A 1,153,433-nucleotide genomic window follows, 5' to 3' on the forward strand; every position below is an offset into this window, starting at 1 on the left:
TGCTGACTCTGTAATATTTCCATGTACAGTATTTTTGATCCAGGGTTCAAGTCCTAACAATATAAGTGGGGGGGGGGACTCATCAACAAATGCAATGGGATGTGACGTCGCCAGAAATTAGAATATCACAATGAAATATGTAGATTTCATTAAATTGGCTTTGCATAACCACCCAAATTGCACAGGACGAATGGCATTTACCTTTCATAAAACCAACACACACACAAAACCAAGAGAGGATACTTTCTTCTAATAGTGTTTTTGAAAACGTTAAAAGGTGTGCATGTTTTAAACTCCAAGAACCAATACAAATGTTTTCCCTGGAACATGCAGTACCGAAATGGGACATTTCACCTTTAGTTGTTAGTTATTTTTTATCATGTTATATAGTGCATTGGTGAAGTGTCCGGCCTGTAAACCAGACGACTGTGGTTCGATCCAGGCTTTAATTCAAAGAGGACATTCACAGGGCGATTCATGGAATTAATGTGCGCTGAAAAATCCCGCGCAAGCGTGCGAAACCGTGCGAATCGCAGTGCAAGTGTGAAAATCGCAGCAAAACCTGCGCACACCGATTCATAGAAGTCCGTGCACGAGTAAAATCCGGGATGCGCGCTGAAAATCTGTGTGGCGCACGCCGGTGCACAGGTCATCTAACGGCGTGCGCTACGGCCACAGCGAAAGCGCACATAGCGCGGCGCACATAACAAAAGTAGGCGTAACACGGGGCGTGACACGCGGAATGGGGAACAATGCGTGAAAATGTGGGCATCACAGGGGAAGTAAGTGCGCAGAACGCCCACACGCTCGCCTACAACATGTATTCATGGAATCGAATAGGGCAAACCAGCGCACCAGCGAAGACGCGCACAGGCCTAAACACGTACGCCACACAAAGGCAGGCGGTAGCGTCCCTGCGCATTAATAAAAATGTGCGCTAACAAAAAGCACGTATATACAGCCCTGATGATTGTCCCATACTGTGGCCCTCTAGGACAAATGACGTGCAAAGGGGTACGCGACAAACACGAACACCCGCTGTGTCAAAAATAACGTGTGCGTCTATTTTGGGGGTGCGCGGGAAGTTTCACACGCGATTGGCCTTGGGCGAGCGGGGTGCGTGTAAATCTGGGGTTGCGGGAAGTTTCACACGCGATAGGCCCTGTGCGAGTGGGGTGCGTGTATTCCTGGGGTTCGCGTGAAGTTTCAAACACGATTGGCCTGGGTACATGTAAATCTGGGGTGCACGGGAAGTTTCACACGCGATTGGCCTTGGGCGAGCGGGGTACGTGTATTTCGGGGGTGCACGGGAAGTTTCACAAGCGAAAGGCCCTGTGCGAGTGGGGTACGTGTATATCTGGGGTGCAGGGGAGTCCTACACGTGACTTGGCAGTGTGGGTCCTCCCAGGTGTTCCCTCTACACCCTCCACGGCCCCTGCAGGCAGCCCACACCACAGGGGACTACCCTGCACCCCTGGTCATGTCCCGCAGGCAGCCCATCCACCATGGGCATGCACCCCAGCCAAGCCACATGTCACCTTGCACTACTGATCACCAACACATGACCCCCTCCACCCCCACCCCCCAGCAGTGCAGGGCACCTGCCGGCAGGCCCCCACTCATGTCCCACTCATGTCCCCTTGCACCCCCACCCCCCAGCAGTGCAGGGCACCTGCCAGCAGCCCCCCACTCATGTCCCACTCATGTCCCCTTGCACCCCCACCCCCCAGCAGTGCAGGGCACCTGCAAGCAGGCCCCCACTCCTGTCCCACTCATGTCCCCTTGCACCCCCACCCCCCAGCAGTGCAGGGCACCTGCCAGCAGGCCCCCACTCATGTCCCCTTGCACCCTCACCCCCCAGTGCAGGGCATCTGCAGGCAGGCCCCCACTCATGTCCCACTCATGTCGCCTTGCACCCCCACCCCGCAGTACTGAAGGGCACCTGCCAGCAGGCCCCCACTCATGTCCCCTTGCACTCCCACCCCCCAGCAGTGCAGGGCACCTGCCAGCAGGCCCCCACCCATGTCCCATTCATGTCCCCTTGCACCCCTACCCCCCAGCACTGAGGGGCACCTGCCAGCAGGCCCCCACTCATGTCCCACTCATGTCCCCTTGCACCCCCACCCCCCAGCACTGAGGGGCACCTGCCAGCAGGCCCCCACTCATGTCCCCTTGCACCCCCCCCCCAAGCAGTGCAGGGCACCTGCCAGCAGGCCCCCACATGTCCCCCAGCAGTCAGGGGCACCTGCCAACAGGCCCTCACTCATGTCCCATTCATGTCCCCTTGCACCCCTACTCCCCAGCACTGAGGGGCACCTGCCAGCAGGCCCCCACTCATGTGCCCTTGCACCCCCACCCCCAGCAGTGCAGGGCACCTGCCAGCAGGCCGCCACTCATGTCCCCTTGTACACCCACCCCCCAAGCACTGAGGGGCACCTGCCAGCAGGCCCCCACTCATGTCCCCTTGCACCCCCACCCCCCAGCAGTGCAGGGCACCTGCCAGCAGGCCCCCACTCATGTCCCACTCATGTCCCCTTGCACCCCCACCCCTGAGGGGCACCTGCCAGCAGGCCCCCACTCATGTCCCCCCCACCCCCACCCCCAGCAGTCAGGGCCACCTGCCAGCATGCCCCCACTCATGTCCCCTTGCACCCCCACCCCCATCACTGAGGGGCACCTGCCAGCAGGCCCCCACTCATGTCCCACTCATGTCCCCTTGCACCCCCACCACCCAGCACTGAGGGGCACCTGCCAGCAGGCCCCCACTCATGTCCCCTTGCACCCCCCCAAGCAGAGCTGGGCACCTGCCAGCAGGCCCCCACTCATGTCCCCCAGCACCCCCACCAGTCAGGGGCACCTGCCAACAGGCCCTCACTCATGTCCCATTCATGTCCCTTTGCATCCCTACTCCCCAGCACTGAGGGGCACCTGCCAGCAGGCCCCCACTCATGTCCCCTTGCACCCCCACCCGTGCAGGGCACCTGCCAGCAGGCCCCCACTCATGTCCCCTTGCACACCCACCCCCCAGCACTGAGGGGCACCTGCCAGCAGGCCCCCACTCATGTCCCCTTGCACCCCCACCAGTGCAGGGCACCTGCCAGCAGGCCCCCACTCATGTCCCACTCATGTCCCCTTGCACCCCCACCCCCAGCACTGAGGGGCACCTGCCAGCAGGCCCCCACTCATGTCCCCTTGCACCACCACCCCCTAGCAGTGCAGGGCACCTGCCAGCAGGCCCCCACTCATGTCCCCTTGCACCCCCAGCAGTGCAGGGCAACTGCCAGCAGGCTCCCACTCATGTCCCACTCAGGTCCCCTTGCACCCCCACCCCCCAGCAGTGCAGGGCACCTGCCAGCAGGCCCCCACTCATGTCCCACGCATGTCCTCTTGCACCCCCAAGCAGTGCAAGGCACATGCCAGCAGGCCCCCACTCATGTCCCCTTGCACACCCACCCCCCCAGCACTGAGGGGCACCTGCCAGCAGGCCCCCACTCATGTCCCCTTGCACCCCCACCCCCCAGCAGTGCAGGGCACCTGCCAGCAGGCCCCCACTCATGTCCCCTTGCACACCCACCCCCCAGCACTGAGGGGCACCTGCCAGCAGGCCCCCACTCATGTCCCCTTGCACACCCACCCCCCAGCACTGAGGGGTACCTGCCAGCAGGCCCCCACTCATGTCCCCTTGCACCCCCACCCCCCAGCAGTGCAGGGCACCTGCCAGCAGGCCCCACTCATGTCCCCTTGCACCCCCACCCCCCCAGCACTGAGGGACACCTGCCAGCAGGCCCCCACTCATGTCCCCTTGCACCCCCACCCCCCAGCAGTGCATGGCACCTGCCAGCAGGCCCCCACTCATGTCCCACTCATGTTCCCTTGCACCCCCACCCCCCAGCAGTGCAGGGCACCTGCCAGCAGGCCCCCACTCATGTCCCCTTGCACCCCCAGCAGTGCAGGGCACCTGCCAGCAGGCCTCTACTCATGTCCCCTTGCACACCCACCCCCCAGCACTGAGGGGCACCTGCCAGCAGGCCCCCACTCATGTCCCCTTGCACCCCCACCCCCCAGCAGTGCCCTAGTGCTTTAACAAGGCTTTCTGTGACCCCTGGGGGAAGATGATGGGTCACGCAACGCACAGGCAGCCCAAAAACAAAAATAAACGTGCACGCAACCCCTCGTAGACCACGTGTGTGGAAAAATGAACCCGCACTACGCTGTGGCACCCAGAAACACAAAAATAAGCAGACGCGTAATACATGCAGCCTACAATGACCTCTGAAGGGGTACGCGACACAGAGGGCAAGCACAGTTGCTAAGTACGTGCGGAACTCACCATCTGCCTGGAAAAAGAACGTGAAAAATACGCACGTGTGCGCGTTGGCAACACCCCCGCCAAAAGAAGAATTGCACGCTGTCTGAGGAGACAGGACAAAAGGAGAAGTGAACACTGTTTGAGGAAACAGGCCCAAAAAAAGTAGAAAAATGAAAGCTGTCAGAGGTAACAGGGAGTACAAACTTAAAAAACGCTGTGAAGTAATCGTGTGTGAACCGACAAGATGTACAGAATCCACCCACTCGCTCTCCACAAAAAGCAGGTACAAGGAAATTGCGTCCTACACGTACCTTTTAAACCGGCCCACACGTACACGTCACTTACGCGTGTACACGCCCTTTCCTCCAACTACACGTGCTGACACTCGGACGTGCAGCTTTTCCACGTGTGCTCTGTCATCACGTGCTATGAGGGAAACACCCGCGCGCGTCACGTCACAGACGCGCTTACACGCTAAGGGCCTTTGGTCCAATGAAATCGCGTACGTGCGCTGACGCGCTTACGCGCTAAGGGCCTTTCCTCGATTTACACGCTGACGTGCAAGATTTTCACGTGCCAAATCACTCCGCATCAAGCTGGCCACGCGTTCACACACGGAAGACCACGCTTCTGCCCAGAAGGCCGAATTACTGCCCCCCCATAGCCCCGAGCACGCTCCCACCTGCCATCTGCTGCTGCCTGATTGCCTGCTGCCCACGTGCCCTGCCATTTGCTGCCTGCACGTCAGCCAGGGGTGCTGTTGCTGTGACCACCCCTGCTGGAACCGAAGACTCCCGACTGGGATTCCATTGCTCCACAGCCCAGCCCCAGGAACCAGTTGCCCACCCACTCCTGCCTCTGGGGTTGCCATGTCCAGCACTACACCATCTGGCGGCACTGGCAACCCCCAGCCAGAGAGGCAGAGGGCCACCAGCTTCACTGCCACCGAAGTTGGTGTCCTGGTGGAGCAAGTCCTGGGGCAGTATTATGCCCTCTTCGGAAGGTTGCGCGCCGACAAGGAAGGACGGACCAGGATCTGGACGGACATCGTGACTGCCATCAACGCGGAGGGGGTGGCAGTCCGCGAATTCCATCATGTCAAGAAGCGCTGGGGGGACTTCAGGTCCAGGACCCTCAACAAGGCCCGGCACCTCTTGAAGGCAGCGGATGCTAAGGGGCGCTGGGGCCACCTGTCGGAAGACCAAATGAGGGTCCTGGAACGCGTATGCCCAGCGCTCCACGTCCAGGTTCTTGAGAGGCAGACCCGTCTGGAGTCGAGCGGTAAGTGTACATGCATACTGATTGGAAGCTGTGCGTGTGGTGGTGTGCCAGTAGTGTGCAGGTTGCACATGTGGTTTTGTAGGGCCATGTATGGATGTGTATGTACAAGGCCGTGAGGCTGACACATGCGAGTCCTTTCATGTGTGAGACACATGGATGGTGTATTTGTGGGTAAGCATGCAGGCCAAATGCAGATGTGTGAGCACACATGTTTGAATGACTGTGTATGTCAGTTGTCAAGGTTGTGGTGTCACACATGGATGTTGGTTCCAGCTGCATGTATCTGCACTGTGTACATGTGCATGTATGTGTATCTGACAAGTGTGCAACTGTCATGCAACATGGATGCATGTGAGACTGATATGTAGAAGACTGATTGCCAGATGTGACATGGATGCCGATCTCATCACTGCAACACTTGGTGGAGGTGTACACATGCATGTAAGTGTGGTGGCGTGTGTGCATGTCTAGTGCACTCCCTCTGTCACATGTGATGTCTGGCTCACCTTTGCCTGCTCATGCTGTTGTATGTGTATGGATGATGCTGGCTGTTGCGATATGGCTGTGGAATAGCTCATGTGTGTGATTTGAAATGACATGTGTGTTGGGGATTGTGATGCCATGTCTGAAGTTTGACAATGACACTCGTGTGCAACTGTCATGTGTGTATGAGTCCATTGTACAGTGCCCTGATGCCTGTGTCCTATCTCTCCCTGTCTGCAGCGTCGACTGATGAAGAGGGCGGAGAGGGTGCTGTGGTGCACAGCAGCAGGGATCGCACCGCCAGCCGGAGACGCAAGGCCCGGCTCCCCTCCCAGGTTGTCATCTCGTTGGGGAGTGAGGAGTCCGGTGCCACGTCCCAGGTTGCAGCTGCCGAGGGGAGGTCCAAGAGGCGGAGGTTGGAGTTGGACTCCTCGGCAGCCGAAGGGGCAGCTGAGACCCCACAGGGCCCGACGGAGGAAGATGTCACAGAGTCATCCAGGTTGGTGGGGGGTTTGGTGGAGGAGGAGGCCGTGCAAGGGACAGACAGGGTCTGGTGGTGGGGATTCCACTGGTGCTAGTGGTGCAGGGGCAGGGACAGGAGGCAGCACAGGCCGCCGCGGAGGTGCCTGTGTGTAATCCTGTCCCCGATCCTGTGACTGCATCATCTTGCACCAGCAGGGATACCTATGTCCAGACCCGTTCTCAGGGAGGGGATCGGCTTACACCAACTGGCCTTCCTCTCCCTGCAGATGTGGCTATCCGGCACTGGGTTGAGCCTGTCCTGGGTGGGGTGGCGTTGCGTCAACGTGCCATGCAAGCTGACCTGCAGTCTTTTCATGAGGAGACTGCACGTCTTCTCGCATGGCTCGTTGACCGCGTTGACCCACTGGGACAGCTCACCAGGGCCGGATTCCTCCATTTTCTGGACCTTGTTCCGACCCCCTCCTCAACTGAACCCCCTAATCGCCAGTCGTCCTCCGTGCCATCTTCCCACCCATGTGTCACCTGGGTGCCCTGTGGAGCTGCCTCTGACCCTGCGGCCAGGCTGATGGAGGACACATCCCTGCCACAGTCGGGAGTCGGACGTCCAGCAGGGGTGGCCACATCAACAACTGCACCTCAGCCGGAGGAGGATGTGCAGGCAGCAGGAGCCAGGGCACAGGCAGAGGCACAGCAGCAGCAGCAACAAGGTGGGAGCCAGGATGGCTCGGGGCCTTCAACATCGGAGGGGCAGGCATCGGCCAGAGGGCAGGAGGACCCAGGACGGGAAGTGTCTTCCGTGTGGCAGCGGTTGGGCCATGCTATAGATGCGGAGCGGAAGCGGGCGGAAGAGGCACGGCTCACGATATTCAGGGCGGAGAACTCCATGCGTAGGGCCCTGAGGCGGGCCGAGTGCCTCGAGGCCATTCGCAGGGACCTGGAGATCCAGATGTCATCGTCCCTGCGAATCCTCGGGGCCATGGAAGAGGACCGCCTCAAGTGAGCCGTTGGACTTGCCCGCTGCCCTTGTAAATAGTTAGTTAGTATTAGGTTTCCTTTCTTTTTTTTCTTTATTTTGGACCGCTTGGACAATGCACCACATTTTTGTATATAGTGTTTTTATTAGGTAGTAGTTTCTGGTAGGTTTCATTTCTTAAATTGGGCTCATGGACCCTGGATTCTTCAATTGTACATAATTCTACATTGGATTCATCTTTTTTAATATTTTTTTTTTGTGACCATGAGCAATGGTTTTTACTTTTTATTTTCCCTTGGATTTGCTTTTTTGGACTGTGACTTTGGACAGCATTTCTTTTTGGATTTCTTTTGCTAATGTTTTCTTGATTTTCATTATTTATCGGACATGGACCATTTCTTTTGTTATTCCCATTGTTGTGTGTTTAATTTGATTTACGTTCATGTTATCTTTAATATATTTTTTTTATACTTGCATTTGTGGTATTATCTCATTGGTTTCATGCATGTCATGATATGGGTTTTGACATTCACTTGCACCCATATTGTGTGTGTGGCGGACATGTGTTCATTTACATACTTGCCATTGGGGTTGTATCATGTAATTGGCATTTCTATGTGGGTGGATGCAATACTTGGGTGGGTCTTTGGCCTGTGGAGGCTGGCCATAAGGGCCAGGGATCTAGATTGTGATGACGTGTTGGCTGGGGGACATGTGTCGGGGCCTGCTGGCAGGTGCCCTGCACTGCTTGGGGGTGGGGGTGCAGGGGACATGTGTGGGGGCCTGCTGGCAGGTGCCCTGCACTGCTGGGGGGTGGGGGTGCAAGGGGACATGCGTGGGGTCCTGCCGGCAGGTGCCCTGCACTGCTTGGGGGTGGGGGTGCAGGGGGACATGAGTGGGGGCCTGCTGGCAGGTACCCCTCAGTGCTGGTGGGTGGGGGTGCTGGGGTACATGAGTGGGGACCTGCTGGCAGGTGCCCCTGACTACTGGGGGTGGGGGTGCAAGGGGACATGAGTGGGGGCCTGCTGGCAGGTGCCCCTCAGTGCTGGGGGGTGGGGTACTGGGGGACATTAGTGGGGGCCTGCTGGCAGGTGCCCTGCACTGCTTGGGGGTGGGTGTGCAAGGGGACATGAGTGGGGGCCTGCTGGCAGGTGCCCTGCACTGCTGGGGGGTGGGGGTGCAAGGGGACATGAGTGGGGGCCTGCTGGCAGGTGCCCTGCACTGTTGGGGGTTGGAGGTGCAAGGGGACATGAGTCGGGGCCTGCTGGCAGGTGCCCCTCAGTGCAGGGGGGTGGGGGTGCAAGGGGACATGAGTGGGGGCCTGCTGGCAGGTGCCCCTGACTGCTGGGGGTGGGGGTGCTGGGGGACATGAGTAATGCGTTGGTGATCACTAGTGCAAGGTGACATGTGGCTTGGCTGGGGGGGGGGGCATGCCCATGGTGGATGGGCTGCCTGCGGGACATGACCAGGGGTGCAGGGTAGTCCACTATGGTGTGGGCTGCCTGCAGGGGCCGTGGAGGGTGTAGAGGGAACACCTGGGAGGACCCACACTGGCAATTCACGTGTAGGACTCCCCTGCACCCCCGAAATACAAGTACCCCACTCGCACAGGGCCTATCGCGTGTGGAACTTCCCACGCACCCCAGTAATACACGTACCCTGCTGAAATTGCGTGTTGAACTTCCCCGCACCCCAGAAATACACGTACCCTGCTGAAATCGCGTGTGGAACTTCCCGCGCACCCCAGTAATACACGTACCCTGCTGAAATCGCGTGTGGAACTTTCCGCGCACCCCAGTAATACACGTTCCCCGCTTGGCGTTTGCTGTTTGGCAGCCCTGTATACTGGTCCAGGGTTAGCACAGCCCTTTGCGCTGAATTGGGAATTTTGATGGCTTTTCCTTGCGCGAGCGCGTTCTTGGGGGCGTAACTGGCGCTGCTGCAGGGTCGCTGCGCCACTCTGCGCCACGGCTGGTTTTGGAGGCTAAAATTCATGAATACGCTGTGCGCGGAAATCGATTTTAGCGCACGCGGCTGGCGCAGACATTCGCACGCGCTCACTGTGTGCCACTTTCGGGCGAAATTCTATGAATTACCCTGTCAATGTTTCTCATTTTAGCTGGGGCTTGGGGGGGCAACCGAGTCCACCCTCTGAAAAAAGTGGGTGGACTGCGTCCACCTGGCGTGTACCCTCGACGTGAGCCCTGCTTTGATCACACCTTTTGTACCTGCATTTATTTCCTGAAACTCCACTGTAGGGGTGGGAGATGTGCTCCTGGCAACAGTACCAGTCAGTTTGTAACACAGTGCCAATAACAAATTATTGTCTATGGGCCTCATTACGAGTCCGGCGGTAGCTGTGCCGGAAAAACCAGCAAGCTGCCGCCGGACCCGTAATACCCTTCCGCCTCCGTGATTGCCGGAATCACCAGGGCATTACAACCCCAGTGACCCGGTAATTCTGGAGGCGGAATTCTGTAAAGCCCCATTCCCATGGAGTCCAATAGGACTCCATAGGGATGGGGACCATGGAAACACCAGTAACGTCTATGACAGAGCCGGAATTTCCATGTCTGCCTGCAGGTGGGTGGTGTTAATCCCGCCAGGTCAGACCTGGCAGGAGTGACACCTCCCGCCTGCAGGACTCTGAATCAGCCGGTTTTACCGCTACCGTTCTTTCCAGACCAGCAGGATCGTAATGAGGCCTTATGTTTCCATAGTCCATGTTTGAAAAATCCAATGGCACTCTGTTATTACCAGCAGCCTCCTTCAGCTCCACGGATTTAGTCTGAGTGTCTGCCAGCTGCTAATAGGCAGTGATTTTGCCTACATCTGCCATGCTGTTTTGTACTTCTCTATTGACTGCTGCCGCAGATCGGGTATGCAGACAAGCCATGTCGGCACTTTTCGCCTCTCCTTGGGGGTCACTTCCCATAAAGCTTACCATTTCTTGGTTTCTGCATCCATGGTTTTGTTGATGCTTTGCCCGGCATTGTTTTTAATCTTTCGCTTTAAATAAGCACAGTCGATATATAATTCACCAGACAGCAAATAACCAGACACCAAGGCATCCCAAGCCCTACTCATCTAGCACCTTCGTGGGGTATTTCGTAGCTGTTCAAAACCTCTTGTCCACCGTCTGCAGTCCACAGAAACACTGTGACACACTAACAACTCGCTCTGTAAGGAGGTGGGCGTTTAGTAGCCTCAGGGTCTCCAATCCGTTGCAATGGAAATGGGCAAAAGACAGCAGCAGGTCCCACACAGTAACTCACAAAACATTACACTCCACATGTAGGGGGACGCTTGGGGGTATCAGGGTGCCAGCCTGGCTGGGCTGCGTTACAGCTTTTCCCTCCAGGGAGGGATGGTAACCCTGTCGGGGCTCCCTGAGACTGCCGCTGGATTTGGGGACAGTCAACCAGAGACAGGCGCTCATTGCCCGGACATCATCCCCGAACTGTCCTGGAGCTGTGGCCATGCTGCGTTACAGCTTTTGTCTCTGGGGAGGGATTGGCACACTGCCGGTGCTCCCTGGTGGGGAACAGCTCTAAGGCAGGCCAGCCAGAACTCCAGAATGGTCGAGGTGCGGCCTCCAGGCTTGGGAACCTGTCTCCCTTTTTCGGCGACCATCTCCAAGTCCAGCGGCAGTCCCAGTGAGTGCTGGCAGGGTACCCATCCCTTCTGAGAGGGAAACGATGCAACACAGGCCAGCCAGAGGTCCAGGAAGTTCGGGCGGGATGTCCCGGTCTTGGGCACCTGTTTCCCTTGTTGGTTGACCGTCCCCAAGTATAGCAGCAGTCCCAGGAAGCCCCGGCAAGGTGCCCATCCCTTCCCAGAAGGAAAAGCTGTAATGTTTATAGTGCTCATTTGAATAATAAGGAGGGTCATCAGGAAGTTTGAAAAAGAGCTCCGTGTCGTCTGCGTAACACTGGAAGTTGGAGAAAGAGGAGATGAGGCGTGCAAGCAGAGCAAGGTAGATGTTCAAGAGGCAACGGCAGAGGATGGAACCCTGGGGGACGCCACAGGTGGAGAAGGAAATCGGAGAGGAGAAGGTGCCCAGGATGACTTGGGAAGAGCGGTCAGTAAGGAAGGATGTCAGCCAGTCCAGTGCCCGTTCCGAGATACCAATGGTATCTCGGAGCCTTTTTATGAGGATGGAATGGTTGACTGTGTCAAAGGCAGAGGAGAGATCGGGAAGGATGAGGACAGCAGGAGAGTTGGAGTCCAGAGATGCAAGTAGTTCTTCACAGGTGTTCAGAAGAGCAGTTTCCATGCCTCTGGATGCTCAGAATCCAGATTGATGATCATGGAGACCACCAACAAGTTCAGTGTGTCAGTTGAGTTGGGGTAATGCCAGCTTCCCCAGGAAGGGGATGATGGAATGTTTCAGTAATGGGGGCACAACGGAGTGCTTAAGGGAGGAGGGGAAAGATCCAGTGTCAAAAGAGTGATTGCAGAAATCAGCGAGTGAAGGGGTAAGAGAGAGACGATATTATCCTTAATGGTCCTGGATGAGCAAGGGGAAACCTGTTTACAAGAGACCTTCATGGAGCCGACAACTCTGATAACTTCTTCAGCTGTGACAGGTGAGAAAGAGGAAGGAGGAGGGTGTGGGGCCAAGGGAGGTAAGGGACCGCAAGTTTGTATTATGTTTAGAGGCATGTTTTAAGCAGATCCTCATGACTGGGGCAAGAATGTCAAGAGTATTGGTGATGGAAAGGTGGAGGTTGCTTAGGGCAGTGTCAGAGTTAGAATCAGAGGTAGGGGGTGAAGGGGGATGAAGGTGGAAGAGAAGGCAGCTGACACTCGTTTAATCGGGTGGATTTTAGCAAACAAGGTTGGCGGGGCTTTGGGGGGGGGGGGTGTCAGGTGGCCAAAGGGTCCCAGGTGGGAGGAGAGAATGGTCTGACCAGGAGAGGGGGGTGACTAGTGGAGTAAGGGGGAGAGAGGTCAGAGTGTATGAGGGTGTCGAGTGTGTCCAGCTCAGTGGGTTGACCCAGAAGGGAGAATGGAGAGGGAAAGCGAGGTCCAGAGGTCAGTGAAGAGAATGGATGCAGAGCCAGGGGAGTCCAGTTGGATGTTGAAATCACCCAGGAGGAGAAGGGTGGGGCTGGATGAAATTAAGGAAGAGCAGAAATCAGCCCATTCAGAGGGGAACAGGGTGGTGGCGCCTGGAGGCTGGTAAATGGTACCAATGGTCATGGTGGAAATGGGAGAGATGACCTACTTGCAAACCAGGCTTTCAAAGGAAGAGTAGAGATGGTTGGGTAAGATGGAAGCAGGAACCCACTCAGGGAAGATTAAGGCAACCCCTATACCCCTGCCAGTGGGTTGAGGTCAAGGATTGGAGATTATCTTGAAGCCATCAGGGAGGAGGGAGTCAAAAGCAGTGACTGAGCTGGCATTGAACCATGTTTCGGTAAGCGCGAGAATGTCAAGGGCAATGTCTTCAAGAAGGAGGCATATGTCAGTGGAGCGTTTGTTGGCTGAGCAGACATTATGAGTCGCCAGGTGGAGGAGGTCTGTGCCTTTAAAGGTTTTCTGGGGTGGTCTACAGGGGCATGGTACACCAGTCAGAGGAGGGGGAGAGAGGGTAGAAAGCGGAGATCTAGGAGAAGGAAGGAAGTTAATGAGCGATGGCAGGATCCGGCCAAAGAGAAGGGGGGTGGGTTGTTGGCCCTGAACCAGGATAGTGCCTGTGTGATAGATATTAATGAAGCAACATGAGGATGAGAAGCCGGCTAAGAGGACGTCCTACATGGTGCCACCATTAATGGTAGAGGATGTGGAAGGCGAGAGAGCGTGGAGATGAGATGGGGGTCGATAGATCTTGAGAGGGGACCAAGAAGAGGATATCAGTGAAAACTCTCTAGGGGAAGCACTGCGATGGGAAGTCCAGGGTTTGCACTCAAGAGGTCTTTTGTTGGGCTTTTTCCTACCGGACTCTTCGTCAGAGAGGGGGGGATAAGTGATAGTGCAGCAGTTAGAGAAAATAGGAGAGATGGAGAGAGCTATAGGGGTGGCAGAGGTTAGTTGAGAAATGAAAGAAGAGTGGCTGACTGCATAGCACAGTTCTAGCTAAACTCACCGGGTGGCCTAGTAGAGGTAGTCACAAAGGCATGATTGCAAACCAGAAAGGAGTAGAATTTCACCAGACAAAAAGGTTCACAAATGAGAAAAGTAAACCCACCTAAAATCATTTCTTTTTTAAAGGAGACACAAATGCAATGCAGGAGGTTCACAATGGAAAAAGTAAACACACTTAAAATCATTTTTTTTTTTAAAAAAGGAGGCACAAGTGCAGTGAGCAAAGATGTAGGTTAGTTGCAGCAAGGAAGGCACTGTAAAGCGTTCAGCAGAGGTTAATGGAGGAGTTCAGCCATACCTCATTTGCAGGGGGCATAGATGTCCAAGAATGCAATAACATGGGGAAGCAGTAGTTAGTCTGGAGACAGAATCATACTTTGAGGAGGGGTAGGGCGCCCTCCAGGCCCTCCTCTACCCGGACAGGCACAAGCAGGAGCTGTTAGGGAGAATTATCATAAATGGTTGATTTCCCTTACCTACTGAGTCCCTCAGCAGCTTTGCTGGATTTCTAGGATTTATTTTTTCACCTGGTAAGAGTGTGAGCCTTTTTTTTCCCACTCTTGCATGTGTTTTGCTATGTGTGTTTCTACTTTTTGTGTGATCTTGGGCACTGGAGCCTCACCTACTACAGGGCACCATATTTTTCATGTGTGTTACACAGCACCTTCAGTGCAGTGACACAGGGTTGTCTTTTAGACTTCCCACCAACTCCATTTTCTGGGGTTGACTACAGTCCCCCATAAAAGGTTAAAGTTGCCATTAACTTTACCTTAGTCACTTTAAGCCACAGACCCAGTACACCCCATCTTCCATGGAGTATTGAAAAGGGTTAATTCTTATCCCTTTTTGTCTGTGCCTCTTGGAGTATTGTTTCGCTCCCTTTACATTAAGACTTGGCTGGTGGCAATGGTATCTACCCTAACTTTTCTACCGCGATTATCTTATATAAACGTGGTAATGTTTTTAGCTATCATATTAGCCTCAAACATAAACCCGCTTGACCAAACACATTTTATTTTGCATCCGGCCGGGTTTATTCGCCATTTATTTTTGTTAAAGTCTTTGTCGTGTTTTACTCTGCGCGCCAAAACGGGTTTGGTCCCTTTGTTCATCGCTTTTTCACGGGCTTCCACACAGAAGCCTCCTTTAGGCGCCTGAGAGTCTGGGTAGGCAGGATGTGAGGGAGGGGTTTTAGGACCCCTGCCATGGGTTCCCTTGGTAACCCAAGTCGCACTCCTGTCTGATTGGCTAAGGGGACTGGCCTTGCCAGACCAGCCACCCTGCTTTGTGATTGACAGCCTGGCTGTATGAATGGGGGGAAACTGCATAAAAAGCCGGTCTCTGGGACTGGAAGAGCAGAGTCGCCACTGGAATGAAAGAACCATCGAGGAACTGGAAGAAGAGGACCCCTACAACGACTGAACCGCCCGGTGAAGCCCTGCTGCAGGTCCGAATCTCCAGAATCCGACGACAGAGAAGATCCTCCAGGAAACATCTTCCCTTGAGCTGATGGGACCAACCAGTTCACCCAAACTGCAAGCCAGGACCCCTCCTCTGGTCGAATTCGCTGTACAGAGCTACAGTGGGCCGGATAGCCAGGAAGGTCGGACCCTGCTTGGGTTTTAAGGAGCGCACCTTTTATTTGTTGCTTTGCTCTGCTGCTGCTTTCTTCCCTGGGTAGTGCAGGACCCTCCGGTCTTCCTACTTCTGATCAGTCAGACAGTCGCTTCAGGAACCGTGAGCCTGCAGGAACTACCAGGAACTTCTGCCTCAGCTACAGCTCCCTCTCCGTTTTAAAGTACTGTGCAAATCCGGTTGTGCGTTTCATTCAGCCGCGGTGAAAGTGTTTGAAATCTTTAAACTTAGTTCATAAATGAATGTAGGCGTATGAAGGCCTTTGGGCAGACCTAATACCTGCTTCCAGATATAACTTTCCAGTCTATTGACCATAAGAGCGGTTTTGCCTCAATTCCATATAATAGTACGGGAATTACTTTAGCGACATAAAGCTTTATCATTGGCATGATAGAACATTTTCCATACAAGCTAGAGATTTCTTCATTTGGGCTGTCAATTGTGTACATTTAGCCAATAGTTCCCCATACTGTGTCTCTACTGTGGGGGCTGCATGCAAAGTGCATTCCTCAGTTGGATCACTCGATCAGCTGTCATCAAGTGCTTTTTGGGAAAGAATGATTTCTGGTCACAAAATCAAATTGACTCTAAATGTAATAAGAGTATTGCAGCATACAGGTTTTATTCCACAAAAATATTGGTAAACTAGTTAGCTTAATGGACAGGAGAAACGTTGTATGACTACTTTACTCCTGATTGCTATTGTGTAATTTTAATTCATCATTTATTTTTAACTATGTGAGAATTGCATGAATGTGATGAATAGGTTGTAATGGAAACTGAGCTACTGCCATTGTATTTTGTTTATGTGTAAAAAACCCAAATGCGGTTACATCACAATAAAATTTTTTTAAAAAAAAGATTGAAATCTTTCTCCAATCCGAGGGCTTGTCCTTCTCTTCTCTTTGAACTAACTTTTCTACCAACCAATCTCGTCTGGAAACCGTGCCACGAACTTTACCGCAAACTACCCTGAACTGTATTATCTTGAGCAAAAGACTTTTGAACCATTGACTTTGGCCCTAAGCCTTTTCAATCTGATTTTGTCATTGTAGTCTCTCTTGTTCGCTTGCCCTGAGTACTTACCTGTTGGTGTGGATCCATTTCTGTTAACTTTTGCCTTTCCCTCCCTTTTAAATTGCTGGAGTGCCATTTTGCTCCCACTTCATTTTGTGAGCTTAACTTGTCTGGAATTCAAGGGAAGTGGTGTGGTGTATTAAGAGTGCTTTTTAGACTGTTTTTAATAGTGTAATGTTATACAACTGAAGAGTGAAATAAATGTATATTCTTTTACTTGAAAACCTTGAGTCAGTGTTTGCCTGAATCATAGTAATTGCTGTCCTTTGTGTAACTATTTGATACTGCTCACTTACTTTTGAGAGAAGTCTGGCTGCTCCGCTACTGCTACCACTATAACTGTATAGTACAGCTTGTACCAAAGATGTAATTGTACTGTCACTTGTAGTCTTAATTGTGTGTGGTGTTCCCAAAGAGTACTGCATATAATTCTGCCTAACAGGAGCCTTAGAACCGGGCCTTGGGAGGCGGGCCGGCTTCACTTACTGGCTCGCCTCATTGGGCCTTTGATGGAAGAGGGGCCCAATCACAACAGGGCTTTCCACCCCAAGGCAGGCACTACAGTCCCTACAAATCCAACAGCGGCCATGATGGAGAGGAGGGTCCTTAACTCTAGCCAATGGATGGTAGAATGCACATAGGTACACTGTAGCAGTGCAACGCTGCAAGCGTTGCTCTTTTAATTTAAAGACTTGCAAAATATAATGATTACATTTTTCTGATATTTAGGCAAAAAAACATGTGCGCCCAGAGCGCCAGTGGTTATGGCTGCACAAAAGCCCAACAGGGCTTACTTTTCATCTGGGTGGTCAGGGGACTCCTCCAAGACCTGTGGTGAGGAGAGAGTCATCTAATCTCAGCAAGTACGAAATTGCTAAGTCAGTATGTTAAAATATATAGGATTCTTGTCATCCATACTTACACATTTGTTTCAATGTTTTCAATTCCTGCCAAAAAGCATTGTTCTTGAATGTATAAGGATGCCAGTTTAGATCTCCATATTTCTAATTGATAAGAGGTCCAAGCTAGCGATTAAAAGTTTGAGATCTGGATAGCTATATGCTTTAGGAAGGCTCAGATATTAGACTTACTTCAGTTTAGTCGATGACAGAACATCTGACCGTAATCAGCAGTTTCGGTCATACCACATGCATATTGCAGAGCCATTTTGAAACTCATATATATATACATATATATAGTCCATAACGTCATCACGTCTAAAGTGCAACATCATTTTTCAACAAAGAAAAGTTAATCGCGAGACATAGATTTGTTTCTGAGACTGTAGGAATTAGCTGTTTGGTAGTTCTCTGTTCCTAGAATGTATATGTCTACTGTGGGTATAATTCACTTTCAATATCCATTTCTGAATAACAATGATTCAAATCATGTGCACAGCATATATTATTCAATTAAACCAGCAGCATTCTAATGGTGAATGTCACATTTAGTCCTATGTATATGAGCATAGCGATATGGCATTGGTATACACCATTATTAACTGTAATATCATTTACACAAATATATACAAGGTTTTGAATTTAACATTAATTGCAGCTGGTCTTTGTTACAATAACAAACATTGTATACTGTGCGATGAATCCGAGGCGATCATCCCAAAGAACCTGGCCTGGACCCCTTCTCATGTGGCCAGGGAAAGGTAGATGCTACCTGATCCTGACCCTGTGGGTGGTGTTCTGCAGGAGGATCACATGGAAGGGGACTCGGGTCAGGAGGAATGAGCGATCCCTTTGAATAATTTCCAAAATGATCCCACAGTCTTTATGGCTTATTGTAAACTTCAAGACTTTGATGTTAAAACCACTAACAATATGGAGTTCAAGTCCCACAATGCTGTTAGTACTGAGACGAGGAAGACTACAGAGTTTCTAAACGATCATGAGCAATCTAGCCATTGTAATGACCCACACCTGAGCGGGACTTTTAAACACTTCAAGGCCTTTCAGGTGCGGGGCATTAGAGAGCAGGAGAAGCAGCAGAATCAGTAGGATGCAGAAATTGGTGTTGCCGCTTTGCTGTGAGCGGGACACCGTACTACAACTGTGGCAGAGGTCGGAATCCTGAGAAAATGCAGAGTATGCGCAGTGGGAAGTGGTGAATAACCCAGTGGTCTTGAGGGAGAGAGAAGCTCTTTGTGTCCTGCATATCGCAACAGTGTAAGCCTTTCACTGGATTGCGTGCAGAACAGAGTACGCACCATTGACAGACCACATGTACAGCAGGAAGCTGACCAGGGCGGTCAAACTAAAAGGAAGTTCTGACGAGTCCAGAAGCAGCGAGTCAGAAGGAGACGCCAGCAAAGACCGGTGAGTTTGCCTGAGCTAGGTAACCCTGGGGTGCTCCGAAGTAGATTGCTGTGTGAGAATGTACATATTTTTTTTTTTATAACACTTTTTATTAATTTTAACAAGTGCATGAAACATACAGGTGAGGTAGGGAAGAATCAGTGGACTTAGTAATACATACAACCAAGTTGGTTGCAGCCATAATTACGCCGTATAGAAACAGAGGGTATCCTCGGTTGGCAGGGACGGAGGGGAAAGAGCGGAGAGAGAAGGACCACCGGGAAGGGGGGGGGGGCTTAAGAAAGGAAGAGGGAGGGAGCTAATGAAAAAAAGAAAAAAAAAAGGAAAGGGGGAGAGTGGGTCATCAGGGACTAAGTCTCATAGATCATCCATCCATCTCCCCCAGACCTTCTGGAACTTGCGTGGGCATCCTCTTGCAGTGTAAGCTCGGTTCTCCAAGGAAGCGCACCTGGTCACTGCATTAGTCCATCGAGTCATGCTCAATGCAGCATCAGACCCCCAATTAGCTGCAATCAATATTTATCCCACCCCCAATGCAACAGCCACAAACATTTTTTCATATTTGGTGAGGTCCAGTTCTCCCCAAATCCCGAGCAGAATCACCTTTGGGTCCAGCAGAATCTGGGTTCCCACCCTACTCGAGACTGTGCGCAAGCAACCCCCCCAGATAGACTGCACCACATGACACTCCCAAATTATATGGAAAAAGGACCCCCTTTCATGCTTGCATCGGAGGCAGGTCTCCCCAACTGTCCCACTCCATTTAGCCATCGTGATTCGGGAATAGTAGGGTCTGTGTAATACCCTGAGCTGGATCAAGCGTAATTTCGCATCTATGCCTATTTCTCTAGGAAACATCAGCGCTTCCGTCCATTCTTCCTATTCCAACCTGTCCACATCCCCCTCCCATTTCTCCTTCAGCCTAGTGAGTTCTTGGGTGCCGAAGGAGTTAAGCACCTGAGTAGAAGTGACTCTAGAAAGGATGCACTCCGCGAGGACATTGGCTTCCAGGGGGGAGCAAGGCAGGATTTCTCCCAAGACCGAAAACTGGGCATCCATAGCGTGGGCAAGCTGTATATATCTAAAGCTGTCTACTGGTCGCAGGTCGAAGCGTTCCTTGAGGACATCGAATTCAACGAGGTGCCCTCCCTTAACCACTTGTTCCAGTGTATGTATCCCAAGCCCCTCCCAGTTCCCCAGAGGGCCCCATCCTTCAGATTTCGGGGAGGTGCGGGTTGCACCATAAGGGTTGTACCAAGGTGGGCCTGGCTCCCCAGCCAATATTTTTGTGTGCTTCCTTCCATGACTGCCGGGTATGAAGTGACATACAGAGGATTTTAACCAAATCGCCCCTGAGAGCGTATAGAACCTGAAGAGGGGTGCATGGCTGATGGCTCTAGACAGATGTGGGGAAGCTCCCCACTCCCGTGAAACCAGTCATTGACCACCCCTGTCTGCGCCGCTAGATAGTATGTACGGATGCAGGGAATGCTGTAATGTTTTAAGGGCGATCCTTGTTTCCCCCTCCATAAGAGTGTCCGTATAAGCCCGTCTATTGACGGAAAGATGCCCAAGGGGATGGGCAATGGGCCGTTTTGCAAAACATATAACAACCTCGGGAGTGACATCATCTTAAATAATGCAGCCCTACCCATAAAGGACAGAGGTAGTAGTTTCCAGTGGGAGATGTCTGTGGCCATCTTCTCTATGACCAGCTGGAGGTTCATTTGGAGGAATTCCTCTAGTGAGGGACTAATTTGTATGCCTAAATACCTGAAACCCACGGATGGAGACACGATAAGGGGAGAAAGTACATTTTGAATAACAAACTTTTAAAGCAAATTGGGCACAAATCTTCTAGTAAGAAAGGTGGAATAAGAGAATATTGTAACCAACAATAGCCAAGCCAAAAGGGGGCAATAATTAAGCAAAGTCAATTTTATTTCCCTAATGAGAAATGCCGTAGAGGAAAATATTGCAACCCACACATTAGCAAAGCCAACAAAAGGGATACAAGTTTCCTAAAGAAGGTTGGGGGACATTATCATCTGCATTGTCAAAGCCAAAGACTATCAAGGCTATTTGAAAGTAACAATCCCAACATAGGACAAAACGTGGGAGAAAGCTGTAAACTATATTGCCAACAGCCAATAGGTTTGGTAAAATGGAATCAGAGATTGCAGGAGAAAAGTGTGGATATGGAAAGTGGCAAGGCCGTGCTCATGTCAAAGCAAGATTAATCCCGCAGGGCCCTGGAGACAAGAGGGGTGATGGTGTGCGGTTAGGCATTGTTGCGGAACCTTGTTTCTTTTATATCATGCATCAAGTGTTATGAGAAGAGGGCAAGGGTAGAGGGCGGTGAAGGCTTGACACAGCAGATACACATGAATCGTGGACCACAGAAGAGAATTCCCCGAAGTGAACCGCCTAGGGCGTGGGTGAAGCTTGGTGTTTGTGACGCTGCAGGTTTATCTGTTCACTACAGGAATGAGTTTACAAGAAGCTCTTCGCATGAAGAAGAGATTTGGGGGTACTACATGACAAACTGCTAAACGCCTATGCAAATTCCTTCCTGTGTGCGTGCCAGCTATTGAAAACAATGTTGTCTGAAATGTATATAAAGTGCGTAAATTCAATGCTTGTGAGCTCACTCTCCCGTTCTCATTTGAGGACGCTGAGAGTCCAGCCCTTTCACGAAAGATTAATGAATACATTGTCTGACTTGACCATCCGTCTGAGTCTTTGATTTGGGGTCACTTGACTGGAGTGGGGCGAGCGAAAGTGTACCCTAATTTCTGGTGACCACGTAGGGGTGGCAGCCCTTCACTGGGTGAGGCCTTCCAGGGCGAGGCTGGAGGGGTAATGGTTTCTGGGCCCCAACAAATGGCGATGCACCATTGACTGTGAAAAACGCGCTACCCTTCCTCCGCCAGTCCTGCCAGACGATAGGACAGCAAGCTGCCACTCTTCGGGTCCAGCGAACTTTGGGCCAAAAGCCCATAGGAGGGGAGTGAATTAGGAACACGGTTGGTAAAACCGTTGACAAGGAGTATCGATTAATTGGTACTTATCAGTTTGAGACTGTGTTCAATGACCTTGGCCGTGAAGCCAGCGGTGCGGGCTGCACTCCTATAGCCACTAGTAAGTGGAGTCTTTAAAGTTCAGGTACGTAATCTTTCAAAAAGACAAACAACAACAATCTCTTTTTAAGTGTGGCTGTATTTTATTCTTAACTCTCACGAGATCTTAGGTCTCTTATTCCTGCAGATGCCTATACGGGTGGCCAATGCATTTCGGAATAAATTCCTTCATCAGGGCCTGGTAAAAATCAATGCAACACCCATTTAAGTTGAAAAATCACCAAAGAGTTAAAGAGAACCCCCATTTTAGACCCAATGTTGTGTATCCGTTATGCACCAGATTGAAAAGAACCCCATATATTTCACATATAAGAGCACAGTGCAGAAACGCGCGTGTGTATATATATCATTAGATAAAGCATTCCATAGACATTACATTATATCAGCATGTAAGTACAAAAGAAAAGTACATACGGTTAACGATGGAAGTGTGTAAAGACAGCCCAGCGATTTGGAAACAATAAGCAAGATCAGAAAAAACAAAACGAAAGGAAATCAAGAGTTAGCAATCACTCTTTACATTAAACGCTATCTGTGTTTATCTTCCGTTCTAGCACAAGGAAAATTAAAACTAGACAGTTGTGGGAATATATGGAAGTAATAATGACAGAGATATGTCGAGGGGAACAACGACAGGAGCACCAAGCGGAAGACAACAAAAGAAAACAAGTCGAACGACGAGGGAGGCTGGAGGAAGTTCGGACAATAGGTAAGGATTTGGCAGAAAAGGCAAAAGAGCAAGCAGTCAGGGAGTCCGTCGCCAAAGCAGTAGAAGGAATAATGACTCATAATTGGGCAGAACAACTAACGTGGCGATACCCAAGATTTGATTAATTCGGAAGGCCAAAATGAAAACTATGATCTGGTAGGGACAGAAAACTTCTTAGGAACTGAGGTAGGTTTGGATGTAGACATGAATGGAAAGACACAGCAAAATAAAAGGAAGGGGAATTAAAAAAGGTTTTGACAACAGACGTACGAATACTACCTAAAGGTGCCATAGAAAATGGAACCGGAGAGGGAGGATATTATCCGCTTCCGGAATGTCAGCCAGAATGTAGATCCAGCAGGGTTTTACAAAGAAATGAGAAATCTATTCAGGCCAGGCCAATACACATTACAAGATGTGGACAACATTATGTTATCACTGGTGCCCGAAGAGATATGGCTGCCCTTTAGAAAAAGGGACGATTTGGGGGTAACCTGGGTAGACATAGAGAAGGAAAATGAAGAAAGGAAGCTCCGAGAGCCTCCCTCCGTCCACCTAAAGGGACACTGCCTACTGGTATTAAGAAGCCCTAGAAAAGTTGTTGAAGCCACAAGATGTGAACATAGAAAAGTTAGCAGCAGTTACACAGGGCCCTAATGAGGATGTTGCAGCCTATTTTTCAAAATTCGAGGCAGCATTCATAGCGCACAGTGGACTAGATCTGGTGTCCCAAACAGGCCTTTTCGCACTAGTTCGTGGAAGGATTACACACGCTGATCCAGAAAAGTCTAAGGAGCGCTGAAAGAACATGGCAGTCGAGATCCCCGAAAGACCTACTAGAGATGGCGCAATCCTATGAGCGCATTGAACAAACAAAAATCCAGACAAAGGCGCGAGCGGAAAAGGAACTTAAAAATAAAGTACTTCTGCAACAGTTATATCAGGGTCCGCAGCAGTTTAGGGAACCAGCAGAAGAAAGGTAGACCTTGGGGAAACCAGAAGACTGGCACTGGCCAGGTAAATACATATTCACGCCTGACGGCCTGGCTCAGAATGTTTGCGCTTTCTGCAAGAAGCCAGGACATTTGAAAGCCAAGTGTCCGGAGAGCGCTGGTCGAGGAAGGAGAGTCCCACGAGGTGGGCCAAAACAGGCAATGCCGCAACAAGGAATAATGCCTGGACCTAGAGCAAATTCTTTGCCACCAGGTCCAATCATATTTGACCAAGGACCCAGACAAATGATGCAATTTGAACAATGTGAAGGCGAAGACTGTGTTTTGTTTGGGTATGACACAGGAAGATTCCAGGGCCCGACTAGTGATTTAATGTGAGGTGTCTGAGTTGGAACTGGGGGAGCGGTTGTCTGTGCCTGTCAACCAAAGGGTCCGCAATTATCTGTGCGACTGGTACAGCATCCCGCAGTGAAATGTTTGGTGGATACAGGAGCTGGAAACAGTTCTGTAGACGTCAAGACCGTCCCCTCAGTGCCACTATTGGGAGTAAGCAAGACATCTGTGGGGTTTGGCGGGGAACCCATATTAACCCCAGTAAGTAAAAATATGGAAGCAGAAATAGAAGTGGTAAAATGGAACAACGGGTGGCTGTTAACAGACAAATGTCCAGAGAATTTACTGGGGATTGACTCATTGAAGGCATTATATGCAACTATTTATTGTTCCACGAACGGGGTGTGCATGACCATAAATGACCTAAGTAATCACATTATAATGGCACTCAGTAGACCCCTACCAGTGGAATTACAGGATTTACTAGAACACTTATGGGCGGCACATAGTAATGATGTGGGAACTCTGTTAATTGATCCAATAGTGATAAAAACTGAAGGAGAACGCAAGACTCCCCAGAGTGAAACAGTATAAGATATCAGTTGAGGTGGAGGAGACTCTAATCAGGATTGTGGGAGATGTGGTGAACATAGGGGTGGTAGAAGAATGCAACTCCCCGGTGCTTCCGGTGCATAAAAAAGGAGATGAGACACTGCCCTAGAGGTTTATTATTGATTTGAGAGAAATTAATCAAATAGTGGGATCCCCGTAGTGCCTAGTATTGCTAGTGTTTTGACCTTAATACCAAGTATGACTGAATGGTTCAGTGTGATTGATTTGAAAAAAGAGTTTTTTTAGTCTGCCCATTGCCCCAGAGTCGAAATATTTGTTCAGTTTCAATTTGGGGCAACAGCAGTATCGATTCACGAGAGCTTCACAAGGTTACACGGAAAGCCCGGCCATTTTTAGTCTAGCATTGAAAGCTCAGTTAGACTAGCTCATGCTACCAACAGGGACATCCTTGGTCCAGTATGTGGATGACATATTGATCAGTGCAGAGTCAGAGGAAGGATGCAGAGAAGCAACTGTCTTGGTATGATTTCATTTGGCAAAACATAATCACAAAGTGTCCCTGGCAAAGATGCAGTATGTACAACAGAAGGTTGACTACTTGGGATATGTTTTGTCAAAAGAAAGAAGGGCACTGTCAGTCAACTGCATAGCACTGGTGCAATCCATGCCCTGTCCCAGAACACAAAGAGCTACGAAAAGTGTTAGGGGTATTGAAATATTGTAGACATTGGATACCCGAGTTTTCTGTAACAGCAAAACCATTGTTAGTGGCACTAAAAAGGGAAAGGGACGGTGAAGCCTTCCTCTGGACGGAAGAGATGAACAGGGCGTATGTGTCAGGATTAGTCAGGCGAGTACAAAGGCAGCGAATATGGCAAGGGAAATGTGCACCCAGGAACCAAGACTCATGTATACTAAACCCAGGATTGCAAATAGAGTGTGACAACAAAACTAATATGTGAAAAGGGATGTGGGGTAAGCACCTGACCGCGAGGAAAGTCGGCAAGCGCCTTACCCCCAATTGCTGTTACAGGTACTGACAGCGCTAAACCCACGTGGAGGGCAAGCAATGACAGGATCTGTGGACTAACACTCTTGAAGGTATATAATAAGGAAACTAAAGAACTGTACTCACGAGGATGAAATAAACCTCTCGAATGTCAGCTAGCCCACGAATCCTGTTGATGAAACTGGGACCCAGAAAGGCAATAACAGCAATGGAAGGAAAACTAAATGCCTAAGTTGGAATAATGATTACAAATTAGAGAGGAAAACCTAAGCATTCACACAGGAGCTAGCTACAACCACACACCACACCTAATAATCAAATGGGAAATAAATGCAGAAGTGCAATGGAAAACATGGAATGGATCACAATAGAAAGTAAGGATCAGGAGCAGGGAAAACGAAATAACCAAGGCAAACCTCCCCCACTCCTCCAAGCAAAAGATAGAAAGCTAATCTAAAAGGAAGGCTAAGGCATAAAGGTTTACAGCAGCAAAGGACAAAGTCAAAGAAATATAGAACACAGACAAACTGGGCTGCTTCTAAAAGGGGAAAGCACTGAGAAATGCTGCCTGCAAACAGAGGAAGACAAAAAGGGGATCAAGGGAGCAGAAATCAATTAGCGCATGAATCAGAGATTCAGGGCGGAGGAACAAGAAAACAGGAACTAGGTACAATGGCAAGGAACAAGGAACCAGGGACTAGTCAAAACAGGAACACTGCAAACGATGACCAGCGCTGGACTGAAGTGAGACTGAGGCTTTTAAAGCTGTTTAACGAGCACACGCCTCAGGTGTGCTGACTGCTGCACCTGCAGCCACAGGTGTTGCCTATCCTCCACCCAACCTTGTCCTGCAAGGGTGGAGGTGGAGCAGTGGGCCAGGCATTCTGGGAAGCACAGTCATTTGGTTAAAGAAGCATGCTGGCTGCCAAAAACCTGGAATGGATCCGGAAGGGAAGTAGTTTGGAAAATAGGGATTTAGCGCTCCCAATTCATTACAGCACTGTGGCATTAGGTTCGGAGGAAATGTCCAGCAAGGAATAAGCCCCAAAACATGCCCCCAAGTGGCGGGAACGGGAGCGAAGGGAGCGAGTCGTGACAGTATGATACATTGAAAAGTGCCTTGTGTAACGCACCAGCTCTGGGGACACCCATTTATGGGAAAATGTTTTATTTATTTGTGGATGAGGTAGATGGGTGTTCTGTGTCTGTATTAACTCAAGAACAAGGTGGGAGGCAAAGGCCTTGTGCCTATTTCCCGACTTGATTGGATGCAGTTGCCCGAGGATTGCCGCCATGTATGAGGGCGGTGGCAGCGGCAGCCCTAGCTCTGAAGCAAAGCGCAGAAATAATTCTAGGGAACGATGTAACAGTAAGAGTACCACACGCCGTGGATGTGCTATTAAACAGAACCCAGACTCAGCACATCACGGCAGCCAAATTGACACAATATGAAATGCACCTATTCAGTAGAAATGTTAAAATCGAATGATGCAATGTGTTGAATCCAGCTTCTTTGCTACCGGTGCAAACAAATGAGAATGTAGTGATGCATGACTGTGTGATTAGAACGGAAGAAAGTACCAAGGGAAGAATTGATTTACAGGACAGGCCTCTAGAGGAAGGGGACGGTGTGTTATTCTGTGATGGGTCTTGCTATAAATTGGATTCAGGAGAAATGGTAGCAGGGTATGCGGTAACAACAGGAGAAACCATAGTCGACATGGGGAGGGTACCAGAACAATCTGCTCAAGCAGCAGAACTGCATGCTGTGATAAAGGCATTAAAACATGGTGAGGGAAAATGCATAACGGTGTATACTGATTCAGCATATGCACATGGGGTGGTGACTAACTTTGGGAGACTTTGGGCTAAAAGGGGATTTTTGACATCACAAGGTACAAAGGTAAAACACGCAGCAATGATATGTGAACTCCTAAATGCTTTGATGTTACCTACAAGGGTAGCAGTGGTAAAATGTGCAGCCCACGGCAAGGTACTTGACTATGTATCCCAGCGTAACAATTTAGCAGACATGGTTGCAAAATATGGCACAGAAAATTGCACAAACAATGAACTAGGACAATATATGTGTGAAATGGTAGAGGTGGAGTTGGATGTGGGAGAACAGGTGGTGAGGATCCAAGAGGATGCAACGGAGGAAGAAAGGTAAACCTGGCATTCAGATGAAAACTTAAGACAATTGGGGATCAGGGCATGGGCAAATGAGATCACAAAGAAATGGATGTTACCAGACGCATATGTTCCTATTGTAGTAAGCGTGGCACATGGGCCGACACACGTGAATGGGAGAACAATGGAGTGTGTGTTAAGGACTGTTTGGGAAAATAAGAACATTGGTCCATATTGCAGGCAATGGGCAAAGCAGTGTGAGATTTGCGTGATGCATAATGTTGGAAAGGGCGTGCCGGCCCCAGCAAGCTGCCCACAAAGCCCTTTGAAGTGGTGTACATGGATTTTATACAATTGGAACCTGTAAACAGGTTTGCTTATTGTTTGGTGATGAAATGTGGTTACTCGGGGTGGGTGGAAGCCTTCCCCCTCCGAGATAGCAGCACTACCTCAACTGCTAAGTGTCTGCTGAAACATTGGGTACCCGTGTACACGGTCCCTACCTATCTGTAGTCAGATAATGTCTCACATTTCACGGGTGAAGTAGTGGAACAGGTATGCAAAGCAATGGGTATCGATCAAAGGTTCCATGCCGTATTTCACCCCCAGTCGGAAGGAATTATTGAAGGCACTAATAAGGTGCTGAAAAGCAAACTGGCAAAAGCCTGTGCAGAGACAGCTCTGAAGTGGCCCGACGCCTTGCCATTGGCATTACTGAGCATGAGAACGGTTCCCAAACACACACATGGACTATCACCATTTGAGATTGTAATGGGCCGGCCGCCTAGCATTAGTACCCCTGCAGATCCCAAGAAACTGTCTGAACAACCATGGCCAGCATTGCAACAATATTGTAATGCGTTGACTAACAGGCTCCTTTCTATACATGCACAGGTAAAGGACGCAGCCCCAGTACCACCAATTCGGCCAGGGCACGATCTGAAACCCAGGTATGGGTGGTCATCAAGGCATTCGATCGAACCAGTGGACTACAGCCTTGCTGGAAAGGACCCTATCAAGTGTTGTTGACAATGCAAACAGCACTGAAGGTGGACGGCAAGCCACACTGGTATCACGCAAACCATGTGAAGAGAGCTGCTAAGGTTGCGAGAAGTATATGTGCCAGGCAACAAGTAAGGGCTGTGAATTGAACTTTGATTGTTAGAGAGACACAAACTCTTTTGTCGGTCAGAGCAGTACACAGCCTTGCCGAAGACGGCGAGCAAAATATTTAGCAATGCATATAATATAGGATTTAATGACTCACCCTGAGTGGTAATATTGCTTGTTTGTCCAATTAATGGTAATAAGTATGTGTAGTATCCTGTTCTCTCCCTTTAGCAACTAAGAATACCTGAACATCAGGCTATAATTGGAAAATAATTCTCAAAAAAAGGAAAACAGGATACTACTCATACTTATTACCATACTTATTACCATTTATTGGACAAACAAGCATTATTACCACTAAGTGTGAGTCCTTAAATCCTATATTATATGCATTGCTAAATATTTTGATTATAAGAACAAAGCCTTAAATGTAGGTATTTCTGTTTGTACATTAGACAAAGGAAACAATACTCAGTCCGTTTTTTCTTTCTGTTCTTTATTTGATAGAAAAAGTTCCATCTCCTGAAGAACCATTGTAAACCAAAGTGGGGAAACGCGTGTTGAGTTAGGAACTGTGAGTTAGGAACTATATGGAATCTCAAATCAAAATTGTAACACAAGTCAATTTACTGGAATCTAAGTACAAAAAATACACTGCAACTAAAGCACAGTAAGGATTTATATGTTAAAAGGTGTGAAACTAACACTGGTTGAACATGATTTGTTTATTTGAACTGAAGAATATATACAAGGTGTAAAGTCAACTCTAAATGTGTTTGTTTAAAGTATTGAATTAAAGTTGGAAAATAAAGAAGATTTGTAAAATACAATCCAGGACTCAGACTCACCTGTGAACATTTCATCAAAGAGGTTGGCGCATTTTAGTAAGCTTTTCCCAATTGTTTATTTTTGTTCATAGTGAATCTGTGTAGCAGCCACATAGTCATTGGAATTCACTCATGCTGACAACAGTCATTTAACAAATAGTCAACTATTCAGAAACCTTCAAAAGTTGTCGCCAAGGGTGTGTTTTGTTGGCTGTAATCTTTTTTTGTTCAAACATTGACTGGCCGCACGCAAACAACAAACAAACTCAGACGCTAAGATGAACATACCGTTCCTTGCAGCAGTGGTCGTGGGATACCGCAGGAGGAGGAGGAGGAGGATAGTCAGGCCCAGAATTTTTACACCCAGAACCAGCCTTTTTGGGATGCCTGATGACCAGGTGTATGGGAGGTACAGGTTTCCACCTCACATAATACTCGACCTGGTGAGTGAGTGGGAGGATGACCTCACATCACCCACCCTGTGCTCTCAAGCACTGAGCCCCCTGGAAAAGGTGCATAATGTACTACACTTCTTGGCCACTGGATCATTTCAGCGGACAAGTGCTATAGTGGGGGGGGGTGTCACAGGCCACGCAGTCGCGCTGCCTACACCAGGTATTGGCCATCATGACTGCACGCCCATCAGTCCGCAGGCACGTATACCTGCCCAGAACACCCGCAGAAAGGCAGGCTGCCGTCCAGGATTTCTATGGGGTGGCACAATTCCCCAGAATGCTAGGTGCCATTGAATGCACCCATGTGGCTCTACGTCCCCCCCAGGGCAACGGAGCACATCTATAGAAACCGCAAGAACTGGCATTCCATCAATGTGCAGGTAGTATGTGATGCCAAGGGAATCATCATCTCAGTATATGCCAACTATCCAGGGACCACCCATGACAGTTTCATTTACAGAATGTCAACCCTAAACCGGGACCTAGAAGCTGGGCGGCATGGTGATACATGGCTGCTTGGTGAGTATAAATGCCACTGCACATGCATGCATGTCAGATACTGAGTAACGTCACAACCCCACTAATGATACCCATCACCACCTCCCCAGGGGACAGTGCCTACCCTCTGAGCACCCACATGATGACGCCAATTCGGAACCCCACCACACCACCCGAGGTAAGATACAACACATCCCATATTGCAACCCGGGGCATAGTGGAGCGCACATTCGGAGTGCTGAAGTCACGCTTTCGCTCCCTTGACCGCTCTGGTGGGCAGCTGCTATACGCTCCTCCAGTAGTGTGCAGGATCATAGTGGCAGTATGTGTCCTGCACAACGTTGCAACACGCTGGGGCCTGCTGGTGGACATGGTGGTGCCCCCACATCCCCAACCACATGCATGGCCGCTGTGCATGGGAGGGGAAAGGGCATGTGGTGAGGCAGCTGGTACGCAGCTGGTGGCTAATTACTTCACCTAAAATCACACCCCTGTGGAGTGCACACAGCTCTGGCACATACCAGCTGACAATCAATGATGATGACATAAGGGACAGTCAACTGTCACAACCATACCAGCCTGAGATTGGTCACCTGGAAATGTTACATTGTGTGCATCCCTACCTACCGAAACACCACCAATGCTGTGTCATTATAAGACATACATCTATGGTGCTAAATTGATTACCCCCTTGCAAAAAACAACATGAAAACAGCACCATGTCACCCAACCCCTCCCCAGCTCCGCCACCCAACACACCATGGCATGTCATGCAATGTGAAAGCAAACAAAGCAATGCGCAAGACCTGACACAAGTGTCACAAAGTGCACTGTCCCAAATGGAAACTGCCCACAGACAATATGCTCCCAGTAATCAATAACAAACAGCACACATGAACAAATACCACCAACACAATACAGCAACACACCATGAAACATTGCAAAAACATGACAGTGCTAAATCAAAGTAGTGGTAGTCTTACAACCTGAATAAGCCAGCACATCGACCCCTTCCAACTGTAGAGTGTTGCTGCCACGTAAATGTGTCAGTGTACTGCATACAACATGAACTCCATCTGCAAAGGAGACGGCCTTGTGAAGACATGAGGAAGACTGGTCTGCTTGAACTTGAGGCTTCCCAAAATGTTAGGGCAGAACAGCAGCTGGAGCAGCTCACACGTTCGCTCTCAGCTGGAGATCTGGGCATCACGCGAGGCCATGCGTGCAGAAGTGCAGGCAACCCGTGAGGTGCTGCATGGGGATCTCCGCACTTTAATCCTCCAGAATCAGATCTTCCAGACCCGCATGCTTGCTGCCATGGAGGACCATACCAGGGCTTTGCGTGGGCTGCCTCCTATAGTGCCACCACCTCCTGATGCAGCAGCAGAGGATGAAGAGAGCGACAGCAGTTCTCCCACAATGGCATAGCCGTGCAGGCCATGAGCCCATGGAGGTATTTTTTTTTCACAACATCCACGCAGGTGGGCGTTGGTGTGCACCCTGTCCAGGTAGGTCTCCCACGCCTTGGATCTGTTCCTCTGTGACGAAGGTCCCAGCAACAGACTCATGTTCATTGAGTTTGTTGTCCTCTGGTGGAGACCTACCGCCAGTCACCAGAGTAGCGGCATGATTTGAGGCCAGCTTCTTCTTTGCTCTGCGTTTCAGGTCATTCCACCGCTTGTAGCAATCATCAGCTGTGCGCCTCACAAATCCAAGGGCACTTATGTGGTCCGCGATGGTCTGCCAGTGTGCCCTACGTTGACCAGGTGTGGTCTTGCACCCTGTAGTCACCAGCATTTCACAGCTATGTGCCGACACATAGGCCACAAGTGCATCAAGTTCGGCATCATTAAAGCTAGGCTTCCTTGACATGCCGGAGTGTGTAGCCGTGTCTGGGGTCTCAGCCTGTAGAGCCAGAGCACTCTTCTTCCTCTTTTTCAAAGGTGGAGCAGAGCCTCAGTGGCTTACACCACTCTGGTCAGTAGGGGCAGAAGCGGCGGTGGACTGGGTACTAGGAGTGTGCAAATGCACAATGACCATAGGTCTTGGTGCAGGCATTGGCTGAAGTGTGATGTTGGCAGGGGCAACGTCGGTTTGATGGACCTGGACCGACACTGTCCCAGGTGGGAGACTCAGAGCTGGGGTGGCTAGAGCTGCAGCTGCCCCTGCAGCCTCCCCACCCTCCCTACTTGGGGCAGCAGATGACATCGCTGCCCCAGATCCACGTGGCCTGGTGACACCAACTTGCACCACCACACGTGGCTTAGACTTGCTGACCTGGAAGTCATCCTGTGCCGGTTCAGGTGCCACAATGGGTTGGTCCAACAAGGGCTGAGCTGGGATGATGTCAGCTACGTTTCCCACAACCATGGGGGGAGGGCATGGTGTCCCTGATTGGTCCTCCACACATGTGGGTCTAGGGGCACCCTGCAAATCCTGGCCACGTCCCCTACCACGCCCACCACACCCACCTTTTGGAGATCGGCCAACTTTGCCTCCCTTACCGCTTGGTCGCCTCCCAACCATGGCACTGATGTTGTTGTGCCTATGGGAGTAGCAGTAAACGATTGTCCTGGGCAATTGGGGGTGAAAGGGGTAGGGTACTAGTTGGAAATCGTACCCTAGTGCTCTAGCAAGGCTGTCTGTGACCCCTGGGGGAAGATGACGGGTCATGCAACGCACATGTACCCCGAAAACAAAAAATAACGTGCACGCAACCCCTCGTAGATCACGTGCGTGGAAAAATGAAACCGCACTACGCTGTGGCATCCAGGAACACAAAAATAAGCGTACGCATGTTACACACAGCCTACAATGACCTCTGAAGGGGTACGCGACACACGGGACAAGCACTGTTGACTCACCGTCTCCCTGGAAAAAGAACGTGAAAAAGACACGCAACACCCCCACCAAAAGAAGAATTGTACGCTGTCTGAGGAGACAGGACAAAAGAAGAAGTGAACACTGTTTGACGAAACAGGCCCAACAAAAAAAATGAACGCTGTCAGAGGTAACAGCGAGTACGAACTTGAAACGCTGTGAAGTAATTGCGTGTTAACCGACAAGAAGTACCGAATTCACCCACTCGCTCTCCACAAAAAGCACGTACAAGGAAATGGGGTCCTACACGTACCTTTTACAGCGGCCCACACGTACAACGTCACTTACGCGTGTACGCGCAAAGGCCCTTTCCTCCAATTACACAAGCTGGCACTCGGAGGTGCAGTTTTTGGACGTGTACGATGAACATGCACCCGTGTTGAGGGAAACGCCCGCGCGCGCCACGTCACATACGCGTAGGCCCTTTCCTCGGATTACACGCATTCACACGCAGACGTGCATATTTTTCACGCACCCTGAGCCACTATGCCCACGTCACGAGAGAAACGCCCGCGCGCGTAACGTCACAGACACGCTAAGGGCCTTTCCTCAAATTACACGCAGACGTGCAAGATTTTGACGTGCCAAATCACTCCGTATCAAGCTGGCCATGCAACAACACACGGAAGACCACGCTCCTGTCCAGAAGGCCGAATTACTGCCCCCCAGAGCCCGAGCATGCTCCCACCTGCATCTGCTGCTTCCTGCCTGCCTGCTGCTCACGTGCCCTGCTATTTGCTGCCTGCACATCATCCATCTGCAGGGGTGCAGTTGTTGTGACCACCCCTGCTGGAACTGAAGACTCCCGACTGGGATACCATCACTCCACAGCCTAGCCCCAGGACCCGGTTGCCCACCCACACCTGCCTCTGGGGTTGCCATGTCGGGCACACCACCATCTGGCACCACTGGCAACCCCCAGCCAGAGAGGCAGAGGGCCACCAACTACAGTGCCAGGGAAGTTGGTGTCCTGGTGGAGCAAGTCCTGGGGCAGTATGATGCCCTCTTTGGAAGTTCTCGCGCCGACTATGAAGGACGGACCAGGATCTGGATGGACATCGTGACTGCCATCAACGAGGAGGGGGTGGCAGTCTGCGACATCAAACATGTCAAGAAGTGCTGGGAGGACTTCAGGTCCAGGACCCTCGACAAGGCCCGGCGCCTATTGAAGGCAGCAGATGCCAAGGTGCGCCGGGGCCACCTGTCCGACAACCAAATGAGGGTCCTGGAACGCATATGCCCAGCGCTCCATGTCCAGGTCCTTGAGAGGCAGACCCGTCTGGAATCGAGCGGTAAGTGTACATGCATACTGATTGGATGCTGTGCGTGTCGTGGTGTGCCAGTAGTGTGCAGGTTGCACATGTGTTTTTGTAGGGCCATGTATGGATGTGTATGTACAGGGGCGTGAAGCTGACACATGCGAGTCCCCTCATGTGTGAGACACATGGACGGTGTATGTGTGGGTAAGCATGCAGGCCAAATGCAGATGTGGGATCACACATGTTTGAATTACTGTGTATGTACGTTGGCATGGTTGTGGTGTCACACATGGATGTTGGTTCCAGCTGCATGTATCTGCACTGTGTACATGTGAATGTGTGTGTATTTGACAAGTGTGCAACTGTGATGCAAAATGGATGCATGTGGCACTGACATGTAGAAGGCTGAATGCTAGATGTGACATGAATGGCAATCTCATCACCCTGACAGTTGGTGGACATGCACACATGCATGCAAGTGTGTTGGTGTGTGTGCATGTGTTGTGTACTCCCCGTGTTTAATGTGACGTCAGGCTCACCTTCCGATGCTGATGCTGTTGTATGTGGTATGTGTATGAATGGTGCTGCCTGGTGCAATGTTGCTGTGGAATTGCTCATGTGTGTGAGTAGAAATGACATGTGTGTTAGGGAGTGTGATGCCATGTCTGAAGTTTGACACTGCCACTCATGTACAACTGTCATGTGTGTATCAGTCCATTGTACAGTGCCCTGATGCCTGTGTTCTATCTCTCCCTGTCTGCAGCGTCAACTGATGAAGAGGGCGGAGAGGGTGCTGTGGAGCAAAGCGGCAGGGATCGCACCACTAGCCGGAGACGCAAGGCCCGGCTCCCCTCCCAGATTGTCAACTCTTCGGGGAGTGAGGAGACTGGTGCCGCATCCCAGGCCGCAGCTGCGAGGGTAGGTCCAAGAGGCAGAGGTTGGAGATGGACTCCTCGGCAGCAGAAGGGGCAGCTGAGACCCCACAGGGTCCGACGGAGGAAGATGGCATGGAGTCATCCAGGTTGGTGGGGGGTTTGGAGGAGGAGGCGGCTGTGGAAGGGACACACACGGAGTCTGGCGGTGGGGATTCCACTGGTGGCAGTGGTGCAGTGCAGGGGCAGGGACAGGAGGCAGCACAGGCCGCCGCAGAGGTGCCTGTGTGTAATCCTGTCCCTGATCCTGTGACTGCATCATCTGGCACCAGCAGGGATGCCTACGTCCATACCCGTTTTCAGGGAGGGGATGGGTGCACAACAACTGGCCTTCCTCTCCCTGCGGACGTGGCTATCCGGGACTGTGTTGAGCCTGTCCTGGCTGGGATAGCGTTGCGTCAACGGGGCATGCGAGTTGACCTGCAGTGTTTTTCGTGAAGACACTGCACGTCATCTCGGATGCCTCTTTGACCGCGCTGACCCACTGGGACGGATCACCAGTGCTGGATTCCTCCGTGTGCTGGACCTTCTTGCGACCCCCTCCTCACCTGAACCCCTACGTGCCAGTCGTCCTCCATGCCATCTTTCCACCCATGTATCACCTGGGTACCCTGTGGAGCTGCCTCTGACCCAGCGGCCAGGCTGGTGGAGGACACATCCCTGCCACAGTCGGGAGTCGGACGTCCAGCAGGGGTGGCCACCACGACAACTGCACCCAAGCCGGAGGAGGACGTGCAGGCAGCAAGAGCCAGGGTGGAGGCACAGCAGCAGCAGCAACATGGTGGGAGCAATGCTGGCTCGGAGCCTTCAACATCGGAGGGGCAGGCATCGGCCAGAGGGCAGGAGGACCCAGGATTGCAAGTGTCTTCCGTGTGGCAGCGGTTGGGCCACGCCATAGATGCGGAGCGGCAGCGGGCGGAAGAGGCACAGCTCACAATGTTCATGCGGAGAACTCCATGCGGAGGGCACTGAGGCGGGCCGAGTGCCTCGAGGCAATTCGCAGGGAGTTGGAGGCCAACATGTCATCATCCCTGCAAACCCTTGGGGCCATGAAAGAGGATCGCCTCCAGGACATTGGGCGGGAGTTCGATGATGCCCTGGCCCGGGACATCCAAAAGTGAGCCGTCGGACTAGCCCGCTGCCATTATAAATAGTTAGTTAGTGTTAGGTTTCATTTTGGTTTTCATTTTTTTTTGGGGCGCTTGGACAATACCCCACATTTTTGTATATAGTTCTTCATTAGTTAGTGTATTTTTGTAGGTTTCATTTGGACAGTTGGGCTCATGGACCCAGGATTTCATCCTTGTTAAAAGTTGGAGTGTGGATTTGTCGGCATTTTCTTTTTTGATTTTTCCATGGAGCAATGGATTTTACCTTTTCATTTTTGTTTGGATTTGCTTTGTTGGAAGGAGACTTTGGAGACATTTTTGATTTCATATATTTTGGATTCTGATTTCCTTTTTTTATCATTATGTGACATTCTGCATTGTTTTCCTTATGTCCATTGTGTGATATTTGATTTTCTTTCACCACATTTTTTGTTCAATACATATGTTTCCGTACTTCAATGTGTGGTATTCCCTCATTGGTTTCATGCATGTCACGCTGTGGGTTTTCACATTCACTGGCACCCATTGTGTGTGTGTGTGTGTGTGTGTGTGACGGACATGTGTTGATGTACATACATGCCATTTGGGTTGTTTCATGTAATGTGCATTTCAATGTGGGGTGTATGTTATTCTTGGTTGGTTATTTGGGCAGGGGTGGTGTGCCGTGGGATTTTGGTGGCCATGAGGGCCATGATTGTGGGTCATGTTGACATGTTGGGGGGGGAATGAGTGGGGGGCCTGCTGGCAGGTGCCCCTCACTGCTGGGGGGTGTGGGTGCAGTGGGACATGAGTGGGGGCCTGCTGGCAGGTGCCCCTCACTGCTGGGGGGTGGGGGTGCAGGGGGATATGAGTGGGGGCCTGCTGGCAGGTGCCCCTCACTGCTGGGGGTGGGGGTGCAGGGGGACATGAGTGGGGCCTGCTGGCAGGTGTCCCTCACTGCTGGGGGGTGGGGGCGCAGGGGGACATGAGTGGGGGCCTGCTGGCAGGTGCCCCTCACTGCTGGGGTGTGGGGGTGCAGGGGGACATGAGTTGGTGATCATATTGCAAGGTGACGTGTGGCTTGGCTAGGGGGCATGCCCATGGTGGATGGGCTGCCTGCAGGACATGAACAGGGGTGCAGGGTAGTCCCCTGTGGTGTGGGCTGCCTGCAGGGGCCGTGGAGGGGGTAGAGGGGACACCTGGGAGGACCCACACTGCCAATTCACGTGCAGGACTCCCCGCGCACCACACTAGATACACGTACCCCGCTCTGACAGCAAAATCGCATGTGAAACTTCACGCGTACCCCCAAAATACACATACCCCGCTCGCACAGGGCCAATCGTGTGTGACACTTCCCACGAACCCCAGTAATACATGTACCCCACTCGCACAGGGACAATCACGTGTGAAACTTTCAGCGAACCCCAGTAATACATGTACCCCACTAGCACAGGGCCAATCGCGTGTGACACTTCCCGCGAACCCCAGTAATACATGTACCCCGCTCACACAGGGCCAATCGCATGTGACACTTCCCGTAAACCCCAGTAATACACGTACCCTGCTCGCACAGAGCCTATCGCGTGTGAAAGTTCCCGCGAACCCCAGTAATACACGTACCCCGCTCGCACAGGAACAATCGCGTGTGAAACTTCCTGTGAACCCCAGTAATACATGTAACCCGCTCGCAGAGGGACAATCGCGTGTGAGGCTACCCGCGCAGCGGGATAAGTGTATTCGGTGGGGTGTTTTACAGGCGTTTGAGGTTGTGAGCCGGTGCGCTAGGTATGGGATTTGTGTGCTGTACATGGCGCACATGGAGGGGTTGGGGGTATAACTGGCGCTGCTGCAGGGTCGATGTGCCACTCAGTGCCACGGCTGGTTTTGGATGTTAAAATCCATGAATACGCTGTGCACGGAAATGGATTTTAGCGCATGCGGCTGGCGCAGAAAGTGCACACTGTGTGCCAGCCGGGTACGCCACTTGTGCGATGAATTCTATGAATTACCCCCTTAATGTTACCTGTTTCTCCAATTCATGTGCAAATATCACAATCTAAACTAACAGACTTAAGCTTCAACACAATTGACAGAGGAATTGGCTAAAGATCTCGACTTCAGTTTGCCTAGTTTGGGGGATTTGTCCAGCACAGTCGAGTCACAAAACACATTCATGCCGGACGATTGGCTATTAAAGGACCAAAAATACATTGTATTCAACAGCTGCCTGCTAGAGATTGCAGAGATGCTGAAATGTGTCCATACATTGAGAGGGAACATATGCAGGGAGCCATTGGTGAATGTGGCTCGTGTAATACAAGGCACTAACATGAAAATCCATGCCAGCTGTGTACACCTCCATAATAAATGTTCATGGTCTCTCAACCGATGCTGGGCAAAGTGCCTGCCGGAACTCTACTATGTCCAGCAGCTTTAGTTTTCTGCTTGTCGACTTTTGGGAAGATTTCCAGTTTCTGTCAGTTTGTGGGTATTGAGTTCCTTGCGAAAACCCAGTACTGCAAATTTCAAAGGGAATTCTTATTCCCTGCTATTAGTGAAGCCTGGAAAATCGAACAGATGTCAATGGAAAGTAAATTCTATGTCAAACGCTTCAGGCTAGCTGGCGATGGACAGTGTCAAAGTCCCGGATTTACCGCAAAGCTGCTGCACATACCACTTTGAAGTCAAGGAAAGTAAAATCATTTTGAGTTCGGTGATCGTGCAGGTGTCTGAATGTACATCTTCTGTGGCCATAGAGAAACATGGTTTCATCAAATCCATCGAACATCTTAAATCCAGGGGAATGCAAATAGACCCTATAGCCACTGACAGGCACGTTTCAATAGCCAAGGCGATGCGAGAGCAGTTTCCACACATTCAGCATAACTTTGATGTATGGCACGTTGTCAAATCATTCAATACAAAAATTACAGCTGCTGGTAAAAAATAAAAAAGTTTTGGAAAACAGTCTATCAGAAACCATCTTTGGTGGAGCTCAAAAACTTGTGATGGATCTGTAGAAATTCTACTTGAAAAATGGCGTTAATTGATGCACCATTGTTCCAACATACACTCATGGACAGAAGACCAACATTTCCACGAATGTGCACATGGACTTTTATCGAAGGAGCAGGAACACAAGAAGAAGTGGTTGGTGCCATATTCCCCTCCACACAAAGCACTTGAGAAGATAGTGTACGATAAAACGCTTTCAAGAGACCTGAAGGGACTCACAGAATTCTGTCATAACGGAGATTTGGAGGTGTTTCATAATATGTGCCTAAAGTACAGCCCCAAAAGGTTGTATTTCGGCATAGACGGTATGAAGGCCAGGACAAGACTAGCTGTACTTGCACATAATGAGAAAGTTGGGAGGGAACAAGCGAAAACTGCAGGAACCTTTGGGATGCTTCCTATGTTACCTCATGGCCTGTACAAAACGAGGCAAACAATGGGTGACCAAGTGTTACGCTCACCTGGCTCCCACAGAGGCGTCGATCTGCACTGGACTGCTGCGGTCTCCACCAATGTGACGCGTAGGGCCGAGATGACAGACTGGACTGGCCCACCTAGCTTTGTTTGCTTGGCCCGTAGGAATATTCTTCTGCAAATGGAGAAAGGGAATTAACCACCCGTGGAGTTGAGCATAAATCCCCCCACCCCGCTGTTCTCCCCACTGATCACCTTGGATGTCCCCTCTTATAGTATCACCCGATGATTTGAAAAGATGAGCTCTCCATCCTGCATTGACCGCAGGGGCGCGTAGATAACCAGTTGCTTCACTGGCTCGAAGGAATTGGTGAGTTTCAGGGCAATATTGACTCCGATATTCCCAGCAAGACGCCGTAAGTATGTAGTTCGTAAGAGTTCAAATGCCTGACTTTCACTCTTGTCCGATTCCTTGCAGGTTGCAGCTTGACCCTTCTGAAGAGTTCCTTGTGGCAACCGGTAATGTTCTGGTAAGGATTTGTATTATCCAACACAGTTCGATAAAATAATGTCCATATGTAACCTGTTGCTTTCTCCCTTATTCAGGAGCTGAGAGAAAGTATGAAGTCTCGGGGAATAATGCCTCCGGCGATAAAATCAGGTTAAGTCTTTTGTGGTGAGGAGGGTTCCCCTTGTTAGTCCCTTGTTTCACCTTGCTGTCCTTTTGTTTCCCCTTAGGAGCCGGGGTTCGGCTAGGATGCAGTGGAAGCTGCGCCGACCCATGAAGAAGAATAGTACCCCCGGTGGTATAATCAGGTAAGTCTATGGGGGGTATTCCTCTGTATATTCCCTTGGCTCACCTTGCTGTTCTTGTCTTCTCCTTAGGTGCCGGAGTGCGGCGACAACATGCAGGAGGATGCGCTGAAATATGAAGATGCTGCGAAGGCCGGTGAGTTCAGCGCGGCGCTGCAGAAGGCGAGGCGACGGGCATAAAATAACTTCTTTCCTCCAGCTCGAAGGCGCGATGGATCGGGAATTCAGGTAAGGATAAAAGGTATTGCTCTTGTTCTAACCTTTTCTCCTTCTTTCTCCCTTTTTCTAGGAGCTCCAAACTCGAGGCGGGCATGGCAGAAGACTGGATGCAGACTTGCAGGCACGGTGAGCGGATGCTGCTGGATGCAGAATAACGCAAAGCGTGTGCTGCTCTTCGGGCGTGGTTTAAATAGCCTCCAAAGTAGTCCCAGGTAAGTATTCCTCCCCAGCCCCACCCGAGTAAAAAAAATAGTCCCTAGGTAAAATAGTCCCTTCCAAGCCTCGTTTGGCTTGGAGCTCTTGCAGCATGGTCTGCATCATGTAGGTTTTAATCTATGAGCCTGGCGCCTATGGCGCTAGGACTGACTCTCCATATGAGCCTGGCACCATAGGCGCCAGGACTGCACCCAAATAGCCCCTTAGTGGGGGTTGTTTGGCTTGCTTGGGGTAACTTGATGCCTGCTTCCGGGGTTGCTGGACTCCCTGCTGGGTCCCCGGGGGTAGGCATCATGACACCAAGCCAATATACCAGGAAATGGAATTCGAATTTGTGAAAGATTTGACATTACTCATAATAATAATAATAATTTGATAATACTCATGGAATCAATCCTGATTTTGTTCCTAGGACACATACATTGCCACAAAACTTTACAAACTAGCCCTGTCCACCTAAAGCAGAACTTGTTGAAAGGTTGACTCCCAGATTTAAATGATTTGTAGCTTTCTTCATAATCTGCTCACAATAACATTTTCGATATGTTCCCAAATGTTTGGACATTGTACATAAACAATTGAACGCTATTACACTCTCAATTTCAATGCTATAAAAAGTATTTAACTATGCAGATTTAATCGGGTGTATGATTCATTCATGTATATCTTTTACCATTCTTTCATTTATATTACTGGTCATCGATGGATCGATAATACACATGTCTGTGGTTGCTATTGGTAATATATTTCAGAAGAGAATTGCCCTAGCACATCGGTGCTGCACTGCCCATTTGGATGGCAGAAATACTGATATGCAAATGGTTATTTGCCATCAGTCAAAGGTAAACTGAGGCTTGGTGTCTGACAAACCCTCTGCTAGACCCAAACCACATCCACACATGCAGTGCATGGCACTGGTGTTTATGGCCTATGGTGGGTAAGAATTTCATAGTAATGTTAAATCGCCGGACCTGGGTCAACCCCATCACTTCCAGAATGTTTTGCTTTACTGGTGTATTATTTTTACTTACACCTCGATGAGTGGGTACCTTTTTACACACTCACAGAGTATTTAGTCTTTTGATAGGTGTGATTTCTTGGGCTCTCCATAGCGTCCATATTGTCTATTCAAATGGATCCTCTTTGGCAACATTTTGGCAATAAGCACCTGTTGTTGCTAGGTTGCCCTAGGTGCATCACTTTTAACTTTCGATGGCTAACCTTGAGAGAACTACAGTTTGCGAAGGGTAGAAAGTATCCTTCGATCCCTTTTGGTGATAGTTAGTATCCCTTTTCTCATTTTAAATAAACATAAACATTTAAGTTACACGGACAAACTTACTATTAATCGCAGGTGGGAGTCATTTTTTGAATAATTCAAATGATGTGAAAGGCCCACCAAGACTTCACTAGAGGATTACAACTGTCCTCACATCACAAGAAATCATGCTCCCACCTTTCTGCTAAGTATATGCAAGTTTAGTTTAGTTACCTTTGAAATGTTAACCTATTCTCGAAAGTATATATTCAGTTATTTTGCTCGCCTTTGAATTGGTTGTGCCTCTTCCACAAAAGTAATGTTGTTGGTTTGAGTTTATTATTCCTGTAAAAATAATTGTATAACTGGGTTTTGCTTCCCCGGACATGCTCTTAGCCTGTGCAGATAAAACCTGCCTTAGGTTTAGCCGACATAACTTTGGGTCATTCATACAGTGAAAGGCAGGTGTTAGATTACACCTGCCTTTCAGTAGCTTGCAGTATCGGTTTTACAAAACTAAGTTGAAGTAATTGCTTCTCCTAGTCTGTCAACCGAAAAGCAACTGTAATTGAATATTACAATCCAAGGTCAAACTCCCCTAGAATGACTGTTATCCAGATTAAAAGTTATAGGTTTATACCATCCCTATTATACGAGTATCACTAGAGCAGAAAAATGTATTGTCCAGTTCATTAAACTATATGATTTCTTGCTGAGCGTCACGATACAACGGATAGGGTCCAATAAGCATGGTATTAATGCAATTATAAGATAAAGGCAGGGAGGCTGTTACAGAGGGAGGCATCAGCCGAAGAAAGATCAGCTACCAACTCTTTGCTTGGAGAAGCGACTGATCCTGAGGGAGTTGTGGGTGGAGGAGCCAAGAGCTTGAGTAAGTTAAAAAAAACTGTCCTAACAGCCTCCTTGTAGCAGACGCAATAAGTCATTAAAATAAGGTCTCTGTTTTATATATGTACGAGGTGGCGGTGAGTCCCGTCGACAATAAGTTTGATGAAAGGGTAATTGAAAGGGGTAAAAAGCATGTCCTTGCAGACATAAAATCTAGCCCATGGCTCCATTTGGCTACATGTATCAAGACCTTGCTTCACTTGACGGTTTCGGACCGGCACAACCGATACCTTTGATACACGGATATCCCATAAAGGAATTTGATGTTGGCTGGGTTAGCCTGCGCTCCCCAGTAATTCTCACTTTTTGGAAACTGATCTGCCACCAAGGGCACATACTACTCGAATAGTGGGAACCAATTCTTGATCACTTCAGGCCGCTTCCTGACTTGCTATGGCCCTCCCAAGAAGAACCGCTTTTTGCTTCACTGGCGCGATTGGGCGCTTTCATGCACTACTGCAATGTTGAGCACAAGGCTACCCACTTCTCAAGGATGCACTAGAAAGTTAGGGAACGACTCTGAAAAATTGTCTAATGCTCATCCTTGCTTACCCTATGCACTTGCACGGCCAATTGGTACAAGGCCTAGTCGGAACATGAATGCAACTTACTTGGCATGGGCACGCATTGTCACCTGTCTCGCATGAACGTAGACAGGACTGCCTCAGGTGCAATAGATAGTCTGAACGGACATGCATGAATTATAGTAGGAAGCGTGAATGTCCCCTGTTATGCTCACAATTGAATGAATACCACCCTCTCAGGGAAAAAGCCAAGAGATAGCTTGCAGGGTTTAACACGGTTTAATTGTACCGTATTAAAAAAATATCAGCAAAAGTGTCTGCTGTTCGAGAACGTTGAGACTCCAGAATGAATATTTTTGCCTTTTGGAGAGGCCACAGCATCAGTAATGACATCACATATAGGGTCATACCGCTCATTAGTGATCGGTAAGACAGTATTCATGATTGTGCTCCATTGGTGGATGCCAGCCTATAATTGGTTTATTTTTCAGGCATATTTTGAATTCCACGTGGGTCAGCTGGGCTCATCTCTCCATGGAGTGAAGGTCAGGTCGTGGGCTGATGCTTGTGTGAATGAAAAAAATTAAGCAAGTCACACTGATGTGTCTTGTCCAGTCTGTTTTATTATTGTGGCATAATTTCACAAAATGTAAAACTACCAGTCTTTGACTTCAATCACTGAAAACAATCTTCTATTGTTATTTGGCCTTGAGTGAAAGTCAGCAACCGCTAGGCTAGAAGGACACAAGGAGTTGAATACCCTAAAAAATGATAACATTTACTATCTTGAAAGTGGACATTGGAACATTTAGTTTCAATTTCTGCAATCTGTTGTTCGGAGCGGACACTCTGCGTTTCACCAAGAGACTGCAACTTCCCAACACTATGCAAGTTCAACTATACATAATATTTTTGTGATTAAAAACGTCATTTGTGCTGTATGCATATTGAATAATTCAGTGAGGTGTGAATGTGCGATCTGACGAAAATAATGGACACAATAAGTTATGTTGAATTATATTTATACTGCACCATATTTAAAAAACCAAGTGCGTAACTCACACTTGGTGTGTGTGTTTGTATATATATATTATATATAGTAATAATTGTTATTTGTGTATAGTTTAAAGAGGAGTGAATAGAGGTTTGATTTTTTGGGCGGTATTGATTACTGACATTGTTATGGGTTGTTAGCTGGAGCATATTGTGATAATTATTCATCGACGAACCGCGACCACAACCTGTATGCAGGCTAGTGATATCTAAACCACTTTGTCCCGTGGAATATCCGAGTGCGCCATCAACGTTATGTTATTGTGCACCATAAAGTAGGTGTGGGGTGGAAGTGCCAGGGGCTGAACATTTTCCAAGGGAACTTGCTTTGCTTTTCGATCAATAATATTCCCAGTTCCGTTATAATGCCATCTGTCTGTGGTTCCCTATATCAGTCAGGTTCCTCATCCCATTGGGAGCTATACCTACTTCACAGCGCTAACCTTTCAGACACATTGTCGTCTCAAATACTCCATGTTGTCATGTGTGTGTTCATTATGTGTGGTTTGTGTTCATGATTAGGTTTTATCCATTTAAGAATTACAGGGTAAATTAATACATTCGATTAAAGAACGGCTACTAAAATATATTTTTTGTCATGATGCCCGCTCCCGGGGAGCCGGTTCAAGCCCTGCGTCCCCGAAAGCGGACATCCAGTCCCCAAGGAAGGACCCAGCAACCCCATATAGGGGCCCTTTGGACAGTGTCCTGGTGCCTATGGTGCCAGGCTCATAAAAGACATCAGGCCAGGCTCATTATGGGAGTGCTTGGGTGCACTTACCTGATGCAGACCATGCTGCAGGATCCCGGCCTCCTTGAGGCCTGAAGGGAACTACTTTACCTGTGGGACTAATTTACCATCCGGGCATGGTCGGGGAAGGATACATACCTGATTGGAGGAAGGATACATACCTGGAACTTCTTCCAAGGCTATTTAAACCCCACCCGAACAGCCACAAGTGCTTCGCGTTGTTCTGCATCTAGCAGCTGGACGCTCACCGTGTCTACTCCTGCATCCTGACTTCTGCCACGCCTGCCAGCATCCTGGATCACCTGCAAAGGAAGAGAAGAAGAGAGCAGAAGAAGGAAAAGTCCTTACCTGCTAAATCCGCATCCCGGAGACATCTCGCCGACAATCCTGAAAAGGAAGACTTATTTAAAAGCTCATCGCGTCGATCACTGCAGCGCCGCATTCCACTCACCTTTACAGGGCGCCTCCATGTTCAGCAGCGATCATCCGGATTTGCAGTCACGCCCCAGCGCCTAGGGAGAAAAAGACCAGAACAAAAGGTGAGAGAGAGAAGGGAATAAGGAAAGCTAAATCTCCATGTTAAGACTTACCTGTTGATTAATTCCCTCTTCATTTCGGGTCCGCGCCGCATCCTGGCATTTCCGGACCCCGGCCCCTAAGGGGAAAAAGCGACATCAGCGTTAATGAGCGAATGAAAAGACATTACCAAAAAAGGCTCATTAAAGACTTACCTGATTTCTACAAGGATTTCACCTCTCATCTCGGGTCGGTGCCTGTTCCCCGGCATTCCGTACCCCGGCCCATATGGGGAAAAAGACACTAGCATTAGTACATTAATGCATGGACACAAGGGGAACCTCTTATCAAAAAACTTACCTGGAAGCCAAGCAAGTTTGGTTCTCACCAATCCGAAAATCCAGTGAAGTAACTGGATACCAACACGCCCCTGCATCAGAAGCAGGATGGAGAGCTCGTCCTTCCAGACCCTAAGGTGAGACGCTACGAGGAATCACAGAAGGGTTTCGAGGAGGGTGAGAGGGGAAGTGGGAGGCCGATTGCATTACCCCGCAGACAGTTAATCCCCTATTTTCGCCTACAGAAGGATACTTCGGCGAGCCAGACAAGCCAGATTTGGGGGCCCGGTCCAGTCCGTCTTCCGAACCCTGCGCATCACCTTAGAAGAGGTCACAGCAGCGCGAACCAGGCCAGCGCCTCTGTGGGAGTCAGGTGAACGTAACATTTTTATTCTGTTATCTACACAGATATATTGTACCGTACTGCGAATGCCATAGTTTCCAGCTACCGTCGGCTGGATTCTTCATTCAACAACAGCAGTACCGTCATGTGGGACGACAGACAGGGTCTGATCTGACCTTTGGCGGTACCAGTAACAAGGAGCAACCTGTCGCCGTTTCCGGTGTAGCAAGATGCTGATGCGATAGCATTGCCATTGAAAGTGCATCAAAACCCTTCCTTCTCACGAAAGGAACACCATGTGCATCATTAGAATGCTTTGCTGGTGTAACATAAGGACACACAACAATTGGTCATTGATCTCAATCAGCGGATCATGAGGATGTTACAAACATTCGAAGCATGCAATGTTCGCTAGCTATAACTTGTATGGCAAAAAAATATAGTTCATTTTGTGGACTGAATGTGGTTTTGGGAGCGTTCTTTGATAAATCAAATAAATAAAAGCACTTGCTACATTGCAGACTAATGATGTTTTCTTTAAAAATATTGTTTTCCTATCCGATTTGGGACGTGCTGTGAGAGGATGTGTGCGTTTATCTTCCTGGTTCTGCGTTAACTGATATTATGGCGTGGGTGATGACTGGGTGCGCTTGGAACGTCATGACAATAGGTGGAGCATATAGTTTGGAATAGTAATGTCAGCTTCAGGGGTGGGCGATCTGTATTCTTGCTGCGAGCGCCCTTGAAGTTAATGCGATGCCTCAACGGATAAGATTAGCACAAGATGGATGTACCCAACCCGTTGTTTTCGCATGTGTAAAAGTGTGGAAAACTAAGGTAAGATGCATAGGAAAACTTTTAAAATCAATTACAGTATGCTTAAAAATACATGCCCGAACGATCAGGACAATAACATTTCTGAGCGCACTTCCCCTTTAAGGAGAGGAGCGGCAAAGAGCAAGTGTGCATCGGCTCAAAGGGAGCCGCCATGAGATAAGTCAACACCAGATTAAGACCCCAAATCTGGGACAACAAAGGGAGTTGGCAGAAACGTATTTACAAGTCCCATTAGGAATTGTGCCATCACTGAGATCGTAAAATAGGAACCTTGATCCGGGGACCTCTTAAACACAGACATGGCCGCCACACATCCTTTGACCTGAAGGCTTGCTGAGGCCAATGACAGAAGGAACTCCATCACTGTAGTGGTGGAGCAAGAGATCGGGTCAATCTTGCGTTCCCTGCACCACGCCTCAAATCTTCTCCACCTTCAAGCATGCAACGATGGTCTGAGTGCAGCCAGCAACACCTCTAGAATCTCCCCTGTGAGGTCCCAGTCATCATAAATCATCATCTTAACAGCCACGCATGTAGGTTGAGGTGACACAACCGGACTTCATACTGGGTCAGGAGATCCGGCCGCTGTTAGGGAGAATTCTCTGTTTAGGATGAATTTCCTAACCTAGTGAGTCCCCCAGCAGCTTTGCTGGGTTTTTGGGGTTTATTTTTTTCTCCTGCCAAGAGTGAGACTCTTTTACCCTCACTCTTGGGCATGAGAGTGTGTTTCTTTGAATCTAGATGTGTTTAATGGCTATGGGGTCTTTTACTCCATAGGGCTTCATGTGTTTTTGTGATGTGTGTTACACAGCACCCTCAGTGCAGTGACACAGAGGTGTCATAGTGACCCCCCAGTATAGACTCCATACCGTGGGACTGACTACTGTCTCCCAGGGCATGTAAAGTCACCATTGACTTTACTCGTCTTAAATTCTGAACAGAACCAGTACAAACCATCATATTGTGGACGTACTGGCTGGGGCAATTCAATTGCCCCGGGGTCTGTTAGTCGAGGGGGCACGTCTCCGTCCCCCCTGATCTAGTTTTGGCTGGTGGCAGTGGATACTACTTTTTATATTCAGCCGCAAATATTTTCCTATGAGATTTCCCATTGTTTTAGGCTACTACCTTTATTTAATTATTTAGGGTAGCCTCGAACATACCGCCGGTTTATTTAATTAATATTAATTCTCCGGTTGGTGTTTTTTGCCAAAACTTGATTCTAAAATGGCGTTTGTGTTCTCTTCTGTGACTCCAACCCAAGTCGAGCCCTTTGTTCCACTTTTTGGCGGGCTTCTCCACAGAAGCCCTCCAAAGTGGTGCCACTCTGTCTGGGGTACTTAGGAGGGGTGGAGGGGAATTTAGGCACTCTGGACTGAGTTGCCTAGGCAACTCAAGTCGCACTCCATCCTGATTGGCCCAAGTGGTGAGCCGGCCGGCTCACCACTTAGCATGTTTGAGTGACAGCTAGGCTGAGTGAATGGGGGTTTGCTGCATAAAAGCAGGGCTTTGGGGACTGGAACTTCAGATGTCGCCACAGGACCTAAGAATCCGACGAGGGAGAAGCTGAGCTGACCTGCCACAACACCACCACTGGTGGAGCCCTGCTGGACTGCCTCACCACTTTTCCCAACGACAGAGGAGATCTCCCGCCGGAGAGTCATCTTCCTTTGACTGGTGGGGATAACCAGTCTCACCGTCTTTTCGCTTTACAGATTTACCTCGTGGCTGCCTTGCCCGTGCCAAGCACCCCGGCAACCGGGTTACCATTTTTTACCACGACCGCGAAACAAAGGTACCACCTTTAACCGGAAAACTCAGCGGCTGGTTTCTTCCTCCAAGTCAAGATCTTCTCTTCCCCTGGACGACGACACAACTTGCACCCACTACTAGGAACAACTGCCACTGCTGGAGGATCCTTCCCACTTAAGGTACCGTGTCCCGCCTGGCTTCCCTTGCTACCGACTGTACGGGGTAGATTTAGCCCCCGGCTTTCGAACCTATGTTAGTCTGGGACACCCTGGCTAAACTTTCTTAAAGCCTCTCTAAACCCTTTTTGAACCCTCTGCAAGACTTTCTAAGCATAGTGTAACTGTGTGATCTTGGGCGCATTTGTGCTCTGCTCTCTCTAAGAGTGGGCCCAGCCTTTGGACTTTGGCTCACCAGTGACTTGTTGCTCTTCTGCCTTGCTAACAGTGTTCCTGAATCTAGTGGTGTACCTTTTCATATTCTGTCTTTTTCCCTCCCTTTCTCACAAACTTATTGGAGTGCAATCTAGCTAAGCGCTCACCTCTGTATGAAAATAAGTGGTGTTTTAGTGTGACTTATCTGATAAGGAAAAAGGGGTGTATATATTACAATAGTAACTATGTTTAGAATATTTTACAACAAGAGTGCTGGAGTGTTTCAAACTGTGTGTTTTTAAATAAATAATTATATACTTTGATTCCAAAGCTCTGGTCAGTGTTTGCTTGTGTTACTGTATCTGAGTGCCTATTGTGTATACTTTGCATACTGCCCAACTCTTCTTGAGGGAAGTCTGACTGCTCAGCCAGAGCTACCAGGTAAATCTGGGTGGTACAGACTGCTACCAAGTGGGTTTACTGCCAACACCTGTAGTCTTAAATCTTTTGCAGTGGTCCCTAAGGGAACTGCACAGGTTTCTGCCTAACAGCCGCTGAGGCAACCCAACAGGTGGGCAAATGGCCAGAACCAGAAGGTCCAAGTACCAGATCTTTCTCGACCAGTCCAGTGCGATTCGGATCATGGATGCTCTGTACCTCTTGAGCCTCCTGAGAACTCAAGGAATGATGGGAATCAGAAAGAAGGCGTAGTGGAGAGGGAAGGCCCAGTCAACCAGAGACACATCCCCTAGCGCACAGTTTCCTGGAAATTCCCTCAAGCAAAACTGTCTGCACATCCTGTTGGATTCTGTGGCAAACAGGTCCACCATTGGGGTACCCCAGCGCGAGAAGACCTCCTCTAGGACTTCCTGGCATACTTCCCACTTGTGCGAGACCGTTCTCTGCCTGCTCAGAGCATCTGCCAAACTGTGTCTGTCCCTGCCAGATGAACTGTCGAGAGTGAGACCCGGTTCTTCAATAGCCAGAACCATAGCTGCATCGCGTCTCTGCCGAGGGAGAGGGAGGGACTGCACGCCACCTTGTTGTCCATCCGTTTCCCCTCTAGAGACAGAGCAAACACCTTCAGGGCTAACCTAATGGCTCGCAGCCTGTTGATGTGCCACTTGGCTTCCGTTGCTGACCAAAGGCCGCTCACCTGCAAGTCCTCACAGTGAGCACCCCATCCTTTCAGAGATGCATTTGTGACCACTGGGGCCTGAGGCCAGAAGGGTTCCCCTGCTATGAGATGGCTGCGGTCTGTCCACCAGATGACCACATATCTGTATACCTTGAGGGGATCCCAGAGAGCTCCTTACTCCTGTGACCACTGACCCCTTAGAAGCCAATGTAGGAATCTCATGTGCAGCCTGGCCTCTGGCACTAGCAAAATACAGGAGGCCATGAGACCTAAGAGGCGGAGGAAAGAAGCCACTAGTAGAGTGGTGTGGTTCCGGAACAAGTCGACCATCTATTGTGCAGTAGCAAATGGGTTTCCCCCAGGTGGGGCAAAACCTGCCCCTCTGACGGCCCTCGGATCAGCCAGTCGTCTAGGTACAGGAATACTTGGACCCCAGATCTCCTGAGGTGAGTCGCGACTACCGCGATGAGCTTGGTGAAGACCCTTGGAACGGAGGTCAGACCAAATGGGAGTACCTTGAACTAATAGTGCTTGTCCCCTTTGATAAAGGTGAGGCACCCTGCCCAACAGGGGACTCATGCCAGTCCTTTACAGGTGTCCAGTCAATGTTTCGAAACATTTGTTTCGAATGTGAAAAGTTCCGACACAAAAGTGTCGAAAAAAAGTTTCTAATTTATTTAATATTAAAGGGTTTATTTTAATTTAGTATAGGTAAATAAGTGTTTGAAAAAAGAAAAAAAACAGGAGTTTGTGGGGGGGATCCCCCAAAACCCCCCCCCCAAAAAAAATAATTCAAAACTTTTTTTTTTTCAACACTTTTGTGTCGGAACTTTTGGCATTAGAAACTTTGACTGTTGAAACAGTCATCGGAACCTCATTTACAACCTCTCATGCACAAATGGGAACCAACCTCATGCAGGGTGACATGGGGGCGCTAGAGAGCCAGACCAAGATGGCCACAGGCCCGTGAGCTCCTATACACCTGTTGTGAGGCCTCCGGCCTACAAATTACGCAGCGACACGGGTGTGCATCTTTACAACTCCTTTATTAAAACAGTAACTGCCGACCCCTTGACTTTCCCGCTTTCACTTCCCCTTGCCCCGCCCCCTTTCCCTCTGTCCCTCTCCTTTTCTTAAAGGGCCCGTGTCCCTTTTCTCTGCACAACACCCCCCCCCCCCTTACTTATCGTCGAAGTCCGTCTTTACATTTCTTCAATGAGCCGAGTGGGCCGTCTGGCTAGCCGGTGGGGTCGCTCGGCTCGCTCTTCCCTTTCATCCTCCTGGCCTGCCGGTAGCGGCGCCTCGGGCGGATCGGGAGGGGTCTCTGGGTCCATAGGGTCTTCTTCCTCAAGAGGCATGTCTTCATGTCCATCTTCTTGGAACATTCGTCTGAAGTATGACGCGTTGCAGGCTATTTCACCCTGGTCTCCCAGGGGGGTGATCATGGGTCCTTTCACTTCCGTCACTATCATGGACTCGGGCCGATGTCTCGAGTCTGTTTTCCGGCGTTGGGCCTGCCTGACCAGCACTGTTTCTCCTACGGGGATCAGGGGTTCCTTGGCCTTCCGCTTCCGGTCAGTCCATTCTTTGGCTTTTTGTCTTTTCTCCGCTCCTCGTTGTCGTATCTCGTCGTCCTCCTCCGGTGTGTAGTCCTCGAGTTGGGGAAGCCTGGACCTTGGTTTGTATTTGATCATAAGTTCGGCTGGGGTGTACCCAGTTGCCTCGTGGGGGGTATGCCGGTAGCATTTGTGAGATTGCTTGTGGCATCGAGGCTTGGTCTGTTGCTGCTTTTTGGCGTGTGCACTTAATGTTCGCCATAAATCGCTCCACCATCCCGTTGGCCTGGGGCCATAGTGGTGTGATCTTCTGGTGGTGGAATCCGAGGTGCGCCGCAAATTTCCTAAACTCTTGTCCTTGGAATGGGGATCCATTGTCCGTTTTCACTACGTTGGGGATGCCCCATTCGCTAAATACTTCGTCTATTGGGCCTACCACGTGGTGGAAGGCTGTCGATTGTACGTGCTTTATCAGTGGGAATCGGGAGTACTCATCTATGGCCACCAGCAGGTGACCCCCCTCTTCGAGTGGGCCGTAGAAGTCGAGTGCTACTCGCTGCCAAGGTCCATCAGAGAGCGGAACTATGCGCAGGGGGCAGGGTGGTGAGCCAGCCGCATTTACTTGGCAAGGGTTGCAGTGTCTTAGTATGTCATCTACAATGGTGTCCATGTGGGGGAACCACACCTGGTTTCTCAGTATCTTTTTTGTGTTCGCCGCACCTCGATGACCTTCGTGAGCGATCATGACTAGTGGTTTCCTAAGACTTTTGGGTGCTACCAGGCGGTTCCCTCTGAGCAGTGTGCCTTGGCTTGTTGTGGCCAGTTCGTTGTTTATTTTTTCCATTCTGGCCAAATCTCTTCTGGCTACTTCCCCCCCCTCTCCCGACTCGAAGTGTTGGTTGGCCGCCTGTCGCCACTTGTTGGTGTTGGTGAGATGGACGGCTGCCTTGATGGTGGGGTCGGGTCAGCTCTGCTCTTTTCCGCAAATAGTTCGGCAGTGATGGCCGGGGGAAGGGCATTGTGTGATAGGTATGCGATGTATCCATCGGCTTCTCCTTGCATTGCGGTGTCTGGTGCTTCTTCCGGGTGTAGTGATAGATAGTCTGCTGGGTTTGCGTCGCCCCCAGGCTTGTGAATGATGGTATAGTCATATTCCTGGAGGCGGATGCCCCATCGTTCGATGCGTGGAGGCATCTTTATTCTCGGGTTGCCAAATAGGGCCAGCAAGGCCTGGTGGTCCGTAACGAGGGTGAACGTTTGTCCGATGACAAAATGACGACATTTTTCGCACGCCCATACTGCCGCCAGGCTCTCCCGCTCTGCTTGTGAGTATGCTTGTTCGGTGGAGTTGAGTGCGCGGCTGGCGTATGCCACGATATGGGTTTTGGAGTTCTCTTGTGGATCCGTTTGAGCTAGGATGGCACCAAGCCCCACTGGGCTAGCATCCGCAATGATTTCTGTTTGCCATCTCGGATTGAAGTATGCCAGTTGGCGATTGGCAGCTAGCTCTTGTTTTATTGTGGCGAAGGCCTGTTGGCATTGGTCCGTCCACTGGAAGGGTTGGTCTTTTTTTGTAGCTGCCGCAGTGGGCATGTTAGTGAGGCGTATTGTGGAAGGTAGCGGGCGCAGTATCCCGCCATGCCGAGGAATGAGCGGAGTTCGGAGGCGTCCTGTGGGCTGGGCAAGTTGGTAATGGCGCGGATCTTGTCCGGGTCTGCTTTGATTCCTTGGTCCGAGAAGATGTGTCCGAAGAAGCATAGGGTGCGTGTGTTGATTTTGCATTTCTGGCTGTTAAGTGTCAGTCCGGCGTCCTGTAGAATGCTGCACACTTGGTGTAGGGTTGTGTCATGCTGATCCTGCGCGACACCAAAGATGAGGATGTCATCACTGTAATTGAATGCGTTAGGGACGGAGCAAATCAGTCTGTGGATCGTTTCCTGAAATATCTCGGCAGCGGACGAGATTCCAAAGTTAAGTCGTTTGTAACGGAACAGGCCCTCGTGGGTGGTAAATGTCGTGATGGGCCATGATGCGGGGTCAATCACTAGCTGGTGGTACCCCTGGTTGAGATCCAATTTTGAGAATTTTGTGGCTTGGTTGAGCCTGATCAGCATGTCCTCTATGTTTGGGCCGGGGTGCCTTTCCCGTTGGATGGCGGTATTGGGGATCCTCATGTCCACACAGAGGCGGAGACGTCCATCTGCTTTGGGGACAACTACAAGTGGGGAAACCCACGGCATGGGTCCTATTGCCCTTTCTATGATGTCATTGTCCAGTAGCGTCTGCAACTCATGAGATACTTTCGCCTGCAGGTGGAACCCTACTCTCCTGGGGTGCTGTGGTACTGGCTGTATCTTCGGATCGATGTGTAGCTTGATGACGTTGTCCTTCAGTTTGCCCACACCTTCGAATAGGGCCGGGTAGGCTGATTTCAGGTTTTCTATGTTTGGGGCACTGTGGTGGATGGCCTGTATGAAGTGGGAGTTGGGCGGGACGCCTTGGATCACCTCCGATGCGTCGTAGTGGATGTCGATGAGGCATAGGGCTGTGGCAGTCTTGTGGCTCAGCAGGCATCTGCCGATTGCCGGGCTGTGAATGACATGGGTCATGGGCAAGAGAGCGGTCGGTGCTCTCTTGCCCCTGTGTATGAGGTCACATGTGAACTGTCCCTTTGAGATTGGAATATGTGGGCGTAAGATGGTTGTAGGGGAAACTTGTTTGCTAGATGCTCGTATGCCAGGTGACTCATGACATTTACGGTTGCGCCCGTGTCCACCAGGAATGGTGTGTCTATTCCTCCCAGGTGTACCGTCACTCTGGGTGCCGTGCTGTCGTCGGAGGCCTCCGAGATAAGTCGGACATATTCCCTGCTGTATCGGTCGTATTCCGCATAGGGTAGGTATTCTGTTGGGTGTTCTTCGACTGGTGGGTTTTCGTATGGGTCCCTGGTGTTATCTTCCCTTCGGGGTTCCTCTTCAGGGTACGTTTGCATGTGATATATTTGTTCTTGGTTGGCGTACGGAGCATCGGTTTGGTCCACCTGTAGGTTTTCGACCACCCTGATGAACCCAGGATTGTTTGGTGTTCTGGGGTTGCCAGCGGGCTTGGCGTATTCTCGTTCTGAGTATGGTCTTGGGTTCAGAGGTCTCAGTGGCTCGGGCCGCGGCTCGAATTTCCTTGTGGTCGGTTGCTGGTTGTGTGGTCTATACGCTGATAGCGGGGGCGTCTTCTCCCGGCACATGCTCTGAAAGTGGTTCTCTTGTCCGCACCTCATGCACATTTGGCCAATCGCGGTGCACTGGCCTCTGTGGGGGAATTCAAACCCGCACCGGTAACATTGTCTTTCGGGTGGTGGGCGTCTTGCGTTGTTCCATTGGTCCTGTCTGTATGTGTTGTTGTGTTGGCGGCCCATTTGGTTGGTGGTGACGGCTGCGACGGAGTCTATCTTTCTCGGGTTCTCCATGTGTGCAGCTTGAGCATCCACTCTTTCATATACTCTGGCGAGTTCAGCTATTTCTTTCAGAGGGAGTGGTTTTTTCAGAAGATGTTTGCGGAATATCGATGACAGGCATCCCTCTATCACTCTTAGACGGATGGCCTCGTCGTCGTTGAAGTTGGCGAAATCACAGTACGCTATTTTCCTTTGTAGGCGCAATATGAATTGGCCGATTGTCTCTTGGGGTAGCTGGGTGCACTGATTAAAGATGTAGCGCTCGTAGTCTCTGTTCGGGACTATTATCAATCGACCGTTGATGGCTTCAATGAGTCTTTGGTATGTATTCCTTTCTGTTGCAGGGATGGTCTTGATGACACTTTTTATGTCTTTCCCAACTAAGTTTGTGAACATGTCTAGTTTGTTCGGGGCATCTTGGTTTCCTACTGCCCTCATGAATTCCTCAAACTCGTCCATCCATTCTTGCCACCTTTGCCCTTGGTTTTCTTGCGGTTCTAGCGAAAAGGGGTTTGGGCGGCGTAGAAAGGAGACTGGATTGGTGGGAGTCACACCAGGCGTGGCAGGTGCCGTGGTGTCTACTGCTGCGCTTCCACCACTCCCTGGTTGTGACATGATCACTGAAATCGGGTGTCCCTTGGTGTGTGGCTGGCGCCGGCGTGTGCCAGTGACTCCTCGGTTTCAAGTGGCTTATTGCTGGTGCTCGCGTGTGTTTCACTTCCCTCACTCTCAGGTGGGCCGTTCCACGCTGTCGCGCCTTTCTCTTGCTAGCGCTCGCACGTGCATGACGTTCCTCGCTTTCAAGTGGCTCGTTAAAGCACTCGCACGTGCATATAGTTCCTCGCTTTCAAGTGGCTCATTAAAGCATTCGTATGTGCATAAAGTTCCTCGCTTTCAAGTGGCTCATCAAGCATTCGCATAAGCATAAAGTTCCTTGCTTTCAAGTGGCTCGTTATATGTTGTTGTGCCTTTCGCTCCCTCCCCTAGGCCTGTGGGGTCTGTTCGGTACCTGCGTGTGCGCCTGGCACCTCTCGAACTCCAGGGCGCTGCTCAGTGACCCGCTGGGCTCTTCCTAGCTTTCGGCGGTGTGTGTCTCCTTTCCTTTCCTCCACGGGCTGCAGGGCTCCTCCTCGGCTCCTGTGCAACACCGGCTGCTCTCTTCGTGTGCGTAGGCTCCTCCACACCTCGCGTTCAGTCCTCGGCGTCGGGTCCTTCCGCTACTCCGGATGCCTTCTTCGGGCGCGTTGGCTCCTCCTTGCCTCGCGTTCTCTCTGCCTGGCAGTCTTCTTCGTGTGCGTGGTCCGTCTGTCTTCGTCGCCAGTTGTTGTGAGGCCTCCGGCCTACAAATTACGCAGCGACACGGGTGTGCATCTTTACAACTCCTTTATTAAAACAGTAACTGCCGACCCCTTGACTTTCCCGCTTTCACTTCCCCTTGCCCCGCCCCCTTTCCCTCTGTCCCTCTCCTTTTCTTAAAGGGCCCGTGTCCCTTTTCTCTGCACAACAACACCTCATTAAAATCCGGTCGGTCATCCTGCATAATCCCCGTTTGAACCTTTTTCTGTGCGGTGATACTGTGGAGGGGGAAGCCGCTGTGCAGACGGAGAGCAATCCCAGGAAAAATCGGTGGTGCTAGCAGACCATTGTGAGGCCTGGAAACATCGTGTGTGCAGGGAGGAGGAGCCCCGGTACGGGACTGGGATCCCCCTGGCCAAAAGCGAACAGATCTACCGAAGCAGAGTCTGGGGCTACAGCTGTAGGGGGAGAAGGTGCCCCTGGAGCATTTTGCACCAGCACCATGGACCAGCCAAGCCGGGAGAGCGAAGCGTGGTGAAAGACTGGAGCACCCTGCGCAGACACCGAACCTGTGGGAACAAATCGGCCCGACCCTCGGAGGACTGGCAAGGCTTCTTGGGGGCGGGCTAACTCCCGGACCAATACCGGAAGACCCGCGGAGCGCACTACAAAGCTAATCAAATCGAGTGGGGCTCTGCACTAAGGCACTGGCGGGTAGAGGGCAACACTAACCCCGTGCCACATAGAGGCTCAGACTGCCGTGACTCCGGAGGCAGAGAGGAGGTACTGAACAGAGACTTGGGGCGCTGGCTCTGTTGGGAATCACGAAGAAGCCCCTGGGCATGGACCGACCCTTCATCTGCACGAGGGCCACACGAGGGTGTGGGGGTGCAGCCCATGCCAGCCGGGAGGCCACGTTGAAACACTGCAGAACCTAGACCGGTTGCAACGTTGCCCGCCAACCTATGCCACCTCGGTGACACAGATACGCAGGGTGCTTGAGTATGTGCCTGTTCCAATGGTATTCATGGATGGATACTGAATGTGGGCATAGGAGGGGTGAAGCGTGGCCTCATTGTCAACAGTGACGCACTGGAGCTTCTCACTTAACGCAGCCCTGGGGCCCATGGCGCGGTTCGCTCCGCATCCACCCTGCATACCATCGGATGACACGTTGCAGAGAAAGTACAGTGGGGAGCCTGACAGTGCGGCGACCCTATTCAGGGGACACAGCTGGGAGGCCTAAACGGCAACCAGAAGCAAGTCAAAGGACCCAAGGCTAACACGATAAATGTGGGAAATCACAGTCCATCCCGATCTTGGATCAGATTCACCACAGACTATTTCAGTCTGGTGTGCCGGGGGACGCTGAGGTCACCTCCAGTACATGACAGGCCCTGAGGGGAACCATCCAGTAACGCTCATTGGCACACAGAACGCCGCATAACAAGGGCCTGGCTCTGAGATCGGTACAGGAGGGGGGGGGGAAACAAGCGACCTGACTCGAACCCCTCCCCAGTGCAGCACGAGTAACATGGGTGAGTGGCACTGTCAGATCCCCCTGGGAAACACAGGATGAGACAAAGGCAGCCCGGAGGTTGATTTTGCATGCACGGTGCATATCAGCTGCTTGGCCCAATAGGATGCCCTAGATGCAAGGCCATAGCCTGGAAAGACTGGCCTCAACTGTGCGTGACTCTAGCTGGGGCGAGAAGGACCTTGTGGACAAGGACCCAGTGAGGGGATACTCCACTTCCCAACCATTGAACCAGATCACCGGCGATGTCCAAATCAGGGAAGGGAAACAAGCATCAGGCGAAATTACACTGAGTCACGAGCACCATCTAAAACCAGCAAAACGATGGAAACCGCAGTGGAGGCGCACCCTCAAGCGTCATGACAGGACCCGGCGGGAGCATTTAAGGATGTTAAAGAGATGTTCACACAGCTGCAGTCCAGCATTCAAACCCTGGACGGCAAATAGGACTCACTCACATGCAAGATGGACCACATGCAGGTTCATCCTCGAAAAAAGCGGGCAACGGCTGGACGAAACAGAAAGAAGGGTCTAAGGGTCTCGGAACTGGAAGACACATCCTCCTCCACAACCAGAAAAATGTCAGGGGTGAAAAGGGCTCTGAAAGAACTCATCGACAAGCAGGATGATTTGGGGTCCAAATCCAGGAGGAATACCCTCAGAATTATTGGACTCCTGGAAATGATTGACTGGAAAGACATGGAAACCCTGGTGTTAGGAAAGATTTCATAATTGTATGTAATTTTCCGTACATGTGGCAACCCCCAAATATTTTGCTGCTTTACACCCTGACCTAGACTTTGCCAGAGAAGCGCAGCCTTCCGCCGCACTCCTCTGGGCTTTCGCTCAATTCTTATGGGGAAACTGACATGCCCTTAAGACAGTCAGTACTGGGAGACTTCATTTCCCATAGTCCTTTTCTCATGTTACAGCTTTTGTGCAACATAACACAAGAGGGCACTGTAACCTAAGTTACCGCACTCTTGGGTCTTTAGTCATTCCAAAGGCCCTAGAAACCTCTCACTGGACTTATTATGAACTGCGCAAGTGTGTCACGGACAGGACTGGTGGCAGCTATCGTTTCTTTCATGTTTTGAACCCTTTTTACCATGTTATCCACGCTTACAGCGTTTGGCACGAGTAAGTGGCCTGGCTCCAAAATGGCCATGCCACGAGGTTCTTTGTCCTGTCCGCTGACCGTCTTGCCCCTTCACCTTCCCCCAGGTCGAGCCGACCCAGGGCAGTCCTTATTTGTCATGCACTTTCTCACGAAACAACGCTTTCGCAGGCTTCTGCATGCCTTGTGTGTGCCTCCAGGATGTGGGCTGGGATGTCTGCTCCCAATACACATCCCGGTTGCCAGAGAGTCTGGAGTGTCCTGAATGCCTGGGACCTACGTGGTCCGTGATAGGTCCACGTATGGTGTGAGTGTTTGTGAGCAGATCTCCCATTGGGTCCTCTCCGTTTTGGCGCGAAGGGAACTTTGGATAAGAGGAGGCTGGAAACACCACTATCATGTCGATCTCTTGAGTACACACCGAAAAAGGGATAAGGAGCCAAGTATCCTGCAACAAGAAGCTGAGTCGAGGAACCGCTGGTGACCCGCTGAAGGTTTGGCACCCTGAGCCGCTGTCGTTCTGCGAGGCCCCTCTGCATCTGATCGTCCTAGAAGGTCTGCGAAAGCGCTTCGACCCATTGGAATAGTGGGATCAACTATTCCCGACACCTTCATCAAACCCTGCAAGTAAGCCTTTTCGGAAGTGTCCCTGGGACAACCAGTGGGCTGACCAGCTTACGCAGGACGCTTTGCTACGTCACCGCCGCCGTTTCGGGGAATCCCTCGAAACTTGGTCTACTGCTTGCTCTGCGTCCACGGCACCCTCACACTGAATTTCGTACACTTTTCATTCCCAGGTCTGAAGTGAGACGAGTGCGCCCGGACCAGAGTAAACGTGGTTGCCGTGTTGCCCTGCTGGGGTAACAACCTGTGCACGTCCGCTGCATTGGGACACCCTCAACCCTGCATCCTGTTCCACAGAAGCTACATGGTGTTGAGACGTCCTGATCATCGCAGCTGAACCTGCCAGCAACGAGAACTGAACTGGAGAAGTCTGGGTCTGCCTGTGTCGGGGACCGGTGAGTAGTCCATACCCCAACCGGTGGCCCCTCGCGCAGGAGCCCGTTTCTTTTCTACCGCTGTTGCGAAATAGCAACTCTATCCTGCACTCTCACCCTGCCTCTGCCCACAAGTGGAGGCCTTGCTTGAGTAGTGGGTACTTGCTCTGCATCGCTTCATTCACCTTCCTGAACTGACTGATATCCTTGAAGAGGCCCTCTTTTGTCCATTGGCACCAGCGTGTGCAGGTACCTTTGAGCATAAGGCTCCTCTCTTCGTAGGGCTCGAACTTCCTCCTAGTTAGGTGTATTTCAGATGTCGAACTGGGTCTAATGATTACTTGCACTGCCTGTTTTCCTCCCCATCTAGGTGGTCTACATATTACGTGCTCCTAACTCCTTAGACCCCTCGGTCTTGTATATATATATTGTATTGATGTGTTGGTTTACTTTAGTATTATTGTGATTCTTTGCTATGGTCAATGTTACAAAGGCCTTGTAATAAATGTGTCTATATTTTTAATATAACACCTGTCTGGAGTAATTTGTAAGTGTCCTTGCTTTGTGTGCTCATTGCGGTCTTTCAGTCACCCTCACCCCTCTTGAGATTTAGTTTTGACTGCCGCCATTGCTACCCCGATTGGTCTGGGTTGTCCAGAGGTTACCCTGTTCCAAGAAACTAGGCTGGCCTTCTGAACCTCTGCCCTTCCAGGTCCGAGTTCAGAAATCCATCTTAACACCTGGTGGAAGAAATACCACGGGAATCCCTGGGTCCCGACGGGTTCTCCGAACTATGCATAGTTGAAAGAGTGCACTGCATACCGAGTGGAAGGAAACATGTTCCGGGAGCGCCACCATGCCCGGTCATTGCACACTTGTTGAACTATCGGGACGTGGTGCTGCGCAAGGAGAGGGAGTAAGGGACAGTCCAGTACAAAGACAGACGATTAAACTGTTTCCGGACCTCTCGGACAAGGTGCAGGCATCAAGGAGGACGTTTCTGAAAGTCGAGAAACAACTAAGAGACCGAGTATTGAAATACGCAATGATGTTCTAGGCTAGACTGCGGGTTGGGCACGATGGCCGGGTGCTCTTCAACACCATGGAGGAAGCTACAACATTTCTAGAGATGCTTCCAAGGAACCCCTGTCCGAGGGGGAACAATAACGGCTGAGACACTGCAAGAATATATCCTTTCATTGTAACAAGCTGCGACGAAAAGCGGCTACACACCCTTGCAACATTAGGGGGGCTTGACATATTTCCGAAGGTGACCAGGGAGTTTGGGCTCGTAGTGGCCCCTCGAGTGGAAGATCCAGAGGGTATATGTACAGGGTTGGGAGGCAGCTGACTTGCCTCGGCACTCAGCGTAGGGGGAGGGGAGAAGTTCAAGTTGTAAGGGTGAGAATATTGTCTGGGAGGCAGAGGGGAGGTGAACCACATTTCACTGACGAGTTGGGGTTGGCCGTGGGGCACACATGGTACACCTACCACAACACCTATGTCTAAATGAAAGACATGGCCATGCTCAAAGTTTGTACCTGGAATATTAGGGTGTTGAAATGCCCCACTAAATGCCGGAAAATATTACTGTACATGTAGCGACATCGGGTGGGTATAGCATTTCTGCAGAAGACCCATTTCAAATGAGATATGGAATCCAAGTTTGGGAGAACCTGGGGGTGCCACAACTACTTTTCCTCGTACTCGTCGTATGCAAGGGGGGTGGGCACCCTAATACACAGCAATGTGGGGTTCCATCAAACCAAGGTGGTCAAGAATGGGGAGGGCAGGGGCCTCATTGTTCAGGGCACCGCCCAGGGGGAACTTTACTCACTCATTAATTACTATGGCCCGAATCAGGACACAGTGGATACACTGAAGTGGGTGGATCGGCAGATTGGGGAGCTGCCACCTGGTATGATCATCTGGGCTGGCGATTTTATTGCGCTGATGCAACCAGTAGTTGACCGGTCATGGGGAAACCCTGGGATACAGGAGCAGAGGCACAGACTGGCTACAAGGTATGACTCTTTCTTGGGATATCGCAGATGTGTGGAGGGTACGTAACCAAACGGAGAGACAATACACGTCACTCGAGCCCTCACAACTCAGCATCAAGGAAAGACTTCTTCCTGATCACACACTCATTAATGGAGAGGGTGGTGGGGTTATACGTCCGAACCCTCTCCGACCATGCCCCTGTAATGTTGGAAATACGACTATATAGGGTAGGGTGGAGGGGAGACCCCCTTGGCGATTTAAGAGTGAGGTCCTTACAGACGCAGTCTTTCGAGAAAACAGAACAGCAGCCATAGACCATTTCTTTAAAGAGAATTTGGGATTAGTGCAATTAGCAGGAACCTTGTGGGAAAGCTTCAAATGTTTATTGAGGGGAGAATGTATTTCCAAAGAAACAGGGATTCTTAGACAGATAAGACGAGAACTAGAGCTTAAGGAGAACAACATACGAGCATTGCAGGCTGCATCCCCGAATCCTGCGAATCGGGAACAAGCCGAGATACGATCCCAGTTACAAGAATTCCAGGAGCTTGCACTCCAGGAAGTGAAGTATATCAACAATCCAACTAACATTTGCCAATATGGAGAAGGGCATAAACCCGGCCGAACACTAGCAGGGGCAACCAAGTTGGACGGGTTGAGGGGCAGGACTCAGTCTATTGCTGACTAGTAGGGTAGGGACTGATTCGAGGATGTCGAAATAGTCCGGCAGTTCTTCAAATTTTACAGTCATCTATACTCATCTCAGATACAGGTCTCTCAAGCGGACATAGAGGAGTACCTGGAACAAGTAGCCCTACACTGGTGCACTGAGGAACAGAGGGAGATGCTGTGCGGTCCCCCGACTCTGCCCGAAGTGCTGAACGCTATCAAGTCTCTACCGAATGGGAAATAACTGGGACCCGATGGGTTCACAGCAGAATTCTATAAACATTACGCCGACATACTAGGCCCCAGTCAACAGAGCCTTCAGGGTGGATCCCTGCCAGACACTCTGAGGGAGGCAGTGGTTGTGCTACTGTAAAGCCGGACAAACCCAGCAACGACTGCTCCTTCTACCGCTCTCTCTCATTAATTAATATAGACAATACAATTCTGGCAGAGATCTTGGCTTCTCGGCTTTCGCCATGGATGCCAATAATGGTACAGGCGGAACAGGCAGGCTTTATCATGGGTCGGTCCACCTCATATGGTCTCTGGAGGATATTTGGATGATGGCGGCTGTGTCACCCAAGGACCCGATAGAAGCAGGATTGTTGGATGCCACTAAAGCATTCGACTCAGTCGAATGGCCGTTTCGGTTTACTGTAATAAAACGGATGGGAATGGGTGAAAACTATATAGCCATGGTCAAACTGCTGTACACATGGCCAGTGGCCAAGGTGAGGGTAAATGGCCAGATGACACCGCTGATAGCCCTCGAGCGGGGAACCCGATAGCGATGCCCGCCATCACCACTGCTTTTCGCGTTGGCGATTGAAACGTTCGCTGAACGGATAGGAGTACTGCATATGCACCGCGGGGTGAAGTTACACAGCAATAGGATAGTAATTTTGCTATACGCGGCTGACATGGTGCTGTTCGTCAGGGACCCCAAAGTCAACCTAGACCCAATAATGAGGGACGTTCAGATCTTTGGTGAGATATCTGGCTGAAAGTGAATGCCTCCAAATCGGTTCTTTTCCCACTGATGGAAACAGTTGAACAATATCAGGACGGCTGGGGATTTCAGTGGCACATGATTGAGACTCGCTATTTGGGAATGAATATTGCCAGGGTCGACACTGTAGTGTACCATAATAATTACCCGAGGGTCCTGGATCAGGCCAAGGCAGCAATGTCGCGTTGGAAAAATCAACCCCTTAATCTGTATGGCCAAACCCTCATTAAAATGGCACTACTCCCTAGATTCCTGTATGTATTTCTGAATGCTTCCTCTGGGTGGGAAAACATGCCAGAGTGTCATGAGCTAAATTAGTGGCGCTGATTCCCGAAGGGGGGCTAGCGCTTCCCGACCTTGAAGTATACTACAATGTGGCACAGGCCGGATATCTCAAACATTGGTATGAAACACAAGGAGACAGGAGGCATGTGGAATTAGCAAGAGCAGTAGCTGCTCCGAACCTCCTAAGGTCAGTAATACTAACAGCACCCGACAGAGCACACTCAGCACGAAATCTAGTAGAGGTGGCCTGCAGGGCATGGTCGCGCCTAGAACATAAACAAAAAGGGGAGGTCCTATATTCACCCAGACTCCCTGTGGTGCATGTACCGGGAATTCCGATCACAGCGGAATCAGGCTTTGTGGCCTGGATGAAGAGGCTAAGGATGGCCAATTTTGGGGACCTCTTCCCAGAAGGGAAATGTATAACTCTGGAGGAAATGAAAGGGAAGGGAACAATAACAGCTTTGGACATATTTACATACTTTCGCCTGCAGGTGAGTCTGCACCAAATATTCACCACATTCCTGGAACAACCCCAGATATCCCACTTGCTGGACAAACTACTACAGGGCATGGTAGGCAACAAGGTGACATCCGGATTATATAATATGTACATACACACTGGGAACAGGGACTGAACCTCACCAAGGGCGAAATGGGAAAAATCCCTTGGGAGAGACATCTCGGAAGAGGTGTGGACATACTGCTGTACAGGGATCAGAAAGGGAGCCATCAATGCAAGATATTCACTAATTAATTTCAAATACATTCACCAGTTTCACCACAATACTTCCCAGACACAACAGGGAGAGGTAAAGTGCAACACAGAACAGGCCGACTTCATTCATATATCTTGGACCTGCCAGGACATCAAACAATATTGGGAAGAGGTATTCCACACGATTAGCATTGTGAAGGGTCAATCGATAATCCCAGACCCATTAATAGGATTATTGGGATACACCAAGGAGGTCCTCAAACATGCAAGGAAATTGGTTAGTTTGCTACTCATACTGGCCAAACGACAAATGGCAATACAGTGGGGGAGAAAGAGAAGCCTGAGGTACTCCCAATGGAAGTTAGACATAATGTATTGTTTCGACATGGAGAATGGTTGGGTTTCTCTGCATCATAACCAGGGCAATGTAGGCACCACGTGGGATGCATATATGCATCAATTGATCTGACAAGCGGAAGTCATGGAGGATGTGCATACCCCGCCTGATGCTGAATGTTAAAACCAAATAAGCACGGTATAGTGCTATGAGAGTAGGACCAGAGCTGTGGAAGAACAATCTTGTTGATGCCACCATTTGAGCAAAAGACTGATGCAACTCAAAGCGCAAATGATTGGCCAGTTAAATAATATGGACAGTAACTATCCTGGGGAAGGTGGGGGTGTACCGGGGAAGGGGGGAGAGAGGGAGAGTGACGAGGTTTGATGGCACACAGTGCTCACTGTTTTTCTTTTTTTGTGTTACTAAATGCCAATAAAGAAAGTAAAAAAAAAGAAATTTAAAAAAAGAACAGGGTGACATGAGGCAGTTAGACTTACCCAGGCCTAGTCCAGCTGATCAGTCCCTGTCTGATAATGATTAGTGTTAATCTCTACCACACAGAAGGGAAAGTGACAAGACAAGCGTGTACTGGGAAGTAAGGAATAATGGTTCCATGTGATAATTCCGCCGCAAAAATATTGCGATGCAAAAATATCGCCATATTTTAGCGGCAAAATTCACACATGGACCCTGCGGGAGACACCCCCGCAACCCCTGTATCATTTTTTAATGTGCGGGGGACACGCCCGCAACCCCCGCTCCCACATAATATCCCCAACAAAAATATCGCCTATGGAGAACCAAACGGCCATATATATACTGCGATATTTTTGTTGGGGATATTATTACCCGAAACCGGAATAATATGGTAAGTACTTCAGACCATGAACAACTCTTATGAAGAGAAAGTCAGAGAGTTAGATTGGCTGAAGATGCTAATACAAAGAGACCACCTAATCCACTTTGCTGAAGAAGAAAAGCCAGACCCTAAGCCTAGGAAGGGTATTCTAAAAACCTCAGCATATTCAGGGGAAGGGGGGTGGGAAGGGCTCCCTAGAATCCCGATAGGAGGAATGGGGAAACTGTGTTCTATCCTGGGCCTGAAAGGAGCTCCAGGGAGAGTGACCCTCAGAGTTCACTTTGGTCCAGGCGAGAGGAGTCCAGACTCTGTGGTTCTGGGAGATATTCCCAGTCACAGAGATAGGGAGCGCCTAGAAGACAGGGAAGGGAGTACCGGTAGCAGTTCTGCGTCAGAAGGTGAATGGATTTAGGTGCATAAGAATAAAGACCGCGAAGCAGAGTAAGGGTTTTGTCAGACCCAATAAGACAAATCAAAGCCATAAAGAGCTTCCTGACCCCATACCACAAGAATGCCAAGGATATCGGTATCGGAGCACCTGGAACTTTATGGGCAGATGATGGCATCACTTCAGATCAGGAATTATGTGAATCGCCTGACTACTCCAGTTTCTTTTCAGGACTGGAGGACCAGGATCATCATAAATAAGAAAACACTTCACACTACCTACGTCACCATCCAAGCATGGATGGCTGCCAACGGGCTTTGCCTAAACAGCGGAAAAAACTGAAATCCTCTTAGTCAGACCAATGGAAACCCTCAACAAACTCAACAATCAATACAGCTCTTTCACCATAGACAACACACAGATCCCGGTCTCACCTTCCATTAAGACACTGGGGGTTTAGCTGGATGCCACACTCTCCATGTCACGCCAAGTTAGCGCCATTGCCTCCTCAGCCTCATACACTACGAAGCTGATCAATGCAGTTAAACCGTACTTATCTACCCAGAACTGTCTCTCAAAAGCCAGAGCTACTATAGGTGCAAAACTAGACTAGTGCAATATTCTCTTTGCGGGCACCTCTGGAAAAAATGTAAACAGACTGCAAATAATTCAAAATAATGCTCTCCGCGCAGCCCTTAACATACCCAAGAGGGACCACATCTCCAATGCTAGGCGCTATGCACACTGGCTCCCCGTCAAAGAATGCATCCTCTTCAAGACCCTTGCCATCAGCCACAAGTGCCTTGCCCACACAGCCCTCTCCTATCTCCCAGATAAACTAGTTTGAGCCGGCTCCTCCAGGTCTACGAGATCACACTACTCCAACCAACTGAACATCCCTACTGTCAAACGTGCCAAAGCTAGCAGCACCAGCTTCCCTTTCATAGCCTCAAGACAATGGAATGTCCTCCCACCTACCCTAAGGAATGAGACCTCACACCTTGCCTTCCGCAAAGCCCTTAAAACTAGGCTCTTCAACTAGTCCACACACCACCCTTAGGTTCCCCTTCGGTACCTTTGTTCACGAATTTAAGAGTTGTAGCTGGTTCACCTGTAACCCTCTGAAAGGTAGAGGCTACCTATCCTCTGCAACAGTATACTTTGTACCACTATCTGTCTTGCACTAGGTTCTCTGTAGCCCACGAACCACAGACAGGCAGTCATTCATGTGTAACTAAGCAAGCCTCCTTGTAATAGCGCACGATGTCCAAGGGCTGCTTTGTGCGCTTTCTAAATGTAAAAATTAAAATAAATAAACCTCAGGAACTTCCTATGCGTTCGATGTATCAGCACATGGAAATAAACGTCCTGCAGATCTATTGACACCAGCTACTCCTGTAGCTCGAGAGCGTGGCGAATTTCTCTCAACGTCACCATCCTGAATTTGTCTTTCCTCAGGAACTTGTTCAAGGCCCTGTGGTCCAGAATGGGACGGAGAACTCCTCCCTTCTTGAGTACCAGGAAATACCAGAAATACCAACCCAATCCTCTGTTCGGGAAGTACCTCTTCCATGGCACTCTTCAACAGGGCTCGCAGTTCTTCCTGGAGCTGCTGTCTCAGCTGGATCAGAGGTGGTGGGGGTCTGTCCAGTGGTTTTCTTAAGAAGGGCAGACAATATCCCCACCAAACAAGTTGCAGAGCCCAGGCATCAGAAGTAATTCCCTGCCACTGGAGCCAGTGCTCCTTCACCCATCCGCCAACCGGTAAATTGTGGGAGGGGAAACCAAAGCAGCTTAGGAGGCTGGTCGCCCCAACCACTGTCGCTGCTTGCTGGCCCTTAAAAGCCCCCCTGCCCCTTCCGGCGCACAAGAAATGCTTCTGCCCTTGCTTTGCCGGTGGGAGCTGTGCTTTCCTGCCATAAGGCGTACATGGCCTGTAGCCCCTTGCCCTAGAGGCAAAGCTGAAGGCAGGCTTGGCGGGCTGCGCAGCCTGGCCCAGCAATCTAGCAGCGATTTTAGATTCCTTACATTTGTCTAAAGATTCATCAGCTTTGTTGACCGAAAAGGAAAATCGGCCTCGAAGGGCATGTACAGTAATTTGCTCTGGACATTAGGCGAAAAGCCTGAACATTTTAAGTAGGCCTGCCGCCTGAGCGTTATAGCAGACGCCATAGATAGACCCATGCAGTCGACAAAGTCCAAGCTCGTTCGCAGCAACTGCCAGGCCACCTCCTTCCCATCCTCCACCAGCTGTAGGAAGCCCTTGTGCATTTCCCCCTCAGGGATGTACTTCACAGCATTCTCCACTGCTTTACAAAGACAAATTGAATATTTTGCAAAGCCACCAGCCATATTCGTAGAATTAACGGCCATACTGCCCAATGTGAAAGCCTTTTTGGCCAAGGCATCAACCTTCATCGCTTCCCTGTCGGGTGGAAGAGTGGAAGTTGAAGAAGCCGTTCTGGAGGAGACTGTAGCAGCTTGCATGTGAGCGCTTCCAGTGAAGAGTGAGAGGAGAGGAATGGTGGGTCCCCTCTGGCAGGCCTATACTTCCCAGATAAGGTGGAACGGACCGCTGGAAATAGAACAAGGATACTGCCACACAAAGGTCAGAGGTTCAGAAATTGCAGGGTTTAGGGGCATGTTGCGGTCCGTAACCGGGCCTTCATCTACAATATCAGTCATGTCATACCCCTGTACTGGCATTGCGGAGGACTGCAAACCTAAAGTGTCAATGACCCTTTCTACTAACGCCCTGAACTTGTCACAGTTATGTTTATAGGGCTGTCTTTGCTGGAATTGCAGGTCTGGCTAGGTATACAAACCGCTGGCCTCATGTATGCCCCGGCTAGCTCCAGCAGCTGGCTATGGTCTTCAAAATAGTCGACACCACCTGTGCATATGAAAACGGAGTCAATGTCCACTTGATCTCCCATATCATGGGTGCTGAAAATGCTCGACAATGCCAAAAAAATAAAATAGTTATCAGAGAGGGAGAGCGGGGTGTAGGATTTATCAACAAGTGTTAGTGCAGACAGCGTGGCTGTATATGTCGACCGAGATTGTGACATCCAAGCACTGGCACCTTGAAAAACGCAGGACAGACCCGGCAGTGAGGGCCTTGACGCCTCCTTCGACGTTAAAGGATTTATAAACGTCGATGGCGTGGGCACTGAGGCATGTGAGGGGCCGATCGTTGCTCTTGCTTACGAGGCCTGCTGTGTGGGTGGTGGGCAGGGGTGATACCCACACCTGAAGTAGCATGGTTCTTTAACATTTCGAGCATGGAGGTTTTGAAATACTCACACTCCTGGCGAGTGGTAAGCCCTGCTGAGGACTTACCTATTTCAGATGACAATTCAGAGTCCCAACGATGGCGGTGATGCCTCTTCTTACAGAACGAGGAAGAATGGCTCCTCGAGTGGGACTGTTTCTTCTTTCACCGATTTTCTTTCTCGGGGGTATGCCCCATGGTTTTAGTCTCCGAGGACTGAACCGTCGACAGAGATTTTGATGGCAGCTGACTAAACGGGAGCTTAGAAGCCCGATCACGCAAGGATTTCGGCTGCATTTTGGCACACAACACACACCCTTCCGTCATGCGGGTCAGTGATTGACATCTTGTTGTGACAATCGGTACAGTGCTTGAAACCTGAAACCCGGGCGACAGAGATCTTGCGCTGAGGACTAAGAAAAGAAATATAAGATTTCTGATGAAAACGTCTAATAAGTCGAAGACTCGGCTCTGTTCGCAAGCAGTGTGACAAGCGTGTGTAAAAAAGGAACTGGGGTGTGAGGCGTAGTGACAGTTTATATACGATGCCTAACGTCACGTCTGGAGCCAACGATAGAGTACCGGGCAAGACGGATAGACGTCCCAGTCGAGGTCCACTACACCCTCTGTCGAAATTATTTCCGAAGCTGCAAAGCTGGATGGGATATCTATCGGATGAGGAATCTGCGAGAGAAAAACAATCCATTGAAGTTACCATTAATCTACCCTCATATACAGTTAGTCAAGACCTGAGTGGTTGAATGAATAAAGAGGACCCAGATGTACAATCCTCTCATTAAAAAAAGCAGTACATTGCAGTACCAGATTAAAAAGGGATTCCAACGGTGCCTGCCCACACAAGCGAAATCCGCAGAGTTCCTTCGGTAAGTCCACTTTAAGACCAATCACCTCTAGAGTTGGTAAACAACTGAAACAAAATGCAAGATGACGTTCCCTACATTTCTGAGAAGGAAATTTGCTTAAGTACGTTCTTGGTTTGTCAACAGCAAGCAAAAATTCATATTTTCTTTAAACATTAATCTCCCCAGATCCTCAAAATCCATACGCATGTCCCAACGTTTTATTTTCTTCTTCCGTACATAATCTGAATCTAAAAGGTCAAGATCAATCATTTTACAAAAAGGTCAAACATCTATGAAATTGAGTTAAAAAAAAAAAGGAGGCTTGACTTTGTTAACAATAACTCAAAGGTAAAAAGCCAATGTTGGTTTGCAGAGTGCACATTTAAATGAGACGCCTCGATTAGCATACTGGGCCCACCATGAAGCTAGTCCAAATTCTGATCCACTTACACTGATCGGGACGGAGTTTGAAAAAGCCATGGTGGATGTCCAGATTTTGCCTTCCAGGCGATCCAGAAATGTCTCCATTTTTGAATTCTAACCAGTTCACTGCCATACATAACGATTGTAGTAACTTTCAGTTGGTAGAACTCTATTAGAGGCAGTAAATAATAAGTACATCATTTGCATTTCACCACCTTCAGCAGTGAAATATAGGGACACGTCTTTTCCTCCATTCGATCTTTAAGATTTTTAGATTGTGTTTACCCTCATAATTGAACTGTTATTCAGTTTCCTAACATATGATTGCATTTTTTGTTTGGTGTTACAGATCATCAAATGGGATTTTGCCAGATTAATAATCAGATCATTGTGAATAAGATAGCTTCTATGCCATCTAAGAGACGTTGTAAACCTGCTGGAGTACAATCCAGCAGTATCAGATCGTCAGCGTTCGCTATAATGTTCACTGTGCGATCTGACCATTTTGGGGCAAATCACCCCCCCCCCCCCCCAACATCTTACTCACCTTCCACAAATCGGCTAGATGGAGATTAAAAAGAGTGGGGGCTAAAATGCAACCCTGATGTTTGAGGAAGAGTCAATAAGAGAGATAGGACGATAGCTCAATGGGTTCTCTCTCAATCCATTCTTAAAGATTGGTACGAACAGCGGTTCTTGCCAAGAGCTGGGACATTGCCTGCCCTCGGCAATATGTGAAAAAGATTGAATAAAATATCTGCCCAAAGAGGAGGATCATCCTTATACATTTTATTTACTTCCCCATCAGGATCACTGGCCCTAGAATTTGTTAGCCTACCAATCACTGTTTCGATGTCAAATTTGTCAAAAGAAAAGGACCAACTAGGGCCAGTCTGAACATTAAACAACGATCTCAAGCGGCGTTCTTTATTAGCTCTAAATTTATTAGAGTAATACTCAACCCAGCTTCTTCTGAAACACAACATTGCTTCTTAGATTGTGAATCACTACTAAAATTTAAAATATGCCAGATCGAACAAGTATCTTTCCTTACCAACATTTTAATCAAGACCTGGTTTTTACAAATATATTGTTGAATTCTGTGGAATTTGAGCCACTTATGTTAAGATTGCCTCTTTTTTTATTGCAATTTCAATTCCGCCCCAAACAGTCCCAATACCTTTATTTATTAGTTTTATAGATCTTCGCAGTTAATTTTCTTTCTTTTTTGTGTCATTATCAAAATAATTTCTAGGCCTCAATAGACACCGACCATTAGCAGGGTAGGTTTGTTCAATTCACCTTCCACAACCTAGATAATAAAGACGGACATTCCGAGGGGAGAGAAGAAGTGATTTTTTACTCAACCAAGAGCTTATCCAACCATATCCATAGACTACCATTCACATTCTTACAGTTCCCAAACTGTGTTACTCTGTTCTGCTGTCCATTAACAACAAGATGCTGGAGCCCAGGGAATCCAAGTCACTTTTGCCTTTCACTATTACAGTTAAATGCAACATTGCATGGTCGCTCACCAACATTTTTACTATATCTAAAGACACCAGTTCCCCAACATCTATGTTTTTCGTGAACAGAAAGTCAATGGTCAATGATGCTGCAGCGTTAGACCAAGCCGGTACATGCTTCCATTTATAGACAAACACAAATTAATTTGTAGAAAGACCCACCTGGAGAGAAAGGATGACCATAGTCTACCATACAAGTACTCCTCTTCCTTCCAGCGGGCGTCCCAGGTACAGCCATGACTATCCTCTTCACATAAATCAAATTCAACATCCACAATATCACAGCTCAAATCTCCCCCAATAATAATAGGACAGCCTGGGTGACTGGTCTCCCAAGTCATCAATGTGTTTTCAATTTCATCTAATAACACATCTATGTCTGAACGAACGGAGTTCAAATTATATTGACAGAGGTAATATAAGAGTCAATCAGCTCAGTGACAAACAGAGCATCCAAAGAAAATGTCCAATTTAGTAGTGAGTGATGTTTGCTACTCTTAATAGAAGTTATCTTCCACATGGACCTTTCTTTGCTAACTTTAGATGAAATATAAAACCATCACTGGAGGGTCTGCCAGCTAAGTCTCTTGTAGCTAAATATAATCATAACAGACCAAAGACTTAATCAAGTTATCATGTAAAAAGTTATATATTCTCGAGTTCCAACTCAGGATAGTCGTTTTAATGTTACTTAAATTCTGGTCTTGTGACTGTAGTTGATGGAAGGGCGATGGTAAGCCACCCCAACCTACAAAAATTCTTCAACTTGAAGAATTCTGGTCTCGCTTGACATGCCTACGTTGATCGTCGTCGAAATGGCACATCACGGTCAAGTTCCTTCGGGGAGACTCTGCCACTAGCTTCAGTGTATATATATATATTTTTTAATCTTTGTTTTTATTGTAGTTTTCATACATCAAAAACATCAACAATGGGAATACGACTGGTGTAGAACAAAACTCCCCCCCCACTCCAAAGTCGCAACCTTATCCTATACAAAGTTTCTCCCTTCCCCCCTGTACCCCTCACCACCCATTGAACAGTGTCTTCTCCTACAAAACACAACATTTGCATCGCCAGATCTTTTGGTTGTGGTGTGTGGCTAGTCTTTCCTCCTGTTGGTAGCTAATGTCTTTGGCCGCCTCTACAGAGGATTTCTCCCAAATGCGATAATATCCATCTGGGGTAGACCTTACAGTAGGTGAGGCTGGTCCCTTTTGTGGTGTGTTTGTCCATTTAGTACACACCCTTTACCTACATATTTTACATTGCGTTCTTTTACTGGTTATCCAAATATCTAGTCATAAATTCATCCCATAACATTTTGTGCAGTGCCGCTTTCCCATGCAGCGCTGTGGTTATCCTCTTATGGCGACATTGATACACTCTTTCTTTCCTGGTATCTTGGTACCTTTCCATTGCATAACAAGGCAGGCGCTCGCTGGACGGAAGTGGGCTGCTGCCACGCCCGTCAGCCTTCTGAATTCCCCATCAATTTCCTCCATCCCAAATAGTATCAGAAACAGTGTATTAGTATGGTGGATCCCATCTAGATCATTAACCCAGCCCAACACCTCGTATCAAAACACCTGAAAACGGGGACATCCCCACCAAATGTGCCAATAATCGGCCCTCTCCCCAAAACAGACACCAGCACATGGGGCTAGCCGACTGGAACGTCTTTGAAAGCCAGACCAGGTCATATTGCCATCTATGAAGAAGCTTAATGGCGTGCAATTTGTACTGACTAGCAATCGAGATCGGTGAGGCCCCCTTACATATTCTCCCCCAAAGTTCAGGGTCTATGTCCGTCCCCACATCCCTTTCCCACCTTAGCCTCAGATTCTATATTGACCCCTTTCCAGCATTCACCAGTGCACTGTACATGGCTGAGACCAAGCCCTTCATTTCCCTCCTTTTGTCTAGAAGCTCCTCAAAGGGGGTGAGGTCTCTCTGAATCTTCTCCCTCCATTTTTTGCCCGTAAGGACTCCCTTTAGCTGAAGGTAGGAAAAGACAGAGCGGACCTATGCCCAATGCCTCCTCCAGGTCTGTGATTGTAATAAAGGTGCCTGCTTTCCAGAGTTGGCCCACCCTCTCTAGGCCTGCCTCAAACCAAGCTTGGAATCTTTCAGGATTTGGGATCACCTCCCGGACCCCAGGTGCCCAGATATGACTCTGGGGAGATGGCCATGTAGTAATTCCTTGCGTGTCGACCTGCTCCAGCCAAACCTCCCATATGGTACCCAGAATTGGGTGGTCCCTGACCCTATGCAGAAGCTTACCTCTCAGTGCCCACAGCCATTCTGCCACCGTAGCAGGGGCTAAATTGTTATCATCTAGGTCAACCCACTGGAGTTCCTTCTGCCTTCTTAGATGGGGTATGAGGTCCCTCAGCTGTCCCGCTTCATAGTGTTTCGTCAGATTCGGATGTTGGCCCTGTTAATCTTGAAGCCGGATAGTGCACCATACTGTTCAATCAATTGGACCGCTCTAGGTACACAGGCCAGGGGGTTCCTTATGTGCAAGAGCAAGTTATCCGCGTATAGGGCCACCTTGTACTCTACCCCTCCGACCGCGAGACCTTCCACTTGGGGGTGTCTTCTAATTCTCTCTGCCAGGGGTTCTAGGGAGAGGGTGAATAAAATCAGCGAGAGGGGGCAGCCCTGCCTCATGCCCCTACTTAAGTTGAACCATCAGGAGTAGTCGCTGTTAACCGCCACCGATGCCCTGGGCGAGGTGTACACCTCCATTATCCCCCTCATGAGCCTAGATCGCAACCCCACCTTGCTCAGGACCAGAAAGCCCCATTTAACCATATCTAATGCTTTTTCAGCATCCACTGAGAGAAGGGCCGATCTCCCCTCATATTCCTTGACTCATGAATCAAATGCAGAGTTTTCCGCATCCTGTCCGCTCCCTGTCGTCCCATTATAAAGCAGACTTAATCCGAGTGTAGCAGGTGGGGCATATATGATTCCAGTCTCACCGCCAGTACCCTTGTGTAAATCTTGGCATCGATGTTCAGAAGCGATATGGGACAGTAAGACAAACACCTTCTGGGGTCTCTACCTTCCTTATGAATCACCGTAATTAACGCCCGTGAGAATGATTCAGAGGCTTCCCCGTCTCAAGAATATCATTAAAGAATTCCACCATAAAGGGGAGGAGGGAGTAGATAAATGACTTATAGAAGCCAGCCTGCCGTGTACCCATCTTCCCCAGCGACAATCGCAACACTGCCCTTTTGATTTCCTCTGCCGTAATTGAGGCATCCAAAGAGTCAGCCTCCTCTCGAGAGAGTCTCTGCATCTGCGTAGCGGCTAAATATGACCCTATTTCTGTCCTCCCCAGATTGGCCTCTGATTTGTACAGGGTCTCATAAAATGTCACAAATGCTTCTGGGATCCCTTCCGTATCCAGGTCTCGCACCCCTCCCCAGTGTCTATGGCCGTCACCCACCCGTCAGATCGCTGTCCACGTAATCTGGCAGCCAGCAGTGCGTCCGTCTTATCTCCCTTTTCATAACATTTTTTTTTCAGGAATTGTACTTTCCTAACTATTTGGCCTTCCTCGAGGAGACTAAGCTCTTCCCTTTTCTGTCTGGCCTCGAGGACCCTTATCTCCCTCTCTTCGGCAGCATCCCTTGCCAATCTGTCAAGGTGGACAATCTCCTCCCTCTGGATTAGGGCCCGCTCCCTATTCTTCTTGGCTCCCTCCTTAATCAGGATCTGTCTCCATGTAGCTTTCCCCGCTTTCCACACCGTCTTCCTTGGGACCCCTGTGTTATTTATTTCGAAGTATTCCCCAATTTCTTCAGACATCTCCACTCGAAACACTGGGTCCTTCCACAGTGACTCATTGCATCTCCACTTTGACCCTTTATGCAGTAGACCCGATCAGTCTAAATCCACTGTTACCATGTCATGGTCCGACCATGCGACCAGGGAGATCTCAGAGCCCCGCGCCACACCCTATAGCCCTCCCGAGACATACAAGTAATCAATTCTAGTGAAAGTATTGTGGGGTGCTGAATAAAAGGTGTAACTTTTCTCATTCGGGTGATAGCTCTGCCATGCACCCCTGAGCCCATAAACCGCCAACAACTCCATGACCCCAGCGCACCCCCTCCCCATTGGATCTTGTGCTCCGAGACCTCCCATTTGCCTATCCAACTTAATATCAGCCCATAGGTTGAAATCACCACCCAAGATTATATGGTCTGAAGCCTCAAGCATCATTTTCGGGAGTGTCTTCAGCAGGAACCGCGGATGACTCGTGGTGGGGCAGTACACCGTCGCCAGCGTAAAACATTCTGTACAGTGCCCACAACCATCAGGGCCCTACCTTCTACATCTGCCCACACATTGGTCACCTCCCTTTTCAGCATTTTCCTGATGAGAATACCCACCCCCGCCTTCCTCGAGGGTCCGGAGCCCCAGTATTCCCGTCCCAATCCACCACCCAGGAACCTCCGTTCATCCCCTTTGGCATATTTGGTCCCCTGAAGGAACATCACGTTGAGGCCCGCTCTACAAGAAGGCCTGAGAGCCTGAATCTACCGCCATTCTCACATTTCCATGACCGTATCACCTCCATCTTCCCCAGGCGGCCAAGCCCAAAACTCCACCTCGACACTGCCGCTTACATTCAGCTTAAAGAAGACCCCGTTCCTACTACCACCCCCCCAACCCCCTCCTCCCCCTTAGAGGCGTCCGACACCACCCGGTTAACATCACCAGGCCGAACTCGGACCACCAGCGGGTCCGTTCACCTCCCAGGCCCTCAGTTGCACAACATCGAAATAATTGAGCCCCCTTTCCAAACTAGGTCATGTCGCTACAGATCCCCATTGTGTCCCTTAAATCCCATAACATACCATCTAGTACATTATTAGAACACACACACCACAGAACTTTCACAGGACCCCCGCAGCTAAATGTAAACCTCTCTACAGCCACTTCCTTCACACTCAACACCATTACAGTGTACCCGGTGTGTTTCAAGTGTCCACCACAGGCGAAACGTTCATCCTCCTGTACTTTCTGGAGCCCGGTAAGCACCTCCATTTCGGCCCTTGAATGCCCCACTGTGTTGTGTCATTGTCCGCTCTTTCGCCCTGGTTCTGCTCACTCTCTGATTCGCCCAACAACTCGTACATGCATATGCGGATGTCTCTCTCCATCCTCAACCTCTGTTTGTGCCCATCCAGTTCAAATGTGAGGGAGAACGGAAAGTCCCATCTATAGCACACTCCCTTATCATGTTACCACATTGTCAAGGGCATGCACATCCTTCTCCTTGCCATGGTCAGTGAGGATAGATCTTGGAAAATCGTCACTTTCGCCGAGCCGTAGGTGATTGGTCCTTTCTGCTTCATTTTCTCTAAGATTTTTGTTTTGTCACTATAGTTATGGAACCGGGCGAGGACAGACCTAGGGCATCTGGCAGCCGCCCCCCGCTCTGTGTATCCTTGATCTTTGCCTTGTCAATGGAGTCATCCTCAAATACCATCATCCTCAAATACCAGCTTCATAACTTCATGAAGCGCTCTTTTCAAATCTTGCTCTGACTCGCCTTCTTTGTCCGGGATGCCAAACAGTCTCAGGTTGTTCCGCCTTTCACGATTTTCCAAATCGTCCATCTTCAAACAAAAGTCATCATCCCGACTCTCCATTTCCGTCATCCGTTGGTCCATTTGTGAGTTTAAGGTATTCAATGAGGTCTGGGTGCTTTCGACTTCCTCTAGACGCGCCTTCATCTTGTCTATCCTCTGAGTAATCTCGTCGGTCCTGCTTCCGATGTCAGCCCTCATGTTCCTTTTTTCCTCCAGCAGGCCGTCGCGTCCTTTTTGGTTGCTGCTGATTCCTCCGCTGATGCCACCATTTTGGGCTGATTCGGGGGTCTCCGGCCCAGGACGTTGTGGGTTATATTTGTAGGTGACCAACTTCTGCTGTACTTTTATGCACCTCATTCCGTTGACCTGTGTGTGCCCCCCCCCAATTCACCCTGCCCGCCTATGCTCCCCTATGGGTGGTAGCTGCCAACTCCTTCAGTGGCCCGTTCTCCTAAGTCGTGGCTCGTCCACCGCAGCCCCTGTGGCGGGCACACGCACCTGGGTCGGGGGCCCACACCACAGAGGTACAGATTAGGATGGGAGGTAACCAGACTGCTCCCCCTCAAAGCAGTTTGTCTCCTCACAACCCAGTCGGTGCCAGACTGCTGCCTCTCTTTGGGACCTCCTCCGGTACCGAAAGCCTATCGTGGCCGATGCACTTCCTCTGCCATCTACGGTCAGCAGTTTCAGGCTGGCGGGCACACCCTTTGTCTGGAGCTCAGGAGGGCACATGCCCCAGAATTGGGAATACTGTTCTCTTCTGTTTAGTCTGCTGCAGGTATGTGCCCAGGCCTACAGCTTGTACTGATTCAGATGGATGGCGGGTTTCTTGCACCTGAACGTTACAGGCATTCAGCAATTGGTGAATCTGGTACAGCCACTAAGTAATTGGGTGGTGGAGCACGCCCTTCGCAGCCCTCCTCTGCAGCCTGGAGCCGACCGTAGCCTAGTTGGGCTCCACTCTGCATGTGTCGCCAAGGCACTATGTGTGAGAGGAGCAAGTCAGAAGCCCGCTGGGCCTCTGGGTGGATCGCAGAGTGTTGCGCTCCCCTATCGGTGGTCTTTGAGTGTTACCTCAGGTGGGCTCATTCCCTCGGAGCAGGTGTGTAGTCTGGTGTAAACAGTGTTCTAGCGCTCACCTGGGCCTCTGCTCCTCCTCTCCAGTGCTGCCATGGTCTTTGCTCCATCCCTTCCTGCCCACCTAGCACAGCGTCTGCCAAACACCACATGTGTAGAGGGCCCCACAGCGGGTGGGTCTGCTCTCTCGCCCACCGTAATCCATCTCCCTTAGCCCTTTGATGTGAACAGAGATGATGTATTGCTATGGGCGAAGGACCTCTGTGCGGTCCTCCCAGCACTTCTCTACGCTGGGGGGCGGGAGGGATACGCTAACTCAGCCAAATGGTCCCTGAGGGCGCCTCACCTCCGGAGCAGCTGGGAGGGACGGTGCGCCCTCGTGATGCTGGTGTCCCCGGTTGTGAAAGCCTCCGCTGATTCTCCACTGGTCCAGTCCGCCAGCTCCCTCCTTTTCTTGCGATACACCGCTGGTGAGAGCGCTTCTGCTCCAGGCGCTCAGCCAGGGTCCTGCAAGCAACCACGTCGAGGGGGAGAGTTTGGGCCACCAAAACTTCTCCCCCACCCCCTGCACTGGCCCCACGGATCACCTCACGGACTCAGGCTGGTGCTCACAGCGCAATTACTTCTCGCCACGCAGCTCTTCTGCCGGCAGGGATTTCACTTTCGTTTTCGCCGCTGTATACCGCAGCTGTTTCCCAGCAATTCCGGAGTCAATTTTATCCACTCTTTGGACAGCTGATGCAGACGAGGTTCCCACACCTCACTGTCCACTCTATGTTGGGGTGGGGGGATTCAAAGTGGGGGCTCAGACCACTTTTAGGGCTGTGGGGCTGGAGGATTACGCAGAGGCAGCCTGCATCTGCACGCCCCCTGGTGATCTCCTCTGCTTCAGTGCCTTTTAAGTAGTAGCTTTCAAAACCTTGCAACAGAATGTCTTCTTGATGGACATTTACTAATTTCTGTATTAGTTTTGAACAAAAATGTACAGCATATCTCCCTTTTCAAGATTTATTTAAAAAATGAACACATTTTAGGTCAGAGGAACCACTCAATTCTGGAAATTAAGACAACATTGCCAGAATTCTTGGTCGATTTAAAGGAACACGACTTTCCTCCCCAAAAACTGACTAAAAAATGATTGGCTGTGAAAGTTCAGAGTTCTTTGCAACAGAACGATCACCATTCCTGTTTGCCATAGTAAAACCAACCAAAAAAGTCCTATTATATGCGTTATTAGGTACATCCATCATATAGGGAGACTTACTCTTGTTAATAAAATCAGCGTCAATATCGAGTGAGACATTTACTTGAGTATTGCTGGCTCTTAGCCCCTGCTGACTCCTATCACTGCCATAAGTACTGTTTACCCGAGTGGACAAGGAGTCCAAATAACAGGATTCTTTCGGGGAGGTTACTGCCCTTCTATTGGCTTTCATAGATTTCCTCATTTTCTTTTTTTTTACCTAACCATGCATTGCGTAAACTGTTGGCAACATTCTTAGGTAGCTGCTGTGAAAGTTTTAGAGAGGAAGGCTCAATATCCAGGATTACTCCAGCAGACACCACTCTGCCTGGACTATCAGTAATAGTAATGGTATTTGGTGCCAAGACCTCAATTTCACTTTCCTTTGACACGCTGTGGTTAGCAGACTGTAAAATAATTCTTAATAACTTTCGGGAGCCTCAAGTATTCAACCTAGAGACATTTAATGTTTTTAGATTTCTTCGTATTAATACCCGTAGATAGCAGCTTCATACCACAGACTGGCAAGTCTTTTACTGCAGATACATTGTGCTCAGCTGAAGCAATCAAACTAGAATCCGTATTCGTCGAGATCTGCCCTTTCCCTTGCTTCAGCATACCACTGCGTGCCTCCATCCCAGAATTGACCAATTTTTACAATTGTTACAGATGGATTACTTGACACCAATAATAAGTGAATTTCATTCAGTAACGTAGAGTTCGCCCCAACTTCGAGCGCTATGGTATCGTACAAGCGAATGAAAGATTGCAGCACAATATTCAGAGCTTCTAACATGCTCATTCCTGAGTACGAGGTGTCCTTGCAGGACGAGTCGTCACCTTGAAAGGGTAGGGAAGATCTAGCTCCCCTAGCTGACGCGTTCAAGCGAGTATCTGAATTTATAGTATCTGCGATGGTATCCACGTCTTGAGTGTTAAATATACTAAGTGGCTCAGTATCTCTTTAGCTCTTTCAAATGCTTCAATTTCAGTTTCCAGGCTAACACAATCTGCAAAAAGGGCTGTGTAGATTCCTTATTTTACTTCACTGTGCACTGGATCCGAAATGTCCATCTCGCAATCGGCCACAGCCCCTGCCGTTGAACAATCCAGAAGTAGGCAAGCCGATTAAAACATCTGGCTATACATATTATTGTCTTTTTGCAGTAAAAAGGTTGCGATTTTCCCTCAATCCAGAGACCTTAGGCTCTTTGCATTTCCCCCCAAATTTCATCTCCTCATCAAAGGGAGTTACGGCCTTGCTTCTCAGATTGTACCTCTAGGCTCTGCGTTTCATGTTTTACAGCCAGAGAGTAAGAAACACAGAGGGGGCAGCCCACAACAAACACCACAGGGCCCAGCGATAACAAAAGTAACTAATCGCAGGCCTGTAAGTTTTCCAAGTGATGTAGTGGTTGCGGACAAGCAAGGTTTAAACCTCAAAGGGCTCACTGGACCAGTTTCGACTGTGAGCCTCAATAATATGGACAGTATAAAATGTACAATAGAGGCAGCTGGAAGACGGTCTAACAGGTATCCACAGATAGGCAGCTTTAGCTTGACAGTACTACCTTACCTACTTGCCACGAGATCGAGCTTCTTAGCTCGGTTGACTCTCGGCTCAGCCTCTATGTGCAGGCTAACTGCTGCTGTGAACTGCTGGAACCGGAAGCCAGAGGCAGTGTTTTAGGAAGAAAAGACGCTCTCACCAGCAGATTCAATGCAGATCAGAACCACTCCTGCTGCAACCACATGCCAGTGGCTGCCACGCCCGACCCGGCCGCAAGCGGGCATCAAGCCGCTCTCCACCTCCCAGCCAAAAGCCGAAAAGATAAGAGGAAAGGATCCCTGAAAGCTCCGGACACGTCAACAGTCGTGTCAAGCCGCACCTCAGGCAACAGCACCAGAGACCACTTCTACTTTTGTTCTTGTTCTCCATATTCTTGTGTATGTCTTTGAAAACTGCTTTGTAGAAGGTATGTATAGTGCTCTCTTGTGTCAATGCCAGTGCAAATCTAGACTTAGTTTTAAGCTTGAGTTCATCAGAGTATCCGAGTAGATGGCAAGGTCCTGGATAATTTGTGTTCCTGAAGTACAAGTCTCCTCAGCCAATGATAGCAATAGTTGTGTGTCTTCTATATCTCTAATGGTGAAGGAGTTATTTTGGGCTAAATTATACCAACATTACACGCACAAATGCTACGAACAGAGGACCACCACATTGGCTAATTTCTACAATCTCAGAAGTAAATCAAATGTCCCGGGACTAACGTGTCTTTGTTGATAGACGACATCACACTTTAAATGTGATGTCATCAACGACCATATACACACACACACACACACACACACGTTTCAAAATGGACCGCAATATGCCAGAAATTGCAGATCAAGGACGGAAGTACTGTCATCTCCTAAACTGAAGTCTAATATCTGAACCTTCCTAGAGCATATAGATATCCGGATCTCGAATTTTCAACTAAATTAGAAATGTAGATCTAAATTGACACATTATAAATTCAAGGGCACAGATTTCTGGCAGGAATGGAACTACACAAACAAATATGCAAGCACAGAGGAAAAGAACCCTATATATTTTAACATAACAAACTGACTTAGTCTTCTCATCATTGAGCAAAATTCTGTATAGACAATAGGCATTTCTACAATATTGTTGGAAAATGACGAATTGGCACAATAGATCTCATATTAAATATGTACACATTTGAAGATTTAGAATACCAGCACAGGATAAAAAGCTAATTGACAGGCGAGCACCAATCTGTTAAATCTAATCTTGATATAACAATTACTCAAATCAGAACTAAAAACCTGTATAAATAAACACTATTTCTTTTCTTCCTTGTTCATTTCCTCCCCACCCCCATTTCCATAACTTATGTTTATATGATTATTTTCTTATTTTTTAACTTAGATTTCTATTGGCATTTGTATACAGCAATGCAATCATGTTCAATGAATAAAAGACATCAACAATTTTCCTTATCACACCTCTCACATGTACTACCAAAGCCGGTCACCCAACGGGGCGTTGAAGCAAGCAATCCTATCAATGAGTTCAGACGTTAGTAGCGGCAAGGGTTCTGCGTATAGTTCCCCGGCACATTAATGTTTCTGTTCAACATAGGACTACTGAAAGCAGTACAACCCCCCCAGTTTCAATCCATCTCAGAGGTTTAGGTTTCCATCCCCACCCCAACATAAAAATTCCCCACTCAATCAAAAAGCTTTCCATCGTGTCATTTACCACTGCAGCCAAATTGTAATACGTAAATATGTCCCACAGCTTGATTGCTAGTTCGCTCTTAGCTGGGATGGCTTCGTCTTTCCACTTCTGGGCCACCGCCACTCTCCCTGCTCTTAACATGGCTTCAACAATTTTCAGGAACCTGAGAGTGTCAATGTAATGCTCGGGGATGCTCAGCAACACCAGGAGGGGGCTCAGGCCGGAGGCTACTCCGACCAAGTCTTTAATCCACCTGAGGACTTTGTCCCAATATACCTGCACCTTAGGACATGTGATACCATGAGCCCGGCTGTCCACACTCCCTTGGGCAGAGTGGGGAGGACACAGCAAACATCTTAGACAATTTCAGGGGGGCGACAAGTGCCAACAGTGTAGGATTTTAAAATTGTGCTCCACTACCGAGGTATACAGGTTGCCGGAGAACATTAAAAGATTTCCCCCCAAAAGTCATCTGGTATCTCCCCCAGGCTTTTACTTCCCAAAACTGCTAAAACTTCTGCCTTCCCTCCAACTCTGCCTTGATCAGTATCTTGTACATTCTAGACAGCGTTCCTTTCCTCGAAGTGGACTCACTAAGAATTTTCTCGAAGTGCGTGGGATTTTAGGATGCCACCTGGGGTCGGTCATAATGCCCTTCAGACACAGGTATTCAAAGACATTCAGTAACTTCGCACCCAGGACCACCGACAGAGCCTCATATTCGATAAAGAGGTTCCCTCTGAACAATTGGCCTACTCTATCTAGACCCCTGTCTGACCACAATTGCATGTGCCGGAAGCCCTCGTTTCCCATATCTAATGGGTCCTCCATATGGAGCTCAGAGGCCATGGCCAGGAGGAGAGAGGGGATTTCCTTTTACCCTTTTTCCATAGGCCCCATAGAAGAGAGGTTTGGGTGGGTCTTGATTTGGTTGGGAATTGCTGTACTTGGAGCCCACAACAGGTCTCTGACTTTTTTAGGATGGGTCTGCACATACTCAATATACATCCAATAGGTGCCCAGATCGTCTCGTAGGTGTTCCAACATGACTCGCAGCTGCACTACCTTATGGTACTGCCTGAAGTCAGAAGGCCAAATCAGCCAAAGCCTCTGGGGAGGGTTACTGTTGTGTGTTTAATCCTGGGCCTCATTGTCATGATGCCAACCCCAGGGGACCCAGACTAGGTCCAGCAACCCCGGAAGCAGGCATCAAGTTATTTTGGGCAAGCCCAAAAACCCCTGCTAGGGGCTGTTTGGGTGCAGTCCTGGCGCCTATGGTGCCATGCTCACATGGAGTGTCAGTCCTGGCACCATAGGCGCCAGGCTCATGGAGCAGAACTTACCTGATGCAGACCATGCTGCAAGCTTACCTGATGCAGACCATGCTGCAAGAGCTCCACGCCAAATGAGGCTTGGAAGGGACTATTTTTTTACTCGGGCGGGCCTGGGGAGGAATACTTACCTGGGACTACTTTGGAGGCTATTTAAACCACTACCGAAGAGCAGCACACGCTTCGTGTTATTCTGCATCCAACAGCGTAATGCTCACCGTGCCTGCAAGTCTGCATCCAGTCTTCTGCCACGCCCGCCTCGAGTTTGGAGCTCCTAGAATAAGGGAGCAAGAAGGAGAAAAGGTTAGAACAAGAGCAATACCTTTGATCCTTACTGGAATTCCCAATCCATCGCGCCTTCGAGCTGTAAGAAAGAAGTTATTTTATGCGCGTCGCCTCACCTGCTGCAGCGCCGCACTGAACTCACCGGCCTTCGCAGCATCTTCACATTCCACCGCATCATCCTACATGTTCCCACCGCATTCCGGCACCTAAGGAGTAGACAAGAACGGCAAGGTGAGCCAAGGGAATACACAGAGGAATATTAGTAACCCCCCCATACACTTACCTGATTTTACCACCGGGGGTACTATTCCTCTTCACAGGTCGGCGCAGCTTCCACTGCATCTTCGCCGAACCTAGGCCCCTAAGGGGAAACAAAAGGACGGCAAGGTGAAACAAAGGGGCTATCAAGGGTACCCTCCATACCACATTAGACTTACCTGATTTTACCGCCGGAGATATTATTCCCCGAGACTTCATACTTTCTCTCAGTGCCTGAATAAGGGAGAAAGCAACAGGTTACATATTGACATTATTTATCGAACTGTGTTGGAAATACAAATCCTTACCAGAATATTACCAGTTGCCATGAGGAACTCTTCACTAGGGTCAAGCTGCAATCTGCAAGGAATCGGACAAGAGTGAAAGTCAGGCATTTGAACTCTTAGGAACTACATACTTTTCGGAGTCAATATTGTTCTGGAACTCACCAATTCCTTCGAGCCAGTGAAGCAACTGGTTATCAACGCGCACCTACGCTCAATGCAGGATGGAGAGCTCATCTTTTCAAACCATCAGGTGAGACTATAAGAGGGGACATCAAAGGTGATCCGTGGGGAGAACAGCGGGGGTGGGGGGATTTACACTCAACTCCACGGGTGGTTAATTCCCTTTCTCCATTTGCAGAAGTATATTCCTACGGGCCAAGCAAACAAAGCTAGGTGGGCCAGTCCAGTCCGTCATCTCGGCCCTATGCGTCACATTGGTGGAGACCGCAGCTGTCCAGTTCAGATCGACGCCTCTGTGGGAGCCAGGTGAGCGTTAACACTCATTCCCTTCCATATGAACTGGTTCACCAGGGATTCTAGTTTGGTATACAAAGTGTCTGTGAAGGGCAAGGGGAGGGACGTAAACAAATATAGAAGGCAGGGGAGAACTTTCATTTTTACTGTCACCATACGCCCAAACCAGGAGAGGGTGAGTGGAGCCCAGCGCCTGAGGTCCACTCTTATTTTTTCCAGAATGGGAGTAAAGTTGAGATCTACCAGATTTGTCAGGTCTCTGGGTAGGTGGATGCACAGGTACGAGGCAGACGTGAGCTCGATTCTCATACCACCTACAGTTTTCCTACCTCTGATCGCCAAGTCATCTAATCCGATGGGCATCACTTCCGACTTGGGGAGGTTAATTTTCAGGCCAGTGAACCAGCCAAATAGATTTATATGGGCAAGGAGTTTCGGGAGGGATTTCGCTAAATTCGTAACGTAGCAAAAGATGTCATCAGCAAACAGGGAGAGTTTAAATTCAACGATCGCACACTAGATTCCTGTGATACCTTGATTTTCCCTCATTGCGTTTGCAAGGGGCTCCATGGTCCGGGCATACAGGAGGGGGGAGACTGGGCAACCTTGCCTCATTCCTCTGGCGAGATGGAAGGGAGATTAAGTTGTGCCATTTACTGCCAATTTTGCCGTCGGGCCGTTATACAGGGCCGAGATCCACTGCCTAAAGCTCCTACCAAACCCCATCTTCTGTAAGACCTTTCCCCATGTACTCCCACTCAACTCGATCAAAGGCCTTCTCTGAATCTATGGAAATCAAATACACCTCCAGGCCCTTGCATTTTGATTCATGTATAAGGTCTATTGATTTCCGTATATTGTCAACTCCCTGTCGGCCCGGAAAAAAACCCACTTGGTCTCCACGCACCAGGGAGGTCATCTGGTGACTGAGTCTATGGGCCAGCACTTTTGCCATGATTTTAACATCCGTGTTTAGCAGGGAGATGGGTCGATAGCTTTGGCACTGGTCCTTCCCTTCCTTTGAGATGACTACTATCAAGGCTGAGAGCATGGAGTTTAAGAGGGAACCCATTTCCACGGCATTGTTGAACAGCTTGGTCATGAATGGGGCTAGGGCAGAGCGAAACCTTTTTAATAAAATAGTTGAAGCGGTCTTCTCCCGGCGTCTTATCCACCTTCATACCACTAATAGTGTCTATCACTTCCTGCTCGTGATGGGAGCCTTTAGGGGTTCAGCTTCTTTCGGGGGAAGACTCGTGATCAGGAGGGAGTTCAGGAACTGGTCTACATCGGCCCTATCCCCCCCTGTATTCAGAGGTATAAAGGTTTTCGTAGTATATTCAAAACTCCTCGACTTTCGGAGGGTCCTCAATGAGCTTTTCCACTTTCTGGTGGGTGGATTGCCACCACCCTTCTACTGTTTCTCTGGTCTCTTAACCTCCATGCCAGTATTATATCAGCCCGCTCCCCTTTTCCCATACATTTCTGTTTTAGAAATGCCAGCTTTCTTTCAGTTGGGCCAATCATGAGGGCTCTCAGTTTTGCTTTGTATCCCTGGAGCTTAGCCCATTTTCCTGGAAACATCTGGGATTTCAGTTTCCCTCCCGGCTGCAAGGACTCAATCTTCCCCCTCAGGAAAGTTTCCTCCGCTGCCCTTTCCCTCTTTCTCTTGGCCCCCATACCTATCAAGACTCCCCGAATCGTGGCCTTAAAGGCTTCCCAGATCCCCGGTATCCCTACTTCCCATTGTCATTAAACTAAAGAATTCTCTGATCGCCTTCAACATCGTCAGAGCCAAGTCTTTATCTCGCAGCAACTGGTCGTTGCATGTCCAACTGAATTCGTGGTTCGCTACGGGCAGTACTCCAATTCAAACTCTCACCAGCTCATGATCCTACCACGGGATCACCTCTGTGGTGGATTCCCTCACCCTTTACAGTAGTGGGTATTCAACAAGGATGTAATCTATACTTGAAAACTTATCATGGACTTTTTAGTAGTACGTGAAAGGGGGGTCTCTGCCCTGTTCCCAAACAGAACAGTCCACTACCCCCATTTCCATTTTAACCCTCTGAAAATTGCAAGGACAGCCTTTGTTGTGACTGGGTTGCTGTTTGGGGACCCATTCTTTTCCACTCAGGCTCGGGGTGCAGAACCATGTTAAAATCGCCCCCAATTATCTAGATGCCTTCTGCAAAGGCTTGAATTTTAATCTTAATACTGGTCCTGTGCCGCGTTCGGGCAGTAGAGAGACCACCATGAACGTGAGCCCTTTAACCTCCCCCTTAATCATCACAAAGCGGCCCTGTGGGCACTTCATTTGCACCTTCAAGGCAAAGTGGAGCCTACTAGCAACTATGAGAGCTATCCCATTTCTTTTGGTTAAACAGGAAGCATGGAAAACTTCCCCTATTGATTTGGCTCTCAAGGATAGATCCCTCCCCCCTCTGCCAGTGGGTTTCCAGCAAGAACATAACGTCTAATTTCAGCCGGTTGAACTCTCGTACAGTTAATGACCTCTTGTGCAGGGAATTCAACCCTCTTATGTTTAAAGAACCCAATGCCATCGTGTTCGTTGTGCTAGCCATTCGGGGGGTCTTGCTAGTATCATGTGATCCTTGATTTTAGCACTATGCCTTGCACTGCCCCGAGGCTGAGCGCCCCTACTTCTGAACGTAAGTTGTGTTAACTTCCCGCTGAGTGTTCCCGGTATTTGGTAATTTACATAGCTTGAACCTCCCTTCCGATACCAACAAAACCCCCAACTTCCCCCCCTCCAACCTCTAAAATCCACCCTCCCCCAGTGGCACCTGGACTACCTGCGACATCCAACATGTCAATGAGCCAGACCACCTCCAACTGCCCCATCTTTTTGCCTGATAAACACACTTAGGTACCTCGGAGCCCTCCATTTCGGCCGCAACCCCCCCCAATTCAACTTGAGATTTATCCTCCCCCTGATTTAATTGGTCAACATCTTAGATTACTATCTTGGGGATCCTGGAAACTCTCAGCCTGTTAGCTAGAAATTGCGAGTCCCTGTACCCCCGTCAACCCCACACTTCCCTTTGATAGCAGAATCAATCAATTGGCACCTTCCTTAGGATTACGAAGGCAACACCGGGATCAGTTTCTTAAATTTACGATGACCTCGGATACAACACCTGTCCCCAAAACCATTGGCCTTCGGGGGATCGCTCTGTGCTCCTTCACCTGCCTCCAGGGTAGACATCGGGGCGAGGCCCCACAGGAGCTCTCGTGACACTCTTTGTAGGTCATCCTCTGTCACTAGGCTGTACTTGTAGCCCTCGAATTCAAAAGCGAGGGAGGAGGGAACCACCCACCCCATCTTTATCGGATTTCTTTGGAGCGGAGCCATTTTGTCAGTGGTGCGCAGAGCCTCCTCTTGGTCAGGGTAAATGCCGACAGGTCCTGGAACACTAATTTGCGACTTACCCAGTTCCACCGGGCCCATTTTCCTTGCCATGTGAAAAATCCTAGCTTTCTCTGCAAAGTAGAGGAATCTTGCCAACATGGATCTTGGTTCTCTAGAGCTACCTGCGTGCTCTCTCGATAGTGGGTTCCCTGCTGTTCCCCTCGTTGAAGAGCTTCCTGACAACCTAATTTATGGCTTTGATGATGTCACTCTGGGTTTCTCCATCCGGCTCCGGGAAGCCAAAAAATCGTTGCAGCGCTCACGGTTTTCGAAATTGTCCATCTTTAAAGCACACTTCTCTTCCCGGTGAAGGATTGCCCCCCTTGTGGCGATTCCGCCCTCCGGGATTCACCCAGTGCTCTGCAGGGTAGTTAAGAGGCATGGGAGTGGGAGAGGCTTACAAACAGCAATGGCCGTTCGTGGTCTCTGCAGTGGGCCGTACCCCTGAATGAAGCTCGGCGTTCGGGGACGGGCACGAGAGCACAAGACGGCCCTCACGTTGATCCACTTCCCAAGGGGGCGGGTCGCCACTTTACTACCCCCAGGTCGTGCCCCCTGGTTTCGGGGTCCGCTTCCTCCTCAGCTATGGGGGTTTGATGGGGGCCAGCAGTCACGCCTCAGAGGTCCAAGCTTCCAGGCCATCACCCATCCCTGCACTGCTTTGCTCACTCTGGTCCTCGGAGGTGGAGCAGGAGCGGGTCTCGTAAAATTGATATCTGCTACTTTCCTGCTTTAGCTCCTCAGGAGCGAGGTTCTTGCCTATGAACCACTTGGCGTCCTATATTGTGTTAATTGGATTGGCATCTGCCGGCTCCTATGCATCGTGTCCTACATATACGTCTCCTTTGGTGAATGACACTATGCTTGGAGTACTCTAGTGCCCGCTTTCATCTGGGATGATCTTCACGTCACCCCTGCCAGGGTGGAGTACCCTGACTGAACTACACGTTGTTTGAGGGTCAATTCCAATAACGCTTGGTGTGGATAGCGGTAAGTACTGCTATGCCAAATATCCAGCCAGCGGGAGAGCCAAAACGGCAGATCCTGTTAATGGACCTCAGCGTTCCAGGACAGGCCTGAGAGAGTGAAGCTGCCCTCACGTTGATCCGCTTCCCAGTGGGGGCGGGTCGCCACTCCACTTCCCCCCTGGTCGTGCCCCCTGGGGTTCAGGGGTCCGCTCCCAACTCAGCTCTGGGGGTTTAATGGGGCTGGCAATCACGCCTCAGGGCTCCGTGCCTCCAGGCCGTCACCCGTCCCTGGGCTGCTGTGCTCGCTCTCTGGTCCTCAGGAGGCGGAGCGGGTCTCGTTGCCACTTACGACGTGGCTATCTCTGGCCCTCCCGGGGCTTGGATACCAAAATATCTCCCACTGGGGCACTGGCACACCTGCCACCCGGAGGGTGGTCGGGGTGGCCGGTTCCTCACTTGGGGGATATTAGGGGGACAGAGGGGCCTCTGGTCCCTTTTCGGCCCTTCGTGAGGAGCTGTGCGCAGGGAGATCTACATCCCTGGTGGCCAGTCCCCATTATATTCTTTTAACTACAACACAATTATGTTATCATATTACTTGGATAATGTAACTGTCCAATTTTAGGAGAAGAATAATAAAGTATAATGCATAAACTAAATGTTAAATATATATTTTGAATAGTGAAATGAAGCACTTGCCTTGAAAAAAAAACAGGGCGAAACATATGGCCATAATGTCAGCTAATTAGATACAATGTACATTAGGAATGAGTGATTATTCAACCAATCTGATGTACTGAATATTCAACAATTCGTAATACTATATTATGTTGGAAACATTGTGAATTAACAAGGGTGATAGTCCTTTGATTAAACACTATGTCATTTAGATAAAAGACACAACAGTATACTTTTTATTTTTGAGTGTTTTAGGGAGCTTGGATAGAGAGCAAATAGTGTATTCTCAAATTCATTAGAAAAGCAGCACTTCACAATGGCACTGTACGTTTCAATGTATTATAAAATACATTCTCCTAAGAAATGTATCTAATTATTTGGAAAACACAATTAAATTGATGGGGAAATGCAACAAAAAGATAAACAGCAAACTGGGCGAGGAAATGTAACAAACAAAATTAAAAGGCAGGAAATACATATGAGGCATTGGAAGAAAGACAAGGACAAATACGGTGAACTGTAGCAAGTAGGTAGAGATAACGAACTAAGAGGTGATATAACAAACAGGATGGCGGCACGTGACAAAAGAGGGAAAACAGGAAGAGCAAATATGACGGGCAGTAAGACAAAGGAGTGAGCAGGACAAAATGGTCCGATACAGCATGCACAACAGGATGTAGACTTGACACTGTTCATAGGAGTTGAAACAAAGCTGGGCTGCCAAACCCATCACTGAAATCCTACTGGATGCTAATAATTGTCACTAATAAAATGGCAATTGGCATAAATGACCACACAAGGCAACAAAATATTAACAAGCTTTAATCATACACTTCCAGAATTCAATCAAATAGAACATGGTCTTACTGCCACACATTGTCATCGTGCAGAATGGCTTACTAGTACACTATGTTGATCTGCTAATGACATGTAGTGCACTGTTCTGGTGCTTACCCAGAGGAAATACTAAACCGGTCATAATTTAGTAATTGTACATAAAAATGAGAAACATACTTATGTTGGGGTCTTCCCGAAATGCACCAATCAATGCCATGTTGTAACATCACTATATACACGATCTAACATGAATGTATTGTTGCCTCTCTTACGCCCTTCAGCACAACCACAAGAACAGAAAATTCCCTTTGCATGGCTAAGCGAGAAAACCCATTTGGCATGGCCAAGACCCATTATTACAGAACAATAACCACCTGCTGCAAGAAACTATTATTTCTCCAGCCTGGTGGAAAGGTACATTCACGCTGGGATTACAGAAAGCAATACCTTTGGAGTAGGCAGGAAAGAACTGGCACAGGATTCACTTTCAGCCCACTTGGCCATCTAGTGGACAGCTCTGTGGAAATGTCGAAGTCAGTCAAGAAGGGGAATCCAAGGTCCTAAAACACCTTAGGGAGTGGACACTGCGTCCCTTGGACTGCCTCTACGTACTTTAGGTCTCTGAAGGAGGGAATATCTAAATCTGGTGTTCCTATTGCCTGGCAATGCAACCATGATCATTCTGCTCGACTCTGATGTGAAACTCAGTTTGCATGTCCTGTTATATTGAATCAGATTGTACTCCTAGGCATATTTATACTTTCCTCCAAATTATTAAAACCTAACAAATCATGGGCATTTTGGAAGCAGAAGTGCACACAAGGCAGCAGGCTTGACAGAGAGTGGACTAAATTAGGGCACTCTGTGGCCACTTTGGGGACATCGGACAAGATCCAGGAGTAGCAATTAAGACAAAAGAACCCCATGCAAGTGCTAACAAGACTATAATACTGAGGTCTGCCGCTTAAATTTCACTACACTTTGCAATATGAAATGCACGTGTTAATGACACATTTGCCCTTTTGGGATTCCTCACAACCTGTTATATTTGTCACTTTTCATTCCCCTTTACATCACCATCAACCTCGTTCCGCAAAGTGCTCGGAAACATATGGCGGCCAGCAGGAGGGACATCCCCAACAGTGCTTGGACAAGTGAGACTGAAGACAAGCAGCAGGCCATGCCCGCTCCACCCTTGGGTTTTTGGCACACATAGCCAAATGGAAAAAGGATAAAAATGACCCTGTGTTGGTTCCTTGCTTAGAATTACTGCTACGTGCATGTTATATTGACTAGGGACTTCTCCTGAATTATGGGCACTTATTTCTGTCCACAGCATAATTTACTTTTGAAAGAACGTAGCCTTCCTTTGCTTTTCCCGATAACAATATCTGCATCAAGTGAATGACTAAAAGACATCCTATTTTCAACACAGATTCTGTGCAACAGGATGATCCAGAAATGCCACCTCTCGATTAGGATTTTCAGCCAAAGACGGGGGGAGTCACAACTCTGGGATCCCAGGTTGGGCGGTTGATCATACCTCAGGTGGTATAGAAAGTCCAGCCTAGGTACAGTGGGACCACAGAACAGACACCACCCATCCAACACTCTGTTTCTGCAAAGCTCCACATACAAATGGACAGGGAGGACGGTACACACCAATAGTCCCTGGGTAACTCCTGATAAACACCTCTCCTGATAAACACCTGGGATCAGGAGATGAGGCCATCTGGAGCACTGTGTTAGTGCCTCGTTGGTTGGTGTGCCCAAGGGGAATGCACACAGCAGGCGGTTCCTGTTGCACAAATGAATGGCAACCCAGGAGGAACTGCAGGCAACCATGGACAAGTTGTGTGAAATGCAAAAATGGGCAACACTGCAGGGCACGGAGGCAGGTAAGCCTCCATTTGAAAGACCATGGCAAGACAATGGCTGCAGCACACAGAACTGCATTAGCTATAAGGGGATATCGGGCCCTAATAATCACAGGCTCCAAATGCTTATGCTGCGATAATTTACTTATTCTCCAGTGGCGAATAAGTAAATTATCGCAGCATAAGCATTCTACTGCCTTTCCCACATGTTCATCCACACCATCTGCCCAAACAAAGAAGCAAGCACCATGTGCATAAGCAAAATCATGTTGTAGAACTTATTTAATACTTGGTTTGTGTGTGCGTTTCAAGGACTTGGACATCACATCATGTTTTCCAATTCAAAATCTTTGATGTTCAGACCTATGTATATTTCTGCAGCAGTGTGGTACGTCTCATTCATTATGTGGTTACTCTGCACAGGGGAAAGGGACTTACCCTGATGATGTCAGAAATGGTGCCATGTAAGTGGGTGTAGGAGTATGGTGGGATTAGGCAGTTGTACTTAATGTTTTGCCAACGATGTCCCTCATTGGGTAATTACTTGCTTCACCCATGGAAGGTGGTGTAATAATTGGTGTACTTACATTGCTCCGACCATTCTATTTCCAGATGTCCTCAATCTGAACAGGAGCTGGGATGGCCTTTGATATGTATTGGTATCACACCTCATAGGCCACTTGGATGTCCGATACAGTCACTGGCCGGACCGTAGATGCACACAACATTATATATCCTGAGCAGCATGCATGCCTGCTCACATGAAATATCTCCCAAACAGGTTGTCGTGTAACCCAGATGCTGCATCCCTCTACTCATATCAAGTAACTAGACTGGATCCCAATTTGTAAGTCACGTCTGAGTGTTTTATCATGTAGCACTGTACAGGCATCTATTATGTTGTAGAGGGTCAGGGGATTGTAAAGTAGCACTTTTTCCCCACCTCCACCGAGTGGACCAGGCAACTGAAACATGAGTGGAGTATGCCAAATGTATGCTCTGCTCTATGGCATTCCAGGTGCATGTGTGTGCTGCATTATAGCGTTGTTGGCCTGGAGTCACTGAATTCCTGTAAGGGGTCAGTGTCTTTTTCAGGGGGTACCCACTGTCGCCTGTCCATGAGAGAAGCACCATGTGATGTCTATTTCAATGTGTTCAGATGGATGTGTATAGAGTGTTGTGTGTCAGGACTACCAAGTAACAAGGTCTCTCTGAAATTCCCTGCTTCAAATTGATGTGCTAAGCAGTGCCACGAGATCTAGCAGTCTTGTGTTGATCCAGGAAAGTTGGCATTCGCATTCAGGTTGATGTTAGCTCATCGCACACCATCTGCACATTCACAAAATGCCAGTGTTTCCTGTTCCTTTACAGGTCTTCCATGTCCGCTAAGGGTGTGAGTGCCAAAATCGGTGAAATCAATGGATTGCACACCCTAGAAATCAGTGTTGGGTTGTAAAATCCCCTCGCAACACCTGCCCTTGCACGTGCATTGTGAGGCACAGCTATGTGCTACTTAGCAGAACTAAGAATCACTGAGTATCTGGTGTAGCGCCTTTGGCTGTGATGTATGGGTGAGGCCACTGGTCCTCTGAAATGAGCCGATGTTCAGAAATACAAGGCAGGTAGAACCTTTGCTAGAGGTGATATGGCATTAAATGGGTGGGAAACAGTACCTCTGGCTGACCTCTTCATCTGCCAGTTGAAATAGGGGCCTCCTCCTGTTGACTCTCCCCAGCTTCTGCTGCCTCTTCCTCATCAGACGTCCCAGCGCCACAATGCCAGGTTCATACGCCATTTTGGAACTTTCTGACCTTTATTCTGTGGTGTGTGCTGTGACTAGAGTAGCCATGGTTACTTGTTAAGGTGGGCGAATTTTTTGAGACACTTGCTCCACTTTGATTGGGCAAAAGTGAAAGGAACATGTTTGGTTGACAAGCATACTGACATGCTATGTTTTTACACTGGGCTGCTAAATAACCTCTCTGTTCTAAGGTCTAATCTATTGTACGTACAAAAGTACTTCGGACAAAACCCTTGGTGAGAGCGTGGACAAGGATTCACAGTCCTTCTAGGTCACATGGAGAAACCATTCATAAAAGGAGATCCATAATAATAATAATACCTCTTATGTAGTGCGTGTAACTTGCACCAAAAGCCAATACAGCGGGCTACACAGAGTCATTAAGGTTAATTCAGACAGTAGAAGTGCACTACATTTCAAAGCCAGTTTCTTCTGTCATGAAGGGTTTGTGATATGCAAATGAGATACATAACCAATTTACTGACCGCCTTTGTACACCAAAGGGCCAGAATATCTCCAATCTGGCAGAGTGAGATTTAAGGCACTAGCTTTAATACTTTGTTCTCGATCAGAGAATATCATACAATATTGGGGCGATATTGGCGTTTATTGGAGTAAAAACACGCTCTCTAACCACTAACTTGATACAGGGCAAATGCCATCATAGACCTTGTTCTCTCAGGTCAAGTGCCTAGAGGCAATCTGGACTGTCAAGGAAAATGGTCGATCAGGGTCAATTATGAAGCAAGCAACAATATGCCAATGGCCTACTTAAATTCAGTCAGGCTAAAATAGAACTAGCTTCACAGGCATTTGAAACACCAGCTGCTTGCAAACGATCAAATACTCCTAACAACCCAATCTGCCTTTGAGCGAGTGATTACAAACGGTCATTGCAACACAGGATGAAAAACCAGATATTCGGGAAGGCCTTCACCCATCCCGATGATTAAGCAGATTTGAACAAAGGTGGTGGCTAGAATGTATTTTCCCAGCTTGGATCCTATCCACCAGTTCAAAGGCACCAAACCAGCCTGTTGAGAAAACCACAAGGTTTTCCAGATTGGCCCTTCCTCCTCAAGCAGGCGAGTTTTTATTCAGCTATATATTACTATACCATATTATTTGCACACTCTGTTCTGTGTTTATAGTCTGTAAATAAAAACATTATATTCACTACAGCTATAAAATACAGTTGTGATATCTGAAAGTCTATCAAAAATGTTCAGAATAAGGAGGTCAACTTCAGCTACTATAGGAACAACTATACCCATTAAGAAGTTGGGGTATGTGGTAATTACTGCATATTTTAAATATTAGCCACATTTATTAAAAAGGCTATGTGGGCAAAAATATGCACTAATAAATAATTTAGTGCACGTTTTGCAATATAGTCAAAAACACAGAGGTCCTCAGAGGGACATTAGTTTGTAAATCCTGCATTCCATGCTCACATAATGTACACCCAAGTTGTAAAAACAGTCAGGTTACAGATCTTAAACATTCAAGACTCCCTCTGATGACAGAGCCCATGTGGCGTCTGCCCTTGATAGCAAAAGGCAGAGCTATCCCCATCATAAAGTTCTTATAGGCGCTCTCCTAAAACAAATGAAAGCACTCTGAAAATAGAAGATATAGGCAAAATCTTTTTAATGTTTCCAGTTGAATAAAAAAAAGTTGACTATCGCTGATCTCTACTCGATCATGGACAGTTTAGACTAATATTACTCCGAGATTTTTCACTAGTGTGTAGGTTTTGGGGGCCTGCCCGTTCCCACAACCAGGTCTGAAATCCAAGTCTCGGGAACTCAACTATCCGTTTCACTTTCCTCTCTCAACTCAGAGTGAAGTGAATTTCACACATTTATGAACCAATCACCTGCTTAAAATCGGCAACCTGGTGGGATGGCGTGTCAGATTGCGGCAATGTTTCAGCGCAACCGGAGTAGCATCTACATAGTTTATAGAGTAAAACAATACACGTGGACAACCCAATCAGAAGGTAGAGCTGAAATAAAAGTGGGGACAGGGTTGATCCCCAGGGGACACTGCTCCCCACAATTTGCAGATGTGTCTAAGAGATAGAGGAATGTCCACAAGCCGACTTCTCCAGTAAGAAGGTAGAGAGGTCAAGCAAAATCAGTGTGCTCGCCCCAACACTATTAACTTGCATACTCAGGTCTTCTAATACAGGAAATAACAGCACCAATGTTGCACTTCTGCCAGTGCAGACGTCATATATTTCAAGAGTTTTGTGAATTTTCACAAAGAGTTGGAGATTGGCTGAAGACAAAGCAGTTCGATAGTAGAGCAATTTGGCAACATGTGTGTCTTCGCTGTCCTTTTCCAACAATGGGGTTTAATGAAGGTGACAAAGGCTTCAGCGGGCTGCCAGTTGAGGTATTGTACAGGTATTCATGCATGAGAAAGAAAGGAGATCAGGCAAGTAGAAATGCTGGGAAAAACCTCTCAACATTAGGTTCAGAGCACAAATGAAGACTAACCTGCAAATTCCTACACATCATATGTACAAGACCTTGTTCCTATGATTCCCCTACAGGGCCACCTCCTTCATCAGGGGGGGAACTGGACAGGGTTATCATCAGTCTCTGGTCCTACGGTTTCACTGTCAAACCACAGGAAAGGTTCTGCAGGGTTAATGCCTAATGCCCACTCAACTACAAGTCCATGTGCCCATATGGCATCCGCACCTGGTACTGGAAGACGATTCAATGACAATGAAGTCTGCATCTTAAAACCACATGCATTATAATGACCCTACACCACCACCCTATTCCCTTAAAATTAATATTTACAGGCCACCAAGGTCCCCAGTAAACAATAAAGGAGGTTACAACATTTCAAATCAGATGTCCATTAGGTTAAAATGGTGTGGTCATAGGACCACCCAGTTAGCTCTGCCTGCCATGTTGATTGAAGGTGCTCCCACCAGGGGGTTGGATCTGCACAGAGTCCAGCAGCGGCCGCAGGGCCTGTCCAAATGGCCTGTTATGGAGAAAGATAAGAGTGGGTGAGAGTAAAAATACATCCTGGTTCGCAATTCCAAAGAAAACAGGCATGAGGAGTGGGATATTTCTGCAGAGGAACACACAAATGTTTCCTCCACATTTGAAGGTGCATGGATTACTATTCCTATCTCCTAAAAGTTATATCACCAGAGAAACCATAAACAAGACCAGCAGTGAAGGACATGACCATGCTAGTTATCTCCATTGTCCCCAGAACGTTCCCAAACCCGTTTCAACCGGGATTAGTCTATGTAAGCATGTCGTAAAGCTAGATTCCACAGCCATAAAAAACAGCCAGGACTTCTGGAGAGCTACTGTGGCTGTTTCACAATGTTCCCAAAAAACGCTCATACTAGATTTAAAATTGCCATGGCAGTGTTGCCAGAGATAATAACATGGTCATGCTGGTTTTGAGCTTGCCACCAGAATACTGTAATACCAATTTCAACATGGGCATGTCAGTTTTGCCCCAATTAAGATCTTTGTCAGGATATGGAACAAGGTACTTACCTGAAACTATTGTTCTCCAGCATGGGTCTGGTATGGATTCACATGCTCATGAATATTTCCCGTCGTCAGACTGGGAAATCCTCGGTAAAAGAAAAAACAGTTCACTTTCACTTATAAACTGAATTTCTCCTTTAAACCAATCACTGTCATCTGGGTCATACTGCCCCATAAAATGACAGTCCTCTCCCTAAGCCCCTCCTCTGGCAGCCATATTCAGATTTAGGAAGCACGTAGTGGCAGTATGACCAAGAAGAGCAGCAGAGGGGTTGGAGGGAGGGTTTGATTGTGAATCCATGCCAGACCCATGCTGAATAACAATAGTCAGAGGTAGGTAACTTGCTCCGTCTCCAGCATGGGGTCCGACATGGATTTACATGCTCATGAATAACAAATACATAGCAGTTCAACATTACACAACCACAGCAGGTGGCAGGGCTCAACAGAAACAATTAACTCTTACCTCCGGAACAAACTCACCTCAAGCTAACAGGTTGCGCAGCACTGCCTGGCCAACTCTGGACTCCTCCCTGGAATCCCAGTTGACGCAGTAGAAATTTGTGATGGTGTGCGTGGACCTCCACGTAGCAGCCCTGCAGATGTCAAGCAGGGGCACACCATTCAGGTACGCTGTCGACGCATCGATCGCTTTGGTGGAGTGAGCTCTCGGACGGCCGGGCAGCTGTTGGTTCGCCAACCGATGACAGTGCATGATGTAGCCAGAGAGCCACCTGAGATGGAAGCCTTGGACAAGGCCTTCCCATGGTTCACAGGACCAAAGTTCACAAACAGCTGTGAAGTCTTCTGAAAACTCTTTGTGGTGCGTGCCACGTAGAACTTCAGGGCACAAGCAACATCCAGCAAGAGCAAGGCCCTTTCAGCCGGTGACGAAGGCATCGGGGGGAAAAAAACAGGTAACTTCAAAGGCTTGTTGAGGTGGAATTCTGACAAAAACTTCAGCATGAAAGAGGGGTGCGTCCGCAGAACCATTCTCGATTTATGGAAAGTCAGGTATGGCTGGTTGCAGGATAAGGCCTGGATCTCACCTACCCTCTTGGCAGAGGTGATGGTCACAAGGAGAGATGTTTTCCACGAGAGGAACTTGAGACGGGCCTGATGCATAGGCTCGAAGGGCACCCCTTGCGCCCCCATAACCACATTGAGTTCCCACGCCGGGGCAGGCGCCTTCACTGGCGGGAAAGATCGAAAAAGTCCTTTGAGGAACTCCTTGATAAGTCAGTGAGACCACAGTGTAAATCTTCCTGGTGTAGCGGGAAATAGCCGCCAGATGCACCTTGATAGAAGCGTGTGCCAGGCCGGCCTTGGCCAAAGAAACCAAATATTTGCATTTGTATTTATTAGTCTTATATAGCGCTTTACACCAAAGCACTGCACATTTACAACAACAGGGTACATTTAACATAACAAAAAACAGTAACAACAGAAGCAAATTACAATCTTGAATCAGTCACCAAAAAACAGTATGTAGAGCAATTAGACAGAGGGGGAAGGGGGAGAGCTAGGTGGAAGAGGGAGGGAGGGTAGGAGGAGGAGGGAAAGGAAGGGGTGGGGTGAGAAGGGTGGGGGAAAGTGAGGGGAGAGGCTAAGGGGGGGGAGAAGGGGAGTGAGAGGAGGGGGGTGTCAAGGCGGGGAATGAAGAAGGAGGGATTTAAGGGACATGCAGAAGGAGGAAAAGGTATGAGTAGAGCGGATAGAAAGAGGTAAGGAGTTCCAGTGGAGGGGGGCCAGGAGTTGGAAGCAGCGGTAACGTGAGGAGGCACAAGGGGAGGGAGGAACAGTGAGGAAGAAGTGGTCAGCAGAACGAAGGGGACGAGAGGGAGTATAGAAAGAGAGAAGGGAAGAGAGAAGGGGGAGCAAGATCGTGGAGAGATTTGAAGACCAGGCAGAGAAAGTGAAATTTAAGTTGAGAGTGAAATGGGAGCCAGCCAAAGGAGGATAGGGAAGCAGAGATGGAGTCTCGGGGGGAGAGGAGACAGAGGGTACCGATGGCAGAGTGGTAGATAGATTTGAGGGGGGCAAGATGTGAAGTGTGAAGACCAAAAAGTAAGGAGGAGCAGTAGAAGAGGCGAGAAAAGATAAGGGAGTAGATTAAGAGTTTAGTAGCATGGAAAGTAAGGGAGGGGCGAACTGTGAATATTGTAGAGGTGGTAGTGACAGGCACGAGAGGTGAGGGAGATATGGGGGGAAAAAGTGAGAGAAGAGTCGAAGTGAAAGCCTAGGTTACGAGCATGGGGGAGAAAGTAAGATTAGAGGGAGGAAAATGAATGAAAGGGGGAAGGGAGTTGGAAGGGAAGAAAACTACTTCAGTTTTCTCAGAGTTAAGGGAAAGAAAGCGAGAAGCCATCCAGTTTTTAATAGCAGTAAGACAGGAGGAGAGTTTAAGGTGGAGGTCAGGAGAGAAGGAAGAGAAGGAAAGAAAGAGCTGCATGTCGTCGGCATAGAAATGGTGAGAGATGCCAAAAGGAGATCACAGGGGCAAGGAGGGAGGTGTAGAGTGAGAATAGGAAAGGACCAAGCATCGAGCCTTGGGGAAATCCGTATTCAAGAGGGTGGGTGGGAGAGAAGCGGCCTCCCCAGGAAACAGTAAAAGAACGGGAGGAGAGGTAAGAGGATAGCCAGTTGAGTACAGAGCCTTTGAAACCAAAGGAGGAGAGAGTGTTGAGAAGAAGGGGGTGATCGACAGTGTCAAAAGCAGTCGAGAGATCAAGAAGAATAAGGACAGAGGATTGCTTAGAGTGTTGGGCAGAGAGGAGGGAGTTAAGGATGTAAGTGAGGGCTGTTTCAGGAGAGTGCTTGGGGCGAAATCCAGATTGAGAGGAGGGAAGGAGAGAGAGATTAATGACAAAGGATGAGAGCTGCGAGTAGGCAAGGCGCTCAAGAATTTTAGAGAGGAAAGGGAAAAGTGAGATAGGGCGGAAGTTAGAGGTGAGCAGGGGATCAGCAGTAGGTTTCTTCAGAATCGGAACGATAGTGGCATGCTTGAAAGCAGAGGGGAAGGAGGCCGAGGAAAGGCAGATATTGAAGAAGGAGGTAAGGTAGGGAATAAGAAGAGGGAAGATCTTAGGAATAAGAAGGGAGGGGACAGGGTCAGATGGGGCAGACGAGGGATGGGCTTTGGAGAGGAGGATAGAAACGTCAGAAGGGGAGACTGGGGAGAATACAGTCATGCAAGTAGAGGGTGAGGAGGGAGAAGAAGGACGGGGGAGAGTGAAGAGGAATAGATTTTTTGTTGAAGGGCCACAATCTTGGAGGATAAGAAGTTTGCGAAGTCAGAGATAGAGAGGGTGGAGGAGGTTGAGGGATCAGGGTTTGGGGGAGAGAGAAGGCGAGAGAGAGAGTTTGGAAGATACGGCAGGGGTGGGAAGTTTGGGAATGAAGGAGGTTTGAGTAGTAGGAGCGTTTTGCTGAGGTGAGACAGGAGACATAGAGGGAGTGATAAGAGAAGTAGGAGGATTGGTTGGGAAGTGATGGAGATTTGAGCCAGGGTCTCTCAAGACGTCGGAGGAGACGTCGCATGGAGAGGAGTTGAGGGGAGAGCCAAGGTTGAGAGGGTTTCCGGGTGTGACGGAAGAAGGAAATCGGGGGGAAGGGGATCAAGAGAGGAGGAGATAGAAGAGGAGAGAGTAGAGAGTGCATCATTGGCCGATAGAGAAGAGAAGTCGCGGGGAGAGAAGAGCAAGTTTCAAGAAAGAGGGAGGGATCAAAGTTACGAAGGTCACGACGTGAGAAAATAGAAGGGGAAGGTTTAGGGGAAGAAGGAAGAGGAAGGGGGTAAGGGAGAAGGAGAGTAAAGCATGATCATAGACATGGAGAGGAAGAGTAGAGACAGAAGAAGAGGGGTAGAAAGAGTTAGGTCAGGAGTGGAGCCAGAGGAGTGAGTAGGAGAGGAAGGAAGAGGGGAAAGGAGGTAGGAATCGAGGATGGACGAAAGGGGAGAGGAGTGAGGGGGAGAATGGAAGTGAAGATTAAAGTTGCCAAGAACAGTAAGGGGGGAGGGAGAGGGAGAAATGAGAGAAAGGAGGTGATCAAGGTCATCGTAGAAGGTAGACATAGGGCCAGGTGGGCGATATATAATTAGAAAGGAGATGGTGTGAGGAGAGGAGAGGAGAAGGATTTGTAAAAAAATTCGAACGAGGGGAAAGAAGGAAGGGAAGGAGAGGAGGTAGAGGAAAGGTATTTGGGGTTGAAGAGGAGGCCAATACCTCCACCATGACCAGTGGCGCGAGAGATGTGAGAGAAGGAGGATGAAGAGGTGGTTAGGGAGGCAGGACTGAGGTGTTGTGAGGAGGGATCCAGGTTTCAGTGAGGCAGAGGAATTGAAGGTTGGGACAGAGGAACATGTTAAGAACTGCTGCAGTCTTGTTGCAGAGGGATCTAGCGTTCCAGAGAGCAATGTTAATGAGGGAGGAGGGTTGGATAGTGCGGGGGTAGAGAAGGTTAGGGCAGTGGGAGAGGGAGGGCATAGTAAAGGAAGGGTGAGGGGGTTAAAGAGGGGAATGGATAAGAGGAGGAGGGAGAAGTAGAATAAGAGAGGACTGGGGAGGCGGAGAGGGGGAGGAGAGTGGGGAGGGGGTAAAAAGGACAGAGGGGGGAGATTTGGACAAGCACATAACCGAGGGGGGGGAGAGGAAGGGGAGGGATAAAGAGGTGGTAGGAGAGGAGGTAGATAGGGGGGCAGGGGATAGGAAGGGGTTGAACAGTGAGGATAGAGCTAGTGGTTGAGGCTGGAAGGTAAGAGGTATGGAGGGCGCACTAGGAGGCAGAGTAGGGTTAGCTGAAGGGGGCACTCAGAGGTAGGGGGGGAGACCTTAAGGTTCAGTGAGCAGGTAGCAGAGAGGGCCTCAGTAGGAAGGACGCCCTGGTTGTGAGGGGAAGGAGGGCAAGGACGCAGAAGTTGGAGAGCTGGTTGAGAAGAAGGCTTAGGGGGTTGGAGGTGAGGGGCTACCTAGGGCTCGTAGTGGAAAGAACGCTGCGGCACGAGGAGGGGGGGCGGGCAGTGAATCTGAGGGTAGGGGAGAGTTTATGAGGAGAGTTGGTGGGGACTGAAGACCAAAGTGCTAGCGCAGGAACAGAGCTCAAGTCCAAAGTGCAAACGTGGGAGAAGCGCAGGAGGAGGCTCAGATGAGCTCTAGAGACCAGAGTGCTAGCGCCAGGACAGCACGGGGAGGGGGGACCTCTGGGCACAGTACTAGAGTGCCAGCACAGGAACAGCGTAGGAAAAGGGTATGATGGGTGTTGCAGTTCAAGGTGCCAGTTCTGGATCAGCACAGGGAGAGGCTCAATTGGGCACAGAAGACCAGAGTGCCGGCGCTTGAGAAGCATAGAAAGAGGCTCTGATGAGCCCTGGAGACGAGAGTCACAGTACAGGAACAGGTAGGAAGAGGATCCGACAGGAACTAAAGTACAGAATGACTGCGCAGGAACTGTGTAGGAAGAGGCTGTGATTGGGTCAATTGGGATTCAGCCGAAGAGAGGCCCCACAATAGTAAGGTTTGCACAGTCGTGAAGAGGGGGGACAGTGATGCCAAAGACGGGGAATCACAGGAGGCTCTGAGGACCGGAGTGCCCGGAGCAGGGTTGAGGGGGGTGAGAGGTCGCGGCAGGGATCAGCTGGGGTTATCCGAAGAGGGGCCTTTGAGGAGAAAAACTGATGGTTGCTCACTGCAAAAAATCGACAGAGCTGGAAGTAAGAGGCGGCATTGCACGCAGGAGCCTCAGTCTGGGCAAGATGGACTGCACACACCGCAATACGCCGGAAGCACAAGCTCCAGTCCAGGGTGGAAGGAGGCCTGGTAAGCGATGGTCCCAGGGGACAGAGGAGGCTGCAGTGGGGACCGAGCAGGAACCACAGCATCACGAAACAGGCTGGTGGTTTCTCGGCAGCAGATCCAAATCAGGACTGCTGAAGACATTGGGATACAGGTCTGTGGAAGGCAGCCGCACCCGCAGCCGTACGGAAGGAGACCTTATCCAAAGCAAAGGACACGCCGCCAACGCTGCAGAAAGGAGAAATGATGAAGGAAATCAGACTGCGTAGCCAAGCTGGGAGCAGCTGATGAGGAGCCTGAAATTGAAAGGAGGCGGGCTGCGGGGGCTCGGGGCAAGTTGCAGCACCATGAGCAAGGGCACTGGAGGCGCGGGCCGATCTGGGATCTGATGAGGAGGAGCCCGCAATACGATGGAGGCGGGGGGGGGGGGGGGTGGGGGGGCAGCGAAGCAGAGAGGGCCCGGGACCAGATGCAGTACCTCACACCGAGGTCACTGGAGGCGCGGGCCGAGCCGGGATCCGCTGAGGAGGAGCCCGCAACAGGATGGAGGCGGGCGGCAGCTTCACACAGAGTGCCCCTGGCCAGATCGAGCACCTCACACCGAGGCCACTGGAGGCGCGGGCCCAGCAGGGCTCTGATGAAAAAGGGGCCGCAGTAGGATGGAGTCGGGCGGCGGCAAAGCAGTGAGGGCCCGGGGCCAGATGGAGCACTTCACAGCGAGGCCACTGGAGGCACGGGCCAGGCTGGGATCTGTTGAAATGGAGCCCGCAATAGGATGGAGGCGGGCGGCGGCGGGCAAAGCCGTGAGGGCTCGGGGCCAGATGGACCGCCAAACACCAAAGTCACTGGAGGCGCGGGCGGAAGATGGCCGTCGGGATGTCCCCGAGACTGGAGCTATGGAGGCCGCACCAAGGATCCGAGCCCGGACTGGGCAAAGGAGAGTCCGAATCAGGAAGAGATCAACGTCGGAGGATCCCCCAGGCTCAAGGACCAGGAACGTAGGTAAGATGGATGAGATAGTTGCAGTATATATTGTTTTAAAATCGACTGAAACAGCCTGGGTTGAGGAGGCGCCGGTTCAGGCGACCGAGCTTCTGCGCCCCTTAGTGGTAATATGGAAGATATTTGCGGGTCCGTGACCCTCAGCGGGTTAATCTTCTGCGACCGGCACCATGTAGCGAAGCGCTTCCACTTGTGATGCTAGCACTTCAAAATTGACGATACCCTGGCCTTGGCGGGGACCTCTCTGTAGTCCACAGGCAACTTGTATCCACCAAACTCTAGGGCTGCAGGAACCAAGCCCTCCGGTTCAGCGATCCTAGATCATGATGCAGGATAGCGCCTCCGTCTGAAGATCCGGAACTACTGGCAGCTTGACCGGAGGTGACGCCGACAGACTGAGACGGTCCAGATACCAAATCGGCCCCAGCCATGCCCGGGCGATAAGTATCATCTTGCACGGACACAGTATGAGTGTGCTGATGACTCGTAGCAGGAGAGGGAACAGAGGAAATGCGCACAGGAGCAGTCCTTCCCATGGAACACTGGAGGCCAGCTTCAAGCCGAAAGGTAGGGCCTTGAACTGGTAGTGCTGTCCCTGTGAATGGGGACGTGGAATTAGGCGTCCTCCAGGTCCAGCGACATCAAGAAGTCTCCTTTTTCCAGTTGGCGGAACACGTGTTGCAGCGTGACCATCCTGAATCTTTGGGAATTGAGGTATTTGATCAGACATCGTAGGTCTAGATTGGGCCGCCAGCCCTCTTCTTTCTGACCAGAAAGTATCTGGAATAGACTCCGGAGCCCCAGAGTCATTGGAGAACTAGCTCTATTGCCCGTACCTCTTCCAGGAGCTGAGGGATATGCTGCTCCCGACGTGCCACCAGAGGGATCCGGGAACACCTGTCCTGAAATTCCAGGTTATGTCATTGGGCGAGAGTGTCCAGCACCCATTTGTCGGTGGTGATCTTTACCACTCGCTGACGAACCTAGTCAGCCGGCCTCCCACCATTCACACGGGTGGGAGCCCGACATCCTAGTTGGTTCAGGCTCGCTTCAACGCGGTCCTCCGCTACTGTAGGCCTGGGAACGGCCTCTGTATGCTTCCTGAGTAGTGGATCTGGAAGGCTGATGGTATGCGGAGAAACCTTTGGAAGACCCGCTCGACTTTCCTCTTGAGGAGTGAAAAGAAGAGCGGTGCTGCTGGAGGGTGCCCAGGGAACGGGCAGTCTCCATATCCGCCCTGATGGCCTAGAGCGACTAGTCGACAACCTTCCCAAATAGGTAATCTCTGTCGAAGGGCATGTCCAGTACCTTCGCTTGGACCTCCTAGCGGAAATTAGTGGCCTTCATCCAGCCTAGGCGATGAAGGCAGACACTGTTCCCCATGTGCCGGAACCCCATGTCGGTGACGTTCAACGCCACTGTGATGGCGTGATCAGACGCTACCTCTGCTTCCTGGAAGAGAGCGATTGCCTCCATCTTCTTAACGTCTGGGAGGAACTCCAAAATCGGAGCCAGCTTGTACCCCAGCTCCCTGTTGTACCTGGCTAGGATCGCCAATGCGTTCGCCGCCATTATGTTATCTCAAAGCGCTTGTGGGTTGAACACCCTTGGGGACCGTAGTCCAGGTCAGTCGAGAGAGTAGGGTAGAATACTGTGCTTGGGTGCACTCAATATGTGTGTACCCAGTGTGATTTGAGTGATTGTTGCTGCATCCTAACACTAGGTGCGGTGGTAGTGGGAGATCAGTCAAATGTGTGCAGTCAGGTTGTTGGTCACCGAGACTGCATACTGGCAGCAGTAGACCTGTGTAGGACATTTGTGTGTGCAGCTATGCTGATTGTTTCGTGGGGTATAGCTGTGTTCTAACAGGTTATTGAGGTGTTCATGTAGAATTGTTTAAATGTGTGCAGCTCGGCCGAAATTGATCGAGGGGTACAGCTGCGCTCTATTGTTTGTTGGTGTAAAGTGGAGAGTGAGCATAGTGGTAGGAGAGGTGAGTGTCTGGAGCGGATGATTTACTCTTAGGAGTCCACTGTTCCGGTTACTTTCTGGGTCTGGATGAGCTGACAGTGATCGACCTCATGTTTCGCGGTAGCAGTACTCTGAGGTAGATTCAAAGGTTGGACCGGAGTAAATTATGATTTACACGGCCAGAGGGTCATTATTGTTAGGCTCGGCACTATGTGTCAAGGAGCCCATTTTCCGGGTCCCTGGTTGTGGTGGGTTACATGGACGGTCTTGGCAGGATACTGGTTATAGGCCAGGATATATTTCACAGCAACAATCCTACCGAGGCAGAGGTGCTAAAGGACCAGCTGGACAGAGGCATTGTAGAGCCTAGTTGTTTTAGTGCCTTCAGTGGGTTGGTATTTTAGGTAAGTAGTCGGGCAAGGTAGGGAGTGAATGGGTATGATCAACTTGATGGCACGAGAGGCTGCTAGGCCTGTGTAGTAGAAAATCGGGACGCAGATAGTCAGCAGATGCATATATGCTAGAGCCTGCAAGACATTAAGGCTGCCAACTGTGGCTCACAGTTCCTAATTTCGCCTTGAGGTCTTATTGGTCAGTTACTGTGGTCCCTTCCCTCGGTATCCGTAGGAACACTTGTTGGCCAGAATTCTGGTGGGTTTCGGCGCCCCTAGGCAGTCCTAATCATGGTCCACAGAAAAAGCTAGGTTTTTAGAGCTTTATGGAAGACCATGTAGTCTTGGGTGTGTCGAATGTGAGGAGGGAGTGAGTTCCACAGAGTTGAAGCCAAGGTCGAGTAGGCAGACCCTCCAAACCTGGTTGAATTGGAGGATGGAATCTCTAGTAAGAGCTTGACCTTTGGGTGCGTGATGGGTGGTAGGGTGTAATCCTCTCTTGGAGGTATGCTGGGCCCGTCTTGTGCACTGCTCGGTGGGTACTGCATAGGATTTTGAAAAGTGGCCCTTCGTCCAACAGGGAGTTCGTGGAGGGTGCGGAGAGCAGGCGAGATGTGTTCTCTGTGTCCTAACGCAAGAAGGAGACTGGCAGCAGTGTTTTGGGCTCTTTGGAGTTTGTTAAGTTGGTATGCCAGTGTACCCAGATATAAGGAGTTGGCATAGTCCAGTCTCAACATAACAATGCACATAATAGCAGCGAGTCTGTTGGGGTAGGTGAGGTAAGGGAAAATGCGTCTTACGAGCTTGAGGAGGCAGTGACAGGATTTTGATACATTATTGATCTGATGGGAGAGGGTTGAGCCGAGTCCATAGTGCAGCCAAGGTTTTTGACTATTTCAGAGGTAGGAGGGGGGGTGCCAAGGGAGGGGGGGCATGGGAGTGGTTGCAGGAGAAGAGCAGTGTTACCGCACACCATGATGTGGTTTCTTGTCATCCATCGGTCAATGTCTCCGAGTCAAGTTTCAAGGTCGGGTAGTGGGTTGACGCCCGTTTCAGGAATTCTGTTTTAGGAATTCTCCGGATAATTTGGGCATCGTCAGCATAGTTGTAGCAGGTGAGCTTGTGCATGCGGATGATCCCTGGTAGAGTGGTCAGATAGATGTGGACGCCGTAGTAAAAGATCACCTTTCTTCACATGGCATCCATCCTCGATGTCTGGAGGGACTGAAGACAACTAGGACGGGTTGGCCGACCGTTTCCTCGCGGCCACCGATACCACTGATTCAGGCCCTTGGGTGCGTAGTCTAGTACCCAATACTTCTTTTCCAGCCTATCCCTTTTGGCTGGAGCCGTGCAAGGGTACTTAATGAGGGTCAGGCCCTCTTCCGAAACATAGTCCAGAAGGGGTACCGCCATGACAGTCTTTCTCTTGGCCTCACGCCTCTGGTACACGAAGCCCTCCTTCTTAGTTTCCTCGGGCACTGGAATAGCTCTGATGCTCTTGAAATCATGGAGTGGAAAGATCCCACTTCATCAGGCAGAGACACCCTATGGGGACATCCAAATGTGGGGATTCGCCGTCCTCTGCGACGATATCCTCATCATCATCCTCAGTCGTTGTGGCCCTATCCGTCCCTGTACCAGAGGCTGGGCCTGCTGGGGGAGCAGGAACCAGACGTGGAGGCAGAGGTTGGAACGTGGGCGTTCTGATCACTCTTCCTCTTCTTCGTTGGCGGCATATCTGGGACCTGGGGAACCACAGGTACCAGAGGCATCCTCAACTGATCTCAGACACCAAGGTGTGTAAAGTCGACAGAATATCCAAGGACATGTCCCTTGGCTGAGATGGCAGAACAGGAAAACTAGGCCCTGCGCCTTAGTCCTCCTCCTCCTCCTCCTCCTCTTCCTCTTCCACGTCCCAAGGACTCCTGGTCTTCATCGTCCCTGGACCAGACCTCCATGGCTTGGGCGACAGCCTGGGAGTGCTGTTTCTGGGCCTCCTTGTCCCCCCTCTTTCCCTCCCTGAAGGTCTTTAACCGGAGCCTGAACCGGTTCCCCCCCCCCCGGTGCCAGCAGACTTTGCCAAAAGTCACTGGGGTGGTGTCGCGCCTTGGGGATAGAGACACTTGAGCTGCGGGGGTTACCTTCACAAGGTCAGCACCCTTAGCTACAGCAGTCTCGAATTCCACTGTCAACGAGGTCTTAGCCTGAGCCGATGGGGCCTGCTTAGGCTGCTCGGCCTTCTTTTCCTCTGTCCGCAGTTTCTCTGATTTCTCAGAAAGTTTAGCCGGGGTACATGACTTCCTCTCCGAGGAGGAGCTTGCTTGCTGGCTAACAATGGAGGCAGATGGTGAAGTCTATTGCGCCCTAGCCACCTTGGAATACGTTTCCGCTGCGAACCCGGTGGACTCTGTTCTTGGCCTTATCTTGGGCTCCCATGGATGAGGTACCCTCATAGGACTTAAAAGAGCGTTCCTCCGACTGGCCGGTCCTGGGTGAGGCATGACCCTGCTTGTCGCACGGAGCAGCGGCCTTGGTGTTGAGCCACGCCGCTAGTCTACTGTGCCTGTCTTTCGTCGTCTTCTTGGAGAAACCGAGGCACATTTTGCATTCCACCTACTTGTGGTCCGGGTGCAAGCAGTAGAGGAATTGCAGGTGCTTATCCTGCACAAACATGTTCCGTAGTCCGCATTTGGTGCAGGGATTGAAGAGGGACCTTCCCTCCTTCTCTTCCGTCATGGTTGGAGGGCGCAAAGTAGGCCTGATGGCCTTCTACAATCTTCGATGATCTTCACCCTTGAGGGATGCAGAAATTCACAGACAACGGATCCTCACTGTCGGCAGATGAAGAAAAGAGCACACAGGCTGTTTTGAAACCAAGGAGGACTTTTTCTGTTGAAAAAACATACAAATAACTGAGAGCAAACTAGACGACTACCAACACTGAAACGAGCTGTAAAAATCTGAAGATGGCTGCCAGAGGAGGTTATTAGGTAGAGGACAGCTATTGAATGGGGGCAGTATAACCCAGAGGACAGTGATTGCCTTAAAGGAGAAATACATTTTGTAAGTGAAAGTTAAAATTCTTCTTTTACCGAGGACTCCCAGTCGGACAACAGGGAATATTCATGAGCATGTGAATCCATGTCAGACCCCAAGCTGGGGAACATCTAATCTGCCTCAAGACAATGCAAAGGCCACTTTCAAAATGGGCATAACAATGTTTCTCAGTTAAACACATCAACATGCTCATGTTTAACACAATGCCCCCAGAACCTGCCACAGAACCAATTCCTGGTATGTATTGGGAGTGGATACCTTATTATCACCCACCACATGGCGAGTAGTGCGCACACACACAAACATAGTGTACTCTATTACTTTAACAGGTGGTAGACAATGTTACTCCCAACTCCTGTGGCACATGCAGAAGAAAGGAAGCAGGGAGATCGGCTGTCAATCACCCCACTGCTTGGTCCTAATTCAGATTCGCCTGATTCACGCTGCCATGCATATGCTGATATTGCACAAGGGTTGTGACACATTGGTGCACCTCATGGCTCCTAAGAACTGGGAAGTCAAGTGCCATGCAGTTTCAACACATAAAACACAAAGCTCAGGGCTATATGCAGGCTGGCCACGATTGAACCCTGCCTTACAGGGCTTAAGGCTATCTACATACCTGTGTATACTGTGACTGAGCCCCATGCCAGAGCTTGGGGATAGATAGTGGGGTGGTCAAAGGGGCTGGGGGCCACCCTGAGCTAGTGGTTGCCGGACCTGGAGGCATTTAGGGAACCCAGAGATCACCCTAACTGGGTCACTGTCTTAAGGCAGCGAGCAGCCCAAGATTATTCACCTCCTACCAACCCCACAGAGAGGCTGGGAACCCAAGGGGGCAGTAACTTGGACATGAGCAACCTCAACCCTCCTACCCATGTGAATCACAACCACAGAGTAGGAATGTATGAACAGGGACGCATATACCCTACTGTTCATTTGAATATTGAGGTCCATGAAAGAATGTTTCAGGATCTCCCACACAAGCCCTAGCCCCATTATGTACTACTGGGAGAGGGGGAGGAGGGTAAAGGCCCTAGCCCTTAAAGAGACTCCCTCCCCAACAGAGGAACCCAGTGGAGAGCCACTCAAGCTCCTTAGCCAGACCCAAACATTTAAAATAGGGAATGGAGCCTCTCACCTTAAGAATACAATGTTGCACTACTTCAGTGATCCTGACAAACGAGGAAATACATTTTTCCCCTCGGCACTCATGCAAGGCAAACCCTCAGATATTGCGTTTCACATGCACATAACCGTGTAAGTGCCACAAATACAAAGTCATACCTTTCACAAGGAAGCAATGATCTGCATGCAACCAAACAATCCCCATTCACCAGGGGCGGCTTGCCCATGGGGGCAGTATGTTCGGTGCCCCACCCACAAAATGTGTTATTAATGAGCGAAAGACTCACTCATTAATAACAGAGCTTAAACGTTTCATTTTTATGCAACTTCCATCAATGAAAATGAAATATGTGCAGCAGGCAGCAGCTCGGCACGAGTCAGTGCCCAAGCCGTGGCTGCTTGATTGATTTGTCAGGCCACAGCGGTGCAGTGAGGAGAACACTTACAAGAGCCATCCCCTAGACATGCTCAGTGTAGTTTGAGCCCAGGGAGATCTCAATGGATCTCCAAGGTGGGCTCAAATGGAGGCCAGGGAGCATGAAGGTGGCGAAAAAAAAGCAAATGGAGGAGACACCCCGATAACCCGGGCAAGGATAGCAGGAAGCACGCTAAAGCGATTGGAAAGCCCGCAAAGGGCAACAAAGGAAGGGGGCTTGCCAAGCCCCATTTACGCGGCGGGCATCCTGTGCAGGAAGCATCCAGCCCCCAGCAGAAGGACACCCGCCGCAGCAGAAGAGGATTTTCATTTTCCACCCACCCTGCATAAGGGACAGCTACGGCAAGGCCTGGCCGTTGACGTCACAGGACGCCGAGGCAGTGTTTTGCCGACCAGTGACAAGAGACGGATTCCAAATGAGCCATGGGAAAGCCGGAAGGGTCTTTGCTCTTCTTGGACCAGCGCCTCTTGGGAGCCTAAGCAGCGGGGGCGTCTGGTGGTAGCAATGAGGGCTCAGCTTCCCCCCGAATAAACTGCGCTCTCCCAGCCCAGGAACACCTGCAGGGGCAGGCGGGTCTCAGACACGAAGGGTTGGGGGAGTTGTGCCTACTGTGGACTTTGTTGGGAAAAGGGGGAAGCAGGTTTTGGACACGGAGCAGTCGCTGCACCTTCTGAATTATTTTTACAATTGTTTGCAGTGTTTATTATGTGTGAAAATAAATCTGCAGCCTTTTTATGCCAAAAAGAAGACATGTCTCATTCTGCACCTTACTGGTTGGGAAAAGAAAGTGGCCAAGAGGAATGAGCAAGGGTGATGTATGTTGGGATAGTACTGGACAAATGCCAAGGTTATTTAAATTGAAGCGCCCCAAAAGGAATAACTTGCACACTTCACTCTGCCTCCTATTCTGTCCGTCAGAAATGCTATGGCAGTGAAAGGATAGAAGGTGGGGTCAAATGATGCTGGGGAATGTCGCAAGCGGAGGGTGGCACTACGCAGGACCTTGTCGACGCCTCCATTTCCTCAGCTTGTGACGTGTGCTGTGCCGTTTGAAGCAGGCAGGCTCGTTCATGGAGGAAAAAAAGCCCCTCCCTGCCCAATACACGTGGTGCCAGGCCAGCAGCAGAAGTGGGAAGTCAAGGACGTTTCTGAAGAGGACTGATTGTGAGTTGAGGAGGATTCGTTTTACTGGCTCAAAAGTTCAAATTATGTGTCTGCAGTGCGAGTAACCCACAATTTGAACTTTTTGACTTGGGCCATCCCATAAATCTACTGCACCTCACAGTGCCAGTGATATATTTTGACGTTTTAAAACCAGCACCCCCAGTTTGGGATGTTTTTCTTGAGTCAAGAAAATCCTCCCACACCTGTGCTGCTTTTAAAATGTCAAATGTGCCTCAAGATCTGAGGTGCCTTGTACAATTCATTTATACCTCATACGTCAACACATAAGTTGTACTTTAGTGAGTCAGTCAACTGGCTGCTTAATAAAAGTTGAATTATGTGACGGCGTGCAAGTGTGATATATAAATGCACTACACACTATGTCCTTCACTTGCATAATAATTTAGAACCTTACTTTTTAGCAGTGGCAATCACAGTACACTAGGGGCCTCGTTACGACCTTGGCGTTAACCATGGCGCTATTAGCGCCATGGTTGACGCCGGTATTTTACCAACTCCCCCATGGTGAATGGCGGAATTACCGCCCCATTCCAAGGTTGGCGGTGCGGTAATTCCCCATTGGCCCCTTCCCCATTCCCATTTTTGCCCCCATAGGGCTCAATGGGAATGGGGAAGGCAATAATTACGGTACCGCAAATTGTGGTACCGTAATTACCTCGAAAGTCCCTTTGCAGGTTCCTTCCTTAACGGCTGGTAAAACCAGCCGTTAAGGTCGGGACCCGCAAAGGGGCCTCGAAATTAGGCGGTAAGGGTTTAACGGCGCCGACACCTTTTACGGTGCCGTTAACCCCTTACCGCCTGGGTCGTAATGAGGCCCTAGGTGTTATTTTAACCCTACTCATCGTTAAAGCATGCATGTAATGAATGTGCACAGCATTCTGAATGGCTAATGTTTCTGCCCTGCACATGTGTTCCGAGTTCAGGTGTGTTTGTGATCTCTGTGGGTCACTCTGGGGGACACTCTCCTTAATGCCGGTCCAGGGGAAAAGTTGTCAGAGCTCGCCGGGGGTCCATTTCAATATGTTTGCCCCCCCTTAAATACAGTTCAGGAAACACTCTGAGGCACCTGTTGGTGACTTGAAAATAATGGATACAAAGGAATGCAGCAAGGATATTAATGAATTGCTGCAAATTAACACATGACAGGCAGCCAGTAGGGGAGGTGAAACACTACCTGTCCACTGAAAAGCTATTTATTGCATTTTGTCAGCAAGGTGTTAATGCAGGTGAAACCACAATAAAAAGGCAACAAGGTGATAAAACTGCTGAATGCTTGGCGCCAGCAAAGGTAACCTGTAACGTCTGTGTGTGTGGCAAAGCGCATATTTATTGTCATGAATCAAATAAATATATGTTGCTGTATAGACTGCCAACATGGGAGCAGCTGCTAGGGACCCCTCTGAGGCTTGGGCCCATTTGAACTGCAAAGGTGGAAAGGCCCTGACACTGTTCCTGCCTTATGTACGTTTTGAGCAGAACAGGCTAACACACAGGGCTGAGCAGATACCAGCGAGGGCATCCGGCTCGCAGAGATCACCCCAGAGGGTTAATAAATAGATACGCCGACACAGCCTAGTGCATGACTGAGACTCCCAACGTGGAACCCTAGGGCATCATTGCAGCGTTCTGGGAATATATCAATTACTGCCTGCTGAAGGACAGGGTGCACAAGGTGGATGCCTCCCAAGCCAGCTAAAATGAAGGCGAGCCAACCGACGCTGGATGCCTATGCCAAGACCACAAAACAAGATAGTAGGGGAAGCACGGAACCCACGCTGGAAAAAGGGGGGATGCCTTGGAACTGCATAATCAAGTGAAGCTGTCAAAATAGATGTGGGACTGTTACATGATGTTCGGAAACTGGCGGAGCGCACTACTACTCTCGAAACCCAGGTTAAGGAAAACACAGAGACACTTCAGGAGACACACACCAATGTACATGTCCTGCAATAGAAGCTAAGCCCAATGGAAAACAGGGTGGAAGAGGCGGAAGGGCGTGCATGCAGAAATAATATTCACATAGTGGGCCTGCCGGAAGGAGAAGGCGGCGTGGACCACACCACTTATATAGAAAACATGCTACTTCAAGAAATAGGGCCCGGAAATTTCACACAAGGCTTTGCAATTGAGAGACTGCACATGGCACTAACTAGGAGCCCCCCTGGTGCGCCTCCCAGTCTGATACATGCGAAAGCAGGCAAAAAAATACTTACCTTTTCCAGACAAGGCGGGGAAATAAAGAGCCTCGGCAGTCTATCCCGATTACACCTTCCATGTACAGAAGTCCCGGGCACAATTTTCAGCGGCCAAAGCTGATCTACCCAGCATGACAAAGTCATACTAGGCCTTCGCTTGAATCTTCGATTGATGGCATTGCTTGGTCCAACTTTTATGCACAGAAATACTTGCTCCCACCAAGATTCTCATCTGTAGACATTATGGACTTAGTTACCCATATTCCAATGATATGCCCATGGACTATTTTTTTTTTATTAAACTTTGTTTTATTAGCATTTTTAATAATACAACACACAGGCTCAAAAAGTTGAATCAAAAGAAAATACAGATTGCTGGAAAGTACCCAGTTTATTGTTCATCATCGCCGTCAGTTTGTCCATTAGAAACATGTGCTTGACCTTTTTCAACCAGACCTCCTTCGTTGGGGTCTCTGGGCTCTTCCACTTTTGTGCCAGGGCCACCCTCCCCGCCCTCAGCATGGTTTCCCACATCCTTGGGTATCTAAGTATCTCTGTATTCTCCGGGGGGAGGCCCAGCAGCATTGTCAAAGGGTTCTGGGGGAGCATGTCCTCAGTGATTTCCGCGATCCAGCCTCGTACCTCCGCCCAATATGCCTGGACTTTCGGGCAGTGCCACCACATGTGAGCTCTCGTGCCAACCTGATCACACCCTCTCGGGCACGCGGGGGACACTCCCGTGAACATTTTCGCTAGTTTCGCAGGGTCTCTATGCCATCCCTGCAGGATCTTAAAGTTATGCTCCATGTCCGCCGTGAATAAATTCCCATGGAAAGCAATCTTGAATATCCTTGCCCAGGCGTCCTCCGAAATCTCCTCCCCCGCCAAATCATCCCAGAAAATACGAAACCTCCTCCTCTCCCCTAGGTTGACAGTGTTTAGTATTTTGTACATCCCTGATACCGCCCCCTTCCTAGAGGTTGCTGTATCCACAAATTTTTCGAAGGGAGTCAGCTGCCCATGGACTATTGAAGACATTCTGTTTGCCATTTCTAAACTTAAATCCTCAAAATGTGCAGGTCCCGACGGCCTCCCTCCCTGTGTAATCAAAGACGACCCACTGTTTTGGGCTAATACTTTTTTGAAGATTTTTCAATCTATCTTTATCCAAAAACATCTTCCGACCTCGTGGGTTTGCTCTATTATCATTCCATTACATAAAAAAGGACCTACAAATGACCCCCTCAATTTTAGGCCTATTGCACTTTTGGATGTGGCATCTAAAATCTTTTCCCTCCTCCTTTTGAAGGAGGTTGAAGCACATATTTCTGAGAATCATATTCTAAACAAAGCACAGACTGGTTTTCGAAAGAACATGGGCACACAATTAAATGCCACAATCCTAGCACACTTAAAAGCTGCAGTACTTTGTCCTAACCATGGTCCAATCTTTATAGCATCTCTGGACTTATCCTCTGCATTTGACTGCGTTATTCGCAGTAGGCTCTGGAACAAAATGCTCCGATTGCAATTCCCTCCCTACTTGGTTGCACTAATCGCATTGTTACATGACAAAACATCTTTTAGAGTACGCATTTCGAGTCAGGGCAATTTGACTGCCCCCATTTCTACTGCAATTGGGGTTAAGCAAGGATGTAATCTTGCAGCAGTACTATTTAATCTTTACTTATCTGACATTGAAAAGCTATGGGACCCGGCTTTCTCTAATACAATTCGTCTTGGCAAACTTCAGCTGTCTTGGCTTGCGTATGCCGACGATGTGCTTCTTTTTGATAGTACCCAATCAGGTTTGCAAAACAAACTGAATATTTTTCAGCATTATTGTAGCGATAACAACTTGACGATAAATTCTACAAAATCGAACATTCTTGTGCTTTCCTCAAAAATAAAAACTCGTAAATTTCGTTGGCACCTGAATTCTTGTAATATTCTAATTGTTAAACAGACTATTTATCTGGGCTACAACTTGGCAAATAATTCTTCTGCTATTTTTTGGCAAATCACACTTGCAGATAAAACACGATCTTTGCAAAACCAAATGAAAATGATTTTTCATAGGTACTGTAAATTTTCTCTACTTCCGTTGTTTGAATTTTATTCTAAGAAGATTGAAGCAATAATTTTGTACAGTTTAGATCTATGCCTCTTAGACCTATCAGTCTTTCTAAATAAACTTCAGGCAAAATTGTGGAAGGCAACATTAGGTCTTCCGCATTATCTTCCTAATTCAATATTACTTCATGAATTAGGGCTGAATTCTTTAGCAGTGCGCCATGACTGGCGCACTTTAAAGAACTTTGCAAAAATGTGCACTCCGATTGAAAATTCTATTTATGAGGATTTTAAAATCATGTTGCAGGAAGCCTATCCTATATCGATTAGAACTTTTTACAAGCGTATGCTTTCTATTTTAGCGAGTATAAACATTTCTGCTGAAGCCTTTCCATCTAAACTATTTAAAGCACATAAACGACTGTTCGAGAATGATTGGGCGGCTATCTGTTCGCAAATCTCGGTCTACAAATCGTTCACCGAATATGCAAAATTCCGTCACAAGCAATCGACAAGACTACCATACCATACTTGACACTCTGCCCTTGTGCAGAAACTAGAGCCCTTTACATGCGATTCCGTCTAGATCTATTACACACGAAAGTAAGAACGAAACACTGGGAGAGGACTGCTAATAATACTAACAGTATCAGCTGCAGATTTTGTAATAAATTGGAAGTAATCGAAACTTTAAAACATCTCTTTCTAGCATGTCCATTCTTTGAAACCGAAAGAGTGAAATCGATTACATCTTTCAGTTCGACAGACTCGAGTCTGACAAGAGAATTAGTTTGGTCACGTTGTATGTGGGGCTCCTCAAATGCTATCATTCTAGCGACAGTACGCCTGGTAAAAATCATTGAGGAGGCACTATCATCGAGCTCAGAGACTGCTCTCCATCGAGTCACAACTTTTGGTGTCTAGGTCAAGACTATTTACATGCATGCATATGCGTATATATTTATGTGTATGTGCATATGCATGTATGTGTGTGGTTATTACCAAGTTTTCTTGTATATGTTTACTTTCCTTGTCATACATCATGTCTTGTAAAAATCAAAAGGGGGAAAAAAAAAAAAAAAACTATTTTTTGTGCTTTCTCTTTCCTTTTCATTTAGGTAAAGTATTACATGATTTTTTATATATGATGTTTGTAATTTGACGATCTGTTTTTGGTCCTTTTTAAATTCTGTTTTAATTCTGTAAATTGATAAAAATTATGATATTGCTGTTTATGTAATTTTGGGAATGAACTGAATGGACTAAATATCAAAAATGTAAAGTTGTTTATTGGATGTAACTTTTATGTACAATGCTATAATTTTGTAAAGATGCGTAAGCATCAAAAACAAAATTTTCATCAATAAACTTTTTTTTAAAAAGTCATACATAAAAGCAAATCTTTGTTCTTCGACCTATCAGAAGAATCACAAGCATGGATGGATAGAGAGAAAATACATTCTGGCGAGGAAGAGGAAGCAGAGTTCCTTGAGAGGCATAAGGGAAGATCAACATAATCTGCTACCATGCATTAATGGGGAATCAGTTTACTGTTAGTTTTGAACCACCTGGGTTGCAACAGTAATATGGAAGCACTGAAGGGTGCCCCTAAACCGATGGGCCCTTGCCGGCTGAATGGTTGGCACGAATTGGTCATCAGAGCGAATACAACTTTCAACTGGATGGGAGTCACTGCTCATCATCAATATAGACTACACAGGAGAGGACCGGACTCACGCTGTGATCACCACGTCCTCCGAGTTATATTGCTTGGGGCACTTGTTTGTGTGCCCTGCCGCTGTGCACTAGCCTCAGGTATGTACACCTGGGGCGAGTGTGGGAAGCGGATACGTTGAGCACGAGTTACGACGCTGGGCAGTTCTTTTTAAAGGGGCAGTTGGGGTGGTTAATGGGGGGGAGGAGGGGTAATAGCTTTGCCTGCACCAGTGTCAACAAGAAAGAGCTACATATTCTTCTGGACTGGACCACCGTATTATGAACGGAAAGCGCACCTTGCGAAAATGGAGCAGTACGGGCGAGTGAAACGGGGCATTGAATTATGGCTGGATCTGTAAATGTACTTACCTGGAATGTAAGAGGGCTGAATTCCTATGTAAAGAGTAACACAGTGTACTCATACTTAAGGAGATGTAAAATAGACATTGCCTGGTTACAGGAAACTCACTTAACTGCTGAGAAAATAGCATTGTTAGCAGGTAAATGGAAGGGAAGAGTGATTGGTTCCCTGTACTCCACCTATGCCCGGGGTGGGGGGGGGGGGGTAGCACCATGGATAGCACCCTCAATGCCATGCAACGTCAACCATATCAAAACAGACAATGAGGGCAGAATGGTGTTCGTGCAGGGACTCCTTGAACAGGTAGATACTAGTTTTGTTAACACGTATGCCCCTGACCACAGCACTGCAGTGTATTTCCAAACAATGTACCCAAGACTTGCCCCCTTTAGGAACAGCAATATCATATGGGTAGGAGACATTAACGGCACATTTAACCCAGTCCTGGATAGGTCAGGTGCCAAGTACATTACATACGCTCCTTGAATCATTTGACCTTATTGATATTTGGAGAGCACGTCACCCAGACAGTGGATATTACTCCCATGAGGTACACACTAGGATAGATTATTTTCTTGTGGGCCAGGAGTTGGCGCATCTCATCATGTGCGCTCAGTATAAAAGTTGGGGTCCTGTCGGACCATGCCCCGCTTATTTTGCGGTGGCAGTACGTGTCACCTAGAGCACAGATACCTGCGTGGCAGCTTAGAGGCAAGTCTCCGGAAGGTTGCCACTTTACATGATTTCATCAGGAAGCACATCCTTGACTACGTCAAGAATAATGCAGGCAGCGTATCTAGTGTAGGAACATTTTGGGAAGCGCTCAAGGTGTGGGCTCTAACAGCATCCAAGCAATTATTCACAAGGAGTGGTCCACTGCTGAGGAACGGTTAAGGAAATTGGAGCAACACTGCGAAACAAAAGGGCAAAAGGGAGGAAGCTGCAAAACTAAAAAGAATATGCATAGAAGGCCGGGAGAGACAGGGCAAACATAATTTTTCCAAATACATGGAGAGGCAGCATAAAGGGGGGGGGGGGGACACTAGCTTGGCCGATTACTGGCATGGCTTCACAAAAAGGAAAAAAATAGAGGTTCTATCTATTCGATATGTACACGGTGTGGGGACCTGTGCCACACCTAAAATGGCATTAATGAGGCCTTCCAAGAATTCTATAGATCCCTTTATCAAGATGAACATCAGACACCTAGGTCCCACTTGCAGGACGTGTTAAACGAGATGGGGCTTCCTAGCCTGAACCCAGAGGAGCGGGATAGCCTAGAAGCACCTATTACCCTGGAAGAAAATTCAAATAAATAAAAAGCTTTGCCCACGAGAAAGACTCCAGCTTTAGATGGGCTTCCTAGTAAATTTGATAAAGAATGCGCTCAGGAACTGGCTTTGCATTCGCTCGACACTTTCACTGACTCATATGAAGCTGGTATGCTTCCGCGAAGCCAGAGGGAATCTATCATCATACCACTCCTCAAACCTCATAAATCCCAGATGGAGTGTAGCTCATATAGACCCCCGTCACTGCTTAACTGAGATATCAAGATACGGACGTCCATATTGGTGGGTAGGTTGAAAAAGGGGATAAATACTCTAGTCCAACCAGATCAAACAGGCTATTTGCCAGGCTGAAGCACATCTTGGAATTTAAGGAGATTATACCATGGTGTTAGCCAGCACGGCATCCTGGGAAGCACTGTGTGCTATAGCCACGCTAGACGCTGTGAAATTGTTTGATTCAGTGAAATGGGAATGGCTATACGCAACGTTGCACAGGTTCGGGCAAGCAAACATTAAATTAGTCCGGCTAGTATACACCAGCCCGATAGCTAGGGTGAAAACAGGGTGATGCATATCAGAAGCACGGGAACTAGAAAGAGGAACTAGACAGAGCTGCCCGCTGTCCCCACTGCTCTAGGTCCTCGCCATGGAACAGAGAGCAATATCTCAGGGTAGAATATATGGAGGCGGGTATAGAAAATAACAGCGTTAGACACTTGATCTCGGTGTACGCTTGTTAGGGAGAATTCTCTTATAAGGCTAATTTCCCAAACCTAGTGAGTCCCCCAGCAGCTTTGCTGGATTTCTGGGGTTTGTTTTTTTCTCCTGCTAAGAGTGAGACTCTTTTACTCCCTGTCTTTGGCTTGGTATGTGCTTATGGGCTTTCTTTTTACTCCATAGGGTATCATCTATTTTTCTGTATGTGTGGTACACAGCACCCTCAGTGCAGTACCACGGGGGTGTCACAGTGACCCCCAAACATAGACTCCATACCCTGGGACTGACTACTGTCTACCAGGGCATGTAAAGTCACCGTTGGCTTTACAAGTCCAAAATTGTGAACAGAACCAGTATATTGTGGAAGTACTGGTAAGGGGTAATTCGATTGCCCCTGTTGCCCCTGTGTCTGTTTTCGAGGGGGCACTGTCCCGTTCCCCCTCGTCAAGTTTCTGGCTGGTGGCAGTGATTACCACGCGAAATATTCCACCAGAATATTCTCCATGGGATTTTCACATTAATTTTAAACGCATCACTTTTTGGTGCAATGTTAAAGATACCGCCGGTTTATTTATTTAATATTAAATCACCGGTTAGGTCTTTTTGCCAGAACTCGATTTTAAAATGGCGTTTGTGTCCATCTCTGTAACTCTGACCAAGGTCGAGCCCTTTGTTCCACTATTTTGGCGGGCTTCTCCACAGAAGCCCTCCAAGTGGTGCCACACTCTGTCTGGGTTCCACAGGAAGGGTGGAGGGGGGAATTGGCACCATGGACTGCGTTGCCTTAGCAACCCAAGTCGCACTCTACTCTGATTGGCCCAGTGGTGAGCCGCCCGGCTCACCACTTAGCATGTGTGATTGACAGCTAGACTGATGAATGGGTGTTTTTCTGCATAAAAGCAGGGCCTTTGTGACTGGAACTTCAGAAGTCGTCACAGGACCCAAGAATCCGAAGAGGGACGGAGCTGAGCCATCTGCAACGACGACACCACCGGTGAAGCCCTGCTGCAGCTACCTCACCACTTTCCCGACGATAAGAGAAGATCTTCTGCTGGACGAGTCTTCTTCCTCTGAGCTGGTGGGACCAACCAGTTCACCCTTTTCACCTTCCCAAGACGGCCCTTGGTCGAATCGCCCGTACCAAGCACCCCGGCGGCCGGATAGCCAAGCTCACCACTTTTGACCGCGAATAAAAGGACTGCACCTTTTAATCGGGAACTCCGCGGCTGGTTTCATCCGTGTGCAGTCCAACGGCTCCAAGTTTCCTCCTCGACAAGATCCTCTCTTCCCCTGGTAGGAACGACGAACTGCCACCACTGCCAGGAACAACTGCCCCCGCTGGAGCTTCCTTTCTCTTTAAGGTACTGTGTCCTGCCTGGCCTCCCTTTCTACAGATTGCTAAAGGTGACCCTTACATCCTTGGCTTCTATACTGGGTTGTCCCCAGACCTCTAACTATATCTTTTGAATCACCCCCAACCTCTTTTGAACACTCTGCAAAGACTTTCAGTGCACTTTAAACCGTGTGATCCTGGGCACATTTTGCTTCCTCCATTTAAAGTGGGCCTGGCCTATGAACTTTGGCTCTACAGTATAACCTGCCTTTCTCTCCTTGCTCTGAACTCAAAAGTGTTGGGAACTGTTTTATTTTATGCTCTGCCTTTTCTCTCCCTCTTTAACCTAAACTATTGGAGTGCCATCTAGGTTAAGCGCTCACTTCTGTCTTAACAAATAGTTGTGCTTTAACCCTGACTTGTCTGATAGTTATCAAGGGAGGTGTATATACTTACCCGACTGTGTTTTAGATTACTTTTCAATGAAAAGTGTGTTTTAAATAAATAACTATATACTTTTTATACAAAGCTCTGGTCAGTGTTTGTTTGCTCTACTGTGTTTTGGCCCTAGTGTGTATACTCCGCATACTGCCCTACACTTCTTGAGAGAAGTCTGACTGCTCAGCCACAGCTACCAGGTAAATCTGGGTGGTGCAGACTGCTACCAATTGGGTTTACTGCTGCTCCTGTAGTGTTCCCCAAGGGAACTGCACAGAATTCTGTCTAACAACGCTGATGATACATTGTTATATATCCAGAACCCGGAAGATAATCTAGAACTACTGCTGGAGGCATTAGCACTGTTCGCGAAACTGTCAGGGATCACGATCAGTACTGATAAGTCAGCCTTGTTCCCCATAGCTGGATTGCAGAAGATAAAACAAGAGGCACTGCCAGTCCTTGTGCTGCAATGGACAAAACCTAACCTTTAGATATCTAGGAGTCAATATATACCAGGCTCCTGAGATAGAACACGCAAATAACATGCTGAAAGCACTGGGGGGTATCAACAACTCCATGAAGTTCTGGGCTAAATTGCCTCTTTCGCTAAGGGGAAGAGCAGCATTGTTGTTGCATTTGTTCGTGAATGTCCCGTTTTATGTACCTAAATAATTTTTTAGGGCATTAGATGGTATTTGCAGGGGTTTTATGTGGCAAAACTGTAGGAATAGAGCAGCGCTATCCACATTACAAAGACCATATGAAGGAGGTATCAGGGCCCCAAATGTTGAGCTATACTACAAATCAGGACAACTACAATTTGTGGTGGATTGGCTCACCGATGACCCAACTCCAGACACACTAATGCTGCAACCTACTGGCACAATATTACCTGAAGGAATTGGTGTGTAATAAAAGAAAAACACGGGTGGGTCATGGATCGTACCTAGTGACCTTTGGGTTCAGAATATGGGATAGGGTGCTTGCAGCGATAGGTCTTGTAGATCCGTTTTCGACAAGTCCCTTTAGTCTCGGTAGTAGCACCCATGGCACAAGTTAGACTGGGGATACAACAAATTGGGAATCACATGGGGTGACCACAATTGAATATCTGCTGCAAGACACCTCAATTGTACCCTGTTTGGAGCTTTCTGAGCACACAGGTTTACACGGCGGACAATTTCTACTTCACTGCACTATTAGAGATCATCTGCAAATGGCCTGCGCATAGGGAGATGAAAGAAAAACATTCTGTAGTGGATACTCTATATGACATAGCAGAGGGAGGGCACACTATATCACGACTATATGATTTTCTACTTACTAACAGACCCACCACCCCCTCGGTTACGAGGAATAAACAGGAAGCAGATTTAGGGGCCCCTCTTACCAACACACGCTGGGTGAAGATACTGGGCTACCATAAAAGGGTGTCGCAGAATGCTAGACTGCAATTGATAGAACTGTTGATAAAAAAACATAGGGCACACATGAACCCCCTCATCCCCCAAGGGATTTCTAAGTTTCGGGGTGCTGCGCCACAGGTATGTCCTAGGTGCAAGGAAGCAGATGCTGGGATATTGCATATGTTTTGGGCATGCCCGGTGGTGGGGCAATACGGCAGGAGTGACGAGCAGAATGGATAAGGGAAGAGTGGCACTGGATATACTTTTTCCGAGTGCATGCTTGCTGGGCCATTTTCCACATCCCAAAAGAGCTAAGCATAGTAGCAAGATGCGGGACCTGGCGTATATACTGGCCAAAAGCAGAATCGCTAAGGCATGCAAGTCCCCGAAAGGCCCCGACATAGCAGAATGGTGGAGGGACCTGAGGAAATGGGCGTTGGCAGAAACAATGGCTTGGAAGGGGGCGGTGCAGGTTAGTCATGAGGACACCAATGCGGGAATCATGGAGTGGAAGGTCCTACTGGAAGCATGGTTTGCCACTGGGGCTGAGGAAAAGGACAAATCGGATGCATCCCACCGTAATGAAAGGGAGGTCCAGACGGAAGGTTAAGTGATGTATTGCTTGTACACTAGTGCTTTGGACAAGGTAGGCGGTTGGGGGGTTGTTGGGGACTGTACACATGTTGTGTTATATTGAAGCGATGGCAGCCTCTGCATATGGCAGTGCAGTGAAATGTTCCAGGACGATGGGAGAGACGGCAGTGCAATGCAGTGATGTCCTTTCAGGAGGGTGGGTGCAGGCGGTGGTATGTTGCAGTTGCATTTGGGGGAGAGGCAGGGATTGAGGCTTTGCGCTCTATGGATGAGGGTATTTCTCATGAGCTTTATTACCATTACTCTGCCAACAGTTCTTTAAGAAGCCAGAGGCTTTGCTCCCATGTTTGGTCTACCTCTGCCCAATTAATAGTGAATTCTTTTTGTTGCTTTTGGTGGACTAGAGGACAGATTTTTAGAAGCTGAGCTATATCTTCTCTCAGTGGTGATAGGACTGTTTGATTTCTGTCAGAAGCATGCATTTGGAGTGCCTTTGCTTGCGCCTCGCAGCCTATGACCTATTATGCACCATTTATTTATTACATATGAGATTTCTCATTGATGCATTTTTACCTATTACTTTTTGCCTGACTTCTTCTCCCAAAAGTGTCCCAGGACTTAATTTACCAGAAGTACCTTTGCTCACGAGGAACTAATGCAAGGTAGTTGGAACCGGGTTAATGTGTAACCACCTGCACTTTTGCAGTTGTTCTAAGTTGGTGTGCAGTGATGCAATTGTCCAGGCAGAATCGGACAATGATGGGAAGGGATACTACTTTTACATGGAACTGTTTTTTTTCCCCAAAACTGCACTTTGATCACAAAATAATCACGAGATCGAGAACACCTTATCTAGTTTGGTTGACTATCATTATTACCACATAGTTCTAGAACATGAACACAATTCTTTTAAAAGTGGGGTACTTTGAACGTTGCTCTAAATCTGAGACACCAATTACTCCCAGACATAATCCATGTCCCTCTTCCTCGTCCGAGTACTTGCTCTATATGCCAGTACTGTGACAAGCAAAAGAACTGGGAGGAATTAAGATTAACAGTTAGTAATCAAAGCATTAATTGAGCAGGGAAGACGTGAAAGACATTCCTTTTCCTTATATCCCAAATCAGAATCCAAGCTGGGGCCACAGGATGCCTAAAGAACCTCGCTTTGTCCCTTCTTTACACTTGGTATTGGATAATATGAAAAAAGTGCTTTGACGAGGGAGCAATCTGGCATAAAACTCTATACGAAGCTCAACATTCATTATTACACAATTCTTTCTGGAATTAAAGAAACAGACCCAACTAGACTGTATATTTGGTGACCCTATTTGTTGCAGGACTTGGAGTCAGGGTGCTGTTAGAAATCACAAATGATCACTGCTATGAAACTAAAGAGAAGACCTAGGTTATTCTCTTGCCAAGAGAGATTTACCCTTTACGCCTAGAGCACATTCTACTTAAGGCACAGGAGCTACTAAAGACTTTATTGCAAATGTTCCTCTTAATTCTATTTGCAAAGCAGATACCAGGAGTTCTAGTCACACTTCACTCAACATTACTGCTTAAACACACATTCTAAGTCGGATTCTCAGGTGGGACAAGCGGTGCTAAGACATCTCTTTACTACTGTTCCTTCACACATCCCACCACCATCTCCTGGTACTGCTTGCTAGTCTATGCACAGCATGCCATTCTAAGCAGATTCACAAGCATCAGAAGACACACATTTCTCACTGTAATTGTATTTATGATATGTTTAGATTCATATGCGCCCACCCTTCCTCCCCTCTTGGGGTATTATTAGCAATACCATTGCTGAATGCAGCCGAGGTGGTGATACGTTGACCAAGAGCATAAAGCTTCTTACAGTCCTTGACTGGAGGTGACCTGGGCGAGGACAGTGGTAACCCTGCACGCTTTCTGGTGGTTGCTACGACCAGGGAGTCTGGGACAGCATGTCCTCTGATTTATAAAGGATCCAAGGGTGCTGGATGAAATCTTCTCAACTCTAGGGTTGACGCCCCGAGTGAATGGGGGGTGCGAGTAAGGAGGGGGCATGGTGCTTCTTTTGCTGAGGGCAGTAGAAGAATTGCCTTACTTACTGGGACTTTTTCTTTGAGGATATCCTCAACAAAATCAGTGTCTGGTAGTGGCTCCTGGATTATGATCTTGAAATGGTCCGCAGCCTGACTGACGCGGGTGTTGAATAACCTTTGATCGTTAATAGGCAAAGAGTCCCGGGGTTGAGTGTCGGGAGGAGCATCAAAGAAAATATTGTTCAGGTCAGGTTTGTGGGCAGAGGTAGTAGGCAAAGTACCCTGGTCATCAACAGAGACCCAGTTATCTGGATCTTGACAGATGGGTCCTGTGAGATTTGATCTGGGACATAATTGATGTCATCTTCTGGAATATATTCACAGGAGTCTTGGGTAGACGTACTCTATGCGGGATGAAAACTATGCACCTGGAGAGTGGTGCCTTGGGGACTTGCAAGGAATAGGGCAACTATCTATAGGCTGATGCCTCTTGGGAACGTCAACAAATTTGTCTAAAAAGTTGATAAAGTCAGACATCCTCTCCAAACAGGCCTTTAATTTCTCCCTATTCCACACAGACAAAGAGGTTTCATCAGGGGTGGGGTAGAGGGATGGAGCAGCTGGAACAGGATCCTGCTACAGGGCCAGAGACAGAGGGGGAGAGGCTGTTGAATACCCCTCAGGCAGAGGAGAGACCTTCTCTTAGGGTCAGAGCTCTGAGAATGGGTCTTACAAAGCTTCTTGTGAAGCGTTTTGGAAAGGGTGGCTGGCCCTTTTTGGCACGTCTTTCGACGCTGCTGCACCGAGGGATGATCATTTAAGGGAGGCGCCCAGTAAGGTTTAAGTCTTAAGGCCTTGGGCAGGTCACGATGGTGTGTGCGCAGTGGGCTCTTGTGCCCACGACTGAGGCCTAGGAACACAGGATCTGCAGAGCTGCACAGGAACAGAAGCCAGCGAAAGCCCTTTTCTTCTAACCAAAGGGGTACTGTAAAGTCTAAGAGAACTTAGCTCTTGTTGTGTAACCTCGCTTATTCTCAGTGAAGACTTGTCTTGGTTGCTCCTGTAGAGCTGCTAACAGCTTCTTTAGCTCACAAGCCTAATCAGCCTGTGGCCCTACTTTGATTTCTTCTTTTCTACACAGACTTCTAAAACATTGTGCAAGACTTTTACCTACTTGCAAGAATTGCTTCAGCTCACCTTGACATTTGTCCAATTGACTTTGGCCTGGCCTGGCCCCCTGTATAACTCTTCTTCCCTCTGACTCTGTGTTTAGCCCTCCTTCCAGGAAGGGGTTAACTTGCTTTGCATTGGGGGTTACCAAAAGTACTTACCTGCTTCAGAAGATTTGTGAGATCTCCTGTTTTATTCTGTCTTTACTCCTAAGTACTGCCCTAAATGCAACAGTCATATGTTAATGTCCACAGTGTCCTAACTATTGAAGTCACCCAAGGGTGTAGGAAGTGTCCGTGTGCCATTCCAAATGGGTGTTTACTGATTTAGGAGAACTCAGAGTGTGTATTTTGGAGTGCATGTGTGTGTTACTATTACATTGCCCCTTCTGAAGAAGGCTTACTCAAACTGACTGTTAAACAAATTAATAATTGTTTAATCAAGAAACCTTGTGTGTAAGAGTTTCATGACCAAAGGGCCTTCATTGATATCTAAATAAAACCCAGCTAATTTCTGGTGTATGGATGAGGCGTTCTTACACAGCAGACGGGGAGCAAGGAAAACTGGCAGACATTCCGAAGTGGAACCCGAAAGGGAAGCATTGTGAATTCTCTTCAATGCAACTCTATAACAACGAGCACTGACAAAACGAATATGCTTGGCTTTGCAAATGTAGAGAGTCTTATTTCGTCCATGTGGGATTGAAAACATCATTTTACTCGCTACGTTTACAAAGCCAGGCCTACTGGCTTTCTCAGTAATATCTACACAATTGACGAGTGTGTGCAGATAAGTACTCAGCCCAATCTTTTTAAAATCATTTATCAGAGGAGCAGACCGAAATGAGACTACACTGCCATCCAGTGGAGGATCTCAGCAGCGCAATGGCATTCAATCGCGAAATCAATTTCCCCAATACCTTTGAGGAGGTTTTGGGGAATTTGGAAGAGTCAATCACATGTTAGGCAGACATTGGTGTACTATTCAAATCAACCACCTGTCATGCAACTATCATGGAGCCCCCGTCCCCTGCAGCTCCATCAGTCTTTTCGCAGGCATGGGCCTATCACACTGTGGCACTTACGTAGACAGAATTTCAGATGGTAAATCTGTGATGTAGGAGGGAATCTTCTTTCCCGTCAGGAACTGAGCAACTTCATTGCTGAACGTGTTGCAGTTGTGATCGAACAGGTTGTAGCTGGAACTGCTGCAGACAACAAAAAAAAAGACAAGGAGCCGTTAATAGGAAAGCGCGGGAACCAGAAGACACAGGTTTGGAAAGTTTGATGTGAATAGGCAGGAGTACAGAAGCTCAAGAGTCTAGAAACCATGATTAGGAGGCATAGGAACTAAGAGAGCCTGATTATTAAAACTTGGGAGGCAACAGACCATGGGGGAGCTGGGAGTGAGAATTTTTGGGAAATTTGAAAGGAAAACTTGGAGCCAAAGACCTGTGAATGGAGAATCCTGGACACGCACAGCCATACGTGGTGACACAGGGAGCCAAGAGCTGCCCCTGTGGGAGTGTGCTTGGGAGTCGAGAGTCGTGACTGTACAAACCTGGTAGCAGGAACCTTCATTCTGCAGACTTCTTAGGAGACATAATAATAGTGTGTTTTGGAACATAGGAGCTCTGGGGAGGAGGGGTGGAGCTTGTCAGAGGGGAGGAAGCTTAATAGTCCGAATCTGTGATTGGAGATGTTTAGGTGCAAAGTATCTAGTCAAATTGGAAAACATGGATCTGGAGAGCACACAGGTAGAGAACGTGCACATCTTGACTTTGCTCCATGGGTTTGGGTGGGAGAGGTGGCGACTCAAAGGCATTTGCGTCTTTAAGCACTTGCCTTCTTTGGTTCTCCTTCAAGATACTGGACTGGTTCCTAAACAATTTAAATGTCTACCATACCCCTCAATTCTTCTTCTTCTTCTTCAGTCTTCTCGTGAATGGGGATTTAAACCCCAAATCGTCTTGGACCAGTGGTTGAAGTGGGTGGCAGCGGAGCTCCTCTACTTTTTTTTTTTTTTTTTAAGTGTCACTGTTCCGATACTTTAAAAAACATTTTTTAAAAGAAACCGTTCGGAACGCTTTCATTTTTAAATAAAGTGTAAGAAGAAGTTAGAAATTGCACTTCAGTGCACTCCATCAGGGATAGGTGGGAGGGGTGGCTTTAATCTTTAGCATGCCCCTTCAGGGGTGTGAATGGTGGGTGATTATAAAGGGGAGGATGTGTAATGCTGCATGCTGTGGGGGCAAAGAATAAAGTTAATGAGGTCATTTAAAATGAACTTTGCATTTTGTTTTGCTGCGTTTCTTTCCGCCTTTACACAGTGGTGAGGGTAGAATTGAGGAAAGGCGGGACCCAACTGTGGGGTTTGTATTGGGTGTGGGAGGGGGTGTGGGGATGGGGTTTGTGTGGGGCGGGCCAGCAGGGAACATAGTTCCACTGCTTCTTTTCGTACACTTCGACCACTGTCTTGGACAATAGCCGCTGTATGGTCTTCCATTAATACCCCAGATGATGAACCCAAACTCCTGAAGAGGCCTTCATGATGGCATACAACTCTGAAAACGGTCTTTCTAGTGACCTGTACAGTTCTAATACAGGTCCCATGTGTTTTTACCTCCGATGTTTTCATGCAAAATGTTTCATTTTGGAGTGTTCACAGATTTTCAACTCAATGCAGCAGTAAAATGCAGGGTGCAGGGGAGGGCACAGTTCTCCATTAGCCGCCAACCCCAACCTCACATAAAAATGACTCCTTGCCGCAAACTTACTACCTGTATATTGGTGTCAATTATATATGGGGGTTCATTTTTTTCAGATGAATACTCCGCAGTAAAGAATGTGTGCGCTAAGTATACTGTAATTGAATCACTGGATACCCTATATTTCGCTGCTGGTTCCATGTGTTTTTACAGAGCAATTTTTCACTGCAGATTTTTTTCCTGTACATTTTTTAACGCTGCTTTCCTGTACAATGCAGGAGGAAGACCCCCACACCACAACCACTTCACCCTACCTTTTCCCATAAAATACTGCCTTACTCAAACAAACCATGTGCATTCCGATGGAAAGATACAGTAAAATAAAGTGTGGCAAAAAATCTGCAGTGAAAAATCCGTGGTGAAAATACTGGAATCAAAGATACCAACATGCAACTCTGGTTGTGCACACCGAGGTCTGTTAAGATGTTCAAACCTATGAAAAACAACTCTTGTAACAAGAGACATAAAAGGTTATAGATGCGAGAAAGTTCAAATGATTGAGAAAAAGTGTTACATACCTACAATAACAGTTCTACGTCATTCCAAGCTTACGACTATTTATAAACATATGGATTCCTTCCCAGAGCATGGAGGGAAGGGGATTCCCAGCCCCTGCCCAAACGTTACAGATGGTACAAATTAGGCAATGTTTTGTCAAACCTCACCAACTACAAAATCCAGAAAACCTCTCCAGCATTTTGTTTAAGTCTGTCTTAGTTCTAAGTTACAAGATTGGGTGTGGATCAACAGTTGCTGGATGGTGTAAGCTTTGATTACTTGCAAAGCCTGGACATTTATGTAATTCTCCTCTTGGGTACAGATCTGCTGAACGTGTGCACCATGTATTTAAGAGGTTTTCTACCGCCTATTGGTGTACTTATTTAAATTTGATGCATTTTATTTTCATTTCTTGAGATCTCTAAGTCTGGCAAGAAAGAGTTACTTTCCTTAAGAAGGATGAATTTTCCAATGTGGGATGTAAACTCTCCACCAGCCATACGCCTTTAAACGGTTCATCATGCACAAAGGTTATACCCCAGTTGCAATCTACAGTAGGTGCAGACCCCACCTTGTTCTCAATATGGTAGTGTGAGGGCCCCGGCACGCGCTCCACCCTCCCACCGCCCTCTTGTCTCACAGCTAGTTTGTGGGTCTAGACTCCCTTCTCGGATGCAGCAGGGATGGTTGCTTTACAGCCACCTCAATAGGGCTGCATTGCCCCGCAATCTTTAGAGTGGAGCTACTACAGCTGATGCAATAGGTTTTGGCCATCACCGGCTTCAAAGGAGACTTTGAATTTCATGATTCCTGTACAGTAACCTCCCCCACCTTACTAAGTTCAAGGGCAGTCCTGCAAAGTGAGTAGTTAAACCTGTATTCTTGGGGCACTTGCTGCTTAATCAAATTCTTCCAGTGCAGTGTTTCACTTGTTCAGATTGAAATGAGATTAGACTAAATGGTCATCCTATTCAATGGTTGTTATATGCTGATCTGGTCCTTTTGGAGCAGACTTCGGTTGGACTGCAAAGACAACTTTTGGCGCAAGAATCTTATACAGATGATAATGGCTTTAAAAATCAATGTAGCCCAATCCAACACTTTAAAGTTTCAACCATATAGCATCTGTTAGGCAAGGTTTGTATCAGTACCCTCTGGGAACACTACAAACAACTCTGACTACAGGTATAGGAAACCCAACCTTTGGTATAAGCTTGTACTACACCGTTTTGGTAGCGTGTTGAGCAGCCAGGCTCATCTCAAGAGGGTTCAATGTGAGCTGTAGCTGTAGTGGAGGTAGGCAGATATTTGCAGTTACAAGTATTCAAATAAACTAGCACTCAAGGTTTCTTGAATAAACCATTATTAATTTATTTATCAGTCAGTTAGAATAAGCCTTCTTCAGAAGGGAGCAAGGTAATAGTAACACTCAAATATACTTCATGAAATACACATTAATCTCTCTAAATCAGTAGATACCCTTTTGGGATGGCCTACAGACACCACCTACACCCTTAGGTGACTTCAATTGCTAGGGTGCTGGGGACATTAATAAATCACTGTTGCATTTAGAATATAGTAATAAATCAAGGACAAATGTTATTTAGAACATACAAGAGTTCACAAATAATCTTAAGCAGGCAAATACTTTTGGATCCCCCCCAGAAAGAGTCATCCAGTACATTAGGCTAGGCCAATGTCAATGGGCAAAAATCTTATATAGGATGCAGCACTTCGGGTAGGTAAGTAGAAAAAGTATTTGCACAATGGTCTTTGAAGAAAAGAAGAATCAAATGTAGGGTCACAAGCCGATTAGACTTGTGAGTAGTAGAAGATGCAAGCAACTCTACAGTAAGAGGTACATTCTCTCAAACTTTGTACAGTACCGTTACAATGAAGAAAAGATGGAGCAGATGACTCCTGTTCCTGTGCTGCTCTGCAGAACCCACTGTTCCTAGGCCTCAGTCATGGGGACAAGAGGGAGGACGTTAGGGGACTCCTGCACTGTACTGGGACGGTCAAAACTTGCAACTGGCAAACTTCACTTTCAGTGGCTGTTCAGTGTTTCAGCTCCTCGCGTCTACCGCAAATAGCAACACCGCAGTTCCTGGCTGTCGAGATGGGCTCTCCTTGCTTCTGGGGTCCCGCACTCTGTTGAGGAGGCTCAGGCTCGGTCAGTCCTGCTTCCTGGGAGTCCAGAGGACCTTCCTGGAGCTCTTGGCTAGCTTAAAAGTAACACACACAATCTGATGTTCCTCTCCCTGGCTCTACTGTTCCCAGCAGCAACTATGTGGAAATTCAACCAGCTCCGAGATGGATGTCCAGGTGGCTTACTTTGGAGTTGATTGATCCCACCAACTCAAGGGGAGAAGTCAACCTTGCAGGGGCTTCTCTGTCGATGCGAACTTGGCGTTTCAGCACAGCAGCAGGGCTTCACCGGGCAAACCAACGGTCCAGGAGTTGCAGCAGGCGTCCTCTTCCAGCTCGTCTTCAGTTCTTTCGTTCCAGTGGTCGACTCTGCCTTCCAGTCCAGGAGACTTGCCTTTTAAACCGTTTTCTCCCATTCATTCCAGCCTAGCTGTCACTCACCCAGCAGGGTGGCTGTCCTTGCTGGAGAGTCAGCCAGCCAATCACGCCAGAGTGCATTTGGGTCTCTTAGGAGACTAAGCACAGGGAGTTTCGGCCACCTACCTCACTTCCTGTCTACCCCAGACACCCTGGAGCCAGAGGTGGGCTTCACTCGTGAATCCCGCCGAAGGCAAAGCAAACAATTGGACCAATCCGGGTTTGGCGCGCAGAGTAAATCTCAAGAAGGACCTTTCCACAAAAAATATGGCGAAAAAAGAAGACCGGGGCCATTTTGACAAAAATGGCACCCTTGGGTGCTTTACTGCAGCTGCGAACGCAGCCCGCAGTACATGCACACCACGGTAGTTAAAACGAAACCACTGCCACCAGCCATTCAGTGAGGAAAGGGTAACAAAAAATGTTACATGAGAAGCTAGACAAAAGGGATACAAGGTAACCCCTCCAGCACCCTATTGTAAGATCGTGTGTGCTGGGTCTAGAAAGTTACAGATGTAGGTAAAGTCAATTTCACATTACGGCTCTTGGAAACAGTAGTTTAACCAAGAGAAGGTATTCAAACCTTTGGGAAATCTGAAAGACTTCCATGTGCCACTGCAGGGAAGGTGCTGTGCGGCACAATGTAAAAGATGATGCCTATAGTGTTTGTCAGACTCCACACCAAAAGAAACAGTGTTCAAAAATCACATAAAAATACATGAGAGTGGGAAAAAGGGTCTCACTCTCTCCAGGTTGAAATAATTATGTCCTCAAAATCCAGCAAAGTTGCTGGGAGTCTCTAAGGTGGAAGGAATTAGCACATTTCTGAGAATTCTCTCAAGCAGCATCTGCAAAAAGATGACTTTTAAATGGCATATCTAGAACACCTCCATAGCGGTTGTGAATGATTGTAGGTTTCCCGGGGTTTGTGTAAATAATAATTTTAGGGATATGCCTAATGTACTCCATCTTTGTCAGAAGGTGTATATGGCAGCTGCACAAGGTCTGATTATTCTTCGCAGATACAGACAATATTCTCTTAGTCCAGTGTTAACCTTTTTCAAACAGAAAGTGATGCCGATATTAACCTATGTGGTGGAATGCAAGTTAGAGCTTTGTGGACGGCTCACAAAGGCATGTTTTGGAAAAAGAGTTTGCTGCATCCCCAGAGTGTCCCTATTCAATTGATGCATTATGAGTTGGGCCTTTAATCCTCGTCTATTATGATCAAATGGAAGGTGTTGGCCTTTTTGAGGAAAGGTTTTTTGGCACAGCAGAATTCATCATATCCACTGCTCAAAGAAATGATTAAGATGAAGTCAAACGTCACTTTATCCTTATGGGTTAGCGGTGGATTTGAGTGTATGAAGTCGGCAGATATTGATCTAGGCCTGCTGCTTAATAACCTGACAAAAGCCGGAGGAAAGCTGTGACTTATATTGGATTGACACATATTCACAATGTACAAAATATACATCTTTTTCAAATTTTAAGGATGAAGTCAAGGCACTTAATACACTCCCAAAATACCTGTGGAAATTCCAGTCTCCGGAAAATAGAGGTAACTTTCTTAGATTACAACTGAACTTCTCACCTACCAGAGATGTTTTGGGCACGGGCCAGAAATGGTAGATGGAAGACAGGAGTTGTCGCTTTTGCAATACTAAAAACAGCCATAATTTTGTCCATCGTTGGTTGAGGCGTGTGACCTATTCTTGGGAAAACATTTTAAGCAGTTTAGGTTATTAATGGCAGAAAATAGGTGGGCCATGCTGTTGAGTGGACAGTATGTAAACATTAATTTGGATGACGTTAGATTATCAAAGCATATTGATCTTCTACACTATAGACATTTTGCCTTTCTATTGTATTCATATGATATTTATTAAGAAAACAAAATGGTATGCTTTTAACATTTAAATGTGTTTTTCAGGATTCAAAATTGGAAATCTTAATTATATGCAATCGAATATTTTGGAACCTTTTCTTATGAACTGATTGTATGCACGGGTAGTATAGCTCAGTGGCAACGTGCTGGTCTTGGAAGCAAGACGACACAGAGCAACAGGTTTGAATCCCGGGTCTATGCTTAGAAACCTCTTCGGTATTAAGTGTGTTATAAATAACCAACTATAAATGATATACATGCTTGTTTTATTTTGTCTTTATTCAATTTTAAAGCGTTATTTGCTGTATTGCAAATGTTGAACTGTGTTTAACTGTATAATCTTAATTATTATTATTTTTTTTACTTATTATTTTCACCGTAATATATATAAATGAACTGTAAACCAACACAAACAACCCCATCTCCTCCCTCTCCGCAGCCTCCTCAGGACCCCCCCTCACCCTCCCGTCAGTCCTTTTCCCACCCCTTAACCATATATATGCAGCAGCTTGAGTCTTTGAGGACACCATTGTTCCCTAAATTCCCCTCTCAAATAGGCCAGAGTCTCTCCCCACTCAGTTGAGAAGTTCTCCAACTTGTTGTTGACTCCATACGTAGCCCATTCCATCGAGACAATGTCCCACATTTTCTTCAGCCAATCTTGTTCTGTCGGGATCGAGGGAGACTTCCACCTCTGTGCGATGAGAGCCTTCACCGTCGAAGTAGAGATCACTCTCGCTTTGGGATGACCTTGCCTCCCCCCGACCACCCCTACCCAAAAGTACCTCCCGGGGATCATATCGGTCGCCCTTCCCCAGATACTGGATGTGGGCCCGTGCGAGATCGCTCCAGAAAGGCTGGAGCATTGGACAATCCCAACATATGTGTGCCGCAGTACCCTCTCCCCCACACCTTCTCCAGCACTCCCCTGATGTAGCCGGATAGATCCTGTGCAGGCGGGCCGGGGTATAATGCCAACTGTATATATACTTATACCATGCCTCTTGTAGTTGCACCGCTTTTGCCAGTTTCGGGATCTGTCTCCACAACCTCTCCCAACCCTCAAGCCCTAAACGGACTCCTTATTGTTGTTCCCAGTTCCTCATATACGCCCAGGAAGGGTGCGAGCCGGTAAGCACTAGCTGCTTATAGAGGTCGGTTATTAACCCCCTAGGTCCATCGTGAGTAAGAAGGAATCTTTCAAATTGAGTCAAATCCCAGGTCGCAGCCTTTCTTACCTCTGCAGACATTACCCAGTGCCTGATCTGGAAATATCAGTGTCTCTCCCGCTCTCCTATCCCGAATTCCCACTTACATTCCTCGCACGTTTTAACTCCTGTCCCGCTGAACATGTCCCTCAGGGTACTACAACCCCCAGTCTCCCATTTCCAAAACGCCCCTTCCTCTAGTCCTGGGGTAAAGTCGCCATTTTTAAAGATAGGGGTAAACGGAGAGGGGAGGGTCGTGATTCCTTTCCTAACCACTGCCCTATCCCAGTTATCCACCACTCCCTTCGTGATTGCGCTTAAGTAAAGGTGGGGTGGTCTCAATCTCTGTGGGAGCCACAACACTTCTCCCAAATGGCGCTGAGCAACAGCTCTGTCCATTTTTGCCCAGTGTTTGAGATATTCCGCCGAGAACCATTCGCTGTTCACTCTGAGCTGCGCGGCCTCGTAATAGCGGCGAAAATCGGGGAAAGCCAGCCCCCCCTCCCTCTAGAGGCAGTTAGTAAGTGTTTGGACAGGCGTGGCCTCTTGCCCTCCCAGACAAAGTCCTTGATCGCCCAATCTAATTTTTTAAAGAAGGTTTCTGGGACCGGTAAAAGAATAGCCTGAAACAAATATAATAGACGGGGAAGAGTACCCATTTTTAGAACGGGCCCCCTCCCCAGCCAGGAAATCTTCTGGGCCCCCCATTTCCTCAAATCCTTTTTGATTGCCCCTAATATGGGCTCATAGTTTGCCCCAACCCAGTCCGGTAGCGAGGGCGTTATACTGACCCCCAAATAACGAAGCCCAGCCGGACTCCACTTAAACGGAGAGAGCGCCCTTGTCTCTTCCGCTTCCCCCTCCCCCAAAGACAGGTTCAATAGTTCGGACTTCTGTAGGTTGACACGCAGCCCAGGCACCTCCCCAAATTTGGCAAGTAGTTCTATGCTGGCCTTAATGGACTCCTTTGGATTTGTTAGCGAGAGTAACATATGGTCTGCAAACGCTGCTACCTTATGCTGGCCCCCCCCCCCCGAACGGTATCCCCCTAATGTCGTCCACCTCTCTTATTGCCTGAAGAAGCGGTTCCAGGTATATTGCGTAAAGCAACGGAGAGAGGGGACACCACTGTTTTGTCCCTCAACGTAACCAAAATGGCCTAGACATCTCTCCGTTCACCAAGATACGCGAGGAGGGATTTTTATAGTTGGCAGCGACCAAATTTATGAACCCCGAACCTAGGCCCATTTTTGCCATCACCTGAAATAGAACGACCACTCCACCCGATCGAACGCTTTTTCTGCGTCAAGCGCCAACAGGATCGCCGGAGTGTTCGTTTTACGGGATTTCTCCACCAGGTGGGCCACCTTCCTGGTGTTATCGGAAGTTTGCCTTCCCAGCACAAATCCTGCCTGGTCCTGGTGAATAAGGGAAGGCAAATGCTTTTCCAGGCACCTCGCTAATATCTTAGTGAAAATGTTTGCCTCGGTGTTGATAAGAGCGATCGGGCGGTAGGAGGTGCAGTCCTCCGGGTCTTTCCCCACTTTATGGATAAGGGAGATTTTGGACTCCTCCATTGTAGGGGTGATCCCGCCTTTGCCGCGAACGTGTTGAATAGTTCTGTTAAATGCGGAACCAGCTGGTGAGAATACATTTTATAGGAGGAGGCCGGGAAGCCATCAGGCCCGGAGGCCTTATTGAGTGGAAGAGACGCGATAACGGACCGCACTTCGTCCTCGGAAATGGGACGACCCAGCTCTTCACCCTCCTCCTCAGATAGGCGTGGGAGGAGCATGTTCTCCAGGAACTCTTTCTGCGGCTGAGCATGCGGGGCCTGCAAAGAGTACAACGCCTCATAAAACTCCACTAGCCTCTCCCGTATCTCCTCAGCCCTCGTAAGCCTCCTACCTTCAACATCTTTGATTGCCGATATAACCTTCTGCTCCTTCTGCCCCCTCAGAAGGCGGGCCAAAAGGGAGCCCGCTTTAATAGCCTCGGCGTAGAATCCTTGCCGCACCCTCAACATAGCGTCTTCCACTTTTTTAGTCCTTAGGATCCCCAACTGTCTCTCCACCAGTCTATACTCCCTATAGGTCTTTCTCGTGGGGTTCTCTTGTACCTGTGCTCTGGCCGCCTCAACCTCCCTTTCCAATTGAGACTCCAACCCCCTCAACTGCCTGTTTCTCTCCGCCTTCATACCGATGAGTTCCCCCTTAAGGTCGCCTTGAAGGCGTCCCACCTTGTACTCTGACTGGTATCCGAGCCATTGTTTCTCACAAAGAAATCCTGGATCCTGCCCCTGATCTCCTCCCTCAACACGTTATCCCTCAAGAGTTCCCCCGGAAACTTCCAACTCCAGACCCCAGGCCACCGCCCCCCGAGATGCATGGTCATCAGCACTACCTTGTGGTCAGCTATCCCCAATGGGCCCACCTCCACGGCCTCCACTTTTCCCAACAAACCGGCAGATACCCAAATGTAATCAATACATGACTGGGTTTTGTGGACATCAGACAAGAAGGCAAACCCCTCCTCTTCCCCCCTGAGAGCTCGCCAAACATCTCTTAACCCCGCCTCCTCCCATCTCTCCTTTAATTGGGGAGACGCCACCGCGCCACCTCCCACATTTTCCCGCCGCGATCTGTCCCGCCCTCTATCCGAGGCAAGGTTGAAGTCTCGCATCTATATCACTTGCCCTCTCGCGAAGTCCTCCAGGGTACTCAGAGTTTCCCGCAGGAACTGATCCTGACCTGCATTGGGGCCGTACACTGAAGCGATGATATAGCACACGCCTTGTATCTCCCCCCTAACCATAATATACCTCCCGTCCCTGTCCCTAAGGATATCCTGGGGTCTAAAGTTAATCCCTCTCCCGCCCGAAGGCCAGGGCTACCCCCCCTTTTTTTGTTGGGCCTGATGCAAACAATAATTGCGGGAAGCCTTTCAAACGCAGGCGGCCTAGGTCCTGTCGGCGCAGGTGGGTCTCCTGTAGTGCCAGCACATCTGGCTTATGGGATCTAGTAAATTGCTCCAGTTTTTTCCATTTAAGGGGGGAGTTCAGCCCCCTCACGTTATGTGTTAGCCACCTGAAGGCCCAAAGAGGTCTCTGGCCTCTTCCTCCGCTCAACACTCGCCTTACCCGGAAAACGGCCATCAGCACTCATCCCCACTTCTCCCGCATTGGGCACAGGAGACTGCCCTCTCCTTCTCCCCTCCTCATCATTGCCCTGTCATTCTCCCAGGCTCGTCCCTTCTCAATGAACGCTGTGGTTCCCTCCCCACCTCCCTCCCCACCCTGCAACCCCAACTTAGGGTGAGTCCGTCCCCTCCCCCATCCATTTCCTCCCCAACCCCCACGGACAATTCTGCCCTTATTCGTCCCAAGATGGTCTGATCACCACTAATCGCCTCTCCCCCCCCCTCCCTTTCCATTGAACCCTTACGAGGCCCACCACCCCTATCACACCTGGCGTTCAGGACCCCCCCTGCGCGTCCAACTCCACTTCCCCGGTCATCCCTGAGAGACGTAACTGAGCTCCCTTCTGAGGCCGTTTTCTTTTTTCCTCCACTGTAGACCATTTCCAAGGCCTCGACCTAGGCCTAGGCTCGTTTGCATGAGGGGAGCCCCGGTCGGGGATATCCTCCAGGTCGACCTGCAGAAGATCGGCTCCTTCCTGTACCGTTGTAATGCGCTTTAACATTCCCTCCCATTCAAACACAAGGCCGAACGGAAAGGTCCAATTGTATCTAATGCCTTTATCACTGAGTACCTTCAGGATGGGCCCCATTAGTTTCCTTTTTACTAATGTGCTGCTCGCCAAATCCTGATAAAGCGCTATCTGCCGGCCCTGGTATGTTATCGGTTCTCTCTGGCGCGCCTTCCGAAGGACTGCCTCTTTCTAAGGGTACCTGGCAAAGGCCGCCACCACATCCCTTGGCCTTGGCGCTGCTCCTTTCGGAGCCCACCCTACCCTGTCGACCCGGTCCAGCTCGACCTGTTCCGGGGAGTCCATACCCAGAATGTCTGCAAAGATAGCCTCATCACTCCTTTTAGGTCCTTATCGGTAACCGATTCCGGCAACAGCTTCACCCTGATATTAATCCTACGAGACCCATTTTCCGAATCTTCAACCTGTGCCTCCAGATTCCGAGTGGCGACATCTAGTCTTTCGATAGCTTCACTGTTGGCGGTAGCATCTTTATCAACATCCTGTAGACCTTTCTCCAGCAAATCGGTTCTTTCACCCAACTGTCATTTCTTGCCGGATCTCTCCTAGAGCCTCATTCAAATCCACTCTCATGAGCTGAAATTGGTCCTGGAATGTACTAGCGAGGTTGGTCTGCAAATTGTGTACATCGCCCAAGAAGTCCTGTTTTGACATCAAAGCAGACGTCCGCTCAGCCTCCGATGGAGTTGGGACCGCTGCCCCTTCTTGGTCATTTTTCGTTCCTGCTCCAGTGTCCTGCGGGGCCCATAAAGAACGGAGGGTGCCGGACATATCGCTCGTGTTCTGGGGGGCACGTCCACCTTTACCCTTGGCTTTTGTAGTCATGGCCCCCTGCACCCTCTATTCTGTCTCCTTGGCCCCTGTCCCAGGATGCGCTTAAGGAAGGCCCCCACCATAGGGGCCAGGCCTTCGGTTTTCCCGCGGTTCCTTTTGCCGCTGGGGTAACCTTCTAGACTCCACTGCCCCCCGGGGTCCACTGCCCGAGTGCTTCCACTCCAGGTCTGGCCTCTCAGGTGGTAAAAAAAAAAAAAAACTGCCTGCTTCCAGTATTCCAAGTGCCCCTGTGCCTCTACGCAGCTTACTGCTTGAATTCTGAGGGTCTCTCCCCCTACAGAGCCAGCCCAGCACTCGGGCCCACCAGACCACCCCCGAGGTCGACTCTCTCCCTGGCGTGACAGTGGCCGCCAGATTTTCACCTCCTCCCCCGGGGGAGCCGCAAATGACCTCACTCACCGCCCTCCGCCGGATTCTTCTTTCCCCTCTCCGGCGCTTTCTGATCTGGGGACAGTTCGTTCCCAGGCGGCCTGGGCCCCAACTCCACCAAATTCTCACCGGGGTCCCCTAAGGCCCCGCAGGGAACGGCACGCGGGACCGATAGCCCCCCTCGCCAGCAGGGCCGGCCCGCGGGATCCGCTCCGCCGTCTCCCGAGGTCCCGGCCAGGGACAGCGCAATGACGCAGCTCCAGCTCCTCCACGGCCTCTCTGTGGCTCCCGCGTTCATGCTCCTCGGCCGAAGCTAACCCCACTGGGCTTGCCGCTTCCTCAGGGGCAGCCCCCCGCAAGTCTCCCACTGGGGAGTGGGTCCCCTCCGACAGCTCCTCCTCTGCTACAGGGGATCGGATTCCGGGAGTCTGCTTCTCTCCCGAGGATCGGGCTCGGGGAGGCAAGAGCACCAGCGACCGCCGGCCGCCTCTCTTCGAGCTTCTGATGGCAGCTCGCCGGCACTCGCCACCTCCAGCTCTCCCAATCACTCACACGGGGAGCACTTTTAGTGTGACTTATCCCACTGCCGGGGTGGTGGGCGCCTCTTTGCCTTCGGGGTACAGGGAGCTCGGTCAGCGCGGTCACTCTTAGCCGGCGGCCATCTTGGAAGTCCATTATTATTATTTTTAAGTAGATTGAATGTTCGGCCTCCTGACCTTAACCTTATAAGGTTTCTGGTATAATCTTTGGCCCATCTGTGGGTTCTTGGACTTTGGCAGTGTTGTTTTGGATCCCTTTGGATCTTTGAGACTCCTGTAACTTTTGCACACCTTTTAGTGCCTCTGGGATATTGGACATGTTAAGAGTAAAATGGTGTTTTCTGTTCGCCCACGTCAGTGCAGTGTGGAGTTTTTCCATCAAGTCTCCATCGACAGACTTGGTAGTAGCAGCAGGAATAGGGTGAGTCAATGTTTGTACCTCCTGATGTCCTTTATTCCAACCATTCTGCCACTCAAGCAGTTACTGATTTCTTTCTGACCATGTATGGCTTCTCTTGTTAACCGGTTTGTGTGTATTCCTTTGCAACTTGAGGCATGCCCGTTAGGGAGACGTTACCAAGGTCCTCTGTTGTGGGCTTGGGAAGATCAACCAGTCAGTGGTAGGAAAGGTTTCTCTTAGATATTCCTGACTCTCTTCTTGTTGGGTTCTGGAAGAGTAATCAAACATTCAGTCTCAGAAGGAGAGAGGGTTAGTAGTACAGTATACAAATTTAAAAAAAGCCTACATAGCATACTGAAAGTTTATATAAAGTTGTGCATAAAAGCAGTTTTAAAATGTTTTCCCATATAACACCCTGGGACAAAGTCAATATGCAGCCCCCAGTTACAGTATACACCAGTCAACTTTGGAGAAGAGATGCAAAGGAGGCAACCTACAGCCCAGTGTCCATGAGTGACTTCACCAGAGGTGATAAAGACCCAGTGTCAACAAAGAAAAGGCCCTTGAATGAAGATAAGAGTCACAGTTCAGGCAGATCCCCTAAAATGAAAACAGTGACTGATTAGGAGCCAGAAGATCCAACGTGTAAACACGGCTGCCAGTGTATGAAGAAGTCCTGTGTGTGTTCGAATGTCAGGTTTTTCACAGGTCGTGATATTGTTTCGGGCCAGCGATGCAGATAAGGTCATATGAACCACAGCAGATGACCTTCACGATGTTAGACCATAGGAAAGAAGCAGCAGAAAGTTTACCCAATATTGATCCAGTCCGGACTTGGCACTGAAGGAAGTGGACAGGCCAATGGAGGCTCCCTCATAGGAAGATGAGTAGAATGGTCTGAGACTAAGCACTGCTGAGACAATGTTGTCCAGCAAACACTTTGCTCCAATGTCTGGGACAGTAAATCACATACGAAGGAGCTTCAGGGCCCACACAACTGCTGCAGAGGGAAACTGATCAAACTATGCTAGTTGGATCAAGGGGAGGGATCGCCTAGAGCTGGTTCCCACTGGTCGGAAAGGAGCAGAGCATCACCCCAAGTAGAATCCAGAGTACAGTACAAAGATTTCAACAGGATCCTCAGCAAGGTATGTACCCACGTACACCACCCCCCTAAAGACAATGGGCCTCATTACAATGCTGCCGGTCCGGAAAAAGGGTGCCAGTAAGCTCACTGGCACCCTTGGTTACGGACCGGCAAATTACGTGTTTGCCTGCCGTAGATGCAGCGGTCTCGGTAGGGAAACCATTCACGGAAGCAACTCTGCCAGTGCTTCTGTGTCCCCACTCCCATAGAGTCCAGTAGGACTCTATGGGAATCGGGACTTACAATTTACTGGTGCCCGAATTCCCGGGCTGCCGGACTCGTAATTAGCCAGTGGCACCGGGAAGTCAGGCGCCGGTAAATTATTACGAGTCCGGCGGCAAACCCGCCGGTAGCACCGACAGGGTTACCACCGGACCCGTAATGAGGCCCAATGACTTCTTTACTGCTCAGAGAGCAAATAGCTAACATTGCAGTAAAAGCAGCCTCTAAAACATTTTTTTTTAAAAAAGGTTGCCTCCAGTCTTTAACACGGACACACTGTGTGGATGAAAAACTAAGCCAGCGCTTAGAGACGCCGAGGAGGCCCGGCCCACGCAACAGCCTCCGAGGAGCAGAGAGGTGCCTGAACCTTGTGCAGCCCGATAATAAGCAATTGCACAAGTGGCGAAGACTAGCAGCAAAACCCGCCCCCCAGGCCGGGACACGCGCACAGCGTCGCTAAACAAGTATTTACCAGTGTGCTAGTGAGACGCTCCTCGAACTCGGCACCAACCCCGAACAGCATATCAATCAGCATATGCCTTCGCCATCTTGGCGCAGCGGGCAGCGGGCGCGTCCGCTGCTTAGTGGGTGCAGCGCACTGATAACCAAGCGACATAACACAGGCTCTCCACGCTAACCCATTGCAGCGCAACACGAGTTAGTGAACACGCCACGTAGAGGTAGAGGCTGCACTATCCTTGAAAAAAGCTCAGTAATGATGGCAGACCGCAGGGGTCAAGGACAAGGGGCCCAAGGAATGCCCTGAAACAGAGGTTTTTGAGCAACGGCCCAGGTTAAGTTACAGTCTGGCCTGGGTTTACAACCGTGGGTGGCAATACCCAGACCAAATCCAGTGGTGCATATGATCTCCTCTGCGCTCTCTCCAGGGGGTTGCATCCCGCGATTCCCACCTGCAAGCTACACACGGACAACTATAGCACAGCCCGTATTAACAGCGGCAACGCACCAAGAGTATTTCAGGTAGGCGTTTGTCTCGCTTAAGTGGGCCGGAGCACTGAAATTGGGCGGAGGCTCCCAGACGTTTCAGAGTCCACAGTCCGTCACCAAGGCAAGTGAGACCTCCACCCCCCCACTCCTCAGCGGCTGCTTGCATAGAGGACAGGCACACACATAGGGCCTCATTACAACCTGCCAGTCCGGGACCGTGCAAAATCCGTGACGGCGGTAAAAACGTTTCCGTGTCCGCAAGGTTGCGGAAAAACCGTCCGATTACACGCTGTCGGTCGCGCGCACCACACGGACTCGGAAACGTTGTTACCGCCGTCACGGAAAACCCCACGGAAATGGAAATAACGAAGCCACAAGTGGCGCTAAACCCGTTTCCGCCTCCGCCACCACGGACACGGAACCGGAAATACCATGATCGCCAAAACAGGAAACAGAGAGGCGGCCATCATATAAAAGCACAATCCATTGCCATCCAGAGCCAGCACAAGCACAATCCTAACACTGAGAAGCCAAAAGGGACCACCAGCATGTCTGCCAGGATTCCTGCTCAGAGGCAGCGCAAACAGCGCTTCAGCGAGGCGGAGCTAACCGTCTTGGTGGAGCACATTGTGGACAATGCTGAGATGCTGTTCAGCGCCGACCAACGGCGTGCCACACAGCAGCGGAGGAAGGAGGTGTCGGCCGAAGCTGCACGCAAGTGCACCGCCGTGGGCGTGGCAGTGAGGAGCGTGAAGGACTGCCACAAGCGTTGGGACGACCTGAGGCTGAGGGTACGCAACCTTATTTCCACGCACTGCCAACGCAGCAGTGGGACAGGCGGAGGACCCCCTTCCCCACTGAGGCTGCAAGCATGGGAGGAGCGTTGCAGCAGCGTCCTCCACCTAGAGGGAATACATGGGATCGGGCAGGCTGAGGCAGGAGTGAGCCCACCTGCAGATGCCGGTAAGTGCCCAAACATGAATGCCACATGTAAATATGCAGTTGTGAGTACTGGGCCAAAGGACCCATGAACAACCTCCCCCCACCCCCCAGGCAGTGCATCTGTGGGCCAAAGGACCCATGAACAACCCCCCCCCCCCCAGGCAGTGCATGTGTGGGCCAAAGGACCCATCATGATCCGTATGGCAACCAATATCACTGAATGCAGACACCAGCAATCAGATGCATGTGACTAACACTATTCAATGTACAATCTTAATGACGCATGTGATGCACCCATCTGCCACCACAACAACACTAATTGCATGCCCTTTGTGTCCCCACAGCCGTTTCAAGTGACAGTGATACTGCACAACAGGCCAGCCAATCTGCATCGGCAAGTACACTAGCCACCGCCACCACACAGGAGGATGCTGCCGGCAGTTCTGCACCTCTGGCCACATTACCAGCCACTACAGATGTGCGGCACACCACCACCACCGACATCCCCACCGTCTCCACACTGGCTGAGTCTACACAGGTGCCATGGGAACCTATCATGGACATCCAACACAACACCGAAGGCAGCAGCACTGCAGAGGGGGCGGCCTGCAGTGATAACAGTGCCCCGCAAGAGTACTCGGAAACGGGGCCACAGGGGGAGATGCCCACATTGGAAGACCTGGGCTCCTTCCATGAGCTGGGGTTCAGCCCCACTTCACTGGGGAGTCCCATGAGGTCGCCCACCCCATCCATGGCCGAACTGAATGCCCGCATGCAGCGGATGGAGGACCAGCAGGCTACCCTCACCCAGCTGGTGGAGAGGCAGCTAGAGGAATCCAGGCTGCAGAGGGAGAGCTACAGCGCCTCAGTTCGTCGCCTGTCGAGGTCCATTGGACGCTTTGCGAGCACCATAGTGACCCTTGCACGCCATGTGCGGGAGGGCAACGACCACACCTCCAGGCTTGTAGAGGCCATGTTGGTTGGCCAACAGGCAAATCTGGCACGGATGCCCTCAATCCCAGATTCTGGGCCATCAAACACTACCACCCCATCCAGCTCCACTAATGCCAGTCCAAGGAGGCGCTCGAGTAGGCTAACGGGTCCTTGGGGCAAGGTTGCACAGGCACAGAAGCGCACGCGGAAGTGATGGCATGTGTGTGGGGCAGTGCAGGACACATGTGGACTACAAGGGTGTGAGAGGGGTGGGCACGTTTGGGTGATAGGGTAGGTAGTTTTGGGGGTTTGGACAATGGGCTCTGGGTGGGGGTGGGCACGTTTGGGTGGTGGGTGGCCCCGGGTGTACAGCTTCCCTAACCAATGCACCTTCTTCCCTGTTGTTATCACATCAATACATCACCATTTCAAATCAAGACATACATGTGTGGACATTGATCATTTATTTTGCAGTGCAACTATTAATTCATTGTCGTCACCATGTTTGTGCATTTCTGTGAATGTGCTGTGACTCAAAAGTAAATGCCAATCTGGCCATCATGTGGACCCCCAGGGGGAGGCGGTGCCATCCCATCCCCATCTCCATCCCCATCCCCATCTTCCTCATCTGCGTCTGGTGGCATTGGGATGTTCCTGCGCAGGCATATATTGTGCAGCATGGCACATACGAGCGTGATTTTGCCCGTCTTCACTGGGCTGTACAGCAGTGATCCGCCAGATCTGCTCAGACAGCGGAAACGGGCCTTCAGCAGTCCAAATGTCCTCTCAATCATTCCACGTATGCGGATATGTGCCCTATTGTATGCCTCTTCATGCCTGTTCCTTGGTCTCCGTACAGGTGTCATCATCCATGGCGTGAGTGCATATCCCTCATCACCTACATGGGATGTAGATGGGGGAACATGTCAGTGTTTGTGGCATCATGTCCTCATCTGCTGCTGTGCATTCTTGTATCATCATTCATTCATGCATATGTACCATGCAGTGTCTGGAGGTATGTTTCGGCCATCACGAGGTATGTCGCTGACTGCATATGGGCCTACACATTAACTTGCATGTTTACTGTGCCCTGCGGGTGAAATTTGATTGTGTGCATGTCATGGTGCAGTGCTGTCCACACATGGCAGAGTGACTCCACTGTACGGAAGTAGTAAATACACGTGGTCTCATTTACACGCCTCCCGTGCTTTTTGGGGCAGTGTTTCAATTGAGGGTGGGTGTCTGCAGTGGCACAGGGTTAATGGGACAGTGACGGGATTGGCTGTGGCAGCGTGTGCACGGGCACATTGTGGTGCCCTGTCATGTCTTCCTTCATGATGTTTGGCATCCGCTGTGTATTTGGTAGATGGAAGGGGGGTGATGCATGTGCGGTCACAGCGGCACACTCACAATGCTCATTGGCATGGACACACACACACCACTCCGACAGGGTTGTAGCATCGTCAGCTGTACTCACCCAATAGCCACGTGCTTTGTCCGGCATAGCGTTCCATGTACCGTGGCAACGTGGAATTCCGCAGTACCATTGAGTCATGTGATGAGCCTGGGAAACGTGCACAGCAGTGTGTAATCAGTTGCATGGCATCACAAACCATCTGGACATTCAAAGAGTGAAACTGTTTCCTATTGCGGAACACCGCCTCAATTGCATGTGGTACTGTCAGCTCGACGTGGGTGCAGTCAACTGCACCTATGCAATTTGGCATGCCTGCTCTGGCATGGAAGGCCAACTTGGTGGCAATGACCTCGGGGAGGGTGCGGGGTAGGGCTATGTGTTCCGACACATGGCGCAACAGGGCATCCAGTACCTGTACCAGGATTTTTGAGAAACACGGTTGTGATATGCCGTGCAGCTCACCAACCGTGTGTTGATAGGTGCCAGTGCCAAGGAAATGCAGAACTGAGACAACCTTCAAGAGGGGGGGGGGGGGATGGCGGTGGGGGTGTCAATTAGGCTGCTGATGTTGTCCTCAATCATGGCGGTGATGTGCAGGATTGTTGCACGGTCCAGCCGGTATAGGGTGTGGATCTGTCCTGGGGTGAGGTTCCAGGGTGAGGCCCTGATGCGTGGTATTGGTGGCTGGCGGCGGGGTCGGGCTGGCTGGGCAATGGGGTTTGCCATAGCTGCAGGGTTGGCTGGTTGCCGCCTGCGCCTCCTCCGCCTACGCCTCCTCCTCCTCTGCGCCATTACTGCCACCATGTGCAGTACTGCCTGTTGGTTGAGTAGGCCCAGTCCCAGTGCTACTAGACCTGATGCCTGCATGGTTCTGTGTTGTGTTGGGCTGGGTGTGGCCCTTTTGTATGCTCCCAGTGGCCTGCTAGGTCCAGCTGGGCTGATTTGGTGCACCTGTGCCCTGATTCAGTTCAGCAGGCAGTGTATAACGCCATGTTCGCGGTGGCGGCGGTTCCGCCACCGTGATCACGGTATTTCCGCCATTTTTTTCCCGGTATTTCCGTGTCCGCGCTAGTTGTGATGCTCACGGTGTTTAGTGTTGCCGGTAACGGAGGGGTTTCCGTGCAGACGGACTTAAGGGGAACCCTATTTCCGCGGGGGCGGTTTAGGGTGGTGCTAATACCGGGGCTGCGGGTCATGATTGCGCGGACATGGAAACGGTGCCGGTATGGTTTTACCGGCAGTGTTAATTCCGGACCGGAGTACTTGTAATGAGGCCCATAGTTTGACAGAGTCTGTTCCTACGCACCTGCATTCAAACTGGAATTGCATATCATAGCCAGATTGCAAAGCTTCCACCTTACACTTGTTGCGATAGAGCAGGAACAAGCAGCCCCCCCCAACCCCCAACAGTCATTCCAAGCGCTGATCACAACAGTTCAACCAAAGCGGATATTCGCTTGCTGCTTGAAGAAATTATATCAATTAAATCCAGCATTACGGCGAAATTGACAGATCTGCAAGCTAGTATGGTCAAAGAAGAGGACAAGGCAGCAGCACTCGAGAACTATCGGTTGTCAGGCGACCTCAATGCGATGAAAACAAAAAACCGCTTTCTGGACTTGGAACAGAGAAAAATTCACCCGCTTTAAAAATTGATGACCTGGAAAATCCCGAGAGGTGGACTAACATTCATTATTGCAACTGAAAGAGCCTGGCGAGATCTCGTCTGCCCTGGAAAAACAAGTGAAGGCATTCATTGGCTCACCCCGACACTCCGACTGCAGACATTGAATTTGATAGAATCCTTAGGGGCAGCAGACCGCTGAATGGCCTGAGGTCAGTCCTGGCCAAGTGCCATTTCTTTCAGCAGAAAATGGACATAATTCAGAGGGCGAGAAAAGGAGCCTTTTGAATTCCATGGGTCACGAATTAAAATATTTCAAGATCTGTCAGCGATGACTCAAAACGGAAAAGCTGCTGCACACTCACGATCTGGCCGCAGGATCAAGGAATCCGATATAGGTGGGGGTTTCCCTTTTCACTTAACTTTGAACACCAAGGAGAGGTCTACCGGATAACCTCGGAGGAAGAAGTCAACAGAGTCTTGCAGAACCTACAGTTGGAGTCCGGCGGCAACAACGTGGCTGAATCGCATGTTCCTCGAGGTCCCACGAGCAGTCTGAAAACCTCTGTGCCACGTAGAGGCCACTCTCATGGCTCCAGAAAATTCAAACGTTTTAACACTCCATGAAAGATACCTCCGGTCGATATTATTTCTCTTTTTCTAGTTCAGCGATAACAGTGTGCTACGCACCGTAAGACACGCTCCAAGAAGTTTGGGAGAGGTTTTGTTCGACATTGATTTCCGTTGTGGATATAAGATACTCCGTCATAAATGCTCCTCCACTTACCTGCCTTAATATTAGTGGGTTTGTAACTGCATCTGGGGGGCGAGGACTACTTACGTAAAACAAATTTGAAGCATGTTTGCATAAGCATGTTAGAGAAGTCTTGGCGAGGAGCCCCACTATTGTGGTCCAATCGATTTTTTAGGGCGTCTCCATTATTGGAAAAGTGAGGTTGTCCACACTTCTTGGGAGGGTGGGTTGGGTACTAGGGGAGAGGGGCTCACGTCAACATCAGGTTACAGCTCTGCACACTGTTTGCTTAGAAAGGAACAAGCTACTTATCTGTAACTGTTGTTCTCCAGCATGGGTCTGGAATGGATTCACATGCTAATGAATATTCCCCGTCGTCAGGCCGGGAATCCTCGGTATAGAAATAAATCGGTATCAGTTTCGTTTCTGATCTGTCTTTCTCAGTAGTAACCAATCACTGGTCTCTGGGTCATACTGCCCCCAGCCAATGACTGCCCTCTCCCTAAGCCCCGCCCCTGGCAGCCATCCTCAGATTTGGTAGCACATGAAGTGGCAGTATGACCAAGTGAAGAGCCGCAGAGGGGTAGGCGGGAGGGTTCGCATGCGAATCCATGCCAGACCCATGCTGGAGATCAACAGTTACAGGTAAGTAACTTGTTCCTTCTCCAGCATGGGGTCTGGCATGGATTCACATGCTCATGAATATAAGAATACATATCATTATATGCATGCACAACCAAGGGAGGTGGCAAAAGGCTCAATATCAAGCAATACAACAACTCAACATTAAGCAACTCTTACCTCCTCATCAGGCTCACCTTAGGCGAACAGGTTGCGCAGCACTGCCTGGCCGACTCTGGACTCCTCCCTGGAATCCCGGTCGACGCAGTAGAATCTCGTGAAGGTGTGCGTAGACCTCCACGTAGCAGCCCTGCAGATGTCGAGCAGGGGCACACCAGACAGGAACGCCGTAGTAGCAGCGATCGCTCTGGCCGAATGGGCCCTCGGACGGCCTGGCAACGGTCGGTTTGCTAACCGTTGACAGTGCATGATGCAGCCGGAGAGCCACCTGGAAATGGGAAATGGAAGTCTTCGAAGAGCCTTCCCTTGATTCACAGGTCCAAAGTTCACAAACAGTTGTGATGTCTTCCGAAAACTCTTCGTGCGGTCCACATAGAACTTCAGCGCTCTAGCTACATCCAGCGAGTGCAGAGTCCTCTCAGCCGGCGACGAAGGTGACAAAGGCGACGGGAAGAAAACTGGCAACACCAAGGGCTCGTTGAGGTGGAAGTCCGACGGCACCTTGGGCATGAAGGAGGGGTGCGTCCTCAGCACCACCCTCGTGTTGTGAAAAGTCAAGTATGGAGGCTTGCAAGACAGGGCCTGGATCTCTCTCACTCGTCGTGCAGAGGTGATGGCCACGGGGAATGCTGTCTTCCATGACAGAAACTTCAACGGCACTGAATGAATAGGCTCGAATGGGGGACCCCATGAGCCTAGTCAGCACCACGTTGAGCTCCCATGCCGGGGCAGGGGCCTTCACCGGCGGGAATGATCGGAACAGTCCTTTCATAAATTCCTTCACCAGTCGATGAGACCACAAGGACGCCCGTCCTGTAGTTCTGGTGTAACGTGAGACGGCAGCCAGATATACCCTGATGGAAGCGTGAGATAGGCCAGCCTTGGCCAAGGACAATAGGTACGCCAATACTTGAGGGGCTGTAATCCGCAGAGGGTTAATCTTCTGTGCACGGCACCAGACAGAGAACCTCTTCCATTTGTGTCCGTAGCACTTGAGAGTTGAGGATGCCCTGGCCTTCGCGAGAACCTCTCTGCAGTCGGCCGGGATGTCGTATCCTCCAAACTCTAGTGCTGCAGGAGCCAGGCCTGCAAGTTCAGCGACTCTGGTTCGTGATGAAGAATGGCGCCTCCTTCTCTGGAGAGAAGATCCGCGTCTGTCGGCAGCTTGACTGGTGTGGACGCTGACAAGTCCAGAAGGTCCGGGAACCAGATCTGCCTCGGCCACGCCGGTGCGACGAGGATCATCCTGCACCGGGACCTCTTTAGCTGGTTGACGAGCCGGAGTAGCAATGGCAACGGCGGGAATGCATAAAGGAACAGGCCGTCCCAGGGGAACGAGAAAGTATCGCCATTGCTCCTCGGTTGGGAAAACCTGCTGGCGAACCTCCGGCACTTGGAGTTCGCCACCGTCGCGAAGAGATCGATCTGGGGTTTGCCCCATCGTCGGAAGAGTCGGTCCACTTGATCCTGGCGCAGTTCCCACTCGTGGCACGAGCGCAGCTCTCTGCTGAGTAAGTCGGCGATGGTGTTTTTTATCCCCGCCAGATGAAAGATACCAGAAACATCCCTTGGGCGACGACCCAATGCCACAGATCCTGGGCTTCCGTGGATAGGGCAGGGGATCTGGTTCCACCCTGCTTCCGAATGTAAAACATCGTGGTGGTGTTGTCGGTGAAGAGTCTCACCACCTTGCCCTTAAGGGACGGAAGGAAGGACCTGAGGGCCCAGAACACTGCACAGAGCTCCAAGATGTTGATGTGGAGAGTCTTCTCCTCCGGGAGCCAAAGGCCTCTCACGTGGAGACCCCTGGTGTGCGCTCCCCAACCTTCCAGGGAGGCATCCGTCGTCACCGTCACCTGGTGGGCCGGGGCTAGGAAACCTGTTCCCGCCGTCAGATGAGAGCGGACACCCCACCATCGTATCGCCTGACGGAACGCTTCGTCGAGCGGGATCCTGTCCTCGAAGCTGCCCGTCGTCTGGATCCAGTGGGCGTCGAGGAATTCTTGCAAGGGCCGCATCCGAAGTCTGCAGTGGCGCACCAGATAAATGCAGGAGGACATCATTCCGAGGAGGGACTTGATAGACCTCACTCTGGCCACGTCCGTGGCCAGCAAACGTTGCATCTTTCCTAGGATGGTCCTTATCCTTTCCTCCGACGGTGAGGCCCGCCGCGCTACTGTGTCGAGCTGTGCTCCCAGAAACAGGGCGACTTGCGACGGGACCAGGTGGGATCTTGGAAAGTTGATGGAGAACCCCAGGTCCGTGAGCAGCTGGACGGTCTTCGCAGTGTGTTCCACTGCGAGCTCTCTTGTCCCTGTCCGTATGAGCCAGTCGTCCAGGTAGGGGTAGACGTGGATCCCCTGCAGGTGCAGCCGCGCCGCCACCGGTGCTACGCACTTGGTGAACACCCTCGGCGCCAATTTTAATCCGAACGGGAGGGCCTTGAACTGGTAGTGCCGCCCTTTGACCACGAACCTGAGGAACTTTTGGTGTCTCTTTAGAATAGGGATGTGGAAGTATGCATCCTCCAAGTCCAACGACGACAGGAAATCGCCCTCCTCCAGCTGTCCCAGCACGTGCTGGAGGGTGACCATCCGGAACTTCTGTGCCTTGATGTATTTGTTTAGTCGTCGCAGGTCCAGGATGGGACGCCATCCTCCTGTCTTCTTTACGAGGAAGTATCTTGAGTAAACTCCGGAGCCCCGAAGCCTCTTTGGGACGAGCTCGATGCCACCTTTCCTGAGCATCGCCCTTACTTCCAACAGCAGCTGAGGGACGCGATTTTCCTTTCTGGCCATGGGAGGAATGCGGGGCACCTCTTCTGGAACTCGAGGGCGTGCCCCAGGGCCAGGGCGTCCAGCACCCAACGGTCGGTGGAGATGGACTCCCACACAGGCCGACGAACTTCGTCAGCCGGCCTCCCACTGGGGTGCTTCGGCGGGGGCCTGATCCGACGGTCGGTTCAATCTTGCTTGGAGGTCGCTTTGCCTCCTTGACCACCTTGGCGAGGACGGCGGGATCCACCTGACTTGCCGCGTCCCCTGTAGGCCTCCTGTGACGAAGATCTTGCCGCTTGACGGTACGTAGAGGAGCTGCTGCCGGCCCCTTGGAGGCACCCTGTCTGCCTCCGGAGCTCCGAAAGGACAGCCGTCGCTGTTGGAGCACACCCAGTGCACGGGCCGTCTCCGTGTCCGTCTTGATCGCCTGAAGGGACTCATCAACCGCCTTGCCAAAAAGGTTGTTCCCATCGAAAGGCATGTCCAAAACCTTGGTCTGTACGTCCTGGGGGAAATCCGTCGCCTTGAGCCATCCTCGTCGTCTCAGGCAAACGCTGCTGCCCATCTGACGGAAACCGGTGTCGGCGATGTCCGTAGCCACCGTAATGGCGTGGTCCGAGGCAATCTCACCTTCCTTTAAGATTTCCCCCGCTTTCTTCTTGGCCGCCGCCGAAACGACCGAATCCGGGTTAGGTTGCGCCCTAAGGCACAAGGGGGCAGCGTCGGGGACCCGATACTTCTTCTCGTACCGGTCCCTCTTCGCAGGAGCCGTGGCAGGGTTCTTGAGGAGGATGAGCCCCTCATCCCAGATGTCATCAAGAAGCGGTACGGCAAGGACCGTCTTCCTTTTAGCCTCGCGCCGTTGGTAAAGGAACCCTTCCTTCTTCTTTTCTTCGGGGCAGAGCTGGAAGAGCTCGGATACCCTGGAAATCATAGCATGGAAGGGTCCAATCTCGTTGGGTGGGGACGCCCGGGCTGGGGGCGACGAGGGACACGTCCCGTCGTCATCCGTACCCGTCGTAGTCATGTCCATGCCTGTATCATCCCCGTGAGTAGTGGACCGGGGGAAGGCAGAGAAGGCCGCAGAGGAGGCCTAGGATGCGTCGTCCTCCTCTTAAGTGGTGGGCTCTCCGAAGGTCCTGGCTCCGTTTCCCCCGTCGGGTCTGGCTCAGGTACCTCCGTCGGGGGAAGGGGAAACCCTAGTCCTTATCTCCGAGCATAAGGAGTGAATGGCTGACAAAATGGCCACCGAGGTGTCCTGCGGCGCCCGAAACGACGGAGCGAGGGCTCTTGAGGAGCCTCGTCTGCGACACCGTCGCCCTCGTCGGGATCCCTCCCGATGGGCTGGGCCTCCTCCACGACTTGGATGAGCTCCTCTTCAGAGGTCATATCCGTATCCACGAGGGCCACCAGCCCCTCCCCCATCTTTTCCAACAAGGATTTTGTGGGGGTCTTCTCGATGGGCCTGAAAGACGACTCCCTCCGTGGTGGCAGGGAGACTCTGGTACTTGAGGGCGCCTCCACTGGTGTAGCCTCCACAGGCTGAGCCAGGTCCGTGGTGACTTCCTCAATCGAGGTCCTAGCAGGGTGAATTAAGGCCAACGTCACCTTCTGTACGCCTGGGGCCTTCACCTTTGGGGGAGGGTCTGAGCCTCGCTCCCCCTCTGCCGGAATCTTCGAGATCGACCGGGGCCTCTCCAGAAGCTTCGCCGGGTTCTCGGACTTCCTCTTACCCGAGCCAGAGCGTTGGCTCGTGGGTGATGGTGCCGGGGAGGATGCGCCCTGCCTGGCAGCCAAGGAGCCCGACCGTTCGGCACTCCCGGTGCCCGCGGACTCGCGGTGCTTAGCCTTTTGTTGGGCCCCCGTTGCCGGGGCACCCTCACAGGACTTAGAAGACCGCTCAGACTTCTTTTTCTTCTTCTCGCCTGGCGGGCTCTTACCTTCCAGCCAGTTGGCGAGACGGAGGTGGCGATCATTCATGGTCCGCTCCGACATGTTCCCACAAAACGTGCAGTCCTTTTCCTTGTGCGACCTCATGGAGACAATAGAGGCATAAAGAATGCTCGTCCTACTTGAAAACGTTCTGAACAGCTTCCCGGGCGTCGAGCTCCCTTTCTCCTGGGCCATGTCCGGGTAGGCCTTGGAACTTCTGGAATCCTCCAAAAGCGTAACTCGACGAAATCTTCACCCTTGAGGGGCGTAGAAACTCCGAAACGGATCCCCGTTGGTCGGATGTAGAAACAGTGGAGCTTGAGGCTCTATTTAACCGAAAAAATGAGAAAATCTCCTGAAAGAAGCGCGAAAAATGCAGCAAAAGCTCGAGAGCTACAGCACGAGGACTCCCAACACTTTAACGTGCGGTAAAAATCTGAGGATGCCTGCCAGGGGCGGGGCTTAGGGAGAGGGCAGTCATTGGCTGGGGGCAGTATGACCCAGAGACCAGTGACAGATCAGAAACGAAACTGATACTGATTTTTTTTATACCGAGGATTCCCGGCCTGACGACGGGGAATATTCATGAGCATGTGAATCCATGCCAGACCCCATGCTGGAGAAGTATATGTTTCAAATCACAGGCCTTGTGGTGTCTCCACAACACCATAGAAAGAATAGGTCTACCATTCAGTGACATACTGAAGCCAGTGGTGAGTTATCATGATGCAGGCTGAGGCTATACGATTTGGGTCACTGAACGTCAACGGCTTAAATTTGCCACATACACGTTCTATGTTACTGTTGGAATTTCATCTATCCAGATTAGATGTTCTGTTTGTCCAGGAATCAAAGTTCAAGAAAGGCACAGAATTTAAGCTGGGAAAAAGGGGACTGGGGAGGTGCGATCTGGCCAACACAAGTAGGGGGAGTGGGCACCTGATACAGGGCATCCTTGGGACTGCAAATTACGCACACACAAGGCAGGTTCGTGGTGGTCAAGGGTTCTATCCGATCGCAGGCAGTTACCATTTGTTCTGCCTATGCCCCCAATAAGAACCAGCTTTTCTTTGGCGAAGATCTTTTCGCCTTTTTAGGATCTGGAAGACGGGCATTTTAGTATTTGGGGGCAACTAATCTTATTTCAGACCCCGCCCTAGACTGGGATTCTATAAAACAGAATATGATCCCACCAGTGCTCAGTAGACGATCATTTTTCCACTTTTGACAGCACATTACCTACACAGACACGTGGAGAGCCTCACACCTACAAGGTTGCGCGTTCACCTTTTACTCCTCCCCACACTTAACTTAAACCCGGATCTATTACATCCTATTAGATGCAGCACAGGAACATGCAATTCTGAAGGCAGTGATCAATATCGTGGGGTGGTCTGACCAGGAAATGTGTTTGTTAGAGCTGGACATGGGCTCACCACCCTCGATAGATCGCAAATGGGTTTGCAATGACTCTCTATAAAGAAGCACTGTTCAAAGGGGTCCTTAATGAGTAGATAAATAGCTTTTTGTACTTAATGATACGGGGAACTCTACCTAATTATGGTCTGTGAAGTTGCAAATGCCATGATTCGAGGGGTGTTGATAGAGGATGGATGCAGTCTTAGGAGTGACAACATTCTTTTCCATATCTCAATGACATAAAAACAGCTTTTGAACCGTTTCCTGGATGAATGGCTCCTAGATCGTACACAATGTAAATGTCAGGCCCAAATTCCCCCAGTGAACGTAAACCAGTTTCTCATGTACCAAGCTCTGAAGCTGAGCAATGGATGGGAGAGGCAAGCGGTCAACCCTTTCACTAAAGTTTTTCTCTGAGCTACCCATAAGGAAGGATCTTCTGACCAAGTAGATTGTAGTACAAAACTGGCGTACAAATGCCGAACGACCAGAATCCTTGTAGAGCTCATGCTGCATTTCATCTTCCTTACTGCTCTTGAATCAAAGGGGTTCGGTCTTGTAGCAGATCAGTCCATCCAAGGGAGACAAAACTGCAGAAAAATGTAAACATCTTGGTTGGGTTAGCAGGTGCGAGAGGAATGGCAAAGACAATGCTGCCCGTCTACCTGCATATTGATTACTATAAAGACTTTGCTCACAATTGCAAAGCGCTACAGCTGGAGTGCCATCAGGCCCAGTGAAGGGGTGCCACCTCCCAGCTGGTTTAAGTATAAAACATTGCAGTGGTGTTATCAGAGTGAACCTCAAACACTTCTGGCCATCTGCAACCCCCCCTCCCTCAACCCCCCAGAATGGGAAGAAAGCTTTTACGACCAAAAATACGGTCAATTCCAACACATTTATGTGCTTGCTGCCTTTTCTTTTGTGTCGATCACAAGCCATGAACTTGTAGAGTGCCACAATATCCCTCCCACCACCCCCTCAACACTTTCCGGACTGTGAAGCATTCATTTTTAGTCAAATCTAAGAGGAAGGACTCTGAAAAGCAACTCCTGTAGTCTGCATTCTTCCAGTCCACCAAAGAAGAGCTTGTGACAGCTGCTACTGTCCTACAGCTTGAAATTACAATCTCGCTCCCATTGTCTGGACAGTGGGCGCCTACCCTCCAGGCCTTGCAGAAGGCACCACAGAATGCAAGTGGAGAATAGGAGTCCCAGAACTTTCTGAAGCCAGATAACTTGAATAGCGGAATTGTTGATAAAATGTGACAGTTTGTTGGAAAAACATGGATGTGTGGGTAGGGGAAGGAATAGCAGCCATCACTAGAAAATTGTCCCAAAAAGAGAATTTTATCAACTGAGGAGAGATTGGATTTCTTGTGGTTTATAGAAAAAGCAGGGTTGAACAGATAGTTGCACTTAGGAAAGATTTCTCCAAATGCAACTGTCCTTCCATATTTATGAACCCGCCCAAACGTTTTGCATTTTTACAGTATCCAGACCTGACTTTTTACAGTGCTGCACAGCCTTCAGCTGCACTCCGCTGGGATATCGGTTATTGTTAAGGGGTAATCGACACATCCTTCAGACAATCAGTACTGAGAAACTTTGTTTCTCTTAGTTTTTCCACTTTGTTGACCCTTTTTGGTAACATTTTATCTTCGCGCAAAGTACATACTGTACCGTGCAATTGGGTCTTTGCGTTTTCTAGACCTAGTCACCCCCCAAGGATTTTATTTTGGTGACGGTGTGCCTAGGAAAAGACTGGTGGCAGCAGAAGCTTTCCTTTGTATTTTTACAGCTTTATACCGAATGCTACCATGCTTACCACATTTGGCTCACGACTGTGGCTGGTGTCAGTCATAGCCGTGCCACGAGGTACTTTGTCTGTTCGTTTGGCCATTTTGCACTGTGGGCTTCGCCCTGGTCTTCCTGACCCCGGACTTCCTTATTTGGGTATGCAAATGCCTGTGAAAGCAACTTATTCCATAGGATGCTGCAGGTCACATTTGTGGGTACCCACAAAGTGGCCTTGTACCGTCTGTCCCAATCCTCACTACTGGTGCCAGAATGTCTGGTGTGCACCAGAACATGAAAACTCCAGAAATCCCTGATTGGACAACTGCTGGTGTGCATGCAAGGGGCAGATCTTCTCTAACTGGCTGGCCAGGTGTGAGTACTCGCCGGACTTTGGATATAAGGAGGGGTCCTGAGTGCAGACCAGTAGATAAGCAACAGGTCAGAACCGACCTGGAGATGGAGTCAAGTATGCTGAAGAGCCAAGCAGAACAAAGGAATATCTTGAGACATGCAAACGAAGGTTGGCACCCAAAGGCCATTGTCCTGGCAGAGCCCTGCTTTGCGCTCGAACTCAGAAGACCTGCAAAGGTGCTTCAAACCTTTGAAGTGGTGGGACTAATCACTCTCGACGCCTCCTGGTTGACCTGTAGACCAGCTTATTCAGGAGTGTCCCAGGGCCATCCAGAGGACTGTCCAGCTCAAACCTTAGTTACCTTGCAGGAGTGTCGCCATGTCAAGGTTTGACTCGAAACTTGGGGAACCCTAGCTTCCTTTGTAAAGCACCCGCCCACTGTGGATTCTGCAGAAAAATCCCCATGTACAGCCTACAGGTCACTATGAAGCATTTGAAGTGTCCCAGAGTCCCAATGTCTCAGACAGGAATTTCATTTGGCACATTGGTTGGATTTTCTAAACTATCCCAAACCATTTTGGTTCTTTGGGAGTGGCTAAACCGAATGCATGGCTCTTGGTGACGTCTTACACCTGGAATGACAGTCCAGGTGTTTTTCAGCCAGCAAGTCAAGAAACATGCAAGGAGATAGAAGATCCAGCAGTAGGTCAGATTCTGACACAGAATAGCTCCCCCCCCCCACCTCATTTGAGAAACAATTAAAGCAAATGGCTATCAGGTGTGTATCAGTTTGGCAGGTCAGAAGGACGACGCAACTCTTGCAAGACATTTTAAACTATTGTTTGAAGTGATGCCTAGCTATCCCTACTTCTGTGGCGTGTACCCCACCTAATAAACCTGCTACAGTGCTCGTCAGTGAATGTCTTAAAACAATCTCTCCTGGGGGCGTGGCCTGGAGCGTGAACGATGCAGCCGCTCCTGTAATGGCCTCCGTACGAGACCCGCGGCGATGATGAATAAATCAGCCCTAATGGATCGATTCGCGGCATCCCCCGGCCCATAAGCAAGGCGAATCCCTGAGGCATCGACTGCTGCCTGGCGAGGCGACATCATCCCTGAAGTCCGATTTCGGCCCATTGTTCCGAGGCCCCCTGCCTCCTCACACAGCTCCCAAGATGGCGGCCGGAGAGTAATCGTCCCGCCGTACCCAGAACGGAACATAGTGAGCAGTGGAGCGGACGGCCTGGCTCCTTCCAGGGGCGCCTCAGCCCACTCTCCTTTGGCAGGCCTCCCATAAGACGGGCCCATGGGCCTCCCTGAAGTTCCTACGCAGAAGCGGCTGCTGATCGACTGCTCCCGAGCCTCTGAGCCGGACTCAGCGAACCCGGACGAGGTAGGAACCTTCCTAAGTTTTGAAGGGGCTATATCCACCCGCTTCTGCCCAGAAGACCTGACGGTGCCCTCTGTCCAACCGGAGTTCTCTCGGTGCCCCGCTTGTAACCCCCCCCCTCCCGTGTGTGGGCCTTCCAGGGGCGCCCCGGACCACTCCCGCTGCCCGTATTGGATCCTGGGTCCCGTCCCCGAGGACCCCCCAACCGGACACGTTCCACCTGCCCTCCTACAGAACCCGACATTGTACGCGCCGACCCTGCGGCCCTCTTTCTAACGCCACAGGGGCAAAGCCTGGTGATCCCAATCCCGTCTAACGCTCTGCCTGTTCACTTGAGTCTCTCTACCCTCTCGGACCTCGGGCCCTCTGGCTCAGTAAGCCTCACCTCGAGAACGCTAAGCATTGTAGTCACTGCCGCCCGGATCTCCTAAACCCGACACAATGTGAAAGCCAACAAAAGCAGCCAAACCTTCGGCCATCTCCACCATGCTCTTAGCGCCAGACAGGACGAAGAAGTTAACTCCACAAAAACCCCCTGAGGAGCAAGGAAAGTTAGCCACCAAGGAAGACATCCAGGCCTTCATGCAGGACATTAAGACGGAGTTCTGGTCTTGTATGTCGGAACTTACCACGCGGATGGATCAGACGGATCACAGACTGACCGAGGCGGAACAGAGGCTGGGTGAGGTCGAGGACCTGACCCAGAGCCATGACGCCGCGATCCTAGACTTGAGACGAGAGATCCTGGCGCTGCAGACCAAGAATGAAGTGATGGAATTCAAACAAGAAGACCTAGAAAACACGACGAAATAATCTGCGCATCAGAGGAGTGCCGTCAACTGTCTCAGACAAAGAGTTGCCAGAATACATTGGCAACTTCTTTCAAGCCCTTCTTCCAAACATGGATAAATCCCAACTTATCCTGGACCGCACTCACAGGCTACGACCAAGACAGGGGGTGGACTCAGACGGCTCCCCGGACGTAATTACCAGGGTCCATTTCTACGCTACTAAAGAGGCCATCTCCGCCATTAGCCAAACCAAAGATGAACTCTCATTCATGAGCTCCCCACTGCAAATTTTCCAGGACCTCTCGTTAACAACCTTACAGAAATGACGAACCCTTAGACCCCTAACACTATTTCTACAGAGCCAGCAACTCCGCTACAGATGGCTTTTCCCCTCCACTCTCCAATTCACGTTCCAGGGAACCCAGCGCAGAATCAGCCACCTAGAGGACGCCGAGTCCATTCTGCACCCACGCTCGCCGGAGGCCTCGACCGCTCAGTCCCTGCAGCACTCGCCGGGGGAGGCGGAGCGGCTACCCCAGGAACAGCAACCTTGGTCGAGGACTCAGACGCCGAAAGATGAAATGATACAGCCCAGTCCGGGGCTCTAACGCAGATTGATCCAGTAACGCTGTGGGTCCCGAGTGGCCTATACCCCACTCCAAGGAGTATGTCACCAACTCACCCTCAGAGACCAACCCCACATAGTGGTTGGACCCCAGCCCTGTTGGCTGGGGGAACAATTAGGGCCCAGTTGGCCCACCCATCGAAAAGTTTACCCTCCCGTTGGAGGATACAGGAAACCCAGCCACAGGAAAGCTTTGTGGACCCTGACCCACGAGATGAAGAATGAATACCCCCATCCCCCCCGCGGAGAGCAGAACCCCATCCCGGAGGACACCCAGGAGTCCCCCCCCCACACCAGAAACTAAGATTCCTGACTCTGAATGTCAGAGGCCTCAACGCCCCACAGAAGCAGAAAGCGATTCTGAGACGCATCCAGAATGATAAGGCTTCCATAGTCTTCCTACAGGAGACACATCTGATTCCAGCTGACTACACAAGGCTCTGAGACTGACAATTCCCACTATAGTTCCTGGCGTCTGGTGGAACGAAGCAGGGTGGCACAGCGATCCTAATCGCCAAAGGCCTTAAGCCGCAAATTCTGGACACTAAGCGGTGCCCTGAGGACCGCTTTGTAGCAGTGAAGTGCCGAATGCTCGGCCAACTATACACTTTGATCTCAGCATATGCCTCAAATGAAGACCAGGAGGCATTCTACTTGGCCCTGGAAAGCTCCCTCCTGCCGTTCGCTGAGGGCCATACCATCATCCGGGGAGATTTCAACGGAGTCCCCGATCCCTTAGCAGACAGATCACACCCCCCGGCCCGCAGAGACTTCGGCTTGGCAACGGCTTTACTCAAAATGTTCCGAACCTTAGACGTGGTGGATACCTGGAGGGTCCTCCACCCAGAGGAGCGAGACTACTCGTGCTATTCCTATGTACATAGATCCTATTCACGCTTCAACCTCCTGTTGGCATCCCCGCAGATCCTGGCATACACAGATGGATTCCTCATATGTCGCAGAATCCACTCAGATCCCGCACCCATAATGTTAACGCTAAGAGCTCATGACCCTGACCCGTCCCCAAGACGCAGATGGTCTCTCTATGACCCGATCCTAAATTATATGGCCACCGGAGACATAGTGGCTAAAACAATAAAGCAATTCTTTGAAGAAGATAAAAACGAAGATACCTCCCTGGCGAATACATGGGACGCTATGAAGGCCGTGGTGAGAGGGGTACTAATCTCCCGAGGTGCGGCCTATCACAAACAAAAACAACAGTCCCGCCGCATCCTAGAGGACAAGGTCCTGGAGGCGGAAACGACATGTAAGGCCAGAAACTGGTCCCCAAGAACTTACCGTGCCTTGCAGACAGCTCGAAAGAAATTAGAGGCCCATTACGCGGAGGACACAGCCCAGCTTGTAACCAAACCAAAGTTACTACGCCAGAGGAAACAAGGCAAATAAATTCCTAGTGGAAAAATTGGCAAGAGTCAAGAGGAGGAATACTATTATAAGCCTCAGAGACCCCAGGGTGCTGTCCAGTTCGCAGATCGGGATAAGTTGAGGATTGCAGAGGCCCACTTGACGGAGACAATGACGGCTACCCCAAGACCCGGTGGAGAGCAGCAGTCCTACCTGCAGGAAGCTGCCTTACCCAAGCTCTCAACTTCAAGGAGAGAAGAGTTGGAGGCCCCGATCACCAGCAAGGAGATTGACGAGGCTATTAAAAGCCTAAAATCAAGAGCCCCGGGGCCAGATGTTTTCTCGCCTCGATTTTTTAAACTCTTTCGACCCCAGCTCCTAGCCCCAATGACGACTCTCTTCAACTCCTTAGCCACCTCGGGATCAACCACCCCATCGATGAAAGAGTCGATCACAGTACTAGCGCTGAAACCAGGAAAAGACCCCAGAGAGATCGCGGCGTATCGACCCATTTCCTTATTAAACTTAGACGCGAACATTTACTCAAAGGTCTTGGCAACCCGATTAGCGAAGATTCTCCCGGACATTGTAGACCCAGACCAGACAGGATTTATTCTAAACAGAGTCACCACGGATAACACTCATAGAGCCCTCAACCTGGTCGAGATAGCCTGGCGAGACTCACAGAAACTCGCCCTGCTAGCCTTGGACGCGACCAAGGCTTTTGACAAAGTGGACTGGTCATTCCTCCGTCTTACCCTGGAATCGTTCCGCTTTGGGCCCACCTTCATAAAGCTAGCCTTAGCGAACTATCAGACCCCCTCCACCCTTCTCCGCGTGAATGGCCTACTGACCAGCCCGATCTCCCTGACATGCGGCACCAGACAGGGCTGTCCTCTCTCTCTCTCCCCTACATTTTGCTATGGTTATGGAACCCCTGGCCCAACAGATCCGCCTCAGCACCAGAATCAAAGGCCTCCAAGTTGGCCCCACCCAGCATAAGATCGCGCTCTACGCTGATGATGTGATGCTAACCATTACAGACACCTCCCAGTCCTTGAGAGCCGCCCTAGCTGAAATCCATAGATTCTGAAAGGTGTCAGGATTTGCCATCAATTTCATGAAATCTGCAGCATTGGGGATAGGCTTAGACCAGAGAGATAAGGAATCCTTCAGTTCCCAGTGCGCGATCCCACTAAGTGACAAATCCATCCCCTACCTCGGGGTTCGGATCCCTGCTAATCCTGAAGACACCTATCGGATAAACTTCCCACCCCTGATTAAAACCTTAGAAAGAGACCTGAACTCCTGGCTTATGCAGGAAATATCACTAATAGGTCGCATCATGGCCTGTAACATGAACTTATTGCCACGATTCCTGTACGCCTGCTCGGCCCTTCCCATCATAGTCCCTCGCCCCCAGCTCCAGAGACTTCAGAGGAAGATATTTGAATTCATATGGAGGGGGAAGAAAGCCCGCATTCCACGAAGGACCATGCTGTGTGCCCCGAACCAGGGAGGTCTAGGGGTCCCTGACCTCCAAAAATACCAAATGGCGGCGCAGATAGCACACACCCGGGCCTGGACCATAGCGTTGGGGCGCCCCAAATGGATGGACATAGAACAATCCCAGATACCTCTCCCCCTGCGCTTTTTCTTGCACCTACCGACCCCGCTGCGGCGGTCGTGGCCAGCCATCTTATCCTCGACCAAGCAGACGTTGAAGGCATGGGATTGGGCACGCAAATTCAGAGGCATCCAGAGGGGCCTGAGCCCCTCAGCTCCAGTCTTCCACAACCCGGCCTTCTCTCCTGGAACTTCCCCCGCAAACTTCAGAAACTGGATAGCCGGAGGCCTTAGCTCCCTAGGCCAACTATTTGAAGGAACCCAGCCGCTGACTTTCGCCCAATGCAAAAGAGCTTTCAATCTCTCAGAGTCAGACAGGTTCTCTTACTGCCAAATCAGACACTGGTGCAAACACCCCCAGACTCGTATGGCTGCTATCCGAGACCTTGACGCCCTGGAAGGAACTGTGGCAGACCCTCCTGCCCGAGGGCGTATCTCGACGCTGCATCGACTACTCCAGGTGAACCTATTATCAACCAGAGCAACTTATATGTCGCAGTGGGAGAGAGATCTGGGGCATCCGATCCAAGATCAGGCCTGGACCGATATCTGGTCACGCACACACTCATCCTCTTTCTGCATTACCAATCGGGAATGTGCGCATAAACTTCTCCAGAGATTGTATTTCCCACCGCTTCAACTACACCACTTCAATCAGTCGCTGGACCCACAGTGCTGGCGCCGCTGAAGCTCGCCAGGCTCCTACCTACACATGTGGTGGACGTGCCCGATGGCGACAGTCTTTTGGACCCAATGCATAGCTACCATCGCAGACATTACCCAGATCACCCTGCCACTAGAACCGGAACCACTCCTGCTGGGTTCCCCGATTCCAGGCATTTACCCAAGATCAGGCGCGCTTGCGGCCCTCATCCCACAATTGCTCTTGGCCGCGAAAATCACGATTGCCCGGACGTGGAAGTCCCCGGAAGGCCCCCTAACGGTGCTGTGGTGGCTGAAAATCTGGAACATTTTCATCGCTGAGAAAATCATGGTGGCAAATGTAGGCCGCCTCCACCGCTTCACAAACATTTGGTCTCCGGTAATAGACTACGACCTGCACTTCCCAGCGCTGACATACCACGTCATGTGGCAAATGCCCAGCGGGCTGCAGACGGGGAACAGGCTGGGTTGGCAGGGGAGCAGGCTCCAGGAGACAGCCGGAATCAGGACACGGGGGAGGAAGCTCGGGGATAGAGGTGGAAGACTCTTTTGTGTAAGATATGACAGGGGATGAGAAGTTGGGGACCGAACTTAAAGGGCGAAGAGACAGTCCACAAGAGGCAGACAGAACTAAAGGGTGGTAACGGGTATTGGGGGGATATTCAACCATGCGTTAATGCTGCTAAAAAGTGCTGAATGTATAAGCAAGTTTTAGTTTCATGTGTGCTAACCAAAAATAAACAAGTAAAAAAAAAAATAAAAAAAAAAAAACAATCTCTCCACCGTCCAAACTAACCCCAACTGCCCCTAGCACCATCAGAACAACTAGGAACAGGAGAATGACTCGCTTCTGCTGGGTTTTGCTTCTTACAGGCTTTGGTTCAATGGCCGATTTTCAAATCGTCTCTTGTGACATCTTTGATCAGTTTATATAGTTCTCTCAATACTTCCTTGTGCTGTCGCTTTTCCTCACAATGGAGTTTCTACGAGTCTTGACCAATGTCTATGTTCACAGGAGTACACGTTTAACTAATGTCCTTCACTTCCCTTGAGTTTACCGTTATCTCTGGGTCTTGACTCAGATGGGTCTGAGGCTTCTCATAAGGATTCTCATCCACTTCTCTTGGTTTCTCCATTATGGTCTCTTTATCCTGACTGAGACGAGTAAGAACACTTTGGTAATGATTCTCCTTCACTTCACTTGCTTTCGTTGCCATCGTTTCCTGATCGTGATTGAGAGGAGTGTGAATGTTCGGATAACGATTCTCTGCTTCCCTCCCAGGTCTCCCGCTTTCCCAGTTGCACGTCAACTTAAGGGATAACGCCAACAGGGTTTCTTTTTGTTCGGGTTGGGTCCCGTTCTTCACTTGGCTGACTTGTCTTTTTACGGTTTCTCGTATTTTGCAATTTAATCTAGGATCACAATGTACCGGGAGATGCACGGCTCCTGCCGCGTACTGGTCTTGGCATTGTTGCAAGGACCACCGGTCCACCACAGTCGTTTCATGGTCACTCCACCACTCGCTCCTTCTCTTACTCTCCGGTTTCCAGGACGTGACGCGTCCAGCACTTCTCCCTCGGCTTGCCAGCTGGTTTGTAACTCAGGGGTTCTTTGGACTTTACAGTTTCATCCCTTTCTCGTTGTGACTAGTTCTGGGCTTTCCCCAGCACAACTCCGTATCTCTCTCTCAGCGTTCTGCAATCTCTCTGCCTCTTCCCATCTCCTCCTAATGTCAGTTAAATGGTGTTTTCAATGTAAAGTTGCATCCACATTTTCAGTTTTACCACAACACATTGTTACTTCTTCATTTGGAACCTGGTAGAATATGTCTGAAGAGAGAATCTTGGAAGAATCTCACGGGAGTTCTTCACAGTCCTTGTCCCCTCAGAGGGGATGGGGAGTCTCTACCAGCGAGATCCCGCTTGCCTCTACCCCTAGTGAGGGTGTTGCGGAGCGGGCTCTCCTCCCTAGCCTCATTGAGGGGTTGGGGGTGGCCCTTGGGGAGAAGGGACGAATTCCACCGATACAACATACAGCTTATAACAAGGCCGTAAATAGGGAGATGCTGGATAGTAAAAATCAAAGGTCTTAAACACTGAACATTTGGCAAAAACACAATCAGTACAGAGTGACATGGTGCAGAGATCTACAGAGCCGTAGAAAAGCTGAATAGACTCACAGGAGTCAAAAAGGTCTCCTGAAAAGATTCCAAGCCCTTATTGGGAATCGGGATACTGGAATCCGCAGGACAAAAATCAGCCAAATGAGCTCCCGGTTTCCTTTGTGCTAAATCTTTTTTAAAGAAAAACTCCACTACCAGCAAATGCACTCTGCTACCAGCTTCAAGTCTTACCTTACCTTTTTCCGTTTACAAATCTGGCACGTGGGCAGAAGAAGCTGGTGATGTAAACAAGAAATATTGTATGAAACCAGAGCCTCTGGTACTAAAGCACTGCATTCATCAAAGTAGCAATGGCCAACCTTTTTAAGGATGGCCCTAAGGCACCACCTCAGCCTTTTTGAGGATTTTGCTGAAGTCTGATCAACCCCACGGAAGGGAAGACAGCCAGAAATCGGATATCTTAACGTCCCATTTTCGGTACCATACTAACTTGGTCTTGCAAGAAAAGGAAGGTCTGCTGCCAAAGGTTTGGTGGTAGTTACAGCATGCACATGGCTAGTACTTTCACAAGGCCCATCACTGAATCCAGAATATGTGTCTCTTGATAAACTGAGGCTTGAATTGGAGTTAAAAGGTTAAGCTCAGGCTGAAGCCAAACACCAGGACATCAAACTCAGGGAATGGGAAATGCAACATGCTCTTGAAATGAAGAAAATGTCTCTTGAAACTGTTCCCTCCCAGAGTCCTCTAGGTCTTCGAGTCCCAGGAGGCCTTGCCTGCCCAAAGAAGCAGCGAGTATGTATGATGTGAAACTTGATATTATGGATTGGTTGGGTGCTTTTGCATACAATAATGGGATGCAGGGTCTCACAGGGAATCAGTTGATTCCTTGGCTTTTGTCTAGGCTCCCCCAGGTTGCAACTGATGCTGTAATGGAGGTGGTGGGGAACTTGAAAGATTGGTTTATGTGGCTGTGAAACTGGCCTTTATAGCCAGATTTGGTAAAACCCCTTCCCAGTACCTTAAGAGGTTTAGGAGCCTCAAAAAGACTGATGGCACCCCTTGGGCTACCTGGGTGTGTGAATGTTTGAAAAACCTATATGGACGGGTTAAGGGTTACAGAGTAACTACCTTTAAAGGAATGAGAAATCTGTTTTTGTTGGAATCTATTTTTGATGCCTGGTCTCCTGACCCGAGACAGCACTTGGCCGACTCGAAAGGGATTGATCCCAAGAAGCTAGCAAAAGCTGCAGACTTGTGGGTTGCCAACAGGGCCACTCAAGGATTTTGGGGCCACTCACAAAAAGTATGAGGGGAAGCAGCACAAGAAAGATGACAAAGAGAATTCCAAATCCAACCACCCAAAAGAGAGCCACAAACATAAGAAGGGTAAGTCATTTGGGAAACCAGGTCAGTCTAGTGAAACCTCTGGTGGTAAACCAGAGGGAGGTCCGCAGAAGCCCCCATTCCAGAAAACATTTGGTAAATGTTATGCCTGTGGGTCAACTGGCCATGTGAAAGGGGATCCCAGATGCAAGGGTAAACCTTCAGGGGTCCACCCTGCCTCCTTAGCCTTCATCTATGAGGGAGAAGTTCATATGGCAAGTGGAAGCTTTCATCTATTGGCCGAAGACCCCACTGGAGTCTCAGCCAGTGTTTCTTTAATGTCCCTGGTGCTGTGGGAACAGCAGAATGTAGATGTGTATAACTCTATTCCAGATAACACAAATGAATATTACAAGGACAGTGTACTTGTGAATGGTCAGGAGACCCCTCCCATTAGAGACACTGGGGCCAGCATTACAGTGGTGGATGAAACCTTTTTCAAACCTGAGGATGTTGCTAAGGCACCCAAAGGCCCCACTAAGCTGGCTGGAGGCCCTGTCCAGATGGTTCCAATACTACCAGCACTCATCCAGTGCAACAATATGACTAAGAATACCGGTCAGTGTACAAAATGAAGTGCCTGGGAGAGTCCTGGTGGGGAATTACCTAAAGCTCTTGGGAGTTGTATCAAGCACCCACAGGCCTCCCAGTAAAAGGAAGCAGACTAGACTGGCCAGAGTGGCAATGTTGGATGACTCAACGGGTAGTTACAGAAGTAACTATAACTCTTGAGTCCACATGAAGGACACCCTTCTAATTCCAGGACAAAGAAAGAGACAAAGGGGAAACCCAAGGTCTCAGGAAAGAAGAAAGGTATCACACCTGTACATAGGACAAGGACATCCCGAGAGGACAGTACAAGGCCACACCTGTGACCCCTCCACCAGCTGAGGCTGAGTGGGAGGACCAACCAGAGGATGGATGGTGAACCAGTTACTGATGAAACTGAACTGGAAGAAGCCCTTCCCCCTGTTGGAGATCTGGATCCTAAAGACCATACTGAGCTGAAGACTTTTCTTGCAGAAGGTGGCCCCTGTAGGACAGACTTCAGCAGAGGTCAAAGAGTGTCCTACTCTTGAAGGACTTTGCCAAAAGGCAGCTTCCCAGCTGGATGGGCAAGAGCCAGGAAAGCACCGGCTGCACTGGGAGGATGGCCTCCTTTACAGTGAGTCAATAGAGTCTGCCCCAGGGGACTCCAGAAGACTTGTAGTACCTTAGGAGGCAAGACCATTTCTACAGTGAGCCCATGAGATTCCTTTAGCTGGTCACTTAAGTTTTAAAAAGACCAAGAAAAGGATTTCTCTATATTTCTACTGGCCTTAAATGGGGTCTGATGTAGATACATTCTGTAGAAGCTGTCACACTTGTCAGACTGGCAAGAGTGGAGCCAAAAACGTGGCATCTTTGGTGCCTCTCCCAGTGGTGGGAGTTCCATTTGAGAGGGTAGGGATTGACATTGTTGGTCCCCTAGACCCTCCCACATCTTCAGGCAACCGATTTATATAGGTTGTGGTAGACCATGCTCATAGGTATAGCTTCAGGATACCCTGAAGCCATACCTATCAAAACTATTACTGCTCAGGCAGTGGCTAAGGCCCTCCTTGGTATTTTTACTAGGGTTGGTTTTCCTAAGGAGGTTATCTCAGACAGGGGCACCAAGTTTATGTCCCACTACGTGCAAGCCATTTTGAAAAACTGTGGAGTGACCTGCAAGTTCTCAACAGCCTACCATCCCCCAAACCAATGGGTTGGTGGAGAGGTTTAATAGAACTATGAAGAGCATGATAGGCACTTTAGAAGAACCCCTTAGAAGAAGATGGGACCTTCTACTGCCATGCTGTCTCTTTGTTTATAGAGAAGTCCCTCAAGAAGGGGTTGGCTTCAGCCCCTTTGAACTCCTCTATGGTCATCCGGTTAGAGGTCCATTTGCCCTTATCAAGGAAAGGTTATGATCGCTCCTTCCCACAAGCCAGTGGGAGTCACTGACTATGTGTTAGGTGTCCGAAGGAGAATGACACACATGATGACAGAAGCTTTTGAAACTTAAAAGCAGGTCAGGCTACGGTTAAACATTGGCATGACCAGAAGGCCAAAATGGTTCAGTTTACTAATGACCAGCTAGTTCTAGTACCTACAAGGCAGAGGGCCTTACATGAGAAATGGATTGGACCCTTCAAGGCTGTGGGAAACCTTGGAGAGGTCAATTATTTGGTGGTCTTGGGCAATCCCAAGGAGGCCCCCAGGGTCTTTGACACCAACCGCCTAAAGGCATATGTATCCAGGCCAGACCTAGGAGCTTTGCTCTTAGCCTCTGATCAAGAGGCGGAAGAGAGTGAACCTCTACCCGACCTTCTCAGGGGGACAGCTTTTAGATGGAAAAATAGAAGGAGTTGATCTCTCTTCTGATCTGAACCAACAGGAGGAGTGCACAGTTCTGTTAGATCAGTTTGCCTCCCTGTTTTCACTGTCACCAGGCTTGACCCCCTGGGGCCAACATGATATCCTCACTGGTGACTGTCTGCCTGTCAAAAGCAGGGGTTATAGAATGTCAGATCATGTAAGAACCCACATAAAGGAAGAGGTCAAGAAGATGCTTGATCTTGGGGTAATAGAGGCATCTACAAGTCCATGGGCTAGTCCAGTTGCTCTAGTACCAAAGACAGGATCCAAGGAGTTGAGATTATGTGTGGACTATAGAGCTCTTAATGGAGACACCACAACAGATGCCCATCCTTTACCTAGGACAGAAGAACTGGTGGATAAACATGGTGCAGGCAAGTACCTCAGTACATTTCACCTAACCTCGGGCTATTGGCAAATAGCTCTGACAGACCATGCCAAGGAGAAAGCTGCATTTTCCACCCCAGGAGGGCTCTACCAGTTTAAAATAATGCCTTTCGGACTAAAGAATGCACCTGCTACATTCCAAAGGATGGTAAATTATGTTCTGAATGGGGTGGAGAACTTCTGCATGGCACACTTGGATGACATTGCAGTGTTCAGCCAAACCTAGGAGAGCATATTGACCACCTAGGATATGTATTGCAGGCTCTTGAGCAGGCCCATCTGAACACAAAGGCAAGTAAGTGTCAAATTGGTCAGAGTAAAGTGGTTTTCCTTGGACATGAGGTAGGAGGAAGTGAAATAAGGCCATTGCCTAGCAACGTACAAGCTGTACAAGACTGGGCAACCCCTACTACTCAAACCCAGGTGAGAGCCTTTTTAGCTCTCACTGGTTACTATAGGAACTTCACAGAGAACAATGGGACCATAGCTTCTCCCTTAAATGTGATCTCCTCACCCAAATTCCCCAAGAAGGTCAGGTGGAATGAGGAGTGCACCAAGGCATTTGAAGGATTTAAGAAAGCCCTTTGTCAAGCTCCAGTCTTAAGAGCCCCTGACTACAACCAATTATTTATTGTACAAACTGATGCATCAAATACAGGAATAGGTGCAGTTCTGAGTCAGCTGGATGGGAAAGGCAGGGAACAACCAATCTGCTTCATCAGTGGGAAACTGAAGGATAGAGAAACAAGGTGGGCAACTATAGAACGTAAATGTTTTGCCATTGTATGGTCTTTGAAGAAGTTTAGACCATACTTGTATGGATCTACTTTTGTAATTCAAACATACCACCAACCCTTGAGATGGTTAATGCAGATGAAGGGGGAAAATCCTAAATTGGTAAAATGGTCAATCAGACTTCAGGGGTTTGATTTCACCATACAACACAGGTCAGGGTGTAATCACCAAAATGCTGATGGGCTCTCCAGAATGTATGAACGACTGGAGTAAGGAGATTCATCCCAGAGTGGATTAAATCCTCCTGTCCCTTACGCTGGGGGGGACGAGTGTTAGGGAGAAATCTCAGAAATGTGCCAATTCCCTTCTACCTTAGAGAACCCCCAGCTCTTTTGCTGGACTTTAGGACTTTTAATTTCTAACCTGGAGAGAGCGAGAACCTTTTTCCCCACTCGCTCATGTATTTGTTTGCAATTTGGCCTCTGTATTTCTTTTGACTTTGGAGTTTGACAAACTCCATAGGCATCATCCTTACATTGTGACACCAAGCACCTTCAGTGCAGTGACAAAGGGAAGTCTCAGATTTCCCAAAGGTTTAAATACCTTCTCTTGGTGAAAACTACTGTTCCCAAGAGCAGTGAAGTGAAATTGACTTTACTTCTATTTTGTAACTTTCTGTACCCAGCACACACTATCTTACCATAGGGTGCTGGAAGGGTTACTTAGTATCCCTTTTGTCTAGTTTCTCATGTAGCATTTTTAGGTTACCCCTTCTACAATTAATGGCTGGTGGCAGTGGTTTACTTTTTACTACCATTGTGTGTTTTTTACCTGGGCTGCGTTCGCAGCTGCAGTAAGGCACCCATTTTGTCAAACCGGCCCCGGTCTTGTTTTTTCGCCATTTCTTGCTGAAAAGGTCCTGCTTGAGATTTACTCTTTGCACCAAACCAGGTTTGGTCCCTTTGTTCGTTTTGTCTTTGGCAGGATTCACAAGTGAAGTCCGCCTCTGGTTCCAGTATGTCTGGCAGGGGCAGGAAGTGAGGGAGGTGCCCAAAACTCCCTGTGCTTAATCCCCTTGGTTACAGGAATGCACCCAAAGGTGATTGGCCGGCTGGCTGTCCGACAAGGACAGCCACCCTGCTGTGTGATTGATAGCCCGGCTGAAATGAATGGGAGAAACCTGCATAAAAAAGGCAAGGCTTTTTGGCTTGGAAGATAGAGTCGACCATTGGACGAAGGAATCCAAAGAACTTAGAAGAGACACCTGCTGCAACTCCTGGACCGTTGGTTTGCACAGTGAAGCCCTGCTGCTGTGCTGAAGCTCTGAATTCGTTTCGACTAGGGAAGCCCTGCAAGGACGACTTCTCCAATTGGGTTGGTGGGACCAATCAACCCCAAAGTGAACTCGTTTGGACATCCTCTCGGAACTGGCTGTACTTCTGCTGCTGCTGCAACCAAAGTGCCAGGGAGAGGAACACCAAAACTAGTGGATCGCTTTTAAGTCGGGCCCGAGCGGCAGGAAGATCCTCCGGATTTCCTTGAAGCAGGACTAACCAAGCCTGAGCCACCTCAACAGAGGGCTGGACCCCAGATGCGAGGAAAGTCTGAAGTCGTATCAGAGAACCGCTGTGGTTCTGTTTGCTGTCAGACATGAGGAGCTGAAACCGTAAAGTGCAGCTGAATTGCAGTATGCTCATTGCTGCCGCTGACCTTCCCATTGTGTTGCAGGAGTCCCCAGAAGTCCTCCCTCTTATCCCCACGACTGAGGCACAGGAACATCAGGATCTGCAGAGCAACACAGGAACAGAAGCCAGTGGAACCATTTCATCTAACCAAAGGTACTGCAACCCTAAGATGACTTACCTCTTGTTGTGTAGCCTTACTTGTTCCCAGTTGAGACTTGTCTTGGTTGCCCCTTGCAGAGTTGCTTATAGATTTGCCCCTCACAACACTCCCAGCTTGTGGCCCTTCAAGTGAATCTTATTTCTACAAACCTTTCTAAAAATATTGTGCAAGACTTTTACTTACCTGCCAAGAGGATCTTCAGCTCCCCTAGACTTTGCTCAACTAACACCTGGCTCCCTGAGAGCCAGATGTATCGCCCCAGTGGAAAAGGTAAAATCACTGACTTTGTGATTTTACCTTTTCCACTGGGGCGATACATCTGTGTGTGTTAACTATTCACCCACCAATCAACCTTGGTCTCTCTGTATGTCCCAAATGACACCAGGAGTGCTTCCTGACATGAACGCTTCCAAACATCGCTGAAGCGATCACAGGGAACTTTTAATAGGAGGAGATCTCAACATAACCCCAGACTTTAGGGTTGACTAGCGAGATCGTAACTGAACACTCACATTGCCAAAAAGACCTCTCAGGGCATCCTTATAACCAAAACAATATTACAATAATATGAAGGAGGCCAAACAACATATTGTCGCATAAATTGAATAAACAGACACGCTAAAATATCTCGTCTAAACGGGATAGTCCACTTCTACCACTGACTTTGTGATTTTACCTTTTCCCCAGGAAAGGGTTAAATTACTTTGCATTGGAGGGTTTTAAAAGTACTTACCAGTTCATGAATTATTTGTTAACCTTGGTTTTATTCCTCGATCTAAGAGTCAGGGTTTAACCTACGATATAAAAACTGCATTTGCATGAAGAATTTTCACATTTTCGCCCTGGGCACTAGCCATGCCATTGAAGCAATATCTACGTTATGCCACTACGGACCTTGCAAACTCAAGAGGACATGACCGAACCAGAGGACATCAGTTTCCTTACATGGAATGTACAAGGTTTGAACTCTTCCATGACAAGGAAATATTGGATTTATACGTATGAAAGCTGTTATAGTATTCTTACAGGAGATCCTCTTATTGAAGCAAGATGAACATAGGATAGATTTTAAATATTTCTCTCGCCGTTTCTTTGATACAGGGGAGAATATAGGGTTAGGAATATTGATATAGTTTATTTGGGGGGGCAATTAAGCAGGATCCACTGGGGCGATACATCTGTGTGTGTTAACTATTCACCCACCAATCAACCTTGGTCTCTCTGTATGTCCCAAATGACATCAGGAGTGCTTCCTGACATCAACGCTTCCAAACATCGCTGAAGCGATCACAGGGAACTTTTAATAGGAGGAGATCTCAACATAACCCCAGACTTTAGGGTTGATTAAATTCTACCTCACACTCGAACAAACTTTAAGAACGCAACAGAATTCTCAAACCTGATTAGGGAACTAGGACTTCTCGATATTATTATTATCTGGAGATATCTAGAGATTGCTGAACAAGGACAATACAGACTACTCCCACTTTTCCCACATACACAGAAGTCACTCAAGGATAGACTTGATATTATTGGACTCTTCATTGGTTCCCCTACATATCAGAAACCCAAATTAGAGTAAAAACCCTCTCAGATGACTGCCGGGTCGATATATCCTACAGTGAGGCGTATATCTGGCCGGACAAGACCCCAATAAAGGTTATATGATCCTATCCTGAAGGGTCCAATTGGCCAAAGAGAGACTGCTGAAGCAATCATTAACTACTTTGCTGACAACATTGCAAGGGAGGTCCCCATAGCTACCACCTGAGATGAGGTGCAACTTAAACAGCAGGTACACAAATATAGGATCCTTTAAAACAATAAGAGAACTTAGACTAGCGAGATCGTAACTGAACACTCACATTGCCAAAAAGACCTCTCAGGGCATCCTTATAACCAAAACAATATTATTACAATAATATGAAGGAGGCCAAACAACATATTGTCGCATAAATTGAATAAACAGACACGCTAAAATATCTCGTCTAAACGGGATAGTAAGGGAATAACAATACAGTGAGGTGAACAAGACAGACAGACATTCTTCGAATCACTGAGGGGCAGGGAGGCCACCCTAGCTGATACCCAGAGGGAATATGTCACTAAGGGAGAAACTCCCAAGGTAAGCGACAGGACAACCTTGAAACCCCAATACAAGAGGAGGAGGTGAAAAGGGCCAAAAATAAATCCCCAGCACCAGACGGATTCAACTGTACATTTTTAAGATGTTTTACAACCTATGGCTCCAATGACCAAAATGTTGCATTCTTATCTTGTCTCGGGGACGGTCACATCAACCATAGAGGAGACCTCGAGAATACTTCTATTGAAACTGTGCAAGAATCAGAGCCTTTTGAGACCCATTACCCCAATGAAGAAAGACGCTAAAATGTTCACCAAAATATTGCCAACTAGGCTCATCTGAGTACTTACCTCAATCATCTCCCCCTACCAAATGGTTTTTATAGTAGATAGGAACCCCCAAGGCAACATTAGACGGATCCTCGACCTCACTTTGGAACAAGAGAAAAGGTCAAACTAGGCATAATATTGTGAAGATACCGGTGGGGGGTGTCTGTACTTCTGCTCTCTATATGGTAGAGGAGAGGCACAGAGGACCCCAGACAAGATTCTCTATAAGGTAGCAATGGACGAGCAATCAAGGCCTAGCTTTTCAGGAGGTGATGCAGGCTGGTTCTTAAGTACAGTGTAGTCCCCGAACCCCCACAAAGGAATGTCCACACACTATTACTGAAAACACAGTCTTTATATAATGAATATTCAAAGGTATGTACACGATCACAATAACGCACTTTGTACTCGGAAATCAACAATGAAATATATACAATTCTAAAGTGGTACCACCAATATTATCAGATCTCATTAAAGTGCATCAACTATACGGTTAGAATGTCACACAGATCAATAACAAGGACACCAGCAATAGAGATAGCAAAGAACGCAAGATGGTTGAAAATGCAGATTTCTGGCCCCTACCAATAGACACAGTTCTGTGTGGGGATTCCCCCCACCTGGGCAACCTGTAAGATAAAGAAATATAGCACAAGCCCAGTCCATATATTGCTCAATAGTCATGTTCTCTCCTATAATGTTTTTACCCCCCCCAATGTACCTGGTGGAGTAGAGTTCTTCGAAGAAGACGCGTCGACGGATCCTTCTTGAGTGACCCCCTTTCAAGCAGGAGTCATGGATCGTCGAGAGGCGTCGAAGAAGGTGAACTTGGCGTCGATGAGAAGTTTGAGGGTGCCGAGACCACAACGTCGATCCAGGCGGTGCTCGTCGGCGACGTCCTGCGAATATGAGGTGTGCGGGGCACCTCGGTGATTGATTGTTCAAGAACGCAAAGAGTTTCAGAAGAACTGTGGCCCAGCAAGGGCGTCAAGTCGTCGAAGTCTTTGTGGCCTTCGGGTGGCGGGAAACGCACCGGCGGATTCTCCTCGGCAGCCTTGACTTTCTCCGGCAGGACAAAGCGGTCGACGTTGTGGCCAAGGGAGTCCTTCGATTCAAATGTTCTTAGGCAAAGGAGCGGGCAGCTCCGGTCGTCGGCGGCACGGCGTCAAGCGGTCCCCGCATCTGGGCAACACAACTTCTTCGGGCCTCCAGCGGTTACACAAACCTGCGAACCCTGGTCGACGGCAATGGACTTCGACAGCGGCGAAGTCCTGGTGCTTCACTTCGTTCTCCTCAGCGGTCCCGTCTCGGGTCGGCAGCCTTTCGAGGGTCTGACTTCCAGGGAGCTTCGATGAAGGTTAGCAGTGCTCGATGGTCCCTCGGAGCACGGGAAGAGGGCGCCTTACCAGGTTCTCTCTCGATCAGTCCTTGACGAGTTCGGCAGCTTTCAGATCAGGTTGAAGCAAATGCAACAGCAAGTCTTCTTACAGCTGGGCTTCGAGGATCAGCAGTTCCAGTTACTCCTAAAGTGTAGACAAAGCTTCTGAACAATTTCCAGTGGTGAGAAGTCTCCAGATATACTATCTTGTCTCTCATCCACACTGCTGGGTCGCACTCAGCAGCCAATCATACAGAAGGGAATTCATGCAGTCAATCAGCCAATCAGGCATACAGTGCATTCAGGACATCCTCCTCCCTCTCAGACACTCACAACAAGGAATGTGGATTGGGACAAGTACCCAGCCATTCAACACTACACACTGCATTCAGGCCAGGATCGAACAGGGCTGTCTTAGTCTTTGTCTCATACCAGAAACCAGACAGCCACAACAAGAAGTGCATATTGGTCACACACTCCATTCACCCAGGTCCCACCCACAGGGCGTACCCACAACATACAGTCACTGGGAAGGCTCCAGCCAGTCTGGACTGGACTTCACAACACCACCATATATGGAACCTCCACCCAACAGCCAGTCAGGGGGAAGGGACAGAGTCAGGGCTTCCCAGGACTTTGGGAAAACAAGGTAACAGGCAATAGAAAGCAAGAGGTCACAGGGGCCATCTTGTTTTCCATCAGAAATCAACTGATTCCAATGGCAGGGCCGGGGTATCCCAAAATGGAGGATACTCAGAGCACCTGTCAAATTCAGCATGGAGCTGCCACCGGCCCATACCCTGCTCTGCGGGCACCCACAGGTGCCTAAAAACATACACTAGGGGCACAGGGTTGTACCTCTACCCATGGGTGCCGTAAGGGTATCCCATGGGTCTGTTCACCAAACCAAAAGAGAGAGCTGCACCGCGAGGAGTCCCACAACTCCTGTGCGGAAAACACGACAAAACACACGATAAAAGGCAGTAAAGGACAAGGATACGGAGGCCATGTTCCTCCGATGTATTTCCAGCATCACAAATATCCTGTGATGCCCATAAGGTTGAATGGCGCTATATCAGAGAAACCCTTCAAGCGATTAGTATATGACCGGGATTCTCCAAACGAATCCTAGCTAACTTTCACAATCCTTACACAAGACTCAGGATTAACGGGTACTATATAAAAAGAATTCGAATCTCGAGAGGTCCACGACGGGGATGCCCACTATTCCTGCTACTATTTGTATCATCAATGGAGCCACTGGTGAGAATAATAAGAGGTAATGGACAGATTAAGGTGTCAGTGCTTGGGACACAAATAAAAATCGCTTCATATGCAGAGGATCTAATGGTAACACTAACTGACGTACTGGCATCAACCTCCGCTTTAAGTATTTGCAGGACTTCCACAACCACTCAGGGTCCAGTATCAATTAACATAAATCTAAGGGCCTTGATATTTTTATCCCCCTGGGAATAATTGATACTCAAAACGGTATGTCCCATACAATGGACGACAGAAGTCATGTACCTCGGGATAAAAGATCCTCACTTCCTAAAATGCTATATGTAATGTCAACTTTCCGGCATTGCTTAGGGATTTAGAGGCCGACTCAACTAAAAAGGGTTCCCTAGAAATCACTTGGCTGGGCCGCATCACGACAATAATGTTAAACTTAATAAGGCTCCTCTTTGCTTTTCAGGCACTCCCAATCAAAATCCCCGATCAGGCCCCGTTGCCATCACAGCGGAAAATCGGACTAGATTTGGAAAGGCAAGCAAGCCTGCATACAAAAAAGAAAAAAAAAAGTGCTGCAATGAAGTGCAAAAAAACAAGGGTGCTGGGGGCCTCAAGCATCCTTAAATACAATTTGTCAGCACAACTGGCACAGACATTCATACTGACATCAGTAATATCAGATGTGGCGGATTGAACAAGCAATGTCTTCTCTTCCTTCAGCTGTCCTTCATAGCGCTAGAAAAGTTGCACACGAACATCACTGCTGAATGCAAGTCTGGAATAAAGCTGCATAAAGTTGTGGGGGACACAGAGGGGACTGGGCCCTTTCTCACCGATCTGGGCGAACCCTGAATTTTCTCCACGGATGAAGATAGGGACTTCCAAGCAGTGGAGACAAGGTAGGTAGATCAGCTCTACGCTAACAATATCCCACTGACATATACTGACTGCTGGACGAAATGTGTCACTGGGGCGGTCGAGAGATATAGTTATGCCCAGATTCGGCATTGGATCACACACCCAGCGACAAGCAAGAGGTACCAGAGAGCTGAATGCATTGGCGTTGACTTTCCGAGCAGGGCTGAACAAATTGAGACTCTCCACATTATATTAACTATTAAACCAAGGGTCCCGGCCAAAGAATGACCACATGATACAATGGGAGAAAAATATAGGGACAGAAATAGGGCAGAGGATGCAGATGGCCTCCAGATGTACAACTAATAAGGAATGCCTGTACAATGTATGCTGTAGATGGTATCTACCCCCTTGGCCCCTCTAGCCTACATAAGATTTTACTGACATACCCCTCAGCCTGCTGAAGAGGGTGTGGCGGGACAGGAGATTTAATACACATGTGGTGGTCCTGTCCCAAACCACAGATTTACTAGAAGGAAATACTTCACATATGAAATTAATAACAATTCCCCTGGAACCCAGAAGAACAAATTACTTACATTTGGTAATGTTCTTTCTACTGGATGTTCCTCCCACAAATTCTTCATCTTTGATATATCCAATATTCTTGAAGCTTTGGAAACATTTTGACAACAGAGGGTGCCATACGCCGTCGACTTGTGGTTTCTCGGCATCTTCCATTCTGCTCTCAGACTTGATGCTGACACATAAATAGCGCACACTGCGCCCGTTGCTTCAGTTAATGTCTTTGCCCCCTTTCAGCACAGCCATCTCAAAGGTTAAAGAAACTCAGAAGGTGAAAGAGAGTACAGTGTAAATAACGGAAAGTGTCCGACAGAGGGGTAGGTTGGAAGGGCGATAAGAATACGTGGGAGGAACATCTGGTAGAACGAACATTACCAGGGGTAAATAATTTGTTCTAACAGATCGTGTCCTCCCACGTATTCCTGATGTTTGAAAGACACCAAAAGCAGTATGTAGCTGGAGGTGGGAAAAGGATTGACTTTTGATTTATGCTGTGAAGAACAGCTTTGCCAAATGTAGCCTCATGACCAGATTCAGAATCAGGGCAATCATGTCTTGTAAAGGTGTGCATTGACGATCAGGTTGCAGCTCTGAAAATGTCCTGCACCGGCACCCCTCTTTGTAAAGCTGAAGAGGAAACTACCCCTTTTGTGGAATGAGCTCTCAGACCATCACAGACTTCCTTGCCAGCCATAGTGTAACATTCGGTAATACACAACACAATCCATCGAGACAAGCTCGGTTTAGTAACAGTCTGTCCCAGTCTATGACCTGTATATCCCACAAAGAGCTGATCATCTTGCCTAACCTTCGTGAGTCTGCTAATGGAAAAGCTGAGCACTCTTTTGGGATCCTATCGATGAAGCCTCTCTTCATCAGTGGAAGGATGCGTAGGTGGATACAAACAACTTTATCCTTATAGAAAGTAGTAAACAGTGACTTGGAAGAAAAGCCTTGAAGCTCGCTCACCATGCAAGGCGAGGTGATTGCTGTCAGAAAGACAGTCTTCAAAAGTCAGTATCCTAAGAGGACACAAATGAAGAGGCTCAAAAGGCGCTCCCATCAAGAAGTTTTTAAGGACTCAAACCAGAACAAGTAAAGGAACTGGTGGGGAGAGGTTAGTCATTCCCTTCAGGAACTGGAGCCTTGTTCACGAGAGCGCTTGTGGTATGGAGCTTTAGTTTCAACATTTAGTTGCAATATGAAGTCTCAGAAACCAGGCGTGAAGGTTCAGAGTTCGGATTACTGGGTGGAAAATGCAACTTCCTTCCAGAGTAAGCAGGTCTGCTCTTTGAGGAAGACTAATCGTAGGGCAGGTGGACATGTCTCGGAGGTCTGGTTGCCACGTCCGCCTAGCACAATCAGGGTCATGGATTTCCTGAACTTCCTCAACATCCTGATGACATGAGGAATGGCAGGGACTGGAAGGAATTCGAATAAGAGTGGAAAGTCCCAATCCACCTCAGACACACCCCCCAGAGCTCCTCTCACAGGAAATTCCCTGGAGCAGAACTGGACGCAAATAGATCCACTTGAGGGGGTTCCCCCAAAGGCAAAGATCTACAAGGACTTCCTGAGTCAACCCCCACTCGCAAGATACTGCTTTGCCTTCTCAGAACGTCCACTGCTGTGTTCTCTTCTCCAGCTAGGTGAGCGGCCGTTAAGGAGATTCCTTCTTGCAGTGCCCAAAACCAGAGTAGCATTGCCTCCCTGCACAGTGGCAGTGCCCCTACCCCTCCTCTCTTGTTGAGGTAATGCATCTCCATTGCGTTGTCCATCATTATCAGGACATTCTTCCCCCGCACAGAGGGCAGAAAGGGCATTAGCGCCAGTCTAATTGCCCCCACCTCTAAAAGGTTTATGTGCAGTGTGCACTCCAATGACTGTTGATTGTCAGACTGTTTGCATGAGCTCCCCAACCTGTGAGGGAGGTGTCCGTAACAACCGTCATCTCCGGCAATGGTTGACAAAAGGGTTCTCCATCACATACTCCTTGCAAGCCCAGCACAGGAGAACTGTGCAAACTTGTTCAGGACCTGAAAAAGGTCAGTCATTCTGCCTGGAAATGTGCGACCATTGGGTTGAGTGCCGACTGAATGAATCTCATCCTCAGAAAGGCCTCTGGCATCAGGAAAATGCAGGAGTTTGCTGCGGTTGGCAAATCGTTGCCAATGATTTTGCAGCTGCATCCTTACCTTTCCTCACCCTCAGGAATCTGCTCTGCGGCCATTGCCACAACCTCAAAAAGCGTGTGAATATTTTGCTAAGGCACATGTAGCATTAACTGCCTTTAGAACCAATCGACCCGCCAAGAACACCCTTTTTGCCCCCAGGTAGTGAAACCTTTTGTCATCCCATATATAGGGATTGTGTGATAGGCAGCAGCCTTTGATGTCCATGTGGCCGCCAGAACAACCATGTCTCAACAGGAATTCTGGATCTGTCACAGAATTCCTGTACTTCCTAGCCAAATCCTTATTTATTGATGGAGTAATATCAGGCTTTAGCCAGTTCTCGAGCACCCAGTTCAATGCCATATGGAAAGGCAAAATTAGATCCTTGGGAGGACCTTTATCAAGGATGTCCGTAAGATCATCCTTCACATATTTAGCCACAGGCCTGCTCCATCCTAAATACTACCTTGACCATGACCGACATATGAGGCATCGTCATGCCCAGCCACATCTGGTGTGGTAAACTCCACATCTGGACATTTATCCAGGCCACTGGCGTCCTTTAAAGGTGTCCACTAGGTCTCTAAGCCTCAACTCCTCAGAGATCAGCTCTTGAGCATTTGGAGTGCCATATTACAATCCAAACATAGGACTTCTCTCCTCCTCCATCTCCTTCTCCTCCTCTTCATAAATGGAGCTCATTGACTTGAAAAATTCCTCATTTAAGCATTTATAAAAGCACACCAAGCCTGTGGGTATCTAGCTGCTGAGGGCTTAAAAACCTTCCACAAATCAGTAGAGGGTGTCGACAGCATTGAAGAACCAGATGTAGATTCCTTCGATGGAACAGAAGATGATCAATTATGGCTTCAACATGACTCCAAGGAGCTGAATCACTCGACAACTGCTGAGGACTTACTGCCCGGGCACTAAAGCGCATGAGCAGAATAGGTTGATGTCCTTTCGGCCTCATGAGGCCCGATGGGGGTCGGAAGCTTTTTTTAGTTCACTGGAAGAGGTGGATGATGCCGCCTTCGTGAACACCTAACATTTTGAGGTGAAATTCCTCCAATTTGGCCTTACAAGCTGACTTACTCAGAAAACTTACCCGTTTCCCATCAGACGACGATCGGGCCCAATGTCGTAGCTTCTTAGACCTCTTTTGCGAGGATGAGGTCAGGAACTCGACCGAGCGCGCTTAGAATGCTTGCTACACTTTCTAGCTCCGTGAGGTAAAACCTCCCTCCAGCTCTTGTCATCCGACAACCTCATCTTAAACGGGGTAGTAGAAGGGGATTTGAACAAGGGCCTGCCTAGGCAAGGGGAAACTTCTCCTTCAATGCATTAACATTAACTGGCACAAGCCACAATCCTCAACTTTATGGCCTACTCCTAAACACCAGAGGCATATTCTGTGTGGATCCGTAGTGGACATCTTTGACCTACAATCCGAACAACTCTTGAACCCAGTCTTTGGGGTAGACATCTCGAAGATCTCCAAAACACAGTAGATAAATCGCTGAGGCGAACAAACCATTTTGAAGCGCACAGAACGGAAAAGCAGAACTGAGTTAACGGGCGAGGTGCGTGCTACATATACCAGCTTCGACAACAAAGAGCAGGATGGAAGCCGCAGAGGGACCACGAATATATGATGCACAGTGCCCTCTGCTGTCCAAAGGTTTCCATAGCTGTAAGCAGGATATCAGATATATCAAAAAGATGAGAATACGTTGGAGGACACAATCCATTAGAATAGCGATTCTGGGTGACAGACGAAGGGCCCTATCCACTGCAAGGCTACTCTACCACACTTCTAACAAACCTATTGCTTGCCGCCAAGACAGTCATAGCCAAAAAGTGGAAAACCTCAAAAAGGTCACAATTCAAATGTGGTGGGGAAAATATGGGACGTCCTGGCCTACGAGAAAATGACTGCACTACTGCAGAGCGATATAACAAATATGTCTATACCTGACTGTCTTTTATTGACTATTCTATTTATTTCCCCCAAAATAATAAACAAGCCAAGCTGCGGAGTATTACAGTTTGTTTTTCGAAACGCGAAAATGGGCGTCGACACAGGGCGTGCCAGTAATACTATCCCTAGTGTGACGTCCACTGTACCCATGATCCCTCACGTGTCTAGGACCCTCAGATTGTATTTTTCCTGACATGAGGTAGCATGAGGAGTAGCGCGAGTACATATGATCCAAGCAGATAGAAGATAGATAAGATAAGACTACAAGCATCCATGCGCCTTCTCTCAGAGGGGAGGAAGGGTGGGTCGCATGTGAATCTAAGCAGATACAAGCATCAGAAATACGATTACGGTGAGTAATGTATCCCTTCTGAGGCTTGTGGAATCTGCTTAGATCACATGCTGTGCATAGATTAGCGAGCAGTGTTAGAAGGAGGTGGGATATGAGAAGGGTCATGAGCAAATAAATGTCTTAGAACCGCTTGTCCCACTTGAGTCTCCGTCTTGGAATGGGTGTCAATGCAGTAGTGCTGAGTGAACGTGTGAATAGAGCTCCAAGTAGCTGCTTTGCAAATGGTGTCAAGGGAAACATTTGCAATGAAAGCCAGAGTGGCCCCAATGCCTCTTGTCGAGTGGGCTCTGGGCGTAAAGGGCAACGTTTTGTCAGAAAGAGAGTAACACAACTGGATACAGTTGACAATCCACTTGGAGATGGCACCCTTAGAGACGCGATCTCCCTCTTTGCCTGTGGCTACAGAGACAAGCAGTTGATCTGTTTTCCTAAGCGGTCTGGTCTTGTTTACATAGTAAAGGACTGCCCTACTCACATCTAGGGTCTGTAGTTTAACCTCAGCCGAGCTTTGTGGGTTTTGGAAGAAAGCCGGAAGCTCAATGGACTGGTTTACACGGAATTTTGAAATAAACTTAGGTGAGAACCTAGGGTGTGTCCGTAAAACCAGCTTATCCTTATGAATAGTAAAGAAAGAATCCTGCACTGACAGAGCCTGAATTTCACTGACCCTTCTTATGGATGTAATGGCTACTAAGAAGGCAGTCTTATAGGTCAGGTGTTTGAGACTTGCCTTATGCATGGGCTCGAATGCGGGGCCCATGAGTTTAGATAGCAACACGTTCAGGTCCCATCCTGGTGGTGGGTTAGATATAGGGGGATGAAGTCTCTTTACTCCCTCCATGAAGGCTTTAACCACGGGTACCTTCCACCACGACACCTTGCTATGTGAGGTGGTGTACGCTGACAGTGCCTCCAGGTGTACCTTTAGTGAGTTGAAAACCAACCCTGCGTCCAGCAGGTGGAGCATGTATGTCACGATTGTGGAAGGAGTGCAATCAACTGGGTTGATTAGTTTATTCTGGCACCAGATAACGAATCTCTTCAATTTGTCGAAGTGGCAATGCCTCTTGTTCGGTTTCCTAGACTCTTTTAGGATGTCCATACACCTCTGTGGTAAATTGAGATGTCCAAACTCTATGACCTCAGGAGCCATGCTGCTAGGTTCATGGAGTTGGGTAGAGGATGCACCTTCTGACCTTGGTGCTGGGACAAAAGATTGTACCAGGCCGGGAGTTTGATGGGATCGCACACCGAGAGTCTGCGTAGGTGTGGAAACCATGGTTGTCTAGCCCACATGGGAGCAACTAGGACGAGCTTCATCGACTCTGTTCATCTTGTTCACCACCTTCCTGATGAGAGGAGTTGGTGGAAAAGCGTACGCAAACATCCCTGACCAGTTCATCCACAGGGCGTTCCTCAGGGAGTCTGGTTGGGGAAACCTGGATGCGAATCCTGGGCACTGTCTGTTTTCGCTTGTGGCGAATAGGTCTATAGTGGGGAAACCCCACTGAGAGAAGAGATCTTCTACGATTTCTCTGTGTAGACACCATTCGTGTTCCTCCGGAAGGGGATCTCTGCTCAAAGCGTCCGCTAGAGAATTGAGATCCCCTGGAACATGTTGAGATGACAGAAAGATGTTCCGTCTGAGTGCCCATATCCAAATTTTCTGGGCAAGTCTGGACAGATTTGGCGAACAAGTCCCTCCTTGCTTGTTCAGGTAGAACATGGCTGTCGTGCTGTCCGTCCGGATCTGCACCGACAGGTTCAGTAGGTGGGGCTCAAACGCTTGAAGTGCTCTGAAAACTGCCAGAAGCTCTAGCAGGTTGATGTGATTCTTGGCCACTGTGTGAGACCAGAGACCCTGAGCTGTGTGGTGGAGATGGTGAGCTCCCCATCCTGTCAGGCATGCGTCCGTCGTGACTACCGCCTGTATCTCTGGATCCTAAAAGGGTTTCCCCTTGGATAGATTGTCTCTTGTCCACCAGTGGAGGCTTTGTACAAGTGTTGGCGAAACGACCACTTGATCGTCCCACTGACCACTTGCCTGAGACCACAGTTTCGCCAACCATTCTTGCATGGGACGCATGCGCAGGCGCGCGTGGGGGACCAGGTAAATACATGACGCCATCATGCCCAGCAAACGCATTGCTTTGCGTACTGTTATCTTGCGACCGGTTTGATATTGCGGAATTTGCAGTAGTATATTCCGAATTCTTTCCTCTGAAGGAAAAGCCAACCCCTCTTGAGTATTTAGAACAGCTCCTAGGAACTGCTAGGAGGTGCTGAGCACCAGACTTGATTTTTTCTCGTTTATGGAGAAGCCCATTTCGAAGAGGAGGTCGATAGTTCTTTGAATGTTTGTCCTGCAAATTACTGGGGTCTCCCCCGTGATGAGCCAGTCTTCCAGATAAGGATACACTGGGATTGCCTCCCTGCGTAGGTGTGCCGTTGCCACCGCCAGTACCTTGGTGAATACCCTTGGAGCCGAGGCTATACCGAAGGGCAGTACCTTGAACTGGTAGTGCTGACTGTCCACCTTGAAGCGCAGATATTTTCTGTGCGCTGGGAACATGGAAATATGAAAATAGGCATCTTTCATATCCAATGTTGCCATGTAATCCCCTTTTTTAGGAGGGGAATTACCTCTTGGAGAGTAGTCATGCGAAATTTTTGGGGCTTGACATACTTGTTTGCAGGCCGTAAGTCCAATACCGGGCGCATTGTCAAATCTTTTTTTGGCACAAGGAAGGAAGTTGAATAAATACCCTTGTTACCCTGGTGTCCCGGGACGAGTTCCATCGCGTCCTTTGCGAGAAGAATTTCTATCTGTTCGAGTAGGATCTTCTAGTGGTCTAAGGAGTGTATTCTTTGTCGTGGAGGGTGGTTTCGGGGACACTCTAGGAGTTCTATGCAGTATCCTGCGGACACTGTGGACAGCACCCATCTGTCTGATGTGATCCCTTCCCAAGCTTGGGTGAAGATGGAAATGCGTCCCCCTACTGGGGATGCGTGAGAAGGGACCCTGAACGGAGCGTCACTGTTTTGGTGGAGGCGTGCCCCCTCCTTTATTGGGACTGCCTCTACCCCTACCACAACCTCTTTTGTTACCCCTGCCATAACTCTGGGTAGACTGCTGGTTAGTGTTCCATGTAGTTCCCTGGCCTTGGGAATAGTTCGAGCCTCTTTGGGAGTTTTGTCCGCGAGGCCGACGAAAATTGCCATTCCCTCTCTGGTTAGGGGGTTTGTTGGTTAGTTGCCCTAGGGACTTGAGTGTCTCGTACTCATCCTTGGCATTCTTTAGTGCGTCCTCGACCGCCTTTCCAAACAATAGATCCAGCTCCACCGGCTTATCTATCAATGATGCTTGGGTCTCGGCCTTGAAACCAGACTGCCGTAGCTAAGCATGCCTCTTGATGACCGTGCTTTCAGCAATTAGTCTGCCAGCGTTATCCGCGGCATCAAAGGTTGATTTTAAAATGCAACCTGACACGGCTCTCCCCTCTGCCGAAACTCGTGCCAATTGGCTTTTTAAGGGTTCTGGGGCGGAGTCTATGAGAGCTGCGACTTCTTCCCACTGGTGGCAGTTGTAACTAGCCAGCAGGGTGGTGGAGTTGGCAATCCTTGCCTGGTAGGCGGAAGTGGAGGCTACTTTCCTGCCTAAGCCATAAATCCTCTTGCTCTCGGGGGGAGCTTTAGACGATGACAAGGGTGTTCCCGCCCTCTTACGGGTGTTTGTAACAACCAGGAAGTCCGGTTTGAGATGTCCCCTTATGTACAGTGGGTCAGAATAGGCTGCCCTGAAAAGCTTTTCAATTCTGGGGTTTACTGCCCTAGTGAGATTGGGGTTAACAAGGGAAGGGTCTATCCTCCTTTGTATTGATTTAAGGATAGGGATGGCCTGAGTAACAGGTCTCTTTTCTCCCACCAATTCCTCTGCAAAGTCCTCTCTTCCTGAGCACCTTGGGTGTCAATGTGGAAGTGCTGTGCCACTCTGGACAGGACCTCATTCAGGAGAGGCTGGTTGTCGACAGAGGAGTCGGTAACAGCAGGCTCTTTCTCTACCGGGGAATCTACCCTGTATGTACCTGGGTCGTCCTCCTCCTCCTCCTCTTGGTCCTCATCATCCCCATAATAGCCTGTCCCAGTTTGTTCTTCGAACATGCCCACGTCTGGATCCTCACTAAAGGATGGATCTTACAGATATTGAGAATAGGGCTGTATATAGAAGGGGTCTGAAGACTGAGTTGGCGCTTCACCCCGGGACTTCTTACTTGGGGGTATTGGATCCTTAGAGCATGAAGGAGTTGACCCTTCTGGGGTATAAGAGAGAAAGTGTTCGGGGTTTTTGGCGTAGAAATCTGCCACGGATGACATCCTTGACATTATTCTGTCTATGTCATCACTGGACCATTCCCTTGAACTGGGAATAACTCTTTCCTGGAGTGCTTTCCCTGTTTTATCCTGGCTAGACCTACTGGTTTGAACAGGGGTCTTAGGGACAACAGACTGAGACTTGTCCTGACTAGACCTTCTGGCCTGAACAGGGGCCTTAGGGACAAGAGACTGAGACTTGTTCATCTGTTTTGGTGGAGATGAATGTAGTTTAGGAGCGGAAGTCGGCTGGGACTGCTTACTTTGTTGTTTTCCCCCCTCCCCGTAGGTGGAAGAGAGTTTCCCCGATTTTTGGACCCTATGAGAGCTTTTCGGTGCCTGGCGCCGAAATTCGGGGGTAGAGTCCCTGTCTCTAGAGAGTGTAAGGTATTCGGTAGCAGCCTTCGCGCTGCCTGCAGACGCCGACTCCTGGAGTGCGGCCTGGGGGTAGAGGTCAGCGTCGTCCTCCGACGACCGAACCTCAGTCACTAAGGGGAGCGAGGCACTCTTAGCAACAGTGGAGGGTTGCCTGGTGTCGTGCGGCGATCTTGAACACGAACGCCCAGAGGACACTGACTCGGTGGACCGTTCTCTTCGTGCCTCATTCCGAGAACTCGACGTGCGCGTCGAGTCTCGGTTGGACCTTTGTTTGCTGGAAGTGGTGTGGGTAGCGCTCATGTCGCTGGGGGTCTTCCCCATAGCTGCCCTGCCGGACAACCTTCCGAGGTCGGGCACTTGCGCTTGGGTGTCCATCGACGCCACATTGCCCTCGCCGTCCGAAAGTACGGCGTCGCTGCCATCGCTGAAGGCACCCTCCACGGCCATGGCCTCTTGTCGCCTGGCGTGGTGGGTCCAACGCTTTGTCGAACGGTCCTTAAGGGTTTTCAGTTTAAACCGACTGCACGCTCTGCAATTCGCTTCGGGGTGGTCCCTTGGCAAGCAGAGGTTACACGTGGCGTGTCTGTCAACCCAAGGATACTTGCGGTTGCACTTGATGCAAAATTGAAAAGGGGTACCCTCCATACGCACCCTGTGGCAGCGGGCTGGGAGTGCAGGAATATAAGTAATGTACCTATATTAATCAGAGTGTAGGATATGTGCCACCCCCCACTCTCCTACTTGCAGGGCCGAGTCCAGAGGACTTCCGAGGCCGGGTCGAGGCCAGAGGCCTTCCGAGGCCCCAATCCGTCGTATTGTCCGACGGTTGAATTTTCTCTGATCCGGCGTCGAGTGTCGATGTTCGGAGACTCGACGTATAGGTGGAATAAACGGGGAAATATATAACAATATTTGCAAAATCTGACTAAGTCAGGGAACTCCGCTCAGTGCTTCTGACCAGCATGGCGGAAAAAAACAATCTGAGGGTCCTAGACGCGTGAGGGATCATGGGTACAGTGGACGTCACACTAGGGATAGTATTACTGGCACGACGTCCATTTTCGAGTTTCGAAAAACAAACTGTAATACTCCGCAGCTTCCACTAGATGTCGGCCTATGCACAGCATGTGATCTAAGCAGATTCCACAAGCCTCAGAAATATATATATATATATATATATATATATATATATATATATATATATATATATATATATATATATATTGTACAACAGATGGGGGTCTGGGAAATTCTCTCCCAGCACAAACACAGCCCATTGACTTGTTCTTGGGTGGATGGCCCCTGGGAGAGTCTCAACCAAGTTTTTAGCTCACTGTTCTTTTCACAGAGAAGAAATGTCCCTGCATATCAGTCTTTGTCCTGCCCTAGGGCAGTCCAGCACCGAAATGCTAGGCAATGCTCCTCTGAACAAGAGTACCATAGCAACCCCACACACGTGTTTCAGCCTAGCTGGGCATCATCGGTGAGGTGATGCTGTGACTCTCTAAGGGCACGTGTATGGGGTTGCTGTTGGTACTCCTGTTCAGAGGAGAAATGCCTAGTAGGTCGGTGCTGGACTGCCCTTGGGCAGGACAAAGACTGATATGCAGGAAAATTTCTTCTCTGTGAAAGGGACAGTGAGCTAAAGACTTGGTAGAGTCTCTCCCAGGGGTTATTCACCCAAGCACAGGTCATTGGGCTGTGTTCGTGCCGGTAGAGAGATTCCCAGACCCCCCCCTTGTTTCCATATATACTGTCATTGTGATATTCTGTACTATAAAGTAATGCCAAAATGGGGTAGCCTGGCTGGAGACTAACAGAGGTCTAACTCAGTAGCTCTACAGCCCTGCGACGCACAACAGATCTGCAGCAGCACCTAACACACCCTTCAGTGGTAGCAACAAGCAGAGCATCGGAAAATGTTGGGCACAGGCTGTCTTCAATGGTCCCTTAGAAGCAGCACATATCCCCGTTTTGGGTCGCGGCCTGCCCGGCAGCTGAACTCGACCGAAAGGGTGGCTCGGGGGCAACACGCTCGCCTTGGAACCAAGCCGACGCAGAGCAACACAGGTTCGATCCCCGGGTCCACTCTTAGAAACCTTGCAGTATTACGCACGTTATAAATAACCTATTACAATTACAAGAAGCAAGATGGCAGCTGCCATACCAGCGTTGCGTCAGCAGACCCACGCAGAGCCAAAAGTGAGGGAGGGAGCGAAAATGAAGGACGGAGCTGCAAGCGCCACAAGATCACTGGAACAGGGGCTGTCCCTCTTCTTTGGTAGCAGCCTCTCATCCATGGTCCCTCAGTGTCAAAATATTTGCTGTCACAGCACCGGGAGCTGCAACTAAGCTACTTCGATACTACAGAGGTTAGCAACAGGAGAACTACAGTGGCCTGAAACACAGACAAGGGCACAAGCAGATCCTACAACCAGCCTCTGAATAAATAAATCCAACAACACTCCCACAGCCCATGAACTGGCAGATCTACCCCGGTTAGCAGCAGTATTGGCCCCACATTGCGCCACATATCCACGAGGAAGCAGTGCACCTAGCAGCCGAAACACACTGGTGAGCTATGCCTACTAAAAAAGGGTAAATTGGAGAAGCACAAGTTGAAGCACAGGCAGATCTATTTGTGCTACGTTCCACCTAGAGCAAAGGTACTGGGGGGTGAACCATCCAAGGAGTACCTATGACGCGTACATAGACACCTAAAGATTTTCCTAGAGGTGAAGGATCGGCAAGAGCGATAGAAAGTACACCACATAAAAGGCTCAAAAGCGTCACCACTTTCCCCAAACCAAGCAGTGCTCCCTGGGCCCCTAGCTGAAGGGACTTTTCTATGGAAAGGATGAAGTTGGGAAAAGCCAAAGAAAAGTCGTGGGCCTCCATCAGAGACATGGTTCAGCACCCAAAACCACCACCAGAGCAGCCACCAGCATCAGAAGATGAAGCCCAACCGGCCACTAAAGGGGACAGCCTACGCTTGTTTCAATCCCTGCAAAAGGACATGGAAACGATGGCAAAAGACCTGAAAAGTTATTTCCAAGACCAGTCACAGACCAGAATGAGTCCAAACTAGAAGACCTGAAATTAATGCGCCTTCTGTGAACAAGCAAATTCACAAGACCAGCTGGAACGGAGAGTGGCTGCATTGGAATCCTACCGATGCTCGGCAGAAGAAAAGCAGGATGATGCCGAAAATCATTCCCGCCGTAATAATGTACCAATTAGAGGCATCCCGAGAGGTCCAAGACCAGTACCTGGAGAAATGTCTGAGCTTTGTTCCAAGAAATACTGGGAGACAGAGCATCAGATCTTACACTGGACCGTACACGCATGGTATTCTCCAACTTCCACATGAGACAAAACTTCCTCCCAGATGTTCTAGCGCGTGTTCATTTCTTCGAGACAAAAGCCATCTTCCGGAAGGCGATATCAATGGGGGTGGGAGGGATCTACAGTTCCGGGTATCAACCCTACATCTATTCCAGGACCTCTCCCAGGGAACAATTAAAAGGCGCAGACTGATGAGACCACTGACCAGTTGGGTCACAGAAAAGGGAATCCACTATAAATGGGGCTATCCGTTCCGAATCATGTTCCAACTGGACATGACAACACCAATTTACATCTCTACGAGTGGCGGTGGAATCCCTGAAGATCCCAGAAGTTGAAATACACTTGCCAGATGACCCTGGCCCCGGGACCTCGACAGCCCAATGATCACAACCACAGTCAAGGAAGAACGGGCACCGCAGGAGGCCTTCTATGGATAAAAGGGAAAGGAGCTAAGACACAGAGGTCCCAGACTGAACGGCGGGAAGGGAAGTTCTAATAAATTCAGGTTCTCGCGGAAGCCGTATTACAAATTCAAATTGTTGAACACTTTGGGACTATAAATCTAAGCAGAAAAGTGCCAGCGACAATGATCATGGTTACTGCTGCAGGTTGCTTAAATAACAATTATTCATACATATTGGGGTGTTAGGTGACCATGCCCTATTTTCAAGCGGATTGCTTGATGTTTACCCCGCACAGGGTTATTTTGATTTGGTTTTTCCTTTGTCATACATCTAATGCAACTATGGGAGGTGCGATGCGATTGTGAAGGCAATTACTATAAAATATTCCTCGGAAGATATGAGGCGATGTAGATCCGCAAGCTTACACAGTTCCTACCTAAGGGGGGAGAAGCGGGGAGACCAGCACTTGAACTATACACCTACCTAAAACTACCACGATGGCGGATATAAAATGTGTCTCCATAAATGTTTAGGGACTAAATTCAGTGATGAAAAGGAAAAAAGTGTCCTCACCAAGTTAATAGACCGTAAAGCAGATATAAGTTAGAATTGTATATACAGGTATTCAGGGATAGCCTTCCCGCAACAGTATTAAATGTTAATACCCATTCCCACAGGTATGAATGGGAATGGGGGTGACTGAAGCACCGGCACTGTTAATACGTTGCCGGTGGTTCCCGGAAATTCTGCGGGGCGGGACGGCAGCTGCCCACAGACTTTGGGTGTGCCGGTCCGGTAACAACAATGCCAGTAGGCTTACCGGCACCAATGTTACCGGACCGGCATGCTCGTAATGAGGCCCATAGTCTGAACTAAGTCGCATTAAGAGTGTCCTACAGGGATCACGGCCACGAGGGGATCTGAGCCTCAGTGACATTGGGACTGAGGGAATTAACCTGGGACAGCCAGAAGAAACGCTGATTTCCGCGACAGGAATTTCAACGGTGCCGAATGCAGAGGCTCGAACGGCAAGCCCATGAGTCTGGTCAGCACCACGTTGAGCTCCCACGCCGGGGCCGGAGCCGGAGTCTTCACCAGCGGGAACGAGCGAAACAGTCCTTTCAAGAACTCCTTCACATGCCGGTGAGAGCACAGCAACGACCGCCCCGGAGTTCTGGTGTAGCGGGAGATAGCCACCAGATGGATCTTGATGGAGGCATGCACCAGCCCCGCCTTGGCCAGCGATAGCAAGTACGGCGGCACTTGAGGAGCCGTAAACTGTAGGGGGTTGATCTTCTGTGCATGGCACCAGACAGAGAACTTCTTCCATTTATGTCCGTAGCATTTAAGAGTCAATTACGCCCTGGCCTTTGCAAGGACCTCCTTGCAGTCCGCCGGGATATCGTAGCCTCCGAACTCTAGTGCTGCAGGAGCCAGGCCTGCAGGTTCAGCAATCCCGGGGCGTGATGCAGGATGGCGCCTCCTTCCCTGGCAAGAAGATCTGCGTCCGTCGGCAGTTTGACTGGGGGGGCGCTGACAGGTCCGGAAGGTCCGGGAACCATATCTGCCGCGGCCACGCCGGTGCGACGAGGATCATCTTGCACCAGGACCGTCTGAGTTGACTGTTGAGTCGCAGAAGCAACAGCGGGAACGCATACATGAACAGGCCGTCCCAGGGGAAGGAGAATGCATCGCCCATGCTTCCCGGCTGGGGAAACCTGCTGGCGAACTTCCGGCACTGGGCATTCGTCACCGTCGCAAATAGGTCTATCTGGGGATTTCCCCATCGTCGGAATAGCAAACCCACTTGATCCTGCCGGAGTTCCCACTCGTGGCACAAGCGCAGCTCCTTGCTGAGCGAGTCGGCGACTGTGTTCTTTACACCTGCCAGGTGGAAGGGTACCAGGAACATCCCGTGGGCAACGGCCCAGTGCCACAGATACTGGGCTTCCTTGGATACAGCTGGGGATCTGGTGCCCCCTTGCTTCCGGATGTAGAACATCGTGGTGGTGTTGTCGGTGAAGACCCTCACCACTTTGCCCTTGAGGGACGGGAGGAACAACCTGAGGGCCCAGAACAAGCCTCGGAGCTCCAGGATGTTGATGTGTAGTGACCTCTCCTCCAGGGGGCCAAAGGTCTCTTGTGTGGAGATCTCCTGTGTGCGCTCCACATTCTTCCAGGGAGGCGTCCGTCGTCACCGTCTCCTGATGTGTCGGGGTCTGGAAGTCCATACCTGCCGCTAGATGCGTGCGGTTGCCCCACCACCGGATTGCTTGGCGAACGTCTTGTTGAGGGAGATCTCGTCTTCAAAGCTGCCCCCTGCTTGCATCCAACGGGCGTTGAGTAACTCCTGCAGTGGTCGCAGCCGCAACCTGCATAGGCGCACGAGGTAGATGCACAATGACATCATGCCGAGTAGGGACTTGACGGACCTCACCCTGGCCGTGTCCATGGTCAACAGCCGTTGTACCTTGCCCAGGATGGCCTTCGTCCTTTCCTCCGACGGAAAAGCCAATCGCGCCACTGTGTCCAGTCTGGCTCCCAGGAACAGGGCGTCTTGCGATGGTACCAAGTGGGTTTTTGCGAAGTTGATCGAGAATATCCCAGATCCGTGAGCAATTGGACTACCTTCGCTATGTGATCGACGGCGAGTTCCCTTGACTTTGCTTGGATGAGCCAATCGTCCAGGTAGGGGTATACGTGGATTCCCTGCAGGCGAAGCCATGCTGCCACCGGTGCCAAGCACTTGGCGAAGACCCTCGGCGTCGACTTCAATCCGAAGGGTAGGGCCTTGAACTGGTAGTGTCGCCCTTGGACCACGAATCGTAGGAACTTTCGATGTCCTTTGAGTATGGGGATGTGGAAGTAGGTGTCCTTCAAGTCCAACGACGATAGGAAGTCGCCCTCCTCCAGCTGTCCCAGCACGTGCTGCAGGGTGACCATCTGGAATTTCTGTGACTTTTGTTTAGATGACGAAGGTCCAGGATGGGTCGCCAACCGCCGGTCTTCTTTCGGACGAGGAAGTACCGCGAGTATACTCCGGAGCACCGGAGCCTCTTTGGGACGAGTTCTAGCTGTGGCACGTGGTTTTCCTTCTGGCCACAGCTGGTAGACAGGGACACTTTCTTTGGAATTCCAGAGCGTGCCCGTGGGCGAGCACGTCCAGCACCCAACGGTCGGTGGAGATGGACTCCCACGTGCTGATGAATTTCGCCAGCCGGCCTCCCACCGGGGTGCTTGGGTGGGGGCCCGACGTCACGGCCGGTTCAATCTTGTTTCGCTGAGGCCTTGCCTCCTTGGCAATGACGACCTCCGGCCTTGCTGCGGCCTCTGTAGGCCTCTTGAGACGATAATCGGGCCGCTTGGTGGTACGACGAGGAACCGCCACTAAATCCTTTGGAGGCACCTTGAGACTTGCCGCAGGGGGTCCGAAATGACAGCCGTCGTTGATGGAGAGAACCCAAGGCCCGCGCCGTCTCGGTGTCCGCCTTGATGCCCTGCAGTGACTCGTCCACTGCCTTGCCGAACAGGTTTTTCCAGTCGAAGGGCATGTCTAGTACCCTGGTCTGAACGTCCTGACGGAAATTGGTGGCCTTGAGCCAACCGCATTGGCGAAGGCAAACACTGTTGCCCATCTGTCGAAAACCGGTGTCGGCGATGTCCGTGGCCACCGTGATGGCGTGGTCTGACGCCACTTCGCCTTCCTGTAGGATTTCAAGGGCCTCCACCCTCTTGTCGTCTGGCAGGAAACCCAGGAGGTGAGCGATCTTAAACCACAGCTCCCTGTCGTAGTGCACCACGATCGCGAGGGCGTTGGCCGCTTTGATGGTCATGACCGTCGACGAGATGACTCGTCGTCCCATGGTGTCCAGCGTCTTCCCCTCGCCGTGCGGTGGGGAAGTGGAAGTTGATCCCCGTCGCCCCTGCCGATTTTTTCTTGGCTGCTGCGGAGACCACTGAATCCGGGCACGGCTGAGCTCTAAAGGCACATCAGGGCGGAATCCGGGACCCGGTATTTCTTCTCATACCGGTCCCTCTTCGCAGGAGCCGTGGATGGGTTCTTGAGCAGCAACAGTCCTTTGTCCCAGATGTCGTCCAGAACCGGTACTGAGAGGATGGTCTTCCTCTTGGCCTCCTGCCGTTGGTAGAGGAAACCCTCCTTCTGCTCTTCGGGACAAAGCTGGAAACGTTCCGATGCCCTGGCGATCATGGCGTGAAAGGAGCCAATTTCGTCGGGAGGGGAGGGCCGGGCAGGGGGTGATGGGAGATCCGTCCCGTCACCACCGTCGTCGTCTGTCCCCCGTCGTCGCCATCTCCGTTCCCGTCTCATCCCTCGGTAGAGGGGAAGGAGGTGAAGGCTGGAAAGGAGGGGGGAGGATGGAGTCGCCTCCCCTTGTTTGGTGGGCTTCCCGGCAGTCCAGGCGCCGCTGGATCGTCCGCTGGGGGTAAGGGCAACCTTGTCCTTATCTCCATACACAGGGTCTGGATAGCCATCAAGATTGCTCCAGAGTTGTCCTGTGGCATCGGTTGCGACGGCTGGGGAGTGGGGTCTTCTGTTTCCTCCACGGCCCGCAGCTCCTCCGTTGCTCTCTACGCCTGCCTCGTCAGGATCGCTCCCGTAGGACCGGACTTCCTCAAACCTCTTGTCCAGGATCTTTGCGACGCCAGCCAGCTCATCTTCGGAGGTGGTATCTGTGTTCGTTTTGGCTACCGGTCCCCCCCCCTTCTCCTCCTGGGGTTACACAGGGGTCGTCTAGATAGGCTGAAAAGACGATTCCCTGTGGGGTGGCAGGGAAACTCTAGGCCCGGCAGTCGTCTCCACTGGGGTAGCCTCCACAGGCTTCGCCAGGGCCACCACGACTCCTTCGATGGAGGCCTTAGCCGGGTGAATCAGGGCCTTTGTGACCTAGGGCGCGCTTGAGGCCTTCACCTTGGGGGGTCGCTGCCTCTCCCGAAGCTTACCCGGGTTCTCCGACTTCCTCTTCACCGAGCCAGAGCGTTGGCTTGTGGTTGATGGCGTCGATGACATTGCACCCTGGCTGGCAGCCAAGGAGCCCGAACCATCGGCACTCCCTGTGCACGCGGACTCGCAGTGCTTTGCCTTTTGTTGGGCTCCCGTTGCCGGAGCGCCCTCAAAGTTCTTAGAAGACCGCTCTGACTTCTTCCTCTTCTCACCTGCTGCTGGGCTCTTCCCCTCCAGCCAGTTGGTGAGTCGAACGCGACGATCCTTCATTATCCATTCGGACATGTTCTTACAAAACGCACAGTCCTCCTCCACGTGTGATTGCTCATCTTCCTTGAAGACATTCTGCAATCCGCATCCCGGGCAGCTTCTGAACAGCTTGGATCCAACAGGCGTCGCGTTTCCTTTTTCCTGGGCCAGGACTACGCGGGGAAGGCCTCAAAGATCTTCCGGAACCCTCCAAGAAGTGAAAACTCAACGAAAATTCGCCCTTGAGGGGCGTAGAAAAATTCCGAAACGGGTCCCCATTGATCGGAAGTAGAATCAGTGGAGCTTGAGGCTCGATTGACAAAAAAAATAAGAGTAAACTCTTTGAAAAAACACAAAATGCAGTAAAAGCTTGAGAGCTATAGTACGAGGACTCCCAACACTTGAACGTGCAGTAAAAATCTGAAGATGGCTGCCAGAGGAGGGGCTTAGGTAGAGGGCAGTCAGTGGCTGGGGGCAGTATGACGCAGAGACCAGTGCTTGGTTATTAGTAGAAAGACAATTCAGAAACGAAACTGAAACCGATTTTTTTCTTTACCAAGGATTCCCAGCCTGACGACGGGGAATATTCATGAGCATGTGAATCCATGCAGACCCCATGCTGGAGAACTTTTCAATATCTCAATCCTTAGTGCAGGGGACCACAGCAGCCACTATTGAGGTAGCACTGTTGTCGGACCACTCCCTCCATTACAATGCACTTGGAAGGTTATGGTTTGGGGGGGGGGGGCAGAAATTCATGGGATGGAGATTAAATGATTTGCTGTTAATGGACCCGACTATATGCTCTGAAATTGGGGAAGGGATTACACAATATTTCCATGAAAATATCACAGGGGAAGTGCCAACCTTTCAGGGCTATGGGAAGCTCTCAAAGCCACATTAAGAGGGTTTGGGGGAATGATTAGTAGAGCTGTGTCCCGGAACAATCTTGACCACCCAGAGAGACAGATCAGAGGTGAGAGTGGCTAAACGGGAATCTCAATACAAGAGCGATGGGGCTAGGAAAACATATAGGCAGCTTCAAGTCGCCAGGACGGAGTTGAAGGCGATATGGCCAGGAGATATTTCACACAAATTGCTACGGACAAAGCACTTTTACTTTAGTACTTCTAATAAAGCCTCCCAGATATTAGACTATAAACTTCAGGTACAGCAGAATAGCACTAAGATTGGGGCTCTACAAGATAGCGGTGAGGCAATTGCAAACTAATGAAACTGAGAAAACACGTATCCCGACGCAATACTATGCTAATCTGTTTGCAGCTGAACGATCCGATAGCCCATTGCCAGAGGCATTCATACAAGATTCCCTCCTTCCCCAAATTACAGCAGAGCAGAAACAATCTCTGGAAAGGCCAGTTATAACAGAGGACGTGGCATTGGCTATTCAAGCCCTCCCAAGCAATAAAGCACCAGGCCCAGAAATCTTCACGGCCACCTTCTACAAATATTCTCAGCAATCCTCTCCTCCCTACATGACAGACTTGTTTAATTCCTTTGCAGAGACAGGTTCGATTACTCCCTCAATGGAGAAAAAAAATGAAAAATAATAATTCGACCTTAACCCTGCTAGCTAAATCAGATGAAGACCCCACCCTATGCACATCCTTTTGGCTGACTGAATAGATTCTGGCATCATAAGTGAGGATTGCAAAGGTGCTGGCCATGAGACTCGCTCTCATCCTGCCAGAATTGGTAACAGCAGACCAAACTGGCTTTATACCAGGACGCCAAACATACAACATCCGGCATACAATTGACATTGCGGCCTGGGCACAGAAATATAAGCACGCCATGGCTTTGCTCGCAACAGACGCCGAGAATGCATTTGATCGCATTGACAGGCCTACCTGTCCAAGGTCTTGGAAGGGTTTGGGATAGGTCCACGCTTTCACAGGTTGCTCTTGGCCAACCTTGTATTGCCATCTACAAGAATCAAAGTGAATGGGATGCTCTCTAATCCGTTAAGCCTGTACAGGGTACCCGCCATGGATGCCCGCTATCCCAATTATTGGTCGTCCTAGCCATGGAACCTCTAGCCTGCATGGTACGCTTGCCTGGACATATTAGAGGGTTGGATATAGAGGGCCAGTAACATGAATTAGCGTTATATGCAGACAACCTTCTCTTCTATATGCAAAACCATGCGACTGTATATTATCTCATTGTTGGAATGATTCCGTGAGGTTTTGGAATTTAAAATTCAACTTGATGAAATCAACAATACTGAACATTTCAGAGCCACCTGATGTGGTTACACATTTGAAGGCCTCCTTTCCTTTTTCTTGGGTCCACCGGACCTTGAAATACCTAGAGGTATCCATAACAGAGAGATACGCAGATCTCTATTTGGCTAATATCATACCGCTTTTCGTGAAGTCCAAGTAAACCAATACGATAGGGCGGGAGGCGAAATCTCTTGGGCTGGGAGGATAACAGCTGTCAAAATTACATTACTACCACGTTTACTATGTGTATTCCAGGCGTTACCAATCTGTGTTCCAAGAACCGCCCTGAAATCGCAGATATTTAGGTTCATATGGTTCCGAAATAGGCCAAGAATAGCCAGACGTACACTGATGGCTTCCACAGAGGCAGCGGGTCTGGCAGTTCTAGATCTAGAAAGCTACTTGTATGCGGCACAACTAGCCCCGGTTCTGGAGAGCCAAAAAGCATCTCGGGCACAAGAAGTTAAACATTGGGTGAGCATTTAACAAAGTATGATGGGAACCCTCTACACAGAACGCGCTGGTTTCCCTGAAGACTCATAAGAGAAGTCTGCAAGGACTCCCAACCTCTAAAGCCACATTAGAATATTGGGACAAAACTGAACGTAGATACGCAGTGACAAGGTTTCCCTCACCAAAGACAGGGCTACGAGACAATGGCGAGTTCCTCCCGGGGAGGCATAAGGGACGTTTTGCCCACTGGAAGGGGATTTACACACACTGGGCCAACTATACAAAGACGATCATCCCCTCACATTCGAAGAGCACAGCCAGGCCTACATGGTAGAAGGGATAGGTTTGAATATTTGCAACTTCATCACTGGATGACAACCAGAAATAGCTGCCATGGGGAAATGTAAAAACTACTCAGTTCAAATGACCTGTTTACAGGTGACCCTCCGAGAGTCAAGATAGCACCACTCTAGAAGGTCTTAAATGGATCCAGGTTTAAATCCCTGCACACCTAAATGACAGGTGGGAGGAAGACAGAGAGAGAGGCCTATTGACGATCTCACATGGAACAACATCTGGACGAGCGCCAACAAGACCTCACAAGATGTACACCTTAGATAAAACAGCTTCAAGCTGCTGTTCCACTGGTACCATACATCAGAACGGCTACACAGAAACTCCCCGACTCTTCCTAACTGTTGTAGGTGCAATGCACCCTCTGGATCCTTCTTCCATGTGTGGTGGGAATGTGTCCGCAAGTACAAACATTTTGGCAGGCTGTGATTACCCAAATTAGAGATATGCAGGTTTGAATTGAAAGAGGATCCCCTGGTTTTACTCCTAGGGAATGAAGACACTCAAGGACATTACAAGTTGAATGCCAGAAGCTCCATACTAGGTACCTTTTTTCTGGTAGTGGCACGCTTAGTAATTGCACAACAGTGGACATCACAAGCCTTACCGGGCATAAAGGAATGGTGGTCTAAAATGTGGTATGTAGCCACCATGGCCAAAATTGGAGGAGCGTTGAAAGGGGAAATGTCACAGTACCTAACAGATTGGGCCCCATTTATTGCGTTTGTAAATAACAATGATAACCCCAACATCCATCACAGGCGCCACAAAATGCCCTTCTCAGTACTATAATAGAGAAGGGCAACAGCTCAACCTAGATCCCTGCACACACTTTAAATTATAAAATCCACCTCCCAATGTATCCTTGCATAATTTCTATGGATGTAATTTATAGATTTGTTTTGCTTCATTTTGTTTTATTTGTGAGTTGATTGCATCACCAAGTAGGCAGGAGCTAGCACAGGGGAACCAGGAGCAACCAGAGACACTCCTTTAACTTTTTGCATGAACCAATGAACCATTGTATTTAAATGTGTATTAGATGTGTTCTAATTAATTTGCCCAAATCCTAAAAGTTAATGTCACATTTACATTTGAAGGTACCAGTAGGCCCTAGGAGCCCAAAGTAGCCAGGCTCTACTATGCTAGAAGCAGGAGCTAAACAGCGCCCAGCTCCCCTCAATTTCGAAACCTGTTCTCATGCTTGGAGCAGAAAATGAACTATTTGAAACAAGATGGCAACTGGAATGTTGTCCTTGAATATAAACGTATTGGGGTACCATAATAAAAGGAGCTTTAACAAGACGCTGGGAGACCATTGGAAGCAGTCCCTAAAATGATACTGCTCAGCATTTGCTGAGGTGTATCCTGCAATTCTTATGAAAAACGTTTTGTGGCAATTGTATTAGTGCCTGCTAAGAGGTATATCCCATAGGAAGTGGGGAACAGAGCACATAGCCACAGTGGAGGAATGGAAACCTAACGTAGCTTAGAGTGTTACAGCTCAAGGGTCGTCAGTGCCCCACAGATTACACACACTCACGCTGACACCCAAACCCCATTCAAAAGGCCATGAAGAACCCTCTTTCATCACAGTGTACAATGCTTTTCGGCTTCCGTTCCATAGGCGTTGGAAATTGCCATGGAAAGGGGCCGATGCTGCCGTCTTCAGCATTGGGCCCAAACTACCTTTCCCATCTCGCCCATGCCGCGTGCCTGCAGTAACCAATGGGCACCCAGAGCCTCAATTCGATTAAGACAAAATTCTGTGCATAACACGGAACGCTGCATCCAATTGAAGTTGTTACCGGCGTTAGTGAAGTTCCGCCTTCAAACCCTCTAATAGTATCCTGTCTACCGAACTCCTGCATTCTTTACGGACTGCTCCTGGATCACGTTTTGTTGCCTCTGATCTCCCGTGTGCCAAATCTTCTCTTCTGCTTTACGGACTGCTCCTGGCTTACGTTCTTTGCATCTGTGACCTCCCGGGTACCGGCTCCAGCCCAGCAGCAGTTATACAGATCTGCAGGTACCTTCCTGTTCTTGTTTAATGTCGCTCTCTGTCTGGCCTGTCCTCTGCCCATCCCCAGTGTTGTTCTGGACACTCCAAGATTACCACAGCTTTCTTCATCACTGACTCTTCATTATCGACTCTGCATTTCCTGGTACTGAAGAAATACAGTTTCACATGTGCACATTTTGAATGCTCTGCTGTACGTGCACCTCCCCGACTCTAGTGCGCTCCTCGTGCCGTCCGGCTTAGCCCCTGTTCCCTTTTTTTTTTATCCTTTCGTTGTGGTACTGCCTTAATCCAGCTTGCCTTCCCATCACAAAACGAATAACGCAGGGCGGTTTTACCCTAGAAGAGGAACAGGACCCCATAGTACAGCTGGTAGTCGTGGCTTTGCATGCTCCCCGCTCTTTTGGGTGATCGGCCCTCCTTGCCTGTCTAAGTTAGACCCGTCTGGAGGCATATCATAGAAAAGAGTTCTGCACTCAACAGAGGGGAGGCCCAGGTTTAGGTCTAACCCAGGCTCTACAATCAAGTCAGGACCAAGTCTGTCTCCGGTATCATCAGGTTTCCATCCGGTGAGTGACAAAGTATGGAATAATAGAAAGTGAGCAATAAACAGAGAGGTTAGCCAAAGAACCAGGTGAAGGTGTGTGGTACATTGCAAAAGGAATTCTAACCTGTTCTATTTTGGCGGAGGAGGCTCTGAACAACAAAGGGGAGGCAGTGTACCTGTTGATCAAAGAACGCAAGTGGATAAAAATTAAGCTTTATGGCGTCTGAAAAGGATGGGTCCCAGCTTGTTGAATGGGGGTTGGGTCGAGTACAGTTGAAGGAGTGGAATAATAATACTTATGATAAAATTGAAATATTAAGTATTTTTCAAAAACAATGGATATTAGACGAAAATACATAGGTGAGGCAAAAGCCCCACACAGGTCAAAAGAAAAAAGCCCTTTATCTGCTGAAAAACAAAAAAGGGATACAAATAAAAATGCATCCAGAAAGCTGTTCCAACAGAAAGTGGCTGCTGGGCCTTTGGGACCAGTTCTATAGAGACTGGGTGTTGTCATGGGAGGTTTGCATACCAGGGATTCTAACGTTTCAAACTCTGCAGCGGTGTTGTTCACCTTCTTTAAAATCAGTCTTTCAGCATACTAAAGAGTAGGGGTTTCCAACAAGTTGTGAAGGAGGGGGAGCACCTGCCCGTTAAGAGAGTCTCCTTTTTTATGTTGTAAAAACAAAAAAAATTAAACACAGGCATTCAATGCATTTAAGGTTATTCAATCAGTTGCCCGACATTTCGTTTCTTATAGTAACAAATTGAAAGCAAACCCAGTAAAGAACATGGGGTACAAATCTTTGACCTTTGCAGGGCAGCTTCACAATTTACATATTATACATGTTCTACCTGTACATGTCTGGACTAGCACAATTGTCTTACCTCAATCAGGTAAGTTCCCACTTTTTTGTTAACGAGGGATCTGTACTCACAAGGGAACTTAGTCAAAACTATATATGAAAATAAGAGACTAGATTACCCCTCTTTACGCCTAAAGCAATTGGAGTGGTGATGCTAACAAAATGAACATGTATAGTTTTAACAATTAATTCTACAGACTAAATTTATAATTGGACCCAACAAAACTTTCATTAAAAAAAAAAATTATTAATTATCAAAAAAATATGAAAAGGTTGTATCATAACAAACATTTGAATTTCATTTTTGTTTCAGGATTGTCTGAGAAAAGTGTTTTATCTGTGTCAATGTACACAAATACATACAGAATACCACATTTCAAAAATTAGTAATAGGGGTGAACACAACAGCAATATAATTAGTGACCGCTTTGTGTCAGGAAAACCCCGAGTTATTCTTGTGGGTCTCAGATTGTCGACATCTTTCGGCCTTGTTAAACATTAGAAACTATTCCTAGTGCCCTTTTTACTCTAAATTTATGGACTAGCACAATGCCAAAGCTTCACTATGAATTTAATACAATTTTCCTTCCTAGGTTTGGAGAAACTAGGGGTTTGCAAATATTAAAAAATATTCCTGGAAAAACATATTAGCCCCCTCATCCCCCCATTTACCTCAAAGGGAAAGACGCCAGACACACTTTCCAGGATCTTCTACTCCAGAAGTACTCATATTGACTTTGTCCCTGTGTGGTGTGGCGGTCATAAGAAGGACAAAGACTCTGGTTTTCCAGGTTTATATATTCTTTCAGCAAGTTCACTTTAGTAAAAGTATTCAACGGTAGTTCTTGGCAACTACTTTTCTCAAATCGTATATTTCAGATATTAGGTTCTTCAACAGGTTGGGCTCTTCAACAGGTTGGTTCCCCCCTTCTTGATTTTATTCTATGGTCTTGGGGCCTTTGTTGTTTCTGTTCCCCTCTTCCCTAGGGCAAGTCTGTTCTTTCCTAATTCATTAAACTTAAACTTTCTCTCTACTCAATGCCCAATCTTCTTCCTGCCTTGGCCAAGTAGGACTATTACAATAATGATTCTCACTCTTTTTTTTCAACACTTGGTAATTACTTGAACTAGTATGAGTGTTCCAGTAATGATCCCCCCTTCCCCCCTTCTTCGATACTTGCTTCTTACGGGGATGAGTAGGAGTGTTCCAGTAATGATACTCACTCCTTTCCAAAACTTGGTAATTATAGGGACAAATAGGATTGTTTCAGTAATGATTGCAACTCTCATGGGGTACTTCCCATGCTTGATCCTTCCTGAGCGGGTATAACTGTTCCACTCATTATTTTTGGTTCCCCACCCAGGTCTCTCGCTCTCCCAGTTACCTTTCTGCCACAGGGATCAAGTCACCAGGCGTGCAATCTGTACAGGGCCTTCTTTAATGGATGTCAGGTTGGCTTGTCGTTTCCTCTTCGTTCGGCACACTCCGAGGTGCCTTCAGGTAAGTGGGCTTGCCATTGTTTAGGGACTCCCAAGTTCACCGAACCTCTGTCACGCCACCCCTTCTCACTCTGTCACTCCTTGGACCAGTCAGTCCTTCAGCTTCTCCAATCTCAGGTTCGCCTGAGAGTAGAATACCCAGCCTCGCACGCCAGCTTCCTCTCTGCACCCAAAGCCGTTGCCACCTCCTTCAGCTACGCTCACAGCAGATTAGGATTTCCCGGGCTTCTCTCACTCCCAGGTCTCCTTCTCTGGCTTATGACGTGGTAGTGGGACTTCCCCGGCGGAGTGTCAAAATCCCTCTTCTCTGTCCTGCTGACCCGCTGTATTGCTCGAATGGTGTTGTTAGCCTTTGAACTGAATAGGTATCCCTGATCAGATTTACTCCAGGGTTCTACATGGTAATAACAAATTTCAGCTTGCGCTTCATGTTTTCTTCCGGTAGGTGTTGGTAGTAACTGGTTATAGTGGGTTTGGGAGTTCCTCATCAAACCAGGAGTCCTAGGCCCCAGAGGGTGAGTCTTTCCCGGTGAGCTCCATCTACCCCTAGGGAGGGTATTGCGTAGCAGACTCACCTCCCTAGTCTCAAAAGGAAAGGCTCCCCCTGCCCCCACCCCTGTGGGGAAGTGACTGAATCCCATGATTCATCACAGTGGGCACACCCCTTTGAAGGAGGAGCAGGGCAATGAAGCTTGAGACCAATTAAATTAGAAGCGTTATACAGTCATCGCAGTCTCCATTTATTTTTGGCGTTCTCCAGAAAAGACACCTGGTCTTTCCATTCTCTTGCCAAAATGACGAAAGCCAACACCTACCCTGTAATCCTTCTAGAGGGCGGTAAAGGTGGCCATATAGATGCACAACTCCTTTAAGACCGGATTTCAGACGAGTTACCCAACTCTTTGCCCCTATCCTTGGCTGCCAACTCTTTCTGTTTTAGACCTACCTTTACACAAATGCTCCTTATTCTATGCATAGAAAAAGCAGTGAATCCGAGATCCAAGCTACCTTGGAGTAGAAGCATAAGACAATTAAACTGACCAACATAAGTGGCCATGGGGGCCTAAGATCCTACAAGTGTGGATTTTTTATTTTTTTGTTAGGCATCTCGTTTATTACAAACTTTTACCAACCTTATACGTTATCCCAATAAAAACAAGATACAAGCAAAATTTAAAACGAAAAGCAGGGAGAAGACAAGTCAAACCAGAGAAGAAGGAAGAAAGATCACAAAAAGTAGAAGCTAAACAGGTGGATTCAAGAGATGGGTTCAAGTGAGAAGAAACACGGTAGTAGTTGTTATCAAATCGGGAAAAGTGAGAGATCAATAATAGTACGAAATAGGAGGCCTCCCAGTCAACTCCAGTCTTTCCCCCATTTCATTTCGCATCTTCAAGTGGCTTGATTTTCCCGAAAATCGTTTCAAGGAACTTTACAAGGGCATAGATTGTTCTGATGTTTTTGCCCCCATAACAGAGTGATTGAACAGATGTAATGTCCTCAGATCTCTCAGCTCAGCGCAAAACAGAACTAGATGCCTTTAAGATTGCGAGTGCATACCACATAGACGGCACTTGTCGTTCCCAGACTTTTCTCCATATCTGAGGAGGGTAACCTTTGTATCAAGTATCGGAATCTTAAGAAAAGGTCCCTTTATTTGTTTCTTGGGAACCTTCTCAGGTATTGTGGTGTAACATTGGGCAGGGTAAAGAAGTTCTTTGAGAGCGTGTGACGGTTACAGTTCGATCTTCGTTGCTCTGTTTCTCTCCAATCATCCGCCCACAGAATCCTTTTCACTTATGTTAATTATTGCTATCAATCGAAATACCCAAGCTTGATAAAATAGCTCTGCTTTGGCCGAGCCACATGTTCAAGGGCTAGTCGTACATGCCTGAATGTTTTACCGTTATTACCCTGAATTGCCGTGGCCAGTTAGACAGGTTCACCTTCCTGAAAAGAAGAAAAGATTTCCATACCACCCCTCACTTATTTTGATAACAAGCCAATCTCATGTCTGATTACTGCCATTGGTACAGAGATTGGCAGATGCAAAACCCTTTTCCAAAACCACTCCTCGAGGGACTCCCAAAGTTCCCAAGGGAGACCAAGGCAAGCCTCAGTAGCATAGGTGAGGATTGGTGTCACTTTTTGGTTGTAGAAATGTATAACTGGGAGGAGCGAAAAATTGCCAAACTTTGTTCCCATCATGATCCCCTGGGCCATTAGGCATTTTATTTTGCCCTTTGGGCAGTCTGTCCGTGGTGATTCACTTGCACTTAACATATAGTGCCAAGATATTTGATCTCAGTTACTGGCCGCAACTGCTTTCCGCTATATACCCAGCTCGGCTTTTTCTGACCTTTTAGGTTTTCCAAGATCATTATTTCTGGCTTTGCTGCATTTATCTTAAGGGCGTTTTATTTACGTAGGTCTACAGAATATCTAGTTTCCTTTGAAGACCGATTGGTGTCAGGTCTAGTAACACCAATCGTCTGCATATAAAAGCCAACCTATTGGGGTCACATTTATTTTTGTTGGGAAAGCAGATTTGGGTTCCATCACTTCTTTTAAGTCCTCCATGAACAGATTCAACAGGATCGGTGCAAGAAGGAACATTTGTTTCAGACCCCTGAAGGTAAATATTTGTTTAGTTAAATAGCCCATCTGGGTCAGTTGTATGTGCAACGAGGTTCCTGAATACAAGTCCCTAATAGCTAGGAGCTGGTCTTGGGGGGCACCCTCGCGTTCTTAGTTACTGCCATAGGAGCTCTTGGTTAATACTGTCAAAGGCCTGCTCCATGTTTATACACGTGAGGTAGAGTTTGCCATCGCCCCTTTTTCTCATTTTCAGGTGACTAATCAGTAACAGATTTAGGCTACGTCCCACCTCTTTGACAAATCCAGTTTGTTGACAGTCGAAGCTCTCCGATGTTACCACCCTCTCATTCAGACATCTCAGGAGAAGGGCAGCAAATATTTTGCCCAAAACGTCCAAAAGGGCAATAGATTGATAGTACTTCAGGTGCCGTTCTGCCTCCCTTTTTGAATATCAGGACTACCGTTGCTGCTTTCCAGGACATCGTGACTTTCCCCTTAAGGGGATTTGTCAGAACAGGGGCAAGCAGAAGTCGGCCCAAGCCTCCATGGCTGCTATAAGCATTTCATTTGGTAGCCCATCTGGGCAGGGGGCACGCAACCGACTTGCCTTCTTTATCAGCAGCAGGATTTCTTCCCTGTCCAGCTCGATTTCCTATTGCTGCCCAGGTTCCTGTGATATGGTTCTCTCTACTTGATTGTGCGATTCAAAGAGGTTCCCAAAAAAGCTCACAGAGGTCTTCTGGTATGGGGGTTCAGCTGTAATGAACAAACAGATGCCCCTTTCTCATTTAGAAGCTGCCACAGGGTTTTTTTTGTTGGCATTTAAGGCCTGTAGCATTGCTTCTGTGTCTCCGACAGATGATTGCTTTGTGAAATCCAGTCCTTATATTTTTGTTTTCTTTTCATTATGAGCCCCACTTTGATAGCACCTGGTAGTCCCTTTAGTCCTCTTAGGAGGTTTTTCTGGGCTACCACCTCCTTGTAAAAATTGATGGATTTATAGATGGGTCGCATTCCCTTAATTTGGAGCCCTCTGAAGGCAGCCAGGATGCTATCGTATTCAACACCCTCTGTGTTTCCCCAACTTGCCATGCCAGAAGGGAGTTGGTTAATTGAGGAACTTCCTGAGGTTGAATACGAAGTCTATTTTTCCCCCCTTCCATCTCCCACCTCCAGCCGTTGCTTCCAGATATCATTATTTCTTGCTACCATTCTGGCCCACAACAGCTTGATTGGTTCGTGATCACTATAAGCAGCATGGCAAACTCTCAATCGAGGGAGTAGATTGCATCTAAAATACACTTTGTTTCCCATTATGCCACATCGGGCTCCTGGAATGTCACCTTTCATGTTGCTATTCATCATATTTATGCCTCTCAGCACCATCTCATTCAACCATTTTAGGCCTCTGCTTATCCTGGATCCAGTATCTGCGTCTCAACTTCAGGCATTCCGTTGCCCAGATAGCAGGCAATCTATGTTTAAATCGCTGCAAATTATCAGTGGAGATGCAATGCATTCTGTCAAACCCGTCTAAACGCACAACAAAAAAACCATACATAGACTTGCATAACAGCACATGACGACTACCGACTGTAAAACACCCCAAGCCCAGCCAACGGACCCACCGGGCTGAGGCTGTCAACAGCACATCACTACTCTTGCACTTTTCCAGCTTATTCCCACTAACTCACCCCCCCTTTCCCTTTTTCAGAGCCGCCAGAGCGCCAGGGGACCACTCCGGTGGTGATAGTGCGTGGTACAAATATCCTTTAACATCAACATTAACCTTGACAGGGGCATCAAACCGGTTTTCCAGCAGTCAGCGCCAGGAAAGGTGGATGTTGATGGAGTCCCATCAGAACGTGGCCATCTTGGTGCTACCACCCTCAGATGGCTGCTTTAAGTCAACACTCCTTGCAAGAAACATTTATACCCCCCCTTCTAGATTCCAACCACACATTTTGGGCATTATGGGACAGGAAACAGGGGGAACGAGTGAGGTGTGCAATGCCTAGGGATGAATATAAACCATTAGATTTTGACAAAACGTTAACTATTTATCAAAGAAATATTAAATATCAAATCCACTATCTTTTATCCTGGGAAAAGTAGTGGAGTATGGGTTTCAATCAATGCTGTGAGAAGGCAAGAATGCAAGTATATACACTAAGCCTATTTTGGAGCGATATATTTCTATCCTCGCTCTACCCCATGCCTTCAAATATTAACCTTAATAGCCCACAGGCGAAACAGTGTTTTTTTCACTTACAGCAATGATGCATTCGTAATTTAGGCGAGGAACAATCAACTCTTTTGGGAAGTGGTTAAGGAAAACAGACCTACTTCAGATAGAGTAATCTCGAATGTTTCACAACATTGTTTATCCCACTATGCCCTTTTGCCTGCTTCATATATCGCACGTGAAAGTCCTTGATAGGGTTACACTGGTGGATTCCTGAGTGATGGTCTAACAAGTAGCCCCTGCTCCTTTTATAAACCAGACTGGATGTTTTGTGATGTTCTCAAATCTCCAAAGGATCGAAGGCCACCTTGAAAATTCCACCCTCATTCTTTTTGAGAGGACAAGGATTTGCAGGGGCTGCCCAGCATATTTTTTAGCTTAATTCTGTACTTAAGACACGAGTTGCACAGTCAGATAAGTATAGTAAAGGTATCTGAATCGAGTCTTTAACCCTGTTATTAATATCCCACTTACATTGAGGTCTAAAAGAGTATTTTTCCTCACAATGATTGGGTGATGGTCCTTTAAATAGAAATCGTAAAGAGCCACTCACTACCAAAAATATCCTTTGATGAAAATGTCCCGCTATCCTTTTGAAAGGAGGGAATGGGATGATTGAAAACCCGTTTTGCTCTGCCTCGTTGTTCACATGTTCATCATTGGGCCGGTGTGCAAAAGACCTACCCACAACTGGACAAGGTTTCCGGCAAGGGTAATACTACATATTGTTTAGCCTGGAGGATAGCTGAATGTAGGTGTGAAACATTTGTCTGGTACACTGGACATTTAATGTGTTGGATGCATCCAAGGATACTAAAGAATAACCATTACAAATAAAAATTGAACTTTAAAAAGACTACACTGGATAGTCACTGTTATCTATTGGGTGAACTAAAGGATAGAAGATAATTATGATTTTCAAATTTAAAAACATTCACTCTGCACCAACCTAGCCTCTATATGCCTTGTTTTCTTCAAAAGGTTTTCTTCAAGTACACGAAATCGATAGTACAAAAAGGCCTACCTACTTGCGAGAGACCCTACCAGCTTGAGCGTTCCAAGTCAACCAGAAAATGTATTTGGGTATAAAGAATGACCAAACAGACTTACAACTGGAAAAAGAAATAAAAAATAAAAATTCTCCCAGGGAGTTCAGAGCTAGTATTTTAAAACCAAAAGGCATACCCTGGAGTTTAGGGACAATCTAATCAACTGCAAGCTGTTAAAGCTTTGCAAATACTTTCAAAAGTCAAACTTTAGTAGTGGCAGAGACAGTATCCAATGTTTGTGTTAATGATTCTGGTGGAGAAGAAAGTATACTTCTACACAGCCAGATCGACTTTGGTGTACTGTTGCTGTCCAGCAGATGTCGTCGGAAGTCTGGTGACCAGAAAGTGCAGGCAATGGTCCCGTATTGATGGTCAGGTAAGGCTGAGGTTACTGGAGTCCCTGCGGTATTTCATTAAAGGTCTTTGCTTCATAGAACGTTTTTCAATAGCAAGATCCTAATTCTAATCAATACCGGTCCTCTGGTCATCTATGGCTGCTTCTCGTGATCTTCTAGTAGCAAAAGAGTACTGGAAGCTTGTACCAAAGTTGTGCCCAGCAGGTCAGGGGAATGGAGCCCCAAATTTGCAATTCCCTCAGGTGTAGCAAAGACTAGAACCCTCAGATCCTAGTAGTGCTTTGCTGAAAGTGTTCTCTTGGATAGATGCCAGAGCAAAGCACCCTCGCTGTCCTCTTCACATTCCAATTGGCTTCTTGGGTGCTTTGGGACTTGTTTCAGCAACTGTATACAGAAGGCTGCACATTTCCCAGATCTTATAGGAATCCTGAAAGAGAGTATTCCAATCACAATCACTAATCCTCGCAAACCTTTGCCATGTGCCCAACCATTGGGGCTGCCACATTTGTGTGCCAAATCGTTTAGAGGCATCAGGCATGAAATACAGATCCACTTTAGGGAGCAAAAAGGGACGGGTGGCATATCGCTATAAAGATGCAACAAAATCGGACGTGTGCATTAAGAGTTGGCACTTTGCGCACTGAGAAAGAAGGGGGGCTTCAGCCGTGACATCAAAGTCAATTACCAAACTATACCGATTTAAGAATTTCCCAATGTGTGAAAAAGACTTTGGTCGCCACCAAGCAGCCAAGTACAGAGCACAAAAAAATAGCTCACCAGAACATCGAGTCTCCAAGAGACGCAAGATACTCCATGAAGAGGTCCACGGTCACTTCTGTGCTCCCCAAATCCACCACAGAGTCAGGAGGACCCAGCAACGTCCCACCCTGCAGACAAAGGATAATGGAATTATTAGATACTGCAGAACATAACACAGGAAGAACACCAAAGGATGCAAAAGTGCCAAAAAGGAAAAAAAAAAAGTTACTTAACTGCAATACTAATTCCTAGAAAAATATGCATCCTTCATAGATTTATATGCTTTCACCAACTTCTGATAACAGATTTGGACTAATGACAAGAAGGCAATTCACATTTGTTCATTTTTGAAGCCGAATGAAATTTTCTTTTCGTCAACATGTCACTTGATGACACGAATTGGAATGTTTCTGCTAGCCATCTCAGATGCCTTGAAAAAAGAAAATGAGGTACACATGTACAGTATAAGTGGTAAAATGATGACCATTATGCATGTTATATGTTCCAGCCACACAAAGCCAATAGAAGTCATCCGACAGGGAGGTTAGCACTGGTAAGCAGAACACGCTCAGACATCCAAATTGGAGAACCACACAGGGGAGTGGTATTGCGGGGGGCACCTGCACACTGAAGAGATGCCCAAGGCAAACCCTGATGAGGTGGTTAAAGGAGGTGAGCAAAGAAAAACAAAAAGGCTTCTGACTGTGAATGGGAGTGAAAATGTAAAAAGCCATTGAGATCATCAAGTGTAACAAGAACCGGTGCATACTGAAATGTAAGGACAAGGTCTTGGAACAAGGGGACCATTGTTTCATGGCAAAACAAAAGACATGGATTGAAATTCAGGCCCACCTAGCAAACACTTTAAAATGTCTTGCTACTCACATGTGTAAGAAATAGCCACATAGTGGAAAAAGACATTTCTACAAGCAATTAAAGAGTGATTTAGAGAATTCTTGATATATGAACTATGGGTTTTCTTTTTTGTAAAGAAAAGGATATAAAAAATATTTACCCTACTGCACATGGGATACATTACTCACTGTAATCGTATTTCTGATGCTTGTATCTGCTTAGATTCACATGCTGTGCATAGGCCGACATCTAGTGGAAGCTGCGGAGTATTACAGTTTGTTTTTCGAAACTCGAAAATGGGCGTCGACACAGGGCGTGCCAGTAATACCTAGTGTGATGTCCACTGTACCCAAGATCCCTCACGCGTCTAGGATCCTCAGATTGTTTTTTTCTGACATGAAGTAGCATGAGGAGTAGCGCGAGTACAGATAATCCAAGCAGATAGACAGAAAGGTAAGACTACAAGCAATCATGCGCCTTCTCTCAGAGGGGAGGAAGGGTGAGTCACATGTGAATCTAAGCAGATACAAGCATCAGAAATACGGTTACGGTGAGTAATGTATCCCTTCTCAGGCTTGTGGAATCTGCTTAGATCACATGCTGTGCATAGATTAGCGAGCAGTACCTGAAGAAGGAGGTGGGATGTGAGAAGGGTCATGAGCAAATAAGTGTCTTAGAACCGCTTGTCCCACTTGTGTATCTGCCTTGGAATGGGTGTCAATGCAGTAATACTGAGTAAAAGTGTGAATAGAGCTCCAAGTAGCTGCTTTGCAAATGGTGTCAGGGGGTACATATGCAATGAAAGCCAGAGTGGCCCCAATGCCTCTAGTAGAGTGGGCTCTTGGCGTGAAAGGCAGAGCTATTTCAGAGAGTGAGTAACACAGCTGGATACAGTTAATAATCCACTTCGAGATGGCACCTTTAGAGACGCGATCCCCCTCTCTGCCTGTAGCTATGGAGACAAACAGTTGATCTGTTTTTCTTAGCGGTCTGGTTTTATTTACATAGTAGAGGACCGCCCTACGCACATCTAGGGTGTGTAGTTTCACCTCAGCCGAGTTTTGCGGGTTCTGGAAGAAAGCCGGAAGGTCGATGGACTGGTTTACATGGAATTTTTATATAAATTTAGGCGAGAACCTAGGGTGTGTGCGTAAAACCAGTTTGTCTTTATGGACAGTAAAGAAGGGATCCTGCACTGACAGAACCTTTAATTCCACTGACCCTTCTTACAGAAGTAATCGCTACTAAGAAGGCCGTTTTATAAGTCAGGTGTTTGAGACTGCTTTTATGCATGGGTTCGAAAGGGGGGCCCATGAGCTTGGCTAGCACCACATTAAGGTCCCACCCTGGTGGTGGGTTCGAAATAGGAGGGTGAAGTCTCTTTACTCCTTCCATGAAGGCTTTAACTACTGGTACTTTCCACCACAAAACTTTGCTGTGGGAAGTGGTGTAAGCCGACAGGGCTGCCAGGTGTACTTTCAGTGAGTTAAAAACCAATCCTGCATGTAGCAGGTGGAGCATGTATGTAACAATAGTGGAAGGAGTGCAATCAACCGGGTTGATTTGTCTACTCTGGCACCAGATAATGAACCTCTTCCACTTGTCAAAGTAACAGTGCCTTGTATTTGGTTTCCTAGATTCCTTTAGGATGTCCATACACCTCTGTGGCAAATTGAGATGTCCAAACTCTATGACCTCAGGAGCCATGCTGCCAGGTTCATTGAGTTGGGTTGCTGGTGCACTGTTTGACCTTGGTGCTGGGACAGTAGGTTGTACCAGGCTGGAGGTTTGATGGGCTCGCACACCGCCATCCTGCGTAGGTGTGGGAACCACGGTTGTCTTGGCCACATGGGAGCAACTAGGACGAGCGTCATCGATTCCCTGTTCATCTTGTTCACCACTTTCCTGATGAGAGGAGTTGGTGGAAAAACGTACGCAAACAACCCTGACGAGTTCATCCACAGAGCGTTCCCCTGGGAGTCTGGTTGGGGGAACCTGGATGCAAATCCTGGGCATTGTCTGTTTTCGCTTGTGGCGAATAAGTCTATAGTGGGGAAACTCCACTGAGAGAAGATATCTTCTACGACCTCTCTGTGTAGAAACCATTCGTGTTCCTCTGGGAGGGAGTCTCTGCTCAGAGCATCCGCTAGGGAATTGAGCTCCCCTGGAACATGTTGTGATGACAGGAAGATGTTCCGTCTGAGTGCCCATATCCAGATTTTCTGGGCAAGCTTGGACAGATTTGGCGAGCTAGTCCCTCCTTGCTTGTTCAGGTAGAACATGGCTGTTGTGCTGTCCGTCCGGATTTGCATTGACAGGTTTAGTAGGTGGGGCTCGAATGCCTGAAGCGCTCTGAATACTGCCAGAAGCTCTAGCAGGTTGATGTGGTTCTTGGCCACTGAGTGAGACCAGAGACCCTGAGCTGTGTAGTGGAGGTGGTGAGCTCCCCACCCCGTCAGACATGCATCTGTAGTGACTACTGCCTGTACCTCGGGATCGTAAAAGGGTTTCCCCTGTGCGAGATTCTCTCTTGTCCACCAGTGAAGGCGTTGTACCAGTGTTGGCGAAACAACCACTAGATCGTCCCACTGACCACTTGCCTGAGACCACTGTTTCGCCAACCATTCCTGCATGGGATGCATGCGCAGGCGCGCGTGGGGGACCAGGTAAATACATGACGCCATCATGCCCAGTAAAAGCATTGCTTTGCGTACCGTTATTTGTCGACCAGACTGATAATGCGGAATTGGCAGTAGTATATTCCGAATTCTTTCTTCTGAAAGAAAGGTCAACCCCTCTTGGGTATCTAGGATTGCTCCTAGGAATTGTTTTGAGGTGCTTGGCACCAGGCTTGACTTTTTCTCGTTGATTGAGAAGCCTAGCTCGTGGAGGAGGTCAATAGTCCTTTGAATGTTTGTCCTGCAAATTCCTGGGGTTTCCCCCGTTATGAGCCAGTCGTTCAGATAAGGGTACACTGGGATCGTCTCCCTGCGTAGGTGTGCAGCCGCCACCGCCAGTACCTTGGTGAATACCCTTGGTGCTGAAGCTATCCCGAAGGGCAGTACCTTGAATTGGTAGTGTCGACTGTCCACCTTGAAGCGCAAGTACTTTCTGTGCGCTGGGAACATGGAAATATGAAAATAAGCATCTTCCATATCCAAGGTTGCCATGTAATCCCCCTTTTTTAGGAGGGGATCACCTCTTGTAGCGTGGTCATACGAAATTTTTGGGGCTTAACATACTTGTTGGCAGGCCGTAAATCCAATACTGGGCGCATTGTCAAATCTTTCTTTGGCACAAGGAAGTAAGTTGAATAAATACCCTTGTTTACCTGGTGTCCCGGGACGAGTTCTATCGCGTCCTTTTCTAGCAGAATGGCGATCTCCGCGAGGAGAATTTTCTGATGTTCTAAAGAGTGTACTCTTTGTCGTGGAGGATGGTTCCGGGGACGCTGCAGAAGCTCTATACAATATCCTGTGGATACTGTTGACAGCACCCATCTGTCTGATGTGATCCCTTCCCAAGCCTGGGTGAAGTTGGAAATGCGTCCCCCTACTGGGGTTGCGTGAGAAGGGACCCTGAACTGAGCGTCACTGCTTTGGTGGAGGCGTGCCGCCTCCTTTGCTGGGGCTGCCTCTGCCTTTACCACGACCTCTCCTATTACCCCTGCCGTAACCCTGGGTAGACTGTTGGTTGTTGTTCCACTGTGTACCCTGCCCCTGGGAATAGTTAGATCCTCTCTGGGAATTTTGGCCGCGTGGGCGACGAAAATTACTATTCCCTCTCTGGTTACGGGGTTTATTGGTTAACTGGCCAAGAGACTTGAGTGTTTCATATTAGTCCTTGGCATTTTTCAGTGCGTCTTCGACCGCCTTACCAAACAGATCGGTTTCCACCGGTTTGTCTAACAGTGATGCCTGGGTTTCTGCCTTAAAACCAGACTGCCGTAACCGCGCATGTCTCTTGATAACAGTGCCTTCTGCTATCAATCTGCCTGCGTTGTCCGCGGCATCAAAGGTTGCTTTCAAAATGCAACCAGACACGGCTCTACCCTCTGCGGAAATCCGAGCTAACTGGCCCTTTAAAGGTTCAGGAGCAGAGGCTATGAGTGCCTCGACTTTTTCCCCCTGATGGCAGTTGTAGCTGGCCAACAGGGTGGTGGAGTTAGCAATCCTTGCTTGATAGGCGGACGTTGAGGCTACTTTCCTGCCGAAACCGTATAGTATTTTGCTCTCCTTGTCGGGAGGAGCTTCGGACGATGACAAGGGTGTTCCAGCCCTCTTACGAGTGTTGGTGACAACTAGGGAGACTGGCTTCAGATGTCCTCTAATATAGAGAGGGTCAGACTGGGCCGCCCTGAAAAGTTTTTCAACCCTGGGATTGACTGCTCTGGTGAGGTTCGGGTTCACCAGGGACGGATCTATTCTCCGCTGAATGGACTTAAGGATAGGGATGGTCTGGGCAACAGGCCTCCTTTCTCCCACTAACTCTTCTGCAAAGTCCCTTTCCTCCTGGACACTGTGGGTGTCAATGTGGAAATGTTCTGCTGAGCGAGCAAGAACCTCATTTAGGAGGGGTTGGTTATCGACCGGGGAGTCGGTAACCGGGGCTTCGTTCTCTACCGGGGAATCTACTCTGTATGTTTCAGGGTCGTCCTCTTCTTCTTCCTGGTCCTCATCATCCCCATAGTATCCCGTCCCGGTTTGCTCTTCTATCATATCAAATTCTTGGTCCTCACCAAAGGAAACCTCTCCTTGATAACGTGAGTATGGTCTTGCGTAAGTCTGTACCTCTAAGGGTTCTGACCTCATCGGAGTTTCAAACCGGGGCTTTTTACTCGGGGGGGATAGGATCAGTAGAGCCCGAGGGTGTGGCCTCTTGTGGATCATACGAGAGGAAATGTTCTGGATTTTTATCATAAAAATCAGCCAAAGAAGATATTCTTGACATGACCCTATCTATGTCTTCACTGGACCATTTTTTGGAACTGGGAATGACTCTCTCAGCAAGTCTATGGGATTTATCTTGTGTAGCTTTGCTGGTTGTAGACCTATCAGCAGACCTGGTTTTGTCTGTCTGTTTAGGGGGAGTGGAGTGTTTCAGAGGTGTGGAAGAATGTACAGGTAGTTTCTTCTGCTGTTTTCCCCCCTCCCCGTGCGTTGAAAAATGTTTTCCCTGTCCTTTAGTGGCTCCGGAGTTTTTCGACGCCTGGCGTCGAGGATCGGGGGTGGTGTCCCTATCCTTCGAGCGTGGGGCCTCGCTGGCTTTAACTGCGGGCTCCGACTCCTGGAGCGCGGCCTGGGGGTGGAAGTCGGCTTCGTCTTCTGACGATCGAACTTTTGTTAGCCTAGGGAGCGAGGCACTCTTGGCAAGAGTGGATGATTGCCTGGAGTCATGCAGCGATCTAGATCGAGAGCGCCCAGAGGACACCGAATCGGACCGTTCTGTTTGTGCCTCTTTCCGAGAGCTCGACGTTGTCGAGTCCCGGTTGGACTTAATGTGTTTAGTGTGTGTAGTATGTGAAGCGCTTGTGTCGCCGGGGGTCTTCCCCATAGCCGCCCTGCCGGACGACCTTCCGAGGTCGGGGACCTGCGCTCGGCTGTCTTTCGACACCGTAATGCCCTCGCCGTCCGAAAGTACGGCGTCGCTGCCATCGCTGAAGGCGCCATCCGCTGCCATGGCCACCTGCCTGGCGTGGTGGGCCCAACGCTTCGTCGAACGGTCCTTAAGTGTCTTAGGTTTAAACCTACTACACGCTCTGCAGTTCGCTTCGGGGTGGTCCGTCGGCAAGCAGAGATTGCACGTGGCGTGCCTGTCGACCCAATGGTATTTGCGATTGCACTTGGGGCAGAATTGAAAAGGGGTACCCTCCATATGCACCTTGAGGCAGCGGGCAGTTAAGTGTAGGAAATGTATAAGGTGTACCTATATACCAAGAGTGTAGAGTATGTACCACCCCCCACTCTCCCTACTTGCAGGGCCGAGGCCAGAGGCCTTCCAAGGCCCGGGCCGAGGCCAGCGGCCTACCAAGGCCCAAATCCGTCGTGCAGCAGCCGACGGTCGATTTCTTTTCCAGCCGGCGTCGAGTTGTCGAAGTTCGACGTTGGAGTGGGGAAGGATGTCAATAGATTAATCTTTTAAATTGTAGCAAAAGTATGGCTAAGGCCAGGGGACTCCGCAAAATGCTTCCGACCAGTATGGCGGAATAAACAATCTGAGGATCCTAGACGCGTGAGGGATCTTGGGTACAGTGGACGTCACACTAGGGCTAGTATTACTGGCACGCCCTGTGTCGACGCCCATTTTCGAGTTTCAAAAAACAAACTGTAATACTCCGCATCTTCCACTAGATGTCGGCCTATGCACAGCATGTGATCTAAGCAGATTCCACAAGCCTCAGAAATATCTATATAAACAAGTATCAAAATACAATTCTAATTATTTTGCCTCAGTACTGTTACTTTCAACCAAAATAGGTCCTTCTGTGCCACCCATTTAGTAGCGAGAGTAGCAGAAGTGCTTGCATAAAGTGCAGACTGAACTTCCTATTGCAGCCCGGTTAAACTATCAAGAGGCTTGTTGCTAAGAAGAACTGCAATGTAGGCCATTACTTCTGAACTATGTCCTGTTGTTCAGGTAGAGGCCCGCACTACCTCTTACTGCAGCAAAGCTGTACATGCATGAAGTGAATATTGCCTTCGGTACTGCCTCACCCATATGGAGCGGGCTTTGAGATATAATCAATTGAGTAGTTTGAGGACAGGCTTGGTTCCATCTACATAAAACTGTTAAAACACTACATATCCGAAGTGTGCAAAGCCTGTTCTAGTATTGAATGGTTTGCAAAATAGGTCGACAACAGAGCACAACTGATTCACATATGAAAAACACTTTTGTCAGAAGCTTTGGCTAGGTGCGAAGTGGTCCGTGTGGTACTTCTGCAGATAATGCCTGGGGATCACCCACCATCTTTGGAGATACAACTACCATCAAGAAGGCCTCCTTCCATGTGAGAAACATATTCTCTGCCTCGTGCGCAGTTTCCAGTGGGGCTCACATGGAAAAATATTGAGTTCACACACAGGAGTTATGGACAGGTGTGGCGAGGTTCCCTGCGTGAAACTTCATCCGGTGACCACAAGCAGGGTGACCCACAATGGACATGGAATCATCCATTCCAGGACAGGGAGACCATAGGGAAACCCTCCAAGGACAGAAGACCCTGGGGAATCCTGAACACCCCTAGAGCCCACCCAACACGTGCCTTCAAGTGCAGCAGGTTATCCTCCATACATGAAGCTGTGCAGCCTCTCCATTCACAGTTTCAAAATGGCCACCAAGGCTCTTTGAGGTTTAACCCAGCTCGCTCCGCCTTGTTCTATCAGGAAGTGAGAGAGCACAGCCAATCCCAACCTTTGCACGCTTTAGGCTCAGAGCTGCAGACCATCAGCCTTAGTTCCAATCAAGGGCAATGGGCATGTTAGTATTTAAGCCAAGCACCCCAGACCAGTGTTGTGGCTGACAGGAGCCAATGGTTCCTGTTTGTCGAAGGCTGGAGAGGCAAGACTGCTGAACAAGAGATGCTGCAGAGAGTTTGGAGACTCAGGACTGGAGACCGCTGGAGAAGTAGAAGCAGGAGAGAGGAGGAGGGGAGTATCCCTACAGAAGACAAGAAAACAATAAGAGAAAGGAAGACAAGAGGGATGAAGAAAAACCAGGAGTGGAGTGGAAGGTAGTAGTAGGGACAAAGGAAAGGAGCGTGGAAGTAAAACCAAGAGTGAAGTAGCAGGAGGAGAGAACAGCAGTGAAAATGAGGGAAGAACTAATACTTGGAGTGAAGTTGAACAAAGGAGTAACCTTAAAAGGCTGCAGGGAGGAAGCAACATCAGGAGTGCAGTGGAAGGGGCAACAAAAGGCCATGGTGGTAGCAAGGAGACCGTTAAAGATCAGAAGGAGGAGGGTGTAGGTGAGAGTGAGGAGACTGAGAACTGTAAGTCTTCAAAAGAGGAGAGTGAATATTGTCCAGGGATTGACAAGTATTGGAAGAGAAAGCAATTATAGAGAAGAGATCTGGATTTTATTAAGATATTAAAAAGAGGCGAGGAGACAAGCAGGCTAGTCAGCTAGAGGTAGTAGGTTTCTGTTTGGCCAGATCAGGCCCATTGCAGGGGGGAGGAGGTGCCAGTGGCAGTCTGGGAGCCTCGTGACAGTTTGGAGAGGCGGTGGAGAGAACAGATACAGGAAGGAAGGCAAGTAGCATTTGCAGCCTCCCTCCTGACTAACCCAAACTCCATCTCTAAATCCCCTCCCCCTATAACCCAGGGGTCCTGCATAACAAAGACTGGGTTAGTCTTAGGGTATGGGACCCCTAAAAGCCCACACCTAGGCTCAGAAGAGCAGAAGAACGGTTTGCTACATAACGGAAGGAGTGAGATCTACTCTGGGACTTTGGCATAGTGAATGCCGAGGCTTGAAAGCCTGACCACTCAGCCCGAGAATGTGAAAAACTGATTAAGAGACATTTGTGAAAGGCCACCCTATATTTTGTTATTTCGTTGGGGAAGATCCTGTTTATATTTAAGTTGGTCCAGTGAGGAAGGGCGAGCAGTGTCTGCCTGAGCGTGGAGAGCAGGAGCGGGAGCTCTGTTTTGTTTTGAAGCCACACCCCCATACTAACAAAACTGCTTCCTTTCACCCATAGCGGTGAAGCCAGAGCAAGGAAGGGCAAGCAGTGTTGGACACCGCAGGTATTTGGCTCAAGTGGGGGGCCAGTATTGTTCAACTTAATGGTATCTTCGATGGAGGTTTGTGCTCCTCAGTCTTCTATACTTCCAAGAAGTGAGAGACTGGCACTTGGGCAATCAACCGATTGTGTCGGATAAGGCAACGACTAGACGAGCCTCAGAGACCCTGACCACATAAGGTAAACGACGCATCATTGATTGCATGAACGTTTGGTAAAGAGCATTGATATTGGTATATATTATAACTGCTTATTACCGTGACGGGAAACAAACAAGAAGGCTATCCCTGTTTGCTTTTGCATTGGCTGTTGCCAACAAATGGGGACCAACTGAGAAACCGTGGCCTAGCAGAGTGTGCACTGCTGGGAGGGCTCAGAGGGAATTCACGCTGTGGGCATCATTTTGTAACCTATTGGATTTACTGACTCGTTGATTGCTATTCTTGTCTGACCCTTGCTCAACGTGTGGAGCAGGGAGGAGACAGACTCTGGCAGCCTCCTAAGATAATCAGGCATGTCCTGCTTGCACCAGCAACTTATCGGTTATTTGCTTTGTTCCTAACCCGCAATAACAAACATAACTATAATATATGCAACAAATACTTTGACTGACTGGCTACCGATTTAAGTGGCGCAGGGAGGTGGTGGCGGACTCTGCCTGCCCCCTTAGCCACTCAGGTGTGGCCAGCTCGCATTGTAGCCATATTGGATACTACTGTGATTGCGATTGCCGCTGTTTATGAACCTGTAACCTGCAAGAGAGCCCACTAAACCCCCTGAATAATTTATTGTGAACTTCCGAAAAACTTGTAAAAACGACCGACTGATCTCCGTCATGTCTAAACGAAAAGCAGCAGCACCTCGCACACTCTCCAAATATTGAGAGAAAAATAATTTACAGAATGTTTGAATATATCAGTGAGGTGATTATGCTCATATCAGAGATCAAAGACCTAATCCAAGGTATAGATGGTCTAGAATCTGCAGAGTTTCCAGGTAGGGTGGTAAATGGGGTGTGGGCCTTGGCATGACTGGGGCAGCCCCCATTTGTGCAACAGAGGGTTGCGGCATGGAGTCAATCGAGGTGATTGGCACAGAACCGGTACCATCTGCTAAATTACAAATTAACCGCCCATCACTCGTCCTACAGACCCCCTACTGCTGTTTGAGATGGGAAAAAAACTAGTACAGGGAGGGGGAAGAAACCTTTTATTTTCCACCGCCTCAGTGACCCAGGGGAGTGCCAATAATGCCCCAGGGGAAGTGATAAAGGTATATCCCCAAAAGCCTTCCCAATTGACAACACAATAGATGTAACAGAGACTCCCACTAAGATCATTAAGGAGAAATAGGCTCCTACTGCCAGCCCCAGAGGGTCACAAATAAAATCAGTTGAGATTGATATTTCCAATAAATATTCGCCATTGGGAGGGTTGACCGATGCACGTCAGGGGAAATGAAAATAAAAAAGAAAATCTTAAAATGACAAGGCAAGGACCTCGGTTAAAATCTAGAGGCAATGTAGCGAGGTATAATGTAGGTCCCAGCAAGGTGGAGGAAAAAGACCCATGTGGTAGTATCTGCGGTTGTGTAGCTGCCCTCTCACAGCTGTCAGATGTCAACTCACTTAAATCTTCCCTTTCAGCGATACAAAGCATAGCAAGTGACATAGTGGCATTAAAGACTGATATGGTCTCTCACCTCAAGAACTGATTTAATGGAGAATAAGTCTAAAGGCAGAAAAGTACAAACAGTCTACTCAAATGGGAAATCAAATAATGTGCGAGGCAATTTCCCAAAGAAATGTGGGAAGAGCAACTATTGCTAGTGCTGTGGACAAAGTGGGAGGTTTCCCCTGCCCAGAGCGGAATTTGGGTCTATTATCCATCGACTTTAGAACTTATCCACAATCAGGCACTGCAATATTTTCAAAGGCGAACCAGTGGACGCAGACCCTACCATTTATTGCCAATCCCGCAAGTTATGAGAGGTACCCTATGTGCCCCCTGGTCACCACTGCGATAGTTCCCGGGGCACCAGGGAAAGCCTGCACCAATTTTTCCCTTTTCAGTAATCACACTGGCTTATGTACTGCTGTAGACAGAGAGGGACTTGAAGTGGAATGACTGGCTGAATGCCCTATTTCGCCCCCAACAAGGCCCACATGCAGAACAATCTCATGGAATATAGCCGGCTTAGCCAGATACTTACTAGACCCTGGCTGGTGTGACATTTTGAGGGGCTATTAACTTATCCTCCTTCAGGAAACGTGGGCCACCAGCAGGGTGGAATTCCAGGGTCATCAGGTATCCCAGTCTTTGGCACAAAAAGGGACAAAAGGGAAGGCCTAGTGGGCACTCGATTCTTCTCATAGATTCACATCTTAACTGGTGGGTGAAGCTCAGAGCCACTGGTGCGGTTGATCTGCAATGTCTGGCAGTTAGTGCCCCCCCGACGGCAGGCAGATGCTATTCTTCAACATGTACCAAATGCCAAAGTCTAGGTTTGTCATAAAGTGATTGAGCTGGTAAACAGATGGGAACCCTTAAACCAGGGTGGCACTCGTGGGATGGTGGCCGGTAACACAAATGGAGCCCATAATAGACATGGATGGCCTCTAGGAAGGCCAGGACATACCGTGGAATATTACTCCCATTAATGCACAGAGGGCTACAAAGACACATAAGCTGCCCATAGAGGTAGCCTGTTCGTTCTATGCAATAGAACTAAGAGCATGTAATGGACGGCTGCCCAAGATCATCCCGCGAGGAAAACCTTCTTTGGTATGAACAGCTTATGCTTATTGATTACATCCTGGTCTTGGCTAGAGACTGGAAATGGGTCATAGATTTTGAAATCATAGAAAGGCATGATAGTGACCATAAGCCCCTGGTCATCACAGTGGCTCTCGGGGGACGGGGTGGGGATGCAGAGGTGGAACACAGTCTACTGATCCAGCACTAAACCAAACAAATTGTGGTAGGGCATGCTCGTAGAGCAGTAAAATGGACAAATCTAGTTAATCACAAAATTAAACATGAGCTTTAGAATGTTATCCTCCCACACATTGAATGTATTCTTGGACAAGTAACGATTGATAACAAAATAATGATGGATTTTAAGATTCTAACAGATGACATTGTCCCCTTCGTCACCCCCATCAAACAAATAGTTAAAAAGGAGTGCCTTGCATTGCGCCGGGGCCGGATAGAATCCCAGCTGATATGTTCAAGAACGAAATGGCAATATGGGCGCCCCTTTTATGGAAGTTATTTGTGGCCTGCACGAACACTGGCTCAACCCCAGAATCATGGCAAAGGGCCATAATAATACGAATATTTAAAAAGGTTAAGAAATCTCCCAGGTAATGATCGTCCAATTTCTCTGCTATAGCACTGGAAAGATCTTTGCCAAACTCCTTTTAAAGTATATCCAAGAGTGGGCAGAACAGGAAATGATCCATACCGTACAGGCAGGGTTCCAGAAAGGTAGAGGAACCATTGACCAATGCCTTCAGCTTTTTGCCCAGATTCAGAAATATACCATCCTGAAAAAATCCAAAGTCTATGCCGTATTCGTAGATCTCAAACAGCCTTTGATGGAGTCCCTAGGGACATCTTGTGGCAAATTCTTGCCAAAAGAAAAATGCCAAGTGGCCTATTGTCACTGATCCAACTGTTACATGCTGATAACGCAGCAGTGGTCCGCTATGGGTTGGCAGCGGAATTAAGATCACAAATGCAGGTTACAAAGGGCGTGACAATATGGCGTTTTTCTGACAATAACTAAAATAGTACTATAACAAACTGATTTTTGCGTGCCTGCTATTCTGCATTTATATTTATTAAGTGATTAGTGCCTTGCGAGAGGAGTGTCAGGATCCCCCAAAACAGAGGCTTGGGAGGTACCCGGCACTCTTCTTTGCGGATAATGCCGTGCTCCTCACTACATCGCCCTAAGGGTTAAAAGCAACCTTGGGTTCCTTTTTAAAGAAGTGTACGGAACTGAAATGAACTCTAAATACTGACAAGACCAAGGTCCTAGTATTCAAACAAAAATGTGCTAAACAGGGGAGGCGTGGCCAGGGGCTCAAGATGGAGACGTGATCCTTTTGAACTCCCGGGTCTCCAGCAATATCCTTCACAATCTTGCGGACTGCTGTAAAAATGAAGCCATGCAGATGCACCAAATAAGAGCTCTCATCCGTTGCTATAACTTGCTGAAGTTGCAAAGCTCTATATCAATCAGACCCAGAGGAATCCTTTGAAAAAAAATTTGGGACTGGCGCTGATGAAATTCCAAGATGGCCGCTAAGCGCCGTGAGAGAGGAGCGGCCGCAACAGCCTGATATCCTCGGAGGCGGACCGTGCGCTGTGTCAAGGAAGCGCTGGGAGCCCAGTGGCGCAGAGGGCATACGAGCCTCCGGTGGCCGCTCACATCATTACCATCAAAGGCAGAATCAGCTGCGGCAGACGAGACTACGAGCAGACGGTGGAGCCTACCTGGAGACCCTGCGGCCCAGCGAGGGCTCCGAGCGGGTGAGCCCTGACTTAACCGCTCGGCGATTGAACAGACGACCGGAGGCGGAGCGGAGCCGGGAGATTGCGGTCTTGAGCGCGGACGAACCGCGCCAGACCATCACTGCATTCGGACCAAAATAGACATTCGCGGGCGCTCGGTGTATCGTTGAGCGCCCGCTGACACCCTGCAAGTCAAGCCGGTAAGGAGAAGGGAATGTGGGGGCAGGACACTGAATCAAGAGCGCCATATTGCGGGAGGTCAGACCAGGGCGCTAGAACGCATTAAGGTGCTGGAGAGCAGGGTGGAGGAGGGAGAGGGCAGGTCAAGAAGAAACAACATCCGTATTCTTGGACTGCCCGAAAAGTCTGAAGGAGAGAGCATGGAACTCTTCCTCAAGCAATGGCTCGGCGATCTATTTGCTCCCAGGACTCTGTCGACAGTGTTCTCAATAGAAAGGGCACATCGAGTCCCAACGGGCACACCAATACCTGGGAAACAACCGAGAACTGTGGTAGCGAACATCCTTAACTACAGAGATCGAGATGCAATACTGCAAATGGCCAGGGCAAGAGGGGAGATAACATAACGGATCCAGGATTGGCCTCTTTCCAGATTTCACTAGGGAGGTGCAAAAGATGAGACAGTCCTTTGACCCTCTCAAAAATCACCTAGACACTGAACGTGAAATATGGCCTCCTGTTCCCTGCGCAGTTGAAGATACATCACAATGGCACCACAATACACTTTACTGATCCCAAAGAGGCATGGACTTGGGCGGAGAGAAACCTGAAGGGAGAATGGAACCCACGCAAACGACAAGAAACAAGAAGGAATAGGCCGCGCCCAAATGAACCACCAGACGGACCACACCATCAGGAAATGGAAGCGAGACCCCAGAGAGAAAACGAATAACTGCAAAGATGAATGAAAGATGGAAGAACATATGGCATAATCCAAACGGAATTTACCTGACATAAACAGCGACCGAAAACTGAATGCTGGCGGCCCACAGACCATTACGACATCAACCCCCCACAGCAGCAAGTGCATACAGAGGTATCCTCAGTACCAAAGAGACTTAGCACTTAAAATGTGTTAGAGTAGATAAATGTTTTGTTCATTGGGCGACAGATGCTTCAGTTGGGGACGGAGTATGGGGAGGGGGAACCGGGAGTTACACAGGTATTCAATTGACACTTGGCCCATCATGGCTACATCGAATGCGGCATACATGAAGATTGCAAGGAACAACCACCCGTATACAGCAAGAAGAACAAGTTACTCTCTTACCTGGTAACGTTCTTTCGATGGGATGGTCCGACGACGTATTCCATATCTATGACAGTAATCACCACAGCTGTGCTGCTTCGGAAAAGCTTCGGCGTCTGCGTCCTGCGCCGATGATGTCGATACGCCACCCTTGAGGACCTCCTCCGACGGCCGACGTTAATGGATGTTATAAGTAGGACGCACGACACCCATAGCCTCAGTTGTAGTTTTTTCCCAGAACGTGTGCCACCAGTCTTCTGCCAGTCTGACACACAAAGCCTTGCGGAAACGTAAGCTGCAATCGCATAAGAAATTCTGTAGCAGGGAAGGTAGGGAGGGAGCGATATGGAATAAGTCGTCGGACCGTCCCATCGGAAGAACGTTACAAGGTAAGAGAGTAACGTGTTCTTTGAGGGGATTGGGTCCTCCGACGTATTCCATATCTATGACAGACTCCAAAAGCAGTACCAATGCAAGGAGGTGGGAAAAGAATTTAGAAGACAGAAATTTAGCATGCCCAATCAAATTGCGGAGTAAAGGACCGCCTTGCCAAAGGCCAGATCCTGCCCCCGGATGGAATCGAGGGAATAGTGACGTACAAAAGTATGTACCAAAGCCCAGGTGGCTGCATCACAGATGTTGCGAATAGGAACACCCCTCTGCAGGGCAGTAGAGGCAGCCATACCCCTGGTAGAATGGGCCCGTAAACCGACCGGTGGGTCCTTACCCGCCAAGCAGTAACACTCAGAGATAGCCAAAATAATCCAGAGACACAAAGTCTGTTTCGTCACAGCCTGTCCCAAATGCTTTCCAGCGTAACCAATAAAGAGCTGATCGTCCATTCTGACCTGGGACATGCGTGAAATATAAAAACTTAACGCTCTCCTAGGATCAAGCCTATGGAGCCTCTCCTCTTCCTTACCAGGATGTGGAGGAGGATAAAATGCCAGATGAACAACATTCTGGCCTAAATGAAATTCCGACACCACCTTCGGAAGAAAAGCAGGACGAACTCTAAGGACAACCCTGTCCTTATGAAACACAGTGAAGTGTGGCTTAACTGAAAGTGCCTGTAACTCACTCACTCTGCGAGCGTAAGTGACCGCAACTAAAAATACAGTTTTCAGAGAAATTAATGGAATTTTAAAATAGGAACACTCTTCAGATGAGCTCTTAAATATGGACAGCGCTGCCAGGTAACCTTTAATGGTACCCACTTGAAGGCCCCTGTGGGCCAAAGAAAGCAAAAAAGACAGAACCATGGGAATTTCACATGCAAAAGGATCCACATTCTTAACCCTGCACCAGTCGCAGAACTTTCTCCAACGGCAACGGTACAGGGACTTTGTTGAGGGCCTTCTGGCCGAAAGCAACACCTCCATCAGGTCTTCAGGGGGGTCCCAATCCTTATACCTCAACCTTTCAGAAACCAAGCGTGAAGGTTGAGGGACCTGACCTCTGGATGGATAACCTGACCCCTCTCCCGTGAGAGCAGATTGTCTCGGTAGGGAAGACGACATGGAGGGCAGATGGACAAGTCGAGAAGGTCCGGGTACCATGTCCTCCGGGCCCATGGCGGATGAATGAGGATCATCCGGGAACCGAACCTCCGTAACCTCCGGAGTACTTGCGGGATGACGGGGACTGGAGGAAACGCGTACAGCAATGGGAATGACCACTCCACCACGAACGCGTCTCCTAAGGCTCCGTTTGGAGGAAATTCCCGCAAACAGAACCTCTCGCACTTCCGGTTGACACTGGAGGCGAAGAGATCCACTTGAGGGGTCCCCCAAAGGGCGAAGATCTCCAGGAGAATCTCCTGAGCCAACTTCCACTCATAAGAGATCGCGCTCTGCCTGCTCAGAGTGTCCGCCGTCTCGTTTTCGTCTCCTGCCAGATGAATTGCCGAGATCGAAACTTCCTTTTGGATTGCCGAGAACCAGAGCTGCATCGCCTCCTTGCACAGAGGAAGTGACCCTGCCCCCCCCCCTTTTTGTTGCGGTAGTGCATGGCCACCATGTTGTCTATCAGGATCAGGACGTTCTTTCCTCGCACAGTCGGCAGAAAAGCCTTCAGGGCTAGCCCGACAGCCCTCAGCTCCAACAGATTTATATGGAGTCTGGACTCCGACGGAGACCAACGACTGCTGACTGTCAACTTGTTGGCATGAGTTCCCCATCCCGTGAGGGATGCGTCCGTCACAATCGTCACCTCCGGCCAGGGCAGCCAAAATGGAGCCCCCCTCATCAGATTGCCTTTGTCGGCCCACCACAGAAGATCATGGGCGACTGAAGACAGCACCTGAACAGGGTCCGACATCCTGCCGCGGGACTGAGACCACTAGAGCTTGAGTGCCCATTGCAAATATCTCATCCGCAACCTGGCCTCTGGCACCAGAAGAATGCAGGATGCCATGAGGCCGAGCAATCTCAAGAACTCTGGGAGAGTCTGGGCAAGGTGAAACTTGTGCACTATCTGCTGAATGTGATGAGCCCTCACCTGGGGAGGAAAACACTGCCCCAGGGACTTGTCGATCACTGCTCCGATGTACTGGAGCCTCTGAGTTGGTGTCAAATGGGACTTCTTTAATTTGAGGGAGAAGCCCAGCTTGTGGAGGGAGTGGCAGGTGACTGACAGATGATCCAGGACTTGCTCGGAAGAGCGCGCCCTGATCAACCAATCGTCCAGGCAGGGGTAAGACGTGAATCCCCCCCTTTCCTGAGGTGCGCTGCCACCACTACCATGAGCTTGGTGAAGACCCTCGGGGTGGAGGTCTATCCGAACGGCAGGACCCGAAACTCCGTGCGAGTCGCCAACCGCAAACCTCAGGTACTTCTTGTGCTTCCGATAGATCGGCACATGAAAATAGGCGTCCTTGAGGTCGAGAGACACCAACCAGTCCTGAAGTTGAAGGGCCTGGAGGACTTGAGAAAGAGTAACCATCTTGAACGTGTCCTTCCTGAGGAATTTGTTCAAACTGCGCAAGTCCATGATGGGTCTCAATCCCCCGTCTTTCTTGGAAATACAAAAATAACGGGAATACCATCCCTTGTTCCTCTCTGCTACAGGCACCAGTTCTATGGCACCTTTCTCCAGCAGGGATTGAATTGCCTGCGCAAGGAGCGGATCCGGACTCTTCAAAGAGAGATTCCCCGGTGGATTATCTTGAGGCGTCTGCCAGAAAGGAAGACAGTAGCCGTGGGTTATGATCTCCAGAACCCACACATCTGAAGTAATGGCGTGCCACTCTGCAAGATGCTGCGCCAGCCTTCCCCCAACCAGCGAACCATGGGACATGGCCTCATGACTGAGCTGAAGCGGCTGCGGCGTTGCCTGAGGGCAAAGAGGCAACAGCCCGAGCTGCCTTGGCACCTCGAGTACCTTGTGTTCCACCTCTGGCACTCCTATGGTGTCCCCTTTGACCGGCAGCTACTCTCACTTTACCAAAGAAAGAGTAATAACGAAAGGAACCTCCCCTCCATTGCTGTCCCCTAGGACAAAAAGGCAGAGGTTGCCAAACTGCAGCGCCCAACAACTTCGCTGCAGCTTTTGAGGTCTGCAACCGCTCAAGGCTCTCGTCAGCCTTGCTGCCAAAAAGATGTTCCCCATCAAAGGGCATGTTGAGGAGCCGGGCCTGCACATCAGGAGTAAACCCCGACTTCTGCAACCACGCAAACCTGCGTATCACGGTGCTCGCCGCCATGGACCGGGTGACGCAATCTGCATGTCCAAACCCGACTGAACGGCCTCACACATAGCATCTCTGCCATCTTGAACCATGGCAAGGAAAGCATCCCGTTCATCCCCTTCGGGAATATGTTCAGCCGCCAAGGAAACACAGTTCCACAGAGTGAAACGCGACAAGGCACAAATGGAGTTGAAGCAACCCTGCATCCCCGGGGAATATCGGATCACTCCACGCTCACGATGCTGCTCGAGACAGAAAGACCCCAACCTCCACCGTAGTGGCGACTGAATGCATATTATCTAGGATTTCCGGAATTAACAAAGAAAATCCAAGAGGCAACTGCAACATACTTTGAATTAAACCAGGACTCCGTGGATGATGCGGGAATAGTATGGGAAGCACATAAGGCAACTCTAAGAGGCGAAATTCTGAGTTGGACCACAGCACATTAAAAAAATAAATAAAAAATCGCACCAGAGTGATGTGGAAGAAGCAGAGGCAGAGGTAAGACGTGCCGAGGAGAAATTCACAAGCTCGGGAGCACAACATCTCATTACAAATGGCGCAAAAGTAGCTATATAACGTTGCGCTGACGTGTGCGAAACAGGCGCACAGAACTATGCGTTGCAGGATATATGAAACAGGCGACAATGCCAGTAAGATGCACATGGTTGGAAAAGAGAGAGGAGTGTTATCTTCAGGTCCGACGGATAAGCACTACAAACAGTGAATGGGTCTCAATGGATGCGGACATCGCGGAAGCCTTTGCAACCTACTACGAAAAACTATATGCCACACCAACGACCATGCTAGACCAAGGCATATTAGACACATTAACCATTCCAGCACTAAACGAAACACAAACGCTGAATCTCGAAGCCGAAATAACGGAGGAAGAACTGAGGACAGCCATCTCCCAGCTCCAAAATGGGAAAACCCCTGGGCCTAATGGCTTTCCAGTGGAAACGTGGAAGAAGACTGGCACCGGAAAAGTGGCGCCACACATGCTTAAAATGTTTTTACATGCAAAGGAGAATGGCATCCTCCCGCCGGATCGAAGGAAAGCCAATATAGTGGTAATACACAAGGAAGGTAAACCTCAAGATGCATGCAGTTCATACCGTCCAATCTCTCTCAAACACTGAAGCCAAAATACTGGCAAAAATATTGGCCAATAGACTACAAGCAGTGATACCCTCCCTGGTCCACCCGGACCAATGTGGCTTCATGCCAAAAAGATCCACGCGAATGAACATTCATAGACTTCAATCTGCCGTTGAGACATCACCCACTCTACAGGACCCACTGGCACTTCTCACCATTGACTTTGAGAAAGCCTTTGATTCGGTTCACTGGGAAGCCCTGTGGCTCATCATGGGTAGAATGGGGTTTGTAGCTCAATTTACAAGCTGTGTCAAACTTCTATACAATGCCCCGATGGCAGAAATCAGAGTCAATGGCTGATCCTCACATACTATAGCACTTGGGAAGGGCACCAGACGGCGCTGTCCCCTCACTGCGATGTTATTCGCATTGGCAATGGAACCACTAGCGATAATGCTGCGAGACTCCCTGGATTGGAAGGGGTTCCATTGGGCACAGAACTGGGAGGACAGGGTGTCCCTATACGCAGACGATCTCATAGTCTACCTGAGCGACCCAGCAGTCTCCTGCCCCATTGTTACGAATATATTAAATACCTACAGGGACTAAGGGTGAACTATGACAAATCCCTGTTATTTCGGATCAGGGGACTTGATGAAGCGACCCTAGAAACTTACCCATTTAAAATTGAGAGAGGGCAGTTCCGATACCTTGGGATACAAATCACGACAGACCTAACCCAATATATAGAGAAGAACCTGCACCCAGTGAGAGACAGGTTTGTGAAAGATGTGAGGCACTGGAAGACCCTTCAGCTCACCCCCGGTTTTTATACATCCTGCAGAATGCACCACTATATATACACCGAAGATAGAATTTCGCAAAATAGATGAGACACTTAGGAAGTTGCTGTGGGGACGTGGGCATCCCCGAATTGCACTGAAAACCCTACAGTGCTCAATATGGGAAGGAGGAATTGGACTTCCACATTTACAAACGTACTACTGGGCAGCCCAAATGTCAGTAGTGAATGATATCCTGCATAACGACCCAATGCTACCATACAACAGAGCAGATACCCAGACGGAGCACGGGATTACACCGATAGAGAGCCTCTATCAAAAGAAAAGACGACAAAGCACACCCGCAATGGTTACCCAGAGAACGCAGATCTGGATAGATGCACATAGACACCTGGGTTGGGACGGGAAGTCACAATGAAACAACCCCTGCGGTGTAATAAACATCCCCCGGAACTTAAAGAAATCCACAAGTGGGCAGCCTGGGAAGAGGCGGGGATAGTGCCATTAGAAGACATGGTAAGGGATTGAGAAATTAAGACATTGCAAGTCCTAAGGGATGAATTCGACCTTCCCATCACAGAACACTTCCACTATCGGCAAATGAGACATGCACTCACTGCAAGCGGGATAGACCTCCCCAATATACCAGAGTGCACCCCGATTGAAAGAAACAGAGATGGAGCGGATTGCACACAAAATAACCTCTAAAATGTATAATGCCATCAATTTGTTTGCCACAAAGGAGCTCACAGAACTTAAAGAGAAATGGGAAAGAGATGTGGGCCCAATACTAACAGAGGACTGGACTGTGGCCCTTATGTACCCTCAAGAGTCAGCGATTTCGGCGAGAATCAGGCTGATTCAGCTAAAAATTCTTCATAGGGTTTACTACCCCAGAGAGGCCTTGCACCAATGGAGAAGAGCGACAGACCCCAAATGTCTACGATGTCATCATCTGAGAGGAACCTTCTTCCATGTCTTGTGGGAATGTCTGCAGATACAAAGATTCTGGCAAAAATGCTGCAATAGACTGTCAACGGTGATTGGCCGCGAGATTACCGAGGGACCCCAAACTTCTAATACTGGGAATGGACTCGGATATAGAGGCTTTGCAAAAAAGAAATATAGCTCAATTGTCGGGCTCAGCTACATCACCACAGTACGAGAAATGGGTAACGGATGTAGACATGTGTCTGTCAATGGAATCGAGAGTATGTACCACAAGGGGGTGCCCGGAGAAAGCGGCCAAGATATGGCATAAATGGGAAGACCACTGAATGGGGACAAAGACCACCCATAGAGACACTGAATGCCGCATGGAGAACTGATATAAGCGATCGAAATGATCCTAAGGACTATTAGTTGTAATAACTCTACAATATATGCAAAGAAGAGTCAGACGCCAAGAAGCAGCGTAAACCTGTGTGTTTGAATGTAGTAATTAAGTGTTATTTAGTTTCTTTTATTTTGCCTACTTGTTTTGTTTGTATCTATAAAACAAAAATATTTCATGAAAAAAAAAATGTGCTAAACAGGGAAAATGAACCATCAACCTCGATGACCACGACATAGAGCAGGCTAGGTTTTATGATTATCTGGGCATTAGGTTATATGAAAATGTGACCAGGCATGCGCAGATGGTCAAGGCATGTGCGAGTCTTGAAAAGCACAGCAGTGGTGTACAGAGTCTTTTAATTGCCATGGTAGAGGAGCTGTTTCAACGGCTATAGATCTTTACAAAAAGGAAGTGTTAACCTCGGCCTCGTATGGGGCAGAAATCCGGAGAATTTCGAACTTGACTGAGCTAGAAAAAAGTGAAAATAAGTTCTTGAAGGGTACGCTTATGTTGTCCAGGGGCACCCTAAATGCACTAATCCACATGGAGTTGGATGTGCGTCCCATAAATATTGAACTTACTTTTAAACCAGTTCTTTATTGGTTGCGGTTATGGTCCACACCGGAACTTGGGGCACACTGCAAGGAACTAGGGGTGTGGGGATCTCCCATGGACTAGGCATTTACAAAAAGTTCTTCTCGACCTAGATGAGATTTCCCTTTGGGAAAACCCTGTGAATTCATTGTAGTCACCATTTTTCTTGACAGAGTTTAAAAAGGTGGGCTGCAAGTCTTCTCTCCCACTAGTTTTAGTTTGGTGAATTATTAGAATGCTCTACTGGAATAGGGTGCAAGAATTTTGTTCGCTCCTATTCAAGAGCTCTTTTTAATAATGAAATAGATTGAAAACGTATTGTTGGAAATATTTTATTTGTTTGCATTGGGAATATAATTGCTCAATCGTGATTAATGTGAAATCAAGTTAAGATAATGTTTTGAATATGGAAACCTGATTTTAATGTCATTGGGAGGAATGATGCTGTTATATATTTTTTAACAATTTGATCATGTTTGACCATGTCAAAATTCCTTTTAAGTAGACTGAATATTTTAATGTTGTATGCATTTATGGCGTTAAGCCACAATAAAGCTAATTTGAATTGAAGTTGGTCCACCCCTGTACGCTGCGCCTAATAGTTTGTTGAACTTTGAGTATCTGGTGCTTCTTGGTCTCAAATGTCCAATCTGACATGTGGTGACAGAGGTGGGATTAAGATCTTCACTAAAAGCTCCACCCTCTGCGCCAAAAGCAGTCCTTCAAGAAAGGACCCCAACACTCCCACCCCAAAAAAGTAATCAGGCCCCCGTGAGGCAAGGAAGAGACCCAGATATCGAGACTGAAGGTTGATGCCTATCATTCCACCCATGTAGATCTTAAAAGGGGAGGGAAACGAGCAAAGGCACAAAATTAGGGAACCCATTACTAAAGGGCAGTTAATTACACTGTACAACATCCTGCTTCCAGGCCTTGATCTTCTTGGTAGGTGGGTGGCCTGGATATCTACTTCTGAAGAAACAAGCCAAGTGAGGTGCCAAAGTTGTGGTTCATTACCCAGGCTGACAAGCCATACAGATGCAATCCCTCAGGAACCCTTGGGTACAATATTTTCAGATCTTGTCCCCTAAGAAGCTGGAGCATTCAAGGTTTGAGAAGGAACTGGTAAGAACAAGAGTGAAGGTTGAGATTCTTTATGGCTGCTATGAGGCAGTGAAGACTCTGTTCCTGCCCCATGCCATCCAGAAGGGCCTAGATCACTAGCATCTTGAGTCCAAGAGAAACTCAGTAAAAACTGAACCTCTTGGTTGTGAATTTATCCCAGGCGCCTATCCACTGCCAGACATAGTATTGCAAGTTTCGTCACTTTCCCTTCATAGTTTCTATGGACATCCAATCTTTTTGGCTTTTTTTTTTCAACCTCTGAATTTTTGAGGGCAAGTAAAGCCTTTAGCTTCACTTCCCCTGCCTTATGACAATTTCTTATGGGGCACCTGATCAATCCTTCAGACTGTCGGTACTAGGAAACGGCTTCCCCTTTTACATTTTACTAACTTTTTTACATTTCACACATCATATAATGCAGTGAAACAGGGATACTTTTGCATTGCCTTAGCTTTTCACACAAGAGTATTGGTTACTTTTATATGTGCCTAAAGACAAGCTGGTGGCAGCAGATCAATTTTTACCCTTTTTGTGTTATTTCTAGTGTGCACATTCGCGGTTAGTGCCCCAAAATGGCGTGCCACAAGATTTCCGCTTGTTCTTTGGCCATATTGTAGTTTGGCTTCTTCCTGCGTTGCCAGGTCAGGAAATCTGATACAAGGTTATGCACTTGCCTGGGAATGCTGCTGCTTTCCCAGGCTAGTGCTGCCTTTGTGTGTGGCCCAGGAAGTGGATGGAACTGTGGTTCCAGTGAGTGTTGGTTTGGGGCATCAATGGAACCAATAGTTGCCCCCGATTGGACAACTACTGGTTGTTTGAATGGTGCAGACCCTTAACATTGGTGGGCTTGGACTTGCTTCCCCATTTCTTCAGATCAGCATTGGAGCCAAGAATCCCTGGAACAGCCAACTGAAGAACTGAAGTAGATTCCAGAAGAGGCCTGCCACCCCGCCCTGCCTCTTCAGAAGGGTCTCTGGACCATCCGCTGGACTGACCAGCTCTCTCGTGGGCTACCTTAACAGAAGCGTCACCATTCCGCGGTTACACCTGGAACTTTGGTGATCACCAGCTCTTGGTAAAAGTCCACCGCAACTGCAAGGAAGTCTGCCGTTGTCTGTGTGTGGTGGCCATCGCTGGAACTCTCCTTCCCCCTTCCTCTAAAGTGTCCTGAAGAGGCCTGCACCTGTGAATCTTGCATTGTTTCATCACCAGGGGTTGCATCTTGCATCTGGACCTCACTGGAAGGCTCAGCACCCCCTCGTCGGAACCAATGGCGGGAACCCCAACCTCCAGAGACGCCCAGTTAACCCATCAAGTCATCTGGGAAAATCTGAGTCAGGGGGGTAAGTAAACGCAATGCATTTGTCTCCCCTTGGCCCCCATTGGATAACATTGACAACCAGTCTCTTTGCATCCACCATTCCATTTCACTGTCTTTTGGTCGTCAAACCTAGGTAGTGCGATCTGAAAGAAAAGAAAACAATTTACCCAGTAACTTTGTTGCATCCCTTCTTTTGAACAATCACCAACACAAATAACTTATCTACTACAGATACATTCTGTGGGGGAAGCATTGTGGCTCCTGTGACTTTCGGGCAAAAGGCCCCATTCTTCTTAGGATTGGACTGCTGAAGTTAGGGAATATTACTGGTCACTTGGTTCCATCTTTACTTCATTCATTTATGGTATGCAAAGCTCTGGAGCGCGCAACCACCCAAGGGCATCTTGGCGCTTGAACAATCAGAACAGAACTGGAAACTGGGATCCTAACCATCTAAAATACCAAGGTTTTCAAAGCACATCTAAATTCATAATGGTTCTGAGAACATCCAAGAGCCAGGTCCATGGCATTCCACAAGTTAGCAGCAGCAATCAAGAATGCCCTGCCACTGATCCTAGATAGCCGGTAGCAAGAAACAGTAATCAGACAAGCATCGCCATAGTGCACACCGGGATATAAGGAACAAACCTATCTTGTAAAAATGCAGCCCCTTGGCGATAGTAAGTCCAATTTGTACCAAACAGAGGGACAAAAATTCGACCCTCTTGGAAACAGGCAGCCAGTGGTGAGATCAAAGCACTGGGTTAATGCGAGAGCCATAAGGATCGTTAGTCGCAACCTGGGCCACCAGATTTTGGAGGAGCTGCAACCGGCACTTTAGGTAGGAGAGGCTTTGCCAGAAACATGATATTAGAATAATCAATGCAGATCAAGACTAGGGCAGCAACAACCAGAGGCCACTGATGTCTAGGTAAGAGAGGTAACACCTTGCGAAGGAGCTTTACATGAAAAAGTCCAGCCTTGACAACAGCACCAACATGGGCGGCCATAGAAGGCGATGTGGACAGGTAGACACCCAAGTTGTTAACCACAGTCACCAGAGTAGGAGGATCACCAAACACAGATGGCCAGAAACAAGAGGTCCGTAGAGCAGAACTAGGAGGAACGCCCAACACCTCTGCCTTGTCTCCACTGATCTTAAGCCAATTGCTGTTCACCCACTGATTTACGGCCGCAAGGCATTCACACAGGCACGACAACTATCAGATTAGTTGCGATCTAATCGAACAATAATCAGTGTGTAGGAATAGCATCGGAGGCCATAGAAGCAGACGAGACAGACAAGAGGCTGTGAATAGATGTTAAACAGCATAGGGGACACAACACAAAAGTACCCTGTAGAAAGAAAGAAGAAAGATTGACCGCTATCAGTCAATAAGTGTTCAGAGAGACCTGCAGGATCGAGTTCAATGGTGTCAAGAGCGGCCAAATTATCTGATAGGATCAAGGCTCCCACTCCACCTTGGTCAACTAGCCTGGCCAGGTAATCCACTACAAAGAGCAGGACGCCTAAATGTACTTCTTGTACTGCTCAAGTCATTCAAGTGCATTTTAAGAACCTATGGTGAATGTATATATGTTTGTTATGGAGTATGGTGTGATATATCACCTGCTGGTCTTTTTTGTTTAGTGTGTGTGTTTAGGGCCTCAAATAAATCTTGCATTTTTGTACATTCATGCCTGACTTTAATTATTATGTTTCACTTTGTGAACCCCTGGCCCCCACACACACTCCTGAGACTAGCTTTTACTCCTCTCCACGTTCACCTGTATTGGGTTGTGGCCAACCTCAGAGTTCCATATTCAGTAGGGTGGCCTCCTAACATCTGTCCACCAGGCTAAATTCTAGAACGCCATCTTAACACAAACATACCTATATGATACTAACTTGGTATATTTGAGACTCATTATAAATAAGCTTTAGGGAACATCTAGAACATACTTCAAGGACAACAGATCATGCATAATGGATAGAATCTTTACATTTGTTCCTCATTGAAAGTTACATTTTGATGTGCTATGCAACAGCTCCTGGCACCCCAAAGGTAGCACCTGCCTACTGGGCGCTGCCCGATAGCCAGGAGCTTGTTTTAGCTCCTGCTCATCTAATCTCAATTTCAAACCGTGTATTGGCCCACTTTCAGCTTCAGTTCCAGTATGGCCTGGAAAAGGCAACGGTGCGTCCGCAGAGCATGTTGGGCGTGTCCACTCACAGCTATTTGGCAATGCACCCACCACCTAGAACCGTCAAGGAAGAACCTACAGCCATCTAAAGGAGTGGAGGAAAGCCAAGGCCCCCAAATCAGAACATGGAGGTCCCAGGACTGAGAGAAGCTCTGAAGTGAACGTCAGCTAGGAGGTGAAGCCATAATAACTGAGCTCAGGCACGGTCTAGAGGCACTCATCAGGGGTGTCCCCTTTCTCCCCTGTTGTATACGTTGGCGATGGAGCCCTTTGCCATTGCGGTCAGGGCTGATAGGGGAGTGGCAGGAGTGCCCTGCGGAGGCTGTGAATTCAAGCTATCCTTATTTGCAGATGATATTTTGGTGTACCTGACCAGTCTTCGCGATTCCCTCCAGTGGCTGCTGGGTTTGATTTGTCGTTTTGGGTCTTTTTCTGGGTTAAAGGTTAACATATCCAAGTCGTGTATAATGCCTACTGGGGGGGGGTGGATCTTGAAATCAGGGGAAGAGAGGAAGTGTATGGTATGCAAGTGGAGCAAGAGTTTTACAGGTTTTATGGGCACCAACATTCCCAGAGATTTAGGCAAAGTGTTTGAGCTAAACTTCCCCACCTCTTCAGGCAAAAACCCATGGTGATCTTTTAAGGTGGGCCACCTTGACCCTTTCATGTTTGGACGAAAGGTTGTGGTCAAAATGAATATTCTCCTGCGGCTTCTCTATCTTTTTACGTCCCTTCCTTGCCTAGTCCCGGACTCTTTTTTTGCAGTACTGCAATCTCGTATCCTTCATTTCATCTGGAATGGTAAGAGACCTAGAGTAAAATTTTCCAACCAACACTTCCCAAGTCCTGTGGGGGCTTTGGTCTCCCAGATTTTAGATTGTATTATAAAGCAGCTCAGCTACGAGTTATGTTAGAGCACTTGAGGGACGATCTAAGGACATATTGGATGTTTGTGGAAGATGTTCAGGTCCACCCGAGAAAAGTCAGTGACCTCCTATGGGCTCCCCCAAGTTCCATCCCTGGGCCAATTAAATCGCACACGGTCCTTGCCGTCTTGTGGTCGGCCTGGAGGCCCACCAGAGATAATAGGCTTCTCTCCTCCTGGCTGTTGCCCCTTACTTCTTTGTGGCCCACCCCAATTAATTTGGGCGCTAGAGGGTTCTGAGAGACGCAATCTTGGTCTGATCAGGGGTTGGAAAGGGCTGCTCAGCTCTTTAATCAGGGGGTTTTCATGGAATATGATCAATTGGCGGAGGTGCTTGGGGATAAACCGCTTTCAGTCTTTGAGTACCTGAGGCTCAAGGGAATCCTCACCCAGGCGCGATGGGTGGCCGATCTGTCACGCCCCTTAACTCCTTTTGAAAGGATTTTTGCAGAAGATAAGTCTAGGAAGGGGTCCCTTTCTAAGATCTATAATGTGCTACTTACATCTAACTTAACTGACAGACAGTCGTTCAAGCGTACCTGGGAGGAACGGCTGGGCCTTGCCTTGGATGATCAAACATGGCAGTCGGTTTTCAAATCGGTGCTCTCTACGGGGCTGCACACGGCAGCTATGGAACATAACTAAGATTCTGCACTCCTGGCATCGTCCTCTGGTTTCTCTGTCCAAGGTGTTTGCTGCAGTGTCTCCAATGTGTCCTAGATTGTGTTCGAGCAAGGGTACCTGGTTTCACATGTGGTGGGAGTACCCGGTCATCCGAGTATACTGGTTGGAATTGCTCAGCTGGATTAAAGAGATCCTGGGAACGAGCCCCTCCCTTCACCCGCTTGAGGTTCTTCTGGGCACGCCCCTGCCAGATAAAGAGTTGGTTTCCTTCACGGGGGTGACGGAGGCCATGTTGAGAGTGGGAGGATAGGCTCTGGCCCAGAAGTGGAAGAGTTCTCTAGCGTCCACCAAGACAGAGTGGCTTAAGTTATTTTTACGTTTTTTTACGTATGAGAAACTGTCAACCATCGCCAATGACTCAATGTCTTCTTTTTTGCAGGATTGGACTGTGGTTCTGCTAAGTGTGGAATGTGAAGCCTTGAAACTGATCTGTTTAGGGGTCTTATGAACCTTGTCATCGGGAAGGGGTTGTTGCTATCCTGCCCGTTTGCTTAAATGCTAACGGGGACCTCGCCACTAGTTTGGCCTAAATGTAAAGATGTATGTGTGTTTAGTTCCTACTCTTAGTCTCTTGCACCGTTGGTTCTCGGAAGCCTATTGAGCCTGGGGTTAGGGGGTTGGAGGGGTAGTGGTATTGGGTGGGAGTGTTCTATCGTTTGATATGGTTATTCACTGAATACTGCCAAGTGTTAGTTGGCGGACTTTTTTTTTGCTGAAAACCTTAATAAAAATAAAGTTACAAAAAAAAAAAAACAAGAAGTCTCTTCATTGGTTATTGCGGATCAAACATATTCAGCAGCTGTCCTTAAAGGAATAGCAGAATTGCTAGCACTGCAGAAACTGTCAATGTGAAGACATGCTATGACCTTGCAATTGAATTCAACAAGAAAATAGAACCTTATCTGCTCAAGTAAGACACAAATCATTTAGTATTTGACAACATTCACTCAAGAACCACATGCAAAGGAAAAGAGCAGGAAAAGCAACACTGGTCGAAAACAAAATCACAGATTCTGCAAATATTGAAAAGGTTTGCTCTCAAATAAAGCAATTCTGCATGCACAGAGGAGAAAAAGAAGCCTGGTAGCCAGTTGGAGAAATGAGTAATCCTTGAAGCTTTGGGAAGACTTGCACGTCTAGAAGAATTTAAGAAGGAAGGAAGTCTACTCGCCAGGAACAAAGATTTCGGGCATTGGTCAACTGCGTTGGTGGAGGTTCACAAAATAAGAAAGAAAAAAAAAAGGAGATGCAAAGTGAAAAATCGGCCGCCAACAAGATCCTCTAATACCATACATCTTAAGGACTCCTTACCAGGTGATGGAGTGGTGACAACCTGATCAACCACTCCCAAAACTCCTACAGCCATCACAATACAGGTGGGAAAGGCAGATAATCAATATTCTACTACGCATACACTTCCATGCGCACCACAATCAATCATACAGCCAGTACGGTGTGCAGGCATCAAAGGACAGTGTGCCGTGCACTGCAAATGCCGAGCTCGGTCAATAACATGCACAGAACTACGTACATGTGGTGGCGACGAAGAGCTCTGATAATTTTGTAAATGGAACTCTGGGACTCTGAAGATGACCTGTAAAACCTTAATGTCTCTTTTCAAATGTAAACAGCTATTGTAGTTTTAATAAATAGTATATTTTAACGAGAAAGTTGCAAATTATTTCAAACTTTCAAATTTAGTGAGCATACAGTCGAAGGTTTGTAATGAAGTATTAATAATTTACAAGGCTAGATCTCGGAAATGGTAACAGATATAAAAAAGATCCTTTACTTAACTTTTCTATTCCTTTGATTGTATTTAACAAAAAAACCTACTTAGCAAACTTTTTAATAGAACCACCCTAAAAGCAGTTACGGCTCAAACACGAAATTAGTATCTGTAACAGCGGTAATCTTGTATTAATGACATCACACAGACCATCTGCCACACATTCCGACAAACACCTGGTAGTACATAATGGTATGCTTTGTTATCAATGCATCCCCAGTAGGCATACCTTCCCTTCGTTAACAATCCCACGAATTAGGTTATTGTAACAGATGCCCCTCAACTATCTCCCTGGCCTGACCGTTATCAGTGGTTTCTGGTCAAAGGCCCTCTCTCGGGCTTCCCCGAAGGTGATTCAATTGGGAGAAGACCTCCTATTAAGAGCTTTGCTTTCTTTTTTTCGTATTACTTTAAGACGCTTACAACTGACCGCTGGCTTTCCAACACTGGTTTGTTCAACATACCTTAAAGACTCCTAGCATTCTGAAAAGGGTTCCTTTTGGACTTGTGACTTTAATGGCACTAAGCCCCATCTATTTGAGCAAGCATTTAGGGCCATATTTTTAAAGACTGTGCATTGTGTTTTTAACTTGTTTATTTTACTATTGGCATATTCCGAAATTGGTTTACTACTCCCCGCCACCCCACACTTTGCTATTTAACAGTGTTTTATATTTTGATCTTAAGTGTTGGTGCTCTGTAGCCAGGGCACACCAAAATGAAGGTGCACAAGTTAGTAGCAGTAGTAGTGATTTACTTACCTGCAGGTTTTGATTGATCAGAGTTGTCCAAGGCTTAAGTAAATATATCTGTATTTTTATACATTCTGCCTAGCTTGAACTAGTCAGAGTGCTCTGTGTGTGCTTAACAAAACACTTCCCAACCCTCATACTCTCCAAAGTCTAAAGCCTTGCTGCTCAGTCACATCGCATTATTTGCAAGGGTTCCGGTCTCAACGCGGTGTGCCGGCCTACATGAGCCAAGAATCACGCACACGCGGAGAATAGGGGAAACAACGTCTTTGTTTATTACTTCACCACATAACGGCCAACTGCCGAGCCTCCAGAACCCTGTGACCCTCTAGCCCCACCCTCTTCCCTAACCCCACAGTAATCATTGAAGCTCTTATGACCTGAACTTCGGGGCACCCACATAACAATGTGGGATGGCTAGAGAAGTCCCATTGCATCATGACAAGCCCCTGAGTAACTGAGGCCGGGGGGCATTTGTGATAGAGCATAGGGTCGAAGCGAAGCAGACCGTTTTCTAACATGTGCAGTAAAGAAGGAAACGGTGATAAGCAATACAGAGTGGATCCAGGAACTGGAACAATGTGGATCTTTGGTGAGGGGTCCGAACTGAGCTGCACTGTGTTTTTGTATACAGGTATACTTATGGGGGTATCAGTACTTCATGACACAAAGTGAATTGGAGAGATAACACCTCGTCTATACATACATTTTGTACCCTGGGAAGGGGATTGGTTATTAGTGGGATGGGGGTAAAGACGGATACAAATCGAGGTATTGCATACAAAAACCAGAGTCCAGCTTGTCAGCATGAGGGTACCTGTTTGGATGGAACTTGCACCCAGTTGTCCCTGCCACTTTAGGAAACCACAAGATGAATTTGGAAGTCAGCGCTGCAAGACTCTGCTAGCAACTGTCAGGGGCAAGGGGTGTGCGATGTGATTAAACTAGAGTAAGCAGCAATGTTGCTCTATTAGTGTGGTATATTTGTAGGCAGCTAGCAGTCACGTGAGAGGGGTCATTATGCGAGTAGTGCAAGCTGATGAGGAGTTGTGAATGGATTAGTGAGGGAAAGGAAAAGGGGTGTGGGGGTTGGGTTAATGAAAATGAGTCTCTCGGTCCTGAATTATTATTGAAAGTTGCACTAAACCTTTGCTTGTTCTGGTGGTTTCTTTAAAGGAGCTCTGGAGTCCAACCTGAAGGAGTCCAATCTCCCCAATTCTTTGTTTGGGGTGTTGTTCAGGGGATGTAGCATGTTGGTGGGAGTAAGCAGAGAAGGTTCCAATGGGACAAGGTCTCCAAGAATGAGAGGTCTTTTTGTTGGAGTTGGTTCGAGGTTCTTGGGTTTGGTTAATTGGACATGTAGCTCGGATTGTGCTTCCATAAAGTCCCCCTCGACTTTTGGTTTGATTTTGTTTGACCTAACAATTTATGTTGAACTGAACTTGTTGATAAAAGAAAAAAAAAAGTGCCAGGCTATTGTGTCATTTAAATAAACCCGTTTTCAGGGATTTTCTGGAGTCCAGGTATTTTTCCTGCATTTGTAGCCATCTGGAGAAAGAGCTCCAAGACTTGAGGGGGAAAAAATAAAAATACAAATAAAAATACAAAAACAATCAAGTACGATCCTCCTTGGCATTTCCAATTTGAAATATGGCAGAGTTAGAAAATCCATTATTCGAGCATGGCGTTTTGGGGATTCTGCAGTGGAAGACATGATGAGCCCTGCAAATGTTTTTGAATGAACTTCTCTGATCAGAGGCAGCAGAGTATCTAAGGCTGGGGAGTCTCAAATCTAGCAGCCATGTTTTGACTTTTTGCAGTCTGTCCAATACGTAATCAGGGAGCCCTAGTTAAAGGCAGTTGGCATGTCTAGAATTGACCCGAGAGTAGCAACAATATAACTGCCATGGTTCTGTGCTTGAAATTAGAAATGATGTGCCAGATTGTTCGGAGTTGGAAGTAATAACTTTGTAATGGCTTTTTTCTGCAGTACAAGTGTGAGGGAGCTGTCCATTAGGACTCAAGACTTGAGCATTCCAATGGCAGGTCCTCATTTTTTCTGGCCAAGGGATTGGGGAAGGGTACTGCAAATTAGTTCAATTTTGCAAGTATGTTGCATTTCAGTCTGTTTGTGGTCATCCATGCAGAACCATGCACCAAGATTCACTTTATCTCTAGCGCAGTTTGTAAGCTTGTATATGTTTAGTGTTATCCATGCATTTAAAAACATTTTAAATGTGACTTGTTAATGGTTTCCTCGGGAAAGGATTGGTGTGTTCTGTGTATGTTAAAGAGAAGGGGAGTAAGGCTGGATCTCTGGGGTACTCCACAAGTGAGGGGTGCATGGGCATGAACTGAAATGTGCCATGTGTGTTGTTCCGGTCCTGTCAGTGAGGAATGAAGTGATCCACTGTAGTGAGAGTCCTGTCTGGTTAAGCTTCTGAACTAAGTTAAGCACTGTGCCTCTTTTGACATGTACTAGGACACAGTCTTATGGACACATTTACTACGTGAGGCACAGTCTGTTCTGGTAGAAGTAGTGCAATGTGGTTGTCTGCACAACTGGAGATTCAGAATGCATTGTGGGACCTATAGTTCTCAGAGAAGAGATGGACCAACAGTGCACTTTGGGAGTAGAGGACACTGTCTGTGCTTGTAATACAGCATGAGAAGTCATTCTGGGTATGTGGCGGCCGCTTGGTGAAACAAACCCAGTGAGGCAAACGTGATAGTGTGCATGCAGTAATGCTAGGGGCCCTCTAGCACATGAGCAAAGTGAATGCCTCGTGTGACCTCAGTAATAAGGGTGGCATAATTCATTCTAGGTCATATAGTCCTGTCAAGGTATCAGCACTGAGTGATGCACAGCGAAGTCTTTCAAATTACGTCTTTTGGGTGCGCAGTGCGGTTAATCAAGTGCAGTGTGGGACATGTGTATTCCTACAAAATAAATAATTCTATAACGTGTCTGTATTTCTGCAGTGAATGAGCAGAAAGCATTCCAATACATATAATCTTGCGAGGTCCGCTTACTTTGGAAAGTATCAAGCAATCTGGCATACGTTTTGGGTACATAGGCAAATGGGGTATGTGGGCATGCATCGCTTTAGCTAACATACAAGGTTGCATTTGGTATATTTAGTGTACCTGGATATTATGACGGCAATACCTGGCATAGTCTGACTCCAGATGGGTGTATTTGGCTGCACATGGGCAACTGGAACTGCACCTGCCTTGCTAGTAACCGCCTCATAAGGCGAGATACTGCCGTCATATATGATGTCAGCACATGTGCATGCAAGACTGTTCATGGGAATATAGGATGGCTGTAGCTGGGCATAACAGACTGCAAGTGTAATTACATAAAGCCAGACCAATTGGCCTGGCAATGCTGGCTTGTATTGCAGAGATGTCTGGAATCTGTAATATACTTTGGGTAGCAGTAACAGTCATATGATCGAACTTGATTGAGGACAGGCTAAATCAGCTGCAACAGGGTTTGAACATATAACCTGCAGGGTTAGCACAAATCTCAGCAGTGAGCCTTGTACATGCTGACCAATTACATGACGACGTCAAACCCACCAGGCACTAGCATCGCCACATGGAACTTATGCTTCTGAAGGGCACCAGTCACTCTGGTTTTGAAATGCAGAAGTCCCGCTCCAATTCTATGCATAAATGTCTCCCATCTGAGCAAAAGAGGGTATACGATGTACATTTGCCATGCAAACATTCAGTAGCCTTATCTGTTAGCTTGCCCTGCAAACTGTAGGTTGCCCTATTAGGCCAAAAGATTATTTTTCTTAATGATTAAGTTCATAAACTAGTTGACTTCTATCTTGTAATCAAATCAGTTATTTGACGTATTTCTAGAAGAGCAAAATATCTCACTTCCTCCCCTCAGGCCAGATTGTGAAAAAAACCTTTTGTTACTGAGGAATCGCACAAGTTGCAGATTTTGATATCTTGTATTGGACTAACTGAAAAATCTATACAGAGATGGAACAAAACATTAGCTTACGAAGTCCCACAGACCTCTTTCACCTGATGTTGCAGAGTGAAATGTTTTATAAAGGAAAGCCACAGCACAGATAATTCTCAAAATGAGAGATTTCATTGGCTGGAGGAACAGAATGAATGTAATGGGAGTAGTTGTAGGGGGTATCTTTGACATCAATGTTAAATTTCACAGGTGGCCCGCCACCTCCCCCCAACCCATTTCTGGTCTTAGAGGAATGGTTCAGTCAGAAAATATTGTTGTCCCGATGGTTCGGCCATGTGCTTTTAACCATAATTCGGTCGATCGTACAAACATTTCCTATGCGCCTTATCCGAGTTTTCGTCTCTTTAACACAAGCAAAATCAGGCCGCAGGGCGCGGCCATCTTGTGATAATCTTATCACTTGCCGCATCACCCTGGGTGACCTGCGTTTGCGGCACTAAATCATATCCCCAGCCCCTGACATCACTAGACACGTACCGTCCATTTCACAACGCCAAAGCACATCTCGTGTCAACATTGTCTGCGTTTCACATGTCGCCATGGAAACGGCAGGAAGCCTCTTTCCTCGATAAGTATAAACAGAGCGTTTCACAACACACAACAGCAGATTTTCTTTCCCATTCCTCTCGCTGTATTTCTTTGAGTATTCTGTGACTCGTTTCTGTGCTCTGGTCAGCTACCTTCGTTGCTTGTAGCCCGTGTGAACAGATACCAGTACGACCGCTATAAATTATTTTAGTTTCTTTACCACACAATGGCAACAATAATGCCCTACCTGTACGATGGTGCTTATGCACGAACGTCGCGCAACAGTTCACCCTTGTAATCCAAGTAACAAGTAAGTATAGTCTGGTTGTGATGTCAGTTAGGCCACTACTATTTCAGGGTTGTCCCCTATATTCTCGTAACTTCAAGATATCATTGTCATATCCGTTTAGTCTTGCAATTCTCTAGTAATGGTTGCATAAAAGTCGTTGTGCAGTGTCTAGTTAGCATTTGTCCTGGCAAAAATGCCATTGCATACAAGAATTGTCATTGACAACTAAGGTTAATACACTTATCTTGGTCATTTAAAAACAGATTGTATCTTTAACTTTCATAGGTGGTACCGGCTGGTGGCCTATCGCTCGTACACATGGTGGCTTCATGGGAGGCTTGGACACCGCGTTCGACGAGTAATACCTGCCATTAGACAAACTTTCCCCAGTGACAGCGGTCAGTACAGGGGATTTCCCTCGCTGAGCTGCAATCAGACCTTTACAATGTGTAGTATTTTTGGGCCATCAAAATAAGAAATCAAATAAAACACAACATTTTTTTATCAATGGTTGTTTCAGTTTAAGTGAATCAAGTGGGTCTCCATTCAGCAGTGTTCCAGTGCCTTGTCTGTACGCCTCCCGGCCCATCCATCCCCCCTCCACTATCAAAGGCAGTTCGCACCAATGGATGTGCGCTGCCATGGGGCGCGAACGGCCAAGGTGCCAAACGCCATGTACACTTCAAAAGGCATCCTACTCCCAGGGGCCATTGTTCACATGGCCTCCTCAGGCCCCGTGTCTCCAGGCAGGCCTCCCCTGAAGCAGACTGTGCCCCTGCAATACACTTAATACCACGACATATACACGTCATTCATTCTCAAACACACCCCTTTTTGTAATTCTTTATAAAACACTTGATATTTACCCTGAGCACATCTTTGAGCACTACGATTCAACTTGTGAATGCGTTACTCTGTGACCGCTCCGAGTGAACTCGTCAGTGTGCTACCTGTGAACATCTCCCTGTTCTCCTGCCACTAATTACTCTGCTTGCTGAAGCCAACTGTTTGTTGGTCAAGGTAAGGGCATGTATCCTAATCATATCTCCTTCATTTGTAAATGTATATCTATTCCGAAGTAACGAACTCCGTAGTGCTATGTTAATTTGTATCATTGCTATCGACTTGAGTTTCTTTTGTTTTGTTATCGATCTATCAATTTTTATCAGTGTCAATTGGCATTGTATTGCATTCTTCGCGGACCGTGTCTATAATATAAGCATGTTTCCTTTTCATGCATGATAATACATTCAAGGAACGAGTAACATGTTTTGATTTTCAACACATCAATGAATCGTTTCTGAAATTAATCCCATAATACAGCCGCACACGCTGCACTGGTTTTGCTGTGGCGCCCAAAAGAAAGCGTGCAATGAACAATGCATGGTCCAATTCATTCTTTCTCACATGTTTATGCAAAATAATTTTCTAATAATGTTGACCTTTATTTTGCAGAATTTACAACAATGCCTGCATGTTCTATTTTCGGTTGCCCTTCAAAGACCCATGAAAAATCAGAAGGCATTACAATGCATGTATTGCCTAAGACTGTTGATCGAATAAGAGAATGGGTCAGACGTTGCGGATATCCACCGGAAGAGCTTGAAAGTAAGAGTCAAACAAGTCTTGGAGGACAAGAGGGGTCATCGATACCGCATCTGCAGCCTGCTCTTCGACCCAGATATGTACGACACATCATTGTACACAAAGAGGAATCAACTGAGAACAACTCGAAAATTGCTCCAAACGCTATTCCGACTTTATTCGTGAAAATGCTGCCACAGCTGAGTCACTCTTCCGGATTTAGCTTTACGCCTGTATTTTCGGTCTAAATGTCACTTATAGTACTTTCCATATTTATGTGATTGAATAGCTGTTGAAATAATGACTATTTTGCTAAACATCAGTCCTCGTTTTGTAGAACCCACATTGAAAAATGATTTATGGGGGCGGATAACTATGCTATATTATGCATTTCAATAAGCATAATTTTCTCGTATTCAGTCTCCTTACATGCCACTTTTTAATGTTGGAATTTCTAAATCGAATATTACTTTCCCTTTACTACTCCATGACTATCCACCGAATATGAAGCAACAAGATTCAACATCCATGTCTTGCCTGGAGTCATCAACCACTTTGAGCGTGTATCAGGTAATCTTACCTAGCTATTCTGTTCCAGACTGGTTTTATGCACTGAATTCTAGATAATGTGATCATATTTTCACAATAAATCATTGCTTTACACAATGTTTAATTCCTACTTTACTATTGATATGTACCTTTGTCGTCTTTCCAAATTGTGTGTCCAGTTTCCAATCTTTTCGTCCTTACTAATGCAAGTACTGTGTTTCAGGGAGATGCTGAAGCGTCCACTACAATTACAACATCCCTCGTAGTAGATCCGGTGCCAGAGGTATGTGTCTTCACATTTCAATAGGACGAGTTAATCTGATCATATTTACATATCGTGTAATTGTTTTACACAATGTTTAATTCCTACTTTACTATTGATATGTACCTTTTGTCGTCTTTCCAAATTGTGTGTCCAGTTCCAATCTTTTCGTCCTTACTAATGCAAGTACTGTGTTTCAGGTAGTTGCTGCAGCGTCCTCTACAATTACATTATCCCTTGTAGTTGTTCCGGAACCAGACCTTGGAGTTGATCCGGAGCCAGAGGTATGCGTACTGACAGTACCATCTAATGAAAGAAAGTCGGTCTAATTATATGTGTAATGCAAATGACTTATTTTAAATGGATATTATTTTTTGTAGGGATGTATACAAGATCCATATATTGAACCGGAGGAACGTGGATCTGAGTTGGTGCGCCAGTTTGCTGATGTTGATTTTAGAGTAAAAAGGTTTCAAATTAAAGAAATAAAAATAAGGTTAAACACTTTATATTGTTGCCAATTGTTTTGTGCTGAGGCCTTCATTGTATGTTTTTTTATGTAAATTGTACAACATTGTATGTTGGATTTGCACTGAGCATCCCTTTTCCTATCTGTCCTGTAGTGCCCGATAGGAGTACCGACTATGCAGACACAGACAGCGATACAAATGACAGATGCTGTTTTCCAAACTGTTTTCATCATGGAGGAACTATTAATTGAGGCGCAGCGTGTTTACACTCGAGATGCCTATGTCCAATGGCCAGAAAATGAATTTAATATGACCGGCAAATCCAGCAAAGTGTTTTTGGACCATTGCTACAATGCGCCCGATCCACCAGATGAAGGCTAAAGTGAATTTGTAGAAGATTGTGTCAAGTGCTCATTGAGTAATGTAAAACTATCGACACCCCCCCCCCCCAAAAAAAATGCCCCCCAAAAAACAGTCCACATTGATGTTTTCTCCTCTCCAGGGTCAAGTAACAGATGTTGAAATGACAGAAACTGAAGCATCAACACTATTGACCGACGAAACAGACAAAGATATCGACTATAGTATGTCCGGTTTGGCTGATACGTCCACAACGGTTCAGTCCGAAACAACAGTGTTGCCAGATGACAGCATAATAATAAAAGAGGCCAAATGCATAGTATTCAACAGCAGCTTGATGGATATTATAAAGATGCTGAAATGTGTGCATTCAGTGGGAGGGGAAGTATGTGGAAAGGCCATTGGTGAGCGTGACTCGTCTAACACAAGGCAGTAACCTCAAAATACATGCCTCCTGTGAAAAGTCACAAAGCATTTTCATGGTCCGCTCAACCGATTCTGGGGAAACTGCCAGCTGGCAATCTACTGTGTGCAGCAGCTTTACTTTTCAGTGGCTCTAGTTTCACAAAGTTATCCAGTTTCTTTCAGTTTGTGGGCACCATTTCATTTCTAAAACGCAATACTACAAATACCAATGTGATTATTTATTCCCTGCCATTAGTGATGCTTGGAAAATTGAACAATTGGCTATTCAAAGTACATTCCCTGACAAACGGTTCAGGCTAGCCGGCGATGGACAGTGTGACAGCCCCGGATTTTCTGCTAAGCACTGCACCTACCATCTTCAGGACATGGAAAGTAGGAAAATTGTGAGTTTGGTGGTCGTGCAGGTGTCCCAATGTAAATCCTCGGTGGCCATGGAGAAACTTGGTTTTATAAAATCACTGGAAGATCTACAAATGGAGGGGAATGCAAATCAACCTCATAGTCACGGACAGACACGTTTCAATAGCCAAGACAATGAGAGAGCAGTATCCAAATATTAAACAGCAATTTGATGTATGGCATGTTGCCAAATCAATCAATAAAAAAATCTTGGCTGCAGGGGAAATAAAAAGGTTTGGAAAGTATTTCACAATGGTCCCAGTCTTTCAGCAACCATCTTTGGTGGAGCTCCAAAACATGTGATGGGTCTGTGGAAATTCTACTGGAAAAATGGCGGTCACTAATGCACCATTGTTCCAACGTTCACCACTGGACATAAAACCAACATTTCCACCAATGTGAACATTGCCCTTTGTCCCCAGAGCAGGCACGGAAGAAGAAGTGGTTGATCGCATCTTCACCTCCACACAAAGCCCTTGAAAAGATTGTGTTTGATAAAACTCTATCAAGAGATCTCAAGGGACTCACAGAATTCTGTCACACAGGAGATTTGGAGGTGTTCCACAATATGTGCCTAAAGTACAGGCCAAAGAGATTGCATTTTGGCATCCAGCGGATGAAATGCAGGACTTTACTAGCAGTATTAGCGCATAACGAGAATGTAGGCCGGGACCAATCTAGGACTGCAGGAAACTTAGGGATGCTTCGCTACACTATGGCCTTTACGAAAAGAAGCAAAAAATGGATTGTCAAACCAGTATATGAGAAAATGGATTCGATTTTGTGAAAGATCTTATTGTTAATGTTGTTGAGATGCATACTCATGGAATCGCGCACAAATCTGTTCAGAGCACACATACATTGCCACAAAACATTGCCAGCGTGCCATGTCCACCCAAAGCAGAGCTGGTTAAATCGTTCAAATTCCGTTTGAAATGATTACCATCGGTTTTTATTTTTGCAAAAAATGTTTCTATAAACTGTACAAATAAAGTATGCAATTTGTCTTTTGAAATCTATCCTCTCAGTCCTTTTCTTGAAAATATATTACAGTTATTATGATTGCTTTCACATTTCACAGTTTAGTTGAGATACTGTGGGACCTTCATTTTTCGTGTTAATGACCAATGGGTAACAGTGTGTAAGAATATTTGGGTTTTGGCAGTTGCCTTGCAATAAAGTTCTGCAAAAAGCTGAATATCTGCTCTTCCTACAAAAGGGATTAAACCTAGGCCACAAAACATTCTAGGCACGCAAGAAGTACTGACTGTGAAAACACACCATGGGGTAGGAGGCCATGAGATAATCAGAAGTGGGCCTATCACTAGAAACATTTTGACTCATTTTATGTGTTACATCGACTATAATTTCGGAATAGGGGGCATTCTGTTGTCGGCAATTTTTCCCCAACAGCTCAGCAGCGCCACGAAAAACGAGCAGTGACAGCCCCCAATTCCCGGTGCCCGGGCTTCAAAATTCATGTTCTCATGGATGAGTTACACGGGATGTTACAAAGTAAGAATGTAGGTTCATTTTGAGTGAAGGTCACCAGCTTTGAATTTTTGCTTGGAAGCTGGGAGGCCCACGCGGCCCGTGCACAGTATAAGGTTCTATTGTTTTTTGACCTTGAGAGGCAGGGACCATTCCGAAAGGGATTGAATTGAAGGGGGGGGTGTGAGAACGTATGATATGATAAGGTTGCCCATTCCGAAACTGCACAGTTACATATAAATTCAGTTTATGAGAAATCGTTGACACGAACGGAGGAGTCTGCATTACGGTCTGCATTACGCCAAGAGAATGGAAATGCCGGATATAATGTAAGTTTCTCTTTAGACGATTTCATACCAGAACTAGTCGAAATACGAATAGCTGACCGTTATTGCTGGGTGACATTGTACTTGTTCGGTCTGTTTGGCATATTGCAATGAAGTGCTAGTACAACCTTTGTGTGCTGGGCTATCTACCGGGCACATGGGCAGGCCAGCATCGAGACGCATGTAGACCACCACTCGTTTCTCTACGGCTCTATGTTAATAAATCATTACATTGTTTTTGCACCTCAAATTCTTGCCGCAGTTTACGCATTACGTTTAGAGCTCAACATTCTGGATCGCACTATCCTCGGAAGCAAATAGCAGAGTACTTTGATATTCCACGTTGTATTCTCTCGGTTCACATTGTGTTACCTCTGCGCTAATAAAGAAAATTATCAATTGTAATAAAGATCGGCTACTGAGACACATTTCGATTTTTATCTTTTGCAAACAGGTACATCGTGCCGTTCTGCGATTGTCATCTATTCCAGACCCCGACCGATGACTTCAACTGCCAGCTGCAGCTACATGTCAATCACTGGATCTACTTAACCGTCTTTTGGGGCGACAGACAAAGTCCAATATGTCTGTACGCGGTACCGGCGATTAGGAGCAACATAACAACCTTTACGGTGGTCTAGTGCCAATTTCATGCACCAGCTTTGCAATTCACCGAGCGACCGAAGTGCTTCATTTAGACAAAACAAACACCATGTGTACCCAAAAGGAACAGCGGTGACTTACGATAAACATTTGTGGATTTATGGAACGAGAGCAAAGAAAAAAAGTTCAATTTTCATTGATTATGTCAGACGCCGAATATTATCGAAACATTTAATGTGAAATAAATGTACTTTACTAATTGTACAGTCTTGCTGTTTCCTTTTAAAGTACAGTTTCATATTCCTAATTGTGACGCGCTGTGCTGTGAGAAGATGTGTGTTGTTTTCCGGGTTCCACGTCTAGTTGCGTAGGCGACGACTGGGCGCGTATGGCTACGCTGCCCAGTAACGTCACGGAGAGAGGCGGAGAATATCAATGATTTGGTGGTGTCAGGCTCAGGGGCGGGGGATATGATTTAGTGCCGCAAACGCAGGTCACCCAGGGCGATGCGGCAAGTTATAAGATTATCACAAGATGGCCGCGCCCTGCTGCCTGATGTAGCTTGTGTTCATGAGACGAAAACTTGGGTAAGGTGCATAGGAAATGTTTGTACAATCGATCGAATTATGGTTAAAAGCACATGGCCGAACCATAAGGACAATAATATTTCTGACCGAACCATTCCTTTAAGCCTGCCCCTGTGATATCAATGTGATAGACCCCCCAATAATTTTTTAAATAAAATCAGATACAATTGATAACTCAGATAATTCTAATATAAATTAGATATACATTTTGATATAAAATGGAAAAGGTCATCGTCTCCATGTATCAATAGAGGATGTTAGGACCACACATAGGTTTGATTAGGGACAAAAATAACCCTATACATTGTGGTAACTTATCACCTATTAACCGCAAACCTGGATATTAAAAAAAAAAGTAAATCAATAAGACAGTCGTTATGGTGTATAAATAGATGACGCAAGGACACCCCATAAAAATGATTGCAGCCAAAAATAACACTATGAATTTCAGATCCCTTATCAACTGGCAATATCAACCTTGACATAAAATGGATAAGACTTTTGTCATGTTGTCACATTGTATACAAAGATGCCATGAGGACCGTTCATACGTTTGTTTGCAGGCAAAAATAATCCTATAAATTGGAGTTCACTTTAGAAGCAAAGTGTATTTCCCACACCTACACAAAAGCCCAAACTGTTGGTTTTGGCTATGCTTGTCACTTCAACAGCGGCTACGCATTTGAACCAGCTTTAAAGCAGCCAACACAATGAAACTTTGCCTTCACCAGACATTCACAAAGTCCAAACGGTTGACTTTGGCAAGAATTGTTCTTCAAGGAATGCACTTTCATTTGAGCACAGACTAATTTTGAGATCGATTTAATCAACCATGAACACCAAACTTTATTATGCAAAGTTAGCATAATTGTGCTCTCGAAAGGCTAAGGTAATATTTAAAGTAATATCTCATGTAACCCGCCCATGAAGTGGTACTAATGGTGTAAGAATGATAACAAAAACATTGCAGCTTTTGGAATGCTTGAGTCAAACACGCTCTTTTTCTCCTGTTTGTGTCCCAGGTGAATTAAATGGTAGTTTATACAAGCATGCTTATTTGATGTTTCACGGTTATCATGATCCATTTGGCGTGTGCCGGGTTGTGAAAATGGCTGTTAAATGCTTCAAAAGGGAGGAGCCATTCACTGAAACGTGCATCTGGCCTGTTTTCATCTGTAACCCGTGCTGCACTGGTATGTGGCCTGTTGAAAAGATAGATAAACCATTCATGCTGCCCAAACTGTTAATGCGCCTGTTGCAGCGATCTATGTGTATAACCTACATTTCACAAGCAGCCACGTTAGACTGTTATCCTACGATGTGGATACAATGACAATTCAGTTGAGCTTAAGTGGGTCTTGCCGGATTTCACGGATCTCCGCAACAAGGTGGAATCCAGGCGCCCAGAGATCATTCTCATCTGTTGCTGCAGCAAAGAAGTGTTTTTCTTTTGCTGCGAAGATGACAGAAGCCTGGGGCTGGGCGAGGCTGTGATGGGGCGGTTTGATCTGCCATGCTGAGGGACATCTGAGTATATTAAACAAAGGTGCTTCCCAGCGTGCCATGCTATTCGCGGCCTTTGATGTAATACAATGACTGGCAGTATTTGGAAGGCTAGGAAGTTGCAGTTCAATAACCCCTGCAGCCGTCCATTTGCCTTTACTGCCAATTATTCTTTGCGCATGCACCCCAATGCATTACTCCTTATCCCCACAAATTGGCATGACACAGAATTTCAAATGGCAAACTTGGCCGCAGTTTTATTTCCATGACAACAGAATTATTTGTACACATTTGTGAACTTCATTCTGTCCGTGTGGCGCTTGCTTGCCGGATTTCCTTTGCTTCCCCTTATACTTGGTATAGTAGGCCCCCAACTCCCCCGACCCATTGTACCTGTTCCAATCCTGCCCGTGCAGGTGTCCGTGGGTGGGGAGAGCGCCGTTTGTTTTTGGGGGAAGCTGAGCCTTATTTGTCCCTACCAGACGCCCCCGCCGTTTAGGCCCCCAAGAGGCGCTGGTCCGGAAGAGCGAAGACCCATTCCGTTTCCTTCTGGCTCATCCGGAGTCTATCATTTGTGCTTGGTTGCCCAAACACCGCCACGCCAACTGGTGGGTTCCCGCCCACCGTGGCTCCCCCCTTCCACAATTCTTCTCACAGCTCCAGCAATTTGGTACAAATGTTCCAGAAAAAGAGCTCCATTCCTTTTCCGGACAGGTGCACCCCATCCGCCAAGAAGTACTCGGGTGTCTTCCCATCAATCAGACCGTGTCTGATCTGATGGAAACCTCTGCCCCTGCAGAACTTGGCAACGGCCCTGTTCAGCTTCCTCCTTGTTTTCACTACTGCTGAATGGCTCTCTGCTCCTCTCCATTGTGCCCGGGGAATCACCTCAGACCAGATGATCTCCGTTTCCCCCTTTTGTGCCGATATCTCCTGCAGTGAGTTTGTAATGTCTCTCAGCAAGACCCCCCCTCCCCAGGCTGGTCAAGTCATTTCCTCCTAAATGTATCACCAACACGTCTGGCTTCCGCCGCCTACTCAGCAGCTTTTGCAATTGCCCCTTCAGCTGTGCCCATTTCATCCCTGGCACCCCGTGCCACTCGATCCTGAACTCTCCAGCCGTCAAGACCTCTTGCTGTTGAGTCCAGCTCGCCTTTGCCCTTGAGATGAATGAGTTCCCCACTACCCACACCGTGCGTAGTTTCCTTTGGTGCACCGCTGGGAAAGGAAATGGAGGGAACGCCATGGTTATCTTTACATTTTTTCTGGTTTGACATAACGTTTATAACATCCTGAAGACCATCTCCCCAGCTTCTTGATGTCCTCTGCCCCTAACCCCCCGACTGCTGCGTAGGTGGCGGCCCCTATCCGAAATGAATGCGTCCCAAACCGGCCCCCTGCCAGGCCCATGTTATCCAAACCTAGCGCCATCACTTTCCTGAACTGAAAGCGGCTTAGTGCAGACCCATCCCCGTGCATGAGCCACGGTGCCTCTGCCCCTGAGGGTCGCTGCTGCATAAAGTTTGCCGCTGCCGCCACCGCGCAAACCCAGCTTGCCTGTAAGGTCAACGCCGCCCCTTTTCCTTTCTGATCCGTTTTTGATCTCCTTACATAAATGACGACTTGAGCGCTTCCCACTTGGACGTCCCTGACGCGCAAGAACCCATTCCCTTTGCCAGCCTTGTTCTCCGGCACCAATTCGCTGATCCTGAGAGCCCCAAAAAAACGCCACCGTGAAGGCAGCCGAGAAGAGCAATCTCTCTGCCTTCACACTGCACCTAGACATTTAATCAACCCGTGCAATTTCCCATTATCGATTGGCCGCCTCTCGTCTGGCTTTGCTATGGTTTGTCTAGCCCAGCCTCTCATGGCTAGCATGACATAGTGTTCCTTAGTAGGGTCCTTCTCCCCTTTTACTTTCGTATAATGTGCTATGGCCGCCAGGTGGTAGCCCCCCCATGCCCGGGTCTTCCCTGTCTTCCAGCACCAGCCTATGAATGCCCTCACCGGGTTCTCCCCCCGGCCACCTGCCAGCACCTCCTCCTGGAACTGCATGAAACGATCCCAACAAGCCATGTACCTTTTGGCTGTACCTGGAGCCAGGGCAGTCTCTACCAACGAGGTCAGATCGCCCCAATCATCCCCCACCGCTGTTACTCGAATGGGGTCATCTCCCTTGCTTCGGGGCAGCTGTCTCGGAACCGGTCCCACTGTAAACGAGACAGAGAATCAGCGGCCGTGTATTTCACCCCTGGAATGTGCCGTGCCCTAACCTCGATGTTCAGCATTAACAGGCTTCTGGTGAGTTCCCTGAGCAGCCTCAAAACCCTCAGATTGCTGGATGACCCTGTGTTAATAATCTGTACCACCGCCAAATTATCTGACCATAGAGCGACCCTTGAATTCCGCAGCTGCCCCCCCCCCACAACTTAAATGCAACCACTATGGGGAAAAGCTCCAGCAGCGTAATGTCTTTAGTGACCCCTTTCTCCTGCCATTCCATTGGCCATGCCATGCCGCACCAACTGTCCCCCAGGATCGCCCCAAAACCCAGGGACCCCGATGAATCTGTACACAGTTTGAGCTTCTGGCTGCTTGCCCAGTCAGCCCTCCAGATCGCCACCCCGTTGGAGTCTGTCAAGAAGCTATCCCACATCCGGAGATCCTCCTTTACCTCTGAACCCAATCGGACGTGCTGTGAGGCGTGTTGCAAGCCCACCGCTTTTAGCTCCACACTCCTGGCAAATGCCCTACCAGCCGGTATCACTCTGCCTGCGAAATTGAGGTTCCCTGCCAGTGACTGCAACTCCAGTAATGTCGCTTTGTTCCTCTCCAACAGTTCCTGAATCAGGCCCCCTCAATTTTTGTACATTGTCTTGCGGGAGCATACATTCCCCCTTAACTGAATCGATCTCAATCCCCAAAAATGTCAATGTTGTCGCTGGACCCACGGTCTTTCCTGGTGCTAGGGGGACCCCTAGCTGCTCCATTCTTTTTTGGAATGCCTCCATCAGGGCCCCGCATTCCTCCGTCCCATCTCTCCCAATGAAGAGAAAATCATCTAAGTAGCAATATTCCCCCTCCCTTCTTCCCTAGCTTAACTGTAAACTCCAGAAAGGAGCTGAATGCCTCAAAGTATGAACAGGAAATAGCGCAACCCATGGGTAGGCATTTGTCGTAGTAGAACTTGTCTCCCACCTTAAAACCCAGCAAGTGGAAACTATCCTTGTGGATTGGTAGTAATCGGAAGGCCGATTCTATGTCTGCCTTACCCAACAATGTTGCGTTGTCCCTCTTGCTGCCATTGGAACGTGGTAACTCTCCCTTATAGTAATTAAGCCGCCCAAATGTAACTAATAAACTGATGGCGATACACCCAGCCACGGATGCCGACCCTCCTGCACCAGGTGAAGCCTGACATTCTGCATAAGTGGCACCCCAACAACCGTCCACTTCCCACCAGCTGGATTTCTCACGCTCGGGGAACCTTAGTTACTGTTTCCCCTTCATATGGACATACCTCTGCAAGCTATTGTGCACTAAGCCTGTTCCTCTAATAAACAAGCAGTTGCTGAATGGTAACATCCCCTTCTGAAACAATTGTCAGATTTTCCCAAAAGTTTATCTTCCCAAGGAATCACCCATAATAACAATTTTAGCGCGTACAATTCCCCTATCCCACACCAGTGCCTTAGAAACCGTGCATTTGTTAACACCAACAGGGGGGCATCCACCACGTTATGCGTGTCCTCAAGGAACTCCCTTTCCCCAGCCTCCCTAATGCCCAGCCTAGCGCCAAATAGCCGACACTTTAGCCCCATGACTGCACCGGAAATGAAAATAATAAAATGCCCTAAGCACAACGGGTAACCTGGTGTGCACATCGTAGATGCCTACCTTTACAACACCACAATGACCGTCCGCTACCCCAAGATGAATTTAGAAATCATTTCAACTGCTTATCAACCCACGTTATAAATGCACCTAATGCGCAGACGTATCTTTCTCGTGAACCAAGCCGCCCGTTCTAATTTAAATCACACTTGAAGTCACTGCGTCACTGTTTGTGTCAAATCCACAGTCATCCCCATCCGTTGTTCCTCCTCATCAACCTCTGAAACTGCATGGTATAACATGGACCGGCATCCTAGTTCACTTTCACATAAACACCCCACGAAGATGTTCCCCCAATCGTCACCCGCCGACTGATGAAACACCTCGTGTATGGCAGAGGACCTTGCTCATGCCCCTTGCAACCTTTCTCATATATTCATGACAAAAGACTTGCTTGATACCAGTGGTGCTCCACGTACCCGTGGACCGCATAGGGAGACACCTTAACAACTTAATTTACAATGTTGCCCCTTAGTGAAAACCTGCGACTGGATAATTCCAAAATCGCACATTACAACAGCGCAGGGTCATTTCGGTAAATCATGTCATGTATTAATTTGCGATCCTATGAGCTGTTTATATTAGAAGTGCTCCCTCGATTTACCACGGACTGCCTTTTAGCAACCCGAGCGGGGTAATTACCTAATTTCATGCTTTGCAATAACAACGGACGTCCTACACCGACGTATGTTTGCGATCCTCTGATTTATGTATTCATTAAGATAAAACGGCACACCTGCTTTGGCAAGCTTAGTTCTCATCATCCTTAAAATCGTACTCCTAGGAACATTAAGCAATTAAGTCACGGATATATTTTCAAAATTAGTGCGCGACTTGAATGCGACCCCAGAACACCATTGCATTGCACCTCACGGGCCTGCCCCCGGTGGACCACAGTGCAGAAAAGGCAGGCCACCTACATCATGTACAATACAAAAACCACAAACTCTGGGGGCATTTTTGTGCGGCCTGGCGCCCGCATTAATCTTTCCATAAAACGCCTGCTTTAAATGCAAAACGCATGCGTGGTGCCCCAGTCGCCCATCGTACAAGTTCCACCTCGTCCTTCAATGGACGCCCACACCACCACGTGGTCAACCGATAACCAAGTCACTACCCCCACCAGTCACCAAACAACGCACCCGCAGCGTGTGGACCGCCCAGGGAACACAAAACACAACCACCCGTATGCCCCATAATTACTTGTGTTTTCCAATTGCTACGGCTGTTAACTAAGCAATATCCTGTAAACGCACCGTGCGACCTTTGGCTTCCAGCACCTGCCCGCTGTGCTATCAGGACGACCACCTCCCTCACCGACATCTGGGCATTTGCTAACCCGCCACCGGACATGCCCCATGAGACCACCGTATGCATACCCTATAACCAGCTAATATCCTTGTTTAACGCATGTCGACCCAGTGTGTCCCCTACCGCCTATCCTTGCAGGCCCTTCTCATTTAGAGTCACTAGATCCGAACTAGCTTGCAGCTGATGGATTGCAACTCACGGAGTACAGCGTGGCCTTGCTTACTGTTCCTTTGAAAGTGACACACCATGCTTTACGACCTTGGTTCTCTACTCTGAATTCATACCGACTTCGGTACTTGAACCGCAGTCTTCCCGTTTTGAAGGCCAGACACTTCATTGCTGAACCCTTTAGTGCGTCTTTCACGTTCTCTATGGCTCCGCAGGGATTTGAACCAGCGACCTGCCTCTCCAACATGGACCACAGAAGTGCGTGCTCAACCCGGTGAGCTATCTTACAGCCAAATACGTGTTTGCTTACTGCCTCTCAGACTACAATGCTATGCACAGGCCAGCACATGGAAACCCCCACAAAAAGCATAACGTTTTGCAAACCTGACATGCAATCGACCTCTGCTGAAACTTGTTTGCCCCCTAGCCCTCCAAGGCTAAAAACTTTGTTTCTGCTTGTGTGGCGAACAAGTTGGAGGCCCGTCCCCATTCCTATCATTATCCTGGCCGTATCATGTTAACTCCTGCACTCCCGCAGGCTAAACTGTGTTCCGGCCCTTTACTGCTGTGAAGCAACCCTTTCAGCGCGACGCTCCTAATCTCTGAGACCATCTTTTCCCGCGCTCCCATGAATGCCCCAGCGTTTAGCGCAAAACTTCCATGGCATTGGTTTTTACCTTTCTTTTTGCAACGCTCCGAGAAGTTCCGCTCCCTCCACACTGCCCTGGCCATCTCCGTCTCTGGAATTTCTGGAACAATTCCAACCGGACCGCTTCCTCCACCATATGTGCCCGAACCAGGAGCAGGGAACCAGTGGCTGGCACTGGAACACTCAGGAACAAAAACGAAATTCCTTCCACCTGCGAGGCAGCGACCGGGTCCCAGTGCAGGAGCGAGATGCCTGGCACCCCGGTCCCGCCTGCATATATCCTGATGGCCCCGCCCCTTTTCCTTTGTTCAGCCCTTCGCGGGCTTTTGGGCCATTAGGCCTTTGGCGCCGTTCCGTCCCTCGCCTTTTGACCCCCAGGGGAGGGTCCCAGGTCCTGGCGGCATGACCCCGCAGGGGTTACCCTGCTGCCTCCTCCATCTTGAGCTGATTTTTCCGTCGTCAGCTCCATAATGTATGCTGGCAGAAAACCCGTGGGTGCTGGGGTAGCTCTGCCGCGTCAGCTCTGGGTGACATGGTAATTCTGCAAACCTCAGCGGCAGCTGTGTAAACAAAAGCCGCAGGCTAATCTCCCTATGCCTGCAGCATACGCGCTATCATTTCATGGGTCTTTGACTCGAGACAATGACTCAGGAAGCCAGAGATTTCATAATGTGTGTTGTCATTTGTACATTATTATGCGTATCAGCAGCAGGCTGCCTGGGGTTTGCTGATAAAATAACCCCAGTCCCCAGATCCCAGTCCTCTGATATCTTCGAGGCAGCGAAGCAACAACAGATGAGATTCGTCATTTGTATCGGTCTGCTGAATCTCCGTAGACCTCGAGAGACGCCGGGGCCCTGGGAAACAGCTTGGGAGGCACCTGAAACACCTGTCAGCCACATGGACAATCTACAGCAGTCACTTTCACACTCGCGGAAAATGCCCCCTTCACCAGCCCTTTTCCACCCATGTTGTTAATGTATTTGTGCCGCGCACCGTCACCAACTGAATTGGTCCCCAGGCGCTCCGGGGATCTGCAAACAAGAAGGAGGGGTGGGGTAAGGAGGGTAAAGAGGGAGTAGTAAATTGAGAAAAAGGTGGTGGCCTGTTGCAGCTTCAGTTCGGTTTTATCCGTGCGCTGAGCTTTGGTGTGAATATCGGATCAAGGGGAGTTCTTGTGTGCTGTTGGTGGGGGTTATGTGTTTGTCTGGGTGGTGAGTGCGTGCGGTTTCCTGTGCGAGAAGTTGGTTGTGTGGATTTTTGTGTGAAGTAAGTATGCAGAAATTTGAGCTTTTGTGTTAGTGGATTATACATTTCTTAGTCCTTATAATTCTTGTTCTATGTATCCGGTTGTCCTATGGAGTGGTAATCTAAAAGAAACATGCATTGCCAAAGTCAATAGTTTGGACTTTTGTGCAGAGTTGGTGAAGACACTTTACGCATAAAGCGAACTCAAATGCATAGTTGGTGTTAAAATGCTGAAGCATTCTTGCAAGGACATGCATCGTCAAACCCAGTTGCTTGGGCTTTTGTATAGGTATGGTGAAGACACTTTACGTATAAAGCGAATTCAAAATGATGGGGTTATTTTTGGCCACCATCAATAGTCTGGGTTGTCCTCGTGGCATTTATACTATATATAACATTTATATTACATTTATATAAAAGTTTGATGTTACTGCATGAAAAAGCGATCTCAACTGTATAGGGCTATTTATGGACGTCTGGGGTGTCATGACGTCATCTATTTATAGTACATATAGAATTTACATCCAACTTTATATACCATTTATATGAAATGTAAATAACAAATGTGGGGGTTGGATTACATTTTTTGGGATGTCATTAAATTGATATATAAATTATCAGGTTATCAAATTTATATAAAAAATGTTGGGGTCAATAAATGTGGTGTCAAAATATGGTGGGGTCAATCAAATGTAAACAAAAAATTGTGCAGGTTAATACATTTGGTATCAACATTTTTTGGGGGTCAAATTCATATCAAAGGGGCGGCACTAAGAACAGAAATAAGGGGCGGGCCACCTGCCAAAATTTTAAATTAGAAAAAATAAAAAAAAAACATACCCCCTTCTACTACTACTGGCAATTCATTTCCCAGTATGTGGGCAATTTACAGTATTCCAGAAGGTTTGAATGCCATTGGTACAAAGAACATGACAAGCTTATTCTAATTCACTCTTCTTGTTTTTGGTGAGATCCAAGCCAAATACGGTAAAGAAGGTTTCCTTTCAAGAGGTGCAATAGCCATAGCTTGTGGAGATCAGTGTAAGGGATGCCAAAGGTTCCTTTTAGCGACCAGAATTTTGTAAATCGATATATCTTTTAAGATTAGGACATATTGATTCATGATTTGGCTCGTGAGTTTGTTTTAGTTGCCCCACACCTAGTATAATTAATTTGACAGGCGAATCGAGACGGTCACATAGCACAGCGAGTAGAGCGCTCGCTTTGACATCCGTGCAGAGCCTGCTGATGCAGGTTCAAATCCCCGGAAGGGCCACACTCAGCCTTTCATCCTTCCGAGGTCGATAAATGAGCACCACACACCGTGGGATATAAGCAGCGCTCAGATACCAGAGGGTTCGTAGCGCTATAAAAATGCACAAACAAACATCAAATGTAGCTCGTTCATACAGAAGTCTCATCCACCAGACATTGTTCAAATGTTTTTTAAATGTCTCGGACAAACCTCTTCCTGTCAATTAATGCAGAGAAGCTATTGGCATCAACTAATTGGGTCTCCAGGGTTTCAAACATGGCATTAGCTTTTAGCAGATTGAGGACATTCCAGCTAATACGATTAGCTCCAGGAGTTCGTTCAACAGTGCCTATTGTGACGAATCTGGAGGTTTCATCCCTCCTTCCCTGGGGGAGCCTCCCCTTTTGAGGCTGAGGGGTGGGAGGAAATGAGCCTGCAAAGCAAAACCCTCCCTAGTGACTCCTCTCAAGGGGACAAGCACTCCCAAGGGGAACTCCCTATACCAAAGACATTTTCTGCACACATGGGAATCAGAGAAACAGAAGTTACATACATCTATGAGACGCAAACACTGACAGAGCCTTTAGGTGTATGACTAAAGGCAATGCTGGATTCTTCATGGACGTCACAGCAAACAACATACACCACAGCCCTGTTTGGTCACGGAGCGAGAACAAAGGACAGAGTGAGAGATGCTGCCGACCTGGCCCTGTAAAGCGCATAAGCAGAGAGGCCAAGTCAGAGCAAGGCAAGCCTTAGTTGGAGGTGCGACCACACTAAGGACGTGGTGGGCCCGGTGGCAGAGAACAGACGCCGAATTAAAGGTGCGAGGAAGTAGTCATCCACTCGCAACAAGGGAACCACGCAGCACAGAACTTCTGAAACTAGCGCAACACCAAACTTGTTAGACCAGAAGACGAGAACGCTGTGGAAAACGCAACCGCTACCTAACAGATGCTGCCTCACTGGAGCAAACCCTGCAACATAGAAGCTACTCGGGTTGCCCAAGGCAGAGGGAGGCAGAAAGAGGAGAGAACGAAAGGGGGGTAGAGGAAGGATTGCTCTAACCCCATACCAGGCACATAACTGCCCAGAGAGAGAAGGAACCAGATGGCAATTTGGGTTACAGGTGCCCCAGAAACACAAATATTATAATCCTCCAGATGCCTCACAGAAACAACACCCTCGAGTCAAGAGATGACACTGGAAAGGGGAGTCATCTATAGCCAAGGCAGATGAGACATTGAGACAGAGCAACCTATAGGCCCAATAAGCAAAGTGAAGAGCAGATTCACGGGGAGAACAGACACCAAAGTTGTAAACCAAGTGGTTTTAATGCCTCATTAGAACTTCAATGTCCATTATGAATGGAAGCATTAAGCAGTGTGTAAAAAGATAAAAATCGATTGTGGAAGCAATGTAGGACGAAGTTCCTGTGTACTGTCCCAGAGTTTCGCCCAGGAATCTTCAGTTAAGCATGTAAAAGCCATTACAGCCGAGTGCGTTAGCGCAGGTCTGTGTTCCCCATTTGCTTTGCTCCAAGATGGGAGTAGAAAGAGCCTGATACACTAGTGTAGGAATACTGGTAAATTGGTCCCCAGAGATGCTGCCATTTAAGTCCCCCAATACAATGGTAGGTATATCTTTGCTAAAATATTTTTCTATTGTTGTTTTGGATCATTTTGATGACAATCTTGTGATCACCATTACCGGGGGACAGGGGTCATAGATGTTAAATATGAGCATCATCTAATTGACATTTTTTGTGCCCTACACATGCCTGGGTAGGGCTTAGTACATGCTTAAATAAGGCGTTCAGTAAACTAATTACTTCATTTTAAGAGTAAGGATATAATCAGGTAAGCAGGACCCAACTTTGCCCAAGGCTTGGGTCCTTGCGGGTCCAGTGCTATGCATTTACAGCAGCCAAACAAACGGGTGGATGGTTTCCAGGAAAGGACGACGGCATTAACCAACCCCTCCAAGAAGGCTGTGGGTAAAATGAGATGGCGGCCTGCAAGGGACTAGAGCCTCATAATTTCTGCGGTGTGGCCAAAAACGGTGGTAATGCACTAGTAACTACTTCCACATTACAACACCACTGAACTGCAGGTTTGGAAGCAAGGCGGAGGAAAACCCTCCAGCAGAATATTGTAGGCAATTCCTCCACCTTACAACGAAAAAAAGGCCAAATCAAAGGAAATACCTTTTGATGGAATTATTGCAGATAGTAATTCCACCAAAATCTCCATGGTGTTCTATGGACTCCAATACATGGAGACTTAACACCACCTACCACCACTTGTAATACAGCAGCAATTTCGCTCACCCAAGTGGTGGTGACAGTAAATCCACTTGGTGGTATCTCTGCGGAATTACGCTGAAATAAAACCAAACTTGTAATGAGGCCATAAAAGGCTTGAATGGGACAGCATGATAAAAGGAAAGGGGGGCCTGTATGGGCAAGCAGGATAAATCAATTGCAGGGCTCAGCAGGATGGCACAAAAGATAGCAGCACTGAGTGTCAGAGTGCCACAGTTAAGGTAATATATCCACCGCACATGCCGACTGCCCACTGCCATTGTCCCACAATATATGAATGGTGGAAAGGCCCTTTGCCCTTCCCCATTATGACGGAAAGAAAACTGACAAATGGATTTCCTGAACCAAACCACGCTCTAGAGGATCATCAGCAAAACAGAACTCTAGAACAGACAACACAACAGCCCTCCTGCAAAAAGAAACACAAAACAAATGTATGAGACGGCTTTCCTACAGAGAGTCACAAAGTCCAGTTCAGGGAGAGGACTCACTTACCGGCAGGCAGCTGGTAATGCCACCACTTCCATAAAAGAACTCTTCCTCATACACCACGATACCACTGTGCCTAGAAGAGAAAGAAAAAGAGATCAACTGAGGTCCCTACCAGTTGAAATCCTCCGATTGAAGGAGGCGTGGAAAATGGGCCTAAAACAACACCTCCTTGCAGAGAAGCAAGAACACTTTGGCGAGTGATATCTGTGTGGCATTTAACTTGCTGGGGATGTTGAAGTGCAATAGTTCAGAAACTTCTTCAGAACAGGTTTGACCTACTCAAGAATGTCAAACTTCACGTATCTGCCATTTAATCTTGTATGTATGCTATTAAATAGTGGAATCCAAAAAGTGAACTGCTGCGAGTCTGCACAACCAGGATTCATATCTGTGGAATGCAGGTCACGAGTGTGTATTAAAAGGTGCTAATTCGGACTGGCCACCAGGGGGCGCACAGATGCTCTCCTCTTTTGAGTGAGCTCTGCACCTCGGGTCCTGAAACACAGTGCGAGCCCCCACTGTCTGACCCACCCCCCGAGCCCAAAATTATTGAAGCAACGTCAGAAGGGACCACCCCCCTGCGCAGGTGAAATCTGGGCTGAAAACGGCCAAGGCAACCAGGAGAAAAAGCAATCTCCAGATCAGCGACCCAGGCACGCTACGAAAGCTCATTGCTGCTGACGAGCGGAGCCATGCGACCCCCTCCTGTGGAGCACTGAACCCGGAGGTGAGGGAGAGGCCCTCTGCCTGAGGCACAGCCGGAAAGAAAACGTTTCAGCAGGCCTGCAGAACAACGGGAATCCATCCACTGGGGCTGAACGCACAGGAAGAGCACGGGACGAACGGACGGGTGAGTGTGCTACATGCGTTCATAGCAAGAGCACCCCAGCGCAGCCCCTCTCCAGAAGCACCCAGACCTAGTACGTTCCAAGCACGGCGCCTGAATCAGGGGTACTGCTCTGCAACACCCGGAAACCATTTGGAGGGAGACCAGGGCCACAGTGCGCACAGGTACGAGCAGGAAGCGTGTCGTCGCCCGGGAGGCCCCGAAATAAGGCCATCTTGAATACTTCTGAAACCCTGTTTCCCGCGTGACTGAAAATTAATCCCCTCACATTAATGTGTAGCCTGCACGGGGGAAAGCAAACAAGCCACAACAAAAGCGCCCGCGTCTGCCCCTGGCAGGACGCTGCATACCGCCCACGCCTTCAAACATACCGACGACCCGTACCACAGCCCCCTCCCTCCCTCATTGAAAGACACTGAGCCAAACACAGCGGAACCGTAGCTGCATCCCGGTAAACACTGGGAATCTTACCTGGCTAACACACCACAAAAGTTGGATAAATCACAGAGCCTAGCCGGTAACTATAGAATAAGTGGCTCGGGTCCAACAGAAATTGGACCAAAATACTAAATATGGAGGTCACAGCGACCAGTAGAAGAAATTAGGAAATCAGTATCCAGAGACCAGACAACAGGGCTGCCTTTGCAGGAAAACTGCGTTATTCTACCACAGCCCAGAGGAACAAGCTCGACAGCGGCAACCAAACACGTCCGCCACGAGTGAATGGGAAGCGCTGTCCGGATCCAAAAGACAAACATCCCAGGAATAAAACCCTTAAACGCCAACTGCGCGGAAACCCCAATAAAGGTAGTGGGGAGGTTGCCAGAATATATGCACGCGAAAGAAAAGCTTGCCTCTTTTGCATACACCCACTCCACTCACTTCGCCCGCGACAATGAGATGGCGACCGAAGCAGCAGCGCACGGCGAAACTGCAGCTACATAAGATGACATTGCGACCTTGTTGACTGAAATAAAGAACATGGAGCCAACATAGGTGGCAAAATCGACAGGATCACTCAACGCCTGGATAAGATTTAAGATAGGTTGGATGGTGTTGAAAATAATCAAGCCTCAATAGATACCTTGGAAACACAACTGGAACACAGAATAGCACACTTGGAGTCGAGGGAGGAGGAGTATAGACTGAAAATGGATGATTTGGAGAATCGGGAAAGACGCAACAACCTACACTTTTTTTGGCATTCCGGAACAGGAGGGTTAAACAGAAGACGACTTAAAGAACACACTCCACGACATCATTAAGCTCTTGGCCGCCGATGATGCAGTTGACGAACCTAAGACCGAGGTCCGCCAGGAGGACCGAGATCAGTCCTCACCCGCTTCCACTGATATCAGGACAAGGCCAGGATCCTAGAAAAAGCAAGGCGAGGAGGTGTGATCACCCTCAATGGAGCGCAAATAACAATATGTCAGGATCTGTCCTACATGACCCTTGCTCTCAGAAGGATGTGTGGTCCCTTGACGAAATGGTTGAAAGAGCGAGACACTCGAGACAGATGGGGATATCGCTTCTCCCTCTGATTCGAACATGATGGAACGAGGTTTAGACTGCAAACAGAGAGGGAAATCAAGACATGCATATCTGAATTGCTAGAAACTGGCGAGCAGAGAAGCAACCAGGAAGCATCAAGGAAGGAGAGAGGAGAATGGCGAATTCAGGGTCCAAAGAGATAGAGTAAAGGGCTCGAGAAAATATCGGAGAGGCAATATTTCCGCAGAAGGGGGCAAGTAACTTTGGTCAGTAATGAAGAGCTAGTATTGAATTCCCTGTGCAAGTACTGATTGCTCCTTCTTGGGTCAATTCAGAGATCCACATTTGGTTTATTTCGTAAAGATAAAGGTTGAAAGGGGGGGTGGAAGTGGGGGCTCATGAATAGGTTGATGACTATTTTAGCAAAAGGACCGTGAGGTAACTGTCTCTGCTGGTGGTTCGTTGCTGGATCAGTGCTTACAACTGGACCCGATCGAACGCCGCCACACAATGGGAGGCAGGGGAGGGGAAAAGGGTGCAAAACAGGGTAGGGGTAAAAGCTAAAACAAACATGCCAAAGATAACTGATGGGGTAATGTATCAAGGTATGCTGCAGAGTTGAAACATAAGCGGTTATGGCCCAGTACTTTGCATACTCTGAATTTGCACAAAGATGACTACCGCTGAATTACCTGAAGCGGGCCCCTTAAGGGTGGGGTCACTTAATGTTAAAGGGCTGAACTCGCCAATCAAGAGGTCGTTAGTATTGAGGGAATACCGAAGGAGTAAAATTGACGTTCTACTTCTACAAGAAACCAAATATATGAAAGGGGACGAGAGATTGATCCTGGAGAAACGCAACGGTGTGGAATATTGGGGCTCTGGAGCTTTACGCAAGGGAGGGGTGGGAATCCTTATTACAAAGGGCATTGAGTTCCAAGCTACAAGATCCTGGGCAGATGCAGAAGGCCGAGCCCTACTAGTAGTGGGATATATTGGAAATGTCGAGGTGACGATAGCCACAATTTACTCTCCCAATGTGGGCCAACTCAGATTTCTCTCGAGAACTATCCCTAAAATAATGCTCAAAGCCAAGGGGCACGTGATCCTAGGGGGTGATTTCAATTTATGGGCAAACCGCGACTTAGATCGAAAATCAGGAAACTCAGCCCCTGTTGAGGAAACAAGAGGAGATTGTAATGAGTTTGCAGATATGATGAAACTGTATGCATTAGTCGATGTATGGGGGGGTGCACCCAGATGTAAAGGGCTACACTTTACACTCACTCCGGCACAACACTTTCACCCGAATTGATTATGTTCATCTTTCACACGAACTATACAATGCCACAACACACTCGGAGATCACTTCAATCACATGGTCAGATCATGATATGGTCATAGTAGACAGGCAGTGGGCACACCTACATGTCAGAGGTGGGAAGTGGAGGTGCAATGAATCCCTGTGGAAGGACTCGGTTTTCAAAACTGAATTCGAAACCGAGATCAAGGAATACTTCAAAATCAACAATACCGGGGAGGTCGCCAAACAAGGGGTGTGGGAGGCTGCCAAAGCAACTTGCAGAGGGGTCCTTATACGGGAGGGAGCTCAAAAGAAAAGAGAAAGAACCTTAATCGAAAACAGGCCCAGAGGGGAGATAAGCGAGCGAGACAATCTAGCCAGGGAAGGGGACACCATAGACCCTGGCAAGGTCCAAGAGGCGAAAGAAAAACGAGAGGAACTACGCCAATTAGAACATGGTCAGATAGTGCACAGGTTGCATCTCCTAAAACAAACATTCTATGAAAAAGGCGACAAAGCTGACGCATTATTGGCGGCCAGATGTAGAGCACAGCGAGCAGAGCGCAGGGTTACAGAGATAATCCCTGAAAAAGCATGTCCAGACACCAAACCAATTTTCCATCCCCGAAACATTCGCTAATTTATACGAAAAGTTATACATCCCGGAGACAGACCCTGACCCAACCGAGATAGGAAATGATCTGGCTGATATCAACCTCCCCAAAGTCGCGGACACGGACTCAGCCCATCTAGAATCCCCCATAACAGAGGAAGAAATACAGAACGCAATCAAAAGACTAACGGTGGGCAAATATCCAGGGGATGACGGATATACACCCGGCTTTTTTTTTAGTGCCAACCTCACACCATTCCTGGTAGAACTATTTAACGAAATTCTCGAATCAGGAAGGGCCCCCGACTCCTTTGTCCGAGCACTTATCACGGTTATTCCTAAAGAAGGTAGAGACCCCACACAGTGCGGGTCTTACCGCCCTATATCTCTGCTCAATATAGACGCTAAAATGTACAGTATTGGCAGCTAGACTAGAGACCCTCATGCCCCATCTCATTCACTCTAACCAGGTTGGATTTATAATAGGGAGACAGGGAGCTGACACCATGTGAAAAACCCTCCATTTGATCGCGGCCTCCCAAGACATGAACAATGAGCCCGCCCTACTCTTCCTAGATGCTGAGAAAGCGTTCGACAAGGTGGAATGGGATTTCCTTGCGGCAGTCCTCTGAACAGTGGGGATAGGGCCAAAATTTAGAAGGGGAATTCGAGCAGTTTACACAACACCTAAGGCCTCTGTGTTTGTTAATGGGGAATACTCTAGGTGGTTTGATCTGAAGAGGGGCACCCGGCAGGGATTCCCCTTATCAGCCATCCTCTTCGCCCTCTCGGTAGAGCCACTAGCCCAGACGAGACACTCAGGTTGAGGGAATGCTACTGGGACAGGTTGAGTACAAAGTGGCACTGTACGCCGACGACATGCTTCTGCATTTGACAAACCCCTGCAAATCGAATCCCAGAGCACTTCACCTTTTAGAGGAATATGGACACATATCAGGGTTCAAGGTTAACAAAACTAAGTCAATACTCTTCCCCCCTACACGGATCTAAGGAAACGAGCAAAGACAGATATTCCCCACTAGGGCTCACGATAGATCATAGTAAATTGAAATATTTAGGTATACAAGTCATGAGAAAACTAGATGACCTGTACGAAGCTAACTTCCCAACGCTCCTCCAAAATTTCCATGCAGACCTTGCCCGGTGGTACAAACTGACCATATCGTGGTTAGGACGCCTCAACGCAATAAAAATGACCTGTCTTCCACGGTTCCTATACCCCTTCAAAATGCTCCCCATCAAGATGCCAAAGAATTTCTTCTTAGAAGTCAGGAAGGCGATTGTAAAATTCCTATGGCGGGGGAAAAAACCTAGAATTGAATACAACAACCTGACACTACCTAAAGATAAAGGAGGGGTGGGTCTCCCAGATATCTGAAAATATTACGAGGCAGTCCAATTAAGGGTACTCATCCCCCACCTCCGAGGCCAGACGAATCGCCAATGGATCCCGATGGATAAACTCTACCTATCCCCAGCGACAATCTCTGAGTGGCTCTGGGCTCCAAGACGAAGAGTACTGAGAAGGTCAAAAGCGCACCCAATATTAGAAACTATATGGGAAATATGGAGAGATAGTATGGAAATGAAAAACGTCACCACATGGCCTTCTCCTCTGAGCCACCTCTGGTCCCTGGGTATAAATGATCATATTCCCAACGTCGAAAGATTTCAATCCTGGTACGAAGCAGGTTTAGAAAGGGTAGGACAACGCCTAAAAAAAAGACTCATTTATTACCCTCCTAGAACTAGAAGAAGCCCTGGGAATAGGTGTCCTTCCCCATTTCACTTCCTGCAGATCAAAAGGGTCCTGACGAAACCTGAATGTAAAGACAAATTGAGGAGAGGACTCACTCCCTTCGAATCCCTATTGGACTCCAGAACAGAAATGAAGGGACTAATCTCGGTTCTATATAAAACACTGATAGAAGCGGGTAAGGGAACAACAGACCCCCTCAGGCTAAAATGGGAGAGAGATATAGGGGAAGACATTGACCCAGAGACGTGGGAAAAGATATGTCGAGCAGTACCCAAAACTTCCATCTCATGTCAATACAAATTACACGCAATTAAGCTATTGAACCGATGCCAATATGATCCCTACAGACTCTCCAAAATGTATCAACCCTCCAGCCGCAATGTTGGCGGGTATGCGGACACAAGGCAGACTACTGGCACATGTGGTGGGGTTGCTCCCGAATCAAGGTATATTGCGATGAGGTACTGGGGTGGATCAGAGACCTCGAGGGGATTCAGAGGATAGCAAACCATTCTCTCATTTTGTTTGGTTTTGAAAACGTAGAGGATGAATGGAGGAGGGTCGGAGGTCTGGTAGCGCATCTGCTGCTAGCCGCACGAGCCCTGTTGGTTACAAAATGGAAATCCCCCACAATCCTAACCGAGAAAGAATGGGTCAATGTAGTATCCAATATAAGCACCATGGAAAAAATAACCGCATCCCTACATGGAAAAACTGCACAATGCGACACCTTGTGGATGGACTTCCTTAATAAATACAACCCTGGAACAATACATTAAGACATGATAACAAGTCCTACAGCCCATCCTGTCGAAACTGAACCACATGACACCTCATGGTAAAAGGATCCTTTATAGTACACAACCCAATACCAGAAGAAGGTGTGAGTTGATAAGTATCCCACTGAGGTGGTTCCTTGAAAATCTGCAACGTACTTTACAATGTGCAAAGCAACATATCCCTCATCGGGTATATATTTAGCTTTGGGGGTAGGGGGGTGGGAGAAAGGGAAGGGAGTAAGGAAGTTATAAATGTATATGGTCACTTCGCTCCCGCACAGACTGAGAATGGAAGGTCGATAAGAGTTATGTTGAAATGGGATCTCGGATTTTTAGGACTATACTTTTGTTTGGTACAAAGTGTTTTGATCTCAGATGGTTCTTTACATGTTTCTGTGACATTTCTTGTAACACAACCTAATAAAAACAAATAAAAAAATAAATGGTGCTAATTCAGCGCCAGATAGGGGGGTGCACCCATCACCTTTGAGAGTAAGCAAGTGGGGATGGGGCACCTTCTGGTGGAGGGGGGTGGACACAGGCACACAAACAAACTGCATGAAAGGGGGTAGGGATGCATCGTACATATCATCGGCCCAAGAGACCTTTGTACGATTACCACAAGATAGGGAAAAACTATCCTAGGTAAACACATTCCGCAGGGATGCCCCCAGGGTAGCCCTGCCCGGGAAACCCTGCTCTGAACAAAAATGATCAACACCCAATGATGTAATGACAGGGCGGCAAGCCAATTCAACGGGCACACGTGGGTCGAGGGAAATGGATCTGAGCCAGTGAACCTTTCACATGGCGACAAGTGCATATCGGCAGGTGGCTATGGGACAGGGGCATTGAATGGAGTGGCGTTGCTGGGAGGACCAATCAAATGGTAAGTCTCTGTGTTCCTGGGAGGTGGCCAGCCTTCAGCCTTCAGACTATCCACCAAAAGGTTTGCGAAGGCAGTTATTCAGCAGGTATTGTGTGAATGTCTCCCTTCCTACCAGAAGCAGGGTGTCTCGTGCTCTGTTCTCAATAGAGCTGACCAATGGCAACATAATAAAATTCCGGTGGTCAGCACAAATGTTATTTTACTAATTGCAAACTGTTCCTGGGAGGGGTGAGAATCGATGTGGTTCCACACAGTGAGGCGATGAGTTGGGATACTGTTAATCTCTTAGCTCCAGTCATGTTCTACTAACATATGTTAGCTCTAATGATATGACGTAATCTAACCAATGAGTTTCTTGGGAACCACGACATAATATGAAGAGTTTGAGCTATAACTGTTTCTAATTCCTTGACTACTGTATTCATAGTATAAAATGAATGTTCACTGTATGCCTAGATGTCATCTCTCATCAATCAGTTCCAGTCCACAGTTCGGTTTGATTTGTGCTCGCCCATCTGTAATAAACAGTGTGGCTTCTTACCCGGTGTGTGCTCCCTTTTGATTGCGATTTTTATATGGTGGGATCAGAGGACCCCAGTGTACATTTTTGGAGGCCCTAGCGAGATCCTCAGTCCTCCCGGCTAGCTGAGGGTATCCAGGCCGCCCTCCCTGAGGGTGCGGGTCCGGCAACAGCAGACCTGATCTACGCGCATCACCGGGGAGGCCCTGCAGATGCCAAGTTCACAAAGGTCTGCCTGGTCCCGAGTGCCACCCGCGCTCAGTGGGAGGGGTGAGCTTGTGCTGGAGGTTCAGTGACAAGGGGACTGCAGGGTCTCTAGGACGCAAGAATGCGCTGAATAGTGGTTGCATGCCCACGGCGGGGGAGGGATAGATTTGTAGACGTCTAAGACGCACCTTCAAGGAGGGAGGACGATCGGCCATAGTATTGTTAGAAATTATTGCGCGCCACCCAATAAGGAGTGGACGCAAGTGTGGGCACGCCTGCATTCGAGCAGGAGATGTGCGTAGTGTGTGGCGAACCCCATAAGACGAGAGTTGCGCATAATACCGGTGATTGCATAGTTGCGTCAATTCGTTTTTTCTCTGTTCTGGGGGCTATAGAGAGGGACCTGCGGGTGGTAGATAGTCTTGTCTTATGGTGTGAACCCATGGGGCAAGAGTCAACGCCAGAAGGTACAGCATGTTAAAATAGTGCACTTGGCATTGTAGCAGCGGTTGTGCACAGGCGGCTTGGAGAAGGCACAACGCCTACCTGTTCTAACATAGGACACAGTGAGCCTGTATAAAGGGCTTTGGGATACGAACACCGAGTGGTGAGGCCTGCAGAGAGGGCCAGTGTGATGAGTGGAGTGCCTGGTCGGGCCTGTGGAGAGGACCAGAGTGAACGCTGAGCTAGGTGAAAGTGAGTGCGCGTGTGTATAGCCCCCTGTACCACGTGTCGAAAATAGCCCCAGCATTGTGATAAACTATTAAAGTACAACTTCCAATGGGCCCAGGAGACTGCAGGTCAGCATTTCATGCATGGTCTGGAGAGGGAACTTTTATATTACAAAATACATTCTCATATGTGTTAACAAAATACAAGGACTCCAAGTTGAAAAGTAGACAGAACATATTGGGGCTCTTGAAACTATATGAAGAAACAAAAGGGGAAAGGGGGAGAAAGTGAAAAAGGAGCTTAGAGGAAGCCATGGGAGGAAGCGGACCGAGCTCTCCGCCCCGCCCTTTGGTGTCTATCCGTCATTACAGCCTGAAGCAGGGTACACCAACCCCCAACGAGAAGCCTCAGGAGGGGATGGTGCAAAAAAGACTGGGGGGAAAAAGGACAGAGGCACAAAGAGGAACACACAAGGGGAGGGAGGAAATACTTAGCAGCCATAGAAACAAATACACAACAGCAGGTGGACTTGTTAATCAGTGAGTCAGGGAGGGTGACAGAAGAGGAGATACAAAAGAAAAGTAGTAAGGGAGATAAAGGAGAATGGCCATCAGGGAGAATAACATTCTAATTAGAGGAATAGGGGGAGAAGAAAGAAGCAGAGGGAGGGGAGGAAGACACAGTGGCTTCAGATGAAGGACTCCTGGGGGAAGATTGGAGCGATGGGGACAGTGACAAATGGACACCTGACAAAACAAGGAGGGGGAGAAAAAGACAGGACAGGGATGGAAGTGACATGAACTAGTCTACCTCCCTCCGCAGCAGTGTAGGAAAGGTGGAAATGGAACTAACCCAGGCCACCCAAGGAGGAGGGATAGGTCCAATGACACGAGTAATGCCATTACTATAGAAAGGGAGAGGGGGCGCACATTACATGCCATGGCAAACGATGGACAGGGATAATCTAATATGCAGTCTGCCCTCACTTGTGGTCGGGCCATTAAGTAGATACAGGCACTCGAGAAGATGATGGCAGGGGTGACATTAGCGATAAGGGACATGAAAAGTGTATTTGCAGCCATCATAGGGGAGCAGGCAGACAAAATATGCAACCAGAGGGGGAAAGCACAAATGCCCATGATCGAGCTCTGTAACAACTGTCGAGTACAGGTCTGGGAGATTCTGAGAATTATGTATCCTGAAAGTTACGACCTAGGGACAGTAACAGTTCATAAAATGAAAAGCCTTGATGACCCAGCAGACTATATAAAACAAGTGCAAGACCTATGGACACAAGAAACACGAAGGTACTTGGATGGATGTATACCCTTGTTCCATTACATACTGATAAAGGGATTGCCGACAGAAGTACAGGCATCACTAGATAAGATTGTGGTCATGGAAGCTAACGGCTGGTGTAAAATACAGGCAACAATAGTGCGTGAAAACAGGAAAGTGAGAGACAGGTGGCAGAAAAGCCAGTCAGGGGGAAGTGACAGAGTCAGGGCTTCCCAGGACTTTGGGAAAACAAGGTAACAGGCAATAGAAAGCAAGAGGCCACATGGGCCATCGTTTTTCATATAATGAATCAACTGATTCCAAGGGCAGGGCCTGGGTATCCCAAAATGGAGGATACTCAGAGCAGCTGTCAAATTTAGCATGGAGCAGCCACCAGTCCATACCCTGCTCTGTGGGCTACACACAGGTACCCAAAAACATACACTATGGGCACCGGGTTGTACCACCACCCATGGGTGCCATAAGGGTATCCCATGGGTCTGTACACCAAACCAAAAACAGGAAGCGCTGCGCTGCACTGCCAGGAGTCCCACATGGACTCCTGGGCAGAAAACAATACAGAACACAAATGAAAAAGGACTACAGGACAAGGACAGGGAGGCCCTTTCCCTACAATGCATTTCCAGCATCAGTCACGAACCCTGCCTCAATATTGTGCAAAATCCCAACAAAGGCGAAGTACTTCGGTCATTGATTTGAAGAACGCCTTCTTTTCTATTCCATTGCACCCAGATTCGAGATGCTCGACCACGTTTACATATCGCAGGATCAGATTCGAGCACACTTGGCTGCCCAAAGGGTATTGTGATTCAACTAACATCTTTAACAGAGTGATCCAGGTGGACCAGGGCAATGTACAAATGACAAGTACAGTGATCCATTATGTGGATGATTTGTTGATAAGCATCGGGACAGAGGAAGAGTGTAGAGCAGATTCATGCACCTTCTGATAATGCTAGCAACAAGAAATACAAAGTGGACAAAGCAAAATTTCAATATTGTCAGAAGGAGGTATCTGGGACAGATCATATCCATTGAGGGGTGCAGGAGAACACCAGAGAGGGTACAGGGAGTTCACGCACAGTGAAGGAAATGCATACGTTTCTGGAACTATGCAACTATTGTAGAGCATGGGTGTTCGATTATTCCACATTCACAAAACCCCCTTCACATAGTTAAAAGACGCACTGGCCCACGCACCAGTTCTGGCCACTGAAAACTACAGAGAAAAATGTTAATTGCTCTCACATTCAGATGGCTGAGTAATGACGGCAGTCCTCACACAAATGAAGCCACAGGCCCACAAGCCACTCGCATATTACAGTGGTATTCTAGACCCTGTGATGCAGGGGCATGGGCCATGCGAACAAGCGCTGGCAGCTGCATTGTTTGCCATAGAAAAGGCCACAACAATCCCCATGGGGTGCCCCACATTACTATACGTGGAACACTCACTATTTGCCACCCTCAAGAAAATCAAAAAACACATTAACCAGACAAAGGGCACACGTCTACGAGGTAATACTGACTAACCCAGCCATTGAGGTGGTAAGGTACTGTGTGGTCAACCCAGCTATCTACCTAGCAAAGCCTGTAGAGCAAGGGGACTACATACACGAGTGTGTAATGCACATGGACAGAATGTAAGGGAACATACAGGTAAAGGAAGAAGACAAAGCAGGGGATGACATGGTTTATATTGGCGGGTCATTGAGTATAGACCCGGAGACAGGAAGGAGGCATACTGGAGCGGCGGTAGTATGCAATATAAATGGAGAATATGTAGCATCCCAACAGCAACTACAATCACACTAATCAGCACAAGCAGTAAATTGGTGGCAAAGATCAGTGAATCAAACATGATGGAAGGACATGCTGCTAAGTTGTTTTCCGATTCTGCCTATGTTACATCAACAATACATTCAGGGTTAGCACAATGGGAAAGGAGAGGGTTCAAAGGAAGTGATGGGTCCCCTGTGCAACATGCAGAGCAGCTTAAACGATTGAGGCCCTAGAGGTACCAGTAGAAGTGGTTATAATAAAATGTGCCGCCCACACAGTTAAACAAGACAACATATCATTAAGAAATGAAATGGCTGACAGAACAGCGAAGGAAGAAACCTACTTACCTGAAGAAAGCACAAGAAGGTACCCAGGGGCAAAAGAAAGAACCCTACTTATGGCAGCAGAAAGGAGGGTGGGTGGGGAGGAAGAGAGGAAAGTTTGAAACAATACCCATTGTCCAAATTATAGAGTTGCAAGGATTAGCACCAAGAGAGGAAAAAGAAAAAAAGACTTCTGGATACAGCATAGGTGCTCACGCTCACCCACCAACTTGATCTGGAGGCAGAATAGCACCGGGCAGCCTCTAATGCCCTATAAATTGCTAAGTGTAGCACTAGAACAGCTGCATTTCCCCACCCATGCATCTAAAGAAAGCAGAGCAGCAGAAATTAATGAAGGATGGTATGTGTCAAATTTCCATGAGAGAGTGGAAGAGTTTATGGGAAAATGTATAACCTGTCGACATCTTCTGTCCGGTCATACTTTAAAAACAATCAGGGGAACAATATCTCTGTCACTTGCAGATCGACTATGTTGACATGTAAGACAGATGTGCCTCCAATAGGTATATGATCCCTATTGTCTGTCCATTCTCATGTTGGCTTGAGGCGGGACCCGGTGCAAAGAAGGACGTGAGATCCACGGCCAAATTCTTGGTTAGGGAAGTGCTTCCAAGGTGGGGAGTATGTGAAGAGATAAGGTCGGATAATGGCCAGCATTTCACCAACAAGCTTTTGATAAGATTACGCATCTTAGTTATGTTGTTATGTTATTTGCCATTTATATAGCGCTCTATATATCATTGCTATGACCTCAAAGCGCTGGTAGGTTGAACGCCCTCGGGGACCGCAGTCCAGGTTAGTTGAGAGAATAGGGTGTAATAGGGTGCTTGGGTGCACCGATTATGTGCGCAGCTGATGCAAATGCCCGACGGTAGCTGCATCCTAGCATTAGGTGTGGTGGTATTTGATATCAGTTGAATGTGCGCAGTTGGAGGGAGTTCACCAAGACTGGGTTTTGTCTGTGTTAGGCCTGTGCAGGACGCTTATGTGTGCAGCTAGGCCTGAATTTCCTGGGTATAGCTGCGTTTTATCAGAATGTTGAGGTGTTCATGGAGTATTGTTAGTATGTGAGCAGCTAGGCCAAATTGATCGAGCAGTGTAGCTGCGCTCGAATTGTGTGTTGGTGTAGAGTAGAGAGTGAGCATAGTGTTAGGAGAGGTGAGTGTCTGGGTCGAGTTCTGACCCAACGAGCTCGGCATTCTGGATTTCATGTGCGCTTTTGTGATCGCTGTGCTCAGAGTAGACTTATTAGTGACTTAATAGGCGCTTTCGGTGGCGCCATTGCTCCAGATCTCATTGAACATTTGTGATCGGGTCACAGGTCCCAGTCGCCTTAGATGGTCTTAGTCGGTTTTATGGAAATAGCCAGGATTTTAAGAGTTTTCGAAAGTCATGTAGTCTTGGGTGTGTCGAATATGAGGGTGAGCTGGGGGGAGTGAGTCCCACAGAGTTGGGGCCGGTTGAGAAGGCGAGTCCTCTGATCCTTAAAGAATTAGAGGTTGGAATGACTAGAAAGAGGGCAGCGCTTGATCTTAGGGTACGTGAAGGGAAATAGGGTTTTAGCTTCTCTTGTATGTATGTTGCGCCAATCTTGTGGACTGCTCGGTGGGTAATGCAAAAGGTCTTGGAAGGTGGCCCTTCGTCCGACTGGGAGGCAGTGCAGGGTTCGGAGAGGGGGTGAGACATGGTCTCTGTGTCCCAGGGTGACAAGGAGTTTGGCAGCAGCATTTTGGGCTCTTCGGAGTTTATTAAGTTGGTATGCCGGTACTCCCAGGTAAGGGGAGTTGGCATAATCCGGTCTCGACATAACAATAGACATACAGCGGCAAGTCTGTTGGGGTAGGAGAGGTAAGGAAAGATGCGTCACAGAAGTTTGAGATGGTAGTGACAGCATTTTGAAACATTATTGATCTGGCGGGACAGGGTTAGTCCATCATGCAGCCTAGGTTTTTTACTAAATAGGAGGGAGCGTGTGGTGGGCCGAGGGAGGGGGGCCATGGGAGCAGATGTGGGAGAAGGGAAGTATTGCTGCATACCATGATTTCAGTTTTGTCGTGGTTCAGGATGAGGTGGTTACTTGTCATCCATTGGTCATATCACAGAGACAGGCTTTAAGGTCGGGATGCGAGTCAGTGTTTGTCTTGGGAATCCTTACGATAATTTGGGCAACGTTGGGAGTAGTTTTAACAGGAGAGGTTGCGTTCGCGCGGATGATTCCTGGTAGAATGGTCAGATAGAGGTTGAAGAGGAAGGCAGAGAGGCATGCACCTTGAGGTACTGCAGCGTTCACTGGACGAGCAATTGAGACAAAGGGGTAGAGGAGGGTGATTTGTTACCTCTTGTTGAGGAAAGAGGCAATCCATTTGAGTGCCGAGTTACAGATTCCTAGGGAGTGGAGGCGGTCAAGGAGGATTGAATGGTTAACTGTGTCGAAGGCAGCAGAGAGTTCAAGGAGAATCAGTGCTGCGCAGTCCTCAGAGTCTGCTGTGACCTTGAGATCGTCCCAGAACGAGATCAGAGTAGTTTATGTTCAATGTCGCAATCTGAAGCCCGATTGTGCGGAGTCGAGGAGATTGTTGGTTCTACAAAGCAGTTTAGCTGGCAGTATGCAGTCCGGTCAATGAGTTTTGTGAGAAATCTGGTGTTGGAGATTGGCCTGTAGTTCTTAGGGTTAAGGGGGTCAAGGGATGTCTTTTTCTTAAGAGGTGGCTTGGCATGCGCTATTTTAAAGGCTTCAGGGAAGATGCCAGAGGTGAGGGAGTCATTTAGCATGGTTCTCGCATGTTCTCCTGCGCAGGAAGAGAAGAAAAGTTCCTTCAGGAGAGAGGCGGGGCAGCGATCGAGGGGGGATCCGGAAGGTCTGCTGGCTGATAGTAGGTCACTGAATTCGTCTCTCTGGAGATGGGTTTGAAAGAGTCAAAAGGTCAGAAAAGTGTGTGACAATGGAGTGGGATGACAGGGGTCGAGGGGGGGGCTCGGTGTAGGGTGGGAGGGAGCGAGGACGGGTGGGGGGTACGCGAGGACAATTTTATGTTAAGGACAATTTTATGTTAAGGGTTGCCATCCTGTCAAGTGCAGTGTTACAGAAATGTAGCAAGAGGGAGTCGCAGAGTGATTGTGTGGGAGTGGATTGGGTAGAGGTGTCTTAGGGATAAAAGATATGCTTTGCATGGTGTACCGGCCGAAGGCGAACAGGATTGTTGAACGGCTCAATGGCTTACTTACACTTGGCAAAGCTAACCTCTTCGCTGTGAAATTGGCTTTCTTGCCTCCCCCTTGCTCTTTTTGTCCTCTGCAACTCACCCAGTGCGGATCACCACTTGACTCCATGCTAAATTATAACAGGAAGGAGGATGCATGCGCCTGTTCCTCCTTCACTTTCAATTTCAGATGCTAACCCTAGCTCAGGAGATCCTCAGTGACAAAATGAAAAAGTATATATGACCGAAATTACAAATGTGCTCCGCTATATCTCCCACCATGTACATCGACCTACATGTCGGCGGGAGACCAACGTTGAAGAGCACACAAGTGCACAACAGGTGTTAGACTTTCTGCAAGTACAGCTGCTCTATCCTGGAGACAAGAGTCTTCATCCTCAACGTAAGAAAGTGGAAGGAGATCAGGTTTTGCAGTCTGTTTGAAGTTGTCTACACAACCCCAAGCCAGTGATGATAAAAGAAAGGAGGGCATGGATCCATATGTCTGACGTCTGCAACAGCAGCACAACGGAAAGACAAGAGAAACGCGTCACCTAATGGGAAGTATTACCCAATTATCATTGACTATGTACTGCAATAAAACTATTGAAGGTCAATAAATGAAAGAAGTGCAGCAAGAGAATGTAGGGACGTGGGGGCAATCATCCCAGGCACCCAAGAGTTTTTGAAATGCGGCAGAGGCCCAGTTCTGTGTTGTAGACGTCTGGGCAGAGTTTAGGGGGGCGCCAATAGAAGCTGCATTAGGGGGGCAGATTACAGTGAAACTGGGGGTGTAGAGTGCACAAGACATAGAACGCAATCTTGAAGAATAGCAGCCATCTTTTTACTGAGGTCTGGCTTATTTTTTTTCCTTGCTTTTTTTTTTTTTAAACCTGCAGCCACAACGGTAAACCCAAACACAGAAAAGATGGTTACGCACTTCTGCCTGGGTGGTAGTGGGGAATGGCCAAATTCACAAGGATCCATAAACCTTTGATTGTTTAATTTAGCACATGTAACCAAGAACGAATGCGCCCGGAAAGGCCATGAGTGGGCTGAGAGCTCCCAGCAAGCAGTTATCCTACGAGAAGGAGGGCAGAAGCCCCCCGACCTAGTTCAGCCCAAACCCCAAGTTATAGGGACCAGATGACCCCACCCCAAGACCCTAACATTCCAATACCACCCAGCCCAAGACCCGAGACCATAAAACTGTTTGAACACCCATTTGTTCTAAAGATCACGACAGAATATTGAAGGTCCCTGTGATGTGTGCTGCAAGGTGCCAATGAAGGAAAGTAACAAATTTAAAGGTCAGGGTGGAAAGACCTGGAGCGGCGCTCATGCATCTAGGATCGATTTGGGGTTTGTTTCTCCTTTCCCATTTTTTGGCGAACTGTACCTGTACTAAATCCAACCAATTGGTTTTTCGTTTCTTTGAAATGTTATATGTTTTGATCATCTAACATACAGTTTTGCCGTGAAAAGGACCCGGTGTGGGTCAAAACACGTGTCGGCAGACATGTTTTATAAATATTTTTTGATCTTGACATTGTTTGAATACTATTCATTGCCTTCAATATTGTTTCCAATTCAAATTTCGATATCAGGAGCGCATCCCTTATGAGGAGTCACTTTTTCTCTAATGGAATATGGTAGTAGGGTTGAGGTACCTACTAGTCCCCTAAGGGTGCAGCAGCTAGTACATCCACCCCCACCTTGTTTTTTTCTGTTCTTTTACCCAAGCGCTTCAGTTACACGGTATACCGCAAATCAGCCCTGTGTTTTACCTTGAATGTAGCCTCTGAGCCCATGCCTGCAGTACCAGCTGATAGGGCATGCTACGAATTGAACACTTAATTGCTAATTATCTAGCCTGGCACCTGATGATGCAGTGAGAAGAGCCCCACGTGGAAGATGATGGACAGCAGGAGCTGGGACCAATGACCTGGCCTCCCATATGGAGCAGGCCGCCTATATATGGGGGCCCACCAACCAGCTATGTCGATGTGTACCCTATGTGATGTACGTCAGTTGTTGATGCTTTTTGCCCTTATAAGCTGCTGTCCATGTTGGTTTTGTTAGAGCGCTCTGTGGCTGCAGAGATCTTTGCCATGCGTACTTGACTTTTTTATGAGAATAAACCTTATTCTTGTTGCAAGAGGCATGCTGGATCTTTTTCCCCTAGTGGATTGTATTTTATCTGGTGTGAACGTTGAGGGCCTTCTCTACAGGAATACTAGGGGGAATGGGAGAAGGGCAAAAGTTGATGCAAATATGATAGGGATTGGATTGTTCTGTTTTTCTGCCTTCGGTCTACTCTTCTGGTTCCTAATGCACAGGGGTTGTAAGAGTACGCCTCATGATGGTGCAAGGGAGACACACACTAAAAGAAGTATATATCTGGTATAGAAAGATTTTACAGTGCAATCGGGGAGGTAGGGGACGTAGCATCTGAAAACGTATGGTACAATGAGATGGAGGGTGGGGCGAGGAAGCACTAATGGCACATGCTATGTGTGCTCACTCATCCCACACCTCTCAGGGACACCAAAACAATTCCTGCCACAAGAGGTGACAGTATAGGAAGGATGACTGATGCATATGTCTCAGTTTAAAACCAGGGGGATGTTCCATGGGGAACACCGTAGATATAAAATAGATAGAAAGGATGGCCCAGGAGAAAACGACCAAGCATATGATACTAGACTATAACACAGAAGGGAAAACAGGTTGCCACTGCACACAAGAGAATATTCTTTAAGAATTCGGCAGAACACAATATACCCTGGTGCCACACCAGACCCTGTATGCGAATAAAGGGTTTGGTGTACCACAATGGGAAAGAGGGATGGTACAATGTCACGCAGAAGTGCTGGTGTGTTTTGAAGAAAGTGTGACACAAAGAGAACAACCAAAGATAACAAGGAGTAAGACAGCAAGTAACTATATATCGGCAGAATCCACCCAGAGGTTAGACGCTTCCCCGTCCCATGTAAAACTGTTCAGCAAAGCTTCTGTTTTTCACCTCACTCCCTCTTCCTGGGGTGCAAACAGCAGCCAACACAAAATTGATTCAAATGACGCGTTATGCGCTGCTCCAATTGGCTAATACAACCAAAAAAGGATTAAATGCAGTGCAAGAAGAGCTCAGAGCTTTGCGTTTAATGGCCCTGCAAAACCACTATGTATTGGACCTTATGACTGCTATGGAGGGCAGTGTGTGCCACAAGATTGAAAGCACATGTTGCACAGCAATACCCGCCAACAATAGAGCCAACGGGACACTTCCGGAAGGGGTCGAGGAATACATGAAAGAATGTTAAAGAGACCCAGGACATCACATCAAACACATGGCTTGACTCAATCGCTTGGGTCCCAGATCGGCTGGCAGCAATGTTCAAAATAACAATCCCTGTGCTCGTTGGGATACTTCGCCATCGGTCCGTGAGTCGTCGGCTGGAGCAACTGCCACCAGAGAGATGCCTGTTACATAAGGTCAGCAAATAAAATAGAGCTTGGTTAAGTGTTAGGTGAGGAGCCTTCAAGTGTGAATGACAGTGAGGATGAGGTGGAGATAATTTTTACAGCACCCCCACAAGACTTATATAACTACAAGGGCTTTTGGGGCAAGTGCTCACCTGAAGGGACAAAGATACTAGTATTTGGAAAATACCTAGAAAGGTACGATATATGATCTGATATGGCATTTATAACACGCCTATACACAAGTGTTTCAAGGCGCGGCGAGGCAAGGGAGGGGAAACAGAGGTAAGACAGAGACAACGATCCTATTAGGCCAGGTATCATTGAGATCACGCAAGTGCAGGGGACGGGAGGGGAGAAGGGGGAAAGGAGAGGGGTCAGTGCAGTACATAGGATAACAGTAAATAAATGAAGACAATAAATAAAAGTACTGCCAACTGTGGCAAGTGCAAGGTTAAGTGCCAACATCAGGTGTCAAGTGCTAGAAGGGGCTGTAGGGATACATAAATAGTCCCCAAGTGCAAGGGTTGCCAAGGGGGCAGTACAGGTGAGCAAATGGCGGGTGGGGGGGACCTGGGCTTTTAAAAGAGGAAGGGGACATGAACAGGGTCACACGGGTGTGGGTGCACAAAGAAATGGGTAAGGAAACAAGCGGGAAGGAGATATTGATTGAAAGATCAAATCGAATGGGGGAATGTATTAAAGGTGCTAATTCAGCACCAGATAGAGTGGGCTGGGGGCACACCTACCACCTTCGAGAGTAAGCAAGGGGGGCCAGGGCACATTCTACAGGTGGGGGACACAGGCACACAAACTGCAGTCACACCACGAAGGGAGGGGGTAGGGATACATTGTGTGCATCATCGGCCCAAGAGATCTTTGTATGATCAGCACAAGATGGGGGAAAAACTATCCCAGGTAAACACATTCAGCAAGGATACCCCCAGCGTGGGCCCTGCTCTGAACACAGTCAACACCCTGCGGGCCAGGGTGGAGGGAGAAGAAGCTCAAGCTCCGCGTCATGGGCAGACCTAAGCAGCTAAGACAACAATGGGTGATGTAATGACAGGGCGACACGCCAATCCTATGGGCACACAGAGGTCGAGGGAAAGAGAATCTGAGCCAGTGAACCATTCACATGGCCACAAGTTCCTATCGGCAGGTGACTACGGGAAATGGACACTGAACCGAGTGGCGTTCCTGGGAGGACCAATCAAATGGTAAGTCTGTGTTCCTGGGAGGTGGCCAGGCTTCAGAATATCCACCACAAGGGTTGCGAAGGCTGTTATTCAGCAGGTATCGTGCAAGTGTCTCCCTTCCCACCAGAAGCAGGGAGTCTTGTGTTCAGTTCTCAGTGTTGCTGACCAATGGCAGTATAATAAAGCTCTGGCGGTCAGCACAAATGTTATTTTTCTTATTGTGAACTATTCCTAGGAGGGGTGAGAATCGATGTGGCGCCACATGGTGGGCGACGAATTGGAATACTGTTGACCTCTTAGCTCCAATCATGTTCTACTAACATACGTTGGCTCCAAGGATATGACGTAGTCTGACCAATGAGTTTCTTGGGAACCACTGCAAAACTGTTTCCAATTCCTTGACTATAGTATTCATAGTATAACACTAATTTTCGCTGTATGCCTTGATGTCGGCTCTTATCAATCAGTTCCAGTCCACTGTTCCGTTTCATTTGTGCTCGCCCAGATGTAATTAACAGTGTTGCTTCTTGCCAGTGTGGGCTCCTTTTAGATTACAAGTACAAGTGTGTCTCTGATACTTCATGCACTGATGACCATTTACTAGATGAATATGCCTTATGTCTGGGTGGATTTACGGGGCTGCTCATGGGTCATGGTGTGCATTGGAGTACTTGGTCTCCCGCTATAGCTCTTCCATGCCAATCACTGAAACCACAGCCACACATCATGGAGAAACATGCATAGGACTTATGAGAAAATAGTTTGTGCAAGTCCTGGCACTGAAAGGCAAGGGGCATTGTAGGTCGGGGCGGAGCTGCATAGATGGAACAATGTGTGCACCCCAGTCCAAGAACGAAGAAAATCAGCAGTAAAATGGCAGCGATATTTAAGCATCTACCAGTACTGGAGGACAGTGTTGTAGGTTATGATTTAGGTTCACTGGTGAAATTATGTTGCTGTGGTTTACGATGATAACTTTCTCGGTTTATAATTTGTATTACACTTGTGTATTGTTTGACAAGTTGTGTAGTTGTGCTACATATGAACATCCGTAGTATTTGCATCAGTAATGCACATTTCAGTTACTTGCAAGGCTTATCACATCTTTCGGACTAAGCGTGTGTTCACAGACCCCGGTTTGAAACTGTTCCTCAGTATGTTGCTTTTTAGTCTCCATCTAAAAACTCAATTTCCCAGCAGCTCGCGGTGCTCAGCTTTCCTGTCCTCAAAGGGCCTATTAAGAACTAAAAGGCTGACCTGGGCCGCTTTGGGCCCCTTTCAAGATGTTAGACAAACATCTAGCAACGTTGAACAGGAATTTCTGTCATGGACTGGATCAGAGTGCAAACTCAGTGATCATGAAACTGGTTACCCCCCCCCCCCCTGCTTCGGGCCCAGTGAAGACAGTATAGGTGGTACGTGCTGCTCGTTTCACTCCTGTCCCTCCGATTTCAGTCCTGGGAGAGGTGGGACAACACAAATTATGACTGCTTTACTATTCTTTGTACCCGGATTCCTGCCCAACAGCCTTCCCATTAGGTTCTTGCGCAGATAATGCAAAAGAGGAAGGGGTTAGCAGTACAAAAAACATGTTTCACCTTAATAGCTCCAAGGGCAGTGAATGGGGAGATGGGAGCTAGTTCTGGGACTTGAATTCCTGTACCATCACTATTCTTTAATTTATCACCCACCTTGACTCATCGACTAATATTTTTTAATACCTGAATCACTGGCAGTGGCTGCTAGTACTCAAAGCCTCACATTTACAGAGTATGTGGGATTTGAATAACTGTACCAATTGTCCCAATCATACTGCATCCACACATTGTCTGGATATTTTATCTCACCACAGTAACAACCTAACCAACACTCCACCCAACAGAAAAGGTATAAACTATGTAGTATTACTACCAGGGCCCTTAAGTTAACTCGTATTTACAACACCCTCATGCTCTGGTCAGATCACGATCATGTTCATTTCTATATATCTACCCCGCAGATATTTGTCTCTCAAAATTAAACGTCTAGGTTGCTCCTGCTCCAAGTCTGATGCAGAGACCAGCATTCTTTTGAACTCCAATACCACATTTATTTAAAAACACTTCACAAGAAGCAATATCGTTGCTAGCATTCTTAAAAGCTTTATCAAGCATTCAAATCGTAACCACCGTTCCCCCCCCCAAAAAAACCTCTGAATTGAAACATGATGGCACAAACCTCCAAGTCACACTAATCTTGAACAATTAAACCCATTTCTAAAGTCTTACAAAAATATATTTTTACTGCTAAAACGAAGAGATACATTTGAAACTTCAGTTTGCTGTATATAAACCAAGAGAATTGTTACAGACTATACAGAACTTTCTCACTCCTTGCTGCCAGGGGCAACCAGTTCCTTTGCAACATCCAAATCCATTTTGTATTTATAGGCTTAAGACTATTGAGGCCAACATTCGTACTGCCTCACCTAGCAGCCCTAACTCGCAAAGTACACTGTCTATTAATCTCAGAAGGTATGACGAACACCCAACAGGTACTTGAGACAGTCTCCCACTCTTCACTTCTTTGCATCCTACAGGTCTTCGGTTCTAGAATCAACCCCCAATTATTTTCATTTTTGTCACGAATTCATAAACCTCAATGGAGGAGGGGATGGTTCTTTGTCCCTTGAAACAGGCTATTCTAAAACACCTTTTAAAGAAAAAGGACTCTGCACCCCTCCGTTTTCTGTAATTTCGGACCCACCGAGGGACTTTCCTGGCCTAAGATCTTAGAGAAGGTTATACAATCCAACTCATTCACTGACAAGGAAAGGATTTTCGATATTTTACAGTCTGGCTTCTGCCCCAGCCATGGGAAGGAGACTGCTAATATCAATTAGGGATCAGTAGCCGATGCAGGAAAAGTTATCACTTCTTGTGATGCTGGACCGGTCTTCCGCTTCAGACACGGTTGACCCCAACTTTAATCTGCGCTTTAGTACCTGGACATTTTTGTTGAGTTATACAAATACTTTTTTAATTTCAACCTCCTTGTAAACAGTGCATCTTCCACCCCTCGAATATCGGAATGAGTTTAAAATTGATTCTGCTCCTTCCTTTCAGAAAGGGAACAGAGGAAGACTGAGGGGCATTTTTTTGTCCCATGGCTCTTGTGAACGCCAGGAATCGGTATAGTCGTTGGAGCACTAACATTTATATGGAGCCACTCTTTTTTGGGATTCGGGATGTCTGCTTCTCTTTTCCTCCATGCACAGATGACGACCAGAACTACACTAGCATCACAGATAACTTTTCTACTCATATTATTACATGCATGTATAAGATCAGAGACTGGTTGAGCCAGAATAGTCTTAGGTTAAATGCCTCCAATACTGAGCTCATCGATCTTGATCCATGTTATGTTCTCGATACGCTAACGTTCCGAATCGCACCTAAATTGGTTGGGGGCAGACATGTTCTTCTCAGCAGAGCTTAAAAATGTGGATGCTATCAAGGATGCAGGCCTCATCAATGCAGTTGTCAAAGGGGGCTTTTTTTCTTTTTATAAACTTAGTATGCGGTCATATTTTACCATTCATTACCAAACACGGCTCCCTAACTAACTCAAAACTGGAATAAGGCAATGGACTCACAATACATCAAATTTAACAGTTCAATATCCTGCTGTTGCCCTAGTTTTTAGCATCCGTTAAAGGGAACACCCACCCCCTCTTTGTCCTGATTCAGAGCCCCTAACATTGTCTCCCTGTTACCAGCCGGATTGATGCAAACACAAAAGGGTATGTTCCCATCAGGTATCATTTATATCAATGTGGTTTCTTTACTAAAATTGGGCCTCAGCCAAACAAATCTTAGTTAGAACAGCTCTGCTACAAAGATACAAAGACAAAATGAATAGATCTTCATATAAATAAATTTAAAAAGTAATGATACAATAACAAAATATGACAGTTACTCAATATACTGTACATCTAAAACTCATGTTGTGTTCAGATTAATCAGAAGCAAATATATACATAGAAGGAAATACAATTCAGGAAGGACATAATAGATCTACAGGAAAGTATCAATAAATATCCAGACATCCAATATTGGATAGCTGAAAACCACACCAAGACTTAATAATTCCCCTTCGTGCCGCCCGTCATCGCCCCTCCACCCCATCATGGGGCACCGGGTGCCTAATCTATATCTGAGAGGAGAAATACACACAATAAGGGGTTTATGTAAAGCTGTATAACCCAACAATACACATACTTGCTGTAATACTTGTCAGCAGCTGGCAATGTCCAAAACTCCACACTTAGTTGCACAAATGGACATCAATCATATGTGGGTCACATTCCTTATTCTCAGCCTTCATGAAGACCTAAGGAAATTGACGACCCTGAAGGTGCGAGAATCAATCAAAACAAATATAAGCAGCCTAAAGCCAATAGCACTAGTAGCCGAGTTCAATACACTACCACCACCAGATGTGTGGGCCAAACAGTTTCAGATGTACAGTATACTGACTAAATAAATGTCTTATGTTGCATTATTGTATCATTACTTTCTTGGGTTTTTGTATATAAAGATCTATTCACTAAGATTTGGGAGGCTGAGGTCCAGTTTAGTAGAGAAGGCACACTGGCTGTAAACAATACCTGATGGAAACATTCTTTTGTGTCGCATAGATTACTCTCCAGTTCTCATCAGCGATGGAGACATCCCTTATGTGAGTACTACACCGGCCGGATTGATTTCAGGGTCCTATGCAAAACTCATTCTACCTGGAGAGCTAGAACCAATCTCACATGTCGTTCAAATAATCATCAAGACACACTTGTTCACTCCATTCTGGCACATGCTCCTTCGATCCCCCTACAACCATCTGATTTGAATCTAGGGCGTAGATGTGACTAGTTGTGTGGGGTTACACTGTACAAATGTTTAAAAAATTCAATTTATTAGAGGGCAGAGTAGGTTTCAGACTACCTGGTAGTCCGTTAGGGATCTCAGTGCGTAACAGTGAATGCCCACCACTCCAGACCCACACCTCAGACAGCAACATTTGCTTTTTACTCACCAGATGCCTTCTAGCTGCTTTCCTGTAAAAGGAAGCATAGAGAAAGATTTTTAAAGATACAGGAAACAATGTAGCATGGCGTATGGCAACATAAAAATATCATTAGTAACTTTCTTTTCACATTCACTTCGTACATCATTAGCATCTACAGATAGGAACCAGGAGAAAATATACAATTCATTTGCAACACACACACTGGGCAATTTGCATATCCAAGATAACGTACGTTGATCTGTGAAAAATGGCGTATATGTTGAGTCCGCCTCTCGACTCACCATTAAAGAGCCCCTTGAGACACTACTCCTTTGGGGCACCATGAAAATTACTATCAATGCACCAGAATGAAGGGGGCAGGACTTCTTAGCTCTGGCTATCAGCAACTGGTAATCCCGACCAGAACCATTTCCATCAAATATATACAGGGAGGGACATAAAAAGAAAGCCTCTTCCAAAAGGTGATGCCGTGACTGAGCCACACAAGCACGCACAGCGCTAAAACACACAATCAGTATGGCACAATGTCTCATAGAAGATGACAACTTAGCTGTCGGGTGGCAAAGTGGTTTTTTAAAACAGGATAGGCAGGCAACAGAAACTAATGTAGCAAAGAAAAATTATCCCGGCACATGACAAACAATGCAATTAAGGCAAGCTACACTTCTTTTTGAGTGACATATTAAACAAAGGTGCGGCAGATCTCCTAAGGTAAACGGACTGGGCTTTCTTAGGTGAATAAAATGCCTCATTTGTCTAACAATATTGTGAACAGTGACCAAACATTATGGTGCCTCTACTGCAGGGGGCTGTAACCTGTGGCCCATCAGAATAGGAGCCCCATGACTATGCTGGCTAAGGAGGATCGTATTTGCAGTCCAAAATATTTTGAGAGTCAAAGATTGCAAACCCCTGCACTAATCATTTCCACATAATGAAATAAGCATGCCGGCATGCCCATTATATGTGCAACTAAACATACTGAGGAGGGAGGCTGCAGCACTAATAAAAGGTCAACTAGTACAGGCACAAATAATCTTGGGTTAGGATAAGAACAACAAGTTACTTATCCCTGGTAACATTCTTTCGACTTGATGTTCATTCCACATATTCCTCATCTTTTGAACTCTTCCTTTCAGCTTCAGCTGCTTCGGAAAACATTTTTCGGCTGAGGGCGCTGTGCGTCAATGCAGTTGACTTGATGTCCCTCGAGGGTTTCCATATCAGAGTCATCATCAGTATATATAGCATGTGCAGCGCCCGCTAGCAGTTCTGTTTTTACACCTTACTCTTGCAGAAATACCAGCATCAATGAGTCCTGAAAGAGCGTTAAGTGTAATGCCTGCAAATTCTACAGCGGGTTAGGTTGGGAGGGGCAATGAGGAATATGTGGGAGGAGCATCCAGTCGAAAGAGCGTTACCCGGGATAAGTAACTTGTTCTTCGACTGGATTGGGCCCTCGCACTTATTCCTCATCTTTTGATAGACTCCCAAAGCAGTATTAAGTCTTGGAGGAACGAGTAAGAATTTTCAGACTTAAGATTTATCATGGTTTGAATGTAGGACAGGTTCCCCAAATCCTCCTTCCTTACTTGAGGATAAATCCAGACAGTAATGTTAGTAAATGTGTGAATAGTAGACCAAGTGGCTGCCGCACAATTGTATTTTATAGGCACCCCTCTTTGCAGAGCAGAAGCGGTTACCATGCCCCTTGTGGAATGAGCCCTCAGGCCTTCTGGGGGATTGTTCCAGGGCATTCTGTAGCATTCAGTAATAGCGAGAACTATCCATCTGGACAAAGTTTGTCTTGTAACTGGAAGACCCAGATTGTGTCCAGTGTATGATATAAATCATTCATAACGCGCCTGTACACAAGTGTTTCTAGGTGCGACAAGACAAGGAAGGGAGGACAGAAGGAGGACAAAACAACAATCTTACTAGGCCTTGTGTCATTCAGTGCGGGGCGAGGTAGGGGGGGAAGTGCCAGGGGGATTGTGGATAGGGGAGTGCAAAGAAACTAGTAAGTGTAGCTGGGAGGTGGCTCATAGGTGCAAAGTCAGGGGACTGTAGAGTTACAGATACAGTCCTTAAGCGTATGGGAGGCCCGGAGGCAGTGGAAGGGCAACCGGTCGTGCATGTGCCTGGTCCCGTAAATTCAGTGGGTGGCCAGGTAACCAGTATGCACAGCAGGCAGGCGAGGGAGAGAGAGAAATCGGAAGTGAAAGGTCTTGAGTTGCTTCCGGAAACCTTAGGTGGTCCTGCTCAAGTTTGTACCCAAGGAAAGCTGGTCATGTTGATGTATTTTCACCATTCGTGAAACGTAAAAGCTCAAAGCCCCTCTGGGATCAAGCTTAGGAAGCCTTTACTCTTCATTGCTAGGATGAGGAGGCAAATACAAAGTAGGAAGCTCGATTTTCTGGGATAAATGAAAATGTGTAACAATGTTCGGCAAAAATTGTTTAACCCCAAGGACAACGTCCTTCTAAAAAATTAGTAAATGGAGGCTTACTAGGTGAGGCCTGGAACTCGCTTACTCTGCGGGCTGATGTCAACGCAACTAACCGAATGGTTTTGAAAGTTAAAGTTAGTAGTCTTAGTGGACATGAATGGAGTGGCTCAAAGGGAGCACTCATCACAAATATCAAGACAAGATTGAGATCCCAAAACCGGTACTTGGAAAGGTGGGAGGAGGGAACACGTTAGTGAGCCCTTTAAGAAATTGTTTTGAAAAACTGTGGCTTTGAAAAACCTTGCTCCACCAGGGCGACTCCTTACAATCCCGATAGTTATACGTGCAAGATTAAAAGTTTCGAAATCCGGTCAATGAAGTCGCAGGTCAACTGTATAAGGTCGGTAAAAAGCCTAACCGTCCCATACGTTGAAGAAATTAATTAATGAAAATACAGGACTCTGCGCCAACAACTCAAGTTGAGTTAAATCTTAGATTATGCTTTATTGATCATCCATGACCATTGAGCCCATAATTGATAACATGTTTCGGCTCCACTGAGCCTTTTTCAAATCCGGGCTACCCATAATTGTAATATAGGACATACAATATATCATAGTCAAAAAACAATTTGTATGAACGACATCATAAAGTAAAACATAATACCAGCTTTCAAATATCATGACCACAAAATGTGCATAATAACATGAAAGAAATTAGACAGAAAAACAAGGATGGGCAAAAGGGAAGGGTTCATGGGTGTAGAAAAATAGGCAAACATATCATAATACATTGTTATGTTTGAGTAAACAGAAAAAGAGCACAAAAAACAGAAACAAAAACACAAACAAAAAGAAAAAAGAACCCATTAGTAATCAATATTCTTCAATTCATTGAATAATATAACCAAATTCTGCAATGGTCCCTTGAGACAAACTGACAACTTGGTGGATGTCCTTACCCGAAATTTGATGTAACCAGTTCTTATGACTATTTGTCCATGTAGTAGTAACGGGGTACAATCCCCAATATCAATCTAAACAAAAAATGTAAGTAGCGAAGGTAAATAAAACTGATTGTCCAATTTAGAATATACATTAATTGTGTATATCAAGGTTGCCTATGGCAACTAGGCATTTTCACTTATGAGAATAAATCCCGCCCTTCACCAAACGGGCAAAACAACTCTACTTAATGGTCACAGGCCATTTCTGCCTTATTCAAAACAATTCATTATAAGTTCCGTAGTAAAGACAATTGTAATTAACCATCATTACGTGAAATGATGACACATTTCAAATATAGAACACGTATTTCAAGTACGGAAAGCACAACATATAACTTATTTGGTTGCTATTCGTCAAGTACCATTAAAGCTAAATCTCATTGAAAAGTAAACCATGAGATAAGCGGTCCTCTCTTACCAGTTCCTGGAACACAAACAGTCACACGCGTCGGCAGGTAAGCCGAACGCTTACCAGGTATGCCTTCTTATACTAGGCGTCATCACTGTGCGCGGTTACCACGGCGACGCAAGGAAAAGCGTCGTCATTGAAAACCGCATTCTATCCCCCAGCATTCTACAAATTACATATGCTATATAATTCAAAATATTTGAATAAAGCCTGAAAAACTAACAAAGCATGTATACGCTTCTCCTAACCCAATTTATATTTGTTGAATACTTAAATGGTTACTATCACAATAATGTATAATCACGGGCACTAATGCACCTAACTACAAAAGGTTGGTGAGCATTACACGCAACATTCAAATAACATACTGAGCTACCAATTATGATGGGGTATCCCTTTAACAACACCCTGAAATACATGTAACCTCCTAATAAACAATGAGCCGTGTTCTAAATCAAGTATAACAATGAAAATTAATCGAGCTTGAGAAGCCAGATTGCAATGTACTACATCTCACAAGAATGAAACCATTTCATTATCTGTATTAAGTCCTGTATTTGTCGAATTGAAGTAACAAATTGCTTTTGCTTCCGCTTGTCGTAACGCCTTCACTCTGTCACCACCTCTTTTGTTCAAGGATACTTGTTTAAGACCAATGAATCTAATTTCCGATTTGAGATGTGGCTGATGTGTTTTTTGCTAGCTTTGGTAGCTCAGTATGTTATTTGAATGTTGCGTGTAATGCTCACCAACCTTTTGTAGTTAGGTGCATTAGTGCCCGTGATTATACATTATTGTGATAGTAACCATTTAAGTATTCAACAAATATAAATTGGGTTAGGAGAAGCGTATACATGCTTTGTTAGTTTTTCAGGCTTTATTCAAATATTTTGAATTATATAGCATATGTAATTTGTAGAATGCTGGGGGATAGAATGCGGTTTTCAATGACGACGCTTTTCCTTGCGTCGCCGTGGTAACCGCGCACAGTGATGACGCCTAGTATAAGAAGGCATACCTGGTAAGCGTTCGGCTTACCTGCCGACGCGTGTGACTGTTTGTGTTCCAGGAACTGGTAAGAGAGGACCGCTTATCTCATGGTTTACTTTTCAATGAGATTTAGCTTTAATGGTACTTGACGAATAGCAACCAAATAAGCTATATGTTGTGCTTTCCGTACTTGAAATACGTGTTCTATATTTGAAATGTGTCATCATTTCACGTAATGATGGTTAATTACAATTGTCTTTACTACGGAACTTATAATGAATTGTTTTGAATAAGGCAGAAATGGCCTGTGACCATTAAGTAGAGTTGTTTTGCCCGTTTGGTGAAGGGCGGGATTTATTCTCATAAGTGAAAATGCCTAGTTGCCATAGGCAACCTTGATATACACAATTAATGTATATTCTAAATTGGACAATCAGTTTTATTTACCTTCGCTACTTACATTTTTTGTTTAGATTGATATTGGGGATTGTACCCCGTTACTACTACATGGACAAATAGTCATAAGAACTGGTTACATCAAATTTCGGGTAAGGACATCCACCAAGTTGTCAGTTTGTCTCAAGGGACCATTGCAGAATTTGGTTATATTATTCAATGAATTGAAGAATATTGATTACTAATGGGTTCTTTTTTCTTTTTGTTTGTGTTTTTGTTTCTGTTTTTTGTGCTCTTTTTCTGTTTACTCAAACATAACAATGTATTATGATATGTTTGCCTATTTTTCTACACCCATGAACCCTTCCCTTTTGCCCATCCTTGTTTTTCTGTCTAATTTCTTTCATGTTATTATGCACATTTTGTGGTCATGATATTTGAAAACTGGTATTATGTTTTACTTTATGATGTCGTTCATACAAATTGTTTTTTGACTATGATATATTGTATGTCCTATATTACAATTATGGGTAGCCCGGATTTGAAAAAGGCTCAGTGGAGCCGAAACATGTTATCAATTATGGGCTCAATGGTCATGGATGATCAATAAAGCATAATCTAAGATTTAACTCAACTTGAGTTGTTGGCGCAGAGTCCTGTATTTTCATTAATTAATTCCTTTAAGAAATTGAATGATTAACAGCATCTTGAAATAAGATACGTCATCCGATGTGCACTTGAAAATTGAAAACGCTGCCAAATAACCTTTAATTATTCCAATCTGGAGCCCTAGATTTGCTAAGTAACAAAAATGACAACACCATAGGTGTTTGCACTGAAAGGTGTCCACATCCTTTTCCCTACACCAGCTGCATAATTTATTCCAATGGCAGCAGTATAAGGATTTTATTGCTTGCCTTCTGGCCGAAAGCAAAATCTCCATTACGTCATCCGGGATGTCCCAATCCTTATATCTTAACCTCTCAGAAACCATGCGTGAAGTTGAGTGTCTTGACCTATAGATGGAGAACCCGACCCTCCTTTCGCGAGAAAAGATCCTCTCTTCGTGGAAGACACATTTGAGGGCAGATGGACATGCTCAGAAGGTCCGGGTACCATGCCATCCTGGCCCAATCTGGAGCAAATAGGATCATGATTACCCAAACTTTCTCAACCTCCTGATCACATGAGGAATGACGAGGACTGGAGGAAACGCATACAACAGTGAAAACTCCCAGTCCACTACGAGCACGTCTCCTAGAGCTCCTCTTGGGGGAAATTCCCTGGAGCAGAACAGTTTGCACTTCCGGTTGACACTGGTCGCAAACAGATCCACTTGATCGGGGTCCCCAGAGGGTGAAGATCTCTTGAAGGACTTTCTGAGCTAGTTCCCTCTCCTGGGAGACTGTGCCCTGCCTACTCAGAGTGTCTGCCGCCGTCTTCTCCTCTCTGGTTAGGTGAACTGCCGTCAGCGAGATTCCTTCTTGTATTACCCAGAACCAGAGCTACATTGCCTCTCTGCACAGTGGCAGTGACCCTGCACCGCCTCTCTTGTTGAGGTAGTACATGGTCACTGTGTTGATTGTCATGATAATGACAGACTTTCCCTGTACAGAGGGTAGAAAGGCCTTCAGCACTAGTCTGATCACCCTCAGCGCCAAAAGGTTGTGTAGTTTGGACTCCATTTGAAACCAACGACCACGGACTGTAAAGACCGTTGGGGTGGGCTCACCACCCTGTGAGTGAGACGTCCATAACTACTGTCATCTCCGGCCATGGTTGACAAAAACGTTCTACCTTCAGAATATTGCCCTCGCAAGCCCACCACAGGAGATCCTGTGCGACTCCGCTTAGAACCTGCAGGAGGTATGTCATTCTGCCTAAGAATTGAGACCACTGTGTCCTGAGAGCCCCTGGGAGGGATCTCATTCTCAGGCGAGCCTGTGGCACCAGGAAAATGCAGGATGCCATGAGGCAGAGAAACCTCAAAAAGTCGAAGGGCGGAAGACGCTGGGCACTCTGGAATTTGGTGATCATCTGCAGAATGTGTTGAGCCCGCACCTCGAGTGGCCAGGCTTTCCAGAGGACGCATCCAGGACTGTTCCGATGAACTGGAGCCTTTGGTTTATGGTCTTTTGCAATGAAAAGAAAATGCATCAAAAGTTTTCCATCGAAATCTTTATGATGAAATGCATTTTTTTGTATTTTTTGGGGGGAGGGGGCATAGGAGGGTCATTCCCCTAAACCCTGTTTTTTCCCATTACAAACCCACCGCAAACAAAATGAACCCATAAACCCACACACACGTACAATGGTAAAGGTTTTGTTGCAAAACGTTTGATGGAATTAATTTTGTTGTAAACTATTTCGCTGGAAATACCAGATACCGGAGCCTTTCAGACGGTATCAAGTGGGACTTCTTGTAATTGAGGGAGAAGCGCAGTTTGTGGGGAGAGTGGCAAATGATCCTGAGATGTTCCAGGGCCTGTTCGGGAGAACAAGCCCTGATCAGCCAATCGTCCAGGTAGGGGTAGACGTGAAACCCCACCCCCCCCTTCTCCCGAGACTTGCTGCCACCAACGCCATCAGCTTGCTGAAAACTCTCGGGCGGAGGTCAGCCCAAATGGCAGAATTCAAAACTGGTAATGAGAACCGCCAACGGCGAACCTCAGGTACTTTCTGTGCTTGTGATGGATAGGCACATGAAAGTAAGCATCCTTAAGGTCCAATGACACCATCCAATCCTGGAGCGCCTGAAGGATCTGAGAAAGGGTGACCATCTTTAACTTGTCCTTCCTAAGGAACTTGTTCAAGCATCTCAAGTCCAAGATGGGCCTCAATCCTCCATCTTTCTTGGGGATTAGAAAATAGTGAGAGTACCACCATTTGTTCCTCTCTGTTACAGGTACTAGTTCTACAGCACCTTTCTCTAGCAAGCTCAAACTTTCCTGCACAAAGAACGGGTCCGGAACTGTCTCCCTGGTGGATGGTCCGGAGGCCTTATTAGAAATGGGGGGTGGGCAGTAACCCTGGGCTACCGTTTCCAACACCTGCGCATCTGAAGTCCTGCCATTCTTGCAGATGCCACACGAGTATGCCTCCCATCAGGGTCTTGTGGGTTAAGGCCTCGTTTTGAGGCGGCTGAAGCAGCGGCTGGTGGTAAAGTAGCCCTTGCTTGGGTGGACTTTTCACCTCAACCACCATGAGGAAATCTTTTTTGGCCTCTGACTAGCCAGTCCTCTCGCTCTTGCAACTGAGGAGTAGAAGCGAAAGGACTTACCCATCCAAGATGAAGCACTGGGGTGAGATGGTTGTGGCTGTCTGATGGCGGCACCAAGGGATTTGGCTGCCGCCTTTGAGGTCTGCAGCTTCTCTGGGATTTCGTCAGCCTTGCTGCCAAACAACTGAGTGCCATCAAAAGGGCATGTTGAGGAGTTGCACGTCCGGTGCAAAACCGGACTTCCTCAACCCCTCAAACCTGCTATTATCGTGCTTGCTGCTATGGCTCTGCTGATGTGATCAGCAGAGTACAGTCCTGATTGTAGAGACTCAAACATAGCCTCCTTACCAGCTCTTACAATATTTAGGAAGCCATCTCTTTCTTCCTCTTCGGGAATATGGTCAGCTGCCATAACTACACAGTCCCACAGGGTGAATGGCGTTTGCAGACTTGAAAGCCATGCTCCCAGGAGAAAACACCTTCCTAGTCCGAACTACCAGGCTCTCTGGTGTTGGGTGCTTTGACAGATAGCTATGGTCGTTACTTGAGGGCCTGTACTTCTTGGCGAGGTTCTTATTCACTGCTGGACTTGATTCGAGAACCTCCCAATTTGCCATAACCCTTTTTTGAAGTGCAACATGAAATGGGAGAATGAGATCCTTCTGTGGACCTATATCAAGAATGTCTCATGTTGTCTTGCTCAAATGGTGGAGCAGGTCTGCCCCATCTAGAACTCTGGTCATGAGGTGCCTATAAGGGGCATATGCATGGTCTGCCGGGTCCGGATTGCCAAACGAAGTTCCGGTGATGTGTCAACACCACTAGCAGATTAGATAGTCTCATACAAATCTTTTAACCTGGATTCGCCTGAAATTAGGCTTTCTGGGGCGTTAGGTGTGGCAAACTCCAACCCAAATGGTGGAGTGTCGTGGTCCGAAGGCTCATACTCCTCATACATTTTCAACTTGTCAAAGGTTTAGTGGGCAAAGCTGTCAATTGCTTTGACCCCAATGGCTTTGACGCCGATGGCCTCGGCACTAATGGCATCAATGTAATCAACGATTTCTTCGTCAATTTTGGTGTCAATGGAGCCCTCGAAGGACTTGACCCTTGACTCGATGGAGTCTGATTTTTTGCTGTGTCGAGACCTCAGGGGTTCTCCGGTTTACGTACCAGGCTCGAGGGCGCGCAAGATTTAGCCTTAGCCCTTTCCTTGTCGGCTTTAAACAGCACAACAGGAGCATGGACTCTTTCTTTCGAGGAGGTTGGGTCCTCCTTATCGAAAATTTTAAGCATTTCTTGCCTGAATTCTTCCCATTCGGCTGGAGGATTTGCTTGGGCAGGTTAACATTCTCTACAGAGAGGAATCAGATGAGGACGAAGAAGGCATCTATAGTGCCTTTTCTTTGCCTTCTTCTAAGAGGACGGGGCATGGCGCAACTGTCTCTTGGAGCGAGAACGCTTTTTCGATCTCTTCCTTTGAGGAGAGACATCTTTCGACTTGGATGATCTTTTCTTCTTTGACGGAGTCACTGATGTTATTTACAGTAGGGGGCTTACCCATCACTAATTTCCCTTTACGCTCTTTCAGAGCCTTGCCGTTCATGGACAGCATAGGACGGCGGACTTACAGTCCGCCGTCCTATGCTGCACACCAAGGCACCACAGACACACACAATGAGGATCCGTGAGGGACATCTTAGTGCCGCAGTCGTGGCATTTTTTTTTAGCCCGATGGTGTCGAAGACGAGGCCATCGTACTAAAGTGTCAAAGTTTTTCTCACAAGAAAACTAAGCGCACCGTATTTCTCGAAGTATTAGCTATCGCGGAAAAACTGAACTGAAGCCAACTGGTGTTGCGCGTGCTGTATATGCCGACAATGTCAACTCCGGGATGGAAGCACGCAAGGGATATCAAGTCGACTGCATCAACGCACAGCGCCCTCGGCAATAAAAAGAAATTCGAGGCAGCTGAAGGGAAGATAGCAAAAGATGAGGAATACGTGGGTGCACACAATCCATTCAAAATAAACTTATATAGCATCCATATTGTTCTGAATACACATTTGTCCAGTATCAGCATTACTGTGGATAAATGCAGCCAAAATATCTTCCACAGCACTACAAGTTAAAGATGGGGTGGGGGTGGGTGAGGGAGTGGAGTAGCCTGCAAGAGTCTTATTGCAATACATTCACCACACACAGGCCAGAAAAAAAACAAAAGAAAAAAAATACAACACACCAATCTTCATTACACCTAATCTTACTGTTCCTCGTCACAGTCCATATGCTTTAAAGCAAATCAGCATTATCCCTTAATCCAGTCTTTTGCCCCCAAATCCATTTTTTTGTATTACCCTTATTGACCACCCTTCTCCCCCGGTGTATAGTAGATGCTTCACTTACCCAGGGGAAGAGTCTCAAAGAGGGTCCCTGAAGTTCTCTGAGCACTAGGCAAATATTGGAAGGATGCGAAAGGGACTCATCCTGGGGTGCAATTATGAAGAAGCTATACTGTAGCTGGTAGATGGTGTCATCCCTTCCAAGGCCTCAACCCAGGTACCTCCAAATAAAACCTGGATGGCATTCCCAGTGCACACAGAGAGAAAAATTAACCAGACCCAGATCAAAACTATCTTGGGGGGAGGCCACCAGGGGGCGCGGGCAGGATGGACGCCTGAACGTCGAGCTCCGCACCCAGCCCCGGGTGAATCACGATTTATCGGCGAAACGAGGGTCCCATATACTACGCGACCCCCCCCAAAAGACGTGGAAGCCTGTGGCCCCCACCTGGGTCCAACTTTGGTTCCGATCCGACGCTCCTGTGCGGAGTTACACGGACCAAGGCGATATCGGCTGCCCCTCCCCCACGACCTGGCGCGGAGTGGCGCAGGAGACAGCACGAGCCGCGCCGCCCACGAATAGGCCCGAGAGGGTGAGCCCGCGGCGCTTCCTCCCCTGGGCATCCTCCGACTTGAAGAAAACCGTCCACCCACACAGGGAACGCACGCCCGGCGCCTCTGGTGCCCGAGGCCCGGCCTGACCCGGAGAAAGGCGGCGTCCGTCGTAAACTGGCCGACACGAACCCCTCATGAACTGGAGAGAGAACTTGCTGAAATATCAGTTTGTTCCCAAAGAAAGGACCATGGCCGCCGGTAGCCCCACCGTCCCACCCCCGGATCTGGGGGCTATCCAGAACAACATCCAAACGATTCTGGAGGAGATACGAGGTATGAGGACAGACATGGGGGCCAAACTGGCCGACCTCACCACCAAGGTCGCCACCCTAGAAGACCGCGTGGAGGGCGTCGAGAATAACCAACTTTCGGCGACACTCCTCGAAACCCAAATGGACATGAGACTCCGAGTCATGGAAAGGCGCGAGGAAGAGCTTCGGTTCAAGGTTGACGACATGGAAAATAGGGAGAGGAGGAACAACCTTCGAATCTTTGGCCTGATGGAATCTGAGGGCGAATCCGTACAAGGACTTGAAGGCAAAGTGCACGATATCGTGAGGATCGCCCTGGGAACGGAAGACGTGGGGGCGACCAACTTCGACAGGGTGCACCGAGCGGGGGGGGGAGGCAGAGGCCCACGCTCGGTTCTGGTTCGGCTGCACTACTACAGGGACAAGATCAGAATCCTGGAAAAGGCGAGACATCTTGGCACCATACAGTACGGTGATTCAAAGGTATCCATCTTCCAAGACCTCTCGGCCCTAACCCTGTCAATGAGGAGGAAATGCGGCACACTCACAAGATGGTTGCAGGGAAAAGGAGTCCGATATCGGTGGGGTCACCCCTTCTATTTGGAGTTTGAGTGGCTAGGTGAGAAACACCACCTGGTGTCGGAGGAGGACATACGAAGAGCCACGGACGATCTGGTGAACGACCAGGCGGGCCATTCGGGCGCCCAGGAGGGAGGACCACGGGACCCCCCTAGGGGTCCCGACGGCCCAGGAAATCACAGTGGGAAATCTAAGGTCAAGGGGGCCCGAAAGTTTCGGAAAACCAGACACCCGTCGATGAACCCGGAAAATCACACTGACTCATGAAAATGACGTTCGATTGGAAGGAGAGAAAATCATGAGGTGAGAGACGATTCAGGGTACGGACGCAGGAGGCCCCGGGCCCACGAACTGCCTTGAACGGACACCGCGGCGGTGTCGCGTTTGGCCCACCGGACCTTGGGTCGGCAGACCATTATGTTAAAAAGTTAACTGTTTATTTGTGTTGCCCCGCGTTTGGGTTTCTGGTTGTGGGTTGAGGGCCCGGGCGGGGTCTCTGGTTTTTGTCTCGGTTAAGTGCACCGAAGGCCTGCAGGGGCCGACCTGAATCGGACTTGCGATCTGGGACTCTCCAGACACACGAAAACCCCGGGGCTGGGGTTGGAGTCCTTGGTGGTTCGTTGACCGGCCCCAACACATGTTGGGGAGAGTGGACGGACGCCTCAAGGTACAAGGGTGGGGAGGGGGGAGGGAAGACACGGGGAGGGGGGTCAGTTGCAAGGGGGGAGGGGATGGGGGGGATAACGGGGTAGTTTGGGGGACTCAGGGGGAAATTCAGTTCAGACCGCAAGAATACGCTTGGCAAGGGGCACTAAAATTCAATCACCACGAGGGGTTCAGAATACGCACACGGTATGATGACAACGATTGAAGGGAAGGTGGGCACGTTAAATGTCAAGGGTCTAAACTCTCAAAATAAAAGATCCCTCACGGGCAACATGTTCCGAAAACAACACCTGACGGTCCTATTTCTACAGGAAACACATTATAAGCGCGGGAGGGAATCCAGAATCAAGGGGAAAGACATCGGTAGCAACTATTGGGCTTCACACCCGACCTCGAAGAAGGAGGGGGTGGGCATTCTCCTGGGAAGGGCTCTCCAACTAACGGGGGTGGAAACCAAGAGGGGGTTTGGGGGTCGATTTCTGGGTGTCAAGGGGCTTTGCGAGGGGCAGCGAGTTACTCTCGCCACCGTATACGCGCCCAACACGGGCCAGGTGGAGTTCCTCACACGGATCTTTGGTGTCATGGATGAATGGGCCGAGGGGGCCATGATTCTCGGGGGTGATTTTAATCTCATAGCCGACCCCCAACTGGACTGGTGGTCCGCCAGAGGTGGGGTACCCAAGGGGATCACGAGGGATAACCTGGCCTTGCAGAACCTCTTGAAGGATCACTACTGGGTAGATGTTTGGCGCAAGGCGTACCCGGCCCAGGGTGGTTACACATTCTTTTCTCCCCCGCACTGCACCTACACCAGAATCGACCTTCTGTTGGCCTCAGAGGAGGGAGATGGGGCGATGACCCAACCAAAAGTCGAGACCATAACGTGGTCGGACCATGAACTACTTATAGCTAACTGGTCCCTGCCCATCGCCCCGAGATCGGCTCGATGGCGGTGCAACGACACGCTCCTTAGGGATCCAGTATTCCGTGAGTTCATGAAGCAGGAAATGCTGGCCTACTTCGAGACAAATGACACGGGGGAGACGGACATGTCCATGGTATGGGAAGCGGGGAAGGCCACCTTCAGAGGCCTCCTCATAGCGGAGGGCTCGAGGCGTAAAAGAGAGAGGGGCCTGATCGAGAGCAGACTCCGAGGGGAGCTGCAGATCTTGCGGGCCAGACTGGGAGTCCCGGGAGTGGACCGGAGGGCACTATTGGACGAGATGCAGGGCAAAAGACAGGAGCTCCATACGGTTCTCATAGGGGAGGTGGTTAAGAGGATGCGATATACCAAACAGAGATACTACGAACAGGGCGACAGGGTAGGCACTCTGCTGGCTCAGAGGTCGAGGGGGTGTAGAGTGGAGAGAGGGATTACCCGGTTGACCGACGAAGAGGGCAGGGTTCATGGGAACCGGCATGAAGTGACGGAATGCTTTGCTGAGTACTACAGCAAACTCTATTCTAGGCAAGCGGGCGAATCTCGGGAGGACATTGCCTCCTACCTGGCAGAACACCCCCTCCCCAAACTGACCGACCAGGACTTGGAGGCCCTCGAGGGGGAAATTTCAGAAGAGGAGGTGGAGGGAGCCATCAAGAGACTGAAGGCCGGAAAGGCTCCTGGCCTTGACGGCTACACAGCGGATTTCTATAAACAGACCCAGTCCACCTTAGTGAAGCCCCTGACCAAATTGTTCAACCAAATTAGAGGCAACGACACGATCCCCCCGACTTTCCTACAGGCCCTCATCACCGTCATACCTAAACCTGGTAAAGACCGGGCAGCTTGTGGGTCTTACAGACCCATTTCACTTCTCAACTTAGATGCCAAGATCTTTGCTAGGATCCTGGCCTCCAGATTGGAAAACTCCCTCCCACGCCTGATACATCCTGATCAGGCGGGATTCGTCCTCAATAGACAGGGTTCCGATAATTTAAGGAAGACCCTCCATGTATTGGCCACGACCGAGGCCAGGAATGAAGGCGCTCTCCTACTGGCTCTTGACGCGGAGAAGGCCTTTGACAGGGTCAGCTGGGCTTTCATGAGGGAGGTTCTCTTGTCAGTGGGGATGGGTCCAAGGTGGTTGGGATGGATATCCGCGCTCTACTCCTCCCCCTCGGCCAGAGTGGTGGCTAACGGGATTGAGTCTAGGGAATTCCCCCTTGAACGTGGCACGAGGCAGGGATGCCCCCTGTCTCCGTTAATCTACGCATTGGTGATGGAACCGTGGGCAATCTCGATCCGCAATGATGCGGACATCAGTGGTGTACAGATGGGGGATATGCACTGCAAGATCTGCCTCTTTGCGGATGACGCCCTGCTCTATGTCACCAGACCGTCCCAAACAATCCCTCGGGTTCTGCAGGGCCTCGCAAGATATGGAGAACTATCGGGGTATAAGGTTAATTTGGACAAATCGGTCGCATTCATGGGTGGGAACCTGCCAGACACGGAGGTGACCTTTGTGGAGGGTCTCCCCTTCAAGCGGAGCGATGAGGGGTTCCGTTACTTGGGAGTCCAAATCACACGTAACCTTGAGGACCTGTATGGGGCCAACTTCCCCCCCCTCTGGTCAGCAATCAGGAGAGACATAGAAAGGTGGGCGGGAACGGGTCTCTCATGGATGGCACGCCTTAACCTTATAAAAATGGTTATCCTCCCAAAATTTCTGTTTCTCTTTCAAATGCTCCCGGTCCAAGTCCCCAAGGCCTTTTTTGACGAGACAAAACGCATCCTCCTTAGATTCCTCTGGCAGGGCAAAAAACACAGGATTTCATACGAGGTTCTGACTAGGACCAAGGAAGATGGAGGGGTGGGCTACCCTGATCTCGAGACGTATTATAGGGCTTCCCAGTTGAGGATCCTGGTCGATCACTTCTCACCGGGACCGAAAAAACAGTGGGTAGCCATGGACAATAGGCCCCTGGCGCCCGTCACACTAGAGGAATGGCTCTGGGTCCCAAGGAGAACGATCCCCAGATCAGTCTTGAACCACCCGATTCTAAGAGTACTGTGGTCCCTGTGGAGAGAGGGAGGTTACTATAGATGGCTCACGACATGGCCCTCCCCCTTGAGCTGCATCTGGGCCCCTCCTTTCCTGGCCAAAATAGCGGAACCAGCAGCCTACCAGACATGGTTCGAGGCGGGCCTTAGTAGGACCGGCCAGTTGTGGGTGGGGGGCTCCTTCCTCCCCTTGAAGGACCTTGAGGAAGCCCTGGGAATAGGCACGCTTTCCCCGTTCCGATATCTTCAGCTTAAGGGTGCCCTCACGGAACCATCTTGGGGTGATACCCTCAGGAGGGAACTCACAGACTTTGAAAAACTCCTTCTGACCGCAAGGGGCTCCAAGGGGATAATCTCCCGCCTATACAAGCTCTTTCTGTTCTCCATCCCCCGAGACCCGCCACCAGCACGCATACAATGGGGTAGGGACCTGGGCGAGGAAATTGATGACGAGAGATGGACAGAGATGTGTAGACGGGCCAATCGATCCACATCCTCCCTCCAATATCGCCATCAGGCCCTCAAGATATTACATAGATGGCACTACTCCCCGCAAAGAATAGCCAAAATGCGTCCAGGATATGACCCACACTGTTGGAAATGTAGGACAGAGAGAGGTGACTATATCCACATGTGGTGGGGATGCCCAGTGGTCCAGAAATACTGGGACAAGGTGCGGACCTGGATCAAAGGGGTAGATGGGATAGAACGAGTATCCTGCCCGTGGCTCTTCCTCTTCGGGATTAGTAACGAAGAGGACCGGGGTAACACTCATGATCACATGCTCCAGGTGATGCTGGTAGCAGCTAGATGCTGTCTAGCGCAGAAATGGAAACACCCGAGAATGCCAGGGGAAAAAACCTGGGTGACCAAAGTAAGGGCCATCTACGACATGGAGTTCCTCACACACCTGCTCGATGAGTCTAAGTCCAGTATCGAGGAAATTTGGCTCCCCTTCTTTGATAAGTACGGCCGAGTGGTCTAGGTCCTGAAGACTGAGCTGAGGGATTCCCCTCCTCCCCACGGATGTGGGACCATGGGCCAAGGACCCGGCTGAGAACTGAACTCGTTTGGCCCATATGACTTTGGCGTGCCACACGCATATTGTATTGACGCCTCCATCATTAAGAGAGCCCGTTGTGCAAGTGTTTATCAAGGCTATGTAAGCGCGAACTGAAGGGGGGTGGGGGGAGGGAGAGGGAGGGGGGGGGGCATGGGGTGTGTTTCGTCTGGTTTTCTCTTTATGTTAACTCACATTAATAAATGCAATGCAAGAATGTAACCTCGTTATGCACCAAGGAAACTTAATAAAATTGATTTTCAAAAAAAAAACTATCTTGGAGAAACTGGGCTATCACAGACGACCCACAATTGAGGGAATGTTGGCTATTCTGTCAGCACCAGAACATGAAAAACTCCCAGCAGAGGGAGTATGACTGCAGAGTGTAAGGTCCCCAGGGAGAAAGAGCTTGAGAGCTCCTCTATCCCCAACGTTGACAGCAGCCCAGCCTCTCAACGTCTAAGATGCCTATCGACTTGGATTGGCCCTGGGAGCAGGACTGGAGGAGACCACCTGGGGTGGAAAAGGTTTCTCCTAGTCCAGTAAGGAGTAATCCATATCACCTAGGCTCTGCCGACCCAGATCCAGCTAAGAGCCCTGGTCATTAGAGGGATGGGAAGGAAGGAGTACAGGAACATGGGATGGATTGTGCATTTGTCCCAAAGCCCAGGGTTTCAGACCCCTTGAACAGAAAGGAGGGAGTTTGGCATTGTAATAAACCAGTTCTGCTCTACCCAAGAACCTATCCATTTGTACTCGCACACTGTGATGCATGCTGGAACGAGAGGGGAGAGAGTGATCAAATTCCTCGACAACATCCCCTATTCTTGTTTGGTTTGCTTCTATACCAACTCACACCTCCTGAAGTGTTTAGCCTTCCCTATCCCTGTGCTACCCAAAGAGGTGAAGGAGGGAGATAACTGTTCGACTTTGCCGTTTCACTTTTACGATTGGAATCACGGCTAGGTTAGTATTAGTGTAGGGATGAGTAAGAAATGTACTCAATACTCATTCCTGTAGAGCAGTAGTCATTTTATCACACATGTACAAAGAAGACTTAGTCTTCACTGGAGTCATGCTTGTTTGGGTCTTCAACATTGTAATGAAAACTGATCAGTCTTCTGACAAGTCAGTTTTCTGGGTTCCCCCTTTGTGTCGCTGGCAGGTACGTGCACACCGTGGGAAAGTATTTTAACTTGTCTCACTGGACATTTTCGCAGGTTATGCAGTTTGCTACCACAGTGAGTGTACATGCAATAGTTGGGCAAGTCTGTTCCCTCTGTCTGGATGGAGTTGGTCAGAAAGACATGCGGAAACCTTCCACGACAGGGATAGGAGATTTGCAGCGTGGGTTGGCTTGAGCATCATCAATGATGAAAGCAGGTTCTATTGGTGGTCACTTGAAGAAGTGGTCAATGGCAATGCAGGAGTAAGTCAGGTTATAGTTTCTTGCCATCGCAAGTATTTTCTGTAATAAGATACGTAGTTCTCCAAGTTTGCAACGGCAGTTTCACAGATGCACATCCATGGATCAGTCAAGCAGGCAGCCCTGCAAAATCTTACACCAAACAAAAATTTTCCAACAAACCATTGATTACTCGACGCATTTCTCATTTTTTTAAATTTTTTATTTGAGTTTTATTGGTTTGTAAACATGAGGGTATTATATACATTTACGTGCGTGTTACATTCACACTGTTGCATCAAAGTTGTATAATCATTAAACATAAAAGGCACTTTCGTGTGGGTTATCTTTCCCCCTCCCTTTGTATTTGATTTTTCTCAGTCCCACTCCCTCCCGCCTCCCTCCCTCCCCTGGGTGGCTTTCTTGATTCTTCCAGTTCGTCGGCGAAAGTTCAGTTCATGGCTAGCACAAGACGAGACGTCTATCTCAGGAGGTATTTTTGGGCTCCGAGTGTGCAACAGGATATGCGATGGGCTTGGTTGGCTTGTAGCTTGTCAGGCGATGTTTGCTTCCTGCGTAGGGTGTTGCTTTCTAAGGTCCTTGATGTGTTGGGTTGTTCTCTTCCGTGCGTGTGACATGTAGATTAGCGAAATCACACCAAGTTTCTTTGTGTCGTGCGGCCTTATCGTGGAGGGCTGCCGTGATTTTCTCCATTGTATAAATGTTCGTTGCAATCTTAACCCATTCCTTTTTAACTGGGAGGCACAGGGATTTCCATTTAATGACCAGACCCGTCCTAGCAGTCAAAAGTAGTGGGGACACCAGTCCCTTTATTCTGATTAGCTCCTCATCTTCCTCCTCCAGACCAAATAATGTCAGGAGGGGGGTGACTTCCGATCAATGCCGTCTATCTGTTTGATCCAGCCTAGGACTTCATCCCAGTATATGCGAACTTTTGGGGCAGCCCCACCACATGTGCCAGTAATTGGAGTCCATGCGACATTGTCGCCAGCATTTCGGACTGTTAGTCTGGTACATTTTGGAGAGCCTGTATGGGTCGTACTGCCATCTGTGAAGTAGCTTAATTGCATGCAGCTTATATTGTGCTGAGATTGATATTCGGGATGGTGTTGTGCAATTTGTGTCCCATGCCTGCTTATTGAATTCTCTGGCAAAGTCCTTTTCCCATTTTTCTTTCAGACGGGGGTTTGAGGCTCAATCTTTACAGATCAAGGCGCTGTACACGCGAGCTATCAAGCCTTTGTTTGTGGTGGTCGTATCTAGGATTTTTTCGAAGGGCACGAGTTCTCTTCTCGTCTTGTCTTTCCATTCCCTTTTGGATAGGACGCCTTTCAAGCATAGGTACAGGAAGATCGGTATTGGGTGCAATTGGAGGGCTTCTTCTAGTTCTGTAATCGGTATGAATTTATCCTCGCTCCACAGCTGGCCGATCCTCAAGTCCGGCATCGAACCAAGCTTGATATCTAGAGTGTTCTGGGATTTCCTCTCTGATCCCGGGGGACCAGAGATGGCTCAAGGGAGATGGCCATGTGGCGACACCGGTCATCCCTTTCCCTTACCACCATATATTCCATATAGTTCCCAATATTGGGTGCTTGAGTAATCTTCGCGTGAGCTTTGGTCTGGGGACCCATAGCCATTCTGCAAAGGTTGCAGGGGTTAGGTTGTCGTTGTCCAATTGGACCAATTACAGGTCTTTTCTGTCTCATAGATGCGGGATGAGGACCCTTAGTTGGGCTGCCTGATAGCATCGCTCTATGTCAGGGAGGCCAACCTCCCCCTTGCTCTTTGGGTAGTATCAGAGTTTCATACAGTATTCTTGGTTTCTTTCCGTCCCATAGGAATTCGGTGAGTGCCTTTTTCACTTGTTTGAGGAAGTGTTCTGGGACTGTCACAGGAAGTACTTGGAAGGGGTATAAGAAGCGTGGAAGGCTCACCATCTTGATGGCGTTCAGGCACCCCAGCCAGGGGATCGTGAGAGGCTTCCATTTTGTGAGGTCTGCCTTGAGGGTGGGCTGGAGTTGGGGAAAGTTTGCTTCATACAGGTCTGCCATGTCCCTCGTTAGGTTGACCCCTAGGTATCTTAGCGTTGGGCCTCCAATGATTAGTCCGAGGCGCTCGAAATCCGCTCGTTGGTCGGAGTGGGTTCATGAAGCGGGAAGAGAATGGTTTTGGTTCTGTTCATTTGGAAGCCCGAAAGTGCACCGTATTCTTCAATAAGACTGATCGCTTGGGGGATCGATGTCATTGGGTTCTGCACGTGAAGCAGGATGTCATCCGCCTACAGGGCCAACTTGTATTCTCTGCTGTTCATCTGCATCCGCTCCACACCGTCACTTGTCCTAAGCGTTTACGCCAGCGGTTCCAGCGACAGTGCGAACAATATTGCCGAGAGGGGGCAACCTTGTCTTGTTCCTCTGCTCAGGGGGAAAGAGCGTGAATACTGAGAGTTCACTACGACGGACGCTCGAGGCGCCGTCTAAACGGCATTAATTCCTCGGAGTGCGGGGCCCAAGCCTATTTTCTGTAGCGTGGCTTCCAGAAAATGCCATTCGATCATCGAACGCCTTCTCTGCGTCGATTGAGAATAGTGCGGGTGTGTTCGGCATTTTCTTGGCTTCATGTATGAAATGAAGGGTCTTCCGGGTAGAGTCCGCTCCTCGGCCAAGGATGAATCCCACCTGATCGTTATGAATTATGGCGGGAATGTGTGATTCCAGTCACACAGTGAGGACCCTCGTGTAATTTTGGCGTCTGTATTTAGGAGGGAAATCGGGCGATATGATGCGCATATTTCAGAGTCCTTGCCTTCCTTAGGGATAACTGTTATGAGCGCTTCGGAGAAGGAGCCGAGCCCGATTGGAGGATGTTATTGAAGAGCTCGACCATGAATGGAAGGAGGGTGTCTATGAAGGTTTTATAGAACTCTGCTGTATAGCCGTAGTTTCCGGGGGCTTTCCCTCGAGAGTCTTTTAATTGCTTCTTCTATCTCCTCACCTGTTATGGGGGCGTCGATGGCTTGCGTTATGTCCGGGGGTAGGCCTGGAAGGGATACCTTGTTCATATATTCTGTGATCGCCTCTGGGTGTGGGGCGGCCTCTGAGGTAAATAGTTTCCCATAGAAGCTGGCGAATGTCTCTGGGATGTTGGACGGGTGGTTTCCGTGGGACATTTCCTTACTTTGTATTGTTGACACCCATCTTTCCCTGCGCTGTCCTCGTAGTCTCACGGCAAATAGTGAGTCAGCCTTGTCCCCTTTTTCATACTTTTTCTGTTTTAGATATTGAAGCTTGCGGACGATGCGATCTGTTTCTAATTGCAACAGTTCCTCCCTCTTGTCGTTGGCTTCCTCTATTTTTAGTCTTCTATCAGTGCTGGCAGATTGGGCACTGTGATCCAGTTGGGTTATTTCGTTTCGGAGCTTGTTTTCTGAGTTGGCATTCCCTTTTCTTAGCTGCTCCTTCTTTAATGAGGGTATGTGGCGCAGAGTAAAATGTGAAGCCTGTCTGCCTTGGGTTTTTATGTCGCCATGCATCCTTGAGTTTGTAGGCGTCCATCATGTCTGCAACCTGTGAGCGACCAGATTCTGGTGGGGCAGCCGCTAGTGGGTTGCCGGCTTGTCTGTCCCATTCTGGGTCTATCCACGTGTTGAGGTCCCCTCCCAAGATCACTTCGCCTTATGCTTCAGTCATGACTTCCACAACTCATCGAAGTGACGCATGCTCGCTCCCCTGCGCCCGAAACACCTTCAAGTTGAGGAACCTCCTTGTTGTTCATGGCGCTCACCTCTTTTGGGTTTGGGCACATGTATTCTGTCTTGCTTCTCAATGGTGTATTCGTGTGGATTGGGGATTTTTAAGCTGTCTTGGAACAGTGTATAAAGGAAACTGTCCATGTCTGAGCTTTCCAGGTTTTCAGGAACCCCACCAACAGGTGCAAGTTGTTAAGCCTAGAGCAATTTTCTTGGTCTTTCATTTTTGCACCTGGTTTCTGGATCTGCTTAATCACAGCATCCAGCACATTAAAAACAAATTCATGGTCCTCTTCCAAGGCACTTATGTGGCATTCATTTTCTGTGGTGCATTAACGTGCAAGCGGAATGCAAGTATTTATCATTCATTTTGTTCATTATATTCTGTACTGTAGTGTTAGTTTCTAGAGTGTTGGTTAATGGTTTTGATCGAATACCAAATTGCCTGCAGTTGTGCTGACATATCCATTTTGCCCGGTCGTTCAGTAGATCTCCTTTTGTGCAGGGGCCTAGCATTAGCCTCGTCGTTGTGGGTCGTCTTGGAGTCAAGAGTAGGACCCATACATTCCCTAGAGTTGGTCTAAGTGATATGCATTCATTGCTTCTGGGTGCCCGAGGAGGAGTCCTCAATCTTCAGGCGCGCCCCACGCAATGAGGGAGTTGGGGGATGTGAACATCCACCATGTGGGAAATTCGGTCTGGTACACTGCCTGTGCATCAGAGGATTCATTAGTCACCAGGTGAAATGTTCCCATCCATCTTTTGAGTGAACCAGAGCCCCAGTATTTGGAGCCTGTCTTAGCGTGCAGGACCTTCCTCGCCTCTCCTCTCCTCGGCTGTATCTAGTTTCTTGTAAGAAAAGTATGTCTAGCTTTGCCCTCTTAAACTCTAGACACCAGTGAACTTTTGGCGGGGGAGTTGAGTCCCTTGACATTCAAGGTGCCAATTTTGATTGTGCCAAGCCTGTCGCTCATCGCATCAAGTCTGTCGATCATTTGTGCGTCTTCTTGGATCGCGCATCGAGTCCCGTCTTCTGTCTCTGGGTGCTGCCTTAGTGGAAGTGGGCTGATAGGTGCCCATAGCCACCTGGAGCTGTGCTGTATTCATTTGCCCTCTCCCCTCCTTCCCCCTTGAGGATTCCAACACGATACCCCTCGCCCTCTGTCCACTTTCTTCATTTTCCCCCTTATCAGCGAGCGCCTGCATTTGGGTTTAGTGGCGCCCAGATTGAACTGAGTGAATGCAGCCGGTCCAATGGCAGACCACTGGTGGGGACCGTTACCTCACGGTCCCTGTTGAGGTTAGTATCAAAATAAAATTTTGAGCCCCCTTCCCGCCCCCCCCAACACTTCAATACTCAATAATAACTGATATAAGTGAAAACTGTAGTGATACAAGCAGTTCTATGGATCATCGTCAGCCGACTGTTCCAGTCCGCCTCCAAGGAGGAAGCCCTTCTATGAGGCGGGCCTCGCATCAGAGGTGCGCGAGTCGCCGGGATCCTGACAAGTGTCCATGCAGTGAAGCCCGGGTGGACGGCGTGGCTCGTGATGGGTAATCCTGTTGCAACACTGAGTTTCGTGCCTCTCGGGGCGCCGGTTGCGTGATAGTGTCCTCATTTGTCGCAGTCTGGAGTGTTATTGCCCCTTCTCTATTTTCTTGAGCCTTTCACGCTCTTTCTCCTCGGGCCCTGGAGTTCCCATCATTGTCTGGTCTGTTCGGGCCCTTCACAGTCTCCTTCCCTTGGTGCCGGTCCCAGAAGGTCGGCGATGCAATCACAGATTTCTTCTTCGGATCTTAGCTGTATCCTTCTGCTGCCGTGTTCAAAGGTGAGAGAGAAGGGGTATCCCCACCTGTATTGTGTGCCCTGATCTTTGAGCCATTTCGTGAGTGGGCTGCAGGGGCGTCTCAATGCTAGAGTGAGCGAGAATAGATCCTGAAAGATGGTTGTCTGGGCGCCTCAGAGTGTAAAGGGCCCGCCTGATCTAGCCTTCTCTAGTATTCTGGCTCTGTCTTGGTATTGATGAAATCTGGCGAGGACTGATCTCGGCCCACTAGGAGGGCCTCCGGCTCTGTGTATTCTCTCCGTTTTAGGCTCATCGATATCTTCGTCCGCTGTCAGGATTTTGATGATGTTGTGTATTTTTTTTTTGAGGTCTTCTTCCGATTCTCCTTCGCGCTCTGGAATGCCAAAAAAGCAGAGGTTGTTTCTACTCCTGCGATTTTCTAAAATCGTCAATTTTTAGTCGGAATTCCTCCTCTCTCCTTTCTATTTCTCTTATTCGGAGGTCTATTTGGGTTTCAAGCGCATCTGTTGAGGCTTGGTTATTCTCAACCTCTTCCAGTCTTTCTTCGATGTTATCCATTCTTTGTGTTATTTTATCTATTTTGCCGCCTAAATTGGCTCCCATGTTTTTTATTTCATTGAGCAGGGCTGTGATGTCACCTTTGGTGGCAGCTGCACCCGTTTCTGAGGTCTCCATTTTTTCCGTGGACACGGTATCAAGGGTCTGTAGGGTTGCAGTGTAGGCGTATTTGGCAAGTTTCACCTTAATGCTCATAGGGCGACTGTGGTAGAGGAGGCACACGCCCCTGAATCGGGGGCCCTACCCACTGCACTTCTCCCAGATGGCTTCAGGATTCCAGGCGCAAGGCGAAGTCCGGCGTCCCCTGTAACTATGCGGCGGGGGTTGGTGCGTACAGCACGTTGGTTGGGCGTGCGCACTGTTGGGGCTCTTCGTCGCGGTGGACTGGCGCTTCGATCTCCCGAATCTTTGGACGTGTGGCTCAGTCCTGCGGGGGTTGGGAGCTGGTGATCGTTCCGGGCAGTCTTGTGTGTTTCTTTTCAGTTGCCGCTCTTATTTGGGGGGCATTACTTCTTTTCTAGTAGAACATGTGGAAGTAGGGCGGTGTGCTGTGATAGGTGATTGCTGTGGGTCCTTTGTTGCACTTCGGTGTCGGGACGTGTGAGTCACGGGAAGAGTGACCCTTCCTTCCTCTTCTGGGCGGGTGGCTCCCTTGGGCCCGCTATTGGAAGTTGTTTATGACTTGTGGGCATGTATCGGTTCTTGTTTATATAGTTGTCCACTTTAAGGGCTGGGCGCTTGTGCTTCCGTGGAGCTCTGCACAGTTACATGGGCTGGTCTCCCTGGTGTCTTAACATGCTGTGCAGTGGGGTGCACCATGGAGTATATGAGTGGAGCCTCCAGGCTCTATTGAAATTTGCAATGCTGTCGGCTTCTCGTGTTATGTTGGCATCTGGGACAAGGTGAGCCTCAAGTCTGCGCACCTCTTGGGGTTAGTCCGGCTGTGCTGTGAGCAGGAGGCATGATTTATAGACTTATTTGGGCTTTCAAGGGTCCCCTATCTCAATTGTTACTTTTTCAGGCGCTATCGGACCTGGGGTGCAGGTGTTCTCTGTGTTGGAGCGTCTCCAGGCTCCTAGGGGCTTGCACACCCCTCTCTCCCCTCCCCTCGCTCGCCGGAGGGTCTATATCACCGGCTCTGCGTCGGCAAGGTAGACTCGTAGCATGCAACGTCCCGCGGGGGGAGGGGCGGTGCCTCGTTGAGGCTCCGACTTCACTCGGTGTTAGAGGGGGCCCCCGTGGGAGGTTTAGCAGCCGTGTGTGGCGACTGCACTTGGCACACAGCTATGTGGGCCGTGGGGGGCCCACTTAACTTACTCCTCGGCAAGCATACGCCTCCTCTCGTGGAAGCACAGGCTGGTGTCTCTGGTGGCGCAGGTCCGTGGGGCATAGCGCAAGACACGTTCTGTGCTTGTCTCTGGGTCACGACGAGGTGCGCAGGCAGTACCGAAGGGGGGGTCAGGCGAGGCCTTGCCGCAATCCCGCTGTCGGGGATCCTCCTCCGATTGTTGCGCGGGCTCTTCGGGGCTCAATTCCACTTTGAAGCGGGCCTGTGCCAGCTGCCCCTTGAAAGTCGGATTTCGTCACCTTCCGGGCTCCATTTCCGACCGGGTTTTCTACCAGTTGTGGGGGGGGGGGGTCTTCTGCCGGCTTTTCCTTGGTTTTGGGCCTGGGGGGGGTCACGAGACAGGGGCTCAATTCTCATCAGGCACATGCGGCCACGGAGGTGAAACTTATCCGTGCGCCCCCTGGTGGCCAAGTCCACATTTCTCACTTTTAAGACAAAATATGGGGTCACTGGACAAGCAACACTAACTCTTTTAAAAGGCAGTAAGGAGGGTTTCTCTATGTGCAGTTTAAACACATTTTTCTTAAGCTCATGAATCAAAAACACACATATTACGGCCCCTAAAATAGAAAGATTAGACAATGTCAATGCGACACAAGCGGAAATAAAGCCATCAAGCAGAATTTGCAAGATTGACATGCAAGAGATTAGCAATGATTACAAATCAGACAGCTCAAACACTGTATTGTTCAGCACCATCTCTGAAAAAGCCCTACCTTCAAAGGCCCATCACTAGCCTCCTTCAACAGTTGCACATGCATATTTCTGCACACTAAGCAACCAGCCACCCCCATAGGCACATTCCAAAAATCCACTCTGCTATGTAGTCCCACACATTCAACCTCCCCAATCTCAAAACTGGCATAGCACCACCCTATGGTCAAACCCCCACATTCACATTCCCAACCTGCAAGCCTCAATTGTTCCCCATGACAGCACATACCCACCCTAAACTCTACAAGTCAACATCTCCTTTGCGCCGTACTGCCAGAGCCACATGAGCCTCTTCCATCCATAGCACCTAATCGACCGACCACAGGGGCTACATGGGAGGTGAAAAAATGGAGTGAAGCAGAGAGAAAGATGAATAAGAAAGTGAGGAGCAATGATGGCGTGGAAAAAATAAACTCTCTAGTGGGGAAGTTGCCAACTTTGGAAACAGAAGTAGTGTCCATTTATGCTGGCTTCCCCACTTAAAAGAAATGTGTTCAAGATTACACAATTTCTCTCATCTCCCCATCCTTCTGTTTACTTCTCTTTCAAATGTGGCGGTGAGTGGAGTTAAAATTAAAACCAATGTAAAGGACTTTATTAAACCAAAAGGATTAGCTAAGAAAGAAAAGAAGTGGCCCGAAGGCTAAACTAAAGATATGGGTACAAAACTATATACAAAGTGTAACTTCGGCTTCCCCACTTGACAAAAAGTCTGATCTTGGGGTCATCACCTTAAATTATCTGTATTCCCATTTCATTATCTGACGATCAGGATTGCTTAAAAAATAAAATACCAGTAGAATAGAATAAATAAAATCTAAAAAAGGCAGCCAAAGTTAGAACAAGAAGATCCAGGTAGAGCTTTGTCACCAGATGTGCACAGAACAGTCTGATCCCGGAGAAATCACCATCTGCCTGTTCTTCCCTTCCCAGTCAGATTCAGGAGTGTGTAAAAAAAGAAATTGAAGACGAGTTTGCAAAGAATATTACTCCAAAACCACTGGCGAGGAAAGGTGACATTTAGTGGCAATATTACATACTTTGTTTTCAGAAGGTCTGGGTTACAGTCATTGGTATCATTACGATAGAGCAATTACCACTCCTAGGTTGTTGCAACCACTGAAGTGCTTTGCAGCCCTGGGATTCAACCAGTCTGATTTGTCAAATGTTAAAAGTCAGTATGGCTTTGTTTATGACTGTACTTTTGAAGTGATGATAATGGAGAAATCCAAATAAAATAGATTTACTCTAGCTTTGCAAGTTTTAGCAGGAATTATGGGGCAGATATAATTACTGCTCCGCTTTGGTTCTCTCATCTGAAAAGGGTGCGCATGCTTAGAAATATGTGGAACTGACATACTGGCTTAGAAACCAGAACATCGAGATCCTAACCATGCCTTCTCTACATGAAGACATTTTTTTGATATTGGTCAAATCATCTCCTTGTGTTTCAGTTTCATTCTCTGTCATTTTCTGCACTAACCAACGTAAAATCAATTGTCTTCGTTGCAGAATAATGAACAACTTTAATCCCTCTGCATTTTAAAAATGGTTAGGTTGAGATAGCCTACCTTTTGCTTCCTTTACTGTCTCCAAGCAGGGCGGACACATGTAGAGTCAAGGTAATCATTAAAATTGGTGCTAGATAAGACTGTCAATTGTTTATTTGAACAAACTCACATCATGTGGGATTTTTCTCGGGTATTTCATGTGCCATTTTGAACCTTGTAAACCAAATGTTGACCATTTTGCACACCTGCGTACATGGATTTAATCATAAGGGCTACTTCATTTGTAGCACTTGGCAAGGTGCTGCTCTTTGGCATGGAATGCATCAAGGGATTTGCTTGCTTTGAGTAGCTTGGCACTGTACAAATCTTTCTTAATCTGTGACTGAAACTGCAGATAGAGCTCTCATTGTGTATGCAGTCGTCCCCATACCTGGTATTCGGAAGAGAGTTGAAGGCATCACCCATGAGGTGAAGTAGCATGGGATGCTTAATCAAGGGGTAGGTTTCCCCTCACAACTCTGAAATAACTGGCTGAGTAATCTAGCCACCTAGTTATTTTAAATGCATTGCAGTGGCTGAGTCAGCTAGTGAAGCAATAAGGATGGGCATCTGCTTAGCAAAAGACCACACCTTTATGTGAGATATGGCAGTTACGCTGGCTGCCGCTTGCAGAATGGTGGGATGAGACCGGCTGGTAGCACTGTGCCAGGCATTGGCCGCAGAATAATGTATACGCACAGAGGAACGAGCCCTCAGCTGCGCTTAAATAATATTTGACTGCATGCTGGAAGAAAGTGGTGGCACAAGTATATTGCAGTAGAATTCGGTTCTTTTGAGAGGTATTGCCAGGGCACGTCATCCATAATGAGCGAGGGGGCGCCAACCATTTTTTGTCATTCGTTGCCATGGGTCGAGTGCATTTATCTTAGGTCGAGTAGATAAACTAAGTAGACCAGTAGGTCTAGCAGAATTTTAAAGAATTTGCAAGACCCGACGCTTTTTCACAAATGTCTTGACTTAATTAGTACACAAACATGCTGTAGTGTTACTTGTTTTATGTCTTGGGTAGAAAGCTTCTGGTGATATTAAAAATATTAGTATACCGTTGCTAATAAAATGGGTGTTTGCTGGTCAAGAACATTTTAATTAGCAAACTCTGCTAATCAATTTTTGTAAACTAATTTATACCATGGATGTCACGGGTTTGTCAGTGCATGCATGTGTGGGCTCCAACGGGAGCCTGTAGCACACAGTACCCCCGTACATAACGGCCAGTCACCAAACGAAACAATTGGAAAAAGATTTTTTAATAAAAGTGGAGACTTTTATCCAGTCCTGGTTTTAACTCTACATACTGGGACTTGCAGTCCTGGGTGTTTCTACATTATAAATCTAGGAGTACAAGTCCCAAAAGGCAAAGTTAAAAACCACAACGTGACAACTTTCTCTGAAATGGAATGGATCATTTTGGAATGCATAATATTGGGATGTATGTGGCTGCTTTCAAAACAAGTTGGACTGCAACGATTGTGTTACGGAGCACACTAATTAGTTGTACGCATGCGCGAGCCTCGTTCCGGCTCGCGCATGCGAGTTCAATAAAATAGGAACCCAAAGGCGTCATTCGCCGCTGGGACCCTGAACCGCACGGACGTGTCCAAGTATTCTTTATGCAGGTGCGTGTGCGTGTGGATGGGCGACCTGGGGCAATCCTGGTAACCAACATTGCAACGAGGAAGATGCTAAGTGGGGTGGGCGGAATCCTCAGAAGGACATTCTAGACCGAGGAAGAGGTGATCCGACACGCTCACGAAGTGCTGATTCCTATGCCATTTTGGCATATTTAACACGACGGTTGCGGCCCAAAAGGGTGCTCGCGCGCCGATCGTGTTTTTTCTCTGGAACCCTCACAACTATCTGGCACCAGATGGCTATGAATCATTGAATTTGAAGTGATATGCTGGTATCACACATACCACGATCCTGCCACAGTAAAGATCCTGGCCACAGGTGCTGTCCACGTCTTGCACATTGAGGAATCACATCACTGGGGTGTACTTCATCGTCAGGAGACAGACTTGCGGCCGTGGGGTGCTTGTGCGGTCTGACAGCATGGGCGAACAGGAAGATGCAGCTATTGCCCCAGCGCCAGTGCCACGCAGACAACAGGGTACTTTGGCGTCCATGCCCGAATTTGACCTATCAGGGCCCACGTCCAAGCTCAGTCCCAAATGGTTATTATGAGTGAAGAAGCTGAAATATTCTTTACAGCCAACGGTGAGATGGAGGACAACGCAAAGGTGGCAACCATGCTGTACTGGGCAGGATCGGAGGTGCATCAGATTTTTGAATCCCTGAACTCGCAGGTGACGAGATTTGCAGCTGTTAAGACTGCCCTACAAAACCATTTCCTACCTCTAGCAAATATGGATTATGACAGGTTTGTCATGTGTGCGGAGAAACAGTCTGGGGACATTGGACCAGTTCTGTGGGAGGTTAAGACAATTGGCCGGCACATGCAGGTGGGAGAATGAGGAAGGCATGGTACACATGCAGCTCGGGGAAGTTGAGAAGGCAGGTACTCCGTGAGCCCAGCCTGGCGCTGGCACAAATTTTGGACATGGGGCGTGCATATGAACTGGCGGAGAGCAGGGGAGCCTGGATATGCAGCCGTCTGCCCGGGGAAGTGTGAAGAGGCTTTTGCCATAGGTCCCTCAGCCTCTCAAAAGCAGCGCTGGAATCAGAAAAAGCCTGAAGGACCTCAGAACCCCAACATCCCACATCCATGTCAGTACTGTGGTTATGATCTCCCACATGCGGGCAAGTGTCCAGCAAAGACTACAATATGTGGCCGTTGTGGCGTGCCAGGACATTACACAAGAGTGTGCAGAGCAGCAGTACCAGTGGCTACGTCCTGGGGCCCAGCAAGGGTTGGCAGTGGTAACCCAAGAAAGTCTAAAAATGTTGCGGCGGTAGAACAAGGTCTACAAGAACTGGACATCGCAGAGGAGGAGGAAGAGGAAGAAGTGTTCTTCATATCAAATATAGCATCGGGCACAAGGAAGCAAAGGCAGCCTACATGCATGGTCAACATCGGAGAAACCCCAACCCCAGTTTTAATTGACACGGGAGCATCAGTGTGTGTTTTAGCGGCGGAACATTATGCGGCTCTAACAGGCCCGCCAGTGCTTGAGGGCACCCAAGCAAGAATCTACACCTTTGAGGGAGACACACCCCTACCACTAAAAGGGGAATTTGTGGCGTCAGTCACCCACAGACAGAATGCTATAAAGGCCAGGTTCTTTGTCACGGAAGTGAGCTCCCATTCACTACTAAGCTGTGCGGCCTCAGAGGCGCTGGACATTGTTGATTTCGCCATGTCAGTGTATCTGACAGACATTAATCACATCATGGAACGTTATGCAGACATCTTCAGAGGCGTGGGCACGCTCAAGGGGGGACTACATACGTCTTCACATCAACGTGTCCGTGAGGACAACAGCACTGAAGCACAGGAGAATCCCGTTTCACCTGAAGACGCAAGTCGAACAGGAGTTACACGCTCTCGTGGATATGGACATTATTGCAAAGGTCAAAGGCCCCACCCCATGGGTCTCCCCAATTGTGGTAGCGGCGAAACCCAAACAGCCGGAGGCCGTACGCATTTGTGTCGATATCCGGCTGCCCAACATGGCAATCAGAAAAGAGAGACACTTAACTCCGATGAGACACTTAACGGATGATAAAGTGGGCGAACTCCAGGGTGCCAGAGTATTATCTAAATTGGACCTCCGCTCTGGGTATCATCAGCTGGAGCTACACCCCGAGTCCCGCTATATATTGACTTTCACTACACACAAGGGCCTATATCAGTTCAAAAGGGTTAAGCTTCAGCATCTCGTCAGCTGCCGAAGTTTTCCAAAACGTCATCTGAGGTGCCCTGGCTGGACTTAAAGGAGTCATACATTTAAGCGACGATATCTTGGTTTTTGCTTCCTCAGAAGCGGAACATATGAAGAGACTAGAAAAGACATTGAACAGGATCAAAAACCTAGGCCTCATGTTACATAAAGGTAAATGTGAGCATTGCAAAGACCGAACTGAATTCTTTGGGTTTATTATATTCCACGCAGGGGGCATATCTCCGGACCCAGAGAAAGTGCGGGACATACAAGAGGCAGCGGCCCCAGAAACACCCTCGGAGGGCAGGAGTTTCCTACGTATGGTGAACTACTGTGGTCGGTTCATCCGGGATCTGGCGTCTGTCAGAGCCGTAGAGAGTGCTTACTAGAAGTGATGTCATCTGGGAATGGACCACCAGAGAACAAAGCATTTGAAGACATTAAAGCAGCACTGACGGGCAGTGAAACGATGGCCTTCTTTAATCCCGAGAGAGAGTCAGAGATCGTGGTGGACACCAGCCCGGTAGGACTGGGCGTGGTGCTACTACAGGCAGACACCCAAGGACAGATGCATCCAATTGCGTATGCCAGCAAGGCTCTGACACAGAGAAAATATATTTGCAGAAGCACTAGCCATCCTATGGGGTTGTAAGCACTTCATACTATACATTCTGGGGAAACCTGTGGTGGTCATCATGGACCACAAGCCACTGATCCCAATCATGGCGGGTGGGTCCTCGAAGCCACCCCCTCAGATAGAGCGGTGGATGTTGTCCCTGATCGAATATGGGGTAAAACTACAGTACCGACCCGGTACCAACAAACCCGCTGACTATTTGTCTCGACACCCCGGGTATGGCCGAACTCAAGAGAAACTAGGGGTGATTGAATGTGTAGAAATGGTTTGTCATGTTGTGGAAGCAGCAATGCCCATGGCGTGAACAGTTCAGGAGATAGCGGAAGCTTTGAGAACTGACGAGATGTTTCAAATCATTCAGGCAGCCACGATTGGAAAGGAGTACTGGCCACAACACCAGGAGAGAGATGGGGGCCCAACAAGACATGCAAGCACTATGGAGGGTCCGAAACGATCTCTCTATGTCAGAAGAGGGGCTGATGCTGAGAGGACAGCAGATTGTCATACCTCGCACCTTAGTTGCAAAAGTACTGGAACTAGCCCACAAAGGGCACCAGGGCACGGTGAAAACAAAGGCATGTTTGCAAGCTAAAATATGGTTTCCAGACCTACATGGGCGCGTGGACGAACACGTGAGTCTATGTATTCTGTGTCAGGCTGCCAGCCCTGCAGAGAGGGGACCCACGATACAATCTATGGAAAGGAGCGAACAGCCGTGGGGAACCGTGCATGCAGACTTTGGGTCCACGGGGCGGGGCACGTATTTCCTGGCAGTGGTGGACCAGTGGTCCAGGTACCCCGGAGATTGAGCTGGTGGAGTCTACGACTTGCGATCATACCATACTTGCTCTGGAGAAAATTTTCACCACACATGGTTTTCCGTAAGAACTTTGCTCGGACCATAGCCCGCAGTTTACCAAGTACATGGAGGACCGGGGCATCAGACATCAAAAAGTGACACCCCTCTGGCCAAGGGCCAACAGAAGCGGAAAGGTTTATGTGTACATTAAACAAAATATTCCGAATTTATCTGAATGGAGGAGGGGAGCTACGTCAGAACTTGTTTGAATTCCTTAGGGAGTAAGGGCAACCCCACACCAGTCCACTGGGGTAGCACCTGTGGAGGCACTGTTTAAGCGTTGCCCCAGAGGTCTCATACCTGAGGTGAAGGGAAGAGAACCAGGTATAAATCGACAATGACCGAGTTTGAGAGGAGCGGCAGGCGAGGAATGAGAAAAAGCAGCGGGAGAAATCTACAAGGCAAGGTCATTTCTGTAGGAGACACAGTGTTCGTGCAAAACAGATATCGCGAGGGGAAGATGTCCCTTACGTACGAACCCCAGCCCATGGGGGTTACACATGTCAAAGGATCAATGATAACTGCCGGAGGTACCCGAGCAGGGGTCCAGCCCGATTCCACGACTATTTAAATGGACACCAATGCCTAAGCAGCTGTGGTGGTAATACAAGTTGACCCACGTTGGGTCGTTGCATATTCTTATGTTACTGTTCTGTTTTTCGTTTAAAGAAAAGGAGGAATGTTACGGAGCGTACCAATTAGTTGTACGCCTGCGCGAGCCTCGTTCAGGCTCGCGCATACGTGTTCAATAAAATAGGAATCCAAAGGAGTCATTCGCCACTGGGACCCTGAACCGCATTGACGTGTCTGAGTATTCTTTATGCAGGTGCGTGTGGATGGGCAGTCCTAGTAACCAACAGATTGGACATGGCGGGAGGGGGCGGGGTAGTGGTCCAAAAATCCTTTTCCAAGGCTGTAGAAAAAGCAATAGGAATCATGGAAAATAATCTTTGGCCCAAAGGTAGTAACAATCTGCTTCAGGTTTGCAGTGTTGTGTGTTTCTGTGACTATTCTGGTCGTGTCTGGGTGTATGCAATCACAAACCCAATCCCTGCACAACCGAAATGCTTTTCTCAACGGACAGATGCCCCCAGCCTTTATCGTAACCCCTTGCTCAACTTCTTCACCGGGTCGCTTAGGCATTCCATCACAGGCCATCTTCCCCGACCTCATCTCACCAAAGAGCTCCCCTTTCCTCAGCAAGCTCTTATGTAGTCTGCCGACCTAAGCCATAGAAATGTATCCACGGCCCCCTTTTTCGTCCGTTAAGGCCTACTTTCGCATGAAACCTGACCCCTTCTACTGCTTCTCGTGCAGAGTTCGTTCCGACAACCCCAGCATCCTTCTTCTGGACACATGCCCCATCATCCCCTTGCGTTAGTATAGCCAAAGCCGTGCAGCTTGTACGCAGCCGAAGCGGGAGCACCGATCGGATCGAGTAGTCTCCTTACCGAGCATAACGGAGCTAAGTCGTCGGGCCATTCCCCGTGACAGATCATAAATATACAACTTGACTGGGACTGGTCCGTTAGCTGATGGGGACTCCATGGATGGATGAGCAGGAGAGCAGCAACTACAGGAAGCAGACACACTGAATGACAGGTACAGTGAGACCGAGAACGTGCATTGGTATGCCGACTTGGCCAATCAGAGCACCAGTGCAACGTTAGATTATCCAATCAACGTAGAAGAAGACATGAAACCCCACCCAGACAACAATGACTCCACAAACAGAGGGCAGACGGGAAGAACGTCAAAGCCATAACACGTCCAACTAACCAATAGAAGCAGAAGAGAGATAAGATGACAGGGCACTTATCAATGGAGGCTATTAGGCCACGCCCACAGCAATGACTCGACAACCAGAGGAGGAAAGGTTGACAGACCCCGCCCACGCAGTGACTATTCACAGAAGGAATACGAGTACGGGTCTAATTCAAGGCCCGATATCATCATATAACTATGTTCTGTGGCAAAACCGGGAGTTCTTATTATGCTTCTCCAACTTTAATCCTTGGAGAAAAGCATCCGCGATGAAATCTGTAAAAACCTATCAGTAATACACTACCATTCCCATGAATAACAGGGAAAGCAGTAGTATTAGTGAAACATGTCATGTGACCTTAACAACGAGTTGTGTAGCCAGAGATCTGTACTGCCACATCCCTCTCCCTCGTCCCAGTACTTCCTTCTGTTTTCTTTCATTTCTATAGGGCAGGGGAGAATCCAGCATTGTAAGAAGGGGTGCGGGGGGGATTGGAGTGTTGTGAGCCATTCGCGCCCCCAAACACCCTCCCACCCCGCCCATTAACTTTTCTGATAACATTAGTGGCAGATGGAATTTTCCCACATGCACATTATGATGTCTGGACTCCCAGGCATGGGGGTCCAGGCACTTAGTTGCTGGGGGCAACCCACCCGAAACAGAAATCACCCAGGTGCACCGTGAGCACATGGTCCTATACATGCCAACCCTCCCGACTTTTCGTGAAAAAATATTGCTATTTTTCACGTTCTCCCACCTAAAGTACTTCTAGCCCCAATGCATCCCTATGGGAAAATGTGCAACTCTCGATTTCTCTGATGAAATCTCCCACCCAGGTGAGTTGGAATGTTGGCATGTCTGCGGTCGGATCACAGCACAACAGAGCCAGTGCTGTAGAAAATCCTGCATCTCCATGGCAACATGAGGTGGGCAGTGTTCAGCAATCTTTGGAGCCACGCTCCCTTGGATACCCCACCCACAGATGGCTACAGCCATACAAACAGTGTAAAAATAAAAATATGAAAATACAGCGTGATTGCCCGCCCTTGCACAACTCTGTTCCTGGGATTGGCCAGTGATGATCTTTGTAGCTCCGACCATGCCCATTCCGGTCATCTGTGGGGATGCAAAATATCATACAACACCAGGAGCGCAACATCATTGAGCTCACCAGGCTGAACCCCTCCCACCCCCTCCAAAATGTTAGCTGCGGGCTCGGGGCTTCCATGCCCCTTAACAGTTCAAAGGATCAGGAACATGCTTCTAGGTGCATTTTGTTTCCTCCAAGGCAAATCTATCTGCTTGGCTTGGATGCTCAAGCACTGCCCGTTTACCAGAGTCGCAGCCCCCCTGAGACACACAGGCTGCGCCCCTGATGAACTCAACAACACGTTTCGTTTTTCATCAGCAGCATAGCCTTTCTTATGCATGACAGTGAATTTCCAACTGAAAGACCACCAGTCACCCTGCAAATCTGTGACAGTTAAAGCGAGCAACACAATAAAGCACCCTTTGAAAATGTGTTCATACCCTTAACGTCTAATAGCTTGATATGCTAAAAAGTAAAGCTTGCTTTGATGTCCTTAGCTGAATGTTCTTAAAAACATACATAACAATACGCTGGAGGTTTGCGACAAATCTCCAAACCCAAGGGAGATTTTTATACCTCTTATTGTGTGTCTTAAAGCAATGAAAATAAAGTGGGTACATAGTTTTTTGCCCTTTGCTTAGTATAGTTTTCCATTCAGGATGTAGAAAATAAAAAGGTACACTGATATTATTTTGGCCCAGTATGCTGCTGCTATAAGTATTTTCATGTTGTCATGCTTTACTATGCAATTTGTGGATTTTGCAAGTAAACTCTATAGGAAGTATTATTGTAGGTCTTGACACCCAAAACGTATTTGTTCCAAGTAAAGCGTGGAAGAAGGTGGCCGTGCCCAAATTGCAGAGTGGGTTAAAATCCCTGTTTAGCGCAAGTGTGTGATCCCGGGCAAATAACGTAATCTCACGCTGACTTCAACTGCAAAAATTGGAGTGCTTATAAGTTATTACGCGCATGCCCTTGCGAAGGGCCTGTCATCATCACAATTGGTTACATTTTGAGAGGTCAGTGCACATTTAAGGGGAAAGCCTGCCCTCATCTTGAAAAGGCGACTACATCATTACATGAGGTTACAATTTGAAAGGTCCAAGTCATGCAACATGAGTGTTGTGGACTTCAATGGACAATAAGTCTTATACTTACCCTGCCATATAGCGTACTAAATCGCTTTTTAAAATTATTATATTAGAAGCCACGCCCCCAGAAAAGCATCATCCTACAAAATGGCACACGCGCGCCCCTGCGCACCCATCGTTTGCGAAGTGCCTTTGGAAGTGCCCCGTTAAGCCCGTTAGGCCTGGTGCAAGAGCTGGTAGAAAACAGAGGTAGAATTCACAACTGTTTGCTGTAGCGTGTCCTTTCATAAAGGTATTGTGTTTTTTTTTTGTTTTCCACTGGTCATAGTGGTGTGCTTTGTGCTATCGTAAGTAGGTTACTGCCTCTATAACATTTACTCAAAATGAAGAGGAAAACCCAACATAAAAAAAGACATTGCAGCTGCGGCCTCATATCCTTTAACATGTCGGATGAGCATTTCACGCATTGCAGTGTGAGGATGGACCCGAGGGGCACAAGGTAGGCCGCCAAGTAAAGCAATCAGAAACCACGAGCACAGCTATGGAAGGTTCAGGTAATACAGGAAGCTATGGAGCTCAGGAACAACCAAAAGGCAGTCCGGCCATAAATGCATGCAGAGAGAGTTCCTGGTGTCCTGGTCCGGTGGACGCAACTCATGTATCAACTCAGTTACAGTAGAGTCAGCGTCTAAGTATCCCAAGCCGCAGTCATTTCCAGGAGCAACACAGTATGCGGGGAGGACAGCGGATCCCATAATTCCCCACTACACCGAACAGCAGTCATTTCCTGGAACATCACAGTATGCAGGGAGGACTACAGATCACATAATGCCCCAATACACCGGGTTAGTCCGCACCCGAAGATTGAACAGTAAAAAGGCACGGTTAAACAGACACCACTTACTGTTGTGTGTTTCCCCGAGCCCTCGCGGGTGTCCGTGAGGCCCCCCCCACCCCTGTCACAGACACGTCCGCTCAGTTCGGGCTCCCAGGTCGCTCTGTGCGGCCGGGAAAGCCCTCTTTATTTGTACTGCATGCGGCGGAGTTCAACGTCTCTCCGCCGCGTGCGTGCAACCCTTAAAGGGGCAACATCACACTCCTCCTTTTTCACAACAAACAGAACAGATGAATGAAGGATAACTATCTACCACACAAATAACTTCACAGCAAACATCACCCCGGAGACCCCTTTAATAACAACCACCCTGGTTCGCCGGATCTTCTTGACTCCCACTTACAGTTTCTATTCAAGCACATAGTCGGTGAGACGGGCGAGTTTCCCTCGCCCCGTCCTCTGGGGATATCTCCTGCCAGCATCTCGGGTCGGAGTCTCTTCACCCACCAGCTCACGGGCTGGGGATCCTGGCAGGCTCATGGAGCCCTCGCCCGGTACCTCCACCACTTGCCCGCTGGGTGCCGTCTCATTCCTCGATTCGCCCAGCTGTTTGAAGAAGCTGGTGTTCCTGGTCACAGACACAGTTCCATCAGAGGCGGTCACCATGGACCCCTTCACCGCTACCACGTCCAGGGGCTCCGGCTTGTAGGTCAGGGACAATTATCCTTGAGGGTGCCGGTTCCTCACTAGCACCTCATCCCCGGGAGCCAGCCTCTGAGGTCTCAGTCCTCTCCTGGTGTTCTCTTGCGCCGTCCTTTCACTTCGCTGCCGCTCAACTTGATCATTGTCAATCACTGCGGGCTCCTGTTCCCCGATTTCGGGCAAACGATCTCGTGGACACCTCTGAAACATGGCTTCTGCCGGGGCCACCCCCGTTGGTGGTTCTGTACCCACAAAGGAAATTACACAGGGCCCTCTCCAGGCCTTTGCCCTGCCCCTGGGCAATACAAAACACCTTGTATAGAGTCTGCATCATCCTCTCCGCCTCACCATTCGCTCTTGGGCACAATGGAGTCACTTTGCAGTGGTGCATGCCATACTCCTCCATCAATCCGGCGAAGCTTTCGCCCTGAAAGGATGGGCAGTTATCAGAGCACAACACCCTGGGCAGCCCGTGCGTGGCGAACATTTTCTCAATCGCCACCACCACCATGTCGAATGCCACCGACTCGATGAATTCCACTTCCGGGTATCAGGACCACTCGTCCACCACCACCAGAAAGTGCGTGCCCCTTGATGTGTAGCCAAAGTCGGCGTGGACCACTTCCCACGGCCTTGCTCCTCGTGTCATGGTCTCGATTTCAGGCTCTTTCAGTGCAGGGGATGCCGCCTGGCACCGGACGCATGACGCCACAAATTCTTCCACTCGCCGCTCGAGGTCCAAGAACCAGACCTTCTGGCGTAGGCGTGCTTTGATCTTGGCCACGCCCTGGTGTCCTTGATGGGCCAGAACAATCATCTGTTGCCTCCTGCTCTGTAGGATCACAATGCGGTCTCCTCTCAGCAGTTGTTCAGTCTCTGCGAAGGTCAATTCACCCCGCACCCTCCACAGTTGTTCCAGTGCCCACTTGGCCTCCTGTGTGCTTACCGCCAGAGAGTCTATCACCATCCGCCATGAATCCTGCTGGATGGCTGCCTTGAGCATCCGGAAACAGTCGTCCGCCGCTGAAGCCTGCTCCAGTTCCTTCACTGGTACAGAATTGGGCCTGGTCGCCTCCACCACGAGCCAAACGTGTTCATCAGCCTCTTCCGAACACCTGGACTGCGACCTGCCAGTGTCATCCCGAGGGTGTCTTGAGAGATAGTCTGCGGCATTGTTACTGCCTGGCCTGTACACCAGTGACACCCCGTACTCCAACAGGGCCAGCATCCAGCATTCTATCCTAGCCGGTGGTTTGGGGGACGACCCTGCCAGTATGGGCAACAGTGGTTTACGATCTGTTACCACCGTCACAGGTCGTCCAAGCACGTATAGTCTGAAATGGTGGCAGCCCCACAGCACAGCCAGTGCCTCCCGCTCGATTTGCGATTAGCACTCTTCCATCTCCAACAGTGCCTTACTGGCATATGCGACGGGGCGGACCTCCTGATTCGCATCTTATCTGGGTCAGTACCGCCCCCAGGCCAAACGGGCTAGCGTCCACCACTATTTCCAACTGGAGGGCCGGATCGAAAAATGCCATGATGTCTTCCGCCGCGAGAGCTCCCTTGATATCGTCAAACGCTGCCTGCTCCAGCGGTCCCCACTGCCAGGTCAGGTCCTTCTTAGTGAGGGCCCGGAGGGGCTCAGATGTTGATGCCAAGTTCTTAATGAAACGGCCACAGTATGTGACCATCCCCAGGAAACTTCTCACCTCTGAAACATTCTCCGGGGGCGGGCCTTAACAATGTCCTTCACCTTGCACGGGTCAGGGGACACACCTCCCTCCCTGAAGATAAACCCAAACAACTCAGTCGTCCTCAGGAACTCACACTTGTTGCGGTGTAGAGTGAGACCCAGTGACTGGAGGTGTTCAAATGCCTTTGCCAATTTGACCAGGTGTTCCGCTTCAGACTTGGCAAACACTAGGATATCATCGCTTATGTTTAGTACGCTGTCCAGGTCAGCCAGTGCCCCTCAAATGATGTTCTGAAACACCTCCGCTGCTGAAGACACCCCGAAGCTTAGTTTCTTGTATCGGTATAGGCCACGATGAGCGGTGAAGGTTGTGATCTACCTGACGATATCTGGCACGGAGGTAAGTTTCGAGCAAAACCTGGCACCCTGGAGCTCTGTGATGATGTAGTCTATTGTGGTTGTCAGGTGTGCTCCCTGTTGATGGCCTTATTGGGTAGGCGCATGTCGACACAAATCCGGACAGAGTCTGGTTGTTTCGGCTTTCGGGCAACATTGATTGGTGACACCAATGGTGTTGGGCCCTCCACCTTCTCGATTATGTCCAGTTTAACCAGATTGTCCAATTCCTGGTCCACCAGTTCCCTGAGGTGAAATGGGACCCGTCTGTGTTTGAGGGCAATGGGCTGAACCGAATCATCAATGTGCAACTTCACCGGCTTGCCAGATATTCGCCCAATCCCTTCAAAAAGAGCTTCATACTTCTCCAGTAGTACGTGAATGTCTTCGACAGACTGAATAGGCGAAGGTTTCAATGCCCAACGCTTCTGCACAGCTCAGCAAGGTTTTGCTGTTGACCGGCGTGACGTATAACCGGGCTCTTATCGCTAACCCACCGTGTTTCACATCCGTCTGTCACCATTCATGGCACTGAGCGCACAAGCACCCTTGTTAGAACACACAAAGGCCGCAACTCACACCACCTTCCTTGCAGGCTTGATGTAGATCTCCTTCCCCAGAAACAGTAAAAATGTCCAGTCAAAGGAGCACCAACCAGGAGGTACCACCCACTATGCACAGTTTATTCACCCATGTGGGTAGAAGGCACTACAATTGAGCCAGGTGGGCCCAGGGTTTAATCCAGTAACATAGCAGGCATCCCCTAGATCCTCACCTTACACTTGGTAAAACCCGATGAAAATGAATAAAATTCTCATCAAAAACAACTTCATGTGGTGTTAGCAGCCCTCTGCTGCTGGAGGTTCCAAACATTGTCCCTGGATGGCCCACAGACACTTCAAAACTGAAGCCGCTAACCTTCCTAGGCCCGGTTCACAAAATGGCCACCGACCACGTGGTCTGCATCCTCCCCTTTGGCATTATCAAACTGTGAAACTATCATCATAAGAAAAAAAAAACCCGAAAAAAAACCACGCTGCTGATTTCACCGCCCGGCCCGGGATGCAATCCCGCTTCGTCGCCACTGTTGTGGGTTTCCCCGCGCTCTCACGGGTGTCCGTGAGCGCCCCCCTGTCACAGACTGCACACAGACACAGCTCAGTTCGGGCAAAGGAAGGGGTTGCAACACACCCAGAATCAGGGGGATTGGAAACACCTGCGGAGGGGAGGAGTTGAGGACAGGTTAAAAACAGCATTGAATCAATCCTTGGCTTTGTCTGTTTTTCCATGTTTACCCTACCGGAGGACAGCTAGGAATGTAGGGAGGATCCTGCAGGGTTCCAGTGGGCGTACTAGGACTGAGGTCTAGTCTACGAGGACATCCATACTCCCGTCTCGCTTCATCACGGAACGCCGAGCAGAGGACCAAGAGCTTGGAGCATTTTTATGAACTTGGTTTTGTTTGATTGTGCACGGACTGAGTGTAACCTGAATAAAAGGCACTTTTCTTTCAACTACTTCTCGGCTCCAGCCTGCTACTTAACATGCAGCTATGCCTCTACCTTTGCCCCCAGACAATGATGAAGATTCCACTAAGACTGAACCTTTGTCTGTTCAAGGGCTGAACGAAGAATCGCTTGTCGAATAATTGAAAGCATACTGCACAAAAAGACTCTGGACTCTGTTTGTAGTAGATAGCTAGGTGGATTGCGGTCCTCCGATATACCCGATTTGGTATCTAATGTGGGATGTTACCCTGTCTGTCAGGCAATTGAAGCACATAGTAACTTGAATATGAATATCGATGAAACATTAAAATCCTGTGTTAATGGTGAATATTATACTAAAACTCCAGTGAAAAAAAGATCTCTGGAACGGCAAATTGTTTAAGACCTCCTGTGTTACCAAATGAAGCAAGTTTAATACTGAATTATGTGTTCAATGAAGGAGGCCCCTATTCTTTGAATAGGTCCTATGTACTTAGTCTATTTTCAGATATAGCCTAGTTGAGTTTAATTTCTTCGGCTGATATAAAATTGATTGATTACATTCACTCATATAGATATGACTATGTGAGACTCACTATTCAATCTCCTCTTGTCCGAACACTGATACTTAAGGAAGCTGGCTCACTACAGAAGCCCGGATTTGATGTAACCAATTTTTGTGACTTAAGACAAATGAATATGGAATCTAAAACTAATCCGGTGGGATCTGAAGTAGTGGGAACATCTTCTGTGGCTCCTAGTTTGAATGTGAAGGTGGGGAAATAAAATCAACTGAAGTGCAGGATTGGAGATGGCTTGCTCTATCTATTAGTGAATCCATTGATCAATTGAAAACACTAACCAAACCGCTTTAGCTTTTATGGGAGCCATAGACTAGTGTCATGGAACTCCAGAGGCCATTCTCATTTAGTTATAAACAAAAAGCTTATATCTGAACTGGCTCAATTTGACTTTATTCTACTCCAGGAAACTTGGAGGTAATTTACTTTGGGATGTTTTTGAAGTTAAATGCTTGTTTACAAAGTGTGGCCTTGCCTTGGCATATAAAAAGGTATTTCTATTTCAATGGTTTCCGAATGGCGAATATTAACTTCCATGTTAATAGTGACTTTTCAAAAAGGTCTACAAAGTGGGACCATTAATCTTACGATAATAAATACATATTGGAATGCTTCGGATTATTCTGATATTCAGCTAGCTAAAGTGCTTGAAAATCTGAATTGATTGATGACTGGCTTGACACAAATCATGGGGGCCTAATTAAATTAGCAGGCGATTTGAATGCTGATTGTAATCCAACTGTCTCTGATATGGAATGGGCATTACCCTCTTTGTGTAATTCTAAATAAAAAAGCTTGAGTAAATTATAAAGAGGAGCATTACGGCTGTCTGATGCTAATATCGGGGGTCTTAAACCCATTCCTAATAATAAGTCAACTTGGAAAGCTTGTGGTGAGTCATCAATATTAGATTACAAATTTACTTTTGAACAACTTTGAGAGAACAGGTGATATGGTAGTATGTACAACATGTATTAGTGATAATTCTATGCTCAGTATTAACCTTCCATGGCCTAAGAGTCCAAAATCTTGGGATATATATTGTGAGGCCACGGAAGTTAATGTTAGGGGGAGCAGAGTGAAATGGACTCCCCACTAACATTATGATGCACGATTATAATTTTAACACTCTTGAAAATAAGAAAAATAACTATTCAGTTGATAACTTTAACAATCATCTTGGTTGCATGTTGTAAAAACTCACTAATCACGATTTATCAAAGTAACAACTAAACCTAAACATATATTTGATTTAGTGATTAAACATCGCAAAGCTATATTAAGGAATGAAATTGTAGAGTTTTAAATAAATATGGGCGGGAAGGGTCTATACGTAAATTAAATATTAAAATATCTAAACAGCGATACAAAAATTGCCTTATACATTATTGCTCAGTTTTACATTAAAGAGATAGTGAGAGAATGTTAAAGTCATTGAAAGGATACAACTCGTAGAATTTCTGGTCTTTGATGAACCGCACAGAAGTCACCCAATTACAAATGACTATAAATCCTATAAATGACAATGCCTGGTCAGAGTATTTTGAAAAGTTGTATAAAGTATCGGAGACCGACCTTAACGTAAATCATTTCTGTCTTCTGTATGGCCTTTGGATGTTTCGGTAGCTAATATAACTTAGATATATCACTATCTCTAAAACATCTAAAACTCCCGGACCCAACAACTTGTCTTATGTTATTCTAAAACTTAATGTCTCTATGTGGGCAAGAATATTAAATGTTCTTTTTAGTGATGTAATTACTTATAAGAAAGCTCAAAATTTCCTGGAAGACATCCTATGTTTTATCAATATTTAAAAAAGGTAATCGTCTATGCCCCATGAATTATCGCCCGATTGACCTGATGGACACGGAGTCCAAGATATTTGCCTCTATTGTTCTAGAACACAGTTGCATGGCTAGATCAGAATAGCTTACTTGATTTTAGACAGATCGGCTTTAAAAAAGATATGGGAACTGATCCTGGTGCCCTTCTGATAACTTCTCTCCAGAGAAACGCTTGGGAGAAAGGCAATCAACCCCTATATTTTGCTTCAATGGACCGGTCGATGGCTTTCGACATGGTCGATAGACTAATCCTCTAGAGAAAGCTGATGGAACTTGAAATTGATAAAGGGCAATTAGATTTGTTAATATACATTTATTCAAATACTAAGATGAATGAAGGTCAGACTCAATAATGACAGACTGTCACACCACTGGAGTATCACACAACTCCTTCCTAGCACCGGAAGCCAAATGCAGTTGACCCCTCCCACCTTGGTTGGCACAGTGATTCTGATCGTGATAGACACAGGCATCACGAGGCAGCCAAAGGAGGGGAAGAGGGTTAGGGAGAGGTTGTGGATAGGTAGGGGGAGTTAGGGTAACCGGGAAGTGAACATGGGAAGAAAAACATAACATGCATACATATCCTGTTACACCAATCCTACTAGAATCTAATGAACAGCTAATACCCCTCTTAATTAGGATTTAGCTTTACTCCTGTCTTACTAACCACCCTGGAATCGGCAACAAACAAAAGTACATTGAACGTTATGGATGGCCATAGATAACGTGCAGCCACATACACTTGATGAAACACAAGCAACAACATAAATCTTCATGCCATTTGGCATTCTCTTGAACGTGTATTCTCACCCTCCTGCCTTGTCAGATGGCAAAAGGATACCTTAGACCGTTTAACATAAAGGACTCCATGAACAAGCAAGCAGCCGCAAACAACACAGCAAGTCCCTATGTTGCCTAACAGCGTCTTTCAGTATTCAGTTATTGACCGCACTCGATCTGTGAGCCGCGGCATGCCCCGTGTGTGTTCATGAGTCCCAGATCTGAAGCATGCACATGCGCCTCTCTGCAACCTTACGGCGCTCCGCTTCACGGAACATGAGAGCATTTATGCCAAATTAAGAAACGGTGCGTCTGCACCCAAACAAATGTACATGCCCACTTTAAAACTTGTAAAAGTGGAAGAACACTTAACTGACGCCTGAGGGGGCTTACAGCACCTCCCCAGGCAATGTAGGATACAGCATTGGCGGCCTTGCCGCCGCGTGTGCGCCGATGCCCTGGAGAGGCAGGCGCTCTGGAAACGTCTTCACCGCCGGACCCTGTTCGCCACACAGAAACATAAGCCGATCCAATCCGTACTGAGGGATAGAGCGCTGCAAATCACTGCCGGTGCCAGGTTCCTCCAGTCTCCAGCACCATCATAGAAACCTTCCTCCTCCGACCTGTACCTGCAACCGCAATCAACAACAAGCAGCACAGGCCGGGGAAGAGGCTTAGGAATCCTCCTAATTGACACATCTGCCCCAACTGCCACAGGCCTCACAGGAAATGTAGTCTTTTGCTAATTTTTCTTGTAGCAGCTCTCCTGAGCTGCTTTCTTACGTGCACAGCCCCTTTGTTCCTCATACAGACTAATGTCAAAAGATATAGACACCCTAATGGCCTCAAGCAAGAGTGCATATTGGCTGCAATTCTTTTTTTAAAATGTGTATGTCCCAGAGCTGATAAAGCATTTGAAAACTGCAGTCCAATAGCAGCTAAGCTAGGTTCAACAAGATTAAAAATAGGTCGCCTATGCCGATTAATTTTTATTATTCGGCTGTACGAGAATTGGACTACAGCAACTAATGAAAGATTTTGAGTCTTTAATTTCTGCATTGAAACTTAAATCCATCAAAAACAGTCCTCCTTCAACTTGGTCAAAGAAATAAAAAAATCTCCAAGTTTACTTGGAAATGTGAAGGTATTGGTATATAATCACAGTATGTACTTCGCTATCTTGGTTATTCTTTTTCTGGTACATATTCAAGCAATTTCTTTAAAAATTGTCTAAAGTTGAAGACTGTGTCAGCTTCAAGGCAACTTAGAGTTATAGAACGGAAATATGGAAAATACTCTATGTGGCCCTGTAGGGAGTTTTATTGTTTGAAAGTGATACCACGGCTAGTATATGGCCTGGAATTTTTCCCCTCAGAGTTATCGTTATATCTACAAACTGTTGAGGCACTTGTTTGGAGAAATGTTTTTTTATTTACCAAAATGTATTCTTATTGAACTTATTCGGTATGAATTTGTTTTACAATCCTTGATGAGCTATACGTATTGGAAAAACTGTCTCTGTTGAGAAAATGTATTACTTGCAACATAAAAAAACTAAAATCTTAAAAAGGATGCAGAAACTCTGCTATCGAACCTGGGCTCCTCACTTCAAATGTTGATTGATAATCCAACTAAGATAAAAAAAAATGAACTAGATCAAATGATTGGATGAAGAACAATGCAGTGATCTTGAACTCTAAATTGTATTGCCAAACTGTATCCTTCTGAAAATGGTAACTTATCCTGAATCATATATTGTTAAATATGCTAGTAGATCTTTCAGGAATAGTACTATGCAATATCGTTTCAATGTTTTAAATACACAGATTTTGAATATACGTTATCCAAGTTTGGGAGGATACAAATATTGTAGACATTGCCAAGTGATCGGAGAGAAAGAGACTTTGATGCATTTATTGTTCTTATGTCCTAAGCTGACTTTGCAAAGGATATTATACTTCCCTCAGTTTGTGAATAACATCCATTATCTAGACAAACGACAACTTTGGCATACAATGTTGCATGGTGATTCAATTTCATTGAAAATTAGAGTGAATGCTTTTAAAATAAATATTTGTAATGTTTGAAAAAATGAACCTGTTTTTGATTACTATAGAAAATTGTATTTGTAATTAAATGTAATGTATATGTACGTTTTTGGAATGAATAATTTTAACTGTTAATTTTCTATTCAACTCATCATAATATTTTGTTTTACGCCTTTTAAACTGTGTAAAGGTTTATATAAACCAAAAACAATTAACTATGATAATTATAAGTGATTAAGTTTACACCCTTACAATACAACAGTTTTAATAGGTGTAGGGACAAATTAGTGTACCCTGGTGTGTCAAATTCACAATAATGGGGGTGAGGTGTGTCGACACTCTCCCTCGAACCACAGAAGCCGAATGAAGTCAACCCTCCACCCGTGGTTGGCGCAGGTACCTGATATACAAATTACAGGATACCACGTGGCAGCCAGTGGGGGGGGGAAGAGGGTTAGGGAGAGGTTGTGGACGGGGAGGGGAATATTAGGAACACCGGATAAAGGGTTAGGGAATGCCTAGTTTGGATAGGACTGGGGAAGAGACAGGGAAAAAACCCTACACTATCTAATACCTTCAAAAATACCATAGACCATCGACACAAACTCAGTGACCATTTGAACCCCTTAATATGGGTCCCTAATGCACCTTCCTTGATCACTCATACCCCTAGCACCCCTTGATACAGGCACAGGTTGTCATACAATTGCAGGGATCACATAGAAGCAAGCAAAAATGAAACATACACTTGCGAGGTTTTCCCCAACATGAAAAACATAACACATGGCCCTATGGGCAAGCATTAGCAACACTTACAAACAGAAAACATAAAGTGGCATGGACATGGAGCAGACATAACCATTGTGCTGTTTTTTCCTAAACACACTCTGCATACTCCTATTACAGCACTGATACTCAAATGAAACATGTGTTTCTTTCCAGTGCGAGCACCTCATGCATTGAGAATAAATACTCTGAAAACCATGTGGTGAGAGCATGTTTTCTCTCCGAGCACAATTGCTGGTAACTGTTAACTTCTGAGCCCACTAACAATGCCCATCAAAAGTCATTGCCCTTTCCTTATGCAATATACAACGAGCGACACCAGCGTTTGCACGTGTAACATTGAGAGTCAAAAATCCCTCCCGCACTTATCTTTCGTCCGGGAAGCTCGGAATCCTTCCGGACGTAATCTTGTGTAGCCCGTAGCAGCCGCGCGTGTCCTCCTTCCGCCGCTGCAAGTTCAATGTGCCGGGTCATAGAAAATAAACACCGGCACGGAAACCGTGTGTCCTCTTGTCACTGCTGCCAGTGCACACTGCCTGCTTAAGAAAGGAATCCATACAGGCGCGAGCAGTCTTCCTGAATCCTCCGGCATGGCTTCATCCCGAAAAGCAAAATAAGCCACACCTGCCGTGCACCGTTAGTCCTTGATAAGCCGTTACTAATGAGTGTCAGCTGGCCACACGCACACACAGCAAGAACTACCACATGTCCCAAGGACTGCTGGGAAAGGTAGTTCCTTCCTGGTATACAGTCTTTTCTATGTTCTCCTGAGTCCCTGACACCTCCTCCACCTCCTCCAGCCCATACTCCTAACATGGTGCTCCTCTGCTAGTGGCTCCAATACTCTCACATAGAATTGCATTAGTGCTGCACTGTCCCTCCGCCAGTCTCATATAACTTGATTTGACAGGTACATAGTCTCACCATCTAGTCAGTGCACCAGAGATTCTAGTATAGTGGACTAACTGTGGTAGAACCAGCATTACATTTTCCCCACTGTTGCTCCCAGCCACTGAAGTTGCTTGGGCTGTCCAGCGTACTGCCCCCACACTCTATGTCCGTTATTCTCTGATATCGAGTCTTTCATTGTACACCATCTGCCATTTTCACACTTTCTAGGACCTTCCGAATCTGCAAGAAGTGGGTGTTTTCAAGAAGTGGGTGTTTTCAAACTTAAAGGAGAAAGTGAACAGATTGTAACATTGAATCTGCACTAGAATAGTCTCATTACAATGAGTAATGAAGTTAGATGCCCCTACACTAGTCTGTCACTCCTCCACCGTCTCTCCCAACATTTGAAGGGCGAGCCCCGCCTAAATTGTAGCCTAGGTGCACCCCTGTATGTGCACACTTGCATTTTGTTAGTCAGAGAGGTGAGGGAAGCCTTTCTCCGAAACTAGAGGTTTTAAAGTTTTACTGTGTTTGTTCAGAAAAATGTACTTGTACAAACGCAGTAAAACATTAAAGCCAATTCAAGAAAGACTTTAATCGCCTCTCTGCATATTGTGCTTTAAAATATACTATTTGATAGTTGGTCCCCCACCGCACCATGGGGGGCGGGCAGAACAGTGGGGGCAGAGCCTCCAAGTTTGCCCCGCTTATTTTCTGAAGTGGCCCCTCCCATCACCACTTAGCCCTCCCCCGAAATATAGGTTCCGTTGCGCCCCTGTACAACACCGCCATTCGAAGGACTTAAATATAGGGACTGCATAGATTACTTGTGGTCCTCACTCCCACAGGAATCGTGTTTCCATCATTTTAAAATTTATTCTACGGGTGTAACAGAGCACACACATTTCCTGTGCTCTTTACTAGCCACATGCAGCAGTTTTAAGCACAGTGCTACATATATCATATCAGTCCTGTGTGCCTTTTTTTTTAAAAAAAAACTTTTTTTTCATTTTCAGCAATAAAGAAACATAGTACATACAAAATAATAACTAAGTTGCTAACAAACTACAAAGCGCATCATATAAGAAACTTCAATCAAAGAAAAACAATCACATGTCTATTAAAATCTGTTAACCCCAACACAATTCAACATAGTCAACAAAATAATTGCAATTAACGACCCCACATTCACGACCACAAAAGACCACACAGAACAAAACACAAACACCCACCCCCCACAACAAATTTTGTAGACTTGATACAATCCTAATAAATATCATCGGATTAATCAAAATTCACCCATAAAGATCAATGAAATCCCCCCATTGTTGATGTGCAGCGTAGTTGCAAATCCGCTTTAGCCCTAACTGAGACTCTCCAGACCTTTTCCCATTCAACAGGTGTCAATACTCTACCCAGTTCCTCTGTCCGTGCTAAACTCAATTTTTCCCATGAATCAGTCCACTGCACATACAATTGCATATCTTTCAAAATATCGGATACTGTTCATGATCCACAGCCCAATAGATCGAGAACATCAGATTCCCGCAATAGCGGAGCTTCCATCATTCGAATCCTTTCAGATATCAAACCCACCAACTCACCATACCTCCTTAACTCTGTTTTGTAATCCACATTTTTCTACTAGCCTTTTAAAAGGAGACCATTCCATCCTCTCCCCAAATATCACCAACCTTCAAAATACCCCTACCAATCCAACTTCTCCAATTCAAAGGTCTATTATTAATCTGCAGACCTGGGGTGTGCCAAAGTGAGGCCTCCTTGTAGATAAATAACCCTTGCTCATTTCCCACTATTAGTGACGTCAATGCCTCTTTCGTTGCCAATTATTTTTCCAATGACCTTAATTTCCCAGGCAACTTTCCAAACGAATACAAACACTTAATGTCGTACGGCAAGATTTTTTGCATTTCAATCTGTACCCACCAAGGCATCTGGTTTGGATCACCAACGGAATAGCTAGACACCTTTTTCAAAAGGAAACAATTACAATAATTTTTAAGGATCGGTATCCAAAACCCCCATCCTTGACACTGCGAATCATAATATAACGTGGAATTTTGGCCCTTTTCCCCACTCCCCAAAGAAAATCTTGAAATAATCTATCTAGCGGCTGCAACACCTTCCTTGTGAAAAGTAAGGGCAATGATTGGATAACATACAGGACTTTTGGCAATAAAATCATTTTGATTGCATTAACTTTTTTAACAGGATTTCATTTACAGGCTTCTAGCCTAAGGGTTAAAACCTGCCCTCTGCGAACTTCTTTCCAAAAAGTGGTTGGGATCCAAAGAAAACTCCCTTTAATGCGCAGACCTAGATGATAGTGTGAAAATGAAAGTAGCTAGCAAGCAGCCATAGGAAGTTCACATGGGAAAAAGAAATCCTGCGGTGCGAACAAGTGTGCCTTGTAGCGCATGACATCCAAAGCCCTGGGCTTGCCTGCTCTACCCCACCTTCCTTCCAAAACTACAGCTGGCCGAAGAGCACAATCCACCATGACTGGAATCCAGCGTTTCTACAATTCATCTTCCGGCAATGTTAAAGGTAAACCGCTTTATGCTGCAGGCAGGGACTAGGCTCGGACTGGCCTATACGGCAACAGGATAGCCCCACCCACAGATGCTTACAGCCATAAATTAGAATGAAAATACAGCGTGGCCATACAGATAGACCCCGACCTCCAACAGCTCTTTCACTGGGAATGGCTGAAGTGAGTTTGGGCTTCTCATTTTTGTAGGTTGCCTGTTAACGGTTTTTGTCTGCTTATTACTCATTTCAAGCGCCTATTGTTGCGCCTGTTCAGTTCAAGTGGACAAAAACTGCAACAAGCAGATTCTACAGGAGCATGACTCAGCGTTTTGCAGCTTTCCACAGTCAACGGACATGACACAGCTTAGCCTTGTAATACCCTCGGAGACTACATGCACCCTATCTCTTCCTGTCCAAGGCCATCAGCACTCTAATGCATGGCAGTGTGCTGGGCGCATTAGGGCTCTCAGACCCCACCTCGGAGACAGTCCTCTAGTTTTACCAACTTTTGTAGGTCCTTTACAGTCCACCGCAGTATGTCACCGAAGTTCAGATGTACAAACGTTCTAAAGGTTTTTATTGCTGTTGCCACTGGCGAATATGTTGTGCTGATGTTTATTCTAAAATGTTCCTATGCTAAAGTCTAAAGTACAATCATCTAATTCGAATGGCTGTTGTGACATCATCCAGAGATGATAGCTGCCCACACCGTTGCTTGAGATCTGATTTTTAGGTCTTCACAAACACCCTAAAATGAGAAAATTAGCCCATTTGCTGACCATTTTATTTGTAAATGCGGGGTTCCACTCCCCTTATCGACTCCCCATTGTGAAAAGCCAGAAGGTGTCTCAACCACTAGTCCCTAGGGATCTGTCATCCAGGCGTCCAGGACATGGCCATCGCTTTTGGATCCAGTTCCTGGCGGTGGACCAGTGCGGGAGGATCATCTGGGTGAGGGCTATTCGGGGAGTGGGATTGGACACCAGATGGTGAGACTCAGTATCCCCTTCTTTCTAACACATTTACCCCATCCTATCAAGTAGGATATTTAGGAACTCCAACCACCCACCCCCCTTTACAACACAAACACTGTCAGGGACAGCCCGCTAGGAGAGGAAACGGACTAAAACCCGAGCCGAATACCCGAGGTGCCCCAATACAATGGTCAGGCAAGGTCAGGCAATTACTGACCATCACACACACCCGACTTCCATTAAGCTTCCATGCACGGATAAAAGGCGGAGCACGAGAGCACACTCTGAGCATGGCAAAGCACACCACGAAACAGCAGTTTCAAGATGGCAGTTTACCAAAAGGAGAAAGACAGCGAAACAGAATGGTATTGCAAGGAGGGAGTTCCCTTGAAATTTTCGACAACCAACCGTTGCTTTCATGAACCCTCGAGATTGGAAAGCATAAGACCAGGAAAACAGGCTGAAGAATCCTGCATTGTGTGTCGGAGATACCCAGGGCCCTCCCGTGTCAAGAATCAACGCAGGGAGAATTACCCGCCGTGGTACTGTCCTTGGCTTCAAGAACAAAGCAGCGTCAGTGAAGTCAACACAGCCAGTGAGTTGGAGAGACCGATACAAGACCGGTCTGTGTTGAAGCCAAGGTTGCAAATGGGAACATTGGATGGCGAGGACTGGAACAAACATTGTTTGAAATGTGTGAAAAAGACACAAGTAAAGTTGAACTGCTGATGAGTGATTCAACTTTGAAACGAAGACACAATACCTTTGACAGAGTGGTCCGGCACGACCTGGGTGCTCAATCGAAGGTCTCTCTAAGGTATCCAGCTGAAAAGTGAAAGTATTGTAGAGAATTGTGAATCAAAATGGTCCTGCGACGGGCCAAGCAAAACCCTGCGCACAATCAAAACTCTTCGATGTTGATACAGTAAAGAACATTTGTGTCGTGCGTTCCCCAGTCTGGCACCTGTGGGAGACCGGGCGGGCTTGCTGCCTTTGATTATCCCACCACGTTCTTGACGGTGCGCACAACATGGTCTAGTCTTTTTCATGATGGCCGCCACCGGGAAGTACTTCCATCCAGTTCTCCCGGCGCGTTTCAACCATTGTGCCTGGTCTCGCTGTTGGTTTTAGCGCTGTTACTCCATTGGCTTTGCTAAGCCCTGTTTATTTATTTCTCTCTCTCTATTTTTTTTTTTTTTGGTGCCTAAGCAGTTTTCTTCCCCAACCCAGCTATTTCGGGAGTGGGGTCACTGGCTTGCTTGTTGTTCAAGTAACCTTTGTGGCTTCTTCCCAAGGCACCGGCAGTCAGCTACAGCACCTCAGGTGAGAAGTTGGGGGAGGATTCGGCTCACGAAATGATAGTTTGAAAAGCCTAATACCTACCATTCCGGAGATGGCTACTGCTGAACAAGTGCAGGATTTGGTATCAGCGGTCCAGGGGTTAACCATGGAGGTACAGAACCTAAAAACTAAAAATGATCTTGGAGTATGCAAACTATCCATCGCACATTTTTCCATTAAATGGTTTTCCATCAAATTTGTTCCAACGAAAAAATATGCATCAAATGCATATTTCTTTTGGGGATGAGGGTTACATTTGTTTTTGGTGTGTTTTTAAGGGTTAAAAAAAACAACCCGCCCAAAAAAATGCATTCAATATACCTTTTTTCCATTGGAAATGATTCGATGGTAGTGACCTTCGATGGGGAGAAATACAATTAAAATAAATAATAAAAATAAAAAAGGAAAAAATAAAATTCAAATAGATGGAAAGACCATAAACAGATCTCGGCTCGAGACCACCACCCTTCTGACCTACCGCCCATGGCTTTCTCTTCAGGGAAATATGACAGTTCGCCTAAAAAACTGAAGGAGTTTGTAGAGGCAAGCATGATATACTTTGCTTTTCGGGCCAACGCATACGCCTCTGAACACAGCGTCTGGCAGCAGAAGCAGGATGGCCTGAGCCTGCTCAATTAGCTATATTCCGACGCGGTCTCAGAGAAGAACTCAAAGATGAGCTCGCCAGAATCCCCCATCCATCCTCATTCGCTGAGCTGCTGTCTGCGGTCCTCCAAATTTAGTTTTGACTGGGAGAACGGAAGTCGGAAAAAAAGAAAAAAAAGTAGAGTAGTCCTCAGAACGAACCAACAAGCTACTACTCCACCATCCTCCCATCTTCCCGCAAAGGAGGAACATCGGGGCAGCCTGAGCCCCTCTGACGCCAGAGGAACAGAAACATAGGAGAGATACTGGGCTCTGTATGTATTTTGGGTCCACCAGCCATTTGCTCAGGAATTGACCTGAAATCCCTCCAAGACGCCGACGACCTCGGTCTTAGAGGGGACGGGTTACCGAGGTGAAACTCACAGTCCGGATGTCCCATTAGTAGTCACCCCTTCAGAAAACCCAGAAGATTCGCGAGTTATGGTCAAAGCACTCCAAATGCAGGTCAAGAATCAGAAGGTCGACACCCTCGCCCTCATTGACTGCGGGGTGGCGGGGGACTTTGTAGACACCCTCTTGGCTACCAATCTTGGTATCCCTCGGATCCAAAAGGAGGAAGACCAGAAGGTTGAGGGGGTGGACGGCACTCCACTCAGTTCCGGGCCCATCATCCACTCCACCGAGGCTCTGTTACGCTCACCTGGTATCCACGGGGACGCCACCCGGCCAGTTGGTCATTGGTGCCCTTTTCAATGATTCCCTGGTGTGGTTCTCGGTGGAATTCTTCCTGGAAATGAAGACTATGTTTAGGACTGGACAGCCAAGGTAAGCCTTCCGACCTCCCTTGTGATTTCAGCCCCTCCGGGTTCTCTTCTCACCTTGTTATCAACGTTGGTGGGCTCTCCGTCCTGCTTTCTGGGCAGTGGCACGTCGTCTTTCGTGGGCGTGTGCGGTCCAGTTACTTCACTGACAGCGGCCCAAGTAATGTCTTTCAGGTAGGTCTTATTGCAGTTTATGGAGTTGTTATTCTTGCATGCATTTTCTCTGTTCAATAATGTCTCTGTTTATCTCCCTTAGGTGCGCGGAGCGTCCGTTTGGCGAACTGGGTAGGCTGGTTCTCGCCGGTAAATGATGGTGCACAATAGCGTTATGATGCGGTAAGTAGGCGCTTTGCGCAGCGCGGCAGTGTCTTGTCTTCACTGACCTGTGTTTTCTCTTTTTGTAGGTCGTGGTGTGCTCCCAGCGCGGATGGAGTTCCAGAGCTATACCGGTCGAACCACCACCAGCCAGGCAAGTCTCTAAGCAATTCGTGGTTGAAATGTCTCTACTGCCTTCTTTAATGATGTCTTTCTTCCTTTCTCAGGTCCTTCGATCCGGGTGGCGAACCAGCCACACAAAGCTGCCCAGGAGCTGTGAACAGTGAAGGATGGAGATTGCAGGTAAGATTCTGCTGCTAACGATGTTCTTTGTTGTTTTCTGCAGGTCCAGATCTTGCCAGGCTCGTGAGAAGCTGGACATGGTGAGCGTCACGTTGCTAGTAGCAAAGTAACGCGAAGCGTGTTGTCTTGTTCGGGTGTGGTTTAAATAGTCTCTGCAAAGTAGTCCAGGTAAAGTAGTCCCTAGGCCACCACACCCAAAACACTAACGCATAGCTTGGTTCTAGGAATCAAGCTATGTGGGTGCCTCCATGTTGGATGAAAGCCTGAATTAAGTAGTTCCTTTAGCTGATGTCTTTCCCCGTTTAGGAGCCTGGCCCCAAGAGGGCCTGTGAAGCGGATGCCAGGCCTTATTTGCGATCTGAAGTCTGATTCCACCTGGCCAATGGGCTTGCCAGTAGGGGTCAGGGCTGAGGGTCGTGACAGGCTCTTCAGGTTACTATCCTACAACACACAGAAACAACGACATTTGATTTCATCCGTGCTGCCCACTTCCCAGTTATCCTGGGTATCTCTTGGTTGCGAAAGCATAACCCCTCCATCAATTGGACCAGCAATACCCTTGGCTTCCACTCCTCCTATTGCAAACGATCATTCCTTCAGAATATTCCTCAGGAAACCGTAACAGCCATGAAGACTCCCCACAACGAAACCCACACAGTACACTGTATGCCAGCGGATCTCCAAGAATTCTGAGCAATTTTTGATGACAAGGATACTTTGGATCTCCCACCTCACAGTCCCGAAGATTGTTCCATTGACCTTGCCCCGGACGCCTTGATACCCTTTGGTCGGATGTTTTCACTCTCCTTGACAGAAAAGGCGGCTCTGAGGAAGTACCTGGATGCCATTCTGGAGAACCGACTCATCCAACCTTCACGTTCACCAGCAGGTGCTTCTCCATTTTTTTATTCCCAAAAGGGATTCTACAGAGCCGATACCTTGTATCGACTTCAGAGGGCTCAACAAGGTCACCATCAGGGATAGATATCCCATGCCTCTCATCTCCGATATCATTGAAGCAGTCCAAGGGGCCACAATATTCTCCAAGTTGGACCCGAGGAGTGCTTACCACCTACTCCGAATCCGAGAAGGGGACGAGTGGAAGACGGCCTTCCGGACACCATATGGACACTAGGAGTACAAGGTCATGCCCTTCGGGGTCGTCAATGCCCCTGCCATTTTTCAACATTTTATGGACCGGTTATTTTATGACCTTTTGTTTCAGTCAGTAATTGTCTACCTTGATGACAGCCTGGTCTTTTCATCCACTCCACAACAGCATTTGGAACATCTCATGGCCGTCCAACATCATCTAACAAACCCATCATCTTCTCGTCAAACCTGAGAAGTGTTTATTTAGGGTATCAGATGTTCCTTATTTGGGCTACATTCTCTCTAGTAGCAGAGTTATGATGGACCTGAAAAAAGTCTTGCCTATTCTCAGACATCCAGAGATTTTTAGGGTTTGTGAATTTTTATCGCAAATTCATACCAAACTTATCTAATGTGGCCCTGCCTATCACAGCTCTCCTCAAGAAGACCAGACTCTTTGGGTGGACTGAAGCAGCAGAAGCAGCCCTGCAACACCTCAAGGATCTGTTTGTTTCTGCCCCCATTCTACTCCAGCCCGACCAAACCAAGGCATTCGTAGTCGAGGCTGATGCTTCAGCCAGAGCAGTAGGTGCAGTCCTACTACAAGAACATGAAGGAACCGAACATCCAGTGGCATATCTGTCCAAGACCTTCACACCAAGTCAAGGAAACTATTTGGTCATAGCAAAATAGCTTCTGGCAATGAAGATGGCCTCGAGGAATGGAGGCATCTTCTCCAAGGTGGTATCTACTCATTTGTAATCCAGACAGACCACAAGAATCTAAAAGGTGCTTCAACGCATGGAGTGCGTTAACTCCAGACAGGCGAGATGGGCGCATTTCTTCACCCAGTATGATTTCAAAATCACGTTACCTTCCTGGAAGCCAGAACATCTTAGTGGATGCCCTGTTTCGCCGGGATTCTCCAGACCACACCTCTGAGGGTAAACCTGAAGCCTGTTAGCTGGATTCATCCAGTCTTTCATTCCTCTCTCTTACGTCCGGCTGAAGAGCAGGTTTTCAGCCAGAATGTTCACAAGTTCCTGACCCTGACTGTACCGGAGACAGAGGAGTATGAAGACTCTCAGATTCGGGACTCCAGGTATAGAAGAGGGCGCTTGGAATACCTAGTTCACTGGAAAGGGTATCCTGATTCAGAAGACACATGGGAACCCAGGTCTTTTGTACATGCCCCAGATCTTGTCTGCAAATTCCACTGGGCTCATGCAGGCAAACCAGGCTACCCCCGAGGTGGAAGGGGTATACTGTCATGCGTTCCCCAGTCTGGCGCCTGTGGGAGCGCTGGCGGGCTCGCCGCCATTGATTATCCCACCACGTTGTTGACGGCTGTTAGGCAGAAACCTGTGCAGTTCCCTTAGGGACCACTGCAAAAGATTTTTTTTTTAAAACTCTTTTTTATTGACTTGACAGCTCAACAAAAAACCAGAGGATGCCACAAGGCACCAGCGCAATTTGCAAACAGTACGAGCAATAAACAATACACATTGCGTGAATATAGCATATCAATAACCAGCAATATACAGAGTATTAATAACATGCCCCGGAACAGAATGCTATCTAGGGGGAACCACCAGGGGAGGTGGAGGGTGAAGTCATGGCAGAAATATAGTCGCGGAATCTCGGCCAGATGTCCCTTGGCCTGGAGTGGGGATGCTGCATAGCACTCCAGGACTGTTCAGTATCGTGAGCCCATGTGACCGATCTGAGCCATTGGGTATAGGTGGGCGCTCTAGGGCGGAGCCAACAGAGTAATATACAGCGGACTGCCAGTAGCATGCAGAGGCCTGCCAATTTCCTGACATCACAGGGCAACTGTGGGAGATCATGGAATAGGCAGTGCAGTGGGGTGGGGGTGATTGGGTGTTCTAGAATGTCAGATAATGTAGAGCAAATGTCTAGCCAAAATTGGGACAAATGGGGGCATAGCCACAACATGTGCATATAAGAGGCCTGATCTGCGCCGCACCTAGGACAAGTGGGGGGGTTCGCAAGAAACATACGGTGGAGTCTCATGGGCGTATGATGGTACCTGTGTAGGACTTTAAACTGAATGAGTTTAAATTTAGTGTTGTAGGAAACCTTGTGGGTCCGAGCGCACATCCGTGCCCACTTCTCGTCAGTGATCTCGGTACCAAGGTCCTCCCCCCCCCCCCCCCATCTGCGTCTCAGCTCGGTAAAGTGGGGGGCCGCTCTGGTCTGCAATAAGGAGTAGAGCCTCAACACTTTACCTCTGAAGGAGAGATAGGAGCAGAGCTCCTCAACTATAGGTTTATCGGTGGGCAAGGCGGGGAAGTCTGGATAAGTAGACTTGAGATGTGCTCGAAGCGAAGAATACTGTAGCCACACTGAGGGTCGGCGCCTGAGTAGGGGGGGGGGAAGGTCAGACCATTCCATGAAGTTCCCCTGTTCAAAGACATCGCGTAAAGTCAGGAAGCCAGCAGAGGCCCAGCGGGCGACCACCGAAAGTGGGATGTGTGGAACATCAGGAAGGAAGTTCCACAAAGGCAGATCCCCATGGAACGGGCGGGGTGTGCCGACCATGGACCAGAGTTTAGTCAACGCCAGGGATGTAAAAGCCACCGGATTCGCCGAGTTTAACGCAGGGGGGATTGGCTGGAGGACCAGGGACCCGACCACTCGGTCACAGACAGCTAGCTTCTCAAGGCGAACATGGGGGGGGGGTTGGGGGGGGTAAAATCAGTGGTGTTGAACCAGAATGCAGCAAACTGCGATTGGGCCACCACCCAGTATCTGATAAAATCGGGTGCGCTAAAGCCGCCCAACGCCTTAGGGGCAGTTAATGTAGTCAATTTGAGCCGGACGGCCCCAGAGTGCCAGAGGAAGGTGTTACATATGGTGCGTAGTGTTTGGGAAAAGGTATCCCCAGGCCACAGGGGCAGGTTGGTGAAACAATACAGTAATTGAGGTAATACAATCATTTTGAGTATGCCTATTCTGCCTGCTGGCGAGAAGGGAAGCTTAGTCCAGCTTGAAGTTTTAGTCTCGAGGGTAGTTAAATAGGTATGATAATTGTCGTCATGTAGCTGTGACGTGTGCCCAATGCAAAAGATTTAAGACTACAGGACAGGTGTTGGCAGTAAACCCACTTGGTAGCAGTCTGTACCACCCAGATTTACCTGGTAGCTGTGGCTGAGCAGTCAGACTTCCCTCAAGAAGAGTTAGGCAGTATGCAAAGTATGCATAATAGGCACTCAGATACAATAATACAAGCAAACACTGACCAGAGCTTTGGTATCAAAAGTATATAATAATTTATTTAAAAACACACTGTTGAAAACACTCCAGCACTCTTTTTGTAAAATATTCTAAACACAGTTACTATTACAATATATACACCCCTTTTTCCTTATCAGATGAGTCACTGTAAAACACCACTTATTTTCATACAGAGGTGAGTGCTTAACTAGATGGCACTCCAATAAGTTTGTGAGAAAGGGAGGGAAAAAGACAGAATATGGAAAGGTATACCACTCTAAGATTAAGGAACACTATTAGCAAGGCAGAAGAGCAAAAAGTCACTGGTGAGCCAAAGTCCAAAGGCTGGGCCCCCTCTTAGAGAGAGCAGAACACAAATGCGCCCAAGATCACACAGTTACACTAGGCTTAGAAAGTCTTGCAGAGGATTCAAAAAGAGTTGAGAGGCTTAGGAAGGTTTAGCCAGGGTGTCCCAGGCTAACCCAGGTTCGAAAGCCGGGGGCTAAATCTACCCCGTACAGTCGGTAGCAAGGGAAGCCAGGCGGGACACGGTACCTTAAGTGGGAAGGATACTCCAGCGGTGGCAGTTGTTCCTGGTAGTGGGTGCAAGTTGTGTCGTTGTCCAGGGGAAGAGAAGATCTCGACTTGGAGGAAAGATGAAGGTCGTTGCACTACCAGGGAAGAAAGCCGTGGAGTTTTCCGGTTAAAAGTGGTACCTTTGTTTCGCAGTCGTGCTAAAACGTGGTATCCCGGTTGCCGGGGTGCTTGGCACAGGCAAGGCGGCCACGAGGTACGTCGGGAAGGCGAAAAGACGGTGAAACTGGTTATCCCCACCACTCAAAAAAAGAAGACTCTCCGGCGGGAGATCTTCTCTGTTGTTGGGAAAAGTGGTGAGGCAGTCCAGCAGGGCTCCACCGGTGGTGGTGTCGTGGCAGGTTGGCTCAGCTTCTCCCTCGTCGGATTCTTAGGTCCTGTGGCGACTTCTGAAGTTCCAGTCCCCAAAGCCCTGCTTTTATGCAGCAAACCCCCATTCACTCAGCCTAGCTGTCACTCAAACATGGTAAGTGGTGAGCCGGCCGGCTCACCACTGGGGACAATCAGGATGGAGTGCGACTTGAGTTGCCTAGGCAACTCAGTCCAGGGTGCCTAAATTCCCCTCCACCCCTCCTAAGTACCCCAGACAGAGTGGCACCACTTGGGAGGGCTTCTGTGGAAAAGCCCGCCAAAAAGTGGAACAAAGGGCTCGACTTGGGTTGGAGTCACAGAAGAGAACACAAACGCCATTTTAGAATCAAGTTTTGGCAAAAAATACCAACCGGAGAATTAATATTAATTAAATAAACCGGCGGTATGTTCGAGGCTACCGTAAATAATTAAATAAAGATAGTAGCCTAAAACAATGGGAAATCCCATAGGAAAATATTCATGGTTGAATATAAAAAGTAGTATGCACTGCCACCAGCCAAAACTCGATCAGGGGGGACGGAGACGTGCCCCCTCGACTAACAGATCCTGGGGCAATCCAATTGCCCCAGCCAGTACGTCCACAATATGATGGTTTGTACTGGTTCTGTTCAGAATTTAAGACTAGTAAAGTCAATGGTGACTTTACATGCCCTGGGAGACAGTAGTCAGTCCCAGGGTATGGAATCTATACTGGGGGGTCATTATGACAACCCTGTTTCACTGCACTGAAGGTGCTGTGTAACACACACCACAAAAACACATGAAGCCCTATGAGGTAAAAGAACCCATAGCCCATTAAACACATCTAGATCCAAAGAAACACACTCAAATCATGTCCAAGAGTGAGGGTAAAAGAGTCTCACTCTTGGCAGGAGAAAAAAATAAACCCCAAAAATCCAGCAAAGCTGCTGGGGGACTCACTAGGTTAGGAAATTCAGCCTAAACAGAGAATTCTCCCTAACAACGGCGCGCACAACGCAGTCTAGTCTTTTTCATGATGGGCGCTGCCGGGAGGTACTTCCATCCAGTTCTCCTGGTGGCCGTGTTTCACCCATTGAGCCTTGACTCGCTGTTGGTTTTTGCGCTGTTACTCACTTGGCTTTGCTAAGCCCTGTCCTGTCTTTCTTGCGCTACACTTCCGTGGCGGACTCTCTCTCTCGTTCTGCTATTAGTTGTGCTTTCGTGCACCGTTCTCTCCCCTCTCGCACACCTTTCTTTCTTTCTCTTTCTTTCTCTCTTTCTCTTTTTCTTTCACACCTGATGGCTGCCGGTGTCCTCCCAGTACTCCTACTTTCAGCCCAGCCCTCTTCTTCATTGAAGAGTTTGCATTGCTTGTGTTGCCTATTGCTCTCTCTCTCTTGGAGAGGAATTGAAACCCTACAAAGTGACATTTATTCTGGTACCCTTTACTGCAATCATACCTTGGATATCAGCATACTCAGGAAACTACGGCTCTCTCCAGACTCTTGAAGAACTTTCACTGGGTTTTTTGTGCCCAAGCAGGCTTTTTCCCCCAACCCGGCTATTTCGGGATTGGGGTCACTGACTTGCTTGTTGTTCAAGTAGCCATTGTGGCGTCTTCCCGAGGTAGACCGGCAGTCAGCTCCAGCAGCTCAGGTGAGGCGTTTGGGGAGGATTCGGACCACGAGGTTGACAATTTGTGGCAAAGTTGATCAAGTTGGTCCGAGCCCGGCAGAGGGCGATCAATTGAAAGCTTTGTGTTGAAGTGGGTCTGGGCCCGACAGAGGGATCCGGGGTGAAGCAAAAATCACCCGAGAAGGTTTTGTGTTGAAGTGGGTCCGAGCCCGGCGGGGGCGATCCGGGATGAACAGAAAATCACATGAGAATGTGTATGTGTGAAACCCTAAGGAGGAAGGAACTTTGTTGTCGGTCGTATTGCATCAGGCCCTCTGGAAAATAGACTTTGAATAGCAAAGAGACTTTGGCACATAAGGCCAGGATGTTGAAATTGCTAGAGAAACCAGAGACTGTGCTAAACTCAAGAGTGTTGCCTTGTCCCATGCTGAAAACGTGAGGAAGGGAAGCCCACGGCTTAAGTATCCCGACATATAATTTCTTGAACACTTTTCTTTTGCATAAAATTGTTTCTCACACTATTTGTATTTAGAAGTAAGGATTGGCAATAGGTTTATTAGTATAGGCCCTTTTATTTTGATAAGACACCACTAGGACTGCGTTATTATTTGATGGTCGTAGCTTGCTCCCATCTTTACATTTAGGTAGGCGTTTTTCAAACCCAATTGAAGTCCATTAAACAACCTTGAACTGTGATTACTTGTGTTGGTCTTACTGTTTGATACCATGCCTTCCTTAAACCATACTTTACCATTCCCTTTTTTTCCAATATTAAATCGCTCCCTTTATTCATTTTCCCCTCTTCTGCGCCTCTGCAACCACTGCTGCTAAATTTCATTAGCAGCAGGTGTCACTGACGGCACCGCAACAGTGGAGCGAAGAAGCAGCAATAAGCCACAGGGAAGTTCACTCCTATTTCAATGAAGTTCTAATTTAGAACATGATTGAAATAGGAGTTTCATAACTTAGCTGCAGGGGTCGGCGCCGCAGCGCCGGTGTAGTCAGGTAAATAAGCCATGGGGATGTTCTCACTGCTGCAGCGCCGGCACCTGCTGCTAAGTATATAATTTCTAGTGAAACTTAGCAGCAGGGGTCAGCACCACAGGTGAAGTGAAGAAGCACAACAATTTTGCCACAGGAAAGTTAACTCCTATTTCAATCATGTTCTAGGAGTGAACTTCCCTGTGGGTTACTGTTGTGCTTCCTCACTTAAGAGCTGCAGCGCCGACCCCTGCTGCAAGTTGCTAGATAAGTGATATATAAATATAATATACATTAAAAAAAATACTGCATGCATATTCCATTTCACACAGCAGACTGGGTCAACTGCTGCATTTTCTGGACACAGTCGAGGTTTTTTTTGTGAGATGGAGACAACACCTTTTGCAGTGATTGTTTTGAAAATGATGTATACAGTTTCTATTTGATCATGTCTCGACAATGCCAGGCTACAAATCACTAGGCATGACAGTCTTGCTTTAAAGGAAGAAAAGGAAATGGAACTGAGGAAATTGCAGAAAAGGCACTACTGGACAAGCTTATACTTTTTTGATTCTGGGCATCTATTAGCTTTGAAAAAAAACACTGGCATGCACTTCGAGTGAGTGCAAAGTTTGATATTAAGGTTTGATTAAATGGAGCTCAAAGAGTTCCAATGATAAGGGGTTTTGGGCAGGAACTGACTGGGAATGGCCATATGGATTAGCATGGCAATGGGAGGTCAATGGGTGGGCTATTAACCAAACAACACCTACAAGCTGTGTGTCCCTCATATGCCATTTCTTCCTATCTGTACTCTAATGCAATAGTTTTGGTTTATAATAACCTAAACTAAAAATGAAATTCCCTTTTAAGCTGAGGAGGCCAAAGGGGGCAGGAGGTGCAGATTTACATAGGCATATAAGGGATGTAGCTACATTATGACAGCACTTAGGGATATAATGTTTTCACTAGCATGTGAATCAGTACCAGACACATGATAGCAAAGCCTGAGCTTGTGACGCTGTAACAGGGCATATGGCAGTAGAACCTGTGCTTCCTTATGTAACCATGGGCTGCACTTGGACATTTGATGGAAACATCTGACCATACAAGAGCCATATAATAGCTGTACATCTTTGTGTAATGGCTATGGCTGGATATTTGCAAATGAAGAAACAAGGCAACTCTGCCTTATTAAAACTGGCGCATCTCAGTTGGCCCTTCTATAGGGCTGCACATTTTCGAAAAATTCGATTTCTTCTTCAATATCTTATTGCAATCAAAATATGAACAGTCAAATATATCTATGTACTTTTAGACAGGAATGTTTATTCACATTCTCATATATTGATTCATATTGCACTGTGTTGGGCGATCAAATTTTGCCTTCAATATACATTCTGCCAATGCATTTCGGTATAAACCTTCGTCAGGGCTGTATAAAGGCGCTTAATTACATCATCAAGCTAGTCATAATATGAATTAAATACACTTAACAGTTTAAATACAATATATTAACAAATTCACACATACCATTTGGATTGTTCCACGTATATGCAATAGTTCCGCCAAATGAAAAATAAACAACCAACAGAAAGCCATTTTATTCTCAGCATTACAGGTTTCGTATGCATTGATTTTTAGGACAGAAATCAGTCCTACCTGATCGCTTTAAAGGCGTTTTCTCTCTATTTTCACAGATGTGTGTGTTTAAATGCGTCGCGAGGCGCATATATCCATCATCTCTCTGTTAAGGATTTAGGTGGTTTAGACAACCATTCTACTGTTGTTATATCCACTGTAGAGCGCGGCGAATGTTCGCCGATGCTTACCTGGAGTTCCAGCGTTGTCCTGCGGTCTGTAGAGAGACGTGTGCGCGCAGGCGCCTGTGTGTTTCATTTAAACGTTGTCATGGAGACGGTACGAGGCGCCGTGGTCCAACCGGGTTGCCGGAGCACGTACGCCTCGCGCCCCACCCCCGGGTAATTACCCTGGGGCGGGGATGTCTCCATGGAAACCTCTGTTCAACTATCTGCAATAGGTCCAGCTGACAATGTCTATGTTTAACTCCATTCCATTACGGATAGCTAGACATACTATTTGTACAATGCATTACGTATATGTCATAGTATATGTGCTATGCTATTATTCATTTATAGGTGCAAGCAGTAATCTTTCACCCAGGGTGATTCCTAAACAATTAAAGCATGCAATGATTTATACAAAACAGGGTATATATGTTAATCCAAGTGTCTAGATAGATCGGTCTCATGTACCAATGCCTGAAGTTCATCTGAGGTTATCCTGCGTCCGTGAATATATATGCAAAATCAGAAGTTCTAGATTACAAGAAACACATATAGTTAATCTCTTCATTCATTCCTTTAGGCATTAGAGAACTCAAACGGTCAATCCAGAAGGTTTCTCGTTGATCCTTTGTTTTTTGGAAGTTTTCATGTGGATCTCTCTTTTCCACTATCTCTAGGATAGCAAAACGTATTTGTGCCAAGTTATGTTTCTTGTCTTGCCAGTGCCTGGCCACAGCCGAGGTTTTGTTATTATTACGTATACAAGATCTGTGCTCATTCCATCTTGTTTTAGCTGTTCTCACAGTTTGGCCAACGTAATGTAAACCACAGGGACATTTTATAGTGTATATCACGTTTTCAGAGTCACATGTCCCGAAATTTCTTAATTTTATGGTTTCTCCTGTATACGGATGTCTCAAGGTATCCCCTTTCATTATGTAGCCACAGTTGTTACAATTCAGGCAGGGAAAGGTACCACATCTTTTCGTAGTTTTCTTTTTGTGTGCTGGTTTGGTTTTTACCAATTTATCCTTAAGATTATGGCTTCGTTGATATGCAAATACCGGGATGTCTTTAAATAGGTGTTCTACTCGATGGTCACAGGTCATCGTGTTCCAATGTTTTTTGATGATCGACTTGATGCGGTTACTCTGTCTTGAGTATTTTGATACAAACACTAAGGGAGATTCATCATCCTTTTTAATTTTTGTTTTCAATAGGTCTCCCCTTGTCTGTGTCGCCATGCGTATTTCCGCTGCCGATATTTCTTCTTGCTTATAACCTCGGTCAAGGAATTTCTTTCCCATTTCTTTGATCTCCTTTTCGTACTCTATTGGATCGCTCACCAGTCTTTTCACACGGAGCATCTGACTGTATGGTAGATTTTTAATGAGGCTTGGTTGGTGAAAGCTTAGTCGTTGAAGTAAATTATTCCAATCTGTGGATTTACGAAAAATGGTGGTCTGATATCCTGTAGTTGTTATTATGATTTCTACATCCAAAAAATGTATGTTTTCACGAGAGTATTCATGTGTAAACTGTATCCTTCTGTCTATACCATTGAGGTAATCGAAGAATTCCAGTAGTTCCGATTCGCTACCTTTCCATATTCCGAATATGTCGTCAATGTATCTTATCCAAATCCCTAGCTTTTGTTGCCACCGTTGGTTAAGTAAATGATCCAAACATTACAATAAGAGCTGCAGACAAAGGTGGTGGTCTAGTACTGCTGAATACGAGGGACTATAATGAAGAATGCGAGAGACAACTCGGAGACAGCAACACCTATGCACAACTAGCTAATGACCCAACAGCAGAAATTAGACAGAACTTGGGAATTCTTCTGGATAAAGCAGAGGAGCTGGCATGGATAAACCATCATACAAAGAAATTCTTGACAAACTCATATCCTCGGATACCACATTTGTACACTCTCCCAAAGGTGCACAAGGATTTAGTAAAACCACCAGGCAGACCTATCGTTGCAGGGATAAACAGCATCCTAGAACCCCTTGGTAAATATGTGGACTACTTCCTACAACCCCTTATACAAAAAACGAGTACATATATCAGAGACTCTACCCATTTCTTGCAACATCTAAATTCAACACCATTTGACTCTGGAAACATTTGCTTCACAATTGATGTTAAAAGCTTATACACGTCCATCCCACACGATCTAGGAAATGAAGCAGTTGAGTGGATTCTTCTGAAAGCAGATGAAATAGGAGCACAAAAAGAATTCATTATGGTACTCTTAGAGTTCATTGGCAACAACTCGTACTTTAGATACGAAGATAATTACTACCTACAGGTAGCTGGCACAGCCATGGGAGCTACCATGGCTCCTTCTTACGCTAATTCATTCATGCATAAATTTGAAACTGAAAATGTTTTACTTAACCAACGGTGGCAACAAAAGCTAGGGATTTGGATAAGATACATTGACGACATATTCGGAATATGGAAAGGTAGCGAATCGGAACTACTGGAATTCTTCGATTACCTCAATGGTATAGACAGAAGGATACAGTTTACACATGAATACTCTCGTGAAAACATACATTTTTTTGGATGTAGAAATCAGAACAACAACTACAGGATATCAGACCACCATTTTTCGTAAATCCACAGATCGGAATAATTTACTTCAACGACTAAGCTTTCACCAACCAAGCCTCATTAAAAATCTACCATACAGTCAGATGCTCCGTGTGAAAAGACTGGTGAGCGATCCAATAGAGTACGAAAAGGAGATCAAAGAAATGGGAAAGAAATTCCTTGACCGAGGTTATAAGCAAGAAGAAATATCGGCAGCGGAAATACGCATGGCGACACAGACAAGGGGAGACCTATTGAAAACAAAAATTAAAAAGGATGATGAATCTCCCTTAGTGTTTGTATCAAAATACTCAAGACAGAGTAACCGCATCAAGTCAATCATCAAAAAACATTGGAACACGATGACCTGTGACCATCGAGTAGAACACCTATTTAAAGACATCCCGGTATTTGCATATCAACGAAGCCATAATCTTAAGGATAAATTGGTAAAAACCAAACCAGCACACAAAAAGAAAACTACGAAAAGATGTGGTACCTTTCCCTGCCTGAATTGTAACAACTGTGGCTACATAATGAAAGGGGATACCTTGAGACATCCGTATACAGGAGAAACCATAAAATTAAGAAATTTCGGGACATGTGACTCTGAAAACGTGATATACACTATAAAATGTCCCTGTGGTTTACATTACGTTGGCCAAACTGTGAGAACAGCTAAAACAAGATGGAATGAGCACAGATCTTGTATACGTAATAATAACAAAAACTCGGCTGTGGCCAGGCACTGGCAAGCCAAGAAACATAACTTGGCACAAATACGTTTTGCTATCCTAGAGATAGTGGAAAAGAGAGATCCACATGAAAACTTCCAAAAAACAAAGGATCAACGAGAAACCTTCTGGATTGACCGTTTGAGTTCTCTAATGCCTAAAGGAATGAATGAAGAGATTAACTATATGTGTTTCTTGTAATCTAGAACTTCTGATTTTGCATATATATTCACGGACGCAGGATAACCTCAGATGAACTTCAGGCATTGGTACATGAGACCGATCTATCTAGACACTTGGATTAACATATATACCCTGTTTTGTATAAATCATTGCATGCTTTAATTGTTTAGGAATCACCCTGGGTGAAAGATTACTGCTTGCACCTATAAATGAATAATAGCATAGCACATATACTATGACATATACGTAATGCATTGTACAAATAGTATGTCTAGCTATCCGTAATGGAATGGAGTTAAACATAGACATTGTCAGCTGGACCTATTGCAGATAGTTGAACAGAGGTTTCCATGGAGACATCCCCGCCCCAGGGTAATTACCCGGGGGTGGGGCGCGAGGCGTACGTGCTCCGGCAACCCGGTTGGACCACGGCGCCTCGTACCGTCTCCATGACAACGTTTAAATGAAACACACAGGCGCCTGCGCGCACACGTCTCTCTACAGACCGCAGGACAACGCTGACCCTCCAGGTAAGCATCGGCGAACATTCGCCGCGCTCTACAGTGGATATAACAGTAGAATGGTTGTCTAAACCACCTATCTCCTTAACAGAGAGATGATGGATATATGCGCCTCGCGATGCATTTAAACACACACATCTGTGAAAATAGAGAGAAAACGCCTTTAAAGCGATCAGGTAGGACTGATTTCTGTCCTAAAAATCAATGCATACGAAACCTGTAATGCTGAGACTAAAATGGCTTTCTGTTGGTTGTTTATTTTTCATTTGGCGGAACTATTGCATATACGTGGGACAATCCAAATGGTATGTGTGAATTTGTTAATATATTGTATTTAAACTGTTAAGTGTATTTAATTCATATTATGACTAGCTTGATGATGTAATTAAGCGCCTTTATACAGCCCTGACGAAGGTTTATACCGAAATGCATTGGCAGAATGTATATTGAGGCAAAATTTGATCGCCCAACACAGTGCAATATGAATCAATATATGAGAATGTGAATAAACATTCCTGTCTAAAAGTACATAGATATATTTGACTGTTCATATTTTGATTGCAATAAGATATTGAAGAAGAAATCGAATTTTTCGAAAATTTGCAGCCCTATAGAAGGGCCAACTGAGATGCGCCAGTTTTAATAAGGCAGAGTTGCCTTGTTTCTTCATTTGCAGTTTATTAAGGTCCGGGTGCTATAGGACCAGATTTAAACTGGCAGCTCCAATTTTACCTGACATTGAAGGTGAATTATATATATAATTTAAATAAGGAAAGAAAGAGAAGAAAATAACTTGTGGTGCCCGCCTCTCCGATACTTCTATGGCTGGATATTTGACAGTGTGCTGGTGTAAGATGCCAGTACATGGTACAAAAAGGCAAAATCTGTCATACTAGGTTGTCCATGCATACAAGTGTACATAAGGCATATCATAAAAACAGGACTATTGCATTTCACAATTCTTATTCTACTGGTTGGGTATCATTCTGTCTTCTTGTGTGTGCGTTTGTTAATTTGTTATTTTTGCTGTAGTTTTAATTGTCCTTCTTTCTCAGTACATTGACAGGCCAATTCTAGGGTGAACCAGACGACTGAATCCTTTCGTCAGTACTGCCATAACACCTGGGTAGTTCACTTGGGGAGTACAAGTGGACACTTTGTAAACATTCTGCATGGCTATTCTTTCTCTATTTTGCCAAAAACTATCCTCGGTAACCACCGTGGTATTTTAGGATTACATCAAAATGTAAGGAGTGATGGACTAGAGGAGCAACTCATTAGGGAGCCATTGACCAGAGGGAGGATGGACCAGAGGAGAGCGATCAACCACGTTGCCCAAGACCAGAAGGGTGACTGATCAGTGGAGAGTGACTCACAAGGGGGTCAAGGACCAGAGGGGCTACAGAAAAGAGGAGCAACTGACAAAGGCATTGCTGCCAAGTGGGGGGGCCCATGTCATGCCGGACACCATGAACCAATCCTGGATTTGCATGGTGGTGCTTGTAGGCCCATACATATAAGGGAAATAACAAACATACCAGTCCTAGCATTTAACAGGACATGCCTGGGCTGGCTCAGTGTCACGAAGGACATAGGGCTACCTGGCATGTATGCAAGGGAGCCAAGGACTGGAGGTGAGCGGCGAGTCAAGGACCAGTTGGACAATGGGCCAGAGAAGCCATGGGTCCAAAAATCCAATGATGTGCTTTTATAAGTCACACACATAAGAAATAAAAATAGACACTAATTATTAGAAAAATAAAATGCAATTTTAATAAATGCTTTTTGTTCCAATATATTATGTTTGTGTTTGCTCTATGTATATTTACACTATTGTTGTTATTTTTCTTACTTTTGAGACCTATCTACAGTGTTTTAGAGGTGTGCTTGTTTTTTTCAGCTCATTTGTTTGGGAGTCAGCTTGTTTTGAAGGGGCATTCAGCTTACTTTCTCCTCTGACCTGGCAACACCGACTACAGAGTTTACCACACCTGTGTGTATGTGTGAGTTGGGGCGAGGAAAATACATGTTGGAGTGCTACATTTTGGGGTGCTTCTTGGGACACACGGGGACCGATACCAAGTTTAAACAAAATGATATGTCTTCCTGAAAAAAGGAAGCTGATCGTCCTGCAGTGTGCAGTTTTACCGAGAGCGGCCTGTCAGCCCCTGCATACTGCTCTGCAGGAAAAAAGCTGCAGGGCACATAATTATAACATGCATCTCTGGACCTCCCACAACAGCAGGGCTTGTACCAGACATGGCGTGCTTTTTCTCCTATCCCCACTTGCTAACCCTCAAGGGGCCCACAAGAGTATGGGCCAACGTGTGGGGTGTGTGATGAGCTAGGAACATCCCTAACAGCACAGCACTCCAGCTCTTATACTTACATTTTCAAAGCTGGATTACGGTTTGACCCCAGATGTTCATAGCCATCTCTGAGGCTGAAAACTCAGTATAGGCAAGAGAGCCAGGGGTGTATATCTGAATCAGAGATTAAAGGAGCATAATAATTTTTGTGGTCATCTGTCCGGGAATACCTTCATTATGTAATCTGAGGAGTCCAGGCAGATAGGACATAATATAGGTTTTTCTTTCAAGTGTGTCTTATTGGGGCTTCTTAGTGGTAAGCACTGGTCAGTTTCGGTCAGCTGAGAGAAAGGTGATACAGCATTCATCCTTGCAGATGGCATAGGCACAGTACCAAGTGTTCTCTCACTAGTGCCCCTGGGGGACTTGGCACCCTGGGGGCATATTGTAGCCACATTTGAAAATGTTCTTGAATATGAAGTAAGAAGACTAAATTAAAACCTCTGGAGAGGTCTTTGGGCGAGTGGCGCTATACAAAAAATCCTTAGATAGGTCTCCTTTTCCCCCTTGAAGTTCTAGAAAATGTGGGTTAGCGTTTGGATTTTTTAAGTCTGTAGGTAGAACACATGAAGCCCAGTGGGGTGGGTGGATTTTTCAGAGAATAATTAGGTCGGAAATGGCCCAAAATGTCACCCTCACAATTGCGACGGCCGAAATGCCAGATTCTTTTATTTTTTATTTTTTTATTTTTTTTTAAAACACCCCCTTTACACCACATAGATATGCGGGGGGGAAATGGGATACTGTAGAAATAAGGGAGTGCGGTGGGAGGGGTCTCCCCCGCATATATATGTGGTGTAAAGGCGGTTTACATTTTTTTTTTAAGTCGCCATTTTCTGCCGTCGCAATTACATGTGGTCGCAGTGATCACATAGATCCATTAGGTCAACTGTGATTGCAGAGCTTTACCTGCTGTCATCACGTACCCTTGGAGGCTGACTGACAGCTGCAGTGACCTATTGGAGTACATTATTTTGCAGGTTTGTTCTGGCAGGGCTTGTTTCCGTGCAGAAGTGTGCAGAAGGCTCAGGTAGAAGTTGTTCTGGAAAGAGGTCCCATACCATTGTTTTATTTCTAAATTTCAGGGGAGGCACCTCATTTAGGTATGGTGGAGGGAAACCCTTTCACCCAACTATTGGTGCTGATATGAAATGTTTGTATGGCTCATTGATCCATGGGCAAAGTCCTTGAAGAGGTGGAGTGTTTCTGCATCAGGTACAACATGCCCCTGGTGAGCTTTAGACACAAATGGTCAGTGAGTGGACATAGCAGAAATTACCACTGAGGGGTTGGGGTAGAAGAAAATTGGTCTCTTGAAATGCCCTTTGGATAATTTAACCAAACCCTGCTGTGCTAACGACAGACTATTTATGGTGTCAATAGGGTGAACTGCCCCTCGAATAAGGTACATACTCCCATGGAGGGTTTAAGAACGCCAGTCCTGGCATTGATTTGTATGCCTTTGGGTTCTGTTTAGTTATGCCTTCCCATAGACACACACTACAGTCTACAGGACAAAGAAATGCCAATGCCCGGACCCGTGGGATCAAACTTGGAAGTAAAAACAAGGGTATGCTGAGGAATGAAATTTCTGAGGTCAAAGATTGAGGACATAAAAAAAAAGACAATTCACTTTTACCAACGACTGCTGGAGTGGACCAGCTGCTTTGCTGGGGGACTGTGGACGTGCTGGAGAAAAATATGAGCCGCAGTCTGAAAGCACAGGTACGCAGAGGAGCATGTGCAGGAGGAGAGTCAAGTTTCCATTCTTCTTTCCTTTTGTGTCCATTCAATATTTTAACACCTTCCCCATTCCCTTCCTATACTTTTTAGTTATTAGGTGGCGCTTAAGCTTTGTAAAATCACCCAGGAGTCTTCGAAAACGACATACTTTTACTATCAGATTTAATAAGGAACAAGTTACTTGCCTGTAACTGTTGTTCTCCAGGATGGGTCTGGCATGGATTCACATGCTCACAAATATTCCCCGTCGTCAGGCTGGGAATCCTCGGTAAAGCAAAAATCAGTATCAGTTTCGTTTCTGAACTGTCTTTCTCCTAATAACCAATCACTGGTCTCTGGGTCATACTGACCACAGCCAATGACTGCCCTCTACCTAAGCCCCTCCTCTGGCAGCCATCTTCAGATTTGGTAGCACGTAAAGTGGCACTAGGACCAAGAGAAGAGTCGCAGAGGGGTAGGAGGGAGGGTTCACATGTGAATCCATGCCAGACCCATGCTGGAGAACAACAGTTACAGGTAAGTAACTTGTTCCTTCTCCAGCATGGGGTCTGACATGGATTCACATGCTCATGAATACAAGAATACATAGCAGTACACACATGCACAACCACGGGAGGTGGCAAGGCTCAACATTAAGCATCTCTTACCCCCTCACCAGGCCCACCTTCAGGCGAACAGGTTGCGCAGCAGTGCCTGGCCGACTCTGTACTCCTCCCTAGAATTCCGGTCGATGCAGTAGAATCTCGTGAAGGTGTGCGTTGACCTCCACGTAACAGCCCTGCCTATGTCCAGCAAGGGCACACCCGACAGGAACGCCGTGGTAGCAGTGATCGCTCTGGTTGAATGGACTCTCGGACGGCCGGGCAACGGTCGGTTTGCCAACTAGTGACAGTGCATGATGCAGCCGGAGAGCCATCTGGAAATGGAAGCCTTTGAGAGGGCCTTCCGTTGGTTCCCTTGGTTCACAGGTCCAAAGTTCATAAACAGTACTGAAGGAGGGGTGGGTCCTCAGCATCACTCTCGTCTCGTGGAATGTCAGGTAGGGTGGTTTGCAGGAGAGAGCCTGGATCTCTCCAACTCGTCGTGTGGAGGTGATGGCGACAAGAAACACTGTCTTCCACGATAGGAACTTCAACAGTGCCGAATGGAGAGGCTCGAATGGCGGCCCCATGAGCCTGCTCAGCACCACGTTGAGCTCCTACGCCCGGGCCAGAGCCTTCACCGGCGGGAACTATTGGAACAGTCCCTTCACCAGGCGATGAGACCACAGAGATGATCGCCCTGGGGTCCTGGTGTAGCGGGAAATCGCCGCTAGATGTATCTTGATGGAGGCATGAGCTAGCCCCACCTTGGCCAGCGACAGTAGGTACGACAGCACCTGAGGGGCCATAATCCGCAGAGGGTTAATCTTCTGTGCACGGCACCAGACAGAGAACATCTTCCATTTGTGTCCATAGCACCTGAGAGTTGAGGACTCCCTGGCCTTTGCAAGCACCTCCTTGCAGTCCGCCAGGATATCGTACCCTCCAAACTCTAGTGCTGCAGGAGCCAGGCCTGCAAGTTCAGCGACCCTGGGTTGTGGTGGAGGGTGGCGCCTCCTTCTCTGGTCAGGAGATCCGCGTCTGTCGGCAGTTTGACTGGGGGGGACGCTGACATGTCCAGAAGGTCCAGGAACTAGATCTGCTTCGGCCACGCAAGTGCGACGAGGATCATCCTGCACCGGGACCGTCTGAGTTGGTTGATGAGTCGCAGCAGCAACGGTGGGAACGCATACAGGAACAGGCCGTCCCAAGGTAATGAGAAGGCATTGCCCATGCTCCCTGGCTGGGGAAACCTGCTGGCAAACCTCCGGCACTTGGTGTTCATCGCCGTCGCGAATAGGTTGATCTGGGGATTGCCCCATCGTTGGAAAAGTAGATCCACTTGATCCTGACGCAGTTTCCACTCATGGCACGAGCGCAGCTCCCTGCTGAGTGAGTCGGCGATGCTGTTCTTTATTCCTGCCAGATGTAAGGGTACCAGAAACATCCCTTGGACGACGGCCCAGTGCCACAGAACCTGGGCTTCCTTGGATAGGGCTGGGGATCTGGTTCCTCCCTGCTTCCGGATGTAGAACATCGTGGTGGTGTGGTCGGTGAAGATCCTTACCACCTTGCCCTTGAGGGACAGGAGGAATGACCTGAGGGGTTGGAGCTCCAGGACATTGATGTGTAGTGACCTCTCCTCTGGGAGCCAAAGGCCTCTTGCGTGGAGATCTACGGTGTACGCTCCCCATCTCTCCAGGGAGGCGTCCGTCGTCACCGTCTCCTGATGTGCCGGGGCCTGGAAGTCCATACCCACCGCCAGACGCGTGAGGGTGACCGACCACCGGAACGCTTGGCAGAAGGTCTCGTTGAGCGAGATCCTGTCTTCGAAGCTGCCCGCCGCCTGCATCCAACGAGCGTCGAGAAACTCTTGTAGTGGACGAATCCGCAACCTGCACAGGTACACGAGGTAGATACACGAGGACATCATGCCGAGTAGGGACTTGATGGACCACACCCTGGCCACGTCCATGGTCGACAGCCCTTGCACCTTGCCCAGGATGGCCTTCGTCCTTTCCTCCGACGGAGAAACCAATCACACCACTGTATCGAGCCTGGCTCCCAGGAAGAGGGCGACTTGCAACGGCACCAAGTGGGATTTCGCAAAGTTGATAGAGAATCCCAGATCCGTGAGCAGTTGGACGGTCTTCGCAGTGTGCCCGACGATGAGTTTTCTTGTCCTTGCTCGGATGAGCCAATCGTCCAGGTAGGAGTAGACGTGGATCCCCTGCACGCGCAGCCACGGCGCCACTGGTGCTAGGCACTTGGTGAATACCCTGGGCGCAGACTTCAATCCGAGGGGAAGGGCCTTGAACTGGTAGGGTCGTCCTTGGACTACGAATCTGAGGAACTTTCGATGTCCTTTTAGAATGGGGATGTGAAGGTAGGCATCCTCCAAGTCCAGCGAGGATAGGAAGTTGCCTTCCTCCAGCTGTCCCAGCCCGTGCTGGAGGGTGACCATCCAGAACTTCTGGGACTTGATGTACTTGTTTAAACGACAAAGGTACAGAATGGGTCGCCAGCCGCCGGTCTTCTTTCTTATGAGGAAGTATCGTGAGTACACTCCGGAGCCTCTTTGGGACGAGCTCGATGGGTCCCTTCTTCAGGATCGCCCTTACTTCCAGCAGCAGTTGAGGGACGTGGTTTTCCTTCCTGGCCACGGGTGGAATGCGGGGGCACTTCTCGAGTTTCTAAAGAGTGTGCCCGCGGGCCAGGGCATCCAGCACCCATTGGTCTGTGGAGATGGACTACCACACGCTGACGAACTTCGCAAGCCGGCCTCCTACTGGGGTGTTCAGGTGGGGTCCCCGAGGCTACAGCCGGTTCAGTCTTGCTTGGCAGCGGCCTTGCCAACGACAAGATCCTCCTGACTAACCGCGTCCTCTGTAGGCCTCCTGCGACGAGGAGCGGGCCTGGCGGTATGTCGAGAAGCCGCTGCCGAATCCTTTGGAGGCACCTTGCTTGCCTCCAGAGTTCCGAAAGGGCGGCAGTCATTGCTGAAAAAAACCAAGACCCGAGCCATCTCCGTGTTGGCCTTGATGGCCTGCAGCGACTCATCCACTGTCTTGCCAAACAGGTTGTTCCCATCAAAAGGAATGTCCAGAACTCTGGTCTGCACGTCTTGGCGGAAATCGGTTGCCTTGAGCCAACCACGCCGGCAAAGGCAAACACTGCAAAAACCGGTGTCAGCAATGTCCGTGGCCATCGTTATGGCATGGTCTGACGCCACCTCGCCTTCCTGTAGGATCTCCAGGGCCTCAGCCCTCTTGTCGTCCGGGAGGAAGTCCAGCAGGGGAGCGATCTTAAACCACAGGTCCCTGTCGTAGCGGGCCACAATCGCGAGGGCGTTGGGTGCTTTAATCATCGTCACCGCCGACGAGATGACCCGCCGTCCCATGGTGTCCAGTTTTTTCCCCTCGCCGTCCGGCGGGGAGGTAGGAGTTGAAGCAGTCGCCCCCACCGCTTTCTTCTTGGCCGCTGCGGAGATGACCGAATCCGGGGTTGGCTGCGCCCTAAGGCACATGGGGGCGGAATCCGGGACCCGGTACTTCTTCTCGTACCGGTCTCTCTTGGCAGGAGTTGTGGACGGTTTCTTCAAGAGCGACAGCCCCTCGTCCCAGATGTCGTCAAGTAATGGAACCGAGAGTCTTCCTCTTGGCCTCACGCTGTTGATAGAGGAAACCTTCCTTCTTCTGTTCCTTGGGGCAGAGCTGGAAGAACTTGGATGCCCTGGCGATCATGGCGTGGAAGGAGCCAATTTCGACGGGCGGGGAGGCCCGAGGAGGTGGTGATGGAAGGCCCATCTCGTCGTAACCACCGTCGTCATCCATCCCCATCGTGGCCGTCTCTGTTCCCGTGTCATCCCTCTGATCAGGAGAAGAAGGCCGTGAAGGCTGGGGATGAATTCTCCTCCACTTGCTTGGAGGGCTTCCCGACGGTTCAGGCTCCGCTGGATCGTCCGTTGGGTGTAAGGGCAACCTTGTCCTTACCTCCGTACACAAGGCCTGGATCGCCATCAAGATTGCTCCCGAGTTGTCCTGTGACCCAGGTACCAGCTGCAACAGGTGCGACGGTTGGGGAGTGGAATCCCCCGCCTCCACGGGCTCCTCGTCGGCACCACCGTCGCTTTCTTTGTTCGCCTCGTCGGGATCCCTCCTGTGGGACCGGACCTCCTCGAACTTCTTGTTCTGGATCTTCGCGACGCCAGCCAGCTCCTCTTCAGAGGCTATATGTGTCCGTGCTGGCCACCGCCCCCCCCCGCCTTTTTCCAGCAGGGTTTACACGAGGGTCTTATCGATGGGTTGAAAAAAGGATTTCCTCTGCGGTGGCAGGGAAACTCTGGGCCCCGAGGTCGCCTCCACAGGCTTCACCAGGGCCACCACGACTCCCTCAATAGAGGCCTTCACCTTGGGGGGGGGGGGGTGAGGGGGAGGGACACCCCCTCATTCCCCATCGGCTGTCTCCATCGGGATCGACCGGGGCTTCACCCAAATCTTACCTGGGTTCTCCGCTTTTCTCTTCCCCGAGCCAGAGCTTTGGCTCATGGTTGATGGCGTCAGTGAAAGTGCACCCTGCCTGGCAACCGAGCCCAACCGATCAGCGCTCCTGGTGCCCACGGACTCGGGGTGCTTTGCCTTTTGTTGGGCCCCCGTTGCCGGAGCGCCCTCAAAAGGTCTTAAAAGACCAGTCGACTACTACTACTTCTCACCTACCGCTGGGCTCTTTCCTTCCAGCCAGTTGGTGAGGCGTATACGCCGATCCCTCATCATCCGTTCTGACATGTTCTTGCAAAACGCACAGTCCTTCTGCACGTGCGTTTTGTCTTCGTGAAGGTAGCAGAGGCATCTGGAATGCTCATCCTCCTTAAGACATTCTGCAATCCGCATCCAGGGCAGCTCCTGAACAGCTTGGATCCGGGCGTCGGGTTTCCTTTGTCCTGGGCCATGTCCACGCGGGCTAGGCCTCAAAGATCTTCCAGAATCCTCCAAGAAGCGAAACTCGACAAAAACTTCGCCCTTGAGGGGCGTAGAAAATTCCGAAATGGGTCCCCGTTGATTGGAAGTAGAAACGGTGGAGCTTGTGGCTCGTTTGACCGAAAAACAGAGATTAAACTCTTTGAAAAATCGCAAAACGCAGTAAAAGCTCGAAAGCTATAGCACGAGGACTGCCAACACTTGAATGTGCGGTAAAAATCTGAAGATGGCTGCCAGAGGAGGGGCTTAGGTAGAAGGCAGTCATTGGCTGGGGGCAGTATGGCTCAGAGACCAGTCATTGGTTATTAGGAGAAAGACAGTTAAGAAACTAAACTGATTTTTTCTTTACCAAGGATTCCCAGCCTGACGACAGGGAATATTCATGAGCATGTGAATCCATGCCAGAACCCATGCTGGAGAACTTATTCATGGTTATTTGGGGGGACTTGAACATTTGTTGTATTGATAAAAGTAGTATGTTCACCAATGATGCTGGTAGCTTGGTGAACAAGGGACACGAGAGATTGGAAACATGGTGTAATGCAATGAACACTAGGGATTTTTACCAAACGGCTGGTGACATTCCAAGTAAGCCCACTTGGTCCAATGGGAATCACTCAAGAGTTTTGGATTATTTCTTATTTTCAAGGAACATGGTAAATACCATAAAAAACATTTGAGGTGACATCCAAGAGCCAAAGTGACCATGCGTTACTGGAACTGACTTGGGCTACGGGTTTTAAACAAAATATAACCTGGTGGCCAAGTGTGGACATCTCTCTGGGAAGGAATCGCCTACGTATGAAACCGCAGGAGGTCGACAAACTCCTGACAAAATGTACTGCGCAATTACAGAGTAGCCCAAGGGAGATAAATTATACTCCACTCCTCCTGGATTTTAGAGTAAATGACAAGAGAGGAAATAGATTGTATTTATTGCCCAAAAACTGTTATGACAAGCTGATGGATAGTCCTAGGAAAAAAAGCAGTTGCAGATGGAACTTCAGATGATCAAACGTTCCAAGAGTAATCAAAGACCTGAACGGCTTAGAAAGAGGAAGCAAAAGTATAATAACTGGCTGTCACTTCACAAGGCTCAAATGTTACAGTCTGGCTCCGACACAATGTTAAAAGCCATCAGGGACAAAGACTAGCGACAAATGTGGCAGCTGATTAATAACCAGATGTCTACTACGGTAGCCATGTTATCAAATGTAGTCACAGAGGAAGGTTGGGTTTCATTTTATGTTCATGTTAAAGATCATTTGTACCGTACACTATCACCACCGAGGTGTTCCCCTGGCGGATCTGAAAGGTAAGAGTGGGGCGGGGGGAGGATTAGTAGGGTATATCTGGTAAAGGTGGGGCGAGGGTTGTGATGTCCTGTTGACGGCTTCAGTTTGGTTTGCACTGTTCGCAGAGCTTGCGTGCATTTAACGGCGCGGTAGATTCCTGTGTGCTGTTGTGCAAGGCTATGTGAGGTTTGTTGTTGCAGTGTGGTGAAGTGCGTGCGGATTGCTATGCAGGGAGGTGGTTGTGTTTGTTTTGCGTTTGAGAAGTGTATGCAGAACTTGAGGTTTTAAGGGTTGGGTTAGTTTGAGTTATTCTTACCTTGTTGCTTTGGACTTCAGTGCTCATCGTCTCTGTCCGTGCTGTCTGTTGGGTGATTTGTATGGGGTTGTTCGCCATGTATTGCGAGTGGTGGTGGCATGAGATTATGCAGGTCTGCCTCCGCCGCCGGGTTGGTGTTGGCTATGGGATTGGGGGTTTGGTTGTATCCCTGGGTTTCTTGTGCGTGATCCCCACCCTCTCTCAGGTTCGTGCTGTTTAGTGTCTACAATTGTACCCGTATCACTCTCCCACTCCTCACCTGCGGTTTCCGAGTTGGCTTCCGAAGGCTCGTCTGAAGAAGTCTCCACAGGTTTCTCTCTCCAGGCTCTTGGGTTCTTCTTTTTCAACGTCTTGCCCTTTTGTTTGAAGAGATAGGGCCGAGCTCCCCCGGAGGCCACTTTGCCAGTAAGGCTATATGCCCGGCAGCGGGGACTCCGGTGAGCCCACCCCAAATCAGGGAAAAGCCGCAGCAGAAAAACCCTGGGTAGTTTCAGGTGCGTTGGTCTGTTCAAATAAGTATTCGCAATCCTTCTTGGAATACTGCTCAGTGAATGGGTAATTCGCAATCCTTCTTGGAATCCCACTTCTTTAGAGTACTACATTTACCAGAATGCACTTGGGTGCAATGTCTAAGCTTTGGAAAAGATTCCAAGAACTCTGTGAGCAAGGTTAAGTAAAATAAACAGAAGGAGAGGTAAAACAGGTCAGAGGAAGCACACAACTCAGGGGGCACGAGTTGAAGTGACAGCAGCTTGGAAAAGCGTGTGTTGAAAAGAACTGCAGATAGCAAGTCCCCGCTCGCTGAGTAAAAAAGCCCCAGAGCGAACGCAGGTGTCTGCTGACTCCAGCAAAATAACAAACACACACGCTGGGAAATTAACAAGAAAGTGCGGGCAGGGAAAGGTCCAAAATAAAGAAGAAATATTCCCCACAGGAAGCGTGGTGGCAAAAATGTACGATAGAAGGCAGGCAGACAAACAATGGAAAGACAAATGGGTAGAAAAACAAGGAGTAGCACGAGACAGGAGCACTGTCAACTAGCGTTGGGAAAGAAATCAGTTGCAACGCACCGGTTGCCACACCTGACAGTTAATTATAGCCTCTGTTCCAGCGAGGCTAGAACGTAACGTCCAGGTAAAGGAGGAGCTCAGTCCTTCTTCCATTGTTTCCATCTCTTCCACAGGCTCCATGGGTGTTTCATGACAGTATGACCCCTTCTCAAAGGCCTTCCTCCAGGTTTACCCGGATACATCTGATGGAATCTTTGTACGAGTCTGGGTGCTGATATGTTGCGAATCGGTTCCCAGGAGCTTTGACATGGGGTATCCTTTCCACAACACAAGGTACTGTAATGTACCCTTCTTGTATCTGGAATCGAGCAATCTAGAGACTTCATATTCCTTATCCAGATCAAGGGGCTGGTAATTCGCCTTCTTCATCTTTCTAGCATGAGGATCTGGTACATATGCCTTCAGTAAATATGTGTGGAATACTGGATGGATTCTCCCCAGTTTGGGTGGTAGAGCTAAACGAAAGGTGACTGGGTTTATCTTCGCCGTTATCTTAAAAGGTCCAATGAATCTAGGTGAGAACTTGCACATTGTACCCATCTGGGTAGAAACTTCGTCGACAGCCATACTTTCGTACCGATTTCCCATGTGGGGTTAGGTCTTCGCTTCTGGTCAGCCCATCTCTTGTAGTCTTCACAAGCCTTTTGTAGATTGGTCTGGGCTTCCTTTTGTCGGTTCCGTAGATTGTTCAGAAGTGTTTCCACAGATGGAACATTAGATGAGACATGTCCGAACAGTGGTATGTGTTTTGGATTGTATCCATAGGTACAATGAAATGGACTCATACCTATGGTTGAATGTCTTGTGTTATTATATGAAAATTGAGCCAGGGGTAGAAGATGATACCAGTCATTCTGTTCTTGATTACAGAAGCATCTGATGTATTGCTCCAACGTGGCATTTAGGCGTTCGGTCTGTCCATTGCTCTCTGGGTGGAATCCTGAGGACAGTGATCTTTTTATCTCCAACAATTTACACAGACTTGCCCAGAATTTGGATGTAAATTGTGTGCCTCTGTCAGAGACTATAGTGTTAGGAAGTCCGTGTAACCTAACCACATCTCTTAAAAATACCTCGGCTTTAGTAGAAGCCGTTGGTGTTCCCTTGAGTGGTGAAAAATGAGCCAACTTACTGAAGGAGTCCACCGTAACCATGATAGCAGAGTATCCTTGAGAAATTGGTAAATCTACTATGAAGTCAGTTGAAATGTGTTGCCAGGGACCAGCCGGTGGAAGGTCTTGTTGTAGCAGACCCAAGGGCTTGCAGTATAGATATTTGTTTTGGGCACACGTAGGGCAGGTAGTGACATACTTTTTAACATCCTTGGTGATCGTAGGCCACCAGAAATGACGAGAAGTCAGTTCCAAGGTAGCTTTCTGTCCTTTATGTCCAGCGGCGGGAAGGTCGTGACACCATGACATAGCAAGATCACGTAACTCCTGAGTTGGTAGATATAAGGATTTGTCTTTGAAGAGGTAGTCACCCTTGTATAGTAATCTTAGATTGGTATGCTGTCCTTGCTCCCTTTGAGCTGTTTGTACTTGTTGGAGGAAGGAATTTACTGTGTTAATGAATCTTTTTCCTGCAAGCAAGATTTCATGGCCTTGAAATCCCTCTGTATCTTCTCCCATGCTTCGGGATAATGCATCCGCCAATTGATTGTCCTTTCCTGGCAAATAAGTGATTTCAAAATCGAACTGGGAAAAGAAGTAAGCCCATCTTGCATGTCTAGAATTTCGACACTCCATCTGCTGAAGGACCTTTAGGTTCCGATGATCGGTACGTACTTGGAACGGGTAAACGGCTCCTTGAAGCAGATGCCTCCATTCTTCACAGGCTTGTCTTATAGCCAAAAGCTCCTTTTCAAGTACAGAATAATTCCGTTCGCTGGAACTGAGTGTTCTAGAAAAATATGCGATGGGATGTTCCAACCCGTCCTCTTTTTGCTGCAACAGAGCTGCTCCTATTGCGCCACCTGAAGCGTTGGTTTCGACTATGAAAGGCTGGGATTGGTCTGGTTGCCTCAGAATAGGGGCTGAAACAAATGCTTCTTTAAGTTGTCTGAAAGCCTGCTCTGCCTTCAGATCCCTTACAAACTTAACCCCTTTCTTGAGTAGGTTTGTGATCGGGAGCACTATGTCGGAGAAATTTGGGATGAATTTTCTATAAAAGTTTGAGAGTCCCAGAAATCTCTGTATGTCCTTGACACAAGTGGGTACAGGCCAATGTGAGATGGCCTTAGTCTTGGCTGGATCCATTTGCACCTTGTCAGCTGAAAGGATAAACCCCAGGTAAGGAACTGTGGTTGTCTCAAAAACGCATTTCTCTGGCTTGGCTAGCAGACTGTGTTGTCGCAGTCGTCGTAAAACTTCCTTAACATGATGACAATGTTCTGTTAGGGAAGTTGAATAAACAAGTATATCATCTAGATAAATCACTACTGTATTATACAGCATATCAGCAAAGATCTTATCCATAAAACGCTGGAACTGTGCAGGAGTGTTGAGCAGCCCAAACGGCATGACCCTGTATTCATAGTGGCCGAGAGGAGTTCTAAATGCTGTCTTCCATTCGTCTCCTTCACGAACTCTTAGAAGATGATAGGCTCCTCAGAGATCAAGCTTTGTGAATACACAAGCCCCTTGGACAGCCTCTATGATGTCTTTCATCAAGGGCATGGGATATCTATCCCGTACTGTAAGGCTGTTTAAGCCCCTGAAATCAATACAGGGTCTGAGTTCTGTAGTTCCCTTCTTGGAAATAAAAAAAAGAGAAGCTCCGGCTGAAGAGGATGACTCTCTGATGAGGCCATTTTGTAAATTGGTTGCCAAATATTCTTTAAGCGCTTCCTTTTCAGGTAAGGAAAGCGGGAACATCCTACCAAATGGCACTACTGCATCCTGCACAAGATCAATCTTACAGTCCTCCTTCCGATGGGGCGGAAGGCTTCGTGGTTGAGTGTCTGCAAACACATCAGAGAATTCCTGATATTGTATCGGTACTGTGTTGACACTGCAGGAAGTATCTTGAAGGGACGCGTGTATCAGAGGAGCTGTTTCCACCGGTACTAAACAATTCTGCTCGCAATATTGAGACTGGAATCCTACTGTGTTCAGCTTCCAATCAATACAAGGATTGTGCTGTCTGAGCCAGGGGATTCCCAGTATAACAGGGAAATGAGCTGCACGTATTAAATCGAAAGTCATGTATTCTTGATGAGCCGCCATCCTGATTCTTAATTCCTGGGTTTCATGAACAATTGGACCCGAAGTTAGAGGTGTGCCGTCAACCCCTTCCACGGGTATTGTGCGTATCTTTTGGCGCCTGTGGATTTTATGTTCCGTTGCCCATTTGTCGTCAATGAAATTGCCCGCGGCACCGCAATCCAGCATTGCCAAACATTCCACTGGGCTTTCCTGTTTCCAGTCTAAGTGGATCTTAATGACCATCAGACTGCAATTATTGATCATAGTTGGCTGAGTAGTTTCACAGGGATTCACTGTCGAAACCCCTCCCTTTTCCCTGTTCAAGGTCGGGGTTTGTCGTTTCCCTGTCTCCTAGGTGGAACTTCAGGACAATCTCGTAATAAATGTGTATCGGATCCACAGTACATACACAGTCCTAGATCCTTACGCCTCTTTCTTTCGCTAGCGGTGAAGGGGCCTCGGGCCATACCAATCTGCATAGGCTCATCTGCAGACCATTTTTCAGGTAAGGGAGGGTGGTGAGGAATGGGTACAGTAAGTCTGTGTCTCCTCCTTTCTGCCTTCCTTTCGGCCATACGGAACTCAATTTGCAGAACTAAGGAGACTAGTTCCTGAAAAGTAGAAGGTCTGGCGACACAAGCTAATTCATCTTTGATATCGTCATGTAAACCGCGACGGAATATGGCTTGCTGTGCCGTCTCAGGCCAACCTGCTTCTGTAGCAACCTTCTGGAAATTGGTAACATAGGTTTGAACATCAGCTGGTCCTTGGCGTATGTCTAATAAAGTCTCAAAAGTAGAGTACAAAACTTCGGGTCTTTCAAACCTATCCCGGAAGCGGTGAACAAAATTACTGTAATCATTAAGGGCTGGGTCAGAGTTGGTAACTAGTGGAGTAGCCCATGCCAACGCATTCCCCACTAAGTTAGAAATCAAAAATCCCACCTTGGCCCTATCCAGTTCATATGTTTTCAGGCGAAAGGTATAGTGTACCAAACAGGCATCCAAGAATTCCTTCATTCTTCGGGGATTGCCGTCAAACTTGCCACAAGGTAATGCAATGGGAGGTAGATCTCCTCGGTTATCTTCTCTCTGTTCTACCTGTTGTCGCAGAGCTGTATTATCGGCTCTTAGTGACTGTACTTCCACTGTGAGGGCTTGAATAGCATTAACCAATTCCTGGTATTGCTCAAGGCTTGCCATGTTTTCTGGGCGTTGCAATCTCTCAGGTTCGTGCTGTTTAGTGTCTACAATTGTACCCGTATCACTCTCCCACTCCTCACCTGCGGTTTCTGAGTTGGCTTCCGAAGGCTCGTCTGAAGAGGTCTCCACAGGTTTCTCTCTCCAGGCTCTTGGGTTCTTCTTTTTCACCGTCTTGCCCTTTTGTTTGAAGAGATAGGGCCGAGCTCCCCCGGAGGCCACTTTGCCAGTAAGGCTATATGCCCGGCAGCGGGGACTCCGGGGAGCCCACCCCAAATCAGGGAAAAGCCGCAGCAGAAAAACTCTGGGTAGTTTCAGGTGCGTTGGTCTGTTAAAATAAGTATTCGCAATCCTTCTTGGAATACTGCTCAGCGAATGGGTAATTCGCAATCCTTCTTGGAATCCCACTTCTTTAGAGTACTACATTTACCAGAATGCACTTGGGTGCAATGTCTAAGCTTTGGAAAAGATTCCAAGAACTCCGTGAGCAAGGTTAAGTAAAATAAACAGAAGGAGAGGTTACACAGGTCAGAGGAAGCACACAACTCAGGGGGCACGAGTTGAAGTGACAGCTGCTTGGAAAAGCGTGTGTTGAAAAGAACTGCAGATAGCAAGTCCCCGCTCGCTGAGTAAAAAAGCCCCAGAGCGAACGCAGGTGTCTGCTGACTCCAGCAAAATAACAAACACACACGCTGGGAAATTAACAAGAAAGTGCGGGCAGGGAAAGGTCCAAAATAAAGAAGAAATATTCCCCACAGGAAGCGTGGTGGCAAAAATGTACGATAAAAGGCAGGCAGACAAACAATGGAAAGGCAAATGGGTAGAAAAACAAGGAGTAGCACGAGACAGGAGCACTGTCAACTAGCGTTGGGAAAGAAATCAGTTGCAACGCACCGGTTGCCACACCTGACAGTTAATTATAGCCTCTGTTCCAGCGAGGCTAGAACGTAACGTCCAGGTAAAGGAGGACCTCAGTCCTTCTTCCATTGTTTCCATCTCTTCCACAGGCTCCATGGGTGTTTCATGACACCCTCCGAGGACTGGGTGCACTAGGCCTCCTGGGGGGTACCCGTATTTGGTTAATGCTCCCCCGCCTACAGTTGGGGGTTCCACTTATGGGGTAGTGACTAGAATGGGATATTGAGGGAGTGGCTCTTTTTGGGCCCTTTCCCTGGCTTGTTCCTTCCATGTATGCTCTTTAGGTTGTGCTCTGTTTCCAGTGGAGTCTTTGTTTTTCCTAGTCGTTCCCTTCGGATTCTGAGGTGAAGAGACAAGTTGCATATAGTTTTCTGAATTTTAGGTGAACCTCTGTATTGCGTATGTCTTTTGGGGGCAGTTTCAAGTAACTATGTCGCAGCCAATGGGGGTTGGGTGGAGCGGGATTAGGGAGAGGTTGTGGAAAGGTATGGGAAGGTAAGGAAAACTGGAAAGAGGAAATAGGGTAGCGTAGTTGGAAGGTTTGGGGGGAATTTAGGGAAAAGCAACATACATATAACAACAATCCTGTCCTACGCTCATCCTATCCCAGCATACCATCAATTCCTAGAACCAACACCTGAACACTCCTACCTAAACCTGCATCCTGCTACAATGCATATGAAGCACATACAACATGGACCTTATTGCAGCATGGAAGGACATAACACCGAAGTAGATAACATGGGACTAAATGCAACATGAGCACATAGAACATAGACCTTATTTCAGCATGGAAAGCAGACACAGACCTTTTAGCAAGCAGCACGGCACGTACCAGGGTATTCCCCGTTCATGAAAAAACAAACACATGGCCTGTTGGGCGAGCAAAAGTAAGCATGATGTGACATTACATTCAGTGGTTCCCTATTATGCAACCTATAGAGCGATGACTCCTTTCTCTTCATGTAATGACTGTTAATCCCAACACCCTCCCTCCTGAAATGCCTGCAGCGTGCCACAGCTATGTGTAATCTCCCCCTCAGTGGTTTTAGCAATGCTTGCAACGAAGAGTTCAAAGAAACAGTTCCTTAATGGCAAAACATAGCAGTAGTGGGCCGTCGCCCTTTTTAGTGCAAGTAAACGTACGAGCAGCGCACATTCTGTAATCTCACACCCACGCCACATCAAACGATGGCCCAACACTTATCTGCATGTCCTGGAAAGAGTAAGAGCGAAGCACTTGCCGGGCCATTTCTTATCACCGCTGTAGCCCGGGCTGGATAGACTGCAGCATTCTTCTGGCGCCCCTCACGTCTTCAAACTCCCTCACACAAACCAACGTTAAGTAATCCCTCAATCAGTGTCAGCTGGTGCAACGCGCGAAGTCCCAGAACAACGAGCCTTTCCCAAGGCTGCTGGGAAATGTAGTTCCTACACCAATTCAATCACTTTACATGTACTGCACGCTTTTTCCTGCCCCAGCTCCAGCCCCCATTCCTGACACTGGACATGATGAGGGAGATGATGCAATGGCCCTCATTACGACCCTGGCGGAAAGGGTTTTACGCCAGCGTAATGCATGGCGTACCTTTCCGCCTTACTACGAGTTCCCGTAGCGCCATGGTGATTTTTTCGCCTGGTTTTTCCGGGCGGAAAAATCCATGGCGCTACGGGACCTGTTGTTAATTACGCCACCGTAATTTACGGTGGCGTAATTAACGCCTTCCCCACTCCCATTATACCCTATGGGGCAAAAATGGGAATGGGGAAGGGTAAATGGGGATTGGGGATTTACCGCCCCGCCAAGGTCGGAATGGGGCGGTAAGTCCGCCAACCCCCATGGCGGAGTTGGCAGCTCTGCGCCATGGACCATGGTGCAAATTGCACCATGGTCCTTCGCCAGGGTTGTAATGAGGGCCAATGTGTTTTATGGGTAAAGGAGAGGAATGGTAGGATCCCATTTACTGTGTGCAGGAGGAAGAAACATTTCTTGATTATTGTGTTCATTTGTGGTTCTATTGTTAGTTCGTTGTCCATCGGGGCTCCAAGATTTTTGACTGTTGTTGACTGTCAGTACAGTTCCTAGTTCTGTGGGCCACGGGATGTAGTGGTTGTTTTCTACGTTTCAGGGTACAAGCATTATTTACGTTTTGCCTGGGTTGAGTTTTAGGCTGTTTGTGTTCACCCATTCATAGAGTTCTTGTAGACCGCCTCCCATTGTTGTGTTTTTTTCTTTTGTCTTCTATTTTGTAGATGATTTGTGTGTTGTATGCATAGTTGTAGCATGTAAATCAGTGTTTTTTAATGAGCTTGAATAGTGCAGTCAGAAAGATATTGAGGAGCAGTGGGGGATAGGGATGATCCCTGTGGTACTCCACAGTTGCTGTCTCTTGGAGTGTATTTGAAAGGTTTAATGCAGACGGTTTCCGTTCAGTCTGTTAGGAATGATTTAATCCACAGTAGGGCCAGATCGGTGATTCCTATTTCTTCTAGTCTCGTGATCAGAGTGTCATGGCTGACTGTGTCGAACGCTGCAGAGAGGTCCAGAAGTATCAGAGCTGAACTTGTGTCGGAGTCTGCATTTGTCTTTAGATCATCCCAGATTGAGAGGAGTGCCATCTCAGTTCCCCTCTTAGGTCTAAACCCAACTTGTGCCTGGTCCAGCTGTTGGTGTTTTTCTATATGTTCCTGTGCTACCACAGACATAGGCTTCAAGTAGTTTTGCTCAGTACAGGATTCTCGAGATAGGTCTGTAGTTGGAGAGGTCTTCCACGTTGGCTGCTGTGTTCTTGAGCGGTGGTTTGATGTACACCGATTTGAAAGATTACAACACTTTCACTGTTGCGAGTAATTGGTTGAAGAGGTTTCTGTAACATTCCAAGGGTGTGCCCTGTGTGAGGATTGATTTGTATTTGTCTGTAGGGCAGGGGTACATGGGGGAGCCTGCTTTTTTGCTATTTCTTACCAGCTTGACAAAGTCTCTACTGATATTTGGGGGAAGCTTTGAAGTTTGTTCTGGGATCCTCGGTTGGGGGGGGTTCTGTATTTTGGTTGCCTCGTCTGCTTTGTATGATTTGGTGGCTAACACTGTTTTTGTTTATGAAATGGTCTGCATGTCGTTGCATAGTGTCAATGAGGATACCAGCGGGTTGTTGCACCCAATTGTGTTCCTTATTTCGTTTATGATGTTGAACAGTTCTTTTTGGGTGTTTGTGGCTTTGGGGATTCACTTGTCGTAGTATTTCTTTTTTGCCTTTTGGATTTCCTTTTTGTACGAGCAAATTTGTCGTTGAAATTGTGATTTTTCTGTCCGATCGTATTTTTTCCTCCATTCTAGTTCCAGCTTCTTATTTTTCCTTTTCATGGAAATGAGGACGGGACTAAACCATTTTGCCATTGTTCTCCTGTGTGATGTGGTGAAGGGTTTTTCCTTGGAGATACTGTTGATTATTTCGGTGATCCATTTATGAAGTTTTTCTGTTTGTCTATCGAGGTCGATTTAGTCCAGGTTTGTGGTTGATCATTTGTGAGTTCGAGTTGTTCTAAGTTAGTATCTTTTATGGTTTCTTTTCATGACAGTATATTGGGTTGTTTGGCTCCTTTGGCAGGTAGCCTGATCACAAACGGAATGATGAGGTGGTGGCTCCAGAGTATCTGTATTGGCGGTGCCATTGTTATATGGTTTCTGTCAGAGAAGATTGTGTCAAGTGTGTGTCCCGCTGCGTGTGTTGGTCCTTTAACAAGCTGATGTAATCTCATTGTCTTGTGTTGCTTGACTAGCGAATTTTACGAGTTTGCATTTTCTTTTTAAAACCAGATGTTAATCCCCGAGGATTATCAGGTGTTCGATGGCCAGGTTGGTGAGGGCTTCTGTGAATAGGTCCACGAATGCTGCGTCGTATGTTGGTGGTCTGTAATCCAGAACAAATTTGAGATTTGTTTTGGGGCCCATTGTCAGGTCAAGGATTAGGGATTCACAGTTTACAATATTTAGTGGTTCATCCGTTTTTATTTTCAGATGCTCTTTGTAAGCTCTTTGTATGCCATTGCAAGTCCTCCACCTCTTTTGTCTTTCCTGTTTTATCTGTGAGCACTTGAAATGGTCGGGGAGGCAGCTGTGTAGTGTGATTTTGTAGTCGTCAACTACCCATGTCTCTGTAATGAATAGGATGTTGATACCTCCATCGCAGAGTAGGTTGTATATCTATGTGGCATGTTTAGGCCCTTCAATATTTTGGGGTACCCCCTGAACATGCTCAAACCAGAGTAAATACACCGCTCCAGGGGATTAAGGCCATGAGTCTATCTTGCAAGAGATAATAAACTTCAATCCTTACAAAGATGAGGATTGGGGGAAATGGCAGAGGACTGCCATTCCAACAAGCATTCTGTCTCTCATGGCTACCTCCTGCATTTAATGGCAAGCAGGCACCTTTATACTCTTCAACTTGGTCACTGGATACCGGCAGAGCTCATCCAAAACTGTTGTTCCTTAAAAGGGATATTGCAAGTTCTTCCTTCTGGCACGAGTGGGTTCCGTTTGGGACAAACTACATAACATTATGCTGCCTATGCAGGAATACATTATCGCTCTTATTTAGCATAATCTTCTATGTTATAAACATTCATACATAAGCACAGCTTCCCCCCATTCTCTCAACACTTAAACCAATAAAATTATATTTGATCTGATCCAGTAATTCTTTTTTTTTTTAAACGGGTTTTCCTAGTACTCTGCATGTCGTGCATTGAATCTTTTTTAGTCTCCATTGGCTTGTGATGGACAGGGAACAGCTGCTGAGTTACCTCGTGCTCTCTGCCAGACTTAGCCTCAGTGACGCAACACTGCATGAGCTCTGCAATCCATTTTTAGGGCAGGCCACATTCCTTTTTGGCAGAGAGCTTGCTTTGAGATTTTAAAACAACACAAAATAACATTTACACTGGTTTTCAACTAATGGTTATTTGCACCTTATATTCAATACCATTTTCAAATAGTGGCTGGCAACCCACACCTGTATGTGATTATATTTGCATGAAAAAAGCTTTCTCAGTGCTCTAGTGCTTAGAGAAAACTTGCTTCATTGTAAAGTGCTTGAGGGGTGCAGGAAGGCGCTAGCTCCTCCCCAACAGTTGATTAGGTTGCAGTGCATCATTTCGATGCTGTTTATTTTAGTTTTTAATATTGGCTTTGTGTTGTGGTTGTTATGTCGGTATGCTTCCGTGTTACTCTCCGCATGTGGTGGGTGTTCAGTGTGAACTGTTTCATCGTTGAATTGGTTTGCTTGATTACTTATTGGGTTGCTGATTTCTTTCGCTTCCTCTTCTAGATGATGTTGTAGTCGGTGGAGGTGTCTGTTACGCTCACCTGGTATCCACGGGAATGCCACCCAGCCCTGGTTGGATGATTTGCACTCTCAAACCCTCTCCCGGTCCCTTGCTAAGGCCTCTGGTTAAAGATGGGTCTTAATATTGTAGAAGGTGGATTCTCCGTCCTGCTTCTCGTGGCAGGGGCGTGTAGATGTGGTGGGGCGAGCAGCAACCTAGTTACTTCACTGGTGCAAGCCCTCTGCGTGGGAATCCAGGCCTGATGCGACTCCGTAGGTTTGCTGCTTTACAATCTTTATATGCAGTTCTTATGTTCCTCTTAGTTCCAATAATAATGTCTTGCTTCTTTCCTTTTTTTCCTTTTATTTTATTATTTTTTTTTTGGTATGGAAAGGTATTCTGGAGTTGTCATGCAGTTTGAAGATGAGCAGATGAGCATGGGCCGGTAGGCGGAAGCGCGGTGTGTGCGATGCTGTCCAGTGAGTAATGCGCGATGCGCGGCACTGTTTCACCTTTTATATTGCTAACCTGTGTCTTGTCTCTCCTTGCAGGTTGCGATGTTCCTCGCCGAGCGCCGTAATGTTCCAGCAATGATACTGACGATGAGATGACTACCCAGGTAAGCATTGTGTGGCTTTCTTCATTCGGAAGGAAACGTGAGTAAACACTTACTAATGCTGTCTTTCTTTCTCCTCTTTCCAGGTTATGGTATTACAGGATGCATGCGTTGCCGGATGATGGAGTTCATACCTTGAGGTGAGTGGAACTGAAGTCGGCGATGGATTGAAGACAGGATACTGTTCAAGGTAAATTTCGTAGTGTTCTTTCTCTATATGCAGGTCCTTGGTTTCAGGTAAACTGGCATCAAATAACTGGACACGGTGAGCGTTACGCTGCCCACAGCAGAATAACGCAAAGCATGTTCTGCTGTTTGGGTGTGGTTTAAATAGTCTCAGGTAAAGTAGTCCAGGTAAAATAGTCCCAGGCCTGCCACACCCAAAAGTCTAGACTGCATAACTCAGTTCCTTATAACTGAGTTATGTGTGTGCCTCCATGATGGCTGAACCCCCCTCCTCCCCCCTCCCCAAGTTAAATAGTCCCAAGTAAATAGTACCATTCTAATGTTGGTCTTCATGATGGTTATGAGCCTGGCGCCAAAGGCGCCAGGACTGACTCCAAGAGAGTCTTGGATGAGGTTTTGAGGCCTTTGACCTGGCCCTAACTAGAAGGCTGACTTGCCAGTGAGGGCCAGGGGCAAGGGTCATGACAGCGTCCTTGTGTTTTTTTTTTTATATGCGGGGTGAGCGCGTCCGTTTCATTCATTTCTCTTCTCTCTGTGCCTCTTCTTTTTCTGTGTGGCTCCCGTGTGTTTTCAGCGTGCCTAGCCAGGTCATAGTTGTTAGGATGTTCTGGTGCCTGGTTAGTTGCAAGGTAAGGTACTAGATACAGGGACTTTTTGTTTCTCATGATGTCCGTTCTGTTGCTCAGTGTTTGCTGAGGTGTGTTCTGCATTCGTGGCGGTGTCTACTGGAAGATGGTGTGGTCCCATTTGGTTTGTTCCTCGTTACATTTTTCTTTGGCAACGCTCTGTTCTGTGACGTGGCATGTTGTGGTCCTAAGTGGTAGGTTGGTTTGACGGTTACTGGGGGTGGACCAGTGCGCGAGTATCACCTGGGTGAGGGGTCTTGAGGGACTGGGACACCGGATGGTGAGACGGGGCATCTCCTTCCCTGTAACACCTTTACTCCATCCTACCAGGTAGGATATTTAGGAACTCTACCCCTCCTCCTCCACCCTTTACAGCACAAACACTTTCTCGAGGAGAGCCAGCTATGAGAGAAAAAAGGCTAACACCCGAGCAGTATACCTGACGTTTCCCAATACAATGGTCAGGCAAGATCAGGCAATTGCTGACCATCACACACACCTGACTTCCATTAAGCTTCCCCACACGGATAAAAGGCGGAGCACAAGAACAGACTCAGAGTGAGGCAAAGCACATAAGTCAAGACGGCAGCTGAATGAGAGAGGAAAGATGGCAAAACAGAAGGGGATCTAAAGGACGGAAGTTCCCTTGAGCTTTTCGGCAAGGAACCATTACTTTCAAGGAACCTCGAGAAAAGAAAGCGTAAGACCAGGAAACCAGGATGAATCCTACATTGTGCGTCAAAATTACCAGGGGCCCTCTTGTGTCAATAAACAAGGCGGCGAGAATCAGCAGCCGCCGTGGTACCGTCCTTTGCTCCAAGAACAAAGCAGCATCAGTGAAATCAAATCAGCCGGTGAGTTGGGGAGACTGATACAAGACCAGTCTGTGTTGAAGCCAAGGTTGCAAGCAGCAACATTGTATGGGGAGCACGGGAACGAACATTGTTAAAACGTGTGTAATATGCGTGTGATAACGAAGAGCAAAGTTGAATTGCTGATGAGTGACTGAACTTTAAAAACAAAAGATACAATACCTTTGACAGAGTGGTCTGGCAGCGCGTGGGTGCTCAATCAAAGGTCTCTGTAAGGTATCCAGCTGAGGAGTGATGAAAGTGAGAAAAATGTTATATCAAGAAGAGAACAAGTAATTGTGAATTGAAGTGGTCCTGTGACGGGTCAAGCAAAATCCTGTGCACAGTCGTAAGTCTTCGATTTTGAAGGATTAGAGAAGTTGTATATGTAAAGTATTTGCTAGAAAAGACAGAGTGTGCTAAGCTCGAGTGCGACGACTTGTCCCGCACTGAAAACATGGGGAAGCGAAGCCAATGGCTTGAATATCCGGACATACCATTTCTTTTGCTATTCTTTTCCCACGCTATTTGTATTTAGAGGTAAGGATTGGCAATAGGTTTATTAGTATATGCCCTTTTATTTTGTCAGACTCGACTAGGACTGCGTTATTATTTGATGGTCGTAGCTTGCTCCCATCTTTAGATTTGGATAGGTGCTTTTCAAACCCAATTAAAGTTAAAAAAAAACCCTTGAACTGTGATCACTTGTGTCTGTTTTACTGTTTGATTCCATGCCTTCCTTACACAGCCCCACAGACACATGTGTAAACCTTGTTAGGTTCTGATCAGATTTACTCCCAGGCACCAAAGTTGGACCCATTGGATGGTATGGGGTATGGTATTGGCCCGTCTGCACACAGCAGACAGGCTCAATTCCATGTGATAGATGTGTGCATAACATGCGAGGAGCACAGCAGACAGACTTGCTGATGGCTCTGTGTGTGATAAATACACAGCAGATTCACTAATGTAATGGCTCTGTGTATCATCCACTATAGGCACATACTCACTGACCTGACAGCTCTGCGTTTCACTTGTGAAAGGGGCACTGCAGACAGACTCACTGACATATGAGCAGTCTGTGCATCACATGTGATAAGCCCACTGGTGACAGTATAGCTAAAAAGTGAGGGCTTTGTGTACCACATGTGATAGGCATGGAGCAGACAGACTTGCAGACATGAGATGGCTTTGTGTATAATATGTGATAGGCACATAACTGACAGACTCACTCACATATGATGGCTCTGTGTAGAAAATGTGACAGGCAGAGAGCCGACATATTCACTGACATGTGTGGGCTCCATGTATCTCCCGCGATAGGCACGCAGCACACATTGTCACTGACCTGTGATTGCTCTGTGTATCACCTGTGATAGGCACATAATAGACGGACTCACTTACTTGGGATGGCTCTGTGTATAAAGTGTGATTGGCACAGAGCAGACATACTCGCCGACATGTGATAGCTCTGTGTACAGACTGTGACAAGCACATAAGTGGCAGACCTGCTGTCATATGATGTCTCTGCGTATCAGCTTTATTAGGTACTGTGAGAAACCTGAGGGCGTCCTCACATTTAATTCCCTTGGAACCTCTTCTCAGATGGCAAAGGAAAGGCCATTGCTCATGGATCCCAACCATGGGGGCAGAGAAGCGAGGGGGGAGCACCTGGGTGGAGAATCCTTGGGGATTTGAGATGAGATGTCCTCAGGTGAGCACAGTATTCCACACGCCCTTCTCTCAAAGAATTCCCCGATCCCAAACACAATCATGGGATATTGTTACCACTATCCATTGACAAAGAAAATGAAAAGAGATTTCGCCAGTCTAGAGGCAGCAGGAGGATGGGGAAAAGGAGAGGGGTTTAAAAAATGGGTACCCTTAGGAAGGGCATGTATACCCCTTTCCCTAAAAATTACCTACCTAACCCTTCCCCAACCCTTATGGCCGACTACAAGACTGCTCCCCTCATTTCCCCCCACATTTGACTGTTAAATGTTCTGGGACGAGGAAGAGGAGACAGTAGTAAACTCTATACCATCCTTTTACCACTGGTACTGGGACGAAGAAGATGCCTGCAGAGAGTCAGGCATGTCCCTTTAATCAAGGTCAGGCAAACCTAAGTAAAGACACACACTTGCAACCAGTAACTGGTTGCAGTTGGGTAAAATTAGGGTCAGAGAAGCACAGCAGGGAGGCTGCGTGGGAGAGATCAGCAGAAGAACCCTTATGTATTGAGGCAGCTGTGGAGGGACCAGCGCAGGAGCCAGGTCACCAGCAGAGACCCTGAAGAACCTTTGTAGCCCAAGGTAAGTGGGCCGTGTTGTGGGAGCCTCCAATGTAGAGTGGGAGAAACTGAGATAGAGATAGAGAGAGAAAACTGTCTGCTTCGGGAGAGAAGTCTTTGAGTGCAGGGAAGCCTGCCCGGCAGGCAAGCAGGGCTTGCCTCAGAAGGCCCGCTGGCCTCACGTGCAGAGAGAAGCTGCGAGGGCCGTCGGAGGGAGCTGCCATCAGCCGGTGACTGTCAGAGGGAACACTTGGGCACCGGTGTGCTCCGAACAGACCGGAATTGTTAACAGTCTTTGAAACAAATATATATACATATTGAATACCGAACTGAGCAGAAACTTGTACCTACATAACGAGTGCATTATAAATACCGAACAGCATGAAACCTTACAATTGAGAATAACAAATGCATTGTAATTACAGAACTGAATGGAAACTTCAAAGTAAGCCTCACAAATGCATTTTAAACACTGAACTGAATGAAAAGGTGAAATCATACATAACAGAAGTATATTAAATACTGGACTGAATGAAACCCCTAAATTAGATATCTTGAATACTGAGTGCTTTAAGAACGTTATGAACAAAGCAAACCTTGAAGAACAATCAAAGTGCCCATGTGAAAATAAACTACGGGAAAAGGGCATAACTGTGAAAGAGTGCCACAGAAGGTGGGACAGGAATAAAACCGCACAAAGGTGAACGTTTATGAATGAATGCAATGCGGCAAGGACTGGCGAGAGGTGTTGACACATGATGACAGAATCAAAAGGTTGACAAAGAAGCCAAAAAAGTGGCAACTTGCACATAAAGCCAAGAGGCCAGCAAAGTGAAATTAAGTGAATGTGACTTGGTATGTTATGTTAAATAAATTTATTAAGCGCCCGTATGCCCAAGGGCACCATGTCGCTGAAGTGTGAGCAGGAGTTAATTATTTGCCAGAGTCTAAAACACAAGTGTTTCCAGTGCTTGACGAAAGGAGAGGTGGTCCACGGTATCACACATGGTGAGAGGAAGATCGTTCCATGCCTTGGCGGCGACTACCGACAAGGCACACCCGCCTGTCCGAGATAATCTGAACTGAGGAACCACAACAAGAGAAGCAGACTGTGAGCTGAGACAGCGAGCAGGGGTGTAGTGTGGAAATTTGGCCCAAAGGTATTTTGCTCCCATTCCGTAAAAGCCGCGGTGCACAATACACATGGATTGAAACAAGATCAGATTTTCCAACAACAGGGCCATATGGGCTCCAAAAGGGGGACGAAGAATCGCCCTAGCTGCAGCGTTCTGCAGTTGCTGGAGCCGATTTATCAAGTAACGTGGCTGTGCTAGATACAGAGAGTTACAGTAGTCTAGCCCACTCATAACAAGCGCGGCTACCACCGGCCCCTGACAGTTTGCGGGAATGAAGGGAAGGACTTTGCTAAGGATACAGAGCTTGAAGTGGCCAGTCTTGCAGACCACCACAACCCGCTCATCCATGGCAAGGGAGGAGGACATTTTGACCCCCAAGTTCCTGACTGATGAAACCGGTTTAGGGTGGGGGCCAAGAGATGCAGGCCAGCAGTCTGTGGTGCAAAAGAGAAGGGGAGAAGTAGTACCAACAACCAACACCTCAGTCTTACTGCCATTTAATTTCAGCCAATTTGCCGTCATCCAAGCCCCCAGGTCCTTAAGACACTTCCTGAGTTGACTAGCCATATCAGACGGATTCAAGTCTAAACGGATCAGAATTTGCGTGTCGTTGGCATAGGAATAGTATCGAAAGCTGTGGGACAGGATAAGAGACTACAGAGGCCTGATATAAATGTTAAACAAAATCGGTGACAGGGCAGATCCCTGCGGGACACCACAGGAAAGTGAGACAGGACTGGAACGGAAAGGGGGAAGGAAGAGAGACCGACTGGGAACGATCGGCCAGAAAGGCAATGAACCAGTCAAGCACTTTGCCGGACAAGCCGGCGGCATATAGTCTAGAGATCAGGGTGAGATGATCAACCGTGTCGAACGCAGCCGACATATCTAATAGTACAACTGCTCCGACACACCCCTGATCCACCAGACGGGCCAGGTCATCTAGTACCGAGTTATTGACTGAGTCAGTGCCCCTTCCTGGCCGAAATCCCAGACTGAAATGGGTCAAAGTAAAGGGAGGCTTCCAGAAAAGTGGACAGCAGAGGAGAGACCAGGGCTTCCAACAGCTTCATAAGGAAGGGTAATAGCGAGATTGGTCGATAGTTAGCCAACACCCAAGGATCCATGGAAGGCTTTTTTTAATTAGGGAATCACCAGGGCGTGCTTGAGTACAGGAGGGATCATGCCGTCAGTGAAAGATGCCTTAACTGCCATAGCAATATGCAAGATTAGGTCCCCCAAGGCTTCCTTCAGGAGAGTCAGGTGGATGGCAGCGACAGGATTGGCTGATTTCAAATGCTGAATAGCCTCAAGTATATCTTGTTCCGAGAAGGTAGGAAACGTGGAACAAGTTCCATTAGCAGAGGAACTCTCATCTGGGGCTACGACAGCGGGCGTTTGCTGCACTCCATTATTGATATCATCACGAATGGTCGAGATTTTAGTCAGAAAAAGGAGCAAAGTGAGTCGCAAAGATTTCGTGATGGCGGCACATGTGCACCCACTTTTGCAGGAGTGGATAGGGATTGGACAAGTTCGAAGAGGGCCTTAGGCCGATTAAGAGCTCCCTCCACCTTAAGACTAAAACAAGTTTTTTGCGTTAATAACTGCCTTATGATAGGCAGTGAGAGTGTGGCAGAAAACAGATTTGGCCTCAGCAGAATAGATCGCCCGCCACTTTCTCTCTGTGTCACGCCTCGGGTTCCTGTGCTGCGACCCCTGGGTATACCTAGTAACACCTGGAGGCTGCCCTGGATTATTTCCCAGTGCCAAGCAGTCCACGGGCATAATTGGACCACAACTCCCAGCAGACCCTGGCTACAACAGTCACGTGATGCGCACGCAATGTGCTTTTTGCATCCTCAAACTAGGCAGCTATTTATGTCCTTTCCAGCCGCGGCCAGGATGCTCCTTAACAGAGTTGCTTGCTACTTTGGTACAAGTGCATTTTCCTGTTGGCTTTTGTTTTTCTGGTGACCTGACTTCAGCTCGCTTTTACGGACTTGCATTTTGGACTACTTTTTGGTCTTCCGACGCTCAGCGCCCCTCGTCTGCCTTCCCCCAGGTTACTGGACCCTTGGCTTCACTCCTACGATATTCTTATTTGTCTTGCCCTACCGGATGGACGTGACTTTGGTATTCCTGCTCCGTTCCACGTGTCGACGCCGGATTGTGAGCGACAGGACAAAGCCTCAAGACCGCTTTACTTTGTGAACTTGGTTGCTTGGAACTTGGGGAAGGGAACCCCAAGGATTATTTGGAAATGTGTTCCTTGAGACTGTTTGTGGATCTTTCTTGCACTTGGGGAAGGGAAACAGAAAGAAAGCAGAGAGCTGGAAGAAGCACACAGACTGAGTTAAGCACTGTTTATTCTGTTAGTAAAATCCCTACATGTGGTTTTGTTTTAGTTGTGAGGGCAGGAATAGGTTTTGGACACAGACCAACTTAAGTTCAACTCTTTGACTCAGACTGTCCTTAGTTTTGTTTAGGTAGGGAAACCCCACCTTAGTTAGGGCAAGTTAGGGTTTCAAACATCCTGACATTTAAGTCTTTTGTATGATCTTAAAGTCTGTTGACTGTGTCTTGCTTCATGATGCCTTCACAGTACATATTAGAAAGACCCACTGACCTGGCTCTGTGTAGCCCATGTGATAGGCACAAAGCAGACAGAATCAGTAACATGTGATGGCTCTGTGTATAACTAGCGATAGACACATAGCAGACAGACTCACTGATACATGATGCACTGGTTCTGGGCATCACCTGTGATAGACATATAACAGACAGACTTGCTGATGTGGTATGCTACTGTAATAATGTGTGATGGCACATAGCCGACAGATTCATTGACGTGATGGTTCTGTGTAGAACATGTGACAGGTGCAGAGCAGCCATACTTGCTGACATGTGATGTTTGTGTATCTCCCATAATAGAAACAAAGCAGACAGACTCAGTGTCCTGATAGCGTGGTGCATCACCTGTGATAGGCACATAGCAGGCAGACACTATTCTATGTGATGACCCTTTGTGTCACCTGTGATAGGCACATTGGTGACAGGCTCACTAACATGTGATGCCTTTCTGTATAATGTGTGCATACTGTAAGGGCACAGAAGCAAGACTGACACAGAGGATTCATTGTGGTGGTTATAGACGTGCAAAAAAGGAAAAGAAATCCCTGTCTTGAGGGGTTTCCCTGCCTGATATGAAATACTAATGTCACAATGTCCAAAGAAAAAGTCCCAATGTCAAAATCCCACTCTGTACCTCACATTCTAAGCTTAAAGTAGGTATTTTCTAGCCCAAGGAGAATGACTCCCTTCCTCAGGGAAAAAAACAGTTCTGCAATAGTCCAATCATGAACTATTGGGGAATGCCTCCCTTCCCCGGCTTAGTTCAAGTCTCTTAAAAGTTCAAACAATGGTTGGGGAAACTCTGTTCCCTGGTTGGCCCTACTCGGGTTTCCTTTCTGTCTCTGGGTCCCCGGCCCTGATCGGCAGGCCTGGTGTCCTCTCACCAGGGACTGCAATGAAGAACAGCTTAGATGTACTCCCCCCCCCCCCCCCAAGCTGTGGTGGGTCCCTGGCCCTGGTTGGCAGATTCCCTCCACCAGGTACCACGATGAAGAAGAAGGGCTTGGATGCACTCTCAAGCTGTGGTGGGTCCCTGACCCCTGTTAGCAGCCCTAGTTTCAGGTACTGCAACGAAGGTACTCTTCTAACTTGTAACCACAAATGTGATGGGTGGAAGGTTTTGAATGAATTTGTACCACTGGCATTGCTCCGGACAACCTTCCACACCACCAGTTTCTTGCCCATCTGTACCATGCAAAATGGGGGCCAGCCATATTTATTATTAATTACATTTATAAAGCGCACAAAGCAGCCCTTGTGCATCGTGGTGCTGTTACAGGAAGGCTTACTTAGTTGCAGAAAAATGAAACAGACAGAAAAAAAAGTGACATAAAGCAGTCCGAGGTTTGTAGGGGTTACAGGCAAATCTGGTACTGACTGATAACTGTACATAAATTACTAGTGCAGTGGAAAGAGGGCAGCGTAGGCGGAGGTTAAGGGTTATAGTGAACCAGCAACTACACATAAGTATCATATTGCACCCCCTGTAAGAGTTCTTTAGATGAATAACCTTGTTTTCAAGCTTTGCGGAAGGCATAGTGAGAGTGTTCATTCCCGAGTGATGGTGGCAGGGCGTTCCATTGTTTAGAGGCAATGAAAGGGAAGCTGGCACTGCCAGCCTTGGCCCGCTTAACCAAGGGGGTCTACAGCTGGTTTGCATAGTGTGCTCTGGTGGGCCTGGAAGAGACTGCTCCGACTAGTTTCTCCGACAGGTATGCTGGGACTGTGTGCGTGAGGCACTTGTGCATGATAGCAAGTGTCTTGAAAAGGATGCGTTCTTTAACAGGGAGCCAGTGTGCAGAGCGTCTAGCAGCTGAGAGGTGTTCCCTCTTTGGTATGTTGAGGGCCGCACGGAATGCATTATTTTGAATTATTTTGGCTTATTTGCAGTCTGTTGACTTTTTTACTGAGGTGCCGGCTAAGAGGACGTTGCAGTAGTCTAGTTTTGCACCTATAGTGGCTCTGGCAATGGAAGGGCAGTTCTGGGTAGATAGGAAGGGTTTGAATGCATTGATCAGCTTAGTGGAGTAAGCTGCTGATGATGCAATTGAGTTTACTTGACGTGACATGGAGAGTGTGGAGACAAGGTAGACACCAAGAGTCTTAACGGAGGTTGATGTCAAAAATATAAGGGGACCTTGTCATTCCCTATAGTCCTCCAGGTGAGTATATATGCACAAAAACAGAATCTGGACCAATAGTTGATAACAGGAATCTTTTGTGATTTTCAAAAATGTCATATAGGGTATGGTATCATAACAGAAAATATTAAGTATTTAGTTATTCATCATTAACACTCTAAAAATAGGCTCAATCTTTACAGAAGCTTTCCCATCATTCATACTTCACTCATACAGATCATTTTCATACTAACATAATTTCAAGCAATGGGTGTTGATTATGCCCAAAACAAAAATGGTTTATAATATCAAGTCCAACACTCTCGTGTCTTCTAGATGTGACCCTCTGTTTTTATTGCAGAGGGTTTCTTTCTTGTCGTCTACACGTGTTTCGGTTGTGATGTGATGTGGGCTCGCAATGTTAGCCCCAACAGTTCTAGCCAACCTTCCTCCGGACGGGATACAACACTCCAGTCCATGTTGTATCTTGATAGGATTCGTGAGCCTTTCAATCTCCACTATATGTTCAGCGGGTGATGGTCTTGAAACCTTGGATGAATCCCTGCTCCAGATAAATCTTCACTCAGTGAGTACCCGATAGATGTGGGATATATCTTTCCTTTGCACTTTGTCAACTCGCTCCAATAGAGTTTACTTGGTGCACTCCAGGCAGTTATTTCATTTACACATCTCGAAAAAGGACACACAGGGTCTTTGATGCCAAGGCAAATTTCTATTCGTAGATATCAACGAGGAGTCCTGTGAACTCGGGATTTCTCCGTCTTACTGTGCGGGTCTGTTAGGGAGAATTCTCTGTTTAGGCTGAATTTCCTAACCTAGCGAGTCCCCCAGCAGCTTTGCTGGATTTTTTGGGGTTTATTTTTTTCTCCTGCCAAGAGTGAGACTCTTTTACCCTCACTCTTGGACATGATTTGAGTGCGTTTCCTTGGATCTAGATGTGTTTAATGGACTATGGGGTCTTTTACCCCATAGGGCTTCATGTGTTTTTGTGATGTGTGTTACACAGCACCTTCAGTAGTGACACAGGGGTGTCATAGTGACCCCCCAGTATAGACTCCATACCCTGGGACTGACTACTGTCTCCCAGGGCATGTAAAGTCACCATTGACTTTACTAGTCTTAAATTCTGAACAGAACCAGTACAAACCATCATATTGTGGACGTACTGGCTGGGGCAATTCGATTGCCCCAGGGTCTGTTAGTCGAGGGGGCACGTCTCCATCCCCCCTGATCGAGTTTTGGCTGGTGGCAGTGGATACTACTTTTTATATTCAACCGCAAATATTTTCCTATGGGATTTCCCATTGTTTTAGGCTACTATCTTTATTTAATTATTTACGGTAGCCTCGAACATACCGCCGGTTTATTTAATTAATATTAATTCTCCGGGTGGTATTTTTTTGCCAAAACTTGATTCTAAAATGGCGTTTGTGTTCTCTTCTGTGACTCCAACCCAAGTAGAGCCCTTTGTTCCACTGGCGGGCTTCTCCACAGAAGCCCTCCAAAGTGGTGCCACTCTGTCTGGGGTACTTAGGAGGGGTGGAGGGGAATTTAGGCACCCTGGATTGAGTTGCCTAGGCAACTCAAGTCGCACTCCATCCTGATTGTCCCCAGTGGTGAGCCGGCCGGCTCACCACTTAGCATGTTTGAGTGACAGTTAGGCTGAGTGAATGGGGGTTTGCTGCATAAAAGCAGGGCTTTGGGGACTGGAACTTCAGAAGTCGCCACAGGACCTAAGAATCCGACGAGGGAGAAGCTGAGCCGACCTGCCACGACACCACCACCGGTGGAGCCCTGCTGGACCGCCTCACCACTTTTCCCAACGACAGAGGAGATCTCCCGCCGGAGAGTCTTATTCCTTTGACTGGTGGGGATAACCAGTTTCACCGTCTTTTCACCTTCCCGACGTACCTCGTGGCCACCTTGCCTGTGCCAAGCACCCCGGCAACCGGGATACCACGTTTTACCATGACCACGAAACAAAGGTACCACCTTTAACCGGAAAACTCCACGGCTGGTTTCTTCCCTGGTAGTGCAACGACCTTCATCTTTCCTCCAAGTTGAGATCTTCTCTTCCCCTGGACGACGACGCAACTTGCACCCACTACCAGGAACAACTTCCACCGCTGGAGGATCCTTCCCACTTAAGGTACTGTGTTCCGCCTGGCTTCCCTTGCTACCGACTGTACGGGGTAGATTTAGCCCCTGGCTTTCGAACCTGGGTTAGCTTGGGACACCCTGGCTAAACTTTCCTAAGCCTCTCTAAACTCTTTTTGAACCCTCTGCAAGACTTTCTAAGCCTAGTGTAACTGTGTGATCTTGGGCGCATTTGTGATCTGCTCTCTCTAAGAGTGGGCCCAGCCTTTGGACTTTGGCTCACCAGTGACTTTTGCTCTTCTGCCTTGCTAACATTGTTCCTGAATCTTAGAATGGTGTACCTTTCCATATTCTGTCTTTTTCCCTCCCTTTCTCACAAACTTATTGGAGTGCCATCTAGTTAAGCGCTCACCTCTGTATGAAAATAAGCGGTGTTTTACAGTGACTTATCTGATAAGGAAAAAGGGGTGTATATATTATAATAGTAACGGTGTTTAGAATATTTTACAATAAGAGTGCTGGAGTGTTTCAAACCGTGTGTTTTTAAATAAATAATTATATACTTTGATACCAAAGCTCTGTTCAGTGTTTGCTTGTATTATTGTACCCGAGTGCCTATTGTGTATACTTTGCGTCTGGGCATACCATCTCTCACATAGTGAGACAGATCAGAACCACAAAAGTGATGTTATGTATAACGTTTTTCACATCCAATGGTATAGTGCAACCAACACCAAAAAGGCAACCTGGCGCTAAAAGCTGAAACCAAAGATCACGAAAAAAGAAGGGAGGAAGGACTAGAATAGTAATATTTTTAACGCCTTCCTAAATTGCAGATGTGCAGAAACAATACGCAGGGAGAGCTCTGAATGAGAAACATCATCCACTAGTTCTGGCACGATTTACCCTGGGGACAGGCAAGAGAGCGTACCCCAGATCGTAGTGCACGGGCAGGAACATATGGCTGAACTTTTTGCTGCAGGTACTCCAGGCCGACAACCATAGAAGGCCCTATGCACCCGGCACAGAGACTTAAAATGAACATGTTTCGCTACCGGCAGCCAATGGAGTGACCTCAAAACTGGGGAAATATGTTCCTGAAAAAGGGTGCCAGTGGCGAGGCGAGCGGCCGTGTTCTGGAGAACCTGCAGACGCCGCATCATGTAGTTTGGTTGAGCCAGATAGAGAGAGTTGCAGTAGTCAATCTTGCTGAGGACTAAAGCAGAGACCACAGGAGCTCGCAGATGGACAGGAATAAATGGAAAGACCTTCTTGAGAATTTTCAATTGGAAATGACCCGATTGATAGACCGCGTCAACCTGAGAGGCCGTAGACAAACTGGCAGAAAGTTTAATACCAAAGTTCTTCACCACTGAGGCAGCAGCGGGGAAGGGACCGAAAGAAGAGGGCCAAATGGCAGGAGACTACAAAGAAGAGGCAGTAGAAGAACCCACAAACAGAACCTCGGTCTTATCACCGTTCAGATTAAGCTAATTTTCGGCCATCCAGCAACCCACGGCCGTTAAGCAATCTCGCAGCTGAGTGGCATAGGCAGAATAAAGAAGATCCATGTGATGGGTAGAAGGTTTTGAATGAATCTGTACCACTGGCATTGCTCTGGGCAAACTTCCACACCACTGTTTTTTAGCCCGTCGGTGTCATTGCAAAATGGGTCCAGCCATATACAAATCAGTCAGGTACTGCCACCAATGGTAGCAGCCCAGCCCGAACTGCAAGGCCAGGTCCCCTCTGCACAGAAACTCTTCCTTCTTGATCTACCCCCTCTGAACTGTAGGGGTCCCAGACTCTGTTGTGTGTGTAATTGGCCTTTGTTATGTTGACAGTGACAGGGCTCCCTGCACCTCCCCACTCTTCCACATACCTTGGTTGCTGGTGTGCTATGCTCTTGATGCTTCCTGCATGCCTGCCGTTAGTGGTGGGGCTTCCCCTGCTTACTCGCTGACATTCAGCGGCTCCTCCGCACCAGGTTCGCTCTTGTCGGCACGGGACCACCCGTCCTCAGTTGCCGACCTTCAGGATTGCCAGGAGCGCCTCCCCTGCTGCTCACCACGCGGTCTTTGCACTCCAGCAGGACAGCGTCAGACTCCTTCCACCGCTCACTGGTCTGCTTTCCTTCTTCCCAGAGTGTTCTCCGACTCACGCTTCCTCCAGAGCGGGATTGACACTTTGTCAAGTCCCTCTTCCCTATTAACTTGTCTTGACTTGATTGGTTGTCAAGAACATCTAGAGTGCATATTCCGGTTCTGATAGGCACTCTATATTGCTCTGCGCCTCCACCTCGACCCAGTACTGAGAGGGCCATGATGTTGTGACTAACTAGGGATCTCCCTCACCTCAGTACTCTATTCTTAAGGGTTCTAGGGTCAGGTCATTGGCGGGTATACCACGTTCTCCCAGGGTCATCACTGGTCTCATAGTTGGTTTCCTCCCCATCCAATCCTCGCGCTGAGTACCACCCCCACGGGGACTATCGGGTAGTGGACTCATGAGAAGGTGCTCCCCCCTATGGAAGTAGTGATGACACCCTGAGATTCATCACAATACATAGAAGAAAGGTTTGTTAGTGTGTGATGGCTCTGTGCACCACCTGTAATAGGCACATACCAGCCCCGCTGACATACGATTGTTCTTTGTATTAACTGTGATAGGCACATATCCGACAGACTATCATATGATGGCTTTGCGTACTACCAGTGATAAACACACTGCAGACACACTTACTGATGTGTGGTGGCTCTGTGCATCACTTGTGATAGGTACATAGCAGAGAGACCTGCTAAACGTGTGTTATTTGTTTGCATATACTGCAATAGACAGAAAAGACAGACTTGCTGACCTGCGAGGGCCCCCGTGTTTAACCAGTGATAAAGAGCAGATGGGTTCACCTAAATGGGAGTGTATCACCTATAATTGTTAGAGAGTAGCCAGGCTTGCTGACACAACAACTCTGTGTTCTCTTTGACAGACACATAGCAGACAGAGTTGCTGACATGAGATACCTCTGCGCATAACATGTAATAGTTATAAAATAGAGAGACTCACTGAATTGCGATGGCTCCATGGTCAACCTGAGATATATAAAGTTCAGACGGATCCACAAATGTGGGAAGGATCTGTACTTGCGATAGGCATAGAGCACACAGACTTGGCTAACATGTGATATCTTTGTGCATCACATGTTAAGTACTACTTCAGGGCCTGGCCTTTTTCTCCCTTGCCGTGCTCTTCCACCGGGCTCAGTGTCAGATTGCCAGCCCAGTCGCCTCCAGCCCACCAGCCAATCGCAAGCCACATGCCCTTCCATATATTCAGCCTTGCTTGGGAGTCCTCATTGCTGGCATCCTTCGCTAAGGATGAAGGCAAGAACATTACCAGTTTGTAATGGCTAGTGAATGGACAGGGGAAACCCCTTATTTTCCAACAGGCAGACATTACAATGTGTCTCCAACAGCCACAGTCCATTCCCAAACTCATGAGGACACAAACTCACAAGCGCTTGCCGCGTCATTGAGCCGCAAATCATCTCAATCTCAGCCATGCTCTCTTTCTCTCGTTGGGATATCATCTGCACTATCCCGGCTCTCTCGCCACATAATGCTCATTAGTTCACACCAGGCCATCCAACTTGCTGTTGACATCACCAACCTCATCACCAAAAACAAACTCCATGCAATTTTTATTGCTGAAACTTGGCACTCCCCCCTCCTCTACCAATATCTTTGATGTTCTCATCTCACCCGGGTACTGCATTCAAAATGTTGACCTCAAAGAGAAGGTAAGGAGAGGTGTGGCGTTTATCCACAAATCAGACTCAACCTATACCATGCTCAGTTAAACAGCCAGGAAATCCCCATTGCTTCTCTCTTGCCACCTCCTAGTACTGCATAAAGATAGAATTACATTTCATCTGATTTATCACCCACCTCCCAGGTGTGGGTCATTCCTCTAAATCACTTCTGACCCCATCACCTCAGTATCATTTGCAAACATCTTCCTTGGTCACTTCAATCTTCCAGGTACCGGGTCCACTAACATCCCTAGGGAATCTCATCTCCACCTCAAGGATCCCCCCGGATATAAAACAATGAATGCTAAACCCCACAGACATCAGAGGAAATATACTCCACCTTGTCTTCTCAGCATCCTTCCTATTTACTGTCTTAACCCTATCCCACATGACTGGACAGACCATGCTCCCGCCCTCATCCTTCTTACTTCTAATGTCCCATCCAACAAAGGTCCCTGTCAAACGACCATGTCTTTGAGTTTCTCCGTTGAGGACTTCCCCTTGGAAGCACTAGATACAAACTAGCAACTCTAACTCCACTACCCTCCAATGCCGACCGTCCCTTATTAACTCTCAAACAACTATAATGGAATGGCTTGATGCGCATGACCCCTTTTAAACTGCTTCACATCAGGGATAAACTCACCATCCCCTGGTACACAGAAGAAATAACCAACAATAATCGTACTATTCAGTCACTCAAAAAAACACTGCTGTAAAACAGGGAAATATAACCCTCCTTAGCTTCCAGGCCATACCTGCATATTACTCATCAACTATTTTGTCCACCACCAGCAAGAGTAAAGCTCTCTTCACAGCAGTTAAAAACTCCTCAACCCACTTCCCGACCCAGTAATCCCCGACTCGGAGGAAAAGTACTGCTATGAACAACCTTTTCATCAACAAGATGACATATGACAATTGATCTATGCCCCAAACTTGTACTCCCCCCCCCCCCTATGCTCGCAACCCCACAGCTTATAAGAAAATGCACGATCACTTTCACTCCAGTCGCCCTCATGCCACTTAAACCAATGACATCGCATACAAAGATGACTCCCCCTGCCATTTGTGGGGGCAAGGAATGACAAAACTGACCAAGTGGTGCCATAGTGATTGCTATAGACGTTTATTAACCAAAGGCAAAGCCTATCTATCCCTATTCTATAAGCAGTTTCCCTACTTAAAGAAACTAAACACAGGTCTGTCAGGGTAGTGTCCAAATGATAAAGTTCTGTCTTGGTCAAAATCTATCTTTCCCTGTCGCTACACCAAATAATAACTAAAGTTCAAGCAATGTTAGAGCCCAGGAGAAAGTTTCTCCAAACAAAAGTTCTTGAAACGTCAGCAAAAAGAGTTACAGCAACCAAACCAGCTCCACCTAAAGTTATCATAAGGGCTAAGAGAATGACTCCCTTCTCCTAGCTAGTTCCTCAATGTTCTGCTTTTTTTTTTAATCAACTTTTAATTCGCCTTTGGAAATGTCAATATCTTCTACCTTTGAAACTTTAAATTGGACTCCACTGAGATGAGAAAAATGATCCCTGAGGTTTTCTTGACTTTCCAGGACCACACATTTGTGGAACTGACCAGGGATTGACAGACTAACCTGATCAGCTACTTTCCCAAGATACTTCACAGGCTCAAGTCTTCCTGGCCCCCTCCCAGACTTATCTTGGTTCCTGTTACCTTCTCCGGGGACCCTCTTCACCGGTTATGCCAGGGGTTGCGGGTCCACTTCTATCACTTTACTTCCACGATTTACTCCTCTCTGCAGCCAACTCTTCTGCTTGAAGGTCTCGGCGTAGTTGTTGGGCTGCTTGGTCCACCCACGACAGGGCACGCCACCAACTTAGTCTTTCTCCTTCTCACTACTGTCATCTACGCGGCTTCATGTTAGACTTGTGGTTTTGGCGCAATTGTTGTACCCAATGATCCACCCATTACAGGTCACGCCACCACCTTTGCTTCTCTCCACTTTCAGTATGCTGGCCTCACACCGTCCCGCAAGAAACCTTTGGGCATCCCGCTGCTCACATCTGCAATTCCAGAGATCTACCTATATGCAGCCCTCTTGCTCACCAGGTTCTCCTCCTCTCTGAAAACAGCAGCCGCTCGGGCTCCAGCCGGATGGGCCACACTGCAACAAAGATCACTTGCTTCCACTCTCATCATCGGGTGGCGAGAATAATGTCCTTCTTTGCTGTTTAGCTTAAATAGCAGGGACAGCCCCAGCATAACGTCGGTCCAATTGCTTACAGCTGGTGGAGCGTTCTTCCCAGTTGACGATTGTGTTTCCCGGCGTTTCTTCATCTATGTATTTATTTTAATAGATTTGTCAGGAATGTTACAATGACACAGTTTTTCAGACTTTACCCTAAATCCAGTGAACTGGGGTATTGGTATCAGCCCAAGGGGTTGGGAGTAAAAGGGGCCATATCTCAGACTCACGTCCTTATCCCCAGGAATGGAGTCCCTCCCTATGAGATCTTCCTGCATGTTAACACACCCAGGGTGACTACCGGTTAGAGGTCGCACCTCCTTGGCGTCATGGAAAGGGGCTCCCCTTTGGGGAGAAGTGACGCCATCTGGATCATCACACATCCTAAAAGATCAAGGGGAATGCCCTGATCCTCCCGCCTCAAAACAGTAAATACCTCACTCACAGAAGGCATCTTTCAAAGGACCCTAAAACAAGACTTATCCTCCCTCCTAAAAAATAAAAAAAAAATAAAAAAAAAAGAAGAAAAGTACCTTGGACCCTGACAATCTCGTAAACTACTGTCAGTTTTTTTTGCCTCCTATTCATTGGAAAAATCCTTCAGTAGTGAGTTGCCAACCAACTCCATGATTTGATTAACTGACACAGCCTCTTGTGATTAACAATCTAGTTTCACACTGAAACTGCCATCATTCAGGTCATACACGATGCTCTTAAAATCAGTAACTTCTCTCTGCCGGAACAGACCAGACATTTCTTGCTAAGTTTCAATTCAACCATAAGTGATGTGGTCATATTTATTTGGGGGTGTTCTTAGGCCATTTATTTTCCATCATTTTCCATGGCAGCAGCTCAGACCCTGGCATTATTTCCCTGGCTGCACCATCTGTTTCATCTACACAGGCACCTTGTTATGCAAGACCCTTTTAGTGGCTCTACATTCTGGGATCCCCTTTTGGATGTTTAGGTCATGCAAGAGCCCAAGGTACAAGTGGCTTCTTTCCGATATCGTCTGAAGATCCAGAAGGCGCTTAGCTCACTGACACAATCTGGAGACCTTGGAAAGTTTGCGCAAACTGAATGATCCCCTATTGAGTTGCACAGTGGGGCCTTGATATCTACTCCAGGGCACTCCCGAGAACCTTGTTGCATTACCCCTCCACACCCATCGCTGTGGGGGCAAGTATTTGGTACCCATGTTGGTCAACTCTAATAATGGTACCACGGTATGGGAATATTCTTCTGAGGTGGGTGCTTCTGTGCACAATCACATAGTGCTCCTGCTCTACCCCCAATACCAGTCTGTAAGACAAAATCTGATTGAATGAGAACAACCCCAGTACCCATGCCCATTCACCCCATATCCATCCTGACGTCTACAATAAATACCCTCAACACCTGATTTATTTGGCAGGTGTGGTGTTGGTTCACCACCGTGTCTGTATCCCACCTACTACAGATGACTAACCCATTACCCCATTATCTACTATTAACTCTTATCATGGCACCCATGGACAGAGTATCACTGAAGTATCAAAGGTGTTGTATGTGTAAGGGGGTGAGGTCTGCAAACATTATTCCATTGCTTTCTTTTGCTTTGCATGACATGGTCCAATCACTGTAATGAGAGTAAGTCTTTCCTAAGAAGCTATATCTTGAACCGCAACAATAAAAATGGTTGGGGGCAATTCATGGAAGTGCTACATGATTCAGAAACAGATCTTGAGATTCCAATCAATATAAAGCAGGCTACCCTGTTGGCTGTCTGTGGGTCAACCCCTAAAAGGCAGGAAATGTGAATTATCATGGTTGTGTATGGGTCTAAGGTACGTTGCATCACCAAAATAAAAAGGTAAGGGGGTTCAAGAAGGGGGCAGGAGAGTTCGGACCCTCCCCTAAGGTTTGAATACATATGTAACAGGCTCATATGGTGTCTTTCTGTGGGTTAATGCCTTTTGTGTGAGAAGATGTTGATTATCTTGCCAGTGCATGGGTCTGAGATCTTGGAACCCAACAATACAAAAAGATGTGGGAATGTGTGGGGAGGCAGATGGCAGTCAGCTTAGTACTTACCATCCACTGGGTCTCAATTAAACAGGCTAATAGAGGTGTAGTGGGGGATGTGGATTATCATGATTGCGTATGGAGCCATGATATCTTGTATCCCAGCAATAAAACCATGCGTTGGAGGAACTGTAGGGATTTAGCTTGTTTCTGGCACATGTGGTGATCCTGTAAGAGAGCCCAGGCCTTTTGGAAAGAGGTCCTAGGCTGGATTCAAGACCTAGAAGGTATCTCCAGAGAGAAGAGTCCACTGTAAGTGCTATTTGGACTTAAGAGAAGTGATGAGGAATGGGGGCATCTTCCACATATGATGGGACACATGCCTTGCTGCTGGCAGCGAGGGTGTGCTTAGCAACTTACTGGAAAAGAGATGGTCTGCCTACCAAAAGAGAACGGGGACTGAATGGGAAAGACCTATTTGAAATGGAAAGACTAACCGCTATGTTATATGATAACAAAAATTATATCAAGTATGAATGGAGAGCCTTCAGGGAGAAATACTTTGAATGAAAATGAGGTGGCAAAGGAGGTGCTGAACAAGGATGAATTGAGAGTGGGTGGAGTTTTCTGGATAAGAATATAAGTAATCACAGACTAGGGTGGTGTAGTACAACAGGGGCTAAATTTGGCATATGAATTTGATATATGTAGGTTTGCAAATTTGATGGAATGTATGGTTGTTGCAGCATAGTTCAGACCATCTTTTGGCAATCGGATAAATTGAAAAGCGGCAAACCTGCTGTATAAGTGGGTATCCTTTTGCATCAGGAGATGCAGATTATCATAGATGTGTATGGGGCAAAGATCGCTTGCAGCCTCAGTGGTGCAGAAGAAATTACTTTTTGGTAATGTAATGAGGTTGTGGGAGTAGGGCCCTTGCCAGGAATGCGCACACCTTGAAGTTATTAGGTGTAAGTTAAGTATTAGTTAAGCTGCTGTCGTGTAGGTGGAAGGGTGATCTACCACTATCACCAAAAAGTATACCAAATTGTTGAGGATTACCATCAACACAGGCTGCGCTTAATAACCATTTAGAAACCACTTGCTGTGGCAAGTTAAAGAAAGTTGATGGGGAAGTAGTCACAAAATATGTTCAACTGATTTTTAACTGATTTTTAATTCAAAAGAAAAAGTGGTCATTCACAGGAGAAAAGACACACATTGTTAAATTCATGGGTTTGTTGAATCGAAACTAAAACAAAGCAAAATAAACCTTTTATGCTAAAGAAGTTCCATGAGATGTTTTTTACCTATACATACACATTTGTAATACAGGCATTATGCCAGAAAGCGATAGTCAACCAGAATGGCCGAAAAGCAATGTACCAGAAGGCAATGACACCGTTGAATTTAAACAATTGCGAAAAATGCCTTGTACTAAAGAAATTCCATGTAATGCCATGTGATGCCAAAGCAATATACCAAAAAACAATAACGCCGTTAAATTAAAGCAATTGAAGAAAAGCCGTATGCTAAAGACATTCCATGTAATGCTATGTAATGCCAAGAAATTCCATGTAATGCCATGTGATGCCTGCCAACACGTGTTTCAACCAAAAAGGCTGTCCTCAGGGCATACAAATACATTTGACACTTGAACTGTTGTATGATTGCTAAACATTTGCTATTATTGACCCAAAACAACCAGAGTAGGGGGAAGAGGGTCGGAGCAATGAACAAGAAGAAACAGGAGAGAAGAGAAAATTGAGACATAAAGTTAGAATAATGCATGCCCTTAATAACTCAACTTGTTATTAAATAAACAGATAAATCAGGGCATACCTTGTTGTAATTATTCTGGATTAATTCATGGTTGTGCTTAAAAAAGCTGTGGAAATGGTAATACACGAAAGCGTTTGCTGGCCAGGTCTGAGAGCTGTGAAACCATTAAGCATACAGCGCATAATTAGCCTAAAATGCTGCACTCACGGTTTATTTAGCAGTGATAGTTGTGAAATTGACTATTCGTACGATTTGTCAAAATGAGAGCTGTAGTTACCTATCTTGAATGTCAAGCTGTAGTTATTACTCGACTAATGTGCCAATGATGCAGCAGGGTTGAAGTATCACGCACGTGTTTATCGTGCTTTCCCATTAATATCGGCCGTAATCTGCAAGATAGTTATAACAACGTGTTTTAGTTGTTTGGTGATACAAACAATCTGAATGAGCTAACAAGACAAAATGGGGCAACTCGGGCTTACCGGCATGAGCTCCAAATATTTTGTGTGCACAATGGCAGATAGCTTCACAAACACTGCAAGCATCGGCAGTGAGTGGGGGTTACCATAGTAACCTTCTCTGAGTTGGTCAGGTGACGGTGTTACGTGACCCCGTTGCTTGGTAACTCATTCCAAGCTGGAAGTAATGAGAATTGTCATTTCATGTGCGCTTGTTTTATCGTAAGCACTCATCCGATGTCTTTCAAGGGAACTGCATATACCAAAAGTGTGACTAAGACTTAAATGTATCTGAATTTTTAGTAAGGCTAAATTCGAGCACGGCAAGTGACATGTGAAAAACCAGTGTACGAATAGTGTACGTCCAAGTAATATGATACCGAGGGCTAATATATACCTACATTTTGATATTTTGACGATCCACTATAGGAATATATGGTAATATTTCAAACTGTCATGCGCTGTTGTGAATGATATATACTGATGCCAGAGTAAGCATAATTTCTGGGCTAACCTGTGGCTAACCTCGAGGTGCCTGTACGTATTTCAGTGAATCCAATGAAGATGCAACCCACAATCTTTTACTGACTTGCAATTAATTGCCCTTTCCTATTTCAATTCACACGTTAGCCCAGAAATTATGCTTACTCTGGCATCAGTATATATCCTTCACAACAGCGCATGACAGTTTGAAATATTATCATATATTCCTATAGTGGATCGTCAAAATATCAAAATGTAGGTATATATTAGCCCTCGGTATCATATTTCTTGGATGTATACTATTCGTACACTGGTTTTTAACATGTCACTTGACGTGCTCGAATTTAGCCTTACTAAAAATTCAAATACATTTAAGTCTTAGTCACACTTTTGGTATATGCGGTTCCCCTGAAAGACATCGGATGAGTGCTTACGATAAAACAAGCGCACATGAAATGACAATTCTCATTACTTCCGGCTTGGAATGAGTTACCAAGCAACAGGGTCACGTGACACCGTCACCTGACCAACTCAGAGAAGGTTACTATGGTAACCCCCACTCACTGCCAATGCTTGCAGTGTTTGTGAAGCTATCTGCCATTGTGCACACAAAATATTTGGAGCTCATGCCGGTAAGCCCGAGTTGCCCCATTTTTCCTTGTTTGCTCATTCAGATTGTTTGCATCACCAAACAACTAAAACACGTTGTTATAACTATCTTGCAGATTACGGCCAATATTAATGGGAAAGCACGATAAACGTGCGTGATACTTCACTCCTGCTGCATCATTGGCACATTAGTCGAGTAATAACTACGGCTTGACATTCAAGATAGGTAACTACAGCTCACATTTTGACAAATCATACGAATAGTCAATTTCACAACTATCACTGCTTAATAAACCGTGAGTGCAGCATTTTAGGCTAATTATGCTTAATGGTTTCACAGCTCTCAGACCTGGCCAGCAAACGCTTTCGTGTATTACCATTTCCACAGCTTTTTTAAGCACAACCATGAATTAATCAAGTATAATTACAACAAGGTTTGCCCTGATTTATCTGTTTATTTAATAACAAGTTGAGTTATTAAGTGCACACATTATTCTAACGTTATGTCTCCATTTTTTCTTCTCTCCTGTTTGTTCTTGTTCATTGCTCCGACCCTCTTCCCCCTACTCTCGTTGTTTTGGGTCAATAATAGCCAATGTTTAGCAAACATACAACAGTTCAAGTGTCAAATGTATTTGTATGCCCTGAGGACGGCCTTTTTGGTTGAAACACGTGTTGGCAGGCATCACATGACATTACATGGAATGTCTTTAGCATACGGCTTTTCTTTAATTGCTTCAATTTAACGGCGTTATTGTTTTTTGGTACATTGCCTTGACATCACATGGAATTTCTTTAGTACAAGGCATTTTTTGCAATTGTTTAAATTCAACGGTGTCATTGCCTTCTGGTACATTGCTTTTCGGCCATTCTGGTTGACTATCGCTTTCTGGCATAATGCCTGTATTACAAATGTGTATGTATAGGTAAAAACATCTCATGGAACTTCTTTAGCATAAAAGGTTTATTTTGCTTTGTTTTAGTTTCGATTCAACAAACACATGAATTTAACAATGTTTGTCTTTTCTCCTGTGAATGAACACTTTTTCTTTTGAATTAAAAATCAGTTAAAAATCAATTCAACATATTTTGTGACTACTTCCCCATCAACTTTCTTTAACTTACCACAGCAAGTGGTTTCTAAATGGTTATTAAGCGCAGCCTGTGTAGATGGTAATCCTCAACAATTTGGTACACTTTCTGGTAATGTTCTTTCTATGGATTCTTCTCCTGCAGATTCCTCATCCGATTCCAGTGTCAGTTGCTCCAAAACCTTTTGACAGGGAGCGTAGTGTACCTTAACTGGACCTTCGATCCCTGTTGACTCGATGCAGCTGTTGTCGAATCCGGAAGTGATGTTGATCGCTGTATTTATACCACGTCACTACTTCCCCGTACCTCAGTCCCCTCTAACCCCCGGCCCCCGAGCTCAGCTGCTGTGGAGGAAGAATTCACCCAATGAGGTTTTTTTCTTTTTCTTTTTTTTTTTTTTAGGTGAAGAAAGGAACCATGAATTGTTTCATAAAAACAGAGAAGTTATAAGACAGCCCTTGGAAAGGGAGCTTGCCTCATTCTTTCTGTAAAGAAGGTGTTCATCAAACTGCACAAACTTTCACAGCAGGGTTGTATGAGAGGGTGTGGAGGAATCTGCCGGAGAAAAATCCATAGAAAAACATTAACGGTAAGTAATTTCTCCTTCAGTGGACTGCTTTTCTTTCTCAGATTGCTCATCAGATAGACTCCCTAAGCAGTATGTACTAAGGAGGCAGGATGAAAGACCTCGCACCAGGAAACTCTACCAAACGGCTCTCCCAAAGCAAGCGTCAGCTCCGCGGGCTACATCTAGGCAGCAATTTTGGTGAAGGTATGAAGCGAAGACCAAGTCACCGCTCAGCAGATGTCTTTCACTGGCACACCCCTTTGTAGAGCTGAAGAGGCAGCCATAACCCTAGCGGAGTGGGTGCTGATGCCCGAAGGTAATTCCTTTCCCGCATTGAGATAGCATTCTGAAATGCAAAGCGTAATCCACCTAGAGACGGATTGTTTGGAGTCAGCCAAAGCCTTTCTTGCAAATGAGAAGGCTACAAATAGTTTGTCCATTTTTCTAAACTCTGCCATTCTCGCAACATAAAAGCTAAGAGCCCTTTTCGGGTTTAGCCTATGGAACCGTTCATCCTCCTTCAGTGGGAGAGGGGGCATATAGAAAACTGGGAGGTCGAAAGCATGTGACCGTTGAAACTCAGACACAACCTTCGGTAAAAATCCCAGTCGTACCTTAAGAGAAACCATCTCCCTGAAAAAGCGAAGATATGGTGGCTTGCCTAATAGGGCCTGCAGCTCACTGACCCGTCTGGCTGATGTAATGGCCAGCAAAAACGCAGTCTTCAGAGTAAGCAAGCAAATGGAGCAAGAATGCTAAGGCTCAAACAGAGCCGCCATGAGGAAAGTGAGAACTAGGTTAAGGTCCAAGTCTGTGACAACAAAAGGAACAGGCAGAAACTTATTTACAAGGCCTTTAAGGAATTGGGCCATGACTGGGATCGTAAAGAAAAAAAATTGATGCAGAGACCTTTTGAAAACAAAGACACCAAGTATCCATTGACTGTTGCAACCTGAAGGCCCGACGAGGCCAGTGACAGAAGGAACTCTGTCACTGCAATGGTGGGGCAAGAGATAGGATCCATCCTGTGTTCCCTGCTCCACGCCTCGAATCTTCTCCATCCGCACGCATACAGTGATCTTGTGGAGAGCCAGCTTGCAGTCAGCAGCACCTTAAGTATCTCCTCCGAGAGGTCCTAGTCATCATATCTCATCATCTCAAGAGCCACACATGTAGATTGAGGGATTCCACGTTTGGTTGTAGTACCCACCCTTCTGACAGGGATAGGAGGTCCGGCTGACAAGACACCTGCAGAGGTGTGCAGATGGTCAAATCCAGAAGGCCTGCGTACCATGTTCTCCTCGCCCATTCTGGGGTGATCAAGATCATAGTTGCTTGAAACCTTCTCAACATCCTGAGAACCCACGGAATGACGGGAATCGGAGGGCAGGCATAGAGGAGGTCGAAGTCCCACTCTACTAGTAACGCTTCCCCTAGTGCGCCTCTCAGCAGGAATTCCCTCAAGCAAAACTATTTGCACTTCTTGTTGGACTCTGTGCTAAACAAGTCCACCTTCGAGGTACCGCACTGAGCGAAGATCTCCTCTAAGACCCCCTGGCACACTCCCCACCCGTGTGAGACTGTGCTCTGCCTTCTGAGGGCATCTGCCAATCTGTTCTGCATCCCCGCCAGATGCACTGCCGAGAACAAGATCTGATTCTACAGCAGCCAGAAGCACACCTGCATCCCCTACCTGCAAAGTGGGAGTGAGCGCTGTGAGACAGGCATGGTATCAAGAGAGGACACAGACCACAGATTGTGAATTCAACAATAGAATCTTTATTATGTATCAGGATGGGTGTAAATCCTAACTTGCCCTATAGCTATGGTGGGGATTTCCCTGCCTAAAGAAACTATGGAAAGACTATCTCGTAAGTCCAAATCAAATGTTTGCCTGTGTCAAAACCTGTGCTTGCCCACACCGCTTACACAAAAATGTAGTGTAGAGTTATTCTAACTCAATAGTGTTCAGCACAAGGTCTGGAGCAGTCCCTAGCTCCCTTCCCCAAGTTCAGGATACAGTTCCAACAATTATGGGTTTCAGATGTTCTGTCAGGACTTGGGTTTCTCTTGGTTTCAGTATACAAAGTTCAAAAGGAGCTCAGGGTTCCCTTCCCTAAGCTTCAAGCACTGTTTCACAAAACAACCGTGTTTAGCTTTATCTTCTTTCAGGGTTATGTTCACAATTGTCCTGGACCTGTTGGGGCTTCCTGGTCTAGGCGCAGTTGACAGGCCCCACAGCCCTCCCATTAATGGTCACGCAACCAGTTACCCTTGCCCCAGCTTTTTGCACCTTGGCTTAGATTTGTTTGGCAGTTCATGACCAACTCAGAAGCTCACAAGTTCATAGATTAATGATTTCTCTTTCTTGGCGCTTCCTTGGCACTTTTCCAAATTTCACTTTATTGGCTTTCATTTGCAGCCTTCGCTTTCACTTTTCAGCTTACTTTTGCTCATTTAGCATTTTGCTCACACTTCACTGGCTCCCCTCTGCTGTTCGTTCACAGCTTTCATAACATTATTAGTTCATATTACTTTCTAAGTATCCTTGATTGATCAGAGACTTTTGAACACGTATAATTCCTCAAGACGTGACCGCTCTGATATATTGTTTCTACAAAAACCATTTCTAATGTTGCATTCATTTTGGTTCATTCTTCCGCTTTGATCAGAGGCTTTCGAGAACGTGCTGATTGCATGTGACCACTCCGATACAAAGTAACTCAGCAACTTTCATACACGCACTGGGTTTCTCGCATTCTCTGAAACTCACCGGTCGCAGCATTTTTTTTCCATTCGCTTCCTCGTTGAGATGATTTCTTGTATTTGAGGTCAGGGTCCCACCGCCTGCCCCTCAGGCACCCCTGGAATGGTACTTCCATTCAGGGGAACAAGCACTGTTTGGACACAGCGAAGGGACCAACACTCTCCATGGTTCCCTTCTCCCACCTTCTCCGGCTCCTTGGAGACATGGCTCCCTTGCCACGTGTGGCTGACTGGAGAGCTACTGGGTAAGAATGCACACAGAAACGAGTAAACGAGAAAGGTAGAAAGAAAGAGCAGAGAAGCGAGAAAGGACCCAGAGCATGACCGGGAAGAGAGATGGCTGCCGGAGCAGGGAAGCAACCGGAAGTGGGATAACTGCGAAGGATGCAGAGAAAGCCAGGAGAGGGAGAGGCAACGGGCGAGGGAAGCCGTGCTACCGTGGGAAGTCAAAACAAGCAGAGGGTGCTAAAGGTGAGAGAACAGAGGAAGACAGAAAAACAAGCAGAGCACTGCTTAGGGAAAAAACTATGGAGAGCGAGGCAACAGCAACAGAGGAAGACCTGACAAGTTGCAACGCACCACCCGCCGGGAGAGCAATGGCTAAGAGCCTCCCGGCGGCAGGCATGATGCCGGAACACTAGACCGCGCTGACAGAGTGGCCGGAGCATGATGGAACATTCAATGGAGTCAGCGCCTCCAATGATTTCAGAGCCGCCAGCTCCCTGGAATCCTGACAGATTGTTCCTGTTAGTGCGTGGTCACGGTATTGTCCGTTAAGAGGACGTGCTCCCCTTTGAGAGAAGACGCAAAATCTTTCTGGGCTAATCTGATTGCTAGCAGCTCCAGCGAGTTGATGTGGCAGTGGGCTTCCATTGTGGACCAAAAAGGCCATTCACCTGCAACTCCTCGCAGCGAGAGCCCCAACTATTCAGAGAAGCACCCGTGACCACCCTTATCTGGGGTCATTGAGGCCAAAAGGGTTCCCCTAATAACATGTTCTCGCTGCTGGACCACCAAGGGAGATTGTTGGCTGCCGACATGGACATCTTTAGAATGTCCTTTTAGGGCTGAAGTACTGGGACCCGTGACCCTGTAATAGCCACTGCAGGGACTGCATATGTAGTCTGGCCTTTGGAATTAGAAAAATGCAGGAGGCCATAAGGCCTAAGAGGAGGAAGGAAACCGCTGGCAAGGTGGCGCGGCTCTGGAACGGGTCCATGGTGACTCTGGAACGGGTCCATGGATCTAAGAGATACTATAATTTTTTTATAAATTGCAGCCTTGCGGACTAATGGACCTGTAAAAATTGTTTATGTCTTGTTAGTTAGAACAAGTCAATATTGTTTAATCACTTTAGCCTTTTTGCTTATTCCGTTTGTAATTAGTTTCAGACAATATCTATTGCTGCATTATCTTTCTGCTCCTTTCGTTTGTTTGAAAAATAAATGTTTGGGTTGGTTTGAATGAAGTATGTGGAACGGGTCATTTGTTATTTGTGTGAGTTTGCACAGCTTTTTGTATGTATTAGAGGATTCTGGCATAAGGATTAGCTTGCTGGTTTGATGAAATTGAATTGGTTTTCTTTTTGTGCAGATAAATGTTCTACCTCAAATAAACCCTTGGTTGGTCCTTCCCTTCTGTTCGCCTCTGGAACAGTCGAACCATCCATCTGACACTGGTGACCCTCCCCTCGGGGGAATAGCCCTTCCCACCCCAGTGTCCAGGACTGCTCTGATGAACTGGAGCTTTTGTGTTGGTGTTGTGTGGGACTTCTGTAAGTTCAGGGAGAAACCCAGCCTATGACATAGTGAGCAAGTGTCCTCAAGATGGGACAAAATCTGCTCTGCCGACCTTCCTCGGTCAACCAATCGTCCAGCTATGGGAAGCAGGAGGTCGAAGAGGGTGGGAGCGGTACACCTATTCTTTCTATTTTTAAGTTTCACTGCTCCTATACTTTTATTTTTAAAAGAAACCGTTCCGGAATGGTTTTGTTTTAAAGTAAAGGTGTAGGAAGAAGTTGAAGCTTGCACTTCGGTGCACTGCACTAACATTCCCGTAAAGAGTAGGTGTGTTTGTTTGGGGGTTTGGATTTTGTGTCGGAGGGGGTGCAGCTATGGGGTTTGTGGGAAGCGGGGCAGGCCAGCAGGGAACATAGTTCCATTACTTCTTTTTGTACACTTCCACCACTGATGAGAACACATGAATCCCGGATCAACCCAAAGGGGAGCACCTTGAACTTGTAGTGCTTGTCCCCTATGATGAATCTCAGGAATTTCCTGTGCTATTGGTGGATCGGCACGTGGAAATAAGCATCCTGGCGATCTAACTACACCAGGCAATCCTGAAGTCTGAGACTGTGGAGAATTTCTCTCAACGTCACCTTTTTGAAGTTGTCCTTCCTCAGGAACTTTTTCAAAGCTCTGAGGTCCAAGATGGGATGAAGTCCTCTGCCTTTCTTGGTTACCAGCAAATTCTGTGAATACCAGCCCAATCCTCTCTGCTCAGGAGGTACTTCTTCCAAGGCAACCTTTAAAAGCAGTGCTCGCAGTTCTTCCTGGAGTACCTGTTTGGTTGTTGAGGAGATGGAGGTGGACTGTCCGGAAAGCTCTTTAGAAAAGGCATAGGGGTGATCTCCCACCATTGGGGCCAATGATTGCCTTTCTGTCCCCCAACCAGTGAAGCATGGGGAGAGAACTCAAAGCAACATCCAGGCCAGTCGGCAAGGACTGCCGGGCCACCTCTTGACTATCGTCCACCATCCTCAAAAAGCCTTCCCGCATCTCCCCTTCAGGAATGTACTGGGAAGCTTCCCTGGTGGTTTTTCAAAGCCCACAGCTGTATTTCGCAAATGCGCACGATACATTGATCGCCTTTAGTAATATACTGCCCGATGAAAATACTTTTTTGCCATGGCATCTATTTTCTTACCTTCCATGTCCGTAGGGATAATGGAAGTTGACGTGGATGGTCTACTATTAACGGTGGCTGCTTGTGCGGACAGCCCCTCAGGCTTAGGATGAGAGGGGAGGGGAGGTATATTGGGTCCCCTCTTGCCAGCTTATACTTCTTCGTGAAGAAAGAATTCACTGGTGCTGTGGTACAAGACTTTTTCCACAAGGTGGTGATGGGGTCAGCAACGGCCATATTGAAAGGCATGGCTCTTTCTGTAGGGGCTCTCATCCAAAATGTCAGTCAGATCATATCCTGACAGAGGTCTGGCTGGGGCACTGCAACATAGATATTTTGCCTTTTGCATCTTATAGCTTTCCCTACAGGATGTGGAAAATAAAAGTACACATTATTTTGGGCCAACATGCTGCTGCTATAAGTATTTACATGTTGTCATGATGCTTTGCTATGCAATTTGTGGATTTTGCAAGTAAACTATAGGACATTATTATTTTAGGTCTTGACACCTAAAACTTAAATATTTGTTCCAAGTAAAGCATGGAAGAAGGTGGCCGTACCCAAATTGCAGAGTAGGTTAAAATCCCTGCTTTGTTGTCTAGCGTAAGTGTGTGATCCCGGGCAAATAATGTAATCTCACGCTGACTTCAACTGCAAAAATTGGAGCACTTATAAGTGATTACGTTTACACCCTTACAATAGGATAGTCGTAAAAAGTGTACGGACAAATTATTGTACCCTGGTGCTTCTCTGCTAGTGGCTCCAATACTCTCACATAGAATTGCAATATTGTTGCACTGACTCTCCCACAGTCTCGTAACACTTGATTTGACAGGCAAAAGTCTCACCAGCCAGTCAGTGCACCAGAGATTCTAGTATAGCGGACTAACTGTGGTAGAACCAACATTACATTTTCTCCCCTGTTGCTCCCAGCCACTGAAGTTGATTGGGACGTCCAGAGTACTGCCCCAGACTCTGCTATGTCACGTTATGCTATGATATTGAGCCTCTAAGAGTTTGACCAGACATTGGGAGCAAAAGGGCCAGTAATAGCCCTTAAGAAAAAAACAGTGCGCAGGAACTAGAACATTTCGTCTGCATGTAATACCTTTTACTTAAACTCTGCAAGCTTGTCTTGGAGGGAAGATTGGCAATAGATTGTGTTGTTGCAGAGCTTGCTTGGTGCCCCAAACGTCCACATCCCGGTCAATGGAAAAGTTGTATTTAGCTCAGTTTGTACATGTGTATTTATAAACAAGTTATGAACCTATTGTTTTATGTTAACATGACTATGGCTGTATAGCCCTGGTGCGTAGCTGCTACGTTCTTCCCATCCATGTTTGCTGTATACTTTGCTAGTAAGCAATAAGGACAGCACATTAGCAGAGAATCAGGGAAGGCAGGGACTTTCAATGCTTTCAAATGAAAGGGGCCTTGAGCCTCACAGGGCTCTCATCAACAGCCCCCATATTGCCAATCAGCAGTGTAATAACACAGCAATATGTTCTTTCATATATTGCTCACTTTCTGGGTCTTACAATGTGCGCTTTGCACTGCTCGCCTTCCAAGCTGCTGCTGGAGCCCGTCCTGCCATCACTTCCATTGAGGAAAACAGAAATATTATCACCTACTTTCAACACTGTTTCCTCCACGTCAGCCACTTTCTTATGAAGGAGGATCATTCACAACTATTCAGCGGTCATTCCAGCAAATTTCAGCTCCCTGCTGGCTTGTGATAATTGGTAGCTATTAACCTTATCTTTATCTCCATTATAATGTATGCCCTCCTCCCCACATGATCAGACTGCTTTCTGCTCTAAGCAAGGGGAGCCCCCAACCATCACATTGAAATGGTCCCCCACACATCTTCACCCAAGCCTGCAGAGAATATTCCATTCGGTTTAGAGAGGACATTTTATATGCACCATTACATCGAAACAATGGTGCCCTGGCAAATCAGGGCCCATACCGCATGCCACAGTGTTGAATGCTATGCAAATGTACCAGAGGTGCGGCATTAATACACTTACAAGGACAGTACAAACAATTTTGATAGTGGGGGTGCACGATATCATGGCCTGAACAAACCTATGGTAATTCGCATCCCCCTGCCACCCTGGCGTCAATTCACAGTAACACAAGTGGTCATCCTGTTTTAGGTTTAATCTGGTCCCAACCAATGTAGAGGTACCATCTAGCCCTTCCTGGGACACCCCATACCTTTTGATTGTGGGGGGGTGCAAAATATCATGGCCTGATTGCACCTATGGTAATTTTCATCCCCTGTCTCCTGGGGGTTAACTCACAATGACACAAGTGGTCATCATGTTTTATGTTTAATCTGGTCCCAACCAATGTAGAGGCACCATCTAACCCCTCCCTGGACACCTTCATGCATGTTATTACATTTGTTATACGCCCAGACCCTGAGGTATTGTTAGGGAGAATTCTCATAAATGGTTGATTTCCCTTACCTAAAGAGTCCCCCAGCAGCTTTGCTGGATTTCTAGGATTTATTTTTTCACCTGGTAAGAGCGTGAGCCTTTTTTCCCACTCTTACATTTGTTTTGCTATGTGTATTTGTACTTTGTGTGTGATTTTTAGGCACTGGAGCCTCACCTACTCCATGTGCACCACTTTGTGTGCGTGTTACACAGCACCTTCAGTGCAGTGACACAGGGTTGTATTTGAGACCTCCCACTGACTCCATTTTTCTGGGGCTGACTACTGTCCCCCAGAAACAGGTAAAGTTGCCATTAACTTTATATAGTCACTTTAAACCACAGACCCAGTACACCCCATTTTATATGGAGTATTGGAAAGGGTTAACTCTTACCCCTTTTTGTCTGTGCCTCTTGGTTCCTTGTTTCGCTCCCTTAACATTAAGACTTGGCTGGTGGCAATGGTATCTACCCGAACTTTTCTACCGCGATTATCTTATATAACGTGGTAATGTTTTAGGCTATTATATTAGCCTCGAACACAAACCTGCTTGACCAAATACATTTTATTTTTGTTCAGGCTGGGTTTATTCGCCATTTCTTTTTATTAAGTCTTTCTCGTGTTTTTCTATGCGCGCCAAACCGGGGATGACTCCTTTGTTCGCTGTCTTTTCGCGGGCTGCTGCACAGAAGCCCTCCTTAAGGTGCCCGATAGTCTAGGTAGGCAGGATGTGAGGGAGGGATCTTCGGACCCCTGCCATGGGTTCCCTTGGTAACCCAAGTCGCACTCTTGTCTGATTGGCTAAGGGGACTGGCCTTGCCAGGCCAGCCACCCTGCTGTGTGATTGACAGCCAGGCTGTATGAATGGGGGAACACTGCATAGAAAGCAGGTCTCTGGGACTGGAAGAGCAGGGTTGCCACTGGAACGAAAGAACCAGCGAGGAACTGGAAGAAGAGGTCTCCTACGACGACTGAACCGCCCGGTGAAGCCCTGCTGCAGGTCCAAATCTCAAATCCGACGACAGAAGATCCTCCAGGAAACTTCTTCCCTTCAGCTGGTGGGACCAACCAGTTCACCCAAACTACAAGCTTGTTTGGCGCTGCTGCTGGTTTCTTCCCTGGGTAGTGCAGGACCCTCCAGTCTTCCTACTTCTGATCAGTCCGACAGTCGCTTCAGGAACCGCGAGCCTGCAGGAACTACGAGGAACGTCTGCCTCAGCTACAGCCCCCTCTCCGTTTTAAGGTGCTGTGCAAATCCGGTTCTGCCATTGTAGAATTTGAGGAAGGTACCTCCAGTGCAGGGAATGTTGTTTGGCATAATGCAAAATGGGAACATGACAACTAGTAGGAGGCTTAGCATAGTGGAAGGTTTAAGGTAAGGCCGCTAAAGTTCTATTGAACGGAAATTATAAGCAAGTGGTGCTAACAGTCTGCATGGGCCAGCGGGCACAGAAATCTAATACAGTGCGACTGGCGCAAGTAATAGAAAATTCAATGGTAGATGTAAAGGGTGGGCTCGACTGCCTTGAGCCTCATAACTTGTGGGGGTGTCCATGTGACCGGAAGTGCCGATTCTGTGACTGGTGGTCTGATATGATGAGGGCAGCGTTTCTGGCCGTAGGCCCGGATAGTCCTGGGCAGGCACGGACAGGCTCCAGCCTTTTGTGTTGGGCCTTTGGTGGGTGGGCCACCCGGCTAGCCCCTTCCGGTGGAGCAGGACGGGAGAAGTAATCCTCCTGCACCAATCAGACGGTAGCTTCAGCAAATATGGTTGCTTAGCAACCAACAAATAATAATATGGCGTTGGCCATTTTAGAATGGTAGACGCTCGTCTCGTGGCACAGCACTCGGGAATTTCAGCCGTTCAGGGTCCTGGAGGGGTTAGAGGGGGAACCTCACATGCAACAAGGGGAACGAAGTATTTGATTGTGGGGATGCAAGATATCATGGCCTCAAAGCCTGAACACACCTATGGTAATTCGCATTCCCTGTCTCCCGGGGGTTAACTCACAATGACACAAGTGGTCATCCTGTTTTAGGTTTATTCTGGTCCCAAAGGATGTAAGGGCGCCATATAGCCCTTCCCTGGATATCTCCATACCTTTTGATTGTGAGGTTGCAAGATATCATGGTCTGAACACACCTATGGTAATTTGCATCCCCTGCCTTCCTGTGGTTAATTTACACCGACACAAGTGGTCATTCTGTTTTGGGTTTACTCTGGTCCTAACCAATGTAGAGGCACCATTTAGCCCCTCCCGGAACACCTCATACCTTTGGATTGTGGGGGTGCAAGATATCATGGTCTGGACACACCTACGGTAATTTGCATTCCCTGGCTCCATGGGGTTAACTCACAATGACACAAATGGCCATCCCGTTTTATGTTTAATCTGGTCCCAAATGCAGTAGAGGTACCATCTAGCCCCTCCCTGGACACCCATACCTTTTTGATTGTGGGGGTGCAAGTTATCATGCCCTGATTGCACCTATGGTACTTTGCATCCCCTATTTATCTTGGGGTAATTCACACTAACACAAGTGTTGGGCACCAACCAATGTATGGGCACCATCTAGCCCCTCCCTGTGCACCTCCATACCTTTTTATCGTGGGGGTGCCAGATATCATGGTCGAAACACACCTATGGGCATTCACATCACCTGCCTTCCCGTGGTTAATTTACAGTGACACAAGTGGTCGTACTGTTGTGTTTAATTTGGTCCCAACAATGTAGAGGTACCATCTAACCACTCCCTGAACACCCCCATACCTTTCGATTTGGGGGGTGCAATATCATGGCCTGAACGCACCTATGGAAATTCTCATCCCCTGCCTCCCTGGCGTTAACTCACACTAACACAGGTGGTCATCCTGTTTTAGATTTACTCTGGTTCCCCTTAAGCGATGTATATGCATCCTCTAGCTCCTTCCTAGATGTCCCAAAACCTTTTGATCAGTGAGGTTCACAGAAGGTGGAACCAACTGCTGAATAATCTGTGGATGACTTGCGTGAACTCTGTGTGGGAGTGGTAACCAGTGACTCCAGAGGGAGCTGTGATTGTGAGTGTATGTGAGATGGAGTGGTAGACTTGTGGTGTGCAGGAGGTAGAAGAGGTGTAGGTGAAGAGTGTAGATGTCGAAGGAGTAGAGAGGGTTAAAGTGGAAATGATAGGTGAGTGGTAGAGAGAGGAAGTAGTGAATGGTAGAGAGGGCAAAGGATATGCAGGATTTTTAGAGGGGCATACAAAGCGGTGGATACGGTCATAGGTGAGAGATTAAAGAGCGAGGAGTGTGAGAAAAACGAATGGATGGAGGAGGAAAGGTGGAAGGAGATAGGGAAAAGGGAGAGAGGAGGAGAGGAGGAGGAGAGAATGGAAAGTGTGGGTAGTAAGAGAAGACGGGAGAGTAGGGGGGTAAGCCTTTAGAGAGGTAGAAGACAAAAGTAGAGCGTAAGGAGGCATAAGATCATGGAATGGAGTGAAAGAATGAGAGGGAAAGAGTACGGCTACCCAGTTCTATTATTATGCTAAATACATTTCAATGGATTGCTTTTCTCCCACAGATTCCTCATCAGATAGATATCCATTCCAATGTCAGCTGCTCGCAAACTTTGACATGGGGCGTAAGTTCACCTCAACTCAGCTGTCGATCCCTCTTGACTTGATGCGGCGGTCGTCGACTCCAGATGTGACGTCGGTCGCCCTACATATACCGCGTCAATATGCCCCTGTACCTTAGTTTCTTTTTTCCACGCGCTCAGCATGTTGCTCATCGGTATAACTCACTTTCTCTCAGAAAAATATTCTTTTCAACTTACGAAGTTTCATCTTATTCAACGCGGTTTCAACATTATGTCGGCTCCCAAGGTGTCCGGCTTCAAGCGGTGCAAGGACTGTCATTCCAAGATGTCCATTACCGACCCACACAGTGTCTGCGTGTGGTGCCTCTGCATCAGTCACGTCAATGTGAATTGCGGTTCTTGCATGAAGATTAACACAAAATCACTGCTGCGGAAGAGGGCCTAGAAACTCGCGTTAGGTTGGCCTCCGTCAAAATCTCCGGCCTGCTTGACCGCCTGGTCATCAGAGCTCAAGACGGAGGGGCCCACTCCAGCCAAGGATGTTAGGCACCATAAAGAAACAAAAATGCAATCACATTTGCGCAGTCATTCCTCATTCTCCTCTTCCCATAAAAAGAAATGGCGTCATCGACAAATGTACGATTCTGGTTCCTCTGACATACACGTTGAGTCAGCTTCATGACCTACATCTAGGACCTAGTGGGAGGTTTTTAAAGAGCAAATTCATGACATGTTTAAGAAAGCAGCTGCAGGTACTGGTGACTCCTCAAAGCAGAATGCTCCATCTGCTCCAGTGGTGCCCGGCCCCAGGGAAACTGTGTCGGCACTGGAGCCCTTGGGCTGCGCACCGACTGCTGGCAATGCATTGACGCAGCTATTGGTGCCATCTGGTGTGGATCCATCAGCGTCTATGTCCGACTGATCGTACATGCCTCAGTGCCAATCTGATTTTTTTCAGCACTATGGCGTCGATTTTCGGTGACGATCATGTCCACTAGCCGTTTGACGTTGATCTTGCATATTCAAGCAATGGGGGCACAGATCTTTTCTCAGATGTGGCCGATTTGATGGCTGTGGCAGAGGGGCTTTGAGATGCAAGTGGCCTGGACACTTCCTCTGATGTGGAGACTCATCAAGCCCACCCTTATGGTCAGGCAAGTGCAAAGCATCGTTCCACAGCGGACAGTGGGGTGGATGCCCTAGGTTGCAGTGCCCCAGCCAGACCTCTGTCAGGATATGATCTAACTGACATTTTGGATGAAGGAGCACCTACAGAAAGAGCCATGCCTTTCAATATGGCCGTTGCTGACCCCATCAACACCTAGCGGGAAAAGTCTTGTACTACAGCACCAGTGAATTCTTTCTTCACAAAGAAGTATAAGCCGGCAAGAGGGGACCCAATAAACCCCCCCTCTCATCCCAAGCCTGACGTCAACTTCCATTCTCCCTACGGACAGGGAAGGTAAGAAAATAGACTCCCTGCCAAAAAAAGTATTTTCGTTGGCAGTACGGCCCTAACGGCAATCAATGCATCATGCGCATTTGCAAAATACAGCTGTCAGGCATAGAGTGGGACTTCGACCTCCTCTATGCCTGCCCTCCGATTCCCGTCATTCCGTGGGTCTTTGGTAAACCATCAGGGAAGCTTCCCAGTACATTCCCGAAGGGGAGATGTGGGAAGGCTTTTTGAGGATGGTGGATGATGGTCAAGAGGTGACCCCGCAAGTCCTTGCCGATGGGCCTGGACTTTGCTTTGAGTTCTCTCCCCATGCTTCACCGGTTGATGGACAGATAGGCAAGCATTGGTCCTAATGGTGGGAGCTCATCTCTGATGCCTATTCTAAAGAGCCCTCCGGACAGACTACCACCATCTCCTCAACAACCAAACAGGTGTTCCAGGAAGAACTGTGAGCACCGCTTTTAAAAAGGTGCCTTGGAAGAAATATATAAAAGTCACGACGGACACGGCGTAAGCTTTAAGGTGAGTTTATTAAACGGGCCCACCACTTACAACGCCAATAACAAACTGCCGCTCTAAACATTTCAGCTTCACGAGCTAAGTAGAACTTGGCTCATAGCTTGTGAAGCTGGAACTCAGAACATAAGTAAACACAAACAAAACAAATGAATGAACAAGTAATTCTCTACACATCTCCCTCCCCAGAACAATAAATAACAACACATGACTAAAACAGTGAAAGGGACTTCTCCAGGAAATCTCATTTAACAAAATCTTTTAACCAATCTGGTTTGTGTGTAAGTCTCTTACAAATAACTTTGACATTTGCATTGGAAACCTCAATTGAGTCCTCAATTTTATTCTCTTCACTTATGATTTGTTCCTTACTCAAGTCCTGAGGCTCCACACCACTCTCCTTCCTTGTCTCAACTCTTGCCAACCTGCCCCAAGACCACACCTCACCACCCTCCAAAACAACCAAACTCCCTCGCACTTCAACAATTTTCTTCGGACCAATATATTTACTTTCCACACATTTCTGTGGACACCTGGGATTTTTCACTAACACCCAATCTCCAGCTTTCCATTCCTTATTTTTCACACACTCCCTCCTGTCAAAAAAAATCTTTATTGATATTTTGTGCCTGTATGATGAGTTTCATGATGGCATTCCTATCCACTACTACCATACCAGCCAACCCCAACCATCCAAGACAGAGCCTATTTCCTGGCTCTCTACCCTTAAGCAACACAAAAGGAGACACTTTAGTAATGGAATGAGGGGTAGTTTAATAACTCCACATCATGTGGTTCAGAATTTCCCTCCAGTTTTGGCCAGTGCACATTGCAAGCTGGATTCCTCGCTTGATAAACGTATTGACCCTCTCAACCAATCCGTTGGCTCTTGGGTGATAGAGTGCCGTTCTGATGTGTTTAATTCCATATCCTTCCAAGAATGTCCTCATAAACTGAGAAACAAAATTGTACACCATTGTCGGAAACTAATTCAGATGGACAGCCCTCTCTGAGAAATACCTTTTCTAAAAAAGAAACCAAATCTCTAGCTGTTACCTCTCTAGATGCTTCCCACTCCACCCATTTAGAATGGAAATCAACTAGAACAAAAAAGTACTTGAATCCATTCCCCAGACCCGCTACCGGTCCTAAAATATCAACAGCCAATTTTTGCCACAGCTGAACTGGCACACTATTTGGAATCAAAGGCACTTCTCGCACCATCTTACTTTTATCACTCAATTGACAAGCACTACAATTTTTTACAAAGTTTTCCCCCCATATTATCCATTTTGGGCCACCAGTAACTGTCGTACCCTTCTCTTGGTAGCTACTTCTCCCAAATGGCCTTGATGTGCCAGTTCCAACAGACTCATCCGCACACCTTCTGGAGGAACTATACATTGCCCCTTCTCAATCTGCTCCCTACTATGCTCAACTCATCTCTTACTTCCCACCACGCTTCAAAACTTCCTTTCAAGAATTTATCAGGCCATCCATCCACAGTCCACTGCCTTATAGGTTTAAGATCCTGATCTGTTAATTCAGCTTCAGCCCACTCGTCACGGTCCACCCTTACAAGTTCTGCAACTACACACTCATCATCATCCTTGGCGTTCACTATTAGATTACCTTCCACTGGCATTCTAGACAAAAAATCTGCCACAAAGTTGTTTTTCCCAGGTAAATAATCAACTTCAAAGTTGTACGTTTGAAGTCCTAGACCCTATCTGCTTATCCTTGGAGATCTTGCTGCTCATTTACCACTATCGAACAACTGTACAAACGGTTTGTGATCTGACCGCACACTACATTTTCTCCCCCACAAGAAATATTTTAAATAGTTAATAGCCGAGAACATAGCCAAAGCTTCTCGTTCTATAACAGAATAGTTTCCCTCTGCTCCTTTGAGAGTCCTGGAGGCAAATGCTATAACTCTCTCTACTTTATTAGAATCATACTGTAACAAAACGGCTCCTAATCCTAATACGCTGGCATCAACCACTAATACAGTACGGTCATTTGCATCAAATTTCCCAATGGAAGGAGCACGCACAATTCCCTGCTTAATTTTTTTAAATGCTTCTTCACATTGTATGGACCATTGAAATTTCACACCCTTTTTTAATAAAGCTCTGATAGAAGTGGAAATGATAGCAAAATATGTCACAAACTTATGATAATATTCTGCTAACCCAAGAAATGACCTAACCTTATCCTTATCTGAAGGACATGGCACATTCTCAATTGCATCAACCAGACTCACTTTAGAGTTTATGCCTTGACTTGATACTACATGACCAAGGTATTCTACACTGTCTACTAATAGTTTACTCTTGTTCCTCTTTACAGTTAGTCCAGCCTCCCCCAATCTTGACAGTACAGTTTTAAGTAACTGATCATGCTCCTCCTTGGAATCAGCACACACTAAGACGTCATCCTGAAAAATAATCACATTACAAACTCCCTCCATCACCATTTCCATAGCCCTCTGAAATACTGCCGCCGCTGAGGCTAAGCCAAATGGCATCCTACAGTATTAAAATGTTTCTTCAGTGGTGATGAAGGATGTAAGAAATTGACAATCTTCTGAAAGTGGAACTTGATGGTATGCTTGCGACAAGTCAATAACAGAAAAGACATTCGCCTTACTCAATGTTGGCAATTTTTCACTGATAATTGGCAGGGGGTGTCGGTCAACCAAAATGTTCTTATTAAGTTCCCTCAAATCCACACACAGTCTTATGTCTCCACTAGATTTAGTAGCTATAACCACAGGCGACAGCCACTCTGATCCTTCCACTCTTTCTATGACGCCTCTTTGGGGCAGGGCTTCAATTTCTGCTTTTACTTTGCTCTTAAGATTCTGTGGAATCAGTCTAACTTTATGTATTCTTCAAACAGCACTTTTCTTTAGTTTGATTTGGTGTTCATATCCTTTCAGTTTACCCAGATCATCAGTGAATACATTAGATAACGATTGCAGAATTGAGAGATCATTGGGAAAAGGAGTTAACAGGAAATTCTGCATTAGCTTGTATTCTTATCGCCCAACTTGTTCTGCCTACTCCAGCCCAATAATGATGATCCTTCTCTGGTCACATACATTTCAGCTTCACTACTCCTTGCTTTGAATTTGTTGACAGCAGGATACTTCCCTAATATAACAATTTTGACGTACGCATAGGGATCAATGTTAGATTTGCACAAGTGTTCCTTATTGCCCTTGACGCAGTGCAAGAAGGTTTCCTTAGACATTATCGTCCAAGGTGAACAACTGTCCATTTTCATTGTGACAACTATTATTAATCATGAAGACATCTATGGGTCCCTTCTCCCCATTAGACACATCTCCAATATCTAGTACATGCTTACTTCCGTATTTTGGCAATCTCCTGTATTCCACTCTTGTTCAGGACACCTGGTATTTGTTTCTATGCTTTCCACTGAAGAACTTTCTCTGCAAACTCTTGCAAAATGTCCTTTCTTCCTGCATTTGAGGCAATTAGCATTTCGGGCAGGACAAAAAGGATTTGAAGAGACATGCCGGTTGCTACCACATTTGAAGCATTTTATGCTCGTTCCCGTGTTGGAGTTGAATTTCTTCCCAGTTTTGATTGCTTCTACTTCATTATTATGTTTCTCTGACTTCATGCTGGCCATGTACTTGGATGTCTCCTCCATTCCTCTCGCCACTTCCAACTGCTTGTTCGAGGGATAGATCCTTCAATAGTAGCTTCTCTTGTATTCTATGTTGTTTGTGCAATGCACTAATTGATCCCGAATGAGGGAGTCAGTCAAAAGCCTAAATTCACATGAGTGATTTAGAGTACGTAGTGCTGCAATGAATGTTTCAACCAGTTCCAGAAGATCTTGGCTACCTGAGAAAAATGTATGTCTCTCAAAGATGATATTCTTCCTAGGTTCGAAGTGTACTTGCAGTTTTCTAATAGCCACTGAAAACTGATCTTCTCCTTGTCCCACATCTGTAGGCTCAGACAGACCATCAAAGACACTACGTCCCTCTGTTCCTCTAACGCTCACCTGGTATCCACTGGGCTGTCACTCAGCCTGTTCTGACCTCTTATGACCTCAAACCCTTCCCTGTAGTCTACTCGACTGGAGACTGGGCCTGAAACACAGGTTTGGTAGAGTTTAACTCCCTGTTGTCTCTGTGTGCTTGAACCCCTTCTTCCCCGGGGTCCAACCCCTCCCTTTGATCCACAGCTCACCTTGTTTTCTTGGAAAGTGTGCTCTTCATCCTGCTTTCAGCGCAGGGGCGCGTTGATTGATGCGGGCTCGTTGCTGCCTAGTTACTTCACTGGCAAGAGTCCGACAGGTAAGTATAATGAGTCTTTTGAACAGTTCTCTAACTTCGTTCCTTTCCTTCCTTAGATGATGGCCGGCGTCTGGGGATGGCGACGTGCTGTTGAGACGAGTAGCGCTGAAGGTGAGTGAGGGCGCGATGCGCAATGCGACCCTTTCGTATTTGTATTGTGTCTTTTAGGTGCTGCAACGTTTTCAGCGTGGATGCCGGTTATGAAGAAGAAATGCAGTGAGTAAGCGCGGTATGCGGCGCCTCTAGAGGTTTCCATGCTAACCTGGAGTGTCTTTTCCCTCTTGCAAATGGATGAGAAGTTCCAGATACAGAGTTCCCCCAGAGCGGCTGGGAGTCAGGTAAGCGTTTGAAGCTCGTACAGTCTTTAAAAAATAAGCGAAGATTTGCTGAATGCTTACTAATGCCTTTTTTCTGTTCTTTTCCCTTTGGAAGCGGCGTCCCGGGATGGGAATGACACAGCCGAAGATGCCCGCAGAACAGAAGGAGCGATGAATGATGGGCAGAAGCGCCGCAAGGTAAGGCTGTTCCTAACAGTGTTCTTGCAGGAGCTGAGCGCAGAAGAAAGATGCAGGCCTACTGGAGACCGATCCGAACACGGCGAGTGTCACGCTGCAGGTGCAGAAAACACAAAGCATGTTTCTCAGCCTGGGCGTGGCTCAAATAGTCTCTGGGTATCCCAGGTGTGTCTGGGCTGAACCACACCCAAAAGACTAGACTGCACATGCAGTTCTGCGAACCGAAATATGTGGGGGCATCCATCTTGTCCCCATCAATGCACTATAAGTCCAATCCCCACCCCCAATGTTATCCTATGGGAGTGAGTGAGTCTGGTGCCACAAGCGCCAAGTCTGACTCCAAGTGGGTCTTTGGAGGGATGGAGAGGCCCTTGAGGGCCATGTAGGTGATCGTGGCCTGGCTCCAGCCTGACATCTTGGAGGGCTGGTGACATGAGGGGCAGGAATCATGACAGTTCCCAAATTGTGCAATAAGACAGCCTCTTTTCTTGCAGGAGCAAACTTATCCCCCCCAATGGCAACTAAATAAGTGTCAAAAAGTTTTTTCCACCTGTCCCATCTAAAAACAGGGGTACCAGGTTCTGATAAAAAGGGTGGCGGAGGAGGCATACTCGCTGCTGCCATGGTTGCCGATACAGTTTCAAGGATTTAAGTGTGCTGAACCTTTAAAATATCTGGTTGTTAGTTCCTCGTTTCAAATATGTAATTTTACGATTGTACTTGTGTGGGCTTCAATGTTGTGGCATATCCTATGTCCTTCCCTATTTTGATGTAGCCCTCTTCCTCCTTTATGTTGAGCAGCACTTGTCATAAACAGTCTCCGTAAGTAGATGAGCTTCTATGTGTTAATTACAGTCACTATGCTCACTAATCTCGAGTGCCCCTCACCTTGCCTTAATATAGTAAAAATCCAATAGTGTACATGACGCTATTGGATGGGACAGGGCCTGCCTTCTACTTTGCCCCGGCCGCATCAACGCCCAAGGAGGAAGAAAGGGACAGAGCTGCCAATGCGTTCACCGGCGAGGACGCAGTGAGGCTGGGCAGCGTCGACGCTTGCCGGCCGCTACAACGCCCGGGGAAAAGGCGGAGCGGCCAACTCCTTCATGAACGCTCGCTTTGCAGGCTTTCCGTTCCCTTGCGAGGATGCGCAGCAGTTCCTCGTTGGAGCCACTCTGGCCCAGCTGGGGTTGTGACGGTCCGCGTCGCAGCAGCACGGCTCCTCCATGTCCTTTCTCCATGCCGACCCCAGCCGGACAGCTGACACACGGAAACTGTACAGGAGTGTGGTGGGCCCGTTTGGTGCGGGAAATCCTTGTCGCCAATGTAAAGTCACGACGGACATGGAGCAAGCTTTAAGGGGAGTTTATTAAACGGGCCCACCACTTACAACACCAATAACAAACTGCTGCTTTAAATGTTCTGGGTTCACGAGCTAAGTAGAACTTGGCTCATAGCTCATGAAGCTGGAACTCAGAACATAAGTAAACACAAACAAAACAAATGAATGAACAAGTAATTCTCTACAAAGTACCTCCGAGCAGAGAGGATTGCGCTGGTATTCCTGATTTCTGCTGGTAACCCAAGAAAGGCAGAGGACTTCATCCCATCTTGGACCTCAAGGCTTTAAAAAAGTTCCTGAGGAAGGACAAATTCAATATGGTGACGTTGAAAGAAATTCTCCACGGTCTCAGACTTCAGGATTGGCTGGTGTCGTTAGATTGCCAAGATGCATATTTCCATGTGCCGCTCCACCAAAAGCACAGGACATTCCTGAGATTCCTCATAGGGGACAAGCACTACAAGTTCAAGGTGCTCCCCTTTGGGTCGAGCCGGCGTTCATGTGTTCCTATACCTGGACGATTGGTTGATCCGAGGAAGGTCAGCATAGCAGATTTTGTCCCATCTCGAGGACACTCGCTCAATATTCCACGGGCTGGGTTTCTCCCTGAATTTACAGAAGTCCCACACAACACCAACACAAAAGCTCCAGTTCATCCTGGACACTAGGGTGAGAAGAGCTATTCCCCAGAGGAGAGGGTCACCAGTGTCAGACGGATGGTTCGACTGTTCTAGAGGTGAACAGAAGAGAAGGACCTACCTGGTGTTTATTTGAAGTCGAACATTTATTTGCACATATATAAAAGAAAACAAATTCAATTTCGTCAAACCAACAAGCTAATCTTTAAGTCAGAAGCCTCGAATACTTAAAAAAGATGTGCAAACACACACAAATAACAGAGGACACATTCCATATATACCACATACTTCATTCACACCAACCCCAACAGGTGTCAAACAAACCAAAGGAGCAGAAAGATAATGCAGCAATAAATATTGTCTGAAACTAATTACAAAAGGGAATAATCAAAAAGGCATTTAAATAAAGTGATTCAACAATATTGACTTGTTCTAACAAGACCTAAACAATTTTTCACAGGTCTACAATTTATAAAACATGATAGTATCTCATAGATCCATGGAACCGTTCCAGAGCCAACATGGACTTGTTCCAGAGCCACACCACCTTGCCAGAGGTTTCCTTTCTCCACCTCTTAGGCCTCATGGCCTCCTGCATTTTTCTAGTGCCAGAGGCCAGACTGCATATGCAGTCCCTGCAGTGGCTATTACAAGGTCAATAGTCCCAGTACTTCAGCACCTTGAAGGACATTCTAAAGATGTCCAGGACGGCAGCCAACAATCTCTCTTGTTGGTCAAGCAACAAGAACATGTTAGTGGAGGAACCCTTTTGGCCTCAATGGCCCCAGATCAGGGTGCTCACAGGTGCATCTCTGAATGGTTAGGGCGCTCACTGAGAGGAGTTGTAGGTGAGGGGCCTTTGGTCCACAACGGAAGCCCACTGCCACATCAACAGGCTGGAGCTGCAAGCAATCAGATTAGCCCTGAAAGCTTTTGCGCCTTCTCTCAAAGGGAAGCATGTCCTCATCATGACGGACAATACCGTGGACACGCACTAACGGGGACAAGCAGAGAGCTGTGAAAAACGTGAAGGCACACTCACAATTACTCCCTAGGGATATTCTGTTCAGGTGCCAGGGAAGGGCCATCGCATTTAGATCCCGACCCTGAGGGTGGAATAGCGGGGGTAGGATCACTTGACCGGAGGATCCTTGGGGATCGAGGAGAGGGTGCCAGAGGGGTGAGATGCAGTATCCCCCCTTTCCTGACATTGATTTACCCTACCCTCCCTCAGCGTTTGTAGGATATTGCTGTCCATATACAAATTGTTCCCTGAAAAGACACAAAGTACTGAGAAGAAGAAGATACCTCAGAGTAATACAAAGTAACTATAGGAAATATCACTATAGTACTTGGACGAAGAAAAGGGATCCTGATAACTACATGGCTGAAGGTCTAGTTGAAATCAGGCAAACCAGGTGAATGAATCACACTTGAAACCCTTTAATGGGGCTCTGGTCTATAAAAGGTGGAGCACCAGAGAACTTAGAGAGCAGCAGAAAGGCCAGTGCAACCCGCAAGAAGCCAAAAGAAGAAAGGAACGCTGAGACGCTGAAGGACTGCATGGTGAAACAGAGTGGAAATGCGTGGCGAGGGTGCCGTATCTCCAAGGAGCTGATGAAAGCGGGAGAAGGGAACCGTGGAGAGTGTCGGTCCCTTCGCTGTGGCCAAACAGTGCTCGTTCCCCTGAATGGAAGTACCAGTCCAGGGGTGCCTGAGGGGCAGGCAGTGAGACCCTGATCTCAAATGCAAGATATCATCTCAACTAGGAAGCTAAAGAAAAAAAAATAAAATAAAAAATAAAATTTAAAAAAAAGCACCGCGACCAGCGAGTTTCAGAGAATGTTAGAAACCCAGTGCCTGTATGAAAGTTGCTGAGTTACACTGTATCCGAGTGGTTGCATGCGATCAGCATGTTCTCGAAAGCCTCTGATCAAAGCACAAGAACAAACCGAACTGAATGCAATTTTAGAAGTGGATTTTGTAGAAACAATATATCAGAGCGGTCACGTCTGAAGGAATTATACGTGTTCAAAAGTCTCTGATCAATCAAGGATACTAAGAAAGTAATAAGAACTGTTAATGCTGTGAAATCAAAAATGAAAGCTGTGAACGAACAGCTGAGGGAGCTAGTGAAGTGTGAGCAAAATGCTGAACAAGCAAAAGTAAGCTGAACAAGCGGAAGAGAAGGCTGCAAATGAATGCCAATACAGTGGAATTTGGAAAAGAGAGCCAAGGAAGTGCCAAGAAAGAGAAATCATTAATCTATGAACTTGTGAGCTTCCGAGTTGGCCATGAACCACCAAACCAATCTAAGCCAAGGTGGCAGAAAGCTGGGGCAAGGGTAACTGGTTGCGTGACTGCTAATGTGAGGACCGTGCGGCCTGTGAACTGTGCCTAGACCAGGAAGCCCCAACAAGTTCAGGACAATTATGAACACAACCCTGAAGCAAGATAAAGCTGAACAAGGTTGTTTTGTGAACCAGTGCTCAAAGCTTGTGGAAGGGAACCCTGAGCTCCTTTGGAACTTTGTATACTGAAACCAAGTGTTCTTGAAACTTGGGTAAGAGAAACCCAAGTCCTGACAAAACATTTGAAACCCATAATTGTTGGAACTGTATCCTGAACTGTATCCTGAACTTGGGAAAGGGAGCTATAGACTGCTCCAGACTTTGTGCTGAACACTATTGAGTTAGAATAACCCTACACTACATTTTTGTATTAGACATGTGGGCAGGCACAGGATTTGACACAGGCAGACTTTTGATTTGGACTTACGGACATAGACTTTCCTTAGTTTCTTTAAGTAGGGAAATCCCCACCATAGCTATAGGGCAAGCTAGGATTTACACCTATACTGATACTTAATAAAGATTCTATTGTTGAATTCAGAATCTGTTGTCTGTGTCCTCTCTTGATACCATGCCTGTCTCACAGTGGTCACCCCCCCCTTTGCAGGTAGCCAATGCAGCTGTGCTTCATGAGAATCAGATCTCGGTCTCGGCAGTACATTTGGCGGGGATGCAGAACGGATTGGCGGATGCTCTCAGAAGGCAGAGCACAGTCTCACATGAGTGGGAAGTGTGCCAGGAGGTCTTAGGAGATCTTTGCTCATTGAGGTACCCCGAAGGTGGACTTGTTTACCACAGAGTCCAACAAGAAGTGCAAATAGTTTTGCTTGAGGGAATTCCTGGCGAGAGGCGCACTGGGGGATGCGTTCCCTCCGATTCCCGTCATTCCGTGGGTTCTCAGGAGGTTGAGAAGATTTCAAGCCACTATGATCTTGATCATCCCAGAATGGGTTAGGAGAACATGGTCCGCAGATCTTCTGGATTTGACAATTTGAACACCGCTCTGGGTGTCTCGTCAGCCGGACTTCCTATCCCAGTCAGAAAGGCGAGTACTACAAAAGAACCCGGAATCCCTCAATCTACATGTGTGGCTCTTGAGAGGATGAGATATGATGGCCAGGACCTCTCGGAGGAGATACTTAAGGTGCTGCTGGCTGCAAGCAGACCCTCCACAAGATCACTGGACACGTGCAGATGGAGAAGATTTAAGGCGTGGAGCAGGGAACACAGGATGGATCCTATCTCTTGCCCCACCGCTGCAGTGATGGAGTTCCTTCTGTCACTGGCCTTGTCAGGCCTTCAGGCTGCAACAGTCAAGGGATACTTGGTGTTTTTGTCTTTTTTCAAAAGGTCTCTGGATCAATGTTTTTTCTTTACAATCCCGGTCATGGCCCAATTCATTAAAGGCCTTTTAAATAAGTTTCTGCCTGTTCCTTTTGATGTCACAGACTTGGACTTTAACTTAGTTCTCACTTTCCTCATGGCAGCTCCCTTTGAGCCTTTGCATTCTTGCTCCATTTGCTTGCTTACTCTGAAGACTGTGTTTTTGCTGGCCATTACATCAGCCAGACGGGTCAGTGAGCTGCAGGCCCTATCGTGCAAGCCACCATATCTCTGCTTTTTCAGGGACATGGTTTCTCTTAAGGTACGACTGAGATTTTTACCCAAGGTTGTGTCTGAGTTTCATCTGCCCCATGCTATGGACCTCCTAGTTTGCAATATGGCCCCTCATCCACCCAAGGAGGATGAGCGGTTCCATAGGCTAAACCCGAAAAGGGCTCTTAGCTTTCATATTGCGAGAACGGCGGAGTTTAGAAAAATGGACCAACTATTTGTAGCCTTCTCGTTGGCAAGAAAGAGTTTGGCCGACTCCAAACAATCCGTCTCTAGGTGGATTACTCTTTGTATTGCAGAATGCAAGCTCAATGCGGGAAAAGAATTACCTTCGGGCATCAGCGCCCACTCCGCTAGGGTTATGGCTGCCTCTTCAGGTATACAAAGGGGTGTGCCAGTCTGCTGAGCGGTGACTTGGTTTTCACTGCATACCTTCACCAGACATTGCTGCCTAGATGTAGCCCGTGGAGCGGACGCTCGCTTTGGGAAAGCCGTTTTGCAGAGTTTCCTGATGTGAGGACTTTCATCCCGCCTCCTTAGTACATACTGCTTGTGGAGTCTATCTGATGAGGAATCTGTGAAAGAAAAGCAGTCCATTGAAGGAGAAATTGCTTACCGGTAATGTTCTTTCTATGGATTCTCCTCCCCCGGAGATTCCTCATCACCCTCCCATCCAACCCTGCTGTGAAAGGTCCTGCAGTTTGATGAATACCTTCTTTACAGAAAAAAATGAGGCAAGCTACCTTTTCAAGGGCTAACTTATAACTTCTCTGTGTTTTATGAAATATTTTATGGTTCCGTTCTTCACCTTAAAAAAACAAAAAAGAAAGAAACAACCTCATTGGGTGAATCTTTTTTTTGAGTTGTTGCTGTTTTCAGCTGAATCGTTAGATTCTTCCTCCACAGCAGCTGAGCTCGGGGGAAAAACGGGGAGGAACTGAGGTACAGGGGCTGTAATGACGTGGCAGAAGTACGGCGACCAACATCACGTCCGGAGTCGACGACCGCTGCATCGAGTCAATAGGGATCGAAGGCCGAGTTAAGGTACACTACGCTCCCTGTCGAAAGGTTTTGGAGGTACTGACACTGGAATCTGATGAGGAATCTGCAGGAGAAGAATCCATAGAAAGAACATTACCAGAAAGTAATTTCTTCTTCTGCACCACTGAGGCTGCAAGCGATCTTTGCCCCATACACATCTATGATAATCTGCATCTCCTTATGCAAAAGGATACCCACTTATACAGCAGGTTTGCCGCTTTTCAATTTATCCGATTGCCAAAAGATGGTCTGAACTATGCTGCAACAACCATACATTCCATCAAATTTGCACACATACATCTATCAAATTCATATGCCAAATGCAGCCCCTATCGTACTACACCACCCCAGTCTGGGATGACTTCTATTCTTATCCAGAAAACTCCAGCCCCTCTCAATTAATCCTTGTCCAGCACCTCCTTTGACACCTCCTTTTCATTCAAAGTATTTCTGCCTGTCGGCTCTCCATTCATACTGAATATAATTTTTGTTATCATAACATAGCGGTTAGTCTTTCCATTTCAAATAGGTCTTTCCCATTCAGTCCCCGTTCTCTTTTGGTAGGCAGACCATCTCTTTTCCAGTAAGTTGCTAAGCACACCCTCGCTGCCAGCAGCAAGGCATGTGTCCCATCATATGTGGAAGATGCCCCCATTCCTCATCACTTCTCCTAAGACCAAATAGCACTTACAGTGGACTCTTCTCTCTGGAGATACCTTCTAGGTCTTGAATCCAGCCTAGGACCTCTTTCCAAAAGGCCTGGGCTCTCTTACAGGACCATCACATGTGCCAAAAACAAGCTAAATCCCTAGAGATCCTCCAACACATTGATTTATTGCTGGGATACAAGATATCATGGCTTCATACGCAATCGTGATAATCAAAACCCCCTACTCTCTAGGGGTTTACCCACAGTATCTCTACTAGCCTGTTTAATTGAGACCCAATGGATGGTAAGTACTAAACTGACTGCCATCTGCCTCCCCCACACATTCCCACATCTTTTTGTATTGTGGAGTTCAAAGATCTCAGACCAATGCACTGAAAAGATAATCGACATCTTCTCACACAAAAGGTGTTAACCCACAGAAAGACACCATGTGAGCCTGTTAAATATGTATTTAAACCTCAGGGGAGGGTCCAAACTCTCCTGTCCCCTTCCTAAACTCCCTTACCTTTTTATTTTGGGGATGCAAGATACCATAAACCCATACACAACCATAATAATCTGCATTTCCTGCCTTTTAGGGGTTGCCCCATAGACAGACAACAGGGTAGCTTGTTTTATATAGATTGGAATCTCAAGATATGTTTCTGAGCTGGGGGCGTGGCCAGTGAGCACGCAATCAAGATGCGATTCCTAGGTGCTCCCGTGGCCGCCCGAAATATCCTGCTAATTAGGGAAGTTGATTCCACCAAAAAAGATATTTTCATGCAAGATATCGGTGCTGAAAAACAGAGGAGTGGGACCTCCGACGGCAAACAAAGATGGCCTCCGCGCACGAGACGCGCTAAAACACAGCGAAGGCCGGAAGGTGCCCGCCCGGGATCCCAACCTGTTGAACCAGCCTTCGTTCTAAAAGATAAAAAAAAAAAAAAGAACCCCTGGAGGGGCCTGGGAGGGCACTGCCATCCCGATATCTGTGGTTGGAGCCTTCCTTGTCCGCCATTCCGACTCGCGGCAATCCTTGGATGCGGCAGACCCCGGCTGGTGATATTGACTAGGGCCACCCGCGGACGAGAAGCCTGGATGGGGACGGTGAGCGTACACGATCTACCTGCTACGCCGACCCGAGTGTGGGATCAGCCCCGGGGGCCGGCAACCAGAAGGGAGAGGCCCCTGGAGGGACGCCCGCGCCCCGGAGGGGATCCCTGCGCGACAGCCCGTGATTGGTGGGCCGCTGCGCGGGAAGCCCCAGCATACCAACGCGGTAGCGGGAACTTCCAGGGAGGAACAACGTAGCGGGACATCCACCAGCGACAGGGCCGCCTAGACCAACACAGGCAGCGCAGGTGACCCGACGACTGGAACCCAGCGCCGGACCCTGCTCAATAACCACAACCTTTCCGAGCCCTGGGGAGGCTGAAGCCGCAGTCGCGCAAACTGCGACACGGAAGTAACGTAGCAGGGGCAATTCAGTCACAAGTGGAGGCCCAGACAACGCAGTGAGGGACAAGTCCACCCTTAGTCCTCACATTCACATTCCTGCAGGATTCTACATCATGGGCAAGGAAAGAAACAAGAAAACCACGACGCAAAGCACCATGGATCAATACGCCACGGGCACACAGCCAGCACCAAACGTGGAGGATCCTAGGGCGACCCCCTCTCCACTGGAAGAACCCCTGTCACTAAAGGATGTGATGACCACAATCGCCAGTTCGCGCTCCTCAATGGAGCAAAAAATGGACACTATCTCCACCGAGGTCTCGTTCCTTCGCCATGACCTCCAGAAACTCTCATCCTGGACGGGAGAAGCAGAGCAACGAATATCTAGCGTGGAGGACGACCTAGGCGGTGTGCACCAGCAACTCACACAAACACTGAACCGCCTGAAAATCTTGGAAGCCCGAGTGGAGGAGGGAGAAGGCAGGTCCCGACGCAACAACATTCGCATTTTAGGCCTGCCGGAGCGCACAGAGGGTCCCAGCATGTAACTCTTCCTGGAGGAATGGCTGGCAGATCTCTTCGCGCCGAAAACCTTCTCGAACTTCTTCTCAGTGGAACGTGCACATGGCGTGCCCACAGGTCGCCCCAATCCCAGGGGCACGCCCCCCCCCCCCCCAGGACAATTATGGCAAAAATATTACCGAGACAGAGACGCCATCCTACAGATGGCCAGAACACAAGGGACGGTGACATATAATGATGGATCCAGGATCGCCTTCTTTCCGGACTACACCCGCGAAGTTCAGAAGGCCAGACAGTCCTTTGAACACTTGAAAAGGAAGCTCCACTCTATGAATGTGAAATATGGGCTGCTGTTCCCGGCACAGCTTAAGATCCAACATGAAGGCAAGACAGTCCACTTCACTGATCCACAGGAGGCATGGAGACGGGCGGAGACCCACATTGGAGGAGACTGGACCAGGGCCGATCGAAATCGCAGGGGAAGACCGAGACCAGGGGAGGAAAGACCCGCCCGATAACCTGTACTGGAGAATCAGAATGAACCTAATGGGGGCCCCAATCCCTAACGTGGTTAACAGAGACATTGGCCAGCCGAGACAACGGAAGGAAACATCAAAAGAGCACACTGACCAACTGCCTTCTAGGCAGGCACCTGTGACAAACACCTTGCTTGGACTGTTACCAGAAAGGGGTCACCGCCGCCTATGCACAAAGGATCGAACGCATTGTATGTAATCATAATCAACACACCATGCCATCGGCGTACGCCACGCCCCCAACTCCAGACACTTGACCCAAGAAGGAGTAATAAGTCGGTGGGAAAGTAATAACAGTTTATATCAAGTTGATCTGGCAACACAGTTTTTCAGCGCCAGTAGAGTTTGGGCGACAGATACTTCATGTTGGGGAGGAGTATGGGGAGTTGTTATATGCCAAGAATTTTCCGGGATGTTCCACCACTCTAATTTTCACTAAGAGACTGCGAAGCACATCAAGCCCAATACCCATGCCTCCACCGGGCACGACCTCTGTACTCTCACAGTCATATATATCACACACGCATCTGGCACAACAAACTAGATTCCTAGACAGAAATGGCCACACAACAACATAATGGCTAAACAGGTGGAGGCACACATGCCCCAACGGTAGTTAATGAACTTCATAGATTCCTAAGGATCCTCACATGGAACGTAAACGGCATGGGCTCAAGTATTAAGCGTCGGCTTATAATGCAATTTCTAAACAGGCGTTCCCCCGACATGGCTCTTCTTACGGAGACATACCTAGCGGGTTCGACCTGCCAATTCTTCCGCAGTACCAACTATTAGCTTATCACACAGGGTGCACGATGAGCTCCCGGGGTGTCTTGATTCGCCTACACAAACGGCTCCCCTTTGCACCTACGGCAGTGGAACTAGACCCCAGCGGCCGTTTCATGCTTCTTAGAGGCACACTGTGGGTGGAGGTGGTGGCTATTCTGGCGATATACTCCCCACCGGGGCTGGGGGATGCTCTCTTAAGGGATGTCACAGCATTGATGGCGCAACAACAGCCTGATCTATGGATCCTTGGGGGGGGGAGGGGGACTTTAATGATTTTATGTGTAATACACGGGACCGGACTCACATATGGAACCGAAACCCAAACAAGCCCACACGGCTAGCGACCTTTGCAACAGCTCTATGCTTAAGTGACCTGTGGCGAGACCTCCACCCTACAGATCAGGGCTTTTCCTTTCACTCGGGAGCCCATGCGCCCCTGTCCAGGCTGGATTACTTCTTCCTTCCGACTCCCGAAGCGTATAGGGTAAAAGCGGCAGAACTCCTTCCCCGAGGCATATCTTACCATTCTCCCCTGGAGGTACTGCTCCAGACAGATAGACCCCTGCTTCCCAGGACTTGGCGGCTAAATAATTATTATTTAGGCCTTCCAGAATTCGTGGAACACATCACCGAAAAACCCTACAAATTCTTTGAAATAAATGCGGGTTCTGTAGAGGATCCGGTGACATTATGGGAAGCTCATAAGGCGGTACTTAGAGGGGAAATAACAGCCTGGACGTGTAATAAAAGGAGAGAACACCATAGGAAAGTTATGGAAGCAGAGGAAGCCGTAAAGATATGGGAAAATAGATATGTCTCCAACCCCACCCCTGACGCCCACTGCTCCCTCGTGAAGGCCAGAGCAACCCTTCACAACACAGCGCTAGATAACGCAAAGCAAGCACATAGGGAGTCAAGGACCAGAATCTATGAACACGGCGATAAAGCCGGCAAACTATTGGCCTGGCTGGAACGTTGGGAGGAAGGGCACAGGCACATCAGGCAGATCACAGAAGATGGACCGGCCCAAACAGACCCGGAAATAGGAGAGTCCTTGCTAAATTCTATGCCGCACTCTACGCCGCCCCAACATCACCGGTAGATCCGTCCCCTCTGGACAAGATCGTGCTCCCGCATCTCTCGGAGCAGCGGAAAACACATCTGGATAGGGAACTGGATGAAGCCGAAATCATGGAGGCCATGTCCCAGCTACAATCCGGAAAGACACCGGGCCCTAACGGCTTCCCGGCCGAGACCTGGAGGAAGCTGGGCAGCCACAAGATGGTGGCCCCCCTCCGGGATTTATTCCTGGCGGCCAAAGAACAGGGCACCCTTCCGTTGGACCTATGAACGGCCAACATTGTGGTTCTTCCCAAACAAGGAAAGCCCCCTGACCGGTGCACATCATACAGGCCTATATCGCTCATTAACAGCGAAGCATAGATTTTGGCCAAGGTACTGGCCAATAGACTTCAACAGGTCATATCCTCACTGTTTCATCTGGACCAGTGCGGCTTTATGCCACGAAAATCGACCAGAATGAACATATGCAGGTTGCATCTACTCCTGGAAAAAGCCCCGAGCATCAACGAGCCACTTGCTCCTTTAGCAATTGATTTTGAGAAAGCGTTCAACTCGGTGGTGTGGGAAATCCTGTGGGCGATAATGAGACGCATGGGCATTAGTGAGACCTTTCTCAGCTGGGTTCAGCTGCTATACGAGGCGCCAATGGCTGCGGTCAGGGTATATGGATGGACCTTTGGGACCTTCCCACTGGGCAGAGGCACCCAACAGGGCTGTCCTCTATCCCCCCTTCTATTCGCCCTAGCGATCGAACCGCTTGCCCAATGGCTCCGACAGGTTACTACATGGTCAGGCTTTTGCTGGCCAGACGAGAGGACAGGGTATCCCTATATGCAGATGACCTGCTACTCTAACTCAGCAACCCAGACCACGCATGCCCAATCATAACCCAAATGTTGGTGACTTTTGGGGAATTCATTGGACTCAGAGTTAACTGGGGTAAATCGGTCCTGTTCCCAGTGAAGGGTGACGACCTGGCAGTCCCCCGGGGCGTGCCATATCGGGTGGAGGGGGGAGGCTTCCGCTATCTGTGCATATGGGTCTCAGGGACTCTCTCTGAATATGTGGCACACAACCTGCATCCACTAATCGGCCGCTTTGCCGGGGATGTACAGAACTGGATGCTCCTTCCTCTCACGCTCATGGGCAGATCGGCCCTCTTTAAAATGATGGCGCTTCCACGCTTCCTTTATGTACTGCAGAATGCCCATTGGCCATACCAAACACGGAATTTAACAGAGTAGAGCGCCTAGTCAGGAAACTGATATGGAAGGGCGGGCAGCCTCGAACCGCGTTGACCATGTTGCAACGATCCATCAGGGAGGGGGGCATAGGACTCCCACACCTCAGGTCCTACTACTGGGCCTGTCAACTAAATGTAGTTAATGACCTCCTTCATGGAGACCCCGAACAACCACACATTAGAGCGGAGGAACCCATTATCCAAGGCACACCACCACTGGAAACACCATACCAGACCCTAACCAGGCCCCCCGCACAAACGATGTCCACCCATATTGTGATGATCTGGAGGCAGGCACACACCCACATAGGCTGGGGGAACAGGATCACTATGGCACAACTATGGGTTGAAGGAGGTACGGAAGTTGGCTGCATGGACCCGGTGGGTGGAGGCTGGGATAACTACAATAGGAGACATTATTGCTGATGGTTCCATCCTCCCATTCAAAGCCCTGCAGCAAAGATTCGGAATATCTGCCACAGAACATTACCACTACCTACAACTAACACGCCATTAATGCACATGGGCAAGAGCTTCACGACATACCAGATTACACACCTCTGGAACGCAACTTACTGCCACAGCACATTCCTGCCAAGGTTACCACTATTCTGTACAAGGCAATTAACACGTTCGCCACTACGGATTTGGTCAGTCTTAAAAATAAATGGGAGGGAGACGTGAGGCCCATTGACCCACAGGACTGTATCCAAACACTTATGAACCCACGCGAAATCGCAATAGACTCCAGAATTAGACTGGTACAATTTAAGATACTCCACAGGGTGTACTACCCCCGAGGGGCCCTATTTGGCTGGGGAAGGGCGCAGGACCCTAACTGTTTGAAATGTCGGGACGGGGAGGGCACTTTCATCCACCTTCTCTGGGAATGCCCTAAAATCAAGACCTTCTGGGCGCAATGCTGTCAACTGTTAACGAGAACCCTGGGGTGCACATAATCCCACAACCTGCAACAATGTTACTGGGGGCCCCAGATGAGAATATTCCGAATAAATGGGAGGGTATTTTTCTCTCACCTGCAATGGACCTGATGAAACGCGATATAGCACAGAAATGGGGGGCCCCGGAAAGCCCATCAGTGGCCCAGTGGTCAAACGAAATTGACATATGTGCAGCGAAAGAGCATATAATCTATACAGCACAGGGGTGCTCGGCAAAAGCCATCAAGATCTGGGGAAAGTGGGAAGACCATGTGATGTAGACCCCGCTGGTTAAAAAGGAAAAGAGATGGACACGACCATTATACGGGACATGGTGAGAAATGCAGATCCCGAAAGCAAAGTGCAGAGCGGCAAGACAGGAATGGAGTGATGAACCAACCCGGGTGTTGAGGGGAGGGAGGGAGGGGAAATCTGTTGGTGTATTGTGTGTATGTTTAAAAACCAATAAAATGTGTTATTTAAAAAAATATATATATGTTTCTGAATCATGTAGCACTTCCATGAATTACCCCCACCCTTTTGTATTTTTGCGGTTCAAGATATGGCTTCTTAGGCAAACCTTACTCTCATTACAGTGATTGGACCAGGTCATGCAAAGCAAAAGAAAGCAATGGAATAATGTATGCAGACATCGCCCCCTTACACATACAACATCTTTGATACCTCAGTCATACTCTGTCCATGGGTGCCACGATAAGAGTTAATAGTAGATAATGGGGTGATAGGTTAGTCATCTGTAGTAAGTGCGATACAGACAAGGTGGTGGACCAACAGAACACATGCCCAATAAGTCAGGGGTTGAGGGTATATATTGTAGACGTCAGGATGGATATGGGGTAAATGGGCATGGGTACTGGGGTTGTTCTCATTCGATCAGAATTCTTCTCACAGCCTGGTATTGGGGGTAGAGCAGGAGCTCTATGTGATTGTGCACAGAAGCACCCACCTCAGAAGAATATTCCCATACCGTGGTACCATTATTTGAGTTGACCAACATGGGTACCAAATACCTGCCCCCCCCAGCGATAGTTGTGGAGGGGAAACGGAACAGGTCTCGGGAGAGCCCTGGAGTAGATATCAAGGCACCACTGTGCAACTCACAAGGGGATCGTTCAGTTTTTGCAAACTTTCCAAGGTCTCCAGGTTGTGTCAGTGAGCTACGCCCCTTCTGGAGCTTCAGACGATGTCTGAATGAAGCCACTTGTACCTTGGGCTTTTGCATGACATAAACATCCAAAAGGGAATCCCAGAATGTAGCGCCACTAAAAGGGTCTTGGATAACAAGGTGGCTGTGTAGATGAAACAGATGGTGCAGCCAGGGCAATAATGCCAGGGTCTGAGTGTCATGGATGGCACTCTGTTAAGAGTGGCACAGGACACCCAGGAAGGGTTTGAGTGGTTGTGCTGAAGTAAGGTGGCCAGATAAGTGCACACACAGCTGAAAGTAAAGAGAACGTAGAGTAGGCAAGTGTAGCAAGGAAATAAGGTACATCAGAATGGATTCCCTCTTGGGGTGTATGCAGATATAGGAAAAAGAGTATTTAACGGACCTTAGGAAAAACTCTAGCCTTCTGCACAGTTTGCTATAACAGAGGCCTGCGCTGTTTGCTCGCGGCTTGGAACAACAGCTATGGGTGTCTGTAACACAGAAACTAGACAAGGGAAGATGCAGAGGTTGCTTGCCGGAAATCAACAGACAAGCCCTGTACAAAGGGGTCTACAAACGATACAAGAGAAGACAATAACAGACAAATCCAGGAATAGGGAAGTCGATGAGCAAACTAGCAGAAGGAAATGAAAGGAAAGCAGTAAAACTGAATTGGACAGGGATTATGAACTGAGGGTTGAAAACGAGAAAGAGAGCAAGGGAGCAACAGTCAGGAAACAGGGGGGCTGCAATAACAGAAGGTAATAAATGCTGGTAAACTGTTGGGGATTGCAGAGGACTGTAGGGTGCAAGGTAGAGAGCTCAGAGGAGCAGGACAGCAAGGAGCAAGCCCAAAGGAGCAGGGCTAAAAGGAAGGGAGCCCAAAGGAAGCAGGGCTGTAGGCAGCAGAGTGAAACAGGCTGCAAGGCAAGGAGCCCAAAGGACAAGGGCTGAAGGCAGAGGGGTGTAGCAAGCTGCAAGACAGGGGTTCCAGAGGACAAGGGCTGTAAGAAGCGGAGAGATGCAGACTGCAAGGCAGGGAGCCCAAAAGGCTAGGGCTGTAGGCAGCAGGGTGTAGCAGGCTGCAAGGTAGGACGCCCAGAGGAGCAGGGCTGAGGCAGGGAGCCCAAAAGGCTAGGGCTGTAGGCAGCAGGGTGTAGCAGGCTGCAAGGCAGGATGCCCAGAGGAGCAGGGCTGAGGCAGGGAGCCCAGAAGGGCCAGGGCGGAAGGTAGAAGGCAGTAGAGCGTGATTGGCTGCAAGGCTGGAGCCCGGAAGGGCCAGGGCGGAAGGTATAAGGCAGCAGAGGGTGATCGGCTGCAATGCAGAAAGCCCGGCAGGGCACTGGAACAAAAGCAGGTGTAAGCAGGAAAAGCATACAAAAATACATAGCTCGATGCAGAAAGCCCGGCAGGGCACTGGAACAAAAGCAGGTGTAAGCAGGAACACCATACAAAAATACGTAGCTCGAAGCAAAAAGGTGCTGGAAAGACTTAATGCAAGAGACTGAGCTCCTGCAGGCAGCAGCTTTTATACTGCCCTGCCCAGCACAGAAGCAGGCTAATTGGTCGCACCTGGATCAGCACACCTGCATACAATCTGCTTCCTCCCTCTCTGTTCCTGAACTGGTGGAAGCAGAGCGGATACCTAGGGCTTCTGGGGATTGTAGTTCCGATGATGACAAATAGGAATAACCAGGAATAGATAGTTATAGCCAAGTGCATTGTGGTAAGTGTAGTTAGTTGGGAAAAATAGAAAAGCACCAAAGTCTCGCAAATGGGAATTAAGGTCCAAGAAGTGTATAGCGGTTGATCCAAGAGTTTTCTGTAGATAAATGAATAACCATTAGTCTATAATGATCACCAATGTATGCACCCATGGCGCAGGCATGTCACTGAGCCGCTTCCATGGAAAACGAGGGAAAACAAATGGCCCACGTACACCCCAAAATAAATGTGATCACATCACTTATGGTTGAATAACAACTTAGCAAGAAATGTCTGGTCTGTTCCAGCAGAGAGAAGTGACTGATTTTAAGAGCATCATGTATGACCTGAATGATGGCAGTTTCAGTGCTGAAACTAGATAGTTAATCACAAGAGGCTGTGTTAGTTAATCAAATCATGGAGATGGTTGGCAACTGACTATTGAAGGACTTTTCCAATGAATAGGAGGCCAAAAAAAAAAAAAAAAATAGGAAAAACAGACTGTAGTTTACGTGATTGTCAGGGTTCAACATACTTTTTTTTAGGGCGGAGGATAAGTCTTGTTTTAGGGTCCTTTGAAAGATGCCTTGTATTAGTGAGGTATTTACTGTTTTGAGAAGCGAAGATAAGGGCATTCTCCTTGATCTTTTTGGATGTGTGACGATCCTTCAGATGGTGTCACTTCTCCTCAGAGGGGAGCCCCCTTCCATGAGGCAAGGAAGGTGCGACCTCTAACCAGTAGTCACTCTGGGTGTGGTAACATGCGGGAGGATCTCATGGGGAGGGACTCCCTTCCTGGAGATAAGGACAGGAGTCTGAGATATGGCCGCTTTAACTCCCAACCCCTTGGGCTGATACCAATACACCAGTTCACAGGATGTGAGGAAAAGTCTGAAACAATGTGATAACATTGATGGCAAATCTATTAAGATAAATACATAGATGTAGAAACGCTGGAAAACGCAACAGTCAAGCGGGAAGTACGCTCCACCAGCTGTAAGCAATTGGACCAACGTTACGCTGGGGCTGTCCTTGCAACTAAAGCTAAACAGTAAAGAAGGACATTATTCTCACCAACCGATGATGAGAGTGGTAGCAATTTATCTTTGTTGCAGTGTGGCCCATCCGGCTGGAGCCCAAGCGGCCGCAAGTTTGCAGAGCGGAGGAGAACCTGGTGAGCAACAGGGCTGCCGGCGAGCCTGCAAAGATGAATATAGGCTCTTTCTTTAGAGGAGTTTTTGACTGCGGTGAAGAAAGATGTACTCTTGTTGGTGGTGGACAAAATAGTCAATTAGTAATATGCAGTTATGGCTTTGATGATGAAGACAGGCAAGTACTGCGTAAGGCCTTGAGGTTGAGGAGGGTTTTATTTCTCTATGTTTTACAGCAGTGTTTTTTTGAGTGACTGGATAGCACGGTTATTGTTGGTTATTTCTTCTGTGTACCACGGGATGGTGAGTTTATCCCTGACGTGAAGCAGTTTAAAAAGGAGTCATGCGCATCAACCAATTCCATTACAGTTGTTTGAGAGTTAATAAGGGACCGTCAGCATTGGAGGGTAGTGGAGTTAGAGTTGCTAGTTTGTGTCTAGTGCGTCCAAGGGGAAGTCCTCAATGTAGAAACCCAAAGACATGGTCGTTTCGCAACAACCCTTGTTGGACGGGCATTAGAAGGAGCATGAGGGTGGCAGCGTGGTCTGTCCAGTCATGTGGCATAGGGTTAAGACAGTGTATAGGAAGGATGCTGAGAAGAAAAGATCGAGTAGATTTCCTCTGATGTCCGTGGGGGTTTAGCATTCATTGTTTTATATCCAGGGGATCCATGAGGTGGAGCTGAGAGTCCCTAGTGATGTTAGTGGATCCGGTACCTGGAAGATTGAAGTGACCAAAGAAGATGTGTGCGAATGATGCTGAGGTGATGGAGTCAGAAGTGTTTTAGAGGAATGACCCACACCTGGGAGGTGGGTGATAAATCAGATGAAATGTAATGATATCTATATGCGGTACTAGAAGGTGGCAAGAAAGAAGCAATGGGGATTTCCTGGCTGTTTAACTGAGCATGGTATAGGTTGAGTCTGATTTGTGGATAACCGCCACACCTCTCCTTACCTTCTCTTTGCGGTCAACATTGTGAATGCTGTACCCGGGGGGGTAAGATGAGAACAAAGATATTGGTAGGGGGGGGTGCCAAGTTTCAGCGATAAAAATTGCATGGAGTTTGTTTGCGGTGATGAGGTTGGTGATGTCAACAGCATGGTGCATGGCCTGTGTGAATTAATGAGCATTATGTGGCGAGAGTGCCGGGATAGTGCAGATGACATCCCAACGAGAGAAAGAGAACATGGCTGAGATTGAGATGATTCGCGGCTGAATGACGCGGCAAGCGTCTGCAAGTTTGTGTCCTCATGAGTTTGGGAATGGACTGTGGCTGTTGGAGAAACATTGTAATGTCTGCCTGTTGGAAAAGCAGGGGTTTCCCCTGTCCATTCCCTAGCCATTACAAACAGGTTATGTTCTTGCCTTTGTCCTTAGCGAAGGATGCCAGCAATGAGGACGCCCAGGCAAGGCTGGATATATTCAAGGGCGTGTGGCTTGCGATTGGCTGGTGGGCTGGAGGCGACTGGGCTGGCAATCTGACACTGAGCCCGGTGGAAGAGCACGGCAAGGGAGAAAAAGGCCAGGCCCTTAAGTAGTATCTAACGTGTGATGCACAAAGATATCACGTGTTAGCCAAGTCTGTGTGCTCTGTGCCCATCACAGGTACAGATCCTTCCCACATTAGTGTATCCGTCTGAACTTTATCTCAGGTTGACCATAGAGCCATCGCAAGTCACTGACTCTTTTTTATAACTATTACATGTTATGCACAGAGGTATTTCATGTCAGCAACTCTGCTATGTGTCTGTCAAAGGGAACATGGAGTTGTCATGTCAGCAAGCATGCCTACTCTCTAACAATTATAGGTGATACACTCCCATATAAATGAACCCATCTGAACTTTATCACTGGTTGAATACGGGGGCCCTCACAGGTCAGCGAGGCTGTGTCTTTTCTGTCTATCGCAGTATATGCACACAAATATCACAAGTTAGCAAGTCTCTCTGCTATGTAGCTATCACAAGTGATGCACAGAGCCACCACACATCAGTGAGTGTGTCTGCAATGTGTTTATCACAGGTGGTACACAAAGCAATTATATGATAGTCTGTCGGCTATGTGCCCATCAGAGTTAATACCAAGAACAATCATATGTCGGCTAGTCTGCTATGTGCCTTTCACAGGTGGTGCACAGAGCCATCACACACTAAAAAACCTATGTATTGTGACAAATCTCAGGGTGTCGTCACTACTTCCATAGGGGGGCACCTTCTCATGAGTCCACTACCCGATAGTCCCCCTGGGGGTGGTACTCAGCGGAAGGATTGGATGGGAAGGGAGACCAACTATGAGACCAGTGACGACCCTGGAAGAACACAGTATCCCCGCCAATCACCTGACCCTAGAACCCTTGCCTACCATGACCCCACCTCTTCACCTTCTCTCTCTACACCTTTACCTTCTTACACTATGTGTTTTGGTAGACCAACCAAAGTACAGAATACTGAGGTGAGGGAGATCTCTAGTAAGTCACAATATCATGGCCCACTCTCTACTGGGACGAGGAGGAGGCGCAGAGCAATATAGAGTGCCTATTAGAACCAGAACATGCACTCTAGAGGTTCTTGACAACCGATCAAGTTAATAGGGAAGAGGGACTTGACAAAGTGTTAACCCCGCTCTGGATGAAGCGTGAGTCAGGGAATGCTCAGGGAAGAAGGAAGGCAGACCAGGGAGCCGTGGAAGGAGACAGATGCTGTCCTGCTGGTGTGCAGAGACTGCATGGTGAGCAGCAGGAGAGGCGATCCTGGCCGCGCTGAAGGTCAGCAATTGAGGATGGATGGTCCAGCGCTGATGAGAGCGAACCTGGTGCGGCAGAGCCGCCAAACGCCAGAGAGGAGAGAGGAAGCAGGGAAAGCCACACCACCGACGGCAGGCATACAGGAAGCATCAAGAGCATTGCGCACCAGCAACCAATGTATGTGAAAGAGGAGGGGGGCGCCGGGAGCCCTGTGAACATAACGGAGGCCAATTACACACATAACAGAGAGAGACTCTGGCACCCCTACAGTTCAGAGGTAGATCAAGAAAGAGGAGTTTCTGAGCAGAGGAGACCTGGCCTTGCAGTTCGGGCTCGGCTGCTACCATTGGTGGCAGTGCCTGATTTATTTGCATGTGGCTGGACCCATTTTGCAATGGCACTGATGGGCAAAAAAATGCTTGTGTGGAAGGTTGCCCAGAGCAATGCCAGTTCTACAGATTCATTCAAAACCTTCTACCCATCACTTTTGTGGTTATAGTTTGTCTCACTATGCGAGAGATGGTATGCCCAGACGTGTGTCCCTTGCTCGCTGTGCCATAGGGAACCAATCTGCACCTCACTGAGGAGGCCCAACAAGGCCGAAACATGTCTGGGATTGCTTGCGTTTCGGTGCAGAGGGGACACGGCCTAGCAGTTTAGGCTGGGATGCTACCATGGTGGCAGTACCCGACTTTGCATAGGGACCACAAGAACCTTTGCAGACACCTCACTACTGCAGCTCAGTTCTCCCGTAAAGCCACCGCTTGGATCTCCTCCTATCTTGAAGGGAGAGCCATGAGAGTGTTCTCAGGCTATGCCTGTGCAGCGCCCACCACGATACACTGTGGAGTCCCAAAGGGCTCTTATATATCTCCCACCCTTTACAATATTTTTACCAAACCACTCCGACATCATGGACGCGGTCGGCATAGCTTACACAATTTATGCCGACGACACACAGGTCCTCCTCCCCCTCTCTGGCACATACGAAGCGCACGCTAAAACACACCGTCTAGGCCACCATCCAGGCCTGGATGGCAGCCAACGGGTTCCGCCTAAACGAAAACCGAATTCCTTCTAGTTGGTCCCAAGGAAACAAACTCAACAGGCAATTTACCTCCTTCACTGTCAACATGCAGATTCCTGTCTCAACCTCCGTCAAGACTCTTGACGTCTACCTGGAATCCACACTCTCCATGTCACGTCAAGTAAACGCAATTGCATCTTCAGCAGATTACTCCACCACGCTGATCAATGCCGTCAAACCCTTGCTACCTACCCAGAACTGCCTTTCCATTACCAGAGCCACTATAGGTGCAACACTAGACTACTGCAACGTCCTCTTAGCAGGCACCTCAGTAGAAAACGTCAAATAATTCAAAATAACGCTCTCCGCGCGGCCCGCAACATACCAAAGAGGGAACACATCTCAGCTGCTAGACGCTCCACACACTGGCTCCCTGTTAAAGCATGCATCCCTTTTAAGACACTTGCCATCATGCACAAGTGCCTCATGCACACAGCCCCAGCATACCTGTTGGAGAAACTAATCAGAACAGTCTCTTCCAGGCCCACCAGAGCACACTACACAAACCAGCTCTACACCCCCTTGGTTAAGCAGGCCAAGGCTGGCAGCGCCAGCTTACCTTTCATTGCCTCTAAACAATGAAACGCCCCGCCACCATCACTCAGGAATGAACCCTCTCACTCTGCCTTCCGCAAAGCCTTGAAAACAAGGTTATTCATCTAAAAAGGACACAGGCACACCCGAGCACCACTTGCCAACTCCTACAGGGGGTGCAATATGATACTTATGTGTAGTTGCCGGTTCACTGTAACCCTCAACTCCGCCTACGCTGCGCTCTTTCCACTGCACTAGTAATTCATGTACAGTTATCTGTCAGTACAAGATGCGCCTGTAACCCCTACAAACCTCGGACTTCTTCATGTCACCTTTTTTTCCTGTCTCTGTCATTTTTCTGCAACTAAGGAAGCCTTCCTGCAACAGCGCCACAATGCCCAAGGGCAGCTTGGTGCACTTTCTAAATGTAAAAATAATAAGTAATAAATAATAAATATGACTGGACCCCTTTTGCAATGGTGCAGATGGGCTAAAAACAGTGGTGTGGAAGGTTGTCCAGAGCAATGCCGTGATACAAATTCATTCAAAACCTTCCACCCATCACTTTTGTGGTTACAAGAAGGCAGAGTACCTGATCTTCCTTGTGCAAGTACTTGGTAAAACACCACATCAAGTCGACCCCTCAAAGCATGAGACTATAAAGAGAACCCGGAGAGCAATACCTATAAGCATAGTACTTGGCAGGCGAGTGAACCAAGTCTTGGTTTGTGTGGCAGCATATGGTAGTGGAGGAACCCAGATCTGCCAGCCAGGGTCAGGGACCCACCACAGCCTGAGAGTGCATCCAGGCTGTTCTTCGTCGCAGTACCTTGTGGGATGAAACTAGGGATGCCAACCAGGGTCAGGGACCCACCGCAGCTTGGGAGTACATCCAAGCTCTTCTTCTTCATCGCAGTACCTGGTGGAGGGAATCTGCCAGCCAGGGACCCACCACAGTTTGGGGGAAGTACATCTAGGCTGTTCTTCATTGCAGTCCCTGGTGAGAGGAAACCAGGCCTGCCCATCAGCGCAGGGGACCCAGAGACAGAAAGGAAACCTGAGTGGGGCCAACAAGGGAACAGAGTTTCCCCAAACATAGTTTGAACTTTGTAAGAGACTTGAACTAAGCCAGGGAAGGGAGGCATTCCCTGGTCAGATCACTTCTGTATTTGTTTTCAAATACATATGGACTATTTTGAGAGGAGAGCTATTGTACCTAAGCTGTCACTTAAGGTATGAAATCGATTGGGCGTCCACCCTTAACCAGATTATCGCAATAGGCAACTTTGAAGAAATGTCCATTACATTCTCAAACTCTCTCGGTTCAATCACAGGGAAGCTTGCGCCAATTAAAAACAAAATACAACCTTCAGTGGCACGCAACTCGTGGTTCAATGAAGAGCTCCAAGCACTAAAATCCAAGAAAACTAAACTCCTTCATATTTGGCGCAAAAGTAGAGATCCTGCCAATCTCGAAGCCTATAAGAAAGTTTCCGCGGACTACAAACTGGCCATACACTCGGCCTAGAAAGAGTCTTTTAAAACCAGGATAAAAAAAGCAAAGTCAGACAGTCGAGAATTGTTTAAAATCTTAAAAGAGCAGTTGCATACTCCGGGCCCGACGCAAGCCACCATTAATAAAGATGAGGTATGGTGTACGGAAATACAATCTGCATTATCCAATAAATTTGAGAAAATAAGAGGTGATGATGAAAAAAAAACTCGACATGCCGAAGCAAGTGTTAGAGGACAATTTACACACCATAACTAATAAACCTGGGGAACAAGCCGCCTTTAGCTTTCAGCCTATTTCTGAACAAGAACTGGCTAAGGTCATCTCTAAACTAAAAAGCACTAGCTGCCAAGGGTTTCCCTGCACATCCATTATAATTAAAGAGTGCTCTCCAGTCCTCATCCCAGCTCTGACAAAGTTTGTTAATGTGTTCTCGCGCTCAACAGAGTTCCAGATAACATCAAAAACGCATGCATCGCACCTTTACTGAAAAAGCCTAATCTTTGCCCCCTCACTGCATCTAATTATAGGCCAATTACAAACACACCCTTCCTGTTGAAGATCTTGGATAGGGTGGCCTATAATCACATTTCCATCTTTCTGGAACAGAATCATGTCTACCACGAGTACCAGTCTGGGTTTCGTATGAACCACGGCACTGAGACGGCCTTGTTGGCTCTTAAGTCTCATCTACTTCATAAGATTGACGGGGCCATATATCGCTCCTCATGATTCTAGACTTGTCAGCAGCCTTTGACCTGGTGGATCATGCCATCTTGTCCACCAGGTTAAAGATGAATGCTAACTTTTCTCAAGATGCGGTAGACTGGGTCAATTCCTTCTTATAGTGGAAGCAAGTTAGAGTAGCTAGCGATAGTGCTGAAGCCAAACCTACCACGCTTATGTACGGTGTTCCTCAGGGAGCCTGTGTGTCGCCTTGCTTTTATAATATTTTTAGGATTCCCTTCTTCCAGATGTTGGAAAGAGAAGGGATCATATTTGCAAACTACGCGGACGAACACAGTGCGTCATCCCCATATCAGGATCATATGTGGAGGACGAAGGCCGGATTAATGAAATCTATAAAAATAAATCCAGGATTGGATGGTGCTAAATGGCTTAGCCATCAATAGCTCGAAAACCGAGCTTTTGCTAATCGGGTCAGAGAATAAACTCGAGAAGCTAGGTCCCAGCTATAAGTCATTCTCTATAGATAGCTGTAAAATAGATGTCATGAGCAAGGTTAAAACGCTGGGCATTTACTTAGATAAGAACTTGAACATAAAGGCACAAGTGAATAGCCTCGTTTCCTCAGCTTCTTATTTTATCAAGCTGTTCGCTGCCTTAGACTGTTTGTGTCAGAAACACATTCTGAAACACTGGCAAGGGCCATTATTGGTTCGAAGATAGATTATTGCCGTAGTCTTCTGGTCGGTCTGCCAATATCGGATTTTCATCAACTCCAGGTCCTACAGAATGGAACGGTCAGAGTTGTGAAACGCCTGACAAGACGAGATCATGTGTCGGCTGCACGCCGAAGTCTACACTGGTTACCTGTTCAGGCTAGGGTTGCTTTTAGGATTCTCCTTATTATACACAAATGTGTACATGGAACTATGCCTACGTAGCTCAAAGAAATGATAATTTCTAAGAAAAGCATCAGAACTCTCAGATCGGATGAAACCAACACTGTAATTGTCCCACGTTTGAAAACTAAGAAATCGAGGGATGCTGCTTTTATATCTGCAGCTCCCCAGAAATGGAATTCTCCTTCATCTATACTGAGGGTTATTGCATCTATCGAGGTCTTAAAGAAAGGGCTGAAAACTGCTCTTTTTTCAGAGCGGCTTCTTCCATAGCATCTCACTCTGTTCCCTTTTCGGGATCGGTCCTCTGCCAGTTCTCTTCTTTGTTCTGTTCTGTGTGAGTCCTCCTTTGTCTGAGTTTTGTGTTTAAGCGCCCTTAAGCCCTAGGGTACCTGGCGCGCTATATAAATGTTAAACATAAGCACATGAACATTCCCCAATAGTTCATGATTGGACTACTGCAGAACTGTATTTTGCCCTGGGGAAGAGAGTTATTAAAGACCTACTTTCATTTAGTTTAAACTTAGAATGTGAGGCCCAGAGTAGGTTTTTGACATTGGGACTTTTTGCTTTTGACATTGTGACATTAGTCTTTCAGTTGCAGGGAAACCCCTCTTAGAGTTAGGGCAAGACAAGGTTTTCTTTCCCTTTTCACACTTCAATAAAAGTCTATAACCACCACAATGACCCCTCTGAGTCAGAGTCTTGCTTCTGTGCCCTTACAGTATGCACACATTATACACAGAGCCATCACATATTACTGAGCCTGTCACCAATGTGCCTACCACAGGTGACATACAGGGTCTCCATATAGAATAGTGTCTGTCTGCTATGTGCCCATCACAGGTAATACACCACGCTATCAGGTCACCGAGTCTGTCTGCTGTGCGTCCATTATGGAAGATACACAGACATCACAAGTCAACATGTATGGCTGCTCTGCACCTGTTACATGTTCTACACAGAACCATCACGTCAATGAGCCAGTCGGCTATGTGCCAATCACACATTACCGTAGCATACCACACCAGCAAGTCTGTCATGTGTCTATCACAGGTGATGCACAGAACCAGTGCATCATGTACCAGTGAGTCTGTCTGCTATGTGTCTATCGCATGTTATACACAGTGCCATCACATGTTAGTGATTCTGTCTGCTTTGTGTCTATCACATGGACTACACAGAGCCAGGTCACTGGGTCTGTCTAATATGTACTGTGAAGGCATCATGAAGCAAGACACAGACAACAGACCTTAAGATCATACAAAAGATAGGTATTCACTTACATGTCAGGATGTTTGAAACCCTAACTTGCCCTATACTAAGGTGGGATTTCCCTACCTGAACTAAACTAAGGAAAGTCAGAGTCAAAGAGTTGAACTTAAAAGTCTGTGTCCACAACCTATTCATGCCCTCACAACTAAAACAAAACAATGTGTATGGGGTGTTACTAACAGAATAAACAGTGCTTAACTCAAAGTCTGAGCTTCTTCCAGCTCTCAGCTTTCTTTCAGTTTCCCTTCCCCTAGTGCAAGAAAGTTCCACAAAAGGTCTCAAGCAACACAGTTCCAAATAATCCTCGGGGTTCCCTTCCCCAAGTTCCAAGCAACCAAGTTCACAAACTAAGGAGGTATTGAGGCTTTGTCCTCAAGGCAACATGTACAGTTCCTCCAGTTTCAGGGTACACTTCATCTCTGCCAAGTTTATTTTAGCCTTTTGAAAAGTGCAACAAAACTCAAGGTCAACTCAGTCCTCCTCCTGGTTGGCTTCACCAGTTTATTCACAATGCTTCTCTTTGGTTGGTTTCCCAATTCATTCAGGGCTCACTGGTCTAAGCGCATTTGTCAGACCACACGGTCTACCGATCACAGGTCGTGCAACCAGTATCCCTAGGTTCAAAGCCACACAGGTTCTTCAGCTCCTGCCCCAGTGTACCAAGTCACTTTCACTTAAATTCACTTTGCCGGCCTCTTGGCTTTATGTGCAAGATGACACTTTTTTTTGGCTTCTCCTTGTGAACCTTTTGATTCTGTCACCATGTGTCAAGCATCTCTCGCCAGTCTATGGCCTTGCCACATTGCATTCATTCATAAAAGTTCACCTTTGTGGGGTTTTATTCCTGCCCCACCTTCTGTGGCACTCTTTCAGTTATGCCCTTTTCCCGTAGTTTATTTTCACATGGGCATTTTAATTGTTCTTCAAGGTATGCTTTGTTCATAAAGTTTTTAAAGCACTCAGTATTCAAGATATCTAATTTAGGGGTTTCATTCAGTTCGGTATTCAATATACTTCTGTTATGTACGATTTCACCTTTTCATTCAGTTCAGTGTTTAAAATGCATGTGTGAGGCTTAATTTGAAGTTTCCATTGCGTTCTGTAATTACAATGCATTTGCTATGCTCAATTGTAAGATTTCATGCTGCTCGCTATTTATAATGCACACATATGTAGTTTCAAGTTTCTACTTGGTTGGGTATTAAATAAGCATATATTGTATTTGTTTCAAAGACCGTTAACAATTCTGGTCTGTTTGGAGGACACTGGTGCCCAAGTGTTCCCTCTGACAGTCACCGACTGATGGCAGCTGCCTCCGACGGCCCTCTCAGCTTCTCTCTGCACGTGAGGCCGGCAGGTCTTCTGATGCAAGTTTTGCTCGCCTGCCGGACAGTCTTCCCTGCACTCAGAGGCTTCTCTCCCGATGCAGACAGTGTTCTCTCTCTCCAGGCTTCTCCCACAGACCCTGTTCCTCTTTCTCTACATTAGAGGCTCCCACACCTGTGCCACGACATGGCCCACTTACCTTGGGCCACAAAGGTTCTTCAGGGTCTCTGCTGGCGACCTGGCTCCTGCGCTGGTCCCCCCCACAGCTGCCTCCATACATAAGGGTTCTTCTGCTGGTCTCTCCCACGCAGCCTTATAAGAAGGAATATTGGTACACACCAAATGTTAGAGAAAGGAGGTATACAAAGGCGGTATACAAAGGCTCAGTTGGTATTTAATATGAGAGTTAAGGTGCGGGGGAGGAACTGTGATCCTGGCACAGAACCACCACATAATACAGAAAAGAAAAGGCGATCCAAAATTAGAATCCTCCCGTCCCTTTTACACTATCAACTGCTGTGTAATACAGCTAATGTAATTTTAGATAACAGTTCTAACCTTATCTCAACATTTCAACAAAGAATGACATCTCAAGTTAATTTTAAGTATTTTATTTTTTTATTTTATAAGCACAGCAGTGTATATTTTGTATCCAAAGTTAAGCAAAAACAATGTCGGTTTTCTGTGGCTGACGCGTTTCGAGGACCAACTCTTCTTCTAGAGCCCTGTTGTGCTTCTCTGACCCACGTGTTATACACCTGCAACCAGCTAACTGGTTGCAGGTGTGTGTCTTTACTTAGGTTTGCCTGACATGATTAAAGAGACATGCCTGACTCTCTGCAGGCATCTTCTACGTTTCAGTACCAGAGTGGTAAAAGGAAGGTATAGTGTTTACTACTCTCAGTCTCCTCTTCCTCGTCCCAGAACAATTAACAGTCAAAGGTGGGGACATGAGGGGAGCTGTCTTGTAGCAGCCCATCAAGGTTGGGGGAGGCTTAGGTAGGTAATTTTTAGGCAAAGAGGATACTTGCCTTCCTAAGGGTACCCGCATTTTAAACCACTCTTCTTTTGCCCCCATCCTCCTGCTGCCTCTAGACTGGCAAAAGCTCTTATTTTCTTTGTCAATGGAATAGGGGTAACAATAACCCATGATTGCATTTGATTGCGTTTGGGATAGGGGATTCTTTGAGAGAAGGTAGTGTGGAACACCATGCTCACCTGAGGACATCTCATCTCCAATCCCCAAGGATTCTCCGCCCAGGTGCTCCCCCTGTGCTTTTCTGCCCCCATGGTTGGGATCCACAAGCGATGGCCTTTCCCTGGCCACCTGAGAAGAGGTTCCAAGGGAATTATATGTGAGGACGCCCTCAGGTTTCTCACAGTACCTAATAAAGCTGATACGCAGAGCCATCATATGACAGCAGGTCTGCCACTTATGTGCTTGTCTCAGTCTGTACACAGAGCTATCACGTGTCAGCGAGTATGTCTGCTCTGTGCCTGACATGTTATACACAGAGACATCATATATCAGCGCATCTGGTGACTATGTGCCAATCATACTTTATACACAGAGCCATTCCGAGCAAGTGAGTCTATCTACTATGTGCCTATCACGGGTGATACACAGATCGATCACAGGTCAGTGACAATGTGTGCTGTGTGCCTGTCACAGGAGATACACATGTCAGTGAATATGTCAGCTCTCTGCCTGTCACATTTTCTACAGGAGATACACAGAGCCCTCACATGTCAGTGAATATGTCAGCTCTCTGCCTGTCACATTTTCTACACAGAGCCATCATATGCAAGGGAGTCAGTTATGTACCTCGCACACATTATACACAAAGCCATCTCATGTCAGCAAGTCTGTCTGCTCCATGCCCATCAGAGGTGACAGCCCTCATATTTTAGCTACACTGTCACCAGTGGGCTTATCACATGTGATGCACAGACTCCTCATATGTCCGAGTCTGTCTGCTGTGTCCCTGGGAAACACAGAGCTGTCAGGTCAGTGAGTCTGTGCCAATAGTGGATGATACACAGAGCAATTACATGAGGGAATCTGCTGTGTATTGATCACACACAGAGCCATCAGCGAGACTGTCACCTGTGCTCCTCGCATGTTATGCACAGAGCTATCACATGGCATTGAGCCTGTCTGCTGTGTGCAGACAGTACAATACCATACCCCATACCATCCAATGGGTCCTCCTTGGGCGCCTGGGAGTCAATCTGATCAGAACCGAAGGTTTACACATGTGTATGTGGGGCTGTGTAAGGAAGGCATGGAATCAAACAGTAAGACAGACACAAGTGATCACAGTTCAAGTGTGTTTATTGAACTTAAATTGGGTTTGAAAAACGCCTATCTAAACCTAAATCTAAAGATGGGAGCAAGCTACGACCATCAAAAAATAATAACGCAGTCTTAGTCCAATCTGTCAAAATAAAAGGGCCTATACTAATAAACCTATTGCCAATCCTTACCTCTAAATACAAATATTGTCGGAAACAATGTTATGCAAACGAAAAAAGTGTTTAAGAAATGATAGGTCAGGATATTCAAGCCATTGGCTTCCCTTCCTCATGTTTTCAGCATGGGACAAGGCGTCACGCTCGAGCTTAGCACACTCTCTGGCTTCTCTAGCAAATATTTCACATATACAACTTCTTTCATTCTTCAAAATGGAAGACTTAACTGGGTACAGGATTTTACTTGACCCGTCGCAGGACCACTTCGATTCACAATTACTCGTTCTCTTCTTCATATAAAATTTTTCTCACTTTCACTTCGCCACTCCTCAGCTGCATACCGTAGAGACCTTTGATTGAGCACCCACGCGGTGCCGGACCACTCTGTCAAAGGGTATTTTATCTTGTTTTTAAAGTTCAGTCACTCATCAGCAATTCAACTTTACTCTTCTTATCACACGCGTTTTAACAATGTTCGTTCCAGCGCTCGCCATACAATGTTGCTGCTTGCAACCTTGGCTTCAACACAGACCGGTCTTGTATCAGTCTCCTCGATTCACCGGCTGTGTTGATTTCGCTGACACTGCTTTGTTCTTGGAGCCAAGGACAGTACCACAGCAGCTGCTAATTCTCCCCGCCTTGGTTATTGACATGGGAGGGCCCCAGGTATCTCTGACACAAAATGCATGATTCTTCAGCCTGGTTTCCTGGTCTTGCGCTTTCTATTCTCCAGGTTCCTTGAATGTAATAGTTCCTTGTCGAAAAGCTCAAGGGAACGTCCCTCCCCGAGATCCCCTTCTGTTTTTCCGTCTTTCCTCTCTCGTTCAGCTGCCGTCTCGAAACTGCTGTTTCCTTGTGTGCTTTGCCTCGCTCTGAGTCTGCTCTTGTGCTCCGCCTTTTATCTGTGTGGGGAAGCTTAATGGAAGTCCGGTGTGTGTGAGATGGTCAGCAATTGCCTGATCATTGTATTGGGACACGTCAGGTATACTGCTCGGTTGTTAGTTTGTTTTCTCTCATAGCGGTCTGTCTTTGAGAAAGGGTTTGTGTTGTAAAAGGGTGGGGTGGGAGGGGTAGAGTTCCTAAATATCCTACCTGGTAGGATGGAGTAAAAAGGTGTTACAGGGGTCTCACCATCCGGTGTCCCACTCCCCGAAGATCCCTAAACCAGCTGATAGTCACGCACTGGTCCACCCCCAGGAACCATCAAACCAACCTACCTATTAGGACCACAACATACCACGCCACAGAACAGGATGTCAACAAATAAAAAATGTAACAAGGAACAAACCAAATGGGATCACAGCATCTTCCAGTAGACACTGCCACGAACACAGAACACACCCCAGCAAACACTGGGCAACAGAACGGACATTATGAGAAAAGTCCCTGTATCTAGCACCTTACCTCCCAACTAACTAGGCACCAGAACCTCCCAACACCCACGACCTGGCTAGGCACACTGAAAACACACGGGAGCCGTGCAGAAAAAGAAGAGACACAGCAAGAAGAGAAATGAATGAAATCGACCCCCTCACCCCACATATCACAAAAACACGAAGACACCTCCACCAACTACAACAAAATATAGAAGTAGAAGCGAAAGAAATCAGCAACCCAATAAGTAATCTAACAAACCAATTCAACAAAGAAACAGTTCACACTGAACACCCACCACAAGCGGAGAGCAACATGGAAGCAGACCGACATAACAACCACGACACAAAGCCAAAATTTAAAACAAAAATAAACTGCATCAAAATGATCCACTGCAACCTAATCAACGCAAAATTGTGGTCCAAACATGCCACAGAGCTATACGACCTACTGTGCGACGGAGGCATCAACATCCAATTAATTACAGAAACATGGCTAGATGGCAACTACAAAATCAGACTACACAGCTGCTTCCACGACAACTTCAAATGCTCACAGATAAAACAGGAATGACAAATGAGGTGGAGGACTTGCAATGGCATACAAAGAGCATCTGAAAATAAAAACAGATGAACCACTAATATCGTAACCTGACAATGGGCCCCAAAACAAATCTCTAATTTGTTCTGGTTTACAAACCACCAACATACGACGCAGCATTTGTGGACAGCTTCACAGAAGCCATCACCAACCCGGCCATCAAACACAAACACCTTATAACCCTCAGGGATTAACATCTGGTTTTAAGAAGAAAATGCAAACTCGCAAAATTCGTTAGTCAAGCAACTCAAGACAATGAGATTACATCAGCTGGTTAAAGGAGCAACACACGCAGCGGGACACACACTTGACACAGACTTCTGTAACAGAAACCTTTTCACTGCGGCACCGCCATTACAGATACTCTGGAGCAACCATCTCATCATTCCATATGTGATCACGCTACCTGCAAAAGCAGCCAAACAACCCAATACACTTCTGACTGTCATGAAAAGAAACCATAAAAGATACTAACTTAGTAGAACAACTCGAACTCACAAAACGATCAACCACGAACCTGGACTAAATCGACCTCGATAGACAGAAAAACTTCATAAATGGATCACCCAAACAAATCGACAATATCTCAAAGGAAAAACCCTTCACCCCATCACTCAGGAGAACAAAGGCAAAATGGTTTACTTCCGTCCTCGTTGCCATGAAAAGGAAAAATAAGAAGCTCGAACTAGAATGGAGGAAAAAATACGATCAGGCAGAAAAATCACAATTTCAACGACAAATCCGCTCATACAAAAAGGAAATCCAAAAGGCAAAAAAGAAATACTACGACAACCGAATCACCAAAGCCACAAACACCCAAAAAGAACTGTTCAACATCAGAAATGAAATGAGGAACCCAATTGGATGCAACACCACCCCGGTACCCTCAGTGAAAATATGCAACGGCCACGCAGACCACTTAAAAAACAAAATTAGGGTCAGCCACCAAATCATACAAAGCAGTCCAGGAAACCAAAATACACAACTGAGGATCCAGAACAAACTCCAAAGCTTCCCCCAAATATCTGTCAAGCTGGTAAGAAATGGCAAAAAAGCAGGCTCCCCTATGTACACCTGCCCTACAGACATATACAAATCAATCCTCACACAGGGCACACCCTTGGAATGTTATAGACACCTCTTCAACCCATCACTCGCAACAGGGAAAGTGCTGCAATCTTTCAAATAAGTGTACATCAAACCACTGCTCAAGAACACGGCAGCCAACGTGGAAGACCTCTCCAACTACAGACCTATCTGGAACATCCCGTACCCAGCAAAACTACTTGAAACCTAAGTCTATGGACTAACACAGGAACATATAGAAAAACACCAACTGCAGGACCAAACACAAGCTGCATTTAGACCCGAGAGGAACTGAGATGGCACTGCTCTCAATCTGCGATGATCTAAAGACAAATGCAGCCTCCAATACAAGTTCAGCTCTGATACTTCTGGACCTCTCTGCAGCATTTGATGTCAGCCATGATACCCCCATCAAGAGACTAGAAGTAATAGGAATCACCGACCAGGCCCTACTCTGAATTAAATCATTCCTAACAGACCGAACGGAAACGGTCTGGATTAAACCTTTCAAATCCACTCCAAGGGACACCAACTGTGGAGTACCACAAGGATCATCCCTATTCCCACTGCTTTTCAATATCTACCTGACTGCACTAATCAAGCTCATTAAAAAACACGGATTTACATGCTACAACTATGCAGACAACACACAAATCATCTACAAAATAGAAGACACAAAAGAAGAAAACACAACGATGGAAGGCCGTGTACAAGAACTCTATGAATGGATGAACACAAACAGCCTAAAACTCAACCCAGGAAAAACAGAAATAATGGTTGTACCCCAAAACCTAGAAAACACCCACTACATCCCATGGCCCACAGAACTAGGAACTGTACCGCCGCCGTCAACAAAAGTCAAACATCTCGGAGTCCTGATGGACAACGAACTAACACTAGAACCACAAATAAACGCAATAATCAAGAAATGTTTCTTCCTCCTGCACACAGTAAAAAGGACCCTACCTTTCCTCTCCTTTACCCATTAAACACGTTCCATCTTCTCCCTCATCATGTCCAGTATTAGGAATTGGGGCTGGGGCAGGAAAAAGCGTGCAGTACATGTAAAGTGATCGAATTGGTGTAGGAACTACATTTCCCAGCAGCCTTGGGAAAGGCCTGTAGTTCTGGGACTTCGCGCATTGCACCAGCTGACATTGATTGAGGGATTACTTAACGTCAGTTTGCGTGAGGGAGTTTGAAGACGTGAGGGACGCCAGAGGAATGCTGCAGTCTATCGAGCCCGGCCTGCAGCGGTGATCATAAACAGCCCGGCAAGTGCCTCCCTGTTACTCTTCCCCTGACATGCAGATAAGGGTTGGGCTATTGTTTGTTGTGGCGTGGTGTGTCGTGGGTGAGAGATTACAGAATGAGCGCTGCTCGCACGTTTAATTGAACTAAAAATGGCGACAGTCCGCTACCGCTATGTTTTGCCATTAAGGAACGGTTTCTTTGAACTCACACGTTGCAAGCATTGCTAAGAACACTGCGAGGGAGATTACACGTAGCAGTGGCACGCTGCAGGGATGGTGTCAGGATTAACAGCCATTACATGAAGAGAAAGGGGTCATTGCTCTAGAGGTTGCATAATGGGGAACCCCTGAATGCAATGTCACGTCATGCTTTCTTTTGCTCGCCCAACGGGCCATGTGTTTGTTTTTTAATGAAAGGGGAATACCCTGGTACGTGCCATGCTGCTTGCTACGAGGTCCATGTCTGCTTTCCATGCTGAAATAAGGTCTATATTCTATGTGCTCATGTTGCATTTAGTCCCATGTATGTGCTTCCGCATTATGTCCTTCCATACTGCAATAAGGTCCATGTTGTATGTGCTTCATATGCATTGTAGCAGGATACATGTTTAGGTAGGAGTGTTCAGGTTTTGGTTCTAGGAATGGATGGTATGCTGGGATAGGATGAGAGGACAGAATTGTTGTTATATTTATGCTGCTTTTCCCTAAATTCCCCCCAGACCTATACAACTAGGCTACCCTATTTGCTCTTTCCGGTTTTCCTGAACTCCCCTTACCTATCCACAACCTCTCCCTGATCCCTCTACCCCCACCCATTGGCTGCCACCTAGTTACCGGTTTATTTAAAAACCAGGCCCCGTGCCAACCACAGTGGGAGGGTCGATCTATTTGGATTCTGTGGTTCAGGGGAAGAGTGTCAATACCCTCTCCTCCCTTGGTTCTGGACATCCAGAATAGACTATGTCAATAGCCTATACCTATGAATGCCGGAACGCCTACTAAAGAAACTGCAACGTATCAAAAACGCAGCGGCCAGACTCCTGCTCAAACTACAAACATAACCCAAGTCTTACAAATGCTACATTGGCTACCCATCAAACAACGAATAAGGTTTAAAACAATGTGCAAAACGCACAGAGGCCAAGGAGCAGAATTCCTACAAAAGAAATAATCATCTACCGACCAGAAAGACCGCTCAAGATCAAGCAGCAACATTCGCCTAGAACCGAAACCATACAAAAAAAAAAAAAGAAGAGCACTTGGGGGTGGGGGAGTTTGTCTTTCACCCACCCGGCAGCAAAAACTTGGAACGGCCCCCAAAAGACATACGTCATACAAAGGGTCACCTAAAATTCAGAAAACTACTTAAAACCTTGGCTCTTCACCTCAGAATCAGAAGGGAATGACTAGGAAAAACAAAGACTCCAATGGAAACAGAGTACAACCTAAAGCGCATATATGGAAGGAACAAGCCAGGGAGAGAGCCCAAAAAGAACCCCTCCCTCAATATCCCATTCTAGTCACTACCCAGCTGTAGGTGGGGGAGCATTAACCAATAACAGGTACCCCCCAGGAGGCCTAATGCACCCAGTACTCAGAGGGTAGGGATCACGCAGAAGAAACCCAGGAATACAACCAAACCCCCAATCCCTTAGCCAACTCCAACTCGGCGGCGGGGGCCTGCACACCCTCATGCCCACAAACCACTAGACAATCACAGAGGAAAGCCACCACCATGCGCAATACATGGCAACAAACCCCTACAATCACCCACCACACACCACGGACAGAGACGATGAGCACAGAAGTCCAAAGCAACAAGGTAAGAATAACCCAGACTAACCCAACCCTAAAAACCTCAAGCTATGCATACACTTCTCAAACGCAAAACAAACACAACCACCTCTTTGCATAGCCATCCGCATGCACTTCACCATACTGCAACAACAAACAAACCTCACATAGCCCTGCACAACAGCACACAGGAATCTACTGTGCTGTTAATTGCACCCAAGCTCAGCGAACGGTGCAAACCAAGCTGAAGCCGTAAACAGGTCATCAAAACTCTCGCCCCACCTTTTCCAGAGCCCCCCGCTCCACACTCTTACCTTTCAGATCCGCCAGAGCGCCAGGGGACCACCTTGGTGGTGATAGTGCACGGTACAAATCATATTTAACAATAACATTAACATAAAATGAAACCCAATCTTCCTCTGTGACTACATTTGTTAACACGGCTACTTTAGTAGACATCTGGTTATTAATCAGCTGCCACGTTTGTCGGCAGTCTTTGTCCCTGATGGCTTTTAATTTCGTCTTGGAGCCAGACTAACATTTGAGCCTTGTGAAGTGACAGCCAGTTATTATACTTTTGCTTCCTCTTTCTAAGCCGTTCAGGTTTTTCATTACTCTTGGAAAGTTGGATCATCCGAAGGTCCTTCTACAACTGCTTTTTTCAAAGGACTATTAGCTTGTCATAACAGTGTTTAGGCAAAAAATACAATCTAGTTCCTCTCTTGTCATTTACCCTAAAATCCAGGAGGAGTGGAGTATAATGTATCTCCCTTGGGATACTCTGTAATTGCCTGGTACATTTTGTCAGGAGTTTGTCGACCTACTGCGGTTTCATACATAGGCGATTCCTTCCCAGAGAGATGTCCACATTTGGCCTCCGGGTTATATTTTATTGTTTAGAACCCATAGCCCAAGTCAGTTCCAGTAACGCATGGTCACTTTGGCCCCTGGATGTCACCTCAAAAGGTTTTTACGTTATTTACCACGTTCCTTGAAACCAAGAAATAATCCAAAACTCTTGAGTGATTCCCATCGGACCAAGTGGGCTTACTTGGAATGTCACCAGCTGTTTGGTAAAAATCCATAGTATTCATTGCATTACAGACCTACAATAATACTGGCCTATAGAGTTTTCTTGCAAAATCCACAAATTGCATAGTAAAGCATCATGACAACATATAAATACTTATAGCAGCAGCATATTGGGCCATATCAGTGTACCTTTATTTTCTACATCCTGAATGGAAAACTACAAGATGCAAATGGAAAAATATCCATGTACCCACTTCTTTTTCAGTGCTTTAATACACAAAATAAAAGAGGTGTAAAAAACTCACTTAGGTTTCACAAACCTCCAGCGTGTTATGTATGGTTTTAAGAACATTCAACTAAGGACAAAGCAAGCTTTACTATTTAGCATATCAAGCTATTAGACGTTATGGGTATGAACACATTTTCAAAGGGAAGCTACAGAGTTGTGAAATGATCCTTGCACAACTCAGTACCGATAAAAACATGCTGACAACAAATCCGTAAGCTGTAAAGAAAAAACTCTGGGCAATCAATTGGATTGAAACAGCAAAGAGCGCAACACGCATGTATGCGGACATATGCAACTGAGTCCAAAGCACAAAACGAGATCCCAAGATATCTGTTGATATTTCCCTGTAAAGCTTGTAGATGAAGCTTTCTTAAGTTCAGGCTAAACTTGTTTGTAACAAAGGAGGTACAGAACATGAGGAAAAAGAAAGATGAACCTAAGGACATAACTTGTCGATTCTGTATAAAGGACGAGGAGACGCTAACACATCTAGTAACCTTGTGCCCAAAATTAAGATCCTTAAGAACAGCTTACCCAACAAGAAGTGGTGACGATAGGTGGAAGAAAATGTTGGAAGGGGAAGAAAAAAAAAAGCTGATTTTTGCATTGACATTCTTCCAGGAGGAAAGGAATCTGCTATTGACTAAACAAGAATAATCATTTTGTTAGCTGGAACTCTCAGTGAAAGAATATGAGCAAAGAAACCCGAAAGTCTACTCTGGATCCTACAATAGGCATAAGTGTCTCTTTGTCAGTAGACTCCATCGAGCCTGGCTTTTGTTGGCCGCATCAAGAAATTATTGTGTTCTATATGACTTTAGTATTCACAGAGCGAGAAATGAGAACATGATACTCATTACGGGAAAAACTTTTAAATTCTTAAAGTTTTGGCTATTTAGTTTTCATTGTCAACAGAGGGTGTTTATTTCTGAGTATTGATATGGACTTTCTTGTGACTGATTTTTTTTAAAGTTTGTAATAAACTGAATTTAAAAATAAATTAAAAAAGGGTGCTTTATTGTGTTGTTCGCTTTAACTGTTACAGATTTGCAGGGTGACTGGTGGTCTTCAGTTGGAATATCACCATCATGCATAAGAAAGGCTATCCGAGCCGAGCAGATAGATTTGCCTCGGATGAAATGCACCCAGAACCATGTATCTGATCCTTTTAACTGTTAAGGGGCACGGAAGCCCCGAACTCACAACTTAAATTTGTTGGGGGGGGGGGGGGGTCAGCCCGGTCATGACGTCGGGGTCCTGGCGTTGCATTTTCATTTTTACGCTGTTTGTATGGCTGTAGCCGTCTGTGGGCGCGAGGGGTAGGCAAACGAGCGTGGCTCCGAAGGTTACCTAGCACTGCCTCCCTCAACCTGCTATGAGGATGCAGGATACTATACAACACCGGTCTGGTTCCATCGATCCAAACTGCCCTCTTAATGAGCACCCGCCCAATCTCCCCCTAAATGAACCCACATCGAGCCTCCATCTAAAGTGGAACCACATTCAACCTCCCACTAAATTAGAGCTAAATTGTGTAACTTGTTTCGTCTGAGGATACTAATTTCTTTTCACTTGTATACGGCAGACATGTAGCGTAGGACTTACATACGAAGTAATAGAACGTAACGTGCAACTCACGTGATGCGGAAGACCCCGGCCGTTTCTCGGATGGGAACTTCATCATTCTAAACAGTAAAAGAATCAGTGTCGGACGTGTATCACGTAACAGGCTCACTGCGCGAGGACAGGTCATCTAGATGCGTTGTTAGGTTCTTTTCTCTAAAGAGAACGAGTGCCTCAAAGCAGCACTGGCGGGTGGTAGTTTAGTTTGCAGTGCCTCAGCCTAACTTTTCACAATCAGGTGAGGGAAGTGGATGGTAGTTGTGTTTGAACTTTCTCGTTCAGTGTAACAAGATACATGTTTGAGAATGTGAAATGGAGATATATTTTAAAAGAATTTAATAGAAATATTGCGATATTTTTCATGTAACCAGTTTCTGCTCTCGCAGCCAATTTATCTCATTAGATTGGATGTGCTCAAGTACATCAGTCCTTCCTTTGAGATGGAACTGGTAGGAGGGCAGGCTTATGGAAGGAGAGTAATAGTAGCTGGGCATCACCGCTGAAAACCAGGACGCAACGATCCCACTGATTACCCTAAAATTATTGTTGGTTTTTGCAGCCGGTTACCTATGTTCTTATAAATTAACAGAATGGAACCATTTTAAAGCGTATTTTTAGGATTTAACAGTGCGAATTCTCTTTTGCCGTATTTATTAAAAATAAATGTACATATACATTATGTATTTGCGGTTAGTGGAAACTGTGTACCTTACCTCACAACGGTCTAGTCAGATTGCCACTTTTACAAATCCACTTGCCTTATTTGTCGTCGTCTTTTTTTCTCCGAAGACTTGAAAATGGAAGGCAAGTCACTCCACCTATCTTCTTATACTACTTCCATTTTAATGTCTGACGGAAGTTATTTACAGCTATTGTACCGGAAAACGAGCACTGTCAAGGCCATTGGGTCTGTCTTTGTTACCTGACACTTGCCACCTCATGTGTCCAGTCTCGCAGACTAAGGTCTGAAAACTGCTCAGTTGGGCATATCTCTCTCGTCCCCCTCCCCCCCGACAAGTCTAGGCACTCTTTACAGCATTACCTCCACGCCTCTCTTGCTCGTCTTGAACGTACTCGTGAGGCAGCCTCCACGAACCCCTTTTCTATTTCTTCCATGCCCCTCCCCTATACCAGGAGTACATTGAGGGAGGGGGGCTCATTTTGGTGTGTGGCTTGCATGATGTGTGTAGTCTAAAGACTTGATGGGCGTGACCAAAAAAAAGAACATGTAAAAATTGTATGGCCTACATACCTAAGTGCATATCACAACACTGTCTGCTTGGTACTTTCATAAGTCCCAGACTGCGTTCCTACTACAAAGCGCTTTGAGGCCATACAAATGGGATAAGGTGCTATATAAATGACAATTACTACTCCTACCTTATTGTCCAATAGCAACCATTCTTTGAAATGTCCAGTAAGCTGTCCTGATAATTGCCACTGTTCAATGACAGAGGTCGAATCAGTAGTGTAACAGAAATCAATCCATCCTAAGTAATGATTCAGGGCATTCTACTGCACCCATTAGTCAACAAGGAGCCATTTAAAACTCCTCTTCCCTCTTGTTTGCAGCCTCTCCACACTGCAAGGTCTTGCACTATAGTGAATGCATTTGAAGCTTAGCTGTATATCCCAAAGCACACTGGCATTGGTAGTGGTCCATCTTTTTTAAAAAATGTTTTAAATTATTTATTTTCCATTATTCAGATACAAATAAAACATAAAGAAAATTCCAAACATTACGGAACATCAACAATACAATTGCAGATTAATCAAAAAGGGTAAACAGAACTATACACATAAAGCAAAGCAAATTCTGAACACCCACCCACCCCCAATCCAGTCCAATCAAGTCTACTACAATTGCAAAAATGTCCACCAAATTTTTCCAATCAATGCAACTTTATTATCTCTCCTATAGATAGCTCTCTCCATGTCAGCCAACTTGAGCATCTCCTCAATCCAGACTTCAATCTTCGGCGCAACAGCTGATTTCCATCCAGTAAGAATCAATTTCTTACCCATTGTAGCACCACAGAACAACAATTTGTTCTTACTAGTAGTCATGTCTTCAAGTAATTCATCATTCACCAATATCACTATTTTCAAATCAAAATCTATCCTCTCCTCCAATACCTTCTCGCCAATCACACCAAACTCTTGCCAAAAACCACACACCCTTGCACAATCCCAGATCATATGCCCAAGAGTTCCCACTTGATGCACACAACCCCAGCAATCACTGGTATCAGAAAGCCCTCTCGTACACAATCTCTCTGGTGTCCAATACACTCTGTTTAAAATGTTTATTTGCCGGGATCTTTCACCCAGGCTCAAAGAACAGAGTTTGATATTCTGACATGACTTTATCCAACTCGCTTGACGATATGTCCCCACCAATTCTCCGGCTCCATTCATTTCTCAACAACACATTTTCCTCACATTCTACAACAATCTGATGATAAATCCTGCTGGCTAAACCTCCCTCCTCCCTTTTTGGATTTTGTAGTGAAAAGTTCCAGATTCAAACCATTGTCCACCTCCACATCACCTATGGCTCTCTTGAGCTTTCTGTAGTCCAAGATCTTAAATCCAATAATATTAAATTTTTCTTTATCCACCTTGGCCGTCAACCATTTCCCACCAATGAACAGGTCTGCAATCCTCATTACTCCTCCCAAAAACCATTCAGGCCAGAAAACAGTCTTTCATCCACCTTGATTCCTGCATTCCACCAGATCGAAGCCCCTGGATCTTTGAGTGATTCAATCTTCATAAGTTCACAAAGTTTTCTCCAGGAGCTACATAAGAATTCTGTGGTGATATTCTTCACACAACCTGATTTTGTCACAGTAGAAAGTAAGGCCTTTGGAAGCAGAGGCCCAGAAATGCCAGCCTCAGCAATTGCCCACTCGTCAGGGATATCATTAAGAAAAGGGACAAAGAATTGTGCCATAAATGCTAGGTGATAAGCTCGGAAGTTAGGGACCCCGAGACCACCTTTTTCCACAGGCAGCTGCAATTTCCAAAGCTTCAATCTGGGAGGTTTAAGATCCCATATAAATTCCTGCACAAGTCTATCCAGTTCCTTCCAATAGTTTGAGTTGATATTTAAAGGTAACATCCCAAGTACATAATTAATCTTTGGTGTTGAAGCCATTTTAAGGGCATTCATTTTTCCCCACAGAGAAAGCTTTAGCATCTTTCAATGTTGAAATCTCTATACAAATAATTTCAAGAATTTCATGAATAATATCTTCTACCTAAGGTGTCAACCATATTCCCAGGTACCGCAACCTGTCAGGACACCATTTGAAACCCATTGAAGATATTAAATGTTTATTGCATGACCCAGTCAATGGCATAACTTCGGATTTAGTCCAGTTAGCTTTGTACCCAGATGCTTGATGGAAATCCGATATGATTTCCATAAGTGCAGTCACAGAATTTTCCAAATCCCTCAAGATCAAAAGCAGGTCATCTGCATAAAACCACATTTTCTGTTCAAGTCCCCAGCAACTCACACCGCTCAGCCTACACTCTTGTCTAAGCGCAATATCCGGCGGTTCCATAGCAATGACGAATAAAAGAGGTGACAGAGGACACCCTTGCCTCATACCCCTCTGCAGTTCAAGAGTCAGATCTTAATCCGTTAGTAATTATGTCTGCCGTTGGACTCGAATATAGTAATCTAATCCACGTGATAAATTTCACACCAAACCCCATTTCAATCATCACTGAATACAAGTTAACGCGGTCAAATGCCTTTTACGCATCAAGTGAAAGCACCACGACATCCTCCCTTGAGTCCATAGCACACAACATTGTCTGAAACAGTTTACGAATATTACTTGAGATTCTTCTTCCTTGAATGAAACCCGACTTATTAACATGAACCAACCACGGAAGTAAGTTCTCCAGCCTGGAAGCTAATATCGTAGATAAGATCTTATTATCTGTATTTATCAAACTAATCGGGTGGTAGCTCGAAGGCATGTTCTCATCTTTTCCTTGCTTTAGAAAAACTGAAATCATTGCATGGCTAGTGGAATGTGGTAAAAGGCCGGTCTTCAAAGACGAATCGAACATCTCTTTCATCAATGCCCGAACCGAATAAGGCAACATTTTATAAAACTGTATAGGGAGACCATCCGGCCCTGGAGATTTGCCTGTATGCAAACGACCAATTGCCAGTCTTATCTCATCAATTGTAATGTCTTCTTCCAAGGATTTAAGGTCAAATTCTGAAGTTTTGGGAATTTCCAAACCCCTAAGAAAGTGTTCTCCATCCCCCGTGACTTCTGAATCGTTTTTATATTAGGCCATGTAAAAGTTCTTGAAGGTGTCATTGATCTTCTCCGGATCAAACGTGATCAAACCATCTTTGTCCTTTATTGATGTAATAGCTCTTTCTGAATTTGTTTTCCTCAATCTGTGTGTCAACCACCTGTCACACTTTTCTCCTTTCTCATAGTATGTGGTCCATCTTGTTAAGGCAGGTGCCATTGTACCTGCGCGGCCTGGAAGCGCACTCATTGATGCCGATTTCACAGTGATTTCCCTGAGACCCAGGCACACAGAAGCAGCTATACTCGTTGATTTGGTCTTTACAGATTGCACAATTTTGGCACGGATTGGAGGCACACTCGTCAATGACCTCTTTGCAGAGTCGGCCTTGGAAGCCGGGGCCGCAGACACAGGTGAAGGAGTTTCTGCTCTTTCCACGGAAATGCCGTTATTTTGGTAGGGGTTACTTACACACTGCGAAGTTTCTTCTTGGCAGTCTTCACCGCTAAAGCCATTTTGACATTGGCAGATAAATTCATTGTCGGGAGGTGTGCATTCTGAGTTAGAATGCCCAAACTCACACTCACTGGCATCAGTGGTAAAGTTGGGTAGGGGTGTACCCGGCCTGCAGATGCACCTGTGTCCCTGGACTCCTATCGTGCTGAAGCAGGTTCCATTAATTGGACAGGATTTCCGGGAGCAGCAGGTGAGTGAAGGGCTGGCCTTGCTGCCTGGAACTGTAACTTCCTCTTGTGACCCCTCGCCAAGGGTCGCAAGAGGAAGTTTCAGTTTGGCGATGCTGTGGGCATTTGCAAATTCCTGAAGTTGTGACTGGCAGAAGTGCCAGCCACAATATCGCGCAAACTGCAACTTCCTCTTGCAACCCACGAGAGGATGTTGCCACTTGCGCGACGCTGTCTGGCACTTCTGTCAGTCACAGCTGTCTTTGCCATGGCGGCGCCAGTGGGCTAATGTCCTGTCGCGGCTGATGTGGTGTGGTGGCCCCGGCTGAGCTCCACTTTTTGGAGACTGCTGGGTCTCGACCCCGGCTGTCCTGGCGCACTTTAAGCCCAGAATATAATACACCCCACCCCCTGCATGCCCCAATTTTTTCAGTTCCTGCCTTCCGGCAGGTAGCTGAGCTCCTTTCCTTTGTATCCTCCCTCAGTGAGGCTCTGGGGGGGGGATTTTCCAGACTCATCCTGGGTGGCCGGCATCTGGGATGTCTGATTCGGCATAGGGGTCGAGTAGCTCCCAGCGCTCCTGCTGGCAAGGTGTGCCAGTGGAGCATTTCCTAGAGAAGTGCAGTATGGCTCACTGGGCAGCTCTGCAGGCACGGTTGCTCCCGTTGGGCAGTGAAGGCGCTTGGCGACAACGCTCCCAGCCGGTGGGGCGTACCCTCGGGACTTGCTCTGCGGCTCGCTGGTGGTTCTGCAGAACACGATTGTCCCCGCCAGACAGGTGCTTAGCAGGAACGGTGCGACGGGCCCTGGTGTCGGATTCACTGTGCCTGGACCGCGCAGGTAAGGAAATGGGGACACGCTCAGCGGTTATGTTTTCTCTGTCAGCCTCTGCGCGGCCCTGTTGCCTGACCACGCCGGGTTGCTTGGTAACACTGAGGCACAGTGCTGTCAGGGAGGGGGCATGTACGACAGCGCCTGTTCCTTTTCCTTCTTTTACAGAGCTGTTTGCTGGGTGCCTATGTGGGTCTTGACTCTGTACAGACCACGGGCAAGCAGACTGCAGAAGAGCCTCGATTTGGAGATGCGCTTCTCCTCCAGTTCTTCTTCCTCTGAGGAGCGTCTTCATAAGAGGCATCGTTCTGCCGGCTGGTGTGGCGGTTTCGCAAGACCTTGCAGTGGAGGCTAAGTGGAAAGCTAAACCTCTGCCTGTTTCTTCTTCCTCATCAACCTCCAGATCTTCGTGCCCGAGTCAGATCCCATGGGGATGTACCTGGACAGGGAATCGGTTGCCTGGGCCATGCTTCAGGTGGCTGACTACATGGGTTTTCCAGCACAGGGGCCGGTGGTGGCGTGTGTAAGACCAGGAAAGCCCTCTCCTCCCCAATTTCGGCGCACCCTGAAGGCAGGTCTCCTGCTCTTGGCAGAAGTAAAGGACAAGGTTTTACGGGAATGGAGTGATCCTGAGAAGGCCAGTGTCCCCGGGTTCATGTCGACGCTTTATACTCTCCGGGGTGAGGAGAAGTCATTGCTGTGGCTGTGGACACTGTCATTCCCAGCTTGGTGGGCAACTCGTCCGCCTCCCAATAGGAGGTTGTCCGTGTTGGTGTGGATCAGAAGGTGGCTTCTGTTTTGAAGAAGGGCTTTTTTGGCTCCCACCTGGGCTTGCGGGTTTCTTCCTATGCCTCTCATACGACATAGGCTGCCTTGGGGTCTGTGCTCTCCTTGGCACGTTCCCTGGATGGTGGTGCATATTCTGCTCTGTGCTGCAGGACTTGAAGGGGCAAATAAAATTCTGTCCGACCTGACCCATGACAGGGTCAAATTGGCGGCCATCTCCATGACGGCTGCTGTGGCTGTTCGTCGGCCGTGCATGTTTGGAATGGCTTCGGAGTTCCATCAGAAATTTATGGCCACAGGACTGCCCTTTGAAGGGAAGATGTTATTTGGCGATGACTTGGAGGTGAAGGCTCACAGGGTCTTCAAGGCAGCTATGCATACTGTTAAACTGCGATGAAAGCCTGTGCCTGAGTCACGCCCTTCCGGGATGGTGCAGCATTCTGGCAGGAGTTTGCGACCCCAACAGTGTTTCCAGCGCAGCTGGGGTAACTGGTAGCTGACGACTTCCTGGAGATCTTGGGGGCTAGGCTCTGGTTCTTCTCGGGGGCATGGATTGATTTGTCCACAGATGCTTGGAGTTCCCGGATAGTGCATACAGTGTACCGGATGGCAGTTGTGAACCCACCTCCCCCTGAAACTGGTGTGGTCCTCTCGCCTCGGGCCGAGGAGTCTAGTCAAACGTTGGGCCATGCAGAGCAGCATCCAGGACCTGCTGGCCAAGGACTTCATCTGAAGGGTTCCTGCGGCTCTAGAGGGGTGCAGATTTTATTTTGTTTTCCTGGTGCCAACGCCATCAGGGAAATTTCGCTGCTTACTGGATCTGCAGCAGTTGAACCTGTTTGTTGCCATTCGGATGTTCAAGAGGATAGTCTCCAGACTATTCCATTGATACAGGAGAGGGACCTTTCTTGCCTCCTTAGATCTACTGGGCGCTTATTATCATGTCCTCATTTGCCCAGCTCATCAGAATTTCTGAGGTTTGCTCTGGACAGGTGTCGTTATCCGTTCTGGGCTCTTCCCATTGGGTGTAAGTCCACCCCTTGTGTCTTCACAAAGGTCCTGTGGCCAGTGGTGGCAGCTCTTCATACGCAGGGGCTCCAGACCTTCCCCTGTATGGTCGTCTGGCTAGTCAAGGCATTCCTCCCGGGTGACTCTTCTACATCAGGTGGCTGTCGACTGCATGGCACTGGAGTCCGTGGGGTTTGTCCTGAATTTGGGCAAAGTCGCACTTCCAGATGTCTCAGGATCTTTGGTTTATTGGAGCTTGGTTCTCGACTGCCAGGTCGGCCTGGTTCTCCTCTCGGAGGACAGGACGGTTCGGGTTCAGTCCCTGGTAGTCTCTTTGAGGTTTTGTTTGCAGATCCAGGGGCATTGTGTGTTCTTGGTCCCATGGGCAAGGCTGCCCATGAGGCCTCTCCTGTCTCACCTTCACAGGACTCTCGGTCTTCGAGGACATCCTTCTGGTTCCTGCTGCTTTGAAGGAGCAACTTCAGTGGTGGTTGTAGCCACTGCATCTTCTGCGGGGGGTTGCGATGTGTCAGCCTTGTCCGTTCATGGTTACTACAGATGCCAGCAAACTGGGATGGGGTGCCATGGTGGGGAAGCTTTCACAATCAGGAGGGATGGGTTCCTCTGGAGGCGCTCCTCCAATTGGAGGGAACTGACTATGGCAAAGAGGGTTCTGCAGGTCTTTGGGCTAGTTGCACGTTGGAAGGCTGTAGTTCTCAGAACAGACAATACGTCTGCCATGGCCTACATCAACCGACAGGGGTTACCAGGTCTCGGGGGCTGGATGTGCTGGCCGGAACCTTGGAAGCGTGGACGGAATGTCTCCTGTTTTATTTGAATTCGGTACATCTCAGGTTGGTGGACAATGTGGTGGCGGACTGCTTAAGTAGAGTTTTCCATCTACAGCTTGGGGATTGAAGGGGGAGATTTTTCAGTTGATTGCTGGCAGTTTGGGATTCTGGTTCTGGACATGTTTGCCTCTCCTCTCATTGGGTCTATCGTATGCCAACCTCATCTCCCATTGATTCCAAAAGTGATAAAGAAGATCAGGTACTCGGGGGTGGAGGTGATTCTCCTAGTTTCGTTTTGGCTGAGGAAGTCGTTGTTCCTACTGGTGTTGGAGCTGGCTGGGGGTTGTAGGCACTGCAGTGTCCTAGCCCAGCGGGTTTGCAGTTTTTGTCTGAGGGGTTTCATTTAGGCCTAGCCGTTTCCACCCTGAGATCCGAGTGGGCGGTGATCAAGGCAGTTTGGGGTACTTGGGAGGGGTTGCTGAGCATAAGCACCTGGTGTCCTGGTTGTTGAGGGATTCCCTTTTTCCCGGCCTTGTTTGTCTTGTTTTTGTCTTGCCAATTGAGTCTTGCCCTTGGTTTCGCAGGCTCTGCAGAGTGCTCCTTTTGAGCCTTTGTCAGGAGTGGATATGAACTTTGTTACTCTGAAGGTTGTGTTCCTGGTGTCCATCACATCGACTGGCTATTTGGGGAGATTGCGGCACTGTTGTGCAGGGCTCCCTATTTGGAGGTTCAGCCTGATGCCTTGTTTTTGCGTGGTGATCCAGCCTTAGGTGGTCTCTAACTTTCATTTGTCGCAGGCTACTGTTCTGCCTTTTTCTACAGGCTCCTTGCTCCCCTGAGGAGTCTCAGTGGCAGACTCTGGATGTCCGTAGGGCTGTTCTGGTGTTTTTGGACCGGACTGCTTCCTTGCCTCGGTCTGACAGTCTGTCTGTTATGTTTGGGGGTTTCCATCCTGGGAGGTAGGCTGCAGTTCCTTTGATCAGTCAGTGGGTCTGTCATGTCCCAACCCGCATCCAGTACTTGTCCCCCTGACCTCACATTCAACACTCACCGAATTTCTTGCAATCCCCGCACTCACTTTCATATCCGACGGCAGAAGCTCACCCGGATGTGGGGATTCCCGGCCGGCAGATCGGGAGTTCTGCGACCTATGCTCCATTGGCATCTGCCATGGCGGTTTCCCCAAGGCCATCGGCAGTATGCAGGCGTGAGGAGATCACTGCGTCATGTGATCAAGAACAGCAGTTCAGGTTCACATCACGTGTCACGTGATTCAGGACGCTCGATCGCGTAAATCGCGTCATGTGACCGTACACCACATTCAAAAGAATCGGAGAAACACGGAAGAAATGCTTCACAGCTGATGCTTCGGATTACTGTGTGGCATATTGTTTTTTCTTGGATTTGATTCTGTTTTCAGGACCACGGATTGCTGCACGGACTGCCCTTGGCATTTCCCTTAAACCAGTTGTTCTCAGTCTTCTTGGATCTCGAACTTGGCACTGTTCACTGGACGCAATATTTTGGACCCCCCCCCTTGATCTTGGCATTACTCTTGGCTCGACCTCGGATTGTTTTCCTGGACTGTCTTACGGATTATCCTCCTCCCGCTCTACATGAGCCCTCGGGTGTTCCTGTCTATCCAGAGTGCTACCAAGACCCTTAACAGCCAACAGCCAGCTGCTGCCACTGGATACCATACACTCCTGTCCCACTTACTCTGCTCAGGTCGCCCTACCACCTCCAGTAGGTAGCCCTTACCACTTTCTTTGCCATCACAACGTATATCCTACTGGAATTGTGTTTGACCTAACCATTTATTGCCTTACAGTGGTCTGGGGTTCTTCCGGCGTTCCTGGTTCCAGACTGACGGCACTCTACACCTGTGGCCTCAAAGATTACACGAGTGGTGTTTTTTACTTCTGCTTGTGTGGTACTTGGGGACGGTGGTTCCAAACATCTGCACAACCATCAAGTCAGAACAGGGTCAGTGTGATGAAATAGAAATGATTCTCCCAGAAAACCTGTCCTGGGACACTTCGCGTGTGGCCAGGGAAAGCAGATGCTCCCTGATCCTAACCCTGGGGGTGGTGGTCTGCGATAGGGTGTTGGGGATTAGGTCAGGAAGAATGGGGAAAATACCTTTTAATAACTTTCCCAGAGACCCTACAATCTTAACGGCCTATTGTAAAATTGAAGCTGTGGAAGAAAAGGGTAATTTGCAGACTGGGGACTTCAAGTCCCACAATGCTCAAAGTACTGGAATAAGGAAGAGGGATGTGTAGGCCCTAGACTGCAAGGTGCAGTGTAGTGATTCGAATGACCCACACCTGAGAGGGTCTGGTGAATATAAAAGACCCCTCCGGTGCAGGCCATTAGGAGTAGTAGAAGGTGGAGTGCCTGCAGTGACTCCACGTTGCAGTGGCAGTAGAGGAAGCTGAAAAGCAGAGACGCCAGAGCTGCCGCTATTGCCATAGCGGATGATGGTCCAGAGAGAGTCTCCAAACTTAAAGACTTAGTTGAGTTTGCACGACCTGAGTTTAAAAAAAGCTTTCCACTGTGTAGTTCGTGGTCCAGTGACAGGCAAGCACCAGAGTGTTTGGAGAGCGAGGAAAGGTCCTCCCCTGACCGGTGCGGGCTGCGGGAGGCGAAGAGAAACATTTTCCTTGTGGAGCGAAGCAGAAGGCGCAGAGGCAGTGGAGCGAGCGGACGCATTTGCAGCACCCGGTGAGTTCACTGTTATTGTGTGACCCCCGGAACGCTCTGTAAACACAGCCACAAACAATAGTTTTGAATACCAAACCAGCAATAAGAAGTTAAAGTAGCAGAACCATACTAACGTTTAATGCAAACTGATACAAAGAAGCTGAAGTGGCAGATTAAGAACTGTGGGAGCAGACAAGAAGATTGTAGTTGTACTTCTAAAGGGCTGAGTAATTGCCAAAACCAGGAGAGAGCCATATTAAAAGAAGCTGACCAGAACTATTATTGCCAGAGCCAAGATGGGGCAATAAAGAAGCAAGCTGATTGTAAACGTTATGGCCAGAGTAAAAAAGGGGCAATAGTTGGAAGAAAACCAAACGAGTGTTGTCTCAAGCCTGAGAAGAACAAGTGTGAGAGAAAGCCATTTTCAGCATTTGGTTGATGTAAGAGCGGGAACACAAGAGTGGCAGGGGAGTAGCCATTCTGATGGAAAGCATTCAGAAGGAGAGGAGCATAACCTGTGTTCCATGTGGCAATCACAAGTGTGGAACTTTACAAAGATGTTTGAAGCAAACCTGACCAGAGAAGTACTTGTATAGTGTTGGGTGTTTCTTTAGCCCTGGCAGGCGATTATACCAGGGCAGGGCCCTTGTATTGGTAGACCTGGCAGGTGAGTGGACCAGCTAAATTTCATTGAAGTACTGTGGTTTGGTGAAAAGCTTTGAAGAAGTGGCAAGACCACCAAGTATTTTCTGTACTGTTGTGGAAGTATCCTGATAGATCTTGTTGATACAGATAGAAGTGCTTTTATTTCCTAAAGAAGTTGTTGTGTTGAACTCTTTGTTATAAGTGGAGAGACAAAGAATTATTTCTTTTGAACTACTGTAAAATCATCCTGACAAAACATTGCTGTTGCTAAAGATAAACTGAGGAAGTGTTTTTGTTCTCTACGAATTAGTAGTGTTGATCTCTTTTCTACAAGTGGAGAAACAAAGATGTATAATTTATTTTGAACTGTTGGAAAGCCCAAGTGACAGACTTTTGGAGCAAGAAGAATCTTATCACCAGAAACATTTTGTAGAACGAAACCTTCCTAATTTAGAACTGTTGGTTGAATTTCCTACTTTGAATCTGGGGAAGGGAATCTCACTCAGGTTGCAAGGAGAAACAGGAGAAAAAGTTACAAGGTTTATGTTGAACATAACTGTTATTTTTCTTAAATTTGAATTGCCATGCATTCCCTTTATATGTTTGTTGTATGTACAAGTATTGGGGGAAGAGATTCCTTTTGTTAGTGTTTCCATTAGTTTATTTTGATAGTGTTATGCTTCGGCGGCGCAACTCCCCTTCCGCAGTAACGCAGACTCAGACAACCCGGGGAAAGACATCTGTGTGGCAGCGTTACCAGTTGCCATGGACATTGTATGGGTGCCGACATCGGCCGTGTCAGCTGACACAGCCGTTACGCACAACGCGTATGCTGAGGCTCCGCCCCTTGCCTACATAACTTTGTGTCTCTTTGGGGCTCGTTGCTGCTAATCGTAGCAAACACGTCTCCATACGTGTGTAGCCTCCGCGCTATATCCCTCGCCACTCCTGTGAATCTATCTACCTGATTTCCCTGGTTACTCGACTTGATTGCCATTCGGACTGCCTTCGGATTATCCCTTTGTCTTAGGTTCCACACGCCGGTTACGACTCGGAACGCTCCCCGGATTGCTGGCGGCTTCCAGTTCGAAGTCTTCCTTTTCCGTTCCATTTCCCCGCGGGCCAGTTGCGGCCAGCCATGCCCTTTTGACCGACCCGCGAGGCACAAAGACTTTCCTAATGGAGGGCGGCCCACGGCCGCCCTCCATTACGAAAGTCTTTGTTGTCTTCCGGGCCGGTGAAAACACTGGCCCTCATTGGCTCAGCACACACACGCATCACGTCGCTCCTACGAGCCACGTAATGCGTGTGTGCTGCACCAATGGAGGGCCAGCACTGCGGCTGGCGTGGTCCATAAGGCTTGATGCCGGAAGGCATTTCAGCCTTGGACCACGCCAGCCGTAGTACGATTACAGCTTAGCTGCCGCTTACCTGCCTGCCTTCCAGCACGTCTCCGGTAAGTGGTCTGTTTGTGTTTGTGTGTCGGGTTTGTTTTGCTTTATGTTTGTGTGTGTGTGTATGTTGCGGGGGGTGTGTGTCGGATGTGTATGAATGTTTGTATTTGAATGTATTTTGTGTGTATGTTGAGATGCGGGGGTGGGGGGGTGTCGGATGTGTATGAATGTTTGTGTTTGAATGTATTTTGTGTGTATGTTGAGGTGGGGGGGTGTGTCGGATGTGTATGAATGTATTTGAATGTATTTTGTTTGTATGTTGAGATGTGGGGGTGTGTGTGATGTTTGTATTTGAATGTATTTTGTGTGTATGTTGGGGTGGGGGGGTGTGTCGGATGTGTGTGTTTGAATGTATTTTGTGTGTATGTTGAGATGCGGGGGTGGGGGGTGTGTCGGATGTGTGTGTTTGAATGTATTTTGTGTGTATGTTGAGATGCGGGGTGGGGGGTGTCGGATGTGTATGAATGTTTTGATTTGAATGTTTTTTGTGTGCTGAGTTGGGGGGTGGGGGTTCGGGTCTGTATGGGTGCTTGTTTGAGAGTTTGCTGATTTGGGGGGGGTGGGGGGTACGGGTCTGTATGGGTGCATGTTTGTGTGTGTGCTGAGTTGGGGGGTGGGGGGTGTGGGTCTGTATGGGTGCATGCTTGAGTGTGTGTGTGCTGAGTTGGGGTTGGGGGTTTGGAGTTGGGGGAGTGGGGGGTTCGGGTCTGTATGGGTGCATGTTTGTGTGTGTGCTGATTTGGGGGGTGGGGGGTTCGGGTCTGTATGGGTGCATGTTTGTGTGTGTGCTGAGTTGGGGGGTGGGGTGTTCGGGTCTGTATGGGTGCATGTTTGTGTGCTGGGGTGGGGGGTTCGGGTCTGTATGGGTGCATGTTTGTGTGTGTGCTGAGTTTGGGGGTGGGGGTTCGGGTCTGTATTGGTGCATGTTTGTGTGTGTGCTGAGTTGGGGGGGTTTGGTTGGGGGTGAGGGGGCCATGGGGATAGTGTTTGGTTGGGGGTGAGGGGCCATGGGGCATAGTGTTTGGTTGGGGGTGAGGGGGCCATGGGGCATAGTGTTTGGTTGGGGGTGAGGGACATGGGGCATAGTGTTTAGTTGGGGGTGAGGGACATGGGGCATAGTGTTTGGTTGGGGTGAGGGGGCCATGGGGCATAGTGTTTGGTAGGGGTGAGGGGTCCATGGGGCATAGTGTTTGGTAGGGGTGAGGGGTCCATGGGGCATAGTGTTTGGTTGTGGGTGAGGGGGCCATGGGGCATAGTGTTTGGTTGGGGGTGAGGGGGCCATGGGGCATAGTGTTTGGTTGGGGGTGAGGGGGCCATGGGGCATAGTGTTTGGTTGGGGGTGAGGGGGCCATGGGGCATAGTGTTTGATTGGGGGTGAGGGGGCCATGGGGCTTAATGTTTGGTTCGGGGTGAGGGACATGGGGCATAGTGTTTGGTTGGGGGTGAGGGGGCCATGGGGCATAGTGTTTGGTTGGGGGTGAGGGACATGGGGCATAGTGTTTGGTTGGGGTGAGGGGGCCATGGGGCATAGTGTTTGATTGGGGGTGAGGGGGCCATGGGGCTTAATGTTTGGTTCGGGGTGAGGGACATGGGGCATAGTGTTTGGTTGGGGGTGAGGGGGCCATGGGGCATAGTGTTTGGTTGGGGGTGAGGGACATGGGGCATAGTGTTTGGTTGGGGTGAGGGGGCCATGGGGCATAGTGTATGGGGCATAGTGTATCTAGGGTCAATTCAATATATATAAGTTAATTAAACAGGCGAGATACAATAACTAAATAGAAATAAATTATAACAATGGAAAATGTGTAGTACAAAATGTAAGTTTGAAATGCAAATAAAAATAGTTACCCCTCAAAAACATTCTTTTTCCATGTGTTTAGTACAAATTGGGGGTTTAAAAAGCCTCCTGCCACGCCCCGCCTACCGCCCCGCCCACATTTACTTTTCGGCCCACTATAGCCCTCATGTAAGGTACTTTCGGCCCTCTGTCAAAATCAGTTGTGCACCCCTGCTCTAGGGCTTCAACGGAACGGTCAACCCTGAAAACTTGAGCTTCCTAAACATTGTGAGTGTGCCTCCATTCTATACGGGGTTCTTGCTTCCTATGTGTTGTTTGTTCCTCATGATTGACTTTTCCTGCCACTGCATTTGAGGAGCCTACTCTTTGTTTTTGGACTACATTCCTACTGCTGGATTTGAACTGTCCTATCTACAGAGGGCATTCCAAGACGCTTCCCAGTTACATGCACCAACCCGTACCTAGCGCACCCCTCGTGCCGTTGGGTCTACTTACCTTACTTACTACCCTATTTATTATTTTATCTTGTCGTTGTGTTCTCTCCAGCAGGATTTCCTTTGCTCCATGTTCATGCCCTTACAGGTTAGTCTTGCATTCTTTAGTATTTAATGGGAAGTTAATATAATCGGTTAGTTCCTCATTGTCTTTGGTATTGCTCTTTCAGACACAGCACATACTCTTCTATCTAACTTCAACAAACCTTACATTCAGGTATTCATCATTGTTGGTGTTCTTTTATTGGCTAGAATTACTTGTACTGCATCTAACGCTTCTGTGGTTCGGTTCTTTTTCAGCTGTTGGTCTAGTGGTGCGTGTTTACCCCGCTCTTTTATTTGATTGATACCTCTGTCTGTCTTATAACCACAGCAGAGGGATACATCAAAGAAAAGAGCCCCTCTCTTTGAGGAAGCCTGATTCTCTGAAATCAGGGTAGCTGAGGTGAAAGACTGATTGCTCCAAGGACTCCACCACTGTTCTGCCTTCCAGGTCTGGTTCCACTCTTCCGACCATTTGGTGTGGTGAGTAACAGATAGGCAGGGAAAGTCTCTTCAGGGTAGGGACAGTGAGGTGTTTATGTAACCTTTTTGAGTTAATAAAATGGCATCTTATGAAAAACATTTAGCAAGTTGTCTGCCTCACATTTCTAACCCTCACAGTCAGGGAGGTGATTAAGTTGGCCTACGAGGGGTCAGGTCCCTCCCCTCTGGGGTGTAGGCAGATCTCTGTTTGCCTAACGGCAATAGCTAGCTTCCAGTCTGGTATACTGCACCATTCAAACATTTGGTGGACACTTAATCCGGGTTGGGTTCCACTTTCAAACCTACATGGCCTTATTCGTGGGCAAATGTACAGGATGGGGAATCCGCAGCGAATACCAGCTATATTCATGCATTTAGAAAGCCAGGCCTGTTCGTGGCTACTTTCAGATCCCAACCTAGAGGAATGCCATGAACATCTATGGCACACAACTGTTGACATGCTTAAAGGGTATGCATAGCCATGTTTTGGAGCCTCCCTAAACGTAAAGCCAGGATTTTGCTTTAATGGGGACCCAGGAAAGTAGAATGGCTGCAGAAGTGTTTTGCCTTATGAAATTCCCAAAGAGCTGAGACCGTCCAGTGAGTTACACAAGAGGCCAAGTTTGATGACCTACGATGCAGGTTACCTTTTGAGATGCCCTGACCTGGGAGCGCTAGGGACTCTCAGAGGCAGGCCTTGCAAATTATTAAAAATCCTGTTAGACCTGCAGGACAAGTACCTTATTTTACATACTCGACCTAAGAGAAATGCTCTTGCCCCAAGGTGAATGGTGACAAAATATTTACCAGTGATTTTTGTAAAATGGTGCATGTCGCCATAAGCACACTTCAAATTTGGTGCAATGCTGCCAAGCATGCACAGTGAAACTTTAGTCAGTTTCTGCAAACAAAGTGTGTTTGCATTAAATGCAAAATAAGTTTCTGACATCCCCATACTCGCATCAAATTCGAGTATCCTGCAAATGGTCCTCGCCCTTCATAAAAACTACTCGCCAATGCTAGTGAGCTAGTAGATTTTGCGAGCATTGCAGAGACATGTTTAAAATAGTTAAATCGCAGTGATCCTGGATGGTGTTTCCCTGGGGAAAAGAAGAGGTTGATTAACCAGTTTCAGATCATATCAGAACAATGGAGCATGGCTCCGGGGCAACCTGTTTGTCTTGGAAGCAAGACAACGAATGGGAAAACAGGTTCGGTCTTGCGCTTAGCAACTCCGGTATTAAGCACATTGTAAAAGAACAATATAATTATAATGTTTATTTCACATATCAGTCCTTCAAACATATCACAATTATCTAAAAAAAAACATCAACACAATTACATCCAACCAAAATAAGACATGTCAACAAGTTATTACAGCAATACACATTGATTAACAGATTAAAACAAAGTACTTCCAACAAGATGCACTTCATCTTTTAAATCCACATGCAGAATACACAAACTTGAAAAACAAAGTGAAAATTGTGTTTTTTTTTTTTTTTTTTTTTTTTTTTTTTACACCTAATAGCAAACTTTGTTGGGGGTTGTGGGTAATACATTCTGGGGCGATTCGTGCAAGTCAGACCTCTGTAGATTTCCACGGGGGGCTTCTTTTCAGAAATGCATGGGGTTCCTTGTTTTCCCTGGTGGCTTCGACACCTTAGGCCCAAATCTGTAGGTTGTCCGCATGCGCCAAAGTCCTGAAAATCTGCTGTGCTGAAAGACTTGGGGTTACCAGTGTTTTAGCCTTTCCCTCTGCGCCCAGTTAGGTGCACCCACACATGTGAATTACCGTTTTCGTCGGGACACCTGTGGGAACGTTTCGGTGGGTGAGCAGAGTGAAATGTGTGCAAATTGTGTTTCTTCGTCAAATTTTTGATTTTGCCGGGGGTTGTGGGTAATACATTCTGGGGCGATTCGCACAAGTCAGACCTCTGCAGGTTGTCCACATGAGCAAAATCTGCTCTGCCGAAAGACTTGGGATTAGCCTTTTCCCTTTGCGCCGAGGTAGGTGCACCCACACATGTGAGGTACCTTTTTTGTTGGGACACCTGTGGGAATGCGGGAAGGTAGAACATCTGTTGTTGGCGGTGTGTTTCGGTCGGTGGGCAGAGGGAAATGTCTCTGAAATTTGGTGAAAAGAAACAGTTGTCAGACATTTCACTCTGGCCACCCACCGAAACACGCTGCCAACAACACATGGCCTACCTTCCTGCGTTCCCACAGGTGTCCCAATTAGAGACAAACCTTGTATGCATGGGTGTCGTACCTGAATGAGAATGGGTAAATCATTCGTACAGTAAGTGCTCTTTAGTGCTCTCAGTAAAGAGTGAAGTGCTGTTAGTAAGCCTATTCACATGCACCTTTGCTCACACTTCTCATACATACAGGTCACAATGCAGTGGGACAGACTAGGTGGATTTTAGCACAAGGAGGAACCTCCTTATTTAGCACAAGGAGGAACCTCGTTGTGAGCAGTGATGCCACGACAAGGCACCCACTGTATCACTGGCCATTCATACACCTTTCGTGTCTGCAGTCGGTAGGCATCCATGTCAGCAGTTGCGCCTCTAACAAATCACTTGCGCCAGAGCAAGCGTATCTACAGTCTTATAGGATGTGGACATCTGCTCACAATGCAACTGTGTCTCTAGCAATATCTTGCACATCATTTTCCAGCACTTGTATATGAACTGTCTGCATTCAAATCTCATGTGCCACTAATCGTATCTGCACACTCGCAGCAAGTGGATATCTGCTCACAATGCAGCCGTGTCTCTGCCAATATCTTTCACATCATTTTCCAGAAATTGCATATGAACTGTGTCTGCTTTGAAATGTAATTTGTCTGCAATCGTATCTGCACAATGATAGCAAGTGAAAATTGGCTCACTTGGCTACCTGGCCTACAGGCGCTGTCTTTCACACCAACTTCGAGTATGCGCATAGCAAGTATGTTGAAACATTTATATGTGCAACCCTTCCCACACTAAACACACACCCTCTAACATGCTAATCATTTCTGCAGTGCTGGGAAAGTGCGTTCACAGAAATGACATCTGTATGTTCTACGTAGCTTAACCTCACTCACACACCAATCGTATCCAAGTCATTCCTACAGAAGACATTTCAGTTACACCACATATAACTTTAGTTGAGGTAAAACAATAAAGAAGGCAGGGTGGTACGAGGTACGCAAGACACCGCCGCCATACAGGTGGTGTCCAAGTACCACTTTCATGAGACTTGGACATCAAGGGAGGGAGCCAAAATGGCGTGTACTATTTTCAAAAGACACCCCTTGAGTCGAGGGAACCTGAATGGTGTTCTCGTTTTCTCCAACGCAGCCCTCAAGTAGAGGGAGCGGGACTGGTGTTTCTTTGCATGGCAAGCCTTAGGAGGAAGGGGCCGCAATTGCGTTCCTTTCCAATGTACGCCTGAAGCGGAGGGAGCTTCACTGACGTTTCTTTCTAAGGCAGGCCAGAAGTGCAGCGAGCTGCACTACGATCCTATTCACCTGCCACCCAGCACCGCTACATGCGCACATTCAGAGTCTCTGTTTATGGTATACTTGCAAAGTTAAAGCCTGCAAACTGCCTCTGCATTTATTTACTTGTTTTACCTCTGCAGTTTTGGACCAATCTAATTTCATGTTCCATTCCGGCTTTTGGGTTAAAACAGAAGTTGCATTCTGGAACATGTATGCTGTCCAAAAGGCAGCGGGATGGAGGAGGCAAACTAAATACATTTGTTTGCAGCAAGCTACTAAGAGCTGCAGAGGACCTGATTGCATTCACCTTTTCCAAGCTACTGCAGGCTAGGCTGCAGAGAGCTGGAGAGCCCTTAATTAGAAACCACTGCTGCAGGCTACTGAAGCCAAGGCTGGGCTTAACTGAACACAGCTGCATGAGACTGCAATCGGCTTCACCCTGTTGGCCTGCTGGCCGGGAGGGCCTTTATAAGATCACTTTCAAAAGAAGCAGTTCAACTGCTTCTACTGGGAGTTCATGTTTGTGCTCCTGTTAGCAGTTTTTGACCTTTCCTAAAAATCCTTATTTTGACTTTTGAATCCTGTTGCTGCTTGCAGCAGCCTCTCCAGTCGGCTCTACGTCCTGCCCTGCTCCTCTGGGCCTCCTGCCTGGCAGCCCTGCCACTCTCCTCTGCCTTCTGCTCTGCTCCTCTGGGCTCCGTGCCGTTATTTAACCTTTCCTTGATTTCCACTTTCGTCTTCTGATACCTTATAAAACATTCAGTTCTTAACTGATATCTTTTCTGACTTTCTGTAAACGCCCTGTTTTCTGTAAACATTTCTGCTTCACAGACTTGTCCTCTTTCTGCCTTGCTTTTCTCTTTATTTCTGCAAACCCAGCCTTTTTAAGTTTTCCTGTGTTCCTTGACCAAGATATTTCCCGACTTCAGTCCCTAGTTCTAGTGCCTGTTCTTAAGTACTCTGAGTTTCCTGAATCCCTCGTATTCGCTGTGTTGGCAGGCAACCTATCTTGCCTTAGTCCTTTGCCTTGTGTATACTGATATTCTAGCCTATGCTTTGTACTTTGTTTTTCTATCCTGTCCTGTACCTGGTTATTTCTTTCAACGCTGCTTTCTACCTGTATTACATCTTGGTCCACTCTTGTGCCTCCGCTTTGAATCCGTTTACAGTGTGATCCCTGGGTTGGTCTCTGTTTAGATCAGATAAGGGAAAGACTTTGTTGCCTTCGCCTAGTTCGTTCAAGTCTTACCTGCCTCAGTACATGGTCTCCAGTTTTTCCCTTGCACTGAGTACAACAGTTTCTTCGGCACGCCAACACATGACACTGCTGTATGACAGTTGTTAAGAGTACTCCGCTGGTACTGATCCCAAGCGCTTTCCTTAATCCCTGGAGACCCCTTATCATATTCCAGTACTCCCTGTATTCTTATCAATCTGTGTTGCCCAGTGTATTTGCTTGTCTTTGCTTTCCCTCTGTCTCTTTGTTTACAGCTAGCTTCTGCCCCTGCAGTTCCTATGAGTACCTGTTTCAACTCAGATCAGCTTGGCATGTACACTGTTTCTGGTATATGCTAGCATTGCCTCCGGAATCTCCCCTAATCTACAGTGCATACTGTGAGATAATAGCCTTTGCCCTGTGCTCCCCGGCCAAACTTCTGACAACTAGCATGCCTTGCCAAGACACCCAAAAGGGAGTGCACCAGAGTGGTGTTCCCTTCTTCTCCAAGGCACGCCTCAAGTGGAGGGAGCTGGAGAGGCATTCCTTTACAAGATGCGCCTCAAGTGGAAGGAACCTGAATTGCGTTCCTTTGCAAGACTTACCTCGCGCAGAGGGAGCTAGACTGACGTTTCCTTCTGAGGCAGGCCTGATGTGAAAGGTACCAGAGTGGTGTCCCTTTCCATGGGAGGCCTCAAGTGGAGGTAGTAAGACTAGCATTGCTTTCCAAAGCACACCAAAGGGCAGTTAACCACAATGGAGTTCCTTTCTTGTGCATGACACACCTTGAGTGGAGGGATCCGTAATTAATTTTCTTTCGCAGGCACTCCTCAAATGGAAGGAGCCTGAATCGCATTCCTTTGCAAGCCACGCCTTGAGCTGTGGGTCCTAGACTGACGTTTACTTCGAAGCCAGGCTGCAAGGGAAAGGTACGGCAGTGGTGTGCCTTTCAAAGGCATGTCTCAAGTGGAGCGAGCAGGACTAGCGATGCTCGTGAAGGCACGCTAAAGCAAATGAAGTGAGTTGAAATGCTGTTGCATTTTTATTGAAGGTTCAACTCCAGTGCAGGGAGCAGGAGTGCCATTCCTTTGTAAGACATGCACAAATTCAGAGCCTAAGAGTCCCTTTCAAGGAACGATGGGCATTTCCGGAAATCAGTCCATCTCCCAATACTTTTCCTTTGTATGATACACAAGGAAACAAGGCTGTAGGCAGAGAGCGGGCTTGGAAGGGCATTGGGGACAGTACACCCGAGTATCCTGCCTCGTTCCTTGTTTTGTACACGCCTTACATTTTCTGTAAGGTTGTGTCTTTATGGCTGTGGCAGGCACATAATCAGCAAAGTGTCGATCTTGCAGTCTGGCCACATCTTCTACCTCTGGAAAGGAGGGAAATTGTACATGGACCATAGTCGGAGATTCAACAACTTATTTTTCAAAGTTTAGAAAGTAGAGGTTGTTTTGAGGAGTAGCTGCATGGTACACCACATAAGCATTGTACGTTGCTACATGCATAATGTGCGTGGCCAACTTTCTGTACCACATGCGCGACTTGCGTTCAGCATGGTATGGCTCAAGCATTTGGTCTGCTTTATCTACTCCACCCATGTACTTGTAGTCCAGAATGCAGTTGGGCTTCCACACTTGCAGAGTCTGCCCGTGCAGAGTTATTGCTGAAGTACTTTCATCATGAATAGTACTTAGCATGTACACATCCCTTTTGCCGCAGAATTTTACTGCCAACAGTTCATCCCGCCACAATGCCATACAAGTTCTCTTGTCCAACTTCTTACACACACGTTGTCTGGTGAAGCCTTTGCGATTACTGCGAATTGTACCGCATGCCAGTGTGCCCACATTGTACCATTCTTTGAACACTGGAATTCCTGTGTAGAAATTGTTTGCATACAAAAGGTGACCCTTGTGGAGCAATGATGTAAGAAGATCCCAAACAATCTTCTCACTTGTCCCTAAAAGGGCTGGGCAGCCCCGAGGGTTTAGGGTAGAGTCTTTCCCAGTATAGACTCTCATGCTGTAGGCATAACCAGTGGTACTTTCACACAACATGTACAACTTGATCCCGTATCATGTTCTCTTGCTAGGAATGAATTGCTTGAAAACTAGCCGACCTTTGAACAACACCAATGATTCATCAATGTATATGTTCTGGCTAGGAACATACACCTCCTCAAATCGCTGAGTGAAGTGATTCAGAAATGGCTGAAGTTTGAAGAGCCTATCAGCGATTTCTACTCATTGTTGCTGGAAAAAAAGGGGCTGAAAATACTGCTTCAGTAGACCAGTACATTGAGATAAACGGCTTGCTTCAGCGATATTCCCATGATCAAAATGAGACCCCAAAATGTTATCTCAACATTGGTTGTTGGAACCCATGAATGCGCTCTGGAATGGGGTTTGAGAGTGGGAGCCTGTGACCTCAAGAACTGTGCAGCGTACATATTGGTTTGCTGAACCACATCTGCAATGAACCCATCAACAAAAATGTTTAAAAAGTCAATAGGCTGAAACCCATCTGTATTCACTGTGCACCCTGATATACCAGTGAAAGGGGGCACAACAGGCTGAGCCATTGCTGGAGGCACCCACTGGGACTCAGCAGCCATGTCAGGAACTGGCACATTCCTTGCATGTCCTGTATGTCCCCTCACCCTTACAGGTCCCCTGCGTGTGGGAAGAGTGGGAAACATGCATGTCCTCTTTCATCCTCTTCGTCATCAGATGAGGAGGAGGAGGAGGAGGAGGAGGAACAAGCATCCATCGAAAAGTCACTTCCCCATTCACCTTCTTACTCATCCTCGGAAGCAGTATCTGATTCATATTGCACATCTGGCTCTGTGCCTTGCTCCAAGCTGGACTCCATTGACGCAGCGAAAGCCTCTATACCAGACATTATTCGACGAGAAGCCATCACTACTGTCGCTATGGAACCTTCACTGCCCAAAGAACAGATAAAGACTGAAACAATACGTATGTCTGCTTCTCAAAGTATGGAACCTAGTAGAGTAAGTGGTATTCAATGCCACAGACCTACACCACACAAGTACGCCAAAATGTCAAGACTCTGCTCACAAACTGTAGCAGCCCTCTGCCATATGATGTACTCTCAGCACGCTACACAAAACGGAGTACTATTTTGCAAACACTCACGTGAAATGCTAAGGACCAGCTCACTGCTTTCTTACAAGTGGGTAGACGGCTACAACACACCTGCACCTACAACACAGACAACAAAAAATCTAAGTGAGATATCCTCTTCCGCTATACCTTACACAAATACAAGTGTTGGGACGAGGATTGAACCTACAGTACCAATTCCGAGACAGCCAAAGTGCGTTGCACCCTCCCCTCCTGCATAGGGTGCTGGTGGATGGGAAATGGAGCAGAGAAGTAACCACGTAACGTACTAGTGATTGGGTGAGTTGAAAAGGCAGAGGTGATCAAGACACAGTCAGTGAAGATAAGGAAAGTACATGGCAGGCCCTCCCAGACAATTGCTAACACACTTTCGACAAAACCTACTGCTCATTCACATACGGTTCTGTGTTGGAAGGGGGAAGGTCACAAGGACGAAACTACTGCAAGGGCCAGCAAGTGGAATTAGGCTGCTGACAGTGGTGATGGTTTGCAAACAAATAAGCAGCACCGACGTAGTGAATACATTTACATGGCCATGAACACTATTCAATTGCTAGTAAGTCAGAGTCTCACTCTCAACATTTTTACTAATAATTTTATTACCATGAATGCTGTAAGTCCATCAGTTACTGGGCTCCCCCACCCAACATAGCGTTTGGGAAAACGTCATAATGTCAGCAATGAACATGTCCATGCCTCTTTTTGAAAGGTGCACCCCGTCTCAGTGAAACATCAGTTCACCTTTGATGAACCCATGGTGAATTGTCCGAATCCTATCATTGCCCTTTGTTATTCCTGCCAGCTCCCCATTCAGTTTCCTCGCCAAGGCGTTGATGGCCCTTTCCTTAACTGGAGTTCTCCAACCCCTCCTGGGAATCATCTAGGACCAGGCCAACACAATGTTTGGAAAGCTCTGTGATTTCCATTCCAGTTCCACCATCAACAGCTCCCCTACCCCTTTCCGTCCCATAGACGCCAATCATTTCCTCCCAGGTGCACCACTATACGGTCAGTACGGTCAGGTGGGGGGGACATCTTCTTTTGCCTGGGCATCGCTGATGGCTCCTCTGAGCTGCTGAAGGCGCATCCCACAACCCCCCCGACACCAAACCAGTGCCCCGAGAGAGCATCCCTTCGAGACCCAGATTTGGTTGGCCCTCTGAAATGTCCTGCAGATGAAAGAGTGACCGATAATCCTCACAATCCTCATCCTCACTAAGAAATGGAAACAGGAAAACCCCCATGATTATGGCCCGCTATACAGTTTATCAATTAGCACAACTACTGCTTCAACACGTGTGTTGCAACAATTCCAGACGCACACTTTCCCCAATCTCTCATGCATTTCACATGTGAGCGAACAGTGGATCACTACATAATCGCCACATACATTTTTGGGAAAGGGGTGAAGGACACACTATGTCACCTTGTGCCAATGGCATAGTTGTGCTGGTACAATTGTAATCAGTTAAGGTTTCTGTTCCTGTGGCCCACCCATTGTACTGCACAGTGGTAAGGTGACTTGCACGTACTGCACTGTGATACTTTGGCACATTGACTATTCTGACAGAGGAAATGACCTCCACAGCAAGTGTGCATTGTATGCTCTCTGAATACAGGCACCCTGACCGAATGTGCGCCAATCATCACAAATGGATACATCTTTGGACCGTTTCATTGTGAGAATTTCGGCCAAACCTCCAGGACCACTGGTGAACTTGGGGGCAGTCGACCACCAAGGCAGAGAGGCAACCAAGGTCACACATATCAACTCCGACCATCCTAGATATCTGGCTGGCCAGCGCTACAGCTTCCCCCCCAGGAAGGGATGGGGACCCTGCCAGGGCTCCCTGCAACCACTGTTGAACTTGGGGGACGAAAGACCCACATTGGAGACGGGCGCCCAAGGCCAGCGACATCACCCCCTGACTGTCCTGGCCCTCTGGAAGGCCTGCGTTGCAGTTTTGCCCTCTGCGAAAGGAAGGGGACCCTGGTAGGGCTCATTGGGACCACTGCTAGACTTGGACGACACAAATGGTGACCATTCCAATAAAAGGAAAGCTCCATACCAAGTGCGCATTGCATGCTCAGAAGAATTGACCACCTGCATTACTAGCGCAAACATATTTGAAAAACGAGTGATACTTATGTGTACTACATTTATTTTCCTACAAAGCAGCCAACTTCCTCTATTTAGGGCACACACCTTGCCGACATGACCTCCCCACGACCCATACCCACCCATACCACTGACACTGCAGCCACAGTCCCTCCCACCACAGGTACCATCCTCCCCCACATTACAGTGCATACCAACAAAAGGAAATTTTGTACTACTTACATAAGTCAGCGGAAGCTTTCGAATAGCCACAACTGCAAAGGAAACAAAAAAGAATTACAATCTGTACTCAGCCCACCAATACTACATGCAAACTTTGAGGCTGCTATCTGCAAACGTTTCGATTCCTTCCACCAGATACATGGCAAATCCCAGTCATCTACCACCACGGAAGGTTGAACTGCACACTGATAGGAGATGGGAATAAGAACAATGGGCGTATGAAAACCCCCACCACAAAGTAAACCTTGTACAGATGGCTTAGTGGCAAACTGTCCTCCCAGGGGAACAGCACTGTTCAGCTGGTCTGGGGGGCAAATTGTGACCTACACCCGCAAGTGTGTACCTGCCCACCACAATACCCTCCCCGCAAGGACCCCCTCCCGCTCACACAACCGACACTCCTGCCCTGGGTCCCACCCCACTAGCAATCATCCCCCCAAGTAATATTGAATGTTGAAATAACCCAAATTCATACTTGCGTAGCAAAGGAGAAGCGTGAACTGCATAAGACCTGTAAAGGGGGAAAAAAAACACATATGTTATCTGTGTCAGCCCAGCCAAAAACCAACCCACACTGCCATGCTCCCTTCATCAACGTCCACTACTGAGCACCGGGGGATATTCACAACATTCATTCTGTCAAAACGCCCAATGCCCACTTACTATGGTGCTCTCTTCCCCTGTCCGAATACTGTGCACAAGAAATAAGCACCACACCAATGTGCTGTGCCATTGCAAGGCGCCACACCAATGTGCTGTGCCATTGCAAGGCGCACATCCAGCGATCCACACCCATCCCTGCACTTTGTCTTGCAAAGCAGCCAGCCCCCTTGCATGCATCATAATCCCTGGTGTCTAGTGTGCCCCCCAGTCCCACAAATCACCAAAGGAAAGAACAATCATTTTCTTCTTTTTGTTTGTGCCTTTGCCATGGGGCAGATGGGCACATTAGTGTGCCAATCTGCCCCAAGGGCGCCCAAAGACTATGGCCCCATCCATTGGGGGGGCCTGTCCCATGTTTTGTGGTGGGCCCCCCACCCCAAATGGAGGGGGGCACCTCATGCAGCCCTCCCTTGGACTCCTGCTAGGAAGGGCTGCATGAGGTGCCCCCCTCCATTGGGGTGGGTGGAGAGGGCCACCACTAAACGTGGGACATGCCACCCAATGGATGGGGCAGTAGGTTTTGGGCACACTGGGGGCAGATTAGCACACTCTTGCCCATCTGCCCCAAGGGAAGTTGGGTAAACAAAACGAACATTTGAAAATGGTAGAAAGCATTTTAGGGGGTGGCTGAGGGGCACCCTAAACCACTGGGAAATTATGTAATGGAAATGTGTGGTGGCCCTCTTCCCCACATCCTCACAAGCCCAGATGAGCTGAAGATCTTCCCAATACTGCCGGAGCAGTATCCGCTCCACCTGGAGGAGCGCAATGCCTCCAGGTAAGCCCATAGGGCCTGGGTACTTTCCAAGGTGAAACTAGAGCACCTCAGAAATTACACGATGCTAAGCTTCTTATTCTAGCAGCGCTCGCCATTATTTTCATGCAACCCATCTGCCTACTACAACAGCCTTAGAATAGGCTGATTTTTCCTGATTAATCTAACACAGGCACCTGCCGCCATTGAGGACCACGAGGATCCACATACTCGAAGATGGCCACTCCTACAGCTGCCTAAGGCCCTCCGCACCTAATCTGTGCCCACATCCTGCCCCCGAAACCAGATTGGTGCCTGCACCAATCCAGAACGCCGGGAGGCGTAGCCAGCTCATCGCACGAAGGCGATGCACAAAGGCGCCTGTTGTGTGCCTGTCTGGAGCCAGTTTGGAGCATAGATGTAAGTACAACAGTACTTCATTATAATATTGGCATCCAGGCTTTATATAAATGCTACCCACTAATCCGCTGCACTGAAGAGCGTCATACTCGCATGTGTCTTCATTTTAACTGAACAGCTCCCATCCGCTGCAATGCCACCTGACTCTGCTTGAACACATTACCCTTGCCCTACATTGCGACGTGAATACCTATAAACCACCAGTCGCTCTAAACCTTTTACTTCCAGTCCACCCCTCCAATCCAGTACTCTGTGCCCACAACCACTTTTTACCACTGCTACCAGCCCACCACCATTGTGCAATCACCGCACTGGTGTGAAATCAGACTCCTGTTTAACTGTAGCCTCGCTATAGCGTGACTAGTATACTGGTCTGATTCTACCTGCAAATGTGCAAGCAGCCTACTTATGATCTGCACTACTGTCTAAATGCTATTGAACTAGCCTAATTGAACTCGTGTTACACCACCATTATTGAACCAGCCTATTTTGAACTGTTGTTGCCCTACTGCTATTGAGCTATCTGGCCTCTCAGTAAATCTCTGTAGTCATCATTCCCATTTCCTTAGGACTACAATTTTTACTGTGCACCAAGCCTTGCCCGTTACCTCCCAAAAGTGCCCCCATGTTGACTGGGCCCCACCACTCCAGCCTGGCCCTACGCCAATTGATGTTTCATTGCTCCAGCCTATGCCCTCTAGCCTAGCCTCATGCTAATTGATGTGTTTCATTGCTAACTGATGTGTTTCACTGCTCTAGCCTGGCCCTATGCTAATTGATGTGTTTCATTGCTAATTGACGTGTTTCACTGCTCTAGCCTGGCCCTATGTGTTTCATTGCTAATGGATGCGTTTCACTGCTCTAGCCTGGCCCTCTGCTCACCTTATGTTGCTCATGTACTGATTGGTGTGCCATACTATACCAGTCTGGACATATTGTGTGCTACCCTCTTGAATTAGTCCACGTCCCGGACCCCATGCTTTACACTCATAGGTTCCATCCTATATAAACCTTGATATGACATCACCCATACCCAACCTGTCCACCCGCCTCTTAATTATCTTCACTAGACTCACTGCCCTATCTACTATGGAAGTCACCCACGATAGATTCCCAATAGCCGGGGATCAGGTAGATAAGCCATACACCCATCCCTGGTCCCTACGGTTACCAGAGCCTACATCCTTAACCTATCTAAGTCAGACTTGCCCCATCACCCTCCGTAACCTCGAATTAGGATCCAGAACACCTAAGCCACTACAAACTCGCCCTGTTCTAGGCTTTTCTAAGGCTGAACTTTCACGTGTACTGCACAACTCTTCCAAAAGGAAACCTAGTTGCACCCAGAAACCTTGTACCAAAGCACCTGAAACTACGCCTAACACTGATCACATTAGGGCTGCCTCAAAAGGATCACATCACCTTAAGGGAGGCCTCATCAACGCCAGGTCCTTAATAGCCCACGCCTTTGAAATTGCAGACCTCATTACTAGCAACCAGCTCGACCTCCTAGCAGTGACAGAAACATGGCTGCACAAAGCAGCTGGCCCAGCCCTAATGCTCGCCATTCCCCCTTACTTCACCATTTTCAGAAAAGATAGAGAAACCTCTAAAGGAGGTGGCATACCCTTCATCTGTAGAGCTGACCTCACCATCAAAGAAGTAGATCATATGCATATGCCCTCTGCAGAACTACTCTCCCTCAAACTAGGTATCTCTGCATCACATACTATTACGGTGCACTTGATCTACAGACCTCCTGGCCCTCTAAATTCCTTTGAAGAAGACATAACTGCCCTTCTTAATACCAATACTAAATCAGGGACACAAATTATCCTACTCGGGGATTTCAATTTAGGATATAATGACCCTAAAGACTCTAATGCCACAATCCTAACAAACGCAATACTAGAAGCAGGCCTTACCATCCGGAACAATGATTCCACACATGTCAAAGGCCGTATTCTGGATTGGGTGACAGACATTAATTGTACTGCCACCATAACGGCTATTGAACCATGCATCTGGACTGATCACCATCTGATCCTGCTGACCATCTCTGACCTACCCCAACTAAAAATAAAGTTAAACCTTTGGTACCTCCAAACTTAACACTCTGCAAAAAAAAAATCACAATAACTAATCTCCTCCCTCTGATTCAAACCCATCATCGACCACACTGATCCTACCACTAATCCGAATGAATTGGTCGACTTGTACAACAATACTATCAACGCAGCTATAGATGTCATTGCCCCATTAAAATTAAGTAAATTCAAACCTTTAGCCCATCTAAACACCTGGTTTACCCCAAACCTAAAATCCTTGCGTAAAGAAAAACGACAAGCAGAACCCCACTGGGAAAAAAAAAAACTCCCTTCATAATAAAAATCTCCTCACCACCCTCTCCAACAATTACAAGAAACAAATCATACAGGCTAAAAAAGAGACCTTCAATGACAGAATTAAAAAAGGGAACTCCAACACCAGTGAAATCTTCACCATCCTAAGAGAATTAGAATCACCCATCACACCTATTGACTCCTGCACCAAAGATACAATTTGGTGTACCAACATCCAAAACGCCTTATGTAATAAAATCACCCTGCTACAAAACTGCCAAAAAATCCTCACTCCATAATATAGCGCTCTCTAGCCAAGAAGCCATCCTACAGGAACTATCCGTCAACCAAATTAAACCTCACAACAAATTCAATTTTAGAGCGATCTCCATTGCTGAAGCAAAAAACATCATCACGTCTCTCAAACCCTCACGCTGTCTGGGCGACACCTGTCCAGCCCCCATTATCAAAGAAGCTGCTCAAGAACTAGCCCCCTTCATCACCTCCTTTATCAATTCCTCTTTTAAATCCTGCTGTGCCTACCAACCTCAAAGATGCATGGATACTACACCTTCTAAAAAAACCTAACCTTGACCCTAATACCCCAACGAATTAAAGACCTATAACGACAGTCCCGTTTCTCCTCAAAATCCTAGATAAAGCGGCCTATCTCCAGATCCAATCTTATCTGGAGATCAATAGCTTACTAGGCACTAGACAATCTGGATTTAGACAGAGACATGAAACCGAGACAGCCCTGCTTGATTTTAAAAATCAACTAGATGAGTGTAAAGACAAAGGAACCACATCTATTCTCCTACTCTTAGATCTATCAGCCGCATTCGACTTGATAGATCATAAAGTACTTGGCAACCACCTCAAATCGGCTGCCAACTTTTCCGCTAAGGCCACCGCATGGATAAACTCTTTCCTGGACAACAGAACTATAAGAGTCTTCTCATCTATCTCTGCTGCTGGCCCAGTCCCCATCACCTGCGGGGTTCCCCAAGGCTCATGCATCTCCCCTACTTTGTATAATATTTCTACAAAGCCCCTCTTCGATATCCTGGATAAACTGGGTGTCTCGTATACCAACTATGCTGACGACACCCAGATCCTCATCCCAATCCAAGGAGACTACGACAAAGACACCATCCTCTTAAACAAAATCTACCAAATCATCCAAACCTGGATGGCCACACACGGCTTATGTCTCAACAACGACAAAACTGAGCTCTTAATCATTGGTTCCACTAGCAAACTGAACAAACTCTCCCATCTGTACAAATCCTTTGACATTGACGGCATCAGAATTAATGTAGCCAAGGAAGTCAAAACGCTAGACTTCCACCTAGATTCAACGCTTAACCTTAACAAGCAGGTGAATGCCACAGCCTCAGCAACTAGTTACACTTGCAAGGTAATTCATGCCTGCAAGCCATTTCTATCTACGGACAATTTCATAACCATCGCACAAGCCTTTATCCTATCTAAATTAGATTATTGTGACACACTCTACTTAGGCACCAGCAAACACAACACCCACAAACTCCAAACCTTGCAAAACAATGCCCTCAGATCAGCACTAGGCATCCCCAAAGATCAACATATCTCGGACCACAGAAGAACTGTGAACTGGCTGTCCATCAATGACCGTATCAAACTCAAAACCCTTAACATTACACACAACTGTCGATAACAAAGCACCAGCATACCTCACTGATAAATTTACTAGGCACACATCTGAACGTCCCATTAGGAAAGCCCAAGTCAACAGCATCAGAGTCCCTAACTTCAATCTGAAAAGAACAGGAGGTTCTAGCTTCCGAGTATTGGCGACTAATCTGTGGAATTCCATTCCGGACCCACTTGGAGCCATTCCTTCCTTTCACTTGTTCAAAACGAATGTCAAACTCTGGCTACAAACTAATGACTGTTGACACTTCTCCCACGAGCGACCCCTCCTATCTTTCTCACCTTAACTGTGTATATAAACACCCTGAATGTAATTTGTAAGATATGTCTGCAACTGTAATATAAGAAATATAAGATGACCGTAATTTAAGAAATGTTAGATAGGTAATGCAAGATATTCATGTAACAGTAACATGTAACATAAGAAATTGTAAGATATTTATGTAACTGTAACCTAAGCCGTCTCACTAGCGCCCAGTTGCCTAACGGCCCGGTGCGCTCTATAAATAAATAAACAATACAACAATAAAATACCACCCCAAATGGAGGGGGGCATGTCATGCAGCCCTCCCTGGTGGCAAATAAGGGGGTGATCACTTGCAGCAGTCCCTGGGGTTCCTAGTAAGGGCTGCATGAGATGCCCCCGCTCCATTTGGGGTGGGGGGGCACCACAAAACATGGGACAGGCTCCCTAATGGATGGGGCAGTAAGTTTTGGGCACCCTGGGGGCAGATGGGCACAGTAATGTGCCCATCTGCCCCAAGGGAAGTTGGGTTAAAAAAAAAAAAGAAAATTTGAAAATGGTAGGATGCATTTGGGGGTGGGGGGGCTGAGTGGCAGCCTAAACCGCCAGGGAATTATGTAATGGAAATGGGGGGTGACCCTCTCCCCCCACCCCAAATGGAGGGGGGGCATTTTATGCAGATGATGGGGGGGCATCTCATGCAGCGCTCCGTGGGGTCAGATGCCCCTTCCTAGGAGCAGATATCTGCCCCCAGGGAGGGCTGCATGAGATGGCCCCCACTCCATTTTGGGTTGGGGGGGGGGAAAGGGCCACCCCCCTTTTCCATTACAAAATTCCCTGGTGGTTTAGAGTGCCGCCCCCCCCTAAAATACAGACAACCATTTTCAATTTTTTGTTTTGTTTACCCAGCTTCTCTTGGCACAGATGGGCACATTAGTGTGCCAGTCTGCCCCCAGGGTGCCCAAAACCTACTGCCCCATCCACTGGGGCGACTGTCCCATGTTTTTTGGTGGTGGCCCCCCCCCCCCCCCCCTCAAACATCCCCTGTTCCTGCTTTGCAGGGATCACACAAAACAAAGTGCCTAAAAGGACGAGATAGCTCACCCTTGACACTTGAGAGGTTAATTCTTCCTTGCGTACAGCTTATGTAGGCTATTTATGGCAGCACCCCCATAAATCATAAATCATGGAGTTCACCCGTGAGAGCCGGGCCAGCAGCATCTTGCAAATCCACTCTTTACTTTAGCAATCCACACAGTTCTTGACAGAGGCAACTGGGATGGGTTCTGGTCTGTTTATTTTTTCAACACTCTCCTCTCCTTAATTTTTCTATCACGATAATACTTTCCGAGTAATGTAGAAGTGAATTTGTGTTTTATTCACTTTGTTCAACTGCCTGCATTTTGGTTACAGTGTTATTAAAGCATTTTGAATCATTAACATGCTTTTCACATTGCTTTAGGGCACAATTGTCTTAAACCAGAGCTGCAGTTTCGCTTCATTTTCCTCTGTTTTAATCAGCTTTGATAGATGCAGCGCAGTTGCAGCAGCATGGGCATTTCATACTTTGTTTTTCTTTACATCACAGAAGCACATCATTTGCATTTAATGGCTTAGGGTTCTTGATGTCTTGATGTTTTAGGAGAGCCTCCCAGCAAGCAGGTCCTTGCCAATTGTGAGAAGGAAAAGCTTTTGGTGTTCTGTATGAAGATGTGTTTTTTTTAGTCTTAAGATTGCATGTGTTTGCGTGCATGAAAGGGCACTGTACATAGTTTGTTGTCTTGGACAGAAAGCAATAGCTGGGCATGTGGTCTGAACTTTACTCCCTTTTTGAAAACCCACCCACTGCAAGCGTGTATAATGGATGCAGGTAGAAGTAGTACTGTATATATTTTCAGTTGCACAGATTGTACCGGTACCTCTCAATAGGACTGTTATACTAATTTATCAACGGAGCTGCTATACGCTTGCAATGGCAAAATGCCAATTATTCACAGCAGGGCTGATTGCATCATGCCCACATTTCATAGCAGGACTGCTTTGTTTTGGGACAATACCTGAATTTCTTAACAGAGCTGCTGTAATGACAAATCACGAACATGTGTTGGCATTTTCTGCAGCGAGCTAAAGTACTGAGCAAGAACAGTGCCTGAGCTCTTTCCACCAGTATCGCTACAAAATACTGAATCCCATCACTGCCAGGTATAAAAAAAAAAAAAAAAGAAGTAGGGGTATTTAATAAAGTAAGGGTGGTGTGGGGTGCTGGGGTGGGGTGTCTCCCTCCGCATTCAACATACAGAACATTTGTTGTTTTACATACAAAATCTTCGACCATGCGGTAAATATTTGGGTATTTTCACCTAGATCCTTCCCACCATCCTCCTGAACTGGTGTGATGCACTCTGGCGGACAGTGTTAGAAGATGCACTGCTGTCATATATTTCAATCCCTCCTACTCGTTCTTGTGCTTTTAAAAACTTCTGCTTCGAGGGGATTGGGTCCTCTGACGTATTCCATATCTATGACAGGTAATCAACACAGCTGTGCTGCTTCGGAAAATTTTCTGCGTCGATACGCTGTCCTCAAGGGCCTCCGTCGAGCCGACGTCACCGGATGTTATAAGTAGGACACACGACGCCAGTAGCCTCAGTTACGTTTTTTCCGCAAACGTGTTCGCTTCGGAGATCTCGGCGCGCCTCGGTTCTTCTGTGTACTATTCTTTCGGTTCCTCGAACCTGTTCATTTGTGAAGATTTCCATGATGTCTACGTCTTCCTCTACCCCTACCCCGTGGGCCGGGTTTCATGAAGTGTCGGGACTGCGGTTCCAAGATGTCGCTGACAGACCCGCACAATGCCTGCCTCTTGTGCCTCGGTGAGGACCACGCCACGGACGATTGTGACGAGTGCCAGTCGTTAACTTTAAAGGCCTTGCGGGAGCGTAAGAAGAAGCTTTCTGTCGGTAAGGTGGCCAAGCCGCGGAAGTCGAATTCTGCCTCTTGTGCCTCGGTGAGGACCACGCCACGGACGATTGTGACGAGTGCCAGTCGTTAACTTTAAAGGCCTTGCGGGAGCGTAAGAAGAAGCTTTCTGTCGGTAAGGTGGCCAAGCCGCGGAAGTCGAAATCCCCACTGGGCTTTCGACTGACGATTCGAGGGGTGGCTCTCCGCATCGTCGGCGTAAGTCCAGGGGGTCTCGGTCCCGGAGTGGGTCCCACCATCCCTCTGCCTCTTCGAGGCACTCACGGAAGCGCCGTCACCGGTCGCCTTCCCCGTCCTCGTCCGAGGACTCCGCCCGTCGGCAGGTTGCTTGTCCCAACAAGTATTCCACTCCTGCGGAATGGGATTCATTTCGTAAAGAGATGATGGTGATTTTTCAGTCGCAGTGCTCCGTTCCATCCGTGCCATCTAGAGATGCTGGCAGGGAACGTGCTAGAGACGCTGTTCGCACGCCTTCGGGCTCGAGCGGTCGTCACGATCACCGGGCACCTTCGAGGTCCCGGTCGGACAAGGTGGATCGCTCTAGCCATGCCCACTCCAGGTCCCGGTCCTCGACGCCCTTGAGACCATCGGAGCCTGTGAGGTCTTCGAAGAAGACATCGGCGCTGAGGCCGTCGAAGGACTGCCTCGAGGCTCCGCCTCCGAGGAAGCCGTCTATGCCATCGGCGCCCAGGCTGTCGAAGGACACGCTCGGGGCTCTGCCCTCGAGGCCTGTGTCGAAGCCATTGACGCCCCGCTCAACGGCGACGCAGATTCTGTCAACACGTTTTGAGGAGGCTTTATCGGAGGTGCCCCAGAGACCGGTGGAAACTCCGAGAAAGGTCCTGCAGAAGTCAGTAAGGCCTGTATTTGAGCCTTTTTCTGTGCCCTCATCCAGGGATTTGTTCCAGCCTCTGGAGTACATCTCTGAGGTGGATGAAGGGTCTGATGAAAGATTGGTTCCTGATGAGGTTCCTGATGAACTCATGTCTGGTCATAGCCAGATGGAAGACCTGCGTCAGTCTTTGCACGACGCCAGTGGTCTGGACACCTCTCCGGAGGTTGAGTTCAGTAGGCCTGAGCACGCAGAACCCTCGTAACGGTGCCTTATGTCGAGGGTGACGGAATACTTGGGGTGGTCTGCGCCGCCGGTGGATTTTCTGCAGGGTGACCTGACGGATATCCTTGACCAAGGTCCACCAACTGACCCGGTACTGCCATTCCATATGGCCTTGCAAAGAAGGGTGGCAGCGGCTTGGACTGCTCCGGAGAGTCTCCCGGTAGTGAGCAAGTCTTTGCCGAAGAAATACCGTCCGGCCAGTAGCGACCCCAGCTACTTGACTACGCACCCCACTCCGGAGTGTTTGGTGGTGCAGGCGGCTACGGCCCCGGCAAAACAGGCGGCGTACTCTACCATCCCTCCTGATAGGGACGACAAATGTTTTGATGGTTGGGCGAAGAAAGTGTTTTCTTCAGCGGGTGTGGCTTTACAGGCAGCCAACTCTGTGTGTGCCTTAGCATGTTTCACTCATACTCTGTGGAATTGTGTCTCATTGGCGGCTGAGCATATTCCCGAAGGGGAGGAACTGGATGGTTTTCTTGCTCTTGTTCAGGATGGCAAGGATGCCATGTGTGAATCCGTTCGGTCGGGTCTGGACATGGCAGATTGCGTCAGCCGGTCCATGGCGGCGAGCACCGTAATGCGCAGATTTGCGTGGTTGCGGAAGTCGGGGTTTGCTCCTGATGTTCAAGCCCGGCTTCTCAACATGTACTTTGATGGTGAACATCTTTTTGGCAGCAAGGCTGACGAGAGCCTTGAGAGGTTGCAGACCTCCAAAGCTGCAGCAAAGTCGTTGAGCGCTGCAGTTCGCCAACCTCCGCCTTTTCGTCCTAGGACAGCAATGGAGGGGAGGTTCCTTTCGATATTACTCATCCTTTGGTAGATTGAGAGGAGCTGCGAGTCAAAGGGGCCACCGTAGGAGTACCAGAGGTGGAAAACAAGGTACTCGAGGTGCCAAGGCCGCTCGGGCAGTTGCCTCTTTACCCTCAGGTAATGCCGCTGCCGCTTCAGCTCAGTCATGAGGCCATGTCCCATGGTTTGCCGGTTGGGGGAAGGCTGGCGCAGCATCTTGTAGAATGGCGTGCCATTACTTCAGATGTGTGGGTTCTGGAGATCATAGCACACGGCTACTGTCTTCCTTTCCGGCAGAGGCCTCACGTCAATCCACCAGGGAATCTCTTTGAAGAGTCCGGATCCGCTCCTTGCGCAGGAAATACAATCCCTTATTTTTTGATTTTTAAGAAAGACGGAGGATTGAGACCCATCATGGACTTGGGTGGTTTGAACAAGCTCCTCAGGAAGCACAAGTTCAAGATGGTTACTCTCTCTGAAGTCCACCAGGCCCTTTAACTTCAGGACTGCTTGTTGTCTCTCGACCTCAAGGACGCTTACTTTCATGTGCCGATCCATCCCAAGCACAAGAAGTACCTGAGGTTCGTGGTTGGCGACTCGCATTTTCAGTTTCGGGTACTGCCGTTCGGATTGACCTCCGCCCCGAGGGTTTTCACCAAGCTCATGGTGGTGGTGGCAGCGTATCTCAGGAAAGGGTGGATTCACGTCTACCCGTACCTGGACGATTGGTTGATCAGGGCGCGCTCTCTCGAGCAAGTCCTGGATCATCTGTCAGTCACCTGCCACTCCCTCCACAAGCTGGGCTTCTCCCACAACTTAAAGAAGTCCCACTTGACGCCAGTTCAGCGGCTCCAATACATCGGAGCAGTGCTCGACACGTCCCTGGGGCAGTGTTTCCCTCCCAGGTGAGGGCTCATCACATTCAGCAGATGGTGCACAAGTTTCAACATGCCCAGAGTCTCCCGGCGTTCGAGTTCTTGAGGTTGCTCGGCCTCATGGCAACCTGCATTCTTCTGGTGTCAGAGGCCAGGTTGTGGATGAGATCTCTGCAATGGGCTCTCAAGATGCAGTGGTCACAGTCCTCCGGCAGGATGTCGGACCCCGTTCAGGTGCCGCCCTCGGTCGCCCAGGACCTTCTGTGGTGGGCCGTCGAAGGCAATCTGATGAGGGGGGCTCCATTTTGGCTACCCTGGCCGGACGTGACGATCGTGACGGGCGCATCCCTCACGGGACGGGGAGCTCATGCCAACGAGTTGACAGTCAGCAGTCGTTGGTCTCTGTCGGAGTCCAGACTCCATATCAATCTGTTGGAGCTGAGGGCCGTCAGGCTTGCCCTGCAGGCTTTTCTGCCGACTGTGTGAGGAAAGGATGTCCTGATTCTGACGGACAACACAGTGGCCATGCACTACCTCAACAAAAGTGGGGGGGGGGCAGTGTCACTTCCTCTGTGCAGGGAGGCGATGCAGCTCTGGTTCTGGGCCATCCAGGAGGAAATTTTGATCTTGGCAGTTCATCTGGCCAGAGATGAAAACGAGACGGCGGACGCTCTGAGCAGGCAGAGCGCGATCTCTCACGAGTGGGAGCTGGTTCAGGAGATTCTCCTGGAGATCTTCGAGTGGATCTCTTCGCCTCCAGCCAGTGTCAACCGGAAGTGCGAAAGGTTCTGCTCGCTGGAATTTAGCCTTAGGGGACGCGTTCGTGGTGGAGTAGTCCTTCCCGCTGCTGTATGCGCTTCCTCCAATCCCCGTCATCCCACATGTGCTGTGGAGGTTACGGAGGTTCGGTTCCCGGATGATCCTCATTGCTCCGGCATGGGCCCAGAGAACGTGGTACCCGGACCTTCTCGACTTGTCCATCTGCCCTCCACGCTGTCTTCCCTACCGAGACGATCTGCTCTCACGGGAGGGGGGGGGTCAGGTTCTCCATCCAGAGGTCCGATCCCTCAACCTTCACGCTTGGGTTCTGAAAGGTTGAGGTATAAGGATTGGGACCTCCCTGAAGACATGATGGAGGTGTTGCTTTTGGCCAGACGGCCTGCAACCAAGTTCCTGCACTGTTGCCGTTGGAGAAAGTTCTGCGACTGGTGCAGGGTTAAGAATGTGGATCCTTTTGCATGTGACATTCCTGTGGTTCTGTCTTTTTTAGCTTTCGTTAGCCCACAAGGGCCTGCAAGTGGGTACCATTAAAGGTTACCTGGCGGCGCTGTGCATATTTAAGTGCTCGTCTGAGGAGTGTTCTTATTTCAAAATTCCTTTAATTTCTCAGTTTCTGAAAGTGCTCACTAATGTGTTTCCAATGTCACCTTTCCAGGGGCCCGGTTGCGATTTTGAACCTTGTTCTGAAATTCCTAATGGGTGCTCCATTTGAGCCTTTACATTCCTGTCCTTTGAGACTGTTAACCCTTAAAAATGTATTTTTAGTTGCGGTTACTTCCCCTCGCAGAGTGAGCGAGTTGCAGGCACTTTCTGTTAAGCCACTCTTCACGGTGGAGTTGTCCTTCGGGTTCGTCCTTCCTTTCTTCCGAAAGTGGTGTCGGAATTTCATGTAAGCCAGAAAGTCATTCTTCCGGCATTTTATCTTCCTCCGCATCCTGGTAAGGAAGAGGAGAGGCTCCATAGGTTGGATCCTAGGAGAGCTTTAAGTTTCTACATTTCACGCATGTCCCGGGTCAGAGTGGATTATCAGCTCTTCATAGGTTACGCTGGAAGGCGTTTGGGACAAGCTGTTACTAAGCAGACTTTGTCTAGATGGATTATCTTGGCAATTTCTGAATGTTACCGCTTGGCGGGTAAGGACCCTCTGGGTTTACGGGCCCATTCTACTAGGGGTATGGCTGCCTCTACTGCCCTGCAGAGGGGTGTTCCTATTCGTAACATCTGTGAAGCAGCCACTTGGGCTTCGGTCCATACTTTTGTAAGACACTACTCCCTAGATTCTATCCATGGGCAGGCTCTGGCCTTTGGCAAGGTGGTCCTTTACTCTGCAATTTGATTGGGCATTCTAAATTCTATATTCTAAATTATTTTCCCTCCTCCATACGTTGGTACTGCTTTGGGAGTCTGTCATAGATATGGAATACGTCGGAGGACCCAATTCCCTCGAAGAACAAGTTACTCTCTTACCTGGTAACGTTCTTTCGATGTGATGGTCCGATGACATATTCCATATTGCTCTCGCTACCTGCCCCGCTACAGAATTTCTTTTGCGATTGCAGCTTACGTTTCCGCAAGGCCTTCTGTGGTCAGAATGGCAGAAGATTGGTGCCACACGTTCTGGGGAAAAAACTCCAACTGAGGGTACGGGCGTTGTGCGTCCTACTTATAACATCCAGTGACGTCGGCTCGACGGAGGCCCTCGAGAACAGTGTATCGACGTCATCAACGCAGGACGCAGACGCCGACCTTTCCGAAGCAGCACAGCTGTGGTGATTACCTGTCATAGATATGGAATACGTCGTCGGACCATCCCATCGAAAGAACGTTACCAGGTAAGAGAGTAACTTGTTCTTCTCCCATGTCCAATCGCAGAGTCCCACGGCCAAAAATCTAGCACATGTCAAAGCCTCATTATGAATCTACTTAATTCAAAGGTTTAAAACGTAGAGTGTCTGAGATGATGCACCAGCTGGCTTCCAAATGCAGCAGGTAGGTTGGGGCAGCACCCGTCATTTAAAATAAATCGCACAGGAATTGATTCTCTTTCCAATGAATCATTGCTACAGAGGAATAGCCCCAAACATTGGCCCATATCTGGCAATGGTACAATTTTCACAGTGTAAATTGAACGAATAGTGTCCAGGAGCAACCACCTAGATTCCTGCTGAATCGCAGTACTGCACCGTTGACTTGTGCACATGTTGTGACACAGTTGTATATCTGAGAGCGCTCTCCAAGTTATTTTTAAAAATAATCCCCAAATATGCAAATTCTTTCAACCATTCTAGTCTTTTAGTCGCTGCAAGAATCACTGCTAACTTACCTGTGACAACCCACACACATCACCTTTGATTTGACAGAATTAAAATACAAGTCACGGGATGCCATAAAATCTACAAAGGCAGAGACCAGAAGTTGTAATCCTTTAGGCGTAAAAGCAAGCAAACCAAAGTTGTCTGTATAAGTCAAGGTGCACATATTTCTACCTGCACACCTTGGTGTCTGAGGTGGTAGTGTATAGCACAGGGAATAGGGAGTTAATCTAGAGATTAAACAATAGGGGTGCCAGAACGCAGCCGTGTCTAATCCCTTACGTTGAGTTAAATGCAGGGGATAGCTCACCAGTGCAAGTTATGCAAACCTTTGCAGTAAGGTTATCGTGCCAGGACATCAGAATGGAATGTATGGGTCTGGGAAGGCCTGCACTTGATAGAAATTCCTAGAGCTTCCTGCGATTGATGGTGTCAAATGCTGAGCTATGGGCCATAAAGCCTGAATGTAAATGGGATCCATACCCAAGAACAAATGTATGCATCTGCCTTAAATGTAGCACCTGCCCAACAGTCCCAACACCTTTTCGGAAGCCATACTTCTCCTCCGCCCAGATTTCAACAGAATTCATCCAGTCATACAGTCTCATGTGGACTAATTTCCCAAACCACTTAGCTGAAGAATCAATCAGGAAGACTGGGCGATAGCAGCACAGATCTGCCCTGCCCCCTTCTTGAAGAAAGCCTGCTTCCAGCTCAGCGGAAAGAGATGATTTCTACTAATTGCATTAATAAAGCTAGTTAAATACTGGAAACCAAATTGATAAGTTCCGTTTAAGAAGTCCAGTGGTACCATGTCGCCCCCAGGAGCTTTGCCATGAGCTAAAGACAGTATAGCGTGTTGCACCTCTGGACAAGTAAACACAATAACATAGTCTGTCTTAGCCAGATCTGTCATGAACTGCAGGATGGTCAAGGACGGCCAATGTGTCACCAGAGATGAGGGATTATACAATAAAGAAAAATGCTGCACCCAAATATCAGAGGAAATAAGATTTACATCATTACTTTGCATACTATTTAAACCCTGTGCTAAAATAATCCAGAATAGCATACTATTCTTGATGCGTGCAGCGCTCTCCATCTTGTTCCATACTGCATATTTCCATTGAGATTTTGCCTCAGACAGACCCCTCCGTCAGACCCCTTCTATAATTTAACCTGGCTGTTCTAATTGCCCCTATGTCTCTAGGCTGAAATAAAAAAGTGTTTTTTTTTTTTTAAAATACTGCTGGAACTACTGCCCTTTAACGTCCTGCATTCTTTTGTGTACCAACCAACATTGTAAACCCTATGATTATTGTTGTGGCAGCTCCTAGTTAAAACCGACTTAGCCATTGCCATCAGGTTATTGAATAACAGCAGGGTACGATCACAGACCATATCCTAGGTGAGACGGGTTTCAATTATGGGTAGCCTGAGGGTGTAGAAGAAGGAGACTGACAAAGAAGGTTCATGATTTGGGCTAAAGGCTTTTATTAATTCACAAAACCCTAACTGTCCCTATTTCTATGAGGGGATAGCCCTGCCTCAACCCAATCAAAATCAGTGATCTGTCAGGATGTCCGTTAAAGTAAACATTTTCTCACCATCCTCTGTCAGTAACCACTAAATTAACCCTAACATCAAAACTCAGGCTGATAATTAAATTAAAGTTTGTGAGTTGTTCAGCCAGGAGAATGACTCCCTTCTCCTGGCCCTTGGTTCTTCACTGTATTTCCAACACTTCAGTCGCAACTTTCAATCAATGTCTCTAACTCCTTCCATGCAATATAGAAACATAGGTTGCTCTCCTGATGAGGGTCTGGTAGCCCTAAGCCCTCTGATCCTTTGGTTGACCTTGTCGTGTAGATTGTATATCCTCTTTGATTATTACCTCAACAGATGAGGTCATGTCTTGCTTTATTTTGTTCTTTCTCTCCTTATCGTCACTCTGTTGAAGGGGACTCCTCCAAATGCACATCTCTGCTATTTTCCTTTTCATAAGTACTAGGACGAGGGAGATTACTCCTGATGCACTTGTCAGCGGTGTACTGTTTATTTTGAGTACTGGTACGAGGGAGATTACTCCTGAAGCAATTCTGTGACCCACATACCCCTACCGGACTTCCCGTGCCTCCCGTTACCATGCAACGGCACCTCACTGGTTCTTGCTGGGGCTGGGTTTCACAGCATCAGCATCCTTGTTCTTCTCCTCTTCTGGTTCTCTCGTGGTTGCATAGTCTGCCGGAGGCTACGTTATCAGCAGTGTTTTTGGACCCACCAGTCCATCTCTGCGAGGTCCCGCCACTGTGTTCCTGCTTCCAGCCTATGTTCGGGCCTTCCTCTGCTAAGCCTGTGCATTTGGCATCCCAGACACTGCTGGTTCGTCTTCTCTCCACGGCCGGGCTCCCGGTTTGAACTTCCCGAGCTGACCATCTGTCACTCCAGCTTCACTTACAAGTCTTGCAGGCGTGCTGCGAGCCACCCCAGCCAACTAGTCCGTTCTTCCTGTTCATTTGAAGTTGATAGCCCCATCCTTGCGTAACATCGACCTCCTAGTGTACAGTCTGAGGTGTTCTTCATGCCTCTGGTGGGCCATCTTGTGTCCGTACTTGTATAGGTTTGCCTATTGTTTCCTGATGGGTTTCTTATGCTCTTCTTCGTCGTGATGTTACAATAGCACAGTCTCCCACCTGAATGTGACAGTGACAGAATTAGAAGATCATGCTCACGCACTGGTCGGCACATTATCCTAAAATCAGATATAAGATGCCAATCCTGCACAGGAAGCATAAAATAGCCTGTAGTTGGAAAATATCTGTTATTTCAAAAAGTAAAGCACCCTGGTCAGTCAGAGGGGAACCTCCCGTTCAGTTCTAATTCAGATAAACAAGGTAGTAAAAGCTTACCCGCTCTGATCATCGCAGGGTCCTTTACCACTGGTTGCAAAATATGATATGCTAAATCTTCTTCCATCAAAAACTGAATCTAGCCCAGAGTAGTCCCCCAACCTCAAGTTAAAATTCCTGCAGCAATGAAAGAGGCTTGCTTGAGATTAGGTGACAAACTATTATTTAAATATTTCCTCATTACATATAAAAATTACAGTGCTGCACTGAAGAAAGTTACAAAACCATCTACAGCCTTTGTGGAGGTTGACCAGGTTTCCTGTACCAATATAATGTCAAACCTGGCTAAGAACGAGAGTTTACTATCCTTGGCATAAGATAATGTAGAGCTCTGCATACCACTAACGATATAGTGCCCGATTCATGGAAAAAAATTGCGTGGAAAAACGGCGCTTGCGTGCAAAACACACGCAAGCGCCCGTTTGGCGATTCATGGAACACATTGCGCGTGGCTTACCTGAGACATGCGCTGAATCCGCGCGGGCCAAGCACGTCACTGCGATAGCACGAACGCCTTGCGCGAGACGCCCAGCGAAGGCGCATACCGTCTTGCGCAGTCACCCAAAAAGGAGGCAGAACACGTGGAATGGGGAACAACAAGCGAAAATGTGGGCGTTAAGTGGGAAATACCGCAGTAAAATGCTCGCAACGCCCACATGTGTGCTAACAACACGTATTCATGGAATCGAACAGGGCTCACCGGCGCATGGAAAAAGACGCGCTACTCCGGAAACACGTCAGCCACGCAAAGGCAGGCTTAAGCGTCACTGCGCACCAAAAACAATGCATAAAAAGACAGCATGAAAACAAACGTGCGTATATAGCTACGATGAATGTGCCATTTTTTGCAGCAGTGATCATGGGACAACGCAGGAGGAGGAGGATAGCCAGGGCATGCATTTCTTTCCACCAGACCAGCCTTTTTGGGATGCCTGATGACCAGGTCTATGCCAGGTATAGGTCTCCACCTCATATCTTATTAGACCTGGTCACGGAGTGGGAATATGACCTCACGTCACCCACCCTGTGCTCCCAAGCACTGAACCCCTTGGAAATGGCCAATGTCGGGGGCATCTCACAGGCCACACAGTCACGCTGCCTACACCATGTGTTGGCAATCATGACTGCATGCCCCTCAGTCCGCAGGCACATATACATGCCCAGAACACTCGCAGAAAGGCAGGCCGTGGTCCAGGATTTTTATGGGGGTGGCGCAATTCCCAAAAGTGCTTGGTGCCATTGATTGCACACATGTGACCCTACGTCCACCTAGGGCCACAGAGCACATCTATCGTAATCGCAAGCACTGGCATTCCATCAAAGTGCAGGTTGTATGTGATGCCAAGGGAATCATAACCTCTGTGTATGCCAACTATCCCGGGTGCACCCATGATAGTTAATGTCACCCCTATACCGGGCCCTGGAAGCTGGGAGGCATGGAAACACATGGCTCATTGGTGAGTACAAATGGCCCTGCAAATGCATGCATGTCGCACACAGACTAAAACACACCACTGACAAACCTTGTCACCTCCACAGGGGACAGTGCCTACCCTCTGAGCACCTACACAATGACGCCAATACGGAACCCCACCACACCACCCCAGGTAAGATATAACGCAGCCCACATTGCAACTCGGGCCATAGTGGAGCGCACATTTGGGGTGCTCAAGTCACGCTTCCGCTCCCTCGACCACTCTGGCGGTGAGCTACTATATGCACCACCAGTAGTGTGCAGGATCATTGTGGCAGCATGTGTCCTGCACAACGTTGCAGCGCGGTGTGGCGTACTGGTGGACATTGTGGTGCCCCCACATCCCCAACCACATGCACGGCGGCTGCGCATGGGAGGGGAAAGGGCACGTGGCGAGGCTGCCAGTACCCAGCTTGTGGCACAATTTGTCACCTAAAATCCAACCCCTGCGTAGGGCACAGGCCTGGCACATTCCAGGTCACAATCGATGATAAGGGGACAATCATCTGTCCCAACCTTAACACCCTGATAATGTGTCCTTGGAAGTGCTACATTGTGTGCATCCCTTACAACTCAAACTGGCGTGCACAAAAGGCACACACGGAAGATGCTGTATGCCACTATTCCTATGCAAATGTACACATCCATATGGGGGTATGTCGCATAAACCCTCAAAATCCCAATGTGCCCTCCTTGCCTGCACCATGCCATGTCATGCAATGTGAAAATGGAAAAAATAAATGACCACCACAAAGCACTACTGTCTCAAAGTGCAGAACGACAAACTAAACTACTCCTGAAACAACTCGCTCTCACAAATCAAAAGAACAATATACCCTGGAACATCAATTGCCCCGTAGAACATACCACAAACACAGGAGCCAACAGTGATCCTGTCTGATAGCGAGCAATCGGAATACGGCAGTTGCCTCAACGTGTCCCATGGTACACTGCCATTGTCAGTGTGGCTCTGCCAACTAAAGTGGTCATGGAAGTGCAAACAGCATGAAGGCCACCAACAATGGAGACAGACAAGCGAATACCTGAGAAATCGCATTAAAAACATAATGGTCCGCAATGTTAAAAGGGGATGTCAACCATGCACAGGCCAAACAATCGTGAATCACATTTGGGGTGTGTACACAGCTTGGACCTCAGACTGCCCACATATATCATGGAAGCCCAGTGCCCCTGTGTAAGCTATTTTTACACGCTGCACTCCTCTCAAGCCCATGGAAGGGGGAAGCAGTAGTCGCTTATGTGTTCAGACCCCAAGCCACAAACACAAACGCGAGAAAAGCCTGTATGGGCCCAGTTGGAACCTACAGTGGATGCTCTCGGATGCAACACACTGCTACATAAATGTACAATAGACAAAAAATAATACAAAATTCAAAAATGCCCATGGTAGGGGGATGGTTATGAGTACCACCCAAGAGGGTGGATGGGCAGGGTGCACCTCAACTACCACATGTGTGGATGTTGAGAAAAAAAAATACCCTCCATGGGTTCATGGTCTGCATGGCTAGCATGGATGGGGAGAGCCGTCGCTGCTGTCGCCACCCTCTGGTGTAGCATTAGAAGGTGCAAGTGGTAAGGGAGGTTCACCACGCAAGGCCCTGGCCTGACCCTCCATGCAGGACTGAGATGTTCGCATATCCAACATGATGGCTCTGAGGTCTGCATGCAACACCTCACGGGATGCACGTGGTTCTGCTTGCAACACCGCACGACTTGCACGCAGTTCTTCGGAGATGGTGTGTGTCAACTGTTGCATGTGCTGTTCTAACCGTCTACTGTGGGCTGCCTCGAGTGCAGCCAGTGTAGTTCGGAGGGACCTATTCTCCTCCCTCAGGGTAGCTCTGTGGCCTGACCCTCTGCACCCATGGATGCACGCGGAGCACTCGGTTCTGCCCATCGGCACCTGTTGCTGCCCACCATGTGGAGCCTCTGTGAGCGGCATGTGGACTGCAATGCCTGCTGCTGGAGCTCCACCTGTCTGGGGGGGGGGAATAATGGAATTGGCCACCTTTTCCATGCCCTGAGCCAACACCTCATAGGAAGCCCCCTGTTCTTGTGTAACAGAATACATGGCCTGCTCCTACACAGTATTGCCTGCTGCCACATGCCACCGCGTTGGCGGACCCCACGTCTGCTTGGATCAAGGAAACGTGTCCCTTGATGTGCTGCCGCTGTCTGTGGCTGCAGGACTGCATCCCTCCCTTGACCACCTGCCCCAGGATCAGGAGTCAATGTTGTGGAGTGTGACCCTGCACCCGTAACCACCACAGACGAATGTTCCAACACGACTGGCCCTGTGAGGGGTCTCCCCCCCCCCCCACCCCCCATGCAGAAGTTTGGGAATGAACAGAATCCACGTCCGTTTCACCACCCAGTCAGACTGGCTCATGGCCTGGATGGCCTATAGCGCCACAGGATTTTCATGGGCTACCACCCCACATCCTCCACTGGTTGCAGGTTGCGTTTCAGTCTCCTGTACCTCCTCCACCTCCTCCTCTGCATCGAGTGCCTCATCACCTGCATATGGACACGAAAATACGAAGACACCTGTAAATACCATAGGCCATGCACATAGGCATCGCAATGTTGTCACGCAACACAACAACCTGCACGCACAGTCAATGCACATGCACACGCAAATACGCTGTCTCAATTGAAGGGGAGTGTATCATGAAAGCAGCCACGGTAGTGTGTTAAAGGCCACGCAAACACATGTAGTGCATGGTGCTTAGCACCTGCATCACACCCAAGCACCTGACCTGTACAGTCGAGTCACCAACATCCCCAGTGAAAATACACGGATGCCACGTAGCACGGCCATGCCTGAAACGACAAACACCACGAGATGCAACTTTATGAGTACTGTCCAAGACCCATGTCCAATGGCTGTGACCTGACAGGACATGGAAATCACTAGTCAGAAACACAAATGTGTCACAATGTACAATGAAGCTATGGTGGCTGAATAGAGTGAAGCCAGGCACACTGATACCATGATTCCAGGTCACATTGACAGCACGCAAGTGCCATGCATAAGTGGACATTTTGAGTTGGATTTGGGAGGGGGCAGTGCATCACATGTGTACATGCGAAAATAAGGACTTAACTACGTAACCTGCACTGTCATTTTGCGGGATGATGCCAGTGGAAGGGTATGTGCACACATCAGGTGTCTAGTGTTGGTAGTGGGTCATAGAGATGCAGGAAAAACCCCCCCAAGTGCGGGAGATGTCCAGGGGGCACTGCATGTGTACAAACATTGGCTCGGAGGGCCGTGTTGCAGATCAGAGTCTTGGCAGGTGACCAGTTCATCCCCGCAGTCATCCCAGACCCCAGCAAGGGAGACAAGGAGAGAAAGCACAAAACGTGAGGAACCAACACAAGTGCCTACAGCCCCAGAGAAGGCACACCACTAGTTCCATCGAGGTAGGGAGGCTATACCAGGGGGAGGACCCAGATGAAGATGGGCATGAACCACAAAACAATTGCCAATGAGTAGTTATTGAGGCTGAGGGAGTAGGAAAGGGATGATTAAATAACATGAGAAGGAATCAAACATCAATGATGGAGATCAACGAACAGCGGCACCAGGAACAATATGGCCATGTGGACAATGTACAGGGATTTGAAATCCACCTACGTAGGCAGGCACTGTGATGCAGTGACCTCACATTCCTAGTGAGATACCTGGCCCCAGGAGAACAGGACTACCCCCACAGTGCAGTCGGGGTGACTTGCAGAGGGAAGAGAGTAGAAGCACATAAACCCGCTAGAAGCCTTTGTAGTAGTCCACCATAGGAATTAACTGTACTGTGCAGTGGTCTGCAGGTGGAAGGAGAGGGAAAGGGAGTGAACCTCAGAGGAAGTGCAGCCGGCAAGGTGACCTCCTGAGACATCACAGTAGTGATGAGAGGAGGCGATTGTGGAGTGCAAGCTCATTCCTAGGCCATCCGCCATCACCGGTTGCAGCAGGAAGAGGCCCAAGAGAGGCTTGACGGGGAGTGAGATGTAATCAGTGACCCGGTTTGGTGATGAGGATTGTCACATTGTGCAGCACATCGTTCGTATGCAGTCAGCACAACAAGAAGCACGGATCACTCCACATTCACATGGCTCACTCCTGCCACTCATGTACATATAGGCGCATCTGGCAGACAATCATCACACTACATCCAAGCGACATGCACATGTCCCTGATGCACATGTATCAACACTCACCGGACATGTCCTCATAATTTGGCAGATCTCCCATGCCTTGAACCTGCTCCACATCGATCATATCACTGACGATCACTTCATATGGAGTGAGTTGATCGTCTTCTTACGCTGACCCACCTCCAGTCACCAAAGTATTGGCGTAGGCTGAACCCAGCTTGTCTTTGGCTTTGCGTCGGATGTCATTCCAACGCTTCATCACCTCACGCGGTGTGCGCCTCTCGTAGCACAAGGCGTTTATACGATCCGAGCAGGCGTATGTGTGCTCCCTTGACTGCACATGTTCGTTTTCCAACACGTACTCCGCGAGGATGTCCCGTTCCTCATCACAGAAGCTTCTCTTCCTCAACGTGTTGGTCTGCTGTGGCGTGCTTGGGGTTTGAGTCCTGTCCGCTCCTGCACGCTTTTGCTTCTTGCAAGGTTGTGCAGACACTGAGTGGCTGGGACCACTTGGGTCAGTAGAGGCTGGAGTACTGGTGGACTGTGCCGTGGCATTAGCCACTGATGGCATGACAGTAGCTACCCTGGCAGGTATCTGTACCTCGGTGCTGGTGCCAGTAACCTGCATCGCATGTCTCTTGGCCTTACTGACAAGTACATTTGTGCATGGGTCTCGTGGACCTGTGCCTGGACCACCACAGTTCTGGCTGGCTCACCTTGAGCCTGGGTGGTGGTAGCTGCAGCTGCCACCACACTCTCATGGCTGTGGCTGGTCTAGACAGCAGATGACTATGCTGCCCTGTGACCCCTGGTGCTGGTGTTGGCAACTTTCACAATATGTCCCTCCCCCTTGGAGACCGGGACGACAGCACCTGGGTGTCTGTGGACCTGTGCCAGGACCTCTACAGGCCTGGCAGTTGGCCCCTGAGCCTGGGCACGGGGTGCTGCAGCTGCCCCTGCAGCTCCCTCACCCTGGCGGGTGGGTACAGCAGATGACAATGCTGCCCCGGGATCCGGAGTGCTCGGGACATCAGCTCCATGTCCCTGACCCTGTTGGGGGTGATACAGCTCTCCCTGCATGGCCCTGGCCACCTCGGGCCACCTCGTCCACCTCTGCCCCCCCCTTACCTCTTCTGGGCCTCCCACTCATGGCACTGATGGAATTATGCAATGGGAGGCACAAATATGAATTACCCTGGGCAATTTCAGTGAGTGGGGCAGTGTACATGATGAAATACGTACCACTGTGCTCCAGCTAGGCTCAATGTAACTGCAGGGGTAAAAATAATGGGTTGCGTAATGCACAGGCACCCCAAAAGCAGAAAAAATGTGTACGCAACCCCTCAGTAGCCAACGTGTGAAGTAAAAGCGTTGCGCAGTACGCTGTGGCACCCAGCAACACAAAAAATGCGTACGCGAGGTACACATAGGGTACTATGACCTCGAAAATGGGGTACCCGCGACACACAGAGGCAAGCACTGTATGAAAATTGCGTATGCGACTCACCATTTGCCTTGTAGAAAAAAAACACACAAGTGTATGCGCGGAGGCAGCTCCTTCGCCAAAACAAGAAGTACGCACTATCACAGTATTGGAGAATTCGCATGGGACCCCAGAATACTACAAAGTCCACTCGTCCGTCCGCAACGAAATGCACATACAGTGCAATGTTGTCCTACACACTCCTTTAACCCGGATGCCCAACGTACAGCGCGTGTCATGTAAGTTACGCGCGTAGGCCCTTTCCTCTAAATCCACGCTAACGTGCTGGTTCCGCATGTGCATAGTCACTCTGTTTCTGGCTGGCCATGCGAGTAACACGGAAGACCCACGCTCCTGCCTACAAGCCAATTTACCTGCCTCCAGTTCCCCCGAGCTGCCTCCTGCGAGCCATCTGCTGCTGCCTGCCCACTCTGTGTGCTTGCTGCACACGTGCCCTGCTATTTGGTGCCTGTTGTACAGTCATTGCCAGTGCTCCTGTCACTGTGACCACATCTGCTGATCCCGAAGACTCCCGACAATGTGCCATACCACCGCTCCACAGCCCAGCCCCAGGACCACCTTGCCAACCCACACCTGCCATGTCTGACCCAAATCACTTGCGGCAAGTGGCAACCCCCAGGCAGCGAGGCAGAGGGCTGTCCGCTTCTCAGCCACAGAAGTTGGCATCCTGGTGGAGCAAGTCCTGGGGCATTATGATGCCCTCTTCCACAGACCATCGCAAGTCGGCAAGGAAGGACAGAGGAGGATCTGGGTGCCATGAACACGGAAGGGGTGGCCCCTACAACTACACACAAGTCCTGGGAGGGCTTCAAGGCCAGGACCCACAACAAGGTCGAGAGCTTCCTCCAGGCTGGTGTGGACCAAGTGAGGTGCAGGGGGCGGTTGTCCAACGAAAACTATCGGGTCCTGGAGAGGTTTTATCCAGCGCTGTATACCCAGGTCTGGTATTTGGAGCGCCATCGGGAGTCAACTGGTAAGTGTCCATGTGTTCTCGTACACAATGGTGCATGTGCATGTTGATGTGTGGTTGGAGTGTGCACCTTGGCCTCATGTCTGGCATGCCTCTTGTACAGATATCTGTGTACATGTCCCAGATAGTGCGGCATGTGAGTCTGTTCAAACATGTGTGACAGCAATGGTGTTTGGGTTGTAATGCGTGATGCGCGCAAGCATGTAGCGACATGCACATGTTTGCATGCATGTGTCTGTACTGGGGCATGGAGTGGTGTTACACGTGTGCTTTCATCAACATCACAGGCATGCATGGTGTGCATGTGTCAGGGAAGTGAGTGTGTGACTGGCCAACACTCATGGATGTATGACACATGGGCATTTGAATGTGTGATTGACTCATGCTGCCAAATCGGCCGCCAAATTGGCCTCATGTGTACTCCGACATGATGGCTGCATGGGCTGTTGCATGAGTGCCAGGTGATGTGTGTGAAAAGATGTGTAAGTCCCATGATGCATGTGAGGTGGGTACATGATTTTGTGCTCACAGTGCCTTGTACATGGATGTGAATGTCTGTTGCGCATGACTAACATGATTGTGCATGTGTGTGAATGCCACTTCCCTGTGTGTAGTGGACGGTGATGATGGTTGTGACCTTTGACAGTGCCACTGATGTACATTTGCATTGTGCCAAACACACATGTTAAGTCCCCTGATGTTTGTATTCTCTGTTTTCACATCCACTGCGACAATGGGAGAGGAGGGCGGAGAAGGCGCTGTGGATCAAGGCAGCAGGGATGCCTCCGCCAGGAACAGACGCAAGGCCCAGTCGTCCTCCCAGGTACTGTCATCTTCCGGGAGCGAGGAGGCTGGTGCCGCGTCGGAGTCACCGGCTGCAACTGCTGAGGGTAGGTCTAAGAGGGCGAAGGTGGTGGAGTACTCCTCAGCAGTGGGAGGGACAGATGAGCCCACACATGGGCAAGACACTGCGGAAGACGGTGGGGAGGCACCCAGATTGGCGGGGATGTGGAGGTGGAGGAGGAGGCCACATCAGCCCAGTCCATGGGGCCCAGCGGGGGCGATGACGTAGGTGACTGCTGCAGTCCAGACTCAGGAGCCGGAGGCAGCGCAGGTCGCCGTAGAGGTGCCTGTGCTAATTCCTGGGACTGCATCTGTATGCACCTGCGGGTATGCCTCAAGCCGGACCCATCCACGCAAACAGAGACACCAATACCTGCGGATGAAGCCATTTGGGACTAGGTTGAACCGTTGCAACATCTGTGATGAGGTGCAGGCTTCCAATCGGGGGGCTTGCACGTCATCACAATGAGGTCTGTTGTTTCTTGAACTGGCTAGCACAGTTCATGGTCTCGCAATGGGTCCGTGGGCTGGCCACTTATGTGACCCCCCCCTCCTCGTCTTCCTCCTCTGTGCGCCAGTCGTCCTCCCTGCCGTCTTCCGGCCCAGATACCACCAGAGCCCCCTGTGTATCTGTCCCAACCCCGACAGCCAGTCTGGTGGAGATCACATCCCTGCCAGAGTCGGTAGTCGAGGTGGAATCAGCAGATGTGGTCACCACAGCAACAGGAGCTATGGCAATGGAGGAAGAGCAGACACCAAGGAGAAGGACACGTGCACGGCAGCCCCGGGGGTTGTCATCATCCCAGAGGTTGTCCTTAATGGGCAAGCACCAGGCATATTGGCAGCAGCAGGCTCAGCGTGGGAGCCGACAGGACTCGAGGCTTTCAACAGCAGAGGGGCAGGGATCGGCCCTCAGGCAGGAGGCAAACGTGGACCTTATAACAAGGCTGTCTTCCGTGTTGGAGCGTTTGGGCCAGCAGATCGGGGCAGAGCGGCAGTGGACACAGGAGGCATGACTCGCCATGGCCAGGGCGGAGAATTCACTGCCTCGGGCAGAGAGGCGGGCGCAGGTCCTCGAGACTTGCAGGGAGTTCGAGAGGAGCATGGTGGAGTCCCTGCAAGCCCTCGAGGGGGAAGCGGAGGCCGGCCTAGTGGAAGTGGACGCGGTGTTCGATGATGCCCTGGCGGAGACTGAGGGAGCATGGTGAGGAGGAGGACTAGCCCGCTGCCATTGTATATAGTACTTTAGGTTTCATTTATTTTTCACTTTTTTTGCGAGTTCCTGTACTTTTCTCCACATTTTGTACATAGTCCTTTTTTAATGGTATTTTTTAGGATGTTAAGACATGTATTGGGACAATAGACCCTGGTTGTTTGTAAATAGTTGTATTTTTCTGGTATCAATTTTAGTTCACCATGGAGGAATGATTTTCTTTTCATTTGTGTTTTTATTTGGACTTACATTAATGGACATGGACCACATGTTTCAGTTTTTCATTTTTAACATCCGATTTATTTCCGTTTTCACGTTCTTAAGTTTTTTTAAATTTAATTCATGGTGGTTTTATATGTTGTTTTTTTACTGAGTATGACTTTAATACTATAATTTTATCCATTGAAATCAAAGTGGTGTCTGGTCTCGATATTGTAGTGCACGTTTCACTCTTCCTTGACTCAGTTCTGTGTCCCTGCTGTTCACCACTGTTGTTCATGTGTGTGCACATGTGATTTTAGTATTCAGATGCCATGGTGCATGTACTGGGGAGCATGACCAAGGGATGGGTGTTGAGGTGCACCGGTAGTGTGCAGCGTCTGGTGGCATTAGATTTCACACATGCTGCTTTAATGTATATTGGTCCAAGTGTTTTGAGGTGGGGGGTGTCCCATGAGACGGGACCTGCCTGCAGGTTGCAGTCACAGGTGTTGGTGGGTGGACATGAGGCAGGACCTGCCTGCAGGTTGCCGTCACAGGTGTTGGTGGGGGGGACGTAAGGCGGGGCCTGCCTGCAGGTTGCTGTCACAGGTGTTGGGGGGGGGGGGGGGGGGGACATGAGGCGGGACCTGCCTGTGGGGTGTGGTCATGAGTGGTGGGGGGTACATGAGGCGGGGCCTGCCTGCGGGGTGTGGTCACGGGTGATTGGGGGGTCCCATGTGGTATAGGCTGCATGTGGGGGTGGTCACGGGTGATGGGAGGGGGGTCCCATGTGGTGTGGGCTGCCTGTGGGGGTGGTCACGGGGCATGGGGAGGTCCCATATGGTGTGGGCTGCCTGCGGGGGTGGTCAGTTTATGGGGGTGTGGGGGGGGTCCCATGTGGTGTGGGCTGCCTGTGGGTGTGGTTACAGGTGATTGGGGGGGTCCCATGTGGTGTGGGCTGCCCGCGGGGGCGGTAACAGGTGATGTGGCTGTCCCGTGAGGAGGGGTCATCTTCCAGGGGACTTGTGTGTGTTTCGCGGGGTACGCGCTGAGCTTCCACGTGATTTGGCTGCAGTGCGGGTGGAGTGATCGCATGGTAACGCATCGCGTACCCCAGATGCATCCCAGCCAAAGCGCGTGGATACTCCTTGCGTACCCCGGATGCACCCCAGCCGAGTCGCGTGGAAACTAGGCGCGTGCCCCGTCTGCAACAGATTTTCACGTGATCTGCCTGGGGGTGGGGGGCTGTATGCTGGACCAGGGATGATGCTGGGGCTTGCACCGTGTTGGGTATTTTGCTGGCTTGTTGCTGTGCGTGGGGGCGCGTTGGGGGCATTACTGGCACAGCTTGATGTTCCTTGCGCCACGGCTAGTGATGCCTCGGTTAATCCATGAATACGCGTGCCACGCAATTGTTTATTTGTGCCTACACTGCGCTTAATTCTATGAATCGGGGCCCATAGTAGCTTGAGGCCATCGTTCTCAGTTTGAACATTCCCCAAAATAGCTTTTGGAAAACATTTAGTCACTACCCCCTCAGAGCCAAATAGATCTCCGCACGCCAAAGTCCCAATCGGAGTGTGAAATCTATGCTTGCAAATGTGGGCATTGAATATCCTGCCATATATGGACATCGTGTCCAAATAAATTGAATGAATTCTTTGAGGATTGGTTAAGAGGTTTTTAGCAATGAGTGCTCATTTGAGTGAGTTTATCTGCACAGTGTCTCCTGTAACGAATTGCAGGAATTCGTCCCTTCTTCCCAAGGTGGAGACCCTCCCCCTGTGAGGCTGGGGAGATGAACCTGCTATACAATACCCTCCCTAGGGGTAGAGGCATGTGGGACCTCGCTGGGAGAGACACCCCCTCTTTAACACCTTTAAACCTTTCTGAGGATAAGATCTGTGAAGAAAAGGTTGATATGTGTTATTGCCATCATGAAATGGAAAACCTCCTTTTAAACTCCCATTCCACTGGGACAAAGAAGAGGCCATATAGAGGAGAAGAGAATCCAAAAGAGAAAGAGAAAAAGGAACAAAGTTTTGCACAGGGGAAGCCCCATGGCTATGTCAGTCCGAAAAGGGGAGTAGCCTGGGAAATGAAAGAAGAGCCTGCATGTTTCAAAAGGGGAGGAACGCTGACTTCAGAGCCATGCCGAGGCAAGACTCACAGCATCCTGCAGACGCGAGAGACCGAAAGGTAACAGGCGTATCACCGTCGGCAACCATGAAGCCAAAAGAACCGAAGTCAAAGCGGAGAGAGAGCGAAAAGCAGAGGCCGGTGGCGTGACCACGGGAAGACTGTCTTGGAGCAGAGGTCTAAGTAATAACGCTGAACCAGTTCCGATACGATCAACTTGCGAGAAGCTGACAACCGAGATACTGGAACGCAATCCAAGATGAACAGAGGTAAGAGAGGTTGGCAAAAGGACACAAGGAGCCAGATTGGGAGGAGAGGAAGCAGATCCTCAATGAAGAAAACCCTTGTGAGGTTAGTCCTAAGTACGGAAGGTGATGGGAATAACAGGGGGCCCGGGAGAGTGAATGAAAACCAGTGTTATTGGAATGCTCATACGCGTCAATCGCATGAGGGTTAAGGTCATAAGGCCAGAAAGAGGAGTGGATGAGAGACATTCTTGAAAACAACTCATACTTGTCACAGTTGCAAGCGAGATAAGTTTATAAGACCAGAAAGAAGAGTGAATGAGAATCACTATTGGAATGATCATGCTCGTCACAGTCAAGAGAGAGAAAACATAACAAGAGTGAATGAGAATCATCATGTTCTCTTAGTCCAGAAGGAACTGTAGTACAGTCAGTACAAAGAGAACTGAAAGAGAAATATTCTGGGAGTGACCAAGTTCGTAATAATTCATACCAAAAAAGGCCAAGGTGAATTAAAATAACTAAATATATGCAGGAACCCTGAGAACAAGCTGGAATTGATAAAACCATATCAAGCTAAAGAGCAAAAGGAAATCAAGACTATGAAATATTCAGGAAAATAGGAAATAGCTGTTGTATACTTTATGGATTGCTGACCTGTATAAAGTAATTTGATGATATGCTATAGTATGGTAATGTTTATTTGTAAAGTGCCTATACACAAAGCAAGTGTTTCAAAGCGCTCAAGGAGGGAGGGAACAAGGGGAAAAAACAGTCATTCCGAGCCCTTGAATTTCTGAAAAATACAAATCTACACAGGCAGAATAAGTGCATATAATATAATTAACAGTGTAGATAACAGCAAATGGGTCTGACGACGATTCTGCTGTTTTTCCAAGTGCATTGAGGCGCAACCATGCATTGAGGGGGGGACAAGGGAAGACTGATCTTCAAGGCATGGTACGTTCAGATCGTGCAAGTGCACAGACAGTACAGGGGAGGGGGAGGACAAGTACAGGGAGTGGTGGAGGTGGGGGGAGTCCAAATGCACCCAGTCAGTCAAAAGCTGGGGTAAGTGCTGAGAGATGCCACTTACATGGGTCATTGACCAAGTGCAATAATGATGAGGCAAGTGCAAGGCCCGGAGGCAAGTGCGAGAGAACTGGCGAGGGTGCCAGGGACCTGTGACTCTGAGGTACACCCGGCTGCCAGTCAGCAAGCTATGTAAAAAAGAAGGCAGAGGGGGATAGAGCGGAGAGAGAGGTTAGCAGGATAGAGGGAGAGAGAAGGAAGAGGAGGAGAGGAATGTCTTAAGGAGTTTCCGGAATTGAAGGAGATCAGGCTCAAGACGAGGGCAGCAGGGAGGCTATTCCATAGGGAGACCCATGCTGAGGATAAAGATCTCCCTCCAAATCTCTGCTTGGAGAACCGGCTCACTCGCAGAAGGTTGGAGGTAGATGAGCGGGGGGCTCGGGAAGGACAGTATTTAGGTAGGCATCATTGCAGATAGGTAGGTCCCAGACCCCAGAAAGCCTTGTGGACAATGCAGAGGGTCTTGAAAGATGACCCCAAGGTTTTTTTGCCTCGCAGGTGGGTGCGACCGCAGGGCCAAGGGAGGCCAGCCAGAGTGCGAGTGAGAAAGCGGGAGCAGGAGTCCCAATGTGAAACAATCTCGGTGTTACTGGCTTTGAGGCAGAGGTCGTTTGCAGCACACCATGACTGAATTGTGGACAGACAGTCGGATATGAGTGAGGTAGAGGTGGCGGCTGAGGATAACGTGAAGGAGAGTTGTGTGTCATCCGCATAGCACTGGAAGTTGGAGATGAAAGTGGCAATCAAACGTGCCAGGGCAGCCATGTAGATGTTCAAGAACCAGGGGGATAGGTTAGAACCCTGGGGCACACCACAGGTTGAAAGAGTGATGGTATAGAGAAAGGACCCAAGTTCCACCTGGGAGGGACGGTCGGAGAGGAAGGAGGTTAACCACGCCAGAGCCTGTCCTGTGATTCCCACGGTGTCATGAAGACGTGCGATCAGAATGTTGTGGTTTACCGTGTCAAAGCCAGAGGAGAGGTCAAGAATAATGAGGACAGAGGGGGGCGATGGTGTCGAGATTTGAGAGCAGGTCTTCACAGGTGTTCAGAAGAGCAGTTTCCGTGCCTCTGGATGCTCTAAAGCCAGACTGATGGTCATGGAGGCAACCAGCAGATTCAGTGTGGAAGGTGAGCTGAGAGATAGCCAGCTTCTCTAGGAGTGTGCCCAGGAAAGGGGTGATCGAGATAGGGTGGTAGTTTGCCGGAATGGAGGGGTTGGCAAAGGGTTTCTTAAGTAGAGGGCGCACAAGGGAGTGTTTAAGAGAAGTTGGGAAAACGCAAGTGGCAAAAGAGAGATTGCAGAAATCAGCCATGGAGCGAGAGAGTCAATGTTGTCCTTAATGGTTTTGGAGGGGCAGGGGTCCGCCTGTTTGGATGAAGCCTTCATAGACCGGACTTGTCTGGCGACCACATGAGGTGTGACGGGAGTGAGTGAAGAGAGAAGTGGTGGAGGGGCAAAGGGAGGCTCCTGTCAGAATGCACCAAAGTATCAACCGAAAAGGATACAATATTCAAAAGGATACAGGAGGTAGGGTCTTCCGGATCCCTGTTCACCCGACTTGATAGTCGTGAAGTCAACAAAGACCTTCCAAATGATACAACCCTCTGGCTGATAAAACAGGCAGAGCGATGGATCACTGGAAAGGGCGTGGGTAAGGTATAGTAATCCAGCCTAGGACAAATTAAAGTATCATGAATAACTGCTCCAACCTGAGTATGATGAGTTAGATAATGACAGGAATGATAACACTGACCTGTATCTCTGGGTAGAACAATCCAGAAGTCTCTTGATGGATTTGAAATGAAGAACAAAACGACAGGGAAGGGAAAATTAGTAAGGGAGACTTATCCCGGACGGAACGAGGCTCACGCTAGATACGGGTTGAATTCACCACAGGATAGCGTCCAAAGTTCAGTTCAAAGTCACTTCCAATAATCCTTGAAAGGCTTCCTTCCCACTTAGGGATCAATCCTTCTGTTAATTCCACAGATGAGGAGTTAGAAGAAAATAGTGTTTGAAGACAACGTGAGCGTGTGGATTTACACGCGGGCAGGAATCGCGCAGCCTGGGCCAGCCGCGTGTGAAGACAACGTGCGCGTGTGGATTTACACGCGGGCAGGGTTCGCGCAGCCTTGGCCAGCCGCACTTGAAGACGAAGAGCGCGTGTGGATTTTGCACGCGGGCAGGATTCACGCAGCCTGGGCCAGCCGCACTTGAAGACGAAGAGCGCGTGTGGATGTTACACGCGGGCAGGATTTACGCAGCCTTGGCCAGCCGCGTATGAAGACAAAGAGCGCGTGTGGACTTTACACGCGGGCAGGATTCACGCAGCCTGGGCCGGCCGCACTTGAAGACGAAGAGCGCGTGTGGATGTTACACGCGGGCAGGATTTACGCAGCCTTGGCCAGCCGCGTATGAAGACAAAGAGCGCGTGTGGACTTTACACGCGGGCAGGATTCACGCAGCCTGGGCCGGCCGCACTTGCAGACGAAGAGCGCGTGTGGAATAGCACGCGAAGGGATAGCTCCAGGAATCAGCGTGTGGCGGAACACACGCTATCGAAGGCCCAAAAGTAGCTGTAGGAATATACCAGGATGTAGATCAGAGGTTCAGCTACACGACGCCAATAGAGACGATCAGAAGCAGCGAGTGAAGTTTCTACGCTGCTTAAATACGTGATACCGTAGTTCACGTGACGAAGCAAAAGTCACGTGAAGTTAGCGACGTGAAAAGTGTAAACGTCGTTTTCCCGGTAACGTATCGAATAGCCTCCATTTGGAGTAGAACGGTCTAGCTGTTCTACGAGCGTAGCGTCCAGCATGCATGACAGCTCCAGAGGTGTTGGTGTATGATGTGGTGTGGAAGTGAGAGAGGAAAGGATGTCTTGGGTTTTTGCGGTGAAGTGTGCAGCCAGGGCCGAGCAAAGGTCCTGGGTGGGTGTGACAGAAGAGGAGGCTGCTGCAGGATCGGCCAGTTCCTTACAGACTTTGGAAAGTTTGGCCATGTTGTTTGATGCCACAGTGATGCAGGCTTGAATAAAGACTCTTTCCTTGGTGTGGATGCAGAGTTTATATTGCCTTTAAAGGTGGTGGCAGGCCAATTTGTCAGAGGGTCCGCATTACACTTATGTTTAAGGGCAGCCAGATCAGAGTCGTACCAAGAGTTGCACTTTTTGGAATTCTTCAGTCGGACCTTCATGACAGGGTCAAGAGTATCAAGGGTGTTAGAGATAGAACGATTGAAGTTAGAGAGCGCTGTGTCATGGTGGGAGTCAGCTGTAGGAGTAGGAGGCGTAGAGTAGGTGGAGGCAAAGGCAGCCACTGTCACTCTTTTCATGGGTTTGGTGACTTTGAAGCCAAGTGCCCGCACCGGGTGTGCCGATACAAGGGGAGAGGAGAGCTTCAAGTGTGAAGCGAGAAGAGAGTGGTCTGTCCAAGAGAGGGAGGTAGTGAGAGGTATAGAAAGAGGGATGACAGTGGAGATGAGAGCATCACAAGTTTGGGGTAAGATAGAGCGGGAGAGAGAGTCGCTTAGGTTGCGGAAAGGTCCTGAGAAGTCAGGAGAGTCCAGATGGATGTTGAGGTCACCCAACAGGAGGAATTGAGAGGAGGAGGAAAGTAGAGAGGAGGCCAGGTCAGCCCATTCCGAGAAGAAGAGGGTGGATGTCCTGGTGGCCGATAGAAGGTGGCCATAAGGAGAGAAGATTTAGGAGAGAGTGAGAGTCTGCAGACTAGGCACTCGAAGGACAAGTAGGCCTGAGTGGGGATGATGGACATAGGTATCCATTCTGGGAAGAGTGTGTCAAAGCTTCTGACAGACCTGTCCTTGAACCATGTCTCTGTGATGGAGAGCACATCAAGATCCATGCGTTGAAGGAGGTTGCAGATGTCAGACAGTGTTTGACAGCAGAGCGAGGGGAGGGGTAAGCGTGGCAATATGGAGCAGCTTGCCATCTTTGAAGGTCTTCCGCGGGGGGTGCAGGGGCCGGCGGTCCCTCAGAGGATGGCAAGAGAGCCAGAGGGATAGTGGAGGAGCCAAGGCCGACAAGGGAGCCGGGACAGTGAGGCAAGGCAAGAGAGCCTCTGCAGAGGATGAGGAAGGCACAGCAGGCAAGAGAGCCTGTCCAGGGTGAGAGGTAAGGTTTGAGAGGCGAGGTAGGAGCCTGTCAAAAAGAAGGTTGGGTTGAGGACCCTGAACCATGATGTTTCCATTCCGATAGACATTGATGACCCTGGAAATGTCAAAGGGGACAAGGAGGACCTCCCAGCGGGTGCCGCCATTAATGGAAGAAGAGGCGATAGGAGAGGGAGAAAGGCGACCATGTACCGGGTCCATAGATCGGGTGAGGTAACGACAAAGAGGATGTCTGCGAGTCTCTCTCTGGTGGAAGCCATAACATAGGTGTCTGCAATAGGAAGGCCTGGGTTGGAGCCCAGTATGTCCTTCAGTTTCTTCCAGATAGATTTAGTGATCGGGGAGGGATAGGAAATAGAGAAGCAGTTACCGAAGATAGGAGCGATAGATAGCGACATAGCTAGCTGCAATGGTGAGGAGGACACTTACCAGGCTGATGCACTGAGGCACATGGAGGGGTGGGGGGGGGGGCGTGTGGGCCAAAACACAGGGGATGGGGGACAGCGGGTACGAGGCAGAGGCCCTGAGGACAAGGTAGGATGTACAGGACGTTAATGCAGGATGTACTCCACAGCAAACGCAACACTGTTTGTGAAAAGGTAGTAAAGTAACAGTTGTGCACCCAGCAAAAACGTTTTTATGAAATGGTAACAGCAAGTACACAGCCAAGTTCGATTTAGGCTAAAGCAGAATGAAACGCAATGCACTGTGTGCACACAGCCAAGTTCGATTTTAGGTAAAGCATAATGAAACACAATGCAGTATGTGCACACAGCCAAATTGAGATGACGAGACGCCCAAGATGAACTAGTTTGAAATAGTGGAGACTCGCTGTAAATCGCAGATTAGGACTTTCATCCTACCACTACAATAGCAAGCGTATGCAAAGCCACATCTAGAGTGTACACCTTTTTTGTCCTCTGGGGACTTTACAAAAAAATGAAACCCACAACAATTACAAAGCCAGACCAAACAGGGTTGTATAAATGTTAGTATTTCTATTTTGGGTGATTTAAAGAAGTGAGAAGCACAAATGTAAAGTGATTTACCCAGGCTGTCAATATGTGATCATGTAGGGAAGCTACTACTAGAGCCCAGGTCAAATCGAACAACGGTCACACACTGATCTCTTCCACCATCCCTAAACTGAAGTTGGTGACCTATAGTGGAAACAAGACATTTTCTAGCAAGCCTGCACCTCTGAAAGACCTCGATGACTGTGGTAAAACTAGTCACATGCTTCCCAACAATTCACAGAATGTGCTCCAGCCCAAATGGATTTTCATGATTTGATCCTTCAGTGGTTGAGAGCAAGTTAACACACCTGAGCACATATACAGAGTGGATTTTATAAACGTTACTCGGGTTTTATATTGTGCCAGCATGCTATACCTTGCCGTTTTAATATAAAACCCTGAAGAGCGATGGATGGAATGCTTTCTATGGTCTCGTGCAAAAAGGCTGTGTCCTAACCGCTGAGGCTGGACTACCCCATCTGTGGTGGGACCTAGCATTATTTACGTATGGCTTTTCCGCTTCTGTAATGGCACAGCAGTCTGAAGAAGAGCCATAGGTTGAAAGGTTTCCCAGAGCAAGGGCAGTTGGTATGGATGAGTCAAAGACTTCCATACAAAATCTTCAGTTTTAATATTAGTACACGATGCGGAGCATAGATAGCAATCATACCCAAATATCCACCTCAATAAAACACCCAACCTAACTCTCTTTATAGCAATAATCGGCTGTGGCATATTTAATCACCTTTTTGTTTGTTCACATATTATACTTGCATAGTTCTTTCGAAGACTGTAGTTAGAATAGTGGGGCTACTTTTGTTTCATAAAACAGGGAAAGTTGGGCTATTACCTCATTGGGCTGTTAACGTTAATAGATTATTATAAGAGTTAACATAGAGATCAAACCGGTGGGTAATCTGCAAGCATAGGTCACCTGGAATGAGACAAACCCTGGGTCTTAAAACGAAACAGAAAACAATCCATGGATCTAATGTGCTACACCCCAAACATTCACAATTACTCTAAAATGCGTGTTTTATGGAAGTGATTAATAAATACAGAGTTAAAGGAATAATTGAGCACAATTAACATTAATATTGGTATTTGCGAGGAGCCAAATTACTGGAAACCCCGAGGAAGACCTTTGTTTACAGGTTGAAACACGTGTTGGCAGCATATCAGTAAAAATCTGTACCAAGAATTTGAATAACTTTGTTTTTTTTTAATAACTCTGTATTTATGAATCAACTTGTATAAAACACGTAATTTAAAGTAATTGTGAACTCTTGGGGTGTAGGGCATTTGGTCCATTGATTGTTTTCTACTTTAGTTTCATAGTGGCTGGCTAAAATTGCTGCATTTTCGTTAGCCATTATTGATCATAAAACCAGAACCTTTGAGGGAACACTGACACAAAGGCATTGTCAGCAGTGCATCACAATCCCATCAAAAATAGAAAATGTGTAGGGGAACACAGCTGAAGCTTAATCTACCTCACGTATAGGATTTTTATAAACATGTTCTTTGCTTTTTTGTTGTGGCTCATTGAAGATATAGAATCCATAGCACACTAATCCAGGTTTTGTTAGGTGATGGTGAGTATGCGTATCGAGGGGCCTTTCCAGAAGTGGAAGGGCTGGTAACCTTGCATTGTGTGGTAGGTGAGTGTAATGGTTGGACCTGCATGAACCTCCATTAAAATGAAATGCACTTGGCTACAGTGCCCTGAATGCTGCAATTTCTATAAAAATGTGGTGTAACACAGTAAGGGATCTGCTCCAACCCCCCATTTAAATGCATTGGGGCCGAGTAAAGGTCCCTTTCCAGCTCTCGTTGCAATTCACAATGCGGGACCTTTGCCATCTCATTAATGAGATGCATTGGACAAATTGGGGGACCTGCTCATCTTCCTACTGAATGCATTTCACACATTGACGGAGGGATTTGCATCGATTTCCGTCCAATTTCATTGGGGCACCGAAAGGAATTGGTTCAGCCTCCCATGGAATTGTTTTCGTACAGTTTTTTACTTGATCTGATTCCCTCTTAAAAGGCAACATGCACAATGCTTGCTCACCTCCAACTCGCCTTTTACATGCATTGGGCACAGTAAGAGACCTGCTGTGATTCCCTCATGTACTCATTGGACACAGATGTACTCCTGCTGCTCCACACGGACACACATTAGGATAAAGGGAGTTGCCAGCTCCCACCATCTACTAAAATTAATTTTGTACTGTGAGGTATATACTTAAACCTTCTTTGTACTCCATTGGGGAATAAAGAGTGACCTGATTCAACCCCTACACCCCACGCCCCATTGGGTGTTGATATGTGAACATGATGATTTGTCAAACTGTACTCTGCTTTCCTTTGCAAAGGTACGATGGCCGACTGGAACTACAAGATTGAGGAGGATGACGATGACGAGGAGCAGGAGGAAGGGGCCGAAAGTGGAGGTAAAGAAAGTTTTAACATTGTAGGGCATTGAAGGTTTGACTCAGAGGCTCTTGAGTACTTTGGACTCCTTAAGTCCCAATTGCACGACATATGGTTCAATTTGGGGTGCAGTATATCCTACATGTACTAGCTGAATGTATTATATTTGTGAATTAGTTAATTTCCCAGGCAGTTCTAATACTCAAAGTTGCAATCCCACTTTAAGGTGCCAAAAAGTCAGATGAATAATAATCACTTTGCTTTTTCTATATGCACATTTTTAACATAGCTACCACATCCTCTTAAGTGTACGTACTGCCCAGTTATCAAATTGCCATATGTCCACTTAGCAGGATCATTGCATATTTAATTATGCCCAGTTGGCACATCATGGCCAGTTTCTAATTTATTCACTTAGCACATGACTACTAGTTTACATAATGGCCCCTTTGCACATATCCGGTTTCTGTTGGACCCCACATCAGGGCCAGTTTCCAATATGTTCACTTAACTCTATATTGGCTAGCTTTAACTGCCATATCACATAAGGTTTAACGTGCTGTTTGTGGTGCTGGAAAGCAGGTAGATCATTTTGATTGCTGTTACTTATATCACACACCATCTTCCAGGCAGCACCTACTATTGGCGAGCAGGCTGGCTGGGTGGGCTGGTCTGAACTACACAGATCTATTTGGGCCTAAAACAGCACTTTCCTCTGGGAGCCTCTTATGGCACACGTACGTTACTTATTATGTCTCTGAAGCTATGACCCACTTTGTAGTCGTAATGTTGGAGCAGTGACCAGATAAGTGCTGGTTGTAGTTCCAGTGGAATAAATAAACATGACTGGGTTCAAAGCCAGTGGGACCATCACAATGAACACATAGGCCCTGTTGTCATTGTGCCAACTCCTTTAGTTGTAGCAGTGCTAAGAACAGAATATATCTGGCTGGTGCATTGCCTTATCTACAAACAATTAAATACTGCTATAAAAGTAGTCTCATGCGCAAACTATTCACAACCCCGGTGTTCTCTCAGTTTGGACGTGATATTGTCATATCATGGTTTGTCATGATGGGGCAGATAATTTATGTGCCATGTCATGCTGGGGCATATCACAATTTGCCAAGGCATGGCATTCAGTGATTTGTCATGGCATATCCTGGCATGACTTGACTACATGACATAACAATCCCAGTAAAGTACCAGTTTGACAAATCCAATATAGGCCATTGAGGTAAATTTCTAGTTTAGTGTTACGCAAGTGCAATATATCCCCAGCTTGCTTTATTCAATATAGGTCCAGGCTGCACAATCCCGCTATACTTCAAATTTGACATTTCTAGCTCGCTTTATCGATGTACGCTCAAAGGAGGCCACACTTGGTATACTGCCAGTTTGCACAATACCCATTATGCTCCTAGTTTAACAATCCAACTGTACATCCAGTTTGCAAAATAAGACTTTGGCAATCCCAGCATACTCCCGATTTGGCAATCCCAGAATGTGCTTAATGGGACTAAACCCGTAGATTTACAGTTATCATTGCAGTTCAATCTCAGGTTTCACTGTATAATTCCCTTATTGGCCCAGTTTGGCAATCTCAATGTGTTTACAGTTTGCATAATCTCAACAAATGTCCTGTTTGCACACGCCCAGTGAACTCACATTTTTTTCAACCCCAGCGTATTTTCTATATTGGCAAACACTCTAAGCACCCAGATTCCGCAATTACACTACATTCTCAGTTTGAAATCCAAGTAAACTACCAGCTTACTTTTACCAGAAGACCAGGTAGATCTCTTTATTATATATGCAGTTTTGCTATGGAAGCAAAAGGTGCTGACATGTGTTTGCCTCTGTCACAGCACTCTATCAATGATTCGAGTCATGTTCCCTAATATATAACTTAGAAACCCGATAGGGAAGGAGTCCCTTGAAATCTGGAAGTTCTGAGGATCTTGAGGTACTGTTACTCCCGGTAGGTTTACATGAAGACTGCAAAAATAATAAAGATTCACCCATGGCTGTGACTAAGTTAACACCTACAAAAGACTGCCAATAATATTGATTGTTCCACTGGGAGATTGGTGGCATTTTTGGGTAAATTCTTTTCTGGCTATTTCCTCTTCAAGTTGGACACTTTATACCTTACTATACCCATCACTCCTCTTTGTCTGGAACCACACACCAGTTTGAATGTGCATCGCGGCATAGCCTATTTAGCACGGCCCCTGTCTCCACAAGTACACTTCCAGTTGGCCTAATCCCGGCATACGGCACTAAAAAATGAATCCCAATTAGCCCACAAATAAGATGTTATTGAATAACCTTTGCTTGTTCAGATCAAGCTAAAAGGAGACCACATATATCCCTATGTTGTATAGAATAAATGTGCAAGTTGTGTGATGAGGCTTAGGACCCATCACATTTTATGCTTTCAATCCAGGGGATTGAAATGTATGGAAAATTAGAGATTCCTATCAAGTCGGTGCATGTGACCGGCTGGTAGTATAAGGACCACTATCATTGATATATTGACTTTGCAGTTTATTCTAATTTCTAGTTGTCTTTAATGGCAAAGGTTTCACTGGTACCTAAGAAGAGCACAACAGTGAGGCAACCTGGCATCAAAAACATGTTTCAGCAACATCTTTAAAATGTGAGAGAATAGCAATACAGATTGCCCATGCAACAAGCGCAGGAAGTCTTGATTCTATTAAAGACACGGAGGCGAGCATTATGCTTTTCTTCTTTAATTACTGCTGAACAGCAATTCAAAACTTTACAATTTAAACTTTTTTTTTAAAAGAAAATATGCCCAACGGGCTTAAAAAAACGAAAATAAACAAACATGGTGCAATAGAACTATCAATCCCAAGAGTCATAGAGGCTCTGTAGTCCTTAGCCTCCTCCCTGTCCACCAATGGCAGTCCCCTGGTAAGTATAAACGCCTGTGTGTTTAGGTACTTTCCTCTTCTTTTTCTCTCTCACTGGATTGCTCTTGCCACTATTAAATAGATCCAACTTTAAACAACTCGTATCCTCTCTGCTACACTTCGTAGGATAGACCCTTGACATTTCATCAATCCCTGTTACTTTTCTGCTCTTCTCCTACCGAACAAAGAGAAGATCATCATCGTTAGGGTTGGGAATTCCTCTTAGATCTCAATGATAATAATGCAGTACAATATTATTCACAAACTTAACTTCTGTAGGGCGGGATAATGCTCGTCTAGGTGTCTTTAATAGAATCAAGACTTCCTACGCTTGTCGCATGGGCAATCTGTATTCTATTACAAGACCGGAGGCGAGTATTATGCTTGTTCAAAGCTTTGCATCACTGCTGCTGCAATATTAGCCACTGGCTTAAATTAGAAAGTCCTGAATACTGAATCACTGGCCCAATCTGCAGCTTTCATGATCTCCTGCAGCGGAACCCCAGCTGCAAAAGCTCCGGAAGCCATAGGTCCTCTGGCTGAATGAGCTCCAAACACAGATATGTCTATTCCTGCCAATTCCATGATCTCCTTTACCCATCTCGCTATAGTTGCTGGAGCTACCGCTCTGTAAGGCTTCCTACGCGCAATAAGCAGTTGAGTCACTCCTACAGGTCTTATCGCGACTGTAACTGCTTCGTATCGCTTTATGCATTGCGCTACACAGAGCGTACTGTTATCTGGAAAATACGGGTAAGTAATTATCCTGGAGTTAGTTTTAGTGCGCTGCGCTATGTTGAATGCCCCTCCCTCTGGATAGAAAATCTTCCGGTTTATCTTGAGTGCTCTCACATCCGAAATACGTCTGCACGAAACCAAACATAACAAATTGGCTAGCTTCCCGGACAGTTGCTTCTCTGACAGGAGATCGTTTCTTGGCCATTGCTCTAACATGTGTAACACTTTAGTGACGTCCCACAGCACTGAATACCTAGGCAGCGGAGGCCTGCTTACTTTAATACCCTTGAGAAGTCTTATTGCTGCCGGATGCTCTCCCGCTGGTACTCCCTCCACCAGATCATGACCCGTGGAAATGGCTGATCTATACACACCTATTGTTCTGAATGCTATACCTTCTGCGCTCCCAGATGCCAGAAAGTTTATGACTTGAGCGATAGGGGCTGAAATGGGAGGAATACTCCCCTCCCTGCACCATAATGCCCAGGCTTGCCAAGCAGAATTATAGCTCCTGACTGTCAAGGGAGCCCATGATACTTCGATAAGCTCTGTAGCCTCTTCTGAAAGTCCCGGCAAACGCCACCTTCGCCTGAAATTCTGCAGACCAGAAGCGTTGGACTCTGATCCAGGATCAGAGGGTGAGGTGCTCCTGCTGGATCTAAGAGGAGATCCTCTCGGTGTAAGATCCTCTGAGGGAAATCCGTGGAAAGTTCCATCAGAATTGGAAACCACGCTTGAGAACTCCACTCTGGAGTTACTATCACTAACTCGGCCTTGTCCCTGCGCACCTTCGCTAGCGTTCTGGCTATCATCGCGAAGGGGGGAAATGCGTAATGGACGTGCCGTCCCCAAGCTTGTAAGAACGCGTCCTTTCCCAGCGCTTCCGGATCTAGTCTCCAGCTGAAGTAGTTCCGCAGGTGCGCATTTAGTCTGGAGGCAAACCGATCTGTATGCAGCGGCCCCCATCTGTGCTGCAATTTGTTGAAAACTGATTCGTGTAGTCTCCAGTCGCTGGAATCTACTAGATAGCGAGAATTCCAGTCGGCCACAGTATTCTTCGCTCCCGGAAGATATTCCGCTTTGACTGCTATGTTCTTGCTCAGGCAGAAATGCCAGAAGTCCTTGGCAATCTCCACTAGCATCTTCGACTTTGTTCCGCCCAGCTTGTTAATGTACCTCACTGCGGAAATATTGTCCATGCGAAGCAGAATGCAGCACTGCGCCCTGTCTTTGGAGAAGGCTTTTACTGCGAATGATGCTGCCAGCATCTCCAAGCAGTTGATGTGGAGCTCTAGCTCTTCTGGAGACCACTTCCCTCCAGTTTCCGTGTTTCCGCACCTGGCTCCCCAGCCTGACCTGCTGGCGTCCGATTCTGTTATGAGCTCTTGCAGGTCTCCGAAGATGAATCTGCCGTTCCATGCTTCCATATTGCTCAGCCACCATCTGAGCTCCGTCTTGCTGTCCTCGTCTAACAACGGGACTTGATGATGGTATTTCCATCCCTTCTGAAGGTACTTGATCTTGAGCCTCTGAAGGGCTCGATAGTGCAAAGGCCCGGGGAAAATAGCCTGAATCGAGGCCGCAAGAAGCCCCACTATCCTGGCTAGATTCCAAAGCGAAATAAGCTGTCTCTCCAGAGCTGTCCTCGGATCCTTCTTGATGGCTCTTATCTTGGAGGGTGGGAGTATTAGCGTGGCCTTTCTTGTATCTATGGTGAAACCTAGGAATTCTAGTTTTTTGTATGGGACGAGCTCTGACTTCTCTTCGCTGACTAAGAATCCTAGGCTTGAGATGAAAGCAGTCGACCCCAGAATCTTCCTCTGAAGTCTCTCCCTGCTCTCTGCCATGAGAAGGATGTCGTCCAAATATATGATCATCCTTATTCCCTGTTCTCTCATTGCGATGCTATAGGCCTCATTAGCTTTGTGATGGCCCAAGGCGCCGACGCTAGCCCGAAGGGCAACGTCTTGAACTGCCATATCTCCTTCCTCAACTCGAAATGTAGAAAGCGGCTGTATACCGGAGCTACGGGTATCATGATGTGTGCGTTCTTCAAATCTAGCCGGGCTAGCCAATCGTCTTTCCTCAGGAGGTCTGCCAATAGGTGCATCCCCTCCATCTTTTTTTTAATTAATTCTGTTTATTACATTTTAATAATACAACAACAAAACAAACATGAATCAAAGGCATACATCAGACCATGGTGGTAAGGCAATTTCAAAAAGCAAAGGGAGCTCTGTAGGGCTGAGAGCCATCAGACGTTTATGGGATGAGGCAGGTAACCAATGTTAACAGCAGTACAGTTCTATTTTCATCGGCGCATCTCAGTTAGCGTCAAGCCATTTACCCCATATTTTTTCGAATTTGCGGGGGCAACCCCGTGCATTATAAATCCGGCGCTCCGAGGCCGTGCATCTGTCCAGCTCATTACTCCAGCGGTTCAAAGATAGAGGGTCAGCAGAGCCCCAGCTAGTCGCGATTAATCTTTTGCCTGCCCCGAATGCCAGTGCCCAAAACATTTTTTCATATTTCGAGAGATCCACTTCACCCCAGATTCCCAACAGTATCATTTTGGGATCCCTGGGGATTGGTGTCGCCAGGTGGCAGAGATCGTGTTAATACAGCTCTCCCAGAAGATCTGTAAGACTCGGCAGTCCCATATCATATGGTAGAAGGTGGCAGGTTCCGTTTTGCATCTGAGGCATGTCCCCCCCCATCTGGCCATGGCAGTAAGTGAATAGTATGTGCGGTGGAGGATCCTCAGTTGTATAAGTCTGAGTTTAGAGTCTATACCAATTTCTCTAGGGGACATTAATGCCTCTACCCAGTCTTCTGGTTCCATTTGACCTATGTCCTTTTCCCACTTTTCCTTGAGCCCATCTAGCTGCGCAGCCCCAAAGGAGTTAAGGGCTTGATAGAGCGTGGAAGTGACCTTGGAGGCAATGCATTGCGGGAGGATATTGGTCTCAATGGGAGTACAGGGGGGTATGGTTGTCGTATCAGGGAATTGGGTGCGGATGGCGTGGGCCAGTTGCGCATGTCGAAACCGGTCCATGGGTGCAAGTTCGAATTGCTCTTGCATGGCATCAAAGTCAAGGAGGTGGCCCTCTTGTATCACATGCGCTAATGTGTGTATCCCTTTTACGCACCAGTGACCGAAGGGGCCCATCTTTACTATTTCCGGGAGGAGTGCGTTGTGCCTTAGGGGTTGAGATAGTGTTGGTTTACCTTTCCAGCCTATTAGTTTGTGCGCATCTCGCCAGGCCCGGCAAATATGGTGTGTCATTTTGGGTAACATCGGGGGTTGGTCGTGGGTGGCGTACAGGATCTGTAGTGGGGTTAGTGGGGGTCATGCTCTCTATTTCAAGGCGGGTGTGGGGTCTGCGTGTATCCAGTCGTTTACCACCCAAATCTGGGCTGCAAGGTAATAGGTGCGTATGCATGGTAGACCGATGCCTCCCTCCCACACTGATCGCTGCAGCTTATCAAGGGCGATCCTGGGTTGTTTCCCTCCCCACAGCAGTGTGCGAAGGCATCTGTCAATGAGTGCGAAGGTGTCTCGGGGGATGACAAGGGGGGCGTTTTGAAGTACATACAACAGTCTGGGGAGGGTCATCATTTTGAATAGCGCCGCTCTGCCCATTAGTGATAGTGGGAGTGATTGCCAGTGGGAGGTGTCCCTATTGAACCGGTCAATTATTGGTTGTAAGTTAAGTTGCAGGAACCCACCCAGTGTCGGGTCGAGTCTTATACCCAGGTATTTAAGTTCTATAATGGAGACATGATATGGGCAGGTTTCAGGGATCGCAGACTCGCCGCCCTGGATCGGGAAGTAAATAGTTTTGGTCTCCATCCCCTCCATCTTGAAGTGTCTGTAAACCAGCCAACTGTTCAGCTCCTTCAAATTGATAACCGGTCTCACCTTTCCTTAGCGTTGTGTACCAAGAACATGTTGCTCAGAAAACCCTCTGCTTGGGGCAGAGCCCTTTCTATTGCCTGCTTTCGTGCTAGTGCCTCTAATTCTGTATGTAAAAGAGCTATCTCCTCCTTTGAGGAATGCACGCGCCGAGGGGGATGAGGCTGCTTCGGTTCCTCTATGAATTCTAGATGAAGTCCCTGGGCTGTCTGAAGCACCCGCGCGTCTGCTGATAATTCGCGCCAGTTGTTCATAAAAAGCAACGTTCTCCTGCCCACCGCAGGATAACTCGCTGCGCTCTTCCTCACCTGTGGGACTATTCTGATGCCTGAAGTATCCTCTTCCTCTGCGCCCTCTGAATCCTCTGCCTCTACTCTGGAAGAACGCATCCTGTTGGCTTGACTCTCAGTATTGGGCCCCGGACCTCTGAGGTCTCCTGTTGTAGTTATGGTGGCCCGCCGAGCGACCTCTGTTGCGGCCGGCCCCTGCAAAAACTTGAGTAGGGAACACCTTTCTGATCGATGCTTGAGCCCTCTCAAACGCAGTATAAGTCCATACGAACTTATTAATTTCTTTGACGAATGTGTCGCCAAAAAGAAGACCTGGCGTCCCTTCTCCTGCTTCGTACCAGGCTAAGTCTCCTAACTTATTGTCTATCTTAGCGTAGATCTGCGCCTCTCCACTGAAATGGCGGTATTCGCATTTTCTAGGAGACATATGGCTCGTTGAGCCCATCCAGCTGGGACATACGGGTCCACCGGCTCTCCGGTGTCCTTTGCCCTCTCCGCGAGGTCCATACTTTTTGCAATGGGGCCTGTTAGATCTAATATTTTATCTTGACAGGACCGCCATGCGCGATCCATCCCCCTTCTAGTGTCCTTACCGGCTTTGGTAATGAAAGTCAACATTTTGGGGTCAAGCTCTGGGGTCTCTGCCACCTTCTCCGAGAGCTCCAGCCTGGGACACTCTGATCTTAACCTGATCTTTCTCCAGTGGTTTCCTTATCTTTTGAGACATGTATAGCGCCACTTTAGGGGATGGGGTCCAGTCCGTGGATCGCGGATACCTGATGGCCTCAGGCTGAAACATATCCGACATGTCTTCCTCGGGGGTACTCTCCACCAAGCTGGCATTTTTTTCTGTCTCTCTTTCTCTTTCTTCTCCGTACTGCTCCCTGACATACTTCTCACCTCTTCCTCCTGCTCATCGTATTCATCTGAGGAAGAAGGCGCAACCCCTATGTTTTTCGCCCCTGGGGTAGGGGGTACGAGGCTGGGCACCGCTGATCTAGAAAGGAACGCGTCCTTTAGCCTGTTAAAGGCGTCATCTGCCTCCTGGGGCTTCCCTCTCTTCCCCATATCTAAACCCGGGGGGTGGGGGGTAGAAGAGGGTTTCCTCTGCTTTACACCCCCTATGTTCATTCTGTAGAGGCTTGGTGGTGGAGGTCCCCTCACCTGGGTCTTCATCTCTGCCAGCCTTAGTGCTCAAATTGTCTCCTTAGACTTGAAGCCTGTCCTGAATAGGCTGGACCCCTTGAGCTACTGCTCTAACTAGGGAATCCCCCAAAACTTTCTTGAAACTTTGAGAGAGGTCAAATTCCTCCTCCTGCAGCTCCTGGTCAGAGTACTCCTCCCAGCAATCTTCTCCTCTATCACAGGCCATCTCTGCCTGACTGGAGAACCGCTATCTGGTACTCTGTAAGACTGTAAAGACTGTCTGCTGAACGCTAGTCCTCGAGCTTGTGAATAAGATGCATAACATTTTTATTTTCAAGCCTCTTAAACAATCATGCGTTAAACAGGACCGAGTCTTTCCGACTGACTGAGTCCGTACTGCGCTCAGGAGTTGTCAATGGCTTCACGCTGGAGTAAGGAACTTTACGCGGAGGGAAATGCTATCCGCGCATGCGTGGAACTCCCTGTTAAGCCTTCATTTCTGTCAGCGGCTCCGGAGCGATACGCGCCTTTCGTGCCTTTTTGTCACTGAAGGAATGGACACCCCGAAGCGAGCAAGATCACTCGTGGGATACTCATTCCCCATAATGCGCCCTGCCTGGAACAAATAAAAACATTACCGCTCCAGTAATGGCGACGAGCGAATCGCGCTTCCACAAACTGTGACGCGCTAGTATTATCACGCAGTGCTAGAAGGAAAATATACGATCCTACGCGCTCCTTATTATGATTATTAATAAACACTATTCTGACAATGTCTGTATAAAGCTATGAAATACGTGCTCATGATATGAAACACGAAATCTGACACAATGCTAGAAAATGTAAGCGTGTACTTAACTGTCGAGCCAGCAAAAAAAGAAGAGGAAAGTACCTAAAGACACGGGGGTTTATACTTGCCAGGGGACTGCCATTGGTGGACAGAAAGGCGGCTAAGGACTACAGAGCTTCTAAGAATCTAAGGATTGATAGTTCTATTGCACCACGCTTGATTATTTTAGTTTTTTTTAAACCCGTTGGGCATACTTTCTTAAAAAAAAAAAAAGTTTAAATTGTAAAGTTTTGAATTGCTGTTGAGCAGTAATTAAAGAAGAAAAGCATAATGCTCACCTCCGGTCTTGTAATAGAATCCAAAACCCGAAGGACAAACCTAATCCATGAGGCCAAAAGATCACTGCACCAATTTACAAGGGGAAACGAAGTTTATTAAACGCAGAAAGGTCTCAGACGGTGCCGTAGAGCCGAACTGACATGGAGCCAGTGACACCCCAATAAGTTACAGGTTATATAGCGGAAAACCACAAAATCTGCATATACACGTTACAATGTTATCCCACCACCCTCATTGGCTACCACCTATAGACATGATACTACGCCCCCAATAGTCCATGGACCGATTGGCCACACCATCTAAACCCATTCCCCATGACATGTGGCCCACTATATGGTCACTAGGGAATCCAGGTACAGGATTGGTTACTAAAATATTGACACACTAATTAATGATGACCGTCACGTGATGTGCACCCCTCTAATCCAGGCACGTTGAAAGTGAACTGGCGAGGCCAACTCTGCTTTGATAATGGGTCTTCTCATTATCCCAGAGGCCCCGGCACACACAAGCTGAACCCTTGACCTTGTACTGAATTTATTGGCATCCCCTTTGCTCTTCCTATCCCAAATCATGCGACGTGCCAGACACTGCTCCACCTTATCGCCTTCAAACCCCAGTTGCCCAGGAATGACGTGCCCAGGGCACCGCTCTCGAGTCTGAATTTCAGGGATTTATTTGCTTTGTTTATACATGTGCTTGTAATTCATATGGGATGACCACCCCTGGGGTGAGGGCAGTAGTGCTCTAAATCTTTGCTGTGTCTATTGGCATTACAAAAACCCTATGCCCTGTTCTCATGAATTTATCCTTCAAAGGGCGCATCCCTACCTGCCCTCCCCACAGCTAACATTCCGTTACCACCACGTTCGGGGCTTGCAGCTGGATACAATTAGTGTTTATCTGGATCTGTGATTTTAACAAATGAAAAAAATTACTAAACTTTTATAACAAAATAATATCAATTATTTTCATTTTCTTTGTTTTAATTTGGGGCGGGGGGCTCCCCCCTCAAATCCCCATTTCCCCATGCTTTTAAACCCACCCCAACCGCCTCCCCACCCGTTTGAACCCCTTAACCCATATATATATATATATATATATATATATATATATATATATATATATATATATATATATATATATATATATATATATATATATTCATTTTTTTCTTTATTATTGTTTAGTTATTAGTTATTCTCTGTTTTCTATTCAGTAAAATGACTAAGTACCGCAGATGTCTCTGACGTTGGCTTCTCTCCTGGGGAACGGAAGAGGAATTTAGCTTGGGACTGAGTTAAACAGAGCTACAGCTGCATAACAAGGCCTTCGTTCTATTCTGTTCTTTATGCGTTAGGCCTCAAAACCCAAAATGGCGGTACTTCTGTCATGTTGACACGCTGACCTCACTCCTTCCACAGTACCTTTCTGACTACATCTTCCACCTACTTCAGCTCTTTCCTTACACCTCTCTGACAAACATAACATGTTTTACAACTATCACACACAGGGCCCTGTACACTGCCCTATCTATGATCTCTGCAACTGCAACATTAATATATTTGATGTTCTTTCTGTGTTGCTATATGTGACTATCTAATGTGTGTGCCTTCTGCTGCGCCAACTTACCCTGCTCGCACTGCGGTTCACGCTAATAGGTTTTTCTCAGTCTGAACCTTTTTGCTTGGCTGTGACACTGTCACGCTCCCTTCTCGCACACACCTCACTTCCTCACCTGTCCCTACAACATCTAGGTGTCCCATAGCGACCCCAGGCCTCGTATTGCCCTCCTCTCATACTCGCGGAGGGTCACGTGAGCGGCTGGTTCCCCGTTTTCCTCCGGGCCGTGTCACCCGTTTGGGACGCGGCGGGCGCAGTGTCCGGCCCCGATTGTCTCCCTTCCTTCATTGGCGGTTGCCATGGCGCATGGGGGAAAGCATACCTGGACGATCGCGTCCGCGCCACGTGACACTTGGGTCCCGGTCACGTGTCATGACGGGGCGTCACGTGACACGGAAGCGTTCAATATTTAAACAGGGATTTGCCCGCGACTCCTTGCTTCACAGCTGTTCCTTGGAGCTCTGTATGGCGATTGTTTATTCTTGCATCACGGACCTCTTGCATCACGGACCTCTCGACCTCGGAACTCTCTCACAGACTTGATTTGGATTTGTGCTTCTGTTGTGACTTTATGCTCAGACCTCATGGAATACTTGACCTCGGATTTGCAACACGGACTTCTGGGATTACCCTTTTGTCTTGGCGTCCTGTATCTGTTCTTCTTTGAATTCCTTGACAACTCCAGGATAGTTATCACGGACCCTCTTGTTTTCTCCACACTTCAGCTACAGGTGGGCCGGTCGGTGTTTTGGTACACACGACTGTGAGTCATCACTGCTCACCCTACTTCCATCTGGGTTCCTGCTCACGTGCCCCCACGGGATCACTCCCTAAGTCACCTGGGGTTAGGAGCTACATCACTACCCCTGTTAGGTAAGCCTATTAAAGTTATTTATGTACGCGGGTATTATCACTGTGATCGTTTGGTGCTAACTGGCATTTTGCTTTTCAGTGGCCTTGGGGTTCCAGTGTTTCGCGGTTCCGGGCTTCGAGCATCTCCCACCTGTGGCCTCAAGGATCGCACAGAGAGTGAATTTACGTTCTCTCTGTGGGGTACTTGTGGACGGAGGTCTCTCTAATCTTCACGACAATCAAGACCTGACGGACACTGTATGTGCATCCCAACATTCCCCCCTTTAGTTAATACTCCATTAACTAACCCTGCTGCCTCCTTTCTTCTATAGTTATCATCTTTGGGTACCCAAGCCCTACATACATGATGTAAACTCTCCCCCATGCCCCTGACATATTCTTCCGGAGTGCCTGTCATAAAGCAACATCCCCCCCCCATCTCCTGCTAAATCGACCCAGTGCTCTATGTAATTCTCTGGGTCAGGTGAGGCTGTGATCAAGGTACCCGAGGATCCGAGATACTGCTCTATTCGCACCATCCTTGGGATAGAACCCCATCCCATCTATCAGTTTGAGTGTACTTCTGTTTTTTCAGAGGAGGAGCTCTACCCATTTTTATTGATGCCATCATCGTGCTCTTCGGCAGGGTCTTCGTACAACATCTCAGGATCATCTGACAGGAACAGAAAAGCACAAGCAGAAAAAACACAATGGGAACTAATAACTTTATGGTTATTTCCAACCACGATGGGGCCCATGAGAACATGGAATCGAACCAGTCATCCGTGTTTACTCCTGCTTCTTTTTCCATGGTAATCCTTAAATTATGAAGGGCCCCTATCGCATGGGTCAGGGACCCATTATCAGCATCATTTGACGGCATGTACGTGCAACAAGACAGTCCAGAACGTACCTGTTCTGGAGGGTCATGAGTGAGATTGCTAGGAACTCTGTTGACCCTGCTCCATCTGGTTCGCCAACTGAAGCATCTCCCACTTGGTTATATGCAGCCTTTTAGCATTTGCTGTAGTCTGAATACCTAGCACCAGGAGGGAGGTAAAAAAAAGTTTCGGTTTTGGTGAATAATTTGAACTGGTCTGGGATCGCCTGCAATTTGTCAAATGAAATTTTGTACAGATAATTTGATCTTTTCTGTCGATGAAGCCTTGACGAACGGCAGGCAAACTTTCCAGATGGGGGGATTTAGTTGCCTCTGGGGTGACACATTCTTTTTTTTTTTTAAACAATTTTTATTATTTCACAACAAATTATTAACTCACAGACTTGAAATTATGATCAGTTATACATTTTTCTGATTTACGTCTGTTCGAAATTCCCCAACCGCCCACTCCCACTACCCAGCCTATGCCTCCTGCAATGTCTACATGTCCTGTGCCTCTGACTGCATTGAACCAATCCGCTGACTGCATTGAACCAATCCGCATCTCGCTACTTTGCAGCTTGTGTTAGAGCATGTGCCTTAGTCTGGGTGTCCTCCTGTGCAGGGGGCTATCAGTTCTTGTAACATATGTTTCCAGTCCCCTAAGTCTATATTTTGCTCCTCTTGGCCCCGGCGGGATGCTTCCTGCCACACTGCCGTTTCTGCCAATTACCACTTCTGGAGGTCCCGCTGCCACACAATTATCGCTGGACTATTGCATGCTTTCCATCCCATTGCTATCCTACGCTTCGCTACAATGTACACTAGGTCCCTCAATTTGCTGACATGTCTCGCATGTTTTGGTCTAGGGAAATTTCCTAGCAAGCACGCAATGGGGGAAACTGAATCATTTGTTAATCCCACCTTAGTCAGGGTCTGGGCCGCCTCCTCCCAATTTTGGCGTATCTTCGTGCAGGCCCAGAACATGTGCACCAGGTCTGCATTGATCATTTCGGACAAGATTGTTCTGTTGCTTTGCTGAATTTACCTATTTTCTTTGAGGAGAAGTGTGTCTGTGGGTGACGTATAATTGGATCAGCCGTAGTTTCACATTCCTGGACACTTTCTTGTGATACCCCATGGCCCTGCCACAAGCCGCGTCCGGCAGCTGCTCCTGCAAGTCTGCTTCCCAATTCTGCCTAATCTGTATTAGGTTGTCTTCTGGCCTTGCTTGTAACTCGTATAATCTGGATACTGCGTGTCCCTCCTCAGCAATGTTGTAGTGTTTCAATCGTTCCATCTTCTAACAGAACTCTATCCCCATCCCTGACCATTTAAGCCTCATACTATGGAGGAGTGAGGCGTGTATTATGTGTTGCCCTTCCTGTATTGCTAGTTCTGAAGCGACTGCACCAAAAGACATTGGTCGCCCCTCTCTTAGTATATCACTTAATGTCACCACCCCTCTGGGTTCCCAATATTTCCTGCCATTCAACCTGAGATGTACATCCTCACACTGTGTCACCAGTGGATTCTGAGGTGAGTAAGGTGACTCTTTGCCCATAAAGCGGCAGGCTCTTTGTCACATCATTTTACCTAACCTCAGCAACATTTGGGGGCTGGGAACGCAGGATGCAGTGGTCCGCACCATTTATTTTAGGAAGAATCGGGTACATGCTGGTTGTAGTAAATCAGTATCTTGGGTCTTTTCGTCTGACAAACAATACGTGATAAATTGGAGCTGACATGCCACAAAATACCCCTCGAAGTCCTGCGTTCTTATCCCTCCATGTTTGTATGGTCTCTGCAAATTCTCCAAATACATTCTACATCTCGTATTGCGCCATAGGAAACTTTGGCAGGTAGCGTTTAGAGTCCTAAAGAAGGCTTTAGGTATATTATATGGAATATTTGTAAAATAATGGAGCAGAGTGTGAGGGAGTGTGTTTCCTGTTACTGGCAAGTCTGTTTGCCATTGCTGTGACCAGGAGGCAAGGCAAACCTACAAAACCCCCTTTGCTACTGAGCGGAGTGTGAGAGAGTGTGTTTCCTGTTACTGGCAAGTCTGTTTGCCATTGCTGTGACCAGGAGGCGGAGCAAACCTACAAACCCCCTTTGCTACGGAGCGCAGCGGAGTGTGAGGGAGTGTGTTTCCTGTGTTCCCTGGTGGGACCTGTGGGGGGAAAAAGCTGCCCCAGGAGGGGAGCTTCAAAAGAAGCTGCTCGATTTATCTTTCCAACCGAGGGACTAGGTAAGAGCCGCTTGTGCGTGTGTGTGAAAAAAGCATGGAAGCGCTGTACCCTGTATCTTGTGCACTGTGTCGACAACAATGAAGACTCTTGTGACTATGGCGAACACTCCTGCACAAGCCAAGCGAGGGATGAATGTGGCGAGCGCCTCAAATGCAAACACAATTGAAAAAATAAGAACGTTTAAACATACCCTCAATGTCACCGCTGCGGAAAGAACACCACTACGGGGGGATGAATCTGAGACGGCGCCTGCCGTCCTCTCCATGCGGCCACGCCTCCTTTCTGAGCCGTCTGGGATCTTGGTTTCCTCTGAGACGGCGAATTTAGCACGCACATGGACAGTGAGAGAAGCCAATGATACGCTAGAAATACAGGACTCCAGGACTGTCACTGAGAGTGGGAGTGAGAGCGAACACGAACAGGAGGATGACGAGGGATGTGAGCACGAGAAAGAGGGGACGGAAGAGAGGAGGAGGAGGGCGAACAAGGGTGACAAAAAAAAGCAGTCCCCCGAGAGACAAATAACTAAGGCCATTTTGACGCCAGAAGAGGAAGTGAGGGTTCTGGGTTCTGGTGGAGGGTGTTCGAGGAGAGGCCAGTGATTCGGCTGATAAGTTGATCGAAGGGAAGAGCGTAGAAGTATGTGCTGCAATGATTCACCAGGCTCAGGGTGCGCTGTCCTCCTTGAAATCCCCCCTCCCCCTGAGTAGGTCTGAAGAAATGACCCAAGATATGGGATAAGTGCTACCATTTAAGAATGCAAGCCTAAATAGTAAACATTGTGCGGCAAATACGGATGAGGATCAACTGTCTAGCTCTTCTCTAAAACTATTGGCATGGTTAAAGGTGGCTGAGACGCACAAACCAGAGGGGAAAAAAAGGAAACCCTGAATACGAAGAGAAGACTAGACGACCAAATTATCGAGACAACGCAAGAACTGGAAGGTTCTGTTAAACCAAAAGCAAAAGAAAGCCTTAGTTCAACCGACTTAATGGAAGAAACAGCTGATAGCTGGTCGCACCCCGATGTGTGGGTGAAAAGACCTGCACTACAAATTGTCACCAAATTAGGAGGTCGAAGAAACTCATTGGGGATAGCAGACCAAGTTATAAAAGATCTAGCAAAGATGAATGCCAACTTAATGCAACCACGGAGAATCTCCCAATTAAGCTCCTGTGGGGGAAGCCCACCTCAGGTGGAGCGGCAACATCCTAAGCACAGGAATATTCATGAAGTGATGAATCTGGAATCAAACTCTCCAGCCTTTGAAACTAGAAATGAGGAGATCATAGTGTCACAAAAAAGGAGCAGAAGAGCAGAAAGTTCTGTGAGTGAAGGTGGAAGCGCAAACAAATGCTTTAAAGGTGGAGAGACAAGGAGAAAACTTGTGAAGAATAAATCAGGCAAGACGCCATCACCTAAAAGGACAAATTGGCATACTTCCCGAACAGCTTCAGAGTCAGAGGATGATGACTGTGCACCAACTAAAAGAAAAGAAAGCCATCGGACGACCCGTGTGACATCATCGAAGGAGAGAAATAGCACGGAAGGCACCTTGCCCTGTATCGAGACAATAATCTCAAAGCTAAGCCCTATTCTGATGTCCGCTACAACGATAGCTGTGGCCCCTCTGATGAAGCTGTATGAGAACTGCCGAGACCAAACGACCCTGATTGCCTTACTTAATTCTAAAATGATAAAATTAGAGCTAGACTTAAAGGAAATGACATCTGAGGTCTTACTGACAAGAAGAGGGAATGACATCTCGTTAATAGCGTTGAAGGAAGCGCTAAGAACCAACTCTGAAGATAAGAAACTTCTAGCAGAAGTGACGAGACAAGCTCTCACGCTGCTACAAAAAGAACGTGATGGAAAGAGTGACCTGAATCAAAATCGGGTCACTAATAATAAGGAAACGCCCACGAGTACAGAGAGCAATGCAGAGCAATCCAAAATGTTGGAAAAATCCAGAACAAATAAACATCCGACGGAGAAAAAGATAGAGGCCGAGAAAAAGAACTCCCAACAGAACTGTTGTTACGACAAGGACTTAATAATTAGTTCAGAGGAGAGTGACTGTGGAGTGGAAGATGCCAGGGTTGAGGAGTTAGCAAAGAAAATAAGACCGACCATACCCACAGCATCAAAGAAAACTTCAGAAAAAGAGGATGTATTAGGCAAAACTCAAAATGAAAGAGAAGAGGACAAAGAACAAGCCCCCCCTCGAATTCCTACTCTAGCACAAGACATCAATGATGTCAGTCCAAGGGCACCAAGAAGCAATTCTGCCTCTACAGCAACAAAAAAGGTTAGTGGTTTGATATATTTGAGCATTCGAAAGCACAAACGGGAGTGAACAAAGCGAAAAAGATAAAGAGGGACAATTTGAAACAAAACGAATGCAAAAAAACCCAAGAAATCAACAAGTTCAAAAGCATAAGAATCCTCGTAGTTCAGCAAACTTCTTTATGAATATTAAAGCACTGAACATAACAGTAAATAATTCAGAGCAGCCGGCAATGAAGGAAAAAAAAAAAAAGATTGAGGAATCCACAAATGTGGTTGGAAAGGTTCAATCGGAAACTCGGCTTGAGGACAATAATCCGTAGATGGAGAGTATAGTCGAGCTGGTTTCTGATGAGGAAGATTGCGACGTAGAGGAGCTGCTAAATATATCAACTTATAGTTCATCTGAAGTTGACGAACACAAGGAAGAAAATAGGGCTGAGTCAAACCAAGAAACTGACATTCATACTGGACAAGGTGAACCTGAAATAGAGGTAAACCTTCCAAAAACATCTATAAAAGAATGGGAGAAAGAGAAAATGACAGGCAAGAGAGTGATCTCATGGCCTGAAACACTGAAAAAAAAACTCTGTAAACAAAAAACCTGAGAAAAGGGTAGAGGAACCTCAAATCTTCCTCACCCTGGAAGAGAAAAGGAAAAAGAGTATGCTGAAACTAAAAACTAAACTCATGAATAGGGAACTACAAGGCTCAGCAGAGGACGAGCAGGTGAACAATAAGTCTGGAGTCGAAACTCAGAAAGAGAATTTGAACATATCGGCAAAATCAGGAGTGGCTACAAGGGAAAAGGTAGATGAGCATAACAAGAAGCGGCAAATTAGCGCGAATACTGGCAGCAATGCGTTATCAAGGCAACACCAGTATAGAATACTGGTTGAAAAAATAGATAACAGGAAAAGTGACGCCCCTCTGAACCGGTATACTGTTCTACAGATATTTCAAAAAATCCCGGTGTTAAGAGCGATAAAGAGTCCTCGAATTTATTGAGTGGAAATCATTACTGACATGAACCATAAATTCGTGCTGCTGCACAATCATGACAAGAAAGATGTAGAACTTATCATGATGTGTGAGAGACAACTTCTGGAAGTAGGATATCAAGTGTATGAAGTAGATAATGCCTTGGGGGGAAAAGGACGGTGAAAAATCAAAAAACAAAAAAAATCAACAAAAAAGGAGAATGAGTTACTGTCAAACAAAACATCTGAAATAAGCTTAAGTCAGGAGCACAAGAACAATGGCAATGCAAAAGGTGAAGACTGCGACACAGAAATATCATGCTCATCTGACGAGATAAGACAGAAGAAAATCAAAATAACAGTGGAGAACCGCTGAAAGGCGAGTGCTGAGAGACCAAAAGATACAGAACTGAATGCTGGCGAAGAAGAGATTTCAAATTGGACCTGGTTAGCAAAGTCGCTAAATACTACAAGGAAGAGCTAATGCCATAACGAGACAGCAAATTTGGTGATAGCCTCTTGGAATACAAGAGGATTTGCGCATCTTTTGAGAGCTCCTCCAGAAATACTAGTAAAGGCCGATTTGATATGTATGCAAGAGACATGGCTTACAAGCATGCCTTGTGTGGATGGCTTCGAAGTAGCCATAAATCCAGCTATAAGACAAAAAAAAGGGCGGCCAACTGATTCTAATCAAAAGAACATGCAGTCTAAGAATTAAGTCAGCTCACAATTTGTCACCCTTTCTCCAGGAGGTTTGTCTAGAACAAGTGAATCAATCGGCGAAGAATGCCCTCTCATTGCACATAATAAATGTTTACTGGAACACCACACCGAAGACCAATCAAAAATTTGAGGATGACCTCATTGAGGCCATAGATTCCATTCTAATAGACGATCCAAAGGCATCAATTATGTTACGTGGAGATTTCAACATGAAATTAGTCGAACTTGAACAACAGAAAGTACTGAAGAACGGCAGAGAGAGCTACAATAATGAATGTTGGTTAGAAGAAATGTCATCTAGAAATCTAACGATGCTAAATGGAGCAACAAGAGGAGACATTCCGGCGAAGCCTACATGGGAAAGAGGATCCCAACAATCCATACTAGATTATATCTTCGTATCGGATAGTTTATCGCAAGAAATAGTCTCCTTTAGAGTCACCAAAGCTAACCAAAGTGATCGTAACATTATATCTATAGAATTGAACAGGAGCAAAATCATGGAGCGGGCGCAATGGAGACATGAAGTATCTGCGGTACCGGGTGGGAACAGACTAAAGTTAAAGAAGACTGATATCAAGGTAGTATCAGATCAATTGCGACGATGCCAGGAGAAAGGTCTAACGGATGCAATGGAATACCAGGAGCTACTAGAAATCTACAAAAACAAAAAGATCTCCCTAAAGAACCAAAACTTTCAAAAGCACCAGTATGACCCGGAGGTTGCAAAAAAGAAGAGAGAACTAAGAAAAACTCTAAGAGCCATTCTTGCGTCTAAAGGGGTGATGACCCAAAGTTTGTCAAAAAAAGCAAAAACCAATACAACAATTGGTGTAAACAACATAGAGCAATGAGACGCCGAAATGATCCTGAAGGCACTCAATCAAAGGAACTCCAGAAGGTTTTGGGCCATTATAAACGAAGCAACGAACTGTGAAAAGCCCATATTATCAAATATGGTAACGGAAAACGACTGGGAATGCCACTACACAAAATTATTTAAAAAAAAGGAAAAACCCATGCAGAATAAAGCTCCAACCGAAACTACCATGGGAAATCAAAATAGATTGAGAAGATATTCCATCCTCTATTCTAAAAAGTAGTGCTTCCAGAGCGGCAGGCTCTGATGGCCTTTCCAACGCCGACTTAAAAGAGAACATCGAAGAGTGGTCTGAATTCTGTGATATCTTATTCCAGGCGATAATAAAAGAAGGAAGGATTCCCGTGACCTGGAAATCAGGGATCATTGTGCTGATATTTAAGAAAGGTATTCGATCTGATCCGGCAAACATAGCCCTGCTTGATGTAGTGGAAAAAGTGTTTGCAACCCAGCTCCTGCAACAACTAACATGGATTAGGCAAGAAAAGATATACGATGAGCGCGAAAATCAATGCCATCAGAGCAGGTCATAAAATCTACCTGGCATTTATCGACATGGCAAATGCATTCGATGGTGTTGACAGAGAAATCCTTTGGTGCAAACTTAAGGAGAGGGGATGTAATGAGTCTAATTTCTGCCATCAAAGAACTCTATTCCGATACCTACATTCAGCTAAATCTGAAATCCTAGTCCTGGAGAATAAAAGAGGAAGGACGACAGCTAAGCATAGAGCAAGCTAGTTCCTGGGAAAGAAGAAACTGGGAAAAGTGCTATATACAAGATATCTAGGCAAAACGATCAACTCCAGCATAAATGACGAACTGATTGTGAAAAAAATCTTAAACAGCTGCAATCAACTAACCTCACAAGGAATCATAATGGAAAAGAAATATGAGAAATTTACATGCGAGCCAGTAAGAAAATTCTATCAAAATAAAGTCACCCCAATCCTAACCTACGGAGCCGAGAACATGTTCGGCTGTGACCACAAGATATGGTCCAGGTGCGAAGGATTTTTTTGGAAAACAATTCTACAGATCCCCCAAAGCACCCCGACTGCTTGTGTCTTATATGAAGTAGGGATCTCCACCTTGAACGCAAGAATTGCATGGAATAAACTAGTGCTATTTAGAAAGACGAACGAAGAGGCGAATTTGCCACCACTCAAAATACTGATGGGAAATGAGCTGGGAAAAAAATCTGCCTTAAGAGAATGGAAACAACAATGTAGTGAGCTCCTCAATCAATTGGGGACGGATGAGATAACTCTATGGTACAACCCAGAGTCCGTGAAAAGGAAATTATTAGATCTTGACTGGATTGAAATCGGAGAGAAAAGATCAGCAGAAAAATCCATGTTAAACCAACCCAAAGAAGCAAAAAAACGTAATGCGCTCCCGAAATATCTGACTCTCTCACCGTGCAAACGCCTAAGAAGACATTATCTAAAGTTCTGTTTGAATATTGTAGAAACAAAGGAAATCTTGAGGAATAGACGATTGATCCCTGCAGGAAACGTAATGTGTACATTCTGTGCAAATGAGGAGGAGAATCTAAAACATCTGGTCCTGAATTGCACTGAATTAAAACTTCAACGTGAAAACTGCTTAGGGTAGGAGATGGCAAATTATCAGACGCTGAATTCGGAAGAATGGTGGAAGCAACTACACATGACTGAAAGTAAACCAGTGATGATTGCGCTGATGAGATTCCTGGAGCAACTACAAAGTCAACTAGAAATGAGATCAGCTCACGCTAAAGGAGAGAACTCCACAGAAGAAAGACTGGAGATTCCATGTTTAGAATATGGAACTTAAGCGAGAGAAACTGTATTGAATAATTAAAACAGAACCTAAGTAATGACAAAGTTGTAAGAAAGTAGGAAAAATGGATGTCAAGAGACACATTAAGTAAAGATAAGTTTTTTTTTTTCTTTTTTTAAACACATTTTTTTTTCTAAAGTTTATATAAACTAAATGAAAATAAAAAATAAATAAATAAATAATGGTGCATCCTGGGAAGCACCACCATCTTCAACAATGCAGCCCTTCCCATTTGTGAAAGTGGCAGCTTGGCCCAGAAGCTCATGGAGTTCTCTATCTTATCCATGTGTTTTTTACATGTTCTCTTTTGGGTCATGGAAAATGTCTACCCCCCAGGTATCTAAATGTGTCAGTTTCCCATTTAATTGGTAACTTCGGCAACGCGCCTCGGGATCCCCCTATCTACCCAGTCAGGGCAAATAAACATGAATTCTGTGCGTTTATAGTAATGCTAGAAATGTCTGCATAGCGTTCAAACACATCCAGTATGTATTATAAGTTGGTTTCCGGGTGTTGTAGGTAAAGGAGCATATCATCCGCGTACAGAGAGATCAGGTGTGTGTTACCCTGTATTCTGAGGCCGCCTCATGATATTCTTTCCGTAAATATTCCCCTAGCGGCTCAAAGGCCAATATAAATAGCATAGGGGACCATGGCCAGCCCTGTCTAGTGCCTTTGCTCAACCCCCATTGTTCCGATATAGTGGTGCCTGTTTTGACTCTTGCCATTGGATTGCTATATAGCAGCTTCACCCACTTTATATATGTAGGACCAATATTGAAACCTCTCAACACCACCAGTAACCATGGCGATCGGACCGAGTTGAATGCTTTGACGGCGTCTAACGAGGTTACTGCCATGAGCCGGGTGCTTTCTTGTGTTACATGTGATCTTATTTGGGGCCTAACCTGACTGGTCCGGGTGTACGTGTTTTTGAATCACTGGCTCCAGCCTTTCAGCCATCAGAGCTGTTAATATCTTGCCATCTTGATTGAGCTGCGAGAGGGGCCTATAAGAACTGCATTCAGTTTCGGGTTTATGAGGCTTCAATAATGGTACAATAATTGACTCCTTTAGCGACGACGGCAAAATGCCTTTATCTAACGATTCATTCAGCATTGCCAATAGCGGGGGCGTGATCTTGGTTATGAATTCTTTAAAGAACTTGCTGGGAAGTCCATCCACACCCAGAGTCTTACTCGTCAGCAACCCCTTAATAATGTGTTCCAAGTCTTCAATGGTTAAGGGGGCCTCAAGCCTGTCTACCTCTTGTGCATTTAGTTTTCGAAGATCTATCGACGCCAAAGCTTCTTCTATTTCCTCCTCCTGGACTTCTGACATTTCCTCATAGACTGTTTTATAAAAATCATAAAAGCATTAATTTATGTTCTGTTGGGTCTCTGGGATCTCCCCATTCTTCGCTACAATTGCTCGAATCATGCTTCTTTCAGTTTCACTTTTGTACAACCAGGCTAGTAGACGTCCTGGTTTGTCACCTTCGCGTGCTGCCGTTCCACATATTTCCTATAATTCAACTTGCCCAGCCTATCCCAATGTTGTAAGCCCTCCTGCTTCAGGGCAACGGCCTCCCGAGCTTTTTCGCTGTGCGGGTTCTCCTGACCGTTTATGTCCTCTAATTTGGATTCTGCTTTATGTAAGTCACTCTCAATTGCGGCTTGCACTCTGTTTGCCTTGGCAATTGCTTTCCCTCTAATCACTACTTTGAAGGCCTCCCATAGTGTTCCCGCTGATGCCATGCTACCTGTATTATGTGTAAAGTAGTCCCGCACTCCCTCTCGCAGATGTTCCCGGATTCTCCGTCCCTCAGAGACTCGCTTCTCAATCTCCATGTAAGGATGTGTGCTCTTGGTGAGGAAGCCCGCCATGTGACCACTAGCGGGGCATGATCTGACGACACCCTTGCTTTATATTCTGCCTTTTCGAATTCACCTAGGGTGTCTTCGCCTGTGAAAATATAATCCAATCTAGTGTACAGCTTTTGGGGAGCAGCGTAATGCGAATATCCCCGGATCAACGGGTGCAGCGTCCGCCATATATCAGAGAGTTTAAATGCTTGTAACAATGTGCTCAGAGATTTGGTCGAGGGGGCAGGGTGGATCTATCCAGTGTAGGGTTGAGCATACAATCAAAGTCTTATCCCCATATCAATGTGCCATCTATATGTGGACTTATTAGTGGTTATAACGTGCGGAAGTAGGCTGCCGTCTCCTGGTAAAATGCATATGTGTTGGTAATACAAACTTCTCTGTGTTCTAGCCGACCCCGGCAATACCAACATCCTGCCCTCTTTCTCCTGGATAGTCTCAAGCACCCTCAGAGGTAACGATGGTGCCACCCATGTTAACACTCCCCTAGCGTATGCCGAGTATACTGAGCCTAGCGTTGTGCCTCTCCATTTTTTAGCCAGGGCAGCCTGTTTCTCTTTAGTGAGATGCGTTTCTTGCAGAAGTGCAATGTCTATTTTCTGGCGCTTTAGGTAAATCATAATTCTATTCTGTTTAATATAACTGTTAAGGCCCCTGACATTCCAGGATGCTTTTCTAAGTTCCCCCATCGCAAGTTCTAACACGCACAAGCAGCCTAGTGTGCATGTTCAGCGTATTTGATGTGGACATATAGTCTAACTCCCAACTAACCCCAACTCGACCCCGCTGACCCCCAACAGTTGCCCAGCTCTGTACCTCATGCTCAGGCATCCCCACTTCTCGCCTCAGCTCCAGGGACATGTCCTGGTGAATGGGCCGCGGTAGGCAGATACCTAACTGCTAGTATTGGGAAAAACAAATCCAGTCTGAGGTGCAGGACATTCCTGCGCAGTGCGGTCTAAATGGCACCACGCTATTGGCTCCTGTATGAGCGAATCCAATTCCGGAGGCATCCTTTTGTAGGTCCTACCACCTCCCAGTCCTACTGTTGCAGATGTCCATTGCCATTTAATTGCTTTGGCTTTCTCCTTGTGTTCCTCCTTCTCCGCTCGCATCAGTCTCTGTTCCGGTTGATAAATTCTCTGTGTCCATCCATTTGTATACGTCTTCAGAGAAAATGGCGCGACCTTTGTGAATTATTTTTAGTCTGGCTGGATACAGCAGCATATACTTTAAGTTTGCCACTCGCAGTCTTCTTTTGACTGAAATATAGTTCATCCATTGCTTCTGTACTTGTAAGGTGTAATCCGGGTATGCAGTTATCGTGGCAGATGCCCGTTGGATCATTCCTCCTTTGTGGAATTGCTCTAGGAACTTTTCTCTATCTCGGTAGTTCAGCATCCGAGCTATTATTTGCCTCTGCGGGGCACCAGGCGGCGGTTTCCTCATCAATGATCTATGCGCTGTTTCTATCGTGAAGCCTTGAGTGAGGGCCCCTGGACCTATTTCCTGCAGCAGCAGAGTGTCTATGTAGTTGGTTGGGTTCGATCCCTCTTCTTCTGCGAGCCCATTAATTCTTACATTGTTGCGTCTGGCTCTTCCTTCTTCATTCTCCGCTCTTTCTTCCAGATTACGCGCCTGTTGTTGCAGTACCCTGACGTCTTCTGAAGTGTCCTTGCAGCTGCTCGTGCTCTCCGCCACCTCCCTTTCAAGCGTTCCTGTGTGTTTAGCAAGTGACCTCACGTCTTGCCTCAACAAGTTCACATCTATGCTAATTGCATCCACTTTGGACTCCAGAGCCACTTTCAGAGATGCTATGGCTGCCAGGATCTGCTGATCTCCTTTCTGAAGCGGCTGTTCCCCCGGATGTGCTGAGGCTGCCTGGGCAGTGGTCTCCGCTGGGTGCGCGCCTTTGGTACACGCCTCTAATGTAAGTTGTTCCCTTTGCCTTTTGGACATCATGCCTTGCCCGTGTTGTGCTCATCTGCACGCCTCCTTACAAACTTGCCGCACAGGCATGACAATTCTGCTGCTTTTTGTCCCAACCTAGAAGGCGGGCTTCGCTTCTTTCTTCCGTCTGTGCGCTTGAGTGCTCTAGCGCCACTGCTGAGCACCCCCTACACCTTACTTGACTATGACGTCCATTAACTAATATTTGTCCATATCTTGCTTTAAGCCATATTCACAAGGTCTGCAGTGGTATTTAATGGGTGCGTACTGCCATTATATGTTGACTATGGTACATTCGTCCTGGAATACTGGTGCTTAATGTGGGCTTCTTGCTCTTTGCCGGGCCCTCAGTATGCTTGCGGTTGATAGTTTGGGGTCCTCGGTATCTGCCTGCTGGTTTACTCTGGTGCACCATTTGCCTCACCTTACTTCTTAATGTTATGCCCCTTCAGATGGGAGGGAATCCGTATGCATCCACTTTCCTGCCAGTTTGGGTGGCTTGCGTCTCTGCTCAGGCTTACCTGCTGCTATGCCCACGACGCGTGTTTCATATACTCCTGTGTCAGGAGATTTTGTTCTGACTGCAGGCTATTATCCACAGTGTCAAACTCCTATCATAGCATTGCATGGGCCCTTGGTTGTGTACCTGGTAGGGATCCTTGTTTCTGAGTAATTATTCGCTGTGCTTGCTTGGCTCTTCAGTTGCATTGGTGCTACAGGCACTCCCAGAGACAGTATTGTCCAAACAGGTGCCCACGACATGCGCCGTATTGCTCATTGTTATCAGTGGCTATTAGCACCTATTCGGTGCCTTCCTTCATTTTAAAACTGCCAGACTTTTAACTCTTCTGGATCTTTCGCAGCGTCCTTGCTGTTCTTTGTCTGCGCTGTATCAGCGCGGGGCTATGCTATTCATTACACCCCTGTTAAGAGTGGCTGCAGCTTGTGTAGCTTTGTTGTGCCCCATCCGGAGTGTTTCGGGTTTGGTCAGATTTCCGCCCTCTTATGAACAATGACTTGGTGCCAGCTCCTTATGTTGGGAGCCTGTGATGAAATCTTCCGGTCCTCTCCTCGGTCCCTCACCGGGTCCCAACCACAAGCGGTAGGAATGCAGAGTTTGTTCATATTTAGTCAAGTTTACAGCAGCAAAGGCCATGCCACAGCACCCGACCCTCCAGACTTGCGTGTTCTTGCCAGTGCCTAGGCAGTGTCACAAACACAAGCAGCCTAACGTACCCCGGGGCGGCTTCTCCTCGCTGATCACCTTCCAAGTTTATTTGCTGCGGTTTCACTTTCCTCAGTGTCGTCTCTGCTTGGACAACAGCTGGGCTGTTGCTATTCCGGTCCTGCTCCACAATCGCCGGCCCGCATACGGTTGTCCCTCAATCCAACAGGCTGCCCGTCTCTTCTCTTGGCTTCGCTTTCCTGCTATGCACCAATTTCTCTGTTCGCCGTCTGCGGCATGCATGTCTAATGTAGTGGCCTATTAAATAATTCCTGGTGTTAATGTTTGGGTATTCTCTGCCAGGATGAAGCCGTAAACACGCCAGTGCATTTAAAGTTGAGTATTCACTGAGTCTCGGTCAGTAGCACGGTGTACTCTGACAATTGTAAGCTCTGCTCCGTTGACCGGAGCCACACACCGGTCGCCTGTGCCGGCGTCCTCCCGCAACACCTAAGATCTCAGCTGTACCGAGTACCCAAGTCACTCATGTGGCTTACGGTGCGGTCTGCTGTTTCTGGAGCCTTAATGCCTGAATGACCCACAACGCTTCAACTCTTGTTGTCAGCCCTGTGCTGATCTATGGAGCTGCTGTCTCTTGGCATCCGCATCTGCGGAGGCTCTGTCATGCCCCCGACTTCTAGCGCTCTGCAGACTCCCCTTTGTTCTGCACCGCCATCTTTGTTCTTTACCGCGAGCCAGGTCCTGGACTTTGATCGGCTAATGCACTGCTAATAGGGCACATCAAGGTCTCTACTGCGTGGCTGGCTAGCAACGCCCCCTTCCCTGTGATGACACATTTATAACAGTCAAATGGTTGTCCGGAACTACCAGAACCGCAGAGTGCAAGGTGGTCAGTGAACATACGTCCCTCCATGATGACGGGAGGTGTAAGTACATGTTTTGCCCACACACCCAATAGACTTCCATTAACGCTGCTGTGCCTTCGGTCTGATCAGGATTAAAAAGCGTTTTATTATACCGATTGTTCATTCCAACGGGTATAGTAGCATTTCCTCAAACAAAAGAAATACTCCACTGGCCTCTGTACCTTTTGTTGGGGTCTGGCTTAACTCGATCCATGGCAATTTTGGGACATCATTTACCCATGTCCTGCCACAGTTCTGATTGACACGTGCCACTACATCTTTCGAGAACCCCAATATGCCCCAACTGCTCAGCTCACTACTCCTGCCACCCATCTTTCGTTGGAAAACAATGCTCCTTCCATTTTCAGCAATAATCTTATTTTTCAAAAGGCTTGTTCTTTTTTCATTTGGCACATTCTTCATCATCTCTGTCCATTATTACAGCTTGGACTCTGTGCCCTTGGAAACGACTTCGTAATCCGCACAGGGCCAGGTGTACTAAACATTGGGCTGTAATAGACAGCATTTCTTGGTGTATAAACAACTTGGATGCGCCCGTCGCATGAGGTATCAAAGAGCATACATGGCATCTCTCGTTTGACTTCTGCCTGCCCACTTCGCGAATGTGATGTTATCCAACTCAGGGTTGTGCACATCTGCCACAGTGTCCAGTATTACCCCTATACATGGATTATATTCTTTCTCTGCCTCAGTTTCCCTCCTGGTTTCTGTCATACCCAAAGATACATCTGTGTCATTTTCATTTCCATACCCCACTTATATGCCCCAAGCATATAAAATAACCACACAAAAACACTATACCTACTCCAAAAAGAAAGCATATGCAACATAACACATATATTACACAACGCTTGTAATGTTGAACCTGCAGAGGGGTAGAAAAAACAAACACATGCAGAAAAAAACTGTTCATCCTAGTATAGGGATTGACCAATTTTAGCATCATAAGAAGTATACTTTAATATTACTGAGTAATTTGTTGATTTTCGCGAGAAGGTGGAGCAGTGCTGGGTGCTTTCCCAACATCGGATAAGTTGACCCAGTTACTGCAACTCCTTCACCGGAACTGCAAATGGTGTAGCAAAGACAACAGTAAATGGTCCTTGGAACCGTTGATTGTTTCAGCACAGGATGAAATTCCTGACGAAGACCTGGTCCCCGGGGTACAGTTGAGGTGCTGGAAGTTCAGTGGATTCGCTGTCAATGCTTCAGCTGCATCTTCTCTTCTAGGAGCAATCTGTGAAGACAAAGGGCTTCATTACACGTTGTCCGGTAAAAATCGGAATTTTACGGCATTGGCGCTATTAGCGTAACCGCCCTCGCAAGAGGCCGCTAAAAGCGTCCCATTACGAGTTTGCGGACACGAGCATAGCGCCATGCCGTAAAAGTCCGTACCGCCATGCCGCAAAAGTCTCCAAAATGCCCCTTATCGGCTTCGACCAAAGTGCTGATAGCACCTCCGCCCCCACGCTACATGCAATTAGCGGTCACCGTAAAAACGCGGAACCGGAAATAGCGTCATCGCACAGGAACGGGAAAGAGCAAACAATGCACAGTGAAGGGTGAGGGGTCCCCCAAATATGTGTCTATGACCAGGCCATTGATCCAGCCACACACCTACATGCATGCATCACCATATGCACATGCAACAGAGACCCATCCATGCATGACCAACCCGACATCCCCATTACTAGAAACAATGATAAAGTGGCCCCAATGCATAGAGCAGCATGACGTGAACATTCTGCATAAGGCACCTAGAACCATTAACTTTGATGCACCCTATTTTTGTCCTCAACAGGATCACCGTCAGACACTGAAGGCACATGTACTGCCACACATACCCCCCCAGCAGCCAAAAAGGCCAGGATGAGTGAGAAAAGTGACACCGCCACAAGCTCTAGGGGAACTGGGAGGAGTCTCCATCAGCAGAGGCCCAAAGGTAGCAGGAGCACGAGTTGCACACAGCCAGAGGGTACGGCTGCTGTTATTGCTGAACCCACGCCAGTGTGCCCCATCATAGTTGGAATGCGCACAGAGGGCACGCACTCCGCTGCCACCAGTTCTACTGGCGAGGCAGCAGCCACCGCACTGCTCACTGACGAGGACGACGCAATTGACATTCTAGAACCATGCCATTCCCCCAGCCCGACACATTCCATTGCAGAAAGTCCAAGGGCAACGTCCAGATCAGGTAGCCATGGAGAACATGACACCCACACCGTTGAAGGGGCATGGAGCCCTCAGGTGTCCTCGCCTGACGCCGGGGGAACAGACCAGGACGCAGCAGCCAGACCAACATCACATGCCACCCAACCTGACCTTGCAACCATCAGCCGGAGGCAGGCAGACATTACTGCGATGGTCGCCCAGCATGTGGCCGAGACGGGCCGTCTGAGGGATGACCTCAGCAAATATGCAGGCCAAACAAGGGAGGCCATTGAGGCCTGCACTGACGGGATCTGCCAGGAAATGGGCCAACTCCGCCAGGCCATTAACCGTATTGGGGACATCATGGAGCGGCAATACCAACCACCAACACTGGATCAACCGGGCACCACCTCCTCCTCGGGTTCCCTGCAGACAAGCACCCTGCGCCGCTCTCTGCGCAACCTGAGGCGCCCCACGTCACAACCACCCAATGGTGGAGGAGGCCCTGTGGCTTAGGTCCAGCAAGGACTAGGTGGCACATGTTGAACAGCACACATAGACACTATAAGGCTCACATGGGGCTGTTGTGGGGGGAAGGAGGAGAGGGTGTTCTTGGGGGTGTTGTGGGGGGAGGAGGGAGAGGGTGTTCTTGGGGGTTTTGTGGGGGGAGGGTGGAAGGGGCGTTTGGAAAGTTGGGGTCATGCACATTTTTATCACATTATGTTCACAATACACTGTTCTGAGGTTAAAAACCAGGCGTCGTCTCCATCATTGTGCATGTGTCATTTATTGTGGATAGGGTCCTTTGTGGGCCTCATAACATGCACCAGGGCAACAACACCAATCTCCATCCATGTAATTTTCACCTTTGTACCTGATGGAATTCCTGATTCAGATGCTGACGCACATCGTGTGCCTCCTTGACATCGCCTCTTGCATGTCCTGCCAGAGCATTTCACCCATACTCAGCCCCATCAACATCATCCTCATCTGGTGGTTGCATGTCAATGTCAAGTGGCATAGGCACATTCCATCAGATGCACATTTTGTGATGCTCTATACATGCCATGGTTGTCTTTGCCACTTTGTCACAGCCGTACAGGAGAGCCTCACCCAGGCCGCTTAGGCACCAGTGCAATGTCATTGGAAGGCCGAATGACGGCTCTTTCACAACGCGGGTATGGGTATGTGCAATATTGAAGTCCTCTTCCTGCTGGTTCTGTGGGTTCCGTACAGGGGTTAGGAGCCACCTCTTTAGTGGATAGCTGGCATCGCCTATATGGTGTGAGGAATGGGTACCTGTTACGGGTCACTTCTGGTGCGGCTGTTGTTGTTGGTGCTGCACTGCAATCATGTACTGAAGCCCATGTCATGTTGGTGGTATTGGGACCATCTTGGTGTGGGACGGGGTGTGGTGTGCTCTTTTGTGCTGCGTGTCTCCATTGCCTCCACCTGTGCTGATTGTGTCCATCTGTGACAGATGGGAACACTGCTCAGGTCTCTTACCGGGTGCTTTTAGATGCCGTTATTTGTGCCATGCCGGTAAGGGAGTTTAGGGTCTTTTCCATGCCGCTAATGCCATGTCCGCATGGCTTGTGATGGCGTGATATTAGCGCCATGGCGCTATTTCCGGTATGGGGGTCACGCGCCCAAGGCCTTGCCGCTATTAGTGGCACCGTACTTACCGGGTCCGCTAATAGCGGTGGGTCAGGGTCGTGATTGGCTTGGGAAATTACCAGTACCGGTAATTCTTTAACGGTAACGGTATTCCCTTACCGGACAACGTGTAATGAGGCCCAAAATCTTTATACTTTTGGTTAACTTCCTCAAGTACCCCTGAAACTCTTCCCCCAATACTCCTACTGCCCTGAAACACTGAAATAGGGTCTGTATTTTGAGTGTGGGTGGCACATTTAACCACTGCTACTAGTGTTGGGCGGGACAAGCAAGGCATAAATCAATCTCTTTAACACAGCTGCATGCTGCACGGGCGTGCCGTCTAACCTTCTAAACCCTCTCCTTTTTCATCTGGACAATCCAGAATGTATTGTGGTGGTCACCTATGTGGAGACTGTGTATATGGTCACTAAACATCCTTGGGATGCCTCGAGTGCTTCAATTAATGCAATCAGTTCCACTGTCTGGTTTGAATAGGGTGTTGGTAACCTCTTTTAAATTACAACCTCATAGTCCCCATTTACAAGGCGCATCACTGATGTACCTGTGTGTCTCTGGCCGGTTTCCTGATCAATCGCCGATGACCCATCAACGAAGGGGACCCTCCCCTTCCTCAAGTACATCCTCCCTTGATCGTATTAAACCATCTTTAGGACCTTCATATGTTACACAGTCATGGATTTTCTCACCTTGTTGGACAGGTATTGTAATAATTTAGCAGGTTTCACTTTGAGGTACCTCGCAACGTGAACGGATGGACTTGACAAAATTATTTTATATGCAGTGGCCCTGCGTTTGGTTGGAGTGGATTTGGATCATTCAAGAATTACAAACACTGCATGCTCTACATACAATGTCACTGAGCAACCCATAGTGATCGTTGAGGATTTTTCAATGGCAAAGGCTGCTGTGGACAGCGCCTGTTCACAAGGAAACTGAACCTGCATTAATGAATCTAATATGCCACTATAGTATGCTAGGGGTTTGTGTCTCATGGATGTTTGCTTAGCCAACACTGCAGTCATGACCTGCCCATTAGCATGTGAGCAGAAAAAATAATATTTAGTTTAATCTGGGATCGCTAGTACTGGTGCATTGCTAATAGCATTCATAAATTCTTGTAAACGTGATCATTTAACCTGTTCATGTAAGTGTGCCTTTCCTTTTCTGTGCTTCTTGAAGTCCCTGTAGTTGAGGCTTTGTGTAACTGCAGTAGTTGAAAATCCCTGCTCTACAATAGTTACACAAACCCCAAAACTGTTGCATTTCATTAAACATAGTGGGCGGTGGTGTTTTCTGCACTGCAGATGCTCTTTCTGGGGTTAATCTTTACCCTGCTATTATGTGGCCCAAACAGTGGTCTAAGGAAAGATTCTAATACATTAGTAGCAAATTGATGTTTATTTTAACGAGCATAAAATGGTAATTTTTCTTTTTCTCCTTGTTCACATCAAAGTTCAATTGAATGTAATTCATTAATGAAAGGTTTGTGACAAACTAAAACTTTTTAAAACAAAATTATTTGTCCCAAATACATCCCCTCCTTCTGACAATATTGCATGTTGTCCCTATCCACTGTTTCCTTTGTCTGCAAGCAGTGTTAGCAGTCTGCTCTATGTAGCTATTCCATTGTACTGCACACTAGGTCATCTACATACTGAATAGCTCTGCTTTGTACATGTATGTTGTCCAAATCCATTTGCAGTACTCTGTTGAAAATACTGGGGGTCTTGCAGTATCCCTGAGGAAGTCTGGTGTGTTGGTATCTTTGCACGCGATAGATAAGCGCAGTGAGATATTGAGACTCTGGTTGTAATGGAATAGAGAAGAACGCATTTTTCAAATAGATGACAGTGAAATGTGTGGCCTCAGTGGGGATATTGCAGAGGCTCGTGGCAGTATTTGGTACTAGTGGGGACTCAGCTTCTGCAATTATTATTCAATGGGCCTGGGTCCTGCATCATCCTCCAACTTGACCCTTTCACCTTTTTTAACAGGATAAATCGCCATGTTACACAGGAACTCTGAGGGTACTATAATGCCCTGCTGCCATAACGCCACAATTGCCTCATGTATTCCCTCATCTGCTTCTCTTGACAATAAATACTGCCGCACTCTGGTATGATGAATCTGATGAGGTCATCACTCCTTTCCTGGAGGTAGCCTCTTCTATGTGGCCAGGGGACGGCAGCTGCCAACTGATCCTGACCTTGACCCCGGGGGCGGCTATATGAGGGAGGACAACATGGGTGAGTCAACCCTCAGGGAATGATCCGGCATCATCAGATGAAAACACATACCCCCCCCTTTCCTTTTAGGGATATCCCCTCCATTTCTCATGCCTTTTATTGCATACTGTGACAGTCCCCCCTCAACCATCCATAAAACCTACTGATGAAATCTTTCAATAATCTGTGAATAGAATGCAAAGGACTGCCTGTCATCCCCATGTATATAGAAACACTAGGACGAGGAGGCTGAATGGAGCAGTTAGGATCGGCGAGAAGCCCAGGCCACGTTCTAGTAGTTGTGAGCACGTGATAGGTGCTGGGACATTTAAAAACCCCAACCAGCATGGAGGAGGGAGACGGTGTCTGGAGAAGCTTCGTCCTATCTGTGCTGACCAAGGGACTGCCACAGTAAAGCCTGGAGGCTTGGGGAGACTGCAGAAGGAGAAGGGCTGCTGGAGCAGGTTTGCAGTCCTGGGACCATAGCGGGAAGAAAAGGGGAAGTCTTCCTGGCGGCCATGGGAACAGAGAAGCAGCACCAGCACCGTCTGAACACAGAGAAGGGCTCAGCAGTAGAGCGGAAGCCATGAAGGATGCTGAAGCCGCCAGGCGAACCCAGTGAGCCCATGAAGCGGAGACGGGACCACGGAGCTCTGCTTCATGTTTACCACGAGAGGTCCGGAGAACGCCACAAAAAGTCGGTGAGTCCTGAGAAGGCAAGCTGGGACACTTGGGCGTTTCGGCAATGCTATCAAGGACAGAGAAGAGCCAGTGAAGTGAATGAAAGGGATTTGAAAACCCAATATGTAAAAAAGGAATAATAACAGAAGTCAAGTCTGCAAGTTTATAAAGTGAACTGTAAGGGAAAGTCCTGGCTGGAGAGTATACCAGGCAAAGTCAAGTGTGTAAAGTGAACCACATGAGAAAGGCCTTGCAGGAAAGCATTGAATGTGGCGTAAACCTGCCTAGGAGTTTACCAGGTGTCCTGCGAGGCAGGTACCCACATTCAAGTTGTTTTGCAACCACATTGTGTTGTTGAACAAAGAGTCCAAGGAAGACTCATGCCCTTAGGATTTTGAATTGTTGGAACAAACCTGGTGTAGGGAGCAATTTCCCTAGGAGTGGAGTGCAATACCAAGAGGAGGGAGTTCTCCTCTTGGGCTATAAAGAAGTTTGATTGTCTTGTTGATCTATTGTATTGGTGAAGAGAAACCTGTGGAAGGGAACCATTCCCTGGAACTGTGAACACTATCCACTTGGAACATTTGTGTTCGAGTTACACCTTTCTTTTGAACTTGAACATTTGTGCACTTTCAAGGCCAGAGTTACTTTTAAAAAGTGAGGGCTAGGATAGGATTACGGACACAGGACATTTTGCTTTGTACATCTTGACACAGGACATACCCTTAGTTTTGGTTGAGGTAGGGAAATACCTCCTGGAGTAGGGACAGGGAGGCATTTTACAACCCATTTATTATTTTGAATAAAAGTTTGTAACCACAATCATGAGTCCTCTGTACCCGTGTCTCATTCCTGGCTCCTCACGCTAGGTAATATGGCACCCTGCTGCAACTTACTGCTTACGGCTCCTATGCTCTTCAAGAGCTCTACATCATAGGGATTGTCAGACCATAAGGTGATATGATATTCCTGGTGTTGAACACACTACCCCTCCTTCTGTGAATTTCATTTCCTTAGCAGGTCCCTACCTAACAGGTTCACCAGTGTTTCATATCAGAACAACAACGGTGCTAACAACCCTCTCTAGCACCTACCTTGATCGGTAGGTCTTCTGTAAATGGACCAATTGTATTGCCCCAGAGAACCCCTGCATTTCCACTACTTTTCCTGATAAGGGGAAGCACCCTTACTTTATACATGATTTTATTGCACCTGTGTGAATCATGAAAACTACTGATGTGTTAACAATCACCACACCTACATAGGGTTCATCTTCCGGGTCGGCAGTGACTGACAGTACTAGGCACGTTAAGGCTCTTGTGGGCTGTCCTAATCTGTGTATGTGTTCGGCCATGGGAATAAAAAGGGGTTTACCACCCATCACACTCGTCATTTTTATTGCATGCCTGTGGTGCTGGATGTTGTTTGTTGCTGCAAATACATTGGTGCATTATTGGGTGCTGCGGGTTGCATCTGCTGTGGTTGCATGGTTTGTGGCAGAGGCACCTGATATTGATACTGGGGCTGTTACCCTTGCTGGGGCAGCTGAGTGGGAACTGTGCCATAAAGGCGCTTGGAGGGATAATTCCATACTGCTGTAGATATGTAATCGGAGTTGCCGGTCCACTGGGATATGCGCGCCTGCTCCTGCACTCTCAGGCAAACTGGCCCATTCTCCCTCATTACCAACATGGCCATGGTGCCCCAAATCTAGGCCCCATCCCTCCTAAACCTCCACCTCTACCCTCTCGCCCTCCTGGATAACTTTGATGATAACCTCGATTTATATGGATAGCCTTTATACCCTTCGGTCCACTCCGGTTCACGTTTCCACCGGTGCCATTCTCTGCTGTATCTGCACTACCGGTGGGCCCTTAATCACTTCTCTCTCTATGCTCAACTTTGCTAATTTCTTCTGTACTAACTTCAATTCAGCTTCTGCGCGTTATTCACCACTTCCTTCTCTTTCTCCTGCTGTCACCTACAATGCTGTACTATAATTGCCTGTGTCTCGACCCATCCCTTAGCCTTTAGCCCCCACTATCTTATCCAAATGTTTCTGCACCTCATTTGTAAGTCCTTTTTTTTTTTACGCGTGATAGAATATTGCTATAGTCTTATCCCATGGTTCCACTGTCTCGGCCCTCCATATTTCCTTAATCTGTAGTATATATTGTGGCGGGTTTTGGACTTCTTTCATAGTTTGTGCCATAATTGAATGTATGTCCAGTGTGTCAGTATAGGCAGCCCTTAAGGTAGCCTCCATACCCGATAATCGTTAACATGTGCTCCATCATGATTGTCATCCCCCATTCGTACCGCTGGGTAGCCCGCTTTTTTCCAGATATCATCTGCTTGATTTCATAACAATGTGGCGAACAAGCTTTTCATATCTCCTACTGATAGTGTAATACCTGCGGTCTGTTTTTCAAGTCCATATATTCAATTGCCTGCTCCTGGTGCGTGGCCAGGACATGTTCTGTGCCCTGCCGTGACCTTTATGTAACAATGGAAACTGTTCTCACATGTTTGGCCTGTAGATTTCTCCCCCGTCACCACCGCCATGCGGCCTGGTCGCACTCTGTCTTGGACCCTACAAACTCTCTTCTCTCGTGTCACCCAGGGCGCCATCTCCTCCCCCATGCTGCTCACCTGTTCCCCATTGCTCTTCTTTTGCAACTCCTGTGTCTGTATCTGATCTAATCCACTCATAATCTAAACTGTCCGCACGTTGTAGTGCCCCTCAATTCCTCTCATTGTTGCGGCCATCATCTTTCGTCTCAACATGTACGTCGTGGTGCTGTCGATGCAGAATGAAATATCCCCTGCCCTCTATTCATCTGTCCCTATTGGCGTTCTTCACCATGTGGTTACATGCATACATAATAGCAGCAGAGCTAATCATGTTGGATCTTACAGAACACAATGTTACCACAAGCTATGTTACACCAACAGTATACCGACCAGACATTCAGTCTTCACTGTTAATTCTCCAACAAGTCCCCTCCTCCCCATTCACCCTCCCCCCAATGCCACTACAACCGTATCCAGTTTGCTACCCCACAGTATGCTAAATTAAGTCTGTGTATGTAACTGCTCGAGGTACTTGCACCGCTTCTACGTCTGGAGATGCTGGCGTGAACAATGATTGGGTAATCGAGTTCCGCGCCATCATATCAGCTTTGGTATCTGAGAGGCTTACTTGCACGGCTCGTTGCCATACAGTTGTCTCTGCCAATGCCCATTTTTTTTAGGTCCCTCCACCAGTCAAGTACTTTGGGACGGTGCTGGGACTTCCAAGTCATAGCTATCCTGCGTTTAGGTAACACCAACACCAGGTCTTTCATTTTAGAGGCCGAGTGTGAATGTTCGGGGCATGTAAACCGACCAAGCAAGCATGCTGCGGGTAATAGTGGGTTTATATTCAGATCCCCGTCTTTTATTCTATCCGCAATACTCCCCCAGTACTGTCTTATTATAGAACAGGACCAGAACATGTGCAGCATGCCAGCATCTTCTGCCGTGCATCTAATGCACCATGTGCGACTGCTCCTGGAAACTTAGATAAACTTAGACACACTTAGAGGTGTCTGGTACGCTCGTTGCGTTACATACAATTGAATCAGCTGTAACCTGGCGTTCCTAGATACCTTCTTGTGGTATCTTAATATGTGCGCCCATTGCGTGTCTTGGAACTGGGCTCCCAGGTCTTCCTCCCACCTAGCTCGTATTGTCAACCTGAATGCGGGTCTGTTCGTAAGGAGCAATGTGTACAACCCTGAGATAATTTGTGGACCTTCCGCAATGTCGTACAGGGAGTCTATTACTGAGTGTGTCTCTAGCAGTTCCCCATGCATAGGCCATCTACGTGTGATCGCATTTTTCAATGTGCAGTGTAGTAGAAATTGGCTGTGGTGTAGGCCCATGTTATTAACTATCTCCTGGAATGGCTTGAAGACCGTATATGGGAGGATGTCACCAATCGTGGCCACCCCTTTCGGTTCCCAGTGTTTTACTGATTACCTGGCACACCTGGGTTGCCTCTGGTAGAAGCGAGGTCAGGAGAATCTGCACTGAAAACAGGTCTTTCAGTTTGAGTATTGTCATTGCTCTGTGTGCCCAGTGTCACCAAATACAGATGGCTCCCTGCGCAGGGCCGCTTATTCGACAATACTTCCTTCAGAAGGACGCGTGGCTCTACCGGTTGGAGTAACGGTGTCCTGGGTAGATTCATCTGCGAGCCATCCCACCACGAATTGCAGCTTTCCTGCCAGGTAATACTGCTCAAAATGGGGTATTCTGATGCCCCCTTCTTCATAGGGTCTTTGCAGTAAAGTCAGTGCTATCCTGCATCTTCCGTTATGCCACAAAAATTCTCTACACAACGTGCCTAACTTTGTAAAGAAGGCTTTGGGTATGTTATATGGGACATTAAAAAAGTAATGCAGGAGGTGTGGAAGTACAACCATTTTTAACAGTGCCACTCTACCCAATTAGTGAGAGGGACAACTTTGTCCAGAATACCATAGAGTTCTTGACTGCTCCTAAGGCTTTACACGTGTTTTTATTGTGTTCCTCAGACGGAACATGATGTATGTCGACTCCTAAATATCGAAACGAGGCAGTGCTCCACTTGAGACCCAACACAGTGAGTTAGTTGGGTTGTGTTCTCTCTATACCAGCTAGTGGAAACAGAGACGATTTGGCCATACTGACTGTTATGCCCAAAATCTGGGAGAAGCACGCCAGTGCTTCAATTATAAGTTCTAGGTTGTCTTCCGGGTTCTGAACGTGGATGAGGGTGTCGTCCGCGTACATAGAGATCAGGTTTTATGTCCCTAGAACCGGTATACCCGCCATCAAATATTCCCCCCGCAAGTATGCCGCCACTGGTTCCATCGCCAGAATATACAGGAGAGGGATAAGTGGGCAGCCCTGTCTGGTGCCTTTTCCCAGCACCCAGGACTTCTAGAAATACATCTTTGTCCTGACTCTCGCCACCAGGTCTTTGTATATAATTTCCACCCCTCGTGGATAATACGGGCCGAAGCCCAGCCTGCGTAAGGTGGCATGCAGCCAGTCCCACTTGATAGAATTGAAGGCTTTTATAGCGTCTAAGGCTGCTATGGCACACGGTGTGTCCCAAGAGGCTGCGCTGTACATGTGGTGCAATCACCTCAGGTTCCAGGACATGTTCCTGCCTGGTACGTATCCCGTTTGGTCAGGGTGCACTAACATGTGTATCACCCTTTTTAGTCTATTTGCTAGCACTGCCGTTAAGAGTTTGCTGTCTTGATTAAGCATAGACAAGGGTCTATATGAGCCGCAATCTTTCAGCGGCTTATTGGGTTTCAGCAGGGGTATTATTATTGACTCTTTTAGGCTAAGCGGGAATTTGCCCGATTTATGCGCCTCATCAGAGACTGTCAGAGGTGCAGGGCCAGTTACGTGGCAAATTCCTTGTACAACTTGCCTGGCAATCCATCTGAGTCTGGGGTTTTCCCAGTGGGTAGAGTTCTTATCGTGTTTATCAATTCTTACACTGTAATCGGTAAATCTAGATCATGTACCGCCTGCTCACTTCATCTAGGGAGATCAATATCGTCTAAGACCTCCTCCATGGCTGTGAAAGTGTGCGTACTTGTATCTTGATATAGGCTATAGTAATATTCATAGAACACTGCATTAGTACCTTCCTGAGTGTTGCATATAGTTCCTTGCTGTGTCAATATTGAGAAGACAGGAATGTGTTGGCTCTCCTTTTTAAATAGCCATCCCAGGAGACTACCCGGCTTGTCCCACTCTGTGTGCTGCCTCTCTACATATTTAGTATAACTGTGTTTACCCAGACGGTCCCAGCAGTTTAGGTACTGTTGTCGCAAGGCTATTTCCCTCATTTCCCTGTCTCTTTGGTCAGCATGGGACTGCGCTAGTGCTTGCAGTGCGTTCTCTGCGGCAGACAATTCTTTACTGAGTGCAGCTCGGATGCCTCCCGATTTAGCAATGGCTATGCCTCTGATAACCACCTTCATGGCCCCCTATAGCGTGCCAGCGATATCCACGCTGCCCCTGTTCTGTTGAAAGTTGTCTATGATGCCCTCCCGGATACCGTTTCGGAAGACTGCGTCCGTATCGGCCACGCCTCTCAGTTTCCGTGTCGGGATGGGGGCACTCGGGCTGTTCAGTGCCATTGCAGCAGCATAGGGACGTGATCGGACAGAATTGTGCTTTTATATTAAGCTGTCAGTGAACCATCCACCAAGTTAACAAATTAAATAAGATTTGGGATATTAGCTTGCGCTCTGGATCCAAATACTAAAGCTAATAAATGTATGTTGAGTCGGTATCTGGAAAACACATTTGATAGATATATACGATATACAGAAAACACAAAGTTAGGCTGAAATAGTCAGATTTATTCCTTGTTATGTACAGCCACATTTTCTCATCCTAATCTAGTCCTGAGAATCTCATTAATTTTCTCAAAATTCTTTTCTTTGGTAGTTTCTGCATTGGACATATTTTTAATTTCTTCCTTCACAGTATTAATCTGTGTAATGACCCTCTTGTGTTCACGATTCGCATATAGAATCAATAATTCCAGCATTATCTTCGAGCTCTGATTCAAATTATAAATCGGTATCTTCATCATTCTTAAAATTGGGGAAAATAAGAAACCGTAAACCTCTTGGGATAATAGTCTTTGTTTGTTTAAAAATGTATAATGCGCACCAAGGTACCCGAAGGCTGACCGGTGCAACAAAAAACAAAACACCATCAATACAGACAGATTGTACAGTAACAAAAAAACAAACAACAAGGTCTATGGAACATCCTACAAAAAAGTGTAAACCAACATCCTAAAAGATGGTGAGCGTCAAAGACTTGATAGAAAAACATTTAGAAAGCTACATAAATGAGGGATTCCCATAACATAGATATACATCAGATAATTAGATTACACCTAGACGGCCCTTTGGGGAGATATTTACACAGACTAAGGAACATGGGTAAAGTACTCGACCCACAGCCCACTAGAACAGTCATTATTACAATACGAACCCCATTCTTTAAGGTCAACCCTCCGAAGAATCTTTAGGTCAGATAATCTGACCACCCCCAGCCCCATCCTTTGTCTTAACCAAGCTAGGACCTTATATCGCAAAGCTTCTCTGGATTTCAGACCTTCCGCCTTGCGGATGTTGGTGATGACCAAGTTTCTTTGGTCCATAACAAAATCATGTGTGCAAGTGTCAGCTATTTTAGGCATTTGACCGTTTCTAAGACTCAGATTCTGCGAGGATCCCAGTTTGCAGAAGGCATTCACCGATGCGGGTTGTTTAAGCATTTTCTGACCCACATTCTGAGCGGATGCCGGGGAAGAAAGAGGTAGTTCCGGTGCAGAGCGGGTCATGTCCGTATTAGAAATTTCAATCCTTTTGTTGACGGGTATAATGGGACTGATAGGCACGACAGGCTCCCTACTGGGGGGGGATCAGTTTGTGATGCTTGCTCCAGCAACTCATTTTGGAAATTAACTTGACAGGCCTTGTCCCATTTGAATGATTGAGTCCCGTCAATAGGACTAGGGGGCTCGTTGGTTTGTGGGGTGATATTGCTCTCTAAATAGTTAGACGCTTGCTCCCAATATTTATTTATTTCCCTCTTTGATAATCTCTCTAATTTGATGAATTTCTGTTTTAGTGTTTCCACTGAAGTATAGCTACTTTTGAAAGGATTAGAGGTGCTCCCTCTTGGAGCGAATAAGGCAGCCTTATCTTCATCTCTGACTATATGTGCAATAGAGATGAAGATACTTCCACCTCTATATCACATACTGTATACTGCCACGCGGTCTTTTACAATCCACACACTCCCAATCCACTCACACTCTCCTCTCGTCTTCTTCTGAAAAGAGACGCTTATTATGTGTTCTCCCGAGCGCCTCCGATACGGGGTCCCGTCAATGGGCCTGCACAACTGGGTACAGCAACTGCTCCAAAGAGCAGGCAGGCCTTCTGGCAACACAGCACCTGCAAACCTCTTCAAGTCATGCAAGGGGCACTGGTCACTGCAGATGGGCGCTGCACTCCAGGATGTCTGACTGGGACAACCCCCCGACCTCACAGAGAGTCTGGGATCACGTGAGGGATTCCAATTTGTAAAGAGAATAGCAACCCAAAGCCCGAACAATAAAAAATAATCCGAGACTAAAATATCACTGGACCAACGTGCAAAGGAAAACAAGGTTTATTACATGCAAAAAGGTCTCAGACGGTCCCGTAGAACGGAACTGACACGGAGCCCGTCACACTCCAAGAAGTTACAGGTTATATCCTACCACTCTCATTGGCTACCACCTATAGAACATGCTAATTCCCCGTATAATCACTGGGCTGATTGGCCACACCTTATCTAAACCCATTCCCCTAGACACGTGGCCCAATACATAGTCTCTAGGGAATCCAGGTACGGGGTTGGTTACTAAAATATTGCCACACTAATAAATCATGACCATCACGTGATGTGCACCCCTCCGATCCAGACACGTTCAAAGTGAACTGGCAAAGCCAACTCTGCTTTGACAAGACAATGGGCCTTCTCATTATCCCAGACATCGCTGCGCACACCAGCTGCACTCCCGACCTTGTACTGCATTTATTGGCATCACCTCTGCTGCTCCTATTCCAAATCACAAGACTTCCCAGACACAGCTCCCTCTTATCATCTTCAAACCCCAGGTGCCCAGGAATTAAATGATGAGGGCACAACTCTCGAGTCTGAATTTCAGAGATTTATTTTCTATGGTTGTATGTGTGCTTGTAATTCATATGGGATTACCACCCCTGGGTTGAGGGCAGTAGTGCTCTAAATCTGCATCACAAAACCCCATGCCCTGGTCTCATCAATTGGTCCTTCAAAGGGTACATCCCTACCTGCTCTCCCTACCGCTAATATTCCGTTCCCACCACCTTCGGTTCTTGCAGCTGGATACAATTAGCGTTAATCTGTGCACCGTGGGTGTCTCTGACCTCTGTATCCCTCCTGGGGAATGGAAAAGATTTGTCTTGGGAGTGGCAGCTCCACAACAAGGCCTTTGTTCTATTCTGTTCTCTGCGTATTAGGCCTCAAAACCCAATATGGCGGTACTTATGCCATGTTGACACTCTGACCTCACTCCTTCCACAGTACCTTTTTGACTCCATCTTCCACCTACTTCAGCTCTTTCCTCACACCACACACTGAAAAACGTAACATAGTCTACAACTACCACCACACAGGGCCTAAACACTGCCCTATGTATTTATGACCACTGCAATATTAACATATTTGTTGCTTATTCTGTGTTGCTATATGTGGGTATCTAATATGCGTCAACGCTAACTACACGTGATACATGCGCCTTCTGCCACTCCAAACTAATTCTGCTCGCAATGTGCTTCACGCTAATAGGTTTTTCTTAGCCTGAACCTTTTTGCCTGGCTGGGACGCTGTACTTGCATCCCAACAAAGAAAACAAGTAGTAAATTCTGTGAGCTATGGGGATTTAGCATACCTACAAATAACCAGTACACTTGACTTAGCCACTCCTGGACACTGAAGCTTTAAACACAGAGAGGCCTCTGATCTGGATGTTTAGTATGGCAACTTCACTACTTCCTTTACTCCTCTTGTTACCTCTGTGGATTTCACCTTTACCTCTCACTGTGAAGTGATTTGAGGGCAGGAGGACCTCATGAATGCAGCATGATTTCCATCAAATGACTTCCTCCAGTTGGTTGGTCTTTGCTACCCAAGCCCACATAAAGACCTAGAATGCGGCAACATAGAAGTCGTTTTTGCTTCTCTGAAAGGATGCCAATTTCTATAATAAAGGCCTTCAGGTTACAAAATCTTACTTTACAACTGAACCTCACCCTCTTAACCAGTCTTTTTGATGTGACGTTGAACATTATATTTGTGTTCAGTTTCTTTCTTAGTGCTCTCATATTTGAGATATAATCAAAAATCTGAAAGATTTAATGATTTGTCTAGAATAAAACAGTTTTGGTTAAATGCAGTATACAGATTAGAATTTGTATCCTCAGGTTCCAAAGTAAGCAACTTCCCTGATGGGCTGCATCTATCCCTTTACTGCCATCTCCAGTCTTTTAGATGTATTATATCACATTTTGCTGGCATTCAGTTTTCTGTCAATGTACATCCACGTTTTGCAGATAAGGAAATTACTGTTGCTCCAAATTGTCTTATGTGCCCAAGATCCCTCACTTGTGTACAAGTGGGGCAGCCTGGATTAGAATCCATATTGCTTGTTCAAACGTATGCTGTTTAATCTTCTTTGTCTTTCTTTCGGGATGAATTCCCATAAAAACACGCAAGATAAATGCAGTACAGCCAACATAGTAACATTCAATAAATGCATAGCACATAAAAAGGAATATGACCAACTAAAAGCAAAACTACCTAAAATCAAACCTATTTCACCAATCCTAAATTCAGTGCAATATAGCATGTTTAAATGCAATGGCATGATACTGAATTAAAATTGGATCATCTTGCAACAGAGCCAATTCCTTTCGATCTTAAATACAATGCAGCTTTCAAGTATTTTAGAAGCTCCCGTGTTGAACTAAAACGGATCACCCACAATAAATATACAAAAGTGGGGCGACATTGCTGAAATGCAGCCTGTTTTAGTATGGGTTCAATTGTTCTGTCCTAAGAACAACATAATATGGGCAAAGTAGAATAACGTCCATCATTGTCTCAAATTGACCAGGGGAGAATGGACAAAAAGGACTTAAATCAGAGTTGGTCTTTCAACCATGGGTTTTTCCATTCAAATAGTTTTATGCAAGGAGACCAATCTAAGAAAGGTTGAATAAAATTGCTGATTGTAATTTTATTTCTGAAAAAACATTAGAAGTTTTAGTTAGTTTCCAATGTGTGCAAGTGGCACAAAACCTGGATAATATAGTAGACTTAACCCTACTCACTTCTGGAGTATGTTAAAGTTTTGGTAGACGACAAATTCCAATCTGTCTTGGCCAGTAAAGTACTAATGTAGCTTAACCAGTGCACCTTGTTCGCATTGACACTCGTACATTCAAATACATTACTACAGGGATAAGTCGAATTTCGTAGATAATCCCATACCTAATTCTTTGAAAAACACACAGTACCTAATTCTTTGAAAAACACATAGTACAGGGCCCCAAACACGAGGCCTGATGCTTTGTTAAAGAAAGCATTTTACATTTTCTTTAAACTCAGTTTAAAAAAAAATCTGAAAGCATGTTCATTTCTCTGTATTAATGATGCTTCCTTATATCCCCAGATTCCACCACCATAGGTTGCCACAGATATATATATATATGTGTATATAACACTGCCACGGTTGTGGCCGTGTAGTAATGGTTAAGTTGCTGTTTCCATAAGAAGAGCACTTTTTGGGCGGCTTATAACTTCGCTCCCCCTGGACAAATCCTCACCAGACTTTGCAAAAAAAGTATATGGGCCACTCTAATTTTTTTGCAAAGTTTGGAGAAGTTTGGTGCAGGGGGGCAAAAGTTATAGGGGGGGGTCCCAAAACATCTTTTTTCCCATAGACTGAATGGGGGAAAAACTTTGCGCACGGCTACAGGTCAAACCGCTGGACGGATTTTGACGAAATCTGCGGCAGGTACAGGGGCTTGGTCCAGAAAGCGTGCTTTTGTAAATTTGGTGACCTTCCGTGCAGTACCTTTCTTTAAAATGATCAAAAAGTAGGTCTGGAATAAATTAGTGATATCTATGTCCGCTCCGCGGTCACACTTCCCTGTTCAGTCCACGAACAAGATACCGATTGGCTAAGGGGCTGGCGTCATGACCCCGGACACGCGACGTCTCTGCCCATTGGCTGCTGCGAGACGTGTTCTGCGTCATATTGTTTGGATGCGCCCAACATCTTGGATCCGCCGAAAGTGGAGCAACAACCAGCGTACACATGCTCTATTTATGAAACTCTTTTGCTGTGTCACAGAGCATTGGGAAAAGTTCAAACAGTAAGACATGGGTGATCAATGGATTTGTTCTGGGGGTCGGTCTTCATGATGTAATTTCTATGGACACCTTGTACGCACAGAAAATGTGGGGTGTAATAACGATAGCACTTCATTCCATGCAGTGGACAGGAAACTTGTAACTGTTGAAAGCACACGCGTAGTGGTAGCCAACATTGAAATTTACAACATGCCGTGAATGCATTACTTTTTCCGATGGCTATTATTATATTCATTAGTATGCCACCATGGGTGTCAAATGCTACAGTGGTTGTGGCCAGGGCCCAGAGTCTTGGATGCATGGCCGTCGGCCGAAGGCCTTACTTCCAAGACTCTAGGTCCTGGCCACAACCACCGCAGCATGTGCCACCCATGCATACACCCGTAGTATTGCGTTTGGATTGGCAAGTTGTGGGGAGTGCGTGCAGTCTTGGGTGCAAGGCCATGCACCTAAGAACAAAGCGATAAGTACTAGACGTGGAAGCCACTGCACACCCATCCCATGTAAGATCTATGGACATACAGCTAGGAGTGAAGCCTCTGGCCAGAAGCACTGACGGTTTACACACCTATAGAAAAAAACCCACTACCACACATCACTGAGGTGGTTGTGGGGAGACCCTGCACCCAATAACACACTTATACCTTCTTAATGACGTATGTTCTATGGCCGCCTGGTACGCACAGAAAATGAGGGGTCCAATAAGGCCAGTATTTCAGCCCGTGCAGTGCACGGGGAAGTTGTTACAGTTGTAAGGACACGTGTGGTTTTAGGGAACATTGAAATTGACACCATGCCGTAATTGCTATACTTTTTCCTATGGATATTGTATTCTTCAGCACGCCGCCATGGGTGGCACATGCTACGGTGGTTTTGGCCAAGGCCTAGAGTCTTGGATGCATAGCCGTCGGCCGAAGGCCTTACTTCCAACACTCTATGCCCTGGCCACAACCAGGGTAGCATGTGCCACCCATGCATACGCCCGTAGTATTGAGTTTTGATTGGCAAGTTGTGGGGAGTGCGTGCAGTCTTGGGTGCATGGCAGAAGGCCATGCCCCCCAAGAACAAAAGTGATAAGTACTAGGCGTGCAAGCCACTGCACACCTATCCCATGTAAGATCTATGGACATACAGCTAGGAGTGAAGCCTCTGGCCAGAAGCACTGAAGGAAACCACACCTATAGAAAAAACCCCACTACCACACATCACTGAGGTGTTTATGGAGAGACCCTGCACTCTTGGGTGCATGGCCAAAACCCATGCACCCAAGACTGAAGTCATAAGCAGTGCACTTACAAGTCAATATGGGTGTGGTGTAATGCGCTAGTTGTGTTGACGCCCTAGTGTCTTAGCTTCATGGCAGCAGTCGATGGTCCGAAAATAAAATTTATAAGTAGCTAATTTACAAGGACCATGGTTTTGACATGCAGCGATGGTTGTGGCTAGGAAGTATACTCCTTGTACCTTGGTCGTAAGGTGTAGGTGGTAGGTTACACACCGAAGATGCAAGGGCCAGCCTACAGGCACTGCAACATATTAGTACCATAGATTAGACGTGTAGATTCGCATGTGTAGAAAATGACTGCCAATAAACTTACTCCTTACTTTGTTCAGAATGGACATACAATTTTTAAATACTTATCATACTTGTATCCTTTTTTCCATTTCTGTGATAAAAGAAAAAGATATGTTAGTCTTTGCATTTTTCGAAAATGTACTACATTGCATAATAGACAGTTTACCTTTTTTTTTCTTTTCAACCCTCATATTTAGTTTACAAACCAGTGTACTGTGCATTGCGCTCAGTTTCTGTGTTTGCTTTTCTAATCCTGGAGTCTGGGGAAAAAGAATCCTTGTCGGATTAAAAAAAAACTTCATTTACTATGGTACTAACAACTTCCTTGTTTCCTTTGAGTATTTCCTTCATCTTTCTGATTAATGGTATGTTTGTTGCCTTTCTACCCATTTCTAACAACAGTTAGATACCAGTAGGCGTATTCTCCCTGTGCATTTGTTCCCAACGATCTGTCATATTCATTTATTTGTCTCATTCTTACATCCTCTTGGGTAGTTAGATACCTATTGGCGTATTTTAACTGTTTGCAGTCTTTCACATAATTTTTTGACAATCTTGAAGTACACATTATTTCGTACATTTTGGCTTTAAGAACAATAAATACGCATTTGTTAGGTTAGCTGGCAATCTCTGCTTCAGAGTAATGGTGCTATCATTACATTTGATCCATTCACAATTCTTTTTAATGTATGCAGTGTAGTGACCTGCATTGGTTGTAGCTCCTGCATGGTAGATTATACCTTCCTTTGTAAAGGTTTTCTTTCCAAGTGACACTGACCGTGTGTGAATCCAGTCAGTTTGCAGTTGTTTTTGGTGCCATCTGCATTATAACGTAGAAGCATAAGTATTATGTAGGCACTATGTGATTGTATCAATAAGGTGGAGCGATTGTCTGAATTGCAAATAGTGCAAATTGACAAGGGGGGGGTCCTGGGAGTCTCTCTGCCAGACATTAGTCCTGGTTACGAGAGACTTACCCAGAGTCTTTAGCTCACTATCTTTCACAGAGAAGAAATATCCCAAACATATCAGTCTTTGTCCTGCCCTGGGGCAGTCCAGCACCGAAATGCTAGGCAATTCTCCTCTGAACAAGAGTGCCAACAGCATCCCCAGACACGTGTTTCGGTCTGGTTGGACCTCATCAGTAGGAAGGAGCTGTGCCTCGCTAAGAATTGCAAATAGTACATAATCTGCCATGGTTTGCATTTTGTACAAGTTGCTGAAATGGAATGCTCTCACAATTTGGTATGGAAACATACACAAATCGCTCATTTGGGATTTCTTCCTGTATCACTTTGCTACAGAGAGTGTATGTATGTTTCCACATGTACGAAAATCTGGAAGATTTCATTTACAGTTATGCTTTAGTTTTCCAATACTAATAGTATGTACATTAGAAATTCTTGTGGATCTTCTTGTGAGTTCATAGTGAATCTCACCATTCCAGCACAGTCGTCCAATTGTTGCCGTACTCCATGAAAACTGTATGTGTTGTCATGATTGCTTGTTGCATTTCTATTCAGCACGAACATTTGCAAACACAATTGGTCTGTACTGTGCAGGTAAATATTGTTAACAATTGGTGGCAATGGAAATAGAATATTCATTGCATAGCAACTTACCCCACTTTCATTTGCAAATTTGAATGGACCAGCAAGTTCTGTATCTGACTGCATTTTTTGGATTTTCTGTTGCTTCTTTGCTGACGTTCCTGGTTTACATTCCCTAATAGGTTCTTCTATGTTTGCGGTAATTGATGAAACTTTAGCTTCTTTTCTTTTCTTTGCAGAATTTGCTGTTGGATTTTGTTGCATTTCTGTTTCATTTAGTTTTCTTTTACCACGTTTTACTTTATCTGGAACAGAGTATTGTTTCAGATGAGGGGTGTACAGTGAACGCAATCTATTGTATTCTAGAATGCAAGGAATATCAGCTTTGACTTTACTTGTATCAAAGTTCATTAGCAGTAGACCGTCAAGTGTACGTAAGCGTGATAATGCAACGTAGCTCATGCCTTCCTTAAAGACTGTTTCCTATATCGATCAATGCTTTGTCTAGGGTAAGACCTTGGGATATATGAATGGTAACTGCATATGCAAGAATTAGAGAAAATTGCTCTCTACATACATACATGTCTTTGAAGAGAAGGAATCGAGCAATTGAGCGCCCTATCCTTTTCACTTCTGAAACTTTATCAAAGCGAATCTTGACAAACTGAATGTTGCTATCACGTGGGTATGATTGAAAGCCAACAACTGTGCCCAGTGCTCCATTAACTAGCCCTTGCTCTACGTCAAGGTTACGTTTAAGCATTACTCTACAATTTAAGGGTAATTTCAATATTTTTTCCAACCCAGCTGTGTTGGAGATTGAATTTTCTAAACTATTTAGTCTTGTTGTGGCTTGCTCACACATGGGTACTGTCATACCATGTACGTCTAGTTTGTCTGTGGCGCTAATTTCTATTATTGGTTGCATCTCTTTATTTAACATTGTTCATTGAATTTGAAACAGCTTGCAAGAGTTGGCATTAAGGCCATACAATTGACATTTTTGTGTGTGCTATTTGTTCCATAACATCAGTTGCACATGCATTATCGCGATAAAGTGCATGTATGTGCCGCTTTTTCAATACAACTTGCGCTTCTTGCGATAATACACCAACTCTAATACTTTTTAAGATGTTGGCATAAGTTAGATCTGTAGATTGCTGCATGTTCTCAGTTAATTCTCTGTATTGGAAATGTTGCCAAAGGTTAACATTACCTATGCTACCAACAGTTTTCCGGCAGAGTTTGTGGCCTAAGGTTTCAAAAATAGGTTCACCTTTCACTGGTGTCGATTGTAGAAGATCTCCGAAAACGATAATGTGTTTCCCTGCAAAGAGTTCTTCGTTGTTACTTTTAAGTACTTCTTCCAATCTAAGATGAATCAAAGCCAACATTAGGTTGGAGACCATGCTCACTTCATCTATTAGTAGCATTTTCATTTGTTTCAATACTCTGCGTAATTCCATTGCAGCTTCTGCGAGAAAGTTTGTAGTAGTCTAATTTATTTTGATGCTCTATTGGAAGCAGGAGTAATCTGTGTAAAGTGACACTGCCTATGTTGTAGGCAGCTAAACCTTTGGGGGCCGTTACAACAGTTGACAGTTTGTTGTTTGTCAATTGTTGGAGGAACTTGCTGATGATCTTGATTAGGAATGTTTTCCCTTGTCCAGCTTCACCACTGACGTACAGCAGTATAGGTTTGTAATTTTGGCAGGTACATTCTTTATTTTTGTGCTGTACACCATGTACAATTTGTTTTTTTACGTCTTCAAAAATGGTGCGCTGATCGTTGTTAGGTTTTGCTTGTTGTACAGTTAAGTCTTCTGTATCTTCTTGATACTGATACATGGTGTTTTCTACTTCTGCCATAGCTACTTCAGCCTCATTTCCTATTAGTGGTTGTCCTAGTGGTTCTTGACTTCCTGTTACAGAAGATTTACTACTGTCGGAAGAGTCTTTATCTAGTTGGGCGTGAAGTTGTTCTTCCTGTTGCTGCTCATTGTGTAACATTGTTTGTACTGCGTAAAATTCACATCGGTGATGGCGCTTTCATTTGCTTTGAAACCATCTTTATAGCAGTCATAGTTATCTAGTATGTCTTCCTCTTTTCTCCATGGTTTGAAAAGTTGTAACAGAGACATGTAATATAGTTCTTTCTGTTGAGGAGTTTTTAATGACAATTTAACATGATTAAGCTTTGTTTGGTAAGTTTCACTAGGCTCCCTTCACAATCGGTCACTCTATATCTATGTTTGCTTTTATCGGGTTTTACATTATTTTTGTATGCAACGTTTTGAGCAATGTGGTATAGACACATGCTTTCCAGAGTGCTACTCCTGTTTGGATAGTATGTGTCCAGTAAATTGTTTTTTACAATATCTTGGCTGTTGGGATCGTTTCTGGCAATTGTTTCTATGTCCCCATATGATTTTAGCACTCTTTTTCTAAATTTTGCAGGACCAAGACTGAGCCTGTCAGACCTTGCTCCTTCCAGGCGTAGAGGCAGCACAAACGCAGCTAAAACGCCTCCCTCCCCGTTAGGTCGCAGTACCTGGAGATAGACAGCACAGGAAACTTTGACCCTTCGGGGAAAGAGGGTTAGGGTCCGTTGGTTGGATAGGTAAGGAAGTTAGGAACACCGGAAAAAGGTTGAGGTAGAGGTTCTGGATGGGAAGGGGGATGTCAGGGTCACATGCTCCTCGGCTCCTGTTCCATGAAACTCCGCCCATGCACTCCTGCTCTCACCTTTCACTCTTTTACTGAATGCTTGAGTTCACCTCGGGCTTTTGTACTGGAGCCCCTAACCAGGACATCACAAGTAGCACATTGACTGCAGATTACCCCACATTACAACATGCGGAATCCCAGTACTGCATTACTTCATGCCGCTTCTGTAGCAATTGCCCAACTGCCCTCCCAAACCTGCATTCACTTCATGCAGTACTTAGCTTCGATTCAACTTGAGTTTTCTGGCATTTTCGTGTTGATTGGCCACGAACTTCTCCCAGATCTCCTCTCTCTCTGCAAGAGCAAAACTAGAGTCAATATTTGTGCGCGCTGTGCGCGTGATTGGTTAGTGGGTTCAGAATACCCTGCACGGCGAGAAGCGCCGATCCGGAGTCATGCGACTTTACTGTTAACCAAAATAAAACATGCGGGCGTTGTTAGTTCGAATCTCATGCGTGAATAGGGACGTTTTTAACTTCCAGCGTTCCCTGCAGGAGTTTTGCGCTCCGGCTCGCGGTGGGGGCTGGTAGGCCTCTGCGCCGCTTCTACTGTGTGACCCCCCTCGGGTATGAAACGCAAGGTAAGGCTTGGTACTTATCTCTGCCTTGTACGCGGGGCCTGGGGTTTGCAGGCATCGGGCGGAATCGCCCCGCGTAAGCTTGCCTCCGGAGCTCCTGAGAACACGTCTTTCCAGGACGCTGATCAGTATTGCGAGCGGCTCCCCACGGGCGCGGCTCGCGCATGCGCGCTGATGCGGGCGCGGTCAGGGGCGTGGCAGTCTTCCTCAGAGCAGGCCCAAGCGGCGAGCGGCCTGCTGGGAAATTGAGTTCTCGGGCTGTTCTCCATCCCTGGACCACGGTCCTACAAAAAGGGTGGAGAACACGCCTGGAGTACTTGGTGGGGTGCTTTCTGGTTGCTTGCCCGCCCCCCAGGTTAACCATAAGGGCATTTACCCCCAGACTAGCCCCAGCCCTGACAGAGCCATACTATGTTGTCTGATTTTCCATACAAAGCAGTACCGGTTAACCGATCTGCTGCTTCATAGGCACCACATTCTCTATGAGAGAGCATTTTTATGCCTAAGCTGTACAATTTCTGTGATAATGTTTTGTCTGATGCTAGGTCATCCCAGAGGTCTTGAAGCTCTGTTTTTTCTGCTTTTGTTAAGTAGGCTGTAACATATCGTGCAACAGCAGTTGAATTGTCTGCAATGTACTGCACATATATGTTTGCATTCCATAAGAGGGCAATGGTTGCATGGTAATCATTGATATATTTTGATTCTTCCCTTCTTTTATGTAATACGTGTTTTTAGGTGATTTACCTTTAACACTATGTCGAACTTAAGACATGAAGTTGTTTACTTCACCTATTTCTGTAACTGGTCTAGGGAAACCAAAGCGGCATTTGGTGTAGTATTTACCTTTGTTTTTGTATTTGCGGCGACAATATTTGCCACATTTGTGTCTTTGAAATTGTAAAATCTACCCATGCAGCTCACTATGTGTCTGTTGTGAAGGGATTTCACAAGTGACACATTTTTGGATAAACCTCAAAACAGTGCTATCAATGTCGTTACCAAATTTCGGTGCACCTTTGATCCATAACAGCATGTGAATATGTGGTGCTCCTCTCGCTTGATATTCTTTTCTCCAAAAGAAGTGTTGCACTTCTCCATGGGGAGGAACAGTTTTATTGCAAATAAAGTGTAGCATTGCAATGAAACGATGATGGAAATATCTTGACACCTTCACTGGATCTAGAGAGCAAAGTTCTCCAGGTGTTAATATATCTATGTTTTTGTTGCTGTTTGCTATGCATAGGAACTCATGTAAATCTTCCCATGCATATTCTGCACAACTTAGCGTAACAAACCTAGTCGGTGGTCCCAGGTCTCTGATCATACAACGCACGTCTCCTTGCCGTCGGAACCAGTATTCCTTTGTATCACGCATGTTTGCAAACAAATTTGTTATACTTGATTGTAAAACCTCCTCTTTTTCCTGTACTTGTTTTAACTGCGTAGCTGACATATTTTGAAAGTGGGTTCCAGATTTAAGAATGTGTGCAACTCCGTAACATAGTGTTGCTAGTTCACTTTCATAGAGTAGGTAGAATATTTATTCCACATTTTGTCTAAATCTGGGATCTTGCGAATACAATCGTAATGAGCGGTATTCTGATGCCCTGATCTGAGTGGGTCTATCATCGTATCTTCCACCTTTGCCGGTAGGAAATAGCAGTGGAAAAGCACATGCTTCTATACTTTTTTCCCATATACTCATTGGTGACCCTTTGGTTTGTCGCATTTGGTAAGTTTCTAGTGCATAATCTATGCTTTCATTGGAATGCAATGGATGGATTGTGTAATGGTCCTAAAGAGTGGATACTGTAGCAGGATCGAGAAGTTCGAATTGTCTAGTTTCTGATGGCTCTTGAATAATATCAGTTGTTTCCCTTAAGCTTTCATCAATATTTATTTCCTTGTAGTACTCATTATTGTCTTTTAGATATTGCAATGCTTGTCTAACTTTGTGTAAATCCACTAATTGTTGCCAATTTCTTTTGTCCTTTGTTGGTATTCCATTTACCAAGACTATTAAAGAATGCTCTATTGAACGTTCCTCTCCTAGAGTGTGTACATTTTCCGTTAGATCTAATGGCAAATAAACTACTTTGCCACAAATGCCTTTCACCAATTCAGAGGAAGGTAATTTTGCTGTTTTTGGATGAAGGCGTATAATTGCTTGAAATGGGTGAACTGTTTGAATTATTATGCTCTCATACAAATTGAGCTGTTGCAAGATTTTTGGTAATGGAAACAATTCTAAATTATTTGTAATAGCACGTGAAGGTCGTGGTTGTTGTTTAATTTTGTAGTACAGTAACTGCAACATATTAGGCGTTCAGTTAGTTCATATATTTGTTTTCTGCTAAAAGGTAGAGAGCTAATTCAAACCACTTATTCTTGATTGTCTTCTATTTTTTATGCTCTGTCCACAATTTTTGTGTTCCTTTTGTAAAACGTTCTGCGGCAACACACACACACACACATGGTTTGGAACTTCAGCCGATGACCTTTTAAATTTTACTATTTCTTTTCTGTATGTGTGTAATAGAAGGTTGCTATGTGCAGAATTGTTGCTACTATGTTCGAAAACTGTTGCATTTTGTAAGTGGCTCTCACTTCCAAAATAATTTCGCTGAATACGGTCAATTTCTTCTTGTAAGTATTTGGGTGTACCATGCAGAAGAGTGGTATTTAAATTGCCTAATTCTGAAGCTGCACTTTTTGCATAGTATATTTTATACACTAGATTTCTTACATTGGAATTCTGTATTGCTATCCTTTTGATATCATGCAAGGTGCTTTTGCAAATAGGCCCAGAAATGCAGGCTAATTAATGTCCTTTTAGTCCTGTGTATTTCCGCACTGGACAAATATCCATATTTTGCAGCACTTTCATTTTACTTTTGTCTTTACCTTTTTCATATTGATTGAGGAAATGACGTAAAGATTTGAAAGCTTTGTTTGGAATGGCACACATTGATGTGCACGGCCATTTGTATACTGGACGGTGTGGTTCTGCTGAATCGAGAGTTAATTCTGAGTTTTCAGGGGATACTTTTGTAAGCAGTTTCTTGTTCCATGATGGTAGTATTGATTTTCTCATACCCTCGTCCACTGCTATGGGTGGCAATTGTGTTTGTTTGATTTTGTTTGTATGCTTCTTCATTAAAAGATGGCTCTGGTTGTTGTGTGACTCCATTCACCACCACAAACATGTAAGAAATTATTTTTGTTCACATTCCGTTTATTGCTGAGTTTCTTTTGTAGTTTGGTACTTAGTTTTGTTAGTGCTTTCGTCCTATTTAACACTAATATGAACTACTTCCTTTTGAGAAGGATTGCACTGTCCACGAGAGCTTTTAGGATTAACTTTCTACTGTAGGTTTTAAGGTGTGAAGATGATTTTGGTCGTCTTCTCAGTAGATTCTCAAGGACTCTGTGAAGAAACATTTTTGCTAAAATACTTCTTTTACTGTGGGTTCTTCTTAAACTATTAGGATTATTAGGGGCATTGTTAGCTGTACTGGTAGCCATTTTTTTGACATCATTTATGTGTTTTGTGACACATATTGATGGAGGAGGTAAAGTTTCGGTAGTTGAGACTTCCTTTATTTTTCTGTACCAACATTCTCTACAAACTCTACAACAGGTGGATGCTTACATTGGGCACTTTTATTTTTATTTGCTCTACTTCTGCGTTCTTTTCTACGGAGTTGCTTTTTGGTAGGCATTCTTTGGTGTCTGTTAAGGGTATACTTTGGTCTGTTGTCCAATGTATGTGTGCAGTGTGTATGTGTACATGAGTCTGATGGGGAAGCTCTTTGTCATGGTGTGTCAATGTGCATTGGACGCTTGCAATGATTTGGTAAGGCTACTTTACTGTTTATATACTACTACAATGTGCTTCAGATGAGAGTATAAAGTGGGCTACTTGTGACGAGAAACATTATTAATAACCAAAATGCCATAAACTTGCTACAGCAATTTCTTTTCACAATCTAACCTTCTAAGGATTAAGTATGTTATTTGAGTTCCAAAAACACAGGGATTTGTCAGCCATTCTGCCTATAAATGGATATTTGTAGGGAGAATGGTTTAGAAATCAATGCTTGCTTTGGTGCCCAAAATAAACAAATAACCCACGCAGCCTCTTTGAGGAGTAGTTCCAATATAAAGGTTGTACCGTACTTACATTTTTTTGCAAGATGACCAGGTTTCTTCGGATATGTCGTCTGCAGTGTAGATGCTGTTGATTCTCAGGAGAGTAGTCTTCACTGTGATTCAAAAAAACAAAATCAATTACTTTGTGTGTTTGCAGCAGTGATGATATTGCACACATTAATTGTGCTTTTCATATTTCAACCCAGTGCATGTGTACATTTCACTTCACTCTGTGCAGTCTTTGCATGGTACTTGCAATCTGGTACTTGAAAGTCCTTCAAAATTGCTAACAATTTTAAGGGTATGGAAATGCCTTGGTTTTTACAAGGTGTACTATGCATAGGAGACAGGTTTGTAAGCGATAGGGCATAGTACTAGATGGGGAAACGTGTTCTACTTGTAAATTAAAAGCATGATGCTGAGAAATCGGGAGACCCTCAGAGGGAGATGTCACCACCGCAATCGGGAGCGCTTACTATTCTCATACGATCACATTGCAAGTAGCATTACTGTAGGCTGTACAGAGTACACAACTGACATTTTCACATACAAAATTGAGTTCCGCCCTCAATAGACATGCTTGCAACGTATGTACAGGTTATGCGGAAAACAGTAAGCAGTTGTGTGGTTTGTGAATTACAAATCGGACATCTTGCACTTAAAAGGGGGAGCATTGTTATATATTGCCTATGCACATTTAGCAGCATTATTTTGTCTAAATTAAATCACAAGGGTTCCACATGTTCTCTGATTAAAATATACATACCTGTACTCTATACTCATGCATGTGCGCATGCTTGGAGCTGTACGTAGAAATTCGCAGTACTTGCACAGTAGCTTGTGAAGTAGGTGCTTTGCAATGATATGCAACTTCCATTCAAAATCGTCGACAGTAAATTTGAAGTGCGCAATGTTGATGATGGAGTTAGAATTTAGCGATGTTCAATGTGATTGGTGGATGGTTGTGTGACTGCTTAGTTGTGTCCAATGAGGGACTCTCTTTGCTACCGCTGTAGAAAGGGTGGAAGGACTGGGTAAGAGTTATGTGCAGCACGTAGGCAACGCTTGTCCGCAGGTAGGGCGTGTCACATACGGGTTTCTACAGCAAATCCTGCATGGAAAGGCCACTGTAGGCATCAGCCAATCAGATGTTCACATTACTCTTTTTGTGTCAAAAGACAGTGTGCACACTGAAGATGGCAGAGATGGAGAGGGTCAGGGTTTTGGTGCTTGGAGACATTTTTGTGCATGGCTTACAACACTATGCCGAGGGTAGGCATGTGGCACACCATTTCAATGTCAGAGGAGTGGAGGTGGTGTGGAGCGCTGTCACTGATGCGAATTCTGAAAGTTTGTAGAGACATGCGTACAATGACCACTCCTCATGTGGTAATTTTGCACTATGGTGCTTGCCATTTGGGATCTGTGAGTTCACGTACTTTGTTGGCAGATTTGGCACAGTTGGTTGAAGCACTCATGACCATCTTCCCAACAACGAAAGTAATTGTTTCTACTTTACTCCCTAGAGTAAAATGGAACAACAATTCTGTTTTCTGTCCAGATCAAAGTATTGGGAGGTGTATCGTCAATCGCGGCATGCGTGCATTCATGCTACGAGCTGGTATGTTTTTTTTACAGCCACAATAACATGGCTCCAAGCAATGCGGATTATTTTGAAGGAGATGGTGTTGCGCTATCTTCTTTGGGAAATGCGATGTTCTTTTGGAACGTAAGGCTTGCTTTAGAGAAGGTTATGTAATGTTTGCAAGAGTAAAGCAAGGACGAAAAATACAAAAAAATAAATAAAATTTCTGTACGGTATCTGGCCAAAAATAAAAATAAACGGCTCTTTTCAGAAACTACCTTAAAGGGGAAAAAGGGGAATAGTACTTTAATGTACCATCGTCACGCTCTGATCCTGTACATGTCCGCGAACATGGCGGTACTTGGCAGCCAGCACATATCACCAACAGGGATTCATGGGTGGAGACGCATGCAAATGAGAATGAGCGGAGCTAGGGATTGGTCCATAAAGTTCAGTAGGTGTGTTCTGACCGACGTACTTTAATAAGACCGTCTTCTCCCTCACAGGAGAACACACAGCCATGGCTTTCCATGCTCAAAAACAGATTATCTGGATTTTGGGAGACTCATGGATACATTGGTTGAAGGTGCATGCAGAAAGCTGCAGTTTATCTGCAAAACTCGGATTTCCTCATGCGGAAGTGCACTGTCATGGCGTGCGTGGCAGGAGATGGCTGGACTTGGTACCTCTCTGTGTTACTTTACTGACCGAGTGTCCTCCAGATATACTGATCATTCCTTGCGGAGGAAACAGTTTAGGCCATGTATCAGGAATTTCTTTGCAATTTGCAATGAAGGAAGGACTTGCGAAGCTCATGGACATGTTTTCAAATTGTCAAATACTTTTTTCCCCGTATTGCACAAAGACAAATATGGCTGCGTTCTTCTGCGTTTGGTCCACAAATGGAGAAAGCGAGACGCAATGTGAATAAGGCTGTTTGTACCTTTTTAAGAGATGTTGGCATGTCCTCTTTCCACAATGAAAACATTTTGTTTCGCAGCACTTTCATTTTCCGCAGAGATGGAGTCCACCTCACATATGCTGGCAATCAGATTTTTCTTCGCAATGTACAAAATGCATTGCAACCTCTTTTGCAATCACACTAGCCTATATGATAATCCGTTTTCACCAACCCACAGTTTTTGACCCACACAACACACCACTGAAAGGCTCTTTTCAGAGCCGCCACTTACTCCCAGCGTACACTTCATTGTGTTTGCTCCGCTTGCACCCTCTCTTTTTTCCCCTACGACTGTCCGCAAACTTTTTCACGACTCCGCGGGGGTCTACGACCATCACTTCATAGTTCTATTGTTATACTGAGAAAGGCGGCTCTGAGAAGAGCCTTTTCTGTAATTTTTGTTGTTTAACGGCACACGGCACACTAGGAGAAGAGGCCAAAAGAGGGTAAGCAAGGGACATCAGCCACGGGGATAAGAAAGGGCAAGTGAACAGAGAAAGATATAGGGTGAGCTTTATTTAGGTAAGGAGCAGACCTTCTGGTGCTCTGTGACTGCAGCCTCAAAAGCACTTTGAAAACTCTCCCCCCTGCAGAGTACTGCATCGCAATACGTACACACTACTGTCACCTTTGAAAGGTAAGGGTCAACAGCATTGCGAATGGCTTGTGAGGCAGCTGGAGTGAGGCGCTCCCCCACAGGAGTGTCTCTTGTGGTGGGAGGATCGGACATGGAGGATGCTGTGGAGGAACTCAATCGACTACGCTCTTCACATGGCACCACCTTGTGAATGTCCGCATTGTGGAACGAAGTGAGGTGTCGCTTCATGGTTGTCGTACTAAAGCTGTACGCACCAAATCTCCCGCGACTCAGCACCACCTTGCACTGGTTACACTTCACACGGTTCGCAGGTGCTTTTGGTACATTCCCATAAATGGAAAACAACCGCCACACCCACGACTCCCGGCGAGTGCTCCTTGTGCGTAGTTCCTCCACTTCATTCTCTTCCCGCTCTTCTTCCTCGCTCTCTACATCCTCACCCATATATCTCTCTGCAGGCCCTTGGGGAGGTGGTGGTGGCGGGTTTGGGGGTGGTGCAGAGGCTAATGACCCAACAGCAGCCATGGAAGCCATACCGATTAGTTTCCTTTTGGTCACTACAGCAGTAAAGGCAGTACACCTCAATCTGCTATAGCTAGAAGGACAATGAAGATGCGCTCGGGGGTGTGGCCATTTGTAGGGGTGGAGGGATGTGCCTCGTGACCGTCTTCATCCCTGCAAAGCGGTACAAAAAGTTTACACAGCAAGTCCTCAGGTCAGCTATTGTCTGGGATATGTGAAATTACATTTTTACACTCTACAATACTTTGCCTTGTGTCTACAAGTTCTTTTGTACTGTTGTGGAAGCACACCAACTGCGCAAATTAGTCCACACGCTCAGCGTGGGTGCGGTCACATGATGACGTCCTCGACACATCCGTGCCACTAATGTGAGTCCGCTGGACAGCAAATGCAGAGTATCAAACATGCGCATGCGCGCAAGTGTCTTACGGACAATGTTCGGGTTCTCAAAGTAATTCAAAGTGCGACACAAGTGAGACGGACAGCGCGATGTTCGCTATACTTACGGTTTTACTGCGCATGTGCACGCATGCTATGTTCACTGTGGACAGTTCCAGTGTCCTTAGGACAACTCCATTTTCTTTGCCTACGAACATGCCGACCACCGCGCCTGTTCTGCGGACGGCACCATTTTGGCTGCGCCCGATACGGACAGGTATACTGTCCTTCACACACACACATTTTGCTCATTTACACCCATTTCGGATATCTGGTGTGTTCTACGAACATGTATCATCTCGTTTCCAAGCGGTACGGCGACGTATAATATCCTTTGGACACCCCTTTCTGTTTGTGTGCAGTCAAACATCAAATCCAGCTTACCTGACATTAGTAAGGGTAGGTGTACTGCCTCTACAGCACCCACATTCCATTCCTTGCGGATGGGTCGAACAGGCGCGCTGTTCGCGAACATTTTACGTCTTTTTTAAAAAAATGTTTACCCAAACTCTTTCACTGCAACTACTGTACAAAAACATTAAAAACACACACACACATCAATCTAAAGAAATAGCGGGGGAAGCGGACACTGAAACAAATATGGGGGAATTAGGATTCAACACGGGCTGGTTATGAGGAGAAGATTTGTGAGGGGAAGGGATGGATATTTCATCAAAACGTCTATTTTCCTCTTGAAGGTTTGGGGATGGGTCACTAGGGAATGGAGAAGCAGGGCAGGTGCAGGTGGGGCAATGGTAACAAACTTTTCCTCTCACACAGTCCTCCACAAACTCCCATAAACTTTTAAAATTTTCGTTCAATATGTCCATTTTCTGCTCTATCCTTTCTAGCCGGTCTTCTTCTGTCTTGTTTGTTGCCCTTTCTTCTTTTCTTTCCTGGTCTGTTAAAAAAAAAAAAATACATATGTTAAATGCCAATAAAATACTGGTCATTATTTTGCATATGCAGAGCAATGTGTACCATTATTGTCGCGGTCTTCCTGAAGTTTATCTTCCTGAATACAAATTAATTGTGTGTTTGAGGCCTGCTAATGCCCCATGCATGTGCATCATGAGCTCAGACCTGACCCTAAGGAAAGTACTTTAAGAACACACAACAAGGGTAACGTTTTCATATACAGCACCTTTTCAATTTTTATATTGTGATTGTTGGTGAATAAAACCACCTGACCTACATGTTTAAATGCACCAAAATAAGTGAGGCAGACATGTGATGTCATCAGTGATGTCATCAATGATATTTGTGATGTCATCTTTGATGTCCTGGGTGCTAGTCTTAGTAATGCACGTAGATGGTGCGAGTTATGGTTGCTTAGCTTACCATAATGGGGGAATGTGCAGTGGTTTTTGGTTTCACTGTGAAGTATAACATACCTTTTAGTGATTTTTTTTGTTGTTGATTTTTTACTGAATGTACATGTATATGTATGGCAGGGAGCGAAAAAAAAGGGGCTAAACAAGTGATGTCGTCAGTGATGTCATCATTGACATTTGAGATGACATCTGTCATGGTCTGGGTGTTAGTGTTAGCAGTGCACAGGGGTGGAGGCAGGTTTGGGGGCTTAGTTTACCATAACTATCGAATTTCAGGGGTTTTTCGGTTTTAATTTGAAGCATAAAGGGGAGGTTGAAAGTATTTTTTTAGTGAAGTGTAGAAGTGTACAGGTTTTTTTAGGGCAACTTAACCATCATTTAACATATAACATGTATTCACAGAACATCCAATATTTAAATAAAAGAAACACAGCCCACTCGATGGCAGGATTCATTACTTTGAGTTTAACCTAGTTGGCAGAAGGAAAAAAAAGGACCAGTATCAGAGGCGACCCATGTGCTTAATTTCCACTTTCCTCCATCACCACTTCCCCTGCTTTAATTAACACAGACTCCACTATCTTCATTACTGTGATGACAAGACTAGTTTTGTTCCTGCAAGAGAACCCACTCCCACCATTGTGTGGGCCAAAAGAATTTTGCTGCCCTTCCAGGAATTCACACCTCACTTCCTTTAGGGCCTTACAAGCAGTCACCAGGTGGAGTAGTGTTTCTACACCTCCTTGCTCATTACAAAATCCACATTCAGCATTCATAACCCCAGGCAGTTTTCTAGCCCACTGTATTACCCTGGTATACTGGAGACAGGATTTTTTTTGGGTACACCGGAAGGTAGTTTAATCCTTTTTGCTGAAGATCAAGGGGCTGCCACAGTTTCACTTGACTCAATTTCTCAACAGTTGTTATCCAATCTAAGGTTTGGAGCTTCTTTTTAACTTTATCCAGATTGAATTCCAATTCGCACATTTTGATCCCCTTTCTTTCCAAAATCGTTTCCACCTTTGTTCGCCATTAGGTTACATACCGATCTTTTCTTTCATTACACACATCAAAGATAGCAAAGGGAATAACTGCTGGTTCATATGTGCACTTTCTATAAAGGGTTATTGTTTTCAAAAACACCAAAGATTCGAGTGATTTTAATCTCAATTTGTGCCTAATCGGGGCCATAGGCGCAGTGCATTTGGGAGTTTTAATACTCGTCTCCAAAAGTAGGCTTCCAGCCTTTCCCAAATTTGCCAAGGTAGTTGTAACACAGCCTGTGCCCCATAGGTAAGAACCTGGGCGACCTTTTGTCTATAGAACGAAACAATCATAGCCTCCCATATCTACGAGGTAAAGCCCTTCCCTGATTAGTCAGCATAATTAACTTGGACCATAAGTGATCATACTGTCCTTTTTCATCCAGGTTCCGATTTACTAGTTTTCCTCACACTCTCCATGTGAAATCAGAATCTTTCTTTTTGCGGGCTGACTTCATCGTCACTATCTTGGACTTCACCACATTGACCGTCATACCATTTTCTGCAAGATATTTCACAAATGCCCCAACAAGTCTCTGCAGGCCAACTGGTGTCCCGTCTAGAAAAACCAGGTTGTCCACAAATAGGTTGTTCTCTGATGCACTCAGATCAGCGATGCAAAGGAAAAATAACAAAGCGGCTAGGCTGCACCCTTGTTTTAGCCCTCGGTGAGTCAGGATCTTCCTAGTAAGATGTCCTTTCTCTGATAGTCTAATCTTTACCGAGGTATTTGAATACAAAGCCTCCATGACCTCGACCAGGTCGACAGGACATTGCCAAGCTCGTAGCTTGGACCATAACTTTTCTCTAATTACACCGTTGAAACTTGAAAGCCTGCTCTAGGTCCATAAACGCTAAGTATAAACAGGTTTTAGTATCCAAGGCTCTCTCTTTAAGAATATTAATAATAAAGAGGTTAAGGGGGGGGGTCCCTACTCCTTTGACGAATCATGTTTGTCTCGGGTACAGTATTCCTCTTTTGGTAGCCCATGCCTTTAAATCTCTTAGTGGCACTGTCGCGAACAATTTCCGCACTGAGTCTAGGAGAGTATTAAAAATAGGGACTATGTTGGCTTCTCTCCAAGTGGATGGAATCGCCTTGTTTTGCATGACCTGAGCGAACATAACAAGTTGGAGTTTTCCTCATAGCCCCCTTTTTGATTTTTTTTTTTTATAATTAGTTAGCCCATCAGGCCCTGCCGCCATAGATGAGCTCAGTCTACCAATCATCCTCAGGGCTTCCTCCTCGTCAATCTGGAATTTCCTATTTGGTATAACAGCATCACTTTTCGCTCTTTCCACCCTACCAGGATGCGCAAATAGGGCAGTATAGCGGGAAACCCATGCCTCTTCAGAAAACATGCTTATGGAGTTTCCTGCTCTAAAACTACCCCCCATTATTTATCAACTACCAGAGGTTTTGGTTATTTTTCCTACACACCATTTTGAGCATGTGCTCTGCACCTTCTGGGCTCTGCCAATTCTAGAAGAGATTAGCCAGTTAAGATATTTTGCCTGGCTTTTTGCATTCTTTCCTTCTTAACTGGGTCTCTATCTTCTGAATCTTTCTGATAGAGGTTCACATTTCTCGTCTCCTCATAATCGGGTTTGAATCGTATATAGGTTTCCGAACCCAGTCATCTTTTGCCCTACAGCTATCTTTCCGAATGAATTCCTTCAGGATTCCCAGATATTCTACACTATTCGGATGGACTATGGTGAGAGCGTTATACTTGCTTGTGATTTGCGCAATGTCTGTGGCTTTCAGCCTCAAACGGTTCTTACGCCATTCCAACTCTACTTCACCCGTTTTCCACAAAGGCTTTGTGGGATCTAATACAGAGATCGAGGTTGCTAGCAAGTCATGATCACTAGAGCTTTCCTGAAATATCGCAAAGCGATTCACCTGCTGCCTCAAATTATCGGATACGAAACCATAATCAATGCAGGATTTTTGCGCCCCACTTCTCCAAGTACACCCTCCCGGGATATCACCCTCAGTTTGTGCATTCAACATGTACATCGCTCTCCCACGCATACCCAGCATCCATTTTCATGCTATCTTGTCCCATTCACACTCTAGCAAAGGAGAACCTTCTTTATTAAGGAGTTTGATGTTTAAGTCCCTGCATAAAATTAACTTGGCGTCATCCCAATCCCTCATCACCTCATCCATTGCACTCAAGATAGACTCTCCAAATGTAATTTCTTTGGCCATATTGACCCTCAAATGGATGTTGACCAGGAGGTATGAGTCACAGTTTTTATCCATTGATCTTGTTAGTTATAATTTAGACATAGATATAAGTTGAACCTCATAGGTCACAGGCAGTACAAGTTTCTTTTTAAATGATTGAAAAAGGGCTTACTATTGGCTGGCTGGCTCCCTCTCTCTCTTTCTCTCCTCTCTCCCTTTCTCCCCTCTCTCCCTTTCTCTCTTTCTTTTCACCCTGGGCTGTTTCCTTCCTAACCCAGGCTTCCCTATACCTCCAAGATGGTTACTATAAATCAGTAACCCCTACTGTCTATTTAACTAACTGACTGGTTGTGATGGCCTAAAGGCAAACACCTTATCTATCTTACTTTCTCTGGGAACAGACGAATTCTAACCTGGGTCCCACAATAAGAATGTTATCCAGAAGAGGTGCCTTTCGCTCACCCAAGTCTCTGTCATTTCCTTGGATTCCTCGTCCTGTTCTATGTTTCCTTTCCCTCTCTCCTACACACTCCCTGTTCTACCTCTCCCCTCTCCCCTCTCCCCTCGCCCTCGCTCTTCCTTTCACTATCCCTCTGATGTTTTTCTTTCTATTCCTAATTTCCTTCGCTCTCTGCCACTATTCTACCCCTGCTTTAGCACTCTGCCATCTACACTACCATGCTACACTTCATCCACACCTTCCCTCACAGTCACCCTCCCATTCACCCCTTACTCTCCCGTTGATAGTCTCACTCACCTTGAATGCACTCACACCCAAGTACCAATTTATCCCATCAACCAAAGCCTCAACTTGCACACGCTTTCAGTAATCCTTCTCCACATTCCTCTGCACTGTTCTTCCTCTAATTGGTCTTTTGGTCTTCTTTCTCCTCCCTTAACCTCACTCGAACAGCCCACACTGCCTTGATTGCCATGTCCCCTTTTACCCTCCCCTTGCCCTTCCACTGATTCTCTCCCTCAGCTGGTTCCCCGGCCAACCCTTGTTTTCCTTCGCTCCAGGAGTTTGTTTACAGATAAGCAAACATACATGGTTGGCTGTAAGCCCCTCCCCTTTTCCCTACGTCAGCTGCCATTTGGTAATGTGGCCTGCTCAAAATAGTCAATATCAAAGTTTGTATCCTGACTGAAAGGAGCATCTGGAGTGCTGGCTTGATCAGAGCACCACTCCACTGGTTTGCTGAAGGTAGGATCAGTGTTATAGTCCATGTCGCATAAAGCATCAGTGTTGCCAGTATAATGAGAGGATTGCTCTGCAGTCCGGCATTTTCTTACTGGCTCTATCCCGGTTGGTTAGTCTGCTCTCACCTCTACCGCCAGGCCTTCTGAGTGATGTAGTCCTTTGGGGCAAACTGAAAGAAATGGGCCAGCATTGTGCATAACGGTTATGGGGCTAGAAATGGTGGTACTCAGTTCGCTGACCCAGGCACAGGTAGAAGGGACAGAGACTGAGGCCCCTCCATTTCCCTCACCCTGCATCCGAGGCAGAACTGACTGTGGTGAATACTCCGGTAGGCCTCCTGTCCAAGGTTGAGAGGGTCCCCCATCCCCTCTTGACGGGGACAGATCTCGGACCCCGTCACAGCACTTAAAATGAGCTTTTCAGGTTGTGCAGGCACATTTAAAGACACCCTTAATTGCCTGCACCATCCTCATAGCTTGCAGATAGATGCACAACTGTTGATAGCGTAGAATGAAACCGCATACCCAAGTAGTACTAATGTTCTACCGACTGGACCACCTTATCATTAATAGAATAGAATACTGCCAAATCATTTTTAACCTTCTCAGGGTTGTGACCGGTCACTTTGCCGGCCTTGTCGAGAGTGGAAGGGAGCTCGACTCCGTACACACACCAGGGTGCTGGAAAGGGTGCGGGCGGACCCCCTTCAGGCAGTCCTTACTGGGTTAAGTCGCAGCATGATAGCGGAGAGCAGTTGCCGGGCAGGCAGGTACATAAAACATAGCTGGGCCTGATGCTGGAGGACCGGGCTGCCTCGTCGACACAGGCGGGTAGGCTTCTCCAGGCAGTGCCAGCAGAGGGAAGAAGAGGATTGTCGCCGCATCCTGGGAGACGGCAGGCTGCCCATGTAGTGAAGAGGGGGCAGAGCCAGCAGCAGGGAGACTGCCACCACGTTGCTGGGAAAGAGCACAGCTACCTGGAAAACGTGGCTCCAGCTGACAACGCAACCCAGAAAACACCCACTAAACCATCATGGATTTTAATAATGAAAGAAGGCTTTGCTGAAGGTCAGGGCATTGGCAACACCACAAGCCCACCAATGAGCAAAGGCCTCCAAGATGGCCTGAAAGAACAACTGGTCTCTGTGAGCAACTATAGGGTCCAGGGTAGTAATACAGTCAAACTGCATGAAGAAGGGGGCACGGCTTACAAGCCCTTAAGTAGCCTCCCCAGCCCTTCCCCTGTCACACTCCCTGGAGACAGGTAAGTGATTGGTAGGGTGAGTTGTACAATCAGAGGAGGGGAGGAGATATTTAAGGGTAAGCCTGAGAATTGTCTGGGTTAGTTGGGTGAGGACAGGAGGCGGAGGAGGACATCCAAGAGACCATAGGAGGAGAGCGTGGAAGGAATCTGGAGGTTACTGGAGAGGGATCTCTGGAGAGTTTGTGCATGAGATTGGGGAGTGAGTGTAGTAGGAGGAAGGGGAGGTAGTAGTAGTGGTATTAGAGGGTGGCAGCGTGACTAGAGAGATGAGGGAAGCCGTAGTAGTAGAGAAGTGGTAGTAGCGGTAGAGGGGTAGATGTAGTAGTAAGACATGGGGAGAGTAGCGGTCGTAAAGCGAAGACTAGAGAGAGAGAAGAGATAAAGTAGTAATAGTGAGAAGCGGTGGTGGAGTAAGAGTAGTCATAAGGGCAGATAAGTAGTAACAAGGAGCCAGAGTATAGGAAGGTGGGAGAAGTAAATCACATCAGAGAGAGTTACAAAGTGGTAGATGGAGGTAGTGGTAGTGGTGAGAGATGTAGTCAAGCGGAGAAGTAATATCAAAGCGTGGAGGTAGCAAGGCAGAGTGAGAGCACGAGAGGCATAAAAGTGCAGTGGGAGAAGAACATCTTGGTACAAGAGAGTAGTAGAGGGTCAGGTGAGATTGTCCATGCATGGAGTGTGAGACCCTGTGTAGAAGAAGGCACCATCCCGCAAACTCCCTTGGGAAACTAAACATAGCTAGGAGAAGGAAAGTTAGAAGGCACCTATGTAGCCGTCATCTCAGAGAACACCATTAGCCGTAGAAAGAACAAGAGACAGATAGCTGTTCATAACGGACACCTGGGCTGGCGAGGCAGGAAAAGCCAGGGCAGCCAACTGTGAGAGTGTCACGGCCCAAGCACCAAACTTACCCAAAACCCGGGAGGCCCCCAGGATCTCCACAGCCAACCTATCTGTATCATTTGCATAAACACTCTTGAAACGTCAAGAAGCCTCCAGAGTAGTTGTTTGTGGTGGTCACATGGTGCAAAGCATTATTTTTGATTTAGCAATATTGAATTTCAGAGCCCGGTCCCTCATAAAACTTTCATATACATTTTGTAAAGACTCTGTGGCTGTGAGGTCCTGGCAAGTAAGGCACTGTATCTGCATATGACAGGAGTGGGATTTTCGAGAGGCTGTTGGTAGGTACATCCGCCTTGAATTTGTACAGCTTGGCACAGAAAGCAGTTTTTTATATAGGTTGAAAGGAAGAGGGGTAAGGACCCTGTTTTACCCTCTTTTCATCGCTACAGGGGCTTCACACGTCGCTCATAATCAAGCCTTCTAACAGCTTGTTTTTTTTGTGTGGAGAGCCATCAATATATGTTGGACTCCAATATTTTGCAACATGTTCCCTAATTTTTCACGGTTAACTAAGTCAGAGGCCATGGACAAATTGATAAACGCTGCATAGAGTAGTTTAGTTGTGATGAAAAAAGATTTTGATGCAATTAGAATGAAAGTCAATCCCTGTTCTTGAGTGCCCAAGACTTTAACAACTGTACTCTTCTAGCCATGTCCACATTTGTTATAAAGATACTTCAAGGTGGTTCAGGTATGCTACAGGTGAGATTCTTTATTCCGGTTACTCTTAAATCCATACGAGAACCCACTGACTCCCACCACACAGGCTACACTCCCCAACTGCCTGGGTTGGAACGCCAGCACCCAGGCATTCTCTCACTCATACATCAACATTCTCACAACCTCATGCATTACAGACTTGCTTGCATCCATCCAGCAAAGCACTTCACAATACACCTCCCTTCCTTATCAGACACACACAGATGCACATACACATAATTCACACTCGTACATCCAACTCCAAGCCTCACATTGGCAAGATTATGAAACTTGTGCAATAGAGATGAGGCAGCGCCAACCGCACTGCAGCAACCCAGAATAAGTGAAAGCCATATGTTCTGAACCACATATACCGGAACAAAGGCACTCTCAAACGACTAAATACTCCTCCCACGTACACATCAAGTAAAACTAGATACTCTACTTATTCATACCCCACTCAATCTCACCCATCACTACTCCTACCTTTAAAGAGCAAATATGCCCAGTAAATACTTGGCATACACGGATGCCGTTAGTATCCACATTCACATGTAGTCCGATCTCATTCAATCCACCTCCATCTGTAGTCATGTAGTCTTGTACTCCGAGAGCACTTGCACTTTACAAAAACTGGCACTCACTGACATCTCTTTTTAGTTACTTGCATGCAATACCTTTACTAGAACCAACCCGGAACCAAACACTCCGTATGCTGCAATCTGTATCCTATACCACAGGGAACATAAAGAACTCTGTGCATTCCAATCCAACTCCGGTACCTCACAGTACATAAACATTGCACACTCCAATCCAAATCTGGTACTACACTCGTAGCATATTTAACCTCACATAAGATACTCAACAGAAATCTGGCACCATGCACACTATCTTTTTGTCCACTACAACCACTCCGCACATAACAATATCATGGTTATCAATAACTCACATTTTCCTCAGTCACTCATATCCAGTACAACGGCACCCACTCTAGATGGCCACCCCTCAAGCACTCCCTTGTGCACCCTCCTAATAAACACGTCGGCTGACCCTTCCTGCCCGCCTAACTATCCCCTATCTCCAGTACTCACTTTCTGGGCAAACTCCTGGAGAAGTTGGCCATCACTCAACCGATCCACCGCACAAAACTTGTGGGCTCCCTCCACGACCACCAGCCTGGCTTCAGAGCATCCAGAGGCACGGAAACTGCTCTCCTGAGCACCTCTGAAAACCTGCTCTCCAACCGTGATTCCAACTCTCCTGCCGCTCTCATTCTCCTTGATCTTTCCTCTGCCTTTAAAACAGTCAACCATTCTATGCTCCATAAAAAAAAATACCCTGCAATACCCTCAGCATCATAGACCGGGCACTGGACTGGCTGATTTCCTTCCTATCTAATCGTCCTTCCCAGGTGCATCTGGGCCCTTGCCTCTCCTCCACCTCACTCTCTACCTGTGGTGTACCTCAGGGGTCTATCCTATCGCTGTGGCTCTTCAACATCTATCTTGCCCCTCTTGCCCACTTGATCTCTACTAACTCTGCTTCTCCCTCTCTCATTCCCGACGGCCTAACCGCTATTCATGCATGGTGCGCCGCTAACAAAATGTCTTAATGCCAGCAAGACCGAAATCCTTCTCATTTGGACCCCTGCTCCTCCCATACTTTCTGGCCACCCTCCTTAGGTCCACTCCCCTCGCCTTCCTGTGAGGCCAAAAACCTTTGTGTCATGTTAGACTCCTCGCTCCCCTTCTCCCCTCACATAATGGACCTTGCCTAGAAGTCCCACTTTCAGCTTCACCTCTTTAGAGGCTTTCTCCCCTTCGTCACCTTCCCCCAGAAACTCAACATGTTTATAGCTTTGGTCCTCTCCAGGCTGGACTACTGTAACAACCTGTTCCTCAACCTGCCTCTTTCCTCCCTTCGCTCCCTTTAACTAATCCAGAATAGGACTGCAATACTTCTCCTTGGCCTCAAGCCAAGGGGCCGCATCGCTCCAGCCCTAACATCTCTCCACTAGCTCCCAGTTGCTGCAAGGATCAAATTCAAAACCCTCTGCATCATCCACAAGGCTTTCTGGGGCCTGGGACCCCGCTATATCAACTCTTTCTCCCTAAATACCTCCTTGCTAGAGCCCTTCAATCGTCAAGTTCCAACTCTCTGCAGGGCAGACATTTTTCCAAGCAGAGAGTGGTGGGTAGATATCTCTCTTCAGCAGGAGCCTCCCTCTGGAATAGTCTCCCTGCCCCGCTCAGACTTGAGCTGGACCTCCATAGGTACCCGGAAACTTCTCAAGACCCTGCTTTTCTCTACCTCTTTCCCTATCTCCCTTGCCAACTCCACGTCTGCCGCTGTGACTGGCGGCCTGGTCTATTGTGTCTTACAGGCTACCAGGCCCTCCCTGTCCAGTCTATACCAGTACTCCCCCCTTCAGCACTGCCCTCCCGGGCCACCCACCTAGACCAGCATCCCTCGTGATTCTAGTCAAACACTGCCCTCGTACTTAGTCAGTGATCACCACCTCCGGCACCCCCTGGCACTTACCCTCCCACCCCCCTCCCACACCATGGACCCCCCCCTGCCCCCCCCCAGCACATGTCTAGCCCTTGGGCCAACCATACCCACACTCTGCACAGTATGCAGTTCCGCCTACCCTCCTCCCTCCTTTTTTGTACTTCTTGTCATTGCACTTGCACGATCCGAATGTCAGAAGGCCTAATAGGACCGTTATTGTTGTATTATTGCTGTATTGTTTTACTATTTCCTCTGTTCCCTCCCCCTTTTTACCTTGTGGTGCCTGGAAATACCTTTTGCTGTATAGGCGCCTTATAAATATTAAATAAATACAAATGCAATAAATCATTACAGTTGCACAGTATTTGTAAATTTGCATGTATTTTTTGCTAACAGTCCATTTGCTTCTTATGCAGCGCTACTCCTGCAAATGTTAGTTGCTAACATTAAATGCTTTAAAATTTCAATCACACACAACTCTTCCAAGTCTTCTTGGCATACATCTAAACATTGCCAAACCACAACGAGGCATTTTTTTAAAAATTCACATTATTTTCTTACAGTGCAACATTTTTAATAAACCTCGATTTACCCAGCCAATCAGTTTCTTTTAGACATTTCTTTCCCTGAAAGTCCATACTGCTTTTCAGCAATTCTAAACCTGCAAATCCTTGAGTTAAGACATATTCATTTCACGCCACGAATAGTGCATCTTTTTAAGAGTCCAAGTTAACAGATAGCACTGTTTTTCTCCTGTGGATATTAAGCACCCTTTTTCTCTTGTGAATATTAGACATTATGCTACCCCCCTACCCATGACATATTGATGCTAAACAACATTCATCCTACTTGTACTTTTTGCTCAATCCTACACCACACTGCATCTAAACGCAGTCAAGACAAGCTTGATCCCCCTGTCTCTCTCTATACGTATATATATATTTATATACCATCTGATCATGCACATTATGTAATCCCTAATCTACTCTTCTCATACCCACACTGCCATTTCATTCGACATGACCACCGCGTCACTTATGTCAAATATTCTGTGGGGTACAGTGTGGGCTCTGCAATGTCCTCAGACTTTCTGTTCCACTAATTTGGCCTTGCATCCCTAGACATACTCCTCCGTTCCCCGCAGGGTCTCTCGGGTCAAACTTTCCCAATCAGGCCAAACGGTCCTAGGTCAGCGTCCTGTTCCTGTAGCAACGGTTTCCGGTTGGCACAGCAACTCAATTCGGTGCGTGGACATGCAACCGCGTATTCTCCTCTAACATGTTGTTGACGCTCTAAAATGAACGTCATCATTTCCCACTGGCCTTGGAGTGCCACGGATCTCTGGACACCTTCCAGCCAGCTCAGTCGTTGAGCAGCCTCTCCAGATCACATGGACAGCGCAACTCTGCACTTCCTTGTTATTCTACTTAGTCCTTCCTTTCCTGGCCAAACCTTTCCTTCCTCACGCAGCCCACCCTGCGTGAAGGGATCTTACTTTGGGGGCAGTAGGTCCTTGTTTTTTTCAGCCCCCATACCCCTTCCCCACTGCAGCTTTCTTAGGTGTCTTGCCTTCGGTTTCCAGGTCCTCCGGGTAGACCGGTTTGTCGCCAATGTTATGAAGATGATCCGCAGACACTTCAACTAACTTACAATTAAGATCCTTTATTCCAGTTACTTTTAAGTCCATAAGGTTCATTGGGAGGAACCCACTGGCTCCCATCACCCAGGCTACATCTTCCAACTGTCTGGGTTGGAACACCAACACACTACCATTCCCTCACTTATAGATCAGCATTCTTACTTTCCAACATTCTCTATGATCTCATGCATTTCCGTCTAGCTTGCACCTATCCATCAAAGCACTTCACAACACACCTGCGATAATTGAAGAATCCAAAAAGGATATTGATCTATAACAAAAGTCAATTTGTCTCTTTTCTTACATATTGAAAGTATGATTGCAGTGTTTCAAGAATAGGGACACCCATTAGTTGCAATCAAGGAATTGAAATAATTTTGCAAAAAGGGGGCTCCATACCTCAGATGCAGGGTTCTAGAAATCTGCTTCTATGTAAGAACAGGACCAGTGTCCTTCTCTCATAGCCAGTCTGTGTTTTAATAACATACTTTATTTTGATGTTCACTTTGTAAGTTTTCTCAGAGAAGCAATTGTCTGGGTTTGAAATTCCTGGTAGCCATTTAGCTCCTGATTCTACCCTAGTAGAGCCTGGTTAGCTTAAAACAAACCATTACCAGAGCTATCTTTTGGCTCCCTAGGCCACCGGGTCCCTTACAAAACTTTGAGCATTTTAAAATGAAAATCAAAAGAAATTGCACTATATTTAAATCTGTCCTTGATGTGTTGTATCATACATAATGGGCAAAATTTTTGTGTGCATCTCGTGTGGAAGTTAAATTGGCAGTGTGTGGTGTACTCGCTACTGTATGATGCCTGATTGACAGGCGCTGGTTTTGGCTCCTGCTCATCAAATCTTAATTTCGAACCCTGTAGATTTATCCTTGGACTCAAGCCCAGGGACTGCATCTCTCCTGCCCTAAAAAACCTTCACTGGCTCCCGGTTGCTTCACAGATTCAATTCAAACACCTCTGCATCACCCACAAGGCTGTCTGAGGCCAGGGACCACACTATATCTGTAACTCTCTCTTACTAAATATTCCCACTCTAGACCACTGCGCTCTATTCATTCTTTCTCCCCAGAGGAGAGCCAACCCCTTTTGAGGATAGGGAGGGGAGCTTGCTAGGCCAGACCCTCCGTAGGGGTCTGGGAAAGTGGGACCTCATTGGGAGTGACTCCCCTCTTGGGAAGGAATTCCCTTTCCAGAGTACATTGTCTGCCTGCCTACATAGGAATTGTTACTTCTGTTTTTGACTCTCCAAATAGTGATATTGCGTCAATCTCTTTGGCTTCAGGTAATGCTGGATCTCGCCTGAACGCCACAGTCAAAGAGCAGCGACACACCCCTTTTGTTTGTGATGAAGTACATAAAACAGCAAGGAACTTGGCAAGGAGGGGAGGGAATCCTACGCAAAGGCGAGCCTCTGATGGTAGGGCATCCTCGAGGGGCAGAGCCACGCTAGACCACTTAACCGGTGGTAGTGGCAACTAAGCAGGAATCGAGAGGGAGAGATTGAGACAGTAAAGAGACCTTTTTGTCTGCTGTTGCGATCACACGGAAGCTCTGGTGGGTCTGGGGCCTGTTAACATACGCCGAGACCAGGCTGCAGTGGAGAGATTGGATCACCGATCTTTGTATGAGAGGTGCATCAGCTGCAGAGCAAGGGAAGCAGACGCTCCTGAGGAGATAATGCCGCTGAGAGGGGTGGAAAAGGTTGGAAAAAAGATTACGGGAGCCAAGAATACTTGAACGGCCAGACGTCCAGCAGAGACCCTGCTAAAGCAGGTTTATTTGAGAAACAGAGGGTTTTGGGCAGCCCTGGGAAGAGGGACATTGTTATACAAGGCTGTAAAAGTCTGAAGGTTACGGTAGCCAGGAGAACACAAACAGGCAGGTGCCCAACCGAGGCCCCACTAAAGTAAGGGACCAGAAGGCCCAAGGTTCTTTGGGGAGCCCTGGAAAGGAAGAGATTGAAATCGAAGGTTGGAGCATCTGAAAAACGGTTAAGGGAGCCAGGAAAACCTGAATGGGCAAACTGGCAACCGAGACCCACAACCCTAAAACCCAGGGCCCACCATTTGAATCCCTCTATAGCTGTCTTAAAGCTATACACAGCTGGATGACCTTCAGCAAACTCGCTCTAAACAGAGCCAAATCTGAAATCTTAAGCCTCTGCTATCCCCATTCCACTTCCCTCTACCTTTTGCCTGGCTTCTCAACTTGGTCCTGTGCTTTACTGCTCCAAATTAGTCTGCAAACTGGGATTCTACTTTCGAGGACAATGTGTTGGAGAAGGATTGTTTTGCATTTTCCCATAATAGATGTCGATGGGATCCTCAGCATATTTGTTTGTCTTGGAACTCTACCTGACTTTTGGGGTAAGAAAACCCTTTTTAGCTTCACTGACCTGCTGAACTCATTTGTTTTGGAGTTGCTGGTGAGCCCTTCGAGCTTTCAGTGCAGGGGCACTGTTGCCTTCAGTCATGTTTTTCTGTGTTGTTTTACTGTAGCGCATACCACCTTGCCATGGAGTGCTACCCAGGAGTACCTTCTGCCTGGCAATATTCTGGATGACTTTATGATGTGTCTAAGACAGACTAGTGTAAGTGATCCGTGTTTTCCCAGTGGAGTCCTGTGCATTATCATTTTTTCACAGCAGAATGCCATTAGAGGCAAAAACTACACCAGAAATGCCAAATCCAATACTCGTGAACTATTCGCCATCCTCAGAGCTGAGAGCTGAAATACCCCTCCTGCCCCCACTCAACCTTACTAAAGGTGAGGCCTGGTGCACTAACATACAACATGCCCTCCTAGACAAAATAGCCTCTCTCCACAAAAAATTCCAATTAAAGCAAGCCTCCATCAGCGCCAACATGCAACCTCCCAACGACGACTTGTGCCACCATCCGCACTGCAAGACCTACTGCCATTTTGCTTCAACCCAGTCTCGGAAGCCAATGTCACCTCAATTCTGAAAGGCCTGAAGCCATCCAGGTGCAAATGAGATGCCTGTCCAGCAGCAGTCATCAAGGACTGCTTGGAAGCCTTAACACTGTTCATCACTACGTTTGTCAACTCTTCCTTTTCTACTTGCCTGGTCCCCACCAGCCTCAAGGAAGCTTGAGTCCTGCCGCTACTTAAGAAACCCTCCCTGGAGCCCACCATCCCCACCAACTAACGCCCAATCAACACAGTCCCTTTTCTCCTAAAGATCCAAGATCGCGCAGCCTACCTCCAAATCCAACAATACTTGCAATCTAATTGCATCCTTGGAACCTGTCAATCAGGTTTGGTCATGGCACGGAATCGTCTCTGCTTGGCCTAAAGAACCAGCTTGACGAGCTAAAAGATGCAGGAAAGCCGTCACTCTTATTGCTCCTAGACTTTTTGGCTGCTTTCGATCTAGTAGACCATAGGATTCTGTGCCAATACCTCACCTCTGTGGCAAACTCCACAAGCTGTATCACTTAATTTCTGGCAGACTGATCCATTAGAGTCTTTGTGGACAATGCAAGCACTCCTCCTTCGCCTATCTCCTGCAGCGTTCCTTAAGGCTCGAGCGTCTCCCTACACTCTACAACATTTTCACAAAAATACTTTTTGACCTCCTAGACACACTGGGTGTCTCCTATACTAACGATGCTGACGACACCCAAATCCTCCTCCCTCTCTCAGGCGACCACTGAGATGACACACTACATGCTATTTACCCGACTATCCAGGCTTGGATGGCCTCTCATCTACTGTGCCTTAACGATGAGAAAACTGAAATTCTCATTGTGGGATCTCCAGCTATGCTCAAAAATCTTAAGCAGCTATACTGCTCTTTCACCATTGACGGCATCTCGATCCCAATCTACTAGACCGTGATGACACTGGGAGTCTATATGAATGCCTCCCTCTTCTTAACTTGCAAAGTCAATGCTATTGCATCCTCCGCTGCCCATACCACCAAACCTATCAAATGTGGCCAGACCTTTCCTATCTGCCGATAGCTGCCTCACCATTGTCCGAGCCACCCATGGCTCCAGACTAGACTACTGCAATGATCTATTTGTAGACATCTCGAAACAGAATATCTCCAAAACAACGCTCTCCAAGCTGCCCTTAACATCCCCAGACGAGAACACATCTCAGCCGCCAGGAGAGACGTCCACTTGCTCCCAATACAAGAACGTATTGCCTTTAAAACACTGTTGATCATTCACAAGTGCCTTACAAAATCTGGTCCCCTCCTACTTCTTGCAATAATTCACTAAAGCCCAGTCAACAAGACCGACCAGATCTGCATATGCTCACCGGCTCTCCCTACCGAGGTTTGGACGGTCTAGAGCCGGTGGATTGAGTTTCCCGTCACTGCAGCAAAACATAGGAACTCATTACCACCGGCCCTGAGAACTGAGCAGTCCTACCGGTCATTCCGCAAACATTTGAAAACCTGGCTCTTCACCCAGTGAACGAAGTGAATTCTCCCTCTCCCCCTAACACTACCCCACTATGTTTATTTTAATGCTTACAGTGTAACCTATACTGCAACCAGCGCCTCGATGCCCAAGGGTTTAATGCGCTTTACAAATGTAAAAAATTAAATAAATATACTCAAAGTAGTTTCCACATGTGGTTTAGGCCCTGTCCTTTTGTCAATTTTGCTTTTTCGCCATCTTCTTGCCCTCTGAGGCCAGGAAAGGTCATATAAGGGCATGCACTTTCAGTTGGTCCAGCCATGACACCTAAGCAAGTGCCTTTGTGTGACTGAACTGGTTATGACAGGGTTTGGGGCTGTCTGGCTCCAATACACAGCCTTCCCAAGAAGGCTGTGTGGGGTGTGGCTGTTCATGATTGGACAGCATTTACCTTTTTCAGTGGAACAGATCCTTTCCATTGGTGGGCTTGGGTAAGCCCATGCCTGTGTTTTGGATAAGAGTAGGAATTTTAGCCCCATTCTGGAGGTCACCCACTGGAACCCAGAGTCCAAAGACAAGAAGACTGCTGATGGAGACTCAGAGGACTGCTGCGGAAGCAAACTAGCATTGCCTAAGTCATCCGCTGGCATCTACTGCTGCTTCTGCTGGGACCAGGGAAGACCCCCAATGCTGACATCCTCCCATGGACCGGTTGGAACAACTGCGTTAGTTCTCTGCCATTGGTGGACTTTGTAAGTGTCCCTGAATCATCCTGGGGGTTGACCATTCACTGACCCAGCCTCCCTGCTGCTACGGTCACTTTCTGGAGTTTGCAACTCTGCAGATCCTGGGCTTGTGGCCCAGAAACATTGCTGCTTGATGCTGTTCTCATTTGTGAAGAGGGGCCTTCCGAGAGCCTGTTTCTTGCTGCCGCCACAAGTCTGGCAAGCCGACCTCTGACTGGGGTTTCTTTGCTATACTGTTTTACCTGCCGAGTCCTGGTGGACCATCCTCGTCATGGGAGTCACTGTGGCTGCTGTCCTGAGGTGCCTGGCATGTCCAGCTGCAAGTCTTGTCGGACCTGTCCCAGAACCGGAGATCAAACCACAGCATAGCCAGACCTAATCCCTAACTTTAGCCACTGCACATATGATCCCTGGACTTCCTTCAGTGGCACCAATGACTGAATTGAATTTATGGTGCCCTGTGAATGGTCACCTAGAAAATTGTATTTAGGAGTGCCAGTGTGCCTACCACTATTTGTGCCCCCCCACCTTACAGGGTTTGCATGAGTGCTGCTCCCTAGCACTACTCTTAGCTGGCTGTGATTAATAGATTCTAGCCTAAGATTCATCCCTGGGAAACCCTTGTTGTGGTGGAATTGAGTGTATGCCTAATTTTTGGTTGCTTACCCCACTTCTTCAAGAAGTGTGACTGATGCGTTAACTTTACTTATAACTCAAGACCCACCTCTTCAAGGAGTCTCTCCTCCTCAACACTTAGGCCATCACATCGCCCCCATGCTACCTGAAGTGCTAGATGCTGTCCGCCCCCCTTTTCCCCGCGACCCTATACAGCTGTACCCCTTCTCCGTGTCCCTCTGTATTCTACCCCCGCTGTATATATCTGTACTGTTGTATAACTCTGCAAAGCGCTCTGTTGCTTCTCGAAGATAGGTCTGTGCTCAATAAATACAGTGATAATTTTGACAAGTGCTTTTCAAAAACATTTGTTTCTTACCTGTTGGCTTTCAGAACACATGTAGGGGAACATTGTACACTCCCCGCCCCTACCTCCCCCGCACCCTACGCCCACTCCACCCCCCCCCCCCCCCCAACGCCACCAGCCAGGTACTTACCTGAACATTGAGACATTGAATAGCTGACATACCTGCTAGGGAATTGCTGCTCAAGTGAGGTATCTGGCTTAGGGAGGGTAGGGTATTATATATTGTTTTCTTTTTTCTTGCCATTTTACTGTTATACATAGTTTTTTCATTCTCTGTTGAATTGCCTTTTAATCTGCTTACGGGTAAATGATTTGTGCGTGTACATAGGATTGTTTTTAGTGTATTATTGGAGTTTAACCTGCATGTATAATTAAGTCCCAGTAAAAAAACTGTCTTTTTATACTTTTGTGTGCTGCTTCATTACTTAGCTGTCTCTTTCTGTTAACTTTACTTAGAGACCACACCCTCATCTCCTGAAATCTGCCTTACTGCTCTGCCATCATTAACTTGTGAGAGTTTAGCTAGACTGAATCCCTTTGACACTTTACCCAGGTTCACCAACTTGGTTGGCCTTTCAGAACTCTGCCACATGGCTGGTTCTGAAAACCCCTCGAAGACAAGCTAGTTTAACCATCTAATAAAATCCTGTTGCAACCTCCAACGCAATGTAGCCCATACCATTACACCCTTCATCTCAACTTCTCACAGAGCTGCACGTCTCAGAGCATTATACTATACAGGATCAACTATGCCAACTCCCTCTACTCTGGTCTCCCCACAACAAATCTGGCTAAACCTTACACCAGAGTTAATAAAACTGCTAGACTTCTCTTGATCCTCAAAGCGCACATCTACACCTCCTCACCCTTCGACTAATTGCACTGGCTTCCGATTCCCTTACGAATCGAATTCAGTCTCGTTTGTCTTACCCGCAGAGCACTTAATGGCTGAGGACCAATCTACATCAAGGAACTTATCAAGACCTATCAACCTTTGAGAGTCCTCGGATTCTGCCCTCATCAGCATTTCCAAACATCTTCTAGAAAGCGGGCATTTTGCCATGCAAGCCTCTTTACTCTAGAATTCACTGCCCTCCTATCTTTGTCATGGAGAGTACTATATCCACTTCACTTCCCTCAAGACCTTTCTCTATCTCGGGGCTTTTTAAGAAGTCCTCTACCTTCTCCCTCTAATCCCCATAGCCACCACTTTCTTGGTCTTGTGTCCTCTGAAGTGACCCACAAGCTGCATGGGCAAGCAGCAAGAAACACAATAAATAAATAATGCATAAAAAGCTGTCTTTTGGATTGGAACTGAATCGGAGATTGAATAGCATTATTTAATTCTCTTTTCTCTTTCTGCTCTTTTCCTAATCTCCCGCTTTGTATGTGTGTTCATGTCCTTCTCACTTTCTCTAGCACTCACTTGTTGTCTCTTTTTGCAGGAGATTTTCGCTACTCTGGCAGAGACAGTTTGATTTTTCTGGTCGACGCTTCCAAAGCCATGTTTGAAGGTTTTCAGGACGGGTTGTCTCCATTTGAGATGACATTGCAGGTAACACTGTCTCAGTCCCTAATTTCAGAGTACCTGCATTAGACATAGGTGCTTGCAGGAGACATCTTGGTGTCCAGCATTAGTCCCAACATTTCTTGTCATTGTAGCCCAGGTAATTCGGAGTAGGAGTAGCACTCGGACCACCCTTTGAAAGGGCTGTTACTTTACTTATACCTCTGACTACTTTCAGCAAATATCACTCAGCAGTACTTATTTTCCTTCTCCTCCCCAGTGCATCCGTAGTGTGTACACCAGCAAGATCATAAGCAGTTATCAGGACCTGTTGGGGCTCGTGTTCTTTGCCACAGACAAGCACAAGAATAGCGTCGACTTCAAACACGTTTATGTCCTGCATGACTTGGGCACTCCTGGTAAGTAATCTTGTAGGAGGATATTTCCTCCAGAGCCACTCTGGCTGATGTTAGTTGAGCTAGAGTGTGGCCTCTCTATTGCATGTCATCCTATGACATGGCTTTCCTGCCTTTAGGCTCACAAGTGGGAAGAGGAAGTGCAATACAAAAGCACGAGAATGTATATGGGATGAAATTTATAGGAGGGCTTGTTAGTAATTTTTGGCACACTGACATTTGTATTTTCCCCTTGTGTGGCAAGACTATGACAAGAATCTTGGGTGCACCCATGGCTGGGGAAGGAAAACATACTTTACCTGCAACAGATTTAGTGTTGGTAGTGGTCAGAACATGCTTTCCTGAATAGGTACTAGAGGCAAATACCTATGTGTACCAGTACACTGCAGGTTCTATGGTGGCGGCTTCTCCATCCAAAGTGCTCTGGTGGGCTGGTTTCAGAGTAATGCATGTACTCTGACAGTGGCTGGAGTGGCAGTGTAGCAGAACAAGAGATTAGGAGGTGAGCTGCAACAGTGTTTTATGGACATTTTAAGCCTATGGGTGTGGGGAGAATGCGCAATCCAAGTCGGTGTGCATGTGCGGGAGGTGTGGGGGCACATGCGTGATAAATACATAAATGCATTTTTTAAATGTCTTAACAGTTGGTGTAAATTCTTTGTAGGAAACAAATCTGCCTAGTGCTGTAGTACTGTGCATGGGGATACAACTCTTGTTACCTGGACAGGAGGTCCTGCACCCGGGTTTGTCTTTCCTTCAGGCAGAGTGATTTTGTAAACCTCGCCAAATGTCAACCTAACATTTGAAAGCTATCGGTTAGGTCTGAATACAGAAAATTACACTTCTGTTTTTATTTCTTATTAGTGTTTTGGTTTTAATATAAACCTTTTCACTATATAAAATACAAGAACGTATAACTGATCACATACATCATATAAAACAAAACCGAAAACAATAGAAGAGGAACATTGGAAATCAGTTAAAACAAGAGAAGCTATTTGAACAGTTATCTTCTAACAAATATCAAACGCCTCTAAAACCTATACCTTTATAATGGGACATTCAACAATTCAAACACGTTGAAAATCATCCAATAGGGATGAAGCACGTTTGCTATGCTGTTAACCCTCACCCCCTTAGATCTGCCCAAAGAGCATGATCCCATTCCGAAGTCCTCAGGTCCTGAAGATATTGAAAGTGGTGGTACTTTAGGTGGATTGTTGCTTCAAAAAACAAGATCAGATGTTTTGTGGTTTCTTTAAAGTTAGAATATTTAATGATCTGTTCTGTTCCTTTATCAATAGTATGGGCCCCATAATATTTAGGGTTGGGAGTAGATTCAGTCTAAATCTCATTATGCTTTATAGCACAGTAACAGAGATTTCTGATGTTTGTTAATCTGCTTAGAATCACATGCTGTGCATAGGTCCGACATCCAGTGGTCACTGCGGAGTATTGCATTTTGTTTTTCGTAGTCGAAAAGGGACGTCGACAAGGCGTGTCTGAAACACTATCCCTATAGTGACGTGCGTTGTACCCACAATCCCTCACGCGTCGAGGTCCCTCAGATTGTTTTTTTCCGCCCAGTACTGGTCGCCTTTACGCGGAGCTCCTCGAGAGACATTGCAGATTTCATCTCCTCGACCTTTGGTCGTTTTTCCTATTTAATATAGAACATATCGATCCCTCCCTCAACGCTGTTGTGAAGCTGTCTCCGCCGAGCAAGATCTTCGACGGAGGGGACGAGCGGAGGAGATCCTTCGCCTTTGCCAAACACGTGGCCTGGCCTCGCAGGCCATATACAGTAGGGAGAGTGGGGGTCGTGGGACATCTCTGGTTCTTTTCTGAGAATGCCTTTCCTTTTCCCCTTCCTTTCCCTTGGGGTGGTTATCACGATTTATTGCCTCGGCTATGGAGAGGACACCCTTTAGGTTTTGCCCACTTTGCAAGGGCAAGTTTACTTGGAAGGACAAGCATTCACGGTGTAACCGCTGCTTGCCCCTCGATCACAATGAGGAGGGTTGCACGGCTTGTCGGCTTCTTAAGCCAAAGACTCTAAAAGACCGTAGGGTCAAGAGGTGGGCGGCCTACGCTATGTCGAAGGCCACTGCTTCACCCACCGTTGCTACCACCGACAGTGACGAGGAACGTGATAACACGACCTCCGCTACGGAAGTCGAAAACCCCCCTAAAGAGCGCTCACGCGCTTCGTCGTCTGTCCCCGGCCCCGACGGGCTCAGCTCACGCCCTGCTTATGGGGATGAACACCCCGGCGACATTGACGCACACAAGTCCACACATAAGCACACAACCCATGGCTCTTCTTCGTCGAAGGCGAAGAGAGCATCAGCGCCCAAGGAGACGCAGGTTCCACCGGCGGCCTCCTCGGACCGTTCGGGTTCGAAGCCCCTCTCGCAGCCGCGACCAGCGACTGGGCTTTCGGCAAATAAGGGCGCCGCCCCCAAATCATCGGCTGGCGCGCATCAGCAGAAAGCGCATGCCGCCGTAGAGCGATCGACACCCGTAACGTCGAAACCACAGCCCTCCGCTAACAAACGAGTCGCTGAGAGCTTGGCGAGGATCGTGGTAGCCGACGCCCACAAGCGTACGCCGAAAGACACGTCGAGCGCTATGCAGAGGTCGAAAGACACGCCGAAAAAGCCCGAAGAAAGGCAGGGACTACCCCCTTCAGTCGAGGGGACCCCCGACACACCTAAAGGCTTTTCGGAGGGCGACGGGCCACTTTCCTCGACGTTGTGGGAGAGGTCGAGCCGTTTTCAGCTACAGGACACTATTTTTCCCCTGCTAGACCGCTCAGGGGTACCCCATGAAACCATGGAAAGGCTCCATCTCTGCATGGAAAGAATGGAGAGGTTTATGAATACCCAGAACCCTCCCACTCCCAAGAGAACAAGAGAAGGGCCTCAGGAGGACCCCAGGGCCAAAATTCCGAGACTAGTCAATCCCCACCAGGACACAGCCTCAGACTTCCATAGTGTGTATGACCTCACTGGGGAGGAACATTACTTGGAGGAGGAGGATGATTTTATGGACGATGAAGAGGGACGGAACCAGGAGGAAGGTCTGGAAGACAGCCCAGACTTGGTAGGAGAAGGCTTCGGAGAAAATCCAGAAGGACCTTCTCACCCCTGGCAATCCCCATCAGTATATTCCGACACTGATGTCCTGAACCTAAATCCTCCTGACAATTCACCTGTTAGAAACACGTCTCCCATTGACGATCAGCCCACATTCAATGCCCTGTTGCGCAGAGCAGCAGCACATTTCGAACTGGACACTGGGGAGCTCTCTCCAGAATTAGACTTTGTGGAAAGAGTAATTAAGGAGAAACCCCCGGTCAGTCAGACCATTCCCCTCCTCGCTTCGGTGAAGAGAAGAATCATCCCTTCGCTGTCCGCACCCGCACTAATCAGAGGGGTTAATCCTAGAATTGAAAAACTTTTCACTCCTTCACCCTCAGACCCGCTGTACATCAGGGGACATTCCATTCCGGATTCCCTGGTAGTAACCAATACAAGAAAGAGGGCAGGGGTACCACTTTCCACCAGTGAGGCACCACCTGACAAGGAGGGCAAGAGGTTATATGCCCTTGCAAAAAGAGTTACATCCTTGGCTGCCTTTTCGGCAAGAATTGCGAACAACAATTCTTTGCTCGCTAGCTATGCGGACACGCAGTGGGCCAAACTGCGCAAAGACGCCGAAGAAGCGCCGGAACCTCTACGTACACGCCTGCTAACAACTATTGGCGAAGGAACCCAGGTCAACCAGAGTATTTTAAAGAACTCTCTGGATGCTGCAGAAACAGCGGGACGTTCCCTGGGTCAGGGAATACTCCTAAAACGCCACGTATGGCTGCGCAACTCGGGGTTCAAACCGGAGACACAGGCGTCTTTAATAAATAAACCTGTTGAAGACTCAAACCTCTTCGGGAAAGCGGTGGATGAGGCTCTGGAGATGGCTAAAAAAGAGTTCGATACTATCAAAACTCTTGACCAAATCTCTAAGCCCTCTACCAGACGCGGCTATGGCAACAAACGCTTTTTTCGTGGCCAACGCCAACAACAAAACCAGCAGCAACAGTACCCTGCCACCAATTTCCAGACCAATAGTGGCCAGTACAGCCAAAGAGGCCAGCGCCGGGGCAAAGGAAGAGGTCGGGGGTCCACCCCCAGAGGCTCCCAAGCCCCCAACAACACCAAGTGACGTGAAGATTTGCGTCCCCTCCCATGCAACACCGGTCGGGGGCCGGATAACATCCTTTCTTCCAGCATGGGAGGGTATAACGTCAGACCGCTGGGTACTTTCCACCGTAGCCCACGGATACTGCATCGAATTCAACAGTTCCCCAACATACAAACCCCCGAGGGGACGACGCATGACACCGGAACATCTTGCCATCCTTCTCCAAGAAGTACAACAACTGCTGGAAAAAGGAGCCATAGAGGTCGTGCCTCTATCTCAGGTAACGGAAGGTATTTATTCAGTGTACTTCCTTGTACCCAAAAAGGATCTAACCATGTGCCCTGTATTAGATCTGCGCCCAGCGAACAAGTTTATCAAACCCCAAAAGTTTTGTATGGTGACCTTACAGGAAGTGATCCCACTGCTATCACAGGGAGATAACATGACAACATTGGACATGAAAGATGCATACTTTCATATTTTAATGTTGCCAGCGCACAGAAAATACCTCAGGTTCATGATAGAGGGCAAACACTACCAGTTCAGAGTGCTACCCTTCGGCATAGCATCAGCACCAAGGGTATTCACGAAGGTGCTGGCAGTGGCAGCGGCCCACCTGCGCAGGTTGTCCATCCCAGTTTACCCTTACCTCGACGACTGGCTCATAACAGGGGATTCTTACGAAACATGCTTCTCCAATACCCAAAAGACTGTAGACCTTTTGTTCCAGTTGGGCTTCTCCATCAACGAAAAGAAGTCCAGCCTAGACCCCAGCCAAATCAAACAATTCCTAGGGGCTCTAATTCAAACAAAGGACTGCCTCGTCTTCCCCTCCAAAGAGAGGGTCCAAAACATGCTCTTTCAGATCCCTCAATATGTGACCGGTCGAGAGGTGACGGTACGCAAAGCAATGCGCTTGCTAGGCATGATGGCGTTGTGTATTTATTTGGTACCTCACGCGCGCCTGCGCACAATGCAAGAGTGGCTCAACAGCCAGTGGTGTCAGGCCAGCGGACTATGGGACGATCTAGTGGTGGTCTCGCAGGCCTTGGTTCTCTCGCTACGGTGGTGGACAAAGGAAAACCTGGGAAAAGGGAAACCCTTTGCCACACCCGCGGCGGAAGCCACTCTAACCACAGACGCATCCCTCACAGGATGGGGGGCTCACCTATCCCATCAGACTGCTCACGGAGTGTGGACTCCGAACGTAGCATCCAAACACATCAATCTACTGGAGCTACTAGCTGTGTTCAAGGCGCTAAAAGCCTTCCAGGAACACCTACAAGGCAGGACAGTGATGGTCCTTACAGACAGCACCACAGCCATGTATTACATCAACAAGCAGGGGGGAACCCACTCTCCAGGACTGTCCAAACTGGCCCAAAATATATGGAAGTGGGCTCTCAAACAAGACATGTTCCTACTGTCACAACATGTACCAGGGGAACTCAATCTGCTGGCAGACAAACTCAGCAGAGATTTCCCCCTGCCCGAAGAGTACGAATGGCGACTGCACGAAGACATCGTCTTCGATGTCTTCACACAATGGGGATTCCCAGAAATAGACCTGTTCGCAACCCTGGAGAACTCATAATGCCTGAGTTACGCCTCCAGGTACCCCCAGAACCAATCCAAGGGGAACGGTCTGTCGATACAATGGTCAGGGAAATTTGTTTACGCTTTTCCCCCGACTCCCCTTCTCAACAAGGTGGTGCACAAGATGCACCAGGAACAAGTAACCATGATACTGGTGGCCCCAATGTGGGCCCGACAGCCATGGTTCGCTCACTTGATGGAGATGTCTCTATCTCCCCCAGTGAAACTCCCCTGCCCGTACAACATGCTGTCACAAGACAAGGGCAGGACCCTGCATCCATGCCCCCAGAACATGAACTTAGCAGCTTGGCTCCTGAGATCATAGAATTCGGACATCTACAGCTCCCGCAGAGATGCATGGACATCCTCAAAGAAGCCAGAAAACCTAACACTCGCCACTGCTATTCTAGCAAATGGAAGAGGTTTGTCATCTGGTGCAGGGGTAAGAGCATCAACCCGATTGACTGCTCTCCCACACATATTGTTCTATACCTGACCCACCTATTGGATTCAGGTCTAGTGTTCAATTCCATTAAAGTCCACCTAGCGGCACTTTCGGCATACACCACTTCCCAACTCAAGGTGTCGTGGTGGAAGATCCCTGTTAGAAAGGCCTTCATGGAGGGAGTAAAGAGAATACACCCCCCGATAGCTGACCCAGCTCCCGGATGGGACCTTAATGTGGTACTTACCAGACTCATGGGCTCACCATTCGAACCCATGCACAAAGCATCTCTTAAACACCTCACTATTAAGACTGCTTTTTTAATAGCTATCACCTCCATCAGGAGAGTAAGTGAACTTCAGGCTCTTTCTGTTCTAGACCCCTTTGTTACAGTTCACAGAGATAGGGTGGTTCTACGCAGGTTTGCTCCGAAATTCATCTCAAAATTCCACGTAAACCAGTCTATAGAACTACCAGCGTTCTTTCAAAATCCTTCCAACTTGGGAGAAAGGACTCTGTACACACTAGATGTGCGCAGAGCGGTCATGTTCTACATGGAAAGAACCAGACCACTGAGGAAGACTAATCAGTTCTTCGTCTCGGTGGCAGCAGGAAGAGAAGGGGATGCAGTTTCAAAGTCCACTATTTCTAGATGGATTGTTCAATGCATCACTCTCTGCTATACTCTTGCTAAGAGAGAACTGCCCTTTAGGCCAAGAGCACATTCTACTCGAGGCACGGGGGCGTCCATAGCATTCATTGCAAATGTTCCCCTTGAGTCCATCTGCAAAGCGGCTACCTGGAGTTCTGTGCACACCTTTACAAAACACTACTGTCTAGATGCACACTCTAGATCTGACTCCCAGGTGGGACAGGCAGTATTAAGACATCTTTTCTCTACTGTTCCTTCTCATAACCCACCGCCAACTCCGGGTACTGCTCGCTAGTCTATGCACAGCATGTGATTCTAAGCAGATTAACAAACATCAGAAGACAATGCATTACTTACCGTAAAAGCATTTCTGATGGTTGTATCTGCTTAGATTCACATGCGCCACCCTTCCTCCCCGCTCGGATGGAAGGAACATAGACTTCCTTTTATATCTCTCTTTTCTGTACTCACTCACGTCTAGAAGGCTCCCTCAGGGCAGAAAAATACAAACGGAGGGACCTCGATGCGTGAGGGATTGTGGGTACAACGCACGTCACTATAGGGATAGTGTTTCAGACACGCCTTGTCGACGTCCCTTTTCGACTACAAAAAACAAAATGCAATACTCCGCAGTGACCACTGGATGTCGGACCTATGCACAGCATGTGAATCTAAGCAGATACAACCATCAGAAATGCTTTTACGGTAAGTAATGCATTGTCATATATTTCACAAGGGACCTTCTCTTCCTCCGAAAGCAACCATACTGTTTATACAGGGAATAGGCATCCCTCGGCGGATAGCTCAGGGGCTACACGCTCGCCTTGGAAGCAAGACGACGTGGAGCAACACAGGTTTGATCCCCGGGTCAGCGCTTAGAAACCTCTGGGTATTAAGTGCGTTATGAATAACCAATTACAATCCAGTCGATTTACAGTAAAGCACCAATCTGGATCAAAAAGGTTTCTCTTCACTATATCAGTAGTTTCCATTAAGTTGATTTCTTTCAGGATTACAGTCTTAAGTATGGATTTTATACTCAACCCAAAGGAATATAACCATGGAATACTCTTTTTCATTTAGCGGAACGTGTAGGGACTCAGAGAATTTGGTGGAGGAACTAGCATCCTAAGGTAAAGGCACAATTTAGACCAGGAGACTCTGCCCACCAAAGATACAGCCCAAACTCCTGACTAATTACAGTTTGGAACGTAGAGTGCAAGACCTAACCCTTTCTTCCAGGTGGTACCCTTAAGAGAGCGCTAAAATATGCCATGATCGCATAAGGAACATTCTAAGCTGTATATTAGACATGGCACCATTTTAGCCAAATAATACTCGTGAAACGGAAGCAAAGAGAAACCACACATGGAAATGTGCAGTCTCTTGAGCTGAGCGATAAAAGATTTTGATTTTACTCTCAAAAGTTCAACTGCCTCTCTCTGCTCCTTGTATGTTAAATCGAAGCCAAAGTATCTCATTGATCAGGTTAAGGCCAAGCAAGTATTGCCCACCCCCCACCCCATCACTATAGGCTTATGTTTTTTGGAGAAGATTACTATTCTTGTCTTGGTAGCATTAATAGCAAGATTATTCCCTACTGCATGTAAAAGCTGTCAACTTACGTTGAAGCCCAACAGGAGTCAAGTCAAAGAATAATAAATCATCAGCAAAAGCCAACCAATTTATTGTTGGAGAACCAAGTCTGATGGGATGGGAGTTCCCATAGGTTGTCTATATCTGATAAGTATATGTTGAAAAGAAGAGGGGCCAGGAGGCAACCCTGGATCAAACCCAATGTGGTATTAATAGGTCGAGACAAAGAGCCATCTTTCGACAACCTAATCTTCATGGATGTGTTGTGGTGGAGTAATGATAACAATTTTACCAATGGAGGGGGGCACCCTCTTCTTTTTCAATTTATGCTCACTGTGTCAAAGGCACTATGGGGTCTAATGAGGCCATATATACTGTGCCAATAGATCCCTCTGCTACCGAAACCGGAAAATGGGAAAGAATGGTTGTATTCAAGATGGTTCCTACTTTTTTCCAGAAAACAGTTTGACTAGGAACAAGAATATTTAGTTTTATTTACCTAAAACTCTAGCTCCTTCAGGACCATGGCTGCAAATATTTTACTGATGGCATCTAAAAGGGTCATAGGTCTATAGTTGGATGGGTTAGACATTTCACCTTTTTGTTTTTTAAATACATGGGAAGTATATATGCTACGCTCCATGTAGGGGGCATCACTCTCGTTTCCAGAATTTCCTTAAACAGGTTGGCTAAAATGGGACCCCAGAGAACAGAATCGTGCTTTATGGTAATTGGGGCCAAATTATCAGGTCCCGCCTCCCTCAACCCTTAACCTTTCTTTATAAGCATATAGATATCCATGAGATTGCCTGTGATATATCGCAAGGTAGATCCGGTATCCTAATCAACCCCGAGACCTTGCAAGTGGTAGCATGGTATGCTATCCAGGTATCCTCACTTATTATGGACACTTCCTCCACCAACTCTTTCTCAACACATTTACTAGTGAGTTTCCAAAATCTTTAATGCGCAATTGCAATTTCATACTTTTGACAAAGTTCCTATATCGCTGCTTCATTTTTCTTTTTTCCGAGAGAACATCTTTCTGTGATACATTGCAATAGCAGAGGGTGTGAAGCTGGATGCTTTAGATCTTCTTTGGGCTTTTGTTAATCTTGCATCATACCTGTGTACATGATTATTCTGATTAAATCTGGGTCCCCCTGGCATTAATTGAGCCAAGCACTCATTCACTGTAGTATGAATATTATTATAGGAGAAAAATAAATCCCACATATTGGTTTTCAAACATCCTTCCTTATTTGTGCAGTAAATCACTTAAGTAGGGAGGTATTCCATCTCACCCTTAATCCTTTATTACAGATTTTAAAAAAAGGAAACCAGGGATTGGATTCTAGTTTTGTTAGTGCAAAAGCTAACTTAATGGATAGGGATTGATGGTCGCTGGTAAACAATTTAAGTATAGCTAATGCCGAGCAATGAGAGGCCAGTGACAAAGACATGAAAATGTGATCTATCCATGAAGTAGATCCTCCCCTTGACCAACTATATACAGCTTTTCTTCCTTCCTTCACTTTAGGCACAGGATCTCAAACCCCCAAAAATGCACACCAGGTTTTCCTGCGTTGCCTAAACTCCATATTATTTTTTTTCATCACGAGGCATTTTGGAGCGCAATATTCAGCTGCACACTCGGCATTAAGATACCCTCCAGCTATAATATCTGCAGCAATTCCAAGACACAATACCTAGGGTTTGGCAGTTAAAGGTTAGGCTGAATACCTAGAAGCTTGATAGTTTTTCAAATGGCCTCCAATAACCAAGACCAATCCCCCATGCATCCATTTGCCTGGCCCATAGCCCCTCCCAAACTAATAAAAGAGGTTACAGATACCACCCCCCAACTTCAAACTCCCAGCATAGTTGTTGCCTTCAGGGCTTGCAAATTCTTAAAAATCCCACTAGACCGGCAGGGTGAGTTCCTTAGTTTACATACTCGACCTAAGACAAATGCACTTGCCCCAAGGTGACTTGTGACAAAATATTTACCAATGCCTTTTGTTAAATGGTGCATGTTGCCATAAGCATACTTCATATTTGGTGCATTGCTGTCAAGCATGCACAGTAAAACTTGTATTTGCCATCTACTGTAAACAAAGTGTGTTTGCAGTAAATGAAAAATACGTTTCTAACATCCCCATACTCGCCAGCAAGGTCGAGTATCGTGCAAATGGTACTCGCCCTTCATAAAAACTACTTTCCAATGCTATTGGGCTAGTAGATTTTGTGCGACCTGGCATTCATGATCTTTCCAATACCCACCTTCTAACACAAACTGGTCTGTCTGTGCTTGATTCTGAAAATGTATTACATCAAAGCCATTTGATCTTGGTGTTAGCCTGGTCCCACACCAATTTTACAACCAGTCTCGAGTAGAAGTGCACTGTTAATCCATTCAAACCCGAGAGCGGGATTGCAATAAAGTCAGTGTCTCCCAAATTGAGGGATCTTGGAGCTGGAATTTCTGCAAGAATGGACAAAAGCTTTGCTCGATTTAAATGCACCAGGCCATTCATTTGAAGAAATATTCTCAAGGCCAAGAACACAGAAGTTGTAGTCCAACAATTTCCTCGGGTCTGTGGGGACCCACTCTCCTTGACCATCCTCCTATGGTTGATCGTCTGAGGTGTACGTCATATTGAAGTTTACTGTCCCAATATTTAGCCCGTCACTGTGCTCTACTTCATTGATGTTATGAGTGACAGACTTGCCTTGGCTCAAAACAGGCAACTCTGTTCTGAATACATAAAATGACACTTCAGTTGCAGGAATGTCAATTGATCCTATTTAGGAGTCGCCACACCATTCAAGACCCTCAGTAGCAATGGTATTAAAGAGAAAGTGGTATGGAAAGCACCCTGCTGGCAGTATAGAGAAATTACTAGTCAGTTGGTCATAAGCAGAACTTGCCTTTTTGGTGGTCTCTAATAGTGAACATTGAAGGTATTTGCCACAGGACACCATCTCCTTTTCTTGTCTGTTAGACTTTATAAATCCCATCTGCCTCATATCTCTGTGCTTTTGCCGAAATGAACAAAAGCTCCTTCTTGTAGGTCTCAAAACATGGTTCCTGTCCCCTTCACTTCTCCATTTTCATGGTCTCTTCCTCTTTATCACATCAATGTTTGGATGCATTGTATATTTGATCAAATCCAGTACAACACTCGTATATCTTATTTCACAGCTTTGTGAAATTTCTACACTTACTTCTGCTGTTGCATGAGTCCAGTTAGTAGTCTGACCTTTTCCTGCCTTTCCATAATTAAGACCTTTCTGTTGGACTCAAATAATCACTCTACATCCTTCGATTTAGGAAATGTCATAAATTAGTTTATACAAATTGATGAGCAGTTTGCCTCTTGATTAACAAACCAACTTGTTTGATTAGCAATGTTGTACCAATATTTTTCAAGTCAACAGATGTTATTTGTACCCAAAACATGAAATGAGTATCAATATAGAATTTTTGTCTACCGCTGATGCTAGGCATGCAGGTTGAGTAACTTAGTTTACCTACTCGACCTAAGAGAACTGCACCCTACCCTTGGCAATGGTTGCCAAAAAATGTAAATCAGCTTTCTGTAAAATGGTGCAAGGTGTCACAAAACCACTTTGTTTGGCACACTGCTGCCACCCAGAAGCCAGCCATTCACAGTGAAACGTTTATTTGACATTTACTGCAAACAAAGTAAGTCTTAAATAAAAGTTTCAAACATCCCCAGCAAATGGTGTTTGCCCTTCATAAGGTCTACTCAAGTGGGCAAGTAGACTTTGCAAGTCCTGGATGAGTGTCTGTAAAATGTTAAAGGTTAGATGAATGAATGGACGCAAATACATAGATATGATTAAAAGACTCTGGCCAGCACTCTAACGCAGGTGCGAATATATAAGGAAATCATAATCATAGAGCAAAGCGAGCTCTGGAGGCCAACTATTGCAGCAGATGTGTAGATGTACAGACTGGATGGAACTATTGATCACTACTTTGCGTAAACCTCTAGTTCACGTTGTGTATTCATTATGTAAGAGAAAAGAAAGTAAGGGACTCAGCAGACTGGGTGGCATAGCAGGCAGAGAACTGGGAAAATTAGGTGGAATATTGCAGTTTTAGGCCCTTTCACTTTCAGGGGAGCTGGTATAAAGCAACAGGTTGATGCGATAGAATGCCAACGACTATGGGATCAGCTCATGGGTTGAGCACCAGTTGCACAGATGTATGCTACGAGCATGTCACAGACCTAGGTCTTCCACCAAGGCATTTGGCCTTGTGATAATGTACATTTTCAAAAGTTTCACTCGTCAATGTGATGCATCTTTTCCAATTAAATGAAATAAATATAGTTGAAACTGAGATTTAGATGCACTAGCCTACATTTTACTGTAAAGCTTGGAGACAAAAAACAGTGTTCCACTTTAGCAATACTGTCATTATGCATTATGTATCAACTTACATTTTTAGGAATGGAATTACATGACTGTCTTTTAAAAAAATAAATAAGGTTAACACATACTGGTTTTTGCCAGACAGGATATAGTTGGCTTAATGAAAGTATTATCACAATTACGTCTAGTTAACAGTTATTTGAAAAAGAAAAAACAATCTTGCCTTGCACTTCCACACAGGCCTTTGGCACTTAAGATTGGAGCAGATGTTTACTGCTGCACTCTCTCTCCATTAGCCCCCTTTGAACTTACAATGAACCGAGAAAAGAGGGTGGGGAGAGACTGGGGCAAGAGAGGAATGCAGGGTCAGCTGTGCTTTCATTGTACAGGGTAACTTGTATAGCTAGCTTTGCTACACACGTGTCAATTAAATTAGCAAACCTACATAATTGCATAGCAGATTGCTATGTGACACTGCTTATTTTATGCCTTGTAGTTTATCATCTGAGACTAACTACTATCCTCCCTAACTATCTCCTCCAAGGTATGGAGCAAAGTTTAGCCTAGTGGTTAAGTTGCACATTAACATAACATAAGTTTGAACCAGAAAACAGAGTTTTCACCCTTGCATCCACACCTTAACAAATTGTGTCAACCCAAAACATTCCTTTATCTCATTGTACCTCGGTACACTTTGCAGCCAGAACTGTGAGAGCTTCTGAAGTTCTATAACACCAGCATATTAAGTACGTTTATAAGCAATTCAGTCAGAGTGCTTATTAAAGCTTTTAAAAAATAAAAACAAAACCAACTAAACTGGCTACTTCTGCTGGGGTAGAACCTTTTGGCAAACATTTTTGTGCTCAGACTTCAAGCACCATGACCTATTGTAATCTTTCCTTTACCCTGTTTGACTGGCCATTTCCACTGTTTTCATCTGTAGACCCCTCTTGAGATTGGTCTCTTTTTCACTTGCATCCTTTGTCGGGATGTTGGCCACGACTTAAAGCACATGGGTAAAATGATTGAAGAGCAAGTGGGGTGCAGTTTAATTTTCTTATGTTGTTATTGTTATTTTGCATTTATATAGCGCCTTATATACCATTGGTATGGTCTGAAGGCGCTGGTAGGTTGAACGCCCTTGGGAACCGAAGTTCAGATCAGTAGAGAGAGTAGCAAGAGTCAAAAAGGTGCGTGTGAGCACCGGGTATGTGTGCAGCTCGTGCGGTATCCGTGTAATAGCTGCTTTTTAGTGGTAGGTGTGGTGGTTGAGAGATCAGGAGTATGTGTTCGTTCCGGCCGGGTTTATCCAGGGCGGATGTGGCTGCGTTATGCCTGAGGAGAACGCCTGGCTGGGGGGTGTGTAACCAGCAGTGATTACTTAGAGTGATGTGGAGTGAGCGGCGGATGTTGGTATGAGAACAGTTATACCGAATGGTGTCATAGTATCTCTGTGTTCTAGTTGAGTGGTGATGTAAAGTAGAGAGTAAGCGTGGTGGTGTGATATGATGGGTTATATGCTCTTTCCAACGTTCTCTGCATTCTAAACCATACTATATACGTCACGCAATTCTATGCGCTCCAGTCCTTTCCATGCACTCCTATCCGCTCCATGCATCCCAGTCTGCTCCATACACCCGGTCCGTGCCATGTACTTATGCATTCCGGCTCGTGCTAGGGTCCGCTCCGCGCGCTCCAGTCCGCATGCGTACTCGGGTCGGCCCAATGCATGTACTTTTGTCTGCCCCACGGATGTACTCTTGTGTGCTCCAAGCATGCATTTTTGTCTGCGTCACGCATGCACTCCTGTCTGCCCCATGCTCTACGCATTCGGCAGCTCTACGTATTAATCTATTCTACGCACTCATCAGTATTGGATGCAATCTGTGCTTGTTCGTTCTACAATCTCGTCCGCTCTACGCAACACGTCCATTCACTCTGGCACTCGTGCACTCCGGTATTCATCTGTTTTATGTCCTTACATGTACTATGCATTCACCTGTTTTACGCACTCGCCCCCTCTACGCACTCGCCCCCTCTACGCACTCGCCCCCTCATCCGCTTTCAGCACTCGTCCTCTACACGCATTCACCAGCAATATCTTGTTCTATATATCCCTCACTGCACTCATCTGTTCTATACCTTCATCTGTTCTGAGCACTCATCCTCACTGAACACTTATCCACTCATCTACTCTATCCATTCGTCCACTCTATCCGCTCTACACACTCATCCGCTCTACCCACTCATCCGCTCTACCCACTCATCCGCTCTACCCACTCATCCGCTCTACCCACTCATCCGCTCTACCCACTCATCCGCTCTACCCACTCATCCGCTCTACCCACTCATCCGCTCTACCCACTCATCCGCTCTACCCACTCATCCACTCTGTACATTCATCTGCTCCAGCGATCTACACGCTCTCCGCACTTCCATATTCATCCGTTATCCACACTCATGTGCTCTACATACTCATCCGCTCCACATACTGATCTGTTCTACACACGTATCAGGTTTACGCTCATCCGTTCTGGACATTCATCTGTTTTACGCTGTTCTTCCACTCAAGCATTCTTCCACTCGGCGCATTCCTTTGTTCCACCTGTTTCATCAATTCTAACTAATTCATCAAGCCATTCAATTTGTTTACTCCGCTTGTATTCTGTTCATTTTCCGGCGTTTTAAAATATGTTTCCTGTTTCCGTTTGATTTACTCTTATTAACAGTTTCACTGCTTTGATCCACTTTATTCATTTAATTCTGTTTGCCCTTCTAGGTTTAAATTAGGGGTTATTAGCTGTTAGTTTCTCGCATCAGGTGGTTTGATGGATTGGTGTCTTTGAGTTGCTGTTGGTCTGTTTGGGTTAGTTTGGTACGGGTTGGTTTTAGGGGAAGAGCCAGGTTTTCAGGAGTTTGCGGAAATACATTAGATCCTCAGGCGGATGTGGGGTCGTCCATTGGCTTCAAATCAGGAAAAGACAATATAACTGAGGGGTTCAATTTGAGTAGTTTTAGAAGGACCGAAGCTCCCACCAGTGCACCCCCCAATCTGTCTGTAATCCTATGCCGCAAATCCGAATATTTGACGTGAAGAGGCAGATAAAGTGGGTTTGAGCTGGAATCTTTCAAAAGTGCCCTGTTGCTGCAGTGTGGGATGTTTCAAGAGTTGTCTCTTCTTCCATGGTCTGTGCACGGAGAACCTAAGCTGTTTCATGGGGGCGCGGCAGCAGACCATTGAACGCAAATTTTGGCATGCAAGCTGATGCAGGCTTTCTGCCATCCAGGGTAGTGCCTGGGGGCATTGCTGAGATATGGAGCATACCTATGGTACTCCGGGACACTGGATGCATTCCCCGGTGTGGGCGCACTTTTGCTGCATCCTCGTCACAAGGCTCCAGCATGGTAAGGAATGGTGAAATCAAAGGCACTGGGTGGTGGGGGTGTGGTGGGGTCTGTTTCTGTCTACAGGGAAAATGGATTACAGAGAGGGGCTGGTGGCTGCATCTGACACCCTGCCTCATCCTCTCTCCCCGGATAAGACCTGTGCCTAGATTATTGGTTTTGGGTTGATTACATCGAATCAGATTGGTTGTTGGAGAATTGGTCTAATTTATTTTTGATGGGTACATTTTGCTGCATATATATGCGGGGGGAGACGCCCTGTAACCTGCCCTTGACTTCTTTACATTACTTATATTATTAAACCCACCCCTCACATATATGTACAGCAAAATGCACACAAATAATTGCGACCAATTCTCCTGCGACCAATTTGGATGCGGAGTAATCAACCAACACTGACAATTACAGTGAAGAATGATCGACCCCCATATCCAATGGATTACAGGGAGGAAGCTGGAAAAGTGTACGTTGCCTGAATAACTGAGAAAAGGAGACACCGTGCTCAGAGGCTAGGGACAATTTAACATGCACATATGTTAAATGAATTCATTGGGCTTGATGTAGATTATCCCCGACAGGTAAAGTTGTGCCTGTGGATCTACAGCGTAGGCCTGCTTCGTGGGCCCCCTCATGGGACGTGTAGTTTGTAGCGCCTCCTGCATGGAAGGCAGCATGAATACTGATTCTTGTTGAAGCAAGCTAAAGTGGCATTGAAGGGGGTCCTGATGCCATGGTAGGAGGGGGGTTTCTTGGCTTGGAACTGTTGCATATCTACATAAATCTTGCACAGCCTACCTGTGACTACAGCCAAGTGGGGGATCTCTCTGAAGCTTGTTTCGCAGGACGGTGCAGGTTTCTTTACATTCACATCGCTGCATTCATTTTCAACAGAGGGCCTAGATGGGGAGAGACGGGCGCCCTTCAGAGTAATCTAAAACTGTTAAGTTTATAAGCTCTTAGCAGACAATATGCAGGATTGACCGGACTGACAGAGATAGTTGCATGTTCAATGCTGAACACAACAGAAGAGATAACATCAGCAGACCTAAAGTGCAACACATTGCAAGAGGCTCACAAAGGGAACATTTGAACAGTGGCAAGTGAGAACTCTTTCATATGGCAAGTTCTGAACAAACAGTCTTGAAGAGTGACTGAGACAGAGGAAGAAGTGACGGGTTGAACAGTTGGTCCAGTACCCTGAGACACTACAAGAAAATCTGCTCCTGTAACAGAAGTGTTGTCTGGAGGAACAAACAGAAGACACTGAAAGGCAGAATAATGTTCGCTTGTTGGGATTGCGGGGATCATGCACCTGTGGTGTTTATTGTGAACTGGCTGAATCATTTGGTTGATGCATCTCTGCTGTGTAATTGCTTTGCAGTGGATGGGGGGGCCGTCAAAGAAGGCTTCTGCTGGGGCCCCATTGTTAGAGGTTCCTGCAGTTGCATGTAGGGGTGCATGCATGGGCCCCAAGATGATTATACATAGTTAACCATTTCCAACTGGGCCCCAACATGATTGTACGTAGTTAACCATTTCCAACCACCAGTTCATTCTGGCATGGGTCCATAGTTACCGGGGTGTTGTGTACATAGTTATCAGGCTCCAAGCCTAGTGATAGCGTAGAACTTGGAGCCTGGTGCAGAGGGATGTTCTGATTCCATATGATTCCATGGGAAGGCAGTTGATTAGAGCCTCCCTGGCTGGGGGTCGTTGAAAAAGAAGCTGAAAACGAATCTGATGCTAAATTGTCATAATTGCCATTTCCAACTGGGCCCCAACATGATTGTACGTAGTTAACCATTTCCAACCACCAGTTCATTCTGGCATGGGTCCATAGTTATCGGGGTGTTGTGTACATAGTTATCAGGCTCCAAGTCTAGTGACAGCGTAGAACTTGGAGCCTGGTGCAGAGGGATGTTCTAATTCCATGGGAGGGCAGTTGATGAGAGCTTCTCTGGCTGGGGGTCGTTACAGAAGAAGCTGAAAACAAATCCGATGATAAATTGTCAATAAGAGACAAATGTTGCAGTTCCATAACGTGTGGGTGTCCTTCCTTCACTCGTAACACTTATCCATAGCCATGATACTTTGGCTGCTAAACTACAGGGATGGGGACATATTCCTTGGGATTCCAAGGCAGAGGGGTGTTTTCCATTTTGGAAGGAGTAAAGTGGACTGGTTTCCAGATTACATTTAGAATGTCTAAAACACCATGTGCTCCTTTGAAGAAGTGAAGCATCCCCTGCAGGTTCTCTTTGAAATATATGTAGTTACTCCCAGATGTTCTGGTCAAGAGTAACAGAGGGCAGTATGCACACATGAAGGTAGGGCATAATGGCCATGGGTAGTACGTGTTTCAGCAAGTGGTGGAAGTGGAAGACAAAGAATAACGGGTACGGCAGAAATCACATTTTGAAGACTGTAGTGGTTAGGGCCCAACTTGAATTGGGGCATGAACATAGGCCTGGCCAAGGAAAATGAGTGACTTAATGCTAGTGAACAGTGATAGGTTTGCTGCTATGTAAATAATTAAAAAGGGATTATGAAGTAAGGAACGGACTGTTGGTGTGTAGGAGCTTTTAATAATTCTTTAACCACTTGATGGGCAGATCAGCATTTCGTCCTGCCATGTTACTATCTGACACGCCCTCCGTACTGTGATTTTTATATACTGCATTGTGTTTAGTTGTGCAGCCCACCGACCCACTATCATTTGAATTGCCGATTAAGCTGCCTAGCCTATCTACTAAATGAATTGCCCATCGCCTATTGTTGCTCTCTGCCCAGCCATCAATTATACTGCTAACTCTAGTCCATTGTATAGCGTTGCCCATTCACTGCCGAGTCATCAGTTGCATTGCACACTGAGCTACACTATGTTGCCCAATACCCATCTGTCAACTAAACTGCCTATTATTGCTCACTGCTTAGTCGTCAATTGTATTGCCTATTGAACTACCTAGTGATAACCACTCCATTGTGCTGACCCTTCGCCTACCTAATTATTGAGTTGCCCATTGCTTTGCAACAGCCAAACTGAGTGCCAAGTCAGCCACATCACTACTATTCCCTTTCGCAATACTACTATTAGTAGTCAACCTCCATCTGGAGAAATCACCCCACCACATCCCTACAATGGACTCGCCATGCTCTGCAGGCACCTATATCCAAATAGGAAAGTGCTTAGCCCGCCTACACTGCAGTCGCCATCACCCTCTCCCTTGTCCCACTCCCTTTCTTAATAAAACAGTGCCTTTCCCTGCCCCCCCTCTTGAACAGCCACTGCCATACCATCAAAAGCCTAACCAGACCTCACACCTACACCAACGGCCCTCTATTAACCATGCTACCGCCAAATAAACTCGCAAGACTCCACCGCCTCTCTGCTAGAACAAGGCAGAGGCACACCGCTGCTGTCTCAACTTCCCACTTACAGAAACCCCTGATCGCTAATTCTCTAGTTTCCAATCCCCTGCCCTACTCTCGCCCGATCCTAGGACCATCAAGACTACACAGACACTCATCACGCTAACACCTACGGCCAAATAAATTGCCTGCACCTACTAATTACATCACAATACACCCACCCTCACCTAATGCCACTAAATCCCACAAAGACACCCCTAACACGGCCTCTGGCAGGATGAATGTAACAACCTTAAAGGGGGGGCTCTCCATAATGCCAGATCAATTACTGCGCACGCTCTAGATATCGCAGACGTCATCACATCTAACTACCTGGATTTTTTAGCAGTTACCGAAACCTGGTTACACTCAGCCTCAGGCCCACAGCTATCTTTAGCTATCCCAGAGGGCTACACCATCTTCAGAAAGGACAGAGACCCATCGAGAGGAGGAGGTGTAGCTGTACTTGCTAAAGACACCCTAAATATAAGGATATCCTCCAACCTCCCTCTTAGCACAGGTGAAATGATCGCCTTAAAAATATCCCTTACTCCCACTTGTACACTTACTTTGCACATCATATATAAGCCCCCGGGAGTCATCTCTACGTTTGAAGATGATACCACGCTACTGTTCCACAACATGAAACCTCACACTAAAGCAATCATCATGTGGGACTTCAATTTAGGATTGAACGACCCGTCGGACATCCACGCAGGTCATATAGCTAAATCTATGGAAGCCCAAGGATTTATACAAAAGATCCTTGCCCCTACCCATGAAAAAGGACGTACCTTGGACTGTTTAGTGGACATCAACTGTTCCACTAATATACAATCCAATTCTTCCAACCCATGGTCAGACCATAATACTATAATCTTCATCACTACTAAAAATCCTAATCATGCAGCACCAGCTCCCATAGCCCCTTCGAGAAGCACAAAGAACATAAATAAAGATAACATGTTACCTCTGCTAACGCCCTTTCTACAATCAAAACACCTAGACAAGGACCCGTCAACTCTGATTCTCCAATACAATGAAATCCTGCTAGAAGCTATTGAACAAGTTGCCCCTCTAAAAAATAAAAAAGCTACACGTCCAGCACACCTCAATCCTTGGTTCACCCCAGAACTCAGAACAATGCGTGCCTCAAAAAGATCAGCAGAAAATTGTTGGCGCAAAGCACCAACAGCAATTGACAAAAGCCTTTATCAGCTAGCTGCTAACAACTATTAAAAATGAATTCTCTCAGCCAAAAGTGAAGTCTATAACCAGAGAATATCCAATGCTCACACTAGAGAGCTATTCACAATTCTCCATGAATTAGAATCCCCAGCACCCACATCGGATCATATGGATAAAAATGAACTATGGTGCTCCAACATTCAAAATGCCTTAGCAGATAAAAATCTCATCCCTTCAACAAAAAATAGAACAAAAGAAAACTAAACTGTGCCTTAACCAAATACAGTCAACCTCACTGTGCTCAACAGTGACCAACAAATTCTCATTCTCACCACTCTCCTCTCGATACCATTAACATCAATAGTCTAAAACCATCCAGATGCAAAGGTGACATCTGCCCAGCAACGTTAATAAAAGAATGTGCAACAGAATTTGCACCCTTTATCACTAGCCTCATCAACAACTCATTTGTTTCCAATACAGTACCAAGTGACTTAAAAACAGCGTGGGTCCTACCCTTCCTCAAAAAACCTACACTAGACCCAAACATCCCTACCAACTTCCGCCCTATCACCACAGTACCGTTTTTGCTAAAAATTATCGATCGTGCAGCCTATCTGCAGATCCAAAAGCACTTGGAAGACAATAATCTCCTGGGCCTAAGACAATCCGGCTTCAGACCTGGTCACGGCACCTAGACTGCACTATTAGATTTGAAAACACAAATGGACCAATACAAAGACAAAGGGGATCTGTACATTCTCTTACTCCTAGACCTGCCTGCAGCCTTCGATCTGTTCAATCGTGACATTCTATGCCAACACCATGAGACCGCTTCCCAATTCTCTGCAGACTCCATTAAATGGTTCAAGTAATTCCTTACCAATCGCACCACGAGGGTCTTCTCCGACAAATCGTTAGCTCCACCTGGTCCCGTGACCTGTGGCATACCACAAGGTTCCTGTCCGTCACCTACTCTATACAGTGCCTTCTCGAAACTCTTTTTTGATAAACTAGACAATATGGGTATCGCGTACACAAATTACGCGGGTGATACGTAAATAATTATACCTACCACCGGATGCTATGACACTGGCTTGGATGACGCTCAATGAGTTGTCTTAACAACGACAAAACTGAGCTTATCCTCATCGGCAACAAAACTAAATTTAGCAATCTGCCTTTGACTTACAAATCTTTCAACATAGACGGTAACACTATATTTCATTTGCCACTTTTATAAACACTGGGGGTATATATCGACTCCTCACTCACCTTAAATAGGCAGGTCAATGTGGTCCTCTCGTCAGCAGCCTACACGGCTAGACTGATGAGAGCCAGTAGACCCTTCCTCTCATCGGATAACTCTATCACACTGGCCAGAGCCTTAATACTCTCCAGGATAGACTACTGTAACTCTCTATTTGTAGGAACTAGCACAAGAAATATACAAAAATCTACAAGTTGTTCAAAATAACGCTATTGGAGCTGCATTAAACATTCCCAGACACAAACACATCTCTTCCATAAGGAGAAAGATACACTGGCCCCCAGTGCAGGAGGGAATTAATTTCAAAATCCTTATGCTAACCCACAAATGTTTGACAAATAAGGCTCCACAATACCTAAGCAACCTCATCCATAAAGCTCATTCTAACAGACCAACCCGATCTCAATACGGCAACCTCCTTATCACCCCTAACTATAGAAGACAAAAAGCAGGAGGTACAAGTTTCCCCACCTTAGCACCTAAATTGTGGAATTCCTTCCCCACCCTGGATTGGGTTTCGACTCTTAATCTTAGTCTTGTTGATCAACAGGTGCTTGCCTGTCCTTGGTCTGATCATTCTTGCATTTATTTTTCAATTCAGACGGATTATGAAAGCGCCTCCACCTAAAATATCTATTACGACCCGTAACCGTAGGAAGTTAACCCTCACACATATGGAGGAATGGGCCACATCTCTCAACGAACAGATTGGTAGTATGGACAAGCTTGATGAAATGTCCTGCACCCTCTCGGAGGCGTTGGGTTCCATTACAGAGACCTTAGCACCATTGAAAATTAAATCAATATCTGCAGAGGTACGCAACGCATGGTTCAGCAAAGAACTTCAGCTACTTAAATCTAAGAAAACTAAGCTTTTACATACCTGGCGCAAAAATAAAAATTGTTTGGACCTTGTCGCTTACAAAAAAGCTGCAAAGGTCTACAAGACAGCAATTTACTCTGCCAAGAAGGAATCCTTTGACACCAGGATTATAGAGGCCTAATCAGATAGCCGTGAATTATTTAAAATCTTAAAAGAACAGGCCCATGCACCTAGACCTGCTCAAGTCACTTTTAGTAAGGATGAGGCATGGTGTACGGAGATTGAAGCCGCCTTATGTAACAAATTGGTTTAAATTAGAGAGGGGATCGAGGCGAAGAAACTTAATTTGTCGACTCAGGGTCTAGAAAATAGTCCCTTAACCTCCATCAGAAAACCGGAGGATCTAGCTGTGTTCAGCTTTCAACCTATCTCGGAGCAAGACTTGTCTAAGATAATTTCTAATTTAAAACGTACAAGCTGTAAAGGAGATCCTTGCGCCTCGCTTATAATCAAAGAATGTTCCCCAGTTCTCATTCCAGCCTTAACCAAGTTTGTTAATGCTTCCCTTTCAGCGAATGAAGTCCCCAGCAACATAAAAAAAGCATGGATTATTCCATTGCTTAAAAAAAACCTAATCTCTACCCCTTTACTGCGTCAAATTATAGGTCCATTACCAACACTCCGTTCTTATTGAAGATTCTGGACAGAGTGGCCTATAATCAGATTGGCATTTTTTTTTAACAAAATCAGATTTATCATAAATTTCAGTCGGGGTTCCGTTTGAACCACGGCACCGAAACAGCTCTGCTGGCACTTAAATCTCATCTCCTACAGAGGATGGATAGTGGTCACATTTCACTCCTTATGATCTTAGATTTGTCGGCTGCCTTTGACCTGGTGGACCATGACATTCTGTCCACCAGGCTAAGGCAGAATGCCAATTTTTCAGAAGAAGCTACTAATTGGGTCATCTCTTTCTTGAAGAATAGACCAAACAGAGTGGCCAGCGACATTGCAGAAGCAGAGCCGACTGTTCTTACGTATGGGGTCCCTCAAGGAGCCTGTGTGTCGCCATGCTTCTATAATATATTTATGATTCCCTTTTTCCAGATGCTCGAGAACGAGGGGATCACATTTGCAAATTATGCGGATGATACTCAGTGTCATCCCCATATCTGGTTCCCATGCAGAAGACGAATCAAGAATTAATGAAAAATATAAGAAAATTCAGGATTGGATGGCTGTGAATGGTCTAGCCATAAATAGTTCAAAAACTGAGCTTCTAATTATTGGCTCAGAGGCCAAATTAGATAAGCTAGGATCCAGCTACAAATCTTTCATTATATTGAGGTTTTGAGTAAGGTTAAAACTCTAGGCATTTATCTGGACAAACATTTGAGTATGAATGCACAAGTGAACAACTTGGTCTTATCTGCCTCATATTTTCTCAAGCTGCTTCGCTGCCTCAGACCTTTTATATCAGAATCTAATGCCGAAACCCTGTCAAGAGCCATAATCGGCTCCAAGATCGACTATTGTTGTAGTCTACTTGTAGGGTGGCCGTTATCGGACATTCATCGGCTGCAGGTCATACAGAATGGCGCAGTTAGGGTAGTGAAAGGCCTATCAAGAAGAGACCATGTGTCGGAGGCTCAGCGTAGTCTGCACTGGTTACCGGTGCAGGCCAGGATTATGTTTAGGCTTCTCTTTATCACTCAGAAATGCATACACGGAGTTATGCCACTTTATCTGAAAGAACTAGTCTCAGTCAAAAATAACATCCGATCCCTCAGCTCGGATGAAACAAATACTTTGGCTATGCCACGTATGAAAACCAAAAAATCCAGAGACTCAGCCTTCATCTCAGCAGCACCCCTTAAGTGGAACTCCTTGGCAGTTACACTGAGGACTACCACCTCTGTGGAATTCTTTAAAAAGGGCCTGAAAACTGCACTTTTTTTCGTAGGCCGGACCAGGCCGGTGCACGATTTCTGCATATGAACCTGTCTTGGAGTTGGTTTCCACTCCTGTATGTTTCTCACTGTTTGTGTTGTCGTTTCTAAGCATCCTTAAACCTTAGGGTACGTGGTGCGCTATACAAATGCTAAACATAAACACTCACCTCAGAAACGACATGTCCTTCTGTTCCTTCAGGAAAAATCTAAAAACCCTACTTTTCAGGACAGACCTTCCTTCAATAAACTCGCAGGCATTTGACCAGGACCTGCGCTATTTGTACATAAATGTATATAAATACTTACTGTACTTTGTTTTATTGTAAATGATGTAACTAAGATGTAAACCACTCATGTAACCACTTTCTGAAGTTTGTATCAGCGTCTAGTTGCCCTTGGGCTTAGAGCGCTTTATAAGTGAATAAATAAATAAATCGGATCACCCATGAGTGGTGGCATGTGGATGTGGACGTGGACAGTTGTTTTGTTATATAATTGGGGTTAAAGGATATAGGTGGTACTTGGGTTGGGAGCGAAAACAGGGAAGCCTGTTGGTGGGCAGGAAAAAGGTGTGATAATCTTCCAAGTATCAAAAGTGGCATAGCAATGGCAAGATAATGGCCACTGGGGTGAGGACACTGTGTTCGAGGTGTTCCCCACAGCCCCCGCACCAAAAGGTGGAATGAGAAACTAAAACCCCCTCCCGGGGGAGTATTCTTTAGCAAATTTGGATAAAAGAGGCAAAAGGGCATCGAACAAGGGCAGTCAATGAGCAGCACAGGTAAAAGCTAAGCCGCGGCGCAGCCCGGAGAGCGGCGGAGTTGGCAGCAACAAGGGGACAGCTCCAAAGAGACTTACTGGCGGATTACGCGTAACGTCCTCGCCCTGAGGGAATCCAGCCAGCAGCTGTGCAGAGAGCTGCCCCCCCCAGGCTGAGCAGGAGGTCCGCTGTCTGCTGCCCAGAGGGAGAGGTGGCATAGCGATACGGCCTGGGGGCGGAGAACCGAAGCGAGTCACAACAGCTGGCAGACCGATCCTGGAAGACGGGAAGGAGTCGTCGTCGTTGCTGGCAAGGAAGACAGGTACCCAGAGAAGGTGGAAGCAGACCTAGCCCGATGCCTGACAGGGTGCTGGCGCAGGATAAATAACAGGGACAGGAGTGAGGAAACTGCGGAAGCGCCCGGTACCCACAGGAGGAGCGGCAGCCTTGGTCCATGCAAAGCGGTAGGAATGGAGGAGGAGGCGAGATCTGAAGCGGCGACCGAAGGACGCCCAGTGGGACCCAGTCAAGCAACGGAGGAGGAGTGGAAGCTTAACGGGGGTGCAAGAAGCTGTAAAGAAGTGGTAGGAGCCCAGGAACAGAGGCAGTCTAGGCACCGCCACGGACCTGGAGCAGGAGGAGGACGAAGGTGTGCAGCAGCGGTGAGCAGGTAATCTAAACCACACTCCCCCACGGCAGGAGATTAATCCAAATAACGCAGAGGAAGCAGCAGAAGGGAAGCCAAGAATGGGATTTAAGCACAACGCCAGGGCCAAGTGTCAACAAGCAGTGCCAAGCACACCCTCAGAAAACCCCAGAACCGCAAAGACTAGGGGGAGTAGGACATCAGGGCCAGTAAAAGGTTAGTCCTTAGAGCAGTAAAAAAATTAAATAAAAAAGAAAGAAGTAAGACTGCAGAGACCAGAGATGAGGCGATAAGCGTATTGGGCCTTTCCGGGAATAAGACTGATAAAGCCCTCAACCCCAGAGAAGTGTTGGCTGTTGGGAGAAGCCCTCTTGGGGCTGAAGAAGTTCAGAGGAAGGGGCAGGAGGAGGAGTCGAGGGACTGCCTAAGTCAAAAACAGGAGGGGTGGAAAGTCACAATCGTAAGTGCCTATACTGGAAAGGCTAAAACTAAGTGCCCATTCACCAGAACCAGGGACTGCAGGAACACAAGCTGGAAAACGCAGTATAAAGGCAACATTGCCACACCAGAGGACTGGCAAGATCAGTACACGGGGAGCCCGAAATACATCAGCCAAAAGAGTCGAAAAAGGGGAAAAAATGTCAAACTGGGAAAGTCCCCTCGACCCCAGCAAAAGGAGAGAAGAAAACTTTGGAAGGGGCAAAAAATGTGGAGGATGGAGGAGGACCCCCAACTTGACTACGTTACGGGGGTTGGCATGAGTGAAAAGGAAACCCCACAAGAGGAGGAACAAGAGGACATAGGTGTTACAAAAAAATGGATGGAACCATGCTTCCAATCCTTCAGGGACAGGATACCAAACGTGATGCAAACCCAACTCGACAAAATGAAGGAAGAACTGAGAGGAGCGCTTAAGGAGGTGTAGAATGACGTCCATGTATTGGAAGCAAGAGTTGACACCAATCAATCTGCATTACAGGAGCTGGCGGACGATGCCCATAAAGTAGACGAACTGATGGAACACCTGGCCAGGGCCACGAATAATCTAGAAAATTAGTTGAGAAGGGCTAACATAAGGAGCAAGTTACTCCCCGAGACGGTGGGGGGCATAGAACTGCAACAAACGGCATAAGTGACATCTCGGATCCCGAGGAGATACTGGTAGATAGGGTTCACAGAGTGGGTCCTAAAAGAAATGAAACGGGAGTAAGGCCAAGAGATGTGTTAGTGGCAATGATATGATGGGTTATTTATAACGTGGTTAATACCCAGAGGTTTCTAAGTGCGGACCCGAGGATCGAACCTGTGTTTCTCCGTGTCATCTTGCTTCCAAGGCACGCACGTTACCACTGAGCTATCCTCCCGAGACCCACAAAAGGAGAAGGTTCTGCTGGCAGCAAGACGGACAGACAACCTCAACTTCAATGGGGCCACGATCCAGCTATATCAGGACCTCTCCCAAATCACCCTCACTAAGAGAAGACAAATGCGCCCAGTAGTAATAAGGCATCAGCTACCAATGGACTTTCCCATGCGGTCTCCTCTTCGAAGTAGACCATAGACGCAATTAGAAGTGTGCTCAGTGAAAGAGCATATAACCGATCATACCACACCACCATGCTTACTCTCTCCTTACATCACCACTCAACTAGAACACAGAGATACTATGACACCATTCGGTATAACTGTTCTCATACCAACATTCCGCCGCTTACTCCACATCATTCTATGTAATCACTGCTGGTTCCACACCCCCAGCCAGGCGTTTTCCTCAGGCCTAACGCAGCCACATCCGTTCCGGATAAATCCTGCCAGAACGAACACATTCTCCTGATCTCTCAACCACCACACCTACCGCTAAGAAGCAGCTATTACACGAGTACCGCACGAGCTGCACACATACCCGGTGCTCACACGCACCTTTTGACTCTCCCTACTCTCTCTACTGATCTGAACTTCGGTTCCCAAGGGCGTTCAACCTACAAGCGCCTTCAGACCATACCAATGGTATATAAGGCGCTATATAAGTGCAAAATAACAATAACAATAACAAGGGGGCTGACGTATTCGGCATAGAGGTAACTCAGTCAATAAAGGAGTCGCAAGATATAGGAAAAGATCTGCCACAGAGGAGGGCTTTGGAGTGGACAACCCAGGAATCAAGAGGAGGGCAAGGAGAAGGAGGGGTCCGCTGGGCCCGAGTCCCCAAACGAAAGCCTCAGCAAGAGAGGCGGATACCCTGGGCAGAAGCCACAATCGATAAAACCACCACCGCTTCGAGATTACAGTAAGACAGCCCGGAGAGGGGAAGAAGGTTGATAACAGAAGCAGTGGGGGTGGGTACGGTGGGGGGGGGGCAGTCATTTGGATCAACACATGGGTCAGGGAAGACCTGCCAGAGGGGACACTGGGAGTGGAAGGTTTCACATCACCCGAGGAGGAGATTCAGGGGGGGAGGTGGGGGGACTAGGTCAGGAAGGAATCAATGAACAGTAGCAAACTGGGAGCAGGTGAATCGCCGATAAATAATGGCAAAGGATAGGTCCCTAAAGATAATGTCCCTAAACATCAAAGGGCTTAACTCGCCAATTCAAAGGAAAAAGCTGGAGTTGTTACTCGTGAGGGAGAACCCAGATTTGATAGCCTTACAGGAGACGCACATACAAGAGAAGGATAGTCCTATAATGAAAATAAAGAGGTACAATGGAATACAACAATCAAATAACCCCGGAAAGAGAGGGGGAGTTCTTATAGCTCTAAAAAATAACCTCAAGCTGAAAATTATGGGCACAACTAGAGATGCTACAGGTAGATTCGTAGCAATAACTCTTCAGGGAGGGGGATGTAATAACAGTCGCAACAATCTACGCACCCAACACAGGTCAAGATCACTTTATTCAAACGATGCTACATAAATTAGAAGTGTTCGCGAAGGGGAACATAATACTCACAGGGGACTTTAACTTAGCATGCGACCCAGCAAGGGATAGGAGTGCAAGAACCTTACAAACCCAAACTAAACCCTCGAAAGTAGTTGCAGGAGAGAATGGACACCATGGCACTGGTAGACACATGGAGGGAGAAGAGGGGGGACTCTAGGGGATACACCTTTTACTCCCATGTACATAGGACGGTATCTAGAATAGACTATGCATGGGTCTCTCGCCCCCTGCTAGGCAGAGTAACAGAAGTAGAGGTCGGTGCTATAAGCATTTCGGACCATGCCCCAGTTACGGTGACATTTACACAACCTACACATGCATTGGGGCTATGCAGATGGAGGTACCCAGCGCACATATTTAAAGATGAAGTCCTGAGGAGGGAACTGAGGGAGGAGATGGATCAGTATTTTCAGATGAACTTCAGATGAACGAGTCCCAGGAGATGGATCCGTCTATACTGTGGGATGCCTTTAAGGCCACTGTTAGAGGGAAGATAATGGCTATAAAGGCAAGAAGGGTTAGAGAGGTCAGGAAGTTGGAAGATGACTTGGAGGGTAGGTTGAAGGTTATCATGCTGGAGATGGCGATAAGGCCCTCGGGGGCGACCAGAAGGGAATATAGGGCGGTTAAAGACCAATTGGAGATGTTACACTCCACTAAAGCGGAGAGGGCCCTTATGCACCTCAAACAGAGTTATTAGGTTAAGGCAAACAGAGCGGATAGTCTCCTTGCTAGACTGTTAGCAAAGCTGAAAGAGGATAAAGATAGAACCATCCTAAAAATGAAGACCGCAGGGGCGGAGGAAAGCTCAGACCTCAGAACCATTAAGAGGGAATTTTTGAAATACTATGAGAAAGTGTACCAATCGGATAGTCCAGATAAAGAGGGCCAGACAAACTATCTAGAAAATTGTAAGCTGCCGGAGATAACGGCCCCAGAGAGGGAAGAACTAGAGAAGGAGCTAACCCGAGAAGAGGTGCATAGGGCTGCGCTCCCAACGAATAAAGCCCCAGGTCCCGACGGCTTTACGTCCGAATTTTACAAAGCATTTTGGGACGTCTTAGCCCCGCACATGGCTGCCCTGTTTAATGGCTTCGGGAGAAGCGAAGGGATAACAGTCCATGGAGGAGGCAAAAGTGGTACTACAGCCCAAGGCTGGGAAAGACTTCACATTATGTGGCGCATACAGGCCGATTGCTCTAATAAACTTGGACGACAAATGTATACTAAGATCCTGGCAGCCAGATGGGACCCTCTGCTACCGGGTCTGGTAGACACTGACCAATCTTTATTCATACGGGGAAGACAAACCCATGATAATACGAAGAGAATCTCCCATATAATAGAAAAAATGAATGAATTGCGTACCGTGGCCCTAGTGGCCGCGTTGGATGCGGAAAAAGCATTCGACGGGGTGGAGTGGAAGTTCCTCTTTTTCACAATGTGCAAAATGGGATTTGGGGAAGCATACATGGCCAATGTAGAAGCCAATTACAGGAACCCCACGCTACGCCTACTCCTCAATGGGGAAGTCTCAAACCCGGTGGCGGTGTCTAGTGGGACAAAACAGGGCTGCCCCCTATCGCCGTTATCATATTCCATCTTCCTAGAACCACTCTTGAGCACAATCGGATGCACTCAGGAAATTGAAGGGGTACTGAGAATAAATAAAAACAAATCCGAGGTGCTGAGTCTACAAATGACACCAGAAAAGGAAAGGAAGCTGAAGTTCAGCTCTTCGTACTCGTGGGCCTCAGACCTACTATTCGGCGTGAACTATCCCCCACTGCTTGAGAATATTAAGAACATGCTTCATGGCTCGGGCCCCCTAACCATATCCTGGAAGGGCAGGATTAATGCCTTATAAATGGCAATCGTGCCAAAACTAGCGTATGCGTTTATGGCAATCCCTGCTAAGGTCCCAAGCTCCTTCTTCAGGAAATTACGTAAATACACACAGGCCTTTATTTGGAAACAGAAGAAACCAAGAATAGCACGCAAACTGATGCAACAACCAAGGGATAAGGGAGGAATGGGAGAAACTGACCCGATAACATATTACCGGGCAGCGCAGATCAGGGTGTTAAGGGACTGGGTGAAGGACGACCGGGGAAAGAAATGGAGGGAAATGGACAGAGCAGTGGTGGGCACAGATCTGGAAAAAGTATTGTGGCTTACCCGGGAAGACAGACCCTGCAATATGTATTGTAGTGACATTGAGACATTGGTTGGACAAACATGGGATGAAGCAATATAGGGAGACAAACTCATCACTTTCCCATCGCCTCTTACCTCGATCTTCAAGAACCCGCAATTCAGACCTGGGTTGGGGTCTGCATCAGGTTTTGACAAATGGCAAGAAGGGGGATGTTGGATGCTAAGAGACCTTTATGAGGGAGAGGAGGTGAAATCCTTCCTCCAATGCAAGAGCGACTTTAAAATAGGAGCGGGGGGAAAGATTCAGGTACGCCCAACTGAGGCACTGCTGGCACCCCAAAATAAGGGAAGCACATGGGACAAGCACCTGGTGGGGGAGTTGTACAGGCTGCTCAAGGGAGTGGAAGACTCGGCGTGGGCGGGAGCGGGGGTGGGAGGGGTTAGGGGGAGAAGGTTAATTCACAATTGGTTAAGAGAATTCTGTTAGAAGATTGGCATGGATCAGTAGCAACGCTTGTGGGTGAGTATACCCACACTGACGAACTCAGTGCAAATCCAAGAAATCTGGGCAAAACTGATGTATCAATGGCATCTCACCCCATGTAAAGTGGCGAAAATATATTGAAAGACTTCAAAAGATTGCTGGAGGGAATGCGGAGGGGAAGGGTCCTGGGGTCATATATGGTGGCAATGCCCGATAATTGACCATTTTTGGGGGATGGTCCAAGAAGCAGTGCAGAACATACTCGGTTTGGAAAGAGGGTCAAATTTAGGTCTGTTTATACTGGCCCTGGATGGAAATCTGGAACAATTGCCCGCGAAAGCAAATCAGAAAATATATGTAATCCTAGTGATGGCAGGCGCCTTACTGGTGGCCCACAAATGGAAAGCTAGGAGGGCACCCACGGAACACGAATGGATAGGGAAAATATGGACCATGGCTGCCCTGCAGAAAGTGACATACGCAATTAGGGGAGAACACCAGAAAGGGGAGAGCTTGGTGCCCATGGAGAATGACGCTCCTGGGTCTTGCATAGAGTTGCCTCTGGCGAAGGTAGGGGGAAGTGTTGTTAAGGAGAAAGGGAAAAGGAGGAAGGGGCCTTCAGCACGGAACTGAAGGTTGAGGAATCGAGGCACATGCAAAACAGGGACAACTAACAGTCTCATTGAGAAAAGGAGGAGAGTAGGTGCGGATACGGCCCAGACAAAGGTATTGGAAAGAAGAACTCTGACCTGGGAAGGGGGGAGCGAGGGAGGGGGCTATTTGGGAGGGGTTCATATTTTACAGTGCAGAGTTGTCTAAGAAATGCCAATAAAAACGTATTTGAAAAAAAAAAGTGGTATAGCCATGGCTAGGCTGTTCCTGGCAGGGAGAAGGGGGGTGCTTGTTGTGAATAAGGTTTGGGATAAAAGCTTCCCATCGTTGTTTAGAGACAACGGACAGTAGGCACAGCCTTTGAATAACCCATGTATAAAGCAACCATGTACATGTCGAGGCAGATGATATCTCCTGAATGTGCTTTGTGGGCTACCCAGTATTCTTGTACTTATTGTTTTCAGGGTAGAATGCAAGTGGGATAGGCAGGACTGTCAAACAGCACTGGGTGCATTCTTTTTTGTAAGGGAACTTATTCAAATAGCAATTCTACAGGAGATGCACCTGATGCAGGCAGACTGTGCTACATGTGCAAAGAGCTGGGGAGGTTGTATTGGCACATCATGCTTTACCCAGAGTGCTAATGAGCCCTTTTATTGTTGGTTGCAGAGATGCCTTTGGAGATATTAAAGTCGACCTGGGACAAAACGGCCAATACGTACCTTGATATGCCTGTCTAAAGGGCAAGAATATGCCTCCAGAATAGGAACATTCTTATGAGGAAATCTCATTGAGTGTGCACAACCATGCAGATTGCACAATGAGATGGGTGGGGTCTTAATGTGGCGATTGGCACAGCAAAGGACATGCTGCTCCCAAGGAAGGGGATGCCCATCTAGAGGAGCCTGCATGTCATAGGATTTATTGAGACAGTATGACTTAAAAGATATATGGAGGCGTTGTTACCCATTGGGACAACATTTCTCTTTCTATTCACTAGTGCATTAAATAGTCAAACATCTACAGGCCGACTATTGGGGCTGAAATGGATAAGGGGGGCTGCAGGCCCCCGATTGTCCGACACACCACGCTGCAGCTCACCTTTGCATACTCAGAAAATGGTGCCAAGCTGAATCAGCCAAAAAGTGGTGGGCAATGTACCGGTCAGAGGGTGGAGGGATAAGAGGGGCTGGTGCTTAGCCAACATGTGTAAAGGGAAAGTGATTACATCCTTTCTGGAATGTAAGCGGGAATATGACCTAGGTGAACAGGACCACTTCCAATGTTTCCAACTGCGGCACTGGGTGATGGGTCAAATGGTTAGAGAGGCAACCAGTGTGGACTCTTTCGAGAGATTTGGAACGGTCATCCTCGATTAAAGGTTTGATTTCCACCCTCTACCGTATACTGCTTAATACCAGGGGGAAGAGTTGATGGGCATACATGAACATATGGGAAAGGGATTTAGGGAGCCAAGCCACTGAGGGAGAATGGGAGGGGATTTGACTAAGAACAAAAAAGGCTGCTAGGGCGCTGCATCATAAGGAAACTGCATATATAGTGTTGTCGTGCTGGTGTCTGATCCCAGAAAGACTACAGAAAATGTACCCTTTTTCGGGAGGGCAGTGTATACACATTTGGTTCCATTATGCATCTGTAATGTTGTATACCTCTGTGAACCGCTCTGTTGCTTCTCGAAGCTAGGTCCACGACTCAATGAATGTAATAGTAATAGAGAAGTTGACTGCAGACATACTAGGACATACTAGGGGACTGAGGGTGGGTTCACGCAGAAGTGGAGACCATTGATGTCCTGTCTATCCTCCAGAATGTATGTACAACACTTGTCCTCATAGGTATAGGGCTATAAACCTCTTTGATATAATTGACACGTGAATGGGCTTTCTTTGAGGGGAGGGGGAACATGCTAGGCCCTCGCTGAAGCATCCTTGTAAGAGCCGGAGGAAGAAGCATGATCGAAGTATGCCAGAGACAGGATCTCCCACGCTGACCCACCTAGATTAGCATAAGGCACTAGACTCTGGTTGTAGGTGGGAGGGAGTTGTTTGTTGGGGTAGGAGTATATACGATTTGAGAATGTTTGACTACACTAGGTACATGAAGCAACAGTATAATGAGAATGGTAAGCCTGGGGAAATGTTAGCATGGCTATTGTGAAAAGAGAACAGAATTAATGTTCATTGTACCTTTAAAGGGGATTGATGGGACAATTCAGTATAGCCAACAGTGAATTAATACATTTTGTCATGCTTTTATGAAGATGTTTATAGGCAGAAAGCTGCAGTGTATCCAGAACAGGTGGCAGACTGTCTAGAAGAGGCATAGGTGCCGGTCCTAGATTTGGATATATAAACCGCCTGACAGGGTGTTCTCTCTCACCCCTGAGCTCCTGCTCATATTAGCGATGACATTGATGAAGAGGTTTTATGGATACATTTCCGGATTGGGTCTTAATCGTCCTATGTACACAACGTTCTGCTTCATATACGTGTCCCAAAGAATGGTCGATCCTGGTTTCACAGATATGGCACTGGTTAGGTTTTGCTATTTAGGATTTTAAATTAATCATTCTGGTCAAGACCTGTTACAGAACAAATGATATGCAAGAATAGATTGGATTAGGCAAGCAATATAGTTATGGACCAAGCTCCTAAAATGGTTAGGATATCTGCTGCAAAAATGGTATTGTTACCATGGTTGCTGCATGTTTACCAGAACCTACTAGTGATGGGTTATACATTTTTTTTTTTTTTTTTTTTTTACATTTGTAAACCACCTAATCCCGGGGGCTTCAAGGCGCTGTTGCAAGACCAGTGACACATATTGTGGGAGCATAGGGGAAAAACATTTATGCATACATGGAGCTCATATTGTTCATATGATAACTCAATAGTGTTAGGCATACAGCCAGGTTTTCAGGGCTTTGCGTAAGGCCCAGTAAGAGTCCTCAACTCTTAAGGCAGGTGGGAGAGAGTCCCCGTGATTTGCTGCCACCGTGGGGAAGCTTGTGCCTCCTCCACTAGCTCGTTTGTATTTAGGTTTGGTGAGGCAGTGAGAATGGGCTGACCTTACAGGTCTGGTAGAGTTGGCTGTGGCATTTCTTTGACAAGTAGATGAGTGCTGAGTGGGACAGACATCTGTGTGTAATGGAGAGAGTTTTGAAAATGATCCTTTCTCGGATGTGGAGCGAGTGGGCCTCCCTTCTTGCCGATGAGATACGTTCTCTTTTAGGAATGTTGAGAGCAGAACGTAAAGCATTGTTTTGAATAACCTGCATCTTGCTGATATTCTGCTTTGATGTGCGTGCGTAGAGGGCATTGCAGTAGTCGAGCCTTGATCCGATTATTGCTCAAGCAATGGTGAGGCAGCTGGTTGCCAGAGGAATTGTCTGCAGCATTAATCAATTTTGTCGTGTAGGCGGCCGAGGAGGGGATAGAGTTCACTTATCTTGCATTTGTATTTATTAAGTTTATATAGCGCTTTACCCCAAAGCGCTTTACAATATAACAACAAGAATACATAGCATATATAAACCAGAAGCATATTTGCAATCAAGAGACAAGCCTTTGAAAAACAGTAAGTAGAACAATTTTCCTAGGATAAAGAACGATGAAGGAGGGTGAAGGAGAGAGGGGGAGATAAGGGAGGAGATGGAATAAGATGGAATTTCAAATGAGCAAGGGAAGTGTGAGAGGGGGGTGAGGGAGAAGTGAAAGGGAAGTGAAGAAGAAAATCAGGTCGGGAAAGGAGAAGAGATTTTAAGGAGGCACGGAAGGAGGAGTAGGAGGTAATGGAGCGGATGGAGAGGGGTAGAGAGTTCCAGTGTAGGGGGGCAAGGAGTTGAAAGGAGCGGAAACGAGAAGAGGCACAAGGGGAGGGAGTAACAGTAAGCAAGAAGAGATCAGCTCAACAGAGGGAGCGGGATGGAGTGTAGAAAGAGAGGAGAGAGGAAAGATGGGGGGGAGCGAGATCATGAAGAGATTTAAAGATGAGACGGAGGAAGTGAAATTTAAGTTGGGAGTGAAAGGGAAGCCAGCCAAGGTAAGAGAGCGAAGAGGAAATGAGTCGTGAGGGGCAAGAAGACATCTTGTTAGTGAAAGGGTGTCATCCAGGTGATTCCCAGCGTTTTCATTAAGGTGGAGACCAGAATTTGTAGGCCATCTATTTTGAAAGAGGTGTATTGGAATTTGAGCTTCTTTAACACTGCTGGGGATCCTACAAGCAGGAGCTCTGTTTTGTTGTCATTTAGGCAGAGACGGTTTGTGGCCATCCATGCCTAGATTGTCAGGTAGTTTTTGTTAAAGTATTGATGTAATCGTCATCGTAGATGCCTGACAGTGGGTTGGATGCCTGTGTGTCATCGGCATAGTTGGTATATGATAATCTGTTGGAATCCAGAAAGTCGAAGAGGGGTTTGGTGAATATATTGTATGCGGTATGGGATACACAAGATCCTTGTGGGACAGCACAGGGGATAGGGGGTGCAGGGGCGCTTGCTGAATCTGCAAACACTCATGGCTCTTCCTTCAAGGAATGAGGTGACCCAGGTGATAGCTTCTGGGGTGAAGTTACCGGAGTCCTTGAGGTGGTGACATAGCATTTGGTGATCAGTTAGGTTAAAGGCCACCGAAAGGTCCAGGAGGAGGAGCATGGCTGTCTTTCCCAGATCTTTGAGATCATCCAGCTGTTTTTTTTTAATGAAGCAGGGCTGATTCAGTGCTGTGTGCTGGCCGGAAGCCGGATTGGCGCATTCCTAAAATTAGATTCCAGGAAGTGCTGTATTTGGTTGTAGGTGGCCCTGTCGAGGATCTTTAGGAGGAAAGGGACTGTCATTATAGGATGATAAATTTTGGGATCTGTTGGATCTAGAGTGGTTTTATTTTTTAGCAAGGGGAGGACCCATGCTTTTTTAGGCTGGGTGGGACAAGGCATGAGGTAAGAGGCGTTTATGAACTGATCAATGGGACAAGGGCTTCTGCGCAGTCTTTGATGATAGTGGCTGGGCATATATCCCCTGTGCATCTTTATGGTTTAAGGCTTTAGAGGATATTAGCAGTTTCTAGTTCTGTGACTTCTCTGAAGTAGAATGCTGGGGTGTTGAGGCTAGAGGTGGTGGGTGGCAAGAAGTGATGATTGTGGCACGATTTGATTGATACTTGTTTTGGGCAATTTTCAGATGCATGGAGTTTAGTTTACCTAGCATGGCGTTTTGGATGTTGGTACAACAGGTCTCATCTTTAATGACGGTAATGGGAGGAGAGGACAGGGTTTACAATTCCCTGAGTATTTTGAAGAATTCTTGGGTTTTGGAATTGATGTTGGAAAGAGAGCGGGCCGTGTGGGGACTGCTTGGTGAGTGGGAAGGAAAAGGCCACGATATGATGGTCTGACTAGAGCCAAGGTGAGTTGGAGGAGATGTTGACCTGGCTTTTGAGGTCTTCAATCCAATCCAGAGTGCGGCCTTTGTTATGTGTAGGGGTTGTCGCACAATATCCGAAGTCGAGGGCACAGAGTGCATTTGTTACAGAGGTGGCATTGTGATCCATAGGGTCATTAAGGCCTAGGTTTTCCCCTACAAAATGGTTCTGGGATAGGCTTGATATTATCCCCTAAGGTGTAGAGGAGATCCTCCTTGAAGGATGCAGGAGGGCCTGGAGGGCGATGGATAACATGGATGTTTAGGGAGTCGGTGGAAGAGGTGATAATTTGACTGAAAGAGCATTGCAGTTACCCTCAATCGATGTATTAGCTGTTCTTATTTGGAGGGAGGGAGTCTTTGAATTCTGCACCTAAATATCTAGTCGACAAATTTACTAGAAAAACTTCAGAACGCCCCTTGAGAACTAAACACTCATACTGCCTAAATGTACCCAGATATAAATTGCAGAAATCGAGAGGAAGTAGCTTCCCAGTGATGGCCGCTAAACTGTGGAACTCACTACCTACAAACCTCAGAGCAGAACCCTCCTACTTTAGCTTCAGGAAGAACACTAAATCCTGACACTTGTCACGGGATGTCTAATTCCGCCTTCGGACTACACCTTTGCTTATTTCTGTAAATATTGTCTATTTGTAATTATTTTATATATATTCTGTCTGATTGTTCATCCCTGTTCTGTACATAATGTATGCAACCTGTAACGCACACAGATACCTCAGGGTTCAGGGCGCATTATAAATAAAGAAACAAACAAACAAGATGAGGGTAACAACTCCTCTAGAGTCAGGCCTGTCGCTTCTTAGGATGGAGTACCCTTCAGGCATAGCTATGGACAAGGATGGCCCAGATGCTGGCCAATATTCCGAAATGGCTAACAAGTCAAGGTCTTGTGACGTGATGAGGTTGTTTATGTCCAAGGCATGTGCTGGAATGGACCTTGCGTTTATGAGGGCTCCTTGTAGCAGAAGTTGTGCTCGAGTCTGTGCTGCTGTGGTGATGATTTTTGGCAGTGAGGAGGTTGTTAGAGCATGCTCGGGGACCTAACTGACTGGTGGTTTCTTGACATTGGTGACCTGGTTAGGAGAAGGGTGTAGAATGGGAGTCGGTGGTAGGGTGGATTTAGGGTGATTAAAAAAGTTAGACACTGGTGGGCCTGTAAGCCGCTATGGGTAAGTGCCTTTTTTTGGTCCCCATTGAGAGTGGAGTCAGCGCGTTCCCTTAGCTTGCAATTCCTTTGTGTGTGGTACTGCTACGATGGGACGATGGGGGGGGGGGTACCCTAACTAGTCTTAAGCATAGCCTGTTGTTCCTAGCCAGGGTGGAGGCCGGATGCAAGGGTCCTAGCTCCCTGATGGTGGTCTCTGGTGGTGTGGGAGGTTGAACCCTGTGTGAGCAAGAGGTGTCACAATGTAGATGCGCCCTAATCGGCTTTCTGTCAGAGCAGTCATGGGGCGAGATGACTGCAGGATGGGTGGTGCACCATTGAGGCTTGGAGTGCAGTTCTAGCATTCTCAGAGGAGGCTGGGTCGCGGGCAGTGGGATATGGTCGAGCGACGTGGGGGAGGGGTGAGCGGGTGCTTGCCGCGAGCACATGGGAGTTGGCAGTGCTTTGAGGGCATGTCAACAGCATAGACTCTAACCTAATACAGTAAGTTGCAGAAGAGGCGGCGTACAGCATGCTTTGGCAGGCCACATGGACTGGTAAGGAGGTGTGCGCAGGTAACGGCGTTGGCGGAGTGCTAGGATTACATGCTGGAGATACTGGGTGCGTGCGGGAGGTTATCACATGGGGAAATATAGCTGGCAGTTAGGGGCCGGAGTACAGGCTTACCTATGGGGAAAATATTCTCAGGACCTTCAATACTGGTGTCTGCGATGCAGCAGGATTCTCCTAGCGTCTCTCGAGCTCAGCAGAGACCGGTTGAGACCACACATGATGGCCTTATATCCCGGCCTTCGATCCAAGCCGGCTGCGCCACCCAGCTGGGGCAGTCATGTCTTTAACTGTAGAAGGTATCCCATCAGGAAACTGCCTCAGCTGAGCCTCTGAACTGCATTTCTTTGTGCCAAACACAGCAGCGGCCATTTTAACATCCCCAAGCTACATGTTTTACTGGTTGGGAGACGAATGTTGCAGCAGGCTGGGGGTTCTGGGCGTGCTTCTGTCTTACAGAAGTAAAATACTTTGTTCTACTTTACTTTGACAAAATGACTTTGCGCCTTTTTTCATTTTTCCTATTTTTAAAGTGGGGCGGTTCCCCCATACCCTAATTCACCCTCGGCCCCTGCCACCACCTATCCCACCCCTCTACAGCACTTACCTCTTAATACATATATATGTAATAACTTCGACACTAAGGTATTATATTAAATGAAAGTACAACAAAGTATTTTACTTTGACAAAACAAAGTTATACACTAGTGTTGATGCCTCGGTTACGTTTTGGACAGCTAAACAAGCCTTAATCGAAATTGATATGGCAGGATACGTTGTTCAAAGTGAGCCTAGATGCCTTGAAACTGCAGTATGAAAAAGGGGCGCTGATTTTGAATGTTATGAAGCCTCCCAGCTGCAACATGCAGTAGACCGAGTTCGGGGTCAGGTCCTTACCAAAGAGTTGCTTACAGCGTTGGGTAGGGCCACTCCTTTTAGAATATCTGCTGGACAGATCCTCGTAATACAGGGGGGAAATTTCAGAATTGATAAGGGTCACATTTCAGATATGGGAGAGAATTCACAGGCAAATGCAATTGGGAGTCCCATATGATCCTGAGGGGACCTGGTCTCGCCATCTTGAAATCTTCACAAGTGTGTCAAGGAGAGAGGTCATTTATTTTGGGACGGAAAATGTTGCTTCAGATGGGGTCACCTCTATAAGAGGAGAAATGTGTAATGTTTGAGAAGGCAATATGACATTGGGTAGTACTTAACATATACTAAATTATAAGGGAGTGCTAAAAAATCCTGACTGGATCACCTGGTTGAACCACTCGTATCACTTGTGTTAAAGGTAATGGCTGCTAAGAAGGGGGGACAACAGCATATCATATATATATATTTTTTTTAACCCTTATGGTATTGAGGTATGGGAATGCAAAACATGTATTTACAACACTCTCCCCTCTGGAATGAGGTTTTCTTTTATAATTCTAACTACAGGGACTGGAAATGGCAGAAATAAAAGCTGTGGTGCTGCTTCCATATTTGAATTGATATTTTTCTTTTAACTCATCATTTGTTGCTATAGCTCTATTGTTGGGGCTCCCCAAACCCCTTCATTTTTCTTGGCTGTCACTTTATCTTATTTTACTTTATTTTTTCGATTGTTATAAATAAAATCTTTATTTAAAAAAAGTTAAAAATATTTGTTTTTAAAGAAAACAACTCCAAGTGGATTAAAAGACTTCAACATGCCATTATTGTTGTTTGAGATGCCTAATAAATAATAATATATGGTTCACTCTAAAAAATGAAAAATCTTTCAGTATTACTAACGCTTTGTGGGGTGCAGGGGTTTCCGTCTTATATATGCACATGCACACCCCCACACTTTTGACAAATGAGTTACGACCTGTCACAAGCACTGCAAATGACAATGTTAAGGTTACTACAAACACTTCCAGGAAATTAATTATTTCTCCAAAATGAACCAACTCACTCACACTGTGGATTAAAAATGCACTATCACACAAAAGTCTATTTATTTTTTAATTCCATGTTTATTTGGCCTTCCAATATTCTGGGGTCTTGCTTTGTACTTAACCTCCCTTAATTCACTCCTCAATTTGTCCAGCAGAGTACTTTGCAGTAGATAACAGAGTTCCTGGCTGGTGGGTTGGTCTTGTACACATCTTTTTCCTGTTTTGTGCTGTTTTTTTTATAGGTCTACTCATTTGTGTTTGCTTTAGAAGCTAATGCTCCAGAAAAAGAGTTTGAAGGGAAACGGCGTTGAGAAGCAAAATATGTGGTTCCTTTGGTAACTGGCAATACTATGGGCATGTATTGGCTGCATTACAGATTGTTATTGTATGTGGTTTCCTGCCACTCGCCATACTTTCTTTTGCCACATGTTTCTTCCGCCAGCTCTTTTCAGCACAGGCGCAAATAAACCGAAGAGAACTGCATAGCCCTGTAAATAATGGTGCATGATTTAGTACTATTCCCTCGTCCTACTTCCTCTTCCTAGTTCATCTTCCTTGTTCCAGTCCTTGTTACTTCATCATAGTCCCTCTTACCCTTCCTTGTCCTTCTTCCTCACCCTAGTTCCTCTAGTCAGTGGGCGGGAGCGGTTTGGAGCTCTGCTCATCTACTTTTTTAAATTAAGTTTTACTGTTCCTTTACTTTAATTTTAAAAAGAAACCGTTCTGGAATGGTGTTGTTTTAAAATAAAAGTGTAGAAAGAAGTTGAAACATGCACGTTCCGTTAAACAGCAGGTGCATTTGTTTAGGGGTTTGTATTGCACGTGGGGGGTGGGAGGTGGCAATGGAGTTTCTGGGGAGCGGGGACAGGCCAGCATGGAACATAGTTTTTAAAATTATTTAGTTTATTGATTATAAAAATTCAACCTAACAATAGGATTAAAACACAAATGATACCGCAAAAACACATAACATGAAAGAGAAGATAAAAAACTGAAAAATAAAACCGAAATACAAATACAATTCATTACACATTACCACTCCATTAAAAGAAACAGAAGATTTTGTAAGATACACACTTCTGTTTTTTTCACCAGCATCACCTAAATTCATCACCTTGCTGAAGTACCGCTTGACCCGCTTCGGCACGCTGTTTTCCTGTGACTGCGTTTGTTTGGGACCTTGGAACTTCATTTACCAGGTCAGCTATTCGTCTGGAGTTTCCTGTGCTGAACCACAGTCTGGCTCTGGACTTGGACAATTATTTAACCGTTTGTTTGGTTTGTTTGTTTGTAGAACTCCCTGCTTCACTCGGACTTGCCCACTAAAGGGGCTGGACTTTGCTATATATTGAAAGTGCACGCGCACCAGTGCGCGCGCACCTAGCAAGAAGTACCTTGCTGAAGTACCGCTTGACCCACTTTACCGCGGTGCGGCGGGAGGCGTGGGGAGACACTCTGCTCGCAGATTGTTCTCTCAACCCAGAGGGTACGTGTTGCCCTAGTTACGCCTTTATAACATGTTTTGTAGTTTAATCTAATTTAATTTGTTTGCTGTTTGATTATACCTGTGTGGGGTTTTATTGAATCTTGAGTGATCTTTCTGACACCTGATCTCATCTCACCTTTATCAAGGGTGAGGTGCGGTCAGGTGCGGTCAGGTATAGTAAAGGTATTTAAGAGTCAACGGGGCTTTATTTCCTTCTTTTCGGACATCTTCTGTCCCCGTATGAGTTCAAATATTTATACCTTAAAAACAAATATGCCGGAAACAATTAGCCTAATAAATACACCGGCGGGAAAGAAAGCTACTCCGCAATCCCGACTATCGAAAAAATCAATAGTTTTAACACCGGCTCCACGCATTCCACTTGCAAATAGAGACATTCGAGCATTCTGTGCTAAACGGAAAGCATGCATGTCTGATGATGGGCATTGTGAAACAAAAAAATTATCCACTGGCAAGACAATTGTTTTGCCCGAGGGTCCCCCAGCCAAATCCCAATGCTCCAAGAACAATCACATTTCAAAAATGGTAACTCTTTCTGCTTTAGCAAGTCGGGTCTTATCTACTCGAACAACCATTCGTGAGACAGATGGGGCGGGAACTAGTGCTCACCTTTTCAACTTGAACGAAAAAACACCTCTATCTTCAGTTCCACCACAAATTACGTCTCCGGCCTCCAATACTAATGGTACGATTTTAAGTATATCTGATAACACCTTGTTAACTGTGGTTCATACACCGAGTAAGCAAGTTACTAAAAACAAATCACTTTCGCCGGTAAATGAAAGTAATGAATCAATTATGGATATATCAAATATCTCCATTCATGCTAGCACCAGTAAAATTAGCACGATACATGGAAATTCCTATCAACATGATAGCTTTGAAGAAATTGCGGAAATCCCTCATAAGGCTATATCTGACTCCTTTGCATATCCAACACCTCGTCGTCGCATTCAACTAAGCCATCATGAGAATCGGACAGAGAATCTTGCTCTTATCGAAATTACACTAGCTGCTGTTAATACAACGATGGCTAGCTTGTTTAAGCTTTTTGAAGGCTTGGATGTAAAAATCATGTCTCAGGCTAAACAAATACAGCAGATATTGGAATGGACTTCCACTATGTCATTAGACATGGCACTAACTAAAAATAGTGGTAGCCAACATGATGCACAACAAAAAATAATGAACTGCTCTAAACAAGATCAGTTTGCATCAGCCGTTCCATTGTTTGAACATGTAATATGTCCGATAGAACATCTGCCCTCAGAGGCTATTAATATAAATGATTCTTGGATCAGTTTAGATCGAAGTGTAAAGAGAAAAAAATCTTGTGCTATTAGATCAAGTTCACGAGTGGCGAATGCCAATCACAAAACCACTCTTCTAGCCCGCACGAAAAGAGTTGCTCCCAAAATAAAAACGAACATTAAAACACTGATGACAGCTGCATCAAGGGATGTTGTGAGTGAAGTACTAACTCAACCTATTTTAATTTCTGACACTACTCCTGTTGCAGAGCTGTCACAAGATTCGAATTGCCCACCCTCCAAATCAACGGAGACTCGGGCTGGGAATAATGAAGGAGAAACTAGGAATGATGTCTCTTATAGTCACCACAATAATAATGTGAATTATGCCCCGCTTAACGAAATCGTTGACTTAATTGATATGATTCCGGCTGTGCCCGTTAGGAAAGTGGTGCAAGCGAGATCCTCTGCGCTGAACAGCCAAGCGCAATCTCTATCACAAATAAATTCTCATGACCAACAACCTCTTCGGCATAAAATTGCCGAAGAATCACATATTCAGGGGCAAATGACCTCAGAGCTGCGGTCGACGCTTACCTAAATTCAAGAATCTCAGAGGCTACTACAAGTGAACCTGTGGCAACTATGAGAAAGCATGATGAGTGCTATGACATGGAATCTAGAGCCCTAGTAAAAACCAAATATGATGCAATACATACAAAAAAAGATAGCTTGCAAGCTGAACAAATGAACTGCACGAGAGCAACAATGTCTGTTAGCACTAATAACCGTCTGGTTGTCGGGCAAGGTTCACTTGTAGCCTCAGATTCGAATGATAAAACTGAGATGCTGGCTACACAGAAATCAGTACGTTTTCAAGAAAATCAGTTCAAAAAATCAGGGTCTCGTCAACACAAAAATACTTTTGCAAATTGTCATTCTTTGATCATGAAATGTAGAGATGAGCCCCATGAAAGGTACGATTTATGTAGAACCAGTGTTCTTAATATCTTTGGGGATGAGCATGATTTGCAAGATGTGTCGTCAAATGATATTGATCAAGTTGAATTCGTATGTGATCAGAATCTGTCGATTGTTCGCTTGTGGATTAAGTCAGGTTTGGTTTTGAACTCGATTTGGAAGGCCAAAATGGATTTGTTCAAGATGGGCTTCTTGATAGCTCAAGACCCTGAACGTCTAATAGAAGAACGTAAAGGCCTGGCTGTGAGTGAAGTTGAAGGATGCTTGGCCGTCTGTTCTTGCTCTTACTGTGGACCAATTGAGATACCGCGTCAAGTAGACGTGATTCATTCGAGGACATAACCATTAATAGAACCTAGCAACAGTCCCCTGTCTCTGGTTAGCTGGAACACAAGGGGACATACTCATCTTCAATGGTCCTCAAACCTTTTTTTAAATCAGTTTGATATAGTGGTCCTTCAGGAAACCTGGCTCTTAAAACTGCCTCTATGGGATGATCATGATATTGTCCTTTTGCCAGCCGTGGGGGGAAATAAGGGAAGACCGACATCTGGCCTTATGGTGGCTGTCAAGACAAGTAAAGGTCTGAGTGTGAACAGATGGGCTGATCCTAATAACTTCACTCAACTGGTTAAGATCTCGGCCTCTAACACTACCTTTGCTTTAATCAATGTGTATCGTAACCCTATGGGTATTTCTGATGATCTATTTTACAGAGATTTAGTAAGTATCCGAGAAAAGGTCGCACAAGATCAAAATGTGATTGCTACAATTGTGGTAGGGGATTTGAACCTTGATTGTTTTTCTGTAAAGAAGATCTCTGTTGCTCAGGAACGGTGGCTAAAATTCACACTAGACCACAATCTGTTCATGGTAAATGGAGCTTTTTCCGGAGATATCCCGCCTCACCATACGTGGGAAAGAGGAACATCTAAATCTACCATTGATTATCTCTTTGTCACAAAAGAACTGTTCTCTAAAATTTTGGATTTCAAGATTGTTGAGCAAAAAGAAAGTGACCACCTGCCATTAACTGTAGTATGGCAGGAGAACCGAAATGAGCCAGAGCAAAAACAACAGTGGTATCGACACTCTCTTGACACCAATGTTAAAAAACCCCGCCTTAGATGGTCTAGGAAGGCGCTTGATGACTTTGAGAAGGGCACGAGAGAGTGTTTGGGCAACGGGATGGAGTCATATGTGGAGGTGTTATCTACTATGAAAAACATCCACATTGGCAAAAATCTAAAGCATCCGCATAGGCATACCTTTGATCCGGCTGTCCAACAAACCAGAGCTCGTTATAGCCGAGAGCTGAAGGCCTGTCTCAGATTACCATTGAAAGAGCGCAGAGAAACTCAGTTGCGTTAAATGCCGCTACCGTAACTGGATGAGGGCGAGGAAAGCGACGCTCTTCCAGTCCGATAGCGAGTCGTTTATGCAAACCATCCAGAACAAAAATTCTGGACAAATATGGGCTCTCTTGAATAAAACGACAAATTCTACTCAAAACAATGACCAACTGAGTGGGGTGACTGAAGTTGCCTGGTTGGCTCACTTCACAAAGCTTTATGCAGATGCCAAATTTGATGAACACAATTATGTGAAACAGTGCTCAGACTCATGGCATTTAGAGTGTTCTGAGGATATAGTTGAAGATCTTATTAGAAAATCTTCCTCTTCTAGAGCAGTGGGCCCAGATGGCTTGAGTTTTGCCATGTTTAAGCACAATCCATCTAGATGGGCCGCCATTTTGAATAATATCTTTCAAAAAATCTTACTTTCCAGGGAAGTTCCAACTTCTTGGAAAACTTCTCTGATTGTGCCCATTTTTAAAAAGGGAGATAGAGGCTCTCCATCTAGTTATCGTCCTATTACTCTTCTTGACGCCGCGGGAAAAATCTTCTCTCGGCTAGTCTTGAGAGACTTTGTCAAATGGACGTTAGCTTTCCATCAACGCGATCCGAGCCAGACAGGTTTTGTTGCGGGCTTGGGTACGGCGGTAAATTTACTAACACTGAATGCCTTGAAGACGCAGGCTCAAACCCTTAATCAACCCATTTATTTCGCATTTGTTGATCTCAGCTCAGCCTTTGACTCTGTGTCTCGTGTTAAGCTTTTTGAAAAACTTCAAGCTGCAAATTGTCCTGCTACTTTGTGCGATATTATTTTTGATCTACACTCCCTGACATCCATTAAGGTGAGGCTATCGGTGTTAGGCTTGTTGTCAGATGCTATCAATACCTTCAGAGGCTTAAAGCAAGGTTGTATTCTTGCGTCGGCCCTTTTCATATTTTTTATACATGATGTGATGCACGCCATTATTCAGGTTCCATCTGATTCACCGAAGTTGAACGGTGTTGCTTTAAGGGCCTTATGGTATGTTGACGATTTAGTTTTAATTTGTAAAACACTGACAGGTCTACAACGTGTGTTGACTGCCGTGGGTTCATATTTGGATGATGAGTTGATTATAAACGTGAAGAAAACACAAATTGTGTATTATGCACCCAGAGTGACCAAAAGAACTAGAATGAACTGGATGATCAAGGGCATCAGTGTAGAGGTGGTTGTGAACTATCTATATTTGGGTATCTTGGTAGATGGAACCACACAAATGGATTCCCAGATGAGAGCTCTTGAGAATAAATTGGTGTCAGCAATTTCTCAGTCCAGAATTCTACTATACAAATATGGTAAGTTCTCAATTAGTTGTGTAATTGTATTCTGGAGACAAAAAGTGCTGCCCAAACTACTGTATGGTCTGGAAACGTTGAACATAATTAAATCTGCCTTCCTAACAACATTGGAATTTAAATTCTGGAGAGCCGTGTTACGTTTACCTTCATGCGTTCCAGGCCCGTGGGTGAGACACGAGTTGGGCCTCACGTCGCTGTTGGCGGAATATGAGTGGCGATTATGTGCCTTGTTTCGCAAATGTTTGGTACATACACACACGGATAAGCTAACCATTTTGTCCAAGTATATGTTAACATCGTCTCACAAATTTGTGACTACTTGGACAAAATACATTTTGCGAATCTTGGCCAATGCTGACATAAGCATAGAGCTCCTTATTACAAATCCAACCAAGGCAAAAGACAAAATCCATAAGAGGGATTGGATTAAGACCCAAAATCTCTGCCTTAGATATAAGGACTTCAACATCAGTGCTTTTTCTAATAAAAAGTTGGGAGAACTAGAAAGTTATTTATTCAAGTCTCCAACGCCGCAAGTGCGATCCTGCATTTTACGTCTCCGCTTTAACCTGTTTCCAACAAGAGATGTGTTGCTAAGGAGGCGACAAATTGAGAATGAGCTGAATTTTTGTAGATTCTGTACAAATAAAAACATCAAAGAATCATTAGAACATCTAATAGTAGAATGTCCAGCTTTAATAGATCTCAGAGCCAAGTGTTTTTGGAAACATCTGACCCTTTTTGGCTGGATGGCAGAAGAGCACAGATGGACTACTATTCTAGCTACAAGAATCATTAGTATCCGCATTGCCACATATAACTTTTTGAATGCCTTAAAATTGAATACTGACCTAAATGTAAATTTTAAAAAAACTATTTCCCAGTTGCGAATTGTACAGCGAAAATATGTTGGTTGCGGTGTCTCTTTAAACTCTGATGCGCAGAATCTATTTAGGGTCGTAAGAAAAAGGAAAAAAAAAAAAAACATTGTCTGTTCGCAAGTGGTTTGTAAGTCACTACGAACTAGCATGCAAATACTATTGATACTTCAATTTAAGCACATCCCCAATTTTATTCTCATGCTCAGTGACTCTTTTGTATTACTCTGCGTGGGTATAGGTGTCTAGCATTAATCAATTGTGTTAGTCCACCTTTATTTTATTTTACTTTTAACGTATTGGTGTTTCATGTTATGTTAACATCCAAAGTTTGGACATGTCGTCCTCCTTTTAATATGTGCCTATCCTGTTTTGATCTTTTCTCCTCGTTTTTCTTTTTCTTTTTTCTGTATTAAAAAGTTTCTTTTTTTTTTTTTTGGTAATTGTATTGTTCTTTGAAATGAAGATATAATGAATTAAGTCTTGTATTTGATAAAAGTTGAGTTTCTCAGCTAAATTCAATAAAAAAAATAAAAAAAAATTCATCACATTTTTCTTCCAATTCTAAGCAGTTAATAAACCCGGCCACTGCCAAGGCAACACGGTGTATGGCCAGTCAAGCACAGATTCCATAACTTCTCGATCTTTATGGAACACTCCTCATTCAGCCATTTATTAAAAGGCTTTAACCTTAGGTCTGTAAGTTTCGGACAGTCTAGTAAAAGGTGTTTCAGTGTTTCCAAGCAGTTTACAAAACCGGCAACACGTCTGCGAGACATTATCAATGTTTCACCGGGCCTGTACTTCCCTTGTGTAATGAGTGTTCCACTGAAACCGCATAAATGCTCTGCAAGACCAAATATTCAGAAACCTAGTTAAGTAGCGTTTTAAGACCCCCAATCGCTTATGCTCATAAATAGGGTGCTTAATTGAGTCATTACTGTGCAAACTGTCCAAAGTCCTACACCAATCTACGTGATATAGGGTGGTTTTGACCCATCAACAAAGTCTCTCAGTTCAGTTATTTTCGTACACTTCGACCACTGCCTCTACTGCTGCCTTTCCTTAATTGTGAGGAACAGACTCATCAGGTTTTGCACAAGAGTTGATTTTAGAGCGATCCTGTCCCCCAAGCGTGACTGCACCCATCTCAAGCCCAGAGAAGTAAAGCATACCCAAGGGCTGGAACTGCAAAACGAACATCCGAGGAGCAGGAGGGGATTCAGACGAATGGACAGCTGGTTGGAAAACCCAGATGGAGCGGAGCACAGTAAGTGTATTAGTTGGCTGCAGTAATAAAATGGAGACCATTGGAATGCACCTGGATGGTGAGCTAACACCCTCTACCCTACGGTTCAGGGAGACTAATGCCAAAGAACCTTTAATGTGTGTCAGTTCCGGCAGGCGATACCACTAAGGGGAGGGTTATAAAGAACCACAGACTGACTGTTTCTTCAAGGAGGATGACTTTCTACTGCGAGAGAGCACAAACGAAGTAGACGGAGCAGGAAAATAGGATTGAGGATGGACCTAAAGCAGAGGGGACCTGCCTAGGGTTAAGGTAAGGAAGCCGGTAGGCCAAACCTAAAATAGGTGGATAAGTGGAGCTTCACCTGCAATGTTTTCCTGGTCTTGTACACAGTTACTTGCACAGGTACCTGATATAAGGAAATTTAAGAGGATAACCACATGTCCTGTGTACTTCTAGAAGGACCTAGAACAGGCAGGAGACAGGCCAGATGGGTACAGGCAGACAGCAAGGAAGCCTAGGGCAGACAGCCAGGAGAGGTCACTGGTAGGAGACTGGACAACTAATAATGCAGCTGTCTTTGCCAGGGTCGGCTGCTGGTTTGAAGAAGCTGAATGGAGGTAGGTAAGCAGATCGGAAAATGTTGGAGAGCAGAGCATGAAGACAATAAAGAGCGGGTCTGGAGCGACGGACACATGTACCAGGATTTTCTACCAGAGCCTCAGGAGGAGGTCAGGAAGAGAGAACACATGGCAGTAGGAAGTCGCTTGGGAGCACTAATGTGTGGGAATGAGCACATTGCAAGGTACGCATGCTCACTTACGCAAATCTGTAGTATGATATGATATGATATGGTATTTGTAACGCGCCTATACACAAGTGTTTCAAGGTGCGACGAGGCAGGGAGGGGGGGACAAGGGGAGACAGACAACGATCCTACTAGGCCAGGTGTCATTCAGATCGCGCAAGTGCAGGGGTAGGGGAGTGGGAAAAAGTGCAAGGGGAGGGGGAAAAGTGCAGTACAAGGTAAGTGGCGTACGTAATAAATAAATAAATAGGACCAGCTGGTGGCAAGTGTGAGGTAAGTGCAGAACAAGTGCTGGGGGAGGGGGTGGCTGTAGGGATACAGAGACAGTCCCGCAGTGCAAAGGGGTTCCAGGGCATCAGTGCAAGTGGAGAGTGGCAGGGCCCAGGACCGAGGCCGTTTAGAGTGGTCCAGTTGCAGGATCAGTGCAGTTTCAGTGAAAATTAATTAGCAGTTCAGCAGGGGAGAGGGAGAGGGAAAGCAGAAGCAAAGAGGAAGGTTTTGAGGTGCTTCCGGAACCGGAGATGGTTCTCCTCAAGTTTCAGGGAGGCAGGAAGGCTGTTCCAGAGGGAGGCCCCTGCCGCGGAGAGAGATCTACCCCCAGCTCGTTGCTTCGAGAAGCGGCTAACCCTGAGGGAGTTGGAGGCGGATGAGCGAAGGGCTCGGGAAGGAAGATATTTGGGAAGAGAGAGTTGAAGGTATTTAGGACCCAGGCCCCAGAAGGCCTTGTGGACAATGCAGAGGGTTTTGAACTTTATCCTCGCAGCCACTGGGAGCCAGTGTAGAGATTTCAGTCCTGGAGAGATACGGTCCCCGGGCTTGAGGCCAAGGACAAGTCTCGCAGCTCTGTTCTGGATGAGTTGCAGAGGGCGGAGAGTGGAGGCAGGCAGATTAAGATAGAGGCTGTTACAGTAGTCCAGCTTCGAGAGAACCAGGGCTCGGGAGACGGTGAGCTTCTGGGGGAAGGAGAGGAAGGGAAGAATACCTCTGAGGAGGTGCAGCTGGTAGTGTGACCTCTTGGCGACGTCAGAAATATGAGGAGAGAAGGAGAGTGTGGAGTCGAAGATGACCCCAAGGTTTTTTGCCTTGCAGGTAGGAGCAGGGAGGGGGCCAAGGGAGGCAGGCCAGAGAGCTACAGGGAAGGAGGGAGTGGGAGTACCGATGAGTAGAATCTCAGTCTTACTGGCATTAAGGCAGAGGTCATTGGCGGCACACCATTCTTGGATAGCAGACAGACAGTCAGAGATGAGGGAAGGAGAGGGGGAGGCTGAGGGTAGCCTGAAAATGAGCTGGGTATCGTCCGCATAGCACTGGAAATTAGGGCAGAGAGCGGCGATGCGGTGGGCAAGGAGTGCCAGATACTGGTTGAACAGCCAGGGAGAGAGATTAGATCCCTGGGGGACACCACAGGTGGAGAAAAAGATGTCGGAGAGGAAGGACCCCAGTTGGACCTGGGAGGGTCGATTTGAAAGGAAAGAGGTCAACCATGCCAGAGCCTGACCAGTGATACCCAGGTTTTCCCGGAGACGGTTGAGCAGGATGGCATGGTTGACAGTGTCAAAGGCAGAGGAGAGATCGAGCAGAATGAGAACACACGGGGTGTTGGAATCAAGGTTCAAGAGCAGGTCTTCACGGATGTTCAGGAGAGCAGTTTCCGTGCTTCTGGCAGCTCTGAAGCCAGATTGATGGTCATGAAGACTACCAACAGATTCAGCATGGAGGTTGCATGCATCAGCATCCTCCCGGCCACAGAGCCACACTGAGGTCCATGCACCGGAAGGTCCTGTACCTAGTCTATCCTCTCTTCCTTGTCCCTCTACCACTTCCTTTCCCGAGCTCCTCTTCCTTGTCCCAGCCCCTCTATCTTGTTCCAGCCCTTCTTCCTTGTCCCCTTCCCTCTTCCTCGTCCCAGTCTCTCTTCCTCGTCCCAATCCCTCTTCCTCGTGTCTCTTCCCTTGTTCTTGTTCCTCACCCTCTTCCTCGTCAATCTCCCTTGTCCCTTTCTCTGTTCCTTGACCCTCTTCCATGTCCAAGTCCCCTTTTCTTGTCCCTCTTTTTCTCCCTTATCCCAGTATATTGTCCTTCCTTGTGCTCTGGTACTGATTTCTTCGAGCTGGGCGTTTTTCCTGAGCTTCTCTTGTACTCTTAACTCCCCAATCCCCTCTGCACCACCCTTGTCCTCCACGTCAGATGGCTTGGATCTCTGTGCTGGAACCATCTTTTGGCCGTTTTACCACTGCTTCTCTATTACCATTTCAGTTGTGCAACTTGTAGGAAGATGCCACCTTCCAGAAGGGTTGTTGGAGACCAGTGCATCCTGCCTCTGTTATTCATTTAGGCCATCCTGGGTCACCACCACCACCACTGTTTCCGTCATTGGGACCTTATTCTGCTGGCTGGCTGGCCCATCTTGTCCATTGAGCTGCTGGAATCTGCTTGGTTGCCTTACTTGAGCCATCTTTGCCATTGTTTTCATTCCTGGCTGGTTGGACCCACTCCTATAAAGCCTGACTTGTTCTTCTTTTGGGTCACTGGGGTCATCACTTTTCCGGGGTTTAAGTCCCTGTGTTACTGGGCCCTGCAACCTGACCAGCAAAAGCAGACTTGTACTCACTGGTTGCTTTTCTCTTCCTGAACCATCTTTTCAGGAACTGCCACTGTGAGTCCCTACCTCTGGAGCCTGGGTTGGCGGGTTATGTTGAATCTTACCAAGTGTAAAATTAGGTCATGGGAAACCAACAAGAAAAATCAAAGAAGTTATCCATGGACCTTAACTGGTGAGAAATTGGATCTAGTGTCGGATATTTTTGTTGTCGGTTATTGGATTGCATTTTAAAAAATCCACAAAGTGGCAAGAAAGGAAAATGTCAATAAAAGCAAAGTCCCTGACAGCCTCCTTTCGAGGATTTGACCATACATAGAGAGGGCTAAGTTTGGTGCCCTTGATTGAGAGATACAGAACGAAAATTGTACCATCAGTACTTTTTGAAATGGAAGCTGTATTAGAGGCAGTTTATGGCTTTCAGCTTTGTGACTGCCAAACTCGGTGTTTCGGTGCAGTGGATTAGAATAGAATTGAATTTGCTATCCCTGAGGACATCTCTTCGACTTAGAAAGGTAATCCTATTTATTAAAACCCAAAGGGCGAATAACACTCTTTTATTGGTTAAAATAAATAATGTGTGAATCTGCTGAAATGTATATTACCCAACTTAGGTAGGACTGTTTAGAGAAGGATAAATGATTGGAAAAAATGAATTTAATGAGATGAAGGAGGATTTTGATCTGATGAGAATGAAAGCCAGAAAATGGGAAGGGCTTTGAGCATCTTCAAAGTAAGAAATTGTTTTAAAACAATTTGGAAATTTTCCTTATTAAAAGCCAACTTCAGAAATACCTGAGCAGGTTTCCAGCCCAAGATTGGAGAGGCACCTTTCTTAGCCTTGGAACTAATTGCTTAGGCATTTTAGAAATGTGTGGCTCTTGCTTAAGGCATAAAAAAACCAAGAGGCTATGTCGTCTGTGTAAAAAGGAGATGGAAACGCTACATCATCTCGATCAGTCTTGTGAAGGAACCAGAGATCTCAAGAGTTTTTTTATTTCTACTGATTTTTGTTCATGATTTAGAACATGTTGAATTAAATGATTTTTGTAAACTGCTAATTTTGGGCCATCTGACATTCGTAAGGATTGCTTTAATATACTTTTGATATATTATATCTAAGCATTCATTGATTGAAATCAAAGAATGTACTTAATAATGCTCTAGCTTTAGATTGTTATCGTATAAGTAACTGAATGTACTGTACAGCTAGTAAACAGATTATGGTGACCTGTGATGAGAATCTGTGCAATAATGTGAAATGTGATATATTGCTCAATCTATGTACTTTTAGATTAAGGTGTATGTTTGATATATTTATAAACTTGAAAGAATATGAATTTTGGTTAGATTAATTGTGTATAGATGAACTTGAAGGAATTTTAACAAATGTATGTGTGTTTGTTATTGCTTTACTGAGAGGTATGTTATTTGTACGTGTGAAAACGTTTGCCTGTAAACTATAAAACTCTATAAATAAAATCAAAATAAGTATGCAAGTATTTAGTCTGCCAGGTTTTGCATTTACATCATCCAGTAGAAATGGATCATAGGCCATTTGTTGTAAATATGGTGCAAATCTCTCACCTAGGTTCACTTCTTCCCATAAAGTTTTGACATGCAAGGGTAGATTCACCAAACTTGAAACACTGGCTTAAGCGAGGTACCTTTTTCTAACCGACCTTTTACGCATGTTCTTTAGTTCAGATACCCTTATAGGATGTTGTATCTATAGCTCAGCTATGTTTCCATCCCTCAAGTGAAAACTGAAAACCGTTTTAAAACTGAGGGGCGGAGTACACTCTAAGTCTGTCTAGAAAAAGCTTTGCCTCTCTTCGAGAGCATGCATTTTGGAGAGACCCGGTGTCAAGCAGATGTTTCATGGTGCACAATAAGTACATACTTGTTAAATCTCTGTTTATAGTGGCAGTCATTTTACAGAAGTGAGTGTTTATTTGTTAAATGTTGCTTTTAAGATCAAGATTTGTTTACATGCTGCTTAGTACATTTGTGTTTTTCACTGTTCTTTTGCGGTACATTGTCTTATCTTTATTTTGATAATGTTTTAGTACTACTGCCTATGGTGGCTATTGTTTGTGTGACCAACACAAACAGTAAACAGGTTACAGAAACAAATGGGCACTGTTGGGCAGTTGTATCTACGATTTTGTTACCTCTGTCAGGATGCAGTGGTGGACCGAGCATCTATATCTATAAATAAGGTTGATCTCCCTATAATAAATAAGGTTTCCCGAATTGCCATTATTCATTCTATGAGGTGATATCACTGGAACTGCACAGCTCCCATCTCTCAGCCTCCTCATCCCCAAACGGGCCCATGGTGAAGAGTGCAGAGTAACTTGCATGGTTCTTGTTTATGCTGTGCTCTGTGCTCATCTTTAAGCCTTCCTGCGTTAAAGTTTTATGGTGTATTTGTTTTCTCCTTTTTCAATAGGAGCTAAACGTGTGCTGGAACTAGACGGTTTCTTTGGTGACAAGGGAAAGGCACACTTTCGCAATACAATTGGGCACAGCACTGATTTCTCGCTGGGTGAGGCCCTGTGGGTCTGCTCAAACCTGTTCAGCGATGTCAAATTGAAGATGAGCCACAAGCGTGTGATGATCTTCACGAACCAAGACCAACCGCATGCCTATGACCCCACTAAAGCAAAGGCGGCACGGACCAAGGCCAGTGACTTGCAAGAGACGGGTAAGAACCCCTGGTGTTTCTTCAGTATTTGGGATCTTCACAATGCATTCTTGTACACATCCAATGCAACACTGAGGGCCAGCGACCTTTTGGACATGGATGAGAATCTGACACAGAGGCACCCACACTCGCTGCTTGGGGTCAGAGTGGCGCATGGGGGCAGGGACGTAAAGGAGTAAGGGACCTGTGGCGAAGCGTTTTGTTTGTTTGTTTATTAATTTGATAATGTGCACCAAGCCCTTAGGCAGCTGGGCGCAGCAGTACAAGAAGCCTTGAAGCTTAGTTGCATTGCCTGTCACAGGCAGGTGCATAAATGTGAATACAATGCATAACACAGTATATAATGCAGTACAGACATTTGCCATTCGAGGAGCATGGGGGTATAACTGATCAGATACATGACAAGGACCGGACTTAACATTGTGTATACTTAAGGAAGCGCCTACAGCTGTGGACTACAGGTCCGGTGTGTAGGTTGCAGTAGTAATGTTGAGTGCAATGGTTGTCAGGTTTGTGTCAGAAGAGTAGAGCGGCAGTAGGGGGAAGAGGTGGTTATGGGACGTTAGTGCGAAGCCATTTGAGAGCATGGTGGGCCTCATCAGGACTTTGGCGGTAACCCTTAAATCCGGCGGTCGCGCTATTGCCGCCGGATTTAAGGGTCCGCCAAATCAGGACTTCGGCGGATTTCGCCCCAGCTCTTGGCTGGGGGGAAATCCGTGGAAAATTTGCGCTATTACCGTCGGCGGGAAATCCGCCGGCGGTAAGAGCGCAAATTTTCCCCATTGAGCCCAATGGGGAATGAGGCATTCCCGAATGGGCTCAATTGGGAATGAGGAATTACATTACCGCTGAACTTGTGATCCGGCGCTATTAGCGCCGGGGAGTTCGGTGATGGGGCTAATACCGCCGGCAGTAATACCGCCGGTGTTACCGCCAAAGTCGTGATCAGGCCCTGTGTCTAAATCTGGCATAGGGTAGGGGGCGTCTAAGGTCAACTGGCAGTGTATTCCATGATTGCGCAGCTTTGACTGGGAAGCTAGTTCCTCCGGCCGTGGTCAGTTTAAATCTAGGGATTTCAAGCATAAATGAATTGACAGATCTCTTTGGTCGGGTTATAGATCTCCTGGAGATTTTTTCCGTTAAGTAAGGCGGTGCTAGATTGTTTAGGCTTTTGGAAGTGATAGAGATAGTTTTGAGGAAGATTCGATCCTTTATATTTAGCCAGTGGGTCTTTTTCCTGAATTTAGGGATGTGCTCTCTATGTGGGATGTTCAGCACTGCTCTTAAGGCATTATTTTGCAATCTTTGAAGTTTGTCAGTGACATACTTGTTGGCTCCTGAGTACAGGGCGTTCCAGTAGTCTAGTCTGGACATAAGAGCATTGGCCAGGGTGACACAGCTGGCACTGGAGAGGAATGGTCTGGCAGCTCGGATTAATTTGCAAGTGTAAGCTGTTGTGGAGGAGAGGGAGTTGACTTGCTTCTTAAGGGTGAGAGAGGAGTCCAGATAGAATCCTAAGGTTTTTACCACAGGCATAACCTTAATGATATTGTTATCAATGTTAAAGGATGCGTAGTTTGGGGTTAGTTTTTTTAGTTTAGAGTCCGATCCGAGGAGCAGAATCTCAGTTTTATCGTCATTCAGACAGAGGCCATGGGTGGCCATTCATGCCTGAATGAGGATTTATATCTTATTCACCAGGGCCAAGTCAGCTTCATAGTTGCCCGAAAGGGGCATGAGGATCTGGGTGTCATCTGCATAATTAGTGTAGGTGACGCCCAGTCTGTCCAACTTGTCAAACAGTGGCTTGGTGAAAATGTTATACATGGTGGGTGAGACACAGGAGCCATGTGGGACTCCACATGTTATTTGGATGGGGTCAGCGCAGGTGGAGGTAGAGAAAACTTTCATAGTCCGGTTGGCTAGAAAGGATTGGACCCAGGATATAGCTTCCCCTGTGAAGTTGGCAGCAAGCCTAAGGTGGCTGCATAAAACTTCATGATCCACCAGGTCAAAGGCTGCTGACAAGTCCAGTAAAAGTAGCAAAGCTGTTTTTCCACTATCTTTTAGCTCTTCAATGTTTTTCTTAAGGTCTAGCAAGGCCGTTTCGGTGCCATGTAGGGGGCGGAATCCCGATTGCCGAGAGCCTAGGAGGTGGTTGGCTTCCAGGTAGTCTTGAATTTGTAAGTAGGCTACTCTGTCAATAATTTTGAGTAGGAATGGTACAGTGGTGATAGGTCTGTAGTTGGTTGGGATGGATGGATCAAGAGTTTGTTTTTTGAGTAAGGGAAGGACCCAAGATTCTTTCAGGTTAGTAGGTACTGTATTTGATTTAAAAGAGGAGTTTATGAGCTTCGAGATAAATGGTCCCTAGGGGCATCTTTTATTATTTGCTCTGGGCAACTGTCGCCCTTGCAGTTGGATGGTTTCAGGGAGAGAATGACCTTTTCAGTATCAACGATTGAGATGGTTTTGAAGCTGAAAGCCGGAATAGTATTGGGCTCCGTGGGCAGTGGTATTTGTTGATCAGAGAGGGGCAGAGAGTCCTTTTTTTTGTTATTTTAAGTTCGAGGGTGGAAATTTTATTCGATAGGGCTTTTTGTATGTTAGTACACCATATCTTGTTCTTTGGTACAATGTCTACCGGTCGTAGGGGTGATTCCATTTCCCGGAGGATGGAAAAGGGTTCCTTAGTGTTTGATTTGGCTTTAGTGATTCTGTCGTCAAATAGATTTCTTTTTGTGTTGATAATTTCTTTCTTATAGAGTTTGGATAGTTGGGCTAGTTGGACTTTGTTGTTGTCAGTAGGTGAGTTGCGCCAGATAGCTTGAAGCTTTCTTTTCTGTTTTCTTAGATCCTTGAGTTGGGGTGTTAACCAGTCATTCAAATGCGCTTCCTGCTTTCCTTTGCGCAGTTTGGTTGGTGCGATAGTGTTTAGTGCAGTGGTCATAGCTTTGTTGAAGGTGTCCACTAAAGTGTCTGCGTCGGTGTTATTCTCCAGGCCATTAATAGCGGGAAGGAGGAGAGGGATGAGTTTTTCGCCAGTAATATCTTTTTTACTTCTGGTAGGGAGAGGGGGTAACATACTGATGGATTTAGGGCTGAGGAGATCAAGTGTGGCGTTGGAAGCTGTGCTTTATACACACCACACCACCACACACCACGGCATCTAGAAGAACTCTGGAAGCTGCAAGAGACTAGTAGCTTTAAATGTACACAGAGTAGCAAACTCATTCAGAGGAAAACAGACCGTAGTATGCAGGAGAGTGGTCATAAAGAGTTACTTTTCTCATGGCTCCCATACTCCTCTGTGCAAATTCCTCTTTGCGCGAAAGTGGTCCCTTCCAAGTAGTCCAATACCAAAGTTGTGTTTTACACTTCAAAATTGTATTATGTGGTTAACAAAAGTTACCATAAAACCCCAATAACATGCCTGTTTCATCTCCTCTTTAAAATTGCCTCGGTGCAATAGCTCAAACAAAACTCCACCTTCCCCCTTCTGCGAGTTGCTATCTTGCCTAGGGATATAACTAAGATATTCTAATTTAGGCTGCAATGCTTTCCCTATTACTTCCAAACAGTAGGTTGACGAGTTTCTAATGGTCTATCCCTAGGATCGTTTACAAAAAACCTTGTGCTCGAACCCGGAGGTAAGTAAGTAATCACGTTGGCAGTTACTGAAAACATGTCTCAGGTATTGTGAAGCAACCCTGTGAGTTAAATGTTTTCCTTTGCAGGTTGAGTTGCAGAACCCAGTCACCCAAGGACTTGAGCTCCAAACAAACTAAGACATAGTGAACGCAACAGAACAATAAACTGCCTTCATAGGAGTGGGACACGCCAGCTTGAAGTAACAACAATAGTGAAAATGGCTGCAGGAAGACAGAAGACCCCATGCTGATTCCAACTGCTCAAAAGGTAAAGAGGGGCAGCCAGCCAGCAGAAAACTGTTCCACATAGTAAACCATGGTGGAGGAGGCTCGGGACGTCGCAGACGAACAGCAGTCATGGGGTGGTGCTGTCCCGCAATACTTCTAGACAACGGCAGCTTCCTACCCAAAGGCACACTACCAAGTGGTTAATTTGGAAGACCGTGGTAAAGAATTGAGCCAAAATGACCGAGGTCAAAAGGACCGAGAACCAAAAGTCTGACCCCCATTTGTTGGCATATGTATATTCGGGGGGGGGGGGGGGGAGAGGGATAAAATTAATAGAAATGTATAGAGACGTAAGGTGGGGGGTTTGTGGGGGGGGTCTCCCCCCACATATATATATGCAAACAAATGCAGGGGAGGAACAGACTTTTGTTAGTCAGACTTTTCAACTCGGTCATTTCACGCAGATCCGTGGTAAAAAAAAGGCCGGAAATTGTCCATGGGAATGCCAGCCCAGCCATTGAGGAGAGCCAAGGAGGGATGTCCAGCAGCCAAACAAAAACTGGAGCGCAGGTAAGATCACAGGACATATGGCCTTACTTGGTCCTAAAATTAAAGAAGCTTTTTGGTAAAAATCCTCCAGCAGGTAAGCAAAGCTTCAGAATCACAACAGAGAAACCATCAGAATTGAGGCAGGGTTAGGTTCTCCCCCAAGATATTCCCATATACACAGAGACTCATGAGCTGGCCTAAGCCAGTACTCCAATTACACACAGGAGACTTCACACAGATTTTGGTGGCCCCTAAATCAAAGCACCACCAACACCCTTGTCCACCCACACAGGTGTATTAGACTGTCTAAAGCTATTGACTACTCTAAACTGGTCCAAATCATTGTAGAGGGTGCCTGGCTGAGCACAGAGTGAGCCCAAGGTTTTAGAACAGCCCTTTTTGGCATGCCTTGTAGTTGCCCCAGGCAAAGGAAAGATCCAGAAACAAAATGGCTAAGAGCAGGACTTGGCTGCCAAATAGGTGCATTGGGCTATTAATGCAATACATCAGTATGCTTCCTTGGTGAAGCCAAAACTAAATTGCAGATGCCACCAGCCAACTCTCTGAACCCAGTATATGGTGATATAATCATCCCAGTGCCAAAATGGGGTGCTTAAAAAAACACCACTGTCCTTGCAGCCAGGTGAGCTAGGATTATATACTAGAAAAGAGCTGCAGCACAAGGAGACTTCCTCAGTAGAATTCTCCTTGACCACACAAAGAATTCTGAGATCCTAAAAATCAAAGGAGGGCAAAATATTTAGGGCTCCCATAAACTGGGACAGCAGAACCCCCAAAAAATAGAATGCTGCCCAAACAAAATGAGGAAGAAAGAATTGGACATATTCCAATATGCCGTGGAGTAGTTGGTAAACGTGTTACGCATGTACATTTGAATACCGACTGCAGCTTAATTTATAGAATGACATAATTGATTGAACATTTCCGATGATTACTCTGTAATTCTGAGGCGCAGTGCAGGACCTATTTGCTTGTTCTTCTACCGCAACCTTGTGCAGTTCTTCCAAATTGTCATGAGCTCCAGATTTTACATGCAGAGTTTAGGATAAGAGAAGGCTAAATTTTCAAATACTAGCCTTTCAACCTCCGATTACTAATACTGAAGATCTGGTCTTTGATGAAGAATTGAGCTTGCATTGTTAAAGAACAATAGAAGCGCTGAACACCAGAACTGGATACGGTATGTTGGGCGATGAGGGTGTGGGAGCCTTTGGGGCTGCTACTAAATCTGACGGATGAGAACCTGAGCAAGTGGATTGAAGGCATACAAAAACGTGGCTGATCATTTGACCATAACATTTTCCCTTGAGGGCTTCCAGTCTATGCCTATGATGTACCTAGAATTTTAGCTGTTGAGAACTTAATTTATGGGCAGCCATAAGTATGGGAACTCGTGGAGATTACCGACTAATAGAGTTCATGATGGAGCATGAAGAAGCCTAATTAGGTGCTCAATTTACACATATATTACAAATAGGATACACTAGAAGTGGACCCCCAACTATTATGGAGGAGTGTGCCAACAAACGGATCGGTTCATGTGGGAGATAACTCGACTGATCATGTTTGGAAATTAGGGTGGAAAGTCTTGCCCGAAGACTGGCAATGAGCACAACATACATATTCTTTGTTTGAAAAGGATACATGGCAGCAGCGGTATGAAAAATAGAATTTACTAGGCCCTAGACCTGCAATATTAAGTAATTTGTAAGATATCCAGAAGGACCCTGCCAAATGTTATGATTTGAATATGGTAGGACTGCACTTGCATAGACAGAGGAAGACAGGGAAATAGGTACAATGCAGTACAGACTTGTTGAAAGGAACACTGTGATGGCTGGCAGGTAAGCTTGCTCTCTTTATTTTGGAAGATAATCTAATTTGCATACAGTAGGTACAGCAGTCCCCAACACTCTATCCTTCTTCCCTCTCTCCAACTGTCCCCTTGTTCAGAAGTCAACACCTCTTCTCGAGGGTTCTAAGTATACCAACATTCTTCCTGGATGTTAACCTCTCCCTTCATTCCAAGTAGCTTGATCCACTAGATATTACAGCATGCAACACACACCCCCCCCCCCTTCTTACAATAAAATCCAAACTGTCTGGTTTGATCCTTGGTCATGCAATGAGGGATCCAGGGCCACTCTGGCTAGTTTCCTCTTGTTTCACACCTTGCCGTCACCGGTGACGACTGCGTCCTCATACACTCGTTCTACACTCTGTGGTCCCCAAAACATGCTAGCCCCCTTAGGAATCACACCACCTATCTTCACTTAAACCCACTCTCCGTTCTGAAAGATCTACACTCTCACACTACAGAGTTGATTGTATCTCTTGCATTCGCTGTGTCTTCCCTTCCACTTGCTCCCTCAGCTTCTGCTCATCCCACTCAACATACCTGGCTTCCCCCAGCCATGGAGGGCATACTGCAGTATGTGGATTCCTTCTCCTCAGCAGCTGAAAAGGAATCAATCTTGTAGTGGCATGTGGTGACAGCCTGTATGCACATACTCTGCATTCTACCACATCCTCCCAGCTGATCTCCATTCGTGTGTGTGTGTGTGTGTGTGTGTGTGTGTGTGTGTGTGTGTCTGTCTGTCTGTCTGTCTTTTGAGTGAAATTCTCCCCACTGTGCGAGTCCCCCAGCATCTTTACATGACTATTGGATATTCAGACTGATTCGCCTGAGTGAGTGGGAACCTTTTTCCACACTCACTCTTTTACTATGATCATGGGAACCCTTTTTACCTCTTTTTGATATCTTTTAAGGGAGATATGCTTTTCTACATTTTTTTATTGCAGCACATACTTTCTGTGCAGTGTTGCTGGGGAGCTCTGTCAGCTTGCCTTTTTATTTTACCTGAAGTTCATCTGAAAGGCTGGTGGCAGTGTATATTTTTGCATGACTTTTTGTGGACTTTTGTCGCAGGCTGCCTTTGCAGCTGCAGTAAGGGGCACAAGAGTCACCATTTGCCTACAATGGTGGCTGTACTTTTTTTAAGCCTTGTTCTTGATGACTTGGTCTTTCTTAAACCTGCCTGGATGGGGGTTGTCTTGATGGGTCTTTTGTCTTTGGCGGGCTTGGAAAGCCTGCCAAGTCTCTGAGTGCCCGAAAGTACAGGAAATGGGTGAGGTGACCGAAACAGCCCTGGTCTTTGTCCTGCAGTGTGCCCGCCTGGAACCAGTTTGTGCTGGGAGGCTGGATGGACAACCACCACGCCCCAAGTTTGAATTAATATATGTCTGGTGATTGGTGGGCTCAGCCAGTTTTCCTGCATAAAAGGCGAGGGTCCTGGAGCAGAAACTCGGTCAGTCCCTGGAAGTGAGAATCCAAAGGATGTCTGCAGGCTCTTCCAGTGACCGCCAGAACCGGCTGAGTAACCGCTGCCATCCTGGCCTCAACTTCTGTGCCAGAGGGAAGCCCTGAAGAGGACAAATGCCTCTCTTGGACTGGTGGGCCTAACCAGTTCCAAGCTTTTGCGCCATCCCTGAACGAGCTATGATATCCACGGGCTGCAATACCACAATGCCCGGTGTCATGTGCCATTTTGCGGTGCAAAGTCTTCTGAATCATGGTTTAGTCTGAAACTTGGTTGGCATCCTTCTGGACCTCCAGTGACTGGATCCTGCTCCTGAAAGTCCCCTCAACCGGGACGAGGACCGAGAAAGGGCGCAAACTCCACTGCGCGACATCCATCTTTCAATTGTGCCTTGAAAGAGGCACTGACGAGCCTGTGCTGCAAAGATCTTCTGCTCGGGTCCAACTGCTCGAGTACAACAACCAGCTCCATCGGCAGTTCTTTTATTCAGTCGTCACTGCCAAGAATTATGTGTGATGTCGCCTCTCCTTGGGGACTGCCTGCTTAACCAACTTCTTCGCTTACTGGGTACTGTTCAGCCCCCAATACTTAACTGGGGCTTTGTTGTCCTTGTGCTTTGGAAGGTTGCTGTTAAACTGTTACTTACATCCCCTACCAAGCCTACATTTGGGTGGACAACCCCCTGTGCTCATTACCCAAAGAAACCTAACTAATACTTACTTCGAAGGGATTGTGTCCTCCGACGTATTCCTCATCTTAGATCTTAGATATCTCCTTCCAGCTCTGCTGGCCTCGGAAATTTTTTTCACTAGAGGGCGCTGCGCGTCGACGTCCTCCGAGTCGATGTCCCTCGACAGCCACCGTATCGACGCCGACGTCATCCTGGCTATAAAGGCCGCACGCAGCGCCCGTTGCTCAGTTTGGTTTTTCCGCGCTTACTCAGTGCCTCGAAATACCCTTGCTCAGTTTTGTCAGAGTTAAATCTATTTACCTCGAGTTATTCGATCCGTACTCGATGGCTTCTTCGGAACCGACAACTCCTCGATCCGGCTTCAAAAAATGCCGAGATTGTGGGAAAAAGATGTCGCTGACTGACCCTCACAGAGTTTGTCTGTGGTGTTTGGGAGCTGAACACCATTGTTCGGAGTGCGAGGACTGTATGTCCATGACAGCTAAGGCCCTGAAGGAGCGTAGGGGGAAGCTGGAGAAAGGTAAGACTTTTAAAGCTTCTTCTTCATCGACGAAGTCGAGACATTCGTCTCCTCGTCACCATTCGCGCTCCAGATCTCGGAGTGGGTCTCATCACTCCTCGAGATCGAAGCACTCGAAGAGGAGACGTCGAAGATCCCCTTCTCCGTCTTCCTCTTCCTCTGTTTCGCCAAAGAGAATCCCGTGCCCCACGAAACATAGTTCCCGGGCTGAATGGGAGGAATTCTGAAAAAATATGATGAGCGTCTTCGAGAAAGCGGCCTCGACCCCCTCGAAGACTGCCGAGAGCGATGCTCTGGTCGAAAGACCTGAAGGTCAAAAACGCCGCGAGTCGCAGTACCCGGCGAAGGAAACCTCTCGAGCGCGTCACAAACCCTCGAGTAGGACTATGACCTCCAAACCTTCCTCGAAGGTTCCGTCGAGGTCGATGTCTTCGACGCCGTTGTCGAAGCGACCTTCGACACACAAGTCTGTCGACTCGACGCCAGCTTCGACACCGGTGTCGACGCCAAGAAAAGTCACGGTTACGACACACCCAGTGACTATCCCCAGGTCCTCGACGTCGATGGCTTCGGAATTGTCGAGCAGAATTCCAATTCTGTCGAGGTCTTCGAGGCCTCCGCCTTTGTTTTCGACGCCACGCTCGAAGCCTTCGACGTCGGCTTCGACGACATCAACGTTTTCGAGGCCGATTATGACAAGTTCGGCACCCTCTGCTTTGGAAATGGGGTTTACACCCTTTATGAGTTCAGAACAATTGAGAACTATGTCCTCAATTATGGAAGAGGGTGAATTGTATGAACAGGAAGACACATTTGAGTTGCAGGGACCTGTAACCCAAATTAGAGAGGAATTTCCCTCTGAAGAAACGCAGGTTAAAGGATCTTCATGATTCCTTACATGAGGCAAGTGGGTTAGACACCTCTCCTGAGGTGGAGTTTGCTAGGCCAGACCCAGGGGAACATGCTGAAACCCCCTATAGAGCCTTAATGGCCAGGATCACAGAGTTTATGGGGTGGTCTGCACCCTCACAATCTTTCCAACAAGATGACCTCACGGATATTCTTGACAAAGGCCCACAGGAGGATCCTGTGGTGCCTTTTCATAAAGCTCTTCAGAGGAAGATTATGACAAACTGGGAAACCCCAGAGGTCGTACCGGCAGTAAATAAAAAACTGTCTACAAAGTACAGGGTATCCTCTACAGACCCAGAGTTTTTGTCTAAACATCCATCCCCAGAAAGTCTGGTGGTACAGGCAGCATCCTCTACCGATGTCAAGACGGCTTATCCTACCGTCCCACAGGACAGGGACGATAAAAAATATGATACTATGGCAAAGAAAGTTTTTTCGGCATGTAGCATGGCGTTAAAATCTGTTAATGCTACTTGCACCCTTGCTAGATTCAGCCATACACTTTGGGAGTGTGCTTCTACAGCGGCTGACTGCATCCCGGAGGGAGAAGAAAGGGAGGCGTTCCTGAATATTATACAGGACGGTAAAGACGCTATGTGCGAATCCCTCCAGACGGGCATTGATTCGGCTGACAGTATCAGCAGAGCAATGGCGGCAAGTACAACAACCAGGAGATTCGCTTGGTTGAGAAAGTCTGGTTTTGCCCCAGATGTGCAAGCCAGGCTTTTGAACATGCCATTCGATGGCTCTTCTTTGTTCGGGAAAAAGGCGGATGACAGTTTAGAGAAACTGCAAACTTCAAAGGCAGCAGCAAAATCCCTAGGCGCTGCAATCCGCCAGACACCTTTTCGTCCCACAGGAACCTCTGCGAGGGGTAAGTCCTTTCGCTTCTACTCCGCATTCGGAAGAGGTAGAGGACGACCGGCTCAAAGGGGACAAAGAAGAACTACCCGAGGTGGACGGGGTAGATATTCAAAAGCCGCAGCGACAGCAGGTGCCTCTTTACCATCGGCATCTGCATCAGCCGCCCCAAAACCACTCTGAGGACTTCCCTCACAGGACACCTGTAGGAGGCAGGTTGACTCAACATCTGGCGGTATGGCAGGCTATCACGTCAGATGCTTGGGCATTGGAGACAGTTGCCCAAGGTTACTGCCTACCTTTCCTACGTATACCTCAGAGTCATCCACCGGGGATCAGCTCTCAGAAAGCTCCAGATCCGCTCCTCTTGCAGGAAATTTTGGACCTGCTAGAGAAAGGTGCCATAGAACCGGTACCTGTAGCGGAGAGGAACAAGGGCTGGTATTCCCCTTACTTTCTCAGTCCAAAGAAAGACGGAGGACTGAGACCCATCTTGGACTTGCGAGAATTGAACAAATTCCTCAGGAAAGACAAATTCAAGATGGTCACTCTTTCTCAGATCCTCCAGGCCCTTCAGTTCCAGGACTGGTTGGTATCTCTGGACCTTCAGGACGCTTATTTCCATGTGCCTATCCATCTCAAACACAGGAAATACCTGAGGTTCGCAATTGGCAACTCTCACTATCAATTTCGAGTGCTGCCATTTGGGCTGACCTCCGCCCCGAGGGTCTTCACCAAGTTAATGTCGGTAGTGGCGGCAAGTCTAAGGAGGGAAGGGATTCACGTCTACCCCTACCTGGACGATTGGTTGATCAGGGCTGTTTCTTCGGAACAAGCTCAGATCCAGCTAAATCACGTGTGCCACTCCCTTCACAGACTGGGCTTCTCCCTCAATTTAAAGAAGTCATAAATGATACCATCGCAGAGACTCCAGTTCATAGGAGCGATCCTGGACACTTCCCTGGGAAAAGCCTCGCCACCAGAGGTGAGGGCTCAAGATATTCTACAGATGGTTACCAAGTTCAAACATGCCCACCGTCTCCCAGCCTTCGACATTTTGAGGTTGCTAGGCCTCATGGCATCCTGCATTTTCCTAGTGCCAGAGGCTCGCCTGAGAATGAGATCCCTCCAGTGTGCACTGAGGACTCGGTAGTCACAATTCTCAGGGAGAATGACAGATCTTCTTCAGGTTCCCGACAGGGTGGCTCGAGACCTTCAGTGGTGGGCCTGTCAGGAGAACATTCTGAAAGGAGAACAGTTTTGGCAACCCTGACCGGAGATAACAGTAGTCACGGATGCCTCACTCACGGGGTGGGGAGCCCACGCCAACGACTTGACCATCAGCGGTCGTTGGTCTCCATCGGAGTCCAGACTACATATCAACCTGTTAGAGCTGAGAGCCATCAGACTTGCACTGAAGGCGTTCCTGCCAGCTGTACAAGGGAAAAACGTCCTGATAATGACGGACAACACGGTGGCCATGCACTACCTCAACAAAAGAGGAGGCGTAGGATCACTGCCCCTGTGCAGAGAGGCAATGCAGCTCTGGTTTTGGGCAATCCAAGAAGGAATCTCTCTATCGGCAGTTCACCTTGCCGGAGAGAAGAACTTGACAGCGGACGCTCTGAGCAGGCAGAGCAGTCTCCCACGAGTGGGAGCTAGCTCAGGAAGTCCTTCAAGAGATCTTCGCCCTTTGGGGAACCCCTCAGGTAGATCTGTTCGCCACCAGCTTCAACAGGAAGTGCGATCTGTTCTGCTCATGGGAATTTCCCCAGAGAGGAGCTCTGGGAGACGCGTTCATAGTGGACTGGGAGTTTCCGCTTCTGTACGCGTTCCCACCGGTCCCTGTCATTCCTCAAATGATCAGGAGGTTGAGAAGATTTCGGAGAACCATGATCCTAATTGCCCCGGATTGGGCCAGGAGAACGTGGTACCCGGACCTTCTAGACTTGTCCATCTGCCCTCCAATTCGACTTCCACTCAGAGAGAACCTACTCTCACAGAAGGGAGGTCAGGTTCTCCATCCAGACATCAAAACCCTCAACCTTCACGCTTGGCTTCTGAAAGGCTGAGGTACAAGGATTGGGACCTCCCTGATGATGTCTTTCTGCAAGGAGACCAGCAACAAAGTCTTTATACCGCTGCCGTTGGAACAGATTTTGCAGCTGGTGTAGAGAACAGAATATCGACCCTTTTTCATGTGGTACACCAATGGTTTTGTCCTTCCTACTATATTTGGCAAATTCAGGCCTTCAAGTTGGCACCATTAAGGGCTATCTCGCAGCGCTATCCATCTTTAAGCGCACTGCGGAAGAACCATCCTTTTTCAAGTTACCCTTGGTAATACAATTTCTAAAGGGGTTAACCAATGTTTATCCCCCAAGACCATTCCAAGTTCCCCTATGGGATTTAAACTTAGCCCTAACTTTCCTGATGGGCACACCTTTCGAACCACTCCATTCTTGTTCGTTACGATTCCTTACCCTTAAAACTGTTTTATTAATAGCACTTACATCTGCTAGAAGGGTGAGCGAATTACAAGCTCTTTCTTGTAAACCCCCTCACACTATCTTTCACAAAGACAAAGTTGTCCTGCAAGTGAAGCCTAATTTCCTCCCAAAGGTGGTTTCTGAATTTCATATCACTCAGAAGATTACCCTACCATCTTTCTATCCTCCTCCTCACCCGGGGAAAGAGGAAGAGAGGTTACACAGGCTAGACCCTAAAAGGGCTTTAAGTTTTTACATCAGTAGACTAGCCAGGATAAGACAGGCAGACCAGCTGTTTGTAGGTTACACAGGTCACAAACTGGGGTTACCAATAACTAAGCAGACCATTTCCAGATGGATCATTCTAGCCATTCTGGAATGTTATAAACTGGCAGGAAAAGAGCCCCCTCAAAACCTTAGGGCTCATTCGACCAGAGGTATTGCAGCTTCATCGGCCCTCAAAAGAGGTGTGCCGGTTAAAGACATCTGTGCGGCCGTTACTTGGTCGTCTGTCCATACCTTTACACGATTTTACAACTTGGATTCCTCCTCCAGTCAAGAGACTAGGTTTGGAAGGGCTGTACTGCATTCTATTCATCAATAGAAGACAGCATGAAGTCAGTACTCCCTCCTCCAATAATGGAATACTGCTTTGGGAGCCTATCTAAGAAGAGGAATACGTCGGAGGACACAATCCCTTCGAAGAACAAGTTACTTCTTACCTTGTAACGTTCTTTCGACGGGATGTTCCTCCGACGTATTCCTCATCGACCCTCCCATCCATCCCCGCAGTTCTACTTCCCTTGTTGTTGCAGCTTACGCCCCTTCAGGGTCATTAGTTTAGTCCAGAAAGCATTATTGTGTGCTACAAAACGGAACTGAGCAACGGGCGCTGCACGCGGCCTTTATAGCCAGGATGACGTCGGCGTCGATACGGCGGCTGTCGAGGGACATCGACTCGGAGGACGCCGACGCGCAGCGCCCTCTAGTGAAAAAAATTTCCGAGGCCAGCAGAGCTGGAAGGAGATATCTAAGATCTAAGATGAGGAATACGTCGGAGGAACATCCCGTCGAAAGAACGTTACAAGGTAAGAAGTAACTTGTTCTTCTAAACATGAAGAAATCTTCATGAAACAGTCTTATCCACTTCATTAATGTATAGCATTCAATAAGGTAATGCTTGCACATTATATCACTCAAACTATATCTTGTTCTTTGCTGGAATAGGTAATTCAGAATTCCTGGTAGGGAACTAAAATGTGATTATTTCATGTTCTCAGTATGTGAACCAGCCAAGCTTTTGTCATTGGGAGAGTTCAGTGTCAACTGGGGCCTCTGACCACCCAGGTTGAACAAGTGGGGTTAGACTGTGGTAAAGTCAGTATTTATTCTAGAGAGAATAAACCTCCCAGATAGCGATACATGCTTGGGCTGTAAAGTGGGAGAACTGCAAGCTGTCACCAGCAGCAGAGATAGTCCTCAGTTTGGCTGTAGCTGTTCTGATTAAGAAAAAGAGGACTCACACAAAGAAAGGGCGAGTAAATTTCACCTAACTGGTTAGCTGACAACTCTGGTCCAGTAGTCGGGTGGTACAGACAGTGGCCTAGAGGAGCAGGTTAGGTACGCCCATAGTACACTGGAATCCTTTGTTTGATGTTCCTTTTGTTTTCAGTGTCTTTTGTAATGGTAGTCTCTGGCTCACCCTATATAAGTGTGCGGATGGGCCTTTAATCACCTTAACCTAAAGCAGGCCCACCACTTAAGAAACGAGTGCCCGTTTGTACGTAAATCAAGTTTATTGTACAACTGGCCGGGAGGAGCTAGATGATGCTGTAGAGTTAAACTAACCAGAGTCTCCCCAAACCACTCAGGTTGACACAATATCTACATTTTTGCGACTGTTAAAACACTCCCATATATTTACAATCCACCACCCACGTGTGATTGGTCTAGACCTATACAAAATAAATTCAATCTTTCTCCAATTCCCCCGTTCTCGTTGGGCACTTTTTATCTTAACTACCATCTTCAGTTCAGGTGTACAACACACCTTAGAATTTGTCTGTGGTAGTTTGTGACATCATCACATTGTTACACATTCACATGCAAACATAATTTATTACAGGTCCATGCTGACCTGAGACCTAACCCTGAACGTAATTGCATATGGTTTGCACGAGTACTTCAGACAACATGAGATGGGGCAGAATAAACCAGTTCCCTTTGAACTGGAGATAACCATCTCGCTCACCCCGACTTGCTGGTTTCTTCATAACACTCTAATCTAAACGACTAATAATTCAACATGCATTGCCTCTGGTGTCATCTTGACGAAACAATTTGAAATCCTTAAATGTCGGTTATTCTGGCCCCGAGCGTCACTTTACCCCAAGTTTATTGCTGGTCAAAAAGCAAATGGCTGGATCCCTCTGACCAATAAATAACAAGCTCCCATGCACTTTAAAGATTACATCTTCCTTCCACGATACTACCAAGCCATAAAAACCCTGGGCTGGCTTGTTGGCTGACCATCTGCTTAATGTCGTGGCTAATTGTCACCTCTCCTTAGGCCTCCAAAACCCTGCAAAACCAGTTTTTCCCCAGTCACTGTAACTTTAAGCGTGTGAGTTTAAGAACCCAGAAACCCGATGGGGCAATATTATTAGACCCTAATGCATACAGCCATTGGCCGAAAGCACTTCGAATGCACAAGATATTGCCAAAGGAAGGAGGGGACTTATGAAAGGCCCGAAGGTTGTGAAGCTTATTGCCCACATTTGAAGAAGCATCTAACAAACGCTGGTAAAAACCCACATCACCAAAGCCATGAACAAAACAGAATAAGACTATATCCTTGTCAGTATTTGGTTGTTCATGCAGTGGGGTTCTCGCCCACCTGCACCTCAGACCCTTCAGGGCGGCCTCGTGGTCCAGGGGAGGCAACCAGCAGTCTGCTAGTGCATAGTGGAAAGGGACTAGCCGGCACCTCGGCTCCCTTCTCTGAACTCTTCTGGCTTCTTGGAGACACGGCTCCCTCGCCACGCTTTCTCCTGCCTCAACTTGCAGCATTGTGACGTCCCATTCTCCATGGCCTGGTTCTTACGTCCCACCATCCAGCTTGCCTTCCTTCTTGGCCCATGCCTTCCTCTGTGTCTTTAACTTTAAATCTTGCCGGTTTTCAAACTACAAGTCCCAAAATGCAATATTCTCATCTTGCTCCCACTGTGCCAGCTCCCCTCAGCAGTATCCTTTTCCTTTCAGCAATCTTGAGCACTTCAATTTGCCACAATGTTTCTCTCTCTGCCTGCTTGGCACTCTTGCAACACAGTTATCCTGCTTCAGCCACACGCACGCCACTGGATCTCTGACTCTTACCCTCAGTAACGCAGCGCTGGCAGGTCCTTCACTGGGATCAGGCCTCTGGTCACATCCTAAGAAAACTATCAAAACCCATGAAGTATCGGTCACTCTGGCCTCAAGCGTCACTTCACCATAAGTTTATTGCTGGTCAAAAAGCAAATGACTGGATCGCTCTGAACAAGCTCCCATGTGCTTAAAGATGACCTCTTCCTTCCTCGATACTACCAAGCCATAAAAACTCTGGGCCGGCTTGTTGGCTGACTATCTGCTTAATCTCGTGGCTAATCATTACCTCTCCTTTGACTGCCAAAAACCTGCAAAACCAGTTTTTCCCAGTCACCCAAAATTCACATCACAAACTTGTGACTGCAGAGTTTCACCAATTTATAAAAAGAACAAACTGCATATGGATTTGTAAAATCCCCATTTGTGTATATCAGTGCCTGCATGTTTAATAACTGTCTTCTTCGCAGTGTGTTTTTTCGTGACCCTTCCTTGCATGCGCATTATGAAACTCCTCATTGCCCAGCTTCTAGGCACATCGTAGCACACCATATCTGGATTGGGTTAATATTTCATTGGCGATTTTTGACATTTATTTTATTGCAAATCTAAAATGTCTCAACTTAAACACAAAGTAACACTTAAAGTAACACATATCCCATTCACATTAACTATGCTGGATGCAACTTCGCCGTTCCCCCAGTCACAATTATGGCGTGCGCAACATACACCCTTCTTTCTCATTGGGACCTTTCCTGACCACCCCAACATAACCGGTACACCTGGTAGGAGTGCCGATTATGGTTCCCTTGGTTGATAAACCTGCAATCCTCGGATCCCAGCACTGTATAGCCTTCAGCAAGTGATCTTGAGCAGGTTGCCATATCAGAGATTTCATAGTCTCCTACGGTTTAAGGTTGCTTCTTGGTGCACTCAACCGCCACTCGCAATCATGCATCCTTTGAAAAAATTGTCTGTCACCACATTTATACTTTCCAAGGATTCTTACCTTGGAAACTTACAAATCCAAGAAATTTGTCTGTTCTCCTCAATGGGGAGACACCCCATTTGGGACTAGGGAGGTCAGCCTGCTACGCACCACCCTACATAAAGGTCAGGGTGAGCGGGATTCACCAACCAAAGAGGGACCGCTGAGGCAGGAAGCTCCACCACCACTGAATCCAAGAGGTACCTGCGTCTTGGAGCACAGACTCTGCCGCTCCCGGCAGGAGGAGGCCACTTGGAGCACTGCAATCAAGAAGGCCACAGAAGCAGTAGCCCACCAGAGGCTAACATTTGACTACGCCAGAACTGCGTGAACAGAGCTGTGCAAGTGAAATGGCCAATAAAGCTCAAAGCCTGTGAGGGACTAAACAAACGACTACATCAGAAAAGGAGTGCATGAAACACAGCAACTGAGAGCGCAAGAGAAGCGCCCAGCCTACAAGGGGCTAACCAAAGGAATATCCCAGAGAAGGGTGAATGAAACCAAGCAACTGGCCAGAGCAACCAAAGCCAACCCAGGGCTAAAAGGTACCAACCAATGAAATAAATCAAGTCAGACCAAAGAAGCTGGTGCCTATCCAAGGTCACCAGGAGAGAGAGCCCAGGATGGTTCAAAAGCGAACATTTCTGGACTTGGGAGTGTCGGGTCAAGTCCACATATCCCTGGACACTGGATCAAACCCAATTATCTGGTGAGGACATTGTTTTGAGAACAGAAGGAATTTTGAGAAACATTTTTCTTTTGGGGAAACCATTCTTTTTCTTTTGAACACCAAGAGACACTATGAACTTTTGGGTGGAGCTAAAAAACCTGCCACCTACCACCACTAATTTGTAACCCTAGACTAAGCCTTTGCTTAGGATCTTGTTTGTTTTTTTTTTTTATTATTATTTTTTTAGACCTTTTCAATAGAGCAGGATAGTAATAGGTTATCTTGGGTTTTGCGGAGGGCGGACTGAACTTAATTTGTGTGACATCCAGATGAACACTCTATTATTTTATAGTGTAGGGAACCCATCTTAGAGGTAGAGATTAGACCATGCCTCTGTATCTGCCTCCTCTGTCTGACCTACCACAAAACTCAAATATGTGGATTCAGTTGAGTCTACACATCCTTTTTAAATACTCGCTGTATCTGGTCTTGGCTGGCCCTGCCCCAAGTATTCTGGACCCCAGGTAGGCAAGACAAAATATGGGAATCGAGGTTAGCTGTAGAATCCTTCAGAGTTTCTAATATAAAAGCACCACCCACGGGCTGTGAACCATGGAGCAGTTATGATCCCTAATTACTATTTACTCGAAGGTGCCTGGGCATTTTCCCACAGATTTTTCATGCAACCATCTTGTGGGGCACAGCTAGTTGGATAAGATTATAGACCAAGGAAAACACTGAATAGCTTTTTGGTACATCATCCCAAGAGAATTAAGGTTTCTTAGAGGACCCAATACAGAGTTGCACATTCTGGTATCCCTGTAGGAGAACACACAAAGGAAAAGGTTCAGGGGAACCAGTTCAGGAGAAGCAGAAAGATTAGGTTGCTCACACCAGAGCCACAGTTTAGGATTTAGAACGAACAACATGCTGCTATTGTAATTAGTCAGATTTTGATATAAAAAGTGTTTGTAGAAAGTCAATATTATGTTTTGTTGATCAAGCAGGTTTTTGTGTTTTCTTAGTTGGTGTGGTTGAAGTTGCCATTTGCTTGTAATGGTTGGGATTTGTGGGGGTGAAGGGTATATGAAACATTTTTCATAGGTTTTTAACTTTTGGATAAGGGCTCAGTTATGGTGGCCAGAAGGGTGGGGGTTGGAATGCCTATCTTTGAACCTCAGAGGCGGTTTCTCACATTTGTAGAAGGGGGAAAAAGTGGAAGGTTGAGTCCAATACCAGTTCAGGGTTCTCCCCTTTGGGACCCTTATGTTTTCCCCCAAAGTCATGTCTTCTGTCGAATCACTTCTCAGGTGTAACAGCATCCATATCTATCCCTAACCGGCTCCTGCTGACATAGACACATACTGTAGTCCAGGAGAATTCTTGGGAGATTCCTCAATCGCTCTCCTTCCCTCTAGGTCTGTCTGTGAATCTTTGAAAAGCAACTCTATGTGCTACTCAGCGGATTTAATACCTTGGTCTTCCGTGGTACGCCTCTCAGTAAAAGGTGTTCTCTACTCAGGAGAGGATTTTGGCAGCATTGTTGCCAGCAGTACCTCAGCCATTTAAATAAAAATGTATTTTGAGTATTTGAGTGTCATCCTAGCTTTGAAAAGCAATGGAGCAATATACATCATTGGGATTACAGGCATTAATAAGCTAGTTACATGGAGGAACAGTCTTTACAACATAGCATTTATTACCGGCCTACCAATTAGGCTAGCGGTGAGTAGTAACATTTACAATTATTGGGAAAACATGTCAAAGTGCTGAAAAGTGGAACTGCTCAGAACTAAGGAACTGCCCAACTTCCTTGAACGTAAGGCAATTGGTATTGCAATGAAAGCTTTCCTCCAATTTATCTTCAAGGGTGAAAATAAGGATATTTTTAGACAGCAATATGACACTCATTTATGTGAACAAGCAGAGCAGCACTGGGTTGTTGCTTCAGGGTGACCTGTTAGTCTGTGTAAATGGTGGTTCAAAGACTGCATCATCATCTCAACCTCGTATGTCCAAAGCACCTACGTGGACTCATTGAGCTGCCTTCACCACTTTCCATATGATTGGGAACTAAGCCATTAGTTGATCTATCGCATCTTCTTCATGTGGGGCTTTCCACAAGTGGATCCCTTTGCCGCTTATCTGTCTCCAAATGCCCCTCTTCTTCATTACATGGGGTGGGGAAATTGATCACTAGGGTATTCATTCTTTCTAGAGGGGATCATTGGTTTGTCTGTTTTTCCTCCCACAGCACATACGCCCATTCTGTTTCACTAATTTCACAGTAGCAAAATGATCCTGAATGCCACATATTGGCCCAGTCGACTTTGGTTCTCCAACCTCTGTGAGATAGCCTAGCAAGCGTGTCTGTTCCCTAATCACTGGGATAACATTTCAGGATAAGGGCTGCATACTACATAACTCCCCTCCATTGCTGAGCTGGGCAACATGGAACCAGAGACTCTCTCCATAGGGCATTTCTCATTGACTTTATCCTGACAGCTCACAAGCCTTACATGAGGGCTCTGTACAGAAACACATGGCTGCGTTTTTGCCACTAGTCATTTTAAATTAATATTAATCCCTTGACAATGGATCCGATGTGGTTCCTTCTTTTCCAGTGGGCCTAGCATTGTCTGGTAACCAAGTGGATTTGTGTAAGTCTGATGTGGTGCCATTGGGACTTAACAAAACAAATGATTCCTCCTTCTCCTTGTCTGACCTGGTGGTCCCAACAGACTTCTCAAATTGTTTCCACTGGTGAAACAGCCCCAGCCCTCATGGGATCTTGACATAGTGTAATCTTCTTTTGGAACTACTTGAGACTTGATGCAATCATAAAACAAAGATATTGTTATAAACCCCCCACTCTATCCCTCCCACCCCTTGAGTCTAGCGCGTTTCTGGGGCTTATTTCTCCTCTCCACTGCCATCCTTTTTCCACTCGCAAGGATTCAGGAGCCTTCCCGACAGCTGCTTTAGAGCCCTCTTTCTGTGCTGTGCAAGCCGCCCTAAGAATCTACAATATCAAAGACATTCATAGCCCTAAATATGTGGGGCTGAATCTGTCATTACTGCGATCCTCCCATTACTGCGACCTCAAAAATGCTGACTTTTTTTTATTTCAACTCCTTTTACAGCACATTTGCGGGGGAGAAACCCCACATCCACCCCTACTTGTATTATATACCATACCCCCTCCCACATATATATGTGGTGTAAAGGAGGTTGAAAGAAAACAAAAAAAAGGCTGCATTTTCGGCAGTCGCAGTTCTGTGGGCGCAGTAATGGTATTACTCTGATGGGGTCAGGTGCTGTACATAAGTAGGTCCTCAGCGTCCTCATTTCAGTGTGAAATGGAGTCGGTCTCCCTGAACTTCATATGGCATCTTCTCCATTGCTAGCACCAACCACATCCTTGACCACCAGAGATTGATATGTGGCGTTGCCTTGCTTTTCCTTGTCGATATTACCATTTTGTCCATCAATATCTGCAGGGTTATTCTCGCACTATCAATGGAAGACAAGGGGTGGGAGTGCTCATCAGGGATGCCTATTAGGGCTAGTCTGGGTCAAAGCGAAAAGTCTGACCAAGTTTGGAGATATGCGCTATGACTTCTTCCTGCAAAGGTTTGATCTTTGGGCAACTCAGTGCCACATTCCTTCCACAGCACCCACCCATGTCTGGGTAGATTTTCTGTAACCATTCTGGAGTTGGGTACCAGTACAAAATTACTTTAGAAAGGTCCAGTTAACCCTATCAAAGCTATTTCCTTATCTAAGGATAGCAGTAGTGTCTGGTCTTTGCTGAACCTTGTGGCTTTGTCTATCAAATGGGTTCGTTTTCGCACATTATCGAACGCCTGTCATCCCAATATAAAAGCCAGTTTGGTCGAGTGGATCAGGTCTGGAAGCACATTCTCTAGCCCCAACAGCAATATTTTAGCAAATATTTTTTCATCTGTAGTCAGTAGGGCTATGGGGCAATGGGAGCCACAACTTTCCGGATCTTTGGCTGGTTTGTCTATCGGGCTAATCCTGGCCTGGTTCATTGTGTCTGATATCGTTGCAGATGTTATGAAAGAATTGAACAGACCAATCAGGGCGTTCAGGAGCCCTGCCGCCAATGATTTATAAAATTGATTAGTCAGGCCTTCTGGGCCTGGGGCCTTGTTTGCCTTCAGTAATTTGATTGCTCTAAGTGTAATAGGGGCCTCTAACTGTTCCTTTTGCTGTACCTTAAATTGCCTTAGTGCTGCCCCCTCAATGTATTTGCGACAGATGCCCACCCCCCACCTCCGCGGCTGTGAACAACTTCTCGTAAAAATTGACAAAACACTTCACCAATACCTTCATTATCATGGGTGAAAATGCCCTTGGACGTCTTAACCTCTTTAATACAGGCCTTGCTTCTTTTGTCTCATTGCTCTTGCTAGCAGCCTGTCCGTTTTATTGGCATTCTCATAAAACAAGTGCCTCAGGGAGAGCAGAGATTTCTGCTCTGTTGACAACTAAAGTTGGCCCCTCAGCGTAGTGAGTTTCCTAAGCACTCTGGGCGATCCACTCTGCCTGTAGATCTTATCTGTGTCCTGATTTCCGCCAGCACCTTCTCTCTCTCGCTCTCACTTTTCCTAAGCTTGGCCAGGTGTGCTCCCTTAGACAAGAATCTGCCACTCACCAACGCCTTGAAGGCATCACATGTGGTATTGTAATCCCTAATTTGCTGCTTGATCTCTTAAATGACTGGGTCCCTCAGCAAGTGTGGCAGTAGCGTTCAAGGGCACTTCTGCGTTGCTTGCAATTCCAGCCTCAATTGTAGAACTACCGGTGCATGGTGAGAGAGTGAAATCACCCAGACTTACCCCCAATATGAACCCCTGCAATGTGTCCACTAGCAGAGTGTAATCTCTTCTCTTGTAGACTCTGTGAACTTGTGAAAAATAAGGGTCATCTCTCTCATCCAGCTGTAATTCTCGCCATATGTCTACAGGAGGATAGCTCAGAGGTAACATGCTCATCTTGGAAGCAAGACGACACGGAGCAACACAGGTTCGATCCGCGGGTCCGTGATTAGAAACCTCTGGGTATTAAGCGTGTTATAAATAACCTATCAAATAACCTATCCCATCATACAGCCCCCTAGTTATCTCTGTTTAGATTTGAGGAGGCTTTCCCTCCCTGCGCCCTCGACCCCTCTGAATGGTCAACTTGTTTATTCATGAGCATGTTAAATCACCTCCTATGATCAGTTCACCATTCGCAAATTGAGCTAGTTTACTCCGGGTTTGCAGCATAAAGTTATACCGATGCCAGAGTCGGGGTGGGGCCCAGCTTACAATTCACTATGATATATCTGCCTTCCGGATTGGCCCTAACGCCTTCTATCACTAGGCTTAGCCCAGTTTTACAAAGTATCATCATTCCGGCCCTTTTCCCTGATGCTGTGGCATAGTGTTGCCATTGAAGCCTCTGCGTTGCATGCGCCCCCAGTCCTTCATCAGGTGTGTCTCTTGAATTAGGCCTAGATCTACATCCTGATCGATTAGTAGCTGAAGCAGTCTCACCCCTTTACTGGGGGAGCTTAGACCCCTAAGATTCAAAGATATGTTGTGCAGCATTTCTGGTTCAGATCACACTGTGTCAAATGCCAAGCCCTTGGATTGCCCCTATTGCACATCACTAGACTCACTTGTCTTCCCTTCCCCCCTAGACCCTCCCCTTTGAGCCCTCAACTTCAACTCCCCCAATTTTAGAACAAAACCACATTGATGGGTTCTCAGGATCCTCTTCTCCGATTCCATGTTTGCTCCTGCTCAGCCGGCCTTCGAGCGTAAACTCATGTCTTAAAACCGTCAGGAATGAGAGCCCACCACCACCATGTATTGTCCCATAACCTGGCTCCTGCACAGTGTGTCACTAGCCAGATCATTGTTCTGGGTGTGTTTTTCAGCTGGGGTCACGCTCTGTGTCTTCTGGGATTATTCCTCAACCAGTTTGGTTGTAGAGGTGCACACGTTGCTTACTCTTGCAAAGTCAATACATTATGTCAGCGAATCGTTATATATTTTTTTGTTCAAATTAAATCAATTCCAAGGTGCACCCTGTTGAATCTGTGCTACCAAATTAAACGTATGAAAAAAGGAGTGGTACCTGGAACACATCGGGATACAAACAGGGGCACAGCATGGACAACTAAAACGTTGTCAAATATATTCATAAAGAATTCACGTAAGAAATTACTTTCTGTTCATTTTCAATAATTATATTCTCTATTTTGAGAATATAATTATTGAAAATGAAACCTGTTTGTATCCCGAGGTGTTCTTCCTCAACCAGCCTGTACCCCTCATCGCAACGTTGAGACCATGGTCTCCCTTTTGAGACTCAACAGGCATCTCCATTTTGAGCAGGCGACAACCATCCTCAAGGGTTTTGACCAAGTGCCATTGATTATTTATTTCAAACTGAAGGCCCACAGGAAACGGCCACCTGGACTGCACCTTGTCCCTCCGTATTATTTTCTTTTAGCGGCTGGATGCAAAGCTGTTTCTAAAGGGTGGAATTAGATACGTCCTGGAATAATTGTATTTGCGAGCCCCTAAAGGTGAATTGGCCCTTTGCTCTGGCCTCACGCAACATTTTCTCTTTTTACGACAGAGTAAGAGAATGTCCCTCGGCGTAGAATTCTGCTGTGCTGGTCGAGGAGGACCCACTCTGTGAGCTCTGACTCGCTTTAACCGGTTTGGAAGGTCCTCTGGGCACAATAGTGCAAAGAGCCCATGCAACATGTCTTCCAAATGACCCCCTGCGGCGCATTCTTGAAGAAATCTTAATCTAATGTTGCCTCTTCTTGATCCGTTTTCTAGATCTTCTCAATTGTCGTCCAGATCCGACACGCTTTTCAATCCCGGCGGAGGTGCTGGAAGCCTGTGACTTTACTTCTGTGAGCACCTATACCATGTCTTTTACCCGGTCCCCCAATGTGTCCAGCTCCTTTCGGGGCCCTCCACACTTTTGGCAACACCATCCCTCATGTCCGACATCTCCTTGTCCAGATTCTCCTGCAAATCTCTCAAGCAGGCCTTCAAATCTTCTTTCGTAAATGTCACGGGAGTCCCCATCCTTGGGTCCCAAGCTGACCTGTCGGGGGTGCAGACATGACCGCAGATTTGCCCGTCGACGCTCCACTCATAAAGCTCTCAATGCTTCCATTCTGTTGCAGTTTTTTTTTTTTTTTGTTGCTTCCTCTATTCATCTGGAACCAGCTTGCCCTTACGATAGGGTGTCAGTCTGTTAGCCTTGCAGTTCCTGATACTGTACTCCTCACCCTGCGCTCCCTATGTTGTGACCTCCAGCGAGACCCCACTGGGGCCTTTCATCTGGTCTAGGCTCTTTGGTGGAGTGCCTTGCAATCTATTGTGCCTGTGTCGGAGATCATATTTCATACCCGCCACCTGGGCCGGCATTTGTTCCCTCGCTGTAGCAGGCCTTCCTCGCGATGGGTCTCATTCAGGGAAACTGCACCAGAGACGGGCCTTCACTATTCCCCTCTAATGTTCCATTGTTCCAATCAACGTTACAACTTCGCCAAGAGCCACCGGGCATTCCATGCGCGGCCTCTCTGGCGGCTCCGCTGCTCTGCATTCACAAGGGCTGAGCCTGCTGGCTGTGTCTCATGTCGCGCTCTATTTCCCCCGGCCACCACTCACCGCTGCTGCACCACATCTGGGGAGGAAAGCCCAGATTGTCTTATCTCTCATCACCAGCTCTCCACTCCCACTCCTCTCACCTCTGTCTCTGACTTTCGGGATTCTCCACTGGCTTTCCTCCCCCTCGGGTCCCACAGAGCGGGCGGCAGAGCCTCTGCAATTGTATCAGAGGGGAGATGGGGCAGAGGGCTTCCGCAACACTCTGCCGGTCCGCCCTCTCGCTGTACTGCCTCCTGCCCCGTGTGATAATCCCCTGTCCTCCGATCACCCCCGGAGATGGCAGGCCAATGGAAATGGTGGGCGTTGTTCCAGCTGCCTCCAGCGTTGCAGTCTTTGTACCAGCACCGCGTGGGCAGCTCGCGGGTACCGCTTGTTTCTTTGTGGCTTAACTGATCATTGCCGTCTCTCTGTGGGTGACCAGTACGCCGCAAGCTTTGTATTCTGCAGCTTACGACGGGTGCCTCACGAAGGACCAACCAGCCCACCCGCCATCTTGGCTCCTCCTTTCTAGTGTCCTTTTCTTTAGCCCACAAACTGTTTGAGCCAGTGACTTCAACAGAGATTAAGCTAGTCACATTAAAGACTATATTTGTAGTGCCCATCACCTTGGCCAGAAGTGTCAGAGCTCCTGGCCTTCTGTGCATAGGAACCTTTCCCACTGTTCCACAAAGAGAAGGTAGTTCTGAAAACTCTGTTAATTCCTACCTAAGATAGTGTTAAACTTTGATGTGAACCTGGAAACATGCCTCCCTATGCTTTTCTCTTAATCTTTCATCTGAATAGAGAGGTTCTTATGTACTCAGTACTTTGGCAGGTGTGATGAACCAGGAATGAGACATGGACACAGAAGTAAAATGTAGAACCCAAAACAACAAGAAGAAAAACAACAAGAACAGTGAGAGCTAGTACATGGTAGTATACAATAAGGTAAGGTCACGATAGTAAATGAAGAGTAGGTCCAGACCCTGGAGTAGCTTATCCAAAATTCATATCACCTGGTGTCTGCGCTAATCCCGAACCCTCTGCATACAAGTTCAGCGTTTTGAATACCATCCAAGGGCTTAGGGCCTATGCACCACTGCCAGGAACTGATCTGCATAATTGAAGAAGGGGAACCAGATGTAGTGAAATTTCCCCATGTTGCTCGTGCAAGACGCTGCGATTTCTTTCCTGCCACAGCTGTATCCCAACATTTTATCCACCACACAGGGATTGTTGGGCCCTATGTCCAATGGCGGGCAGTAGTGATCTTTGCTGCTGTAAGGAGGTGGGTAATCAACTCAGCCATGTTTCCAGTTAGTGGGAGCACCCCGGTGTTGCCTAGTAGAACAATCCCTGGATCCAAGAGATTGTAAGGCCCGTGGTTTGTTTGATGTATTCCAACACCTCCCACCAGAATTTATCTGATTTCGGACATGACCACCGTAAGTGAAAAAACAAACCTGTGGCCCCCTCTAGCCACAGGTTCCTTCTAGCAGGCTTCCTCTAGCAGGATGGCGATGTCGCCGGGTTAACTCAGTTCAGGATTTCCGGAGTAAGGTACCATCTGTAGCATACTTTTATGGAGCCCTCTTTATTCGTAATGCATCTAGCGATTTCTCCCCCAGCGCTCTGCCCAAGTGAGCATGTATTTCTCTTTTTTAGTTTTATCCACTCTATTTAGTTTATAAAGAGTGGAGATCTTTCCCTTCCGAGCCAATGTGGTAAGGGTGTGTTCTAAGGCATTGAGTTCCCTGCCCCCTATCAGTTTTATTTTATGCTGCAACATCCAGTGTCTGAGTTTCCATTTCTGTGACGTGGAACTTTTCTTTACATTCCTCGAAAGAGAGGGGGGGGCGGTTAATGAAGAAGTCCGCAATCTGATTAAGGCCGCCTGCCTTCCACCCAAGAAACCCTGCTGCGTTCAACCCAGGTGTAAACTCTGGGATGTCTCCGACCATAGAGAGTGGACCTAATGAGCCGTTAATCCCCCCGCGGTTTGCTGCCTTCTTCCAACCCCGTAGCATTTTCATAGTGGCAGCCAGAGGACCCTCATTAGGGGTCTGCAAAGCCTGCTTGGGGTGGGGCAGAGCTGATAGTGGGACTGAACTCCATGCCTCCTCGATTTGCTTCCAACGCGGCAGATTTTCTGTTCTTTGCTACGTGAAGGCGTGAGACAGCTGGGACGCAAGGCAATACCTGGTACTGTCCAGGACCCCGACGCCACCAATGGGTGTGGCACGGAGCATGCCCTTTCCAGCCACTCTTGTTTTTTTCCCGGCCCAGATATATTTTAGCATATCCCTTTGCAGAGCCTCAAGTTTTTTTGTGGGAATTGTTACAGGTAGTGAGAGACAGAGCTATAGGAGCCTGGGGACGAAGTTCATTTTAAGGGCTGTGATCCTCCCAACCCAAGATACCGCTTGCTTGTGCTTGGGTCTTTCATGGATTCACATGCTGTGAATATTTCCCGGTGTCATGCTGGGAAAACCTCAGTGACTTTAACATACCGTTTTCCTATAGAAAACTTCGACACTGAGTGTCCTATCAACGTCCTTTTTGGTTGCTTTAGGCTGCACCAATAGGACTTCTAGTATAAATAGACCTGCGCCGCGGCTTCCCTTCAGATTTCAACCATCTCCAAACTGTTGGGATCACCTTGTGTTCTCTCTCGAATTGCTGTTCGTGTTCTACATGTGCTTTCGCTGGTTGTTTCTTTCCGGGCCCAATATGTCATCTGTGGGTCAGAAGAAATCGCTGTTTAGGCCATGTACGACCTGCGGCCTTAGAACGTCTACGATGGGGATGGGCATGTGGACTGCCTTTATTGCCTTTATCCCAATCATTCCGCAGACAACTGTGAGGTTTGTCAAGGCTTCTCGCATAAAACGCTGAAGGACCGCAATCTGCGGTTGATTTTCTGGCTAAATGAGGGGATTTACCCGGGTTCGGAGGTTGGTTCGACCCACGAGGGCAGGGCCTCTACTATGGCAGAGAAGGTTTTGTCATCACTCCCGAGGGCGCGGTCGGCGGAACCCCCCTCTAAGAAGCAGCACACAACAGGGACTGCGTCGGAGGAGGGGCACGGCGGTGAGTCGTCTGGCACCAGGTCGGTGCATCAGAGTAGAGGGTCCGGTCCCTCTCGGGACAAAGCTACCAGGATTGAAAAGTCAAAGTCCGGAAGATCCAGGTCGGAGAAGTCAGCGACGCTGTTGCATAAGTCTTTGGTGGCTGTTAAGGAGAAGACGAAATCCTGCTCGTTGACGAAGCGCTCGTCGTCAAAGGACCGGCACCGTTCCTCGTCAGGCCGTGAGTCTTCCAGGCATCGATCCAGCTCCACGTCCAAACGGTCAACTTTGCTGGAGAAGGCCAGGCCGGTGGCAGCCTTGATTCCGTCACTGAGGGGTTGGTCAACGGAAGTCCCTCCGTCGACGGTGGTGGCGCTGCCCTCTCTTCCTTCGTCGACCGTCGTGATGACTGCTCTGTCGTCGACCGTGCTGGATTCCTCGTCGACATTCACGGGGGCTGGTGCTCAGTTGACTTCAGTGGTGCTGTGGCAGTCAGGGTCCGGCCTTGGGCCGTTACTCACGTTGGAGATTCTGCAACAAGACCCCCCCCCCCAACGTATGACTTGGACTCGAGTCCTTAGGAGGAAAATATGCCATTTTTCGATCCGTCAGCGTTGGATCTGCAGCCGGCAGGACCGTCCACGTCAAAAGGCCCGAGTGCTGTCCTGCCACAGTACCCATTGGTGAATCGGCACTTAATGCTGTCCATGCAGGTGCTAACCACGCTGCAGTCGCTGTTGGGACAGTTGCATGCACGGCTCTCAGTGCCGCCAGGGTCTGTGGGTCCCATGGAGGAGATACGGGTTGTGATGCAACAAGATGGTGTGGGTGCCCCACGCCCGGGCCTCCTGCGTACGTCACCTACGGTTCGGCCGCCGGTGCGGTCTCCGGTTGGTTTCGCCCCTCCCCGGTCAAATCCAGAAGGGGAGCTGGTGGATTGGGATCCTGTTAGTGCTCCACGTGACACTTTGTCGACAGGGTTTTTGTCGCCCAGGCGGGCGGATACCTGGGATACCGTTCCGGAGGTGGATCCACCGAGCAAACCGGTTCAGCCTTCTCCACCAGATGATGTAGGCGCTTTTCATGCAGTGATGGCCAAGGCTTGTCAGGAGTTCGTTCTTACCCCAGAAGAAGACCGAAAAGACTGTTTTCTGTTCGACCACATGGGGATGTGGCGCAAGGCGGTCTTCTCTGTCTCCATTTTAGACCACGTGTGGCGCTGTTTTCGGAGCCTACGGCCAAGGGCCGCTTGGAGAAGAAGTTTAAAGTGCCGGTGTCTTCACCCAAGTGCCTCACATCACAGCCCACACCAGAGTTGGTGGTATCGGCGGCAGCTGGTCTTAAGGCCCGTAGTCAGTACAAGTGTGCTACGCCCCTGGACAATGAGGCCCAGAAGCAGGATGCGTTCGGCAAGAAGGTGCTTATGGTGGGGGCTACGACAGTCAAGGCGGCCAACTCTTTGGCCATTATGGCTCGATATGACAGGGAGATGTGGCACCGGCTGGCTCCACTCTTGGATCATCTGCCCAAGTAGCAAAGGAAGGAGGCAATGCTGCTGGTTCGAGAGGGGGAGGAAGCCTCCAACCACAGCATTAACATTGCGGTGGACCTGGCAGAGTCGGGGTTCAAGCAGATCAGTAATGGTTTGGTGCTCCGGCGGCAGGCCTGGCTGCGCTGTACTGACTTCAGGCCAGAGGTGCAACACAAAGTGGTAGATATGCCATGTGTTTGGTGCTAAAATGTATTAGTCATAGAAGAGGATGAAGGAAGACTCTGATACTGCGAGGTCACTGGGCACGCTGCAGAGTGGTCGCTCTTTTCTCCCCTTTCATGCATTTTGAGGAGCCCCGGGGAAAGCCAGATTTGCAGGTTCCCACGACAGGGGCTATGGTCGCCCCAGTTATACCTCCCAAGGATTCCAGTCCACACAGAGGGCAAAGGAATGTCAAGCGCTGCGGAAGAGGGGTCCGGCGGCCATGGCTAGTAAATGACGGCAGTCCAAGCCTCCGCAATGACTGCCATATAGGCAGGCAACTAGGGGGCCCGGTGGCGCACCATTTCGACGAGTGGCAGGCTATTACGACAGACAGATGGGTACTGGATGAAGTAGGCTATGGCCACTCGTTGAGTTTCGGTGCCCGCAACTCTCTTCCACCAGTGAAGTTGTCGCAGCTGCATCTATTCATCTTGCGACCGGAGGTACGACTGATGTTTGAAAAAGGGCCAATCGAACCCGTCTCTTTGTCGGAACAAGGACGGGGGTGTACTCCTGGTATTTTGTAAACAAAAAACCAAACAGAGTGCCACCCGATTTTGGACCTACGGCCGTTGAACAAAAATCTGCAGCACCTGAAGTTCAAGATGTTGACGTTACAGGATGTCATACGCTCGGTCCAGCCAAGAGAATTCTTGGTGTCGTTGGACCTAGAGGACGCCTACTTCCACATCCCATTGCTTCCCAAACAACGCAAGTTCCTGAGGTTCGTGGTCGGCGACGCTTCCTACCAGTTCAGGGTTCTCCCGTTTGGCCTCAAGTCGGCTCCCAGGACCTTCACCAAGTGCCTGGCTCCGCTGGCTGCCTTCCGCCGCAAGGAAGGGCATCATGTTTACCCGGACGATTGGTTGGTCAGGGGAGCGTCTCCACAAAGGACGTCAGAGTCTCTCCAGGCTGCTATGATCCTGTTAAAGAGGCTGGGCTTTGCAGTAAACTTCGCAAAATCTTGTCTGAAGCCATCCAGGGGCGTGGTTTTCCTAGGGGCCCAGTTTCACACGCAGCTCAATCTGGTGAGGCCGTCAGTCGACAGAATACAGAAGCTGATCTCCAGGGCCGGGAACGTCGGTCACATGTCTCTTCTGGGTTCCATTGCGTCCTGCATCCCTCTCATCCCGAATTGTCGTCTGTTCATGAGGCCAGTGCAGGAGTTTCTTGCCTGCAGGTGGTCACAGAGCCTCGGGTCCTGATCCGACAAGGTGGTCGTCTCACGGGCTTTGGCAGAGGCCCTGCGGTGTTGGACTCGCTCCGACAACATTGTGAGGCGCATGCCCCTGGTGGAGCCGGACATTCGCTAGACGATCGTGACCGGCGCATCCCAGATGGGTTGGTGTGCGTACCTCGACCAGTTTCAGATTCAGGGCGTGTGGACTCTCGAGGAGGCGTCTTTCCACATCAATGTTCTGGAATTGAAGGCAGTGCGATGGGCTCTGAAGTCTTTTCTGCCTCTCATTCGGGGTACAGTGGTCTGCATTCTGACAGACAACTCCACAACAATGTTTTACCTGCGCAAACAGGGCAGCACACACTCGCGACTCCTGTCCTGGGAGGCTCCGGCGGTCTGACATTGGGCCATTGCTCACGGGATTCACATCACTGCATACCATTTGCCGGGAGTGCAGAACGTTCAGGCGGATGCTCTCAGCAGGGAAACGGGTCAACTGCACGAATGGAAACTGAAATGGAAACTGAAGGACGCCCAAGTGGCGAGAATTTTCAGGAAATGGGGGTCTAACCCTCTGGACTTGTTCGCCAGTCCGGAAAACAAGCAGTGCCCGTTTTTTTACCAGCAGGGTGGCTCATTCGGACTCAAGGGGGGGACGTGTTGTCATTCCCGTGGACTGGCCTGTTCGCATACGTGTTTCCTCTGATCGGAGGACAATCCAGATGGTCTGCAGGGTCCAGTGCTTGGTGATCCTGGTGGCCCCGGCAAACTTGGTTCTTGGATCTGCTTCATCAGGCGGTGGACGACCCACTTCATCTGGGGTCGGAGCCGGATCTGCTATCACAGGATAACGGAAAGGTGTGGCATCACGATCCAGGGTCTCTCGGTCTTGCAGCGTGGCTCCTGACCACTCCAAATTTGGCCATTTAGACATCCTGCCGGATTGCCATCGGATCTTGCTGATCTTGTACTGTTGTCTTCAATCAAGGTCCATCTGGTGGCTATCTCCAGGTTCACGAGACGGCACAACTCTGCACCTCTGTACAGGGACAGGAAGGTCAAACACTTCCTCAAAGGTCTTTTCATGACGTTTCCCCTTGGAGAAGACGTTTCTCAGGTATGGAGTCTAAATGTGGAGCTTTCATAAAGCCGCCGTTTGAACCTATGTCAGCGGCGACGTTGAAGTTTCTCACGTGGAAAGTCACTTTTCTGGTGGCTATTACATTGGCCAGGAGGGTCTCGGAACTTCAGGCGCTGGTCATCGACCCGCCGTATCTGATATTCATGAGGGACAAAGTTCATCGACCCGGCGTATCTGATATTCATGAGGGACAAGGTTCTCCTATCTACTAATCCGCACTGAATTTCACAAGAACTCTACAATTGCTTTGCCCACTTACTTCGCTAAGGCTATCACTGCGGAGAGAGCGCTGCATTCCTTGGACGTTAAAGGCATGGACTAGTAAACATTTTTATTGTCCCTACGGGTCGGCCATGTTTTTTTAAGCCTAAGTGGCTCGATTTTAGAAAACTTTCCTATGGACCTTACCCGAGTTTTCGTCCATTAAACTCACGCGAAAACAAGCACCAGGGAGCTGCCATTTTCTGATAATCCTATCTTTTCCCCCATCGCCCTGGCTGACCTGCTTTTGCGGCACTAAATCAATTCCCCCGCCCCTGAGCCTGACATTATCAAAACATTCATATCCCCCGCCTCTCTCTGTGACCTTACTGTGCTGCGTAGGCAAACGCGCCCAGTCGTCTTCTGCGCGACTCCACACAGAACTCGGAAACCAACACAGATCAACTCACAACGGTGGTCAGTCAAAATCTCGAATTTATAAATCTCGAAAAATATAATCTCGAATTTATTTGACCTAAAATAAAAAATCTCGAAAGTCATAATCTCGAATTTTTTCCAGCAATCTCGAATTTATGTCAATAGTTCAGGTAAGTGCAATACAAATAATGAACCAAACCACATATTATGCTTTTTATTCTTTGTTTTTTTACTTATTAACGTGTTCTAAAGTATTGTAATATAACATATTTAATGTTTTTATATATATATATATATTTCTGAGGCTTGTGGAATCTGCTTAGATCACATGCTGTGCATAGGCCGACATCTAGTGGAAGCTGCGGAGTATTACAGTTTGTTTTTCGAAAGTCGAAAATGGGCGTCGACACAGGCGTGCCAGTAATACTATCCCTAGTGTGACGTCCACTGTACCCAAGATCCCTCACGCGTGTAGGATCCTCAGATTGTTTTTTTCCGCCATACTGGTCGGAAGCATCTTGCGGAGTTCCCTGGCCTTAGCCATACTTTTGCTGTTATTATAATTATAATTCTTATTCATTCCCTTCCCCACCCCAACGTCGACCCTCAACCTCGACGACGGCTGGAGAAGTCATCGACCGTCGACTGCTGCACGACGGATCTGGGCCTCGAAAGGCCGCTGGCCTCGGCCCGGGCCTAGTAGGCCGCTGGCCTCGGCCCTTACAAGTAGGGAGAGTGGGGGGTGGTACATACTCTTCACTCTTGATATATAGTTACATTTTATATATTCCTACACTTAGCAGCCCGCTGCCTTAAGGTGCGTATGGAGGGTACCCCTTTTCAATTCTGCCCCAACTGCAATCGCAAATACCCTTGGGTCGACAGGCACGCCACGTGCAATCTCTGCTTGCCGAGGGATCACCCCGAAGCGAACTGCAGAGCGTGTAGTAGGTTTAAACCTAAGACACTTAAGGACCGTTCGACAAAGCGTTGGGCCCACCACGCCGGGCAGGAGGCCATGGCAGCGGAGGGCGCCTTCAGCGATGGCATCGACGCCGTACTTTCGGACGGCGAGGGCATTATGGCGTCGAAAGACAGCCGGCGAGCACAGGTCCCCGACCTCGGAAGGTCGTCCGGCAGGGCGGCTATGGGGAAGACCCCCGGCGACGCAAGCGCTACACACCTAACACACACTAAACACACTAAGACCAACCGGACCTCGACGACGTCGACTTCCCGGAAAGAGGCACAAAAAGAACGGTCCGACTCGGTGTCCTCTGGGCGCTCTCGATCGAGATCACCTCACGACGCAAGGCAATCATCCACTCTTGCCAAGAGTGCCTCGCTACACACATTAACGGAAGTTCGATCGTCGGGAGACGAAGACGACTTCCACCCCCAGGCCGCGCTCCAAGATACCGAGACCGCGGTTAACACCAGTGAGGCCCCACGCCCGAAGCACACAGATACCTCTCCAGACCCTCGGCGCCAGGCGTCGAAAATCTCTGGGGCCTCCAGGGGACAGGGAAAACATTTTTCCACGCACGGGGAGGGGGGGAAACAGCGGAAAGCACAGCCTTCCACCCCTGTAAAGCCATCCTCTCACCCTAGGCAGACAAGTAAACACAAGTCTACCCTTGAAAAGTCCCATAAATCATCTCCTGCTAAAGTAATACCCTGTTCCAGGGAATGGTCCAGTGAAGACATAGACAGGGTTATGTCTAGGATGTCTTCCTTGGCTGATTTTTATGATAAGAACCCAGAACACTTTCTTTCATATAACCCTCAAGGGGCCACACCCTCAGGCTCCTCCGATCCTATCCCGCTAAGTAAAAAGCCCCGGGTCGAAAGACCTGAACCCTTCGAGGTTCAGCCTTACTCCACTCCATATTCTACTCCACTCCCCAGTTACCAGGGACAAGTTTTCCCTGAAGAGGACCAGGAGTTTGAAATTATGGAAGAACAAACCGGGACAGATTACTATGCAGAGGATGAGGACCTGGAGGAGGGAGAGGATGAGCAGGAAATTTACAGAGTAGATTCCCCAGTACAAAGCGAAGCCCCAGTTACTGACTCTCCAGTTGATAACCAGCCCCTCCTCAACGAGGTTCTCGCTCGAGCAGCGGAACACTTCCACATCGACACCCACGGTGTACAGGAGGAAAGGGACTTCGCGGAGGAGTTTGTAGGAGAGAGAAGACCGGTCGCTCAGACCATCCCTATCCTCAAATCCATCCAACGAAGAATAGATCCTTCCCTGGTGAATCCTAACCTCACCAGAGCTGTCAACCCCAGAATTGAAAAGATTTTCCGGGCAGCCCAGTCTGACCCTCTGTATATAAGGGGACATCTTAAACCAGATTCCCTAGTGGTGACCAACACTAGAAAAAGGGCTGGCACGCCCTTATCTTCATCAGAAGCTCCTCCCGATAAGGAGAGCAAAAAACTTTACGGGTTTGGCAGAAAGGTAGCCTCAACGTCCGCCTACCAAGCAAGGATTGCGAATTCCACCACCCTGTTGGCTAGTTACAATTGCCATCAATGGGAAGAAGTCGCGGCGCTCATTGCCTCTGCTCCAGAACCGTTATCTCAGCAGAGGGGAGAGCCGTGTCTGGTTGCATTTTAAAAGCAACTTTCGACGCCGCTGACAACGCAGGGAGATTGATAGCAGAAGGTACTGTTATCAAGAGACATGCGTGGTTACGGCAGTCGGGATTCAAGACAGAAACCCAGGCTTCTTTAATAGACAAGCCAGTGGAACCCGACCTATTGTTTGGGAAAGCGGTCGAAGACACACTTAAAAATGCCAAAGATGAATATGAGACTCTCAAATCCCTTGGCCAGCTTACCAACAAACCCCCTAACTAGAGGGGGAACAATAATTTTCGTCGCCCACGCGGCCAAAATTCACAAAGAGGCAACTATGCCCAGGGACAAGGTACACAATGGAATAACAACCAGCAGTCTACCCAGAGTTACGGCAGGGGTAACAAGAGAGGTCGTGGAAGAGGCAGAGGCAGCCCCAACAAGGGAGGTGGCACGCCTCCACCAAAACAGTGACGCTCAGTTCAGGGTCCCTTGCCACGCAACCCCAGTAGGGGGACGCATTTCCACCTTCACCCAGGCTTGGGAAGGGATCACCTCAGACAGATGGGTGCTGTCAACAGTATCCGCAGGATATTGTATAGAACTACTGCAGCGTCCCCGGAATCATCCTCCACGACAAAGAGTGCACTCCCTAGAGCATCAAAAGATCCTTCTCGAGGAGATCGCCATTCTGCTAGAAAAGGACGCGATAGAACTCGTCCCAGGACACCAGGTAAACAAGGGTATCTATTCAACTTACTTCCTTGTGCCAAAGAAAGATTTGACAATGCGCCCAGTATTGGACTTACGGCCTGCCAACAAGTATGTCAAGCCCCAAAAATTCCGTATGACCACGCTACAAGAGGTAATCCCCCTCCTAAAAAAGGGGGATTACATGGCAACCTTGGATATGAAAGATGCTTATTTTCATATTTCCATGCTCCCAGCGCACAGAAAGTACTTGCGCTTCAAGGTGGACAGTCGCCACTACCAATTCAAGGTACTGCCCTTCGGGATAGCTTCAGCACCAAGGGTATTCACCAAGGTACTGGCGGTGGCGGCTGCACACCTACGCAGGGAAGCAATCCCGGTGTACCCTTATCTGGACGACTGGCTCATAACGGGGGAAACCCCAGGAATTTGCAGGTCAAACATTCAAAGGACTATCGACCTCCTCCACGAATTAGGCTTCTCCATCAACGAGAAAAAGTCAAGTCTGGTGCCAAGCACCTCAAAACAGTTTCTAGGAGCTATCCTAGATACTCAGAAAGGATTGACCTTCCCTTCGGAAGAGAGAATTCGGAATATACTTCTGCAAATTCCGCATTATCAGTCAGGTCAACAGATAACAGTACGCAAAGCTATGCGGTTACTGGGCATGATGGCGTCATGCATTTACCTGGTCCCTCACGTGCAGGAATGGTTGGCGAAACAGTGGTCTCAGGCAAGTGGTCATTGGGACGATCTAGTGGTCGTTTCGCCAACACTCGTACAGAGCCTACACTGGTGGACAAGAGAGAATCTCGCAAAGGGGAAACCCTTTTACGATCCCGAAGTACAAGCCGTGGTGACTACAGATGCATGCCTGACTGGGTGGGGAGCTCACCATCTCCACCACACAGCTCAGGGTCTCTGGTCTCACTCAGTAGCCAAGAACCACATCAATATGCTAGAGCTTCTGGCAGTATTCCGAGCGCTAAGGGCGTTCGAGCCCCATCTACTGAACTTGTCGGTGCAGATCAGGACGGACAGCACGACAGCCATGTTCTATCTGAACAAGCAAGGGGGGACTCGTTCGCCAAATCTGTCCAAGCTTGCCCAGAAAATATGGATATGGGCACTCAGACGGAACATCTTCCTGTCATCGCAACATGTTCCAGGGGAGCTCAATTCCCTAGCGGATGCTCTAAGCAGAGACTCCCTCCCAGAAGAACACGAATGGGTCCTTCACAGAGACGTAGTAGAAGATCTCTTCTCTCAGTGGGGTTTCCCCACTATAGACCTATTCGCCACAAGCGAAAACAAACAATGCCCAGGATTTGCATCCAGGTTCCCCCAGCCGGACTCCCAAGGGAATGCCCTGTGGATGAACTGGTCAGGGATGTTTGCGTACGCTTTTCCACCAACTCCTCTCATCAGGAAGGTGGTGTACAAGATGAACAAGGAATCGATGACGCTCATCCTAGTTGCTCCCATGTGGGCGAGACAACCATGGTTTCCACACCTACGCAGGATGGCGGTGTGCGAACCCATCAGACTCCCAGCCTGGTACAACCTACTGTCCCAGCAACAGGGTCAAACAGTGCATCAGGAACCCAACTCTATGAACCTAGCAGCATGGCTCCTGAAGTCATAGAGTTTGGACATCTCAAATTACCACAGAGGTGTATGGACATTCTAAAGGAGTCCAGGAAACCAAATACAAGGCACTGTTACTTTGATAAGTGGAAAAGATTCGTTATCTGGTGCCAGAATAAACAAATCAACCCGGTTGATTGCACTCCTTCCAACGTTGTGACATACATGCTCCACCTGCTGGATGCAGGGTTGGTTTTTAACTCGCTGAAAGTACACCTGGCAGCCCTCTCGGCTTACACCACATCCCATAACAGGGTCTCGTGGTGGAAAGTACCAGTGGTTAAAGCCTTCATGGAAGGAGTAAAGAGACTTCACCCTCCTATTTCGAACCCACCGCCAGGATGGGACCTCAACGTGGTGCTAGCTAAGCTCATGGGACCCCCATTCGAACCCATGCATAAAAGTAGTCTCAAACACCTGACTTATAAAACGGCCTTCTTAGTAGCCATTACCTCCATAAGAAGGGTCAGGGAAATTCAGGCTCTGTCAGTGCAGGATCCTTTCTTTACTATCCACAAGGACAAACTGGTTTTACGCACACACCCTAGGTTCTCACCTAAATTCATATCCAAGTTCCATGTAAACCAGTCCATCGAGCTTCCGACTTTCTTCCAGAACCCGCAAAGCTCGGCTGAGGTGAAACTACACACCCTAGATGTGCGTAGGGCGGTCCTATACTATGTAAATAAAACCAGACCGCTAAGGAAAACAGATCAACTGTTTGTCTCCGTAGCTACAGGCAGAGAGGGGGATCGCGTCTCTAAGGGCGCTATCTCGAAGTGGATTATCAACTGTATACAGCTGTGTTACTCTCTTTCTGAAAAGACTCTGCCTTTTACGCCAAGGGCCCACTCTACTAGAGGCATTGGTGCCACTCTGGCTTTCATTGCAAATGTTCCCCTCGACACCATTTGCAAAGCGGCTACTTGGAGCTCTATTCACACTTTTACTCAGCATTACTGCATTGACACTCATTCCAAGACAGATACACAAGTGGGACAAGCGGTTCTAAGACACCTGTTTGCTCATGACCCTTCTCACATCCCACCTCCTTCTTCTGGTACTGCTCGCTAATCTATGCACAGCATGTGATCTAAGCAGATTCCACAAGCCTCAGAAGGGATACATTACTCACCGTAATCGTATTTCTGATGCTTGTATCTGCTTAGATTCACATGCGACCCACCCTTCCTCCCCTCCGAGAGAAGGCGCATAATTGCTTGTAGTCTTACCTTTCTGTCTATCTGCTTGGATTATCTGTACTCACGCTACTCCTCATGCTTCCTCATGTCAGAAAAAATACAATCTGAGGATCCTACACGCGTGAGGGATCTTGGGTACAGTGGACGTCACACTAGGGATAGTATTACTGGCACGCCTGTGTCGACGCCCATTTTCGACTTTCGAAAAACAAACTGTAATACTCCGCAGCTTCCACTAGATGTCGGCCTATGCACAGCATGTGAATCTAAGCAGATACAAGCATCAGAAATACGATTACGGTGAGTAATGTATCCTATATATATATATATATATATATAAATATATATATATATATATATATGGTTACAGATATGTTATTTTAAACCGAGTAATTTCAAACATGTAATAAATCTATTTTCCTCTTGATGGTGCTATTGCATCAATAATAACAGTAGTATACATTTTAACTTTGTGTTTGTTTACTTATTTAAATGCACGTTACGTAGTCCTACGTAAAGCGTAAGCGCCATTTTTAAAGTTCATATTGTATGCAGCGGTCGCGTCTCCGGCAAGGTGTTCCTGGATGTTCATGGATTTTTCTTTTTTTTTTTCCTTTGATTGCCTATTTTCACCGGATTTACTTGGATTATATGGACTATGGATTTTCAGCGGATTTCCTGGATTCGATGGACTATGGATTTCTAGTGGATTTACTTGGAGTTGCTGGATTATGGATTATGGCTACAACGTGGTATTTTATTTTCAATGGGTACCTTTTTTTTGGAGTAGCATTGGCTTTTTTGTCTGCATGCAGACTTTTCTTGTTTTTTCCCATGGATTTTCTTGGTTATTTTTTTATTTCGATCGCGTTTTTCCTGGATGTGTATTTTGACTTTTTTGATGTTTTTTTGGGTTTATTTCTAATGGATTACTGTTCCAGTTCCTGTATTTTGCATCACCAGGATGTTTTATTCGGAATCACAATCGCCATGGCACAATGGATTGCACTTTTACCCGAAACGTGAGTAATTTTTTTTAACATTTCAAGTTGAATGTTGAGAGTAGGGTGGGGAGGTGGGGGTAGTGGGCGCTGGCTGCGGGGTGCCGGGTAAGGGGGTGGTGGACGGGGGGTTTGGGGGGCAAACCCCCCATCATAATATGATAATTTTGTTTTTTCTTTATTTCTACTTACGCATGTTCGTATTTTTTTTTTCGACATATACGTATTCGAGATATTGACCCTTTTAATGCTATGTATATATTTTCGATATTTTATTTTTCGATATTTTATTTTTCGATATTTTATTTTTCGATATTTTTGTAGTTCGAGATTATTTTTTCGGTATTTTGACTATAAACCACTCACAACACAGCGCGCCACAATTCGGAATATGAAACTGTACTTTAAAATGAAACGGCAACACGGTACATTTGGTAAAGTACATTTATTTGACATTAAATGTTTAGAGAATATTCAGCAATTACCATATGAACTCCGAAAGCCATTTATTTTCTTTTATCTGTATCCGCAATAAGTGTTCCGTTTCATCTTGAGTCACGCGCTGTTCCTTTATGGTACACAGGGTGTTCATTTTCGTTAAAAAAATCACTTTGGAAGCACGGTGAACCACAAGGCTGTTCCATCAAGTAGGCACTAGGCCAGCGTAAAGGTTGATATGTTGCTTCTAGCCACTAGTACAGCGGAGGGCATGTGGGGCCTTGGCGATCGTCCCATAATATGGTGATCGTGCTCCAGTTGTTGACACGAAGCTGCAGGTGTCTGCTAAAGAATCCATCCGCCGGTGTCCCAAACAGATGGCAGTGGCAGAATGGGATCAAATACCTGTTATGAAACTTATGAAAACAAAAAAATTATAATTAGTCTCGCTAGCCGAACTTCATTAATATTACTCATTTCATTTATTACGGCCGATCAGAAACTATTTGCTTGCAAGGATAGTTGAATGGAGTATGTTTGTCTCTAAAAATCAATGCGAAAAGTAACGAGATAAATCGAGGCCAACACACAATGATAAGCGACAGTTAGTCTACATGCGTGAGGAATGATATGATATATGATATGGCATTTGTAACGCGCCTATACTCAAGTGTTTCTAGGCGTGACGAGGCAGGTGGGGAACAAGGGCAGACAGACAACGATCCTACTATGCCAGGTGTCTTTCTGATCGCGCATGGGGAAGGGCTGTACATGGTTAGTTGAATACAAATTAAATAAAAGGGCCAGCTGGTGGCAAGTGCAAGGTAAATGCCGGGAGAAGCGGCTGAAGGATACAGAGACAGTCCCGTAGTGCAGGGAAAAGTGGCTGGGCCAAGGTCCGAGATCAGTGAGACCAGTGGACCTGCATGCCCATGTGCCCACTACGAACACGTTTTACTTGCTTTTCCTAGCTCTTCATTCATTTATTCATGCATCCATTCATTAAATCTTCATTCCGGTATAAAAGCGTGTAAAGATTTACTTACATTATATTTGAAATTTCCATTGTGTCTCTTCGTAATGCAGTCTGTAAAACGGACCGTGCTCTTGACAACGATTTTTCGTATACTGAACTAAAATGAAACTCGGTCTAGTTTCTGAATTTTCTGCCTTATCGTCTCTTGCGTTATTGCGCACTCCCTTCAAGTGTAGTTCTTTCGGCATGGTCCCTGTCTCAAGGTCAAAAAACAATAGACCCTTATACTTCCAGTGCGACTTGTGGGCCTCATCTGGGCGCTGTCCTTCGCATTCTTTATTTGCAACATCACGTAGTATAGGCATCTGTGAGAACTTGAAGTTTAGAATCCGTTTATGTAGTGCGCCTCAATGTGCAAATGCGAACTGGCTTCTCTCCCAAATGCCACGGCCCGCTTGGCTGGCGCGTTCTAAGTGCCCCAATTTTGTCCCCGTTGTCTGCGAGCTTTGCAGCCCAAATTGAGACATTTAATTTTTTGCGGAAGGTCAGGGAAAGTATAAAGTACCACAGGAGTTGAGTTAAAAGTGAGATTTATTGTTTGTTTTATTATTTGCAGTACGCAAGCCTCCCCTCCGTTAACAGTGTGCAGCATTTACATTTACATGAGATGAGACATGAGAAAAATATATACATACACATATGTGAGGTGAATAGAGAGAATTCAAAGATGACACCCAGCAAAAGCAAGTCAGCCAGGGCGATGGGGGAAAAAGATAGGATTATCAGAAAATGGCGGATCCCTGGTGCTTGTTTTTGCGTGCGTTTAATGGACGAAAACTAGGGTAAGGTCCATAGGAAAGTTTTCTAAAATCGAGCCACTTGGGCTTAAAAAAAACATGGCCGACCCGTACGGACAATAACATTTTTTACTAGACCATGCCTTTAAGAGGGCGTTGACGTTTTATCTCGACCAAACTCAAGGTTTCAGGAAGTCAAGGCAGCTGTTTGTGGCTTTTGGTCCCACTAAGAAGGGGCAGTCAATCTCTCAGCAAGGTCTTTCCCGTTGGGTTTCCTCTACGATTTCCTTCTGCCATGGGAAGGCTGGCAAGCCTCTGCGGGCTAATCCTAAGGCCCATTCTACAAGATCCACGACGTCGTCGGCAGCGCTGTGGGCGGGTATACCGCTCAGTGACATTTGCCAAGGAGCATCTTGGGCGGTGCCGCATACTGTCTGGGGCAACAACATGTGGAGGATGTGCAGGTGGGACGTGCGGTCCTCCAACGCCTGTTCCAAGAAGATAAGCCCCGCAGCTTTCAGGGTTTGGTTTGTTCTAATAGTGTGTCTTTCTCATGCCTATTGTTGGATTGTTTTTCATTTTATTGGTTACTGTGGCCTGGGGGCATGGGGTTTTGGTTTGCCTGTCATGCACCACCAAGTTATCATACTGCTATGTAATCTATTCACAGCATATGAATCCATGAAATATCCAATGCTGGGCAAGGGAGTAGTTTCTTACCTGTAACTCCATTTCTCCAGCGTTGGTATCTTTCATGGATTCACATGTGCCCACCAGCCGTCCCTGCAGGCAAACCTTGGTTCGGGTTTCCTCTCTATTGGGAGGTTGAAATCTGAAGGGAAGCCGCGGAGGCGGGACTATTTATACTAGACGTCCTATTGGTGCAGCCCAAAGCAACCAAAAATGACGTCGATTGGACACTCGGTGTCAAGGTTTTCCATAGGAAAGTTACCGAGGTTTTCCCAGCCTGATGACGGGAAATATTTACAGCATGTGAATCCATAAAAGATACCAATGCTGGAGAAATGGAGTTACAGGTAAGAAACTACTCCCTTCTTTAGTTCTCTGAACAAGTTTGGAAAGTTAACTTGGTATACTTTACCTATTTTATTTGGGATTTGCACACCCAGGTAGGTAATATGGCTCACTGCCTATGGGATTGGTCCATTACTTGCAGGTATTTCCCTCCGTCTGCGTGAGACGTTTACCCCTAGGGCGCTGGACTTTGAGAAATTCACTTTGAAGCCCGAGACCTCACCAAACCGATGTATCTCGTGCCACAATTCCCCTAGGGAGGAGTCCAGTTGTGTAATGGAGAGAAGCACGTCATCCGCATACAGAGATATTTTGCAGTTGTTGCCTCCCATCCACAGCCCCTGGATGATTGGTTTAGTATGAATCGTAGCGGCGAATGGTTCCATTGACAGGACGAAAATGAGTGGGGATAGTGGGCACCCCTAGCGGGTGCCTCGAGTGATCAGTAGCTTCTCCGAACGAAGACCATTCACTCTTACGGTCATACTCTGATAATTAGCTAAGATCGATTTTGTAAATTTAGGGCTGAAGCCAAATTGTGCCAGAGTTTTACCCACATAGCCCCAGTCGAGTAAATTGAACGCTTTATGGGCGTCTATAGAGAGAACAGCCAGTTCCGTTCCATCTCTGTTGGCACATTCAATTAGGTTGAGGATGCGCCTGATATTTTCATGTGTGGTGTGGCCTGGGATAAACCATGTTTGGTCTGGATGAATCAGCTTGGGTAAGATCCTCAGCCGGGATGCCAAAACGTTTGAGAAAATGTTTACGTTGTTATTCATTAGTGTTATTGATCTCTACGAGCTGCAGAGCTCCTGGTCTTTACCAGGTTTTGGAATTACCACAGTTAGAGAATCCTCCATTGATGATGTTATGCAGTTTTTAAATATTGTCAAGGATGGGAAAGATGTGATGTGCAAATCCCTCCAGACTGGTCTCAACTCTGCTGACAGTATCAGCAGAGCTATGGCGGCAAGTACAGTAATGCGCAGGTTTGCCTGGTTGAGGAAGTCGGGATTTGTCCCAGACGTACAATCCAGAATTCTCAACATGTCATTTGACAGCACTTATTTATTTGGAAACGAGGCTTATGAGAGTTTGGAGAAGTCAACTTCTAAGGCAGCAGCCAAATCCTTTGGTGCTGCAATCCTACAACCTCCAAACCGCCCCACGGGGACACCCTGGAGGGGTAGGTCGTTTCGTCACTACTCCACATTTGGAAGAGGCAGAGGACAGCCAGCTCAAAGAGGACAAAGAAGATTCCCCCGCAGTGGATGGGGAAGAAGTACAAAGACTGCAACAGCAGCAGCTGGCTTACCTTCAGCCACTGCGTCAGCTGCCCCAAAACCTCTGAGGACTTGATTCACAAGACTGCAGTGGCGGGCAAACTGTCACAGCATCTGACAGAATGGCAGGCTATTACTTCAGATGCATGGACTTTGGAAACAGTTGCCTACCTTTTCTGCAAAAACCTCAGTCATCCACCGGGGAACAGCTCTTTTAAAGTTCCAGATCCGCTCCTTAAGGTGCCATAGAACCAGTACCTGTAACGGAAAGGAACAAGGATGAAGGATTGAGACCCATCTTGGACTTAGTTCCTCAGGAAGGACAAGTTCAAGATGGTGACCCTTTCTCAGATCCTTTAGGCTCTCCAGCTTCAGGATTGGATGGTATCATTGGAACGTCGGGGTGCTTACTTTCATGTGCCTATCCATCACAAGCACAGAGATTACCTGGGGTTTTGCCGTTGGCGGTTCTCATTATCAGTTTCGAGTTCTGCCATTTGGGCTGACCTCTGCCCAGAGGGGATTCACCAAACTGATGGCGGTTGTGGCAGCAAGTCTCAGGAGAGTGGGAATTCACGTTTACCCCTACCTAGATGATTGGCTGATCAGGGCCAGTTACCCAGAACAGGCGTTGCAACATCTCGGCTACACCTGTCACTCCCTTCACAGACTGGGCTTCACCCTCAACTTCAAGAAGTCCCACATGATACCATCACAAAGACTCCAGTCCTGGATGCATCCCTGGGAAAAGCCTGGCCACCAGAGGTGAAGGCTAAAGACATTCTGCAGATGGTGACCAAATTCCAGAATGCTGTTGAGACTTGAATGTCATGTAGGCAGAAGAGTCCTCTGTCCCCAAATGCCACACAGAGAGAACTCAGTCACTCCCTGTGCGACTGTTGAGGCCACAGGTGGAGATGGTCAACTCCGGAAGCGCGAACCTCTGGGACCCCAATCCGCTGCAAGAAAATACTGATTAAGTACCAAGCAAATGACAGTAAATGACAGTGCCAAGATAACGTGAAAAAGGTCTTACCAGAGGGGTCAGGAGAAAGGCAAACTATGAGGTAGGGGTCAGGGACAGACGTGGGCAGGTAGACTGTAGTCCCAAATAATGGCGTGAGAACCACCTGATGACAAGAACGTGGTTTGGTAGCTGTGGAGCTTGAAAGCAAGAAGTTCCAAAGAAAACCAGATGCAAAAGGAAAATCTGTGTTGCAGTCCAAAGAGCAGTCCGTATTCAAACCACAGGCAAATCCAAGGTAACAAAGCCAGTAAGGTAACCCAAGCAAAGTCCAAGTAAGCAAACCGAGGTCAAAATCCAAAAGAGTCAAGAAATCCAAATGGACGCGTAATGCCAAACAGGCTACAAAGAACAGCTGTGAAGCAGCGAGTACACGGAGAGCCGTGTTTAAATACTCGCGCTTCTGGCATTACTTCCCGTCACGTGACGCACTGCCGCATCACATGAGTGGATTCCCGGGTCACGTGAGCACACAGCGCTGGTCACCCGACACAGAAGCATAGTAGCGTTCCGCCGATTACCTAGGCGCCAAGGAAGCTGCCAATGCAAAAAAGGACGCAACCTGGAGAGCGTTCTGTTGCGGGTGAGGCGTGCATGTGCACGCGAGTCATCAGGAGGCCCACGTGAGTGCCGGAGTGTGAAGGGGGAATAAGATGGGACAGAGGGAGTGGGGCGAGCTTTAGTGATTCTAGAGTTTTGGGCAGGAGTGGCAGTATTGTCAAGTGTGTGTACAAGGAAGGGTGTGACAAATGCCCAGCATCTACCGGCCTTCGATTTTTCTGAGGTTGCTCGGCCTAATGGCATCCTGTATTTTTCTGGTGCCAGAGGTTCGTCTGAGAATCAAATCTCTCCAATGGGCTCTCGGGACTCAATGGTCCCAATTCTTAGGAAATATTTCAGACCTCCTACAAATCCTAAGCAGAGTTTCACAGGACCTTCAGTGGTGGGACTGTCGGGAGAACATCTTTAAAGGAGAACCATTTTGACAATCATGGCCGGAGATAACAGTAGTGACGGACGCATCACTCATAGGGTGGGGAGTTCACACCAACGATCTGACAATCGGTGGTCGTTGGTCTCCTTCGGAGTCCAAACTAACTATCAACCTTTTAGAGCTGAGGGCAATTAGACTAGTGCTGAAGGCCTTTCTGCCTTCTGTATGGGGAAAAAATCTCCTGATAATGACGGACAATACAGTGGCCATCTACTACCTCAACAAGAGAGGTGGTGTAGGGTCACTACCACTGTGCAGAAAGGCAACGCAGCTCTGGTTCTGGGCAATACAAGAAGGAATCTCTCTGTTGGAGAGAAGAACACAGCGGCGGACGCTCTGAGCAGGCAGAGCACAGTCTCCCATCAGTGGGAACTAGCTCAGAAAGTCGTTCAAGAGATCTTCACCCTTTGGGGAACCCTTCAAGTGGATCTGTTCGCGACCAGTGCCAACGGGAAGTGCGAGCTGTACTGCTCCAGGAATATTCCCGCAAGAGTAGCTCTACGAGACGCATTTGTGGTGGACTGGGAGTTTCCACTCCTGTATCTGTCTCCTCCAGTCCCTGTCATTCCTGACGTAATAAGGAGGTTAAGAAGGTTCAGGAAATCCATGATCCTAATGGCTCTGGATTGGTTAGGAGGACGTGGTACCCGGACCTTCTGGACAGGTCCATCTGCCCTCCGATAAGTCTTCCACAAAGAGAGGACCTTCTCTCGGAAGAGAAGGGTCGGGTTCTCCATCCGGATGTCAGGACGCTCATCCTTCACGCATGGTTTCTGAGAGGCGGATATACAAGGATTGGGACCTCCCGGATGACATAATGGAGATCTTGCTTTCGGCCAGAAGGCCAGCAACTAAATCTTTGTACCGCTGCCGTTGGAATAAGTTCTGCAGCCGGTGTAGAGATAAGAATGTTGACCCATTTACATGTAATACTCCTTTGGTGTTATCCTTTTTATTAAATCTAGCCAATCTGGTGCTCCAGATTGGTACCATCAAGAAATGCTCATCAGCGCTTTCTATTTTTAAGTGCACTTCAGAAGACGTTTCTTACTTTAAAATACCTTTTAATAGTACAATTTTTAAAGAGTCTGACAGATGTTTTCCCATCAATCCCTTTTCAAGTCCCGGTTTGGGATCTCCGCTTAGTGTTGAAGTTGATGATGGGGGCTCCTTTTGAGCCATTACATTCCTGCCCTTTGAGGCTACTAACCCTAAAAAACATCTTTATAGTAGCAATGACTTCTGCCCGAAGGGTGAGTGAGCTACAGGCTTTATCCCGCAAGCCTCCTTATACTCTCTTTTACGAGGATAAAGTGGTGCTGAAAATGAAACCCACTTTTCTCCCAAAAATTGTCTTTGAGTTTCATCTATAGCAAAAAATAACTTTACCATCTTTTTATCCTCCTCCATATCCTGGGAAGGAAGAGGAGAAACTTCAGAGGCTTGACCCCAAACATGCACTGAGCTTTTACACATTGAGAATGACAAAGTTAAGACAGGATGACCAATTATTTGTGGGCTATTCAGGTCACACATTGGGTATGGCTATTACCAAACAAACACTATCCAGATGGATTATATTGACCATATCGGAATGTTACAAATTGGTGGGAAAATACTCCAGAAGGCCTACAGGCTCATTTCGACCACAGGCATGGCAACTTCCTCTGCCCTACAGAGGGGAGTACCATTTAAAGAATATATGTACAGCTGTCACATGGTCGCCTGTACACACCTTTACTAAACATTATAGTTCAGACTCTTCCTCACGTCAAGAAATTGCATTTGGCAAAGCAATGTTTAATTCAGTGCACACACATCCATGAAAACTATACATATACAATTCTGACTCCCTTCTCCAAATTCAATAAACTGCTTTGGAAGTGTATCAAAGATAATGAATACGTGGGAGGACACAATACATTTGAAGAACAAGTTACTTACCCCTGGTAACGTTCTTTCGACTGGATGTTCCTAACATATATTCCTTATTGCCCCTCCCAAACTACCCCGCAGTAGAATTTCCCTTGCTATTAGTCTATGCTCTCTCAGGATGAGTAACAGTCAGGTACAAGATAAATCCTTCACTCGTAAAAACGGAAACTGAAGCTGACTGGCGTGCTACATATACCTTTGGTGACATCAACATCGAGATAGAGGCCTCCGAGGGACATCGAGTCGACGGGCATCAATGCACAGCACCCCCTGCTGAAAAAGAAATTCTAAAGCAGCGAAGCTGGATATTGGAAATATCAAAGACAAGGAATACGTCGTCGGACCATCCCGTCGAAAGAACGTTACCAGGTAAGAAAGTAACTTGTTCTTCTGAGTAATGTATAAGGACATGTTTTATTCACTTTGTTCAACTGCCTGCATTTTGTAGGTTACAGTGTTAATAAAGCAGTTTGAATCATGAACATGCTTTTCACATTGCTTTAGGACATGTGTAGTATTGTGTAAAATGAAAATGGTCTTAAAATAGGGCTGCATTTTTGCTTGATTTTCTCCTGTTTAATCAGCTTTAATAGAATCAGCGTAGTTGCAGCAGCATGGGAATTTCATACTTTGCTTTTCTCTTTATCATAGAAGCACATCAATTTCATTTAATGGCTGGGGGTTCTTGATGTCTTGACATTTTAGGAGAGCCTCCCAGGAAGCAGTTGTTTGGCATTTGTGAGAAGGAAAAGCTTTTGGTGTTTTATATGAAGATGCGTTATTTTTTTTCTCAAGATTGCATTTATTTGCGTGCATGGAAGGGCACTGTACAGTTTGTTGTCTCAGAGAGCAAGGAATATCTGAGCATGTGGTCTGAACTTTACTTTAACTCCCTTTCTGACCACCCACCCACTGCAAGCGGATATAATGGATGCAGGTAGAAGTAGTGCAGTATATATTTTCAGTGGCACAGATTGTACTGGCACCGCTCAACAGGACTGCTAGATATTCAGGCAAAGTAGCCTAATTTATCAGCGCAGCTGCTACACACATGCGATGGCACAATGCCAATTATTCACAGCAGGGATGATTGCTTCATGCCCACATTTCCTATCAGGACTGCTATGTTTTGGGACAGTAGCTGAATGTCTTAACAGAGCTGCTGTAATTACAAAGCATGAACATGTGTTGGCATTTCTGCAGTGAGCTACAGTACTGAGCAAGAACAGTGCCTGAGCTCTTTCCACCAGTATCGCTACAAAATACTGAATCCTGTTACTGCGAGGTAGAAAACCTTGCATGGAAAACAAGTTTCACCCATAAAATAGATTGGTGGGGGTTGGGTAGGGGTATTTAATAAAGTAAGGGGGATGTGAGGTGGTTGGGTATGTGTGCAGAGAGTTCTCTCTCCGCATTAAAAATACTGGAAATGTGGTGTTTTACATGCAAGATTTTCGAGTTTATAGTAAGAAATGTGGTATTTTCACATAGATCCTTCCCACCATCTTCTTGAGCTGGTGGGATGCACACTTCTGGACAGTGTGAGAAGATGGCAATGATGTCATATACTTCAATCCCTCCTACTCGGTCTTGTGCTTTTCAAAACTTCTGCTTCGAATGGATTGTGTCCTCCCACGTATTCCTCATCTTGTGATAATTCGTTATCTCCAGCTTCGCTGCTTCGGAAAAAAAAATTCTCGGCAGAGGGCGCTGTGCTCGAGGTCGTGGCGTCGATTGTCCCTCGACGTACTCCGTACTCTGTCGACGTCACCAATGGTATAAATACATCGAGCCGCACCCGTCGCTTCTGTTCCGTTTTTCCGATCGCTTCGCTATCGAGAACGGCGCGCTTCTATTTTCGGTGAAGAAAATGTCGTCATCTTCGACACCCAGGACTGGGTTTAAAAAGTGTGCAGATTGTGCATCTAAGATGTCGATCACTGATCCCCCACCGGATTTGTCTCTGGTCTCGGTTGCAGTCACTGAACCGACGACTGCGGGTCCTGCCAAATGATGACCGAAAAAGCTCTTCGTGAGAGGAGAGGTAAACTGTCGGTGGGGAGGGGGGCTTCAAAAAAGGTTTTGTCTAAGAGACATAAGAAAACGACTGCTTCTAAGGAATCGGATCGACATTGGCACTCGAAGAGATCTCAATCTAGGAGTAGATCGAGACACTCTTCGTCGTCATCGAAGAAAATGAAGAGGAGACATAGATCCCCCCCATCATCTTCTTCTTCAGCGTCGACCAAAGAAATTAGTTGTCCGACTAAATCGGATTCTCCCAGTAAGTGGGAAGAATTCCGCAAAAAGATGATGGAGGTTTTCGAGAATGTGGCCCCGGCCCCCTCGAAAAAGCCATACCCCTAAAGTCGCTCCATTGGACGACAAAGGGAAGTCCAAGGCTACCATGGCTAAAACCAGTAGCGTTGAGGAATCCAAAAAACCTCGAGTCGATGTAAAACCGTCGAAGACTCTTCGAGAGTCGAGGACATCTCCAATGCCGTATAAGAAACACAAGTCATCGAAGACTTCGACAATTTCGTCAACGCCCTCGACGTCGATAATTTCGACGCCAAAGTCAGATGCGTCATCGACGCCATTATTGAAGTCATCTTCGAAGACAACCTTGAAAACTTCGAGAGATTTACAATTTTCTTCGAAGCAGATGGAAGAAGAAGAAAGGAGATTCAGTCCTTTACCCAGATCAGATTTTTTCAAATCTATGTCAGCAATCTATGAAGAGTCTGCTTCAGCAGAAGACGATGTTTCTCCTTTGGGAGTTACTTATGGTACAAGACAAGTTCCTGAAGAACTCATTCACCAGGAATCTAGAATGAGAGACCTGATTTATACTCTACATTCTGCCAGTGGAGTTGACACATCCCCAGAATTAGAGTTCGCCAAACCTGATCCTGAAGAACATGCAGATGCTGGGTACAGGGGTCTTATGACCAGAGTAGTTGAATATATGGGTTGGGGTAATACTTCACCCATTTTTTAACAAGATGACATGACTGATATAATCGTCAAGGGACCTCGGAAAGATCCTGTTCTCCCTTTTCACAGGGCCCTTCAAAGGACTGTAGAGAAAAACTGGGAGAAGCCAGAAACTATTGCTGCTGCAGACCGCACTTTTCCAAGAAAATATAGACCAGCTGGAACGGATCCTGAATATTTGAATAAACATCCGACTCCAGAGAGTTTAGTCATTCAGGCAGCATCTACTTCAAAACAAACTGCTTATCCAACTATTCCTCCAGATAGAGAGGATAAAAAAATTGATGCCTGGGCACGTAAAGTTTTCACGTCAGGCAGTATGGCAGTCAAGTCTGCAAATGTCACCTGTACCCTAGCCAGGTTTACCCATGCCCTGTGGGACTGTATTTCGGCGGCGGCTGATCATATTCCAGAAGGCGAGTAAAGGGAAGGCTTCCTGAATATAGTCAAAGACGGGAAGGAGGCAATGGGGGAATGTCTCCAGTCTGGACTGGATACTGCGGATAGCATCAGCAGATCCATGGCTGCAAGCCTTGTGCTACGCAGATTTGCGTGGTTGAGGAAGTCGGGATTTGCACCGGACGTGCAATCTAGACTCCTCAACATGCCCTTTGATGGCTAGAAGCTCTTTGGCAGAAAGACTGATGAAAGCCTAGAAAAACTTCAGACCTCGAAAGCGGCAGCTAAATCACTTAGCGCCTCTTTGCGCCAGCCTCTAAAACCCTATTCCGGCTCATCTTCCTGGAGGGGTTGTTCTTTTCGCTACTACTCTTCTTTTGGTAGAGGAAGAGGACAGGCTTCTCAAAGGGGCAAAAGAAACTTCCCTCGTGGGGCACCAGGAAGAGGTGCAAAATCAGCCTCAGGATTAGCATCTGTACCCTCAGCCACTCCTGCAGCCGCCTCCAAATCCCTCTGAGACATTGTTACACAAAACACCAGTGGGAGGCAGGATCTCTCAGCATCTGAAGGAATGGCGGGGCATTACATCAGATGCTTGGGCACTGGAAACAGCAGCCCAAGGTTACTGCCTCCCCTTCCAAAAAAGGCCTCAGAACCATCCATCGGGAGTCAACTCCATCAAAATTCCAGATCCGCTCCTGTTGCAGGAAATTTTAACCCTGCTAGAGAAAGGTGCCATAGAACCGGTACCTGTAGCGGAGAGGAACAGGGGTTGGTACTCCCCATATTTTCTCATCCCCAAAAAAGGACGGAGGACTGAGACCCATCTTGGACTTGAGAAACTTGAACAAGTTCCTCAGGAAGGACAAGTTCAAGATGGTGACTCTCTCTCAGATCCTTCAGGCTCTCCAACTCCAAGATTGGTTGGTATCATTGGACCTTCAGGATGCTTAATTTCATGTGCCAATCCATCCAAAGCACAGAAAGTACCTGAGGTTCGCGATTGGCAATTCTCATTATCAGTTTCGAGTTCTGCCATTCGGGTTGACCTCCGCCCCAAGGGTTTTCACCAAACTGTTGGCGGTTGTGGCAGCAAGTCTCAGGAGAGGAGGTATTCACATATATCCCTACCTGGACGACTGGTTGATCAGAGCAAGTTCGCCAGAACAAGCTCAAGAACATCTGTCAATCACCTGCCACTTTCTCCACAAACTGGGCTTCTCCCTCAATTTCAAGAAGTCCCACATGATACCATCCCAGAAACTCCAATTTATCGGAGCAGTCTTGGACACTTCATCGGGAAAAGCCTTGCCTCCCGAAGTGAGAGCTCTACACATCCAGCAGATGGTAACGAAGTTTCAGAATGCCCAACATCTACCGGCCTTCGATTTTCTCAGGTTGCTCGGCCTCATGGCATCCTGCATTTTCCTAGTACCAGAGGCCAGGTTGAGAATGAGATCCCTTCAATGGGCTCTCAGAACTCAGTGGTCCCAGTTCTCGGGGAATATGTAGGATCTTCTGCAAGTCCCGAGCGCAGTTGCTCAGGATCTTCTATGGTGGGCTTGCAACGACAACATTCTCAGGGGAGAGTCTTTTTGGCAACAATGGCCGGAGATAACGGTAGTGACGGACGCCTCACTCATGGGGTGGGGAGCACACACCAACGATCTGACAATCAGCGGTCGTTGGTTTCCATCGGAGTCCAAACTACATATCAACCTGTTGGTGCTGAGGGCAATCAGACTAGCTCTGAAGGCCTTTCTGCCCTCTGTACAGGGAAAGAATGTCCTGATAATGACGGACAATACAGTGGCCATGTACTATCTCAACAAGAGGAAGTGTAGGGTCACTGCCACTGTGCCAAGAAGCAATGCAGCTCTGCTTCTGGGCAATACGAGAAGGAATCTCTGTCGGCAATTCACCTAGCCAGAGAGAAGAACACGGCGGCAGACGCTCTGAGCAGGCAGAGCACGGTCTCTCAAGAGTGGGAGCTGGCTCAGGAAGTCCTTCTGGAGATCTTTGCCCTTTGGGGAACCCCTCAAGTGGATCTGTTTGCCACTGCGATCAACCGGAAGTGCGATCAGTACTGCTCAAGGGAATTTCCTCAAAGAAGAGCTCTGGGAGATGCATTCATAGTGGAGTGGAAGTTTCCACTGCTGTACGAGTTTCCCCCAGTCCCTGTGATTCCTCAAGTAATCAGGAGGTTGAGAAAGTTCAGGAAAACCATGATCCTGATTGCCCCGGATTGGGCCAGCAGAACGTGGTACCCGGACCTTCTAGACATGTCCATCTGCCCTCCAATACGTCTTCCTCAAAGAGAGGATCTTCTCTCGCAAGAGGAAGGTCGGGTTCTCCATCCAGAGGTCGAGACACTCAACCTTCACGCATGGTTTCTGAGGGGTTGAAATACAAGGATTGGGATGTTCCGGATGACGTAATGGAAATCTTGCTTTTGGCCAGAAGACCAGCAACAAAGACTTTGTACCGATGTCGCTGGAATAGGTTTAGTAACTGGTGCAAAGACAAGGATGTGGACCCTTTTCAGTGTGGCACCCCAATGGTGCTTTCTTTCCTATTACATCTAGCCAATCTGGGGCTCCAGATAGGAACAATTAAAGGATACCTTGCTGCGCTGTCCATTTTCAAGCGCTCCTCGGAAGAGGATTCATATTTCAAAATACCGTTAATAATTCAATTTTTAAAGGGGCTTACTAATGTATACCCTCCAATACCTTTTCATGTACCAACTTGGGACTTAAATTTAGTATTAAAATTCTTGACTTGCATACCCTTTGAGCCTCTGCACCCATGTCCATTGAGGCTTCTGACTCTAAAAACTGTCCTCCTTGTGGCCCTATCATCAGCCCGCAGGGTTAGGGAACTTCAGGCTCTCGCATGCAAACAACCATATACTATTTTTTATAAGGATAATAAAGTTAAACCTTCGTTCTTGCCAAAAGTAGTCTCGGACTTCCATTTGTCACAAAAAATAGTACTACCAACTTTTTATCCTCCTCATCTGGGCAAGGAAGAGGAGAGATTACACAGACTAGATCCCAAGAGGGCTCTTAGTTTTTACATCTCAAGGATGGCTAAATTGAGACAAGATGACCAACTATGTGTGGGTTATACTGGTCATAAATTAGGCTTATCTGTAACAAAACAGACCATTTCCCGCTGGATCATATTAGCCATAGTTGAATGCTACAGATTAGCGGGAAAAGAACCACCAGATGGGCTTCGTGCCCATTCTACAAGGGGAATGGCTACTTCTGCGGCTCTAAAGAGGGGAGTTCCGGCAGCAGATATTTGCGCGGCTGCAACCTGGAAAACCATGCATACTTTTGTTAAACATTATTGTTTGGACACTGCCTCCTCTAACGAGGGTTTATTTGCAAAGGCAGTTCTGCATTCTGTCCACGAAAACTGAAATTGGTACTCCCACCTCCAAAATTGCTACTGCTATGGGAGCCTATCACAAGATGAGGAATACGTGGGAGGACAAAATCCATTCGAAGAACAAGTTACTTACCAACTGTAACGTTCTTTCGACTGGATGTTCCTCCCACGTATTCCTCATCGACCCTCCCATCCTACCCCAGAGTATAGTTTACGTTTTCTTACACTTTCCTCGCGGCTCGAGGTATTTATACCATCGGTGACGTCGACAGAGTACGGAGTACGTCGAGGGACAATCGACGCCTCGAGCACAGCGCCCTCTGCCAAGAATTTTTTTTTTCCGAAGCTGGAGATAGCGAATTATCACAAGATGAGGAATACGTGGGAGGAACATCCAGTCGAAAGAACGTTACAGTTGGTAAGTAACTTGCTCTTCTACAATGTCTTGATTTCTGAGTCCCACTGCCAAAATTGTAGCCCATTTCAAAGCCTCATTATGAATCTCCTGACTCATGTAGGATAGTCCAAACAGGCTGAGAGCTTTTGACAAGCCATTTATTCAACAATCCAAAACAGGAATTTCAAAAAACAGGAAGAGAGAGACCAATGAGCAACGTAAGAGAGCGACAGAGAAAGTGAGAAGGAAAACAGAGGATAATAATAGGACAAACACAATAGGAGTGATGGATAGAAGCAGAGCAAAAGAGACGAACAAGTTACTTTCTTACCTGGTAACGTTCTTTCGATGGGATGGTCCGACGACGTATTCCATATCTATGACATGTAATCACCACAACTGTGCTGCTTCGGAAACTTTTTTCTGCGTCCTGCGTCGATGACGTAGATGCGCCGTCGAGGACCTCGTCCGACGTCATCCGATGTGATAAGTAGGACGCACGACGCCCGTAGCCTCAGTTGTAGTTTTTTCCCCCAGAACGTGTGACATTAGTCAACTGCCAGTCGGACACAAAGCCTTGCGGAACGTAAGCTGCAATCGCAAAAGAATTTCTGCAGCGGGGAAGGCAGGGCGGGAGCGATATGGAATACGTCGTCGGACCATCCCATCGAAAGAACGTTACCAGGTAAGAAAGTAACTTGTTCTTCGAGGGGATTGGGTCCTCCCACGTATTCCATATCTATGACAGACTCCCAAAGCAGTACCAGAGCAAGGAGGAGGGAAAGAATTTAGAATCAAAATTTAGATTAGCCAATCAAATAGCAGAGCAAAGGACCGCCTTGCCAAAGGCCAGATCCTGTCCTCGGATGGAATCGAGGGAATAGTGACGTACAAATGTATGTACTGAAGCCCAAGTGGCTGCATCACAGATGTTGCGAATAGGAACACCCCTCTGCAGGGCAGTAGATGCAGCCATACCCCTGGTAGAATGGGCCCGCAAGCCAGCCGGTGGGTCCTTACCCGCCAAGCGGTAACACTCTGAGATGGCCAAAATAATCCAGCGAGACAGTCTGTTTCGTCACAGCTTGCCCCAAACGCTTTCCAGCGTAACCAATAGTTGATCGTCCACTCTGACCCGGGACATGCGTGAAACATAAAAGCTTAAAGCTCTCCTAGGATCAAGCCTATGGAGCCTCTCCTCTTCCTTACCAGGATGCGGAGGAGGATAGAATGCCGGAAGAACAACCTTCTGGGCCAAATGAAATTCCGTCACTACCTTCGGAAGAAAAGAAGGACGAACTCTAAGGACAACCCTGTCCTTGTGAAATACAGTGAAGGGTGGCTTAACTGAAAGTGCCTGTAACTCACTCACTCTGCGAGCGGAAGTAACCGCAACTAAAAACACAGTTTTCAGAGTTAACAGCCTCAAAGGGCAAGAATGTAAAGGCTCAAACGGAGCACCCATAAGAAACTTAAGAACAAGGTTTAAATCCCAACCGGGCACCAGGAAAGGTGACGGAGGGAACACATTAGTGAGCCCTTTCAGAAACTGTGAAATTAAAGGGATTTTAAAGTAAGAACACTCTTCAGACGAGCGCTTAAAGATGGACAGCGCCGCCAGGTAACCTTTAATGGTACCCACTTGCAAGCCCCTGTGGGCCAAAGAAAGTAAAAAGGACAGAACCATGGGGATGCCACATGCAAAAGGATCCACATTCTGAACTCTGCACCAGTCGCAGAACTTACGGCAACGGTACAGAGACTTTGTTGCTGGCCTTTGGGCCGAAAGCAACACCTCCATCACGTCTTCAGGGAGGTCCCAATCCCTATACCTCAACCTTTCAGAAGCCAAGCGTGAAGGTTGAGGGATCTGACCTCTGGATGGAGAACCTGACCCCCCTCCCGTGAGAGCAGATCGTCTCGGTAGGGAAGACGACGTGGAGGGCAGATGGACAAGTCGAGACGGTCTGGGTACCACGTCCTCCGAGCCCACGCCGGAGCAATGAGGATCATCCGGGAACCGAACTTCCGTAACCTCCGCAGCACTTGCGGGATGACGGGGACTGGAGGAAACGCGTACAGCAGCGGGAATGACCACTCCACCACGAACGCGTCTCCTAAGGCTCCTTTTGGAGGAAATTCCCGCGAGCAAAACCTTTCGCACTTCCGGTTGACACTGGAGGTGAAGAGATCCACTTGAGGGGTCCCCCAAAGGGCGAAGATCTCCAGGAGAATCTCCTGAGCCAACTCCCACTCGTGAGAGATCGCGCTCTGCCTGCTCAGAGCGTCCACCGTCACGTTTTCGTCTCCGGCCAGATGAACTGCCGAGATCGAAACTTCCTGCTGGATGGCCCAGAACTCGAGCTGCATCGCCTCCCTGCACAGAGGAAGTGACCCTGCCCTCCCCTTTTTGTTGAGGTAGTGCATGGCCACTGTGTTGTCCGTCAGGATCAGGACACTCTTTCCTCGCACAGTCGGCAGAAAAGCCTTCAGGGCTAGCCTGACGGCCCTCAGCTCCAACAGATTGATATGGAGTCTGGACTCCGACGGAGACCAACGACCGCTGACTGTCAGCCCGTTGGCATGAGCTCCCCATCCCGTGAGGGATGCATCCGCCACGATCGTCACCTCCGGCCAGGGAAGCCAAAATGGAGCCCCCTTCATCAAGTTGCCTTCGACGGCCCACCAGAGAAGGTCCCGGGCGACCGAGGGCGGCACCTGAACCGGGTCAGACATCCTGCCGGAGGACTGCGACCATTGCGTCTTGAGTGCCCACTGCAAAGATCTCATCCGCAGGCGAGCCTCTGGCACCAGAAGAATGCAGGATGCCATGAGGCCGAGCAACCTCAAGACCTCGAACGCTGGGAGCGTCTGGGCATGCTGAAACTTGTGCACCATCTGCTGAATGTGAAGAGCCCTCACCTGGGGAGGAAAACACTGCCCCAGGGAAGTGTTGAGCACTGCTCTGATGTACTGGAGCCGCTGTGTTGGCGTCAAATGGGACTTCTTTAAATTGAGGGAGAAGCCCAGCCTGTGAAGGGAGTGGCAGGTGACGGACAGATGATCCAGGACTTGCTCGGGAGAGCTCCCCCTGATCAACCAATCGTCCAGGTAGGGGTAGACGTGAATCCCTCCTTGCCTGAGATGCGCTGCCACCACCACCATGAGCTTGGTGAAAACCCTCGGGGCGGAGGTCAATCCGAACGGCAGGACCCGAAACTGAAAGTGCGAGTCGCCAACCGCGAACCTCAGGAACTTCTTGTGCTTGGGATGGATCGGCACATGGAAGTAAGCATCCTTGAGGTTGAGTGACACCAACCAGTCCTGAAGCTGGAGGGCCTGGAGGACTTGAGAGAGAGTAACCATCTTGAACTTGTCCTTCCTAAGGAGTTTGTTCAAACCGCGCAAGTCCATGATGGGTCTCAATCCCCCGTCTTTCTTCGAAATCAAAAAATAAGGGGAATACCATCCCTTGTTCCTCTCCGCTACAGGCACCAGTTCTATGGCGCCTTTCTCCAGCAGGGCTTGGATTTCCTGCGCAAGGAGCGGATACGGACTCTGCAAAGAGAGGTTCCCCGGTGGATTGTCGCGAGGCCTGTGCCGAAAAGGAAGACAGTAGCCGTGGGTTATGATCTCCAGAACCCACACATCTGAAGTAATGGCTTGCCACTCTACAAGATGCTGCGCCAGCCTTCCCCCAACCGGCGAACCATGGGACATGGCCTCATGACTGAGTGGGAGCGGCTGCGGCGTTACCTGAGGGCAAAGAGGCAACTGCCCGAGCGGCCTTGGCACCACGGGTACCCTGTCGTCCACCTCTGGTACCCCTGCGTTGGCCTCTGACTGCCAGCTCCTCTCGCTTTACTGAAGGACGAGTAATAGCGAAAGGAACCACCCCTCCACTGCTGTCCCCTAGGACGAAAAGGCGGAGGTTGGCGAACTGCAGCGCCCAACGACTTCGCTGCAGCTTTTGAGGTCTGCAACCTCTCAAGGTTCTCGTCAGCCTTGCTGCCAAAAAGGTGTTCACCGTCAAAGGGCATGTTGAGGAGCCGGGACTGCACATCAGGAGCAAACCCCGACTTCCGCAACCACGTAAACCTGCGTATCACGGTGCTCGCCGCCATGGACCTACTGACGCATTCAGCTAAGTCCAAACCCGACTGAACGGACTCACACATGGCATCCTTACCATCCTGGACCATAGCAAGGAAACCATCCCGTTCGGGAATATGTCCAGCCGCTAACGCAACACAGTTCCACAGAGTGTGTGTGAAACAAGACAATGCACAAATGGAGTTGGCCGCCTGAAGCGCCATACCACCAGAAGAAAACACTTTCTTCGCCCAGCCATAAAAACGTTTGTTGTCCCTATCAGGAGGGATGGTAGGGTACGACGCCTGCTTTGTCGGGGCCGTGGCCGCCTGCACCACCAAACTCTCCGGAGTGGGGTAGCTGGTCAAGTAGCAGGAGTCGCTACTGGCTGGACGGTATTTTCACGACAAGGATCTGCCCACCGCCGGGAGACTCTCCGGAGCAGTCCAAGCCGCCGCCACCCTTCTCTGTAAAGCCATATGGAACGGCAGTACCGGGTCAGTTGGGGGACCAACATCAAGGATGTCCGTTAGATCATCCTGCACAAACTCCCCTGGGGGAGCAGACCGTCCCAAGTACTCAGAAACCCTAGCCATAAGGCGCTGGTACGAGGAATCGGCATGAGAGCCAGGCTCAGGCCTACAAAACTCCACCTCCGGAGAGGTGTCCAGTCCACTGGCATCATGCAGTGACTGCCTCAAATCGTCAAACTGACTATGGCCCGAGACAATTTCATCTGGAACCTGACTAAGAACCAGGCCATCAGAATCCTCATCCGCCTCTGAAATATATTCCAGGTGGCGAAAAGAAGGCACCCGAGAGTGCTTGCTCTTAACCAGAGCCTTCCTAGGGGGTTCCCCCGTGCCACGGGGTACCTCCGACACGAAAGGCGTCGATGGCGTCGAGAGGATCGACGTCGAGGAAATCGGCGTCAACGTCAGATGCAGCTCCGCCAGCATCGGTGGCGGCGACACAGCCCTCGAAGCCGGAGCCCCGAGCGTGTCCTTCGACGACCTGGGCTTCGACGACTTCTTCGGAGCCGGAGCCTCGAGAAAGCCTGTCGACGCCTCAGACGTCTGTCTTCCTCGAAGACCTCACAGGTGCACACGGTCTCGAACGCATCGAGGACCGGGACCTGGAACGGGTACGTCGAGAACGAGTCTCCTTGTCCGAACGGGACCTCTCCCGTGACTCGTGCCGACCACTCTTGCGAGCGGTGTCTCTCGACCTCTCACGACCGACCCCACTCGGGGGCGTGGACGGCTTAGTACCCTGCGACTCGAGAATCGCCAGCATTTTCTTCCCGGGGGAAGCCCATTCCTCCGGCGTCGCACGGCTGGTGGGGTAAGCGACGTGCCGGGCAGAGTCCTCTGAAGAGGTACTGGAAGACGACCGGTGTCGGCGCTTCCGAGAATGCCTCGAAGAGGCTGAGGAGTGGCGAGTCCGACTCCTAGAAGGAGACCCACGAGACTTCCGACAATGACGCGGAGAGTCACCCCTCGAATCATCCGTCGAAAGCCCCGCAGACCTCGACTTCCGGGGCTTGGACACCCGACCTACCGACAACTTCTTACGCTCGCGTAAGGCTTTGGACGTGAGCGACAGGCAGTTGATACAGTCATCCGTGTCATGGGCCTCCCCGAGGCACCAGAGGCAGGCGTCGTGCGAGTCCGTCACCGACATCTTGGACCCACACTCCCCGCACTTCTTGAAGCCCGGACGCGGGGTCGAAGACGAAGTAGAAGACATCTTCACACGAAGGATTTTCACAAAAACTAACAGGTTCGAAGAACCAAGAAGAACAGAACTCCAAAGAGTCGAGGCGTTAACCGAGATTCACGAAGCAACACGTTCGCGGAAAAAATGGAACTGAGGCTACGTGCGTCCTACTTATCACATCGGATGACGTCGGACGTCGGAGGATGTCCTCGACGACCGCGCATCGACGTCATCGACGCAGGACGCAGACGCCGAAAAAAGTTTCCGAAGCAGCACCGCTGTGGTGATTACATCTCATAGATATGGAATACGTCGGAGGACCCAATCCCCTCGAAATATAGACACCGTAAAATAAGAAAACTGAGATCAACGGCAGATGGCGGGAGCTGAAAATAGAAAATCCAGACTAGAGAAAGGCAGGCCAATAACATAGGAGGCAGTGCAAGAAAAATAATCGAAAGCAGTAGCAACCACAACAGAGAAAATGAAAAAACAGATATAACCAAAGTAATAACATGAGAGAGGAAGAGGAGTTATGTCAACCTGAGACAGCACAGTGTAGGAGGGAAATGGCAATAATAGAATGCAGAGATGGGAGAGGCAGAGTGACAGAGCAACAGACCTCAAAACGTGGCATAGAAAGGGTGAGGTGCAGAACATCAGAAAGTGAGAAACTGGGGAAACAGAGTAGTAAAGGGAAGGAGAGATGTAGCAGAAGCATGGAGTGGCTCTCAAGCAGGTAGTGCCAGGCAGCAATAGTAGGCCCGAGACGCAGAGAAGTGATGCCGGTAGAGCGAGGGACTTGATTTATGATTTAACTAGCTGGCATCTGTAGTAGTTCTTAACAGAGTTTTAGTGTCTAAGTAGGATGAAGATGAAACTGGGTAGTACGCAGTGACAAGTTCTTTGTCACTAATGTTTTCAAACACGGTTTTAATTTTACGAACACATTGGATAGTTGTCAGACACTTTTTTTTGCTCTCTGGTGAAGGAGGAAACTCATTTTTACTCTTGAAATTGTATTTACTCTCTAATTTGAAAAATTGGGTGTAAAATACTGACGGCAAAATCCTATCTGGAGCACTGAGTGCGTTAGTTATGATAGTGACTGCTGTACTCCTAGTTCATAGTCCTCTTTACTCTTTAGAACCCCTCCAAGCCCTCAACAAAAAAATTATCTAACTTATATCCTTAATATGTTAGGCAAGGACAGAGGAGGTTGTTAGGGAGATTTCTCTACAGACTACAGCCCTGGATATATAACCATCCAATCTAATGCCAAGACAAGATTTACAACCTAAAGATATACTAAGCTTTTTAAAGGCTAGCAATGGCAGAGCAGAAGCAGTTTTTTTCTTCGCTCAAGGGTGGAGGTATGCTGGCAGCAAGTTACACTTAGTTCCAATTGTTGACCCACTACACTCGTATACTGAAAGATGCACACTTTATTATATAATTACACACAGAGTAGCTATCAGTTCAAATGAGTACTTGGATTTAGGCATAACTTGTAGTAAGACATAGTGTATGTATAAAACACTAAAGGGGTTTTAGGCGGCAGACCCTTCCCACTCCTGAGCTAAATCTATGCCCCATACCGGATGGTAAGCACAGTACATAGTATACAGGTAGGCGAGAAAAAGGAAACCCTATGTGACAGGGTCATGCATGACCCTGTCAGTGGGCACCGGCCCGCCTCTCAACCTGGGATAGGCAGCCTATTAGGGTACAGCCAGGAATGTCCTCACCAAGAGTTGGCATGAGGGAGTTCAGAGGGACCCCAGTCCCTAGCTCCCCAGAGTATCTGAATGCATGCAGGGCTAGACACCTCTGACCTGGCCAGGTCTCTTTTTTATCATTTCAGAACATACCAAAAATGAATCGGGATCAGAGCAGCTTCAGAACTCATTACTAGACCAAGGAACTACAGCAACTAATGATGGTTGCACCATCCAGAAGAAACAAATGACAACTAAAGAATAACTAACGTTTCCCAGAACGCACTGGGACGCAACAGACAAAAGCAGACTTGGGCTCATTTCTCTTTAACCACTACAGGGGAGTAGTGGGGCAGTAACCCAATAACTGGAACTGGCAAGAGACTGCAGTAGTACAGATCCAGAAACCCTGCCCGACCCCTGTTTGCACAGAAACACCTTAACACGTGGAGATAATGCCAGGAAAAACAACGGCCTGAGCACATGGCTGCCTGCACAAGAATGGATGGAGACTGAAAAGGGCGAGTCTAGATGCCTTCTTAAAGACTTCCTGGGGAAGTCCCGGCCCCCACAGTAGTATTGCAGCTAGAGATTAGCTGAAGGGTGAAGTTGACATAGAGAGCCGATGGTAACCAATAGGATCTCCACAACAGGAAAGATATAGCTATAAAAAGCCAGAAGCTTCAGTAGGGAGTGAAGGGTTATGGGAGAGGGAGAAGGAGGTGACAGTGGACCGTGAGATCAGGGAGGAGTGCTGCACGGTTGGAGGAGAACTTGGAGAGGAGATTTTGGGCTGTTTGGAGACAGTGAGAGAAGGTGTTACAGTTGAGATTGTGGGCCCAATTATTGTGTGTATGGGAGGGAGGTCGAGGTGGTGGGCGGGTAGGGGTGAGATTGAAAAGGAGAAAGAGCATATAGTATCAGGAGAATATCGGGGAGAATAGTGGGTGTTTTGGAGATAGATAGTAAGAGGGGGTAGTTTGTGAGTAGGTTTGGGAGAGGGTGTGAGTGTGCGCAGGAAAGAGATAGGGAAGTGGGAGCCAGCAGGGTAGCGGAGTAGCAGAGAGTAGAAACAGGTACAATGGTGGGTGAGATAGGAGTGTTAGAGAGATGGAAGACCAGGAGGGAGTTGGCGGGTTGAGGCAGGAGAATGGATAGAAGAGCGGCAAGACCAGGGTGATGGAGTGTGCAGAGAGAGTTAAGACCAGGACGTAGAGTATTGGGAGAGGGGAGGGAACATTTGGAAAGTGGAGATGGGAGAAGCAGGAAAGAAGAATAAGACCAGTGGAAGGACTGCGGAAAAAGAGAGAGGGAGCGAGAGAGACAATCTGAGTGAGAGAAAAGATTGGAGACAAGTGAGTGAGAAGAAGTTGGCCATCAGGGGAAGTGACAGAAGGAGACTTTAGATCTCCTATGAAGTTATTGAGGGAGAGAGAGCTAGATCAGGCTACATCCTTTAGCCCCCGCTTAGGGAAAGGGATTGACCCAGACTGTGGGTGTACTATCGAGGTAGTCTACCAATATTGGATATCATTTTGGTGGAATAGGGAAGCCTGGGTTAGGGAGGGGAAGCCCACTGGGAGCTAAGGTAAAGGGACCACCCCTAGATTGGGTACCCCAACTGAGTTGCATATATCTATTTTTTGTAATTAAAAGTTGCCATTGTTGTGAGTTTCTTAAGTGTCACACCTAGACAACAGTAAAATGCATTCATATAGTCCTATTCAGGACGCAAAATGCCAACACATGAACAGGCCCCATATCGCACACCACAGTAAGATCATATACTGTATGTAAAACATAGGAGAAAAGGGGTTAAAACTTCAAAACAAGACCCAGCTGGTCACTAAAAGTCTGAATGGTTTAAGTTCAGCAGCACCAACCTCCATAGTCTCATTAAACTCCAGGAAATGACATCAAGCAGAACGGTAATACATTCATTTAAAAATTCATAATAAATCAGGGGATCAGCTAAAATTCAAGTCTTTAGTATAGAGCTCCAGGGACTCAAGGGTAGTCTTAAGTCTTCTTTTCCACAGTGAGTTATCAGATTCGGTACTCGGGGACATGCACCTTGGCCCGGGGATGACTCGGATGACCTAGACTACTTAAAAGAAAAATAAACTGCCTTCCCAGGAGGGAGACCCGCCCACCAGCCAGGAGAGCAGGCAAGGATTTAAAAAGTACAAGGATGACAGAGGAACCCGATGAAGCATATTCGGATGTCTTGAGGGACAAAGCCAAGCAGCAATCCAGCAGAAAACTGCCCCACAACTAGCGCAACGGTGGAAATGACCCAGGATGGCCCAGGTGAAGAGCAGAGGCAGGGATGTGGTGTTCCACCACAGTTTTGGATGACAGAGGCTTCTGATTTTGAGGAACTAGGCCCACAAGAGTAAAATGGAAAGATTGTGGGAAAATCGCCCAGAAACAGTCCCAACAAGGCACGTCCTGTCAAGCCAGTGAACAGGAGCAAGAATAGAAATAAACAAGGAAGGAAGACCGGCAGTCAAAAGAAGAAACTGGAGCAAAGGACGAAAGACACAGGGTCCAATTAGTATAGGCAAACTTGGTCCTAGAGATTCAGGATCCCATTTTTGTGGCAAATCCACCAGCAATTCAGGTAATAATTAGCAGAAGTGAGGAATGCACACACACTCCCATAGAGGGAGCTAGGCCAGCATGTGATTGCGTGTTCCTGCTACATTCATTGGTATGCTTTAATATTGAAAAATGTGTACTGGGTATACTCCAATATCCAGCACAGGTTGCTGGTTATCCAACAGCTTAAGGCAAAGGTTAAATGATAAGGTGAGGAATGAAGGAAAGGTTAGAGTCTAAATCTAAGAATATTCTGAGGACTCCTACTGCATTGCTAAGAAGGGTCCTAAAATTTGCTTGACATTAGTGGAACGAAATTATTGGGTTTCTATTTGCCATCAAGTTAATTAGTCTGCAGCAGCTGATTCATCTTTCTTAGTGCTTTTGCAGCAACACAATAGTGTGCATTTCTGGAACTATTATACAGATTATGGCAATATGACCAATTTCTCTAGTTTTGGAGGCAGGATGTCCACCAACCTTTGTATTCTTTAGGCACAAAGATTTTCTCTGATCATTGGGACATGCATATCGAAGTACATGAAACCCATGTGTCCAACTCAGTTGGAATCGAAACCCTTATTCACTGAGGTTCTAGTTCACCGTGAACAGCTCAGATAAAGTGCATGTATGCTGCCAGTTGTACCTATCTTTCGTGCTGTAGCTTTGACGTTGCCACATGGGAACTGGTGAGAGGGGGAAAATGTTAATGTTTTCAGTGCCAGTAATAGATCATTCTCATAAAGCATAATCAGAGCCACTATCAGATAAGAAAGTAGCATTTGAAATGTGGAGAGAAGCGTAGCATCTTACTTATTTATTTGTACATTTATAAATCGCACGTAACCCATAGGCATCTAGGTGCTGTAGTTTAAGAGGTTGGTTACAGTTTTTTGTACTTCATTAATACAGTTGCAGTTTAGTTGCAATTTATTTTCGGTACTACAGTAATACGTGCAAAGAGGAAAACAGGCCACCCCTGGCAACAGCAGGGGAAGAGCCCCCAGGAATCACAGGTGCGAGGAGGTCCGAGGCCACGCCCCCCACCCGTGCAAGGGGGAAGGCTCGGAGGAAACGTGGAGGCACACAGAGAGTAGCCCCAAGGGAGCAGTGTGAAGGTGGGCACGGATGCAATCCCCATCCGCACCGTGGAGGGTCACCAGTGATCCCGGAAGGGGTGAATCAAGAATAGAGGACCCCACCAGCCCATGGACTGGAGGGCAAAACTGGGACAATTTGAATTCCAGAGGCTGGAGTCGGAGAGTAACACAGCGGTCTCCAACACGTCTGAGGTGGGGGATGACACCATGTCCACTTAGACATCACCACCATCCTTGCGGAGATCAGGGGGATGTGGGCCGACATCGGAGGAAAAGTGGATAAAATAAAAGTCTGAATTCACAGAATGGACGAGAGACTCTGTCACGAACAACCAGACCTACCTCGAGAAAATGGATACTCAAATAGATATGAGGGTGGCGGATTCTGAGAGAAGGGAGGGGGAGGTGGCCCTGAAAATTGCTGATTTTGAAAACCGTGAGAGGAAGAGAAACTTTGAATCCGAGAGAAGGAGGGAGAATCTGAAAGGGGCCTCGGGAGGACCCATCCATGAGGTGGTGAAGGTCTTGTTTGGCGATGAAAACATCGATGAACCTAAAATTGACATGGTGCACAGGGCGGGTGCGGCGGGGAGTGGGCCACGATCAGTACTTGCGCGCTTCCACAATTACCCAGACAGGCAGAAAATCCTGGAAAAAGCGAAGGAACAGGGCTCAGTGGCCCTGGGTAATGTGAACACTGCGATCTACCATGATCTGGCTTTGCTTAAGCTGACGAAGAGGTGCCTATGTGCCACCCTCACGAAATGGCTAAACGAGAAGGCAGTGAGATACAGATGGGGCTTCCCCTTCTCCATATCCTTTGAAATCGATGTCTACAACTTAAAATTGGTGACTGAGGACGACATACAGAGGGTCATGGGAGAGCTGATGGGAGGGGGAGCACCGATGGTGGAAGGAGAGGAAAAAAGCCCTGAAAATAGGAGATATGATATTATATGATTGGTTATTTATAACGCGCTTAATGCCCAGAGGTTTCTAAGCACGTAACCGGGGATCGCAACCTGTGTTGCTTCATGTCGTCTTGCTTCCAAGGTGAGCATGTTGCCCCTGAGCGCATAAAGGGGCCGAACATGCGCTAAGTCCCAGGCTCAAGGAAATTCATGAAACCTAATACCCCCCCCCCGGCTGGGCCGTCTTGAGTTTGAGGAAGAAACAGCCGGGTAATTGAATAATGGAGTCGATGTGACCGATAGTGGAGGGGGGTAGTTTGGATTATTTTATTTTTTTACTGTTGAGAAATATGATGATGGAAGGGAGCTCAAGAAAAAGAGATTAGTTAAGCTGGTCTGGGGTCTAAGAGGAACTCTGGTGATTTAATCCTGTCTGAGGTGATGAATCTGGGCGGGGTTGGATGCTGTGGGGGAGGGAGTTAAGGAGGGTTGTTTTATGTAACGTTCAGGGTGTGCCATTTCATGAGGGTGTGTATACAGTATGGGCCCAGGCAACAAGGGCTTGTGGATGGAATGGCCTCAGGGAAAGGGGGAGTTATGTGATGCCCCAGCAGCGGAGCGATGTCTAGTCCTGTTGAAATGACCATTGGCCTCCTCAGCGTACAGGGCCTCAACTCGCCGAGTAAGCGATCAATGGTCCTTCGAGAATTTAAGAGGGCACGACTTGATTGGATGTGCCTCCAGGAAACCTACTGGCCGAAGGGTGAAGAGCCCTGATTACAATCCCGGGCGTTGGGGGAAGCGAACACGGCTTCTGTTGTGAAAAAAAGGCAAAGGGTAGATGTTCCGATCTCCTCCCGGCTGGGCTTTCTGTTATGTTATGCTATGTTATTTGGCATTTATATAGCGCTCTATATATCATTGGCGTGACCTCAAGTGTTGGTAGGTTGAACGCCCTCTGGCACTGTAGTCCAGGTCAGTTGAGAGAGTAGGGTGTCGTAGGGTGCTTGGATGCACCAGTTGTGTGTAGCTCATGTAATTGCCTGATGGTAGCTGCATCCTAGCATTAGGTGTTGAGGTATTAAAATCAGTTGAATGTGTGCAGTCTGGCGGGTGGACACCAAGACTGGGTTCTGGCTGAGTTAGGCCTTTAGGAATCTTATGTGTGCAGCTAGGCCGGTTTGTCATGGGGTATAACTGCGTTTTATTAGAGGGATTAGGTGTTCCATGAGGTAATGTTCGTATATGAGCAGCTAGGCCGAATTGATCGAGGGGTGTAGCTGTATTCTAATTGTGTGATGTTATAGAGTAGAGAGTAAACATAGCGATATGGGAGGTGAGTGTTTGTGTGGAGTTATGATTTAAGGAGATCGATATTCCACATTTCAGCCATGCGATTGCTTATTTGTGAATGAATACGCGAACTCTGTCAGCGCTGAATTCAGGATTTCATTTAGGATTAGTCATAAGGTTGCTAGTGTTTAATCGCTTCAGATGGTCGTGGTTGGTATTACGGAAAGAGCCACGTTTTTAGAGCTTTGCGGAATGTCAAATAGTCTTGGCCGTGACGAATATGAGGGGGAAGCGAGTTCCACAGAGTTGGGGCCAAGGTTGAGAAGGCGGATTCTCCGATCATGTCAGGGTTAGTGGTTGGGATCACTAGAAGGAGGGCAGTTCTTGATCTTAGGGTGCGGGATGGGAGGTATGGTTTAACTTTTCTTGCAGGTATAATGGGCCGGTCTTGTGCACTGCTCGGTGAGTGATGCATAGGGTCTTGAAGGTGGATCTTTGTCTGACTTGGAGCCAGTGGAGGGTTCAGAGAGCTGGTGAGATGTGGTCTCTTTAGCCCAGTGCTAGGAGCAGTTTTACAGCAGTGTTTTGGGCTCTTTGGAGTTTGCTAAATTGGTATGCCGGGGCTCCTAGGTATAGGGAGTTGGCATAGTCCAGTCTCGACATCACAGTAGACATAACTGCAGCAAGCCTGTTCGGGTAGGAGAGGTAGGGAAAGATGCGTCTGAAATGTTTGAGGTAGTAGTGACAGGATTTCGACACATTGTTGATCTGATGGGAGAGGGTTAGGCCCGAGTACATAGTGCAGCCTAGGTTTTTTACGGTATCGGAGGGGGGCAGAGGGCCATGGTAGCGGATGTAGTAGAAGGGCAATATTTCCGCACACCATGCACCCTACAGCCCTGGCATCACAGGCCCTCATGCATACTCGTGGCCACTAATAGCCGTTGCAAACGGATTGGTGTCATATCTAGGAGGGCCACATAGTCTGCATAGGCCAGCCAGTTTACAGGTAATTCTCCAATCCTTGGGCTAACCAATGATACTTGTTGCAAGGCATCTTGAAGATCTGATAACTAAAGATAAAAAGACATGGAGCAAGTATGCAGGCCTGGTGTAAACTCCTAGTGGTGGGTATAGAATCTGTTAACTTACCCTCAATAACGGGCCTGATTTTTATCCTGGTGTCTACATGGATGAATTCCAGAATTGATAACAGCGACGGGGGTATTTTCCATTTCCTTTAGCGTCTGCCACAGAAAATGTTGATTGACCGTGTCAGAAGCCTTGGAGAAACGCCATCCGCAGTGTAATTGGCTCGAACCGCGCCCGTTTGCTTCAGTTCCGTTTTTCTGAAAGCTTTCCCTTCGGGTGTATGAAAACGGCACTTCAGTGTTTCGAGATATCTTCCTCATCTAACCCTTCTACCCCTAAAACTGGCTTTAAAAAGTGCCAGAATTGCGGAAAGAAAATGTCTATAACTGACCCCCATCGAGTTTGCCTCTGGTGCCTGGGTGGAACAGAAATTCACCCACCTAAGAACAAGATCACATGACGGACATTCTCAGTCAAGGTCCGCAAAAGGATCATGTTCTTCCTTTTCACACAGCACTTCAGAGGAAGGTTATGGCTGCATGGGAAACCCCAGAATCTGGACCAGCGGTAAACAAAAACTTTGCTAGGAAATAAAGACCTTCATCCTCTGACACTGACTATTTAACTAAGCATCCTACACCTGAAAGCTTAGTAGTCCAGGCAGCTACATCCACTAGACAATCTGCATACCCCACTATTCCCTCCGATAGGGACGATAAGAAAATTGATGCCTGGTCTCACAAGATTTTTTCTTCGAGCAGTATGGCTTTAAAGTCAACAAATGTGACTTGCACCCTTGCAAAATTCACATACACCCTGTGGGATTGTATTAGTGCGGCGGCTGAACACATTCCTGAGGGCGAGGAATGAGACGGCTTCCTTACGATTATAAAAGATGTAAAGGAGGCTATGGGGGAATGCCTCCAATCAGGACTGGACACTACTGACAGCATCAGCAGGTTGATGGCATCTAGCACAGTGCTACGCAGGTTTGCGTGGCTGAGAAAGTCTGATGTGCAGGCCAGACTTCTCAATATGCCATTTGACGGCTTGAGGTTGTTCGGCAGCAAGGCGGATGAAAGAGAAGCTGCAGACCCCTAAGGCGGCTGCTAAGTCACTTAGCACCTCCTTACGTCAACCTCAGCAACACTCCTACTCAGGCTCATCTTCCTGGAGGGGTCGTGCTTTTTGTTTTTATTCCTCATTTGGAAGAGGAAGAGGACCGGCTAGTCAAAGAGGACAAGAACATTTCCTTGGGGTGGACGAGGAAAAAGTGCTAGATCAGCCCCAGCAGCTGCAACTGTGCCCTCAGCCAAGCTACAGCCGCCTCTAAACCACTCTGAGGCCTTGACCCACAAGACCCGGGTGGGAGGCAGGATCTCTCAGCATCTGAACGAATGGCGGGCCATTGATGCTTGGGCCTTGGAAACAGTGGCTCAAGGTTACTTTCTTCCTTTTCAGAAAAGGCCTCAGGACCATCCACCAGGATACAACTCTGTCAAAATTACAGATCTGCTCCTGTTGCAGGAAATGTTAACTATGCTAGAGAAAGGCGTAATAGAACATGTACCTGTAGCGGAGAGGAACAAGGATTGGTATTCCCCATACTTTCTCATCCCAAAGAAGGACAGAGGATTGAGACCCATCTTGGACTTGAGAAATTTGAACAAATTCATCAGGAAGGACAAGTTCAAGATGGTAACCCTTTCTCAGATCCTTCAGGCTCTGCAACTCCAAGACTGGTTGGTATCATTGGACCTTCAGGATGCTTACTTTCATGTGCCGATTCATCTCAAGCACAGGAAGTACCTGAGGTTCGCGGTTGGCAGTTCTCACTATGAGTTCCGAATTCTGCCATTCTGGCAGACCTCTGCCTGAGGGTTTTCACCAAGCTGATAGCGGTAGTGACAGCGAGTCTCAGGAGAGGGGGGGATTCACATCTACCCTTACCTGGACGATTGGTTAATCAGGGCACGTTCACCCGAACAGGCCCAGGAACATCTGAGCATGACCTGCCACTTCCTACACGGCCTGGGCTTCTCCCTCAATTACAAGAAGTCAAATATGATACCATTCCAAAGACTCCAGTTCATTGGAGCAGTCCTGGATACTTCCTCTGGGAAAGACTTGCCTCCCGAGGTGAGAGTGCATCACATTCTGCAGGTGGTAACAAAGTTCCAAAATGCCCAGCATCTGCCGGCCTTTGATTTTCTGAGGTTGCTCTCCCTCATGGCATCCTGCATTTTTCCAGTGCCAGAGGCCAGATTGAGGATGAGATCCCTTCAATGGTCTTTCAGGACTCAATGGTCCCACTTTTCGGGGAATATGTTAAATCATTTGCAAGTTCCGGCTAGTGTGGCTCAAGATCTTCTATGGTGGGGTTGCAAGGACAATATTCTCAAGGGAGAATCTTTTTGGCAACCATGGGCGGAGATAACAGTAGTGACGGACGCCTCACTCACAGAGTGGGGAGCTCACACCAATGATCTGACAATCGGCGGTCGTTGGTTTCCATTGAAGTCCAAACTACACATCCATCTTTTGGAGCTGAGGGCAATCAGACTAGCGCTGAAGGCCTTTCTGCCCTCTTTATGGGGAGAGAATGTCCTTATAATGACAGACAACACAGTGGCCATGTACTAACTTAACAAGAGAGGAGGTGTAGGGTCACTACCAGTGTGCAGAAAGGCAATGCAGCTCTGGTTCTGGGCAATACAAGAAGGAATCTCTATCGGCAGTTCACATAGTCGGAGAGCAGGACACGGCGGCAGACGCTCTGAGCAGGCAGAGCACAGTATCCCACGAGTGGGAACTATCTCAGGAATTCCTTCAAGAGATCTTCACCCTTTGGGGAACCCCACAAGTGGATCTGTTCGCGACCAGTGTCAACAGAAAGTGTGAACTGTACTGCTCAAGGGAATTTCCTCCAAGAGGAGCTTTAGGGGACGGGTTCGTAGTGGACTGGGAATTTCCACTCCTATAGGCGTTTCCTCCAGTCCCCGTGATTCTTCACGTAATCAGGAGGCTGAGAAAGTTCAGGAAAACCATCATCCTAATTGCCCCAGATTGGGCCAGGAGAACGTGGTACCCGTACCTTCTGGACATTTCCATCTGCCCTCCAATAAGTCTTTCACTAAGAGAGGATCTTTTCTCGCAAGAGGAAGGTCGGGTTCTCCATCCAGAGGTCAAGACACTCAGCCTTCAGGCATGGTTTCTGAGAGGCTGAGATATAAGGATTGGGACATCCCGGACGACGTAGTGGAGATTTTGCTTTCGGCCAGAAGGCCAGCAATAAAATCCTTGTACTGGTGTCGTTGGAACAAGTTCAGTAACTGGTGCAAGGATAAGAATGTGGATCGTTTCCTATGTGGTACACCTGTGGTACTTTCTTTCCTATTACATTTGGCCAATCGGGGGCTCCAGATTGGTACAATAAAAGGATACCTAGCTGCGCTTTCAATTTTTAAGCGCTCCGTGGAAGAGGTGTCTTACTTCAAAATTACATTGATTGTACAATGTTAAAAGGCTCTCACTAATGTGTACCCTCCAGTCCCATTTCAAGTCCCTGTTTGGGATCTAAATTTAGTATTAACATTGCTTACATGCATTCCTTTCGAGCCTTTGCCTTCTTGTCCGCTAAGGCTTCTCACTTTGTAGACAATCTTACTAGTAGCTATTACATCAGCCCGCAGGGTGGGTGAGTTGCAGGCTCTCTCTCGTAAGCCTCCTCACACCATCGTCCATAAAGACAAAGTTATACTTAAAGTCAAACCTTAATTTCTACCAAAAATAGTCTCTGACTTTCACTTGTCTGAAAAGATCACATTGGCCCTCATTACGACCCTGGCGGAGATCGTGGTGCAATATGCACCATGGAGCACGGCGGAAAGCTGCCAATACCGCCATGGGGGTTGGCGGATTTACCGCCCCATTCCGACCTTGGCGGGGCGGTAAATCCCCAATCCCCATTTTACCCTTCCCCATTCCCATTTTTGCCCCATAGGGTATAATGGGAGTGGGGAAGGCGTTAATTACGCCACCGTAAAATACAGTGGCGTAATTAACAACAAGGTCCCGTAGCGCCATGGATTTCTCCGCCCGGAAAAACCAGGCGGAAAACGGCTCCATGGCGCTACGGGAACTCGTAGTAGGGCGGAAGGGTCCGCCGCGAATACCGCTGGCGTAAACCCACTCCGCCAGGGTCGTAATGAGGCCCATTGCCATCTTTCTATCCTCCCCCTCATGCAAGTAAGGAGGAAGAAAGGCTCCATGGGCTGGACCCAAAAAGGGCTCTCAGCTTTTATATTTCTAGACTGGCAACATTTCGGCAAAGTGACCAACTTTTCATTGGATAAAACAGACCTTATCCAGATGGATAATTCTAGCAATTGGAGAGTGTTACAAGCTGGCAGGTAAAGAACCTCCAGACTGGCTAAGGGCTCGTTCTGCTAGGGGCATAGCGATTTCGACGGCTCTTCAGAGGGGTGTCCCGGTGCAAGATATTTGTGCAGCGGCCACCTGGCCGTCAATGCATACTTTTGTGAAACACTATTGTTTAGATTCCACCTCATCTCAAGGGAGTCTTTTTGCTAAGGCCGTTCTACATACGGTCCATAAGTAGAATTAATTAGTACTCCCTCCTCCAAATTTTCACTGCTTTGGGAGTCTATCTAAGATGAGGAATACGTGGGAGGACACAATCCATTCGAAGAACAAGTTACTTACCAACTGTAACGTGCTTTCGATTGGATGTTCCTCCCAAGTATTCCTCATCAACCCTCCCAACCTACCCCGCCATACAGTTTACGTATTTTACACTCAATGTTCCTTGAGGGTTTACGGTCTAAGGGTACTCCTTATCAACTCATCAGTTGAGAATATCTAAAAAACAGAACTGAAGCCAACGGGCTCGAGCCATTTATACTGCGGATGACGTCGACACTCTAAGGCAGCCCCCGAGGGGCATCAACGCCACGACACCGAGCACAGCGCCCTCTGGTGTGGAATTTTGTTTTCCAAAGCAGCAAAGCTGATGATACAAATATCTAAGATGAGGAATATGTGGAAGGAACATCCAATCGAAAGAACGTCACAGTTGGTAAGTAACTTGTTCTTCTTAATCACGTTCAAGTTCATTTCACCACTTTAACAATTCACAGGCTTCGGGTTATCCATCATCCGAAATCAGAGACAATAGTTATATCACCCTGTTAGTTTTCTTCTATTTCTGGGTAATGCTGGAATGAGAGTTCAAATGAAATAACCTGCAGTCACTCTCTGGATTATGCCTGAATGAGAGTTCAAAGAAAATATCCCACAGTCACTCTCTGAATTACGGCTTTACTCAAACGTATATAAATTCACACAGAGCTAAACAATGTGTTATTAGCAAATTCTCCAGATGGACAGAAAGTTATGCAATTACAACGTTTAGTCAAATGGCAGGGTCAATGTCAATATCTCACCATAGGAGCTCTTATCAGCAGCGATATAGCAACAACGTAGCACCTCAAGATCAAACGCCGAACACTAAACCCACTGAGCCACACTCTGCGCCGGTATGGTATAGGTTGCTCCTCCTTTCTGGTGAATAGTGTAGGAAGACTTTAAATTCAGCCAATGGTGCTCTGCAAAAAAACAAAAAGTTCCTGCCAGTAATGCCCCACCTTATTATCTCACCTTCCCATCACTAGGTGATTCCAGGCGTGCTAGACTTAGCTCCTGCACGAGTTGCCCCCCATTCCGGATGCCAGTGAGGCACATCTCACCCTTACTCCCAATGTAATCCTGTCACCAGCAAAACAGATGGAAGCACTTCACTGTGCACTAATTAACGTGCGCTCACTAGGAGGACATGCTATTGGTGTCCACAACATCATACTCGACTACCACCTTCACATCCTAGCCACCACTGAATCCTGGCTCCACAGTGCTTCAGGCCCGTTGTTCTCCCTAGCTATCTCCCCTAACTAGACTATCTTTAGGGCAGACAGACTTATTGCCCCAGGAGGAGGCATTGCACTCGTCAAATCCTTTCTACAGATCAGACGCATCCCCATTCCGCCCACCCTCGGGCATAAAATGCTGCTACTTAATCTCACTACTAACCCACAATCCGCCTCCATTCTGCTTCTTCTGTACCAGCAGCCTAATTGCCCCAGCCGCCCAGACATCGACATTCCCTTCCTGATCACCCCTCTCCTCACACCAGCCACCAAATGTATTATCTTGGGGGACCTAAACCTTGTCTTTAAAACCTTGTCTTTAAGCACACGACAGACCATAAAGCTACCATAAAGCTACAGCCTTGACACAAGCTTTAGAAGACATGAATTTCACCCAGTGGATCTCCCCCCCCCCCCCCCCCCACTCATGCTAAAGGGCGTATCTTGGATTGAGTTCTCTCAGCTAATGCCACAATTGACGTCTCATCTATTAGCACAGTACCATGGTTTGACCTCTCCCTTATAGAGTTTGGTCTATCCCTTGCTAACTAAACCCCCACCCACACCCCTGTAGAACAGCCACCCCCTATGAATCCATTCCTGGTCTGAAATACCCGTAAACTCACACATGAGTTGCTCAAGCCCACACTTCCGGCATTGCTTAATACACACTCATTACCAAGCAACAACAGTCCCCAAGACCTAGGCGACCTCTATTATGAATGCCATCTCCACACTATGGACCAGCATGCACCGATTAAAACCAAAATACCCAAATTTCACAAACAAACCAACATTTGGTTTACAGAAGAACTTGTCACCTTACACCAAAACAAAAGAGCCTTCGAACACCTTTGGCGAAAACACCCCTCCCCAAGCAACGGCAAAACTCTCTCCATTGTTACCAAATCCTACAAGAAAGCAGTAGTTGCACGCAAAGCAAATTCTTATGATGCCAGAATTTCCAATGATGGCTCCAACACCAAAGAGCTTTTCTCTATTCTGAGGGGGCTGGAAAATCCTAACCCCACAAATGCCTTATCCGCACTGACCAAGCATGGTGTGCCACTATACAAGATGCTGACACCAATACAATTGAGTCACTAGGTTTCAATGTTAGCACCAAAAAAGCCACTCTACCCACTAAACCCCCCTGCCCCCACACCTCAATGAACCAGGGCACATACTAGCGGCCCACCGCCCTTCTCTCTCTTAATTTGTGTTCTCCCAAGTCTCACAGGAGGCGGTCCTGGCAACCATCTCATCTCTGAAGCCCTCAAACAGCAGGGGCGACATTTGCCCGGCACATATAGTTAAGCTCTGTGCCCCACCTTAACACCCATTATCACAGACTTTGTTAATGCTTCCTTCCTGTCAAATGAAGTCCCTACCAGTATAAAATCAGCCTGGATCACACCACTCCTCAAAAACCTATCTCTTGATCCAACCATCCCTACAAACTGTCACTCCAATACCACGGCCCCCTTTCTACTCAAAATACTGGACCGTCTTGCCTGCTTGCAAGTTCAACGCATCCTAGAACAGAACCACCTACTAGAAACTAGACAATCTGACTTCTGCCTAAAACACAGCACTGAAACAGCCCTTCTCGACCTGAAAATCTAAATGGATAACATCCATGAATCTGGTAACCTAGCCATCCTCCTCCTCCTACTAGATCTCTCTGCAGCGTTCAACCTGGTAGACCATGATACCCTCTGGCAACACCTCAGCCTGCACTTCCACTTCTCTCTCCTGAGGCCACAACCTGGATCAAATCATTCCTTGATGAACGCAAATTAAGAGTGTTCATTGTTGATGCAGCTGCCAACCCCATATCGGTCCCTCTTGGAGTCTCTCTAGCAGAGGCGTTGCTACGGTGGATTAGGGGGCATAGCCCCGGGTCTTTTGGTTGTAGCCCCAGGTAGAAGCTTAGGGTCTACAACGAAAAGGATAGCTAGCCCCGAGTCCCAACAGTCCTGACATTAGAATAGCCCCAGATATTTTCCAGACCTATCAACATCCCTGTCCTCAAGGGTCTTGCCTCTCGCCCACACTCTACCACACATAAGCTGCTATTTGACCTCCTAGACACCCTGGTTATCATCTACACCAACTTTACAGATGACACCCAAATACTCATCCCTATCACAGCCGACCACACATATCTCTACTACTATTAATAGAGTATATAGCACTATACAAAATTGGATGGCCTCCCGCAACCTCTGCCTAAATGACGAAAAACAGAGCTTCTCATTGTGGGCTCCCCCTACCGGCTCAAAAGTCTTGACACATCCTTCTCCTCCTTCTGCATTGATGGCTCTAACATTTCAGTCCTGAAGCATGTCAAAACTTTGGGTGTCCACTTGGAAGCAGAGCTGGCCATGACCACACGTCTAGGCTCCTCTCTGAGCAGGCAATTCCTTTCCACAAGTAATTGGCTCATACTTGCAAGAGCACTCATCATCAGTAAATTGGACTATTGCAGTTTCCTGCTTATGGGTACATCAGCCTTTGACCTGGCCAAACTCCAACTTCTGCAGAACAAAGCCTTGCGTGCAGCATTAGGCTTACGAAGATCGGACCACATTTCAGCAACCAGGCGTGAGGCCCACTCGTTACCCATCAAAGCCGCATTGACTTTAAAACTCTGACTATTGCCCACCGCTGCATCTACAAAGAGGTCCTCCTCTACCTCAACAGTGTTGCCCTGAACTCTCTGTGCGTTCTTTAAGATCCGGCACCAGCATCTTACTACTCACCCCTTGTTTCAAGAATAAGAGAGCAGGAGGAGTCTGTTTATGTATCACTGCACCATCTCTCTGGAACTCCCTGCTGGCTCATATTAGAAATGAACACTTCTACTGTACTTTGAAAAAGTTTGTAAAAACCAGGTTATTCGACAAATATGACTAATGCACTGAACTAATGTACCTGCTTGCTTGTAACTCTGTACCAAATGCTGTGATACCTCAGAGTCTTGGCGTTAAATAAATGTAATTAATAAATAAATAAAAATAAATTGTTAGGCAGGCGTCTGGCCCACCATGGCACTTCTGTGGTAATGCCACAACATCAAATGGTTCCTCAAATTCCGTCTTGATAACGGCTTCGCAGGCCTCTGGCGTCTGTGCTTGGCGTACTCGGCTTCTCGCAGTTCCACAGATTCCGCGGTCCAACTCTGCTCTGCCTCTCCGCGATGTTCTGACATCAGTGGGGTTCCCCTGCGTACCATTCTCTCTCCTCCCTTCTGGTCTACTCGTCCCACTTTCATCCTAGTTTCTTTTTAAAGGGGTATTCCCTTTTCATTCAGACAGCCTGCTGGATTCAACATTGCCTGCAGCCAAACAGAAAGAGGAGACAATGATTTTAATGGAAGGCAGTCCCATATACGCAGGTAAGTGTCCTGCATAGGGAGTTCCCTTTGGGAATGGGAGTCCTTGTTCCCTAAGGGGGGGTCACTCCCAGTGAGGTTCCACTTGCTCAGACCTATAGGGAGGGTCTTGGGGGGCGGGCCCACATACCTAGCCTCAAAGGGGGTGGCTCCCTCTTGGGGGTAAGGGACCAATGCTCCCAATTCATCACAGTGCTTCTTGGCTAAGTGGCAAATGACCCAACATGAGACTAGTAAAGTTCTTCAGTGAGTGCAGTTTCTTGTTATGCACATTTAAAATTGCTTTGTTAAAGTACCTAGGACTCCCAGCCTGACAATGGTGACTATTCATCAGCATGTTACTATATAAATCATACTAATGCTGGACAACTGATCATAAAGTTAAAGATGAGTAACTTTTTTCTTACTGCAGTTTACAAATAATCAATAACAAGCTTCGCTCCTTTTGTGAATTTAGTTGTTAGTAACAGTCTCCAGCGTTTAATGATTTCTTTTCACTTTGTTTTAATTTTCAGCACTTTTAGAAGTGTTGTGTATGGAGTTCTTCCCCAAATTATTGGAATCATTACATGAGTGTTGAAGATTCTGATTGTCTGAATAATTGTACAGTCTTAGCACAAGTTGGTAATAGAAATAATTGAACAGCAACTACACATTCCTGGTCACTAGTGCGACATGGAGCCTTGCATGTTTCCACTTAAAGCAGTGCTGAAAAATATGAAACGGGTGTATCACAGGTTACTCAGTGCATCACTAGCAAACATCCCAAAATGGTGGGGAGCAGGGAGATTCTTACTGCATGGTTTTGAAAACTGATCAACTGAAAGAAACACCCACAAAGGATCTTTGTTTAAGTGAAAAACATAGGTTATCTATGGATGGGCAATAAGTGTGACAACTGCTTTTCTGTCTTTTAATCTGCCTTGTCAACTCTCTTCACATTTTCCCCAATTCAGGGGTCTTTCTCGACCTAATGCATCTGAAAAAAGCGGGTGGCTTTGACATCTCCCTCTTCTACCGGGACATCATCAGCATGGAGGAGGATGGGCAGGACCTTGGAGTGCAGTTCGAAGCCTCAGACAGACTGGATGACCTGCTGAAGAAAGTCCGGGCAAAAGAGACTCGGAAGAGGGCTCTCAGCAGGTAGGGGTCAGGTAATTGGCTCTCAAGGGAACTGCATGAATGTAGGCAGAGGGACCATCACCTTTAAACCTGAAGGCTTTTTGCCACCTCCCAAATGAGAGCCTGCCATTGTCTTGCATCATGGCCAGGTTTGTGGCACTGTGTAGCATCGTTTGCTTGCCTTGAGCTGTATCTCTTGCTCAGCTTTCACTTAATGAGGAATTTCATTGGTTGAGGGAAACTATTGGCAATATCAAAACGGAGACCTCCAGCAGAGTTCTATGACCCTAGAGCAAGGGACCTTGGATAATCCACAGGTAGGGCATGGATGTTGTCAACTGAGAATACATTTATTGGAACCTTTTACACCAATGGCATAATTTCCGGTCATATAAACAAAACTGCTCTGTGGTGTGTAGTTGTGCATGGGCAGGCACAGTGTTGCATTTGTGCCTCTGTCTTGCTGAAATGAGGTACTTTCTTCTTCTTCCACTTTGTTCTGTAATCTGGATTCTTATTGAATCATTAATGGCTACACCGGTCCTCCTCTGCGCCCCCCACCCCCAAGTATTTGCCAGGCTGTCCTGAGGTTCTCTGTACAGCATGTGGCCATTCCATCCTCGACTGTTCACAAAAGAAGCCTGGAGCTGTTTGAATGACGCTGGAGACATGGTTATAAAAAAGCTTCCTCTTTATTTATAAGCCTTGTAAGTTTGATTTGTGTTAATGGTTACAAGAAGATCAGTAGAATCGTCATGCGCACCCAAGCACTGGACTGTAACACAGCCACCAGCATCTTCCATGCTGGAATCCACATTCAAAGGCCGGACCTCAACATTCTACCACATGGCCCCCACACTGTCAGTTACTAGGCACCAGTTACAAGCATGCAGGGAAAGGGTAAAGTCTAATCAAATCATACTACTGCTCCCTTTTTTCTACAGCATGGCTGATGAGCAGTCTATTCCCTTTGGTGGGAGACGAAGAATGGACTTTACTGTTTATATGACAGGATAGCAGCTACAGCCAGTGGTATATGTAACCCCAAGATAACATGGTTTAATCACTGTCCTCCTTCACTCGCTTTCTTTTCTGGAAACGCAGACACTGGGATTGCTAAGGGAGAGTTTGCCTGACCTGATCCATTTGTGTCTACTTCACAGAAGTCCAAGAAAGCTCACTATGTCCCCATTGATTTGAGGTTAACTTGCTAGCACTAGTTTATGAGGTCCCCAAACCCAGGAATTTACTAGGAGAATTATAGTCTTCCTCTGTTCAGAGTAAAAATCAGCAGGTGCTTTCCTAGATAAATGCAACAGATTAAGCATACAGTGATGGGCTTTGTTTTACAGAAATATGTTTTTTTAAAGAAAAAAATTATTCTATATTTCTTAAAGGTGAGATCTTTATTTTTCCATTTGTAAAGCGCTCTAAACCCGTGGGCATCAAGGTGCTGGTTTCAAGGTAGAGTACAGGACAGGAATTAGACAGTTAAAAGCAGGTGTGGGTGGTGAAAATTAGCAAGGGCAGGTCCCCTAGGCGAAGAGCAATGTCTTGAGATGTTTATGGAAGGTCCAGTATGATTGCTCAGATCTCAATGTCAGTGGTAGGGAGTTCCAGTGCTTTGCAGAAACGGCGGGTAAGCTCGCCTGGCCTGCTCTAGCTAGTCTGAATATGGGTTTGATGAGACAATTGGCGTATGCAGAGTGAGTTGGTCTTGATGATTGTCTTTTTGGAATTTTTGTGAGAGGTGGGGGGGCAGAGTGCGTAAGGCATTTGTGCGTGATAGACAGAGTTTTGAAGGTGATGCACTCGCATATTTGGAGCGAGTGAACAGCTGATATGTGCTCTCGCCTCTGAATATTTAGGGCGGCTCGAAGTGTGTTGTTCAGAATGACTTGAAGTTTGTTGATGTTACCCGTTGAGGTGCCTGCAAATAAAGCATTGCAATAGTCTAGTCTGGAGCCAATAACCGCTCTGGCGATGGTGAGGCAGCTGTTGGTGGATAGGAAGGGTCTTCTACCATTGATGAGTTTGGTGCTATGGGCAACTGAGGATGCAATAGCATTGACTTGTCGTGTTAATGCAAGGATGGCATCTAGCTGTACGCCGAGGATCTTCACTGCAGGGAAGACGAGTATCGTGATGCCATCAATAGTGAAGGCACGGTAAGATTGGTTTAGATTATTCGGCAGGGCTTGAGATCCAACAAGAAGAATTTGCATTTTTTTCATTGTTGAGACAGAGTAAATGAGATGCCATCCTGGACTGGACAGTCTGGTACACAGTGTGAAGAGTGGCAGAGTCGGTGGTGTAGTCTCCAATGAGAGGGAGGAGAATTTGGGTATCTGGATAGTTGGGGTAGTAGATACCCAGGGCAGCCAGGTGGTTGAATAAAGGTTTAGTGAACATGTTATGGAGAGTTGGGGTATGCCGCATGTTACTCAGGATGAGGGTGAGGGGTTCGGGGGCAGATGCATTTTCCGCAAAGACTCTCGTGGTTCTGTCGGCCAAGACGTGATCCAGCTAGTTGCTTTAGGTGAGAAGTTGGCCGTAGACATGAGGTGCTGACCGAGGATTTTGTGGTCTACCATGTTGAATGCTGTCGAGAGGTATAGAAGTAATAGGCGTGCTGGCTTGCCTGCATCTTTGAGCTTGTCAAGTTGTTTTTTTAGATCCAGAAGAGCTAATTCCGTGCCATGGCCAGGGTGGAAGCTCGATTGACGAATTCCGAGGATACTGTTGGCCTCAAGGTATTGCTGCGTCTGGAGATATGCTGAAGATGTGCTGCATTATCCAGGATCTTTAAGAGGAAAGGGACAGTGGTGATGGGGTGGTAATTTGTTGGAATGGAGGGTTCCAGGGTGGGCATTTTCAGAAGAGGGAAGACCCAGGCTTCCTTCAGACTGGTGAGAACCGAGCAGGCAGTAAAGGAGGTGTTAATGATAATGCAGTTAGAGCATCGGTGCAGTCCTTGATGACTGATGCAGGACACACATCTCCTTTGAGATGGTTTGAGGCCTTTCAAGATGCGGGTGACATCAGCTTCAGATACCGGGCTAAAGCAAAATGATGGTTGGTCTCGAAGAGTGACTGAGTGAGGGATGTTGAGGGTAAATTGTGCGTTGACACTGATGGCATCTTGTTTAAGTTGGATTTTCTTCTGGAGTGTGGAGATCTTGTCCAGGAGAATGTTTTGGATGTTAGTGCACCAGGTAGCACTTTGGTGATGTTGGATAGTGAATAGCTCACAAGTGTTGGATTTTGCATTGGAGATTCTTGTGTTGTAGGTAGTAGATTTTGCCTGTAGTATAACCTCTTTATATTCCTTCACTATGGTGGAGAAGTGGGATTTGTTGGAGTCGGAAGGAGTTTTCCTCCTTTTAGTCTCGGCCTCACGTTTCTTGGAGCGGAGGGCATGGATGTCTGGAGTAAACCACAAATTTAGGTGCGTGGTATCTTTTGACTTGCATTGGACATGGGGGGGAGGGGGGCGATAGTGTTGACTGAGTGAGTGTTGGTTTTATTGAATATGTCAACTAGGCAGGGTGGATTGGAATGTGGGTGCTGTTAATTGAAGCTCTCCCAGCAGTGGCAAAATATGGTCTTTAGTTAAATTGTGAGAACTGCAGGCTAGCGTAGTGGGCAGGGGTGGGGCGCTGTGTGTGGTGGGAATGATAATAGGAATGGCTAATGAGATGACATGGTGGTCGGTCCAGGGGCAGTGCAGGTTAGAGATGATAGAGACATGGCAATAGAGGTCTGCTAGCCAGTCTAAAATGCGGCCTTTGGTATGACTGGGTATCACTATACGTTGTTTCAATCCTATGGCCTTATTGGAGCCAGCTAGGGACGAAGTGTTAGTGTCTTCATCACTGAAACCTAGATGAATGTTGCCAATGAGTAAAATCTTAGACGTGGGCTTCATGTTGGTTGAGAGAACATGCACACAAGGTCTTCTTTGAACGATAGTAGTGGGCTGGATGGGCGATATGTAATGTGCATAGTGATGGTGGAGGTGTGGGAGAGGAATAGTTTGGTGGCGAGGAATTCTCCTTTAGATAGGGGGGAGGAGTACAGATTTGTCCGATTGGGCGAGTCTCCCTCGCAATCAGTGCTAGGCCACCACCTTGCCCCCGACTCTGGAGTCCTGTTTATGTTTGAGGAAGATGGTGTATCCTGGTGAGATAGCAATGGACAGAGCTGGACCAGAAGTGGTGTGTAGCCAAGTTTCTGAAATGGCTAGGATGTCCAGATTGTTAGGTGATGAGGTCTAGGATGTCCAGGAGTTGTGCTGGGATAGACCTGGCATTAACTAAGGTGCAATTCAGAGATGGGCTGGTGGGTTGGTCTGGCTGTTGTTGGCGGTGCTGGTCAGCGTGTGACTGATGGCGCAGTCCTGGGCGCCGTTCCGAAGTGGGGCAGGTGGGTTGCGTGGGCTGATGTGGGCCATGCTGGATGGCGTATGGCTGGAGGCGGAGATCAGTGGTCGGGCTAGCGAGACAGTCATGGAAGGAATTTGGTTGGAGGCGCAATTCATTTGTGGGCCAGGTGGGTTAAGCTAGTTGGTACTGGCAGAGGTGGTTAGCGTGTGGCTGGTGGTGCAGTCCTGGGTGCCATTCCGAAGTGGGGCAAGTTGGTTGGGTGGGCTGAAGTCGGCAATGCTGTATGATGTGTTGCTTGGGGCATAGCTCAGTGGAAGGGCTGGTGAGGCAGCATTAGATAGATTCTTGGAGACCAAGCTAGGTGAAGTGGTAGTGGTACGTGGGTGGTTATGTTGTCATTGTGGGTGCTTGTAGGGATAGTACAAGTCTGTATACAAGTTTCTAAACAGCAGTGTTGAGGGCCTGGACTAGGACGTATAAGGAGATGTAGTGCGTGCAGTCAATCGGGCCAGCCTTATGTGACCTAGGCTGGGAGAGTGGGTGATCATTGCTGTGGAAGGGCCAGGGATCACGTTGGAGGGGCAGAGGGTTGAGCGATGGGTGCTAGCAAAGGTTTTGTGGTGTGAGGAGACCACCGCAGAGGGAGAAAGGGAGTGGGTTGCTGTGTATGAAGAGGCATATTTTGTCACATACCTTAGATGCTGGTCGTGCGGGCATCCTTCCAGGGGCGGACAGGCCCAGAAAGGAATTTGGATCTGCGAGCTGGCAGATCAAAGCAAAGTCCTTTTCTGGACCCACAGGCCAATCGGGAGGCTTAGAGGAGGTGGCCAGGCACACAGCTGCACCGCAGTTTAGGGAAGCCAGTGTGGCTTCAGCAGGGGACCTGGCGGCCATGTTGGAGTGGGGCTGGCACCTGTAGGCTGGAGTCCTCTCCTGCACCCCGGCTTGGCATGGAACCAGCTCTTGCTGGCGGGAGCATCGGATGGAAGGCAGGGCAATGATGGTTCTAGGCCAAAGCCCAGACAGGCAACTGAGGTCTTAGAAGCAGGCCTTGTAATGTAATATTAATAAACTTTAAATAGCTCTCCTGTATGCCAGATATCGTACTGCTTTGAGCAGAAAACTATTTTAAATTCTATTCCATATATAAATAACAATAAACCTCCAAAGAGCACACTCGCGCTGCTTTTAAAACATTACAATTCCTCATTTATTATAGATCCTGAAAGTATGCACTGCAGTGACAGTTTATTTTTACAAATACAGAAAAAAGCAAGGCCGTACTTTCATTTATCTGTACGCCCTTTGTATGGAGTCTCTTCGGTGATGGCTGTGCTGTTTATGAATGTAACAAGGAAGGAGAACTATGACGATTGAGCAAGCTTTACTTTTGCATCAAGAGATTTTCATTAATGTTCAATAACTGAATATAATAACTAGCTGACCCCTAACCTACGGGAATAATGGGAGTTGAGGGGGTGGGGGGGGTAGTCCAGTGACTAGAAAAGCGAAACAAAGAAAGAATGTAGATACATTCACTCAGACACTCTTGTTTCCAAATCCTCCCATTATAGAGCTGCAGTTCTAAGGTGATGAGCCCAACTATGTTGTCTGGCCCCTCAATCTAGGCAAACAGCAAGCAGTGTATCTTGGTATCCAACTCTGTTGCTGTTCTAAATCACCCATTGTGTTTTGATTGAAGTGCTCCACTAGACCACTTGTCTTTGAGTATTAGAGGGAACATATGTTGTCACATTCAGTCCACTTAACTTACATGTGTGACCGCATGAAAATGGAACCCCATTCTGAAATTTCTTCCATGAGGATGCCAACTCAGGGGGGTGGAGGGGTTACCAACTGGAAAGTGTGACAGCTATGGCAGTAATGATCCACATATACGTCCATGAATTGCCAGACGATGTCTGGAGCAGCTTCTCTACTGTCTTTTTCTTCCCAAGATGTCCCACCAAGGGAACCTCATGAGCTAAGTGCAGCAGGAAGGTCCTCTGGCTCCATCAGCCTCCAGAGACACCCAACTCAGTCATTGGGCTTATTGTTCAGAAGCTCTCCTTCCCAGTAAACTATATATTGCACAGGGATTGTTCTTTGGCTAGTTCCTGTCTGGCCAGTTCCTAAAGAGTGGGACACTGTATTTTGTAGAAGTCTGTCTGATCGTGTCACCCATGTGCAAGTAATTAATGCAGCTCTGGCAGTTCTCTAGGTCAAATACTGGATTCTCTTTGTCTCAGGCTGTACATTCTCAAGAGCAGGAATGCCTGCAGACATTGGGCCTCATTACAAGTCAGCCGGTCCGGAAACAACGGTGGCAGTAAATCTGCTGCCACTGTTGTTTCCGGACCAGCTGATTCCGAGTCCTGCAGGCGGGAGACGTCACTCCTGCTAGGTCTGAACTGGTGGAAGTAACACCACCTGCCTGCAGGCAGACATGGAAACACTGGCGTTGTCATAGATGGAACCGGTGTTTCCATGGTCCCCATCCCCATGGAGTCCTATGCGACTCCATGGGAATGGGGCTTTACAGAATTCTGCCTCCAAAATTACCGGGTCACCAGGGTTGTAATGCCCCGGTGATTCCGGCAATCACGGAGGAGGAATGGAATTACCGGTCCGGCGGCAGCCTGCCGGGTTTATCCGGCACGGCTACCGCCGGACTCATAATGAGGCCCATTGTCTTCTCAGTGGCAGATGTGTCCAGATTCGTTTTCAGCCTCCCTGCGGTGGGCGCATACTCCTCACAAGGCTGTTGCTGCCTGGCCAGTGGCCTGCTCACTGTGGACGTAGCCCTTGAACTCCAGGAGCGTGAGGGGATTATGACAAGTTCTAAAAAGCAAACATCTGGCAGAAAGGCGATACTGATTGCTTACATTTAACAACTTGAAATAGTAACATATCTTCAGACTGACCAAAGTTTCCCTGTCCTTGCTAAGGCACTTTTCATTGGGAGTCTGGTCCTCATAGTAGATGACTACACCAGAAGACCTGGGCAAGTTAGACTTATTATGCCTGCCGCGCCTACTCCCGGCACTCCCAGAATAGACTGATATTAGTGTAACCGTGAATGTAACACAGTAGCAATGCAGTTCAGTGCCAGAAGTAGAAGTCAGGACCTCTGGTAATTATAGATACAATCAAGCGCACTATATAAAGCTAGAATGCATTTAGGACGGGTAATGATGATCATTAGGACCCATCACATTGAAAGGTAAATGAGGATACATTTGTAACAACAGTAGTAACAGTGTAGCCAGGCAGTTCCTATTACAACAAGGTGATGCAGTATTTTCAAAATCACAAGAAAATCAAGAGCATAGTCTAAATTTCTAGTCTTTGGGCATAAACTCCTGGGACCCAAAAGGAGTATAGGAAAGATGTCACTGTCCAGGTAGTTACCTGATTGAGTCACTTCCAGAGAAGTTTATGGGAAGTGTTCACAGTTACCCAATGAAGGCAGGACAGAAGGTTCCATGTGTTAATATCCTCGCAAGAATGTCGCCATGCAAGAATGACAGTTTTTTTGCAGCAATATTACCATATGGAACCTGCGGGGGACACCGGTGCAACCCCCATATTTTTTTTAAGGGAGCGGGGGACACCCCTGCTTCCATTTACCCCATAAATTATCCCCATAAATAATGTTGCCTATGCCGTTTCCCAGCAACTATATGTATGGTCACATTATTTATGGGGTTAATATTACCTGATGATGGACAAAGTCAGTTGCAGATCTGCTGAAGTGGAAATGGCCAGGTAAGTCCAGCTCTCTCCACAGATGCAGAGATAACAGCAATAACTCCAGTGGACAGCGCAAAAGAGAGATCCAGTTGGATCTCACAGGGGGAGATCCAGCAACCCCAGAACAAAGTTCAACCTGGCTTAATGTAAGTCAATGGGGAATTGCAGTTTGAAGGTACCTGCAGTGAACTCTGCACCCATAAACCACCAGGGCTCCTGAAGGTGAGTTTAAGGAATAACCTTTTCCCCCAACCAGCGCCCGGAAATAAGTACTTACAGCTTTGGTTTCAGAAAATCACTATTTCGAGGGGATTGGGTCCTCCGACGTATTTCATATCTATGACATGTAATCACCACAGCTGTGCTGCTTTGGAAACTTTTTTCTGTGTCCTGCGTCGATGCGCCGTCGTCGAGGACCTCCTCCGACGTCATCTGATGTGATAAGTAGGACGCACGACGCCCGTAGCCTCAGTTCCGTTTTTTCCGCGAACGTGTTGCTTCGTGAATCTCGGTTAACGCCTCGACTCTTTGGAGTTCTGTTCTTCTCGGTTCTTCGAACCTGTTCATTTTTGTGATAATCCTTTGTGTGAAGATGTCTTCTACTTCGTCTTGGACCCCGCGTCCGGGCTTCAAGAAGTGCGGGGAGTGTGGGTCCAAGATGTCGGTGACGGACTCGCACGACGCCTGCCTCTGGTGCCTCGGGGAGGCCCACGACACGGATGACTGTATCGACTGCCAGTCGCTCACGTCCAAAGCCTTACGCGAACGTAAGAAGAAGTTGTCGGTAGGTCGGGTGTCCAAGCCCCGGAAGTCGAGGTCTGCGGGGTTTCGACGGATGATTCGAGAGGTGACTCTCCGCGTCATCGTCGGAAGTCTCGTGGGTCTCCTTCTAGGAGTCGGTCTCGCCACTCCTCAGCCTCTTCGAGGCATTGTCGGAAGCGCCGACACCGGTCGTCTTCCAGGTCCTCTTCGGAGGACTCTGCCCGGCACGTCGCTTACCCCACCAGCCGTGCGACGCCGGAGGAATGGGCTTCCTTCGGGAAAAAAATGCTGGCGATTCTCGAGTCGTAGGGTACTAAGCCGTCCGCGCCCCCGAGTGGGGTCGGTCGTGAGAGGTCGAAAGACACCGCTCGCAAGAGTGGTCGGCACGAGTCACGGGAGAGGTCCCACTCGGACAAGGAGACTCGTTCTCGACGTACCCGTTCCAGGTCCCGGTCCTCGACGCTTTCGAGACCGTGTGCACCTGTGAGGTCTTCGAGGAAGACATCGACGTCTGAGGCGTCGAGGGCATCGACAGGCTTTCTCGAGGCTCCGGCTCCGAGGAAGTCGTCGAAGCCGTCGACGCTCAGGTCGTCGAAGGACACGCTCGGGGCTCCAGCTTCGAGGGCTGTGTCGACGCCGCCGATGCTGGCGGCGGTGCATCTGACATTGACGCCGATTTCGTCGACGCCGATCCTCTCGGCGCCGATGCCTGTTCTCTCGACGCCTTTCGTGTCGGAGGTACCCCGTGGCATGGGGGAACCCCCTAGGAAGGCTCTGGTTAAGAGCAAGCACTCTCGGGTGCCTTCTTTTCGCCACCTGGAATATATTTCAGAGGCGGATGAGGATTCTGATGGCCTGGTTCCTAGTCAGGTTCCAGATTAAATTGTCTCGGGCCATAGTCAGTTTGACGATTTGAGGCAGTCACTGCATGATGCCAGTGGACTGGACACCTCTCCGGAAGTGGAGTTTTGTAGGCCTGAGCCTGGCTCTCATGCCGATTCCTCGTACCGGCGCCTTATGGCTAGGGTTTCTGAGTACTTGGGATGGTCTGCTCCCCCAGGGGAGTTTGTGCAGGATGATCTAACAGACATCCTTGATGTTGGTCCCCCAAATGACCCGGTATTGCCGTTCCATTTGGCTTTACAGAGAAGGGTGGCGGCGGCTTGGACTGCTCTGGAGAGTCTCCCGGCGGTGGGCAGGTCCTTGTCGCGAAAATACCGTCCAGCCAGTAGCGACCCCTGCTACTTGACCAGGCACCCCACTCCGGAGAGTTTGGTGGTGCAGGCGGCCACGGCCCCCGGCAAAGCAGGCGTCGTACCCTACCATCCCTCCTGATAGGGACGACAAACGTTTTGATGGCTAGGCAAAGAAAGTGTTTTCTTCTGGTGGTATGGCGCTTCAGGCGGCCAACTCCATTTGTGCCTTGTCTCGTTTCACACACACTCTGTGGAACTGTGTTGCGTTAGCGGCTGAACATATTCCTGAAGGGGACGAACGGGATGGTTTCCTTGCTATGGTCCTGGATGGTAAGGATGCCATGTGTGAGCCTGTTCAGACGGGTTTGGACTTAGCTGAATGCGTCAGTAGGTCCATGGTGGCGAGCACCGTGATACGCAGGTTTGCGTGGTTGAGGAAGTCGGGGTTTGCTCCTGATGTGCAGTTCCGGCTCCTCAACATGCCCTTTGAGGGTGAACACCTTTTTGGCAGCAAGGCTGACGAGAGCCTTGAGAGGTTGCAGACCTCAAAAGCTGCAGCGAAGTCGTTGGGCGCTGCAGTTCGCCAACCTCCACCTTTTCGTCCTAGGGGACAGCAGTGGAGGGGTGGTTCCTTTCGCTATTACTCGTCCTTCAGTAAAGCGAGAGGAGCTGGCAGTCAGAGGCCAACGCAGGGGTACCAGAGGTGGACGACAGGGTACCCGTGGTGCCAAGGCCGCTCGGGCAGTTGCCTCTTTGCCCTCAGGTAACGCCGCAGCCGCTCCCACTCAGTCATGAGGCCATGTCCCATGGTTCGCCGGTTGGGGGAAGGCTGGCTCAGCATCTTGTAGAGTGGCAAGCCATTACTTCAGATGTGTGGGTTCTGGAGATCATAACCCACGGCTACTGTCTTCCCTTTCGGCACAGGCCTCGCGACAATCCACCGGGGAACCTCTCTTTGCAGAGTCCGGATCCGCTCCTTGCGCAGGAAATTCAAGCCCTGCTGGAGAAAGGCGCCATAGAACTGGTGCCTGTAGCGGAGAGGAACAAGGGATGGTATTCCCCTTATTTTTTGATTTCGAAGAAAGACGGGGGATTGAGACCCATCATGGACTTGCGCGGTTTGAACAAACTCCTCAGGAAGGACAAGTTCAAGATGGTTACTCTCAAGTCATCCAGGCCCTTCAGCTTCAGGACTGGTTGGTGTCACTCGACCTCAAGGATACTTACTTCCATGTGCCGATCCATCCCAAGCACAAGAAGTACCTGAGGTTCGGGGTTGGCGACTCGCACTTTCAGTTTCGGGTCCTGCCGTTCGGATTGACCTCCGCCCCGAGGGTTTTCACCAAGCTCATGGTGGTGGTGGCAGCGCATCTCAGGCAAGGGGGGATTCACGTCTACCCCTACCTGGACGATTGGTTGATCAGGGAGAGCTCTCCCGAGCAAGTCCTGGATCATCTGTCCGTCACCTGCCACTCCCTTCACAGGCTGGGCTTCTCCCTCAATTTAAAGCAGTCCCATTTGACGCCAACACAGCGGCTCCAGTACATCGGAGCAGTGCTCGACACTTCCCTGGGGCAGTGTTTTCCTCCCCAGGTGAGGGCTCTTCACATTCAGCAGATGGTGCACAAGTTTCAACTTGCCCAGACGCTCCCGGCGTTCGAGTTCTTGAGGTTGCTCGGCCTCAGCATTCTTCTGGTGCCAGAGGCTCGCCTGCGGATGAGATCTTTGCAGTGGGCACTCAAGACGCAATGGTCGCAGTCCTCCGGCAGGATGTCTGACCCGGTTCAGGTGCCGCCCTCGGTCGCCCGGGACCTTCTGTGGTGGGCCGTCGAAGGCAACTTGATGAAGGGGGCTCCATTTTGGCTTCCCTGGCCGGAGGTGACGATCGTGGCGGATGCATCCCTCACGGGATGGGGAGCTCATGCCAACGGGCTGACAGTCAGCGGTCATTGGTCTCCGTCGGAGTCCAGACTCCATATCAATCTGTTGGAGCTGCGGGCCGTCAGGCTAGCCCTGAAGGCTTTTCTGCCGACTGTGCGAGGAAAGAGTGTCCTGATCCTGACGGACAACACAGTGGCCATGCACTACCTCAACAAAAAGGGGGGGGGGCAGGGTCACTTCTTCTGTGCAGGGAGGCGATGCAGCTCGAGTTCTGGGCCATCCAGCAGGAAGTTTCGATCTCGGCAGTTCATCTGGCCGGAGACGAAAACATGACGGCGGACGCTCTGAGCAGGCAGAGCGCGATCTCTCACGAGTGGGAGTTGGCTCAGGAGATTCTCCTGGAGATCTTCGCCCTTTGGGGGACCCCTCAAGTGGATCTCTTCGCCTCCAGTGTCAACCGGAAGTGCGAAAGGTTTTGCTCGCGGGAATTTCCTCCAAAAGGAGCCTTAGGAGACGCGTTCGTGGTGGAGTGGTCATTCCCGCTGCTGTACGCGTTTCCTCCAGTCCCCGTCATCCCGCAAGTGCTGCGGAGGTTACAGAAGTTCGGTTCCCGGATGATCCTCATTGCTCCGGCGTGGGCTCGGAGGACGTGGTACCCGGACCTTCTCGACTTGTCCATCTGCCCTCCACGTCGTCTTCCCTACCGAGACGATCTGCTCTCACGGGAGGGGGGTCAGGTTCTCCATCCAGAGGTCAGATCCCTCAACCTTCACGCTTGGCTTCTGAAAGGTTGAGGTATAAGGATTGGGACCTCCCTGAAGACGTGATGGAGGTGTTGCTTTCGGCCCAAAGGCCAGCAACAAAGTCTCTTTACCGTTGCCGTTGGCGTAAGTTCTGCGACTGGTGCAGAGTTCAGAATGTGGATCCTTTTGCATGTGACATCCCCATGGTTCTGTCCTTTTTACTTTCTTTGGCCCACAGGGGCTTGCAAGTGGGTACCATTAAAGGTTACTTGGCGGCGCTGTCCATCTTTAAGCGCTCGTCTGAAGAGTGCTCTTAGTTTAAAATCCCTTTAATTTCACAGTTTCTGAAAGGGCTCACTAATGTTTTCCCTCCGTCACCTTTCCTGGTGCCCGGTTGGGATTTAAACATTGTTCTTAAGTTTCTTATGGGTGCTCCGTTTGAGCCTTTACAATCTTGTCCTTTGAGGCTGTTAACTCTGAAAACTGTGTTTTTAGTTGCGGTTACTTCCGCTCGCAGAGTGAGTTAGTTACAGGCACTTTCAGTTAAGCCACCCTTCACTGTATTTCACAAGGACGGGGTTGTCCTTAGAGTTTGTCCTTCTTTTCTTCCGAAGGTAGTGACGGAATTTCGTTTGGCCCAGAAGGTTGTTCTTCCGGCATTCTATCCTCCTCCGCATCCTGGTAAGGAAGAGGAGAGGCTCCATAGGCTTGATCCTAGGAGAGCTTTAATCTTTTATGTTTCACGCATTTCCCGGGTCAGAGTGGACGATCAACTCTTTATTGGTTACGCTGGAAAGCGTTTGGGGCAAGCTGTGACGAAACAGACTTTGTCTCGCTGGATTATTTTGGCCATCTCGGAGTGTTACCGCTTGGCGGGTAAGGACCCACCGGCTAGCTTGCGGGCCCATTCTACCAGGGGTATGGCTGCATCTACTGCCCTGCAGAGGGGTGTTCCTGTTCGCAACATCTGTGATGCAGCCACCTGGGCTTCAGTCCATACATTTGTACGTCACTATCCCCTCGATTCCATCCGAGGACAGGATCTGGCCTTTGGCAAGGTGGTCCTTTACTCTGCTATTTGATTGGCTATTCTAAATTTTGATTCTAAATTATTTCCCTCCTCCTTGCTCTGGTACTGCTTTGGGAGTCTGTCATAGATATGGAATATGTCGGAGGACCCAATCCCCTCGAAGAACAAGTTACTTTCTTTCCTGGTAACGTTCTTTCGATGGGATGGTCAGACGACTTATTCCATATCGCTCCCGCCCTGCCTTCCCCGCTGCAGAATTTCTTTTGCGATTGCAGCTTACGTTCCGCAAGGCTTTGTGTCTGACTGGCAGTTGACTAGTGTCACACGTTCTGGGGGAAAAAACTACAACTGAGGCTACGGGCGTCGTGCGTCCTACTTATCACATTGGATGACGTCGGAGGAGGTCCTTGACGACGGCGCATCGACGCAGGACGCAGACGCCGAAAAAAGTTTCCGAAGCAGCACAGCTGTGGTGATTACATGTCATAGATCTGGAATACGTCGTCGGACCATCCCATCGAAAGAACGTTACCAGGTAAGAAAGTAACTTGTTCTACTAGTGGCTCCAGGAAGACTGAGAACCCCTCATCTTGACTGAGAAGAAGGCAGTACATCAGAAAAAATCTCCCAGGATGGAGATGACGAAGGAGGCAACCCAGTAGAGGATCAAGTGGATCCCAAAACCATTGCTGGCGGTGGCAGCTTCCAGCACCATGGCGGGATGCCATGGCGGTAAAGGACAGGAAGTGGCAGTAAAAAGTTCCAGACAACTGTCCCAAGAAATAAGAGGGAGCACCACCAGCAAGGAGCAATAGGATGGACGTCTAGCAACTGAAAATGAAAACCATAGCACAGAGGAGAGACCAGTCCCACCAATATGGTCAGACTGGGTCTCAACTTTTTCTACAATGGTTTTCGGGCTCCAAAGTCTTCCAGCAAGTATGTCTGACTCCTATTCTTCCAAAAATGTGCCAGAATTGCAGAAGGGATCCATGTTTCCCCTTATATTGCACACACTCGGGAGGGGCCGGGAGAGGGGTGTCCCAAGGTCTGCCCTCCAGTCACACAAATGGGCTATAAACAAAGGAAAGGAAGAGGCAGCCACCCAATCAGCCTGGCCCTTAAAATCTGCCAATCACTGAGGCCCACCATGTACAGGGCCATGGATCAGTTTAAACTGGGCAAATCAAATATGGACGCTGCAACTTGGGCTTACAAAGTGTCCACGTGTGTCAAAAGGTAATTTTTGTCTTGCATCATAGTTTCCCAAGACAAAGGAAGCTCAAGAAACAAAAGGGATGAACGTGGGGCTTAAAAAATACATTTGTGCCCCAATGGCTACCAACAGGGTACATTGGGCTACCAATGCAATGAACTGGCTTACACCACTCGTGAACCCAAAACTAAATTACATCTGCCACCAGCCTGCTCCCCAGAACAAATGTAGGGTGATATAATCACTATTGGGAAAACAATGGGTGCATACAAATAGGTATCCAAACGAAAAAGCAAAAAGTCTAGGAGCTGGAGGCCACCAGGGGGCGTGTTTGTGGCAGTAGTCTGATCTAATAGCTCCGTCCCCACTGGGCTTATAACAGTGAGAGCCCCTATTTCTGACCCCTCCTGGAGGGCCTGGCCGAGAGCGTTGGGGAACTGGAGAGGGGAGGCATGCCTGGTTGAGATTTCGGAGCCGGGACGCACTTGGAACATGAACTACAGCTGGATGGAATCTGCTCCAGTGTGATGCCTCGCCTGACACGTTATTGATTTCGGATGGCGCGGCTGCGACGGCCCAGCTGGGCCTTCTCTGCGTAGCCGGGACCTGTCCTTAAGGTACTTGTGGCCCTGGACCCAGAGGGCATCCCTGGGCAGCCCATGGTTGCAGTTGGCACAGTGTGACAGTAAACTGTGACAGGTGCTGCGGTCCACGGGGCTCTGGTCCATATATAACATTAGAGCACTGTGCACGCTCACAGAGCTGAGCTGGGGCTCCATTGTGGAGAGCGGTCCCGCGCTCAGCTGGTGCTTGTGGAGAGCAGTGGCAGACACTCCATAGCAGCAGCCTCCGAGGAGGCCTCGGGTCGCTCCTGGTGGTGGTGCACCAAGGCTCCTACAGCATCCCCCTGCTGGGGATCAAGGTGAGCCTGGGAGCAGCAAAGGTGAAGGGCACAAGAGGAGGCCTGGTGTGGCGCTGGACCCCCAGTGGGTGCTGGTTGCAGGGGTTGGGCTTTTCTGGAGGTCCATCCACATGGTTCTGGAAGTGAGCAGGAGGCCTGCCCCTGGTTATGTTCCCATGAGCCCGCCCGCCTGGGGAAAAGATTCCTGTGGGTGTCCTGTCCCGACTCCAGGGTGCTCTCAGCTCCAGGTGAGATTTCTGGAAGTGGACTGTACCTTGGGGTCTGGGGCGCTGAGGACCGTGCTGGTCCCTTCTGGGGCTTCTGGTCTGGTTGGCTAGTGGTGCTCCCATGAGTGACTATACGTCTGTGTGTTGGTGGTGAAGCAGCTGTGGGGTCCCATTTCTCCCCCGTCTCCCATTCTGATGGACTGGAAATCAGAGACAATGGCAGAGGAAGCTCTCGATCCAGTGTCCACCAAGAAGGATATAGCGGCCCTGCTCGACGAGATATTTGGCATTCGTGCTGACATTGGAATGCGCACAGACACTCTGGGCAAGCGAGTTGGCAAAATTGACGACAGATTGCAGACGTCCAGACCTCACTGAACTGGAAAGAAGGGAATCCGAGATAACACTTAGAATGTATGATTTTGAGAACCATGAAAGGCAGAACAACCTTTTTGAGGAGCCAGGAGAATGAGGGAGAAACAGAGAGAGATATTAAAAGGGTCATCCATTAGGTTGTTAAGCTTTTGTTTGGTGGAGACTCCACGTCCGAACCTACTATTGACAGAGCACATTGTGCGGCTGGGGAAGGCAGGGGTCCATGATCGGTGCTGGCCCATTTCCACTATTATGAGGAGAAGACTTGAATCCTAGATAAGGCAAGGAAAGAGGGAGCTGTGACTTTGGGAGACTCTAATGTTACTGTTTTCCAAGACCTGTCAGCCTTCACTTTGGCAAGGCGACGAATGTGTGGTCCCTTACCTGATGGCTCAACGAGAAGGGAGTCGGCTATGGCTGGGGGGGGGGTCCCCATTCTCCATCTCTTTTGAGTCGGACAGTCACAAATACAGATTGGTTACTAAGGATGGCATGCAGAGGGTCATTGGTGAGCTGATGGGTTCTTCGGGCGAACAGCTCCAGGAAGATGATGGTGCCCAGGCTGCTGGGTTCCAAAGTGTTAAGGGGAATAGGAAACGTAGAGTGCCTGGCTCCTGAAATGTTTTAAATGGAATAACCCCTAGAGGGGTGACTCTTGAAAGGTCCTAGCCTCTATGGTGATTTGTTCGGTTGATTGACTTTAAGTTGACAGTGCGAGGGGTAGTGTTTCACTGGTTAACCTGTTATGCAAGGAAGCAGAGTGAGTTCTGAGGAGGTAGGGGGTTGTGCACTATAGGTTTCCAATTGGGGTGGCGAGGTGAGGCTGTTTCTGGCTTCCCACTATCAGATGTGAAGTTGTCTTAGGGATGTTAGGTGCTTGCAGGTAAATGATACGGTTCTTTACAATGTCATGTGATCCACAGAGTTGGAATAAGAGGGAGGGCAAGAGGTGGACGCCCAATGTTCCTTTGCTCTTGGTCGTTAGTGTGGAGAACTGTGGCTCTTCGGCGCTGCAGCAATGAGGTGGTGGGGGGCGTGGTGGCTCTTCAGATGTTGAAGGTAATGTGTAAGGCCCGCTGGAACGGGCTTGCTCAGGTAGTTTGGTCCAAGGCCATTGATGGTAACATGGTGGGACTGGACGCCTGGGGTGTGGGCAGGAGGGTTGTAGTTGGGGAGGGAATGTCTGCAAAGATACTGCACTTTATTTGTTTGTGATGGGGTTTCATTTTTTGGGGAAGGCATTCTCTGTTGGGTTGAAGACAGATGCACAGGTGTGACCTGGACGGTACATTCAAAGCTAGCTACTGGTTGATATGAATATTGATCTGGTGGTGGGGATCTCTCAATGTCTGGGGGCTAAACTTCCCTTCAAAGCGGTTTCTCATACTCCGAGAATTCAAGAGAGCTAAGCTTGACCTGCTTCTTTTGCAGGAAACCCATTGGACTAGGGGTGGTGCCCAAGGGCTTAAGTCCAGGTGCATTGGGAGGTATTTCAGTCCTCGGCCCTCATCAAGAAGAGAGGGGTGGCCATAGTAGTGGCATCCTCTCTCGCGCAGGGTAACTTTGCGAGACCTGGCGGGGAAGTACATAGCGGTCAAGGGGCTGCTGAGGGGCACTCCGATCACTGTTTCGGTCTACGGACCCAACGAGGGCCAGATTATGTTCTGTGATAAGCTCAAGGAGGAACTCAAATTGTTTATTGAGGGACAGCTGATAATTGGGGGCAATTTCAACATGGTTCTAGACCCACAGAGAGATGGGAAGACGGCCAGGGGACAGGTGGTATCGCGTGCTGTGTGTTCACAATCCTAGAAATTCCATAGCATCAACGCCGAGCTGTGGGTTACAGGAACCCTTGCGCTGAAAGCAGATGAGGAACCCCCTTTACCTAGAGTCCACGACTTTCTCCAGAATCGTCATAGTTCTGATTGACACTGCTTTGAAGGGGTTTGTTAACTCTTACAGTGCCCCGGTCCTGTGGTCTGATTACAACCTGGTCCGGGTTGTATTGGGAGAGGGGAAGGCACGTAGGCCCCCAAGGAGGTGGATGTGCAATGATCTGCTGTTGAAGGATAACGTGGTAACTGAGACGCTTTGGTCCTATATTAAGGAATATTTTGAGTTTAATGATGGGGGGGATGCAAGTCACCGGTTTTTGTGGAAAGGGTTCAATGCCACAATTAGGGGCTCTGTTGATTGTATGGGTGCGCAGAAGAAGAGTGTGAGGCAAAGGGAAGCGGCAGACCCACGGTCTAATATAGCGAAACTCTGCCCAATGGGTACCAGTGTGTGTGGTCAGAACATGCAGCGGGCAGCACAGCTACGCCTTTACAAGTCACGGTTGAAGAATCTGCTGATCTACGATACCGAAAAGAAGTTAACCTTTTTGAAGGAGAAATATCATGAGAAGTAAGACGGGGCAGACCAAATTCTGGCATGGTGCTTACGGGAGGCCCGGAAATCTAAATTGGTCAATAAAATCGAGAGCCTGGAGGGAGAGGTTCTCTTTGATCCCGGGGCAATAGGGGAAGAGTTTCGGAAGTCCTTTGAGGCCCTGTATGCATCAGAGTTCTCGGGAGATTACGAGTTGGTGTCTCAGTTTCTTGGTTCTCTACAGATGCCGGGTTTATCTGATCTCACGGTAGATAACATGGAGGACCGGATTACCCCAGAAGAGGTGGCCCTCACGTCAGGGGATTAAAGTCAGGTACTACCCCGGGAGATGACTGATTCTCGGTCAAGTTTCAGAAAATGTTTGGATACCTTCTGGCCCCCCAAATAGCCAAGATTTTTTATAAGGTGTTAGAGTGCGAAGTTCTAGCAGATTCCACACGGAGTGCTATCATTGTGGTTATCCACAAGCCGTGAAGAGATCCGGGGGGAATGTTCCTCATATAGGCCTATATCGCTCCTTAATACGGATGTGAAGAAGTTAGCTAGACTCCTGGGACGAAGGCTTGCATGATACCTCCCAACACTGATACACAGGGACCAGGTTGATTTTATTCAGGGACGTCAGGGATTTGGTAACATTAGAAAGACTTTTGATTTGATGCATATGGCGCAAGGAGCGGATGCTGCAGTGCTTTCATTGGAATCAGAAAAGGCATTTGAGTGTGTCGAATTGCAGTATATGTTACAGGTCTTGGAGAAGTTTAGATGTGGGCCACACATGCAGCAATGGATTGCAGCACTCTATGGTTCCCCAACAGCCCGCGTGCTGGTCAATGGGATTCGGACTTCCTCTTTTCTATTGAACAGGGGGACGAGGCAGGGTTGTCCCCTCTCGCCCCTTCTCTATGCCATGTGCCTATAGCCCTTAGCGATTGCGATCCATATTTAGGGTATTCAGTGTGGAGGGACGGCATTTAATTTGTCCTTATTCGCTGATGATATTTTAGCGTATTTAGTAGATATTCACTCATCGGTACCCGAGTTTATATCCCCGATTATAACCTTTGGGCAGTTCTCAAGGCTCAAGATTAATGTATATAAATCTTGTACAATGCCAATCCGGCTGGAGGGTTCATGTTTGGAGGATAGGGCTAGGTTTAAAGGGATGACAGTTGAAAGGGTAGCACTTACGTACCTAGGAGTTCAGCTCCCTGGAGATCCGGCTACGCTGTTTACCTTGAACTATACCCCAATGCTTATGACGCGGAGGAAGGATTTGACGAGATGGGCTTCCTGGCTGATTTTGTGGTATGGGAGGATGATCTCTGTTAAATGGAATGTTCTTCCCCGTCTGCTCTATCTCTCTTTCGAGCTTGCCCACTGTGGTCCCGGAGGTTTATCTACAAGAGCTTGAGTCCCTGGTGGCCGCTTCGTTTAGGCAGAACAAAGTCCCCAGAATTAAACATTCAACGTTAACATTGCCTTCGGATTTGGGGGGGGGATTTGCTTTCCCTGACATTGAGATCTCCTATGTGGAGGCACAGCTGTGGGTTCTGGTGGAGCATATAAGAGATGATTTGGGCAACTACTGGACTTTTCTCAAAGGCGCTGCGGCACGCCCTAAAAAGGTTGGGGATTACCTGTGGTCTCCATTGAAGATGATTCCTCAGATATTGCGGTCTCCCTCTACTTTAGGGGTTCTATGTTTCTTTTGAGGGACTTCGAGACTAATGGGCACTTGTCCTTCTGGCCGTCCCTGCTTATGTCGGTATGGGGGCTGCCACTGGATCTAGCGAGGCAGGGCTTTGCCATTCTCAGGTCTGGTAGGATAATGGGTTGGAGAGGGCAGGCCAGTTGTTTTCAAAGAGGTCCTTCATAGGCAATGCCGCCTTGTCTTAGGTAGTGGGAAACGACTTGTTGTCCATCTTTGAATATCTCAGGTTAAGAGGCTTGCTCACAGACCGGAGTTGGGGGTCGAGGGGGCAGCTAAATTGTTTAGGGACCTGACCCAATTTGAGTCTATCCTGGCTTCGGGAGAGGGTCAGAGGGGAATTAGACAGGACTTCAAGCAACAATGGGAGAATTGGCTGGGGAGGGAAATCCCGGTGCAGACATGGTCCCAAGATATATAGGATTGCCTTCCATGGAAATTTGTTCAAGTCCACTGTAGGGCACAATGTTAAGGTCCTACATAGCTGGCATAGATACCCAGCCAGGCTCTCTAGAATGTTTCAGGGCTCCTCCCCGCTCTGCACCCGGGCATGTGTTGAGCGAGTCTCATGGCTTCATGTGCAGTGTGATTGCCCAGTTATCAGTTATCCGAGGCTATGGGAAGCAATGTTAAGAGCAGGTAGGATTGCGTTGGCGCAAAGGTGGAAGTCCTCAGGAGCCCGAAACAGCGCGATTTGGGAACAGAAACTCAGAGACATGTATATTATGGAGAAGCTAACGGCTAACGTTAATGACCACGTGGGAACGTTCCAGGAGGAGTGGGGTCCATTGATAAGTAAATGGACGTTGGGTTGAGCTGAGGGGAGGGTATTGCTTGTGGAAGGGGATAAGTGTGTGGCGTTGAGGTTATGGCCTTAGACCTGGAGGGAAGCGGAAAACTACCCATGGTATAATTATAGACCTAAATGTGTAGAGTTGATTCACACCGGGTAAATTTGCTACAAAAGTTTGCATTGTGTTCTATTAATTCGTGTCTGTTTTCCGGCTGTTTAGAGAAGCAAGCATTTCCTGAGTTTTTGCCGGGATTTGCAGGGGGGTGGGAGATGTATCAGTTGTTGTTGTGGTGGTTTTGAAGCTAATCATATATACTGTAACTGAAAATGTATTTGACAAAATGAAAATAAAAATTAAGTTTAAATAAATAAGTCTAGGAGTACCTAATCGGGCCCTAACAGTTAAGCTGACAGGACTAATGTCCAAAGTGTGCTCAAACATAATACAGTTATATAACTCATTATAATAGATTGCTATAGGTACAGTGTCTGTGTTTTCCAAAAGGTCCTGTTAGGTTGGATTATCAGACCCAGCTCTGTGGCAGTGTTCTGAGAGGCCAACCTAGGTGATGAGCAAGGACCTTTCACAGTAGGTTTTAGCAAAGATGCTCATGCTAGTGGTAGGCTAAGCAGTAAGGCAGACTTCAGATATCATGGGTTGGGTGTGTAAATAGAGTTAACAACACTGAGAGACTGGTATTGGAGTTCTATAAAAAAAAGTATGCAAATATACTATATATTAAGTAACAAATTATGGATAGTATTTATTACAGCACACACTTATTTACATATCCACACACATAGTAATTGCAAAGGAAGACTACACTACATTTATAGTTAAAGCAGCAACACACAATTCACAAAAGCAATACTATGCAAGAAACATAGGGGAGAAAAGTGGTTACAGCAAATATAATACACCCTGCCTCATAATTATAAGGTAGCCAACTAACTTGAGCAGTCCTTCCTGTCATGATCCAAGGATCACTGAAAAAGTCTGTCTCGAGACATAAATCCTACTGAATCCTGAATAAGTTCCTGCCAGAGACCATGAAGAGTCGTCTCTGCCCCAGGTAGATCCCAGGGTGTCAGGGAAACAAAATAAGGGAAGGTAAAGGCTGGAGTTCTTCACAGTATCCAGGTAACGAGAACAACCATTTGAACCCGGGGAAGGGCCATCAGCCAATCATGTGGCTGGAACAGTGGGCAAGAATATACATTTTACGCCCGCTCTTCCAGCCACTCGAATGTCTTCCTCGGGAGGCGCCATTCTTGGGGTGGCAACAGGGAGCTTCTCCATGTTGTCCCCCCACAAAACCAAATCCAGACTTCTTCCCCACCCTCCCTCCCCTTACTTATGCTCCGGTCTGGTGCACCTCCCGCTCCGGCTGCCATAGAAATTGAATTTTTCCTTGGGAGATCACTGGAGGATAAAAAAGAAAGCCACTTGCACCCCGGATGAACCCCAGGGTGCGAATGGCTTTCATGCCCCAGCGAGGGAGGGGTGGTGGACATGGCCAGTAATGGCCCACCGCCCTCGCAGAGGCCCTTGCTTCTTTCAGGCCTACCATGACTCGAGCTGGCGGGCCGTTACCGCCCAAATCCACCCCAACTGCAGGGGGATGAAAGCCATAATCCGTTTGCACCTGACCTATGTCAATCTTGACAAAAACATGTCAATACTATAGGTCTTACCCAGAAGAGAGGCAATATTGGCTTGGTTCCACTGACCCCTACTCCTATCTGTCCTCTCTCTCATTGACATGTATTCCGTATGTCTGCCCATATTAGCCATGCTTAATATGGCATGTGGTCTGAGCTGCAGACCAGGCCTCCTTGCTAAATGCACAGTGCGATAAAAACACTTTAATATTTAGTGAAATGCAAGCTGCGAGATTTGCTTTTTCATATTGTGATGAAGTATAGTAGAGTTGTTTCAATAGCCTGAGCTGCGCGCCATTGGCCTTGGGCTGGGTAGATTGCACTCTTCTTGTGTAAACTTTGCCGTTTATTGCTATGTAGGCTTACTTTGGGACGGAGGCCAATGTACTCGCAAAATACAAAACATGGATAACGGCAAACACTATGAACTGCAAAAGGCAGTCCTTTCTGTAGTTTTATTTTGTGTTTTTTTTCTCAAACTTTCTTCATTGATTTTTTAAACCATGAAAACACACAGCAAAAAACAAAACAACCACAAACCAGCAGCCCTCCACCCCTACCCAAAACCCCCCAAGAAGAGCACACCACATCCATAAGGAGAGCACAAGTAAATATAACTGTAATGTTCAGCAAACGATAAAATAATTGCCCCAGCCAGGTTCCCTTCAAACCATAGCCAAACCCAGGTCACATCAAAAACAGAAAGGGAGGAAAAATGAAGTGTAGTTCCTTCAACCCTCCATTTCCCCCTGCCCCCGGATCTTCCCTTCCAGACCCAAAAGCATACCTTCCTTACAAACCCCCATACATCCCTACAGCCTACCCCAGCCAAATGCACCAGTGGCAAGAGTTCAGCTACTCCCCCCTCCGTTTCAGAGTCCACAAAGTCCTTGCGCATATAGGATCGCACGGGAGCCCAATAGTAAAAGTGTCTACTGGGCAGTGTAGAGGCATAAGCAGTCCCATAGGAATTTAAACAAGTCAACCATTAATTTATGTTGGGTGCCCTTGGTTTCCCCCAAGCCTTTGCCATCAGTGACTGTGCAACCATGGAGGCCATTCCTAACCGTTTCCTGTCAGCCCTGGAAGGCGTGTCAAACCAGGCTAAGAGCTACTATTCAGGCGAGCTGGAGGGGCATTCAGAGATCATCATACCTATAATCCTATGGATTTGCTCCCAGAAGGGTTGTATGTACATGAAATGCCACACCATGTGTATAAAATCAGCAGGGTCCACGTGGCATCTAGTGTATTTTGCAGACCTATCTGGGTAGTACCTATTCAGCTGGGCCGGGGTGTAGTAAGCCTGCTGTAGGAACCTGAAGTGCATCTTACGATACCTTTTGTTCAGTGACACTCTCCGACATAACATACATATCTGTTTCCATTCCGAGAGCCCTCTCCAATGACATCTACCACTTTACCCTAAATGTAGTGTGCCCTCCCACCCGCTGCGCCTTTATAAGCTTATATAGTGAGGATACTAGTTTACTGAATCCAGATGGGTTGACTGAAAATTTAACCAGGGGGCAGCTCGCAGGCACTTCCGGAAAGTGCAGTCACAGAGCATGGAGCGTCTCCCTCAACCTGAAGTATAGCATTATTGTCACTGCGTTCCAAACACCCCTTCCCTTCAGCACATCTCAGGAGATAAATCTTTGTCCTGCACCACATACCCAAGTGTGTGGATCCCCAACCTTTCAAAATGGAGTTTGAAAACGTTCTTGTGCGTGATTCCTCCTTTTCTCCTCTGCCTCTCTTGCTCCCTTACTAACTTATCTGTCTGCTGCACCAACTGGTTGTTTGGATCCCTCTATCCCTCTATCCCTCAGAGTCTCACTGGGTACCAGGTTTCTCCACTACCAGGTTTCCTCTGCACTGCCTCTTGGCCTATCGCGTAATAGGGTCTGTAACTGTAACCCCTGCAACCCACTTGCCTCCTTGCACTTAACCAGAGCAGCGCTGCCCTGGCTGCACTTACTCCGAGCCATGATGCCCTGATCGCACTTCCCCCTTTTCTCCTCCCATGCACTCCCCCCCCCCCCTCTCCTTCCTCTTGCACTTCTTTTGTCGCACTTGCATGATCCGAATGACGCAAGTCCTAGTAGGATCGTTTGTCTTGTCTTCCCTCCCTGTCTTGTGGCGCCTAGAAACATTTGTTTACAGGCGCGTTATAAATGCCATATATCATATCCTATCCTATCCCATGGACGGCATAAGTCGTAAAGTCGGGGTCATACCTCCCATCATCTCTGCCCCACTACATTGTCCGTTCCCAGGCCCAACAAGTGGCATCGACTGGCTGCACCTCCCCTCTATAGCTTCACTGTTCCTCCCCCACACCATCCCCTTTAAATCGTCCGGTCATGTTGTCGCCTTCTCCAATCTACCATGTGGGAACTGGGGCAAAGGCTGCCACCACCAAATAGTAGTGCATCTGGCATGCAAGATAGTAAGCATACAAATTGGGGTATTCTAGTCCACCTTCTTCAAAGGGGAGGGTCAGGATATCAAAGGAGACCATAGCTTGCCCACCGCCCCGGCCGACACCAACCGCAATAGCAGACTTTACGCGTGTCCAGAAACTAGATGAAGGGACCACTGTTACATTGTTAAAGACACACAGCAGCTTTGGGATTATTACCGTTTTGGCAATGGAGATCCGTACAGCCTGCAATAGCGGCGGGTGAATCCATCCCTGCATCCTACGCTGTAGTTGCTCTAGTCTCTTCACATAGTTGTCTACATAAAGTGAGATCGGAGCGGTCTGCACCATAATACACATATAGCAGATGCCCTTTGGGCACCATCTGAAACCCTCCCCGATGTCCTCCGCGTACACCGCAGCTGTCAAAGGCAGCACCTCGGTTTTCGTCCAATTGATCTTTAACCCGGAGTAATCGCCATAACGGGAGACCTTCTGTGCCAGCGGTCGCATATTATTTTGGGGGGTTTTAACATAAAGAAGCATGTTGTCAGCAAATAACGATATAGTCGAGACATGCTAATACATTTTAACCCCCCAATGGGCATGGTGTTCCCTTATGCAGCAGGCCAGTGGCTCAATTGCCAAGGCAAATAATATGGGGTTGCTGTTGGTACTCTTGTTCAGAGAGGAAGTGCCATAGCATTTCGGTGCTGGACTGCTCATGTGGGCGGGACAAAGACTGGGTATTTCCCATCTGTGAAGGGTACATTGTGCAAAAAGCGTGTGCTGCAAACTCTCATCTCAGAACAGGTTATCATGCCATGTTCTTTCTGGAGAGGAGTGCCTGTTACCTTTTTTGAAATAATATAGGGGAGACTGGACACCCCTGTCTGGTGCCCCTAGTGGGTCCGAAGTAGTCTATCTGATTCGTCAGCACCCTGGCCTGTGGAGCATTATATAGGAGCCTAATCCATTGAAGATATGTCAGACCCAACCCCAAGCGACGAAGGACTTCGAACAAGGATGGCCACTTGACAGAGTCGAAGGCCTTTTCAGCATCTAATGCCACAATCACGATGGGGACCTTGACATCTATGACTCGGTGAATAAGCGTCGCAAATTATTTTGTATAGACCTCCTGGGGATAAACCCTGCTTGGTCTGGAAGGATTAGGGCCGACATATGCGGGAGAAGCCTATTAGCAAGCAATTTATCGATGATTTTACTATCCGTATTTATCAAAGATAACGGCATGTAGAAGGCGCACTGGCGTGGGTCGTTATCAGGTTTCAACAGAAGTGTCACCAGAGCCGTCCTCCTAGACTCTGGTAGCACTCCAGAGAAAAGCGAATATTCATACATACTGCGCAAATGGGGAACCAGGAGATTTGCAAATTCCATGTACATCTCCGGGAGCTTTACCATTCGGGAGGACAGAATCGCACAGTGTATTTCCTCCTCGACAGCAGTTCATTTAATCAGTCCGAGTGTATGGGATCGAGCCATCCCAGGGCTATGTGATCAGGGAATTGCCTTATCTCGTCACTCGCACCTGAGAGGAGTATAGCTGATCATAGTAATCACGGAACACCACATTGATTCTCCCGGAATCTCTTACTATTTCCCCCATGGGGCACGCAATCTCTAGGATGGAGCCCTGGTGCCTCTCCTTTATCGCCCAAGCCAATGTGCGTCTGGACCTGCACCCCTCGCCATAGGCGGCCACAGCGATCGATTTCCCCAGATATCTCTCTTCCCTACAAGCCAGATCAGCATATTCCCCTCTTTTCTCTTGCAGGGTCCTACCCACATTCGGGTCATTCTTCAACTGTTGCTCGAATTCGTTAATCTCCCCCTCTAGCATTGCCATTGATCTATGTAAAGATTTCAACATTCCCCTAAAGATACACAGCCTCTAATGTAAACCTTAAATGATTACCAGGTCACTCTGGGGTCAGGAACCGAGCCCAAAAAGACCTGTATGTCCTGCTCAATTTCATCCCTAAATACTGCATCCCCGACGGTTAGGGCTTGGAAACACCTACCAGAGTGTGTGGGCTGCCGGATCCGGCCCAGACAACGCCATCAGCACTGGGGAATGGTCCAAAAGCGTCCAAAACAGTAGTTTGGCTGCGTTCACCGAGATGGCCAGATCTGTCATAACCATAACGTAATCAATTATGGATGTGCTGTCATGTACCCTGGATTAAAACAAGTCCTCCATCACTGTGAGGTTGAGGTGTCGCCAAGCATCCACAAGACCGTGATAATCTGCTATGCCCCCTGTGAAGGCATCATGAAGCAAGACACAAAGAACAGTTTCAAAGTTGTACTCACAAGTTTTATTCAACTTAAAAGTCAGAGGGGAGTAAAAGCCTAACTTGCCCTATGCTAAGGTGGGATTTCCCTACCTAAAGAAAACTAAGGCCAGTCTGAGTCAAGATGTCCAAATTAAGTATCTGTGTCCAAAACCTAGGCTTGCCCTCACAACTAACTGTATACAATGTGTACGGATGTCAGCATGTTCGGCTCTTGGTTTAGGATCAGCTTCCCCTTCCACAAGTTCAAAATAGTTATCAGAATATTGGTATTCCTTTACCTAAGAGTTCAAATATTCTTCCTTCCAAAAATAACACAGTTCCTTGAGACACTTCCCAGTTCAGGGTTCCTTTCCCCAAGAGTTCACATTTTACAGCTTTCGAAAATAACAGTCTATGGGACACTTCCCAGTGCCGATAAGATCAATACCTTGTACCAATTCACTTAGACAGTTCTCTTTCTTAACTTCAGGTTCTTATACAAGGATGTTGCAACACATAAACTGAACTTCAAACTTACTTTCATTGGCGTCTTCCATAGAGGGCACTTGGTCTAGGCACAGTTGTCGGACCACATTGTCCACCCATTACGGGTCACGCAACAGATAACCCTTCTTACTGTTTCCATCAAGAATGATATGATAAATCATTTATAACACGCCTGTACACAAGTATTTCTAGGCACGACATTGACCACTGGTTCCATCTGACAGTGATGCTTAGTTGATTCCTCAGTGTCACACGCTTCAGACACTGTCCCATGACTTACTTAGCTACGATGCACGTTGTTATGCTTTTCTCTATTCCTCTGGCTCTTGCCAACACATGTTTCTCTTTAGTCTGCAATTTCTTGTCTACTCTTGACTTTGGGCCGCTATTTAGTTCTCTTTTTTATACCCTTCTTGGTATTCTCTTGATGTTGCCAATATTTGGTTCGTGGGCACCTCCGATATTTGGGCCAACACTTGGTCTCTCATTTTCACAGCCTTCTTCCAATTCTCTTGACCTTGTTTTTTTTTTAAAAACTGTTTTTATTGGCATTTTAAATGAACACAAACAACTTACAACCAAGAAATGGGGCAACACACCCCCACCCATAACATCCACCCCCCATCCCTGTCAAGACAGCCTGGGATAATAGGTAGAGGTAAAGGCAAGAGGGCACTTGTATCGCTCAAGAGGTAATAGTGTCCCTGAACAAGCTTCCCAGCGTCCTTGCTATTACAATTCAGCATTAAAACTGATAGACAACAAGATCTTGTAACTTAGTTAAGTGTTGCTTGACATGTCAAAAGGGCACATTTCATTAAATACCGGACCAGGTGTGCCATTCGACTTCTGATCGTTCTTTCTAATATGGCACTAAGTCACATTTGGGTCACACCTTGTGGGATGGATGGATGGAGCCAAGGAGTCCTCCGCCCTTGTAAGCATATATGATCTGAAAGGGGCCCAGATATCCAAAGGTCTGCTGTTGGATGGGAGCGTCCGGGCATATTGTGTTTCCTTCCTATTGCACATTGACATGTAGTTAAGCCACTCATGAAAGTTAGCGGCCCTACCCCATCTTTTGGCGATAAGTGATCTCGCCACTATGGATGCCATTCACACCAAACGTTTCTCGGTCCGAAGGCCCTCCTCCACTAGAGCAAGCAGCCATAATTCGGGGGAGTGCCACAACTAAGCGCTCAGCATCTTAGAGACCGCCTCCTCAACTTTATGAAAAAGAACCTGCACCTGAGGGGCAGGACCACGTCTTATGGTAGAAGTCTGCTGGGTTCTCACACATCTCTTACAGCTTGGGGACCTATCGGGGTCAAAACTATGCAGGCGGGCTGGCGAATAATACATCTGGTGTAAAAATGTAAAGTGTATCAGGCGAAACCGGTTTTTATCAATCTAGTTCTGGTTTGCGAGCATACGATATCCCATTGTTCCGTGTCTTTTGCGAAGTGTTTTCCCACTTACCTATGTAATTGCCTGTCTGGTTGGGACTGTGTGACTGGATCATTTTATATAAAGAAGCGACCAGCTTATTTGTGGTTGGGTGGGGGGGGTGACATACAGCATTAAAGGGGAGGTTGTGGGTGTGTTTGGGAAGTCCGGCCATATGGATCGGAGTACCTCACGAAGCCGGAAGTACAAGAGCATAGTAACAGCGGTCCATTCTCCCGTATCCTTCAGATCTGCCCATGAGGTAAACTTGTCGTTGGGTTCCACATGTCCCAGGGTGTGAACTTTTAGGGCTTTTTCTTGGGGGGGGGGAAGTTGCACCTTTTTATCTGGCAAGTCACACTTATGCTGGAATATAGCTTGGTGAATCAGACCCACTGGCCGTAACCATTACGAAATCTCACTTTCTACTTCGTATAGAAGTCCATGAAAGGTTTTAAGGATTTATATTTCTTAGAAAAACAATATCTATATGAGCCATGTCTATACATAAACATTATACGGCCCACAGACAGTGTCTCCAAACAAGTTAATACAGAACATCATTAAAAAACACAAAGAAAATACAATAAGTTATAACTAAACCATTGTCAGAAATAGATTTGTTTTAAATTTGAGGTTCACTGATAATTGTTTTTTTAAATGCTGTTTTGGTCATTATGCAAAACCTAAAACCACTGAAATTGGGCATTTATGGTTTGATATGCAACAATACCACATGACACCCTGCATGCACAGATCATGGCCTCACAAGATGCAAAAGACGACCTTGTATATGGGTGTATCTGTGAAATTGTCAATGGTGTCACAGATATCATGAATTCTGTAATGTGTGAAGTCATATGATGTTATCACTGATGGCCCTGCATGTAAAATCCGTGATCAAAAGATTATTAGTGAAATTTCACGAAAGGCAGTATTATCATATTTGTATACGGTATTGTGTGACATCTTCAAATGTATAATTACATAAAACCTTTAGACTAATACACTTAAGGAAACTGTGTATAGCTCCTGATTACTTGATTTACTCTAAGGCCATTGTGCAAGGGCATAAAGGGTGGGTGCCATTTTAAAGTCGGTTGGACCGTCATGGGGGCCTTAGAGCTCTGCATTGCTGCCGACTCTGACTTCACGTTATCTGAGCTTATATGGCTCGCAAGCATCGCAGCGATGTCACTGAAGTCACTCGTGATGACCTCTTGGCATCATGTGCAAAGGCATGATGTGAGCACAGGAGGTGAATTATAGTGTATTGCTAGCCAACTACTGAATTTCAGTGGGTTTTAAGAGTTGCATCATAATGTCACTTCAAAATAATTTCTTTCAGTGTGTGCACACATACGCACTCTGTATGTAAATGCAGAGTAGATTGGAGCTATGAAGTAACCTCGACTTCATGAGTCCCTCATTTCCAGAATCAAACATACCAAGCTCCACAGCACTCTTGCAGGTCAAGATACAATTCTAACATGACCTATATAAGTGATTAATACAAAATGACAGGAAATCATGTACAGAAAACGGTGACATGATGTAAGCATGCCCAGTAAGAGCTCTAATGAATTATCTTGCCTTACCCCCATCTGCAGGCACCCATTTAAAAGAACTTGGGCGGAACATGTTTAGAGCAGCCTGTCAATTGCACATTTTGTGTCAATAAGGGGCTCTTTTTTGAAGTCCCCAGAGTGCAAATGGAGGTGGTAAAACTAGGCATAAAAGTATTGTCTGGCTTTACACCTCTTTTTTTCAGTGTAAGGAATTTTTCATCATTTTGGCAGGCTGACTGGGTGCACAGAACAAGATCAACAGTGTAAAATCTGTGATGTGCAATTCTTCTACCACTATTTTGAATGCTACTGTGCCACTTGCTACTCCATGTGTGTCCACCACCACTGGAAATGTGCCCCCCAATGCAAAATCTGTGTTAGGCAAATCTTCTACCACCATTTTGAATGCTACTGTGCCCACTGCTACTCCATGTGTGTCCACCACCACTGGAAATGTGCCCCCCAATGCAAAATCTGTGTTAGGCAAATCTTCTACCACCATTTTGAATGCTACTGTGCCGATTGCTATTCCATGTGTGTCCACCACCTCACCCTTGCTCTCCTCCCCCCCTCCCCCTAGCTGTTTCACAACCCCATCTCAAATGCGCCATGATCAATGCCAGGTCCGTTAATGCTCACGCTCTGGACATCCATGACATCATAATCTCCCATGATCTTGATCTGCTCATGATCTCAGAAACCTGGCTACATGAAGCCTCCGGTCCTGCACTCTCCCTTGCACTACCCTCCAGGCCCAATAGGCGACTTTCAAGCCTCTCTCATCCACCTCCTTTCAGACAACCTTAAAAAGAACTCTAAAGCCGTTCTCCTTGGGGACGTCAACCTAGGCCTCCTTGACTGCAAAGACTCAGCAGCTAAATCCCTTGACTCAGCCCTCAAGGCACTAGGCTACAAAAACACCATCTTCAGCCCTACCCACACCCAGGGACGAACTCTCGACTGGATTGCACAGCACAACTGTCCACTCACCATCACTGGTAACACGCCCACCCCGTGGTCTGACCACCATATCACACCTTCAGCATCCCCACCACCAGCCCCTCCACCCCGGCACCCCAACCCTTGCCACCCTGCCTCGCAAGAAGCTCCCGTCAGCTCACAAAGGAAAGGCTACTGCCTTTCCTCCAAGGCCCAGCCTTCAAACCTCCTTTCTCCACAGACCCAGCAATACTTGCAACAGCATATGACAGTGCCATCAAAGGAGCCATCAACTCCATTGCCCCACTGAAACCTCGCAAATCCAAACCCACCACCCACTCCAACTCCTGGTTCACCCCAGACCTTCTCACACTCCGCAACGAGAAAAAGGTTGCACTCACACAATGGCAAACATCCCACTCGGACAAAGATAAGATGATCTTCAAAGCCCTTTCTACCAAATACAAAAACGCAATCACCCAAGCAAAGGCTAAATCCTTCGAATCCAGAATCTCGTAGGCCCAATCTAGCACTAAAGAAATCTTTGCTATCTTCAGGGAGCTAGAGACGCCCACTCCCGCCCCCCAGAATTTCACCAAAGACAAAGACTGGTGCGACGAAATACAAACTGCCATGCAAGCCAAACTGAACCTCCTCCAAAAGAAAATATTAGCCACTAAACAAGCCATGCCTAACACACACATCCCTGTCCCCCCGCCAGCCTCCGACCCCCCCCAACCTTTCTCTTTCAAACCCATAAAGCAAAAAGGCACCATCAACATAATGAGGAATATCAAACCCTCTAACTGTAAAGGTGATGCATGCCCAGCTACCCTCATCAAGGACTGCACTGAAGCACTAGCTCCTTTCCTGACAGCCTTTGTCAATGCTTCCTTTGCCACGGGGAAAGTCCCCGCCTCCCTCAAGGAAGCCTGGGCCCGCCCTCTATTAACAAAACCAACTCTTGATCCCACCTCCCCTAACAACTATAGACCCATCACCACTGTCCCATTCCGCCTCAAAATACTGGACAAAGCAGCCTGTCTGCAGGTTCAGCATTTCATTGAAGAGAATAAACTCCTAGGTCTCCGACAATCTGGCTTCCGCCCCAAACACGGGACTGAAACCGCGCTACTTGACTTGAAAAACCGGATGGACGACGCCAGAGACATGGGCAAACCAGCACTTCTCCTACTTCTCGACCTATCCGCGGCCTTCGACCTCATAGACCATGACGTTCTATGCCACCACCTCTCTGCCACCGCTAAATTCTCCCCTGAGGCCACAGCATGGATCACGTCCTTCCTACAAGACAGAACCATGCAAGTATTCTCCGATTTAGCCTCCGCCTCACCCACCATCATCCTCTGTGGTGTGCCCCAAGGCTCCTGCCTCTCCCCCACTCTCTACAACCTCTTCACACAACCCCTCTTCCTCATCCTCGGCGCCATGGGCATCTCCTACACCAACTACGCTGACGATACCCAGATCCTCCTCACCCTCACTGGCAACTATGACACTGACTCACTGACCCTCAACAAACTCTACAACACCATCCAAGCCAGGCTGGCAGACAATGGACTATGCCTCAACTCCGACAAGACCAAACTCCTACTGGTAGGCTCCCCTGACACGCTAAAAAATCTAGACTCCCAATTCAGTCATTTCACCATTGACTCCATTAAAATACCTGTCTCAGACTCGGTCAAAACTCTTGGTGTCTACTTGGATTCCAACATCTCCATGGACAGACAAGTCAACGCAATAGCCTCCTCAGCTGCGTACCATGCTAAACTGATCAACGCAGTCCGACCCTTCCTCTGCAAAGAGAATTGCACAGACATAGCCAGAGCAATCACCGGCTCCAGGCTATATTACTGCGATGTACTCTTCCTAGGAACTTCCAACAAAAACCTGGAAAGGCTACAAATCATACAGAACAATGCCCTCCGCGTTGCCCAAGGTATCGCGAAAAGAGAACACATCTCTGAGGCCAGAAAACTAGCCCACTGGCTACCAATAAGGGAAAGAATCATCTTCAAAGCTCTGACACTGACCCACAAGTGCATCCACCTCACCGCCCCAGTCTACCTCTCACAAAGAATCCACCCCGTCTCCTCCACAAGGCCAACCAGGTCACCATATACCAACATGCTCTGTGTGCCACTAGTAAAAAGAGCCAGAGCTGGAGGATCCAGCTTCCCTTATCTCGCACCATCACACTGGAATGCCCTACCTCCCACAATCCGAGGTGAGCCCTCCCTCATTGCCTTCCGGAAAGCTATGAAAACCATCCTCTTCACATAAGGTCTCTCGCAGCACCATGTTTGCCAATAAACTGTCTGTAATGTAATAACCAAAGATGCATGAGCTGTAATGACTATCTGTTTGTAGCAATCATAATGTGCACCCGACTGCTACCAATCCTGTACCCCCTGTAACTAAGTTCCTGCAAGTAACAGCGCCACAATGCCCCTGGGCGGTCTGCGCGCTATATAAATAAATAAATGTCTGACTCACCATTTTCCTCTGCATTGCATGCTAAGACCGAATAGTTTTTCACCAGAGTGGGATTTTCATGCAGGGCGTTAAGCCATTGGATTCCTATGGAATCTATATAGCTTTTAGCACTTTCCAAAAGCTGGATTTCATATTAAACCATTGTGAATGCCTACCACTAAGTTTTACAATACATTTGTTGTACTTGAAGATTAACATCACAAAAGGTTTTATGGCGTGGGCTGCAGTTCGCCATATTTCACATGTTGCCAGTACCCTCCCTGCAATTTAGATTTTTGACAAAATGACCCCCAACCTACTTTTCACCTGGAAAGCCCTTCAAATAATTCACTTAAGAGCTGTGCCAGCGGACAACCTCACAACTTGTAGATTTAGGCAGGAATTCATAGTTCCGATTACCTTAAATAAATAACTAAAATCTGTCCTCAGAAGTACAAGTCCAGTTTTAACTTCCCACTGTAAATGTTTTGATCACCATCTTCGTTTTAAATTTGTTTTGGCATTACAGCAGTAAAGAAGAGGGGGGCATTTGTAAGCGTCCCAGAATTATTTCTCATTATTTTCTGCCACTGCTCCCAGCTTAAGGCTGTTTAATCTATTCTTGTATTCTAGAAGAATGTTTTTCTTACAGAGGTTTGAATATATCCAAATTAACTTCATTAAATGCTTGCTAGCTGTAGACTTTTTCTTCCCAGCAGATGTTTCGGATCTCTAAGACATTTTTCTTTTTCTTTTTTTTAAATTGCATGAACCTTGCATGTATCGGCTTAGATGGAAGCCATTTCCTCTCATATTGTTATGCTCAAAGACATTTGAGTTTTAAAGTTCAACTGGATGAACTGCAGGCTGAGCTTCCTTTGGAGTAAGGCTGCCCCAATTTATACACTTCTTTTAACATGAAAATTGATAATCTGCCTCTGAACTCACCCCTGTGGTAGTAAATTGAACATGATGCCGATTATCATGGATTACTGCCCAGCTGTTAAGCCTTCGGGGAGGCGCTGGATGTTAGAGCTGCCATTTCCTTCCAAGCATGTTCTGCATTCTGACTGTGCCAGGTGAGCATTGCCTGATCATGTATGATCTCTTGTCAATGTATGCATTGTTTTTGCATGGATATCCAGTCTGGGCTCACTCACGTCAATTCAGATGACTTTTCTGGTTGAAGATCATGGCACACCAGAGCTTGGATTTGTTTCTCCACTGTGCTGGTGGTCAGGTGCAGAATTAAATATGTTCTATGAATGAAGGTTTTCTGGCATTGCAAACATGAGATTACTCTCTCGAGTGGATTCTCTCATGCCGAGTCAGGTGCTTTTCCTTTTGATGCTCTTCTGGCATTCACTGCACTCATAAGGTTTTTCTCCTGTGCAGATTCTGTCATATAGAGGTTAGTCATTTTATGGCTTACGGCTTTCTGTCATTGGAAGCATTCAGAAGGATTTTCTCCTCTGTGTGTTCTATGATAGATAGATAGAAAAGCAGTCGGACATTCATTGCACTAATTCAGTTTTCTCCTGAGTGAATTCTCACATGCAGACTTAAACTTGATATTGCTGAAGATGTCCTGCATTGGAAATCATAACTTTTTTTGTCCCATGTGGGTTCTCGCATATTGAACTAAACTGAGTTTTCCGACATGCTCTACACGCATAATGTTTTTCTCCTGTGCGAGTTCAGTCATGTTGAGATGGATTCATTTTATAACTTAGTTTTCTGACATTTGAGGCACTGGTAAGGAGGCTTTTTTCCTGCATGGCTTTTTAGCACGGATAAGGTTTTTTTCTCCATTGTGGGTTGAATTAAAGTGAGTTTATAAGCGAAGCTTTTCTGACATTATGTGCATTGATAAGGTTTTTCACCTGTGTGGGCTCTTTAATGCTGAATTATGTCTTTTTCACACTGAAGCTTTAATGACATTCTGTGCACTAATAAGATTTTTCTCCCATGTGAGTTTTTTTCATGTTGCATTAGATAGATCTTGCCGACTGAAGCTTGTTTGAGATTCAATGCATGGATATGGGGTTTTCGCCTGTGTGGATTCTCTAATGTTGATTTAAATGACATTTTTGACTGAAACATTTCTGACATTCTGTGCATTGATAACGTTTTTCTCCTGTGTGGGTTTACAGAATGTAATTAGATTGGTTTTATGAATGAAATGTTTCTGACATTCAGAACCCTGGTAAGGCTTTCCTCCTGTGTAGGTTCTCTCATGTTGAGTTAGCTGATGTTTCTGACAAACTTTTCTGACATTTAGTGCACTGATACGGTTTTACACCTGTGTGGATTCTCTCATATTGAATGAGAGCACCTTTCTTACTTAACGTTTTCTGACGTCCTGTGCACTGACAATTTTTTTCTCCTATGTGGGTATTCTCGTGTAGAGTTAGTTTGGTTTTATGAATGTAGGCTTTTCTCCTGTGTGGGTTCTCTCATGGGTTCTCTCATGTAGGACTAGTGAGCCTTGTCGAATGTAGCTTATTTAACATTCACTGCAGTTATAAAGTTTCACTCCTGTGTGGATTCTCTCATGTTGAATTAAAGTGCGTTTGTGAGTGAAGCTTTTGTGACACTCTGTGCTCTGATACGGTTTTTCTACTGTGTGGATTTTCTCGTGTAGAGTTAGTTTGGTTCTATGATTGAAGCTTTTCTGACATTCAGTGCACTGATAAGGATTTTCTCCCATATGAGTTCTCTCATGTTGAGTAGGATGAATCTTTTTACTGAAGCTTTTCTGTCATTTAGTGCACTGATAAGGTTTTTGTGAGGGGTTCATTTCTCCAAGTTACGATTTGTTAATCATTAATGTCACTGCAAACCTAACCTTGTTCTGAGTTGTTATAATGTTCAATATTATTCTCAGAAAGTAACTTTCTCTATAATTGCATTTGGTGAAGAATAGCACATTTTAAGGTTTCATGTGCGGTCACCTCTATCAGCAATTTAAATAAGCTGCACATGTTTCTTGCTCCTTACAGTTTTCATTTAAGAAATCTTTTCCAGTGATTTTTCTTTCATGATGAATCAGGTTAATTTTATGGCTCAGGTCTTTCATGTAACAAGCACATTCCAATGCTTTTGTCTTATGGCCACTGTATCCAAATTAGGTAAGTAGTGTTTTGTAGAAAGCAGTGATGGGATATATATTCTTCATTCATATCCTTTTGTAAATAGCTTGTGCCTCATACATTAATGCTTTATGATTTGCACCATGTATACTGTTGACCCATGCACTTTGTTTACTTTAAGAAGACCGTTTTTACCCTGATTAACCTGACTCTCTGCATATGATTATGGATCTGCGACACAAGAAATCCCCTTCAGTAGTAGTTTTCCCCACTCCTTGTTCTTGAAGTTTTTGGGCATCCTGTGTTTTTCTGTAAACCATGCCATTGTCGGAGCTCTTGGACATCTTAGTTTTCTTTCCTAGTAAACCTTTTAATTTTCTTGGTGTTTTGAGGCACATTAACTGGCCGCCATCTTGCTTCTTTCTGTATGCTTTAGTCAGCAGCGCTTTTCCAGAGGGGTGTGGGGAGTTCGGGGGCATAGAGCTCTCCCGTTCCCTTGCTGTGTGGGCACATGCGCATCCAGTGGGCGGGGAGTGGTGTCTTTGAACCGTGAACTTTTAGTTTTACAAAGTGTTGTCAGAAAATCTCCTAGTGAGTACGTGGAATGCCCCAGACGTGATATATAGCCATAAGGGGGGAGTTCCATTGCATCAATCACGCCCAGCGGGCTAAATGGTCCCAGGCTTTGTGCATGACAGCCAAAGGCTGCACCTTGGATCTCGACTGCCTCTCCGGGGTGCCCCACAGCAGCCCTCTCACATCGTTGGGTTGCAAGGTCTCCTTCTCGAGGAGAGTATGCGGAAGGTCCACCGAGTGGGACCACCACCAAACCGAGTATTGAATGTGTGCTACCAGGAAATACATATATAGGTCTGGGAAGTCAAGTCCTCCTTGTGTGCAAGGTCGAAACATTGTGTCGAGAGATATCCGGGCCTGTCCGCCAGCCCATATTAACCTGTTCATCAGGCTCTTGAGCCGTGACCAAAAGCCCGGAGAGGGCCAAATCGGGACATTATTAAAAATATATAAACATTTTGGTAGGATCGCCATCTTAACCAGCGAGATCCTGGCTGCGTGAGAGATGGGCAGGCGGATCCACGCGCCCACCTTATGTTCCAACTTCTCCAGCACTGCCATATAGTTGTCCTAGTACAATGTCCCTGGGGATGTGGACACCCGTATACCCAGTTACTGAATATCCTGAGGGCACCATCCGAAGGCCTCCCCATTGTCATGCTGGTCGACGTAGGTGGACAGGGGGAGGACCTCTGATTTAGTGCAGTTGATCCGCAGAGTTCTCTGAAATCTCTCCCACCGTGGGTTGTAGATTCTTTTTTGGGTGTTTAACATATAACAACATGCCATCCGCATACAGGGAGACCATGGAGTTGTGGGATTGAATCCTTACATGCCTGTGTGGATGATACTCAAGCAATATGCACGCCAGGGGTTCGATTACTATGGCGAACAGTATGGGGGACATGGGGCAGCCCTGTCGGGTTCCTCACGACGGATAGATCACCTCTGATTGCACACGGTTAGTGTACACAATGGCCCTGGGGGCAGTGTTAAGGAGACATATCCACTGTAGATAGGAGGTACCTATACACGTTCGGCGGAGGACCTCGTACAGAAACGACCACTCAACTGAGTCAAAAGCCTTTTCGCCATCCAACGCGGTCACTATAATCGGGAACTCCGGGTTCACATTGTGCACAAACATGAACAATCTACGTAGATTATTTTGGGTGGAGCGCCCAGGAATAAATTTGGCCTGGTCAGGGAGGACCAGGCTGGGCATATAAGCAAGAAGCCTATCGGCCAGGAGCTTTGCCAGGATCTTATTGTCGGTGTTAATTAAAGAGAGGGGCCTATAGGAGGAGCATTTGCGAGGGTCTTTTTCAGGTTTCAACAGTATTGTCATCAGGGCCGGTCCTGGCCGCCTCATGCATGTCTCGTATACGGGGGATTAGGAGATCAGGGTACGTCGTATACAAGTCAGCTTTAATCCCATCTGTGCCTGGGGCCTTACCGTTGTGGATAGAACGGATCACTTTGAGGAACTCCTCATCGGTGGGAGGGTCGTTCAGTAACGCACCTTCAGCTGGGTCCAACCACCCCAGGGCAATTCTATCTAATTACTGTGTTATTGAATCATGACCGACAGTTGCTTGGGTGGTATATAGACAGGCATAGAATTTTAGGAGGGTTGCGTTGATCCTTCCGCTGTCTTTGGTGAGTTCCCCATTGTCTTCTTCAACCTCCACTATAAGGTGCAATTGTCGTTCCTGTTTGATGGCCCAAGCCAGCGTCCTGCTCGGGCAGTCGCCCTCGCTGTACGCAGCTGTCGATATAGAATCTCCCAGAAAGCGCTCTTGCCTGCCTATTTCCTCACGCTTTTCCCTTAGTAGTGCCTGTATTGCCATGTATTTAATATATACTCTACTGTCTTCAAGAGGTTTCCACTGTTTAGCCCCCTCTTTATCTATCTTACTTAGTTTCCATGTATTGCCCCTCACGCACTTTACGTTTTCAATCTTAGTTACTCCTCGCTATGCGCTGTTCTTTCTCGTTTCTAGCACCTACGCATTGGAACTAGTCACCTCTTTCTATTGATTCTTTTCCCAATCTCGATCTCTGCAGCTCCCGGCTGAAAAGGCACTTGCTATCTTCCTTAGCCTAGTGTACTTTTGTCATTATTTATTTGCAATTTCCTTATTTTGTACTGCATTCTTTTCTGTCATATACAATGCTTTGGTGAACGTGCTCTATAAATAACTAAAAATACAAATATCACAATCTTATTGCAATTCATTTTATTGAGAATATTCAATTGATTATACATGGAAACATATGTTCTGTAAGAAAATTGTAATGAAAAACAATATGTAGAACAATACATCCTATGCCTGGAAAGGTGATTGTAATTGTTCATTCAGCCTGACAGGAAGGCCCTGTATTTCTTTATTCAGTGATATTGTTGTTGCTTTTTGCTCTAAAAAGATATTCTAGTTATTTCTCCTGAATTCGTTTTACTTCAGTTCAGTAATCCCATTTCTATTGTATAGTTTACTAACCCCCCTTTCTCTCTCTCATGCACACACACACACACACTCACACACTCTCACAGATTTAAACACCAAGAACGTGAAGCCTTACTAACATCACTCAAGAACCTGACAGACTTGGTTTCTGTCATGATGCCACAGAGAGACACTCCTATAGTGATTTCTCAATATCTGACTCTGGCATCACAGCAGGGATTTGTCAGTCTGTATCATCACCTCAGAAATCCCATATAGCCCCAGAATTTTGGAGTAAACGTCTGATGTAACTGCTATTATTGTACTGTTCCCCTGTAGGCTGAGCCTGAAACTTGACGGCGACCTGGCACTCAGCGTGGGAGTTTACAACCTCTTGCAGAAGGCTGTGAAGCCGCCGCCTGTGAAGCTATACAGAGAGACGAATGAGCCAGTGAAAACCAAGACTCAAACTGTCAACCAAAAAACTGGGGAAATACTGCTACCTAGCGACACCAAGAAAGCTCAGGTGAGCTTGCAGCTACCACATCAGCCGGGCCTGTTTTGGCTGATCAGGTGTGAGAGAGCCTCAGTGGCACTGGGCGATACTTCGACAATATCCAGAGATTCTTTGCTAGTGATAAAGTCCATTGTTAGTAGCTGTAGAGAGAGGAGGAGGAGGACTGTTTGGTTGAAAATCTTGAGTAAGTGCCAGAAGCGTGTTATTAATTCTGTATGCATCACTGTAGAAGCCTCGGTATTGCATTCAATTATATAGGCCACTAATAAGTTCTGTGTCCTGTTATTGAGGCCACACATGTAGCATTGTATACACTTTAACAGGGGATATTTGATTTCTTAACTTTTTTTGTTCTATGTAGTGCCCATCATATCTCCATTTTGCTAAATCAATTACGAAGAAACACACTTACTTTAAAAACAGGTTTAAAAGAAAGCAAATAATGGTGTAATTATGTTACTTGTAACACTGGAGATAATGAGGGGGGAACTTTAGTGAGGATTCTGGCGTACATTGTTAGGCAGAAACCTGTGCAGTTCCCTCTGGGACCACTGCAAAAGATTTAGGGCTACAGGTGTTTGGCAGTAAACCCACTTGGTAGCAGTCTGTACCACACAGATTCACTTGGTAGCTGTGGCTGAGCAGTCAGACTTCCCTCAAGAAGAGTTAGGCAGTATACATGGTATTCACAATAGGTCAAGAGAACACAATAGAACAAGTAAACACTGACCAGGGCTTGGTGTAAAAGAGATATAATTATTTATTTAAAACCACATCTAGAAAAACACACAGGCACTAATAGTAAGCAATTCAAAAACACGGTCACTAAAAGATATACACTCCGTTAAAGAATATTAGACAAGTCTTAAGTAAAGCCCCACTTATTTTCAGACAGCGGTGAGCGCTTAACGTAGATGGCACTCTAATAATTCGGTTTAAAAAGGGAGAGAAAAGCAGAGAATAAACTGAAACAGATCCCAACACTTTTTTACGAACACAACAAGAGAGGAAGGCAAAGTAACACCGTGAATTCAGAGTCAGTAGGCTGGATCCGCTTTAAGAGGATCAAAATGAAATGTGTCCAAGGTCACACGGTTGCAGTACCCAAAGTCTTGTAACGGTTCGAGTTGGACCAAAGAAAGGGACCAGTTAGAGGGCCAAGGCGGCCAACCCAGTCCAGAAGGTTAAGGGGTTATTATTACCTTGTAGCAATCTTTAGAAAGGGAGGCCTGGCGGACACGGTACCTTAAAGTGGTGAGAACACTCCAGCGGGGGCAGTTGTTCCTGGCAGTGGATGCAAGTCGGGGCTTTGTCCGGGGGAAGAGAGGATCTCGTCGGGGAGGAAGACAGGAGTCCGTTGCACTGCCAGGGAAGAAACCAACCGCAGAGTTTCTCAGGTACAAGGAGAGGTCTGTTGATTCGCGATTCAGTGGTAAGTGGCTATCCGGCTGCCGGGGTGCTTGGCACGGGCAGTTGGACCACAAACCGGTCTGGGGTGCGAAGAGAAGAAGGTAAACTTGTTGTGCCCACCAGTCAGGGGAAGAAGCCTCTCCAGCCGGGAGATCTTCTCTGTCGTCGGGAAGTGGTGAGTCAGTTCCGCAGGGCTCCACCGGTGGTGTCGTCTTGGTAGGTCGGCTCAGCTTCTCCCTCGTCGGATTCTCGGGTCCTGTGGCGACTTCTGAAGTTCCAGTTCCAAAAGCCCTGCTTTTATGCAGCATACCCCCATTCACTCAGCCTAGCTGTCAATCAAAAATGCTAAGTGGTGAGACGGCCGGCTCACCACTTGGGCCAATCACACGAGAGTGCGACTTGAGTTACCAAGGTAACTCAGTCCAGGGTGCCTAAACCCCCTCCCACACCCCCTGTGGTACCCAGACAGAGTGGAACCACTTTTGGAGGCTTCTGTGGAGAAGCCTGCCAAAAAGTGGAACAAAGGGCTCGACTTGGGTTGGAGTCACAGAAGAGAACACAAACGCCATTTTAGAATCGAGTCCTTGCAAAAAATACCAACCGGTGAATTAATATTAATTAAATAAACCGGCGGTATGTTCGCGGCTATGAGAATTAAATAATTTAAGTTGGTAGCCTCGAACAATGGGAAAATCCCATAGGGAAATATTTGCGGTCGAATATAAAAAGTAGTATCCACTGCCACCAGCCAAAACTTGATCAGGGGGGACGAAGACGTGCCCCCTCGACTAACAGACCCTGGGGCAATCTAATTTCCCCGACCAGTACGTCCACAATATGATGGTTTGTACTGGTTTCTGTTAATAATTTGGGACTAGTAAAGCCAATGGTGACTTTACATGCCCTGGGAGACAGTAGTCAGTCCCAGGGTATGGAGTCTATGGTGGGGTGTCACTATGACACCCCTGTGTTATTGCACGGAGGGTGCTGTGTAACACACATAGTAAAAACACATGAGACCCTATGGAGTAAAGCACCCCATAACCCATAAAACATATTAACAGTCAAAGGAACACCATAAATCATGTCCAAGAGTGGGAGAAAGAGTCTCACTCTTGGCAGGAGAAAAAAACAAACTCCAGAAATCTAGCAAAGCTACTGGGGGACTCACTAGGTTAGGAAATTCAGCCTAAAGAGAGAATTCTCCCTAACATACATATGTTGCCAAGAGGGCTACTTATTTAGGTGCAGCTATGGTGTCCATTTGACATTATTCGATCACTGCAGCCCTTACTTAAAAATGGTTTGTAAAGTTATCTCTTCAAGAGCTTGTTTGAAAATCAGCTGATTGGCTGATCACTCAAGTTTGGATTGTTTGCGTACCAGTGTCTGGATCCCTGTATGCTGAGAACTCTACCTTCAAGTTAGTGTTCATGGCTGGTGTGAGAGTGGCAGTTTCCACAGGTTTCATTAGTCCTTGACCTAAATGTCTTTGTTTATGGAACATTTTATCCAGATTACACCTTGTAGGCAATAGAACCCTTTTGAATGGATAATGCAGTCTCTTCACAGCTAAACTCTATCTGACCACCTGGTTTTGCACTTTTAACTTGTTGATGAGTTTTTTTGGAGAGGCCAATGTAGGCCATATTGGTCAAAGGGTTGCATTTATGGCTGCTGGGTGATCTTCTTGGCCCGTTCCCATCCTTCCCCTGGTCCTCCACGCCCAATGGGCTGGGAACTATTTGCTGGAACTGTCTATGGGATGTTTTACCACTGCTTCAGCGCTTTACTGCCTTGGTAGTGCGCTTTGGGTTTGGGGTAGAAAGACATTGTCATCCAGAAGTGTATTGGTACCTCTGTTGCTCGTTTGGGACATCCTGCATCCTCTGCGCCATGTCTTTGTCTTGGGATAGTGTTCTGCTGATTGGCTGCCCCATCTAGCCCCTCGAGCCACTGGAACCTGCTTAGTCTAGTTGCTATGCCTTCCTAGAGCTATCCTTGCCTCTGGATTCATTCCCGACTGGTGTGTCCTACTCCTGGGAAAGCCGCTTGTTCTTCTTTTTTGTTCTTGCGCCGGGGTTGTCTTTGGTCTGGAGTTCAAGTTCCTGGCTGTTGGGATCCTGCAACCGCACCTGCAAAAGAAGCCTTGTATTTTGACTCTCCCCTCCCTGATGGCTACAAGATCCTCTCCGAACCCAGAACCAACTGACCCGGAGGTGGAGTAGACCGTTTTTTTTCTCAGAGTGGATCCCTGCTACTGTGATTCATATGCAGGACTACTCCTCCTTTGAATGCCTGGTCTGCAGGCTCTCTATCTCCCCTGGACTCTCTCTAACTATGGCCACCATCTACAGGCCATCTGGCCAGGTTGCCCTCTTCCTGTAAGAGTGGGCTGACCTCTCCTCTTCTCTCCTTGCCTCTACCTCTCAACTTCTCCGAGAATCCTCAACATCCACCTGGATGCTTCTTATCCCTCCTATGGGCTCTTCCACAAACTCTGCGACTCTCTCTCTTTCCGTTCTAACCTCTGGTCCGACACACTCTGCCGGTCACACCCTGGATGTGCTCATCTCTTCAACATCCCCCTCTCTAACCCCCTCACCACTCCTCTCTCTTGGACTGACCACTTTCTGCTCTCCTCTCACCTGAAGCTCTCTGTCCCTCAGGCTAAGCCTACCCCAGCACTGCCAACTACCTTCTCAGTCATTCGGCCCATGAGGCGTGTGTCAGTGGATGCCTTTGCCGCTATTTTATCTGCTCCTCCTACGCCTGTGACTGACTCACACTCTGACACAGCCCTCTCTAACCTTCATCTTTCCATCTCCAAAACCCTCGATGCTCTTGCCCCTGTCACAAAAATCAGTCTGAAGCCTACCTCCAAGTGCAACTCTTGGTATGATTCCGACCTCGCCGCCGTAAAACGCAAGTGTAGGGTGGATGAAAGGAAGTGGAATGCTTCAGGCACATCCTCTGACAAACTGGCCTGCGCCTGCTCCAGAGGCAATGCAAACTCTCTGCCCTGTCCAAGAAGAGAGTCGACATCCAAGCCGGCGTATGCAGCCTCTAACAACACGGCCAAACTCTTTAAAATCTGCAAGGAGCTGGCCAATCCTTCTGCAGTTTCCACCTCTCCTGTTCCGTCCCAGGCCCTCTGTACGGCTCTGGCTTCTCACTTCACCACTAAAACTCAGAACATCCTGTCCTCCCTCTCCTCTGCCTCTCCCTCTAGCGGCCCCCCTCTGGACGGCTCTCCCGCTCCTCCTCCTTTCTCTTCTTTCTCTCTGATAACTCATGACAATGTTTGTAGACAAGTCTGATCTATGAAAGTGTTGTCCAAACAGGTGCTTTCCTGCTCCTCCAGAACCATTAAGGACCACATTGACACCCTCGGCCGACTTCTGCAATAATATTTTCGCCACTGGATCCTTCCCCTCTCTCCTCATGAACCCCCTCCTTACAAAAAGCCTTCTGCCGATCCTGTCAGGCAAACTATCCCCCGATCTCTATCACTCCATTCCTGGGTAATCTCCTGGAAGAAAAGCTGGCCATCTCCCACCTCACACTCCACACTGAATCTGTTCAGAGCAGCCAGAGGAGCAGAAATGCTCTCCTGAACCCCTCTGAAGATCTGCTCACTAATCTTGACTCTAGCCTACCTTCTGTCCTCGTCCTCCTTGACCTTTCCTCTCCCTTTGACACAGTCAATCACGCCATCCTGATCACATGACTCTGTGAAAACCTGGGCATCACAGATCAGGCCCTGGATTGGTTGACTCCCTTCCCCCTGGACCGACCCTCGCAGGTCCAACTTGGGTCCTTTCTCTCCACCACCTGTCTCTCCACATGTGGTGTGCCCCAGGGCTCTATCCTCTCACCATGGCTCTTCAATGCTTAGCCCCTTTGGCCTACCTGATCTCTACCTTCTGCTCTAACTTTCAGTGTTATGCCGATGACACTCAGCCTTCTTTCAGGCTCTCCTCAGCCTCCTCTTCTCTTGGTTCTATGTCATTTCACCGACAATTGTTATTTCAATGGGTGTTTTAGGAATATATATATATATATATACTTTGGTTTTATTAGCATTTTCCTATTGTTACAAACAGGGTAAATGCAGATTTGAAATGAATACAAACAACTGGCCCATTGAACCCTTACCCCTCCCCTCCACTGGCCCCCCCTTCCCCAACACCGACCCTCCCCCCATTCAAATCAAAACTTTGATCTTGGGAGACACTAAATGTTCTCTTCGTATCCTGTACTTAGGAGATGATGTGGTTGGTGACCATTTTTGCCGGCTGAATTGTGGTCGCCATCCCCCGGGCCGTGGGCACTCGGTTCGTTTGCAGGACATCTCTGACCCCGCCCCCCCTCTCTCGGTCCAGGGCTTCGTCCTGGTGTTAGTGGACGTCCCATCCCCAGGTCTGCTGCACCCCATACCAATTCGCTAGGAATGAACCCGAGTCATTATTCACCATTGCAGTCAGTTTGTCCATCAAGAACATGTTCTTTACTTTTTTCAACCAGTCATCCTTGGAGGGGGTCTCCGGGCTCTTCCACTTCTGTACCAGGGCTACCCTTCCTGCCCTCAACATTGTTTCCGTCATCCTTTGGTATCTATATATTTCCGTTTCCTCCGGGGGGAGGCCCAGCAGCATCGTCAGAGGGTTTAGAGGGAGAGGTTTGTCTGATACCTCTGCAATCCAGGCCCGCACCCTCCCCCAGAAGTCTTGGACTTTTGGCCACTGCCACCACATATGTTTCCTGGTGCCTACCTGGCTGCATCCCCTCGGACATCTCGGTGACACCCCTGGGAACATTTTTGACAATTTCACTGGGTCCCTGTGCCACCCCTGCAGAATCTTAGTTATGGTCCATGTCTGAGGTGAATAAGTTCCCATGGAAAGCAATTTTGAAAATCCTAGACCAAGCATCCTCTGAAATAACCTCCCCTGCCAGGTCATTCCAGAACGAGCGAAAACTACTCCTCCCCGGAAGGTTGATGGTGTTCAAAATTTTGTACATTCTGGATACAGCCCCCTTTCTTGAGGTCGCTGTGTCCAGGAACTTCTCGAAGGGGGTCAACTGCCTCCTCAGGTTTTGACCCCATGAGTGGTTGCAAAGTATGCCCTTGAGGCGGAGGTATTCAAAGATGGAAAGAGACCCCTGCCCAAGAGCATCCCTCAATTCCTCGTATGCTAGAAACTCGCCCTCTATGAACATCTGCCCCGCCCATTCCATTCCCATGTCTGACCAGGTCTGGGAGTTCCGGAACCCCCTGCTACCCAGATTGAGGGGATGGCCCCAGAGAGAGGACATCGGGGACGGCCATGAAGTAAGATAAGCAGCCTCTGGGGCCTCTTTCAAAATTTCCCAAAACTCCCAGGGTCGGATGGGTTCTCAGCTTTCCCGGGATTGACTTGCGCGGGGCCCACAGGAGGTCCCGAATCTTCAGGGAGTGGGTATCCGTGTCCTCTAAGTATGACCAGTATGTCCCCATCCCTTCTTTCATATGTTCCAAGAGGACTCGCAGCTGTGCGGCGCGGAAATGAAGAAGAAAATCCGGTAACTCAAACCCTCCCTCCTCCCTCGGCAGAGTTAGGATCGCCCTCCCAGTCCTCAGGGTTTTCCCTTGCCATATGAAATCTCATACTGCGTTCTGTAGATCCCTAAAGGTCTGCTCAGGTTCGCTGGTTGGGAGCGCCGTAAAGAGGTACAGAAGCCTTGGTAGGACATTCATCTTTACCGCCGTCATCCGGCCATACCAAGACAGAATCATTTTGCCCCATCTCCTCAGGTCTGATGTGATCCCTGCCATTATGGGGTCATAATTGGTGGTAGCGAGTTTCGACAGGTCCCTAGTGAGCAGGACGCCCAGGTATCGTATGGAGACCTTCCCCACTGCAATCCCTTTGAACCTATCCAGGTGGTCTAGCTCAGGGTCACGTACTTTCATTGGGAGCAGTACCAATTTTGTTGTGTTAATTTTCAGCCCCGAAAAGCGCCCAAACGTGGCCACCAAGGACAAGAAGGGAGGGAGCGAGGAGCCAGGATCCACCATATAGGCTAAGATGTCGTCCGCAAACAGGGATAGCTTGAATTCTACCTCACCTCTACTAATCCCCCTGATGCCTGGATGTGCTCTGACCACTATGGCTAGTAGTTCCATCGTAAGGACGTATATAAAGGGGGAGAGTGGGCAGCCCTGCCTTGTCCCTCGTGAGAGGGGGAAGGACTCAGACAACTTCCTGTTCACTTGGACGCTTGTTGTGGGAGCTCTATAAAGTGCGGATACCCAGCTCCTAATGTGTGACCCAAAGCCCATTTTTTGGAGGAGGAGTTCTATATATCTCCATTCAACCCTGTCGAAGGCTTTCTCTGGAGAGGACACATGCATCCAGCTCCGATTCTTGGGCGTAATGAAACAGGTCTATCGTTTTGCGAATGTTGTCCAACCCCTGCCTTTCTCTTATGAAACCCACCTGATACCCATGGACCAGCTTCGGCATGATCCCTTCCATCCGCCTCCCCACTACCTTGGCCAAGATCTTCATGTCTATGTTTAACAATGATATTGGGCGGTAGGAAGAACATTCTGTGGGGTCCTTACCCTCCTTGGGCAGCACTGCTATTATGGCCCCCATCATGGAATCGGGGCGGATGCCCCCCTCCAACACGGAATTGAAAACCCTTGCCAGGTGCGGGGCTAGGGTGGAGTGGAACCTTTTGTAGAAATACACTGTAAAGCCGTCCTCCGGGGGGAGGTTCCCACCTTCATCCCACTAGTCACCTTCTCTATCTCCTCCTCGGTAACCGGGCCCTCCAACCCCTCCGACATCTCTCTCGTTAAGGCCGGGACTTGGATGGAGCTCAGGAAGTCCTCTATCTGGGCATCGCCCCTGTCATATTCCGACACGTACAATTTTTCATAGTATTGGCGGAAGGCCTCTCCTATGTGGGGAGCATCATAACCCAGTCACCGCCTTCACCATTCTACTTCTCTGTACATCCCTCGGCTTCCAGGCTAGGATCCTGTCCGCTTTGTCATAATATTTTTTCTTGACCAGCTGGAGGCTCCTCTCTGTTTTATGTAGGAGGAGGTCCTTCAGTTGGAGCCTGTAGTCCTCCAGGGCGGCCACCTGGTCGCGCTCAAGGGGCTGCTCCGGTGGGCCCCACGGCTGGAGCCGGGCTATTTTTTCTTTCAAGGTCTTCTCCCGGGCCTCCCTCTCCCTTTTTTTCTGGGCTTCTATTTTGATGAGAACTCCTCGTAGGGTTGCCTTGAAGGCGTCCCACAATGTGTGTGTGCCAACCTCCCCGTTGTCATTTAGCTCAAAGAATTCCGTTATGGCATCTAGCACTTCCTGAGCATGGACCTCATCTTTTAATAGGGCATCGTTACATTTCCAGCGTCATCTGCGGTCTTTGCGCCATCCCTCCGCTATAGTGACACAGACCATGTCATGGTCCGACCAGGGGACTGGGTCGACCCTATGGCCCGAGATGTATGGGCGGAGGGTCTCGTCCAAAAGGATGTAATCCATTCTGGAGTACGAGGTGTGGATGGCAGAATAGTATGTAAATGAGGGAACATCCGTCCTAGGGGTCGGGATTGTATCCACCAAGCCCAGCTCAGAGTTAACCCTCTGGAAGTTTTGCGCCATGGCTTCATCTGCGGACCTAGTGCTTTGGGGACCTACACGCTTTCTATCTGTGGATGGGTCCAGGACCATGTTGAAGTCTCCCCCCACCACCACCACTGTGCCATGCACGAAAAGTTTGAGCCTGTCCCTCACTTCTTCCCAGAAATGAGCTTGACCCTTGTTCGGGCCGTACACTACCGCAAGAGTTAGGGGGGGTGCCCTGTAGAGATCCCCTTAACAACAAATAGCGGCCCTCGGGGTCCTTCAGTCTGTCCTCCTTTTCGAAGCCTACGTCCCTCGCTAATAAAATGGCCACTCCCCTTTTCTTAGTCCTGTGAGATGCGCAGAGCACCTCTCCAATTCCCTCCCCCCTCATTTGGGGTTCCTTCCCCCGTGCCCAATGTGTCTCTTGCAGGAAAATCAAGTCCAGTTTTGCCCTTCTGAATTCTCAACAAACCAGAGATCTCTTAGTGGGGGGTGTTCAGACCCCGCACATTCAGGGGACCCACTCCCAGGGCCAGCTAACTGTCAGCCATAATCTAAATGTCCCTCCCTCTTGGTCAACCTCATCACATTGTTGCTCCCTTCTCGCTCCCTTTGTCTCGCATCTTGATTTCTTTGGTTCCCCCTTCCTCCCTCCCGGGGGGCCCTAAAACTAGCCCCCAACTGCCCCCCAATCCCTATCCCTAAAAGAACAACCCCAACCAACTTGTGACCCCCCTCCCCGGCGTCTAGCCAGTTAGTTCCGCCATTGCTGGCATTTGGCCAGACCACCAGCCTGCCCTCTTCGGCCAGGCAATCAGTACAATGCTCATATCTTTGAGCTGCCCCTCCCCCCCCCCCCCGCTTCGTCCCATCGGTTGCCTGCATTATACTTGCTGTTCAAGGGGACTCTGCATTCATTGAGACCTCAAGAACTTCCATTCCCGATCCGCTGCAGCTCGGGGGACCCCTGCCGTCAGCCCTCCGAGTCAATATGCTCTCCTTCCTTTGCGGGCGGCGGAGTGTTCAATTTTTTGTATTTCCTCAAACTGGTTTTCCTTCTCCTGGCACCCGACTGGCCAGAAACCCCGCTACTGATCGCCTCTGGGCCAACTGGGCCCCTCCGGGGGATAGGTTCCGCCACATAATCCTGGATGGCTCCCCTTATGTCCTCTTCTGTGACCAGCATTGTCGGTTGGCCCATGTATTCAAAGGCCAGGGAGAAGGGGTACCCCCACCTGTAGCGCACCCCCCTCTCCTTGAGTAGCTGCGTTAGGGGGCGGCACATTCTGCGCTTGGCCAAAGTGTAGGTGGAGAGGTCCTCGAAAATGGTGATCTGGGCGTTGTTGTAGGTGATCACCCCCGCCTTCCTTGCTTCCTCCAGAACCTAAGTCTTTTCTGTGTAGTAGTGGAACCGGGCCAGGACCGACCGGGGGTTCCCTGCCTTGCCTCCCGCTCTGTGCACCCGGTCGAACGTGAGTTCAGTGGTCATCTCTTCTGCAAACAGGAGGGTAATAATGTCTCTCACCACTCGGATTAAGTCTCTCTCCGTTTCTCCCTCCGCTTCAGGGACCCCGAAAAATCTAAGGTTATTCCTCCTTTCCCTGTTTTCATAGTCATCCATCTGCCTGGCTCTTTCCTCGTCCCTCTTCTCCAGGGCCGCCAGCCTCATATCAATTTGAACCTCCTAGGATTCTGATGTTGACTGGGTGGTTTCCACTTGTAGAAGCCTGTCCTCGACCTTGTCCACACATTTGTCCATCTTTTCAAATTTCTGAGCGATGTCTGATCGCATTTCTCTGATTTCCTGTAGGATAGAGGCAAAGCCCCTTTCCATCGCTGTTGTGTACTGCGTCAAGGCCTCTGGGTGGGCCATGTCCCCAGTGCCGTTAGGGCCGCTGATAGTACTCTCTGTCTCCTTGTAGCGGAATGCCTGCAAGGCCTCTTGCCAGCTCATACGGTCTTCCGATGTGCCCACTGGGGGCTTTGGAGGATCTCCGCGTGGCCCCACCCTGTGGTAACCGGGCTGGGGTGTCTCGGGGAGCCCGTGGGGGGGTAGGCCCCCCTCTGTGGGGCGTGGCAGCTTCCAGGCGGGCACACGCCCCACCAGCACCGGATGGGGGCCTCACACCTGGGTCTCTCCTCGATGTTGGCGTTATTTTTCGGGGCGGGGGGACCGCCGGCGCCGTTCTACTGCCTCCGTCTGATGCCTCCTTCCCCCTCCTGGGAGATGTCAGGCGGGCACACGCCCTGGGGATGGGCCCAGGGGCCACCACCTGCTTGAGTCCGGAGTGGGTGAACACTGTCCCTTTGCTTGGCCTCGATGTGGATGCAGGCCGCGGGGATCTCGGGAGGGGGGTTCGCGTTCCCGCCTCAGCGACTGTTATGCTCTGGGCCTGAGAGCACTGTAGGTCTATGTGGCTTGGGATGGGCCTGCTCAGGGGGGGGGGGCACGGCTGCGAGGGGGAGGCGGGCGTGGCTCCCCCTGGTCTGCAGCGTGGTGTTTTGCAGGGGGCCGCCGCTTCCAAGCGCGCCCTTACGCCGCCTTCCCGATGCCACGGCTGCCAGGCCCCGGATGCCTGGTCCGGGGCTGCTTGTCCTCTCCGTCTGCTGGGCCTACTCTGCCGGGGACACGCTCTGACCCAGGGGGAGAGGAGGATTCGGCGAGAGCCCGAATCCTGTTCTGGGGGCGCTGTCCCGAGATCGTGAGCTCCCCCCGCAGGAGCGGGGGGGGCGGGCGGATGGATGTAGGTTGCCGGGCTCGCCGGCAAGACTCCCCCGCTTCGGCGGGCCGCTCCTCCTCCCCTGGCTCCAAGGCCGATGCTCTCTTTGCTGCTCCTCCGTCACGCCCCGCTCTCTGGGGACCTCGAGCTTCGCTCTTTCGGGCGGGGCCGTCACGGGGGTTCACCGGCACAATTCAGCCGAGTGAATCCGCCTGAGTGTCCGGGGGGTGGGGGCTCAATCCCCTGAATGGCCCAGCCTCAGCGGGAGTACGGAGTTCAGGCAGCCATTAGCTGTGCGCCCCCTGGTGGCCTCCTTAGGAATATATTTTAACGAAAACGCTAATCGAAATAATGTTTTTAATTTTGTTGTGGGGGTTCCCCCCCAAGCATCCCATCCCCTATTGTTTTTTCACTATTCCCGATCCCCCCCTTACACACACTTTCCCACCCCCCTATATTTTCCCATTGAGTTTTTTTCGTTAAAACATAGTTAAAAAACCCATTGAAAAAAGACTGTTGATGAAAGGACGTTGTACCCTTCTCTCTCGCTCATTCCTGACTGTCTATCCACAATTCAGGATTGGTACGCCTCCAATGATCTCTGTCTTAATGCCAGTAAGACGAAGATTCCGCTCCTGCTTTCCCTCTCACTCTGGCTGCCCTCCCTGGGCCCTCTTCCATTGCCTTCCTGTGAGGCTAAAAACCTTGGTGTGTCCTCTTTGACTCCACTCTCTCTTTCTCTCCTCACATCACGGATCATGCCAAGAAGGCCCACTACCAGCTGCACCTCCTCATAGTTATTCTTCCTTTTCTCTCTTTCCCCCAGAAGCTCACTATCTCCAGAGCTCTGGTTCTCTCTAGGATGTACTACTGCAACAGCCTGACTGCAAGACTTGTCCTTGGTCTCAAGCCCAGAGACTGTATCGCTCCAGCCCTGAAATCTTTCCACTGGCTCCCGGTGGCTGCAAGCATCAGGTTAAAGACCCTCTGCATCGTCCACAAGGCTTTCTGTGGCCGGGGCCTGCACTATATCCAACATTCTCTTTCAAAATACCTTCCTTCTTGAGCCCTTCGCTCAACTACTTCGACCTCTCTGAGGGTCATATGCTTCCGAAAGCAGAGAGTGGGAGTAGATCTCTCTGCAGGTGTCTCCCTCTGGAATGTTCTCCCTGCCCCTTTCAAACTTGAGCCGGACACCTGGAAGTTCCAGAAGCAGCTCAAGACCTTCCCTTTCTTTTCTGCTTTCTCTCGCTATTCCCCTGCGGACCTACCCGTCTCCTGCGCCGACTGGTTGCTTGGCTACCCTCAGAGTCCACTGGGTACCGGGGTCCTCCATGATCAGTCTCCCCTGCACTTCCTATGGGCCTACCACGCACTTACGGGCTGTTACCGTTACCCTCAGTCCCCTTCCGCCTTGCACTAACCCAGCGCTGCGCTGCCCTGGCTGCACCTACTGTTTTATGTCTGGTTTCTTTTATGTTGACTTCATAATTATCAATATTGTATCATGTATTATTTTAAATATCACATCCCTAGAAGAGCTGAGCTCGAAATACTTGTCGGCTGATGCAGAAATTGACTTTGTTTATTTGCATTAAAGTAGTTTCAGGACACGCGCAGTGTGATTGTATCAACTACTCCGAGCAATGCTCCCCTCAGTCCATTTCCCCCTTCCCTCTCCCTGGCACTTCCCCCTCCTCCCTACCCCCTGCACTATACATTGTCGCACTTGCACGATTTGAATGACACAAGGCCAAGTAAGATAGTTTGTCGTATCTTCCCTGTCTTCTCTCAATGATCTTGTCGCAACTAGAAACATTTGTGTACAGGCGCGTTATAAATGACATATCATATTTACTGAGTTGTTTCTGGTCTCCTGAACTGAATTTTCAGGAAACCTTATCAAGAGTTCCTACCTATGGGTCCTGGTTTAGTAGTAATTCACCATACTTACCTTGGGGGTCCCGGTAGGTCTGTAGTCAAGACTCCTTACATGCGGGTCTTAACCTTATTTCTCTTTGAATTCCACTGGGGCTGATCCTGCTGTGTTGCATCTTCTGCTGGGGCTACTGGTTTTGAAGCCTGCCTCTGGAACTCTTCTTTAGGGTGTCCTCTGGTGTCCCCTTGGCTACTTTGCTGCTGTATCGGACGTGTTGAGGAGAATTGGGGCGTACCTGGCTTTTCAGTATAACTGTGAGGTCTGTCTTCAAACTTTGACTTGTTGGTTCCTACAAGGTTCCTTCTTCAATGTCAGGAACTCCTATAAATGACATTCTAAGATACTTACCTAAGCAGTGATATTTATTCTCTGCCCTCCTAGGGCCCCTGGAGTTCTCCACCAACACTGGGACTTTTACCAACTACCACTTATTATTAGACATTTCTGAGTCTGTGGATTACACACCTGCCTCTTGAAATGCATTGTATAATTCTTGGCTACATATGTTTCCTTCCTTTAAGTGTATTATGCCCTGCTGGGACTGGGTTGTGTGATCCTAATGTGTACCCTGAACTTTGGCAGCTCTCCTGGTTTTTTTGGACCTTGTGTACACCTGTGGCTTATCTCCAGGAGATCTACCACTGTGCTTTGTGCATATTTATTATGTATATTGCTGTTGAACTAGAGCAAATGAAGAAACCTGTGACTGATTTGTGTGTGCCATCTTGAGTCCTGAACATGATGGTAATGCTGTATGTTTATGTTGTCTAGTGTCCTCTTTTCTGCCTATCTGTTAAAGACTATGGGCCTCATTAGAAGTTTGGTGGTATTTCGGTGGTAAACCGATTTATCGCTATTGCCACTTGGTCCCACGGATTTACCGTGGGATTACAAGTGGTGGTAGCCGGATCAAGTCCCCATTTTCTGGAGGTCACAGGACTCCACAGGGATTTCAGCAGAATTACCACTGATGGCAGGCAATTCAGCCGATTCTACTGTTTTTTGGTAGTAAGGTGGAGGATTTACTTACAGCATTTTGCTGGAGGAAAATCCTCCACCTTAATCATCAATGTTGTAGTACGTCAGTGCGGTACCCCGCAACTCCATTGCATGCCTAAGAGTGGCCTCATATTACAAACTTCTGAAGTTCCCTGTAACGGCAGACCCTGTATTAGCAAGCATACACTACCAAACTTATTGCACTAAGCCGCCCATTCCTCACGCAACAAAACTGCATCACACTAGCAAGAGCCCTCATCTTAACCAAATGAGACTACTGTAACATACTCCTATTAGGCACCCCTCAAAAAAAATCAATAAAATGCAGCTACTACAGAACAAAGCATTATGATCAGCACTAGGCATAAGCAAAAGAGATCACATTTCACATCACAGGAGAGATGCACATTGGCTACCCATCCAAGCCAGAATGCTCCACAAGACACTCACAATCACACACAAATGTGTCCCTGGCAAGGCCCCAACCTACCTCAACAACTGTCTCAACCGCAAAACTGCAGTCGGATGCCTTAGATCTAACGCAAACTTACAGCTACACATCCCACGCTTCAACAACGTAAGAACAGGCAGATCTAGCTTCATTGTAGCAGCCCCCAGAATCTGGAACTCCCACCCTGCTAACATTAGTAACGAGCCCTCACTGATTAAATTCAAGAAACTCCTCAAAACGTGGCGCTTTAATAAATACTGAGCTCCGTGCTCTCTTCTGTAACGCCACACTGCATGACCTATGTAAATATTGTATAGTAAATGTAAATGCTGTATATAACCCATGTAACCACTGTATATGTAACAACCAAGATCAAGTATTCTTATCTTTTACCATGTAACCTTAAGTCAAGCTTTCTCTGTAACTACGCCGTGATACCCTTGGGCTTGGGCGTATAACAAATACAATAAATAAATAACCACCTCTGGAATACCATATCTTGCTGACTTTAATAACCAACGCTTGCACTGCCGATGTAGCCCCCTGTCATACAGAGAGGGGCTTTCCCGGTATGTGCTCGGCGAACTACTGCACCACTGCTCCTCATATTCGCCTTTAGTTTTCTCACACATCCACCATGCCTAATCTGAACCCAGCAAGTGGGGTATGTCTTTAAACCTGCAGATTTATGTTCCTTTTATGTTTGTCACTGCAACTGACTGTATAACCTACCTTAATCTACCTCTGTAACTGTATCACAACTATGTAATTTGAAACCTGTAACTTGGGCTTTGTCCGCTGCTATAAACAAAAAATAAAGAATGCAGTGGTAACTGGGTTACCACTGCATTACCACAATTTCTTTCCACATCAATGTACTCGTAATGTGGCCCTACATGTATAGCAACCAAATAAGGGCTGAATATTAAACAGTGCGTTTACCCTAAAATTCAAGAAATCTAGTCTAAATATTATACTGACCAGTATTGTCCAATTCGGGAATCCTGATGCAATTGGCCCAGTTGAGAGTGCGATTCACCAGACAGTCAACTGAGGTCAACCGAAGTAAATAGAAAAATACTTTATTTAGCAACACATATGCATGAAGTCAACAATACTAAAAGTAAAACGATATATACACGTATACAATCTCAGTTTGGTGTCCGAAATGCAACACCACCACACTTTATAATTCACAGTTTCTATAGCAACACTGTAACTATAGCATAATGTGAGGTAAACGTGTTGGACAAAATATTATAGGCTTTATAATGTTATAAGGCAGTACCATAACTCAATACGTATCTGAGCTAGTCCAAGCCCTATGCTAAAAACGGTTTATAGTCATTACATCGACAGCCAAAGCATCTAATGCCATACCATCTAAAAACAAAGCATCTAATGCATTTTTTTAATTTTGTTTTTTCAGTGGGCGGATGGGCGTACCCCCCCAACTTCCCTTTTTTCCCCTTTAAACCACATTTTTATTGAACTTAATCACTTACCAACTTAAAAAAAATGCATTAGATCCTTTTTTTTTTTTTAGATGGTATGGCTGTCGATGCTGTGGTTGTCGATGCAATGGCCGGATACCCCTAAAAACAGTGTTTACCAATGTTCAATGGTAAGTAAGCATGTTTTGGCTATGTGGGTGTAGTTGGTACAGATACTCGTATTTGTCCCATTGGAAGCAGTAGATTTCATGTCCCGGGAGGATAGCTCAGCGGCAACGTGCGCGCCTTGGAAGCAAGACGACACGAAGCAACACAGATTCGATCCCCGGGTCCGCGCTTAGAAACCTCTGGGTGTTTAAGCGAGTTATAAATAATGCAACTAAGACAAAAGAAACAATTACACAATTAAAAAACAAACAATTCCTGTAACAGCGCCTCGATGCACGTGGGCTGTGTGAGCGCTTTAAAAATGCTACAAAAAAATAATTAAAAAAAAAAAAAGACTTTCGTATGATGACAAAGGCAGCTACCTATTCCGTTCGTCCAGGTGACCCCAGTCAGTATGACCAGGCTCAGGTTCCACCTTCAAAAGCCAGGCGCAGGTAGCTGCAGGTTAGAATGAATCTAGCACGGGGGGGGGCATAAAAAAAGGTAAGAAAACAAGTACCTCAAAACCTGATCAAGGCATACCACAACCCTAGATATGCTAAAACCATTAGGAACAACTGCTCTCACCATGATGTTGGAATATCCCAGTACACTTCAGGCAAAACAAGCAGTTTAAGTGACCTGACACAGAGTCTGCAAGAAAAAGGATGTTCAACTAAAGGACTCGGGTTCTGCCAGGACCTGCCTTCTCTGTAGAGGGCAGCAGAAGAGCAGCCAGGTCAAAGGCTCACAGCGAGGATTCACTGCACGATTCACAGCACCAAGTTGCACACGATTCCAGCAACAGAGGATGTCCCCACTGCTGCACTCTAGATATAAGACCACAACTCCTCACAGCTCTAGGAGTATGGGCCTCAGTGATGCAGGACTTGAAACTTGCAAGGACACCCAGTTTCAAGCAAGGGAGGCACCTTGGAATTTCTCTCTTGTTGATTTAAGGGCAGAGCTTCACCTAGCTGTGGAGTTCCGAATTCATTCAAGAAGGTCCCGATTGCGCCATTATTGAAAAATCCTTCCTTGCATCCTTCTATTTTGAATAACTTTAGGCCTATAGCCAATTCCTCCTGGATGGCGAAGACCATGGAGAAAGTAGGCACCCTGCAACTTCAGGATTACATAGAAATGAATGAAATTATGGACCTGTTTCAATCAGGCTTTCACCCCAAACACAGCACTTGTACCGCTCTGCTTGCTGTATGGGATGACATCTTGGCCAAGGCAGATAACGGTGAGATGTCCCTATTAATCATGCTGTACCTCATTGCAGCCTTCAACACTGTAAATCATGCCATCTTAATCTCTCAGCTCCATAGCCTAACAAGAATTACTGATGTTACCCTCAATTGGTTTAAGAGCTTTCTCTCTGTCAGGATTCCATGGTATATTTCTAGAGTTTCAAGGGTCCACAACTTTACAATTCCCAGATAATTCTCATAGACATCAATTAATTACACATTTTAATTATAAAACATCATTTAGCAATAAGACCTTTTGGAGGTAATTCTATTTAGAAGTGTGATGTTTGGGTTATGTATTTTATTATAAGAAAATTGTACAAAAATTCCTTAATGAGATTTCAGGAATCACTTCCTTCCCCAAAGCAAGATGGAGGGTTGGTCCTGCAGCAGTGATTGGAGTAAACAATTGATGAGGTAGTTTGGAATGTTGATCAGAGTTCTAAACTGCCTTTCATTTTAGTAGCCATAGTGGCAGGTTGCAGTTTCCTTAGCTCCAGTGACTTTTTAAGTATATTTGATCCTTAGTAATCCTTTAAGAAAATTTTAGAATTTAATGGACAATTTTTATGAAGCTATCCGGAAATCTGTGAATTACTGAACAGATGAAGCAAGCTAAGTTATTTAAACTACAAAGTTTTACATCGAGAAATTTATATTCGAAGTTATTACTATAAAGAAAAAGACTGTGTGAGATCTACGTTAACCTTTATTGATTTTTGGTTTAAGAAAGTAGTTCTGAGTTTATTTTTTGAATTTCCATTGTTGCGCATATTTTTTAATCGAAATTTACTTGCGCGCGCGTGTAATATTACTAACAATGCGCGCGTAATTCTTTTTTTAGCGCTTCACTTGTTAGTTTGTTTATTCTGATATGCGCTCGTTTTCAGTTCTACCGCGAGCGTTTATTTTCTGTTAGAAATACGCAGTGCATGGTTAGAAGTTAGAGTAAGGAACCCTGCATACGTCTCTGCGCGTAATTACGTCGTGACGCTTTTCCAGGAAGTGATAGTCATCAAAGGACAATTGCATTGCGTATGTGAAGCGTCGTGACGTTTCTTCAGGAAGCGATCGTTCCGTCAAGACAACTGCGTATGTTAAGCGTCGTGACGTTTCTTCAGAAAGCGATCGATCCTTCAGGACTATTGCGTACGTGAAGTGTCGTGTCTGAATCCTTCTGGAAACGAACTGTTCACGGTAATCGTTTCACTTGAGTCGATCTGTTGAGGAGTCTACATTTTTCATCAGATGGACGTTTTGAGTGTTACTAACTCAACTTATGCAATAAGCTCTTTTCAGAATCAATAAATACTAGGACTAGTATTTATTGAGAAGTTATTTTATGTATAATATTTTTGTATAAATAAGATTGGATTCATCAGTCAGTTAAATACAAGTCAAGACATTTCCTAAGAAATCCTTCCACAGTAAAAGAAAGCAGAGACTTTGATTACCGAATTCAATATTTCAATACTACAAACTGAATAAGCCTATAGGCATCAGAGCATAGGCTACAGGTATTTAAAGAGGAGGGTGGTATTTTGATAATAATGTTAGTAATGTGGATTTTTGATTGATATATATATATATTTGTCTCTTAGATTTCACAGACACTGAGACCTGAAGCGTCTACCAACTCAGAGAACTCCAGTGCCAGCCAGTGAAGATCTGTCTTTTGTTGTTTTATCCTCCATTCCCCTTTCCCCTTGGGTTTGCCAGCTAGGTAGTTTTATCTTTTAGGACTGTTTGGCAGGCAGACTTGGGGGGGGGGGGGGTCTGGTGGGCCAGCATCACTCCTGAAGGAAGATAAAAGACTGGACCTGACACTCTCTGACCAGGAACAAATGGTCAATATCAGACTTTATACGGTAGATCCCATTAAGTTAGGTTGTGGGGTTCCTCAAGGTTCACCTTTTTCACCGCTATTGTTTAATCTTTATGTGCAACCTTTGACGAAGAATTTACAAAGGTTTCAGTTACAATATCATTCATTTGCAGATGGTGCACAATTCTTTTCATGGTTTCTAGCCCCACTGACACATTTTCCGCCCTGGTGGATGGTCTAGCCAAGGTTAATCAGTGGTTGATTGGTAACGGCCTACAACTTAATCTGAGTAAGCAGAGGTTCTACTCCTTGGCCCTAAACCACTGTAAAACAAACGTCACCGTACACCTAGCCCACCTCAACTTTTTGGGATTCCTACCACTTATGCAGCAAAGGTGATATACATGTAGGGATCATTTGGGATCGGAATCTGTCCGTCTCTTCTCAGATTCATGAAGTGTCCAGAGCTGCATTATTGCATCTTTGGTTGCTGAAGAGAGTCCTGCCCTTCATTCCTAAGGAAAATTGGCGTTTGATTACTGGTACTCTCCAATTCCTATATTGATTACTGAACTGCTTTATATGCAGTCTAACAAAATATCAATAACTAAGGATGCAAAAATTTCAAAATGCACTGTCTCATTTTTCAGCTACCTAAAGCTATATCTATCACCCCCTTTAGGCGAGAACTTCACTGGCTCGCAGTCCAGCACAGTGTACAATTAAATTCCTCTGTTGGGTTTTCAAGTTCAGGTTGGGATTGGCTCCCCCATACTTGACCGCTCTATTGGAATGGTACCAGTCTGAAATGTGCTTAAGATCGAAGCCTAGTAACCTTTTGGTGACTCCTTGCTCCCATTATTATTTCTTTTTTTTAAATCTGTTTGATTTCATTAACCAGTGGTACACGACTAACATTGGAAAAAGAACACTGGTTCAGTGAGTCAATTTCCCCCCACATCCCACAATTCTGCACAAATCCATTCCTCTTTGCAACATTTCCCTTGATTTCTCCATCTTCCTTCTAGTATACCCTAGTTATTTTCGCCAACAGATTATGCCCCTCCCCTCAATATGCACCAACCCCTCTATGTTGGACATGCCTGCAGCAAAGTCAGCCCTGTGCATCATCAGTGAACATTCAATAAATCCCCTTTGCTGAGGCCAGTGCAGGAGTTTGGACCTGTGCAGTAAGATAATGCATATAAGGGACTATTAAATCAGCGGACAGGAGACAGAGGATGGTTGAACAAAAATAACTTTATTCAGGAGTTAATTAGGCTTGGGAACTCAATGTGCCATAACACAGGAAATAAGTCAGTTTACTTGGGCTAAGCTCGTTTGTCAGTCCTTCAGCCCCCCCAGTATTTCTATTTACCGGGTTTTGCTATATAGGAGAAATCCTTCTTTCTCGGATGTGCAACAGATTCTAAATAAAATAGAAAAGGAAATAAAGTCCAGTCGGCTCTTTTGGCCCGGGTACCTGCTTACATGGGGTCAGCTCAGCGACTATTGCTTTTTCCAATGTTGCACGTTTCCCCGGTAGGTGAGCAAGGTATGTGAGCCAGCCAGGCTTGCTCCTCCTCTGTCGGGTCGGGTGTACGGGCTTTCTCAATTCCGCTTCCTAATAAGCCCATTGGAAGTTAACCGCAGCTTCGCTACAGTCCTTGTTCTCTCCATCTCCGGGCAGCTTGTACTGCAAAGAATAAAGCATGCCCGTGTGTTGTGTGGCGTGTGTTTTAAACCCACCACTGCTGCACCCTCCCCATGATTAGCTTCTGGACTTTTCAGAGGGTCCTCCCTCCTCTCCACACCTGTCTGCAGTTTTCCTCTCTTTAACTGAAAAACAGAATATTTTTTGTAATATGTATTTCTTTGCCCTTTGTTATTCATACACATTAAAAGATATAGGTTTACTTCTTACAATTAGGCTGTTAAAATAGTAGTTTCTTCCTGTGGTACTATCTGCACTACTGGTTCAAACATATCCATTGAGCTGTAAGGGTGAAAGGAGTAGCGCACGATTCTACATGTCTTTTTCTTCCTATTTTTGGTTCGGAGTATTTTTACTCCCTATTTTTATTTCTTGGGAGTATTTGCCAATTTTTGGTGAGTAAAAGTGGCCGATACACACCTTATCTGTAGGGCTGCTGTATACCAAGGGGATCGTTTTATAAATCCCTACCATAAATTGACTTTAGAAAAGCCTCCCTTACATTTACTAACAGTGACTTGCAAGTATATACTAGATACATTCTGGCTTCAGGGAACAGCATGTCAGTGAAACTGCTTTGCTGATCTTTTGAGATGCTACACTGGCAATGGTGGACTGAATCACCAAGTCCTCTTGGGAATCGCTCTAATGCCTTTGATGTCATGGTCTACCACATTTTTCTGCAAACGTTGTCAGTGATGCCCAAAGAGCCCCCCTCTTCAAGGTGTTTAGATTTCTTCTTATGCCACAGAACACATGTCGCAGTGGACCCCTTTAATACACTGTGGAATTTCTCAGAGGTCACATTTGTTGCACGTATTTAATGCCAGTGCCTGTACCGTCCTTTTTTGATGACGCCCATCTCCAAGTTAGGGTATTGTGCAGAGATGAGGAGATTTCCTCTTTAAAGCAGTGTCTAAAATTAGTTGAAGATTAGATGCAACACAATAGCCTACAAATGAACCACTCAAAGGTAGTAGTGATTTTCTTTGAACTTAAGAATAGAGCCAAAGGCAATCATTAGTCCATTCTATACTTTTGGATGGGAACGTAAAGTTACTACGAAAGTAAAATACCTACTTAAACAGTAAGATCTCACTTCACTTCAAATGAACTCTGTTTTAAGTAAATGCTTCTTTCAACTTTGTAGATCAGAGTGCTCTAATTAGGCAATACACCCCGAGCTGGCGGGCCATTACTGCATAAGGTAATGCCCCTGCGGCCCAAAGTTACTTAACGAAGGCCCAGGGCATTACCTTACGTGGTAATGGCCCGCCGGCGAGGGGTTTATTGCCATTAGTATGGGGGGCTTTTTTCAGTTGCGAGATGCGTTGTTTCGCAGCCCAAAAAGAATGGCTGCCTGCAGTCTGGGAAATATAGTCAGTTTTCCCTTTCCGTGGCAGCCATAGTTAACAAAGGAAATGGCCGTCATGGAAGTAGTCCCTTCTCCCCTTCCATCACAGCCATTAAAGTAAATGAAAAAAGGGTGAACAAAAAGAATTGCCGCCATGGAACAGGGGGGAGGGACTACACATAATCGTTTATCCCTTTCAATGGCTGCCACTCCGGAATAGAAAAGTCGTGTCGGCACCGGCGATCAGCTAAACGATATTTAGATGCTTTTGCCGCGCCGGGTACTCATTGCTATTAAAAATCTCTTTTGGATTCCCAAATCACCTCTTTTCTGCATTCCACATAAAAAAATAAAAAAATGTAGCCGGTCACAGTGTGCAAATTCATTCCATCTAGGGTTTGGTAAAAAGAGGCTATGTAATGGAGGTGGGAAATGTGCTTAATTGGTTCCCATTAGCTTTCCAACATTGTTCTAAAGTAGCCTTCCACCATTTAACATGCAACGTAGACATGGAACCTTTGTATCTGGACCAACAGGATAACTCCGTAATCTTCCACCCATCCTTTCACCTCGGCTCCATCAGAAGTGCTTTTAATCGTACTGTTTTAATAGCTCCCCACTCAAGAGTTGCTTCTAATGCTGGGACAAACAAAAGGCTCTGTCCTGTCACTTTAATGACTGTAATACACCACATAAATGATTTGTGCAAGTGAACGTGGTGTAAGAAACCAGTACTGAAGCCCCCAGGGTTAGTGAATGGCATTTGAATGTAATTAGTCAGTCACAAATGAAATATTGCGTTCAGTTTTAAAGTTCCTTTTTGGGTAACTGTCCCCATTTCTAGAGATCGCATGTGTATTGTGTGCTCAGTTCTGCAAAGCACATGTGGAGGATGGTATTGGATTATAGATAGTTAATCCAGCATTTCTGTGCTCAGTTGTGGAGGTCTGTTCTGGAGTGTTGTGCTCTGTCCTTGAAACACAGACTGCAAGCTATGCAGAGGTAGGGGATCCAAGTGGTTCGTGGTTTAAATCACACATTTTGAGTATAGTTATAGAAAGTGAACCTGTGCATGCTCGAGGAAATTAAATGGATGAGGAGGCAATGAAATCCACAGCACAATGGGATTCAATTTTATATTTGTTCACGCTAGATTTGCACTGAACAGTCTCTCAGTGGAAGTCTTAGAGGGCACATCTGTAAATCAAAAGTTAAGGGAGCAGTATTACTAAGGTAAAGCTGGAGATGGTGTACAGACAGTAGCCTTCATTTAGTCAGTTTGTAAACAGGGTGGCAAGGTTACTTTACTTTTTCATTTATCTGCCAATTATTATTTTTTTTATTGAAACGTTGCCTCTTATTGCTCGTTCAACCGCTTTAACTATTAAGCCAGGTTTTTGTCATCTTTTTCATTTGATTTATCAACCCTTAAAATGCTGTCCGGTGTTTCTGGACCATTTTTGTTTTTTAGTCACAAATGGTTACACAATTGAATATTAACTCTTTTAAGTAATTGTAATCTTCTTACTATTCCTGATTCTTCAGGTATACTGACAATAATTAATGAACATTTCGCAATTGTTTGCCACCGCTACACATAGTAAAGGTAATATTTTGGACTTGATTATCTCTTCTCCCAATCCTAACATTACAACAAGCCCTACCTTCGCTATAGTGGATTAGTTAGACCATTTTGTGGTACTTTTCTTTTTAACTCACCACCTCCGTTGGTTACTCAAAGGCCTCAGAAAAACAGAAACATGATTTTTCAAAAATATCTTCTCTTTTCTACAAGACGTTCTCTGGTCTATTTATATAGCTCAGGATGAGTTGATTGATGTCATTTTGTCTTTTCAAGCCTCCCATCAAACTGTTTCTTATTTCACAAATCTTTCAGCAGCTTTATCTGTAAAGTTCAGAAGAAAGCCTAGAATAGCAGTTTGGTATTCCAAACCTTACATTGGAATAAACAGCAATTCCATAAACTAGAAATAACTTTGGCGCACTAAGCCCTCTCCCTTAAACTTTGGGAGATCCCAGGGTTCTTTTGTTCACGCAGCAAGGGGGTTATCCCTAGGTTTCATCACTTTAATCATCCAATGAAACTTCCTGGGCTGCTAGTATTTAGTAAATCTTAGAATTTCTATTACACCCAGTTTTTTCACAACATATTAATCCAAATAAATATATTTAATATTCATTTCTTAAAACATGTCTGTATGCAATTCATCAAATTCAGATATCAACACATATTTCTAAAACAATTATGCATTTAAAACTATGTAATAAAACCATCTTAAGTGCAACGTGCAATATAAAGTGTCTGTGTTAAAAGTGCTTCCAATACTATTCACCACTTCTAGTGCAAATCTTAAATTTACAACTCAGATCTATTTATTAAATCTGATTTTTGCTCCCTGGCAGTATGGAACAAACGAGACTTTTCGCATCTCCTCTCCTCGAAAATCCAAACCTTACACTCCTAAGACATCATTCTCCTCCAAGAAACCTGCATCACCACACAACCCATATGGCCAGATTTCCAACTAGCGTAGGTACCTGCAATCAAATCCGCTAGAGGACGTCCAGCTGCTGGCCTACTAAAAGCAGTCAAACTAAACTCACAAATCCACTTAAACTGGGCCTCCCCTCACCCTGGAATCCAATTAGCAAAAATATCACCGACAAATAGACTCCATCCCCTCCATCCCCATGCCACAATCTTGAATATATATTGGAACCCCATAGCCTCCCAACGAATATCAGTTTCTAACTCTAATCCGATCTATGTTAGATCTCATTCTTCTTGACCCACATATTCGCCCCACCTTAATAGCTGGAGACTTTAACACCAACTGAATCGTGGCAAACCCCAAATCGAGCTGATAAGTGGCTAATGCTCATGAAAATTAGAAACTTCATCATGTTTAATGGAACAACTAACCAGGACATCCCTCCAGCCCCCATCTTGGCAAGAGCCCCTGCATCCTCAACTCTTGATTATGTTTTCATCTCCACTCATGCTGTCAGACAGGTCTCAGGATTTAAATAATGTCCAACACAGCAAGCGACCATCAAATCCTAGAAGTAAGGTGGACTTTCCATATGACATCCCCTGTCTGGCTACTGCAACCACCCTATAGCTCTTAACCAAGGCAGAAATCGTCTGATCTGGCAACAGCATAAACTGAAACTGCTAACCACTCAGCTTTCTGAATCTACTAAAATAAAAACAGTCCCAATTATACAGGACTACACTGACTGCATAAAATTGATTACTCAGTCATCTTCTACCTTAAACCGACCCGTTTTCAATCACAAATACACTAATGACCCACTCATATATGATTTTAAGAGAAAATTACGGCATGCTACGAGACAACACAATTTCCTGCCTACTTAGCAAGCTATACTTCTTGAACAAACTACCAAGAACTCATTGTCCCTGCTTGCATTCGTTTACTCAATCAACAGCACCAGTCTGTCGTCTCTGTTCAACATTTTGTAACTGCATATATGTATTTCTTTCTGTTTCCACACTGCAACTGTAAGACCACTGCCTATTCTGACTATACCACCTATGTCTGTAACTTGTCAATCTATTACTTTGACCTCATTACCTGTAACAACCTATCTGTAACCATATGCGCCCAGATACCCCAGGGTCAGGAGCGCTATAGAAATAAAATAAATAAACAAACACACATCTGCCTCATACAAAACAAAGAACTACACTAAAAACCAGCTACAGAAATGCTATCAAACAGATTATCATTAAAAGAAACCAAGAAAATGCAGAAAAAACGAGCACCGCTTTAATGGCCAAATCAGCCTCACAAATTTGGAACCTCTTGAAGGAACCGAATAACCGTGCTATGTCGACATTGGCAATAAATATCATTAGGGAGCAGACCTGGATCAAACATTTTTCGTCCTTACTCAATAGACCCACGATAGAAACGTCTTCCTCGTTCACTACTACTCCACATTTATCAAAACTGGTATTTGACAAATTAGACATACACCTCCTTATAGAGCTCCCGGCCCTGACAAACTAGCAAATATCACCCTTAAAGCTCACCCACTCCAACGTGATTGAGACGGCCTCATTCCCCCCATCTTGGCGAGAGTCGATTTATAATTCCCATTTCTAAGAAAGGAGGCTGCGCCAACCCCATGAATTATAGGCCCATAGCTCGCCTGGACATTCCAGGTAAAATCTTCGCTAGGCTTCTATTACGCGACCTCACCGCATGAATGAATTCAAATAACCTGTTTGATAAACATCAGTCCGGTTTCATTAAAGGAGTAGGGACTCTGCTAAATCTGACTATTCTATCTGCAATTAAAAAACAAGCTTTCTGATGTTTGTTAATCTGCTTAGAATCACATGCTGTGCATATGGTCCAACACCCAGTGGTAACCGCATAGTATTGCATCTTCGAGAATCGAAAGGGGACGTCGACATGGGTGTGCCTGTAACACTATCCCTACGTGACGTGTAGTGTACCCAAGATCCCTCATGCATCGAGGTCCCTCAGATTGTTTTTTTCCCCGCCCAGCATACTGGTCACCTTATGCGGAGCTCGTCAAAGACCTTGCTTATTGTCCCCTCGACCTTTGGTCGAATAGTTATATAAAATAATTCATATCACCCTATCTGTCCCTTATTTCGACGGCTGTTCCAGATCTCGCCGAAGACCTTCAGAACTTCGACTGACGGTGATCCAGTCAGCGCTGCCGACCACGTGGCCGGGCCTTCCGCCTGCCTACACAGTGGAGAGAGTGGGGTTGGGGTGGACATTTCTGTACAATTTGAGAATGCCTTTCACTTTCCTTCCTCTTTCCGTTTTGGTCTTCGTCACTCTACCCATCCTCAGCTATGGAGAGGACTCCATTTAGGTTTTGCCACATTTGTAAGGGCAATTTCCTTGGAAAGATGAGCACAGATGGTGTAACCGTTGCTTGCACCTCGATCACAAAGAAGGATGCATGGTTTTGTAAGCTTCTCCATCCTAAGACAATAAAAGAGCGCAAAGTTAAGCGGTGGCCGGCCTACGGGATGTCAAAGGCCGAATTCTCTCCCGCTGCCGCAGCAACCGAATGTGCCGATGGTGAGAGTGGCGATCAGACCTCTGAACTGGAGGTCATTGACCTTTCGATGGAACGCTCGCATTCCTCATAGTCTGTCCCTGACCCCGCCAGGCACGGCTCAGGCACTGCTATGGGGAAGTCACACCTCTGCGACAAAGAAGAAAATTTACACAGCACTAAACACACAACCCCAAGTCAATCTTCGGCCAAGTCGAAGAAGACTTCAGCGCCAACGGGTACACCGGAAGTTCCGGCGGCACCCACCAACCGTCCGGATCGGCAGCCCTCCCCGCAGCTGCATATGCGCCTAGCGACTGGGCCATCAAAAACAAAGGGCGCTACCTCTAATATACCAGGTTCCGTCGAGACGCATCCGGCGACAACAGGGTTCCGCTGAAGAAGGTGGACGACGAAGACAAGGCCTTGGCGCCGCCGCAAAAGGCTGCCACCGAAGACAAGGCCCGACGCTGCCGAAAAAGACTCCTTCACAATCGCAGGCTGAAGCTACGTGCCTCCCGTCTGCGGAGGACGTCGCTGACAGCTTAGCAAGAATTGTTTCCGCCGATTCTCAGAGACGGAAGTCAAGGGATTCTTTGAGGCCTACGGAAAAGGCCAAGGGTCCACCGAGATCCAAGGATAGCTTAAGGGGAGTACCGGAACGCTCCCATAAACCGAAAGAGAGGCACAGGGATGTCCCACCTCTGTCGGTCCCACAGGAGGAGTTCTCTGAGGGCAAAGAAGGGATGTCTTCGACGTTGAAACAAAAATCTCGACATTTTGCGACAGAAGAGCATTTTCAAGACCCTTTTCCACCTCTAGACAATTCTAGGTCTTCTGTTTGGACCAGAGAGAAGTTTGAAAACTGCATGGAAAGTCTGGACAGGTTTGTTTCCCGTTCAGAACAACCCACACCAAGACGGCCACAGGATGAGAGCCCTTTGGACCCTGTAGCAAAATTCGCAAGGCTCTTTGACCCCTCTTTGGAAGAGGATATATACAATTATGACCTAACTGAAGAAGACATTCCTGCAGACACTCAGGATGAGGATCAATTCACCATTCCTGAGGACATGCATGATCCCATAGAGGGCTGGGAGGAAAACACGGATATGAGTGACCCTCAACCATGGCAGTCTGCAGATCCACAGGATCCGGATGCCCTATCTCTAGATTCCCCCCTGACCACACCCACTAGACAATCCTCGCCAGTGGATGATCAATTGACTTTTAACGTCATGTTGCATAAAGCAGCTGAACACTTTAAGATTGCCACAGATGAAGCGGTCCCTGAATCTGACTTCGTGGAGGACATCCTCAAGGAGGAGCCAACGGCCAGCCAGCCTATTCCTCTCCTCAATTCAATTACGAAACGTCTGGCTCCCTCCTTATCAACACCTGCTCTCACAAGAGGTGTTAACCCAATAATAGAAAAACTCTTTCGTCCTTCTCCCTCGGACCCTCTGTATATCAGAGGTCACTCCACCCCAGACTCTCTGGTGGTGCCCACTACAAGAAAGAGGGCAGGGGTCCCTCTGTCAACCGGCGAGGCACCCCCTGATAAGGAAGGTAAAAGACATTACGCCCTTGGGAAGAGGGTCACGGCCGCAGCAGCGTTTTCAACACGTATTTCCAACAACATAACCTTATTGGCCAGCTAAGCGGATGCTCAATGGGCCTTAGTACAAGAAGGCCTACAGGAGGTTACCGAACCACTACGAACTTGTCTCCTGACCACAGTCACTGAGGGCAGACAAGTGAACCAAAGCATACTTAAGAACACTTTGGATTCTGCCAAGACCGCTGGTTGATCCCTAGCTCAGGACACACTCCTGAAGAGACATGCGTGGCTACAGAGCTCTGGATTCAAGCCAGAGACGCAAGCGTCCTTTATAAACAAACCCGTGGAAGAATCCAACCTGTTTGGGAAAGCGGCCGACGAGGCCCTCAAACGCAAAAAAGGAGCATGACACCATAAAAACTCTGGTCCAAATTACACAGAGACCCTCTACAAGAGGACGATCTGGGACCAGACGGCTTTTTCGTGGCCAACACTTCCCTCAACATCAATACTCCTCTGGGAAACAATTGAACTCTCCACAGGGAACCAGCAGATCCACCACCCTGTAAAGGAAGGGGCCGGAATCCTACCCCCAGAGGCTCTCCGGCCTCAGGTTCAAAATGACCTGAAGATTCGGGTCCCCTCCCATGCCTCCCGGGTTGGGGGCCGGCTAACATCGTTCCTTCAGGCATGGGAGGGGATAACTACAGACCAGTGGGTGCTAAAGACCGTAGCCCACGGGTACTGTATAGAGTTCAACCGGTCCCCAACATTCAGACCTCCACGAGTTTGACAGACCATCTTCAGATACTTCTTCAGGAAGTCGAGACACTACAAGAGAAATAAGCTATAGAAATCGTACCTATGTCACAGATAAAAGAAGGTATTTATTCAGTGTTCTTCCTTGTACCCAGAAATGAACTAACCATGCGCCCTGTTTTAGATCTGCACCAAGCGAACAAATTTGTAATGCCACAAAAATTCAGCATGTTCACTCTGCAGGAAGTAATTCCCCTGCTATCACAGGCGGATTACATGGCAACACTGGACATGAAAGATGCATACTTTCATATTTCAATGTTGCCAGCGCACAGAAAATACCTCAGATTTATGATACAAGACAAGCATTATCAGTTCAAGGTACTACCCTTCAGCATAGCATTTGCACCAAGGTACTAGCGGTGGCAGCAGCACATCTGCGCAGGCAATCCATCCCGGTCTATCCTTACCTTGACGACTGGCTCATAACCGGGGACTCTTACAAAACATGTCTATCAAATACCAAAAAGACGATAGATTTTTGTTCAGTCTGGGATTCTCTATCAACAAGAAAAAATCCAGCCTAGACCTCAGTCAGGTCAAACAGTTCCTAGGGGCTCTAATTCAAACAAAGGACGGCCTCATCATCCCCTCCAACGAGAGGGTTCAAAACATGTTGTTTCAAATCCCTCAGTATGTAGCCAGTCGAGAGGTGACGGTACGCAAGGCTATGCGACTGCTAGGAATGATGGCGTCATGTATCTACTTTGTTCCTCGCGCCCGTTTGCGCATGTGCCCAATGCAGGAGTGGCTCAACAGCCTGTGGTGTCAGACCAGCGGACAGTGGGACGATCTAGTGGTTGTCTCGCCGGCCCTCGTTCTCTTGCTGCAGTGGTGGTCAAGGGACAATCTCTTGAAGGGGAAATCCTTCACCACCCCCCGCAGTGGAAGCCACTCAGACTACAGACGCGTCTCTCACAGGGTGGGGAGCTCACCTGCTTTAACAAACCGCGCACAGAGTTTGGTCATCAGACATAGCATCCAACCACATAAACCTGTTGGAACTGTTGGCCGTGTTCAAAGCACTAAACGCTTTCAAGACACAACTGCAGGGGAAGACGGTCATGATCCTCAAAGACAGCACAACGGCCATGTACTATCTGAACAAACAAGGGGGCTCTCACTCTCCAGGGCTGTCCAAACTGTCCCAGAACATTTGCAAGTGCGCTCTCAAAGGCAACATGTTCCTGTTATTCAACATGTTCCAGGGGAACTCGATCTTCTATTAGACGTACTCGGCAGAGACTTCCCATTGCCCATGGAGTACGAATGACGATTACACGGAGACATTGTCTCCAACGTTTTTGCAGAATGGGGCTGCCCAGAGATCGATTTGTTCGCAACTCTGGAGAACGCTCAATGCCAAGATTACGCCTCCAGGTACCCCCAGAATCGTTCCAAGGGGAATGGACTCTGGATAACATGGTTGGGGAAATTTGTTTACGATTTTCCCCCTGACTCCCCTTCTCAACAAGTTGCACCAGGAACCAGTCACAATGATACTGGTGGCCCCCATGTGGGCCCACCAACCCTGGTTCGCTCTTCTGATGGAGATGTCACTATCTCCTCCAGTCAAACTGCCCTGCCCGTACAACATGTTGTCGCAAGACAGAGGGGAGACGCTTCACCCATGCCCGCCGACATTGAATTTAGCGGCCTGGCTCCTGAGGTCATAGAGTTTGGGCACCTGAAGCTCCCTCAGAGATGTATGGACATTCTCAGGGAGGCAAGAAAACCGACCACTAGATGTTGCTATTCCAGTAAATGGAAACGGTTTGTCATCTGGTGCAACTCAAAGAGCATTAACCCGATTAACTGCTCTCCCACACATATTGTTTTGTACCTAACTCACCTACTTGACTCAGGCCTGGTCTTTAACTCTAAAAGTTCACTTAGCTGCGCTTTCAGCCTACACTGCATCACAACAGAAAGTGTCATGGTGGAAGATACCAGTTATTAAAGCTTTCATGGAGGGAGTGAAAAGAATTCAAACCCTCATTTCTAACCCGGCTCCCGGATGGACCTAAACGTGGTGTTGACTAGGTTTATGGGGGCTCCTTTCGAGCCATGCACAAAGCAAGTCTTAAAAATCTCACCTATAAGACTGCTTTTCTAATAGCTATTACCTCCATTAGGATAGTAAGTGAACTACAAGCGCTCTCAGTCCTAGATCCCTTTGTAACAGTTCACAAAGATAAGGTGCTTCTACGCACTCACCCTAGGTTCGCGCCTAAATTCATTTGCAAGTTCCATGTGAACCAATCCATAGAACTACCAACGTTCTTTCAAAATCCTTCAAGCCTGGGAGAAAGAACCCTGCACACACTGGATTTACGCAGAGCTGTCATGTTCTACATGGAAAGAACTCGACTACTAAGGAAAACTAATAAGTTTTTTGTTTCAGTGGCGGCAGGAAGAGAAAGAGACGCAGTCTCCAAATCCACTATCTCTAGGTGGATTGTCAAATGCATCACACTCTGCTACAGTCTTGCAAAGAGAGAGCTGCCCTTCAAGCCTAGAGCACATTCTACTCGAGGCACTGGGGCTTCCATAGCATTCATTGCAAATGTTCCACTCGAGTCCATTTGCAAAGCGGCAACCTGGAGTTCTGTACACACCATTACAAAACACTATTGCCTAGACACTCATTCTAGGTCTGATTCTCCGGTGGGACAGGCAGTACTAAGACATCTTTTCACTACTCTTCCTTCTCACAACCCACCTCCAACTCCGGGTACTGCTCACTAGTCTATGCACAGCATGTGATTCTAAGCAGATTAACAAACATCAGAAGATATGCATTACTTACCGTAAAGGCATTTCTGATTGTTGTATCTGCTTGGATTCACATGCGCCCACCCTTACTCCCCGCTCGGATGGAAGGAACATAGACGTCTTACCACTTTCTCTCTTTTCTGTACTCGCTCACGATAATCATATCGCTCCCTCTCGGCAGATAAACTACAATCGGAGGGACCTCGACGCGTGAGGGATCTTGGGTACACTACACGTCACGTAGGGTCAGTGTTAAAGGCATGCCTATGTGGACGTCCCCTTTCGATTCTCGAAAGAAGATGCAATACTCTGCGGTTCCCACTGGATGTCGGACCATATGCACAGCATGTGAATCTAAGCAGATACAACCATCAGAAATGCTTTTACGATAAGTAATGCAGATCATATCCAAAGCGCAACTGGTCTTTCTAGATTTTATTGATTTTAAACAAGCGTTCGATTCCATCTTGCGCGAACTTTTATGGGGAAAACCTTTGAATGCCAACTGCCCAGCACATATATTTTATCTAATTCGTCAGTTTTATACAGGCACTTCGGTAAAGGTAAAATTAACCAATGATGGCTTACTGTCCAACAAGATCTCGACCAATGTAGGACTCAAACAAGGTTGCATTTTATTTAATTTGTATATTAATGACATCCACCATGCCTTTGACGCTGTGTGCTCCTTCCCTCTGAAGCTTGGCACAAAAGAAATTTCATGGCTTCTATACTCTGATGAACTCAAGTATGCACATTCTATTTTAAGATTACGCCTCAATTTATGGCCCACGAAGACTCGTTTAGCTATCTACAACAAATGCCTAAATCTAAACACAACATGTAGATATTGTAGAATCCCAGACCATCAAGAATCCCTTGAACATCTGATAAACGAATGCTCTGCACTCACGGAACTAAAAAGAGTATCCTACTTTAGACACCTCAACGAGTTTAGATTGTATTCGAAAGAACAAAAGTGGACACACATTTAATGCATCCAAAGTTTCAATTACCATCTCAACAGTCAAATATTTTAAAGCATTACATTTAGCTGACAATTACGGTTTTTAGTAATAATTCATTTGTTACTTTTAAAAATTGCTGCCATCTTGCTTTTATGGGTTTAAATGCGATATTTAACTAATAATGCTCAAATGGTTTTATGGTTGTAACGTATCTTATTCTCTTACCATCTGTTAACACCATCTGCTAATTTTTTAATTGCAATGATACAAGCATCGTTTTTAGTGCGACAATTGAACAACCGATAGTGTGAGAAAAACGTTTTATTCTGTTATCAACTTTTATCATTATTGCAAATTTTAAACTGTAATTATGAGTCTATGATTAACTTATTTACTCCTACGTCCCGTCCCCTTTCCTCCATACTTATGGGGCATTCCTCCGTCCTGTGGGACGGGACTGGAGCACTTTGTAAAAAGCATCACATTTTTCAAAAATGTGTTTCTCTTTTTACGCGGCCTAACCCCGCCCTCCTTAGCTCCGCCCAGCGCATCGCCCATCAGTCCTTTTCTCCGCATGTTTGGTACTGGACGCACTTGCATCTTCAGAAGATGTTTTCCTTCCAGTGTCCTTCTCTCCTGCTCCGGTTTAGCGGTCGCGTAGTAGTCCGTCTATGCTGTTTCGGTTAGATTTTCCTAATTGTTCTTCCTGCGAACGACGTTTCGCCAGGGCGGATCCCCATTCTCTTTGTTTAGAGTGTTTGGGTCCGGATCACCGGTGGGACTCGTGCTTCTACTGTGATTCCCTTTCGGTACGGGCTCTTCAACGTCATCTGGAACGGTGGGAGGAGGTGCTCCAGCGTGTCCCTCCTCTGTATTTTCAGAGCTTCATCGACGAGAAGAATAGACGCCCAGTAAGTAATTTAATTTTTAGGGCACCCCGACCGGGGGACTCCTTCCCGGGGGTCTTCACGGTCCGGGAGGGGCTTTAAAAGCTCTCTGTCACCGGGGTTTCCCTTGAGGTGCCTTTGAGGTCTTAGAAAAGTACCAGAGTTTTCTCTGAGGGTCTCCGTAAGGGGCCTACTCACACCGGATTGCAATACGAGGCCCCTCCTGTGGGGGCTATTCAACGGCCCAGTTCTAGTGAGGCGGGGGGTACCAGAGCTTGATTCGAGGTCTCCTTGTCTGGAGCTTGCCATACTGACACTGGGGCATGCCCCGAGGCCTCTATTGAGATTTTCTGTACCGAACCAAGGTTCGAGGCCCCTCGTGAGGGAGCTGATACCGGATTCGGGTCCGAGGTTCCTCTTTTGGAGGCTAAGGTGACCGACAGAACTGAGAGGCCTGTTAAGGTCTTGTCGGTGAGGTGGGTTCTTCATCGGTCCCGCTCTGGTGGGGATACCGGTTCTGTTGAGGGGGCACAGAGTGAGGTCGCTGACCGTAATTCCTCTGTTACCGGCGTTGCCTGGGTTCCTCTTTCAGAGGCTAATTTGGCTAATAGTATATCTCAGAAACATCCTAGGCCACCCAGTACCGGCTCTGTCGAGGTTCCTTGTGTCAAGGCTAAAGTCAAGACCCCTGACCGGTCTGTGGAGATCCCTGCCTCACTCACACATGTGACGCAGTTCTCCTCAGGCATTAACAAAATGGCGCCTGTTCCCACACGAACTGCGACGGCCATTTTGGACTCTTCCCTTACACCTACGCCATCAGCGTTGGGTGCTGGGTGCATCTTTTCGGGTGAACGTTTTTCTGGTGCGCCGTTTTGTCCAGTTTATGACTGGAACGCTCGGATGCCATTACAACACGCGGTCTCGCTCCCTGCGGTGTCTGCGCCTTTGATATACGTCAACCCAGCTGGTGAGGGCCCCTCTTGGCATCCCTCTCCTTTGCTGCCCTGGAGCTATTCCGCTCATGAGAGGCTTCCTCCTGCCACAGTGTCTAAGCCTTCGGCGGAAGATGCCTTCTTCGTAAAATTCCAGAAGCTAATGCATTCCGGCCCATTAAGGAATATTTCAGAGGTCTTTTTAAGGAAACCTGCCCTCCAGGGCCCGGTTCCGTTCTGACAGTTCCCGTCACAGCACCGGTTGTTCCGGCAGCTGTCCCACCTCTGCCAGTTGGCCCACCTCCAGCCATTCCGCCTCCGCTTTCCTTGTCTCCAATTGGCTTTGGTGGAGCCAGATGTGACGCAGATCGATCCGGACGCTTTGGATGACGCGCAACGGGATCAGGATGCCGATGACCAACCCCGCTCTGTTAGGGCGTTTCATGACTGGGTACTGGACATGATGACTTGTGGGTGTTCCAGTACCTGAGGCACCCCCTCCGCAGGAAGGGGTGCTTTCGGAGGCGTTCATCTTGTCTCGTCAGGAGCGCACCGGCTTGTTCTTTCAGAAGGACGTTTTGGCCGAGGTCCGCAAAGTCTGGGATAAGCCACACTCTGGGCTGCATGTTAACAAAAAGATTGACGTTCGTTATAGGCTCCATTCTTCGGAGGAGGTAGCCTTTGCATCTTGCCCGCTTCCTTCCTCCACAGTGGTGGCGGCCGCTACGCTTCAATCAAGACCGGCTTTAGCGTCATCTACAGCGATGGCTCAGGTTCTGGCCAAAGAGAACAAGCTGTTGGACTCTTTGGGAAGGAAGATCTTTGCTAATTCGGCTCAGCAGTTGCGCCAGGCGAACGCAGAGCTTGTTTTAGCGGGGGCAAATATGAAAATGTGGAAAGGTCTGTCGGAATTTGGGTTGTATACGAATTGTTTGTTTTACAATTGCTCGAATTACAACAATTGACCTTTTCACAATTGACGGAATTGTGAAGGTCAATTGTAACATCCCCCCACCCAATGCAAACACCCCCAAAACCATATATATATATATATATATGTCAATTGTGACACTTTAAAATCAGACAATTGTAAACGAACAATTTGGGTAATACCGGAATTTGAGGAGTTCATTCCTGTGGACAAGCTGGATTATTTTAAGGCTGGTTTGTCAGACGCCAGAGTCCTGGCGCAAGATATCTTTGAGGCTGCAGTGCACCATGTCGACACCTCGGCTTGGGGCCTCATGCTGGCCGTGGACACGTCTCGTCAGGCTTGGCTTCACGCCACAAAGTTTTCCAAGGAGGTGCAGGATAAAGTTCTGGACCTGCCCTTTGACGGCAAACAACTGTTCCATTTGTCAACGGACGTAGAGCTGACTAAAACTAAGGCCAGCACCCAGACAGCTAAGTCAATGTCCGTTCTGGTGAAACCTCCTTTCAGGGCTCAGAGAACGCCCTCGCAGCCTCGGCCCTCCTCTAGTTTTCGAGGGTTTCTAGATCGAAAGACACACAGAGTCAATCCTCCAGCTGGAAACTCCCGTCGGCGTCAGCAGCGAGGCCCGCTAAATGAGGTTTTTCAGCGCTCGCTTGAGACCCCGGTGGGAGGACGCATTGCGTCTCACTGGGAGACGTGGCAGACCATCACCGAGGATCGGTGGGTCTTGACCGTTGCTCGGGCGGGCTTCCGCTTGCCCCTTCCCCCTGCCCCACCCTTCAATCCTCCCTTCCAGCAGTCGGGGATGCCCTCCCTCAGAGCTGAAGTCCAGAAACTTCAGTTTCTCAGGGCGGTGGAACCCGTTCCCCTAGGGGAGCGAGGGGAGGGCTTCTACTCCCATCTGTTTACGGTGCCCAAACCCACATAGGCTGGCCTGCACACCATCCTAGACCTTTCCCAGTTCAACCTTTCTCTTCCCCAAGCGAAATTCAAGATGATCACCCACTGTCAGATAAAGTCCTCTCTACAGAAGGGCGACTGGCTCAGCGTGGTGGACCTTCACGATGCTTATATGCATATCCTCATTTGGAGCCCGCATCGGAAATACCTACGTTTTCCATGGGGAAGGAGCATTTCCAGTTTCGTGTGCTCCAGTTTGGTCTCGGCGCTTTGTGTCTTTACGAAGATGTCGGTCATCGAAGCTTATCTTTATCTTCGGCTACAGGGTATCCATGTGTATCTGTCCAGTCCTTGTCCCCTGAAAGCCTCGAGCAACCTTCCGTCTCACCTCCAGCTCCTGTTTCACCTTGGGCTGTCAGTGAACTGGCGGAAATCCTCCATTACTGTCTCTCAGGACTTGATTTTCCTGGGTTTTCGTTGGAACACTATTGATTGCAAGGTATACCTAACTGGGGACAGAATGGCGGATCTGTTTGCCACGTGTCAGGTGTTTATGCAGTTAGAGAGCATGTCGGCCTGGTGGTTTCAGAGGCTTCTGGGCCTCATGGCTTTGTGTGCGCTGGCTCTTCCTCTTGCTCGTCTCAAGATGAGGAAGACGCAGATGACTCTTCGGAGCTCATGGCTTCAGGCAGTGGATCCAGATTCCAAAATGATACTCGTTCCATCGTTCATGAGGACAGAACTCTTGTGGTGGTTGTCTCTCAGCAATCTGTCGTTGGGCGCTCCCTTCCAGGTCCCTTGCCCGCAATTGACTGTCACAACAGACTCCTCCCTTTTGGGTTGGGGGGGCGACGCTAGATCATCTTCAAGTTTCAGATTTCTGATCGCCACAGGACAGACCGCTTCATATAAATTATCTGGAGCTTCTGGCTATCTTCCTGGTGCTGAAAGCATTCAAACCAGGTATTGTCAACAGTGTGGTCCGTGTCCGCACGGACAATGCAGTGTCCATGTTCTGTATCAACAAGCAGGGGGGTACCAAATCTCCTCCTCTTGTGGATCTTGCCATTCAGATCTGGGAAAGGGCAATTAAGCATGGTATCTGGCTGGTAGCAGTTCACACCCCGGGCCAGCTGAATGTCACTGTGGATGCCCTCTGCCGATGGGTAATTGTCAACTACAAGTGGGAATGGAACACAGAGATCTTCTCGGACATTTTTCGCTGTTGGGGCACTCCAGAAGTGGACCTCTTTGCAACATCTATAAACAAGCTTCCCCTGTATGCCTCCAGGAACGAGCTCGGAGCCTCTTCAGTCGGGGATGCTCTTGAAATTCCATGGCACAATATGAAGGCCTACGCCTTTCCGCCTCTTCCTGTGATCCATCGGGTGATTTGCAAGCTGAGGAACACAGTGAATTGCTGCCTGCTGTTCATACCCCTTGGTGGCCAGCCAGGTTCTGGTTTTCGGAGCTTCAGCATCTATCAGTGTGCCCGCCGCTCAAGCTTCCACAGGTTCCCGACCTGCTTCACCAGAGCGATCAACAACTGTGGCACCCCTCCCCACAATCGTTTAACTTGGCGGCTTGGTGCCTGAGTTCATATCCTTAGAGCGTTTCAACTTATCCGTGGATAACATGCGCATTATTCAAGCGGCCAGGAAGCCCTCAACAAGATCTCGGTATAAAAGTAAATGGCTGCATTTCTGTCACTGGTGTTTGGCGAGGCAGCTAGACCCCAGGGAGGCTACTATCAACATGGTCCTGTCTTTTGTCACACATTTGGCAGAGTCTGGCATCCATGTCTTGTCCTGCTGGACATATTTATCGGCTGTTGCCGCTTATTTGTCCACTGACCAGTGTTCCTTTTCACCATCTAATCCAGTTATTAAAAGACACTTTGCGGGCCTGATGCATCCTCCTGTTCGTAATCTGCATCCAAGGTGGGATTTGAATGTGGTCCTTACGGCCTTGTGTCATAAGCCTTTTGAGTCCATGGCTACAGTCGATTTTAAGTACCTTTCCTGGAAAGCGTCCTTTTTGATTGCTGTGACTTCGGCAAGGCGTGTAAGTGAGCTTCAGGCCTTGTCGGTTGAGCATCCATTCCTTACTTTTCATAAAGATAAGGTTGTCCTGCGAACGAATCCTGCCTTCCTTCCTAAGGTGGTCTCTGATTTTCATCTGAATCAGTCAATTTCATTGTCTGTATTCCTCCCAGACCCAGCCTCAGAGGCCGAAACGGTTCTGGACTGCTTGGATGTTAGAAGAGCCCTTAAGTTCTATCTGGACAGAACATCTGAGCTCAGGCACTCCTCACAGCTTTTCGTGACCTTCGGAAATCCGCAAGGAAAGCCGGCCTTGAAAGCGACCATCTCCCGGTGGATCGCTGCCTGTATTTCAAAGGCGTATACCATTCAGGGTCTTCGGGCCCCAAAGGGAATTCATGCTCATCTTGTGCGGGGCAAGGCGGCTGCAGTTGCCTTCCATAAATATGTACCCTGGGAGACCATCGCGAAAGCTGCTACGTGGGCCTCCCCATCGACTTTTTGTAAGCATTACTGTCTGGATCTGAGCTCCAGGGCTGATGCTCATTCCGGTCAAGCTGTGCTTAAGAACCTGTTTCAGTAAGGAGTTTCCATCCCCCCTAACTCCTGTGAGGAGTGCTTGGGAATCTCCCATAAGTTTGGAGGAAAGGGGACGGGACGTAGGAGTATAATAAAGTTACTCACTGTAGTGACTAGTTTTACCTTACTCCTAGTCCATAGTCCCCTTTCCTCCTTACGCCCGCCCGCCGTCCCCTCTAAAAACGTTCCTCTGTGATTGCTTAAAGGTCATAGACCTGGCGATAGAAAAGGACTGATGGCGGATGCGCTGGGCGGAGGTAAGGAGGTTGCGGTTACGGCCGTGTGCGGTACCGCGCGTAAAAAGAGAAGGACACGTTTTTGAAAATGTTGATGCTTTTTACAAAGTGCTCCGGTCCCGTCCCACAGGACAGAGGAATGTCGATAAGTATGGAGGAAAGGGGACTATGGACTAGGAGTAAGGTAGTCACTACGGTGAGTAACTTTATTATTTATTTATTCGCATTTGTTATACATTTTACTGTCTATCGGCATCCTCATGTGATGCTAAATGTATACAAGCTTCTACATTGAAAAAGTTGTAACAACAACTAAAATAATTTGCTAATAAAAGAAATAAATAAAAGTTAAAAATCTGGTTTCGATAAAAAATTGCCTGACATGTTTCATTCCTCCATCTTAGAGTTTAAATCTCGGGAACTTCTTCAGGGGCTTGTTAATTGCTTCTACTGAGCTATGATATCTTTTCTATTCATGTTTATCTGAGGCTATTTCTCTGTGCTACTGGGAGCTGTACATTCTAAGGGGCTTCTTTGTACTTGTGCTATTGCACGTTTACATCATACTGACATAAGGTTCACCTATTGCAATCTTTTGTTTTGCTTTGTTATATTCCTAAGTAGGACGTAACCTGTAATTATTTACAACTAGGTATATTATTCCATATTGGTTGGGCCTGCAGTACCACGTATTCTTCAGCTTCTTTGCTGTGTGCCTCTTTTGTCTCTCTGTGGGAAAAACATAGAAATCCTCATTTTATCCTCTGATTCATTCTGTCTGTTTCTTGTGTCTATTATCTTTTTTCTTTTTTCAAAACGTATTGTTCATATCTTAAGTCGTGTTTAGCTGGTATCAGTTCAGTGTTTTCCAATCTGCTTTCTTGCTCAATCTATAGATAAAAATGAGGTCTGCTTCACTAGACTGTGATTTAGATATAATCATTCAGCATGGAGCAAACAGTTTGATGCAATTATGTTCTGCTTTCACTTATCGCCAGGGAGGTCTGTATGTGCTTATTACGGTATGTATCTCGGTTCAGCATTAACTTTAGACGGACCGTTACTCATGATTCTTGTACTGTTCCTACTTCCCCACGGGCGTCTATCTAGGATTAAAGCTCTGTGTTAATTGAATCCTCTAATTAGGATATTGCATTCCTTCAGGGTGGCATTGTTCTTATCGGTCTGTGATTTCACTTACTCAATCTCTTGTGAGGTTGAGATTGACTGCGTGTCACGTTTCATCTACGGCTTCTAGTTCAACCGGTCTGTTACCTCGAATTCTCGTCCGCAGAGTTTGATTTCCCTAAATGACCTGGTCACGTGTCGAGGGGAGATTTCTGAGCACTCAGCCCTTTGACAATTTTCTTTTAAATCTACATTTGGCTCTCCGCCACCTAATGTGGAGGCCAGAACGTATTCAGCTTCTCAGATTAATGAAGCCACTATTCAAAATCATGCTTTATTTCAGGTGGTTCTTTTTTACCGAGAATATTGACTTGGTGCAAAAGGAAATTATAGAGTAAAAGCAATCTGTTTCCAGTCCTCTTTTCACATCTAAAACAAATCCTTTATGGGCTACTATCACCCTATCTTTGCTGGATTTTGTTTCTCTTGTATGTTCTTTAAATCAGACTACTTATTCTGATGATACCATAACGGCACCCTTTCTAGAAGATCTTCCTATGGAAGCCCTTTCTCCTTTAAGTTTTTTTCCCCCAATAAGCTAAATGTAGGTTTAATTTCTCCACCTTCTAAAAAAGAAAAGCCTTATTGAATCGATTCATCCTATGTAATTCTAGACCATATGCCAGCCGCTCTTTCTCCAGCAGTTTCCATTCAACTCCCTGCACATATAGATAACCATCAGATCTCAGCACTCTGGTTTTCACCAAATTCACAGCATTGAGACCTCTACTCTTCAGATTGCAAATGACATCCTTGGGTTAATTAATGATGGTAGTGCCTGTCCGTTCGTGTTACGCAACCACTCCATGGCTTTTAACATAGTGGTGTATGAGGCACCTCTGAATATTTTACCTCCTTGAGTGTTGAGTTGTTTCAATCATTTTTCTCTTGCAGATATTAAGCTGTCCAAATGGGTTATTTCCACTTTCTCTCCTGCCCGTGCGATATGGGGTACCTCAAGGGTTCACGCTGTTGCCTATTTTAGTCCGTTTGAACATATGGAGCGACAAGACGGTTTTGTGGCCGGACATGGAGTGGGCATCCTCCTATAAACAGATGAAACCCAATTGTACCTCAGAATGTCCACCTTTGCGGATGTCTATCGCCTGAAGGTATGTCTGGATGGTATCGATTCCTGGGTGATGGCTGCCAATCACCCAGGATTGCCAAGTTTAACTCAACAAAAACAGAGCTTCTTCTCTAATGGAAGAAAGTATGTTTTGTTCCAGATCTGACTGCCCATCAGCGATAAGAATGGTATTTCCCCTTCACTTTTCTCTTCTGCGCGTTGTCTCAGTTTTTGTTAGATAGTAAACCCTTTATGAAAACCCATGCAGCCAAGAAAACTCAATCTGCGCGCACTGTCGAATTGCATTACTCTGTCAAATAAAACCCTTTATCTTTGGAATGTTTTCATTAAATTGTACAGGCCTTTATACTGTTACACATTGACGCAAGCAACACTTTTCTCCTAGGTTTCCGTAAATGCGTTTGAGACCTTTGCAGCAGTATCTAAGGAAGATTTAAAACTGCCACTGGCACAGGAAGGTTGGGCCATATTATAGCAATCTTACATACACGAGACTGGCTGCTTTTGATGCCAGAATTCATCTTAAGGTCTGCTGGATTGTGTTTAGTGTTAATAGACTTTTTTAATACATTATATCTCTGAAATTGTCGGTTTCTCTGATGGAGACTATGAAACTAGAAACAAGCCATTAGCAGATCTTAATTTTTTTTTAAAAAAGACATTTACTTCAAAGCAAGCCTTTTTGGTTGCTAGTCCTTGATTTTGGAATCTTTTGCCATTATGTTTGTTTGGCTCCTCTTCTCATTTATTGGCAAAAATTGGAAACATTTATTTCCACTTAATATCTTTTTGCTTTTTCTTTTCTCTTCTGTATTTTTTATTTCCATTAACTTTTCTTGATCTATTTTAACATACTGTTTGAAATTGTTTTGCATAAATGTACTATGTATTGTGAAAATTGAATTATCTTTCTAACGCATGATCAAATTCTTATAAAAACACATAAATAAAAGCATGTGGGAAATTAGACTGGGTAGGCCACACAATTCTGATCTGCCACAGCCAACGTATATAGAGTTGTATGATTTTGCTGACTCCTACTTTTTGTATTCCTTTTCTTTCTTTCCCTCCTTTGTGTACCTCATTCCACTTAACCCTTCTCCACCACTCCATGTTCTGACCCTACTTGAATGGTTCCTGGACTCTGCTGCTGCCGCCTTTATCCCCTCACTTGGCTATCCGGATTCCCTAACGTGGCCTCCTGGATCCTATCACTGGCATCCTGGATCCCTTGCTGGTGTGACTCTTAGACTTACGGAAACCGTCAGATAGTGATGGAAAAGGAGGAGACAGAGGAGTTGAAGAAATTTGATGACCCCAGTCTGGTGCTGATTGGATTCAAGCCCCTGTCACTGCTTAAGAAGCATCACTTTGTCAAGCCGGCCCAGTTCATATACCCAGAGGAATCCCTCATCAGTGGTGAGAACGAGGGGTTTTGCCGTTGAGAGGTTTCATTGGATGCTGCTGATCTCTGACTGATGTATATTGACAGAGGATGTGGGTAGGTGGTGGGGGTGGGGGTCTGCTGGTTTGCTTGAGATTTGACATCTCTTCTGATCCTCCTTTGTCTTCTCATAGGCAGCACAACCTTGTTCATTGCTCTGCTAACTAAATGCCTGGAGAAGAAAGTGATGATGCTGTGCCGTTACACCCCCCGCCGGAATACCCCCCCTCGCTTTGTGGTGCTGATCCCACAAGAAGAAGAGCTGGATGACCAGAACATGCAGATATCTCCCTCAGGTATATCTAAGATGGGGACAGAAGGCTTGTGAGTTGACCTTTGGGGCAGGAAAAGGCTGGGTCTGGAGCCCCAATTTAAGCAGTTGGTTAAAAGGAACATGTTTTGGTTGACATTCTTTTTTCACTGAATAAAGGCCCCCTTCATGTGAGGAAAAGCTCCTTCCAGAAAAGGCACAGTGTGAATGGGCAATGAAAGTAAATGGTTGTCTCAAGCTGTTGGCATGCTTCAGCCGTCCTGCATCTCCATCTTTCCTACTCTATAAACTCCAAATGTTCAACTAACCGATTGCCACTGTTGACCAGCAGCGCTAGTTTTGCAGCATGAGTTACTGTTATATCTGGTTCCCCTCTCTCCAAATTCTTAGGATATTTATACTTATGGTACCAAAATCAGAGCATTTGTTACAAAGCATTGGAAAAACAGTCGACGCCTGTGCTCTAGCAGGCCCCACATTCCTCCAGGCCCTGCATCACTCATGCACGTAGCAGCTCCCATAATTCGGACTCTTCTCTCTACTATTCTCATAGGAGGCTACTTGCTGAGCTGTGTTTCTTCAATAAGCAACACAATCAAATTCTATATACGTTGTCCTTCTTGTAGGAATTCTATTTTTTCTCCTTTTCAACTGGTTGTTTGGTAAGCCTCAATGGATTGTTTCAAACAATATTGGGGTGACCTTTGCATGTTTTCTGATGTGGATTGCACAGTCCGTATCTCCAGTGCCTTGGCCCCTTTGTCATTGATTTGGGTGTGCATTTTGAATCCTTTCAGTTCATGCCCCCTAAGAGCAGGCTTCACTCTTATGTGTAGTATCTTCAGCGTCCCAATTCCATGGACCTTCCAGGAGTTTTACACATGGAAGACAATGAGTATATTATATGATTTTGAGGAAATTAAACTTTTCCTACTTGTTCACACTGGCCCACTGTGAGTTAAACACCACTTGTATATATGACCTTTTAACTTCAGAAAGTGAATTGATAAGATTCTAGACCAGCTTTATTAGTCCCTGCATGGATTTAGAACTTTCACCCAGCTTCAGATTAGTCACATTTGATTATGCCAGTATTTAAGACAACCTTGGTTGTAGAATTCTTGGCATTGATTTGTTATAAATATAGCTTAATAAACCTCTCTCCTGCATGTTACTTTTCATTATAGTGCCTGCCCTATATAATACATACCTGCATGCAAACGTTATCTGGCAATATACGTCATCAGGCATGTAAAGTGTATCTGGCATGTAGGGTTGTTAAAATTATATACACTTTGATGGGGCATGTTCCCAATCGCGTGAATCGAAAAACTAGGTGTTACACATTAACGCCTTTCTTTAAACCTTTTTTTCCCTGATCAGGGGGATTTTCATGTTTTGAGGCAAAGTGGGAGCTCTGAGCTGACTGCCTGTCATTTCCTCCGCCCTGCACTTACCTGTTGGGAGGTAGACCTGCCCATGCACTTACCTGTTGCCTCCCCAACGGCCACCTCTGGCATTTCCTCCCCTAGGGTACCCTAATAGCACTTACCCCCTTCCCCTTTCTCTTCACTGCACTTGCAGACTCTAAATGTCACAAGGCCTAGTAGGACTGTTTTTTCCCATCTATTTATTCTTTGCTCTTTTCCAGTATTTTACTCTCTTGCTCCTTTCCCCTGTGCTTTGTGGCGCTTTGAAACCCGGTATACGGGCCATATCAATATCCAATAAATAAAATAAATGAAATAAAATCCCTGCTCCGCTTTAAAACACATGGTTTAACGCCACCAATACATTTTCATACTAGTGCTAAGCCAGTGGACTCCTATGGAATACGCCAGTTTTTTTTTTCCACCAAATACAAGGACTTCCATAAGAATCCACTTTAAATGCTGCCTTTTGTTAATTGTGGAAGGCATTTACACTTTTTTCCAGCACGCAGTGAAAAGCAAAATGTGTAAAGGTGATTATTCTGACAATTTTTCCACTTTTGTTTTAGCCACCTGATGGAAATTATTAAAGTGGCACTGCAAATGTATTTGGTCCCCTTGGTGCATTGTCATCTTTGACTGTATATTCCAATTTTTAGTTGGGAAATAAACACAGGTTTTTGATTTAAAAAAAAAAGCAATTTTTTTAACCTGAACCATTTCTCTTTGGAGTAGTTCAAGCATTAATTGAGCTTCTGTCTATATTTTAACAATGGCGCCATTACAAAGGATTTACCTCACAGTTATCAAGTGTTCTCCATGTAAACCATTACTATGAAAAATAGGCCAGGTAGCCAGAATCTACAATGTAGTTTCAATCTTGTAGCTTTGAAAAACAAATCTTTTGCATATACTTTATTTAGCTATTCGTGAAAACTCTTCATCTATAAGCTTTCTACTTTTTCTAAAAAATATATCTTCTCAAGGTAATTTGACAAAAATGGGATTCCAATGCATAAGCATGCATGTAAAGCGTAAGGCTTCCTTCGTGTTTAGCAACATGTCTGCCTGTTTATTTTGAGCGTTAGACAGTGTGCAATCCTATTCACTTATTCAAAAATCTATCCTAAACTGAATGTAATTAAAAAGCTTAGCCAATGAGCCTAATCAGTACTCAAAATCACTTAATCAATTGTGTGTCAGTGTTTATTACACCTTCATACAATCAGTTATGACATAATCTATTTAGTTCTTGTAAACCTTGTAAGGTCTCTGCATTCCCTCATGCTGCCCATTCAATCCAAACAACATGAATATTCGCAAAAAGGGCAAGTTTCTTTTAGCAGATACATTAACCCAGTATTTCTTGTCAGCGCTCATCTCCTGCTACATCTCCCTGCCCTTAGGCCCCAGTTCCTGGCCCTCCTGCCCTCTCCTGTCCAGTAGCATCTCTTTGTTGAAGCCGGTCACAGCTTCTCTTTCTATTACTTTATGTAAACAAAAGCATAGGTTTATATACATTTTTCCATAGAGCTTCACCAGTCAGCTGGTAACAGCTGAGCAGTAGGCAAATGTGCACTTTGCTTCTGCTGACTTAGCCTAAATAAGAGTCAGAGGTGCTCATTCCAAGTGTGGTGGTCCGGAAACAAGGGTGCCTGTAAGCTTACCGGCACCCTTGTTTCCGGACCGTCACAATACGGGTCTGCCTGCAGGGACTGTTGTGCCCGGCAGGGTCAGACCTGCCAGGCGCAAATGCCCCTGCAGGCAGACTTTTCACGGAAGCACCGGCACTATTAGCAACTATGCTGGTGCTTCCATCTTCCCACTCCCATGGAGTCCTGTGGGACTCCACCAGAATGGGGAGTTACCAAGCCCGCCGCTGGGGCTTGTAATGTCCAGGTTGAACCGGGAAGTATGGCAGCAGATACGGTCTTTCCGGGTCGGCGGCAACCCGCCGGTACCATTGATCCAAAGGGTCTTAATGTTAACTATTCGGTGAAAAGAAATGTGGCATATTATTGTGCTTTAATTCAAAATCCTTGCCCTAAAGACCCTCCTCCCTTTGATAAGGGTGCACAGAAATGTCGTTTATAGGACTAGTGCATGTGCCAGCAAGATATAGTGACATTTGGATTACAATATAGATTAACAGTTGTCAAGAACACGCCGGTTTTAAAATTAAATACAAGGCAAACCTGCTTGCTGCAGTGTGCACTATGGAAATAAGCTTTCGAATCGATTGTGTCCTCACATGTATTCTCTTCATCTTTGATATTCAAGTCTGCTTGCAGCTTGCTTTGGAATATTTTTTTCATAAAGACGGGTGCTGTGCGGTGTCGAGTCGTGTCCCTCGACGGCCTCCGTCCTGTCTTCGGCCGTGATGTCGACGCTGGTATAAGTAGCATGTGAGGCGACCGTTCCCTCAGTTCCATTTTTTACGCATGTTAGCGAGCTTCGAAGCGATATCGCCCCAGCGTATTTCAATCTTTGACAATGTCCTCGACACTTAAGACCGGTTTTAAGTGGTTTGCTGATTGTGGGGCAAAAATGTCCATAACTGACCCGCACAAAGTCTGTTTGTTTTGCTTGGGGGCAGACCACAAAGTCGATGACTGCGGGTCTTGCCAATCTATGACAGTGTCAGGTCCAATCTTGTATCTTCCTGCAGGAGTGATGCTGGCCCACCAGACCCCCCCAAGTTTGCCCGCCTAACAGTCTCTCAGCAGATAACACTACCAAGCTGGCAAACCCAAGGGGAATTGGAGAACAAAACAAAGACAGATCTTCACGGAACTGCACTGATGCCCTCTGGTACTGGATTGTGGATTGCTCGCCTCAGTGTCTGTGAAATCTAGGAAAGAAAATTACATATGTTGATTTATCTGATAAATATGTTTACTTTTTCTTTTACTATAATTTACTGTCTATTTTTCCTAAAATACATGTTGCCTATGCTTTTATGCTGATAGGCTTTCTTTACAGATGATGTTGAGCTGATACTTTTGTAGAACTTGAATGACTTCTAAAAAGTCAGCTGAAATCCTGAACTGAATTGTCTTTGACTAAAAATAATTTATAATGCTTCAAGCTGAAAAGTCTGTGCACTCTTCTTTTTAAAACAACTCTGCTGAAAATCTGTAGACTTGTGTGCACTCAATACGAAAACTGTTGTACTGTATAAATCTGTACTTGAGTTTGATGCTCCTCTTCTAGTCACACGAACCGCGCTTCTTATCGACGTAGAAAAATGACCTAACGCGCTTTTATCCGATTCTTGCTTGTTTACAGTGAACCACGCTTTCACTGTCGCTTTATTTTCTTGATCGAGGAACCGCGCATCATCCGGCACTTGCTTGTAGATAAACGAACCGCGCACAGCTTCCGAAAAGAAAAGACGTGTAAGCGACCGCGCGTAATGAACGTAAGGTTCCTTACTCTAACCTTACCAATAACGGCAAAAGCGAGATTAAGATACGCTCGCACACGGAACTAGTAATAGCTTAAATACCAGTACAGCCCGAACATAATTGTACTAGTAAAGAAAAATATATTTTCTTTTTAAATAACCGCGCGAGGGTTAGTAGATACTTCGCGCAAGTGAAAACTTAAAAAAACACAAAAATATATATACACGCAATAAACAGATATCAGATAATAAACTAATTCAATTCTGATAATGAAAAATTCAGTCTTTTCAGTATTTCTTTAAAAAAAACAATTTCCTTCTTCAAAAATAAGGCAAATAAAAGCTTCACTCGATTTCATAAGTCTTAAAAGAGTGAATCACTTAGCTTGCTTCATCTGTATCTTCACTGCTTTCTCTGCTCCTTGTAAAGTCTTGAATTCAATGACTTTTCTTCTGAAACTTTTGGGAATCTTTTTAAAACTCATCTAATATCAGCTAACTATAAATATTTTTAAAATATACTCTAGAGCTAAGTAGACTGCGACCTGCCACAAAGACAGCTAAAATGAAAGGCAGTTGGAAACTCAGAGCAACATTCCAAATTACCTCATAACTATTTAAACCAATCAGTGCTGCAGAAAAAACTCTCCATCTTGCTTTGGGGGGAGTCAAGATTCCTGAATGTACATTAAGGAATATTTATACTAGTTCAATTGTCAATCCAAACATAACCCAAACATCACACCTCTAAGTAATCTACATTCAAAAGGTTTTCTGATGCTAATGATGAATTCTTAATTAAGTAATGTAAATGTGTAAGTCTATTTAATTTACCTTGGAATTGTAATGGTATGTCTTTTAAGGTTATGAACACTTGAAACGCTAGAAATGTACCATGGAATCCTGACACAGTCAAGGCCTTGCGTGAGAGGAAGGGGAAACTCGAAGCAGGTAGGCCCTCTCCTAAATGCCCTTCCATTATCCTCAGAAAAATAAAATCTTCTGATGATTCCAGGGACCTGTCTCCAGAGAAAAAGCACTCCAGACATCAGAGGGGATCAAGGTCGAGGTCTCGACGCTCATCGTCCTCTTCACACAAGAAAAGCAAGAAGTAACGCCATAGATCTTCGTCGTTGTCTTCTTCCTCCTCGCTTGACAGGAAGGTCTCCTTTCCGAGTAATTCCTCTACTACCACAGAATGGGAGAATTTCCATTTGAAAATGCTAGATATTTTTCAGAGCGCGGCTCCTCCGAGTGCCCCTGTGAAGGAGTCGAAGTCTTCCGGTCCATCCGCGTCTCTGAAGACCAGTAGGGCACCCGATGTGTCTCCTTCTCACGTGCCTAAGAGCCCGGGAAGAGAGGTTCCTTGGAATAAGTCAAAGGAGTCTTCCTCAACGGGTAGAGTTAAGTCACTGACCTCTTCGAAAGTGAAAGGCTCTGGTGCCTCGACACCTGTATTGAGGCATTCACCTAAGCTGGCTAAGCCGTTGAGGCCTTCGCCTAAGCTGACTAAGCCAACAAGACATTCACCTAAACCAAAGTCCTCAACGCAAACGTTAGCCTCAACGCCTTTGGTACCTCTGAGGTTTTTGAAGCCTCTGATCAAACCTTTGAAGAACTTTAAACCCTTACGAAGGCTGGAATTCTTCTGGTCCATGGGTTCAATCCTCTTCGAGGAGTCGAGGAGGAGGAGGATGTTCCCTTTGGGTACGAGTATGGAACTCCCAATGTACTAGAGGCCAGTAGTTTGGGGACATCTCCTGAGACGGACTTTGTAAATCCAGAGGTGTCGGGTTACTCCGACCCATCATATAGGTCAGTAATGAGTAAGGTTTGAGAGTATATTGGTTGGGCTAAAGCAGCTGCCATAATAGAGAGAGATGACCTTACAGACCTACTCGACAGTGGGCCAATGATTGAAGCGATACTGCCATTCCATACCGCATTGAGGGTAAGGATCATGGAAAATTGGCTTAAGCCGAATTCCATTCTGCCAGTGAACAAAACCCTGGCAAATATAAATCTCCCATCGATCCTTCTTTTCTAACAAAGCACCCAACACCAGAGATTCTGGTGGTTCAAGCCGCTACATCTCCCTCTAGAGCTTCAGAATACCCTTCTGCCCCAGCAGACAAGGATGATAGGAAGATATATGACCTTGGAAAAGAGGATGTTTAGTGTGGGCAGCATGGCCCTTAGGTCTGCCAATGCCACCAGTCCCCTCGTCAAGTACACTTATACCCTATAGGGAGTCGCCACTTTGGCAGCAGAACACAGGCGAGAAGAGAGAAGGGTTCTTAGACCTAATCCAGGATGGCAAGTAAGCCATGAGACAATCACTGCAATCCAGCCTCAACACAGTTGACTCAGTGAGCAGGGCAATGGCAGCCAGCATGTTGCTAAGACATTTGATGTGGCTGAGAAAATCAGACTTTGCGCCGGATGTCCAGGTACGCTTGTTGGACATGCCTTTTGATGGTGCCTAGTTGTTCAGAGAGAGAGCTGATGACAGCTTGGAAAAGCTGCAAGCTTCTAGGGCAGCAGCAAAATCTCTGGGGGCGGCAATCCGTCAACCTTCCCAATCTTCTGGACAGAGATGGCGAGTGCACCGTTTATGTTTCTATTCTTCAGTCTCAAGGAGGAGAGGACAATATTCTCACAGAGGTCAGAGAAGGACTCCACGTGGGTCTAAGGGTAGAGGAGGAAAGACTCCCCATGCAGCTTCTTCCGCCTTGCCCTCCGTTGCAGCTCGATCACCAAAACCTCTGACTCCCTTACCCACAAGACTGTGGTTGGAGGCCGACTTTCAGTGCATCTTCAGAATTGGCGGGGCATAACCTCGGATGCACAGGCGGTACAAACAGTGGCCTACGGTTACTGCCTCCCATTCTTAACAAAACCCCCGGATTGCCCCCAGAGAGGCCGATCTATGCTAGATCCCGGAAATTATTACTCTCTTGGAGAAAGATGCGATTAGGACCTGCAGCAGAGAGGAATCTGGGTTGGTACTTTATTTCCTGATCCACAAGAAGGACAGAGGAGTGCGACCCTTCTTTGACTTGAGATGCTTGAAGACGTTCCTCAGGAAGGACAAGTTGAAGATGGTAACTCTTTCGCAGATCCTTCAGGCCCTTCGACTCCAGGATTGGTTAGTGTCATTGGGCCTTGAGGATGCTTACCTTCACGTGTCCATCCAACAGAAGCACAGAAAGTTGGCGGTTCTCATTATCAGTTTCGGGTCCTGCCATTCAGGCTCACCTCCACCCCTAGGGTCTTCACCAGGCTTATGGCAGTTGTGGCAGCAAGTCTAAGGAAGGAGGGCATTCACATCTATCCCCATGTGGGCGACTGGTTGCAGATCTTCTTTTCCGTAACAGGCTCAGAGGCACCTCAGTCGCACTTACCACTTCCTCCACGAGCTGGGCTTCTCCCTGAATTTTAAGAATTCCCACTTGACACCATCACAGAACCTTCAATTTATTGGGGCAGTCCTGGATTCGGCCTCGGGAAAATCCTCAACACCCGAGTTGAGGGCTCATCCTCACGCGCAGATGGTCCAGAAATGTCAGAGTGCCCAACATCCCCCGGTCTTCGACTTCCTAAGGTTGCTCGGCCTCATGCCATTCTGAATTTCTCTGGTACCAGAAGCCTAGCTGAGAATGAGATGCCTTCCGTGGGCTCTCAGATCCCAGTGGCCTCAATTCTCCGGCAGAATGACAGACCTACTTCAGGTCTCGAAAAAGGGTTGCAGGATCTCCTGTGGTGAGACTGCTGAGAGAATATAATGAGAGGAAAACCCTTTTGGCAACCATGGCCGGAGATAATTGTGACAGACGCCTCCCTTACGGGATGGGGAGCACACGTGAAATATCTTTCAACCAGCAGAAACTGGTCTCTGTCCGAGTCCAGACTTCACATCAACCTGTTAGAGCTGAGAGCAATCGGACTAGTGCTGATGGCCTTTCTGCCCTTGGTACGGGTGAAGAGTGTTCTCATAATGATGGACAACACAGTGGCCATTCACTACCTCAACAACAGAGGGGGCGTGGAGTCCCTGCCCCTTTGCAGAGAGACAATGGAGGGCTGGGTCTGGGCACTAAAAGAAGGAATCTCTTCTGGCAGTTCATCTACCCGGGAAAGAAAACACAGCAGCGGATGCTCTGAGCAGGCAGAGCATGATCTCCCACAAATGGGAGTTAGCTCGGGAAGTTCTTCTGGAGGTCTTCGCCCTTTGGGGAACCCCTTAAGTGCATCTGTTTGCGACCAGTATCATTCGGAGGTGTGAGCAGCTGTGCTCCAGGTAATTTCCTGAAAGAGGAGCTCTAGGAGACACGTTTGTGATGGACTGGGAATGTCCAATTCTGTACGCGTTTCCACCATTCCCTGTCATTCCTCATGTCATCAGGATGTTGAGAAAGTTCGAGAAATCCATGATCCTGATTGCTCCGGATTGGGCCAGCAGAACATAGTACCCCTAGAAATGGCCATCTGCCCTCCAATTCGTCTTCCCTAAAGAGAGGACTTGCTCTTACAAGAGGGGGGTCTCCTTCATCCAGAACCTAGTACTCTGAACCTTCACGCCTGGTTTCTGAGAGGGTGAGATGCAAAAATTTGGACCGTCCAAAGGATATGGTGGAGGTGTTGCTTTCAGCCAAAATGCCAGCAATAAAATCTCAGTACAGCTGCCGTTGAAACAAGTTTCGCAGTTGGTGCACGGGTAAAAAATGTGACCCTTTTGCGTGTAAAGTTTCTACGGTTCTTTCTTTTTTACTCTATTTAGCCCATTCAGGACTACAAGTAACCACAATCAAGGGCTATTTGGCAGCACTTTCAATTTTTAAAAGATCACCTGATGAAGGATCTTTTTTTAAGGTTCAGATTGTGATAGAATTCTTAAAAGGTTTGACAACCCTGTTTGAAATGGTTTTTTTCATTGTGCTGACCTGGGATTTGAACCAAGTGTTAAGGTAGCTAATGGGAGCTCCTTTCGAGCCCTTACATTCGTGCCCCCTAAGGATGCTAACACTCAAAACTGTTTTCTTGTTGGCTATTACATCAGCCCACAGGGTGAGTGAGGTGCAGACCCTGTAATCAAAACCACCTTTTTCAAGGACAAAGTAGTGTTGAGGGTGCATTCATCTTTTCTTCCTAAAGTGGTGTCTGAGTTCCACCTAGCACAAAGAATAGTATTACTGACTTTTTATCCACCACCTCATCCTTCCAAAGAAAAGGAGAGGCTTCACCAGCCAGACCCAAGAAGGGCATTAAGTTACTATATTTCAAGGATGGCAAATACGGACAGGATTAACAACTTTTTGTGGGTTATTCAGGGCATAGATTAGGTTTGGCTGTCGCAAAGCAAACTATGTTTTACTGGATAGTTATGTGCATTACTAAATGCTACTCTCTAGCAGGCAAGGACTTGCCCGATGGTTTGTGGGCACATTCCACTAGAGGAGTGGCTGCTTCTTTGGCTCTGGAAAGAGGGTGCCCGTGCAGGACATCTGCAAGGCGGCTACTTAGTCGTCTCTTCATGCCTTTAGCAGATTCTACTGCTTAGACTCTGTCAGAGGAGGAGGCCAAATTTGGAAAAGCTGTTATCCACAGCATCAATAAATAGCAATTCTTAGCACCCACCTCGTCATACAGATTGCTATGGGAGTGTATCAAAGATGAGGAATACGTAGGAGGACACAATCTATTCGAAGAAAAAGTTAGTTACCCATGTTAACCTTCTTTCGACTGGTTGTTCCTCCCACTTATTCCTAATCGCCCCTCCCATCCTTCCCATCTTACTTAACAAGAATGTCTGTGTTACACCTTCTTCTCTCGGAACGCCAGAGTCGTCTCTGCATGGTTTACCAAAGATAAAGAAAAAACTAGAAATGAGGCAACAATCACTGCGCGTGGTACATATACCAGCGTCAACGTCATGGCCGAAGATAGCACGTAGGCTGTCGAGGGCTACGACTCAATACTGCATGGCGCCCATCTCTATAAAATAACATCTGAAGCAAGCTGCAAGCAGACTTGAATATCAAAGATGAGGAATACGTGGGTGGAACATCCTGTCGAAAGAAAGTTACCACGGGTAAGTAACTTGTTCTTCTGGACTATCAAACAGTAAGAATTGTTCCTCACTGATGTAGTAATTTCCTAATATCAAAAATTGTGACAAAAATGTCTTTGCCATTTGCCTTCCTAGCCTTGTAAGCATGTGGCACTGTGTGTTTTCAGTAGTACCTTGTAGTCCGTAATAGATCCATAACATGCACTCAAGAGTGTGTGCTTGGGATTTGTAACACAGCTTATTGTAACAGAATGTTCCATTTTACATCAAGGAAGCACTTCATTTAGGAGCTTCAATTCCAAAGCACAAAGCAATGCATTGTATTCGTTTGCATAGTATTTAGAAACCAGTGTCACAGATGGCACAGAAAATACTCTGGGACAGTTCTAAGGTCTTTATTGAACTTCTTGTGGGGCCTAGGGCCTTCCCTCTCTCTCTCTATCACTTTCCCTTCGAACTTCCTCCCTATCCGAGGCATCTGCAAACCCAGTTAGTGCTATTGATGGTTGTCCCCTACTGTCTAAGGTTTAGCTTATTCTAATTATCCCTAAAAGCAGGTTCACTAACTCCCTCAGGGACTTTCTAACTTTCCCTACTCTAATGGGAATGAGTCATGTGTTGCAAGTGCTCTGTAAGATTTACCTGGATCCATGCATGACCACTGTTACTATACCCTTCTACTTTACCTGCCTCCTCTCCCCCGCGCACCAATCTTCTGACCCTTCGATATTTTGCTTCTCCTATCTCCTGCCTCCACCCATTGATAACTCTTCCCCTTTCTCATCCCACACTGCTACTGCCACGTCTCCCACTACTACTACTCCTTCTCCCCCCACACTACTACACCTCCACGCCACATTACTACTCCTCTCCTACCACTGCTCAATCACCCTCCTTTGTCTCTTTACCAACCTTCTCACATTCAAACCTAACACTACCCCTTTCTACAGACTCCTCACACACACACACACACAACTGCAGAACCACTATCACTCCTAAACCAATGCCTCCCCTGATCCAAAACTCTTCCCCAAAAGCTGCAGCTCCCTCCTTCCTCATGCTGCTCCCTTGATCACCGTCCTCCTCCTCTGACCTCACCCGATACACCCACAACTTCCAGTTTCCTGTCCCTGGGTGCTGGTTGCCCAGTTGGCCCTAACCAATCTTCTTTCCCCGACCAGGGCGTGTATGTGCAGGGAAAAGTTTTAAAAGGGGGCTTAGCCCCATCCACTTCATCCACACAGGTTTATCGCCCTGCAGATTTGGCAGTGCTGGAAAAACTGCATGACAGTTCGTGGTTTGAAGCCATTTGTGGTGTACCCAGATGGTAAGTCCTGGGATGGTTCTTACAACAGCCCTTTTGAGTCCATGGTGGTCTAGTGGATTGCCTGTTTGTGGCGGGTTTGCCAGCAAACTTTGCCGATCCTGCTCTGTGGGTTTCTGCTTTCGGCTGCTGCACAGCATCAGTCTGCGTATCTCTTGTGCTAATTCTTGGGTCCCGCGGCTTCTCTTCTCACTCTTTCATGCCATCATCTGAAATTAGAAAAGTACAATGGTGAGTTTATGCATTTGAATGGAAGGCTGTAGTTATGATTGTGCACACATACAGATTGGGAAAACAGGAATTGGGACTCCCTCTGGATAATAGGGATGTCACAGTATTTATTTTATGACGGTATGATAACCAACCTTGTGAAATGATGGTATACCGCGGTTATCACCACAGTAGCGCGCATGTTTAATCGCCCAGCCACTGATAGTTTAAAGGGATTACTACTATACTTTGGGTGGGTGTCCTATAATATTAATTGCTTGTGCCAGCTTTTGCTGTAGTGTCTTCCGCAAAAGTTTGCAATTAAAGTCTGCGCATATAAAATGAATGGCAGATTTTCATACACTACTGTATTATATTATGTGCATTGGGGTTGTAAGGTCAGCTGTCTTCCGTATTTATTATGGATTTGAAGTTGACTGCACCTCTTTTTCTTTAAATGTTCTTTCTGGGAGCTATCGTTTTTATATGCCCTCAATGTGTGCAATATTCACGAACTCTGAATCTATGTTGCGCTGATATAGTACAGCAGATCTATCATCTTAAACCATCTTTAAGCAGTTTAGGCAGCTAGCTTATCTGCAACACTCATAGTGCTATATTCTCTTAAAATATGAGTTTTCTGTGCTGCATGTGACTGTAAGCAGCATCCACTCTTGACTCCTCATCACCAAGGTAAAGAGGCCCTGCACCCCAGCTACAACAAAAGTAAGTATTCAGAACGAAGAAAGTAGTACAGACAGTGGCACAATGACCATTGGGCAAATGGGGCTTTAGTCCCCCTCCCCCCTTCCCCTGAAATTGTGAGCTATGTCGATTTAACCTGGCTCTCCAACAGGACCATTGATAGGCAGGATTGAAACGGACCATAAACTGAGCTTTGGCTGTATTGTTAACAAAGGCCATAGATTACTAATCTAAAGTAGTTTGTTCTTAGCAACTGCGTTCCAACACATACATTTTTAGGCAATTGAAATGGTGAATGGGATGTTAGCACTTGCATATAAGGGGAGTGATTGCAAGGGTAGGAGGGTGCAGGACACAGCTCATTCTTACAATAGTCCTTACGTGTCTGGTTTCCGACATGAAGGGGAGAGTTAAATTAGAGTAAAATTAAATAAACATGCAACTTCACTCCAGTCTCTGAAGTTGGATTTGGGTTGTAATTTCAGCGTGAAAAACCGGGGCTGAAATTTTAAAATCCGAAAATTTGGCATGTCCCTATCCCCACTAGCCACCATCCCTATACCCCATTAAATAACCCTAGAATACCCCCTTTTACATGCGTTCGCCAACCACCGTCCTGCTTCTCCCTGCGATGTCAGTTCCGTCTCCCCGATATGGGCGGCAACTGACGCTGCAGGGTCCTTTCCTTTTTTTAAAATTGTTTTTATTTATTGTCCCCTGCTTTCCATGTAATGGAAGCGGGGGCCAACCCCGAACACATAATGTCGTAAAAAGGGTGTGGGGGACCTCCTCTCTTGTTCGACATTATGCGATTTTGGTATTTTAGAACTGGCCAAATTCGAAAAAATTGTCCCTTTTGCCATTTTAATTCGAAATATTTGCCCATTTCTTCTGAAAGTTAGCACCTCTCCCAACATTGGTTAGCTCCAACCCGAAGATTGTCTAGTGGACCCCCGGCGTACAGGTATTGGCATTAACCATGTCAGTCAGGCAGACATGCCACTGCTAAGACCACTCGGAATTGACATTTCCTGGCAATCAGTCACACTGCCTCTCGAAGGGGGCCACTGAAGGGAACATGCACAACATTTAACATTTTGTGTGCATGTTCAGTCACATATACCCCTTTCAAATCGTGGACTTGTAATGTGTTACCTGAAATGTGTGTAAAGAGCCAGGAGTCACAGAGAATCACCCACCCTCGTTGCACCACTTATTTTGTACAGTTTTAAATGATTTTCTGGAATGAAGTCTGTTTCAAGGTGTCAGAAGGTTAACGCCTTACCCAGCATTTTATTTTCTGTCTGGTGTATTTGAATGATCATGGAGTGGGCCAGCGCTAATGACACAAGCAGTTGGACCTCTTAAATCGTACCCACCCCATTGAGCATTTAGTAAGTACACAGGCAGCACTTTACATTAGGGAGAGACATTAGCAATTTTAACAGTCTGATGCATGCTACTAAAGTTCCCTTCAGGGCCGGCTGAAGATCTGTGAGGGACCATTTCAACATCATGATTGCCTTTACTTAGAGTGGAAAACAGTCTGAGGCACGCTGGGGTGCATGGAGATTAAGAAATCCAGCCGGTGGTTAATAGCCGCCAATTATCATGAGAAAGCCGGCAGGGACCTGAAACACTAAATGCCCACTGAAAGGCTATACATCCTTCTCGGTCAGCAAGTGGCTGATGTGGTGAAACCGGTGTTAAAAGGCAACGAGGTGATGACACCGAAGGAAGGGACGGCTGGAAAGGCTTCAGAAAACAGCCTGTAAGTGAGCTCTGCAAAGCGCACATTTAAAGCCCAAGAACGAAAGTAATCTAGAAAGGAATATATGGCTGTGTTCTAAGTCTGCCTACTGGCAACATTGGGCAGTTGCTAGCCCCCACCCCCTGAGGCTCGAGACCTCTTAACAAAGAAAGGCAGAAAGGCCCCGACACTGTCCCCGGTTGCCTTTGCTGCACTTTGGAAATGAAAAAGCTGCAGGGACATGACAGGAAAGGGCCCACACAGACAGACGTGACAATTCATGTGTATGGGTCAAGAAACTTTCAACACAGTTTAAAACGACGTACCCACCCCAAATCTCCTCTTACCTTCAGTGCTTCTGCTTGAGTTCAGTGCGTGTGCCCGACTCATTTTTAGGTCTGCTGTCACCTGACCATAACCTACTCTGCTACTGTGCACTAATATTATGGATGCAGGCTATAATCATGAGGTATTGGCAGCCAGGTAGGGTATGGTCCAGTCGTAGTTTGACAACCATAAGACTGGACTGCCCTTTGCACAGCCAGCGCAGCCCAAGCAGCCAGGCCCCCAGAGGTGCCATTGTCAAGAGCTGTTGAAATGTTTGCTGCAAATGCAGGACAAAATAGTTACATTAGGCTAGTTAGGAGGGGGTTACTGAGCACTGGGCCTGCCGGCTGCTCTCCAATGAAATAAACACATGCACACTTTAAACTTTCCTTTCCCTGAATAAACATGAGGCTTACAGCCATTCTTCTCCATCCCATGATACCGTCTCATGAAGGCCCTTAGGCCTTCCAAGGAAGTGCAATTTACATAACTTGCTCAGGTATTTGATCTGATTCTGGCTTTCTGAACTCATTTTTAGATCTTGTGGAGCAAAATTTTATAAAAAGGAACATGTTAAGAAAAGAAAACACCACACTTTCAGTTTTCAGCCCATTCATTTTCCCATAGAGAAAAAGTGCAGTTTTTTTAACAGCCGCAGCATGAAAAGCGCTGTGCAGGTTTGTACCAAATAAGAAACAACTTTAGTGCAAAGCGTGGACTTAAATTCCTTGACTGGTTTGGGGTAAATCCATCCAGTCGTTTTTTAAATATTCGACAGAGAACGGGCTGTCTCTGTGCCTTAAAACCTTTGTATCAGTCTTGGTGCTTGGCAGCAGAGAGGCTATTAACTTTTGACTTGCTGGATGCATTTAGAAGACATTTGGCAAGGACCACCCAAAACTGGCATTTTTGGAAACAATTAGTTAAAAAATTAAAGTTCTCCAGCATGGGGTCTAGCATGGATTCACATGCTCATGAATATTCCCTGTTGTCAGGCCGGGAATCCTCAGTACAAAAGAAAGCAGTCTTGCTTTAAAGCTTGGAAACTGCCTTTCTCCCATTAACCAATCTGTAATGCCTTGCTTATCTTGGGGGATGGGGGGGTGATATTTATCTGAAGGGAGCCCACCACGTATAGCAGGCGGGGTAGTAGTGTCATTTGGATTGCAGCACTGCGTGCAAACCAGGATTTATTATTTTTTTTGGAACAATTTTTATTATTTTAAACAAACACTCCAAACATTATCAATATTAGAAACATTACATTATAAGATGCTCTCTACCGTCCTCCCCCCTCCCCATTAACTCGAGCCATCATAACCGTGCCATCCACCTGAACATAATCAGGTGTCACATTTATCGTCAGCTCATCCAAGTCTTCTGTTTCTTGTGAGGCCTGTTGGGGGTTTGCCATCAATGTCACCAATTGTCTCCAGGCTATCAGGGGACCTACCTCTTCTTCCCCCACCTCTAGTGACTGCTTCATACCAGGCTGTAGTTTCTGCCTCAGCCCACTGCAGGAGGTCTGGCCACCACATCTCTACTCTAGGCCAGTGGACCGCTTTCCAGCACATTGCGATTCTGCGCTTGGCCAAGATATAAGCCAGGTCCTTCATCTTGCTAATATGCTTTAGATTACGTGGCCTTGGAAAGCTCCCAAGCATACATGCCCATGCAGACCCCACATCAAGCGCCACCCCACTGCTGGCCATTTTTGTTTTCAGTTCTACCCAGAATCTATTCACTTCGGGGCAAGCCCAGAACATATGCAGCAGCCCAGCCTCCTCCTCCCCGCACCTGGGGCATCTTTGTATAGCTGAGCCACCAAACCTGGCTATACTACCGGGGGTCAAATATGCTCTGTGGGTGACATATAGTTGGATCTGCTGAAGTCTCGCATTTCGGGACACTTTCTTGTGGTACCTTTGGGCTCTATCCCATTGTCCATCCGACAGGGGTTCCCCCACCTCCTCCTCCCAGTCATGTCTCAGTTGAATCAACTCTTTCCCCGCCTTTGTGCTCAATAGCTTGTATATCCGAGATATTTCGTGCCCGCCCACTGAGCCATCGTACATCATTTCCATGGTGGCATCAGGTTCTTCTGCAAGTACTGTTTCAGGCCATCTTTCCCTCACCCGCTTCATAATCCTGGAGTAAGTAAGATAGTGGCCATTATGCACCCCGGTCTCCTCAATTAATCTCTGAAATCCTAATGCTTCCCCCTCCTGCCATATATCTCCAAGGGTGGCCAGGCCCACCGGTTACCAGTATCTGCGGACTCCTTTCATCTTCTGTGAGTCTCCCCCACATAACACCACCAACGGGACCTGCTGAGAGAGCGGGTCTGGGTCACCTACAGTTCGCCATGCTCTATGCCAAACCTCCCAGCCCAGCACCAACAGGCTCCCCATCTCCGCCACTTTCGCTTTGTGCAGCCACACTGTCTCTCTTTAAGGAAGTATGGGGCAGACACACCCTGCAGAAGCCTGGCTTCCGCAGAATCATCTTCGGACAACCACCTAGCCACATATAGCAGCTGTCCCGCCAAGTAATACAATTCAAAGTTTGGCAGGTTTATACCCCCCTTGTCACACAGATTTTGTAATTTCCAGAGGGCCACCCTGTTCCTAGAACTGTGCCATATGAAGCCCCTGCACAAGCCATGAAGTCTGACAAAGAAACGTTTGGGGATCAGGTATGGGATATTTACAAAGAAGTGTAGAAGTCTGGGCAAAACCACCATTTTGAGCAAAGCTGCTCTTCCCATCATGGCGAGGGGCAATCTGGACCAAAACACCACGCTATTCTTAATACCGTCAACTGCTTTCTCTGTGTTGTATGTGTGCTCTACCTCTATCTTGTGGTATATGTTTATGCCTAGGTATCAAAACGACTCGGTCTGCCAGGGTATCTGCAGAATGGGCAGTCTTTCTGGTGGAATATTCTTTTATCTCCCCAGGGGGAACACGCTGGACTTCCCCGGGTTCACTGATATACCCAAGAGGGTGGCGTAGCGTTCCATCACCTCCAACACATATTGCAGGTTCTCTTCCGGGAAGCGCAGGTAGAGAAGCATACAGCGATATCAAGTGCGTGCTTCCTGCCGTGCGGATCCCCACCTCACCGTATTGTTGCCTAAAGCAAATTGCCAACGGCTCCAACGCAAGTATGTATAACATGGGCGACCAGGGGCATCTCTGTCTGGTCCCCCTACTTAGTCGACATTTATCAGAGATTATGGCACCGGTTTTCACCCTTGCCATCGGGGAGCTGTATAACATCTTGACCCATCTCATATACCCCGGCCCTACCCCAAACCCTTTCAGGGTCGCCATCAACCATGGTCACCTTACTGAGTCGAAGGTCTTGACCGCGTCCAGCGACACAATGGACAACTCACCCGGGTCCTCCTCTGTTTGATCAATAATATGATGTAGCCTCCTGTGATGTCTGTGATGTTTCTGCCGGGGACATAGCCTGTTTGGTCTGGGTGTATCAATTTGCCAGTTACTCGCTTAAGCCTGTTGGCAAGCACCACTGTGAGTATTTAGCTATCTTGATTGAGCATCGATAGGGGCCTGTAGGACCCACAGTCCTCCTGCGGCTTGCCCTGTTTCAAGAGCGGGATGATCACCGCTTCTCGAAGGGATTCTGGCAGCTCCCCCTGTTCGTAAACCTCAGTGAGCATAGCCAGCAGCGGCTGGAGTAGCTCCTGCCTGTACACTTTGTAGAATTCGCTGGGTAACCCGTCCGACCCAGGCGCTTTACACATGGGCAGGAACTGGTTCACTGTCTCCAGTTCGTCTGAGGTGATTGGGGCCTCCAAGTCTGCTCATTCCAGGTTGTCCAGGTTGGGCAGACCTATATCCTCTAGGGTTTCCAGCATTTCTTGACCCATGTCTCCACCTGCGTCCTCGTACAAACGTTTGTAATATCTGAGGAACTCTTCATTTACTCCCTCCTGGGTATTGCGGATCTGGCCTTCCGCATCCCTGACTTCTCTAATCACTGGTCGGGGTGTCTCATTTTTGTATAACCAGGCCAGCAGTCTGCCCTGTTTGTCTCCACCCGCATGTTGCCTTTCAACATATTTTTTGTAATTCAGCTTACATAACCTATCCCAGAGCTCACTGCTAGTCTGTTGCAACTCTCATCTTTGCGCCGTCTTCCTGAGTGGTCCCTCCCCTACGCATCAGGTCCTCTAACTCTCTTTCAGTTTCCTGCAACTCTTTCTATACCCCCCTGGATCCCCTTGGATTTTGATATGGCCACCCCACGCACCACTACTTTGAATGCCTCCCATACTGTTCCCATTGATTGCACGCTGCCTGTATTTACGTCGAAATATTCCGTGATGGCCTCCCTCAGGTCTTCTCGGAATCCTGGGTCCTGTAGGGCCTCAGCTCTCAGCCTCCACGTCGGGATACGCGCCCTGGGGGGATGGTGCCGCCACTCCAAGACCAAAGGTAAATGGTCCGAAAGCACCCTAGCTCTATATTCTGCGCTCACCATTTCTCCTGCTATCTCGGCGGCAGCGAACACGTAATCCAGCCTAGTATGCAGGTCATGCAGTGCTGCGTAGTGCGAGTATTGTCTGTCTGTTGGGTGCAACCGTCTCCACACATCCTCCAACCTGAGGTCTGTCAGCAGTGTCCCCAATGCTTTGGCTGCTGGAGTTGGTTTTCCCAGCTTGCTAGCTGACCTATCCAACCCGGGGTTCAAGGTGCAATTATAATCACCTCTCCACAATATCGCGCCACCTAACGGGGCTAATTTTACTATATAGGGACCTAAAGTAAGCTGCAGAATCGTGGTTAGGGGCATATAAGTTTATGATGTTCACTTCTCGGTTCCCCAAGAGTCCCTCCACCACCACCATTCTACCTTCTGGGTCTGTCGCCCTGAGCAGCTGAAACGGCACATGCGGTGCCACCCATGTGACAACCCCTCTTGCGTGTGCTGAGTATGTGGATCCCGTGACACTTCCCTTCCATTTTCTCCTAACCACCTCCAGTTTCTCTTTGGTGTGGTGGGTTTCTTGTAGCAGGGCTGTATCAATCCTCAACCTCTTCAAATACATCATTACTTTATTCCGTTTTAGGTAGCTATTGAGGCCCAGCACGTTCCAGGTCGCAACTCTAAGGTTACCCGACGCCATTGACTTGATGTCCAACCTCTCCCCCCGCTTCCCATGTCTTTCCCGATGACTCGGAATCTGGCTCGTTTTCTTCCCAACCCCACCAACTTCCCCATCCCACCCTTCCCCAACCACACCCCACAGCACACACCCCTTTCCCTTCCCCCTCCCCGCCCAACCCCAACAAATGCCCAGCTCCATCCATGGATCTCAGGCCCACCCGCGTCTGGTCCCTCCTCGGAAAACCGAGGGCTAGGTTCCTGCGGGGTGTCACCGAACTACTAGTGACCTAACTAAGCTTAATGCTATGGGGGTTCTGGGGTTGTCTCCCGGGAGCTCCAGCTCATCCGGTCAGGCTTATTCAGTGCAAACGGATCTTGCAAGCATGTACTTTCCAAACAACACATCCCTTTATAAACCTTTCTTAATGCTATATTCTAGTCCCAGTGTCTCGCGCTATGTCACCCTGGGTGCCACGGCCGCGTATTACTTATCTTCATCAGCTCCCGTCTGGATACCCGACTCCTGGGGGCGGCTCTGCATGTCCAGCCACCCCATGGCATCCTCTGGGGTTTCAAAAAACTGAGTTTTGTTCCTGTGAAACACCTTCAGTTTGGCCGGGTAAAGCAGCATATACTTGTGGCCTGTTTCCCTCAGTCTTCTCTTCACTGCTCCGAAGTTCATTGTGCTGCGCTGCACCTGCAAGGTGTGTAGTCTGGGTATGCGGTTATTTTCGCTGGCCCCCTTTCGATCGTTCCACCTTTCTGGAAAAATTCAAGTATTTTCTCACGATATTGGTATTTCAGGCTCTTCGCGATCACTGGTCTGGGAGGGGTCCCAGGAGTGTTATGGAGAATTCTCTTATAAGGCTAATTTCCCAAACCCAGTGAGTCCCCCAGCAGCTTTGCTGGATTTTTGGGGTTTGTTTTTTTCTCCTGCTAAGATTGAGACTCTTTCCCTCCCACTCTTAGGCATGATTTGAGGTATGTATTTGACTTTGTGTGCTTATGGGCTATGGGGTTTTCTTTCTGCTCCATAGGGTATCATCTATGTTTTATGTGTGCGTTACACAGCACCCTCAGTGAAGTAACACAGGGGTGTCATAGTGACCCCCAAACATAGACTCCATAACCTAGGGCTGACTACTGTCTCCCAGGGCATGTAAAGTCATCATTGACTTTACTAGTCCTAAATTGTGAACAGAACCAGTACAAACCATCATATTGTGGAAGTACTGGAAGGGGTTAATTATATTGCCCCTGGGTCTGTTTTCAAGGGGGCACTGTCCAGTCCCCCCTTGTCGAGTTTCTGGCTGGTGGCAGTGGTTACCACGCGAAATATTCCACCGGAATATTCTCTATGGGATTTTCCTATTGATTGTAAACGCACCACTTTTTGGTGCAATGTTAAAGATACCACTGGTTTATTTATTTAATATTAAATCAACGGTTGGGTCTTTTTGCCAGAACTCTTTTCTAAAATGACGTTCATGTCTGTCTCTGTAACTCTGACCAAGGTCGAGCCCTTTGTTCCACTTTTTGGCGGGCTTCTCCACAGAAGCCCTCCAAATGGTGCCACTCTGCCTGGGTTCCACAGGATGGGTGGGGAGGGGAATTGGCACCCTGGACTGCGTTGCCTCAGCAACTCAAGTCGCACTCTATTCTGATTGGCCCGGTGGTGAGCCGCCCGGCTCACCACTTAGCATGTGTGAGTGACAGCTAAGCTGTTGAATGGGGGTTTTTCTGCATAATAGCAGGGCCTTTGGGACTGGAACTCCAGAAGTCGCCACAGGACCTAAGAATCTGAAGAGGGAAGAAGCGGAGTCATCTGCAGCGACGACACCACCGGTGAAGCTCTGCTGCAACTACCTCACCACTTTCCCGTCGACAAGAGAAGATCTTCTGCTGGACGAGTCTTCTTCCTCTGAGCTGGTGGGACCAACCAGTTCGCCCTTTTCGCCTTCCAAAGACGTCTCTTGGTCGAATCGCCTGTGCCAAGCACCCCGGCGGCTGGATAGCCAAGCTTCACCACTTTGACCGCGAATAAAAGGAACGCACCTTTTATCGTCGAACTCCGCGGCTGGTTTCATCCCTGTGCAGTGCAGCGACTCTGTTTCCTCCTCGACGAGATCCTCTCTTCCCCTGGTCGAAACACCGAACTGCAACCACTGCCAGGAACAACTGCCACCGCTGGAGCTTCCTCTCTCTTTAATGTACTGTGTCCTGCCTGGCCTCCCTTTCTTCGGTTTGCCCTTGGCTTGCCAACTGGGTTGGCCCCAGACCTTCTAACTTTACCTTCTTGAATCACCCCAACCTCTTTTGGACATTCTGCAAAGACTTTTAGTGCATTTTAAACCGTGTGATCCTGGGCACATTTCGCTTTGCTCCATTTAAAGTGGGCCTGGCCTATGAACTTTGGCTCACCAGTATTTACTGCCTTTATTCCCTTGCTGAGAACTCCTAAAAGTGTTGGGACCTGTTTTACTTCTATGCTCTGCCTTTTTCTCTCCCTTTACCTGAACTATTGGTGCCATCAGGTTATGCGCTCACATCTGTTTTAACAAATCGTGGTGTTTTAACTCTAACTTGTTTGATAGTTATCAAGGGAGGTGTGTATACTTTACCTGACTGTTTTAACTTGCTGTTGATTTAGAGTGCTAGTATATTGCCTAAAGTGTGTTTTAAATAAATAATTATATACTTTTTATACAAAGCTCTGGTCAGTGTTTGTTTGCTCTACTGTGTTTTTAGCCCTATTGTGTATACTCTATATACTGCCCTACTCTTCTTGAGAGAAGTCTGACTGCTCAGCCACAGCTACCAGGTAAATCTGGTGGTGCAGACTGCTACCAATTGGGTTTACTGCTTACTCCTGTAGTCTTAATCTTTTTGCAGTTTTCCCCAAGGGAACTGCACAGGATTCTGCCTAACAAGGAGGAGGCCTCCTCGTCAGCACCCTGTGCGCCCTCTCGACAGCAAACCCCTGGGTCAGCGGCCCTACTGTTATTTCCTGCAGCAACATGGTTTCCACGTATTCCGTAGGGTTAGGCCCTTCAATTCCTTCTGGAAATCCAATGATGCGGATGTTATTACGTCTGGCGTGACATTCTGCTGCTTCCGCTCTGCTCTCGAGGTTGCCCACCCGCTGCACTAGGGCATGAAGTTCCGATTTGTGGGCAGCGCAATCCGCCGTGTTCGGGCCATCTCCTTTTCCAGATCTCCGGTGCGCTCCGCCAATGTTCTCACGTCTTGTCTAAGGAGGTTTACCTCCTCCTGGACCGCACCGACCTTAAGATCCAGTGCCACCTTCAATTCGTTCATGTCCAGCCCCAATTTAGTCTCCCATGTAACTTTCAGGTCCGCAATCACAGCTAGCACCTCCTGGATTGTGCCCGGAGCCTCTGCAGTCCCGGTGGTAGTTTAGTCCTTACTCCTGGCCCTTCAGCACCTGGCGATGTCTTGGCTTAATTATCTAGCGTAGGCTGCTTGCTCTTCGGTCTCAGTTTTGTTAGCCATCGTGCCGCGCCAACTAGGTGTCTCACTAGAAGGTCTGCGTGTTGTCGGGCCGTTCCTGGTGTATAGGGCCCACTCCGACTGTATGGTGGGTATGTGCCGACTTCCTGCTGCGCTCCTGGAATGGGCTGTGTCCTCTCACGTACCAGGTCTAGCTCAGTGTTATTTCACAGGCTTATGCTGTGCTCCCCTCAGACACTGGTAATCGGAAGCGTTCACTGGTTCCCCACCCTACTGCTTCAGGCTCTGACAGGACCCCACAGCTACTGGGCCCGCAGTAGTGTCTCTAACGCCTCTTCCGGACACTGTCCTGGCACAGGTTGCCTTCTGTGCGCTCTCCGAAGCTCTGCATATGTCTCAGGATAAACTGCTTTGTTCTGCTTCGTTGTATTAGTGGCGGGGTCCCTCAGAACCGGCACCCCGTCCAGGCGGCTCGGTGACCCCTTCTCCTGGCTGTTTGCATAAATGCTTCCGGCCCCAGTCCAACCCTCTCAACTGCTCATCGCTATGGATGCCGCCTTATGTAGGGGGCCCGTGCTCACACACGCATTCTAGGGCTGAAAGCGCTTCCTCTTGTCCACATGCGGTGCCGCCGCGGGGCCCAGCTGGGCACCACCCACAAGGCACTCCAACCATCCAGTGGAGCCCCCAGTCTCCGGAGAGACCACCACCACAGGCCTCCCTACTCCGTTCTTCGTTGTGCCAGGTCTCGGCCACAATCGGGGCACCCCCCGGGGCCAGCCGTGTTTCAGCCCCCTACCCGCGGCCGTCCCGGACCGCTTCCAGCACTGTCACTCAGGCGATCCGGATCCCCGCAGGAGCCGGCACTTCTCGCCTTGTCTGGCCCCCCTGGCTCCAATACCGCAGGGGCTTTCACTCCGCCGGGCACCACTGTGACCAACCGCGCAACTCGGGGGAGCACAGTGCAAGCTACCTCGCCGCACCGTGTGCAGTGGCGGGGACGCAGCCAGGGGCGCTTCACTTCCACCCCCTGCCGCGTCCCGCAAGCGGTGCAGGCAGGGACCACCCGCCACTTCTGTCCCCGTCTCGGGCCCCGGTATCCTTCACTTGGTCCGACGGGCCCCTTCCAGCTGGGTCTCGATGTAGTTCGTGGGCCGAGCTCAACACAACACATGAAGCCGCAGGGTGCTCATTCGCGGCTCCGTCCACCTCTGTGCGCGGCGCCACAGCGGGCTCATTCGCGGCTCCGTCCACCTCCGTGCGCGGCCGCGACACTGCGGTCAGTTTACGATCCTTTGTCTGTAGTCCGCCATTTTGGCCGTCTCCCGATCTCGGGTGCCCGGCTTTCTTCTCGTGGCCGCGGCTCCGTTTGCTTGCAGAAGAACGGCCTCGCGCTGCGATCAAAATGTGCACCGGACCTTCATACGTCCCAGGGTGTGCTGCCAGCATGCTTTTTCGCCCGCAATCTTCGTTTACTTCAAGGATCGGTGGCGGATCTGTGGGAGCTCCCAAAGAGCACGTCCTTTCACGTAGCCATCAAGCCACACCCCTTCAAAACAAAGTTCTTTGTTCAAATGTTGCTAATTGCAACCTTGTGCTCAACACAGTTCGGTTTGCTATCCGCTTTCTCCTACTCACCGGCTGTGTTGAACCCGCTGGTCTGTTTTGCCTCTGGAGTCAGGGACAGTACCACAGTGGCCAGCGTGCCGTCCCGCCTGTATTATCCGTGCGGGGGCCTTGTGCACCATTGATACCCGTCACACCACACGCCAGCTGTACTCCCCGGTCTTGTAATTCCTTTATCGGAGGCTTTGCGGTCTTGAGTTGAAAAGGCCAAGGGCAGCTCCCTCCTCGTCATCCTTTCAGGTCTCGCCGCCTTTCACCTCCTCTTGAACTACCGCTTTGGAATAGCTGTCCCCTCATGCGTTCAGCCTTGCTCATAGTGTGCTCTCGTGCTCTACCTTTTAACCTTGTGGGGAAGTTAAAGGGCCGTCGGGTGTGTATGGTTCTGGTCAATTATCTGACTCTGCCTGACCCTTGTGTTGGGACATGTCAGGTAAACCGCTCTGGTGTTAGTCTGTGGTCTTTCTCTTTGTAAGAACGTGTGTGTATCGGAAAATAGGGGGTTAGAGCTTCTCGATGTCCTACGACAGAGGACGGTGAAACAGTGTTACAGGGAATGGGGTACCGAGTCTCGACCGTCGGTATCCCACTTCCACTCCCCGAAGATTCCCCATCCAGGTGTTCTTCCCCCACTGGTCCATGCCCAGGGACTGGATCCGGTAGTGATGGCTGAGTCCTGGCCACCAGGATGACAGATCTCCGGGGACTAGCGGGTGAGACACCTTCAGGCTTCTCACAGCTGGAAGCTGTGGGGAGAGTCGGAGGAAGGTCTGCAGAGTAATGGAGGCTGTCCCAGAGGGGAGGCTTCATCGAGACGACGTACCATGGGTCGGGAACTCTATGAAATACTGGTGAGTCCGCCCAAAGCCATAGGTGAGCCTGTGGCGTACTGACTGGCATGTAAGCCAACAAAACATATTTGAATACTGAGCAAATGAAGTGCAAAAGCAGAACTTGAACAAGTCTCCATACATGGGATGTCAATATGGGGAAAGAGGGAGCAAATATAATCCTAAGCAAGTCAATGGTAAAGAAATAAGCACAGCGGCAGAACTTGAACAAGTCCCCATATATGGGATATCAATGTGGGGAAAGTTGGAACAAGTCATACCTCAAGCAAATCGAAACCCAGTGAAGTGATACAACAGTGTAGTGTTAAGAGACATTGAACCAGAGAAGATGTGAAAGGAATACACCAGGCAAGTGAACATCTGGGGAGTATACCAGGGAAGGGGATCTGCATAATCCAAAAGAGGGATTCCTGGCAGGGGAGTATACCAGGTAATCCTGAAGACATGGAAGCTGAGGAAGAAGTCCTGGTGAAAGGAACACACAGGCTCTGAACATTTGGTAGGGAGATACCTGGCAGAGAAGTATACCAGGGGAACTACATAACCCAAAAGTGGATTCCTGGCAAAGGTGTATACCAGGTAATCCACTCACAGCCTATAGCAAGATACCTGGCAGGAGAGTATACCAGGGTGTCTGAAGAGTCTAGAGGAGTCTTGGTTGGGGAGTATGCCAGGAGGTCCATCAAAGTTGTTCTAGGGAAGAGGAAATCGCTGACGGGCCCATAGGTCAGCGCTCACCCTCCAGAACTTGTAAGACAAGATAGGTGCACCATGTGAGTTAAGGGGTGCAGGATTCACTTACTCCAACACGACTCAATAATGAGGACTCAGTAAGTTGGCAAAGGGAAGTCGGTTTAAAGACAATTACATCAAACAGAGAAACAAATGGAAATCGGCAGCATTGCGATCACCTGTCTCGCTCCGACTTCCTCGAACTTCAGTCGAACAGCAATTCTTATAGGCAAAAATCGTCACCACTGACTTCTAATTTCTATAAAAAATCATCATGCAATATCATTGGTTAGGAAAGGTAACTTAAGTATAGGTGTTATATCTGTATATGAAAATTGGGCATGCAGATTGGATAACCCTTATCGGGTGGGCGTCTACGCCCCTCCCTCTATATTGCGTGTGATGGACGTCACTACAACTACGACGTCCTATTGGTTACAATATCTATAGCACTCCAGATAACTTGGTCCATTGTGATTGGGCAGGTTACACCCCTAGACATAAATTTCCACTTTTAATTAGTAGCATGCAGAATGGACACCCCTGTGCCTGGTGCCCCAGGTTTCACCCTGCCTCCCTTCCATCAATCAGTGTTTTAGGGCAACGTGTCAATTAGTTGGCTAAGGATGTCCTCGAAACTGTAGTCTCTTATCAGGAAAAGTTATGGCATCCTCGGGTCCTGGATGACATCAGGCGATGGTACTTCTTCGCGCCTGGCTGGTCACGTGTTAGTTCATTATGAATCTGCTTCAGTTTCCAGCTTTTAGTGCATTTAATTCTGTGTCAGCCTAGCCACCTGCAAGGGCCCCCCCCCTTATCTTGACCTTCATGGGGCAGGCTGGTATGCTCTGAAGTTGGAGTCTTGTGAGCTGATGCTCTCCTGCCCTTCTCTGGTTGACCTCGATTTCCTAGGCATGAGCCGCTCTTTGTTGAGTTTCGATTCTGCTCCTTCTCTTGCCTCTGGCTGGGTTTCGAAACTTGGCCTGTCAGGCCTCTGGCCGCCTGGGTACATTTCTGCTTTTAGAAAATGGAGTCGCACTTGTATAATGTGCCTTATTGAAGTAGATATATGGTTGGCACTTGCCGCTCTATCTTCTACTAAGCATTGCAAGCAGTATCGATTTCTTAGCATCTTGCGTTTCAAGCCTATTTACACACGTTTAACAGGACGTTGCTTCCATCTTGTCTCGTAGCACTGTTTCCTCACGTTGTAACATTGTCTCCTCTCTGTGTCTATTCCATTCATTTTCGTAGTTACTCGCACTGGCGTGTTATCTTCGATAGCTGCTTTTGTTCATTCACGGGTCTGTTCAGGCCCTCGTGTCATTTCCACTGGCCTTCCATTGCAGCTCTTTGTAGGTTCATTTGCTCTTCATACGTCACGTACCTTGGCGAGTACGCTCCGGGTACCTCGAAATGAGAGGAAGGGGTGCAAGCCATGTTTGGGACCTCCTCTACACTCCCCCCTCTGGTCGGTTCATCGGCCACTTCTGTACCCTCCTTTGCATTAATTTCTTTTGATTCATCGGTGTCATGCTCATCGTACTCTGTGTTGGTACATGATGGTGTGAATGTGTGAGCCTTTGGAGTCCATATTTTTATCACTCTCTTCAAACTCCCTGCTGGTTTCACATGTTCGTCTTTGTTCCATGTCATTAGCTGACATTGTCCATTTGGGCTGCAGTAGATCAATTTTCCTTCATACCTTCTTCGTTTCTTAGGGTATGTGAACTTTGTTCCCTCTGGCGCCAATTTGCTGGCTTTCACAAAGTCTCTTATTTCTTCATCAATCAGGACTCTGGGCTTCCATCCTGGCTTGACATCAACCATTATTTTCATCCCTATGGCTTTCTTTGCAGTTTTCTGGCACTGTGTAATGATTATCTTTATAACACAGAATCCTAGCAATACCACTGCAAGTAGAGCTCCCAGAAACTTGAATATATCTGCCATCTATTGTGGGACCCACGAGAATAGGTCTCCAAACCAGCTGTCATCGTCCACTTCATCACTTTCATCGATCATCTGGTTTTTCAGGCTTGTCAACATGCTTATGGCCTCTGTTAGGGATCCGTTTTCTTCATCGTGTGATGGTACAAATGTGCAACATGATTCTCCGATTTTTGCACCAACACCTCCATCCATTGCAGTGATCGTGTCAAGCACATATCTGTTTTGGAGGGTCATCAGTCTGATTGCTCTCAGCTCTTCTTTGATGGCGTTGAATCCTTTTTATAGTGGTATTGATGGTCTGCAATAACTCCCATCTGGTTATCTGCAACCATTTAGTATTCACTCCAACTTGGATGTGGGGCAGGAGTAGTGTTGTGAATACTGTTGAGGTGAGGCTGAACAGCCTGTGTTTGTACGGGATTGCATGGAATGCCTCTTCTGATTTGGGAGAAAAGTAATTTTCCCTCTTCATCCTGGATACCAGTTCCACAGATCTCCTTCTTAGATGAGCATCTGCTTTCGGTAAACTGTCCAACTTTAGGTCATTTTTAGGGATCACTAACGCGGGAACGTCGACTTTCACTAGTATGCCTATGCCTCCCCAGTTCTTCGCAACCTTATGTATGCCTTGGATCCACACGCCCAGTAATAGTCCATAATAACTGCGGTTCCTTGTTTCATTCCTGGAGTTTGAAAGATTCTTCCACAGTTTTGATTCTCTCCCACCTTTCTTGTGCCATTGTTTCTGAAGCATAGTTTCGGGCTCTCCAGTGGCACTATCTGCAGGGGTCCCCCTCTACCTTCGACCCATGTTAGTAACTTTACTAGCTTTGGCCACATAGGTTTGCATCTCTGCGAATTCTCTATTGCTTCCTTGCAGGTTCCAAGGACCATCCATGCTCGGCAGATTACTACTCCGTCCTCCCATCCATCTGGGGAGACCACTGACCCCCAGATCTGCATTTGGCCTCTGTTCTTCCAGATTTGAGCCTCTTCTGCAGTCTTCCCTTGAACGTTCAGTCTCGGGTTAACTTCCCATCTTATCCCTGATCCTTTGATGCCAGGGTTCTCGTACTTAATCACATGATTTCTGGTGTGCGCTCGGTTTCTTGTTTTAATGTCCTGGACGTAGCCATCTTCATCCGGGTAATCCTTTTCGTTGGCCCATATCAACGAGGAGTCTCTTCCCATAAATTGTCCTCTGGTGTTGCGCATTGCTACATGTGACATACAGTGTGCTGTAGGGACATCAATTTCTACAGCCACGAAGATCTTGGATTTTCCCATGCTGTATGGTAGGAGAGCACAGACGAAGCATTCTCCTTCCGACAGTCTTCGTCCTACTTTCTTCATGTGCTGGTACCATATGTTGTTTCCGATATGGGCTGTGCTGTCCAGATAATCATTAAGTTCATTGTTATCTTTGTGTGGGCTTCTCTTGATTCTCAGCGTTCTTCTGTAGTTTGCTATTACTATGTCTCTAAATGCGTCTGTGCTGCTTTTCCTCTCTAGGTGTCTCGGTGGAGCAGGCTGCTTCGACTGCATCACTTTGATAGAAGGTTTTGTGTTTCTCTTCCTCTCCTCTTGTTGTTTTTCATTGTGGTTCTCTGGCCGCCATTTGCTCAACATCTCCTCAACGTGAGGCTGAGTCATAGATCTGGTGCTTGTTCGCAGTGCTCGAGCTGGCGTGTTTGTCGTTATAGTCTCTGCAGTTCTATGTTCCAGCTCCTCGTGCAGGTTCTTTGCTCTGTCTATGAATGGGAACAAATAGTCTATCAGCATTTGTGTTTTATCTGTGAATTCCTTTGTGGCTACTTCTGTTCTTTTGACGGGTTTTGCTATGCCCCTCTCTCTAGTGGTTCACTTGGCTCCTCTTGAGTACTTCCGCTGTTTTCTGGAATAGATTGTTCGGTAGGCAGTCTCCCCTTCTCTGCTGCCTTCGTTGGAGGCCCTGTAGCCATTGACACTTGCCCTTGTCTGTGTGCATCCTTTGTGTGAGTGCGTGCAGTGATCAGTGCAGCGTTTTCATTCATTCCGTGCTGACCCTGCCTCCAGCTTTTCTCTTCATTTGTTACCTCAAATGTGTCTGAATCATTGCTCATTACATTTAAATTGAGTTTGTTACTTTTATCATCGGGTTTTCTTGGGACTGGAATGACTATATAGGGTCTGGATGCTTTCGTAGGACCCAGATGTTCATTATCTGGTGGGTGCACTGAGATTGGGGCACTTTGCGCACCAATAAAGAAAGCAGTTCTGATTGTTAATGACAGAAAAACAATAATAATAACTATACATATACACACAATCGTTCGGAACAACAATTTGCAGCATTTTCTTCCAGGGACGTGGGGGGCGCCCTTCTGTTGGGGGTAAAACCAAGTACTGTTCTGGGCCCCCATTTTGAATGAGTTCATAGTCAATTATTTATTCCTTCTTTTGTTCTGGTCTCGTATTTCGAGAGTTTGTTACTATTAGAGGGACGAGTGCTTTTCCAAATGTCCCCCCACATGTGAGTGACGACAGTAGTCTAAGGGTACTCGGTACAGTTCCTGTGCTAGATTATGGAAAAAGGTTAGGCTAGCACCTTTGGTACATCACATTCATTATACATATCGATAATAGGTGAGGTCCCAATGCACGCCTCGAATTTGTCTTGGTCCTGAGGACATGCTGTAACTTGCTCAATGCGAAAGAAGGAAAAGATGGAACTGCTAAAAATCACATCAGACTCTTGGCGACAAGTTGAAGATCAGTGTCTCTCTCCTTGATCTGCTCCACGGCGGAAAGTTTATTGGAATCTCCTTAGGAATTCTCGCTGGAAGTTGGACAGCTCCACTTGGAGCATTATACCATGGGGAAGTGTGCCCATGTGTGGGGCGGTGGCCGGATCTCTAAGGAAGTTGATGAAGTCAACATCTGCAGGCCTTCCTACCATTTCTGGATAGTCTGTGACTAATCTAAACAGAACGTTCTGCGCCAGCCGGGTGTCCTCAGGTGATAGGGAGATTTGTCCTGTTTGGCTGTGTCCTGATCACAAGTTTTTCTTTTGATTCGCACAGTCTTTGTACCTTCCCGTCGCATGGATTACCACCAAATGATTTAATTTAGCCCACCGCTGACTCAGTTGAGCTAGGTTTCTTGGATCTCTGATATAAGTGTGTGTGTCAGTTGTTCTCATGACAAGCCCTGGGCACTTCTCGATTATTTGGAAGAACAAATTAAACGTGAGTTCATCAATGTCTATTGGCGGTGGAAGCATTTGGGTCCTTCTCACCGTACTCGGGCAGTACAATGAAGGCTTCCGTGATGACAGTCAGTAGTTGCCAGATTATTGGATAAAGTCTGTGACATTGGCTCCTCTCCCTATGAGTGATGGATATGATAGCACCACGAGTTGGAAATAAGTTAGCACATCCCACTTGAGACTTCTGCCGGAATGTACCATATGTTCTGTGAACAAAGTCTCAATACTGATTGCTTCAGGATACTGTGTTACACTCTCAGGCAATGTCTTATTTGCAGTCTATCAGAGTCTTGATTCTTTGTACTAATTGAGCATGTCGTGCTTTCGAAAGCTCATTTTATCAATGTTGTTGTGGCTTAGGATGTGCTTCTCTTTACCCTGCAACTGGGATGTACAGAGTGTTTATGTCCTTATTTCCCCTTGCTTGGGGAACCTGTCCAGTTCTATGCCACACTTTGCACCCGGGTTCTTTGTCTTGGTTTTCTGCTCATGTGTCCTCCTTCCTCGCCATGGATCTTGTCTGCACGTGCTGAGGTTCTTCCCCGTTGTCTGTGGTTCTTTACAGTTGGATGCAGCAGGAGGGCTCTCTCCTATATAGGGTTTAATGTCATTCAGGAAGATCCATGCCCTTCTGCCCTGGAGCTTGACGGCGGAGGGGGTGCTGTCCTCTATGATGAAAGGGCCATTAAATCTTGGCTCGTCCCACCTTTTCCTGGTAAAGTCCTTCACAAGCACGCTGTCACCAGGAAAGACGAGGGGCGCATGTACACCTTGCTCGGTGTCTGCTTCAGTACTTCCTGCTGAGTTTCGTGCAGCGCCGTCCCCTTTTCGCCGTCGCTGCAGCTTGCCTGTAATGACAGAGGCGCAGGATGTCATACAGTCAAGGTACTTTTGCATCTCTGTTCCCAGAACCTCTCTAGTCGGCTGGGCATCACAACTAGCTCTATCTCGGGAGGGGTGGGGGGATAAGAGGGGTCCTCATCCTTCTGCCTGTAACTATCTCGTGCGGCGTGAGATGATGGTCGGAGCCTGGTTGGTTCCGAAGTGCATACAATGCCAATGGTAGACAGTGCAGCCATCCCTTCTTTAATGTGAGCTTCAACTTGGCTATCCTCTCCTTAAGCAAGCCGTTGATCCGTTCACATATCCCGTTCCCTTCAGGATGATACGCCAACGAGAACTTGTGCTTTATACCAAGCAACAAGCTAATCTGTTCGAACACTGCATTAACAAAGTGAGCCCCGTTATCTGATCTCATTACTTCGCACACCCCCCATATAGGGAATACCTCCCTCACTAGGAACCTGGCAGCACAGGTAGCGTCTGGGTGTGTACAGAGACCTGCTTCTATCCATCTAGAGAATGGACACACTACCACAATTAAATACCTGTACCCGTTAAACACTTGAATCATGTCGACATAGTCGATATGCAAGTGCTGGAATGGTCCATTTGGTCTGGGGATGATACCTCACTACTTTTAATGTATGCCCAGCGGTGAATTGCTGGCAGATTATGCAGTTCACCATGAAAAATGTAACATGCTCTGCTAAATTCGGTGTGAACCAGTCTTCTGCGAGCGTTGCAGCAAGATTTTCTTTTGTCATATGGATGGGGTAGTGCAGTTGCTCTAACGCTACTTTTAGAAGGGCGACAGGCATTACTGGTTTACCAGTGCTGTCTTGCTGTCATGATCTCTGCTTCCAAAAGATCAGGACTTGGAAGCAGACCCATAACCCCGGTTCCGAGTGCCAGCCAGTCCCAATTGGGACCTTTTGGACCCTGTCCTGGCGCCAGTGGCACCAGGCTCATAAAGATGCCCAGTCCCAGCGCTGGAAGCGCCGGGCTCATAATGCTTGGGTGGACTTACCTGCAGCAGACCATGCTGCTTACTTACCTGCCAGTTGAACCCCTGATCCTCTTCTGTTTGGGACTACTTTTCCTGTTGAGTGGGGCAGGAGCCACTCCCTGGGTTCAGAACACTGGAACTCTTCTGGAAAGCAGGAACTCTTTTCTTAGGCGTGGCTGTGGAAGGAGACACCCAAGTACTACAGGAGGCTATTTAAACCACACCCGATGGATGAATCTTGCTTTGCGTTATTCTGCATTCTCTGCAGCAGAACGCTCATCGTGTCTTCTGCTTCTGATCCTGGGCCTAAGGGAACAAAGGCTTACCATCCTGGAATCCAGTCTTCAGCAGCACCTGTAAAGACAAAGAAAGAACAGGTTAGCACTACGGTCTTCAGTGGCAGCGCATCTCTTACCTGGTCCATCGGCTGTCACCAACGCCTCGCGCTGCATTCCGGCATCTGAAAGACAAAGGCTTACCTACTCTTCGCATGCTCCGGAGGTCTTCGCACTGCATTCCGGCATCTGAAAGACAAAAGCTTACCAGCTCTTTGCACGCTCCGGAGGCCTTCGGCGCTGCATCCCGCATCTGAAAGACAAAAGAAGGTGCGTTTAAAGACATTGGGCAACTTTATTACTCGCGTGCCATTACTCCTTCCCACGCCGAATCCAGTGGGTATTCCAGCACCCTTCAGCTTCTCTAAAGCTCCGAACTTGTACCTGCAAGATAAAAGGGACAGTTAGTGCGCATCGTGAAGCAGGCTACAAGCGCTTACTTACGTGCTTCCAGGCGCTTCTATTCCTCACGCGGGTTCGATCCTCAACTCTCATCAGCCCGCCATCCGTCATCGCCGGAACCCTGCAAAACAAGAGATATCATTACAAAAGACTTTTAAGACATTTGAAGTGCCCAGAACTTACCGTTCGTGCAGTTAACGACGGACAGCAGTCCTCTGAGGTCAAGAGGCCTGCACCCTTATCCAGTGAAGAAACTGGTTACGGCACCCTGCCCCGAGGCAGATGGAGAGCTCGGCGTTCACTTACCTAAGGTGAGGGTGTTAACCTTTGGGGTTCTACAGGAGAAGAGAAAGGGAAGAGGAGAGAGGCGCCCAATAACCCCAGTTCCTTAATCCCATATTTTCTATCTGCAGACATCTTACTCTTCGAGTCAGACATACAGTGCACAGAGGTCCAGCCCAAAGAGCCAACCGTGTGTTACACATCACCTTTGAAGATACGGCATTCACCCAGTCAAGACCGGCACCTCTGCGGGAATCAGGTGAGCGTTACACTTGCCTCCACAACCCGTCAGAGGGGTTTAAAGAACACCCTCAACGCTTCCACAAATTTTTCTCCTCCTGATGTGCCTCCCCCTGGAGCTCCATTAGCTGTGTCTGCCCCATATTGCAATAGGCTTCTGGTGTGGCTCGCGCTACCATCATCCTCTCATTGGTACGTGCCACCTCCACGTCCATGATTGTTCCAGTTTTGGATGCCATGCACATGGCTTCCGTGTCCGCTTCATGATTTCCATGTGACACGAAATCCGTCCCCTTGGTATGAGCGTCACATTTCACGACCGCTATGCGCCGCTTGGTATGAGCGGCACATTTCACGACCGCTATGCCCACTGGGAACTGTAGTGTTTTTATCAGCCTGTCTAATAAGGCTGCAATTTGCACTGGCGTGCCGTCTGCTCGGAGGTAGGAGGTAGCCCCTCCTTTTCCAGCGCGCTAGACCTGCATGTACTGTGGACGTCACATAGGCTGAGTCACTGTACACACTTACTTCCTGGTCTGCATGATTCTCAATGGCGAGTATCAGTGCCAGCAGTTCCGCAGCTTGTGCAGTATAGTGAGAGGGTCTTCGCGCACTGATGAGCACTCGAAACTCTCCGTTCGCTAGGTGTTTTATCACAGCCACGCCTACATACCTTTGTCCGTCTTCTTGGTCGATTCGCGAAGAACCGTCAATAAAGACGATCTCTCCACTTGCCAGGGCGTTTTCCTTTACCCTGGGGATCTCATAATAGAATTCCTCATAGTTCGCACAGTCGTGTATAGGTTCTCCCTCTGTGACTGGCTCAGCTATGAATGTAGCAGGATTCACAGTTTTACATCGAACTATTTTGATCGATGGGTTAGAGATAATCACCTCATAGGCGGATGCTCTCTTAGATGTCAGTGTGCAATTTGGCTTCTATAGTATGGCGAACAGCGAATGTTCAACATATAATGTCATGGAGCACCCCATCACAATGGATGACGCTTTTTCGATAGCGAATGCGGCAGCATCTAGATTTTGTTTGCACGGGAAGTGCCCCTTCATAACCGGGTCCAGACTCCCGCTGTAATATGCCAGGGGCTTGTACACTAGCGAGGTTCGCTGCGCGAGCACTGCCGTCATAAAATTCCCATCAGAGTGTGAGAACAGGTTGAATGCCTCTGCATAATTAGGAATCCCGAGAACTGGGGCCTTACAAATTGCCCCCTTGAGTTCTGCAAACCTTTTCTCCATTGCCTCAGTCCATTCAATTTCTCCTTTTGTTGCCTGGGCTTTCTTTAAAGCCTGAAGCAAGGGCTTGGTATACGAGCTGTAGTCAAAGACCCATGCTCTGACATAATTGCACAGGCCTAAGAAGCTCTGCATTTGTTTTAACATGCGCGGCTTGGCTTCATGATGGCTTCAGCCCTTTCTGGGGTTACCTTCTTCCCCTCATGAGAGATCAGTTGCCTTCTGTACAACACCTCCTGTTGATAGTACTGCAACTTTTCCTTATCAACTTTGTATCCCTTTTCAGCCAATTTAGTCAATAGCTGGACAGAGTCGCGCCTGCATTGCTCTTCAGTGGTGCTGCAGATCAGAATGTCATCTACCTACTGCAAAACAACACTGTCCACCGCAATATTGCCTACGTCCATTTTGCAGGACTCTGTTGAAAATAGACGGGGACTCCAGTTTCAACCTTGTACTTTTCAGGCGCATTTGTCTGAAGGTGAATGACGTCAGGTCCTGAGAGTCACAGTGCAGTGGAATTGAGAAAAATGCGTTATTTAAATCAATCACTGTAACGCTCACCTGATTCTCGCAGAGGCGCCGGTCTTGACTGGGCGACTACCGTATCTTCAAAGGTGATGTGTAGCACCCGGTTGGCTCTTTGGGCTGGACCTCTGTGCACTGTATGCCTGACGTGTAGAGTAAGATGTCTTAGGTAAGTGAATGCCGAGCTCTCCATCTGCCTCAGGGCAGGGTGCTGTAGCCAGTTTCTTCACTGGATAGGTAGCGCAGGCCTCTTGACTTCAGAGGACTGCTGTCCGTCGTTTACTGCACGAACGGTAAGTTTCGAGTCATTCAAATGTCTTTTTAAAGTCTTTAGTAATGATGTCTCTTGTTTTGCAGGGTTCCGGCGATGGCGGATGACGGGCTGAAGTGAGTTGAAGATGGAGCCCGTGTGATGAATAGAAGCGCCTGGAAGCACGTGAGTAAGCGCTTGATGCCTGCTTCACGATGCGCTCTAACTGTCTTTTTATTTTGCAGGTACGAGTTCGGAGCGGCTGCAGGGTGCCGGAATACCCACTGGATTAGATGTGGAAAGGAGTAATGGCACGTGAGTATTAAAGTTCCCCAATGTCTTTAAACGCACCTTGTTTTGTCTTTCAGATGCGGATGCAGCGCCGAAGGCCTCCGGAGCGTGCGAAGAGTTGGTAAGCTTTTGTCTTTCAGATGCCAGAATGCAGTATGAAGACCTCCGGAGCGCACGAAGAGTAGGTAAGCCTTTGCCTTTCAGATGCCGGAATGCAGTGTGAAGACCTCCGGAGCGCACGAAGAGTAGGTAAGCCTTTGCCTTTCAGATGCCGGAATGCTAACCTGTTCTTTCTTGTCTTTATAGGTGTTGCTGAAGACTGGATTCAGGATGGTAAGCCTTTTTCCTTAGGCCCAGGACTGGATGCAGAAGACACGATGAGCGTCCTGCTGCAGAGGGTGCAGAATAACGCAAAGCAAGATTCATCCACCGGGTGTGGTTTAAATAGCCTCCTGTAGTGCTTAGGTGTCTCCTTCCACAGCCACGCCTAAGTAAGAAAAGAGTTCCTGGTAAGAAAAAAGTTCCTGCCTTCCAGAAGAGTTCCAGTGTTCTAAATCTAGGGAGTTGCTCCAGCCCCACCCAACAGGAAAAGTAGTTCCAAACAGAAGAGGATCAGAGGCTCAACTGGCAGGCAAGTAAGCAGCATGGTCTGCTGCAGGTAAGTCCACCCAAGCATTATGAGCCCGGCGCTTCCAGCGCTGGGACTGGGCATATTTATGAGCCTGGTGCCACTGGCGCCAGGACTGGGTCCAAAAGGTCCCAATTGGGACTGGTTGGCACTCGGAACCTGGGTTATGGATCTGCTTCCAAGGGAGTTGGTAAAACCCTGACCTTTTGGAAGCAGAGATCATGACAATCACTGTGAAAGATTTTGCCCCAGTGGGTATATTACACAGTATTGTGGATGGATTGGGGACTAGAGGGAACTCGGCTTCAACTATATCGTTTAATGCTCGTAAATCTTGGATTAAACGCCAGGACCCTCCCTTTGATTTTTTGACAGGGTAAATCACAGTATTGCAAGGTGATTCTGACGTCACTAGGATGCCCTGCTCCATCATGGCGGAAATTGTCTTCGCGATCCCTTCATCTGCCTCTCTGGACATGGGATATTGTCGCGCTCGTGGTAAAATTGCTCCTGGTTTCAGTTTAATTTTCACTTCACCTGCCCCCTTCAGGAGGCCTACATCATAGGGCCCTGTAGTCCATACCGCGGCAGGCACTTGGGCCATGTCGTCATCAAAGTATTCTGGACGTACCAGCGCCAGCATCATTCTCTGTGGTACCTCCCGTCTGATCATTTTGACCCAAAATGTGAGACTTACTTCCACTCTTGTCTCCTCTAGGTCAGGGTGCTCTTCGAACAGATCATCATCGGTGACGTCAGTCACTTGATACCCTTCTTCGATGGCGATAATCGCACACCATTGTCTGCCTTCGTCATCATATCCTTCGACCAATACCACTTTCCCTCGCACTGCGGCAGATTGTATCATTAAGGGAAATACTTGCCCCTCATCTTCGTGCATGGGTATTCGTGGTCTGAACAGAAACTCAACAAAACAGAAGAGGCAGGGGATACCAGGAACATCTTGGTACTATGATCTGGCCTGGATAGAACCTATATATTTGTTAACATCAGAGATCATAGTACTTGTGTTTCTATGTGGTGAGCTCAGGCGTAGTTATCTCATGTTGACAGTCACCATTTCATCATAACTTCAAAGCATTGTGAAGAAAACGTGTCTCTAAACAGTGAGATGAAAGGCATTCAATTCAAATCAAAGGACTCTCTCTAATAATTCAATATTTTTATTAATATGTAGAAAAAACATCGTAAAAGATTGATCTCATTATTTTTTAGAAAAACATCACAAGTGTCAAAATCGAAGTAAACATTTACCAATCTGAGAAAATCACTGGTTCTTCTGATAAAATACATCATTCTCATCTAAAACCACATCAAACCATAAGCCAACCATACCTCATTCATACTCAGATGATTCATCATTTAATTCACGACTAATATCTAAATCATCACTTAAAAACAACATCCTACAATACAACAATACGACTTTGTGTCCATTACAAATATGAACGGTAGGATTTTAACAACTGAGTCAGTCAATTATTTGGTCTAGTACATCACAAAAAGGCTCAGTATCATTTATATCAGTGCTGTTACTAATAACAGCACATTCCAAAACCCGACATGTTTCTTTCTGTGCAACGATTATTCAACAGAAATTCTTCAGGGGCACAACAGTCCAGCGTTGTCAAAGGAACGTCAGTGGAATTAGGAACATGTAGACTACACCAACAACTCACCTATAAATAAAAACATAGAAACACAGTCAATCGGACTAAATGTGCAAGTCTCCCGATTGATCATTGCTATCACTGCACCGTTAATGTACAGAGTACAGAGTAAGGGATATTAATACCCCTACGTTTCCTTCACCAATACAGGGATCATGCAGACCACCAAGGGAATCATGATCAGTACACCATCTTAATTGGTGTATTCAAAAAGCACCACCATCACCGACATCGCGTGACACATCAGGACATCCAGGACTCGTAATGCTATCCCAGAGGGTAAAGAAGTGACTGACTCGTACCGAATAACAAATCGATAATATAACAAATATATAAGAATATATCCAATGGACACTCACAGCTGGTCTCTAATTCTGGTGTTCACTTGGTACGCTCATCTCATCAAAAATGATGGTGCAGTGTTACCGTTATAGGGCCCTGTAGTCCATACCGCGGCAGGCACTTGGGCCATGTCGTCATCAAAGTATTCTGGACGTACCAGCGCCAGCATCATTCTCTGTGGCACCTCCCGTCTGATCATTTTGACCCAAAATGTGAGACTTACTTCCACTCTGGTCTCCTCTAGGTCAGGGTGCTCTTCGAACAGATCATCATCGGTGACATCAGTCACTTGATACCCTTCTTCGATGGTGATAATCGCACACCATTGTTTGCCTTCGTCATCATATCCTTCGACCAATACCACTTTCCCTCGCACTGCGGCAGATTGTATCATTAAGGGAAATACTTGCCCCTCATCTTCGTGCATGGGTATTCGTGGTCTGAACAGAAACTCATCAGGGGTCCTCATAGTTTTGTCTGCAAGGCCTGGCGGTCCCGCCATAAGCGCCCGCACGCCATATGCAAAGACTTCTGGCTCTAACGGTACAGCTCTCATGGCTATACGTCCTGAGTATGCTCTGATCATTTCGCACATGTTTGAATAATGCATTCCTGGGGTGGAGCATACTATACCATTCTCGGTGAACAAGATGGTCATGTTATATTTAGTCATCGGGTCTCAGCCCAGAATATTTACTTGGGTCTGACATGAATATAATAGGGGTACATTCATTTCACGCTCTCCCACTGAGACTGGGAGTGTGTCTGTAAAGGGAACTCTACTATTAGCTCCAATGAAACTGAGTATCTATAGCCTCACTGGAAAATGTGCCCTCTCGTATGCACGAGCGCGTTGCACCCGTGTCAACTAAGAAGGAATATTCTTTCCCCCCTATGGTGACATTCACCCTTGGTTCCCTGTTAGGGTCTGGTGTCACTGATAGGATAGAGCACATCAGAGTCCCCCGTGAGCTGTCCTATTTCATATATAAGTTCGGCCCACTGTATACTTCTTGATTTCCCCCCGCCCCAGAGTTAACTCCCCCTCTGGAGCTAGTGCCCTGTGACATTTGCGGTGGTGCCTGCTGGGGTTGTCCCTGCGGCAAGTTTCCCATGTTTGGTGGTTGAACCACTTGCTGTGCACCTGCTGCACGCCTGACGCCTGTGGCTGTACTGTGTAATTTTGTGCACCGCCCTGTTGCGGGATGGCAGGCTGATTCACCATGCCTGCCCCCATCCCTTGGCTGTTTTACCACATGCCTTGGCTTCTGCACATGCACGCCACGTGTCCTGTCATTCCACACAGCCAACCCGCTGGCGGTGGTCGGGCCATCTGTCCATCTGGCATAGCTGGACCGCCCATCTGCGTGTTCTGAAAGCAATTTTGATTATTCTGAAAGCCTCCCTGGTTTCCTCGAAACCCTCCTTGATTATTCTGCCATCCTCTTCCTCCAAAACCCCTTCTTCTTGGGTAAAATCCTGCGTTACCCTGATTATTCTGCGATGGGTTGGTCGCTTGTTGTGCGCTTGGTTCTGCTGGGCTGGTGAGCATGGCTCCCTCGAGAGCATACTTCGAGAGCTTCTTTTGCACCAGTTTTGCCTCCTCGCCCTTACGAGTTGCCTCCTTTTTCCGATTCTTTTCTTGCAACAATCTACAGTAGTGCGCGATTGTCAACTGTATTTCAGCCCATGGTTTTGCTTCTACTCCTACCAATTCTTTTAGCTGCTTCTGCACCGGTTCAGGCAACCCTTGGCATAATATGTGGTAGAATACAGGGATAGATTTTGTCCAAGATTCATGCGTTTCGAGCACCCACGCGTCTTGAAAATTCTAGATATAAATCAACGGGTCCTCTGACTCTTTCATTGAGTCATTATAGCCCCCATATCAGAAGTGTCTGGATATAGCGTTTACAGCACTTTCCACACTGCTGCCCTACAGTTACTAAATGGTGGTCCGTCATGGGAGGTGTTGTTAGGGTTACCCTAGGATAGCCTGCTCGTTTCCATACATCATCTGCTCTTTCACCAAGTATGGCAATTAGGAGGCCCTTAATGTCCCCTATAGCTAAGGTGACACTCCCGTCATTTTCTCTAACTCGTGTATCCACCTTCCGGCTCCCGATGTCAGCATTGGAAGCTTATTTTTAAGGTTCTCTCCGTCCATGTGTGGCTATGGAATATATTGTGGTCTTGCTCCCCCCCTTTTCTAGCAACGGGAATTGGAATACACAGACCTCCTTCTCTTTCCCCATTGCTCTCCGGTCTATTGCCGGGGTGGCATTCCCACCTTGCCGTCTACCTGGCAGTGCCCTTAATCTGTCTGCATAGGCAGGTGCTGATGCCCCCCTCTGACCGTGGGGTGTTCCTTCATGTCGGCCGGACTGCGCGGCAGACTTCGGTGCCCTACTTGTGGACCCGCTAGCGTCTGACCATCGTACCCCTCGGTCCCCTGGGAGCCGTTTTTCGCACTGACTCCCTTCCTCATGTGCCACATACTCCGCTTCCCCACCGGAGTCAGATCCTGAATACTCCCAGTTTACAGTACTCCTTGCATCTTCTTCATTCTGCCCAATCTCCAGCCTGTCTAGGGACAGTCCCCTGCTCCCACTACTTCGGGTGACATCCTTGGTGTCATATAGCTGAGTGCTCTCTAAGCGCTCATCTTCCCTTCCCCCATCGGATATCTGCTCTAGCCCCATCTCATCGTATATTTTATCGATCGTTTCCCCGATGCTTCTGGTGTCGAAGTCATCTTCAATATTTGTCCCGCTTGTACCTGGTACCGCATCGCTTGCAGGAAATAATTCTTCTATGTCTTCTCATTGTACTATAGGATTGGGTTTAATCACTTCCCGCTCCAAATATTCAAGATCCCGTGCCCTCTGTCTGTGCTAACGTTCTATTTCCTCGTCTATTTCCTTTTGCTTCTTTGCTTCTTCCTTAGCCTTATCTACTTCCCTCATCCGTTCATTTCTATGTTCTTTTGCCCTTCTACTTTCCTCATCTTCCCGCTTTTTTCCTTTCCTTTCGTTGCTCTCTCCTTTCTTCCTCTAACCTTAACATGTTCTGCCTATACTTTTTATAGGCTGCGTACTGTGTGCGACTGAGCGGTATTCCTTGCTCTTGGCGATATAGTTGTTCTCGCCTTAGCCTATCTTTCCTTCTAGTCCTTTCATCTCTTTCTTCCATCCCTTTCGCTTTCTCTCTCCTTTGCGTCTCATCAGACCTCTCCCTTGGCCTCAAATCATCACTTCCTTTTCCATCTAACTTCAGTAATATTTGACCTCACATCCCTTCGTCTTTCGCGATTGCTATCTCATCACCTCTACCTTCATTTCCTATGTTTATTTCCCTCTTTCTCCTTCTCTGGAGGTGCACAACTCCGTGCCCAATCTTTCCCTTCATCTTCGCATCTCTTTGTCCCTTGAGACTTCGGAGGCAATATTGTTTTCCTGTTCTTTTCCCTTATCGTCACTACTGTACGTAGACGACTCATATGCAGGGTTGCTATACCCCGTGGCTGCTTTAAGTTCTCTTAGTGGGTAAAGACCCTCTGACTTGCTTCCTTCAATGACTGGCTCAGGTGGGGCTGGTGGTGCGGTAGGCGTATCACCCCCCTCTGTACATACATTTAGTATCCAGTCTGTGGTTGGTTCTTCCACCTTCGTTTCTTCTAACATTTTCCACAACTGTAGAACAGCAAGACGTTTCTCTAACCTCTTGCCCGAATATGTGGCGTGTAGGAAGGTAGTCATGTGCTGTAAAACAGCCTTAGAGAGTGACACGTTCTGGGGCCACGGCATAACCCTCTTATTGGTGGTACCCTTAACCCACTCTGTGCTGTAGTTCTTTAGTTTGGGTGCATGCTTGGGCAGTTGCATGCACAAATGCGCAAGCAGGGTAACTTCCTCCATTTTTAATTTTGTCACTAACAGTATTTACACAGTTCTTTATGTATGAGCGAGCACCACATAAGCAAGCTCCAATCCAATCTTTTCCCGCCAAAATTTATACCAACAATTTACTCAAAACCCATCAATTCAATGGCGATTCCCTCTTAGTTACAGAATTGCGTAAAGCCAAAATGCATTTCAACCAATCATTAATAGAATTATTTTACATTTGACATACAACAAGACCCATGTGACAGACACTCGACAGACTAGACGAACACCAGCTGGACACACGTATACCTGCCTTCTAATCAATACCCCGTCATGGGGTGTAAACTAACCCCTTTAATGCCGTCTTTTTTCGTCACCGTAGCCTAAATTGTCCCCCCACTGTGGGCTATGAGTTCACGTTTCTTCTGACCACTCTTTAAAGCACAGGAATAAGGCGAATCCTTACGTTTTTGTCTCGGGTGCTCCCCTGGTAATCCTTACGTTTTGTCTCAGGTGCCCCCCTGGTAATCCTTACGCTTTATCTCGGGTGTCCCCCCAGTATCCACTCTTTATTTTTTATGCTCGAGTCATTACCTATATATTTCTGAGGCTTGTGGAATCTGCTTAGATCACATGCTGTGCATAGGCCGACATCTAGTGGAAGCTGCGGAGTATTACAGTTTGTTTTTCGAAATTCGAAAATGGGCGTCGACACAGGGCGTGCCAGTAATACTATCCCTAGTGTGACGTCCACTGTACCCAAGATCCCTCACGCGTCTAGGATCCTCAGATTGTTTTTTTCCGCCATACTGGCGGAAGCATCTTGCGGAGTCCCCTGGCCTTAGCCATACTTTTGCTAAAATTATAAAATAATAATCTATTGACATCCTTCCCCACCCCAACGTCGAACTTCGACACTCGACGCCGGCTGGAGAAGAAATCGACCGTCGGCTGCTGCACGACGGATTTGGGCCTCGGAAGGCCGCTGGCCTCGGCCCGGGCCTGGTAGGCCGCTGGCCTCGGCCCTGCAAGTAGGGAGAGTGGGGGTGGTACATACTCTACAGTCTTGGTATATAGGTACACCTTATATATTTCCTACACTTAACAGCCCGCTGCCTCAAGGTGCGTATGGAGGGTACCCCTTTTCAATTCTGCCCCAAGTGCAACCGCAAATACCCTTGGGTCGACAGGCACGCCACGTGCAATCTCTGCTTGCCGAGGGACCACCCCGAAGCGAACTGCAGAGCGTGTAGTAGGTTTAAACCTAAGACACTTAAGGACCGTTCGACGAAGCGTTGGGCCCACCACGCCAGGCAGGCGGCCATGGCAGCGGAGGGCGACTTCAGCGATGGCAGCGACGCCGTACTTTCGGACGGCGAGGGCATTACGGCGTCGAAAGACAGCCGAGCGCAGGTCCCTGACCTCGGAAGGTCGTCCGGCAGGGCGGCTATGGGGAAGACCCCCAGCGACGCAAGCGCTTCACATACTACACACACTAAACACACTAAGTCCAACCGAGACTCGACGACGTCGAGTTCTCGGAAAGAGGCACAGACAGAACGGTCCGATTCGGTGTCCTCTGGGCGCTCTCGATCAAGATCGCCGCATGACTCCAGGCAATCATCCACTCTTGCCAAGAGTGCCTCGCTCCCTAGGCTAACAGAAGTTCGATTGTCGGAAGACGAAGACGACTTCCACCCCCAGGCTGCGCTCCAGGAGGCAGAGCCCGCAATTAAAGCCGGCGAGGCCCCACGCTCGAAGGACAGGGACACCTCTCCCGATCCTCGACGCCAGGCGTCGAAAAACTCCAGAGCCACTAAGGGACAGGGAAAACATTTTTCTACGCACGGGGAGGGGGGAAAACAGCAGAAGAAACTACCTGTACATTCTTCCACACCTGTGAGACACTCCAACCCCCCTAAACAGACAGACAAGTCCAGGTCTGCTGATAGGTCCACAACCAGCAAAGCTACTCAGGATAAATCCCATAGACTTGCTGAGAGAGTCATTCCCAGTTCCAAAAAATGGTCCAGTGAAGACATAGATAGGGTCATGTCAAGAATGTCTTCGTTGGCTGATTTTTATGATAAAAATCCAGAACATTTCCTCTCGTATGATCCACAAGGGGCCACACCCTCGGGCTCTACTGATCCTATCCCCCCGAGTAAGAAGGCCCGGTTTGAAACCCCGACGAGGTCTCAACCCTTCGAGGTACAACCTTGCGCAACACCATACTCTCGGTATCAAGGAGAGGCTTCCTTTTGTGGAGACCAAGATTTTGGTATGATAGAAGAGCAAACCGGGACGGGCTACTATGGGGATGATGAGGACCAGGAAGAAGAAGAGGATGACCCGGAAACATACAGAGTAGATTCCCCGGTAGAGAATGAAGCCCCGGTTACCGACTCCCCGGTCGATAACCAGCCCCTCCTAAATGAGGTTCTCGCTCGCGCAGCAGAACATTTCCACATTGACACCCACCGTGTACAGGAGGAAAGGGACTTCGCAGAAGAGTTAGTGGGAGAAAGGAGGCCGGTTGCCCAGACCATCCCTATCCTTAAATCCATTCAGCGGAGAATAGATCCGTCCCTGGTGAACCCAAACTTCACCAGAGCAGTCAATCCCAGGGTTGAAAAACTTTTCAGGGCAGCTCAGTCTGACCCTCTCTATATAAGAGGACATCTGAAGCCAGACTCCCTAGTTGTTACCAACACTCGTGTAAGAGGGCTGGAACACCCTTGTCTTCGTCAGAAGCTCCTCCCGACAAGGAGAGCAAAAAACTATACGGTTTCGGCAGGAAGGTAGCCTCAACGTCCGCCTATCAAGCAAGGATTGCTAACTCCACCACCCTGTTGGCCAGCTACAACTGCCATCAGTGGGAAGAAGTCGCGGCTCTCATAGCCTCTGCTCCTGAACCGTTAAAGGGCCAATTAGCTCGGATTTCCGCAGAGGGTAGAGCCGTGTCTGGTTGCATTTTGAAAGCAACCTTCTACGCCGCGGACAACGCAAGCAGATTGATAGCAGAAGGTACTGTTATCAAGAGACATGCGTGGTTACGGCAGTCTGGTTTTAAGACAGAAACTCGAGCATCATTGTTAGACAAACCGGTGGAAGCCGATCTGTTGTTTGGGAAGGCGGTCGAAGACGCACTGACAAATGCCAAGGACGAATACGAGACCCTCAAATCCCTTGGCCAGTTAACCAATAAACCCCCTAACCAGAGAGGGAATAGTAATTTTCGTCACCCACGCGGGCAAAATTCCCAGAGAGGATCTAACTATTCCCAGGGGCAGGGTACACAGTGGAACAACAACCAACAGTCTACCCAGGGTTACGGCAGAGGTAATAGGAGAGGTTGTAGTAAAGGCAGAGGCAGCCCCAGCAAGGGAGGCGGCACGCCTCCACCAAAGCAGTGAAGCTCAGTTAAGGGTCCCTTCTCACGCAACCCCAGTAGGGGGACGCATTTCAAACTTCACCCAGGCTTGGGAAGGGATCACATCAGACAGATGGGTGCTGTCAACAGTATCCACAGGGTACTGTATAGAACTACTGCAGCGTCCCCGGAACCATCCTCCACGACAAAGAGTACACTCCTTAGAACATCAGAAGTTTCTCCTCGAGGATATCGCCATTCTTCTACAAAAGGGCGCGATAGAACTCGTCCCGGGACACCAGGTAAACCAGGGTATTTATTCAACTTACTTCCTTGTGCCAAAGAAAGACTTGACAATGCGCCCAGTATTGGACTTACAGCCTGCCAACAAGTATGTCAAGCCCCAAAAATTTCGTATGACCACGCTACAAGAGGTAATCCCCCTCCTAAAAAGGGGGATTACATGGCAACCTTGGATATGAAAGATGCTTATTTTCATATTTCCATGTTCCCAGCGCACAGAAAGTACTTGCGCTTCAAGGTGGACAGTCGCCACTACCAATTCAAGGTACTGCCCTTCGGGATAGCTTCAGCACCAAGGGTATTCACCAAGGTACTGGCGGTAGCGGCTGCACACCTACGCAGGGAGGCAATCCCAGTGTACCCTTATCTGGATGACTGGCTCGTAACGGGGGAAACCCCAGGAATTTGCAGGACAAACATTCAAAGGACTATCGACCCCCTCCACGAATTAGGCTTCTCAATCAACGAGAAGAAGTCAAGCCTGGGGCCAAGCACCTCAAAACAATTCCTAGGAGCAATCCTAGATACCCAGGAGGGGTTGACCTTTCCTTCAGAAGAAAGAATTCGGAATATACTACTGCAAATTCCGCATTATCAGTCCGGTCAACAAATAACGGTACGCAAAGCAACGCGTTTACTGGGCATGATGGCGTCATGCATTTACCTGGTCCCCCACGCGCGCCTGCGCATGCGTCCCATGCAGGAATGGTTGGCGAAACAGTGGTCTCAGGCAAGTGGTCAGTGGGACGACCTAGTGGTTGTTTCGCCAACACTGGTACAAAGCCTCCACTGGTGGACAAGAGAGAATCTCGCAAAGGGGAAACCCTTTTACGATCCCGAAGTACAGGCAGTAGTCACTACAGATGCATGTCTGACGGGGTGGGGAGCTCACCATCTCCACCACACAGCTCAGGGTCTCTGGTCTCACTCAGTGGCCAAGAACCACATCAACCTGCTAGAGCTTCTGGCAGTATTCAGGGCGCTTCAGGCGTTCGAGCCCCATCTACTAAACCTGTCAGTGCAAATCCGGACGGACAGCACTACAGCCATGTTCTACCTGAACAAGCAAGGAGGGACTCGCTCACCAAATCTGTCCACGCTTGCCCAGAAAATCTGGATATGGGCACTTAGACGGAACATCTTCCTGTCATCGCAACATGTTCCAGGGGAGCTCAATTCCCTAGCGGATGCTCTGAGCAGAGACTCCCTCCCAGAGGAACACAAATGGGTTCTTCACAGAGAGGTTGTAGAAGATCTCTTCTCTCAGTGGGGTTTCCCCACTTAGACTTATTCGCCACAAGCGAAAACAGACAATGCCCAGGATTTGCATCCAGGTTTCCCCAACCAAACTCCCAGGGGAACGTCCTGTGGATGAACTGGTCAGGGATGTTTGCGTACGCTTTTCCACCAACTCCTCATCAGGAAAGTGGTGAACAAGATGAACAAGGAATCGATGACGCTCGTCCTAGTTGCTCCCATGTGGGCAAGACAACCGTGGTTCCCACACCTACGCAGGATGGCGGTGTGTGAGCCCATCAAGCTTCCAGCCTGGTACAACCTACTGTCCCAGCACCAAGGTCAAACAGTGCACCAGCAACCCAACTCAATGAACCTGGCAGCATGGCTCCTGAGGTCATAGAGTTTGGACATCTCAATTTGCCACAGAGGTGTATGGACATCCTAAAGGAATCTAGGAAACCAAACACAAGGCACTGTTACTTTGACAAGTGGAAGAGGTTCGTTATCTGGTGCCAGAGTAGACAAATCAACCCGGTTGATTGCACTCCTTCCACTATTGTTACATACATGCTCCACCTGCTAGATGCAGGATTGGTTTTTAACTCATTGAAAGTACACCTGGCAGCCCTCTCGGCTTACACCACTTCCCATAGCAAGGTGTCGGGGTGGAAAGTACCAGTAGTTAAAGCCTTCATGGAAGGAGTAAAGAGACTTCACCCTCCTATTTCAAACCCACCACCAGGGTGGGACCTTAATGTGGTGCTAGCCAAGCTCATGGGGCCCCCCTTTCGAACCCATGCATAAAAGCAGTCTCAAACACCTGACTTATAAAACGGCCTTCCTAGTAGCTATTACTTCTATAAGAAGGGTTAGTGAAATTCAGGCTCTGTCAGTGCAGGATCCCTTCTTTACTATCCATAAAGACAAACTGGTTTTACGCACACACCCTAGGTTCTCACCTAAATTTATATCAAAATTCCATGTAAACCAGTCCATCGAGCTTCCGGCTTTCTTCCAGAACCCGCAAAGCTCGGCTGAGGTGAAACTACACACCCTAGATGTGCGTAGGGCGGTCCTCTACTATGTAAATAAAACAAGACCGCTAAGGAAAACAGATCAACTGTTTGTCTCCGTAGCTACAGGCAGAGAGGGGGATCGCGTCTAAAGGTGCCATCTCGAAGTGGATTATTAACTGTATCCAGCTGTGTTACTCACTCTCTGAAAAGACTGCCTTTTACGCCAAGGGCCCACTCTAATAGAGGCATTGGGGCCACTCTGGCTTTCATTGCAAATGTTCCCCTTGACACCATTTGCAAAGCAGCTACTTGGAGCTCTATTCACACTTTTACTCAGCATTACTGCATTGACACCCATTCCAAGGCAGATACACAAGTGGGACAAGCGGTTCTAAGACACTTATTTGCTCATGACCCTTCTCACATCCCACCTCCTTCTTGTGGTACTGCTCGCTAATCTATGCACAGCATGTGATGTAAGCAGATTCCACAAGCCTCAGAAGGGATACATTACTCACCGTAATCGTATTTCTGATGCTTGTATCAGCTTAGATTCACATGCGACCCACCCTTCCTCCCCTCCGAGAGAAGGCGCATGATTGCTTGTAGTCTTACCTTTCCGTCTATCTGCTTGGATTATCTGTACTCGCGCTACTCCTCATGCTACCTCATGTCAGAAAAAACACAATCTGAGGATCCTAGACGCGTGAGGGATCTTGGGTACAGTGGACGTCACACTAGGGATAGTATTATTGGCACGCCCTGTGTCGACGCCCATTTTCGAATTTTGAAAAACAAACTGTAATACTCCGCAGCTTCCACTAGATGTCGGCCTATGCACAGCATGTGAATCTAAGCAGATACAAGCATCAGAAATACGATTACGGTGAGTAATGTATCCCATATGTGTGTGTGTGTGTGTGTGTGTATATATATATATATAGTCTCCTCTACTTCTAACTACTTTATTTTTTCTCCGCCACCCTCCATGCCTTTCCCTTACTTACTCTAATGCCTACAAGACATTTGCCAAAGTAACGAGTTTGTTGTTTTACTCACCAATCGCATCTTTTCCTCTCTGGAACTTCGGGATCACCGCCCTTTCCTCTTCCCGCTTTTACGGTTTTCGTCCGATCTGCTGCCCATGGGAATGAGAAGGGTTATGCTTGGAAAGGCGGGTTCCTTCAGACCCACTGCAGATTTCCGAAATTTTACTCTACCATTGTCCACAGGGAGCTTCTCAGTCTACTCAGCCGGAATGGCGAAAGGACTCGTGATCTTACCGAAGGCCTAGAGTTACTTTGTGCCGTCGGTCTAAAGGAGTCTTAATATTTATGATCAATAATTAATGGCCGGAACCATCCTCACGCTACCAAGTGTTCTGGGGAAGAGGAAATCGCTGACAGGCCCATAGGTCAGCGCTCACCCTCCAGAACATGTAAGACAAGATAGCTGCACCATGTGAGGACAGGGGGTGCAGGATTCACTTACTCCAACACAACACAATAATGAGGACTCAGTAAGTTGGCAAAGGGAAGTCCGTTTAATGGCAATTACATCAAACAGAGAAACAAATAGAAAACAGCAGCATTGCGATCACCTGTCTTGCTCCGACTTCCTCGAACTTCAGTCGAACAGCAATTCTTATAGGCAGAAATCATCATCAGTGACATCTAATTTCTATAAAAAATCATCATGCAATATAATTGGTTGGGAAAGGTAACTTAAGTATAGGTGTTATATCTGTATATGATAATAGGGCATGCGGATTGGATAACCCTTATCGGGTGGGCGTCTACGCCCCTCCCTCTACATTACGCGTGATGGACGTCACTACAACTACGACGTCCTATTGGTTACAATATCTATAGGACTCCAGATTACTTGGTCCATTGTGATTGGGCAGGTTACACCCCTAGACATACATTTCCACTTTTAATTAGTAGCATGCAGAATGGACACCCCTGTGCCTGGTGTCCCAAGTTTCACCCTGCCTCCCTTCATCAATCAGTGTTTTAGGGCGACATGTCAATTAGTTGGCTAAGGATGGCTTCGAAACTGTAGTCTCTTATCAGGAAAAGTTATGGCATCCTCGGGTCCTGGATGACATCAGGCGATGGTACTTCTTCGCACCTGGCTGGTCACGTGTTAGTTCATTATGAATCTGCTTCAGTTTCCAGCTTTTAGTGCATTTAATTCTGTCAACCTAGCCACCTGCATGGGACCCCTCTTATCTTGACCTTCATGAGGCAGGCTGGTATGCTCTGAAGTTGGAGTCTTGTGAGCTGATGCTCTCCTCCCCTTCTCTGGTTGACCTCGATTTCCTAGGCATGACCCGCTCTTTGTTGAGTTTCGATTCCGCTCCTTCTCTTGCCTTTGGCTGGATTTCGAAACTTGGCCTCTGGCCGCCTGGGTACATTTCTGCTTTTACAAAATGGAGTCGGACTTGTACAATGTGCCTTATTGAGGTAGATATATGGTTGGCACTTGCCGCTCTATCTTCTACTAAGCATTGCAAGCAGTATCGATTTCTTAGCATCTTGCGTTTCAAGCCTATTTACACACGTTTAACAGGACGGTTGCTTCCATCTTGTCTCGTAGCACTGTTTCCTCATGTTGTAACATTGTCTCCTCTGTGTCTATTCCATTCATTTTCGTAGTTACTCGCACTGGCGTGTTATCTTCGATAGCTGCTTTTGTTCATTCACAGGTCTGTTCAGGCCTCGTGTCATTTCCACTGGCCTTCCATCAAGGCTTTTGGGGTCTTATCGTGGACCGTGTGTAGGTACTCCTCATTTGGTATCAGCGGCTGGTATGGCTGTCTGATAGGGTACCGTGCTGCCCAGGGTTGTCTGATTATGGGTGCTTCAACCGGTATGGATCTTCTGATGTATACTGGGCAGAGTCCCAGTGCAGCTCTTTGTAGGTTCATTTGCTCTTCATACATCACGTACCTTGGCGAGTACGCTCCTGGTACCTCGAAATGAGAGGAAGGGGTGCAGGCCATGTCTGGGACCTCCTCTTCAAAGTTGTATAAAGAAACTTATTTATTTTACAAAGCACATAGTAAAGTAGTATACCAAACACACTTTTGCCATACTGAAAGACTTAATATTTCAAAAAGACAATTTTGCCATCCTGATAGAAATAATGTTTGAATGGGACACTTTCACCATCTTGAAGGAACTGTTGTTTGAAAGACACTTTTTGCTATCCTCAAGCCATCCTAAAGGAATAATTGTTTGAAAAAGACACTTTCGCCATCCTAAAGGTATGGTTGTTTCACCATTCTACCTAAATACAGGGGAAGGGAACTACCCTCTGTATCCAAGGAGTTCTCCTTGGAGAAAATTACTTGGATGTATTTATTTGTTTTGATTCTGAACCATTTTTGCCATGTATAAGTTTAAGATATTTCCTCGCACCCTCTGTTGAACATTTGTAGGTGTGAGGGTTAGATTAGTATGTTTTGGACACAAGGACAGTTTATACGTATTTGACGACTTGACAGACTGATTTTTAGTTTCCTAGGTAGGGAAACTCTCGTTGGGATAGGGACAGATATGCCTTCATCCAACCCCTTTGTTTTAATAAAGATGTCTGATGTTCAGAATATTACTACATTTGTCCGCCTCTCATTTCTGACTCCTCACAGAGAGTAGGAAGAGAGCCAGAAGACAAGATGGGTAACGAAAAGGGTGTATTCTCGTGGCATAGCCCTTTTTGAGTCTATTGTACCCTTAAAGGCGACATGCTGTCAAATGCAAAAGTGCATGCGAGAAAATGAAAAACATGGTAAAAGATGATCTGATGCCACCAGTACGTACTGGACATATCATGCAAGTAACATAAATGTTACTTAAAACAAAAGAGAAAGGGATACAAAGCCTGTTCACCCCACGAGGAGTCGGAGCTCCAACAAGTAGGTCCCCACCCTGCAGGAGCAGCGGGCCTACGGAAGGGAAGCTCCCACCACCCACAAGCTAATTTCGGTAAGCACTGCTTCTTCGCGCTAAATCTTCAAAAAGTGCAATTTATCCCTCCATAATTGCACACGGGCTTTCCTGGAAGCCCTGAAATAAAAACCGAGTGCCCAGATTCGTCTCGCCCTAAAGGAGCACTTTTTATGTGCCTTTCTTGCATCCAGGTACACAAGGTACCAAGCATGTCCAAAATGGCCACGTGTTTCTGCCTGGAGCCTCATCTGCCTAACCAGGCTCCCAACACCAGCCAATGCCTTCTGCTGATTGGCTTCTGACCGTTCTTAAGAGCCATTGGTTGCCGGCAGGCAAAGCCGGCCCACATTCTCCAAGGCCCACTGAATCAAGGCTACTGCCTGTTATATGCCTGTTCGATACCGTTCCACTGCCTGCGCCAGACCGGACCACCCGTATGAGGAAACATTTAAAACCTTCCTTGCCGCCCCTACGCCGAGCTACTACATCTTTGCAAGACACTTCTGCTTGCCTACTATTGATCAACCGGTACTCCGAGCAGTCGACCTGCGTACTCGAGTACAATCTATCGCGACAGAACTACTCACCTATGTCATGTGATTGCCGCCTGTATGCTCCCTCTAAGCCCCCACTCACGAGGTACGCGACCCTCCACTTCATCCAATGCCTACCGTACACGCACTGGTCCGACCACCTCCTAGTTTGCGTTCCCCTTTATCCTGAAGCATTCTGCAGCCCGTTCCCCGATGGTCCACGCCTGTGATCCGCCTATAGAGTTAATACTCCATGCCTCATGCCCCTTCTGTGTCAGCTGCATGATTACCCAATGCCTATACCAGCAAAACTGTTTATTTTACAACCTGCCTACTGTTGAATGTGCACTGCCCTAGCTAAAATCGAACCTGCCTACTGTTGATTTTGCATTGCCTTAGCCAAAGTGAACCTGCCCACTGTTGATTTTGCACTGCCCTAGCTAAAATCGAACCTGCCACTGTTGATTTTGCATTGCCCTAGCGTAATCGGATTTGCCTACTGTTGCGACGCATCTCCCCCTAGGTGCACATCCACCATGCTCCTTAGGGCGCTCCTTATACTGTACCACGTTCTGCCCTTTGAAGCAGCAATTACCACCCAGCTACGCTCACGTCCGACACACCTTCAGCCATCAAATACCTTGTCTTTCCCAAGCCTTATCCTCCCGACCCTGCGCAGTGCGACCCCCACAATGGACCCAATGACACCCACCATAGGCCTCCATCACTTCAACACTGACATTAACCCATACTTCAATGACCCAGCCCTCTGGCTGGAACACTTCGCTGGTAAACCCACTCTGAATCAACTGTGTTCCTTATCTCTTAGAAACAAAAGATTAGGCACCAGATTCCGCATACGCCCCACCCGTAATAACCTCTCCAAGCAAACACGACACACACCACTGTGCTCACCCACCAATAGCAAATCCCCGCCTCTACAGAGGCGAAATTGCCGGTTATCAAGGGCGCTCTCATCAACGCCAGATCCCTCCCAGCGCACGCTCTAGATGTAGCAGACCTCATAACCTCTTCAGATCTTGACTTCATTGCCATAGCTGAAACTTGGCTACATGCCGCATCCAGCCCCTCCTTGTCCCTTGCCCTAACACCTGGCTTCGGCATCATGAGATGTGACCGCACCTCTGCTTCCCACACCAGAGGTGGTGGCCTAGCCATCATCCACAAAATTACTCTGGACTTCAGAGTATCGACCAACACTAAACTTGAGTCCGCTGAACTATTATCAGCCAAACTCGCACTAACTCCCAACAAACAGCCACCCTCCAGCTAATCTACAGGCCCCCAGGCCCCGCACCCTCCTTTGTCGGCAAAATCTCCACCCTCCTCCTTGACAATGCAAAAACTAACTCACAAATTATCATCCTTGGAGACCTCAACCTGGGACTCGGCGACCCCAAAGATCCTATTGCACTTGACTTGGAAAACGCCCTTTCTAACTCTGGCTTCACCCTGCACATCCAAGAGCCCACGCATTCTAAAGGCAGGACCCTTGACTGGCTAGCCAGCTCTAACTGCAATATTAATGTCCTGGCCAATACCCCTTGCTTATGGTCAGACCACCACATCATCACCTTTAATATTGAAGCCTCCCCCCGTATCCCGTCTCTCATAGCGCCTGCTCTCCCGACCAGAAATAAAAAGGACATAACCAAGGAGAAACTTCTCCCTCTGCTACTCCCTTCGCTTAAAGCGGCCACTGACTCTTGCAATGACAAAGACGGTTTCCTCCTGGCATCGCTCACCTACAAAGCAGCCATTATAGAGGCGAAAAAAAGAGTCCCTTAATAATCGCATCCTGCAAGCTGACTCCAATTCTAAGGAACTCTTTAAAATCCTAAAAGAGCTTGAAACTCCAGCTACCCCTCCACCGCCCCCCCCACTCCTCCCCCTGCGCCGACACTTGCATTAAAGATAGTAAATGGTGTGCTAATATTCAGGCAGCGTTACTGAATAAAATCACCATGTTACAATCTAAAATCATAGCTAAACAAGACAGCCTGAAACTGGACAATCGCCCTCCTACCCAGCTGGTGCCCTCTCCCCTGACCTGCCCAATCTCAAACGGTTTGCCTTCTCACCGCTCACCACTGCGGAGGTGGAAAAACATTATCCTTAGGATCAAACCGTCCAACTGCCAGGGTGATCCCTGCCCCGATCATTAAGGAATCTGCCTACGATTTGGCCCCATTTATCACATCCTTCATCAACGCCTCCTTTAAAACAGGAACTGTCCCTGGCAACCTTAAGGACGCATGGGTGATCCCCTTGCTCAGAGAACCCTCCCTTGACCCAAGCATACCTACCAACTACCGACCTATTACGACTGTCCCATTCCTGCTAAAAATTCTAGACCGCGCAGCATACCTGCAAATCCAAGAGTACTGGGAAGCTAATAATCTTCTAGGTCTTAGACAATCTGGTTTCTGCCCCAGACACGGAACAGAGACAGCTCTACTAGACTTAAAAACTCAAATTGAAGTTTTAAAGGACAAGGGCAAACTAGCCCTGTTACTTCTACTGGACCTCTCTGCGGCATTCGATTTGGTCAATCACCAAATCTTATGCAAGCGTCTTCACTCTGCCACCCATTTCCCTCCGTCAGCTACGGCCTGGATCAAATCATTCTTGAGTAATAGATCTATGCAGGTCTTTTCTCAATCCGCAGCTGCAGATCCTTCCCCTATTCACTGCGGCGTCCCCCAAGGCTCCTGCGTGTCGCCAACACGCTATAATGTTTTTACAAAACTGCTCTTTGATGTACTTGACTGTCTGGGTGTCTCTTATACGAATTACGCTGACGACATCCAGATACTCATTCCCATCACTGGAGACTACTTAGCTGACACTAAGGCCCTGAATGACATCTACCTGGTCATCCAGGCTTGGATGGCACAACACCAGTTATGCCTCAACGATGATAAGACTGAGCTCCTCATCTTGGGCACGGTTGCCAGTCATTTGGTCGAAAAAAATTGGTCGACCAGACAAATGGTCGAACCAATTTGATCGAAAACCAAATGGTCGAATTTTTTTTTATTTTTATTTTAACCCTTTTTTTTTTTTTGGGGGGGGGGGGTGTCCCCCCCAACCCCCTTTTTTTCTCTAAAAACCCCTTTTTTAACTAAACGAAAACCCAAAAAATAAATATATAAATAAATAAAAAATTCGACCATTTGGTTTTCGACCAAATTGCGTCGACCAAATTGCAGTCGACCAGTTTTTTTTCGACGAGTTGACTGGACACCCTTGGGCACTACGCAACGCCTTAGTAAACTTGAGCCGTCCTACCAATCGTTTATCATCAATGGCAACACTATCCAAGTTTCGAAAGACACTAAAACCTTAGGCTTCTACCTTGACGCCACCTTATCCCTATCCCGACAAACAAATGCAGTCAGATCTGCTTCAGCATACACCTGCAAACTCATTGCAGCCTGCAGGCCATTTCTGACCACCCCAAACACGGTCACACTGGCTAGAACCCTCATCATGGCCAAAATCGACTATGGAAGCGCCCTCTACCTAGGAACCAGCCAAGAGAATCTGAACAAATTACAAATCTCCCAGAACAACGCTATTAGAGCGGCCCTAAACATCCCACGAAACCATCACATCTCTGAATCTAGATCCAATCTACATTGGCTACCTGTCAAACAGAGAATTTCACTGAAATCCTTAAGCCTTACCCACAAATGCCTAGCCAACCAAGCCCACCCGTATCTCTGCAGCCGGCTATCCCGCCACGCGCCCACCCGCCCTCAAAGAACCGCCCAGACCCACTGTTTAACTATCCCTAGGTTCAAACTACAAAAAGCGGGTGGCTCAAACTTCCCCGTCCTAGCTTCCAAGCTCTCGAATGCCCTCGCCATCAGATCTGAAGAATGCTTTAGGGCCTTCAAGTCCAAAACGAAATCCTGGCTCTTCAATCAGCCTTGAAATTCGGATCTCTTATGTACCTGGGAGCCCTGTCCCAGTAAAACGTCTGCTCTAATCTCTACTCTGTAAATGATGTATATTGCTATATGCTCTGAATACTTTGCACAAATACTCGTCCTGTATCTAAAGTTTGTATATATGTATGCTCGTTATGTAACCATGTCTAAGTTGCGCCCTGAGGCCTCCGGGCCTGACGGTGCGCGTTACAAATAAAACAAATACAAAAAAAAATACAAATACAAAGCAACTCTTAACACACACCACTGTAAGGTGATGTGTGCTGTGTAAAATAAACAAGGGATTTCATAATGGGGACAGGGTCCCCCTGAACTGATAACCATTGGAACTGATCAGAGCCCCCAAAGTAGATGAGCTAAGTAAAATGAAAGGCTTTACTTACCTTCAAAAGTCAGGTCAGGTTCAAAACAAAATGTTATAGCGTTCCATAGATTTCTGTGTAGGTAAAGCAGTAAAAAGAAAACCTTTCCTAACAGCAGCCATGGGTGAGGGGGTGGAGGTGGTCAGGGCAAAATAGATTGGAGTGGTTAGAATGCAATTGGTGCTGGAGGTATGGGGAAAGGTGCCTAATTGTTTGAAGAATTTTGCATGAGACAGCATAGAGCCACCCAGTGGCGGATGGTGGGTAGGCAGTTGGTTATACTTTTGGAGATTGCATGGGTGAAAAGGGGAAAGAAGACGAATATCTGACTATCCTATACAAAGTGGTGATATTTAAAACCAAAGGAGAAATGGGTTTGCCGAGGGAGAGGCGCATAGATTGAAGAGGAGTGGGACTAGGGCCTGATACCTGAGGAACACACACAGTAATGGGTGTTGGTAAGGTCGAGCAGTGATCTTGAAGGCAAGGTGGGAATACATTTCAAGGAGTGAAGGATGATCCAAAGTTTCCAAGGCAGTAGAAAGATCTACAAGCATGAGCATGGAGGAGAGGTGAGAGTGGCGTGCATTGCTAAGAGAACTGGCGACATGGATGCACGCGTTCTGTGTGGAGTATTTTTACTGGAATTGATATTGAAGGTGGGTCAGCAAGTGAGTGTACCTTGTTGACTATGTGGTTGAGGACAACCCTGAAGAGGATTCTAAAGTGGTGGGATAAGAGGATTGTCGGCAGGAGTGGTGTGGATGGTGCAAGGGTAAGTGAGGGGGCACAATGTCCCAGGGGACCAAAGTGAATAAAAAGATATTCACAGGTTCCTAAGCAACTTAACATTATAATTTAAAAAGTCAGAGGGTTATAGATAACCAAAAAACGCAATTTAAAAAGAAATCAGCGTATCCTAGGGTTTATGGTAGGCTACAATCAATGTTATGGTGCCCTCAAGGACAATAATCAGCAATTCCAACTTGCTTCAGGATACCATACTTTGTCAGTCCATCCCTTTCTCTCATTTGGCTCCATCAGCTGGCGGTCAAATAGTCACTCATACGTCTTTGTAGTTTTAAGTGTCTTGAAACTGTGTTCTTGACTTGGGCTGTAGGTCGCTCTTCCTCAGACATTTCAGTATGTTGCTGTCCATGGTAGCCAGTCTCACCACCTTGGGTTTGTGCTGGACCAGACCCATCTGGGCTCTGGAATGGCAAAGCTCTGACCCCAGGTGCCATTGGCCTTGTTTCTGTGGTTGTGTGCACAAGCCTTCATTAGGACTACCCGCCATCTTTATTTTCAAGTCCTCGCTTTTTGCCAGAGGCCAGTTCTGCGGCTCACGATCACTCGAATAGTAATGGTGCACTAAGTGTTTTCAGCTGGCATTAATGAGCATTGATGCTACGAGTTTGCCTGTACAAGTGGGTGCTGCTCCTGCCACCTGATAACTTCGCTAGTCAAATCAATGCTGTATGCATGTTTTTGTGCAACTGCAGAACACCTCATTGGTTGCTACATAAGCGGGTCCTGCCAAAGCAATTTTCCTATCTGTCTCCTGTACTGGTTTGTGCTTCATGGGTTTCAGTGACCACCGATACGTGTGATTGGAGAGGTTGAACATTAATATTGTCTTGCACATTGGACACATGATTATTAGTATAACTCTGGAAAGGTGAAAAAATGATCTGAGCAATGGTTTTTCTGCGTTAGAAGATTTACTTTAAAAATAATAAAAGGTTGAGGATGGACTGCAGGACACTCTATTTTGCTCATCTGGTGCCTACTTCACGAAGTGATTGGTAGTCCATGACCTCCATGGCTTGTTACAGACCCATCCCCTAACCTCATACATTGAACTTGGTCAAACCCCAAACACATTACAATGAGGTTAACATGAGGTGGTCTGGCATCTCAAGGTCACACTATTTTGAATTTGCGCTATAATTAATAGAGCTTAGTCATCAAATGACTTTGACACTACAGGAGAGTGCGAGCGACTGAATCCAAAGTGACATAAAGAAATGCCAAGCCATATGAAAGACTGAGTGAATAATGGGTGGCATCTTGAGGTCAGGGGACTTAATGCTTTTAAATAGCCTGTGCTCCCAGTACCTCAGTCATCAGTGTCTCCAAGCATATGTTCAATTCCCGGGAAGGAAGGAGTGGTGTGAAGAAGGGTGTAGGTTAGTGGGACTGGGTGAAGGCAAAATAAATGGAACTAGTATGCAGCATGCCAGACCGCTCCTTATTAATAACTTTTCCAAATATTTTTGATGATATCTTTCACAAAGAGAGGCCAAAGTGATAATGGCCATGGAAACAGAACTCCCTTTCCCCTCTTTAAAGTGATCCTTTGTCGTTTGTATATGGGGGTGGGGGGTCCATTCAGAGCAGCGCTATACTGCTTTGGTGTCGTTTGTGAGATAATTCTGCACTCTGTTATCTGATGTGCCTGGTCAGACACAGACGTTTCCAGTGTGGTAGTGTCATAAGTGTGGTACCTTCAACATCAAAAGATTGCTGCCTTTTTGTTGCTAACTTTGTAAATTGAATCGACTGCATTACAATTTCCCCTCCCACTTCCATTTGCACACTGTTATGCTTTCTTTCCCCTTCTAGGTTTCCATCTCACTTTTTTACCCTATGCTGATGACCTACGTAAGCTGGATGTACCTGAGAAGGTGCCAGCCAACCAGGAGCAAGTGGAAAAGATGAAGGAGATTGTTCAGAAACTTCGCTTTGTGTACAGGTACGGATATTACTGGTTGACGGCCCCAACAGGTGCCTAGGGTGAGGCCTGCAGTTTCAAGAAAAGCTATCCCATTGTTCTGCCTTTTTGGTTTGAGCTCTTCTAGTGCATGTCCTGGCATGATAGATTAGTTATACTTTGTAGTACAGATATGTTTTTAAATCTTCTGTAATCCACTCTCCAACTCACTCTATACAGGAGTGAAGGCTTTGAGAACCCTGCCTTGCAGCAGCACTTCCGGAACCTCGAGGCCCTGGCATTGGACCTGCAGGAGCCTGAGCCTTTCGAGGACCTTACATGTAAGGAGCAGTGGCAAGCTCTCTCTTTAACAACCACATTTAGTGTATGCAGTATCCAAGTTCATGCTGTCCCGTTATAATGTGGGCTGTACTGATAGAACTTCTTCTATTGAAGGGATTTGCCGAAGTAACCATGCTGCCCACTTCCTAGTGAACCCCCTCACCTATGACACCACCCCTTTCTTTTGTCTCTTCAGTGCCCAAGACTGACATGATGGATCGGCGGATGGGGCCCCTGGCTGAAGAATTTAAGGACCTTGTGTTCCCTCCAGATTACAATCCAGAGGGTACAACTATTAAAAGGAAGCAAGGTCAGTAGTGCTCAAGGCTTTCCTCGAATTTAGTCTCTTATGAGGTCCTTCCAGTGAGAATAAGTTATCAGTTCCTAAGACTCTGTGTTGGGTTTTCTTCCCAGGTATCAGGGTGGGAATAGAGTTCCCTTTTAAAAATCTGTGCTCATACTTATCAGTGGGATGTTGGTATTCTTTTGTAGTGCTGTGCTTGTTTTCATCCTAGGACTTTAGGTTTTTTCTGGGCCTGAAACGGGTTCTTTAATAAGAGATCAAAGCTTAAGATGGCATGCCGGCATGCAGTGAGAGTCCCACTAGGACCGAGGACTAGGAGGTTATTTTTCTTTTTTTAATAAACTTAATTTCTGATGCTTGTTAATCTGTTTAGAAACACATGCTGTGCATATAGTCCGACATCTAGTAGTAATCGCAGGGTATTGCATCTTTCTTTCGATGATCGAAAGGGGACATCGACATGGGCATGACTGTAACACTATCCCTAACATGACGTGTAGTGTACTCAAAATCCCTCGCGCGTCGAGGTCCCTCAGATTGTTTTTTTCCTCCCAACTAGTTGGTCGCTTTATGCGGAGCTTGTCAGAGTTAATATTGCAAAATAATTATTGGTTGTCCCACGACCGGTGGTCGTTAGTTTGTCTTCTCTTCGACTACCACTTTGTGGATCTCTACGCCGACGACATCCAACTGCTGTCTTCAGTGACTGGTGCATCGGTCGACGTCCGTCGAGCGTGGCCTCGACCCTCTGGCCAGGCCTTTACAGTAGGGAGAGTGGGGCCCGAGGTTGATTCTATTTAACTGAGAATGCATTTCCTTTTCCTTTCTTTCCTTTTCTGCTCTTGCTACTGCCTTTTCCCTTTCCTATGGAGAGGACTCCATTTAAGTTTTGTCCGTCTTGCAACAGAAAATGCCCCTGGAAGGACACCCATCGCAAGTGGAATAGGTGCTTACCTCGTGACCACGACAAACGATCCTGTTAGTCCTGTAAACTTTTTCATCGTAAGACGTTAAAAGATCGACAGAGAAAGCGGTGGGTGGCCTACGCTATACGGGCTGAAGCCGAAAGTCGCTTTCCCGTTGCTGCTGTCGCTTCGAGTGACGAGGACTCTAGCGGTAGCCATGGCTCCGATGTGAAGGCCATAGACCTTTCGGCGGAACAGTCCGGTTCCCAGGTGCCCGTCCCCAGGCCAGATAGGCAGGCCACCGGTACTGCTATGGGGAGATCACATCCCGACGACGGGCACACCCGCACCACCAAATGATAAACACACAACTCCTGATCTTCCTCGACGGATACGCCGAGGAAGCATCAGACCCCAACAGGCACGTCAAAATCTTCGCCCGTGCCTGCCTTACCTCACAGTTCGGCACCCCTCCCCGCACCCGTCTTCTCGGCATGCGTCCAGGCATTCTACTCAAAAGGGCGCCTCTTCTAAAAATAACACGGGTGCCGACACACCGTCTAAGAGCACGTCAACCCCAAAGGTTTCGGCAGAGCCGTTAACCGCGATGACGTCTGTAGGTACGTCGAAATCTCTTATCCATCTGCAGGAATTGCGCAAGAGTCTTGCGGCTATAGTTTCGGGGGCGGAACGACCTAGAAGCACCCCCTCTCGTCGAGAGGAGTACACAGATGGGCCTCACCCCCTCTCTCTAAGGCTTTAACTGATAAGTCCCCTCCCTCTAGAGAGCCTTTTCCTCCTCCAGACACTTCTGCCTCATCTCTGTGGACCAGAGCGAGGTTCGAAAATTACATGGACAAAATGTCACATTTAACTGACTTTTCTGAGATGTTTATCATGCCCAAAAGACCTGGGGAGGAAGATTCCTGCCCAATGTTGCCAAAGCTTTCAGCCCAGACTCGGACTCACCCAGAAGAGGTAGTTGAATTTTCAGGCCCAGAGGAGCCACATGGGGACCCCCTATGGTCTTGAGGACAAACCTTTTGGTGAGGATGAAACTGATACGTGCCTGGATTGGGTACAAGATCAGCCAGTAGGTGAAGCACCTTGGCTCTCACCCACCCCGACTCCTTAACCAGACGTCATTTGTCTGTACCCTCCCACCTCGCCTCAACAGAGACAGCCGTCGCCTATGGACAAACAAATGGCTTTCAATGCCATTCCTTGCACCCTCCTTACTGTCCCTTTCCCTCACAAGAGCTGTCAACCCTCGGGTTGAGAAGCTGTTTCGCCCCACTCCATCTGACCCGATGTATTTTTCGGGGGCATGTCACACCAGACTCGCTGGTTGTTGCCACCACCAGGAAAAGGGCTGAGGTGCCACCATCTACTGCATAGCCCCCCCCCCATATCCACCCCCAACAAGGACTGCTAGAAGCTCTATGCCCTTGGCAAGCGCATCACCACGTCAGCAGAATATTCGACCAGAATAGTAAACACTACTCTTCTTGCAAGTTATAGCGATGTGCAGTGGAACCTGCTTCAGGAAGGCCTCAAAGAGATCCCTGAACCAATGCAATCACGCCTGCTGGCGATCATTTCTGAGGGGAAGCAGGTGACCCACAACATCCTTAAGAACACCTTAGATGCTGCAGAGACATTTGGACACACCCTTGCACAGGGTCCTCTTTTTAAGAGGCACGGCTGGCTTAAGAATTCAGGTTTTAAGCCAGAGACCCGGGCCTCACTGATAAACAAGCAAGTAGAGGATTCTAACTTGTTTGGTAAAGCTGTGGACAATGCCTTAGAAACAGCTAAGAAGGAACATGAGACCTTAAAATCCCTCAATCAAATAACAGCCAAACCATTTCAACAGCGGCAAGGGTCTTACTCTCGCCATTCCTTTCGGGGGCAGTCCTTTTCCAGATCTCCACATGAACAATACGGCTCAGGAGGTACCGCATTGTCCTCCGCATAGGGTTCAACTGGCATCAGCCAGTATCAACAAAGACGATGGCGCAGGGGCAAGGGTAGGGGCAGAAACTCCACCCCAAGAGGTTCCCCAGCCTCCGCACCAAAGTGACTCACCAGTCCGCGTCCCCTACCATGCCTCCCCGGTCAGGTGACGGCTATCATCATTCTTTCACGCATGGGAGGGGATTACTCAGACCAGTGGGTGCTCAAGACCGTCACCCACGGTTATTGTATCTAGTTCCACCGGCCACCTCGATACCATCCTCCAAAGAGCAGACGATTATCACCACGAAACCTGCAGATCCTGATGGAAGAGGTGCAGATCCTTCAAGAAAAGGGTGCCATAGACGTCCCTATTCATCAGGTAAACAAGGGTATTTATTCAGTGTACTTCCTGGTACCCAAAAAGGATCTCACCATGCGCCCTGTTCTAGACTTGCGGACAGCGAACAAATATGTCAAACCTCAAAAGTTCAGAATGACTACACTGCTGGAAGTAATCCCGCTGCTGGTGCAGGTGGATCACATGGTAACATTGGATATGAAAGGTGCATACTTTCATATTTCAATGTTGCCAGCATACAAAAAGTACCTAAGGTTCATGATAGAGGACGCGCACTATCAGTTCAAGGTTCTTCCCTTCGGCATTGCCTCGGCTCCACGAGTGTTTACGAAGGTACTGGTGGTAGTAGCTGTTCAACTGCACAGGGAGTCCATCCCAGTCTACCCTTACCTCGACAACTGGCTCCTAACAGGGGGTTCGTACGGAACATGCCTTACAAACACCCAGAAGACGATAGATGTCCTGTTCAGTCTAGGGTTCTCGATAAATGAGAAAAGGACCAGCCTAGACCCCTGCCAAGTCAAACAGTTTCTGGGGGCTCTAATTCAGACCAAAGACGGCCTCGTCTTTCCCTCCAACGAGAAGATTCATGGCATGCTGTTCCAGATCCCTCACTATGTAGCCAGTCACGAGGTGACCGTGCCAAAGGCCTTGCAACTGTTAGGATGATGGCTTCCTGCATCTACCTAGTTCCACACCCACGTCTGCGCATGCGCACCATGCAGGAGTGGCTTGCGAGCCAATGGTGTCAGGCCAGCTTACAATGGGACGATCTAGTGGTTGTCTCGGCAGCCCTTGTTCAGTCTCTGCAGTGGTGGTCAAGGGAAAACCTCTTGCAGGGGAAGACCTTCACCACCCCCGCAGTAGAAGCTACTCTCACCATTGATGCATCTCTGACGGGTTGGGGGGGCCTCACTTCCTTCACCAGACTGTAAATCTGTTTGAATTCCTAGCAGTATTCAAGGCCCTGAAGGCATTCCAAACAGACTTCCAGGGGAAGGCAGCCCTAGACCTCACGGACAGCACCACAAGCATTTATTACCTGAACAAACAAGGGGGCACTCGCTCTCCAGGGCTATCTAAACTGTCCCAGAACATATGGAAATGGGCTCTCAAACACAAGATGTTCCTCCTGTCACAACAAATTCCAGGGGAACTCAATCTTCTGGTGGACGTACTCGGCAGAGACTTCCCACTACCCGTAGAGTACGAATGGCGACTACACAAAGACATTGTTCTCCAAAGTTGCGAATGCACAATGCCCAGATAATGCCTTCAGGTACCCGCAGAACCACTTCAGGGGGAACGGACTCTGGATAACATGGTCAGGGAAATGTGTCTGTGCTTCCCCCCCCCCGCCCCTTTTCCCCCCCCCCTCCCCCCCCCCCCGATTCACCTGCTCAACAGGATAGTGCACAAGATGCACCAGGAACAGTCACAATAATCCTGGTGGCCCTGATGTGGGCCCGCCAACCTTGGTTCTCACGTATCATAGTAATGTCAGTCTTCCCTCCCAGGAAGCTGCCATGCCCTTTACAGCATGCTATAGCAAGACATGGAGGAAACGCTACATCCATGCCCTCAAACACTCAATTTAGCAGCCTGGCTCCTGAGGTCATATAGTTTGGGCACATCCAACTCCTTCAAAGATGTATGGACATTCTTAGGGAAGCACGTAAACCTAATACCAGACACTGCTACTCCAGCAAATGGAGACATTTTGTCATCCGGTGCAGTGCCAGGAGCATCAATCCCATTGAATACACACCTATACATATTGTCCTGTACCTGACTCGCCTACTAGATTCAGGCCTGGTCTTCAATTCCCTAAAAGTCCACATAGCTGCACTTTCAGCATACACCACGTCCCAGAAGAAGGTTTTGTGGTGGAAGATTCCAGTAATTGGAAGGGGTTAAAAGACTTCATCCACCTGTTGCCAACCCAGCTCCTGGGTGGGACATGAACGTGGTACCTACTAGACTAATGGGGCCTCCCTTTGAACCTATGCATAAGGCTAGCCTCAAAGCACTCACTTACAAGATCGCCTTCTTGGTGGCTATCACATCAATAACGATAGTTGGTGAACTGCAAGCCCTCTCAGTTCAAGACCCATTTGTCACAATTCACAATGGTAAGGTGGTCCTGCGCACTCAACCACGTTTTGCGCCTAATTTTATTTCCACGTTCTATCTGAACTAATTGATAGAACTACCCACCTTTTTCCAGAACCCCACTAATGTGGCGGAAAGAAGCCTTCACATGCTTGATGTGAGGAGAGCGGTGATCTATTACTTGGAAAGACCAAGACCACTAAGGAAAACAAACCAATTTTTTGTTTCAGTGGCAGCTGGTAGAGAAGGGGACCTTGTCTCTAAATAAGCGATTTCAAAGTGGATCGTAAACTGCATCACACTGTGCTATGCACTTGCCAAGAGAGATCTGCCCTTCAAGCCTAAGCACACTCTACTTGGGGCCCAGGGGTTTCCATAGCATTCATTGCAAATGTTCCCCTTGAGTCCATTTGCAAATCAGCAACCTGGAGGTCTGTACACACTTTTTCACAACACTACTGCCTAGATGCACACTCTAGGTCTGACACACAGGTGGGACAAGCGGTGCTAAGACATCTCTTTGCTACTGTTCCTTCTCACATCCCACTAGCATCTCTGGGTACTGCTCGCTAGTCTATGCACAGCATGTGATTCTAAGCAGATTAACAAGCATCAGAAGACATGCATTACTTACCGTAATAGCATTTCTGATTATTGTATCTGCTTAGATTCACATGCACCCACCCTTCCTCCCCACAGATGGTAGAAGGAACATAAACATCTTACACCTTCTCGCTTCTGTACTCAGGCTGACTATAAGGCTCCCTCATGGCAGAAAAAACACAATCAGAGGGACCTCGACGCGTGAGGGATTTTGGGTACACGACACATCACGTTGGGGATAGTGTTACAGTCACGCCCATGTCAACCCCCCTTTCAATCCTCGAAAGAAAGATGCAATAATCCATGATTACCACTAGATGTATGACTACATGCACAGCATGTGAATTTTTGCAGATACAATCATCAGAAATGCTATTACGGTAAGTAATGCATATCTTATTAGGTAATGGTCCGGCATAATACAACGGGTAGCAATTGCTGATGTTAAATGTTTATAATAGATAACTTACAATAGAAGTATCAATTCCTGACTCTCCTGAGCATTAACAATATATATATATATATTTCTGAGGCTTGTGGAATCTGCTTAGATCACATGCTGTGCATAGGCCGACATCTAGTGGAAGCTGCGGAGCATTACAGTTTGTTTTTCGAAAGTCGAAAATGGGCGTCGACACAGGCGTGCCAGTAATACTATCCCTAGTGTGACGTCCACTGTACCCAAGATCCCTCACGCGTGTAGGATCCTCAGATTGTTTTTTTCCGCCATACTGGTCGGAAGCATCTTGCGGAGTTCCCTGGCCTTAGCCATACTTTTGCTGTTATTATAATTATAATTCATTCCCTTCCCCACCCCAACGTCGACCCTCAACCTCGACGACGGCTGGAGAAGTCATCGACCGTCGACTGCTGCACGACGGATCTGGGCCTCGGAAGGCCGCTGGCCTCGGCCCGGGCCTAGTAGGCCGCTGGCCTCGGCCCTTACAAGTAGGGAGAGTGGGGGGTGGTACATACTCTTCACTCTTGATATATAGTTACATTTTATATATTCCTACACTTAGCAGCCCGCTGCCTTAAGGTGCGTATGGAGGGTACCCCTTTTCAATTCTGCCCCAAGTGCAATCGCAAATACCCTTGGGTCGACAGGCACGCCACGTGCAATCTCTGCTTGCCGAGGGATCACCCCGAAGCGAACTGCAGAGCGTGTAGTAGGTTTAAACCTAAGACACTTAAGGACCGTTCGACAAAGCGTTGGGCCCACCACGCCAGGCAGGAGGCCATGGCAGCGGAGGGCGCCTTCAGCGATGGCAGCGACGCCGTACTTTCGGACGGCGAGGGCATTATGGCGTCGAAAGACAGCCGGCGAGCGCAGGTCCCCGACCTCGGAAGGTCGTCCGGCAGGGCGGCTATGGGGGAAGACCCCCGGCGACGCAAGCGCTACACACCTAACACACACTAAACACACTAAGACCAACCGGACCTCGACGACGTCGACTTCCCGGAAAGAGGCACAAAAAGAACGGTCCGACTCGGTGTCCTCTGGGCGCTCTCGATCGAGATCACCTCACGACGCAAGGCAATCATCCACTCTTGCCAAGAGTGCCTCGCTACACACATTAACGGAAGTTCGATCGTCGGGAGACGAAGACGACTTCCACCCCCAGGCCGCGCTCCAAGATACCGAGACCGCGGTTAACACCAGTGAGGCCCCACGCCCGAAGCACACAGATACCTCTCCAGACCCTCGGCGCCAGGCGTCGAAAGTCTCTGGGGCCTCCAAGGGACAGGGAAAACATTTTTCCACGCACGGGGAGGGGGGGAAACAGCGGAAAGCACAGCCTTCCACCCCTGTAAAGCCATCCTCTCACCCTAGGCAGACAAGTAAACACAAGTCTACCCTTGAAAAGTCCCATAAATCATCACCTGCTAAAGTAATACCCTGTTCCAGGGAATGGTCCAGTGAAGACATAGACAGGGTTATGTCTAGGATGTCTTCCTTGGCTGATTTTTATGATAAGAACCCAGAACACTTTCTTTCATATAACCCTCAAGGGGCCACACCCTCAGGCTCCTCCGATCCTATCCCGCTAAGTAAAAAGCCCCGGGTCGAAAGACCTGAACCCTTCGAGGTTCAGCCTTACTCCACTCCATATTCTACTCCACTCCCCAGTTACCAGGAACAAGGTTTCCCTGAAGAGGACCAGGAGTTTGAAATTATGGAAGAACAAACCGGGACAGATTACTATGCAGAGGATGAGGACCTGGAGGAGGGAGAAGATGAGCAGGAAATTTACAGAGTAGATTCCCCAGTACAAAGCGAAGCCCCAGTTACTGACTCTCCAGTTGATAACCAGCCCCTCCTCAACGAGGTTCTCGCTCGAGCAGCGGAACACTTCCACATCGACACCCACGGTGTACAGGAGGAAAGGGACTTCGCGGAGGAGTTTGTAGGAGAGAGAAGACCGGTCGCTCAGACCATCCCTATCCTCAAATCCATCCAACGAAGAATAGATCCTTCCCTGGTGAATCCTAATCTCACCAGAGCTGTCAACCCCAGAATTGAAAAGATTTTCCGGGCAGCCCAGTCTGACCCTCTGTATATAAGGGGACATCTTAAACCAGATTCCCTAGTGGTGACCAACACTAGAAAAAGGGCTGGCACGCCCTTATCTTCATCAGAAGCTCCTCCCGACAAGGAGAGCAAAAAACTTTACGGGTTTGGCAGAAAGGTAGCCTCAACGTCCGCCTACCAAGCAAGGATTGCGAATTCCACCACCCTGTTGGCTAGTTACAATTGCCATCAATGGGAAGAAGTCGCGGCGCTCATTGCCTCTGCTCCAGAACCGTTAAAGGGCCAGCTGGCTCGGATCTCGGCAGAGGGGAGAGCCGTGTCTGGTTGCATTTTAAAAGCAACTTTCGACGCCGCTGACAACGCAGGGAGATTGATAGCAGAAGGTACTGTTATCAAGAGACATGCGTGGTTACGGCAGTCGGGATTCAAGACAGAAACCCAGGCTTCTTTAATAGACAAGCCAGTGGAACCCGACCTATTGTTTGGGAAAGCGGTCGAAGACGCACTTAAAAATGCCAAAGATGAATATGAGACTCTCAAATCCCTTGGCCAGCTTACCAACAAACCCCCTAACCAGAGGGGGAACAATAATTTTCGTCGCCCACGCGGCCAAAATTCACAAAGAGGCAACTATGCCCAGGGACAAGGTACACAATGGAATAACAACCAGCAGTCTACCCAGAGTTACGGCAGGGGTAACAAGAGAGGTCGTGGAAGAGGCAGAGGCAGCCCCAACAAGGGAGGTGGCACGCCTCCACCAAAACAGTGACGCTCAGTTCAGGGTCCCTTGCCACGCAACCCCAGTAGGGGGACGCATTTCCACCTTCACCCAGGCTTGGGAAGGGATCACCTCAGACAGATGGGTGCTGTCAACAGTATCCGCAGGATATTGTATAGAACTACTGCAGCGTCCCCGGAATCATCCTCCACGACAAAGAGTGCACTCCCTAGAGCATCAAAAGATCCTTCTCAAGGAGATCGCCATTCTGCTAGAAAAGGACGCGATAGAACTCGTCCCAGGACACCAGGTAAACAAGGGTATCTATTCAACTTACTTCCTTGTGCCAAAGAAAGATTTGACAATTCGCCCAGTATTGGACTTACGGCCTGCCAACAAGTATGTCAAGCCCCAAAAATTCCGTATGACCACGCTACAAGAGGTAATCCCCCTCCTAAAAAAGGGGGATTACATGGCAACCTTGGATATGAAAGATGCTTATTTTCATATTTCCATGCTCCCAGCGCACAGAAAGTACTTGCGCTTCAAGGTGGACAGTCGCCACTACCAATTCAAGGTACTGCCCTTCGGGATAGCTTCAGCACCAAGGGTATTCACCAAGGTACTGGCGGTGGTGGCTGCACACCTACGCAGGGAAGCAATCCCGGTGTACCCTTATCTGGACGACTGGCTCATAACGGGGGAAACCCCAGAAATTTGCAGGTCAAACATTCAGAGGACTATCGACCTCCTCCACGAATTAGGCTTCTCCATCAACGAGAAAAAGTCAAGTCTGGTGCCAAGCACCTCAAAACAGTTTCTAGGAGCTATCCTAGATACTCAGAAAGGATTGACCTTCCCTTCGGAAGAGAGAATTCGGAATATACTTCTGCAAATTCCGCATTATCAGTCAGGTCAACAGATAACAGTACGCAAAGCTATGCGGTTACTGGGCATGATGGCGTCATGCATTTACCTGGCCCCCCACGCGCGTCTGCGCATGCGTCCCATGCAGGAATGGTTGGCGAAACAGTGGTCTCAGGCAAGTGGTCATTGGGACGATCTAGTGGTCGTTTCGCCAACACTCGTACAGAGCCTACACTGGTGGACAAGAGAGAATCTCGCAAAGGGGAAACCCTTTTACGATCCCGAAGTACAAGCCGTGGTGACTACAGATGCATGCCTGACTGGGTGGGGAGCTCACCATCTCCACCACACAGCTCAGGGTCTCTGGTCTCACTCAGTAGCCAAGAACCACATCAATCTGCTAGAGCTTCTGGCAGTATTCCGAGCGCTAAGGGCGTTCGAGCCCCATCTACTGAACTTGTCGGTGCAGATCAGGACGGACAGCACGACAGCCATGTTCTATCTGAACAAGCAAGGGGGGACTCGTTCGCCAAATCTGTCCAAGCTTGCCCAGAAAATATGGATATGGGCACTCAGACGGAACATCTTCCTGTCATCGCAACATGTTCCAGGGGAGCTCAATTCCATAGCGGATGCTCTAAGCAGAGACTCCCTCCCAGAAGAACACGAATGGGTCCTTCACAGAGACATAGTAGAAGATCTCTTCTCTCAGTGGGGTTTCCCCACTATAGACCTATTCGCCACAAGCGAAAACAAACAATGCCCAGGATTTGCATCCAGGTTCCCCCAGCCGGACTCCCAAGGGAATGCCCTGTGGATGAACTGGTCAGGGATGTTTGCGTACGCTTTTCCACCAACTCCTCTCATCAGGAAGGTGGTGTACAAGATGAACAAGGAATCGATGACGCTCATCCTAGTTGCTCCCATGTGGGCGAGACAACCATGGTTTCCACACCTACGCAGGATGGCGGTGTGCGAACCCATCAGACTCCCAGCCTGGTACAACCTACTGTCCCAGCAACAGGGTCAAACAGTGCATCAGGAACCCAACTCTATGAACCTAGCAGCATGGCTCCTGAAGTCATAGAGTTTGGACATCTCAAATTACCACAGAGGTGTATGGACATTCTAAAGGAGTCCAGGAAACCAAATACAAGGCACTGTTACTTTGATAAGTGGAAAAGATTCGTTATCTGGTGCCAGAATAAACAAATCAACCCGGTTGATTGCACTCCTTCCAACGTTGTGACATACATGCTCCACCTGCTGGATGCAGGGTTGGTTTTGAACTCGCTGAAAGTACACCTGGCAGCCCTCTCGGCTTACACCACATCCCATAACAAGGTCTTGTGGTGGAAAGTACCAGTGGTTAAAGCCTTCATGGAAGGAGTAAAGAGACTTCACCCTCCTATTTCGAACCCACCGCCAGGATGGGACCTCAACGTGGTGCTAGCTAAGCTCATGGGACCCCCATTCGAACCCATGCATAAAAGTAGTCTCAAACACCTGACTTATAAAACGGCCTTCTTAGTAGCCATTACCTCCATAAGAAGGGTCAGTGAAATTCAGGCTCTGTCAGTGCAGGATCCTTTTTTTACTATCCACAAGGACAAACTGGTTTTACGCACACACCCTAGGTTCTCACCTAAATTCATATCCAAGTTCCATGTAAACCAGTCCATCGAGCTTCCGGCTTTCTTCCAGAACCCGCAAAGCTCGGCTGAGGTGAAACTACACACCCTAGATGTGCGTAGGGCGGTCCTATACTATGTAAATAAAACCAGACCGCTAAGGAAAACAGATCAACTGTTTGTCTCCGTAGCTACAGGCAGAGAGGGGGATCGCGTCTCTAAGGGCGCTATCTCGAAGTGGATTATCAACTGTATACAGCTGTGTTACTCTCTTTCTGAAAAAACTCTGCCTTTTACGCCAAGGGCCCACTCTACTAGAGGCATTGGTGCCACTCTGGCTTTCATTGCAAATGTTCCCCTCGACACCATTTGCAAAGCGGCTACTTGGAGCTCTATTCACACTTTTACTCAGCATTACTGCATTGACACTCATTCCAAGACAGATACACAAGTGGGACAAGCGGTTCTAAGACACCTGTTTGCTCATGACCCTTCTCACATCCCACCTCCTTCTTCTGGTACTGCTCGCTAATCTATGCACAGCATGTGATCTAAGCAGATTCCACAAGCCTCAGAAGGGATACATTACTCACCGTAATCGTATTTCTGATGCTTGTATCTGCTTAGATTCACATGCGACCCACCCTTCCTCCCCTCCGAGAGAAGGCGATTGGTTGCTTGTAGTCTTACCTTTCTGTCTATCTGCTTGGATTATCTGTACTCACGCTACTCCTCATGCTTCCTCATGTCAGAAAAAATACAATCTGAGGATCCTACACGCGTGAGGGATCTTGGGTACAGTGGACGTCACACTAGGGATAGTATTACTGGCACGCCTGTGTCGACACCCATTTTCGACTTTCGAAAAACAAACTGTTATGCTCCGCAGCTTCCACTAGATGTCGGCCTATGCACAGCATGTGAATCTAAGCAGATACAAGCATCAGAAATACGATTACGGTGAGTAATGTATCCCATATATATATATATACTACGAATTTACGAATGCCGTCCTTTGAAGATCAGGACCCTGCCATGCTCCAGGAATGGGGAGATGCCAGTAAAGGATGTTCAGCACACTTTCTCACGATTTTAGTCAAATATGCCAAATCAGATAGAACAAAGGCAGTGGAAGAGCTTGCAAAAAAAGAAACAGAACTTGCTAGCTTGCCGCAGTCCGAGGAGGGGAAACAACTCCGTGGTAAAATCAACGAATCATTACTTACGTATGAAGATGATATTAAACAACGGAAGCACCGAAAGTTTATCAGGGACAAAATTGACTATGAGACAGGTCGGATCTTTACGTTTGCCAGAAGATTTGATTCATTACGGAAAAAGCCAACGGTCCGGCCCACAGTTGTCGGTGATCTCGACTCTATCTCGTCCGAATCAGATGTTTCAGTCTGTGAAAACGAGGAACCGTCTGTCAAGTTAAATTTTTTAGACGAAATGAGACTGTTATGCCAGGATGGGAAGAATCAGAAACAACGGGGAAGGGGGCGAGGCAGAGGCAAAGGAAGAGGAAGGGGACAGAAACCACGAGGAGGAAAACAACTCGGCGAGGCCAGCGTGGGAAACGGGCCAGAAGCATGCCAAGAGAGCAGAGCAACGCGCTCTGGAACCAAAAAATAATCAGTGACAATATGAAGCAGTGCCAAATCATCAATTTATCTTCGCATATCCTCACCAAAGCCCAAGCCTCTGTCCTTTCTCTTGGGCTTAACTTTTGTCCTACTAAAACTTTTGACTATGTCCAGTCACGTATTGATTTGGATACATTTATTCGAAAGATCAGACTCAAGAAATTCTTCTCCCTCAATCCTACTATGCCAAAGTTATCAACACCTCGCACCGGGCATACTGATCTTCTGATTTCTGATCTTCCATCCCTCATGGACTTGGCTTCCCTTGAAGACTCTGACTTTGATCCTTCAAATACTTATCTCACCGAGTTCGGCATTGACCCTGACTGGGATGTACGAACCAAACTTAAGGAGAAATCTAGGTTCAATCCACAATTTTCCGTCGGTGGTTGTATTGAAGCATTCTATGATCTTTGTATCAGTGACCTTAGGAAATTACGTGACAGTACCAGCAAGAGCAAATATAATCTCACCTCTGCTCAGATTGCGGCCATCAGCGAATTACAAAACCTGCCGAATATTGTCATTAAACCGGCCGACAAGGGTTCAAACATTGTAATTCAGGATCGTGTACATTATGTATTGGAGGCCAATCGCCAACTCAAAGATCGACTGTGCTATGCCCAACTCTCGAAAAATCCTTTCGATGACATACAGTCTGAACTTAAGGATCTATGTGTCAAATGGGTTGAAATTGGTCTAATTGATGATGATCTTGCTAAATTTTTAGCTCCATCTTTTTTCACCATACCGACAATCTACTTTTTACCAAAAACACATAAATCTCTTGTACATCCACCAGGCAGGCCTATTGTTACCTTGTGCGGTTCCCTCCTTGAACATCTGGCTCAATTTATCGATGAAACCTTATCTCCTCTTGTCTCAGTTCTACCCTCGTATCTACGGGACACCAAAGATTTTTTACAACACATCTCTAATATACCCTGGGAGGAGGGCTTACTGTTAGCAACCCTTGATGTTGTCTCTCTTTACACCTCCATTGACCATCAAGTTGGTATGGATGCTTGTAAATATTTTCTTGATACTCGCTCATTGAATTTCTACAGCCATAGTTCCATGATTCTTGAAATGCTCTCTTTCTGCCTCAATAACAATATTTTCTTATTTGAGGGTTCTTTCTTTCGCCAAGTAAGAGGTACCGCCATGGGTAGCACTTTTGCCCCGTCTTATGCCAACTTAACAATGGGATGGTGGGAGGCCACTTTCTTAAGCGATCTACTTACATCGAGTTTTGCCACACATATTGTTGCATGGTGGAGATATATCGACGATGTTTTCGTTATATGGAAGGGCACTAAGGCTGAATGGCTTTCATTTGTGAAATTATTAAATACCAACAAGTCTAATTTGAGTTTCACAGAATGCAACAGTACGACCAAAATTGTCTACCTCGATGTAGTGGTGACCCTTGAGAGAACCGGTTTATGCACTGCATTACACAAAAAACCTACTAATACTGGCCTGCCCTTACATGCCACCAGTTGTCATCCTACATCATGCAAACGCAGTATTCCGTATGGGGAATTCATTAGATATCGCAGGAACTGCACAGATCTGGTATCTTTTGATTATCATTGTGCCCAGGCGGCTAAGGATTTTATCAAGCAAGGTTATGAGCGCAGAATTATAGAACAGGCTTATACCAAGGCACGTGGACTTTCTAGGGATTACCTACTATACAGTATCAAGCCTGTCAAAACTACCGTCAATGATGACCCCCGCCTGATTGTCACATTTGACAATGCATCTAATCAGGTTCGTAAAATCATAGAACGTCACTGGCGAATTCTCATCATTGACAAGGATCTTGGTCCTCTTCTCTCTAAACGCCCTACCATTACATATAAACGTGTACCCTCACTTAGGGACAAATTGGTTTCCAGCTTCTTGTCACCCATTAATACCAAGCCACCTTATATGAAATCGTTGATGGAATCCCCAATAGGATTTTCTAAATGTTGCAAATGCAAGGCCTGCATTCATGCTATTTCATGCAAATCCTTCTTGCATCCGGTCACTCAATGTCATCAGTCCATTAGATACTCAATGAATTGTGATACCACTTTTGTGGTCTATGTGCTCTCATGTCCTTGCATGAGATGGTATGTCGGGAGTACTACATGCAAGCTCAAGCTTAGAATATTACAGCATCTTAGGGCCATCAAAAACTCTGATCCCGCATATCCTATGGCCAAGCACTTCAAAGAAAAGCACAATAATGATCACTCCCTTCTCAAATTCTTTGCAGTGGCGCACATTCCGATTCACCCCAGAGGTGGGAATCGTGTACTCAAACTGAGACAGTTAGAAACCAGATATATTCTGGATTTCGACACTAAGTTTCCCATTGGCCACAATCTTGACGAGGAGCTTCATACATTTATAGGTACGTAGGCCCCATCGGGTGCGATTTAACTACTTAAGATTGTTGTTTTCTATATCACTGATGTATTCCCGCGTCTATTATGATTAGTTGATTATACTCCTTATATTTACTAACAGTGTTCTTTTCCTCCCCCCTATTTCTCTCTGGGGATTCTCTCTTTTTTTCTTTTTGAATTTTAGATGTTTACCAATAAAATAGGCCATCCCCACTTTTGTACTTTTCTGGCTGTTATTCTTGTTATTATTATTGCGATCTTATTTGCACATTTGACACTTCTCATGTCTATATTTTCTTTGCTGTTGTTTTGCATGTCCAACTTTTGGTGTTCTACAACACCTTTTCCATTGTGGCTATCTGATTTTGTTAAGATTACTATTATTATTTCAACTTCACCCGCTCTAATTTGGGTGTCATGCCAGCCTTATATAAATGCACATTGCCTCAGCTGTGATATCATTTTCCAGTTAAATGTCTTAGATTGCTCTTAATCATATGTGTTTACATAATCTAGTTGGCTTGCATAATGTTTATGCTGCCTACCAATTGAACAGCACTTGCACTTTCTGTTGCCAATGCTTCTGTGAGCTTGTCTCTTTGCACATGTATTTATGCCATCTCTGACCAACTTGCACTTGCACTTTATGTCATCTTGGGCCCAAATGCACATTCTTGCTTACATCAATATGGTATATTGCTTGTTGCACCAAAGTTTTATAACATAGCCCTAATGCTGACTTGCTTTTATTATGGTATTTTTATCTGCCTATATGTATAATAATTTTTATGTTGCTTATTAACTGACTTGCACTTGCACTTTATACCATCAGGGCCTATGTGATCTTGCCTTTTTGCACATCCTTACATGCTGCTCTTGATTAACTTGCATTTGCACTTTGTTGATTTTGGTCAAAATGTACAATATTCATATTTATTGCTGCTTTATGTGTTACTATCATAGCTTTTAAGCTGCTTCTGGCTTTGTATTCTGGCACTGAGCCTTTTGAATAGTCTATCCAGACTAATGAGCTGCAATGTATGCTATCCTTTATATATTGTTGTCTGGCAAAAAAATTCTTGAATTACTTTTCTTATACAATAATCAGTTTTATCCATTGGAATCTCATATTGGATCTGTAGGTTCATTGGAAGACTGTATGGCACTTTATTTTTTATTGTGTTTCCCAGCTCTGCTCAGGATACTATATTCATTCCATTGCAGGCCCATGTTGATTTTCCGTTCAAATATGGCCGCCATCATTACGGTCTTCCATAGCACCTTCCTCCAATTAACATAGATGATGGACTACATGCAACTGTTATTTGTGTCTCTCTATTCTGTGTTGCCACGTGATCAAGCGCTCAGTTGAGCGCGAAACGCGTTGTGGCAGGGCCGTTTACCAGGCGTCCTGCTTTTGTCTGTCCTGCTGTTCCCCCCCCCCCCCCACTATTCTGTCCTGCACACTTCGTGCAGGCTTTGTCAACCTTTTTTTTAAAATCATTAAAATTTATATGTAATTCTTCACGTGTGAGCTTGCATTCATTGCCTGGGTCCTCTCCTGCCACGGGATTGTAGGACCCTTTCTAGATTCACGGCGAGTGCGGTCCGCCCTGTTTCCTCTAGTTTTCCTGATATATATATATAAACAATGCTTCAAGGTGGACAGTCGGCACTACCAGTTCAAGGTACTGCCCTTCGGGATAGCTTCGGCACCAAGGGTATTCACCAAGGTACTGGCGGTGGCGGCTGCACACCTACGCAGGGAGGCAATCCCGGTGTACCCTTATCTGGACGACTGGCTCATAACGGGGGAAACCCCAGTAATTTGCAGGACAAACATTCAAAGGACTATCGACCTCCTCCACGAATTAGGCTTCTCAATCAACGAGAAAAAGTCAAGCCCGGTGCCAAGCACCTCCAAACAGTTCCTAGGAGTAATCCTAGATACTCAAGAGGGGTTGACATTTCCTTCAGAGGAAAGAATTCGGAATATACTACTGCAAATTCCGCAATATCAGTCGGGTCACCAAATAACGGTACGCAAAGCAATGCGTTTGCTGGGCATGATGGTGTCATGTATTTACCTGGTCCCCCACGCGCGCCTGCGTCCCATGCAGGAATGGTTGGCGAAACAGTGGTCTCAGGCAAGTGGTACGTGGGACGATCTAGTGGTCGTTTCGCCAACACTGGTACAAAGCCTTCACTGGTGGACAAGAGAGAATCTTGCACAGGGGAAACCCTTTTACGATCCCGAAGTACAGGCAGTAGTCCCTACTGATGCATGCCTGACGGGGTGGGGAGCTCACCAGCTCCACCACACAGCTCAGGGTCTCTGGTCTCCCTCAGTGGCCAAGAACCACATCAACCTTCTGGCAGTTTATTCAGAGCGCTTCAAGCGTTCGAGCCCTACCTACTAAACCTGTCAGTACAAATCCGGACGGACAGCACGACAGCCATGTTCTACCTGAACAAGCAAGGAGGGACTCGTTCGCCAAATCTGTCCAAGCTTGCCCAGAAAATCTGGATATGGGCACTCAGACGGAACATCTTACTGTCATCACAACATGTTGCAGGGGAGCTCAATTCCCTAGCGGATGCTCTGAGCAGAGACTCCCTCCCAGAGGAACATGAATGGGTTCTACACAGAGAGGTCGTAGAAGATATCTTCTCTCAGTGGGGTTTCCCCACTATAGACTTATTCGCCACAAGCGAAAACAGACAATGCCCAGGATTTGCATCCAGGTTCCCCCAACCAGACTCCCAGGGGAACGCCCTGTGGATGAACTGGTCAGGGATGTTTGCGTACCCTTTTCCACCAACTCCTCATCAGGAAGCTGGTCAACAAGATGAACAGAGAGTCGATGACGCTTGTCCTAGTTGCTCCCATGTGGGCAAGACAACCGTGGTTCCCACACTTACGCGGGATGGCGGTGTGCGAGCCCATCAAACTTCCGGCCTGGTACAACCTACTGTCCCAGCACCAAGGTCAAACAGTGCATCAGCAACCCAACTCAATGAACCTGGCAGCATGGCTCCTGAGGTCATAGAGTTTGGACGTCTCAATTTACCACAGAGGTGTATGGACATCCTAAAGGAATCTAGGAAACCAAACACAAGGCACTGCTACTTTGACAAGTGGAAGAGATTCGTTATCTGGTGCCAGAGTAAACAAATCAACCCAGTTGATTGCACTCCTTCCACTATTGTTACATACATGCTCCACCTGCTGGATGCAGGACTGGTTTTTAACTCACTGAAAGTACACCTGGCAGCCCTGTCTGCATACACCACTTCCCATAACAAGGTCTTGTGGTGGAAAGTACCAGTAGTTAAAGCCTTCATGGAAGGAGTAAAGAAACTTCACCCTCCTATTTCAAACCCACCACCAGGGTGGGACCTTAATGTGGTGCTACCTAAGCTCATGGGCCCCCCTTTCGAGCCCATGCATAAAAGCAGTCTCAAACACCTGACTTATAAAACTGCCTTCTTAGTAGCTATTACTTCTATAAGAAGGGTCAGTGAAATTCAGGCTCTGTCAGTGCAGGATCCCTTCTTTGCTGTCCATAAAGACAAACTGGTTTTACGCACACACCCTAGGTTGTCACCTATGTTTATATCTAAATTCCACGTAAACCAATCCATCGAGCTTCCGGCTTTCTTCCAGGACCCTCAAAGCTCGGCTGAGGTGGAACTACACACCCTAGATGTGCGTAGGGCGGTCCTCTACTATGTAAATAAAACCAGACCGCTAAGGAAATCAGATCAGCTGTTTGTCTCCGTAGCTACAGGCAGAGAGGGGGATCGCGTCTCTAAAGGTGCCATCTCGAAGTGGATTATTAACTGTATCCAGCTGTGTTACTCACTCTCTGAAAAGACTCTGCCTTTCACGCCAAGAGCCCACTCTACAAGAGGCATTGGGGCCACTCTGGCTTTCATTGCAAATGTACCCCCTTGACACCATTTGCAAAGCAGCTACTTGGAGCTCTATTCACACTTTTATTCAGCATTACTACATTGACACCCATTCCAAGTCAGATACACAAGTGGGACAAGCGGTTCTAAGACACTTATTGGCTCATGACCCTTCTCACATCCCACCTCCTTCTTCAGGTACTGCTCGCTAATCTATGCACAGCATGTGATCCAAGCAGATTCCACAAGCCTCAGAAGGGATACATTACTCACCGTAATCGTATTTCTGATGTTTGTATCTGCTTAGATTCACATGCAACCCACCCTTCCTCCCCTCTGAGAGAAGGCGCATGGTTGCTTGTAGTCTTACCTTTCTATCTATCTGCTTGGATTATCTGTACTCGCGCTACTCCTCATGCTATCTCATGTCAGAAAAAATACAATCTGAGGATCCTAGACGCGTGAGGGATCTTGGGTACAGTGGACGTCACACTAGGGATAGTATTACTGGCACGCCTTGTGTCGACGCCCATTTTCGAGTTTCAAAAAACAAACTGTAATACTCCGCAGCTTCCACTAGATGTCGGCCTATGCACAGCATGTGAATCTAAGCAGATGCAAGCATCAGAAATACGATTACGGTGAGTAATGTATCCCATATATCTGAGGCTTGTGCAATCTGCTTAGATCACATGCTGTGCATAGGCCGACATCTAGTGGAAGCTGCGGAGTGTTAGTTTGTTTTTCGAAACTCGTAAAGGGGCGTGGAACCAGGGCGTGCCAGTAATGCTATCCCTAGTGTGACGTCCCATGTATCCCTGATCCCTCACGCGTGTAGGACCCTCAGATTGTTTTTTCCGAACATTAGTCGGACGCATGTTGCGGAGTTCCCTTGGCATTAGCCAATTATACCATAAACATTGTTAAAAAAATCCCAGTTCTCTTCCACCCTACGCTGAAGATCGAAGAAACCAGCCGTGGAAGACTACACAACGGACTTTGGGCCTTGGAAGGCCTCTGGCCTCGGCCCTGTATAAGTAGGGAGAGTGAGGTGTGGTCATAACTTTCCCTCATTTATTTCCTACATATACCAGCCCGCTGCCAATTTCAGACATAAGGAGAGTACTCCTTTCAAATTCTGCCCTAAGTTTAACAGGAAGTTTCACTGGGTAGACCAGCACAATACGTGCAATCTGCGTCTCCCACAAGACCATCCCGGGGCTACCCGTCGAGCTTGCAAGCTCTTCAAGCTGAAAACACTTAAGGACCGCTCGACTAAACACTGGGCCCACTACGCCAGGCAACTGGAGGCCATGGACGCCGAAGGGTCATTTAGCGATGGCAGCAACGCCACCGTATCAGACGGCGAGGGGTGACTTCAGACACCCACGTGCAAGCCCCCGACCCCGGAGGACTGGCCGGCGGCACAGTTATGGGGACTACACCCGGCGGCATAAGCGCGACACACACGCGTGTCGAGCGATCGGCAACGGAAGACACTGAGAGAGCGGTCCAAAGATTGTGTCCTCTGTGCGTTCCCGTTTGCGATCGCCTCATGACAAAGACCAACCGTCTGCGGTTGGTAAAGATGTTGCACTCCCAATACTCCCAGAGGCCCGATCGTCGGAAGACGATTCCGACCTCTATCCTCTGGCGAGGCGCGTAGTGTCTACTCCCAAGATTCGACGTCCTTCCTCTAAGACCACCTCTGAATCTCGTACCACCTCCGAATCTCAACGCAAGGCGTCAGATCCCTCGGAAACCCCTAAAACCGCTGGGAAACCATCCTCTAGTCATGGGAAGGGGGATAAACAACACAAAAAGCCTTCAGAACTACATGTTCATAAAGAGTAACAAAGGGCCCCTAAATTAGTAGGTAAGTCCAAGGTCCCTGACCCTCCCACTAAAGGTAAAATCGTCCCTCCCACTGCTCAAGATATGGGCATGGAAGAGGAAACAGAAGATGTGGTTATCCCTAGCTCCAGAGAATGGAATTCAGCTGACATCGATAGGGTTATGAGAAGAATGTCATTTTTTGCAGACCCTAATTATTTTCATAGTTATGCCAACACACCACCTACCTCTGTCCCTTCGGGGTCCAAGGCCTCTCAACCCCCTGCTAAAAGACTCCGCTCTGATGACCAGGCGCAGGGCTTGGTCACAGACCCTTTGGTCATTAAACCTTCCCATCCCAAGTCATATTGTGAGGAAACAGAACCACAAATGATAGAAGACCAGACAGGGGTCTCTTATTATGGGGATGACGAGGACCAGGAGGAGGCTGAAGCCTACAATCTTGACTCCCCAATTCCTAAAGACCCCCCGGTGAATGACTCACCGGTAGATAATCAACCTCTCCTCAATGAGATACTGGCTAAAGCAGCAGCCCATTTTCATATTGAGACACAAGGTGTCCAAGAGGACAGGGATTTCGCGGAGGAGATCCTAGATGACAAAAGAGCCATTACTCAGGCTATCCCTATATTGAAATCTATCCGGCGTAGAATTGACCCCTCGCTGGTAACTCCAAATCTTACTTGTGCGGTTAATCCACGAATTGAAAAACTATTCCGTGCCGCACCCTCCGATCCCCTGCACATTAGGGGATAATTAAAATCCGCCTCCCTGGTAGTAACAACCACCAGAAAGAGGGCAGGTACTTCACTTGCTTCTTCTGAAGCACCCCGCGATAGAGAGCAAAAGACTATATACTCTGGGCAGGAAAGTTGCCTGCACTTCCGCCTATCAGGCACGAATTGCTAACAGTGCCACTCTTTTGACAAGCTACAATTGCCACCAGTGGGAAGAACTAGCTGCTTTGGTATCATCTGCACCTGAACCACTGAAGAGCCCGTTGGCTCAGATGGTAGGTTCGTATCAGGATGCATACTGAAAAACAAACTATGATGCAGCAGATAATGCTAGAAGATTAATCGCAGAAGGCACTGTAATAAAACGTCACGCATGGTTAAGACAGTAAGACAGTCAGGGTTCAAACCTGAGACCCAAGCCACCCTTATAGACATGCCGGTAGAGCCGAACGTACTATTCGGCAAGGCAGTGGAGGAAGCCTTAAAGCAGCTAAGGACGAGTACGAGACCCTAAAATCTCTCGGACAGCTCACGAATAAACACTCAGGTCAGAGGGGAAACACTCATTTTTGTCGCTTTCGGGGCCAAAGCTCCCAGAGGGGTTCAAACTACTATCAATCAAGGAACCTCATGGGGCAACAATCAGTTCCAATCATCACAAGGCTTCCCCAGAGGGCAGTGCAGAGGCCGCACTAGGGGTAGAGGCAGCCCCGCCAGAGGTGGTACGCCACCCAGTAAACAGTGACGTTCCGCTTCGGGTCCCCTCCCATGCATCCCCAGTGGGGGGGCGCATTTCCATCTTTACCCACGCATGGGAGGGGATCTCTTCGGACAGATGGGTGCTGTCCACAGTGTATGCAGGATACTGTATAGAGCTACTAGGGCGCCCCCACGACCACCCTCCAAGACAGAAGGTACACTCGTTGGAACACCAGAAAATCCTCCTCGAGGAGATCGCCATTCTGCTTGCAAAGGACGCCATAGAACTTGTCCCGGGCAGCCATGTAAACAATCGTATTTATTCAACCTGCTTCCTTGTGCCAAAAAAATATTTAACAATGCGCCCAGTATTAGATTTGCGCCCTGCAAACAAGTATGTCAATCCACAAAAATTCTGCAACACTACACTACAAGAGGTAATCCCCCTACTAAAAAAGGGGGATTACATGGCAACATTGGATATGAAAGATGCCTATTTTCATATTTCAATGTTTCCAGCGCACAGAAGATTCTTGTGTTTCAAAATAGACAGCCAGCACTACCAGTTCAAGGTGCTGCCCTTCGGAATAGCCTCGGCTCCAAGGGAATTCACCAAGGTACTGGCGGTGGTGGTGGCGCACCTACGCAGGGAGGCAATCCCAGTGTACCCTTACCTGGATGACAGGCTCATTACAGGGGCGTCTCCCCTAATTTGCAGACTTAACATCCAAAGAACAAATCTACCTCCTCTTCCAATTGGGCTTCTCAATCAACGAGAAAAAATCAAGTCTGGTGCCAAGCACCTTAAAGCAGTTCCTAGGAGCTGTCCTAAACACCCAAGAGGGGTTGGCCTTTCCATCAGAGGAAAGAATTCGAAATCTGTTGCTGAAAATTCCTCAATATCAGGCCGGTCGCCAAATAAGGGTGCGCAAAGCGATGCGTTTGCTAGGCATGATGGCATCTTGCATTTACCTGGTTCCCCATGCGCGCCTGCGACCCATGCAGGAATGGTTGGCGAAACAGTGGTCTCAAGCAAGTGGTCAGTGGGACAATCTAGTGGTTGTTTCGCCAACACTAGTACAGAGTCTTCACTGGTGGACAAGGGAGAATCTTACGAAGGGGAAACCCTTCTACGATCCAGAGATACAGGCCTTTGTCCCAACAGATGCCTCCCTAGCAGGGTGGGGAGCCCACTACCTGCACCATACAGCTCAGGGTCTCTGTTCTCACACAGTGGCTCAGAAACACACCAATCTGCTAGAACTTATGGCAGTCTTCGGAGCGCTTCAAGCATTCAAACCCCTCCTATCCAACCAGTCAGTGCAGATTTTAACAGACAGCACGACTGCAGTATTTTACCTAAACAAACAAGGGGCACTCGTTCGCCAAATCTGTCCAAGCTTGCCCAGAAAATTTGGAAATGGGTGCTTAAACGGAAGATTTACCTGCCATCCCAACATGTTCCAGGGGATCTCAACTCGCTAGCAGATGCTCTGAGCAGGGATCCCCTCCCCGATGAACACAAGTGGCGACTACACGAAGAGGTCATAGGAGACCTCTTCTCTCAGCAGGGTTTCCCCATATAAACCTATTCACCACAAGCGAAAACAGGCAATGCCCAGACTTCGCATCCAGGTTCCCCCAGCCAGGCTCCAACGCCCTATGGAGGAATTGGTCAGGGATATTTTCTTACGCTTTTCTACCAAACCCTCTGATGAGGAAAGTGGTAAACACGATCCACAGGGAACCGATGACGCTTATCCTGGTTGCTCCTATGTGGGCGAGGCAACCATGGTAGCCACACCTACGCAAACTGGCGGTATGCGACCCCATCAAACTCCTGTGCCAGTACAACCTACTATCCCAGCACGAGGGGCTAACAGTGCATCCTCAGCCCAACTCAATGAACTTGGCAGCATGGCGCCTGAAGTCATCGAGTTCGGACATCTCAATTTACCCCAGAGATGTATGGATATCTTAAGAGTCAAGAAAACCTAACATTAGGCACTGTTACTATGATAAATGGAAACGATTTGTAATTTGGTGCCAGACTAAGCAAATCAACCCCATTGATTGTACTCAATCTAACATTCTAACCTATATGCTCCACTTACTAGATGCAGGCTTAGTGTTCAACTCCCTAAATGTCCACCTGGTGGCCTTGTCAGCCTACACCACTTCCCATAATAAGGTCTCATGGTGGAAGGTACCGGTCATCAAAGCATTTATGGAAGGGATAAAGTGACTCCACCCTCCAATTTCTAACCCACCGCCAGGTTGGGACCTTAATGTGGTACTCGCTAAGCTCATGGGACCCCCCATTCGAGCATATTCACAAGTCTAGTCTCAAACACCTGACTTATAAAACTGCCTTCTTTGTAGCCATCACCTCCATAAGAAGGGTCAGTGAAATCCAAACTCTGTCAGTGCAGGATCCTTTTTTTACGATACATGAGGACAAACTGGTTTTACGCACCCACCCTAGGTTCTCACCTAAATTAATCTCCAGATTTCATGTAAACCGGTCGATTGAGCTACCGGCTTTCTTCCAGGAACCCAAAAGCTCTGCTGAGGTAAAACTCCACACACTAGATGTGAGGAGAGAGGTCCTCTACTACGTAGACAAGACCAGACCGCTAAGAAAGACAGATCAACTGTTTGTCTCCATAGCGCCAGGCAGAGAAGGTGACCGCATCTCTAAGAATGCCATCTCTAGGTGGATAGTCAGATTTATTCAACTGTGCTATTCCCCATCCAATAAGACACTGCCTTTTACACCAAGGGCCCACTCCACAAGAGGTACTGAAGCCACTCTGGCTTTCATTGCAAATGTCCCCTTAGACAGTATTTGCAAAGCAGCTACATGGAGCTCAATACATACTTTCACTCAGCACTACTGCATTGACACTCATTCAAAGACAGATAAACAAGTGAGACAAGCGGTTCTAAGACATGTATTCGCTCATGACCCTTTTCACATCCCACCTCCTTCTTCCACTGCTCGCTAATCTATGCACAGCATGTGATCTAGCAGATTCCACAAGCCTCGGAAGGAATACATTACTCACCGTAATTGTATTTCTGATGCTTGTATCTGCTTAGATTTACATGCAACCCACCCTTCCTCCCCACGGAGAGAAGGCGCATAGATGCTTGAGATTGTCCGATACGTATCTGCTTGGATACAACTGTACTCGCGCTACACCTCATGTCAGAAAAATAACAATCTGAGGGACCTTGATGCTTGAGGGATCATGGGTACAGTGGACGTCACACTAGGGATAGTATTACTGGCACGCACTGTGGACGTCCCTTTTCGAGTTTCAAAAACAACTGTAATACACTGCAGCTTCCTCTAGATGTCGGCCTAAACACAGCATGTGAATCTAAGCAGATACAAGCATCAGAAATACAATTACGGTGAGTAATGTGTGTATGTATATATATATATATATATATATATATATATATATATATATATATATATATTGAAAAGTCCATTTGAGCCAAGTCACACATTACACAACGCCACTTAGTAGCCATCGTTGGAAGTACACCTCCAGTTCTGAGCCACAACAGCAAAGCATTGTTGTGGGTATGTGTAAAGGACTGGAGGGGGAGTGTCTGTACTCCTGCTCTTTATATGGCAGAGGAGAGGCACAGAGGACCCCAGCCAAGAATCTCTATTGTTGATAGCAATGGACGAGCAATCAAGGCCTACCTTCTCAGGAGGTGATGCAGGCTGGTTGTTAAGTACAGTGTAGTCCCGAAGCACCCACAAAGGAATGTCCGCACACTATTAGTTAAAACATACTCTTTATATAATTAAGGTTCATGGTTATATAAACATTTCACAATAACTCACTTTGTGCTCGGTTAATCTACAATGGTAAATATATACAGTTCTAAGTGGTACCACAATTATTATCAGATTTCATTAAAGTGTATCAACTGTACTCTGGTCAAATGTCACACAAATCAATTAATAAAGGAAAGCAGTTGGTTAGAACAATTGGCAGAATACTGGCCCCGTTACCTAGACACAGTTCTGTGTGGAGATCCCCCCCCACCTGGGAAACCTGTAAAATAAAGATATACCACAAGCCCAGTCCATGGGGGTCATTACAAGGTTGGAGGTAGCCATACCACTATTTGTGGCATGGCTACCCCCATACCGGATCCGGGTTCCCTGAATTGGGAAATGCCGGGCCATTCCAACCTTGGAGGACCCGGTATTTCCCCATTCAGGGAACACATCCCCATTCGAGCCCACATAGGGCTCAATGGGAATGGGGACCATGCTAACAACGGGCCCGTTATTAACGGGCCCGTTGTTAGCATGCTGGTCCTTTAGCGGGTTCCGCTAAGGGCGCCTGGTAAAACCAGGCGCCCTTAGCGGGACCCGCTAAAGGACCTGGTAATGCGGCGGTAAGTGGTTGATGGCTGCGGCACCTTTACCGGCGCCGTTAACCCCTTACCGCCGCACTCTTAATGAGGCCCCATGTAGTGTTCAATTAGTCTGATTTCCTTCTAAATTGTTTCTACCACCCCAATGTACCTGGACTAGTAGAATTCCTCGAGGAGGCGTCGATGGATCCTTCTTGAGTGACTCCTTTTTTCCACAATAGATATTTTATTTATTATTAACCAAAAAGAAGAAAATAACAGAATAACAATTAAACAGCAGACATCGGCAATGGCATAAGCTTAAAATGCCACAGTTCATTGTGGTGATAATAAGATCATAAAATTAGCCTAAATTTCATTCATAGTGTTGCTTGGCCGAGGAACCAGGGGTGGTGGAGAAGGGCTCCATGCGGGGGAGGGTGTCTCGATTTGCGATTCAGTCTAGCCAACGGGTGGTGGGAGGCTTTTGCGTGAGGGCTGGGTAGCGTTCTGCATAGTCCATAAATGGGGCCCAAGTGTTTCAGAAGGTATTGAGGTTACCCAAGCGAGATGCAGTGATTCTTTCTGCTATGGTGATGTCCCAACACTTGGCCCATCATAATGGGATAGAGAGACCCTCAGGGTGTTTCCAGAGGCGGGCAAGGGCTATCTTGGCCGCTGTTAATAGGTGTGTACACAAGCGGCCCGCATTCCCTGACAGCGGCAGGTCCCCGTGTCTCCCAGCAAAATGATTCCGGTGTCCCACGGGATACTGAGACCTGTGATTGCTTGGACATGCGTCAGTACCCATTTCCAATAGTGCGCCGCCTTAGGACATTCCCACAGGAGGTGGAATAGCGATCCCTCCCGCGGACAACCTCTCCAACAGTTCGGTGATGGGCTTGCGCCCGCCTTGTACAGTTGGGCTGGTGTGATATACTACCTGAAGCACACCTTGTATCCCCCTTCCCTGTTAGTAACACATTCTGTGAAGTCTTGCCCACATTTTGTTCCATGTCTCTGGCTCCAGGGAGCGCCCCAGGTCCCTCTCTCAGTTCAACATGTATCTCTCTTTCGACTCTAGGCTAGACTTATCCAAGATTTTGTAGAGGGCTGAAATCTTGCCTCTCCGGGGGGGGGGGTTGGTGGGCAGGGGGTGACGTCAGTGTGAGTTCTAGAGGACCTAGGTCCCTGGAGCCGTGCTCTTTAACGGTGCGTTGAGAAATCCAGTGGCGGATCTGCGAGTAGCGAAACCGTTCCTCCTAATATTAAACCTCGCCTTGCAATCCTCAAATGAGAGCGGCTGACCCTTTTACAAATTCTGAGATTCTGTGAAGGCCGCCCTCCTTCCACTTAGCAAAGCTGCGGTTGCAAAGGCCGGGGGAGAAACCTGGGTTGCCCCACATTGGAGTCAGTGGGCCCAGTGAGATTTTGATTCCCTACTTCCTGATCGCAGTTCTCCAGCTGTCCACTGTATTGCATGTTGCTGATAGCGGGTTCAGAGTGGGGGAGGATCTCCAGGACTGGACATGTGGCAGGCCGGACAGGGATGACTTGCACCAGGCTTCTTCCAGTTGCATCCAGCATGGGTGATCCGCGATGCGTGTCCAGGTGAAGGCGTGTGCGAGCTGGGCCGCTCACCGCTATCTGGGGATGTCCGGGACGCCCAGTCCTCCTAGCTGACGGCTCCGGGTCATAATTCTTCTGGCAATGTGAGGTCTTTTTCCCCCCTCCCAGATGAATTTCATGATTTCCCGCTGCAAGGAGATGAGGTCCGTTTCTGGGATATGGGTCGGGAGTGCATGGCAATGGTACATCACTCTAGGGAGTAAGTTCATTTTCACTGCCGCTGCTCGGCCCAGCCAGGAAATTTCCTGTTTGTTCCACCGCTTCAAATCTGCACGGACCGTTTTAAATAGCTGCAGGAAATTATGTTTGTAGACCAGTGCGCTAGTTTTGGGGATTTGGACACCCAGGTATTCCAGTGTGGTATTGGCCCAGGGGATCGGAAGGTCGGGGCACAGAGTGTCTCTCTGAGTGACTCCCTTTAAAGCAGGAGCCACGGATCGTTGACGGGCCTTGAAGAAAGGGAACTTGGCGTCGATGTAAGGTTCGGTGGTGTCGAGGCAGCAGCTTCGATCCTGGCGGTGCTCGCTGACGACGAGTCGAAGACGTCCTGCAAGGATGCGGCGTGCAGGGCACCTCGATGTCGATAGTTCAGGACCGCAAAGAGTTTGTGAAGAACTGTGTCCCAGCAAGGACGTCGAGTCGTCCGGCGTCTCTACGGTCTTTGAGTAGCGGGAAACCCACCGGCGGATGCTCCACAGCATGTCGACAGGCAGGACTTCTCCGGCGGGATAAGGCGGTTGGCAGTGCGGACGAGCGCGTCCGGGAATCAAATGTCTTCGGCAAGGAGCGTTGCGGCTCCAGTCATCAACGGCACAGCGTCTGGGCAACTAACTTCAATGAGTCTCCAGCGGTTATAGCAAACCTGCAAACCCTGGTCAACGACGGTGGACGGCTGTCCGGTGCTTCTCTTTGTTTCTCGTTGGCGATCCCCGTCTCCGGCTGACAGCCTTTCGTAGGCTGACTTCCAGGACGCTTCGGCAAAGGTTATCGGTGCACGATGGTCCTTCGTAGCTCGGGAAGAGGGCACCTAACCAGGTCCTCTCTGGGTCAATTCTTGAAAGCACAGTAGCTTTCAGATTGTGATGAAGGGAACAGCGGTTCACCTTCATCCGCCTCGGCTTTGAAAGTAAGCAACAAGTATCAACTTCAGCTTCTGAACGATTTCTTGCAGTGATAGTCCCCCAGAATTACTAGTTGATCTCCCATTAATTCTGCTGGGTCACACTCAGGCAACCAATCACTCAGAAGGGCATTCAGGCAATCAGTCAGCCAATCAGGCGCACAGTGCGTTCAGGCCATTCTTCTCCATCCAGACACTCACAACACAGAATGTGGATTCGGACAAGTACCACGCCATTCAACACTACATACTGCATTCATACCAGTTTCGGGCCGGTCTGTCTGAGTCATTATGTCAAACACCAGATACTAATCATTCACAACATAGAACGCGTATTTGTCACACGCTCCATTCACCCAGGTCCCACCCACCGGCGTACCCACAACATACGGTCGTTGGGAAGGCTCCAGCCAGTCTGGTCTGCACTTCCCCACACTACCAGATATGGAACTTCCACCCAACAGCCAGTCAGGTGGAAGGGACAGAGTCCGGACTTCCCGGGACTTCGGGAAAGCCAACGTAACCGGCGATGGAAGGCAAGAGGCCACAGGGGCGATCTTGTTTCCATCGAGAATCTACTGATTCCAATGACCGGGCCGGGGCATCCCAAAATGGAGGATACTCTCAGCACCTGTCAAATTCAGCATGGAGCTGCCACCAGCCCATACCCTGCTCTGTGGGCCACACACAGGTGCCCAAAAAACATACACTAGGGGCACAGGGTTGTACCCCCACCCATGGGTGCCATAAGGGTATCCCATGGGTCTGTACACCAAACCAAAAGCAAGAGCTGCACCGCCAGGAGTCCCACATGAACTCCTGCGTGGAAAACACAACAGAACACATGAAAAAAACTGTAAAGGACAAGGATACTGAGGCCCTGTCCCTCCGATGCATTTCCAGCATCACAGTAGGCAAATTAGCTCAAATGCAAACCTTTTTTTCTCCAGGAAATTCTTTGTCTAAGAGGGCAGTGCTACTTTATACATAGCTTAATCACCCAAGAAAAACATTTGCAAGGCTGCCAGAACTATTACATACGTGGTTTCACCCTTCTTAGGGGTCATCGTTGCAATATAGCTCTGACAGCCTTCTTCTTCTTCTTAATTATCGGGTGCGTGGGCGGACTCACGCAGACGCTTCCCCATCCTAAAGGATGATGTGCACCAGACCCACCAATCAATACTTGTCTCACATAAACTCACAACTCCTCCCACCACCCCGTCTGCCTCACAAAATCCAACATCACACTGTTCCTCCTCCTGCCTCTCACCCCGTCACCTCCCAGCAAAGCTTTCCCACTCAGCTCAGCCACACCAAGCGCAGATAACCGAACCCTCATCAATTCTCTCTCCTCAACATGTCTCTCACATTTAAGCAGAAAATGTCCCACAGTCTCGGGCACACCACACACCGCACAATCCCTCCTCTCACGCTTCCCCACTCGATAGTCATTCAGCCCCACATGCCCTATCCTCAATCGATTCAGCATCACCTCCTCTCCTCCATTCCAGACTCCCCGCATCCACCTTCACTGACACTTTCCCACGAACAACAAACATCCACCTGCCCTTCACCCCACTCACCCACCTCTCCTGCCACTCATCCATGACCCGTCTCACCACCACAGCCTTCACCTCATCCACCCTCAAAGGCAGCCTCACATCAACTGCTCCCCGTCTCATACCCTCACCCGCCGCCAGATCCACCGACTCATTACCCAAAATGCCACTGTGACTGCGGACCCACGCCAACTCCAAATCCATTCCCCCATGCACACACCGATCAATCTTCCTCCTGATGTCCAAAATCACATCCTTCCTGTCGCCATCCCCTGCCACGATCGCCTGCAACCCACTCAATGAATCTGAAAACATCACCACCTTCTCTAACCCCAACTCGCACACCCTATCAATCGCCAATGCAATCGCCACCAACTCAGCCGTACAGATCGACACATCATTCGTCAATCGTCCCACTTTATACTCCCCAGTGCTTTCCAGATAATACGCCATACCCACTCTCCCAGACACGGGGTCTTTCGAACCATCCGTGAACACCTTGCATCCTTCCTTTCCTGCCACATACGCCTGACCCACAGCTTTGATCTCGCCCCGCAATCCTCTCTTCTTCGACACCACATTCGCCAACCCCAAACACACCTTTGGAGACCCCATCATCCACCTCGGCCATCTCTCCAAATCCGTACCCGTCACAGTCATCAAATCGCCCACACCCCACTGCACTCCCTTCTCCCACATGTGAAACCCTAAAGTGCCCCCCTTCCTCCTCCACCGGTCCCTATAATAGTCAAACCTCCAATTATACTTCAAACATTCACGCACCGGATGAGCCACACTCTTCGCACTGCACTTCACCCACCATCTCATATTCAACGCATCCCTCCTCAACCCCAACGGCATCTCCCCCACAAGCACCTGAACCGCATTCACTGGAGAGGACCTCATCACACCCGAACACACCCTCAATGCCCTCGCCTGTACCCTATCCAACAGCAACTTCTGACTCGCCGTGAAACCCACTGACACCTGGCATCCAAAATCCATCACACTCAGAATCAACCCCTTATACAACATTTGTAGACACTTCTGCTGCGCACCCCACTCTTTCCCAGTCACCGCCCGCAGCAAATTAACCTACGTTTACACTTATCCACCATACCATTCACCTGTAAATTCCAGTTTAACTTCCTATCCAAAATCACCCCCAAGTACCGAAACACTTCCACGCTTTTCACCCTCTCACACCTTTCAAAACTAAGTCCAACCCTTGCTGCACTCTTCTCCCTGAGAAAACCATACTCGCACTTCTATCCACAGACATCGAAAAGCCCCATTTCCCACACCACTCCTCCATACGCACTATCGCAGCTTGCAGCCGACTCTGCACCAACAACAAACTCCGCCCTCTTACCCATACCACACCATCATCTGTGAAGAAATCCACCTGACACCCGAAACCCGCCAAAGTTCGAATCAACCCATCCACCATCACATTAAACAGCATCGCACTAATCACACTCCCCTGGGGCGTCCCATTCTCCATCTTCCAAACCTCAGACATCACCCCCCTCACTCTCACCTGTAAGGTCCCGTCAGCCAAAAACGCCTTAATCCACCAAAACATCCTCCCCTTCACACCCATCTCCAACAGTCTCACCAGCAACCCTTTCTTCCACACCATATTATACGCCTTCTCCAAATCCAAAAAGAATGCCCCCACTATCTCCCCATCACACAATGCGTCCTCCACTCCAGTCACCAACCTCACTAACGGATCTGCCACCGACCGATTCTTCCTGAACCCACTCCGAAAATCACTCAAACACCTATTCGACTCCAAATAAAACCCCAAACGCTCAACAACCTTCCGTTCCATGACTTTACACAACACAACAGTCAGCGCAATCGGTCTATACGACTTACACTCTGTCAGGACCTTGCCATTCTTCAAAATCACCACCACAATCGCTCTCTTCCACAACTTCGGTAAAACTCCACTCTTCCAGATCTCATTGAACAATGCTAACACCTCCTACTTACATTCCACTGACAACTTCTCCAAAAATACATACATGACCCCATCCACCCCTGGACTAGACCACTTGCCCTTCCGAATCGCCCCATCCAACTCCACCATAGAAAACGGAACCTCATACTGCTCTTCCCAAGGCCCAACATTCGCGAACAACTCCCGCATCTCCTCCTCAACCACTCCCATACTTAGTCTCACCGCCTCTGGGAAGTTCCCTGAACTGTGCACTCCCGCAAAATGCTCCCCCAACAAATTCGCCTTCTCCCAATCTTCACTGACCACCTCCACCCCTTTCAACAACACAGACATACCACACTGCGGCCTCATCAACCCGGACATCCGCTTGAACTGCTTCCAAACCTCACCCACGCCAGAATTACTCCCCAGAGACCCACAATAGCCCCTCCAATATCCACGCTTTCTTTCCCTAATCACCCTCTGCACCACCGCCTTCACCTTCTTGTTTGCCACCAAATCCTCCAACATTCCCGTTCTCACCGCCCTGGCCCTCGCCTTCTTACGCGCTGGCACAGCCCGTGAACATTCCACTGACCACCAAGGAACCTCAACCTACCCACCCGTCCCCTTCTCAACCTCCGGAACTGCCGCCACCATTCCCTGCACCAAATGCTCATTCCATTCATCCACCCCCCCCCCCCCAATCCCTATCGCGAGGAACAATCAATTCCTGACAAAATCTCTTATACAACTCCCAATCAGCCTTCCTAAAGTTCAACCGGCTCCCAGACATCCGTGGCCTGATCCCTACCTCACCCCTCACTGTCACCAAAATACCAGAATGGTCGCTCCCCATATCCCCATCCTCACGCACCTCCCAATCACATTCTCCCGCAATCGCAGCAGAAACCCAGGTCAAATCCAAACACAACTTCCCAGTCCTCACATCCAACCGCGTACCCGAACCATCATTCAGCAAAAACAGACAAAATTCATCCGCCATGTCCTCCAATAGTTCCCCATTCGCATCTGTCCGATCACTACCCCACAACGTGTTGGCACTGTTAAAATCGCCACAAAAAACACAAGGTCCCACATGCACCCTTATCACTCCAGACAGCACATCCACCTCCACCACCTCACACGGATTATAATAATTTAACACCAAGACTTCTGATCCCCCTACCCGAATCCCCGCCCGGATAGCCTCCACTGCTCCATCCAACACAATCTCTCTTACAACCAACCCCTTCCGAACTGCCAGAGCCACCCCCCCCCTCTCCCCTCCAACCTATCCTTACGAAACAACTCAAAACCCGGAATCACAAACCTCAGATCACCCCTTAACCACGTTTCCTGAATACAAACCACATCAACATTCAATTCCCCACACAACGCCACTTTCAACTCCTGCCCATTCCTAAACAAACTCCTTGGGTTCCACTGCAAAATCCTCAGGCCAACACCCCACTCTGCTACCGCACTTTAGTAACCATCCTGAACACATCCTTTTCCAACACATCCACAACATTAAAAAACCTCCTCCCTGCTTCCACCACTCCTTTTGTAAGATCCGACACACTGACTGACAAATTCCCCTGAACCAGCTCCAGCACACTCACTATAAAGCACATAAACTCAGTTTTCGAGACAACCATCATTTCTACGCCTTTCACCTCTCCCACCACTCTCTTCCTTCCCGCAGCCTCATCCACCACCAGCTCTCTCCCACCTTACACCTCATTCACTACTCGTACCGGTTTCACCTTTGCCACTGCCTCCGCATAAAACAAACATTCTCACACTCCCTAAACGCAGTAGAGTGCCGCCCCCCCCCCCCCCAATTGACACACTTCTCCAGGGCCTCCACCTTGCATTCTTTAATATCATGATCTCCTCCACACCTCCCACAATGCCTCTCATTCCTGCACACTCTTGCCGCATGTCCAAACTGCTGACACTTATAACACCTCAACGGCATCGCCACATAAACTTTCACACGGAACCTCTGAAAACCCATCTCCACCACCTCCGGACACTCCGTTCTCGCAAACCTCACTGCCACAGTCGTTGACACCACATCCCCTTGTGCATCTCTCCTCCCCAGCCTCCACTACCCCCACATCTGCCAGCTGCTCCTCCACCTCAGACATATTCATGGACACTGGCACACCATACAACACCCCCTTACACGACACACCACTTTGATCAAACACTCGCACCGCATGTCTACCCAGACAACCCACCTCCAGAATCTTAGCCTTACTGCCAGCATTCGTCCCCTCCACCAACAACCGGCCCCCAGTCACCACTTGCACCCGAGTGACAACTCCCAAAGCCTCTTTCACCCATCCAGCAATCACCATCGGATCCTCCCCCTGAAACGTCTTCACACGACTATCGGGCTTCAACACCACCTTCCACACACTGTTAAACTGCATCTTCTCCTCCCCAGACACACCCCTCCATGGGGCTTCCAGCCCCTCCAAAGCGCACTTTTCTTGGGTCCCCGACCCTGAGGTGCCCTGGACCAGCCCCCCTCCATCGTCCCTCTGTGGAGATCTGCTGCGATGCCGTCCCTCACTTCCCCCCTCTTCCCCACCTCCCCCCTCTTCCCCACCTCCACAGGTGTAGATTTCACAGACTGCGTCTTCCTCCTCTTCCTCCGCCCCCTTCATTTCAGCCTTCCCACCCCCCTTTGCCATCCTTACCTCCTCCTCCAGGCACACACTCCCCCCTGCACCCGCCTAGAGAGACCGCCCCGCCTCCTCAAGCCCAGCACCCTCCTCCCAGACACCGCTCCGCCCTGCCTGAGTCCGCCCGGATCTCCTCTGACAGCCTTGTGGTTGGAGCATTTGGCCATGTTTTCACAACTCCAAGAAAGTTATGGTGGGTTTAAAAAGGTTTGAATAAAAATAACCTTTCACCTGAAATGTGAAAGTCAATTTGAGCCAAGACACACATTCCACAAGGCCACATAGTAGCCACAGCTGAAAGTTCACCTTCAGTTCTGAGCCACAACAGCAAGGCATTGTGGGTATGCAAATTAGCTCAAATGCAAACCTTTTTCTCCAGGAAATTGTCTTTGTCTTAGAGGGCAGTGCTACTTTATACATGTCCAAGTATCCGTGCCGTCACTCGTGAGGTCTCCTAATTATAAAATTACAATGATGGATCCTACATAAATGAAGTGGCAGCGATGCACTCTCTATAGAAGCTAAATATGTATTTATATTTATGTAGGATCCATTGTTGTAATTGTATATAAAAAAATAGGCTAACATTTATATGAATAAATGTGCAAAAGCCTTCACACTAATTGGTTTGCTGGTTATTAAAGTCCTTACTTCTTTACATGAACACAATTTAAATGAATGGCACAGTGACTAAGGCTTAACATTTATCTTTAGTAATTGGAATACTCTGTTATATTTGAGACTTTGTTCAGAGCTGGCCCTACACAGAGGGCCTCTGAGTGCCTTCAAGGGTTAAAGGTTGAAACGGTGAGAGTTGAAAAAGAAGTTACAAAATGTTTTCAGGATATAACGATTAGAATAGACAAGTGGTAGCAGGGGAGATGGAGGAGCGGGGTTATGTGTGGGGGAACATGTATGTTTTTACTCTCTTTCTGAAAGTGCTGATAAAAGGTGCAGTGCGGGATGTAAAGAGTAGGGGTGGCTCATGCCCTGTGTGCCCAGTGGGCACATGCTTGTTTTTTTGTATATGTTAGTTTGTAGAGTGGAATGTGCAGGCAATGCTGCTTGTGGCTTGCTTGACTGGTGTTTGTGTGGGTGATGGGTTTGAGTTTGTCGTGAAGGTAAGATGGTGTTTTGTGGTCAATGGCTTTCAAGACAATGCAGAATTAATTGAAGGCAATTCTTTGGGGTACAGCCATTAGGGCTGGGAAAGAGCTAGGGTGATATTTGAATGGGTTAGTAGAGGCTGCTGTGTTTTGCAGTGGGGCAAGGGAGCTGCTGGGTAGTCCAGTGAGGAGAGCATTGCCATAGTCCATCTTAGAGAGAATAAGAAAATCTGGGGGTCGTAAGAAAGCAGTGCTCTAATTAATACCACTAATTATTGGTAGTATATGGATCTGCTGCGTTAGTAACCTTCCACTGGTGCCCCCTAGTAAGCACCAGGACACATAAACCGAAAACTATAGAATGAAGGTAAGTCCAATGCACAGATCCAGAGATTGTAAAGTCCAATAACTTGACTTGATAATGACCGGATAGGTCGAAACACGTGTCGGCTGTTTTATGAACAATAAATTATGCATACAAGCACATGAATACGTTCTTTAACTTGGACTTTACAATCTCTGGATCTGCGCATTGGACTTACCTTCATTCTATAGTTTTCATCTTAGAGAGAACTAGTGCTTGGACTGCGGTGTGAAGTCATCAGGAGGAATGATGTGCTGATCTTACGTAGGAGGTGTGGTTGTAGATTGCATGTTTTGGTGACAGCAGCTATGTGGTGTGTGAAGGAAAGGTTGGGTTTGATTGTGACAGGTCTGGAAAGGGTTATGTGTGGGTTGTTCATGGCGAGTTCTTTGATCCAGGGGGTGAGTTTGGTTTTGTGTCTGGGGGACAGGTGAGGAGGTATTCCGTTTTTGGAATGTTTGAGCTTGTGGAAGTGGGTGTCCATCCAGGTGGTGATGTCGTAGAGAACGTTTTGGAGAATGTAGAGTTGTGAGGGGGCTGAGATTTGGAAGTATATTTGTGTGTCGTCTGCGTGGTGGTGGATATATGTCATGTTCGAAATTCTATTGAATGTATAAAAAAGGAGAATTGACCATTTGTTGAAGATATTGATGTGATAGTATAGCTTGGTGGTGCTTTGACTTTATTCTGGCCATACAACTAATACCCAACAATACCCACCCCACTCACTGTTTTTTCCTTTATCTACTTTGTGGCAGGTGATGGATCTGGCCAGGCCGAGAAGAAGGCCAAGACCGAGGTGGTCCTTTCGGAGGCCGAGCTGAGAGGCCATGTGCAATTTGGTACCCTTGGTAAACTCACTGTACCGGTTCTGAAGGACGCATGCCGCCTTTATGGGTTGAAAGGTGGCAAGAAGCAGGAGCTGCTGGATGTATTAATAGACTACTTTAAGAAGCACTAAGAACAGGATTGTATCTTGGAGCAGCATTTTGTTGGGACGGCACAGATCTTGTACCTCAATGTTTTTACATGTTTACAACTTGGTGTTTTCTTATTGAGTGGCCTGGTTGGTTCTCTTTTCTTTACTAATGTCAAGCATTGACTCCTGTACCAAAACGAAGTTCAAGAATCTAACCTTATGTGGCCTTTTCTATCTGCTGCGTGAGCTTATGACACTTGTGTATACGGAAGAATAGCTCTGTCTGACTCGGAGTAGTACCGCTGGCTGGGCCTGTGAGATCTATGTACCATGTGAGACTGCTCTGCCCCCTCAGGCCCCTGCATGTTTTTAGTTGACTTTAGCTTGCCAGATTGAGCACCTCTCCGGCTAACAATCATATTGATTGTTAAATGCCTTGACATCCTGCAGGCAAGCATCAAATTATCCAATAATCCATTCACAAATCCCAGGATTACCAGTTGAGGATAAGCTTTGCTTATTTTAACCTCTCGCATTGGGACCCACAATATGAAAGTATAAGTGTTTGTATTAACTGAATTAAAAACATATTTTTCAAGAGTTTTTCTAGAATTGCTTTCAATTTCTTGCTAATTTTGAGCATTTGTTAAATTGAAGCAGATCCTCATCAGTGCACTGTACCACCCCGTGTGTATATGCGTGCACACGCACGCACACACACACACACACGTGCACTTAATATATCTGCTTGAGGCTAAGGGATGAGACTGGTATGACCCTGTGTCCAGAGGCAGTACATGGTGGAACCATCTTTGTGATACAGGCACCAGAGGCAGTAAATGGCAGAACCCCCAGGCACCCCAGCCCATCTCTAACCACATGTGAATGTCAAGACCTGTTAATTATACAAATCTTTGGTGGTCTGGAAAGCACCCACTTCATGGGGGGAACAGAGTTGGAAGAAAGGACACGCTGCTTGCATTCCCGCCACTGCAGACATCATTGAGCCACACAATACAATAGGGAAGGCTGGTTTATTGAGAGGCAGAGGTTCAAAAGGGTGGCTCACAAAAGGAAGAGTGGACACTGCACTTGGTGTCCAACACAACGCAGCATTGGAAGCGTATGAACAATTGCAGAGATGTAAACACTCTAAAGGAGATTCCTAGGTGATTGAAGGAATGCTTTTCTCCTCTGCTAGCAATCCACTCGTCCATTGTGGTCACTGGGAATCAGTAGTTTGCATAAGCAGAATGTAATCGTAGGTCATGCTTGCTGGGTGAACACAGCTGATCGCACATAGGCAATTACATGTCTTGGGCCCAGCCTGTGGAGGAGTAAAAGAGGAAGGTGAGCAGAGCCTAGTGATACCAGTTGAGTAGGGAGACGAAGATGCAGGTTTGAATGTATCTGTGTGGCAAGTAAGTGGAGAGAAGAGCGTGTAGTGGAGAAGAGAGAGGGCAGCAAGGAGATGGCAGGCAGGAGGAGGAATATGCTGAGAGGAGATAGAAGAGGGGATGTAGACTGGAAGGAGGGGAAGAGACAAGGGACAGGAGAAAGTAGAAGGTGAGGAGGATGGAGGGGAAAAGAAAGCAGCCCAATTTTACAGAGAGAGCTGCTATACCAAAGGCTACCTGGAAGGAGTGTCCAAGTAGGCCAGCGCTAGAGCCTGACGCTACCAGCAAGCAGCCAGGAAATATTAAACGGGGGCCAAGAAAGAAGTGTGGGACGATATAAATCCCGAAGACAGAGTGCTTTCCTACAAAGGAGGTGGTCCTGAATCAAGAGGGAGGGAGATTGAAGGGGATGAATAACTCTTCCCCATGGTGGTTTCAGATTGCCCAGAACAGGAAGTATTTGAAGCCTGAACTGATTAATTAGGACTCAGATAAACTACTGAAGTTCTCTATCGCCTCAATCTTCCATTGATCTCTTGGCCTTGATAAATATGGTTTAGAAGGCAGAATCAACACAACCTGACCAAAGGTTCCCAATACCCTGTAGGTGGCAGAGGTCGTCTCCGGCCAACTAAGCTCCCATATAGCCATGCGAGCGGCAGCTGAATATGATTAATACAGTGCAGTTGACGTTCCCACATGGGAATACAATGTTCATGTCCATAATCCAACTCTCAGTTGAGACTTTACCAGTACATACAGGGCATAGTCGATTACACCTACCTTTTGAGAGTGGGATCCCCAAAAGAGATCTTAACCAACCAAGGGTCCATCTTTATGGTGCCATCCATAACTGGGGAGGCCATGACGCTGCTGAACATTAATTATCTCCAAACCTTCTTATACCACCCTCAAACCAAAGGCTTAGTTGAGTGCTTGAATAAAATCACTTGGGGTAGCTGCTAGACAAAAATGGGAGAAACTTGTATGACTTGATCCCATAAGCCCTGTTTCCGGTCCGAAAGGCCTCGCAAGCTTCTAGAAAGTTCCCCCTTCAAACATGTCTACAGAAGGAAACCCTGCAGTGTCCTGTATATGTTGAAGGAGATCTGGGAAAACCAAGAAAACTCTGCTGTAAATTCTAGACAGTTTCTCCAAAGAAAATGCAAGAGAATGACACTTGTATGTGAGCTAGAGAACTAACATATGCACCAGGCTGGGGGCAAATGGAAGCAGCAAGCAAGGAAGCACAAATTAAGGTGGGATGAAAGGTTCTGGTTTTAGAGGATTCAATACAAAGAGAGGGGGGGGAGTGTCACAGAAGCAGTAATGGAGAGGGACTGTAAACTAAGCATAACCAATGGAGTCCATACTGCTGTGAATTCAATTAGAAAATTGCTTGAATGGCGAGTTATTTAATAAGTGTACCAAGGAGGTATCACTAAACCAATTAATTTAGGCTACTGCAGACTCAGAAAGCAATCAGGGTAGTCTCAAGTTAAAAACAGTAAACATATTTATTTTACAAACAGACATCGTAGACAATGCATAAATAATTAAAGAAAAATGGATAAACTTATCTGTTGGTTAAAACAGTTGAACATTGAAAACACAAAAACAGAAATAGTGATCTTACTTTAAGAATTGCAAGAAAACAAACAAAAATTGCAAAAACTAAGTGGTGGCCTAAAACTGCGCCAACACTCTTAGATTTGGCTTGTATTCAACCAATACATAAGTTTTATTGGATTGGCAAGGTTGGAATATTCTATATTCTTCATTTTATTGACAGGTCTGCCTACATGTATGTGTCAAAAAATAATAACAGATAGCAGATTAAATAGACATCTTAAACACGTTTCGGCAGAACTAACCATATATACGCTACAGAGCCCCCATAATAATCGTGGCACGGACCGGGGAAAGGTGCGTGGCCAGGCAAGTGAGACGACACGGAAGAGGGGAAGGACACAAAGGAGCGAGAGGCAAAGGGAGCACAATAAGCGGAAAGCCTGAGAAAGCTCCAAAGAGGATGTATGGTACGCAGAAATAAAGCAGGGCACTAACATAGAAACACAAAAGCAGGCTAGGGGGCCTAGCCAACAATTGGCCTACAGCACTGGCCTACAACATAGAAGGAGCCAAGGAAGAGAGAAGTGGACCAACTATCGGAACATGCAGTGCAACCAGTGGTGGAGCACACAAAGTAGGGTGCTGAGGATCAAAGACTCACAGCTAAGTAACTAGCACACACCTGTGACCAAGCAAGGTGGAAATAAAGCAAGCCGAGACACCAGATGGCGACTAAAGGCAACAAAGCTAAAGACAAACCTACCACCATGGAATCATTCACAAAAGGGCAAGATAGCCCTAAATGTGGAACGTCGGTTGAACCGGCTGAAGGTACGTTGGCAATGCTGGACAAGGGGGATCAGCAAATACTGGCTGCCATAGCAGTACTGAAGGCAGCCTTGGAAGCGAAGATTGATGCAGTAATGATATATGAGGGACTGTTAAGATGTTCATTCGCCAGCAGAACGCACAGCAGAGCTGAAAGGGCTAGTGGAGGGCAACACTAAGGAAGTGTCACAAGCGACAGCAGATGTTGAAATACTACAGCAAAGAGTAAAATTGCTCAAAGACAGAGTGGATGATGCAGAGGGTCGTGGGCGCAGGAACAACATTAGGATTCTGGGACCCCCTGAAGGCATGGAGGGGACTGACCTCACTACGTAGAAAATCTGCTGCTACAAGAACTAGGACCGACCAGGGAATCTCACACAGGTTCACGGGAGAGCACGCACACCGATCCTTAGTTAGGAAACCACCACATGGGGGCACCTGCTAGGCCCATCATCGCCAAAATACTAAATTATAAGGACAGAAGATTTTTGCATTTTCAAGAATGGGGGGCACTATACAAAGGTCCTCAGCTAAACTGGCAATATACCCGGACTACATCTTTCAAGTACAGAAACGAAGAGCCCAATTTATTGCTACAAAGGAGAGACTGAAAAAAGCAGGCCATGCTGAAGATACTACATAATGGTCGTGCTCTGTTCTTTGACAACCCAGCAGAAGCGCAAGACTGGATGGACAGCGTGAAAGTACCTACACCGGAAACTGACTGACCACAATGTGTTTGAGTTAAGTACAAGCTCTAGGACCAAAGACCGTTTGAAGTGAGCAATGGCCTCATAGTTAAGAATTGGGTGAAGTTCTCCTGAACCAGAGACCATGGGCACAATGGAAATAGATGAGGAGATCAAACCTGAGACTGCACATAATGGCAGCCGCCTCTGAACAGCCGCTAGGAGCAGGGGTGCATGAGGAGGGATCACAGTCTTCTGAGGAGGAGTGTCACTGGACACTCCTACTTCCCCATACATTTCTGTTGGGGTATGCTATTAAGTACCCAACCGTTGGGCACAAACATCTGGTCGGTTGACTAGGAGGGGAGCGAGCGGAAGCGGGCTAGTCTGAGCATGCTCTACATAGCTGGGCGGTTAAAGTAGGGGAAGGGACTGTTGAGTAAAGGGGAGAGTGGGGAGTTGGTCATGGGAAAGGGGAAAAGCCAGATAGAGTATCCCCAAGTCCTGACACACATTTATTTATTTATATAACGCACAAAACCCAGAGGTATCTAGGCGCTTAGGCTTAAGAGATTGGTTACAGTGCTTCTAGTTACAGAAAGGAAGCACAGGAGGTGATTACATCATAGAGAAACATACACAGGTAATTACATCACAAGCCAAGTGCAAAAAGAGTTCAAAGAGAGCACATTCATGGAGCCTAACCCCATGTTGCAGGGCGGCTACATGGAGTTATAATCTTGAGAACCGATACGCTGATCGGGAAGCAGCAACAAAGGCCAATTAAGCATGTACATAATGGTGGATAGCATTAAAGTAATGACCTGGAACATTTGTGGTCTTAACTACGTGAAGAGGCATAGAATAATTACATACCTGCGTAGGAATAAGATAGGAGTGGCGCTATTGCAGGAAACGCACCTCAATAAAACTAGACAAGAGAAACTCGCCCAAAAATGGGGCGGCCTGGTAGTGGGATCCACATACTCGGCTTATGCCAGGGGGTCCTCATTTGGGTAGCCCTGACAGTCCCACTGAGGATACTACACACTAAGACTGACGATGAAGGCAGGATGGTATTGATCCATGGTACTCAGGGAAAATAGGGCAATATGTATAGTGAACAATTATGCACCGAATCATGATATGAAATGTACCGCTCCCTGTATGCAAGGTTAGGTCCGTACAGAAGTTTAGTCTTCTTATGGGGAGGATACTTCAATTGCACAATGAATCCCAAAATGGATAGGTCAGATGACCAGTTCAGAAGACTGGCACCACCTTCAAAAGTTCTGAACACCCTCCTACAATCCTTTAACCTGGTGGAGTACACTTCACCCAGTAGTGAAAAACTACTCACTCCACATAAAGTGTATATAAGATTAGATTACCTGTTCACCGGGGAGGAACACATGAGTGAATTTGAGGAGGCTCAATATAAAGCAAAAGCAAGAGTATTGTCGGATCATGCCCCGTTAGATCTGAAGTGGGTTATAGCTGCACCAAGACCGCCAATACCAACCTGGTGTCTCATTAGCGAGACCCTACTAGACACAGCATTTAAAGAACAGGTGCGGAAATACACAGAGGAATTAGATTAACAAAGGAAGTGTTAAATCAGTGGGTACGCTATGGGAGACATACAAAGTTGTGAGCAGGGGAGAGATGATAGCCAAAGCAGGGGGGTACGCAAGGCCATCACTTCAGAGTTAAACCGAATTGAACAAGAATCAGCAGAGGTTGAGAGAAAGAACAGTCTGGGGCAAGATCATTTGAGTGAAGAAATGATATTGAGACACGATTGTCTGATCAAGTGGGATAGACTGAGCAAATTCAGCTATGCAAAACATTTAGAGAAAACACATGCTGAAAGGGACAAACCAGGCAAACTGCTGGCATGGTTATACAAGAATGATGGTAGGAAAACACCAATACACTTAGTCCAGAATAAAGAGGGCAGCATATGCAATACTCAGTTGGGGGGTGAACAATGCATTTTATGAATATTATAGTGTGCTGTATGAGGATACCTGTTATGGGGGAAACGGGGAACTACAAGAAGCTTAGACCTTGTAACCTTACTGCACCTAGAGATACAGAAAGTGCAAATGTTAGAAGAACCTATAACGACAGAAAGGGGAGACTATAATAAGAGCACTGCCCTCAGGTAAAGTTACAGGCATGGATGGGCTGCCGGGCGAATTCTATAAAGAATACGTGGACAGCCTTGCAACGGTCCTGATGAGAGTATACAATGAAGCGTTTGGAACGGGTACGCTCACAGAAAATATGAGAGAAGCTGTGATAATCCCCATTCCTATGCCCAATAAAAAAAACAGTGGACTGCGGCTGCTACAGGTCCCTGTCCCTATTGAATCAGGACAGCAAAATCCTTACGGCATTACTAGCAAATAGGCTCAGGAGAGTAACAATATTGCTAATATGTCCTGACCAAACGGGATGTGTTCCAGGAAGGAACATTTCCCGCTATCTACAGCGGATACATCATGTTATCAGCAGTACTGAAGACTGGGAAGGGCACTGTGCGGTGGCCTCGCTAGACGCAATGAAGGCATCCGATTCAGTCCATTGGGACTGGCTTTATGCGACGATGGTTAAACTAGGATTCGGGCCAAATTATATGCAATGGATAAAACTGATTTATACTAAAACTATGGCTAGGGTCAGAACGGGGGGCATCTTCTCTGATAGATAGGAGTTACAGAAAGGCACCAGACAAGGCTGCCCATTGTCTCTGATGCTCTATATCATAGAAATGGAACCAATAGCGGCATTCCTGCGGCAAGAATACCAAGATGTGGGAATCAAATAGATGGGATGCGGCATATAGTGTCAATGTATGCAGATGACATGCTATTTACAGAACCCTGAGGAGAACCTACAACACATATTAGATGTACTAGATAACTTTAGCGGATTGTCAGGAATCACAATAAACGAGAGTAAATCCGTAGGGAAACCGTGTTGAGCTACCGACACTAGCACTCCCGTCGGAGAGAAACCCCTTCCGTTATCTGGGGCTGGACATCAACCATAACTCAAGACTGGAACACACGCACAATACCATAAAAGCGATGGAAGGGTTATTGAATTCAATGAAATTCTTGGGGAAGTTACCTTTGTCGGTAATAGGGAGAGCAACATTATTAAAAATGGTGGCACTGGCTGATAGCCACCAGGGGGCGCGGATGGAGGTCTCCTAAGCATCTACCTCTGTCATCTGGACCCCGTTACGGAGAGTGTGCCCCCACTCTACCCCCCCTGCACACCTCTCCCTTGGAAGATTGTGGTGTTCACGGATCTGGGACCCTGTGAGGCACATCTGGCCCCGGAAATGACCTGAATCGGCCGTGTAGAGCTGGAGTTCTCGCCTAGTTTGCACGCAGCGGGCAGAAACAAAAGTGTGGTCCCCATCGGGTGGGACTGCAGGAAGAGGCTGAACGCTCATCCCAGACGGCGGAGCTGCGTGGGAAGAACGGTCCCTTCCCCCCCTCACCGTCACTCGGTAAGAGGACAATTAAGAGGGACAGGAGCCTCCTTCCCCAGACTTAAATGGCATCTGTGGGCTGCGAGGCCCATGGACCGGAGATCTATTCATTGAGAGAGCAGCAACGAGAGGTAGGTGCCAGACTTGTGGTGGGGGCTACAGCAAGAGGGGGATCCCTGAAGGGGAGATGGGGGGCACCATAGAAGTATGTGCCCTAAGTAAAAGAACTTGTGGTCTGAGGAGCAGGGCCGCCACCCAGCCAGAACATCTAAGGCCTGGGAGGTGTGGGCCCCAGTCCTGGGGCGTGTGCCCACCTCCCTGGCCGGAACACTGGGGATTTAAGAGTGTACAGTTGAGGGCCCCCTCAATAGTGGCGTGTGCCCGCCTTTCCGGCCCATAGGACTTGCTGTGGGAGTAAAGGAGGGAGACAAAGCACCCAAGAGTGAAAGTGACCCGCACAGAGAGTCAAGACTGAGCAGCAACTTCCGAGGGAGTGTGGATCTGGATGTGTGGCCCCCGGTACCTAGACATGGGATTCGAGGGGGCAAAGGAGGCGCAGTGATTTTGTCCCTTTGCTCGTGGCATCGCTACAACCTCAGAGGTTAGGAGGCAACAGACGGGGGAGCAGGAATCCCTAAAACGTGTCTTAGTGGACAACTGGGTCTCCAGTGAGCAGGCGGTAGTAGTGAAGGTGTGTGGCCCCGGAACTTGGGGCATGTGCCCGCCTGCTCAAGCCCTGCCAAAGAGGACATAAGACGCTTGGGAAGGGAGTCGGGTGGATTCCAAAGGGTGTGACCTTTTTCTGGATACTTGATCGACCCAGCATACCCCAACAGGCCTCGACAAACCCGACTGTGTACACAGTAGGAACTTCCCTCCAATTACTGTGTCTGGCATTTTGCTACCGGGCTCCTCCCAGTGGTCCCCCATCTGCTGGGAAAGAGCCCTTGGTGGGGCCTGCTCCACGGTGGTCCTCCACCTAGATATGGTGTTGAATGGAATCCAGATCTAGATTGGATGAATTTGCATACCTAGACAGGAAGGAAGGCATAGATAATGACAAATGGAAGGCAATGGCAGCAGGAGGTGAGGACTTGATGGCAACAAAGGACGTTGCCTCGCTAATGGAGGAAATCCAGGGCATGAGGGCCGACATTGGCGGAAAAGTGGACAAGATCAACATCAGACTTGATAAATGGAGGAGAAGTTACAAGAGGTGGAACACAACCAATCCTCCCTGGACACCTTGGAGACCCAAATGGACGTAAGGATGGGTGACAGAGAGCAGGGAAGCCGAGATGGTGTTAAAGATGGTTGATTTTGAGAATCGCGAGAGAAACAACCTCCGTTTTTTTGGGGTGCCGGAAAAGAATGGGAAAACAGAAAGGGATCTCAAGAGAGTAATACATTAAATCACAAAACTCCTCTTCGAGGATGACTCGATTGACGAAACGAAAATTAAGAGGGTCAATAGGGCCGATGGTCCATCTGGAGGCCCGAGATCGGTTCTGGCGTGCTTCCACTACTACCCGGACAAGCTCAAGATCTTGGACAAGGTGAAGGCAAGGGGGTCGGTATTGTTGGGAACGTCGAGGATTACTATCTTCCAAGACCTTCCAGAAGCACAGGCTCGTGACGGAGGAGGAAATAAATAGAGTTACTAGGGAGCTACTCAGCGAGGGAGAACTTGCCCGTGACCACAGAGGGAGAACGAAGGAGACAGAAGATGGCACATTAAGGGCCCGAAAAGGAGGAGAATCCGGGGCTCCAGGAAATGTATGAAGCTGAACACGTCCCCTCCCAAGACATCCTGAACACATTTCCAGAGGTGGCACTGAGATTGTCTAAGGGAACCTTATGTACGGTGTGAACTCCTGGGGCATGTTGGAAGAAAGGGGGAAGCACGGTCTATTCCTTACAGAGGGCAAGCTTCCTTAGGGGTTTGGTCTGTGGTTTAAGAAGTGTTTAAAGATGTTTGATTGGTATTGTGTTTGTTGCAGCGTGGGGGTCTACGGTGGGGGCACCCGAGAGTGAGGTGTACAGAGCTGAGGCCTGGGTTTCGGGCGTGTTTGGTGGTTCGGACTTGCCTATGTGATGGTAACTGGGAGGGACCGAGCGCTACAGGGAGGGGCGGGAGGGCTGGGAAGGTAGTAGAGGGTTACGGGGGTTCTGGTTAGTTAGGACAGATCTTATGTTCACCTGTGGAATTGAGCTTGTAGAGCTGAGGGGGCTCACTTATTCTCTGGAGACTTATTACGGGCATGGGACTTGCTTATGGCTGTGATAGGTGGAGCTGTGAGGGGTGTCAGTCTCTGTGTGTGCATACTGAATGTTAAGGGGCTTAACTCCGCCACAAAAAGGTCTCTGGTTGTCAGAGTTTAAGAGATCGGGGATTGATGTCCTATTCCTACAGGAAACTGGATATCAGAGGGGCGATGAGCAAAAGATCCCCTGTGGCCTTATTGGAGGTCGGGAATTTCTAGAAAGGCAGGGGTAGGGGTTCTGGTACGGAAAGGTCTCCGGATGGAAGTAACAAAGAAATGGTCTGGCGCAGAGGGGAGGGCCCTGCTGATCTCAGGCTTGATGAAAATAAGGGTTACCTTTGCAACTATGTATGCCCCGAACCAGGGTCAGAAGAGATTCCTGCTAAGAACCGTAGAGAAAGTAATGGGAGAGGCACAGGGGCATCTCATACTTGGCGGTGATTTCAATGTCTGGATGGAGGCGAATCTGAACAGGCAGGCCAGACATGGAGGGGAGCCTCCGGCACAAGGAGATTAGAACGGCCATGGAGCTCTATGTGCTGAGGTACAGGCGAGGGGATTCACTTTTTCTCCAGCATGGGGTCTGGCATGGATTCACATGCTCATGAATATTCCCCGTCGTCAGGCTGGGAATCCTCGGTAAAGAAAAAACCAGTATCAGTTTCGTTTCTGATCTGTCTTTCGTAGTAGTAACCAATCACTGGTCTCTGCGTCATACTGACCACAGCCAATGACTGCCCTCTACCTAAGCACCGCCTCTGGCAGCCATCTTCAGATTTTTACCGCACATTCATGTGTTGGGATCCTCGTGCTATTGCTCTCGAGCGTTAGTGCTATTTTTTCACGTTTTTTGCTCAAAAACTTCGTTTTTTTCGGTCAAAAGAGCCTCAAGCTCCACCGACTCTCCATCCGATCAACGGGGACCCGTGTCGGATTCGTCTGCGCCCCTCAAGGGTGAAGATTTCGTCGAGCTACGCTTTGGAGGACTCCAGAAGCTTCTCAGGCCCGGACATGGCCCAGGAGAAGGGAAGCTCGACGCCCGGAAAGCTGTTCAGGGTCTGCCCTGGATGCCAGCTGCAGAACGTCTTTAAGGAGGACGAACACTCCTTTTGTCTCTACTGCTTACATGAGGACAAGACGCACGTGGAGAAGGACTGTGCGTTTTGCGGCAACATGTCGGAGCGGACCATGAAGGACCGCCATCAACGTCTCGCCAACTGGCTGGAAGGGAAGAGCCCGTCAGGCGAGAAGAAGAGGAAGAGCTCTGGGTCGGGTAAGAGGAAGGGCGAGCACCCGGCAAAGCTCCTGGAGAAGCCCCGGTCGAGCTCGAAGGCCCCATCGGAGGACAGCGAGGCAGTGTCCCCCCCCTCAAGGATAAGGCGGTGAGCGCACCTAAGGTGGTGAAGGCCTTAATCCATCCGGCCAAGCCCTCTATCGATACTGTCGCGGCGGCCCTGGCTCAGCCTGTGGAGGCTATACCAGTGGTGGCGACCTCGGGGCTCAGAGTCTCCCTGCCACCTCGGAGGGAGTCCTCTTTTGTGCCCATCGATAGGACCCCCGTGAAATCCCCGGCGGGGAAGAAAAAGGGGGGGCAGGGCGTCGTCGTAGATTCGGCTTCAACCTCGGAGGAGGAGCTGATCGAGGTCTTAAGCCACGGCCTTGGCGTGGAAGAAGACCAGCCCGTCGGGATGGATCCCGTCGCGGGTGACAACGACATCGTCGAGGGTGCCGACGGGGCCCCTGATCGCCCGTCGGATTCCCCTCTGCCAGCGCCGCAAGACAACTCGGCGGCCATTTTGTTGGCTATACAGTCCTTATGCTCAGAGATAAGGACGAGACTAACGTTGCCGACGGAGGAACCTCTCCCGTCGGGGGATCCGGGACCTTCTGGTGTTCCCCCGCCCAAGAAAAGAAGGATTCACCCTCCACCTCCTTTTCAGCCGTCGCGCCCCGTCCAGCCCTCCTCCCCGTCCACCCGAGGGGATGATATGGGGACTGACACGGCAGCGACGGGCATGGACGACGAGGTATACGACGAGGATCTACCCTCGTCACCTCCCACCAGGGCTTCTCCGCCCGACGAGATTGGATCGTTCCACTCCATGATCGCCAGGGCATCCAAGCTTTTCCAACTCTGCCCTGAGGAGAAGAAAAAGGAAGGATTCCTTTATCAACGGCGCGAGGCCAAGAGGAAGACGGTCCTCGCGGTGCCTCTACTGGACGACATTTGGGATGAGGGCCTCGCCCTCCTCAAGAACCCTTCCACGACGCCAGCTAGAAGAGACCGGTACCGGGTCCCGGACGCGGCCCCCCTGTGCCTCCGGGCGCAGCCTACCCCGGACTCTGTCGTCTCCGCAGCGGCCAGGAAGAAAGCGGGGGGGTGCGGCCTCCACATCGACTTCCCCACCGGACGGCGAGGGAAAGAAATTGGATGCTATGGGACGCAGGGTCATCTCGTCTGCAGCGACGACGATTAAAGCGGCCAACGCCTTGGCGATCGTGGCCCGCTACGACAGGGAGCTATGGTACAAACTGGCTCCCCTGCTGGACTTCCTACCGGACGACAAGAGGGCGGATGCCCTGGAGATCCTACAGGAAGGTGAGGTGGCGTCGGACCACGCCATCACTATTGCGACGGACATCGCCGACACTGGGTTTCGCCAGTTGGGCAACGGCGTGTGCCTTAGGCAGCGTGGATGGCTCAAGGTTACGGACTTCCGTCAAGACGTACAGACCAGAGTCCTGGACATGCCGTTCGATGGGAACAACCTGTTTGGGAAAACAGTGGACGACTCCCTTCAGGCCATTAAAGCGGACACTGAGACGGCCCGGGCCCTTGGGGTTCTGCAGCAACGACGGACGCCCTTTCGGAGCAGCGGAGGCAAGGGCGCCTCCAAAGGTTCCGGTGGCGGTTTCTCCACCTACCGTCAAGCGGCCCGCTCGTCGTCTCAGGAGGCCTACAGAGGACGAGGCAAGTCTGGCGGACCCCGCCGTCGTCGCCAAGGAGGTCAAGGCGGCAAAGTCTCGTCGAAACAGGATTGAACCGGCCGTGGGGTCGTGCCCCCACCGAAGCACCCCGGTGGGAGGCCGGCTGGCGAGCTTCGTCAGCGTGTGGGAGTCCATCTCCACCGACCGTTGGGTGCTGGACGCCTTAGCCCGGGGCCACGCGCTCGAGTTTCAAAGAAGGTGCCCGCACGTCCCCCCCGTGGCCAGGAAGGAGCTTCAAGTCCCTCAGCTTCTCCTGGAGGTAAGGGCGATGCTCAGGAAGGGCGCCATCAAACTCGTCCCAAAGAGGCTTCGGGGCTCCGGAGTTTACTCGAGATACTTCCTCGTGAAGAAGAAGACGGGAGGATGGCGCCCCATCCTAGACCTGCGACGTCTGAACAAGTTCATCAAGGCGCAGACGTTCCGGATGGTCACCCTCCAGCACGTCCTGGGTCAGCTGGAGGAAGGAGACTTCCTGTCGTCGTTGGATTTGGAGGATGCCTACTTCCATATTCCCATCCTAAAGGGGCACCGAAAATTCCTCAGGTTTGTGGTCCAAGGGCGTCACTACCAGTTCAAAGCCCTCCCCCTCCCCTTCGGACTACGGTTGGCACCCAGGGTATTCACCAAGTGCCTTGCACCGGTGGCGGCGCAGCTGCGCCGCGAGGGGATCCACGTCTACCCCTACCTGGACGACTGGCTCATCCGAGCCAAGAGGAGGGAGCTCGCCGTGGGGCACACGGCAAGGACCGTCCAACTTCTCACGGACCTGGGATTCTCCGTGAACTACGCCAAGTCCCACCTGGTACCCGTGCAAAACGCACTGTTTCTGGGAGCGAAGCTCGACACAGTGTCCCTTCTGGCCTCCCTGTCGGAGGAAAGGACCAGGTCCATCCTGAGCAAGGTACAGCGGATGTTGGCTTCCGACGCGGCCAAGGTGAGGTCCATCAAGTCCCTCCTCGGAATGATGTCTTCTTGCATCTACCTCATTCCCATGTGCAGGCTCCGGATGCGCCCGTTGCAGGAGTTCCTGGACGCGCGCTGGATCCAAACGACAGGCGGCTTCGAGGAGAGGATCACACTCGACGAGAGTTTCCGCCGAGCGGTCCGGTGGTGGGGCACCCGCGTGCATCTGACGGCGGGCATGGACTTCCGGACCCCAGACCACCAGGAGACAGTGACCACGGATGCCTCCCTGGAAGGGTGGGGAGCGCACACCGAAAATCTGCACGCGAGAGGCCTTTGGCACCCGACGGAGAAGTCCCTCCATATCAACGTCCTGGAGCTCCGTGCAGTGTTCTGGGCCCTCAGGTCCTCCCTTTCGTCCCTCAAGGGCAAGGTGGTGAGGATCTTCACCGACAACACCACCACCATGTTTTACATCAGGAAACAGGGCGGAACCAGGTCCCCAGGACTGTCCAAGGAGGCGCAGGACCTGTGGCATTGGGCCGTCGCCCAAAGGATGTTTCTGGTGCCGTTTCATCTGGCAGGGATAAAAAACACCATCGCCGACTCACTCAGCAGGGAGCTGCGCTTGTGCCACGAGTGGGAACTACGGCAGGATCTAGTGGATCGCCTCTTCCAACGGTGGGGCACACCCCAGATCGACCTGTTCGCGACGGCGACAAACTCCAAGTGCCGGAGGTTCGCCAGCAGGTTTCCCCAGGCGAGGAGCATGGGCGATGCTTTCTTGTTCCCCTGGGAGGGCCTGTTCCTCTACGCGTTCCCTCCTTTGCCACTGCTAATCCGGCTCGTCAACCAGCTCAAGAGGTCACGGTGCAGGATGATCCTCGTCGCACCTGCGTGGCCGAGGCAGATATGGTTCCCGGACCTTCTGGACTTGTCAACGTCCCCGCCAATCAAGCTGCCGGTGGACGCGGATCTACTCTCCAGTGAAGGAGGCGCCATCCTCCACCACGATCCGAAATCGCTGAACTTGCAGGCCTGGCTCCTGCAGCGCTAGAGTTTGGAGGATACGACATACCGGCCGACTGCAGAGAGGTTCTTGCAAAGGCCAGGGCGTCCTCGACTCTTAAATGCTACGGACACAAATGGAAGAGGTTCTCCTTCTGGTGCCACGCACAGAAGATTAACCCTCTACGGATTACCGCTCCCCAGGTACTGCCGTACCTGCTGACGCTGGCCAAAGCTGGACTGGCACACGCGTCCATCAAGATTCATCTTGCTGCGATCTCCCGATACACCAGAACCACGGGGCGGACGTCCTTGTGGTCTCATCGTCTGGTGAAAGAGTTTATGAAGGGACTGTTCAGATCGTTCCCGCCGGTGAAGGCTCTGGCCCCGGCGTGGGAGCTCAACGTGGTGCTGACCAAGCTCATGGGACCTCCGTTCGAGCCTCTGCACTCGGCCCCGTTGAGGTTTCGGTCGTGGAAAACAGCGTTTCTTGTGGCCATCACCTCCGCACGACGGGTGGGAGAGATCCAGGCCCTTTCCTGCAAGGCCCCGTACTTGACTTTTCACGACACGAGGGTAGTGCTCAGGACGCACCCCTCCTTCATGCCCAAGGTACCGTCGGACTTCCATCTCAACGAACCCTTGGTGTTGCCTGTGTTCTTCCCGTCGCCTTCGTCGCCGGCTGAGAGGACTTTGCACTCGCTGGATGTGGCTAGAGCGCTGAAGTTCTACGTGGACCGCACGAAGTGTTTTCGGAAGACGTCACAACTCTTTGTGAACTTTGGACCTGTCAATCAGGGGAAGGCTCTCTCGAAGGCTTCCATTTCCAGATGGCTCTCCGGCTGTATCATGTACTGTCATCGGTTGGCAAACCGACCGCTGCCTGGCCGTCCGAGAGCCCATTCCACCAGAGCGATCGCAGCTACCACGGCGTTCCTTTCTGGTGTGCCCCTGCTGGACATATGCAGGGCTGCTACGTGGAGGTCGACGCACACCTTCATGAAATTCTACTGCGTCGATCGGGATTCCAGGGAGGAGTCCAGGGTCGGCCAAGCAGTGCTGCGCAACCTGTTCGCCTGAGGTGAGCCTGGTGAGGAGGTAAGATGCTTAATGTTGAGTTTGATGTAATGCTTAATGTTGAGCCTTTGCCACCTCCCGTGGTTGTGCATGTGTGTACTGCTATATATTCTTTATTCATGAGCATGTGAATCCATGCCAGACCCCATGCTGGAGAAGGAACAAGTTACTTACCTGTAACTGTTGTTCTCCAGCATGGGTCTGGCATGGATTCACATGCGAACCCTCCCGCCTACCCCTCTGCGGCTCTTCACTTGGTCATACTGCCACTTCACGTGCTTCCAAAATCTGAAGATGGCTGCCAGAGGCGGTGCTTAGGTAGAGGGCAGTCATTGGCTGTGGTCAGTATGACGCAGAGACCAGTGATTGGTTACTACTACGAAAGACAGATCAGAAACGAAACTGATACTGGTTTTTTCTTTACCGAGGATTCCCAGCCTGACGACAGGGAATATTCATGAGCATGTGAATCCATGCCAGACCCATGCTGGAGAACAACAGTTACAGGTAAGTAACTTGTTCCTTACTCTGCTTCACACGGCACTCTCACGAGAATATATTACCTGTATATTTCAAAGGACCTATGGGATGTGACAAGAGGCTCAGGGATTCACCCAATCTCATGGACAGACCACGACATGGTGTCTGTTGATATTAATTGGGAGGGATTGTGCCCCAGAAACTCCAAATGGAGATGTAATGAATCGCTGTGGAAGGACCTGTTTAAAGAAGAAATGCAGAATAGAATTCGAGACTTTTTTGCCATCAATGATACGGGTGAGGCGGGAATGGTATGGAATGCGGCGAAGGCCACACAGAAGGGCTTGCTGATTGGTGAGGGGGCCCGCAGGAAAAGGGGAATGTACACTCATAGAGAAAGGGCTAAGGGAAAAAATAGGAACCCTGGAAAGGCTCGCCTAATCGTCACCCATAGACAGGCAGGACCGTATTTTGGAAGCTAGGGGCCTGAGAGGTGAGTTAAAATTGCTGAAGGGACACTGGCCACCAGGGGGTGCACGTATGAGGTTCACCTCCGTGTGAGCACCTTGCCTAGGGGTCCTTAACGTGGACTGAGCCCCCACTGGGAGACCCCCCACCCCAGAAAGAACAGTGTCCAGAAGGATATGAAGACATCACCACGGCTAGGTGGAAGAAAAGAACAAGTTACTCTCTTACCTGGTAACGTTCTTTTGATGGGATGGTCCGACGACGTATTCCATATCTATGACAGTAATTACCACAGCTGTGCTGCTTCGGAAAATCTTCGGGGGCTGCGTCCTGCGTCGATGACGTCGATACGCCGCCCTCGAGGACCTCCTCCGACGGCCGACGTCACTGGATGTTATAAGTAGGATGCACAACGCCCGTAGCCTCAGTTGTAGTTTTTTCCCAGAACGTGTGCCACCAGTCTTCTGCCAGTCTGACACACAAAGCCTTGCGGAAACGTAAGCTGCAATCGCATAAGAAATTCTGTAGTGGGGAAGGTAGGGAGGGAGCGATATGGAATAAGTCGTCGGACCATCCCATCGAAAGAACGTTACCAAGTAAGAGAGTAACTTGTTCTTCGAGGGGATTGGGTCCTCCGATGTATTCCATATCTATAACATGCTCTCAAAGCAGTACCAATGCAAGGAGGTTGGAAAAGAATTTAGAAAACAGAAATTTAGCATGCCCAATCAAATTGCGGAGTAAAGGATTGCCTTGCCAAAGGCCAGATCCTGCCCCCGGATGGAATCGAGGGAATAGTGACATACAAAAGTATGTACCGAAGCCCAGGTGGCTGCATCACAGGGCAGTAGAGGCAGCCATACCCCTGGTAGAATGGGCCCGTAAGCCGACCGGTGGGTCCTTACCCACCAAGCATTAACACTCAGAGATAGCCAAAATAATCGAGCGAGAGAAAGTCTGTTTCGTCACAGCCTGTCCCAAACGCCTTCCAGCGTAACCAATAAAGAGCCAATCGTCCACTCTGACCCAGGACATGCGTGTAATATGAAAGCTTAACGCTCTCCTAGGATCAAGCCTATGGAGCCTCTCCTCTTCCTTACCAGGATGTGGAGGAGGTTAAAATGCCAGAGGAACAACCTTCTGACCTAAATGAAATTCCGACACCACCTTCGGAAGAAAAGCAGGACGAACTCTAAGGACAACCCTGTCCTTATGAAACACAGTGAAGAGTGGCTTAACTGAAAGTGCCTGTAACTCACTCACTCTGCGAGCGGAAGTGACTGCAACTAAAAATACAATTTTCAGAGTCAACAGTCTCAAAGGGCATGAATGCAAAGGCTGAAACGGAGCACACAGCAGAAACTTGAGAACAAGGTTCAAATCCCAACGGGGCACCTAGAAAGGTGACGGAGGGAACACATTAGTGAGCCCTTTCAGAAACTGAGAAATTAAAGGAATTTTAAATTAGGAACACTCTTCAGACGAGTGCTTAAATATGGACAGCGCCACCAGGTAACCTTTAATGGTATTCACTTGAAGGCCCCTGTGGGCCAAAGAAAGCAAAAAAGACAGAACCATGGGAATTTCACATGCAAAAGGATCCACATTCTTAACCCTGCACCAGTCACAGAACTTCCGCCAACACCTCCATCACGTCTTCAGGGAGGTCCCAATCCTTATACCTCAACCTTTCAGAAACCAAGCGTAAAGGTTGAGGGACCTGACCTCTGGATGGAGAACCTGACCCCCTCCCTTCCGGGAGAGCAGATCGTCTCGGTAGGGAAGACGACGTGGAGGGCAGATGGACAAGTCGAGAAGGTCCGGGTACCACGTCCTCCGGGCCCACGCCGGAGCAATGAGGATCATCCGGGAACCGAACCTCCGTAACCTCCGCAGTACTTGCGGGATGACGGGGATTGGAGGAAACGCGTACAGCAGTGGGAATGACCACTCCACCACGAACGTGTCTCCTAAGGCTCCGTTTGGAGGAAATTCCCGCAAGCAGAACCTCTCGCACTTCCGGTTGACACTGGAGGCGAAGAGATCCACTTGAGGGGTACCCCAAAGGGCGAAGATCTCCAGGAGAATCTCCTGAGCCAACTCCCACTCATGAGAGATCGCGCTCTGCCTTCTCAGAGCGTCCGCTGTCTCATTTTCGTCTCCTGCCAGATGAACTGCCGAGATCGAAACTTCCTGCTGGATTGCCCAGAACCAGAGCTGCATCGCCTCCCTGCACAGAGGAAGTGACCCTGCCCCCCACTTTTTGTTGAGGTAGTGCATGGCCAAAGTGTTGTCCTTCAGGATCAGGACATTCTTTCCTCGCACAGTCGGCAGAAAAGCCTTCAGGGCTAGCCTGACGGCCCTCGGCTCCAACAGATTGATATGGAGACTGGACTCCGACGGAGACCAACGACCGCTGACTGTCAACTCGTTGGCATGAGCTCCCCATCCTGTGAGGGATGCGTCCATCACGATCGTCACCTCCGGCCAGGGCAGCCAAAATAGAGCCCCCCCTCATCAGATTGCCTTCTTCGGCCCACCACAGAAGGTCCCGGGTGACCGAAGACGGCACCTGAACAGGGGCAGACATCCTGCCGGAGGACTGAGACCACTGGAGCTTGAGCGCCCACTGCAAAGATCTCATCCGCAACCTGGCCTCTGGCACCAGAAGAATGCAGGATGCCATGAGGCCGAGCAGTCTCAAGAACTCCAACGCTGGGAGAGTCTGGGCAAGTTGAAACTTGTGCACCATGTGCTGAATGTGATGAGCCCTCATCTGGGGAGGAAAACACTGCCCCAGGGACGTGTCGAGCACTGCTCCAATGTACTGGAGCCTCTGAGTTGGTGTCAAATGGGACTTCTTTAATTTGAGGGAGAAGCCCAGCTTGTGGAGGGAGTGGCAGGTGACCGACAGATGATCCAGGTCTTGCTCGGGAGAGCGCGCCCTGATCAACCAATCGTCCAGATAGGGGTAGACGTGAATCCCCCCCCTTTCCTGAGTTGCGCTGCCACCACTACCATGAGCTTGGTGAAGACCCTCGGGCGGAGGTCAATCCGAACGGCAGGACCCGAAACAAAGTGCGAGTCTCCAACCGCAAACCTTAGGTACTTCTTGTGCTTCGGATGGATCGGCACATGAAAATAAGCGTCCTTGAGGTCGAGAGACACCAACCAGTCCTGAAGTTGAAGGGCCTGGAGGACTTGAGAAAGAGTAACCATCTTGAACTTGTCCTTCCTGAAGAGTTTGTTCAGACCGCGCAAGTCCATGATGGGTCTCAATCCCCAGTCTTTCTTGGAAATTAAAAAATAAGGGGAATACCATCCTTTGTTCCTCTCCGCTACAGGCACCAGTTCTATGGCGCCTTTCTCCAGCAGGGATTGAATTTCCTGCGCAAGGAGCGGATCCGGACTCTTCAAAGAGATTCCCCGGTGGAGTGTCTTGAGGCCTCTGCCGGAAAGGAAGACAGTAGCCGTGGGTTATGATCTCCAGAACCCACACATCTGAAGTAATGGCGCGCAACTCTGCAAGATGCTGCGCCAGCCTTCCCCCAACCGGCGAACTAACGGACATGGCCTCGTGACTAAGCTGAAGCGGCTGCGGCGTTGCCTGAGGGCAAAGAGGCAACAGCCCGAGCAGCCTTGGCACCTTGTTTTCCACCTCTGGCACTCCTACGGTGGTCCCTTTGACTGGCAGCTCCTCTCGCTTTACCAAAGGATGAGTAATAACGAAAGGAACCTCCCCTCCATTGCTGTCCCCTAGGACGAAAAGGCGGAGGTTGTCGAACTGCAGCGCCCAACGACTTCGCTGCAGCTTTGGAGGTCTGCAACCTCTCAAGGCTCTCGTCAGCCTTGCTGCCAAAAAGATGTTCCACGTCAAAGGACATGTTAAGGAGCAGGGCCTGCACATCAGGAGCAAACCCCGACTTCCGCAACCACGCAAACCTTGCATCACGGTGCTCGCTGCCATGGATCGGCTGACGCAATCTTCCATGTCCAAACGCGACTGAACGGCCTCACACATAGCATCTTTGCCATCCTGAACCATAGCAAGGAAACCATCCCGGTCATCCCCTTCAGGAATATGTTCAGCCGGCAAGGAAACACAGTTCCAGAGTGTGTGCGTGAAACGAGACAAGGCACAAATGGAGTTGGCCGCCTGAAGTGCCATACCCCCTGCAGAAAACACTGTCTTCGCCCAGCCGTCAAAACGCTTGTCGTCCCTATCAGGAGGGATTGTAGGGTACGACGCCTGCTTTGCTGGGGCCGTAGCCGCCTGCACCACCAAACTCTCCGGAGTAGGGTGCTTGGACAAGTAGCAGGGGTCACTACTGGCTGGGCGGTATTTTCGCAGCAAAGACTTGCTCACTGCCGGGAGAGTCTCCGGAGCAGTCCAAGCCGCTGCCACCCTTCTTTGCAGAGCCATATGGAATGGCAGTACTGGGTCAGTTGGTGGACCAATGTCGAGGATATCCGTAAGGTCATCCTGAACAAACTCCCCTGGGGGGAGCAGACCATCCTAAGTACTCAGTGACCCGTGACATAAGGCGCCGGTACGAAGAATCGGCATGAGTGCCAGGCTCAGGCCTACAAAACTCCACCTCCGGAGAGGTGTCCAGCCCACTAGCATCATGCAGGGACTTGCCTTAGGTCCTCAAACTGGCTATGGCCCGAGAGAATCTCGTCGGGCACCGTGTCAGGCACCATGCCATCATCAGAGCCCTCATCCACCTCTGAAATGAACTCCAGATGAAGGTAAGAAGGCACAGAACTGGAACCAAAGCCATGTTTGACCTTGGCCAGAGCCTTTCTAGGAGGTTGCCACGGGGTACCCCCGTCGACACAGCCCCGAAAGGCGTCGAGTGAATCGGCGCCGGCGTCAAGAGAATCGGCATCGACGACGGACGCGGCGCTGACAGCGTCGACACAGGCCTCGAAGGCAGAGCCCCGAGCGTGTCCCTCGACATCCTGGGCGCTGACGGCGTCGACGACCTCCTCGGAGGCAGAGCCTGGAGAGAGTCCGTCGACGACCTCGTCGTCGATGTCTTCCACGAAGACTTCACAGGCTCACACGGTCTCAAGCGCGTCGAGGACCTGGACCTGGACCGAGCATGCCGAGAACGATTCCCCTTGTCCGAGCGGGACCTTTCCCGCGAATCGTGACGACCACCCGAGCCGAAGGCGTGCAAGCGGCATCTCTTGGCTGATCACGACCGACCCCACTCGGAGGCGCGGACGGACCAGTGCCCTGTGATTCGAGAATCGCCAACATTTTCTTCCCGAAGGAAGCCCATTCCTCCGGTGTCGCATGCTTGGTGGGGTAAGCGACCCGCCGACGGGCAGAGTCCTCGGATGAGGACGGGGAAGGCGACCGATGACAGCGCTTCCGGGAGTGCCTCGAAGAGGCAGAGGAGTCGCGAGACCGACTCCGGGACCGAGACCCACTGGACTTCCGACGACGCGGAGAGTCGCCCCTCGAGTAGTCCGTCGAAAGCCCCGCAGACCTCGACTTCCGGGGCTTGGACACCTTAACTACTGATAACTTCTTCTTGCGCTCCTGCAAGGCTTTCTACGTGAGCGACTGGCAGTCGACACAGTCATCCGTGTCATGGGCCTCCCCGAGGCACCAGAGGCAGGCGTCGTGCGAGTCCGTGACCAACATCTTGGACCCACAGTCCCCGCACTTCTTAAAGCCTGGATGCGGCGTGGAAGACGAGGTAGACATCTTCACGAAGAATAACTTCACAAAAGAACAGGTTCGAAGAACCGAGATGAACAACAGAAACTCCAAAGAGTCGAGGCGTACCGAGATTCACAAAGCGAACACCTTCGTCTAAAAAACGAAACGGAGGCTACGGGCGTTGTGCGTCCTACTTATAACATCCAGTGACATCGGCCGTCGGAGGAGGTCCTCGAGGGCGGCGTATCGACGTCATCGACGCAGGAGCCGAAGATTTTCCGAAGCAGCACAGCTGTGGTGATTACTGTCATAGATATGGAATACGTCGGAGGACCCAATCCCCTCGAACCGACCCGTTTTGACCGAGAAAGGAGAAACAAGACGGCGACCTATCTTCCTACACTTCTTGAAGCCGGGGAAGGCATTACAGAGCACACACGCTGCGCACAGTGAACCTGTCCTGGACGTAATACTGCGGCTCGTTGAAGGCTGTCTGCAGTGAGAACAAGCCTGGAAGGAGCTTTTCCCCCGTGGGGCACCCCGACTCAAAGCGAGAGACGACGTGAGGAAGCGGCCTGACTTTCCACTCCTGGACTGAGAGCCTACTGCAGCTACACGGACTGAACTGCACCGGAGGAGCCGGCGTCACCACCCATCTACTTTGGCCCTGGAGGAAGTGTCTGCTTTCCCTCCCCGTGGGCATCACTGGAGAAGAGAGTGTCGACCCCCCCACGGCCACGGGGCCACTTGAAATCGGAGCCTGGGGATCCCCTGGCAAGAGCCAGAGGGCCCACAGAAGGAGCTACTGGCACGCCCCGCCCCCACTGGAGAAGGCAGCGAGGCCTGCGCTACCTTCTCAGAGCCAACGGACCACAGTCCACCACATCTCTGCTCTTAGAGCCATTTGTCCCCACAGAGGACCCCGCGGGTAGTGAGCACAACTCTCAGGGCCCCATATACATGTGGGAAGACTCTGAGACCAGCCAAAACTACTCCTCCTCAGGAGGTTACAGGGGGCCCGGCCTGGTGGGACGACTAGACGGGTGCCTGCAACGGATAGGAGTTGCTGGGACTAGTCCCCATTCATAGGCCCACGCGAGGCCTCATCCAAAAGGCGGTTGGTTCCTCCTTGGGCCGCTCTGACACTAGCCACGTAGAAGACTTTTAGCCCACATGCTCACTCCGGTTCACCTAAGCCACACGGGCGGGAGGCCAACTAGGAGGCCACACTTGGCCCCCACTGCCCATAGTCCGTGTGAATCATCAGGAGGCCTTCGGACACATAAAGAGAGGCCAAAGACTTCCCCCTCACCCAGCCACACGTCCCAGTGACCCTAGGGACTAAAGGATCTCACCATACAGGCGACCTCCGGGTGGAGCAGCCTGTACATTCTTAAAGAGCCTTACCCCTAGGCTATGAAAACTTGAACACAACCGAGGGAGAGTCGCCCTGCACGCTTGTAAAAGGTCTACCCCCGAAGCGCCTCCCGAATGGCTAGCTTCCCCCACGCACAGGTGTTATTGTGAGGGATCAGGACAGACAGGTGCTCCCAGAGAGCAAGAGGTCGGTCCCCCAGGTACCGAAGGTGCTGAAGATTGCCAACCAAAGCAGCTCCGGACAAGGAGTGAAAAAAGTCTACGCCTGCACAACAGCATTCTTCGTGTAGACGTAAGGTCAGTAAGAGGACACAAACTCTAGCCCAAAGCACGCCAGGAGCTCCCAAATATCTTAAACGACATTGTTTGCCGCTTATACCTTATTCATCACAAATTGCTATTGGTTGTCTATTATCCACATAGCATAATTATAATACCCTTATTTCAAATAGAGCCATGCAATCTATACATTTCACTCTGGTGTTCCACCTTATTCGGGTGTTTCACCTTTCTTATGAATGAATATAAATGTGATATCCTCATTTTAGATAGGTTTGTGTAGTACTAGACATTTCACTCAGGTATTCTACCTTGAATGTGACTGAATATATATTATATGGGTCAATATATCAAAATCACGTTCTACAATCATACCTTTTTAATATTGTTGTACATATATGGATACCAATATTTTTTAGGTGCATTAATATATTTTTCCTCTGAACAAAGTTAAGATATTGTGCCCCCATATGTCGTCTTTTACTAGAATTTAGATAAAATTTGTCATTGAGTTATTATATCTTACATCATTTAGGTAGGGCTAGAATGGCTTCACAAGTGGTAATTATGTCGATCCTTGCCAGAAAATACTAATGATCTTAATAATATTTCATAAAAATACATGCATCTCATGGTCCTGATTAAGGCCAACTATGGTACTTTTTAAATAACAGATTAACTTGCATTCCTGTTGCCTAAATTTGAGCCTAAAATTACCACCTCGTTTCCCCCATCTTAATTTGCATTAGTCCAATAAATCTTAAATCTTCTTGATTGTCAAGCTGATGTTGTTGCTGCCAATGTATACCAAATCCTCATCGTCGAAATCAGCATCCACAAAACAATTGTCGACGAAGGAATCCCATCACTCGTCCACGAATCTCCCATCGACGGATAAGGACCGTCACCCATGGACGACGTCATCATCCACGAAGTCATCGTCCACAAAGCCACCATCGACGAAGCATGCAACGACACCACCAGCTTCGTCTACGGAGAAAACGAAACCCAAAACACCCTCCGCAGATGCCACTGTTAAGCCATCCAATGAAGGCAATCTCACCAAGCCAATGGGAACAGCGCCTCCCATTTCAGATTTAGACACCGTTTCTGGGGTTTTGTTGGTACCAACTTAACTTTTAACCTTGCGCCTAGTAGCCATTTCAATTCAAAATTGCGTCGCAGCTGTGTGGGGCAAAAAGAGGCACTGACCCCAACCCCTTGCACTGACAGTAAGGGAACACGCCACACACTTGAAATACTGCGGCACACTTGTGTAGGTGAACTGGTTTGAATTTATGTAGTTTGATTCACTGACACAAATTAATAAACAATGGCTTTTTTGGATAACACGTGTTTCAACACACCAGTGTCTTTTTTCAAATCAGGGCTATTGTAAAACTGCATTTCATATTACGTGTTTCAATCCAAAAACAATTGCAAATGATATAGAAACAAAAACAAATGATAATACAATGCATAATAACATTGGTTAATGAAGAATCAAGTCAAAAATAATGTGTGTTGAATCACAGACATTAGGGACGGGTGAAAGGAGTGGAGGTTTTAGGGATATGATCAAGATACAGGAAGAAGGAGAAATCAAAAGAACACGTAACTATTATCATTCCAAAACCTAAGTCTTTCTGTAGTAATGTATGTTATCCAACATTAGTGCCCCTAGGGGCCTTACCGAAGTTCCAAATAAAATGTTCCAATGTGAAGAGCCAATAAATCCCCCTGAAAAAATTAATTGTGGGACATCATGAGTCAGATGGCTTTTCAACATTTCTGTATTATCAATTTGTTTTCACTGTTTGGAACCTGCTTGGGTGCACGTGTTGGCTTATGGGAGCATAATGGTGTGTCCCCCTCAAATATATAATTATATTGGGTGCCTACCAGTTACAGAGGGTCATCTGTGTATGAAAGCCAAAATTCTAAATGCCTTCATATTTGAATTGATTAGCAACGTTCCTGATTAATCTGTACGAGCTCAGAAGGGCTTCTAATGCATTCGGATTTATGTTTTAACATGTGCGTCTAATCCTTGTTCTGAAACTGCATATAGTTGCAAAATGCAGTTCTAGTAACATCTGAATAAGAGGATCTGCGGTGTAAAAAGACCCTTGATGAAAAGCCTGCTCGATCAGGCGATCGTGATTCTAAGGGCTTAGCTCTAAAGTTTCATTCTATCTCCTCCCGTCGGGTACGGTTTCTGACCGCGCTCTCGTATATACAAGTGTTGCCACGGCAACACTTGTCCTACTTCAATTTCTGTTGCTTCCTGCTGCTCGCTGGAATGCTGAGTGCCATGTTTTGGGCTGGCTTAACATAATCTACATCGCAATGAATGGGGAGAACCCCAAGGTGCTCCCATGGCGTTAAGAACTGTGATTATGTTCGACGTGGTTATTTAAATAAAGATGGAGTCTAAATTAGTAATGTAAAAAACATATAATGGCGAGTAACTTGACTAAAACCAAAATAAAATATCGGTAACGTTGGTCGAAATGCTCTCACTGAATATTTCAGTGAGGCATTATTTGTAGAATAGTTCTGTGGATATTTGGTTATGTGAACCCTAGTTCCATACAAATTAGTAATGCAAAGTACAAATTGTGGGGAATAACTTGACTGGTACCAAAAGCATTTTTCGATAAAGTTGGTCGAAATGCTCTCACTGTATATTTCAGTGAGGCAAATATTTGTAGAATAGTTCTGTGGACATTTGGAGGATGTCTATTCTGTATATGCATTTTTCAATCAAGTGTTCATTTTGTCAAGAAAGGCATCTGGCATTCGTGTGAAATGTGGCATCTTGACTCTGGTGCAGGTCAGAAAGATATTTATAGGTCAACAGGAAATGAATATGATGTGAAGAGTAACATATTAATGCTCCATCTCTGGAGTAACATATAGTACAATAGCAGCAAGGCTTGTTTAGGCCTGTTCAAATATAAATTCACAGTGTATTATTTGACAAGAGATTATTTCAATAACATCCTTTAGGTTGGCATTTACAGGAAATGTATCATCTCATGGTCTTGATTTAGGCCGCATTCTGTGGCCCAAAATTTGCAAATGAGACGAGCTTCAGCCTGGCGAAGGAGAACTTCTGCATTTCCTCCTCCATCGCCCAGAGTTACCTGTTTTAGTCCAATAAACCTCAAATTCATCTGGTCTTCCAATTGGTGATTGGTTTGCCAATGGTGGTAATGTATCTTGTTTGCTCATGCCATAGAAATGTTCACGTATTCTGAACCTAAGTTCTCTTATGGTGCTTCCAATGTATATTCGACCACATATATAAATGATGGGATATACTGTATATTTACTACAACAGTTAATAGTATCAATGATTTTGAAGGACATTCCTCTTGAATCAAAGAAGGTTTGTGTGTTGGGGTGTGCTAGTTTACACATACCACATGATCCACACTAACTAAATTCTTTAGGTAACGTCGATCAATGAACTTGTTAAGGTGTTGATCTAGTCTTAAAAGATGCCAGCTTTTGTCTAGGATTTTCCTGATTTCAAAGTTGTTGTGACAGAAAGTCGTGATGTATCTCACTTTGTCCTGTTCCTCCATTTGTTCGGGGTGTTTAGAAGTGAGTGACATCCCTGTTCATCGTATTGACTTTCTCATAGGCCTGTTGTATGCATTTCTTATTGTAGCCCCTTTACGAAATCTTTGTTTGAGCCGGTCAGATTCTTGATTAAAGTCAATATTGTTTGTGCAGTTCCTCCTTTATGAGAGATGGCAGAACTCCCAAACATTCTTCAGGTGGGCTTTTCAGGCACAGAATTTGTTGGTGAGCAACCTTTTCTCACCACCAAGGAACACAGCCCTCCCTGGCATCGAACTACAGAGGAACCCGCTGATCCTTACGATCCAAAACTCATGGAGTCGATGCAAAGTATCATTGACGAATTCAACCAACATCAAAGGGAAACAAATAGGTCATCCATACCGAAGGAGGTAAGATCTCCACAGAGGGACATCTCGCCTCAGCATAGCACACCAAGAGATTCTCCTTCTAGGAGCAGACCACATAAAAGAGCACGTTCACCTGAGCCCCCCCCCCCCCCTCGCAGATCCAGGAGCAGGACACTCAGTGCTTCACCGACAAGGGTCCTGTCGCCAAAATCATCGCCTAAGCCAAGATCACCTGTTTGAGATCCTACGGTTGTGCCATCGACCGCATCGGTCTCAGATTGGCAAGAGGACACTTTCAGGGATTTCTCAGATCCCGAGGAAGGGGAGATTACACAGGAGCGAATGGGACGATTACATTGTTGAAAGACCTAGAAAGAAAGACTCTCCAGGAGACTCTTCACAACCAGAAGATTTGGTCTCGTTTCATACCATTATCGGCAAAGCTGCATAACTATTCAAATTACAAGTCACATAAGAAGAGAAAAAAAAATCAGTGCTTTATGAGCACAGGGACAAACATAGAAGAACAGTCACTACCATTCCTCTTCTTGATACCATATGGGACTCTGGATCTAAGATATTGGCTACGCCCTTACCCACTCCTGCTCTTGTTTGAAGACCTAAAAAGAAATACAAAGCTCGTGACACAGCACCACTTTGTCTAAGGGGACATACTAAGCCAGATTCTGTCATCACGGTGACAGCCAGAAAGAAGTTGGCCAATCCCTCATTGCCCTTATTAGCCCCTCCCAGCAAGGAAGGGCATACGTTAGAGGCCATGGGCAGGAAGGTATCCTCATCAGCCTCTCTTACCATCAGAGTGGGCAATGCACTAGCCACGACAGCTCGGTTTGACCGCGAGCTATGGCTTCATATGTCTAAACTGGCCAAACATTTACCAGCGGATCTCCAGGAAGAAGCCAGAAGAATCATAGCAGCCTCAGATCATATGATTGACGCAGCAGTGGACATGGCGGAATTAGGCTTCAGACAAATGGCCCACTGTACTGAGGAGACAAGCCTGGATGAAAGTTACAAACTTCTGACCGGAGGTCCAAGCACATTGGACATGCCCTTCAATGGACAAGACTTATTTGGAAAAAAGAGATGACCACCTCAAGGAAATTAAGACAGCAACGGACACAGCTCGCGCCATCAGTTCCCTTAAAGACAAGGACAAAGACCGAAGATCTTTTTGTCCCTTTCAAGGCTCAGTGTAAAACCCAGAGCAAGCAGAAATGACAGATCATGTCTTCCCCCTCAACATCACACCCTGGGGGGGGTGCAGGGTCGGGGCGGGGGTAGAGTTGGCCGATTTTTCCAACGTTGGCAGACAATAACATCGGACAAGTGGGTGTTGTAGGTGATCCGCGAGGGTCAAACCACATAATTTCTGGATCAACCTCCATCTTTTGCTCCCACCCCTCGCAAAGTACATCTTTTAAGACATGTCATGTATGGAATTCAGAAACTGCTTCAAAAAGCAGCTATAGAACCGGTCCCAGGCCAACAGAAGGGGAGAGTCTTCAACTCCCATTTCTTTCTGATCAAAAAGAAAACTGGTCAGTGGAGACCGATGCTGGATCTGAGAGCGCGCATCAAATTCAAGATGACATCCCTGCAAAGCGTCCTACCTTGGCTAAACCGGCACGACTTCCTGGCCACTCTAGACTTGGAAGACGCCTACTTCCACATTCCCATTCATCCTGCCCACAGACAGTTCCTCAGGTTCGCAATAGGGGAGTTACATTTTCAATTCTTTGTTCTCCCTTTCAGGCTAAAGTCAGCACCAAGAGTTTTTACCAAGTGTCTGGCACCTGTAGCGGCAAAACTCAGAAGGACAGGAACCGAAGTCTTTCCATATTTGAACAACTGGTTGATAAGGGCAAGCTCATTCAAACATACGCACTTGGTGGTTTCGAGAACAATAAACCTCTTAAAAGGGTTATGTTTTTCAATAAACAAAATCCTGCCCAGTGCCCAGCAAGACAGTACTCTTCCTGGGTGCAGACTTCTCAAGCATTGCCAGGGTAAGATCATCAGCAGACAGAATAGCAGCTATTCTCCACTTGGCCTCATGGTTCCAAGACAAAGTGGCAACCACGGTAAGCTCCTTCAAATCTCTCCTGGGCATGATGTTTTCATGTATATTTCTCATACCAAATTGCAGGCTTCGCATGAGACCAATTCAGGAGTCCCTGGACCGCCAATGGAAACAAGCACTCGGTTCATGGGAGGATACCGTCCAGCTACCGGCGACCTTACACAAGCCACTTCGATGGTGGAATACACCTCAAAACCTGTTACAGGGAATTCCATTTCAGGCCCCAACATCTACCCTTCTCCTCAGGACAGAAGCCTCTCTGTTGGGCTGGGGGGCTGACCTACCGGACCGCCAAACCAAGGGCACTTGGTCCATCCAGGAATCTCAACTGCACATCAATGTTCTAGAGCTCAGGCCGATGCGGTGGGCACTGAAAGCCTTCCTCCCGGTATTAGTGTTAGGCAGAATCCTGTGCAGTTCCCTTAGGGAACACTACAGAAGATTAAGACTACAGGTATATGCAATAAATCCCCTTTGGTATCAGTCTGTACCACAAAGATTTAGTTGGTAGCTGTGGCTAAGCAGTCAGACCTTTCTCAAGAGGGAGATGAGCAGTATTCAGGGTTTACACAATAGGACTACAATACTAAGGAGCAAGGAAACACGGACCAAAGCTTTGTATCAAAAAGAATATATATATTTATTTTACACACTCTGATGTTCACACACAAATCACTATTAAAGTAAGTTAAATCAGTCAGGAAAAGTATACACAACTCCCTATTTAAATTGTAGACATGTTTGAGCAAGAGTGAAGACTGAGCAAAACAGCACAGTGTTAACTAAGCAGAAATGGCACTCTAACAATTTATTCAGAGGGAGGGAAAGAACAGGTTACACAGGTTTAGACTCCTAAATCACACCAGCACCACTTCCCAATTGGATTGTGAACAAGTTAAGCAAGGCAGCACTTTAGCATCAACAGTACTTTGGTGAAAACCGAGCAAAATGGCACTTCAGCAATATATAAAAGGGAAGGAAAGGTGGTTATTGAGTTTTAGGTGCACCAACACATTTCTTGAAAAGAAACAATCTAGAGAAGGCAGTTGTAACAGATTTAGCCAGTCAAGAGGCTTGTGCCAGTGGTACAAGGCAAAGTGCCTAGGTTCAAAATGTTCTAGTAGCTGCAGTCTTTGTTAAACGATTGAAAAGGCGGTTGCAGGACGTAGAAAGATAATGTTAGACGAAAAGGCGGCCAGCCCAGAATTAAGTAAAGGATTTAAAACACCTTTAGCAATACCCAACGAAACAGGAGGCCTGGAGGAACAATGTACCTTGAAAGTGGAAGAGGCTCCTGCGGGCGGAAATTCCTGCAGTTCGGGAGATTCAGCAGAGGAAGCAAGGCTCTCGTTGTGGAGGAAGGTTCGAGTTACTGCACTGCCCAGGGATGAAACCAGCCGCGGTGCTGCCAAAATGGAATAAAAGGTATGCTCCTTTAAATCGTGGTCGTGGTGGAAGGGTGCCTGGCTATCCGGTCTTCTAGTGCTTGGCAGTGGCAATTCGACCAAGGCAGGTCCTGGCAGACGATTGGCGAACTGGTTGACCCCACCAGCTCAAGGGAAGAAGACTCTTGCAGGTGAAGATCTTCTCAAGTCGTTGGAGAAAAGTGGTGAGGATCTGCAGCAGGGCTTCACTGGTGGTTCAGTCATTGCAGATGTCTTTGGCTTCTCTCCTCTTCAGCTTCTTAGTTCCAGTGGTGACGTCTTATCCTCCAGTCCTCAGGACTCTGCTTTTATGCAGCAAGACCCCCATTCATACAGCCTAGCTGTCACTCACACAGTGGGGTGGCTATCCTGGCAGGATAACCCCCCCAGCCTATCAGGGCAGAGTGCGACTTGGGTTGCCTAGGTAACCCTGTCCAGGGTGCCTATTCCCCCTCCCACACATCCTGTCTACCCCAGACACAGTGGCACCGAAAGGAGGGCTTCTGTGCAGAAGCCCGCCAAATGGACGAACAAAGGATCCCGACCTGGGTTAGGATTTCAGAGAAAGACACGAGAAAGAAATATTAAAGTGCTGGCAATATAAACCTACCGGGGTAAAGTTAATATTAAAATAAACCAGCGGTATGTTAGAGGCTGTCGGTAAAAGTGGTAGCCTATGGGAAAATTCCATAGGGAAATATTCGAGGCCGAATATTTACGGTAGTAACCACTGCCACCAGCCAGAAACCTTGGAGAGAGGGACTGTACGGTACCCCCCTTGAAAATGAACACTAGGGAAAAACGATTAACCCTTTCCAGTACTTGCATAGTAACATGGGTTGTACTGGTTTAGTTCATAATTATTGACTAGTAAAGTCAATGGGTACTTTACATGCCCTGGGAGACAGTAGTCAGTCCCAGGGTATGGAGTCTATGTTTGGGGGTTGCTACGACACCCCTGTGGTACTGTACCGAGGGTGCTGTGTAACACACGTTGAAAAGATGATTCCTATGAGGGTGAGAAAAACCTCTAGACCATAAGCACACAAGATAGGCTAAAACACACACTAGCAATCTGTCTGAGAGTGCGAGAAAAGGGGTCTCACTCTTAGCAGGAGAAAAAAATAAACCCTTCAAATCCAATACAATTAGCCGGGCAGGTGGTGACCATCCAGACAGACAATACGACCTCCATGCATTACACGAACAAACAAGGAGGCACAAGGTCGGAGATCTTGTCATAAGAAGGAACAAGTTACTTACCTGTAACTGTTGTTCTCCAACATGGGTCTGGCATGGATTCACATGCTCATGAATATTCCCCGTCGTCAGGCTGGGAATTCTCGGTAAAGAAAAAACCAGTATCAGTTTCGTTTCTGATCTGTCTTTCGTAGTAATAACCAATCACTGGTCTCTGCGTCATACTGACCACAGCCAATGACTGCCCTCTACCTAAGCACCGCCTCTGGCAGCCATCTTCAGATTTGAAAGCACGTGATGTGGCAGTATGACCAAGTGAAGAGCCGCAGAGGGGTAGGCGGGAGGGTTCGCATGTGAATCCATGCCAGACCCATGCTGGAGAACAACAGTTACAGGTAAGTAACTTGTTCCTTCTCCAGCATGGGGTCTGGCATGGATTCACATGCTCATGAATAAAGAATACATAGCAGTACACACATGCACAACCACGGGAGGTGGCAAAGGCTCAACATTAAGCATTACATCAAACTCAACATCGAGCAATCTTACCTCCTCACCAGGCTCACCTCAGGCGAACAGGTTGCGCAGCACTGCTTGGCCGACCCTGGACTCCTCCCTGGAATCCCGATCGACGCAGTAGAATTTCGTGAAGGTGTGCGTCGACCTCCACGTAGCAGCCCTGCATATGTCCAGCAGGGGCACACCAGAAAGGAACGCCGTGGTAGCTGCGATCGCTCTGGTGGAATGGGCTCTCGGACGGCCAGGCAGCGGTCGGTTTGCCAACCGATGACAGTACATGATACAGCCGGAGAGCCATCTGGAAATGGAAGCCTTCGAGAGAGCCTTCCCCTGATTGACAGGTCCAAAGTTCACAAAGAGTTGTGACGTCTTCCGAAAACACTTTGTGCGGTCCACGTAGAACTTCAGCGCTCTAGCCACATCCAGCGAGTGCAAAGTCCTCTCAGCCGGCGACGAAGGCGACGGGAACAACACAGGCAACACCAAAGGTTCGTTGAGATGGAAGTCCGACGGTACCTTGGGCATGAAGGAGGGGTGCGTCCTGAGCACTACCCTCGTGTCGTGAAAAGTCAAGTACGGGGCCTTGCAGGAAAGGGCCTGGATCTCTCCCACCCGTCGTGCGGAGGTGATGGCCACAAAAAAAGCTGTTTTCCACGACAGAAACTTCAACGGGGCCGAGTGCAGAGGCTCGAACGGAGGTCCCATGAGCTTGGTCAGCACCACGTTGAGCTCCCACGCCGGGGCCGGCACCTTCACCGGCGGGAACAATCTGAACATCCCTTCATGAACTCTTTCACCAGACGATGAGACCACAAGGACGTCCGGCCCGTGGTTCTGGTGTATCGGGAGATCGCAGCAAGATGAATCTTGATGGACGCGTGTGCCAGTCCAGCATTGGCCAGCGTCAGCAGGTACGGCAGTACCTGGGGAGCCGTAATCCGTAGAGGGTTAATCTTCTGTGCGTGGCACCAGACAGAGAACCTCTTCCATTTGTGTCCGTAGCATTTAAGAGTCGAGGACGCCCTGGCCTTTGCAAGAACCTCTCTGCAGTCGGCCGGTATGTTGTATCCTCCAAACTCTAGCGCTGCAGGAGCCAGGCCTGCAAGTTCAGCGATTTCGGGTCGTGGTGGAGGATGGCGCCTCCTTCCCTGGAGAGTAGATCCGCGTCCACCGGCAGCTTGATTGGCGGGGACGTTGACAAGTCCAGAAGGTCCGGGAACCATATCTGCCTCGGCCACGCAGGTGCGACGAGGATCATCCTGCACCGTGACCTCTTGAGCTGGTTGACGAGCCGGATTAGCAGTGGCAAAGGAGGGAACGCGTAGAGGAACAGGCCCTCCCAGGGGAACGAGAAAGCATCGCCCATGCTCCTCGCCTGGGGAAACCTGCTGGCGAACCTCCGGCACTTGGGAGTTCGTCGCCGTCGCGAACAGGTCGATCTGGGGTGTGCCCCACCGTCGGAAGAGGCGAGCCACTAGATCCTGCCGTAGTTCCCACTCGTGGCACGAGCGCAGCTCCCTGCTGAGTGAGTCGGCGATGGTGTTTTTATCCCTGCCAGATGAAACGGCACCAGAAACATCCTTTGGGCGACGGCCCAATGCCACAGGTCCTGCGCCTCCTTGGACAGCGCTGGAGACCTGGTTCCGCCCTGTTTCCTGATGTAAAACATGGTGGTGGTGGTGTTGTCGGTGAAGATCCTCACCACCTTGCCCTTGAGGGACGGAAGGAAGGACCTGAGGGCGCAGAACACTGCACGGAGCTCCAGGACGTTGATATGGAGGAACTTCTCTGTCGGGAGCCAAAGGCCTCTCGCGTGCAGATTTCCGGTGTGCGCTCCCCACCCTTCCAGGGAGGCATCCGTGGTCACTGTCTCCTGGTGGTCTGGAAGTCCATGCCCGCCGTCAGATGCGCGCGGTTGCCCCACCACCAGACCGCTCGGCGGAAACTCTCGTCGAGTGTGATCCTCTCCTCGAAGCCGCCCGTCGTTTGGATCCAGCGCGCGTCCAGGAACTCCTGCAACAGGCGCATCCGGAGCCTGCACATGGGAATGAGGTAGATGCAAGAAGACATCATTCCGAGGAGGGACTTGATGGACCTCACCTTGGCCGCGTCGGAAACCAACATCCGCTGTACCTTGCCCAGGATGGACCTGGTCCTTTCCTCCGACGGGGAGGCCAGAAGGGACACTGTGTCGGGCTTCGCTCCCAGAAACAGTGCGTTTTGCGCGGGTACCAGGTGGGACTTGGCGTAGTTCACGGAGAATCCCAGGTCCGTGAGAAGTTGGACGGTCCTTGCCGTGTGCTCCACGGCGAGCTCCCTCGTCTTGGCTCGGATGAGCCAGTCGTCCAGGTAGGGGTAGACGTGGATCCCCTCGCGGCGCAGCTGCGCCGCCACCGGTGCAAGGCACTTGGTGAATACCCTGGGTGCCGACCGTAGTCCGAAGGGGAGGGCTTTGAACTGGTAGTGACGCCCTTGGACCACAAACCTGAGGAATTTTCGGTGCCCCTTTAGGATGGGAATATGGAAGTAGGCATCCTCCAAATCCAACGACGACAGGAAGTCTCCTTCCTCCAGCTGCTCCAGGACGTGCTGGAGGGTGACCATCCGGAACTTCTGCGCTTTGATGAACTTGTTCAGACGTCGCAGGTCTAGGATGGGGCGCCATCCTCCCGTCTTCTTCTTCACGAGGAAGTATCTCGAGTAAACTCCGGAGCCCCGAAGCCTCTTTGGGACGAGTTCGATGACGCCCTTCCTGAGCATCGCCTTTACCTCCAGGAGAAGCTGAGGGACGTGAAGCTCTTTCCTGGCCACGGGGGGGACGCGCAGGCACCTTCTTTGAAACTCGAGCGCGTGGCCCCGGGCTAAGGCGTCCAGCACCCAACGGTCGGTGGAGATGGACTCCCACACGCTGACGAAGCTCGCCAGCCGGCCTCCCACCGGGGTGCTTCGGTGGGGGCCCAACCCCACGGCCGGTTCAATCCTGTTTCGACGAGGCTTTGCCGCCTTGACCTCCTTGGCGACGACGGCGGGGTCCGCCAGACTTGCCTCGTCCTCTGTAGGCCTCCTGAGACGACGAGCGGGCCGCTTGACAGTAGGTGGAGAAACCGCCGCCGGAACCTTTGGAGGCGCCCTTGCCTCCGCTGCTCCGAAAGGGCTTCCGTCGTTGCTGCAGAACCCCAAGGGCCCGGGCCGTCTCAGTGTCCGCTTTAATGGCCTGAAGGGAATCGTCCACTGTTTTCCCAAACAGGTTGTTCCCATCGAACGGCATGTCCAGGACTCTGGTCTGTACGTCTTGACGGAAGTCCGTAGCCTTGAGCCATCCACGCCGCCTAAGGCACACGCCGTTGCCCAACTGGCGAAACCCAGTGTCGGCAATGTCCGTCGCAATAGTGATGGCGTGGTCCGACGCCACCTCGCCTTCCTGTAGGATCTCCAGGGCATCCGCCCTCTTGTCTTCCGGTAGGAAGTCCAGCAGGGGAGCCAGTTTGTACCATAGCTCCCTGTCGTAGCGGGCCACGATAGCCAAGGCGTTGGCCGCTTTAATCGTCGTCGCTGCAGACGAGATGACCCTGCGTCCCATAGCGTCCAATTTCTTTCCCTCGCCGTCCGGTGGGGAAGTCGATGTGGAGGCCGCACCCCCCCCCCGCTTTCTTCCTGGCCGCCGTGGAGACGACGGAGTCCGGGGTAGGCTGCGCCCGGAGGCACAGGGGGGCCGCGTCCGGGACCCGGTACTACTTCTCGTACCGGTCTCTTCTAGTTGGCATCGTGGAAGGGTTCTTGAGGAGGGCGAGGCCCTCATCCCAAATGTCGTCCAGTAGAGGCACCGCGAGGACCGTCTTCCTCTTGGCCTCGCGCCGTTGATAAAGGAATCCTTCCTTTTTCTTCTCCTCAGGGCAGAGTTGGAAAAGCTCGGATGCCCTGGCGATCATGGAGTGGAACGATCCAATCTCGTCGGGCGGAGAAGCCCTGGTGGGAGGTGACGACGGGAGGTGACGACGGTAGATCCTCGTCGTATACCTCGTCGTCCGTACCCGTCGCTGCCGTGTCAGTCCCCGTATCATCCCCTCGGGTGGACGGGGAGGAGGGCTGGACGGAGCGTGACGGCTGAAAAGGAGGTGGAGGGTGAATCCTTCTTTTCTTGGGCGGGGGAGCACCAGAAGGTCCCGGTTCAGGATCCCCCGACGGGAAAGGTTCCTCCGTCGGCAACGGTAGTCTCGTCCTTATCTCTGAACATAAGAACTGTATAGCCAACAAAATGGCCGCCGAGTTGTCTTGCGGCACTGGCAGAGGGGAATCCGACGGGCGATCAGGGGCCCCGTCGGCACCCTCGACGATGTCGTCACCTGCGTCGGGATCCATCCCGACGGGCCGGTCTTCTTCCATGCCAAGACCGTGGCTTAAGACCTCAATCAGCTCTTCCTCTGAGGTTGAGGCCGAATCTACGACGACGCCCTGCCCCCCCTTTTTCTTCCCCGCCGGGGGTTTCACGGGGGTCCTATCGATGGGCACAAAAGAGGACTCCCTCCGAGGTGGCAGGGAGACTCTGAGCCCAGAGGTCGCCACCACTGGTGTAGCCTCCACAGGCTGAGCCAGGGCCGCCGCGACAGTATCGATAGAGGGCTTGGCCGGATGGATTAAGGCCTTCACCACCTTAGGTGCGCTCACCGCCTTATCCTTGAGGGGGGGGACACTGCCTCGCTCCCCCTCCGATGGGGCCTTCGTGCTCGACCGGGGCCTCTCCAGGAGCTTCGCCGGGTGCTCGCCCTTCCTCTTACCCGACCCAGAGCGTTGGCTCGTGGTTGAAGGTGCCGGGGAGGGTGCGCCCTGCCTGGCGCCCGTAGAGCCCGACCGTTCGGCGCTCCCGGTGCCAGCGGACTCGCGGTGCTTGGCCTTGTGTTGGACCCCCGTCGCCGGGGCGTCCTCAAAGGTCTTAGAAGACCGCTCGGATTTCTTCCTCTTCTTCTCGCCTGACGGGCTCTTCCCTTCCAGCCAGTTGGCGAGACGTTGATGGCGGTCCTTCATGGTCCGCTCCGACATATTGCCGCAAAACGCACAGTCCTTCTCCACGTGCGTCTTGTCCTCATGTAAGCAGTAGAGACAAAAGGAGTGTTCGTCCTCCTTAAAGACGTTCTGCAGCTGGCATCCAGGGCAGATCCTGAACAGCTTTCCGGGCGTCGAGCTTCCCTTCTCCTGGGCCATGTCCGGGCCTGAGAAACTTCTGGAGTCCTCCAAAAGCGTAGCTCGACGAAATCTTCACCCTTGAGGGGCGCAGACGAATCAGACACGGGTCCCCGTTGATCGGATGGAGAGTCGGTGGAGCTTGAGGCTCTTTTGACCGAAAAAAACAAAGTTTTTGAGAAAAAACGTGAAAAAATAGCACTAACGCTCGAGAGCAATAGCACGAGGATCCCAACACATGAACGTGCGGTAAAAATCTGAAGATGGCTGGCAGAGGCGGTGCTTAGGTAGAGGGCAGTCATTGGCTGTGGTCAGTATGACGCAGAGACCAGTGATTGGTTATTACTACGAAAGACAGATCAGAAACGAAACTGATACTGGTTTTTTCTTTACCGAGGATTCCCAGCCTGACGACGGGGAATATTCATGAGCATGTGAATCCATGCCAGACCCCATGCTGGAGAACCTCAACTGCTATGGGCATTGGCCTTGCGCCAGAGCTCAAATCAAAGCAGAACATCTTCTGGGAGTGGACAATGTCCTAGCAGACAAGCTAAGCAGGGATTACACGACATCTCATGAGTGGTAACTAGACGAAAAAGAAGTCCATCGAATATTTTCCGAATGGGGTCATCCACAGATCGATCTCTTTGTAACCAAAGCCAACAAGAAATGCCACAAATTCGCCTCCAGGTACCCAGAGTATCTGTCAATAGGAGATGCGTTCTCAGTGGATTGGACAGGGAAATTCCTTTATGCCTCCCCCCTCCCCATCCCTCTCATAGCGAGAGTGCTTCGCAGACTGACGGAACAGAACTGTTCAATGATCCTGATAGCGCCGGATTGGGCCCGGCAGATCTGGTACTCAACCCTACAAAGCCTCTCCCGTTGGCCTCCGATTCATCTCAAAGCTCATCAGGATCTTTTGAAGCAACAGAACCTCAAGGTACTCCACCATGATCCAGCGAGCCCATCTCTCAAGGCCTGAATCCCGAGCAGCGAAATCTAATGAACCTGAATCTCCCTGCAGATTGCTAGGATATTGTCAATGCATCTAGGACTCCTTCTACTCGGATCACCTATATCCGAAAATGGACTTGTTTCTCCAAGTGGTGCAAAACATAATCAGTGAACCCACTCATCGCATCGGTCGAACAAGTGCCACCTTACTTATTGTATTTAGCTAAAGCAGGACTTTCTCTATCCTCTATCAAGGCTGCTCTATCGGCCATAGCGGCTTATTCAACAAATCCAGATAAACAGTCATTGCTCACTCAGCCGGCTGTCAAGATCTTCCTGAAAGGGTTGATGCATACTCACCTACCTACGCCAACATTGTTCCCAGCCTGGACAGGAAACACGGTACTGACAGCTCTCATGGAACCACCATTCGGGCCTATTCATAGATGTGACAAAATTCTTATCCTGGAAAACGGCTTTCTTGATAGCCATCACACTGGCAAGGAGGATCAGCGAGTTGCATGCTTTATCATCAGAACCTCCTTTAAACTTGTTCCATAAGGACCACGTCATTCTGAGAACACATCCTGAATTCCTTCCTAAGGACTTGTCACAATACAAAGGCAGGTTCTTGCACATGTGTTGTATTGGTGTTTCTCCCCCCCCCCCCCATAGTCGTGTCTCATGTGTCTGGTAGTGGGGCTACGCCTAAGCTGCTGTGCCACAGTTACACAGTAGTCCATTCAAACAATATACAGTTCAGTTTCGTCAACAATGCAGCTTAACGTCATCAAAAAATACGGCAAATCGTCAGTAGGCTTATGGTCAACTCTGACGCGAAAGATCTCCTTGGATGCTCGGCATGTCAATGTTAGGGCACCCCGATCTATCTAGCTTCCTGTGTAATCTCGAAGTCTTGCACACCTCCTGTTACCTTCAAAGAGATTTCAGCACACCACCGAGACTTGCTGGGACTGGGGTTCTTACTTTCACCGAACCGGTCTAGTCTCGTCGGTTTCTGCAGCACTGCTGCAGCTCTCCACTGCTGCTCGGCTCTTTGCTCCTGGTTTGTGTTCGGGTCTGCATCAACTGAATCCACTGTGCACTTTTTTGCCTTGCCAGCGTCCTCTGCTCTTCACTGATTCTTTCTGCCCACAGCATTTGAATCTCCAGCTTGTTTCCATGCCTGTTGCCTCTCCCGGCTAGGTTTGACAGCTTGGTTGGTCCATCGCCCATACTTATACAATGTTGCTAGTCCCACGCCTAGCAGATTGAAGTCCTTAGTTCTTGTTGATAACTTAATTTGCATGCCTCCTCAGGCCACCTCGTACCAGTATTAGCACAATCAATGACCTTCTGGTCTTCTTGCACTTCTTCGTCCTAGTACTTTTGGCTTTACTCCCGTATTACAGAAGTACATAGGTTTACTTTCAACAAATGGTTCTGAACAGTGGGATAGGCTAGATCATCCCCAGAGGGTGAGTCACTCCCCATGAGGTCCTCCCACATTAAACCAGCCTAGGGGACTATTGGGTAGCGGTCGCACCTCTCTAGCCTCATGGAAAAGGGTTCCTCCTTGGGGAGAAATGACAACCGTGTGAATTGTCACAGCGAACAGTCAGATCATCATCCCATTGAACCCAACAGGGATCCGAAAAGGATTTGGTACTAACAGAAATGTACTGACGATCGTGTCTACAGCCGAGTATTCATGGCTGGTACGTAAGCAATACATATTCACAGCATACATTGACTTCAGTGCCGGACACTATCCAGCATGCAAATCTCTGGACTAAACTCCTTAAGTGGGGTATACCTCCGGGTCTCCTTCACATCATTTTGTTACATACTAGGACTATTGTCAAAGTGCACATTTCCACTGCGGGCACATTTACTGATACTGTACCCGCATACATAGGCCTAAAACAGGGGTGCAGCTCGCACCTACTTTATTCAACCTCTACTTGTCCAACCTTGCATCTATTTTTTGTAGCTAGGAACATTTTCCACCAAGATTACGTAGACAGTGTCTAAGGGCTTGGTTATGCCGATTTGATTTTGCTGGATTTTACACCAAAAGGGTTACAACTACAGCTTGACTGTTCTGCTAATTATGCCAATAACAATTGTCTGGCCATAAATACCAACACCAGAGTGATGGCCTTCAACTTTTCCCATAATGAAAAATGCCACTATAAAATTGGACTTTGCAGTCTAATCCTTTGGCCACTATTGGTACCTATGAATACGTTGGGAGTCCCCATTGACAGCAAGTTGACTTGGTTACCCCAGTTGGAGCGCATTGGGGTTAAGGTATGGCAGTTACTGAGTGGCGTTCTTCACTTTCCTTGCAATCACTGTGCTTATCCCATCAAATGTAAAACAGGTAATGCAATGCTAAAATTAGATCTACTCTCCTTTATGGGGCAGAAATAAGGGGCAGGAATATCTGTCCGCTATCTAGAAGCTAGAGGTGCTGTGCCTTAAACAGACTCTCCAGGACATTGCGGCATGAAATATTTAGCGGCATACAAAATGCAATTTTGTGCTCCAAAACGTGGTGTTTTATGCCACTAAATATTTAATGCTGCAATATCCGAGGGTCTGTTATAGGCTATTATCAATTGCACTCGCACTACCCCGATTGAGTACATCTATACTGGAAGTGGTACGAGTATAGGCTGCATGCTCTCCACAAAGTGTTAATTTATATTGACAGTTAACAGCACTGGGCCATCTTTATTGCATATACTATCAGCCACTTCCTCTGCTGGTAATTGGCTACAGAAAATCTTGTCTTAAGGCACTTGTGGCCAAAGGCCAGAAGTGGTGGACTCATCTTGCTTAAGATATCTTTGCCTGCTCATATTCAAACGAAATATTAATACCGTCTGCCATGCTGTGGATTGTGAACAGAATAAGGTTAACTTTGCCAGCAAATCTCATAGTGTGGAGTAGTTTTACAGCTCACTAAACAAACAGCCCCCTTTAAATACTTAAAGAATTATCTACACAACAGGATTCATATAGCCTAGAGGCGGTTAAAATTGAATCTGACTAGCACACCTGAGGTTTAAGGGAGTAGGATGGGCCTAGGTAATGACCATAGATTGTGTACTCTCTGTGGCACAAGGCCATTGGAAACAGCCAAGCATATTATTCTGTATTGTAAAAGTTTAAATAAGCTCCGAACTATGGGACGCTCAGGCCTCTTTACTCCACATACTGATGTAGATTATGGGCCCGATTCATAGAATCCAGCGCAAGTTGCACGCGTCGAGAAGGAGCGCAAACCAGCAATTGTGCAGCACGCGTATTCATGGATTTCCCGGCGCATCAGTAGCCGTGGCACAATGAACATCAAGCAGTGCCAATAACCCCCCCCCCCTTCAACACTGCCCCGTGCACAGGAAAAAGCCAGTGAAATGGCCAATACGGCACAAGACCCAGTGCCATCCGTGGCCCAGCATACAGCCCCCTTCATTGAAATCGCATGAAAAATTCAGAGCGTACCCCGCTCACACCAGCCAAAATGTGTGGAAAGGGCCGCACGTACCCCAACAAAATCGTGTACCCCACTCGTGCCAGCCTAATAGCGTGGAAAGGGCTGCACGTACCCCACTCCCGCCAGCCAAATCGCATGTAAAGGGCTGCGCGTACCCCCGCAAAATCACGTACCATGCTTGTGCCAGCCAAATCACATGGAAAGGGCCACACATGCTGCCATCAGCCAAGAACACACCCCCCGCAGGTAGCCCACACCACAAGGGACCTCCACAATCACCCGTGACCCTACCCCACAGGCAGTCCACACCACAAGGGACCCCATCGCCCGTGACCATACCCCACAGGCAGCCCACACCACAAGGGACCCTACCATCACCCGTGACCATACCATGCAGGCAGCCCACATGTTTAAATTTTTGTGATGTAACCTCCTTGCCTGTATGTTTGTCCTTGCAACTGTTGTACAAATTGCGCCCTGATGCCCCCGGGCCTGATGGTCTGCGCGTTATAAATAAACAAATACAAATACCACAAGGGACACCCCATCACCCGTGACCATACCCCACAGGCAGCCCACCTGTGACCATACCCTGCAGGCAGGCCCCGACTCATGACCCCCACCCACCTCTGAAGGCAACCTGCAGGCAGGCCCCGACTCATGGCCCCCCCCACCACTGAAGGCAACCTGCAGGCAGGCCCCGACTCATGCCCACCGCCCACCAATGACGGCAACCTGCAGGCAGGCCCCGACTCATGTCCCCCCCACATTTGTACACCATTCAATCATGTAGCATATGTCCACCAAAATCTCACCAACTACTGCGCCTCAACACTCATCATTGTTCCTGCTCCCCATTACATGCCCCATGGCATGGGAATCAAACTCACACATGCATGTTTGCACACACATGAACAACATTGCTCAACAGCAGCAACACGTAATACAGACAAGGAAGATTGAAACATGCACCAAATCAATGAGAGCAGACACCATTTGTACTCCAAGGTATAAAACTGTATTAATGATCCTGATTCCAAGTGAAACACATTAAAATCAAACCAGTGAAATCATCATAAATCCTAATGAAATTCAAACCCCCCCCCAAAAAAAAAAAAATTGTGGTTCATGTCCATTGCAGCATATGAAAATGCAAAGAAAAAATGTGAATAAAAACCATTGCTCCATAGTAACAAAACAAATTGGTCCAAGAAATGACAATATCCCAACTATATACAAAGTTAATGGGTCCATGATCCTCAAAAATACAAGAAACCCCTAAAAGTACTATAAAAAAATATATACAGGATGCGTAGCAAAGTCCAGGAACTCCAAATAAAAAAAAGGAACTCGCCATTTCTCCCCCACCCCCCCAGAGGATCGGCCAGGGCATCATCGAACTCTGCGTCTTTTTCCCTGAGGCGGGCCTCTGCTCTCCCCTCGAGGGCCCACAGGGACTCCAACATGCTCCTCTCCAACTCCCTGCGAGACTCCTCGAGGAACTCAGCCCGCCTCCCCACCCAATGCAGTGTTCTCTCCACCCTGGTGATGGCGAGTCGTGCCCACTGCCGCTCTGCTCCAATTTGCTGGCCTATTCGCTGCAACACGGAAGACATCCTTTTGCCAAGGTCCACGTTTCCCTGATGCCCGATACCTGCCCCCCTGATGTGGAGGGCCCTGAGTCCTATCCCCTCCCACGTTGAGCCTGCTGCCGCCGAAAAGCCCGGTGCTTGCACCTCCGGGACAGCCTCTGGGATGACAACCCCGGGGGCTGTCGTGCACGTGCCTGCTCCTTGGTGTCTGCACTACCTCAATTGCCATTGGTACTGTTGCTGCGGTGACCACCTCTGCTGATCCTCCTTGGACTCCCGGCTGTGGTCTCCACCAGTCTGGCTGCTGTGGTCGGAATAGGTACACAGGGCGCCCTGGAGGTATCTGGGCCGGAAGACAGCAGGGAGTATGACTGGCGCACAGTGGAGGAAGAGGAGGAGGGGGTCACAGCAGTGGACAGCACACGTAAGAAATGTGGGACTATGAGCTGAGCTAGCCAGGTCATGAGGTGACAGACCTCATTGTGATGATGTGCAAGCTCCTGATTGGAAGCCTGCACATCAACACATATGGCGCCTGCACGCCTCGCAATACTGGCTAGCATCGGCTCAACCCTGTCACAAATTGCTTCATCTGCAGGTAGTGGAGGATCTGTTTCCGTGGACGTATCCGCTATCTGTGGACGGGTCTGGCCTGAGGCATGCCCGCAGGTGCATACTGATGCAGTCGCATAGTCAGTGACAAGGACCGTCACAGGCCCCTCCACGGTGACCCGCACTGCCTCCGGCCCCTGATTCTGACTGCACCAGTCACACCTACCTCATCACCCCCGCCGGACCCCATGTGCTGGGCTTATGTGGCCGCCTCCTGGTCCACCACCAGCATGGATGACTCCCCAGTGTATTCCACATCGGATTGCCCCAGTGTAGTCTCACCTGTTCCTCCTGCTGCCGAGGAGCCCACGACCGACCTTCACCCTCTTGGGCCTTCCCTCAGCAGCTGTGGATGCAGCACCAGTCTCCTCGCGCCCAGAAGATGTTGGTACCTGGGAGGATGACTGACCCCTGCGTCTCCGCCAGGTGGAGGCATCCCTGCTGCAGTGCTCCACGGCGCCAACTCTGCCCTCTTCCTCAGTCGTCGCTGTGGATAGGGAGACATTGAACACAAGCATCAGTGTACCGAACAAATGTCTGCTTGACACAAAGCAAATGCACAAAAGTGGCACTATCAAACGTCACAACCATCATAACGCTCCCCAACACACAGGTCAGTGCAAGCAACACACATGCACAAATATGCATGCCATTTGCAACATTCACATCCATGTACAAGGCACTGCAGGCACATCAGAAGAGGGGCTGAACCTCACATACATCATGGTACATGCACATCACAAACACACATAACCTGACTGTCATGCATCAGACCAAGTAGACCTTCCGTCACAGTGCACTTGGGGACAACTGGGCCACAATCACGCATTGAGATGCTCATGTGTCATGCATCCATGGGGTTGGCCAGTCACACACTCACTACTCAACATGTACACCATGCATTTCCATGATAGTGACATAAGCACCCATATGTCACACCTCTCGTTTGCCCCAGTGCAGACACAGGTATGCAAACATGTGCACCTAGTTACATGCCGGTGCGCATCACAACACAGACACCATTGAAGTGGGTCACGCTTGAATGGACTCGCATGCAACACCGTCAGGGACATGCACACAGACATCTGTACAGGAGGCATGCCAGACATGAGGCCAAGGTGCACACTCCAGCCACACATTAACATACACATGCCCTATGCTGGACAAGAACACATGAACACTTACCAGTCGACTCCAGACGGAGCACCAAATCCAAGACCTGGGCGTATAGCGCTGGGTCGATGAGCTCCAGGACCTGCATCTCATCGGTCAACCGGCCCCAGCGCCTCGCTCGATCATCACCAGCCTTGATGAGGCACTGGGCCTTGTTGAGGGTCCTGGACCTGAAGTCTTCCCATCGCTTACGGACATGTCGGTAGTCACGGGGTGCCACCACCTCCGTGTTGATGGCACCCACGATGTCCACCCAGATCTTACTCCATCCTTCCTCGTAGAGTTGCGATGGTCCTGGGAAGAGGGCATCATAATGCCTCAGGACTTGCTCCAACAGGATGCCAACTTCTATGGAAAAGAAGCCGACATCCCTCTGCCTCTGTGCCGGGGGGTTGCCACTTGCCTCAGATGGAGATCGGTCAGACATGGCAACCCCCGAGGCAGGTGTGAGTGGGCAGGTGGTCCTGGGGCTGTGGAGCAATGGAATGGCAGTCGGGAGTCTTCAGGATCAGCAGAGGTGGTCACAGCAACAGGATCACTGGTAATGGCTTCAGAGCAGGCACCAAAATGCAGGCCACGTGGGCAGTAGGCACACAGAGTGGGCTGGTAGCAGCAGATGGCTCTAGGAGGCAGGTAAATGGCCTTGTGGGCAGGAGCGTGGGTCTTCTGTGTTCTTTTGCGTGGCCAGCCGGAAACAGAGTGACTCAGCACGTGCGGAAAAAGCACGTTAGCGTGTAATCAGAGGAAAGGCCCTAAGCGCGCAAGTTATGTGACACACGCTAGACATTGGTCGTTGCAGCTCAGTACGAGTTAAAGGTCTGAGTAGGACAACCGTGCAATGTACGTGCTTTTCGTGGAGACCGACACATGAGAATCATATTTTTGTGGGTTCACACGCAAATTATTCATTACTGTGGCAGTGCGTACTTCTTGTTTTGGCAGGGAAGTTGCCTACGCGCACACGCGTGCGTGTGTGTGTGTTATTTTTGAGGCAGACGGTGAGTCGTGCAAGCATTTTCCCACTGTGGTTGCCCCTGTGTGTCGCATACCCCATTTTCGAGGTCATAGTAGCCTACGTGTGCCACACGTATGCATTTTTTGCGTTTCCGAGTGCCACATTGTACCACGGGACATTTGTTCATCGCACGTGGGCTTCCGAAGGCTTTGCATGAACGTTTGTTTTTGGGGTGCCCGAGCATTGCTTGACCAGTTATTTTTTCCCCAGGGGTCACATACAGCCTTGCTGGAGCACAGTGGTATGTTTTCCATCACGTACCCTGCCCCCTCACTCCAATTGCCCAGAACAGTTGTTGTCTGCACTTCTCATTGCGCTAGTACATCAGTGCCATGACTGGGAGGGCAACAAGTGGTAAGGGAGGCAAAGCTGGGCAACCTCCCAGAGGTGGCCGCGGTGGCCAGGCTGGCCAAGGTGGGCGACGTGGCCAGGGTGGTCCACAAGGGCAAGGTGTCCAGGCCCATGCAGGGACAGCTATTCCCCCACCCAAGCGGGCCAGGGAGATGCAGCTGCTGCTGACATCCCCAGCACCTGTCAGACCCAATGTGCAGTGCCATCAGCTGTCCAGAGCAGCCAGGGTGTGGAAGCTGCAGGGGCAGCTGCGGCTACCACCACCCAGGCTCAGCCAGCCAGGACTGCAGTGGTCCCGGAACAGGCACAGGGTGACTCAATGGCAGATTTCTGTGTACGGAAGGACAAGCCACTTGTGCAAGTTGCTTTCACCAGGACACGTGGATCTGGAGCAGCAGTGTCATCTGCTGTCCCGAGCAGCCAGGGTGTGGAAGCTGCAGCTACCACCACCCTGGCTCTGTGTCACCCAGCCAGGACTATATTGGTCCCGGATCTTAGCAAGGTAGGTGCAGCGCAGGGTCCTGGCAACAGCACCCAGCTGCCAATACCTGCAGTCCGACCTTTGGTTGTCATTGACTGATTCCACTGGCCAGTCCACCTGCGCTTCAGCCCCTACTGACTAGAGCGGCACAAGCCACTCAGGGTCCTCACCACATCGCAAGAGGAAGAAGCGTGCTCCAGCGGTACAGGCTGGGACCCCAGACACGGCTCAGCAGACCAACACATCAAGAAAACTGAGTTTCTGTAATGAGGAACTGGATGAGCTTGTGGACTACGTGTTGGTTCACGGCCGCAACATGCTGGTGACAGCAGGGTGCAAGCATACACCTGCTCAGCATAGGGCCCACATATCAGTGCCTTGGGGTATGAGAGGCGCACAGCAGATGTTAAGCGTTGGAATGACCTCTGACGCCGAGCAAAAGACAAGCTGGCTGCAAGGGGGGCGTGGCTACGAGAGCCATGTAGGAGGACGCGTCCTGGAGGAGCTCCCGAGATCCTGCAACGATCCGGGCAAATATGTGCGGTACGACGTATCGCTGACCACCGACGATACACAGGATGGTGTGAGAAGGTATTGGCCACGCATTGTGAACTTTTGGAGAGAATCGGACGACGGAGATCGGTGGCAATGAGTTAAGACTCCGCGAACAAAGGGCGACTCAAAATGGCCGACCGGGGCCCGGGACTGGAATAGAGGCGAGTTGTGCGGTGGCCTAGCTGTGACGGTGCACTGTACACAAACTTGCTACTTTAGCAACCGATCGATTTTCTGAGCCATGTCGAACAAGCCGGTGCGGCCGAAGGGGAAACAGCCTACCTTAGATGATTTCACTAGAACTCCCCCGAGCCAGGACACCACCAAAAGTAAGGAAGCGCTGGCTGGGAGTGGCACGACATCTTCGTGCACCAACCAAGAAATCCTGGCGGCGATTGTGGAACTGAGGGCGGCCTGGGAATCCAAGTTGGAACTGGCCGTTACGGAACTGAAGATTGCACTAGATCGCAAGGTTGGAGAGGTCCAAGAGGACGTTAATCTGCTACGACAAGATGTCAGGACCCTGGCGGAGCGCACGGAGGCCCTCGAAAAAGAAGTTGGCCCGAATACAGCAGATTGCGCCACTCATAAGGCCGACTTGCACGCCCTGACACAAAGGATGGGCAACCTGGAGAGCAGAGCGGAGGAGGCTGAGGGACGAGCCCGCCGCAATAACATCCGCATCGTGGGCCTACCGGAGGGGATGGAGGGCCGTGACCCTACGGATTTCATCGAATCCATGCTTTTACAGGAGATATCTGGAGGGGCCCTATCTCAAGGATTTGCGGTAGAAAGAGCACATAGAGCCCTAACTAGGAGGCCACCTCCCGGGAACCCGCCTAGGCCTGTGATCGCCAAAATCCTTAATTACCGCGACCGGGAGAGGATACTGGAATACTTCCGCAAAGGAGGGACGATCACGAGAGGAGCGGCAAACATCACGGCTTATCCGGATTATACTTTGACTGTACAGCGTAGTCGCATGAACTTTGGGTCTGTAAAGCGGAGGCTGAGAGAAGCGGGCCACAAATATATGTTACTCTACCCTGCAAAATTGAAGGTTTTCCATGCACATAAAACCTTGTTTTTTGAAACTCCGGAAGATGCCATGGGATGGCTCGATGCGCATGGATGCCCCCAGGAACCAGAAGTTCGGCCCAGAAAGGGCTCCGAAGAGACACGGGAATCATAACATGACGTCGCAAGATGGCGTGGCTCGTGGGACTTGAATATAGTCGGTGTGACACTTTCGGTAAAGAAGGTCAGATGACTGCACTATTTGTCAGGACACTGTGAATTTTTATTTGATCGGGAGCCTTACGGGGCGATACTCTCTACCCCACAATAGTTTTAGTTGGGTGGCCACTAGGGTGACCTCACCCTACTGGGCTCCGTTCGCCGTTCGGTGTTTGCCGAGCTAGATGTGGGGGTGCCTGAGCTCTGAAGCTGGAGCTGGGCAGCAGTTGGGGTGTGTGATGTTGGGGAAGGCACGGGTGGGGGAGGGGAGGGGAGTTGGGGTTTAGTTGTGTATATAGTTGAAGGGAGTTTGAGCTTATATGAGGAGTTACTGGACCAAAACGCTATCTGTGTCATGGGGGCGGTTGGGGGTCGCTACATGGGAGGCAGGGGGGAACGAGCTTGCCATGGGAGACCTTAAGATTGTCACCTGGAATGTCAGGGGACTTAATAGTTATTTAAAAAGGAATAAAGTTATGTTGTACCTCAAAAGGCAGAGGATTGACATCGCACTATTGCAAGAAACACATCTGAACCGACACAAGTTAGAACTGGTTGAGAAAAAGTGGAGTGGCATGGTGGTGGGATCCCCGTACTCTGCCTATGCCAGGGGAGTGCTAATCTGGGTAGCACCGCACGTTCCGTTCAGAGTTACGTGGCAGGAGGTGGACACGGAGGGCAGGTTGGTTATGCTCAGAGCCCTGGTGGAGGATAGAGAGGTTTGCATTATTAACACATATGCCCCCAATCAGAATGCTGCCGCATACTTCAGGACCCTATGCACCCGTCTGGGCACATGTGTGGGGGGAGCGATCATTTGGGGAGGGGATTTTAACTGTGTTCTCGACCCAAGGGCTGATAGGTCCGATGATAGGATTGATCGGCCCACCCCGGCGGCCAGAGTACTACAGACGCTACTGGGCGACTTTGGGCTGGCGGATGTTTGGCGACTGAAATACCCTGGTACCTCGCAGTATTCTCACTACTCTGCCCCACAGCGCTTACACACGAGATTGGATTATTTTTTTGCCACGTCAGAAGTGGTGTTGGCGACCACTCAAATTGAATATAAAGCAAGGGTCCTATCGGACCACTCGCCCTTAGTGCTGACCTGGCAGTATGGCCGCCCTCGTGCACGAATACCTACATGGCGCCTCCGTGCGGAGGCGCTTAAGGACACGGTTTTTAGGGAGGACATCAGGGAGGCGATCCAGCGGTACTTTGAGGTTAACACGGGCAGTGTAGATTCGGCGGGCACACTTTGGGAGGCATTCAAGGTTGTGTTACGGGGGGATGCTATTTCCAAGTCGAAGGGCCTGCAGGGTGGGGCTCTGATGGAGTTAGAGAAAGCGGAGAGACAACTGGAGCGCGAATGTAGCAAGGCAGGAGGGGATGCAGACCTAGTACTTGAGCTGCAGCAGCGGTGTTCGGAGCTTTGGGAGAGGCTCTGTAACCTTAACTATAGAAAATATGTAGAGAGGCAGCATGCGGGGGGAGACAAAACTGGCCGCCTACTGGCATGGCTATATAAGAGAGATACCCCTAGGCCCCCGATCAGGATGATGGTTAGAGAGGACGGAGAGGAGGTAGACACCCAAGAAGGAGTTAATGCAGCCTTCCTTGATTACTATAAAGCACTGTATGAGGACATAGGGGGAGAAAATCAGGCAGAGATCAGAACTACACTGGAAGACATAGAGCTGCCCAGGATTAGTGAGGAAGAAAGAGAGGAGCTGGACGCGCCTATTACACTAGAGGAACTGGAGGAGGTAGTGAAGGGATTGCCCACTTGTAAGACCCCGGGCACGGACGGACTCCCTAGTGAGTTTTATAAAGTGTATGGAGCAGAGGTACTCCCCCCGATGCTAGAAATGTTCAATGAATCTTTCGAGAAGGGTCGATTACCGGAAACGCTCAGAGTGGCGCTGATAGTGCCGCTCCCCAAGCCTAATAAACCCCGACAAAGCTGTGGATCGTATAGGCCGCTGTCGATGTTGAACCAGGACAGCAAGATCCTTACGGCGGTCCTGGCCAACAGGCTACGTAGGGTCATCAGTAAACTGATACACCCGGATCAGACGGGCTATGTCCCCAACAGGAACATAACTCACAATCACAGGCGACTTCACCGGGTGATTGAGGAGGGGAATAGAAGCGATGAAGAGATGGTGGTGGTGTCCCTAGATGCAGTTAAGGCATTTGATTCAGTGAGGTGGCCGTGGTTGCTGGCGGCCTTGGAGAGGTATGGGTTTGGGCCTGGCTATGTGAGGTGGGCGAAACTGCTGTACAGCGAGCCACTGGCCAGGGTGCGCACGGGATCTGTGATATCCAAAAGGTGGCGACTTAGCAGAGGCACCAGACAGGGATGCCCCTGGTCCCCGATGCTGTACATATTGGCCCTGGAGCCCCTGGCAGTGTACCTCAGACAACAATATGACCTGGTTGGCATCAAGGTGGGAGGAGAGAACCACTTGATATCCCTATATGCTGACGACTTGTTGTTGTACCTGAGGTGTCCGGAGGAAAACCTCCAGTACATTTTAGAGGTCATGGAAAAGTATGCGGAGTTGTCCGGCATAGCGGTTAATCCCAGCAAATCAAGCATGTTTCCGTTAGGGAGCTTTATTGGAGTCCCTCTGGAACGGTTGCCAGTGTTGCCCGTGCCCTGGGCGACTGAGTCTTTCCGCTACCTCGGAATTGATGTATATCATGCTGTGAAGGAAGAACACTTGCACAATGCCGAGGCGGCGGTAAAGAAAATCCGCGAGAGTATGCGGTTTTGGGAGAAGCTGCCACTGGCAATGGTGGGCCGGGGGGCGATGCTTAAAATGGTGGTCCTGCCCAGGCTTTTGCACTTTTTCAGTAATACACCATATTTCATACCCAGGAAGTTCTTTGTCAAACTTGATAGTGTATGCAGGGACTTCCTGTGGCACGGCATCCGCAACAGGGTAGCCTTGTGGAAACTGCAAAATTTCCACAATAGGGGAGGCATCAAGCTGCCGAACTTTGAGGCCTATTATGTGGCCAGCCAACTGCAATACGTGACCAGATGGCTCGCTGATGAGGAAACTCCTGAGTCTAGGCTGGTTGGGAGGGACTGCGCCCCGTTTTATCTAAAAGAGGTTGTCTGGGTCCCTAGGTCGGACTTGCAAGGATGCCCAGGTATGTTACTGCTGGGGTGGAGAATTGGGTGTAGAATGTGCCAGCTGATTGAGAGCCCGCACCCGTGTTCCCCGCATGTGCCATTGGTCGCCCTAACTATGGGGGACAGCCAGCTCAGGAAAATTATCAGGACATATTGGGAAACGGTTGGACTGGCCACACTGGGAGACATATGGCAAGATGGGGCCATTAGAGAATTCGTAGACCTGGGTGAAGAAACAGGGTTGCACAGGGGCCAATATGTTACATATCTAAGGCTGGTACAGATCATCCGCAAGACTTGGCCGGAGACGGTGCTGGCGGAAGATCCAGATGCACTGATCGGAACGATATATGATATATCAGAGGGCGGGCACGAGATCTCTAGATTATATGAGGTGGTGATGACCCGGGTGGGGAAGGACCTGATGGATTTGAGGCTTGATTGGGAAGCGGAAGCGGGGGCACAGATGACTGATGGGATGTGGGAACGGGCCATGGGATACCATAAGAAAGTGTCCAGGAATGCTAGATTGCAGCAAATACAGCTGTACATCACGCACAGAGCATATATGACCCCGAAGAGAATAGCTAAGTTTGCGAATGCAGGCAGACAGGCATGCCCGAAATGCGATGAGGTAGACGCAGGTATGACACATGTTCTGGTCCTGCCCAGTGATTGAAGGCTTTTGGGGGGAAGTGGCACAGAAATTGGCAGATAAAGGGGTTCTGCTACGCATTGACACGGCCTGGGCCTGCCTCCTGGGAGGGTTCCCTAGACCACGGAACACCAAACATCTTGGGAAACTGAGAGACCTGGCGTATGTACTTGCTAAGAGAAGGATAGCTATGAGTTGGAAGCAACGCCATAGGCCAAGAATAGAGATATGGTGGCGGGACCTGCAGAAGTGGGCGGAGGCTGAAACGGTGGTATGGCAGGAAGCGTGTGGTAATTGTGGGGAGGAAGAAATGGGCAACCTGGCGGCTTGGAGAATGTTAATTACGGGACTCTTTGGCGCGGAAATGGACCCTGCTGCTTTCAGGAGGGGGGCACCCGGCCGCACCAAGCGTACACAGAACTGTAAGGTTGATAAGCTCTCGGGGGGGGGGGGGGGGGGGTTTAAGTGCAGTAATACGGTATTAACTGATGTTTACAGTTTGCAATGTATAATGCTGCAAGTTTGGTTTGTATTGTGTTATTTTGAAAATAAAAAATTATTTAAAAAAAAAAAAAAAAAAGACAAGCTGGCTGCAAAGTTTGCCTCTGCTCTGGTGACTGGCAGTGGGACACCACCAGAGGATGATAAACCCAGTGCATGAGATCGCTGGTGATTTCATCGTAGTGGAGCAGGTCCAAGGCGTGGGCGACCTACCAAATTATGAGACAATGTCCGGTAAGTGGTGATGCGCGTGTCCCCAGGCCATGTTTATGTTGCTTGGGTGATGTGTCACGATTGTCTGCCAGTTCAGGCTACATTGACATGACTGCCATGTGATGTTTAACTGATACATGCTTGTTGTCATGCAGACTGCATACAAACCATGTCATGCACACAGAGGAAATCCTCATCACACCTGCTCCCTCCTTTCATGACAATCTCTGTGCAGCCTCTTGGCCCTATTCTTGCTCCAACCTATGGTCGCAGATAGCCTGTGATGATTGTCCACTCAACACTCACATTCTATCATCACATGAGCGACGTCTCTGTGAGGTCACCCTTAAAGCTGTTCCTCCTCAGAGGTAGTCTTCCTTACCTCTCCATCCCCCAGCAGCTCACGGTCTCCGTGGGACTGGCGATTCCGATGGCGGACTACTGCAATGTGCTGTACCTGAATTTCTATGAATATACACTCTTCCCTCTGCAACTCTGCCAGACATGGACTGTGTGGAACGTCCTTTGGCCTTAGTGCAGGGTCTCACTCGGACTGTGCGGATGGCACAGACTCACAGTGGCAATGAGTGTTAATTCCTGGATCCTCTGCATACCCAGCAAGTCCATATGGGTCCTGGGCAAGCAATTAATTCAACTCCATCTCCAGCATTTGCTTCCTTCTCATTGTATTTGGTCATCTCTTTCCTGTCACTTGGGGTCAGTTGCTCCTCATGGCCATTAGTTTGGTGTTCTGGTCTGTGTCGAGCGGAAGCCTTCCTCTGGCACAGCCTCCATGCCTCTATGCAACTACTGTTGTAGCTTCTACGGGTCTGGGGGCACTTCTGATGCTACCTCATGTGTTGCGTTTACTGTCCTCTCCCCTGCTGTAGTCCCAGATGACTGAAATAATGCACTTGCCACCTGCCCACACTGTCTGCTACAACGCAGTAATCTTAGCAACCATTTTCAGCCCTGCACTGCCTCCAAGCCATCCCCCGCCCTTGGGGGTGGAGTTTACTGTATCCCTACAACCCACTACCAACACTTCACACAGAATGACTGCACTTGCCATTACACTGCCATCGGTCCACGACATTCACATTATTGCCTCTGTGTTCTCAATGATAGTTTAGGCCGTACACATGTACTGCACCCACACAATTCTAAACCTGGTTCTCCCCTTCCACATGCCTATTCACTTGCGTGATGTCAAAGTGAGCTGCCATTGATGAATCCATGTGCCTTCCTTCCCTGCATTTCAACACCCTAGCGTCATTGCAGCCTGCGATAAGTGTTTTATCATAGTGATTTCAATGAAATGTCAAATGACATGCATTGTACATGGCTCATGGACAGTAGTATTTAGCTTCCATCTGGGTCTGGTTGACAGTTTGGCGATGGCTATGCTATCTGTGTGTTGGCATCTGTCATACTTGTGGAAGGACTATGCCAGTCACAAGCTTGTGTGATGATGGTGCTATGCACCATGCAGTACATGTCTTATTTTGCCATTTCACACGCATACATGTCTTCTTTCATGCTCCCCTTTCATTTCATTGACACTGCTTGCATGCCCGAGTTTGTCTCATGTGTGACAGGGCTGGCTGTCAAATTGTTGATACCCATGTGTGTGGCCTGAGCTGTTAACATGTGTGTTCAGGTCTTCTTTTGATTTTCTGAGGTGATGAGGGGGTGACGTATTCAGAGCCCCAACGAGGCACCAGTGGAGGCCATAGTGTGGTGGCCCATGAAAATCCATTGGTGCTCCAGACCATCTTGGCCAGGGGTGTCTTGGAGTACACCTCTGAGGAACCCTATGCCTCTGGTGCAGAAACGGACAGTGAACCCTCATTGCTGTCACAGGTGAGTGATTCTGCTGTGGATGCTGTTCTTTCCAACACACCTGCAAGGGGTGTGGGGAGTAGGGGGAAGACCCCTGCCGGGGCCAGTCAGTTGGTACGTCCATCTGTGGTGGTTACGGATGCAAGTCCTGCAGCCACATGCAGCACCAGCACAGCAAGGGCCAGGTATCCTTGGGCCCGACAGGTGTGGTGTCTGGCAACACAGTGCCGTGTGCCACCCAGGCATACTGTGCGGGAGAATACCATGTATGCCATTGCACAGCAACAGGGGGCACCATGTGATATGATGGCTCAGGGCGTTGAAAGGGTGGACAATTCCATTCTCCCTCCCAAAAGGCAGATGGAGCTCCAGCAGCAGGCAGTGCAGTCCACATGCCGCTCGCACAGGCTGGACATGCTGACCGGCAACAGGGACCAATGGGCTGAACTGGGGGCTCTGCACACAGCCAAAGCTGCACAGGCAGAGGCGCACAGGGATGCCATGAGGGAAGAGAACACCTCCCTCAGATCAACTCTGGCTGCACTCGAGATGGCCCACAGTAGACGGGCAGAACAGCAGATGGAGTAGCCGACACACAACATCTCTGCTGAACTCTGTGCAACACGTGAGGTGCTGCATGGGCACCTCCGTACCATCATAATGCAGGATAAGACCTTTCAGGCTGCATGCTTTTTTCCATCGAGGAGCATACCAGGGCTATTTCATGGTCAGCCTCCCTTACCACGCACACCTTCTAATGTTACACCAGAGGGTAGTGACAGCTCTCCCACTATAGGCTAGCCGTGCAGGCCATGAACCCATGGAGGTTTTTTTTTTTTAATTCTCAACATCCACGCATATGGGTGTTGAGGTGCACCCTGCACCTCCTCCCTCCTGGGTGGGGGTGAGCCCCCCCTGGACCCTCGTTTCCCCCACACCCTCTCTGGTCCACCATGGGCATTTTTTTTTTGTCTATTGTGCATTCATGTAACAGTGTTGATTTGTGTGGCATCCGAAGGCATCCACTGTGTGTTCCGGCTGGGCCCATACAGGCTTGTCGCGCGTTTGTAGCTTGGGGTCCAGACACATGCCACTCCTGCTTCCTCTTTCCATGGGCTTGCAAGGAGGGCAGCGTGAGACAGTGACTTACACAGAGTCATTGGGCTTCCATCATTTATGTGGCCAGTCTGAAGTCCAACCTGTGTATACACCCCTAGTGGTGATTCACGATAGTTTGTCCAGTGCATGGTTAGCATGCATTTCGGTTTGAATATTGGTAAATGGGTATTTTTTTTAATGTTACATCTTCATGTATTACCTTGCCTGTCTATATTATTGACACCCTTCTTGCTGTATGCATTACCCTTTAGCTAGCAGAGACACTCAAGATGGAAGGGGTCCATGTGGTGGCTTTGTCACGTTGAGGCACTTGTGCTATTGTGATTGGTCACTGTCTGACATTGTCACAGTTGGGTCCTGTGTTTATGTAATGCTGGTAAATTGATGTTCCTGTGTACGGTTTCATGTTGGTGTCAGAGGGAATGGTTTCGTACCCATTTCCATTTGTCAAAGTGCACTTTGTGACAGTTGTGTCATGTGTTGTGCATTTACTTTGGACTTTACATTGCATGCCATGTTGTGTCAGCCAGGTGACACGGGTTTTGGTAACATACCAGTATTTGGATGTGCTGTTTTGCATTGGCTTAGTGGCATACTGCATCTTGAACGTGTGCCCTTTGGTCACATAGGATTGCGTTGGTTTAACTAGCTAGGAATGCACACAATGTAGCACTTCTAAGGACACATTCTAAGGGTGGTAAGGTTGTGACAGTTGATTGTCCCTTTGCCATCATCGATTGTCACCTGGAATGTGCCAGGTCTGTGTGCACTCCGCAGGGGTGGGATTGTAGGTGAAAAATTGTGCCACAAGCCGAGTACGGGCAGCATCACCACGTGCCATTTCCCCTCCCATGCGCAGCAGGCATGCATGTGGTTGGGGATGTGGGGGCACCACCATGTCCACCGGTACACCCCGCCATTTTGCAACATTGTGCAGGACACATGCTGCTACAATGATCCTGCACACTTCTGGTGGTGCATATAGTAGCAGTCCACCGGAGCGGTCAAGGGAGCAGAGGTGTGACTTTAGCACTCCAAATGTGCGCTCCACTATGGCCCTGGTTGCAATATGGGCTGCGTTGTATCTTACCTGGGATGGTGGGGTGGGGTTCCGTATTGGCGTCATCATGTAGGTGCTCAGAGGGTAGGCACTGTCCCCTGGGGATGTTATGTTATTTTGCATTTATATAGCACCTTATGTACCATTGGTATGGTCTTAAGGCGCTGGTAGGTTGAACGCCCTTGGGAACCGAAGTTCAAGTCAGTAGAGAGTCAAAGGTGCGTGTGCACACCGGATGTGTGCAGCTGGTGTGGCATTCGTGTAATAGCTGCTTCTTAGCGGTAGGTGTGGTGGTTGAGAGATCAGGAGTATGTGTTCGTTCTGGCAGGATTTATCCAGACGAGTGTTGCTGCGTTAGGCCTGAGGAGAAACGCCTAGCTGGGGGGGGGGGGGGGTGCAACCAGCAGTGTTTAATTAGGGTGATGGGGAGTATGCGGCAGATGTTGGTATGGGAACTGCTATACCGAATGGTGGCATAGTATCTCTGTGTTCTAGTTGAGTGGTGGTGTAAAGAAGAGAGTAAGCATGGTGATGTGATATGATGGGTTATATGTTCTCTCAAACGTTTGTGCGCTCCAGTACGTTCCGTGCACTCCAGACCGCTCAGTGCATTCAAGTCTGCTCCAATCCATTCCACGCACTCCAATCCGTTGCACGCACTCCAATCCGTTGCCTAACTTTTCCCGAGCTAAACGCACATCAAGAGGGCACATGGACAAATGGGCTGCAGGGAGGGAGGCAACTCGAACCACAACGGGGATGGCAGAAAACAAGGGCCACAAAAACAAATGGAGCACATACACACGAGATTTGAGTCACCTGATGGGACCAGTGGCAGCGGAGACAGGCAAATGGGGCTGCAAGCACCTGGTGGGAGATTCAGATGCTCTGGTGTACTTTTTTTAAAACTTTTCTGGGCATGTATATGTGCCTGCGGACTGAGGGGCATGCAGTCATGATTGCCAACACCTGGTGTAGGCAGTGACTGCGTGGGTTGTGAGAGGCTCCCTCCCACCCACCCCCCCAAAACTATGGCAGTTGTCCGCTGAAATGACCCAGTGGCCAAAAAAATGTAGTACATTGAGCACCTTTTCCAAGGGGCTCAGTGCTTGGGAGCAAAGGGTGGGTGATTTGATGTCATCCTCCCACTCAGTGACCAGGTGTAGGATGATGAGGTCGAAACCTATACCTGCCATTGACCTGGTCATCAGGCATCCCAAAAAGGCTGGTCCTGGGTTAAAAAAAAAAAAAAAAAATGCAAGGCCTGGCTATCCTCCTCCAGTGTCCCATCATCCCTGCTGCGAGGAATGGTACATTCATCCTAGCTGTATACGCACACTTTCATGCATTGGTTTTGGTGTGCGAGGGCACTTTCGCTTGGCGTATGTGTGAGTTTGCACGTCTTTTGCCATGCGCCAGTGAGCCCTGTTCAATTCCATGAATACATGTTGGCGTGTGTGGGCATTGCAAGGATTTTACTGTGCTGCTTCCCCCATAACACCCACATTTTTACGTGTTCCCCATTCCACATGTTCCACCCCCTTTTTAGGTGTGCGCGCCTTCGCTGGCCATATCGGGCTAGGCGTTCATGGCATCACAGTGACATGTTGGACCCATGCAGATTACACACAGGTCTCAGGTAAGCCACGCGCAATGTGTTCCATGAATCGAAAAACAGGCGCTTGCACATGTTTTGCACGCATGAACCCAGTTTTCAGCGCACATTTATTCCTTGAATCACCCCTTATGTTTGGGAGTGGTTTTATGCGGGGAACCCAGAGATGGCACAACCCCACAGCTAACCAGGGGAAGCCATGGTATGCCAGGTGAATCAGGATGTGTAGGGATGCCGGATGTGTAGGGATGCCACAGTCCCCCTTGTATATCAACGGGATGCTGCACTGGAGGGTCTACATCTTAAAGTGGGATATGGTTCACATAGGTATCGACTCCCTTCTAGTGGATGACCAGCCAGAAACACAATCGCGTAACATCCTCTCCCCTGTTTGACACAGAACATCGCAAATGCCACCCATCAGATGCTGAATCCACAGTTCCTCCCAGAGAGCAGCCTGTTCCATTTTTAGCAAATTTATTGAGTTTTCATAAAAATCAACCACAAGTAGCACAGAGCAGATGGGCACTCCCTACTCCTATTCACCAGCTAATCCAATCTAGTTATGGTGTCCACCTTCATCTGCCAGGCAACTATGGACAGGGATTAAGGTTTGAGGCAATTGTCTGCTAAAGCCCCTTTAGCCATTACGCAATCTGTGTTAAAGAAGATCTTTGCAGATCTACCGGCCTCCATGTCTTTCCTTAACTCCCAACAGTGCATTTTGGGATTCCAGCTTCACTGGTCTTGCCAATACCCGTTCCACCTCCCTTTGCACTTTCTCCCAGTGCCTCCTTGTTTTTGGGTAGTCCCATACTATATGGAAGAAAACATACCTATGTACAAGAAGGAAATTCAAAAGGCGAAGAGAAGGCGTTATAATGACAGAATCACCAATGCCACCAACACTCAAAAATAAATGTTTAACATAAAGAGATGAGAAACCCACCGGGCTGTGACAACACCCCAACCTCCTCCCCCTCAGAGAAACTATGCAACGACCTGGCAGACCACTTCAAGAAAAAAAAAAAAAAAACACGACATCCGACAAACCATACAAAACATACCAACCGGCCACAACATGCTACCAAGCGAACCCATCACAGAACCTCAGCACAAAATCAAAATATCAGCAGAGGCATTCGCAATGCTGGTAAAACACAGCAAGAAAGCTGGATCACCCATGGATCCCTGTCCCCCGGACATCTACAAATAAATCCTTGCACAAGGAACACTAGCAGAATATTACAGAAGCCTTCTATCACTAGCAACAGGAACTGTACAGAGGACCTTCAAATCAGCATACATCAAACCACTTCTGAAAAACACAAGTGGCGACATAGAAGACCTCGCCAACTACAGGCCAATTGCAAACATTCCCTACCCAACAAAACTCCTGGACTAAACTAACCAAAGAACACATAGAAAAACACCTGCTAGACCAAGCTCAGGACGGTTTCAGACCCGCAAGAGGAATGTAAACAGCACTACTATCCATCTGGGACGGCCTAAAAACGAACGCAGACTCAAACACAACCTCAGCCCTTATCCTACTCTACCTCTCCACAGCCTTCCACACAGTTAGTCATGACACCCCCAACCAAAAGACTAGAAGACATAGGCATAACAGACAGCAATACTCTGGACTAAATCATTCCTAGCAGACGAACATAAACCGTATGGATTAAACCCTTCAAATCCACTCCGAGAGCTAACGACTAGAGTGCCACAAGGATCCTCACTATCACCGCTGTACTTCAACATCTACCAGACTCCGGTTATCAGAATCTTCAAAAAGTACATCACATGCTACAACTAAGCAGATGATACTCAAATCATCTACAAAATCAAGACACCCAAGCCGATCATTCAACCCTAATAGAGTGACTAAAAAGTCTTCAGCTGGAGGACTGCCAACAACCTGAACAAAATCAACCCAGGAAAGACAGAAATCATGATCATATCCAAAGATCAAGAGAACGAAAACCGCCATCCCGTGGCCAACGGAAATGGGAACCGCACCATCACCATCTAAGGTAGTGAAAAAAAAAATCGGGGAGTCCTGATGAACACCCTAACCTTAGAACCACAAACAAACAGTCAAATACGTTTTCCTCCTCCACACAGCAAGAAGAATCCTACCTTTCCTCTCCTTCACGCACAAAACACTATTGTTGCCAGAATCAACTATGCAAACAGCCTCTACCTCAGAATACCAGAATACCTCCTGAAGAAACTACAACGGATCCAATATGCAGCAGCCAGATACTCCTCAAACTATCAAAAAGAGAACACATCACTCCTGCTCTAAAAACACTACTCTGGCTTCCAGTAAAACATTGCATCACCTTCAAAACAATGTGCATAACGCACAGGGCAATCAGCGGACAAGGAGCAGAATTCCTACAAAAGACAATCTACAAACCAACAAGACTCCTCAGGTCAAGCAACAAAATCTGCCTGGAACCAAAACCATACCTTAAGAAAAAAACTCAAAGGCACCTACTTCTACCACTTGGCTGCAAAAACCTGGAACAACATCCCAAAAGAAATAAGAAACACCAAAGATCACCTAAAATTTTATAAATTACTAAAAACCTGGCTCTCCACACCAGAGACTCAAACTGAAAACCGAAACAGAAAAGAAAAGGGATGAATAAAATATAGTGGACAGACAAAATTCCCAGAACCTATTGGGAAGCTCCTGTGGCACCCGGACGAGTGACGCAGAGTATAGAGTGGAACTCAGGCAACACCCATGGAGACACCCCACCCTAACCCCACAGAACACCCACACTCGCCCCTTAGTTGCCACCCGGTACCAGTGTTGTGAAATTGTCGGGATATTATCAAACACCACAATAACTGAGCTGTGGACAATGGCAGGTGCACTGGCTGTATGAGTGGGAAGGGACGACAGGTAGGGCTGCGAGGGAGGTGGGGGGTGGAGGGTGCCAGATGTAAAGGGACCTTGAAGGCCGGACGGACCCAGATCAGGACAGAGGCGCAGGGGTGCTCCCGAAACCCATCTGGGGAGATTACAGAAGCCGAAGCCCAGTTCCATGTGATTTCATCGCCTGCTTTTACATTGCCAGGCTTTTAAACGTGCACATTCCATCGAATGGGTTAGTTTTTTTGGGGAGGTCCCCCCTAAACCCTTGCCCACTTATGTTTTACTATTGCCCACCCGCCCAAACCCTTATTTGCCCTTTTCCACCCCCCCAAAAAAATTCAATGAGCACATTCGATGTAATGTGCACGTTTAAAAGCCTGGCGATGTGAAAGCAGGCGATGAAAGGACGTCGTACCCCGAAGCCCACCGCCTCAAGTCAGGATAGAGATGCCAACTAACCAATTTGCACTAACAATTTCCCCCTCCGCATACATCTCTCAAACTACAGCCCAAACACAACCACAAACCTACCTCACAAACTTCACTACATTACGACAACAAAACACACAGACTCGCACAACAGTATACAATGACTACCGGCCGCAAACACCCCAGGCCCAGCCAACGGACCCACCAAGCTGAGGCCGCCAACAGCACATCACTGCTCCCTCACACTTTTCCAGCTTCCTCCCACAACCCCCTTCCCTTCCTCTTTCAGAGCCGCCAGAGCGCCAGGGGACCACTCCGGTGGTGATAGTGCGTGGTACAAATGTCCATTATCATCCTCCCCTCTTCCCACCCTTCTCAACCTGTCCTTGGGACTAGTAGACCCTGTGCAGGTATTTAAATGTTATCAGTTTCAAACTGGCCGCTATAGCCACCTCCCAGGGGTGTTGCAATGCATCCCTCATAGTCAATGTCCCCCCATATGCCTTTCAATTCTCCAACTGGCGCATGGAATGGGGTGACAGCGCCTTGTACAGAGTCGATACTTGCTCATTTTCCTTCTCCCAGTGTAGAGCATTCCCTTCTATTGGAGTGTGCGCTGGAATTTCATTGCCCCACTATGTGGTGCAAGTGTCTAAGCTGTAAGCATCTCTAATGGTCCTGTATGCCCATTCCGCTCTCATTTCGTAGATGGTTTGTATGCCCTGGGTCCTTACTACGCCCCCACCATCCCGATTCCTTTGCTTTTCATTCACCTGCCAAACTCAGGTTTCATATTTCTTTAATGTTTTTGTTCTCCCAGATTCTAGCTGCCAATGCAAGTCGTTTGGTCCCATCAAAATTGCCTATCGGCTTGATTTCAGACTATCCCCCACAGCCCGTGTAGTCCAGGGCACTTGTAGTTGCTGTGGCTTCCCATGTAAGTTTTTCCCACCCATCCCTTCCAGGGAACCCCACCTCCATCTACCAAGTTGTCCTTTCCCTCCCTTTATGCCCATTGATTCGCTGTGACGATCTACGAGGCCCAGTGATATAGTTGTAGGTTTGAAGAACCAGTCCACCCTCCCACTGGGAATTGTACGGCTCCAGTTTTACTCAGCATCTTCTGTACCCATAGAAACTACTGTAGTACTTGGTGCTCTTGTGGCATGTTAGCAGCCTGTTTCAATGGGTCCAGTGGGATAAGATGGCATCGGACCCCATCCCACCTGAGTGGAGGGCAGCAAGGACACAGACTGCATTCAAAGTGGTTACAAGGGAGTGGCAGGACCCTTCGAAACTTTTGGTCTCTAAATGTATGTCAAGTGATAGAGCCTGCACTCTGAATATGCGGTAGTGATTGAGCTGGTCCGTAATATGACAATTTCTCAGTGGCGGCTGAAGATGTAGCGCCAATGGCTGCAACTGACAGCAAAGTGGACTCTGCATTTGAAGGAAGAAAAAAGCCTACAAAAGGAAACATTAACTGCTGGCATCTATCAGGTCCACAAAGCACAAGCCGTCCTTAAAGAGTGACAAAATGTGACGTGGAAGAAAGAGGGCCGTAGTGACATCCTGCTGCATGTTGGAACAGGAATACATGATGTTGTGTGACCGCCTATGGGCTATTTTTCCTGCAGCAGCTCTGCCAGGATGTGCTACGATAATCTGTCAGCAAGATAGATACCATCACTAAGAAAACGCACAATGATCAATTTTTTTCCAATCTATGCAAGGGCGGTGGGGAGGCAGATGCAGAGAGCGGGCAAGCAGTTTCATAAATCCAGAGGTTTTCCTAGCACAAAAGTAAACCGCCAGTACCACAGCAGCTAAACCACAACTTTCTAAACTGTCCCAGTTAGCTCAGTGTTTCAAGAGAACTGGAACAGGATGGTTTCAGATCTATGGGATTTTAGCATATTGCCTCAAGGGTCTGCCATCAAATTCATAACCCACCTCACCTTAGGGGCGAAGTGGAGTCCGATTCCATGGAACCTGGTAAACAAGATATCCAGACTGCTCAAAATACCCCTGGCTGCCTTAATGGTAGCCCACAGTTCTCGAGTGGCCAATGCCAACCCTTCCAAAACCCCTGCATGTGAAAATGTAGGACTTAGACGGAGCAGAGAAGAAGTTGAAAACCCATCGCCTCCCACACCATGCCCAAAGAACCCCAGGGACGGAAATAAGCTTTGCAGTAGCAGAATGTCTGCTGGCCTGAAAACACTCAAATTCGGTATGCTCTGCTCCTCAACTTCTATGCTGAAACTGTTCAAATGACAGCGATGTGTTGGTTATTTCATCTAGGGAATACTTTGCGTCAACACTTGCAGATACATTTGCGTGCGTTTGTCACCTTGTTCAAATGCTTTGATTTTCTGTGTTACAATGTTATTTAAGAATTTTGCATCACTAATGAGCATTGCAAATTGCCTTGACACTTTAGGAAGTTAGAATTGGCACTTATTGAGCCTGATTTGGAAGATCGGTGTAGTACAGTGTTAAAGTGTGTTCTAGCAAGGGCTGCTGCGTTATCAAGTTTACTAGTGATTTGTATAGGCTTCTCTTTATCTCACAAGCACCTCGATGGCAGTTAATGGCTTGAGTTTTAGTTTTATGCTAGCCTCTAAGCAAGCATCTGGCATTTCTCATTGCAAAAGGCTATTGATTTTAAGTTCGTAGATATGTTTGGTATAGTTTAAACCAGTGCAAATGTGTGCGAGTGTATGCATGAAAGGGCACATTCACGTGTTCGTCACAACAGAGCAAGCAAGGAAGGAATGGCTTGAAGTGTGATCTGAGCATTACTATTACTACCCCCACCGTCCCCTGTACTGATCAGGTATAATTCTTCAGATTTGGCTTGAGCTGTACTGCTGAGGGTTAAATTGAAGGATTATTGAAGGAGCATCTACCAGCAATTCTTTGATGGACTTTTATATAATTTTTAACTGGACATTATCAGTGCTCCCCCTCATCACAACTAGCTATTTTTTTTTAAATGAGACCAGTTCAACACTTCCAACATTGCCGTGTATATATTTTTATTAGGGCTAGAACTGCCATATGTGATATGTGAACGAGTCACAGCAGGGCTGAAGCATATTTAGTGATTTCTTAGAAGGACTGATCGTCTCCAAGCTCTCCCCTCCATTCTCCTGAGGTGGTAGGTGTGCACACTGGTGGACAGTGAAAAATGGCATCGCTGTGCAGGACGGCTTGTAGCCTACCACTCAGTATTGCGCTATAACTTCCAATTCTCCCATGTCAGACTATTGTGTGACACTACCAAATCTCTAGTGCCTCTATTAATCTCTTGCTTCATGTGTAGGACAGTTCATTAAAAGAGGTATGGGACAAGCCCATTATGTCAGGTAAACCATGTATGGGACTACCAATGCCCCAAACCTCAGAGTCAAAAGCCTGTCAGAAAACTTCGTAAACCTGTCACACAGATGTTCACCTGAGAGTTCCAAACCTAAGATGGAGATAAAAGGTTGTAGCAGAACGGACATAGTTTTTCCAGAGGGTAAATGTTTTATGGTTCAGAACTCACATCCAGTGCTGGCATACCTGGCATTCAGGTAAAGCATTTCACTCCAAGACCCTGCAAACATGATCTTTGTGTCACTCATTGTCTGAAATGGTATGGTTTACACAGAGTCTGCATGTTGTCAATTAATTTCTCTACAAAGTGAATGAATCACTATAAGCAACTCAGTTGGTAAGTAAACAAACCACCCTTATTGTATGCATAAATCGCCTATGAAGAGAGGATGACAAATGGCACCATTGTAGTTTAGTAGTGATTTGATGAAAATGAAAGCATTTTATCAACATAACAGAGCCATGTCCGATACCGATTTAAGCATGAAACACTTGAACAGGTAAGGCACACTGGGCTCTGTTTTTCAAAACACTCACCCCAACAGTAAAACGGCTGCAAACCACACACAATCTATTTGGACAGCGTCAACTTTTGGCTTGGGCTGTACTGCTGAGGGTTAAATTGAAGGCCCCTCGCTTCCCTTCGTAGAGCCAAACTTAAGTTTTCGAGGGAAATTCACATTCTTTGTAGCAGCATCCCAAGGGTGGATTGAACATAGTGGGATGCGGACATCAGATATGATCAGCAGCCCCCACCGCCCCACCAATAACCTGCAGCGGTAGGTGACCTGTTCTTAATCACAGATCGCTGCTCTTTGCTGGCAATTCCAACTACAGAAAACAAAATAAATGCACATTCCCTCGCAAAAGCATTGCAAGTTGCCACGCCAATCAGAGAGCCTGCTTCCTAACAACACTTTCTCTTACCTGTAGCCATGACCAGATATAGGTAGTGCTTACACCACGAAATGTACTAAAACCAAAGATCCTTAACAGAACAAACGCACCAGGAATTCCTTGTAATTAAACGTGTACCGAATATGGAAGACTATGAACGTATTTCTACATTTAAAATAAATTACATATATAAAAAAAAACTATCCTGGTTCTTGTGTTCATACCAAGACTAAAGAACAGCCATACCTTGTTACTATTATCTTACGAACCTGCTTCTGTTTTTCATCTGCAGCATTAGTGTGAAGAGCAGCTGCTCTGGTTCTCATTAAAAAGCTAAACACAACAGCAAATCCTAAAAAAGTTTTAGTCGAGAATACAAGGATTAAATCCTGGCTCATTACCACTAGACACCACCCCAAATCCACGAAGAGACAAAACTGGATGCCACATTATTTTATTTATATGCGTAGATTTTGTTATAAAACGAGATCCTTCGTTTATATATCTGGAGCAGGCAAGATCTAAAGGGATTTGAACATTCTCAATTCAGAGTGGACAGTGTTAAGATGTGCCTTAACATATCTTACTCTGTAGGTCCCCTCTCACTAGCCCTGAAAGGTTTCCCACGATGAAGGAACTTTTAAACAAAAGTAGGGCAACCAATGATTCGTTTGATAGAGAAAAAAACAAAGAAATTCTGGTCTCAACAACATCATAATGCCATAAAAATTAAAAAAAAAAACGTGATATCAGTCTTGGGGATGAAAGAACAGCTCTATACCAGCAGTCTTTCAATAGCTTGCTGCACAGTCTGGATTTGGGGCTTTAGCTGTGACCCTTCCTTGATCGTGACGGAGCAGGCGATAACAGGACGCGACACGCCACATGCCCTACCCAGGGCCTGCTTGGAGCGCACAAAAACATACGGCACATTCTTGTCCTCGCAGAGGAGCGGCAGGTGCAGGATGATCTCCAATGGTTCAGCATCAGCTGCCATCACAATAAACTCGCCAATGCCGCGGTTCAGGGTCTTTGTGGCTGTTGGAAGAAAGAACACATCATTTAGGAGCAAGAGTACAGCCTAAATATCTTCTACAGTCCACAGGGTACCATAACCCACAAAGTTTGCTCTTCTGCAAGTTACTTTTTCAGAGAGTCAGTAGTCAAGCATTTCTAACCCACCCATTAAAATAACCATACTGTATTAATGCACCTCTGCCACACAATAAGGGCCAAGATCACATGCATCACAAACGAAAATATCACAGCTTCCATGGATTAGTCGTTTCCTTGGCTTCTGACATTTGAAACCTAAGTGCAGAGCGTTTGAATTTCAATAACACCCTGCGTCTGAAGACGCTAACTTCTTGTTTGCAGCAGTGCCTTTCAAAACCATGCGAGGTGTACAAGAATATGCAAGGGCATTGAGCTGCAAGAGAAGATACCACACTGGCAAGCATTAAAGCTTGCAGTGCTAGAGTACTTCTTATCAAGACACTTCAGATGTCTATATTCCCATACACCCTCATCCAAATGCGTGCATGTAATCCACTTTACATTATGTGCTAAAAATGGGATAACAACTACTGGTAGTAACAAGTGGAAGAACCAAAGACCTGCACAAAGTTTTTTTCTTTAAAAAAAAGCAAACTTCTAGGTATCCGTTTAAATTTTGATAGCAAGAAAGGAGCCCATCAACTCACAGGAGGCTTCATTTCTGCACGATAATTTCTCAGAAGGACCACTAGTATTAAAGAGCTGAGAGGGAGGGGAGAAAGCATTTCATAAGAGTGCAACAACTCTGTATGAGGGAAGGTGGTACACCAAAGCTGTAAAGCAGAGAAAGCGAAACATGAATGGACAGTGTTAATGAGCATCTCTAAATCCAGTTTGTTGGAGGAAGTGCTTGTCGATGGTGCACAAAATTAAACAATGCGATTTTATATTGAAAATATAGTGCGGGCATTAGTACATTTGTCGAATCAGAGCTGATCCACCAACCAGAGCATTTATGAACCAATTGTGTTTGCGTTAAGTGTCACACACAGTAAAGTTCTGGGGTTTATCACGACTAGAGTGGCCAGGTCAAGGGTTTGGATTTAAAAAATAAAAAAAGTAACACTAAATGTAACCGTTTCCTTTTACTCCGCAGAGAAGCGGTACTTTTTATGCTGCCAAAGTCATGTTTATTTTGCCTGTGGAAGGCACCGTTTTCTAGGGATGAAGCAAAACGCTTGGCAGAATGAGGTTTTAGTTCCGTATGAACATATGCATAATTAATTTGTACGCAAGCACCCTTCTGGTATACTTTTGCAAGGGAAGCAAAATAAACACTATCAGTGTTCCATATTCAATTCATTCAGGCCACAGGGCAATCAAGTAGATATGTAGAATATCTAGTCTCTTGCACAGTTAGAATTAAAACAATATTCCAGACAGCTTTGGAGTAAGCCGAGACTGGGCCCAAAGCCTAGAATAAGCTGTGTTGCATATCAATTTGCCATGTAATTCTGTAGGTTTGCTAATTACATGGACACTTGTGTAGGCACAGGTGGAGATTTAAAATTACCCTGTTCAACGAAAACACAGCTCACCCTGCATTCCGCTCTTGCCTTCAGGGCGCTCTACCCTCTTTTCACTGTAAGTGCAAATGAGCCAACGGAGAGCGAGCGCAGTGATCTCCTCCTAGTGCCAAAGACATGTGCCAGTGCTAGCCAAGAAAAGTTATTTCACATGATTGCAAAGCAATCAGGATGATTCTTTCATTAAGTCAACTATATTCTGCACCATCGCCATGTTTTTCAGTATGTTTAGAAGTCAAGTGTCAACTAGATTTAAATTTTGATGAGTAAGGTTCATATCGACTACAGCACTTTTGAAAACGTACATGATCACACAGCCAAGTGCTTTTGATGAAAAACCTAGTTCATTACATCTCTGCAACTACTGGTCAACCCATGAGCTGATCCAAAAACTCCTTGATAATCTGATCACCCCGTTACTTTTTACTGGCTAGGTACCCTGAAAGTAAGATGTCCACAAAATGCAATATTTCACCTAGTGTGCCCAGTTCACTGCCTGCTACACCATCCACTCTGGCAAAGTCTTACTTTCTTTGCTCTTACATAACGTAGACACAAAGCCAACTAGATTTGTACACAAAATAATGATCAATAGTTGAATCCAGTCTGTATATCCACAGACCTAGTGCTTGCATTGCATTATATTCAAGCACCTAGGGAGGGGGGCAATCAGGAGGCCAGGAAGGCAAGTGGAATCTGAAAGTAGCCGGCCACATTTCATGCTTGCCATTGCCTTGGAGGTGGTGCTCCAGGCAGACTTTCCACTGAAGTACCTCACCTTGTTTCCCACTGACCCACCAAAGTCCCTGAGCCAACCCTGCTAACTGGCCCACCTTCAGGTCCTGGAAATATAGTTATTTCCAATTGTGTTTTTATAAGGGAAGCATGAATTATGCAATTAATTGACGGTATTACGATCTATAAAGCCGTGTACAGAACTGAATACAATTAAGCAGTTTTACTCCTTCCAGGGAAAAAAAAGAACCCCCCCCAAAAATAAAAATACTTCGAATTCTAGAACTGGCAGTTGAAGCAATGGCAGCTTGAGAGCTCTGCTCCTGCCCAGATAACCTTGCTTATATAAATTATGACAGACCCAGTTGAAATGGTGGCAGTGCCCTCCTCCAGAAGATGATCAAGATTAGGGAGTGATGATGAAGGGAGCCCGTCGATACTCCAAGGAGACTCCCAACCCTCAAAAAAAGGGTCAGAGGAAAAGTAAAAGCTTCGTTTGAACCCGGCCTGAAGGTCACACTGTGGAGGACTATCCAACTGAAATCATGAATGATTTGTGCTGTGGGAAGATTAAACAGACTGCACTGGAAATGAAAAAGGATCAATCTACGGTCAAGCAGTGCACTGAACTAAAAAGCAGGGTCTCTGGTTCAGAAGACTGCTGGCCTTGGAGGCAAAATGTGTCAACTATGACAGTGCTTTTGTAAACAGGAAAATCTCTGAGCAAGAGGATTACAGTAGAGATCAAATTTGAGGATTACTGGCTTCCCAGAAGGTGTGGAGAGTGGTCGTCCTATGAAAAGGTACTGCCCAAGCTGTTAGACCTGCCTCCAGGGAAAATACTTGAAATTGAACGTGCACACCTTACCCTTGCCCTCAAACCTGGAGCTGGTCAACCCCTCCCCCACCCCCATTGTGCTTTCGTGGTGAAATTCTTGATACCATGTGAAAGAAACGTTGCAGAAAAGGGAGCACTTAGAAGTTGCAAAAAGTGTAGCATTATGCTGTTTAGCTCTTTCAGTAAGGAGATTGTGGCGCAAAGAAAGCTACTTACATAATTTAAAAAGCTTGCCAGAGACAAAAGTGGTTTATCCAGCTGTGTTGAAAATTACTGTGGACGAGTTGCCTGCTCTCAGACCACCTGAAAGCACTTTCTTTCCTAAGTGTCTGCATCCCAACCATGATGAACCGTTGAGTGCTCGTAACAGATTAATAATGGAATATATGTGTAAAGTTGTAATTGTGCCTATGGAGATTTAGTTTAAGATTAGGAAGGAATCTGCCATTATAAACTGATACGCTAAAGTCTCTACGTTTCCGAGAAAAAGCGAAGACGTTTTAATAATTAATCTTTGACACTGTCTCAACATGGCAGCTACGGACGCCGTTCGGCAATTTTAGCACACAAAAACGTTTAGTTTGCGCTGCCGTTATGCGCGCATGAGGGGAGTCACAGAAGAATGGAACGCTGAGAACGAACACTAATATTGCGCTCTGTGCCACGATGTTAAAAGCCACCTTCCATAGTGAGTACCGTGTGACTGGGCCACCTCGTAGGGTGTACTTTTGAAAAGATCGAATGCAACTGTGCCGTACAAGATCCTTGCAACATGGGGGTCCAAGTAAATGGCTGAAATACTGCTCCGGAGATGAGAGGGCACAAGAAGTGTCCCCGTAGATGTTTTGATGTGGGGGGGGGGGCGGGATTTACTGCTCGAACTTTAGCCGCACAGTACAAAAAGTTCACTCTGGATTAGGTCTTGCTAAAGAGCTCTGCAGATGAAGGTTTCAGCAGAAAGGGAACGTCTTCAGTGACTGCTTAGTGCCAACTACACTTTCCAGGAGTAAGGCGTTTCAAACTGTGAAGCAAATGGTCTGGGAAGATGGACACGCGACTTGTAAAATGAACGTTTTGTATTTCATTACCATTTGTCTGATGTGAGGGATGTTATGCGTCTGGTTCTGCATTATAGTGTACATGTCCACAACACCCTTAAAGACACATTCAGGCTGTGCTTTTTGGAATCGTTTCTTAATTGAAATAGATTATAAAAACTGTATTTATTTGGATGTGCCCGTTGTATAGGTATACTTGATGTGGACATAGAAACAGAGGTGTGTGGGTATGTTCATGTGCATAAAAGTGAATGTATGTAGGTGTGAAGATGTATGCAAATGTTTATGGGATATATACACACGTGCAGAACCATCAACATGCACATTAAACTAATAGTTTGCAATGTATACGTACTGTAGTCATTTAGACCATTTTTTTGCATAAAATGTTGCAAGTCATTTTGCCTCGGTCTGCTTTGTGACTCTTATTTGGTTGGTGGGTAGATGTTGCTGTTCCACCGTTGTCCGTTTTTTTGGTTCTAGTTATGATGCATGTAGAGTATAATGACAAATCTTTGCTTACATGTCCTTTTACATTCCCCTTGTTGCTCTGCTTTTTCTCGTTACCCACTTTGTTACATCTTATAATTTCGGTTATGTTCCTTGTATGTGTTTTATCTAGGAAGCACATAACTAAGTCACCATTGCGTTATAGTTTTCACATTAAACTTGTTTTAGGTGTTTTCAATGTTAAATTAAATTGCAAGTTGGTGCAGATCATTCTGCATTATTTTGTTGTTGCACTGGAAACAATGTCAGCATGTTTAACTTTCATGAGCTGGAACGTTAAGGATGTAAATAACCCAATTAAGAGGAGAGAAATATTATCTCTATTGAGATTGAGTAGGAGGAAACCAGATAAGTTTCCTGCAGGAGACTCATTTGAGAGGAGATCAGCTAGGATATATTTTGAATGGTTTGCATGTAAAGAAAGGAGTTTGAGCTATTTTGCAATTAACTCTCGAGGTGCATCTATTCTTTTTAGGAAAGAATAGAGATATAGGACTGTATGTGTTGACCCAGAGAGGAGATATGTTGCACTCAAGTTACATATTGAAACTAGATTCATGACACAGGCACCAAATGTGAACCAAGCTGTTATTTTTGAAAAACTGGATGGAGTCTTGGACCAGTTGGGTTGTACAGAGATTGCATTTGAGGGAGGCTTTAACACTACACTAGATATGAAAATGGAAAAGACTAACCAGGCTTGTAAGGCCAAGGTGAGAAAGGGACTTAAAATTGATAGTTAAGTGGAATTTGCATGACATTTGTTGGAGCGATGAGGAAAGTAGAAGTTGCACTTTTCATTGAATGGTACATGGCACGTCTTCACGTGTTGATTTTTTCTTGTTAGTAGAAGTCTGTGTGGAGATATTTGCAATACTGCAATTGGTGAGGTTATTTGAGACCATGCACCTGTGTGTTGGCGTTAGATGAGTCTGCTGGTGGACTGAAAACTAATACACAGCAACAATCTGATTTGGAATGTGTTAACCATATGACAATGCATTACTTACCGTAAAAGCATTTCTGATGGTTGTATCTGCTTAGATTCACATGCTGTGCATAGGTCCGACATCCAGTGGTCACTGCGGAGTATTGCATTTTGTTTTTCGTAGTCGAAAAGGGGACGTCGACAAGGCGTGTCTGTAACACTATCCCTATAGTGACGTGCGTTGTACCCACAATCCCTCACGCGTCGAGGTCCCTCTGTTTGTATTTTTCTGCCCTGAGGGAGCCTTTTAGCCGTGAGTGAGTACAGAAAAGAGAGAAATATATATAAAAGGATGTCTATGTTCCTTCCATCCGAGCGGGGAGGAAGGGTGGGCGCATGTGAATCTAAGCAGATACAACCATCAGAAATGCTTTTACGGTAAGTAATGCATTGTCTTCTGATGTTTGTTAATCTGCTTAGAATCACATGCTGTGCATAGACTAGCGAGCAGTACCCGGAGTTGGCGGTGGGTTATGAGAAGGAACAGTAGAGAAAAGATGTCTTAATACTGCCTGCCCAACCTGGGAATCAGATCTAGAGTGTGCATCTAGACAGTAGTGTTTTGTAAATGTGTGCACAGAACTCCAGGTTGCCGCTTTGCAGATGGACTCAAGGGGAACATTTGCAATGAATGCTATGGAAGCCCCCGTGCCTCGAGTGGAATGTGCTCTTGGCTTGAAGGGTAGTTCTCTCTTAGCAAGAGTGTAACAGAGAGTGATGCATTGAACAATCCATCTAGATATAGTGGATTTTGAGACCGCATCTCCTTCTCTTCCTGCTGCCACCGAGACAAAGAACTGATTAGTCTTTCTCAGTGGTCTGGTTCTTTCCATGTAGAACATGACAGCTCTGCGTACATCTAGTGTATGCAGACTTTTTTCTCCCGAGTTGGAAGGGTTTTGAAAGAACGTTGGTAGTTCTATAGTTTGGTTTACATGAAATTTCGAGATGAATTTAGGTGCAAACCTTGGGTGTGTGCGTAGAACCACCTTATCTTTGTGAACTGTTACGAAGGGGTCTAGTACAGAAAGAGCCTGTAGTTCACTTACTCTCCTAATGGAGGTGATAGCTATTAGGAAAGCAGTCTTAAGGGTGATATCTTTAAGAGTTGCCTTGTGCATGGGTTCGAAGGGAGGGCCCATGAGTCTGGAAAGTACCACATTTAAGTCCCATCCGGGAGCTGGGTTAGCTATCGGAGGGTGTATCCTCTTTACCCCCTCCATGAAGGCTTTGATAACTGGTATCTTCCACCACGACACTTTAAGTTGGGAAGTGGTGTATGCAGAAAGTGCCGCTAGGTGGACTTTAATGGAATTGAACACTAAACCTGAATCCAGTAAATGGGTCAAGTATAGAATAATGTCAGTAGGAGAGCAGTCAACTGGGTTGATGCTAGTACCTCTACACCAGATAACGAATCTTTTCCATTTGCTAGAATAGCAGTGTCGAGTATTAGGTTTTCTGGCTTCCCTGAGGATGTCCATACATCTCTGTGGGAGTTGTAAATGTCCAAATTCTATGATCTCAGGAGCCAGGCTGCTAAGTTCATGGTCTGAGGGCATGGATGCAGTGTTCTGCCCTTGTCTTGTGACAGCATGTTGTACGGGCAGGGAAGTTTCACTGGGGGAGATAGGGACATCTCCATCAAGTGAGCGAACCATGGCTGCCGGGCCCACATTGGGGCCACTAGTATCATTGTAACCTGCTCCTGATGCATCTTGTGCACCACTTTGTTGAGAAGGGGAGTCGGGGGAAAGGCGTAAACAAATTTCCCTGACCATAGAATCGACAGACCGTTCCCCTTGGACTGGTTCTGGGGGTACCTGGAGGCGTAACTTTGGCATTGTGAGTTTTCCAGAGTTGCGAACAGGTCTATCTCCGGGAAACCCCATTGAGTGAAGACGTCTAAGACGATGTCTTTGTGTAATTGCCATTCGTACTCTCCGGGCAGGGGGAAGTCTCTGCTGAGTTTGTCTGCTAGAAGATTGAGTTCCCCTGGTACATGTTGTGACAGTAGGAACATGTTGTGTCTGAGAGCCCACTTCCATATATTCTGGGACAGTTTGGACAGTCCTGGAGAGTGAGTGCCTCCTTGCTTGTTGAGGTAGTACATGGCTGTGGTGCTGTCTGTGAGGACCATCACTGTCTTTTCTTGTAGCTGTTTTTGAAAGGCTTTCAGTGCTTTGAACACCGCTAGTAGTTCCAGCAGGTTTATATGCTTGGATGCTAAGCTCGGAGTCCAAACTCCGTGGGCCGTCTGATGGGATAGGTGAGCCCCCCATCCTGTAAGGGATGCGTCTGTGGTTAGAGTGGCTTCCACTGCGGGTGTGGCAAAAGTTTTCCCTAATAACAGGTTTTCTTTTGTCCACCACCGTAGCGAGAGAACCAAGGCCCGCGAGACCACCACTAGATCGTCCCATTGTCCGCTGGCCTGACACCACTGGCTGTAGAGCCACTCTTGCATTGGGCGCATGCGCAGACGCGCGTGAGGTACCAAATAAATACATGACGCCATCATCCCTAGCAAGCGCATTGCTTTGCGTACCGTCACCTCTCGGCCTGCTACATAATGGGGAATTTGAAACAGCATGTTTTGGACCCTCTCGTTGGAGGGGAATACGAGGCCGTCCTTTGTTCGAATTAGAGCCCCTAGGAATTGTTTGGTTTGGCTTTGGTCTAAGCTGGACTTCTTTTCGTTGATGGAGAAGCCCAGTTGGGACAAAAGGTCTACGGTCTTTTGGGTATTGGAGAAGCATGTTTCGTAAGAATCCCCTGTTATGAGCCAGTCGTCGAGGTAAGGGTATACCGGGATGGATAATCTGCGCAGGTGGGCCGCTGCCAGTACTTTCGTGAATACCCTTGGTGCAGATGCTATCCCGAAGGGTAGTACTCTGAACTGGTAGTGTTTGTCCTCTATTTTGAACCTGAGGTATTTTCTGTGCGATGTCAACATTAAAATATGAAAGTATGCATCTTTCATGTCCAGTGTTGTCATGTAATCCCCTTGTGATAACAGTGGGATTACCTCCTGTAAGGTCACCATACGAAACTTTTGGGGTTTGACAAATATGTTCGCTGGGCGCAGATCTAATACAGGGCGCATGGTTAAGTCCTTTTTGGGTACAAGGAAGTACACTGAATAAATACCTTCTGTTACCTGTGATAGGGGGACGGGCTCTATAGCTTCTTTCTTCAGTAGTTCTTCCACCTCTTGAAGAATGGAGAGGTGTTGCGGTGTCATGCGTCGGTTCCGTGGGGGTTTGTACTTCGGGGAACCGTTGAACTCGATGCAGTATCCGTGGGCTATGGTGGATAATACCCAACGGTCTGACGTGATTCCGTCCCATGCTGAAAGGAACGATGTTAGCCGGCTCCCGACCGGTGATGCATGGGAGGGGACCCGAATTTTCGGGTCATTTGCTGGTATTGGGCGTGGAACCTCTGGGGCTGGAGCCACGACCTCTTCCTTTGCCACGGCGTTGGCCTCTTTGACTGAACTGGGTGTTACCCTGGTTAGTGGGCCAGTTGGAGCCAGAGTAATATTGTTGTTGTTGGTTCTGCTGTCGTCTTTGGCCACGAAAGGAGCGTTTATTACCATAGCCTCGCCTGTTAGGGGGCCTAGAAATTTGATCAAGAGTCTTGATGGTATCAAACTCTTTTTTAGCATGTTCTAGGGCCTCATCTACTGCTTTCCCAAACAGATGCGTCTGTTCAATGGGTTTATTTATGAGGGAGGCTTGGGTTTCGGGCTTAAAACCTGAATTGCGTAGCCAAACGTGGCGCTTGAGAAGTATTCCCTGCACTAGGGAGCGGCCAGCCGTCTCAGCGGCATCTAGGGAGTTTTTAACGATGCCCTGGTTTACCAGTGTGCCCTCTGATATTATAGCTAGCAGGCGAGAACGCAGAGGTTCAGGTGCTTCCTCTGCTTCGCTGCGCAGCTTGTTCCACTGTGCATCTGCGTAGCTAGCTAAAAGTGAGTTATTAGCAATTCTAGTAGAGAAGGCGGCGGAGGTCGTGATTCTCTTCCCCAGTGCGTAGAGTTTTTTGCCTTCTTTGTCTGGAGGTGCTTCACTAGTGGATAGTGGCACCCCTGCTCTTTTTCTTGTGTTGGTAACCACAAGGGAGTCCGGAATAGAATGTCCTCTGATGTATAAAGGGTCGGAGGATGAAGGGCTGAAGAGCTTTTCTATTCTAGGGTTGACCCCTCTGACTAAAGCTGGGTTAGTAAGGGAAGGAGAAATTCTTCTTTTAATAGAAGCCAGAAGTGGAATAGATTGGCTAACAGGGGCTTTTTCTTTGATGACTTTTTCTACAAAGTCAATGTCTGGAAGAGTTTCCCCTGTATCAATCTCAAAATGCGCTGCTGCCTTGCGCAATAGTGCATTGAGGGAAGGTTGGTCATCTATGGGAGAGGAGTTCCCATGTGAATCTTTGAGAGGAGAAGGGAGAAAGGCATCAGGGTCTGAATGTACTGATGGGGATTGCCAAGGCTGCACTGACGGTGAATGCCAGGGCTGCGAGGTAGCTGTATCCTCTTCAAACCCTGTAGCAGTGGTGTAAGGATCTTCTTCGAACCCCTCTTCCTCAAGTTCTACCTCTTCTTCTCCACCCAAACACTCCTCATCTTCTTGGAGGTATTGCTCCTCCTCAGTGAGGTCAACCAGCCTAGGAATCTTGACTCTAGGGTCATCCTGTGGCCATTCTCTTTGTCTTTTGTGAGTGGGTGGGTCTTGGTTTCCTAGAAACCTTTCCATTTTCTCCATGCAAGAATGGAGTCTTTCAAGGGTCTCATGGGGTACCCCTGAATAGTCTAGAGGGGGGAAATTAGTGTTTCCGCCTTCGAATCGTTTCGAACGCTCCCACAACGTCGACGAGAGGTTCCCGTCTCCTTCTGAAAAGCCTTCAGGTAGTTCGGAAGCGTCCTTTGGAGAAAGGGGGAGGTCCTGGCTACTTTTATGTTTTTTCGACGCGGTATTCAACGTTTGTTTCGTCGTCCGCGTACGTTTGTCTTCGGCGACAATTCTCGCTAGGCTCTCGACCACGATTTTGTCCGTCGAGGGCTCTGGTGTCGACGTTGTGTGCGTTGCGCGTTGTACCTCGACGGTCGCTCTATGGAGCGTTGCGTCGGATGTTTTTGGGGTAGCGCCCGTGTTAGATGGAAGCCCAATCGCTGGTCGCGGTTGCGTTTGCGGGTGGGGCTTGTGACCTTTACGGTCTGCGGTAGACGCCGGAGTGCCCTGCGTCCCCTTCGGCGCTGATGGATCCTTCGTTCTAGACGAAGAAGAGCCGTGGGTAGTGTGTTTAGCCTTATGGGGTTTGTGTGCGTCCTTGTCGCCGGGGTGTTCATCCCCATAAGCAGGGCGTGAGCCGAGCCCGTCGGGGCCGGGGACGGACGACGAGGAGCGGGAGCGCTCCTTCTGGGGGTTCATGACTTCCGTAACGGACGTCGAGTTATCGCACTCCTCGTCACTTTCAGTAACAGCGGCAGCGGGTGAGGAATTTGACTTCGACATCGCGTAGTCCGCCCACCTATTAACCCTACGTTCTTTAAGAGGCCTGGGTTTTAAGAGCTTGCAGGCTGCGCAGCTGTTCTCTATGTGATCGAGGGGTAAGCAACGATTACAGAGCTTGTGCTTATCTTTCCAAGTATATTTGCCCCTGCAGCGTGGGCAAAACTTAAATGGTGTCCTCTCCATAGCTGAGGCAATAATAGCTGGCGATAACAACCCCAAGGGAAAGAAAGGGGAGAAAGAAAGACATTCTCAAAGAGAAGAGACAAAGTTTTAACCCCCACTCTCCCTACTGTAAGTTGGCCGTCGAGGCCAGGCCACGTGTTCGGCAGCGCCGAAGGATCTCCTTCGCTCTTCCTCTCCGTCGAAAATCAGTTCGGCGGAGAAACAGCTTTACAGCTAACGTCGAGGGGGAGGGATCGTTATCGTATATTAAGTTATGACAAAAGGACCGAGGTCCGTGGCAAGTATAGCAATGTCTCTCTAGGAGCTCCGCGAAAGGCGACCAGAAACTGGGCGGAAAAAAACAATCTGAGGGACCTCGACGCGTGAGGGATTGTGGGTACAACGCACGTCACTATAGGGATAGTGTTACAGACACGCCTTGTCGACGTCCCTTTTCGACTACGAAAAACAAAATGCAATACTCCGCAGTGACCACTGGATGTCGGACCTATGCACAGCATTTGATTCTAAGCAGATTAACAAACATCAGAAATATATATATAACTGATCCATTTTCACAGCCACCAGCACCCTGGGAGGCCGGGAGCCCTTCCGTCCTGCAACAGGCCAGCTCCAACTGAGCCAACTACCCGCCTGAGCACCAGCCGATTCAGATCTGTGCCCCTCCTCCAGACTGCAGCTGCCTGAATGCTGCAAGCACCTTTCTGTGCCCAATCATCCTGCATTCTACGGCATCGCCCTGTGATCCGCCATTGCCGCACATGAGATCGGGCCACAGAAAATGACCGTGTTTTTGTTGTTTAGGTTGCTAAACAACCACTCGACGACGAAACAACCCCAATTGGGCCACGCCGCGTGTTTCAATCGCGCGGCGCCGCCGGATGGCGTTAGCCAGCCCGACTACAACAAGGCCCACCTAATAAGGCCAACGCCTGTCTCCTGCCTGTCCATTACCTACTGCCAGAACCCCTGCTGGACTCCACAGGGCCCTCCACGGAGGCGCAAACAAAGGTACTGTGCTTGTCTCTCCCCTGAGCGCCTACTACACCCTGTCCGGCTGACACCTCTATAGATCCGCATATCACCAGTTTTCCACTACTACTCTGACTAGCGTACTTGGCTGATCCCAGCCTCCGTGGCTGTCCTCTTGTTTTCTTCATCGTCGCTGCATTTATGAGCCTGCGCCTATGCCCCTAACTACTATACTGTAATGCAATTGTAATCTGTAAACTGCCCACACTTTTCAACTATTAAGCACCTGTACTTGATCTATCATGCTGCTTGAGAACCTAGCCTCAAGACAGGCACCACCTGCATATATATGCGAATTTGCCCTTAGCTCCAGCATTGTTGACTTGTCTCTAGCCATTGTTCTGCTTCTCATTCATGACATGTGCAAGAGTTTGCACACCATTGACTCCCACATACGCAATAACACCATGAGGACACCCAGGAGCCTCACCATACTATGTGTACCATACTGTGGCATACTGGTACTACCTACGATTGTTGCACCTAGCAGCCATGTCACATCGGCCATTTGACTATTGTATTTTGCACACAGCTGCCCTGCCGCTTGATTATCGCAGCTTGTATGTATGTCATATCTAGTAGCTACTCACTCCGCCACTTGATTGTCATTTTGACTGTGCCCAGCTCTGCCCCAGCCCTCCCATAGCATACAATCATGCCCGCAGCTTCCTGCAAGCTCTCCGCTGCCACCACCACGCTGCTCACCCTCCTTGCAACACTCGCTGCTCTCCAACCATACACCGCCCACTCGCACCTACTCCACAAAGCCACGTCACCAATCCCACTCAACCCACTGCCCTGGATACTTCACAAACACTCACCTCATACAGACGCACCCCCTACTTTCCGTTTCACAGTAATGTATAGACTAGAAAGACTTTGAGCTCGCACACCGACTGCTGAATTCAGCACACAACCCCCTCGCACAGAACGCATAAACTATAGATTGAGCTCCCGCACCATTCCCAAACACATCCCTCGCACTGAACATCCACATACCTACAAACTACCCACCAACCAAACCATACCCCACAATGTCACCACACAACCTATCAGACACATCCGCCACCCACACCTCCACTAATAAACTTCACACACCTCACATCAAATGTGCCCTCCTCAATGTACGCTCCCTCCCAGCTCATGCAGATATTCACGACCTCATAACCAACAACAACATTGACCCATTAGCCATCACAGAAACATGGTTACATGAAGCATCAGGCCCGCCGTTGCACTACCACCAAGCTTCACCATACTCAAACAAGACAGACCTGAACGAACAGGAGGCGGAGTAGCCCTCATCGACAAAGAACCTCCAGCTCCGACTTGTCAGTCACTCCTCGACCAGCAACTCTGACCTCTTATCGGCTAAACTCACTGTCACCTAACAGCACCATCAACATTCACTTACTATACCGTCCCCCAGGCCTCACCCTAGACGCTCAGGAAAAGGAAAACATCCACATTCTCAGTAATAATATCAAAAGATCAAGGGGTCGTGGCCAGCCGAGGACGCCGTTAGATGCCTCCTTGGTGAGCTCCTGGTTCGCTGTCCCTTCTCGAACCCCCCCGTGCCCCTTAAGTATGTGTCCGGAACAGCGAGTCCCATCAACAGGTGTCGGAAGCTCAGGAGAATAAAAGAGGAGCCGTAGGCGACTCCAGAAGCAACGTTAATGCATCAGACTTTTCTACTTTGGTCCTCCCGCATTCAAAATGGCGGACGGGGCCAAGCACCTTCCCTGAAGGACTCGCGACTCATTGACAGCTGAGGAGCTATGACCTGGTGAGGCAACGAACTAGGCTGGAAAATCCCTGCATATGTTCCAGGAATGGGATAGTTTGCCTCGGAGGGAACGTCTCAGGCGAAATTATGAACTTTGGAAGCGGCGCTGGGATTACCATCCCCGCCCCCCTCTGGTGCCTCGAGGTCCCACTGGAGCTCAGCGCAACACCCGCGGACCTGACGCAGATTTCCAGACCTGCAGGGGCTTAGTGAAGCCGCGGGCGCCGTAGCCCGTACAGACCGCTGCGGCGACCTAGGCTCCAGCCCGCGGCTTGGAGAGGAGGAGCCACAACAAGGGAAGCTGCCTCGTACATCTGCACTGCTGGGACCCATGTGGGCACCGACACACTGGTGGAGGAGACCCCGTCCCCAGAGGTTGAAGGACCTCCAGGACACCAGCACCCGGTAGCGGCGCTACTTCCTGAGCACACACAGCGGGGTCCTATTGGTGGCGGAGGGCTGGCACGTTGGCGGACCTGCGCTGGAGCAGACAGACACTATCTCTCCCCACACGGTGCAGTCCCGCTCTGGTGCTGCCGAGTCTCTGGCGTGTTTGGGGGTGCGACTCTGGCCCGGGGTGAAGTGGTTGGGCTGGGGAGAGCACCAGATGCCTGGGAGAGCGTGGCTGGTGCGGGGGCAGCGCTCCTGAGCGCCCTTGGCTTGAGCTGCAGGCGGAGGGGCTGTGCGGTGGCGGCTGACTCCCGAGACTCACCCCCGCCCCCCCCCCGCATAGATGTATGGAAGCCACCGGCCTGTGAGGAGATAAGGAGACGGGGGATGATGGACTGCAAGTGTGATCAGGGCGCTACCTACAGATCAGTGCTGTGACAAGCACAATCCATTTTACACACAGCTGTCCTGAAGCATGAACCTTTACTGGTTCACTAGATTGCGCTGCAGCCAACTAATGATAGCAGCATTGTCCAAAGGCGGAGCCTAGATACAATGGTCCGATTTCACCACTTAATGACAGGGTTGTGATAGGCGGCAAACTCACAAGAGCCACAAACATATACAAGCGGCCACTTACGCACGGAGTCAGGAAGCATAAGCACCCATCCACGACACAGCGCTTTGAAGCACACAACCCTGAAAGTGGGGGCGGTATGGGACAAGTGGTCCCCCAGAGACTGCTCCTGAATATTCAGAATAAATCTCAATCCAGATTATGGAATGCAATGTAGCGGACTGGCTATACTGGGCTTCATAAGACCTCCCAAAGTGGTTGATGTAGGAAAGCTCACCCGCGGTCCTGGGGAGGTGAATAACGCCGACCGTGGCTCTCCAGACCTGCTCTAAAGTGACAAAACTACGGTATATCGACCACGATGTCCAAACAAATGAAAACCAAAGGCCAAGGATCTAGCGACATCAAAGCCCTGTTGCAATCAGCAGACACACAAAAACGCAACCAGATACAAGCGCTAGCCCAGGTACATAACCCTCCTGCGGAGGGAGCTGAAACTCTGGAAGACCCACCTATCAGAAAGTCGGATCTCTTGGAAATGCTACAAAATCTCAAGAAGGATATTAAAGAGAGTGCAAATGACCTAGCTAAATCCATCTCGGACCTTAATAAGGGAATCCTGGCAACAGAAAAAAAGAGGATTGACAAGGTTGAAATGGTAGTAACTGAGCAGAGCCACGAGCAGGACATCCTGGCTAATAGAGCTTATGAACTGGAGCAGCAAATGGAATGAGTGCAAAATAGACAAGAGGATGCTGAAAACAGGTCCAGGCGCAATAATATTCGAATTCGTGGAATTCCGAAATCCGTAATGACTCAGCAATATGTGACGGACCTGTTCCGACATCCTGAATGCGGAAGAGAACAAAGAAATTATGTTAGACCGAATGCACAGAACCTACTCCACATATCAAAATCAACAAAAATCTGACTCCAGACGCCCTGACCCGGGTTCATCTGTACCAACTGAAAGAGGACATAATGCGAGCCGCTCGCAAGAAAGCCTATCAACTTTCACTCCACGTCCATTCAGCTGTTCCCAAGACCTAGTCCCAGCTACACTTGCCAGGAGGAAAAAACTGAGGATGGTCACAGACTGGTTAAATAAGAAAGGTGCGTTACCAATGGGGACATCCAACAAGCCTCCGCTCCGAGTGGAAGGGCCAGAGATTCTTGGTTGCCAAGGAAGAAGAAATGGCAGATCTTATGCAGGAAGGCGAAGGAGACAAACTCACTGACAGAGAGGTATCCCTGTCCCGGAGCGACGACCTAGAGGGGAGACCTGGGGAGGGCCAGGGGAGACCGGGGCGACCACGACCACAGAGGCGCAACAAAGAATTGCAGCTCACTGATCCGTCCTGAAAGGCCATAGAGCATCTAAAACTTGAGATAGTCTCTTCAAGGCATAAACATGGCGTCACCAATGGGGGAGGAGAAACGAGAAAGGAGAATCCTGCGCCTGGGACAGAATCCCAAGTCAAATCAGAACATAAGTGGTAATCATGCAAGCTGTCATGCGGCAAAAATTGGGTTAAAAAAAAAAGGGAGAAGGGGGCTGGGGGGAGGGAGAGGGAAGACTGGATCCAAAATTCCAGGGGGAATAAAATACCCAGTGATACATTATACACGTATTCTGTTGGTAATGCAACTTGGAAGTTACAATCCAAAAGTTGGGAAGTTGGGGGGGGGGGGAGGAAGTTATGTTGACTGTTTTAGGTGGAAGGGTACAATATATAAACATAATACCTAATAATACACACGAGTTGGAACACAATGAAGGGGACAAATGGCTAAAAGTATGGGAATGGTTGATCTAACTTTTATCTCACCGAATGTTCAAGGGCTGAACTCGCCAGTTAAGCAGAAATCTATATTAAACAGATTGAGGGATATGCATGCCTCAGTGGTATGGTTACAAGAGACACACCTGCTCCCAGAAGATGAACTGAGGATGAAACACAGGGCCTTCCCAATACAATACCTGGCCTATAGTGGAACTAAAAAAAATTTAAAAAAAAGGGGGAGTGGGCATGGTATCAACTTCGAGAAACATTTTGTTAAAAAGGACCCGGAAGGTTGTTATATAATGTTAGAGGGGGGGGGGGGGGGAGACTGATGGGACAATTGGTCACGTTGATCTCCATTTATACTCCTAATGTAAGACAAGACCACTTTGTTGAGCCTACTGCCCAGGATTGCACAATGGGGAATATATTCTAATTGTGGGCGATTTTAACACGGTGATGGATGCATCCATGGATAAAACCCTCCCGGCTACCTCCCATGACCACACATTCAGACAAGCCTTAACACATTTCTAAGGGAATTACACCTTCTGGAAACATGGTGATTCTTTAATCCACAAGACAGAACTTACACCCACTACTCCGCTGTACACAGGGGCCATTCCCGTATTGATATGGTACTTATCTCAGAAACATTGGTCGCACAGGTTACAAGCCTCGAAATTGGAGTGCGATGCTCATCAGATCATGCCCCGGTACTTTTAAAGATAGAACCAAACCACCCGCAACAGTCCCACAAACCCTGGCGCCTAAACAAGATAAGACCCAACGGTTTGAACAGACATAGAACAAACCTTACGAAATTATTTTCAGGAAAATATAACACCTAGGATTGATTGGTCGACCATTTGGGATGCAAGCAAAGCAGTAGTACGGGGGGAGTTTATCGCGCAAACATCAAATTACATCAAGGCGAGGGCGAAACTCAACATGGAGGCCAACATACACATAGCAGAGGTGGAATATCAAAATAGGGGCTCACAAAAGGCATGGCGGGAACTTAAAAAGGCTAGAGCGATCTTAGAAACCCACCTAACAGATGACGCAGCACGTCTTCTGGTGCAAACAAAACAGTTTTATTATATACATGGGGGTAAAGCCAACCGATTCCTCACCGCCAAACGGAGACACCAGAAACCGTATAACTCAACTTCGTAAGGGGGAATGGAGACATAATGAGGGGAGAAAAGGAAATAGAAGACAATGTTCTCATAGCACTCCAATAATATGGGGAAAGAAAATCTAGAGAGAGGGGGGGTGAGCACAGGCTACCTTTTTAAATCAATTGGACTTAACGCAAATTAAGGAGGCAGACAGGCGACAGCTGGAAGCTCCCACAACAGAGGAAACAGTGGAGGAAGCAATAGGGGCATTAAAAGGTCACAAAACCCCGGGTCCAGACGGGTTAAGCAATGCATATTATAAAACATTTAGAACTATCCTAACAGGCCCCCTAACACAACTATTTCATTTCATCAGGGAGAAAGGGCAGGTCTCCCAAAATATGTGCCCAGCAACCACAATATTACTGCTGAAACCAGGCAGGGATCCAGCCATTTGTGCAAGCTACCGCCCAATCTCCTTACTGAACGGGGATGCAAAAATGTACTCCATGGTAATAGCGAGAAGATTGGCAGCGATACTCCCAGAGATAATTCACTTAGACCAAGCCGGGTTTGTGAAAGGGCGACACACATACAATATTGGTAGAGCCATTGACACGATTGACTGGGGGCGGAGGACAGGTCAAAAATGTTCAATAGCGGCTCTGGACGCTTCCAGAGCCTTTGATGGCCTACACTGGGGATTCCTTCGACTAACACTAGAAAATTTTGGATGCAGGCCAATCTTCACTCGCATGGTAATGGCTAATTTTGCATACCCCTCCACTAAACTAATGATCAATGGGAAGTTCACAAAAGACGTCACCATCCAGAAAGGCTCAAGACAGAGATGTCAACTATCGCCCCTGATCTTTGCCATAGCATGCAAGGTCCGTGGTCATCCGGGGATACGGGGGGTTGAGGTGGGCAATGTGGGTCCGCAGAAGGTGGAACTTTATGCGGATGATATTCTTTTATTCCTAAGGGACACAGCAAGCTCCCTACCAGTGGTCATACAATTAATGGAGGAATTCGCACAAGTCTCAGGCTTCCATATCAACTATCCGAAATCTAAAGCCCTTAATATTTCTGAAGAGGTGGCCCGAATTCCGGAATGGGAGAGCCTATACCCCTTGAAGTGGGAACGTAAGTCAGTAAAATACCTTGGGGTGCAACTAACCCCCAGATACGACAGGTTATATGGGGCCAACATCCCAGATCTCCTCAAAACTAACTAATGATCTGAAACGGTGGGAATTGCAAGAGTTGCCCTGGCTGGCACGCATCACAGCGGTCAAAATGACTACTTCCAAAATGTTTATATGTGGTAGGCGCTCTACCGATAAAAATCCCGGGCCCAGCTATTCAAACACTGCAGAAAGAAGCGATGTCCTTCATCTGGGGAGGGAAGAGACCGAGAGTCCCTAGAAAGGTACTTTTCAGACCACAAGTGCTTGGAGGGCTGGGGGTCCCGGAATTCCGCAGGTACCTGTGGGCAGCACAAGTATCCCCGATGCTACAATGGTCATCTGAAGAAGACACCAATCAACAGGTAGAGAGAACAGCGACAAAGATACCTCTGGGGAATCTTGGCTTTCTTGCCGCACGTCAAAGGGAAAAAAGGGGTATGCCACTGGAATCAACTAAAACTACCCTATGGTATTGGGATAGGGTATTAAGAAATAGGAAGAAGTGGGAGAAGGCCCGTTAGCACCTATCGCCTATAACCCAGACTTTAATCCAGGAATGGAGGCCAACTTTGGGATACACTGGAGGGAGGGCAGGGAGAACAATTTGACTCTAAAAGATCTCTACACAAGGGTCACCCCTGATGTTCGAGGACTAGAAGGCCAGGTTCCACATACCGGAGCAGGAACGATACCATTATGTTCAGCTTAGGCATTGGGTCTCCAACGCAAAAGTAAAAGAAAAGGCAACCAGAAACCCAACAGGGATAGAGCCAACCATACAGGAAGGGCAGCCAGACAAAGGCATAACCAGACAGGAAGGGGCAGACCCTGAAGAAAAACTCTCATATGCAAAAGTGGGAGACAGACCTAGGGAAACCAATTTCGGAAGAATCTTGGGCTCGCATTTCGCATAGAACTGCTAAAGGTTCCAAATGCACTTCCATTAAGGAGACAGCATATAAACTCTGCCTCCGGTGGTACATGACACCCGCACGTATGCACGCCATTAACGCAGAATATCCCGCAACATGCTGGAGGAACTGTGGACAATCCGGGGACCTTATCCATATGTGGTGGACTTGCCCACTGGCAGAGACTTATTGGAAGGAGATCTTAAGCCATATTAAAAGATATCACTGGTATGGGATTACCTTTTGACCCGCTTGTGGTACTACTGGGGGAGGCGGTTGAGGGGTGCTATGCGAACTCCGGGCCTACAGCCACGCTCACAACCCACATGCTGAGTGCTGCCAGGAGTACATTGGCACAGGCATGTAAGACAAAGGAAGGCCCAATAACAGCCACGTGGTAGCCATGTGGTGGGTAAGACTATGGGGAGTGATGGCCATGGAGAAAGTGACAGCACTGGCCTGCAGCTCTTACTCCAGGTACCTGAACACCTGGTTACCACTACATGAATTTATGGACAAGGAACAGATGTTTTTTTAAATACACCTGGCATTAAGGGTTTACCGATATATTCATGTCTGTAATGTTGTAAAATTAAATAAATTTGGTTAAAAAAAATTATATCAAAAGCTCCACTAAGACCCTCTTACTAGGTGACCTCAATCTGGGATTCGATGATGCTAAAGACAAACCTGCAGTCACCCTCACCAGGGAACTTAGTGACTTAGGCTTCACCCAGAACGTAGAAAGTCCAACTCACTCCAAAGGCCGCATTCTAGATTGGACCAGACCATAATTGCCTCTACTACTCACTGCCCTGGACCGACCACAACTGTATCGAATTCTCTGTTCTCATCACCAAAAACCACAAAACTCTGACCCCCCGCAATCGCAGCACAAATCAGAAGCTCTAAAAAGCTTAAAGAGGACAACCTGCGACCCCACCTCAACATCCCCGAACTAGCACACCCATTCACTAACGACCCCAATATTCTAGTGGACATCTACAAAGAAGTCATCACTAAAGCCATCAACGAAATAGCACCACTCGAATGGAAGAAAAGAAATCACTACACGCCAACTCCTGGTTCATTGAAGAACTGCACTCATTGCGCTCATGCAAAAGAGCAGCACTAAAAACTGGCAAACCAACCCCTGCAGCAGTGCCAAAAATCAACCTAATCTCCAAGCAATACAAAACAGCCATCACCGCTGCCAAAGCCAACTCCTTCAACACATGAATCTCTAATGCCAAATCGCACTCCAAGGAACTCTTCGCCATTTTTAATGAGCTCACCCCCCTCTCCCCCCCCCCCAATAAACCTGATGAAATTGTCAAGGATGAAGCTTGGTGTGCGAGTATCCAGGCTGCCATGGTACACAAAATTGACCTTCTCCAAAAGAAAATCCAGGACCACTGCAAAGCCTTACCTCAACAGACAGGGATCAAGCCTACCAACTCCACACCCACCCCGTCCAAGCCCACCATACCCGATTTCTCCTTCAGGGACGTCACTGACCCTTATCAACTTACTAAGAAATCTCAAACCCTCCCTTTGTAAAGGAGATATATGCCCTCCCAAGCTCACAAAAGACTGCGTAGACTGCTTTGCGCCGCTCTTCACAGCCTTCATCAATGCGTCGTTTAAAACTGGAATTATTCCGGCTAGCCTCAAAGAGGCTAAAAAACTACCTTTGACCCCCTACAACCCAACAATTACAGACTGATAACCTCAGTGCCATTCCTCTTGAAATTATTGGATAAAGCCGCTCATTGCCAAATCCAACACTTTCTGGAAACCAACGCTATCCTAGGGACAGGCAATCAGGCTACCGGAAAGGACACGGCACCAAAACAGCCCTGGTGAATCTGAAGAGTCAGATCACCCAAATCATGGATAAAGGCAAGCCAGCCCTACTGCTCCTAATAGATCTTTCAGCCGCATTCTATCTGGTTGATCACAAGACCCTCACCTCACACACTTAGCTAATTTCTCTAAAGAATCGGCTCTCTGGATCACCTCCTTCCTCAAGGGAAGAGCCATGAAAGTCTTCACGGACATTGCTAACGCCAGACCCACTACTATCCATTGCAGAGTCCCTCAAGGATCCTGCACTGCACCCACACTGTACAACCTATTCACGAAGCCTCTTTGACAAACTCGACTCACATGGCATCACGTACACAAACTACGCGGACGACACGTAGTTCTACCTCTCTCAGGAACATACCACAAAGACGCCAAGGCACTCAGACGATTTACTCCATCCTCCAGGCTTGGATGGCAGTTAATGGCCTCTGCCTTAATGGAGACAAGACTGAAATCATATTAGGTCAACAGAGCACCCTAGACAAACTGGATAAACTGTACGCCAACTTCTCCATTGACAATTCCATCATCCCCGTTTCCACAGCTGTCAAAACACTGGGAGTATACCTAGACTCCTCATTATCAATGACCAGACAAGTCAGCGCAATCACTTCCTCATCTGCGCATACCACCAAACTTATAAACGCCATCAAACCATACCTCTCAAAACCCAACTGCCTCTCAATAGCCAGAGCCACCATTGGAGCCAAACTTGACTATTACAATGCCCTCCTAGCAGGCACATGAGCAAAAAACACCTAAACAGACTAAAAGTCACACAGAACAAAGCGCTCCGGCCCGCTCTTAGCACCCCAAGAGAGCATATCTCCCAAGAGACACATCTCCCAGGCCAGACACTCAGCCCATTGGCTCCCGGTCAAAGAGCAGATCACACTCAAAATCCTCACCCTCACACACAAATGCCCCTCTCTTTCCGCCCCATCCTACCTATCCGAGACCATCTCTAAACCCTCCTCCTCACGTCCCACCAGGACGCAATACACCAAATTACTCCATATCCCACGCATCGAAAGAGCCAAAGCTGGTGGCCTAAGCTTCCCCTACATTGCTGCTAAGTCCTAGAACGCTCTACCTGCAGACATTAGAGCGGAAAACTCGCTCCCGATTTTTCGCAGGAAACTGAAGACCTCTTTCCTTGCACAATAGTATGTAACACTCACTAACCTATGTAAATATACTGCACTGTAAAATTGTGTAAATTTGCACAAATGTCAATTACTCCGGTAAATGTATGCATTACTCGTTTATATGCAACTAAGATATGTCTGTAACAAGCGCCACAATGCCCCCGGGCTGACGTGCGCTCTACAAATCCGAATGAAATAAAATAAAAATATAGAAACAGAAATGTTCCTGTTCATGATGGATAACCTGCATTCTGTTGACTCCATATCAGTGATTTGGGAAGCGTTGAAGGCAACATTGCGAGGAAAGAAAATTGGTCGCTTCATACAAGGAAACAACAAACGGAGAAGGATATGGTCAATCTAGAGGGTGAACACAAAGTAGCAGCGGAACGTTATTGCCGTTGTCCAAGTAAGGAAAATATGTTGGCTTTGTCTCAACAAACTTTGGACTGAACATTGTCATAAGGCAGAGACATTTATTCTATTCACTGCAAGCTTTCTGGGGGCTAGGTGAGGAGCTTTGTTGGCAAACCATTTACAGCAGAAGGAGCATTAACAGGCAGGTGCTCTATTGCGGAGGCGCAATATTGAGGAAATGTGATGTTTAGGCGATATTATGCCTCCCTCTATATGGGAGACAAACTTTGGTTCCGAACTGGAGATTAACAATTAACAATAAGCTAGGTAGGCCTGCTCTCCCTAGAACAATCTGTAACACTCGGAGCTATGCAACTCATAAACACCTTATTATCTGAGTGCCCGCCACCCTACAAGATCATTGAAAGATCAAAACGCAAGCTGGCCACCCTAAATAGGTGGGGGGACAAGCTAAGAAAGAACCTGGCGTGCACAGAAGATTTGCAAATGAATCCAGTAAGAGTAAAATCCAAATTGGAAGCCCAAGATTGGATGAATACTCCCGAAAAAGCTTATTTCAACAAGCTGATAAAACATCTGCCACCGACCTTCAGGCAATCAGACTAAAAACGGCTTCCAAAGAATGCAGATTATGTGGCGATTCAAACAAACTGGAAACAGTATGTCATCTTCTGATGCAGTGTTCGGAGCTAAGAGAATTACGGGCGACGTATCTGAACAGCCTGTGCACCGACTTTGTGGGGTGCCAAGATGAAGAAGAATCCACTTGGTGGAACAGGCTGATGTCAGGCGAAAAGACGTCCTGGTCATTAGCAAAGACAAAAATTCTAGAAGCCGCCTTTCAAAAAATAAATGCACAATCTGTAGAACGGCCCCCACAATAAGCAGAAGACTTACCCGGATGAAAGTATGTGGATACAGACTCCAAATTGACAAAAAGGAGGTCCTGGTGAATGAAACCCAACACTAGTGAACTTTCTCCATTCCTTTTCGGACTTTTGAACTTGAACATGTATCAATTTATCCTCTTCAGTCTTTGCCTACTGGATCGGAGCTTCCAATAATCAGCCTCGGTGGCATTGCGCCGCCTGACCGTCTCTCCTTGGCTGCGGGCCGCTCCCTCTACTTGTCTTGTCCTCATCTTCTGCACCTCTTTCTTCTCCTTCTACTTCTTCACCTTCTCTGGCTTCTCCTTCGACTTTCTACTCCTTTTCTGCTTCCTATATCGGTCCTTTCGTTTTCTCTTCGAATCCCTTAGCTCCTCAGGATTAGGCAACAGTCTTGTAAAAATTGCTAACGTGATTATAAACAATAAACAAAACAAAAATATTTCTGTTCAATGTGTATGCAAAGTCTGAATGAGCGTTAAGAGATTAGATCTTTATGCGCCAATAACTTAAGGAAATTGAAATAAATAAAGGCGATGAAGAATGGTAAATGTCAACGCCCGACGGGTTCTAGTTCTATAAAACTTTAGTCAGATCCTGGCCCCTTTCCTTACACAACTGAAAACAGATGTGCATAATGAGGCAGTAGCCAAGTCCATGCAGACTGCATCAATAACGATAATTCCCAAATCAAGTAAAAATCTTCAGCCTATTTCGCTCTTGAATGTTGATGTAAAGCGCTATATAACAAATACAAATACAAAACCAGACAGGTTTTGTAAGCGGAAGGAATAGTTTTTACAAGAGTTGTTAGATGTTATTTACCTAGGGACATTTGCACATGCATATGCAGCTGTCAGTATTGATGCAGAAAAGGCTTTTGACAGGGAGAGTTGGGGTTTCCTACATTATGTTACTTTGCATTTATATAGCGCCTTATGTACCATTGGTATGGTCTGAAGGCGCTGGTAGGTTGTACGCCCTCGGGAACCAAAGTTCAGTCAGAGAGTAGAGAGTCAAGGTGCTTGTGAGCACCGGATGTGTGTGCAGCTGGTGTGGCATTCGTGTAATAGCTGCTTCATAGCAGTAGGTGTGGTGGTTGATAGATATGGGGTATGTGCTCGTTTTGGCAGGTTTTATCCAGACCGGTTCTGGCTGCGTTAGGCCTGAGAAGAACGCCTGGCTGGGGGGATGTGAGACCAGCAGTGATTAGGAGTATGAGGCAGATGTTGGTATGAGAACAGCTATACCGAATGGTGTCATAGCATCGGTGTTCTAGTTGTGTGGTGGTGTAAAGAGGAGAGCAAGCAGTGATAAGATGGTTTACTTGCTCTTTCAAACGTTACATGTATTCCAAACCATTCATGTATGTCGCGCACTCCAGTCCTTTCCACGCCCTCGGATCTGTTCATGTACTTTGATCATTACCGCAAATTCTAAGTTGTTTTATGCACACCGTCCACATTTTCATCTGTACCTTCAACATATTTCACCGATACTTTTCACATGTTACTTCAGTACTTTCCACATACGTCACCCGGTCCGTCCGCTCTACACAACACATCCGCATTATGCATTCATGCGCTCTACGTACTCGTCTGTTCTACTGATTCGTCGGCTCTAGGCACTCATCCGCTTTATGACCTCGCACGCACAACACATTTGCCTGCTCTACTCACTCACCCGTTCTACGCACCCCTCCTCGCTCTTATTCGATCTTACACTAGTCTGTTCTACACACTCCTCCGTTCTCTGCGCACTCTTCTGCTCCCATCACGCCGTGGGTACCCATCATGCTCTGCGCACCCATCCGGTCCGCACACTCACCCGTTCTAGGCAGTCGTTCTTTCCACGCACTCATCTGCTATATGCACGCATCAGTTCTACAAAATCGTTCGCTCATACAACTTCATCCGCTCTATACGCATCCATCCGCTCTATGCACTCCTGTGCTCAGCACACTCGTCCGCTCCACGAACTTCATCCATTCTAACGATTTCAACTGCTCCATTCACTTTGTTCGATCATCATGGATTATCGATTCATGCCATGGTACTTTTCATACGCACTGGGTCTGTTCTGTGATCTCTATTTCATGCACTGCTCTCGTCTCATGTACTTGAAACTTCTATTCTGTACTTTCCATTTATGCCATGCACTCATACAGTCGGAATCAGTCTGTGTACTCAGTCTCTTGTATTCATCATTTCCATCCTCTTCTCTTTATTCATTTAGCCCCTTTTTTTTCATCTTGTGCATTGCACTCATTACATCCATTTCATTAATTTAAACTTCGTTACTGTTTCTGTACAATTTATTCTTTTGATCTACTTTACTGCTTTGGTCTGCTTTACCCTTTCTATTCCGTTAGTCCTTTTAGTTTACATTAGTGGTTATTAGTTGTTGATTTCTCACATGGATCTTGATGTTGTTTTGTTATTTGTCTTGTTATTCAGGAACTAGTAGTTTGTTGGTTTGGTGTCATTGAGCTGCCGTTCTTCCGTTTTGGTTAGTTTCCGTACAGGTTAGATTTAGGGGAAGAGCCAAGTTTTCAGTAGTTTGCGGAAGGACATTAGATCTTCTGTTAGGCGGATGTGGGGTGGGAGTGCATTCCACAGCGTGGGGGCCAAGGCTGAGAATGACGATCTGCCTAATTTGAGTTTGTTTTAGGTATGACTAGGAGGCCGGCTGAGCTTGATCTTAGATGACGTGGAGGGCGATAGGGTTTTAGCTTGTCTTGGAGATATTGAGGTCCGGTTTTATGGAATGCTCGATGAGAAATGCATAAGGTTTTGAAAGTCACCCTTCGGGGCCACTGGAAGCCAGTGCAGAGTCTTAAGGGCTGGAGAGATGTGGTCTCGGGCCAAGCGTGAGTAGCAGTTTGGCTGCAGTGTTTTGGGCCCTTTGAATTTTATTCAGTTGGTAAGCGTGGACTCCAAGGTATAGGGGGTTTGCGTAGTCCAGTCTTGATATAGCAATTGATTGGACCGCAGAGAGTCTGTTGGGAAAGGAGAGATATGGAAAGATGTGCCTAAGAGTTTTAAAGGTGGTAGAGGGAGTCACTGAGTTGCCCATGGCGGATGGCCAGGGTAGCAGGTGTGGAAGAAGTTCGGAGTTGCCACATATCATGATTTCGGAGGGGTTTAACAAGAGGTGGCTTTGGGTCATCCAGAGCTCTATGTCAAGGAGGCGAGATCAGGTCGGCATTTGGGTTTCGAGTTCAGGAGTTTTAGAATAAGTTGAGTGTCATCAGCGTAGTTGTAACACAGGATGTTGTGTGAACAAATTATTGGTGGGAGGGTGGTCAAGCAGAGATTGAACAGGAGGGCCGATAGGCATGCTCCCTGTGGGACTCCCGCGTCGATTGGTCGGGCTTGGGAGGAATAGGTGGAGAGTATCGTTATTTGGTATCCATCTTTGAGGAATGAAGCTATACATTTGAGAGCGGTTCCACGAATTCCTAGGGAGCGGAGGCGGTCAAGGAGGATTGAGTGATTGTGTCAAAGGCGGTGGATAGGTCAAGAAGGATTAATGCGGCGCATCCCACGGAGTCTGCTGTAATTTTAAGGTTATCCGAGATTGAAGTTAGGGTGGTTTCAGTTCTGTGACGGGCTCTGAAACCAGATTGTTGGCTTCAACAAAGGCATTTAGTTGGGAGTAGGCGGTTCGGTCAATGAGTTTGGAAAGGAATCTGGTGTTTGAGATGGGGCGGTAGTTTTTGGGCTCGAGGGAAGGTTTTTTTCAATAGCGGTTTGACATGAACCATTTTGAATGCCTCGGGAAAAATACCCGAGGAGAGGGAGTCATTTATGATGGATCTTGCGTGTTCTCCTGCGCAGGTGGAAGCAAAATTTCTTTGAGGGTTGTGGCCAGGCAAGGGTCTAGCGTAGAGCCGGATGGTTTGCAGGCTGAGAGGAGTTTGAGAAATTGGTCGGGTGATATTGGACTAAAGGAGTTGAATGTTGATTGCGTAGTGGTCGCAGGCGGGTGGCGGGGGGGGGGGGGGGGGTTGGCCGGTATGGGAGGATCGTTGCCTGTTGGAAGTAAGAGCCAGTTTGGTGGTCAGTGCATTTGTTCTTTCGAGAGCCGTGGCGTAAAAGTGGGGAGAGAGTGAGTCACACAGTGATAGTGAGGGGGTCAGGACGGTGGTAGTGCATGCCGGTTTGGTGAATACGTCAAGTCTTCCTTAAAGTAAATTTTGGACCACATTTCCTTGGAGCTCTATATGCTGGTGCAAAGGCGGCCATGGTCGTTAATAGTGGTCGATCAGAATGTTTCCAGATCCAAAAATGGACTCGTCAGGGCTACCCCTGGTCTCAGTTTATTCATAGAACCCCTTGCTGTTGTGCTCAAGAAACAGGCCTATACGTTTACGGGTGAGCCCGTCTTCGTGCCAAGCATCTGCTTCAACCCCACCCCACGAGCATTTCCCCGGGTGTGAATGGTAAAGTGGCCCCTCTGATCTTGCCCATCTGCTTATGCACGCCCCTCCAGTATTCAAAGTGCTTCTAAATAATGTATTGCACTAGCTTCTTCAGGATACTTGGGCAGAAACTCTGCTAAGAGCTACTACAGATGCCAGCTAGTTACATCGGGATTCATAAATCAAAGTCCCTCACTCTACCAGAATCACTTCACTGCCTCTCGGGCCTACTGCTGCTGCCTGGCACTACCTGCTTGACAGCCACTCATGTTTTTGCTCCATCTCTCCTCTTTGCTACTCTGTTTCCCCTGCCTCTCACCAAGTGTTGTGATGCCACGTTTCAGCCTGTTTCTCTGGCACTCTTCCTCTCCCATCTCAGCATTTTATTGCTGCCGTTTCCCTCCTACATCTCACATTCAGTTGAAATAACTTCTTCCTCTCGCATGTCACTACTCTGGCTATATCAGTTTTTTCATGTTCTTGTTGTGGTTGCTACTCCTTTTGGTTATTGGCCTGCCCTTCTCTAGTCTTGCTTTTCTATTTCCATCTCTCCCCACCTGCTGTTGATCTGTGTTTTATTTTACTGTCTCTAAATGTCTATTTTGCTCGGCTTCTATCCCTCACTGCTATTGTGTGTTTGTCCCATTATTAACTGTGTTTCCCTTCCCACTTTGTTGGCCCATCACGTAGCTCACTGCTCTCTTCCTCTTTTGGATTGTCTAGTAGGTTTTCTGTCCCTTCGCCCGGACACAAACCTGTGTTGCTTAGGTTCAGAGTTGCTCTTTCCCTCTGGTGTTTCCGTTTGTCTTTTAACATAGCGCCAATAAATATTCAAAAAGCTGAAATTGTCTTTTCTATTGGAAAATACTAGTACAGCTTTACCATCGGGTGCTCCTTTGTAGATGTGCTCAACCCTTCTTTTGGCCATTAGGCTGGGAATTATAGAGTTAGAGGTTTGGCTAACCAGATGCAGCACTTGATTGAATGCAGATGCTTTACCAACACTGTATGCTATTACAAGTATAAGAGGCCATATGAGCTGTGTGTTCTGAGCCATTACAAGTATACCAGCCCAACTGAGATGTGTCTGGTCTGAGCAATCGCAGGCATAGCAGTCCTGATGATTTGTGTTCTGAGCCATTACACAGAGCATCCCCGATAACATCTGTGTCTCCTGAATCACTGAACATTTAGTAGTCAAATGTTAAGTCCACTCTGTTACAATTGATTGTTACCTGCATCTTAAACGCACACCTCTGATGCAGACACAATAACTTGCCAATCAACACAATTTGAACTAACATGTTACACAATCTCTGCAGCAAAGTTATTGACCCACTGGGCTGTCTTTCCCAACAGGCTGTTGACACTGAAAGGCACATATGGTTAGGGCACTGGCAGTTCCATGCGAGTCTTCAGAATCAGATCAGAAGAGGACCCTAACAAGAAGTAAAGCCAAACTAAACTACACCTCCAAACTCTACTGCAATCTAATAAACGCAAGATCCATGTCAAAACACTCTACAGAGACCTTTGACCTACTTGATGACAATGGCATGGACATCCTATTCATCACAGAAACAAGGCTGGACGACAACTACAAAATCACACTCCAACGTTGCCTTCCAGCAAACTTCAAATGCCTTCAAATAAACAGAAAAAAAGGAAGCAGCATCGCAATAGCATTCAAATAACACCTAAAAATAAGAGCAGACAAACCACTAACACCCTCAACTGCGAATCCATGGTCATACACCTAACAGTGAGCCCAAAAACCAATACCACATTCATCTTGGTGTACAGACCACCAACTTATGATGCATCCTTCGTTGAGAACACAAACACCTTATCATCCTGGGGGACTTCAAAATCTGGTGCGAAGACAATCACCCTAACTCCCAAAACTCACCGATTGAACAACTCACCACCATGAAACTTTGACAATTAGTAAAAGGGGCAACACACTCGGCAGGACACCATTTTTGCAGAGGAAAAACTCATCACCACGGCACCGCCAATACAAATACTGTGGAGCGACCATCTCATCATCCCATTCGTGATCACTCTGCCTACTCAAGTCTGCATCCAACCTCCTAAACTCGCATCCACCACAAAAAGAAACTGGAAAGACGTCAAAGAAAGCAACCTATTCGAAAAACCTGAGTTAAGCAAACCCTCAACTACAGAACTAGAGCTAGCTGACCTAGACCGGAAAGCCGAGATACTACACAAATGGGATTGCGGATACAATTGACAAAATAGCCCCAGAAAAACCATTCACACCAACAAAAAAAAAAAAAATTACAACCCAGACCTAAAATAAAATATAAAAACACTGTTCCAGAAACAAATCCGCACATACAAGGAAATTCAAAAGGCAAAGAGAAGGCATTATGATGACGGAATCACAAATGCCACCAACACTCAAAAAGAAAGGTTTATCATTAACCCTTTAAGTGCCATGGGCATTTCTCCCCAGTGCCAGGGCTTTTTTGGCGATTTCGGTATGTGGCCATTCAATGGCTTGTAACTTTTTTGTTACATGAGATATCTCGGCCAAATTTGGCTCCTTTTTTTCCCACATGTAGGCGGTCGTAACACCTCCCAGGAATCCTAGGTTGCTGTAGGGGGGTGAGAGAAAATAACCAAAAAGGGGGAACATTTTGGGTTTTTCAAAAAATGCCAATAAACTGATGTAAAAAGTAGCCTGTGGGTTTTTCCTTTTAAGAGCTAGGAACGAATGGTTTGCTGTGCTGAATTCCCCAATTTCCTGGTTTTCAAGAACAGGGTGAGTGGAAACGGAAAAAAAATATTTTTATGTGGTTATCAACCGTTTTGTGCGAGGTAGGCGATTTTGGCCATTTTTGCCAATTGGACATGCATGGACGGAATGGAAGAAAAGGGTAGGAAAGCCGATTTGGAGGACGGAAAGCCATATATTTCTGAAAAGTAGACAAAATTCCAAGTTTAACAAGGGGTGATAGTAGGTCAGGCAACAACTAGGTAGGGGAAACTGCCATAGATTGGGGGGAAAGCAGGAAAATGACAGAAATAAAAAGGTATGTGTTGAACATGGTTGGCTTGGTACGGCAATGGCTTCTATGAATTTTGAGAAAAGCAATGCTCCACTACATTTCCCCCCCCCCTCACCCTCCCCCCCTGACACTTGCAGTTAGGAGAGCACACATTTTTTGTAGTGTTTTACAAAACAAGCAATACCACAAGCCAAACACTGAGCCATGGTACACAGGAGTTTTACGCTCACGGCCTGAACAGACTCACTTAGCATGTGTAAAGCGGGAAAACCAATGTGGTGAGGAACGGCAAGCATACATTTTTTGAAAGAGCACAGACAGACCTTTTCAAGGGTAGGTGACTTGTGCAGGTGCAGGTTACAAAAGAGTATGGTGCCTAAAGCAGCGACTAAATGTAGGTCACATTTGGGAAATGAAAGGGGTGTGGGACGAAGGGCACCTGCAAATGGGTCAAAACATTATGAAAACCACACAAACACCACATGGCCTACCATCCTGCGTTCCCACAGGTGTCCCGATGAAAACGGTACCTCACATGTATGGGTGCACCTACCGGGGGCACAAAAGGAAAAGGGTAACCCACTGGGAACCTCAAGCCTTTCGCCACTGCCCATTTTGTTCATGTGGGCAACCTACAGATTTGGGCCTAGGGTGTCGAAGCCAGCAAGGGAAACAGGGAACCCCATGCATTTCCCAAAAGAGGACACCCGTGGGAACACTCACATGGCCAAATTGGAGGGGCGGCCCATCTCATGTAGCCCTCCCCAGGGGCAGATAAGGGGGGGGGCTGTCCTGCACTCCTCCGTGGGCTCAGGTATCCATTCCTAGGAGCAGATATCTGGTCCCAGGGAGGGCTGCAACACATGGCACCCACTCCATTGTGGCTGGGGGGGGTTCAATGCCCCATCCCATTAGAAACTTCCCAGACCCTTTGGGGTGCCCCACAGCCCCCCTAAAAAGCGTTCCACCATTTTCCATTTTTTTCTTTGTTTACAAAACTTGGTGCAGAGGGGCACATTGGTGTGCAAATCTGGCCCCGGGGTGCAAAAACCTTAATGCCCCACCCACTGGGGGGGCCTGTCCCACCATTTTTGGGGGCCCTCTTCCCCTCACCCCAAATGGGTGGCAGGGGCACCTCATGCAGGCCTCCCTCGGCCTCCTACAAACGGCTGCGTGAAGTACACCCCGCCTCCATTTGGGGTGGGGGGAGAGGGCCCCCAAAAATGGTGGGACAGGCCGCCCAATGCATGGGACAGTAGGGTTAGGGCACCCTGGGGGCAGATTGGCACACCAATGTGCCCATCTGCGCCAAGCGAAGTTGGGTAAACAAAGACGATACAAAATTGTAGGCTGCTTTTTAGGGGGGCTGAGGGGCACCCTAAATTGGCAGCGAATGTTATACTGCAATGGGGGGGGCACTCACCCCCCCACCCAAATGGAGGGCCCCACCTCATGCAACCCTCCCTGGGGGCAGATATCTGCTCCTAGGAAGGGGCATCTGACCCCAGGGAGGGATGCATGAGGTGGGGCCCCCCCTATCTGACGCCATTCGGGGGTTGGGGGGGGGGTTGAGGGCCACCCCCCCGTTACAGTACAACGTTCGCCGGCAATGTAGGGTGCCCCTCAGCCCCCCTAAAAAAGCAGCCTACGATTGTATTATTTTCTTTGTTTACCCAACTTCGCTTGGCGCAGATGGCCACATGTGTGCCAATCTGCCCCCAGGGTGCCCAAACCCTACTGCCCCATCTATTGGGGGGCCGGTCCCACCATTTGTGGTGGCCCTCTCCTCACCCACCCCAAACAGGGGAGGCGGGGGCACATCATGCAGCCCTTCCTAGGAGGCTCAGGGAGGGCTGCATGAGGTGTCCCCCCCAGCCATTTGGGGGGGGGGCACCACAAAAGGTGCGGCAGGACCCCCAATGCATGGGGCACTAGGGTTTGGGCACCCTGGGGGCAGATTGGCACACTAATGTGGCCATTAGCGCCAAGCAAAGTTGGGTAAACAAAAATACAAAATCGTAGGCTGCTTTTTAGGGGGGGCTGAGGGGCACCCTACATTGCCGGCAAATGTTCTACTGGAACGGGGGGTGGCCCTCTCCCCCCAAATGGAGGGCCCCACCTCATGCATCCCCCCTGGCGTCAGATAGGGGGGTCCCACCTCATGCATCCCTCACTGGGGTCAGATGCCCCTTCCTAGGAGTAGATATCTGCACCCAGGGAGGGTCACAAGGGGTGCCCCCCTTACTTCGGTAGGGGGGCACCCCCCCTCATTCAGTAAAAAATCCATGGTGGCTAGTGGCCCCTCATCCCCACCCCCTTTTCCCCATCATTTCTTTTTTTCTTTTAATTCCCTGGGGGCAGATGGTCAGCCATCTGCCCCAGGGTTCACAGGCATGTGCCCCCATGCTTTGGGGGCCGGGGGTGGGAGAGGGCTGCTTACTTGAAGCAGCCCCCCTCCCCCCAACTCACAAACGGATCCATGGTGGTCCAAGGGCTCTGCGCTGATCCGTGACCAGCAATGCCTCATGTAGCTGGGTGTCCCCTTTCCAAGGACACCACTTTTTGCCATATACCTGGTGGTCTAGTGGGCCCCAAACCCCCGCCCACCTCCCCTCAATTTTTTTTCTTTTCACCATCATCTGCCCCCAGGGGTCTCTGGCCCCATGGTTTGGGGCCCAGGGGGGGGGGTGGAGGCCGCTAGTAAGCAGCCCCCCTCCCCCCACGTCACAAACGGATCTGTATTGATCCGGTGCCATTGCTGCCCGCGGATCGCACTCCCTGCGCCCGATCCGCGGGCAGCAATGCCACGCAATGGGTATCGTAAAGGGGAGAATCTCCCCTTTCCAACGATACCCGCCTCGATCTCCGGCTTGAGATCGAGGCGGAGCAAGAAGGTCTCTTACCTTCTCTCATCACCGCAGCAGCCGAAAATCACTGCTGCAGTGATTTTACTTTCAGTTTCACGCCGACATGAAACTGAAGGTAATCCAGCACCCTGGCAGTGAGGGGGGACCTCCCCCTCACATAGCCCAGCTTTGCTCGATCCCTGCAAGGCAGGGATCGACCAAAGCAGAGTGCCAAAACCAACTAGCCGGCTCGTCGGTTGCAACCTGGCACGCTTTCCACTGACGAGCCGGCTCGTTGGTGGCACTTAAAGGGTTAAAGAAATGAGAAACCCACCAGGATGTGACACCACCCCAACCCCCTCGGAGAAACTCTGCAACGACCTGGCAGACCACTTCAAAACACACAAAAAAAAACAATGACATCCGACAAACCATTCAACAGGAACCAACCAACGGCAACATACAATCAAACGAACCTAACTCAGAACCTCAGCACAAACCCAAAAACTTTCCTGAAACATCAGCAGAGGCATTCACAATGCTGGTAAAACACAGCAAGAAAGCCGGTTCACCCATGGATCCCTGTCCCCCGGACATCTACAAATGAATCCTTTCACAAGGAACGCCATCAGAATATTACAGAACACTTCTAAATCTATCACTAACAGGAACCGTACCGAGGATCTTCAAATCAGCTTACATCAAACCACTTCTAAAAAACACAAGCTGCGACGTAGATGACCTCTCCAACTACATACCGATCTCAAACATCCCCTACCCGGCAAAACTCCTCAAAACCTACGTATACAAACTAACCCAAGAATATGTTGAAAAACACCTGCTAGGCCAAGCTCAAGTCAGCTTCAGACCCACAAGAGGAACAGAAACAGCACTATCCATCTGGGACGACCTAAAAACTAACGCAGACTCCAACACAACATCAGCCCTTATGCGCTCCGAAGCCTTGGACACAGTTAGCCATGACACCCTAACCAAAAGACTAGAAGACATAGGCATAACAGACAGCACTACGCTGGACAAAATCATTCCTAGCAGACAGAACAGAAACCGTACGGATTAAACCCTTCAAATCCACCCCACGAGTTAACGACTGGAGTACCACAAGGATCCTCACTATCACCACTGTACTTCAACATCTAAAAAAAAACCCTGCTATCAGAATTTAAGAAACAAAACATTAGATGCTAAAACTATGCAGACGATACTCAAATCATCTACAAAATCAAAGACACCCAAGCCGATCATTCAAACGTAACCGACTGTCTAAAAGCCTTCAACTGGATGAATGCCAAAAACCTGAAAATCAACTCAGGAAAACCAGAAATCATGATCATATCCAAAGACCAAGAGAACGAAACCATTATCCTGTGACCAACGGAAATGGGAACTGCACCATCACTGTCTATGGTTGCAAAAAATCTGGGGGTCCTGATGGACAACACCCTAACCTTAGAACTGCAAATAAATGCAACAGTCAAGAAATGCTTCCTCCTCCACACGGCAAGAAGAATCCTACCTTTCCTCTCCTTCACGCACAAAACACTTGTCGCCCTAATCATGTCAAAAATCGACTATGCAAAAAGCCTCTACCTCGGAATACCAGAATACCTCCTGAAGAAACTACAACAGATCCAAAATCCAGCAGCCAGACTACTCCCCAAACCGTCCAGAAGAGACCACATCACCCCTGCCCTAAAAACACTACACTGGCTCCCAGTAAAACATTGCATCACCTTCAAAACAATGTGCATAACGCACAGGGCAATCTGCGGACAATGAGCTGAATTCCTACGAAAGAAAATCTACAAACCAACGAGACGAGACCCCTTAGGTCAAGCAACGAAAACCAGCTGGAACTAAAACCATACATTAAAAAAAGGCACCGCCTTCTACCACCTAGCCGCAAAAACCTGGAACATCCCAAAAGAAATAACACCAAAGATGACCTGAAATTCAGGAAATTACTAAAAACCTGGCTTTTCAATACCACAGACTAAAACTCGGAAACAGCAGAAAGGAAAGGAATGACTAAACCGAAAAGGACACCGACAAGCCCCCAGAACCGACGGCACCTGGACGGGTGAGGCCGGGCAGAGTGGAACACAAGCAACACCTAGGGAGATGGAATCAACATCCCAGTCAACCCTAAACCAACATGTTCAACCGCTGCTAGCTGCTACTAGATACCACTGGGTTGCGGAACTGTCGAGACTGAGGTGTGGACACTGGAAGGTGCACTGGCCATGTAAGTGGGAGTGAGGACCATGCAGAGTTGTTGGGAGGCTGGTGGAGATGGCAGCGAAATGTGAATGGGCCTCAAATTCAGACAGGCCCAGATGAACCAGAGGCACAGGGTGCACACGCGCCCCATATATGAGAGATTACGCAAGCCCAACTCTTCAATTCAGGATAGAGATGCCAACTAACCAATTCCACTAGCAATTTTCCTCATCTGCATACACCTCTCAAACTCCAGACCAAACAACCACAAACCTACAGCACAACAAACCGCATAAACTTCAATACACTGCAACAACAAAACAAAAAAGACTTGCACAACAGTACACGATGACTACAGGCCGCAAACACCCAGGCCCAGCCAACAGACCCACCGGGCTGAGGCCGCCAACAGCACATCACTCTTGCACTTTTCCATCCCCCCCCCCCACTAAAATCACCCTCCCTCCCTCAGAGCCGACAGGGGACGACTCCGGTGGTGATATTGCATGGTACAAATGTCCTTTAACATTAACATAAATGGCTTGTCAAAAGCTCTAAGCCTGTGTGAACTATCCTACATGAGTCGGGGGAATCATGAGGCTTTGAAATGTGCTAGATGTTTGGCAGTGGGACTCAGTAATAGGACATGGAAGAAGCAGGAGTTTTGAAAAGTGCAAGATAGAGAAGGGATTGAAGTATATGACAGCAATGCCATCTTCTCACACTGTCTGCCAGGGTGCATCACACCAGCTCAGGAGGTTGGTGGGAAAAGCTCAGACACTTGCTCAGTACTTTAGCTTGCTGCAGAAAACGGCAACACATGTTCGCGTTTTGTCATTACAGAAGCTAAGAAATTCAGGTACTGTCCAAAACATAGCAGTCCTGCTAAGAAATGTGGACATGATGCAATCAGCCCTTCTGTGAATATTTGGCATTTTCTCTGCCACTGAAAATATAGACAGCACGGCTTCCATCTATATCCATTATACCTGCTTGCGCCGGGTGGTCAGAAATGGAGGTAAAGTTCAGCCCACATGCCTAGCTATTTGTTTCTCTCCAAGAAAACAAACTATGCCTAGTGCTCTTTCATGCACGCAAACCAATTTTTTTTTTTTTAAACCATCATCATATAGGACACCCCAAAAAAAATGTCCTTCTCACAAAAGCCAAAGAAACGGCTTACTGGGACGCTCTTTTAAAACTTCAAGAAGCCTAAGCCATTAAATGCAATTGATGCGCTTCTGTGATGAAGAAAGCAAAGTATGACATGCCCATGTGGCTGCAACTGCGCTGCCTCCATCAAAGCGGATAATGAGGACAATGAATCAGAAATGCAGCCCTTGTTTAAGACAATTTTCATTTTACATAATACTACATGTGTCCAAAGCGAAAAGCACGTTCATGATTCAAGATGCTTTAATACCACTGTAACCTACAAAATGCAAGCAGTTGAACAAAACAAATTCCCTTTCACATTAATCAGAATGTATTATCTTGATGGAATCATTAACCGAGGAGAATTACAAGAAATTAAACAGGCCAAGACTCATCCCAGTTGCTTCTTTCGATTGGTAAATTAAAGAGTGGATTTGCAAAAGGGCCGTATTGGCAAGATTTCTGTGCGTAAAAAGCCTGATACGCACCTGGAGGGCTGTAGTAGTAAGCTCTACTACTAATAGTAGACATTACAAGGTTTGTAATTATGATTCAATGACCAGGAAATAAAACCAGCTCCTGGGTGTCAGGCATCACAAGCTACCACTGGAGAATACACAGCACATTGCAAATGTACCTTCATGGGGAAATGGCAAATCTCAACTTTTTGCATATTATTTATGATCCATTATCTTTAAATGGATACCAAGTGTCACAATTCTTTGTGAACATTCTCAAATGACAAGTTGGCCTGGTGGAGCCTGGTAGCTACAAACAATTTCGAATCCGGCACTACTTATTTATAGTGGAACGATCCGAAAACCAACACGGACAAGCTTTTGATTTAGAAATTGTCAATAGTCCCAAGCCTCACTGAGGAGCTCAAACCAGTCAAAATCTTGATGCCCAATTCGGAAATTTTATTAGGAAACAATCTCAACCGGTCCTAGTTTCCCCCCGCCCCCACCTCCAAGAAAAGACCATGCCTGTATATCATCACTCTCAACAAATCAAGACAGATAAGCCATACAGGGTAAAGGCACGACGACTTGCATAGACGTCTAAACAAGCCTTTTATTCAGCGTAATAACGTAGTGGCCAAACAGTACTCTCTTTAGTACTTGCAAAAATTTAAATAAGCCGACGCAGACAGTCATACCTTCATTGGCACCCTTGCGCAGCTGCTTGTAGTTGGCTGCCTGCTGTACAAGGTCTAGCAGAGTCTTGGTAAGCTGGGCATCAGCCAGGGGGTAGGCCTTTGGGTTCACCTCGGGTTCAGTCTGGAGAAAAAAAAAAGCTAGATGTAAAACCTGTATTAATTACCCCATCCCGTTAATTATAAAAAGTTCCTGGAGACACAAAACAAGTGGCACAAACATTCCAACTGGGTTAATCTCTGTATGGCACTGCATATGTCATGCCACGAACTACATGAGGTGTTTAAAGGACCCTAGAATGCCGTAAGCGTATGTTCTTAAAATGGCACAATCCGTCAGCACAGACATAGTTACAGACAACGGAATTTGCATTATGTAAATTACATAAAATAGTATAATTATTCTTGGAAGATAAGAAAGGCTTAAAAAGGCCACCAAGATATCTGCATCAATGATCAAACCCTGGCAAGGTCAACTGCTTAAATGTTCTACTAGCAGCGCCTATCTGAGGCAGATGAGAATACGCTAACAAGCGCAATAGTATTCGATTTGGCAATAGGTAATTCATGTACGTTTAAGTGTACTGCCTTGCTTGAAAACAAGCCGACGCACGGTGGTAAAAGAACAAAGGATTCTAGGAGACGCTGTGGTGAATATTCAACATCCTTATTTCTCAGCCAACAACGCCCCAGCTGTGGAAAGGGCCCCTAACTAAGTCGAACACATATTTACAAAACATAAAACACTTATTGTATAGTGCGGTGTCCTGCTGACGTTCACGAAAGTCTAGATCCGATTAAAAATCTAGATTGGATTAATATGCTCTGTAACACAGTTTGGACTTACCCAACTTTAGAAAAACTCAGACAGCATTTTGAGGGAATATGCAATACCCTAAAATTAAATGCATGTTGATGTTTTAGTGCCACAATGGTTAAGAAGATAGCTCAGTGCACTAAGCATTTGCTGCAGAGATCGCCATTTACATTCCAGATCAAAGGACTACATTCCCCCTCTCTGACGATTAAATATATAAACTTGGGAGACGGTAACTGTGCTACAAAACAATGGACCTTGTTAAGAGTATAGCAGAATTGCTGCAGAAAATATCAATATACTACTAATATTGCTCAAATCCACCAGATTATGAGTGGCAGGTTGGAGGTGTTTGCTTTGGAATTTGCTGGTGCATTTACTGTGGATGGTTATTCCACCCAGAGTAATCCATATCTCTCAACCTTTTAATTCCGCAGGGTTGGTGAAAAAGGGAGAATTGTTTCGGGTGGGTGAGATTCCACTGAAAGTAATGGACTGGTCGGAGGCTTGGCAGGTGATTTAATTTACTCCAGCCACACCCCCCTAAAGCCTGAGCTGGGAGGCATGGGTCATTTCTTGGATGTACTGTGGAGTACCTCCACAGCACTTGTGCTAGAGTAATTTCCTCAACAGCATTGAAGCATCATAGTATGACTTGGTTCGAAATTAAGATTCGAGCAGGAGTTAAAACCAGCTGCTGGGTGGCTAGCATTAACATCTGCAGGGGAACCAGTATATGCACTTAAACCACGCCCTCATCATGTATGATCCATTGTGTATTAGACATGTTCCAATTCTTCTTTGTTAGCATTCGCAAATAAGTTAATGTCACATATATACTTGTAAGGCACCATTTGGCTTGAGAAGCCAAATTAGCTTGTGGTAGTGGTTTGTTTCAAGCTAACCAGACTCCTAGGCTAGAAGGAAGCGCAGTCAAATTTGTTGTAATGTAACAATTTTACCACACCGCCATACTCTAACGAAGGCCAACATACCACACGAGAAAGTGCAAGCTATACAAGATAATATCAGTACGTCCAACCAAACCAGGGACGCATAAACTGAGCAGTCACCTCCCAATAAGGAGGATAATGCATTTGCTGGGAGATGTCACTGGATAGCCACATTTCCTCAAACTCCTTGCAGCAGCGCGGTGGCAGACGAAGCGGACGAGAGATCGATAACGAGAAACGGATTCCAGGAGTCCATGTGTGCCATGGTAATTGACTCTGGCTCTCTCCACTGGGTCGTGTGCAATCCCTCCAAGCCTCAGACCTGCCCCCCCCAGACCTGAATCCAACAGCCCACAACAATCTGGCATAAGCCGTTTTAAGCAGGCTGCCGGTAGACCACAAGAGACAAGGCACGATAATGCGGTAAGGGGTGCGATTTCATCCGTGCTAAGGGCACTGAGGCGAATTAAAGGATAGTTCCGGGACTTTATTTTATTTTTTTTGTCCCTACGGTTCGGCCATGTGTTTTTAAGCATAACTCGGTAGATCATAGAAAACTTTCCTATGGACCTTACCCGACTTTTCGTCCATTAACGCACTCGAAATCAGCCGCCATTTTCTGATAATCCTATCATTTCCCCCCCATCGCCCTGGCTCACCTGCTTTTGCGGCACTAAATCAAATCCCCCGCCCCTGAGCCTGACATCAGCAGACGCGTACCGCCCATTTCCCAACGCCAAAGCACGTTTCGTGTCAACAATCGCTGCGCCTCAGCTAATGACGTGTCGCCATGGAAATGGCAGGATGCCTCTTTCCTCAATAAGTATAAACACACCGTTTCACAACACACAGCAGATTTTCGATTCCATTACTCTCTCTGTGTTACTTTGAGTATTCTGTGACTCGTTTCTGTGCTCTGGTCAGCTACCTTCGCCGCTTCTAGGCCTTGTGAACACCTGTACCATCTCTGTAAATTATTTTACTTTCTTTACCACACAATGGCTACAATAATGCCGTATATGTACGAGCCCGAGTACACCGAGCAAGAACTACTGGAAAGGCAAGCACGCGAAAACGATGGGGATTCGGACGGCAGTTGGGAGGACCAGTCAACAGATGAAGAGCCAGGACCATGTCGCATGGACGGCGTCTCCACCTGGTGCACGTGCAATCGGTGCGAGCTAATGCCAACTGAGGAGGAGAACTGCTGCTGCCGTGAAAATTCCGGGTGCTTGGCCTACATTTCGGAAGGCGAGCCAAGTCCACAATGCATCACCGAGCTGCCAGAGTTCAGGGAAGCCTGCCTCTCACGGACCGTGTTGAGGATGATGATGGTGCTTATGCACGAACTTCGCGGCACTGTTCGTCCGAGTAACGAGTAAGTATACTCTGGTTTTGATGTCAGTGATGCCACTACTATGTCATGGTCGTCTCCCACATATAAAATTACATCTACATATCATTCGAATGCATGTAAATTGGTTCCATATTGTGCATTTTCTAGATAGAATTTTTTTCAAAGCAGAATGACATTTTTTACCTGAATCGACAGTGATAAGAAAGTTTTGTCATTTTAATACAGTTTGCATCTTTCATTTTCACAGGTGGTACAGGCTGGTGGCCTATCGTTGCTTCACTTGGTGGCTTCACGGGAGGCTCGGACACCGCGTTCGGAGAGTAATACCTGCCTGTGCGGTACTTGCCATTAGACAACATTTCCCCAGCGACAGTTGACAATACCGCGGATTTTCCCTGGATGTGCTGCAACCGGAACTTTACAATGTGTAATGTTTATTATTTATGTTCAATTGAAATTAAGATCTAAAATAAAACCCAACATATATTTTAACAATGGTTGTTTTGATTTTTTAAATGAATCTAGTTTGTCTCCATTGAATAGTCTTCCTGTGCCTTGTCTTGTCACACCACATGTCTCCGGCCAGCATCCTCCCTCACGCTGGCCGCCCACCTTCAATCCATATTTTATTTTGCGGGTTGGCATCAAGCCTCCCGGCCTTGCCTTCTCCCCCAAAAATACTTACCACACCACTTTGTTCAAGCGTTGGCAATAAAAGGAAGGCCGTTGGATTTTATTGATACAAAACATGGTTATAGGTAAATAATCAATATGGTTGATAATAATAAATCATCCTTTTGGGCACCGGGTACAGAGATGACCCCCTCTGGCCCGTGCCGCCTTGCCACCACAGGCCAGCCTGCTGCTAACTGCCTAGGCATCCAGGGTCTCCAGGGTGAACTGCACCCATATATTCTCCTGGGAGGCTGAGGTATTTATAAACTCACCCCCCTGCCTTCCATGTACTAGATCCTTCAGCCTGCCTCTTACATGCAGTTAGATGGCCTCTCCTTGGTGAGGCCCCGCGGCAAACGAGTCTTGTCTGCACGACCAGCGCCCTAATCCACACCCCCCCACGCCCTATCAAAGGCAGTTCGCACCGGGGTACTTGCGCTGCCAAGTGGAGCAGTCAGGGAGCGATAAAGGCCAAGAGGTGCCAAAGACCATGTACACTTCAAAGTGGTCTATAGAGCATGGGTTGTTGTTCCCATGTCTACCTCCAGGCCCCGTGTCTCCTGCCAAGCATCCCCCCTCACGCTGGACGGCCCCCTGCAAACCGCATAATGCCACGACATATACACGTCATTCATTCACAAACACACCCCTTCGAATTCTATATAACCCACTTCATATTTCTAATGAGAACTTCTTTGCGCTTTGCTAGTCAACCCGTGAAGGTGCTGGTTATCTGCTCTTCGTCTCTGTGAACTTCCGTGACCACTTCGCGGAAACTCGTCAGTTTGCAACCTGTGAACTGCTCCCTGTTCTACGACAAGAAACTACTCTGATCCCTGCATCTAACTGTTTGTTCGTCAAGGTAAGGCCATGTACCATAATCATTTTGCGTCCAATTTCTTTTCGTTCAAGACAGTACATGCAAGGAACTAGTCACATGTTCTGAGTTTACATTGGTATTCATAGAGAATTGTTGATCTTTACTTTTCAGAACTTTCCACAATGCCTGCCTGTTCCATTGGCGGTTGCCCTTCGAAGACCCATAATAAATCTGAAGGTACTATAATACATGTTTTCCCTAAGACAATAGATCAGATAAGAGAATGGGTCCGATATTGCGGATATCCACCGTCTGAGCTTAAAAGTAGAGTCCTAGAAGTCTTCGCGGACAAGAGGGGTGATCGATACCGCATCTGCAGCAGACACTTTAGCTCAGACATGTACTCCACATCATTGCTAATAAAGAAGAACACACCGCGAGCGAGGCGAAAATTGCTCTCAACCGCTATTCCCACTCTATTCGTCCACATCCCTCCACTGGTGAGTCAAGTTTACGTATTTATCTCTCGGCCTTGCAGTAGTGTGTATCATTAGCTAACAATAATTTCCCCATTTATGTATCCACTCAATATGAAGGCGGAAGATTCTCCATCCGTGTCGTTATTGCAGTCATCAGCCACTTCAAGCGCCTATCGGGTAATCTTACTTGGCTATTCTGCCACTGACTTGTTTTAGGCATGTAAATCAATAGTTTTAATTTATCGTGTAATTATTTTACCTAATGGTACACCCTTGTACTCGTCCTCTAGTCTTTGTTTTCAGTTATAATTATTGTTATCCAAAATAATGCAAGTACTGTCTTTCAGGGAGATGCTGAGGAGTCCAACGTATTGACAACAACCGTTGATGTCACTCAGATGCTCGAGGTACGTTTCCGGACAGTTCCATCGATGGAGATCATCAGATCTTGCATTCTTGTAGCGTGATTGTTACACACAATGTTTCTTTCGTTTTTAGCCATTGATATGTCCTTCTGTCGTCGCCCTCCTATGTGTCTTCTTTTTTCAATATTGTGTTCATTACTAATGAAAGTCCTATGTTTCAGGGAGTCGATGGAGCATTAATCCAAGAAGAAGGGGGAGCATGCAGTTACGGGTCGGCGCAACAGCTTGCAGAAGTGTGCATCGCAGTTACATCGTCCCTTGATGTTCTTATGCATTTCGAGGTATGGATACTGACAGTTCGATCAAGCGAAATCATATGACGTGATTACATCCGCTATACTTCCTTCTTTATTAACGCAAGTACTATGTTTCAGGGAGATGACAAGAACATCACCCCTAGTAGTTGATGCAGATCTCTGGGTGGTGACACTTCCAATGATCGAGCAAATCGAATCATATTTACATATCCATTATTTATTTTAGACAACTGATCATTTGTGCAGGTCTATTTAGATGAGCTGTTGACGCCTGCACAAAGTTTGTTCTTTTTATCAAAATAGAAAACCATACTAATGCAATTACTGTGTTTCAGGGAGTTGCTGAAGCGTCATCTTCAATAATATCATCGATGGAAGTCTATGAGGAGCCCGAGGTATGGATCTTGACAGTTCCATCTAACTAGATCAACAATGCGTGAATAATTGTCGTTTGAATGTTCTACACAAAGCGTTCATTCGTGTTTTGCTATTGAGATGTACGTGGGTATTGGTCCCCAAGTACATTTTGTGTTTTCAATATTATTATACATACTAATGAAAGTTCTATGTTTCAGGGAGTCGATGGAGCGTGAGTGCGTGATGGATGTGCTTATCATGAAAATATAGTCGTTGCAGCGCAAGAGGAAGTGGAGACATGCACACACGAGTCGGAGCAACAGCGTCCTGATGTTGAAGTTCGAGGCAAGAAAGTTTCAAAGAAAAGAAAGCAAAAGAAGGTTAGTGTCCTGGTCACTATATTATGTTGTTTTTCACTGTTAATAGTTCAATACTGTAAGTTGTGTTTAAACTGAACATCCCTTTTCCAATCTGTCCTCTAGTTGCGAGTGGGTGTACGAACTAGATCTACACAGACAGTGAAGCGAACGAGAGATGTTGCTTGTCAAACCTTTTGGCAGGGACTTGAGACTGGAGATGCATTGTGCCAATGGGAAGAATATGAAGTGATTGACAACGGAGCTAAACCACCACCAGCCATTGATAGTGAATGTCCTCCTGGTAGTTCGGATGCAGTCGGAGATCAATTCACAGAATCCACACCCGCAAAAACTAAGACCGCGAGAAAGTTGAAGAAATTTTTTTATTCACCCATCGCCGGAGAAGGAACAGATGTTGCAATGGAAGAGAATGAAGTGGACGACAATGAAACACCATCAATATCACTGAACATAGCGGAAGACGATATCAGAGATTCTACCTTTCATGTGAGTGACATGTCCTCAACGTTACAGGCCGAACCAGCTGGGATGCAGAGTGACAGTATAAGGAAAGAGGCCAAATTCATTGTATTCGATAGTTGTTTGATTGATATTATTATTCGGATGAAATGTGGGCATTCGGTTGGTGGGGGAAGTATGTGGGGAGCCATTGATTAATGTGACTCGTGCAATTCGAGGCACTAACCTTAAAATACATGCCACCTGTACAGAATATCATCCTTTCTCATGGTCTGCACAACCCATGCTGGGGCAACTGCCAGCAGGCAATCTACTTTGTGCAGCGGCTGCACTTTTTAGTGGTTCAAGTTTTAAAAAGTTAGAGTCTTTCTTTCAGTTTGTGGGAATCCATTTCATTGCGAAAACTCAGTTCTACAAATACCAAACCGATTATCTATTTCCAGCCATTAGCGAAGCTTGGAGAATGGAAAAAATGTCTATTGATAGTACATTCGCGGGCAAACGGTTCAGGCTAGCCGGTGATGGACAGTGCGACAGCCCAGGATTTTCACCCAAGTACTGCACCTACCACTTTCAGGACATGGAAAGTAAGAAAATTGTGAGTTTGGTGGTCGTGCAGGTGTCACAAAGTACATCCTCAGTGGCCATGGAGAAAGTTGGCTTTGTAGCATCATTGCAAGAACTACAATCGCGGGGAATGGTGATCGACCCGATAGCCACGGACAGACACGTTTCAATTGCCAAGACAATGAGAGAAGAGTACAAAAATATAAACCACCAATTTGACGTTTGGCATCTTGCAAAAACAATCAATAAAAAAATGTCGGCTGCAGGTAAAAAAAAAAGATATGCAAGGTATTTCACAGTGGTCCAAGTCAATCAGCAACCATCTTTGGTGGAGCTCAAAAACATGTGGAGGGTCGTTGGAAATTCTACTGGAAAAATGGTGGTCAGTAATGCTACACTGTACCAACGTTCACCGTTGGAACACAAACCAACATTTCCACAATTGTGAACATGGCCATTTGTCCACAGAGGAGGCACGGAAGAAGAAGTGGTTGATTCCTTCATCACCCACTCACAAAGCCATTGAAAAGATTGTATTTGATAAAACTACAACAAGGGATTTGAGGGGACTCACGGAATTCTGCCACACAGGAGATTTGGAGGTGTTCCACAATATGTGCCTAAAGTACAGGCCAAAACAATTGCATTTTGGCATGGAGGGCATGATAAATCGGACTCTTCTAGCAGTCTTGGCACATAACCATAATGTTGGCCGTCAACAAAGTAGGACGACCGGAACTTTAGGGACGCTTCGCTACAATAAGGCCTTCACTAAAAGAAGTAAACAATGGGTGATCAAACCAGTGTTTGAGGATATGCAATATGAGTTTATTGAGAGACTTATTGTTGATGTCCTAGATAGGCACATACATGGAGTTGTGAACGAACCTGTGCAGGGGACAACTGCATTGCCACCCAACATTGCCTCTGTTCCATGTCCACCTAAAGAAGAGCTCATTGAGAAATACACATCACGGTTTAAATGAGTGTAATTTGATTGTCTGTTCTCTCGAGTCTCCTCATGTCGCAGGCCCATTGAATATGTGTATCTATGTAATGTGTAAATAAAAGTGATTGCTCAGTGTACATGCAATGTGTCTCTCCACCCTTGCCCCTCCCTTCACCGTGCAGTAGTGCGTACCACCCGGGTGTCACCTGTGACTTTGCTCTCGAGTCTCCTCATGTCGCAGGCCCATTGAATATGTGTAGCTATGTATTGTGTAAATAAAAGTGATTGCTCAGTGTACATGCAATGTGTCTATCCAACCTTGTTCATTTGCGCATTAAACCAAACAGTAATATAAATCATTTTTCAAAAAATATAGAATGTCTCCGTATTTATGGTTCTCTGGGGCTGCAAAGCACGCAGACAAAATGCAAAGATGGAGTGTAAATTTCAAGTCCTGTGAGATGGCCTTACACTGAATGTAGCTAACTAGGAATGTGTGCTCGTTCAAAGTGAAGGTCAGCTGCTTTGGTTTTTTGCTCGGGTGCAGGAATGGCCCACGACTCAGTATAAGGTTCTATTGTTATTTGACCTTGACAGGCCGGGACCATCCCGAAAGACTTCTTTTTGGGGGTGTGGTGCAATAACGTAAAAAACGATAATGAATATAATTTCAGAAACGAAAGCCATTTAATGTTCGTTCATTAGAAGAAATAACGTCGGCATAGAAGGAGTGGTATTTCGGGGCTGCCCTACGCACAGACACAATGGAAAATGCAAATATAATGTAAGTAACTCTTTAGATGAGTTTATACCGCAATTTAATTACTATACAGTAGCTTTAAAGACGGGTTAAGTTGTACTTGTTCGTTCTATGTGGCATATTGTTTTGTACCGCGCACTATCTTGAGGAGAACCATCTCCTTTTACGGAAGCACCTCAAAACCTTCCTCTTTGCTTCTGCTTTCTCTCTCCCTCTCCCCTGCTACAACTGGTCCACTGTCTGCGACCTCGGTCCTGGGCCCTTCCACTCTCCACCTGCACTGCCTCCCTGTCAACCCCTGCACTGGGGGACTGTCTCAGTATCCTACAGCCCCCCCTTGACGTATAATACCCAGTTGCACTGTCCTAGCTATGAAATAATTTCCCGACCTAATATATAAAATGAATAATTTTAATAAAGATCTGATGGTGAGACTAATTTCATTTTTTATGTTTTTAAAACAGGTACATCCTTCATTTTTGTATGTGTCACGAGTACCAGACACCGGCGGATGGCTTTTTTAACCGCCAGCTGCTTCTCCGCGTGAACAACGTTACCACCCTGACCATTTTATGGGACGATTGCCAAGTACAAGTATGCCCTTACGCGGTACTAACGGCTAGATGCAACATACAGACCGTTGTGGTGGCCTAGTGCCTCGTTGTTGGAACAGCCATGCGATTATCAGTGCGACCGAAGAGCTTATTTTATCGTAAACCAACACCCTGTGTACTGCACACGAACATCGCTTGCCTCAAGACGAACTATTTTGGATCGAGAGCAAATAAAAATGCTAATCGCTGAATATTCTCAAAACATTTGATGTCAAATAAATGTACTTTGCCAAATGTACAATCTTGCCGTTTGCTTTTAAACCACAGTTTCATATTCCGAATTGTGGCGCTGTATTGGGAGATGATCTAAAACCCTGTGTACAGCAAAGGAACATCGCGTGCCTCAAAACGAACTTTTTGGATCGAGAGCAAATAAAAATGCTAATCGCTGAATATTCTCAAAACATTTGATGTCAAATAAATGTACTTTACCAAATTTACAATCTTGCGGTTTAATTTAAAAGTACAGTTTCATATTCCCAATTGTGGCGCGCTGTGTTGTGTGAGCTCATCTGTGTTGATTTCCGGGTTCTGTGTGGAGTCGCGTAGAAGACGCCTGGGCGCGTTTGCCTACGCAGCTCAGTCACGTCACGGATAGAGGCGGGGAATATGAATGTTTTGATAAAGTCTGTTTCAGGGGCGGGGGATTTGATTTAGTGCCGCAAAAGCAGGTGAGCCAGGGCGATGGGGGGAAATGATAGGATTATCAGAAAATGGCGGCTGATTTCGAGTGCGTTAATGGACGAAAAGTCGGGTAAGGTCCATATGAAAGTTTTCTACGATCTACCGAGTTATGCTTAAAAACACACGGCCGAACCGTAGGGACAATAAAAAAAAAGTCCCGGAACTATCCTTTAAGAGCTTTGACTCTGTTGGTTTATTCTTGCATTTTCATAATTTGGCTCCTTTTAAGGCTGAGTTCAAAGACTGTGGACCCCTTAAACTCATTGGCCTCTGTCGATAGCCGAGTGAGAATACCACTTTTGAACTGCTTTGCCTTTCTGGGAGGATTTGCTGTTCCTTCACTGCTTTGAGCGTCGAGCTGAAAATTACTGTTCTAACTCCTATTGCGGCTAAGCACAAAACTGCTACTTTAGAAAATGCTGCGAGTTTGAATGGAAATTGGTGAATTGCAACTACATCTTCAGAGTGCCTGGAGCTGCGGTATAGTAGTACAATGAACATAATGGATGAAGAGGTTGTCTCGGATCAAACCTTAGCAACACTTACTGGGTATAGTAATAAACTACTTGTTTGTAAGGTGTAATCCTCCCAGTGCATACCCATCCCTTAATCTCCCCTCCATGCAGGTGCCGCTTGCAGTGGCCAACAACGTAAATCAAAGAGGGAAGATTACGACCTACTATGCACCACTACCTACTATGCACCGCTACTGGCACAGGAAGAGGGGATTAAGGACAGTAATGGGAGCGTAAAGTTAACATTGCAGAGAAAGGTTACCGCGCCTCCCGACCTGGTGGTGTGTTGCAAAAGTCTCCATGCATGGACTATAACAACTCATTGCTCAGACCGAGTCTGCAAAGGGAGGCTTGGAGATGCAACGGGAACTGAGCTAAATGAAGCACAGCTCACAATGATTCCTTCCTGCTCAAGAGCCCTTTGACGCTTTACATGACCAACTATTATTGGTATTCGTTATCCAGTGCTTTTGGGGTGGGGGAGGGGGGATTCTTCCTCCTCTACGGATTGCTCAAGACGATTTACGATCACTACTCAAAGCAATATTTGAAATATGCACAGAAATTCACAAAGGGCAAAGGCATTGTACCGAGAGGATCCATTGTTTAGAAACACTAAGAACCCCATTGGAAAGTACAAAAAAACAAGCAAGTAAAACCAACCAAAGAGGCAGAGTTCACAGAACATGCAAGAAAATTCATGCACAATAGCAGAGGTCACCTCTGGCAGATATGAATGTGCGAGCTCTGAGGTGTCTATTGAGGTACAGGAAGTGACGGCCACTCGGAGGGAAGGCCCTAAGCGGAAGCAAAAGAAGGGTGGTAGCAGGCACTCTATAGATTGATGGGTGCAATAGGCGAGGACCAAAACGAACGCTATAGACAACGAAGTATAACTTATTTCAGTTTGTGGGGACTGGAATCCTGGTAAAATGTCAAGAGGCAGCCTTTGACAAAGATGAGGTGGTAGCTGTAGTCTTCTCCGAGTGGACCTATGGGGAAAATCCCTGAAAGCGCTGTTAATAGAAACTTGATACGGAAAGTGGCAGTTGGTAAACAGTGGAGGAGTGTGCATATAGATAGGAATAAAATAACTTATTGATATAGTCGCAACGCCTGAATCACCTTTTTTTTTCTAAATAGACACGCGATACTAAATATACTGCCTCACTTGCGAGTCATATAACTGTAGTTGAATGATGGGACGAAAAACTGGGCTTGTAATCATTTCCCAAACTAATGTGGCCAATTTTATTATGCCTTATGCGCAGTTAGGCACATGGGGTATTTGTTTGAAATGGGAAAGACCCATGATCAGGCTAACAATAGGAAAAAAGGAAGCCCATCTAGAAAGGGCAAGTACAAATTTGCCTGACCAGGAGGCATTGGTGTGAATCTCTGACCCTAGGGTTCCACCTTGAGGAGACTGGGGTTGGGTAACTCATAAAACGTGTGGCATGGGAAAAGAAACATTGAAATAGGGACGCTAGTCTTAAAACCAGTTCTTTCTTCAGTTGGCACTCGGTCATTCCCACGTTCTTTAGTGGTACTCTCTGAACTGCTTGAAAACATGTCCTACTCAAGGAAACGTGGCTACTCAAAAAAGTTGCCTGTTGATGGTTAGGTTTGGTACAATTGCCTAGAAAGAAAGGGAGTGCCGAGTACACCAAAAGGGGGTCTAGTGATTGGCGTAGTCAGCAAGATAATTTCCTCACAGTTTGGAATAGAGGCAGCTAGTGAGAACATTGTTGCTGTGCAACTTCAGGAGCAAGAGACAATGGGGGTCATTACAACCCAGGCGCTAATTGCGCCAACTTTACCACCATGGTGTAAACTACGTTTACACCATGGTGGATGGCGGATTTACCGCCCCATTCCAAGGTGAGTGGGGCGGTAAATCCCCATTTCCCATTTTCCCTTCCCCATTTTTGCCCCATAGGGCATAATGGGAGTGGGGAAGGCGCTAATTACGCCACCGTAAATTACGGTGGCGTAATTAGCATCATGGCAGGTTAGCGCCATGGATTTTAATGGCTGCTAAAAGCAGCCGTTAAAATCGGAATAGGCGTTAAGGGTTAACGACGGCGTTAACCCTTAACGCCTGGGTCGTAATGAGGCCCAATGAGATGAATTGGCCTGTACTCGTTCGGTAGGGTTATGGTAGTTGCTGACCAGAATGCTAATTGTATTAAAGGCACAACAGAGTTTGGATACCCTTGCCATATAATGAAAATGTGATTGTAGAAACGAGCTTAAACAACCTGGGCTCCAAATGGATGCATTTTATGGCAACAATGGGCCTCCAATTCCTGGCATCAATGACTCAGGAATTTGTGGGCGATACATATACTAACGGGAAAAGCAGAAAATGGATCGATGATAGCAACTACGGTGGTGCCACTCAATTTACCCTAAGAGATTCTCCACATAGCAACCATAAAATGCTGTTATACGAATCGCCAGTGCGCATGGTACGAAGAGGCTTTGGAACTACGGTGAGATCCTTGTAAATAATGGGGAAAGAATTGAGAGCACAAGAATGTTGCAGGGCGAAATAATTGTGTTGCCTGAAAGTCCACCAAATGGAGATTGAGGAGACAGTCTCATTAATGGCAGAGTATGCAAATAGATAAGATGCCCCAGGTAGGTTATTCTACTCTACTGGATAGTAGAAGCAGATTAATTATCTGGTTTCCGTTAAAAAAAAAGAAAACTAAAAACAAATTCGAAAAAAATGGGGGCCCACCATTACATTTGAACCTTAAATGATCCGATCCTCGGTTTATAAAGATCTAAAGTTATATGTAGCCTACACATATTTCTCAAAAGCTTTTGATAGTGTCGATTGGGGCAGACTGGTTAAGACTAATTGAAGAGGATCTTTTATGCCCCAAGTGAACTCACACTTGGAAACATCAAGCGCAGTAGATTAAGGCGGGGTCATATCACTGACTGCATTGAGACAAAATGGCCCAAAAGCAAGGCCGTGTCCTTGCACCAGCATTATTTAGTCTTCACGTGAACAACCTGGGGTCTACCCTAAACTCTTGCCGGTCCTTTCCACCAAAGAGGGAATAGGCAGACAAGCTGGCTAATGTAGACACCATTTTACTCTATAAAATGCATTGTATTTATTCCTAGTCGGAAAGGTATGGTCAGAAAATAAAGAAACAAATGTATAAAAGATCAATATGAAGCCCAGTAATTATGTGTGGGAAGTGGATGTGAACCAGTAGGAAGAGTTGAGGTCTCTGTCTATTTGGCTGAGCTTATCCCGCTGAATTGTTCATCCAAGGAAATGTGTTAAGAATAAAGCTCTTTGTAAGGTCGGGATGGTAAGAAAACTCACTGCTTCTAGTGCTGGTTCATCTATAGAAGGCCTAATGGAGATATACGGCACTAGCATTGTACCTAGTATCATATGCGCTGGAGATCCTCAAGGATAAAGAAATAAAATGGCCCACAGCCTTAGTAGGATCTATATGGCGCTGTGCATTGAGACTCCCCCAGTGTACTCCTATTGAAGCTATAGACCTGGTCTCCTTGGTACATTAAACATTAGGAAAAGTGTGTCACTACAGATACTTAATTAGCCCGGAGTTAACTCAATATAACGTTTTTTGTGTGGGATAAGCAGTCAGCTGGGAACGAACAAATGAGAGAGTGGATGCTTGCCATACAGGCATTCCATAGAGAGATCAGTGTACTCATGTACTACGCCAAGCTATATTTAAGAAGACGCTCATAATTTTTTTTTTTTTTTTTTAAAAGCTCACTAATGGGACGGTATTGCAAATACAGAATACCTCCGTGGGTGGGTGTTCGTGGGGGGGGGGGGGCTTTGTACAATCCATTGTTACAGCAAGCAGAAATTCCACCATCTCCATATTTGATCTCATGGGATAACCCTATTCAGAGACAGACATTTTGAACTAAAACTCGTTTTAACCCCTTGCCCACGCCGATGAGATTGGGCACCAGGATGCAGCTTGGTAAGGAAAGTGTGTGCAGGCAGCGCAGAACCCAGTTAGAAGCTATTAAACATTTTATGGGCTGTCCAGTTCTGTGCAATATACATGCAAAATATTAAGGACGGGACAATAAATAGATTAGGCTTGAACAGAAGAAAATTATATCTTTGGAGCTCTATTTACAATATGTTCTCTGGTACCAGCTGCATTTTTAACGTGTGGATTTATGCAGTGAATAAAATTGAATCAGAGAAAGCTAAAAAGGTGATGTCTAAGGTATGCAAGCTGCACCTGATAATAGAGGCTTGCACTGGAATATAATTAAAATACTCAATGCTGAGACGAGAAGCCTGCAGGGAAATGATTTATTTTAAACCAACTCTAATCAAGAATGATCCCACTCTAAAATTAACTTTTTATGGCGTATGGTTTATATTACGATCTTAAGGTTTTTAGGATCATGAAATATGAATGACTAAAGTGTTTCTGTATATGCGGATTCAATCAATGTCAATTACGCTTTCCCCTTATGTGTAATTGCACAATACATAAAAATATAACCACAGTATTAAGGCACATATCCCAGGTTTTCCACCTTGGTCTTAATGCCACTAAAACAGATTGTTTGCATTGGGACTCCTGCTTTCCCCCTGACTCTAGCCAGCCTCCCTTGGCCCAGCACCCACCGCCACCTGTGAGGCCAAAAACCTTGGGATCATCTTCAACTCCACCCTCTCACATTTCTGACATCTCCAAAAAGTCTATCAACTACACAGCCTCAGAAGCCCTCTACCTTGTCTCACTTTCTCCCAGTGGCTGTCTCCAGAGCCATGGTTCTCTCTTGGCTGGACTACTGCAACAGCCTCTTCCTCAACCTCCCCGTTTCTGCCCTGCACCCTCTGCAATTCATCCAGAACAGAACCGCAAGACGCATCTGTGGCCTCAAACCCAGGGACCACATCTCTCTGGCACTGAAATCCCTTCACTTGCTCCCCGTGGCTGCAAGGATCAAATTCAAGACCCTCTGTAGTGTCCACAGGGCTTTCTGGGGCCCGGGACCTACATACCTTCAACGTTGCCTTGATAAATACACCCCCCCTCCCAGCACCATCATCCAACCTTCTGCTAGTGAGCTGGTTCTATAAGCAGAGATTTGGAGGGTGAACCCATTCCTCAGCAGGCGCCTCCCTCTGGAACAGTCTCCCTGCCACCCTCCATCTTGAGCCTGATAGTCTTCAAGTTCCGGAATCTGCTCAAACCCCTTCCTCTTCCTTCTGACACACCCAACCCTGCTAAACTAGCTCTCTGCTCTTCCTTCTCGCCTTCCTTTCCATTCAGTTTACTGACTGGCTGCCTGGTGTACCTCAGAGTCTATCAGGCACCCCCGCCAGTCTTTCTGAAGTTGCTCCAGGGCCCTGCACCCCACCCCCACTGCACTTGTAATAAATCCTTGAGAGCTTCTCTCTCTCTGCACTTCACCAGTCTCTACCGACTATGTGCACTTGGTCCCTTGCCCTGCCTGCACGATCTGTATACAACACTGCCTAAAGATCGTTCTCCCTTGTCACCCCTTAATGTGCACTAGAAAAAAACTGCAGAATCTCAGTCAGGCCCGTGTTAAATGTATCTTTTTCACTAATCAGCCTGTGCAGACCATTATTGTCTCAGAAATTCAAGGGCACTGGGCAACTGTTGATCTCAACCCCCCCCCCCCGTGTTCCCACCCTCCTTGATCGCTTACACACACTACCTGTGTATAGACCAGTGCTTTAAGTGGGCCGGGGCTGGGCCCCGGCAGTCTCCAAAAAGTGGGGCTGAGCCGAGGCCCCCTAGCCCCACCACGCCATGACACATTATCCCGCCGCGGCCACAGCCGCGATGGGAGATGCGCCCGCCACTTTAACGTCAGTCACTGTAACTTTCTCTGATGACCCCTCATCTGAGGGGCCATCAGAGGAAGCTAGAGTCCCTTAGTTTTCCCTCGCCAGGTCACTGACCCTCAGCGAATCCGAGGGCTACATGATCTAATATGCAGATTAGATCACGGAGCCCGCGGGTTCGCAGAGGGTGAAAGACGCCTTGGGCTCTGGGACCATGATCTAATATGCAGATTAGATCACGGAGCCCGCGGGTTCGCAAAGGGTGAAAGACGCCTTGGGCTCTGTGATCTATCTGAGCCCAAGGCGCCTTTCTACTTTGGCAAGGCTTTATAAAAGATGCCTTCAACTGTGTACGTTGAAGCAATATTTTATGAACGTAGATATATTTCTATGTTCATAACAGACTGCTTGAATCGTACACAATTCAAGGCATCTTTTATAAAGCTTTGTCGACGGACAAAGGCACCTTGGGTTTTGTCCGTCCTCAACGCTTTATAAAAGATGCCTACGTTTCAAGCCGTCTTTTATAAACAGACATATGTTACAAATGTCTATGTTTATAAAAATGCAGCTTGAAAAGGAGACAAAACCATAGTAAGGTAAGCACACAAGTGTGCGTAACTTACTATGGTTTGTGCACTTACAAGCCACCTTTTATAAACATAGAAATATGTAACATTGCTATGTATATAAAAGAAGGCTTGAAAAATCACAAACCATAGTAGTACGCAAACGAATATATAACTGCTCAAATACATTTATATATTTGTTTGCGCACCTTACTATGATTTGTGCACTTTTAGGCCACGCCCACAACGGAAGCCACACCCCCAAACGAGACCCCCCCCTCAATTTCTTACCCCACTTAAAGCACTGGTACCTTATATTAATATTACCATACCAATTACATGGAAGAACTGATGATCCCACTGTCCGTTATTCAGCGAAAAGGTTTGCTTGCTCATATTTAGGTGGAATGTAGCGCATTCCCCGATTTTCTTTTAATGAATGGCAATGTAGAATGTTCCCGTACTTTTGGAATACAAACGTATTATTCCGCAAAATAACGGGTATGCGCTTTCGAGGAGCTAGCAAGGCGGTGAGAGCACCACATCGCAAACCAGCAACCCCGAGCCACCATTCTCTCCTTGCAGAGCTTTATCATTTTGCACTTTTACGTTTCAATTCGCTTTCCAACCACCGCCTATGCAATTTACGAATCCCATATGCAGCCATACCAGTATTAACCCCACACTGAATCCCACCAACTACTCTACTTCTCGCCCCTCATGCCCCCTTTATATCCACACTCCGCCTCTCCATCCCAACTGCCATTCGCTCTCACCATGTTTAGGTTGCGATCCTCTCGGCCCGACTGGAGCTTCACGGAGGAGTTTCAAACAGAGCACGCGGGTATAGCGGAAGTGAGGCTAGAAGAAGTCGCACAAGACCGGAAGTGTTGCCTCTCTGAATTACGATCATAGAGTTTTTAGTGAATACGACTATTTCAAGCGCCGCGGAGTGTCTTCACTTGGCAGGGAAAAAAATAAAAGACGGCCGAAATGAATTTTGCACAACAGCGACCATTTTAGGGAAGGGCAGTCCTACTACGGCACAGAAGTGTGGCAACCAAACCCAACCTCCCCCACAGTTCATATAAAGAACTAGACCATTGCTATTGAAACCTTTTTTTATAGTGAGACCTTCTTGAGAAAAATATTGTACCCCGGTGCACACAAACTATAGCTGCATATATTTTTTATTAAATGCTTACATTTTCTTCTTAAATGCACAGTCAATCCATTTTTAAATTGCCCTGTATCCTCATCCGCGGACATCCTTCATGTCACCATACATGCCAACATTTTTCTGCACCTGGGAGGGAGATTTTCTTTCAAAAAGCGGGAGAATACACTTTTCCAATTCAATTGCATTGGGGTTACACGTCGCCGGTTCCAGGGTCATCGGCTGATCGCGCTTACTTTACACAAGGACTGCAAAGAGCTGCAAGCCCGAGTTCCAATGATGTATATTTTGTTAACACGTTGTTGCTCTGATTACTTACCAGTATAATCTTCATTCCTGTAGTGGCCTCTAAGGACGACAGGACGCCTGGAGTGGTTCTAACTGACTTTATTAAAGGATAAAAAGGTGGGCTTCAAATGTCCATATGCGGGGCAAGGGCAGGTACTCACAGTCTCAGTCTGGACCTCCCAGTTTCTTCACTGGAGGCAGGGTGTGCACATGGATGGCACGCTGTAAGTTTCCAGGGCCCCCATGAGGCCTCCTGTGGCATTGGATTTATGCCCTGGAAGCTGGGCTGCATAGGCTCATGTGGGCCTCCGCTATCTTGGCTCCTTATCAGGAGCAGCGCTTCTCACGACCACTTCGCTGGCGCTCCGCCAACGTTCTCTCGCGGAGTGAAGGTCCGCAAGATCTCGTTATGTCGAGATCTCACGAGACCGCGCTCCTGCGATCACGTGACGTCCCCACACACCTCCTTTGCTGGGAAAAGGATAGATGGTCATTCCATGACGAAGTCTGCAAACTTGCTGGGTTTCCTTTTCTCTCTCTGTGGTCTGCCTTGATCTGGAAGCGGGGCAGGGTTGCGGGAGCACTCTTGGAGAGGTGTGGGTGATTCGGGTTCTCCTTGTCTTGCCCTTCGCTGTGACTCCCTGAGTGGGGTTGGGGAGTTGGTGCTTGAGAGCTTGTTGCGTAATGTGACTCCGAGGCATTTCTTTCTGACTGGCGAGGGTTTTCGGATGGCTCTTGTTGGTCTTGACCTTCTCCGGTTTCCCAGTGTGGCTGTTCCATAGATTCTTTCCTGCGGTACATGGCCACCCTTTCTAGATTCCATTTCCTTCCGTCGCTGGTGCAAATGTGGTTTGACCCTTTCGCAATGACTTCTATGGGACTGCTGTATCTGGAGCCGGGCGAAGTGTCTTTGTGGGGAAGACGTATCTGTACCAGGTCGCCTCTATTAACTGCTGTGTGGCGAGTGGCCCGACGCGTGTCCCCTTGAGCCTTCATGGCTTCTTTGTTACGCTGCATGCAGAAGACTACGTCTTCCATGTCCACATCTTCGTCAGCCCTCACTTGATGGAGCCACGGTGGTACCAGTGTGGATGCTGTCCTTCTTCCCCTTAGATGGAATGGTGACACGCCGGTGACGGCGTTGGGAGTGATGTGGTGGGCTGCGATGGCCTCCTTGACCGTCTTGTACAGGTTTAGGCCCGAGGCATGCGCTAGTTGCAGTGCTCCTTTGATGAAGCGGTTCGCCCGCTCGACCAGGCCATTGGCCTGTGGGTGGTAGAGACTTTCTCTTCGCTGTCGAATATTGTTGAGTTTAAGGAATTTCTCCATTTCTCGAGAGACCAACTGGACGCCATTGTCCGTCACAATTTTCTCGGGGAGGCCTTCGCGCTGGAATATTGCGGTGAGTGCTTCGATGACTGTGTTTGTGGTGATGTCCGAGGTGAAGTCAACTTCGACCCACTTTGAGAAATAGTCGACTGTCACTATCCCATATTTATGTTCTGGGGGCATGCTGTCCAGAGGCCCGATGAAGTCCAGCCCTAGTTTGCGCCACACCCCTTTGGGAACTTCGGTGGGCAGCATGGGGGCTTGTCTCACAGACAGGCGCTTGTCACTGTTTGTGCACTCATGGCACCTTTCGACCATTTGTCGTATGTCCTGATCCATGCCTGGCCACCAATAGGCATTGCGTATCCTGCGCCTGGTCATGTTGCACCCCAGATGGCCTGAGTGTGCTCTGCACAGTATCACTTTGGGAATTCCGCTGGGCAGGATTACTTGGTCGCCTCTCAGAATGAGACAGTTCATGGTGGTGATTTCGTCGTTCACCTTCCAGTAAGCACGTAGGCCTTCAGGGATTGCTCTTTTGTCAGGCACCCTTCGCGGACCCAGGCCGCTACACGGTGTAGGGCATCGTCCTGCTCGAACTCCTCCTACAAGTGGCACTCACTCAGGTCCATGTACTCGCCGTTCCTCAAGTTGCTTATAGAGGCTACGACACATTAATCTTCCAAGAATGTGGTCCCAGGGGCATTTTGGTTCAGGAGCCTGGACATGCAGTCCGCTTGCACGTTTTTCCAGCCGGCAATGTGGGCTATCTCGTATGTGTACTCTTGAAGTTTTGCGGCGATCCTGGCCAGTCTCGGGGTGGCAGTCTTGATGCCGCCCGGGCTCAACATGTGAATGAGGGGCTTGTGGTCGGTGACCAATCTAAATTTCGTGCCCCAAACTTAAGATCTGAAGTCGTCGACGGCCCAGGCACATGCCAACGTTTCTTTCTCTACGGTGGAGTAATTCTTCTCCGCAGATGATAGGGCTTTTAATGCAAATGCCACATTATTTTCAGTGTCGCCCTTCTTCTGGGCCACAGTGGCCCCCAGTCCGTACGCGCTGGCGTCCGTAGTGATGCAGGTGTCCTATTCAGGGTTGAACAGTTTTAGGCATGGTGCGTGCAGAATCCTTCTTTTGATTTCAGTGAAGGCTTCATCTTGCTCTGGCCCCCAGGACTAGGTGCCCTTTTTTCAGAAGTTCTCTCATGGGGGACGTGGTTTCGGAGAACCTTGGGACAAATTTAGCATAGTACTCCGCTAGGCCCAGGAACGAGCGTAGTTCTTCTCTGGACATCGGGACCGGGGTGTCTGTTATGGCCTCCATAAGGTTCTTCTTGGGGCTCACCCCTTAGCTTCGCTTGAGGTGCAGTGCCCAAGGTATTATACCTTGCTCACTCCAAAAATGCATTTCTCGTGGCGTAGATGAACGCCTTCCTCTTGAAGCTTGCTCAGGACTGCCCTGAGTGCTTTGTGATGGGTCGTGTTGTCCTTGGCATACACGAGGATGTCGTCCTGAAAGAATGAGATGTTTGTGAGTCCTTTGCGTAGGGAATTCATCATTCTCTGGAATGCGGATGCTGCCGAAGACAGCCCAAACGGCATGCAGGTGTATTGAAATGTGCCGAAGGGGGTGATGAACGCCGTAAGGGGGCGCGAAGATTTGTGTAGTGGAATCTGGTGATAGGCGTCACGCATGTCCAGCTTCGAGAAGATTGCCGCCTCTTTCATCATGAGGACAATTTCGCTGATACTGGGGAGCGGAAAGCTATCGGTAACAACCTCCAGGTTCAGACTTCTCAGGTCGATGCATATTCTGAGGTTGTTACTGGATTTCTTCTTAACTAAAACCACTGGACTCAGCCGCTCAGAGGATTCCACTGTCTCGATGGTTCCTTCTTCGACCATCTTCCGAAGATGGGCATCTAACGCAGGTCTTGCCGTGGCAGGTACTGGTCTAACTTTATGTTTCACAGGCACGGCATTGGGTTTCAAATGAATCTTGTGGACAAAGTTTCTCACTTTCCCCGGGTTCTCGGAAAACAGGCTTGGGAAAATCTCCTTGAAATTTTACACTGCTCCTGAGGAGACCATGAGTACCTGTTCCAGAGTGCTGGGGTCCAGTTTAATATTGAGTCTGTGTTGATCGTCCCATCCGAGCAAGGCTGGGCCTGTGGGTGAGAAGCACACCTTGGTGTTGGTAGACCTCCCTTTGAATTCAATTTGGGCTCTGATGTAGCCCAGTAGGTCGACAGTTGCACCTCCGAAGACCGTCGGTTTTTGCCTGGTCTTTCTGATTTCCACTTGTGCTTGTCCCATCATCTCCTTGTACGTGTCGATGGGAAGGATTGCGAGGTCTGATCCTGAGTCTGCCATGACACGTGTTTCCATGCTGTCCACTTTAATGGTGCAGTGGGGCTTTTCTCTCCTTGCGTGGAGGGCGTTGACCATGATGACCATGGGTCTGTCCTGTAGCTCGTCATCATCGCTTGAAGCACGGTCGCCATCGACGCGGGAGACGTTTTTTTCCTGCTACATGCATGCCAGGGCCACGTGACCAATGCGTCAGCACTTGGAGCTCTCCTTATTCCTAGCGGGGCAGTCACAATCATTCGCCATGTGTTTGGTGCTGGCACATCTGTAGCACTTCGGCATGTCCCTTTTCCTGGGGCCTTTGTCTCTCGGGCTGTCACAGGACTGCTTGTCTCTGCGCCCTCTCCATTGCAGCGGCGTAAGTTCGGGTATGGGCAGATGACTTCCCGCCTCTTTGCGCCTGCTGGAGGTTTCTTCCTCCGCCCTGGCAATTTGGATGGCCTTGTCGAGGGTCACTTCCTTTTCTTGTATGAACTTGTCCTGCACTTTCCTGGAGTTGGTGTGAACGACCAGCATGTCGCAGATGACCTGTTCTGCGTTTTCGCCGAAAGCGCATAACAATGCCAGCTCCCTCATCCTGGTGATGTAGTCGTCCACGGGTTCACTGGTTGCCAGTTATAGGGTCGAAAACAAAAGGATTGAATGCCTTTTGATCGAAAAAGTTTTTTATAGGGGGGTTCCCCCCCAACCCCCTGTTCTCTTTATTAAAAACATTTTTTTTACCAACCAAAACTAAAAAAAAATATATAAATAAATAAAAAAAAATTCGACCCTTTTTTTTCCGATCCTTTTGCATTCGAGCAAAAGGTCATTCGATCCTTTATTTTCGATCCTTTGACTGCACACCGGGTTCACTCCCTTCTTGTTTACGGGTTTAGAACCTCAGCCTGTGTAGCACCACGTTCTCCTTATTGGTGAACCTCTTTAACTGACTTTATTAAAGGATAAAAAGGTGGGCTTCAAATGTCCATATGCGGGGCAAGGGCAGGTACTCACCTCACAGTCTCAGTCTGGGCCTCCCAGTTACTTCACTGGAGGCAGGGTGTGCACATGGATGGCACGCTGTAAGCTTCCAGGGCCACTATGAGGCCTCCCGTGGCATTGGATTTATGCCCTGGAAGCTGGGCTGCATAGGCTCATGTGGGCCTCAGCTATCTTGGCTCCTTATCAGGAGCAGCGCTTCTCACGACCACTTCGCTGGCGCTCCACCAACCTTCTTGCTGGCGCCAATGTTCTCTCGCAGAGCGCGGGTCCACAAGATCTCGTTATGCCGAGATCTCGCGAGACCGCGCTCCCGCGATCACGTGATGTCCCCACAACTACTCCTAGTCCTTCTCTTCCTCATAGCTCTCAACCATTTGTGTCGCAAAGGTGGCTGAAAACACCCAAATTTGTTTTTGGCGGGTGAGAGCCTATTGAAACGAATGGGCGTGGCGGAGGCTTGGCGGGTGAGTAAGTTGTTTACAAAGTGGGTGACACCCGCCAAAAGCGTGTGATTTGAGAGCTATGTCTTCCTTGTCACAGTACTAAGCTCTCAACCATTTGTGTCGCAAAGGCAAATGAAAACACCCAATTTTATTTTTGGCGGGTGAGAGGCCCATTGAAACGAATGGGTATGCTGGAGGCTTGGTGGGTGAGTCAGCTGTTTACAAGGCGCGTGACACCCGCCAAAAGCGTGTGAGTTGAGGGCTATGCTACTCACTTCATGAGGCCCCTGCCTCTGACACAGGACCTTCTGTCAAGACCCGTATCAAAAGACCCCCCTGGCCAGCCCATGGGTCAGGAGGGGCCTTGGATCGGGTCTTTAACAAACTCAGGCATACTTTGCTGAAGCCCTCTTGGGGCCAGTCCTGGCGCCGTTGGCGCCAGACTCATACTTCGTGAGGACTTGTGTTTTAGGACTACTTTGTTTCCAGTGCCAGCCAACGTGGAGGCACCCACATAGCTTGGTTCCCTTGGAACTAAGCTATGCGGTATAGTGTTTTGGGTGTAGTAGCCTAGGAACTACTTTACCTGGACTACTTTTCTGAAGCTATTTAAACCACACCCGACTTGAATGACACGCTTCGCGTTACTTTGCAATCCTGCAACGTGACACCCATCGTGTTCAGCTGTACATGCGAACCTCGGAAGAACAGCATCTGAAAAACAAAAGGACATCGTTAAAAGCAGCAGCTTACCTGTAATTCCATCGCTAGCTGCCCTCAGCTCCTGCAAACAGCATTCAAGGATCAGCGAGCCTCCCGGATCGACGGATCTGCAAAAAAGGGAGAAACAGGACATTATACATTTTACAATCGTGCCGGAAGCTTACCCCACAAGTCGCCCATCGACCAGCATCGCCTTGGGACTTCTTGCTACGGGTGAGCACCGCAATCTACGGGAACGAAAAGGCAACAGGTTAGCAAAGGCAAGGCATCATAGCGCTGCGCATAGCGCCTACTTACCGCATCAAGGCGCTCTCGATGCACCATCATTTACCGGCGAGTCCCCACTCAGCCAACGTTCCACAGTGAACTTCTGCGCACCTAAGGAAAGAGAAAAGACATTATTTAAACCAAAGAGAAGCATACAAGCATAACAGTAATAAGACCTACCTGAAAGACTCAAAAGGGCCGGTATCAGTGAAGTAACTAGATCGCACTCGCCCACAAAGGACAACGCGCCCCTGCCAAGAATGCAGGACAGAGAGCACGCCAAAACCCATAACAAGGTGAGGAAAGGTCCGGGGGGGGGGCTGCAGGCATACGGGGTGTTGGGAGGCTCTTACCCCAGTTGCCCAGTCTTGAACATTGCCCACCTGTATTCCAGGCAGAACTTCTCTGCTGATCATAACTGGGAGCCGCTGAAAAGAATACCAGAGTCCCCATATTCAAGCCGGAGCATGGGACCCCCGTAGGGTGGGAGAGAGGGTTGTCAGGCCCTCTGCTCTGCCTTTCCTCTCTTCTCCCCTGACAAGGTTCCTAGACAAGTCCGAGCTATGAAAACCTCATCTAAACAGGTTCTTCCTTGTTCTTCCAAAGCCATCAAGGACCACATTGACACCCTTGCTCCAGCCTTGTCTACGTTCTGGGACTACTCCTTCACCTCTAGAACTTTCCCCTCCCCCTGAAGCACTCTCTTGTGCACTCTCTTCTCAAAAAGCCCTCAGCCGTCCCTTCCCTACCAGCTAATTATTACCCGATCTCCATCACTCCTTTCTTGGACAAACACCTGGAAAAGCTGGCCATCTCCCAGCTTAATCTTCACACTGAATCTGTTGGTTGTCTCCACAACCATGAATCTGGCTTCAGAGCAGCCAGAAGCATGGAATATAATGTAAGGTACTATGTGCTTCTTTCTTTTAGTTTTTCTTTTTTCCCTCTTTTTTTATTTTACTGTTTTGATTGTCTATTTGTAAATATGAATTGAATGTGTAAATTCTTTTTAAATTATATATTTTTTTATTGTATATGGTTTTATTAAATCTTTACAAAAGTAAGAATTTACAATTATACAGAATAAAAATGATCAGCAGGACAAAAGTAATAGCCATACAACAATCATATCATAAAATGGTTACTTTTTTTAAAAGAGAAAAGAAAAAAAAGAGAGAAAGAAGGGGGAAAAAAGGTACAAAACCAAGCGATCACATCCTTAAAGAAGGAAGAAAAAGAAGGAGGGAAAGCAGGTAGACCAAACAGCAGATGACAAAGGTGACATGTATATGTATTGTAGCCGCACAGTTTATCTAGGGCCGTCCAATTGCAGATTGTGGATAAATCCAGACAAAGCCAGTCCCGCTCGCATACTTTGAATACATAGACAGCGTTGCCACACCAGATCAACAGATTGCCCCAAGTACAAGTTCATCAATAGGCTCAGGCAGTGATCTCTTAGGGTATTAAGTTGAGTACAGTATAGAATAAGATGTTTAGCCGTTTTAGGTACTAAATGGCAAATCTCCATAGGCTATCCTCCACCTTGCTTGGTTTCTTCTCAGCATAATATCTAAGGTGGAAAGGATATTCCAGCGTAATCTTAACAGGGAAGATCGGTGAATTCTGTTTGGAAAAATAGTGAGAATCTGGGAAAGAGTACCTCTTTTCTTGTGTTCGTGTGAGAGATGGTTCATAGATTTATATGAGTGAAGGGGGGGCGTGGCTAACCGCCATGTAGAGCGGACGTGTCTCCTGAGAGCTCAGCGCTGATGTGCCATGATAAGCTGTCTTTAAGTGACTTTAAAGTGCTCCGGAACCCAACAAGATGCACCATCCGCCGCAGAACCTCCTCGGCAACTTTTGCATCGTCTCCCAAGCAAAGCAGAGACGGCTAACACCTTTATCTGGCGAGTGAAGAGGGTCCCCGAGCGGATTCAAAATGGCGGCTCCAGCGCCCTGATCCCTTGAAAGGCCGGAGCGCACTACCATCGCTGGCGAAGCTGCCTGCCGGCGGGAGGAGAGGATCCTGAGTAGCCGACTTGCGCTGGACCCGGAGAAGGGGACCGAACAGCTACACTCATCGATCGAGAGGACCGATCCGGACGCCCTGACCGGACCGCGCCTTGCCCACGGTGCGCGACCGGGCTTAGGTGTGCCCTGGACAGTCGAGAGGGCCCCTGGCGTGAGCGGTGGCCTACCGGTACCGCAGAGGTAAGCGGGGGCGGCAGAGGAGCACCCCGGACCCCTACATCGGAGGCAGGGTGAAGGGGGCCTATTCTACCCCCTGCGTCTGACTTTGCGGCTGGTGGCAATGCAAGAACTTGGGCTGTCCTCCTCGAGGCGTTGTGACCCCTGCTGTCTTCCCCCCCCCGCCTGCTGATCCTTCACCGGGGGGAGGTGTGGGCGAAAACACCTGACCCCCGCTTGCAGAATGACACTCAGGCAGACCACGAGGCCCACTCCTAGGGCCCCCATCACTTCACAGCAGACAGCAGAGGGGGCCGACCACGCCTGCCTGATCCGAGATTTCTTTTGTTCCCCGAAACCGGCCTGCTACCCCGCCGCTTCTTAACATCGCCCTGCGACGGGAACAAGACCTAGCGGCCTCTCGATTGCGCCCCCGGCATTTTCGGTGCGGGAAGGCACTGTGTTGACAACATGTCCGGCAGGAACAGCAGGCCCAAGCAGCAGCACCAGACCACGATGGACACCTTTGCAGCCTGCGAATCCCCGAATCCTGAGGGCACAAACAAAGCGGCCCCAGAAGCTCAATCTAACCCCACGGCGCCCGTGGCTTCAGAGCCTAGCAACACCCAGATACTCGAAGCCATCAAGCTTTTTCAGGCAACAATGGAAAACAAAATAGACGTTGCCACAGACCTGGGCCTCCTGCGACAAGATGTCCGCTCCCTGGCCGGCAGGACTGAGGCGCTTGAAACACAAGTCCGGGAAAACACTGAATCCAAAACTCACCTTCTTCGAGACGTCAACGAGCTTCAGCAAAGGGTCAAAAACTTGGAGGACAGAGCCGAGGAGGCAGAAGGAAGGGCTCGCCAGAACAATATACGCCTTCTCGGTTTGCCAGAGGGTTCCGAAGGCTCCGACCCCACTAACTTCATTGAGCACCTCCTGCTACAAGAGGTAGGAGCTGGCCCACAGATCCCTGGCCAAGAAACCACCACCAGGGGCCCCTCCCAGACCGGTGATAGCGAGAGTTCTCAACTACAGGGACCGTGAGGTCATTCTGGCCTTTTCCCGAGCTGGCGGCCGAATCCAACGAGACTCTGCAAAAATCGCCATATACCCTGATTATACCTTTCAGGTTCAAATGAACAGAGCACAGTTCATACACACCAAGGCCAGATTGAAAGCCGCCGGACTGCGTTATATGCTCCTGTATCCTTCCAGACTTAAAGTACTGCATAACAGCAAGGCGCACTTATTCGACACCCCGGCCCAGGCCAGGGACTGGATGGACGGATTACAGATCCCTGTGTCATATATCGCCCTTGGAAAGTATGGAGCAGATGGGCCATATGGAAGAAGGACTAGACTCCGAGTAACTGCAAGGTGCGGTCTAGTCTTTCTGTTGTACTGCCTACAAGTACCGGAAAATGGAGAACACCTGTGCGTTGCAACTTTCTTGCTGCCGACGTGAGTACACCTCGCTTGTGCTCTGCCTCCAGTGGTTACTCTGTGTTTCCTGTGCCTTCCTTACCTGTTAGTCTGCCCGTGTCTTTCCGTTACCGCTGTTCGCGGTTTCCTACTCCCGTATGTTCCGCTTTCCTGTCTGTTATCTGCTTCCGCTGCTTTACGCGCTCTGCGCTGCCTTCTAATACTCACACCTGCTTCAGCGTCTTATTTGCCATCGGACGCCTTTTTGCTGGGAACTCTTCGTTGTCCAAGTTCTTTGGAGTACTGTACTGTTTGTGCTGTTCCGCACTGGACCGTAATACCTATTCACAAAGAACACTTACCAGTGCATGCTGGTTATTGAAGTACGGACACACGCCAACAACTTCCTGTCAGCTACAGCTACACAATCTTCCAGGGTTTTTCGGCAAGGCTTTTCCCTGGTTTGGGGTGGGCTCCCCGGAGTTCCCCGCTGCCGGGTTAATTGCTTATAGGCAAGGTGGCCTCCGGGGTAGCTCGCTCCTATTTCGTCAAACAGAAGAATAAGATCGTCAAGACAACGACAAAGACAGCCTGGAGGGAAAAGTCGGAAAGCTCATCAGACGAATCCGTAAAGACCCCCACAGAATCATCAGGTGAGGAGTGGGCTAGTGGGAAGGAAAGTGTGAGTGACAAACCTACAGATTCCGAGAGATTGCAACGCCAAGAGAAGATGGCTAGTCTTGAACAGTATCAGGAGATGGTTAACGCCATACAAGCTCTGAGGGTTGAAGTACAAACCCTAAAAACTGATAATGCCGCATTGAGGCAACAGAGAGATGATTACAGAGGAGAACTACCTCCTTTATCCCTACCTTGCGGTAAATATGAGGGAAACCCCAGGAAATTGAAGGAGTTTCTGGATGCCTGCACAATACACTATACTTTTCGGCCCAAGACATACGAGTTGGATCGAACAAAAGTGGGTTTTCTAATTTCGAACTTAGCTGGTAATGCCCTAGCCTGGGCCACCCCACTAGTGACAAACTCAGACCCAGCGTTAAATAACTATGGTGCCTTTGTAACACGTTTCAAAGAAAGATTCGAGAGGCCTGAAGTCTTATTCTCCACCTTTGAAAACCTATTAGACATACGTCAAGGAAACTCAGACATACAGACATATGTTACCTGTTTTCAGAAGGTGGCAAGTGAAGCAGGTTGGCCAGAAACGGCACAGCAGGCAATTTTCCGTCGGGGTCTGCATGAAGACATAAAGGACGAACTGGCCAGAGTAGCCAGACCTGCTTCATTTCAGGAACTCGTGTCATTGGTATTACAGATAGAATTCCGCATGTCGGAAAGGAAAGCTGAGAAGAGGAAGCCCCGGTCTTTAGTACCTTTCACTAGCCTACCCTCAGTACCTGAAAGGGTTCAACACGAAGAACCAATGCAGATAGGAACTGCGAGAGGACCACTTACAGCCAACGAACGGAAGAGACGCAAGGATCTTGGACTTTGCATGTATTGTGGGTCCAACACACATTTGTTGCGAAATTGCCCAGAAGTCCCTCCCAGAAAGCAGGGAAACGAAAGACCCCAACCTTGAACAGGGATAAAGAAGGGGAGACATCTATGCATCCCTGTGCTAATGCTCAGCCAGCTTTGATCAGCAATAACATACTGATGGTGGTTAAGATTACGTTAGACTGGCACTCTACTAAACCTTTTGAATGTTTAGCTATGCTGGACTGTGGAGCTGCTGGTAACTTCGTAGATGATAAGTGGGCTAATGAACACCACCTGCCTCGACGTCCTAAGATCAAACCGATTCCAGTAGAAGGCGTGGATGGCACACCTTTGACTTCCGGACCCATTTGTCAGGAAACACAGGAATTACGGGTCAGAGTGTCAAATCATTCTGAGTACCTATCTTTCGATCTCATTCGAGCAGCTCATTTTCCAGTCATATTAGGCATACCATGGCTCAGAAAACACAACCCGGCAATTGACTGGCAACTTAACACAGTAGAGTTCAGATCCACGTATTGTGCTCAACAGTGTTTGACTAATGAACCCGCTTTGTCCTGTGTGCTTCCAACAATACAAAATACCGTCCTCAGTGTCAATGCAATTCCCATCCAGTACCTGGAATATGAGGACGTGTTCTTAGACACCCAACCGAGGAATCTTCCTCCTCATCGAAAAGAAGACTGCAAGATCGAACTAATTCCGGAGGCTGAAGTACCCTTTGGAAGGATGTTCCCTTTATCTTTACCTAAAAAGGAGGCATTGAGGGAATACCTGTCAATCAACCTACAAAATGGCCTCATACGGGAATCCTCATCGTCAGCAGGGGCATCTCTTTTTTTTATCTCGAAAAAAGGAACCACAGAACTAAGACCCTGCATAGATAACCGGGGTTTGAACAGTCTGACTATACGAGACAGGTATCCTATGCCCTTAATGAAAGACATTATTGAGGCAGTCCAAGGAGCACATCTCTTTACCAAATTAGATCTTCGAGGAGCTTATCACCTACTTCGTATTCGTGAAGGGGACGAATGGAAGACAGCTTTCAGGACTCCCCTGGGACACTAGGAGTACAGGGTTATGCCCTTTGGTTTGGTAAATGCACCGTCCCAGTTTCAACGCTTCATGGACAAGATATTTGCAGACATGTTGTATTCCTCTGTTGTGGTTTATTTGGACGACATTCTCATATTCTCTAACACTCTAACTGAACATCGTTAACACGTCAAAGAAGTTCTCCACAGATTAAGACACAATAGTCTATTGGCCAAACCTGAAAAATGTGTTTTTGAAGTTACTACAGTACCCTACTTAGGATTCATCCTCTCCGAAGATCGGGTACAGATGGATCCAGCCAAAACTCAAGCTATAACACAGTGGTCCACAGCCAATTCAGTTAAGGATATACAAAGGTTTTTGGGACTTGCAAACTTTTATCGCAAGTTTATACCTAACTTTTCAGACATCATCCTTCCTATTACTAATCTCCTTAAAAAGGGAGTCAAGTTTCTCTGGGACCAGAAGACGGATCTGGCATTTCAAAGGCTTAAGGAAGCATTTGTGACAGTACCTATCCTGAGACAACCGGACCAATCCTTACCATTTATTGTGGAGACCGATGCTTCAGGAGGAGCGATTGGAGCTGCTTTGTTACAAAAGAAAGAAGACGGGTTGGAACACCCTATAGCTTATTATTCCAGAACCCTTAGTCCCAGTGAACGAAATTACTCAGTGCTGGAAAGAGAACTTCTGGCCATAAGACAAGCCTGCGAGGAGTGGAGACACTTATTACAAGGAGCAGTTTGTCCTTTTCAAGTTCGTACAGATCGCCAGAATTTAAAGGTGTTACAGAAAATGGAATGCCGAAATTCCAGACATGCCAGATGGGCCTATTTTTTTTTCTCAATTTGATTTTGTAATCACCTATTTACCAGGAAAGGATAACTCATTAGCAGATGCTCTTTCCCGCAGTCAAGGGAGTGACTGTGGAGGATATCAAGGTCCAGAAATTCTTCTAGCAGGGAAAAAGTTCATCAATATGGTTAACACATTCCTTCAACAAGTACAGAAAGCCCAAGAGAATAACAGAAAGATAGACGACTATGGAATGACCCAAAAAGGAAATCTGGCGTTTATGAAAAATGCTTTATTCTTACCCACTCAGGATCTACAAGAACAGGCCATGGCTTGGTGTCACGACATCCCATCAGCAGGACACAAGGGTCAACTTGCCACCATGGAATTGGTGTCTAGACAGTTTTGGTGGCCTACCATGAAAAAAGACATCAAAGAATATGTGGCTACGTGTCCCATTTGTGCTCAGAATAAATATGCTTATTGTAAGCCATTAGGCTTACTTCAACAGGACGTTCTACCAGATGGGCCGTGGCAACACATTTCCACACACTTTATTGTAGACCTTCCAGTTTCCAATGGACATACGGCCATAATGGTCACTGTGGATTCATTCAGTAAACTAGCGCATTTTTCACCATTGAAAGGTCTACCGACAGCAAGTATCACTGCGGAGGTGTTTCTGAAAGACGTGGTTAGGTTACATGGTCTTCCGCAATCCATAGTCTCGGATAGAGGCTCACAATTCACTTCGAAGTTTTGGACTGCCTTGTGCAAGACCCTGGGTATAAAAAGATCACTGTCATCAGGATTCCACCCTGAGAGCAATGGGCAGACAGAACGTCTTAATGCAACATTGGAACAATACATTAGGTGCTTTTGTAATCAGGAGCAAAATGATTGGTTTCACCTACTTCCTATAGCAGAATTCTCTTATAATAATACAAGACATTCCTCGACAGGCATGAGTCCTTTTTTCTGTATCTACGGTGTTCATCCCAGACACATTCCTCTGTTTGGTCCGGTGTCTACTAACATTCCGTCTGTGGACCATCTTTTGGACACCCTTCAGTCTCTTCACAAAAGCACCAAGTCTAATCTTGAAACCTCCCGTATAGAGAACAAGAAGTGGGCTGATCTTAAGCGAAGGCCCAATCCACAATGGGACATTGGTACCAAGGTATGGTTATCTACCAAGTTTTTGCCCCGATGGGTACATCAAGGAAAGTTTTCTCCCCGTTTTATCGGACCTTTCAAGATTACTGCCAAGATCAATCCAGTTGCCTTTCGATTGGCTCTTCCTGCAAAACTCCAAAGGATACATCCAGTGTTTCACACCTCTTTACTAAAGGAATATGTGGAAGATCCTCGAAAAAGAAGGAAGAGAGGAACCGGTAACCTACCCATTGAAACATCGAAGGAGTATGAAGTATCCAGATTATTGGATTCAAGATACAAGAAAGGCACCTTACAGTATCTAGTATTATGGAAAGGATACCCAAGATCAGAAAGTTCATGGGAACCGGTCAGTCACATCTCTGCTGTCATGATCTCTGCTTCCAAAAGGTCAGGGTTTTCCCAACTCCCTTGGAAGCAGATCCATAACCCAGGTTCTGAGTGCCAACCAGTCCCAATTGGGACCTTTTGGACCCAGTCCTGGCGCCAGTGGCACCAGGCTCATAAATATGCCCAGTCCCAGCGCTGGAAGCGCCGGGCTCATAATGCTTGGGTGGACTTACCTTCAGCAGACCATGCTGCTTACTTGCCTGCCAGTTGAGCCTCTGATCCTCTTCTGTTTGGAACTACTTTTCCTGTTGGGTGGGGCTGGAGCCACTCCCTAGATTCAGAACACTGGAACTCTTCTGGAAGGCAGGAACTCTTTTCTTACCAGGAACTCTTTTCTTACTTAGGCGTGGCTGTGGAAGGAGACACCTAAGCACTACAGGAGGCTATTTAAACCACACCCGGTGGATGAATCTTGCTTTGCGTTATTCTGCAACCTCTGCAGCAGAACGCTCATCGTGTCTTCTGCATCCGGTCCTGGGCTTACCATCCTGAATCCAGTCTTCAGCAACACCTATAAAGACAAGAAAGAACAGGTTAGCATTCCGGCATCTGAAAGGCAAAGGCTTACCATCCTGAATCCAGTCTTCAGCAACACCTATAAAGACAAGAAAGAACAGGTTAGCATTCCGGCATCTGAAAGGCAAAGGCTTACCTACTCTTCGTGCGCTCCGGAGGTCTTCACACTGCATTCCGGCATCTGAAAGACAAAAGTTTACCAACTCTTCGCACGCTCCGGAGGCCTTCGGCGCTGCATCCCGCATCTGAAAGACAAAACAAGGTGCGTTTAAAGACATTGGGGAACTTTAATACTCACGTGCCATTACTCCTTTCCACATCTAATCCAGTGGGTATTCCGGCACCCTGCAGCCGCTCCGAACTCGTACCTGCAAAATAAAAAGACAGTTAGAGCGCATAGTGAAGCAGGCAACAAGCGCTTACTTACGTGCTTCCAGGCGCTTCTATTCATCACACGGGCTCCATCTTCAACTCACTTCAGCCCGTCATCCGCCATCGCCGGAACCCTGCAAAACAAGAGACATCATTACTAAAGACTTTAAAGACATTTGAATGACTCGAAACTTACCGTTCGTGCAGTAAACGACGGACAGCAGTCCTCTGAAGTCAAGAGGCCTGCGCTACCTATCCAGTGAAGAAACTGGTTACAGCACCCTGCCCCGAGGCAGATGGAGAGCTCGGCATTCACTTACCTAAGGTGAGAGCGTTAACCTTTGGGGGTCTACAGGAGAGGAGAAGAGGAAAGAGATAGGGACACCCCAATAACCCCAGTTCATTAACCCCATATTTTCTATCTGCAGACATCTTACTCTACACGTCAGGCATACAGTGCACAGAGGTCCAGCCCAAAGAGCCAACCGGGTGCTACACATCACCTTTGAAGATACGGTAGTCGCCCAGTCAAGACCGGCGCCTCTGCGAGAATCAGGTGAGCGTTACAGAACGCAAAGCCTACCGCAAAACTCTCGCCCAGGCGCTATGGAAACCTCGGATACTGACCCCCTAGCCCGGTTACTTGGGGAACTAAGGGCAGAAGTGCATGCAGCTTGTCAGGAAACGAATGCTCTAAGAAGGGAACTAATTATTTCCAAGGAGAGAACAGACAATCTTGCTAGACAAGTGCTACAGTCACAAGCCGGACAGACCCCGTTACCCGCATCAGGGGCAAATCTTCCTTCAACATCCTCTATGAATCCAGTGCAGATCAACCTACCTGGGAATGTACCTCTGGCTCCGCCCGAACGATTTTCTGGTGACCCAAAGAGGTTTGCAGTATTTATCAATCAGTGCCGGTTGCACTTCTTATGCCGGCCAGCAGCCTTTCCAACTGATCAAGCAAAAGTAGCTTTTGTACTTTCGTACCTTAGTGGCAATGCGGCAGACTGGTCGATCCCTCTAGTTAATCAAGATGATCCGGTTCTCCATGATTTTCAAGCCTTTCAACTTAGTATGGAAAAACTGTTCGCAAGACATTCACAGGGGCAGGCCTTGGACAATGAGCTTCTTTCGTTGCGACAGGGTAATCAAGACCTTTTGGCTTATATTGCATCTTTCAATAGACTAATAGTGGAAACTCAATGGCCTGAGGACAAAAGGATTACACTGTTTTATAAAGGTCTACGTGGAGAGCTCAAAGACGTTTTAGCCCAAGTAGTGAATCCCCCACAAGACTGTTCGGATTATATAGACTTGGTCGTTCAAATAGATCACAGGCTGCAGAACAGGAAGGCCGATCGTTCCAAGTTTGATGCTCGAGTATTTTCCAAACCGCCAACTCCTTCCAAAGGAGTAGACTCCGGGGAACCCATGCAAATAGGGGGTCTGAAAGTCCTCTAATACAAAGGGAGCGGGAAAGGAGGAAACAGTTGCAATTATGCCTATATTGCGGAAACTCAGGGCACTTTCTTCGAGACTGTCCGGTGAAACCTGCCAAGAAGGCAGTAGGAGCTGCAGTTACCAAAGTTACAAACTCTGAGCAGGGAAACGACCTCGCCCGACAAGAATAGAGGTCCTCTTGCCGAGCGTGAAAACCAGTTCCGTGACCTCGCATTTCGTGATACCTATGGTCCTCATTAGCCCTGATAATCCGGATCGATTGCATGCAATTGAAGCTTACGTCGACAGCGGTGCCATCGGCAATTATGTGGATCATGAAATGGTTTTGAGGATGAATCTAACTCTTTGTCCCAAGGCTGTAAAGGACGTCATTACTACGGTGGATGGTACGGAGATAGCCTCCGGGCCAGTAACGCATACCACTCAAGAGGTGACGCTAGTAAGTCAAGATGGACACCATGAGAAGATCGTGTTCGATGTGATCAAGGCCCCTCAGTTTCAGATTATTCTAGGAATACCTTGGTTAGAGAAACACAATCCTCTGATCGATTGGCGAGCAAGAACGGTCCAGTTTCCAGAATGTGTCTCTACTTGTCACCCTCCACCTGGTGTTGCACTGGCCGCAATTTCTTCAGAGACTCCCCAGTTACCTCCCGAATACCTAGAATACCAAGATGATTTCCGGAAGGATCAGGCTAACTCTCTACCTCCTCGTAGGTCTTATGACTGCCAGATAGATCTGATACCTGGATCTACTCCTCCTTGTAGTAGAATTTATGCCCTCACCGAGCCTGAGAACCTTCACCTTCGACAATACCTGGATCAATACCTGGCAAATGGGTTTATTCTCCTTCCAAGTCCCCTGCTTTTTCAGCTTTGTTCTTCGTTCCAAAAAAGGAAGGAGACCTTAGAACTTGTATCGATTATCGCTCCCTGAACCAGATCACCGTTAAGAATAGATATCCGTTACCTTTGATCCCTGAACTCCTGGACCAAGTCAGAAAAGCATGCATATATACAAAGCTGGATCTTAGAGGAGCTTACCACTTGGTACGAGTAAAAGAGGGCGATGAATGGAAGACGGCCTTCCGCACCAAGTATGGGCTATTTGAATATCAGGTCATGCCCTTCGGACTTTGCAATGCCCCGGCCGCCTTTCAATATTTTATGAACGATGTCCTCAGAGAGCTCATAGATGTATGTGTTGTTGTTTACATTGACGACATCCTCGTTTATTCTTCATCGGAATCTGAACATCGGAAACACGTGAAAATGGTCCTCGAAAGATTGCGTCAACACAAACTTTTCGCTAAGTTGGAAAAATGTGTTTTCAACGTGACTGAAGTTGAATTCTTGGGATTCATATTATCACCTGGCGGAGTGCGTATGGATTCAAAGAAGGTCGATGCAGTTCTCAAATGGCCATCACCATCCTCCGTAAAAGGTGTGCAAAGCATGTTAGGCTTCGCTAACTTTTACCGCAGGTTTATCCCCGAATTCTCTCGAATAGTCCAGCCCATCACTGCCTTGTTAAAGAAAAACAAACGTTTTGAATGGTCTACCGAGGCGGAACAAGCTTTCCAGGATTTGAAGACTAAATTTATCTCTGCACCAATCTTAAAACACCCTCGCCCCAAACTCCCCTACATCGTGGAAACTGATGCTTCAAGCCTTGCCATGGGGGCAGTTCTATCACAAAAGGACCCGGTAACCAATCAGTTGCATCCCGTGGCATTTTGGTCCCGCAAATTCTCGCCTCCTGAAATCAATTACACGATTACTGACAAGGAACTTCTGGCTATCAAGTCTGCCTTTAAGGCTTGGCGGCATTATCTGCTGGGGGCCCGACACACCGTTACTGTGATTACGGATCACCGAAACCTGCAATATTTGAAGACCGCAAAAGCCCAATCCTCTAGACAACTCCGTTGGGCATTATTCTTTGCCGAGTTTGACTTCATAATTACCTATCGACCTGGTACAAAGAACGGTAAAGCCGATGCCCTTTCTCGGATGGGAGTGGAAGAACACTTGGTCAACCCTAAACCTGTACCAATCATTCCCGAACAAAGAATTCTGGGTGTAATCGCCACAGAATCCATAGAGGAAGTTAAGGATAAAGCCAGGCAACTTGTAACTCCAGCAGACATACAGAAATGGCATCTGCAGGGAAAGGACTTTGCAGTAAAGGACAACTTATTGTATTTCCAAGAACGATTATACCTACCCAGCACAGATTTACAGAAAAAAGTAATCTCTTGTTATCACGACTCTTTAATGGAAGGTCATCCCGGTATAGCCAAGACCTCAGAAAAGATCAAGCGCTACTTCTGGTGGCCGTCTTGGAAAAAAGATATCAGAGACTTTATAATGTCCTGTGGAGTATGCGCCCAAAACAAGAGTCAAAAGGAAAGACCAGCAGGCCTCTTACGCCCTATTGACATCCCACCTCGCCCTTGGCATACGCTTTCTATGGACTTCATCACCGATCTACCTCCATGCTCCGGATACAATACGATTCTAGTAATCGTGGACTTATTCTCCAAGATGGCGCATTTCATTCCGCTCAAAGGCTTGCCAACAGCAGCAACTCTGGCCCGAGAATTTCTCGAAAACATCGTCCGACTGCACGGTTTTCCTTCGGTTCTAATTTCGGATCGAGGTAGTCAATTTATTTCTCATTTTTGGCGAAGTTGCTGTCGGTCGGCTCAAATTGATGTGAGACTATCGACCAGTCACCACCCTCAGACCGACGGACAAACCGAGAGGACCAATCAAACTCTGGAACAGTATTTACGCTGCATGCTGCAACAAACTGAAAAAACTTGGAAAGATATCCTTTGGATAGCCGAGTATGCCTACAATAACTCTGTCCATTCGGGAACTGGGAAAACCCCGTTTTTTCTTTTGTACGGCTGTCACCCTCGAACCTCGGAGTTGGATCCCCTCCAAGATCTTGAAACACCAGCAGTAGACTACCTGCATTCTACAATCACCCAAGCCTTTAAGGAAGCTGTTTCTCACCTTCAAAGGGCTAAAGAACAATACAAGAAAGGAGCAGATCAACATCGGAAGGAAGCCCCTCACTATCAAGTAGGGGATCAAGTCTGGTTATCCACCAAATATCTATCTCTAAAAGGGCCACGCACATTCAACCCAAGATACCTTGGTCCCTATTCCATCACTACCATAGTAAACCCAGTAGCGGTCAAGTTGGACTTGCCCCCGCACATGAAGATACATCCGGTCTTCCACGTCTCTCTATTAAAACCCGTGCAACCTCAAACCCGACTAACCAAATCTCCAAAACCTATCCTAGTGGATGGAGAACTCGAGTTTGAAGTCAAAAGCATTCTGGACTCCAAGATCTCCAAATCTAAACTATTTTACCTAATTGACTGGAAAGGCTACGGCCCCCAAGAGAGATCCTGGGAACCTGCTGAATATGTCCACGCTCCTCGCCTAATCAAAAGATTTCACCGAACATTTCCTGACAAGCCAAAACCCCCGGAGAAGCCCGGTTTGGGAGGGGCCTTGAGGGGGGGTACTGTCATGATCTCTGCTTCCAAAAGGTCAGGGTTTTCCCAACTCCCTTGGAAGCAGATCCATAACCCAGGTTCTGAGTGCCAACCAGTCCCAATTGGGACCTTTTGGACCCAGTCCTGGCGCCAGTGGCACCAGGCTCATAAATATGCCCAGTCCCAGCGCTGGAAGCGCCGGGCTCATAATGCTTGGGTGGACTTACCTTCAGCAGACCATGCTGCTTACTTGCCTGCCAGTTGAGCCTCTGATCCTCTTCTGTTTGGAACTACTTTTCCTGTTGGGTGGGGCTGGAGCCACTCCCTAGATTCAGAACACTGGAACTCTTCTGGAAGGCAGGAACTCTTTTCTTACCAGGAACTCTTTTCTTACTTAGGCGTGGCTGTGGAAGGAGACACCTAAGCACTACAGGAGGCTATTTAAACCACACCCGGTGGATGAATCTTGCTTTGCGTTATTCTGCAACCTCTGCAGCAGAACGCTCATCGTGTCTTCTGCATCCGGTCCTGGGCTTACCATCCTGAATCCAGTCTTCAGCAACACCTATAAAGACAAGAAAGAACAGGTTAGCATTCCGGCATCTGAAAGGCAAAGGCTTACCATCCTGAATCCAGTCTTCAGCAACACCTATAAAGACAAGAAAGAACAGGTTAGCATTCCGGCATCTGAAAGGCAAAGGCTTACCTACTCTTCGTGCGCTCCGGAGGTCTTCACACTGCATTCCGGCATCTGAAAGACAAAAGTTTACCAACTCTTCGCACGCTCCGGAGGCCTTCGGCGCTGCATCCCGCATCTGAAAGACAAAACAAGGTGCGTTTAAAGACATTGGGGAACTTTAATACTCACGTGCCATTACTCCTTTCCACATCTAATCCAGTGGGTATTCCGGCACCCTGCAGCCGCTCCGAACTCGTACCTGCAAAATAAAAAGACAGTTAGAGCGCATAGTGAAGCAGGCAACAAGCGCTTACTTACGTGCTTCCAGGCGCTTCTATTCATCACACGGGCTCCATCTTCAACTCACTTCAGCCCGTCATCCGCCATCACCGGAACCCTGCAAAACAAGATACATCATTACTAAAGACTTTAAAGACATTTGAATGACTCGAAACTTACCGTTCGTGCAGTAAACGACGGACAGCAGTCCTCTGAAGTCAAGAGGCCTGCGCTACCTATCCAGTGAAGAAACTGGTTACAGCACCCTGCCCCGAGGCAGATGGAGAGCTCGGCATTCACTTACCTAAGGTGAGAGCGTTAACCTTTGGGGGTCTACAGGAGAGGAGAAGAGGAAAGAGATAGGGACACCCCAATAACCCCAGTTCATTAACCCCATATTTTCTATCTGCAGACATCTTACTCTACACGTCAGGCATACAGTGCACAGAGGTCCAGCCCAAAGAGCCAACCGGGTGCTACACATCACCTTTGAAGATACGGTAGTCGCCCAGTCAAGACCGGCGCCTCTGCGAGAATCAGGTGAGCGTTACATCTGCAGCCCAACTCATCCGAAGGTTTCATCGACTACACCCGGGTAAACCGGGAGGAGGACCGCTGAGAAGGGGTCATACTGTCATATATCGCCCTTGGAAAGTATGGAGCAGATGGGCGATATGGAAGAAGGACTAGACTCCGAGTAACTGCAAGGTGCGATCTAGTCTTTCTGTTGTACTGCCTACAAGTACCGGAAAATGGAGAACACCTGTGCGTTGCAACTTTCTTGCTGCCGACGTGAGTACACCTCGCTTGTGCTCTGCCTCCAGTGGTTACTCTGTGTTTCCTGTGCCTTCCTTACCTGTTAGTCTGCCCGTGTCTTTCCGTTACCGCTCTTCGCGGTTTCCTACTCCCGTATATTCCGCTTTCCTGTCTGTTATCTGCTTCCGCTGCTTTACGCGCTCTGCGCTGCCTTCTAATACTCACACCTGCTTCAGCGTCTTATTTGCCATCGGACGCCTTTTTGCTGGGAACTCTTCGTTGTCCAAGTTCTTTGGAGTACTGTACTGTTTGTGCTGTTCCGCACTGGACCGTAATACCTATTCACAAAGAACACTTACCAGTGCATGCTGGTTATTGAAGTACGGACACACGCCAACAACTTCCTGTCAGCTACAGCTACACAATCTTCCAGGGTTTTTCGGCAAGGCTTTTCCCTGGTTTGGGTAGGGCTCCCCGGAGTTCCCCGCTGCCGGGTTAATTGCTTATAGGCAAGGTGGCCTCCGGGGGAGCTCGCTCCTATTTCGTCAAACAGAAGAATAAGATCGTCAAGACAACGACAAAGACAGCCTGGAGGGAAAAGTCGGAAAGCTCATCAGACGAATCCGTAAAGACCCCCACAGAATCATCAGGTGAGGAGTGGGCTAGTGGGAAGGAAAGTGTGAGTGACAAACCTACAGATTCCGAGACCCTGATATCGAGGAAAGGAAATGGAGACCGAGATAACGATCCTCCTGTCATTTAGGGGGAACTATATCTGCTAGAACCGTTACACAGCTGAATGGATCCTCCCTGCGGAGACCCGGAGTCCTTGTTCACTCCACCCCCTGATTGTTTTCCCTCTTTTTGGGTACATATACCCGCCCGTAGGGCACCTGGAGACCGATGCACGGTCCAACAGAGCAGAAACGGGACAGTCATAACGAGGGTAACCTCGCTGGGCCAGTTCTATGTTTGGAGTTTTTTTCACAGTAAAGTAGGGAGGGTGGGAATACGGGAGTTTTTGTACACGTTTTTGCACAAGTTGGGGACATGCACTGGGACACATCGAGACCACGGGAACAATTCACATGCAACCCAGCACCTCCTAGATCCCGAGCTCCACCCTCTTCACAGAATAGACCACACCACCCCTATGGCTGACACAATAAGGGTCGTTACCTGGAACGTCAGGGGCCTGAACAGCTTTGTTAAACAACGACGGGTCCATACTTACCTGAAAAGATGCAGGGTCGGAATCGCCATGCTGCAGGAAACTCAATTAATACCCAAGAAACTGGAAGCCCTGGCAAAAACTTGGCGGGGTACCCTAATAGGTTCGACTTACTCCTCCTACGACAGGGGGGTTCTGATTTGGATTGCCCCCACTGTTCCTTTCAAACTCACTAGCACTAAAACAGACAACGAGGGTAGGATGATAGTGGTGTGCGGCTCCATAGAGGGCAAAGAGGTTTGCTTGGTCAGTACTTACGCTCCCAACCATGACGCGACTGCCTTCTTCCATTCCCTTCACGCGCGACTCAGCCCATACGCGGACAGAATTATGATATGGGGGGGTGACCACAACTGCACCCTTGATCCTCTACTTGACAGATCTGATAACAAACATGACCAACCCTCCCCCCCAGCCAAAATACTTTCCAAACTAATCCAGCAGTTGCAACTCAGTGATCTATGGAGGGTCCAGCACCCAGAGCAGCGAGAGTACTCCTTCTACTCCCCACCCCACGCTGTACACACCAGGCTGGATTACATCTTTCTCAGCCTAACGCAACAGTCCATATTTGTTGATGCGCGCTACCTGCCTAGGGTGCTGTCGGATCACTCTTCCCTTCTGGTAACCTGGGAGGTGTTTCCGCCCACACCCCCCATACCCACATGGAAGCTGAGGTCTGAGGCCCTACTTGACTCTGCATTCAAGGAACGCATTAAAGATAGCACTGAAGAATATTGGCAAAATAATCTGCATAGCGTTAGACACTTGAGCACAACTTGGGAAGCATATAAGGTGGTCATGAGGGGCGAGATGATTGCAGCAGTCGGGGGAGCGCAGAGATCTCTTACATCCTCGCTTGAGCGCGCAGAAAGGGACCTGAGTACGCTCGAGGGTAAGGCTGACCCATCCCCTGACCACCTAAAGGAAATGGCCAAACTCAAACAAACCTGCCTAACTCATTGGGAATCCCTTGGTAAACTGAGTTACGCCAAACACACAGAAAGAATCCATGCCCTGGGAGACAAGCCCGGGAAACTCTTAGCTTGGCTCTATAAAAGGGAGACCGCCAGGCCACCTATCTGCCACATACTCAACCCCGACGGCACGGCCGTACATACCCAACAAGAAATCAATTTGGTCTTTACTGACTTCTATCGTAACCTGTACTCCGAAGCCCTGCCCCCCTATGATACCAGGATCGAGGACGCCCTTGACGCCCTTGACGCCATCGACCTACCTAAACTAGACTTGCAATTGGCTGAGACCCTTGATGAGCCTTGATGAGCCTGTCACCCCCGACGAGGTCAAGGTGGTAATCAGATCACTACCAGCTGGGAAGACCCCGGGTTCGGATGGGCTCCTGGGGGAATTCTACAAGACCTACGAGGAAACTCTTGCCCCAATATTGGCCCAGGTCTTCAATGAGGCCTTTGAGCGTGGCATCCTCCCGGACGCCATGAACGAGGCCGTGATTATACCCTTGCTTAAACCGGGGAGGGACGGGGCGGATTGTGGTTCTTACAGGCCCCTCTCTATGCTTAATGTTGACTGTAAGATCCTCACCGCCCTGCTGGTGAATAGACTGCGCAGAGTTATCCCTCTGCTAATCCATCAGGACCAAACGGGATACGTCCCAGGGCGCTCCATCACTTAGAACCTGCGCAGGCTGCATCATGTCATCTATAGCACTGAGGGAAGGCCGCAGAAACTTGCAGTGGCATCACTTGACGCTACCAAAACCTTTGATTCGGTGAGGTGGGACTGGCTGTATGCCACCATGGCCAGAATGGGGATAGGCCCTGTGTTCCTGAAATGGACCCGGCTGGTTTACGCCAGCCCCACCGCGAGGGTACGTACCAACAAAACCTATTCCACTAAATGGTCCCTACACAGAGGCACCCGCCAGGGGTGCCCTCTGTCCCCCATGTTATACATCCTTGCCGCTGAACCAGTGGCGGCCTACCTGAGAAATATGTAGGGGGTGGCATTAAGATAGACGGGGTGACCCACCTCATCTCTATGTACGCTGACGACACCCTATTGTATCTACAGGACCCTAAGCACATCCTTCCCTACATCTTGGAAACCCTGGACTGTTTCCACAAGCTCACTGGTATCCAGCTCAATAGGAGCAAGTCTTACCTTTATCCCCTCGCTGCTCTCTACACCGATGAATACAGGTCCCTCCCCCCTCTGGATCTCGAATGGCAGGCTACTTCCTTCAAATACTTGGGGATAACGATACACCGCAACCCAGCTACCGAACACATCCTTAATACCGTGAGGGCCAAAGACTCTCTCACGAAATCTATGGAGTTCTGGGGTCGGCTCCCGCTTTCGATGGCTAGGAGGGCGGGACTCCTCAAAATGGTCGCCCTTCCCCGCCTATTACATAACTTCACTAACGTCCCCTTCAACATTCCCCCCTCTTTCTTGAAAGATCTCAACAAACTCTGTAGGGGCTTCCTTTGGCAGGGAGGCAGGCACAGGGTGGCATTGGAGACTCTCCAAAGACCGTACGAGAGGGGTGGACTTAAGATCCCCAACTTTGAGCTGTACTTCCTCGCCAGCCAGCTGAGACATGTCACGCAGTGGATGGCGGACGAAAGCACGACAGACACCCGCCTCCTTCAGCCGGCCCTCCGCCCGTTGTTACTCAGAGACATACTGTGGGCCGGGGAGGGTGCTACGAGTCACTGCCCTTACCTCGCCAAGCTCGGGATCCGGCTTTGGAAAAGGGCCTGCAAACTGGTCGGGTCGGATGACCCGTTTTCCCCACAGATCCCTATCATTACACTCATGGTCAATCATTCCTGGCGGCATGTCGAAACACGTACACAATGGGAGCCCCTTGGGGTGGCCACAACAGGGGACTTGATACAAGAACAGGAAATACTAACTTTTTCGGAACTCTGTGAGACCACCGGCCTCCCGGCTAGACAGTTCCTGTTACACAGGGTGGTTGTACAGGCCTTGTGCAGTAGATGGCCGGTCACAGCTGACCTGACTGAGGAGAACGAATGCATCGAAATGATATTGAACTCCGCTGAGGGGGGCCAAGAAACCTCACAAATCTATGAAGCCCTGTTATGGGGTATGACCAGGGGAGACCTCAAATGTAGGAGTAGGTGGGAAACTGAACTGGGCCTCGTTTTTGAAAACAAAGATTGGGGTGACATAACCCACTATCATAAGAAGGTCTCCAGGAACGCCCGCTTACAGCTCATTCAACTGTATATCACTAATAGAGCGTACCTCACACCGAAAGCCATATCGAGATTCACAGGAGCTGGAACCCAGTCTTGCCCCAATGCAGTGAACTCAGGGCAGGAATGACTCACATGTTCTGGGGCTGCCCAGTAATCAGGGAGTTCTGGTCACAAGTGAAGGACAGAGTGGCTGGCGCAGACATCGTAGTTGAGGTGGACGAGCCTACGGCCTGCATCCTTGGCAAATACAGGCGAAACAGGAAGAACAAACCCCTATCCAAGCTCACCGACCTTATTTACATTACAGCCAAAAGATGTATTACCATGGGGTGGAAAAGCCCCAGAGGTCCACATATGCCCCTATGGTGGGGTGACCTCACGAAGTGGATCGTAGCTGAAACCACGGCATGGGAAACGGCTATTCATGTGCAAAGACTGGATTCCAGCGAGGAACTACACCGCTGGGTTGCCCTGACGGTGCCCTTGCTCCACCCTGATGCGGATGATACGGAGCGGAGTGGAGGGAGTTGCCCGGATACAGGCACGAACTAGAGAGGAACAGCGAACTAACTGTGTTCTTGGGGGGGGCGGGTGGGGTTTGGGGTTGTTTTCTTGATATGCTTAACCAATCGCCAATGATGCTTTTTTATATTTGTTGTTTATTTCTTGTTATGAAACCAATAAAAATATTAAAAAAAAAAAAAAAGATTTATATGAGTGAAAACAATCGACAGTGAGACACCAATCATAGTCCAGCAACTTCTTTTTGGATTTCGTTAGATTGGTAATTAGTTGCTCTAGATCGGAATCAACACTTTGAACAATCGTTACACACAAATTACAGAATTTGGCTAGAAAACCCGAGAGCTCAGTATTGTTTCCAACAAGTTTGTATAGACTGTTAGGTAGTGGGGCCTTCATTTTTGCGTAGAGTGAGCATCCTCCAATGCACACGAGATCTTAAGGAGACATATCATATTTTTATCGAATTGCCGTCAAAGGGACCGCATTCGGTAGTCAAAGGACCCGTCTCCAAATTGCACCTTCAATGGTGTTCAGTTTAGAGAAAGTTAGCTCCGTACATAATTCCAAGCCATATGTCAGTTTGGGGGCTATTTTCCCTTCAAAGAAGAGGAGGGCTGGTTTTATGGAGAAACGACCGTATTCGCGGTCGATTTTTAAAATCTGATTTTCCAGTGCCTTAGCTTTGTTAAGAAGCACATCATGCTGCCCTCTCGAGCCCCTAGATGCACTAACATAGTAGCCCAGGTAGGTGAGGCTATTAGAGGTGGTCACCTAGCTCCCTCCATGTTCCAAGAATGACTTGGTTTCTTATAAGGTCCTTTAGATAATGCAAGGATTTTGGTCTTGGAGGGGTTAATAATCAGGCCATTAATCTTGGCGTAGTTGGCAAAAATATCCAAGAGGCGCTGGAGCCCCACCTTGGTTGAGTCGAACAACAGAAAGTCGTCTGCATAGGCCAACCATACAATCTTAATGCAGCCCATTTTTGGGGCTAGCAGACCCTCCTTGTCCAGATGTTCAAATGCATCAGAGACGTACTGATTGAATATCCACGGAGCAATGACACACCCCTGTCTGACCCCAAAGTGTGTACGGACAATAGATGACATATCGCCCTTTTGCTTTAGGCGTATTCTAAAACCAGAATTGTTATAGACCCCTTCCAGCAGACCCAGTAGGCCCCTCGGCAGACCCCAGAGTGCAAGCTTGCACCACAGCCTTTGCCGGTCAAAAAAATCGAAGGCTGCCGAGAGGTCCACTGAAGCCATAAAGATGGGGTCCCTGCCGTGCTCCAGGCAATATCCTGAATGCATTTGACCACAATTCCATTGATGTTAGTAGAGTGAAATTTGTGAAAAAAAACAGTCTAGAGAGGGCTCAGAGGAAGACAGTTTTTTTCGCATTCCTTAAGGTGAGAAAGGAGTATGGCAGAAAAGATTTTACAATCTGCGTCAATCAAGGCAATAGGCCGATAATTCTTTGGGTCAGACCTACTGCCACATTTAAAGATCGGTATGACATTAGGTAATGACCATGAGTCAGGGCAGACCCCAGATTGTAGTATGTCCCTAAACTCATAGTACAACAGGTTGGCCCACAGATTTGGATCGGACTTAAATGTGTTGTTGGTTAGCCTGTTAGGGCCAGGTGCTCTAGATCTTTTTCATTTTAAGATTAAACCCAAAACAGTATCAATCTCAATGGAGGGCTCCCAATTAACAGTGGGACATTTTAGTATACTGTCTATGAAGTTATCACCCCCATGAGATGGTTTAAGGGCAAATCTATTGCTATAGAAGTCCAGCCGTACTTGTTCCAGAAACGGATTTGATAGGGCGGTAGCTGAGTGGGTGTTTTGTCTGTTTACAATAGCCCAAAAGGCCCCCACATTTGCTCTGATGAGGATCTGCAGCATTAATTCAGCGTCTTGTTGCAAAAGATGATGCTTAAGTGTTTTGCACAGGTTTTTATACGTTTGTTTAGTCTTTCTAATGACTCCAAATAGTGTTGCCCCATCAAAATTCAATGACCTAAGTCTCTTAACCTCTTTTCGCATAGTAGTCTTAGCTCGCACCAAGTCAAGTTTGTAGCAATGAGTATGCCGAGAGGCAGGGGCAGGTCTAACAGGTCGTTTGCCCAGCTCATCTACCGTTGCCTTCACGAGAGACATGACACCCATTTTATTAAAGGTGACTATTTTCCACTAAAGGGTAGATTGGTTGAGCGTTGCCCTTAACTTTTGGTTAAGGTTGTCAATGTTTTTTGGAGTCCATCGAACAGCATTAGCAGATGGGTTAGGTGTAACATGTAACTGCGTCTGCAGTGTCCCGTTCAGGTAATTTAACTTAAAAGTAGCTGTTAGAATACCATGATCGCTCCAGTTATTCATGCTAATATTGAACGATATACATCTTTTGCACAGATGGTCATCCACAAAGATACAGTCAAGCATGGAGGTAGAGTCTCCACGTCGCCAGGTATGCCAAGCAGTGTCATCAGTTTGGGAATTTGGATGGCCCACCAGGGGCTGTAGACCAATATTGCCCAGCCCAACATACCATGCGAGACCCGCTTGCTTTTATCTGGAACAACATAGAGCCTCCGTATTGATCTCACAAATTTACCAGGTAGACTTTTCAAATACACATTCACAATATAAGTCCCCCGCTTACAGAACATGCTCAGAGTCATTGATGGAGGACCAGTTAAATATGGCCTGAGAAATAGCTGTAACAAAAACATCGACCGCTGCCATGCCACTGTGCCAATAAATATTTATGATTAGTAGCTTCAGATCACCATTTCTGGATGAGAGATCCACACCTAGAGCCCCAAAAGGAAGGCCCAAAAGAGCATTACCCTTGAGGCCTAAGCAGTTTATATATGGTTTTGTATACTGTGCTAAAAGTCAAAAAAATGGGCTAGCGCACAATAAATAAATAAAAAATAAAAAAGCACGGAAACTGCTCTCCTGAACATCCGTGTAGACCTGCTCTCTAACCTTGATTCTGATCTCTCCTCTGTCCTCATCCTACTTGATCTCTCCTCTGCCTTTGACACTGTCAGCCATGCCATCCCACTCAACCGGCTCTTTGATAACCTGGGTATCAACGATCAGGCTCTGGCCTGGCTTACTTCTTTCCTCTCTGACCGACCCTTCCAGGTCCAACTTGGGTCCTTCCTCTCATCTCTCCCTCCATGTGCGGTGTTCCCCAGGGGTCTAACCTTTCTCCCTGGTTGTTCAACCAATACCCGGCTCCTCTCACCCACCGCATTGCTGCCTTTTGCGCCAACCTCCAGTGCTATGCAGATGATACCCAGATCGCTTTCAGGCTCCCCATTACTGCCCCTTCTCCTTCTCTCATCCCGGATTGTCTCTCTGCAATCCAAGATTGGTGTGCTGCCAATGATCTCTGCCTGAATGCCAGAAAGACGGAGGTCCTCCTCATCGGCACACTTGCATCACTCTTTCCCCTCACTCTCTGGTCGGCCTCTCTTGGCCCTCCTCCTGCTCCCACTCACGAGGCTAAGAAGTCAAATTACCAACTGAACCTCCTCAGAGGTATTCTCCCTATCCTCTCCTTCCCCCAGAAGCTTGCTGTTTGTAGAACTCTGGTTCTCTACAGCCTTGACTACTGTAACAGCCTATTTTTAAATCTGCCTGCCGCTACTCTCCGTCAACTCATCCAGAACAGGACTGCGAGACTTGTCCTTGGCCTCAAGCCCAGGGATCGTATCTCTCCAGCACTGAAATCTCTCCATTAGCTCCCAGTGGCTGCAAGGATCAAGTTCAAGACCCTTTGCATTGTCCACAAGGCCTTCTGGGGCCTGGGATCAAATATCTCCAGCTTTCCCTTCTGAAGTATCTTCCTACTAGAGCCCTTCGCTCCTCCCTCTCCAACTCCTTGAGGGTCAGTCGCTTTTCTAAGAAACGAGTTGGGGGCAGATCGCTCTTCAGCGGGCACATCCCTTTGGAACAGCCTCTGTGGAACTTGAGCAGAACCATCTCCGGTTCCAGAAGCAGCTCAAGGCTTTCCTCTTTTCTTCTGCCTTCTCTCGTCCTCTTCCCTGCTAATGTCCTGTCTGCTACTGCACGGGTTAGCTGGCTATCCTCTGTATCATGTGCCCAGGTCCCTGCCTCCCATTTGCACACCTGTAGTGCCTCCTGGCAACCATGTACTTTGACACTGTATCTCTAACCCTACAGTCTCCGTAGCTGCCCCACCTGCACTACCCACAACTAGCTGTTTTGCACTTAACCTTGCACTGCCACTTGCGGGCAGCACTTCTTGCATTTTTTATCTTTTTTTTCACGTTGTGAATCCTATGTCCTGCACTTGCTCCTCCTCCCCTTCCCTTGGCACTGTTCCCTCCCTTGCCTTGTTGCGCCTTGAAACACTTGTGTATGGGTGCGCTATAAATAAACTATCAGATCATATCATACTGTGATGAGGAAGAGTAGGACTAGGAGTGATGAAGATTACCAGTGAGTAATCAGAACATTACCTTCACGTCCACTCTTCCTCGTCCCAGTACTCACTTCATGAGGCATAGCATAGCAACAAGGGTGAGAGCCCTCAATGAGACACAGAGACCGAAGTGCAGCGACAAAAAGTACACCTTTATTGACTCCAAAAATCACATCCCAACAGACAAAACACCAACCCTGAAGGAACCATCCCCAGAGTGTGAGACATTCAACTGATAGTAGTTGGCAAAGGTGCTCTGATCCACCAAGTTGGCAGCCCTACAAATCTCCTTGTGAGAAGCCAAATGAGCCATGGAGACAACAGTGCAGATCCACCGGCTAATGGAAATGGCAGAGGCCTTACGCCCCGCACCAGCGGGGCAAAAAGTAACCAAGAGATTATTGGACTGCCGGAAAGGGGCAGTCCGAGCCAATTATTCCAGAAACGCCCGCCGCACATCAATGGCATGCAGAGCCACCTGGCCCGGTGTCTGCCGTTCCTGGAAAAACGCAGGGAGAACAAGATCTTGAGAAGCGTGAAACCGAGACACAACTTTAGGCAGAAACTTTAGATCACATCGCAAAAAACCACAGAGTCCGGCAGCACTCTCAAGAATAGGGGTCGACACAACAGAGCCCCAAACCCCCCCATCCTACGGGCAGACGTGATAGAAATCAGGAAAGCATTCTTCAGAGTAAGGTGCTTGATATCAATCTCCGACAGGGGCTCAAAGGGAGGCCCCTGAAGGAACCTTAAGACTAGAGGGTGATCCCAAGGGGAAGGCCCTTATAGGTACAAGGACGGGAAGCAGAGAGACCCTGAAGAAACGTCCCCACCAAGACCTCCCCATCCAGGTGGCCATCAGAGTCCCCCAAAAGGATTTTAATGGAGGCCCATTAGGAGCGAAGCGTGGAGATTGCCAGGCCCTTGTCAAAACCCCCCTGGAGGAACTGGAGAATAGCGGGCAGACTGAATCGTAGGGGGGGGTCCCAGACTGCCCACACCAAGCCCGAAAGTGGCCCCAGTGCCTGTCACATGCCTTCAGAGTAGAAGGCCTTCGAGCATTAAGGATAGACTCGACCACCCGAAAAACCCTGGGAGACTAACTGAGACCATGCAATAGTCAAATCGCCCATTGAATCTGCCTGACCCAGAACCCCAGACCTGCCTGCAGGGGACAAGGCCACCTCAGCAACAACCAAGGCTCCTGGGACCGAAGTTCCATCAGGGAGGGAAACCAGCTCTGACGGGGCCAGAACGGAGCAACCAACAGCACAGTCGCCCCGCTTTTCCTGATGCGCTGAACCACCCGGGGAAGAAGGGGGCTAGGAGGGCACACATTAAAGAGACCCCAAGGCCACTCCACAGTGAAATATCCAACCCCAAAGCCTGTGCGGCCGGGAACCAGGAGCAAAAGAGAGGTACCTTCGCAGAGGCCACAGAGGCAATGAGATCTAGAACCAGGAGACCGAACCTGATGCAGACCTCTGCAAACATCCTGTCTGACAGAATCAGTTCCGAAGAGGAGGGGAATCGGCAGCTGAGTAGATCTGCCTGAGCATTGTCCACCCCCCTGACGTGCGAGGCCACCAGGGATAACAGGTGAGACTCCCCCCAGGAACCCATCTGAACCACCAGAGGGTTCAAGCAGCGGCCCAGATGCCCCCTGGCGGTTGACATAGGCCAAAGCTGTGGTATTGTCCATCCAGACCATCACCGCCTGGCCTTCCAGAAAAATCGCGAAGTACAACAGGGCCCAGAGAATGGCACACAGCTCCCTCCAATTGAACAATCGACGGACCTCCTTCAGAGCCCACAACCCCTGGAACGAGAGGACGCCCAATGTGGCACCCCAACCCCTTCCGCTGGCATCTAGTAAGAGTGGTCAAAGGGGGTTGGATCAGGGACACCCCTACCCAGAGATTTGGAACCCGCAACCACCACAGTAAATCGCCCCTCAGAGCATGTGACACCAGAATCAAGGCCTTGTAAGCCTGAGGAGCTAGCGGGCCAGCAGAAAAGAGAGCAGAGGACGCAGATGAAGACGAACCCAAGGGACCAGGAAGACACAAGAGGCCATGTGTCCCTAAAACATGAGTAATAGGTGAGCCGTGACACTCTGCTGCCTGAGAACCCTGCCAAGGACAGATAGCAGGTGCTGGACTCTCTCCAGGGACAGAAAAAACCCTCCCCATACTGGTGCAAATCTGAGCCCCGATGAATACCAGATACTGAGAGGGCTCCAGTTGAGACTTCTGCCAGTTCACCAGAAACCCCCAGTACTGCAACGCTTGGCAAACCAGTTGGAGATGTGCCAGGACAGTCTGCCAGAGGGCCGTCTTGACCAACCAGTCTTCCAGGTAGGGAAAAATCTGAATGCCCCTCAGGTGGAGATGTGCCACCAGGAGAGCCACCAGTTTGGGGAACACCCTTGGGGCTGACCGCAAGCCAAACAGGAGCACTCAGAGCTGAAAATACCGAGACCCCACAGCAAACCGGAAGAACTTCATCTGGTCGGGGTGGAGAGACATGTTGTAATATGCATCTTGGAGATGCAGAGAAGCCAGCCAGTCCACACTCCACAACATCGGGAGAATGTTCTGCAAAGTCTCCATCTTAAACCGTTCCTTCTGGGCGAAGCAGTTCAGAGTCTTGGGGTCCAAAATGACCAGAAACACCCTCTAGTAAAATACCAGACACAGCTGTGGAAGAGGAACCGGCATCATAACAGCCTTCTGCAACAATTCGGACAGAGCCGTTGACATAGCTAATCTTTTGGGCCGAGAGCGGTGAACAGTAGTCCCAACCATGCAACCATGGACAGTGGTAGACTGGAAATTTACACGATAACTCTTCCGGACAGTGTCCAGAGCCCAAGAATCTGAGCAGCACTGGTCCCATATCATAAAAAACAGCCAGAGACGTCCGCCCACTGGCCTGGCCAAACCATCAAGACTTCTGAGCCGGTCCTGGACGAGAAGAGCACGGAGGACAATGGCCCCCTCTGGGTCTCCAAAAGGAGCAGGAGGAAGAACCAGCGAACGACTGTCCGGTCCTTGCAACCGCACCAGAAGAGGATTTCTTGAAAGTCGAGGAAGACTTCAGTTGTAACTTATCAGCGTGTTTGTCAGCACAAATCACTTTATGTACTTTATCTTCAAGTAAATCACCAAACAGTTTGAAACAGTCAAAAGGAAGTTTAAGGGCAGCCACCTTCTGCAAACCTTCCGTTTTCCAATCTTGCACGTGAACATGCCTCCGAGCCGACACACCAGCACCCATAGCCATGGCCGAGCCACGCAATCCATCAAATGCCAGATTGGACAAGAGTTCTACCTGCCGTTGCATATCTGCCAGTAGCGGGGCACAGTCAGAGCCCCCTTCCACGGCCTTCCACTACTTCCTGAAACCACCCAGCACCGTCTCCGCAGTCTAGACATTCTGAGGGCCAGATGTGCACCAGCATGAACCTTCTTCAGGCTGGAATTCACCCTACGGTCCACTGGGTTTCGGACAGCTGCCTCTTCAGCTGACATAGAGGAGCGACCCGCCAGACTAGCGAGGATATCATCAACTTCAACAGTGTCCAGGAGCAACTTCTCACTCCCCTTCAACAGGTAGAGATTGGCCATAAAGCAGGGCATGGTAATCTTCTCTGGATCACGCCACTCGCAAAGGATTTTAGCACGGATGTCATTGACCAATGGGAACCCCATCTTCGGGGTATGCTTATACTGTCTAATAGTGGGGTCAGCCCCATCCTCCTGCATCAAGGGCTCCAAAAACCCCATACAGTCCCAAACCTGTGTAAGAACTTCCTCCACCTCTCCCCTGTCCAGATATTTTCCTTCCGCATCAGCCGACGAGGAACAGGAAGCAGCAGAGGAGGCCACCGCCCCAGTTGCGGAGGATGACGAAGATGACCAACACCGGCGCTTGTGCCCATGCATGTGTCCATGATGTCGAAGGAGCAACTTTTTAATGTCCTTCCTGGACAAGGAAATACGCCTCGACTTCTTCTCCTTCCTTCCGCGATGCCCAGAGGAAGAGGAATATGAGGAAGAGGAAAGAACAAGGTGCCTGAGCTTTTCAGTGCGCTTCCCAATGTTGTAGCCAGAAATCCAACAGCAGCAAAACAGGAACACCAGAAAACACGTGTTGAGCCGTGACTTTAAACAACAGGCCCGGGAGAAAACCACCAATAATGGAGAAACATTATTATTCCTCATGGCAAAGGGCTGCTACTGCAGCGCCCCTCCCAATCATTAATTAACCCCCGGAGGTGGTGCCAACCCACCCCCGGAAGCCATTACCATCTCCTTGCTCCAGGCGCACAACCACAAGGCAGGAAGCCTCACTCAGGTCAGCGCAGAATCCGGGGCACTTACAGCGCCCTGACCCCCGCACAATACAAGGGCAGAGCACCCTTGCATTACCTTGGCCCGGGCCTGTAGGACCCCGGGCGGCGACGCCTCACATGCCGGCCACGATGCCCCGCACAAGACTGGGAGAGGCTCCACACTCAACTGGAGCCCATGCCCTGCAGGGGAAACGGGAGCATGCCACATCTTTAGGAGAACCGAGAACCCACCACTCAGCCCCTTCAGGGTCCCAGCAAACAGAGCTCCACGTGCTCTGCACCGGGAACAGACAGCCTGCCGGAGGCAGGAAAGATTTAACTGGAAGCTGAGGGTTAAGGGGAGGAGTTATACAGAAGAAGAGAAATAGAAGAAGGTCCTGTGTCGGAGGCAGGGGCCTCATGAAGTGAGCACTGGGACGAGAAAGAGTGGACGTGGTGGTAATGTAATTAAAAGAAAGCTCAATGGTTTGAACACAAACCAGCTGTGGAACCTCTGATGTAATTCCAGGAGTCACTACTGTACGTATTTACAAGTATACAGTTCCAGTTACTTTAGCTGGTCAGATAGCACAGCAAATAGTGCACTCGCTTTGATATCTGTGCAGAGCATGCCCAAGCAGGTTCGAATCCCGGCAGGGCCAAACTCAGCCTTTCATCCTTCCGAGATTGATAAATGAGCACCACAAACTGTGCGTAATACCATGCAGCGCTCAGATACCTGAAGTTTTGTTCGCTATGTATATATATATATACACATTATTATTATTATTTTTATTATTATTATATTATTATTGGCTAAAATACAGCTAAGTAGACACGGAGTACACCCACCGGCCATCCTCACATCACCAGCTCAGGCCCCGAACAGACACACATGGAACATTCAGCTACAACACTCACCTAACATTCTCCTGAGCTGCCAATCATAACACTCACCAACATTCTACAAGCATACATTAATGGCCAGCAGAACAGGGCAAGCCTGGACATACAGTACAACATCTCCCTCCGTACACAAAGTCAAACACCACAGACAGCAACATACAACCTCAGTCCCTCCACAACACGCTCTCAGATGCACAGTCACAGTCTTGCTCCAACACAACCAAACACCTTCGATCCGGGACTGCCACCCCCAGATAGAGGGCCTGAACAAACCATCCACAAAGGTACACACACAGAAGACTAAACATGACAGGGGATGGAAACTACGGATTGCCCAACCACCGGACCAGGGTACATCCCTACTCGCGTATGCAGCACCTGGGCATACCAACTAAGGCGCCAACGTCCACACACTAACACACAGGGAGGGTGGTGCTACCCATATGTTAGAGCAGCAACACAAGAAGGGGTGCGTAATCCGCAGACTTCCACTTTCACACGCAAAGGCTTAAACCACGTAATTAACTCCACTCCTCACCAAAGTCAGCAATTCCCATCCAGAATGAAAGCCACAGAAGAACACTCCACACACTCGGTCCTCACAACACTGCACCAAATCTGCGCATGAAGTGAGCTGGAGGTGAAGGTGGCTGTTGGGCTGGGGACTATGTTCTGAACTCTACTTGCTGGCGCCGTTAATCCGCCGTAACAAGCTGTAAGGAGGAGAGGAAGTGCGGACTGTACTCGTGAGGCGAAATGCCTGGAAAACATTTTTTTTCTTGTCGGACTTCGTCACCCAAAGTAAATACTCTGGGCACTTGGAGCTTCTCTGCCGTATTCAATTGGGAGAGTGTGGGTTGGGCTCTGTCCACAGTGGGTTGGGCTTCAGTGTTCAGCTAGAAGAGGGACTGCAAAAGTATGTGCCTAACCAGGGCTTTGTTCTCTTTTTTCTCTCTCTGCTATAGAATGTGTGTGCGCCCTGACCACGCCCCCCTGGCTTCCCGACTCCCGCCTTTCACTACTTATGCTGCGGGTAGCGCTCATGGCACGTGCGCATGAAGTGAGCTGGAAGTGAAGGTGGCTGTTGGGCTGTTAGACTGAGAGGGTGAGTTGGGGGAAGAAAGCGTTACAGCCTTTCCTGGGATTGTTGTCACCACAGGTTGTATACTTTGAACATAACCAGTACTTTGGGAATTAACGGCAGTACGTATTTCGGAGCTTTTTAAGGTATGCCATATTTCTACTGAGTTTGCTATCCTGCAACGGCTGTAACTATTTGGAGTACCTTTTGGTCTCTTTTGTTTTCTTTGCTTCTCAGGCACCGCCCCATATACTATTGAGCTCTGCTTCGCTCTCCCCACAGACTGTTTTGCTCTTCCAGGTCCTTCTGGGGGGGGGGACTCGTTGTAGACCAGTGGGCAAAAGCTTGGCGGTACTGTGTCTCTCTGGGGTGCCTTAGAAACCAAGGTGTCAACACACGACTTTGGTAAAATGGTACTAAATTACAAAAACATGATTAGGCGGAGAGACCTGAATTCACATCTGAAACTTACTTGTCAACAAAGAAAGGACGATACCCTGGTGGATGCTCTGCGACCACTTTTTTCGACCCCAAATAAAATCAAACTGGGACAAGAAACCACAAAAACAAAAGAAAAAAACTCACCTGGAAAAAAGCCGGATTTACAACTTGTGATGTCAGCAGTGACAGTTGGCCTAGCACCATTTGGAAAATTATGTGAGACCATCAACGACACATTGAAAGACCATACTTCAATATTAGCATCTGTAAATTCAAAGCTGACTCACTTGGAAGGATACATTTTGGCCCTCGAATCATGGAAGGCTAATACAAGAAACCAAGGAACACAAACTGACAAATTAGAACTAGAAAAAAACTACCTAGGTCAAGGAAAGAACGATGTGTTTCAATTTAAGAAAAAATCAATGAATACCAGCACTCAAACGATTCAGACAAAAACTTGTGAGACCAGTAATGAAAAAAAATCACCAGAAGCACCAGAAAAGTACTCCGAGAAATCAGTACCAAAGTGCAACAAAGAAAAACCTAAGGGAGACACACGAGAACCAACCAGTAAAAAAAAACACATGAACCCAAGAGACAAGTTGAGTGAAACTGAGACATTGACAAAAAACGAAAGGAAAGCCGATCACTTCAAAATTTCACAAGAATTGGAAAATTCCAATACACAACAGGTTCAGAAGCAAGTGGAAAAAACAATCAAAACAAATGAACTAGTGACAAAATGGATAACCGTCACAGACAAAAAACCAACTAAGAAAGAGATCAGTAACACTGAGAAGAATCAAAAAAGAGAACTCAACCAGGAGCTAGATGAGAGTATGATTGACATATACAACATCAGCACTTATTCAATTGAAAATTCCGAGTCTGAAATACCTTGACCGACGGCAAAAAAAAGAAAAATGTCATTTGCAGAAAATGAACCACCAACACTAACCCGAAAGGTAAATCAACATAAAAAACAAACGAAAAACTCAGAACAAAAAATAGTAAACCTGGAGGACTCAAAACACAAAAAAAACTGGATCACCCCAGAAAGAAAAACGCTGTTTCGTCTATCAAATACAAAGTTAAACAAATATGATCATAGACAAGGAGCCAATGAGAAAGCACATTCAAAGAACATCAAAAGAAACTTCGCAAATGAGAGATACGAAGAAAAAACTAAAAAAAATGGTAGACGACACCAACAAAGCTACCTGACCCCCACAGGGCAAAAGGGTAAGTCAAGTGAAACAAGAACACGGAAAAGTTTGGTTACCGAGACATACGACAGTAGAAGAAGAGACAAATCTTCAGAAAAGAGAAACAGGTCTAACCAAAGACCTCTGGACCAATCCTCACAGCAAAACCGAACTAGAAACTTGGCGATATTTACTCACAAGAGTAACTCAACCCGAACACTAAAACTCGAAAAAAGTACCAGCTCGGAAGGAAAAACCATCCTGAATAGACGAGCCATGCTGAAGCTCTTGGACAAATTCACAAATGGAGACCAAATCAAAAGCATAGACATAAACATAGTACAATTCGTGCACCAAGGACGGACAGACAGCATCTTCTTACATATTACATCCCAATCAGTAAAAAAAAAACTCATGCTTCAGCTGACAAAAGAATTTTCGAATCGGGGTTACCTCCTGCGAGAAACCACACTAAAAGAGAGAGGACAAAAGAGCCAAAAAACTAACGGAACAAAACAAAGGCACAGTCACAAAGACAAAACAAGCAAAACCAAGAATTGGATAAAGAATACTCCGAACAGAAAGCATGACCAAAAAGAAAAAAGAAAATATCCTTCAAGCACGACAAATTATGACCAAACGAGAAAAGCAGACAGAGAAGCAACCTATAAACTTAAGGGTTCAAACTCAACAGTAACTACGAGAGAAAAAGGAAAAGAAAAATCAAGAGAAGACCACCACATCAAAAGTCACTGAAGCGATGACGACGAAGACACAGAAAAAATTAAAACCAGAAAAATAAACGGTCCTATCAGGACGCATGAGGGTACAGAAAAAGAAAAGAACACTTTGAGAGAAAAAACCTCGACCCAAAACCGACAAGATCTGATGGAAAAAAGCTCAAAAAGATGGGCATGGCTCCCTCAAGCTTTAACACGCTACATGGGAAAATAGCAGTCAAAGGGCTTCCCTTCAGATGAAGAAAGGGAACCAACAAAGATGGCAAATGCTCTATGCAACAAAGAGCAAACAATTACTATCGGATCATGGAACACCAGAGGCCACATCCATTTTACAGAACCAGGCGAGACAAATCTAGGTGGATTCGATCTAGTAAGTCTACAAGAAACTTGGCTCCAGCGGCCACCTAGCATGGACGGCTATGAGATCCAACTATCTCCTGCCCAGAAAGAGGAGCCCTTCGAATAGCCCATAACCTGGTGTCAGACACATTAATCCAGGCGATTGTCCTAGAATGGGCAAAAGAAGAAAACAAAACAAGAAAAAAGAACAAAGATCTCATCCTACTGCTGAACATCTATTGGAACCCGGCCATAATTCAAACGTCCGCTTTTTTAAACGAGATAGAAAAAATATTAACGCTGGCCACAACAACATTCGACGCGGACAACATCCTAATATGTGGAGACTTGAATTCAATTTGCCCAATGGAAGACAATGTAAAAACTCCAGGAAACAAAACAAACGCTTGCTCAAAATCAACAAAAAGAGGTCTCGCGTGGGCGGAGTTGATGGAATCCCGCGATTTGTATAATCTAAACTCCCTAGAAAAAACCAGACCAAGGATTCCAACTTGGAAGGGGGAAGGAAATGCAAGTACCATCGATTACATCTTCGTATCTAGGGATCTATATCAACTAATCAAAAGCTTTGAGTAGTATCCACCCGGAGTGATCATAACTTACTCAAAGCGACATGGCATGCCAACAAACGCCCGCAACTTAAAATGTCGACAAAGATGGCCACAAATGCCCAAGGAAATCGACTAAAAATCACAAAAGACGCCATTGCCTCGATTACAGTGATCTATAAACAAGAAGAGACAGGAAGAAACAAGAACACCACACTGAAAAACTTGGATTACTGTCCGTTGCTGATTCCATACCTATGTCCCAGGCACGTAAGGAAAACAGAAAAAACCCATCTCCACAAATTCAACGAGGAAATTCGCTCAAAGTAATCTGATCTACGAAAAATAGTAAGGAAAGCAAAAAAACATCCTACACAGTCAAATTTAGACTCTGCAAATAAACAAAAAAGAAAGTACAAATCGTGGCTTCAAACAATCCGAAGAAAACTGTACCAAGAAGACGCAGAGTCCATGCTTAAAGTAGTCTGCAAAAGGAATTCAAACGACTTTTAGACCCTACTAAAGACCAACCTATCAGGTCCAGTGAAAACAAGCACCAACAATGTCCCTGAAGACAGATGACTAAAACACTTTACGAACCTATTTGAAGAACTAGAACCATCGGAAAAAAGACTACCAAAATATGAGAAAAATAAATGGATGGCATGCACGGAGGAAAAGATTCGAAAGAAAATCAGTAAATTGAACAACTCTCGTGCACCAGGTCCGGATGGGATCACAAACGTCCACCTCAAACAGGAAGTGGAAACTTGGGCCCCGTTAATAGCAGACATTTTTAGAAGATGCAGGACAACACGAGCTATTCCGGCCACATGGCAAACAGCCAACATCGTTCCAATCTACAAAAAAGGGCTGAAGGATGACCCAAGAAACTACAGACCTATCGCCCTACTGGAAGTGATTGGCAAACTCTTCGGTTCCCTGTTGTTGGAGAAATTCCAAGACTGGCAGAAAGTAGCAAAAACAGCAGATCCACTGCAATCAGGCTTTGAAAAAAACCTAGGAACCTCGGTCAACATTATGATGATCAGTATCCTGAAGGCCAGAGTCTTCGAGGGCTATTCAACAATTTTCATAGCTTCGATCGACCTGGTACAAAACTTCGACCGTGTAAACAGAAGACAATTATGGAGCAAATTGGAAAAACAAAGGTGTCCAACTTCACTCCTCGACCCTATTAAAGCGCTGTATAGCAACACCTCAATCAGAGTACGCCTGAATGAAGCTGGGCTATTATCAGAAAGTATACAAACAGCAAGAGGAGTCAAACAAGGATGCCCTCTGGCCCCGGCTCTCTATAAAGCGTACATGGCCGACATAGTGGATGCAGAAATTGATGCACGCTCCTTCCCTCCAAAAATAGGAGAGTCAAAAGTGACAAGACTGCTCTATGCGGACGACATCCTTCTGTTGGATCAAACACCAATCGGACTGCAGCGTCAACTAGACAGTCTTTTAAGCTACTTGAAGAAGAACGACTTAGATCTGAACACAGCAAAAACTAAAATCATGATCTCTGAAAAATCAACTAGGCCAACGAAAAGATCACAATGGTTTGCGAACTCAGAGAAGCTGGAGACAGTGAAAACCTTCACATACTTAGGAGTGAAAATATCTCGGAGCCAAATAGAACTATCGATGCAAGAACATTTTATCCTGAAGATGAAAACATTGGCTGCTCAAGCAACACTCCTGGAAAGGAAATTTGGAAAATTCACCATCCTTCCAGTACTAAAATTCTTCAAAGCCAAAGTGACTCCAGCATTAATTTACGGGGCAGAAGCAATGCCACATCTTCCTTCAACACTGTGGACAAAATTGGAAGGAGCTTTTTGGCGCAAAGTCTTACGACTACCAAACACTACCACAACAGCAGTTATCCAAAGAGAATTATGCCTTCAATCACTGGAATCAGTGGTAGTCAGAAACGGTCTCCTGTTCCTGGGGAAAATCCTAAGAACTCCACAGCCTACTATTCTGGACATCATCTATCAAGAAATGACAAATCAAAAAAACACCATGATGACAAAATGGTACAAAAACTTACTAGATCAGTCCGAAAAAATCAGATGCTCGGAATGGGAGATCGAACGCACACCAGAGAAAATCAAGAAAAAACAAAAAATCCACGACTGGATTGAGACCTTGGAAAAAGCTGAGAAACACACACCACAGAGTCATCATACAATTAACACACAAAGGGTTGACGAGACAAGGAATTACTTAAAACAATTCCCGGATAAACCCTTGCGTATTATTTTCTTGAGAGCACATCTGAACATCCTAAAGACGAAAGAAATTCTATACCTCAGAAAACAGGTTCAAAATAAAAACTGTCGATACTGTGATACCCTTCTTCTTCTGTGTCCTGGTACAAACAGTCTCAGAACGACCTATCTACGACCACACAAAATGAAACATCTTACCACCAGTGAAGAAGATTGGTGGAACATGCTAATGAGCGGAGAATCCACAACATTGACTGTAGCTACAGCCAAGTTCTTCGTAGGTCTAAAGCTTGAAGATAAACCAAGTCGAGAATAAACAGAAAAACTGAGAAAACAAGGATTTTTAAGAAACAAGCACAGAAACGGAAACATTTTAAACTCACCAAATAATGGTCTCACAAAGAAACACTCCTGTAAAACAAAAACCAAGAAAAAGAATTTGTAAAAATTGTAGAACAATTAAATACAAAAAAAAAAAATGGCAACAGTGTTAAGATATGGTAACATCTGCCAAACAACATCTACTACCGTAATGAACTCAGGTGTGGCACTGAGTGAGGCTGTACAGGATTCCATTCACAATGATATGATATAATATGATATGGCATTTATAACGCGCCTACACACAATAATGTGGAGGGCTCAGAGGTGGTCAAAGAGAACACAGATGTCCCATGTAGTGTGGATGGGGATGAAGTAGCCTTAGGTACGAGAGGGGTGCAAAAAACAGAAATGATTCAGGAGTTAGAATTCTCGCACATGTACTCCCAGATACATGCTAAGCAGAAGTGCCTTGACTCAGGCGACGATGACATTTCATTAATTCCTGTTGGTCTCTCCTTCGAATCATTAGCTCCACAACAGACCAGTTTTTTGAGTTTACGTGAGACACAAAACCAAAATTTCAGTGAAGATGCAATGTAAATCTAGATGTCTCCATGATGTTGCAGGCAGTTAAGATGGAGTTGGGTAAGCACACTAGACTCTCACAGGGTCCTTCTACTCCGGTGAACGCTGCGCGAAACGGCATCGATAATGTACATCTCTTTAACACCCTCCCCCGAATGGGGACTTTTTCACCACACAGAGTCTTTGATGTAAATTCTAGATGTCCTCCTCCTTCTGCCTCACTCTTCACTCAGGCCCAAACAGCATTATCATGTGATGTGAACAGTGAGCCTAGCTCGTTGGATGGGTCAGTGATGTCTGATAAACGGGCTGATGTAGAGCTACCATTGCCTGTTACACAATAACCCATTCCATTAGTCTCACTGACTAGCTCTCCTATTCCGGAAAATAATGAATATTTTAAGGAATCATTACCAGTGATCTCTAGAATATTAGCTTAAATGAATTTCATTGGAAACTCAATCTAAACTAAATAGGGTGGAAGGTTTCCCGATGGGCATGTCCTATGGATATGGCCCACAGGATCCTAGGTCCTCTTCTGCCCAATACCCAGCATCAAAATCTCAAGGCTCCCAAACCCATGAGGGTGTCCTGGGGGGTCCTATTTTTAGGGGGGGATCTGCCCATACAGATTACACCTAATCAGGAGGACTTGACAGCCGAGAATAGTGCTTCAAGTGGTGAAGTATAAGAGGAAAAAATTCTTAAAGCCATAGAAGAGCTATCCTTTTAAATCAATATTCTGGAACAGGGGTTTACAAATCTTGTATCTAAAACAACTTCAATTGTACTCTCGGGGGAGTCTGTGCAGGTTCCAGATAAAGACAACCCTCAATATGAATCCCCGGATAGCCCTTCTGCTCTCACCGACATCATAGAAAATGCCACTCTTGCAAGGGGACCTGTAACAAGCAGTCAAAAACCGGACGATGTCCAAAGCACTAGTTCTGAAGGATATTCATTATCCAGGCGTCAAAAACGTCTGGCTTTGGAAGCAAGAAATAGGTTGCTAAAGAAAAGCCTGAAGTCTAACAAGGCGCAAATAAAAATAAAAGAAGAAGCCAATGTTTTGACAAATGAAGTTGCTCTCACAGATTTGATCCAACTGAATGAAGAAAGCCGTTTGGCGTTGCAGCTTCATAATACCAATGCTGGTATTATACCATCTTGTGCAACTTTGGCAAACATAAAAATAAAGAAGTCTAAAAAAACAAAAAACACAAATAAACAACATGGGGGCCCCACTGGAGTGTTTAACGCTGATGGGAGAGCGGAGAATGAGAAACCTCCTTCACCCCTAAATATTGAAATGGGGGATAGCAAGGAAGTGAAGGAATCACAACTGTCTAACTTTTATAGGGTAGTAGAGAAATCTACATCTCAAGAGACTGTGCCACTCGCAACCTCGCTGCAGCTGGCCGATGTTCCTATGACATCAGCAGAGTCAAACAAATTAGGCTTCTCATCGCAACCAAGGGTTGGAAATCTGGCCCGCTCTTTCCTGTTGTATCAAACCATCTAGTCCCCCTTTGCAATAACGCAAAAGTTCAGGTAAATACAGGAGCTGTAAGTGACTTGGCTGCCCATGTTCATGGTTCAGTGCCATCTACAAATTCTGTACTGCAGGGGAGGGGGATGTGGACCAAAATAAATATTACCTGTCACAGATCATAAAAAAAACAATGATGGAGCTACTCCCAGATCTATCCTGGCTTATACAATCGATACATTTTCCCAATTCCCATGATATAAATGTAGCTCCCTCACAGGATCTTGGGGAGCGTCCCCAAAAAATGATAGGTCTGTGCAACAGGAGCCAAACACATCATGCACAGGTCGGGCAATCGGGTCCTGGTACTGAATGTGAAAAGGAACAGGAGAGTAGTACAGTACAGACCACTAATCCCTGAACCACTGCCCAAGTAAAGGAGGTACAGGCAGAGGGGGTCCCGGAACGACACAGGCCCCCCATGCCAGCTCATATCGAGGACAGTGATTTACGGAATGTAAAGTGGCGGAAAATAAATAGCATTCCCTGACTATCCCAGCATTTTATTGTATAATCTTTTGACATTGGAGATGCTCCATCCCTACATAGATCACGGGTTCTGTCATTGTTTAATGAAGTCCCAAGATTGAGGCTGATATCCTCTGCTGATTTTTGGCTGGTGGACTTCATTCACCCAACAAGACTTGATCACATGCAAATTGTTCCTAACTCTCAGAAGATTTTTGATCTAATATTGCCAGAGGGTGAGCAATTTTATAGGATGGGGTATGAAATACTCATCTTTAGCAATGGATGGGTTCAAGGGAGGGACATGATGGACCAACAGAATAGACCTCAACCTGGTATGCAGGATGTGCAGGAATTTAAATATGACCAAGGTACAACTCAGGGGGAGGTTCAACAGGATTGGCGATGGCTAGCGCTATCCTTGGAATATGTAAGTTGCTTGATTGATAGCTCTGTTAAGTGCCTAAATAACTTGGCCTCTAGACCCCCACGCACGCATGTCTATGATCCTATGGTGAGATCTAAAAAAGAATCCTCGAATCGCAGCATTCGTGCGTTCCTTAGCTCTGCCTTAGATCAGGACAAAAAAATTGAATCAAATTCGAACAATTAAACAATCGAAGAAAAATTGGCTAAAAAATCATAAAATAGATATGCTAGAAAAAACAACATTTCTATGCTAACAGCCCTAAGAGACATTTCAGACCGCCAGTTTTGGTCATTAATAAACTCTATGGAGAATCCCCAGGTGTCTCCTCTATCGAATAACAGATTACTGCATCTAACCCCTCTAGGGCTGCCGGCCTAAATGGGCTTACAAATATTACATTTAAGAGAAACTCAGAATTCTGGGCTAAAGCCCTTTTTATTATATATTTGGACATTATAAGGACACATACTATCCCGTGCTCATGGAGGGTCTCATACATCATCCCAGTATATAAAAAAGGGGATAGGAGGCTTCTCAGTAATTATTGTCCTATATCAATTATGGACGCAGATTCTAAAATCTTTGCGGGCTTAGTGTTGAGGAGTATAGTGGAATGGATCGATGTAAATCCCATCTTGTCGGACCGACAGTTCGGTTTCCGAAAGGGCATGGGCATAGAAATAGGAGGTCTGCTGTTTACTCTACTATTGGAAAAGGCATGCAGGAAATCTGCGAGTTCCATCTATTTGGCCTCCATTGACCTTTCCCTTGCGTTCGACAAGGTGGATAGGGTTAGATTATGGTCTAAGGTGGCCTTGACGGGAATGCCCTCCGGACTACTGACAATCCTCATACATCTGCATGAGGAATCAGCCATTCAGATCTGGCTAAATACAGATGGCAACCTATCTCGGCAGATACAAACCTGCAATGGGCTGAGACAAGGGTGCTTATTTGCACCAACGCTTTTTAATGTATTTATCTCTGATGTGGCTGGGCCCCTGGAAGAAGCCGCTTTGATTTCCCTGAGTGTGGAGGGGATTGAAATTAGTTGGAGTGCCTATGCTGATGACCTTCTACTCATTGATGGTACCCCCATTGGTCTTCGGCGGAAGCTAGTGGACCTATCAATATATGTCAGGGCAAATGGTCTTGTTATAAACGAAAACAAATCTGTAGTAATCTGCCTAACGAATAGGAAAAAAATCTCCTCCTTTAAATGGAATGTAAATGCCTGTCTTCTAACTAAAGTAAGATCTTTCTGTTATTTGGGTTTCCCAGTCTTTAGTAGATCTACAAATTACATGTATTGGAATTTCTTCTTGGATAAAGCTGATAAATGGATTTCTTAAATGAAAAAGGTATCAAATAAATATTGTAAATAAGCGATTATTCCATTAGTAAGGTTCTACAACTCCAAAGTTGTGCCGAAACTTACTTATGAATTTGAAATACTTCCCTTTGTAACACAACAATTGGTTGACAAGCTTGAATAAAAAATTTGGCGTAAAATCCTTTACTATCTTCCAAAGGGTATACCTATGAGTACCATACATTTCAGTTGGGTCTTCTATCTCTGGAGTGCAGAATGCGCTGGAGAAGATTGGCTCTGTATCGAAATCTCTTAATGACAAGAAGAGAAAACTCCTTCTATGCCCTCCTGGGAAATAGATTAAGAAAGGGCGACACTGTATCTAAATGGTTACTGATTCTTCAGATTGACTGTATGAAAACTCTGGATACTATTGGCTTAACATATGATACTCTTATATCTAACCCGGAGAGGGTAAAGTCCCATCTCCACGGTATGGAATGGATGAAATCAATGGAGAATGTTCAGGCTTCTAGGATATTCTGTCACCTTGTACATGAAGGAAAGAAAATGGGAACCTCTGAGTCATACCTTAATAAATTTCCGAACCCAGTCCGGCTGGTTTTATATTTGAGATTTCGCTTTAATGTTTTACTCACGGGTGAAATTCTCAAAATTCGCTCAGGAGCGACAATAAAAATCACATGTCATTTTTGCAATTGTATTAAATCTACTGAATCTTTAAAACATCTATTGTTGGAATGCGCTGTGCTTATACCTCAACACTTAGCAGCCTTTGGTAGATTTGTCCATGATCCTTCCAGGGTGGACACTGAGGACGTATGGTGGAATATGCTACATGGGAAATTGATTGCATTAAAATTGTCCGTAGTTAAATTTCTATCTGAAGTATGTGAGCTATTAGAACCCTGTAAATAATGAAAGTTGAAGATCTAGCGCAGGCTCTGGTGTGAACTCTCTGGGCAAAAAGGAAATAATCTGATTAATTCATGAACCCCCATGTTCGGAGGCCTGTGGGACCCCATTTACCAGGGGAAAAAAAATAAAACTGCATATACATGCTGAAGTGTTTCTGTTGTGGACTGTTGAATTTTCTGTTTCTCTTTTTCTTCTGTTTTAATGCAAAACCGTTGTTGTTTATTAAACCAAATACAAATAAAAAAAAAAGTCTGCACTGTTGTACAACAGCCATTCCAGAGTAAAACAGCATACATCCCACTGCACCACAATAAATATACCACTAAACCTAACCCTGCACACAACAAGAGGCAACGAGAACATGACACATTCAACATTTGGGGTGCTCCTGGCAGCACCATATAAGTAAACTAAAGTGTACAGCATTTGAAAACCCTCTATTTAATATTAACCATGGCGCTACATACTGAAACTAAGGTGCCGGTTGGCCAATATATCTACACATCGAAGACGCATCGAAATTAAAGTCCTTTTTTAATTTCCCACTTGAACTATGACGGGGCAGTCTAAAACCTTACATAAAAAGCCTAATTAAACTCAATTAAACACCTTGTGGCAGACCAAAAATGCCTTTTTAAAAAAACAATTTTATTCATTCATCGCGGGCAAATTCAGTTTACAACATGTAGAGTCATTGCTGCATATTACATTTACATTACCTGTACAACAGTATTCAGACTTTGACACTTTCAGCCAACGTTCCGTTGCCCCAGAAGGTTTTCAATATGTTCCTAACCAATCTCCCTCTCCCCAACCCGTACCCCCCCTCCCGTTTCCCCAACTTGTTTGGTTCCAGAGTCTTCCCCCGTTACTGAGTTTTTTTTCCGACATGAGCGTACAGTCCTTTGCTTGTGTTCGTTATGTCAGTGAACGTGAACATTTTTGAGTATTTGCGGTTTGTGGAAGTGGGCTTCTTTATCCTTTACAAAGTCCTGTAAGGGGTTCCATACCGCCATGAATTTCAAGCATTTACCCGCCTTGAGGGCACATATGTTTTCCATTGCCATAACTCCCCAGATCTTGACCCACCACCAATCCGTTGTCGGTCCCAATTCATTCTTCCATCTTTGTGCCAATGTCATTTTTGCTGCCATCAATAAATGTGTGATTAAGGTGGCTTTATGACCCAATGCTGTGTATGTGCCCTCTGAGACTGCTCCTAGTAATATTATTTTGGGAGACATTGGTAACCCTGCTCCTGTGATTTCCTTTATGTGACCCAACACTTCTTTCCAGTACATTACCGCTCTTGGGCATGTCCACCACATATGATACAGGTCCCCCCTCCCACCACATTGTCTCCAGCATGCAGGGGAATATCTTGCATTTATTTTGTGTAGGCGGTAGGAAGACATGTACCACCTATAACATAGCTTATACGCCGATTCCTTGATCGCTGTGCATTTGGATTAACTATGTCCTCTCGACCATGTCTGCCCCCATTCGTCTTCTGTAATATTTACCCCTATATCTTTCTCCCAATTCTCTTTACATGGAAGTTTGTCTTCTATTTGCGCATTGTTCAGCAATCTATATAATCTGGTTATCCCTCTTGCAGTCGAGCCCTACTGCATAGTTAATTCCAACTCAGTTAGAGTCCTAGTGGCCGCCCTCTTCACTATTGGCTGAGAGATCCAGTGTCTGATTTGTGTGTATCTGCATCTTTCTCTTTCCCCAATACCAAATTTCTGTTTACAGTCTGTAAAGAGCAAAGGGGTCCCATCCTGGTACATGTTTTTTAGAGTCAGTGCCTCCACCCCTGTCCATCCCTCCCAGAATTTCTGTTGAAGGCCTGGCATGAAGTCTGAATGATTTGCTAAGGGGGGAGAGTGGACCCAACCCCTGTCAAACATTTTTCATACTCAGTGCTTTGTCCCAACTACTTAACGACATTCTGGTTGCTTCCAACAGATTACCCCCCCTCTCACGGGTTCCAACGTTAAGGGCTTATAGGGCTTTCAGGGGGATATTAGTGGATGCTTGCCCTAACCCACACCACCCTTTCAATTTGCCCTTCCCCGCCCACTTCAGCATCAGTGCCAAGTGATCCGTCAATATGTATCTCCCTATGTCCGGGACTCCCAGACCCCCGAGTAGAGGGGGGCGCGTCAGGATTTGCCTCTGTATCCTAGGTTTCTTGTTTTGTCAAATGAAGGTAAATATTTCTTTTTGTAGTTCCTTTGTAGTTCCTTATTTGCACCGGGCGGTATATTTATGGGTACCGAGCCTACCACGTAGAGCAAACGAGGGAGGAGGGTTATTTTTACTGCTGTGATTCTTGCGAACCATGACAATTCTTGGTATTTCCAGCCATGCATTTTATCTTGGAGTTGTTTCCAGAGGGGTTTAATGTTAGTTCTGAGTAGGCTTCCCCTATCCCTTGTTAGGATTATCCCCAGATATTCCAGGGTTTCTTTTTACCAGATTAAGGGGTATGTTTTCTCCAGAACCCTGATCTCCTCACTATCTCCTGTTATGTTTATTGCTTTAGATTTGGAGTAGTTTATGAATTTTGAAATGGACCTAGGCAGTGGGTTTTTGGTGCCTTTCATAAAGAGCATTTAGTCATCTGCATATATTGTGATTTTATGTGTTGCCTTCCCACACTTCACACCTCCGACCTCCGGGTCCAATCTGATCTGTACAGCAAAGGGCTCCATCACCATTGCAAAGATCAGAGGGGAGAGGGTGCAGCCCTGACGTGTTCCTCTCCTTATTTTAACCTGCTCCGAACCCTGGCCGTTTACTATGAAACTCGTGGATGGGATTTGAAAGTTTGCTAATACCATTTTAGTGAATTCTGGTCCGCACCCGAACCCCTCCAGTACTAGCTTTAGATATTCCCAATCCAGACTGTCAAAGGCACATCTAGCGTCTAGCGCAGCTACTGAGAATCGTTGTTTCATTCTTGTTCCCATGTCAATAATGTCAATGGCCCGTTTCACATTGTCCTGTGTATGTCTGCCCATAATAAATCCTGCCTGGTCTTTGTGTATGATTTATGGGAGGACTTTCATCAGTCTGGTTGCCAGTATCTTAGCATAAATCTTTGCGTCAGTGTTTAAGAGTGCAATGGGACGGTAACTGGCACATTCTGAGGTGTCTTTACCTGGTTTCAGAGTTAATATCGTCATAGATTTCCCCATATCGGCCGTGATCGACCCCCTTTCCCTAATGACATTGAGACGGCGTGTGAGTGGAGTCAGCATCTGTGTGCGAAATGTTTTATAGTAGCCGTTTCCCAAGCTGTCCGGGCCTGGCGTTTTGTTCGCGGGTAACGCTAAGATTGCGTCACTGACCTCTTGGGCCATGATCAGGCCCCCAGGTATGTTCCTGTCGTGTTCCGCGATTTGGGGTAAGGGCATTGCCAAGATGTTGGACCTCTGATTTTCAGGTTCTAGGTTTTCACAGAGTAAAAGTTCTTCATTGAACTGTACCATTATGTCTAGTTTCTCTTTCTCTGCTGTACATGATTCCCCCTGCCTATTTTTAAGTTGGGAAATGTAGTTGCGTGCTCTTTGCTTCTTCAGCTTTGCTGCTAGGAATTTGTTTGCTTTTCCTCCATGTATGTAATATGATAGTTTGGTGCTCAATAATGTCTGTGCAACCAAGTCTGCGGTGTGGTTTTCTAGCTGGGCTCTGATCTTCCTTAGTTCTCGTAATGACTTAGGTGTTTGTCGAGTCTTATTTTATCTCTCAACCTGTTTTAATTCCTTTTCGAGTTTTTGTGTTATGAGATCTCTTTCTCTGTTGTATGCGGCCACTTGTGGGGGAAAATTCACTGTGCACTACCGCTTTCCCCGCGTCCCAGATTATCCTCCAGTATGTCTCACCGTTATCATTTTTTAAAAGTAATTTCTCATTGTACCATCCAAATATGCCCTGCGTGCGATGTCCCTAAGTATCATCTCGTTTAATCTCCAGTTTGGTTGTTTTCTCTTCCCCACTCGACCTACTTCAATGCCGACCACCACCTGCGCGTGGTCTGGGAGGTATTTCACTTCTATTTCCACTTTCGTTACTTGGGGGATTAGGGAAGCTGAAACCAGAATCATGTCTATCGTGGAGTAGTCCTTGTGTACTGCAGAGAAATGCATTTATTCCCTATTTTCTTCCTTGAAAAACCGCCATGTTTCGATCACCCCCAGGTCTCTAAAGAGTTTCCCCAGTGCTTGTCTGTTTTTCTGGTCAGCTGCTGTGGGTGAGAGTGTTTTGTCAAGTGTTGGTTCCATCACACAATTCAAATCCCTGCCTATGATTATCTGTCCCTCACACCAGCCCCCCAACTTTTGCAGTATTTCAATAATATACGTGTCCTGTTTATTGTTGAGAATGTATAGTGCTAATATCGTGTATGTTTGACCCCTGATTGTGCCCTTGAGTCCCAGGTATCTCCCTTCTGTGTCTCTGATCATATGTAGGTTCTTGAACCCTAGGTCTCGATTGATTGGTATAGCTTCCCCTTTTGTCTTTTTGCCACTAGAGGCAAACAACTGCTGGGGGAAAGTCTTGTTGGCCATCCTCTTTTCATCTTTTGGAAGGAGATGAGTTTCTTGCAAGATCCCTATTGCTGCACGCATCGCCCCCAGCCTTCCCAGGATTGCGCTGCATTTTATGGGTGAATTCAGCCCTTGCACATGAAGGGACACTATCAAAAACACTTCTTCATACGCCCAATCAACTACTTAGAAAGGGCAATCGACAGGGGGCGTGGCCAGCCGAAGACAGAGGAACATGACCTCTGAGTGAGCTCTGACACCCGCTCCCTTTTCAAGGCTCTTCACCCCCTTCGCAGGAACATAACAGACAATACAAGTGGAGAAATGGGAATCGGAATGCATGGAGAACAACCTGCAGCAAAAATAATATTCTGAAAAAGCTGCTAGACGGAGCGACGTAGGAAAAACAAGCTACGAGCTCCGGCGATCCAAGATGGCGGACAGAACACTGTAGGAGTCCTGAGACCACCCGACGTATGACTCAACTGACAGACAAAGGAACGCAGCAGGAGCGGGCTCCGTGAATCCGGTAAGCCAGCTGCTGTTTGCGCAAAGTAACAGGAGAAGCAGTGCAAGGTCGGCGGAGTTCATTGAGATAAAAGCCCCGTTCCGCCAACATAGACAGCAGATAAACGCAGTCGCATGTCATGGCCACAGGCCCCAGAACACAAAAACCACACCATCTAGTGATGGGGCAATGGGTCACTTGACTCACTTATGTCCCTTTGGGACCCATGAACACAGGGGCCCTGGCTGGACTCAGTGCTGGCGCCTTTGGCGCCAGCCTCATATAGAGATGTGAACAGGAACACTTTATTTCAGTGCAGAAACCCTTTTACTTTATTTCAGTGCAGGAGTGCTTTTATTTTACAAGAAGTTTCCAGGAGCTGAAAGCCTTTATTTCAGAGAGCATCAACATGTGCTGACTCATCGGGTGTGGCTCCCTAGGCCTGGTCTTCATGTGCTGACTCATCGGGTGTGGCAGGGTGTGGTAGGCAGGCTGAACCTGCTGGGTGTGGCTTCAGAAGCTCAGCTATATAAGCTGGTCCATCCTTAAGGCCGGTGTTTCGCGTTACTGTGCACTCGCGTGCAACATGACGCTCACCCTCGCTTGGACCAGTTTACTTACCTTTGAAACCAGGTGTTCTCCTACATACTCACCTACAGGAAACCGGTGCGACATCCAGTGATCTTGATCCCGATGTCGCAGCACTGCACTCCGCATCCACGAACTCAGACCCTGTGAAGAAGAAGAAAGACATGGTTAGAACATCAGTCCTAGGGCCGTGCCGCATTTGAACCCTGCGCATCCCCTAGTTAACAATTTACCAGCTACTGTACCGCTGCAGCTTCGTTCCTCATTCCTTCCAGCTGAAGGTCATGCCTCAAGGCAGGAAACCAATGCCCTAAGGAGGGATCTAATTGTGAACCGGGAGCGGACAGATGAACTAGCAAGACAAATGCTCCAGGCACAGGAAGGCCAGGTCGCACTGCCGGGGGATGCCCCTCCTGCCGCGCCTCCACAGTCCACACCAGTACAGGTGGTTCTTCCAGGGGGGGTTCCCCTGACCCCACCAGAATGCTTCACAGGCGATCCGAATAAATACACCCTCTTTATGAATCAATGTCGCCTACATTTCTTGTGCAGACCTAGGGCATTCCCCAACGATCAAGCGAGAGTGGCATTTGTACTCTCATATTTGGGAGGTAGTCCAGCAGACTGGTCAATACCCTTTGTAAACCAGGATGATCCTTTGCTTCGAGACTTCAGAAGTTTCCAGCGTGAAATGGAGAAACTATTTGCACAGCATACTCAAGGGCGGGCTCTGAGCAATGAACTGTTATCACTAGGGCAGGGTAATCACGACTTACTAACATATATCACTTCCTTCAATCGTCTGATAGCACAAACTAACTGGCCAGAGGAGAAAAGAACTACTCTCTTTTACCGAGGCTTGCGAGGGGAACTTAAGGACGTATTAGCCCAAGTAGTAAATCCCCCGGAAAGATGTGCTGAATACCTCGACCTGACAGTGCAGCTCGATCGCAGATTGCAGGATCGGAAGATGGATCGGGCCAAGGCGTAGGGGCAGTCGGTCTACGTGCGACCCCGTGAGAATCAAACCAAATCACACGATCAGTCCGAGCCAATGCAAATCGGAGGCTTGCAGAGCCCACTCACCAAGGCAGAAAGGGAGAAAAGGAGACAGAAGCAGCTTTGTTTGTACTGTGGTAAGGCTGGTCACTATCTCAGAGAATGCCCGGTGAAACCACCCAGGAAAGCAGTTGGAGCAACTAACAGGGGTGAAGAAGAAAAACAGGACTCGGGAAACTCCAATGCCCGGAAAGCGTAGGGGTCCACTTGTCGAGCAGTGAAAAGGAACCTATGCAGACCTTGCATCTAGTCATCCCTGTGCTCCTGGTAAACCACAAGCAACCGTCGAAAATACATTCCTTGGAGGCATACTTTGACATTGGGGCTGTGGGAAATTACATGGACCAATATCTGGCTACCAGGATAGGCCTTCCTCTCCGACAGATGCAGGTTTCGGAAAACGTCACAGCAGTTGATGGATCTCAGCTATCATCCTTCCCAGTGACGCAGTACACAAGAAGGTCACACGTCTGTGTCAGGACGGTCACCAAGAGGACATCACCTTCGATCTCATCGGCATTCCTCAGTTCCAGATGATATTGGGAGTGCCCTGGCTAGAGATCCACAATCCCAAGATTGACTGGCGTAAACGAGTTCTGACCTTTCCCCAAGACTGCCGACACCTGTTATAGCAAGGGATTCTCATTAAAAGGTCTTACCAACCCAGGTTCGTCGAAGAAAGAAACCATACTGGGCCTCACTAATTCACTACCACCTGAATACCTGGATCACCAAGATGTCTTTCAAAAAGAGCAAGCAAACACCCTACCTCCGCACAGACTGTATGACAGCCAAATTGATCTGTTACCTGGAGCTCAAGTTCCCTGCAGCTGGATTTACGCCCTAACAGAACAGGAAAACCAGCATCTAAAAACCTACCTCGATCAGTATCTGGCAAATGGCTTCATTCGTCCGTCCAAGTCCCCTGCATCCCCGCCCCTCTTTTTTGTGCCTAAAAAGGAGGGAGACCTGAGAACTTGCATTGACTACAGAGCACTTAACCAGATCACGGTAAAAAACGGTACCGGTTACCACTTATCCCTGAGCTCTTGGATCAAGTCAAAAACGCTCAGATATATACACAACTAGACTTACGAGGGGCCTACCATTTAGTAAGAGTCTAAAAAGGAGACGAGTGGAAGACGGTCTTTCACACAAAATATGGCCTTTATGAATATCAGGTTATGCCCTTTGGACTATGTAATGCCCCGGCGGTGTTCCAATTTTTCATGAATGGCATGCTATGCGAACTGTTGAACATCTGCGCTCTTGTCTATATTGATGACATTCTTATCTATTCGACCAAGGAGGACCATGTCAACCATGTCCGGGCAGTTTTGGAGAAACTGCGGCAACCCCCGGCTATATGCCAAATTGGAGAAATGCTTCTTTCATGTGACAGAGGTAGAATTCCTCTGCTTTATTCTCACACCACGGGGCGTACGCATGGACACGCGCAAGGTAGACGCTATCCTTAACTGGCCCTCACGACATCCATAAGGGAGTACAGAGTGTACTCGGGTTCACCAACTTTTATCACCGGTTCATTCCTGGGTTCTCCCAGATCGTCCACCCAATCACTTCTTTACTACGGAAAAATAAACAATTGAATTGGTCCGCAGCGGCAGAGAAAGTCTTTCAGGAGCTCAAACAAGGATTTACCACAGCACCAATTCTACGACATCCTCGTCCAGAGCTACTATACTTGGTCGAAAGTGATTCTTCCAACATAGCAATGGAAGCAGTCCTGTCACTACGAGACCCCGAAACAGGTCAGTTGCATCCCGTGGCATTCTGGTCTCGCAAGTTTTCAGCCCCTGAATTGAATTATGCAATCACTGATAAAGAACTGCTAGGAATTAAGGCAGCGTTCAAAGCCTGGAGACATTGGGGGTCATTACGAGGTTGGAGGTAAGTAACTGTCCTTACCGGCATGGAGCAAATACTGTGTCCGTGTAGCAAAGAGCCCACTAGTAGAGGGCTATTATGAGTTTGCGGGCACGAGCTTTGCGCCATGCCAGTAACAACCTAACCGCCATGCTGCTAAAGGTCCAAAAATCGGCCTTAGCGGCATCGAGGTATGCGCAGATAGCACCACCGCCATCCATGGAACCGGCATTAGCGGTGACCGCTATCAGCGGTGGCCGCTAATAGCGGTCACCGCTAATAGCGGTGACCGGAAATAGGTGGAACCGGAAATAGCGTCATCACACAGGAATGGGAAAAGCACAGCGGCCATCTTTAAAAACACAATCCATTGCCATGCTCTGCACCCACGTCCCACATCACCACCACACCTGTCCCAAAATCAACTAACAGCATATTAGAATGCCCAAGGCACTGAAAAAAGGAGCTGCGTGCCTGCGCAAGGAGCGCTTCTCCGAAGAAGAGCTGAACATGCTCGCAGAAACCTTAACCGAAAATGGGGAGGTTGTTTTTGCAAATGATATGTGTCGACCTGCACAGTTGCGCAAGAAAGAGGTCTGGGCGGAGGTGGCGCGTAAAGTGAGTGCGGTTGGCACCACCCCACGCACGGTGAAGGATGTCCTGAAGCGCTGGGATGACCTGCGCCTACGCGTCCGGAACCTCATTGCAGCAAATCGTAGCCAGGGAATGGCAACAGGTGGCGGAGGTGCCTCACCCATTAAGTTGACTCGCTGTGAGGAGACATGTGTGAGCACCATTGGAATGGAGGCAATCGAGGGAGTGGGGATTATGGAGCGCGGAGCCCCGTCATCGGCTGATGCAGGTAAGTGTCCCAAACAAACCACTGTAATGCAAAGCATGAAGATGTCCCCCGAAACTGACAGTGAAATGATGCAATGCAGGGGCCACCAGGCACATGTACGCAACCCTGCCTACAGGCAGTGCACAACACCATCTCGTCCACATGCATGATGCACCCCATACATGTGTCAGCCCAGACGTATCCCTGCATGACCCACCCATAAGGCAAGCAACCCGTATGTCACTACTCCAACGGCAAATACCTGCCATTCCATAGAACTGCAGATACCCCAATGCATGCCTGATGCACGTACACTCATCACTGATGCTGTCCCTCTCTTGGTCCCCCACAGGCACACAATCTGACAGTGATGATCAGGGCCCCACGCAGCAGCCCGCGACACCAGTGAAGAAGGCCAGGGGCACGGAGGGAGCAAACAGGCCCTCAACATCAAGGGGTACAGTGAAACCAGGACTACCTCACAAGCCCAACATAACCCACAAAGCTACAGCACCAATGAGCAAAAGGGCCACCACCACAGCACCCACACCAGCCACCACCACACAGGAGCCAGTGGCTGAAGACTCTGTTTCCACTGCCAGCAGTACTAGTGGAGAGGCAGCTGCCACGGCACCCGTGTTGGATGATGATGCACATAGTCCGACACCCGGAACATCTACCACAACAGGCCCCCTGCAGTCACCCCACCTCTCCCCATCCAGCATACACAATGCCAGCAGCCATGAGCTGTCTGCTGTGGAGTCATGGCCAGGGAGCTTCAGCCCCACGGGGAGCATGCATGATGGAGCAACCACGTTGCATGGAGCTTCGACATCCACCAGTGTCACGGACAGGCAAGAGGCTATCACAGTCATCCAACAACGCCAGGAGGAGCTGACAGCGCTGGTGACCCAGCACATCATTGAAAGTGGCCAGGCAAGGGAGGATATCAGGGAATGTGCATCGTCCCTCAAAGCTGCCATAGAGTCAACTTCCACAAACATATGCAGGTCCTCACCCGCATGGTGGAAGCCTTGGAGGCCCTGTGTCCCGCACAGGTGACCGAACAACCAGGCACCTCCTCAAATGCCAGCTCCACACAGACCAGCCCCCTGCGTAGGTCTGTGCGGAACTTGCACAGGTCGGACAGGGGTCCACCCGATGCTGGCAGTGGACAAGGGGTATAGGTGCAGCCTGCCATTCCGGACTATTGCAGACTGATGGTGCATGCAAGTGCACATCATGTGTGCGAAAGTTGAGGGGGGATGGGTAGAGGGAGGGGGAGAGGGTGTGTGGGGGAGTTGAGGGCAGAGGGGAAGGGGGGCGAGGGTGTGTGGGGGAGTTGAGGGGGGAGGGGGAAGGGGGAGAGGGTGTGTGGGGTGGAGGGCTAGTGCACATTCAATATTCTTTATGTTCTATACACCTGTTGTGATATGAGAATTCACATGTCCGGACATTGCTTATTGTGAACGTGTGCTTTATTGGTGAACAGTGTACAGTGTCCATGTCCCCGACACAACCAGTGCCCTGAGTCCCACCTCCATGGCACACTGTGCATCCATGTGTGTTAGAAACATTGGTTAATCAAAGTCTGGCGCATGGCACGTCCCTCCTGTGCATCACTACCTCCCTGATGTGCAGCCCCATCTCCTCCCTCCTCATCCCCCTCGTCAGGTGGTTGCAGTTCAACGTCAGGGGGCAGAGGCACATTCCATCTGATGCACACATTGTGTAGCATGACACATGCCATGATGATCTTTCCCACCTTCTCATGCCCGTACAGGAGTGCCCAACCAGACCTGCTGACGCAGTGAAACCGTGCCTTCAAAATCCCAAATGTCTGCTCGATGACCACACGGGTACGTCTATGTGCACAATTGTAGCCCTCTTCGTGCCTGTTCTGCGTTTCCGGACAGGGGTAAGGAGCCACCTCTTCAAGGGATAGCCAGCATCACCTGCATGTGTGCACCAATGGATATGCGTGATTACATCAAATGGGACCTGTATCAATGACACAAAACCATGCATTTATTTCCTGTTCTCATCCACATATCCTTGCATGAATAGAGCTACTCAAAGTAACTGCAATGTGTGAAGTCATGTGATCGTCAGCTGTGCGTGGCAGCGTCTAGTGGGCGCAGGGGTGTCCTATTCCTCATGAGTACTCATGCACTGTGGTTGCCCACGCTGGTTGTCTCCATGATCTAGGTGATGTGTAGTTAACAGTATGCTTTTATCCTGTCACCGTTGAAGCCAGACTCTTGATGATCTGACTTTCCACGCCTGATGTAGCCATGCTGGTAGGCTGGACCTCTGTGATGGTGTAGGAGTGAGATTCTGTATTTTGGCCTCATGTGACTCCTATGTACGCACTAATGGACACATGTCCATTGTGATGATGTTCTTCGGTCATTTGCATTGGCCATACTGACTGCATGTCGCTGCATTGTGTTGCAGGGGCTACAGTCTGATTATGTGCAGTGTACATGTGGATGGCTATGGAATGGTTGCAGCACTGCCTCATTTTCATAGTAGTGCAGCGTACGTCTTGCATTTAGGTGTCAGGTGTCAGGTCCAGTCTGGCCTGCTTTGGAGTATGGGCATGGTTCATCCTCTCAGCTAATCTCAGCCAGGTGAAGTATGCATCTCTACCCCCCCCCCAATCTCAGCCTGGTGAAGTATGCATCTCTCCCCCCCAATCTCATCCTGGTGAAGTATGCAACTCTCCCCCCAATCTCCCCACATCACACTGCCATAAGTTTGAAATGCAACTCACAGAGTAGCCAGGATCGTTGCCCTGCGTGTCGCTCCATGTGGCGTGGTATCGTGGAGTTCCCCATGAACATTGAATCATGGGTTGATCCGGGAAATCGGGCACAACAATGTGTGATGATCTTGTTTGCGTCACATACCATTTGCACGTTGATGGAGTGGTATAACCTACAGTTGTGGTACACTACCTCCATGGCATGTGGGACCACCAATTCAACATGGGTGCAGTCGATGGCACTGATGCAACCTGGGAAGCCTGCCAGTGAATGAAAGCCACCTTTGGTGTTGGAGATCTCCTGGGCTGTCCGTGGTAGGAATATGTGATCGCCTGTGTGCTTCAGGAGGGCATCGAGCACTTGGTTCAGCGTGCATGAGAATAATGGTTGTGATATGCCATGCATCTGCCCTACTGTGTGCTGGTAGGTGCCTGTGGCCAGGAAGTGGAGCACAGGCACCTCCTTCAGTAGAGGGGGGATGGTGGTATGGATGTCTATGAGGCTGGCAATGTCGTTATGTATCATGTCCACAATGGTGGTGATGGTGTCCAGGTTCAGACGGTACTGGGTGTGGATCTGCTGAACGGGGTTAGGCTGAATGGACTGGCTCTGATTCGATGGATTGGGGGCTGCCTTTGTGGTACAACTACCTGCACTGGTGGGGCATGCTTTGCCTGTCTCACCTACTTCTCCTCCTGTGTCTCCTCTGTGCTGCCTGTTGTTGTTGTTGCTGGAGTTCCACTGCAATCATGTCCTCCAGCCCCAATATTGCTACGAGAATTGGAATTATTTTGGTGTGTGACTGGGTGTGGGAAGTGGTGGGGTGTGCTCCTTTTGTACTGGCCCAGTCTACATTACCTCCACCTGTGATGATTGTGTGCACCTGTGGCAGTTGGGAACACTGCACATGGCCGTTTACGGATGGTTCGCGATGCCGGTATTTACTCCATGCCGCTAAGGTACTTTTCGGGCTTCAGTAGGCCATTATTTGCATGTCCGCCTGACTTGTGTTCAGCTCCTGTTTACGCCTTGCCGGTATTGCCGGCTTGTAGGGTCGCGTGTCTGCGCCAATGCCGCTATTAGAGGCACCGTTATTTACGGTGCCGCTTATAGCGGGTTGGCGGGTCGTAATAGACCGGAGCGGTAAGTGATGCTGGTAATCCATTACCAGCATCGTTTTTCCCTTACCTCCAAGCACGTAATGAGTCCCATTATCTTCTTGGAGCTAGACATACAGTCACCGTCGTCACGGATCATCGCCATCTACAATATCTGAAGACCGCTAAAGCGCAATCATCACGCCAACTCCGCTGGGCTCTCTTCTTTGCGGAATACGACTTCGTCATCACCTATAGACCCGGAGTACGCAATGGAAAAGCGGATGCCCTGTCTCGCATGAGTGAGGGAGAAGAGGCATTCACTACACCAGACCCCGTGGCCATAATCCCTGAAGGACGAATCCAAGGCATGATTGTTGCAACCCCCTCTCTAGACAACTTAAGGTCTGACCTGCAACACTTGATAAGTCCACCAGCGCAACAGGAATGGCTAGGGAAGGGAGACCGGTCTACGATCGTGGACAACACGATCGTGGACAACCTACCATACTACCAAGGACGATTGTACATCCCGGATGAGAAATTACAGAATCAAATCATCGCAAACTATCACGATTCATTAGTAGAAGGGCATCTAGGAATAGCCAAAACCCAAGCTAAAATAAAGAAAAATTACTGGTGGCCAACTTGGCGAAAGGACATTGTCCAGTTCATCGCAACCTGTGGCACCTGTGCACAACACAAGTCCCAAAAGCAAAGTCCTGCAGGTCTGCTACGTCCTTGTAACGCTCACCTGATTCCCGTAGAGGCGCCGGTCTTGACTGGGCGTATACCGTATCTTCAAAGGTGATGTGTAACACATGGCTGGCTCTTTGGGCTGGACCTCTGTGCACTGTATGTCTGACTCGAAGGGTAAGATGTCTGCAGATAGAAAATATGGGATTAAGGAACTGGGTTATTGAATGTCTCTCTCTTCTTCCCTTTCTCTTCTCCTGTAGAACCCCAAAGGTTAACGCTCTCACCTTAGGTAAGTGAACGCTGTGCTCTCCATCTGCCTCGGGGCAGGGTGCTGTAACCAGTTTCTTCACTGGATAAGGGGAGCAGGCCTCTTGACTTCAGAGGACTGCTGTCCGTCGTTTACTGCACGAACGGTAAGTTTCGAGTAATTCTAATGTCTTTAAAGTCTTTAGTAATGATGTCTCTTGTTTTGCAGGGTTCCGGCGATGGCGGATGACGGGCTGAAGTGAGTTGAAGATGGAGCCCGTGTGATGAATAGAAGCGCCTGGAAGCACGTAAGTAAGCGCTTGTTGCCTGCTTCACGATGCGCTCTAACTGTCTTTTTATTTTGCAGGTACAAGTTTGGAGCGGCTGCAGGGTGCCGGAATACTCACTGGGTTAGATGTGGAAAGGAGTAATGGCACGTGAGTATTAAAGTTCCCCAATGTCTTTAAACGCACCTTGTTTTGTCTTTCAGATGCGGGATGCAGCGCCGAAGGCCTCCGGAGCGTGCGAAGAGTTGGTAAGCTTTTGTCTTTCAGATGCCGGAATGCAGTGTGAAGACCTCCGGAGCGCACGAAGAGTAGGTAAGCCTTTGTCTTTCAGATGCCGGAATGCTGCGCGAGGCGTTGGTGACAGCCGATGGACCAGGTAAGTGAAGAGCTGTCACTGAAGACCGTAATGCTAACCTGTTCTTTCTTGTCTTTATAGGTGTTGCTGAAGACTGGATTCAGGATGGTAAGCCTTTTTCCTTAGGCCCAGGATCAGATGCAGAAGACACGATGAGCGTTCTGCTGCAGAGGATGCAGAATAACGCAAAGCAAGATTCATCCATCGGGTGTGGTTTAAATAGCCTCCTGTAGTGCTTAGGTGTCTCCTTCCACAGCCACGCCTAGGTAAGAAAAGAGTTCCTGCTTTCCAGAAGAGTTCCAGTGTTCTGAATCTAGGGAGTGGCTCCTGCCCCACCCAACAGGAAGAGGATCAGAGGCTCAACTGGCAGGCAAGTAAGCAGCATGGTCTGCTGCAGGTAAGTCCACCCAAGCATTATGAGCCCGGCGCTTCCAGCGCTGGGACTGGGCATATTTATGAGCCTGGTGCCACTGGCGCCAGGACTGGGTCCAAAAGGTCCCAATTGGGACTGGTTGGCACTCGGAACCTGGGTTATGGATCTGCTTCCAAGGGAGTTGGGAAAACCCTGACCTTTTGGAAGCAGAGATCATGACAGTCCTTTAGAAGTACCCCTAGCACCTTGGCATACGCTATCAATGGATTTTATTACAGACCATCCCTCCTGTAACGGATACAATGCCATCTTAGTCGTCGTAGATCTGTTTTCCAAAATCGCCCACTTTATTCCCCTGAAAGGTCTCCCAACTGCTTCTACTGTGGCTACAGTGTTTTTGGAACAGATCGTCTGGCTACACCATTTCCCATCAATATTGATATCAGACCGAGGAACTCAGTTTGTCTCTGCATTCTGGAAAAGGTGTTGTAAAATTGCCAAAATCGACCTCCGGTTATCTACAAGCCATCACCTCCAAACCGACGGCCAGGCCGAACGGACTAACCAGATCCTCGAGCAATACATAAGGTGTATGATGCAACAAACTGAGGATACCTGGAAGGAGATACTTTGCTTAGCAGAATATGCATATAACAACTCCATTCACACCAGTACGGGACAAAACCCATTCTACATAGTGTATCGTCGACATCCACGGACATCCGTTTTCAACCCACTCGAATCATTAGAAATACCTGCTGTAACGACCTTACACAAAACCATCACCCAGGTTTTTAAGGAAGCAGCAGAGCATCTTGCCAGAGTCAAAGTGAAACAGAAGCAGTTTGTGGAGCGACACCGAAGAGAAGCTCCCAACTACCAAGTCAGAGACAAGGTTTGGTTAGCATCCAAAAACATCCCCCAGAAAAGGACCACGGGCGTTCCGTCCCAGATCTCTGGGACCCTACACTATCAAGGTTGTGATCAACCCTGCGGCCATAAAATTAGAATTACCGGCCCACATGCAGATCCACCCGGTGTTTCATGTCTCCCTCCTAAAACCATTGAGACCAGGTACACGGATCGATACTTCCCGAATCCCGAAATAGTTGAAGGAGAACCAGAATACGAAGTTAAAAGGATCCTAGAGTCTAAGATGGTCCCGTCCATGTTATACTACCTCATTGACTGGAAAGGTTATGGACCCCAAGATAGGACCTTGGAACCCAGTGAGCATGCCCACGCTCCACGATTAATCAGGCAGTTCCACTGCAATAACCCCACTAAACCAAGGCCATGGGGGAAACCACCCATGAGAGGAGCCTTGAGGGGGAGTGCTGTCATGGTCACAGGCCCCAGAACACAAAAACCACACCATCTAGTGATGGGGCAATGGGTCATTTGACTCACTTATGTCCCTTTGGGACCCATAAACACAGGGTCCCTGGCTGACTCAGTCCTGGCGTCTTTGGTGCCAGGCTCATATAGAGATGTGAGCAGGAACACTTTATTTCAGTTCCGGAGTGCTTTTACTTTATTTCAGTGTAGGAGTGCTTTTATTTTACAAGAACTTTCCAGGAGCTGAAAGCCTTTATTCCAGAGAGCATCCTCATGTGCTGACTCATCAGGTGTGGCTCCCTAGGCCTGGTCTTCATGTGCTGACTCATCCGGTGTGGCAGGCAGGCAGACCTGGTGGGCGTTGCTTCAGAAGCTCAGCTATATAAGCTGCTCCATCCTTAAGGCTGGTGCTTCACGTTACTGTGCACTCGCGTGCAATGTAATGCTCACCACCGCTTGGACCAGTTTACTTACCTTTGAAACCAGGCGTTCGTTCTCCTGCATACTCACCTCCAGGAAACCGGTGCTTCATCGCGTCATCTGCAGACTCATCTCCTGACATCCAGTGATCTTGATCCCGACACCGCAGCACCGCACTCTGCATCCACAAACTCGGACCCTGTGAAGAAGAAGAAAGACAAGCTTAGAACATCTGTCTTAGGGCCGCGCCGCATTTGAACCCTGCGCGCCCCCTAGTTAACAATTTACCAGCTACTGTACCGCTGCAGCTTCGTTCCTCATTCCCTCCGGCTGCCGCCTCGAGCTCCGCAGCTTCTGCCAGGCCGGCAACATCACCTGCAAGGGAAGAAAGCAAAAGAGCAAACATCAAAAGTGGAACGGACAGCAATACAAGACAACAAACTTTACAATACAACGAAAACAGACGAGGAAAGACAAAGGCAAACAGAAACACTTACCTGAAGTATAGTGGCTTAGTCGCAGCAGGACCCGACTACCATGTGCAAGGGACCAGTGAAGGAACTTGGTCCAGGTCATACAAGTGCCCCTGCCAGAAGCAGCAGGATGGAGTGCTCGCCAAAACTAATCAACAGTTGAGCTTTCCAAGGACAGCGCATCCCACGGGTACCACGGTTTGGGAGAAGGGGTTTGGAAGGGGATCAGGTGCACAAGCTGGCATACTCACGCCCCCTATTCTCCACGCAGGAGCAGTCCCGAGCAGCATCACCTATTACCAACAGTCACCACATAAACAGAGAGGGCGAAGTTGGACCCAGGCGAACTCACCCCCGGGAGGGCTGCAACCGTGCCCCAATGCCTCCGCAGAGCATAACACCGCATGACAGCAGCGAGGGAGAGTGGAACGCGTGTAGGATAAACATCGTGAGGCATTACCCGGAACCCGCTGGCCATAGCAGCTGTAGTGGACAGTCTGCGAGGGGAAAGCAAAAGGGAACAGCAACACGGCAACTGAGGTGAGCAGACAGGCACAACCGCTCACGAGAGGGGAGTAAGAATACATGCGTATGATGCAACACCGAAGCCATAAGGAGAAAGAGAAAAGAGCATGCATGGACACAGCAGCATGGAATCAATGAACGCCCATTGAAAACCTGGGCAAAACGTATGCAGGGCTCATGTTGGCAGCCAGCAAACACAAACAGCAGCTGGTCCCTGCAAGACAGCAAACAGAGCGGACAGCACACACAAGGAAGCCATCCGGGAACAGATAAGATAGGCATCAAGAATAAATCATGATACTCTGGGCTGTCAGGCAACAGCAAGCTATTTCATTAGAAGAAGCACATTAACTGCAGAAGAAGCGACTCAAACTACTACTCAGCTTCAAGATATAGGGCAGGTGCAGCTATCCCATGTGGGCAGACAAACCAAGAAGCCATCACACAGCCTGTGGACATGAAATAAACATCCCCTGCAGATACTGCAAAGCAGACAATAGAGGAACCCCCAAATCAGGCGGACAAGAACCTCCCCCCATATCATCTGGGGGAGTTGGGGTGAAATAGGCACTGGAAGCAGGGAGCAACGGGAAAACCGCAAGCAGGGAAGAAGGAAGCCAACAAAACAGATATCGAAAGTGGACAAGAGTGGAAGCAGACCTTCGGGGGCAAATCAATATGGCAGAGAATGCAGGCAAAACGAAAGGCCCCCCTTTTGGGGGACATAAAAGCTATGATGCAGAGCCAAGACCCTGGCAAGAAACAAACTCAGACTTCAGCACAAATCCACTCGCCGATGAGCTCGGACTGGACCGCAGAAACTGAGGACACACCCACGAGAAGATTGGTCTTGCAGGACATGCTGGCAGATATTAAAAAAAGAAATCAAAGACTGCGCCATTGGCCTCACCAAGTCCATTGCAGAATTGACCAAACAAGTATCTACAGTCGTACATAGGGTGCAAACATAGGGTGCAGGAAACAGAAACAACACTATGTGAACAAGTCTACGAACAAGGAGAGTTAGCTAAGCGCATGGAAGCAGTGGAACAACAAGTGGACTGGGTGGTGGCCAGACAAGACGACAGCGAAAATAGATTGCGGAAAAATAACATTAGACTTAGGGACATACCAACGGCAATCTTGGAATGTGAGTTACAGGTGCATGTTCGAGCAATATTTCAACAGGTTTTAGGCGACTCCGAAAGCGAGCCGATCCTCCTAGATAGGACACATACGATGTGACGCCTACCAACAAAAAACCAACCTGACCCCGGATGTAATCCCAAGGGTACACTTCTTCCAAGTGAAAGAGCGGATAATGAAAACGGTCAGAGGAATCGAATCGATCAAGTATAAGGATGCCTGCATTACATTCTTTCAGGACATGGCGCAAGCCACATTGTTGAAACAGAAGAGACTTTGCATGGTGACTACCTGGCTACAAGAGAAAGGAGTCAGATATAGATGGACCTTCCCCTGTTCCATCCGATTCGAATATCAAGACAAGTCGTATCATATCACAAAAGAGGAAGAAATGACGGACCTGATGAACATGGAGGAAGCTGCTGGATCAATGGATTTGCTACCTGAGAAAGACCTGGACCATCCGTCAGGTCGTATGAATAAAAAGGAGGGGTGGTGATAGGGGCGCCCCTATCCAAGAGGAAGGGGAAAGGGCGTAAAACACAGGGAGGAAACCTGAACCAACGCCTATTGTAGGATGGTGAACACATACAATAAGATACACCATTCCGCTGCGGCCGGGAGGAAGTAAATTATGCTGAAACTGTCTGTAATCCACAATAATAGAAATGAGCAATGTGTGGGGGATGGGGCAGGGCACAGGGTCGGATAAAAGCCCCATTGGTCTAGTTACACGGACCGAATAACTGAAAGTTCAAAGGTGCACATTAAGCACGAGTTGGGAAAATTGGGGGGGGGGGGGTTAAGTTAAGTTATGTTAAGGGAACATGGGGTAGGGACATGACTCAACATGCATCACGGGGAAAAGGGAGTAATAAGACACTGACACGAACTAGAGACGGACACCTGATCATACATGGATGGCATGACCATTGTAACCTTAATCACCCAGGGCTTAAACTCACCAATAAAACGGCTGAGTGACCTACAACCATCAGTGGTATTTTTGCCAGAGACCCATTTATTAGCCATAGATGAGAAAAGAATGGCACACCGAGCATACCCCAAGCAATATTTTGCATCAAGTGGGACCAAAACAAGGAGGGTGGCAATTTTACTGGGAGCCTCACTCCTATTTAAGAAACATTTCTGTCAAAGTGACCCAGTAGGGAGGTTCTTGGTTCTCCAAGGCACACTGGAACACATATGCTTGACCTGGTAGCGTTGTATGGCCCAAATGACAAACAGGACAGCTTCCTGAACACAGTTCTGCAGACGATAGCTGGTGTGAGGGCCAGGTAATAATTGGAGGGGACTTTAACTGCGTTATGGACCCCAATTTAGATAAGACGCTCACCCCTTCAAACAATGACCACAGGAATTGACGAGCCTTGGAGAAATTCTTCACATTGGAATGAAATATCTATCAGACCATGCCTCAGTGATAGTACAAATCAAAACACAACCTGACAGCAGAACGGGCAAAAAGCACTGGAGGCTCAATGAGTTCAACTTAAAGGACATTGCACTTAGAGCCCATCTGGAAAAAACAATAACCGATTACTTGACCGAGAACGATACTGGAGAGGTAGACTGGCGGGTGGTATGGGATGCCGGAAAGGCATTAATGATGGGGGCAATTAATCTTGCAAGCCGCAGCATAGGCCAAGGGTAGAGAGGTAACCCGAATAGAACTCGAAAAGGAAATACAAAAGGCCGAAATACAACACAAGGTCAAGCAATCGCAGAGCTCACTACGAAACCTGCGAAAACTGAGGGCCCAAATGGAGGCACACACAGCAGAATGTTCAGCACAGACCCTGCTGAATACCAAACAGACCTACTATACGCAGGGAGGCAAAGCTAACCGATTACTTGCGCCGAAACTAAGGAAGAATAAGACCTGTAATCACATCACACATCTACAAGATGAAGGGGTAATATACAGGTGGGGGAGGATGATAAAATGAGGATCATGGAAAGGTTACACACAACTCTGTTAAAAAGAGAGAAGTTAGATCCAATACTCCAAACAAACTACATTAGAAATGTTAATCTGCCATAGCTGACTGAAGAAGAAAGGGAGGCCCTGGAGAGGCCTATAGCAGCGGAGGAGGTCAACGAGGCTATAGCTATGTTACCCACCAATAAAACACCAGGGCCAGACGGGTTTGGTAATGGCTACTATAGGACCTTCAGAACCCAATTAATTTCTCCCATGACACGCCTATTTAACAGAATCAGAGAGGAAGGGATGGTAACAGAGGATATGGGTAGGTCCATCTCTGTGCTACTCCCCAAGCCAGGGAAGGATAAAACTGAATGCGCCAATTACCATCCGATTTCCTTACTGAATAGCGAAGCCAAAATATACGCAAAGATTCTGGAAAGGAGGCTGGCGGTAGTATTACCTAGGATTATACACAAAGATCAGGCAGGATTTATTCTGGGCAGACACACACAGGATAACATCAGAAGGGCTATAGACCTGATAGACCTAGGCACAAGAACAGAACAGAAATTCCCGATGGCGGCACTAGATGCGAGATGAGCATTCGATAGCCTGGACTGTGGGTTCCTAGAATGGGTACTAGGGAAATTTGGATGTGGACCTGCACTTAGACGAATGGTACTGGCTAATTTCCAACTGCCATCCACAAGATTTCTGGTGAAGGGTAAACTCACAGAACAGATCGACATTCTGAGGGGGACTCGCCAGGGCTGCCCACTATTGCCCCTAATTTTCACCTTGGCAATGGAACCATTCGCAGCTACAATTTGCCAGGATCCCGAAATTCTGGGATAGAAACTAAAGGGAGAACGCATAAACTAGCCCTCTATGCCAATGATATCCTGTTATTCTTAAGAGATCCAAAACAGACCCTGCCAAAAGCGATGAGTAGATTACAGGAATTTGCTGAGGTCTTGGGGCTCAAGATCAACTTTAAGAAATCTAAAGTCCTCAATATAATGGATAATCGGAGCAAAATACACAAATTAAGCATGGGTCATCCACTGTCCTGGGAAGATCAAGATTGAGATTACTTGGGGATAAGACTAACAAGACGTTATGATACACTATACGGGGCAAATATTCAGTGCTTTGGAGAGCACTCAGAGAGGACCTGCATAAATGGGATGCACAAGACCTTTTGTGGTTCGCCAGAATAACCGCGGTCAAAATGACGATTATACCTAGACTACTATATGTCACTAGCTCCCTGCCCATAAACAAACCAGCCAAGATGATGAAAACCCTACAAGACGAGATCATAGCCTTTATCTGGCATAAAAAGAAACTCCGGATTCAGAGGTCGGTTCTCCTCTGTCCATTGTGGACCGGAGGATTGGTAGCCCCTGAAGTGAAGAGGTACATTTTAGCAGCCCATATCGCACCCATGCTACGATGGTCAAACCCAGACTTGCATAAAGGTTGGAGTAAGTTAGACCAGGAAGTAACCACTATCCCTTTAGGTGCATTACAATCTATACACACCCGGAACAGAGCAGCGGAGGGCCAGTTATTGAAGGCAACAAGGGACTCATTGCAACAAAGGGATTTAGCATTGTAATGGGGGAAAATTACCCCGGGACTGGGTCTGCACAGCCCGATGTGCAATAATGCAGACTTCACCCCCAGAATAAAGGTAGCCTATTGGGAAAAATGGGAGGGACGTAACGCTGTGAAACTAGAATACTTCTATCAAGATGGCAACCCACTCCTCTTCGAGGAATACAAATGCAAATTCTACATAGGGGAGAGAGAGAGGTACAAATACATCCAGATCAGACACTGGATCTCTCAGAGGGAGGTGAAGAAAGTGGGCACACGAACACCGATAGGACTGGAACTGAATATGCGCGAAGGGGTAACCACAAAAGGGATCTCGAGGATGTATAGGTTACTAGATAAAACGCAATACACAGAACTACCATACATGACCAGATGGGATAAAGATTTAAGAGTCGACATCACAGAAGAGGAATGGGGACAGATCTGGAGGAGGGCTCAAAAATAGTCCAAATGTACAGCCATAAAAGAGTCGCCCTATAAAATCTGCCACAGATGATGCCTAGCACCCCAAATGCTGAATGCGATGAATAGAGATCACTCGCCCTTGTGATGGAGGCAATGTGGGGAAATAGGAACGCTGGGACACATGTGGTCGGCATGCCCCAAATCCAAAATATTTTGGAAAGAAATCCTAGCTCACATCAAAAAAGATTACAGGGGCACAGTTATCTGATTCGCCAGTGGTAACAATTCTGAAGGCAGAGGTGGAAGGGGTATATGCAGCAACAGGAGGAAATGTAGCACTCATGACTCATCTACTAACGGCAGCTCGCATGACCCTAGCCCAAAGCTGGAAATGGCCAGAAGGCCCGATAGTTGCTTGCTGATGGATCAAGATCTGGGGGTACTGCTAATGGAGAAAGTGTGTGCTCTTAAGGCTGGGACATATCAGAAATGTTTAAAGACTTGGCTTCCTTTCCATGAATATGTTAGGGATAGGGAACATCACTTTCACAAACCGCAGATGATTAGAAACATAAATGTAATTTGAATTTATGGTGAAGTGTCCCTAAAGAACATGGGCAAAGGAACTCGAGACCGTCAGACAAGAAAAGAGACTTGAATCATGTTTGCTAGCTAGTCATGTCCAAAGCGGGAAGGGGGTGGAGGGAGGGTTAGGGATCCTTTTATTTGCTATTATGTTGATAATGTTTGGTGGGTCATTGTTGGACTCACGGTTTGTTAATAGTAGTAAGACAAAATTCAATGCACCAAAGTAGGACACTACTGCAAAAGCTCTCAAAATCTAAATTGGCCAGGACTCGATGTTACAACAACTAATATAGAAGCAAATATGTGTACTGGTACAGTACATGTTGGTGCACTGATTATATAAATAAAGATCATTAAAAAAAGAAAGGGCAGTCGACATTCCTCCTAATCCACTGCAACTGGTCAACATTTCACCTTGAATAGGCAGTGCGGTTAAACTAAGAGTAGGATGCACCCTCATCCGATTTCCTAAATACTAGAGCACCTGATAACACTTCAATTCCTAACACACAGGTGCATACCTTTGTCATGAGAACAACCACATTCTTTTCCCCCCTGCATCTCCTTGAGCAGACCTAGCACACAACAAAACATGAGGGTTCTAGGTGTGATGACATGAATTGGTGGTTAAGCAATGGCAGGCCACAAAATGTAATGCAACATTGACATGACAACGGCCCAACAACTCACAGGGAAAGAATTTACAGGAGCCCAGATCACAGTTAGAACACACTTCCTACTCCGCTCACACCCTCATGGCAGAGACGAGTATCTAGTTTAACATACATTAGCTTTTGAAATAAGCTTAACTGATATGAGCTTCCCCTAAAGCATCACATAATACCTAAGTTCTTGCTCCTTTGAGAACATCTTGAACATTCTTTTGCAATTCCCAACAAAGCAATAAAATGAAACACCTTCCTTTGGAATTCCCCGAAATGCAATAATATGAAACACCTTTATCATGCCCATCCCCTAAAATGCTGAAAAATGTATGTCTTTAGGATTCCAATGTACTCCAAATGGCCCTTTAACACGTGCTTCCACATGCTGCAGGCAACAGTCCCCAAAGTGAAGTATGGACCCACCTGACATCCTCACATCACCAGCTCAAACCCCAACTGACACACATGGAATATTCTGCTACAACAGTCACCCGACATTCTCCTGAGCTGCCAATCATAACACTCACCAACATTCTGCAGGCTTGCATCAATGGCCAGCAGGACAGGACAAGACTCGACATACATTACAAAACACGTCGCAAACTTGTTGTTTGAAAATGATATTTTAAATTGTTTAGGTGTAACTTCCTTTAAATTGTAAGTGTTCTGTATTGGCCCAACATGCAAAACCTGCCATACAATGCTACTCATAGCTTTTATTCTGTTAACTAGCAGGTCAGTGTGACTGCCTGCAGTACACAAAAACTTCACCATCACTCAGCGATTTCAACAAATAAGGAGCAAAATGAGTCCTTAAGTACGGTCAGGCACGAGGACTATCTCACCCCGAAGACAGACTGATCCAAGATGACCTCCACCACGCGCACATTAACCCCGTGCCCCACTTAACATTGTTCCTACGACTGCAGGTGCGATACATCTCCCTCACTATTCCCAAACCATTACAGCTGCCATCACACTTTGACAAATGCACAATTCGTCAAGATCCGAGCGCTTGAAATCATCAAATTGCTCATACTATCTCATTCTATATCAGTGTTATGTTTTGTTGTTATGTTAGCACTTCTTAAAGAGCGCACGTTCACCCGCAGGTATCTTGGCGCTAGGAAACTAAGGCATCACCATCAAGTCGGCTTAGAAAAGGAGAGTCAGCGAAATTGAAGGTGGTTCTCTGTGCTCCGAAGAGCAGCTGGGAGGTCGTTCCACAGGGTTCCTGCCACAACAGAGAAGGCCCAACCTCTAGCCCGGGTCATACGAAATTTGGGGATGACCACAAAATTGGCCGACCACACAATATGTGACTACAATATGTGACTACATCATAGTACTCCTACCACAGGCATATATCCGTATTCAATTCGTCTCCGGCGCACATCACAGTGGCCATGGCACCTATACCCACCTGGCCGTAGGCAAAAGTTCTTCATGTCTACCTCCAGCAGCCTGCCATAGCCGTGCTGGATGTCCTTTTCACGAACCTGGTAGCTCAACCTCCTCCTTTTGAATATGCTGAGCCATTTGGCACTGATGGGACATTTGCATCTGAAAGGCCCCTCACAGCTTGTTATCTAGCCAATAGGTGCCCCATCAATGCCAAATGCCTAAACATATGCAGAATCGAAAGCCCCCTTTGAAAGGTTAGTCATGCTCTCAGCTGCACTGGCATGTAAAAAAGGGATTGTTCTCATGTTTTGTATTGCACAATAGAAAGCCAGACGTTTGTGATAACCATTCTGTATCCAAATTACGTTGCTACACAACTTTTATTAGCATTCTCAAAGTGAAAGAAATACAGTAGTGTAAACAAATATATTTCAGGCCTGCATTATTTTGCATCCTCAGACTTTTAGTTTTGCATTAAGTGAACAATAAAGCTAAACCAATAATCGTGTAGCTGAACATGTTTTTCTAAGAATTGACACATTGCAAGGTTGCTTTAATATGAGATTTGTATGTTGCAAATAAAATGACCAGAGCGCTCAAGTTACCATGCCATGCATGAAAAGACCACCCAGTCCTGATTTCTTCCCTTTGGATTTTTGGATTTGAAGTTTTTCCCTGCTTGGAATTTAGGAAAACGACATGTCTCAGAATTCCAAGCAAAAACAGGACTGGTTGGCTTTCCCGAACTTGGCCATGGGAAATTTTAGAGCTCTGCTCTGTAAGACAGTAGTAATGCAGGCTTTGAAATACATTTAAAAATGTGTACAAAGTGCAGCATGAAAGGTATGCGTTCAAGCGCCCAAACTGTAAACAGTGAAGCTGGCATTTTAATCCACTGTAAAAAAAAAACTGTGTGGTCCTGGGCAAATAATTGAATCTCTTCTAGTAAAGAACGCTGGCCTGAACAGAGCCAACATTAATTTCCTCCCCTTTTTCTGCCAGTCACCAAAGTACAAGTCCAGATTACGACCACACAGGAGAATTGATGAAACACTTTGCTATGCCCTGTCACGCTACGTCTTGTATAGCACACAGTCTACCGTTTTCACAGTTTCTTGGAATTTCAGGATCTGCCGCAGATGTGGTTTGGGGCTAACTTAGGAGTAGGCAAGGTTGCTTTGTAGCAATGTTGATAAGTAAAGATAAGAGAAGATAGGGCTCTCTTGGGTGTGTAAGTTGTATTCATTTTGTGAGTTATTTGGAGCAGTGGATAATGTGCGCTCAAGGTTGGTAACGTACATTTTTTTGTGTGATTGTAGTGCATGCCAGAGTAGTGTTTGAGGAGTATGGAGGATTGGTTTGTGCATCTGCGGTGACCTAGTGTACTACCTATGGACATTTAGTGTGGACATCTGGCTTCTGATAGTGT

General features: G+C 47.7%; 3 protein-coding genes and 1 long non-coding RNA gene across 7 annotated transcripts; 1 reads left to right on the forward strand and 3 right to left on the reverse strand.

Moving 5' to 3' along the window:
* Positions 1-98,387: 98,387 nt before the first annotated feature.
* On the reverse strand, positions 98,388-476,576 carry DESI1 (desumoylating isopeptidase 1). 2 transcript variants are annotated; one of them, XM_069652770.1, is made up of 6 exons: positions 476,495-476,576; positions 299,403-299,424; positions 273,925-273,994; positions 217,503-217,612; positions 131,676-131,798; positions 98,388-99,760 (listed from the first exon to the last, which is right to left on the reverse strand). In XM_069652770.1, the coding sequence occupies exons 1-6, from the start codon at positions 476,538-476,540 to the stop codon at positions 99,667-99,669; spliced, it is 465 nt and encodes a 154-aa protein (XP_069508871.1). In that variant the 5' UTR covers positions 476,541-476,576; the 3' UTR covers positions 98,388-99,666. The 2 variants fall into 2 exon arrangements, with proteins under 2 accessions (XP_069508871.1, XP_069508872.1); XM_069652771.1 differs by lacking the exon at positions 476,495-476,576 and adding an exon at positions 334,349-334,519.
* Positions 302,314-302,945, reverse strand: LOC138579892 (uncharacterized). The gene is made up of 2 exons (XR_011304155.1): positions 302,807-302,945; positions 302,314-302,424 (listed from the first exon to the last, which is right to left on the reverse strand). It is a non-coding gene; the product is annotated as an uncharacterized lncRNA (long non-coding RNA).
* A 6-nt stretch (positions 476,577-476,582) lies between the features above and the next one.
* XRCC6 (X-ray repair cross complementing 6) lies at positions 476,583-950,204 on the forward strand. Of its 3 annotated transcripts, XM_069652768.1 has the most exons (14): positions 476,641-476,717; positions 504,303-504,529; positions 541,966-542,043; positions 624,274-624,383; positions 624,616-624,754; positions 680,827-681,081; positions 762,467-762,653; positions 803,803-803,989; positions 848,130-848,298; positions 848,458-848,619; positions 910,196-910,325; positions 910,524-910,624; positions 910,822-910,935; positions 949,441-950,204. In XM_069652768.1, exons 3-14 carry the CDS (start codon positions 541,971-541,973, stop codon positions 949,641-949,643), a joined length of 1,830 nt encoding a protein of 609 aa, XP_069508869.1. In that variant the 5' UTR covers positions 476,641-476,717; positions 504,303-504,529; positions 541,966-541,970; the 3' UTR covers positions 949,644-950,204. The 3 variants fall into 3 exon arrangements, with proteins under 3 accessions (XP_069508868.1, XP_069508870.1, XP_069508869.1); XM_069652767.1 differs by lacking the exon at positions 504,303-504,529 and having other exon boundaries at positions 476,583-476,717; XM_069652769.1 differs by lacking the exons at positions 504,303-504,529; positions 624,274-624,383; positions 624,616-624,754 and having other exon boundaries at positions 476,583-476,717.
* Positions 950,205-1,018,159: 67,955 nt separating this feature from the next.
* SNU13 (small nuclear ribonucleoprotein 13) lies at positions 1,018,160-1,076,473 on the reverse strand. Its single transcript, XM_069652772.1, has 3 exons — positions 1,076,325-1,076,473; positions 1,058,064-1,058,184; positions 1,018,160-1,018,759 (listed from the first exon to the last, which is right to left on the reverse strand). The coding sequence occupies exons 1-3, from the start codon at positions 1,076,325-1,076,327 to the stop codon at positions 1,018,497-1,018,499; spliced, it is 387 nt and encodes a 128-aa protein (XP_069508873.1). The 5' UTR covers positions 1,076,328-1,076,473; the 3' UTR covers positions 1,018,160-1,018,496.
* Between the last annotated feature and the right edge of the window lie 76,960 nt (positions 1,076,474-1,153,433).

Source organism: Ambystoma mexicanum, chromosome 3p (assembly GCF_040938575.1).
Source record: "Ambystoma mexicanum isolate Mex_15411 chromosome 3p, UKY_AmexF1_1, whole genome shotgun sequence".
Taxonomy (NCBI): Eukaryota; Metazoa; Chordata; class Amphibia; order Caudata; family Ambystomatidae; genus Ambystoma; species Ambystoma mexicanum.

What these genes read in the sequence shown, in the direction of transcription:
- DESI1 (XM_069652771.1), bottom strand. Translation starts at nt 334,445, where the DNA reads ATGGAGTCCCCATCAGCTAACGGACCAGTCCCAGTCAAGTTGTATATT. An exon ending in AAGCAGCTAGAAGGCATCTG is followed by an intron (nt 273,995 to 299,402) that starts GTGAGTAAAAAG and finishes TTTCTCTTCTAG; the next exon opens with GCACAGTGGTATCGTGGTGT. An exon ending in CTTGGAGACTCGATGTTCTG is followed by an intron (nt 131,799 to 217,502) that starts GTGAGCTATTTT and finishes TGTTGTCTGCAG; the next exon opens with CAGTTCCAGCTACAACCTGT.
- XRCC6 (XM_069652767.1), top strand. Translation starts at nt 541,971, where the DNA reads ATGGCCGACTGGAACTACAAGATTGAGGAGGATGACGATGACGAGGAG. An exon ending in GCATGACTTGGGCACTCCTG is followed by an intron (nt 624,755 to 680,826) that starts GTAAGTAATCTT and finishes CTTTTTCAATAG; the next exon opens with GAGCTAAACGTGTGCTGGAA. An exon ending in AACTATTAAAAGGAAGCAAG is followed by an intron (nt 910,936 to 949,440) that starts GTCAGTAGTGCT and finishes ACTTTGTGGCAG; the next exon opens with GTGATGGATCTGGCCAGGCC.
- SNU13 (XM_069652772.1), bottom strand. An exon ending in GCGCAAGGGTGCCAATGAAG is followed by an intron (nt 1,018,760 to 1,058,063) that starts GTATGACTGTCT and finishes TTCTTCCAACAG; the next exon opens with CCACAAAGACCCTGAACCGC.